The 962,500-nt window shown below is 38.8% G+C and overlaps 3 protein-coding genes, 1 long non-coding RNA gene, 1 other non-coding gene and 2 pseudogenes across 11 annotated transcripts in view; 4 read left to right on the forward strand and 3 right to left on the reverse strand.

The window, feature by feature from the left end:
• Positions 1-11,939: 11,939 nt before the first annotated feature.
• Positions 11,940-12,755, forward strand: LOC138820954 (kinesin-like protein KIF2A; annotated as a pseudogene).
• Positions 12,756-176,211: 163,456 nt separating this feature from the next.
• On the forward strand, positions 176,212-740,700 carry Rasgef1b (RasGEF domain family member 1B). 4 transcript variants are annotated; one of them, XM_070012940.1, is made up of 17 exons: positions 176,212-176,315; positions 280,506-280,553; positions 387,845-387,898; positions 597,917-597,997; positions 715,480-715,662; positions 717,272-717,394; positions 717,778-717,915; positions 725,662-725,877; positions 726,619-726,693; positions 728,371-728,466; positions 728,569-728,671; positions 730,268-730,347; positions 731,257-731,352; positions 736,572-736,667; positions 737,027-737,150; positions 738,306-738,378; positions 739,316-740,700. In XM_070012940.1, exons 1-17 carry the CDS (start codon positions 176,247-176,249, stop codon positions 739,338-739,340), a joined length of 1,680 nt encoding a protein of 559 aa, XP_069869041.1. In that variant the 5' UTR covers positions 176,212-176,246; the 3' UTR covers positions 739,341-740,700. The 4 variants fall into 4 exon arrangements, with proteins under 4 accessions (XP_069869041.1, XP_069869042.1, XP_069869043.1 ...); XM_070012941.1 differs by having other exon boundaries at positions 725,665-725,877; XM_070012942.1 differs by lacking the exons at positions 176,212-176,315; positions 280,506-280,553; positions 387,845-387,898; positions 597,917-597,997 and adding an exon at positions 703,399-703,521.
• On the forward strand, positions 600,345-600,451 carry LOC138821123 (U6 spliceosomal RNA). Its single transcript, XR_011370062.1, has one exon. It is a non-coding gene; the product is annotated as a U6 spliceosomal RNA (small nuclear RNA).
• On the reverse strand, positions 617,650-618,048 carry LOC138820690 (large ribosomal subunit protein uL16-like; annotated as a pseudogene).
• Positions 740,701-747,448: 6,748 nt separating the features above from the next.
• Positions 747,449-750,214, reverse strand: LOC138820955 (PRAME family member 20-like). Its single transcript, XM_070012958.1, has 2 exons — positions 749,352-750,214; positions 747,449-747,989 (listed from the first exon to the last, which is right to left on the reverse strand). The coding sequence occupies exons 1-2, from the start codon at positions 750,212-750,214 to the stop codon at positions 747,449-747,451; spliced, it is 1,404 nt and encodes a 467-aa protein (XP_069869059.1).
• A 45,773-nt stretch (positions 750,215-795,987) lies between these two features.
• On the reverse strand, positions 795,988-814,256 carry LOC138820707 (uncharacterized). 2 transcript variants are annotated; one of them, XR_011369957.1, is made up of 3 exons: positions 814,180-814,256; positions 805,324-805,400; positions 795,988-796,753 (listed from the first exon to the last, which is right to left on the reverse strand). It is a non-coding gene; the product is annotated as an uncharacterized lncRNA (long non-coding RNA). The 2 variants fall into 2 exon arrangements; XR_011369956.1 differs by having other exon boundaries at positions 805,315-805,400.
• Positions 814,257-913,495: 99,239 nt separating this feature from the next.
• The window catches only part of Prkg2 (protein kinase cGMP-dependent 2), a 116,059-nt gene continuing 67,054 nt past the window's right edge, over positions 913,496-962,500 (forward strand). The window contains exons 1-6 of one of the 3 annotated variants that reach the window (XM_070012967.1): positions 913,496-913,566; positions 923,512-923,985; positions 949,975-950,141; positions 953,195-953,308; positions 956,407-956,512; positions 960,664-960,727. In XM_070012967.1, coding sequence (XP_069869068.1) covers positions 923,525-923,985; positions 949,975-950,141; positions 953,195-953,308; positions 956,407-956,512; positions 960,664-960,727 — 912 coding nt within the window. In that variant the 5' untranslated portion in view covers positions 913,496-913,566; positions 923,512-923,524. Of the gene's footprint in view, positions 913,567-923,170; positions 923,220-923,511; positions 923,986-949,974; positions 950,142-953,194; positions 953,309-956,406; positions 956,513-960,663; positions 960,728-962,500 lie in introns of those variants that run through there. The other 2 variants (XM_070012969.1, XM_070012968.1) reach the window with 2 other exon arrangements.

Here is a 962,500-nt window from a genome sequence, read left to right on the forward strand (position 1 = left end):
GTGTGTTTTGCGTTATGTTCTGGAGATGGAATCTTGATATTTCTACCCAAATGACTTTTTGTCCTTTATTTGCATCTCCTAAGTAGCTACGGTTACAAATGTGAGCCACTAGCAAATTTTGGAAGTCCCAGTTACAAAGGTTACACTCAATCTGGGTTGGTTGGTTGGTTGTGGGGCTTGAACTACTGGGCGCTGTCCCTGAGTTCTTTGGGTTAAGACTAGTGCTGTTCCACCGTGAGCCACAGCTCCACTTTTGGTTTTTAAGTGATTAATTAGAGATGAGAGTCTCATGACCTTTTCTGCCCAAGCTAGCTTTGAAACCACGATCCTCAGATCTCAGACTCCTCAGTAGCTCGGATTATAGGTATGAGCCACTACATACAGCCCAGTTCAACCTGTGTGTGTGTGTGTGTGCGCGCGCGCACGCGCGCCTTGAACTTGGGGCCTTGACACTTAGCTTTTTGCTCAAGGATGATGTTCTACCACTTGAGCCACAACTTTGCTTGTAATTTTTGGGTGATTAATTGGAGGTAAGAGTCAATAATACTAGAATGATCCTAGATTTAAGCCTCCTGAGTAGCTAGGATTACAGGTATGAGCCACCAGGGCTTTGCTTTGTTTTCAACTCCAGTTTTCAGATCTACTTTAGGTATTAAACTCTTGATCAGGATAAATGTTATTAAGTCTGGGAGCTGCCTTTGCCATTTATACAAACAAATTAGCAGCCTTGTATTTTTTTTCATGGCTTTCCATATTCCAGTTTGCACCTGGTGTGTTTCAGATCTTGAGTAGCTGCTTTGCTATAGTTCTGGAATTCCCTTTTCCTGTTAAATGTTCTGTCCTTTATATAAAATGCTTCAAATAATCTTTGAGGCCTTTCTTCCTCTCTTCTATACCCTAACTAGATTACTAGTTTGGTTGGATAGGGAAAGGTCTGAGGAAATGTGGTATTGTGAATTTGGATCCTCATATGAAATTTTTTACTCAAAACTACCCAATTCTTGGGTTTATTGCAGCCATTGTGCTGAGAATCAGTGCGTTTTATGTTGTATAAACTTTTGGGTTTTAGAAACTGTTAGCCAATTTTTCCTGGTACCTGTCCTCTGTCCTACTTAAAGGGCATGAGACTAAGGCATTGTTTTTTTTTTCTCATTTCAGTCACTTTTTGGTGCTGGTCCTGGGACTTGAACTCAAGCTCTGGGCACTCCTGAGTCTTTTTGCTCAAGACTAGCGCTCTACCACTTGAGCCACAGCTTCACTTTCAGCCATTTGTGAACAGTTTGTACAACTTAATTTCTAAACCTTTTTAAAGATGATTAAATGTCATCTCATTTCTAATAGTGATTTTGTTTAAGCCGTTACTGAGATTAGCTGCTGGATGATCTGGCTCTTACATTGAAGAACACTTTGATAATACCAGGCTCAACAGAAATATTTCACCACTCCCTGAAAAGGGCTTCCAGTGTTTCTGATCTCTTTTAGGGAAAAAGACCAGGGGATATTACTTTGATCGCTAAGTACCTGTTCAGTCAAATAGGTACCTGCTTCAGGGAACATCTTCAGTTCTTGCAAGGTAGGGAAGTCAGTGGGAAACTAGAGGGTTTAAATTATAAATGCTTAGAGGTTGAATTTAGATTATCAAGTAGGCTAAATCTCTTGACCTTTACCTATGTTTGTACTGATACTTGGTCTGCCAATAAAGTTTTGCTGGAATTGGTGTTTCCGATGATCTTGATGCTGACACAATGTTCAGGTTTTATTTTTTAAGTCAACATTAGCTCAGATTTGATGCTTCTAAGATTTTGTTGCTTTCTCCTATTTTCCTTACTTTTTCCCCCAGTATTTTCCTATTTCCCAGCTAAAAAAACTAATGCTGCTGGGATTTCAAAAGGGTAAAGGTCTAAGAGTGTTTTGTGTGGGGTGTTTGATGTTTTGTGAAAGTTTGGGTGATCCAAGAGGCAGGTAAATTAACATCTCAGTATGTTTCTAAGAATTGGTGTATAAAGTAAAAGAACCTATGTCAAAAAGAACTAATGGACTATTAATGTACTTTTAGTTCCCAGTCTGGCAAATTTAGAATGAACAGTTCCACTTGTTATGAGGTAATGAGCCTTTTGTGTATGCTGTCCTCAGATTTCAAAATTTATTCAGTACTGCTGATTGAATTAATTTCCCTGGAACTCTACACTTACTCCTATTCATTCCTTTAAATTTCAATGTGTGCTTAAAGTTCAGAATCTTTTTTTGGGGGGGGGGTCGTGGGGCCTGAACTCTGGGCCTGGGCATTGTCCCTCAGCTCTTCAGCTCAAGGCTAGCACTCTACCACTTGAGCCACAGCGCCACTTCCGGGTTTTTTTCTTTTTGCTTATGTGATGCTGAGGAATCGAACCCAGGGCCTCATGCATGCAAGGCAAGTGCTCTACCACTGAGCCACCTTCCCAGCCCCAAAGTTCATAATCTTGTAGTCATACTCTACACACTAGGATGACAGTTGATTCATTGCACTTTATGGTTCCTAAAATGGAATCCATTACATTTGTAGGACATTGCCCCTTGATGCTGAGGTAGGCTTACAAGGTTAAGATCTAATGCATTATATGCATTAGAAATGTGTACTTTTATTTCACTGCTTGGGTTATCTGTTTTGTAGTGAAGGTTACCTTGTACTTTGTGAGCAATTTATGTTTAGGTATTACAAATTTTAGAAGCCAGAGGAACTGAACTTACTGTCTACTATTAGTATTTGTGTTGATCTTGAAGTATATGAGTTTATTAGTTTTGGGGTCAGTTTAGTCTGCATTGGCAAAATCAAGATCCATGCAAAATCCAGTGATAATGAAGTAAGTTTATTTGGGGATGGTGTCCTAGTAGTATACCTTAATAGGATGGTCACTTTTAGAGATAACTCCAAACCATAGAAAATGATTTAAAAAAATTTTTTTGACAAGGTTTGGAAGTATATATAATTTATTTCACTCCTGGCCACATTTAAGCTATTAGAATTTAGTACACTTCAGGAATCTTGCCTGAAAATCTTAATGAATAAAATTATTCTAGGAAGATAAATACTTAGTTCTACAAATTGAGTACCTGGTGTGTTATTTGCCCATAATCTGGTAAATTAGGGAAGGGATTGAGTATCTGCCATTTCAAAGAGGACTTTAGGCCATTTGCATTAGAATCCATCATGGGGTATTGCCCTGGATTCTGTATTTCACTTACCCAAGTGATGGTTGCTACCGAAGTATATTAAGAACCATTGCTTTAAGGCAGTGAATGTGCTGCTACATGATTTTTAATTTTACCTCATGTATAAAAACAAGGGCACATTTTTTTTTTAAAGGAAACTGCTCAGCATTTTGATCATGGTCCTACATCTAGTGTGAAAAACAGTATTTTAATGAGTGTATAAGATGATAGCAATAGTACCTTACCAAGTGGCAGGGAAGAAAATGGAGGTGGGGATAGGCTGGGAACCTGGTTGGATTGGGTTGTAAGTTCACTAGGCAATACACCTCCTTTTCTGTGTTTTGCCCAAATCCCTTGGTCACTAACCTTTGTCATCTGTCACATTAATTGGTAACCAACAAATCTGATTGAAATTAACTTTTTGTTGTCTCCAGTTGGACTAGTTATATAGTGTCTGATTGGGCCTTGCACTTAAGAAGGATGTGTAGTTCCAAGTACTGCAAATTATAAATGGCCTTAGGTGAAGAACCTGGGTTTCCCAGGGACTGTGTAATTTAGGAAGTTAATTGCTACACAATAGTGAATTTTTTCCCAGTAAACCCTGTAAAGAGAGGAAACTTGGGGTGGATAGCTGTTTTTATAAGGCTATGCAAAAGAAACTTATAAAATTGTTGTACTTAAAAAGATTGAAACGCTTCAGAGGAGTTAGTTCCTACATAAGAGCAGGATGTTCTTACAGCAGTCCATTTGTTAGTTTGTTTTGTGATGGGAGGGATTTTTCAAGGGCTTCAAAGAAAACACTGAAAGCCACTAATTCATTAGTGACTTGTGGTCATGGAATTACAGGATTCTATTTTGGGAATCTCTGATGTTGGGAAGAATCTACTTCAAGACTTACTTGTATGTTTTATTTTGTAATTGGATTGACTGTATTCTGTTTGCACTCTAGAATTTATAGGCAAGGTTGATTTCCTGGGTTATTACATTTCTCCTAGGGAAAAGAAAAGTATTGGAGGAAACAGAGGAGGACTATTTAATGCCAGTACCTAAATGTGACGTTTTGCATGTCATGGAGAGTGCTTTGACTAAATACGAGTGGAAAGGAATTACTTAATTGCCTCTTTTGTACTGATGGCCGTGGCTTACACAGAACTTAGTCACATTTTTATAAAATATGACTGATGAAGTACAACCCTTAAAAATTTGGAAGATGGCTTTTTGAGTTATAGTTAATTGGCTAAGGCAGTAAATAGAATTTTGAAATGCTCAGAAATTTGTTGTAAATTGCTTCTACAATCATTCATAAAGCATGCTACTACTAATCAGTTTTATGTATTAAGACCTATCAGCATGTCTTCTTAGTACTTAGTTGACTTGATTTAAAATCACACGATGTTCTCTGTACCATTTAACATTTTTAAGAAATATCCTTCCCAAGCAAATTCTATTGGAACCAAGAGTTCCATTTCTAGAGCCTACAGTGGGCTTTTATGGGGTTTTTAATTTGCATTAATTTTTCTTTTCTGAAAGATTACTATGTTTAAATTATAATGTAGTAGTGCTTTTGTCTTACAATTAAACTCTTATAGCACTCATGCATTTTTTGCACTGTCTTTTTTTCCCCCAATTCAAGCTTTCTCTTGGGTTAATTTATTGAAATATAGTTCTTGTTTATAGTTGCTAAGGTAAGGCAAATAGCATAATGTTTAAACATGACACAAGAATTTTAAATGGTGGAATTCTTTCAAAAGGTAGCTTATGCACAAATATTACCAGTTGAAGAGTGACTGAATTTGATAAAAGAAAAACGCTGATTTCAATTTTCTCTACAGTGTTCATGAGGAAGAATATTGAGAGTAGGAAGATTATATGGGAAATACTTGATGCTTGGTCTCCACTGGATTTGTTGTCAAATGTAGTGAAAGCACTGAAAGTGCTAGTAGATGGGTTAGCCATTTTATATAGCCCATAATGCTTTCAGGAAATGGTAAACTGAATTAAATATATGTTGGCTGTAATGTTGGCCAAGGTACAATCTATGTAAATACAGGAAAATGTATTTCATGCTTCCATTTCTTTCCATTGTTCTGTTGTGAACTTTTAGGAATGTGGGCCACACAGCTGGCCTGCCAAAACAGAGGTTATCATTATATTGAGCATTACATTGTGCTGAGCAGATCTCAAGAAATGATTTATTCTAGACTTTACCATAATTCTACAATCCTTGGTGTTATAATGAGGTAATGGACTTTCAAAAGTTAATCCCTTTCAGACATTAAAGTTTAGGGATATTCTGTTTATTAGATGTTAAAAAATTTCTAACTTAACACATTCACTGGAATAGATCATTTCACATGAATAGTGCTGAGGCTCAGCTCTGTTTGCCCAGTGGTATTGTGTAAATTAAATTTCAAATCTGTTATTTCCATCAGTGAAGTGATATCTTCCTCATTTATGGGCATTAAGTAAGACAAAAGTTTTGAGGTTAGCAGTTCTCAACCTCCTTATGAGGTTAAACATTAAGATTTCTCTTCTAGAATAAAGAATCTTCAGGGGCAGGGAAGGTAGCTCAGTGGTAGAGTGCTTGCCTCACATGCATGAGGCCTTGGGTTCCGATTCCTCAGCACCACATAAACAGAAAAAACCGGAAGTGGCGCTGTGGCTTATGTGGTAGAGCACTAGCCTTGAGCTGAAGAGCTGAGGGACAGCACCCAGGCCCAGAGTTCAGGCCAAAAAAATAAAAAATAAACAAATGAAATAAAAATCTTCAGAGGTGGAATTCAGGCACCTATTATTAACGTTCCCTGAGTGATTCTATACTGACAGTTGAACACAAAAGCTTCATATTTGTTGCTACTACCATGGAAATTATGAATATGTTCAATTCCCTATATATGCTGGGCAGAGAATACAAATAGTATGCTGTGGCATGGTTGTGCAGTAGACTTACATCAAGATGGAATGAGGGCCTTTCCTCAGAGCTGGCCTAGGCGCTCTCAGGGATCTCCCTATTTTGTTTCCATACTTCTTAGCTTCCTTTAACTTAAAAAAATCCAATGACAACAAGCAAAGAAACCCTTCTGGAGCTTTGATAAATCCTGTGAGTTTGGTTTTTCATTTACAACAGCTGAAGGGAAGAGTCAAGGTAGGCTAACAGTTCTAGATTACAAGATGGCTGCAATTCTATTTTTTGAGGCTGCAAATAAGCAGAATTTGTGAAGAATATCTAGTTAGATTTTTGGGATCTAAAATTGAAGTGCTTATATGATGGTTCAAGTGGTTATTTAAATCCATTATCGAGAGATAGAAAATGATATTCCAAAGAGAAGTTAGAACTAGGGAAACTTCACAAGAAAAGCACCCTGGACTGACCTATGCTGTCAGGCTATTGAATGAATGAATGAATACTAAAGACAAGTATGTCTTGTATACCCCAGCAATATTCAATGTCTTTCTTTATTGATATTCCTTTAGTAATGGAGAGTCACCCAAGTGACAACCTGAGTTTGTTTTTCTTGTAAGATAAGAATCTGTCTCAAGCTTATGAGGGTTAAATAAAAGTCTTGATAGTTACTGGCACATCATAAATTTAAATGAATTGTTGTTAACTGAACTGCCCTATTTATAGAAGTTGTATCATCCAAATTCCACCTCACTTATAACCCCCGAGATCTTCCTTTGTGACTCAAGCCTCCTGCATTGATCATCTTTAAATTTATTCTCTGTAATGCATTACACCACTTACCTACTGTTTAAAGGTGTAACTGGTTTTTTTGTACTTGTCTCCTCAATAGGAATGTAGGCTTTCCTTAGGATTAAGATTACATTTTTCAGCCGGGCGCTGGTGGCTCACGCCTGTAATCCTAGCTACTCAGGAGGCTGAGATCTGAGGATCGCGGTTCAAAGCCAGCCCGGGCAGGAGAGACCGTGAGACTCCTATCTCCAATAAACCACCAGAAAACCGGAAGTGGCGCTGTAGCTCAAGTGGTAGAACGCTCGCCTTGAGCTGAAGAGCTGAGGGACAGGGCCCAGGCCCAGAGTTCAAGCCCCACGGCCGACAAAAAAAAAAAAAAAAAAAAAAAAAAAAAGATTACATTTTTCACTTCTATTATACAAAAACCATGTGTGTGTGTGTGTGTGTGTGTGTGTGTGTGTGTGTGTGTGTGTGTGTATGTGTGTGTGTGCGTGCATGGGCGCGTGTGCACGTGTCCTAAGGCTTGAACTCAGAGTCTGCACCCTGTTCCTGAACTCAAGGCTAGTATTCTACCATTTCTGGCTTATTACTGATTAATTGGAGGAGAGAGTTCTCATAAACTTTCCTGCCCACGATGGCTTTGAACCATGATCCTCACTCAGATCTTAGCCTCCTAGGATTACAGGCATAAACCACTGGTGCCCACCAACATTGTTGTTATCGTTTTTAATTCAATGAATGTGTTAACAATAAATTCCAATGTTTAATGGAAAGTTGGAGCTCAATCATATTTGGGAAAGTGAATGAAAAATCTAGTGTTATCTTAATACTGGTTTCTATTCAGGCATGCTCTGGAAGTTCTAGCACATAATAATAGGGAAACATTCACTCAGTGAGTGAGTGCTCTCCTTTCTTCAGTGAGCTTTCAGCAGCTCATACATGAAAATCAACTTGAAAACTCTCAAATTCTACTTAAGTCTGAAGAGAAAAATGAGCACTATATAAGGGCTGTTGTCTGGAATCAGGGTGATAACCTGTGTTTTAAGCATGCTTATTAGTGGAAAGGAATTTGAAAGGACTCATAATTCATCTGGGCCTTTGTTTTTTAGATTCTTGGTGTGTGTGTGTATGTGTGTGTGTGTGCATGTGCGCACGTGTGTGTGCACATGTGTGTGCACATGAGTGTGTGCCACTTGGCCTGGCACTGTCTCTGAACTCGTGTGCTCAAGACTAGTGCTTTACACTTGAGCCACAGCTCCATTTCTGGCTTTTTAGTGGTTGGAGATGAGTCACAAACTTTCCTGCCTGGGCTGGCTTCAAACTATGGTCCATAGATCTCAGCCTCCTGAGCAGCAGGACTTAGCTCTTTGATATAAGTAATGGTGTTAGGTTAGGTTTCCAGTTTTCTAGCAATAATCATGCTAGTGCTCATGAAGGGGACATAAATATATTGTTATATACATAATTATGAATCACAGGTACTGAGAGGCAATTTATTTTTCTTTTTTTTTGGCGGGGGGGGGGGGTCCGGTCGTGGGGCCTGGGCGCTGTCCCTCAGCTCTTCAGCTCAAGGCTAGCCCTTGAGCCACAGCGCCACTTCCGGCTTTTTTCTTTTTGCTTAAGTGGTGCAGAGGAATCGAACCCAGGGCCTCAGGCATGCAAGGCAAGCTCTCTACCACTGAGCCACCTTCCCAGCCCGAGGCAATTTATTTTCATGTGCTGATACTGAAGTTTAACTTAGAGCCAGGGTGTAGTCCTTTAGCTTTTTTGCTTCTACTTGAACTACAGCTATACTTATGGATTTTTGGTGGTTAAATAGAGATAAGAGTCTCAAGGACTTTCCTGCCCAGGCTGGCTTTGAACCACGGTCCTCAAAATATCAGCCTCCTGAGTAACTAGGTTGCATGAGCCACAAATACCTAATGTAAGAGGTTAACTTTGTGTAGCTTAAAAATAATATCAAATTGGGCACTCAGGAGGCTGAGATCTGAGGATTGCAGTTCAAAGCCAGCCTGGGAAGGAAAGTCTGTGAGACTCTTATCTCCAATTAACCTCCAGAAAACCAGAATTAGTGCTGTGGTTCAAGTGGTAGAGCGCTCACCTTGAGCTGAAGAGCTCAGGGACAGTGCCCCAGGCCCAGAGTTCAAACCCCAGGACCAAAAACAAGAACAACTAAAAACTGCGCGCATGCGCGTGCACCCACACACACACATCAGTAAAATACATGGCAATTTATCTTCACAAACTACTTTTAAATTCATTCTATATTCTGTAAAACAACCTACCAAACTGGCAACAAGCAAAACTGTACTGATAGATTTTGTCTGATACACAATTAAGGAGTCAACTTCAGACAATACATTGAGTTAATTAAACATGAATCTTATGGCTATATACCAGTCAGCACTTGTGTCAGTAAAACCTCAGGTTTCTAGCTGAGTGGTCTCTGTATGTATGTATACATGTATGTATATGTTTGGAAACAGTTCCATTTTTTTTTATCTCATACTAGCCTGGAGCACAATCTGACTCAGCCTCCCTACTGCTGGGATTACAGGCACATATCACTGCACTCAGTTTGGTTGTATGATCTTGAGTATGTTATTTAACTTAGCTGTTTTTCTGATTTGCAAAGTAGTGGTAACATGAACTTAACACTTACGTACCAGCCACTAACCTACATGCTTTACATTATACTAACTCGAAAATTACCTTTTAGAGTCATTTCACATATCCTTCTGAAAACACTTAGTACATTGTATGAGAATATACTATTTTTTTTTACCCCTGGGGTAAAAAAAACTCCAAAGTTTTTAACATTTTAATCCATTTAAAAAACATTTTGTGAATGGAAACATGTTATATTGGAGGACTGACAAGCTTGTAGTTATTTAAAATGCTTGTAGTTATTTAAAACAATGACCATCTAGCAATTAGGTCACCTCATTCCCATGAAATCACAAAATGATTTTTATTTTATTTCTATGTAGCTCAGACTGGCCTTGAACTTTAATCCTCCTGCCTCAGTTTCCTGAATACTGAGATTACAGGCACATGACTAAATAACTTATATTTTTAATTTTTTTAAACTTTTTGATGGGGAGAGCTATTAGGGTTTGTACTCATAGCCTCACGCTTGCTGGGCAGGCACTTAAGCCCCTAGCCCTCTCTGCTTTAGTCATTTTTTTGGAGAGGGACTCATGTTTTTGTCGGAGCTGCATTTGGACCACGACCCTCTTACCTACATCTCTCGTGTATCTAGGATTAAATTCATGTGCAACCATGCCTGACTTGTTGGTTGAGATAGGTTTTGTTAACTTTTAGCCCAGGCTGCCCACAAGACATGATCCATCTGATCACTACCTGCTGAGTAAGCTAAGAGGTGTGAGCCACTGCTTTCAGGATGTGATGACATTGACCTACTTCAGCAAGATCCAGAAAGGAATTTCAGAGGAAACTACAAGCAATCTCCCAAGCAGTGGTAAACACCTTTAACTGAAAATAATGGAAGTGTAACTATTGAATGGCTAGGAAGTGAAGATACAAAAAGCAAAGAGATTGACTTGGAGGCTACCTTTCCACCTAATCCTGACCTTGTACCAGATGAAGAATTTGAACAGAAATATCTCCACGTCCCACGTTCTCAGCCAACGTAAACAAATATAGACCTAAAATGATGTTAGTAGTGGTACTGGCACAGGAGGAATGTCTAGGAGGGAGTCTGAGGGAAGGGTAGAGGGAAAGGAGGGAATATTGAAAGGTGAAGAGGATCAAAGGATGTTGTGCGTGTGCGCGCGCGCGTGCGTGCATGGACACACACACACACACACACACACACACACACACACACATGCAGCAAAATAAAATTCCCCAAAAATGCTGTTGGGAAAAGAGAGGGAGATAAGAGGAGAGCATAGGAATGTGGCAGAAGAGAATGTGTTAAAAGTACAGTGTGAGTTTGTAGGAAAATATCACAATGAAGTACCTTCACATCATAACTGTATGTTGAGCTTAAAAATCTCTTGAAGCACTGACATTTTATAATGTTATGAATCTTTTGAAGTTACAGAGAATTTGACTTTGTGACAAGCAGAAATTACCTATGATATATCACAGAATCAGTACTCTCTTTGTATAAGAAAGGAATTAAAAGATATCTATTTAGAATGGCTCCCCTCTAGAGTTAGTAGAGTAATTGCTTCTTATGCATGGCCTCCTCAACTTCTAAGAAGTCTTCTCTGCACAAGACAATGGTAAGGTTCAATTCCAGCTATTTCAGGAATTTGAATTCCAGGATTTTGAACTCCCTTCATGCAGAAACAAAAAATTGCAGAAAAAAAGGAAAAAGAAAGAAAAGAAAAACAATGAGACTGCAACAGCAAGAACTTAGAGAAAAAGGAGCCCAGGATGTTGATGCTGCAGATCTAAATTATGAAATTATGGGTATCATCAGAGAAATTTGAATTATAGATCATCAATGAGAGCAAAACTTATTGATAAACATAGTATAGGTGTTTGCATGAGAAAACCACTCAATAAAAAACAAACAAACTCAGATTATGATATGATCACCGTCTCTAGAAAAGACCAAACAAAAAGTAGAAAGCACTTGGAAAATCAAACATTTTATTTTGGTTATTTCTTTTTATAAATTTTTATCTGAGATCAGGACACAAACTCAATATCTACACTTTATGTTCATTGACAGGTGTCCTACCATCTGAACCATGGCTCTGACCCCTGAACATTTTATTTTGATTATGCCTTTTGATGACACAGTTCCCAATGAAATGCTTTACAGGCTTACTGGTAGACCACAAGTAGAAACCATATTTGCTTTGCTTCTGGGTAGACTGGAAGTGGAAAAGTTCACACTATCAGTGATGCCTTTTTAAGAAAGTACCAAGATTGTCATAGAGAAAATGTCTGCGCTGTCCACTCCAGATTTTTTTTTGTCAGTTGTGGGGCTTTAACTCTGGTCCTGGGCGCTGTCTCTGAGTTCTTTTACTCAAGGCTAGAGCTCTACCACTTTGGGCCACAGTACCACTTCCTTCAGATGTCTTTAATAAAGAAGCCAAAGTGTAAGAAACTAGAACTTCAAATATATGTGACCTTTTTTGGAATTTACTGTGGGAAGGTGTTTGACTTGCTAAATAGGAAAACAAAATGAAAGATTCTAGAAGATTGGAAAACGGCCTGTCCAAGTGCTGCGCTCATAGGAACAGGTCAGATTTGTTAAAGGTGTACCAAAACTCACTCATGCCCCAGTGGCGAAAGGTTCAAACATTAGGGAATACACATTTATCTCAGACTCATGCAGTGGTTCAGATTATTCTTAGAAGGAAAAGCAAACTACAGGGCAAGTGCTTCTCTCATCTGATAGTTCGACAGGTATGAAGATGTTGAGATGAATAGAAAAACAACAACCCTTTTAACACTCAAGGAGTACATCAGAGTCTTGATAGAAATAAGCCTCACTCCTTTCCATGCAAGTAAACTCACTCAGTTGTTAGGAGATTTATTCATAGGTGAAAACTCTTGCAGATGCACAATCCAGAAACAGCATCCTGTCAAACTACTCTTAATACTTTTAAGATATGCAAGTAGGGTGAAAAAAATTGACCCAACTGTGGCTGGTGATGTGTCCAATAATGTACCATCCACTCAGATGGGAGACCTAGAAATACTGGAGTGTTGTCAGAAAGATGATCTGAAACTTAAGATGAAGAAAATTTTTCCACAATTGCTTAGTTTCCATGAAGCTGCTTCATTACTGGTAGAAAGAAGAGCAGATTGTAGGAGATTACAAGACAATGCTTCAGAAATCTGTTCAATGGCAAAAGGGCAAAAAGGCTCTCCTGCAGGTGACTGAAGGAGTAGATGTTGTAGGTTCATATGCTTTACAACTTGAAGCTTTTCTTATGTTTAAGCTGGGTGGCAGTGGCTCATGCCTATAATCCTAGCTACTCAGAAGGTTGAGATCTGAGGATTGAGGTTTGAAGCCAGCCCAGGCAGAAAAGTCCCTGTGAAACTCTTATCTCCAATAAACCACTCAAAAACTAGAAGTGGAGCTGTGGTTCAAAGTGTAGAGCACTAGCATTGAGAGAAAGAGTTCAAGGACAGCATCTAGGCCCTGAGTTCAAGCCCTATCACTGACAAAAAAAAATGAGATGTTTAAATTTTGGGATAATGTGAAATATTTTTCTACCCTCTACAAGAACAACAAGCCACCAAGTAAATTAACCCAGAATGATACATGCCATTTATTTTATTTTACTTATTTTTCTTTTTGTTGGTTGTGGGGCTTGAACTCAGGACCTGGGCACTGTCCCTAGGCCTCTATGTGCTCAAGGCTAGTGCTCTACCAATTGAGCCACAGTGCCAACTTCTATTTTTGTTTATTTCATTTTATTTCTTTGTGTGCTGGTACTGAGGCTTGAACTCTGGGCCTGAATGTTGTCACTGAGCTCTTTTTGCTCAAGGCTAGTACTCTATCACCTCTTTTTTTTTTTGTCTGTTGTGGGGCTTGAACTCTGGGCCTGGGTGCTGTCCGTGAGCTCTTCAGCTCAAGGCTAGCACTCTACCACTTGAGCCACAGTGCCACTTCTGGTTTTCTGGTGGTTAATTGGAGATAAGAGTGTCATGACTTTCTGCCTGGGCTGGCTTTGAACCTCAATCCTCAGATCTCAGCCTCCTGAGTAGCTAAGGGTGACAGGTGTGAGCCACTACTGTCTAGCTTTGTGTGCCCTGTTGATTTGTATTTCTGGTAGAATTTGGGATTAAACTCAGGGCCTGGACACTGTCCCTGAGACTTTCCTCTCAAGGCTGGTGTTTATGCCACTTGAGCCACAGCTCTATGTCTGGATTTTTGGTGTACAATGAGAGATAAGAGTCTCATGGACTTTTCCTGCTCAGGCTAGCTTCAAACAGCAATCCTCAGATTCAGCCTTCTGAATAGCTAGGATTACAGGCATAATTTTTAGTGTGCTTTATTGTGCCAAGGAGTTAACCATGGTATTCCAGATGTACATATATTTTTCTCAGGAAAAAAAATCCTCTCTAATGCCTTCTCTTTCCTTGCCCTCCTAATTCCCCTACTGAACAACAACTTTTCTCTGTACCATCTTCACATCTATTCTATATATGGGAACAAATAAAAATATGATTGCGATTTTCTTTTCTTTTCTCTTTTCTTTTTTTTCTCCCTCTTCCCTTCCTTCCTTCCTTCCTTCCTCCCTCTTTTTCTCTCTCTCTCCCTTCCTTCCTTTCTTCCCTTCCTTCCTTCCTTCTTTCTTTCTTTCTTTCTTTCTTTCTTTCTTTCTTTCTTTCTTTCTTTCTCTCTCTCTCTTTCTCTCTCTCTCTTTCTCTCTTTCTTTCTCTCTCTTTCTCTCTCTTTCTCTCTCTCTCTCTCTCCTTCTCTCTCTCTCTCTCTCTTTCTCTCTTTCTCTCTTTCTCTCTTTCTCTCTTTCTCTCTTTCTCTCTTTCTCTCTTTCTCTCTTTCTCTCTTTCTCTCTTTCTCTCTTTCTTTCTTTCTTTCTTTCTTTCTTTCTTTCTTTCGTGTGTCAGTCTTGGGGCTTGAACTCAGGTCTTAGGCACTGACCCTGAGCTTCTTTGCTCTTCTTTGCACTCTACCACTTGAACCACAGCTCTACTTCCAGCTGCTTGATGGTTAATTGGATATAGTCTAACAAACTTTCCTGCTTGAACTGGCTTTGAATCAGTATCTCAGATCTCAATCTCTTGTAGTAGTTAGGATTGTAACATGAACCATCATGCCTGGCTTTAGCATTTTCCTTGTAGAAAACAAAAATATAAACTAGTTGCTGTGTAACAAGAAGCAACATACTAAAAAAATACATAAAAAGTGGTATGAGTGCCAATGAAGTATTAAGAAGGCTAAAAAATCATGAAATTTAATCCTTATCAATAGCATTACTTACACTGAAGTGTGTTCACTAATATCCCAAAATAAAGGTATTATTAAAGAAAATTGGACTTTGATGCATAAATATCTGTAAGTACATTAAAAGTAGTCCTTAACAGAAGTTATATTAAACAAGTTTAGACAGTAGAACATTCTTAAAAAAGAGTTAAGCTGAAAAAGTGCTAATGTTTCCTTAAATTTCACCTAATAGCTAATTTGTGATGTTTCACTACTAAGGTACTTTTAAATGGCAGCGTTTATATATTTTAAAATTTTTAATTATTACTATAAGGGTGATGTACGGAGGGGTTACAGTTACATAAGTTAGGTAGAGTTGATTTCTTTTTATACAATGTCACCCATTCCCTTGCTCTCTCCTGGTTTTAAGCACCTATCCCTACCCACAAGTTATACAGTTTTTTTTTTTTTTCAGGTAAGGGGTAGGTATATTCAGTAGGCTGGGAAAGAGAGAGAAAAGAGCTAGAAAAGAGCAGAGAGAGAGCTAGAAAAGGGCTAGAAAAGAGCAGAGAAGAGCAGAGAGCCTGGCTCTTTGCAGGTTAGTTGGGAGATGGAGTCTTAGGGATTTTTCGGGGCGGGCTGGCTTTGAACTGCAATCTTTGCCACAAAAGCCCTTTATTATTTCCAATTAAAGCAGCAAGGAGATCAAGTAGAATAAGTAGAGTTTACCTGGTTCTTACTAAGAATTGCCAACAAATATTCTGAAATGACAAAAATACAGTTAATTTTTAATATAGTGTCCAATGAGTACCTTTACTGCATTTTTTAAATTCTGTCCCTCCATTTTTGTGCCTTCCCTTACATTTCCAAAGACATATAAACAAACAGAATAAGAAGAAAAGAAAACAAAAACAGCAAAAAAGGAAAAACCTCTTGTTTCCTTTTCCTGGAGTTCATCTCAATAAATATTGTTGTGTATGATCACATACACATGAGCATTGTGCCTTTCTGTCCCTCTCCTAAGATTCCTCCCTTGGTCTCACTGTGAGTGAATACCTAGAGACCTATATGAGTTATTATGTCCTGGTATATTTTATATCTAGCTTCTGCAAATGAGAGAAAATATGCTTGACAGCAGTGTTTAATTTTACAGATTGTTATTTTAAAGAAGAATGTTGGCCATCTTTCATGCAAATATTGTGTTTAAAGACATATGTATCTCAATCCAGGATTACATCTGTAATCCTAGCCACTCAGGAAGCTGAGATCTGAGGATCATGGTTCAAAGTGAGTCTAGGCAGGAAAGTTCATGAGACTCATATCTCCAATGAATCAGCAAAAAGCCAGAAGTAATGACATGGCTCAAGTGGTGGAATGCCTGCCTTGAGTGAAAAAAGCCAAATCAGAGCATTTGAGGCAGAGTTCAAATCCCAGGACAAACACACAGATATATATGAGTTTCAAAGGCTAGAGGCCAGATAAGTTAATAATATTTCTCAAGGAAAAGAAATTTGTGCCCGTCCTGGAGCTTGAACTCAAGAGTTTTGGTTTTGTCCTTGAGTTTGTTTTCTTTTCTATTGTTCAAGGCTATTACTATTCCATTTTAGCCAAAGCTCTACTTTTGGCTTTTTTTGTGCTTAATTGGAGATAACAGTCTCATGGACTTTCTTGCCTGGGTTGCCTTTGAACCGCAATCCTCAGATCTCAACTAGCTGGTACCTTGCTGGAAATCTTTTTTAAAATCTCAATAAAAATGTTTCTAGGGCTGGGAATGTACCTTAGAGTGCTTGCCTAGCATGCATGAAGCCCTCGGTTTGATTCCTCAATACCACATATACAGAAAAGCTAGAAGTGGTGCTATAGCTCAAGTGGTAGAGTGCTAGCCTTGGCCAAAACCAGCTAAGAAAACAGTGCCCAGGCCCTGAGTTCAAGCCCCAGGACTGGCAAAAATAATGTTTATAGGGAACTGCAAGCTAGTTCACTTATGAACCAAAAAGAAGCTATGAATAGAGTCACACGAGTCAGATTCTCTGCTTCAGGAACCCTTAATGCCATGGTGAAGAACTGCACAAACATGAAACTTTAAATAATTGTAGAGTCTCACAATATAATTATAAATAAATGAAATCAATTTACAAAACTACTTTCTATTTTTATTTTTCATGTGTAAAATAGAATTCATGTAACTGGAAAATTAGGTTGGATGTTGTAGATACTAAAAATCTTGGTGACTTAGCTGGGAGTCAGTGGCTCATGCCTATAATCCTAGCCATTCAGAAGGCTGAGATCTGAGGATTTCAGTGTGAAGCAAGCCAGGGCAGAAAGTCCATCAGACACTTATCTCCAATTTAGCACTAAAAAAAGCTGGAAATGAGCTGTTGCTCAAGTGCTAGAATGCTACCTTTGAGCAAAAAAAAGCTTAGAAACAGTGCCCAGGCTGTGAGTTTAAGCCCTAGGACAGGAACACACACACACACACACACATACACACACACACACACACAAACACACACACAATCTTGGTGATGAGGTTAAAGCAACAGATTTGTGATTTACAAAATAAATGATTTGGTTTATTAAATTTTGTTTCTTTTTTAAAATAATTTTTTATTGTGAAAATACTGTACAGAGAGTTTGTTTCTTAAAATAAGACAATGCCCCTTTCAAAACACAATGGTATTTAAGCCTGGTGTCTCATGCCTATAATCTTAGTTACTTAGGCTTAGATCTGATGATGGAGGTTCAAAGCCAGCCTATGCAGGAAAAGTCCACAGACTTTTCTCTCCAATTAACCACCCCCAAAAAGCCAGAAGTAGAGGTATGACTGAAGTGGTAGCATGCTAGCCTTGAGAGAAAAAAATTTAGGGATAGCACCCAGGTCTTGAGTTCAAGCTCAGGACCATTTTACAAAACAAACCCACAATGGTTTGAATTTTTATTTTGAATGAAACAATATTTAGAAGAGGTAAATGTACATTTCTGGATTGAAGTTAACTGTCTCAAGGTTAAAGGAATGATTATTATTATTTAATCAATGGCATTATGCAATCATCTTATCTGATTAAGTAATAGTTAACACTTAAATAATGTTAACATTTGCTCTGAGATGTACTAGTAACTGTATTCAGTAAGTACCAGTACTATTTTACAGGTGAGAAAACAACAATTTAAGTAATTTGTCCATAGTCATATCATAGATGGTGCATGGCAATGCTCATAGTTGGGGTTTAGTATGATTCCAGAATTAGTCCTCTTATTTTTTTATCTTTAAATTTTTGTGCTGGTATTGGGTCTTGAATTGGCATTCTACTACTTAAGACACAGCCTCCATGCCTGGCTTTTTGATGGCTAATTGGAGATGAGAGTCTCATGGACTTTTCTTGCCAGGACCAATTTTGAACCTCAATCCTTCGATCTCAATATCCTGAGTAGCTAGGCTTATAGGCTAAACCACTAGCACCTAGCAACATCTTTAATTAATTAATTAATTAATTAATTAATTTTGGGTCTGTGGGGCCTAACTCCAGCCTGGGTACTGTCCCTCAGCTCTTCAGCTCAAGGCTAGTCACTCTACCACTTGAGCCACAGCACCACTTCCGGCTTTTTTTTTCCCTTCTGCTTATGTGGTGCTGAGGAATCGAACCCAGGGCCTCATGCATGCGAGGCAAGCACTCTACCACTGAGCCACCTTCCCAGCCCCATCTTTATTTTTTTAAAAATAAGTTTTAGCAAGGACTTTTTTAGGACAAAATATGTATTTAAAAAAAAGAAAAAAATTTTGTTGGTCCCTATGCAGGATATGGGAATAAAAGACTTTTACTGTGGCCTTTTATATTTTCTAAGTTGAAGAATACATCTCATCTGGTTTTGGGTGAGTACACTGGGTGTTGTGTGCTTTTCTAAAACAGTAAGATATGCTCTAGATCTACTTGAAATATAAGGAACAACAGGTGATTTTAGGACTTCCCTTAGCCAGATGTGTCTTCTAATTTTGTTTCCTTATCAGATGAAAAGAGTTTAGAATTTTTTGTTTGTTTTTATTGGTCATTCATGAAACTTGAACTTAGGTCCTGGGAGTTGTCCCTGAGCTTTTTCTTTTTTGCCAGTCCTGGTCCTTAAACTCAGAGCCTGGGCTCTGTCCCTGAGCTTCTCTGTGCTAAAGGCTAGCCCTCTACCACTTGAGCCATAGCACCATGTCCAGCCTTTTCTGTTTATGTGGTACTGAGAAACTGAACCAGGGGCTTCATGCATGCTCGGCAAGCACTCTACCACTAAGCCACACTCCCAGCCTATCCCTGAGCTTTTGTGCTCAAGTCTAGTGTTCTACCATTTTGAGCCGTAGCTCTACTTCTGGTTTTCTGGTGGTTAATTGGAGATGAGAGTTTTACAGACTTCCTTCTCCAGGCTGGCTTTGAAACACAGGCCTCAGATCTCAACCTCCTGAGTAGCTAGGATTACAGGCGTGAGCCATCAGTAGCCAGCAGAGTTTACAATTTTTTAATGTATCAAAGGCGAAGAAAGATGTAGATGGCTCCTTTATGTTTCCTATTCTTGTAATTCAGCATCTAAAAACAGGTGTTTTTGTTTTTTGTTTTTTTGCTTTTCAATTTTTACTTCCTGGCTTTAGTGTCTGAGTTGACTCTTTTACTATTCCATGTCTCCTCATGTATCTATCCTGTTGCATTTTCCCCCTAAATGACTTTGGTCTCTTTTTGTCTCAAAAGGGTTGCAAAGGGCTGATCTATTTTCTGTAGCTGCTTCTGTGTACTCTTCGTTTTAAAAGGACTAGTTAAAGCAACCGCAGAGCAGTGGAAAAGAACTAACTGCTTTATGTAAGTGGAGGAAATATATAGAGATAAGTACAGAAGAGGAATGCTAGGGACAAGAAATAACTCCAACCTCCTTTTCCTCCAATCCTCTACCACTAGACAATAACCTTGTAATTATTGGCTGTAGAACTCTATGACTTCATGAAACTATTGTTGGTATCTGTTGGGGATGGTGAGAAGGGTCAAGTTGATATTACATCTATACTTAAAAGATGGCTCATGATCGAAAGGAGAATTGCCAGAGTGATAATTGCAATCTTTTAAAAGTATTTATACCATATTATCTGACAAATCTCTTTTGGTTTTCCACTCTTCAATATGCAAAAAAAAAATAAATATTTCTTTCTAATTCTCGACTAATGAGCACACTAAAATACTTAACAAGTATATGAAAGAACAGATTAAGTGTGTGTGTGTGTTGGTGTCTGTGCTGTGGTCAGGTCCAGGGGCTCGAACTCAGGGCCTGAGCTCTGTCCCTGAGCTTTTTTGTTCTTCTTTCCTCAAGAGTAGCATTCTACCACTTGAGCCATAGTGCCACTTCTAGCTTTTTCTGAGTAGTTTATTGGAGATAAGAGTCTGATGGACTTTCCTGCTGAGATGGCTTGGAACTTGGATCTTCAAATCTCAGCCTCCTGAGTAGCTACATAGCTGGGCACAGTGGCTCATACCTGTCATCCCAAGTTGTGTGGGAGGCTGATGTTAGGAAGACTGCTCAGCCCAGGCAGAGAAGTCTATGAATTTCCATATCCATGAAGGGAAGCTAGACATGGTGGCATGTGCCTGGGATCACTGTGACTATGGGAAGGACGCTTAAAGAGTAGGCAGATCAGCCCAGGCAGGAAGTAAGACCTTATTCTAAAAGACAGTGGGGAAAAAGGGATGGAAGTATGGCTTGTAGTAGAGTACCTGCATAGCAAGCACAAGGCCCTGAGTTCAAACTCCAGTACACACACACACACACACACACACACACACACACAGAGGCAATGAAGGGTGGAACTGATATGGAGAAACTCGACCACTCTTACATTGCTAGCAGAGAGGTAAACCAGTTCAATTAACACAGAAAGCAGTGAATCAGCAATTTCACTTCTGTGTGTGTGTGTGTGTGTGTGTGTGTGTGTGTGTGTGTGTGTATGAACTGAAATTTTCAGTTTTGACTAAAGTTCTGTTGAAAAACTAAGACCTTGTATACAACCTTTATCATGGCACAATATTCACAATAGCCAACAGGTAGAAACAATCCAAATGTTTATCAGTTGATTCGATAGATAAGAAAATTAAGGCCTATTAAATATTATAATAATTGAATACTTTTCAGCCATAAAGAAGAGTGAAGTATGCATATTTGCTATAACATAATGAAGTTCAAAAAACACCATGCTAGGTGAAAACTCACCTAGGATTCAGTCTATATGACATATACACAACCAGTGGTTCTTTAGTGAAACAGAAGGCAAGTTAGTGGCTGTCAGTGACCAGGGAGGGACTGAGTGACTGAAGGATTCCTTTTGGGGTCATGAAATCATTTTTAGACTCAAATACAGGTTCTGAGTATGAAGTTTTGTAAATGTATTAATTGTCACTGTATGTGAGTTTTACTTTTAGATAGTTTCATTTTTATACTTAAATTTTATATATAGTCTCAAGGCTGAAAAGCACTAGCTGGCCAAATATCTTTTCAGTGATCATTAGTTACTGAAATTATAAACAAAATGTTGAGCCTGGTGGTACATGCCTGTAAACCCAATACTCATGAGGCTGAGACAGGAGGATAGTGATTTTGAGGCCAGCCTACGCTACAGAGTAAGTCTGAAGCCAGCGTGGAGATTCTTTTTTTTTTGGGTCCAGTCGTGGGGCCTGAACTCTGGGCCTGGGCACTGTCCCTCAGCTCTTCAGCTCAAGGCTAGCGCTCTACCACTTGAGCCACAGCGCCACTTCCGGCTTTTTTCTTTTTGCTTATGTGGTGCTGAGGAATCGAACTCAGGGCCTCATGCATGCAAGGCAAGTGCTCTACCACTGAGCCACCTTCCCAGCCCAGAGTGGAGATTCTTTTTCAATGCTTGTCACCCAAAAGAATATTTCAGAACGGTTAGCTCTTGTTATCTGAAAACACTTAGCAATCTTTTAAAAATATTTATTCAAGGAGGAGGCTGCAATGCTTGATAAGAAACGTACTCATTATTTTGCCCATGTAATTGTAACCCCTCAGTACAGTATGTTCACAAAAAATAAAAATTAAAATAAAAAAATAAAAATATTTATTCACTAGTGTCCACTTATTTCTTTCACACAACAAATAATTGTCAAAAACTCTTCCAGATATTCCTTATAAGGTTCATTCTTTTTTTTTTTTATGTCGGTTCTGGGACTTGAACTCAAGGCTTGAGCATTGTTCCTGAGCTTTTTTGCTCAAATATAGTGCTCTACCACTTGAGCCACAGTTTCACTTCTGGCTTTTTTGGTGGTTAATTGGAGATAAGAGTCTCATGGACTTTCCCTGCTTGCACTGGCTTTGAACAATGATCTTCGTTTTTGTTGTTGTTGTTTTTTTGTTTTGTTTTGTTGGTCGTGGAGCCTGAACTCTGGGCCTGGGCATTGTACCTTAGCTCTTCAGTTCAAGGCTAGCGCTCTACCACTGAGCCACCTTCCCAGCCCCTGATCTTCAGATTTGAACCTCATGAGTAACCAGGAGTACAAGTGTGAGCTACCAGTGCCCAGCATAAGGTTCATAGTTTAGAGTAAAATCTAAAAGAAACCATGTAGAATTATGTAGAAATTATGTAGAGTACCTTAAATATAGATAATTATATGGAATTCCTGGAAGCCTGAGTGGTAAGAATCCTTGAATAGTCATACTCATAATTAACTTTTCCATTTTTTTCAAAATTTTATAGAAGAGTAAAGTTTACTACTAGTAGAAAGTAATTGGTATTGCCTGAAAAGTTGAGGAAGATATTTTCTTTTTGTTGTTTTGCTGGTCCTGGCGCTTGAACTCAGGGCCTGGGCACTGTCCTTGAGCTGCTCTGTGCTCAAGGCACTCTACCACTTAAGTCACAGCGCCACTTCTGGCTTTTCCTGTGATGTGGTACTGGGATTCGAACCTAAGGCTTCTTACAAGGCAAGCATTCTACCACTAAGTCACATTCCCAGCCCCTGGAGGAGGTATTTTCTAGGAAAGAATTTCCTAAGAAACTTGAAAAATCAAAGGGATCAATAAGCTTTTTGTTAGCTAGTAGAACACACCTCCCAAGACCCTTCAAGTGCCTCTTTCAGAAAATGTAGACACTACTTTTTGCTTCATAGCAAGCTTTGAAACAAAATGAATGGCAACACAGGCAGTCAAGAGTGTGGCAGAGTGGGCTCCAGTTGTAGTTCTGGAATTTGTGTCTGCAGACTCAGTGCCCTGTCTGGACCTGTTTTCTCTAGGAAAAAGGGAGGGAGAGAGGGCAGGTGATCTGTAGAATCCTGTCTAAGTCCTGCACTCTTCTAATTGCAGCTACTCTAGCACATGATTAAGCTTTGGCACTGATGTTCTCCCAATGAATACAAATTTTTTTGGACAGTCTTTGAAATGAAAAAAACAAACCCCATAATATCTTTTGGTTTCCTTGTAACAGGAATAGCTCCTTAAACTCCATTCTTCTTTCTTCCTGCTTCCTAGACAACTTTCTGCCTTCCATTCCAAACCTTTCTCTTTTAGTTGTAGATTTTTGTCCCTTCTTGTCCTTACTTCACTGTGTGCGTCACAGAGACACCACTTGGCTTCGGAAAGCCTTCAACTTCTTCTCTTTCCTTCATAAAGGTTGGTTGAAAACCAACTATGGATGAGGCATTGAATGCTGGGAGGAACAAGATGACAGCAGTTCCTATGCTGAAATTTGATGGTAGGTAAAGCTCAACTGGTAAGTAGTTTGCTAGATTGATGTTAATTAGTCTGGGAAAAGAGGAGGCTCCAAGGAGAAATCGAGCAAAGTCTCAAAGCACAGAAAAGGTGAAAAGTGGAGAAAAGTGGTTTTGAAGCACAGGCAACAGATACAAAGGGAGACTGGTGGAATGGAAGAACAGAAAGAAGTTCTGGACAATGGAAGACAGAGATGGGTGGAGAAAAGGAGGTGGTTATGGAAAATCCTGCTAGGGAAAAAGAGTATAGGCTTTGGGTTGAAGGTAATAAGGAGCCACCGAAGATGGGAATCACATGGTCAGATTTGCTTTACTTGAACGGTTTTGTGGAAGCTGGTTTTGAGAATGGGGCTGAAGTGTGTGTGTGTGTGTGTGTGTGTGTGTGTGTGTGTGTGTGTGTGTGTGTGTGTGTGTGTGTGTGTGTGTGTGTGTGTGTGTGTATGTGTGTGGTGTTAGGAAGCAATTTCAATAGAAGTAATTAGGGCCTGGATGAGGATATCATACAAAAAAATGAAAGAATGGATTCATGATATACTTAGCTGATAGAAATGGGGTAATGAATAAAAATATGTAAAGACAAAGAAAAGGAAAAAGTTAAGAGTGATGCCGAATTTTCACCTTGAATAATTCAATAGAGCTATGCAACAAGGTCAGAAATATACAACTAGCCACTTGTTAGGAAGATAATTTAGTTCTGGACAGGGTATGTCTGAACTTCTTTCCTTAGGCAATCTAACTGAACAGAGTTATCTGGCAGTAGATTCCGAAGTAATCAGGAAAGTAAACGGGAAAGGTTTCATGGTTGTAAAGGACTGTGTTATGTTAAATGAGAACAACAATGCTGCAATTAGAATCCTCAAGAACACTACACGTAGATAAGCACTAGCAAAGAAGAGGGTCTCCAAAGGAAATGAATACCCACACTGTGTCTTTCCCCTGAGAAAAGTAGGAATTTACTCTGATTTAAGGTTTACATTTCACCTGTCACTTTGGATTCCGTCTTTGTGCCCCTTCAATCCTGCTTCAGTCTCCTCTTACATAACTACTTCCATAAGAGAAACATATGTGGACCATCCTTCTTGAATCAGCTTCTTCTAGCTATTACCCTCTTTCCTTTTCTTTCTAAGTCTTTGAAAGAACAGTCTAACTTCATTCTCTTTGCTTCCTCATCTCCCACTCAGTTGACTTGAAGTAATCTTGCTTCTGCCTTTACCCTAAAAAAAACCCCCACACACAACCCCCCCCCCAAACCAACAAAACCAAAAAACCAAAAACCAAAACATTCACAGTATGACCAATTGTCTAGTCCAGTGAACACTATGCTCAAATTCCTGGGGACATGAGATATTTTTGCAACTTTCTATTCTTTGCTTCCATATGGTGATCCACTTCTCTACTCTCTTCTTAACCCTGCCCTGCCTTTCCATACTCCTCTCTTCTCATTTCCTGAACAATCCTGCACATGGTTACTATTTTCAACCACCAGACCTGACAATCTGTGTGCTAGGCCCACATATTCATTAGTTACAGGACATTTTTAATTCCTGATTTTATTTTTTGGAAAAACAAATATATTTGTTTTATTGACAGTACACAGCAGTTCCATTTCCCACGAACACTGTCATTCAGGGTTAATAATTTAGACTCAGTTAATATCTGCCTGGTCCAGCTTTCTCTCTATCATTATTCCTGATATCACACTTTTCAAGTCAGATGTCTGGGAAGAGGAGGGCTGGATAAGAAGGCGAATCCAGCCCTGAGCAAACACTGGTGACCCGGGGAATGTGAGAGCCACAAGAGTGTTTCACTGGCAAAATTAAGGCGCCTCCCATCTGGCCCTGCAGAAGTCTGTTTTTGTTAGAAAAGCTGTGTTGTGACGGCAGCTAAAACTCAGCAGGGATGAGGGGCACTATCCATGTGACTCAGGGAATCCTGGAGGCTGGGGAGGAGGCCCGACCTGCATTTTGCCAGACTTGCTAGCTCCTGATGTTCACATAAGTAGAACTGCAGTTCAGGAGGAAAGTGATGGGTCTTCCCTCCCTGACCTAGTTACTAATGGGAAGTGGCAGGCAGAAGAGCTCCTCCTTTTGCAGGTGAACTTCTGACATTTCTTGGGAAAGATTGGATTGATCTGGATGAATGTCTGAGCCTTGGTCTAAGGGACAACCAGTTAATTATAGATGGTGGTGAGGAGATACATGATTGTAAAGATGATGAAGCTGTAGAGGCCTAGACCCATTTGAGTGAATGGAAAGATCAGGCTCATGGTAAAGGTGGAGATTTGATAGATGCTGTCCCCATCATGAAGGTAGCCAGCCTCGAGGACTGTAGGAAAAGATCTCAGTGATGAGCAGGGTGGAGATGGGACCTGGAGGAGAGAAAGAGGGAAGAAGGGAAGAAGGGAGATAGAAGGGAGAGGAAGAGGAAAGCTGGAGGAAGGGAGGAAGGAAGGGAAAGGGGAAAGGAGGGCAAATTCCTAATTTTAAACATTTTTAGAAATAATAGGGAGAAATAATGCATAGGTGAGTTAGTCATTTCTAACAGGCAACAAAATTCAACATGTCCCAAATTTTGGTTTTCTCCTTGTCTTCCTCTGGAATTCTTACTGCCAATCTTACTCTTTTTAGATTCTTTTTGTTATCTAGTGTCACATAAGAAAAAAAATTGAGACTCATTCTACACACAAGCACATACAGTATCCTATGTAGGTAACCAGATACCACGGCCCTGAGGATGCTTTACCAAATCTCTTCAGCTCTCTCCTCCTTCCTATCTGTATCATCACTGTCTTAGATCAGGACTTTCATATATATAATATATGAATAATAATAATACAATTTTAATTGGTTATTGCTTTTCCAAATAGTAACCAGAGCAAGTTTTACAGAAAGTGAAAAAGCTCTTGCCATTCCTTTTTTAAAAAAATAACTCCCTAATTTCTCTAGGACCCTCTATTAATGATCTCCTACCCACTTTCCTAGCCTTATTTCCAGCCCCTACATACCTGACCCTGTACTCTACCCATACTTAGGTTCTTGAGTATCTGCAAGGGGATTTCTTTCTTTCTTTTTTTTTTTTTTTAATTGTGAAAATACTGTACAGAGGGGTTACAATTACATGGGCAAGATAATGAGTACATTTCTTATCAAGCATTGTATCCTCCTTTGTTTCCCCTTCCCATCCCTTCCCATCCTCCCCTCCCCCCCATTCCTCCTTGCCCCCGCCCCCCCACCAAAGTTGTAAAGTTCGTTTTCGATATAATGACTTGTACATCTCATTGTTGCAATGGGTCCACCTGTATCCCTATAAAAACAAATCGTGCAAGGGGATTTCTTACTCCTCTTTTCTATGGTTGGTTAAGACTCATTCATTTAAAAAAAAAAAAATTGTAAAGATGCCGTACAGAGGGTTACAGTTACATGAGTAAGGCAATGAGTACATTACTTGTTGATCATTGTTACCCCTTCCCTTTCTTGTTGTTCCCTTCCTTCCCCCACCTCACCCACTCCTCCTCCACCTCCCCCGCCCCCCAAGTTGTAAAGTTCATTTCCAATATACTGTCCGGTGGGTATTCTTGTTGCAGTGGGTCATCCTGTGTCCTTCTTCCAGCATTTTGTTATTCTCCTTCCCCTCCCCAGATTAGACATATGTATATACAAGATGCAGGGTACCAAAATCAAGTACAATGACAACAGGGGAGATGTCATAGGGAAAAGAACATACAAAGGAAACAACAACAACAACAAAACAACAAATAAAATCACATGGTACATTTAAAACAATAATAGTAAAGACAGGCCTCTTGTGTACATATCTTGGGGTTCATCTTATATGGTCATATGTACATGGCTTTTTAGCTTTTCAGCTCATCTGATAAGGTTATCCTATATGTATACTAATTATTACAAATAAGGGAAACCATGGGACCTAAATTTCTTTAGGATTGGGTTACTTCATTTAATATGATTTTTTTCCAAGTCTTTCCATTTCCTAACAAATGGGTCAGTGTCATTCTTTCTGATGGAAGCATAGAATTCAATATATATACATACAGAATTCAATATATATACATACACACATATCACATTTTCTTGATTCATTCATCTACTGAGGGGCATCTGGATTGGTTCCATGTCTTAGCTATGATGAATAATGCTGTGATAATCATAATTGTGCTGGTAGCTTTAGTATGACCTTGTTTGTGATCATTTGGGTAAATGCCCAGAAGTGGGATTGCTGGATCATAGGGGAGCTCTAGGTGGAGTCTTGAGGAAACTCCATACTGATTTCCAGAGTGGTTGGACAAGTTTACACTCCTACCAACAATGCAGTAGGGTTCCCTCTTGGCCACATCCCCACCAGCATCTGTCATTATTAGATTTTTTGATTATAGCCATTATAATTGGGGCGGGGTGGAATCTCAAGGTTTTTTTGATTTGCAATTCTTTTATGGCTAGAGAAGTTGAGCATTTCTTCATGTCTATTGGCCATTCTTATTTCCTATTCAGAGAAGTTTCTCTTTAAGTCTTTAGCCCACTTATTTATTGGGCAGTTGTTTCTTTGAGGATTTGTTGTTGGTGGATTTAATTTTTTGAGTTCCAAGTATATTTTAGATATGAGGCCCTTGTCCATTGTATGGCTAGTGAAGATCTCTCAATCCGTGGGCTTTCTATTGATCTTACTAGCTATGTCCTTTGTCATACAGAAACTCTGCAGTTTCATTCAATCCCATTTGTCCAACCTTTGATTTGTTGTGTTTCTGGGTCTTTATTAAGAAAATTTCTGCCTGTGCCAAAGAGCCCTAGAGTTTCTCCTGTTCCTTCCTGTAATGTTTTCAAGGTGTCTGCTTTGACTTCAAGGTCTTTGATCCATTTGGAGTTGATTCTGGTGCAGGGTGATATATACAGATCTAGCTTTAGTTTTCTACAGGTGTTTAACAATTTTTTCCAGCACCATTTACTGAAGAGGTTGTCTTTCTTCCATTCTATTTTTTTTGCCCCCTTATCAAAGATTAGGTTGCTATAGGTCTGTGGGTTCATTTCTGCGTCTTTGGTTCTATTCCATTGGTCCTCAGGTCTATTCTTGTGCCAGTACCAAGCTGTTTTGATTACTATGGGTTTGTAATAGAGTTTGAAGTCTGGTATTGTTACTCCTCTAGCACTGTTCTTTCTGCTAAGGATTGTTTTTGCTTTTCGGGGTATTTTATTGTTTCATATGAATTTTTGGATTGCTTCTTCTATTTCATTGAAGAATGAGGTTGGGATATTGATGGATATTGCCTTGAATTTCTAGATAGCCTTTGGCAATATTGCCATTTTCATTATGTTGATCCTCCCTATCCAGGAACATGGGAGGTTTTTCCACTTCCTTAGTTGTGCTTTAATTTCCTTTTTCAGGTTTTTAAAGTTTTCATCATAGAGGTCCTTTATTTCTTTAGTTAAGTTTATTCCTGGGTATTTTATTTTTTTGTGGAGCTATTACGAATGGAGTTGCTTTCCTGATTTCATCTGCGCTCTTCTCATTATTGGCATACAGGAAAGCCATTGATTTTTGAGGGTTAGTTTTATACCCTGCTACTTTGCCAAAGTTTCGAATCAGGTCGAGTACCTTGGGAGTGGAGTCCACAGAGTGCTTTAAATACAAGACCATGTCACCTGCAAAGAGGGAGAGTTTTACTTCATCTTTTCCTATTTTTTTTTTTTTTTTGGTCTGGTCATGGGGCCTGAACTCTGGGCCTGGGTGCTGTCCTTCAGCTCTTCAGCTCAAGGCTAGCGCTCTACCACTTGAGCCACAGCACCACTTCCGGCTTTTTTCTTTTTGCTTATGTGGTGCTGAGGAATTGAACCCAGGGCCTCAGGCATGCAAGGCAAGCGCTCTACCACTGAGCCACCTTCCCAGCCCCTTACTTTTTTTTTTTTGGTCAGTCGTGGGGCTTGAACTCTGGAGCTCTCAGCTCAAGGTGAGCGTTCTACCACTTGAGCCACAGTGCCACTTCTGGTTTTCTGGTGGTTAATTGCAGATAAGGGTCTCATGGACTTTCCTGCCCGGGCTGCCTTTGAACGGTGATTCTCAGATCTCATCCTCCTGAGTAGTAGGATTACAGGCGTGAGCCAGGGACACCTGCGTAAGACTCATTCTTATAAAGCTTGGAAGTCAAGCACTGTGACCGGTGGTCTAATCGCTTCCTTGTAGCTAGCAGGCAGCCACATATACAGGAATATTTATTCAGTCTACCTCCACTGAAATCTTTTCTAGAACTAAGGAGTCCAGGGACAACTTCAAGTCTATCTTTACTGCTGCAGCCTTCATTCTTATGCTGGGATTGTTCAGCTATAGTATGTTTTTAAAACGTGTTCTGAACTGTATTTCTCTGCAGGGAAGAGAAAATCCGTTAAGGTCTCCTTAGTTGGACGTGGGTAGAAATTGCCACCCAACTGGACACATGCTGTTCCAACCATAACCTCCATGGGCGTCCTGCATCTCCCACTCCCGAAGTGGGTGGGGCTTCCAAGCAGCCCTGAGTCCTGACATTGAAGGCCAATTGGATACCAACCTTGAAGGAGCAGTGTGGGCCGATGAGTGCACCTGGGGATTGCTGAGAGGCGTCCCTAGTCAAGGCTAGCTCCTCTAGGAATACTTGGCCATTGGTCATATTGTACATGATTGTCTTAGCCAGTGGGACAGTGAAGGGAAGAACCCTACCACAGGGTCAGGGTGGGGTTCCGACAGGATGGTGTTAGTTCAGGCGTGAGGAGTGACTGACTGGCAGGAAAGGAGGAGGGACCATTGATGCTTGAGCTGAGCTTTTTTTTTTTTTTTCTTTAATTTAAGTTGTAGAATGGTTTTTGTGTAGTTGATATACAGAGGAGTTACAGTTACACGAATTGTACAATCAGTACAATTCTTTTTAAAGCATTTCCCTCCTTCCGTTGCTCTCTCCCAATCTTTCCCTTCGGTTCCCACCCACAAGATATCCAGTTCATTTTCTACATAGTGTCTGGTGAGTATCGCTGCTATTAATTGTTCATCCTTGTTCACTCTTTATGTGACCTCCTTTACCCTCCCAAATACAGAGTAAACAACTCAAAAGGAAAAAGAGAATGAAAATAGGAATACTGGCAACTAAAGGGTGTCTCTTGTTTCCTTTTTTTGGAGTTCATGTCATAGAATATGATTTTATATGGTTATCTGTCTATAGCTATTGAACCTTTGTCCACCATTCCTATGCTTATCCTCCTTTGGCCTTTGTATATTAATGATTAGGGTCCAATATAGTTTATTATGTTCCAGTTTTATTAGTTTTGGTCGTTCAGTGTGTTTACTTGTAGATTTATAGGCACATTCAAGTTATCACAAATGAGGGAAACCATGCAGACTATTTTTCTTTGGTTCTGGCTTACTTTGCTTAATATAATTTTTTCTAAGTCTTTCCATTTCCTTACAGATAGTACAATATCATTCTTTCTGATGGATGAGTAGAATTCCATTATGCATGTGTATGTGTGGGTATAATATATATGTCCACTGAGGGATATCTAGGTTGATTCCATATCTTGGTTCTGGTAAACAATGCTGCAGTAAACATGGTTGTGCTGGTGGCTTTAGTTTGGCCTGGTTTGCGGTCCATTGGATGAATGCCCAGGAGTGGAATTGCTGGGTTATAGGGAAGCTGTATGTTTAGTCTTTTAAGGAACCTCCATGCTGTTTTCTAGAGTGGTTGAACAAGTTTACATTCCCACTAACAGTGTAATACGGTTCCCTTTTGGCCACATCCCCACCAGAATTTGTTATTGTTAGTTTTCCTAATAATGGCCATTTTCACTGGCATGAGGTGGAATCTCAGTGTAGTTTTGATTTGCATTTCTTTTATGGCCAGAGATGCTGAATACTTTTTCATGTGTCTATTAGCAATTCTTTCTTCTTCCTTGGGGAAGTCTCTTTTTAGCTCTTTAGCCCATTTATTGATTGGGTTCTTGTGTTTTTGCGGATTTATATTTTGGGGTTTAATTTTTTGAGCTCTAAGTATAATTTTTTGAGCTCTAAGGCCTTTGTCTGATGTGTAGCTAGTAAAGATCTTTCTCCCATTCTGTAAGCTTTCTATTTATCTTGCTAGCTATGTTCTTTGCTAAGCAGAAGCTCTTCAGTTTGATATAACCCCATATAGCCAGGGTTTTTTTGATTTGTTGTGATTTTGGACTTTTGTTTAGGATGTTTCACCTTGTACATAGAAGATTTAGGTTTTCCTTTACCTCTTTCTGTAGTATTTTCACACAGAGAACTTACATTGAGGTCTTTGATCCATTTAGAGTTGGTACAAGGTGATATATGAGTATCTAGCTTCAGTTTTCTGCATGTAGATAGCCAATTTTGCCAGCATTTATTGAAGAGGCTGTCTTTTAGCTGGATGCTGGTGGCTCACGTCTGTTAGCTACTCAGGAGTCTGAGATCTGAGGATCACTGTTCAAAGCCAGCTAATGCAGGAAAGTCCGTTAGATGCTTATCTTCACTTAACCACCAGAAAACTGGAAGTGGTGCTGTGGCTCAAGTGGAAGAGCACTAACCTTGAGCTTTGGGACAGCACCCAGATCCAGAGTTCACATCCCATGACTGACAAAACAACCCCCCCAAACAACAACAACAACAACAACAACACACACACACACACACACACACACACACACACACACACACACACACACACACACACACACACACACACACACACACACACACACACACCAGGACTCTGAAGAGGCTGTATTTTTTCCAACTTGTCTTTTTTGTGAGCTGACCTTTTGATGAGATCTTTTTACTGGAAAAAGATAAGCTGGAAATTTGTCTTATGTCATTTTTCAAAGCTATCAGAAAGTAAAACAAGTGCTCCTTAGTTTAAAAGAGACCCTTAAATTGTTTCCACTTGGTTTTGAGCTTCTGGGGGCTGTGCACGTATGTGTGGGTTCTATGTTTGTTTTGTGCTTATATGTTGGATGTCACATGTTATATATATCTTTCATCTGAACACCCTAGAGAAAAAACCTTGTGGTCATGGACTCAGCAGAAGAAACAAGGAAATGTCACTGCCATATCCATCATGAATATGCTAGGACAACAGGTGAGATCTGTGCCATCTTGTTACCCATTAGAGAGAATTGTGATTTATGATGGCTAAAAGATCTGAGTGTATTCTAATGTGCATGGTACAGGTGTTACTTCAATCAAAGAGCAAAACACTTCATTTGCCTCTGAGATTCCAGAATATAACTGACTGGCTGATTTGAGGTGTACTAAGACAAAGCTTATCCTGGAGATGAAGGATCACACAGAATACTTCAGGTAAGATAAGATGTTACCAGAGTTCAGGTGGAGTCATTTGTGCAATCCTTTTACAAGTAACTAAAGTCAAGAAGTTTAGAAAAGTAGTTCATAAGCATGGCTACCTTATGTCCACAACTGTTTACCTTCCAACTGACCGGGAACTTGCACTCTTGCCTTTCAGGACATCTATCTGTCCTCTTAGTCCTCTGGATTCATACAGTAAACAAACACTTTTTTTTTTCACTATTGTTCTTGCTTATAATCATCTTGGGGCGATTATAAGTTCTCTGTGTGAACTTATAATCAGAGAACTTACATTGAGGTCTTTGATCCATTTAGAGTTGGTACAAGGTGATATATGAGTATCTAGCTTCAGTTTTCTGCATGTAGATAGCCAATTTTGCCAGCATTTGTTGAAGAGGCTGTCTTTTAGCTGGATGCTGGTGGCTCACGTCTGTTAGCTACTCAAGGCGGGGGGTGTCTTCTACTGCTGTATTTACTGTTGTATCTTATTGGTCTCATCCTGTTGCTCTCCATGTTTCCGAAACATGGTTTCTCCTTAAATAACTATCACTAGTTATGATCCCCAGAGGGTATCCACATCTACCTGGGCCCTGTGGGTCAGCCATGATCTGGGATCCCAGCTGCCTATCTGATGCTGTCTAGGAGTTGGGGTCTGTTTGTTTTTCTACCAAGTTAAAAAAATCAAGAGGCAGAGGAATAATTAGTACATATAGCAAAGCAGCAAGTTTATTGAAAGTGAAAGTAAGAGTCAGTTGACCTCTGAGCAGGGAGTCTAAGGGAGTTCTCTTGGAGAACAGCTATTATAGTGTGGGGAGCTTCTCCCATATCTTCTCTCCTAGGCTTTGTGCTGGTTGCTAATGACTTCTGTGTGTATCACCTTGGCTCTTTTCATTGGTTGAGTGGAAACCTAATGCATTATGGGAAGAAGTGTTTGAATGGGAACCCAGGGAATTATGGGAAGAAGAACAATTATGGACCACATGTCTGCCATGTGTATATCCTCCATTTTTCTATCAGTTCCCTTAGCAGAGATCAAGGACAAGAGACTACTGACATAGATTTAGGCTTCATCCCAGCAAGAAGTAGCCAAAGACTTGACTTCAGCTTCCCATCCTTAAAAGATTTCAGTCTCAAGTCCTTAAGAAGAAAATGATAGGCAATAGCCATGAGGGAAAGGAAAATGCAAAGGGTACTTAAAATGGAGGAAGAGATCACAAGGTCTCTGAGACAAAATATTGTCCTTAAATTTAACAATTTAAAAGTGATTAGCCTATATGGCCTATTAAAATCATGGTATGTTACAAGGCTTTTTTTTTTGAATACTCTACACACCTAAGCATTAAGGATAGACTCCATTCCAGGCTAAGATTGGCCCACAAATAGATCCTAAAACAATCAATAGATGTTTAAGATATCTGCCCAGGCAGTAAACCATGCCCTGGATGGCAAATGTAAGTCAGTAAATCTTTGCCAAACTTGAGACAATGACTGTCCATGGGTGGGAGAGGGGTTCCTAAGAAGGAATTTAACTCTCCCAAGCCTCTTTTTTTATTTTTTATTTTATTTTTATTGTGAAAATACTGTACGGAGGGGTTACAATTACAAGGGGGAAGATAATGAGTACATTTCTTATCAACCATTGTAGCCTCCTCCTTTGTTTCCCCTTCCCATCCCTTCCCATCCTCCCCCAACCCCCCATCCAATCCTCCCCGTTTCCCCCCCCCCCCCAAGTTGTAAAGTTTGTTTTCGACATAAGGACTTGTACATCTCATTGTTGCAATGGATCCACCTGTATCCCTATTTAAACGATTTGTTTTTCCTCTTCCTCTCCACAAATTATACCGACATCAAATACAGTGAAAGCAGGGGTTATATTGTGGGGGAGGGACATACAAAGCAACAAAGAAATAATCTTATAAATGTGTTAGAAACAATCACATGAAAGAAAAAAACATTTGAATACATATCTTAGGGTTCATTTCCCTAACATCACCTTATCTGACCTTTTCTGCTTGACTCAGACATATATTAGATATTGCAAATAAGGGAAACCATGGGACTTATGTTTCTTTGGGCCTGGCTTACTTCACTTAATATAATTTTTTCCAAGTCTTTCCATTTCCTAAGAAATGGGGCAATGTCATTCTTTCTGATGGAGGCATAGAATTCCATTGTGTATATATACCACATTTTCTTGATCCATTCATCTACTGAGGGGCATCTGGGTTGGTTCCATATCTTATCTATAGTAAATAGTGCTGCAATAAACATAGTTGTGCTGGTAGCTTTAATGTGGTCTTCCCAAGCCTCTTGTACTTTAGTAAAGACTGTGCTGGAATAAAAATAGCTGTCATTTTTCACCCCCAGAGATAACCTACTTTCCGTCTGTTGAAAGTGTTTTCCTTTCCTATTACACTTTTTTATCATTAAAAAAAAAAAGTCTTGTTGTTGGTAACCTACAGCACTGGTGGAGTGGAGCAAGTTGCTCACAAGTTTGAAGTCAGCAGGAGCGCCCTGGGAGGAACGCCTTTCAAAACAGAAAATGAACAGGACAAAAGAAGACAAAGAAATTTGATATTAAAATGAAAGGCAACTCAAGTGGTAGAGTGCTCGCCTTGAGCTGAAGAGCTGAGAGACAGCGCTTAAGCCCAGAGTTCAAGCCCTACAACCGGCCAAAAATAAATAAATAAATAAAAGACAAGAGAGAAATAGACAAACGAGAAGAAACTGTGTAAAAAAGAGCCAAAGTTTGTATAGACAAAGTTAATCCAATTGGTCTCCTAAAAATATCTCTGTAAAAAAACAAGCAAAAACATAACAACCTCCCCAAAAATAGAATGAAAGGAGAATAGAATACTTCTTTTTCTTTTAAAAAGGAGGTCATTTGTGTAGGCAGCAGTGAAAAATCTTTACCTCCACGTCCTGGCTCTTCTTTCTGTGGTCAGTTTGGTCTGTGCCACCTGGTGAGAATAGTCTATGTGCTTTTCACCTTCCTCTCTTTCTTTGTAGTGTTCACCTAGCAATCAGAGTGCATGATTTGTGGGAAGGGCTAGTTGGATTTATTCTATACTGTTCCTCAGGATTGAATGGGGTGAGCAGCTCCAAGTTTTTAATGAATTCAATTGTCTGATGGTGGGACTGAGAAGCCCTATGGGGGTGATGCAATGATTCTCACCCATAGTCATGGTGTGCTGTGGCTCCTGAACTAGTTACCTGCTCCTGCTGTGTCCTAGGGCCCTCACGGCTAGCTTCCCTGATAGATGGTCCCAAATTGGAAGCTTCCTTCATCCCCTTTGCGTGATACACTGTGTGTCTCTAATTCAGAGTTTCCTCTGATGATAGACCAACTCTGCAGGCCAGAGTTGTACTGGATTGTACCAAGTACCTGACTCTTGCTGGGAGTTCCCAGAGACAGGATAACATAACAAACTTGGCTTCTAAACCACAGACTCAGATGGGAGCCTCTCAAAATGGCTTCCTACCATTGTACCACTACTGTATGTGGTAGAACAAACTTTCCAAGTGTCAGCATGCTATGCAGAATCTGCAACCTCTGTCTTCTTAAATTGCAGATCCGATCAGTACTTAGATCAATGTGTATCTGGGTCTCCGTTCTTTTCTTTCTCTCCTTTTGCCTAAGTCTCTGTCCTCTGCCATGTGTTTTGTGCTCCACATTGCTCACCAAAGCAGTTTTTTTCCTTCTGTTTCACTCACCAAATTCTCTGTTACTCTTTCTTTCTTTCTTTTTTTTCAGTTGGTAATGGGGCTTGAACTCTGGAGTTGGGCACTGTCCCTGAGCTCTTCAGTTCAAGGTGAGTACTCTACCACTTGAGCCACAGTGCCACTTCTGGTTTTCTGGTGATTAATTGGAGATAAGAGTCTCAGGGACTTTCCTGCCTGGACTGGCTTTGAACCACGATCCTCAGATGTCAGCCTTCTGAGTAGCTAGGATTACAGTCGTGAGCCACTGGAGCCCAGCTTGGAATAGGTTTTTATGTCTCATGTGAAGTAGGAATCTATCTTTCTAAATAGAGAGTGAATTATTTCACACCATTCATTGATATTTTCCCCCATTAATTTCAAATGCTACTGTTACTATAGACTAAATTTCCCAATAAGGCACGTTAATTGGACTTTAAACTTGACTGTATGTTTATTTCATGCTAATATCACAAACTGGAGAGAAAAATGATACTGAGTCTTCCCAGATAGGAACATAAATTGTGTTTCTGTTTATTCTCCATATTCTCTTCTTGTTTAAGCTCTAGAAGTCTTCTCATAAGAACTTGACAAATTTTCATTATGTTTTATATTCTAGGGTATTTTGGCTGCCTTTGTCAGTGGGATTTGTTCATTATTAAAAAAAACTTGATGTGTTCCTCATTATATTTTCAAACTGGCTAATTATGATCTATAGAAAATCTCTTGGCCAATATTTACTTTGCATAGAGTGCCTGCTTCGATATCTTGTAGTTTCCTAAGGCTATGGGCTTCCCAGAGAGAAACGAGTACTATCTGTTCAATGTGAGTATGGCATAGTGTACTGTTATTGATGGTCCTATGAGACTTTCTCCTGCCAACTGGTGGTAGGGAACCTTAGGTAACAATGACGTGGCTAATGGATAATGAATCAGTGTAGCTTAATGGGAAGAGAGTTGGAGGAACATGGGAGTCAGGCATACTAACCTGGCTTTGCCACTACCTAGTGTGTAATGTTGACATCTCTAAACTTCATTTGTTCTTTTGTCTCGGAACCTGATTTATATAGTATTTGCTAAAGTATACGAAGTATAAAGCAAACTGTGACTGCCCCTCCCATAAATGTTTCAGAATGGATGGCGGCTATGATTATTTCAAATTGTCATGTAACCAAATCTATTTTTTTGGGGGGGTCCAGTCATGGGGCCTGAACTCTGGGCCTGGGTCCTGTCCCTCAGCTCTTCAGCTCAAGGCTAGCACTCTACCACTTGAGCCACAGCACCACTTCCAGCTTTTTTCTTTTTGCTTATGTGGTGCTGAGGAATGGAACCCAGGGCCTCAGGCATGCAAGGCAAGCGCTCTACCACTGAGCCACTTTCCCAGCTTCCAAATCTACTTTTTGACATGCATGTTTAAAAAGGCCTGGCCTGTTCTATGTGAAGTGCCTTTTCAAACATTCATTGAACATATTTGGCTCATTACTTAAGGCACATTTCCTAAAGTTGTCTTTTTCTAAAGAAGTGTAGTCAAGGATGCTGAAGACCATCTTTTGTTATATAGATATTACATATAGTTGGTTTTAAATCTAACTACTACATCAGAACCAGCAGAGGGAGCACAGAGCACAGCTTTGAAGGAAAAAGCAAACTATAGCTCTGCCAGCCAGGGGAGAAATCTAAAGAGACATTCAGGATTTTTACAGAGGCAAGAAATAAGATCTTGGAAGGAAGTCATTTGTCATTCATCATCTTCATTTTCATCTGCTGTATTTTTTTCTGTAACTCATTTGGGTCAGATAGGTTTCTTCTTGTCTTTTGTCTCTTGCTGTGCAGCTTTGCACCATCTTTCCTTTTTCTTAGCCAAGAGCACACAAGAAGACCATATACAAGTGCCATCTTGCTGTCTGTGTTGGTGTCTCTTTTGGCCAAGCTAGATTTACTTCACTCAGGTTTAGGGAATGAATATTGTGAAGGTCCCAGAAAAATAGACAAGTACCCAGGAGCCTTATTTCATTTTCTCATTGTGGGGACACGAAGGGTGGTAGAGAGGGCTGAGATTGCTTTTCCTGTGCCTGAGGAATAAGAGGCAAGTGAGCTGGCTAGGCAGTTATTCAGAAGTGGGGTTTCTGAACAGTGGGGAAATGCCATTTTTTGCCTTATTGTCTTGGAGAAGCAGCTCTATGGTAGGCAGAGAACCATGTAGACATGTTTCTAAACACTGAAGCTAATATTGGCCAGATTTTCTTCGTTTTTTTTTTTCCTGTGTAATACTAGGATGTTAATTGATACTGTGAGAATGAGACTTATTATTAAATAAATATGGACACTGTGAATTATAAGATTTATGCAGGTTTCTCAATTGTGGGTATTCTTAAACCCTTTAGTAGGCAAATGAATAGGGTTTGTGAATCTTTGATTAAAACATGGGATATAGGGGTTTTCCCAAATGTATGCATATTTACTGAATAGTTGCAATACTTGGAGCTTGTAGGACAAGGTGCCAATATATATTCACAGCATTCGATGAGTCATATTTGGAAAGTGATGAAATAGATTTGTTTGCATTTAGGAAATTAAATAGTTAAACCATGAAATACAGCCATGAAGCACATTCAAAATGGCAGTGTTTTCCAAGGTTTCCTCTGGCTTCTCACGCCCAGTGAGGGAGGCCTGAAAGGATATGTGGGATGGTGAGGAACGGGGTGGCAAATCTTGAGCATCAAAATGCAAGATTTTGATACTATTCTTACTACCTCAATCCATTCAAGACGATGTCTCTTGAATGGGGAACTTCTTTTATCACTGGGAATGGGTGCATCGTTCAGGTGTACTATAACCAGCTGTAAACCATTGTCCTACAGTGAACATTTTCTATCTGTTCTTCAAGGCTTTCCTTTTTTTGGCCCCAAGTCCTAATATCTTTCTAACTTTGATCTTTTTTTTTTTTTTTTTGTCGGTCGTGGGACTTGAACTCTGGGCCTGGGCGCTGTCCCTCAGCTCTTCAGCTCAAGGCAAGCACTCTACCACTTGAGCTACAGCGCCACTTCCGGTTTTCTGGTGGTTTATTGGAGATAGGAGTCTCACGGTCTCTCCTGCCCGGGCTGGCTTTGAACCGCGATCCTCAGATCTCAGCCTCCTGAGTAGCTAGGATTACAGGCGTGAGCCACCAGCGCCCGGCTTAACTTTGATCTTCTTTTCACAGTAGTTACCACCATAGCAATTTGATTGCCTGACATACCTGATATTATATCAGTCAATTATAAGCGGTTTCTTTTTTGTCTTCTCTTTTCCCATTCAGTTTTCTGTCTTTCTTTTTTCTTCCTTTTACATTATTGGCTTCAGCTATCAGTTGCATTCAGCCAATTCTTTGTTCACAAGTTTTTATTATTTATTTATTTATTTATGTTGGTCTTGGGGCTTGAACGCTGGGCCTGGGTTCTGTCCCACAACTCTTTAGCTCAAGGCTAACATTCTACCACTTGGGTCAAGTGCTACTTCTGGCCTTTTCTGTTTATATGCTGCTGAGGAATTGAACCCAGGCCCTCTTGCATACGAAGCAAGCACTCTACCACTGAGCCACCTTCCTAGCCCTTGACAAGGTTTTTGAGTTTCAAAGGTTTATTATTTAGTGGTTTGAAATGCAGAGCACATTTCTTTGCAGAAATATTGTAGCTGAGTCAAGGTACATTTGCAATAAAAATAGCAGAAAACAATCTCTAGTAATTAAAGTAAATCAGTAACTGCAGTGATTAAACAAAACAGGGAATCAATAAGACTGAATTAGCTTCCTGTCATTTATCTTGGCGTTGGTGTTTAAGGAAGAGCAGGTTTAATTAAAGGAGGATGAAGAGATGTTGGAAATCAGTACATATTCTAAATAGGCCTTGTAGGGTAGTTTCACAGAGGACACAGGGTCTCTGTTATGTCTCCATTACAATTCCCAGATTTCTACTTCTGAGGTGCTGGTATCTGCTTAGTATTACTCTTTTATTTTTAGCTATCATTTGGATTATTTCTGCCTTACAAAATTTGTGGCAGAATGTCAACAAAACTTACATGAGAAAGTCCAGAAAATTTTCCTCCATAAGAGCAACAAGAAATTCTAGCAACTTTCAGAATTAACTTTCTCACTGCTCTAGAAATTAACTAAAGACTTGCAATAATCGAGCAATTATTTATTTAAAAAATGGCACAATTATTATTATAGTGAATACTCTAACATTTTTGCTTGCAGTTTTTTTTTTTTTTTTTTTTTTTGGTCAGTCGTGGGGCTTGAACTCTGGGCCTGGGCGCTGTCCCTCAGCTCTTCAGCTCAAGGCAAGCACTCTACCACTTGAGCTACAGCCCCACTTCCGGTTTTCTGGTGGTTTACTGGAGATAGGAGTCTCACGGTCTTTCCTGCCCGGGCTGGCTTTGAACTGCGATCCTCAGCTCTCAGCCTCCTGAGTAGCTAGGATTACAGGCGTGAGCCACCAGTGCCCGGCTTTGCTTGCAGTTTTATGTACCACTTTCCAGGTATGTAATGGCTTTATAAAGTAATAGCCTATATTGCAAGGCAGCTTGACAGCCACCAGAGAGAGAATGGACAGAGAATTTCAAATACTCTGTCTCAGTTGGGAATGGTGGTGCACACCTGTAATCCCAGCATTCAGGATATTGAGACTGGAAGATTATGTGCTCAAAGTCAGCCTCAGCTACATAGAAAGACCTTGTCTCAAAGCCAGAATGAAATCATTAGTTTAAAAGAATTATAGCCAGTCACTGGTGGCTCATGTCTATAATTCTAGCTACTCAGGAAGCTGAGCTCTGATAATTGTGGTTCAAAGCTGGCCTAGGTTACTAGGCGCTGGTGGCTCATGCCTGTAATTCTAGCTACTCAGGAGGCTGAGTTCTGAGGATTGTGGCTCAAAGCCAGCCTGGGCAGGAAAGCCCATGAGACTCTTTATCTCCAATAAACCACTCAGAAAACCGGAAGTGGCGCTGTGGCTCAAGTGGTAGAGTACTCACCTTGAGCTGAAGAGCTGAGGGGCAGTGCCCAGGCCCAGAGTTCAAGACCCACAACTGACAAAAAAAAAAAAGCTGGCCTAGGAAGGAAAGTTTATGAGAGTCTTACCTTTAATTAGTCACCTAGAAACTGAAAGTGAAGCTGTGGCTCAAAGTGGTAATGTGCTAGCCTTGAGAAGAAAAGCTCAGAGACAGCATCCAGGCCCTGATTTTTAAGCCCCATGACTGTCAAAAAAAAAAAAATAGAATTTCACTTATAAGGCTGATTCAGTGCTTACAAGGTGCTATTCTGAAGAGGATCAATGTGTGACAACAAATAGGGGATGTCCTAAAGAAATATAAATTCTGAAAGTATAAATTATGAAAAGCAACTGGGTGCCTATGGCTCACACCTAGCTACTCAGGAGGCTGAGATCTGAGGATCACAGTTCAAAGTCAGCCTGGGCTCCAATTAACCACCAGAAAACTGGAAGTGGTGGTGCTATGGCTCAAGTGGTAGAGCACTAGACTTGAGCTGAAGAGCTGAGGGACAGTGCCCAGGCCCACAGTTCAAGACCCACAACTGACAAAAAAAAAAGAAAGAAAGAAAAGCAAATAAATAGGAGGTGGAACCCCTTACCTTGAGTTCAACCCCAGTTCTGCAAAAAGAAAGAAAAAAAGAAAAGAAAAAGGAAGCAAATAGAAACTCCAGACCTTAAAGTATAAATATTGAAGTAAAAAAAAGTTAGTAAAGAAGTAGGTAGATTAAAAAAGAAATTGGGAAATCATAATCATTTTGAAGATCAAGAACATAAGTCTAGGGACTGACTTTTTGTGTCCTCCCAACATTTTTTTAAAATCCTCATTGGGCTTGAACTCAAGGCCTGGGTGCTATCCCTGAGCTATTTTGTTCAAGGCCAGTACTCTACTATTTGAGCCACAGCTCCACTTTTGGTTTTTGGTGGTTAATTGGAAAGAAAAGTGCCATGGACTTTCCTGCCCAGGCTGGTTTTGAACAGCAGTCCTCAGATCTCAGCCTCTGAGTAGCTAGAATTACATGCATGAGCCACCATAACCTGGCTTACCTCACAAAATTTCCAAGTTGAAATACCGTAATACCCAAAGTGATACTATTTGGACATAGGGAACTGGGTATAACTAGGTGATGAATAAATTAGTGCTCTTACATGAAGAGATATATGAATTGGAGAATGGGATTGGAAAAAGCTGTATATTGTATCATATAAACTAATATATGTATTGTCCACTTGGTGGTAGAGTTGTTTTTTTAAAAAGCCACATAGAGAATAATGAACCAAGAAAAATAAATTCTTATGAATTCTTAGCTGTGAGAAAAAATTCAGCATATGTTTAAACTATTTAAATAAGTATTCCTTTAAGCAGCAGCATCTCTGATTAAAGTCTAAAAGGATGTAATCCTAAGTATGTATGCTTATATAGTAGTGGTCTCTTTCCATTTCCCAGTGGATAAGATGAAGCTATTGGCTTACTTGTTAGAGTTTAGTGTTCAGAAATAGTTTCCAGACTGTCTTATTATTATTATTATTCTGTCAAGACCAGGACTCGAACTCAGTATCTCATGCTTTTGCTTACTGGCTGGTGCTCTAACCTCCAGAGACTTTTACTCTGAGTAACCCTTAGCATCATCGAATTCTTTTTTCTTTCTTTCTCAAGCTTAAGGATTACCTTAATCCTCTTCTTTCCATAACTTTCTTAGAGAATGTTGTTGAAGTTCTTCCTGTCCAAAATGTGGTTAGTTCATTAGAGTTAGCAAAAAATGCAGAATCTTAGTCATCACTTTAGATCTATTGAATCATGTTGGCGGTCTCCAGGAAAGTTTCTCCACTGCCAAAATGCAAACAGTGGTTGATCAAGTGGAAAAGAAACCAGCAACATTTTAAAAATTTTTTTTTATTGTAAAAGTAGTGTACAGAGGGGTTACAGTTTCATGAGGAAGGTAATAAGTGCATTTCCTGTCCAGCATTGTTACCTCCTCCTTTGTTTATCCCTTACCATCCCTTCCCTCCCCACCTCCCCAACTCCCTCACTTCCTCCACCCCCAAGTTATAAAGTTCGTTTTCAACATAGTATCTTGTACATCTCATTGAAAAACCAGGAACATTTAACAGATCATACTGGATTTTTTGTTGTTGTTGTTGGTCATGGGGCTTGAACTCCGGGCTTGAACGTTATCCCTCACCTCTTCAGCTCAAGGCAAGTGCTCTACCGCTTGAGCCACAGTACCACTTCCAGTTTTCTAGTGATTTATTGGCAATAAGAGTCTCATGGACTTTCCTGCCCCAGCTGGCTTTCTACTGTGATCCTCAGATCTCAGTCTCCTGAGTAGCTAGGATTACAGGTGTGATCCACCAGAGCCCGGCAATCCTGGATTTATTGTTGCTTATTTGACACCATAGCAAAATGCTTGTATTTATTTCTTGGACATAGAAATCTTCTTGGGTTCTTTTAGATTCTAAGGGAAGAAGGCTGGGTATAGCACTCTCAAACCCCGTGGCAATCATTATAATACAAGAGGTGCTACTTTGGTTTAGCCAGTAATTGAGGGTGTGACATTGGCAGGTCATTAATTTCTCAGTCTAGCTTCATTATCTGAAAAAAAATGAGATGGTTGGACATATTAATCTTTTCCAGCTTTTTTTTTTGGGGGGGGGGTCCGGTCGTGGGGCCTGAACTCTGGGCCTGGGCGCTCTCCCTCAGCTCTTCAGCTCAAGGCTAGCACTCTACCACTTGAGACACAGTGCCACTTCCGGCTTTTTTCTTTTTGCCTATGTGGTGCTGAGGAATGGAACCCAGGGCCTCAGGCATGCAAGGCTCTACCACTGAGCCACCTTCCCAGCCCCTCTTTTCCAGCTTTTATGATGTGTGTGTGTGTGTGTGTGTGTGTGTGTGTGTGTGTGTGTGTGTGTGTGTGTACATGCACATGTGGGCTTGCACCCTGGTCCTAGGCTTGAACTCAAGGCATTATCTCTCAGTTGTTTTTTTTTTTTTTTTGCTCAAGGCTAGTGCTCTGCCACTTTGAGCCACAGCTCCATTCATTTGACTTTTTGGTGGTAAGTTGGAGTGAAGAGTATCATGGACTTTACTCTCTGGGTTGGCTTTGAACCATGATCCTCAGTTTCAGCTTTCTTGATAGCTAGGATTACAGGTGTGAGCCACTAGTGACCAGCTCCAGCTTTTCTATAAATATTATATGAGTATAGGCAGTGCTAACATTCATCTGGTATATGCGGATAGTTCTGTATCCATCTTTAAGCTAGCATCTGCTTTAGTGGGTGGTAGTTTGAATATGTCAAATGATGATTATAGATTCTGTTAGAGACTAAGTGTTATCATTGTAGGCTCCAGAGTACTTGGTCACCATGGACTTAGATACACATAAATATAGACCTGAGATGAGTAAGAAAGCTGAATTTGGCAAGGCAGGAAGTGGAAAGTATGTGATTTTACTGTCAAACAGTCTTGGATGCTAACTCTGTTTTTAGTTTCTTAAATTTAATTTGGTATTGCTGCTCTTTTTAAAGATGATAAATGAGGTTAATAGTAATATTAATAATATGTCAAAGTGGGGGTTGGGAAGGTGGCTCAGTGGTAGAGTGCTTGCCTTGCATGCATGAGGCCCTGGGTTCGATTCCTCAGCACCACATAAGCAGAAAAAGCTTGAAGTGGAGCTGTGGCTCTAGTGATAAGAGTGCTAGCTTTGAGCAAAAGCAACTCAGGGACAGCACCCAGGCCCTGAATTTGAGCCCCACGACTGGCAAAAACAAAAACGAAAAATAAAACTCAAAGTGTAATTATGAGGAATTAATAGGATAACTTACACAGAGTCTGACAAATAATAGATGCTCAATAAGTTCCCTTTCCCTTGTCCCTTTTATATCCATACCCAGAAAAACTTGTATATAGACATTTGCTGCTGGAAACTTCTATAATGCACTATACCAAATGAACATAGATATATGTGCCTTCATAATTACAAAAATATGGCATGGTTAACTATTGTGGCAATTTTGATGTTAAGGGGAAGTTTGTATATCCACCTGGAGACTGATGACAAAAAAATCAAAGATAACTTTCTTTTTAGGGTAGTGATTTGTAAAAATGTTTACTTACGTGCTCTCTTCAAACATTTTAAGTAAACTAACAAATAAACAAGCAAACAAGCACAGCCATGTACTACACACATTTTTAGATGGACTTCTAAAATTTTCACCATAAATTTAAATAGATGTAAAAAATACAATTACTGGCATACTGTAAATATTGCTATTTAAAATGAATTTAAAATGCTATTTAAAATGAAGCTACTATTTATCTTAGATTGGAATATTTAAAGTAAGAAGTACACTGGAACTTTAGAGTGGACTGTTATGTGCTTTTATAATTCTTTTTTGTTTTTGCAGTACTGGGCACTGAACTCAAGATCTCATGCTTGTTAGGCAGGAAATGCTCTATCGCTTAAGCCATGCCTCCAGCGCTTTGCCATTCTTATTAGTGAGAAATAACTTGGCAAGAACTTGCTTTCCCCAGTGTCTCATCCAATGCACTGTGCACTCATTTGGCTTCCTTTCAAAGAAGATAAGGTGAAGGATTACGTTTATTTCTGGCAGTTCAACATTATATCTTTCTCTGTTATAACTATAGAACTCACCCTTGTAGTGCAGAGGCTGCATTGACAGTACATGATTGAATGGACATGCTGCATTCTAGTAATACAACTTCCTCCAGTAACAGTCATTTCTTGTTCCTTGTGTCTCCCCTGCCCCAGACAGCCACTTACCTGTGTCTATACATTTACCAGATGCCGGGTTTTGGAAGCCTACGATTTTCTAAGAACTTAATTCTCTTATTAAATCTTTTTCTGCTTAAAATGCTTTAAAATGAGTGGCTTCTGTTTCTTGCATTGAACTCTTACTGGTTCAGACAGAAGAAAAGGACAAAAGCGCATTTGAAACTTTTTAAAAATAACTTTTAAATTGTTAACTATAAAGGCAATGTACAGAGGGATTACAGTTACATAAGTAAGGTAAAGAGTATATTTGTTTTTGGACGATGTCACCCCTTCTCTCCCACTGAATTTTAAGCTTTCAAAGAAGAGTTTTTTAATGTATGATAAAGACCTCAGATGCTAGAATACTTAAACTCAATTATATACATATATTAAAATATTAGTATTTATTGCATATCATATTTTCAAACTATAGTTGTGATGAAAATATTTAGTTATTATTATTACTATTATTATTATTATTTGGGGGGTACTGGGGATCTAACCTGGGACTCACTCATGTGCTCATGTGATATCCAAGCTGTAAAAGTTTCGATGTTTCATAAAACTATGCAAGAAGGTAAGAAGTTAAAAAAAAATTTTTTTTTGAAATGCAAACCAAGGAATCAAGTCTTGCTTTAGGCCAGACAGAATAATTAATAGGATGCTTTTTGGACCTAAGGCTTTGACTTTATAAGGGTGGCTTCTAAAGGTGGCTTCTGTCTTTATGAAAATGCTTTTTAAATGATTGACAGGAAATTAAAACAGACTCTGTAGGGGTGGTAAGGACCAGAGGGAGGGGGGAGAGATAAGAAAATATGAACTGAAACTTCTGAAATTATGACCAAAGTAAACCTTTTCTTTTATTAGGGTAGATGATTGCAGGTATTTTGTCAGTGAAGGTAAGCTGATGAGTACTGAGGTGGTCATAGATCATCTAATACATGAGCTTGAAGTACAAATTTTTATGTGTAGCAAAGGTTCTTTGCAAAACAAGTACTTCTTTTCATGACTAAAGATTTAATTTACTTCTTAAAAAGATAGAAAGAAATAAGCAATGTTTTTGTCAAGTAGTATAATCACGATTTGAATGAAATGAAGTGATTCTTTGTCCTGTATTATTTCAATAAAATGGCATTCAGAATATGGGCTGATTATTTTATATTGTTTTTAAAAAAGTTGAAATGATTTGCTTCTAGAGAGGTGGACTTAGTAAAGGCTGTACTCATCTTAGAGATGAGAAAGTAAAGGCTAAAGAACTTTGTTGGTTTATTAACACAATGGTAGAACTTAAACTAAAGCAATTTGGGCTTTAGTATTCTTTCCCCTACCTTCACACAAAACATTTTCTAGAAATTGCATTTATTAAATGTTTAATATGACTTTGGTGGACAATGCTGGGCTAGCTGGCATATATTTCTGTAATTTTTATTTATTATTGCATAACTTTCTTATTTTGAGTCAGCCACAGTTTGGAATTGTTATTGTAACCCAATAAGCTAGTGTGTCCTGATGAGGGTGCTCTTATTCAATGCATGGTTAGCCTATTGATACTCAGTCTAGTTAATAATGTCAAAAATGGCTTGAAGTGCAAGTATATTAATTTTGGACAACTGGAATACTTCAGTTTGGTGATTTTCTTAAAGCGTACAATGAACTGAAAGCTTATTTTTCTCATAGTCTGAATACAGCACAGTGTAGGCTTAAAATAATAAAATTCTTTCAAAATAGGATTGACATCACTCTGATGCTGCAGGGAGGCTGTGGGAATCAGAAGCGAGGCTGGATCTCTCCAGCCCTGAGGAGAGAGATGGTCATCACATAGTGTACCTCCTCCCATTCTCTCTTCCCAGTACCTAGTCCTGCATTCCAGATATCACATAAAATGGGATTCCCACGGATCATACCCTCAGTTATGATAAGCATGCCTAAACTTTTGTCAAATACCATTCTGTATATTTATATTCTGTATTCTGTAAATGGTCACATGAACTATAATTACTTATAATCCTACCTCTACTTCTAGACATACAAATTATTTCTAATTTTTAAAACCTTTTTTTTTATTATCTTAAGTCAGTTGTAAAAAGGAATTTCATTGGGTTATTTGCATATATGTACATAAAGTACTTTGATTAAATTCACATTATATTACTCTTTTCCTAACTCCTCTAACTTCCTCCTCTTAAGTAGTTTTTAGTGTTATTGTTTTAATGCTATTTCACACATATATAATATACTTTGGTCATCACCTTCCCTTCACTCTCCACCTCCTATTGGATCCCTCTTCCCAAACAATACTATTTTTTACAATCATGTCTTATTATTATGATTATTTTTAGGTTTAGATTCTGAATATGAATGAAAACACGTGATATTTATCTTTCTCCATCTGGCTTATCTCCCTCAATCTGATGATCGTTAGATTTAGATCCATACATTTTTCTGCAAGCGACTTAATCCATTCTTTTTATTGCTGACTAGTTTTCAGCTGTATGTAGTTGTAATACACACACATACACAAACATATATATCGATCTCACATTTTTTTCCATCAGCTGTTGGGCATCTACTTTGGGGGTGCAGGTATCTGTTGTTTATTGATTTTCATTTTTTTCCCTTCAGATATATTCCTGAGAGTGGCATATCAGACTTTTTACATGGTAGTTCTACTTTTAGATTTTCGAGAAATCTCCATACGGATTTTCATAGTGACTGCCCTCGTTTCCATTTTCACTAACCGTATGTGAAGGGTTTCCCTACCCTTTCCCAGCATCCTCCCCAGTATTTGTTGCTGTTTGTTTTCTTCATGATACAGATTACTACTATATACAGATGATAGTAATGAATGAAATAAAATGGAAGTGATGCTGTTCAACTTTAGAGGCTATTCCACACAAGGCACTGGGACAGCCTGTCTATTTTCTTGCTTTTTCTCTTGGAGAGTTTGTTATGGGGAACTCCAGTGTCATGCTGTGAACAGACTATGAAAATGCTTACACACCAAAGAACTGAATTCTCTGGTGGACATATGTGACAGATTTTTGCATTCAGATCCTGTAGCCCCAACTAGGCCTCAGACTCTACTGACCTTCACTCCATAACCTCGTTCCCCTGGAGGGGGAACCAGTCTGATAAACTGCATTTGGATCCCTGCCTTTTGGAAATTAAGGAATCCTCCCTCCTCCCCCCCCTCCTCCTTCTCCTCCCCCCCTCCTCCTCCCCTCCTCCTCCTCCCATCCTCCTCTTTGTTAGAGCCATATACAGTGATTTTTCTAATGAATAAGATAATAATAGAGCATCTAGCATTTTAAAAAAGTTTTTTTTTGTTTTAAAAAGTACTCCAAAATTTAAGACATTTGTAATTCTAGACTAAGATTACTGAGAGGCTATAACAAAAATCAACACAGAGGGGCTGGGAAGGTGGCTCAGTGGTAGAGCGCTTGCCTTGCATGCATGAGGCCCTGGGTTCGATTCCTCAGCACCACATAAGCAAAAAGAAAAAATCCCGAAGTGGTGCTGTGGCTCAAGTGGTAGAGCGCTAGCCTTGAGCTGAAGAGCTGAGGGACAGGCGCCCAGGCCAGAGTTCAGGCCCATGACTGGACCCCCACCAAAAAAAATCAACACAGAAGCAAAATAAAAAACAACAAAACCTAAAGAAGATAGAAGACAGTTCATAATTTTGCCACATGCAAAAGAATATTTACTCATACCACTAAAATAAAACTCCCCCTTTTCCATTCCTGATCTCTAGTTCTTTCTCTTTAGTGACCAAGATATCCTTCCAGAAAATTTTCCTGCATATGTAATATACGTTGTAAATTGTTTTAAGATGGTCACAAAGGATCATATTATACTCTTTAATAAAATCTAGCAGTCCATTTTCAAGATGGAGTCATATCAGGACATACACTCCTGTCCTATTCTTTAAAGGATATCTATATTAATTTCAAATTTATGTATTTATTTATTTGTGATGGTTCTGGGACTTGAACTCAGAGCCTGAGTATCACCTCTGAGCAATTTTTGCTCAAAGCTAGTGCTCTTTCACCAGAGCCACAAACTGACTTTTTGGCTTTTTGGTGATTTATTGGAGATAAGTCTTAATTACTTTCCTATCCCACCTGGCTTCAAATTGTGATTATCAGATCTCAGCCTCCTGAGTAGCTGGATTACAGGTATGAGCCAATGGCACTCAGCTATCTATACTTTTTAACCAGGATATTTAGGTTATTTTCAACCTTTTCCATCATAAAAATGTGGTGATGAACCTTCAAGCTTTTGTGAGTGGACACAGGTAGATTCATATGGTTGGAATTCTGGCATCAATCACTGTGAACATTTAAAGTTGGTAATGTCCAACTATTCTATATATTTTTTTGGTGTGTGAATTAAACTGGAGAATCAAACTCAGAGCCGTAAACACACTAGGCTAGCTCCTGCTACTGAACCATATCAACCCCAATCATGTTCCATAACCTTTGTTCTCAATGTAAATTGACAAAGAGTGAAAATGCTTTTACCCATAAACCTGGACATTTATTAGACTGGTAAGCATTTTTTGTCATTTACTGCCCAGTAGCTAGTCTGTCTTCTAAAGTATATGATAACAATACAGAATTAGCATTTTGTGATCTTTCTTTTACCTCTTTGGTGAGCTTGTGAGCTTTCTTTACCTCTTTTGATACTTAAGGAAATCCTACAAAGTAGGTGCCATTATGATCTGCTTGTTGTTAATGGGAAAATGGAGACATTAAGAAGTCAAACAAACTGTTCTGGGCCATACCACAAAAGATGGAGCCAAGATATACACTGTACTGAATTAAAAAATATTTTTAGTTCAAGGAATGACTACATGGATGGATGAAATGTTTGCATCCTTACCTCATTTTTCTATTGCAGTGTGTCTTTTTCTTTTTTAGTCATAGGGGCTCTTCGTATATTATAAATATTAACTGCTTTCCTATTCTACATATTGCAAATATCCCTTGTCTGTTGTTAATTTATTTATTTGCCACCTATTGTTCTCCATTTTTTCTCACCTTAGAACACTCCCAAAATAGTGTTTAAACACATGAACCCCAGGTATTGGTGTTACAAACTCACATTTTAGAAAAGTAGTAATCGTAGTCTAGCTATCCAGAAGAATTTATGATGTCGGTAATATTGAGCCTCACTAAGTTAATCTAAATAAGAAAAAAAATAACCACCAGGGAATTAGTTGCTTTGTTCACACTGAGGCACTTTAAAATTATGATTCCCCCTTAGGCTTATTTATAATTGGAAAAAAAGAGTTGGGGGTTTTGGTATTTATTAGATTGACATTTGAGAAAATGAATTTTTGCTTCATCTGCAACAAATGAATCCTAATCAGTTTAGTGGCTCTGCGCTAATGTGACTTCTTTTTTTATTTTATTGTTTTAAAACTATATGACTACTACTACTACTATTACTGCGATTACTATTATTATTTTGTCTTTTCATTTTTGGTACTTGGGATTGAACCCAGGACATTGCACTTGCTAGGCAAGCATTTTGCCACTAAACTACATCCCAGCCATTTTTGTGACCTCTTTTTGTGGACTATATGTGACTTTTTAGTTTGTTTCTATTTCTGAAAAACTCTGTTCAGTCCTTCACAACTGTCCTATATTGCTGAACTGAGTGTCAGCTCACTTCCCTCTGGACCTCTTCCCTAATCCTCTGAAGAATTCTCCAGGAAGACTTGGTGGTAGGCATTTCTTGCTTTAATAGTCCAGATTTGTTTGGATGTTCACTTTCCTTCCTGGGTTTCTTGGGAATGTGCTCAGATCTCCAGCTAAGTCAGAATGACTCTAACCCTCAGCTAGAGTTCTCAAACTCGCACCAGAATGCCTATTAAAACAAAGATTGCTGGTCCCTGCCTTGAGCGTCTGATTCTTCAATCTGAGGTAGGCATTTTGCTAAAGTTTTAAGAAAACACAGAGGCCATGGGCCAAACTTTGAAAATCGTTAATCTATGATAGACTCCCTTTTCCTTGATTGGCTGAGGTGTGGACATGAACCTCAAGCCTGGGACTTGAATGAGGTGTCTGGAAGGTTTCAGTCGAAAGGTTGTCTCACTAGTAAAATAAACATGAATGAAGATCCTCCTTTTATTCCTGGCTGTATTCTACCACATGATTCTGTAGTTTGATGTTTTTATTATTTCTAGATTTCTTCTCCTCCTCCTCCTCCTCCTCCTCCTCCTCCTCCTCCTCCTCCTCCTCCTCCTCCTCCTCCTCCTCCCCCTCCTCCTCCTCCTCCTCCTCCTCCTCCTCCTCCTCCTCCTCCTCCTCCTCCTCCTCCTCCTTCTCCTCCTCTTCCTCTCTTTTTCCTCCCTCTTCCTTCTTCTTCTCTTTACATTTCTTGGTATCTGTTCTGCCTCTCAGGTCCTTTCGTCCCCAACTTGTTCTTCTTTATTGATCTCTTGTTGATAGTGAATGGAAATGTTACACACCCACACACATTTTATTTAGAGATACTTGTGCTTCATAGTTCAGGCTGGCCTTTAACTAGAGTGTCCAACCTTCATTTAAAAGGCTAAAAGTATTTTTTTATTACATTTCTTTGTATTTGTTGTAGGAGGATTAACTTAGTCATCCACATTTCTCAAATTAGAAGTCTAGCACCTTAGTTTAATTGGCTCTATGTTAATTGGCAATCTCTAATTGGATCTTACATTAAGTGTAGTCAGAAACCTCTAACTGATGCTATGTGGACTTTTACTTACTCGTATGCTATTTCGTATTGCTTTTAAATTCTTTTATGCCTCCTTTCCTTACTGTGAGAGTCTATATTTCCTTCTTCTAAGTTATTCCAACTTGTCCTATATTTTCTGGAATGATTTAAAAGTTTCTTTCTTATACTTGCTATGAATCATTGAGGTGCACCAAAATTCCAGTATGCTGTAATCTACTTGTTATCATGCAGACTGAATATTACATTTAGAAAGTGACACAATAATCATATATTATAGGTCTCCTTATGTATGGTATAACATGTAGCCACTATTTTATATGATTTCTGTATTTATTTATATATCTAAGTCTATATCTGTTATCTATATTTATTTATATATGTATATCTATGTCTATATATCATCTATAGGTTTATCAGTGTTTTTTAATGTGTCTGTCTATATAGCTATATGTGACTTAACCTCAGGGCCTTGCTCTCTTGGTTTTTTTGCTCAAGGTTGGCACTCTATCACTTGAATCACATTCTATTTCCACTTTCTACTAGTTAAGTGAAGATGAAAAATCATGCAGATTTTTTTTCCGCAGGTTAGCTTTGACCTATGACCCTCAGAACTCAGCTTCCTGAGTAGCTAGGATTATAGGTATGAGCCATTAGGGCCCACCTTGATTTTTGTATTTTTGTTTATAAAGACTTATACATCACACAGACACAAGTATTTAAATAGTACATAAGGGATACAGAAAGATGTGTTTGCAGTCCTGCATTTCAGGTTACCTAGATTGAAAGGAAGTCTGATATTTTGACTTGGATGTCAGCCTGGCCTGTGTTTGAATTAGGCTCTTTTTGAATAGCACTAGCTATATTTACTTGGGATAATGACTTAATTTTTTGGTCTCTGTTTTCCTTATTTGTAAAATGGGGACAACCATTTCAAATTGGTAGAGTTTTGAATATAAATAATAGTGTTTTTACGGTGTTTGCCATGTTGCAAGTACAGGTAACAATTATTACTGATTATTTGGCTATTTTCCAGGGCTTCTAGGCTTGTGACATATTAGCATGTCAAACCCTACCAGTAGGGCCGTAGCAGTCACATTCTTATCAAGGACTGCCGTGTGCCTTCTGGATTATCTGGTCCTGTTGTCATCTCATGATGCTTGCCCTTTTCATGAACCTAACTGGAGTAGGACATAAAGCAGACACCGCAGAATCCCAGCCTGACCCTACTTCTCTGAGCCTGTGCCTTAGTGAAAGTGGCCCCCTCTAAATGATATGATGACTGCCACAAACTGGCAGACACACCCTGGTTTCTTTTTAGCTGAGCAAATGTCCTTGAATATCCTTCAAAGGTCAAGTCATTCAGAGTTACCTCTGATCACTTGTGAAATGTATTTAAGAAGCTAGGGAGATATTGAAGTAGAACCCCTATGTACACCTACTTACTTCAAGATAATTTTCAAAAAAAGTAAAAAAAAAAGATAGGGAGATGTTGCTAAAAAGTGGCCTTCCTCTGTTTGCCTTTTTCCTTTTCAATACAGACTCAAGGAGGAACTCTGAGAACAATCTATAAGCCAAAGTCTTTATTCCTTAAGCCACACAGACCTTGACCAAATAGGAATAAACATGGAAATTCACAGTAAGCCTTGATGAACATGTCACCATTTTTCCTAAGTTACTTCTATATTTGATACATATAGTCAATAGTGTTTGGTAATATTCATGTTACTACCTCATGCATTATTCGAATGTACTTAAGAATGAATGTATCTGTAGAGTGAAGGTTTTTTTTTCTTTTCTCTTTTAATTTTATTTGTGAACATACTGTACAGAGGAGTTACAATTACATGGGCAGGATAATGTGTACATTTCTTACCAAGCATTGCAGCCTCCCCCTTTGTTTACCCTTCACATCCCTTCCCAGCCTCCCCCCTACCCCCCAATCCCAATCCTTCTCCTTCCCCCCTTCCCCCCTCCCCCCCCACACCGACATTGTAAAGCTCGTTTTGGACATGACAACTTGTACTTTTCATTGTTGCAACAGGTCCTGCTGGCTATTTTTTGTGAAGAATTCTGACTCCAGAAGCCATTAGAAATTTCCAAATGCAGATTTTTCACTGCACTTGAACTCTCTTTAGGGCTGGCTTTCACATTTGAGCTTGTGGTCATGTGGAAACTTTTTAGAGTTATGTGTGCCTCTCACATTGGTTATAAATAATAACTTATTGCTCATTTTGATGTATTTTTAGTCTTCAACAAAACTTAAAAATCCTTCGTAGTTGAAAAGCAATGCAGCAATTCTGTATGGACCAAATGCAACTTATTTTTATCTTTCAAAGTATGAGTGCCTCACATTACCAACCAATGAAACAAATTCAGTCTTGAAGTAGACAATAATACAGAATTTAGAACTCTGCTCAAGTGTTTTTCTAAGGAAGGATAATCAGATTGTAAGTATAGTTTCTAATCAATTTAGAGATCATTAGAAGCTAGATATATTAAATTGGTTTGGATTTTTTACGATTATCACTCAAACTTCTTTGCTAATTATTTTTCTAAGTAGCAAGATAAATCTACACTCAGTCTTTCTCCCTCTAATGGCCCCACAAGAAATCATTTTGCTATTAGCCTGGAAATATTCCAAAAATACAACAGTGTGGTGGTAGTCTACAGCACAGCCTCAAGGGAGACATCAGATACAGCTTCAAATGTGACTTTTATACTCTCGACCCGCATCTGAAAGCAAAAGATGCAGTGAATATCGGACAGGGAAGTGCAGAGCGGGAATATTCTATCTCTGTCAGGTCATCAGCCTCTGGGGAAGTGCAATCTAAAAGCCATCAGTGGGCTCGTGGGCATTGCCTGTAATCTGGGTCTTTTCGGGGGGCTTGAAATATGGTGGGCACAACCAATTTGAAGCAAGAAAATGCTAATCATGCAGAAGCCAGCTGTATGAGCAGCTCTCATTTGGGGATTCAAAACCACTTTGTGAAACATAAGTCATTAATCTTCACAGTAGTCCTCTGGAGTCGCAAGCATCCATCACCACCCATGTTTGCCATTGGCAAGTCTGGGATTTCAAAGGCAAGGCTGTCATCAGAGACCTAGTAGGTCCTGTAATCCAAGCTGGGATCAGACCACCAAACTCTGGAATTGATATAGTTACAATGAGCTTATGGGAGATGTGGCTGGTGGAATGAACCATATTTGGGACAGTGCAAGTGCCTGTTTTTCTGGACCCCACTAAGATGTCCCTGTGATTCATAAATGTTAAGGGGGAAAGACTGAGCTGTTACTTCTGGTTTGGGTCTTTTTCTTTCCCTGATTATGTTTCTCACTACTGATTACTCTTCCTGTAATTGCTCTTAATTTGATTTCCTATACTGATGCCATAGATTCACAGCCTTTTAAAAACAGAATCCTTAAAAGGACTATTTTAAATTACTCCATAAATATTTGATAACCTGGCCAGGGACAAAGTATCTGAGACTGATGAACTTCATTCTTGTTACCTTTATCTTTTCCCCTGCAAATTCCTGGCTTAATGTATATTGTCCAAATGAATGTATGAATGAAGTAAACCATGTTGAGAATCAAAGTTGGAAGGAAAGGAAGTGCAGTAGTGCTAATTGTACAGATATTATTGCATAAGACTCAAATATTTGCTACATTATCTTTGTCCAGCTGCTGTATTAATGGCTAAGAATTTTTAATCTGTTATGCTTCTGTTTTAAATTGGCTGTACTAGGGTTTGAACTGAGGGACTCACACTTCCTAGGCTGGTGCTCTACCATTTAAGTCATGCATCCAGGCCTGCTTTTTTGTTGGTTATTTTAGAGATGGAGACTGGTGAACTTTGCTGGGTAGATTGACCTTGAACTTAGCCTCCTGAGGTAGCCAGGTGAGAACCACTAGTTCCCAGCTTGTGCTTCTATTTTAGAAAAAAAATGTTAAGGATTGTAGATAGTTCAAGTAACATAATGAAACTCTCCTCTTCCTTTTTCTTCTTTATTTTTGAAGCAGTATCTCCTTGGTTTTCTTCACACCTGCTATCTAGCTATATGGCCCAGGCTGACATTGAACTTGTGATCTTCCTAACTTAGAAATATCTGGCTTTTGCTTACTCTAAAAGTAATTGGTATAATGCCTTTTGATAAGGGTGATAAAGGGGCAAAGTACTGGTTTGTCATTTATTTATTTATTTATTTTTGGGTCCGGTCGTGGTGCCTGAACTCTGGGCCTGGGCACTGTCCCTCAGCTCTTCAGCTCAAGGCTAGCACTCTACCACTTGAGCCACAGCACCACTTCCGGCTTTTTTCTTATGTGGTGCTGAGGAATCGAACCCAGGGCCTCGAGCATGCAAGGCAAGTGCTCTACCACTGAGCCACCTTCCCAGCCACTGGTTTGTCATTTGTCTGTGACTGGCAAAGACACTCAATTCTAATAAGCAGGATATTCAAAAAAATCTGTAAAATGGTACTAGTAACATTAACCTTAATGAATCATTGTGGGGATTAACTAAGATAATAGGATGGTGGATAGAGGATGGAGTATTATATATTAAGAAAGGTATTTTATAGTTCTGTTTGGATATAAGGTTTTTATTGAATTTTTAAATTGAATTACCTTTAGCAACCTACAGTGACTTGTTAGACTTCCAGATAATTTGGTAGTCATTTAGGAAAAAAGATATATGAATTTTTATAACTGTGTCTGGCTGATGAGAACCAAAGAAAGAACAATTCGTTGTTTTTTTTTAAAATCACTGTCAGTGTTAAAATGAAATAAGAAAATAGAAAATTTCTGTGGATTGTGGGGGTAGGTGAAAATGTTAAAAGGTGACATTGATCAAGACACACTGTGTCCATAAGCTGCTTTTTTGAATGGCAACTCCTTTGTACAATTGCTTAAACATAATAAAAACATTAAATAAAGAGAAGTTTCTATTGTAGGAAGTTAGATGGAGACATGACCAGGACATGATGAGGGAGGAGCGTGTGTGTGTGTGTGTGTGTGTGTGTGTGTGTGTGTGTGTGTGTGTGTGTGTGATAAGATATATAGTTGACAGAAACTATGGGCATAGAGTTTTAAAAGATATTAGCTGTGGATGCATGTTCATACACCTATGTAATCATGTATGTATGTAAGTATGCATGCATGTGTATCCATTTATCCACCCACTCTCAACTCCATTGTTCCATCCATATCTATACTCATAGCAGACACTTAGTTGTCTAGTTTATACACATTGTCTACCAGTTCTTCCCTTCTGACAAACCTACCTTTTAAGCTAATAATGCCAGATTTTCACCTTCTCACTTTATTTGTATAGCTCAGTTTTTTTTTTTCCTCCCAATCCTGGTTCTTGAATTCTGGGCCTGGGTGCTGTCCTTGTGCAACTTTTTTCAAGGCTAGAGCTCTACTACTTAAGCCACAGTGTCACTTCTGGCTTTTTCAGTGATTAGTTGCAGATAAGAGTATCCTGTACTTTCCTGCCCCAGCTGGCTTTGAACCGTGATCCTCAGATTTCAGCCTCCTCAGTAGCTGGGATTACAGGTATCAGTCACCAGTGCCTGGCTTGTGTAGCTCTGTTTTGACCAATGAAATGTCTGTTAGGGCACTTTGGGTGATGATTTTCCTTTCTGTTAGGGATTTATATGAGAAGCTGTTTGTTTTTCTTCTAATTTTATTCATCATGATATGGGGATGTGGTAGTTGAAGTAGTTATTATTTTTGGATATTCTTTTGGCCTTTTATATAAATTATATATTTATGTATACATACGTTCTTTCTGAGAAATGGGATTATACGATTAGTAAGCTGCAGTGAAATTTTTTATTATATTGCAAAAATTTTTTATATTGTTAAATATTCTTCTACCATATACTTTGAAATGACTAGATAATATTCTGCTGTATGCTTGTATTATGATTTATTGGATCAAATTATTGTTGTTACCCACTGTGTCACTAACGTAGTGAATGAGGCCTTAAGGTCAGTATTTAAACAAATCCTGAAAGTGTAAGTGCTGAATCAAAATGCTTGTAGGTTTTCAGACCTTTGCCCTGAGTCACAAATCAGTTCTAAATCCTTGTGTCATCTTAATGTTATAATGAGCAGTGTATGAAAGTGTAGTTTTCTGATATTGGGTTATTTTCTTAAGTGAATTTTGGTCAATTTGGTAGACAAAATCATTTTTCTCTCTAATTCATATTCCTTAAATGTTTAATACGTGAAATGTATTTTTTGTGTTTATTGTTTCTTTGTCTCTCTGTGTGTGTGTCTATGTCCTTTGTGCACATTTTTCTTTTCTGTATTGTATAATGCAGAATTTTTCCAGTTTGCTGTTGCTTATAGTACCTTATGATGTTTGGAGTCAGAGTTGCCCACGGCGTCTTCCCTGGCTTCTATTTTGTTTGGCAAGGCCTTGGCCAACCCCAGGGAGAAGGAAGTTTGTTAAGGTGGGGTCACCATGGGAAAGACAGAGGGGAGTATATGGACAGGCTATCCCAGAATCCTGACAAGGGCCTTGGAATTGTGTCTTTTGTCCTCTCCCTGGAGCAGTGTTCCAGGGAGAATTAGAAACAAGATTGAAGTGGTAGATTACAGAGTCTTCTCATAACAGCATTGTCTGTGTGAGGATAGATCACATTTTGTAAAAAAATAATTAGTTTAGTGGTGATAAAAGGAATAAAAAATGCCAATTGTGCTCTTTTTGTATTCTAATGCTGGGCACAACATTGAAATAAAGAATTAAAAATGCTCCTGAAAGCTGATTATATCTTTACACCTACAATTGATGGTTCTAATTTCTTTTTATTGATTGGGAGCATTTTATAAAAGCTACGTGGAGGTTATGGTGCTTACCCAAAGCAAACTCACCCTATCAGCCAGCATCCATCTTTAATTGTTAACAGTGGCCACAAATTAAACTGGAGACTTGTAAAACTGAGGAGAGAGAATAGGCTATATATATTCAAAACATAGAAGTTTATTTTGTTGGTCAAGAGCTGGAAACAAATAGCAAATAATTGAATATTCTAGAAGCAAGTCTCCAGGTAGGGCTGACAGCTTTAACAAGTAAAAATGTAGGAGACACCTCGTTGAAATTTGAGTGTCAGGTAAACAATGAGTAATTTTTAATACCATTATGTTCTATGCATTATTTGGGACATATTTGTAGTATGAAATTATTCATTACTTATCTGAAATCCAAATTTAATGAGGCAATCTGTGTTTGATCTGGAAACACTAGCAAGAAGGACTATTTGTTATACATATTAAATACTAAATCCTTTCATGGCTTGTATTGTATGAAGCTGTTTTATTTTTAAATCATTCCAATTAGAGTAGCTGAATGAATAAGGTACTTCTAAGGAAAAGCCCATCCAGAATATCACATACAGGTGAAAATTACCAGTAAAGAACTGCATTAGTTTCTTAGGGATGCTGTAATAAAATATCACAAATTGGGTGGCTCAAGAGAACAGAAATATATTAGGTCACAGTTCTGGGGAGGCTAGAATCTGAAATCTACATATCAGCAGCACCCTGCTCTCCCTAGTTTCCTATGGCTTGAAGCTAACTCTTCTTGTTTCTTGGTTTGAAGGGCAGCACTTAAACTCTGCCTCACAGGGCAAGCTGCTCACGCGTCTTTGTATTTGCATGTTTTCTTCTTCTTAGGATACTAGTGGCTAGGGATGCAGCTCAGTGGTAGAGCACTTGTCTTACATGCCTGAGGCACCACAAAAATAAATAAATAAATAACCCTCCTGACTTCCTGTTCAAGGTTGTCAGTGACAATGGGTCATGACCTATGCTAATGATCTCATTGTAACTTGATTACATTTCAAAGACCCTTTTTCCAAAGCAGATTACTTTCATTTATTGGGGTTAGGATTTCAATGTATCTTTTTGGAGGTTATAATATAACCTATAACAGATATAATTGGCTAATACAGTTAATTATATATATATGTATAAATATGAAAACGTTTATTATAGTGATCTTATGACTTGCCAGTTACAAGTACAGATACTGTCCAGATTGACTCTCATTCAGTTGCTCTCAGTTGGAAAGATTTCCATTTTCAAAAGAGCAAATGGAAATTTTTATGTGGGATTTCAGAATTTGAGCTTATATCTTTGGCCTGCAGCCCAAATTTGCAGTGGGAATGAAGAAGCTCTGGGGATGACTGTATTAATCAAGCAGATGTTTATATTCCCTGAACATAAGGTGAATTGTGCTTTTAAAGGAAAATTCAGCAAGAGTCATTGCCACTAATTCTCAGGTATAATGGTCAGGTGAGCTCTCCCTCTGCAGTCCCAGAGGGACCCCTCATAGCTCTTCTAGTGACTTCTTATACAGTTTACTGTAAAAATTTGTAAAGCATTTTTATTTTAAAGTGATTCAAGATATAAACATATCCAATGAAATTTCTGACTCTATACAATTTAATGTTACACTAATAAAAATCATTTAAAGAGAGTCCAGATAGGGTGGTCTACACATTTAATCCCAGCCATATGGGACTGAAGATAGAAAAACTGTTTTTTCAGACCAGTATGGGAAAATGAATCATTGTTAGTGAGGCCCTATCTCACAAAGCAAGCTGGTGTAGTGGTGCACATTTACAATTCCAGCTCCACAGGTAGGAGGAACACAGTCTGAATTTTGGCTCTGGGTCAAATCAAGACTAAATAAAGCATAAAAAGGTCAGGAGTGTCACTCAAGGGGTAGAATGCTTGCCTAGCAGGCATAGGGCTATGAGATTAAACCCATTAAGTGTTTTGAGAGATCCCTGGAAGGAGAGAAACACCAAGTGGAGATTTTAGGCTAGAATTGTGGTATGCTTACATGAGATTTTGGGGGCAGACACAGACCCTAAGCAATGACTCTGATGTGTTGCGGCCAAACACTAGGGCATGCCTGGAGCAAGCGTGTGTGTGTGTGTGTGTGTGTGTGTGTGTGTGTGTGTGTGTGTGTGTGTGTGTGTGTGTGTGTGTGTGTGTGTGTGTTTCTGTCTGTCTGTCTGTCTGTCTGTCTGTCTGTCTGTCCTGGGGCTTGAACTCTAGGCCTGGGTGCTGTCCTTGAGCTCCTTTTTGTTCAAGGCCAGCACTCTAGAACTCTACCATTTGAGCCATAGCACTACTTCCAGCTTTTTCTGTGAGTAACTGGAGATAAGAGTCTCATGGACTTTATCTGCCTAGGCTTGGCTTTGAACTGTGATCCTCAGCTTTCAGCCTCCTGAATAACTAGGATTACAGGTCTAAGTCACCAGTGCCCTGCAAGAGGTGTGCGTTTCTTACCTTTGGTCTTTGGAGGTTCCTGCAGATGTCCCAGTGTTGGGGACTCTCCTGAAGAGGTTTTCAGCTTGTTGTCTTGGGCCATGAAATGCTATGGCATTAAGAAGAATGTTTTAAATGTATAAAATGAAATAGAATTGCAAAGAATGTCAATTTTATGGAAATCCAGTTATACAACACAGTAGGTCTCATAGCTACTCTTTTTTTTTTGTGGTACTGTAGTTGAAACTCGGGGCTTTGCACTCACAGACAGCTGCTCTACCACTTGAGCTATACCTACAGTTCTTTTTGCTCTGGTTAATTTTGAGATAGGGTCTCACATTTTCCCTGCAGCTCATCTGGACCAAGATGCTTATTTATGCTTTCCACACAGCTGAGACGACAGGTGTGTACCATCCTGCCCACATTTTATTGGTTGAGATGGGGTTCTTTTGAATTTCTGCCCGAACTGGCTTTAAACTGCAATCCTTCTGATCTCTGCTTCCCAAGTAATTAGAATTACAGGCAGGAGACACCAGCACTAGGCTAGCTGCTGCGAGTTTGAAGTAGTGATGTGTGTGAATGATTTGGCAAGGAATCAGTAATTATGTGATACGGTATCTGGGATTTCACTTGGAGACAGTTTCAGAGGTGCTGCTATGATATTGGAAGGAAACAAGTTAGAGGTTTGTGAAAAAATAAGACACCATTTTCTCATCCAGTTTCACAATACTCTAGGTGAGGAATTCTCTCTCCTTACATAGAAATAGCAGCTGACTGCAAAGCAGCTGCTACAAACCCAGCCAGCCATGCCACCTCAGACATGGTAGAGGGATCTCTAAGGCAATTACTATGTGACAATTGAGCCCTGATTCATTGCTTCACCTCTTTATTTCTGTGTCATTGAATGAATGAGATGTGCTGGCCCCATCCTTAGCCGAAGGTTAAATGTAGTGATCTATGTCAAATAAAATACGCCACATGCCTTCAGGTCCTTAGAAGCAAAGTCAATATATAGTAGGTGTAATTTTATCTAGATAGATGAATGGAAAATTAAATGGAAGAGATTAGGTTTTATTATTCATGCTTCTTTCTTTATCTACCTTTTCTCTTCTCCTTTGACTCTTTTCCTAACTAATATTGCCTCTTCCTGATTATTTGTAAGGTCCTAATTTGAATATCTAGATCAGTCTTTATTTCTTAAATATAATTTGGCTTCTTTTGATTAAAATTTCTTTTTGGTTGAATGATACAGAACAAAAATAGGGGGTGATAATTGCTAAAATCAAGAACTCTAATAACAACAGATGCTGGAGAGGATGTGGACAGAAGGGAACCTTACTGCTTTGTTGGTGGGAATGTAAACTTGTTCAACCACTTCGGAAAGCAGTATGGAGTTTCCTCAAAAGACTCCACATAGAGCTCCCCTATGACCCAGCAATCCCACTTTTGGGCATTTACCCAAATGTTTACAAACAAGACCACTCTAAAGCTACCAGCATGACTATGTTTATTGCAGCATTATTTACTATAGCTAAGATATGGAACCAACCCAGATGCCCCTCGTAGACGAATGGATCAAGAAAATGTGGTATATATACACAATGGAATTCTATGCCTCCATCAGAAAGAATGACATTGCCCCATTTGTTAGGAAATGGAAAGACTTGGAAAAAATTATATTAAGTGAAGTAAGCCAGGCCCAAAGAAACATAAGTCCCATGGTTTCCCTTATTTGCAATATCTAGTATATGTCTGAGTCAAGCAGAAAAGGTCAGATAAGGTGATGTTAGGGAAATGAACCTTAAGATATGTATTCAAATGTTTTTTTTTTCTTTCATGCGATTGTTTCTAACACATTTATAAGATGATTTCTTTGTGGCTTTGTATGTCCCTCCCCCACAGTATAACCCCTGCTTTCACTGTATTTGATGTTGGTATAATTTGTGGAGGGGAAGGGGAAAAACAAGTCGTTTAAATAGGGATACAGGTGGACCCATTGCAACAATGAGATGTACAAGTCGCCATGTTGAAAACGAACTTTACAACTTTCGTGCGGAGGGGGGGTGGGGGGTGGGGGGGGAGCAGGGAGGATTGGGTGGGGGGGCAGGGGGAGGATGGGAAGGGATGGGAAGGGGAAACAAAGGAGGAGGCTACAATGCTTGATAAGAAATGTACTCATTATCTTGCCCATGTAATTGTAACCCCTCTGTACAGTATTTTCACAATAAAAAATATATAATAAAAAATAGGGGATGATTACTTGCAATTTGTTAATGATAATTTGGGAGCTGCATAAAGAAATAAAAACAGTGCTGAGGTTCGGTGGTCAAGTACTTGCCTAACAAGTGTGAGACCCTGAGTTTAAGCCACAGCAGTGACCCTCTCAAAAATTAAGTTACGAAATGAAAGTAACCCTGTCCCCTGTGTACCAAACTCACAAGAGAAACAGGCAAATAAGATGTTTTTCAATGTTTCCCAGCTTGATGTGTATGTGATGTATGTATTTGTTCTTACTGTGTATATTTATATATTTATATTTGTGTAAGTGTGTATATTTTATTGATTTTTTTTCATCAGCTGTGACAACTACTATGTTTTTGTTGTTGTTTGTTGGTCATGGGGCTTGAACTCTGGGCCTGGGTGCTGTCCCTCAGCTCTTCAGCTCAAGGCTAGCACTCTACCACTTGAGCCACCGTGCCACGTCAGGTTTTCTGGTGGTTTATTGGAGATAAGAGTCTCACGGACTTTGCTGCCCTTTGCTGCCCGAGCTGGCTTTGAACCGTGATCCTCAGATCTCAGCTTCCTGAGTTGCTAGCATTACAGGCGTGAGCCAGCAGCACCTGGCTACAATATTTTCCATTCAAAGTGTTTTTTTACCATCCTTTCTTTGGAGCAGTTTGTTATTTTTTTGAGGTGTTCCTTCTTCTTCTTTTTTTTTTGTCAGTCATGGGTCATGAACTCTGGGCCTGGGCACTGTCCCTCAGCTCTTCAACTCAAGGAGAGCGCTCTACTGCTTGAGCCACAGCGCCACTTCCGATTTTCTACTGGTTTATTGGAGATAAAAGAATCACAGACTTTCCTGCCCGGGCTGGCTTTGAACTGCAATCCTCAGATCTCAGCCTCCTGATTAGCTAGAATTACAGGCGTGAGCCACAGGCGCCTGGCTAGGTGTTGCTTCTTTTATGGCTTTATTACTCCCCACTGAGACAGGGATATGACTTAAGACTTGAGTCTGGCTGCTATGGGGAAATTATTGGTCAGGAGCAGGTGCTGCAAGTTGGGTTGTTTAATAATCATCAGCGTTTGCTTCCTTTGCTATGGTGTTTGGAATGCTAAACTTTCCCAGGACTTTTTGCAGTGAATGGGCAGGCCTTTTGAATACTGTTCTTCAGTTACAAGTGAACAGACATCTGATGAACACTTCTGAGAAGCTTGTGTTCTCTGGTATGGATGCAGCCATTTTGTTGTGACTACCCTGTCCCTAGACATGTTAGATGGAGAAGGAGTTCATCCTATATATTTATATCTATATGAATATCTATATCTATAGCCATATATATTTCCATCATAGGTGAATGGATAAAGAAAACTACTCATTGGTGGGCTTCTAGGATGATTCTATTATTTAGCAATTGCAAATAGTGCTACCATGTACATGGGTATATATAGGTATTGCTAGTGTATGTTGACTGTGATTTCTTTGTATATATACCCAGGAGTATATATACTATGCTAATTTTGTTATTAGTTTTTTGAGGAACCTTCAACATCTTTGACAGCATTTATTATTATTATAATTTTTTTTGCTGGTCGTGGAGCTTGAACTCTGGGCCTGGGCACTGTTCTGAGCTCTTCAGCTCAAGGCTAGCACTCTACCACTTGAGCCATAGCGCCACTTCCAGCTTTTTCTGTGTATGTGGTGCTGAGGAATCCAACCCAGGGCCTCATGCATGCAAGGCAAGCACTCTACCACTGAGCCACCTTCCCAGCCCCTTATTATTTGTTTTCTTGATGACAAATTCTGTGACTGGATAGGAATGGATTTTTTCTTTTTTGGAGTGGTGGTGGGTAGGGAAGGGACTGGGGATTGATCTAGGTGCTGCCTAGGTGCTGTCTCTGAGCTTTTGTGTTCAAGGCTAGCACTCTACCACTTGGGCCACAACTCCACTTTGTACTGGTTAATTGGAGATAACAATCTCATGGACTTTTCTTCTTGGGTTGGCTTCTGTGATAGTCAGATCTCAGCCTCCTGAGGAGCTAGTGTCATTGGTGTGGGCCACAGACATCCTGCCCTTAATATAGTTTTGATTTGCATTTCCTTTTTGCAGTGTTGGACAGTTGGACAGTTTGGATGTTGGACAATTCTTCATGTATTCATTGGCCATTTGTACTTCTGCTTTTGAGAACTGTCTCTTCAGTTCATTTGCCCACTTACTTATTAATTGTTCTTTTGGTGCTTAGTTTTTGAGCCTGTTACACCTTAATCTGTGTCAAATGAATAGCTGGCAAAAGTTTTCGCCCATTTGGTAGGCTATCTTTTCACTTTGTTAAATGTTTCCTTTGCTGGGCAGAAGCCTTTAAATTTGTTGGTCTGAGTTATTGGGGTCCTATCCAGAAAATCTGTCTGTGCCTGCATCTTCAAGTGTTAACCTTACATTTTCCTCTAGTGGTCTCAACATTAAAGGTCTGAAATTAAGGTATTCAATTTATTTTATTTGTGTGTGTGTGTGTGTGTATGTGTGTTATGAGGCATGCCACCAGAGAGGACCACATGGACACAGAGCACAGCCAAAAGAAAATCTTTATTTGCCAGCCCACTACTACACTGGATCAGCTAGTCCCCAACTGTCATGATGAGCCTTTTCTTGGGGCTCCTTTTATGCAAAAAACCCACATTCTTTTTGATCAGGGGTGAAATGTCCCTAACAGTTCATTCCTGTAAGTGTAAGTCAAGCGGGAAGTTACAGAGGCTAAACAATGCTTTAAGCAACCATGATCCGTTTCTATGACCTGTTTCTAGGATACACTGAGCACATTTTTCTTGTAAATGCCAAGTGTTAAGGGACTGGTACCACTGGTGGAGGTGCAATCCTATCTTCATGATGAAGTCACATTTGTCACAGGGTGCCCTACCACATTTGTGCAGGACAAGAGGTCATGACTTAATTTTAGTGTTTACAGATGGATATCTAGTCTTCCCAAAACTATTTATTAAAGAGGTTGTCTTCTCTCCAGTGTATGTTTTTGGCATTTTTTGTCTTCATACATTCATTTATTTTCATAACATTTACTACGGGTATTGTAACCATGTTCATAGGTTTTTTTTTGTACATTTTTTAAATTGTAAAAAAGCTATACAGAAGGGTTACAATTACATGAGCAAGGTATTTTGGCATGTTTTCAGAGAATCATATAGCTCTAGCTGTGAAGGTTTATTTCTGGGTCCTCTATTGCATTGGTCTACATATCTTTTTTTTGTGTAATTGCTTTGTTGTTTTTGTTACTATGTCTCTGTAGTATAATTTGAAATCAGATATTTTGATGCTTCCAGCATTACTCTTTTTTGCTCTGGATTTCCTTGTCTACTCACCAACTTTTTCGCTACCATATGTATTTTAAGATTGTTGAGCAAAATTAGAATTTTATTATTTTAATATTTATGAGGTTACATTGAATTTGTAGATTACTTTCAGTTAATGTAGCCATTTTCACAATATTAATTCTGTTGATTATGAACATGGGATGTCTTTATACTGCTAAGTGATTTCTTCAGTTTCCTTCTTTAATGCTTTGTAGTTTTTTTTTTTTGTTTTGTTTTTTTTGGGGGTCTGGTCGTGGGGCCTGAACTCTGGGCCTGGGCGCTGTCCCTCAGCTTTTCAGCTCAAGACTGGTGCTCTACCACTTGAGACACAGCGCCACTTCTGGCTCTTTTCTTTTTGCTTATGTGGTGCTGAGGAATCGAACCCAGGGCCTTATGCATGCAAGGCAAGCGCTCTACCACTGAGCCACCTTCCCAGCATCCTGCTTTGTAGTTTTTATAGTAGAAGTCTTTCACTTTCTTGGTTAGTTTTGTTGCTAGGTTTTAATTCATTTATGCAGTAATTGGATTTGAATTCAGGACCGGACACATTCTAGGCAGCTATTCTCATACTCAAACCCTTATTTCATTTTTTCCAGAGGTATTTATGAATAGAATTCTTTTTCTGATTTCTTTCCTAATTGATTATTAGTATATGGAAAAGCTACCGATTTCGTATGTTAATGTTGTATCCCACCACTTTTCTGAAAGTGTTTATCAGATCAAAGAGTCTTCTGGCGGAGCTTCTAGTGTCTTTTAAGTATAAGATCATCTCATGTTCAAATGAGGACAATGTTTTCTTTTTTAAAGAAAGCATTTAAAGTTAAGTACTCATTGTGCTTTTTTTAAATTAAGATATGGTTATTGAAATTCAGTGAAAAATTCTTACTAAAATAAAGAAAAGTAGGAAAGGGGGTGGATGAGATAAAGGGGAGGGAATAGACAAATGAAGAGAGGTGTGAAGAGAATGCAGTCATAAAATTCAATGCGTCTTCTATGAAAGTAAGAAAGTTGAAGGCAGGGGTGGATTGGGAGTGATGGGGAACAATGATGAAAGGGTGACATTGATCAAGACACATTGTATTCATAAACTGCTTGCAGAATGGCAACTCCTTTGTACAACTACTTAAAGATAATTTTAAAAGAATAAAAAGTAAAAGGGAAAATAAATAAAACCAGACAGATATGATGATCATTTTTATAATTCCAGCACTAGGGAGACTAAAGCAGGAGGGTGAAGAGTTTGATTCCAGACTGGGCTGCATATTAAGACTCTGTCTTAAAAAACAAACATGAAAACAACAACCAGGCAATCAATCAACTCAAAGACAGTCAAATACAGCCACTCAGGAAGCTGAGGAAGGAGGATGACTTTTAGCGCCCAGGAGTTCAGGACCAGCTGAACTTTTTTTTTTTTTTTTTTTCCAGTCATAGGGCTTGAATTCAGGGCCTGGATGCTGTTCCAAAGCTCTTTTTGCTAGTGCTAGTGATAGTGCTCTACCACTTTGATCCTCAGCACTACCTCCAGGTTTTGAGTGGTTAATTTGGAAATAAGAGTCTCATGGGAATTTTTCTTCCTGGGCTGGCTTCAAACTGTGATCCTCAGATGCCAGCCTTCTGAGTAGTAGGACTATAGGCGTGAGCCACTGGTGCACAGCTCAAATCTCTTATTAAAAAATAGATGGCCACTTCTCTTATCATCTTTGATTATCTTTTACTGAGCATACATATAACACATATGTATTACAAAAATATAAAAAGGACAGTCAGAAACCCCCAAATAGCTAGTTTTATATACACATATGTGTATATAATTTTTTTTTTACAAAGATAGGATCAAGACATCAATGTTTTGAAATTAACATTTTTGTACTCAATATATTATGTATATATCTCCATGTCATTAGTTTTACATAATTTATTTGGAAGAATAATATTTCACAATTGGTAGAATTGTAATATTTTAAATAGGATGTTATGAAAATCGAATATAGAAAACTATCTTAATATTTTTTGTAAACTGTAAAGCAGATGCTAATGTGTAATGTAATAATTGCTTTTCTTGCTGAACTAGAAACTTGAAGCACTTCGCTATTTTTAAAAATCTAACGTACCACTTTAGTCTGTATCTTTTCTGAATCATTTATTCAGAAAAGGTTAAAGTAGTCATTGAAATTAGGGGAACATTTCCTGCTGTATGGCATAAAAGTTTGAATTCTGCTACCCTAAAGAAAATGAAGGAGGGGTTTTATGTTGAGTTGAAGTCATCTTATTTCTGAGACTAGTGAGACTGATAGATGGATAATCGCACTCTGGACAGCTTCTTTACTTACGCATGCTCATCCTTTTACATTCCCAAAAAGAAGGACATGGCCACCACAAACTATTAGGAAGCAAATGGACAGTGTAATTTCAGACATCAACCCTTTCTGACACTGCCTAATGACTTCTGCTGCGCAAAGAATCATGTTACCTGGAGAGTCTGTATTAATGAGTGATTTCTTTATCAATTATAGATAGAACTAATCAGTACCAAGGCCAAACTGTGAGGTAAATTGGGCACAAATCATTTGTAGTCACTATCATTTTCTCAAGAGGGAAGAGTTTTATTCACAAGATAGCCAGAAAACAAAATGGGTGTTTCTTGAATATTTTCAAAAGGATATTCTTTGTTTCATTAATAGTGAATGCCTGGATTTGGATAGAAATTGGTAGAACTTGCATGTTGACACGCTAATTTAAAATAGTTGAACATTCAGATCTTTGCATTAGCTAAGGCACAACATCTAAATAATACGACACTGCTTTGTCTGCTGGAGAAGAAGTTTCAAGTGTTTCACTGCGGTGTTCATGATAGCTAAAGCATTTTAACTTTGAAAATCCTCTGAGGGTTTTTTATCTGAGTAAGAAAACTCAGTGAAGGAAACAAAGCATTTTCCTCCAGAGTAAACACTTCTGAATTTGGCCTAGAAAAATGTGCCGAGCATTCTTTTGTCTTGTAAAAAAATTTTGGCAGGGTTAATAATGATTAATGTTTTATTTATAATATTAGCTGAAGAAAATGCAAGGCTGTTGTTCAGAAATCTGCCTGAGGTATGAGAGCACAGATCCTATCTTTTCTGGCTAAGATGACTTGTTATAGCAGGAGGCTTACAAACTCATCTGACAGGCTTTGGATCTTCCTCATTTTCCAAGCTGCAAGGAAATATTTCTCTACCTGCTGGTCAGTGCCTCCTCTCCCAGCCTTCATTAGATGACATATTGGAGAAGTATATGTTAAACAGAAATTAAATTCCTACAAATTTATTGGTGTTAAAGAAATCATAGATAGTGATCCCTTAAGCAACTTGCAACATGAGAATGAAGTACAAGAAGCCTGAAGCTCATTGGAAGTGTTTAAACATTTTAAACAGTGTTTAATGTTTGTTTTCTCTGCTTGTCAAAACACAAATCTACCTCCTGTGGTGTTGATCAGACTGTTCACTTTCTTATTTATTTATCAATTAAGTACATCTGTATTATTGCATTAGAAAGCTGGATTCTTTTTTTTTGGAGGGGAGATAGTAGTGATAGCTATTTATAAATGTGATTAAGGCACTGAATGTGACTCTGGATCCACTTTCTCCCAGAAAATAGATTTTTTTCGAGGGGGGGCAGTACTGGGGTCTGAACTCAGGGGCTCATGTTGGCACTCTACTGAAGCCATGTCTCCAGCCTTTTATTTTTTGCTGGTTATTTTAGAGATAGAGTCTAGCACACTTTCCTTCCCAGGCTATCCTTGAACTGCGATCCGTTATCTCTTAGCATCCAGAGTAGCAAGGATTACAGGCAAGAGACACCAGTACCTGGTGTTTATTCTTTGTGTTTCATCTTCTGGGACACTTGGCATAGTTTTATTTTTATGAACACAATGGCCTTTTGTTCAAGTTCAGTAGCTGTTTTAAAGTGATTTCTTGATAGTGCTTTTCTTCTGTGTGTCTTGAAGAATACCATGTCCCTGTAGTGCTGTCACTCAGCCGTCAGAATATGTCTAGGAGAAGACAGCCTGAGGGAGGCCAAGAGTGGGTTTAAGGTGAAGGTGCTTTTATATATCTGTACATTACAAACTACTCTTTTCTGAAGATACAAAGGAAAGACATTTATTTTTTCTCTCCAATGGTGTGAATCTGCTGCTCCCATTTAAAAAAAACCAAACTGATCTTGGAGGTCTGATGTGCTCTCAGGAGCAAACTGAAGGGAAACCTCAAGATTTCCTGATATTCAGAACCCTTCTTGGTGTTTTTTTAAAAAAATTATTTACTTATTTTTTAGTGCAGATCTTGCTATATTGTCTATGCTTGTCTTGAATTCCTGGGCCCAATTGGTTCTTCTGTCTCAGAAGGCATCTCTAGATATCTGGGACTACTGGTGTGTACCACACTAACTTCAAAAACAACAACGAAAACAACGAACTACAGCTACAAAACACAACTACAAAAAATTTGTGTTTGACTTTTTCTATGATAAATAATATTCTAATATTTTCCCATATAAAGCTTTGTGTATATTTTCTCCTCTCCTTCCTTCTTCCTTCCTCCCTCCCTCCCTCCCTCCCTCCCTCACTCCCTTCCTTCCTTCCTTCCTTCCTTCCTTCCTTCCTTCCTTCCTTCCTTCCTTCCTTCCTTCCTTCCTTCCTTCCATTTTTTGGCCAGTCCTGGGACTTAAACTCAGGGCTTGGGCATTGTCCCTGAGCCTCTTTTGCTCAAGGCTAGCACTCTGCCACTTGAGCCACAGCACCATTTCTAGCTTTTTCTGTGTATGTGGTACTGAGGAATCGAACCCAGGGCTTCATGCATGCTATGCACGCACTCTAACACTGAGCCACCTTCCCAGCCCCTTCCTTCCGTCTTTTCTTTCTCTCTTTCTACCAGTACTAGATTTTGAGTTTGAGTTAATGTTTCCTCAGCTTGCTTGCTTTCTCAGATGGCACCCTATCCCTTGAGCCATGCTTCTAACCCAACTTTTTGCTGGTTATTTTGTAGATGAAATCTCTTGGACTTTCCTGCCTGGGCTGGCTTTGAACTGAGATTCTCTAGATCTCTGCTTCCTGAGTAGCCAGGGAGATAAATGTGTGCATGTGGGAGCATCTGGCTATGTTTTCTACTTTTTTAGTTGTGTCTATTTTGGAGCTTGAATTCATTTACTTAAAAAAAAATCACTGCTGGTGCCTATTTCTTGAGTCAGACAGACCTCTAACTCCAGCTTTTTGTTGGTTCATTGGAGATAGCATTTTGAGAATTTGTCTGCCTGGACATTTTTCTAATCTCTTAGTGTTACTTGTTTTTGGACATTCAAGGTAATTCTGAAATAGATTTAATATACATTTCTTGATCACTGTTAAATTAGTGCCTTTATTGTAAGCACCTCTTTTCATGTTTTATTTTTCATTTGGGTAGGCTAAGATGTTGGAGGCTGGGGTGATTTGACTCTAATTAGACTCTAAAAACCATTAGCTTTTTCCCTGGTGTTCCAGTGGCCTTGAGTGAAGGTCTGTCAACCAAACCACCAGCTGGACTGTCTTTATGGCAGCCTAGCTGCTTTGAACATTTCATGGTCATCTGGAGGAAGCTACATAGACAACCTCAGCTGCTTGCCACGAAAGCACTACCCTGGCTCCAGAAGTCACTGTTCTAGCCGTGACTATTTCCAACAGTTTGCACCTGATGTTTGGCCATCACAAGCCTCAGTGAACTTTAGATGACCCTACAGCCATTTCCACCCAGGCCGCTGGCAGAACACTTCCCTTGGTGGTCCAGCAGAAGGCCTGTGATGGCTGCCAACCCAGCCCTTCATTTGCATGGGGTGCTGTGTTATGATTGGTGCAAACCCAGTCCTTCATTGGCATACAGGTTTTCCATGGTTAGTGCAAACCCCTTTACCACATCCCTTTCTGGCTACATAAACTAGTTGTTCAGCTTCCTTTTCAAGCCAGCTGAAAGACACTCTCCTACACTCTCACTGGTATGACACCATTATACCAATAAATGTTTCTCCTGAAGGATCTTTTCTTTCATACTTTTGAGCTTCATCATGAAAAGAGCAGACTGAGCTGGTAATACAAAAAGAAGATGGTGGGGGTGTCAACAGTCGCTGTCTAGCAGCAACAGAGGCGGCGTCTAAGAGAAGTCAGCTGAAGAGTTCCAGAGTGGTTGGGTAGAAATGACAGGGAGCAGGGGTGGTAGAGACACCAAGGGGTGGAGAAATAGAGAGATGAGAGAGAATGGATAGTCAAGGCTGAAGAGAGAAAGCTTTGAGGGGCAAGAGAAAAGGAACTGTGGCTCTAATCACTGGAAAGGTTCTAGGGAGTTGTCCAGCCTAAGGCCAAGAGCCTCAGATATGCAAAGACCTGAATACGAGAAGTCTCAGAGCCTTAACACGTCATAGGAGACCTCGGACACTAGCATGTGCCATCTGCTGCTGCTTGCTGCTAACTGCTGAAGATCACTGCTGCTGGAAGCTGAGATTAACATAGCTTCCAAGTTTCAGGACCACTGGAGGTGAAAGCCCAGAGCAGTAAGTCTCCAACTGAGCACCTAGAATCTGGAAGTTCTAGCTCTTAAGGCTTAGAGCAATGCTTCTGGGTCTGGCATCTGAATCTGTAGCCTCAGGCACTCAAGAGAGGAAGACTCCCTGCAATGTTGGAATGTCTCCTTTTACTTGTGATTTCTATCTGGAAAGCGCAAAAGGGCTTTTGCCAGTTGATTGGTAACATCTGAAACTAATGATATTTCTAACCCATTATTGCATGTATAGTTTTCATCTATAAAATATTACAAAATATGAGGAGTACAAAGCTTCCTTATTTTGCACCTTAATATGTTATTCACAATCTTTCTTTATTAATCATGAAGTTGGTTGTTGGTTTGATGTAAACATGTTTTGTTTATTGGGAACTTAACTTCTTCTGGTTGTTGTAACCCAATCAGTGAGAAAACAAAAGATGCTACAATTAATAAGTTAAATTATAAGAGGCATTATTGCAAAGGCTGGCGGCTGCATGGGGACATAGATGTTCCAAATCATGCAGCCCCCAGACAACTGAGAGTTAAGTCTTTTAAAAGCACAAACCACATTATTTTGGTTTTTTGTTTTGCAAAGCTGATACAGAAACGAAACTGAGCATTATCAGTAAATTTAAACTTACTTCCCCGAATACTGGATGGCTGGAATGTTTTGGAGTATTTTTTGTTTTTTGCAGACCCTGCTGGGCAAACAATGGTTCTGGGGTCAGGGGCCTAATTCCTTGGGGGACAAAATGGCATCACTTCTGACAGGCTTCGGGCTTAAGGACATAACCTATTTCAAGCTCATTTTTATTATACATGAGTTTATAGTGGTGATATTTTTATTTGAACTTGAGCATGTTTAATTTCAAAGTCTTTCCTCCTGTGTTCTATTTTTATGCTAGCAACAAAATCAGAAATATAGGCTAATATATACAGAAAGCTCAAGAAACTAACTTCTCCCAAATCTAATAAAAACCGATCACAAAATAGGTAAGGGAGCTAAAAAAACACATGAAGAAATGGTCATCATCACTGGCCATAAAGGAAATATAAGTCAAAACAACCCTGAGATACCATCTTACCCAGTCAGAATGGCCTATATTCTAAATATAGACAATGACAAATGCTGGCGGTGATGTGGAGAAAAGGAAACCCTACTGCACCGCTGATGGGAATATAAACTAATAAAACCACTCTGGAAAGCAGTCAGCAGGTTTCCCCAAAAACTAAACATAAACATTTCCTATGACCCACCATACCACTCGTAGGCATCTACCCTGAACATCATGAACCAGGATACAACAAAGACACCTGTACTTCCATGTTCATTGCTATACTGTTCACAATAGCCAAGATATGGAAACAACCCAATTCCCCACAGTGGATGAATGGAGCCAAAAAATGTGGTACCTATATACAATGGAATTTTACACAGCCATTAGAAAGGATAAAATAATGGCATTCACAGGGAAATGGATGGAACTAGAACAAATCCTGTTGAGTGAGTGAGGTAAGCCAAGATCAGAGACACAAATGGCAGAGAGACAAATGATAGGAGGATATTAGATTTAAAATGCAATGAAATATGATAAAGTATATGGGATTCTAGACATACATACACAGTGAGGCTAAAAGAGGATAGTCTTAGGAGAAAAGCACCAAATTGTAATACCCATGCAACTCTTCATACGTACAGAAAATAACATACATGCTGAAATGAACTCCAAAGATAAATAAACAAAGGACCTTTTAAAAAATTTGTCTTTTTGTTTTTAGATGACTGTATGCTTTACCTCATATACAGTGTATACACATGCACATCTGAGGGAGGGTGGGTGGAGGGCAGAGAATCAGTGGAAAATGGGTGAAAATGTGCAGCAATGGCTGTACTGGCTGTCCTGGACATTGATAAAAGTGAACTATGCAACTCTTGGGCAGAGATGGGAGGGAGGGAATGGGAGAGAGTGAGGGAACAGATGATACTAAGCAAAAGGAAGGAAACGTACGTACTTATCATCTGAGGTATGTAAAGGTAACTCTACTGTATATCACCTTTAAAACAGCAATAAAGTAATAATAAAAAAGAGATACAGGCTAATTTTATGAAATGCCTTTGGCATCTGGGGAGTCTTATTTACTGAAATTATGCCGTTATGAATGTATATTTGATCCTTCTGTTACGAACCAGACAAGTTTTGTCTGACTCACAGCATGCTGATCACTGAAACAAGTTTTTTCAAAAGGAAATGAGCTTATTCACAAGTGGCTAAGTATGGAGACTGGAGACCCAAGTCTTGGGATATGGGCTTAAGTATAGTTATAGAATAAAGAAAGAGAATGGTGCTGAGCACAGATGACTCACGCCTGTAATCCTAGCTACTCAGGAAGCTGAGATCTGAGGATCTTGGTCTGAAACCAGGCCAGGCAGGAAACATCTTGAGATTCTTTTTTTTTTTTTGTCGGTCGTGGGGCTTGAACTCTGGGCTTGAGTGCTGTCCCTGCGCTCTTCAGCTCAAGGCGAGCACTCTACTGCTTGAGCCACAGTGCCACTTCCGGTTTTCTAGTGTTTTATTGGAGATAAGAGTCTCACGGACTTTCCTGCCTGGGCTGGCTTTGAACCACGACCCTCAGATCTCAGCCTCCTGAGTAGCTAGGATTACAGGCGTGAGCCACTGGGCTCCCGCTCGCTCCTTGAGATTATTATCTCCAATTATGCTGCACCAAAAAAGATGAAAGTGGAGCTGTGGCTTAAGTGGTAGAGGGCTAGACTTGAGTAAAAAAAGCTCAGGAACAGCACCCAGGGTTTGAGTTCAAGCACCTGGACCAGCACCAAGAAAATAATAAGAAACAAAACCAAACCCAGAATGGCTTCAGTTGTGGGAAAGTGATTAGAGGTGAAGTAACCTGTGATCTGTGCATCAGCAACCAAGCAGATTACACATGGGATGCATACTCAGAAAATAAAGGCATTAACAAAATCTGATGTGGAGTCTTCCTCTCGCTGTTGTGAAAAGACACCTACAGAACCAAGTGAATCAACAGTGATTTCAACAAAGGCCTTCAAATCCTGAAAGGCAACAGAGGTAGCCATTATCATTACCTACCTGTGAGAGATGTATCTCTGCAAAACTAGTAGAAGGGTAACAGTATGTTTTCCAGCTGCATGCCTTCCAGTATTAATGATTTTTTTAAATTTAATTTAATTTTATTTGTGAACATACTGTACAGAGGAGTTACAATTACGTGGGCAGGATAATGCGTACATTTCTTACCAAGCATTGCAGCCTCCTCCTTTGTTTACCCTTCACATCCCTTCCCAGCCTCCCCCCTCCCCCCAATCCCAATCCTTCTCCTTCCCCCCCCCTTCCCCCCCCCCCCACCGACGTTGTAAAGCTAGTTTTGGACATGACAACTTGTACTTATCATTGTTGCAACAGGTCCATCTGTATCCTTAAACAACTGGTTTTTCCCCATCTCCTCCACAAGTTATACTGACATCAAATATAGTGAAAGCAGGGGTTAGTATTAATGATTTTTAAAACAGGTTGTCTCATAACAATTGAATACATTGATACAACTTTTTTATTCATAGAAAGGATTTCAGTAACTTCCAAGTGTTCATATGTCAGGATGAAAAAAGAGAGGACAAGATGGGGGCAATGATGAAATGGAGATCCACTAGTCTTCTTTCTGTTATTACCTATCATGTTAGTAAAATGTTCACTATTGGTCCACTCTTGTTTTGCTTGTTTAATTCTCTGTCTCTATCTGTCTGTCTGCTCTCTCTCTCTCTCTTACATTCTGGGGCTTGAACTCAGGACATGGGTACTGTTCCTGAGCTTTTTTATTTCCCCTTGTTGGTCGTGGGGCCTGAACTCTGGGCCTGGGTGCTGTCCCTCAGCTCTTCAGCTCAAGGCTAGCACTCTACCACATGAGCCACAGTGCCACTTCCGGTTTTCTGAGTGGCTTGTTGCCGATTAGAGTGTCATGGGCGGGCTGGGAAGGTGACTCAGTGGTAGAGTGCTTGCCTTGCATGTGTGAGGCCCTGTGTTCGATTCCTCAGCACTACATAAGCAGAAAAAGCCAGAAGTGGTGCTGTGGCTCAAGTGGTAGAGCACTACCGTTGAGGTGAAGAGCTGAGGGACAGTACCCAGGCCCTGAGTTCAGGCCCCATGACCAACAACAAAAAAAAAAAGTGTCATGGACTTTTGTGCTCAGGTTGGCTTTGAACCATGATCCTCAGATCTCAGTCTCCTGAGTAGCTAGGATTACAGGCATGAACCACTGACGCCCGGCTCCCGGAGCTTTTTATGCTCAAGGCTAGTGCTCTAACACTAACTACAACTCCACTTCTGGCTTTTTGTGGTTCATTAGAGATTAGAGTCTCATGAACTCTCCTGCCTGGGCTGGCTTCTAACAGTTATCCTCAGCCCTCAGCCTCCTGAATAGATAGGAGTACAAGCATAAGCCACTGGTACCTGGCTTCTGTGTGTGTGTGTGTGTGTGTGTGTGTGTGTGTGTGTGTGTGTATGTGTGTGTGTGTGTGTGTGTGTGTGTGTGTGTGTGTGTGTGTGTGTGTGTGTGTCTCCCTCTCTCTCTCTCTCTTAACTTTAAAAAAACTGTCACTGGAAATCAAACCCAGCAACTCCTTAGTTCTAAGCAAGTACTTTACTACTGAGTTATATGCCTGGCCCTGCCTTATTTAATCTGTTTGGTTACCTTATATGGTATTTTGTCAAATTATATTTGCTAATTTTTATTTACTTCCATCAATTTACTCCTAAGTTAAATTTTCTAAAGTCCTATTTTCTCCTTCTCCATCTTCCTTTTTCTTTCCCTTCTCCTTTTCTATTATTATTATTATTATTATTATTATTATTATTAGCTTTGTGAGGTTTTCATGTTTGGACTGTATTTTATTTTTTATTTTTAGTATTAATTAAGTTGTTTCAATTTCTTTTTTATTTTCTGGCATTGGGTTCATTACACTATATGTTTCCAAGCATGAAATAATTTACTTGTAAAGTAGTGCTAATAGGGAACACAAGTATTCTGGCAAATAAGACAAGAGTGGGAAGAAAGATTGTATATATTTTTATTCTTTGCCAAGATCTGCCCTTCCTCATTAGTTTAGTTTATTTCCCTTCTCAAATGAGAAGAATAACAAGGACTTTTGTACAGTTGAGATTAACCAGTGTCTCACACTGGAATTTTCCTGGTGCAAAATTACATTTGCTGCTCCATTGGAGCAAACTCAATGGTCTGATGAGAGTCGTGGTCCTTGAATAGCTTCGTGATGATTTATTATGTTTCTACTGCTGCCGGGTGAAAACTCACTTACTTTCCTTGTGTTGGTATTTTGTTTAGAATCTTCATTGTTATGGAGGCATGGTAGCATCTTCCTCTGAGAGAAAGGATGGTGTGCAATGCTGAGAGCTTGGGCTACTTTGAACACAGATGGATTGTATTTCCTAGCAAAGTATGCCACTTCCTGTCAATATTTCTCAGCCTCATTTCCTTCATGTGTAAAATGGGAAAGTTAAATGAGAAAATTCTTTAAAAAATGCAGAACAGATTCTGACACACAATAAACAATACTTACTATGGAGGGTTTCAAAGTCACTGCTTCTTTCTTGTTACATCAACATCAGGTATGTAAAAAAGTTAGCTGTTTTAGTAACAATTATATTGATGTATGATGGACAAACAATGAAATGCTTCTATGTTTTGACAATGTATATATAATGAAAATGTTGAACATTTTTGTCCATCCAGAATGATCTCTATATTTTCTTCCTTGTCAATCCCCCATCTCCCAACTCCAGTCTTAGGGAACTGCTGGTCTGTTTTCTGTCACCACAGACTAGATTTGTCTTTCCTCATTTCTTAGGAATAGGGTTATGAAATAGGCAGTCTTGTGTTAGATTTCTCCCCATATAAATCTCAGCAAAGTGTTTTAGAGATCATGTATGTTATTGTGTGGAACAGTGGTTTAATGGGGATATTATTATGAAAAAGCTACTATAAAAATCTACATACAAGATTTTGTTTTTTGTCAGTACTGAATTTGTGAATTCAGGGCCTACATGCTTCCTAAGCAGATGTTCTACCCCTTGAGTCACACCTTAAGCCCTTTTTGCTGTAGTTAATTTTAGAATAAGGATGCTGGGACCATAGGCCCATGCCACCATACTCAGCCTTTGGTTGAGATGAAATCTTGCTAATTTTTTCCCCTCAAGCTGGCTTCAAATTATGATCTTCCTGATTGCCACCTTCCAAATAGCTAGGATTACAAGCACCGTGCACAGCTGTGTGTACAGATTTTATCTATCTATCTATCTATCTATCTATCTATCTATCTATCTATCTATCTATCTATCTATCTATCTATCTATCTATCTACCTACCTACCTACCTACCTACCAATCTATCTATCTAAGTTGGTTGTGAGGCTTGAACTCAGGGCCTGGTTTCTGTCCCTGAGCTATTTTGCTTAAGGCTAGTGCTCTACCACTCTGAGCAACAGCACCACTTTCAGTTTTCTTGTGGTTAATTGGAGATAATAGTCTCATGGACTTTCCTGCCTGGGCTGGCTTTGAATCCTCAGATCTCAACCTCCTGAGTAGCTAGGATTACAGGCATGAGCCATTGATGCTAGCCAAGATCTTATTTTAAATTACAAATGAGGATATGCTTTCTTTTGAAAAGACCCTTGAGAGAGGAATTCCTGGGTTGTATGGAAAGTATATATTGAACTTCCTAAGGGGTTGTTCAACAGTTTGTCAAAGTGGCTGTATTGATTTACATTTTCAATTGCTATGTCTGAGACTTCCATTTACACTACATTCTAATTAACACCCGATTATGTCAGTCTATAATTTTAGTTGCCTGAGTGGGAATGTATAGTATTTCATTGCATTTCTTTTCTAACTAAAAACCTTTACACGTGACTTTAGTCATTTCCTGTATCTTGTTTTGTGAAATTTCTGTCCAAATATTTTTCCCATTTTCATTGGATTACTGATATTCTTTGTATTGAGTTATAAGTGTGTATATGTATATAAAAATATGTCCATTGCCATGCAGAAACTCTGCAGTTTAATGCAATCCTATTTGTCCAAACTTTCTTTGATTTGTTGTGTTTCCGGGTCTTTATTAAGAAAAATTTGGCCTGTGCCAAGGAGCCCTAGAGTTTCTCCTATTCTCCTGTAATGTTTTCAGGCTTTGACTCTGAGGTCTTTGATCCATTTGGAGTTGATTCTGGTGCAGGGTGATATACAAGGATCTAGCTTTAGTTTTCTACAGGTGTTCAACAAATTTTGCCAGCACCATTTACTGAAGAGGCTGTCTTTCTTCCACCCTATATTTTGGCTCCCTTATCAAAGATTAGGTGACCATAAGTCTGTGGGTTCATTTCTGGGTCTTTAGTTCTATTCTATTGGTCCTCAGGTCTGTTCTTGTGCCAGTACCAAGATGTTTTGATTACTATGGCTTTGTAATAGAGTTTGAAGTTTGGTATTTCCATTCCTCCAGCACTGTTCTTTCTACTAAGGATTGTTTTTGCTTTTGGGGATCTTTTATTGTTTCATATGAATTTTTGGATTGCTTCTTCTATTTCATTGAAGAATGAGGTTGGGATCTTGATGGGTATTGCCTTGAATTTGTGGGTAACCTTTGGCAGTATTGCCATTTTCACAATGTTGATCCTCCCAATCCAGGAGCATGGGAGGTTTTTCCATTTGCTTAGTCCTGCTTTAATTTCCTTTTGCAGGCTTTTAAAGTTTCCATCAAAGAGGTCTTTCACTTCTTTGGTTAAGTTTATTCCTAGGTATTTTATTTTATTTTTTGGTAGGGGGCTATAACAAAAGGAGTCGCTTTCCTATGGCCCAGCTCTTCTCATTATTGGCATACAGAAAAGCCTGAATCTTTCCTCTCTAGGAAGCATCTCTGTACTATTACAACTCACTTGGTGTGATTTTCTAGCCATGGACTTTTTGCTGGACTGCAAAAATTGGTTTCTTGGAGAGAGCTCAGTTAGACCCCAGCTACACCTCCTTCATCTTCCTACCCTCTTCCTTCTTTCTATTTTTGTGTTAATCCTGGGGGGCTTGAACTCAGGGCCTGGGAGCTGTCATTGATCTCTTTTTGCTCAAGGCTACACTCAAGGCTGTAGCTACACTTCCAGTTTCCTAGAGGTTAATTGCAGATAGGCATCTTCAGGACTTTCCTGTCTGAGCTGGCTTGGAACTGTGATCTTTAGATCTTAGCCTCCTCAGTAGCAAGGACTACAGATGTGAACCACCAGCTCCAGGCTTTTACTGAATTTCTTTGCTCAAGGCTAGTGTTCTACTACTTGAGTCAGAGCTCTTCTTGGGCTTTTTCTTTTCTTTTTGTTAATTGGAGATAAGAATTTCTTTCCTAGGCTGGCTTTAAACCACAATCCTCATATCTCAGCCTCCTAGGGTTACAGGGTTAGCCACTGGTGCCTAACTCAAATACTTTTTCTGTACTTATTGAGATGATCATACTGTAATTCTTTATGGTTAGTATAGTGAATTGGATTGATTGATTCCTTTTATTTCTAAGATAAACCTCTTTGATCATGCTATTTTATTATTTTTTTCTTATTGTTGAGTTTAATTCTGTCTGATAGCATTTGTTTCATAAAGTTAGGTACAGATCACATAGAATTTCACATAGCAGTAATTTTGTTTAATAAGATAATGAGATGCAAGGTATAAGGAACAGATATTTTTCTAAAATTAACAGTATGATTATAAGTTGTACAGGACAATAGGGGATACTATTTTATTGCTGTGGTATTAAATTACATTAAACAAAAACTTTCTGTTTTATAGAAAAGTCTTCAGAAACGTGAGAAAATTAATAGTGGATATAATTTCATAAGAGTATCTCCATTTTTTGAAATTGTCAGTTTATATTGCTAGGTTGCTAAGGAGAGCTTTACAAATGGGCTTCAATTATTCTACCTGCTTTGAGAGCTGACAAATGTAATAGCCTAGTTGTTTTGTGGGAGTTCTACAATCTAATATGAAAGCATTTCTTCCCAATAGAATTTGAGTAATGCAAACAGAAAAGGGACACCGGGGAATGAAAATGTGCAGAGCAAAGTCCGTACAAGTAAATCAGCTTTGAGGGATGATCCAGGGTTGTGCTTATGATACTGTTGAGGATTGTTCTGCATTGTATTATCTGCGATTTTGTGATTATCATTAGCTTTCTCACAAAGGAATGTCTCTCTCTTTCTGGTAAAAGACAAAATTGCAACTGGATCTATTAGGACAGTTGTGTTAAGAGCACCTAAAATGTATAAGAACAGTCCCTTAAATTTGCATTAAAGTGTACAGCTTTTTTTTTGGAGAGTACCATAGTCCCTTCCCAGGACCTCTAGATTCATCTAATGCTCCAAGTTATGTCCAATTACAGAAAGTGGTAGTCATTGCAAGAAGCAATACTGAAGGCATCTTGTAATGAGCCAATAACAGTCTGAATAGTTTCTTTCTTCCTTCCTTCCTTCCTCCCTCCCTCCCTCTCCCCCTCTCTCTTTCCTTCTCTCTTCCTTCCTCCCTCCCTTTCTTCCTCCTTCTCTCCCTCCACCTCTCTCTTTCTTTTTTTCTTTCTTCTTGGTTGTGGGTCTTGTTGGTCATGGGGCTTGAACTCAGGGTCTGGGCACTGTCCTGCAGCTTTTCTGCTCAAGGCTAGCTTTCTACTACTTTGAGCTTCAGCTCCACTTCTGGTTTTCTGGTGGTTATGGAGATAAGAGTGTCATGGCTTTTCCTGCCTGGCTTGGTTTTGAACCTCGACACTCTGATCTCAGCCTCCTGAGTAGCTAGGATTTTTAAAGTAGTTCCACTTTGAATATGACTCAAGCATTCAGCTCTTCAAAGCAGGACTGTATACAGCTCAGCATCTCATACATTTTAGGGGTACAGATAATGTTTATTTTTTGCTGTATGAATATTCAATGAATATTTTTTGATGTATGAATATTTGACCACAAGTTTTAACCAAAAGTTGGAGCAAAAGTTTTAATATCATGCTTAAGAGGCTGATATCTGAGAATCATGTTCAAAGCCAGGCTGGGCAGGAAAGTTTGTGAGATAGATTCTTCTGTATTATTATTATATAATAATTATTATTTTGTGTCTGTTCTTTTTTTGGTACTGGGGATTGAACTTGGGACACTGCACTTGCTGGGCAAGTGCTTTGCCACTGAGCTACATCCCAGCTTGATTTTGAAATTCTTATCTCCAGTTAACCACCAAAAAATAATTCAGAAGTAGAACTGTGGCTCAAATGGTAGAGTGCTAACCTTGAGCACAAAAGGCCAGGGACAGTGCCCAGGCCTTGAGTACAAGCCCTCCCAGAACAAACAAAAAAAGTCTTACTATTAGAACTACTTGTATCCCATGACTGTAAACATACTTTTTTCTGGGTTGTAGGTTTTAAACATGTGAGGAGCATTAATACTTTATTGATAGAGGAAAGAAAGAGTCTTTGTGCCTCATGTTTTAACCTTACAAAGGTCAGTGGTCATCAAAGTATGATTTGTGTTCTGTGGATTGACAACATCAGCATGATTTGAGATTTTGGAAATACAGCTCCCAGGCCTGCTTCCCCCCTCCCCCACCCTTCCCCTAACACACAGTGAATCAAGTTAGGCCCAGTAATTGGTGTTTTAACCAGCTCTCCAACTGTTACTTACTTAGTAGTGTTTACCTCTGGCTGCAAATGGGAAACTTACTTAAGGAATTGTTACAATTGTTAACATACCGATGGCTGCTGACTGACTTATAATTATTCAATTTAGGATTTTTTTGGGTTTGATATGATGGTGTGAAAACAATAAGCATTCTGCAGAAACCTTACTGTAAATTTAAAACTTTGATTTTTTCCCAGGCCATTAATATGTGGCCTAGCATTTCTTTTTTTTTAAATATATATTTTTATTGTAAAGATACTGTACAGAGGGGTTACAGTTACATGAGTAAGGTAATGAGTACATTTCCTTTTTTTTATTGTGAAAATACTGTACAGAGGGGTTACAATTACATGGGCTAGATAATGAGTACATTTCTTATGAAGCATTGTAGCCTCCTCCTTTGTTTCCCCTTCCCATCTGGCCTAGCATTTCTTAATGCTAGGAAGTGGCAATAAAGGTCAGCACCCAGTCAGCCACACAGTCACCAGGGGAAATAAACACTGGAGCATACTGTGTCATCAGCCATTTTTGGATGTAGATATTCAATAAATTATTCGATACAACACTTTATTATAAAATAACTTTGCATTTGATTGCTTCATCCAACTGTAGACTAATGTAAATGTTAGAACAGTGTATGAGATAGAGTAGGTTTTGCTATGATGTTCCGTGACATACATTTTTTTTTCTTTTTGAAATCATCTTGCTATCTAGCCCAGGGTGGCTTCAAAGTTGTGACCATCATGCCTCAGTCTACAAGAGTATACCATCATACCCATCTTAAATGTATTTTTGACTTACAGTTTTTTAAAGTTATTTATTTAAGTATTTTAAAGTTATGATGGGCTTAGCAGGATGTAACTCTACCATAACTTAATGGGTTTCTGGCTGGATCAAACCCCAGATCAATTAAATGAGATTTTTCCAATGTTAGGCCTAGGCAAAGATATTTATTAAGTACTTTCCAAGTGAGTTGAATATTCCATCAGGAATAATAATCCTTACCTAGAGCACTGTTTTTATTTTGTTGTTTTGCTTTTTGATTTTGAGTTTAGCTGTACATCAAGGAAAAAAACACACATGTAGAAAAACACATAAATCTTAAGTGTGTATCTGGATAAATTCTCCCGTGATGAACGTACCTGTGTAACCTACATGTAGGCCAAGACATAAGCCATTACCTGCACTTTGCACAATGCATCCTGAGTTCACATCTTCTTGTGTGACTGCAGCTCTAGCTTCTAATACAGTTGCTTCAAAAAGCATGTTTTCAAAAAGTTGTTTTCCAAAAGCATGGGTTTATAGCACCAACATCAAAATCATCTGATATCTTTGTCAAAATACATATTCCTAGGGTCCACTATACACCTTTTGAGTTAAACTTTTCAAGGATATCAAATATGACATTTGTTCTTTTGCACTAAGATTTAAGACCTGTTAAAACAACCAACACTGTCATTTTTTGAGAATCTTCATGTGCTCATACATAATTCTAAGTGTTCTCCACATATATATCGTCTTTTGAATTTACAATATCACCCTGAAATAGATTCTACCTGATTTCCATTTATCAGATAATGAAACTGAAGTTCACAGGTTAAAGAGCTTACTGAAGGTTATATTACTGGCAAGAACAACTTCAGTCTGAGATGTCTGCATGTGTATCCAGTGTCTTATTCTGTTTCTAGTAGTGACAGTAGAAGAAAGAGTCAGACTTGCCACAGTAACACTCTTCCATGTTTAAACTCTTCCCATAAATTTATCTGGAAATAGGGAGCAGTCCAAATTTCTTTTTTTTTTTAAACAGTCCAAATTTCTGTGGAGAAGAACGATTGCCTTCTTTTGGTGTTCTTTCATTTTTCATACATTGTTCAAGATTCCCATGTGAAGAAAAAGCCATTTGAGAATATAAATAACTGTTAAAATTTTATGACTTTGGGCTGGGAATATGGCTTAGTGGTAGAGTGCTTGCCTAGCATGCATGAAGCCGCAGGTTCGATTCCTCAGTACCACATAAACAGGAAAAAACCACAAGTAGCACAGTGGCTCAAGTGAAGAGTGCTAGCCTTAAGCAGAAGGAAGCTCAGGGACAGTTACCAGGCACTGAGTTCAAGCCGCAGAACTGGCAATTTTTTTGACTTTAATATATTACCTCTTTAAATAGTCCTTCCCTTCTCCTCTCCTCCCCATCTAGTACTAGAGATTGAACCAATCCAGGGCCCTGTACCCTTTGAGCCATACTCCCAACCCTTTTTCCTTGAGATCATTTTTCTAATAGGGTTTATTTTTGCCCACAGAACAATGATCCTCCTATCTATGTCTCCTGCATAGCTGGTATCACAGGCATACACTAAGATGCCTGGTTTGTTCATTGAAATGATGTCTTACAATTTGCCTGGGCTGGCCTTGAACCACAATCTCTCAATGCTGCCTCCTGAGATTGCAGATGTGCTGTAATTTCTGCTCATACCTAGATTACAAGTGTGAGCCACCATTCCTGACTAGTTTTTAAATTTTTTAAAAAAATTTATTTTCTTGGAAAGATGCTGTACAGTTACATCAGTAAGGTAATGAGTACATTTCTTGTTGGACATTGTTATCCCCTCCTTTGTTTTTTTTTCCATTACCCTTTCCCTTCCCTACCTCCCCCACTCCTCCCCTACCAAAGTTGTAAGGTTCATTTCCAACACAGTGTCTCGTGAGCATCATTGTTGCAATGGGTCATCCTGTATCCTTGTTTCAGCATTTTGTTATTCCCCTTCCCCTCCCTAAATTAGATAAATGTATATACAAGATGCAGGGCACCAAAATCAAATACAGCAGGGATAGGGATATACCATAGGAGGAAGAACATATATAAAAAAACAAAGAAAAAATCACATAGTACATTAAAAACAACAACAAAGAAAAACTTCTTGTGTCCATATCTTGGGGTTCATTTTGCTTGGCATCATCTTATATAATTGTATGTACATAGCTTTGGAGCTTTTCTGCTCATCTGGTGAGATTATCCTAGATATATACTAATTATTGAAAATAAGGGTAACCATGGGACCTATATTTCTTTGGGTCTGGCTTACTTCACTTAATACGATTCTTTACCAAGTCTTTCCATTTCCTAACAAGTGGAGCAGTGTCATTTTTTCTGATGGAAGCATAGAATTCATATATATATATATATATATATATATATATATATATATATATATATTACATTTTCTTGATTCATTCATCTACTGAGGGGCATCTGGGTTGGTTCCATATCTTAGCTATAGTGAATAATGCTGCAATAAACATATAGTTTTTACATTTTAAGGTAAAATTTAAAAAGACTGTTAATCTTTCTATTTAAACAATTGATTAATAATTAAGGCTATTTTTTTTCTTTATTTACAAAGCCTAAAATTTTTACTGGCTAGACCTTTACAGAGAACTTTGTCGACTCCTTGTTTAGATGATAATTCCAATATTGTAATTAATTGATTTATATCCAAAGAAAGAATGCAATCCCATTAGTTTGCAGCAAAAAGCCCACCTGATTAAGATGTTGTTGTTGGATTGGTGTGTGTGTGTGTGTGTGTGTGTGTGTGTGTGAATGTGTGTGCTGGATCCTTTGGTTATTTGTGCTTGAATGCAACCCAATCTGGCAACCCCTAGGCTCTGATGATGTCTTGACTAGTGACCAACATTAGCCCACTTGAGCCGACATTTTGCAATTAGGCTGTTAGGTTAGTATCCTTCCATGTAGCACATCTCTATTTTCCAAGACCTACTCACTTACTCTTCTGAAGAGAAAAGTATTTGGCAACTATTCCCATGAAATCAGCATTAAGATTTATTGTCATCTCTCAGATGAGCCTGGAGCTTGTTGGGAGATATAAACTCTACAAATCTGCCTTTCTAAACTCCTCATATTATCCATTGCCTAGTTAAATCCTCTTCACTTTCCTCTGTGCTAGTCTTATTATCTTCTTTTCACAGATGAAGAAGTACAAGACATAGAGACTTCTCTTAGAACTCGAACCTAGATTTCTTGACATGTGATATAGAAGTAAGAGACCCAAACAGGTATAGGTAGAAATAGAGGGACTTTCTACCATGAGTAATAATACAAGAGAACATTATTATTCTAATGTTGAATTCATCTACACATAAGAAATCTCTTTTTCCTCCCTCCCTCTGGAATGAGCAAGCAAATTATAAAAACATCCTTTATGCATGGCAAGAATTTTGGGAACAGACGCTTGCTTTGCTGCTAGCTGCTCATTTTCAATTTGTTGTGGAAGCTGTGGAGACAGGCCTATTCTCTACATAGGTAGATGTGGAAGCTGTCAAAATGTCTGATTCTCAATAGCTCCCATGTGGGATTTAAGAATTTGGAGCAAGGAGCTTCCTTCTACTCCCTTGTTTCTACTAAACCACTGGCTCTTGAAATGCATTTAACAAGGTACAAAGTCTTTCATGCACTCATTGAAGCTACCCTACCACACTACAACCCAAAGCTCTATACAGTCTTCATCCTGATGCTGAACAGACTGCAAGTTGTGTTGCTATGCCCCCATCCCTAGCAGTGACAGGTGTAAAATGATCTGCTTAGTAAATATTTGTTGAATGGATTAAAACTTAACATTTGTAAATTTTGGCAAGTGACAAATATCAGAATAGTCTGGGGTAGGTCTGAGTGCCCAATCAGTGAGAAGAAGCTTCAGGAGAAGAGGAAAGATCCAGAGAGAGAAGAAAGAACACTGAAACAAGCCTGATCTCTTCCATAGTTTTTCCTGCAGTCAGCCTTAACTTGAAGTGTTTGAGCAGCCTGGGAAATGATTTCCACGTGTATCCTTGTGGAAAGTTAATGCCTATGGGTTGAAACCCTTCTGGTATCCAGAGCACCGTACGACTAGAGCTACATGCTAGCCACAATAATGATGTCTCTGTGGATAGTGAGGCTTCGCATAGCATAGTATTGAAGCCGGTTTTGTGTGCTTTCCTTTTCTTTTTCCTGTGACTTAATTTAGGATTTGAACTTAGTGGCTATCTACCTCACTGACTTCATCTGCAGTTCCTAAGGAGCCTGGGGAGGGCAATGCTGCACGAAACCGGGCAAACTGAACTAAAATCACATGTAAAAGCAGAACTTAAGTGCTAGACTAGACATGCTCAGGAATTGGTCTCTCTAGGGAGCAATCCTCCAGCAATAATATAGCTGGAGAACAAGTATATCAGCCCCAGCACCTTGGTAGGATGATCTGGAGATGCGTGTTTCCCACAGCTTCCTAGGATTTTCCCATGGGATTAAGCGCTAGTCATCACGGGTAGCTGATTGCACCCTGTGTGGACCACCTCCTTTCCCTGTTTCCCTTCCATTTGCCTACAGGCGAGCATGCTGCTGGGGACTCCTTCCACACTTCCTGTCATAGTGTCTGTGGAGAGAGTGAACCACAGGGGAGCTCAGTACAGAACTTATGTGATGATGGCTTTTTTTTTGGTTGGTCATGGGGCCTGAACTCTGGGCCTGAGCGCTGTCCCTCAGCTCTTCAGCTCGAGGCTAGTACTCTACTACTTGAGCCACAGCACCACTTCTGGCTTTTTATGCTTATGTGGTGCTGAGGAATGGAACCTAGGGCCTCATGCATGCAAGGCAAGCACTCTACCACTGAGGCACCTTCCCAGCCCTTGGGAGTGGCTTTTGCATGTTTGGCAATTATCATTTGCAAACTGCTGTGTGTGTGTGTGTGTGTGTGTGTGTGTGTGTGTGTGTGGTGTGTGTGTGTGTGTGTGTGTGTGTGTGTGTATGCGTGCATAGTGAGCTGTGGAGGGAAAGGGTTGAGAGAGTATGGGTTTCCCTTGACATTTGACTTTCCTGCCTCCTTTAGAGGGATGAGACTCAGTTTAATCTACTGGTAATTGCATCATCCAGGAAAATCTTGGCTCCAAATAGAGTCTTTTATCACCAGCCTATTTGTCAAGTTTGCTGCTGCTGATGTTGATGACATCGCTGGGGAGCTTTCCTCAGAAGAGCTCAGGTGAGAACAGCTATTTAGTTTCCATTTCAAGCAGATGCTGCCCATTCCCCCAGCCTTTCTCCCTTTTCCTCTACATACATCTCATTCTCAGCCAGCAGGTTTGCAATCGCAGTCACATAAAGTGGAGCCTTTAGGTGAGGCAAGAAGGGGTGGGGCAGCTTTGGGCCATGTGTCTTCCTGAGGTACATGACAAAGGCTGCAGCCTGGTAACATGGGACATAATAAGACAGCAGTGTCAGCCCATTATGGACGTGTCGGGATGATGAATTTTACTGTACCAAGCTCACCATTGGCAGCACGCACAAGGCGCTACATCTCAATCCGTTATTTTCTATGGTCATGCATTGTGTGGAATGAAGCTATTTTTTTCCCCCGTTTGGTTCTGAGGGATGTGTATAATGATGATGGTTAGAGAGGCAGGAGTGGGTAATCATTTTGAATAGCCTCATTTGAGTTAACTGTTGGCTGGAGGCAAGGGATTGTGGCGTGAGCATGTGCAAGAGAAGGGGAGAGGTGTAGGGGACTGGAAAAGGGGAAAGGTGTTAGAAGAATTTATTAATTAAAGCTTTATTTAAGCCTTGGAGTCAAAGTCTGTCTTAGGTCATTCAGGAAACCTATGCACCACAAGAATTTACTTGTACTCCCTTTTCAAGGGTAGCTTGCTCAAATCTGGGCAAAATCTGTTTGCAGCTCCTACCCGGATGGCAACTTGGAACAAGATCTTGACATCTCATGTTTTTCTCCATTGCTTTCTGCTATTCTATAGATCCTTCTCAGTTTGCAGCTGACTCTTGCCTCTAACTCTTAGACACAATATTCACAATATTTTCAAAATGGCATAAATTAACAATTGTATTTCATTTATCATTTCATTTTTTTGATCTTTAAGTAGTTGTACAAAGAAGGTGCCATTTAACAAAGCAGTTTTTTTTTCAGGAAATCTTTTTTTTAATGTTTTTTTTTTATTGTGAAAATACTGCACAGAGGGGTTACAGCTACATGAGTGAGGTAATGAGTACATTTCTTACCAAGCATCTTTGCCTCCTCCTTTGTTTTCCCCCACCATCCCTTTCCTCCTACCTCCACAACTGCACTCTCCCCAGGCGCCTAAATTGTAAAGTTCGTTTTTCAACATTGTGTCTTGAACATCTCATTGTTACGATGGGTCAACCTGTATCCCTATTTAAACATTTTGTTTTTTCTCTTCCCCTCCCCCAATTATACTGACATCAAATACAGTGAAAACAGGGGTTATACCGTGGGGGAGGGACATACAAAGCAACAAAAAAATCACCTGGCACCTTATAAATACATTAGAAACAATAGCAAGCAAGAAAAAACCACCTGTGTCCTTATCTTGGGGTTCATTTCGCTTAACTTCATCTTATCTGGTCATATGTACATAGCTTTTTGACCTTTTCTACTTGTCTCAGACATATACTAGTAATTGCAAATAAGGGAAACCATGGGACCTATGTTTCTTTGGGCCTGGCTTACTTCACTTAATATAATTTTTTCCAAGTCTTTCCATTTCCTAACAAATGGGTGATGTCATTCTTTCTGATGGAGGCATAGAATTCATCTATATTTATCTATATCTATCTATATATATATATCACATTTTCTTGATCCATTCATCTACTGAGGGGCATCTGGGTTGGTTCCATATCTTAGCTATGGTAAATAAGGCTGCAATAAACATAGTCGTGCTGGTAGCTTTAGTATGGTCTTGTTTGTGATCATTTGAGTAAATGCCTCAAAGTGGGATTGCTGGGTGATAGGGGAGTTCTATGTGGAGTCTTTTGAGGAACTTCCATACTACTTCCCAAAGTGGTTGAAGAAGTTTACACTCCTACCAACAATGCAGTAGAGTTCCCTTCTGTCCACATCCCCTCCAGCATCTGTTGTTATTAGAATTCTTGATTTTAACCATTCTAACTGGGGTGAGATGGTATCTCAATGTTGTTTTGATGAAATCATTCATTTTTTGACTTGTTTCTGTTCTAAAATAATATTTTACTTTTTTCCAATAACCTTAAAGTTTTTTTTTTTTTTTGTTTTTTGTTTTTTTTTTTTTTTTTTTTTTTTTGTCGGTCGTGGGGCTTGAACTCTGGGCCTGGGCGTTGTCCCTCAGCTCTTCAGCTCAAGGCGAGCGCTCTACCACTTGAGCTACAGCGCCACTTCCGGTTTTCTGGTGGTTTATTGGAGATAGGAGTCTCACGGTCTCTCCTGCCCGGGCTGGCTTTGAACCGCGATCCTCAGATCTCAGCCTCCTGAGTAGCTAGGATTACAGGCGTGAGCCACCAGCGCCCGGCTTAACCTTAAAGTTTTATTGTAGCCATAATAACATTTAATTAATTTGATTGACAAATATACTGATTCTCTGCAATGAAATATTCAACACAAGGAAAAACATTTTTTTGTTTTTTGTTTTTGTTTTGGGTCCGGTTGTGGGGCCTGAACTCTGGGCCTGGGCGCTCTCCCTCAGCTCTTCAGCTCAAGGCTAGCGCTCTACCACTTGAGCCACAGCACCACTTCTGGCTTTTTTCTTTTTGCTTATGTGGTGCTGAGGAATTGAACCCAAGGCCTCAGGCATGCAAGGCAAGCGCTCTATCACTGAGCCACTTTCCTAGCCCCGGAAAAACATTTTTATGTGTACATATCACATACATTACATATATAGTATAGAGATATGTGTGTAGAGGTATATATGACATCAATCTATTGTTTTCTAGTTCCCAGTTCATTTGACAATAAATATCAGGTTCAATTATTTCTTTTTTTTTAAATTAAGTTTTTTTATTGTTAAAATACTGCACAGAGGTGTTACAGTTACATGAGCAAGGTATTGAGTACATTTCTTATCAAGCATTGTTGCCTCCTCCTTTGTTTTTCTCCTACCATCCCTTCCCTCCCACCTCCTCATCTATGTCCCATCCCTCACCTAAATTGTAAAGTTTGTTTTTTGACATAGTGTCTTATACATCTCATTGTTGCAATGGGTCAATCTATATCCCTATTAAAACAATTTATTTTTTCCCTTCCCCTCCCCAAATTATACCAACATCAAATACAGTGAAAACAGGGTTATAAAATGGGGGAGAGACATACAAAGCAACAAAAAAATCACATGGTATCTTATAAATATGTTAGAAACAATAGCAAAGAAGAAAAATCCACTTGTGTCCCCATCTTGGGGTTCATTTCACTTAAAATAATCTTATCTGACCTTTTCTGCTTGTCTCAGATATATACTAGTTATTGCAAATAAGGGAAACCATGGGACCTATGTTTCTTTGCTAAGGGTCTGTCAATTTTGTTAATTTTTTCAAAGAACCAACTCTTTGTTTTGTTGATTTGTTTTATGGGTTTTTTTGGATTCTAATTCATTTAATTCTGATTTAATTTTAATTATTTCTTTCTGTCTACTGGATTGGGGTTTATCTTGCTGTTCTTTTTCAAGGAGGTTCAGATGTCTCATTAAATTGTTGGTTTCAGATCTCTCCAATTTGTTGATGTAGGAACTCAGAGCTATAAACTTGCCTCTGAGTACTGCCTTTGCTGTGTCCCAGAGGAGCTGGAAATTTGTGTGTTCATTTTTGTTGAATATCATGAACATTTGAATTTCCTTTCTAATCTCTTCTATGACCCACTAGTTGTTCAACAGTGGGTTGTTCAGTCCCCATGTGTTACTGGCCTTTCTTTGGTGGCTTTTGGTGTTGAGTTCTAATTTTATTCCCTTGTGGTCTGAGAGAATGCAAGGTATAATAACTTCAATTTTTCTGAATTTGGACAAGTTTGCTTTGTGACCTAAAATGTGGTCTATTTTGGAAAATGTTCTGTTTGCTGCTGAGAAAAACTTGTATTCTGATGTTGCTGGGTGAAATATTCGGTAGATGTCTGTTAAATCTAGTTGATCTATGCAGTTGTTTAGATCTGAGGTTTCTCTGTTGAGTTTTTGCTATGTTGATCTATCTAGTGGGGATAGTGTTGTATTAAGGTCCCCAACACTTAATTCTTTGAACTTATATGAGATTTGAGGGAAAGTAGTGTTTCTTGGATAAATTTGGGTGCTCCATTGTTTAGTGAATAGATATTTAGAATTGTAATATCCTCCTGAAGGAGAGATCCCTTAATTAGTATGTAGTGACCTTCTTTTTCTCTTCTCACTAATTTTAATTTGAAGTCTACTTTATCTGATATTAGGATTACAACTCCCGCCTGTTTATGGGGACTGTTTGCTTGGTAGATTTTTTCCAGCCTTTCACTTTCAAAATGTTTGTTCTTATGGGGAAGGTGTGACTCTTGAAGGCAGCAGATAAAAGGATCTTGCTTTTTAATCCAACTAGACACTCTATGTCGCTTAATTGGAGAGTTAAGTCCATTAATGTTGAGTTAGGGCTGAGAGGTGTTTGGTAGTTCTTGCCATGTTATCCACCTTCTTGGGGGCTGTGACAACTGGGTTCTTCCTATGGTTCTTGGATTCTCAGTTTGGGTGCAGTTTCTTGGCCTTTATTGTGGTCTTGTTGGTTTTCTATGTGTAGGACATCTTTAAGTATCTTTTGTAGGGCTGGTTTGGTGGAGACATATTGTTTCAGTTTTTCTTTGCTATGAAAGGTTTTTATTTGACCTTTGGTTATGAAGGAGCAAACTATGCTTCATAAATTTAAATCTTTTTAATGGTTCTTCTATTTTTTAAAAAATCCAACTTGGAAATTAGCTTCTCTGGTCTGGGGACAACTGAAATGGATTTTGATTGTATCCATATCGAATCCATAATATTAAAAAGGAAAGGGAGGTGGGATTGAAGTAAGAGTGATAAAATTAAAGAGGTTTTTACAGGTCTTCTACTCCTCACTTAGAAATTTCATTCAGACATTATTTCTGCTCCATCACTGTAAAGGTTTTTTCATATTAATGCAACTCCTTTGTTTAATAGGCATATTAAACAAAGGAGTTTTGAGAATTGTATGGTCATCATTGGATCATCTATATTATTATAGTTGCCTTGCTTATTGGCTATGTTATCTTAGTTAAACATTGTAGTACAATGTACTGCCTAACCAAGGAAAATTGAGCTGATTTATTCTTCTTGCTTTGCTGATCTAGAATACTTGGGGGGTATGAATTTATTTGGGGTGTATGTATTGGGATATAAGGCAAAAGTTATATGGAAAGCATTAATTCCCCAGAGCAATGGAAAAGCAGAAGCTAGTCTTTTTGTCACATGTAACACACTAGATAAATGGCAGGGAAGTAAAATTAAATTTTAGAAGTTGACTCCAATGAAAGAATATTAATGCCATAGATTATGACAGTATAGGTATATCAATCATAATATTTGGACAGATATAATTAGAAAGAAAAAAACAAGATGACATTCTGGTGGGCAGAAAATATACTCACAGTAGTTATATTTTTTCATTTATTAATACTTGTGGTCTATCTTAGTTTTCAGTGTTTAGTGATGCATATCTATCCATCCAGACTTACTTGTGACTTGATTATTCTGGTTACTTATGACTTTTCATATGTGGGCCATTATCATTCTGTATTTTATGTATGCACATTATGTGGAATATTTCTCTAGTGTCTATGAGGAAATAAATCATTAGTATGAGAAAACACTAGCATTATATGGTATTCATCTGGAATTATTCAACCTTTCACAAGGAAATGAAAAAGATTATAGGATTAGACCAAATCCTGGATTCCTTTTCCTCTCTGCCCATCTGTATTCATTATGCTAGAAAGATAGACAAATGAAGCTACTGGTAGCTGTCTTTAAAGTCTTATTACAATTTAGAAGCATTAAAAAAGGGAGAAAATGGAAAAATCTTATCAAAGTCTGGAAATGATCATCATATTGAGTAGTCACATTTTCTGTTTAATGACATCAATGAGTGGGGATAGGTGTAAAGATATGACTTCATTATTCCTATCACTCACTATCCTCAATTCCAACAAGCAGAGCCTAGCTCTTATGCTCCTCTGTCAGAATGCAGAACTGACAATTGGGCACATCACTAGAGAAACAGGTCAGCAATTTCCAATTCTATTTAAACAGCATAGCATAAGCCCACAGCCTCCACTAGAGCTCACTGCAGAATTCAAGATTCTTCTAGTCTTTTGCTCTGATCACTGTTTGATTCTAGATTTTAGGAATGTGGATAAAGAAAAAGACAAGCATAGAGAGCTCAAAGTTGCCACAAGAAGTACAAATATTATTTTTTGCCTTCTAGTATACATTCTTCCCCGCTTTCCTCAAAGGCCTGTCTTTTAAAGTCCAAGAATCCAACCAAGAATCCAGCCTTTGCTGACACAGCCTTAGTGTCTAGGCAAAGGTGATCTCATCCATAGGTGGTAGAGTTTTCTGATTAGCATAAGGGTAATTCAATCCTTCTGCTAGAGTGTAATTATAGAATAGTCATGTGTCACAATAAAATGCTGGCTGGGGACTTGGTTAGTTTTCTGCCCTTGTTATATAAAAGTGGGTCACTAGGACAGAAGCAGGCTAGCAATGGGAAGTCTAGGTCACATGTGATAATAGAGCTGGCATCCTAAGTGATCTCTAAGTAGGCTCAGTAAGAAAAGCATTTGACTCAGATAAGTCTGGGTGTAGGACTAGAGAAATGGATTCAGTTGTTGACTTATGTTTTATGTGTGTGTGTGTGCATGTATGTGTGCATGCATGCGTGTGTGCATGCACACACACACGTGGCTACACACCGCAAGGTTAAGGCTTGAATTCAGGACCTGGGAACTGTCCTTGAGCTTTTGTGCTCAAAGATAGCACTCTACTACTTGAGCCACAGCCCCACTTTTGGCTTTTTTTTTTTTAAAGCGTTAATTGGAGGTAAGAGTCTCATAAACTTTCCTGAGTGGGCTGGCTTTGAACTTCAATCCCCAGCTGTCAGCATCCTCAGTAGCTAGGATTACAGCTGTGAGCCACTGGCACCTGGCAAGCCTGTGAGTTTTGATGATCATACTCCAGAAAGACATATATACCTGAGTGCATTATAGGACTGACAAGAAAATCACAGAGAACATTGTTGTTTATCAGGTGAAAAAAGGAAATGAGAGAAAACAAAAAAAAATTGGGACAGAATTTCAGAATTATTGATTTAAACTAAGAGAAAGAATCCTAATTATTTGTTTAGTGATCAAAGTAATGCAAGAATATAGTTATTAGTTCAATTGCTGCAAATATAGGCCTCAGATCTAAGCGTCAGACTCTGCAAGGACATCAGTAGTCACAATTTGTCAGGGAGAAGGCCTTCTGAATAGTGAGAAATCTGAACTATGCCTGAGGGATGTGTGCTTTCATATAGAGGAAGCCTTTATGGAAAACCTGTTTGCTACATGAATGAGGGATTTAGCTTTGCTTTTATAGGTCCAAAAGGAATAATCCTTCCTCCTTCCCTATCTTCCTTCCTCCCTCCTCCCCTCCTTCCCTTCTTTTTCTGTCTTCTTCTCTCTAATTTTTTCTTGTTCTAGCCTGCTTATTCAAATACTCTACCAGAATGAATCTACAGTCTCAGAAGTAACAATGAAGGACAAAGAAGCACATTTCCATTAACATAATTAATAACTTGATGCAATGGTAAAAAATAAAGCAGATCTACTTGTTTGGAGCAAGAACCTTTTAGTGGAAACAAATGTTTGTGTAGGAGCTGGTGAATCCCAATCAGGCCTGTTGGGACAGGGAGTCCTGTCTTGATATGTATCTACACATCTTACAAATCAGTGATTCTGTGAAATTGTGGTTTTCTTTCCATCTCCTCCTCTCTCCTCTCCTCATATCCTCTCCCTCCCCCCATTTGTCCTCTTCTTTTTCTTCCCTTTTCCTTTCCCTTCCTTTCCTTCCCTTCCTCTACACTGGGGACTAAACTCAGGGCCTCATGTCACTTATGTCACTTATGTCCCTACTCATTTTGCTTTAGTTTGTCTTTCAGACAAGATCTTATATTTTTGCCTAGGCCAGCTGAGGACCATGAAGGAATGCTCAGCAAAAGCTTCAGAGAAGGCTTTTCCTCAAGGATAAGAGAGGAGGAAGTAAGAAAAGATCTGTGGGAAAGGAATATGGGTTGGAGTAGTGACAGATAGAGCCATCAGAGGAAAAAATATACCCTGTATGGGGATGCTGGGGTGACAGGTCTGGTAATTTTCCACTAGTTGCAAGGGTAGCATTTAAAAATAAGCCTCTTCATGTCCCCTCCTCCACTGATAACAGCTCAGCAACCAGTTTGTCTTTGGGGCTATCATGGCTGCACCCTGTGGCTGACGCATTTTGTGCAGTGATGACAGAAGGCTAGGAAGGGGATGGGGATAAGGAAGGGCACGTTTCCTATAGAGAGGGAAGAGACATACTTTTTACTTTTACAGAGATATGAAGTACATACAAGGGGTGAAACCTGTCCCATCTCTTGTCCCCATGCGGGGCCTTGTTCTGCTTAGACCCAGTGACATAAAGTGACATGAGTTCCTACCACAGGCACATCTGCAGTTGATATGTTGTGGAGACTCCCCCAGGAGAGCACGTTTCAGTACTGAGTCACTTTAGTGACATTGAACTGAGACAGTTGACAGAACTGACAGTATGTCTGACAATGAGGACAGGAAGCCAAGATGCCCTCAGAGCTTCACATACATTATTATCAGAATGGTGGGAAGGAAACTCTGTGTTTTGCTTCTGGCAGGGAAAATCCAACTCCAAAACCCTAACCAAGCTCCTAGGACTGAACATTTGAACATTTTAGTTTTAAACACCAGAAGAAGGTATAGAGGAGACCCCCCCCCAACTTGATCCAGAACTTTCCTACATCTCTGGTTATCATGCAGTATAACGGATTTGATGATGACCCTGCTGTGGAACTAAAGTTCATTCTTTTTTCCTTTCAAGTCTTTTCTTTTTAGGTTTTATTTATTTACTTTTGGGGATTGGGGTAAAAAAATCTTTTCCATAATATGCTTTCTGCACTGGTATTCTTAAAGGATATTTGTTTCTGGAAAGTGTTTATATTTTCTTTCTTTTTCTTATTATCATCATTAAGTAGTTGTATAAAGGAGTTAAAATTGCCTAGCTGCATCTTTGCTGTTCAATTCGTGTAAAACTCCATTCCATCCATGCTTCATTTTTCTCTTGCCTGGATCACATTTTTCTCTTAACACTGGTGTGCTCAGAAGCAGGATCATAGTGTACTGTGTGTACATAGTGTAGTGTACATAGTACATAGTGTACTAGCTATTATGGGACATGATCCCAGGAAGCCCTTTAGGGATGTGGCCAAGTTATACATGGACAGGAAGGAAGCCAGTTCAGAATGTGTCAACTAGCAGGTGACTTCTATGGGCATCTCAGATGAAATCCTGCCAGGAACTTGTGGGTCCTACTCAGAGTTTTACTTGGAGTTGCTTTGTGTGAGACATAAGTAAGTTGAGGTATTTATCCTCAGACTCATTGGTCAGTAGTTGAGGCTGCTGTGTGGAGAGGGTTAGGGTCTTAACTTCCTAGCTCCTCCATCTCTTTTTGGTCAGCTGATCTCTCCAGCTACCAGAGAAAAGCCTCTGCTCTGCTTTCCAGTAGGAGTCTCGGGGTCAGGGTGAGTGGGAATTGGGGATATTGGGTATCTGAGAAGACACTGTCAGTATCAGCTAGAGAATTTGAAACTCTCCCTGTTGTCATGAAGATAGAGACTTTTCCTGCTTTGTTCATGGAGTGGATTAGAAGGATAGTCCCTGGGTTATTCATTCATTAACTATTAGTATCTATTTTCAACCCTGAGTCACTTTCATACTGTTTGGTTATGATATCCAAGCCAACCATATGGATAGATCTTCACTATGTTTGTAGACAAACCTTAGCCTATACCCAGCCAAGAGAAGAGAATTACAAGGCAAAGATGATAATTGCATGAACACTGTTGCAAGATTGCACATTTTTTGGGTAAGTAAATAAATACCATGTTAGCATGAAGCACGGGGGGGGGGGAGAGAGGGAGAGAGAGAGAGAGAGGGACAGACAGACAGACAGACACAGATAGACAGAGACAGAGAGAGACAGAGACAGAGAGACAGAGAGAGAGAAAGAGACAGAGAGACACACAGAAAGACACACAGAGAGACACACAGAAAGACACAGAGAGAGAGATCGATCATCAGGGCATGGAAGGAAAACATGAACAGCAGTGCATGGTGCTTACTTCAGCCCCAACTTCCAGAGTGTCCTGGCCAATGAAGGCAGTCTGACATGGAACCCCAAATCCAAAGCTTACTGTTGGCCAACAGCTGGGCACAGGGCTCAGGAGGAACTGATAGTCTTAGACTCACTGTCAAGGAAGGTGGTTGGCACCACCTTGATGTTTCCAGTCAGCAATTGCCTCTGTGCATTAAACAAACAAGCATATACAACTGTTAATACTGTACACTGGCCCTCAACGTTTTTCCTATGGTTTATTTTTTGTCCATTCTAAGTTAACAACATCTAGCTTGAAAACAAACAAAAAAAAACACCTTGCCTGCCTTTTCATTAGTTTTCATCTGAATTTTAGTTTTATTCCTTCTACTTCCTATTATTTCTTACTTTCACAAGATAGTGTTTAGCTCTCCTTTACTTTTCTACTCTTTCAGTGTGATCCATTCAAAGTTCACTCTCATACCCATGTCTATTCTCCTGCAAGTTATTACTGTTTTCAAAACTCTTGCTGGGTACTCACACCTGGAAAGTTAGTTGCTCGAGGTGGAGATCTGAGGATTGAGGTTCAAAATCAGCCCAGGAAGACAAATATGAAAACTCTTATCTCCAATTAACCAGAAAAAAGCAGAAACTGAGGTAGGGTTCAAGTGGTAGAGGGCTTGTCTTGAGTGAAAAAGCTAAGCAAGAGCCCAAACCCTGACATCAAGCCCCACTACTAGCAAAAGAAAAGAAAATCAATTAACTCCTACTATATTTTAAATGATGAGCAATAGGCAATTATCAATGAATTTTGATGATTCATTATTTGCATATAGATACATCTCTTTTCTCTTTCGTTAATGATATTAATCAATGAGGGACAGAAATTTGTTTCCACGTTTCTCCTTTGAATTCTTCTCTGCATTCATACCTACAGGCGGCCAAGGGTGTAGAAATACAACCATAGCTTTCCTCATTCCTATCTATAAATTTGGGCATGGTTTCTAATTGGAGACTTTTCTGTACCCAGTCCAGGAATATGTACTGTTTTTAAATCAGTCATGAGACCACTACAGTGATTCCTCAAAGCAGAGGAAGAAATTTATGCTAATACAGAACACTTTTAAAGTGTAAAGCCAGCAAGAGGATGTAAGAATATTTGTTTCATATAGCCACATCTGTCTTGGGAGGGAAACTTTAAGAAAAGGCAACTTTGGGATGTTTGGTAAATTAGGTCATTATTATCAAAGAACTTTTCTGAGTGTTTATCATGTGTTATGAAGCTTGGGTACTGCTCAAAGCAAGTAGATCACAGCAAAATGCTCATAGGAGGATTCATCATGATTGGGAGGCATTGTATCTTACTTCATTAAGCTTCATTAAGTTTGTCTGAGTAGAGGAACTGTCACTTCTGGGACTCTCAGGTACCAATGGTGACATTTATGACAAAGCATATCAGCCTGGTCATGGTGGAGCCACCAAAATAACATAGGTCTTGCCTGGGACCTAAGTCTTTCCCTTGCATAAAGGAACTACAATCATCAGTGACACACACATGTAAAAGTTCGAGCCATGTGATTATGCAGACACTAAAAATAAATAAGATATGCAAGGAAAAAGCATTTACATTGTGGTAAAAATTGTGGAAGATATGCACATTTTTATCTATGAGCTTCCTTGGTATTCCATTGGGGGTTTTCTATGAAGTAAAACAATGAGCTTGCTTATGTGATAAATTAGCAGTCCCCTCTGCCCCCTCCCCATTGGGTATGAAGTGTTCTTGGGTTGCAAATCACAGATTTTATTAAGTGGCTGCTCCAAAGGCAGTCTGAGTAGTCTCATAAAAAATTCTATAGTAATTCTCACTTGAATGATTTTGGAAAATAATAGTTGCTATTTGAAACTGGCCTACTTGTACATATACCTACCTTCTAGTCATGTCTATGATCTAGTCATGTCTATGAAAGTGAATATGATTCATGGGTTTGTTGGCTATTTTTCTAACACATATTCTCAGTGTATCTTGCATATGTTTACATCTTCTTTACTTATTTGTTTTTCTAAACTCATTGGAGGAAGATCAAAATTAATTCAATTGAACGTTGAAATCTGTTATAGCTCTTGTTCCTGGAAAACATGCATGTAATGGCTTACATTTGTATTTTAAAAGACAGCTGAAAATAACTGTTCTAGCATTCTCTCTAACATTAGATTAGGAATTGGAGGAATTACTAAGATAAACAGAACATGATGAAAGTCAATCAGGGAAGAATGTAACTCTGTCCTATTTGCCTTCTGATTCCATTTGTTTTCTTATGTGCAACTGTTTATTCAGGTGGTACCTTGGTTGTGTGAAAGTCAGCTATCTTCCTGTCAGTACAACCCTCTGGGAATACACAAGTGCTTGATGGGATGTCACAAATAGGTCACTATGTTTTTCTTTCACTCTAGGGAATAATTTATTCACTACAAGCCCAATGTCAGAAAAGCACAGGATGCAACTATATTTTCATTTATTCTGATTTGTTTGTGCATTCCATTACTATCTCCTCAGTGACTGTACCATACACATTTTCAAATGTCTCAGGGTAAAAGAACATGCGACCCATCTCTCCAGTTCTACAATTGTTATGATTATTTTCTAGCTAAAACTATGCTATTAGAATATGCTCCTTGAATGACTTTGTCTGTTAGAATCATCATTCGCTAACACAAATGCTTAGTCTGAGAGAATATTTGATGTTTCTATGACAGGGAATTTTTAAAAATACATTGTGCTTTTAGTGTGATGTACATTCATTGGGCTACAAGTGCAGCAACAGAAGCATTGTTGATATTATTCTTTTATTATCCTTTATTTAGATTTTGGCTTTAATCTCTATTTGTTGTCTGATGCTTAAGAAACCTATCTTTTAATAGGTCCGTAGTATTTTGAAAACAAATGATACATGAGCTTCCAAAGAAGAAATCAGAATACTGGACTTAGGAAAGTCTGTTCAACTTCTCTATTTTCCCCAGTAAGACACATTAGGTCTGTTTGGAGAGGTATGGATAGGAAGAAATCATGAATGTTTTATAGTTTACAGGCACTTCGAATGTCATACTATGTAAAGACTAATGTTGGGGGGGCTGGGTAGGTGGCTCAGGTGTAGAGTGCTTGCCTTGCATGCATGAGGCCCTGGGGTTTGATTCCTCAGCACCACATAAGCAGAAAAAGTCAGAAATGGCACTGTGGCTCAAGTGGTAGAGTGCTAGCCTTGAACTGAAGAGCTGAGGTGCAGCGCCCATGCCCAGAGTTCAGTCCCCACAACCGATAAAAAACAAAACAAAACAAAACAAAGCAAAGCAAAACAAAAAAAGAATAATGCTGGCTCTCTCTCATTCCACATATAACTTCTAAGACATTTATGTTATAACTGATCCTCATTTTTGTAACATGATTCTATGAAGTTTCTTTCTTTCTTGGGAGGTAGGGAGAAAAACCACATCTAGACTCATGAAGAGTATGGGCATGGAGTCTGACTGGTTTTGGTTTGGTCTATCATCCATCGGTTCTGTGATCAGGAGCAAATCCTCATGGGAAAAGGAGATGTTTACCTGTTAAAGAGCTAGGAAATGAATGGATGATAGAGGAATTTAACACCGAGCCTAAGTAAGAACAAAATTTAAATGGTAGCTGATACTTATCTTAGGCATTGAGTTTTCTCATTGCTATTCTGCTAGTGCATCTTTTCACTATTGAACTGAAAACCCTATCACTGGTCCTGTGATGTGCTTGTAATAGATGCATCTTTCATACTACACACATGCATAGACAGATGTGCATACACATTTAATATAATATACACATATGTTTATATACACACATACATATATGTACACGAATGCACTCACATATGTATGTATGTGTGTATGTATGTATGTACACATATATTTAAGAAATAAGTCTATCCATCTTCTACCCATATTGAGTCCATTAGTGCCTGGAAATATCATACAATATTTAGCTTTTCCTTTTTTCCCATGAATTGGCATTTTTTAAAGACCCGATTTTGTCCCTTTTACAAAACGATAGAATAACCTGCAAGTCGTGGCAGGAGCTTTGCTCAACTGAACAGTGATGGATGATATTTTCTTGGAAGGCATCAATCAACAGAAGCTAACAGGAGCATGGAGTGGGGTTGGAGTGGGAGTGGGTGAAGGTCACTTTACTTGGTTCACTGACTACTTTCTGTGAATCCTTTTGATTGATGTAGTAGAGATTTCTGCTGATTGCATCACAATTTCCAGACAAAGTTAACTTACTTTCCCCACACAGATTTCTAATTTCAGCTGAGAATCAGCAGTCTAAACTTGCAGACAGCAGCATGAATTGAGCACCCACTGTCTACTTCACACTATACAACAGAGTTAAAAGTAGGTAGAAGGTGCAGGATTGCTTTCCCCAGAGGTTAGGCATGGCTGTGTTCTCTGGTACACGTACTCTGCTTCAGAGTAGAGCCTTGAGGAAGAGGGCTGTGACAATGCTGGGTCACCAAGCATAAGAATCACCACAGGAAAACCAAGGACAGGAGCAGGATGAGGTGTGAATCCATTTTTGGACAAGAGGGAATATAAAGTGTGGAGCTGTGGCCAATAGGACAAAATGAAGCAGGCAAAGCACAAGCTCTGGGTTGAAGCTGGAAACTGAGCAGATGCTGGGGGCAGAAGTTAAGCCAAGGTCAGAGGCAAGTAGCCAGGCTGCTTTTGGGAGAGGCATGCCAGAGGGCAAGGTGCAGCTCCACCTTTTCTGAGGGTGGAGCAGGACTTGTGGGACTCAGGTGGTGAGCAGCATCTTAAAGGGATCTTGCCCTCATGGTGATAGGGACTCTGTGCCTGGAACTAACGGACTCCACCTTCTATCAGCAAAGCTGCCATGCACAGTAGAAGGCTCAAGCAGTAATATCAACATCTTTATATATTGATTAACGCAGTGAATGCTTTGAAGTGCCTTCTCTTCTTTTATTGTACGTGGACAAATTGGGGTTTTTTCCTTAAGAGGACCATGCTAGTGATTTCCCTTCACCACTCACTTTTGCGTTGTTTTCCCCCGAAGTATTTATGGGCTTGGATTAATTAAACCATGCTGATGTTCTACAGGAGTTAAGGATGTCATCATAAAAACTGTGTTGTCTGTTTCACATACTTTTGTGAGTCACATGTTTATACATGTGTGCACGTGTACACACATTCAACTAAAAATTCTTGTGTCTCAGGTAGGTAACAGACACTACTTTGCTAGTATAAATCCACAAATATTTCTATATGAAGGCTACATCTAAATTATCACTATAATGAAACAAATTAATAAATCTTGTAAAGTATATGAATTTGAATACAATTTTGGTTGATTTTTTTCCTCTGTATTACTCATTAGCTATTGAGAATGAAAACTATGAATATCTCAAAAAAGATGGGGTTTGTGCTATTATCCTATGAAGCACCTCATCCAGAGGTCAGACTGAGCCCCCTTGATCATTCACAAGATAAATTTGGAAAAGGCAAGGAGACACTTGAAACTGCACACTGTTCCGGATCTTTGTTGTGTAGAAAAGATAGAATTGCCTGAGGCAGCTGCTCAGAACAACTGTGTGTCTAATAACATAGCAGATGACAGCAGCAAAACTCACTGACCTCAGTGAGAAATGACAGCTGACAACAAGAGGACGGGACAGACCGTTCAAAGTAGAATCATGTCCTGTGACTTCTCCCTGGGTTTTTGGTCTAGTGGTCTGAAGCTCCTTGGTTTTGAGTTACCAAGCACAAGGGCTGTGGTAACCTTTGAAGATAACACTGCCTTAGATAGCTAAGAAATGGATGTCCCAATATGATTAGCTCATATTTGGATACCTCTTTATGTATGCAGTTCTTTGTAATATATGGTCCTATCAAATCACGACAAAATCCCATCCACCAGTTACCTGAAGGATTTGTGGAAATACCTTGCTGCTTCCTTATGCTCCTTGAACCTCAAATCTGCCCTCCTCACAGTTCTCCTGTGCTGCTATTGTTGCTTGCTTTGAGAAACACTACCTTACAGGGCATATATACATGGCGTCTTGTGTCAGTTCTGTGTGGGAAGAGAAGGGGCTTCAGAGAATTTGAATTATGTAACCAAATCACACAGAGGGCAGGTTTCAGAACCAAATCCAAGTCTTCAGAGGGTTAAGTCTATGCTTTTGCATCTATATATTGTTATCTCAAGTTTATTTATATATGTATTTTGGCACTGTAGAGGTTGGAACTGAGGGCCTGGTGTTTGCTAGGGAGGTGTTCTACTGCTAGTTCTGCCTCCAGTCCTTTTTTGCACTGGTTTTATATATATATATATTTAATATAATTTTATTTTTATGATCAAGGTGTTGTACAGCGGGGTTACTGTTTAATAAGTCAGGTCATGAGTACTTTTTTGGGGGGAGAGCGGCTGGTTCTGGGGCTTGAATTCTGGGCCTAGGTGCTGTCCCCAAACTTCTTTTACTCAAGGTTAGCACTGTACCACTTGAACCACAATGCCACTTCCAGGCTTTTTGTGAGTAGTTTGTAAGAGTCTCACAGACTTTTCTCCCCAGGCTGACTTCGAACCACCATCCTCAGATCTCAGCCTCCTGAGTAGCTAAGATTATAAACATGAGCCACCAGTGCCCGGCTATGAGTACATTTCTTTTTGGACAGTGTCATTCTTTCCTTCACTTTCTGCACTGGTTATTTTGAGTCTGAATGTGGCTGGACCATGATTGATTTATACTTCCCTGATGGCTGAGAGAACAGACATAGGCCACCACATGCAGCTCTTTCCATAGATACAGACTCTCACATTCTTTCTCTTTCATCCTGGGCTGACCTGAAATTGTGATCCTCCTAATTTCCAGCTCACTGTTAGCTAGTATTACAGACATGAGTCACTTGCACATGGCTTCTGATTAAGAGAAGTTTTAATACATTGTTTTTATTGGAATACTTGGGATTAAAAAGAGTGCATTCTGTTTGTTTCACAATTGATATACAGATTGAATGTATTTCTCCTCGACAAGGCTGGATGTCCAATCCCCATTTTACTTAGAACATTTAAATAAATGCTAAGACTCTGGGGTTACTGGATGGAAATGGGATGCATAGAGGAAGCTAGGCTTTTGGAGTGAGCAGGTGTAAACGCTTTGGAAAGATCCATAGAAGTAGTGGCACAGCATGGGATTGAACACAGAAGAAGGAAGTTAGACTTTTCCAGTGTTTCCTCACACAGATAATTAAGCCAGCCTGGAATGGTTGTGTTGACTTTGATTTGATGCTGCTTTATATATGGGATCTACAAGGGTTTTTTTCCAACCAAGTAAGCATCCTCATTTCAAGGTTGAAATGTTTAAGAAAAAAACCTGTTCTGTTTACTCCTTTCCCTTCTCAATTATTGAGGCTTGTAGGAGCCTTTGTCCGAAATCCTTTATGAACCAAATAGAGAATTATCAACTGATCTCTATTTTTATGCATATTTATCATTATTGCAAAGGTGATGTACAGAGGCATTCTAGTTATGTAAATCAGATAAAGAGTACATTCCCTTTTGAATTCCTTCCCTTACTCTCTCTTAGTTTTTCCTTCCTATCCCCACTCACAAGTTGTATAGCTCCTTTTCAACATAATGTCTAGTGAATATCACTGCTGCATTTGTTCCTCCTGTGTCCCACTGATTCTGTGTAATCCAACAAACAAGACAAAGGAAAAAGAAAGAAAAACAGTAATAAAGAAAAAACCCTCTTGTTTCCATTTCCTGGGGGTCATTTTGATAAATATTATTTTATATGATGATATATGCACCTAGCTATTGTGTCTTTGTGATCTTCTCCTAAGAATATTCCCCTTTGATCTCATTCTGCATGAATGCCTAGAGACCTGAATAATTTATCATGTCCCAGTGTATTATTATTATTGTTGTTGTTATTATTTATTTTACTATCCAGTGTGTTTACTTGTAGATTTTATAGGCACATTCAGTTACCACAGATAAGGGAAACGATGCAATCTGGTCTGGCTTCCTTCGCTTGATATAAATTTTTCTGTCTTTCCATTTCCTTACGAATAGTACAATGTCATTCTTTATAATTTTTTATTGTGATTAAGTGATTACATAAATTTCACAAATTTCACAGTATTGTGAGATAGTGATACTTAAAGTCACAAACACATTCTAACTTTCATGAGGCAAATTGTCATTATTGTGGTTTATAAAGTTTGTGAATTCTATGAGCTTTGACCATATAACTATTTCTTTCACATTGGGTGGTATGTACATTTCTTTCCTTTTGCTTAGTGTTAGCTGTTCCCTCTTTCCCTCCCATTCCCTCTCTCCTATTGCAGCCCTTGAGTTGCTTAGTTCATTTTCATCTATGTCCAGTGCAGCTGATGGGCCCCTCTGTTGTATGTTTTCCCCTGTTTCCCTCTGATTCTGTGTCTTCCTCCTAGCTTCCCTCAGATGTGTGGAATGTCATTCTTTCTGATGGGTGAGTAGAATTCCATTGGAACATGTCTCTTAAAGGAGGGAGTAACAATGCTTGACAAGAAATGTACTTATTACCTTACTCATGTAACTGTAACCCCTCTGTACAGCATCTTTACAATAAAATAAAATTTTTTAAAAAAACATCTCTGAAGGCATCTGAACACAAATATATGATCTTTCTCCCCCATATCCTTTCCTTTTGAGTCTGCACTAGCAGTCATTAGTGTAATAGGATATTCCATTTTAAGGTTCTACCGTATTGCTTAGGAGTAGTAACAAGAAAGATGACTGGACATGTTCAGTGTAGCTGTGTTTTCCACATGTTTATAGCCCATGGCTGATTCTGTGGATGCAGCACCACTGCTGACTGCAGTGTGACACGCACATCCTAAGCAGTATCCCTGAGCAAATTCCTACAGGTGGATTTTCTTTTCCTTTTTTTCTACCACTTGAGCTACAGCGTCATTTCCAGTTTTCTTGTGGTTTATTGGAGATAAGAGTTTCATGGCTTTCTTGCCCAGGCTGGCTTTGAACCATGATCCTCAGATCTCAGCCTCCTGAGTAGCTAGGATTACAGGATTACTGGTGTCCAGCTACAGGTGGATTTTCAATGTCTAAAACACACAGCTAGAGGACTTTAGAAGTACATTACCTATAAATTGACTTTAAGAAGAATTAGGATACTTTTAATCTGCCAGCTGTAATTAGGGTTCTTGTGTGGATGAGTTTTCATCCACATTAGTGCTTACCATATTTGAAAAAGCTTTGCTAGTATGATAGTTAAAGATGTTATTTAGTTGCCTTAATTTTATTTTCCTTCATTGCCAAAGAGGATAGACATTTATTTATGTTACTCTATGTATTCTTCTAATGAAATCATACCTTGAGTCTATTTTTCTACTGACTTATTAGACTTCTTTACAATTGTAGCTTTTCATGTATTAAGAAAAAAATAATTTAGCTCATATCTGCTGAAATATTTTTCTCAACTTGCACATTTCATGCTTTATTTCCTAAAGTGTTTAAAATTTTGTCTAATCAAGATTTCAATCTTTTAAAAAATTCTCTTCAAACTCGTTGTCTTGCTTAGAAAATCCTTTAGCATTTCAACATTCAACCATAAATTTGTATGCTTTTGAAGTTTCATTTTTAACTTTTGTACATATTCTATTAGGAGTTTATTTCATGGTCATGGATCTTCAAAGTATTTAACAGCTCTTATAGTATGAGTGCTAACCAATCAGGATGCAGTTCTGCCACAGAAATTAGATATGGCTAGATTTGTAGATTTGCTTTATTTTCATATCCTAGATACAAGCAACAGACTTGCAGTTCTTTTTTTTGGGGTGGGGGTCGTGGGGCCTGAACTCTGGGCCTGAGCGCTGTCCCTCAGCTCTTCAACTCAAGGCTAGTGCTCTACCACTTGAGCCACAGCGCCACTTCTGGCTTTTTTTCTTTTTGCTTATGTGGTGCTGAGGAATTGAACCCAGGGCCTCAGGCATGCAAGGCAAGCGTTCTACCACTGAGCCACCTTCCCAGCCCAGACTTGCAGTTCATGATGAATAGTAGCCTTGGATAAAATTTGTTCTTTTTCTCAAATGACTCATTAGTGCCCTGACACATACCTCAGCTTTTCCCTAAAGATTTAAAATCCATTTTATCCTATATTAATTTTATTTTTATTTTGGGTCTGTTGATATAACTGCTTATTCTGTTCATGTAAGCAGTAAATTCAACACTTTTTGCTTAGTTTATCTTCAGAAAGCATTTGGATATTGATTGAACAATTCATTAACCTATCTTTCCAATATTTTTTCCTTAGCAGATAAGGAAAAATGCCATCAGACTTGTGACCCCTGACCATTGTGAAGGGGGGGAGGGGAAAGTAAATGTGTGGCTGCTATTGCACAATGGAGGCAAGAAATAATGTGTTTTTCCCCCTTAAGTGTTCCATTGGCACATCTCTGACACTCTCATTCCCAGTCTTGAAAATAAGTAGACAAGTGCAGGCACTATAATCTTTTTTTTTTTTTTTTGGGTCCAGTCGTGGGGCCTGAACTCTGGGCCTGGGCGCTGTCCCTCAGCTCTTCAGCTCAAGGCTAGTGCTCTACCACTTGAGACACAGCGCCACTTCTGGCTTTTTTCTTTTTGCTTTTGTGGTGCTGAGGAATCGAACCCAGGGCCTCAAGCATGCAAGGCAAGCGCTCTACCACTGAGCCACCTTCCCAGCCCCCAGGCACTATAATCTTAAAGATACATCAAAACAAGCACGTGGATAACATTCAACAAGCAAGTAGATATGAGCCACTGATTTGGGCAAGCCTCTTCCTGAGGCATGTGCCCAGATCAGAAGAATTACTGGTTTGTCTTCCCTTTCCCTTTCTTTTTTTCTTTCTCTTTCCCATTCCTTTCCTTTCCCCTCCTCTCTTCTTCCCCTCCCCTCCCTACACTCACCCATCTCTCCCCCTTTTCTTCTCCCTTCTTCTCTCCTTCATCTCTTTATCTTCTTTATTTTCACCCTCAAAATAGACAAGATATTGGTTGAACAAGCTTATGCATTTAGAAAATCCTCAAACAGAGCCATCTTTCTTTCATTTGAAAAGGTTCCTACTTTATTTATGACTCAGAAAATTGCATATGCAATAAATGCCATGAAAGAATAATTCCTTAGCTTTAGGGTGTTAAAAAAACTGAAGCTGACACATGGTTTTCACTTACAAGAATGAGAAAATTAAAACCATACAGAAGGTCTTTTTGTACTACTAGATCATGTCTGTAATTAAGTGATTTTAATACTTTCTTCTATATCCCTTTGGAAAGTTTCTATTAACACATAAGAGCATAGTGTTTCTCTTCAAACACTCCCTCTATGGGATAATACCAAAGGTGACATTTGTACCTTGTCTTGTTAATTACTATCAAATTTTAGATCTTTCTTTAGTACTATCTATAAAGCTGCTACTTTTTACTGTATATAGTAAAAAGGTATGCAAATAGGCCAATTTATTTTACTACTTGTTCTAAGATGCTTATTTTGTTGTTTCCAGTTTTTGTTTTGAGAAAAAAGATTTTATGTTCATTCTTGTATTTATATTTATGTATATTGTTCAAGACATTTGGATAAAATCGTCAATGAAATTTTTAAAGTATATACATAAAATATGTACTTTTTTGTATATAAAATTTTGTATATAAGCCAGGTGCCAGTGGTACATGTTTGAAATCTTAGGTACTCAGGAAGCTGGGACCTGGTAGATTGTGGTTTGTGGCCAGCCCTGACAGAAAAGTCCACAAAACTCTCATGTAATTAGCCAGCAAAAAGCTGGGCTGGGGGCTGGGAAGGTGGTTCAGTGGTAGAGTGCTTGCCTTGCATGCATGAGGCTCTGGGTTTGATTCCTCAGTACAATATAAGCAGAAAAAGCCAGAAGTGGTGCTGTGGCTCAAGAGGTAGAGCCATGGCTCAAGCTGAAAAGCTGAGGGACAGTGCCCAGGCCCAGAGTTCAGGCCCCATGACTGACAAAAAAAGCTGGGCTGGAAGTATGGCTCAAGTAGTAAAGCACCAGCTTTGAGTAACTGAGTCAAGTGAGTTCAAATCCCATTATTATAGCCTAATCTATAATAGCAGTACTATGTTACATGCCTAAAATTAGCCAAGAGGGTTGACTGATGTTTAGTGTTACTATCACAGAAATAATAAAGTGGGAGGAAATTTTTGGAGGTGGTGGTTATGTTCATAGCATAGGTGGTGGTAGTAGATCCAGCACTGGCAAAAAAAAAAAAACAAAAAAAAAACAGTAGTTAGTTTCTTCAAACTTTTATTTCACAGTTCACTTAGATTTGAATTAAGTCCATTATCAAAACAAAATTTACATTGCTTTTTCAAGGGTAGAGTGAAATTGGAAATCACATAATTTCATAGCTTTGTGAAAATTCTGAACACAAACCAGAAACACAATAAAGAGAAAAGGCTTATAAATGTACCAGAAATTCTTTAATTCAACTTTACAATTTTAATGTACCTGTAATTTTGTGTGAATATATTGTGTTTTGTCTACTAAAAATACTGTTATTATTTATTTATTTTTTGTCAGTAGTGGGGCCTGAACTCTGGGCACTGTCCCTCAGCTCTTCAGCTCAAGGCTAGCGCTCTACCACTTGAGCCACAGCACCACTTCTGGCTTTTTCTGCTTAGGTGGTGCTGAGGAATTATCCAGGGCCTCATGCATGCAAGGCAAGCACTCTATCACTGAGCGACCGTCCCAGCCCCTAAAATTATTTTTGAAGGTTCTGAACTCAGGGCCTTGTACTTGCTAGGCAGGTGCTGTATCACTTGAACTATACTGCTAGCTTTTTAAGATCTTTTAATTTCATTAAAAATCATGTAGCTTTGGATATATGTTTTATTAAAAACTGTGTAGTAAAATCATTTTAGAAATCTAAATTTATTAAAAATAGATTGATTCAATGATGTGTGAAACAAACAATAAATGAAGCAAATGTGTTTAAAGAAAAGAATTACAGATAGATACTACATTCGATAAATTAAAGTAGTATTTATATTATTATTTGGGGGTCAGTACTTGAACCACATTTCAGCTATTAATTATGTTTTTAGAATGGATCTTGTTTTCTGCCTGGGCGGGCTACATTCCTCTTATTTACATTTTCCCTTGTAGCTGGGACGACAGGTATGTGGTACCACTATGCCCAGTTGTTTTGAAATGAGGTCTCAAAACCTTTTTAGGGGGCTGGCTTTAAATTGTGATTCTCTTGATCTCAATCTTCTGAGTAGCTAGGAATACAGGTGTGAGGGATTTTTTTTTTTTTTCCTTTTAAGTATTGGGATTTGGACTCAGGTCTTTGTACTTGAGCTATGCTGTCAGATCTATTATTAGGGCTGGGAAGGTGGCTCAGTGGTAGAGCGCTTGCCTTACATGCCTGAGGCCCTGGGTTCAATTCCTCAGCACCAAATAAGCAAAAAGAAAAAGCCGGAAGTGGCGCTGTGGCTCAAGTGGTAGAGCGCTAGCCTTGAGCTGAAGAACTGAGGGACAGCACCCAGGCCCAGAGTTCAGGCCCATAACAAAAAACAAAAGAACAAAACAGATCTATTATTGTTTTCATTTTCTTCCTCAACCATAAAAACTCTTTTAATGTACAGGTTTTTTGTCACTTAATGCTACGTTATTTAGGTAAATAAAATCATGAAAACACAAAATTAACTTTTTAAAATAAGATTCTCAAGAAAAGGTTTGTGATGTAGATGTTACATAATGCTACAATGCTTACAGACCAAATAGCAACTTTTAGCTAAGCTTTGTAGATAAATTTTAACCAACTTTAATTTTAGCAAAACTTTTTAAAGCACTGTTTAAGTTTAATCAAATTTTTACTTAACAGTTGTCAACTTTTTTGCATTTGTGTGTGTGTGTGTGTGTGTGTGTGTGTGTGTGTGTGTGAATACATGTGTATGTGTGTGTGTGTGTTTGTGTGTAATCTATGGGGCCTGGAGGAACCTGGATATTAACCCAAATTTTGTTTTGGGCCATTGGTTAGATGACTCATTTCTCTAAACTTCTGTTTTGTCATATGTAAATGAGAAATTGTGATAGAAATGCCTGTCTCACTGAGTTTTAAGGTCTAAAAGTGAGTGCATATACTGAACTGTAGTAGTGATTCTTGCTGTCCTTTTTACTCACAATTTAATGAAGCTACTGAAGAAAAGAGAATAATCAGCAAGCAGATGGTTGAAGATGATTTTAAAAAAGTGGGGACAGAGAAAGGCACAGAAACAACCACAGACAGAGAAACTAGCTATGGAATATTCAGGAATCAACTGCTCAGTAAAACCAAGAAGCTTGCTATATCTTGCAGTATTCATATCACCATGGAACACGGTGTGTGTGTGTGTGTGTGTGTGTGTGTGTGTGTGTGTGTGTGTGTGTGTGTGTGTGTGTGTGTGTGTGTGTGTGTGTGTGTGTGTAAGGGGGAGGGAGGGAGAGAGGGAGTGTGTAGACTGATTTTGTTACAGGGTCTGTTCCTGGCTGTTTGTAAAGAAAATGCACCCCAGCTGCTGCTCAGTAAGGCAGATGGACAGATGACATTTATGAATTGCATTTTTTCTGATGGGCAAACTGAGGCACCAGTGGTTAATTGTTTTCTTCCATATCCATGAAACATCAAATTTAAAATGAAAGTTCATGAATGTTTTCTGCCTTCCAGCTACATGTTGCAGAAAGGAATTGCCAGTAGATGAGACAGGAAATGCATGCAGGAGGTTTTCTCCCAGGGAGGCCAGCTGAGGAGCGGGGCTTTTGTGCTTGTGCAGATGGCCAACTGGTAGTGCTTACCAGTATTTTCCTTCCCTGTAGCTGCTCCCCCCCCCCCCAAGTGACAGCTTTTTGCATCTTCTTGTCTAATTAAACCACTAAAAGAGAATGCCAGTTATCTGCTTGTGTGAGACCTCTGAATATTAACTAGCTTTTGTCATTAATTATTTTTGGAAAGGCTTGATCCTCTATAATTAAATAAATCTTTGAGAGTTAGTAATAGGTTAGCATGGAAGATAGACTGAATAAAAAAGCACCAGGAGTAACAACTTGGCTGCAGGAAAGATTTTTGCATCCAATCTCGTGTCTCTATATTGATCCATCTGAACATTACGATGTTTCATCTAAACACCACAATGTTTCTTCTTTTCTCTCTATTGCTGTGCAACCAAGTGGAACCAATTGTTTTTGCACAGGGTAAGATATAAAAATGCAGATTTGCTTAAATAACTTACCGCCCAACAAGACAGTCTGGTGTAGTACATAAGAATGTGCCACAAGCATCTGTCTGGTTTGTGTTGCTCTCTGGACTGTGACTGGGGTATAATTTTTGTTGTAACTTTTTTGTGCTGGCAATACATCACACTAGATAATAGCGGTGGAACTCAAAGGTGTGGGAAAAGCCCCTTCAATTAGGTGGCCATGATCTTCGGAGAGCTTGAGTGTTTGTGCAGAGCCTACCCATTTGAAGGAGCCGGTCCTTTTGTCCCGGGAGGGGCCTGCAAGCTGGGGAAGCAGGTCAGACTTGTTTCTTCCATTTCCAGGGCTAGATCGCTATTAGCAAAGGCTACTTAGTCTGAGTCTGTTGGGGTCCAGGTTATGTGCTACTCAAACCCAATTGTTGAAGCAGAAAGAAACAGGGAGAAGGAACTCAAAGGGGTAACAATGGGAATGGAGGTGTGCCCAGGTTTACAATGAGAAATATTTGCGTTTTGGGGGATATTTTGGATCCAATGGGTCTTTCAAAAAAAAATCTGTACCAAAAATTTTGAACTGTTGTCTTTTTAAGTCTTTTTGTTAAATCCTCCTAGAGAGGAACTTGAAGTGTTTCTGTTATCCTAAATTTGAACATATTTACTTACATATATTATAACAGCATCTATACACGCTTCCTGTAATATGACAACATCTTAATAAAGGCTTTAGTTGGGCAATTTGGAAAAGATGCTCTTTATTTCTTATTATACTTTGCATTCTTCCCTCTCCTCATCCAACGAATTCATGGTTCTTACTAAAGAGAAGAAACATTTCTCTGAGTTTTGTCATTGGTAAGAAGGGAGAAGTAGTTGTGGAATAAGAGAATAGAAAATATCTTTCTATTAACTATGAGAAAAAGTAGAGAAGACAAAATGTCAGATCTCCATGTATGTCTCATCTTGAATTAATCTGTTAATAAGTTGTTATTTCTGAGCTTTCAAAATGTTAAATAAGAGGTGATAAGGATTTCTTCCTCAGGACCACCAGCTCCTCTCTTGTTCTGCCTACTCAGTGTTAGACAGGAGCGGTGCACAGCTGGTACTATGAAGCAGATAAGCAGAGTGATAGAATCACATGAATGCAGAACACACCTTCCTTATGAGTATCCTCAGGAGTATCCTCATGATGGAGTTAGGAAGGTATGAATCCTTTGGAAAAATAGCTCTTTTATACTCAGGAGGCTGAGATCTGAGGATCGAGGTTTGAAGCTGGCAGGGGTAGAAAAGTCCCCATGAGACTCTTATCTACAATTAACCATTCAAAAAACTGGATTTGGCACTGTGGCTCAAAGTGGTACAGTGCTAGCTTTGAGCACAGTGACAGCACCCAGGTCCTGAGTTCAAGCCAGTAGCACTTTAAGTCTTCTCAGATGGCAAAGATTGCCTAACTTGTGAATTCATGATGAATTCATAAATAACTCCTTATATTTTCAAGTAAGCTTCTCCTCTGCTCAACTGATTGCTGAGTCACCTGTGCTAGTAAATGCTCTAGATTTCTTGTTATTGGACACACCTAATTGACAAAGTCTTCTAAGGAATTGGTCAGCCTGGTGTGGTTGTACATGTCTATAATTTCAGCTACTTGGGAGGTAGAGGTAAGGAGGATGTGGTCTGAGGCTAGCCTGGAAAAAACTTTTTTTTTTAAGTTTAATTTAATTTTATTTGTGAACATACTGTACAGAGGAGTTACTATTACATGGGCAGGATAATGCGTACATTTCTTACCAAGCATTGCAGCCTCCTCCTTTGTTTACCCTTCACCTCCCTTCCCAGCCTCCCCCCTTCCCCCAATCCCAATCCTTCTCCTTCCCCCCCTTCCCCCCCCCCCCACTGACGTTGTAAAGCTCATTTTGGACATGAAAACTTGTACTTCTCATTGTTGCAACAGGTCCACCTGTATCCTTAAACAACTGGTTTTCCCCATCTCCTTCACAAGTTATACTGACATCAAATATAGTGAAAGCAGGGGTTATACTGTGGGGGAGGGACATACAAAGCAACAAAGAGATAATCTTATAAATGTGTTAGAAACACATGCATGAAAGAAAAAAACATTAAAGTACACATCTAAGGGTTCATTTCCTGACATCACATTATCTGACCTTTTCCGCTTGACTCATACATATACTAGATATTACAAATAAGGGAAACCATGGGACCTATGTTTCTTTGGGCCTGGCTTACTTCACTTAATATAATTTTTTCCAAGTTTTTCCATTTCCTAACAAATGGGGCAATGTCATTCTTTCTGATGGAGGCATAGAATTCCATTGTGTATATATACCACATTTTCTTGATCCATTCATCTACTGAGGGGCATCTGGGTTGGTTCCATATCTTAGCTATGGTAAATAATGCTGCAATAAACATAGTTGTGCTGGTAGGTTTAGTGTGGTCTTGTTTGTAAACATTTGGGTAAATGCCCAAAAGTGGGATTGCTGGGTCATAGGGGAGTTCTATGTGAAGTCTTTTGAGGAACCTCCATACTGCTTTCCAAAGTGGTTGAACAAGTTTACATTCCCACCAACAATGGAGTAAGGTTCCTTTCTGTCCACATCCCCTCCAGCATCTGTTGTTGTTAGAGTTCTTGATTTTTGCTGTTCTAACTGGAGTGAGGTGATATCTCAATGTTGTTTTGATTTGCATTTCTTTTATGGCTAGGGATGTTGAACATTTCTTCATGTGTCTATTGGCCATCCTTCTTTCTTCTTCAGAGAAGTTTCTCTTTAAGTCTTTCGCCCACTTATTTATTGGGCAGTTGTTTCTTTGAGGATTTGTTGTTGGGTGGTTTAATTTTTTGAGTTCCAAGTATATTTTAGATATGAGACCCTTGTCTGTTGTATGGCTAGTAAAGATCTTCTCCCAATCCATGGGCTTTCTATTGATCTTGCTAGCTATGTCATTTGCCCTGCAGAAGCTCTGCAACTTTATGCAATCCCATTTGTCCAACCTTTCTTTGATTTGTTGTGTTTCCGGGTCTCTATTCAGAAAATTTCGGCCTGAGCCAAGGAGACCTAGGGTTTCTCCTATTCCATCCTGTAATGTTTTCAGAGTGTCTGCTTTGAGTTCAAGGTCTTTGATCCATTTGGAGTTGATTCTGGTGCAGGGTGATATATAAGGATCTAGCTTAAGTTTTCTACATGTAGTTAACCAATTTTGCCAGCACCATTTACTGAAGAGGTTGTCTTTCTTCCATTCTATTGTTTTAGCTCCCTTATCGAAGATTAGATGGCTTACTCAAGCTGATTCAAAACTTTGGCAAAGTAGCAGGTTATAAAATTAACCCCCCAAAATCAATGGCTTTTCTGTATGCCAACAATGAGAAAAGTGTGGCTGAAATTAGGAAAGCAACTCCATTTGTAATAGCCCCACAAAAAAAAAATACCTAGGAATTAACTTAACTAAAGAAGTGAAGGACCTCTATGATGAAAACTTTAAAATCTTAAAAAAGGAAATCAACACAGAACTTAAAAAATGGCAAAACCTCCCATGCTCCTGGATTGGAAAGATTAACATCGTGAAAATGGCAATACTTCCCAAGGCTATCTACAAATTCAACTCAATACCTATCAAAATTCCAACCTCATTCTTCAAGGAAATAGAAGAGGCAATCCAAAAATTCATATGGAACAATAAAAGACCCCGAATAGCAAAAACGCGCCTCAACGGAAAGAACACTGCTGGAGGAATATCAATACCAAATTTCAAACTCTACTATAAAGCCATAGTAATCAAAACAGCTTGGTATTGGCATAAGAACAGACCTCAGGACCAATGGAATAGAATTGAAAACCCAGAAATAGCCTGGCAAAAGTTTAAAAAAATTTAAAAGCAAGAGGATGGGGACATCGTTCAAGTGATAGAGCACTTGGTAAGGCCCTGGGTTCAAAACCTAGTACTCTAAAAGAAAAGAGGAAAAGGAATTAAATTGCCTTCTCTTCTCTTCTTCTCTTCTCTTCTCTTCTCTCTCCCTCCTTTCCTCCCTCTCTCCCTCCCTCCCTCCCTCCCTTCCTTCCTTCCTTTCTTTCTCTCTTTCTCTTTCTCTCTCTCCCTCCCTCCCTTCCCTTTCCTTCCTTCCTTTCTTCCTTTTTTCTTTCTCTCTTTCTCTCTCTCTCTCCTTCTGTCTTTTTCTGTCTCTTTCTTTCTTTCTTTCTTTCTTTCTTTCTTTCTTTCTTTCTTTCTTTCTTCCTTTCTTTCTTCCTTTCTTTCTTCCTTTCTTTCTTCCTTTCTCTTTCTTTCTCCATGGTATTAAGAATGGGCCTAAGCAAGCTATTAATCACTTGAGTCCTTTCATTCCTAGTCCTTTCATACTTTTTTTGGTGAGCCTTGCTAACTTTGCCCGAATTTTCCTGCTTTCTCACTCTGCGCTTTCTTAGACAAAATATTTGTATTTCCACCCAGGAGCTGTGGAAAATGCAAATCTGGGATAGCATTCCTTGGAAAATCCTCTTTCCTCACTGCCCCCAAATCAGTGTGAGCCTCTTGATGAGACATCTCAGTCATCTACATCCAGGCCTTTGTTAATGCTTCTTCCTTGTCTTGAAATATATCCAGTTCATTCTAAATCAGTTGGCAAACTTTTTTTTTTTTGTCAGTTGTGGAGACTGAACCCAGGGCCTGGGCATTGTCCCAAAGATTTTTCACTCAAGGCTAATTTCTATCAGTTTGAGCCACAGCTCCACTTTAGATTTTCTGGTGGTTAATTGGAGATGAGAGCCTCATAGGCTTTCTTGCCCAGGCTGGCCTTGTACTTAGATCCTCAGATCTCAGCTTCCTGAGTAGCTAGGCTTATAGGCACTATCCACCAGCTCCCAGCAGTTGGCAAACTCTTATTCAAGCTTTAAGACTGAACAATGGTGACTTCTCCTTGACTCTTCTGCATTGACTGCTTGTTTTTGTGTTTGGCCTCTATTTAACCAAAAATGCCAAATTTTACTAACTTTTGTGTCTCCACAACACAAATTGTATCTACTCTTTGCCAATGCTTGTGAATGTTCGCTGAATGCCAAGTCAAAGCAGCTGGGAAAGAGATAAGACTACTATCTAAAACTGCAATGTGGGATGCCAGACCTAACCAGTCTGTAGGTCGTTCATCAATGAGATGAACTGGAGCCTCCCCAACATGGGCACAAGCAGGTGATTTTGTCTTACCTGCACTGATCTCTTGAAGAGAAGGTGGAAGGCTGGCCACCAGATTTGAGTATTCTTTGACTCTAGAGCCTCTTGGGATCAAATAGGCTATGCCACTGGGGTTGGGAGAGTTGATGAGTACTTCATGTCATTGGCAAGGGAAAGGTGGAAGTGACAGATCACACAAGACGTTACTGAGCATGGCGGGCGCGCACAGGGAAGAAGTAAAATTGTATGGAAGGACGGTATAAGCACACATCTTCTTCCTTTCTCTTACCTTGTTCCCCTCCTTTTCCTTTTTTCACATTCCTTTACATTTCTCCTTTCTTCTTCTGCCTCTTCACTTTCCTTTTCCTTCACTTCCTCCTCTTCTCTTCCTTCCCCCTCTCCTTTCTTTTTGCATCAGCTTTGGTAGACACAGCATTGTATGTCCCAAATAAACTTTAAAAAATAATAGTATAGAGAAGAAAGGCAGAGAATGTCAGCAGAGGTGCAAAAATAAACAGGCTCGAAAGAGGAGTTGAACTCACAGAGAGATAAGTAAAGTGGTTCATTAATTAAGTTTGGCATCACCAGCTTTAAAATCAATTGTAAATCAAACACTGAATTATGGGAGGCAGATTGCCTTGGCACATAAATCTAGTAACATTATTGCTGTTTATATGAAGGGCAAGTTTAAAGTGATAGGTTGTGGACCCAAATGAGAAACTATATAAGGTTAGGTGATACGGCAAGGTGCTTAATCCACCTTAGTCCTTGTCAGTCATGCATAAGGTATTGAGTTTATTTGGTCATTTGTGGAACTGAATTTGCATTAAATATTTATGACTTCTTGTGACTAGTTTGAGAGGCTCAAAACAAATAACAAAACTGCAGAGTGTTTATCTCACTGGAAAAGCCACCAGTGCTAGAATAATCCCACATCTGCATTTCCACTGTTTTGAATTTACAGTGAATTTATATTTTCTATGTGTAGTTTAAAATGTATCTGAAGGCCAGGACTTTGCTTTGGCCTCTTTACTCAGTTATTCACAATATGATCTTTTCACCGGCATTAGAATAGCCTATGGTGATTGTTTCAGTACATTTTCCAGGCTCTACTCAAGACTGTAGTACACCTGGAAGTGGGTGGTGGGGCTCAGATTTTTTTTTTGTCAGTTGTGGGGCTTGAACTCAGGGCCTGAGCTTTTGTGCCCAAAGCTGGAACTCTATCACTTTGGGCCACAGTGTCATTTTCATTCTTCTGGTGGTTAATTGGAGGTAAGAACTTCACAGACTTTCCTGCCCAGGCTGGCTTTGAACTGGGATGGTCAAATCTCAGCCTTATAAGTAGCTAGGATTTCAGGTGTGAGCCACCAGCACCTGGCTGAATTCTGTGTTAAAGCCATGAGTGCCCAGTTTCTGAAGCAAGCCCACACAGAGCCTTCTGAATGTACGTATGGAGGTGATGGCCAGTGTGGACTGAAGCGATAAAATACCCTTTAAGCTCTAGATATGATGTTGGATGGAAGGTATGATTTGCTATCAGGTGCTATAGACTTGGAGTTAGAAGGCATTGGCAGTGTCATTCATGTCCCACAAACAGCCAAGCAGACATGCTTCAAGGAGACTTAGTAGTAGGCAAAGCCTCCTAGGTGGCCACAGAAAGTGCTTCTCTGGTTGAGATGATGAAGCAATGTCGGCATTGCTGGAGGTGTCCCTGCCAGAGGATCTTAACCACAATCATATTTAGCATCGTGACTCATGCAGGTAAGTTTTTATGCAGAGCATAATCCTGACCTTGAGCCAAACTGTACAGGGAAGTAGGCTGTTTTGTAGGCTGTGATCTGTATCCAATTCCCAGCCAAATTCATCTGCTTTTCTGTTCAGCTCCTGGGCTTTCAGTTCGCCAGCCCTTCTGCCACTGTGGCAGAGCAGGCCAGCAGTAAAGCTGCAGTTCCAGATGTACACACAGGCTCCCTTCTCCCCCATAACTTAGTGCATAAAACAAAGGCATTTCATGAGCTCTCTTTTACCTTTAAACCCATGTGGAAGAGTCTCAGAAGTTCTAAACATACCTGCCATTTCTTGTTCTGACAACCAAGGATATCAGTATGCTTATTATCTGCCCCTAGCAAGCTAACTTCTAATAAAGAGTGTCATCGAAAATACACCTTGTCCTTTATTTAATAGAAGCATTATTGTTTATGGTATATTCACAGGATATATTAAAAAAAGATACTGAATTTATTCCAAGGGTTTTTCAGACTATTCTAGCATTGGGGATATGTGAAGGACTACCAATGATTATGACAGCTGTTGCTCGCTATCTTCTAGACTTGGTTCCTCAGGAGCAGATTGAGGGCATTGTGGCTGACTTAGTTCCAGTTATGGGTGTTTGTGTCTGGCTATCAGGACCAGAGGACTTGAAAACACCCCCATCCTGACTTCACAGTCAGTCTGGCAGCTTGGCCTCTGTATCCATCTGCAACTTCCTGCAGACCCTGGAATCTTGTACATGCTTACATTTCTATCAGATTCATCAGGGCCACTGGGAGAATAAAGCAAGACAGGGAGCAAAGAGGATCTTCATCCCAATGTCCGACAGCATGGTCCATTGTTTCCTGAATTCTTGTTTAGTTTCTCTTTAATTTCTAGATTCTTGGTTTTATAATGTCCAGAACTATGGCATCATCTAGCACCTCTCAGCCATTCTGGACCTCTCTGGGATGCAGCTCTTACAAGCCTGCCTGTCACTGCTTATGGTGCTCACTGGCAAAGTACTCATATAGCAAACCCAGGGTTGAAAGGCTGACCTTATACAACAACAGGCTGAACACGACTCCCTAAACTGAGAATCCCACAAGATACACTGAATAACTGGTATTGTATCATGCATACAAATACTCTTCATTCAACCTTAAGTGCTAAAGAAAAGGGAGGAAGATGACAATAGTGCCAGCAATCTGTCCACTATTCTACCCAGCAGAGGGACTGGTTCCCAGTGTCTCTCTTATGAGTAACTCAGTGTGAGGCCAGTGTTGACATCACATGTTTTTCATTAGATCATCTTAGCTCGGAACCTTTCCTGCTCTAGAAATCTGAAAATTCTATGACTTTTAAAATAAAATGTAATACCTGGTAAACAAAACCATTGTTTTATGTTTTCCTGGAACCTCATCAAGTTGGTTTTATTCTAGGAATACAACAATGGTTCAGCATATGTTAGACAATTTAAAAAAAAAAATCACAGCATCAGGGACAAAAAGCACATGATTATCTCGTTGATGTAGAAAATGTCTTTACTAAATTCAACACCCTTTTATGAGAAAAACTCTGAGGAAACTAGGAGTAGAGGGATATACTTCAACATAATAAAGGCTACATATGACAATCCCATAGCCAACATCATACTAAATTAAGAACAATTAAAATCATTTCTGCTATTGTCAGGATTGAGATAGGGCATTTACTTTCTCTATACTTAAGATAGGACTGAAATCCTAGCAGGAACAATAAGGCCAGAGGTAGGGGGAAGAGATCCAAATAAGGAAGAAGTCAAATTATTCCTATTTACAGATGATATAATTCTATACTTAAAAGATCCTAAAAGTTCCACCAAAAACTTCTTAGATCTGATAAATGCTTTTGGCAGTGTAGCTGATATATGATACAAAAATCAATAATTTTTCCATATACTAACAGTCAACAGGATGAAAAAGAAATCAGTAATATAATTCCATCCCTAATAGTCTAAAAAAAGCCCCAAACCAAAGACCCTCACAAACCAAAACCTATGTATCAGTTTAACCAAGGAGGTGAAAGACCTACAAGTAAAGCTACAAAAACCTTTTAGAAAGAAATTGCAGAAGACATCAGAAGATGGAAGGACCTCCCAAATTTATGGGCTGGCAAAAATAATATGAAAATTACCATACTACCAAAAGTGATTCACAAGTTCAGTGCAAGAATCATAAAAATCTTAATGTCATTCTTTGGAAAATAGGAAAATCAACTTAAAATTCATATGGAAGCATGAAATACTCCAAATAGCAAAAAGAATCCCGAACAATGCTAGAGAGATCACTGTTTACCAAACTTCAAATTATAAAATGGAGCTATCGCAGCAAAAATAGCATAATGGAGCCATAGCAGCAAAATTAGCATGGTACTATCACAAAAACAGGCATGAAGACCAATGGAGCAGAATAGAAGATAGAGAAATAAAATCACACAACTAGAGACATCTCATCTTTGACAAACAAGCCAAAAGCATATTCTCTTAACACATGGTGCTGAGGAAAGTGCTTATTTGCATGCTGAAAACTAAAAGTAGATCCCAAATTCTCACCCTGTACAAAAATCAACTCCAAATGGATAAAAGATCTTAGCAATTGGTAAGAAATGTATGCATTATCCTGCCCATGTAATTGTAGCCCCTCTGTACAGTATGTTCTCAAATAAAATAAAATACAATTAAAAAAAAAAAAGATCTTAGCAAGATCAGAATCCTTGACATTTCTACAGGAAAACAAGGAAATAAGAACAAAAAGCAGACTTATTACAGGATAACTTACTCTATTCTTGCTGACATATACTCATGTGCCCTCTGGGATGGAGGCTTCTACTAATGTAACATCTGTGCTACAGTGACCCGCAGCTAAAATGACCCATCCAGTGAGTGTCCCCTAGGGGCTGACAGTCACTCTATACGGTATAGGTAGGAGGGAGTTAACACATCAGGCCTGTCTTCCTTCCACACTGTCTTTCTTCCTTCCCCACTCATTTTCTATTTTCTGTATCTGGGCCAAAGGCCAAATAGCTTCTGGCTTTAAGTATCTAAACATGTTTAAATGTTAATACATTTTTTATTACCTTACTGGACTAACAAATCACATAAGTAATTTATGCTTATAACAATAGTCACCTCACAATGAAAAGATTTATTCTCTTTTCTTCATCTCTCCCCTTCCTCCAAACCCATCCTTAAGGCAGCCAACGCTGGTATCTTGCCATACCTCTTTCTGTCTTGGGTAAATATATGTAGATACCTAGGGTTACAGTTTTACAGGGAGACTTCTAAGTATTATTTTACTGTGAACATGACTTTGCCAAGGACATTCATTCAATCAGTTATTAAATTTCACCAGACTTAATTAAGTCTTTTAATTATTCAAAGCTTTCTTTATTGAATACTTGGTGTGTCTAAACCACTCCTATAAACACTTGTATTTAATCCCTTCATCAACACTGTGAAATAGGCACAGTTATTATCAGCATTTCCCTTCTGAGAAAATGTAGGTCCAGATAAATTGAATTACATGTCCCCCAGTTTAGGAGGTGGTGAAGTGAGAAATGCAAGCAGTCTGGCTGAACACCCCATTCTCCTAACCTCTATGTGATATCTATGCTTATTACTTTTCTTGCTGCATCATAATCCATGAATGAATGGACAGTAACTTACCCAGCCATTTCCCTACTGATACCAGGTTGAAGTGATTTCATCTTCTTTTCTTCTTCAATTGCCAACAAGGTTGAAACAAACAACACTGAAATACACATGCCTTTATTTCTGTTGTAAAGAAAACCACATTAATGTTCTGCTGTGCCTAATTTGGGGGAACTCTATTACTCTAGTAGTCTCAGTCCTGTTTGAATAAGGGGTCCTGGTTATAGTGATTCCCATTTTTTCCCTTGACCAAAGAAGAATTCTTACTATACCAGATGCTCTGAATACTCCACATATCTCTCTCGTGCATGCCAGAACGTTAGCCCTTGTATGTCAACCCAGCGCACACTTAGAAACAGGAGGAAGTGAACTGTAAGAGATTACCTTCTCCTAGATGTGTCAGATGCAATCACACAGCACGGATTTATGAAGTGAAGTGAAATATTTGTTTTGATTGCTTACTGATGAAGAATACACTCTAATGCACAATCTTGACAGACATGTAGGGCAACTACCCTGCTGTACAAATGTGGGTCAGGGATGCCCAGCTTCTACTAATGCAGCAGTCTCATTTCATTAAAGGATTATGCAAAGAAACCTCTATTGGGTCTGTACGATTGGCTGCTTCATTTTTGGTGTTTAATATTGCAGGAACTCCAGCAGTTGCCTGTTATTGCCCATTGATTTGTAATGTCTTCTTGCTTGTTGTTCAGTTTAGAGTTTAGAAAAGCAATTAGCTTGACACTGAGAGTAAACGAGCATGGGCATACTATATGAGTAGTGGACATGTAATCTAATACTAAAATAATGAAGATACTTGAGGTAAAGTGTCAAGGCAAAACCGTGTATGTTGGAGGCACTTAAGAATGTAGTTTTGCAAAGTCTTGAGTGATTTAAATGAAAATAATTAAAAAATTGAAGAAGTATGTTTTAAAATATTAATCTAGAAGCACTGCAGGATAGGTATATTGCTACAATGTGCTACTGTATGAAAATTGTACAGTGCCACAGACTTGGCACTTAAAAGTAAATTTACTTAAAAGTAAATTATCCAGTGTAATGCAGAACACAAAGGATAGCATGCATTGAGAAATCTTGTATTTGCAGCTGGGAGCTGTAATTCCCAATTGGGTAGGAGTTAGGGGTGTATGAATATGTGGTCTCTTGCAAATTGGTTCTTTTGAAAACAATGTAGCCAATAATCATTTGATACAGTATGCACTTTATATATATTATATATATATATACATATATATATATTCAAGACTTGAAAATTGATCACAAGTGCAAGAACTTCTATCAGAAACAAAGCATTGCATCCTCTCTATCCTAGAATGTCTGTTGTCTGTTTCTCCCCTTACCACCTGCTCTTGGTCTGTTTGCTTTTTTATTGATGTAGGGAAAGAACAGAGGACCGAGTGAGTGTGATATCTTTCCTTAAGCACACAGGATGTGGGCCTCTACAGATTCTTCTCTCTTCATAAGAGTGAGGAATATTATAAACAGTTTGACCAAACAATATTTTCTTTTTTATTATTTATTTTCATTTATTTATTTATTTATTTATTTATTTATTTATTTATTTATTTATTTATTTATTTATTTATTTTTGTTGGTTGGTTGTGGGGCTTGAACTCTGGGCTTGGGTGCTGTCCCTGTGCTCTTCAGCCGAAAGCTAGTGCTCTATCACTTGAGCCATAGTGTCACTTCTGATTTTCTAATGGTTTATTGGAAATAAACGGACTTTCCTGCTGGGGTTGGCTTTCGACCGTGATCCTCAGATCACAGCCTCCTTTGTAGCTAGGATTACAGGCATGAGCCATGGGTGCCTGGCCAAACCATATTTTCTTGAGTGTTACTCTTTTCCAAGTGGTCAGCACCATGACTTAAGATGTATTTAATTTTGCCAGTGGAACTCTATTTCTGAAATTCTTTTTTGCTAACCAGTGAAGGCGAAGGGGATGAACAAGATATGAAAACCGCAAGCATAGTCCTGGGATGTGGGTTTCTACAATGGCATGAATGGACTTCCAGTTGGGAAGCTTAAGCTAATCATCAGGTTATTGTATCTAATATCTGTACTGGATATGCTAAACTGTAGACATTGGAATGCAATGGACCTATGCAAGTCCTTAACCTTGCTTTCCATCTTGGTTCTGCCTTCCTATGGTCATGCAGATTTTACCTTTGACTGTATACTTATTTCCATTTCCATCTGGGTTCTCTCATGACATCAGGCTTCTTTGTATACTGTACCTAAGTGTATGAAGAGGGCTAATCTCAAGATTGCTATGTTGAGTGACCATTTAGATGATTTACTATTGGCATTTTCTAAGTCTAAGTTCTGCCCTAAAAGACTGAAAGCTCTGTAAAAAAGGGATAATAAATTATGTTTCCCTTTGTTGTGGACAGCTTCTTGCTTAGTCTTGGATTTCTTCTTTCTTGAGAAAGCAGTTTCAGCTAGAAGAGCTTTTCCTTCCTATAGCTTTGCTTAGCTGGGGTGGTATTCCCTGCTCCAGCAGGTGTTACTGCTGGCTAAGCCTAAATCGCCCTGTCAGGTAAAGCCCCATGACAACTTGCAGACTTGAATATTGGCCTTTTTCCTTATGGTGATGAATTATAAACTCTGGACATCACGCTCTGGTAACCCAGCCACTTCTGAACTGTAACGACGATTGGATGGGTATGGTAATAGAGACAAGATTGCCATAGATGGGTCATTCTTCCTTATACCAAAAAGTGCATCCAAAGGGGAAATCTGTGGAATTCAGCTACCTTCCTCAAGTTTTTATGCAGTCACTGAGCAAAAAACCTGATGAATGCAGTACATCTTCCTATCTTTGCTTTTAAATTGAGTTCTGCTCTCTCAGTGGGTTTTAGAATTTCCTTCCTCTTCTTTGTTTTCATCTTTTTGCCAGTACTGGGCTTGAACTCTGGCCTGGGTACTCTCACATAGCTTTTTCACTCAAGACTGCCATTCTACCACTTGAGCTTTTTGGTGGTTCATTGGAGATAAGAATCTTACAACTTTTTTGCCTGGGCTTGTTTTGAACTGCCATCTTAAGATTTCAGTCTCCCGAGTAGCTAGGGTTACAAGAATTTAGTTGTCTCTGTCTTCTTAGAATACTATGAAACTATTTGCTAAACCCATGAGGTATTGAAGGGATTAGCTAGTTGATTAGTTTAAATGCTTTGAAACTGTCAGGGTGTTTAGTAAGAAAGGTAGACTCAATAATTTTATATGGTTCTATGGGACTACAAGAAGTGGCAAATGACCCTTCTAATTTGTTTTAGTAGGACTTTCTCATTGTATAAGCTGTCCTATTAAAATGAGTTATATCTGTTATTACATTTAAAACGAGGTCTGGAGAATTGCTATAAATAAAAACAGGTGTTTTGTTAAATGGAGTAGTACCTAGTGGAACCAGTTGGGTTTTCCTGACTCTAGAGAAACTTCACAAAGCATGATTCATTTAAGAGCATATATGTGTGACAGGGGCTGGATGTGGGTCACCATAGTTCCCAGCCTGAAGGACTCAGACCAATCATGGGGTTTTGTTATCAGGGCTACTATAGATGAATACACATGGGACACAGTGATAAATTGAAATGGAGTTAGCCCAATCTATGGGAAATGAACATGGATTAATACAGGAAGAAAGACTTAAGTTGACCTTTAAGGATACAAGTTTACCACATAATGGGATACAGAACACTTCAGACAGAGGGTAAAACATGAAAAGACTCTCTCTGTCTCCTTTGATTTCTTCTTCTTTCATCCAGACATCCTAAAGAGTTTCTTCTTCCTGTGTTTGCAGCTCCTGTCTGATTCTTTGCACATGGTAGATATTCAATTAATGCTTATAACAGAGTGGTGAGTAGAAGGACATGCCATAGTAGTTTCAGTTTTTTTGGGGGGGGGAGGGGACTGGTCGTGGGGCCTGAACTCTAGGCCTGGGCGCTGTCCCTCAGCTCTTCAGCTCAAGGCTAGGCACTCTACCACTTGAGCCACAGCACCACTTCCGGCTTTTTTTTCCCTTCTGCTTATGTGGTGCTGAGGAATCGAACCCAGGGCCTCATGCATGCAAGGCAAGCGCTCTATCACTGAGCTACCTTCCCAGCCCTAGTTTCAGTTTTATACCTGGGACTTGTCTTTATTTTCTAATAATAAGCATATCTTTCTTTTGCAACTAGAGTATTTAAAACCATTGAGGATGACTATAGTTGTCATGGTTTGGCTGTGTGGGAGGTGAAGGTTACTGAAGTTAGAGAGGTCAGTGGATCTGGAGCTTTGGTGAGAGCTATGGTGGGGCACAGGCCTGAGACTGTGTGGGGATTGCTGGAAATGAAGCTGGAATGATAGGGGACTCAGACTTTTGGACTGTATGTTGTTGGTGATGGCAAAAACAAAAACAAAAACAACTGAAATTATTAGGTAGGGATGCAGAGCTAGGAGTCCTCTGCCAACATCATAAAGCATAAATTGACTGCAGGAAAGTCTGAGAGAGAAGGACCAATGGTGGTACCTTTACTGTTTAGGTAGGAAGTATTGAAAATCTCCATGTTTGGGGAGTGTGGGATAAGCTAATGGGTTCGGTTTTAGACAGGATAAGTTTGGAGCATCTGGGAGATTATGCAGGAAGGTCAATGTGTTAAGAATTTTCCATTGCTGTGACAAAAAAATCTGAAAAAAGAATCCCTCCATTAAGAGGAGGAAGGATTTATTTTGCCTCACAGTTTCCGAGATTTCAGTCCATGGTCACTTGGCTCTGTTTGTTCTGGGTTTGTGATAGAGCACAGTGGCTCCCCTGGTGGTGGACAGGAGGAAGAGACAGTGGGAAGGGTCGCACAATAGCTCCCCTGGTGGTGGACAGGAGGAAAGTAAGACAGAACCTTAGAAGCTACACCCTCAGTGACCCCCTTTCTCTAGCCAGGATCCTCTTCCAAATGGCCCATTGGATATAAACCCATCAATGGGTTGACCCACAGAGGGCATCAGTACCCTCATGATCAATAGTGCCACCAGGTTAGGCCCAAACCTTCCACACATGAATTGGCAGGGGTGTACTTTATGTCTAACCAAAATAGCCAGTAAATACTCGCAATTGCTGTCGGGGACAAATCAGCCCCCAAAGCATCATAGAGATTAGGGATCTGGAGACAAGGGAGCTAGCAAACAGGATTCTTAGCAAAGCCCAGGAGGTAAACAGAAGCAAAAGAAGGCCAGAAGAAAGTGGTGCTGTGCAGTCACTCAGAAGCCAGCAAATTCTCTCATCAAGAAGTGAGTTCTTTCTTTCCTCCAAATATTTTTCCCTTCCCTCCTTGGTGCTCACAAGTAATTCCTTCAGACCATCTTCCTGAAAAAGCACCGTCCTCCCTACCTATTACTTTCTCTGGGAACAGCCAGCAAATGTAGACTCTAGTACAACTCAGGGAGACCCTCAGACCAGGCCACTGGGAAGATCTTTGGTTGTTCACAATGCCCAAGTGGCAGAGCACTTCACACCACCCTGAGGGAATAGCCACACAGGCAGTACCTGATGAGTAGCCAGGCAGAAATGTGGGAGGGAGAAATGGCAGGAGACTTGACTATAGTTTTGTTTGGAAAGGAATGGTGGGCCAGGCGGGGTGAGCAGGCTTAGGAGGACCTGGTTGGAACAGTTTCAGTGCACTGGGGTATAGAAGCCTTTTCTATTGTGACGTGCCTTGCCCTGGGTACTAGATAGAGGAATAGTGACCTGAGAGGAAGTCCAACAGTGGAGGGGGAGAGGGAGGGGCTTCCTGTTGACTGGAGTGGGGATGAAAGAGTTCACTCGCTCATCCATGCATGAGCCCTGTACTATCACTAAGAACCAGCTAGCTCTTTTAGGGGATAGTCTTCCAAGACCAGGAAGATTCCAGGTGGCGAGGTTTTGCAATAAAACCCATGCTTTCACTGTATTTGATGTTGGTATAATTTGTGGAGGGGAAGGGGAAAAACAAGTCGTTTAAATAAAGATACAGGTGGACTCATTGCAACAATGAGAAGTACAAGTCGTTATGCCGAAAACGAACTTTACAACTTTGGTGGGGGGGGAAGGGAGGATTAGGTGGGGGAAGCAGGGGAGGATGGGAAGGGATGGGAAGGGGAAACAAAGGAGGAGGCTACAATGCTTGATAAGAAATGTACTCATTATCTTACCCATCTAATTGTAACCCCTCTGTACAGTATTTTCACAATAAAAAATTAAAAAAAATTAAAAAAAAGATATGCTTATACTTACCTCTGTCATTATGTTTATGTTTAGGTTGGATTCTGGGACCAGGACGAGCAAGAAAGGTGCTCCCCTTGGACACAAGATGTAAAAGTGTGTCAAAATCCTTAATAAACAAAAGTATATTAATATAATATTTTAAAAACTTAATTGTAAAAAAGTCCATTGTGAAGCTGGCTCATGCTTATCATCCTCGCTACTCAGGAGGCTGAGAGTTAAGGACAGCTATTCAAAGCCAGCCTGGGCAGGAAAGTCCATGAGACTTTTTATCTCCAATAAGCTACCAAACAAGAAAAACAGTCCAGAGGTGGTGCTGTGGCTCAAGTGGCAGAGTGCTAGTCTTGAGCAAAGAAAGCTCAGGGACAGTGCCCAGGACCTGATTTTAATCCCCAAGACCAGCATAAAATACTCCCAACGAAACAAAACAACAACAATAGAAACAACAAAATCTGGGTTGAACAAATGCTCAACATTTTAGATAAAGATAGAATTAGCAAGAGTGTCGTACTGAGCCATTTTGGAGCCTGAAACAAAGGAACAATAATCAATACTTTGAATATTTTTACACAGTGGCTAAATCTTGTTTATCTTGGTCTGTGAGTTTGGGGGCAGCAAGTCAATTCTAAGTTAAAGTTTATGCTTGTGCCTCATTTGCTTAACCTTCCTGTCACTCTTGGGGGGCAGGTGTATGCTCAAGGTGGGAGAGGAATCAAGAGCTGAGGGTTAACTGCCCTGCAGAGGAAAAATGCCTGGTTAAGAAGCATCAGCTTAAATGAAAAGGGAAACTGTTACTAAAGAATGTGTTTGCCAGGCACCAGTGGCTCACACCTATAATTCTAGTTATTCAGGAGGCTGAGATGTGAGGATCAGGGTTCAAAACCAGCCTGGTCAGGAAAGTCCATGAGATTCTTATTTCCAATTAAACACCAAAAAGCCAGAAGTGGAGTTGTGGCTCAAGTGGTAGAAAGAGCACCAGCCTTGAACATAAAAGCCCAAGAAATTAGGTTCTGAGATCAAGCCCCAGGACCATAAGAAAAAGAAAGAAAAAGAAAGGAATGAAGGAAGGAAGGAAGGAAGGAAGGAAGAAAAGAAAGAAGGAAGGAACGAAGGAAAAGAAAAGAAAGAAGGAAGGAAAGAAAGAAAGAAAAGTATTTGACTGTAAACAACAGGATATTATGGTTTGTGGAGAAATCTGGAGATAACTGCCACAGAGGTGGTTGGGTTTGATGTCTGATATCTTCCTGATGTTTTGTTTTATTAAAAAAATTTTAGAGTCTTGCATATGGCAAGCTCTTTACCACTGAACTGTACATCTCAGCCCCTGCCTCTGTTTTTTTGTTGTTGTATTGTTGGTCGTGGGGCCTGAACTATGGCCTGAGTGCTGCCCCTCAGCTCTTCAGCTCAAGGCTAGTGGTCTACCACTTGAGCCATAGTGCCACTTCTGGTTTTTCTGCTTATGTGGGTGCTGAGGAATCGAACCCAGGGTCTCATGCATGCAAGGCAAGAACTCTACCCCTGAGCCACCTTCCCAGCCCATCTCTGGGTTTTGATTTTGGTTTTGTTCTTAGGGGAAGGAAGGAGCAGCTCCATCCATCTGTCTGTATCATAAGAGCGCACACTTTTCTTAGAAACATACTCCCAACTTCATTGCTCTGAGTCATAGAACCCCTTCTTGTCCCCAGCCACAAAATAAGCTGTGAAAGTGAGGAAAGGAACTGTCAAGACTGAGCAGGCCCAGTTCTGCTCTGTTGCATGGGGTTAGGCTTTTGTGCTTTAAGCAAGTGTGGAGCTGTGTTAGCAAGGGAAGATACAGGGGAATGGATATGGTGAAGGCAATTAACAGTGAGTCTTTCCCCAAGGCCTTCGATTGCAGACATCCTTCTATGGAAACTGGGGTTATTGGAACCCTGGCATATTTACACATTGCTCCTACTTGCATTTTCCTCCTATGGCATCCAGCCCATGGGCTTTGATAGTCTTAAAGCCCTATGGTATTAAATATAGGGCAAGCCTGTGGTGCCGCTAGGGAATCCATCTCTTCAGCCCCAAGGAATGATGAACAAAGGCATTAAAAACACTGCCTGGGATCTTTTTATGTGATTCCAAATTGGCTGAGTCTTCAAGCCTTCACTCCTACTGGACCTTCTGTCCAGTGCCCTGCCCTCATTGCTGAAGACAGGTGACTTTCCAGAGGTAGAAGAACCAGGAAGTTGGATCATTGCATTTTTTTCTTAAGATAAAATAAATACTGTAAGGAAACAGTATGTCATGAAGGTATCAGAATAAAGAAAGGGCAGAAAGTGAACTCAACAGACCAACAGGCTTTATTCAGGGATGAAGCTTGGTAAGGGTAACCAAGTCTCCTTCAGCACTGTGGAAGGAGTAATAAGCACCCCCCTTACAACTAGGGCTGTTTATATATTAGGCAGAATGAGTGAAGTTGGTAGGGGGCAGATGGAAGCAGGGAGATGGAGATGGGGTGGAAGAGCAATGTTATTGTGACTGAGGAGTTTCAAGTTCTCAGCAGAGTCTGTGATCATCAGGGATGTAGCATCAAATGTAGCCTTGGTCTCAGGCTTTCCTCCAAGATCGGCTGGTGCACTTGCTCAAGGGGAAGGGGAGGGGAGAGGGTTCAGCAAGGTGTGCAGCAAGGACAGTTCTAAGATACAGCTGTCAGCGGGAGGCGAATGCTTTAGGTTGTCATTTTCTATCATTTCTGACTCTGGCAAAGCATAAGAAACAAGGAGAAGTGGGTGCCTTTCCTTAGCTGGCTACTTCTTGCTGATGTGGGGTGATGATGGGAATAAGGGCCTTATACTTTCAGAGTTAAGTCTTAAACTTTTTTAAATTTAATTTTATAGTCAAGGTGATGTACAGAGGGTTACAGTTACATGTGTAAAGTAGTGAGTACATTTCTTGTCAAACATTGTTACCCCCTCCCTCATTTTTCTCCCATTTTCCCTGTCCCCCCAACCTCCCCCCACAAGTTATAAAGTTCATTTCTACCATACTGTCTTGTGAGTATCGCGTTGCATTGGTTCAGCCTTTGTCCTTTGTCTCACCATTTTGTTGTTCCCCTTCACTCCCCTAATTCAGATAAACATATATTAAATACATAGGGTTCAGGTTTTAAACTTTTGAGCAGAAAAAATGGCTTTGACATGCACCCGTGTTTCTACCTGAGAAATAGCTGTTATGTAATTGCTTAGAAACTTTTCTGTGGGTCTGATTTGAACACTCCAGAGGATTAAATTGCAATGACAAAAGACTTCAGAATAAATTGCGTTGGAAGTTTGAAACAACTTAGTAAACAATTTAATTATTTCCTTTGCATAGTAATTAAGATGGACAGCTTTGTAGATGCCACTTTTACAAGGAGGAACACATGGGTGCAGACTTGCTTGGTGTATTTTCCAGCTTTGCATCCAAGGTGGCTCATATGCTTGGGGAACAGTGTATTAATTTTGCCCTGAGGGAAAAAAAATCTTTCAATTTTACTGTTTTATAAACTCTGTCTTACAACATTCAACATATACTCACACCATTTTCCGCTTCCACTATCTGCTACTTACTTGAACATTCTGTTTTGTCTTAATTTTCCCTTTATCAGTTTTGGAGCAAATATTTAAGACAATTCTTACTTCTCAAATCCTCTCTTCTCTAAAGGATACCATTTTTCTTTCTCCTCAGTTCTTTTTCTGAAGCCTTTCTTTATATAGTTTTATAAGCTTTGTCTTATCAAATTCAAGAGATTTTCATTTCCTTATCTCCTCACTATTTTTCCTTGAATCGGTATTTTGAAATAAATCTTAGAAAACGTTGAAACTCAAATAACATAGTTTTAGACAAACAGAATCTCCACTCTGGTGCCAGCCAAAACCTGGGGCCAGGATGTCTAGGGTGCCAATATCTGATGTGGGACCCTGCTATCTGTAACCAGAGCCTAGGTTTTCAGGCTTTAGAACTACCAACACCAGGTGCCCTGTAATTCTTGCTCTTACAGAGATTATAATTATTTTTTCTCCCTTGAAGCCCCTTTCTTCCTTAACCAAGCCAAAGTACAAAATAAGGTACAGTAAGAGTCAGAAACCTTTGCGGCATCATAACATGCATGAGAAATGTTAAAAAAGTAAAGGTTAATCAAAGCAACATGGAATGTATGAAAGTCTTTATAATGACTGAATCTGTAATATACACACAAAAACCCTTCATTGCTGGTTTGATTTCCTTCCTTCCTCCCTCCCTTCCTCCCTCCCTCCCTCCCTCCCTCCCTCCCTCCCTCCCTCCCTTCCTTCCTTCCTTCCTTCCTTCCTTCCTTCCTTCCTTCCTTCCTTCCTACCTTCCTTCCTTCCTTCCTGTAGGTTGTGGGGCTTGAACTCAGGGCCTGGGTGCTGTCCCTGGGCCTTTTTGTGCTCAAGGCTAGTGCCCTACCACTTGAGCCGCAGCACCACTCCTTGCTTTGAGTGGTTAATTGGAGATAAGAATCTCTTGGGGACTTTTCTGCCTGGGCTGGCTTCCAACTGCGATCCTTAGATATCAGCCTCCTGAGTAGCTATGATTATAGGTGTGAGCCACCGGTGCCTGGCTACTGTTTTGATTTTTAAGAAGGAACTGCAACCTATATTGTGACCAAATTCTGAAATCAACCTATAAAGAAAAAAAACCTGAAAATAGCTACTCTACAAATTTTCCACAAATAGTATGTATATGTGGCCATATTCCACATACTATCTTTCAATAACTCTCATAACCCGTTTTCCCACCTTGACTGGCACAAACCACTGTTTCTTTGGAAGACTGCTAAAAGTAGTTGACATATGTTTAGGATCCTTGTTTTAGACATTTAGATTCTATAAATCCATGGAATCCAACAAGATGTTCACACTACTATCAAAACTGAATTCAATTAGGAGAATAAACCTCAAAAGGTGATGCATATGCTCTTTAATGGAATGATGACAAAAACCATATTGGGCTGTTTAGAGCACAGTAACTCTTACAATTTGATTTTTACAACAGCACCACAGCACAATTGTTATTATAATATGCACTTAGTAGAATGTAAAACAGGATCAAAGAGGCCAAGTGACTCATATTATAAAAAAGTGGCAGAGAAGGCATTGGAATTCATGCAGCCTGCCATGTGCTTTTGCTCTTATGATGGCACTTGTTTGGCTTTGCACTATTTTGGTATTCTTTTCTGTGCTAGTTCTAGGGCTTGAACTGAGGGACTGGGCAGTGTCCCTGAGCTTCTTTTCTTTCTTTCTTTTTAATACATTTTTTAATTGTAAAAATACTGCACAGAGGAGTTACAGTTACATGAGCAAGGTAATGAGTACATTTCCTATCAAGCATTGTTACCTCCTCCTTTGTTTTCCCCCTACCATCCCTTCCCTCCCACCTCCACAACTACATTCCCCATCCCCTTCTCCCCGTTCCCCACCTAAATTGTAAAGTTCGTTTTTCAACATAGTGTCTTGTGCATCTCATTGTTACAATGGGTCAACCTGTATCCCTATTTAAGCATTTTGTTTTTTCCCCCTCCCCTTTCCAAGTCAGAGAAGTGTATATACAAGATGCAGGGAACTGGCATCAAATACAGTGAAAACAGGTTATACTGTGGGGGAGGAACATACAAAGGAACAAAAAAAATCACATGATACATTATACATATGTTAGGAACAATAGCAAGAAAGAAAAAAAACACGTGTGTCCTTATCTTGGGGTTCATTTTGCTTAACATCATCTTATCTGGTCATATGAACATAGCTTTTCACCTTTCTGCTTGTCCCAGACATGTACTAGTTATTGCAAATAGGGAAGCCATAGGACCTATGTTTCTTTGGGTCTAGCTTACTTCACTTAATACAATTTTTTCCAAGTCTTTCCATTTCCTAACAAATGGGGCAATGTCATTCTTTCTGATGGAGGAATAGAATTCCATTGTATATATGTATATATATATATATATATATATATATATATATATATATATATATATATATATATATATATATATATATACACCACATTTTCTTGATCCATTCATCTACTGAGGAGCATCTGGGTTGGTTCTATATCTTAGCTATGGTAAATAATGCTGCAATAAACATAGTTGTGCTGGTAGTTTTACTATGGTCTTGTTTGTGATCATTTGGGTAAATGCCCAAAAGTGGGATTGCTGGGTCATAGGGGAGCTCTATGTGTAGGCTTTTGAGGAATCTCCATACTGCTTTCCAGAGTGGTTGAACACCTGGGCAACTATTCTGCTTTCTTAAGGGTGGGCAGGGTTGGTGGCAACCTGTGGTTTTTTTTCTCTCTCTTGGGATTACTCTGAGGGCAGCCTAGCACAAGATGGTGAGGTTAATCTCAAATTGGAGTTACTTTGGCTCTTCAAGCCCATTCATTAATCAGGCAGTTGTTTCTTTGAGGATTTGTTGTTGTGGGATTTAATTATTTGAGTTCCAGGTATATTTTAGATGTGAGACCCTTGTCCATTGTATGGCTAGTGAAGATCTACTCCCAGTCCACGGGCTTTCTATTGATCTTGCTAGCTATGTCCTTTGCCATGCAGAAGCTCTGCAGCTTCATACAATCCCATTTGTCCAATCTTTCTTTGATTTGTTGTGTTTTGGGGTCTTTATTAAGAGTTTCCCCTATTCCATCCTGTAATGTTTTCAGGGTGTCTGCTTTGACTGCTAGGGCTTTGATCCATTTGGAGTTGATTCTGTTGCAGGGTGATATATATGGATCTAGCTTTAGTTTTCTACAAGTGTTTAACTAATTTTGCCAGCACCATTTACTGAAAAGGCTGTTTTTCTTCCATTCTATTTCTTTAGTTCCCTTGTCAAAGATTAGGTGACTATAGGTCTGTGGGTTCATTTTCTTCAGCCTTATTCCATTGGTCCTTAGATCTGTTCTTGTGCCAGTACCAAGCTGTTTTGATTACTATGGCTTAGTAGTAGAGTTTGGAATTTGGAATTGATATTCCTTCAGTGCTGTTCTTTCTACTAAGGATTGTTTTTGCTATTCAGGGTCTTTTATTGTTCCATATGCATTTTTGGATTGCTTCTTCTATTTCACTGAAGAATGAGGTTGGGATATTGATAGGTATCACATTGAATTTGTAGATAGCCTTTGGCAGTATTGCCATTTTCACGATGTTAATCCTCCCAATCCAAGAACATGGGAGGTTTTTCCAATTGCTTAGTTCTGCTTTAATTTCCTTTTTCAGGTTTTTAAAGTTTTTGTCATAGAGGTCCTTTACCTCTTTTGTTAGGTTAACTCCTAAGTATTTTATTTTTTGTGGGGCTATTACAAAAGGGGTTGCTTTCCTAATTTAAGCTGTGCTCTTCGCATTATTGGCATACAGGAAAGCCATTGATTTTTAAGGGTTAATTTGGCTACTTTTTTAAAGGGTTAACTTTGGCTACTTTGCCAAAGTTTCTGATCAGCTCAAGTAACCTGGGAGTGGAGTCCATGGAGTTCTTTAAATACAAGATCATATCATCTGCAAAGAGGGAGAGTTTTACTTTAGCTTTCCCTATTTGGATCCCCTTTATGTCTGCATCTTGTCTTATTGCTGTAGCTAGGCATTCTAATACTAGGTTGAAGAAGAGAGGAGAGAGTAGACATCCTTATCCTGTTCCTGAATTTAGAGGAAATGGCCTTAACTTTTTGCCATAAAGTACAATGCTGGGTATAGATGTGTCATATACAGCCTTTATTGTACTGAGTAATGTTCCATGAATTCCTAATTTTCCAGAGCCTTCATCACAAAGGGGTGTTGGATCTTGTCAAATGCTTTATCTGCATCTATTGAGATAATCATGTGGTTCTTATCCTTGCTCTTGTTGATGTGATGAATTATATTAATTGTTTTGCATATATTGAACTAGCTTTGCATTCCTGAAATGTGTCTTGTTTGATCGTGGTGTATGATTTTTTGGATGAGTTGTTGAAGTTGATTGGCCAAGATTTTGTTGAGAAGTTGATATTCATCAAATAAATGGCTCTAGGGCTGGGAAGGTGGCTCAGTGGTAGAGCGCTTGCCTTGCATGCTCGAGGCCCTGGGTTCGATTCCTCAGCACCACATAAGCAAAAAAAGAAAAAAGCCGGAAGTGGTGCTCTGGCTCAAGTGGTAGAGCGCTAGCCTTGAGCTGAAGAGCTGAGGGACAGCGCCCAGGCCCAGAGTTCAGTCCCCACGACTGGACAAAAAAAATAAATAAATAAATAAATAAATGGCTCTATAGTTCTCTTTCTTTGATGAGTCCCTGCCTGGTTTGGGGATGAGGGTTATGCTGGCTTCATAGAAACAGTGTGGTAGTGAATTTTTGCTTTCAATTTCATTGAAGAGATGGAGGAGTATTGGTGTGAGTTCTGCTTTGAAGACCTTGTAGAATTCAACTATAAATCCAGCTGATCCTGGTGAGCGTCTTTTCTTAAAGCTAGTACTCTACCACTTGAGCTACAGCTCCACTTCTGGCTGGTTGGTAGTTTATTGGAGATGAGTCTTACAAACTTTCCTGCCCAGGTTGGCTTTGAACCTTGATCCTCAGATCTCAGTCTCTTCAGTAGCTAGGATTACAGGCATGAACCACTGGCACCTAGCTTTTGCTTTGTACTTTTAACCACAATTGATTTCCCTTTTCTCTCTGAGTAGAATGGAACTTAACAATTTAAATTTCTTTAATGATATGATCCCATTGTACTTTATTATAGTAAAAATTGAAAGGTATAAATATGCCATAAACAGAATGTCTACATCATCATCATCATCATCATCATCATCATCATCATCATCATCATCATCAGTAGTAGTAGGAGTAATAGTAGTAGTAGCAGCAACAGCAATAGTAGTAGTAGTAATAGGTGTGTGTGTGTATGTGTGTGTGTGTGTGTGTGTGTGTGTGTGTGTGTGTGTGTGTGTATGTACACACTGTACTGGCTTAGCTTTCTTGCTCATGGCTGGCTCTCTACTCCTTGAGCCATACCTACATCCATCCTGGAATTTTGTTGGCTAACTGGATCCTTCAGGCTTCACCCCCTAAGTGGCTAGGATTTCAAGTGCAAGCCATGGACACCTGGCTTTACCATATTCTTGTACACAAATACTACAAATGTGAGGATTAGGTATTTTTCCCTCAAGATTCTTGTTTTTGTCTGACAAATACTGTAGTTTATTTTCCCTATTTGCTTATCAAAATATGCAATATCTTTCTGTGTTAGTATGTACAGTGCTGCCTCATCCTTTCATAGGGCTATTTTACCGATCACATGTTATTCTGGATGAATACTATAATTTATATTTGCCTGTTCCCCATTAGTGTATTACCAGGTTTATTTTTTAAAACTAGAATTTAGTTTTGGGGGGGGGTATAGACTCCGTGGCAAACTTGCTCATTTGTTCTCCCAGGTTTTTTTTTGGCAGATTTATTTTTAGCTTTAAATCTTTAATCCATGTGGAATCTGTTATGTGCAGGAGGTGAGGTGAGGATTACCATGATTTCTTGCCTTTTCTCATTCTAATAATTACCCACCTGAAGAGATTCCATCTCCAGGCACCCAAGTAAACACACTGCATCTGTTATAAAAATACATTAAAAATTGTACTAAGAGGGACACTGCATTGGAAAATAGTAGGTAATATGTAAGGGAAAGGGAGAGGGCAGAGCAGGCTCAGCCAATATGGATTTGAGCAGGGAGCTCTGTTTCCAGGTGGCAATGTTGCATTTTAATTAGCAATATTACTCCCAAATGTTTCGGTGTGATGGTGGGGGGATTATGGATCTCGCCTTGCCCTTCATAATTCAGAACTGCACATCAGCATGTCTAATTAGATCTTGCTTTTGAAAGGTCATCCAATAAAATTGTCATGTTGTGTCACTCAACGTTTAGAAGTTACTCTGCTATAAGCTTGATGAAAAAAAAATTTAACAAAGAGAAAAACCTCTTGTTTCCATTTCTTGGAGTTCATTTTGATAAATATTATTTTGTATGACCAGATGCACATAAGCATTGCACCTTTGTGTTCCTCTCCTAAGAGTATCCACTGTGTGTTCCTAGAGTCCTTGAAAAAAAAATTTAAGTTAAAAGGTTTCCTGCTCATGTCTCATGTGTTTTAGTAACTTTTACTATACTGAGATTCTAGCAAGGGACAAAGCTCTGAAATTTTTCAGTCTCTTAGAACAATTCTAAATATGCATGTTATCTTCTGAATGCAATGTTATCAAGAGTTCCTCTACCCTAAATGTTTGGTATGTTTAGATTGTTTGGTGCTGGTCCTGGGGCTTGAACTCTCCTGGGTGTGGGCACTCTTCCTGAGCTTTTTCTTTCAAGGCTAGTACTCTACCACTTGAGCCACAGCTCTATTTCAGTCTTTTTTGGGGGAAGATTAGTGGAGATAAGATTCTTACAGTCTTTCTTGCCTGGATTGGTTTGGAACCATGATTTTCAGATCTCAACCTCCTGAGTAGCTAGGATTACACACATAAGCCACCAGCGCCTAGCTTTTTAATATGTTTTTAATTGGTGTTTATTCACAAAACAATATTCAACTTTGTCTTTGTTTTACCTCTTTTTTTGTAACTTTCTGCAATTAATTCCTGTCATTATTTCTAATTAATCTCTGTGGTGGTGGTGATGATGAATCTGAAGATGAGTTAGTTGTGGATTTCTGTAGAAACGAATGAGGCAGATTTGCTTAATTTTATTATTTGGTAATAAGTGAAGTAAGTTGGAAAGTCATCATATTTCTTTTAAGCCACAAGTTCTTAGAATCTTGCATGAGTGACAAGTTCAGGGGGACAAATCTGAGTTCTGGGCAGTCATCTACAATAGTGGCTGCCCTCTTGCTACATTCTCTCACTCCCTACCTTTCTGGTCTCTTATCAGCTCCTAATGCTCAACGCTGTTGGGCTTTTAGTATAAGGATCTGAGATTATAGGAGGAAATGCTCAAGGATGAAAGTTATCATCACACAATTTAAATTATATTAGAGATTCAATTAGTTTTGTGGGGGTTTCAAGAAAATCTCATCACTGCAAATAGCAATTATTGCCCAAAGTGTGGTTACATCAGAATTACCTGGGTATTTAATCAAAATGTTGCTTGTTGGATTCCATCCCAGAATCAGAATCTCTGGTGGGAGAGCTCTCAGGGATCTACTTTTAATAAGCCTTCTATGCTATTCATATGCACATTAATATTTGAGAGCCTCTGATTTATAGCGTTACTTTTATGGGAAAAAATGTGCTCCTGGTTCTAACCGGTTGGTTTCAAATGGAGCTTAGTAATTTTGTATGTGGCTATGTTGGGGTCTTGCGGTACAAAATCAGTGTCTGGATAACAATTGCATTTTGAAAGAGTATAGGAGCTGGGCACTGGTGGCTCATTCCTGTAATCCTAGGAACTTGGAAAGCAGAGATCTGAGGCATTCTTTGAAGCCAGCCCAGGCAGCAAAATCCATGATAGGACACTTGTCTGCACCTAACCATTAAAATGCTGAAAGTGGAGGTGTGGCTCAGGTGATAGAGTGCCAGCCTTGAGCAAAAAAAAACCTAACAGATAGCACCCAGGACCTGAGTTCAGACCTCAGTACTGGCACACATAGACTCACAGACATAGACATACAGACACAGACGCAGACACAGACAGACAGACAGACAGACAGACACACACACACACACACACACACACACACACACACAAATTGCAGCTTGAGAGATGATTTCAAAGGTTAGGAATGACTATAAATTAAAGTTATGACTGTAACTAAAGGTTAGCACACTATAGTAAGTTGCATCCTGTGATGTGTGATACTTCGTTGATTCTAAAATCCTCTATAGAGATTTGATCAGTGAAACAATTCTGCTATAATTTGGATCTTGAATGTCTTCCTGGAGGATTAGACCTAAGCCTGATTCTGTTAGGGAGGTGGTGGAGCTTTAAGTAGTAGGATCTAGTAGGATGTCTTCCAATGTCTGGGGGGTTCCCTTAAAGGGCCTTCTTTACATCCACACCATGATGTGTGGAGTTTTACTCCTCCATTGACTTCTGCAATGATGTGATGCCATAGGCCCAGAGTAACAAGTCAATCAACCATGGCCTGAAACTTCCAAATATATATATATATAATATGCTCATTTTCTGTAGTAATATAAAACTCTCAAATACAAATTCTCTGTGGCTAAAGGTCTTGTGTGTGGGGGACTATCCTACTGGGTCAGAGTCATAAGAAGCTGAGAATAACAAAAGAAACCTTCCAGATGGAACTCTGGGAAGCCAAGCTCTCATGACCTGCAGAAATATGGGAAGTGGAAATGGAAAAGGGTTGAGCCATCTTCTCTAAACCTCAAGAGGCAGACTCACTGCAGCTGATGTCTAAATTCAGATGTTTAGATTATTTTTGTAGATGTTTTCTAGCTGAATTTTCATTCTGACAATAATTCTCTTTGTGGGGTTCCTGTCTTCATAATTTAAAATTTAACTAATCTGAGGATCCTGTGCTGTCATCTATTCATCGGTGTTCTTATAGTCTATTTTTTCCCTTTGTTCTGGTGCTTGTACTCAGGACATGGGTGTTGTACCTTAGCTTTTTGCCTAGGACCTATCACTTGAGCCACAGTTCCACTTGTGGCTTGTTGATGGTTAACTGGAGATAAGAGTCTTGTGGACTTTCTTCCAGCCAGTGCTAGCTTCAAATCATGATCCTCTCAGATCTCAGCTTCCTGAGTTGCTAGGATTCTGCTTTTTATTATACTCTGGCCTTTCTCTATCTTCCTGACTCCTTGGTCTTCTTTGTCCCTGTCATCTCTCCTGGATCAGTCTAAAAATTGTGCTTCTATTATTCAGAAATCATTAAGAATTCTCTGAAGCTCACCACCGCACCAGGACACCTTTTATATATCCAGCATCATCCAAGGTGGTTGGATTACTTAAAGTTTAATAGAATTCATCCTCCTTGGAATATTGTTTTGGTATCACATAGCATTTCCCCAAGTTCTAGTATCATTTTTTTCCATGGAAAAGGTAGTTCTGTGCAGGCTTTCCTAAATGCATAAAACCCTGGAAAGACTCTTTACTTTCCTTATTATCAGAACACCTTTTTGTTGGGAGATGCTCATGGAGAAAGTTAAACAGGATATTTGTAAGGTTTTAAAAGTGCATGTTAGGCCCTCTCATCCATCAGCCTGTTAAGTCTTTACATCACTTCTTGCTAACATGTTTAGGAATATCATATTTATATTTGAAGCCAAATTTAGGTAAGCAGAATTCTTTAACCAGTAAAAACAGTGCTTCCATTGCCAGTGAGTGACATGTCCAAGGTTATTAGGATCATTTTGTTTCACAAATCCTATTTGGAGGATAAAGGAACAGAGATAAATTGTTTTCAGGAGAATATTCCCCTTCCCTTACTATCTTATCTTTGATGTATCTCAGAGCTTTCTATTTGGCCTGAAATAGAAAGCCATTTCTAGATGAGAAATAATTTTACTTAGTGCTCTTCTTTTCCTGGTAACTATTCTGACTTTTTCTCCCTCAATAATTTCTATTTTTATGCACAGCAATTCTCAATTGATGAGAAAATGATAATCTCATAATCTCTTTTCCTTGTCTGAAAGATTGGCTTCATTTACTGTGAGTTCCACTTCACGGTTGTGAAATGACACTCCTCCCCAACTCTGGCTAGGCATACTGACTTGATGGATTTGACCTTTTCCGTGAAAACAAGGGAGATGAAAAGATGTGACATGTGTGTAAATTGTCCATTACATGGGGCTATTTTGGCCAATAGCTCAAAATCTATGCTTTAGTAAATTCTTGGAAGATACCAGGGGCATGTTTTGTGTTTGGAATTTTCTGAGGCATTTGAGAATCTTATTAAGCAATAAAGATTGAAGGAAATTAAGTACAATCAATAAATCTGCATCCTCATTTACAAGTTATGTACGTAAATGTGTTACAGATTTCTAAGGAAAACTATGTCCTCCAGTGGTACAAGGAAACTCACTTCATCTCTACCATGATAAATGTTACTTTCCCTGCCCTTAATTGGGATAAGTGACAAATTTTGATTGAGAACATTTTAATGACTCCAAGGGATGTATAAATATCTCTGCAAATCCATTTAAATGGTATTCTAGATTTGGTCAGGGATTTCACTGCACTAATTTGAAGGTATAACCAATATTAACGTATAAATTTCCCATGACTGGTCCTTCATTGAATTCAGGCTTCCCCCCTGTTCAGCAATGATAGCTTGGCAAGCACATTTTACCTTCCTTCTCTGCAGGTCTTTATTGCTTTGAGATGTACCATGTGCATGTGCGTGTGAGTGTGTGTGTGTGTGTGTGTGTGTGTGTGTCTGTCTGTCTGTCTGTCTGTCTGTCTGTCTGTCTGAATGACTCTGTGTGGGGTGCACAAGTGTAGATGTGGGCTTTTAAAAAAATACCTGCATAATTTTTTAAATGCAGTTTCTTTCAATCAGATGATATTAGTTCTCTCCTCAGGATCTTTGAGTGGCTTCTTAATCTCACAGAAAATTTCAACCTGATGAAGCTGAATTGGGTCTGTCACTGAGTAGGTGGATCTGTGACCAACTATCTGATTCCATTTCTCTATTGTTCTTCATCTATTGGGAATTGGGCTTTAAATAGTGATACAGAAGTGCGTATTGATATGGGTTCCAGAGCCGTCTCTTGCTTGACAAATTTCTTCATTTACTTGTGTTTTTAGTTAAGGTGACTAGGACAGTGTTAGACTAGCTCAGCAGTGACCAAACAATAATGATGTGTTTTAACAATCTGCACCTGTTTACTCTTGCCCAATCCTGTGCCACACAGGCTTTACTAATTGGGGTGTATTTGAAGTCCAGCATGAAAATTCTAATGTGTTGATGTAACAGAAAATTTAAATAATGAAATTTCACATATGGATAAAAGTGATTTTAAAAATTCTTGTTTTTCAGGGATAAAGAGTAAACAAATGCAACAGTGGTACTCACTAGATACTATGGTAAAAATGAACCTATTTACTAGTATATGTCTGAGACAAGCAGAAAAGGTCAGATAAGTTGATGTTAGGGAAATGAACCCTAAGATATGTATTCAATGTTTGTTTTCTTTCATGAGATTGTTTCTAACACATTTATAAGATGATTTCTTTGTTGCTTTGTATGTCCCTCCCCCACGGTATAACTCCTGCTTTCACTGTATTTGATATTGGTATAATTTGTGGAAGGAAGGGAAAAAACAAATCGTTTAACTAGGGATACAGGTGGACCCATTGCAACAATGAGATGTACAAGTCGTTATGTCAAAAATGAACTCTACAACTTTGATGGGGGTGGGGGAGGAGGGTTGGGTGGGGGGGGGTGGGGGGAGGATGGGATGGGAAGGGGAAACAAAGGAGGAGGCTACAATGCTTGATAAGAAATGTACTCATTATCTTGCCCATGTAATTGTAACCCCTCTGTACAGTATTTTCACAATAAAAAAATGAACCTATAACTTATAAGTTGGAATGGGAGGGAAAAAATGGGAGGGAATGGGGGAAGGGTAACATTGTCCAAAAAGAAGTGTTCTCTTTACCTGACTTCTATAACCCCTGTGTACATTACCTTTATAACAATAATGCTTTAAAAATTATTTTTCATTTTTATGTCTGAGAATGTGATTCTCATTCTTGGACATTATTAGAACATGATCTTTCTCCATTCTTTTTCTTCCTGTCACTGAAGATTTAAACTGCATTGATTACTGTTGAATTGATTATTGTTGAATTTGTTCCTAGTTAGTCTGGGACTCATTTTATAGACTTGAAAAAGTGGAATTGTGCTATGAATGAGTTTATTACATAATTGTCTACAAACTCATTTAATTGTCATGGCAATTGTTCAAGTAAGTACCTTTATTATTTCCCCTCTGGAGAGGAAAGACCTAAGTACAAAGACGTTAATGAATATGTTTGCAGTTACCCAACCAAGAAACTGAAGAACTGAGATTTGAACATGTTGTAGAGTTGCCAGGCTAGGGAAGAACACTTACTTATCAATACTTGCCCTTTCTTTGGGTGATACTTTCACTATATTTAAACTAAAAAAAATTCATAGTTTATTTGGAATTTAGGTTTAAAACCATGTCGTGGATTTTATCTGGAAAACTTCCACCTGGATTATTTGGCATCGGGGCCCCTCTTCTCAGTTTTTATGTTAATTACAGTATTTGGAGATGGGGGGTCTTTGGAAGAAAGTTTTAGATGAGGTCGTGAGGCTCATGATAGGATTAGTGCCTTAATAAGTCACTGTCTGTCTGTACCTCTCTGTCTGTATCTCAGTCTCAGACTCCTTTTATTCCCTCCCCTCTCCTATTTTCCCTCCCCTTTCTTTCTTTCTCTCTTTCTCTCTCTCTCTTTCTTCCTTCCTTCCTTCCTTCCTTCCTTCCTTCCTTCCTTCCTTCCTTCCTTCCTTCCTTCCTTCCTTTCTTCCTTCCTTCCTTCCTTCCTTCCTTCCTTCCTTTCTTCCTTTCTTTCTTTCTTTCTTTCTTTCTTTCTTTCTTTCTTTCTTTCTTTCTTTCTCTTTCTTTCTTTCTTTCTTTTCTTTCTTTCTTTCTTTCTTTCTTTCTTTCTTTCTTTCTTTCTTTCTTTCTTTCTTTCTTTCTTTCTTTCTTTCTTTCTTTCTTTCTTTCTTTCTTTCTTTCTTTCTTTCTTTCTTTCTTTTCTTTCTTTCTTTCTTTCTTTCTTTCTTTCTTTCTTTCTTTCTTTCTTTCTTTCTTTCTTTCTTTCTTTCTTCTTTCCCATTTCTGTCTCTGTTTGTCTGTCTGTCTGTCTGTCTCTCCAACCTAAGGGCATAATGAGAAGGTTGCTCTCTGTAGGCCAGGGAGGAAGCCGTCACTAGGAACTGACCAACCTGACATCCTGATCTCAGGCTTCCAAGCTCTGGAACTGTGAGAAATTAATGGCTGATGTTTGAACCACCCACTCTGTGGCATTTTGTTAGGGCAGCCCAGCTGAGTAATGAGGTATGGTATTTGCCACAGGTAAAGGTTTAAGCCAAAATCTTCAAGTTGACTTCAAGCACATATTCTGTAAGAATCTATGCATTTTATTCCCATGATATTCAACCTCCTCAAATACTTTAGCATTGCTGTATAATGGAGAAAATAATTTATGTGGGAAAACCCTATGTATCAATATGAATAAAGAATACTTCATGGCCTAAAGCAATTTGTCTTGTTCTCCATGCCATTTCAATGCTACCATGGTTGAAATTCCATTAGCAGATCCATTTTGCTGGATTTCTTCCTGTTTGCTGTCTAGATCAGCTGTCCCTCCTTCAGCCTCTTGAGTGGCCTATAATTTACAGGGATCTTTTGCCCGCTGACTTTTGGGTTGATTTGACCAATGGTGGGGACTGAAAAGGCATCTAAGTTAATGTGTGCACTCTTGGCCTCACCCTGATGGATTACACAATTGACTGTTCCTCCTTGTCCACCTCATTTTGTGTTTCTCGGAATCAGACTCAGGGACTCACACATGCTAGGCAAATGCTCTCTCACCAATCTGTATTTCCAAGCCTGGAGGCTTCCATTCTCAAGGTCACAGGCTTTCCCAACAGTTCTTTTCCTGGGGTTCAGAATAGCTGTGTCCATCATTTCTCCTCATAATCTCCTGGTAATCTTTTCCCTTTCAGCCACCCTCCTTTTACCAGCTACAAACTATAACTCCATCCCTTGCTGATCTCCCTAAACCTCAGCCCCACCCACACCCTTGAATAAAGTCTCCTACAGGTCTAGTTTGAATCTACTTCCTGCTACAACTCTGATGGGCACAACAATGGATCTTCTTTTCAGAGTAAGATTGAAGGTATGGCTATTGATGCTATTCTTATAAAGGATATTGCAAGGAAAAATGAAACCCAGGCATTGTGGCACACACAATCCCTGCTACTGAGGAGGCAGAGATCAGGAGGATTGTGGCTCAAAATTAGCCCAGACAAAACCTATCAACCAATAAACTGGGCATGGTAGTGTGCGTCTGTGATACAAGCTACCTAGGAGGCTGGAGATAAAATTATTGAGGTCCAAGGTTTACCCTGGGCAAAAGTGTAAAATTCTATAAAAAAAAAACTAAAACACAAAGGCCAGAGGTGTTGCTCAACTGGCAGAATGCTTGCCTAGCAAGTGCAAAGCCAAATCCAAACTCTAGTATCTAAACATAAATAAATACCAAAAACCCCATAAAAACAAAACAAAACAAAAATACCCCAAACAAAACTTTCCTGAGAAAAAATGGAGCATCTTTAGTACAGTGCAGAAGAGACGAGCTCTGTACTTCATGGAAATCTTTAGACATATTTTGAGTTTGCATGATGATGATGTTATTTCGTAGTGTTGGATATTTAACCTAATTAATTAATTAATTAATTAATTGAGTAACATCTGTCTTAATACAACATTTTCTTGTAGGTGTTATTTCATTAGAGGTAAATCAAAATTAGGGAAAAGCAGAGAAGTAAATGGAAAGATTGTGCAGGATATAGAGTTTTCAGGGTACTAGAAGTTTGAGGAGGAACAAGTTGCACATAGATAGTTACATGCTGTAGTTCAGAACTTAAATGTCCCCCAAATGCCTATGCATTGCTATTGGAAGTAGGACCTTTCAAAGATATGTCATGATTGGAAGAAGTTAAGTTATTGGGAGTGTGTCCTTGAAGAGGAAAATGGAACTCCAGCCCTTCCTCTTCCTCTCTCTTTACTTCACAGATACCAGAAGGTATGCAGCTTGGTTCCACCATACATTTCTCACCATGATTAGAAAGCCCCAAAGGCACAAGGACAATCAACCGTGGAATGAACCTCTGAAACCATGGCCAGAGTAAACCTTCCCTCCTTGGAAGTTGATTATCTCAGGTACTGTGTTCTGGTACAGAAAGATCATCAACAAGTATAGAAGGACAGGATCTGGATTTATATTATCAATAATATTTCCATGTTACATAAAAATAAAACATTTATTTTTCCATATTGTATTAGAACACATAGATTATTTAACATAGATGTTGAATAGGAAGCAAAAATGTATGAAATAGTTTATAAATGATACCATCCTACATAAATGGAATTTATTATGAAGAATGGAATTTATTACTTACTTTTCACTGGTCTACTAGGTATTCTATCTAGTTCTACTACAAGGCCACTTTTTTGACCAAGATAATTTAAACTTCATCTAATTTACTACAAGGATCTTATGACCTCTGATGTTACTTCATTACTGTGCTTCTGAGAGACATAAGATATAATGCAGAGGAAGAGGCTACAGGTCTGCAAAAATAACTTGCAATCTGTTCTGAACATCCCACTTTGATGCTGGTAATGATTGGGTGTTTTGGATAAGAGAATCAGAATGCATTATGAATAAAATAGAAGGCAGGAGATTTGACCTACTACTATGTATATGATAGATAGAGGGCATGTATCATATAGGTCTCAAAGGTATAGAGTGTCCTCTTCTACTCATGGTATAGGTATGCCATGGTTTGTGGAAAGGGAAGTAGAAGCTATTTGAGTGTGGGTCCTAGAGCTGGAGCTATAACTCACTTTTGTGAAAGGTAGTTCCAGCTTTCAATTTTTGAAATTTTGCAAGCACTCCGAGGAAGGTGGCAAAGGAGCCCAAGTTTCTCTGTATTCATTCTCTCTCTCTCTCTCTTTTTTTTGGGGGTCTGGTGGTGGGCCTGAACTCTGGGCCTGGGCACTGTCCCTCAGATCTTCAGCTCAAGGCTAGTGCTCTACCACTTGAGCCACAGTGCCACTTCCGGCTTTTTTCTTTTATCTTATGTGGTGCTGAGGAATCGCACCCAGGGCCTCATGCATGCAAGGCAAGCGCTCTACCACTGAGCCATCTTCCCAGCCCCCTGTATTCATTCTCTCTTAAGAGAGACTTGCTGCTGGTGAGAAGGTGTTAACTTGGCAGTGAAGCCACTATTAGGTTGTATTCATCTGAGAACCATGTCATTGAAATCCATTCCAATTTGGGAGAAGAGAATGAATGCCAATTTATATTCTCTGTCTTTCTCTCTCTCCCTGTAGTTTGTTTACTTGATTGCCTTTGTCATTGATTTAGCTATATTTATATTTGATACAATCACTCTCATATTAGTTTAAATGCTTCAAATGGACAAACCTTTATTTTGATCTGATTGGAAATCTTTTGTAATGAAATAGAACTCCAAGACCCAAATGAGTAATAGTGCTCAACTGTAAAATTTAATGCAGTGAAACTTACAATTCCATTAGCACTGCCATCCAACTCAAGCAAATCAATAACTTCCTACTTAGACCACAACTTCAGAACCATTGTGGGGGTGATGTATTTATTGCTACAATGTAGAACTATGAGGAATTCATACCAGTGGCATGCCATCCTACCAGTGAAGCCCTAGTCACCCAGCTAGCACAGGAAAGGATGCTCTGGTACACTTTTTATGGCTAATGCAAATGAGCAGGTAGCTGTGGGAATTAAGTCCTCTCCTTGATCTATGGCAGGAGATAGCTTGCCTGCAAGAGTTCATTTCAGGTTGTAATTAGTTTATTCATTAAGGCGGGGGAATTCAATGACACAGCTGCATGAGGTACCATTGAAAGCTACCTGAACATATGGCAGAAGGGTGATGCAAATTTAGTTTCTTAAAGAAAAAAAGCCAAAATAGTGCAGCTCTGTGCTCTTATTTTACATCCGATAGTGATTTCCTGGAAAGGCTGTGGTGGCATTTGGGGGATTGGGATGTAAGATGTATACTTGCTAAACCCTCCATTATGCATGATTTTAGATGGGAGAGTATTATATATGGCATTTAAATAAATGTGACACACACTAGACATCTAGATCCAGATTCAAGGGTCTGATTGCTGATCTTTGATTTCTAGTGAGAAGAACCAACACCAATAACCATTATTAATTATTCTGTCTCCTCTCCTGTTTTGGGGGTTAATTAGTCTAACAAGATTTTTAGTTTGGATAGAGGTGTGTGTGTGTGTGTGTGTGTGTGTGTGTGTGTGTGTGTGTGTGTGTGTGTGTGTGTGTGTGTGTGTGTGTTTGTGTGTGTGTTTGTGTGTGTGTGTGTGTGTGTGTGTGTATGAGAGGAATAAAATTTTGGTTGATTCAGACTTTTAAAGTTTTTTTTATTGTAAAGATACTGTACAGAGGGGTCACAGTTACATGAGTAAGGTAATGAGTAAAACTTATATTCATCCAGGTATGGTTGATTTGACCATGCTTGTGAAATGTCATGTGCATGAAGGTTAAAATCTATAAAGTATTTGACTTATAGAAAACAAGGCTTGCTATTCAAATAGGTTTTAGAAAGCATCAAATTTTCAGTGTTAGGAAGGAATCCCAGGAGGTAGACAACACTGATTGGAATGAGGCAAAACTCGATTTGAACCACTGTGCCAGGTTATTCATCTGCCTCTCTACATTCATGGTATGCCATCTATAAACATCCTACAGAGAAATGTCTTTGAAGTCAGAGCATCCAATCAAGAAACAAACAGGTGTGGACCAGTGACAGATTTACAAGAACCATACTTTGGTTCTTGGCAATGGATTTACTCTATAATTAGTGCCAAAACTATTTATTGACTACACTGTATGTGCATAACATGGTGATTGCTTCCTCTTGTGACTCTCATCCCGAATTGCTGATAACACTCCTGCTCCCACAAATAAGAATTTTCAAGAATGCTCATAAAATGATACTGGTAGCTGTTCCTCATGAATTAGATTTTGAAGAAGCCTTAAAACCTATTTTGTGATATTTCTATCTTGTTTATATTTTATTAAGCTATATATATATATATACATATATATATGTAAGTTATTTTCATAGTAATTTGAAGGCTTTCATTTTCAGTATGTAAACAGTTCTGTGCAGGACCTAATGTTTGTAGTTGGTTCTGAACGAGAGGTGGTTATGGGTAAATGAGCAGGAAGAGTTCATCCATGAGCTAATTTATGCATTCAACCAAGACTGGAAGAGGTGGGGTGAGGAGGTGTTAGGGATCTCAATAAGGATGGGTTCAAAATTTTCATGCCTAGCAGAGCCAACCAACAGCAAATTCAGCCAAGCAAAGGATTAAGTAAGAACTGATGAATTAAGCAAGAAGTGGTAAAAGTGAAGGAATCAGGCAAGTAGCATCATCCAGAATCTAGTCCAGTGGTGACCATTGAGAACTGAAGTGAAGAGATTCAGGAGTCACCTAGCATGGTGCTAGGATCAGGAGCCCTTACTAAAAAAGGCAGCATTTTGTCTCATCTCCCAAAATGCCATAAGTAAAATCTTCAGTGAGGGAAAGAGACTGACACATACATAAGAAGAGCCTCACAGAAATAGCTAGACTGATTTGGAAGGGCAAATCTTGTCCTAACTATTTCTATTGCTTGTGTTAGCCTCATGACATTGTCATACAGGGAAGCAAGACATTCCTCTGGATAATTCTGCATTTTTGTTTGTTTGTTTGTGGGGCTTGAATTCAGGGTCTGCGCACTGTCCCTAAGCTCTTTTTCTCAAGGCTAACACTCTACCACTTTGAGTCACAGCGCCACTTCCGGTTTTCTGGTGGTTAATTGGAGTGAAGAATCCCACAGACTTTCCTGCCTGGGCTGGCTTCAAACTGCAATTCTCAGATATCAGCTTCCTGAGTAGCTGGGATTACAGGTGTGAGCCAGCGGCACCCAGATAATTCCGCAATTTTTAAATGTGCTTTTAAAATTTTTCTGTCAGAGTGAGGGAGAAAGCCGTAGATTCCAGCTTCCTCTGGTATTATACTAATTTGACTGGGTTATGTTGAGGCTCTTTTGACCTTTACAAGGGAGAGGATGAAAGTTCTTCCTTCCAGAAAACGTGCTTGTTAAGGAGTACAATTTTCTTGCTAAGGAGTATCTACTGACTGACTCTGGGGTGAGTACATCCTGCTGATGTTTTGTGCATGCACAAATTAGAAATAAACATATGATCATTATAGTCTATTTGAAGAGATAACTGACAGGGTTGTTCATTTTTACATCCATTCAGGCACAATTTAACAACTATGCTACATGCAATGTCTCTAATAATAAATGCAACGAAATCTCCCTGTCTTCAGGGAGATTGTGGTCAAATGGATTTTTAAATTTATTCTATATTATCTTTTTACAATGCCCTTTCCTTCTTGCTTAAATTATTTAAACAAAAACAAAAACAAATGAAGACTCGAATAAAATTAAACAAAGACTTGCACTGTTAAAGCTCTGTTAACGTTACAAGATGGTTTTGGCACATTTACTAGTGTCTGGTGAAGAATTGTGATAATTAAAATTCAGCTATACTAATTAAAACAAATGAACAAAGTCTGTGTAATGTCCTTTTCCTCACAAATTTTAATTTCCTTTTGCTTCCTCCTGACTTTGCAGAATTCTGTAATCCTCACTGGGTTTTCTGTCATGAGGGAAATATATAGTTATGCAACTCAGGAAACCTGCAGGAATGTGTAACAGTAATATCTGAATAAATGTAAATTCTTTGGATCAACTCTTTTAACTTGATGAATTTAAATTAATTTAAATAAATAAATTTAAATTAATAAGTATTTTGAAAGCAAGCTGTTCATAAAAAATTCTGACAAATGATGTTTATGTTAATAGTTTAATGTTAAAGCTGTGTGCTTGTATTTTACTTTCCCCAAGCTCCTTGAGAATTAAAAGCTGTATTTATGTCGTGAAATCAGTCAGCGGAAGATAGACAGGAAGAAAGAATTTATACCAAAATGTTAATAAGGACTTGCCTCTAGATTCTTGGGTAATAATTTTAAAAATTAACAGCTTTTCTATACTTCTAGATTTTCAAGTAGAAACACAGTAGAATGTTAAAAGAACTTCCAGATTAGCAAGGGTTGGTTTCCTGGATGGAGAGATCTTCTAAAGATAAGACTTTTTTTTTTTTTTTTCAAAACGGGTCTCCACTGTCCCTTCAAACAACCCATTCATACTCTGGCTGTGACTATTCTTTATTTAGCTCATTGTTTCATAAGTTGCTATTTCAGGTGTTAATTTACTTTTTAAAACACTCTTAGGGTCTTTTCTAATTCATTTGATCCAAAAAAAGGCTTAACTTCACCCTTTTAATGTAGTCTAACTTTGAAAACATTTAGTGATTTAGTATAATACCTATAATAATGATAATCATAATAACCTCATGAAGTGCTAAGTCAAAGAGGTGGGGAATTTTGAAGGAAATCAAATTTCCACCCATACTCCATCCCCCAAACAAGAGCAAGTTAGTAATAAGTGTTGCCAAAGGAAATGACATGAAGAATTCATATTGGCTTCATGAGGGTAAAATGAAGATTCAGGACTTGTGTTTTATACCTGATACAGATATAGATTCCAGAGAACTAGAATTGGTTTTAGTTCCTGACTCTGCCATTGAATCTCTCGGTTCCAGACTTTAACTATAACTGTTGACAAATGATAAAACCTTTTGAGTTTTGTCTGTGAAACATGGAAGATAATTTGTATCTTTAAAGCTTGTGGGAGCTGACAATGTACATACAGTGTTTGCTCACATTTATAGTGCAGGTAGGTATTATTGAAACAGAAGAAAGATGCCTATGGCTGGAAAAGTCTGCATGTAAGTTAATATCCCTGACTAACTAATTTAGGAAATCAATCCTTCTCAAGAGTAATTGTCAACTCTGGCAGGAAATTATGAATTACTGTGACAGAACACTATTGGGGTTTAGAATCTTGTTAATGACACGAAATAGTTTTGCAAGCAAGGAATCAGTACCGTTGCCCACACATCAATTAACTTCACCCCTCATTAGTAATCTGTGCCTGCAGACATTATTTCTTTGCTCTATCTTATCTCACTAGGATGCCATCCAAGAGAACACTTAAATAAAAATCCAGTTGTCATGTCTCGCTGTTAGCCAAGCAAATGTATGGTAAATACCATTAAGGCTAAATGTATTACACTAACCTCAATTGAATGAGCCATGAGAAGTATTGTATCTAAGTTGGGTAAATGACAAAATGTCACTTCTAAACTTAGATGTGATTTCACTGGGCTTTGGGACATTGTTAGTTTCTTTAAATCACAAGAAGAAAACTGTTTAAAGTTGTTCCTTTGTGTGGGGGCTGTTTCTTGTCTGTGATCATTCTTCCTCTTCAAGATTACAATTTAGGGTGTTTTATATCCTATTCTTTTACTTTTTCATTCTCATACTGAGTATTATTTTGACCAAAATACTAAGCCAAAACTAAAGGTGCAAAGATGTAAGATAAAATCAGTTTTCTATATCTACTTGTACAGGCTTAGTTACATACCTAGCAGATGACATAATCTGCAGTAAGGTTGTTTGTTTTTAGAAATTAAATTTATGTTTTGATCGTATCATTAAAGGTGCTGTACAGAGTAGTTACAGTTACATAAGTGTAATGCATAAGATGAATTTTTTTGAACAGTGTCACCTCCTCTCTCATCATCTCCAAGTTTTTCCCTCCCACCTCCTACCCTACCAAGTTGTATAGTTCATTTTCAGCAGTGTTTCGTGAGTATCACTGATGATTAATTCACCCTTTGTCCCATCATTTATTTCATTTATTTATTTATTTTATTGTGAGAATACCATACAGAGGAGTTACAAATACATGGTCAAGATAATGAGTACATTTCTTATCAAGCATTGTTGCCTCCTCTTTGTTTCCCCTTTTCATCCCTTCCCATACTCCCCCACCTCCTCCTACCCGATCACCCCCCTCCACCAAAGTTGTAAAGTTCGTTTTTTGACATAACGACTTGTACATCTCATTTTTGCAATGGGTCCAACCTCATTCTTCAAGGAAATAGAAGAGGCAATCCAAAAATTCATATGGAACAATAAAAGACCCCGAATAGCAAAAACGATCCTTAACAGAAAGAACAGTGCTGGAGGAATATCAATACCAAGTTTCAAACTCTACTACAAAGCCATAGTAATCAAAACAGCTTGGTACTGGCACAAGAACAGACCTCAGGACCAACGGAATAGAATTGAAAACCCAGAAAGGAACCTAAAGACCTATAGACATCTAATCTCCAATAAGGGAGCTAAAAAAATAGAATGGAAGAAAAACAACCTCTTCATAAATGGTGCTGGCAAAATTGGTTAATCACCTGTCGAAAACTAAAGCTAGATCCTTATATCTCACCCTGCACCAGAATCAACTCCAAATGGATCAAAGACCTCAGAGTCACTCTGAAATCATTACAGGATGGAATAGGAGAAACCCTAGGTCTCCTTGGCACAGGCAAAAATTTTCTTAATAGAGACCCAGAAACACAACAAATCAAAGAAAGGTTGGACAAATGGGATTGCATGAAGTTGCAGAGCTTCTGCATGGCAAAGAACATAGCTAGCAAGATCAATAGAAAGCCCACGGATTGGGAGAAGATCTTCACTAGCCATACAATGGACAAGGGTCTCCTATCTACCTTGAACTCAAAAAATTAAATGCCCCAACAACAAATGTTCAAAGAAACAACTGCCCAATAAATAAACATTGAGATACCACCTCACCCCAGTTAGAATGGCTATAATCAAGAACTCTAATACCACCATTTATTTCTGTGCTTCCCCTTCCTCCATCCAAATCAGATAAACTTAAATATAAGACAAAATGTACAGAAACCAAGAACAGCAACAATAGGGGAAAAACGGGGGAAAAACCTACAGAAAGTAAAATAAAAAAAAACCTCTTGTTTCCATTTCTTGGAATTCATTTTGATATTAAATTTATTTTTGTTACATAAAACATAAAAGTCATACACATTTATAGTGTATGGTATGACATTTTATTTTTTATTATTTTTCAATCGGCGCTTTTTGTTAAATAAGTTTTTTATTGTGAAAATACTGTACAGAGGGATTACAATTACATGGGCAAGGTAATGAGTACATTTCTTATCAAGCATTGTTGCCTCCTCCTTTGTTTTTCCCCTACCATCCTTGCCCTCCCATCTCCACAACTACACTCCCCCCGCCCCGCCATGATTTTAATATGTACCTATTTATAATGTTCAAGTCAGATTACATAGATACCTCCTCAAATATTTCCAATTTTTATGGTACAAATATTAAAAATTCTTTCTTCTATAAGAAGGCAATTTTTGATGATGAATGCCAGGTGAGTGTCGGCATAAAATATGCTGATTGACAGTTTAGTCAAAATAGAGATTGAGTTTTTGATCCCTCTCCAATTCTAATAGGTGAAAACTCTCCTCTCTTCAATTTTTTTCCCAGGTCACAGTGAGTGCTGTTGCCTTGATCTACCTTTTCTATGGGCAGTAAAATGCTACGGTGTCAACTGAAATTTAAGAGTCATGCTCCATTAACTCTAATGAGTGACTTATGGTTAAATCTTCATGGATCAGCCCAAACATCCCCCTGTAGGTACTGGTTCACATTTTATTTCCGTGGGTATTACACTAGCCTGCACTAAAATTGCTTGCATCATTTAACCTATAAGGTTGTCCAACAAACCTGTGATGGATGGTTTGGAGAAAATATTCAGCTTAGTTTAGGCCATTACAGAAAATCTCGTTTCTTAAGTACAGTTTCACATCTAGGTCAAATACAATGATAAATATCCAGGTCTTCATTGTTTTTGGCAGGACCTAGGTCTAGATACTTTATACGTAGAATAATGTAATTTTAAAGATGACTGTTTTAACAAAAAAATGGAATCATATAAACTTGCATCTAAAGGTAAGAGGTTTAAGCCAAATGTCTATGACAGTGAACCTGCTAGTTTATTTATTTGTCATTCTCATAGACATAGAAATGCTTTTGTTAGAAACACAAAAGACCCCCCAAAATCATATTTCTATTTTCACATAACTCTGAAGAGTGCTCACATTAATTGTATCTACCTTGATTGCAAATTGCATGTCAGGAAGCATTGTTTGAATGTATAATTCAAGGTCAATGAGAAGGTGCTCCGTTACATGATTTAGTCATGAGCCACAGCCTGAGGCGTCATCCTCCTACCACTAATGAGCTGCCTCCAGACTTTCTGTAAAGCTACAGGATTTGGGACCTTTGAACTGCTTGGGGGAAAGTCTTTGTGCCAGGGCATTTGCGCTTTTGTTTGGGGAATTGGTTGTCTCCAGCATTTTCCTAACACAAAGTCCCTGTTGCAGTCTGGCTGTTAGATTGGGAGCCATTAATAATTGGCAATTTGTAGCTGTCATAATGATGCTGGGATTTCCAGATGGCTTTTCCCTTTCTCTTGAGAAGGACTAAAACTTGTGCTGAGACCCTTTGATGGGGTTTTAATCAGCAGACACTGGTTGTGGTCCTTGACCCTCAGAAAGGACAGAGGTCACCTGCTTCCCATAGCTTTGGTTTTATGATGAAGAAACAAAGCTTTAGAATAGTAGGGTATTTTAGGGTAGAGAAGATATTATATATTGGAAGTGTTGTGAGTGTGAATTAAAAAGCAAACAAACAAAAACTAACCAATGTTCAATTAAACCATTAAAATAAATCAAGCCCAGTGCCAGTGGCTCACACCTATAATTCTAACTACTTAGGAAGCTAAGATCTGAGGATCAAGGTTTGAAGCCAGTCCAAACAGAAAAGTCTATGAGACTCTTATCTCTTATTAGTCACCAAAAAGCCAGAAATGAAGCTGTGACTTAAGTAGCAGAGTACCAGTATTTAGTGAAAAAGCTAAGGGACAGCACACTGGCCCTAAGTTCAAGCCCCAGTAGGAGCATACACACAAACAAATTTTGAAGAAAACAGAAAATAAGGAAGTTGAGAGCATTAGGTCTCCTTTGGTGCAGATTCAGCACAATTCTTAGCATTGAATATAAGTTTAAGTCAGGACAATATGATAATTTCTGCTATTAAGTTTTATAGCAAATGATATTTTTTCATATCAAACTTCATTTCTCTCCTTGTCTCTCCAAATATGACCAATAACCTTAAGAAAAAGAGAAACACTTGCATTTTTTGGTGAAGTTTATTGTAATATTTCCCAAAGAGTATTTTGCTTTCAGTAAGTATGATAGAGGTTGGCAAACTTCCTTCCTATGAAATTGATGGATGCTCCAGTCTTAAGCTTCTTTCTGCTTAATAGTCCATGTAATTGAGCCACTCAGCCTGAAGTTCTGGTCTCTAGGTCTTCTTCCTCCTCCTCCTCCTCCCCGTCCTCCTCCTCCTCCTCCTCCTCGTTCTTCTTCCGCTTCCTCTTCTTCTTCTTCCTCCTCCTCCTTCTTCGTGTGTGTGTGTGTGTGTGTGTGTGTGTGTGTGTGTGTGTGTGTGTGTGTGTGTGTGTGTGTATGCATGCTGGGGATTGAACTCAGGGCCTCAAGACCTCCCTTAGCTTTTTTTGTTTAAGTTTGGTGCTCTACCACGTAAGCCACTCAAGAGTCTTGAGGATTTGTCTTCCTGAGCTGTCTTTGAATCTCAATCCTCAGATCTCAGCCTCATGTGAGTAGCTAAAATTATAGGTGTGACTCACTGGCATCCAACCTTCCTTCTTCAATTCTTACCATGATTCCTAGTTTGTTTTCCAAATAAGTTATTTGTTTCCAGTCTTTTCCTCAGGTTTAGCTTTTAAATGAGCCCACAAGGTCACCATTGTAGGTTCATGAATTTTTTTTCCTTTTGGCTCTAGCTCACTTTTTTAAAATTGTATTTTTACCATCTTAAGTAGTTGTGCAGAGGAGTTGCTATTCAGTAAATCAGTTTGTAAGTCCAGTGTGTCTTGAGTTTTATGTGATGAAATACAAAATTAACATGGCCTCAAATACTTCTCCCATCCTCTTTAGGATTAGCCATGCTACCTTCTCTCTTGCCACCAGCATCTATATACCCCTGCCATTATTTTAAATCTAATGTGTCCAAATCCTTCCTCACATAGGCCACTTGTACTTCGTACTTCTGGCTAGCATGTCCAGTCGTGGTTATCCTCATGGTCATTTTTCTTAGCCTTCCGACTAGGAGCACTTTCTGTGATCCTGCTGCAGTTTTTCCCATAAAAAGATTTTAAGTCCACACTCCCCATATATGTGTAAGTTTATACCTGTACCACCAGCAAACCGAATAAAGAAGGCAAATTTCATTCTTTTTTGAGATAATAATAAAAAGAAAAGAAACCAAAAGTAAAAAGAAAAGAAAAACTGTAAAACTTCTTTTCCATACACTAATAAGTCATAGACCTCATCTGGGAAATTCTAGCTCTAGAACAGTTTTCTTGAGAAAACACTTCACCTGGGGAGCTTGCCAGGGTGATTTGGACCCAATAGATCTGGGTAGGTCTCATTTCCAACCAGCTTCCAGGTGCCATGATGTTAGTGATGAGGACAGGGTGATGATGGTGGTGATAATGTGAACTCGACTTGAAGTAGTCAGGCTGACTCAAGAGATCCTGCTTTCCAAATATTCCTTTTCTTTTTTTCTCTCTCTCTCTCAAGGCTACCACTTGACCACTTGAGCCTTAGCACCACTTCAGGCTTTTTCTGTTTATGTGGTACTGAGGAATTGAACCCATGGCTTCATGCATGCTATGTGAACACTCTACCACTAAGCTACATACCTATCCCTGCTTTCCAAATATTCACGAGCTACTGTGGTTTAGATGCTTTGGTCAGGCAGGGCGTTAGTGCATTTTTTATTTTGGAGTGATTTCCTTCTGTCCCCAGGTTGTTACCAGTGAATCATGGATGACCTTCATGGTGTTTTGAATGATTGCCCACTGGAGAGTACATGATCTGAAGGACAACTGGGCAAGCTAAGAGTGTATTGACTCTTCATTTCTCCTGGCCTTTAAAGTCTCTCTAAGGATCAGTTTCTACTCCAATGAAGAGATTGCAAAAACACACTGAATGTCATGAACAGACTCTGTGCTGGGGGTTTATATGTGCTATTTATTTTATACCTGGCAGAAAACATTGTGAGTAAAAAGAGATGGTGTGTGTGTGTGTGTGTGTGTGTGTGTGTGTGTGTGTGTGTGTGTGTGTGTGTGTGCGCATGTGTGTATGAGAGAGACAGAGAGACAGAGAGAGACAGAGATAATGGGTAAGAGAGAGGGAGAGAGGGAGAAGGATAGAAGGAGAAAAGAGAGAGGTTCTTCTTTTCTGACCCTCTGTTTTGACCTTTTGGAAGGATGGTGCAAACCATTTCAGCTCCCCGGGCCCTGGAACGAAGGGAGGATTTCCCAGTTAGTGACAGTCTGAGTGATTTGTAGGCATTTATGTGCTCATTGTATTGCCCTGTAGGCATCTTCAGTGTTGTATCAGGAGGGCAAGAAGGTTCCAAATAGATTTAATATTCCTCGTATGAGTTTCAACCATCTGCCCGCTAGCACTCAGTGTGAACATAATATATGTTTCCAGAATCAAACACAAAGCATATTTTCCCTTTTTTTCAAAACCTTTTTGTGTAGATGATTTGTGTTTTCATTGTCTTTTGAAGTAGGTTACTAGGGACACCCTTTCTGTAATTATATTACCTCAGTTTGTTTTTTGATGCCCCTGGAATATTTAAATAAATGTTCCTCACTTTCTTGGTATCCATCCATCTCCTACAGACTGAGTCCTTGAAATAAGTATGGATGAAGTCTTGTGATGTACTCATGAGGTGGTTATATTAACCAGCAGGCATTCCCTGTGGGTGAAAATGAGACCAAAGACATCTGACAGATTTTCCCAGGCTAAATCGGACTGCTGTTTTCCTGGAGCTGTGACTCTTTTGTCCTCTTTTGAGGAAAATCCTGTCATTCCTGATGGGTCTTTTCTATTGCTTGTTGTAGGACCATAGTTATTTTAGTGTTGAACCTGTGACTTAAAAATCTTTAAGTCATTTCCCCCCCAAAGCTAATTGAGATAAGGGGCATGTAATCCCTTAAAGAAATGACAATGAGTTGAACCAATTCGATCGAGTTCTCAAAAATCTCACCTAAGTTAGAGAAATTTGACAGCAGCAGTTATAAACCCAATTTACATGACAGTTCAGTGGGCACAGCTTTGGAACATTCCAGCTTTATTCATCATGCAGGTGTTGGGCTGCAGGTGATTAGTGGAAATTCTTGTACAGATTCAAGGACGTAAAGGTCAAAATTCTTTATTTCTTCTCATTTGTATTTTGTCAGCAAAATGGGAATTGTTTTGCCTTAGACTACGTATACTTAAAACTTGCTTCTTCTTTAAACTCACTTCATTTTTCCACTTCCCTGAAGAGCCAGGCTGAAAGCACTTCTGTCCTTGAAGCTCTTCGGTCCAATGCTGATGTGATGTGGAATCAGGAGATGGGCTTGCATGCCTGTGGAGGATCTATCTCTCTCTCTAGCTACTGACTCGGAGAAAGCAATAAACACCTCCATGCCGCCTTTTCCCCAGGCGTAAACTAATGGCTACGATAGTGTAATCTGAAAGACTGGATAAAATGATCAAATGTAACAATGCATTAGTGGTCTATAGAATGTGCTTCACATAGTGTTATTTCACATAGTAGTATATGACTACTGGTACTATTATAATAACTGAAAATAAAGATGGAGAAAACTGAGAGTGTGGATTTAGACGATGACCTGTGTTGTTGGGTTCTGGAAGATGTTATCTGAATTGGAGAGGTCAGGACTGGCAGAAGAAAGAACAAAGGAAATAGAAGCTATATATATATGCTTTAGTTTAACCACATGGCTGATGTAGTACTCGTGGACATGAGTGCTTGGGTGGGAACTATCCCTTCCATTCAGACGGGTGGGAGATTATTAGCCTTTGTGCTTTTTCCCACATCACAGATGTTCAGGTTTGGTCTCAGTTTGAGCCATATTTGAATTGTATTGGTTGTGAGACTGAGGGTGCCCTAACCTCTAATCTTACTGCATTTCAAAAGCAGAGGGGATCTGGAGCTCTGTAGAAGGAAGCCAACTTTTAGGGAGATGGGTGAGTCTGGCCAGAGCCAGGAGCCTGTCTATTCATTGACCTTGGCTGTCTTTCACATGGACAGAGGCCACGCCAGTATAGTGGTGAACCAATCAAAATAAAATTATGAAGCAATGAAATGTAAACAGAAGTGGTGCTTAACTCAGACCCTTCAGGGTGATCTTTTGGATCCTTAGCTTCCTGGCTTTTTATTTCTCATGGAAGATCTGGGTGGCTTCTGTGTTTATTACCAGCTCTGATGCAGCTCTGTGTTAATGCTGCTGGTTCCATCTCATTATTCTATTTCTTGATGGGCAATGCCACGTCCTGGTGCTGATCTGGTGCTCCCTTATCTGCTGTTAGCTATGATTCCCTCTCGTCACTTCCCATAGATGCATGTGGCTCCAAGATTGATGTTTCATTTTCCCAGTTGAACTTGAGTGCTCTCAACTGTGCTATTTCTGTGGGTATGGCATAATCCAAATGCTTCATGGATTTTGTCTTTGTCATGAATGATACTGACTGTCACTGAAGAGCCAGGCCTTCTTCAGCATAATGACTCTTACCTTAAGTCCCAAACTAGGGGTGGTGTTGGAGTAACATATTCTCTTAGCCTTTTATCATGCTTAAAATATTGCAACTTTTTCACTTGTTAAGTTTCTCCAGAAGTGCCTCTCTTGTGACACTGATCTTTCACTCTTGTATTTTTAAACAAAATTTAATCCTTTCGGAGGCTGAGTCCTCTAAAGTTGGGATAGAAGATACTCAACAGCACATTGAACAGCTAGACTCCTTAAACAATCTTCCTTGGGTGCTGACCAATTAGCCTATTATATTGATCATATCTTGAGTCTTCCTTTGTTCGAGTACACACATTTAGAACAGCCAGATTCAGGCCAGGTATGTCCCTTTGCTCATGAAGAGGCTCTGGCCATCAACTTCAAGACATTCTTTGATGATACTTTCCAAGACAGCTTTCCAAACATCTAAATCTCACTGTGCCAGGATCCCAAGTTGCTGTATGAGGGGAGTAAGCTTAGCAGTCATATCTCTAGAACACAATATTGAGTTTCTCTTTTCTCTCCTCCTATTTCTTTCCTCCTCCTCATTGTTATTATTATTATTATTATTATTCATGTCTATCTCAAAGACATTGGCTACTTTTTAGGTAAATATCTTAACCTTGGCACAAATTAGAGTGAAAGGTGGAGTTTCATGATGAGCTCTAAGGAATTGACTTCTTGGGGACATTTAGAATGAGGCTTCATTACGGCTAAAAAATTGGGACAATCCCCCCAACCTCTCTGTGCCTCTCATTCATCATCTATAAAGTAGGATGTATGGTGTGTGTGTGTGTGTGTGTGTGTGTGTGTGTGTGTGTGTGTGTGTGTGTGTGTGTGTGTGTGTGTGTGTGTGTGTGTGTGTATGGTGTGGTATAGTGATTGACTGGACTATATTATCTTCTTAAAAAAATAAAACCCACTTTTTCTTTGATGGAAAATTGTGTCTAGCAGCTAGTAATATAAAAGGCCTAGTGTATACTAGGTTTTGCATTCAAATACTTTCTTGGTAAGATAGAATGGGGGCTCAGACAGAAAATCACATGTTGGTTTATTATACCAAGAAGGAAATGCAGCAAATACGAAGTTTAAATCAATAACATTATTTGAACATAGAAGATAAAACTATTTTCTTCCAAATTGTTTTGATTGCTGCCAGTAGTTGCTCAGATTATCAACAGCAAAGAAACATACAGTACATGAAAAGATGCTGTAATTGGCACCATTATGACTGTACCATGTGTGATCTTAGCTGGAAAGAGGGAGGGTTGTAAGATAACTTGTAATCTAATTTTCTTTGTTGTAAAATAGAATGTTACTATTGTATTCCTGTGGAATAATAATTATAACATCTCAGACAAGGAGAGTGCCTTTCTCAGGAGGTGTCCACAGAGCTCAATAGGAATTTATTCAGCCTTGTAAACACAGAAAAACCTGGCTTGCTTGCATTTCTGTCAGCTGAAAATTCCTATTAATCAGCATCTTCTCTCACCTGCCCTATCAGGGAAAAAAATGATTGTTTCTGCTGTGAACCTGACACTCCGAGTGATGCTGAGGTGCCTCCTGAATCATCAAAGAATTACAAAACCTTCAGTAGAGTCTAAGTGTTAATGGCAATTTATGACAGGCTAATTTTTTGAAAAGTGGCAATTCATCTGTTGCCTACATGGTAATTAGTTGGAGCAGCTGATTAATCAGACTGCTCTATTTCTGACCACAGATCACAGTTGATAGCAACTATAATGACAGATGTGCCTCTCAGAGCCACACAAAAAAAGAAGGCACACATTACACAAAATTACTCATTCTTTTTTTTTTTTTTTTTTTTTGGGTCCAGTTGTGGGGCCTGAACTCTGGGCCTGGGTGCTGTCCCTCAGCTCTTCAGCTCAAGGCTAGCGCTCTACCACTTGAGTCACTGGGCGCTGTCCCTCAGCTCTTCAGCTCAAGGCTAGCGCTCTACCACTTGAGTCACAGTGCCACTTCCAGCTTTTTTGTTTTTTGCTTATGTGGTGCTGAGGAATCGAACCCAGGGCCTCAAGCATGCAAGGCAAGTGCTCTACCACTGAGCTACCTTCCCAGCCCCAAAATTACTCATTCTTAGAAAATGATAAATTGTAGGTTTTTTCTATAGCTCCTACATTTGGTTATAAACTGAGAACAAAAAATAGGCAAGTTTTACGCTGGAACGATGGCTCAAGCAACAAAGGGCCTGTTTAGCAAAGATGAGGCCCTGAGTTCAAATCCTAGTATCAACAAAAGAACAATGAAAAGAAGTTTCAAAAGCAGATTAGATTGTTTCTTAAGACTTTACTAACCCTAGATATTGGCATTGTTCTCTTTTTTTGGGGGGTATTTGAGACTGGAACTAAAACTTGGGACCTAACTGTTTAGCTAGTCCTCTACCCCAGCTGACATTGTGGACAACTGGGCTTCTGGCTCTCATAGCAGAAATGAACATTATCAAGACCAAATTTTGGTTGACATTTAGTAGAATATCTTCACAAACACCAGATGTTGTTTCAGGACAGTAGGGATGTTATAGATGTAGTTGTGGTAATTGGTCTTTCCCCAATGTTTTATTTAAGAGTTAAGACCTAAAAATCAGTTAAGGTTAATTTGATAACTTTATTTACTTATTTATATTTATTTATGTTCATCAGGGGACGTGAACTCAGGACCTGGGTACTGTCCCTGAGCTCTTTTACTCAAGGCTCCACTTCCTGTTTTCTGGTAATTAACTGGAGATAAGAGTCTCATGGACTTTCCTGCCTGGGCTGGCTTTGAACTGTGATCCTCAGTTCTCAGTCTCCTGAGTAACTTGGATTACAGGCATGAGCCACCAGTGCTGGGCTGGAAACCATTTTTAAATGTCCGTGTTCTTAATGATAAGATTATGAAAAGTAGTTGAATTGGTTCACTATAGAATATGTAGAAAATTTAGGAATGTGTAAAGAAGAAAATTAAAATAATACGTAATTCCATCACCTAAAGACAAGTATTACTGCCTTTTGGAACATTTCCTTCCATTTTGCATGCATATATAGACACACATGCAAACACTTTGCAACTTTAGGATGTGCTACACATACTATCTGCTGCTATATTCCATGCAGACATTTTGTAGTTCATTAAATATTCTTTTAAACCATACCTAGTACTGATCAAATGAAATATAATATGCTACACTAGTCTCTTGTTGGACTTTGGGTGATTTACACATTTTGGCTTTTTAATGTAGTAACAAGTATCTTTGGTCATTTTCCATTCTTCTATTTATTCAGTGGATAGAGGTGTGTCAGAATTTGAGCCAGTAAGTAAGGATGTGTCATCATAATTCTAGGATCTTTTTTTTTTTTTTTTTGGGTCAGTAGTGGGGCGTGAACTCTGGGCCTGGGCGCTGTCCCTCAGCTCTTCAGCTCAAGGCCAGCACTCTACTTGAGCCAAGCACCACTTCCATCATCATAATTCTAATAGGTAACATTTATTACTATTACTATTACTGTGGTCTAAGTATTTCATCAATATTAGTATAGTAATATAAATAATAAATATGAATGATATGTCCATATGGCTATGGATATAATAATCATTCTAATAAATTACTATGATAGAGTAGTATTAACTAATTAAATAGTTATGGTATAGTTATTACCATTAGTATCCCTGTTTTCAAGATTTAAAATGGAGGCTCAGAGAATCTTAGTGACTCTCCCAAAATTATTCAGTTGGTAATGGACAGAGCTAGAATTCAAGTCCATACAGCCTGCCTTCATCCTTGCTCTTTAACCTGGCTGGGGTCTGTGTCCATGGAAAAGATACTCACGTTATCCTAATGACATGAAATAATTTACAATATAGAACTATCGGTGGGGGTTGGCTCATTTGAAGAGCCCTTACCTACAAATTCAAGGCCCTGAGTTTAAGCCCTAGTATTGTAAGAAACAAAGAAACAATACAATCATCTTTGAGTGCTCTCTGACTATTTTCTTAGGACCGATTCCAGAAATGGAAATTCTGGGTCAGATAATATGAACATCCCTTCTAGTGAATGCTTCCTAAGTCAAAGTCTTTGATGGGGAAGGACTAGAGATGATAAGGTGATTTACTTTTTGGTTTCTTTCTTTTTGTCCTTGCTCAACCAGTGACAATAAGACACAGACATAGTAATGATCCTGCCTCTACATGCCCTGGAGATGGTCTGTGTAGCTATCCAGGTGGAGTCAGTGGGTAACTTCTTTTAAGACATATTGATTGCCTCGTGACACTACGAGATAAAAAAGGTCAAGGAGGACAGGTACAAGAAGGGAGAGCTCTCATATAAACTTTGCAGATGCATATCATTACAAGAAAATGCCTGTAGCTTTCTTATTTCAATTAAAATGTAATACAATCTCCCAGTGAAACAGATGATAGGGACCCACTTCTCGGTAGGGGCAGGAGTTAAGCTTTGTTAGGATATTGTTAAATATTTTTAAAGTGTTGTCAGTGTCCATGACAAGCCTTTAGTGTAAGTACTTCTTATGCTATTTTTGTTCCTTTTAAATGTGCCAAGATATTGGGGTTTGGAGAGGTTTGGCTCTAACTGACAGCTGTGAGACTCTTCCCTGGGATCCCAGTTATCTTGAATAAAGCAGCCCACCAGGCTACCCCCACGCCAGCCCCAGCTGCTTTGAACTTTCCATGGATACTATGAGGAAGCCACACACAAACACACAAGCCCAGCTCCTTGAGGCACTGTCCTTGAGACAAACACTTTGTGCAATCTTTTTGCCACTCTAAGCCCTGGAGAACTGTAGATGCAGCCATTTTTACCACAACCACTTCTTTTGGTGGCCTTGCAGAAAGGTTGTAACTGGTGCAAAATACAGTCCTTCATTTGCCATGAGGGGTCTGCCATGATTGGTGCAGACATCTTTGCCACACCCCTTTGCTAGCTGTATAAACGAGCACTTCATTTCACTTTGTGAAGTTAGCCAGGAACACAGCTTCCTGCATGCCTCCTGGCATTGCAACATTAGGTCTAATGAAATTTTCTCTAAGTGATCTTCCTTGCCTACTTTTGATTCTCCTTCATTAGTGGCAGTGCTGGTGACACCAAGAAGAGAAGAGGTGGTGGCAGCCGTGGATACAAGAGCAGTGGCAGGGTGGCTGGAGTCATCTGGGTAAAAGCAGCTGCTACGTGGCTCCTATGACAGCAGAAATGACTGACAGCAGCCACCAGGCCTGTGGTGGCAGAGGCGGCAGTGATGGTTTGGTGGTGAAAGCAGCATAGAAGTTGACATGAAACTGCCACTGTAGTGGAAGCAGGTGTGGCCTTGGAATAGAAAGTGGCCCACTGGGGCCTCCTACATGGGCAGGAACAAAGCACCTTCACACCTCCCTCAGCGGTGGGAGAACTTCCCCCAGTGGAGAAAATATAAGTATCTAGTTGAATCCTCCCTGTAAGGTGGTGGGGGCGGGGGTAGATACTGGCCCTGGGTCTGCTTGATAACAGGAAGGTCTGTGGCAGCCCTAGAAGCAAAACTGACATTAATAGAGCCAAGCAAGAGTGGCAGTGGGAACTTCCAAATCCTTGGAGACCTGAACCCTGGACTTCAAGAGCTGTAACACTTACCTCTTTTGAGACCTGCCAAAGCATCTTGGCCTTTACTCTAAATAATTATTACACACACACACACACACACACACACACACACACACACACACACACACACACACACACACACACACACACACCTCATCAAGAATCCAGGTGTGGTGACTCATGCCTATACTAGCTACTTGAGAGGTAGAAATTGTGAAGATTGCAATTTGAGGCCAGCCCTCACTAAAGTTTGCAAGATTTAATCTCAACCAATAAAAAAGCCGAGCATAGTAGCATTTGCCTTTCATCTCAACAGATAGGAGAAGCATAAATCTGAGACACTATTGGAAAATAACTAAACTGAAAAGAACTGGGGGCATGGCTTATGTGGTAGAGAGCCTGCCTAGCAAGCACAAGGTCTTCAGTTCAAACCCAAGCCTAGAATAACTTGAGTCACTTCTCACCTGTCTATGGTTTTTATATGGGTTGGACAGAAGGACTCCAACCATCTGATTTGTACAATTTTCATTTAAACTACCAATAATTCATGGGTGGCAAGTGACTGCGAGTATTCTTTCTGTTCCTCATCATTGGTATCCTTCCTCTGTCTCAAGTCCTACTGCCCCAAATGATATAATGCCCAATTTTCAATGATATAGTATCAGAACTTAGTAAAAGTGCCATGATTTCCAATTATCCTAAGTTTATTTCTGGACCTGCCCCTACTCCGCTGTGTCTTAGACAGTCTTTCTGATGCTCTATTTTTCACCTTTAAAATAATTCAGAGTTATAGTGACATTCAAATGAAATGCCATTTGAAGAAAAAAATAGCTAACCTTTATTGAGTTCTTTTGTAAGGATCACAGATTAAGCAATTTTAAATACACACTCCCTTTTGCCTCAAAAGAGTCAAATGGCAAACAAGAGTCTAGGTAGCTCTCATAATTTTTATCCCTGGCATTACCTTGTGATTGTGTTTCATTACATGCAAAAGGCACCTTGAAGACGTAATTAAGGTGACTAATCAGTTGACTTAAGATGGGAAGATTCCACAGGTTGGCCTAGTATAATCACATGAGCATTTTAAAAGCAAAGTTTTCTCTGCTGTGGCCAAAAGATGAAATCAGAGAGAGTTAAAGGCCTGGGAGGTCAGAGGCCTCAGGTCAGAAGGAGCCCAGGCAGCTGCCCAGATCAAGAATGAGTTCCTGTTTGGCAAAGACCTCAGACTTATACCTGCAAGTAAGTGGATTCTTTTAGTAACCTGGGTGAACTTGGAAAAGGTCACCCTTTCCCTAACCCCGTCCCCATCCCCAGCCTCCAGGTAAGATCCCATTCTGATTGGCATGTTGCCTTCAGTTTGGAATACTCTAAGCAGAGATCCAGTTGAAGCTGGATTATTAGTGAGATTATAAATGAATTAAGATCATGTGCCCCAATATCACACTTACTGTGGCCTTCAGTCTGTTTAGTGATGCTGATAAACTCTCATGATAAACTATAATATCATGGACTGGGTAAATTATAAAGAATAGGATGTGTTTCTCACAATTCTGGAGTCTGGAAAGTCCAAGATCCAGGCAGTGTTGGTCTTTAGGGAGAGTTGCTGTCTACTTCCAAGACAGTGCTCCTCAGAGCGGTGGGGTGGGGGGCTGTGTTCTTTCTTGGCAAAAAACAGAAGGGCAAGAAGGGCAAACTTCCTCTTTCAAACTTTGTCATAAATGTACCTAATCACCTTCACAGAGGCAGACTCCCTACTCAGTCACGGTTCAAATGCCATGTTTCTCAATACCATTGAATTAGGAATTAAATTTGAATTCAAATGTTGGAGGGGCCAAATAACATCAAACCTATAGCAATCCCCAAAGCGGGATTTACATTCTGGTAGTAGTGTGCCTCCCAAGCTAAGGCTTAGTCCAGTGACACAGTACCTGAGACATCAGTAAGCGCTCATTACATGCTCCTTCCCTCTTAGTACAGCCCAGGATGTCCATAGTTCCACCCTCAGTCCCTCACTTTGCTGCTGAGAGTTACTTGATGCTCTGGCCAAGGGTTCTGGAAAAGAGAATCCCTGGAAATAGGACTTTTATTACAGGCCTAGATATAGCTAGATTGAACAAGATAAAACTGGAGATTTAAAATAAACTTTACGGCCTTGATAATATCTTTATTATGAAAGATACCTCACTGACAAAGCTCGGGAAGCATTGCCATCATGTATTTGGACTTATTTAGTTAAACACCCTTCCCTTGTATCTCCTAAACTCAGTGTATTTGCTGGACCAATTAGAACTGGGTAGTGAGAATCAGGTCATGTGGACCTACCTATCCAGCATCTTCTAGCCAACCATCCATCATCTATTCATTTGCAATATAAACATTTCTAGGGTGGCTCTTCTATGCTCCAGACTTTCATAGTTCTGTTCCCTTGCATATAAATTTAGGTGATTTGATCAAACTCTCTCTGGGGGTCCCTGTCTGTCACTAAGTCTAGTACTGTTCTCACACGTGCTAACCTCTGGCAATATTTTTCCACAGTCCCCATCTGGCTCCACCTCCATGGGCATTTCCTGGGGTTGTTTAAAAAGAAAACAGATCCCCCGAGGGGGCTCCATACCTACTATTTGGGCTGGGGGGAGGGGGGAGCTTCTCATTTGAAAGAAAATGACGTTATAGCCCTAAGGATTAAAATCAATAGAGAATATAGGCATGTTCCAAATGTCGTTTCTTTTTGGAAGACAAATGTGCAAAGAAAGGCAGGGCCGCCTCCGTCAGTATCAGCAGCTCAGTCACGTCCATTCTTGGCCCTCCCAGGTAGCCCCTAGGCCGGGGGACGGAGCTGTGACGGTGGCGCATACCCGGCCCAGGCCTCCCGTCTGCCTCCTGAATCCCCGTCCCCTTAGGGGGCTTTCGGCCCGTGCCAGCTCCAGTCCGAGTTAGTCTTTAGCCTTCCCCCTTCTCCAAAGGAAGGGCGCGGCTGGCGCAGGCCCGCCGGGAGCCCCCTGCGGGCAGCGGGCGCCTCGCACCCAGGTATTCGCCCGGGACCCAGGTCGCCGCCGGTGCCACCTGCATTATTAGCGCCAGCGTGGGGGCAACCTGGGGAAGCGGGTCATCGGGCGGGCTCCTGTCCTCAGACCCTCCCTGGCTTCACCTCCACACTCCTGCCGGGGCTTCAGGCGTGGGCTCCGAGCCTCAATCCCTGCCCGGGGGTCGGGCGGGGCGCGCCCCTGCGCCGCGGCGCTGCCGTGCCCGCCAGCTGCCCTTGCTCGTGCGCGGCCGCGGGTCCTGCGGCGCCGTTGGCCCTCCCGCCACCCCCTCGGCGGGGCCCTTCCCTTTTACTATGGTAATAGTGACATTCAGCGGGAAAGGCGCGCGCGGACCCTGCGCCCCGGCTCCCGCGGCGGGGACGCTCGGCCTGCGGACCCCGCCACGCGCGCCACCCCGCAGCCCCGCCGAGGCCGGGCGCCGGGCGCGATCTCCCCGCAGGCCCCGCCAGGCGGGCGCGGGGCAGCCGCGGAGGCACCGCCCTGATTGGCCCGCGAGCTCTGGCCGAGACCTAGCCGCTGGGGCTCCAGCGCCGAGCCGGGACCGAACCGCCGCGACGGGACAGACAGACAGACCCTGCCTCCCTGCTCGTATATGGCAAAGTTTCTCGCCGAGCTCCTGGGCTGCACGTTGCCGAGCAAGGGCGCCTCTCCCATGTTTGAGGTAGGTGGAGGGTGTGTCCCGCGCCCCCCTCCGCGGGGACGCCGGTCCGCGGGGATCAGCGGGCCCCCCTCCGGACGCCCGGGCATCACCCGGAGTTGACAAGTCTGCCATCTCCCTCGCCTGCCTGGCCCCGGACTCCTGGGGCGGGGCAGGGAGGGGGGGGCACAGAGAAGCGCAGAAAGCCCCAGAACCCCAATTCCCATCTCCCTAGCTCTCAGCATCTTCCCACCCCCATCCCCCACCAACACCCTTATTTTTTCCCCTTTCCCCTAGTGGATATGGGGACGCGTTTCCTGTCTATCTAGATGAGTTTTACAAGTTGCTCTTTCCCTAAAATGCCAGGTAGGTACCTTCCAAAATAAATAAATAAATAAAATCAGCCCTTTGCTACCCACTTCTCTCTAATCTCTCCTTTTTTTTTTAGTCTAAAAAACTATGAGCTGAAAAATCTTCGGGTCCAAAGGCTTCCACCTGCTTCCCTCCTCTAACCCCACCCCTTCCCCAACCTGCCTGGTGGCAGGAGCTCCAGGTGAATTAACACCTGTGAGCGCGGATAGGGCGGGTTAAAACAGGATTGATTGGTCAAGTCAGATGGGCGCATGGAGGCTCTCCCAGGGCAGGTACCTCTAACTGCTCACACCTGCATGCTGTGGGAAGAATGCTGTTTCTGCATCTCTGTGAAGCCAGGGAGAGAAGGATGGCTTCCTTGCTTGTCCTCCTGGGAGAAGTGGTACTGTAAAGTGATTCGTGGGAGACCTGTATTGGTCACTCATTCCTCAGTCATCATGAAGTATCTTTTGTCTACTGAGTAGCCTCCTCTCCTTCCCAGACTACCGAACAGTCAGACCTGGACCAGAGGCCCTGGCTTAGACCCGTTTAACCAGCACTAGCTATGCACTGTGCTCTCTTAGGCAAATGGCCTCACAACTTTCCATTCTGTTTCCTGACTGACCAAAGAGAAACAGAACTTGTCTCTTCTCTCATGGAATTAGCAGCTTGTCCCTCAGTAAACTCTATCCATGGTCCCTGGCTGCTCTGATCTAACATTGCCTACTGTAGGCGTCTTGACCTGAAATCACACGGAAACATTCCTTTCATGTTAGAGCTCACTTGTCCAATTTGAGTTCTCTGTAACAAAATCATTGCCAGCCGTGGGTGATGGGGAGGAGTTGGGAAAATAGTGTAGGAAATACCTGGACAGTTGGTTGGTAGTCAGGAATATAAGAAATGATGAAGAGCCACTAAAGGAAAGCTTTCTAGGCCTATGGTGCCATTTTCTTTAGCAGGACATGGCTGCCCTGTACTTGCCTGTGAAGTAAGTGGTAAGCATTTGAGAGTTATTCTGGAGGCCTGAGATAGCCTTTTAAAACCACTTTTCTTTTTGGCTTTCTTTACCTGTGTGTGTGTCCTGGTGTTTGAACTCAGGGCCTGTGTGCTGTCCCTGAGCTTTTGTGCTTAAGGCTAGCTAGCATTCTACCACTTGAGCTACAGTTCTACTTCTGGCTTTTTTTTTTTTTTTAATTAATTGGAGATAGGAGTCTCACAGACTTTCTTGCCCTGGCTGACTTTGAACCATGATCCTCAAATCTCAGCCTCCTGAGTAGTTAGGATTATAAGCATTATAAGGATTATTAGCAACTGGCATTCTACTTCGATTTTTATGGTTAAGTCACAAATATCTCTGCCAAGAGGTTTGGTATATATGAATCATATACCCAGGGTTGGGTATTCTTATGTATTTTATCCTCCAGCCAATAGATACTCCATCTTGACTATTTAAAATATGCAATTTCCCGGGAATTATTTTTAAAATTAACCATAGATGCGCATTGGCATTTTACAAAACTAACAGTGCCTGTTTAGTCTTTGAGGAATTGCAGAGGAAGAAAGTTCCTCAGTCTCTGGTCCCTCATACCTTGTTTTGTATTCTATATACCCATCCAGGGCCAGAAGCTACTGTAGTACCTGCTCTTTTTGGATTTCTACAAATGATTGACTCTTTCTTGGCTCAGTCATCCCTAATACACTCTACTCAAGTACAATGTTTAATCAGTGTCCCTGGAGAGATTAAGTGGACATCCATTTGTTACCTTTGGGGATAATGAGCGTCCAAGATGTTGAGGAGTTGAGCCAGATGTACTTTGTGGATGTCTTCTTCTTAGAAAGAGGCCCAAGAACATACTCCTGCTCAGAGAGGCTGCCATCCAGCTCCCATCTCAGCGAGGGAGACAGATGTGTAAGAAAGATGTTCTTACACCTTCCTGAATATTCATCTCCTAAAAGTGAAAGTACTAGTACTATGAAATTACTTGAAGCAGCCTTTAGAGTTCCACCAAATGCTCTAATTTTAATACTGGAGCTCCATTGTAGTTTCAGAGAGATCAGGAAATAAGGTAGATGTTTTCCTAATGAATGGCCTTTGGTTTCATTTTGGTTAGAATACAGCCAGAGATGCAGTTTTAACCATTCAGGCTAATGTGGTGTTCCCAGAGGAGTTGTTCCTGAATACTGAGGCCAGGCCCTCCTGACAAGGGAGTATGGGTGGCTCGTGTATATTCTTCAACATGTATGTCTACTCCACACATTTCCACAGTCTAGTTTCTATCTCCACCAATTTTTCTGCTTAGTTGCGAGTGTAGCTATTATTGAATCAATATATAGTAGATAATAGCTACCAATTATCACCTACTTTGGGCCAGGCATTGTTCTAAGGGTATGATATCCATGATCTAAACAAAGGAGCAAAGTCATTGCCATTGCAAATAGCTCTAATGTGTGCCTGCCCATACAGAGAACATAGGTACAAGTGTGCACTGGAAACACAGGGTGCTTTAATGATCACTGTGTTACCCTTTGCCTTACTCTTAGCAAAGAATTCAAATTTGCAAACCAGGTCTTTGGGGAAAAAAAAGCAGAAAAGCAAAAGATAGGAAAATGACAGTACCCTCTGAATGGGGCTAGACTTTTGGAACATCTGCATCACACCAAGGCAGAGCATCTACAGAGACAATGTGGTTGGTCTGTATTCCAATAGCTAGAAAGGTGGGGCAGAAGCACACAGACAGATATTTTCAGACCTTGCAGGGCCTTGTATGATACTTGTACAGATAGATGTCTGGTTCTGACATTCATTCATTCTCTAGAAGCTATGATATATTATGAACTTGCCCTTCCTCTAGTCCCATGTCTTAATGTTCTTGATAGGCTCTGAATTCCAGGACAGGAAATGGCAGAAGAAATACTCATTCAGAAGCTGTTGGCTTTTCATTTTGTATAATCTTCCTCTAGTCCACCAGCCATCATCTAACCTGGTAGGATACCTTGAAGGAGTCATGCTACTCAGTACACACATGTAGCTCTATACAAGGGATGTTTAATTTCATGACATTCATGGATGTGGTCTCTAGAATTGCCAGACATCATGTCTTCTCTACACAGTTCCACATTATTCTCATCAGTTTTCCTGCCTAATTGCAAATGTGGCTTTATTTTAATTGGTATATAATACGTAATAGCCATCAGTTAACAATCACTGCTTTGAGCCAGGTATTATCCTAAGGGGAGAACATCCATCATCTTGAGCTATCCACTCAATAGTCACATAATACAATTGTTTATAAACACCTATTTGTAAACCTGCATGACAAACATGTTTATCTCAAAGTTCAACCACCTCCTTCTACTATAGTTCCTTGGTATTAGGTGCCGTATTTATCTTTTGTTGTCTACCTTCTTTCCCAAATACACTCTTATTGTTGGGATGACCAGAAATATTCAAAGGCTGAATGCATTTGGAGACTTTACTGGAAATATTCAAATTCAAATTTACTGTGACACTCTAGAGATAGCTTCTATTTACAGAGCATATCCTGGGCTTTGTTTAATTTTATGTTTCCAGTAATGCTATAAGCTAAGTGGTATGGTCATTTACTTTTCACGAATGATACAGCCAGGGATCAGAGAGATTATATGAATTATCCAGCATCACTTACCTGCTAAGGGTATGATTTGAAATGTAAGTCCTAGAATCCTTGCCACAGTGTTTTGCCAGCCATTGATATTTGCCTCACTCCATCTTGTCATTCTAATAGTTCTGCTTAACATGTGTGTATCCAAAATTCGTTGGTAGTATGCTATTACATGCAGATTCAGCAGGGTACACAAACATCTTCATGGGCAGGTCACTGCCTATTTTTTTCCCCTCAGTCTTTCTTTTCTCTTACCACATTTTTAGTGTAAGAGTACTTTCATCTACTCCATTCCTTGATCATGTCCACACTGTTCTGCCTGGAATATTCTCCTAATATTCACCCAACTGAAGTTTCCTCTGCCTTCAAGGTTCAGCTCAAGTCTCACCTCCAGAATCATTGCCTTGACAATACCCAGCCCCCTGCCATAGGCCCATTGAATATTGTGTGTATGTGTATGTATGTGTGTGTGTGTGTGTAATATTATTTGTGTGTGTTTTTGATATCTTGGACAATTTTCTCTTCATTTCTTGGTTTCAGTTATATCTTCACTGTGAAAGTAATAGTGCAAGGAAATAAGGGCTAAGTGAGTTAATGCCCATAATGAAGTTAGAAAGTGCTTCATATGTGTTAATTATTGAAGTTGTTGCATGCACCTCTGATCTCTGCACTGTTAACCATGTATTTTTTATTTTCCAAAGCACCTTACATATCCAGTTTTGTATCAAATAAATACCTGATGGATCAAATTGAATGGAAGGTTCATCATTTCCTTTGCCATTAAACCATTTGTTGTGTATTTAAAATTCAAAGTTAATTGGGTAGCCTAAGTTTTTGTTTTTGTTTTAAAGTCAGGCAACCCTATCTTACCTTGCCTTTTTTCTCTCCATCACTTAGATCCTAGAGCAATCTAGTCCACCTGGGGAATTTTGCCCTCTTCCTTTCCTCTTTATACTGTGTACCTTGCCACAAATCATGTCTCAGGCCACGAGAGCTACCTATAAGAAAATTCAGTCTGGAAAGCTGTCTGTCCTCGTTGCCTCTAGCATGAAAATACTGGAGAGAGAAAGTTTCATACTGCATGTATCATGGCTGTGAACAAGAGCTAAATTATGGCCTTCAATTTACTCATTCTTCATGATTCATTCGATCATTCATTCATTCCACAAGGATTATTAAATGTTGTCCTTGTCCTATGCACCCTGTGGATGCTTTACTAACAGACATTCAAACTGTTTAGAGTGTGAACTGCAGTAAGAAATGCATTTTGCATTAAGATCCTAGATGAACATAGCTATTTATATGTACATATAACACTGAAATTAAGTTGTCAGGGTAATACCTTTCCTTATAATGTGGGATGTACTTTGATCTTTGCAATTTTTTCCTTTCCATTCCATTTCTTCTATTCCATAAAAAATAAACTGCTAAAGACCCACTAAATTGATTTCATGGCTTGTAACCCACAGTTTGAAAAGCACTGCTATCTTGGATAATAAGATTCTATTTTTACAAAGCAATTTATATTATTCCATTATCCTAGAACTATATTTATATGTTTCTGAGTTTATATTTATATGTTATTATACTATATATTAGGAGATTCTTACGATCTATCTTCAGGCACCAGTTACTATGAACAACATTCTTTGGAAGAAAACATTTTTCAGGGTTTCAAATAACTATAAAACAATGCCTATCTCTAAATTAGAGAACATTTAAGTAAAAGGCTTGACATGATACCCGAGAATACTTTACATGGCTTTATTCATTTAAAAAATCATGACCCTGAATTTGTTTGTTTTTCTCATTATCTACTGGTCCTGAATGAGCTCCTTTGGTTGGGTTAACTCTTAGCTAATTTATGGATCTTTTCGGTGTTTTAGCTGATTCTTTCTTCCCTAAGGAAGGTACACTTTTAAAATGTGTATCTGTTTCTTTTCTTCTTGATTTGTCTATTAGAGCTTGTGCACATGCATGTGTGTGTATGTGTATGTGTGTGCATGTGCGCGTGTGCATGTCAATGCTAGTTCTGGGGCTTGAAATCAGGGCCGCAGCACTGTCCTTGAACTTTTTTTTTTTTAAATTTTGCTTATGGCTAGCATACCACTTGAACCACAGCTCCACTTTGGCCTTTTGGTGGTTAATTGGAGATAAAGAGTCATATTGCTTTCCTGCCTGGGTTGGCTTCAAACCACAATCCTTGTATCTCAGCCTCCTGAGGATCCAGGATTACAGGAGTAATCCACTGGCACCTGGCAGTTTTGTCCCTTTTAATGAGTAGTTGAGCTCTTCTTGATGAGTCTGTTGGAAGATTGTTGTATATCTATGTGGCCATTTTGTTGGGCTTCAAGCATGCAGAACATGAACCATGTGCTCAGGATGTTTTGAAAGCAAATGACCTAGACAAATATGATAGCAGCTTCTTCTGTGATTAGATATTGGTGAATAATCATAGGAGAGAAGTTTACTTTGAGGGTGAGAGCTCCTGTTGCCACAGCTGGGCTTTCTACAAGGCTCATTTGAATTTTAAGCTAATGGATACTGGATTTGTCTTATAAATCCACAATTTTTGTTTGAAGGCCAATTGAATTTCTCTACTACCTCTAAGCCACTGTATACACGGGAACAACTTGACTTAGCTTTTGTGTTAGCTGCTTTTAGACTCCTCATGTGGTCCTAAATGCTACATTTTTATTTATAGGAATATTTGGTCCCATTATGATTACATTTGTCTAATGGCTTCTTGCTGGGAAGCTGTTAGATGACTTTTTCTTTGTTTGTATTTCAATAAGGAAAAGATGGTGTTTCATATCTGTCAAATAGCCAATGCTAGCAGGGATGTCATAGGGAGAGGGGATAGGAGCTCAGTTCTTTGATGCATTTCCTTTTATGCTTAGTGCTCTTCAATTTTATGATGGTCTTATTGCACATTATGAATTTCTTACTTTGCATGTCTTTGATAAGTTACAGTAGGCTGGGTAGTGACTTTTACATTAGGAAAGTTCTACCTATGTAATGTTGTCCTTTGAGATGGTCCATAATAAAATGATAACTTTTATCTGTTTGAATTTGTGACCAGTAAGGCCTGTGCCCTCACATTGACCTGAAACTCACTTCTTTCCAAGCCTGCTGCCATCTTTGCATTTCTCTTCTTTTTTCTCTATGGACAGTCTGTCCATGACTCCTGCAGATTCTTTCCTTCCCTTCCTTTCCCTCCCTCCCTCCCTTCCTCCCTTCCTCCCTCCCTCCCTTCCTTCCTTCTTTCCTTCCTTTCCCTCCCTCCCTCCCTCCCTCCCTCCCTCCCTCCCTCCCTCCCTCCCTCTCTTCCTTCCTTCCTTCCTTCCTTCCTTCCTTCTTTCCTTCCTTCTTTCCCTCCCTCCTTCCCTCCCTCCCTCCTTCCTTCCTTCCTTCCTTCCTTCCTTCCTTCCTTCCTTCCTTCCTTCCTTCCTTCCTTCCTCCATTCCCTCCTTCCTTCCTTTTCCTTTCTTTTTTTAATTTTATAAATCCATACCACTTTCACTCGTTGATCTAGCATTGTGCACCTACTATTCCCAAGGAGCGGTAGGGGCTGTGGAAGATTTCACAATAAAACACTGGTTGTTTTTCTTCCCTTAAGCCCTCATTCTTTCTACAACTCCTGAATACAATGTTGGTATACTGCAGTACCTTGTCATCTGTACTTATCTATATAAGGGTCTACATGACTATTTTGAAAGATTTTTTTAAATTACCTTAAGTTATTTCTAAGGTCTTCTTCTATCAAGTATCTTATGTTGCCAGCCAATTTTCCTTCCTGCATTGATTTTCTTCAGGGATACTCACAAGTCAGATACAAATTCTTCCTCCTGTGGCTTTGTTTATGCTACTTCTTAGTCCCCTGAATGACCAGAATCCATTCCCACACACAGCAGAGAGGCTATAGGAATCACATACTTACTTCCAATCCTGGCTGTTTCTCTTTTAACCTGTGTGAGCTTAATGAGATAAATTACTTCTTTGCATTTCAGTTTTAGTTTCTGAAAAATGGGTATAATAGCAATAACAGCTATCCCACTGAGTTGCTATGGGGGTTAAATAACTCAAAATGCTTCATCTAGCGTTTGATATAATCGACACATATATATGTACAACAATAATGGTGATTATTGTTATAAACCTTTACCTCAAGTCGCCCTGCTTTGACCATCTTAGAACTTATCCTAAACATTTCTGTATGCTCCACAGTGCTGACCAAAATGGGATGCTCAATCAATGCTTATTTCATATGATGTTTTGGCAGAATCTGGGAATCACTTTATTTCTGGAAATATTTACTTTCCGTGGAAATGTGACAGCTACATCTTTTGATGACTTACTTCCTAGTCTTCAGGATATACCTCACAGCTAACTTCAGCTGCAGTAGTTCAAATAATGATAATATACTTTTACACACAACTGTAACAGAAGCAGAACTTGGAAAATGTGCCAACTCTAAATGCCACCTAAGAGAAGTTCAACCATAGGTTGCACTATCATTAGATACAGAATATATTTTCTTTTTCAACTGTTTTGCAAACATATGCACTCAATATAGGTCAAATGAAGGAAATATATGCCATAAGTAATCAGACTTATTTTCCACACTGTTGATAAAAATTTCTGATTTGATGTCAGATTACTCCAAAGGTAATTTACTCAAAGAATATTTATCCAGCCAGGCTTCCTTCTTACATTTCTAGTGGGAAAGACAGAAGTAATGAAGCACTACTTACCTGGAAATTCTCTGGGGTGCCTGGAAGCAGGGCTTCCGCTATTATGGAAGCTGTTAAACTTGACTGGAGGTCAAATGGGGTAAACGGCAGGAAGGCATAGGGGCCAGCAACAAGGTGGTAGTGTTGTGGATTGCAAGCCTCTGCAGCAGGAGCCCTAACATCTGCATTCCAAGCCTGGCGCCTCTCCTCATGGGTTCCAGCTATTGGAGTGAATGTCCTTTTCTCTCTCAGTGCCCATTTCCATAGCTCTGATATGAAAATGTCAATATTCGATTTATTTCACTCACAAATACAATATGAGGCTCTAGTGTGGTAATAAATGTGAAAATCCCTTATAAAATGCCAAGCATTATACAAACGTGGATTGTCATTCCTGATGGGGTAACCACAAGAGACATCTGCGGTACACTGCACTCTTTTGTTAGCCTGGGCCTGCAGAAACCTGCTGCAATGCATGGTTAGAAGTGGTATGAATGGAAAGAATAGAACTGCAGAACTGCATCTACTTGCAAGGCACTGAAGGAAAGATGAAGCAGTCAGAATTCGCAACGAGAGCTTTGGACTTCTGAATCAATATACCTCTCATCTCAGAAAGAACTTGGAGTGCTTAGGAGCTGAGTCAACAGCCTGAGTTCTTGGCAGCCTTCAAAACCTGTGGTTTTGCTTTATGGAGATTTCTTTTTTAGAATGGTATTATTTGGTTTGGAATATGATTGTGGAAGGATATGGTGGAATTCATGTGAGCATGATTTAGACCTTAGGGAAGGCAGCAATCTTAAATAGATGCTTAATGGTGATTGAAGTTTAGAGTTTGTTGTGGTCAGAGCCTAGATTCTCCTAGAGAAAGTCCTTGAGTTCTTTGTTAATTTCTCATGTCTAATATATTATAAACCATTTAATGTATCCTACATACGCAGGTGGGATGGTGCCCTGTAAGGGACACAAAGTGTTGTGGTGTTAGCCAGCCTCAGGAGATCATGGACAGATGAGGAAGGCTGACTATTGCATGGCTCATCTTCTTTCTAGAAGTGGCTGTGACAGGTTCATTAATTTCTTCTCTGTCCCTAAGAGTCCTCATATTCATCTTTGTGAACCTGTGCTACTCACAATCTCTGCTGGGCTTTGACTTCTTCTCTGTAAAGTAGATAATGTGATATACAGTCCCTGTCATGTGAGTGTCACACACTTAGCTCACTACTGGGGATGCAGTTATTCCTAACAGCAATAAAGATTTGCTGCTAAACTCATGATTGCATATCCCAAGCCTTTAATTTGCATAATTCAGTATTAGTCATCATCTACAATTGTGTTGGTTAGTTGCAGTTGGTGCAACTATATTCTAACTGAGGTGGGAAAAGAGAGGCTATAGAGACTATAGAGACAGGGAAGAGTAAGAATTGACAGAAATGTGGTGGATAATTGCACCAGAAATTTCATTTTATTCTTTGTTCAAAGTTCAGTGATAATCTGCTATGGAACCGAAGCAAAGCTTTCTTCTACACACGTACTCTTTCATACTTGCTGTTCTCTATACAGAATGATCCTCTGAGCAGTCTCCAGCCAAGGAACAAGAACCATATCCAGGTTCAGTCAGTGAGAAAACCAGAGCTAGTGACACCAGGTGCTGTTAAAACCACCCCTAGGTATATGTAATATGATGACTCAGTTGGCCTTGCTAGGTCAGAGCTGTGTTATTAGTGTGACAGTTTCTAGAGTGTGTTAGTATCCAGATTTGCATGGGGATTAAAAGCACCGTCTGAACTAAACTTGAACCAGGTTTATAAATCCATTTTCTCTATGTAGAGGAGGGTAAATATTGGTGATGGAAGATTATAGGAATTCCTGAGCTGGACCAGAAAGTGAGTATGAGGGTTTATGATTATATATTGCAGAAAGATATGCAGAAATATTTCAGAAACTGTTGTGTGAACTCCTTTCCTTTCCTGTGCCTAGTTACACTGTATCAGTAAAAAGAGCATGGCATATGATGATCCGCATGGAGTGGGGATCTGTTAGAGAGCAGTGCTCAGTGGCAGGGGAACATGGGACGTCCAGGCTCAGACACAACACATAGTTTGCTGCAGGGACAAAGCAAGTACACAGGTGATCTGCAGACAGCACTGTCTGCAGGCAGCCTGACTGGTTCAGTAGCTGACATGGCATAATTCCTTCCAGAGGGCATCTACTAATGCCCAAAGAAGAATATGCTTGGAAGATGACCAGATGTTTTCAATATGGGAATGGGGAGATGTAGCTAGTAAAACTCAAGTGTGTTTGTTTTGTAACCATATTTGGGTTCACACAATTGGTTCATGTAATCCTCTCTCCTTCCTTCAGTCCTTTGTTCCTTCCCTCCCTCCCTCCCTCCCTCCCTCCCTCCCTCCCTCCCTTCCTTCCTTCCTTCCTTCCTTCCTTCCTTCCTTCCTCCCTCCCTCCCTCCCTCCCTCCCTCCCTTCCTTCCTTCCTTCCTTCCTTCCTTCCTTCCTTCCTTCCTTCCTTCCTTCCTTCCTGTGTGCCTTCCCTCCACTTCCCTCACTTCCCTTCTCTCCCCTTCCCATCCCTTCCCTTAATTCCCTTCCCTTTCTTTTTTTGTACAAAGGATTAAACTCAGGGCCTTACATTTTCTTGAGCTATGCTTTTACCCTCCTACTTATTTTTCGGATAGGGTCTCACACTTTTGCTTGGCCCACACTTGGGCAAATCCTACCTATCTTCCTTCCTTTAATCTCCTGAGAAAATGAGACTATAGCTGTGTGCCATCTGCCTGGCTTGGTTTTTGGTATAGTCTCATTCTGATGTAATCTCACTTTTGCTCAGATTGACCTAAACCAAGATCCTCCTATCTGTTGGGGTTTTAGGTATGTGCCAACAAGACTGGCTCCTATTTCATTTTTCAATCAGGGGCTTCCCCACAGGAAGTCAAATTTGCTCCCAATTTGATTTATTTGAACCAAATTTCATATTTGTTACAATGTGCTGTTTGTCTGTTAGGAGAAATTGGGGTGATGTGGGAGAGTTTTCACACACTTACATAAAGCGGCCAGACAGAAAAACACAGAGAAATTGACACACAATGATTTGTTCCTGGAATGCCATGACAATTACAGCGACTTTGTGACCAGTATTTAAAGCGAATAGAAATCACACCGGTTTTATTTACTGACTTTGCTCCTTAAGTGTGCTTGTGTATGTGAGACCACGTTCATGGGAGACTTCTCGGGGCTTACCCAACTGACCTTTCTTTCCCTTTCAGTTTTCCTTTGGCCTCCTTCTCCTCCAGCTCAGGGAGCTCCTTTCGAAGAATCGGTGACATGCTGCATGCGACTTTCATTTTCCCCATCACACTCTGCAAATAGAAACTGATTTCAGTCTTTTTTTTCTCATGTATAAAGAAATCAAGCATCTGATTTCACAGACCAGAAAGAAATGGCTGGAAATCTTCCAGCCAGGCCCTGGGGAACCCCCTAAAATTATCCTCTGCCTTCTGGACCATCCAGATTGTTCGTGTGTGGCTGGAGAAGAAGGGGGCAGGGAAGAGGGATTTGGGAAATAAATTTTCTTGTGCCCAGATGCTGTGAGTGAGTCAGATGGCTGGGTGAGTCTTCCTGATGCCCACTGCGATATTTTTTTTAGGAGTCCATTTGTTCTGTGCCAGGTTTGTATATCCAGGAAGCTGGGCGGGCCCTCTGGGCTCCTTAGTTAATGCAGACCTCTCTCTCTACATGCCGTGTGAACTCCTCTTATGCACAAATACTCATAAGTGCAGGGACTGCTATTACCTTTCCCACAAGTTGCATTTGTGATCTGGGGTTGCTGTGGGTTATAGTGCCTAACATGGAGGCAGAGTTGATGCACAGTAAACAATGATACCAGTTTTTTAGAATTTTCCCAAGCACCTCCCACACCTCATTTTATTAGAAAACAGAGAAAGGAATTACTTTGTTTGCAGGTGGAAAAACCAAGAAAGAAGCATGGAGTTAAGAACTATTCTTTATTAGAAAACACCTTGAATGTAAAATGGTTGAGCTAGTCTTGCAGATAATAAAAATATTTTCCCATATTTTCTATATAACTTTCATATATATATATATATATATATATATATATATATATACATACATACATAGTCGGTCATGGGGCTTGAACTCTGGGCTTGTGTGCTGTCCTTGTGCTCTTCAGCTCAAGGCAAGCACTCTACCACATGAACCACAGTGCCACTTCCGGTTTTCTAGTGGTTTTTATTGGAGATAAGAGTCTCACAGACTTTCCTGCCCAGGCTGGCTTTGAACTGTGATTCTCAGATCTCAGCCTCCTGAGTAACTAGGATTACAGGCGTGAGCCACCAGCACCTGGCTTTTCATGCTTTTTATTGAGGAGTGATACAAGGATTTGAGTACAGGGGTTCATGCTTGCAAGGCAGGTACTCTTCCCCCTTGAGCCATACCTCCAGCCCTTTTTTGGTCTCACTTTCTGCCCAGACTAGTCTAGACTATAATCCTATTTATGTTTCCTGCTGTAACTGGGAGGACATGCACTTGCTATCACACCCAGCCTTTTCATCTTTTCACATACACACACACACACACACACACACACACACACACACACACACACACATATGTATATATATACATATATATTAAAGGTCATGTACAGGGCAGTGTTTCCTTTTGTGATAGTATCTCACAACATTTTTGCCTGGTCTGGTCTGGAACAGTGATCCTTTTGCTCTTCAGCCTTCTGCATAGCTGGGATAATAGGTGTGAGCAACCAACTCTGGCTTACACTACACCTGCCTTTTGAGACATAGTTTTAAAAAGGTGACTTAAGCTGGCTTCAAACTCAGATCCGCCTGCCTCTGCCTACTGTGTGCTAGGATTACAGGTGTGGGCTAGGGAGGAGAGGAATGAGAGGAAAAGGGGAGACACAGGTGGAAGGATTGGATGTTGCAGACATTGAGGATGAACAAGTCTAGAAATGTGATGAACTACAGTGAATAGTGAAGAATTGTATTCAGGAGTTTTGCAAAGAGAGTAGAGTGTGTGCCAACTGTGAGTCAGGCCTCACACAGAAAGAAAGGATAGCTGTGAGATACTGGATATGTTAATTTGCTTGTTTATGTAACAATTCACTACATATATAAAAATAGGGTCTTGTACCTCAAATATAAATACTAAACAAGAATGATAACAATACTTTAAAAGAATTATAAAAATCATTAATATGAAATTTAAAACACCTACCTCAAATGTGGTTTGTACCTCAAATCCAATGGAGGGTCTAACTAAAAGCTACGCAGTATTACTATAAAAGAAAAAATTCTTCCCATTTCTGGCCTTGGAGAAGAGAATAGCTTTGATAATCTATTTCCAAGTTTATTCTCAGGGCTTCTTTGTCCTACAAATTGTCCTGCACTATTAGGATATATCCCACATGTTGTCTTTCCCACCTCTTCCTTTGTTGTCCTGATGTCACTTGGGTGAAGTGCACCTAAGCCAGGGTGTAGCAGATGGTGGCAAATGTCCTGGATTTTATATTATGGGGTCTCCTGTCCTGCTGGTGGCTGAAGGCGTTACCAGAGAGAGAATAATCAACAAATTAGATGCCAGTTCATTTTATTAACTTTGAAGCACTTCACCAAATTCTCTTAGTCAATAGTTTTGAAACACTATCACCTACTTTTCACAGGTTTAACAGTTGATTTTTTTTTTTAAAGATAAATGTCATGAAAGACCCACAACAGAAAGTGATGGGCTGGGACTTCAGCTCCAGGTCTTCTCTCCTAAGGTTTCCTACTCCTTGGTAGGGTAAATATGACGACCTCATCAGTGTAAGGAGACAACCATTATTCATGTGCATTTATCATCCCAATGGCAGCTCCAAGGTAAAAGTGGAACCCCTACTTTTACCATCTAAGGCTATCCTTGGTGATGATCTCCTAAAGTTCAATTTCAAATACTTGATCATTTGCCGTTTAATTTGTGTGCCTGTGGGCAAGTTATGTAACATTTGCAAGCTTCAGTGTTTTTGTATATAAAAAGGGGACAGTGACTCTTAAATAAGAATATCTATAGTATCTCTCTCTCTCTATATATATATATTATTAGGTGCTATGTCTGCACATAATTAACATTGGCTATTACTTTGCTTATTTTGCACTTCATGGTTGGACTTGATTTACATTTTAGCCTCCTTCCTTCTGTACTAATTTTTTTGGGTGAGAATTTAGTGAACATGTCATGGGGGTGGGAAAAGCTCAAGAAAAGTTTCTTGCCATAAGTGTTTTTTTATTGTTGTTGTTTTTGTGCTGGTACTGGGGCTTGAATTTAGGGCCTGGTCCATTTGATTTTTTCTCTCAAGGCTGGTACTGTACCAACTGAGCAACAACTCCTCACCTTTTGGTGATTAATTGGAAATAAGAGACTCACAGACTTTCCTCTTTGGGCTGGATTTGAACCATAATCCTCAAATCTCAACCTCTTGAGTAGCTGGGATTACACGTGTGAGCTACTGGCACCTGGCATCAAGCATTTGCTTTGTCCTTGGCCTACATAAAAACTAAATTAGGGGCTGGGTACCAGCGGCTCACATCTGTAATCCTGGTCATTCAAGCCACTGAGATCTGAAGATCATGGTTCAAAACCAGCCTGGGCAGGAAAGGCCTTGAGACTTTTATCTCCAATTAAGCACCCAAAAACTGGAAGTGGAGCTGTGGTTCAAAGTGGTACAGCACCAGCCTTGAGTGTAAGAGCTCAGGGACAGCACCCAGGCCCTGAGTTCAAGCTCCATGACCTACAAAAACAAACAAACAAATCAAAATCCAAAAACCTAAGTTAGTATCCACAGCAATCACAGTGATGAAAAACTGGTTTGATACCTTTGTTCTGGTAAATAAATCAGTGTTCGTCTTTCTCTCTGGAATCTGTCTTTTCATTTACTCTTCGGAGTGGATTATTTCTCTCATCCTGATTATGTGTCCTGTATGTGTTTGGTGCTGTAAGGAATACTAAAGGAACAGGACGAGGTGTCTGCCCCAAGTTCACTTGATTTCTAAGCACAAAAAGAGAAGCCTGTTCTGAGCTGAGGTGTGATAGAAAACCACTTTGCCTATCCTATGTTGAAGATTTTATGAGCTTACTCTTTTCCCAATAAACTCCCAGCCTGTGCTGGTGATATCATGTAAAATATTTTTCAAAATTACAATTTTTTAGATTGATGTGATAAGTAGGTAGAATACATGATCATTTGTGTGCTGCCCCTTTTAAAGACACAGATCAGGATTAAAAACAGCAAAAAGGTGGGATTATGTCTAAGCTTGCATCCATTTGTAAAACCTTAAAACTATAGCTTTTATTGGATTTTCTGACTTTTGTTTTGTAGTGCCTTAGGCAAATTACTTTCCACATAGGTAAAGTGCTCTAGCCAACAGAGTCTCATTGGGCACTGGTGAAGCTTAAATGAGATAAATGAGCTAGAATATGAAAGCATTTAGCAGAGTGCCTGGCACGGGCAATAAGTATACAGTTAATACTATTTTTCTTTCTACATTAATGGATGTGTTTCTTGTCTTTCCTACACTGGAGGTTTAAATTGAGTGCTCCTTTTGGTGCTCCTCCTGCTGCTCACTTTCATTCTGTTGTACCCTAGAGCCTATGCATGCCGTGATTCTACTTGCATAGGCCAGCAAAGAGTTAATATTGTGCTCTGGTTTGCTGGAGCTACTTAATCAGAAAAATCATTACAGCTTCTCTTTTTTTTTGTGCAACCCATTGATGTCCAAAGCAACTAATTAGAGAGAGAGTATAGGAAATCAATCTTTACTAACATTGACATTTCTTCCAACTTAAGCAATTGGGTTGCTTATATTCTTCATGAAATCCTATAGAAATCTAAAATTATCACAGAAGATTACAGGGTTGTCATAGGTTCTTGGTGACAGAATGAAGATTCCTTGACTATTAAATACACAGTCAAAACTTGGAAGTGATATTGCATATAACCTGAGCTCATTGTATAGAGACACCATTTAAGAAGCTTCAGGCAAAGGGGACCAGTATAACTCTTTGAGGATCTATTTTACCACAAAGTAGGGAGGCGAAGCTGGTGTTAGAGTTTTCTTAACCTCTGTAGCTCTGGCCTTTATCTCTCCAAGCTCCAGGAAGCCATCTGCTTGAAATACATTTAACAAGGCTCTTGGCCTCAGTTTTTAACTGAGATTTTGTCCAATGAGGATCCTTTGCTCAGAGTAGAAAGTGTGAGGGCAAGGTATCTGAAGGGTCCCCTGGGCTTAGCCATGTCCCTCTAAGATTAGCCCTTGGGCTAGGAAGGTGGCTCAGTGGTAGAGTGCTTACCTTGCATGAATGAGGCCCTGGGTTTGATTCCTTAGCACCACATAAACAGAAGAAGACGGAAGCGGCACTGTGGCTCAAGTGGTAGAGTTCTAGCCTTGAACTCAAGAGCTGAGAGACAGCACCCAGGCCCAGAGTTTAAGCCCCATAACTGACCATAAAAAAAAAAAAGGAAGAAGAGATCACAGCCCTTTTAAGGTCATTTTTACCTAGCCTCAATGTATCTAATCGCCTGTGATTTTCCCTTGTCTTCTTATTTTAGGGATAGTAATTAGACATGGGGTTAGAGAATCCCAAGTTTATTTTTCTACATTTTTTCTGCATCTTTGTAAATAAAGTTTTCTTGAACTTTCATTACATTTCTTAGTTTGAGCATGTTTTCCATCAGACCCCTAAAGATAGAGGAATAGTGGTAGCAACTTCCTCTTGAAAGGTCAAAGTTACTATCTGAATTATTAGTTTGTAAGAACTTCTGCTAGTTCACAAAAGTGCTGTTTATTTTACTATAAAATTAAGTGCAATAACAAGAATGATATATAATGGTGTGGCTTGTGTTGATTGTAATGTATGGTTAACTGGAGTGCAATTTGTTGGATGAGGATATCATTAGAACTTTAGTAAATTCTAGACTCTTAAAGCAGTAGATTCTTTAGGGAGGAAGTGGGAGCACAAAGGGCATTGCATCTCAACTCCTTAGCCTGCAGGTGAGAAATCTGTATCCTAAAGAAGTCAAATGAGTTGTCCAAGATCAGATGGCTAGTGTCAGTCCATTTGAGATGCTGTAACAAAATACTAGAGGCTACACAATTTGTAGACTCTGTGGTTATGAAATGATAGCTGCCCTTCCACTCCAACCTTAATTGATGGAAGGAGACTAGATCTCTCGTAATCCTCTCGTAAATCCTTTAATCTGATTCAGGAGGATTCCATTCCCAGACTTCACCTCCCAAAGGATCTATTTGTTAATACCATCATCTATTTTTTTTGGCTTGGTCATGGAACTTGAACTCAGGACCTGGGCGTCATCTCTGAGTTTTTCTGGTCAAGGCTACCACTCAACCACCTGCAGCCACTGTTCTACTGCTGATTTTCTGGTAGCTAATTGGAGATAGGAGTCTAGTGGACCTTCCTGTCTAGGCAGGCTTTGAACCATGATCCTCAGATCTCAGCCTCTTGAGTAGTGAGGATTATAGGCATGAACCACCAGTGCCTGGCTTAACCACCATTTTAAGGGTGACAATGTCAACATATGAATTAAACTTTCAGAAAACAGCATATACGGAAAGCTGAGTCTTGAGCCATGTTTTGGTGATCCAAACTGTGGGAAGTAGTTAAATTTAGTTTCTATGAAGTAAAATGTATGGAAGTATCTTTCAGTGAGCATCTTAGCCAGAAATTGTGTGCTTAAGGATAGTGTTATGTGTTTTGGTATGTTTATAAGGATATTAAATGCTAGTGATGAATTTCAGCTTGCAACAAATCACCTTCATATCAACTCAGCCAAACAGAGCAATGCTTGGAAGATGTTAACACTGTTCTAAAATACGTTTATTCCATAAGTGAATCTTTTTGTTGCATAGCATGTTTAATGAATGGGGGTGTGTAACCTGAGAATTGGAGTAGATGACACATGGAAGGTGTCAGATGTTTCTGTCCTTAAGACAATAACAAGGGTGATAGGATAAACCTTATATCCACATTGAAAAATAATTTGTACATTTTTCTGTATATGTCAACTGCAAGATAGCATCTTCAATTACATTGAAAGCCCCTGAAGTCAAGGGTGAAAACGTAACCTTTCTTCTACAGTCTTTCCTCCTCTTTCCATAGTTGGTCAGAAAGTGGTAATTGCTCAGTAAATATTTGGTGAATAAATAAATGAAACTGCAATAGGTGATATTGTAGCATCTCAGGAACCAGAATGGGAATTTTAATTATTGTTTAATCCAGCTCAGTTACTAGGCTATTTGGCTTATTCAGTGGGATTATTTCTTTGCTAGACATTGTGTGCAGGGGTTGTGATAATTCTTTTCTCTTCAGGTTTGTTTATGGAAAAATTGGATTATCAATTCAATATTATGTCTTAAATAATTAAAAAAGTGCAATTGTTTAGGTAAACAGATCAATAATGTGATGGCTTAAATCAATTTTGCTATGAAACATCATCACTTTTCTTGTGCGTAAAACCTTGAAAATTAATAAACATAAGTTCTTTATTGGCTACTGGTTTTGCAATGTAATGCTGATCTATGATAATGGTAACTCTCACCAGCTAGCTATATTTCTTTTCTTTTCTTTTTTTTTTTGGGGGGGGTTTGGTTGTGGGGCCTGAACTCTGGGCCTGGATGCTGTCCCTCAGCTCTTCAGCTCAAGGCTAGCGCTCTACCACTTGAGCCACAGCACTACTTCCGGCTTTTTTCTTTTTGCTTATGTGGTGCTGAGGAATTGAACCCAGTGCCTCATGCATGCAAGGCAAGCACTCTACCACTGAGCCACCTTCCCAGCCCCTGTGTTTCTTTTCTTTGCATGATTGTTATGTACTAAGGCAATATTTTGCCCTAATTTGGCCTTTTTGGTAATCACCTATACATTTCAGAACTTAGAAAATATCCAGTTCACTTGTGCAATGAAAATATATTCTGTTCCATTTAAAATGTAATAAATGAGCCATTGTGTTTTTAATATCAAAAGTAGCTTGACTATCTTTTGAATGATGCTCTCTGAGAAATAGATTTGTTGAACAGATAATGGACAAGTAAGTGTTCACATAAAAACTACATTGTGTTCATGATATTTCCTCAAAAGTTAAATAGAAAGCTATGCAATAGCCCTGAAGGGAGGCTGATCAAGGCTCTTTATTACTCATTTTTATCAAAGTAGTTGCCTTTCCCTATTTCACCCCCAAGTGTACAAATCTGACAGTTTTCAGGGCTCAGGTTTAAGGCCACATCTTTGAGTAGTCACTGTATGAATAGGTCTGTCTCTTCCTTTTTTCTTTCTTGTGAAATTGTAAGAACCAGATGCACTTCTCCTCTTTTCTCTCTTTTTTCCAGTTCCTGCAGTTCATTTCAATACATATTGTTTTATATGATCAGAGGCCTGTGGGCATTGCATCTTTGTGTTCTTCCACTAAGAGTATCCTCCTGTGGTCCTGTATAATTTGTCATGTCCCAGTGTATTTTAGCTTCCACATATGACAGAAAAACATGTGGCATTTATCTCTCTGAGCTTGGCTTATCTCACTTAACATGATTTGTTCTAAGTCCATCCATTTCCCTACAAATGAGATAATATTATTCTTTCTAATGGCGGTATAAAATTCCATTCTGCATAAATACCACATTTTTTGATCCACTCCTCTATTGTAGGGCATCTTGGTTTCATAACTTGACTATTGTGAAAATCACAGCAATGAACATGGATGTGCAAGTGTCTTTACAGCATCCTGGCTTATGAGGTTCTGGGTAGATGCCTAGGAGTGGTATGGGTGGGTCATAAGAAAGGTCTACGTTTAGATTTTTGGGGAACCTCTAGACTTCCGTCCAGAGTGGTTATACTACTTTAAGGAATTATTTTCTTAAGGCAAATAATTTCTATTGTATTTCCATATTTTCATCATTTTGAAAGGTGTTACATAATTGGAAATGGAATTTTTATTTTTTATTATTATAAATGCTATATTTATGTGAAATACTAAAACTATCCATGAACATGTGTGTGTGTGTGTGTGTGTGTGTGTGTGTGTGTGTGTGTGTGTGTGTGTGTGTGTGTATGAGAGAGAGAGAGTAAAAAATCTTTGAATTTAAGACTTCTTGCTGTGACCCAGCTTTTTCCAGACGTTGAGTAGCTAGGATCATAGGTGTGACCCACCAGTGCCCTCTATAGATTAACTTTTAAGCCAACCCTATTTGCCTTTCTTCTGGAGTTCACTGATAAGATTGCATCAACTTAAGCAACTCTCCATTGTGCAAGTGTAAATTTTGTCTGGAAAAAAGTTATAAGCCAGGCGTCAGTGGTTCATGCCTGTAATTTTAGCTACTCAGGGGTTTGAGATCTGAGAATTGTGGTTCAAAGCCAGCCTAGACAGGAAAATCTGTGAAACACTTATCTCCAATAAATTACTCTTCCCCACCACCCAAGAGCACTAGCCTTGAGCCAAAGAAACTCAAGGACAGTGCCCAGGCCCTGAGTTCAAGTCCCAGGATCAGCATACAAAAAATAGTACGCATTCTAAGTTATCCTTTTCTGTTGTTTGAAGACCTTCTTCAGATTCTAATTGACTTTTCTAAATATAAAAAAAATTACTTCACTAACTTAGAACCAGCTATTTAAATCTAGTATCTACTCATAGTTTTAAGAAAATGTGGAGAAAGGTACAAAATTTAGATGCATAATTCTAGACCTCTGATATAAATTATGAGATGTGTTTTGTTGTTGTTTTTATTTTGTCAGTCCTAGGGCTTGAACTCAGGGCATAGGTACTGTCCTGACTCTCTTTGTGTTCAAGACTAGTGCTCTGCCACTTGAGCCACAGCACCACTTCTAACTTTTTCTGCATAGTTTATTGGAAATAAGAGTCTCACGGACTTTCCTACCTTGTTTGGCTTTGAACCATGATCCTCAGATCTTATGAGCCTCCTGGGTAGCCAGGAATACAGGTGTGAATTACCAGCACCCAGCTTGAGACATGTTTTAAAATTATTCTTAGTAGAGTTTTATTTATTTCATTTCCCTTCAGAATTATGTGAGATACTGTTTAGCTTGTTCTTGCAAGTTGAGTTGCTAATTTTATTTTCCTCACTGTTTTTATTCTGATTTGACTGTCTTTTGAAAACATTTGAAATCTATTTTGGTATTTTAAAAAGACAAATTAATAAGATTACTTGTATTTTATTTAAAATACAGAGAAAAGTGTATTAAAAAAAAGTGTATAACTGGCACCATTGTATCTTCCAAATGCCATCTATAAGAAAAATACAAAAGTTCTTTCTTAAATTAAACCCATACATTATTGTATTATTTAGGTGCAGACTATTTGCTCATAGCTCTACCAGGAAAACATTAATTTATGACTATTCTTTTTTAAATTATATTTTTATTATCTTTATGCAGTTACCAGTCAACAGATCAGTTTTTAAGTACAATGTCTCTTGAAATTTATATCTGTTTTTGCATCACAATTTAATTTGCAAAAAATGAACACTATTTTTAAAAAGCTTTATTGAGGAGTAATAAGTACATTATAAATTGCTATGAAAGTATTAACTTCAGTAAAATGTGCAACCCTCCAGGTTTCATTTAGTAATATGCAGGTAAACCATCACCATGGCCAAAATAGTAAATACATCTATCACGCTCAAAAGTTTCCTGTACCCCTCTATGGCTGTTTAATCTTTCCACTTGTCTCTCATCTCATCCTCAGAAAGATATTGATTTATTCTCGGCTACTAAGGGTTACTTTGTATTTTCTAGGATTTCAAAAAGAAATCATTAGAACTATGAAGGTTGTACCCTTTTTTAAAAAATCCATTTCTGTCTGGCTTCTTTCCCTTGTATTATGATTCATCCATATCATATGGTGTGTTAACAGTTCATTCTTCATTTGCTAAGAGTATTTTGCCACAATTGGTTTATCCATTTACTTATTAATGAACATTTGGACAGTGTACAGTTTTTGACTCTTACAAATAAAGTTGCTATGAACACATGGGCATGCACTTTTATTTGGCATGGGTAATTCTTAGTAGCAGAATGGGCAGCTCATATGTTAAGTGTGTGCTTCCCATAGGTCCCGTGGTTTCCCTTATTTGCAATAACTAGTATATGTCTGAGACAAGCAGAAAAGGTCAGATAAGATGATGTTAAGCTAAATGAACTCCTAGATAAGGACACAAGTGTTTTTTTCTTTCTTGCTATTGTTTCTAATGTATTTATAAGGTACCATGTGATCTTTTGTTGCTTTGTATGTCCCTCCTCCACGGTATAACCCCTGTTTTCACTGTATTTGATGTTGGTATAATTTGGGGAGGGGAAGGGAAAAAATAAATTGTTTAAACAGGGATACAGGTGGACCCATTGCAACAATGAGAGGTACAAGACACTATGTCGAAAAACAAACTTTATAATTTAGGCGGGGGGAGCGGGTGGAGTGAGGTGGGGTGGGGGAGTGTAGTTGTGGAGATGGGAGGGAAGGGATAGTAGGGAAAAAAACAAAGGAGGAGACAACAATGCTTGATAAGAAATGCACTCATTACCTTGTTCATGTAACTGTCACCCCTCCTCTGTACAGTATTCTCACAATAAAAAACTTATTAAAAAAAAAGAAACTGCTAAGCTCTTTCCAAAGTAGTTGGCCCATTCTCCATCACCATTGACAGTGCATGAGGATGCTAGTTCTGTCACATCCTCACTCGCATAGTGAACCTTCCTCTTTCTTCTTTTTGATCTGGATTCTTGCCATGTTGCCCAGGCTGGGCTTGAATTTCTGTGATTGAATTACTTTCTTGTCTTGGATGTTGGACATCCTGCCATGGGCTGATTTTTGTCACCCTTTAGACCTTTACTTTGGTGAACTATCTGTTTACATCATCTGCTCAATTCTTTTTCTTTTTTTCAGTTTTATTTTTACATATTCCAACTATAAGTACCTTACCAAATAAATGATTTTCAAGTCTTTTCTTCTAGATGTGACATGGATTTTCCGCAGATTGTTTAAACAAATAGAGATTTTACTTTACCTTTGTCTGAACTCTTTATCCGTATTTATGGTACCTTCTATGCCCTTTCTTTCAATAGGTAGGAATAGCTCCATGCTACACTGAAAACTTAATTAATTTTAACAATTAATTTTAACAAATGGAAGTTTTAAATTTTGATGAGGTTCCATTCATTGATTTTTTTTCCTTTATGGATCATGCTTTTGGTTTTATATCTAAGAAATTTTTTGTTTAACGCAAGGTCACAGAATTTTTTTTTTTATAGATTGTAGAAGTTTTCTATTCCTTCAGTTAAGTCAGTGATCCATTTTGAGCTAACTGTTGCTTGGGATGAGCAGTGGGGACCAATGGCCCCATTCATTGTTCTACATATTGGCATACAGTTGGTATAGCGCCATTTGTTGCTCTCCTAAATTATTGTACTCTTTTTCACCAATTGTCTATGAACTCTGTTATTTTTACTCAATTATGTTGCAAACTTAAAGCTGTTCTAAGAAGTCTATTTAAAAGAGAGAGAGGCACATTTATACACAAACCAATACTCTTCTCTATTTTTAGAGAGATCTACAGATCTCTCAGTATATTTGTGAAAGTCACTCTCTTTTGGTACACTGTCATGTAAATTTTAGTTGCTTAGCTCTGCTCTGAGCTCTGTATTTTCAACTCAAAAAGTCAGCTGGGCTCCCCACTCCCCACCTGCCTCCTCAGCAGGCCACAGTCTTGGAAACTCTCAGGATAGCCAAGCGGTACCCCACTTGTTTCTTGGTTTCTGGGTTTTTTTTTGGATGTGTACTTACTCTCCAATGTCTTAAGAAATTGTTAGGTCATGTGTTTTATGTGTTTGTTTATTTGTTTGTTGGTGGTTTGTTTAGCAAAGAAGAGTGGATCTGCCCCCCATTATTCTAAACACCATTATCTATTATTATAATTGGAGAGCAGTTATATGCTAAACCGCATGGTCAATAGAATTAAGTATAGTTATAGCTGCTAAGTAGCGGTAGAAGTAATTTGTAGAGTGATGGAACAGTGGGGCATGGAAGATGGTCATTAGCTGAGATTTGAAGATCAGGTAGCATTTGGGTACCTTTGGAGACTTAGATTCTTGCACTGAGAAATAGACCTCTTCAGCTGCAGAAGAGCTATAGGGGCATGAATAAACCAGACTTGTGTTTTCGACAGTTACCTTAGTTACCACAAAGAACTTTGGTTTGTGTTTGGTTGGTTGTCCTTGTTTAATCACATATTTGGATGGAAATTACTGGAAGATAGAGTAACATATAGAGTTCAGACATTTAGGAATAATACTTTACTAAGATCAGTTTTTAATTTTCAACATTAATCCATTTCACATTTTTTACTATAAAAATAAATAAATGAGATTTGGTATCAATTACTATAAAAATAAATGAGATTTGGTATCAAACAGATAAAAGAGACTTCAATTCTGGGTCTATCATTTATTAGTGATGTTGCCTTTTATTAGATGTTTCTTAGCTTTAGTCTTCTCATCTTAAAAGGAGATGATGGTATATTATAAACAACAGCGACAAAGATAAAACCTCTTGTGTCCCTATCTTGGGATTCATTTCACTTAGCATTGTCTTATATGGTCATATGTACATAGCTGTCGACTTTTTCTGCTTGTCTGGTAAGATTATCCAAGACAACAAGCAGAAGAGGTCAAAAGCTATGTACATGTGATCATATAGCCTGCCTGATGCTAAGCAAAATAAACCCAAGATAGGGACACAAGAGGTTTTATCTTTGTTGCTGCTCTTTTTAATGTACTTACAATGTACTTTGTGATTTTTTTGTTTCTTTGTCTGTTCTTCCCCCATGGTACAACCCTTGTTGTCACTGTATTTGATTCCAGTGCCCTGTATCTTGTATATACATTTTTCTAATTTGGAGAGGGGAAGGGAAACAACAAAATGCTGAAATAAGGATACAGAATAACCCATTGTAACAATGAGATATACAAGACAGTATGTTGAAAACAAATTTTACAACTTTGCAGGTGAGGATGGGTGGGAGAGGGGAGGGAGGAGCTGGGGAGGTGGGGGAGGAAAGGGATGGTAGGGGAAAAATAAAGGAGAGTGTAACAATGCTCCAATAGGAAATGGACTCATTACCTTGCTCATGTAACTGTAAGCCCTCTGTACAGTATCTTTACAATAAAAATATGTATTAAAAAGATTATCCTAGACATACACTAGTTATTGCAAATAAGGGAAACCAGGGGACTTATATTTCTTTGGGTCTGGCTTACTTCACTTAATATAATTTTTTCCAGGTCTTTCCATTTCCTAAAAAATGGGGCAGTGTCATTCTTTCTGATGGAGGCATAGAATTCCATTGTATTTACACACACACACACATATATATATATACATATATGTGTATAAACATAGTTTATACACATGTGATAAACATAGTGATAAAGGCTGTGATAAACATAGTTGTGCTGGTAGCTTTAGTATGGCCTTGTTTGTGATCATTTGGGTAAAAGCCCAGAAGTGAGATTGCTGGGTCCTAGGGGAGCTCTATGTGGAGTCTTTTGAGGAACCTCCATACTGCTTTCCAAAGTGGTTGAACAAGTTTACACTCCCACCAACAATGCAGTAGGTTTGTTTCTTTTGTATGTTCTTCCCCCATGGTATAACCCCTGTTTTCACTGTATTTGATTCCAGTGCCCTGTATCCTATATATACATTTTTCTAATTTGGGGAGGGGAAGGGAAATAACAAAATGCTGAATCAAGGATACAGGTTGACCCATTGTAACAATGAGATGTACAAAACACTATGTTGAAAACGAACTTTAGAACTTTACAACTTTGTGGGGTGGGGAGGGAGGAGTTGGGGAGGTTGGAGGGAAGGGATGATAGGGGAAAAACAAAGGAGGGGGCAACAATGCTTGATAGGAAATGTACTCATTACCTTACTCATGTGACTGTAACTCCTCTGTACAGTATCTTTACAATAAAAAATATAAAAAAAGGAGATGATAGCTGTTATCAGAATTAAATGAAGACATGAATATAAAATACCTGAAACTGAGCCTGGTACAGATGGGCCCCTTAATGAATGTCAATTTTCATGGTATGTCATATTAGGAAGGAGAAATGACAGTCCCCGCTGTTTTCTATGGTGTATATCTTACCCATTGGTTGATCTAATAGAATCTTCCAGTATAACTATATTCAAGTGTGAATGTAGTTGTTTGTACATGTCTTTGGTTTCATTTTACTGTGCATCCTCAGTTTTTGCCCACCTAACAATACCACCTGGATCAAAAGTGAAAAAACATAAAAGAAAAATCAAAAACAAACCATTAGATTTGGATGGCTGCTGCTCATCTGAATGGTCATGTTAAATTGACCAAGTTCACTGTATTTTATGTGTGTTTTCCTTCCCACCTTGCAGTCTCTTTCTTTCTGTTTCTCTCTCTGGTACTCTGTCCTGCTCAGTTGGCATCTGCTGCTAGCAGCTTAGCCTCTGTGGGTTTGGCCCTGGAAGGAAGTTTGGCTAGTTCATTCTGAGAGTTGGCAGGAACCAACTGCTTGGGCCCCTCCTTTACAGTTTCTTTTCTTACACTGCAGTAATGGGAATGTGCGTAGCTCCTCTGATTCCAGGTACCATAATTGCGATTTTCCTGTCCTCAGATCCATCGAATCTGGGTTCTTTCCCTTTCCCCTGCATGAAAGCAGATACCTTCCTTCCATGGCCATTGGGCTCATCTCTATTTGCTCTTGTTTGCGGGTTTCTGGAGAAATTTCACCTAAATGTAACATGTGATGTCAACATTGCTTATGAGTTTTGTGTGTCAAGGGGGAAGATTTGGGGAGATTTCAAAATGACAGGGAAGCTGTCATTGTCCACCCAGATAAGTCCCTGTTTTTCACATGTACCGCTTTCAAAGCGATCAGTTTCTTGAAACTCTGGCCCATGGAAACTAGATTGTGATAAAGGAAACTAGCCAGAGGCAGCTTGCTAGAGGGATGGGCATTTAATTGAGTGTGGGCATTTAATTTTTCTGGCTGTGTCTGTCTAGGGTGTACGATACATTACTTCCTTATTAATTTGCAAATATGGCTATGGTATATTCTGTTTTATGCATTTCAAGAATGCCAAAAAATCAGCTTCTGTTCTCCTTCCCCAGAAACACTGGAATTTCATACAGTACTGATACCTTGAGACATCAGTTCATTAATTTGTTCCTTTCTTCATTTCTTCCTCCCTTTCTGTGTGTGTGTGTGTGTGTGTGTGTGTGTGTGTGTGTGTGTGTGTGTGTGTGTGTGTGTGTGTGTGTGTGTGTGTGTGTGTGTGTGTGTGTGTGTGTGTGTGTGTGTGTGTGTGTGTGTGTGTGTGTGTGCCAGTACTGGGGCTTGAACTCAAGGCTTCATATTCTTTTTTGAATTTTCTGCTAAGGGTTGATGCTCTACCATTTGAGTCCTACCTCTACTTTCAGCATTTTGATAGTTAATCAGATATAAGAGTGTTACAGACTTTTCTGCATAGGCTGGCTTAGAACTGAGGTCCTCAGATCTCAGCCTCCTGAGTAGATAGGATGACAGGCATGAGTCACTGCATCTGGCTGGTTCTATTTCTTATTACCAAAATTGTAAAGGAATTTTAATTTTTTTTGCCATTTGTGAAGGCTTCTTACAAAGCAAGGATTGCTTTTTATTCTTTTCCTGACCTGTTGACCTTGCTTTTCTTGTTATTAAAATTCATTTAGGATAGAATATAGGGGGTGAAAAGTCTTTTAGAGTTTTTTCATCAGTTTCAAACCTAGAGTGTGGCAATTAAATCAATCCAATTTCTTTTGTAATGTTGCCTTTTCTGTGTTTGTTTGATTTTGGTGGTTTTGGGGTTTGATGCAGGGTCTCATGCTTACTAGACAGGTTCTCTACTACTCGAGTCAAATATCAGGGTTTGTTTCTTTCTTTCCTTTAGCTATTTTGCAGATAGGGTCTCACTTTTTTTTTTTTTTAATATAGTGACACCAGACTTCCCATATAGCTAGGATTACACAACCACAACACATAGCTTGTTTGTTGAGATTTGTTGTCACTAAGCTTTTTCTCTGGCCTTAAATAGCAATCCACCTGGTCTCCAGCTCTGAAGTAGCTGGAATTATAGTGGTGTACCACTACATCCATCCTGCTTTTTCTTTGAGAAAGTAAATTACCACAGAAATAATCATGTCATCTGGTCATTTGAACTCATATGAATTTTTGTTCAAGTTTGAAATTGCTTACAGTTAGTGCTGGTATTGGTTCTGAGTGAGAGAGGAAGGCATGAGTTCAGTATCCCTGAAATCTATCACACTGAAGGGCATTTTCTGCAGAATCATTGTGATGTATTGTTGGATTTCACCCTGAAAGTTGAGTGTACTAGTGATTTTTACCTAATTTATAGGAGTAGAAAATAGGAACTTAGAAATTCTTCAAAGACCAGAAAGAAATAATTAATTCTCATCCTTCCCTCCTCTGTTCTGTGCTCAACTGTGTTTATGGCCAACTTCTAACATCAGTACTCATTAATGACCTATCCTTCCCCTACAGTAATAGTTTTTCTTTCTATTTCAGAGATAACTAGCAAAATTCCTCTTCATATTCTCCATCCAGTTGACTCCCTCTCCTTGACCATTTGCTCAAAATCCTCTGTCCCTGCTGTATTTAGAGTTGAGTTTGGTCTCTCCCACTGTAACATCTCAAATAAAGTCTTCTTTATCTTATTGAATATAATTCTCTTTTACAGCACTTCATTTGATAGAATCTTTTCACTATTTTGTTCAGTGCAGGATTTCCTCTCATTAACCAGACACTATTAGTGACAGCTTTTGTTTGCATGTTAAATCTTTCAGAAGGCTCAGGTGTTAGAGAGTTTGGCCCCCAAGATGGCATTAATGGGAGATGGTTGACTAGTGGGAAGAAACTGGATCATTGAATGGATGTCCTTGAAGGGGAGGGGAGGATGCTGGTCTCTTCCTTCTCTTTTCTGTGTTATGGCTATCGTGTGAGCACTTTACTCTACTATATGCGCCCCCTTGCCTTTGCCATTTAGCAACCACATCAGAGGCCCAAAGCAATAGACCTGCTCAGTCTTAAGCTAGAGCATATAGAATGGTTAGCCAATAAACTCACTTCTCTTTTAAATAGATCATCTCAGGTATTCCATTATAGTGATAGGATACTGATTAGCACAATGATTTAAAGTTTTCTTTTTCTCTGCATTGCTTCTGCAAATTTAGAGTATTTTCTTCCTCCAAGTTTTTTCTTCCCAGTTAAGAATGGGCCAAGCTGGGTGCCAGTGGCTCATGCCAGTCATCTAGCTACTCAGAAGACTGAAACCTGGAGGATCATGAAAGGAAGTTAGCTTGGGCAGAAAAAAAAAAGCCCACAAGACTCCACATCCAATTAATTCATCAAAAACTGGGCTTTAGAGTGGTGGAGTGCCAACTGAGCAAGGAAACTGAGGATAGTGAAAGATCCTAATTTAAGCCCTGGAACCAAACAAAAAATAAAATAAAAAGAATTAAGCTCTGATGGGAAATTCTTCAATTCATGGGCTTTACTGTAGGAACTAAACTAAGCCATTTCATGTCTCTGCCTCTTAATCTATTCCCTACTAATATCCATGACTCTTTTCTCTAGGGCTGGTTAATATTTATTTTAAAATTCAAGAGAAATTTTCTAAATCTCTGCCCATTTTGGGGGTATGGCTAATGAGTTCTAGAAACATCTTAGAGTGAATGAGCATCTGGGACTCTCATCTTTCAGTATATGATCTAACACCATTAGCCTATGATTACATATGACCCGTGGTACACACCATACATACATATGTGTGGTGCTGGCATGTGTGCATGCATGCGTGCGTGTGTACGTGTACACACACACACACACACACACACACACACACACACACACACACACACACACACACACTGTCAGAATCTACCTATTCACCCAGAAGTGAATCCACAGTCTCTTGCAGATTGGGGCAGGACCAAGTCAAGGTTGGTGTTTTGAGGTCTAAGGATTTCTTTTTTTCTTTGTTTTCTTTTTTTTTGGGGGGGGGGTCCGGTCGTGGGGCCTGAACTTTGGGCCTGGGTGCTGTCCCTCAGCTCTTCAGCTCAAAGCTAGCGCTGTACCACTTGAGCCAGAGCACCACTTCCAGCTTTTTTCTTTTTGCTTATGTGGTGCTGAGGAATCGAACCCAGGGCCTCATGCATGCAAGGCAAGTGCTCTACCACTGAGCCACCTTCCCAGCCCCTTGAAGGATTTCTTTAGCTGACTAGTCAGTCTTTTGTTTTCAACCAGGCCCACTTTTCCATTCTTCTAGAGTTGCGTAGTAACTCCAACTACCGAAACTTTTTACCGTGGTGAAGGAAATAATGCACCAGTTTCTTTCACTGGTGGCTTGAGATTAATCTTTCTCAGGTTTGCTAAATCTCCTGATTTGTTTGCTTCCTGCTTTCTACCCTCCCTCCATTATTTTGGTTTTCTCATCTAGTTTTTTCTATTTTGTCTTTTTTTTCTTTTGGTGATCATTCCCCAAAGTTAAAAATCAAGAGTTCAGGGCATTCATTATATGTGACTAACAATAAAAATGAATCATTTTAGAGAAATTTCTAAGATATTCTTTACATTTTCTCTCAGTCAATAAAAAGTTCAATTCACCTTCACATCCCAGCCCTTCCCAACAAATGCAGAATTAATAAATGGTGATGGAGCTATTGATTTATTATGTAAATGGCTAGTCTATGTTTCCTTGACACTTGTTAAAGGGTATAAAGCAGTACTATTTTAAATAAATTCAATTGAAGCAGAAGAATTTATGATAGAGAGTAAATTACATATGTGAGAATTACTGTGCCCACCATATTGCATTAAAATTGAGGATGATCTCAGTAATCACCTAACAATAGAGGTCCACATTGATTTTAACTGCTAATTACCTCAGGGATAGGACCCCCGAGATAGAGTTTTAAATCTAATTCTGCATTGTCTGAAGGTGCTTTGCAAACTCTGAGTTGTAATTTAACCAGAAAAAAAAATCACTGACCATGGCAAAGTAATATCTCTGAGTAGCTTATCCCACATGAACTGATTTAAGACCTTTTTAATCATCATTCATCAAAGCAAGGTCTGGCCTTGTACTGTGGACCAAGGAGTCATAAATTGGGATAATTCTAATCAACCCAAGTGGAATAAAATCTCCAACAAACTCAGAATTAACAATGAGGAAACTATTTGGTCGTTAAGATTATATATTTCAGGGGGCATTTGAGTAAAAGATGAAAAACCTGATTAGAATTTAAGGGCATGGAAACAGGATAAAGTACCTCAAATGTCTGCATTCCTTTTAAGAAGGAAGTAAACACTGACAATAGCTTTATGTAAAAGCCAAGAATGATTCTTAGATGAATAACTATTGGTCACACTCATCATTTATATAAATTATATTTGCTAGAGGCTGAGATTTGATAATAACACATTTGAGAAGTGTGTTAGGCCATTACTGATCAATTTAGCTACCCACAGTATCCTGTTCCTGAAATAGCACTTGAAAATGTCTATTTTCTTGGCTGTTTAGAGTCAGCACAGGACATCTTGTTAGGAGACAGATAAGTGTTTTAAGTTCAAAGATTAGTTCACTGACTGTCTTTACACTCCATTCCAAACACAATTTTTAGGACATTCTTCCAAAGTTTTTTTTGGGGGGGTCCGGTCGTGGGGTCTAATTCTAGGCCTGGGAGCTGTCCCTCATCTCTTCAGCTCAAGGATAGCGCTCTACCACTTGGGCCACAGTGCCACCTCTGGCTTTTTATTCTGCTTATGTGGTGCTGAGGAATCCAACCCAGGGCCTCATGTATGCGAGGCAAGCACTCTATCACTGAGCCAACTTCCCAGCCCTCTTCCCAATGTTTGAAGGCCTTTCATTAAAGACAGAGTTCAATCATTGACACAAAGTCTTGAGAAAAATTAATTTCTAAGGAATCTTCAGGTATATTTCTGTTTTGATAATGTAATTAATAATATCCTCTCTATAAGCTCCTTTTACCAATAAAATAAGATTAAAGCTCAAATATAAGAAAGGTTAACTTCAGTTACAATATAATAAAAAAACCTTTGAAAAAGTCTTGTAGCATTTTTGTCAAATACACAGTGAGATTGTTGTATTGTCAGTGTTTTAAATCTATACAAATTTTAACTCAATGTCTTAATATGTTCTAAGCTAAGAAAAAAATGTTTACTTTAATGTCTTGAAAATGTCTCCTACAGTGCTTCTCACATGGTGGGTTCTTTTTGTGTGTGTGTTTGCTGATCCTGGGGCTTGAACCCAGGGCCTGGGATTCTCCCTGAGCCTTTTTACTCATGGCTAGCACTCTACCACTTGAGCTACAGCTTCACTTCTGGCTTTCAGCGATTAACTGGAGAGAAGAGTCTCACAAACTTTCCTGCCCAAGCTGGCTTCGAACCTCAGTCCTCAGAGCCCAGCCTCCAGAGTAGCTAGGATTACAGAAGTGAGTCACCGGTTCCTGCCCACATGCTAGATTCTTAATAAATGTTTCATGGATGTAGTGCCTGTTCAATTTTCAACTACCCACAATAAAATTTCAGCAGGATTTAAGCCTTGGTGCAACTTGAGATGAAAACATGTTCTAAAAACAATCTTAAAATAGTGACATCGCGTACCTACCAGAGAGTTGGTATTAGCTAGTACACGTAATATTAAGGCATGGCTATATTGGTTGGGATAGACCATTCCTCTGGGTGTGCCCCCCTTCCATGGCCCTCAGCAATTGCATGTCCCTTCATTTCAGAAACTTCTGACGTGAAACCTAGAGGTCTGCAGGACTCACGGACCATTTGGGTCAGTCAATGTTGAGAATGTATTTTTAAATGGCTCAAGTGTCCTTCCTGCTGATTTCATCTTCCCCCACCTACCAAGTAATATTTGTTTAGGGATGCAAATTTCATAGTCATTGCATGTAGACTTTAATCAATACGCAAATCAGTTGTTATTGAGGGGCGGGAATAAGAAGCAGGACTCCCAAGCTCTCTTGGATGGAAATATTGTTAATTTTCTTAGAAGATGAAGGATTGAATATAGTTGAATACAATTCATATAAACTTACACCTGTAGGAATTATTATAGTATCTCTTGTTTCCTAGGCTTAATTCATCTTGGAGCCTTTTTTTAAAACCAGTGAATGCCAATTGGTATCAGATGATAAAATAAGTACTAAAACCCTGAATATCTTAGATCCTTGCATCTCCTCCTATAGGTAAAAGGTCAGTATTATTGATTCTTTTTCATTCATCAAGTTTTTGCCATGTATTTGCATTCAGCGTGACATGACTACAGCCATCTTGAGTCATAATCACCATGATTGTCCCTGAGTAACCCTGTATAATTTCTGTAGCCGGCAATTTTTTTTTTTAATTTAATTTTATTTTATTTGTGAACATACTGTACAGAGGGGTTACAATTACATGGGCAGGATAATGCGTACATTTCTTACCAAGCATTGCAGCCTCCTCCTTTGGTTTACCCTTCACATCCCTTCCCAGCCTCCCCCCTCCCCCCCAATCCCAATCCTTCCCCTTCACCCCCTTCCCCCCCCCCCCCCCGCACTGACGTTGTAAAGCTCGTTTTGGACATGACACCTTGTACTTCTCATTGTTGCAACAGGTCCGCCTGTATCCTTAAACAACTGATTTTTCCCCATCTCCTCCACAAGTTATACTGACATCAAATATAGTGAAAGCAGGGATTATACTGTGGGGGAGGGACATACAAAGCAACAAAGAGATAATCTTATAAATGCGTTAGAAACACATGCATGAAAGAAAAAAACATTAAAATACATATCTAAGGGTTGATTTTCCTGACATCATATTATCTGACCTTTTCCACTTGACTCATACATATACTAGATATTGCAAATAAGGGAAACCATGGGACCTATGTTTCTTTGGGCCTGGCTTACTTCACTTAATATAATTTTTTCCAAGTTTTTCCATTTCCTAACAAATGGGGCAATGTCATTCTTTCTGATGGAGGCATAGAATTCCATTGTGTATATATACCACATTTTCTTGATCCATTCACCTACTGAGGGGCATCTGGGTTGGTTCCATATCTTAGCTATGGTAAATAATGCTGCAATAAACATAGTTGTGCTGGTAGCTTTAGTGTGGTCTTGTTTGTAAACATTTGGGTAAATGCCCAAAAGTGGGATTGCTGGGTCATAGGGGAGTTCTATGTGGAGTCTTTTGAGGAACCTCCATACTGCTTTCCAAAGTGGTTGAACAAGTTTACATTCCCACCAACAATGAAGTAAGGTTCCTTTCTGTCCACATCCCCTCCAGCATCTGTTGTTGTTAGAGTTCTTGATTTTTGCCGTTCTAACTGGGGTGAGGTGATATCTCAATGTTGTTTTGATTTGCATTTCTTTTATGGCTAGGGATGTTGAACATTTCTTCATGTGTCTATTGGCCATCCTTCTTTCTTCAGAGAAGTTTCTCTTTAAGTCTTTCGCCCACTTATTTATTGTACCCCCGGCAATTTTTAAATAGACAAAACCATTAGAATAGTCCGTGAGGTTTTCCCAGTGGGATACAGACTCCAGAGATGTGCCTGACTCTTTGATATCAGCTTAAGATTAACCAGGTACATGGATGAAGTTTTTTTTTTTCATCCTAAGCCATATATAAGCCCCTCTTTTTTATCAAGGTGCAAAGAACTCTCTGATCTTGTAGTCTCACAGGACCACACTTCTGTCCTTAAGTTCCGCTGTGAGCTATACTCTATGCAGTTATAACTGTTTGCCTTCCATTCTTGGTCTTATGAAATCTAGGGATTGCTTTTCACAGAATAGGACTGGGTTGTTATGGGACATTGTAGTAAGGCAAAAGCTGTCTTGTTTTAGTTTGGCCCTAAGTCTTCGAGGTTTAATACAAACAACCGCTTGTGTAGAAGTTCCTGTGAGTTGACGCTGTCAAGTAGTGACCCAGAGATTGGGTTGCTTTTCCTTCCACTGAGGAGCAGGGGCAAGGCCTGGTGAGCCCTGCTTTCTCTATTGCAACTGTTATAAAAGTCAGGATTATGCTCAGTGTGTTCATTTCCCTTCAGATTTATGTTGTTTTTGTTTTGTGCCAGACCTACAGTTTGAAGTCAGGGCCTGGGCACTGTCCCTAAGCTTTTGTGCTCAAGGCTTACCCTCTACCACTTGAGCCACAGCCCTACTTCTGGATTTTTGGTGGTTACTTGAAAGTAAGAATCTCATGGACTTTTCTGCTGCCCAGGCTGGCTTCGAACTGGGATCCTCAGATCTCAACCTCTTGAATAACTAGGATTATGGGTGTGAGCCTCCAGCACCTGGCTCCTTCAGGTTTATTATGATAAATATCTAAGAAGCTACATGTTTTTACTTCCATTTGTTTTTTGAACAGTTTTACAAATATATACCATTTTTTTTTACCATTACATGTTCTGATAGTTTGTTCAATTTTAAAATATTCAATCTAGGCTATAAACAACCAGGATGGCATTTGGGAAATCAGATTTCTGGCTTTTTTCAACATTTTCAATTTTTAATTGCCATGTAATAGTTGCACGTTTTAGGGGCCTGGTATGACATTTTGGTACATGAATATCTTGTATGGTGCTCAAATCCGAACAACTAGCTTATCTAGCCCCTCAGATATCTATCTTTTCTTGTGTTGGGCATATTCAAAATCTTTTTACTGGCAACAGCACATTCATTCAGTCTACTGTGTTACAGAATATTAGAAGTTGTTCTGTTCATCCAACTGCATGTTTGCACCTGGTAACCACCTCCCTCCACCCTCTCCCCGATCCATCCCAAACTCTGGGAAGCACTGTGCTTTTTTCTACTTCAATGATGTCAATCTTTTAGCTCCTATATAGCTCTATATATAGATGTAGATATAGATAGGTATATATCTATAGATATAGATAGATAGTAGCCAAAAGATGCATTATTTGTCTTGTTGTGCCTGACCTCTTTCACATAAACCAAATTACCTATTTCTATCCACATTGCTGTAAATTGAAAAATCTCATTCTTTTTAATATATAATTATATTTCATGTGTATGCAATTCATATTTTCTTTATTCATCCATTCACGGTTGGACAACTAAACTGGTTCCATGTCCTGGTTAATATGAATAGTGATACACTAAACATGTGAGCGCAGATTTCTCTTCCACAGATTCATTTCCTCTCTTATGGACACCTACCTTGTAGTGGAATTCCTTTATGATATGGCACATCTACATCTGTTTTTTTTTCAAGGAAACATTCATAATGCTCTCCATAATGCCTGTCCAATTTATATTCTCACCAAGAGAATATGATAGCTCCCCTCAATGGCTATCCTCACCAGCAATGTGTGTGTGTGTGTGTGTGTGTGTGTGTGTGTTAATAGTCATTCTAACTGGTGCCAGTTGATGTTGAATATTTTTCAGATGTTACTAGTCCTTTGTGTATCCCTTACTTTATTTGATTGTATCTTATTTTTGCTGCTACTGGAGTTTAAATTCATGTCTCTCACTTGCCACACTTGAGCCATACTTGTTATTTTTTTAATAAAGTCTGACATTTATGTTCAGGCTGCCTCATACTGTGATCCTCCTATTACGCTTCCTAGGTAGCTGAGGTGACAAGGGTGTACTACTGCCCATACTTATTATTGACTGCACCGAGGTCTTGTGGCCTTTTTGTCACTTTGAAGCATAGTCCTGATTGCTATCTCTTGAGTAGCCATGATTGCAGCTGTGAGCCATTTTCACTCACCATGTATCTTATTTTGAGATACTTACCTTCAAAAATATTCTCTCCATCCCTGCTTTGTTGAGTGTCTCCTTTTGCTGTGCAGAAGCCTTTTGATTTGGTATAATCTCATTGGTCAATTTTTGCTTATGTTGCCTGTACTTTGAGGTCATATCCAATACATTTTTGCCCAAGACCAGTGTCCTGGAACATTTCCAGTTTCTTTCTAGCCATGTTCTGGTTTCAGTTTTGCTGTTTCTTTTGATCTAGTTTGAATATTTTTCTGTGTGGTGAACCATTGGGTCTAGTTTACTTCCTTTGTAGAGATTCTGTTTTCTTTGACCATTTATTGAAGAAAATTTTCCTATTTTGCAATATGTACTTGCTGTTTTTATAAAAAAAAAATCAGTTGACTATAAAGAGATATGTTTATTTGTGTGGACTCTGTTCTGTTCTGTTAGCCTACAAGTGTATTTTATGTCAGTACTATACTGTTGGGCGTCTATAGTTTTGTAATATGTTCTGAAGTCAGGTATTATAATGCTTTATTCTTGTTTGGTCAGGATTGTTTTGGCTGTTGGGGTCTTGGTAACTCCATACAAATTTTGGGAGTATTTGTTTCTTTTTCTTTTTGTATTAGTCGGTCCTGAGGCTTGAACTCGGGGTCAGGGTGATCTTTCTGAGCTTATTTTACTCAAGGCTAGGAATCTACCACTTGAGCCACAACTTCACTTCCAGCTTTTTTGGGGGGTTGGGGAGTGGTTAAGTGGAGATAAGAGTCTCATGGACTTTCTTACCCAAGCTGGCTTTGAATCTCCATCCTCAGATTTCAGCCTCCTGCATAGCTAGGATTTATAGGAGTGAATCGCTGCCACCCGGCTTGTATTTGTTTCTTTAAGAATGACATGGGTGTTTTGATAGGGCCTGACCTGAATCTGTAGATTGCTACAGTTAATATGGATATTAAAACAAATATCAGTTCTTCCAAGGAATGAACATTTGCTATCTACCTAGTTTTGTGTGTGTTTTTTCAATGTCTATTATCACTGTTTTATAATGTTTATTATGGGAAGCTTATTAAATGATTACACTTTTAAATTAAAAATATCCCTAGTTTATTGTTTATTTTTGACAGTACTGAGGTTTAAACTCAGAGCCTTATGCCTGCTAGGCAGGTGCTCTACCACTTCAGTCATACTTCTAGTCCTTTCTGTTTAAATTTTTTGGAATAGTCTTATGTTCCCCCTGCCCCTATGTTGGACTCAGAATACAATCCTCCTTTTCAGACCTAGCATATAGCTGAGATTTTAGAGGAACACCACCATGCCTGATTTTTGTTGTTGTTGTTGAGATGGTGTCTCACTGACTTTTTGTCCACGCTGGCTTTGAACTGTAATCTCTTGATCTCTGTCTCCCAAGTAGCTAGGATTACAGGCATGGTCCAGCATGCTAAGACCTAGGGGTTGTTTGTTTTTTGTAGTTATCGTGATTGTTTTCTTGATTTTGTTTCTCAGGAATTTTATGGTTAGTATATAAAGAAGTGATTGACTTTTATAAGCTGGTTTTGTGTTCTGCCAACTTACTGAGTTTATCAATCTTAACAGTTTTTCAATGGCATCTTTAGTGTTCTCCTGCATATAAAATATCTGCAAAGAGTGAAAATTTGAATCCCCTTCTTACCTATTTGTATACCCCTTATTTCTTTCTCTTGGTCACTGATCAGATGACTACTATCACACTGAATAACAGTGATGAAAATGACACCCTTGTCTTGCTTTGGTGGCAGGGGAGAAATGATACCAACATTTCCTTACTCAGTGTGGTATTGGCTTGGGATTTTCTGGACAGACTTTTATTTGAGGTAGCTTCCATCTATATGTAATTAAGTCTTATATTTTTTAATCATGAAGGGACACCGATTTTTATCAAATATGCTTCTGTACTTGAGATGATCATATGTTTGTTGGCTTTATTTTGTTAAAATGTGTTGTATTCCATTTGTTGATTTGCTCATGTTTCACCATCCCTGCATCTGGTATAAATCCTACTTAATCATTAATGATTTGTTGAATTTTGCCGAGGATTTTTGCACAAATGTTTATCAGGGAAATTAGTCTATAGTTTTCCTTTTGTGTTCTCTTGTTTTGGTGAAAGAGTATGCTAGACTTGGGGCAGGTTTGCTGGTGACTCTGGATAAAGTGTACCTGCCTGTGACTGTGGTATGCTGTCTGTGTCTATAGGCCTTGTGAGGAGCATCCTGGTTAGCTCAGGTGGGACAGACAGTGTGCTCAGCAAAGGGATGGGGCTTCGGTTTGCATCTAAGATCTGCATGAACTCTGAGCTGCACTAGCTGGCATCTCCTGCCTGAGGGAGACTTCCTAGGGCCTCTGGAGATGGTTCTGCTTATGAAGATCTGCCTTGCTGTTCCCTGAAGTCAATAGCCCAGGGTGGGTGGTGGGAATCACCTGTCTGCTCCTCATAGCTTCCACTGGTGGCTAAACTGTCTCGAGGAGCCATGGGAAGAAGAACGGGAATCCTGTTGACTTCCTAGGACCTCTGTAGGCCCAGATGCTTAGGCGGTGCCAGGTGCTTCCCAGGCTATGGGGAGATGCACACGGCCACCGGGGTGGTTCACAGGGCTGGCCCACAGGGCTGGCCAGTGGTGCCTGGTGACCTGTGCAGCAGGATCATACATGATCCTGAGGGATCTGAGTAGGGACCTGAGTGTGGGAAGATACAAGATAGGATGGCCTCTTTCTTTGGGGCAGTGCAGTGGTTAGGTAATCCAGAAGCTTCCCTAATGTGGCTCAGGGCCTCTTGGACCTTACAATGTTTTTTAATAAATTCAACTTAAGGGCTGGGAAAGTGGCTCAGTGGTAGAGTGCTTGCCTTGTATGCATGAGGCCCTGGGTTCGATTCCTCAGCACCACATAAGCAGAAAAAGCTGGAAGTAGTGCTGTGGCTCAAGTGGTAGAGTGCTAGCCTTGAGCTGAAGAGCTGAGGGACAGTGTCCAGGCCCAGAGTTCAGGCCCCACGACCAGCAAAAAAAAAACCCAAAAACAAACAAACAAAAAATAAATTCAACTTAAAAGCAGCATATGCTTATTGTTAAAATATTATAAAGAACATAAAGAAAAAAAATTGTCCTTAACTGCTACCATGCTTCCACACAAAAATAAACATCGTGTTATCTTTGTATAAGATGGTCTTTTATGAACTTCTTAAACTGGTATGCCTGATTTTTCATAGTAGCAATAGAAATGTAGGTATGTTTACTTTCTTCCATTTTTTAAAAATTTTATTTGATTGTAAAGAGGTTGTACAGAGCCAGGCTTACTTTTTCATTTGCATTTTGTAGAGTTTTCTGTGTTCTTTTGAAATGTAATCTTCTTTGTCATTTTAATACACATGGATCAACTTCCCACTTAAAAAGATTTGAAAGTAAGTTATGGTTAGAACCAGGTGCCACTGGCTCATGCCCTGTAATCCTAATTACTGAGCAGCCTGAGACCTGGGGAGAATTGAAGTTCGAAGCCAGCAGAAAAGTCCATGATGCTCCATCTCCAACTAAGAAAGCAAAATGCTGGATTGGAGGCAGGGCTCAGTTTAGTGAACAAGTTGAGTAAACTTTAGGCTCTGAATTCAAACCCTAGGACAAGGTAAATGTATAAATATGAAAGGAAGAAGGAAAGAAAGAAAGAAAGAAAGAAAGAAAGAAAGAAAGAAAGAAAGAAAGAAAGAAAGAAAGAAAGAAAGAAAGAAAGAAAGATAGATAGATAGAGAAAGAAGGATATGGTTAGAAGAAGAAAATGATTTTTTGAGAAAAATCTCTCCTGTTATCTGTGTGTGTGTGTGTGTGTGTGTGTGTGTGTGTGTGTATGTGTGTATGTACACACACCCCTGCACAGCAGGCGTACTCGTGCACATGCATGGCACATTCAAGTATTGATGCTTTAACTCAGGACCTCCGGCTCACTAAGCCTGCCTGTTCATGAATGGTGCTTTACCACTTGGGCCACACTTGCAGTGTGGCATTTTGCTATTAATTGGAGACAGCCTTTTCTGTCTTAGATGGCTTTACCCACTTTTAGTTCATACTAGAATGCTTTTCCCTTTAGACACCAGAGAACTACTGAAATGTCACTGGAAAGAAGAAGTAAAAGAAGTGTTTTGGGAGAAGCATCGTTTTGGATAGTGTTAAAGATAGGGCTTTTCATTTTATGTGACATTTTATTCCAAATGAAACCAGAAGGAGCTAGAGCTGTATTTTGTTAACTGAGGAATTGTGCACATATGTGTTAGAGGGACTGTATCCAAACAGTTTTGCAAATGATCATCCATCTTTGGTTGGGTTCATTACACTGTGTGTACTTACTCACTTCTTTATTTACTTTTTTGAAAAAAAATTCCTGGGGCTTGAACTTAGGGTCTCTTGCTTGTGCTCAGTTTGCTTGCTCACAGCAGGTGCTCTACCAGACTTTTGCTAGTTAATTGACAACTGAGTCTTGCAGACTTTTCTGCCTGAGCTAGCGATCTTCTGACCACCTCCCCTCAGATCTCAGCCTCTTGAGTAGCTAGGATTACAAGCATGAGCTACCAGACAGGAACCATGTGTGCACTTACAAATATATCCTTGGGTCCTTGGGACTAAGAGGGACTGGTTAGTAATGTATACAGCTTTTCTCTGTGGTTTGCATATCAGAGATGAGGCTTCCCTATGCCTTTACCTGGGATTATGCAGACTGGCTTAAACCTCACTATTCTTTCTGCAGGTAACCAGCATGGGCTTTATTTTCTGCAAGTAAATGAAAATGGATCTCAGCTTCTACATGTCTTAAATGATGTGTGTGCTACACAATCAAAAGGGTCACCCTGTTCAAACTGTGTGAAGATATAAATAAAAATGAAATGCTGTAAATATGTGGAGACTAAACCTTACCATTGGTGGTGGGGGTCCTAATTATTTTAATGGAACTTATTTTATGCTTTTTCAAGCTGGATGAAGGACAGTCTTATTCATTGTGGGTTCTTGGGATGATCTAGGGAAGGCTTTTAGGAAGGTTTGATTTATTCTGTCAAGTATTCAAGGTTGTCAAACATACCAACAAATCAAAGTAATCATTTGAGAAATAATAATGATTAAATGCCAGTGTTGGATACCACAGGCCCGCATCCTTCCTTTCCTTTAATCTAAATATCAGTAAGTAAATATTAACTACAACACAGTTATAATTTATTAGTAGTTCTGTCACTCCCATTGGGAATACTGGACTTTCTGATGCTGTAAATATAGGGGACTCAACTTCTTGTCTAAAATTAGCAAGTATTTATCATTTTTGTTATTGTTGTTGTTGCGCTGGTCTTAGGAATTGAACTCAGTGCCTGGGTGCTGTCCCTTAGCTTTTTCACTCAAGGCTGGAGCTCTAGTGTTTGTGACTCAGCCCCATCACTTGAGCCACAGCTCCACTTTGGGCTTTTCAGTGGTGAGATATTTGGAGATATTTGTCTATCTGGCTTTGAACCTTGCTCCTCAGATTTAAGGCCCCTGAGTGGCTGGGATTACAAAGAGTGAACCACTGCTGCCTGTCTGTGTTTAGCTTTTGCTTATCAAGATAGATGTAGCATGTGAGGATGTGAAGACAGAGTGTTGATGAATTTGATAAACTCTTGTGTTGCAGACCAGAGAGGGAGAAACGGGGTGCAGGAAGGAAGTGGGGTACAGGGCATTAGAAGAGAGCAGGGCATTTCTCTGAAGCGCAATGACCTGGAGAGATGAAGCATCTGAAGCTTTCAATCCCAGTGATGGTTCTGGAAGCCACGAAACCATGGCCTCGCTCCTCTATCCCCATTTCCTACTAGCAGAGAATAGGAATGAGTTTCCTGATTTGACTGAAGTACATTTCCCTCCTAGGCTATTTATTCTTCAAGGGGAGGAAGCCCTTGTGCTCCAGGTGCCTGGGGAGGACCCTTGCTCATTTCATATTCCTGAATCATCTGGACCCTTGCACTTAGAGTATTGACTACTGGCAGTGACACCCCACCTCTGCATAATCTGTCTTTCAAGTGAGAAGACTTTGCTGGTCAATACTGAATCAATTTGCTCTGGCAGGCTAATTGAATGCCTCCCTCAGACAAATGGGTCACCAGGGGAAAGGAGTAAAACCTTGATATGCAGATCTGAATCGAAGCCCCAGAGGCAACTGATGGATATGTGTGTGTACATATGTGTATATACACATACACATATATACATATATATTTAAAACACATACTTCTTGAGACAAAACCTATGTGACAGGTAGGGCTAGTTATTTGCTTGACAACATGAACATAAACCAATCTGTTTCTGGTCCTCTTTGAGTATTTTTCTTCTTTAACTTGATCCCTGCATATTTGTGTGTGTGTGTGTGTGTGTGTGTGTGTGTGTGTGTGTGTGTGTGTGTGTGTGTGTGTGTGTGTGTGTGTGTGTGTGTTTGTTTGTTTGTGAGAGAGAGACAGAGACAGAGACAGAGAGACAGAGAAAGATAGAGGAGTGACAGACAGGAAGACAGAGACAGAGACAGAGACAGAGAGAACTCCAGAATGGCTTCTAGAATGAGGAATTCCTTCCTTCCTTCCTTCCTTCCTTCCTTCCTTTCTTCCTTCCTTCTTTCCTTCCTTCCTTCCTTCCTTCCTTCCTTCCTTCCTTCCTTCCTTCTTTCCTTCCTTCCTAAGTTTCTTCCTTCCTTCCTTCCTTTCTTTTTCTTTTTTGTTCTGTGCTGTCCCTCATCTTTTTCACTCAAGGCTGGCATTCTACCGCTTGAGCCACAGGTCCACCCTGTTTTATTTTTCCTTTCTGTTTAATTGGAGGTATTTGTCTCACAGCTTTTCTTGCCCAGCCTGGCTTTGAAGCACTATCCTCAGATCTCATTTTCCTGAGTAGCTAGGATCGTAGGTATGAGCCACTGATGCCTGGAGAGGAATTTCTTAAGTTTTGTAGTTCTGTCTTTTTAAACAGCGCATTATTTTCTTTAGCAAATTACACTGATGATATTTAAATTATTTAATGTTCTTAGTGTTTACAAACACCTGCTCTTCCCAAGCCGCCCTTGGAAGTTTGTGAAAAAGAAACCAGAGACTCTCAGGTAGTAGCTTCTTTTAAATCTCTCTCTCTCTCTCTCTCTCTCTCTCTCTCTCTCTCTCTCTCTCTCTCTCTCTCTCTCTCTCTCCCCTCCCTCTTCCCCTCTCTATCCCCCTCCCTCCCTCCCTCTCTTTGTCCTTCCACTTCCCTGTCTCCAGTTTACAGTGGAGGAAAGCAGAAAACGTTCTGGTCTGCACCAGATGTGTCTTGGGAACCGCTCCTTTATTCCCCTTTTCCCTGCTGAAGGAGATCAGAACCTGCCACCCTCAGTATGCGTTTTTGTCCAGTAAGTTATTCTGAGCTGAGGACAAAGGGAGGGAAGTCACATAGGAAAGGCTTCTTGTCCTCCCAGCTTCTTCGTTAAAAGAAGAACAGAAGTTGAAAAAGGGCTTAGTCACTGAAGACCGCCATACCAGTGGCACCAGCACAGACACCAGCTTTACTCTCTCGCCTTCATCTACCATTTAGATCCTGTCTCTAGAGACTCAGTGTCCTTTTCCTTTGTCTCTAAAAGTTTTCTGTTTTTTTTCAGGGGAGGGTTGGGTATGTTTTATGAGCTGGATTTTAAAATTCCTTTGTGAATTACTGGATACTTGAATGTGTCCCATGGTATATATGAAATATAGTTGTTAATAAACCTCTGTTTTGTTTTTCTCTCAATAACTACCTTTTGTTTCTGGAGACCATCCCACTAATGGTCATAAGGTGGGCAGGGGAAAGTTATTTTTCCTCCTCTGTAATATGTGTTGTGAAAATGTATGCCTATGCCTAATCTGTGTATTAATTTCTCACTGTTACTTTAACAAATTGCCACAGAATTAGTGGCTTAAGACATAGTACATTCATTACTTTTCTGTCCTGGAAATTAGAAGGCCAAACACAATGTCATCCAGCTAGAACCACAGTGCCAGCTGGCTACTCTTTCAAAGGCTGGAGAAGAAAATGCGTTTTCTTGCTTTTCCAGCTTCTAGAAGCTGCCCTGTCCTGGCTTATGGTCCTTCGTCTTCCAGACCAGCTGCGGCTGCGATTCTTTTATGGTACTATCACCCTAACTTCTGCTTCTGTCATCAGATCTGATTCCTTCCTTCCTTCCTTCCTTCCTTCCTTCCTTCCTTCCTTCCTTCCTTCCTTCCTTCCTTCCTTCCTTCCTTCCTCCCTCCCTCCCTCTCTCCCTCCCTCCCTCCCTCCCTCCGGGGTTACAATTATGTGGGCAAGATAATGAGTACATTTCTTATCAAGCATTGTAGACTCCTCCTTTGTTTCCCCTTCCCATCCCTTCCCATCCTCCCCCCGCCCTCCCCCACCAACCCTCCCCCCCCCCCCCCCCCCCGCCAAAGTTGTAAAGTTCGTTTTCGACATAACAACTTGTACGTCTCATTGTTGCAATGGGTCCGCCTGTATCCCTATTTAAATGATTTGTTTTTTCCCTTCCCCTCCACAAATTATACCGACATCAAATACAGTGAAAGCAGGGGTTATACCATGGGTGTCCCTCCCTTTTTTGTAGTTATAGTCTTTTCCTTTTTGCATTTATTTTAATATTGTTATCAAGGTGATGTACAGAGGGGTTACAGTTACTTAAGTCAGGTAAAAAGTACATTTCTTTTTGGACAATGTCACCCCTTTCCTCACATTCTTGCAGTTTTATAGTAATTTCTTTTTCGAATTAAATCAAATTATTATCTGTAAGTAGCTGCGCAAAGGCATTGCCATTTAACAAAGCAGGCTATGAATATATCTTCATCAATGTCTCCCCTTCAATCCTCTCACCCATCCTTTTCCTACCTCATCTTCTCTCATTCTTCTTGATTTTGTAGGTTATCCCTTGGATCCTTGTTTGTATTTTCCTCCTCTTCTTCTCTTCGTTTGTCTAGACCTTTTCTCTTGACCCCACTCCACCTCTTTTTTTTTTTTTTTTTGGTTCCGGTCGTGGGGCCTGAACTCTGGGCCTGTGTCCCTCAGCTCTTCAGCTCAAGGCTAGCGCTCTACCACTTGAGCCACAGTGCCACTTCCGGCTTTTTTCTTTTTGCTTATGTGGTACTGAGGAATCGAACCCAGGGCCTCATGCATGCAAGGCAAGCGCTCTACCACTGAGCCACCTTCCCAGCCCTCACTCTACCTCTTTTGAGTACCTGCTTCCTGGTGTTTTATTTTGCTGAACTTTGATTTTTGTCTTGCTAAGGCATTACACTATTTGAGATCTCCCTTGAAACTACCAACTTTGCGTGAATACTTTTGCATACAGTGGTTCTTCTACCTCCTCCTTTCAAGGGCTGGGATTCCATTTGGCCCACTTGCTTTCTCAAGTCTAGATGAAAAGCAGCCTCATTCTGTGTTATCCAACCCATTTAGAAGTTCTGGCCACTAGGACATAGACAACAACTTTGGGAACCCCCATCCTGCTTTCCACACTGTGTGAAGGCTTTCAGTGGCATGACAGGCTTTCTGATCACACAGCATCTGCCTCAGAGGTGAAAATGATGCCTCACTGATTCTTTATATACTGGTGTCCATTCATGTAAACTGAGAAGAATAATTTGTGTTAGAGACAGATATAATATATCCAAAGTGCTTAACACATGCTAGTACATTGTAGATGGTAGATGTCTAGTATACGTTTGCTATTATAATTTGCAAAATATTGTATGCATGAGGTTTTGTGCTGTATACATTGTTCCTAGTAATTTTTTTTTATATTTCATACCACTTTATGACAGTATTAATACAGCTTTTTCTTTTCTTTTTTTCTGTTTTTTTTTTTTTCCCCTCAAGGCTGGTGCTTTATCACTTGAGCCTCAGCTATATACTTCCTACTTTTTTTTTTAGTGGTTAACTGGAGATAAGAGTCTAATGGACTTTTCTGCCAGGGCTGGCTTCAAACCATGGTTGTCAGATTTCACCCTCTTAAGTAGCTAGGATTACAGGTATCAGCCACTGGCAACCACCTACATCTCTGGTTTTTATTGTGATTTTAAATCAAAGTTATAATTACAAAATGAAAAGTAATATGGCATAAATTATGAAAAATTTGGAGGAAAATTCACTACATTAATACCTTGACATACATTTTTATTTATTATTTTATTATTATTATTGGCAGGACTAGAGTTGGAACTTGGGGACTCACATTTGCTAGGCATATCCCTACCATTTGAGCCATGCTTCTAGCCCTTTTTTGTGTTAGTTACTTTTTCAGGTATGGTCTCTTGTTTTTGCCCAAGCTGGCTTCAGCCTATGATTCTCTTACCTATGTCTCTCATGTTGCTCAAATCAGAGGTGTATATTACGATCCTGGGCTTACTGATTGAGATAAAGTCTTGTTCATTTTTTTTCTTAATGTTGACCTTGCTCAAACGTTGGCCCTCCTAATCTTTGTTCCTAAGTAACTGGGATTATAGGTAAGAGCCACTGGGATAGGCCTTTCATTACAAGATTCCTAAGTCCTTGCTTTCAGACATTCTGTAGTTACTAGTGAGTTGCTGGAGAGTAGGGACAGTGTTTTATTCATCGTGGGCACTAGTAGGCGCATAGTTGGCATGCAGTGAACTCAGATGAATGAACTCAAGGAGGCTAATCCAGCCAGAGGTCAGAGCATCATCTGGAAAGAGAAAAGCCTTTTGCATTCTCCTTTTGCTGCACTGAAAGTTCTTGGCAGGCTCCTTCACCTTGATGTGTTGAAATCTTTGCTCAGTAAGTATATAACAACTTACTAAAATTCTGCCTTGGTCATTTCAGTGAATTTGATTTTAGTCAGGGGAAAGTAACAGAAAACCGCCTCAAACTGGCTAAAACAATAAGGTATTTACCAGCTCCTGTAAGTGAGAAGTCACAGAGGTAGGTCAAGTTTGGGCCAGTGGTTCACTGATGCCATCCTTTGTTTCTTTCCTGTTTCCAGAGTGCCTGTTCTCTATGGTCTTGATTACAAGACTGCTGCTAGCAGTTTCTAGGGCTCTGTGCTTCTTTGCTTCTATTGTACAAGCAGAGAGCCCTACTTTAAGTAGCAGTCACTGAAGAGTAAAGAAGTATCTGTCTTAGACCAGATGTAGTAGAGCACATCTGTAATCCCAGCACCTGAGCAGCTGAAGCAGGAGGATGGAGAGTTTGAGTCTAGCCTGAGCTACATAAAATCCCAGCCAGTCTGGGTTACATACTGATACTGTTGTATAAAACCAAATAATCAAACAAAACCAAATAAATCACAACAACAAAACAAAAGTATCTCTCTTAGAAACCAAAGCAGCTCTTTCCATCTCTTGTAGATTCATGCGTTCCAACCATTTAGGTCATCCCTAAACCAGAGTTGCTGAAAGACAGCAAAGTGCTGATTAGCTTCAAGCAATTAGAGTTCACCTCTGGTTCTGTGTGTGTGTGTGTGTGTGTGTGTGTGTGTGTGTGTGTGTGTGTGTGTGTGTCTGTGTGTGTGTCTGTGTGTGTGTCTGTGTGTGTGTCTGTGTCTGTGTGTCTGTGTGTCTGTGTGTGTCTATGTGTCTGTAGTGTAGTGTTTTTTTCTCTGACAAAGTAATTACCAGATAAAATAGAGGATGGCCAAAGTACTCAAGCTGTATTGGCGAGTGTTTTATTCTGAGTAGTTAAACTCAGCAATATAAAACAGCTTAGCTTACCTGAGCTTTAAAAGAAGAAAATGCCTTTCCAGGGTAAAGAAATCTTACTGACTTGGAGTCACAGTCTCTTCTCTCTTTAAATGCAGTTTCCTTTACTCCTTCTTGCTCATCATCTCATTCATTTATGGCACATTTTCTAAAAAGTTTCAACAGAGATTTACATGTAAAGTTTTAAGTATTTTGGGTTAGGCATAGTGCACATGCCTGCAATCTCATCTACTTGGGAGGGCAGAGATAGGAGGATGGGCAGACAGTTCAAGGCCAGCATGGGCAACACATTAGGGAGATTCCATCTCAACATAAAACTCTCAGCTTCTTGGGAGGTGAGGTGGGAGGATTTCAGTTTGAGAACATCCTTGAGTGAGAGGGAGAGACTTTATCTAAAAATAAAATGGAAAGAAAAAGCGGCTGGGGGCATGGATCAAGTGGTAGAGTGCTTATGAAGCATGAGGCTGAATTCACTCCCTAGTAGTACCTCCAGAAAAGAAAAAAAGTTTATAGTACTTTACTAATTCATTTGCAAGGATTTAACAAACATTCCTGCCAGCTGCTCTTTGGATCATTGAGGATTCAGGAAAAAACCAAACATGCTTCCCAAATGTAAGGCTTTTACTCTTGCATAGAGTCCCTGAACTGTCTGTCTGATGGGTATCAGAAGTCAAATTGGTCAGATTCTCCACCTGATTTTAGTTGGGTCAGGAAAGCTAAGTCCATATCTATACATAAGGAACTTACTCACCTCATAGGGATCAATGTCGGGGACAGAAGAAATGCATTCAGGAAAGGACCCCCACCATCAAAAGCACAGGGGCATAGTCAGTAACAGAGACAGAACTGAAGCTTCTCAAATCATAGCCATAGATTAGGGTGGCCAGGAAATGCGAGGTTGAGATTGGGATAGGGACCCATCATGGAGGCTGTAGTCTGATATGTGCTGTGCAGGGAGGGAAGTGTGAACTTCCCTGGAAATCATGGGGCTGCAACACAGTTAGAAGACCCTAGAGAGGTAGCTGGGATCGAATCTGTCGATGAAAATCTTATTTTCTCTCCTAGAAGAAGACCCTTGGGGTCATCCTGGGAGCTTCCACCATTGATAAACTTCACATGTTAGCTGATTTGCCTCTGACTACCTTCCTTCCCCGGAGTGGTGGGTGCAGAACCCTGGGTGTGGATGACATTTATTTAAGCAGTGAAGCAACTATTTATTTAAGCAGGTCAGCTCAGGAAATCTCACAGGCTAAGGGTCTAGACGGGGATCAAAGCTGTTCATGTAGTTCCCATTCCTCCTCTAGTTTGTAATGCTTAAGGGCTGGAGCAGGGAGCCTAAGTGTATTGAAGCTCAATTAGGGTTATTCTATAGAATTTTCAAGGAAATGGTGTCAGCCCACATGTGGATATTTTTGATCATTCTTTTTTTTGGGGGGGGGAGAGGGTATGGTCGTGGGGCCTGAACTCTGGGCCTGGGCGCTGTCCCTCAGCTCTTCAGCTCAAGGCTAGCGCTCTACCACTTGAGCCACAGCGCCACTTCCGGCTTTTTTCTTTTTGCTTATGGGGTGCTGAGGAATCAAACCCAGGGCCTCATGCATGCAAGGCAAGAGCTCTACCACTGAGCCAACTTCCCAGCCCTATTTTTGGTCATTCTTGTCCATAGGACAGTCATGATTTCTATTAGTTAATCTCATTAGTTTTACTTTGATGTAGTCTGATTGGTTTGAGTTTTCCCATCTTTTTGTAAATGTTCTAATGTCCATAAACATCATTCAGACAAGATGGAGTCCCTGAAGGGAACCCATTAAATAAAATCCTCTCTCTCTTGCCTAAGTGCTAAGGAAGGTAGAATTAAAATAAGAGGAAAAGCTGGGAATGATGGCCAGGCCTGCAACCCTAGCACGTAGGTAGAGACGGGAGGCTCATGAGTTTGAAGCGAGACCTGTCTCCAAAACAAACAAGCAAACCAAACAGATGAGACTTCAAAGTGCTGCCTTTATTATTCATAAAGACTCAGTGGAGGTTGTATTTTTAAATAGGCTTTGCCACTCAGTCCATTACTGTACTGGCCCAGGGCTCATTTTCTGAGGGTTGAGGAGGGGTATGGGGGTAGAATGGCAGGGGTCAGCTCTGCTTCCCTTCAAGAGACACAAAAGAAGCAGGAGATAAAAGGGGAGAGCTGAGCTCAGATCTTCAGTTTATCCCTCCTCATTTATCAGTCACTCCCAGTGATCACCAGGGTCCATTAGAACAGCTCCTTCCCCGTGGAAGCCTCCATCAAGAGCAGAGAAATATTCCCTCTGACCGAATGAGCAGTTTTTCTGCATGTCTTATACAGTTTAATCCTTTCTTTATGTACCCACTCAACCACATTGTTATCTGAAGGTGAGATCCTGGATTGAAACAGCCAGGCCTTTTTATATTGTTTCATCTTCGCTTCTATCTCTGCACTAAATCTGACCCCTGTTCTCAGACTTCTTGAGATCCTCTTCTAGCCTGAATTGTTTAGTTAGATGAAACCCCATATTTAATGCTACTCAACAGGATGACAGTTTGTCATGTACCAGCCACTTTATATACATTGTATCATTTAATTTGCAACAAACAACAGGGGGTAAGATTTATCCTTCCTTCCTTCCTTCCTTCCTTCCTTCCTTCCTTCCTTCCTTCCCTCCTTCCTTCCCTCCTTCCTTCCCTCCTTCCTTCCCTCCTTCCCTCCCTCCTTCCCTCCCTCCTTTCCCCCTCCCTCCCTCCCTCCTTCCTTCCTCCCTCCCTCCCTCCTTCCTTCCTTTCTTCCTTCCTTCCTTCCTTCCTTCCTTCCTTCCTTCCTTTTCTTTCTTTCCTTTCTCCCCTCCCTCTACCCCTCCATCCTGCTTCCTTTCTTCTCTCTTCCTTTCTCTTGTGGTACGGGGGGACAAACCCAGAGTTTGCACATGGTAAGCAAGTACTGTACCACTTGTTATGCCATCAGCCCCCAAAAGTGTTTCTTGGAGAAGGTAGTTTACCCAAGGTTGAGACAGTAAATGCTGTGTAAGACAGGATTCAGTCCTATGTCCCTTCACAGCCCACACTGGGGCTGTGACTGGGAGAAGCTGGTAACCTCAGGTAGTCATTGCTCCAGTCTCACCTGCATTGAAGAATGGATAGGGAGCAGAGAAGTGGTGCACCTCCCCGGTCCTGTGCAATGAGCTAGGGCTCACAAGTCTTCGATAGAATTGGGAAGAGCATAGCTGGGCATTGAGCTATCTGGAAAGAGAGAGAGAGAAGGGAGACAGAACAGTATCTTGTATTCTAACAGTATAGGGACCTAACCTCTAATATTTCTGTACATGGACAGAAGTTAGGATTAAATAGGACTTTTTGCCTACACACAGTACAGATAGTTGGGTGCATAAACAGTAGCTTTTTACTTGATTAAAAATTGGGCAGCTTTTTACCCACTGTTCTTGGACAAGCAACATGTCCTTTCCTGCTGGCCCCTAGGGTCTCTTCTGCCCTAGGACAACTCTTTCTTCTCCTTTTCTGTCCTAACTTCTGCAGTTCCATGTCTATAAACACTTCTCTGCTGAGGATGGGGAGAAAGAAAAGTAAGTAGATACTCTGTTCTTCTCTCTTGGTGAGTGGGCAGTAGTGCCCAGGCATGCCCTTGTCTCTAGAGCAGAATATTTTCTTTACTTTTTTTTCCTGCTGGGCAATGCCAAGCATCCTTTGTACTTTTTTCTTCACTTTATACATACTCTCATTCCAAACCACTGGTAGGAAATATAAAGATAAATTATCATTCAAATCCCATTCACCTGTAGCAGAACTCTAGAAAGACTTGCCAGATTGGCTGTAGTTTGTGCATAGCAATTTGATTTCTTGTAATTGTTATAGCTTAGGGATTGAGGCCTGGAATATTTATAATAATGAACTAGTTTCTCCTTTCTCGGTCATTTGGATAGCTGAAAAAAATAACAAACATCTGTTTGAGAAAAGTTCTCCTGGTGTTGGACTAAGTATTTGGCTGTAACTTGTAGGATCTGGTGGTGATTTCCTGGTTTGTTGCATGGAATGGTCTGAATTTTGTCATGAAATCCTTAACTGAAGAAGGGTGGGAAAGGAAATTTAGAATATTTAAAAAAATGTCTCTGAAACACTTAGGATCTCCCACAGAAGGCTGCAATGTTGCCAGATTGTTGGTTCATTGGTAGTTTAAATTTGTCCTTTTCAACTTACTTATAGCTGCTATTATTGCTAAAAATTAAAGTATATGTAGACAGTAAAAAATCTATTTTTGTTCATTTTCACCTTGCCCAAGGAGATTACATAGTAAGAACAGCAGGAAACAATGATTTTCAAATCTATCAATAAATGTGAAGAAGGAAAAGAAACCTATGTTTGATTAATTTCTCTTTTGCATCCTTCTCCCGTAAAACAAAATGGGAAACTCTGACAAGACTCTGTTCTGTTGATTTCTTGGTTGAGGTGATGAAGGAGTCTGCCAGTCTTCACTTTAGGATTGTATCTGTGAGGTATTTGGAAAACTTGGTCCCTGAACTGATTCTCATGCAGTAATTCACTTTCACACTCAAATAGACATCTGTAGTCCACATGTCCTTGAGTTTGGCAGGGCCATTAAAAAGGCACCCACGTGAAATGTGTGATGTATTTTTTTTTTTATAAAGCAACTTAGTGCTATGTCATGGATTGAAATGTACAAGGTGATTCTGGCTAAAGGCACATAAATTGTTAAGTTTTTCTAGAGAAAAAAATTTGCTTTATGACTAACAAGGCTCTCTATCACTGAAGAGTAATTTGACTTCATTTTCTTTGTGCAATTCCAGGGAACTGTTTGTGGTAGAGAAAAATTAGAAGGAAACTTTTTTTCCCCACTTTTTTCTCTTTTTTTCTTCCTTTTCTCACACACACACACACACACACACACACACACACACACACACACACACACACACACACACACACACACACACACACACACACGGAAACTTTTTAAGTACCAGAAGATTCTCCCTTCACCTTTTCCATTAATACCTATGCTTTTATAGCTATACTTGGTCTAGAATCACAGTGGTGCACTGCTCAATGCTTAACAACCAGTATTTATTTTTAAAAAAGTTCTGATTTATAGCACCTGCGAACTTCTGTGGTGTAAATATTCCCATCATGGCAATTGCAAACCTTGAGTCCAGTGTTGCTGGGGAATTGGAAGATGTGCTACCAATAGATTCTTGTGAGCCAATAAGAATCAGTTCCAGCACAGTACTGGCTAAATGTTTTCCCACATTCTAACTCTCACAACAACTCTACCATTTAGGTGCTGTACCCATCTCTTTTCAAAGGCAAGGATACCGAAGCAGTGAGAGGCAAATTTACTTCTCCAAGACACCTAGCTCATAAATCAGACAGCCAGGGTAAGCACACAACCAATCTAGCTTCAGAGCCTGAGCTGCTAACCATGACACCGATCACCTTTAGCCTTTGCAGTGGTGTATCATCCAATTGAGAAAGTTGATGGAAATACTGCTTTTGATTTTGTGAGTAAAAATTATAACATTGAAAATTATATTCATTAATATATTTCCATCTGTGTAATTTAATCTCTGAAAATTACTTAAGATAATGGCTATGAGAGGTTATTAGTTGGGGGCCATAGTGTCTATATGGGGAAATATCTCTAAGAGTGAGGAAGCACCATAGTGTAGAGGAAAAAGATTGGGGATGGGTAGACCCAGGACAGATGCAGTGCTGTGAGTCATGTGTCATGCAATAGGAGAGACTTCACAGACCTCTCTATCTGTGATACCTGGAGGAGCATTTCTACTAACCTGCGTATCTGCCAGTGAGCCTCAAGGATACACCTGAAGTCAACATAGCACAAATACGGTTGGCCCTATCATCTGAGCCACAAGCCTCAAGGAATGGTGATACCGTCCTTCAATAGTCCCTCTTGATGGTGGTTGTTGCAGTTTTGTTCCTAGGTATAGAGTTAGTTACATAGGAATGCAAGATCTTTTTATAGGGAGTTCCCCCCTCTGGTTTAGGTAAAGATTCTGTTTAGAAAAGAATTAATAATTCCTAGTTACATTTTGTAGCATTCAAATTTAAGGCACCCACATTGGTCTATATAGATATGGACCCCAAATGTCTGCTGATGAAGTTTCCTGATCACCTATGATTCCATGTCACTATTTTACATGTGCAATTCCAGCATTGCAGAGGTAAGCCAAAAAGAAAAGAACAGCAGCTTCCTTGTTAGTTCCCTGCTTCTTACTGTACCTGTGCACACTCATTCCTTTTCATGCCAAACACCAAAACCAATCCCCTATCGACTTTATGTAAGGAATGGACTTGATAGTCAAAAAAAGTGTCAGAGGTAGCTGAAAGGTGTTTATATTCTGTAACAATCATAACTTAAAAATCAAAATGTAATGTTGACATATCTATTTGCAATCATCTTCCTGTCCTTTTCCTTCACTGTGCACTCTAGTTTTCTTCCATTTCTATTTCTCAGTTCTTCCTTACTGAGCTCAGCTTCTCCAGAAGAAGTTCTTCCACTTTTTTTTTTTTTTTTTGGCAATACAATACTGGAATTTGAATTTAGGGACTTTGCTTTGCCAGGCCGGTGCTGTGCCGCTTGTGCTGTGCCCAGCTTTTTTTTTTTTTTGGCTTTTTTTTCAAATAAGGTATTGTTATGTTTTAAATAGGTAACTGATGAAGAGAACACCATGCAGTCTTCAAGCAGAAAGAGAAAAGTTTGTTTCCCTAACTGCCCACCTCAGTGCAAGTTGGAGACAAGTGGCCAAAGCGCTGGGCTGCTCTTGGTCCAGCGCTCATCTAGGGAAGGGGTGGAGGGAAGGTGTAGTCAGGTGTGGCCAGGTGGAGGGAAGGTGTGGCCACGCCAGATGCGTTGTGACCTCAGAGCCTGGGACCCTCCCACGGTCCAATAGGAGGCATGACCAGGGGTTGGGCCAGGATGTGACTTCAGAGACGGGGGAGGTGACTGCCTCCAGGTATGCCAGTTACCTAGGTAACACAGGACTGGGCCTAGACTTAATCAGGAGGGGGGAGGTGCCTGCACAGGCCCTCCTGGGGAGACCTTACAAGTACCACTTTTTGTTGGGGGGAGGACATTGACCACAGTCCTGTTATTACGTTGCCTGTGTAGCTAGGTGTGCACAACCATACCAGCTTTATTATTATTTTTTATTGTGAAAATATTGTACAGAGGGGTTACAATTACATGGGCAAGATAATGAGTACATTTCTTATCAAGCATTGTAGCCTCCTCCTTTGTTTCCCCTTCCCATCCCTTCCCATCCCCCCCCCCCCCCCCCCCCCGCAACCAACCCTCCTCCCCACCCCACCAAAGTTGTAAAGTTCGTTTTTCCACATAACATCTAATTGTTGCAATGGATCCACCTGTATCCCTATTTAAACGATTTGTTTTTTTCCATTCCCCTCCACAACTTATACCAACCTCAAATACAGTGAAAGCAGGGGTTATACCATGGGGGAGGGACATACAAAGCAACAAAGAAATAATCTTATAAATGTGTTAGAAACAATCATCTGAAAGAAAAAAAAAACATTTGAATACATACCTTAGGGTGCATTTCCCTAACATCACCTTGTCTGACCTTTTCTGCTTGACTCAGACATATACTAGTTATTGCAAATAAGGGAAACCATGGGACCTATGTTTCTTTGGGCCTGGCTTACTTCACTTAATATAATTTTTTCCAAGTCTTTCCATTTCCTAAGAAATGGGGCAATGTTATTCTTTCTGATGGAGGCATAGAATTCCATTGTGTTTATATACCACATTTTCTTGATCCATTCATCTACTGAGGGGCATCTGGGTTGGTTCCATATCTTAGCTATAGTAAATAATGCTGCAATAAACATAGTCATGCTGGTAGCTTTAGTGTGGCCTTGTTTATGATCATTTGGGTAAATGCCCAAAAGTGGGATTGCTGGGTCATAGGGGAGCTCTATGTGGAGTCTTTTGAGGAACCTCCATACTGCCTTCCCAAGTGGTTGAACAGAGCTTAGTATTGGCACAAGAACACACCTCAGGACCAATGGAATAGAATTGAAAACCCAGAAATGAACCTACAGACCTATAGCCATCTAATTTTCGATAAGGGAGCTAAAAAAATAGAATGGAAGAAAGCCAGCCTCTTCAGTAAATGGTGCTGGCAAAATTGGTTAACTACTTGCAGAAAACTAAAGCTAGATCCTTATATATCACCCTGCACCAGAATCAACTCCAAATGGATCAAAGTCCTCAGAGTCAAAGCAGACACCCTGAAAACATTACAGGATGGAATAGGAGAACCCCTAGGAGTCCTTGGCACAGGCCAAAATTTTCTTAATAGAGACCCAGAAACACAACAAATCAAAGAAAGGTTGGACACATGGGATTGCATGAAATTGCAGAGCTTCTGCATGGCAAAGGACATAGCTAGCAAGATGAATAGAAAGCCCACGGATTGGGAGAAGATCTTCACTAGCCTTAGAACAGACAAGGGTCTCATATCTAAAATATACCTGGAACTCAAAAAATTAAATCCCCCAACAACAACTCCTCAAAGAAACAACTGCTCAATAAATAAGTGGGCTAAAAACTTAAAGAGAAACTTCTCTGAAGAGGAAAGAAGGATGGCCAATAGACACATGAAGAAATGCTCAACCTCCCTAACCATAAAAGAAATGCAAATCAAAACAACATTGAGATACCACCTCACTCCACTTAGAATAGTCAAGAACTCTAATAACAACAGATGCTGGAGGGTTGTGGACAGAAGGGAACCTTACTGCATTGTTGGTGGGAGTGTAAACTTGTTCATACCAGCTTTTTATTGATTGAGATAGGCTTTCATGGCCTCAAATCATGATTCTCCGATGATCTCTGCCTCCCAAGTGGCCGGGATAATGAATGTAAGCCATCATGCCTGGTGAGTTTCCCTATTTTATTTTCTGGTTCTCTCCATTCATTACCCCTAAAGTCAGCTCCAGGAATCTCCCTCTGAAAACTAAAGGCCCATTTATGTGCTCTGAAAAACATGGCCTTCTGTCTTCCTCCTCTATGAATGTCTAAAAGGAAAAGAGTGCACAGAGTCTGTTCTCTGCTAGGAGGCATGCACACCCAGGCATTGTTACCCTGGGCAAAAGCAGATTACTCTGCTTTGATCCAGTATTTGGTTTGATTTTTCCTTTTATGTAGACCAGATATAAATACAGACTTTTCTCAAATGCAATTTGGTTGTGGGTAGTGGTGATAGGGCAGCACTACTGCCCTATTTGTATTACTGTCCACCATATGGTTGGCTGGTCCTTCAAGGACCCCATCTCTTTTGTATCATCTAATCTCAGTGTTTATTTTAGTCTAGGAAGGTGCTTTTTGTAAACAGACCCCAAACAAACCTTGATTTTGGACAGACCTCAGTGTCCCTCACTAGACTAAGTGTGATGATTAGCTGACTGCTCCCTCCTCCAACACACAGCCCTGGTGGTGGTCCAGGCAGGTCATATAACTTGTTCTGGATAAGTGCCACTTCTCCATTCCAGGCCTCAAAGCTTCTAGGAAAGGCTCATCTGAAGCAATGTGGTACGATGCCAATGTCAAGATTTAGGGAATTATTGAGAAATCAAGAATCTGCTGACACACTGTCTGGTGTTAGGGTAGTTAGACAGTAGACACTAGTTAAACACTGGATGATAATGTTTTGTTACATTTCTTATATTGATTTCATGTACTTCTAAGGGACTGTCCAGTATATCTCTAATATATAACTAATGGTATATTCTACCATTAGTTATGCTATTCATGAGTCACTTATTTTACCTGCAACAACCCTTATGGATATTATTGCTAAGTCAATTATATTGGTCAGAGATAAAAATAGCTGAAGGCTTGTAGTACCTGTACCCCATTAACTAGTGACAGAGCACCAGTAAAATATGAGGTTCAGTATGGCAAGAAGTTGGTTAGATTGTAGTTTAACAGCTTTATAATATTATTTTGTAACCTAATCAAAGTTTAGAAAGAAATAGCCTACATCTCAAAATGTTTAGGGGTTTGAGTGCTCTTTCCAATCACAGGGAATATTTATTCATCTTATCTAGGGAGTTTCCTAGACTATAGAGAGAACAAGACAGCTTTCCTTTCTCTGGGGCTCAAGATTAAACACAGGAATATATTTAGCACATGGCTAAAAATGGGTATTAGTAGAAACTATCTGGTTTGTAAAAATGAGCCTTCAAATCATTGTGATGGGTTAAATTTTAGAAATTTCTAAAGAGATAGACATTTACTTTTCTGGTGTATAACTTTGCTTCTCTAAAAAATATAAAAATTTATTTAGGAAATACCTTCAGAAACTTCTATGTAGTTCTTTCCTTTTCACTTCTTTCAAGGTCAGTATTATAACTATCATTTATGGTATGCAGACTGAATAAATTGCACAGTAACTTGTAACTCCTTAAGATGATGTTTTGCTTTATAAATTAATTTATTTCTTTTGTCAGTCATAGAGCTTGAACTGAGTGCCTAGGCACTGTCTTTGAGCTTTATTGCTCAAGGCTAGCACTCTACCACTTTGAGCCACAGATCTACTTCTGGCTTTTTGGTGGTTAATGGGAGCTAAGAGTCTCACTGACTTTTCTGTTTGGGATGGCTTCAATTTGTAATCATCAGATCTCAGACTCGTAACTAGCTAGGATTATAGGTGTGAGCCACCAGGGCCTAGCTCTCAAGACTAGATTTTTTCCTCCCAAGACTAGTTTTATGTCATGATTCAGACAAACTGATTGTTTGTTCCATTAAGGAGCAAAAGACAAATAAAAGAAGTAGACAATTAACTTTCCTAGCCAATCTGCAAAATAAAAAATGCACAGAAATGTTGGTTTTTTATTAGCAAAGAATAATGGGAAAAATGTATGAATAATCACTGGTAAATTAGGATTCCAGACATATCTGAATTTTTACATTGTTAAGTTTAGATGGCAAATGAATATCCCTAATTAGGATCCCAAATAACTGAAGGATAGAAAAAAAATCTCATGTCTAATTTCTTTGGAAGAGCTGGATATAAACTAATGATCTTATTGATACTTGTTTCCTGGAGAACAGAAGTGAAATTTTCACGCACAATATTTTGAAGGCCTTTTTTAGGGAATGGTTTCCAACCTGTTGTGGTAGAATGGTTACACCTGCATTTTTATTTTTATAATTTCTGCCATATCTTTGAATAACTTCCCTGTACTGACCATTTCATGTTGTCTCATTGCTCTTTCTCTGAACTCTCCAATCTGAACTATGTTGTTTTATTGTATTAAGCATGGGGTTTCTTTAATAATTGGGTTTGGATTTGAATCTAGTCTGGCTAGGTGCAAGTGTGGGGAAGTTGTAAGTGTGATAAGTTAAGCCAAGTATCTATGGACAAGATAATAGTCCCAGAGACAGAGATCAGGGTACAGCCTTTTTGCCATCTGGTTACCTTCCATACCTGGGATACCTTCAATAACTGAAGTTGTCCTTTCATGTAGAATCTAGACATAGCCTTGGGCTTCTTCTCTCCAGGTAGTCAGTATAGTTCTCAGTATAATCAAATTGGATAACCCAAAGAGCAGACAGATATCAACTCACAGAGCAGATAGCAGCTCACCGAGCAGATGTTGTCTGGAACAGTAAGCAGGGTACAAACCACTAACCAGACCAGTATACTGTGCTAGCTTTATGGAGAGTACCAAGTGAAAAGAAGACATGAAGATGAAACACTCACTTGTTAAAGAAATGGGCTATAGGTAGGTAGGTTGCCAAGATGGGGAGCAGGATGGAGCTAGAACTGGGCTATCAAGAAGAAAGAAAATCATCTTATCAGGCCTGAGAAGGAAAGTTGAAGCTGGGTTTGCTCAAGGACAGCTATTCCCTGGAGTAGTGGACCAGAAAGAGAAGAGAAGGAAAACATTCTTCATTGTGCTCCTGCCATGTGCCAAGGGCTGATATCTTATTTCACAAGTAGCTTTTATCATCCCTTCTGCCTAAGGGTAGGTTTATTTCCGGCCTGAATGTAGTCCAAGTTCAGAGGCCAAGTCCCAGGCCAGAACAATCACCTGTCACCTCCTCTCTCACACCCAATCTATTACCATCCCCAATTGGATTTTATGGTCTTGATGGAAGGCACTTCTCCATGCTCTCTTCAGGTTACACTTGACTTAGGTGCTTTGTAGGTATTTGTGAGTTGTTTCCTGAACCCTGGAATGGGCAGCCTCTGCTGTTCAAGACATCTGTTTCTGGGGATTGTGTTTTAACGCAGATTATCTGTGAGTCAAATTGCTGACTGCTCTTGTGAGGCAGTCTTTTGTTGTTATTGAATAAGAAAATAGCAACAGTAAGAAGTACAGATTCAAATATATCATGAATGATTGGATCTGGGATGCTTTCCATCCTGAACCTTGAAGCAAAGACGAATTTGGGCTGAGAACTATGAACGATACTAAAGGAAATACATACAGAATTCTTAAAGGCTTTCTAAGATGGACTTTGAGAAGGGTCTCATGTACCTCAATGTCCTTTTTATGTTATTTGAAATTCTGATAGTACTGTACTAACCCATACCATTAAGTCCACTTGGATGTGTGTTAAAATATATCCAGCATTTGGGAGATTTGCTTTACCAAATTATCTTGAAAGAAAAATGTATGTAAGCTAAAATATTAATCTTGAGAAGATAGACTCAGTTACTTCTTCCTTCCTTCCTTCCTTCCTTCCTTCCTTCCTTCCTTCCTTCCTTCCTTCCTTTCTTTCTTTCTTTCTTTCTTTCTTTCTTTCTTTCTTTCTTTCTTTCTTTCTTTCTTTCTTTCTTTCTTTCTTTCTTTCTTTCTTTTGTCAGTCATGGGGCTTGAACTCTGAGCTTGAGCGCTGTCCCTCAGCTCTTCAGCTAAAGGCTAGCACTCTACCACTTGAGCTACAGTGCCACTTCCAGTTTTCTAGTGGTTTATTAGAGATAAGTTTCATGGATTTTCCTGTCCGGCTGGCTTTGAACCCCGGATCCTCAGATCTCAGCCTCCCAAGTAGCTAGGATTACAGGCGTGAGCCACCGGTGCCTGGCTTACCTATTTCTTAATAGGGGAAACTGGGCTGCAGATTTATATGTTGTGTATGTATATGTATATGTTGGATACTGAGATATACAAATAAAATAGCCTGGGCTTTGGAGTTAAATGGTACTTTTATTCTGTAACTTACTCATTTGATTAAGGCAGCAAACTTTACCGCTTGTTGATTTCTTCCTTTTCTCCGAGAGAAGGATAACAATGTCTACACATATAGTTTTAATAAGGATTTGAAAGAGACTCAAAGTACATAGCATGTAGTAGCTCAGTAAAGTGCACACATCTTTACTAAATTTTTGAATTTTAGGTCTTGAATTTTAGGTATTTTGAAAGTGGGTAATTAATCCCTTTTTTCTATTTTTATTTCTTTTGAAATACTAAATACCAGCAAATAAAGTGCAAAGGTTTCATGATGCGTTATTTTAAAAATGTTTATTTTTTTGCATTGTGCCGTTGTGCAAACACAAATGCTTAAAGAAATTTGAATATTTACTCAAATTGTCAGGGAATTTTTTTCTATGCATCTCAAGCATTCCCAGTTTTATATCAACTGTGATCTCCTTTGAACCAAATACCCAGATATCAAGGATATGCTCTACAGAAATTAAAAACATGTAGAAACATTTTCAGCACATTGGCATTATCCTGATACACAATTTCTGATAAGTGGATTGTTCTAGTTACATTTTTTTTTTTTTTTTGCTTGCTGTGGGGTCTGAACTCTGGGCTTGGGTACTGTCCCTCAGATCTTCAACTCAAGGCTATTGCTCTACCACTTGAGCCACAGCACCACTTCTGGCTTTTTCTGCTTATGTGGTACTGAGGAATCGAACCCAGGGCCTCATGCATGCAAGGCAAGCACTCTACCGCTGAGCAACCTCCTATCCCTCCTGCTAAATTAATTAATTCACAATTCCTGTCGAAATCCTGTTGTTACCTCTCCATTGTGTTGTTTAGAAAGGGTAAGATAAATCTCTGATCTAGAGAGGCCTCAAAAGAAGCAAGTCAATGTCTTCAAAGAATGGATTTGCATAATGCAAAGATTGATGACATCCCTCACCCCTGCTATGCCCTTCAATGTTATAGTTCTGAATATTTGTATTAGTGTGTTGTCATCTCTCAGTCCTAGGTGATATTCTGATTTAGATGATGCTATGGTTATAAAGTGTACCCTCTAAAGGCTTCTATATTTTTCAGAAGTGAATGGGCCATGAAAGCACTGATTGAATCTACTAATGAATGGACTGCTGGGAGGTGGTAGAAACTGTAGAGGTGGAACCTGATTGGAGGAAGTGGGTTGTTAGGGGGATGTCTGAAGTGTATGTCTTGTCCCCAGCCTCTCCCTCTGTTTCTTGGTGCTTCCTTGCTCCCATGGAGTGAGAATGTTTCTGCCACCATAATGCACTGCTTCAGCCAGGTTTCTAGCAATGAGATTAGCTAGAGATGAATTAAATCCATAAGACAAATAAGTTTTTTTTCTCCCTTAACTTGTTATCTTCAAGTATTTTGTTATAGTGATTAAAAGTTGACAAACATGGGCTGTGTGCCAGTGGCTCACATCTGTAATCCTAGCTACTCAGAAGGCTGAGAGCTGGTTTGAAGCCAGCCAGGGCAGGAAATTCTGTGAGACTCTTATCTCCAATAAACTACTAAAAAAAATCTGGAAGTGACATTGTGGCTCAAATGGTAGAGTGGTTGCCTTGAGCAAAAAAATAGGGCAGAGTCTCTCTAACATATTTGTGATGAATTAAAATGAAATATATTAAGGCAGTTCTAACCCAACAGCATCTTGGCTGGCACAGACTTTTACATTTAAGAAAAATATACATTTGTGATAGAGTCTGTTTTTATGTATGTGTGTATATGTGGCCCTAGTTACTATAAAACTGTTTAATATTCTGCAAAAATATTTTTACAAGCTCAGTTTCAGTTATTATAATTATGACAATAAATTTTCACACCCTGGCACCTATTGAATTAGCAACCAAGTTCATTTCTTGAGACATTATTCAAATAGATTCTATCTGCATTCAAATTAATCTCAAGATCATTGAAATTAACAATGGGAAAGGTACATTAAATCATCTAGTCCCTTTCTTTGCTAGAAGGGAATTAATCTTTACATCGTAATTTCTAGTGCTTTGTCCAGTGGGTTTTAAATGTCTTCAGTAAGTGTTATTCTGATTGTGGGTGGTCATCTCATCAGATTCCAGTAGAAATTGTTTTTCACAGTGAAATGTAATATATGTGGGTTTTCTAATGCTGCATAATTTGCCAGTACTGAGAGCCTCCAGGAACTAAGCAATGAAATCTCCAGAAGAATGTGTGTGTGGGTGCACATTTGTGGTCATTGAATGGGTTTGGGTGGGTTCTGAAGGGAGGAAGAAAGTCCTTAAGAATAGTGATATATTGTTTTCATTTGAGATTTTGCTGTTGTTTGCTTTTATCTTGCAATACCCTGAGTGGCTAGGGGACCAGGCCTGAGGAATGACACTGAGACTGATAAATGCTAGTTTGAGTCATAATTACATAATTTTATAAGTTCAGAAAACGACAAGTGAACTAAAACAAATGCCTTCACTTAACGTTGTAGTTGTTTCTTCCCCACTCTTACATAAGTTTAAGATGTAAGGTAGAAAGTGACAGCCTAAGTCTTCTAATGCTAATTTTATTTTCTTCTGTATAACGGAGTCACAACCTTCCAGTCAGATGTGTAGAACAATAGAACAGGCATCTCTATTCATATGACATTCCAGAAGTAAAACATTATTAGTACCCTGAACCCTTTCTTGATTCTTGGTTTAGTTGTCTCAAATGTTATTAGTCTTATTTATAAAATGAGCTAAACTGAGGGTCTGAATCAAACTGATATAACTGTGAGGATAGAGCAAAAAATGAAACAAGTTGCATGATCAACACCATATTCATGGTCAAAATTAAGTCCAATGTAAGTCAGAGGAGGTGGTCACCCAGAATTGATACGTAAAGCACCAGAACCCACAGAGCCTTGTATAATACAAGGATCTCACAGGGCTATAAATTTGCTCACTCTCTCTTTTGCTGCTTGAATTCCCAGCTTTACATGCAGGATGACATGTATTAGTTCAACTTCTGCTTGAGCACTTGGTGAGGAACAAGTCATTAGCACTCATGGCTTCTGTAACAATGGTTGAAAGGTCCTTAATTCCACTGAGACACAACTCTGCCTCCTTAACACACCTACCTGTGGGTGCTACACTTAAGGGCCACACAGAAGTCATCTAATCTCTTACAGTAGCTCTTCACACATTCGAACACACTTGTCAGTGCTCCATGTCTCTTCAACCCTCTTAAGTATTCCCATCACCAGATTCTCAAGCTCCCTTACTCCTTCCCAGACAACTTTGCTCCATCAGCTGCTTGGTTTCTGCATAATTGACAGCTCTGAGGGGCACCTGTGGGCAAACCTCTTCCCACCTTCATGAATACAATCCTTTAATGTATGGAATATAGCAAGGACTAAATAAATACGTACTTCCTGAGCAGCTGTGGGGCATAGCCAGCCAATCTAATCACATATTTATTTATCAGTATAAACCTCAATATAGGAAAATGACATTTTTATACCACCCCTAACATTTTCTCTCTGTCTCGGCCCTCATTAGAAGAAAAGGTGCAAAGATGGGTATTACTTCCATGCTTCCAAATCATTTATTCTCTCACAATGAAATCCATGCTTTGTGGACCAGCCAAAAGTACAGTGAGAATTGTTTAACCTGCAACAATGGCTCACACCTGTAATCCTACCTACTTAGGAGGCTGAGACATAGATGATAATGGATTATAGCTCAAGCAGAAAAGGCTCGATCTCCAAAATAACCATTAAAAACACTGGAGGTGGGACTCAAGTGGTAGAGTGTTACCTAGTGAGTAAGAGGTCCCCAGTCTAAGCCCTAGTACTAGTTTTTCAAGCTTTTCTCTCTTCCTCCAGCTCTTCCAAAAGAGGAAAACAGCTTTTATTTAACACATAATAGATCCTCTACTTAGCTGCTAGTTAAAATAAAGCTCAAGATTGATTCTGCACTATGGGGAAAATGCAAAGCCCCCCTAAGACCTCAGAGAGGATATAGCACATATCTTACAGCAAGGGCATGGCATGTTATTCAGGTCAGTACTCCTACAAAGGAAGTCTTGTGCAAACTAGGGAAAGGTGAATGCCCCCTCTGGTGGTTCTTAGAAAAAACCTTCATTGTCTTGTCTTTTCTTTTCCTTTTTTTTTGTGCCTGGTCGTGGGGCCTGAACTCTGGGCCTGGCGCTGTCCCTCAGCTCTTCAGCTCAAGGCTAGCGCTCTACCACTTGAGCTACAGCGCCACTTCCGGCTTTTTTCTTTTTGTTTATGTGGTGCTGAGGAATCGAACCCAGGGCCTCATGCATGCAAGGCAAACACTCTACCACTGAGCCACCTTCCCAGCCCCTTCTTTTCCTTTCCTTTCTTTCCTTTCCTTTCTTTTCTTTTTTTGTACTTTTTTTTATTGTAAAAATACTGTACAGAGGGGTTACCGTTACATGAACAAGGTAATCAATACATTTCCTATCGAGTATTGTTGCTTCCTCCTTTGTTTTCCCACTACCATCCCTTCCCTCCCACCTCCACAACTACTCCCCTCCTCAAAAGTTGTAAAGTTCGTTTTTAACATAGTGTCTTGTACATCTCATTGTTACAATGGGTCAACCTGTATAGCTAGCTCCCTTTCTTCTCTGCCAGGAATCTTTGTGGACCTAGCCTCTTAATTAAGGCAGGAGCTCATAACTGATGTTTTTCAAGCTCTTACAAATGATTGTTAGTAAAAAACATGATGTTACAAAACAAACAAAAACCAAACATGATTTTACAAGCTGGGTGACAGTGGCTCTCACCTGTAATCCTCTCTACTCATGAGGCTGCGATCTGATGATCTTGGGTCCACGCCAACTTGGACAGGAAAGTTTGTGAATCTCCAATTAACTACCAAAAAAAAAAAGCCAGAAGTGGAGCTGTGGCTCAAGTGCAGCACCAGTCTTTAGTGAAATATCTAAGAGCTAGTGCCTACGCTCTGAGTTCAAGCTCCCCTATGGACACTCCCATCCCCCCTCCACACACACACATGCAAACACATACAGTACAGCACAGCACAGCACAACCATAATGTTACAAAAAAAGAAACAAACCAAATACTTACATGGTATTTCAAAGGGAGTGACCAAAGGAATTTGTTTAAATTTGCTCCTGCCCTCCAAACTCAGGCCACTTGACTCATGAACCTATTGTTGACTTGTTTTATTTAATTCAGATACGATGTCTTCTTATTTAGAAAAGGTTGCATAGAAATATATTACCAGATCCCACAAAGGTGGGGAAGGCTAATACTTTGAACCTGGGTGGCTATGGGTCCTGAGAACCATAAGTGCACTGACCTGACCTCATTGGTTTTGTGATAGTGGGTAGACAGAAGACAGAGGAAATCCCCCATAGATTGCCTGATGGTCCCAGCCTTCCATTCCAGGTATTCATCTGGTGATGCAAAGCTGAGCTCACAAAGAAGCAGAGAGTGCTGGAAGAAAGAAGGAACACATCCCTCCCAGAGAGGCCACATGTTAGATCAATCATGTCCCTTAGCCCCCACAGTGACTGGAAAGAATGAGATGTTAATTTATGCACTGTACCATCAGGAGCCTGGAGAGAGTTCTATAATCTGTCCGACTCTCCAGCTGACATAGCTGCTTTTTGGTAACCTATGAGACCCCAGAAGGTGCTAATGCTACCTGCCTGAAATGGCTATGTATGGGACCAGTAGAACAGACTCTACTTCCTGACTTCCTTTCTTTCTTTTTAAATCCCTACCCTCCCAACTATTTTCTTCCTCCTCCTGAAGCAGTGCTGAAGTGCTAAAGTGCCCTGGCAGAGTGACAATATAGAATGTTTTGCCTCCTCGAAGAACAATTGGTGACTGACTGAAAGGCTCCCCCCACTCCCCCTATTGCCTGCAAGGAAAGAGTGATGTATGTGAAACTGTTTATTTCATGTGGTTTTGAAGAGACCATTTGGAATCATGGAAATACTACCCAGCTTTGTAGTCCTAGAAAGTTGACCTTACAGTTTGCTTAATATGATTTTTTTCCCCTAGAAAAATCTACAATCTGCCTTTTGTGGGGAAGGGGATTGGAGTGGAGGTAATGGCATGATCAGCAAGAAAACCAGAATTCACCCCCTAGCAATATGAATAATTGGAAGTTCTTAAATGGAAATTGGCATGGTTACAGATGACATAACATTTGTTTATGTAAAGTGGATGGTCCCTAGAGGCACAGATAGATTTAATTGTTTAGGTCCCAGTGCCTTTATGAACAGAAATAAGCTACTCCTCCCCCTCCCCCAGTATCCTTGTAGCATTCTCCTGAATAAAGTTATCATTCTAGACAGGGCAAAAAGACTCACAGAGCAGGGTTTTGTATTGCATTGCAGGTATAATATGCCAAAGGGAATTCCATTCACTTTTTATGCTCTGCCACATGTAGGACATCCTGTAGGTGTTAGTTACATGTTTGACCTTGATGACGTTCTCTATTCAGTTTTTTGATCCATTTCCTCATGTCTACAGTGTCTCTTACTCAAGGGTATGAGGAAGACTGAAGACATGATTGGTATATTGAGAAGGATAGGAGCTGACCTTAGGCGGGTATGTGGGAAGGTCAGACTGATTGAGAAGGCCCTCCAGATGCACCTCTTAGGCAAGAGTGTAGAAACCTGTTAGGTTCTGAATCTTGAGGTAGATGTTTGTGTCACTGTTTCTGAGGCTGGTTGGATATTGGTGTTAACCCTTCAGTCACAAGTGAACAAAAAAAGGTGGCTTACAACTAGAATCCTAGCTATTCAAGAGGCTGACATCTGAGGACTATGGTTTGAGTCCAATCTGGGCAAGAATGTCTGTGAGACTCTTACCTTCAATTAACTGGTTGAAAAGCTGAAAGTGGAGTTGTGACTCAAGTAGTAGAGTGACAGTCTTGACCAAACAAGGTAAGTAACCCTCTCCAGGCCCTAAGTTCAAGTTCTGTAGCAGAGAATGTGCCTGCATGCATGCATGCACACGTGTGTGCACACACATGCACGCACGCACACACACACACACACACACACACACACACACACACACACACACACACACAGCCAAACCAAGAGGGGCCACAGAGTATTCAAATTCACATTCACTGAGTTCTAAGTCTTTTATGGCACACATCTTAATAGAAATCATCTTAGAGGATACTGTATCCATTTTAATGTACATTTATCTGTCTCCTTAGTCAGACATTTATGGAGCTACTGGTAGAACCCCCAAAGCACTCTTGAATTGTGATGGATGCAACCCTTTTCTTTGGCTTTCTTGGGCACAGATTCAGTTGGACAGATCCATCTCTGAAGCATAGACACCCTGCTACTTTCATTCTAGCTCCTTCTCTTTGTTTGATTCTAAGTCTAACCATGTTGGCTGTTGGATCTTATTACAGTATCGATACTCTGCACTTTCCTCATGGTCTTTCTGTCACTCTAGTGTCCACAGCTTGCTCTAGCCAGGCAATTCATGCTTTATCCCAACACCCTGGAACTGCAAGAAATAACTATGGGTTAAATAACTTAGCCTGTGGTGTCCTTGTAGAGTCTGAATTCACTGATGTATTCATTGCCCAAAGCCATTAATAAGGATTCTGGAACTCAGATTCAGAGTTTGTGGGTGTTTTTCTGCTGCATCAAGATTTTTTTGTGATTCAATTTTGCAATTTTTAGGAAACTCTGTGGACATTTGCATTAAATGTCAGGCATAGGCATTTAAATACTATATACATATTAAAGCTTACCAAGAAATTATTGCATTTGGTTTTGTGACAGTGCTGTTTATAAATCTGTAGTCAGAGACCACTGACTTTTTAGAATTTGACTTCAAGTTCTGGAGCCTCCTGCATGGACTCATATGAAGAAGATATGAAATTAAAGTGAGAGAGTGACAAAGCTTCTGAAGGTGAGCAAAGTGGTCCTGGTGCCTTTTTAATCTATCAGGGCATTCCACTTACCTGCTTTTAGAGGTTATTTTTCTAAGCGATGGAATTTTCCACCACAAAGAGTCCAGATGAAGCAACTCCCTAAGTGAAAATGATAGAGATGTATTTCCTGGGCTCCTCCTTGAAAGAGTGTCTGGGATGGATCCACTGCTTTGGCAAAGTTGCTGCTAAGAGGTATTTTAAGACAATTGCAAGCCAGGTATGATGGTTCATGCCTGAAATCCTGTCTACTCAAGAGACTGATTAGGATGATCACAGTTCACGACTAGGCTAGGCAAAGAGTTTCTAAGTCTTTTCTACTAATATCTGGGTGCTGTGCCATGTACCTGTTGACCCAGCTATGTGGGAGGTTGAAGTCAGGAGGATTGCAGTCCTGAGCCAGCGTAGGCAAAAAAGCTCACAAGATACCCTGTCATCAGAAGGTGCTGGGCGTGGTGACACCGGGTGATGCTGGGTATGGACAAGCAGAGCAAAGTTGCTTGCAGTCTAGCCCAGGCAAAAGTGAGATTCTATCCTAAAAAATAACCAGTGTGAAAAAGGGCTAGAGGCATGGCTTAGTGGTAGAGCACCTCCCTAGGAAGGAGAGAGAGAGAGAGAGAGAGAGAGAGAGAGAGAGAGAGAGAGAGAGAGAGAGAGAGAGAGAGAGAGAGAGAGAGAGAGAGAGAATCAAGGCTTTAAGTGTCCTACATTTATATTAAACAGCCTTTGTACATATGCTTTTTTAGTTTATAAGGTACTTTCACATTCATGACCTTATTTAAACCAAATGTCGATTTTGCCAAGTAGAAGGGCAGATGATGTGGTGTGGGATCAGCCATGGAGGTGGTCAAGGTTGCCCTGTTGGTGATGAATACAACAGGGAATGCGAAACGATTGGCGTGTGACTGAAATGGTTTAGGCCTAAGAATGTGACATCCCTCAGATAGCTAATGAAAGCATGTCTGTGGGACCAGTGTAGCCTGTCTCTTATTTAAATCACACTGTGAAATCATAAAGCTTGGAAGCAGTGGAAGCCTAGATTCCGCCCTGTCCCCCACCTCCCTGCCTTTACCACACTTTCTACAGCACTTCACCACCTCTCATACTCACATTAAGTTCCTCAATGTTTCTACAGAGAGCAACATCAGCTAACATCTGTTGAACATTTTACATTTTGCCACCACCTCTCCCAGCCTCTCTCATTCATTCATTCAGCTTTCACAGCAGCCCAGCGTGGAGGGCACCCGCAGTGTGAATGAAGACAGGGATGCCTTGAGAGGAAGTGATCTGCCCACCAACATATCTCAGAGCTCTGGAGCCGAAGAGCCAGCCATGGAAGGCAAACATGCTGGCTCTAGAACATTAGACCTGATGCATAAGCACTGCATGGTATTGTTGTCCTAACCTGTCTGAAAACTAAAAAACACATTTAAAAATGTACCAATCTGAGTCACAGGTAAAATATCTGCTTAATAAAAAAAATCTAGTGTTTTTGAGAAATCTTTTTAAGATCTAGAGGGCAAAGTAAGGATGAACTGTGCACCTTTCTCAGGAAATCAGCCAGGCTGGCATCTGGAACTCAGGGCCCACCAATGGCAGGAGATGCCTGAGATAGATAGATAGATAGATGGAGGGACAAATGACCACTGTGGGAGGTTTCTCACTTTGCTAAGAGATATGATGAGATGTATAATGGATATGTATGGATATATCCATATAATGGATATATATGTTATATATTATATGTATATATAATGCATATATATGCATATATATCCACAAAATAATTTGTGTTTTTTTATACCTCTTTCCCCTGGATCAGATTTTCCACTCTTGTGGAATAAAATTAAAAACATCTTTAAGATTATCTTCTCTGCTTACTAGCTGTGAGGCTTCAGGAATATGGTCTAATTGTCTCAAATCCTCATTTCTTCATCTGTGATAGTAGAACTACATTAGGCATAGAGTGAGTGATGTGTGTATATAAAACAGCACAGTTCCTGGCATTTCTGCTAGAAATGCTTAAAAGTGAAGTGTTGGCTGCCATCCTCATCTTGTTTGAGTATTTTATTTTTAAGTAGTTGTACAAAGAGGTTACAATTCTGTAAGTCAGGTTAGGAGTACAATGCATCTTGATCAATGTCTTCGATCTCTGTCATTTTTCTCCATCCCATTCCTACCCTAAAGTTACACAGTTCAATGTTGACATAATATACGTTGACTTTAATTGCTGCACGTGCTCACCCTTCCTCCCTCCCATTCTGGAAACATTTATCTGGCACCATCTTGGTTTGAGAAGTAACAGTTAAATCTTCTGACTAGCATAGTTCATCATAGCTCATGTTAGAAGCATAGAAACTGATTGCCTGACCCAGTGATTTATTATGTCCCAATATTAAAAATACAACCAAAATTGTTATCACCTCTCCCTATACACAGGCCCTCTGCTGAGGCTAGTATCTCTGTGTGACTTGGGTTGAGTGTCATGCCTAGGAGACAGTGTAGCTGAATAATGTTCCCCTTTGATGTATGTGGCAAAAAGACTCAGACATGATCTTTTTGGTTGTGGGGGAGGGGCAGTCTTGAGGCCTCACATTCTCATATAGCTTTTCCAGTCAAAACTGGTGCTCTACCATTTGAGCCACACCTCCACTTCTAGCTTTTTGCTGCTTAATTACAGATAAGAGTATCACAGACTTTTCTGCCCTGGCTGGCTTAGAACCTCCATCCTCAGATCTCAGCCTCCTGAGGAGGAGAATTACAGATGCCAGCCACTGGGGCCTGGTTAAGCATAAGTGATTCTCAAAGTTGCTCCTCCAGTAAAGATGAATCAAGATTGAAGTACAAGGTGTTTTTTTGTTTAAACTTAATCCACTTTCTCTAAAGTGTACCGCCTGCTCTCTCTGCTCACTTGTGCCTCTCCGGTGGTTTCCTTGTATTCCTGAGTTCTGGCCAAACATAATAGTGACTCGTTTACTTCCACTCATTATAAAAATTCCTTTCATCTTTTTTATACTTGACATTTTCTACCTGTCTTGCAGTTTCAGAATTCTACAAAGCTTATATCTCATTAAAGCATTGGATGGTACAACCATATTAAATAGTGTTCAGGGCTTATTCTGAGAAATTTGACAATGACCATGTGCCTAATGACCCCTTCCTATGCTAAGACTTGATGCACACAGGGATGGTCAGAGTCTTAGGCTTTTGAAGTAGAAAGGCACAGATTCACCTGAACTGCCTTTACAGAAGGCTATTTATTATTATTATTATTATTATTATTATTATTATTATTATTATTATTATTATTAAACAGTCCTGGGGTTTGAACTCTGGGCTTTTTGCTTGCTCAGCAGGTACTCTAGTACTTAAACCATGACCCTGGCCCTTTCTTGTTGTAGTTATTTTTTCAGACAGGGTCTCATGCTTTTTGCTCAGGCAGGCTTCAGATTGTGATCCTCTTACTTATCTATGCCTATCACATAGTTGTGATTGCCGATGTATACCATCACCCTGGACTTCTCTATTGAGATGTGATCTTGGAAATTTTTGCCCAGGTTGGCCAGAAATGGTGATCATCCTGATCTCCACATCCTGAGTAAGTAGAATAACGGCCATGTGCTTACCATGCAAGGCCCCTACAGAAGGCTGTTTTTATTCCAGGGCATGGAAGCTTCTACTCTAACAGATACTTTGCCTTGTGATAATGCAGTAACTGCATTGCTGTTATATTGAATGAAGAGGATAACGTTTTTTCTTAACATTTTCTGACTGTTGCTACTGTGTGTGAGGAGGAATAATTAGAGAGGGAGAGAAAGTATATAAATGGGGTAATTCTAGGTCAGCACTTTGAGAATTCAGCCAGTTCTTTGTTCATTCCCAGAGGCTAATCACTGTCAAAGCTTGGTGCTGAGTGCTCAGAGCTAACCATTACTAAGTGCAGACTGTTACGTTTGCTCTCTTTTCTTCAAGCACAATTAGAATCTCCAAATAACCTCTGAAATAATGGCGGACTGAGTGAGATCTGGTACAGAGATCATTTCAGAGTTCCTTAAAATCTTGATGGACATATTGGAAAAGTTTTAACTGACACGATTTCAATTATTACCTCCGAATGAGGATGTCTTCTTCTGATATTTCTAGAAAGACATTAAATCAACTTCTATGCTATGTAGAAAATCCAATCACTGATTTCTCTTACATTTCCATGTGGAGTTCTTCTATAGTGTTACATTTTTTAGTACACAGAATGTCTGTAAGGGTGTTGAAAGGCAGTCCACAAAAGGTCAGAATAGGTAACAGTCATGATACAAAAATCTGAAGGCATCGCTCAAGTTGTAGAGCATCTGCCTAGCAACTTCGAGGCCTTGAGTCCAAACAGTAGTACCTCTAAAACTAGAAAAGAACAACAAAACAGAGAGAGAGAGAGAGAGAGAGAGAGAGAGAGAGAGAGAGAGACAGAGACAGAGACAGAGACAGAGACAGAGACAGAGACAGAGAGGGAGAGACAGAGAGAGAGACAGAGAGAGATTTATGATCTGAGCCACACGACCAAGCACTGGTAGTTCAGATTTGCTAGGCTGGATAGATGGTATGACTTTTGATGCAAACAGTGTGTTGCTATTGTTTCCAGTAGATTTGGCCTCTAACCTGTATTTAGTGTGTAGTTCCCATAGCCAATTGTATATTGGTTTCTGAACCCAGGAGCTCAAGCTCATTTTTCTCTCCTTAAAAGCCCTATCGTTTCTGGAGGGCAATGCATATCAGAGACCTGTTCTTGGAGTTGCTTTGTCAGGAGAGGGAGATATAGTAAGAGGCTGTCGGGAACAAACAAAGACATCCTTGACAAGAGCAATTTATCTTGCTACCTGCAACATGCCCTTTGGTTTGATAGCTGCACAGACTGGCTGGGATTATTTATCTTGAGCTCACACTGATGGATGGAAGTGTGCTTCTGGCAGCTTTCCTTCCTTTCTTCCTACCCTTCCTGGCCAGTCTCCGTTCACTCTTCCATATCAGAGGGCTGTCAGCCAGCATTGTCCTGGGGAACTAGGGAGGAGGGCAAATGACTAGAAATACCTTCAGAGAAATGACCTTCTTTGCAAGCAGGACTTTATCTGGTTTCTTTTTTCCTGTCAGTTAAATCTCAGAAGTCAAAGAGACCTAGGAGAGAATCTTGCATGTATGAGGAATGTCCGATCGTGTTTCTCTCCAACAGTGCTTCTCCTTCAAACACACATCTCTCTTCTTTGCCTCCTCAAAGAAAGGCTTGCTGTGTGCTTCTGTCTATAGCTCTGGCTTCCAGGTGATGCTAACATGTGGCAGTTTGCAGGAGGAACTTGGACAGCCGCTCTCCTATCTTCGAGCCTAAGACAATGTTGTTCCTTCTCTTAAGAATCATGTTTCTTCCTCACCCCTCATTCCTCTTGGCCAGCTCCTGGAGATTATTTATGTATTCAGTTCAGGTGTGACCTTTTCTCATTGTCCCTTGCCTGGTTTCGTATCTTAGCCTGTGTAGAGTTGTTCAGGACAGTGGAAAGCTGGAGAAAGAGTTATTGTTCAGGGCACAGACTCTGATCTCTTTCCCCATTCCCATTGCACAAAATGCAAGCACACATTCATGCACGCGCACACACCAACACACATGCTTGCATACACATGCATGTGTGTGCACATACAATGCACCTATGCACACACGTGCGTACACATGCACATGTACATGTATTATACACATGTACACATGAATACACATGCACATATTCTGTCACCTGGTGCCTGAGAATGTGGCCATATAGTTGCTGGTGTAGTTCATGCATTGGGGGAAGCCCATTGTTTGTAAATGGAGAGAAGCTGGCACCAAATAGATGTTCTCAAAAGGCTTGAGCTGGGGAGAATTGAATGAAGGGATTATTTCATTCGTGTCAAGGGTATTTTGTAATACCTATAAGCAACTGAAAACCATAGATGAAAATATCTGTGATGAGTTATTGTTGATTAATCGTAGATACTTCTATTACTATTATGCTTTGTTGTTTACATTTATTGTTGAAGAAAATGCTAAATGTCAGTTAGCGTTTAGGGTCTACATCTAGGTGGGAAGCTGAATGGCTTAGAGATGGGTTGAAGACTTGCTTGAAGTTTGAATTATGTAAATATGTTTTTCTTTTGACCCTACTGGAATTTAAACTCAGGGCCTCAATACTTTCTAATAAGGTCCTCTACCACTTGAGCCACAACTCCCGTCCTTTTCTGCAGTAGTTATTATTTTTGGATAGAGTCTGGCATTTTTGCCTGGGCTGGACTTGAACCTGGTCTCTGCCTCTTGAGTAGCTGGGATTCCAGGCATGAACCACTGTGCCTGACTATGTGACTATATTTTCTATTAAAAGTACATAAGATTAAACTCTGAAAAGGATAGTTGAACTAGAAATGGAAATAATGGAGTTAAATTGAATAGTGAGCTAAACTACCTGTGCTGCTATGCACAGTAAGGAAGTATATGGGTGTAGAGACTGTCTGCGGGGTGGTGAAGAGGAAACCTTTTAAAGAAACAGATTTAGCCAGAAAGATGACATTGTAGTCATGTAAAAGTTATGAGCATGGAAGGACAGGTGAATTATTCATGTGTGATTCGTGTTTAAGTATTCCCAGAACTCAATGAGATATGACATGACTTGAATGCTGAGAGACAAAATATATCAGAAGATAGATGTGGAATAGAATATATTACTTATGTCCTCTTTGGCTCTTCCTCTTCAGGAGTTTTGCAGGGAAATATTTTGGTCCAGGATGTGGAGAGTGGAAATGCATAACTCTTTGTTTCTTGGAGTTTGTAATGTTTTTAAAAAACAAATTCTCAGTGAATTTATGTTGCATTTATCTAAGGTGAGTTACGTTTCTGCATGTGATACTGTGGTTTGTGCTCAGGGTCTTGTGTCTGCTAGGCAGGTGCTCTGGCACTTGACTAGTATCCCCAGTGCTTTATGCTTTGGTTGAGATATGGTTTCACTTTTTGCCTAGGCCAGCTTGGGTTATGATTCTTCCAGTGATGCTGAGATGACAGGTATATGCCACCATTCTGAACTTTATTTATTTATTGCCAGTTCTGGGGCTTGAACTCAGGGCCTGGGTGCTATCCCTGAGCCTCTTTGTGCTCACGGCTAGTGCTCTACCACTTGAGCCACAGTGCCATTTTGGCCTTTTCTGGGTACTTTATTGGAGATGAGTCTCATGGACTTTTCTGCCCTAGCTGGCTTTGAACTGCCATCTTAAGATTTCAGCCTCCTGAGTACCTAGGATTACAGGGGTGAGCCACTGGTGCTTGGCCTGAATTTTATCTTTTAAACTCATAAACTTAATCTCATAAACTTTTTTCCCCAGACTGTACTGGAGCCATGTTTTTTCTTGATAGCAACCTTCCAAGTGGCTGGGATTACTGGCATGAGCCACTGTTACTGGCCATAAGTTGCTTTTGAATGATCTTGATGGAGAAGTGATAGGCTGTGTGTGTGTGTGTGTGTGTGTGTGTGTGAGTGTGTGTGTGTGTGTGTGTGTGTGTGTGTGTGTGTGTGTGTGTGTGTGTGCTGGTCGTGGGGCTTGAACAGTTTCATAGACTTTTCTGCCTGGTCTGGCTTTGAACTGCAATCCTCAGATCTCAGCCTCCTGAGTAGTTAGGATTACAGGCATGAGCCATGGGTAGCAGGCTCAGTATGTCTTCTTTTTAAGCAAAGTCTTCACTTGCTTAAAGGAAGAAAAGCAAATCTTTCTGGTAATGGAGGGACATGTTTGTTTTTCCTGTCTGTCATTCTGCAATCTTGATGAACTCTTCATCTTTTCATGATCAGGTGTGCTGATGCAATGGTACATTTCCATAAGCAGCCTGTATTGTTACTGGAGATGGGGGCAGAGACATTGAGAGGGATCTGCCTTTTCTCCTCTAGTCACAATGTGGAGTTGGGCTTTTGGAATCAACTGCCTTGTCATAACCTTCCTGCAACACAGCTCTGCTGCACCTCTGAGGGGCATGAGTAGAGCTGAAAAAATGCTTTAGATAGAGCCAGAGCTGGCTGTGTGTGTGTGTGTGTATGTGTGTACGCGTGCATGTGCACATGCTCGCGTGTGTGCCACTCCTAATGCTAATCCTGGGGCTTGAACTCAGGGCCTGAGCATTGTCTCTCAACATTTTGCTTAAGGCTAGCATTTGAGCCACAGTGCCATGTCTGGCTTTTTAGTGGTTAATTGGAAATAAGGGTCTCGGGGGTCCTTGGGCTAGCTTCGAACTACGATCCTCAGATAATAGTTCTGAGTAGCTAGGATTATAGGCATGAGCCAGTGGCACCTAGTAGTGGTGGCTTTTATTTTTACTAAAACTAGTATCCAATCTGTGAATGTAATTCTTTATTTCACTTTTCGGTCATAGTGGCATGCTTGTAAAGAAACCGTTTGGTGTATCTTCCCAAATTTGAAGGTGTTCAACCCAAATTGAAATGGTTGATAAGCCTGGCTTTGTGGGTAAGCATAGATCAGCAGTAGGAGGCTCATGTCTGTCATCAAGGTAGCTCTAATCAGATGTAGGGTGCCATAGCGCATGTTGATAAGCCGTGAAGAGCAAATAGATGAGTTGAGAACAGCTTCTATTGAAGCATCCCAGGTCAGTGCTAGAACACAAAGGGTTTGGAAATAAATCTGGGAGTCCTGGCAAATGACCGCATGGAGGAAAGAGAATCTGGTATTTCCCTAAGCATTCTACTCTTTGCTCTCTTACCAATAGCCTGGCGGGCTTTGCCAGTTCATATAGCTACTTGATTGAACCTCTGTGCTCTTAGATGCAAAACAGGGGCATTTCTGCAGAGTTTTAAATTTATAAGCAGTGGATACTAGCTCTCACTAACTTAAGCAGCGGAAATTCTGGGGGACTGTGCTGGCCTCGCCACAGAATTGCAAGAATCCTGCAACCCAAACTTAGGAGGAGCAGGAAGCAGGGCAGGACTGGGGCTGGGCAGTAAAATGCCCATTACTGGGGTAAGTCAGTCCATCTTCTTAGGCTCTTAGAGGTATATTTGTTTCCTGTGTGAATACAGATGGTCCAAGGCTGGCATGGAGTCTTCACAATCATTGGGATTCCTCTTGGCTGAGCCCCTGAATTTTGATTCTCAGTGCAGAGCTCTGAATGCTTACTTTAAAAGAAAAAATATGGGCATTTCCACTCTCTCTTTTGGTTCGATTTCTCTCCTGAAATTATGCATTTATTCAGCAGAATTTTGATGTACTTGAAGGTGCTATCAACCTAAAGCTTGAAATCTGTAATGCAGTTTTAATTTTATCATTTAGTAATATAAATAAGGTAGTGAAGGCTGTAGAGCTTGGCATATTTGACATTTAAATCTAACCTTGCAAATCCACTTACTGGGCTAGAAAAGAATTTGCTATACTTTCTGAGGTCTACCTAGATGTGTTGTTATAGGATAGTAATGAGAATTGCTTGAAGGGGCAATATATATATATATATATATATATATATATATATATATATATATTTGAAGTTTCATTTTTCTTTTTAGTTTCATTGAAATAGATTTTTCTAGGTCAGGCTGTTCTCTGTGTTGGCCATACATTTAGCAATAGTTACCATAAGAATTACACATTTGAAAAATATTTCTGTGGAAATACACTGTCATTGAATATATCAGAACCTTTTCTCTGTGATTGTGAATCCTTTAGAGCTTAGTGTGGAGAGCTGCTGGTTTTAAGGCACTAAAAGTCACATCATTCATTTTGTTTAATGCATTTTAATTACTTACTTGGAAGTTTAACCATTTCAGGTCTTTCCTTTATCTAAAATGATTGAGACTATTTGTGTACTGCTGTCAGATAGTTTTATTTTTATTTTTTAAACTTTTATTGTAAAGGTGATGTACAGAGGGGTTACAGTTATGTAAGTCTGGTAATGACTTGCACAATGTCACCTCTCCCCTTGTTTTCTCCCAGTTTCTTTTGTCATGACCCTTCTCCCTCACAAGTTGTATAGTCCATTTTTAACATAGTGTCTAGTGAGTATCACTGCTGAATTAGTTCACACTTTGTCCCACCATTTCCGTGCTTCCCCTTACCTTCCCCAAATCAGATAAACTTACATACACACAAGACAAAAGGTACAGAAATAAAAAACAGTGACAGTAGGGGAAAAAACAGAAGAAAAAGCTACAGAAAGTAAAGTAAAAAACCTCTTAGTTCCATTACTTAAAGTTCATTTCAATAAGCATGTCAGATAGTTTTAACCAGCAAGAAATCAAAACAGAAGTACTGAGTGTATGTTCTTTTTTGCTGTTGTTGTTTTTAATATGAGGGTCTGGATGGGGATTGCAAATCGGAGCCCCGGTCTTAGCATATCTGGCTCCATCAATCAGCCCCCCCCCCTTGTAGCCCTTTCTCATCACTGATGAGCTGGGTACCTTTCATCAGCTCCCCCACATAGCACATCCCACAGCACAGCCAGCTTGCATGTCTGAGTGAATCACGTAATCTCCATGAGAAGAATGTGGTAGACATGGCCAGATGTCGCCCCAAGTTCAGACTTCCCTTTTTATAGCACATGCTCATCTCTACCCAGCAGGAGCTCAATTTCTGAGCCCTTCCTGTTGCTAAGCAAGGCCTTGTGGAAAGAAAATGTAAATGAAGTGCTGGTTCCTAGCCATGGTGCTGAAGAAGCAGTGGTGCTGATTCTGGCTCTTGCTTTCCTTTTCTTTGGCTGCTGATTACTCCTGGGATCCCTGTGAAACTTTAAGTTAGAATGGCTGTAAGTGCATGCCCAACTGTCAGTTCAGAGAATCCCAAGTGTATTCTCAGTGCTTTTTACTCTAGGCCTACTTGTTATATCAGCTAGCATTGCCCTATTACAAGAAAAAGATCTTGGGTAAGCCTCTGACTTATCCCTCTAGTTCTTGTATTTTTAAAATCTTTTCTCAGTTCAATCTTAAAGTAGGAAGGAAAGACTAGCTTATGTTTCCTGTGCTTATTTATACATGCAGAGGAATACATGAAACTATGAATGAAAAATGAATATTATCCTCCAAAGTTTCTCTCTCAAATAGCTTGTTAGGAGGAAGTGTAGCATAGTGGCTAAGGGTGTAGACTATGAAACCACAATGTCTGGCTATAAATCCTGCCTCTGTTGCATATTGTCTTCATAAATGTGGGCGAATTGATGAAGTTTTTTGTGTGTCTCTTTTTTGGTGGGGGACTGGTCGTGGGGCCTGAATTCTAGGCCTGGGTACTATCCCTCAGCTCTTCAGCTCAAGGCTAGAACTCTACTACCTGAGCCACAGCGCCACTTCTGGATTTTTTTTCTGCTTATGTGGTGCTGAGGAATCAAACCCAGGGCCTCAAGCATGCAAGGTGAATGCTTTACCACTGAGCCATCTTCCCAGCCCTGTGTGTCTCTTTAAAAAAAATCATTAAGTGGCTGTAAAAAGGGGTCTCAATTCAACCTGTCAGTTTATGAGTACAATGCATCCTGATCAATGTTACCTCATCCTTCATTTTCCTCCAACTTGTGTGTTTCTTGTCTCACTTACAAAATACCGACTATGCTATGACCTGCCTCAAAAGAATGTCATGAAGATTACATGAATGAATATAACTAAGGTGATTGAGTGTTGTCTGGCTTGTAGCAAACATGCACTCAATGCGTGTTTTTAAATCAATCAATTTCTTATAATTATGTGCTTCTTATCAGTCAGTTTCTTGTAATTATGTGGGGACATGGTGATAGATTTTGAGGAGCTTTGCATTTGTGTTTCGATTTTGCACATTAGTGTGGAGAATCCAGAAAGTTGACATGAAGCAAAGACTAAGTTAGAATGAGGTAGATTCCTTAATTACTATAAAGTTCTACGTTACAAATTCTATACAGTAATTTACATTTTTAACTATATTTGCACATTCTACATATTATGCTATTATGGTTGCCTTGGGGTTTTCTGTACAGATTGTTGATATTCAATGGAAATCATAGGCCTAAAACATGATGTTCTCAAGTGAGGTAAATTGATAATAACCTACAAAAATGAAGTTATGAAAGAATGGTGATGATAGTAGTGTTTACTCTGTACTATATATGATTTGATATGCATTTTAATTTGTATATATTAGCTTAGTTAGTCACCATGGCAATTCTCTACATTCTAAAATTATGTTACATTATTATTTCCCTTACTTTATAGATCAAGACATTTAGGCCTAATGGGGCCTAAAAGATCCTGTTGTTGGTAGAGTACTAAGTTGTTGCTTTAAGCCAAGACAGTACAGCTGAACCAGTTAGGGCCTTTCTTCAGTGCCTCCTTTGCCAGTGGGGTCAGGAGGGTTGACCATTGCTATCCATGCCAGCCTCCACTTGATCTTGGACTGGTTTGATTGCAACAGGAACTACTGTGTTATAGTCACTACTGATGTTCCTGTGAGGTCACTTGTGCACTAGTGCTTCTCTTCTTCCTCATTTTCCTCCTGCTCCTTTCTCTTCTTTGTGGTACTAGAGTTTTGACTGAGGACCTTGCACCTGCTAGGCAGGTGCTTTACCAATTGAACCCCTCTTCTACCCCATCTTTGCCTTATTTTTCAAGTACAATCTCAAGTTTCTGTCCAGGCTTGGACCACATACCTCCTACCTATGCCTCCAATGTAGCTGGGATTGCAGATATGAAACACCATGCCTGGCTTGTTCTTTGAGATACTGTCTTATTGAACTTTTACCCAACCAAACCCAGAATCGTGACCCTCTTGACTGCTTCCTTTTGAGCAGCTGGGATTACAAATTTGTGCCACCATGCCTGGCCCTAGACTAGTGCTTTTAAACCTTCAATTTAGCTGTGAATTACTTAAGTATCTTGTTCATTTATGTCAAAACTTGATTGGGCACACACAGTGCCCGATCTTTGATCAGTCATTGTTCTGGATATTTCTTTGAGGGCATTTTTGGGTGATATTAACATTTGGATCAATGAGTGAGTGAAACATGCTGCCTTTTGTAACAGTGGTGAATCCCATCTCATAAATTGAAGGCCTGAGTATAGAATTCCCCCTACCTGCTGCCCTTGAAGTATGACATGGTCTTCTTGTCTTTGGACTTGAGTTGAGCCATTGGCTCCTGCCCAGTCTGGGGCCTATAGGAGCTTGGGGCCATGGGTTCCTCTTAGTCTCCAGTTCTTCAGCCCACCCTATAGCTCATGGGACTTGTCAACCTTCAAAATTACACAAGCCAAGCTCCCAGAACAAATCAGCATCATGTCCCTTCTCTTCATCTCCTAATCCTGTTCTCTAGAGGACCCTGGATAGTACAATAGGGCTTCGGTAGAGCCCAAGAGAATGATACATTTCTAATACGGTACCAACGTGGACTACATTTTGAGTGACTCACATTCAATAAACTATTCTTGATAGAATTTCTGCCCAAAAGTTTTGAATGAAGTTTTCTTACCATGTGAAAGCTTCTCTGAAAACAAACTAAAAAAATGTCTTCATACAATAATAAGAAGAAATAATTCTCAATTACTTCTTATCATTATAATTCTGAAAACTGTGTCTTCAATATTAATTTAGTCCAAATTTGACTTCAATAAAGGAGAGGAAAGAGAAGGTGAAACTGGAAAAAAGACAGATGGTAGGAACTACACCTCTATCTAGTCAAAGGAAGCAAGATTAATGAGATGGATGGGGTGGACTAAACTCTCTGGGAGTTCAGCACAGAAAAGAGGAATCAGCATGAGCATTTTTGGTTTGAACAGTGTGGATGTATCAGTAAGTACTGCTTGTTTATCTGAACATTATGTAAAATTTAGTTCTGTGTATTCATGCACTGAAAAGTAATTTTAATCATTTGTAAGTATGATAATATATCTGGTTCATTTCAGGGGTCACTGTTTCATTCTGTAGAGACTTTTGGGCCACTGTTTCGCGCTGTAGATACTTGTGGGCCATGGTTTCATGTGGTGGAGATGACAGGCTCATTGGCTGAGTTTTCTTTTGAAACTTTGTTCCTGAACTTTGGTTGCACTGCAGCCCAGCTTAGTCACATAGGGATCAGATCAACAAGCTTGGGGCTTAATTTCTGTATGGTGAGGGTTGACAAGATATTTCATCATTGTCCTTACTTGTTTTTTTCTGAAGAATAATTAGACGTTACTTAGTAGATTTATAAAACCATGACTTTAAGATTAGAATTTCTCAGGAGGCATGAATGATGAAGATGCTGGGACAGCAGCAATAAGAAGCCAACAGGAGTGAGAAACATAGACAGGCACACACATCTTTGGTGCTGGTGACTATAACATATGCCATCTCAACTGGGCGCTAGTGGCTTGCTCCTGTAATAATAGTTACCCATGAGGCTGAGATCTGGAGGATCATGATTTGAAGCCAGCCTAGCAGGAAAGGCCTGGAGCCAGAATAGAGCTGTGGCTCTATTGCTAACACTAATGGTTAGCAAACAAGCCTAGAAACCTCAAGGCCCTGAGTTCAAATCCTGACATTCCATCTTACCATGCATATGCATAAAAATATTCTTCTGCTAGAGTTGAAAACTATTGCTGCAGTATAATAATTATATTGTGCCTACTAACGTTATGTTACCAGTTTGTAAAATGCAAACTAGTTCAAGATATGAAGGTAAAAAGTTTTTTCACCATTGACTGCTTCCATCAGAAAGAATGACATCACCCCATCTGTAAGAAAATGGAAAGACTTGGAAAAATTATATTAAGCAAAGTAAGCCAGACCCAAAGAAACATGACCTGCATGATCTCCCTCATTTTTAACAACTAGAATATGTCTAGGATATTCTTAGCAGAGGATTACAATGCTCAGTAGCAATGTGGATATGACCATTAAAATGATGTTTATTGAAACGAACTCCAAGAAATGGAAACAAGAAGTTTTTCTAGTGTACTGTTTGTAGTTTTTTCTTTCTTTCTTTCTTTCTCTTCCCCCCTTTGGTTTATTCCCTGTTGTCACTGTTTTTTATTTCTGTACCCTTTGTCTTGTATGTAAGTTTATCTGATTTGGGGAAGGGAAGGGAATCACAGAAATTGTGGGACAAAGGGTGAACCAATTCAACAGTGATGCTCACTAGACACTATGTTGGAAATGATCTATACAACTTGAGGGGAGCAGGGAGTTGTAGGGAGGAAGTGAGAAAAATGAGGGAGAAGGTATCACTGTTCAAAAGGGAATGTACTGGTCTCCCTGATATGTGGATGTTAAAGCCAAAATGCAAGGAGATATGACAAAGTAAACAGGACTCGAGAAACAAAGGACTGCCACTCATTTTGAGGTATCATTGCTAAATGACACCGTGATATTTAATACATATGCATGCAATGGAGAGAAGCTAGGAGGAGGACACAGAATCAGCGGGAAATGGGAAAACATACAACAGAGGGGCCCATCAGCTGCACTGGACATAGATGAAAATGAACTAAGCAACCTAAAGACAGCAATGGGAAGGGAGGAATGAGAGGGAAAGGGAACAGCCTACACTAAGCAAAAGGAAAGAAATGTAAATATCACCTGATGTGGAAGAAATAATTGTATTGCCAAAGCTCATAGAATTCACAAACTTTATAAACCATGATAAAGACAATTTGCCTTGTGAAGGTTAAAATGTGTGTGTGACTTTAACTTAGTATCACTATTTTGCACAATACTGTGAAAGATGTGAAATTTATGTAATCACCTAATTTAATTAAAAAAAAAGAAGAAAAGTGAGAGAAGGGTAGGTTAGGAGCAATGGGTAGAATGTTATCAGACACTGTTTTGTCAGATACTGTTATCAGATACTGTTTTGTAGAATGGGAACTTCCTTGTATAACCACTTAAAGATAATAAAAATCTTAAAAAATTAAAAAGGAAATGTGCTCACTACCTCACTTATGTAACTATAACCCTTCCGTATATCACCTTTACAGTTAAAATTCTATTTTAAATTACCAAAATACATTGTGTATTTATGAATCCACATATATGAATAGATATGTAAGTAAATTAAAGCATGTGTAGACAATATTACAAGTCTGTCTCTGCATGTCAGAGGTCAGACTCTCCCTGATGCTCCAGCTAGATACTCAGCCTAGACTGTGTAGAAAATGCATCCCTTCTCCTCTATAAATCTAGGATCTGAGACTATTTGTGATATTTTAAAGTTAATTTTAACTGTTGGAAATGATTGAGTCAGAAGCTCACTGCCATTTCCTTTGATCTTAAGATATTTTAGGTTTCAAAAGTAGTACTTACTTTGACTTGTGGAATTGAGGTTCTTCAGTGAATCAAGAAAATTATAATCCAAATGAAAGGTATTTGGAAATGGCAGAAAATGATGGGATGGGTAATATTGAACAAGGTACATTTATGAGAACTCATAAACTGACAAATTGCACAGCTACTTAAAGATAATCAAATATAATAAAAAAATAAGTAAATACAACTTAAAAAGGTACTTGGTTATTTATGTGAAATATGTGGTCTATGTCTTGCCCTCCTTGTTATCTTGACATTTTTGGCATATGTTTTAGGACAGATGTGGCACTTTCAAAAATCTGATTTCATCTGGGATCTCACTCAGATTGACCTTGTTAATCATGCCAAATTGGCAATCAAACCAATCAAGCCCATTGCCTGACCTTTGTTAAAATTGCTGGGCAGGTTTGAAACTGCTTCACACATACGGAGCTCCCCCAAGTTCAATAATGACTGTTTGTGTATGTGCACGATGTGACAAGTAGCAATGGGCTTTATGTGAGAAACAATTAAAATAGCATCAATACTCACTAATGCCTTGCGCCGAGGGATCAGAATAGTGGAAAGGCCCTGGACGCTGGGGCGTGATGGATATTGTAGGCAAACCACAGTTGTCACGGAAAAGCTAATGATCATTATTTTTCATGGATGAAACCTTCACATTGCCAATAAAACCTTTCTAACAGGAGGATGTGTCCCTCAGGAACCATGTTTAGGCATTGTTAAAAATCTGTTTTCTCCCTTCCCTCTCCCCAAAGCCCTTTTAAAAGATTGATTATTTAATGTTGAGCTTTGTTTTATGTCATGCTACGTTCTCTTGATATCTTGCATTTGAACCATGAGGACTAGTTTATTCAACTGCTAAAGAAGGAAATGAAAAATGAATGCTGAGAGTCTACAACACAGCGAGACTACAATAGTCAAGAACACTAAAGTCTCATCCTCAAGGATGGGATGAGTGTGGGCTTTCTGGGGGAAAAAACAGTATTATGAAAAGTAAGTTGCATTATTGTCTCAGAAAGAAAAAGGAAGCTGCAATATTGAGTCATAGCAGGAGACACCATAACCTTGAAGTTCTCAATACAATTACTGTGAGTTCTCAATACAGTTACTGTGTCAATTACAATTGGACAATTGTCAGTTATTGTGTGCATAATCAGAATTGGGGCCTCCTATGTGTGAAGCACTCACAACACCACAATAGACAATACTCTTACGTAATAGGTACGGTGTACTTACAGTGTAATTGCAGTGTAATTACAGATACAATGCAAAAGGCCCAAACAAGGTAGATAACCTACCTCAATGTGTTAGCCAAAGTCCAAGTTGGAGATTTTATTTTTTAATTTAATTGATTTGTTCATCTTTTTGGTAATACCAGAGATTGAACCCAGGGTCTTGCTATTGCCATTGAACCAGCCCTCCAACCCTTTTTGTCTTATATGGTTTTTGAATTAGAGTCTAACCTTATGCCCAGGCTAATCTGGGCTGCATTCTTTCTGTGTGTGCTTCTCCATGTCACTGTGGGTGGCAGACATAGGCCACTGTGCCCAGCTGTGTATGCTTTCACTGTAGCTCCAATAACAGCCTCATGCCACTACACCCAAACATTGGTTGAGTTGGAGTCTCATATTTATGCCTGGGCTGGCCTTAAACTTTGATCTCCTAATCTCTACCTTCCACAGAGCTGGAATGACAGGCTTCATCCAATGCCACTGGCATTGTAGCCCTTTCTTGCACTGGGTATTTTGATTTTGGGACTCACTTTTTGTCTGAGCCAGCATCGGGACCGTAATCTGCCTATTGGTGTTTTCCATTGTAGCTGGGATGACAGGCATGTACCACTATGCCTAGCCATTTACTGAGAAGGGGTCTCATGTATATGCCAGCAATGGCCTTGAATTGTGATCCTCTCAAGCTCAGCCTCCCAACTAGCTGGTATTGCAGGTGTGAACCACCAGCACTGGCTTATTTTTTTAAAAGATAATGTCATTCTACGTAGACCAAGCTGGCATTGACCTCATAATCCTCCTGCTTCAGTTTCTGAAGTGCTAAGTTACAGGTATACACCACCATGCCCAGCTTTTCTACTCTTGCAGCTGAGGAATCATGGGAAGGTCAAATATACCTGGACAGGGGCTGCAAAGGTGGCTCAGTGGTAGAGTGCTTGCCTTATATGCATGAGTCCCTGGGTTCAATTCTTCAGCACCACATAAGCAGAAAAAGCCAGAAGTGGTACTGTGGCTGAAGTGGTAGAGTACTAGTGTTGAGCTAAGAGCTGAAGGACAACGTCCAGGCCCAGAGTTCAGGCCCCACGACTGACCAAAAAAAATACCTGGACAGAATTGCCTGATCAGTGGACCGACGCAAAGAGTGTTGTCACACTGAGAAATTGAGGAAGGCCTGGGTCAGTATCCTCCCATTGGTTAGAAGCCAGAGGGTCAAAGAGCCAATGATGCAGCAGGTACAGCTCAGCCCCTGGATGTGGAGGAACAATAGGAGCACAGCAGTCAACTTTCCAAGCTTTGAGTGTTAATAATTGGCAGGGTTAGGGACAAATGCAGGCAGCACTGATGCTCCCTTCACTGCATGTACAGCTCTGTGGCAGATGCCGTGTCTGCCTTCAGAATCCAGGCTGCACTGATGCTCTCTTCGCTGCATGTACAGCTCTGTGGCAGATGCCGTGTCTTCCTTCAGAATCCAGGCTGCACAGGAAGTCAGTCAAAATATCTTAGTAGATGCCACTTATGCATTCCTTATTATTCACTTAAAGCCATGATTGAGCCTAGCAGCTCAGGCCTGTAAACACAGCTATGGCCCGACAGAGATCAGAAGGAGCACTTGAGGCCAGACTAGGCAAAAACTAGTGAGACTTACATCTCAACCAACAAGCCAGACATGTTGGTATGTCCATAATTCCAGTTAACACGGACGTATATAGGAGGAGAACTAAGGTCCTTTCTAGATTAAAAAAAAAACTTGAAACCTCTTCTGAAAATAACAAAAACAATAGAGCAATAAATAAACAAAGGGAAAAGGCATGGCTCAAGTGGTAGAGTACATGTTTAGTAAGTGAGCATGAGGCCCTGAGTTCAAACCCCACTGCTGCCAGAACAACCAAAACTTCCATGAAATCTCCATTTCTACTATTTAGCATCACATCCTTTTCCAAGAATACCTTGTCTTTCTTTCCATGATGTCCAACTTTGTCTTCTTCCTTGACTCCTTGGTGCTTTTTCCTTGTTGGAAATGCTTTCCAAATAATTATTGTAGTCAGGAAGAAATAAGTTTGTATCTAAAGGGATTTTTTTTTAAGCCAGGTAGATTTGGGAGTATTTTTTAATGTCAAGAAAATCTGTTTCCAAAAGAGACAAGAAAATTGCCTGTTAGTGTGTGTGTCTAGATGCCACATGCCTGGAGAAAAGCAATCCCTTTTGTGAACAGCTGATAAGAGAATAACTGATAGCCTCCTTTTATATTGAAATGTAGCTATTTCCATAGATGCCTGATTCATAGGAATTAATTATACAGTACTGTTTTCCAAAGTCTATTTGAATCATAGATAGCATTGATATGAGGAACTCCACTTGTAATTCAAATGCATCAACATTTGCTTTCTAGAAACCAATGATGTGTAGGGCTTTAAATAAGGATTTAATTTAATAGATTTCGTTTCTATTTTCAGATTCACTTGCTATAAGCTCAGTTTTGGAAATACAGTTAAGCTTTTTGGTTCTGTTTATCTTGTGTTTTGATTTTGAAGAAAGTGGGTTAAAGATATGTTAAATAGGATGTGGAGGCGATGGTGTTGGACCAGAGCAAGCTGACCATAAGTGGTGCTGAATCCCAGGTTACCCAAGTCTGCACATGGTGAAGTGTGTGATGGTTACAGGGTTAATGCTCATCATGGTTAATAGTAACTTCTGTGAAGGCAAGAGTTATAAATATTCTGCTTAACAGTTGCAGTAGATGACATTTATGTACGACTTTAAAACATGTCTAGTATGGTGGTTCCAGTCTATAATCCCAGCTACTCAGAGGGTAGAGATCAAGATCAGGAAGATCATAATTTGAGAAAAGTTTGGTCAAATAAAGTTAGACCACATGTTAACAAACAAGCTGCTGATGGTAGCACGATGATAATCCCATTAATTAAGATGATAGAGGTCCAAGCTTGGCTCTGGGCCAAAACCATGAGACTCTATTTGAAACATCACCATATAAAAAGGGGCCAGCTTTGTTCTGGAACAGTCTGTCTCATTTATTTTATGATCCTGATGCCATTGTCCAACTCAACTGTGAGTGTATGTGCCATGACATCTAGAATTCTTCTTTTAGGAAGTTTTAGAAACAAAAGTACAATGAAGAACTTAGTTAAGAAGGTGCAGGCAGTGTGATGGGGCGTGTGTGTGGAACTGATGGGAATACAGTATAAATGCGTGGAGATACAATAATGGTGTAATAGTGAAACCCCTCCCACCCGGATAACTGATATTTGTCAATTAAAAATAACTGAAAAAAAGAACTTCACTAAGCAGTAATGATCTTAGTTCTTATAGTGTGGTCTAGCTTTTCTCCTGTGAATTAATTTTTTTTGAGTATTCTCCTTTTCCCAGAGCTTGAACTGATGGGTGGAATGACCTCAGGTGACTGATGTCAGAGACTGTCCTGAAAGCAGGTGCTAGTTTACCAAGCTCGGTAAGAAAGGGTTGTGCTCAGGCTATCCTTGGACCATGATTCTCCTATGTAAGTTGGGATGACAGGCATGGTCATCATGCCTGACCATCGATAAATTCTTAGGTGGACATGTCCGGGTTAAGTTTTGCTTCTATAGCCTTGTTATTAAAGAACTGACTGAGAAATACCATGAGGGCAAATCAGAATGACACTGCTAACCAGCACCAGCACCACCATTGCAGTGATCACTTCCTCTTGGCTGGTTTCCACCGGAAATTTTGCTTAGTGACTCATGGCATTTCTTCCTTCAATCTTACAACAAGTCCTCCCATTTTACAGATAAGAAACCAAGTTGTCAAAGGACTAACATAGTCAAGGAAAAAATGAACAAATATGTGGCCAAGTTCAAGTTTAAGGCATATTTCTCTTATTTGAGCAAATATATGAATAACATTTTAATGGATGCACTCAAGTGATCATCTATGAGAGCAGTATCTAAGAAGACCTGAAAGTGAGTTGGTTTAAGAGCAGAATTCCTATACTCACAACATGACTACAGCATGCCCTAGAATTGTCGGGAGAAAGGTACCATCTGGGAAAGGGGAAGTTTTATATATATAATTGGAAATTAGAAATTTCCCATTAATGACTATAATTTCTCCACAACCCATTATTTCCCCCCTGAATTCAGGAACACTTACTTGAATCATACCCTCAGCCTGGCTTTTTTTTTTTTTGCTGCTTATTTTGGCAAAGAGTGTCTCAGGCATTTCTACCTGGGGTGGTCCTGAACTTTGATTTCTAGGTCTCAGCTTCCTGAGTAGTTATGTATGAACTACTGTTACTCTAACTTTTAAAGGATAGGAATGAATGAAGGACAGTTGTTTATTTTAAAGCAAATCAAAGTGTCTTTAGCTGAGGAGAAGTAGACTAAGCTTTCAAGCCATTGGAACAGACCAACAAGCTGGATTTGTAGAGTGTAGTGCACATCAGTACAGGTAGGTTTGCAATTCTCCTGATTGACTGCTCATCAAAGAACCCAAATAGAGTGGTTGTAACTGTGGCTCATACAAAAGGAATGCAGTGCAGATTATTCTACTTTTAGGTCTCTGTGATTTTCCTCTGAAGTAATGGTAACTTTTCTGACCATGTAAAGAACCTAAGTGACTTTCATTAGATACTTTTATAGTCTAGACTTTCTATGTGTATCTTTTCATTATCTTGAGAGCTGGGAGAGGGAATGTAAGGTAGTAAGGCCATTTTATTTCATCTACCATATTAAGACAATGTTGTATTATTATTTGGTGATGGTATTAGGTTCTCTAATTATTTAGATCCAAATTACAAATCTTTCTGTGGATAAGGGGCTTGTCAGCATTTACAAGGTTTATATCTAGATTGTAAAAGTACTCTTTATTTTCCCTCTGCATTCTTCTAGTCAATCTAAGCTGTCACCATGAGATAGACAGAAAGGACGAGATACTTTTTTTGGCATCTGTAATGGAAACCTTAACAGCAGTCAGTAATTGCTCTGTGTCTATTAAGTAGGTGCATTCTCTAACTAATTAAATGGGAACATTAGGAGATCAATATCTACATTTCAAAGAATCCTGTGTTTTAAGGAAAAGACTTGCTATAGAATTTTTAATGCACAATTATTCCCTGGAAAGTAAAATAAAGTATATACTTATATAGCATTAATTATTTCAAACTGACTAAAGAGAAAAGGAACAAAGAGGTAGAAGCCACTCCACTGGAGATCAGTGGAAAATAATGATAAGTTTCTCTATAGGCAAAATGTGAGTCAGTTGAAAGGTGGATTTGTTTTACAAAATTTCTCACAGACATAATTTCATCAAGCATACCTGATAAAACATTAGCCTGTCAATCTTGCTAATAAATAAGCTGTGATTGTTAAGACCATGAACATGTCAGCTCAGGCCACCCCCTCAAAAATAAGACTCAATTAAACAAAAACAACTGAAGCAAGTGTTGCCTACATGGTAGAGTATCTGCCTAGCAAGTGCAGAGCCCTGAGTTCAAATTCTAGTTCTGCTAAAAACAAAAAACAAAAAAACCCTCTGTACCTGTACAGGTTTTATGTAATGTTGCTGACCACCTCTCCTTGCCTCGGTAGGTTTTTTTCTGTTTTTTGGTTTTTTTTTTTGCTTTTTCAATTTTTATCTGAATAAATCTTTGGTTTTTAAAAAAAATTTAAATGTTTTTATTGTAAAAATACTGTACAGAGGGGTTACAGTTACATGAGCAAGGTCATGAGTACATTTCCTATCAAGCATTGTTGCCTTCTCCTTTGTTTTTCCCCTACCATCCCTTCCCTCCCACCTCCACAACTATTACACCCCCCCCCACCTAAATTGTAAAGTTCGTTTTTCAACATTGTGTCTTGTATATCTCATTATTACAGTGGGTCAGCCTGTATCCCTATTTAAGCATTTTGTTTTTTTCCTTTCCCTTCCCAAGCTAGAGAAGTATATATACAAGATGCAAGGCACCCACATCAAATTCAGTGAAAACAGGGGTTATAGTATGGGGGAGGAACATACAAAGAAACAAAAAAAATCACATGGCACATTTAAATACGTTAGAAACAATAGCAAGAAAGAAAAAACCACTTGTATCCCTATCTTGGGGTTCATTTGGCTTAACCCCCAACAACAAATCCTCAAAGAAACTATTGCCCAATAAACAAGTTGGGCTAAAGACTTAAAGAGAAACTTCTCTGACGAGGAAATAAGTATGGTCAATAGACATATGAAGAAATGCTCAACCTCTCTAGCCATAAAAGAAATATAAATCAAAACAACATTGAGATACCACCTCACCCCTGTTAGAATGGCTATAATCAAGACTCTAATAACAATAGATGCTGGAGGGGGTGTAACCAGAAGAGAACCCAACTGCATTGTTAGTGGGAGTGTAAACTTGTTCAACCACTTTGGAAAGCAGTATGGAAGTTCCTCAAAAGACTCCACATAGAGCTCCCTTATGACCCAGCAATCACACTTTTGGGCATTTACCCAAATGTTCACAAACAAGGCCATACTAAAGCTACCAGCACAACTATGTTTATTGCAGCATTATTTACCATAGCTAAGATATGAAACCAACCCAGATGTCCCTCAGTAGATGAATGGATCAAGAAAATGTGATATATATATATATATATATATATATATATATATATATATATATATATATAATGGAATTCTATGCCTCCATCAGAAAGACTGACATTGCCCCACTTTTTAAGAAATGGAAAGACTTGGAAAAAATTAAATTAAGTGAAGTAACAGGCCCAAAGAAACATAGGTCCCATGGTTTCCCTTATCTGCAATAACTAGTATATGTCTGAGACAAGCAGAAAAGGTCAAAAGCTATGTACATATGACCAGATAAGATCATGTTAAACCTTGGTAGTTTTATATGGTTGATTCCCTGAACTATTTTGTCAGGAATGGAAGTCAGCTTTCAGTAACAAACAGAACTCTGAAGATCCCATCATGCATAAAGAGGCTGCCCCTAAGAGACTTATGGGGCTAGCCTATGCTTGGATAATTTCAAGTGAGCACTCAGCACTGACGACCATAGAGGAGAACAATGATGGCATCTTCCTCTCATACAATACATATCTTATGAAAGAATAGGAATACTTGAAGGAAGTATGTATGTTACAAAGTTTCTGTGTCTCTTCATAGATCAACAAATTCAATATTGCATTTGGAATTGTGTTGTTTTATATTTTAGTCATGTATAAATATTACAAGTTGAGAAGGGAGCAAGCTACATAGTTATAACCTATTAACCACAGCCTATAGAAGAGCTGCCATGACTGGTCCATAAAGTACATGAAAGTGGACCTGAGGTGTGGTCTGTACAAGTGGGATGGATCACGGTCTTGATCAGGGGGGCATCACTACATGGACAGGCCTCCATGTACAAAGGGAAAGAAGTGTATGAGAGGTATGAGAGAGATGAGCTTGACAGAGCACATTTCTTATAGAATTGTAATCGCTTACTTCAATTGTAGATTAGAAGCCCATAATAATTTTTTGTTATTCAACTCATTTGTGAGGCATCCAAAATGTGTTTTTTAAAAAGAGATTGGAAGAGTTATATTTATGAGCCATTGTAATATGACAACTCTTAGGAAGTCCAGACAGAGAAAAACTGAACTGAAATGGGGGAGGGTAGAGAGGAAGAAGGGCATTAACAGAAAGGACATCCTAAAACAGCATCATTGGCAAAGTATGCGGACACCAAGGAAAAGCAGAGATGGAGGTCTGGGGTAGAGATTCAGAAAAGATCAGTGACAGGAGCTACAATACAGTCAGTAAAGAGGAAGACTGCATTTTGGCATTTCGGAAGACGGTTGTGAGTGCGATACACAGCAAGGTCCAGGGGTGCAGGTTTAGGCAGCTGGCCCTGCACCAAGGAGTCTCATTTAAGGCAATTTGAATACTCGGTTAACAGCTCTCAGCATAGATTTGTTGAGGAAAGAGATTGAAGCTCTTGGCTTAAATGAGGGTCTGGATTATTTATGGATTTAATTTATCCCTGTGATCCATGTCCCCAGTTGACACAGGCTCTTCCTTATTATTTTCTTCTTGAAGAGAAGCAGAAGCACATTTAATCCTAACTGCATTGCACTAATACATATTTTAATAAAAAACGGGGCTGAGCTGGGACTAGGAGGTTGCATGAGCAATCAGGGAGAGTGGATTTTCCTCTGTGAGCTGACCTCACACTCAGGACTGAAATATAGCATCGAACCCAAGGATCTCACAGCACCTTCCTCAGTGCGGTGAAAAGTCTTTCCAAACATGAGACACAATTTTTTTTTTCTGGGAAATTTCAAGTTTCCATCTAATATAGATTAAACATCAAAAGAAAATTTTTGGTAAACCCTATGCTCTTTAAAATCAGTTTGCCATCTGTACTATTAAAGGTTAAAGACTGAAACTTCTCTTCCCTGCCTACATATCAGCCTTTCATGGAAACATCGGATGCAGCAGCTGTATTTCCCAACTAGGAAAGTAAGGGCCAAGAGGAGAAATGACTTGTCTGTGGACACACAAAGCTAGACTAGGGTAATTACTAATTATATATAACTTGCTATAGAAGGAAACTCACATTCACCTCTCCTAACTCTTCTGATTCTTTTAATCCTGATCATTTTCTTCCTGAAGACAAATCTGATTATGTCACTCTGTATAAAAGTTTTCAAGGGCTCACTGTCTACGGAGGAAGTTCAGACTCCGGTAACAACTAGGCCCTGACCTTCTCTCTAGCCATCTGCATCCACTTCCTAACCCCCATGGCTCTAGTTTGCAGACATACTTACCTATGTTCAATTCAAGATGTACGTTTCCTCATACCTTTACCCTATCTCTTCCTGGGATCCCATTCTCCCCAACCCCCATGCATAACAACTTTACATCCTCCAAAACTCAGGATGTCTCAGAAGTCTTTGTTCCTTCTTCCTTCTTCCATGTTCTATGCTGTTGTATTTCTTTGTCATTATATCTGCCATACTGATTAGTTGTTCTTTTCTGATCTGACTATTCAACCACAAGGTCTTTGAGTACAGAGAGAATATTTGACTCATTTTTACTCACTTGTGTGTGTATCATTCCTGGAATATATAGAGGCTCAGAAAACAGTTATGGAGTGGAACTGAATAGTAACAACAAACCTAGATAGTTGTGAGCTCCTAATAGAAAACTTAGATGAGAGTTTATATCATTAGGCCTCAGCAGTTGGAAACTAGCTTAGTTTGTCTTTATGTCCTGCCTATTATCTACAATCTTACAGAAAAATTGGTCCAAGGATGCCATAGGTACATGTTCTTCCCACTATGCCCTTGTCCATGGCATCCTCATCCGTGGTGATCCCATCCTTGGTTATTTAACATTTGTTCATTACTTTTGTTGGATATTGGTCTGGGGTCTTATCTTTTCCAGCTTAAATGGTACTCCACAGCCCAAAGCCTCCTCGAATTTTCATCTAACAAACAATGTCAGCCTTCTTCATGACTTCACCGTTTCTGATGGGTACTGCACATGTGGTACTTAATAAATACTACATTTACGGTTATTTTTTCTTCTGGTCACCATACCCATCTGTCCAACTTAATTATAAGACTTTAAAGAGCAGGAACTGTGTCTTTGGCTTCTAACCTAGTGCTCAGCCTGACTAGATGTTGTCCAGAGGTTGAGAGGACCTGGGCAGTGGTGTTCTGATGGCCAGGTCCTGTGACTTCACCCTGCATTCCGTCAGACATGTCTGTGATGCTGCTGCAGGGTCAGGCTGCTGTGGTCAGGACTTGGAATTGAAGTGTGACTTTGGGAAGCATAATTGTCCAAGTTCATTAAAAGTAAATATCTCCCAGATGAGAAGATTAGATGGTGTAAAGATTTTTCCACATTGATTTATAGACCTAATACAATAGCAATTAAAATCTGATTGGGATGGAGTAGTTTATCTGAGTGGAAATTTTGAAAGAAGTATATTGTGAGAAGCTGCCTCTGTTGGATCTTAAAGCAGGAGAAACTGTGACAGTTAAAATATTTTAGTAGTCAACCACAATGAGCATATTCTTTTGTTGTTTAATGTATATGCTTCATGTTATATTACCATGTAAATGTTATAAATCCTCGTGAACACTCTCATCTTGGTATCATTCTTCATGTTAGGTAAGGATGGAGAAAGTCTTCTTATATTCTGTCCCATTTCTTTTCCCAAGGACAGCAAGGAAAGAAACTGGATTTGCTGAAAAAGCATAGAAAGAAAAAGCATTTCTTATAGACAATTGCATCATCATATAAAACAGTAATTACAAATGCCAGCTTTTCCTATAAATATTTTTGGGTAGAGGGATTCAACTAAAGCCATCTAGTAAAGAAGCAAAACAAAACACTAAATGCATTACATAAGTATAAAAACTAAACCACAATCAGCATTAAAATCAATCAAGATGCATTGCACTGACATGACATGTTGAGTTGAAACCTCTTTATACAACTACTTAATAATCATTATCATCATCATCATCATCTAACCTGAAGATTTGTCAGGTGTTTGAGGAGGAATACTTTCCATGCTCAGGGGCAAAAAAGGCTTTCTGATGATCCATCACACATGGAGATCTACAAGAATTATACTGGTCCTGTCTAGCACAGTGTCCCTACCAATGATTGGCACATAGTAAACTCTATAGCTGCTGGTGGCCTGTGTGGATGTGTGTCTGGTCTTTTTAGTCTGATTGGCTATGAGAATCTCTGTGTGCATGAGTATGCTTTAACTTTTCTGAAACCTAGAAAGAGAAGTCAGTCCTGAAGACTTTATGAGACTTTCAAGCACTGCTCTGACCCTTCAGGGCTACGTTATTCTTCATAAATTACTAGGAAGAGAATGGGATGATTTTGGAACCAATACAGAAGGGAAAAAATCTCTTTTAGGGATGTAGGGCAGGGCAAAGGGTGAAGAAATGCAGCAATGGTATTCACTGGACATTATGTGGAAAATGAACTATACAACTTGTGGGTGGTAGAAGGGAGGGAAAAATTGGGAGAGAGCAAGGGAAAGGGTCATATTGTCCAAAAAGAAAGTATTCTTGGGCTGGGAATGTAGCTTAGCATGCATGAAGCCATGTTTTTGATTCATCAGTACCACATAAACAGAAAAAGCCAGAAGTGGTGCTGTGGCTCAAGTGGTAGAGTGTTAGTCTTGAGCAAAAGAAGCTGAGGAACAGCATCCAGGGCCTGAGTTCAAGCTCCAGGACTGGCAAGAAAGAAAGAAAGAAAGAAAGAAAGAAAGAAAGAAAGAAAGAAAGAAAGAAAGAAAGAAAGAAAGAAAGAAAGAAAGAAAGAAAGAAAGAAAGAAAGAAAGAAAGAAAGAGAAAAAAAGAAAGAGAGAAAGGAAGAAAGAGAGAGAGAAAGGAAGGAAGAGAGAGAGAGAAAGAAGAAAAGAAAGAGAGAAAGAAGAAAAAGAAGGAGAGAAAGAAAGGAGAAAGAAAGAGAAAGGAAAGAAGGAAGGAGGAAGGAAGGAAAGGAACTCTTTACCTACTTATGTAATTGAAACCCCTTTATATACTACCATTATAATAACAATAATTTTTTTAAATAAAGAATATAGGGCAGGGAAAGGGTTATGTTGGGAATGAGTTTCTCAATGTTCTCTAAGAAATCTTGATCTCTTTGTTTTTGTGATAGCAAATAAAACCATTGTCTTTCCTGCTTCCTATCTTTTTCCTCTAGCTAAAAAAGTAGTTAATAGAGAGTGTAAGCTGGGAAAGGTCCTCCTTCATCTGGATTTTTGTTTATCTCATAATTGCTTCTGCAGGGACTGATGGCCACATGAACTATAATTATCATGGCTAGTTCACATGACTTCCAGGAGCTGTGTCTGTCTTGTTCCCTGTGTGGCTCCTCACTCTCAGCCTGTCCCTGTCTTAGGGTAGAAACTTGATAACATTTGTCAGAGCAATGAATAAGTGCCTATTCTGCATCTTCCCAGGGCATTAGAGAAAAATTCTAAGGCTTAGCCCTTGATTGGGAGCTTATCATGAGAAAAATATCTAGTATTTATTAATATTTTCTTATTGGCATTGTGTTTTCAGACAATACTGAGTATTAGACTTGCACACTTTAATTAGCCCTGAAGACATACGGATACAGAATACATTATAATCATTTGTCTTGGTCTTATGCGTGGGCCAAGCTCATCATTGTTTTATTTTGAGCACAGCTCTCTGTTCCCCTCTGTACCGTATAGTTATTAATAGTAACAAGAGCTTCCCAGATTCAAGTCAGCAGCGTGCCTGAGAGGGATGTTCAAAGGAGATAGGAAGGATTTCTCTCGCAAGTAATTTGTATGCTGGCAGTACCACTTCTCCGAAACCCTGCTGCTTTAGCTGATGTGGTTCATGATAGGGCTTCTGAAAAGGAGGGGACAGAGGGATCCAGGCTCACAGGCAGAAACTGGGGGATAGAACTCAAGCCTTTCACCTCCACTCTAGGGCTACACAGGTCGGTAGGTCAGGGGAGTCTCCAGCTGTCAATGGGAAGAGAGAGCAGAAAAAGCAAACCATCACGCTAAGGATACTGGGTTCTGGTTCAGGGACAGTCTTAGAAGGGTGTGAATGCCATGGCGGGGCACAGAGCAGATGATTAACTGAAGCAGGGGAGAAGGGCAGTTTTTGGAAGCAACTCAATTGTCCACTGACAGATGAATAAAGAAACAAAATGTGATCTGAGGGTGGAGTGAGAAACTCGCAGCCTTGCTTTATATAATACTGAAAATTATATTAGTTGTACAGAGGGGTTCCAATTCAACATGTCAGTTTATGAGTCATCCCGTCCATCACTCTCTCCTGTCTCTCCCAATCCCATATCTCCCCTCAAGCTATCTGGTTCCAGTTTTACGTTCATACATTGGCTATTACGTGTGACTGCATTCACCCACCAGGAAGGGCATTTTGGAAGGCAGCTTTGTTCCCTTTAGTGATACTGCCAAGGCAGGAAGGACATTTTGACATATACTGTAACCTAGAAGACTCTGAAGACATGGTGATAAGTAAAGTAAACCAGTAACAAACAGACAAATGATTCCTTTCATACCAGCTTCCTAGAGTAGTCTTATTTATAGAGACAGAAGATAGCTAAGGAGTGGGGTGGGGCTGGGGAATGAGGCTGGTTTCATGAGGGCAGTTTATGATTTGTAAGATCATGGGCTGGAAGCAAAGGGAAGAAGACAAAAAGAGTAAGGTATCACCCTAACCTGTGAGGACATGGCCCCAATGAATTAGGCCCTAAGCTTCTACCATCTCCTAAAGGTGCATACCACTATAGAAACTAAACCTTAAAACATGTACTTCCTAGAGATATTTAACATCCACATTGGAGCACTAGGTGATATTTGCATTGATTATGTGAGAGTAATGGTGGCTAAAACTGTTGCTGCTTTAACATGATTCATTCTACTAGTAGTCTTTGTAATGTCATCTCTGGGCATTGCAAGATGAAAAAAACCCTTTTGCTTGAAAATGCCTTTGATGAAATAGTTTTGTTTTCACTTTATTTTGCAGTATTAGGATTTGAACTCAGGGCCTTGTGCTTTACAAGGGCTCTAGCAGTTGACCATAGTCATCCTTTTTGCTGGGGTTATTTTTCATAGAGCATTCCATTTTTGTCTCGGTTGGCCTGGATCTTGATCCTCCTCATAGTTACTCAAGTAGCTTTCTTGAGTGCGTATCTTTGTAGTGTTTTGTGTGATAAATACAAAGTATTCATAAAAACCCTTTCACTACATTCAAACACTCAGTAGTTGTTTGAAGAAAAGCATGCATGATTGAATTATAAGCTGAACTAGCCTTTTGTTTCATAAAGGGCCCTTTTAACTTAAAAGAACAAGAGACCAATGAAGTACAATCATTCAGACCCAGTAGCTGGCTAACATTCTCAGAAATGAAGTGAGCCTGTTGCTTCAAGAAAAGCAATTTCCTTGAAGTATTTGTTGTCTGTGATAAAATTCAAGCTTTTCGAGGAAAATGTGAATTTTTTGAAAACTTGTGTATCTGTTGCTATGGCTTAATGGCTTTCCAGCAGTTGAAGATTGTTTTGGGTAAGGATGGTGGCTAGCACATGTAATTTTTGTATTTTGTAGAAGGAAAAAGGGCAACATTTTGGCAGTCAGCAAGGTCATCGAACTATTGCTTTTCAAAATGGCCAATGCAATATGCTGCTAAAGATCTATTCACAGTACAAGATAGACTAACATGTTTTCATATCAGAACAGAAAATGATTCTCTACATTTCAACTAACCCCCATGAAATGACCTCTTGTCATTTTCATAGAGAAGAATATCCACATTTTTCAGCAATGCTTATTTTTTTTTTTTTTTTTTTTTGTCAGTCATGGAGCTTGAACTCTGGGCTTGGGTGCTGTCCCTCAGCTCTTCAGCTCAAGGCTGGTGCTCTACCATTTGAGCCATAGCACCACTTCTAGTTTTCTGGTGGTTTATTGGAGATAAGAGTCTCACAGACTTGAGCAATGCTTATCTTAAACACTTGATCCCTTTTCAACTCCATAAGCCTGGTTTTCTTCATTTACTACAAATAAATCCTACTAAAATAGATTAAATGCAAAAGCAACTATGAGAATCTATTTTTTATTTGATTTGAATCTAGCTATTGAAGATATTTGCAGAAATGTAATTGTGATTTTCTTATTAATTTTTTGCTATATAAATTATGTTATATAGCATGTGTGAGATTGTTATTTTTTATTGTAAAAATACTGTACAGAGGGGTTACAATTACATGGGCAAGATGAGTACATTTCTTATCAAGCATTGTAGCCTCCTCCTTTGTTTCCCCTTCCCATCCCATCCTCCCCTGACCCCCCATCCCTCCCCCCCAATCCTCCCCCCCCCCACCAAAGTTGTAAAGTTCATTTTCGACATACGACTTGTACGTCTCATTTAGAAATTTCTCCATTCCATTACTGGTGCTGATGGCTCACACCTGTAATCTTAGCTGCTCAGGAGGAGCCTGAGATCTGAAGATAGCAGTTCAAAGCCAGCCTAGGCAGGACCGTCTGTGAGACTCTCATCACCAATTACCACCAAAAAGCCAGAAGTGGAGCTGTGGTGCAGGCACTATCATTGAGCACAAAAGATAAGGGGCAGTTCCCCCGCCCTGAGTTCAAGGCCTAGTTCTGGAACACACACACACACACACACCACACACACACACACACACATACACCAAACATACCACATACACACACACCACACACACCCCCCCCACACACACACATTTTAATTCCAATATGTCAACAAATGAAGTACATATTAAAAGATTCAAACCTGCAATCCTTTCTTTTTGAGTGTAAAAGCATCTTGAGAGTTTGAGCCTGCTGACTTAGGAAGACATTTTTCTAGCCATACTGTAGTAATTAATTTTGATTCATAATACACATCAGACCAAATGTATTCACTCTCTGAATACTAAACATAATAAGATTGACTTGTGCTTTTTCTCATTGGAAGGAAAAAAATCATAACATTTGATATGAAAGTTTCTCATGCATAATGCATAATTTAATGCCTACCTTACTTTTTCTAATCCTCAAGTCGTTTAGATAACCATGAACAAACTAGAAGATGAAAAGTCTTACATACAAACTAATGTTTCTGAGAGTTTGTTTCAATCTAATGAAAATGTATTTAGCTTTAGCAGAGGTTAAATGCACTTTTTTCCTGGCTTCATTCTGCTTGTTCTTTTCCAAGTTACAGGACATTTGTCTCCTTCCTCTCTTCCTCTTTCTTCCTTGCTCCTGCTTTTACCCATTTCTTCCTTTCATCTTCTTTGTTCTATCACAGCAACAAGAATTTCTTCATGTGTCAGCTTTTGGTTTCTACCACATCCCCTAGGAGATGCTGAGTTGATCAAGATGAACAAGGCATTGATAGACTGTAGGCTTGGCCTCTCCTTCTCACCTTGAGGCCTTAGGATGTCTACTGGCCATGTGAAAGCCTGCACTGGTGTCTCTTCTGTGTTGCTATTCTTAGATTTAAGCGGCTGCAAAGGAAGGGTAGAGAAAAGGGATGTTAACTTACAACTTTTACCTTCTAGAAGGAATGACTTCAGAATATGTTTGATTATGCTGTATTCTTCATAGATTTCTTTCTCATTTTTCCTCTAGTCCAAAAGTCATTCCCGAGTTGGCCTGAAATCAAGCACCAAACAGAAGGTATGTTTACTTTCTTTATTTTTTTCCTGAATTTTTTCCTTTAACACATTGTTATTATTGCAATGGATGCTTGTTTTCTTCCCTGAAGACAAAGATTTCTCTTTAGATGGCCAGGATAGATCTAGATACAAACTTTAAAAAACTATTCCTGACTACAGCCTTCCAAGAGATCCAGAGCAGAGCCACCAAGATGAGCTGCTCCTGAGTGTGGAGCCACCGCAGCCACACGGGAGAATGAGTAATCGCTGCTCTTTTGAAAAAAAAAAAAACAAATCATTAGCTTTGCCTTGACAACAATAAAGCTGACCTTGCCGAGAGATCCTTGAAATAGAATTTGAGAAGGAGTTCTTGGAATCCAGTGACAGAACCTTAGACATGACTTGTGGCTTAAAGGACTCAGACAAAATAGAAGATGCCCTACCAGATTCTGCTCTTTTATTTTCTTCTCTCTGCCATGGAGGAATTGCAAGGAGGCAATTGTTATCTCCGTTTGTATTTTTTACTAAACTTTGTTCTCCCAATACCACTGTCTGGTGTGGATAGTGACCTTTACTTATGATCTGTGGCAATGTGGTTAAAACATGAATTCTGTGAGTAAACAATGAGCTCCAGTTCTTAGTTTGACCATTTAATTCCATGACCTAAGATGTTTTTGTGCAAAGATGGTCATACCCCCAGTGTCATATAGCTTAAGAATAAAATGAGATATTAAGTGTGAAAGCACTTATATCTTAGTGCCATGCACAAAATAAACACTTCATTTGTTTTTGAAAAATTATGCTTCATTGTTTAGAAATCCAAGTTAGGAGAAAATGTGGAATTCCAAAACCTTGATTCTTACACACATAAACACACACACACAGACCCACAGTCTTAAATTATGTAAATTCTTAGTGATAGATAAATAATGTGCATATATTCCTTAGAGTTTGGAGAGCTTCCTGCTTTTTAGAGGGATTCATGCTTAAATATTACTCATTCAATATAGAAATTTGGACTGGTGTTGGGAAAGATGAGAGAGAGTGTTGAAAGACGTGACATTGATCAAATGCATTGTATTCGTAAACTGCTTTGTTAAATGACAACTCTGCTGTACAACTACTTGAAGATAATACAATTTTTAAAAAGACATTTACAGAGGGGGGACCAAGATGGCGACGGGGCAGTAGGGAAACGCCACAGCTCTCTCCAACCAAAAAGAGAGTTCGAGCTCCAACGCTTAATCTCCCCAAGAGACCGACAACAACAAAAAGACGAACACTCAGAGAAAAACCAGAGGCGGAGAATAACAAAAAAGAAACAGAGGAAAAGAAGAATTTCAGAAGAAAAGCGAAGACCCCTCCCCCAACCTTTACTGGCCGCGCGGCAGTGCGCCAAGCCGCCGGCCAGCCGGCCCAGCGGGGGCTGCGGGAGCCCCAAGAGACACAGCAGAGACACAGGGGGCCGCTTTCAGATCACCAGGTACTGGTTTACAGAACAGCGGATCGCCAGGAACAGAGAAGCCTACCAGCCGGGAGTCTCCACGAGGATCCCACCCCCACCCCTCACTCTCCACCTGAGCAGAGAGGCTCCATCCCGCCAAAGCCGCTCGGCACCAGCAGCGCGCCCGCCCGATCGCGATCGCAACGACCCAGCACTCTCCACCCGAGCAGAGAGGTTCCATCCCGCCAAAACCGCCAGCAGCACGCAAAGGGAACTGTCTGCAGACCACCCACCCGCCCGCCCTATCACGATCGCAACGACCTGGCGGGGCCACTCGGGCCCCAGAGGTACCGCGAAGAAGCTGTCTGAGCGGGGACACTCTTGACCCGATAGCTTCGACAGAGGCAGAGACAGAAAAGAATCACACAGAGCCACCACCGCCCAACCCAGCCCGGATTGCAACAACTGACGACCTACACCACACAGAAACAACCAGCTCCAGGGTGAGTACCCCACAGGGGAAGTGTATCCCTCAAGGGAGACCAGAGCTGGAGGGAATCCCCAGACCCTGACCTAGACTCCCTACCCCAACACCCGGACCACAGGACCCACTAAAACTGGGAACTGTTTGAGAGCTCCACCAGCCCGTGGAGCACACTCAGCTGGCCAGGCTAGAGCAAGAGCACTCCTGGAAGGGAGCTTAAATGCCCAAGCCAGGAACAGCGCCCCTGGGTCAAGACTACCAACAGTAGAAGAAATTTGAACTGTGTCCCCCAGGCTGTATAACCTAGGTGGTATACACATCAGCACAGGCCTAACGAGTGCGCTCCAGGCTGCATAACCTAGGTGGTATACACATCAGCACAGGCCTAACAAGCGCGCTCCAGGCTGGGGCCGGAACCAGGCCCGGGGATCCGGCGCCTGAACAACACAACCAACTCCTCCCAATTGAAGTAAAAAGCTGAGCATACGCCTCAACAGAGGGGAGAAAGCCAGGAAACAACACTCCCCGGGGAAGCACGCCTGTGACAACAAAAGACCTGGAGGCCCAGGACAAGAGAAGCCCAAACCCCACCAAAACTCCACCCATATACCCTAGACTGGGAATTGGGCAACACAGGCTGCCAGCACCTGATAGTAAGCAGGAGCTCAGACTGTTAAGGCGGCTCAGCAATAGAGTGATAGTCTTGGATGTATGAGGCCCTGGATCTGATTCCTCAGCATCACAAAAGCAAAAAGGGTCAGAAGTGGTGCTGTGGCTCAAACGGTAGGGTGCCAGCCTTGAGCTGAAAAGCTGAGGGACAGCACCCAAACCTAGAGTTCAAGCCCACAACCAGCCCAAAACAAACAAACAAAAACACATCAGGAGCCCATAGCAGACTCCAGCATTTGGGAGAGTGCATCCAGAGCATCTGTTCTTCACAAGAGCACCCGTAGGAGCAAACACAAGCAGTCTAGGCTGCTCAACCCTTCCAAAGGCGGGAACTGCCAGCAATCTACAGCAGAGAGCTGAGAATCCTAAGTAAGTCAGAATAGCAGCTGGAAATAGGCTCCCAACAGAACCCAGATCAGGCACAGACTCTCTCTACCAATACAGAATCAGCAACCAAGCAAAGACAGACACACCAAAACAAAATTGAAGAGCAGTCTCCTGAACCTCCATGCGAAAATCACAGAGAAAAATCACAAGGTTTACTACCACCCAGGACAGCAAGCTCACCTCAAAAGCCAGCAGCCACACAGGGGAGAGCCCCAGTGGGAGCAAAGCAGGAATGGAAGACAAAGGCTACTTCCAAGGGTTGCTGGAGGCAATGACTCAAGAAATAAAGCGAGAAATTGATCAGAAATTGAAAGAGCACAAGGATGAACTATCCAAAGAGATACAGGGTATCAAACAAGAGATGCATGCAAAAATAGAAGCTGCACAAACCTCAGTAAGAAGTGAGATAAACGCCAAATTAGAGGTAATGCATACCTCATTGAGAGGTGAGATCAGTACTCTGAGAACCAACATTGAATCCATAAAGGGATCCATTTCCTCCATGCAAACCACAATAGAAGCCACTGTCAACAGAGTGAATGAAATGGAAGGTCGAGTGTCAGATACAGAAGACAGAATACACCAACTGGACCAAAAAGTGACAGATATGGAAAAATTACTCAAACTAAACCAAAGGGATATTCAAGAGCAAGCAGATAATGCTAAAAAATTTAACCTTCGCATAATTGGAGTGGACGAAGGTGAGGAATTCCAGAGCAAGGGAATGCACCACCTATTTAACAATATAATCAATGAAAATTTTCCCCACCTCAAAAACGACCATCTTAACTACATCACAAAAGCTTATCGAACACCCAACAAGCAAGACCCCAGGAGAAACACTTCTAGACACATTATAGTAAAAATGATAGATCTGAATAATAAGGAAACAATCCTGCATGCAGCAAAAATGAAGAAGGAGCTATACTACAATGGGAAAAAAATAAGAATTACTGCAGATCTCTCCACACAAACAATGAATGCAAGAAAAGCCTGGGAAAGCACCATACGAGCCCTGAGAGCCAATAACTGCCAACCCAGACTGATCTACCCGGCAAAGCTAGCATTCACATTTGATGGAGAACTGAAAACTTTTAATAGCAAAGAAAAACTAAATGAATACATAAACATTAAGCCAGCATTACAAAGAATTCTAAGAGGGGGGACACAACCTGAAGAAAGCAGCCAGGAACTGGGGCCTGCCCCAAACAGGCGTTACTCAAAGTCTAACTGAGCAAGCACAGGAGGAAAGGAAAAAAGAAAAACTTAGGAAAACGGAATGGCAGGGACAACAATGCATCTCTCTATACTTTCTCTTAATATAAATGGGCTGAATTCGCCAATTAAAAGAAAACGAACTGAGGACTGGATAAGAAAACAAGACCCATCCATCTGTTGCCTTCAGGAGACCCACCTCTCAGCCAAACATACAAACAAACTCAGAGTGAAGGGGTGGAAAAGGATCTACCAATCAAACGCCCCCAGTAAGAAAGCAGGTGTAGCTATCCTGATATCTGACAAAATAAACTTTTCATTAAAATCAGTACAGAAAGACAAGGACGGACACTACATATTAATAAAGGGAACAATCCAAGAGGAGGATATAACCATCATCAACTTATATGCCCCAAATATTGGTGCACCCAGATATGTCAAACAAATGCTCTCAAACTTACAGAATAAAATAGATCCCAATACGATAATACTAGGAGACTTTAACACACCACTCTCACCAAAGGACAGGTCTACCAACCAGAGGATTGGCAAAGAAGCTACCGAATTAAGAGAGGCCATACTGCAAGCAGAATTAACTGACATCTACCGAGTATTTCACCCTAAAACAACACAGTACACATTCTTCTCAGCAGCTCACGGAACTTTCTCCAAAATAGACCATATCATAGTTCATGCAAGGAACTTAAGCAAATACAAAGGGATCGACATAATCCCCTGTATCCTATCTGACCACAGTGGAATCAAGCTAGCTCTCAATAACAAAGCATACCGCAGAAATTTCTCCAATACATGGAAATTGAACAGCACACTCCTTAACAATGCCTGGATAACAGAAGAGATCAGAGAAGAAATAAAGCATTTCCTACAACTCAATGAAAATGAAAACACCTCACAAAGAAACTTGTGGGACACAGCAAAAGCAGTCCTGAGGGGCAAATTTATTGCCCTCAGTGCCCACATCAAGAGAATGGAGACAGACCAAGTAAATAATCTCATGTTGCAATTAAAACAGCTAGAAAAACAGGAAAAAATGGGACCTAAAGCTACTAGAAGAAGCCAGATAACCAAATTAAAAGCAGAGATTAACCAATTAGAAAATCAGAAAACCATAACCAAAATAAACCAAACAAAAAGCTGGTTCTTTGAAAAAATAAACAAAATTGATGGCCCATTGGCTAGATTAATTAAAAAAAGAAGAGAGGAAACCCATATTAATAGGATTAGGGATGCCACGGGAAACATCACCACACGTACCCAAGATATCCAAACAATTCTAACAGACTACTTTCAAAAGCTATACTCTCTAAAGGAAGAAAATCGGGCAGAAATGGATGCATTTTTAGAGAAATACAAGTTGCCCAAACTGAGCAAAGAAGAAGTTAACCAATTAAATAAGCCAATATCCTATAATGAGATACAGGAAGCTATCAAAAGTCTTCCAACAAAAAAAAGCCCAGGACCAGATGGATTCACAGCAGAATTCTATAAGACCTTCAAACAAGAACTAATACCCATACTCCTCAAGCTCTTCAGAGAAACAGAGAAGGAAGGAGCTATCCCAAACTCATTCTACGAAGCCAATATCACACTCATCCCCAAAACAGGCAAAGACCCAACCAAAAAGGAGAATTACAGGCCAATCTCCTTGATGAACACAGATGCAAAGATCCTTAACAAGATTCTAGCTAACAGAATCCAGAAACACATAAAAAAAATAATTCACTATGACCAGGTAGGCTTCATCCCAGAGACACAGGGATGGTTTAACATACGTAAGTCAATAAATGTAATCCAACATATCAACAGAGCCAAGGTCAAGAATCACATGATTATCGCTACAGATGCAGAAAAGGCCTTTGACAAAATTCAACATTCATTCATGCTAAAAGCTCTGGAGAAAATAGGAATAGAAGGAACATTTCTAAAAACAATAAAAGCCATTTATGACAGACCAATAGCCAATATTATACTTAATGGGGAAAAGCTACAACCAATTCTCCTAAAATCAGGAACAAGGCAAGGATGCCCACTGTCTCCACTCCTCTTCAATATAGTCCTAGAACCCTTAGCCAGGGTAATAAGGCAAGAAAAAGACATTAAAGGGATCCGCATAGGAAAAGAAGAAGTTAAACTATCCCTTTTTGCAGACGACATGATACTATACCTCCAAGATCCCAAAAACTCCATCCCCAAACTCTTAGAAATCATAAATCACTTTGGCAAAATAGCAGGATACAAAATAAACCCACAAAAATCAGTTGCCTTCCTATACACTGATAATGTACAGGAAGAGAGGGAAATAAAGGGAACAACCCCATTCACAATAACCTCCCGAAAAATAAAATATTTAGGAATTAACCTAACCAAAGATGTAAAAGAACTATTTAATGAGAACTATAAAAAGTTAAAGAAAGAAATTGCAGAAGACACTAGGAAATGGAAAGACCTCCCATGCTCCTGGATAGGCCGACTTAATATAGTAAAGATGGTAATACTTCCAAAACTAATATACAAATTCAACGCAATTCCTATTAAAATCCCAATGACGTACATCTCTGAAATACAGAAAACAGTCCAAAAATTCATATGGAACAACAAAAGACCTAAAATAGCCAAAACAATTCTAGGGGATAAAGACAATATGGGAGGGCTATCCATGCCGAACTTCAAACTCTACTACAGAGCTATAATAACAAAGACAGCATGGTACTGGCACAAAAACAGACCCGAAGACCAATGGAACAGAATAGAAGATCCAGAAATAAATCCACAGGCCTACAGCCAGCTGATATTCGACAAAGGAGCCAAAGACATACAATGGAAGAAACACAGCCTCTTCAACCGCTGGTGCTGGGAAAACTGGGCAGCCACATGCAGAAAACTAAAAGTGGACCCCAGCCTATCACCATGCACCAACATCAACTCAAAATGGATTAAAGACCTTAACATTAAACCTGAATCTCTGAAACTACTGCAGGACAGAGTAGGAGAGACACTTGAACTAATAGGCACAGGAAGGAACTTCCTGAACAGAGTCCCAGGGTCACAACAAATTGGAGAGAGACTCGACAAATGGGACTACCTTAAAATAAAAAGCTTCTGCACAGATAAAGCTATCGCAACCAAGCTAGAAAGACAACCAACTAATTGGGAAAAAATATTTACCAGCAATATATCAGACAAGGGGTTAACATCCTGTATATACAGGGAACTCAAGAAACTAATCCCTCCCAAACCTAACAAACCAATTACTAAATGGGCAAGGGAACTAAAGAGGGACTTCTCAAATGAAGAAATAAAAATGGCAAAGAAACACATGAGGAAATGTTCATCATCCCTGGTGGTGAAGGAAATGCAAATAAAGACAACCCTGAGATACCACCTTACCCCAGTCAGAATGTCCCACATCCACAAATCAGCCAACGACAAATGCTGGAGGGGATGTGGAGAACGAGGAACGCTATTACACTGCTGGTGGGAATGTACACTCATACAACCACTTTGGAAAGCAGTCTGGAGGGTCCTTAGAAAGCTAAAGATTGACCTCCCTTATGACCCAGTCATACCACTTCTAGGCATCTACCCTGAACAACAGGAACCAATATACAAGGACACGTGCACCTCCATGTTTATTGCAGCACTGTTCACAATAGCTAGGATATGGAAACAACCTAGATGCCCCACCACAGATGAATGGATCCAAAAATTGTGGTATCTATACACAATGGAATATTATGCAGCCATTAGAAATGACAAAATAATGGCATTTGCAGGGAAATGGATGGAGCTAGAAGGAATCATGTTGAGCGAGGTAAGCCAAGAACGAAGAGACAAACAGTACATGGTCTCCCTGATAAGCGGATGATAAATCCAAAATGTTAGGTGATATGACAAAACTAACAGGACTTAAGAAACAAAGAACTCCCACTCATCTGGTTGAACCACTACTAAATATCCCCATGCTGCTGATCACGTGTATGGTATATAACATATGAACACCGTTATATATTACAGACTGTGATAGACAATTTGCTCCAGGAAAGTTAGAATGAACGTGTGACTTTAAATGAGCATCATTATTCCACAATACTGTGAATTTCCGGAAATTAAGTAATCACTTAATCACAATCAAAAAAAAAAAAAAAAAAAAAAAAGAACCTTGGGGAAGGGAGGGAGGGAGGGGATGGTAGGGAGAAAACAATGGAGGGGGTAACAATGTTCAAGAGGAAGTGTACTCATTACCCCACTCATGTAACTGTAACCCTCTGTATAGAATCTTTACAATAAAAAAATTAAAAAAAAAAAAAAGACATTTACACTTGTTGGAACACTTGCCAAAACTTTCATTATGAACACTTTCATTTTGTGATGTTGTCATAGAAAAAAATACACTGCAAGAATGCAAAGTATCTAAGAGGTTCTTAAAAAGATGAAAGAGCCAATAGATGTGGCAGTGCTTAGTCCAAGGTCTGGGTAGGTAGTTGCTGTTTTGTTTGCTTTTGTTTTTTGATCGGTTGTGGGGCTTTGAACTCAGGGCCTGGGTGCTGTTCCTGAGCTTTTGCCCTGAAGACTGGAGTCTACCACTTTGAACCACTGCTTCACTGCCAGGAGCATCTTGTTGAAGAGGAAGACAGACTGGCTCCAGTTGGGCCCCATTACTTACCAGTTAATAGCTAACACCAGGTAGGCTCCAGTATAAGCACATTACAACGATCACCTTACTGCTCTCATCAATAAGCTTTCATGGTAGATGTTCTTGCCTCTCTCAGAGCCTGTCAGGAGCATAAAAACATGTCAATAATTTGACTAGAAAACTTAATATGAAGAATTGTCCACCTTGTGTGAGGGGTTAAGTAGGCAGTGGAAAGGAGGGAAAGAAATACTTGGTACTGTGAACAGCAATTCCAGAAAGCAGCTAGTGTCTTTCAGGCTGAAGAACACAGAAAGCTGGAAGTACTAAAACAACTTAAGAGAATAGGTCCCACATAGCTGAAATTCTGATCTCTGGAGGCCCTGGCTTATACACACTGGTGTCTATTAGGAAGAACTTCAGTGGAGTCAGTGGCTCTGCCTGGACCAAAGAAGGTTGGTACTGCTGAGGTGAAGCACTCGCATAGGAATGAGCAGGTCCCTTCTTCCAATTCCGGTTCCGCATTCTCTCTCTACTGCCCCCTACTGGCAGAGCTACAAAAAGCATGCAGAATAATGGGGAATTGTATTTTGTAGTCCCAGCCCACAATCACAAAATCAATCATACAGAGGTGAGTTTGGAGGTGGAAGACAGTAATTTAATAACCGGTGCATTTATGAGCTCCATTTTGCAGGCAAGAAAGCCAAGGCACTCATGTGTTATGTTTGCCCCAAATCAAACAGCAATAAAAGACAAGGGTCAGAATTACATCTGATTAGTTTGGCTCAAAGTTCATGCCTTGAACCACAAAAACAACTGACCATGGACAAAAACATTTTTCTGAGTCTTATTTTCAAAATCTGAAAGGTAGAGGTGATCATTCTTAGCTTGTGGAGTTGATGTGAGGATTACACTCAATAATATACATGAGGTGCTGATAGCACTTCTTGGCATATCTTTGGTTCTCAGTAAATAGTGCTTTCTAAAGATGACATTCTTCTTATGCTCATTATAGGAACCTCTTCTTCCTTCCATGGCTGTGTGAGTAGTTTTTTTTTTGGGGGGGGTCCGGTCATGGGGCCTGAACTCTGGGCCTAGGCACTGTCTCTCAGCTCTTCAGCTCAAGGCTAATGCTCTACCACTTGAGCCACAGCACCACTTCTGGCTTTTTTCTTCTTGCTTACATGGTGCTGAGGAATCGAACCCAGGACCTCATGTATGCAAGGCAAGCGCTCTACCATTGAGCCACCTTCCCACCCCTGTGTGAGTAGTTTTGAAAGTATTGTCTTTGCCTTGGAACGTTCTCTTCTACAGTGAACTAGTGATAGGTGATGGTTGTCTCTTCAACTTAGCAGGAAAGTAAGCAGAGAGAAGTTAAAGCTGAAATTTGATCAATGGAGGCTTTATTGATGGTGTCCTTCAAATCAGAATTTATAAAGAGCTGTATAGAAGCATTGAGTTACCTTTCACTTCTTATTTTAAGCAATGGGGGAACTCATTGAGTTTGTTCATTCATTCTTTAACACAACAACCATTTATTGGGCACTTGATTGTACTGGACATTGTGCTGACTGTCAAGGGTATGAACACTGACATATGGACCCTGCCCTCAAGGCTGTTTGTTGCAATTTAGTGAAGGAGTATGATTGTCAACTAGCTGCTCCCTCCACCGTTCTTCCTTGTCCTTGACAGAGTGTGTGTGTGTGTGTGTGTGTGTGTGTGTGTGTGTGTGTGTTGCTACTTAATTACAATGCTATCATGTAGGTAAAATATTACATAGTCAGCCTCTGTCCAGGGGAAATTTATAGGTGTAGGGGAAGACTGCCTCTCCTGAAGCAAAGTTGTGCACAACCAAAATCTTAGCTCTGTCAGCAGCAGATGGCTGTGTCAGGATTACCACCTCTTTGTGTAAATCAGGCTATTTTTATGTTTGTTTTCCCTTGGTGTTTGTTTAAAAGTGCTTAATCCTAAGGGAATAGGTTTCTTTATGAATGTACTCAGGCTAAAGGTTTAAGGAAAAAGAAGTCTTGGAGAGCAGCACAATATGATAGCATCCAAGATTCTTCTGGCAGCTCCAAGGTCATTGTCATCTTGTCAAGGTCATACTAGTCTCTACAAAAACAGGAATGCTCCAAACCTGTCCTTGATCTCCATGGCACAAGGAAACAGGATATTAAATACAGGAAGGATGGAGACTAGGAAATGTGTACTCTGTTACCCCAATTTAGAACGCCATTAAACAAAGCTGACACAGGCTTAGGAAGGTGGCTCAGGGGTAGTGTGCTTACCTTGTATGCATGAGGACCTGAGTTCGATTCCTCAGCACCACATAAGCAGAAAAAGCCAGAAGTGGCACTATGACTCAAGTGGTAGAGCGCTCGCCTTGAGCTGAAGAGCTGAGGGACAGCACCCAGGCACAGAGTTCAAGCCCCATGACCAACCAAAAAAACAAAAAACAAACAAAAACAAAGCCAACACAAATCAAAGACTCTATTCCCTCTACAAAACCTACATGCTAAGGGAGCTAAAAAAAATAGAATGGAAGAAAGACAACCTCTCAGTAAATGGTGCTGGAAAAATTGGTTAACTACTTGTAGAAAACTAAAGCTAGATCTTTATATATCACCCTGCACCAGAATCAACTCCAAATGGATCAAAGACCTCAGAGTCAAAGCCTGAAAACATTACAGGATGAAATAGGAGAAACCCTAGGTCTCCTTGGCACAGGCCAAAATTTTCTTAATAGAGACCCAGAAACACAACAAATCAAAGAAAAGTTGGACAAATGGGATTGAATGAAATTGCAGAGCTTCTGCATGGCAAAGGACATAGCTAGCAAAAACCCACGGATTGGGAGAAGATCTTCACTAGCCATACAATGGACATACCTGGAACTCAAAAAATTAAATCCCCCAACAACAAATCCTCAAAGAAACAACTGCCCAATAAATAAGTGGGCTAAAGACTTAAAGAGAAACTTCTCTGAAGAGGAAAGAAGGATGGCCAATAGACACATGAAGAAATGCTCAACCTCTCTAACCATAAAAGAAATGCAAATCAAAACAACATTGAGATACCACCTCACCCCTGTTAGAATGGCTATCATCAAGAACTCTAATAACAACAGATCCTAGAGGGTATGTGGCCAGAAGGGAACCTTACTTCATTGTTGGTGGGAGTGTAAACTTGTTCAACCACTTTGGAAAGCAGTATGGAGGTTCCTCAAAAGACTTCACATAGAGCTCCCCTATGACCCAGCAATCCCACTTTTGGGCATTTACCCAAATGATCACAAACAAGACCATACTAAAGCTTCCAGCACAACTATGTTTATTGCAGCATTATTTACTATAGCTAAGATATGGAACCAACCCAGATGCCCCTCAGTAGATGAATGGAACAAGAAAATGTGGTATATATACACAATGGAATTCTATGCCTCCATCAGAAAGAATGACATTGTCCCATTTGTTAGGAAATGGAAAGACTTGGGGAAAATTATACTAAGTGAAGTAAGCCAGGCCCAAAGAAACATAGGCCCCATGGTTTCCCTTATTTGCAATAACTAGTATATGTCTGAGTCAAGCAGAAAAGGTCAGATAAGTTGATGTTAGTTGATATGAACCCCAAGATAAGTATTCAAATGTTTTTTCTTTCATGCGATTGTTCCTAACATATTTATAAGATGATTTCTTTGTTGCTTTGTATGTCCCTCCCCCACGGTATAACCCCTGCTTTCACTGTATTTGATGTTGGTATAATTTGTGTAGGGGAAGGAAAAAACCAAATTGTTTAAATAGGGATACTGGTGGACCCATTGCAACAATGAGATGTACAAGTCGTTATGTTGAAAAACGAATACAACTTTGGCGGGGGGGGGGGGGAGTGTGGAGGGGAGATGGGATGGGATGGGAAGATGTACAAGTCGTTATGTCGAAAAACGAACTTTACAACTTTGGGGGGAGAGGGGGGGACAGGATATGGGAAGGGATGGGAAGGGCAAACAAAGGAGGAGGCAACAATGCTTGATAAGAAATGTACTCATTATCTTGCCCATGTAATTGTAACCCCTCTGTACAGTATTTTCACAATAAAAAAAAACCCCATGTGCTACCCTCTTAAGTATTTCTTCAAGATTAATAATAATAGTAATAGTATTAATAGCTTAAAACTAATGTCTGATTTTGCTCTGGATCTAAAAGAAATTTCCCATAACCCTTCAACTCAGACATTCTTAGTCTTTACCATTATCCACATCTTATTACAATGGTCCATTGTTTCTATCAGTCAGCTACACTGGGACATTATCCAAAGTCCAAAGCTTATATTAGGAGTTTTTCCACTGTACAGTCTGTAGATTTAGACAAATGTATGACATATATACACCTTTGTAGTATACAAATAGCTTTTACTATATTAAAAGTCTTCTGTGTTTTTTCATCCTTCTCTCTTCCCATTCCCTGGCAAACACTGTCTTAACCATTTTGATTTTTATTTAAAAAATTTAAAGTGTTTTTGTAAAGGTGATTTACAGAGGGATTACAGTTAGGATTATAAGTTAGGTGGTGAGTACATTTCTTATTGTAAAGGTGGTACAGTTATATAAGTCAGGTCGTGAGTACATTTCTTTTGGACAATGTAACTTTTCCTTGCTTTCTCCCATCCCCACCCACAACATTTTGGCTTTACAATAAAGTCATACAGTAGAAATGATAGAGTATGTAAGTTTTTGAGATTGACATTACACATTTAAGTGTTCTTGACAAATATTTAAATGTATTTGTGTGCATTGAGCCCTCATCAATTTTAGTACTGAATAATATTCCACTGTTTGGATGCACTACAGTTAATTTATACATTTGCTGAAAGACATCTTGATTATTTTCAAAGTTTAGCAATTGTAAATAAAGCCACAACAAACATCCATGTGCAGGATTTTCTCTGTGGGTATAAGTTTTCAACTTGTTTTGGTAAGTACTGATGAGTATGATTACTGGGTTGTATAGTTAAGAGTGTATTTAGTGTTTGTAAGAAAAGATGGGATACTTTTCACACGGTTATTCTATCTTGCATTTCCATTGGTTGCTCTACATCTTGACCAGCATTTGATGTTATCTGTGTTCTGGATTTTGGCCATTTTAATATATCTGTAGTGGTATTTAATTGTTTTAATTTGCGTTTCCCTATTAAATGTGATGAGAAGTATCTTTTCATGTATTTACTTACTCTCTGTATAACATTTTTTCCTTTTTTTAAATTGTGAAAATACCGTACAGAGGGGTTACAATTACACGAACAAAGTAATGAGTACATTTCTTATCAAGCATTGTTACCTCCTCCTTTGTTTCCCCCTCCCATCCCCTTCCCATCTCCCCCCTCTTCCCCACCCCACCCCCTTCCCGGTCTCTGTATAACTTTTTATTAGTGAAGAGTCTGTTAAGGAGTCTTTTAAATCTGGTTGTTATCTTACTGTAGAATTTTAAGCAAAACGTTCGGGGTTATATTTCCGGTAACAGTCTCTCATCAGAGAAGTCTTTCTTTTAAACTTTTTTGTTGTTGTTGTTGTTGTTGGTTGTGGGGCTTGAACTCAGGGTTTGGACACTGTCCCTGAGCTCTTTTGCTCAAAGGCTAACACTCTACCGCTTTGAGCCACAGGACCACTTCCCAGAGAAATCTTTTGCAAGCATTTTCTCCTAGCCCATGTCTTTTTTTTCCTCTCTCTCTCTCTCTTGAAAATGTCTTTTGGATAGCAGAAAAAAATTAATTTTGTTTGGAGGTGATAAGCTCAGCTTATCAATTCTTCCTTTCATGGACCAAGCCTTTAGTGATTTTATTCTATTTTATCAGAGACAAAATTAATTCATCAAAGCCTATTGTTAACAGAATGTTTAAAATATTCTCAGTTGCCTACTCATATTTATTTCTGGCAGCAAGTGACCTTGAGTTTATTGTGTGCTTTATCCTATCAAAATCATCTTTCTAGATGAGAAAAAATGAATTCAAAGAAACACTGGATTTAATATGGCTTCAAGTCTAATTTCTACTAAGGGTATTTCCATTCTAGTAAGTATAGAAGGTAATGAAACTGATTTGCAGGGGGTGGAATTTCTATTAGCAAGCAGGGTACAATTTTTGGTTGATAGAAAGATCTTATCCTCGCCTCTAGAATTGCAGTTTACCCCTCAGGTCGATTCAGAAGGGGACATTAACTGGTTACATGACCCAGGGTCACCATGTGATACTGCCAGTATTCCACGAGGAAGCACACACTGAAACTAATGCTTCTACATTCAGTCATGCCTGCCTCCTCCACCCCCCCCCATGTGTTGTGTCCCTCTGCATGTCCAACCACAAGCTCTCCTCCAAACAGAAACGGGGTTTGTTCATGTTTGGAATTTCTTTCCACCTCCTTAGCTTTTGCTTTACCTCCCTCACTGGAAGTTGCTAGTATCTGAGAACTTCACAAATGTTGATAAATGCATTTGAAAAAGACCCCCTCCCCATGATAGTGGAGCTTTCTGTGGACAGTGCAGGTGCTCAGTATTGGTCTGAAATCCCTGAGAAAGCAGCATCTAATTGTTCCCTGCTATCAACTAGCGGAGGTTTTTGAATGTGTCTGTCTTTTCTAATTCTATCCTTGAGTCCCATTGGCTGTGCCTCCTGTCCTTTCTGATCCTCACTCCATTTCCTTAACATGCATTCTTAGGGGCTTAGGCTACACAAGTTGTGGGATTGTGCCACCAACTTATATCTGTTTTCCTAGGTGAATTAGTTTGCTGCAGCTCTTGGGTCAGTGTGTCTGGTTGTGAATATGAGGCATTTGTCAGGTTCTGAAGGCTGTGTGTAGTGTAGTATGCCCAGGAGCAGAGCTGGATGCTTGAGAGTGTATGAGAACCCAGGGGGTCTTGGTAGATTAAACCTCTGAGGGCTGTGCTGTGCAGATACTTCTCAGGGACATGGAAAGTGGTCGGGACTGCTTGCTGGTTCACAGGGCAGGAAAAGTAGAACTTCTGGGAACCCTTCACTCCACTGCTGCACAGCACCGTAGCTAGTCAAGATGCTAGTGCAGGTTTTGTGCCCTGGGAGCCTGGGTGAAGGAGAATACTTAGTGAGCTACGTTCTCTTTCTGGGGTAATACATTGGTGTAATCCAGTAGGTCTCCAGACCACACTCAGCGCCTGTTAGGGAATGATGCAGGCAGCAAATCTTTGAGTTGTTGGTGGCATGCATGGTAAATTCTACCCTTTCCTCATCATGCCAGGTCCCTCTTCATTGTTGATCTCAAGAGATGGAACAGTAGATGCTGTATGCCTCATTCCCTCCTTAAAAAGCCATCTTGGGTCTTAATAGTCTGCAACATCTCTGTAACATCCCCCATTGTACTCCAGTATGTGGCTTCAACCCCTCCAGTTCAGTAGCTCGTATTCTTTCTTTGTTCAGATCCATCTTTGGGAGAATAAAGTATGCCAAATACTTCAGAATCAGCCATCTTGCTGATGTGACTCCTGCTCATTGCTTTTTACTTCTGAATTGCACTATCAGAGTATCACACTTTATTTATTTTCCATGCACCTACAAGTCTTGGCAATTATTAAGAAATCCACTGACAACCTCCATGGGCAGTTTGTGTAGATACAATTTTTCAACTCATATGGGTTAATATCAAAGAGCATTAATTTCTGGATCAAATTTTCTTGATCATTGTGTTCCCACAAGTGACACAGGGCCTTTGTTCTGATTTCTACAAATACGTGCTCCATCTCTGTTTTCTCCCACGTGCTTCCTTACATTGGACTATATTATATATTTTCTGTACTAAGCCTGTCAAATCTCCACTAGGAGGTACATAGGAAAGAGCAAAACCCTGTGTAAAGATGGTACAGAGAGGTGGTATTGAAAGATTGAAATTGGGGCTATGTCCATTTTACAATATGGGCCATGTCCATTTTAATATGCTAACTTCTAATTCTGCTTCTGTAAACCTGCTTGCGCTAACACTGACTCTTCCCCTCCCAGAAATAAGTTAAAAAGTTACAAAGTCCAGATGGAGGCCGGCCCAGGGACAAGGTCTGCAAACATAGATAAAGAACAAAAGAGTATATTCTTCTAAATTCCTGTTTAGAAACTCTCAGCAAGGGGGCTCAAAATAAAGACCATCTGGGGAGCCCAGCAAACTAGGGAGCCTGTAACTATGTGGACTCCCCTCCAGAGAAGCCTCCCCCCTTAGGGAACCAACTAGTTTTCAACAAGTGTTACAAAACTTCCCGTGCAGAGCTGAGCCAATCCTGGGGAGCCTGGGGTCTTATGCTAATCCTGCGGTTTTTGTCTTTAAAAGTGCCTGTAACCTCTGCTTGGGGCTTCCAGTCTGCCTTGGACAGGGAGCCCGTTTGCGCAAACGCTTAATAAAATCCTCTTGCTTGTTGCATCTGCTGGTTTGGAGTCTTGGTTCTTGGGGTGCCCTCCCGTTGAAGAAAGCATCCCAGTGAGTCTGGGGTCTTTTATTATCTCAATGTTGTTTTGATTTGCATTTCTTTTATGGCTAAGGAGGTTGAGCATTTCTTCGTGTGTCTATTGGCCATCTTTCTTTCCTCTTCAGAGAAGTTTCTCTTTAAGTCTTTAGCCCACTTATTTATTGGGCAGTTGTTTCTTTGAGGATTTGTTGTTGGGGGATTTAATTTTTTGAGTTCCAGGTATGTCCATTGTATGGCTAGTGAAGCTCTTCTCCCAATCTGTGGGCTTTTTTTTGATCTTGCTAGCTATGTCCTTTGCCATGCAGAAGCTCTGTAATTTCATGCAATCCCATTTGTCCAACCTTTCTTTGATTTGTTGCGTTTCTGGGTCTCTATTAAGAAAGTTTTGGCCTGCGCCAAGGAGACCTAGGGTTTCTCCTATTCCTTCCTGTAATGTTTTTGCAGGCTTTGACTCTGAGGTCTTTGATCCATTTGGAGTTGATTCTGGTGCAGATATAGCTTTAGTTTTCTACAGGTGATTAACCAATTTTGCCAGCACCATTTACCAAAGAGGCTGTTTTTCTTCCATTCTATTTTTTTAGCTCCCTTATCAAAGATTAGGTGGCTATAGGTCTGTGAGTTCATTTCTGGGTTTTCAATTCTATTCCATTGGTCCTGAGATCTGTTCTTGTGTCAGTACCAAACTGTTTTTATTACTATGGCTTTGTAGTAGAGTTTGAAATTTTGTATTGATATTCCTCCAGCACCGTTCTTTCTGTTAAGGATCGTTTTTGCTATTCGGGGTCTTTTATTATTCCATATGAATTTTTGGACTGCCTCTTCTATTTCCTTGAAGAATATGGTTGGAATATTGATAGGTATCACATTGAATTTGTAGAAAGCCTTGAGGAATATTGCCATTTTCACGATGTTGATCCTTCCAATCCAGGAACATGGTAGGTTTTTTCACTTTCCAAGTCCTGTTTTGATTTCCTTTTTTAGGTTTTTAAAGTTTTCATCATAGAGCTCCTTCACTTCTTTGGTTAAGTTTTCACTTCTTTGGTTAAGTTTTCACTGTATTTGATGTTGGTATAATTTGGGGAGCGGAAGAGAAAAAACAAATTGTTAAACAGGTTGACCCATTGCAGCAATGAGATGTACAAGACGTTATGTTGAAAAAACGAACTATAAATTTTAGGTGGGGGGGGGCAGGGGCGTGTAATTGTGGAGATGGGAGGGAAGGGATGGTAGGGGGAAAAACAAAGGAGGAGGCAACAATACTTGATAAGAAATGTACTCGTTACCTCGCTCATGTGATTATAACTCCTGTACAGTATTTTCACAATAAAAAACTTGTTTTTTAAAAAAAAGATAGTACGAAGAAGTTTAAATGTGACAGCTTTATTTGGAGAGTCAAGAAGGAGAAGCCAGAGGATATGTATATTTCATCCAAGAGTTAACTTTCTGTCCTGCCACCCCATTTCTATTGGCATCAGAAAGACTAGTTCGGACCTATTACGCCAACTATGAGGAGCTGAAGATGTAATTTAGCTTAGGGGAAATTAAAAGTCACTGCTTCTGGATGGTGACAGTTCTCCTGGCAGGTTTTGACAGAAGAAGAAAAGGTAATCAGACTCCCCAGAGCACAGTGTGTATTATCTTTAGTCCAGGTTATCTTCCCATAGCTGTGAAAGATGCCAGTGGCCTGGCGAATATGCTGCCTGGATTTAAAAAAAAGTGACAAAACAGGCAAGATGAATTAAGAATGAATGGAGATCATCTCTAAAAGGTCACAACAATAAGACTCTATGAGAGTCTACTATTTCTACCAGTATTGTTTTAAAAAGAAGCTGAATAAATATGTTGGTATTTAGTTTAGTTCTCAAGTGCTGTTTTATTTTCATATAGGCAAATATTTGAGACACTGATGATTCAAAAGACCAAAGGGTGTGTGTGTTTGTGTGTCAGACACATTGACACTAACTTTTCCAGTCATTGCCACTCTGGATTTTAGCCATAAAAAGACCCCGAAGGACAAAGTAGGCATTTCAGCAATGTAGGTCAATTTCTGTTGCCATGTGCTCCAGGGAACTTGCTGTCTGGTTCTTTTATTCTTGAACTTGTTCTCTATTGAATAGGGTTTACAAAATATGAGTTTGGGGTGAAGGCCTTTGGGGAGCATCGAGCATATTTTCTTAGTTTTATTTTAAATTGACTACAATTGTATATACTTATGGATTCTAATGGGTCTTATATTGCTTTTAACGTTAATGGAATGGGTTAGGTGGCATATTTCTCTCATTTTTTTCTTTCTACTTGCCTTGGTGGAGAGCAGCCTGCCTTACCCAAGCTTGCATATAGTCTGTGTCTCATTGCTGTATGGCTCCAGTCAAAGGCCTCCTTTACTTCTCTTGTCTCCTTTAATTTTTGTAAACCCCTAGACATCCCAAAGATAGAATGCTTGTTCAGACTTACTTAACTTACAGTCTAATATCTAAATCTCAGAAGAGTCAGTTTCGGGTTTGTAGGCCAATGGTTTTAGGAATTCCTTTCATTTCCTAAGACCTATATGAGGTGAGATCCAAGACAGATTGCTCAAAGCATTTACTTTGCGTTTCTGGAATAAAGGAAAAACAATAACTTCTGGACTACAGTTCACCTCCAGTCTCCGGGAGTGTGTCTGAGGTCATTTACTCTTCTGTTTTCCTCGCTCCATGTTCTTCTCCTGCCTTCTCCAAATGTCCATATCTTTAAAATTTTAAAAGATATGCCTTAAATTGACAGACGTATCTATATAGATAGCCTAAGGTGTTTGGCGCAACTCCAAAGAGCCCAGTGGGCCCTTGTGGCCAGACTTTGTCTTCCCTGTCTGAGTTTTCACATTCTATCTTTTCACAGCCTGACCCTCTCTCCCTGTCTCTCCCACCTCCCCCAGCCATCATTACACTTTAATGGAGGAACTTTCATCAGTGCAGCCACATTTTTTCCTTGTGCAATGCTTCATGAAATTATAAAGAGCTGGGTTGCCGTGATCCCTGCGCTAACTCTCCCATGGTTTGCTATCTGTCAGTTCTTCCAGGCCTGCTGGGCTGGGAGCTGAGGGTGAGGAGGGGAGAGGGCTGGTAGAGCAGCAGGCAGTATCTCAGAGGGGAGCCCATGCAGGGGAAGAAACAGGTGCAGTTACCTTAGCAGTATCCTGCAAGCACTTCTGCCTACTTCCTTGCCACGTTTCCTATGGATAACTGACCCTCAGTTTCAGACCCGCTGCTACCACTATTACCAGATTTATAATACTTACGCTAGGCTTCCCTGTACCACTCAGCTTGCTAAAAAGTAATGATCTGATTTGTCCTCAGACCTATTAAACCCGACAACCCCTTCTGAAAATAAATATTTAACAGACATTTTGTAATGATGAACCCTTTACCACCTGCATGGATAACATAACCTATTTATGAATAATTTAAACAATTTTTTAATGTTAACTGAAAAAATAAAAGGAAATAAATCAAGTGAATCAACAAATATAAATGTTAGGCCTATATATCATAGATGTACAAGGTTGTCAGATATTGTTACCCTTTTTTTTTTTTTAAAAAAAAAGGAAAGTATTTTATATGAACCACTTAAGAACCAAGAGCAATATCATAGTCAATGTCATGATTTCCCCAAATGGATGGTGGCAAGCAGAATAATGACCTCTCTGAAGATGTCTACTTCCTAACCTGTAGGTCTAAGAGTCTCACAAACATTCCTGCCTTGGATGGCTTTGAATCTTGATCCTCAGATCTCAGCCTCCTGAATAGCTAGGATTATAGGCATAAGCCACCAGCACCTAGCTAAAAGATTTCTTATACTGTTATTTCAGGACAAATTTCTTACGGTTTTCTTATATAGTTATGGTTTTCTTATATGCTTATGGTTTTCTATATACTTTTTCTTTCATCTACACATTAAATATATAATATTATGATGAACCAAGTTCTGTTATAGCGCTCGGATGTGACATTGACTTAGAAAGTTGAGGGCTTTATTGTAGATGGAGTTTACATACCGGTAGAGAATCTACTCAGCACTACAGCAAGGAACCGTAGTATTATGAAGAGAAAGAAGCAGGGGAAGGTGATAGAAAGTGCTAGGGACTTCTGACACAGCTATAGAAGACCTCTCTCTCTCTCTCTCTCTCTCTCTCTCTCTCTGGGTCCGGTCATGGGGCCTGAACTCTGGGCCTGGGCGCTGTCCCTCAGCTCTTCAGCTCAAGGCTAGCACTCTACCACTTGAGCCATAGCACCACTTCTAGCTTCTTTCTTTTTGCTTATGTGGTGCTGAGGAATCGAACCCAGGGCCTCTGGCATGCAAGGCAAGTGCTCTACCACTGAGCCACCTTCCCAGCCCTAGAAGACCTCTCTTGCGTATGATACGAGCATAGGCTTGTTAGGAAAAAACTAGGTGGATATATGATTAATTATGTTTCTGAAAATAATTTGCAAGTTTATGCAATTATTTTAATTTTATTTTGAAATCAGATTTAATATATCAAAGGTATTTATAGAGCATATATTAGGTGCTTGTTGGTAGAGTTAGGAGTTAGGCAGTGGGAGAAATATATAAAAGTTGGCCTGGGCTACCTAGTTACAGCCTTGATGAGCACTGAGAACAATACACATTAAAAAAAATCTCAGGTAGTAGGACAGTATAGAATTATTGGGTGCTAAATTTGTGACACAGGTTCTAGGTTTGAGGAGACCCCTTTAAGTCTTACATTTTCCACAAATAAAAGTATACTTTTACTAAAGTCAAATGTTTTTCAGTACAAGGCAATACAAATGAAGACATTGAGCAAAATAATCTTCAATGGAACTTCACTTCCCACCACTCTGGGAATCTCCTTCTTTTAGAAGGACATCAATGGAATCTGTGAAATAAGGTTCTATTTGGAGGTAAGAAACTCTGCTTGGGAAACCAGACTCTGAAATACAGTCTAGCGCATCCTAAGACCTATTTCCTGCATCACTGAGGACTGAGGGAAAGAATGGCAAATTCACTATTTTCTTTGGTATCTTCTGTTCCATAGACAATTGGATCTGTTAGCTTAATTTAGACTTGAGTCAAGTTGATACTATCTACTCTCCAGCACAGGACTTAGCCCATTTGGGGTGCTTAGTAAATGATAAATGAGTAGAACATGAGCATCGGTTATATCTGTGTTAGTGGGATTATGTCATATTTTCCCCTTATTTCCCAAGTTTTCAACTTCTTACACATTCTGATAATGCATAGCACAGTTTCTAATTATACTCCAGTTTCTGATTATATTACTTATAAAATAAAAATCCTAAAAGGTAATAATTTTAAAAAACTGTTAGAGTCCATGTTAATTTTGAACCATAAATTTTTCTCTATGAAACTATTTTTTTCTTCAAGGATTTATGTTTGAATCTACCCTTTACTTTTAATGAGGGGATCATGACAAACATTAATTATAGTATCTAGTGTTCATATAATGATTTTCACCAAAAAATATAAATTTCCTTTTAAATTTAGTATTCTATAATTGAGCCTACCTTCAAAGTCATGCCGTGGCTTTCCATTTTAAAGAAAGGCTTGGAGTTTAGGTAACTTAAAACAAACAGCAGCAGCAACAACAGAAATCTGAAAACATTTTCTTTCTACCTATTAGAAAATAGATATTCTTTTTTTTTTTTTTTTTTTTTTTTTTTGCAAATCTGCCCAGATTGTTCTTAAAGCTGTTTGTAATGATACTGGTGTGGTTTTCTGAAATATGAAAGGGTTGTTACAAACTTGAGCAGGGAGGTTTCCCTGTGGTTTTGATTTATAATTTCATTAGTGTAAAATCAAAGGCAAGCTTCCCCTTTGTTTTGGTTTCTGGTGTTAAAATCCAGGCAATGATCTCTGCCTGCTGCTTCCCAGGTCGGGGGGGGGGGGGGGGGGCTTTGATATTTTTCTGAAGGTCTTTGTTGCGGTTGTACTCTGTTGAGCACGCCGGTGCTGGGCCTGTCTACTGTGCCTTCCGTGCCTGTCTTCTGCTTTGCTCCTGTCAGTGAACCTCGAAAGCTGGATTGATTCTCAGACTCCTCCTTGTCAGGTGGTTTCTGGCAGGAGCTAGCCTATGGGAGGTGCTGGAGATACTAGAAAGTTAGAAATGGAAAAAGCCATGATACTATCTTCCTCCAATACCTTGGTGTCCTTTTACCCTTTCCTAGGGATGGAGTGGCTCTCTGCTGTGCCTACCACTAGGCTGGCTTGCTTTCCTGTTTGACATTTCCACAGCTCTTGGATTGCCTGTGCTACCAAGGCTCAGTTATTAAAGTCTCTGTTTTAGCCCAGTAAACTGGTTTCTGTTGTTCTAGTTAAACTTGGAGTAATAAAAGTACATTTCCTAGAATGAAAAGTTTGGGAAAGTTAGTTTATAAAATTTACCACATATTAGGCCTTAAAAGATTAGAGTTACGTGGAAAAGTGGAGGGAATATTATCAGTATCATTTTGTAGGCAGGTATTTCTAAAGTGATGAGTTATTTTATATCCTGCTGTAAAATGAGACATATTAATGACATGGGCCTGTGAGTTTCATCATTGTACATCTTGGATTTATAACTTTTCATAATTAGCAAATGATCTGTGATAAAAAGTGATGCCACTAAAACATAGTAATTGAACTACTTAAAAGTTTATACATACCAGCATAATACCTTTGTATTTATTTGAGGGAGATATGTTTCTTCATAGTATTACTACAAGCGAGGGTGAAAAGTAATACATGATTTTTCAGAGATAGAAAAATGACCATCCTGAGTTGTTACCGGAATTGATAACTAAGGAACTTGCTTTAATGCCTTTTCTCTCACTCTAGAATAACGACAGAGTAAATGATAAACAATAATCTGCCTGACACTTGGAGGCTCAGAAGTTAAGGAGCATGATACTAACATGATACTGGCAAGGACCTTCTAGAATACATTTCTTTTTTTATTTTGTCGGTTGTGGAGCTTAAACTCTGGGCCTGGGTGCTGTTGCTCTTCAGCTCAAGGCGAGTGCACTACCACTTGAACCACAGTGTCACTTCCCGCCAAGGACCTTCAGGCTGTATCAGAACATAGAAGCAGGAAAAGTGAGTCTTGTGAGACAAAGTGGGGAATTGGTCCACAGCCATACCTCTATCAGGAGCCCACTTTAAAAAAAAATTATTTTATTGTAAAGCAGCTGCTGTGCAAAGGGGTTATGGTGACATGAATAAGGTAATGAGTACATTGTTACCCCTTCCTTTGTTCTCCCACTATCCCTTTCCTCCTCCACCACCCTCACTCCCCCCCCACTTCCCTCGAAGTTGTAAAGTTCATTTCCAATATAGCGTCTTGTGGATATCATTGTTGCATTAGGTCATCCTGTGTCCTTGCTTCAGCGTTTTGTGATTCCCCTTCCCCTCTCCCAATTAGATAAATGGATATACGAGATTCAGGGCACCAAAATCAAGTACAGTGACAACAGAGGGAAGAACATACAAAGGAAACAAAAAAAAATCACATAATACCTTAAAAACCACAACAAAGAAAGACCTCATGTCTATCTCTTGGGGTTCATTTCACTTAGCATCATCTTTTATGGTCCTATGTACATAGCTTTTGAGCTTTTCTGCTCATCTGATAAGATTATCCTAGATGTATACAAATTATCACAAATAAGGACCCTTCCCCCAGCAATGGCTCTGATACATTCCTATGGACAGAATGCTCAAGGCTTAATCACTTCTGAAAGATCCCACCTTGTTGTAGTATCACAATGGCAATCACATTTGTTCTGGATTGGATATTCAAACCTCAGCACGATTAGTATCCAGTGTTTTCTGCATTTCTTTGGCCATGGGGAAAAACTCTGACTATAGAACTATAGACTATAGAACTATTTTGAAGGAAACCTTGCTGCAGGCAGGATGTGCAGGTGATTTATAAAGAGAAGGACTTTGTAGGGAAGTAGGAGATAGGCCAGGGCAGAGATCTAAAATACACAAAGAAATGTTTTTTTTCTGAAGTCCCTCCCCAGCCTGATTGCATGAAGAATGATAGAACTTGAATGGCACCATAGAGAAGTCCTGCCTAGAGACAAGGGCTCCACACTACACATACCCCTGTATCACTCAATCATTCACTATGGTGTATCCCTTGGGGCAGACATACATACCTTCAGACATTTGTGAGTGTAGAGGTTAGAGTGTAGAGGTGCACCTGTGAGCCTTCTAGCAGCCACTGAGAGATGGATAAATTGGACCTTAAAAAGGAAAGGTGTATGAGGCAAGCATATATCTCTACAGCATCTACTACAGATACCAAGACAAGTGGAATTTTATCTTCACCACTTGCAGATCCTTGGCAATGGACAAATCTTTCTAAACGTCAGGTTCTTTACCAGTTTAAAAAAGAAGGCAAGTCTGTAACAACTACCTCCACTATTACTCACAAATATGGTCTGAAAGAAATAAAGTTTCATAGAGGTGGCCAATCTATAGGAGAGGGCAATGCAAGGATGTAAGCATAGTCATTGTCTTAACTTGGATTCCTCTGAAAGTAAAGTCAAAGAGAAGAATTTATGGAGGGTAATCTATTTTAGAGATGACAAAGGAAGAGATCGGGAAGAGTGAGGCCAGATGGAAGAAACGCAACAGCACCCCTGATATCCCTGCCAAGATATGGTTTTGCCTCTGCTCCCTCCTGTGCATCCTGAGACAGCAGGAATCAAACCCAGGCCTGAGTGTTGCTATTCACCAGCACTGGAAGTTCTTGCCTGTTATACTACTTTCTCGACACTGCTTTGATCTATTATTCTTTTTTGTTGTCTGTCACTAAGTCTGCAAAGACAAGTTGATCCCTGCTTCTCTGAAAAGATTCATGAGGAACGTTGGTACACCATGTTTGCAATGCCCCTTGCTGCATCTGATTTTGAAGCCGCAAGCAATGTCTACCCTCTCTTCCACTATGCATTGTGGACTTGGCCAGCACTTCTGAGGTGGCTTCATTCTGAGCTGCATCTCTCATTTATATGATACTGGGTTGATCAGCTTACTTCCATTGTCCACACATATAATACAGCCTGAAGGACAGAACACCCCTCTCTGACCCTTGAGATTTGCAAAAGGAGTCGGTGCCATCTTCATCTTCTATCAGATGACAGGGGAATGTGATGTCAGACCAGTGGATTCCAGCATCATCATTGTAGGAGCAAGTGGTTGTTAGGAAGTGGGTCTAGTTCACACAAATGGGATACCTTAGACATGGCTAAAATCACAAGTCCAAGAGAATGTGAACTGGGACACCAAATGTGTGTGTTTCAGTTACAGCTTTTGTTGTAAAATTTTTCCTTGCATATGATGCCTTACCCATCATTTTTAAATATGCTTCAGTTGAAGTCAGATGGTCTAATGGAGTTTAGAGTTTTCTTTTTCTTGTTTCTTTGTTTCTTTGTTTCTTTCTTTTTTCTTTTTTGCCTATCCTGGGGCTTGAACTCTGGGCCTGGGCATTGTCCCTGAGCTTCTTTTTGCTTGAACTCAGGGACTGGGTGCTGTTCCTGAGCTTTTATTGCTCAAGGCTAGCACTCTACCACTTGAGCCACAGTGCCACTTCTGGCTTTTTCTGTTTATGTGGTACTGAGGAATGGAACGCAGGGCTTCATGCATGCTAGGCAAGTACTCTATCACTAGGCCACATTCCCAGTCCAAGTTCAGAGTTTTCTAAGTGAAGTGTTGAGGGTAGAGGGGTAGGAAGAGATCTGATGGGATAGATCTAGGGACCTATGTGAGGATCTCTTTGTGTTCTTTGAAAAAGAAATGAAAAAAAAATGAAAAGTCACATACAATTGTCTATGTCTTATCTTAAGCTAGAACATGAATCTCTGGACCATTTTTTCCTCTTGATGGTTTTATTCCTCAGACATCTAAATGTTCTGGGCAGAATCTCAAGTGACATGCACAGTTTTATTTCATAACATGTAAGGCTGATAGAAGATTTAATCAATTTTGGATATTATTGTGATCATTTTAATCATTAGCACATTCATTTAAATAAGTATATATCAGAAGGAGGTCCAGGAAGGGAGAGGAAGAGACAAGGTGAAAATGTGCTAAGTCCCTATTAGGGTGGGACTGAAGAAGGGAAACAGGAAGTCCCATCTCTGGGCTGATCCTGGGAGAGCTGTCAGAAGTTATCTTTTATGTGGCACAGTCCCTCTTTCTGAAACTATACCACAGTTGTGGATACCCAGAATTGATGCAGATGAAATACTCTCCATGTTTTCATGTTGCTCTGTGTTCATTTTAACTTGAGAGGTTTTTTAAATTTAGATTTTATTGTAAAGGTGGTGTACAGAGAGATTAGAGTTATATAAGACAGGTAATGAGTACATTTCTTTCTTAACAGAGTTACCTCCACCCTCATTTTCTCCCACTTTTTCCCTTTCGGACCTCCTGTTGTAAGGTTCATTTCCAACATAGTGTCTAGTGAGTATCAGTGTTGAATTGGTTCACCCTTTGTCCTACCATTCCCCTTCCCTTCCCCAACTCAGATCAGCTTGTGTTCTTATCTGCTGCTGTGGTTACCTTCTCCTCTTCTTCCTCCTCCTCCTCCTCTTCCTCCCCTTCCTCTTTCTTCTCCTCATCTTTGTTTTCTTCCTCTTTCTCCTCCTCCTCTTCTGCCATCTCCTCCTCCTGTTTGTTGTCCTCCTCTTCCCTTTTCCTTAATTTGGCCCCTAATCTAGTGACATCATTGGGAAGAGAGGAGCAATGGAGAGAGAAGGAGGTAGAGGACATAACTCCAGGTGAGGGCCATAGACACAGATGGCTGCCAGCATTTTCTTAGAGATAATTAATGGTTATCTAGTGGAGATGCTAATATGCCCCCTTTGGAAAGGGCACGTGATCTGTGAGTCCTTGTGAGTGTCCTATCTCTTAGTCATATTGGGGAGAAAAAAGGTTTAAAACATCTCTGATTTAAGCTTTGCTTTGTCTTTCTGTTAAATTCTGGCATGAATCCTTTATAATTTCATGTTAATCATGACGCCCTGCAAATTGCTAGCTCCCAGTATTTGTTTATTTGTTTCACCCTTTAGAGTTTATAATTAATCCTAACTAATGATATAGCATGATTAAAATAAATATCACTGCAGAATGGCTCAGGCTTACATGGCAGATAGTATGTGACAAATGTTGACACTTCTTTTCTGATTTAGCAATAGGAAGTAGAGTGAGAGGAGGAGGGTTTGTGTGTTTGTGTTTTTATGTTGCCATAAAAAAAAACATGCCCAGTGTTCCGAGTCACTTTGAAACACTAGCATTTATGAGTGGGTAATAATGAGATGAAAAACAAAGACAGCTGTAAAGAGCTTTCTATGTGGCAAATTTGGGGATTGTAAATGGATGAAGGCAATGAATTGTCACCTTATAATCGAATCTTGTAAATGAATTAAGTTGATAATTTTAGTATAATTGTGCAATTGTGGAGCTCAATTACATTAAAGGAGAAAGTTATTATTTTAAAAATTCCTTAGTGTGCTGGGTTCTGGTGGCTTATAATCCTAGTGATTCAAGAGGTTGAGATCTGAGGATCACAGTTCAAAGCCAGTCTGAGCAGGAAAGTCCATGAGACTCTTTTATATTTAATTAAGCACCCAAAAAGCCAGAAGTGGCTCCAGTGGAGGAGTGCTAGCCTTGAGCAGAAAAACTCAGGAACAATGCCTAGGCCCCGAATTCAAGTTCAGGCATGTGTGTACATGTGGGTGCATGTGCACCCCCCCAAAACACACCCACACACAATTTCTCAATGTATTTTAGATAGATTTAAGTAGAAAAATACAGGGCAACTGTGTGGTAATTCCAACTAGTTATTTCTGTTTTACTTAATTAAAAATTTGTCACGAAAATACGTATGTATAGTTTTAGAAAGCAATGTGCTAAGAAAACATGTAAAAATATGTTATTCCTCCTACCCATATAGGACCAATTTTCTAACAATAATGAATTAATTATAATTATGTTCTTTTTTAAATGACTTCCTATTTTATGACATCAGAAATTTTGCCTCATGCCTATCTTCTCTTGTATCCTTAATATATAGTTTATTTCATAAGTTTTTGGTGGATCCAGTCATATTCTTTTTAATCAGATAAAGATTACTTATTGCTAAGTCCAATAGCAGGCTATGATTATATTGGCCTTATTTGTATGAGCTTTAGTTTTTCCTGGTGTTAATAACTACTTTGTTCATTGGTTTTACTGTTTTTCTGCTTTTGAATTTCTAGTCCCACTTTCTACTCTTACTCCACCCATAGCTTCAACAACACTGTGAAATGCCTTTCTTAAATTGTTGTCATAGTAACTCCTGGTTATTCCATTTCATGGTAGTTTTTTTTTTTTTTTTGTCCTTACCTTCACCTAATTCGTTTTGCTTCTCTCTTGTGTCCAGGATTCTATATCATTTTATTTCATAGTTTATTTGTTCATCTTCCTAAAGCATGCTCAAAAGTCATGGGCTGCTGAGTTTCTAAGATTTTTACATATTAAATTTTAATCCTTATACTTGATTGATATTTTGGCTAATTCTAGAATCTTTGGTTGTGAATAATTTTCTCTCAGGTTTTCAAAAAATTACTACAGTGACTTCTACCTTACAATATTAATTTTGAGAAGATGGATGCCCTTCTTATGTCTCATCCATCACCTGTGATCTATTTTGCCAAGCTGGAAACCACTAAGCTATCTGTATCTCTGATATCCATGAATTTCACTGCACTGTCTTGGATATGAGATACTTTTGAGTTTATTTTGGCATGTCTTTTCAAAAAATACTACTGTATTTCAATTCTGTATTTTCTAGAGCTTATCAGTGATTTCTCTGTTCCTTGTTTCTGACTTTCTAGTTGATTGGATTAAAACTATCTTAAACTACCTATTTCTATCACTCTTCCTTTTGTCCTGATTTTCCAGTGAATTCCTTGACCTTATCATGTTGCTGTTTCCTATTTTAAAAATAGGAATAGCACTCCTTTTAATAGCTAAAAGAACTTTGTTGTGTTTTGAATGTGCATTTTTATAGTACCATGTTGTTATTTCGTGAATGTAATTTAAAAATAACAATTACTTGTAAGGTAAATTAAATAGGTTTAATTAGGTAGGTTTAATTAGATATTCAGGCAGGAAGAGAAGTAAAGATGTTTATTCTGAGCACCCCTCCCTGCTGCTGCTGTGTGCATGGTGGAGAGGCAGGACTGTTTTGCCTGGCCTTAACTAGGACAGGGGCCGGGGAGAAGGTGTGGTCAGGTAAGGGAAGGTGTGGGACCACTGGATGTGAATGTGACCTCAGAGCCTGGGACCCTCCCACCGTCCAATGGGAGACATGACAGAGGCAGCCCAGGATGTGACTTCAGAGAAGGGGGAGGTGACTGCTTCCAGGTGTGCCAATCACCTAGGTGATGCAGGGACTGGCCTAAGACTTAGCCAAGAGGAGGGAGGAATCTGCCTCACCTTCCCAGGGCAGACCTTACATTACTTACCTACCTAGTTCTTTTTCTTCCTCAGTAGAGATCTCCCATTTCCAGGTGAAAAGCAGAATGGTGTCATGAGTGTGTTCCATCCCCACAAGTGGGGGAGAAAAGTTTCACAACTCCAGAGACCATTGATTACACTGCCTTGGAAGTTTTCTTTTCTCCTTGCCTTGTATCTGTTTGTTCTTGTAAGGTATATTAAATAGGTAGGTTTCATTAGGTAGCTGATAAAGAGAACACCACATGCTATTCAGGCAGGAAAAGAAGTTTATTTACCAAACTGCTGCCCCCTCCATGCATGGTGGAGAAGCATGGCTGAAAAAGAAGGGGGCGGGGACCCACTCCTGGTGCAGGACTTATCTAGGCCAGGGACAGGAAGAGGTGTGGCCAGGTGTGGGAAAGTTGTGGCCACACTGGATCTGGATGTGACCTAATGTGACCAGAGGTGGCCCAGAATGTGACCTAGCAGGAGGGGAAGGTGACTACTTCCAGGTCTGCCAGTTACCTGGGTAACAGATACTGGGCAGAAACTTAGCTAAGGGATAGGGAGGTGTCCCTGTGCAGACCTTACATTCCAGCCTTTTGATAATTATGAAAAAGAGTGAAGATTCTCTCTGGCTACTTCCTGCTTGCAAGGGGCATCGACGGTAGGGGTAAAAGGCTGAGATGTGGTCCCCTCTGGGAGAAGGCAGCAGGCAGCAGCTGTCACTTGGGTGTTGAGTCCTTAGATGGAGGAGCCAAGTCTCTTGGATGAAGTCTGGAGGAAGTCTCATGAGGCATTGACAGACTGAAAAAAAAAATAAATAGAGAAAATAAATGGTAAGAAGAAGAACTTGGGGCTGAAAATGTTGGTAGCAATGTCCTTAGCTACTTCTGACGTCTGGCAACTAGGTAGAGGAGAAGTCAGGTGACAAAGGCAAGAATATAAATTCCTGTCCAGTTGATAGGTAGACAGGTATGGACACTAGATGGGCAGGCTTCTTACTTCTATTGACCTCCCGGCTCTGGTTAATTTTGAAAGGGCAGACACAAAGTGGCTGATATGACATTATCTCCTCTTACTCCTCTCCATGGTCCCTTGTTCCCCAGACTGGATGAGTCTAGGTGCTCGTTGCTGGGATGGCTTGTCCCAGTTGATATTCAAGGAGGTTTGAACTCAAGGCCTGGGCACTGTCCCTGAGTACATCTGCTCAAGGCTCTACCACATTGAGTTACAGTACCACTTCCAATGTTTGGCTGGTTAGACATAGAGTCTTGAGCGATGCTTCCAGACTGGCTTCATGCAGGTTAGTTGGGAGATGGAATCTTAGGGATTTTTCAGCCTGGGCTGGCTTTGAACTGCAATCTTTGTCACAAAAGCCCTTATTTTTTCCAATTAAAGCAACAAGGAGATCAAGTAGAATAAGTAGAGCTTACCTGGTTCTTATCAAGAATTGACCAATAAATATTCTGAAATTACAATACTTGTTATATGTGATGAGAATTTTAGCACAGATATAGTATTGGTTTCTTTCTGGTAACCCTAACAGTGCTTAAGTTAACCAAAGTTACAGAAAGAGCTTTAGCTTTTACAAATCCAAAGCAATCTTTCACCAGGAAATCAGCTGTGTGTGATGGAGCCAAGCGAGACTCCAGTCTACTTTTACCATGGTGGAGGTAGTCAGGATGGTCTAGGCAGGAGTGAGGCCTGTCTTCCAGGTTGGAAGAGATGGACTGCATCTGGACTGCATGTAGACTGACTGGTACTGAACTACAAATCCAAACTCAACAAACTTCAGGAATCTCAGACAATTTAAGCCAAATAACTTGATTACAATGCCAGATAACAAGTTTACACAGACATAGACATACACATATAGGCATGCACACACAGAATCAAGTTGAGGTCAGTATGAAATCGAGTTGGTGCGAAATAGCAGCTGAGCTCCCACGATGCCAAGATGGCGCATCCACCACATGGACAATGCTAGAGAGAGCTAAAGATGTTGACAGTGAGGGTGCATTGCTTCGAGCACACATGGAGCATCAGGTTCCACCCCCACTACAAAGGCAGAGGAGGGGTCCTGCAGGGGAGGGGGCCTTGCAGGAGAGGCTGCAGAGGGGGCCTCGCACTGGGAGGCCGCAAAGGAGGGGGTGCCTCTTGGGGGAAGTCACAAAAGAAGGGGTGCCACACAGGGGAGGCCACAAAACAGAGGGGGCCTCACGGGGGAGGCCACAAATGGGGGGTGCACCTCACAGGGGAGGCCGTAAAAGAGACAAGGGCCTCACAGGGGAAGCTGCAAAATGGGGGCTTCTCACGGGGGAGGCTGCAGAAGTGGGTGTAATAGTAAGCATAGTGGAGGGTTAAGGATCAGATGAGACCAAACCCTTAACCCACCATGTGGCCAAGATGGTGAATTTCTAAAAAAACCCCTAAACAAATGGCAACTCTGACAATTTTCAAACCTAGAAGGGCTAACCTTTGAGAGGGAACCTAGGGGGGCGGATCCCTGGGACCCAGCTTGCGTTGCCCTCTTCAGGGCACAAGCCAAAATTTTGTAGAAAAGAGAAAGGGAGAGATAGGAAAAGTTGGACATGATTGGCAGAGAGAGAGGAAAGAGAGCCTGAAAGTAAACAGACTTCTGACCATTTACCATGGCAGTAGCAAAAACTGTCTAAGTCTGAGAACGGCATAAAAATGAGGCTCTCTGGCTTTCCAGGGAGCGCAGGAGGCATTTCAAAGGGGTTTTCACGGCTCGGGCGTGACTCGCAGCATCCCATTAAATGTGTAGGAGAGTCAGTCTGGTGAGTGAAGGAGAGCTGACCAGGCAGAAGCCGTGTCCTGACTTCCCCCAGAGCCGGCTAGAGAGAAATGGACAAACCCCCAAAACCAAGCGTCCTCGGCTCCAGAGGTGACCAGCCTTTTGGCTAAAGGCCATAGGAGCTCTCTGGCATGGCACCACATTTGGACAGAGACTGACAACAGAGAGCCATGGAGAGTAGTTTCACTCACCAGAGTAGTGGTGTGGACGTGGATGTGAAGGCCAGCAATGGTTTTGGTGAAAAGTCTCTCATGGTGTCTCAAGGCAGTTTGGCTCGCAGAAAAGGGGTGGTTAGGAAATTCTAACATTTCCAACTCAAAAACCCCTTCAGAGTCACGGCATCATATGTAAGGTATATTAAATAGGTAGGTTTCATTAGGTAGCCGATGAGGAGAACACCACACGCTATTCAGGCAGGAGAAGAAGTTTATTTACCGAGCTGCTGCCCCCACCATGCATGGTAGAGAAGCATGGCTGAAAAAGAAGGGGGGGTAGGCCAGGGACAGGAAGAGGTGTGGCCAGGTGGGGGAAAGGTGTGGCCACACTGGATCTGGATGTGACCTCAGGGTCTAGGACCCTCCTAAGGTCAGATAGGAGACATGTGACCAGAGGTGGCCCAGGATGTGACCTAGCAGGAGGGGAAAGTGACTGCTTCCAGGTCTGCCAGTTACCTAGGTAACAGATACTGGGCAGAAACTTAGCTAAGAGGGAGGGAGGTGTCCTTGTGCAGACCTTACAGCTCTGTCTCTGTTCATTTTATTTTCTCAATTCTTTATTTGCTTCTCTTATTTTATTCTTGCATACTTTCCTAAATACATGGAGATTTTGACTGTCTTTTTATATTTCAGAAAAACGTAGACATCTGATTGAAGTTCAGTCTATTTATATGACTTTCAACTGCAGGGCTCCATTGTAGGACCATTGAGATAACCTGTTTTTTGGGGACTTTCAAATGTTAGTCTGTGTAGTATTTTTGTTTGGAGGCAGTTCAGTTTTCCTAGAGAAGTGTCCCCCATCGCCTGAGAGATCTTTTTATTCATTTTGTGGACTTTCACTTAATCTCCCTGTCATCATTTACTCATCGCTGCTTTCCTTCTTCTGCATTGAACACTCATTTCCTAGAGGGGTGCCAGAGGGATGGTCAGACCCCCCTCCCTCATTCACTCCTTGGTTCTATTTATGCCTCTAGCCTATGTGGCAAGTCATGACCTTCTCCATCTTATGACTGAGTTCACAATTAAAATCGATCAAAAGTGGATATTCTAACTCTTATTTCCTTTAAGAGTAGGGTGATTTTTAAGATGACAAAGATTGGAAATGTCTGCGGTCTTGATACTGAAAAAAAAAATCCAGTAATCATCACTTTAATTATAATAGGGAATTCCATCAGGGGTAGCTACACAAGTTCTATGTGGAAAGACAATTTTTTTTTTCCTCTTAAATTTCCTATGTGCTAAAAAGCTGACACACTGACCTTATGAAAATGTCTTTTCCTTTGAGTCTGTGAGCACAGATAGGAAAACAATGGAAGTGATTGATTATGGCTGAACATTACATCACAGCCCTTTCCTTCTATCATGGATGGGAGATTTCTTCCCTTCATTTCATTTAAACTCATGCTTTCTGATCATGTCAAGGGTATACAAGAGGAGATAATTGTGACTTTACTGCATTTTTGTCCAAGTCCCAAGTGCAATCTTTCTCTGTGGAAAAGTGCTTGGCGTTCTGTTATTATCTAAACTGATGCATTATGGTGAAAAGAAACAGAGGAAATAGAAGAGTCACATGGCTGGCTTAGGATGGGAGATGGAGGTTAGCTTTTGCTTAAAGACATAGTTTGGTAGAATTGATACAAACAGGAAGCAGATGACAGGTGCCAAAGAGGACAGGAGATGCTAATTACCAATGAATATATACCATGTGACAGGGCTTACATGCATCATGACATTTCTTTCTCTCTTTTTTATGCCCTTTATTTCTCGTCATAGCCCTATGGAGAAGATATAGTTATTTTTACTTCCTAGGCTAGGAAGTGATTTACCCTAATTTCTACAGGACCAGGCTTCAACTCCTGGCAATCTGACCCATGATGCTCTGTTCCTAACCCATTCTGCAGTGATGCAGGGACCTTGGAGAGGAGGAGAAAATGAGGAGTCAGCTTCACATTCCAGGAAATTGTGCCCCAGGGGCTTGCTAACATTGCTGAGAAGAGAGGGTGAGGAAAGGAACTGTGTAAACATTTGCTTCTGCTTGAATGTGTACCTCCCAGGGCTCCTCCATCAATTAGGAAAGCCTTCTTAAAGAGCACAGCTTCAGCTTCTGAAGAGAGGACCCCAGGACATGCATTAATGAGAGGAGGGGAAACCACAGCTGACAGAATAATAAAGCTCTCCCAGGGAGTCCTGGGCCCCCAGTGAGGCCTAGAGCTGGCTGACAGAACAGCAGGAGAGCCCTGCTGCTGGAGCCCTGGCTCAGCATGTTGTCTTCCTGCTGCAGCTTGGAAGTTCCTCCTACCTCCCCGTGACTCCCCTTATATGGGACAATTAATGAGCATGCAGTGACAGGAGACAACTCTCCATCTTGTTCCTAGTGTGGACTGGTGACCAGACAATCTGCCATTTCCCTCCAGGTTTCATTAGGGGCAAAGTGCCTTTTCAGCAGTTTGCAGAACTAGGCTCCAAGAGCCAAGGGCACAGAATTCAATGCACCACATATTTCATTTATTTACTTACTTACTTTTTAGAGGAGCATGTAGATGTCACACCCGAGGTAGAGTGCTTTTTGGTTCTAAGCTAAAATTCTTCCTTCATCATGACTAGGGTCCTTATTAAAGTTACTTTGGACAAGAGTGACTGGATTCTATAACTCATTCATTCCATACAGAAGGGACTTCTGTATTGCAGTTTCTTTTTCCTGTTAGGATTTTTTTCCCCCTATTAGTTATTCTTTAAAGGCAAGGGAGTTTATGCTCAACTCAGAGATGACTATTTAAGTGCTCTTCTCAAGGCCACACCAGGGTGGAAATGGAAGAACTGAGATTGCCTTGCTACTCATCCTGAGCTCTTGCTTAGGCACCATGGTGTGTTCTTGTCTGTTAAAAGGTTACTGAAAGCTGGATACCAGTGGCCCACACCTGTCATCCTAGCTGTTATAAGGTGAATTATTCCAAAAGCCACATTTTGGAAGATGGAATTTTGGAGTCTTTATTTCACAGTTAGCAGGCCACAGACAGCCAGTTGTTACAAAAGCCTGCAGCCCCCAAATACACATAACATGGTTAGGAAACAGGCCAGAGAGGAAAGAACAAAAACAATACCAGCAATCCAATTCAGTGCCAGTGGAGAGCTGAACTGGGACACCATGATGACCAGAGATGATCCAGGAGACAGGACACAGGACAGGATCACAGAGACCTGTGGCATGGTGTAATGATACTGGTGCTCATCCCAGTCTAAATAGTCAGGGCAGAGGGGCAGGTCCACAGGAAATTCCCAATCCCAGGCACTGTACTGACAGGTTCAGTAACCTATCAGCCAAGTGCCTGCCCCTGCCTCCAGGGATCTGGGCCCATCACCTGGTAGGCTGGGGGGGGGGACGATTCTTTCCCCCAGCATGAAGACAAGATGCTAGACCCTACCATCCACCATGCTGCCAATATGGCACCGGCCAGACCTCACCTCCCTCCTACACAGCTACTTTCACAGCTGAGACCCGGAGGATCATGATTCAAAGCAAATCAGGGCAGAGATAGTCTTTATGAATGCATCTCCAAAATAACCAGCAAAAAGTTCAGCTGGAGACAAGGCACAAGTGATCGAGCACCCACCAAGTATATAAGCTGAGCAACCCTGAGGCCCTTAGTTCAAACCTCAGTACTGTTCCCCCTCAAAAGAAATTACAGTAGATGGTGTAGTACAGTGAGAAAAAAGAGAAACCACATGTTGAAAGATCAGATCAGGAGTCTGCAGATGGACTCCAGTCACAAAGATCTGCAGCCCAGAAAATATACTCCACACTACTAGAAAACTGAGCCATGAGAGGTGAAGAGGAAATAAACACTTGAGCAATGCCCTTAGCCCTTTTTGCTTTATTATTACTAATTTTACATTAAGGTTCTTGTAAGAAAACAGAAACTACATTCTGAGAGGTCAAATCATGGAGTCTTTATTAAAAGGCCAGTGACTGCATAGTGGACTCTGACTCAAAGACCAGCAGCCAGCAAATATACTTAACACTGTTAGGAAATTGAGCCATGAAGGCCAGAGAGAAAGGAGAGAGCAAAAACAACACCAACAAACCAATTCAGCTCCAATGGAGAGCTGAAGTGGAACACCATGGTAACTGGAGAAGAGCCAGAAGCAGGAGACAGGGCATAAACACGGAGATAGCTGGTCCAAGCCTCAAGAGGGTCAAGTTGGGGGCAGGATCACAGGAAACTCCCAGTCTCGGGCACTAGACTGATGTGTTTAGTAACCTATCAGCCAAGTGCCCACCCCTACCTCCAGGGATTCAAGCATACCCATCACCCATCACCTGAGGGGTGGAGGCTTCACCTTCCCCCACCATGAAGACAAAATGCCAGACCCTACCATCCACCCTGTGGCGAGGATGGCACCAGCCAGATCCTAAATCCCTATTTCAAGGTCTCTTATTTTTTGCCATAGGCTAGTCTCGGATCATAATCATCCCAACTATATGCCTCCTTGTGTAGCTGAGATGATAGAAATACGCCACCATACCTGACCTGTATTGCATTTCTTAATCTATCCCAAATTTACCAACCAGTCTTTGAGAGCAGAAGATAAAAGTGCTAAGAAGAATATTTTTAGGAGGGTTACTAGTAATTACTAAACACAGTGACTTTAAATTAAATTCTAATCAACTTCCTGTCCAGAACTGATTTCAAGAGACTTTTCTTCTCCCTAAACAAGTCTCTGTGTTTATCAGAAAGTCCACATGGGCAGAATTGGTATGAATGTAATAAGTTTAGTAAAGATAAGTAAAAATGAGATTGGCACATGAATGTTAGTATCTCCACAGGGAAGAAACTGTAAATGAGGTCAAACAGAGCCAGTCATTTCCTCTCAGTTTCCACAGTGCTGTGAATAATCTCTCTCCTCCACTCTACCATGAGCCTCTAGAAAAAAGATATTATGCTGTGTTCATCTTTACATAAATCCTCAGTGTTGATGATATAAAAAAGAGTATAAGGAATAATGTAATATACCTAACTGGTTGATTGATGTTACTCAAATGATATGGAGTTGAACGAATAAATGGTCCTTTAAATGAAAGTCTGGTTTCCTTCCTGTGTACTTACAGGTTGATGCTGGCTCCTTAAGAAATGAGTACCTTGGTCTGGGAAGGTGGCTCAGTGGTAGAGTGCTTGCCTCACATGTATGAGGCCCTGGGTTCAATTCCTCAACACCACATAAGCAGAAAAAAGCCAGAAGTGGCGCTGTGGCTCAAGTGCTAGGGTGCTAGCCTTGAGTTGAAGAGCTGAGGGACAGCGCCCAGGCCCAGAATTCATTCCCCACAACCGACCAAAAAAAAAGAAAGAAAGAAAAAAAGAAAAGAAATGAGTACCTAAATTTCAGTAGCTGTGCTCAAAGGACTGTGGTTATCACTTGTGTAATAATCTAATTTCTCTACTTGGTGGTTCAGGGACCTGGGTTCCTTCTAGTCAAGTCACCATTTCTCACTGTCTGAAAGTCTACTGCTTATGGTTTGACAGGCAGAGAAGAGAGCATGAATGTACAAATGACACATCTCATTTCTGCTCATATTCATTTAACTAGAAAGATAGCCATATGACTCTGACTAGGGAGAGGAACATGTGGCCCCTGACTGGGGTAAATTGACCTGTGGTTGAAGAATATGAATTTCATTGACAACTAGCCATCTCTACCACATCTGCTTTCTACTGCGTGAACTTTGGCAAGTTTATAGATTCTCTGAGTTTTTGTTTCCTAACTTACTTCCTAACTTATCCTGTAAGGTTGTAAATACTAAAAACCACAATGTATTTGACATATATAGCAAGAATGCTGAGTCTATGCTTAATATGTAAGAGCTCTTAATATTATAGTGTTACTTTCCACATTTCAATTCTAGTAAGACATATATTAAGACACCAATGTGTTAACATCTGTTTTTCTGCACCACAATCATAGTGTGCACAAAGTTAGGACAACCCAAGAGAGCATATAGTCATAGATCTTAGCAGGAGATGTGGTAAAGACGTTTAGATTGGTGACTTCTACTGCAGCCATGGCACATACTAAGGCTAACGCTAATGTATGCTGTCCATTTGATAGTGAGTGAGCCATTTATTTAGCCAACATAAAAGAGTAATTAATATATTTATCATGGAAATACAAATTATAACCACAATGCGATGCCACAACAATGCTATTAGAAGGGGTAAAATTAAAATACTAAACAATAAGATCTAAACATATCTTGCCGCAGAAAGATTTTTCATTATTTCTGGTGAGACTGGTAGCAATAGTGCTTCTAAAGCTGAAAGTGTGCTCTATTCTTAGGAATATATACAGATCAAACAATTGCTGCTTATGTCCATCAAAAATGTATCCAAAGTATTATAGGAACTTTATTAGAATAGCCTCAAACCAAAAATCACCCACATGATGTTTAAGAAGACATGGACTATTGTTCTTTATTAATACCAGAAAATATTATGAAGAAACAAGAAATTGCTAGTCTACATACAGCATAGATATATCTAAGAAACATAATAATAATGACCAAAAGAAGCAGACACAGCAAGAACATTAAACTATTTATGTAGTTTTAAAAGAAACAAAATTATTCAAATTGCATATGACTGCATGAGTTGCTCCTAGGATGCCCTTCCTAGTTAAAATGGTCAAAATTATAAGAAATAAAATCTGCTTATTAAAGTTTCAGAAAACCTCAGTCAGTGAATAAAAACATTTAACAAGGTTGACTATAATTCAGTCAGAACTGCAAGTATCTATGATTTAACAAAGTTCCATGCCATCCTTCTCTTTCTGTTCTCAGGCCGATTATATTTAGATAGCTTCTTCATCCTCATGGTACAAGATGGAACGGAATTTTTACAACCTTGCCCAATAGACCTATTAAGAAACAGAATGCTGGGGAAAAGGCAACAAAGAGTGTAAGGAACCCAGGTCCATAGGAAGAGAAACAAGTGAAAGAAAAGGAAGGGAAAAGGGGAGAAGAGGAGGGAAGCTGTGTGAGGCTACCTGGATCTTCCCTTCAGGACTAAATTACTAATTCTCCGGCTGCTAACATCGCCATTGATTGAAGGGAGCTGTCCAAGGTTACATCTCCACAGTGTCTAGGTGGGACTGCTGAGATCCACTGTGGACATCTCTGAAGGGCCCATCCCACTTGACAGCTCCCTGTGTAGATGGCTGAAGGCTCTGTTGAAATGGAGCTCAACCCTTTTTGTCCAGGCCTGCCTCCCTTACCCACACAGTTGTGGTTGCCACAGCTTTCCCCCATGAGGCTCCTTAACATGAACCTTCATCTCAGAATCTGTTTCCTAGAGCACTGAACTTGAAGAATAGAAGAGGGAAAGGAAGGAAAGCAGAAATAATAAGTGAAGAGACCCTGAAGGAGAAGAATATTGCCTCTGCGCTGCCATGTGCAGTGGTTTCTGAAGGCGTCTATTGAAGGACCCTCCTGGGTTACCTCCAGGTAAATTCAGAGTAGTTAGAGCATCTGACTCCATGTAGTGTGGGTAAAGGACTGTGAATATATATGTTTCAAGTTCCTTGATGTGCTTGCCCAGCTAACAGAGAGATTGTTTAATAATAGATGCTTACTTTCCGCTTTCAAGAAGGGGAGTACTGCCAGACCCTGGTGGCTCACGCCTATAATCCTAACTACGCAGGAGGCTAAGATCTGAGGATTGTGATTAGAAGCCAGCCCAGGCAAAAAAGTCTGTGATACTCTTATCTCCAATAAACTACCCAGAAAAGGCCAGTAGTGGCCTGTGGCTCAAGTGGTAGAGCACTAGCCTTGAGCACAAAGAGGCTCAAGGACAGTGCCCAGGCCCTGAGTTCAAGTCCTAGGATTGGAAAAGTGGGGGAGGGGGGAGAGAGAGGGGAGGGTACTGGGACTAAAATAGTAATTCTGTAAACAGCGTCTCCTTCCTTTCATATTCTCTACCCAACACAGTCTAACTTATCCAGTTCTGCTTTGAGTAGAACAAGAATACATATGCTAGGAGGAAATTGATATGCTAGAAGAAAAAGGGAAAAGTCCACGTATAGCTTCTATAGTAAGGGATTATCCCTAAGAGGACTTTCACAGTAGCCATGGAAGCATGATTCACTGTTATCCATACCTAGCACATAGTGAGCCTGCCAAAGAATATATTTTAAAATGAAATGTGCCATATTTGTCTGAAGGAATGTAAGTCAGGATTTAACAGAAGCCCCTGAACACCCACATTTATTTCAGTGCCATTCACAACAGGTATGTATGGACACAGGACAGATGCCATACAACTGATGACTACATTAAGAAAATGTACTCTAAATGTACAATGAATTATTAATCAGCCATAGGGAATGGAATTATATCATTTGCAAGGAAATGGATGGATTTAGAGAATACCATGTTACATGAAGTAAGCCAGGCCCAGAAGGACAAAGGTTTCATGTTTTCTCTCATATATAAATATAAATATAAAATATATACACAAAATAAAAATATAGTTTAATAATTTATAATATATATTAAATATTAATATTAAAATATAAATATAGACAGGAATCTATCATTTATTTGAACTATTAACATGCACTTTAAGAAAAGAATATTAAGAAGTTGAAACATGTCTTGTTGAGTTGCAGGCTTACTAGTGGAAGGGGCAGATGAATGGAGAGAGATGGGAAGGGTGGATATAGTCAAAAAACTTTATATACATTTGTGAAAATGGAACAAGGAAATTTGGTGAGACTATTTTGAGGGAGGGAAGGAGAGAGGGTGAAGGGTTAAGGTGCATTGTATACATAAATGGTCACATTAAAATGAAATTTTCTGGTAGAAATTTACTTGGGCTTGAATAAAAGAAACAATTATTCTTTGTGAGTTTGTTACAATAATTGATATAGGTATTATAGTTAACAGACCTCCCCCAAATGGCTACCTATGTTGAAGTAGAATAAAAAGACTGGTTGAAATTTTTTAAAAACGAATTGGAATGTGTTGTCTGTAAGCAGAGTGCTTTTCTGAGCAATACCCACAAACGCTGCCCTTAACAATGCCATCCACCTTCAGGCTTCCACAGCTAGCCTGCTCTTTTTGCTACTATTTGATGGACTTCTTCCACTTTTTGCTACTATTTGATGGACTTCTTCCAAAACAAGAGCTCCCACTTGAAAGACATTGTTAATATAAATAAAATTTCCTTCTCTTTCAAGAAGTTCTGTTTTCTCTGTGGATGTATTTGCCACTCTGAGATCCAATTTCTCTGATAAAAGTGTTTTCTGTCTCCCATGTGATTAATTCTGAGGAAATGTTTATCTGTTGTGATCTAAATGTGGATTTGTTTTACCCTGAGCCAACAAGACAATTACAAATGTTGTCTTGCCTGCAACCATAGGCTTGGAAATGCAGTTGTCACAGTGAGAGCCACAAAGCAGATGAGTTCCGGGCTCTGTGCTGACACTTGACTAGCAGAGTACATGCAGAAGTCAGAAAGTGGAAATTTTTTTTTTCCTGGAGATGATGAATATTCCTCCGGCTTGCAGAACTGGAAATGGCTAGGGCCTTGACTTGACCTAGAAATGTTCCTGAAAGTGTGCAGAATAGCAGGGTGGTCTAAATTCCCTACCATAGTATATGTCCATGGCACTCAAAGAATATTAATTATGTGCAAGTATTCTGTCTTCTTTCTCCTGGGTTATCACTGGCTGCTGGAGCTCTGATTGACCCCAGTATGTAGAGTAGACTGAAACTGACTAGAACTTGAGCAAGGAGTTCTTGCTATGTTTGGGAATTGAGTCAGGGCTGATGCTCATAGGGGATAATTCAGTGATGGAGCAACATCATTGCTTCTCTAGACAAATGCAGCCTAATGGGCCATAAATGCACATCTCCTATGTTTATATGCCGAAAGCTCATTATTCTCTACTGTCCTATCATTAGCACTCATAATAAATACTTTCTTCCTTTCACACAAAGGCCAAATAAAATTCAGAAGGCAGAGATGATAATGACAATGTACTAGTCACTATGCCATCTTTGCTATTAAGCTGAGAAAATTGTGACTTAGGTGGTGCCCTTTAGAGTGACAACCCTGAGTGTTGGATGCTATCTCGAGATGGCTCCTCAGGGAGCCATCTTCTGTCATTTTCTTGTAACTGTCACTCTAATGTGCTAAAGGGAAGTTTTATCATCATTTGCATATCCCGAAAGTTTACTGAATTTTTAAGAAACGTGCGCTTGAGAAATGTCTGGTAATATTTAAGAATTTGTGTGGTTTGAAAAAATCTGGTTGGAACTACTATGCCTGGCTACTAGTCTAGTCATTGATTCAGCATAGCTTTGTGTGGATTAGTTCAAGGATGTGGGATGCAACAAAGCATTAGCTACAATTGTAGTTTATAGTAAAATGTAGAATTTATGAATGTAAGCCAATATTTGAGGTCTAGAATGCACAACACACCTGTATACCGAGTGCTCTAAAAGTTGACTACATTATCTTGGGGTACTTTCACAGTGGGAGTGGCATTTGAACTGCATTTTGAAGAATAAGGAGTAGTGTGGGGGTAAGGAGGTATTAATGACCATCCTAGACAAGGGATAACACAGACAGGAGTTGCAATGTGGGTTGCTAGTAGATCTGAAGTGTTTTTGTGGTTAAAAGGGTATATAAAGATTGTGGAGAAATTTTTGTGTGAGAGCCAGGAAGATTTACATCAGACAGGGGCAGTCATGGAAATCTTTTAGGCATGGACAGAAGCATGAGAATGGAGAGCAGCCAAATTGTTTGGAATAAGATGATGGTTCCTATTAGAACCATGAGTGAGAAACTAGATGCTATAAAAGGTACAAGGTCTGAAATCCCTGATTTGTTGGCTTCCTGCAGGCTAACGGATGTTTTGGCCCTTTCATCCCCCATGAGAAAGAAATATGGCGGAATGCGCTTCTGCTGTGGTGATAGGCACATTTTAGATTACAATGGAGGCTATCTGATTGTGGGAGCTGTTTTGGGCAGCTTAACTGTCTGTTTTTCCATTTCCTTTAGTGACTGTGTTAAGCACCCAATACATGGTAATGGAATATTGTTTGCTTGACCAGCTACTACATCATCTCTTACCAGGATCTTTGCATGGCATAGCCCTTTAGAATTCACTTGAAAATAGGAAACTACAAATGCTAAATCCTTAAATATGAATTCTTTTTGTTTTAAATATTAGTTGTAGGCTTGGTTCCTAGTTCAGTTATTAGCAAATAAGCCAGCGAAACCTGTATTTTTTTTCAAGTACTTTATGTTGACTCAAATTTTGCTGTTTAACAAATGCTTAATAACTGAATTATTAGCCCTAAAATGTAACTGAGACCTTCATAGTTTAAGAATAATTTCAAAGGGTTACCTACACTCCTGGGTTTATCAGAACACTGTTTACAGCATCACCAAGTTGGAATCAACTGAAATATCCATTGTTGGATAAAAAGCTAAAGAAATTCAGGTATATATATATATATATATATATATATATATATATATATATATATATATATATATATATATATACACACACACAGTATTTATTGCTCAACCATTGAAAAGAATTAAACTTTGTTATTTGTAGCAATATGGATAGAACTGGAGGACATTATATGGAAGCAAATAAATCAGGCATTGAAAGACAAATACCACATATTCTCATCATTTAGGGAAGCGAAACTGGCCGATTGTGGAAGTTGAGTAGTGTAGACGTTACTAGAGGTTAGAAAGTATGTGTACATAGAGTAGAGAGGGAGGTGGATAATGGCTACAGAAGGATAGCTCCTTAAGAGGATGAAGTAGAATGACAATAGCTTACAACCACTCAGATACTTTATAGATAGACAGAAGACAGGAGTGCAAAATGACAAATATTAAAGGGAATGGAAATGATAATTACCCCAATTTGATCATTGCACATTGTATACTTGTAACTAATTATCACAGTATCCCATAAATATGCATAATAATTGTGCTAAATAAAGGAAAATCAAATGCTTATGAATAAAAATAAAGTGTTTTTATCCTTAAGGTTTCATTTTTATCTTATGCCTCAAGTATCTCAGATTTTTATCTACAATTTCCCTTACTTATAGCTAACCAAACTTATAGCTAAGTAGCAACCACTTATTTCCCCAGGATTTGTTTAAATAATTCAGAAATAGAAGTATTTCTTCCATACATATTGCTTTTTTTAAAAAATTTAATTTAATTTAATTTGTGAACATACTGTACAGAGGGGTTACAATTACATGGGCAGGATAATGTGTACATTTCTTACCAAGCATTGCAGCCTCCTCCTTTGGTTTACCCTTCACATCCCTTCCCAGCCTCCCCCCTTCCCCCAATCCCAATCCTTCTCCCCCCCCCCCCTGCACTGACGTTGTAAAGCTTGTTTTGGGCATGACAACTTGTACTTCTCATTGTTGCAACAGGTCTGCCTGTATCCTTAAACAACTGGTTTTTCCCCATCTCCTCCACAAGTTATACTGACATCAAATATAGTGAAAGCAGGGATTATACTGTGGGGGAGGGACATACAAAGCAACAAAGAGATAATCTTATAAATGCGTTAGAAACACATGTATGAAAGAAAAAAACATTAAAATACATATCTAAGGGTTCATTTCCTGACATCACATTATCTGACCTTTTCTGCTTGACTCATACATATACTAGATATTGCAAATAAGGGAAACCATGGGACCTCTGTTTCTTTAGGCCTGGCTTACTTCACTTAATATAATTTTTTCCAAGTTTTTCCATTTCCTAACAAATGGGGCAATGTCATTCTTTCTGATGGAGGCATAGAATTCCATTGTGTATATATACCACATTTTCTTGATCCATTCACCTACTGAGGGGCATCTGGGTTGGTTCCATATCTTAGCTATGGTAAATAATGCTGCAATAAACATTGTTGTGCTGGTAGCTTTAGTGTGGTCTTGTTTGTAAACATTTGGGTAAATGCCCAAAAGTGGGATTGCTGGGTCATAGGGGAGTTCTATGTGAAGTCTTTTGAGGAACCTCCATACTGCTTTCCAAAGTGGCTGAACAAGTTTACATTCCCACCAACAATGAAGTAAGGTTCCCTTCTGTCCACATCCCCTCCAGCATCTGTTGTTGTTAGAGTTCTTGATTTTTGCCGTTCTAACTGGAGTGAGGTGATATCTCAATGTTGTTTTGATTTGCATTTCTTTTATGGCTAGGGATGTTGAACATTTCTTCATGTGTCTATTGGCCATCCTTCTTTCTTCTTCAGAGAAGTTTCTCTTTAAGTCTTTCGCCCACTTATTTATTGGGCAGTTGTTTCTTTGAGGATTTGTTGTTGTTGGGTTTAATTTTTTGAGTTCCAAGTATATTTTAGATATGAGACCCTTATCCATTGTCCATACATATTGCTTTTATCCTTTCAGTTGTATTTCATGTTTGGATAGCTTGTTGGAGATTAAAAAAATTGACAACTGATGTTAACTGAAATAGGTTTTATTTACATTAGTGTGTGTGTGTGTGTGTGTGTGTGTGTGTGTGTGTGTGTGTGTGTGTGTGTGTGTGCCATTAGTGGGGCAACTCTGGGCATGGGTGTCCTTTAGCTTTTCACTCAAGGCTAGTGTTCTACTACTTGTGCCACATCTCCATTTTCAGCTTTTTCTTGGGGGGGGGGCGGTAAATTAGAGATGAGAATCTCATGAACTTTTGTTCCTGGGCTGGCTTTGAACTGCAATCTTCAAATCTTAGCCTCCTGAGTACAAGCATGAGCCATTGGTGCCCAGCTTACAAAATGTTTGAATTGAGTTAGTTGACAATGATAAAAATTGAAAAATTGAAAATTCTTACCAGGTTTTCTACATGTGGGTGATCATGTGAGCTGGAGGTAAGTAGCCCTTTGCTACTAAGAAGGCATGGCAGGTGTCTCATAATTTTACATTGCCTGCCTAATTCTTATGGTCATTTAAGTTTATAATTTAAGTAACATTTTATATTTGAATAAACTCATTACTGAGAACCTGGGACATGGGACAATTTGGTGGGAAAAAAATCAAGATGCTAAGATCATTCAACCATTAGACAAAAATATTTGTAATATTATCTTCTTTATAAAAATTGTTTTGAATGTCTTATCTGAATTATGCAGAATCTGAAGATTCATGAGTAATCTTTATACAGCATCATCTTCTTTGTTCAGCATCCACTGGGCACTTCTTCTAGATGCTAAGTTATCATTTATGGAAGTTGGGAGAAAAAAATTTCAATCAGGGCATTTATTTTTCTGGTCCCTGTTGTCCTCCTCCTGGATTGCTCATTTATTCTATCACACAGGGTTATCTGTCTTTGCCCTGTTCCTGGGGAAACCTGTTCTGCTCTGTTTCTTTTCTTCCCTCCAGTACAGTGCTTTGTGCACTAATGTCCCTGTCATCATTTCTCTTACTCTTTTATCTTGAAAAATGCATCATTTATAAATAAAGTGCATGCCTGAAAAATGAACATGGACCTACAACTGTTATTTCAGAAAAACATACATGGAAAGCCATATAGCTACTTTAATATACAGGAAGGGATTAGTTTTTCTCTATTCATTTGTGAAACCAAGAAGTCATTGTTATTGTAAGAAGTTATTGTAAAGGTGATATACAGAGGGATTACTATTACTGTTACATAAGTCAGATAATGAGTACATTTCTTTTGAACAGTGTCACCTCTTCCCTCATTTTCTTCCCAGTTTTTCCCTCCCAACCCTCCATCCCCACAAGTTGTATAGTTCATTTTCAACATAGTGCCTAATGAGTATACTGCTGCATCTGTTCACTTCGTCTTCCATTTCTGTGCTCCCCTTACCCTTAAATACAAGGTATAGAAATTAACAGTGACTAAAGAGAAAAACAAACAAAACTCTAAAAGTAAAGTAATAAAACACCTTTTGTTTCTTCGTTCTTGGATTTTATTTTGATAAACATCATTTTGTATGATCGTATGCATATAGCTATTGAGCCATTGTGATCTTTTTCTAAAAATATCCTTGTTTGCTCTCACTGCGTGAAAGCTTAGAGTCCTATATAATTTATCATGTCCAAGTGTAATTTTTTGTCTTTACCATCCAGTGTGCTTCCTTGTAGATTTATAGGCACATTCTAATTACAACAGATGAGGGAAACCATGCAATCTATGTTTCTTTGGGTCTGGCTTACTTACCTTAACCTTGAGATTTCACCTTACCCTAGTTAGAATGGCCAGTGTCAAGAAAACTAACAGTAACAGATGCTGGCAGGGATGTGACCAAAAGGGAACACTACTACATTGTTGGTGGGAATGTAAACTTGTTCACAATCACTCTGGAAAGCAGGATGGAGGTTCCTCAAAAGACTAAACATAGAACTACCCTATGACCCAGCAATCCCACTCATGGGCATTTATACAGATCACAAATAAGACCACACTAAAGCTACCAGCACAGCCATGTTCATTGCAGCATTGTTTACCATAGCCAAGATATAGAATCAACCCAGATGGCCCTCAGTGGACAAATGGATCAAGAAAATGTGGCATATATACACAAAGGAATTCTATGCTTCCATCAGAAAGAAGGATATTGCACCATTTATAAGGAAATGGAAAGACTTGGGGAAAAAACTGTATAGAGCCAAGAAATCATTTATCCAGCAGATTCTTACTCATCATCTGAGATATGCCCACTATTTCTAGATCCTAAGTCTCCTCAGGATGCAGTGGTAAATTAATGGGAACAAACAGCCACATTTAAGTTGGGAGACACTTACTCAATGAGTGTCTTACATTGTCATGTCAAGCAGTAATAGTGCTATGTGGACTGCTGATGCCAGGAAATGATGGGATCTCTTGAGTGCTATCTTGGTGGGCTAGGCAAGTATGGCTTCTCCAAAGAGGCGATAATCTAGCAGAGACTTACATGAAGCAAGAGAATGAGGCATACAGAAATTTGTTGGAAGCTTTCCTGGTTGTGGGAACAGTACTTGCAAAGGCCCTGAGGAGAGATGCTTCCTATGTTCTAGAGGAGCCTGAGAGTCAGTAGGACTGAAAGGAAAAGAAATTTGAGTTTTAATTGTGATGGGAAACCAGGTAAAGATGCTCAATTATTGGGTCACTTTGAGATATATTTATATACTGAGGTGAGGAATGGGCTGTGGAGGATGGCTGATCAATGAAGAGTCCATTCCATTCCTGAAGTCAAGTTCAGGCTCCACACAATGGAGGTGGGACTGAAAGCAGGAAGATCACTATAGCTAGTTCTTCTACCTTTCCCTTCTATGACTCCAGGCTCCTCCTCTCCTTGACCTTCTGGTGCAGGAGAGTCCCCACAAGTGCATCTCTGCATAGATGTGTTGTATGCAGGCTTGTCATGTGTTTAATTAGTGATGTGGCTGCATCAATGTTCATGTAAGTCTTTGAAGAGAGCATGAATTCCAGGAAAGATGCCTGTGAGCTGTAAGCAGTATGAGTATCTAAATGTTCATTCAGGGACACATCTGCATTTATTGAAACGGATGGTGGAAGTCTTGGCATTGCAGCATTCTGTTGAAAATGCTCCAGGTGCACATTTACATGGATATGCACTTAGTCCTATGCATCCATTAAGAGGAATCATTTTAATAGACAAACTAATTTGTGATACCCCATTGCTCAAATGACAAAAACATTCACTTTTCCATACTGCAAAGCACCTCAGTAATTACTTAGCTGTTTGGAATTGTTATTCTCACATTAGAGACTTTATTGCTTTCCATTTTGTCACCCCTTTCCAGAAGAGGTTACACTGACTTATTTGTTTTTCCAGTACAGAAGGTGGTCCACCATTGAGTTCCAGCTAAAACCCACTGACAACAAGAGTTTGCCTCATCAAACTCTTATTTTCAACAGACTATGAAAGTTTATTGTAGTCTTGAGTTAATCTTGTTTTTGTTTTGGGATGACTTTACTTCAATATCATGGATTGCAATGCAACTCAAAGTAGCACTTCATTTCTTGCTTTTCTGGTCCTCGCTCACAATACTTCAGGCAACCTGGCTTTTTTGTTTCCAGTCTTAGTTTTAAACTTGCCTTTTGGTGTGGCTTGAACACTTATGGAATACCGCCAGAGCTTCATCCCTCATTTCTTTTCTGCTCAACCTTCCTTCTCAAAGGTCAGCTTATTACTTTCTTGATCATCTTTTGTCAAATGAATATTTTAAGTTGCTTTGAATCTGAAGTTTAGCAATCATCTCTTTTAGCCTACATCATTCTTCTTGATAGAATTTAACACCTCCAGCATATTTTTTAATTGGTTACTTCTATATTACCTCCCTCACTGGAGTCTAAGTTCCATGTGAGCAAAGGCTTTGTTTTGTTGACTGCTATATTCCTAGTTAATAGAATAATATCAAACACAAAGGAGTCACTTAATGTTTTCAAAATAAGCTATGATGATTAATGGCTAGTAAATTCAAGTTCAATTTGTAGGCCTCTGTTAATAGCACATTCTCACTCACTAATCTACTTCCATAGAGATGTCCAAAGTCCAAGGTAAGTAATTCTTCTAGCCAAATGTTTGTATAAGCCAGTTTTCTTTGGCTATTGGGTTGCTTTCTCTTAGGAGAGAGAAATTTTCAAGTGTCAGTTATTATGACTAGCAGACTTCATTGAAGGCAGTCTCTGAATCTTTGTTTAGGACTAGTGGCACTAGCATCATCTGGGGGGTTGTAACAAATGTAGATTTCAAGGCTCAATCTACTTGGTAAGATTTTGCATTTTAATGTAGGCGATTTCTATGCATGCAAATGTGAGAAGGACAACCCTTAATCATTCAACTTGATGTAGAAATTAGAAGAGAACTTGAACTTGGTCACCTGCTCTTAGGAATCATTAGGAAAGGTGATAGGTGCATTTAAAAAATTTTTTCACTGGAAAGCATTTATTTAATTTCTTAATGTTGAAGGTTGGCAGTTGGCTTTAATGTACATGCATATATATGTGTGTGCCTGTGTTTATGTGTTCATGGAGTGGGAGGCATAAGGTGGAGTGGATTTGTAGATATGTTTAGTCCCACTGTCGCCTCTGCTTTTCCATCCTGGTAGTGACCACATTGTGTTTGAGGAAAGCAATTCCTCGTCATAGTAGTCAGAACAAAGTTCTTAGCTGATGTAGTAATTGATTGAGGAAAATAGCTATCTCAGCATTTACTCTTTGTAGGCATACTGTGTGTGCTTTATATCATAAATTTCTTTCATCTTAATATCAGAGTGAAATGGAAGACTAACTAGTGTAATTTCTACTTAAAAGCATAGAAACCAAAGTATGGAAGGAGTCAGTCATTTGTGGACCAAGTAGAGAAGCTGGGATTCAAACCGTTGGTAGTCTGCCTTGGGCCTGAGTATTTGTTTCTGAGGGAAGATCTTACAAAGGTACTAGTAACTGTTATTAAGAATTGTGAATTAAAAGTTGGTAGAAGGCACATTAATGGGGCTCATTTGAAAGGCAAAACTGTGAAATATTGAATTTTGAACTGAGTGATCAAGCTTTATTTCTTTTGAAGCTTGTTTTTAACCTTTTGTTATGCAAAGCTACCAATGTGATTTTCTGAAGTAAAAGCCATCCAGGGTGATTAGCAAGTTGTACTTATTATTCACTGTAACTACTAACACATAGAACAACTTGAGATTGATAAAATTACACTCAAATCACCTCTAAGCAATCATTAGCATGCATGTAAGAGAAGACAGCATAAAACAGTAATTCCAGTGATTCTGTGAAGGAAAAGGGAAGAGAGAATGAGAGGAGCCAAAATGTGTGCTTAGATTTTGCCACATTAAATCTGTGCTGGGTGTCTTACATATATAATTTTATTTAGTCTTTACAATGCATAAATAAGGCAGTGTCTTTCCCTCGTTTTGGAAAAAAAAAAGGAAAGCCAAGGTTTGGGACCAAGTATTTGGCCCACATTTACCCAGGAGACAGGATTCCAACCAGTTTATTTGATGATTTAGTCACATGGAGAAAAACAATACTAATAATAAGGGACTTTGCATTGACCTCTGTATTTTTAAAACAGACTTTTCCCCATCCTAGTTAAAATGATGCTGATCTTATGTCTCCCAGATCAGTTTAGTGGGCAAGAGTAATAGCAGTAAAATTTTTAAAAATCAGTGAATAGTTTCCAAAGTCATCCCTGGCTGTCAAGAAATACAATAAAAGAAAGCAAGATTAGTGAGAAATGGGTGTGTTTGTAGACAGACACATTCTGTAGTATATGCATTCATGCTAAGTGGTTTTATTTGTTCACTTTAGGAGAGTGAGGGGCTGGCTTTGCTCAGAGGTAGATGAAGTTATATATGTAGGCATAGCACTGTACTCAGTGGATGGTGTGCACGGATCTGTGCAGTAAATACACTCAGCAGGAAATCTCCCCCCACACTTCACATCTTCCTTTTAGTGATTTGCTGTGCTGCCTGCAGTTGCCTCCTAACGCTGGTGAAAATCCCAACTGATTCCACCTGTTCTTGATCTCAGTCCCTACCAAGACTGAGAGACTTGGATCTGAATAGGTCAGCCTGCCCACCCCTATTAGGCAGAGTTTCTTGACATTTTTCCAGGCATGTGAAAGTCTGCATAGGAGAGGAGAATCTTTTTTTTTTTTTTTTTTAACTTGAATGCGGTGTTTTACACATTCTAGAAGGAAAGCAGCTGGGCCCCTGAGCCACTGTGGAAAGGCACATGCTGGCTTTCTGCATTTCACAAAATGGCTTTTGTAGCATGAATGAGGTAGCAGCCCTAGAAATTGCTCGGGAATCAGCATATCGAATGTCTTTCCCTTATTCCCAGTTCAAGTGGTTTCTCCTCTTTAAAATTAAAGTCTTCCTTAGAAGTTCCCCAAACAATACATTCTTCAGCTACATCTTCATGTGACCTCTCATATATAGAGATCTTACATTCTAGTAATTTGAGGCATCATTTTTGAAGGTGGCATTATCAAGGCTTACAGAGCAATCATTTTAATTTGAATAACCCATGCCGTGTCTGGTGCTGAATGAAAAGAGAAGCCAATCATGTCTTCCATGCCTTTTCCCTAGCCTGGCCTCTTAAAATCCTCCTGGGTTATTCTCTAGTGACAGTTATTTTTCAGTTTCCTGAGACAGCCAGAAAAACTCTGATGTAAAAGGATTTGTCATTTTGATTCTAGTTGAAATGAAGCATTTTGTACAGTACATGAAAAAATATAGAAGTCTTTTCAGTGGATGAACAGCCTATTATCCATAGCAAAACTGCTGTGTTTTATGTCTGTCTGAGAATTACTGATTACCCCAACAGCCCAGGCAGGAAGCAACCAGGCTGTTGCTGAATTGTTGTGGCCTGGAAATAGATGGGAACTTTATTTTTTTAAAGCACTTTCAATTGGTGCCATGGGTCTCCATTTTCTAAAGTACAAATGAGCTCTTTAGTCAGAAATCCTGAGGGTAAAAGGCAGCTACATAAATGAAGGCGACCATCTATGACTGTTCGGTTGGTTTCAGATGAGGAGGGCAATGACAGATAATGGATTGAGTCCATGAGTGACCTGTTTACCTTTGTAGTGTAATAAGAAAAGCCACATTTTGAGAGGTCAAATCTTGGAGTCTTTATTAGAGCATTAGCTGTATGTAGGCAGCCAGTTGCTATAAAAGCCTGAAGCCCACAATTACACTTAACACTGGTAGGAAACAGGCCAGAGAGGAAAGAACAAAAACAATACCAACACACCAATGTAGCTCCAATGGAGAGCTGAAGTATGATACCATGGTGACCAGAGATGAGCCAGGAGACAGGACATAGGATTCGAACATGGAGACATGGAATGGCTAATGGCACCTGAGCTGTTCCAGGCCTAAATAGGCTCAGGTCAGGAGTCAGGGTCACAGGAAGTTCCCAGTCCTAGGCACTGGACTGAAAGGTTTGCCTGCCCTGCCTCCAGGGATCCATGCATGCCCATCACCTGTGTATGTATGGGGGGGTGGGCTTCACCTTCCCCCACCATGAAAACAAGATGCCAGACCTTAAATGGATATACTGAGGTACCAGCAGAACTTTTCCATCTAGGGAAGTTGGGCCTCAACCTTCCATCCTATAGGGTATGCTTAGAGGCACTCAGAGGTTGGTGATTCAAGCCATTTATGGAGTTAATGCAGAACTACAGCAATCTTTATATGTAAAGCTTTTCTAAGGATATGACATCTGCAGAGCCTTTCTAGCTCATCTTGAGCTAGGCATTTTCATTCAATGAATAGTCTCTCTCACCTCTAGGCTTTTCAGCACTGGGTGGAGAATTCCCTCCTTCTACCAAGAGGCACCAGGATGGCCGCAAGAAGTTAACTTAGATTCAGTCTCCCTACTTCAGTAGGGGTATCACTAGCATATCCCAACTGTGTCTCTGACGGCCAGTTTGTGAGTAAGATCAATTTTATGACTAATGCGTCTTGATTTTGGCAATAACATAAAATAGTCTCTTATAGAGACTGACTACAGTTTCAGTTTTCAGACATCATGGCTGCCCAGGTTTGAACTTACCTCTTAAACTTATTTCTTTTGTTTTCATGGATATAAAAACCTAACTGTAGGATGGGGGAAAATAATTACAGGAAGAGTGCTTTGATGCTTTGGAGAAATTCACAAGAATCATAATTACATTTGAAACCCTTTTGCTCATATAGTCAGGGCTCACTCCTCAGGCTGTGACAGAGCCAACTCTCAGAAGAGACTTGCACTTTGGTTTAATGCTCTGTGATTGGCTCCTTGAAATTCTTGGTTGATTTAGAATGAGAAACTTATCATGTTTCTTTTTCACTAAGCTCCATGAATGACTCCATGTCTTATATGTAGTTAGTTTGAAGAGATGGGTAAAATGGGGACTCTGATCAAATATGCCCATTTCTAGTTTATTACTAATCAAGATTGTTAGGTATATTAGGTAGCCAGTGAACTGCCTGCCCCACTGTGCATGGTGCGTGGTGGAGCTGCATGGCTGAAGTGACCCGCCACTGCTTGGCCCGAGCTTATCTAGGGAAGGGGGAGGGGGAGGAGGTGTGGCCAGGAGAGGGAAAGGTGTGGCCACACTGGATGTGGATTTGACCTCAGAGGGGTTGGGGATGGAGGTAATTGCTTTCAGGTACCTAGGTACACAGGTACTGAGTGGAGACTTAACCAAGACGGGGGAGGTGTCTGCATAGCCTTCCTGGGTGGACTTCACATTTCAGCCTTTTAATAATTATGAAAAAAGGACGCAGATTCTCTTTGTGTACTTTCTACTCCTGGCAAGGGGTAAAAGGCAGAGATGTGTTACCCCCTGGGAGAAGGCAGCAAGCAGCAACTGTCCCTTGATGGTGTGTCCTTGAAGGAAGTCTAGAAGAAGTCTCATGAGGCAGGGGCTGGGCAATAAAAAAAAATTAGAGGGCACACAAATGGCAAAAGGAAGGGTTCAGGGCAGAAAATTAAAAATTGAATGTCTTAAGCCAGGCACCAGTGGCTTATGCCTGTAATCCTAGCTACTCAAGAGGCTGAGATCTGAGGATCGTGGTTCAAAGCCAGCCCAGGCAGGAAAGTCCATGAGACTCTTTTCTCCAATTAAACACCAGAAAACTGGAAGTGGTTCTGTGGCTCAAGTGGTAGAGTGCTTGGCTTGAACTACAAAGCTCAGGGACAGTGCCTGGGCCCAGAGTTCAAGACCCACGATCAACAGCAGCAGCAGCAGCAGCAGCAGCAGCAGCAACAACAACAACAACAACAACAGGATGTTTTGGCTAGATCCTATCTCATGCATTTCAGGCAGTCCTGGAGTGGAAAACATCCCCAGCTACTCTGACATCTAGCAACTGGGTAGGGGAGAGCATGGTAGACTGGTTAAGAATAAACAGTCAGAGACTAGGGCTAGATTGGTATTATTAAGGGCCTGCAGCTGCCAAGGCTAACAGCCCTGAGTCTAAGACTCACTATAAATACAAATAGCAGGTAACAAAGGCAGGAATGCAAATTCCTGTCCAATTAGAAGGTAGGCATTAGATGGGAAAGCTTACATATTTCTGTTGATCTCCTGACTGGTTAATTTTGAAAGGGTGATTGTAGAGTGGCTCCATGTAGGATGTGAAACCATCTTATCTCCAGGGTTTCTTGTTTCCTGGACTGGTCCTGGGAGTCTAGGTGCTCCTTGCTGAGATAGCTCTTCCCACTTGTTAGCATCATCCCCACCTCTGGGCCTCAGCTCCACCTAGACCTGAGTTCCTCCCTGCTCTAGAGTTCCCGAAATAGAGCTGGCCATTCCCTCTCTCCAACCCAGACCTACCTGTGCATGCCACTACCCCCAGAGCTACCCACCAGGGGGAGATATGGCCCCTCTAATAAACCTTATACTAATCTTTCTCCTGTGCCTGCCTGCCTCCTCATGGTCCCCTGGGATGGTAGTGATGGATCCTGACACAACTTGGCATTCACAGGAGTTTGAACTCAAGGCCTGAGCCCTGTCCCTGAGCACTTCTGCTCGAGGCTAGTGCTCTGCCACTTTGAGTTACAGTGCCACTTCCAGCATTTGGCTGGTTCATTAGAGATGAGTCTCTTGAGCCATGCTTCCAGCCTGGCTGTTTGCTGGTTAGTTGGGAGATGGAGTCTGAGAAAGATTTGGCTGCCTGGGCTGGCTTTGAATTGCAAGCTTCAGACTAAAGGAGTCTTTGCCACAAAACCCCTTTTTATTTCCAGTTAAAGCAACAAGGAGACCAATAGAGTAATGAGCAGAGCTTACCTGTAACTTGATAAGAATTAACTAACAAATACTTGTCAGAGTTATTTCTCTGTGGGTCTGGTTAGATACTTCAAGGGGGAAAATCTGTAATAACAAAACTCAGTGGACATGATGAGAGTTTTAGCACTTTAGGATTTCTTGGGCTATAGCCTGGCTGCCTAGGGAAACTGATTTCGGATGCCCCTAACAATGTCTACGTTAACCAAGTTACTTTAATTGAAATTCACAAAAGGCTTTCCTGGCCTACACCTGTTTCACTAGCATAACAACATAACCAGCCTTTTCCAGGTCAGGCTGAGTAAGATTTCCAAATCTATGTATTGCAGAAAGAATGTCACACACGAGTCTTAGTTTTACAAATCCAAAGCAGTCTTTCACCAGGAATCAGCTGTAAGTGATAGAGTCAGGTAGGTGTCCAGTCTACTTTTACAATGGTGGAGGTAGTTAGGATAGTCAGGATGGTCCAGGCAGGAGTGAGGCCATCTTCCAGATTGGAAGAGGTAGACTGGATCTGGGCTAGTCTGTGTCCCTTGGATGGATTGTCATATCTTCTGCTGGCTTGCCTGAAAATTTTTGCACAAACTGGGCAAAGACATTTGAAATCTCCCAGTATTTTCTTGTTGCTTTCTTTGAATACACTGGTTTCTGCAGAGATACTTTCGATGGACATAAAGAATGACATGCTGGTTTTACATCAGTGTTTAAATCACAGCCAACTTAATTACCTACCAATTCTAATAAGCTTTATCTTGTAAGAATTTAAGACATACTTATACCATAGGCCACCTACTAGAGCTTTCGAGGTTTGCCTTAATTTCTACCTTTTTCCATTTTGGAGCAAACTTTTAAGACAAATTTTTTTTGAGTCCCGATTTTTATATTGGTTGATGAGATGGGATCTTGTCAAACTTTTTAAAAATACTTATTTTATTGTAAAAATAGTGTACAGAGGGGTTACAGTTACATGAGTAAGGTAATGAGTACATTTCCTATCGAGCATTGTTACCTCCTCCTTTGTTTTTCCCCTACCATCCCTTCCCTCCCCATCTCCCCAACTCCTCCCTCCCTCCCCACCACAAGTTGTAAAATATTATATTAAGTGAAGTAAGCCAGGCCCAAAGAAACATAGGTTCCATGGTTTCCTTTATTTGCAATAACTAGTATATGTCTAGGACAAGCAGAAAAGGTCAAAAAGCTATATAATATAACTATATAAGATGAGGTTAAGCAAAATGAACCCCAAGATATGGACACAAGTGGTTTTTCTTTCTTGTTATTGTTTTTAACGTACTTATAATGTACTGTGTGATTTTTTTTGTTTCATTTGTATGTTGTTCCCCCATGGTATAACCCCTGTTTTCACTGTATTTTATTTCAATGTCCTGCATCTTGTATATATACTTTTCTTGGGGAGGGGCAGGTAAAAAACAAAATGCTTAAATAGGGATACAGGTTGACCCATTGTAACCATGAGATGTACAAGACACTATGTTGAAAATGAACTTAAGACAATTCTTACTTTCCAAATCCTTTCTTATCCAAAGGAAACCACTTTTGTTTCCTCAATTCCCTTTTCTGAGGCTTTCTTCACTATTTTTTTCTTTTACATTTCCTCCTCTTCTTACTGATTTTTTAAATTGCATTTTGAATTAACTCTAGAAAACTTCTAAACTCAAATGACAGTTTTTCTTAATGTAAGCTAAGAACTCTTAGACACTTTTTTTTGCAAGCCAATATTTTCCATTTGGTTTTAAAATAGGGAGAACAGGAATTACATGTAGACCGGCTGACACTGAACTAGGAATCCAAACTGAACAAACATGAGGAATCTCAGACCATTTTTTTCCTTTTACATAATGTGTCTAATTGCAAAATAGTATTGGAATTTAAAGTTCCATTTTAGGCCATGGTATATATTGCGACCAAATTGAATTACACAGAACAACAACAAAAAGAAACCTTCAATAGCGGGGAGAATTGAAACTAGGAAATCCTAAGTCCTCAAGAAACTTATTATTTTGAATACAGTGACAGATAGCAAGTTTACATAGACACAGACATACACACATGTAGGTGTATACACACACACATACATACACGCACTGTACACATAGGTGTACAGCACAAGGCTTTACAGCATGCAAAAATGACTATTGGCCATAGACTTTTGTAATTCCAGCAGTAAAATGACATTATTTTGCTCAGTATTTTAGAACCGCATGGTCAGTACTAGAACAGGCAATGCCAAGCAAAATACAAGACAATTTTTGACCACAGAACAAGTTTAGACATTTTTGCTAAGAAAGCACATTAGCTGGTTGGGCCTCAGTTTCCAGGGTCTGTGACAGGAGGAAGCTTTGTTAGCAAGGAATATTACCAGGATGGTATGACTTGGGAGTTTAATAAAGTAAGCAAGCAAGCAGCAGACAAAGAGAGGGAGAAAGAGAGGAAAAGGAAGAGGAAGAGAAGAAAAGAGAAAGGAAGAGAGAGATGGCTGGGAGGCCATGAGGCAGGAGATAGGCAGACAGAACAGGTCTGAAAGAGATGGCTAGAAGGCCTAAGACACAGGAGACAATAGAGAGAATAGGTCTTAAGTACAGAACTTCTGGCCATTTACCATTGCACCAGCAAAAACTGTATCTCTGAAACTGTTTTGACCAGGCCTCCTTGCAATTGCAAGAGGCATTCCAATAGTGTCCTGGTTCAGGGGTGACTCATGACACCCCATTAGAAGCATGAGAGGGGGCCTGGTGAGCATGTGAGAATTTCCCAGGCTGGGGTGGCTTCCCCCAGACTGCCCCCACAGTGCTCTCTAGAGAGAGGGCCAAATTCCAAGTGAGGCATCTTCAACCCCAAAAATGACCAGGCTAAGCTCTTTGGTGTGGTGCCACATCTGGAAAGAGACCCAAGTGACAGAGAACCCTTAGAATAGTTTTATGCACCAGAGTGGAGAAGTGGTGTGGATGTGGGAGCCAGCAATGGTATTGGTGAAAAGTCTCATGTGGTATCTTGCAGCAGTTTTGTCTGTGGAAAAGAGGTGGTCAGGAAATGGAAAAATTCCTCAGAAAATAAGGAGAAAAGGGAAAGCAGAGGGGGAATTCTACCTTTCCTGGCTCAAAAACCCCTCCCTGGTTCATGGCATCATTATGTTAGGTTTAATTAGGTAAGTGATGAAAGAGAGCACCATGCAGTATCCAGGCAGGAGAGAAAAGTTTATGTCTGAACTGCTGGCCCCACCCCAAGTTGGAGACTTGTGGCCGAAGGACTGAGCTTATCTAGGGCAGAGGTGGAGAAGGTGTGGCCAGGTGGGGAAAGGTGTGGGCACACTGGATTGGGATGTGACTTCAGAGAAGGGGAGGTAACTGCCCCCAAGTGTGCCAGTTCCCTAAGTAACACAGGTACTGGGGAGAGGTGTCTGCAGGACACCTGCAGGACACGCCCTTCCCTGTGGACTTTATTGACTAAACATATCTGTAGAATATTATTAAATTATACATGCTCCTCAGCAGCCTGTAGAATTTTCTCTAAAATAAATCATGTTTTAGGACAAAAGCATGGGTTAACATACCTAAATGAATACAATGAACCTCTTGTAATTTCTCAGGCCACAAGGGATAAAACTAGTTATCAATATGAAAAATGATCATATGCAATGATCAAGTGGTAGCATTCCAGCATTACAAGGATAGCTCATCACATACAAATCAATAAAAGTAACACGGCATATAAATAGCATAGAGAGTAAAATCATTTAATAATAGATATGAGGAAATATTTGCAAAGCCAATAGACATTCCCTATAATAGCCCTGAGAAAACTAGACATAAAAAGAATGTGTTTTAGCTAATAAAGGGTTTCCATGATAAACTTACAACCAACAGTGTTCTAAATGAGGATCACCTGGAACTATTTCTTCTAAAAATCAGTAACATGGCAAAGATGTCCACCCTTCCTACTCTTACTCCAAAGTTCTAGGATTCCTAGCCAGAGAAATAAAGCATGTTGATGAAATAAAAAAGATTAAGTAAAGGAAAGAACAAATCAAATTTTCCCAATGTTGGAAATGATTATGATTTGAATCTAAGAATAAAAGATCCAAAAACCAAGAAAAATCTTTTATATTGGTAAACACTTTGGGCAAATTCATTGAGGTACTTAGTGCAATGCAGTAGCATAGCCAAAAAGAAGAATATGTTTATTTCATTTACAGGACTGTGGATTGACAAAGACATAGTCATTTTAACAAAGTAAGGCCATGTTGAGAAAACACATATTGCATATTATTTATGCTCAGATATGGATCTAGACTTTAAAAAATGATATGACATATTATAAATGGGGAAATGTTGGAGGGTCATCAGGAAGAGTCAAAAGTAAAAGGAGACGGTGATAATAAATCCAATAAAAAATAGTATATATAATGTAATATTATATATTCTCTATGGTTAGAAAGCATATTAAATAGTATTATATACAATGCATTATATATGTAGAAAATATATACACAGAATACATCCCTGTGTCATTAAAGTGTATAGGCCAAAATCCACATATATGCTACCATCTACATACATGTTGATATACGCATATGAGGAGACATGACACATATGGCACTTGATGCATGTGTACATGACATACATGACACACAGCACACACAAGACACACATTGCACACAAGACACATATAATATGTGACATGCCATACACGAAATGTACTTGGCACACATGACATACAGGATGCACATGCCACACACAACACAGCATGATACATACATCATAGATGGCATGCATGTCACACATGACATGTCTGGCACATAGCATGCCATATACAATATACATGACATGTCAAAATGGACACATTCACAAATAACACACATGCCAAAATCAACACACCTCAGAATCAATACATATGGCACAAATGACACGTCAAAATTGACACACGTGTCCCTAATGACACACAACTCAATATTGACACATATGTATTGCAAATGACACATATCAAGATCAACACACATGTCACAATTGCCACCTATGTCAAGATTGACACAATGCTACAATAAATACACATCACAAATGACACGTCAAAATTGATGCACAAGTAGCAAATGATACACATGTCAAAATCCATACATATTGTAAATGACACACATGCCACAAAAGACATATCATAAATCCACACGTCAAAAATGCACACACATCAATTGACACACATATCACAAATGAGACACATCAAAATTTGATACATCAAGATTGACACATGTCAAGATCGACATCACAAATGGCTCCCATGTCACAAAGGACATAAGTCAAGATTGACACACTTGTCACAAATGACACATGCAAGATCGACATGTCAAAACCAACACAAACATCATAAAACTCACAAAATGACATACATGCCACAATTCAAACATCAAAACTACATGTCACAAAAGACATGTCAAAAGCAACACACACCACAAATGACACACGTGTCACAAATGACACACATGTTAAAAGTGACATGCATATAGCAGCCAGCATACATGTCACAAATGACACACATGTCAAAATTGAGATGAACCATGAAGATCATGGTACAAGACCAGCCTGGTGAAGAAACTGTGAAAGTCTTATCACCAATTAACTACCAAAAAGTGGGAAGTGGAGCTGTGGCTGGAGTGGCAGAGCACTAACTTTGAGCACAAAAGAACAAGAAATGTGCCCAGGCTCTGAGTTCAAACCTCATGAATAACACACACACACACACACACACACACACACATTATCTTTCTAAATCTGGACTATTTCACTTAACATCATCTTTAGTTCCATCCATTTTTTTGCAAATGATATTATTTTGTTCTGTATGGGTAAATAATTCTTCCTCTGTATATAAACCACATTAAAAAATCTATTCATCTGTTGCTGGACACTTAACTGAGGTTCACTCATGTTAGTGGGTATTTGGCAGTTCATTTGTGTTTATTGATGAGAATTATTCCATGAACAAATGATTGGTGAATGCTCCAATTTTATGTCTATAAATACAATGCATCTTGATCAATATTGCCCCTTTCAACTTTTTATTAAAATATGTTAGAATATAACCCCTGCTTTCACTATAGTTGATGTTGGTATAATTTGTGGAGGGGAATGGAAAAAACCAACTCGTTTAAATAGGGATACAGGTGGACCCATTGCAACAATGAGATGTACAAATCGTTATTTTGAAAAACGAACTTTACAACTTTGGTGGGGGGGGGTAGAGGGGAGGGGGGGATGGGAAGGGATGGGAAGGGAAACAAAGGAGGAGGCAACAATGCTTGATAAGAAATGTACTCATTATCTTGCCCATGTAATTGTAACCCCTCTGTATGGTATTTTCACAATTAAAATTTTTTTTAAAAAAAGAATATACATTTTAAAATTATAATTTTATTACTTTTAAGTATGACATCCAACAAATCAATTTATGAAGAATATGCTTTTGAAGTATTCTCTAGTGATTCTCTGGATACCATTAGTATTTGTTGTGATATTCTCTTTCTCAGCTGTAATTTAATAATTTGGATCTTCTCCCTCTTACTTTCACTTAGCTTTGTGAAGAGTTTGTAAATCTTGCTTATCTTTTCAAAGAACTTTTTTGTTTCATTGATTCTAAAAAAAATTTAACTAGTTGTACAGAGGGGTTTCAATTCAACAAGTCAAATCATGAGTAGAATGCAGCTTGATCAATGTTACTCCTTACAGCTTTCTCCCTTATGTTTCCCAAACCCACCCAGACCCTCCAATTAGATAGTTCAGTTTAACCTGTGGGCCATCATGTTCCCACTTGCTTCATAAGCTCTTTTCCCCTCAGTGTGTGTCACTAGGGGTGGGAAATGTCCTAAACCGAGGAATGTCTCCCAAATGCAGTAAAGTGTGTGTGTGTGTGTGTGTGTGTGTGTGTGTGTGTGTGTGTGTGTGTGTGTGTGTGTGTGTGTGTGTGTGTGTGTGTGTGTGTGTGTGTGTGTGTGTGTGTGTGTGTGCTATTAGGGATGCAAGTAGAGCATTTAGGTTCTGTTTCTTTTTAAAATTATTTTCTTCAAATAACTGTACAAGAGATTTCAATTTACCTTGTTCATTTATGTACGCAACACAGTTACTTCTTTCATTATCCTCCCCGCTCCTCTACCCACTTCTCAAATCCCCTACTTCCATTTCATATGTCTGTTGACTCTTGTGACTATATTTTCTCACCATTATTTTCTGCATTTGTCTGTCTATTCCTTTTGGCCCCATCAAAACATGGTCAACTTCCTGGTATTTATTTTGTTAAACTGTGAATTGCTCAAAGGGGTTATACTGCCTGCTTATGTTCTATACCGTGAACACATTATTTGATTCCTGTAGTTCAATAGTTGTGAAATCAGAGAGTGTTATTTTCTCCCAATTTGTTCTTCTTTTTAAAGAATGCATTGGATATTCTAGATTAATTACATGCATTTTAACCATATTTTCCATTACTTTTTGTTAGAGTCTCATGGACTTTTCCTACACAGGCTGGCTTTGAACCATGATCTTCAGATCTCAGCCTTCTGAATAGCTAGGATTACAAGTGTGAGCCACTGGAGCCCAGCTTAATTATTGGTATATTTTAAGTACTAAATATGTGATCAGCAATTTTCCAGCATTTTTGTAAAGAACTGTTATTATTACTTTATTTCATGCAGAACTGTTAATTATAAAAGGTGTGTAGTTATTTGGTGAGTTAGGACTAAAGTTTTCTGCCTTTAGAAACTGAATTATATTAGCTCATGCTGCCTCAAACTGTCAGCTCTCAGAAGAGGATTATTAGATTTTTCTAGTGGTATTTTACATGGAAAAAAATTGTTTCTGAAGAATAAAGAGGTCAGTGACCTTTGCGTCATCATAGTTTACAAAGAATTCTAGTGGGCAATTCCAAACAATATTCCCAGTACTAACATGTTTGGATTCCACGTCTGAATACCTCCAAAAATGTTTGTGATAATTAATCTTTTTTTTTTTAAATTTAATTTTATTTTATTTGAGAACATACTGTACAGAGGTGCTACAATTACATGGGCAGGATAATGCATACATTTCTTACCAAGCATTGCAGCCTCCTCCTTTGTTTACCCTTCACCTCCCTTCCCCGCCTCCCCCCTCCCCCCACCCAATTATACCCCCCTCCCCCCACCCAATTATACCCCCCTCCCCCCCCCACACCGACATTGTAAAGCTGGTTTTGACATGACATTTTGTACTTCTCATTATTGCAACAGGTCCACCTGAATCCTTAAACGACTTGTTTGTCCCCATCTCCTCCACATGTTATACTGACATCAAATATAGTGAAAGCGGGGGTTACACTGTGGGGGAGGGACATACAAAGCAACAAAGAAATAATCTTATAAATGCGTTAGAAACACATGCATGAAAGAAACGAAAACATTAAAATACATATTTAAGGGTTCATTTTCCTAACATCACATTATCTGGCCTTTTCCGCTTGACTCATACCTATACTAGATATTGCAAATAAGGGAAACCATGGGACCTATGCTTCTTTGGGCCTGGCTTACTTCACTTAATATAATTTTTTCCAAACCTTTCCATTTCCTAACAAATGGGGAAATGTCATTCTTTCTGATGGAGGCATAGAATTCCATTGTGTATATATACCACATTTTCTTGATCCATTCATCTACTGAGGGGCATCTGGGTTGGTTCCATATCTTAGCTATGGTAAATAATGCTGCAATAAACATAGTTGTGCTGGTAGCTTTAGTGTGGTCTTGTTTGTAAACATTTGGGTAAATGCCCAAAAGTGGGATTGCTGGATCATAGGGGAGATCTATGTGAAGTCTTTTGAGGAACCTCCATACTGCTTTCCAAAGTGGTTGAACAAGTTTACATTCCCACCAACAATGAAGTAAGGTTCCTTTCTGTCCACATCCCCTCCAGCATCTGTTGTTAGAGTTCTTGATTTTTGCTGTTCTAACTGGAGTGAGGTGATATCTCAATGTTGTTTTGATTTGCATTTCTTTTATGGCTAGGGATGTTGAACATTTCTTCATGTGTCTATTGGCCATCCTTCTTTCTTCTTCAGAGAAGCTTCTCTTTAAGTCTTTCGCCCACTTATTTATTGGGCAGTTGTTTCTTTGAGGATTTGTTGTTGTTGGGTTTAATTTTTTGAGTTCCAAGTATATTTTAGATATGAGACCCTTGTCTGTTGTATGGCTAGTAAAGATCTTCTCCCAATCGGTGGGCTTTCTATTGATCTTGCTAGCTATGTCATTTGCCCTGCAGAAGCTCTGCAACCTTATGCAATCCCATTTGTCCAACCTTTCTTTGATTTGTTGTGCTTCCGGGTCTCTATTCAGAAAATTTCGGCCTGAGCCAAGGAGACCTAGGGTTTCTCCTATTCCATGTGATAATTAATCTTATCCCTCTCCCTTTTTAATCTGAGCCACCAGAGATATATATGCAGGATTAGATAAGAATGGAACATAGACTCTATGGTAAAGTTCGAATTTCAGATTTAGATTGAAAGGAGACATCCTGTATTTTATCTCCTGGATTAAGCCCATCCTCCTTGATGTAGATTAGACAACTGATAATTACTAGTCTCTCCTTGGTGGTGTCAAGACTCATTTAGAGGAGCATTCTTCAGAGGAGAGGCAGGAGTGGGGAGAGCTGATATAATCTATGTACAGACAGCTGAAAGGAGAGAATCTATAGAGATCCTGACTAATATCAGATGGCCTACTTAGAAAGTATAAGGATGGGAAAGAACATAAGGGAAGGGAGATTCAGAAAACGAATTTCCCCTAAAATGACAGAGGTAGGTAGGTTCAAGGCAGGAATGTTGGAAAAAGAATCACTACTTGTGCTTTTCAACCAGGGTGAACCCACTGTTACTCAGGGCAACATGCTTCCCACCTGGGTAAAGATTCTTATTTTAAGTTGGAGTTGCCACATTGAGATTCCCATGCCCTAGTTGACACTCAGGGGTCAAATCTTGAAATGGCTTCAGCAAACTATGATGTACTTAAGCATGTTGTTATCTAATAGTTCTTAGCATTTTTAGGTTTTGGACCATATGCTTTATATTTTCACCAATCCTGTTTCCATTCCGCTATTCTCTATTTTTTTGTTCCTAAAGCTCTCCAGCATTTCTTTGGAAAGTCCTTGCCTGCCAGAGCAATTAAATGGGGTAGGATTACTGTTAATGAATAGTTGTAACCCCTCCATAATTCATGGTAAAAATCTGCACTGCATCAGAGGTTACGTGATGTGGCCATTGCTATGAGGGCTTCGTCCTCATGGGTGGGTTTAGTGTCTTAGAAAAGTAGAGAGAACTAGGCAGGTACCCTTCTGCCTTTCCAGCTCTTCTGCACTGGGAGGACATAACTTTCAAGTCACCAGCTTTGAGATAGCAACAGAGCCTTCATCAGACACATCTTGATTTTGTACTTCCCAGCTTCTACCACTGTGAGAAATTATCTCTAGTGTGTACAAATTACCTAATGTTAGGTCTTTGTTACAGCAGCATAAACAATTAAATCAGATGAGATTGAACATTGCCTCTTGCCCCCTCTTTAAACCCCATCTACCTAGAAGTAGGTACAAAGGACTTAAAATCACTAGTTAGGAGCTCCCAAGATCTTTGACTTCCATGATTAGGACATTTATCATCTGGTATATTGCAACCTCAATCATCATGGGTACTCCGAATATTTTATTGATGGCAAATTTGGTATCTAAGAAATTTCAGGAAGACCTAGACACTAAATACGTCTGCAGTTCCATTGACATGCTATCATTGAAGTGACCTCAAGAATAGCCAGAGAAAAATACCGTGGCAGTTTTGATCTGCTTCTCTGCTATTTGGTTGCACATAGATTGTTAGGAATCTGCAGGCGAGGCCTCTGGTTCTGGGCATGATTACCCCAGTGACACTGAACTCTTCTATCCCATAAAATAGAACATAAGAATCTATACATCCTTTTGGATTTCTTACAAATTACAATAAATGCTGAAGTTTTTATGTTTCCCTCCTTATTTTCCATCACTAAGAATAAAATTTATTCAATGAACTGTACCGGCTACTTAGTGTCTCTGCATTACTCAAAGTAATTGCTACTCGGAGCTAGCTCTTTATTGCCTGCAGTTAAAGGTTTGTATTTCTTTTGTTGTGGTTTCTTGGCTTTGCTTCTGGCAGGGCTGACAAATTAATAGGCATCATGTACTGAAAGTATTTGCAATTAAAGCGAAGTGGTAATAAATGTCAGCTGTTCCCAGAAAGGTTTTCTTTAAAAAAAAAAACAAAACCAAAAAACACCTCTGCTTGAATTAATACACATCATGTATGGCTTGTTTTGTGTCTTGGAACTGCTTTGCCACAATCATGTTTTAAATATGTGTCTTCTATGTCAAAGCAAATAATAAGTGCAAATGTTAATCTTTGACTTTATCACATTTTCCTTTATTGTTGTCAACTGTATTTTGAACTAGATCTTTCTTATAAAAACAAAGAAAGTAAAAAATATGATAACCCCTATTCCGTTCACTTAATTCAACAAGTGTTTATTAAGTACTTGTCAAAGCGAGGGAGGTGGGTAGGAAGAAGTTTGGGAGTTGTCATTAATTTTATCTTTTTTTTTTTTTTTCCGATCCTGGGTCTTAAACTCTGGGCCTGGGTGCTGTTACAGCTTCTTTTGCTCAAGGCTAGCACTCTACCACTTGATCCACAGCACCACTTCCAGCTTAAGTAGTTTATTGGAGATAAGAGTCTCCTGGACTTTCTTCCCCAGGCTGGCCTCAAACTGTGATCCTCAGATCTCTGCCTCATGAGTAGCTAAGATTACAGGCATTAGTCACTGGTACTTGGCTCCATCATATCTTTTAATAGAGCTTAAGGGGGGAGTGTGAAGTTTTCCTCCTACCACGTATTGCCAATTAAGTGTAGGCCAATTAATAAAAATTGCTGGACCACTTTTAGGGATTCCATTTTAGGACACTATCTGGATTTTGATCTATCTGAAAATTTGTATCTCGGGTTCCAAATGAAAGTTTAAAAATATGAAAGGGTTGAAGACAGAAATGATGTCTTATCTATCTTTGTATCTCCAGCAATCTTTAGTGAATTTTCTTTCTAATGGAGTAGCTGATAAAAATATTTATTTTTATTCTGGTCTCAGGGCTTGAACTCAGGTCCAAGGTGTTGTTCTTGAGCTTTTTTTGCTCTAGGTTAATGATCTACCACTTGTGCCATCACTCTACTTCTGGCTTTTTGGTAGTTAATTGGAGATAAGAGTTTCATAGACTTTCCTGCCTAGGCTGGCTTTGAACCACAGCAGATCTCAACCTTCTGAATAACTAGGATTACAGGTATGAGCCTTGGGCACCCGGCACTTAATTGGCTTTTTCTGTGCATTTACTTTTCCATTTCTTCCTAATTTGATAATTCTTTTTCACTTACTTCAGGGGCTGTCAACTCTACAGAAAAGGTAGGAGAAGAGCTGGCTGGTGGTACTGGAGTGAAATGAAGAGTAGGCTTTTTCCTAGAGTGGTCATGATGGATGGTATAGAAAGAATTGTTTCTTAGCAAGGAAGTTATCAAATGCTTTGGAATTTTTTAAAATTCTAAAACATATAGTTACTTATACATAAGTTTATTAGTGTATATACAAGGATATATTGAGGGTCAGACTGAGTTCTCTGACCTTTATGATGCTAATTCAGGTGTAAAATACTTGACTTTCAAAGTTGACAATACTAGCTGGGTACTGGTCCCTCATATCTACAATCCTAGATATTTGGGTGATCTGGGAATGCTGGTTTGAAGCCATCCTGGTTAGGAAAGTTGGCAATACTAGCTGGGTACTGGTCCCTCATATCTACAATCCTAGATATTTGGGATATTTGGGAATGCTGGTTTGAAGCCATCCTGGTCAGGAAAGTCTGTGAGACTCTTATCTCCTGTAACCTATCCCTCAAAAGCTGGCAGTGGAGTTGTGGCTCAAGTGGAAGAACACTAGCCTTGAGCAGAAAAGCTCAGGGATAGTGTCCAGGCCCTGAGTTCAAGCTCCAGCTCCACTTCTGTTTCTTTGGTGATTAATTAGAGATAAGAGTCTTACAAACTTTCCTGCCCAGGCTGGCTTTGAACCATGATCCCTAGATCTCAGCCTCCCAAGTAGCTAGGATTATAGACGTGAACCACCAGGGCCCAGTGACTTTCATATTTTTTTGAATATTTGGTTAATTCAGTTTTCTATGGGCTAGATTTCCATGTATTTAGAGAATGATACTATTGCAAAATTCATATTCAGTGCTTTCACTGTTCATTCTAGAATTTGTTTATATAAAGCTTAAAGAAAGAAAGCAAAATCAGTTTCTCTACCTATCTTTATAGAGACTTGCCTCATTTACACATGATTTATATAATTTAATGTCAAATGAACAGTCTTTTCATTCTTTGCAACTTTTTTACCAGAGCCTTTTCCTTCTAAAAAGTTGTGTTTTCTTGATTATATTTACTTACTCTTTACTTACTAGTATAGAACTCTGGTAGCAGTAGAAAATCCAATCTTCACTTTGTTTAATAAAGTGGTTGTATTATTTGCATATGTTTCAATGATCTTTTGATTTAGGAGTGGCTTATTCCAAGCATTTGGATAAGTATCTGCTGACTAAAGCATATTGCATAAAGACATGATATGGTTAGCCTCATTCATAGAATGATAAAAAATAATGGTTTCCATCTGAGGACGTGGGCATTAGATCCAGACTCCTGGGTGTGAAACTCAACTTGGTCACTTATTGGTTACATAGTTAGGGCAATTACTTAAGTTCTCTGTACCTCAAAAGAGACAATAAACTGTATCTACCTCATAGTTCATTGTAACAATTAAATGAGTCCATTTATTTTAAAGCCTGGAATCAGGCCAAGTCTGTGATCCTAGCTACTTAGGAGGCTGAGATCAGAGAATCATGGTTGAAGTCATTTTGGGCAGGAAAGTCTGTGAGACATTTATCTCTAATAAACTATTCAGAAAAAGGCAGAAGTGGTGCTGTGGCTTAAATGGTAGAATGTTAGTCTTTAGCACAAAAAGGCCCAGGGATACGGCCTAGATCCTGAGTTCAAGCCCCAGAACCAGGAAAAATTGAAAAAAGAATACAAAAAAAACAAAACAAAACTGGAATCAAAATGTTTAAAGTATTAGCTGTTATTATTACTTGGAGTTCTCATTCATTCAGATATGAAAGTGGGAAGAGGATGTGAAAAAGTATGTATTTTTAAATGTTAATAATGATGGTAGACAATCAGGTACCAGTGGCTCATGCTTGTAATTCTAGCTACTCAGGAGGCTGAGATTGCAGCTTGAAGTCTGCCTGGGCAGGAAAGTCTGTGAGACTCTTATCTCCAATAATCTACTTAAAAAAGCTGGAAGTAGCACTGTGGCTCAAGTGGTAGAGCATTCCTCTTGAACATGGGAAGCTCAGGGACAGTACCCAGGCCCAGAGTTCAAAGCCCCAGGACCAGCCTCTCCCCCCTACAGACCATTAACTATAACTATATAAAGCTAGCAACCCAAACAACAGTGTCCTAAACACTTGTCCAATATTCCATAACAATGATTAAAAACAATTAAAATATAAATCTCTCTTTCTCCTCCTCTTTCTCTTCTTCCTCTCACTCTCTCCCCTGTTTTCTTCCCCCCCAATACAAATTATTTTATCAGTTCTGATTCCTCTTGTTCTTTAATTCATCCTGTACCTCAAATGAATACCGCTAAAATCTTACACCTTGCCACAAAGACCCATTTCTTTTATAAAGTTGAGGAAGGGGGGAAAATTAAGACTATATTAGTTTGAGAACAATTGTTTCACAAGTATAGCTATAGAAGCAGGTTTCAGGTGGAATACTCCCATTTCCAGCCTGATTTACTTGAGCCCATCGCCCCTTATCTCTACCCCCATGTTTCCAAGAGACCACCAAGGTAGAGACTATGTACTTACCTTATACTATTCTTCATGGTGAACTTGACCATTGTCCTAAATGAACAAACACAATGATAGATCTCAGGGTCCTAAGATTTCTTTTAGAGTCAAAATGCCTTTATAGTTTTTGATAATCTTTTTACTCTCATGTATATAACAATGACCTCTGTTTTATAGTTTGGAATATGTAGGAATCAGTGGTAATTCAAGGGAGCAGTGGCTACTGTACCTGATTGAGGAAGTGATTGCTTAGAACATAAGCAAGGACTAATACTTGAAATGTACATGGAGATAGTTGAATAGTCATGTTGCTGTGGGAGAAGTGGGTAGAATTTAGATCATTGAAGTTCAGGCAAAGATATAAGCAAATACATAGAGTCAAGATATATTCAGAAGGCACTATTCAGTAGGCAATAAGCAATCCTATTTTGTTTGAAGGCTCCAGGTTCAAAGAGGAGTCACAGAATTTAGAAATTGTATTTATATATCTATAAATTATCCAGATGAAGATATCTAAAAGTATTATGAATGGGTTTGGAGTCATAGCAAGCCCATGAATAGAAGTACAGATTTGGGAATTTTGAGTAATTGTAAAAGCAGTAACATGGAGGAATGGAATAGTAAAGCTGGATGGGTAGGTAATTGTGCTGAAACAATATACTATGTTACAGTTCAGGATTTGAGAAGTAGAGCAGTTTTTTTTGTTTTTTTGTTTTTGTTTTTGTCTGTCATGGGGCTTGAACTCTGGGCTTGGGCGCTGTCCCTGGGCTCTTCAGCTCAAGGCAAGCACTCTACCACTTGAGCCACAACACCACTTCCAGTTTTCAAGTGGTTTATTGGAGATAAGAGTCTCATGGACTTTCCTTCCCCGGCTGGCTTTGAACTGTGATCCTCAGATCTCGGCCTCCTGAGTAGCTAGGATTATAGGCGTGAGACACTGGCGCCTGGCAGTAGAGCAGTTTTGAGTTATAAGAAACTCTAAGATGGGCAAATTGATATTAAGATGATGCAAAATAGCAAAAATTGTTGCTTTTATAATCATGTCTGAAAAATGACTTTGCTCTTTGCCAAATTCTTTTCAAAATATAATAAAGGTAAGAAGTTGATTAGGAGTCTGTATGCCACCTTTTAAAATGGTGCTGCCTCACTTCTAATACAACTTAATCTCTGAGAGTACTTTCCCAGTGTGCAAAATTGCCAAAAGGTATATATACTGTAATGACAATATGAAATTAGCTGTCAATAAAAATATGATCCTATGCTATAATTAGGATGTTTTATGTCCAGAAAGGTTCTTATCTTGAAGGCTTGGTTCCCAAAGTGGCCATACTGGAATGTAGTGCAATCTTTTGGTAAATTATTATTAGTGTCAAGGTGATGTACAGAGGGGTTACAGTTACATGAATAAGGAAATAAGTACATTTCTTGTCAAACTTGTTACCCCTTCCCTCATTTTTCTCCAATTTTCCCTCCCCCCAAGCCCCGTTCCAAGTTGTACAAATCATTTCCAACATATTGTCTTGTGACTGTCACTGTTGCATTGGTTCCCCCTTGTCCTTTGTCTCACCATTCTGTTGTTCCCCTTCCCTTCCCTAGTTCAAATAAATGAATATACAACACCAGGGTACCAAAACCAAACACAGTGACAATGGGGAATATACCATAGGGTGAAGAACACACAAAAGAAACAAAAAGCAACAACAACAAAGAAAAACCTCTTGTGTCTTGGTGTTCATCTTATATGGTCATCTGTTCATAGCTATTGAGCTATTCTGTTCATCTGCTAAGATTATCCTAGATGTATATTAACTATTGAAAATAAGGGAAACCATGGGACTTATGTTTCTTTGAGTCTGGCTTACTTCACTTAATATGATTTTTTTTCCAGGTTGGAAGGTAGTGCAATCTTTAGGAAAGAAGGTCTAGTGAGAGATTCTTAGATCACTGGAAACATGCCCTTGAAAGTATTGATGCCATTGCAGAACTCTGGGTCTTTCTTTCTTTCCTTCCTTCCTTCCTTCCTTCCTTCCTTCCTTCCTTCCTTCCTTCCTTCCTTCCTTCCTTCCTTCCTTCCTTCCCTCCTTCCTTCCTTCCTTCCCTCCTTCCTTCCCTCCTTCCCTCCTTCCTTCCTTCCTTCCTTCCTTCCTTCCTTCCTTCCTTCCTTCCTTCCTTCCTTTCTTCCTTCTTCCCTCCCTCCCTCCCTCCCTCCCTCCCTTCCTTCCTCTCTCTCTCTTTCTCTTTTTCAAAAATGCTTGAACTCAAGCCCTGACCACTGTTCCTGAGCTTTTCTGTTCAAGGCTAGCATTTTACCACTTGAGTTCACAGTTCTAGTTCTAGGTTTTTGGTGGTTAGTTGGAGATAAGAATCTCCCAAACTTTCTTGCATGGACTTACTTCAAACTATGATCCTTTTGAGTAGCTAGGATTATAGGTGTGAGCCACTGACTCCCAGCTTCACTTTCTTTTACTTCCTACATATAACGTGAGCAATTGGCTCTGTCACCAACACAGTTACTGTTACTGCCATACTGGACACTCACTAGAGGCCCAAAGCAATGGGTCTGCCCGATCTTGGACTAGAATCTCTAAAACTGTGAGCCCAAATTAGCCTTTGTCAAGTTCAATATCTCAGCTGTGTGTTTAAAAAATAATAACAAGTAACTGACTAATATAGCAAAAATGGTAATAATGGACCAAGTTATGTGAAGTAGCTCTAACTATGGATTAAGTTGGGGCTTTCTGAAGATGGCCTTTGGGTTTTGCTCCTACTCATGATGAGATTCACTTGGGACATTAGCAACTGGAGCACCAATTGTCATGCTCTTGATGATGAGGTTGAACTTCATGCTACTGCATGTTCAGACCCTTTATGTGCTTTTAACTTGTTCTTAGACTTTGAGAGGAGTTGATTGTCATTCTCTTCTGTTTCATCTTGTATAGTTTTATAGTTGTACCCTAAATGCATTATTACATCATTCTAACATCTTTGCGAGCAGTAATAAATTAATCCCATTTACCAAAAGCAGTTCCTATTGGCTATATATTTGTTCATTTATTTTTATATTTTTGTATTTTGCACTGTTTTTTATTATTATGAAAATACCATACCAAAAACTTACAATTACATGGGTAAGATGAGTACATTTCTTATCAAGCATTGTTGCTCCTCCTTTGTTTCCCCTTCCTATCCCTTCCCATCTCCCCCCTTCCCCTATCCCTTCCCTACCCTCCCCACAAGGTTGTAAAGTTCGTTTTTCGAAATACTGACTTGTACAACTCATTGTTGCAATGGGTCCACCTGTATCCCTATTTAAGCAATTTGTTTTTGCCCTTCCCCTCCACAAATTATACCAACATCAAATACAGTGAAAGCAGGGAGTGGGGGAAGGGACATAAGAAATCATCTTATAAATATGTTAGAAACAATCACATGAAAGAAAAAACATTTGAATACTTATCTTGGGGTTCATTTCACCTAACATCAACTTATCTGACCTTTTCTGCTTGTCTCAGACATATATTAGTTATTGCAAATAAGGGAAACCATTGGACCTATGTTTCTTTGGGCCTGGCTTACTTCACTTAATATAATTTTTTCCAAGTCTTTCCATTTCCTAACAAATGGGGCAATGTCATTCTTTCTGATGGAGGCATAGAATTCCATTGTGTATATATACCACATTTTCTTGATCCATTCATCTACTGAGGAGCATCTGGGTTGGTTCCATATCTTAACTATGGTAAATAATGCTGCGATAAACATAGTTGTGCTGGTAGCTTTAGTAATGTCTTGTTTGTGATCATTTGGGTAAATGCCCTAAAGAGGGATTGCTGGGTCAAAGGGAAGCTCTATGTGGAGTCTTTTGAGGAACCTCCATATTACTTTTCAAAGTGGTTGAACAAGTTTTTTATTTTTTTTATTATATTTGAATAGTTGTACAAAATTATTACAATTCAACATGTCAGTTCGTGAGTACAATGCATCTTGCTCAATGTTACTCCCTTTATTGTTTTCTCTTAGTTGTGAACATATTTATGTGTTAATTGTGACAAGATTTTGACAATAATTAAGCTAAGTCTTTAACCAGCTATCTACAAACAATGAAGGAGCTACTGTAAAAAATACATATGTACACACACACACACACACACACACACACACACACACACACACACACACACACACACACACACACACACACACACACTCAGAACCAGACCAAGAAAATCTGAGATTTTAGTCACAGACCATCTCTTTTAGACTTTGAGAGGAACTGTAATCTCTAAAACTGTGAGCCTAAATCAGCCTTTGTCTTTATAAGTTAAATATCTCAGCCGTGTTTAAAAAAATAATAACAAGTAAGCCACAGCAATACTTCCAGTTTTCTGGATAAGAGTAAGAGTCTGATGGACTTTCCTGTCTAGGCTGTCTTCAAACCACAGTTTTCAGATCTCAGCCTCTTGAGTAGCTAGGATTACAGCTGTGAGCCACCAACATCTGGCTTCACAGACCATCATATAGAGTTATAGAGTCCAGGTCTTTTGGATAGGAATATGAATGTACTTTTGCCCAAAGTAGATCTAAGATGCAAACTAACGACATGTCTTACTGAAAGCTTTATTGGTCTTTTCCCCCTGACTTTTACTCTATGCTACATGTCCTTCTTGATGGTCACAGGATACAGGAAAAATGATGAAAAGAAAATGAGGCATGTTTCTGACCATGCAAAAGGATCAAGGCAGTACCCATGGGCCCCATTTATCTCAGATCTAACTGTAATTTCTGCTTTGCTTTTTGTTAAAGAAGGGATATGAAAGCAAGGAATGAGAAGGGGAAAAAGTCAGAGAACTCCTGCTATGGGACAGGAGGTAAGAGAGAAGAGAGCAGGTGAGAGAAAAAAATAAAATAAAAGAACAAGTTAGAATTCCAGTGATAAAATAAAAATAAAATGCGATGGCACTGAAAGTATCTGTCACAACGAAGACTTCCCCCTCTCTGACACAATGTCCTTACCTCACCTTTCCCATCATGCTCATCTTCAGACTGGAAGAGAAGGCCAAGATAGGCAAGGGGTGGAATTCAAGAAGGTTTCTATAGATTAACAGTTGCTCATTCAACACACTAATAATACTTTTAAGTACTTTGTGCAAGTACTGTTTTAGGCATTATGTGAAAATTTATGGAAATTGAGAAAGGGAGAGAGAGAGAGAGAGAGAGAGAGAGAGAGAGAGAGAGAGAGAGAGAGAGAGAGAGAGAGAGAGAGAGAGAGAGAGAGATTGAAAGATAGAAATAAAATACCCTGAAATTTGAAATGAAAGCACACACAAAAATCACTCTGATATAATTAATGCGAATTAGAATTAACTGTTACATAGCATCCAGAGTGGTTAGTTTCCATGCTTCCCTTTGGGCAATGTTCAAATCATTCACTCTCTTCCCTCTATATATTTAAAAATACATACACTAATATAATCTACTAAATTACCAAAGATTGGGAAGTTATCCAGATCTATTTTCATTCTGAGTTAAGAAATTGTTTGGGAGTTGTACCAATTTATTGTCTTGGCAGATTGCTCACAATGGCCTTCTAGCTTTCAGTCTTTTGAAAGCCAGAAAGCACAGAATGCTAGGTTATTTGGCAAGACTTTTGTCTCACTGTGCACTAGACATACATATGCTCAACTGTAGAATAAACCCAACCTTTTTTTATTAGGACTGGAGACCCTTGGATGATGCTTACCCATAGGACTTTGAAGACTGACCTGACAATAGATGGATGAGATTTGTGATTCCCTTTTTGGTTGAGAGTAGGCAGAAGTCATCCTAACTGATTGGGGAATTTCTAGACCGAGCAAGAAATAACTAGAGATTATCAACAGAGGGATGGTTTCCATACTGATACTTGCCAAAGAAGCTTGGCATGAAAGATACCCCTCCTGGCTAGTCCCTATGAACAAACTGGCCCAGAGTCTGACACTACAAATTGACAATAATAAAAAATCTATTACTAAGATTCATTTTTTTGGGGGGGGGATAATGTGTAAAGTTCCTGCTTTTTCACTCAATTTGTTTTTTAAAATTTCTTTTTATAATTAACTTATGTATAAGTAGAATACAATGGAATGATAGTTTTTCTTTATGTAATTCTCTATTCCTAATGACATTTGAGTTCAGCCAACTGCTGTTTTATAAATACAGAGTTATCGGTTATTTCTTTTTTTAAAAAAGTATTTTTATTTAAGTAATATACAAAGGAACTGCCACTGAAAAAAGTAGTTCATGAATACAATGCATCTTGGTCAATGTCACCCCTTTCAACATTCTCACATCTTCCCAACTTACCTTTTTCCTCACTTCTCTTAATTTTGTAGGATATATATTGAATTTTTGACTGCCTTTTGCTCCCCCCCCACACCTGTCTTCTCTTCATTTGTGTATTCCTTTCCCCTTGGCCCCATTCTATCCCTTTCAAGTACCCATTTCTGGTGTTTATTTTGTTGGATTTTGATTTAGCCTTTCTAAGGAATCACACTATTTGAGTTTACTTTGGCTATGGTGAATAGTGCTGCAATGAACATATTTGTACTAGTGTCTTTACTGTATCCTGGTTTGTAATCTTTTGTATTAATGCCCAGAAGCGGGGTTGCTGGATCATAGGGGAGTTCTATGTTTAGTTTTTTTGAGGAACCTCCATACTGTTTACCAGAGTGGTTGAACAAGTTTACATTCCCAGTAACAGTGTATTAGGGTTCCGTTTTGCCCATATTATCACCAGTATCTGTTACGGTTTGTATTCACTATGATGTCCATTCTAACTGAGGTGGGATCTCAGTGTTGTTTTGATTTGCATTTCCTGTTAACCAGAGATGTTGAGCATTTCTTTATGTGTCTTTTGGTCATTTTTGCTTCTTTTGAGAAATCTCTATTTTAGTTCATTAGCTCTTTGTTAATTGTGTTGTTGATTGTTTGAGGGCTTAGTTGCTAAAAAGAGAATCAGATAGTATTTCCCCTCATTTTTAGTTAAGTCTAAGAAGTTAAGCTCTGTATTTTTATGCAGTTTCAAGTTCCACATACTACTGATGATAGGATTTGGACACTTCTTATGTACTAGGAAAAAACAACCTGTTAGGAATAAACAGATGTGAAAATGTCAAGTTAATAACAAAATTTATCATCTGATTGTATGTTTTTTGCTGCCTGTAGTGAACCTCTTGGTAAAAATGGAGAACTTGAACTGCAACAGGTTTTCTTTCACTTAAGAAATTAATAAAAAAAAAAACAACTCTGGATTCTTCCTTGGTGAAAAATGGGGTTGGGGATTTCGAACAGGAGAGGTTGGCATAGAGTGCTGGAATCTGGAAAGCTCCACCACCAGACCAAGCCTACTCCAATCTTTTTTATGACTTTCTCCATGCTTTGAATAGATTAGTGTCCCTTTTGTGTGCATATGTATTTAATCATTCATACACAATTGGCTTTCTTTTTCAGAGTCTCCATTTTTGTCTTGTTTACTTCATGTTTGCATGGAACGTTGTTGTATTGAAATGACTTGAGTTTTGTTTAATTTTTTCAATTATAAATTCTGTTCCCTCTAGCAGAGATTAATTGATTTTGCTTAAAATTTCAAATAATAATAATAGCTTTTCTTTTAGTAACTAACTATAAGCTTCATAACATAGGTGTGCTCTTGTACATTTGCCCTTGTTTGAATATCTGCCAATACCTATATGATGAACTAAGATTACTTCTAGGTAGGTGTGATTGACTATTCTCAGGCATGATGGATTTTTAAAAGTGTGCACAAAAGCTGAAAGCATGAAAAAATGATTAATGAGCTTGAAAATCTCAATATGCCATGGGTTGGGGTGGAGCACGAGTACCAGAGAGGAAAATATTCTAAAATCCTAAGTACCTTCTTTTCGATACTTTTTTCATTGGAGTATTTATCTCATTTCACACACATTCTTCTTCTTTAAAGCCCCATTGAATAGAGATTGACAAGCTTAAGTTGTATCATAGCCTGATTGAAAGTTAGAATTTGCTGCTTTCGAGAGAGCCAAGAATTTGCTTCTTTGTCTCCCTTTTGTATCATGATTTTGATGAGAAGTTCATTTCTTATCATTAATTTTAGCATATAAATCGGTTGAGTTTTGTCTCACTTTGTTTAAAAAGAAAAGAGGAGTCAAAGGAAATGAAATATTCAAATCATTGCACATAAAGGTAACATGACAGACGGGAGACAATATCACTGCTGCTGCTGCTGAATTGACAGACATTTGGCCCACTGTGAATAGTCTGAAATGACCAGGGGGCAGTTTATGCTTCACAGTCCACTTTAGGATCGAAAGATTCTGTTTTCAGGTATATTTATACAAACCGGAATTGTATCAAAGTCTAAAATTACAACAACATTACATCTTCATAAAAAATATTACTAAGACTGTTAAAAATAGGAACTAAAAGAAGGCATAACATTGATTGCTGGGATTAGCCCTAATTACCAAGAAAGTAAAAGGGCAGATCATTCCCTCCCCAAAACTTTACAAATAAAAGGGGTTACATGGTTTACTTGCAGTCTATGGACTTGGGCTGGAGTAAATAAAAATGTAAAATAGAAAAAAAAGCACTAGGCTGGGTGGAGTGCCTCACTTCACAACTGCAATCCTAGCTTCATGAGAGGCAGAGATTAGAGGACCAAGGTCCAAGGCCAATCTGGGGTGGAAAAAAAGTTAGCAATATATTATATCCACCAATAAAAGCTGGATGTGGTGGCACATGCTTATCATCACAGCTACTTAGGAAGCATAAACAGGATCATGGTCCAGATCAGCCTAAGTGTAGATGTGAGATCCTATTTGAAAAGCAACTAAAAACAAAAGGACTTAGGGGCATGATTCAAGTGGTAAATCATCTTGTCAAGCAGAAGATCCTGAGTTCAACCTTCTTAGTACCCTTCTACCTCACCACACACAAAGAATAGCACTGAATTAGGACAATATTCACCCCCCCCCAAAGGAAATAAGTTTTCTGCTGTTAAATTATAGAAATCTTTAAGTCAATATACAGATAAACACCAAATACCCTGGACAAAACTATCTTATGATAATAAAACATGTGAGAAATAAGAAAATAAAACTTGGCAGAACTTTTCGTAGAGATGCTATACTTTTATTAATGGTATGTACAGAGGGATTTCAGTTACATAAGTCAGGTAATGAGTATGTTTCTTTTTTTGACAATGTCATCCCTTCCCTCTCTCGCTCTCTGTTTTTCCCTACCATCCCTACACAAGTTGTATAGTTCATTTTCAACATAGTGTTTAGTGAGTACTATTGCTGCATTTGTTCACTCTTTGTACCTCCGTTTTTGTGACCCCCTACTCTCTCAAAGATAGATGAACAAACAAGACAAAAAGGAAAGAAAAGAACAACAGAGAAAAAACCTCTTGTTTCCATTTCCTGGAATTCATTTAGATAAATATTATATGATCAGAAGCACATAGGCATTGTGCCCCTATGTTCCTTTCCTAAGTTTATCTAGCCTCCTATGGTCTCACTGTGTGTGAATGCCTAGAATCCTATATAATTTATCATGTCCTGGGGCATTTTAGATCTAGCTTCTGCATATGAGAGAAAACGTGCTGTTTGTCTCTTTGAGCGTGGCTTCCTCACTTAGTATGATTTGTTTTAGCAAGTCGTTTAAGGATACAGGTGGACCCATTGCAACAGTGAGAAGTACAAGTTGTCATGTCGAAAACGAACTTTACAACTTTGGTTGGGGGGGAACAGGGGGGCACTGGGTGGGGGGTGGGGAGGGGGAGGCTGGGAAGGGCTGGGAAAGGTAAACAAAGGAGGAGGCTGCAATGCTTGATAAGAAATGTACTCATTATCTTGCCCATGTAATTGTAACCCCTCTGTACAGTATGTTCACAAAAAAAATAAAATGAAAAAAAAGAAATAAAAAAATATGATTTGTTTTAGGTCCATCCATTTCCCTGAGAATGACATAATATTCTTTGCAATGGCTATGTAAAATTCCATTTAGGTATCACATCGTTTTGGATACACTAGAGCCACTTTGTTGGTGTTGTTGGTGGTGGTGGTTGTGGGGCTTGAATTCTGGGCCTGGGTGCTGTCATTGAGCTCTTCAGCTCAAGGTGACTGCTCTCTCACTTGAGCCACAGACACTTCCAGTTTTCTGATGGCTCAGTGGAGATAAGGGTCTCATGGACTTTCCTGCTCAGGCTGGCTTTGAACTGTGATCCTCAGATCTCAGCCTCCTGAATAGCTAGGATTACAGGCGTGAGCCATGGGTCCTGGCAAGAGCCACTTTTTGAAAAAAGTTTTGATGAGAATCCCTCTGGGACATCTGCAGGGGATTAATGCAAAAGCAAATTCAGTTGCAGTGACTTAAGTCTGCCTGGAGGGCTAGAGCCGGGGGAGGGACAATTACCAGCATTCCCTATGGCATACTCAAAATTGTATGATTGGTGATCATTGGTGCTCAAAGTCACTGTCCTTATTTTAATGTTGGTGGGTGCAACACAGCAAGATGTGTTCTAGGCAGCTTTTCCTCTAACCCTTCCTTCATTAATCCTTTTTTAATCCTTTAATGCTCCAGTCAAACTGGCTTGGTAGCCATTCTTCTTACATTGCTATCCTTTATATTTCAGAGCCTTTATTCTTGTCAGTTACGTTCTTCTGAATTATTTTTCTACAGTTTTATCTGATAACCTTCTACTCAATATTGAAAGTCTTGCTGATGTATAGTAGGGTAGGAAGGGCCTTTTAACAAGCTTTTACCAACTCTACCATAACCAGATGCAAAACCAACACAACTGTTTTGTTTCTGAACTTTCACAGAATTTCTTACCTCTTCGTTGCCTTCTGGTTACCATCATAGTTATATATTTTTGTTTCTTCTACTGAATGATAAACTACCATACATACTATTCATAAGGTTGATAGTTAAATAAATATGAAATAACCTTCTAAATTTATCATTTTTGTTTTCTTTATTAATCATGAAGATAGATTTCTCTTTGTTCTACAAAATGGAATCTCATAGGGTGTATCATTTCAAATTCATTGAAAAAGGAAGTTAAATACAGGAAGGTAAAAGAGGTGTTGCCTTTAAAGTTTTTAAACAAAAATAATAATAGCATTGTGGAAATAAAAAGACTTGTATGTGACGGTCTTATGTCAGATTCCCTGGGGACAGCCTAGCATGGAGAACTGTGCACAGGTTTGCAGTCTCAGGAAGTATGGTAGGAGGGAAGTGATGTCTTTTCCTCATGCCTCACAAGGTGCATAGCTGACTGAGACCCTTGTAAGAAGGCATTAGAAGAGTATAAGTTTATTTAATCAAGGTTTTATATAGGGCAGGAAATGAAGACCCCCAAACCTAGCAGTTTAATTGTAGTATGATCATATGACTATAATGACATACAGAAATAATGGTTTATGCAGAACTATGACCAGGGAACAACAAGCTGGGGGGACTAAGCAAGTCTTGTTGGTTGGATTCCTTCTGGAATACCTCTGTGACATTTCTTTCCTCCTGCAACATGAGGGCTATTAAGGAAGAAAAGGCAAGACTCTTAAAGGAGGAGATTTTCCTTCCTCTGCAGTTCCTCAATGCTAAAAATGTACACTATGCCACAGTGTGCCCCCTTTGGGTATTGTGCTGTGATGCCGGGTAGGATTGACACCTAGTCTAGGGTGAGGGGGGCAGGACAGGAAGCTCCAACAGGGCCGCAGCCCTACCCTGTGGAGTTCTGGAGTTGGACAGCCCTTCAGAGTTGCTCCCTCCTGAGACACTGTGGTGGAGAGGGTATGCTCCCCTGCTGATTTTGTTGGAATAGGGCTACTGGTTTTGGACTACACCACCCTTTTTGCCTGCATAGAGTTACTACAGGGTGATTCTTTCAAAAGTCAGCTGTCAGTGTTCCCAGAGGATGGAGTGCTTCTGTCCTGAAGACAGGATCTGGGCTGGCAGCACAGCAGCCAGTGCTGTACCAATACCACTGTGCTACTGGTTGTGGACTTGAAGATTCAGAGGAGTAGAGTGAAGAGTATTGCAGAGTCACACACACGAGTTCAACTTGTGGTGTATATATGGGAGCTTATTGACCGATCTTTGTGTGTGTGTGTGTGTGTGTGTGTGTGTGTATTGGTCCTGGGGCCTGAATTCAGGGCTGGGGCCCTGTCCCCAAGCTTGTTTTGCTCAAGGCTAGTGCTCTACCACTTGAGCCAGAGCTCTACTCTGTCTTTTTCTCTTTGTTGAGTAGTTTATTGGAGATAGAAGTCTCATGGACTTTCTTGCCCAGGCTGGCTTCGAACTGTGATCCTCAGATCTCAGTCTTTTTAGTCGCTAGGATTACAAGTGTGAGCCACTGGTGCCAATCTTAATTATCGGAACAGGTCTTTTATTTCAGTGTTGGCCTATACTTCATGCTTTACATTCTATACAAATGGAAAAAGTAGACTATTGTGCGAAATGTCTCATCTACCTATAAATACTTATGAGATGTTATCTTTTTATATATAATTTGAAAGGAACATTTTCAGTGCTTTGCCTTTATTATGTCTTGGTTTTAAAATTAGATTTTGTATTTTATTGTATCATGACTACACATATTTGAAGTCATCAAATAGTTTTACAAACCTTGTGATTTGATTACAGCAGTATTTCATTCTGTCCCTTCAATTCTCTTTTCCATTTCCTGTGGTTTCACTTGTATATAAATACCTTTATGTTTAGATTATTTTTGTCTGATTTGTTGGTTTTTTTTTTTGCTGTTTGTAGGTCAGTTATTTTTTATTTGTTTATTTATATATTGTGAAAATACTGTACAGAGGGTTATAATTACATGGGCAAGATAATGAGTACATTTCTTGTCAAGCATTGTAGCCTCCTCCTTTGTTTCCCCTTCCCATCCCTTCCTCCCCCTCCCCATCCCCCCCCACCAAAGTTGTAAAGTTCGTTTTGGATATAACGACTTGTACATCTCATTGTTGCAATTGGTCCACCTGTATCCCTATTTGTTGGTTTTAGATATATTAATTTCTCTTTTTATCGGGCAGGAATAGGTTCTCCTTATATATTGTAGGATGGTTTTGAATTCAAGTCCTTTTGCTTTGGCCTCCAGAGTGCTGAGATTGCATGTGTGCTCCACCACACTCAGCAAATTTAGATTTTTTAAGTTAATGTCTACTATAGAAATTGTGTTGATTAAATATTATACATCCTCTGTGTCTTTCTTCCTTAGCTTACTCTTCACCTCCTATCTTCTAATCATGATTATGTCCTAACATTTTGGCTTAAGTCATTAAGCCTATGTTGCTGTCATTCAGAGTTTTATGATTGAATTTACTTTTGGTGTAACCATTAAAGGTTCCCTGGTTTTATGTTTATTTTTCAGAGCTAGTAATTACCAAGAATTCTCTATGACTCAATTTCTTTAACTGCAAGATGGGCTAATTGTATGACATGGGGTGGTCAGAATATAGAAATGGCAATTTTTAGTTTTAGTTGACTTCACTTTTTATGTACAAATGTCTATAGGCACTTTTTGATCAATAAAGTCATTTAGTTGAGAGAACGAGGTATTTAGCATTCTTGAGTAAGGCCTATCTGCTTGACTTTGGGCTAGAATACATGGTTTTATAATCTGCAAATGAGAAAATTGGATTAGATAATCGTTAGGGTTATGAAGTCAATAATATGCAGAAAAGACCAAACTATGAAAAATAGAAGCTTGCAATGGCATTAGTTGCTACCATTTCTAAACTCCATAGGACATCTTAATAACCTTTCTGGAAAGATCAGATCACATCACTCACACTTGTGATAAAGGGAAAATTTGCAGTCTTTCTACCTTTAGAATTGCCCTACCCTTTGGGACACCTGGTTGTAATTTGAGGGAACTACCACTAAATGTCGCTGTAGGTTACTTAACTAAGTGTTTAGGAGTGTTCTTCAATTAATGTTGCTCTATATGAGTCTTGAGAAGACTACATAGTCTTCTTACAGATTTAGAACTACCTACCTTTTTGTTTTTTGTGCCAGTCCTGGGGCTTGAACACAGGGCCTGGGCACTGTCCCTGAGATTCTTTTGTTCAAGGCTAGTAGTCCACCACTTGAACTTCAGTGCCACTTCCAGCCATTTCTGTTTATGTGGTACCAAAGAATCAAACCTAGGGCTTCATGCATGCTAGGCAAGCACTGTATCACTAAGCTATATTCCCAGCTCCAGAATTACCTACTTTCAATACTTGAATTCAAACATAAAAACCCTGGAATGGAAATTAAAGAAGGTTTTTAATGAAAGAGGTAAAACTTAAAACTCTTTCACTACTTTCATCTGTTCTTTCCCTCCAAATACTGTTTCCCCATATCTACGTACTGGTATGAACTATAGTGATATTTATAGCAACTCCTAATTGACCATTGTTTGGTTCTTTGGCTTATATCTTCCTTTTTTATATTTTTCCCCCTCAAAGATAAAGAGCTTAAGTTGTAAGAGAAAATGTGATCTCTCTCTTTCCTGGTACTTGCTTCTACTGTATCCCTAAGCTTATCTAGAATTTAGGCAGTCATTATGTTTCATTGAGTTTTGATATTTTTGAACAAAAATATTCAATGGCAGCATATAATTGTTGTCAGTGTTTTTCCCTCCTTAGCAGTATCTTATAATCGATGGGGTTTTCATTTGATAAAATGTTGTCTCTGATATTATATATCTTTCCTAATTTATTAGTTTGGGCAGTTATAAACATTGATAGGTTAGTTGCTTTTTCTAGTCTTGTTCTTAAAGAGCTCTGAGTGAGAATCACATTTGTTGAAAGTCTTAAGTATCTGGTTATGTCATTTGCATATATGATTGCATTTAAAACTTATGACACTGTGAAGTGAGATTTTTGGTTTTCTTTGTAGGTGAGAAAATTGAGGTCCACAAAATTCAGCAGTTTTGCAAAGTCATGCTGCTAGTATGGACCTCTGTTTGAAGGAGAATATTTCTATATTCTAATTACATGTATACTTCCTTTTTCTGTCAGATCACACTGATGTTTTAGAGTATGTCTGCCTCTTTATACCAGGAAGTTTTCCTAATATATAAAACTTGGTCTTTCAACAATGTTGAACAGTTTCATAAGTATCCTTAATCAATATTCATTGGATCATAAGAATGATTTCTGTGAATAATACCCTCATGAACATGGTTGTTTTGGTAGCTTTGGTGTGGTCTTGTTTATGGTCTTTTGGGTAAATGCCCGGGAATGGGATTGCTGGGCCATACAGGAGCTCTATGCTTAGCCTTTTTAGGAACCTCCATACTGCTTTCCAGAGCAGCTGAACAAGTGAGAAAACAGGTCAACAAAGTTTAGCAGCTTTGCAAAGTCATGCTGCTAGTACGGACCTGTGTTTGTAGGAGACTATTTCTATATTGCTATTTACATTTATACTTTTTCTACCAGTCCTGTTGTCACTGTTTTTTATTTCCATACCTTTTGTCTTATATATAAGTTTATCTGATTTGGGGAAGGGAAGGTGAATAACAGAAATGAGGGAACATAGGGTGAACCAGTGTAACAGTGATACTAGACACTATGTTGGAAATGAACTTTATAACCTGGGTGGGGGTGGGGGGGAAGGGAAGAGGCTGGAGGACAGGAGAAAAGGAGGGAGAGGGTAGCACTGTTCAAAAAGAAATGTACTCACTACCTTACTTATGTAACTCTAACCCCTCTGTACATCATCTGTACAATAAAATTAATATAAAAAACAAAGCAATAAGAACAACAACAACAAAACCCCACCTCATCTTTGTGATTGAAAGGATGGAGGCAGGGGAAGGGGTGTCTCTAGGTCTCTGAAAGGCACGATGCTTCTCCAGTGAGTAAACAGTGCCTTAAAGAGACAGTATGAGGCACGTCATGACTCATGCAGGCTCTGTGGAGTCTCTTATTTTTCTAGTGGACCACTCTGGGAACTAGATTTCTGAATGCCTTGAATGAAAAACAACAGTGACACAAGCAAGAAAAATAACCTAAGGTATTTCCTTCAAGTCTCTCACTTACAGAAAGCCAGTTTATCAACTTCAATAGCTTGGTTTCAGTCACAGTTCACAAGTGTCTTGGGGACTCAAGTTGGCAGGCAAGATAAGGACTTCATCCACATCCCTTAAATTTCCCAAGGGGCCAGAATGAGGATAAAAGAGCAAATTTCTTTTGTATATCTTCTTTATATGACAGTCTCCTGGATATGAGTGATATTCCCTGGTAATGTCAAGAAGGACAGGCAAGGAAAAGGCAGTTTACCGATCACCTTGGTGTTTGCAAAGGCCTGTGGTGGGCACCTTTAAAATCTTGCCAACTCTGAGAAATTGCTTAAATATCTTCCCTTCAAATTCACTATCTCATATCATGAAGAGCATTTGTTGTCTACAGGCAGCACTTATGTTTTACATTTTCATTCCTCTTTGTTGCAAGTTCTTCTCATTTGTAAATCTAAAACCAAAACATTAGCAATCTGTCAGACTCTCTGTTTTATTCATTTGTCTAGAAATTTATCATCAAAATATTCCTTTTTTATCAGCAAGTTGGAGTGTTATGATGATAAATAATCTGTTGTCCCATTTTGCAATAACTTCCTCAAGTAAATGGCATAGCATTATAATGGTGTGGGAAATGGTAGTTAAAAAAGTCAAAGGCACTAAGATGTAAATTTAAAGTGTCCTTGGCTGAAGGACAATACTGTTACCTGATGAAATTTTGAAATGATGTGTTTAATTTTCAATCTTGTAAGAGATATAATAACTCTATTATGTGTTATCTGGTGTCACCTGTTGGATAAAATCTATTTACACCTATTCAGAGCCCTTCATCTCTCTTCATAATGATAGCTGCTGAAGAAAGTCTCATGAACTTTTTTGTTTCATCTCAACTTCTTGAATGTTCTAATGTGAAATCAATCAGATTTATATGGAGATAAGTAGTAAAATAATAAAAGTCATTCAGGATCTTTCTGGATCTTAAAAGCAAGAGCATCTTTTAATCTTTATACTGTGTGAGTGCTTGGCTACATCTCATTCATTAAACCAGCTATCCCTTCAACCACTCAACAAACACCAACTGAGCACTAGCTGTGTGTCCCATGCTATGCTGAATGTAAAGGATGTTCTATCAATAAGACAGCATCCCTGCCTTTGAGGGGACTTGCTGTAAGCATTACAGGGTAAATAGACAGTTCAAGTGAACAGTGAGAAGCTCTATGGTAAGGATCAGTATGGCACGAGGTAGAAAGAGATGGAAAGGGCAGTTTGGTGAAGAGCAGATTCGTTCTGGAAGTACTATCCTAGGCTTGTTTTGAGGTTGAGAGACTGAGTCTAGATAATTGGCTCTTGATTTTCCCTGATTGTTTCCCTAGATGGTTTGCTTTTCTATTAGGTTAAGTGTCCTTATCTGGTTCGCTTTGCTTATGTATAACACTTTTGTTAGGTTTAATTCCATACACCTTATGTGGTCTTGGCCTATATAAGTTTTGTGCTAGCTGCATTTGGGGCTGCTGGAGTCTAATTTGGCCTTGTAAGTGGTGGCTTCTCTGTTTTTCATGACTGAGTTTCCTTGCATCAGTTTAAGAGACTACTCTTGTCCGGCTCTTCTCTTACTCTGCTCTTTCTCAATTTCCCGAGTTGGCTCTCTTTTTTTCTTTTCATTTTAATTAACATCAGCACATATTAGGGTATATTATTCCTCATTTTTTTCTAATTATGTATTGCCCTCAGTGCTTTCAATCACAACATTGGCTTCAACTGTCATGCAGTCTGTGCCTACCTGTATTTCTAACTAGCCTTCGGTAAATTAGTGACTCATTCATTATTTTATTAAACAGCCAGGGACTATCTACTGTGCAACAGGCCCTGCTGGAGTAGAAGATGAATAGAATCACCTTTATTAGTATTCACTGAGTTTCTAACCTAGCTAGCAAGAACTATGTACATACAACCAAATTGTAAGAATAAAGAACATTTTAGGAATACAAAGAGGGAAACTACAAATGACTCTTCAAAAAGTCAGGCTAAGCTTTGCAGAAGGAAGACTGAGTTGGCCAGGAGATTAGAGGGAGGAATGTTTTCTTTTCAGGCACAGGAAACTCAGTAGCATATGTGAGGACTTGGTGATCTCCCTGGCTTGTCCAGAGAACAGTATGATGTGGCTTGTTGATAGGATATGTGCTGGAAAACATCAGAGCCTATCCTGAAAACCTTCAGTCAGAATAGCAACAAATGTACACTAGGCTCAGCTATATTTTCTTTTCTTTTTTCTTTTTCTTTTCTTTTTTTTTTTTTTTGGGTCCGGTCGTGGGGCCTGAACTCTGGGCCTGGGCGCTGTCCCTCAGTTCTTCAGCTCAAGGCTAGCGCTCTACCACTTGAGCCACAGCGCCACTTCCGGCTTTTTTCTTTTTGCTTATGGGGTGCTGAGGAATCAAACCCAGGGCCTCATGCATGCAAGGCAAGTGCTCTACCACTGAGCCACCTTCCCAGCCATCACCTATATTTTCTTATAGGCTTATTCTTTCTTTTTCCTAACCACACAGGGGTTTGATCTCTGGGCCTCAACTTGCTAGCAAGGTACTCTACCATATTCCAAGCCATTCTTCTGCTTTTGTTATTTTTCTTTTTAAGTGCTTTAAAATAATTAACTTGCTTTCTTGTGATTATAGAGGTGATATGCAGAGGAATTACGATGACATGCATCAGGTAATGAGTACATTTCCTTTTGTGCAGTGTCTTTGGCTCCCTCACTCTCTGCCTGGCCCTGTCTTCTCTGTACACAGGAGTTGTATAGTTCACTTTCCTCAGTGTCCCGTGAGCTCCACTGCTGCACTTTTTCAACCTTTTCTCCTTGACTTCTACTTTTGTTATTTGTCAAGGAAAGTTATTTTTTTCCGAGGTCCAGCTGCAGACTGCTATCCTCTTACCTTGAGTCTGGCACACTTTCAGGAGGAGGAAGTTTGTTGAAATGGAGTCTTGCGAACCTCTGGCCTGGCTGGCCTCGAACCATGATCCTCCTAATCTTTACTTGGGACTGTAGGTGTGAACACACTGTGCCTGGCACTGACAGAGATGTTAGTAGAAGCTTGCATGCTGGAATTGCATTGGAAACATGTAGAAACAAATTTGTTCTAGGTAGATATTCAGATATTCATGTAGTAACGTATTACAGAAATGGGGCAGAAAAATTAAATGAGAGGTGACAAAGATTCGAACTGAGACAATGGCAAGGGCAATGAGGGAAAAGTATTTCTGATTTGGGAAGATCTTGGCAATAGGAGCTGTAGGATGTGTTTGGTAAGGAAGAGCGGCCCATACAACTGCAGCCGAGAGAATAGATGGACCTACCAAAACCAAGCCATAAAGATGACATGGAATTCAGAAAATGTGAAGTACTTTGTTTTGGACAAGTTAAGTTGTGCATTACTGGGGGGTATTTTAGCGGAGACATTCAATAAGTAGTTAATTGGGAACACTGCATTTGAAGCTTGGGAGGGGGTCAGAGATGGCCAACATTTAAAATGGTCATCAGGTAGCTAGTAGTTGAAGCCCTAGAAACAAATGGATTATGTCCATATTCATTGAATCTGTAAAATGTATTTATTCTTATAGTTGGACATACTGGCATGTCAGTACTGTCATCACAACTGTGAGGGAGGATGAAATTAGAAGGATCACTTTCCAGGTTAGCTTTGGCTCAAAAGTTCACCCCCACTCGGGGCCGGGAAGATGGCTCAGTGGTAGAGCGCTTGCCTTGCATGCCTGAGGCCCTGGGTTCGATTCCTCAGCACCACATAAGCAAAAAGAAAAAAGCCGGAGTGGCGCTGTGGCTCAAGTGGTAGAGCGCTAGCCTTGAGCTGAAGAGCTGAGGGACAGCGCCCAGGCCCAGAGTTCAGGCCCCACGACCGGACCCAAAAAAAAAAAAAAAAAAAAAAAAAAAAAAAAAAAAAAAAGTTCACCCCCACTCAACCAATAAGCAGGGTGTGATGGCAAACATGTATATAATAGTCTCCAATCATATTCAGTCCCCATTATTCTCTCGTCATCTTCCCTGCTCTCTCCTGCTGATTTCCTTCCTCTTCTCAAAAAGATCCTCTGCAATGTTCATTTTTTGTAAAAAAATGTAGATTGCACAAGTGAGAGAAAATATGAAGTATTTTGTCTTTCTCAGTCCAGTTCACTTTGCTTAACATGATGATCTCCAGTACCATCTATTTCTCTGCAAATGACCTATTTTATTCTCCTATATTTGCCCATCATCTCTTGAAGGTACCTATAGTATCTCATTCATCTCTGTACCCCCAGAAGAACCCAGTCTAATTCTGGAATGTGTGTGCTTAGTGATGTTTGTTAGATAAATGGGCCTGGGGCATTTGGAAAAGAATGATAAAACATGGGATTTCCCCAAGCCCTAGGAAACACTTTAATCATCTCTGTTAGCCTTTTGCTTGGGGAACACGTTCAGGTGGAACTCAAAATAAAAGCTAAAGAAACAACGATGCAGCAGCCCAGAGTTAGGATAAGGACTGAATGTGTCAGAGATTTAATTATGAAGTATGCTTATGGTGCACCAGGCTTTCTTTATTTTTATTTCTGATGTGCGGTAAAATTACAGAGACATTGATTTTCTGTCAAACCATCACTAAGGGAGTCGGAGATAATGGTACATCGCCATTCATTTCCTAATGACAGGGCTGGGCTTTTAAATAGGAACCCATGGCATGGGGCCTTGTAACCTTCATTCTTGTTGTGCATCCATTTAAATGATTTGTAATAGCTAGTAATTATGAAAATATCTTCCTTGACCTTCTCTCTCCTCCCCTCCTTACCCATCAAATTTACATGTCTATTTTTCCTCAGCCTGGATAACAAATTAATGTAGTTGGTGTTTTTTTTTTTAAGCAAATGGACTCATTTAGTTATATAGTAGGGCAAAGAATTACTATGAAAATGAAGAGAGATAAACATTGGGTGAAGAGCCTTATCATAAGAGAGATCCCTGACTCCCACAAAAACACATCAACACAAAAAAAAATCTTTCTCTGGATCAAACACCTTCAACTTGATTGCCATCAGTTTCATTTCCTGAGAAGTTTGAAGGAGGGCATCTTATCAAGCACTGCAGCTAGGGTGAGACTGATGAGCTTTTCAAGTTCCTGCCTTTATCCTCTATAACTGTGGCTATGGTATAATGTATTCTATTGCTTTATTTGGCTGACTTTTAGTTTTTCAAGTTAAAAAAAGAATTTTTCCTTTGTTCTATTTCTGGCTATAGAGAAGATTATGTTTCTGGAGAGTGAGGTCCATAAGCTCCTTGCATATTTTTCTCAACAGTTTGGAATTGCAAGCATACCTCTGTATGCATGTATGTGTTAAAAATGATCATATATGCTCGGTGCCAGTGGCTCATGCCTGTAGTCCTATCAGGAGGCTGAGATCTGAATGAAACTAGTTCTTGAGATTCTTATCTCCAATTAATCACACACAGAGAAGACAGAAGTGGAGCTGTGGCTTAAATGGTAGAGCACTAGTTTTGAGCACAAAAGCTCAGGGCCTGAGTTCAAGCCCCAGAACCAACACACACACACACACACACACACACACACACACACACACACACACACACACTCACACACACACAGAAAGAGAGAGAGAGAGAGAGAGAGAAAGAGAGAGAGATTATATCTATCTTTTCAGGTAAGACATGGTATTCACAGTATCATCTTTATCCACTTAGTTTAACCAAGATCATCAAGTTTACCAGCAAATGATCATCCAAAGATCATACTATGAAGAGAAGACTAATTCTTTCTGCCTCAGCTCACTGGCATGTCTTTTTAGAGCTAAGGCTTCAGTTACACTGTTAGCTTTACCCTCATTTGCCTTGTCTCTGCTGTGTGCTTGAGCGGAACAGATCTCACCCTATATATAGGCGGTTGTGGGCTCTGTAGACTAAATATGCTTGTGGACAGAGCTTGAGGGGATGTCAGCATGTTGAGAACTAATCAGAATAGCTGTTACTTATTGTGCATACGTCATATTACGTTCTTAACAGCATCCTAAGGTAGATGAGCTTGGTTTGATGTCCAAATTTGGAGAAATTAGGTGATGAACTCCAGTCCACATACCACGGGGACAGAGCCAAGATTTGAGCATATTGGTCATTTATTAAGCTATCCTGCTCCAAGACAGACTCCTTTGGTCTACCCATGCTTTCATGGGAGCAGGTTTTAGTAAGGTATTAGATTGTTTAGAGAGAATCACCAATTCTGTTCCCCTTTTCTATTGTTTTGAGAGCCGGTGCTGATGATATTCCAGAGTGGAATAAGAAGAAAAGGCAATAATGAGACTAAGGACATGGGTTCTCTTCTGTTCATGTCTAACTTAAGTATGGAGAGTGAGAGGCAACATTTGTCTGCAAGGAAACAAACTGTCATTAGGATGAAGGAATATTGGGATAAGAATGTGGAGAAAAATCCCTACATCCTCTAGACTCATGACTGGCAGCTATCCTAGTGATTTACAACTGTTCCTCAAGGATAATATCTGTTTCAGGGAAGTCTGCCACCCATGCAGTGCTGGAAATGGTATTTCATTTGTGAGTGTTTTTCTTCCTTTCTTGACGAGTTTTTGGGGCCTTTGCTTATGCCAAACCTGAAAATCTGGAGCTGTCAGCTCACCTCCAAATTCCTCTAGTGTGCAGTGGAAGTGTTCCAAGTCCTTATGGCAATGAGTACGAAGACATTTCTGCATGCAGGGTAATATTTATGGCTTTGTCAGCTGTTGGCACCATCGGGATGGGCTCAAGATAGTCAAAGGTGCTTTAGTGGATGATAAATGTTTGTTTAGGAAAATCTAGGGAATGAATTATAAGGCAGCCTCTTCATAGTATGCCCGTCCCAGTCCAATGTATCCCCTGGAAGAAAAAAAATCTTGATTCAGAAGTAGTATACTAGTCAAATGTGACCCCAGATGACAAGCATTTGCTTTTGGAATCATCATTTGTCTCAGAAGGTCCTCTGGCTACCCATTGCTTTATGTGTTTGTGCATCTTTGTATCCTCATTCCTGGTTCCAGCTGAAGATGTGCCTTGCCTCTACAACTTAGTCAAATGAATATCACTCTGGCCTTGGTGTTAAAATACTTATTTCTGGGAAAGTAAGCAGAGCTCAATATATCAAGAAATTGATATTGCCATATTCAAGGTATTTTAAGGTATATGATTTTCATCTAATCCATTCAGTAACCTCCCAAGCAAGCAGGAAAAATCACGTTATACTTGAAGACTGAAGCCATTGATTTAATCATGGTTACAGGAATCATTGGCAGAACCAAGACTGGCATCAGGCTTTTCTGATTCCAAGATCTGTGCCCATAGTGGCCAAATCTGGTCAGTTGCCTGTGGTGCAACTGTGTGCTATGAATCCTTTTCACAGTTTTAGTAAGTTAGAGGAAAAGCGAAGCAAAAAAGAAACTCCAGTACTATTTGATGACACAAGAAATGCATATGAATTTCAAACTCCAGTGTCCACATCGAACAGAGCCATATTCATTTATATATTTATATGCATAAATATTCTCATTTACATATTGTATATACCCTCTTTCAAACTACAATGGTGGTATTGAGTAGCTATCACAGGTAACTTTTGACTTTTTCCACTATCAGGTGTTGTCTTCTCGTCACTGTTAACTAAAATATTAACTCTCTGGCCATGTACATGCGAAGGCTGCTACTAACACAGATCAAATATACAGACTTAGACACATACTGTCTATACATATTTGTTTGCTAGGTCTGCTATAAATGCATCAAAACCTGAGAGCAGGGGATGAAACTTAAAAGAACAGAAATTTATTGTCTTGCAGTTCCGGTAGTATAGAAGTCCAAAATCAAGGTATCACAGGGCCATACTCCTTCTGATGGTGGCCCCCAAACATCAATTTAATGTCTACTTTCACCACCACATAGCTGTCTTTACCTCATTTTCTCCATGCGTGTTTCCAATTTTCTCTTCTTATGAGGTTGCTATTCATATTGGATTATGATCCATTCTAATTGTCTCAGCAGATCCTCTGTAAATATTCTGTTTTCAAATAAGATCACATTCTGTTTTTTGAAAACAGAATATTTACAAATCTCGAGGGTTAGGACATTAATGTCTTTTCTGTTTCATAAGACTCTTTCCACGACAGAGTATTATCTATCATCACCTTTTCTCCTCCTGTCTCTATCTTCTTTTCTTGGTACTGCTTTCTTTCTTTTTCCTTTTTCCTTGTTAACTAATGTTCAACAAACATTTATAAAGCCTATCACTATGCTAAACTATAAAGTGATTAAGAGTTGGGCTTTGGACCCCCTAGTCTTACGGTGTAACGAAGGAGACTATCCACCCTTGAGTTCTACTAAGATATAATGGGGTCTTAAGCAATTAAATTTCAAAATATTGGGTATGAATCTTTAAAAATCACCAATGTGGTCCTATCATTCAAAGCCCTACAGCTATTAACTCAAAAAAATTGTAGATCGTAATATGTAGCACATTTAAGAGTAGATTTTTCTTACTATTCTTTTACAGTCAAAATTGATGGAAATGTGCTGCTTCTCTCTTTTGCCCCAATTCCTTCAATCCATCTTCCCTTCAGCACTTACCATGTCAGATTATGGCATTCTGATCTGCTCTGGGAAGAACAAATGAGCATGACCCGAAGCAGGGGCCACTTGCTTGGTGGGTTATGTCAACACTGTAGCTTCAGGGAGAAACTTGGGTCTCAGCTTTGTGGGATGGAGCTCATCAGCTGCCACACTGATCCTTTTGTCTGAAAATGTTGCTTTTTGTTGTATCTTCTTGGAGGCTCTTTTGTTGTTCTGCTCTCTCCTGGCAGTAATTGGCCGCATTCAAATACTGTCCTGAAGTGCATGAAATGGGTTCTGACAGCCCCTCCTCTCCTAACCCAGAGAGTAGTGTCTCCCAGTCTCATTGTATTCTTCTTGCCAGAATCTTGGGTAAAGGAATGTGTGTGTGTGTGGTGTGTGTGTGTGTGTGTGTGTGTGTGTGTGTGTGTGTGTGTGTGTGTGTGTGTGTGTGTGTGTGTGTGTGTGTGTGTGTGTGTGTGTGTGTGTGTGTGTGTGTGTGTGTGTGTGTGTGTATAGGTGGTATTCTAGAGTAGCATTACTTAGATAATTCTGAAATCTGTACTTATTCAGGCAATTATAAATTCTGTAATTTGTAAACCATGACTTCATTCTCTTCTGCAAGATCAGAGCTGCATGTTGGCCTTCTATTCCAAAGCTCTGGTGGAGGAGTGAGTACTAAGGGTAACATGTTACAGTACTCTTTGTGTAGGATTCACAGTTAACTGCTGATTGTAATTCTGGGTCTGGAGTTACATATGCAGTTTTCTTTTCATCTCACTCTACCTAGCCTTTTTATTTATTTATTTTTTTCAGTCATGGAACTTGAACTTGGGGTCTGGGCGCTGTCCCTGAGCTCTTTGTGCTCACCACTTTGAGTCACAGTGCCATTTCTGGTTTTCTGTTGGTTAATTAGAGATAAGAGTTTCACAGACTTTCCTGCTCCAGCTGGCTTTGAACCTCAATCCTCAGATCTCAGATTTCTGAGTAGCTAGGATTATAGGCATGAGCCACTTATACCTGGTGTACCTAGCCTTTTAAGAGAGCTTTTGTGATTTTGATATAATTCACTATGAATGAAAAATCTCTCTCACTGAGTCTCTCTTACTGAACATCTTAAGTGATTATAAGTGATGCTCAGTAAGAAGGAATTAATATTAACTTATTAAAGAATCTTGAATCTGATATTTTGAGTCTAGAGAAATCTCATTTTGTTCATTTTTAAGTGAATTCCATATTGTGTTCTGATTATCTGAGTATAATTTTCATAGCATAATCTATCCTAAAAAATACTTGTTTTAAAAATGCTGAAACAAGAATATAGGTTGACCCATTGTAACAATGAGACGTACAAGACACTATGTTGAATGAACTTTACAACTTTGGGGTGGGGGAAGGAGTCAGGGATGTAGGAGGGAAGGGATAGTAGGGGAAAAAAACAAAGGAGGGGGTAACAATGCTCGATAGGAAATGTACTCATTACCTTACTCATGTAACTGTAACCCTGCTGTACAGTATCTTTACAATAAAAAATTAAAAAAATACTTGTTTTATTTTTATTAAATTTGTTTATTATTTTAAATAGTTGTACAAAAAGGTTTCAGGTGACACTGGGGTTTGAACTCATGGCCTTATCAGTTGCTAGGCAGGCATTATAACACATGAGCCACTTTACAACCCTAGTACAAAGAGATTTCAATTCAATATGTTATGAGAACAATTATTCTTTTTCAGTATTACTCCTTCTGTCATTCTCCCCACTATCTGTTCCAACTCCATCCATCCCCTTAAGTTACCTGGTCCTATTTTCACTTTGAGTGTTAGGATTGTATTTGCCTCTAATTCCTCTCTCTATTCACCTGCCATCCAACCCTTTAGTCCCATCCTCTCAGACAAGACCTGTTTAATTTTCCTGGTATTCGTTTTGTTAAACTGTCAGTCAGTTGCTCAAAGGAGTTATAACATGGGGCTTTACCCCTGCATTTACTTTAGTCAGTTTGATTGTGTATGTGTACATATGGCTCTGTTTGTATTTTGATATATGTTTATATTTCAGATCTAACCACTATGAGAGAAAACATTCTCCTTTTGTTTCTCTGAACCTGACTTACTTCATTTAATATGATTTTTTCCAGGTCCATCTATTTCCCTGCAAATGTCATTGTATCATTTTTCCTGATGGATAAATAGAATTTGTCTATCTTTCTATCTGTCTGCATGTCTGTCTGTCATATTTTCTTGATCCATTTGTAGATTGTAGGGCTTCTGGGCTCTTTTCTTAACTTGGTTGTAGTGAATGACAATGAACATCATCCTAGAAATGGTTCTGAAGACCAATGACCTTTGCCGGGCTCCGGTGGCTCACGCCTGTAATCCTAGCTACTCAGGAGGCTGAGATCTGAGGATCGGGGTTCAAAGCCAGCCAAGGCAGGAAAGTCGTGAAACTCTTATCTCCAATAAACCTCCAGAAAACTGGAAGTGGTGCTGTAGCTCAAGTGATAGAGCGCTAGCTTTGAGCTGAAGAGCTGAGGGACAGCGCTCAGGCCCAGAGTTCAAGCCCCATGACCAACACCACCACCACCAACAACAACAAAAAAAAAGACCAATGTCCTGAGTCCTGCCTCAAATATTAGTTAAGAAAACTTGGGCAAGTCAAGCTCTCTGTTTCTTAGTGTCCTAAGATGAGATTAAGGACTAGGTCATTGATTTGTTTACAAGTCTGAGTTTAAGAAAGTATGACAAGAGGCTTTAGAAATTAGATATTTTATGTAAATGTTAGAAGCTATTAGTATTGTCACCAATTAAAAGCAGGTTCAGATATTCCAGAAAATTTTCTTCTTGGTGAAATACAAAAGTCATAGTTATCATAGATGTTAAATTTCTTTGGCTATAGCTGCTGATTTTCAAAGTAAGGTTCCTGGACCAGGAGAATCAACCTTACCTGGGAATATAATAGAAATGAAATTCTTGGGCCCTGTCCAATCCTTTCTAAATCAGAACCTCTGGGATTGGGCCTAGAAATTTGAATTTGAGAAGTTCTCTAGCTGATTATCATAAGACTAAAGTTTGAGCTCCGTGGACAACATTATGTCTAACTAGTAAGTGCAGGCTCTAATTTTGCTGATAACCCAGACTTCCTTTATGATGTAGAAGGGCTTCTGAAACACAAATATATACGCTTGGCACTGAGATGTCACCATTAGTTGACTTTTCTCAGCATGTCTACATGCACTATGTGCCATTTTCAGCAGGACCATAGATCCTAAGTTTGCATATCCTTGAAGCATCACCTCTGCTAACCACAGTTAGGCAGTATGGTGGGGTACTTCCTACCTCAGTAGGATAGTAACAGTGAATGAGATAACTGGTAAAGTATTTACCAAAATGCAGTAGTGTAATTTCTGTTCTAGTTACTCCCAAACATTAAGTTTTTGGTAATATGCTTAGCCTTGCTCTCCTGAACACTGATCTATTCATGAGTGTGTATCTATCTCTGAGGTGTTTGGTCAGGTAACTATTACATGTCTATATTTCCTCATATGTCTATATTTCCACCATGCTGTGTCTGTCCTGATGCACAGGGGACCATAGTTACCTGGGTAAAGTGAGAACTAGAGCTACATATTGAATTTAAGGTGGAGGAGGAAAGTGGTGGGAAGAACAGTTGGGAGATTAGGATGTTCTCATGTTGATCCATGAGGCCAGACACATATGGAAGTTGTTTAATACTGAACAACAATATTGAATGAATGAAAGTGGAATGTGTTTTCAATGTGAGGAGCTAAGCCTGCTACATAACATGAGCATCTATCTTATCCCAGATGAACAGGATATTATGCTTTGATTGAATGAACTATTAGGTATGTTTAGTTTTAAATGCAGACATAAATAGATTTGGTGTTTCCATGGTTCAAATTTCCTCCCATCAGCTTTCCCTTAATTATCCATAAGTGTTCTGAGCCTTCATTAACTAAATAGGATGCAGATGATGGTCATTAGTCTGGGATATAAATCCTGCTAGCACATTCAATGGCTTTTCACTTGGCTAATTGAAATTTTCAGTATTCATGGACTACAAGAAAACACTGTAATTTTATCATTTATCTGGGTGTGTAATTTTTTTCTTTGGTTGATGTTTTATAATTATGAAGTTAAATAATAAATGTGAATGCACACACTGTCTGTAGGGCATACCACTTATTTCAGGATATATGTCTTACTAGTCTACTAAATCAGGAAGAAGAAAAAAGGAAACTCATACTTTGTCAAAAAACATAAATATGAGCCTATAAAACTGCCTAAGAAAATACCCAAACAATATGCACATTGGGGACCTATCCATTTAAACGTTAGAGACATCCAAATTGTTAGTAACATAAATAGGTCTAGTCCTAACATTTCCCCATGAGTAAGAAATCTTCTGGTGTGGCCAAGGTACAAATTGGAGGTATCAAATGGAAATACTTTATTCGGGCATTATTCCTTTAAACGGCTCTTAGCTTTCAGTTGTATTTGACATTTATCAAAACTAATTGGCCTCTGTTTGGTAGTGTCTGGCTAGGAGTGAAACACACACACACACACACACACACACACAGAGAGAGAGATACATGTACATAAAGAGGATATTTGGAATAAAATTTCATAGCAAACTGAGCTCCTTAATTTTTATTAACCAATATGTAAGCTATTCCAATTTAACCATGTATCATAGTGTTTGGTTTTTTGAAAATATAAATATCTATAGACATTATATGGGAGAAATTGGTATAGTAGGGGTAGAATCTATTTCCAGTTTGTTCTTCTAAGCAAAATTTCATGGGGATAAGCAACATTGGAATAATTCTTAGGGAAAAGGTATCCCTTAAAAAAAAGCTAGAATGTGTGTTATTCTCAGAGCTTTGCATTTCTATGAGTGAGAATTGAATATGTAGTTCATCTTCAGGCAGTTTCATTGTGCAGATTGAATTGGATGACCATCAAGTACTCATCTTCCGTTTATGGACTCTGACCAGACTTCCAGGGTTACTTTTTAAATCCCACGTTACTTTTCTTTCTAGGTTGTTGCCCTCTTACAATTCTAAAAATGGCAGTGTATGTTATTTTAAGAAGACAAGCTTATCCACCCAACTCTTCAAAATTAACTGTGATTGTGTCTCAAAACCAACTGTAAAGACATTTTAGAGGGTTATATTTTTTGTAGAGTAACTACTATGATGTTCAATTTTATGAGTCAACCTAACTGGGCAAGGAGATGCCCTGAATCAGAAGATTGAGCAAATGTCTGGACTTACCAATGTGAACATAATCATATAATCCATGGAGGGCTCAAATAGAATAAAATAAAAGTAGAAGATGGGATAATTCTCTCTCTCCATCTTCTCTTGCCTTCAGATATCAGAGAGCCTGGTTCTTGAGCTTTTGGACACTGGAACTTAGGCCTTTGAATTTAGACTTTGAATTATACCATGGGCTCACCTGTATGGGTCTCTGGCCTTCACATTCAAGGCACCTCTAACTTTCCTCTTTCACCAGCCTTCAGATGGCATATGTTTAAACTTCTCACCCTCAACAGTGTGATCCATTCACTATAATGCTTCCTCTAATATCTGTCTATATGTCCTATCAGTTCTGGTTTTGTGGAGAACCCTAATATTTCTGTAAAATTCTACTTCAGTAGGTGATTAAGAGCTAGCTATGTTATTCAATCAAATGTCTTCTCATCAGAGGACAGGGAAAAAAGTAGGCAACATATTCATCATATGCCTGATAAAATTAACAGAATGCTACCTCCTTCAGATTAGCAAGAGATCTCATAACTGAAAAGAGAATGAGTATGTATGTTTTCATTTCATAGTGAAGAATTCAAGACCTCCACGCCAGTGATTCAACTTAAGTTCATAAAGAGGTATTCGGCCTAAACTTGAATAAGAGGTCCATTTGCTTTCTTCTCTGACTGTCATAAAAGACAAGCAAACTTTTAGCTAGATGGAATTCATGTTCTCCACATCTCCCTGCTACCAGGATACTGATAAGGTGTGCTCTCGGTTCTCTTATGAAACTGCCTTTGGCTGAAAAGCCATGTTGCCTTGGTTCATGCTCTTTCTAGGCTGTTTCTTCATCTCCTCCCAGCTTGGAATGAGTCTGTCCCAGCTTTAGAACACCTTAATTTTTTCCTCTACTCCATCTTACATCTTCTTTTTCCTTTAATAAACTGTGACCCAAGAAAACTCCATAATAAACCTCTTGCATGCTAATTTCTATATCATAGTTTATTTTTTAGGGAATCTAATTCATGACTCATGTCTTCAGATCTTTTCCTATTAAGGTAAGCGTTCAATGTTCTTATGACTTAAGTCCTCATTATTTTCTCATATCAAAATATGATTTTTCCATTCATAAGGAAATGGAAAGACTTGGAAAAAATTCTATTAAGTGAAGTAAAACTAGACCCAAAGAAAAGTAGGTTGCATGATCATTTGTAAGAACTAGTATATGTATATAATATTTTTTGTATATAATATTCTTAACAAGGGCTCTCATAACCCAACTGCTTAGTGCGTGGGACTATATATAATGAAGCATATCAACATGAACTCCAACTTATGGAAACAAGAAGTTCTCATTAAACCCTGTATGTCATTCATTTTTTTCTCTATTGTTTTATTTTTTTCTTTGTTTCTCTTAGTTTTTTGGACCTCATGTTTTGCATAATAGACAATGCAATATGTGGAAGGGAAAGGGAATCACAGAAATAGCAGGACAATGGATGAACCACAGCAGCATTGATACTCACTTGACACTATGTGGGATATGAACGTTACACTTTGAGGGGGAAGTATAGGGAGGGGTAAGTGGGAGATAATGAGGGATAGGGTGACAGTGATTAAAAACAAATGTACTTATTGCCTTACTTATGTAACTGTAACCCCTTGCTCATCACCTTTTCAATAAAATAAATAAAACAAAAAGCTACAAAATCTGATTTTGAATTTATTAAAAAAAATATCAAGCTGAGTACCAGTGGCTCACACTTGTAATCTTAGCTACTCAGGAGGCTGAGATCTGAGCATTGTGGTTCAAAGCCAGCCCAGGCAGGAAAGTCAGTGAGACTCTTAACTCCAATAAACTACTCAGAAACAGCCAGAAGTGGCACCATGGCTCATGTAGTAGAGTGCAAAGAAGTTCAGGGACAGTACCTAGGCCCTGAGTTCAAGCCCAAGGCCAGCAAACCAAAAACCAAAAGTACAAAATTCTCCTTTGGGAGAACGTCTGATGAATTCATTCTTTTTAAGGTGTTGGAGACTAATGACATGCTACGAAGACCCCCCTGTCAATAGTGTGACCCCTACACATGCAATGAGCTGTATACCATGGCATCTTACATGAGCTGTCTACTGTAAGTCAAGGCCTTATGCTAAAAACAGGACTCCTGGGGCTAGAAATGTGTCTCAGTGGTAGAGTGTTTGCCTTGCATGCCTGAAGCCCTCGGTTTGATTCCTCAGTATCACATAAACAGAAAAAGCTGGAAGTGGTGCTGTGGCTCAAGTGTAGAGTGCTAGCCTTGAGCCAAAGAAGCTCAGGGACAGTGCCCAGGCCCAGAGTTCAAGCCCCAGGACTGGCAACATACAAACAAACAAAAAACCCCAGAGCTCCTGCAAGTGAGTTTTCAGGTATCAGTACATAAATGGTTAAAAGCGGTGCCTTATCTTTCTAAAATGATTTAGGAAAATTGCTAGAACTTTTGACGTATAATATTTTTTTACTATGTGCCCATCACCTCACTAATAGGGTTATAAGTCAGGACTTTCAAAAAGCCTATGTGACATTGTGCTTGCGCTTGTGACAAACATAGTATCCCACAAACTTTGGTAGAGGTGACTCATTAGGAGTTTCCCCTTTAGTAGAAAAATATTGATGCAATAATCAAGAAGGTCACAGCCTATGTAAGTCATGATGTTTTGAGTCTTTCATTTTCAGTAATTAACGTGAACATGTTATTGGAAGGTTCAGAAAGCCCACCCAAAGTCATTTACAATAGCTGCAATTAGGAAACTGGAATGCCAGTTAAAGTCTTTTGAAGAGAATGAAGTGAGACTGGCCAACCGTATAAATAAAATTCCTTTAGAAAATGGCCAAATTAAGGCTGTAGACTATCATGGATCCATGCTTCCCTTCTCTCTCTCGCTCTCATTCCAGGTAGTAACACTTCACTGTGCTTTGTGCTTTGGCTCAAGTGATTGTTTTCTCCAAACACAACATTTAGAGTTACTTGCAATTTTTGTTGTTGAAGCTAATTTTGCTAACCTCTGACTCTCCTTTCTCCTGGGAACATATTTCGTATGTCAGCTGAGACTATTTACAAAAGTTGGATGGCACTGTTTAATTTTGAAGATCATTTCCTGAATTCTTAGATACATGCCTTAATTTACTCTTTTTAGTATGGCAGTGAGGAATGTAGCTTAAGCTTACTTAAAATGGAGTTATGGTTTCTTGATGTAGAGTTTTCACTATCTGAAATTTAGGTCTTCCCTAGATTCTGACTCCTGTTTAAGATAAAGATTGAAACTCGAATTCAGGAGTGGGAAGATAAATTCCTGCTATAAGACTTCTATGTTCCTGGGGACAACTTAGTTACCTTAGCCAGGGAGTCAGGGTTATGCCGGTAACAAGTTCCTTTAGAAGTTAGTCTCGCTGTTTTCAATTGGAGAACTAAAGGTTTCCTGGGCTGGACCATTTTGCACCCAGGAAATACGTAGTACTGTCTGGAGACATTTTTGGTTGTCACAATTGAGTTGTTCAGAATGGCATTATTAGCATCTTATAGGAAGACCAGAGGTGCTGCAAAACATCCTAAGGTGCATAGCAGGCCTCCTGACTTCCCTGCAATAAGAGTTATCTGATCCAAAATGTTAATAAGTCTGATGTTGGAAAATCCTGATTCAGGCGAGCAGGCAATAGGTATATGGCAAATAGTCATGCATTTTTACACATCGTTTAAAAGTCTTTTCATCTCTCTTCTATTTCTGAGCTTCACTTTTTAGTGCTATTATGATGGGAAACTGCCTTTCCAGCAACAACTTCCAAGAGGGTGTTTTGGGATAATCACTACTATTTTGTCTCATGTTATTATATCTTTCTAGGCATATATATTGGATACTAGGTACTTTCTTCATAGTATTGGTTACATCAGAAATGTGATATAACTATATATAAAACTCAATATATCTAGATCCCTATCTATCTATAAATTTATATCTGTCCACTTATCTTTCTATCTCTCTATATCAGAAAGAAAAACAAGAGTTTACAAAAAAATCTCACTGCCATTTGTATGGACAACCAAAGTATATGCACCGCATAATCTAAAAGTTAAAAGAAAGAAAACTACATTGTAAATACTAACCTAGCTTTGAATGCTAAAGTACCTTGTGCATGATTTATCAGTCCAAGCAAATCTATGCACAAATCTGCAAGAAGTCAACCATGGGTAGATTGAGTGGAAGGAGATGGCAAACTTTGGCACTATTGTGCAGATTCACAAATCTCTTACATGCTAAAGGCTCATCATGGGGGTCACTTGGAAGATTTGGGACATAGATTTGATTCTAACATTTTGCACATACCTCTTCAGGTTGGAGTATCATGTGTTGATGGTTCTGAAGTCAAACTGCTTCGCTTTGATTTCTAACCTAACTATATCCAAGGTGTGTGGTCTATGGCAATTAACTGAATTGCACTCCAGTTACCTTGTTTGTGAAGTAAAGCTAGATAAGAGTCCTTTCCTCAGTGGTAGATTTTGGCCTGTGATGAATATTCCAACTTGGGCTTTGGGAATGGTGAAGAGAAGTCCTATTAAAATCCTAAGCAATGAATATAAAAATACAGGGAAGGTCAATGAACAGGGAGGGCTAGTATCATTATACTTGGGTGTTTCTGATATGTTGATACCTTCCTATTTTGCAGACCACCATTTTCAGCACATTGGCGGGTGAGAAGCCCTTAGCTGACTGCAAAAAGGTAAGTCAGTATCCACGAGTCCAGTATTCTATCAAGGGACCAAAGACTTCAGAATTGGTGGCATCCAACTGAAAACCTATGCCATAGCTGCTATGGCATCAGTGAGGATGAATGGCATATTATGAACCTTTTTCTTTAGAGAAAGAAATGGAAATGGCTTACTATAAGGCTGTGAGAGACCCCACTGTTGTTCTACATCATGTAGTGATAGAGAAGCTCTGGTTCCATATATTGCTACCTCACAATTGTCTGCAATTTCATTCTGCACAATGCGTATCAGGAGGATGCAGAGCATGTTGTGTAAGCTGAAATTCAGGTTTCTATTCCTTCATTTGTGTATTTAAGTTGAATAAACTTAAACCCAGTACTATGATGCAACAACTTTATATTCTGCAAGCGGATCATATAGCATGGAAATCTGGTTTGGATTCACCACAGTCAAGTTTGTGAAGCTGTCATGCTTTGTAAAAGGATTAGCTTCACTAGCATCTGATGGAACATGTCCCTGTAATAGATCATGTCTGCAGACTGCCTGCTATAGCAGCGTGAAAAATTCCCTACCTCGAAGGCCAGGGGTCACTTTTATCCACTTCTTTAATCTCAGCTTTAACTAGATCTTCTCCTTCTGGAGGGAAAAAAAGTGATTTCACAGTCCAAACAACTCAAATGAATTCTTTGACACTATCAATTGATATGGAAAACCAGGTGCATGAAGAGTTGATCTGTGCCTAATATATTAGTTACTTGGCATTTCTTAAGATTTGATAGCATGACATTGTCGATTACGTTGTTTCCCTTTTTAATGTTGCTTGATGTGAAAGTAGGTAGTCAGGTTTTTATCCTTAAAGGTCATGTGTGGGCCTATGGCTCTGAATACCATCCATTTTATTATTTCAACAGTTTTAAGTTGTCTATTAAATCTCTATTTGAGATCTCAGCATTGAGTTGTAAGCTGCTTGAGAGTGGGGACTATACATTATTTTTAGGATCACAAACCTTAGAGAACAAAAAGAGTGTAGGGTATCTCTAGCTTCAACTTTTTCTCAGTGTGGAACTGGCTTTGATGTTATTTATAGAGAGGCCTCTAGCTTCTGCTGGAATATCCTACCGATAGGAAACTTGGTGAAAAAAATTATTTCCTAGTGAAACTATCTGAAGAGTTAGAATGCTATTTACTTTCCTGAAGTAAAAGTAATAGCCGCCTCCATTAAGTTTCTACCTAGTTAGTTAAGAACAAAGGCAGTTAATGTGCTTTCTGATGAATCTCTTCTCCATCTCATACCAGGCAAACGATTTTCCTTTCTAGTAAGACATGGATATGATGATTTCCAAGGGCATAGACTGTGGTTATCTGGTTGTCTGGATTAGAAACCTGGTTTTTCCATTTACTACTTGAACAACATCGGGTTGGTTTTAGTTTCTTCCTTTAATCCTCTATAAAATGGGAAGTATAACTGTACCTACTTCACGTAATCTGCGAATGAACGTGTGTAAACTGCTTACCAGAAAGGCTCAACACATATTCAGTGCTAAGTTAGCTGCTGTTGTCAGGATACCTTTTGTGGTAGGGGATTAGTCTTTGCTATCATTGCCAGGAATTTTGTATCAATTTCCAGACCTAGTCCATTTGGCATGGAGCATCATGGGACTTCTGTCTCTTCATTTGGCAAGCTTAGTTCACACACTTGGTATATGACAAACACAGTGGAGGCACAGGCTAATTGAGAGAGCAAGCTACAGTCTTTCTTAGATGTAGCACCAACAGTCTACTAATAGCATTGGATGCTGCCACTCTATTTCTTTTCTTTCTTTCCTTTTTTTTTGGTCAGTCATGGGGCTTGAACTCAGGGCCTGGGCTCTGTCTCAGAGCTTTCTTTGCTCAAGGCTTGTGCTCTATCCTTTTGACTCACAGTGCCACTTCCTTGCTAGGCTATTTCTAAGTCATGTCTTGTTCCTGTAAGTTTGAATCCTTGTATATCTCCTTAGGACATTTTTACCCAAACTTCTATTTAAACATGGCTCATGATTCTCTTTTATATTTCTGTAAATGATCTTTTGAATTTAATACGGGCCATTTTATGTGCTCCTATTCATGTGCACCTATTCATGTTTAACATTTTTTTTAGTCAATCAAGTAAGTTACAAACACAGTTTGTATTCACTTACATGCCACCTCTCTCGGTTCTATGCCATGCATGAATCAGGGTAACAGTTTCGAAGACTGTGATTTTCATCCAAGTCAGTTATCATGTAATCACTGAGCATCTTTGGTGTGACATATGTAGAAAGACCTTGTGACCAAGTCATACATGCCTTTTCTTTACCCTCACAGAGATTATAGGCACTCATTAGACACATGTTGACCAAATTGTGATAGATACTATCACATTTAAGTTGGGAACTTATAGGATACCATACCAGGAGTATAATATTCCCAACTAAAGGAACAGAAGAAACAATGGCCAAGCTGAGATACAAAGAACGAATGAGAGGCTGGGCATGATGGCTCATCCCTATCATCATATCACATAGGAGGCTAACGCAAGAATTTTGAGAGTTCATGGACAATCTTGAGACCTAACTAACCCAAACTAACCCAAACTAACCAACCCACAAACCGACTGACCAAACAAACAAACAAAAAACCACCATAACAAAAAAATTGATTAGGTTTGGTTGCAGGAGATTAGTTGGAGCAGGAGAGTAGAAAGCATCAATGTCCCGAGGTAAGGTAGGGAAACCGTAAAAAGTTCAGAGTGTGTGGTAATTACAATTTGAAATGGAAAAGGTAAGTAGTGAATGAAAATAAGGGAAAACTCGCAGTGTGGTTATTCTTGGGTGATAAAAATTATTCTTCTACAGGTGGACCTGTTGCAACAATGAGAAGTACAAGTTGTCTTGTCCAAAACGAGCTTTACAATGTCGGTGCGGGGGGGGGGGAAGAGGGGGAAGGAGAAGGATTGGGATTGAGGGGGAGGGGGGAGGCTGGGAAGGGATGTGAAGGGTAAACAAAGGAGGAGGGTGCAATGCTTGGTAAGAAATGTATGCATTATCCTGCCCACGTAATTGTAACTCCTCTGTACAGTATGTTCACAAATAAAATAAAATTAAATTAAAAAAAATTATTCTTCTGGGGTAATAAAAAGTTTAGGGGCTTGAATTTGAAAAAAGTATGGGTGTAAAAGATGATGTGATTTTTGCTTTAAGGTTACTTGGCTGCCACAGAATATAAGAAACAATACTTTTGATGCGAAGTCTAATTATAAAGTTACTACTACTATCTAAGCAGGAGATGGTAGTGGCCAAGATTAGGATAATGGCAATGGGAAGTTGCAAAAATTTAAGTGGTAAAATCAGCAAGATGTGATCGTAATTTGGATATATGAAAGAATTTCTGACATGAGAAATTTGGCATAATATTGATGTTCATTACTGAGACAGGAACTATTTGCAGAGGGTAAAAAGGGCACAAATAGGCAGATTCATATTGGTACTAGTCAATGTTGTGGTGCTGGTGGGAATGAGCAAGAGTCATCTGGGTATATAGATTAATAATTCAGGAAAGCATTCTGGACTGACTGTGGATGTGGGAGGAATATACATACATGGAATAATCAAGAGTGGAAATGGATGAGATCACTCAGGAAGTTTATAATCAGTTAGTATACAGGATTACTGCACATCATTCATATATAGGATCTGGGAACAGATATTGCCTGAAGGAAACAAGCCATAGAGGATAGAAGAAGCCAGCAAAATGTGATGTCTCAGAAGTCAACTCAATAAAAATACTTAAGACAATAACAAAGAGATAGCCACTAGTTACAGAACTGTAGTTGAAAATAGAGTAAAATACAGTCTTTAGAGGAATAAGAGAGATGAGTTGTGAAAGGGTTGTAGGGCCAAAGAAGTGTTTCTTAGATGGGACATTGTGTGTGTGTGTGTGTGTGTGTGTGTGTATGTGTGTGTGTGTGTGTGTGTGTGTGTGTGTGTGTGTGTGTGTGTGTGTGTGTGTGTATTTGTGTGTGTTTAAATGCTGTTAGAAAAGAGAAAATAGGTAGGGAAAAGATGAAGATCTAAGAAAAGAGGGGGAGAAATACCCACTGAGTAGTAAGGTCATTGAAAAGACTGAAAACGTTAGATGTCAAAGCCTAGGAATAACTATAGATGCATGGAAGGACGCATTTTGTTTTGTAATAGGAGGCAAAGAAGGAAAGAAGGGATTTATGTGGTTAAGAATTATGAGAGAAGAAAAACCAAATTTCAGCCACATCATTAAATAGTTCTGATCAATTTACCTTTTCTTTGGTGGAGAGAACAGTGTTGAGTCCCTTTCAGTCTATAATATACTATTCAATACAATACTATACAATATGCTATTCTTTTTATTGTTTTTTATGTTTTTTATTGTAAAAATGCTGTACAGAGGAGTTACAGTTACATGAGTAAGGTAATGAACATATGTTATTCTTACATAGAGTAGAATAATTAGAAAAAGAACATTTCAAGTTGCTTGCATAAATCTTTTTCTATTTTATAGACAGAGAAATTTAAATGAACTTTGATATATTATCGATATCAAGGTCACTGTTTTAACAATTAAAAAATTACTATTCAGTAGTTGTACAAAGCGATTACAATTCCATGATTTTTATGATTTAAAAAAATCCATGATATTTTTCCATGGTATTTTGCATAGATGATACCATTCATATGATACAAACAGGTCTGAGAAATCTTCCTCAAGGGAGAGATCTATCTTTTTTAAAAAAGTTCTTTAATCTCTGTCTTTAATAATGAACTCTTCTTCCCCCTATGGTATATCCTCTGTTGTTACTGTATTAATTTTGGTACCTTGGTATTGTATATACAGTTATTTGAATTAGGGAAGGGAAGGGGAACAATGGAAGGGTGAGACAAAGGACAAGAAGGGAACCAATGCAACAGCGATATACACAAGACAATAAGTTGGAAATGATCTGTACAACTTGGAGTGGGGGTTGGGGGGAAGGAAAGTAGGAGAAAATTGAGGAAGGGGTAATCAGGTTGACAAAAAATTACTCATCATCTCACTTATGTAACTGAAACCCCTTTGTATATCACCTTGACAATTAAAATATAAAGTTCATTTCCAACATAAAAAACATTAATGAACTGTCTTCTGAGCACAGTGTTTTTGTTGCTGATGGACTGGAGGGCTTTTCTACTTTGGTATCTCACGGACCACAACTAAATGTAAACAAATCTTTCCTACATCCTGAACATTCCTCTCTTATTTCACACCTCAGTTAATGGCTTCACTACTCCAAACCCCGACTTTCCCCTTTTTCCTATCCACTTAGCTGGCAGATCCATAAATTCCTATTTGAAAAGTCTGTGAAATCTCTCCATCTCCTCCTTTCCCTTCCTATCCCTTCTTGGAAAGATCGCAGCAACTCCCTTCCTGCTCTTTCCTTACAACAACTTTTCTCTTTTTACCTCTAAAATAGAATTATATCTAAAAATGACAATGAATACATCATACTTAAAATATCTTAAAGTGCTTAGATACTTAAAAAGTATCCAAGGTATTTCAGTTTTGCTAATAATAAACCCAACTCCCCAGAGAGATCATTCCTATTCATATCATCTCCAGCCCCAACTCAACACAGGAAGTTCCTCCCACTTTCTCCAGCTTTCTCTCTTTACTCCCTAGATGATTGGAGTTTGGAGGTCTTAAACAGAATCCTCCAAAATGTGAACTGTTTGTGCCTGTGTATAGCGTTCTCCTCTGTCAGTGTTTTCCTTTTCCTCAAATATCTAGAAAACTTATATTATTCAATGGAGAGGCCCTTTATTCTTTTTTAATTCTTTGATTTTCACAGAAAAGATTAGAGGTTTTACTTCCTGGGTTCATAACACTTGCATTTAATCTTAGTATAGATGCATATCCCTTATCCAAAATGCTTGGTACTACTGTATTTCAGATTCTTTTTTAAATTTGAGAATATTTACATATGCAGAATATATGTAATATATATCCTATATATATACATAGTATATATAGTATAGTATATAATACCACACATATGCTATATATAGATATAGTGTATATACATATAGTATGTATATATGCTTGTGCAAAATATATATATATCTTATCCCTAAAACATATATATTTATATATCTAAAACATATGTGTCTGAGGGATATTTAGCCATGAAATTTTCTTATGTTTCCTATACATCATAAACATATAACCTTAAGATAATTTTATACAATCATTTCGGAGCACATTTGATTGTACCTATGGCATGATGTCAGGTGTGGAAGTGCCAAGTGGAGGATCATACTGGTACTCAGAATGTTTCTGATTTTGGAACATTTTGGATTTCAGGAGCTTTTGACTAGGGATATTCAAATTGTCCAACACCTAGCAATAATTACGTAATGTGTCATATATTTGCCATGTCCCCCGCTCTGTGAAAAGTACTTTCTGCGGATCACTTCATTTCATTTTTATAACAACCATTTAGGTAAGTAATATCATTACCATTTTATAGATAAGGAAATTGAGGCCTAGAGGCAATAAAGAACTTGCTTGAGGACATTTCAGTTGGAGCCAGGACGTGAATCCAGGCAGTCTGACGCCCTGCAGAACCATTGCTTTTAGTGTTTTACTGCCACATTCTCCCTCCCACTGGAATTTAAATACTTATTTATAGTTCCAATTTCCCCCTACACTATTAGCTCTTGGAAAAAGCAGAAGAATGACTGATTTTGTTAAGAACAGTAAACACTAATACTTCACAGGTAGTGAGAATTCATGAATGCTTATTCAATGAATGGATTTACTATATACATGAATATCAATTAGTGTGAGAACATTCTGGGACTCTAACTAGCAATTCTTTGCTTTCCACAGGAGTTAATTAAGGAATGTGTGTGTGTGTGTGTGTGTGTGTGTGTGTGTGTGTGTTCAAGACTTACTTATCAAAGTTTTTTTCAGCACTAAAATAAGGTGTTAATCAATAGCTGTGGAGACTCACAGGTTTATTTTAGCCAAAGATGGCAGATTCCCACAAAACTTCCTCTCAAACACCATGCTGTAGAGTTTTAAGAACCTTGTTCTTTTTCAGACATAAAAAAGTTACGAAAAGCTAGGGGAGTCCCATGAATCCATTCATTTATTAAGATTTATTTATCAAATATCTCCAATATAAGGAGATTGTGCAGGATAGACCTCATCTGTATCCTCCACAAACTTTCCGTCCCATACTATTTAATTGAAATTGGTACATAGAGAGTGTGTCAGATTGATAAACACAGAGAATGATATTTAAGTATGCCTCACTGTCTAATGCTACTTATTTCATGTTCTTTGGTGTTTCTCTCTTTATATCTTGATGTTTTCACATCTCTTGTTTGGATTTATTTTGACTTAGCACTTTCTGTGCAAGGAAATTCTGACACAGAGCTATTGAACTCATAGCATTTAAATTTGAAAGTGATGCTCAAGAGAAAAATCTTCATTCTTTCCCTAAGTTTATTCTCTCTCTTGGGATTCCTATCAGGGCCATAGACCAGAGAAAATGAGGGTGGAAGATGGGGATAAGGGTCAGGGATACATGAAGCTAGGGATGGGTAAAGGTGCAGAGATACCGATTTCATGAATTACTTGAATTGGTATCAAATCATCCTGCTTCATCCTGCCATAATTTCTATCTACAGATAATAATCTGGAATCCCTTCCAGAAACCCCATCACTAGTCATAAAACTAGGAGCCTAGGTTGGAAGTTTGTTTTACAGATTCACCTACCATTTCTATGGTTTATAATATAACTTATAATTATTACTGTTGTTGTTGTTATTATTTGGCTTGGGGCAAGAAGGAGGAGGTGGTTCTATTTCTCTTCTTCCATGGCTTCCTGCAATTCGGACATCTTGACCCATTAAATGACCTTAAAAGATAGTTTAGTTTAGTTAAAAAATTTAAAGAATAGACAAAACATTGTGATGTAAAAATATTTGTTTTAGAAAGAATTCTAGAGGGGTGGCTCAGTGGTAGAGTGCCTGCCAGGCAAGCATACATCTCTGAATTCAAATCCTAGTGCCACCAAAAATATAAAATAAAATACGTGGGAACTTAAAGGAAATCTACCTGTTGTTGATGATAATTTTGTGGGTTATTTTTTGGCTATAGTATATGATTGATTTAGTTTTGGGTTTTGACTTAGGCCTCTCCACATGATTAAAGATGTACTAAGTGTCCAGAAAGGACATGGTGTAAAACTTATTTTTAATAGACATTGGTGATGCTTCCCTCCCATAGACAAAGTACTTCTCTCTCTGGAAGAGTTGACTAAGTAGACAGAATATGATGAGCTATTGGAAGATTCAAGCTTTTCCTCAATGTTGATGAGCAGGTCCTTGAGTAAACATGGGCTGAGATAGTGATATTGGTGTTTAAGGTACATACTAAGGGTTGGGTCCCTGTCCTTTGAACTTTATTATATCTGTGTTCCTCATTTAAAGACTAAATGCCTGGGTGACATTTGTTGACCTCCACAAAGCTTACTGGGCACATTCCCATGACTCCCAGTCTCTTGGCAGAATTTCCAGGCTGTAAGTCACAGAGCCTTCTTCCCATGCCCTGAGAAAGGGCACAAAGATGAAGTCAACCCTGTTAGCACTGAGGACATTTCTCAGTGCACCCCTCCCCCTGGAGTGACACATCCCATGTTCTGGAGAAGCCACAGCCAATGGTACCATTTCAAGTAAATTAAAATGCTGCTTACTTTCAAAATAGTTTTGGGAAGAAGCAAAGGTTCATTTTGGGCAGAGCACTGGTTCTGGGTATAGGACAACATAGGCACATTTTCAAAATTCCTATCCTTTTCAACATGTGCCATCACAGCCCATTGATTTGTCAGAAGCAAGATTGCATCATGGCCGAACACAGAGGGTACAGTAGCTTTCCTGCCCCTGTTCATCCTTTCCCTATTTCTTGCTACCTCCCTCTCCTGTTACTGCTCCATTACAGAAAGGGTCCCTAGCACTCATTTGTAATGTTTCAGATAAGAAAACTGATTCTGGATTTTTTTCCTTTCAAGTCTCACTGGCTGGTTTTGGCTTATATAATTACCTTTTCCCATCCCACTCTTCCTGAGTGACAGGATCATGGAAGGTGCTAGGCTAAAAGTATAAGCCCTGGGGCCTTAGTCTATGACTGGAGTTGCAGATCCATCACCCACCAGCTCTACAGTGTTGCTTAAGTTACTGAGTACCTCTGTGAGATTCATTATTCATTATTATTCCATTCCTGTGCTTCCTGAAAACAATGAGACTTGATAGCTTTGATTCTGATTTTATTTTTATGTTTAATGTTCACAAATAGATTTGGGCCAGCATCAACATTTGGGAAACTATAGTTGTATTGGAGAAATATATTCATGTGCGTTTTTAATTTGAATTCATAATAATTATACACTTTAGGTCAGTATTATTATAGATTCTAACTTTGTAGCAGCAAAGCATTTCTTCATAAATGAAGCATGAAATCTTCTTAATAGTAGAGTAAATACATCTTTCTATATCTCTAGCACCTGTCACAATTCTTGAGCACAAAGTAAACATTTAATAATGCTTACTAATCCATAACTTTAGCATAGTAAAGTGTTCCTCTGAAGGCCTCTGGAAGCAGGCTTGGGGTAGAAAAGAAAGGACAGAAAGGGTCTCTTTGGATATTTTATGCCAGCACATAGAGCATTCACATTGTTATTGCTTGCGTAGAGATACAAAACAAAAAATACTATGTTTCTCTCCTTGAAATGAATATTGATCTATTCCCTTTATCAAGTACAAATCCCTTTTGATTGTTAGCATTTTTGGTATGTTGGGGTAGGTATCACTGTGGTCTTAGCCAAAAAGAGTCAGTACTGTGGATAGAGGGGGCTCTTCTCTTCACTGAAAGACATTTCAATGGAGGAAGGACCTGGCTTGAAGGAGAGGAAGCACTACTGGGAATGTGCCTTCCTTGCTTTTGCTGGAGTAGCCATGGAGATAATTGAGTAGTGTGGATACTGGCAATTCTTCCATAGTGTTCTAATGTGGTATCCCTAGGCTAGGGATTTTTATTCTTAAGCTTATGACAATGACATTAGCAAAGGGAAGGACACATATCCCTAGGATCACACCAACAGTTTATAGGATTAGAACTGGTTGTGGAAAGCAGCAGTCTCATGATCAAATGAAAAGCATTACCTGTTTCTGTGTATTTTTTAATCCTAAGCAAGAATCAAAAGAATAAATCAGAATCATTTTACATGGAATAATATGTAGCAATCTTAAGTCTGCACTTTAATCATACCAGGTGGTAAAAAAAATAGCAACAGAATCACATCAGTAGCATTTCCTGGTGTTTTTTTGGGGGCTGAGGCATCTTTATAACTGAGGCCTTACCACCATACCACTGCCCACACTGAAGCAAACACATCAGCACCTACTAGAAGCTGCTGTTTACTCTCACTATTCCTTCAAAATGAACAGCACATATTTAGACCCATGGATTGTGTGATACACTCATTGTCTGCAGCAGTAACTCTGCTAATAAGAAGGAAGGTAGTTAAGGTTAAATGTCATAAAATACGTTGCTCTGATATCCTTCAAGCTGTGATTTTTCATGACTGCATCTGCATAGAAACAAGTTCAAGAATATGACCTTTGCTGTCTGTGGTCCCATGTAGTACATACTTCAGAATACATGGGAGATAGTGGTAATTAGCAGCAAACCCCCACACACATGAGCACCTGCTATAATAAAACATGATTTTTTTTTTTGTCACAGCAATTCCAGACTGCCAAATCATTTAAAGGGGTAGCAGAAATAAAGAGCTCTAACTAATTTGGCAAATTAGACATACAAAAGGGCATTTAATGATTGTAGTATTTTTTTCTTTATGCTATGGGGGGGGGGCAAATGCCACCCTGTACACTTTTCACCTGCCTAATTGCTAGCTGGATTCAACTTGTTACAACCTTCAGCTGAAAATAGTGTTTCTGTGGTGATTCTGAGTTTTTCTTTTAGGTTACTATCTTATTGAGTTGCCCAGATTCTAGAGAAACTCTTTATCCTTGCATCCTTACCCATTTTCTTTTCATAGTTTTCCAGAAGCTTTTATCATCGAGACTGAAGTATAAGCATGCATACAAGTATGAAGGCATACACATGCACCTTTAATTTTGTATAATGTGCTCTGCTGGAGTTGCATGTAGAGAGATAGCTCATTTTCCTGTCTATATCAAAGTGCATGAGATGTGAAAAACAGAAAAAATACCAAGAATGGAGAAGACTATGTATAATTGGATAACTATATGGGCTTGTAAATCTTTTGATACCAGTGGAGTAGATAGAATACTTAATTTACCCTAATTAAGAATGAACACTCTGGCTATTGTCGCTCAAAATGGAACCAAGTTACTCTACAATTGGGCTAATTGCACCCTCTGATTTTAGCTTTGTGTTTGCCTTTTGTTTACATAAATGATCTTTGCTATATAGACAAGCGCAATCTTTCCCTCTTCTCTCTTCTCATGTTGATTGTTTTTCTTTATTATTTTAATTGTACACTTTGTGGATTGCTATAATCTCCTAAATTACTGCTTCAGCTGATCTCACAATAAGGCAGCTGTGTGTGGTGGCCTCAGATCTGCTCGGTTAAGGAGCTGGTGGCTGTACTGTGTGGCCAGAACATGAGGTAGATGTGCACTTGGACCTGTAACTTTTTCAGCAGAGGATGTAGAGACAGGGTCAACATACATAGTGTCTTGAATTCAGGGCCTTTTACTAAAGGATTTGGTCTAGGGATGAGATGACCTTCATACCCATTCTTAACTCTCAAACTCTGTGGTGTATTACTTGTTATGATAGAAATTAGTGATGCCAATGGAAGTAATTCTAGTTATTCATTTATTATCATGTAGTTTTTGTCTCTTCCATCTTGGAATTTGTTCTTTTGGTCAGAGATACAGACAATATGTAGTAAAAGAATGGATGCATTACATGTTGTCTTAGAATGTGAAGTAACCATGAGTAGTGGGTGAAAGATTGTCTGCCATAGGCTGAAAAGGTGTCATTTGGTCAACAAGGGGTGGAGGCAGTTACTTACACAGTTCTTTGGGAGAAGGGCTTTACACTGGCACATGCCACAACCATTATAACTATCTAAGACCACAAAGTGCTTACAGTATATATGGAAGAGTAAAGAAGCAAATGTAGCTGGATGAAAGCAAAGATTAACATTTATTGATTAAATAAATGTAATATTCATTGAAGTTCTAGGATGTGCCAATCACTATACTATACCCTCTATAAGGATTAATACATTTTATTCTCACTATACAGTTAATGAGGTACAGTTACCATCTCTATTTCTAGATGATGAAATAGGGAGACTGAGAAGTTAATTAACTGTCCCAAAGCCATCCAGTAATAAGATATCCTGTTTGGACAGTGTTTCCCAAGGCCTTGTCTTAATCTTGTCAGTAACAATAGTAACAATATAAAAGAGGTAAGTGATTCAGGTATGTGCCTTGAAGTCACAAAAGATTTACCAATTTAACTGTTTAATTAGAAAAGTGTGGTGATTTAGAGGTGGATTTTGTAACACTTCATGTGTTTAAAACTTCTTTGAAACCTGCAGTTATGCCTTCCCTTAGAACCAGGGACATTTCTGAATCTATTGCCAAGATTTTATGGAACCTGCTATTGGTGGTTTAAGTTTTATGTTTCTACTCAGCCCAAGCAGAGATAAGTGTCGGATTAGGCAAATTTAGCTTGACACCTGAAGACTATTTGTGTTTATGCAGATTATAGCTGCTTGAATACATTATTTTAAGGATTAACAAAAATATGTAGGCTTCTTTCTTTTTCACTTTTTTTTTTTTAGAATTTTACTATCATTATAGCTTGACTATAAAAAGTTAATTGTGTTGTGGAAAGAGCATGTTTCTGGTCTTTTAAATAATGTAAACTAGCACCAGACATATTTGCAACCATATTTCTTAGCCTGTGCATCTCAATAAGTGCATACATTTCTTTTTTCTTTCCTTGTTACACTCTTTGTTTATTCTCTCTTTAGCTTTCTCTCTTATCTCTCTTCCAGCCTTCCTTCTCTTCCCTTTCCTCTTTTCCTCTTTACTTAATGTATCCAGTAACAAGGTACTGTTGTAACTAGGTTCTATTGTAAATTGTTTCTATCTCCCCATCCTATCATTTCAGACACAGTAAATTTATTTAGATCCTTAGTTCGTGGCTGAGAAGATGATTCAAATTCATGTTAGACTCAATTTATTAATTATTTAATACATACTGAGGGGCTCAAGAGTTTTTGGAGGATAAAAGATAAGCAAATGTCTGTTACAACTGAGTTCATGAGATAATGACTAAAATGTTTAGCTCAGAGAGCTTAGTTTTGTTGGAATATTTGAGGCAATTTGAGGTTTATATACTTGAATAAATCTTGGTCACACTCTAATGGATTCCATACAATAGAAAAGCCCCTATCTCATAGAATTTTACTATTCTGTGAAAAAAGAGCTCATGACTTAGTATAAACTCAGTATAAAACTGAATAAATAAATCACGAAACTGTGAGTTCTATGATAAATGTGCAAACTAACATGATGGTAGGAAGGAATCAGTTGTAAGTAACCCTCCCAGAAGAGCCACTAATTTATTCTACCTGACCCATTCTAAATCTGCATAAGGTCAGGGTCTAAACACAGCTTTCTGTTATTGAGTAGACTATCTATTTGCTGGCAGAGGACCATTTGTGTTTTGAGTCAGGGACTGGAAGCTGATCTCAAAGACTTGCGTGCCCCATGGGAATGAATGAAAAGCTCATGTTGGCAATTCTCCATCATGCTAGGATTTTAAATACCATCACAAGAGATCATAAGCTCTGTCCTGCACTGTGTGGGATACAGCATAAATTTAATGATCTCCGTTAAAAACCACAGACCATGCAGTCATGTGGAAATGCCTACAAATGTCTATCAAAAATGATGCTGCTGGTGTGGAACTGTATGATAAGCAAAGAGCCCGGTAAATGACTCAGTGGGAGTTTTCCTCATGGGACGGATAAAGAAAAGAGTGCCCTGTTTTTCTGGCAAAGGAAACTGGTACTTAATAGGATTGTCACAACTCTGGGCACTTGGCTTTTCCCAATGGGGAGATCAAATGTAGTGAAGCCAGAGCTTCTCTTCCAGTACTAAGTCTCCATGAGTTCAAGTGTCCAACCAAGATGTCAAAAATGGCCAATATCCCTGGCAAGGAAAGCTCTTTAATTAATTAGTGCCTTGAGTTGGCAGCTGGTCACAAAAGCACCTGAATATGAGAGCCGTTGAAAAGAACTGCAGAAAATCCTTGCCAACAACCTGCTGTCTTCCCCAAAGCCTGCTGCAAGCCTCCACCTGTCTTCACAGGAAAGACAGGTGTCACAGCTTCCTGGAGAGGGAACCGGTATCCATGTGACATTCTTGGGTGAGAGATTCCTGGCAAAGTCTTTCCTTCCCTGTAGTCCTAGAGGTGGGAAGGAGATGAAAAAGAAAGTGCTTTCTGTTTCTGTTCCAACAGCAGTGAACATCTCTGAGAGTTTTTCACCTAAACTTCTTAGGTTTCTTCGTAGGAGTATGTGAACTTGGGTTACTTGAGGGAAGATTAGCATTACATTGGCTGTCAGATTTCATGAGGCCTCTACCTGTCTATTGAGTGGGTGGTACTGCAAGACAGATCTGCTCCACAAACCCACAAAACACTCACGTAGATAGAGTGAGGGCCTGTCTCTCCCCAGTTCTGCCAATCATGTGGGCCTTTAGACCTCAAACCAGCACTGCTTGTACTCAAAAAAAGTGTGCCCCAGCTAGCCTTCTTTTTGTTATTGTTGTTGATAATGATTTTATTGTCTTTTTTATTTTACTTTTATTGTCAAGCTGTTGTACAGAGTGGCTACAGTTATGTAAGATAGTGCATACATTTCTTATCCAAGTTGTTAAGCCCCCTCCCTCATTTTTCTCCCTTTTCCTTCCCTCCATTCCCCCTGGATTGTACAGATCATTTCCAACATAGCATCTTGTCAGTATCGCTGCTGCCTTGGCTCCCCTTTTTCCTTTGTTTCACCATTTTACCACTGTCCTCATTGATCCTGAAAACCTGCTTCTAAATGTAAGGGGTAAGATGTAGGCCACAGAATTTCCCTCCATTTAACGTGTCTATATCCTCTTTACCTTGATTCCCCTTTCTCTTATACATCCTTGATCAATTTTTCAATCTTCTTTTGTATGAAAAAATAGCTTCTAGATGTCTCAGTTCATAAACATATGAATTCAGTTGGTGAGTGGTCTTGTTCCATAAACAGAGAAGCTTAAACTGCTACTCATGACCAGCTAAGAGGCCATGGCAATCTGCATCTCCCAGTGGGAGAGTAGCCCAAAGTCTATATACATAGCGTTTTAGTTCCTCAAAAAGTATGACAGTAAGTTAAACAAGATATTGGTCTTTTTGTTCTTCTAGGCACTCATTAGATTCTAGAGGAAATCCAGGTCTCTTCCTAATGTTCTTGATCTCTGTAGTGTTGTGTATTTCAAGGATGCCTGGATTTAAAGGGCTGAGAGAGTCAGAGTGTCTATAGATTCATATCCTGACCTCCATTCATAAAAGAGGAGGCTGGGCTGTTTATTGAACAAGGCATCCAACATCCTTGAAGTGAAATTTGCTAACTCAGCATTTTGAAGGTTACCTTTTGTCTGCAGACAAAGTGTAGTGGGATCTGTTGATAGCCAGAAAACTCCTGCCTGCTCAGGAAAACCTGCCAGTTTGGCTTTCTTTTTTTCATCTTTCTTTCTTTCTTTTTTTATTGTGAAAATACTGTACAGAGGGGTTACAATTACATGGGCAAGATAATGAGTACATTTCTTATCAAACACTGTTGCCTCCTCCTTTGTTTCCCCTTTCCATCCCTTCCCATCTCCCTCCCACCCCTCCTCACCCCCATCCCCCTGTTTTTACTGCCATTTGTAACTGTGAATTAGATAAAAAGAATAGGTTTTCTTCCAGGAATAAGAAAAAGTTGAAATTAAACTCAGCTCATGAAATGACTAACTTATAACTATATGCTCTTTAAAAATAATATTTATTGATTTAAGAGATTGTTTTGAGTCAGCATTATGTAGTAAAAAGACAGAACTTGGATCTGATATTTTTATATACTTTGAAAGGAATTTGACAATTTCTCTATTTCCCATCATTTATGGGCTCTTCATCTGTGGATTTAATATGTTACAGTTGGAAAATATTAAGGGAAGTATCCGGAAGAATAATGGAAGAATATTAGGAAAAATAGTAACTCGTTACTATTTCCTAAAGTAGGGTACAAGAAGCATTTAGACAACACATATGCTGTTTTGGGTAACTTAAGTAATCTAGAGATGGTTTAATGTGTGTGTGGAAGATATACGTACGTCATATGCAGAAGGGACCTGAGCATCTTTCAGTTTTGGAATCTGCAAGGGGTCTTGGAACCAATCCACTGTAGATCCTGAGGGACAACTGTGTTTCCTTGATCATCCATCACTGATAGCTTCTTTGCTATCATTGCTTCTTTGCAGCACTCACAAGGATGCAGAAGCACCTGCTTGGAAGGGAGCTAGCAGGATTCCTTGCTTAGGGGTGGTGTGAAGAAGAGAAGCAAAAAGAGGGCAGCAGCGAGAAGTTATTTCTCTAGGATCCATGGGCTAGAAGAGCAAGATTTAAATAACAGCAGTTTTTGTGAAGTGGCAAACAGAGTAGGAGAAACTTTATTATGATTTGTTTGTTTTGGTAGGAGTATCGACCCTGAAAAATCTGAGTGGTATCTGGAAGATTCTCAAGTACAGCAGAATTGAGAACCACTGAAACTGAGGGAATAAGTGGGCTCCCATCAGTCCCTTTTCTGTTACACTGGCCCAGGCTTAGTGAATTTGCCATCCAACCTGATCTTCCCTAGGTCATATATTCCATTCACACTGCAGCAGAGCTATGGCACTTTTCTTGTTGATCTCTGTTACACAGCACCTCTAATGTGTCCTTGGTATTGTTGCTGTCTGATATTGCTGAACTAGACTCACATTGTTCAGCTCTGCTCCTTACAAAGCTTAAGTCATGAAGCTGTCTCTCCACCAACTCCATCTGTATTTAGAGATTGACAACTGGAAGTCACCTATTTAGATACTTGGAAATTCCTGAGTGTGGAGCTGCTTTTCGCTTTGTGTGTCTATCTTTTTTTTTTTTGAGATAAGTTTTTTATTGTGAAAACAATGTACAGAAGGGTTACAGTTACATGAGCAAGGTAATGAGTACATTTCTTTTTTTAAAGAAAAACATAGTTTTAATATTTTTCTTTTGGGAGGTATTTCTTCTTTTTTTATTGTGAAAATACTGTACCGAGGGGTTACAATTACATGGGCAAGATATTGAGTACATTTCTTAACAAGCATTGTCGCCTCCTCCTTTGTTTTCCCCTACCATCCCTGCCCTCCCATCTCCTCAACTACACTCCCCCACTCCTCACCCCCACCCCCATCCTGCCTAAATTGTAAAGTTCCTGTTTCAACATAGCGTCTTGTACATCTCATTGTTGCAATGGATCAACCTGTATCCCTATTTAAACAATTTGTTTTTTCCCTTTCCCTCCCTTAATTATACCAACATCAAATACATTGAAAACAGGGGCTATACACCCTGAAAACATTACAGGATGGAATAGGAGAAATCCTAGGTCTCCTTGGCACAGGCTGAAATTTTCTTAATAGAGAACCAAAAACACAACAAATCAAAGAAAGGTTGGACAAATGGGATTGCATGAAGTTGCAGGGCTTCTGCATGGCAAAGGACATAACTAGAAAGATCAATAGAAAGCCCAGGGATTGGGAGATGATCTTCACTAGCCATACAATGGACAAGGGTCTAATATCTAAAATATAACTCGAACTCAAAAAATTTAATCCTCCAACAACAAATCCTCAAAGAAACAACTGCCCAATAAATAAGTGGGCTAAAGACTTAAAGAGAAACTTCTCTGAAGAGGAAAGAAGGATGGCCAATAAACACATGAATAAATGTTCAACCTCTCTAGCCATAAAAGAAATGTAAATCAAGACAACATTGAGATACCATCTCACCCCAGTTAGAATGGCTATAATCAAGAACTCTAATAACAAAAGATGCTAGAGGGGATGTGGACAGAAGGGAACCTTAGTACATTGTTGGTGGGAGTGTAAACTTGTTCATCCACTTTGGAAATTTCTTAATAGAGAACCAGAAATACAACAAATCAAAGAAAGGTTGGACAAATGGGATTACATGAAATTGCAGAGCTTCTGCATGGCAAAGGACATAACTAGAAAGATCAGTAGAAAGCCCAGGGATTGGGAGATGATCTTCACTAGCCATACAATGGACAAGGGTCTAATATCTAAAATATAACTCGAACTCAAAAAATTTAATCCTCCAACAACAAATCCTCAAAGAAACAACTGCCCAATAAATAAGTGGGCTAAATAGACTTAAAGGGAAACTTCTCTGAAGAGGAAAGAAGGATGGCCAATAAACACATGAAGAAATGCTCAACCTCTCTAGCCGTAAAAGAAATGCAAATCAAAACAACATTGAGATACCACATTACCCCAGTATTATAATGGCTAGAATCAAGAACTCTAATAACAGATGCTGGAGGGGATGTGGACAAAAGGGAACCCTACTGCATTGTTGGTGGGAGTATAAACTTGTTCAACCACTTTGGAAAGCAGTATGGAGGTTCCTCAAAAGACTCCACATAGAGTTCCCCTATGACCCAGCAATCCCACCTTTGGGCATTTACCCAAATGATCACAAACAAGACCATACTAAAGCTACCAGCACAACTATGTTTATTGCATTATTTACCATAGCTAAGGTATGGCACCAACACAGATGCCCCTCAGTAGGTGAATGGATCAAGAAAATGTGGTATATATACACAGTGGAATTCTATGCCTCCATCAGAAAGAATGGCATCGCCCCATTTGTTAGGAAATGGAAAGACTTGGAAAAAATTATAATAAGTGAAGTAAGCCTGGCCCAAAGAAACATAGGTCCCATGGTTTCCCTTATTTGCAATAACCAGTGTATGTCTAGGACAAGCAGAAAAGGTCAGATAAGATGACGTTAATTAAAATGAACCCCAAGATAGGGACACAAGTGGTTTTTTCTCTTACTATTGTTTCTCACTATTTTTTCACACAGATGTTCTCAACAGAGGCTTAAGTCAGAATCATCACAGGCAGCTTTTCTGAATACACATTTCCATTCCAGTTTTTACTTCTTGGGAAAATATTTGTTCTGTTGGTAGATCTAGGTAGATCTAGATAGATCCACCTGGGTAGATCTATCTGTGCCTAAGTGATGAAGAACAACTTTCCAGTTGATTCTGATAGGTCAATCCTTAATTGAGAGCCTCTGCCAGAGGCTCTGAATTTTTCCTGAACTATTTATTTGCCCTTCTGACTTAATCCATTTATGATGGAAACTGCTAGACTCATTGCCATCAAGCCTGGTTATCTATTCTTCTATAGTCGTGGGGCTGTGATAAGCACATATGGCTACCAAGAGAGAAATTAACTTTATAGCCCTTTTAAAGTTAGTTAGTTCTGGTCCATGGTACTCAGTTCTTCTGGCTAATAGAACACCTTTAAAAGCTACTTTATGAAGATGACTAAGTTGCTATCAGTCCAGGGTTCTGAGTGGCAGTATGATTAGGTAGCCTTGCCTTCCTCTCTGTTCTCCTCTTTCTCTTTCCTTCCTTCCCATCCTTTCTTTATTCTGTCCTTTTTCACAACACTGGGGATTGAACTCAGGGTGTTGCTTGTGATAGGCAAGAACTCTACCACTTAAGCTATACCCTCAGATCTTTTGTTTATAAGTTGTTTGCCATCTTTGGCTTGGAAGAGTGATACAAGGTAACACCACTATTCATAACTATGCATAACCACTATGCATAACCACACAAAATATTCATCCTATCTCTGTGTTCAGCTGTTATGTACTTGCTAATTGATCAACATTTTTAAAACTAAATCACGCAAGCAAGCTAGATCTGCACAATGAGTGTAAATTGCTTGGGACAAAGAGAAAGAGGTTCAAAAGGGACCAAGGAAGAGAAAGAAGGAAAACAATAGGCAGCAAAGATTTTACTTGGAACAAGGGGCAGGATAGAGAAGAGATGGGAGTGAATAAAATGATTATTAGGTGAAAATGCATGCAAGTTAGAGTAAACACAAATCTTTCTCTCTCTTATACACATATATACACACATACACACATGTGCACTCACACATGTAAAGCAGGGACGACTAACAATGCAGCTGTGTGATTAGGGAAAAGAGAAATGATGTCATTTGAGTTCCAACCTTCATGCTGAACACAGAAGGGAAAACCACTGCTTAGGAGGGAGGAAAGGAGAATTATACATAGATGCAATATCTCCAAACCTGAGTTGGAAGATGAAGTTTGTGAAAAATAAAAGATTTGCAAAGGTACATCCTACTCACGAGATATGTGCTTTAGAAACACTAAGGATACACCTCTTTCTGTGCTATAAGAATGATGGTTTGGGAGAAAAATTTAATTTGCCTCTTGAGAAAAATTAGTGTGCCTATAGAAACCAACACCTGATAAATGAATGCAATGACAAAGCTCATGAATTCACTAGTGTGCTGGATGAGGCTTTTGGTTTTGGTGCTTGTGATTAAACTCAGGACCTTGGGCTTACAAAGCATTCATGTTGCCATTGAACCACATTTCTAGAATTTACATAGTGTTTTCAGACCATGTATAGGAAATTTTGGCAATGGAATGAAGAAGAAATTTTTTAAAATGGTTGTCAAAGATGAAGAAAAGTTTTAGAATTTGCAGGCTATCATCATTACTGAAAACTTACAACAATTGATTTTAACTGCCAGACTGGCCCAAGTGATTGTACAAATGAACAAATGGCAAACAGACTAGAAACAATATAAATACAAGGGAAATCTCAAAACACTCCAAAGGAAGTGAGTAGAATGTATGTTATGTTTGAATGAAGAATATACCTTTGCTTGATTGTATAAACTATGATAACTTTTCTAAATGACTATGAAAAAACTTGTAATGCCGATAATACTTAATGAAAGATTCTTTTTTTTGCAGTGCTGGGGCTTGAACTCAGTGCCTAGGCACTATCCCTGAGTTCTTTTGCTGGAGGCTAGAACACTGCCACTTGAGCCACAGTGCCACTTCCAGCTTTTTCTGTTTATGTGGTACTGAGGAATCGAACCCAAGGCTTCATGCATGCTAAGCAACCACTCTACCACTAAGCCACATTCCCAGCTCCACAATGAAAGATCTTAAGATTATCCTTAGCCATTGTGGCCATTTTCAAAATCATTGAATAAAAAGGGAAGGAAACAGAAAGTATGCTAGTATAAAGCCATATTTTACGTGTAGTCTGTTGTCAGTCGGTCAGTCACAGTTAACCCAAAGAAGCAGAAGCAGTAGGAGAGGTACACTCAGAGATTTATTGCAGGGAATTGGTTATACAGTTGTGGGGCAGGCTAGTCTAGTCAAATCTGTAAGGTAGGTGGTTAGGAAAGCAAGGCTGGACCTTTTAGCATAAGCTGAACCTGCTGCACACAACTGGAATTTCTCCTTCGAGGATGACCACAGCTCTGTTCTTGAGGTCTTTTAAATGAAGAATGTGACCCACCTAGATTATTGAGAATAGTCTCCCTTATTTAAAGCTACTGATTAATAACTTCAATCGTAACACAAAATACCTTCACAACAAAGGCTAGATTAATGTTAATTAAGTAAGTGATCACATCAGCACAACAAATGCCTGTCACAGAGTCTTAAGGAAATGAAGACAATAGAGTACAAAATGAAAAAGGGGTATAATTATAGGAGCTTAGTCAGAGAGCATGCTGGTTACCTGTCCTCATATTAAAAGACTGATGTGCTTGAAATATATGACTACAGTGTTAGAAATGTTATATGAGGGAGTCACCATTCATTCACTTACTCCCACATTTGCTTGTTCATCCAATGTTTGATGATTGTCAATTTGTGAGACACTGTCCTTAGGAGACATGACAATGATCCCTGACAGCAGTATGGCATAGCTTCTTCCAATAATTAGCCTGATAGTGTAGATGGAGAGTAGAAATACCCACAAAATAATGTGTTTTAGGCTACATTAGTATAGAAGAATGAATGCTTCTGTGGGGGCAGCAAAGGAAGAGCCCAGGGAATGGCAGACAAGTGGAAGTAAGCTTGTATTGAAGGTGCTGAAATGGATGCTGGGCCAGTGAGATTTCTTAGATGATTAATAAGGAAAAGGGAATAAAAACAAGGAAGTAGTGCTGTGGCTCAAGTGGTAGAGGACTTGCCTTGAGCTGAAGAGCGCAGGGACGGCGTCCAAGCCCTGAGTTCAAGCCCCATGACCACCACCAACAACAATAAAAAGGAAACAAAAGCAAAATTAAGAAGTCAGTGAGTATGAGAGGGTAAGATTTCCTGTGTTAGTTTTACCCATTCACGATATGTAGCTCCCCCCCAAGAGGATATATGATCCCACCAATGGCAATAAATATTGCTGTACTGCTTTACAAAAACCAGCACAGTTTCAGAGGGCAGCAGTGCATCTGTGAAGCTAGAAGAGAAAGGATATACAACGTAGAATTTTTTACATTTCAGGGTTTCTGAATTTTAGCTATGAAAAGACAGAAAATGACAATGATGGCTGAATATATGGGGAATTGAAAGATTTGATTCCTAACTCAGTTCAGAAGTTTCCATAGAAAGAAGATAATCTTTAGAAATTAAAAAAATTATCTTTAAGTAGTTGTACAAAGGAGAGGCCATTCAACAGCGCAGGTGATGAACACAGTGCATCTTGATTAATTTCACCTCTTTCAAGACACTTTCCCACTCCTTCCAACCCATTCCTTCCCTCACTTTTCTTTTTTCTTTCTTTCTTTTTTCCCCCTGTCAGTCATGGTGTTTGAATGCAGGGCTTGGGTGCTGTCCCTGTGCTTTTTCACTCAAGGCTAGCGCTCTGCCATTTTGAGTCACAGCTCTACTTCTGGTTTTGTGATGGTTAATTGGAGATAAGGGTCTCACAGACTTTCTTGCTTGGACTGGCTTTGAACCATGATCCTTAGACCTCAGCCTCCTGAGTAGTTAGGATTATAGGCATTAGCCACAGGACTTTACATTTTTAGGATATGTATTGAATTTATTTTTTTGCTACTTAACAAAACAGCTTATGAATACAATTCATCATGATCTGTGCCATCCATTTAACATTTTCACCCTCTTTGACCCATCCCTTCCCTTATTTTTCTTAATTTTGTGGTATATACAATGAAGTCTTGACTGCATTTTTCCCTTATTCATCTGCTCCTTTCCCTCCCCCTGCTTGCAAGTACCCATTTCCTGGTATGTATTTTGTTGGGCTTTGACTTAGTCTTTCCAAAGAACTATACTCTTTGAGCTCTCCATAGAGTCTATTAGACTTCAGTTAATTCATTTGTAACTACTTGCATACCACTCAGATGTTTACTTGTAGATTTATAGCTACCACAAGTGGGAAAAATGATGCAACCTTTGTTTTACCAGGTCTAGTTTACTTCATTTAATATAATTTTTTCCAAGTCTTTCCATTTTCTTACAAATGATACAATATCATTTTTTTTCTGATGGATAACTAGAAAGGAAATAATCTTTATCATACATATATCTGCTCAGAAAGGCACCAATCTGTATTTCCTTCTCCCTCTTTTGTTCTTGTTTTTCAAAACCCCACTCTATTAGTGTCAACTTTCATTTACAGATAACAGATACGTTAACTATTTTATTTTTATTTGGACTGGCTTTGAGTCACGATCCTCAGATCTCAGCCTCCTGGGTTACAGGATTATAGGAGTAAGCCATTAGTACCTGGTTAGATACATTAAATAGCCTAAAAATTATGATATTTTATTCATAATAATTTAGGGATAGATCATGACATTAGAAAGGAGAAGTGATAGGCATTGGGATTTTATCTTCTTTGCTTTCTGGATAGTAGCTTCATTGTCTTTAGAACCAGCCTTCTTTGCTCACCAATATCAGCTGCATTGTGGGATGTTGGATCTAGGGCTAATTAGAACTGAACCTTGCACACGGACTGTCCTGGTTTCAAATTGGCTTGACAAATGTCTGCCTTACTCAATTAGAAAGGTCCAGGGTTATGAGAAGAATTTTAAGGCTCATATTGGGAGAGATGTCATGTACTGATTAGAAATTTCCAAGGAGTCACATAGAGGAAATGTAGGCAGTCATCTATTCATTTACTTACTTGCATATCATACGTCTTTAACTCATAAAATTCTTGATTTCTATCTTTACAATTTTTCTCCTAACCTATGGGGTGGGCTTTATTTTCACAGCTCTGAAAAGCAACGAGATCCACAGTGAAATCTGAAAAAAACAGACCATGTGCTTCGCTTACTTTTTTCTCCTTTACCTAAACCATAACAACACATTAAATTAAACAGCTATCCTTTCCTTTCCAATTTGCCTATCCCACAAATGAAAAACCAAATGAAAGCCTAATGGGTTGGTCTTCTAGATGGGGAGAAGGCTCCCTTGTATGCCTTGCTTTCTTCCTCAGAAAGGAAAGAGAAAAGCCAATGAGATCTGGACAGAAACCCCGGGAAATGCCTGGCATGGAAGAATATGGACATGAATACTGAAATACTTCCAACTAGTGGTGTCTGAAATCAAATTTAAAAGACTTCTTTCTCCATTATGCCACACTACTTCTTCATGGATCTATACGTGATGATAATTACTCTATTTTTCTACACTTTATCTCTGTAATAGTTTTATAATGATATTTTACAAGGAAATACCCTTACCAGATTGCTACATACAAGATTAGGTAAACTGTTTGACAAATTTAATTTTTAATAGGTAAAGGAAAAAAAACCCATAACCCAAAAGGATTAAATGTTAACTTAAGTCAAAATAGATAGTTTCTAGGAGGCTCATTTTGCTTTTATCATTCCATGCTCTCTGTTCCAAGAAGGTTTGCAGCTGCTCTCAGAGCTGGTATCCTGGGGCCTCTGAAGCCCTTGTGAACTCCTGAGTGAACATCAAAGTTTTCCTAGTTACTGTTGTTATTTATTTCTCAATGTGTTCTATAAAGATCCATCAAGCAGATGAAATCTAAGTGAATAAGTTTAGAGGTTTGTGGGGAAAGATGATTGATAGCTTTAAAAATAATTCAGGGTTTCCTGGCCCATTATATTCTCCCTTCCCCTGCCCCCTACCTTCTCTCTCTGTAGTTCAACAGAAGAACATCTTGACTGGTGTTTGACAGAAAGGGGCTATGTGATTTTTCAGTGATCCAATGTTTTTGTCAAATGTTTGGTAAGATTCTCAAATTTGAGGTTTGCATGCAAATACATCCCCTCATTCTTTTAGGGAGATGAGGTAGAGTTGTCCTTAGAAATAGAACACAATTGTCTTCTTCCCTAAGGTTGTGAAGGAAACAACTTCTGTTACACAGAACCATTGCAAAAAGACCCACAGTTTTTCCATAGAAAATTAAATTAAATATATAAATTGTATGGCAATAAGAGAGTCAGTATTTCTTCTTCTAGTCCATAGAATAGTCTGGGTGAAGTTGTGATGGCCAGTTTTATATGTCAATTTGGATAGGTCATAGCTTTTCTCTATTTACTTAAACCTTATGCTGGATGTTCCTATGAGGCTGAGATCAACATACAGATGAGATTCACATTTTGAAATGATGGGCTAACAAATAAAGTCTCCATAGTATGAATGGGCCTTGTTTAGTCAGTTGAAAGTCTCAACAGGACAATAGACTGACCTCCTCCATACAAGAGAAAATTCTGCCAGCAGGCAGCCTTTGTGCTTGAACATAACCTCAACACTTCTTTGAGTCTCCAGTTTGATGCCTCCCTTGTGGATTTTGGATTTACTAGCATTCATAACAGCATGAGCCAATTCCTTAAAATAAATGTCTGATATCACACCTCCTATTAGTTCTGTTTCTTTGGAGAATACTGACCCATACAGAAGTTGAGATCCATTGTTTAGAAAAAGAAAAATGAAATTTAAAAATGAGGCTGCTCCCTTTAAGAATAAATCCCCTTAAATTTTATTTAAATGTTAAAGACTTTATTACTTCCTTTAAAATATTGCGTCTTGAATGTGCAAGTGTATAAATTATTTAAAAGGTGCTTTGTTTAAACAAGTACTTAATGAATTGGAACAAAACTGCAATAAGAAGTAGACTATGTGGGACACATTTTTAACAGTACTAGTCTAGATTGCTGGCATACAAGGTCATTGTACCATTTCTCATTCATTCTCTGATGAGCTTGAACTATAGGAAATTTCTAACCCTTGAGTGTATCCAACCTATTTTTAAAAAAGGTTATTCATTGCCATTCATCCCAATAGGAATATGTTACATATTGAATGCAATAATGGGCGGGTAAAAACATCTCTAACTTCTTTCCATACAAATAGCTCCCTTGATTTAGAATCAGTAGTTCTTGGACTAGTAAGATAAGTCTAAGGAGGAGGCAATGCAACACTTCGTGTGAAGAATGTATGAATTTGGGCAGGTTGATTGATTCTATTATACTTTTCATCAAATTCTAAGACTTGAGCTGTTTTTCTTAGTACAATGAAACACCTTGAAATCATAGACACAATTTCTTTACCTGTAATGTATCTCCTCCCCTGAAGCACCATTGCAAGCAATCAGATTGTCAACGTGTCAGGTACTCATATTGGTGCTGTGGAATGCTGCTTGGTGTGCAGGAAGTGTGTCTCTGAGAGACACTGATAAACCTGCACAGGAATCGCTTCCGACATCCCAAGTGATCCTTGCTAGGGTGAGATCTATAACTTTGTAATGGCTCCTGACATCTGGATATCACTTTCAGCTGTGCACCAATATCATAGCGTATATTGTCTTCCAATGTTTACAATGAAGAGGATGCAGTCCAGCTAGCAACTCACTGGCTAAACTGTCTTACTCAATGGAAGAGGCTGGACCTGGGAAGTCCTCTGGACACTGCTGTTCACCATCTTGAGTTGGATTGCTTGCATGCCTGCAATTTGCCCTTCTCCTTTCTGTGGTTCTCACCATTGTGTGCATTAATTCATCACTGAGCCATCAGTTGCTTAGGTAGCAGGATTCTATGAAGACTTTCAAGGCTAGGAAAAACCTAAGCAATTCCTTGTTGCATTCTGGTTTGTGGTTTAGGCTGTTGCTGGCACGTTCTTTCTCCAAAGCATAGTACTCAAGACTTTGCCTATGAAGGTGGGAATACCTTGAAATGCCAGCTGTCTGAACACAGCAGAACTGGAAGGCTGGCATCAAAGCAGATGGCTGCTTAGAATACACCTTACCTTGTGCATTCAGAGGAAAGACAACATCAGGGTATCCTTGTAGTTGTTGCCAGGGAAACTGAATTTGGGAACTGGGAAATGGTGAGGGACTTCTTAAAGGTCTGCCTCAAGTGCAAGAACAGAACTAAGAACAGAGGAACTAAATAGGAAATAATGTCCCATCGCATACCAACCTGGCCCTTAATACCTTTCTACTAGTGAAGGGGCAAACTGTAAGTCTCATAGAGCATACACTGAAATGCAAAAGCCATGTTTGCTCTCCATTGTGTCTGCCTAAGGACTGTGCAGAGATACACAAAATTTTAAAAACGGTTAAGATCAGCAGAGGTAAATTATAGGCATGTATGGAAATGTCACAATGAGACTTGTTATTTTGTGCAATTAATATATGCTAATTTACCATATAATACATTCATCAGAAAACTTACTTCCAATTAAATTTTTTATGAATATATATTTTTTTCTGTTAAAAATAGAGAAGTGATCTTTGTGATCTCAAGGTAACACTTTCTCTGTACTTAGGAAAGATTTTCAGCCTTTCTTTCAATATTTTAGCACCTTCACGGTGTATCATTCTTTGAAGGAAAAAAAAATACGTTTCTTCCTTACTTTTTGGTTGTCTGAATCACTCTTTACTACTGCAAACACTCACAAAGCTGTGAATATATCTTCAAATTTAGCTCACTAGGTCCCTAATTGTATGTTTTCATTCCTGTGAATTATTTTTCAGGCTTTTGCCTAGACATTTATAGCTGCTTCATTCTCTCTGGCTCAGTGCCACAGGGACAATTCTGGCATAAAAACAGACATTAGCAGACTAGAATACAAGATCATTCTCTTATCTTTCTAATTACTTCTCCTTCCTGCAGACAAAAATCTTCTGGTCTTAAAGAGAAAACAAACAATTTACCTGAAAAGCAGAAGCAAGATATGCATGTAATTCTTCCTTGTTGATGGTGTTCAAGTTTAGCACGACGTTCAGCATTGATTTTTCTATCCCATGCACAACTTAAGCAATTCTGATAAGAAGATCACCTTGGAGCTTAAGTCTTATAAGCAGTAAGCTGAGCTTCAACCTCCCCATTTGTATCATACTGACTGTATGCCACCTCTGGCACACACATAGGTAATTTACACTGTTGAAGAGCAAATGGGATAATAAGTGAAAAAAAGATTTCTGAGCTGTAAAGCACTATAGAAGTTTCTGCTGTGATGGTGGTGAGTGAGTATGAGTCACTAAACTGTGACAGGATGGATTGTTTTCTTTTTTCTTTTCTTTTTTTTTGCCAGTCCTGGGGCTTGAACTCAGGGCCTGGGCATTGTCTCTGAGCTTCTTTTGCTCAAGGATAGCATTCTGCCACTTGAGCCACAGTGCCACTTCTGGCATTTTTTTTTTTTCTGTTTATGTGGTACTGAGGAATCAAACCCAGGCCTTCATGCATGCTAGGCAAGCACTCTAATACTAAGTCCCATTCCCAGCCAAGAGTGCGATTTTAAGTTGTCTTTTTATTTTGTTCTCTTAAGTCCACTGACTATATGTAGAACATTAGAATACTGATACATATACATATAAATATATACAGTTACCATGTGCCAATTAAAAGCACAATTGTAGACTAATAGCAATTGTTAAAAGGTTTGATTTTAAAATAATTTAGATTATACAGACTTGGCAAACTATGGCTCATCATCTCAAATGTACCAGATTTTGTAATAAACTTTTATTCTAACAAATCTATAACTATTTATGTCCTTAGCTGTCCATCGCTGCTCTTGGGGCACTGTGGTAAGCATGAATATTTGGAATAAAGATGCAAAGCCTAAAATACTTATTGTCTGGCTCTTTATAGAAAATGCTTGTTAACTTCTCAATTAGATCAAAAGATTCTGGCAAAATGAAAGTCATGTCAACTTCTCAATACTAATATGAATATTCCTGAGACTAACATTCCTAAGAATTCCGTGAAATGAACATTTAATGCACTGGTAGGAAGAAAGAAATTATCTAAAGGATAATTTTTTTATCTAGAGTCTGAACATTTTATATCCCATTTTGATATCTGAATAAAAATATAGTAACTGTTAACAATATTTACTTCTGTGGTTGGAGCCCTGGAATTCTTTTAGAAACAACCAAAAGTTCTTATAATTTTTTAAAATTTCTTGATGATATTTTAGTATGTTCATAAGGACAGATTAAATTGCAAGCATTCCAATTAACAAGACATTCAGAGAATGCTAGAGAATTATTTTAGTGGTGGGTGATTGTTTTAAAGGGCTATAGAGTGAAGTCTTTTGATATGTGGCTAGACATCTTGGAATTTATTTGCCAAGTTTTCTAGGCTAGACCCTTTTCAAATTTACTTCAGTTTGAAGAGCCTCTCTGATCTTTGAACTACTTTACATTCTTTGCAGTCAGATGTTTCTGCTGTTTTTGCCATTGGCACAGACACAAACAAAAACACACCATAGCCCCAAAGAGGACAATTTACTATTAGTAACAAAATATTCTTTTCTGTGTTTTCAACTCTTTTATTTTGGAGCAAGTCATTTTATATCGGAAGCCCTTGGGCTGGGGATGTAGCTCAGAAGTACAGCACTTGCCAAACAAGTGAATAGAACATGAAACTCAGTGTTCAATTCCTAATCTCTCTCTCTCTCTCTCTCTCTCTCTCTCTCTCTCTCTCTCTCTCTCTCTCTCTCTCTCACACACACACACACACACACACACACAGAGTAGTTGTGTATAGCATTTGTTTTCCTTTGGTTGGTAGAGATTATAGTGACCCAATGAAGTTCCAGATTCCATAACACATGTTTCTGGTAGAATAGCTAAAGTTGCAATTGAAAAATTTGCCTTCAAAATTAAGAAGAAAAGAAGACAAAGAAATGGAAATCAAGTTTAGAGCCATTGCTGTGGCTTGAAAATGACTGCATCCTGGGATGTCTTTGCATTTGTTATTCCTGTGCAGTTAGTATGCATGTGAGCAGCAGCAGCTAGCACTGTCTGTCTCTCATAGACCCCTCAATCGGTATCTTCCATCCTCCCTCCAGAGACAAATGCATCTGGGAAGGTGGTAACCCATGGCAACTAGGTGCTGGGGGAATGGGGCAAATCCTTGGAAGTGAGATTAGTATTTTCCTGGAGAAGAAACTTAGTGTCTTTCTCTTTTTCCTTGTTTTCATAATTTCCTAGCAATGGATGTCATAATGAACACATTGTGAGTTAGAGTAGAAGAGTTGATGTGAGACAATGACACTTACTTTACGCTCTTCGAAGTTCAATTTCCAGGCTGAAAAACTATTGGAAGGCCTGGAAATGAAGTATATATGCAAAACTAGGCAGTACTGTGTAAAGCATGCCTTTTTTCACACTTAGGCATGTTTAGTGATTATAAAGTGGTCAGGACACAGATCATGAAAGATAGATAATCTATTCTGTTCATATTAAGCAGATGTGAACACAACTATTTATAGATAACAGAGTTCCCCGGTAAAGTTGGTGTGCTATTTTCTTGGCAGGACTGGACACACTGAAGGAAAATTCTGAAAAACAACTGGCTTTTCTGTACATGACACACTACAAAATGCTGTTTGCTTCACTATAAAAATGGAGTGGGAATAACTTTTATTTCTACTCTTAAATTTTCCTGGAAAATAGGGAAGCTTGCCAATCTGTTATTGAATCTGAGTATAAAGACAAAGCACAGGTGGTTAAGATGTAGGGTGTAGTGCTCATTGTAATTCACTCATGTACAAAACTTGGTAGCAAATCTTTCTAAATAAAAAGAAACTTCTAAATCTATAAGGAAAAGAAATTAATAATGACTTCTCATCTGCAAGATGTACTGCCTTTATTCCAAGGACTTTAGCTTGTTGTTAATTGTACTTTGCCTTATGAATTAAGTAGCAGAGCCTCACTAGAAGTGAAGGGAGGGTATAATATCTATAAGAGTGTATTTTTATATCTATCTATCTATCTATCTATCTATCTATCTATCTATCTATCTATCTATCTATCTATCTATCTATCTATCTATCTATCTATCTACCTATCTATCATCTTTTATCTATCTCTATCATCTATCAATCTAATTCTATTTATCTTTTATCTACTTATCTATCTACCTATCTACCTACCTATTCATCTACCCATGGTCAGATAGTATTAGTTATGTATTGTAACAAAACCTTAATAGTTATATTTGGAGAGGAGGAGATTTTTAAGGAAGAAAGAATTTTACATCTCATACTTTGCATCTCTAGACTATAGAAAAGTTTTACTATTTTTGTGTGAGAATATCATTTAACAATGCCAAGTCTTGTTTAGGGAGCAGAACTTCTTGTCTGTAAGCTTCTTAGCATTATAGAATATCTAATCTATGTTATTAAAGGCAACTTTTTGTTCTACTGTGGTGGAAGTTGATAGCCTTTCTAACAATATAGCCTAGAAGAAGAATTTGTTTTTGTTTCTTTTTGTTGTATAGACAATAATGAAGTTAAGTGGAAGCCTAATGTCATCCTGAGCCCTACAACCATTTCTATTGCCACACTGTCTGTCTACAGAGGTAAGAAGCAACTTCCTCCACAGTTGCTGGTTACGATTTCGCCTCCTGGCAATATACAGTTCCAATATCAGCAGTCTGATCATTGGAAACATCAAGGTTTATATTCAGATCTTCTAGTGGATGCTAATTCCATAATCAAGAGATCACAGATTCGTGACCTGTGACTTCTGTCACACAGAGGAAACCGGAGTGCTAAGTGTAGAAAACAAATACAGCAGGAGAGTAGGAATTAAGAGATCAGAGTGACATCCAAGTTCAAATTGGGACTACAAAACTCTATTATAAACTGTAATATCTGATTTCTAAATGTTAGTGGAGATTATGTCTCCAATTAGTATAGTTTTGTGTGTGTGTGTGTGTGTGTGTGTGTGTGTGTGCACTCACGTGTGTGTGCTCCAGTCCTGCGGCTTGAACTCAGGGCCTGGGCTCTGTCCCTGAACCTCTCTGTGTTGAAGGCTAGTGCTCTACCACCTGAGCCACAGCACGACTTCTGGCTTTTTCTGTTTATGTAGTACTGAGGAATCGAACCCAAGGCTTCATGCATGCTAGGCAGTTACTCTACCATTAAGCCACATTCCCAGCCTTCCAATTAGTATAGTTTTAACCAGTACTTCCAATTAGTATAGTTTTAACCAATACCTAAACATTTGTTTGAAGTGATACTATGAGACAAATCAAGGGAAATATTACCACTACCCTAAGATTAGATAATTTTGTTATTAGCTCACTTTTAGTTTGTTAATGGAGTCAATATTGTATGAGAGATTAATCCCAGATCCTCTTACATTAAAGTAAAAAAGAGAAATCCAGTAGTAGACTTCAGACTTGCTGAATGGCTGAAACTAGAACTTGGTGGAATAATGTTGCTATCATCTTCTGATTTCTGTTCACTTGATCTGTTGATGTAATTTTTACCTTCAGGCCTTTTTCTATGTGATATTAGCGAGGATTCTTGAAAGCCTCATGGGGCTATGCTTTTCAGCCCATTATTAGGGTAGTTCAGGAATTGCGTTTGTCATCCTGAGGGTTATGTGTCAGTTCTATAGTCTCTTGTTCTAGAGGTGGAATGTGATTGGCTTTGCCCAATTAAACTGTCTCCTCTATAGTCAGGACTGGCGATCAAAGGCTTAACATCACTGGCAACCCAGTAAGTTCTGTCAAGGAAGCAATAACACATGATGGACAATACATTAAAAAAAAAGAAAAAAAACTCCAATGTTTGTTGTCACCTATAAGTGATGTCAGAAGCCATCATTTGACCTGGGCTCTTTCCCTGAGCTTTTGTGCTCAAAGCTAGAGCTCTACCACTTTGAGCCACAGCTCTACTTTCAGCTTTTTGATAAACAGTTGGAAATAAGAGTCTCATAGTCTTTCCTGCCTGGGCTGGCTTTAAATCACAATACTCAGATCTCAGCCTCCTAAGTAGCTGTGATTACAGGTGTGAGCCACCAGCTCCTAGCTTATAAAAGATATCCTTAAATTGAATTGGTCTCTTTGGGATATTTATCTCATCATTTAAAGTATTGGTATCTACTCTATATTAATTACTTATATTTTAAAGAAAGGCTCTTTTCTCTTAACCCTGAAATATAAAAGATTACTGAGAGACCAAACCAAAACGAAAGTCAGTTTAATAAGTCCTATGGGCGACAGGCCAAAACTTAATCACGAACATAGAGTTCCTCTTTTGCACTCCATGTGTTGTTTTGTTAGGTTTGCTTTTACTTCATAAAGGGGGGGGGGGAACCTAATTCAGGTATACCAAATTCCCAGAGGAGACTTGGCTTTTAGCATCAATGATGTCATCAAGAGCCATCATTACACATAGCACACCACTGATGAAAAGAGTGGAAGACATCTGAAAAGTCGACTTCTCATCTGAGAATTCATGAAACTTTACAGACATTGAGACCTTTTCTGAATAAACTCTTTGTTTTGCAATTCTAATACCTTCCCTAGACCTCTTTGTGAATATTTCAAATTTCCAGGAATGGTTTAAGGCGCAGTTTAACAAGAAAGCTTGGAACCAGGACTAATTCCTGGGGATAGGAATTTACATAAATCTCTTCAAAATGTAAGTCGGGAAAGAAATTCTAGGATCAAACTTATAGAATGATCATTTTTCTGAATATACTTTCAATATATCATTATACTTTTCTCTAAAACAATGGATCTTTGAGGCCCCTTGATCCATCATGTTATGGGGAGAAGCAAGTGGATTTCTCACCCATGTTACTGAGGAACGCATGAAGGTGTAGTGGTTATGTTCACATCAGTTTGAAGTTAGGGAAGACTAAGATGTATTCTATTTTTGCTGTGCAACACATTTTGTGGACAAACAAAACTAGTCATTACCATTGTTTTTACCTAGTAAGAACATCCGATAAGTGCTCTACCACTTGAGCCATGCACCCATACCTTTTTGCTTTAGATAATATTTTTTATGTAGGATCTCACATATATGCTCTGATCAGCCTGGAACACGATCCTTCTGTTTACATGATGATAGGTGAGTACCATACATCCAGTAGTTATTGTTGTGGGTTTTTTTTTTTTTCTATTAGGACGATGTCTTTCAAATGATTTTTTTCCCCCAAGCAAGCTTTCAGCCCTGTATTCTCAGCCTTCTGAGTAGTTAGGATTACAAGTGTGAGTTAGTACACCTGGTTCATTTATTAATGTATCACTATGTATGCTGTTTTATCGGCTGAGCCATTTAAACCCAATAATCTAAGATCATTCATTTAGGAATGTTTTTATCCTATGTGGGGTAATGACTTTGAGTGTTGCTTAAGCCTCTTCTGGTACCTCTGTTCAAATGCTTCTGCTTTGGCTCTGGAATTTTAAAGCTGTTGTTGACTGCATCACAGAGTGATTCCTGTTCTGTCCCCTTGTGGGAAATGGCCTATCTGCGCTTCAACTTTTATCTCCCTTGAGAAAATCCTGGGTTTCCTCCTCTCATACCAAAATGACTTAGGTGCCTTATTGCATTTTCTTAGTCTTGCTTACCAGAATAATTGTAGCTGTTCCTTGCACTCAGTCACAACCACCTAATGCAAAATATTTTGAATATTTATTTTTCTTCTGCTTCCTAGTAAAAGCATTTTTAGCAATTTTTGTTGTGGTTGCTTATGTATGTCTCATTATTTGGGGAAAGAGATGGAGCATAAATACACAAACATTTTATTTTACTAATTGTTACAAAAATTAATGTAGAAATATTAAATCACACATAAATAAGTAAACAAATCTTTTTCTGTGTGTATGTGTAGCATCAAAGATAATGCTTAAGTTTAAAGTTTGGTTATCAGCAAGCCCCTTAACCCAAGTAATTTATTTATTTCCTTCAACATTTGCTCAAAAAATGTTTCTCAGTGCCCAACTGGTTGGGAAAGATGCTGTGAAAATGAATTAAATTGATATCAGCAAGCTAGCTTATGTCCTATTAGAGGATATTGACTCTTGAAAAGACATACAAATCAAATAAGATCAGAGTTGCTTTCTGTGAAAACAAATTTGAAATTTGGATATTTGTCTGTTAGTTTTGATGAGAAAGCAATAGCTTAGGGAAAGGTCTGGCTCCTTTTCTTCCATCACTGTGGAAACTAATGGGATTTTAGTAGCTTGCCCACAGCCTTGGGTAAAATTGGCTTTTCTGTTCATTATTGTGGTGACTTTTTCTACAATAGCTACAGATAAGATGTCTTTTCATATCTGTGAGGAAAGAATGAATTTTATTTTGTCACATCCCTGACTATGCTTTTAAGGACTGGGAGAAAATATCACTTAAGAGCCCCTCATTATTAAATCCCATTTTCTTGTCATTCTGAACTATATGTTCAGGATATTTCTCAGGACAACTTCCTATCCTTGCTTTGTGTTGCTCCATTTTCTTCTCTGTGGTTGTTTAAGACAACAAGAGACCTGTTATAGAATTTATTGAGGAAATGCAATGTATTATTTATATTATTATTATATTTATTGGCCAACAGTGCTTCAGAGAAACTTGTGCCACAACAAAGTTAACTCTTCCTGCTTTCCAGTCATGGGCTCTTTGGGAGCATTTCTTTTCACTTCCCTTCAGAATTATTATTATCTTTTACTTGAACATAATAGTACAAGTTTATTTAAGAAAGCTGATCATGGGTGTTAAGGATACTTGTACTCACTGTAAATTTATATTCTTGATGTCTTTGAACTCTATATTTTATGCCATATCGGTAGTGAAATTGACAATAGCTGTTATATTCTGTACTTTAAAACGTGGCAAAGTCTAGAAGTAAGAGTATTATTTTTTTGTTGTTGACTCAAATTTTGATGGTAACTTTGATCTAATGACTCAAATTTTGTGCATGAGAGAGACTTTATGAACTTGATATAGATTTGGTTATTAAACTTGGAGTGACCAATTATCCTAGTTTTAATCATCAATGCCAACCTGAGCCTGTATTAATATCTATTTGTTTTATAACTGTTCAGGCTCCAAATATTTGGGCCAGTTTGGTGTTTGTCTCACTGAGATTGAACTTTGAAGGTCATGATAATTGAGTTAGATAGGGAGAATCTGGGACTTCCCTATGGAAAGAGATGTGCCATGGAAAGAATAATGTTCTTTAAAGATACCAAAGTATGCATCTTAGGAAAATCTGATGTACTGCAAGGCTTCATGGGACCCTGAGCTGTGAAGTTATACCCACCTCCTCACACTTGGCTTAATGTTCTGTTGTTGCTATCCTGAAAATCTTAAGAATTTCAAAAAATAGGTTCTAGACCTCCATTTACATGAGGTCCTCCAAATTATGTAGGTGGTCCTGTATATGATTATATACTCATTTGGACTTGGGAGCATCCCATAGTTTTCTTCTTGATTAGGACTAAGATTTGAAACCTATAGTTCTTATCAGTAGCTCCTCAGAAAGCATTTGTAGAGATTGGCTAAGGTTTTGCGGCATTTCCATTTCTCTAAACATACTAAGATCAATTTTTGATTAAACCGCACCAATGCTGGTAACGTTTGGCCCTCATCAATTGCTGCGTTCACTCCCTGTCTCCTGTTGCTTTATGTAGTTGCACTTGGTGGCTGGCCTTCATAGTGTAGGCTGTCTTTAAATATCCATATGGTACTCATAACTGAAGGACTTTGTTGAGAGTGATGGTTATAGCTCTATCTACTCTCCTTACCATGAGAATCAAAGGAAGATGGTTTTGCTTTGTACTTAGTATCGATATTGCTTGTGCCCCTGGATAGTTTAATTGGTTGATTTCTTAGATTTTGGATCATGTGATTGTGTCTCCCTCTATCTTGATTGCTGGGAGGTTTGGAAGCATGGAACTGACTGTTAAATGTGCCAACCGACTCCGCACTTTCATCTTATCCTCATTTTTCTTTCCCTCTGTCTTCATTTTTCTCATCAACTGATTAATTTTTAATGTAGTACTTTATTATATTTTTGGTCCAAGGCTGGAACTCAAACTCAGTACTTGCTGCTTTTGCTCACTGGCTAGCACTCTACCAACTAAGCCTACCTCCAACCCCATAGCACTCTGTTTTTTTTTTTTTTTGTAACACCTAAGATTTTGTAAGCAGCCTTAACTTTTGTCTGGAATGTAGTCAGTAATACTAATACATACCCGACAAAGTTAGTTCTTGACTATGCCATATTCCTTCCTGGAAACATAGAAGAGAAATATTTTTAAAAGAATAATGATATTTTTACTATGGGGAATGCAAACTATCCTTTGGAGTGGTGATAATGGAAAAATAATAATGAAACACTTTGGTGATAATAAATTATGGCTTGAAATGGTAGACACTTATCTGCAACGTAATATTTGAGTTTTACTTCATGGTAACTCTTGAAAATTCCTACCCCCTGTGCCTTATTCTAATCTCTATGAATGGATATTAATATAATGTATGTCTCCAAATATTTAGGAGAAGTAGTATTACTAGAGTTTGTAAGGAAAGTATTTACTTTAATACATAGATTTTTGTACACATAATTTATTATTGTTGATTTTAATAAGCTACCCCATTTCAGTGTTATTTATTCCTATTTATTCATTTGTTTATATTTATTTTTATTTTCATTCAAAAACAAAAGGTTGCTAACATTACAAGTATAAAAGGACTCCAGAAAAAGAGGCATGCAATTATGACATATAACTTATTTGTTCTCAGGTTGAAAGCTAACTTGTGGTTTTCTTATAATACTTTACTTCAATAATGCATTCAATATTCATTCACAAATATTTATTGCAGGTTTGTTATTCTAGGTGATAGGAATACCCCAGTATACTGAAATCATTCTGTCCTCCTGACTGTTGCATTTTAGTAATTTCCAATAAATTATGCCATGTATTTCTTAAGTTTATGTCCTTTTTCTAATGCTATGTATTTTTTTCTTGTTAGCATGTTAAAATCAAGTTCATTTGAAATATAACTGTTATGTGCATTTTAATGCTTCCTCCTCCGTTTTCTTTATTGATCAAACTGCTGAAATTTTCACTTGATTTGCTGTGCACCACATATTTTACTGATTATAGAGGTTATGTGATGTGCTTGATTTAGACTAATTTACATAATTTTCTGATTAAGCTACATATTAGCCTTTTGACCTTTGCACTTTTTCAAAGTTAGAGGATAATTAGGCTGCACAATTTGATAGACTTCACATCTGGTAATTTTTTTGCTTCAATTAACAGACACTTTTGATAATATGTAGATTTTTCTTCTAGGCTAAATATGAATAAGTTATTTTCATTCTGACAGGCACGGCACCATTATTGAACATTACCCATATTTAAAAAAATTCTTAAGTTTCTTGTTCAAAGTAAAGAGAAAAAATTGGGAATATTTTTTCAATGAAAGACAGAAGTTTCTTAGCCACAAGAGTTTCCTTGTTATCCTCTAGGAGGTAGAAGAAAAGGTAATTCTCTTCTCAGAGTTTGTGTGCTTAATACACAAATGAAAATGTGGCAAAAAAAAGTTGATTTTATTTTCTTGATGGAAAGCCCTGAACTCTGCAAGTCACTTTGCTGACTAGATGGAGGAAAACCATTTAGAATAGCTTTGTCCCGAGGATAATTGTCCCCGAGAAAAGGATTATCTTGACCTTCTCTAAGTCACTTACCAAAAGACACATGAGCTCTGAACTGTGATCCTCCACTTCTTTGAAATTCTCTCTTATTAGAAACTATCTACTGAGGTGGATCTTGGATGATACTCTCCCTTCCCAACCCAAGGAAAACTCAGAAAGATTAGAGAAGTCTCAGCTGTTAAGGTGTTGATGTGGGTAAAGGACTGACAGTATAACTAAACATCATTGGTTCTCCTCTTGCAAACTCAGTTAGGACAACCAGAAGATACAATAAGGGAGAAAGATTTATTATCTGTAGCAGGTAAAGAAAGCACTAGAGTTATTCGAAAAAGTGCCATTCTTGAACACAGGAACATGGGGAGTTACTTTGATTTAGATTTTCTACATATTCAAATAGGAAAGCACTTTGGGGGGGCACATTCCTGCATTTGTACAGGTTGAGATGTATACTCCTAGGTGGTCAATTCAAATTTGGATTCCGTCAGTAGATCAAACCACTGATTAGGTTAGAGACTTCATAGTCTAATTGTTTCTCTGAACACACTCACAAAAGCACTCAGATGAATGTTTTGTACATCCATGTATCTCAGTACAGTCATGTTGACAATCTAGATTGAACACCATAAATAGAAAAAACAATATATTTAGTTGAAAATACCAAATTACTCTATATTTTCAATTGGTACAGAACTCAGTCCACTCTGATATATATATATATATATATATATATATGTATATGTATATATATATATATTCATTTTCCTGACTAATAAACTTAAAATTTTACTAATTTACTTATTTTTTGAATTATTTTAAAATTGTTATATACATATACAGAGGGGCTACAGTTACATGAATCAGGTAATGAGTACTGAGAACACTTCTTTTTGAATCATGTCTCCCTTTCTGTTGCTCTCTCCTGATTTTTCCCTCCCACCCCCACCCACAAGATGTCCAGTTCATTTTCCACATAGTGTATAGTGAGTACCACTATTGTATTTGTTCACCCTTTTTGCACCTCTTATGTGCCCTCCCCAACTCTCCCAAATACAAACAAATTAAAAAACAAAAAAGGAAAAGAAAAGAAAAACAGCAACAATGAAAGCTAAAAATGACCTCTTGTTTCCTTTTCTTGTAGTCCATTTCATAGAATATTATTTTATATGATAATCTGCACATAGCTATTGAGCCTTTATCAACCACTCCTATGCATATGATCCTTTGGCTCAGTGTGTGAATGCTAGAGAATATATAATTTATCATGTCCCAGTGTATGTATATATATAAATATATGTATATCTGCATATATTACACATATATACATATATACATGTATTAAGTATACATATATTTAATCATTCAGTGTGTTTACTTGTAGATATATAGGCACATTCTAGTTACTACAAATGAGAGAAAACATCCAGTACTTGTTTCTTTGGCTCTGGCTTACTTTGCTTAATATAATTTTTTCCAAGTCTTTCCATTTCCTTGAGAATGGTACAATAACATTCTGATGGATGAGTAGAATTCCATTGTGTATATATACCACATTTTCTTGATCCATTCATCCACCTAGGGATATCTAGATTGATTCTTCACTATGGTAAACAATGTTGGAATGAACATGGTTGTGCTGTTGGGTTTAGTGTGGCCTGGTTTATGGTCCATTGGATAAATGACCAGGAGTGGGATTACTGGATCATAGGGAAGCTCTATATTTAGACTTTTAAGCAAGTAATATGTCTATATTGTTTGCTAGAGCTGCCATAATAAAGAACTCAGAACATAGGTAGTTTAAACAATAAAGAACTTCCTCAAATTTTTGCAGGCTAAGAGTATGAGGTCAAGATGTTGCAGGGCTGATTTCTAAAGCGTCCTCTTGTGATGATGACCACTTTCTGTGACTTCACATAGTCTTCTATCTGTGCATCTGGATGTCCAAATTTCCCTTCTTCCTTCCTTCCTTCCTTCCTTCTTTTTTCTTTCAGGTCATGGGGCTTGAACTCAGGGCCTGGGTGCTGTCCCTGAGCTCTTTTGCTCAAGGCTAGTGTCCTACCACTTTGGCCCACAGCTCCACTTCTGGTTTCTGGTGGTTAATTGGAGTCTTAAGGGGCCTTCTGTTACCAGGATTGGCCTTGAGCCATGATCCTAGTATCTCAGCCTCCCGAGTAGCTAGGATTATAGGGGTGAACCACTGCCACCTAGCAGATTTCACTCTCTTCTAGTGACACCTCTTATGTTGTATTCAGGCCCAGCCTAACAACTTCAACTTTACCTTAGAAGAACATATCTCTAAATATAGTCATATTATGAGTTACAAGTGTTTAATATTTCAACATGAATTTGAGTTGGGCACAGTTCAACTCATATGTTGTCCAAAAGTAGTGATAGGAATTAGACAAGTTAAGTGGGAACAGGGATTGGAAATACTGAGGGGCTGCAATCTGAAATTAGGTTGATAAAGAAGGTCTCTCTCTGAGCAAGTATCATAGGTAAAAACAGGTAAAGAAGACAGACAATGTACAAGACACTGTTGGAAAATGAACTTTACAATTTCAGGGAGGGGGAGGGAGATGTTGGAGAGGTTGGGAGGGAGGAGATGGTAGGGGAAAGGCAAAGGAGGGGGTAACAATGCTCCATAGGAAGTACTCATTACCTTATCATGTAAATGTAACCCCTTTGTACAATATCTTTACTATATATATATATATATATTTATAAAAGAAGACAGACAAACAGATGCCAGAAATTGTCTTGTATATTCTAGCAAAAATCTTAAGATACCATTTCTATCCACAATATCAGGAATAACTGACAGTCTGAGATCCCAGTTTTTAGTTAGATTATTGCTGTAGTTTGGATCTTGACTGTCCTGCAGAAATCCATGTGTTGAAGGCTTGGTTCCTAGTGGGAGGAAGTTAGGTTGCTAAGGTGTACTTTCTCTTTCTGCTTTCTGGCTACCATGAAGTAATCAGCTTGCTTCACCACAAGCTCCTCCAGGACAAACTGAGCTCACTTATCACAGTCCCCAAAGCAGCAGGACCGACTGACCACTGACTGAAACCTCCAAAACTGTGAGCCAGAATAAACACTTCCTACTTTTTTAGACTGATTATCTCAGGTATTTTGTTACAGAATTAGAAAGCTGACTCCCACAGAGATGGAACTCATATAATGCTGATAGGAGGGTATAGAATGCTATAGATACTTCAGAAAATATTTATGTGTTTTCAAGTAAGACTAACATAATGACTTAATCATTTAATTCCTAGGAGTATCATAAACAAACTTGTACTTGAATGTCATGAGAATAGTGGAGGAATAGTCACAGTTCAATCATAGAAGCAAAAAAAAGAAATAACTCAAATGTCCATTAACAAAACAATAAGTAAAAATTTGATATATTAAGAAATAAAATACTGTATACTAGCAGAAGGGAATGATATATAGATAGCTACATATATCCATGTGGATGGTTATAAAAATATAATGCTTAGCATATATTCTCTATGCTTCTATATGTTAAAAACAAGCAAAACTAGAGGGTGGGAGTGAATATTACAGATATAGAGATGTATAGAGAGATATGTAAGAAACAGAAATATAGGTGGGGGTAAACCTGATCAAAGTACATTATATCACAGTGAATTTCCTCCTTTGGTAAAATTACTTCGTACTAATAAAAGTTTTAGAAATAACCAAAACTAAATAATTTATTTTAAGGACACAAACATATTTTCATGATAAGCCCACACTCACAAAATGTAAGGAATGGCTAAAAAACTTCAAGACAGTTACTCTGGTGAGAAGGGAAAGATAAGTTAGGGAAGAGTATGCAGTGGAACGTAAGGGTGTTTTATTCTATGTTTTGAGCTCATTTGTTTCTAAATAGGTATTTAGATATTATAAAAATCCTTGTAATGACAAAGTTGATGTAGGGTAAGTTAGTTGAGCTATTAAGAACATAGTCATATTGTACGTCTAGTAATTGGCAATGGATATTCTCACTTAAATCAGTGCTAGAAAATAGTGCTTGCTTTAAATACAGTCTCAAGTCTTGAATGATATTTCAGTGTTGTTTTGTTTTTCCATTTAAGCAGATATTATCTATGACAGTTACAGGAATGTTACATTATTTCCTTTATGTCAAGTTTTTTGCTGTTATTAATAAGCTTTTCTCGCTACCCTTTAAAAAATAGCTAGCATTTTTATCTCTAAAATTGGAGCAGATTCAGTACCATCAGAATCAGGATCTCAAGCTAATTCAAAACAGGCAAAGCTTTATGCCAAGAACTGAGCAAGCATAATCAGCCCTTCTAATATGTTTCTTTTCTTTCATATAACAGGGGCATTTGATTCTCTGACCAGCTACTCCTCTAAATGAACCAAGTCAACTACTGGGAGAGAATATGAAGAAAATAAAGGTCATATTCTCATGGAAGAAATTTTATTTTATTCTTTTTAATTATAGTTTTATTATTTTTAAGTAGTTGTGCAAAGGGGTTACAGTTCTAATGGTCAGTTTATGAGTGCAGTGGCTCTTAATCAGTATCACCATTTTCGTCAGTTTCCCCCAATCCTCTGAATCCATTCATCCCCTTAATTTCCCTAGTTTCATGGTATACCTATTGGAGATTTAATCTATTCTTTTTCCTCTGAAGTTTTACTAATTTTAGTTTATACAGTGGATGGATAATAGGTTGAAAGAGAAAATCATAATAAACTTATGTAGAATCTCAAAACAGGAGCTACACACATTGTAAAGGCTTTAAGAAGTACTAGACAATAAACCTTACATAGAGCTGAACAAAGGGATGGACACTGGGCTTTTGCAGGAAAAGAAGTGGCCTACACTGTTGGGGGTGGGAGGGCAGAATGTGAGCAAGTATTTTCCTGTTAATACAAGTACAGTCTGCAGGTAACAGCCACCTGTGGTCATCTCTGTCTGGGCCAAATATGAGTCCTCACATCTCTTCTTCTTGTGGGCATTTTCCTCCTAGACAGAAAGTGTGATATCAGATAGCAAATGTTATTTACAAGACTGACTATGCCACTCATGTATTTTTTTCATAGATGTAAATTTATTTTGCAAAGAGATAAACTTTCTGAGCCATTTCTATGCTTGCAGAGATCTGGCATTTTTCTGAATAACCAACCCAAGGTATGCCAAAGAAATATATTTGAGATTGTGTATTATACCCTCACACTGGAGTTTTAAAGCATGTGTTAAAATTTGGAGTCATTTTTCTTGGTGACCTAATTTTAATTGTAATACTGAATAAGCTATAGTTTATTATAAAAATGTTTGCATAAATTTTTGGACCTGGGCTTTAAGTCATTCTCAGTTGGAATTAAATGTATACATATGATCTTAATGCCATTGAAGCTCTTGTTAGTTAAAAAGTGTTAAAAATTGAAAGTGTCAAACTTATAGTCCTACTCACTTTCTCATACCATATTGATTTCTTTAGTTTCTTAGTTTGGGGAATTACAACTTCTTTTTTGGGGGAGGGCTAGGATATGTGTTAGAGACAGAATCTCACTCTGCTGCCAAGGCTGGCCTCAAACTTATCATCTTGCTGCTTAAGTCTTTCAAGTGTTGGGATTACAGATATGTGTCACTATGCCTACAGAAAAATGACATAATTTAGGAAGGATTTTTTTTGTTAGAAGTAATAGAAAATGTAACGATATGACTTACATAAAAAGCCATTGTGTCTTTGTAAGCGCAGAATAGAAGTAGGCATTGCTCATGTTTGCTTAAAGGCTCAAAGCAAATGAAAACCAATGCCACTGTTCCATCATGAACACATAGCTGTGGCAGCCTACCATATCTGTATTTAAGACAAAATGAAAACAAAAATAACAAAGATCAACACATCTTTGTGTCCAAAATTTTGATGTGTCAATGTCTCCCATGGAAAGAGATGCTGAGATGATTTTGTTTTGCTTTGTTTGCTTTCCTATCTCTACCGTAGAGATAGCCACAGGAGAATAGGGTTGAGTTTTGCATGAATTAGCCTATAGTCTGTGCCACAAGAAACCTGTAGCTCAGCTCAGAAGCTGATGTTGAAAGTTTTGATTAGTTAAGCTCTGCATAGCTATTTCACCTACAAGCTTAAGCAACTTCTTTGTAAATCCTTTCTGTATGGGTTATTCCTCCAGTGGACTATAAGTAATTACTGAGAGTTTGTCTATTAATTAAAAAGGAGATTATGAGGGAAGTTAACAGCAACTACATTAGCAAGATTCCTCTGTGGTCTATGACCAATCTTCTAGAGGTGGAGCAATTTATCTTGTTCCTGCGGACTTACAGCTTTGCTTTTTGCTTTTATGTAGCATCAGATAACTTGAGGCTCAAGGACTCAAAGCAGGATTCACATATCAAGGACTGTGTGGAGCATTTTCTTAAAATTTATTGAGAAATAACTATAGAGAATCATTATAACTCTTTTAATACACAGTAGGTAAGCCTCTGGGATACCTGTAAAACGGTGGGTAGCAGACTTTATCTGTTAAGTGCCACATAATACCTATTTTAAGTTTTGAGGACAATGTTACCTTTCTGTAGCAGTAAATCATCTCTATTATTATAAAGCAAAACCAGCTGTAGTCATATGTGAGTATGACTGTGATCCAACAAAATTTTATTTACAAAAATAGGCAGAAAGCCAGATTTGGTACTTGGGCTATAATTTACCCACTTCTGCACTAGAGAGAAACTGTGGAATAATTATCACAATATAAAGTAGCAGTCAAATTTTAATAGTATTTATTATGTGTAAGCCTCTCAGATATTATTCCATTTAATTATAATAATTCTGTGAGGTAGATAATATTATTAATTCTTTTCATTAATAAAGAAACAATCACAGGAAGTTTGTCTTATCCAAGGTTTTTAATATAATTGTACTGGGTCTTCAAACCCCAAATCTGATTTCACTATATACAGCTACTAAGATGGTGTTGAAATGTCTTTTCTAGATATTAGACAATTATAAAATAATAGAGTGTTTTTAATAATCTATCCATCCAACCTTGGATCAACCTGTTTACTCCTTCATCTAAGTTAACAAATATTCATTTATTGCTTTAGGAAGTACAACCCAGCATTGAACAAGAGCAATTCCTGTCTCCATTGTGCTTGTCAACTAGTAAGTAGAGATAAATAGATAAACTAGTGAGCCAGTAAATAAAGGTAATCATTACAGGAAATGAGGTTGATACGCCCAGTTGATGGGAGAATGCCTGATTGGATAGAAAGGCCTTTACAAGGAGGTATGGCATAAATAATAAGAGAAGTAGACATTATGTCCAGGCATAGAGAAACATTGGTGCGATACCCTAGGTGAATGAACTTGGCCTTAGTGTACACAATAAAGGGCCATACTGAGAGAGAGCATAGAAATCAGTCAAGAGGCTCAACATGTAGAGTCTTATAGTAAAGGATGTAAAGGTTAAGTGGGAAAGAGGTCATTGGGGGTTTAAGCAGGGACATGATTTACAGTTTTATTAGTTCTCCTAGCTTCTTTGAGGAGATCACAGGAAGGCCTAGAGAAGAAGCAGGGGGTATTTCTGGATGTTAATACATAAGTCCAAGTGAGAGTAGGCAATAGTGTGTATAGGAGTGAAAAGATACATATAAATTTAGGAATTTCATTCTGTAGGTAGAACTGATGTGGGGTGAGACAAAATGGGTGATCCATGATAATACCTAGGTTTGGGCTTGAACACAGAGTAACAGAGATGGAGAAGTCAAAGAAAAGAAGGGTTGGGAGGAAAAGGGCATTCAGAAGGTCTTAGAAAAGTTAGTTTTGCATGACTCTTAGATAACCCATTGGAACTGTCAGGTAGAAAAACACATGAGTCTGAGTTATGGGGAAGATGTTACTATCTGCATTTAGACAACAGTATCAGTGACAATGTTTTTTCCTTCCTGCTCCAGGAAACCCAATCAAACTAGGTGAATGGTAATGACATTTGTTACTACCCATTAGAAGAAGCCCAGATACACATGGGTTTCTGGAGTGTTTCAGCGAACACTTCAATGAGTCCCGCATTTTTCCTTATTTTTCTTATACTGAACCAGTACATTCTATGACCCATAGTTAGTTGTTGTATGGTTGAAATATGACCAATGGTCTGCCTCATTCATAATGAAAGGAAGGAAGAAGAAGAGAGAAAGAGAAAGAAAGGGAAGGGAAAGAGAAGACAGAGAGGGGAAAGAAGAGGAGAAGAGGAAGGGGAGAAAAGCTGTGATTCCTTTTTAAGAACAAGTTTCCTTTTTGGAAGTCCTCAGCATGTCTTTGCTCACATATTATTAGTCCAAATTGACATTGTTCATAGGACTTCTACTATTGGCTTAGACAAAGTATGCAAGAAGTCCATGCCCTTTGCTTAAATGCAGGAAATCACATAAGAGGAAAGGATCAAGATGAATGGAAGGGAGCTGAGGTCTGAACCCTGCACCAGTACCTCTACCTGAGAAGTAAGGGCAGACAGTAAAAGAGAGGTGTGTATGGGGAGAGGCAGTAAGGGAATAAGCAAGCAGAAGCATGGTCATATCACAAAAGTAAATAAACAAAAAAAGAAGTGTGATGAGCTGTGCAAAGTGTTGTTGAGGAAAAATGAGGCAGAAAAGTAAGTAGATTTTTGTTAGGCATTCATTCTGCATTAGATTATGGCTAGAAACAGTGTGTTAAAGCCAAAGGCTCAAAATCCGCATAGGAGTGTTATTGTCTCTGGAAGAAGGATATGGAGTGGCAAGAGTTTATGGTTCTTTGTTCCACTTACTAATTGTGATTGATAATCACAATTATGATTGATAATCATAAGGGATAACATTTCTCCATAAGTGGTCTTAGTGTACAGATAAAACGTATCATTTTCACACCTCAGTATCCAGGTTTGGCCATTTAGTGTGCTGTAAGCAAGAAAAAAGCACACTGAATATGAAAATGTTAAGAGATGATCTCTTTATCCTCTTGCTTGTATTTCTGCTTCTTGAATTCTTTTTTATAACTCTATGCCTGAGTAGAGCCCAGCTGAGCAAAAAACAGGCAGGTCAAACTCTACCCATGAGCATGCATGTGAAATTTTCATGGATGTCAGTGACAGACCTACATTTTATTATGCTAGGAAATAAAATCACAGATGCATAATGGATGGATAAATGCTGTAATGCTGAGTCTTCAAAATCTCTGAATCAAGCCGTCAGCAGTCATGTATGGAGTTGAAGAAGAGTGCTAAAAGGGAAGGTAATAAGGAGGTCTAGCATGTTTCAGCTTCCTTGAACTTGTCTTAAGTCCGTTTCTCTTATCATGATGTATTGTACATCATGTTGAATTGAGCCCCCCTCTCCTTCTATAACTGCTTAAAGATGATTTTTAAAAGTCTGTTTCTCCCTCAAAAATCTGAATTCCTTCAGTAAACGGGCTGTTTTATTTACCTGTGTAGTTTCATAGCTTAAATGGAGTGCTGTGTCTGTACAAATTTCAAGTAAATGTAAGAAGAAAAAACAGAGACGAAGGTTAGGTGAATAAGATAGTCAGCAAAGGGCTGTAGTCTCATGGAGGAAATTCATAATTGTGTATCTTGGAAGTTATTATAGGCTTTAAAAACCTGCTTTTCATGGCTTATCAAAAAGTAAGAAGCTTCCTGAAAGATCTAAGATCCCCATTAAGTTGGTGGTTCAAATAATTAATTGCTCAAATAGGGGTGATTTTGCTCTTCAGGTAGCACTTGGCAACATCTGGAAACATTCTGGAATGTCACAACTTAAGTGTGTGTAGGGTGGTGCTTTTGACATCTAGTTGGTAGAGACCAGGAATGTTACCCTAACACCTGGCAATATGTAAAATGGTACCCACAACAAAGAATTATTCAGTTCCCCAAATGTTAATAGTGATCAAATTGAGAATCTTTTGTTCTAACCCATGATAGTACAGTTTTCTGGGTAATAATTATATATTTACTTCCCACTTCTTTGTAGGAGAGCCTATCATTATCCAGAAAATAATACTGAACCAGAGCAGAACCAATCCTAGATTCCAGGGTCAGGTGAAGATTTGAAAATTAGACCAGGAAGCTGGAGGAAGTAGTTCATGCTTTTCAGCTCAGCTATTTGGAAGATGAAGGCAAAAAGATAGTGAGTTTGAGGCCATCCTGGGCAAAGTTAGAGAGACTCTATCTCAAAAACAAAACAAAACAAAAGTTCTGGAGGGTGTTCTTTGAGTGATAATGTAAACAAGCTCCTGGGTTCCATCTTCCATACCACACAAACAAACAAAAACTCCATGTGGTTTGTTTAAATATAGAGTTTATAGATATCTTGGCTATAAATAAGTTGAGCTTTGTCCATTTATATCTATTCCCTTGCCTAGAAACTTCATCATTCTTTACAAACAGACCTAAATGGCACACTGCAAGAAAGCAGAAAAGACAATAAGGTATGTAATGAAATAAGCTTTGTTTTGTATCTCTCCAAACATTGAATACAGCTGCTGTGTCCACTACAGTTTCTTGCTTGTAAATTATCAATAGCCTGATGTCCAATATGCCAAAGGATGCTGAATACAAGCTCTGCAGAGCTGCAAACAGTGGAGAGATCCCCAGAATGAGTATTTGGATTGTTCCAAATCTGGCAGAGTTCTGTGTGCCCACATCTGCGTTCAGAATTGTGATATCTCTCATTACAATTTCAAATGATGAGCTTGTTTTATAATGCACATAAATTGCCTTCAATCGACTTGGTGATTGAACATAGTAAATATTTTTCTGTGGTACTAAAAATAGCAAGAACTCTGGAAAGCGTTCCCCTTTCCTGTTCGGGAAAGGCTCATTTTCCTGCAGCAAATCGGCTCTTGAATTTGGTCCCTGATCCACATCATTTTCACTGCCTCATTTATCATCTCCTGAAGCAGACAGAATTCTGCCAGGGTCTGTTCAAATGCCACTGCCCTTAGAGAGGCCGTGATAGCCTGGGAGTCTGCTGCTCTTCTCTGCACGTGTGTGGGGGTGTCAGGGAATGAATGCTATTGGAAAAGGCTGCCTGGTTTGGGAGAGTATTAGGAATTAAAGGAAGCTGCCTTGTCCTGTGCCTGGGCTGCTATACCTCTGTTCCTTCTGGAAAACCAATAGTTTGCAGTTTCTAGACATTTGCTGGGGCCTGCCTTCCATCCCCAGAGTATCTGCACATACAAAGTATGTGTGCCAAAGGCCGTCTTTTTCTGTCTTATGTTTTTGGTGAAGTCTTGTCTTTCTCCAGCAGAGATAGTGTGAGACTGGAAGGCCCCACTATCCACACTCCAAGAATGCATTCCTATAACATGGGCAGCTGTGGGGATGGTGGGAACTTGTATTAAAAATATGTTTCTATTCTTGTAATGCCAAGTCTGGTTTTCTATAGCAGCACTGAAGAAAAGAGCATATTTTCAAGTTCATGTTAAGAACAAGTGGATCAAAAACTGGGAAATAAAAATACACAGTCAGGATCAAGTTCATAGATATTCAGAAGGTCAGCCTTCAGACATTGCACCTTAAGGCCATTCCGTATTTCCAGAATTCTGATATACTTCTAATGTGCCTGATAGCATAGAAAACATAAAAGAATTGTGTAGGAAGTGCCAAAACACAGCTCAGGAATGGAACATGGACTCTACCTGAGAGTACATCACTTCCTTTAATTCCTAATACTCTCTGGCATTGAGTCCTCCCAGCCACAGAATAAGGAAGTGTGATCTGTTCAGCCACTCCTCCCACTTTTGCATTCTGAGACCCTAAACTGTTGTTTAGAAGTGGACAGGGAGATGCTTGTAAAGTCTTAGAGAATTTGGAGCAGCAGTCAACCCCCTTTTGGCATTATTAGGGTTTGAACTCAAGACTCTGTGCTTGCTAGGCAGGTCATCTACCATTTGGGCCATTCCACCAGACTTTCTAGGCTTTAATTATTTTTCAAATATGGTCTCATCTATTTTGGCCAGCCTCATCGTCTGATCTTCCTACTAGTGCCTCCAGTATAGTAGCTGAGATTACAGATCTGGACCACCATACTCACAGAAGCAGGGAAAGGACAGCATTAAGGCTTGGCTCGCTCCACTGGGAAAGGGTTGCTCCGAGACTGAAGACAGTTCTTGCCATAGAGGCCTCTGCTTGACAAGGAGAGAAGGAGAAGAGCTGTGAATCCGTGATCCTGCTGGCTGTGGGCCTGGTGGTAAGCTAGAGGCAGTGAAGAGGCCGCAGTCGAGTGGGTGTGGACTCTTCCTGGAAGCTCTTCCTTCAAACTAAATGAGCAGGATGAAATGGGTGACATAGACTATGGAGTCCTTTGTGGAAGCAGGGCTCTTATGAATACATTCACCAATAGAATAAATTCATTATTCCAACTGCTAAGAAATGACATCCACGTAATTACCTTGTATTTTCTAGTAACCCTGAAACATACTTCATGGTATTTTTATGTTTTAGAGCCTTGTATAATGTCAAATTAAGCCTCCAGACTTAATAACTAACGAAAAATGAGTTTTCAGGCATAACTGTGAGGAATTAAAATGAAAAGACACATCAAGAAAAGGGAAGGGATGAAATATACCCCATCCTAGGGAACAGCTCTTCATTGATGCTTAACCAGTTCAGTTGAGAATGATACAAATGGACTACCAATTGTAGCCCAAAGAGTCTTCTCTCCATATGTAAAAAACCCCACCATGATTAAAATGTGCACTTTCCACTAGGCTCTGGTGGCTCATGCATGTAATTCTAGCTACTCAGGAGGCTGAGGACAAAATATTGTGTTTTGAAGGCAGACAGGGCAAGAAAGCCCATGAAACTCTTATCTCCAATTAACTGCCTCCAAAAAGTCAGAAGCAGAGCTGTGGCTCAAGTGGTAGAGTGCTAGCCTTGAACAAAAACGCTCAAGGATGGCTCTCAGGCCCTAAGGTCAAGGCATAGGACCAGCAGAAACACACACACACACACACACACACACACACACACACACACACACACACACACACACACACACACACACACACACACACACACACACACACACACACACACACACACACACACACACACACACACACACACACACACACACACACGTGCATTTCCCAAACCCAGTCTAACCAAATCAATGAAGAAAGTAGCTCGAAGATCTACGATCAGTAGATATTACTAGAAATGTACTATCAGTAAAAAGGTACTATCAGTAAAGAGTAGAATCCAATGGAGATTTTAAGAAGGAAAGAGGTGCAAATGGCTATGTCATCAACTACAGTGAGGCCCAAGGAATTTAGGATAGAGAAATGTCTAATAATAATGAATGATTAAAAGTAAGGAATGACTAATAAAAAGGCTCTCAGTTGCCCATAAAAAGAAGGCATGGTCTTAGAAAAGTGGCGAATGGACTAGAACAGTTTTAAGTAAATGGAGAAACAAACTTGTAGTAATGATGTGGAAATGGTACTTATGGATTGTGCTTTTTAGGGGTTGGTCAGAATAAGGGAGAACAAGGGAAGGAGGGAGCCAGGCTGGAGGAAGACATTGAATTGATAGAAAGCTTTTATTAATTAGAAATGGGAAGTATTAATTGTCCATGAGAAGTTTATGGGTTGAAAGGAAAGAGCTATTGAAAACAAAGGTTAAAATACAAGAAGTAAAGCATGAAAAAGATGAAGTTGATGTTCAGGATGAGAATGACTAGTTTTTGATAAGGAATATGATTGGAAAAAGTACAACTTGGGTAAATTTGGTGATGGTGATGGAATGAAGAGAATGTTTTAGAGATTTGGGCCCTGTAGCCTTGATTTTTCTTTGAAGTCAGAGACAAGCTTACCTCTTAAAAATGCCAAATAGACAGATAATGGATTCTGAGATAGAATATAATATTGAAACAGATCTTTGTGAAGTGCAGGATAAAGTTCACTAGCTCAGGCCAAGAGATTTTTGGGTGAGTTAGCAGAGCTTGGAAGCCATAACATTGTAGTCCTAACAGTTCATATATGGCTTGGCATGACATTTTCTAATAGTGATGTGTAATCCTGGTAGAAGAACATAGAAGGCAGATAGATGGCCTGTGGATTAAGACATTTGAAGAACAGGTATAGGAAGAAAAGGTTAGGTGGGTAAGGAAAGGAAAGATGCTAGCTAGTGAACAGTTTTGTGGCTTCTTCACGGAAAAAGGAAAACTCGGAGGGGAGAAGAGAGAAATACAGACAAATGACATATGAGTAAATCCTAAAAGCACAAGTTTTGGGGGTTGGGAATGGGAGGGCTATGGGATAGTATTTTCTGCTGGGAAAGTAAATTTTGTTGTTTAAGATCTGAAAATGCAAAAGATCATGGCCAACAGAAAGGATTAGTCAGTCATGTGGTTTCAAAAAAAATAACAAAAAGTTGCTTTCATCATAACTTATTTTGAAAAATAAAACAAGATGAAAAATATTTGAAGAGGGGTTATATAGAACTTGAGTTAAAGTTGTTTAATTTGTCCATGCATATTTAAATGAAGGGAGTTGGACAGTCTAGGTTTCCATTTTTAATGCCAAATAAATCCTTAGGAGCTGTATTAAGAGGAACACAGATGTGAAGGCTCCTTGGCATAATGCATTCTCCCTCCAAGTCACCAAACTGGAACTCACTGACAATGTGATCAATACTAAAGACAATGTGAGAGTAAGGTGTTCCTAGAAACAGAAGCAGTGGATTTTGTTTGTTGATACACTGGATCTTTCATTAACCTTATCTGTGGGGTGTGTGTGGGGAGGGCTTACACTAGTAAGACAGGCATTCTACCACTAGCCTTTGGTTGTTATTTTGTTTTTGTTTTTGTTTTTGTTTTTAATTTAATTTTATTTTATTTGTGAACATACTGTACAGAGGAGTTACAATTACATGGGCAGGATAATGCGTACATTTCTTACCAAGCATTGCAGCCTCCTCCTTTGTTTACCCTTCACATTTGGTTGTTATTTTTGAGAGAGGGCCTCTCTTCTGCCTGGAAATTCACCTTGACCGTGAGTTGCCCATTTTATGCTGTTATAGGTGGATGATAGAAATGTGCTACTCCTTCCAGCCTTTTTGTTCAAATGAACTTTCATGGACTTTTCTGTACAGGCTAGTCTAAAACTGTGATCCTTCTGATCTCAGCCTCCCAAAAAACTAAGGTTATCAGTATGAACCACAAGCACCGAACTCTTTAACCTTGTTTTTCATATCAAAGACTATTTTAATCGAGGCTTTGTTTTAATTTGCCATAAACTTTATAGATTATTTATAATTAAGGTGTATTATGTATTAATATTTAAACATATATATTTAAAGTATATACACATACTTATATGTATATGTATGTGTGTATATTTTTATATGCCCTGGTATGAGTATTAGTGGGAGGGGCAGATGAATCAAGAGGGGGAATGTTGTAAGCCTATTCCCTTCAGGGAAGAAAGATGAATGGATGTGGTCATAATAATCTATCTATGTTTGTGAAAATGGAACAAGAAAACTCAATGACACTGGTTGAGGTAGGGGGAAGAAGGAGGAGGGAGAACAATGCAGGAAATGACTCCAATCAAGATGTATTATATCCACAAATGGACATGTTAAAATGAAACACCTTTGAACAACTAATTGATGCTTAAAGAAAAAAGTTTGTGAAATTCTGTCTCAACCTGGCTGGGTATAGTAGCATGCTTCTATTTTCCTAGATATAGGAGAAGGACAATAGCTGGGTGCATGGTTGAGTACCTGTCATGCCCAGTGACACAGGATGCACAAGAGGACTAGGAAGACTGAAGCCCGGGCCCAGTCATAAAGAGAGACCCTGCCAAGAAACCAACCAACATAAAAAGGAACTAGAGACATGGCCCAAGGGATAGCATGCCAACCTAGCGATTATGAGGCACTGAGTTCAATCCCCAGTATTGCCAAAACGAGTAAGTAAATAACCCAAATATTTCTATTGTGTTAAGAAGATTATCAGAGAACTGTCTAGCTTCATCCTTATTATGAATCTCCTATAGAAAGGCTTTAGCTGACCTGAACTTCAGAAACGGTGCTGCTTTTGATTCAAAGTCGTTTTGTTAACAACTAGAGTGTCCTTTGCAATAGATCTTACTGTGGGAGGGATGTGTTTGCAGGCTTTACCCATCACATCCTGAAATGCCATGCTTCATTAGGCCCTGCAGGAGACTTTGCTCTGGGGATTTAGTACCAGGGAAAAACATACCTCTGTAGGAAAGCTGGTTTCTTCCTCTTAAGGCTATGATACATCCTATAACATTCTAACTTTGCCTCTTTGTGTTTAGCTAGAGCTAAATTTGGATTCCAGCACCAAGAAATATAATGCTACTTATGCTCTTTGCTTTATTATATTCCTATCTACTTTTACTTCAAGGATTGTCTATCCTTTTGGTAATCATACAGTAAGAACTAACCAAAATTTATGTACAGTGTGAAAAGCTGATCATACAAAGCCTCAAAAGCTTGCAAGTAAAATAGTAAAAATACAACTCCAGATGCTCACAGAAAATGAGAGTGATGAGCTTATGACAGAGGAGCCTATAAATAGAACTGGCTCAGGTCAAAGTTCACATACATTACAAAGAATGTCAGCTGTACAGAGTTGGGAGATATATTTTGGGTCACTGAAGTGGCTAGAATCTATGTTCCTGGAGTGTGCTCGATAGGACCTTAGTTCTTATTTCAAGGACCCCATGATCAAATATGTTTGGAATGCCCAAGAAGTATGGTTAGCTTTTCTCAGCTCTTAATTGCAAGATTTCTAGACGTTCTCAACATGTGTTCACTATGAGTCTCCAGGAGGACGACAATATGCTTCAGGCTTTCCAAGTTTACTTTAACATTTACTTTTTCTGGAACCCTCTCCAGTGGCTAATCTCTGAGAAATTCTGATGCAGAATAATGCCATTATGATGGTGATTATTATTGGAAAGGATTTTCTATTTCCTCTTAAAAAATATGGGGTTTACTGCCACTATTTTTAATGTCTAATTTGAAATTTTAAAGTAACAATACACTAAGAGGAAAAGCAATAAAATTCTTTATAAGCTGTGCCTGGTGTTTTGTAGATTTATTTATGAGAGTCTTTATACTTAGATTATTCCTTCTTAATTTAATACATAAGGTCTTTAACTGTAGGATAATGTGATATTGAGTTGGAATACCTGGTAGCTTGCAGATTTTGATGAAGTAGTCAAATTTTGGGAAGGCACAGTAGTAAAGTAGTTAAGAAGGAGATGCAGTTTCAAATTTATGATTCTTTTACTCAATAGATACATGATTTACTAAAATCTTTGGCCTTAAGCTAACTATCTAAATTCTAGAAGCGTTAGTTTCCTTGTCTGCCACATGAGAATTATACCTACCTTGCAGTCATGTGTAGATTAAATGAACGCATGTATATGCCTTATATGTGCATGTCTCTATGTGTATACATGCATATGCCTAGTGATTACTCCTAGTGATTATTCCATTTTCATGTAGTAAGTACCTAGTAAGTTATACCTATTATAAAGTATCTTTATCCATTAATCATTTGTTGATCATCTGTGAAGAAATAGGAACCATGTTTTATATGCTGATAAAAGCATGAAGTTGTCTTCAATGATGTAACTATGTAGCTAAGCAGACATGTTGCAGACAGTTATGCAAATGTGTGAAGCAGACTGTTTATGGATTAATATACACATTTTTTTTAATTGTATTTTATTTTATTTGAGAACATACTGTACAGAGGGGCTACAATTACATGGGCAGGATAATGCATACATTTCTTACCAAGCATTGCAGCCTCCTCCTTTGTTTACCCTTCACCTCCCTTCCCAGCCTCCCCCTCCCCCCACCCTGGATTAATATACACATTTTTAAACGATAAACACAAATATAAAAACACTGAAGTCACCAAAGTCAGGATTCTTGGTTTGTGGGGGACAAGGTTTCAAGGAGGTTTGCATGCAGTTTCCTAGCAGATACTACTACATTGGTAATAAGTTTGAAAAGATGATTAGGTGTTTGCCAAAGCGAGAATAGTGAGCTCCAGGACGATGTCCAAAGGGGCTCCAAGCAGGTTCATGACTGTGAACTAAAAGTAAATTGAGGAAGCTGATCAAGGCTGTGATTAAGACAAAATGAATCAAAGCAGCTGAAGGTGGCAATGACTGTAAAACATGGAATATTGTAAATCTGAAAGCAGTGGGAAACCAGTGAGGCATTTGCACAGTGGAGCAACTGTATCAGAATTTAGTTCAGTACTATTCCAAGAACAGGCTATGTGTTTGTTTGTGTTAAACTTCACCTGAAAAATATTAGAAATATAAATTCTCACATCCTACACAGAGCTACTGAATCAGTCTCTGGAAACAAGGCCTAACAAGTTTTCTAGGTGGTTTCTTTGTTAATGTGGAAGTTGCAGAAGTACTGTTTTATGCTGATCACTTTTTGATTTTATAAAGGCGAGGACTGGACACTCTCCACTTAGCTCCAGGGAGAGTGATGCATGCAGAGTCATTTGCAGGCACAGAATAATGGCAAAAATCTGAGCTAATTGAGAAAAATAGAGAAAAGAAGATGAGGAGACAAAAATTATAGAACTATCATAATATGGAGCCCTGATTATCAACTGGATGTTATATTAGGAAAAGAGAAGATTCAGGGATGGCTCTTTGACAATGGGATATAGTATTTTATTTGTTAATATAAGGAATATAAGAAGGGTAAAAATACTCACATATCCAATGAGGGGGATAAGTTATAAAGAGCTATTTTCTAATATATTAGAAATGCTCACGGGACATTAAAGATGAAGGTGATTCATTATTGGATGCTGAATTTTGGTCTCAGTTCTTAGGGATGCTGTCCTGACCAGTGTCATGGATTTAGGAATCAGGAACACCCCGAGGGGTAGCAAACCATCAGGAATGATAAAACTGGAAAGAGAACCAAATATAGAAATTTAGGTGACCACAGATATTTGTGTCGGCCAAAATTTCCACCAAAGTATTTATCTGTCTGATCTCATCTTACACCATTTCCTCTTCTCAATCTACATACCAGACAGGCAAAATTATTTGAGGTTATTTAAATGTTCATGCTATTATAAAAATGCCTGGCCAGCCACATGCTCTTTCCTCTGCCAGAAACATTCCTTGCTTCTTCCCTATGTTCAACTCTTTACACCTAACAAAGTCTTACTGACATTTGAAGACACACTTCAGTGCATTCCCTCCCCAGGGAAAGTTCCCCTCCTCATGACTTCTTTGTAACCAATACAATGGAATGTCTGCCTCTCTGCCTGCTTTGTGCTGAGGTACTGATGGGTCAGGACATGTGGTTCAGCTTTCCACTCCTCGCCCTGGCAGGTGCTTCACACATACCAATTGCTTGATGACTAATTGGTCAGAGGGAGAGGAGTTGTCCAAAGAGGATAAACATGGCAGGAAGCAGGGGAGTAGGGAGAGAGCGGTGACATGGAAAACAATAGATGAAGGTCTTAGAAAGCAATGATCAGTGATATGAAAAGCTACCAAGCAATCATGTAAGATAAAGACATAAAATACCTATAAGACTTGGCAACTAGGTCAATGAAATCTCTTGTCAAGTGGTTTCTCATAGTAAAAATCGCATTGTAGAGTTAAAGAATAGCAGGGAGTGGGGAGAGAGCAGAATCAAAGACCGAGGAACTGGCTCATGATTAAATGACTAGAAGACCGTGTGGGTCAAGAGAAATCTCATTGAAACGTATGGTTTGGCACATATGTGCTGCTGAATAGTGCCCAGTCTAATCAGTGACTAGTCTAAAGTGAATGAGGAGAAAGAGGGTACGGGACAAGTTGTCATCTTACAGGGAAAGAATGGAGTTTCACGAAAAAGGAACCTTAGTAGAGGGAGAAGAAGCAGGTCAGAAGTAGACAGGTTTAAAGTAGGCAGGGGGAGAACTTGAGGGAATTTGGGATTGACAGCTTAGTTTTCTCAGTGTAATAGGGGTCAAAGTTAGTATTAAACTTGGTGGGGCAAGTAGGTGTGTGCACATGTGTGTATGTATGCATGCATGTATGGCTATGCTTGAGTGTTTATGTGCATGCATGCATGTGTGCTTGCATGGGTTTGTGCAGGAATAGTTTAGACAGAGAAAGAGATCTGGAAGTTGTACTTGCAGAAAGGAATGAAGATTCTAAGTGACCCTTTTAAAAATTGGCGAAGACTTGACCAGAAACATATTCTGTTTTTCTCAGAAGGAGGTCTCATCAATGTTCTTTATGTACTGTAAGAGTTTATTGATTTACATTTTTTTCTTTCCATATTTTTTATTGTAAAAATGCTGTACAGAGGGGGAGTTTATTGATTTGAATGAAACTTTTAATTGAGTATATGGGAAGTGGCATAACGTCATTAATGACTTAAGATTCAGATACTATCACAAAGACAAATTCCTTAAAAGTTCTGTCCTTTCATATACAAAATGTGATTTGTTTTATCATCTATTTATCTACTATGCAAATGACCTGAACATTTAATAACAGTGTGATCCATCAAAGCTGCCTAAATTAGAGGAGGAAGTGAGAAGAATTCAACCATGTTATTTCTTTGGTTGAATTTATCTTTTCCCTTAGTTAAATGCATGAGCAAACTAAGTTAAGCTCTCCTGAGTTAACTACTAATCAATATAATATATAAAAACAGGCACATTAAGAATCATTGTTTTATGCTTGAGAAACACTATAATATCAAATATTAACATTTAGTGAGTTTTGCTTAATGTCATTTCATATGCTACAAGCTTCTGTATAATCTCAATTAAGATTCATAATAATCCTAGGAGGCAGTAAATATTTCAATCTTGTTATGTAGAAACAAATTGAGGTTTCAAAATAGGTATATTGATTATCTTTTATTTTTTCACTCAAACTAGATGCTAAGTTCAGATGGGCTCACAATTAGTCGTTTAGAGTACTGCCTTTTAACTGAAATTTCATGTTTGTAATTTACTGTTTGTATAGATTACAGCATTGGATTATATTGATGGGAAAGTTTAAAAATCTAGGCTAGTATGAACTATCCACTACTCTTGTGATGGTTAGGCACATGGCATATGCACTTTCTCATTCCTCTCTCTGCCCATTGAAGACATTGATAACCCCAGCACATTGTTCGTTGGGTCTCAGACTTGATCTCAGAGACTTTTCCAAGATGCTGCTCCAGGCATTTACTGCTCATTGATTTCATGTTTTGAAACTAATATAGCAAACATTTTGTGATTCACATCGGAGTAGCTATAAGATTAGCTAGTTCTACATTTCTCTCTTTGGAGCTGTGGCTCATCTTCGTGAGTTTAAGGGAGTTTTACGTGGAAGAGTTTCTTCTTTGTGGAATCCTTTGTCCCTTCACAATTAGACCACAAGGAAGAAAAAGTAAAAGACGCTCTTTTCAAATTTGCCAGCAAATCTTACCTCTTACTGTGCCACCCTGCTCAAAATTATGTCAGTTTTTGTGTGTATGCTGATACTTGAACTCAAGGCCTCAAGCGTTCATTGGGTTTTGTCTGCTGAAAGTTGGTGTTCCATCACTTGAGCTATACCTCCATTTCTTTTTCTTGCTGGGTAATTTGAGACAGAATCTTCCAGGGCTGGCCTCCAGAGTAGCTAAGATTATAGGCATGAATCACTGGTACCTCGTTATATTTTATTTCCACTCAGCCAGTATAAGGGTTATTAAACAATAAAATATGATGTGTAAGATATTGTGAAACATTGGTGTCTATGGGGAATAAGTCCAAAAATCTTCAACTATTTCCTGACATTACAAATAAAGGAATGTTTATACAGCTGATAGGCTTTCTTTCAGATCTGATCATGACCAAAAGACATTTCAGCAAAGAGAAAGACATTTTTATTCTTCATAGAGAAACAAAAAAACTATTTTGCTGCTAACAACTATTTTGTTGTTACTAACAATAAGCAGTAACTCAGCAAAGTTGCCGTGGCTGATAGCTAAATTTACTGAGTTGGTAAGGCACAACACTCTGTAAGCATATGTAATTCAAGGTGTACTTGGGTAAGGTTGTAATAATGACAGCAATCACAGATATTGACTAACATGTACTGATTTCACAGTTCATGCCAGGATGCTGTGTATGAAATTCATTAATATCAAATATTGGCAGTGAATCTAAGAAGAGAGTAGGTGATACCCCATGATTTCTAGAAATTCAGCTGTCATACTCACTTAACAGGGGATCATCCATAGGAAAAGGATATTGTGAGTTCTCTTAAAGTGGAAAAAGGAATCTGCTGCATCTCATTAGTAGTCTACTCTTCTTTGGGGTGAGGATGGTTCTTTGTGGGCCTGATTTTCCTGAAAGACTCAAAGAGAAGAGGCAATTGGCTTAGCCACTGAGAAGAGAAAATGAAAAGGAACATTCAACCACTAATTTGTTACAGCTTTATTTTAAGCCCTGGGAAAATGTGTACAGCAGATCAAAACAGCCAGGTGTTTGGATTGCAGCCCTTGACAACCAGCTGGCTGAGGCCAGCTGGTCATCACACTAAACAGGAAAAGCATCTTCTAAAAAAGTGCAGAGTGAGCCCAGAGAAGGTACAGGAAGGCACCCAATAAATGGGAGGCTGTGGCAGATCATCAATTATGTGGCTGAAGAACGAATGAAATGAGCATGTTTTAGAAAGTTCGAGGGTCCATTGAAAGATCTCTTTAATCAGTAGAGGCAGATGTCCGTTTAGAGGGTTCAATTGAATAACTTGTCAGAAGACACTCAGCATTAAATCTGTAGAGGAACCTTTAGAAAGCATTGCTTGCTAATAAAACAACCTCCAGCAAATAAGAACTACAAGCTCAGGGTCTAAATTACAAGGCAAACCTCTCCATGTTGGATGCATGGCATGAAACATGGAGAAAATCTGGACTCATGTGGAGTAACTGTCTAGTGAGGAAATAATGCAAAACAGTATGTTTTGGATTTTGAACTTCCCATTTAATAACATTATTTAAAAATCAGTTATACTTAAGAGGGAGAAATTCACTGAAATGGCTGTTTACTTCTTACTTATTCCTTAGGTCCCCTGGAACTCCATTCATAATCCCAAACTAACAGCATAATTTCCATAACATGGACATTGCCACCACCAACCAGTGCTGGAGCACACTCTACAGCGGCACTGTTCTGAGTGCCCAGCCTTTCCATAGTTCTAAGCAGACAGTCTTGCCCTCATTCTAGACAAGAAAACTGATCAAATAAGGAATTGATATAGGAACAAAAAAGTGTGTAACGATTGATAAAGGGGAAAAAATGACCCTACAATGGTAAAAAATAATTCTGTATTTATAACCAAGAGCTTGAGAGACAGAAAGAACAGACAAAAGAAATGAGCAAAAAGCTACTGGAGAAATGACTTTTTAAAGTGGGGCATGGGGAGGGGATGGAGAATAGTCTTTTTTTTTTTTGGTAGTTACATTTATTTTATTATTTTTTTAATTGTATTTTATTTTATTTGAGAACATACTGTACAGAGGGGCTACAATTACATGGGCAGGATAATGCATACATTTCTTACCAAGCATTGCAGCCTCCTCCTTTGTTTACCCTTCACTTCCCTTCCCCGCCTCCCCCCTCCCCCCACCCAATTTTACCCCCCTCCATCCCCCCAATTATACCCCCCTCCCCCCCACACCAAAATTGTAAAGCTGGTTTTGACATGACATTTTGTACTTCTCATTGTTGCAACAGGTCCACCTGAATCCTTAAACGACTTGTTTGTCCCCATCTCCTCCACATGTTATACTGACATCAAATATAGTGAAAGCGGGGGTTACACTGTGGGGGAGGGACATACAAAGCAACAAAGAAATAATCTTATAAATGCGTTAGAAACACATGCATGAAAGAAACGAAAACATTAAAATACATATTTAAGGGTTCATTTTCCTAACATCACATTATCTGACCGTTTCCGCTTGACTCATACCTATACTAGATATTGCAAATAAGGGAAACCATGGGACCTATGCTTCTTTGGGCCTGGCTTACTTCACTTAATATAATTTTTTCCAAACCTTTCCATTTCCTAACAAATGGGGAAATGTCATTCTTTCTGATGGAGGCATAGAATTCCATTGTGTATATATACCACATTTTCTTGATCCATTCATCTACTGAGGGGCATCTGGGTTGGTTCCATATCTTAGCTATGGTAAATAATGCTGCAATAAACATAGTTGTGCTGGTAGCTTTAGTGTGGTCTTGTTTGTAAACATTTGGGTAAATGCCCAAAAGTGGGATTGCTGGATCATAGGGGAGATCTATGTGAAGTCTTTTGAGGAACCTCCATACTGCTTTCCAAAGTGGTTGAACAAGTTTACATTCCCACCAACAATGAAGTAAGGTTCCTTTCTGTCCACATCCCCTCCAGCATCTGTTGTTGTTAGAGTTCTTGATTTTTGCTGTTCTAACTGGAGTGAGGTGATATCTCAATGTTGTTTTGATTTGCATTTCTTTTATGGCTAGGGATGTTGAACATTTCTTCATGTGTCTATTGGCCATCCTTCTTTCTTCTTCAGAGAAGCTTCTCTTTAAGTCTTTTGTCCACTTATTTATTGGGCAGTTGTTTCTTTGAGGATTTGTTGTTGGGTGGTTTAATTTTTTGAGTTCCAAGTATATTTTAGATATGAGACCCTTGTCCGTTGTATGGCTAGTAAAGATCTTCTCCCAATCGGTGGGCTTTCTATTGATCTTGCCAGCTATGTCATTTGCCCTGCAGAAGCTCTGCAATCTTATGCAATCCCATTTGTCCAACCTTTCTTTGATTTGTTGTGCTTCCGGGTCTCTATTCAGAAAATTTCGACCTGAGCCAAGGAGACCTAGGGTTTCTCCTATTCCATCCTGTAATGTTTTCAGAGTGTCTGCTTTGAGTTCAAGGTCTTTGATCCATTTGGAGTTGATTCTGGTGCAGGGTGATATATAAGGATCTAGCTTTAGTTTTCTACATGTAGTTAACCAATTTTGCCAGCACCATTTACTGAAGAGGCTGTCTTTCTTCCATTCTATTGTTTTAGCTTCCTTATCGAAGATTAGATGGCTATAGGTCTGTAGGTTCATTTCTGGGTTTTCAATTCTATTCCATTGGTCCTGAGGTCTGTTCTTATGCCAATACCAAGCTGTTTTGATTACTATGGCTTTATAGTAGAGTTTGAAATTTGGTATTGATATTCCTCCAGCAGTGTTCTTTCCGTTGAGGAGCGTTTTTGCTATTCGGGGTCTTTTATTGTTCCATATGAATTTTTGGATTGCCTCCTCTATTTCCTTGAAGAATGAGGGTGGAATTTTGATAGGTATCGCGTTGAATTTGTAGATAGCCTTGGGAAGTATTGCCATTTTCACGATGTTGATCTTGCCAATCCAGGAGCATGGGAGGTTTTGCCATTTTTTAAGTTCTGTGTTGATTTCCTTTTTCAAGATTTTAAAGTTTTCATCATAGAGGTCCTTCACTTCTTTGGTTAAGTTAATTCCTAGGTATTTTATTTTTTGTGGGGCTATTACAAATGGAGTTGCTTTCCTAATTTCAGCCACACTTTTCTCATTGTTGGCATATAGAAAAGCCATTGATTTTGGGGGGTTAATTTTATAACCTGCTACTTTGCCAAAGTTTTGAATCAGCTTGAGTAATTTGGGAGTGGAGTCTATGGGATTCTTTAAATACAAGATCATGTCAACTGCAAAGAGGGAAAGTTTTATTTCTTCTTTCCCTATTTGGATCCCCTTTATGTCTGCATCTTGCCTTATTGCTGTAGCTAGGCATTCTAATACTAGATTGAAGAGAAGTGGAGAGAGTGGGCATCCTTGTCTTGTTCCTGAGTTAAGAGGAAATGGCTTTAGTTTTTCACCATTGAGTATAATGCTGGCTGTAGGTTTGTCATATACAGCCTTTATTGTATGGAGAATAGTCTTATAAGAAGGAAGATAAGCATAGTTGTGCTGGTAGCTTTACTATGGCCTTGTTTGTGATCCTTTGGGTAAATGCCCAAAAGTGGGATTGCTGGGTCATAAGGGAGCTCTATGTGGAGTCTTTTGAGGAAACTCCATATTGCTTTCCAAAGTGGTTGGACAAATTTACTCCCACAAACAATGCAGTAGGGTTCCCTTCTGTCCACATCCCCTCCAGCATCTGTTGTTATTAGAATTCTTGATTCTAGCCATTCTAACTGGGGTGAGGTGGAATCTCAATGTTGTTTTGATTTGCATTTCTTTTATGGCTAGAGAAGTTGAGCCAGCACAACTATGTTTATCAAAGCATTATTCACCATAGCTAAGATAAGGAGCCAACCCAGATGCCCCTTAGTAGAGGAATGGATTAAGAAAATGTGAAATATATATGTATGTATGTATGTGTATGTATATATATGAATTCTATGCCTCCACCAGAAAGAATGACATGGCACCATTTGTTAGGAAATGGGAAAACTTGGAAAAATTTATATTACGTGAAGTAAGCTAGGCCTAAGGAAACATGGTTTCCCTTATCTGCAATAAGTAGTATATGTCTAGGACAAGCAGAAAAGGTCAAAAGCTATGTACATATGACCATATAAGATGGTGCCAAGCGAAATGAACCCCAAGGTAGGGACACAAGAGGTTTTATCTTTCTTGCTGTTGTTTTTAATGTACTTATAATGTACTCTGTGATTTTTTTTTTGTTTCTTGCGTATGTTCTTTCTCCATGGTATAACCCTTGTTTTCACTGTATTTGATTCCGGTGTCTTGCATCTTGTATATTCATTTTTCTAATTTGAGGAGAGGAAGGGAAATAACAAAATGCTGAAATAAGGATATAGGTTGACCCATTGTAACAATGAGATGTACAAGATACTATGTTGAGCATTTATAAGATTATTTCTTTGTTGCTTTGTATGTCCCTCCCCCACAGTGTAACCCCCGCTTTCACTATATTTGATGTCAGTATAACATGTGGAGGAGATGGGGGCAAACAAGTCGTTTAAGGATTCAGGTGGACCTATTGCAACAATGAGAAGTACAAAATGTCATGTCAAAACCAGCTTTACAATGTCGGTGGGGAGGGGGGAGGGGGGTATAATTGGGTGGGGGGAGGGGGGAGGCTGGGAAGGGAGGTGAAGGGTAAACAAAGGAGGAGGCTGCAATGCTTGGTAAGAAATGTATGCATTATCCTGCCCATGTAATTGTAGCCCCTCTGTACAGTATGTTCTCAAATAAAATAAAATAATATTAAAAAAAAGATACTATGTTGAAAAGTATTTTCACAATAAAAAAATAAATAAAAATTAAAAAAAGAAAACAAACTTTACAACTTGGGGGGGCAGAGGGAGAAGTTGGGGAGGTGGGGAGGGAAGGGGATAGTAAGGGAAAAACAAAGGAGGGGGTAACAAGGCTTGATAGGAAACGCACTCATTACCTTACTCATGTAACTGCAACTCCTTTCTACAGTATCTTTACAATAAAAAATACATATTAAAAAAGATAAGATGTGAATGGGAAATCTATAAAATCAGGGCAATATTTAATGAAGAGACTGCAGAGCTGAGGACACTCTGTAAACCTTGAAAGCAGAACACGTTTGCACCGAGTTCTCAAATCAGCCTGGTGATCATAAACCTTGAAAAAGTCCTAGTTATAAAGCAGCAGAGATGGGCATGAGCCTGTGGAGGCGGCGCAGGAGGATACAGCAGAGTACTGAGGACTGCGTGGTGGCGGCCATCTGTCATGGCCCATAAAGCCTTAGGGCTTTGGCTCCCAAACCTGAAAACTCTCACATCTTCTGGGGGACCCTTGGAGAGAAATGAAGCAGGCTCACCCTCTCTGGCACTGCAGTCTGTTGTTACACATATGTTCAAACTGAGACTGTGTTGCCTGTTAGAACCTGCTTTTCATTTATGCACATGGAAGCTAAACCAGCCCAAGCCACTGACTGCCCCTTTCTTTCCCTAGCCCTCTCTTTGGCCCTGTTGCTACCTTGAAGGAAGTGCCCTTTACTACCATTTAAGTTCCAGGTCGGGGCTTTCTCTACTGAACTGTTCTCACCCCCAGATACTGCAGGAGACTCTGGGAAAATAAACGCAAGGACAATTTTTATCATGAGGCAAAAATATGCAAACAGTCTGGTTCTATGGGAGGTGAGAGGCAAAGCCAGTGTTCCCTTCTGCTAGAGTAGAGGATGTGAGAGGTCAGAAGCTAGTTGTGATATGAATGGCTTGAAAGTAGAAGCATGGCTTTGAATATTCCTTGTGATAGCTTAGCTGAAAGCTAAGCAATAAAACGTGAACACTCCAGACTATCAAGCTGGAATCCTCCAAGTATACGTCTGAATTCAAATCTGCCTTGTCTTACTCCATAGGATGCCCAATGCTGCTTCTTATTTGACCGCTTTCCATGGCACATGCAGAAGGCAGGTGTCTCTCCTGCTCATTTACTCTGCTTTGCTGTGACCTTGAGCTTACCCATTTCTGACCCACTCTTCCCTTCATGTGCAGAAGGGAGTGAAATATTCCTTCTTGCTGTAACTAGAAGGTTATCATCACTTCCATGCGGAGTCATCATATTGAGGGTGTGTTAACTTGCTGAGAGGAGAGAAGGGCTGAGATCTCTCTCCCATGCCAATAAAGGCAGAAGGGTGTGTGTGTGTGTGTGTGTGTGTGTGTGCGTGCGCGCATGTGTGTGCACAAATGCTCATACTTGTTTCCGGCAATATACATTTTGTTAATCTATTAGGTGAAGCTTCAGAATTAACTGATTGTCAGTTTCTAGTTAGATTACTTTTTTCTCTACTTATTATAATATAGCCATAGCTATATTGTTTAATCTAAATGTGTTTTTCAACATGACTGCCTATTGTCACTATCTGGGAAAGCTTTAAAACATACGGGGTGTGTGTGAGCTCCTGAGAGAAAGTTTCAGTTGGTCTGTGTATGGCTGGCTCAGAAGGCCTTTAGAAAGCTAGCTAGGTTGATTCTAACTTGCAGATAACAAATCAGAGGTTTAGGGTTGGGGGAATGGCTCAAGTGATAGAGTACCTGCTTAAAATGTGAAGCCATGAGTTCAAACCCATGTACTGACAAGAAGTAAGGAGGAAATGGAGGGATGGAAAGGGGGGAAGGAAGGAAGGAAGGAAGGAAGGAAGGAAGGAAGGAAGGAAGGAAGGAAGGAAGGAAGGAAGGAAGGAAAGAAGGAAGGAAGGAAGGAAGGAAGAAAGGAAGAAAGGAAGAAAGGAAGAAAGGTAGGAAGGAAAGAAAAAAGGAAGAAAGCAGCCCAACAGAGTTACTATGTCTTAATGAGAAACTTAGGAAAATTCCTCAGGCTATTGGATCAGATAAAAGGACACATTTGCTAGGTGCCAGTAGCTCACACTTGTAATCCTAACTTCTCAGGAGGCTGAGATCTGAGGATCAAAGCCAGTTGGGGCAGGAAAATCCATGAGACTCTTATGTCTAATAAACTACCCCAAAAAGCCAGAGGTGGAGTTCTGGCTTGAGTGATACAGTGCTAGCAAAAGAGGATAGTACCTAGGCCCTAATTACAAGCCCAGGACAGACAGAGAGACAGAGAGACAGACAGACAGACAGACAGACAGACAGAGAGACAGGCAGGCAGGCAGGCAGGCAGACAGACAGACAGACAGACAGACACACACACACACATTCACACGCACACACACAGGACACTGTATAGTGACACCTTTGTTTAAAAGAGAAAATACACATCTAAATGCAAGTTTTTCAGTTCATAAGCAGCACTACTAATGGCTAAGTCAGAGAAAGCCAGAGTAACCATTTCATCTCTTCCAAATTTTATTCTTTTTGCCAATCTGTTTGCATCTGTCTCTTAAAACTCAAATACCCACTGATGCTTGGGAAGTAGCAGGCTGAAGATATAGCTTTATTAGCAATGTATCCACTGGTTTTCCCTAGAGGTTAACTAACAGAATAATCTCTACAAAATAAAACCCCACTATTTCAGTGTACTTCAAGAGAGACACCAAAAGCCAAGTGCCTAGTTCTGTTCTTCCTGCTCTCTAGGTGAATAGACTATGAAGCTGGAAAATTAAGTCTCTAGGGGCTAGAAAAGAGACTGTCCATTAGACTCACATTGTCTTTTTATGTCTTGGGAAACACAAACAAGATATGACTTGATTTCATTTAAGGTATTCCCTTCTCTGTAAATCTATCAAATACCATTATAGGTAACAGAGCTTCACTGCTATGTCTTAGTTATTCTACTAAGGATTTTACATCTCATTTAATCTCACAATGACTATAGAAATTAGATGCTATCCTTCTTCTTTTACAGATGATAAAAGAGACGTATAGGAATGGATGGCATGGTTTGGGGCAAATGATAGAAGAAGCTAGCTGTAGGGCTTCAAAATACCAGTTCTTATCAGGGAGGTACTGCTCTTGATTAGTAGACCTCCAAGACAAAAAAAATCAATTTTACATGTTTTCAATTCCCTAGAATCTGAACCCCGTCCTTGTATGATTTTTTTGTTGATTTTTTTTAAAATGAATCTTTCTCTAAGAGTTTGCTAATGCACACATAAACTCCACAAGTGTGTAGTATAACTAGAGCTAGAGCTACTTCTATATTGAATATAATTAACACCAAGAAGGAAGCAATAAAAGATAAGGATTAAAGTAAGAAAGTGTGGCTGAATATACTCACATGTTGGCTCAAACCATTGGTGCTGTCATTTTGTCAACATGGAAGATTAGATTTTTATCACTATACTTTGTAATATTCCTTTTCTGATGTAGCTTGTGGTTATTATAATAGTTTGTTCAACCTTCCAGAGGTACTTGAAATCCTTCCCAAGGCATCATTGGCGGGTTTTATAAAACAGGGCCAGGACTCCTCTGCCTTGGCTATATTGGATGGAAACATGAGGTAAGAAAATGTATAAACTTTCCTAAACTTGACTGAATTATTATAAAGCAAATAAGCAGTTACTCAGGAAAAGAGGACAGCAGGTAAAGAATTTGCTAATCTGAAATTGAATGTGTGTGCAAAGCAGGATTCCCCATGTCTAATTCTTCTGGTACCTTCTGTCCTGTGAAGGTCCTGTGACACTCTGGTCTTTGTAAAGCCCTGTTCTGTTCTGTTCCATTCTGTTCTATTCTGCTCTGTTGTGAGCACACACCAAGTGCAAGGCCCGGGTGTCACTGCATTGCACTGGGTGTTTGTCCTGCTCTTTTGAGGACACAGAAGGGGGATTGGACTGTTCTCTGACATGGAGGTATATCTGGCCATTGTAGAGCAGTTGAGGATTCTTGCTTGGGGGGAGGGGAGGGCTCCATCTTTGAACTTACTATATTAGTGGGTGAAGCTGGCCCTGGAAATTTATAGTTTCTAGTTTGTTTAAAACTTACTGTAACTTCTCAGTCTTCTGAGTCCGGAAAGCCTAGAACAAATAGATCTCCTTCGTTGAAAGCTTCTTCTCATCTGACACCCAAGCCACACCTTTTGCCTCCCCAAGTAAAAAGTGTAGTGACATGTGTTTTTATGCTTCAGGCTCTTCCGGGTTCATGAACACCTGGAGTTGGGGAGGAGCTAGGAGAAGAGAGATGTCTCTTCCTTATTGGCAATGAAGCCTGAACACGAGTTCCAGGAACTTCATATAAGGGAAATTATAGTCATTGTTTTGTGGGGATGTTTTGTTACTTGTTTTGGTATGTTTATTTGTTTTGGTACTGGGGTTGAACCCAGGGCCTCATGCATGCTAGTGAAGCACTTTATTACTTCAACTATGCCCCTAGTCCTGTTTTGTTTTGTTTTGTTTTTAAATAGGATCTTACTAACTTTACTCAGGCTCTTAAACTCTCATTGTTCCTACCTCTGTCTCCTGAGTAGCTAGGATTACAGGAGTGTGCCACCATGCCTGACCCAAATTTGATTTCCGATGGTAATAGCATAATATCACTATAAATGTCTTACAAATATATGACATTTTATTTGGCCCAAAGTTCTGGTGTGAAATGAAGGAGTTGCATCTACTAATGGTCTTTTTGCTAGCTGAGACTGAGGGGGGTTCAGGCATCACTTGATGGGAGAGGGAGATATGCAGGAGAAAACTAAGCAAACTGGCTTTTATAGCACAATCACTGACAGGCAGCATAATAATGCTTAATATCTACCTAAGTGGCTTAATCTACTCATCAGGATAGAGCCCTGATCACCTTTTGAAGGTCTCATTTGACCCCATCTCTTAATTGTTCCTAATGGGGCTTAAATTTTCAACATGAGCTCCAGAGGGACCTAATCATGTACTAAAATCATAGAATGTACTCTATTTGTCCTTCAATGTCTGGCTTACTTTAACCTTCCCTTCTAGATTGGATTCTAGTTTTTTTTTTCTAGCAACCTCTATAACTAGCTATTTTCTTTCTTTTAAAAATTTAAATTCTTATTGTAAAGGTGATGTACAGAGGGGTTAGTTACATAAGTCAGGTGATGAGAACATTTCTTTTTGGACAATGTTACTCTCCCAGTTTTTTTCCCTCCTGTCCCCACCTACTAGTTATATAGTTCATTTTCAACATATTATCTAGTGAGTATTACTGCTGCATTTGTTCACCCTTTGTCCTACCATTTCTGTGACTCCTTTTGCCCTTCCAAAGACAGACAAACCAGACAAAATGAAATGAAAAAAAGCAACAAAGAAGACCTCTTATTTCTATTCCTGGAGTTAATTTCGATGAGCATTATTTTATATGATCAGATGCACAAAGCTAGTGTACCTATGTGATACTCTGCTAAAAATATCCTTCTTTGGTCTCACTCTGTGTTAGTGTCTAGGGACCTGTATAGTTTATCATGTATATGTATTTTTTTCTTTTACTATCCAGTGGGCTTACTTGTAGATTTTTAGGTATATTCTAGTTACCACAAATGAGGGAAACAATGCAACTTATGTTTCTTTGGGCTTGGCTTGCTTTTCTTAATACAATTTTCTCCAAGTCTTTCCATTCTTTTTGAATGATACAATATCATTTTTCTGATGGATGAGTAGAATTCCATTGTGTATGTATACAACATTATCTTTTAAAAAATTGCAAAAGTGGCATACAGGTGGGGTTACAGTTATATAAGTAAGGTAATAAGTACATTTCTTTTAAACACACCCTTCCCTCATTTTCTCCTGCTTTCCCCTCCCAACTCCCTTTCCCAGCAAGTTGTAAAGTTTATTTCCAAAATAGCATCTAGTGAGTATTTTTGTTGCCTTAATTCATGCTTTGTCCTTCAGTTTTTTTGACTCCCTTTCTCTTTCACAGATAAGATAAGCTTATATACAAAACAAATGGTGCAGAAAACTAAAACAGAAAGAAAAAATAGAAATAACTGTATACAGGACATAATAAGAACCTCTTGTCTCCAATTCTTGGAGTTCATTTTTATGTGCTTCTTTATATATGGTCCTATGCACCTAGCTATTGAGCTATTGTGATCCTCTGCTAAGAATATCAGAGACATATTCTAGTTTTACAAATGAGGGAAACCATGAAACCTACTTTTCTTTGGTCCTGGCTTGCTTTGCTTAGTATAAGTTTTTCCAGATCTTTTCATTTCCTTATGAATGGGGTAATGACATTCTTTCTGATGTGGTATATATACAACATCTTCTTGATGCATTCAACTAATGAGGTGCATCTGGGTTAGTTAACTATGGTTAATAATTCAGCAATGAAAATGGTTGTGCTGGTAGCTTTAGTTTGGCCTTGTTTGTGGTCATTTGGGTAAATGCCCAGGAGTGGGATTGCCAGGTCATGGGGGAGCTCTATTTTTAGTCTTTGAGGAACCTCCATATTGATTTCCAGGGTGGTTGAACAAGTTTATACTCCCACCAACAGTGTAGTAGTGTTCCCTTTTGGCCATGTCCCTGCCAGCATCTGTTGTTATTAGATTTCCTGATAATGGCCATTCTAACTGGGGTTAAGGTAGAATCTCAATGTTGTTTTGACTTTCATTTCTTTAATATATCACACTATCTTGATCTATTCCCCCACTGAGGAGATCTAGGTTGATTCTATATTTTGTCTATGGTAAACAATACTGCAATTAACATGTGTGTGTTGTAGCTTTAGTGTGACATTGTTTGTGTTCTATTGGAGAAATGCCCAGGATATAGTCCTTGAACTCAGAGAGACAGGAGGCCAGGGTTCGAGACTGGTGAACTTTGGAGGTACAACTGAAATCTAGTTTCTAGGTTCTTTGTCACATTTAAGAACCACTGGGGTAGGGATAGATGAGATGGACCAGAATTATGGTGAGATCTGATCATGTTGGAGGTTTCATTTGGAAGGGAAACAAGTTGGAGGTGGTTTTTTAAGAGAGGTTTTGGGAAATGTCATGACTTTTTGCCATACTGATAACAAAACTGAACTGTAGTTTTCATATTTGCTTAGTAGATGTCACCTATGCTTCAAGCATTTACCTTGGCCTGGAGATACAATGAGACACACACATTCAATACTTCCTTCAGTCCAATGGGGAGACAAGTGTTATTTATTCAATAATAAAGCACTCAATTACTATTTGATTGGTTTTCATTTATTGCTATTTTTTTTGAGACAGAGTTCTGTTTTGTGTATTCTAGACTGACCCCAAACTTGAAATCCTCCCACCTTAGCTTCCCAAATGTCAGGGTTATAAATGTGTACCGCTATGCCCAGATCTCATTCAGTACTTATTGAATATGCATGACATTATAGACAGAAAGGATACTACAGGGAGCAAATGAGATGCTAGTCATATAAACAAATGTCAACTTGTAACTTTAATGAATGCTAGAAGAGAGGAGTACTTTGTTCTATAAGGGCCTATAACCAAGAGAGGGTTGGGAGGACAATGTTAGGGGAGGAACCCAAAGCCAATCATGTGAGAAGTCCTCATACAAGCAAGGGAGACTGGCTTACCACTTTTCTTGTTAGAATGTGCATAAGACTGTTTTTGCTCCTTAGAACAGTGCTGCAGTAAAGAGCTTGGATTCTAGACTCAGCCTGCCATGGTTACATCTCAACCCTCCCACTTCACAAGCTTTGCTACCATAAGCAAGCTATTTCATCTCTCTGCTTCCATTGTATTTCCTGTAAAATGTAAAGTATAATAACATCTGCTTCACAAACATACTAGAAAAGTTAAATAAGTTCATTTGTATAAAGTACCAATACGACATATGATTTTTCATTTGACCATACTTCTGTATGGCAGAGGGCAATACTACTCAGAAGATATTTCCCAATACATTTTTGCATAAGAAATCCATCCTAAATTATATCTAGAATTGTAGATGTTTGCATCATGAACAGAGAAAGCATACAGTGGACCACAGCTTTCTTCCAGGTCCCTAGGAAAAAATGCATTTCTCAGGCAAATTGCTTGAAAAATGTCCTCTTCAAAGACAAGAGAATACAAATGTCTTACCCAATGGTATTTGAAACTTTTGAAAGACAGTTCATTTTTGCTCTAGGTTCGGGTAATGCTTGAGAATGACTAAGGGCAGAATTTTGTCATTTTATTATTGATACAATTGAACAATCCAAGCCCGAGAGTGGTAAGAATAATTTGAGAGATCATCCACTCATTTGTTCGGATTTAATTGGCTGTTGGTTTCTGCATGAAGTGATCATGTCAGAAATGAAAGAGCTGCCAGCTTAAAAAAATTAATAAATAAGCAATTAATTTAACTCAGAGGTTTCTGTGAAAATAACAAATACCATCTGCAGCTTCTCATTTAGGTGGTGGTAGTGCATTTTTTGCTATTTTTTAAAAAACTTCTTTCTAGAAAACTAGCAATACAGTTTTGCCTTGTGCCAATAGATTTAGTAACATAGAGAGTCATCATGGCTTCTATGCGCACATCACTGTATTATTAAATAAGAAAACTTTTTTGGAAGCTGTTGATGCACCAGGGCTTGTGATGGTTGCTTTTATGAGATACCTTAGTCTCAGGCAGGTCTTGAGCTGCTGCACTTTGGCTCCATTTCACCCTCCTTCTGCTCTGTTCTGAACTCCAAGGAGCTGCAAAATCCACAGATTCCTGGCTGGGAAGAGACATTGAGAGGCACTGGTGTAGAGGTGGGATGGGTTAAGAAAAGTCAGGATATGACTTCTCCTCTGCCTTAGGTAGCAGCTTCCCCATAGATCCAGATAGTAAGTTTGATAGGTCATGGTATTTGCATCCATTTGGTAGCCCCAACTTTTTTGGTTTCTCCAGAAAATAGATGACAGAACTTCCACCGCTGGCACATGCCTGGATTCCATTATTTAGATTATATATCATCATTATATATATATATATATATTTTCTATATATCTATATATATAAAACCTATTTCCCTATATTAAAAATATTTTATGTTATATAATACCTTCAGTGTAGTTTAAACCCTAGTTGAAAGAGCTGTGCATAATTTTTTAATAGATGAGGAAACTGAGAACCATGTAGGCTAAATATTACAATATTACAAGTCTACCAGTCTCCTTGGGACATACATAACTTTTCTGTTTTTATGCTATGATGGCCGCACAACCGTTAAAGGCCAGATCTTAATTACAGAGAAGGTCCCTTCGGGATTATCAGTGTTGAGATGAGTTTTAAGACAGTTTTGTGTTAATGCCATTGAATGGTGACCTACAGCCATAAGATGTATCTGAGGGCCAACATCAGACATCTTCCAGAGACAGAATTATGAGGCCCTTGGGCAACACACCAGAAAGAAACCTACTTATATTTCTACTAAATGAGTCACTTTTCCATTGACATGAAAATACATGGGGGCGGGTAACATATAAAACAAGGAGCTTATTTAGCTCTCAGTTTTGGAGGTTGAAAGTCCATCAGTTTGGTTTCCAGTGAGGGTTTCATGGTAGATGCCATCAAGTAGATAATGTGTGTGACAGGGAGGTTACATGGTAGTACAGGAAGCCAGGCTTGCTCTTTTATAACAACCCACTCTTTAGAATGGGGACTAATTGGGCTCCTATGAGGGCTCCTGAATCCCTTCCTAGGGTTCCATAGGGATTGCCATAGAGGCTGTACTAATTTACATTCCCACCAACAATAGAAATGGGTTCGTCTTCCCCATATCCTCTAGGTACCACTCATCCAGGACAGATAATGAATTCCCTTGTTTCAGTCTGGATACAAAACTGAAGACCTTGAATTTATTCAGATCGGGATAAGGATATTGTTAAAATTATAGTGATGTCCCTTACACAATCAAAGACAAGATTTTTATTATAATTTTAGACTTAATCCTTAAACTCTTTGCATAAGAATCAAGTTATAGGTTGAATATTTTTGGTCTGAAAATGCTGAAGGAATTTAGGATAACAATTTATTTGTAGAGACTCTTCTTGTGATGGAATTGTCACTCTAAAAGACCAAATAATTTGTTAAACAGTAGAAAAACAGCCTCCTGATTCTCTTATGCTGTTAATTTATCAGAATAGATAAATAGGATCAAGTACTGAATGTTAGTTAAGATGTGTGAGTGTGTAAAACTGTAGTAATCAAAACAGCTTGGTGCTGGCACAAGAAGAGACCTCAGGACCAATGGAATAGAATTGAAAACCCAGAAATGAACACACAGACCTATAGCCACCTAATCTTTGATGAGGGAGCTACAAAAATAGAATGGAAGAAGTAAATGGTGCTGGCAAAATTGGTTAATCACCTGTTGAAAACTAAAGCTAGACCTTATATCTCACCCTGCATCAGAATCAACTCCAAATGGATCAAACACCTTGGAGTCAAAGCAGAAACCCTGAAAACATTACAGGGCAGAATAGGAGAAATCCTAGGTCTCCTTGGCACAGGCCGAAATTTTCATAATAGAGACCCAGAAATACAACAAATCAAAGAAAGGTTGGACAAATGGGACTGCATGAAGCTTCAGAGCTTCTGTATGGGAAAGGACATAACTAGCAAGATAAATAGAAAGCCCACGGATTGGGAGAAGATCTTCACTAGCCATACAATGGACAAGGGTCTCATATCTTAAAATATACCTGGAACTCAAAAAATTTAATCCCCCAACAACAAATCCTCAAAGAAACAACTACCCAATAAATAAGTGGGCTAAAGACTTACAGAGAAACTTCTTTGAAGAGGAAATAAGAATGGCCAATGGACACCTGAAGAAATGCTCAACTTCTCTAGCCATAAAAGAAATGCAAGTCAAAACAACATTGAGATACCACCTCACCGCAGTTAGAATGGCTATAATCAAGAACTCTAATAACAATAGATGCTGGAGGGGATGTGGCCAGAAGGGAACCCTACTGCACTGTTGGTGGGAATGTAAACTTGTTCAACCACTCTGGAAAGCAGTATGGAGTTTCCTCAAAAGATTCCACATAGAGCTCCCCTATGACCCACTTTTGGGCATTTACCCAAATGATCACAAACAAGACCATACTAAAGCTACCAACACAACTATGTTTATTGCAGCATTATTTAACCATAGCTAAGATATGGAACCAACAAGTTGCCCCTCAGCAGATGAATGGATCAAGAAAATGTGGTATAATGCAATTCTATGCCTCTATCAGAAAGAATGACATCACCCCATTTGTTAGGAAATGGAAAAACTTGGAAAAAAATTACATTAAGTGAAATAAGTCAGGCCCAAAGAAACATAGGTCCCATGGTTTCCCTTATTTGCAATAACTAGTATATGTCTGAGACAAGTAGAAGAGGTCAAAAGCTATGTACATATGACCAGATAAGATGATGTTAATCGAAATGAACCCCAAGATAGGGACACACATGGCTTTTTCTTTCTTGCTATTGTTTCTAACATATCTATAAGGTACCATGTGATTTTTTGTTGCTTTGTACGTTCTTCCCCCACGGTATAACTCGTTTTCATTGTATTTGATGTTGGTATAATTTGGGGAGAGGAAGGGAAAAACAAAATGTTTAAATAGGGATACAGGTGGATCCATTGTAACAATGAGATGTACAAGACACTATGTTGAAAAATGAACTTTACAATTTAGGTGGCGGGGGAGGGGGAGGGAGAGATTGGGGGGTGTAGTTGTGGAGGTGGGAGGGAAGGGATAGTAGGGGAAAAACAAAGGAGGAGACAACAATGCTTGATAAGATATGTACTCATTACCTTGTTCATGTAACCGTAATCCCTCTGTACAGTATTTTCACAATAAAATACTTATTAAAAAGATATGTGTGTGCATGTGTGTGTGTGATTGTGTGTGCGTTGGAGATGGTTTAATATGTAGACATCAATTCGTTGAGTGAGTTAAGCTCATATGTTTAGAAAAATAAGTAAAATTGTTTTGTTTAAATTTTAAGATGGAGAAGAGAGTCTGGACGGAACGTGCCATAATAACATATATTTTATATAGGAAATATATGTCAGGCATCCCCCAAAGTATGCCACTTTGAACTTAAGGCTGAGAGGTTCTGGGGAGCAGAGCATGCTGGGAAGAGCTGTTTCTGAAGTTCCCTCAGCTACATACAGACCAGAACTGCCACACAAGAATCAGTTGTCTTTAGTTTTCTTACTGAGATTTCATTTTCTGAGACAAGTTAAACTCATATCATGGAAGAAGGGACTAACACTCAAACACCACACCTGGAACTCAGGGGAGCTTCATCTCCCGCTCTCTCCTCTACTTCCCTGTCCTGATGTCGAGGCTACTGTAGCCTCCATAGTTGGCCCTTCTTCAAGTTTGCATTTTGTACCACTCCCATTGCATGTGAATATTCATAAACCCGTGCCTTTTCTCCTCACAATATATCTTTGGGATTTTCTTAAGCACGTTCAATTACTGAACTTTCAGACTAGGATGCTAATGTGGTAGTTAAAACAAAAAGTAAGCCAGGCACCAATGGCTCGTATCTGTAATCCTAGCTACTCAGGACACAGATCTGAGGAGCGTGGTTCAAAATCAGCCTGGGCAGGAAAGACCATGAGATTCTTATTTCCAATTAACTACCAAAAAAACTGGAAGTGGAGCTGTAGCTCAAGTAGTATAGTACTAGCCTTGAGCAAAAGAGCTCAGGGACAGACCCAGACCTTGAATTCAAGCCCCAAGGGGCTCTGTCTGTCTGTCTGTCTGTCTGTCTGTCTATCTGTCTGTCTGTCTGTCTCTCTCTCTCTCTCTCTCACACACACAAAGATAAAAGAAAAAAGAAAATGAAAGAAACAAAGGCTTAAACTAAGTGACTTTAGAATAGAAACTACTGGTAGAGATTGAGGTGGTATGGAGGTAGGATTCATAGGGCTTGGTCATTGGGGTAGAAGATGAGAGAAGAAAGAGAAATTGAAGATGACTCTGAGATGTGAAGCCTTTATGACTTTATCTTTTCTTTTCTTCTATGCTATCCAATTCAAATCACTTTTCATCCTGGTATATAATTCTATATTAAAACTAGGTGATGCTCCTGCCTTTGAGGAATAGAGTTCAACTCTCATTTCTACCAGAGATAGAAAGCAAGCACCAGTGCTGTTGGCCACATCCCAAGACAAGAGCATATAAATAAATGAGAATTTACATCACACATCACATAGCGAGCAACTAAAATCATGGGGCTTCACAAGCACCTTTCCACGTCTAGAACATCCTTGCAAGATATGAATTGTGTGTAGGCTCAGGCAAAGGATTAGATGACTGTCTTCACCTTGGATCATTGATGGTGCTGGAAAGGTGGTTCTCATACCTAATATACTCCCGCACACCCAGCAGTCTGGTCTGTGCACTGCCCTGAGAAGAGGCCACAGTCTTCACCTCTTTGTAACCTTTGCCTCAATTAGTCCTCTTACCTGTAGAACTTGCTATACCTGCTAGTCCAACCTGTCAGCCTCAGAACCTGAGCGCCTCTTGCTAACTTAATCCCAATAAAATCATTTGTTTTTCTTTAAACTGTTTTTTTTTTGAGACAGTGTCTAGTTGTTTAGCTCAGGCTGGCCTTAAACTCATTACCCTCCTGCTACAGCTTTCTGTGTGCTGGGATTATAGATGTGCCCTACTGTTCCCAGCTTTCATGGCTCTGCTTTTTTGTTGTTTGTTTCATTAGATAGTGTACAGTGTACCTTATTACCCTATAACCTTTCACTGAGTCAGTTTTTTCTTTGCCACTAGATCTCAAACTCCTTGGAGTAAGAACTATTTCACACCAAGTGCAAGGCCATTACTTGTGAATAGCTGATTTAATGTGCCTCAGCCATCTTATTTTCTTAGTGTATTGCTTCTATCTTCAACCACTGGATTGCTACCAAGTAGATGAGCATGCCACACAGGTGCAAAATACAAAAACATTTCTTTCAGGCTGAAGAATACTGTGACCCCAGAGAGCTGCAGATGTGGCAGTGAGGAAGGAGGGAAGGCAGGAAGGAAAATGCATTCAGAAATACATCTTGTTCTTTGATCTGCATGAATTTGTTTGCTGCAGAACAACTAGCAGTCCATCTTCAGACTCTGGTGTATCCTAGGGCACAGCACAGTCGCAAGTGATGTAGGATAAAGACTTCTTGGAACATTTGGTAAAAAGTGATTTTTGCTTTAAGATCATTCTCTTCATTCTTAGAAAGATAAATTTTAAATGTAACAGGGAAAGACTACATTAAAGTCAAGATATTACTTTTACTAAGGGTTATTTGAGTCTTTTATACGTATTTTTGTATGTTTTTATTGTAAAAATACTGTACAGAGGGTTTACTGTTACCTGAGTAAGGTAATGAGTACATTTCCTATTGAACATTGTTACTTCCTTGTTTTTCCCCTACCATCCCTTCCCTTCCTACCTCCCCAATTCCTCCCTCCCCCCCACCAAAGCTGTAAAGTTCATTTTCAACATAGTGTCTTGTACATCTCATTGTTACAATGGGTCAATCTGTAGCCTTGTTTCAGCATTTTGTTATTTCCCTTCCCCGCCCCAAATTAGAAAAATGTATATACAAGATGCAGGGCACCAGAATCAAATATAGTAAAAGCAGTGGTTATACTGTGGAGGAAGAACATAGATTAGAAACAAAAAAAATCACATAGTACATTATAAATACATTCAAAACAATAGCAAGAAAGAAAAAAACCACTTGGGTCCCTATCTTGGGGTTCATTTCGCTTAACATCATCTTATATGGTCATATGTACATAGCTTTTGACCTTTTCTGCTTGTCCTAGACATATACTAGTTATTGAAAATAAGGGAAACCATGGGACCTATGTTTCTTTGGGCCTGGCTTACTTCACTTTTATGCTTATTTAAATGATGTAATATTTTTTGTCTTTCAAATGAAATTTGTGATATATGTATGCACACAATGGAATTTTACTCATCCATTAGAAAGAATGTTATTGCATCATTCGCAAAGCAATGAAAAGACATGGAAAAAATTGTGTTAAGTGAAATAAGCTAGACCCAGACAGACAGAGAGGCATCTTCTCTGTCATATGTGGAAGATAGGATTAGTTTATGTAAATATGTAAGTAAATATTTGAGTGCTATGCAAGTATACACAAATGTATTAACTGAAATATAGTAGATTCATGAGATGATTCCAACAGTGTAATTCCTTAGAAAGGCAAAATCATAATTCAAGAAAATAAACACCAGGAAATGAATGCTTGAAAGAGATGAGGTGGAGTCAGGGGAAGAGAAGAAGGAGGGAGAATGAAGCAAAAAGTTCAACATATATTCTACAAAATTAAGAAAAGTGAGGGAAGGGGTGGATTAGAAGGGATGGCTGAGAATATTATAAAGGATAACACTGATCAAGATAAATTTTATTCAGAAACTACTCTGTTGAATGGCAACTAGTTTGTCTTAAAAATAGTAATAATATTTTTTTAAACAGAGGATATTAGTTTCTGTAGCTGAGCACTGGTGTGACTCATGCCTGTAATCCTAGCTACTCAATAAGCTAAGATCTGAGGATTGTGGTTCAAAGCCAGTCTAGAGAAGAAATTCTGTGAGACTTATTTCCAATGAATCACCAAAGAGCCAAAAGTGATTTAAGTGGTAGAGTACTAACCTTGAGCAAAAAAGCTTAGGGACAGATACCTAGGCCCTGAGTTCAAGCCCCAGGACCAGCAAAACAAAAGAACACTATAACAGTTGATGATTTAGTCATTACTTTTTACTCTGCTCAAAAATTTACCACAGCTTAAACCTATAGGTTGATTTTTTTATCATGAATGTAGATATTGGTATTTAAAATTATGTTACAAAAATGATGAGAGAGGGGGCTGGGAAGGTGGCTCAGTGATAAAGTGCTTGCCTTGCATGCGTGAGGCTCTGGGTTCCATTCCTCAGCACCACATGAGCAGTAAAAGCCGGAAGTGGTGCTGTGGCTCAAGTGGTAGAGTGCTAGCCTTGAGCTGAAGAGTTGAGGGACAGTGCCCAGGCCCAGAGTTCAGGCCCCACGACTTCCAAAAAAAAAATGATGATGATGAGAGAGATCTAAATAACAGCAAGTTACTTCCTCCAAGAAGTTTCACTGAACCATTAGGATAAGTAAGTAATATTGTAGCTCCCCTAGCAACATGGGGCATTTTTTATCGTAGCCCTACATATCATTTTAGGTGAGAAATGTACTACAACAATCGATGTGGCATAATGGCCTCCATTATTACACTGCAGCCTCCTCAAGGAAAGGGACGTTCAAGTTCTGTATCCAGGGCATTTTTATCTCTTACTTTTTTCATATGTATCCTGGACTATGTGTTTTATATTATTTATTTATTAATAAGTTTTTTTTATTGTGAAAATACCGTACTGAGGGGTTACAATTGCATGAGCAAGGTAATGAGGAGTCTGTGGTTTTAAATCATACGATGCCCTTCAGTCATCGGGGGAAAAAGTACTAGGTTCGTTACATAGAGTTACTTAGGCTTGGTCTTCTTTCTCTGTGAAAAGGAATGCTTGAGATATCTTTCCTCCCTCCCTTCCTCCCTTCCTTCCGCCCTTCCTCCCTCCCTTCCTTTCTTCCTCCCTCCTCACTCCTTTCCTTCTTCCCTTCCTTCTTTATCCTTCTCTTTTTCTTCTCCCTTCCCTTCTTCCCCCTTCTTCCCTTGCACCCCCTTTCTATCCCTTCCTTCTTCCTTCCTTCTCTCACTCTTCCTTTCCTCCATTTTCCCTGTTTCTTTTTTCGTTCTTTGTCTTTCTTTCTTCCTTCCTTCCTTCCTTCCTTCCTTCCTTCCTTCCTTCCTTCCTTCCTTCTTTCCTTCCTTCCCTCCTTCCTTCCTTCCTTCCTTTTCCATGCTCCCTCCCTCTCTCCCTTCTTTCCCTTTCTTCCTCCCCCTCCCTTTCTTCCTTTCTTCCTTTCTTCTTTCCATCTTTCCATCTTTCTTTCTTTCTTTTTTCTTTCCTTCTTTCTTTCCTTCCTTCTTTCTCTCCCTCTCTATTTTTCTTTGTCTTTCATCATGGGATTAAAACCAAGGACTTGTGTATGCTAAGCATATTATACTGAGATACACTTCCTCAAACTTGTAATGTGAAAATTAATGCACACAAATTTTCTTTCTTATGAGACCTCTACCTCAAAGAGGAAGGCATGTAGTTAGGACTGCTTCCTGGAAGGAAGATTACCAATGTAGTGGAAAGCACTGACAATTAATTTTACAGAGCCAGGGACAAATCCCTCAGCCATTGTGACTCTAGGCTAAAAAAAGTAGAGTCATGCAAAGGTGATAGCAGATCGGGGGCTTTGCCCTGGCTTCTGAGAAGTAAATGGCAAGGAAAAGACAGGAAGATGCGACCCAATTTGCTACGATGGTGTTAGCCTCGTCTGCACACTAGCACATGTGGATGGCATCAGAGCAGATCTCTGACAGTCTGCGTCTATGGGAGCTTCTCATCTTTCTTTAGTGGCACCAAACAGCCGCAGGAAGTTCTCTTTTGCCATTCAAAATCTAAACAGGCTCAGCTGACCTGGTGAGTTCATTTGAGAAATGCCATGACTTACTCCAGATCATGCAGAACACTGGAGTTCAGGCTGGGACTAGAGATTAGATGAGAGGCTTCCAGATTTGTGCTCTCTTCATAGGCCACACTGAGTAGGGATACCCAAGCAGATTTTTAATAAAGTTGTAGAATCCAGTTAGGATCAACCTGATGCAAAACAGTTTGCTTCATCAATGCACAAAACGTATCCCAGATATTCAGTATTTGCCATCATTTGACCCAGAACCTGGCGCATCATTACCTCCTAGCGGCAATTTTCATTGGTCCAGCTAGAAAACAATTTCAGCAGTCCAGTCATCTTTATTGATATGTGAGCAACACCTCCAATGATGCCTACTTGAAAGATTTAATCAGGATCACTTCTCATGGAAGGATCCTCTTTCAAAACAAGTGATCATGCAGAGTAAAATCATTTTGAAGATGATTTTTACAAGATAATAAGCAGCTTTCATTTCCCAAACACTTTACATACTCAGAATACTTTGATACATTCCTTATCATTGGATCTTCCTAGCTACTTCTACACAACTTAAGGAACAGGAGTGGTCACCAGTTTTGTAGGTGAATCTGAAATCACAGAAGTTCGATGACTTGCCCAAGATCACACAGTAATAATTACCAGAATCTCAGGACAACAAACTTGGTTCTTTTTTTAAAATATAGCCATTGTAAAGGTGATGAACAGGGTTTATATTTACATAAGTAAGGTAATAAGTACATTTTTTAAACACTTTTACCCCTTTCCTCATTAACTCCTGCTTACCCCTCCCACAAGTTGTAAAGTTCATTTCCAACAGAGTGTCTAGTGAGTATCATTGTTGCATTAGTTCATCCTTTGTCCTTTTTCTGTGATTCCTGTTCCCTTCCACGGATCAGATAATCTTGACAAAGGGTACAGAAAACTTAAACAGAAAAAAATAGAAATAATGCCATACAGGACATAATAAGAACCTCATCTTTCCACTTCTTGGAGTTTATTTCGATATGCTTCATTATATATCGTTCTATGTACTTAGTGATTGGGCTATTGGGACCTTCCCTCCCACAACTTGGTTCTTAATGTAGTATTTTTATGTATAATCTCTTATCTGAAAAATTCTGATATCCAAACAATGTAGGTTTTAAAAAATTATTATTGCATAACTCGTTTGGTAGCAAATCTACCTAGTCTGAACTGCTGTTGACAATAAAACCTGTTTTGTGATCATCTGAAGATTTTATTGTCCTCTGGCATGAGAAAAGTCATGTTCTGCTGCTGTAATTTTAATGTGTTCAGTTCCAGTGTACTCTCTCAGACCAGTGTGTTATATTTGTAATATGAGTCCTACATATTACCTTTCAAAAGTCTCCAACTTTCTGAATTCAAAACCACATCTAAACAGAACACGGCTTAGGCAATATCTGAAGCGGAATGTGTTCCAGTCCACCTAACACTCAGGAAGTGAGGTGTGAGGTTAAGTGAACATGGCAGTCATCTTCTCCGGTTGCAGTTGCTGTAGTTGCCATACATGTGTTTCCAATGCTTAACAAATTAGAATATAATAAAATTTACTAATGCCACCCTAGCAGTTGTTGTAAGGACTAAGGTAATGCAGGTAAATCCTTTGTGAATTGTGAATGGTTCATAGGACATATTCCATCACTAGAAGGCTAGTGGTTATCTCTCTTAATAAACGTCATTACAGATGAAGAAATGGTAGTAGGCAGAGACATTAAGTAACTTGTTCGAGATCACATAGCTACAATGTGTCATCCCCCCGGGGCTGGACACCCAGACTACCTCTTACCCCCAAAGCATATGTATAACCGTAGGGTGGAGATAATTCTTGGATCTTACGGGGACGCTAGACATTCTTCCAGACCATCATTATGAAAATTAATTACTGAACCATTGGACTGTAGCATGTGGCAGTGGGTTTGCTATTTAATAGCCTGCTGGTTAAGCCAGGTTTTGTTGGCTACAGAGAGAGACAGAGAGAGAAGGTGAAAGGGAAAAGGAAAAGAAAGGGATTATTAGGAATGCTTTACAGATTAAGAAGTGGGCAGAATTTTATAGAACCATTGAGAACCTACTATTTCTGGGAATTTTTACAAATACTATCAGTCCCTTCGATGGCCTTGAATAAAATCTTCCTGGGAATTGTGGCCAACAGAAAATACTTTTAGGGCTTTTCTGACGATTCTGTGGATCAGGCTAATGAACTCTATGTTCATATGGCAGGGGTGGGGGGGTGCGGCAATTTTGTTTCTACATAATTAGAATTTCTTCTATTCTCATTTCCCTCCCACGCTCCTCCCTCTGGCTTCTTCTTATTTTCTGACTCCAAACTGGAGCTGCTGCGTTGGCTGCTAGTGCCTGCTCTCTGAGGGTGGGTGGGCCGAGAGGAGAAAGCAGCATGCACCCAGGAGCCTAAACTGCAGGGCTGGGGGGTAGGGAGGGAAGCCAAGAGGAAATCAAGGCTCCAATCCCAAATTGCCTCTGATCTGGAGTTCCCTTCCTTGTCACAGCTCCCATCCCAGATGGCAGGAGGGGAGCTCAAGTGCCTGATGCTTGTGGTCTGTCAGGACAGGCTGGCAAGAAAGTGATCCCCTATGAAGCTAAGCCTGAGATTAAGAGGGCCTGGCTCGATTGTACTGGCAGCTGCTCCAGCTGGCCCTGGTGCTGTGCAGCATGGGCTAATGACTGGCTTTATTTGCTGTGGTGGGGGGTGCAGCACTTGAAAGGTGTCTCCTCCCCCAGACTCCTTGACATTTGTCCAGAGATTAATTGGGCTAATCCCCCTTGTAGAAGAATAGGTCGGGATAGGATGTGTTCACTCGGGGAGGGTGAGGAGGTAGGTCCTGATGGAAGATGAGAGCATTAATGAAGGCTCTGGGGCTTGCTGGACCCTTTGAAGGAAGAAAAGAGCAAATTTTTCTGCTGTTCTTGGACCAGGCTGACAGGTGGGCAGGGAGAATGCTGTTCCTCTGTGTTTTGGCAGGAGGTCTGGGCACGCCAGCAGTAACGACTCTTGACAGGACCAGCTGTCACTCAGGGAGGGCTTGCTCCCAGGACACCTTGGCCTGCCATTCTCTTCTCTGTGCTGAGGGCAGCAACTGAGGGCCCATGACAGGCCGTTCTAATGGGAGAGGCCCACGTGGCTCAAGTACTTGTCTGGGATCCTTACAAAAAGAACATCTAAGCTGTATTTTGGAGCAGGCATGTAAAATTATACAACGTTGATTCACTTAGCTTTTTGTTCCACAGAAAATGTAATTCTGTGGACAGTTTTCATATGTTATATTTATCTGTCTATAATTTGAGATCAGACACAAAGCTCCTCTTCAATTATCAATAAGAATGGGAAACGTTTATAAATAATAGCTTATCACATGAAAAGGCTCTATTCTAAGACACATGTGTTTCTTCTTAACAATTCATATGGAGTAGATGCTAATATTGTCTCTATGTTACAGAATTAGCAACTTTACTCAGGCCATTTGTATTTTCTTTTGTTTGGAATTTTTTATGCCGACGATGGTGCTTGAACTCAGAGCCTCGTGCACTTGCTCAGCTTTTTCATTCAAAGCTAGCACTCTACTGCTTGAGCTGCTGCTCCACTTCTTGCTTATAGCTCATTCCTTTGAGATAAGAATCTCTTGGACTTTTCTGCCTAGGCTGGCTTCTAGCCTCAATCCTCAGAACTCAGCCTTCTGAATAGTTAGCATTATAGGCATGAAGCATTGGCGCATGGCTGAATTAAGTGGTCATTTGTCAATGGTGGCACCAAGATTCAAAATCAGGTATCCAGTCAGTCTTCCTACCCTATCAATCCTACTGGACTGTATCACTGGAAGAGAAAAGGGTTTAAGTATTTGGCTTGGGCTCCTCCCAAGTTAGAACATGGCTGCAGTGAGACTGAAAGTTAATTGAAGATAATACATCCCAGGGGAACTGAGGATAGACATACTACAATACTTTGAGGCCCTGACAACCTCTGAAAGAAATGTGCTTGGTATTCCCTATAGGCAGGGAAATGGCTCTAGCTAACAGGATTCCACATGTATGTTGTGTTTTTGTGTAAGTTACAGCAGGTGCTGGTATAACAAAACAAAAGGACTCGTGGTTAATCAAATGAACTTTTAAGAAGGGAGCAGGAAAGATTTATATTGATGCCTATTATAAGAAAATAGTAATACTCTAGTCAGGCACCAGTGGCTCACTCTAATCTTAGCTACTCAGGAAGTTGAGATCTGAGGATCATGGTTCAAAATTGGTCCAGGTAGCAAAGTCCATGAGACTCTTATCTCTAACCATCAAAAAGTCAGAAACAGCTTAAATGGTAGAGTGCTAGCCTTAAGCAAAAAAGGTAAGGGGTGATGCATAGGCCCTGAGTTCAAGCCCCGGGATGAGCATCAAAACAAACAAACAAGCAAATAAATAAAGCAAGCAAGAAAAAAATTACCGAGAAGTCTACAAAATGTCACTACTGGGTGAATAGAATCCTGCAAATGTATGAAGACCTGTGAATCCTATGTCAGATAACAAGTCATGGGGGAAGAAAACTGAAATGGCAGATGTCAGAGCCATGATGGAAGAGTTTAGATGTCTTTGTAGCTTCGAGGACAATGAACAACCTTTTATTAAGAAACATCTAACTTCATTCTACTTGTTCCTTCGACATATCTTTTATATTTCTCTCAAATAGCACCTACAGCCTTTCTTCTTCCAGTCATATTTTACCCCCAATGTGCGGATCAGTCTTCTGGCATAAGAGAATAGTATCTAATCTCGAGTTAGGGAGAAAAGAAAGTAGATATAAGATTATTTCGGTTTCTCTTTGATCTTCAAAGCAATCCTATGTAGTACCCTCATAGCATGATGAGAAAACAGAAGCCCCAGATTGTCCAAAAGGAGCATAATGGGATTTTGCCTCCCCCGGAACCAGTCTCCTTGCCTAGGTGGGAAGCATAAGCAGGCCAAGGAGGTAGGCATGCTTGCTTCCTAATTGCCCATTCTGAATGCTTCTCCTGGTCAGCCACAATGTATCCTTCCCTTCACTTCCTCTATGCAGATTTCTGACTGCTCTCTTGATCCTGAGAGTAGCTGTACCACTGTTGATTCTTACAAGTAAAAATGACTTTGGTGCTCTGTGCAAAGTTGTCCAGCTTGACTGGCCTCAGGGATAGCTCTTCCTGTAGACACAGAGAGGTCTTTTGGCTGGGAGTTGCCACTCATACAGAGTTAAAGTGAAGAGTTTATTAAACCCAGAAAAGCACGATGCTAGAGATTGTCAGGAAACAGTTCATTAAAAAATTTCAAATAAACTTGAAATATGTGACCTTTAAATTCTGTGATCACTACTCAAATTTTTGTTTCTCCATGTGTGGAATTGTCAATTTCCAATAGAATGCCTAGTGGCTGATAAGTTGCATCACTCTTTTTTTTGCATGAAGATCAACATCGTAGGCTAAACAGTATCATATCCATCGGACAGGCTTAATTGTCTAGGTGCTGGGAAATGCGTGCTTTGGGTACTTTTACTCCACTATATGCATCATAAACACTGAACTACAGTCCTGTTGTCATTTGTCTTTCACTCACGTCAAACTGTGAGCTTCTTGGAGGTATGGACCCTGTTTTCATGTAGTTTGAGTCTTAGCATATCATCCTTTCGTACCCTATTCAGTCCATTTTCACAGAGCAGCCAAAGAGCTTTGGAAAACATAAATCAGATCATGTCATTTTCTTGTTTCAAACCTTTCAAAGTCTTCCCATTGCCCTAAAATCATTTGTAAATGCTTGGCCAGGACTCCCTACCTTCCTCAGGTTCTGGTTCCTGTCTGCTCAGCCTTGCTCAAGGCCTGCTGGTGTTTGTCTAGTGCCCAGGGCCTGGAGGCCTCAGAGCCTTGGAGCTTGCTCCTCTCTGTTTGGAATGTTCATCTCCTGGTTTTTGCCTGGTTAACTCCTTCTCAGACTTCAAGTCTTAAGTACTAAGTGTGATTAAATGTTAAAGGTGACTAAGTGTCACTTTTAATGTCAGAGGAACCTTTCTCTGAATATATAACATCTAAAGTGAATCTTCTTTATTACTTTTTTATTTTATATTACTTATATTTATTTTTTATATATTATATATTATATTTTATATTTATTTTAATATTTTAAATATTATATATTTATTATATTATATTTATTATATATTTAATATATTTACTTATATTTTTATTTTATATTACTTTTATTCTTTATTATTTTTTTCTGTCTCCTATGCTTAATCCTTTTATGGGACTTAGTCACAATCAGCAAAGGTCTTCATTGTCTTTAGGAAAGGGTCTTTATTACTCTCACTGTAGTGTAGACATCATGAGGACAGGATCCTCAGCTGTATCATTAGCACAAAGAGCGACACTTATCATGTATCTGCACATATATATGTGCTGAATAAATGAACAACACAGAATTTTCTTTATAGTCATTATCCAAGAAGAAGTCTGACTAAAGATCTGATGAATAGTTTATAGCTTTTGTGTTTGTCCCCCATAGATAGTGTGACATCTCACATGCATGAATATACTAACCACATAGTGTAAAGTGCACAAGATATCTCTTATTTATAAAAGAACTATACCTAAAGAGAAATGGTGTGAAGAGTCACAGTGCTAGTCTACTGCTGCTTCTGTCCACTCTGCCTACTGTAACTGCTGGTCTTTTCCAAGCCACAGATGCCTTTGGACACTCTGAGTACAAATGGGAGTGAGTTTGTGAGATTCTCACTCCCTCATTTGGAAGCGTGTCATCCAGAACTCTTTAAATGAGACTACTTTTCTAAGAAGCTTTGAAGTAAATGCTGATGGATAATTGGATGTGGCCCCCTTTAAAGTCATAGTCCAGAGACAGCTTCATTCCTCCTGAATGTCTACTTTCAGGGTATTGCACATCCAAAGCTTTGTGTCTCTCCCAAGGAAATATGTATCTCACCAACTTTACAAGCATTTAGGGTGACTTGACTTGGGGTCAGCCTGACAACCCCCAAAGCCATCTTAAAGCAAAGAAAAGATGACCCAGGTTCCAACAGACAAAGGTGCTTGCAGTATTTCAATTCACATTCAGTTTAAGCAGTAAGGTCATGGCAGTACACTGTAGCATACAACGCTTCTGAAACATCCCTGCTCTGTAGATCATAAAAATGTATTTTCTCAGACAAAGACATTATTTTGTTTTAAATTTTAGACTCATTTATATTTACAAGGCTTGCTAAAATTTTTGTCATTTCAGCTATGTTCCCCTAGCACTATATTAATGATAACCAACGTAGACTCACAGTGGAAAATGACAGGGATTTGTCTAATAATATTCAGGAAAATTTTATTTGATCTATGCATCATTATCAGTTCTTTTGAGACTGAAAGGTAATTTCCTAAATGATGGCCTAAAGTGATAATCTCCTAAACACAGTCTCCTCTCTCAGTGAAAAGACTGGAGTCCTTGTTTTGTTTATTGCTTTTGAATAATTTAGAGATTTAAAGCCACCCCACTGAGCACTGACTCATCTGCCAGGTGCATTGGGCCTCAATGGGTTGGAAATGAAATGTGGGGGTCCCAAGCAAATGGAGAGATGGGAATCACATTCACAGTTTATTTGCTCACAGATGTTCACATAATAGAAGCGGGGATTTAAGAAGTCACTTCTTTCTGTTTGTATTTGACAAGAAATAAAGACAGGCAATTGTATGAGAGTTAGGAGGGCATGGAGCAATAATACTTAGAAGAATTGGGAATATCATGCTCACCAGCTCTGGCAGGGAACAGCTCATTGACAGGTATTGATTTTTCATTCTCAGGAACACAGACTAGGGCATCTGGCCCTTGACGAATCATTAGTAAGTGACTTTTACATGAGGAAGGCACTAGGCCTTGATCCTGGATGATGACTCAATGCCCTGACCATTGATTTCTCCCCCTCTCCCAGCACCCAAAGGGGATGTGAGGAAATCATTATGCAGTTCAGGGTCATGACAAGTCCTGACATTTAGTGATACCACCAAGATGTCAGCTATACACTTTCTTTCTGTCTATGACAGTACAGTTAGTTTGGGTCTGTGTTTCCATAGTGACCCTTACCTTAAGGTTTTGAATTCTGTTTTCTCATGCAAGAAAGTGGAGAACAAAATGAACGAGAGGCACCTGGTATGACTTGTTTGGTTTGGATTTCTTTCAGGGTTGGCTGAGGCAAAGATCAAGATGCTTTTGTATAACGAGTCTTTAAAAATGATCACTTCTCAGCCCTTTGGCCAAGTTTAAGTGTAAAACTTATAATTATATTTTGAATTACAGTTACTCTGAATTCTCAGATTGGAAAGCACCTCCATTCTTTACTGTCTTCATAGTCAGGGCTCTAGTAAAGCAGCAGCATGGACAGGACCAATAGATATTACTCGATCAAAACCTAGTCTCTTATGCTCACCTTTAAAAATTAAAACATAGATTTGTAGCTTAAATCCTAGTCTTGACTTTCTCTAAAACTTTTACTCTATGAATAGTAATGATAATACATGACAATATATAATATTAGAATAATCAAGACAGGCTAACAGTTGTTTGTAACAATCCTTCCTTGTGATAGTTTAACACAATAAAAATGATTTCTTATTACTGGGTGTCGGTGGTCACACCTGTAATTCTAGCTACTCAGGAGGCTGACATATGAGGATCGTGGTTCAAACCCAGCCTGGGCAGGAAAGTCTGTGAGACTCTTATCTCCAATAAACCACTAGAAAACCAGAGGTGGCACTGTGGCTCAAGTGGTAGAACACTTGCCTTGAGCTGAAGAGATGAGGGACAGTGCCCAGGCCCAGAGTTGAAGTCCCATGACCACCACCAACAACCAAAAACAAACAAAAAATTATTTCTTATTCAGGTAGGAAGGGTAAGATGTTCCAGTAAGCCAGTCAGAGACCCAAATTCCTTCTAGCTTATGTCTCTTAACTTCTCTTAAAACCTTGGTGTCTTGTTCACTGGAAAAAGGAGTGACTCTCATGAATTAGAGATGTTTAAGTAGCCAGGAGGAGTCTGCATGACTTTATTTGATTTTATAATCCAGAATTGGATTGTATGTCCACACCTTAGTACAAGGGAATTTAAATATAGTTTAGGTGCCACAGCCAGGAGAAAAAGAACACTAAATAATATCAGCTAAATAATCTAGCAGTGTTTGCCAAAACTTAAAAAGATTTAAACTGTTATAAATCGCATCAAGAAAAATCTAGTCAGGTACATATGCTCTTGATGAAAAGTGGGAGAGTACAGAGTAAATATATGCACTCTTTTTTTTTTTTTTGTCAGTTGTGGGGCTTGAACTCTGGGCTTGGGCGCTGTCTCTGCGCTCTTCAGCTCGATGCCAGCACTCTACCACCTGAGCCACAGTGCCACTTCTGGTTTTCCAGTGGTTTATTGGAGATAAGAGTCTCATGGACTTTCATGCCAGAGCTGGCTTTGAACTGCAATCCTCAGATCTCAGCCTCCTGAGTAGCTGGGATTACAGGCGTGAGCCACTGGCGCCAGGCTATGCACTCTTATTGTAATTGATTCAACAATGTCTTCATCCAGAGTTGATTTAGGAACATCTGACTTTGAAGGTGGAACCAGTACAGGTGTTGTAGAAGGGTGTATGATTATGTTTTTGATGAAATTCATTTCATTTAGTGTCTAGATGTGTTATTTCTGGTATGTTGTAATGAATTGCTCGTAACATTGGACAGCTTTGCCATATAATCAGTAGTGGATAATAGGTTACTTAGGATGTTTTCTCTCCTTTTGTATTTTCTTCAGGTATTTCTGAGTTAATGATAGATCCATTTGATCCGCATGTTCCATCTGTCTGTGTGACCATCAAGATAGTAAGACATCAGGATATTCTTACTTTGCCTTTAACAAGGTTGGATTACTGAAACCTATATCATAAGCCACGAACTGACTTACTATGCTTTTCTCCTTAGTCTTTATTTACTATTTATTCCTTGAGACCTATTACTTTTTTGTGCATAATATATCACTGCATTTGGCCCTCTGTCTCTGACATAGTAGGACCTTAGTGAATATTCCCTGACCTGGCTTCAGGAACAGGTGCATGACGCAGGAACTTGTTAAAAATACAAATTCAATTCTTGGACCTTACACAACCAAAGCCTTTGGGGATAGATGTAAATGATGTGCATGCCTCCACAATACCTGGAACTTTTTTTGTAAGTCATGGGCTTGAACTTTGGACCTCAGCATTGTCCCTGAGCTCGTCAGATTAAGGCAAGTGCCCTACCACTTGAACTACAGTGCCACTTCGGGTTTTCTGGTTGTTAATTGGAAATCAGAGTCTCATGGACTTTCTTGCCCAGGCTGGCTCTAACTGTGATCCTAAGATCTCAGCCTCCTGAGTAGCTAGGATTACAGGCATGAGTCACCAGTGCCCAGCACCTGGTACTATTTATTGTTCATTGCTCTCAATGTGGTGTTCATGATCATGTATGATCTGTCCTTGGTTTTAATTCACATTTCAGCAAAATATATTAGAACTTGTCCTAGAATCATATTTCTGGGATTTTTCTTTACTAATGGAATGTTCTGCATTTTCACCACATGTTCCATAAAAATCCCAATCAGTATCCAAGTTATGCTTCATAAACCACTTTTATTCATCCCAGATAACTAAGAGATTTAGAGAGATACACATTTATATATTTTAAAAAGTCTTTCATTGTGTACTGAAATTCATTTTTTAAGATTCTTATACCGGTGCATAATATACAAAGAGGAATGGATTTAAGCAAATATAAATAGATTGAAATGTCACCACATTGGACTTTGGCAATTAGTAGCATATGGCCTGGACATGTTATTTACCTCTGGGTGTCTGTAAAATGAAGATTGTAGCTGTGGCTACTCTATAGGATGCTTATGACAGCTAAAATTGAATATTTATAAACAACTCAGACTACACCATGGTAAAGGCTGTGAGTACATGATAAAGGAAATATTGTCTGTTAAGAAATTCAAGGCACACAACATATAGCTTCTGGTTCCAAATCTGATAAGGTTGAGGGATAGTAAGGATGGGGATCAGAGCAATTGTAGAGCAATGAATCTCTAAGAACCAAAGTTGTGCATCAAAATTAGCTACAAAGGTGATTTTCTAGACTTGTATCACTCTCAGGCTTACTAAGTCAGAATAAGACTAGACATGTCTTTACTCTTTTTTTCTAGCCAGCTTTTCACAGGGTTCAATACCTAGCAGAGAAGTTTATTACAATAGAGTGCTCTGGTAAACTGCTCCAGCAATGTCTATATCCTAATTTTAGAGCCTGTGACTGTAAGCTATGTGTCAAAGAAAAAAAAAGGAGATCTTTGTAGATTTAAAGATCTTGGGATGGGGAAATTATCCTGGGTTGTGTGGGTAAGCTCTGCATGCAATCAATTGTAGTCTCAAAAAAAGAGAGAGAGAGGGAGCTTGTATACACATAAAGAAGAGAAGGTGATGTAAATTCAGAGCAGAAAGAGATTTGAAGATGCTGGTCTTGTACATTGGAGTGCTGTGGCCATAAGCCAAGGAATAGAAGCAGCCACCTTCAATAGCAAGAAGCCAGGAATGACTTTCCCGGAAGCCTCTGGAGGAGATAGTCCTAACCAAAACCTTGATTTTGGCCCATGGATACTGATCTGGGACTTTTGACCTCCAGAACTATGATAGAATAAATATATGTTGTGTTTACACTACAACTTTATGGTCATTTATTCAAAAAATAGTTACAAGAGATTAATTCAGTAGCTTCCTTAAATATTTCTGGTTTTTTAATCTAAGTAAAATATTTTGGTCTGTTTATCCAAAACATACTATTAGTGTTTGTGTACAACTCTATATCAATATGAAACTATACACTAGAAGACCCACAAAATTAAAAATTTAAATGAAGCATGAAGAAGAAAAATAATATAGGTAAGTTTATATTACTAGTAGTTCTGTTAAATGTTACTATTATTATGGTGAAAGAAGTGTGAATGAATATGCAACATTAATCTTGTTTTAACCTATGGGCATCAGAGGCAGGAGATTAGGAGTTCATGGCCAGCCTTGAACTGTGCATAGTGAAGCCCCATTTTAACTCAACAAAACAAAACAACCTAGCCTGGGTAGGGTGCTTCCCTACCAAGTACAAGGCCCTGAGTTCAAACTTCCTCCTGCCATAAAAAGAAATAAGCAAACAAAAATAATAACAATAAACCTTTGTAAATACCTTGTTAAAGATCTTGATCTAAGTTTTTTCCTTGAATATTTTGTTCACATGGATACAGTAACTGGTACCTCAACAAGCATCTGAAGATCCCAAAGATAAACATATATTTGTGACTGTGCTTTCTACGACAATTTATCCTTTTATTTTCTAATCCCATTCACTAACTATCCAAATCATTTTTATCACATTCAGCTAATAAATTTTCACCTTCACCACTTTGTCAATCAGCTGTTTTTATAAATGAATAAGATGACATCAAGTCCATATACTTCCAACAAATAGATTCAAATTTCACCAAATGTCTTTATTTAGAAGATTTAAAAATAGATGCAAGTCTCTAAAGAATATTTTAGGCGAGATGATCATTTAATCATGGAAATGTTCCAAGACATCTGTTTTCAAAATGTTCTGTTTTTTTTCAAAGTGATTTTCAAAATTATTATTCATTGTTAAAACACTTCTCCATCATGGAGGGACAGATCTGAAGAAAAAAATACTAAGTGTTTACAATTAATTTATTGTTGCATATTGAAAATATTTCCTAGAGTAATTTCTAGGCTTGGGAGTCTCATAGTATAGAAAGTGTCAGAAACTGTATTTGTGTTTTGGTAAGAGAACATGGATACCATTTTAAGTTTGATAATTCTTCAATACTGCCATGAAATTATCAATGGATTCATGTGGAGTATAAGAATCTCATGATACTACTATTCCGCTGCAAAATTATCTCAGGATTCTAAAAGATAAGATAAATCATTAATTCATTTATTCGAGTGTTGAAAGTAAGTGGCAACAAATGCACCAGAAGCTCCTCTGAGCTTGGAAACTGCATGATTCTCTGAACATCTCACTTTGTATTCTTTCTATGTACTCTTTGCTATACTTGACCAACCATGTATTTATTCCTGACATTTGTCTATTAGGGATTAGTCAAGCTTAATTTTCCTTTAGTGTCTGAATAATAAATAAATTGAAATGTAAATTGTGATATTCTGCTCCCCTCCCTTGATGGATAATTTTAAAACTTCCTGGACTGCAATAGTACTTCAGAGACTGGACTTACAATGAGGAGATGCTGACATGTATATAGAAAAGGAGGTTTTGAGAGACAGTGGAACACTTAAGAGAGTGAATGCTAGAAAAGCAGAGGTTACAACAGTATAAAAAATAGAAGCAGTTGTATAAACATCTTGGTTGGATTTTCCCTTGAGCCTCTGAGAAAGCTTACCATGTAGCAAGTTTATTAGAGAGCGCTTGAAACCAAAACCTTGAATTGAGGGAGAATTTACGAGGTGCTCAGCCAACCATATAGAGTACCCTGAAACTGTGCTAGATAGACCTCCAGAGTTGCTCAAAGCAGAGTTGCAGAGGGTGAGCCTTCATGGCTTAGGTAGAGCAGTCATTGAATTCAGGCGGCCTTTGTAAAGCATGTGTCCTGGGGAGAGGTAGTGATTCCCTGCAAGCTTTGAGAGCTGAAGGATCCATGGACGTCCCTGTGGTGATGTCCCAGTGATGTCCCAGGAGTGCAGTTAAGCAGCAGCAGCAGCAAATGCTCTGCTTCCAACAAAGAATGAAGTTTGAGCAAATTGAATGGTTTTGTTCTGGATCAAGCAAAAATTCTAGTAAGTCATGTAGAAGGTGAGATTTTGTTTTGGATTAATTATTAGATTAACTGCTTTCTCTAGCCATGGTTTTTTTCAGAGGTCCATTATCACCTTCAGGGGGGTTAAAATTGGGGTTATAAAGATCTTTCATGTATAATATGCAGATATGAATACACTAAACAGATATGTATGTGCTAAACAGTATATATGATATTAAAATTATACTGAATTGAGGGCTGGGAAGGTGGCTCAGTGGTAGAGTGCTTGCCTTGCACTGGGTTCGATTCCTCAGCACCACAAAAGCAAAAAGAAAAAAGCCGGAAGTGATGCTGTGGCTCAAGTGGTAGAGTGCTAGCCTTGAGCTGAAGAGCTGAGGGACAGCGCCCAGACCCAGAGTTCAAGGCCCCACAACTGGACCCTCCCAAAAAATTATACTGAATTGGGTGATGATTAGGAAAAAAATAACTAAAAAAGGATCCTTTGGGGGTAATATTCAAAAAATGGTTTAGGAAAGTCTGTTCTAGACAATTAACAAGTGGTAATTTTATGAATTTGTATGTTGTACTCACAGTTTATGTAAAATATTTAGAATCCAGGTTAAGAGAAAACCTAAGCAGAAGAAACGGGATTCTTGCTTTCTCACAGAAAATGAAGTGGTCTTTAAAGAAAAATCATCCCCTCCTTTATAGTATTTAGGTCCTTTCATACTCCTTGGCATTTCTAGAGCAAAATCTTTGAATCTTCTGTTTGATTCAGGTGATCCACCTAATGGGAAAGGTGGCTTATAAGATTTATAAGACTGTTTATACTGGTCCTTGATTGGGAATATCAGTTACACATTAGAGAGTAGGGCCTGAGGCTCAGAGGAGACCATCCAGTCATATGAGCCAATGGTAGTTTAGGACATAAGATGTTCACTGAAGCTTTATTCCCTCAAACACTCAATTTTCTAAGACAGAAAGCAAGCCAGCTTCCCTTTCAAGATGGATATTTCCTCTGTAGTATCTGACATTCCATTTTTCTTAATTACCTAGCCATGGTATTCAGAAAGATATGACTGTGTCATTATGAGGCTGAATAGAAAAGTCAAAAAGTCAGACTGTTCAAATATAAAGCATTATGTAAGCTGAAAGGAAAACATTATGATCAACAAACTGTCAGAAGAAATGACAATGAAAAATATCAGTTAAATAAAAGTATTAGTGTGACTAGCCTGGGCCTTATTTATATACCTTTTGAAGGGGGGCTGGGGAAGCCGCAAAAGCAGTAGTTTTTTGAGTTGTACAGTCCAGATGTCCTCAACCCTCTTGAGGACAGTGCCAGGTGCATAACAGCTGTTCTATTATATTTGCTGGATGGACAGTTGTGCCGGCCATTCCTGTCAACTTCCATAGTCACATTTTTGCTAGACCCTCCCCAGATTTCCTGGTTGTAATACTGAACACAGGTGGAATGGGGTGATGTGTTGTTTGACCAGTATTGTTATGCAGCATTAGCAGATACCTATGTGAGCAACAAGGTACAAAAGGTTAGGAAGAAGAGTATCTCTGGTTTTATTTTTGTCTTTCAGCCTTGCCTTTTTTATTATTGGATAACAGTATATTATCTGGGACCTATAAAATGCATGCTATCCAGCTCACCACGTGACAAGAACGTTTGTAAATCTACTACATGCAAAGCATTAGGCTGTGTCTGAGAGATACAGAGACAAATTTTATAAGTTCACTGTTCACTGTATATGGTAGTCCCTGGAACACTAGTCTGTAGGAAGAGGGTAAATCTACTAATATAGGAATTTGCACTTGATAGAGGGCTGTGCTGTTGGCATATTTGTGGGTTTATATATTTGTGGGTTAGATGTGTGCGTACGTGTGTGTGTGTGTGTGTGTGTACATGTGCATGTGTGTCCAAGTTAAACTTTATATTGAGAAAAGAAGAGAACAATGGAGTTTCTGTAGCTCACTCTTCTCCCTCTTCTCCCATTCTCTTTGCCCAGGCATAGGCCCTGGACAAGTACCCATTTTTCCTATCTAAGGCTGACCCTTGAAAGATAACTGTAGCAGTAATATGAGAATGGCAAGAAGAAGGTATAGTTGATGTTTGAGCTAAAAATGATAGGTGTGAAAGCTGTGGAGGAGCGAGGTTGCGGTTAGAGAAGATAGTTCTGTGTATGAAAGATGTTGTTTATGGCAAACCAGTGTTTGATGGTGTGCTCACTATTTGTTGGATGCTGTTCTCAGCATTCCATGTGTGATTTCGTTCTTTCATTCTTTCTTTTTTTTAATAACAATCACATGTGGTTGATATTATAGTGCTTTTCAGATAAAGAAATGAGGCATAGTTTACGTTCCATCTGACAGAGTAGATAAGTGACTCATTAACTATGTGTCTTAGTCACTGGCAAAGACAGGCTTTGAATTCATTACTCTAGCTACATCCCAGTTGATAGATTGGAGGGGAGAAAGAAAGTTAAAAAGTCCAAGGAGAACACCTTAGTTTCCAGTGGGGAAACTAACAATACTGAACTTTGGACCAAGCTCGAGAGGCCAGGGAAGAGTGTATTTCAGAATTAAACATCCTCCCATGAGATATACTTAGCTAGCAGGTAACATTTAGTTCTGGAAATCAGGAGAGAAATTCAAGTCTAAAAGATATCAAGCTATGTTCAAATAAACAGGGATGCAAACAAACATTTCACATAACAAGAAACTTAACATTTTAGGTAATACTAATAAATCTAAATCTAAATTTGTATTTTATGCAGCAGCCACAGACATCTTAACCAAGATTTTAGTATTTTTAGAGAAAGACTTTTTTTTTTGCTGGTCCTGGGCTTGAAGTCAGGCTCTGGGTGCTATTCCTGAGCCTCTTTATGTTCAAGGCTAGCACTCTACCACTTGAGCCACAGAACTACTTCCAGCTTTTTTGAGTAGTTTCTTTTAGAGATAAGAGTCTCCTGGGGACTTTTCTGCCCACACTGGCTTCGAACCACAATTCTCATCTCTCAGCCTCCTAGGATTACAAATGTGAGCCACTGGTGGCCAGCTGGGAAAGTCAATTTTATAAACTTCAAGACTAGTAGTTTAATAAGATGGAGTGAGAATAGTGCTGACTCTTCACCTCTTTTTCTCAGAGGTGACAGTTTTCAGCTCTCCAGCCAGGATAGAGAATAGAAAGAATGGTTTTCTGCCATTACTCTTAGAGAGAGTTAGTGGCCTGTCCTTGGCCACACCCTGCTTATTCAGAAATCTGAAGACCCAGCTCTTCTCCTTTCCCTAGTTAACATTTTCTTTTTCTTTTTTTTTTGGGTCCGGTTGTGGGGCCTGAGCTCTGGGCCTGGGCGCTGTCCCTCAGCTCTTCAGCTCAAGGCTAGTGCTCTACCACTTGAGCCACAGCGCCGCTTCTGGCTTTTTTCTTTTTGCTTATGTGGTGCTGAGGAATCGAACCCAGGGTCTCATGCAGGCAAGCCAAGCGCTCTACCACTGAGCCACCTTCCCAGCCCCAACATTTCCTTTTTCTGATGTAATTTTTTATCTACTTTCTAATTAGTAAGGTCCACAGATGTCCTATTTTGCATATATGCAAAATGACTTTCATATACAAAATGATTTCTTTGCCCTTATTAGAAGGCCAAGCTTTTGAGTCTTAAGTGCAGTGTGTGTGTGTGTGTGTGTGTGTGTGTGTGTGTGTGTGTACATGCGTGCATGTGTACACGTACACGTGCTGCAAAAGAATGCAGTAATAGATTTGCAATCATCCATCCATAGTCTTTCAGTCAGCATTTGTGATGCCGTCGCTAACATTTTTCTCATGGTTTGTGTCCATGAGACAATTTCCCATGTGAATCTAATTGTTGTATTCTGGATAGATACACAGTGTCATTCTCATTGATATCATGTCCCAACCAAAAGAACTAATGGATAGGAACATCAAGGGAAAGGAAAGAAGCTACTGACATTTTTACAAGTCCATAAAAAGAATGTTTGAATGCTTATGTATTCAATAAATCTACTTGCAAAACTGATGGAACATTTTACATTAAGGGGGAAGACAAATTAGCTTCATGCCTTTGTTCCCCATGCACCAAAGAAAGGCTGCCTGCATGCAGCTGTTTCCAGCAGGTAATTGCATTTCAGTCTTTCATGAAGGATCTCCTTCAAGTACCGACAAGTGTACCCTCTCCAACCCCAACTCAGAATAGACCCCTGTATTCTGCAGGGCTTGGTTGAAAGCCTTTCGTAGAATCTGTTTCCTGATGATCTTAGGTGATGAGTGGTGAAAACATAAAGTTTCAGCATTATCTTTAGGATGACTTCCTGGGGCAGGTGTCATTCCCACTTGACTCACAAAGCCTTTCCTCTCCTCCCTTCTAGTGGTGGGGGTGGGGGATGGCACTGCTACCCTGAAGTATCAGAGCCACTGGGACCTTACTAATAAAAAAAGTCAACAGAAAATTACAAAAGAAAAAGAAAAATGTCAACCAGTGTATTAAGCAATGCCAAGAGAAGAGGTAGGCCTTCAGACTTGTGAATAAGCAGGGGGATAGGTGGCCAAGGATAGGCCTCTAACTCTCTCTAATAGCAATTACCAGAAAACCATTCTTTCTATTCTCTATGATGGCAGGAGAGCCGAGAACTGTCACTGCTGAGAAAAATAGAGATGAAAAGAGCATTAGTTTCACTCACCCTACTACTCTTTAAGCTTTTCAAATTGTCTTCTCCTATCTACTAAAATCTCAAGCTGGGAATATGGTTTAGTGGTAGAGTGCTTGCCTAGCATGCATGAAGCCCTAGGTTTGATTCCTCAGTACCATATAAACAGAAAAAGCTGGAAGTGGTAATGTGGCTCATGGTAGAGTGCTAGCCTTGAGTACAGAGGGGCTCAGGGACAGGCCCTAAGTTCAAGCTCCAGGATTGGCAAAAATTAAAAAAAATCTCAAGTAAAGACTCAGTATAAATATATGTGAGGATGTTTGTTTCTAGTTAGTATATTATGAACATTAAAAAATCTTTTCTGAGCCGGATGCCAATATTCATACCTATAATCCTAGCTACTCAGGAGGAGATCTGAGGATGGAGGTTCAAAGCCAGCCTGGGCAGGAAAGTCCATGAAAGTCTTATCTCCAATAAACCACCAGAAAACCAGAAGTGGTATTATGGCTCCAGTGGTAGAGTGCTAGTCTTGAGCTGAAGAGCTGAGGGACAGTGCCCAGGGCCAGAGTTCAAGCCCCACAACCAAAAACAAAAACAAAAAATCTTTTCCACCTAAGAATGACATTATTATTTTTATTTCAATTATTCTCTGAAAAAATTTCTTTATAATGGTATATGCCTACATATGTCTGCATAGCCCTGAGTAAGAAAGTTGCTTGGAATGAGTCCATGTCCATTAGAGTCTAGCCAGGACATGATGGGAAGAGTAAGTATTGGACAGTTACACCTTGAACAACTACTCTGTCTTTGAAAAAACAAGTCCCTGCTCCAATAAGCTGAGGAGGTCTATCTGCTTGCAGCTTGACTCAGGAGATTGACACTGACTTTGGCTATCTGCCAGTCCTGAGAAAGGGTTGTGGTACTAAGGGAAATAAGCCTGCATCCTTTGGGTGTTAGCCCACTTTCACTGGCTGTGAAAAAATGCTTAAGATAATGTAAAAGCAAGAATTGCATATTTTGATTCATATTTTCAAAAGTTTTACTCCACCTTCATCTGGTCCTATTACTTCTGGGCCTGTGGTAAGGCAGAACATTGTGATGGGGCGGGGTGTACTGTGAGTGGCAGGTGAGTTGCGTACCTCATGGCAGCTTAAAAGTCCCTTTTAGGGGCACATCCTCAGTGATCTAACTTCCTTCCCCTAGTTCTCCCTCCCCCGCAAGATTCCACCACCTCCCAATAACACCATGGGCTAGTGACCAGGCCTTAAACATGGAGGTGTGGGGCACATTCCACATACAAACTACAACACATGTCAGTAGGGGTGTGTGTTATGAGCAAGAATGATGCAGGTAAGAGGGTCAGAGAAATTCCAGGCTGCTCTTTCCCACTGGGGAAACAAGCTGAGAGAAATTTGAGCCTTCACTGGAGTGAAGAGCAGCAGCTAGCCCTGTGTATAATGGAGGAAGTGCATTCTGGGTATTCATTTTATGCTTATTCTCATATCACTTGTAGTAGGTGACCAAATCTCAGCAGGCCATGAATGACCTCAGAGGCCTTCTGGCTCCCGGGGAACAGGAGGCCCATCCATGGCAGCTGTGAGCTGCCACATAAACAAGGTACCAGGGCTTTGTTACATGAGATCTGTCAGGCAGTGCCTTTTGTGCTCGCTGTTAATGAATTTTCTCTCTGAGGTGCTTTGGGTTCTAAAGCTCTAAGGGTGAATGGGGAAGCTTGGCAACCCTTGTCCCAGTTCTATCCTGAGTGGGCTGTAACCTCAGAAGCGTCAACAGAGTCTGTGGATGTATAAAATGAAGCTTTAAGCTCGATCCAAGCTTTTACTTACCAAGTATTTTAGGAAGATGGTTCTTTTCTGACCCAGAGAAAAACTTTTATCTATCTGTCTGTCTGTCTGTCTATCTATCTATCTATCTATCTATCTATCTATCTATCTATCTATCTATCTATCTATCTATCTATCTATCTATCTATCTATCTATCTATCTATCTATCTATCTTATCTGTCTGTCTGTCTATTTGCTGGTACTGGGGCTTGAACTCAGGGCCTGGGCACTGTCCCTGAGCTGCTTTTGCTCAAGGCTAGTATTCTGCCACTTGAACCTCAGTGCTACTTCTAGCTTTTTCTGAGTAGTTTATTAGAGATAAAAGTTTCCTGAACTTTCCTGCCCAGGCTAACTTGGAACCCTGATCCCCAGATCTCAGCCTCAGCCCAGTTAAAGTAGAAATTTTTATTGTAAGAGAATCCTTGGAGTCTTTTCCCCATGTATTTCTAACTGAACTTCTTGACAGTTCTATAAGTAGCATAGTTTTCACAAGTTTGACAAGACGGTTGTATTAAAAAAAGTTAACCATCTCTAGCTTGATTCTTTTTTAGTAATATGCATGGCAGGGTGTACAGGTTCTAAGCCTGGCTGCTGGTGTAAAACCCTGCCTGCCACTTGATTGTTGTGTGACCTTCTTCCAGTTACTTGACAACTATTTTGGCATATATTCATTATCTATAAAATGAGAGTGATAATATTTTTATTACTTTATGGGGTTGTTATAGGAAACATGTTGTATATAATACATTTGAGATAATATTTATTACAAAGTAAACACTGTATTTATATTAACTATTGCCAATATAGTATTTTAGTATATAACTTTTCCCTTTATTTTTTTCTTCAATCAGATCATATTGTACTTGGCAACTCATTTTCTTTTTCACTGAATCCCACAGACATCTTTTTAGATCCCAAAACAAGCATAGATAGATATTAATTTTTGACAGCTGTGCATAATGTTAGCCCAATATAGATACTGTTACTTGAACATTACATTTTTAGTAGGTATGGGGTTATTTCCATGTTTTTTTCTCTGATAGGTAATGAAGCAATAGAGACTTCTGTATTATATATTATGTACATTGTATTATCTATACATACATTGTGTCTGAAAGATATGCTCTTTCCCTACTTTTTTTTTTTTGCTGCTCCTGGGGTTTGAACTCAGGACCTGGGTGCTGCCCCTGAGCCTCTGTGCTCAAGGCTAGCACTCTACCACTCATGCCACAGCATCACTTCTGGCTTTTTCTGAGTCGTTTATTGGAGCTAAGAGTCTTGTGGACTTTTCTCTTCTGGCTGTCTTAGAACCATGATCCTCAGATCTCAGACTCCTGATCAGTCACTTGGATCCTGGCTTTCCCCACATTTTTATTAGCATCAATTAGTCTTATAAGGGAATTTGACATGTCTCTCTCTCTCTCTCTCTCTCTCTCTCTCTCTCTCTCTCTCTCTCTCTCTCTGTCTCTCTGTCTCTCTGTCTCTCTCTGTCTCTGTCTCTCTGTCTCTCTCTCTGTCTCTGTCTCTCTCTCTCTCTCTCTCTCTCTCTCTCTCTCTATATATATATATATATATATATATATATACAATGTACAATGGTCAGATTCACTTTCTCCATCACTTTCCCGTTTCTCCCCTCTCTCCTTCCTAAACAGTGAAAGATAGATTCTTAAAAGAGGTATTGCTGGATCATTAAGTCATGAGACTTTAACATGGTAATAGAAATCCCAAAATATCATAGCAATTTGCACAAATGCTAGAAATATATGAGTGCTCATTTCCTCATGTGCTTACCAGCAGTAGATTAGAATCAATTTTTAATATGTCCAGTCTACTAGGCAAAAAATAGAATCTCACTGTCTTTCCAATTGACATTTCTCTGACTGCCAGTGAGGTTGGATACACTGAAGAGTTCTAAGTGGGGCATTAAATTGTCTGACTTCTAGTGGGGCTTTAGCATGGAAAACAGTAGGACACAAGTAGAAAAGGTTGACAGAAAGTAGAATGTTGAGGAGGTAGTGTCTGTCCTTGCTCCTTTTCCATTATTTTGTCAATAATATCTACACTCAAACATTAAGTTCTAGCATCCTCCTCCTTTCTCTATACTAAGCACTACTAAAGGAATAGTAATTGTAGAGGCAGCTCAAATTTCCCATGTCTAGAATAAGTTTCTGTCTACCATTTCTTCTCTTCCTTACACCGACTTTTCTTATTTGCTCTACTTGGCTAATGTTTGCACTATCACCCTAACTAAATATAGGAGTGTTAAGTAGCATTGCTTAAATACCAAGATTGGAGTTGCTCCTCAATCCTTAAATCTTTCACCCCGAATAGCCACCCAGTTATTAAGTCCTATGGTTTTACGTTGGCTTCCCCATTCTAACTCGCCCTGCCTGTAACTCTCTCTGCCATGATCACACCTTTAATGTCACATTATGCATTACAGTAATAGCTTCATGGGTTCCAATTTAATCCTGTTCCTTCCTTCTTTTCTCTCTGCTTTTCTTTCTTCACCTGCTTTCTCTCTTCCTTCCCTCCTTTGTTTCCATATAGTGAATTAAGCCTTCCTCTTGTTTGGATTGCTCCTTTTCCTGGAAAGTTGCCTGGTATTTTTACTCCTGCTCCAGGTAGAGCTAAGATTTGTCTACTATTCCTATTTGTATATTTGCTCAGGCTATAAAATGTAATGTATTTAATAATCCCTAGTACTTGTAACACATCTACATCCTTCAACTATCTGTGACCTCTTGGACTGTGTTTTCTTCTATATCCAGCATACCACCTGGACAAATACAGTACTTAACAGTACTTAACCTGCTTCAAATTGCAGGTAGAAATTAAGTAGTTAATGAGATTGCCTTTTCAAAGGCCTGGAGGTGTATCTCAGTGGTAGAACACTTGCCTAACATGCCCAAGGTCCTGCCTGAGTTTTCTGTTCTTAGCACTGAAAATAAAGGGTTTTACAGTTTTGAAAATTGTAATATAGCAGAATGCTCTTTGTAGATAAAGGTAACATAGAAACAAAAATAATGAAAAGTCTTCTATGTTCCTACTTACAATTTTATCTTGCTTTTTTTCTGTATCAATTATTGCATGATAATCTACAGCCAGATGAGTTTTGTTTTCCCACTTACAAACAAGTCCCCATTCCTATAATTTTGGAAGCCTGGATTAAACTTAACTAATTAAAATCAAAGAGAAGAACAGTCTTTTAAGATAATATTTTTTTGAGATACGTTAGCACGAGGTTGCATACCACAATGTTTGGATAGCAGTAGTAGTTTTTTTATCCCCCCACATTTGAAACCCAGATAGAATCCTAGGATCAAGAGTTAGGTTCCATGGGAAGTGACCATGGAAGTAAGTTTAATAGACTGTGTACCCTCTTAAGTCCCTACCACTCCATGTACATTTTATGAGGCTTTAAAAAATTATCTAAGTAGTTGTACAAAGGAGTTGCATTAGACAAAGGAGTTTATGAATACAGTGTATCTTGCTCTTTGTCACCCCTTTTAACATTTTCATCCATCTCTCCAAACCCAACACTCTTTTAAAATTGTAGAATACATATTGAATTCTAGACTTCATTCTCCCCCTCCCTTCTATTCATTTGAAGGATTTTTCCTCCACAGTAAAGTTTCACTGGTGAGATTCTGTCCTTTCTCTTATTCATTTTCAATGAACAACTAAAGCAATCAGCAAACCAGGACTTGTGCCTTGTGCTGGAGCTTGAAAAAGACACTTTAGTGTGGTCTTGTTTGTGAATATTTGGGTAAATGCCCAAAAGTGGGATTGCTGAGTCACAGGGGAGTTTTATGTGGAGTCTTTTAAGGAACCTCCACACTGCTTTCCAAAGTGGTTGAACAAGTTTACACTCCCACCAACAATGCAGTAAGGTTCCCTTTTGTCCACATCCCCTCCAGAATCTGTTGTTATTAGAATTCTTGATTATAGCCATTCTAACTTGGAAAAAATTATATTAAGTGAAGTAAGCCAGGCTCAAAGAAACATAGGTCCCATGGTTTCCCTTATTTGCAATAACTAGAATATGTCTGAGTCAAGCAGAAAAGGTCAGATAAATTGATGTTCTGGAAATCTGTTTTGTAACTGAACATTCTCTCTTTCCTCATTGAGGGATGTGGTTGTAATTTGTTAAATATTCTAATTAGCATACTACACTCATATTGCTGGAGATTTAAATTTTTAAAAAATTTTGGCACCACTGGGGCCAGGCTCTGCACCTGGTAAGTACTTTTCTGCTTGAGCCGCAACTCTAGTCCTTTTTGCTCAATTGTTTTGTTCAGTTTCTCTTTTTTCCCAGGCTGGTGTGGACATCTATCCTTTTCTTTGCACTTCTTGTCACAGTTGTGATAAAAGGCATGTGACACCAAACCACCTTTTCCTTTGAGATGAAATCTTAGGAACTTTTTGCCCATGCTGGCCTGGAACCAGGAACCTCTTGTGTAGCCACTGTGCCCAGTTATTGGTTGAGATGGAATTTTACAAACTTTTGCCTGGGCTGTTCTAGAGTGGGATTTCTTCCAGTCTCTGCCTTTTGAGTAACTAGAATTACAAGCACAACATACTGGTAGCTAGACAATTTTCCCCATTTTTAAGGATAATGACTATAATTAATAAATACTTCATGTGCAGATCATTTTTTCTATATTTCATTCTAGAGGTAGAATTACTAAATCAAAAGATAGGATCCATTGATGTCTTTAAAACATTTCACTAAATATTTTTTCAAAAAGTTTTTCAAATTTCCATCCACTCTCTCCTGTGCTATATAAAAGCGACCATTTTGTCACCCCACTTCTGAGAGTGAGTGTTAATAATTAAAGAATAAATCCTTGCCAATTTGCTAAGTGAGGGGATGGCTAAGGAGATCAAGACTAACATAGACAGTTTGTCTGTAGAAAGGTGCATCTTGCTAAAACGTTACCAAAGGTGACTTGAAATGCTCTGATAATACTCTTAATTCTAGGCAGTCCTGATTGTTATTTACATTTGCAAGTTGCAATTCAAAAGTGAACAGTTATAAATAATATAGTCGGTGTCATCTTTGTGTGGGAGGGATGATGTCTCATAAGAGAGATGGCAGTTTGGAACCCCAGGGAGAAAGAAGAAAAGAAGGTGTGTAATTAGGGACTGCATTGGGTGACCTAGAGAAGATTGAGCTTGCTTAAGATTTGCTAACTCTAGATCATAGCTTTACACAAACAATGGTTGGAGAATGTGACAAGGCTTATTTGCTTTTTCAACTAAAATACAATCTTCCTCTCCCTCCCACTCCCCCTGTCTCCCTCCTCCCCATTTCCCTCCTATCTCTCCTCTCCCCTTCCCCCTCCACCCTTTCTGGGTTAAGCAAGAGATAGCAATCACCACTCCCAGTAAATCTGAGCATTCCTCTCATGAGATTCCCTTCTTTGTGACATTTGGTGCTCTACACGGGCTCTGCCTTTCTCAGTTTAGCTACTGCAAAATGCAGGATTTGGATTTCAAATCGCTACTTGGAAACCATAATTTTAATGTCTCCACAGTAGGACGTTGCTATTTGTGGCAAATGCTTCCCAATCTATTTCTGGCACTTCACAGACGTTTTCTCACTAATCACAGTGTAATTTATATTGTTGTTCCTTAATAAGGAAGTTGGTTTGGGGATCGGAGAGGGTGCTGCTTGCTCTCCCTCGTTCATTTTTAATGTTCAACTAAAGCAACTGATAAATATGTATGTGTTGTCTATTTATTTAGGACTTTGAAAAAAAGACAAAGGAAGCTAAATCTCATGCCACTAATTGCTAATTTTAAAAAAGACCTTAAAACAAAAATTCTAGGTAATTAGTGACAAGTTGATCCTCTGCTTTCATAATGGTGACAGGTTTGGTTGAGACACACATACATATTCATCAATAGCAGAGTTGTTTCCACCAGTGGTGAGTAGGAACTATATGGTGAAAAATGAGTGAAAATGCACATTAAGATTCATCAATTTACAAAGAACAATTTACAAAGAACTTACAAATTAATTATTCTTATTCACACCTCAACAAAGCCCTCTTCAGTATCTTATAGCCAAGGATAGAGAGACTCAGAAATGTTAGATCAATAACTTGTCAAATAGAACTCTATGAGTCAGGGTATAGGTGGGGGAAAATATCACAAGTTCATGCCTTAGAGAGGAGATTCCTGCCTGCACTAGAAGATTCTACAAAATTTGTCATGGATTAAGATTTCAAAAACTAGAGTGGAGCCTTTGAAATTAAATCAGGTAGCTTTGGCTTTTTGAAAATAGTCACAGACAGGAATATGACTTAGTATGAATGTTGCCTGTCGTAGGCATGCAGGTAGAAATGGGATAGGAATGGGGGAATTCAGGAAGAGGTTGGGTAAAGAACCAATGTGAGAATTTAAATGTTAGAGGAAAGATGGAGAGAAGAAGGTCCAATGAAAGATGTACCAAATGGAGGAGATTTTTAGTAATCAAAAAGACATGGTTGAGGATAAAGAAGAGGAGAATACAAGGTGGTTTTGTTCTGAGGCTGATGACAAGAGAATTGAAGTTCAGTTGACACAGATTTGACTTCTTGAATACTTAAACAGCTAAGTAACCTTCTAAAGGATCATCCAGTGCTAGAGGTTCAGGGCTGGAGGGTGAGATTTAACAAGAGTGTTTTGGCTTGTGCATAATTGTCAAATGAAAGGAGACTACAACCATAATGTGTTAACTTTTATCAATATGATATTCCAGTATTAGTGAATGTATTTCTCTGCTGCAAGCAAAGCAACACCAATCTATTGTATCATTTTGTTTATTGACAGGCAAAGACTAGAATTCATTAATAACCAGATTTCCATTGTGAGGTATGTAAAGTTTTCAATCTTCTTAGCTCTTGTAACTATTTGTACTTTGAGGGTGTGTGTGTGTGTGTGTGTGTGTGTGTGTGTGTGTGTGTGTGTGTGTGTGTGTGTGTGTGTGTGTGTGTGTGTGTGTGTGTGTGTGTGTGTGTGTGTGTGTGTGTGTGTGTGTGTGTGTGTGTGTGTGGTCCTGGGTTTTGAATTCGGAGCCTGGGCGCTATCCTTGAGCTGCTTTTGCTCAAAGCTAATGCTCTACCACTTGAGCCACAGCCCCACTTCTGGCTTTTTGGTAATTTATTGGAGATAAAAGTCCCATAGACTTTCCTGCCTGATCTGGCTTTAGATTGTGAACCTCAGATCTCAGCCTCCTGATTACCTAGCCTTATAGGCCTAAGCCACTCACATCTGCCTTCATTTTGTGCTTTTTTAGCTTCCTCTGAGTAGAAGTTTTTGAATGTACCTTTAGAACACATCACTTTTATTATAGTCATATGAGACTTGGCCAAGGCACTGATAAACAAAGACCTTTGACTACAAGGATGTCCTAATCAGGTTTTAATAAAATTAGTAGTTAATAAAGAGGATAATATGTTCATATTATATGGATTTTAGTGGAGAGAAAACAAAGTTTGGCATCTTTCAATTGACAGAGGTTCAGTTTCAAAATATTCTTTGTATCTCCACACGTTTCTGTGTGTAAGACAAGAAAGTAAAATGTTAATGTGTTCCTAAGTGTTTTTGTTCCAAATCTTTTTTGAGCAGATGAAACCCACAGTTGAACCAATAACTATAATCAGTGGCTTCCAGATGCCAAGTCTTTGATTTTCAGTGAAAAGAGGAGTGTGAGCAATGACCTTGCTATCAGGGGCAGAAGAGGTGCGGAGAGCTCTTCTGTTCTCCTTTGCATTCTCCTCCTGTCCTTTCTCTAATGCCTTTTCTTGGTTCTAAGAAATGTTACCTGTGTTCAGACTTTGCTAGGTTATCTATGTGGACCTTTTACTCTGGAAATTAGTCACACACACACACACACACACACACACACACAGTTATCAGAGCTACTATTAAAGACTCAAAGAGAGGCACTAGTGTACCTGTAATCCTAGCTATTCAGGAGGAGGGTAAGATCTGATGATAGCAGTTCTGCCAGAGCAGAAATGTCCATGAGACTCTCTGATTAACTACCAGATAACTGGAAGTAGAGCTGTTGCCCAAATGGTAGAACACTAACCTTGATTACAAAAGCTCAGGGACAGCACCCAGGCCCTGACTTCAAGTCCCTTAACCACTGACAAAACAAGGGGACAGAGAGCGAGAGAGAGGAGGGGTGGGGGAATGGAGTGCCAAATATCTTGCACTGAAGGGGATTTCTACTGGGATTTTCTAAATCTATACAACTCTTTTTCCTGATTGACTTTGGGCACGTCCTTTACTTTCTCTCCTCAGTTTCTCAATCTGTAAACAATTTGTCCTAGAGTTTGCTTCTGTCTGTGCTCTAATATTCTGTTACCATATTCCATTTAACTTTTCCTAGATAAAAGTGATACGATCTACACCTGCAGTGCTCAGTAAACTAAGATAAATCTATTGAACTGAAAATATTAGTAAAAGGTAGTTGTTGGCCAATCACTCTACCATACCCTTTATCCATCATTGGAAAAGAAATCACTATGAATAGACTATGTAGGTGACCATCACCTCTTTTTTTTATTTTTATTTTTATTACTTTTGAATTTCATGTGTGAGAAATAAGTGTAACTTTTTCCCCCAAAACAAATAAAGTTCTAGAGTTTAAACTGAACATTTTACTGAACCTGCTCTCTGGAGATAAAAGAATTATGTCTTTTTTTTCCCCTAATAGACTGGCATGACCACAAAATATCTCCATTTCGGGGAATATTGAGGTTAGGTTGGCTCTAGGCTTGAAGGAATATAGAAAACAGAGGATCAGGTGGAAGTAAAACGGATTCTAATAAAGTCTATTTCTTTGTGGGGGGAGACACAGCTGCTTCTATGAATCTGAAATAAATAAATAAAGACTTATTGTTTAATTATTCAGTTGTATACTCCCTAGGAGTGATGAGAGTGAAGGGAATTGAATAATCTATTTAAATTAAACTGTCACAGCACATTTTTTCAGCCTTAGCTAATTCTCTGTTTTACCAGGGAAGAAGTTTACTCTGGATTGGTGCCAAACCAGTCCTGGGGATCACACTGTTCTTGAAGGTAGCAGTGTTAAATATAAGAAATATGTTTTGGACAGGAAGGAAGACAGGCCTAGTACACCTGTGTGAATCTCCCATAAGAAACACATGTTCTGTGAGGAGGAAAACCAGTTCTTCTGTGCTATAGAGTCTACTCTGTAATTCTAGGGCAAATCAGCATCTCTTTGGTTGCATTGGAGACCTGTTCTTTTGAACCACTGTTGACCTCTTCCAGAAGATTCCCTTCCTGGAGTTTGAGGCTCACTCTGATCTCTTCCCAATTCACTCCAAGCGTTTGTTCTCTTGCCAGCTCTGTGGCCTTTGGTTACAGGATGCAGGTGTGATTTTGCTAGCAGCTAAATGGGATCCCTTGATAGCTACCCAAAGCAATGGCCTCCAACAGGCGCCCGCCATGGCCTCGGGCTAGCTGTGTGGTCAGACTACTAATCGCTGCCTCAGATGTTTGTCACCAATGCCTAGAAATGAAGATACTTCAGTCTTAGATCCTTTATCCACCTTTATTGTGAATGTGAAGTTGGGAACATGTGAGTTACTGCTATTAACCAGGCCAAAGGTCTTTTTCTCATCTGATACATGAATGTTGTCAGAGGTCATCAAACGTCACAATATCTAGATTCCTAAAATTACTTTTCCTTTCCAACTTTCTGTTTAAAGTCCATGGACTCCATGAGGCCTCTTTTAGTCAGATTATTTTGTCTCCATCAAAAATAACTTTTCAAGCTGCGCAGTAGTGGCTTATACCTATAAACCTAGCTACTCAAGAGGATGAGATCTGAGAATTGTGGCTTGAAGCCAGCTGGGACAGGAAAGTGCAAAACTTTCATTTTTTTTAAATTTAATTTAATTTTATTTGTGAACATACTGTACAGAGGAGTTACAATTACATGGGCAGGATAATGCGTACATTTCTTACCAAGCATTGCAGCCTCCTCCTTTGGTTTACCCTTCACATCCCTTCCCAGAAGACTTTCATTTTTGATAACCACCAAAAAAACCAAACAGACAAAATAAAATCTGGAAGTGGAAGTGTGGCTCAAGTGGTAGAGTGCTAATTTGAGCAAGAGAAACTCAGGAACAGTGCCCAGGCCCTGTGTACAAGTCCCAGGACTGGCACATGCATACATACACATACACTCACACAAATAACACTTTCTTACACTATATTTGGTAATGCATGCTCAGGAAGTTGTGAGAAGTTTTGTGAGTTTGAGGCAGACAGAGTTCAGGAAAAAAAATTATTTTTTCTCTTGGTGATATTATCCCACTGTATGTTCTATTACAACCTTTACCATAGTTCACTTCATATTTTAGACGTTGAGTCTGTATTTGTCTCCCTGACCAGCCTTTAGCAGTCCCGAATATCAAGGTTGTTCATGTCTTATTTATCTTTCCATTTCGTATTATATTTTCCACATTACAGACACTCAGGAAAAAAACTGAATTAAATATAACTTTTCAGTTACAATGATAAGGAAATGATCCATAAGGCAGGCCTTCGGACTGCCACAGGTAGAATCTGAATTTCTATTAGCCTTTTAGAAGCTTAGTGATTGAGGAGGTAGTTAGCTACTTGTTCTCAGGCCAAAATTAATTAAAAGGACAGCTGGCTCCAAGAATTCTGGTTCCCTAATGCATTTTTAAAGTTCTGTAACAAACAAGGTTATTTTAATTCCTGCCAGATTAATGACCCTACAGAGAAGCATGCATATACAAATATTCTAGAGATAGTGGGTCTTGAGATTTATTAGGAACAAAGACAAGTTAGAAACTCTTTTTTTCTCTGTTAGGCCATCAAATCCAAACTGAGATCATTCAATGTATTCATCCAGTGTTCACCGAGTCTGGAGTATATTCAAAGTATTGAATATACAATATATAAAGCTGCAGAGAACACAGCCTCTACCTTAAAATTTGTAGTTTTACAGAAGATTATAAAATCCTGAAATGATTAATGTGAGGTTAAGTTTAATAAATGCAAATAGCAAGTGAGAAAATGCCAACTATAGGGTTCAGAGAAGAGAAAGCTTACAATTGATAGCATGAGTTAGCTATGTAGAACTTGAGATTGGCATTGTGGATAAACATTTTAGTAGACAGGCAGACGACAAGAGCAAAGAGAAAAAAATGGGAAAAGCAGGGTCACAGAAAGAATAGTCCTATTTATTAGAATGGAGACTATATATGTATATTAATAAGAAGATGATATACATGTAGGGCTCATGCTGCAGAAGATATTGGATCCAAAATGGTTGTCTCACCCTAAAAATTGTAGGCAGTAGTGTACAAAAAAGACCAAAACAGACTTTGATCAGGACAGTGATGTTTTTAAACCAGAAATTGGTGAACTAGGATCAGTGGGCTAAAGCTTGACTGCTATAATAGTTTATTGGAACACACCTTTGCCAATTCATATATGTACTGTCTGAGGCTGCTTTGGGGCTGTGTAGGAGAGTTGAGGGGCTGTAGTAGAGATATGTAGCTATATGGTCCACAAAACCTTAGCTACTTACTATTTGATCTTTTATAGGAAATGCTCACCTCTGATATAAATGTGTATTCATTCATTCATTCATTCATTCATCCATTCATTCAGCTATTCATTGATTAGTTACTTTAACAAACAGGCAGCATTTACTGAGCTAAGGATGTGCTCTTGCATTTTTCCTGATTATTTAAAGTTAGATTTTCACTCAAGTATTCTTTAGAATTGTCCAGAGACTCTAAATTTTTGTGCAATTAACTATTAGGCACACAGCTTCTTTCTATGAAAAATATTTGTTTCCTAACATTTTTAGCTAATCTTATCAGGTCTAAAGTTCAAGCAATATTTATATCAGGAAGTCAGGTATAAAGCAGCAATAGAAGATTATAAATTATATAAAATTACTCTACATTAAAGAAAAACCACTATGTCATAGAAGTAAAATTTAATTTGCCCTCATCATTGATAATTGTGTGACTTTACTTTCCTGTAAGGAAATACGGCAGTAGAAGGAGGAGCTTGAACCAGTCTTTTCACAGTCTCATCATCACAACTTGTAGCACGTCTGTTGTTTTTTTATAGTAATTAGCTGTGGAGCATGGAACTAATTCTATGAAGACTATAATAGTGAGTTGAGGCTTCCATAACCAATATCAGGGATCCCATAACAAGTAACAGCCTAGGTGGCTTAAACAACAGAAATTTACTTTCTCACAGCTTTTGAGGCCAGATATCTGAGATCAAAGTATAGACAGGGTTGCTTTTGTCTTTGCCTTGTAGATAGCCATTTTCTCTGTGTGTCTTTATGAAGTCTTTCCTTTTTTTGCAAGTCTGTGTTCTAATCTCTCAATAAGAGTATCAGACAGATTGGATTTAGGACCCACCCATATGAGCTTATTTTACCTTAGTCTCCTCTTTGAAGGCCCTGTCTGCAAATATAGTCACATTTTGAGATACTAGGGATTTGGACCCTAACCTATGAATTTGGGAGGGACAGAATTTATAAGAACCACCTGTAGAATACATGCTTTTTAAAAAATTTTTTAGTTTGATTTTATCTCTGATGGTAACTAGGATAGCTTCACATTTTAAGAACTACAGTAATTTCAGTTCTGTTTGTGAGCAAGAAATTGTGGCCCTGTGGCTGTGGAACAGAGAGAAAGCAGTCTACTTGTGTGTATAGGCAGTGTTTCTGTGTATTACCACCATCCTCTATGCCACAGACCTCTGCAGAGGGAGAGCGCCAGTCTCTTTACTCCAGTTCTGTCCCATTCACATTGTTTTTGTTGTTGGTGGTGGTCATGGGGCTTGAACTCTGGGCCTGGGCGCTGAGCTCTTTAGCTCAAGGCTAGTGCTCTACCACTTGAGCCACAGTGCCACTTCCGGTTTTCTGGTGGTTAATTGGAAAGAATCTCATGTACTCTCCTGCCTGGGTTGGCTTTGAACAGCGATCTCAGGCTCCTGAGTAGCTTGGCTTATAGACGTGAGCCACTGGCGCCTGGCTCCATTCACATTTGTAAAGAGCAATGCCAGACCTGTGTCTCTCACCACTGAAAGTGTTTCGAAGGACGTTGTAGTGGTCAACTGTCACAGTCCTGCCCAAACCCTCAAAGAAGAGAATTAGATTCCCTCACTTCCTGGAGAGTGATACTCTTACAAGGCAAACGAGAAATGTGGAATGGAGTTAGTATTGTGGCCATCTTTGGAAAATATAATTGGCCATTAAAAAGAACTAACCCAGTCTGGGAAGGTGGCTCAGTGGTAAAGCGCTTGCCTTGCATGCATGAGGCCCTGGGTTCGATTCCTTAGCACCACATAAGCAAAAAGAAAAAAGCCGGAAGTGGCACTGTGGCTCAAGTGGTAGAGCGCTAGCCTTGAGCTGAAGAGCTGAGGGACAGTGCCCAGGCCCAGAGTTCAGGCCCCACAACCGGACCCCCCCCCCCCCAAAAAAAAAAGAACTAACCCACCTAATCAACACATACTATACAGAATCTTTTTTCCAGTCACTAAATGTCAAAGAGGTTTGGGGATAAATACTAAATTATTCATCTAATGCTAACAACAGAGAAATGATTGAAACCTTTCTTTGGTTTTATTCAGCCACCATCAAAACTGCTTACAAAATTGTGTAATAACAGGGAAATGTCAGCTACATTACTAGGTAAGCTAAACTAGAGAAAGCAGTGTGATTTCTGGCCACAGTCAGGGTTCCTATTAATTTCCTTCCTGAATTAAACTCTTCCACCCAGAATTATAGGAGGCTTTCTCCATAGAGGAGTTAGGATATATGCTTATGTGCAGAGAAAGTACATATGTGTTCATAACCCACTAGCTCCACCCAAATGTGGGTTAATGGACAACAGAAGGACAGAAGCTTTGCCAGCCAGCTCTCCAGTCAGATACTTTTTCTGTCTTGGAGATGGGCTCAATAACTCAAGGGTGATGAAAAGTAGATAACAGCAATTATCTCCACAAAGGCCAAAAAAAAAAAAAAAAAAAAAAAAAAAAAAAAGAGATTGTATTTTCTTTGGCATGAATCACGATTCATTAAGAATGTTGAAAATTTTACAGTAAAATTCAAGAATTTTGGCTTCTGCATATATGAAAATATTTGGTGTGAATTTCAGCACAAAATACCTACTACTGGAAGGAGGAGTTTGTATCTGCTATTATGTCCCCAACACTAGTGTGGAGTTGTTGCGATTCATTATCACAGTGTATTCTGCTTTGAAAAGAAAGCTAGATAGGCCATGAGTATATAGTGTTCCAAAGAAAGGGACTTTTCTTGAGGGAGAGGGGAGTTATTAAATGTTTGAGATGAAACAATGGCCTAATTATTCATTGAAATCACCTGCCTACGCATATAGTCATTTGGGGTATGGCCATACTGCCACAAGACTTGTGCTGAGGCATCTGTGGGATAAGAGAAGCCAAGGGACATGGATCTCATGGCCCAGTACCAGTCTAGATGTGACCAAGGGAAAGCAAAATCGAGGGAACAGGCCTCACTTATATGTCATTTTGTGCAGACTTTCTAAGGAGGCCTTTACCTTGGTGAAGAGCTGTCTGTCAGAGTGGCTTGGCTATGCTCTGTAAGCAAACAGGTCCCAAATCTTAGAGTCTTCAGCCAGCAAGTTTTCTTCCTTCTCTCTCTCTCTCTCTCTCTCTCTCTCTCTCTCTCTCTCTCTCTCTCTCTCTCTCTCTCTCTCTCTCTCTCTCTCTCTCTCTCTTTCTCTCTCTCTCTCTTTCTCTCTTTTTCTTTCCTTTCTTTCTCTCCTTTCCTTCTTTCTCTCCTTTCCTTCTTTCTCTCCCTTCCTTCCTTCCTTCCTTCCTTCCTTTCTTCCTTCCTTCCTTCCTTCCTTCCTTCCTTTCTTTCTTTCTTTCTTTCTTTCTTTCTTTCTTTCTTTCTTTCTTTCTTTCTTTCTTTCTTTTCTTTGTAAAGGTGACTACTATGTGAGTGTTGGTTGCTCTGTTTTGGGTGTTTTTCACCTCAGCAACTCAGCTCAACATTGGCACCACCAAGAACATTGCCAGTAATGGTAGTAGCAGGCAAAGAAGCTTTGAAAAATTGCTCACTGGCTCTTCAAACTCCCACTTGGTAATAATATGTGTTATCTCTGCACATATCATCAGCTCAAGAATGTCACATGATCATGCCTCAACACAAAGATTTTCCTCATCCTACCATGTCTAGTAGTCAGAGATGAGAGTTGGAAACATTTGATGGATTGTACTAAGAGCTTGAGCATAAGCCTCTAGGATCACTCTTAATGACCTTCTTGCAGAAGGTCATTCAATCAGTGCCCCTTGAACAGAGATTTAGAAGAAAATGACTGATGGTCACATGACTAACATGTTGGATGTATCTTCAGAAAAACAAAATGAAACACACATACAGACACACACACACACACACACACACACACACACACACACACACACACACACTAATTTCTATATAAAATGCAACACTACTTCAGTACACTTGACTGGCTTATGTTTCCCTAAGGGAATATATTAGTATTGTTCTTTGGAAGATTTTAGAGGGTGTTTTCAGGCATTTAAACAGACATTTTAATCTTCCAGGGAAGTTTCAGCTATTGAATAGTCATATCTACTATCATCATCAAGATTTAGGCTCTTATTTATTTTTAAAAACCTGTATGTGATTTCTCTTTGTAGACAGAGGAAGGTTATTTAATAAACACTTTCTGTATAGAACTGGAAATACACTGTCTCCAAATGTTACTTGCAGAGAGGAGTAGTTTGTATGACTGGTCATTTGTTTTCTTTTGTTAATGTGCAATTTAAAGTTATTTTGTTTTCATCAGGGAATCAGAACTTCTTTGTGAGCTTCTTGATGTTTTACTTAGTCGGTTAGGAAGGAGAAATGAAAAAAATACTGTTAGAATTTTTCTGTAAATCTTGTCTGAAGTATGAAATGCAGTATAACTCAATTTGCTGATCTCAAACCTCTGAAAGCAAGGACCATAGCTCAGCTTGATCTTGTCTAACACATGGAGGGTCATAGTCTGAGTTGAACAGATGGATGAATTTCTTCTTTTTGTGTGTTTCCTTTTATAAAACAATTGTTATAAAGGTGATGTACAGAGGGGTTACAGTTACATAGTAAGGCAATGAGTACATTTCTTTTTGGACAATGTCATCTTTTCCTTCACTCACTCCCCTATTTCCCTTCCTGTCGCTACCCACAAGTTTATAGTTCATTTTCTACATAGTGTCTAGTGAGTACCATGGCTGCATTGTTCACCCTTTGTCTCTCCATTTCTGTACTTCTCCTTCTTCTCCCCAAAACAGATAAACAATAAAATAAGACAAAAAGAAAACAAAAACCTCATTTCCAGTCCTGGTGTTCATTTTGGATGGATTCCTAATTAATGGTACTTTTTGTTTTAGAAGTTTATCTCTTTGGGGGAGACTAAGGAAGAAGCACAGAAATGGTGGAACTAAGGTGAACAAATGCAGCAGTGATATTCATTAGACACAAATGAACTATACAACTTGTGGGGGAGGGAGACTGGGAAGGGAAAACTAGGAGAAATATACTCATTACCTGACTTATGTTACTATAACCTCTCTGTACATCACCTTTACAATATTAATTAATTAATTAATTAAAATGATGATAAAAAGGATGAGAATAAAGATGGCCTCAATAAAAGGAACAACAGATTCAACAATCCCTTTGAGAAAGTATAATAAAACCATGCTTCATACCAACAAATAATCTCCCTACAGTCAAAAGTCTCCAACCTTCTGGCTTCTTGCAGCTTGGCCATTCTTTTCTTCACCTTCTGCAGGGCCAGCCTTCTGTGGTCTGAGTACAGGATAGCTAATGTTCTAGTTTTCCCCAGAGAAAAGCAATTTGGTTCACCCAAGTCAGAGGAAGATGCATTTCTTCTCCACCTAGTACTATGTGCCTTCTATTCATCTAAGAATCACTGAAGGACTTTTCAATGACCAAAAAACTACTTGCAGATCATGGATAACATCTTTCCCTACTTTGAAGGTGGGAAAGCTGAGCCATGAAGGACCTAAAACAAAGACCATTTCTTAAATATAACAAGTGATATTTTCATACAGAAAATAATATTCGTGGCTCTGAATTTAATGGAGTAATCTAAGTCACAAGTCATACACTTTTTTTTGAATCTTCAAAATTAGCTCTGCAATTAAAACATAATTATACTTTACTCTTTAGTACTACCTTCTACCCAGGGAAGAGAAAGTGCTTTATTAATTAAGCAGCATAACACCCCTGTGAGGAAGTTAGAAATTATCTTGTTCTAGATGTGGTAACATGAAACTGAAGAATTTATTAATTTAGCCATAATCTCATTGGGAATTTTAGTCCAAAGTTTCATATGGCTGAAGTCTCTCTGGTCTTACCCTTCATTTGGAGAGTCTTTTATTGTATCAATAATCTTCATGAGAAGTATTTTCATTTTATATTATTACAAATTTTTGTGTGTTGGTGAGTCCTTATGATTATTATAAAGTTGTGTGTGTGTGTGTGTATGTGTGTGTGTGTGTGTGTGTATGAGAGAGAGAGAGAGAGAGAGAGGAGAGAGAGAGAGAGAGAGAGAGAGAGAGAGAGAGAGAGAGAGAGAGAGAGAGAGAGAGAGAGAGAGAGAGAGAGAGAGAGAGAGAGAGAGAGAGAGCGCACATGCCCATATTGGTCCTGGGGCTTGAATTCAGGGCCTGGGTTCTGTACCTGAGCTTTTTTGCTCAAGGCTAACACTTTACTGTTTCTGATATTTTGGTGGTTAATTGGCAATAAGAATTTGATGCACTTTTCTGCCTGGGTGGCTTTAAGTAGCCTAGATTACAGGTGTGAGTCACTGGCATTTGGCAGATTATACATTTTTAAGTCAGAGACTAAGAATGAAAGAAATGCTTTTCTACAGTTTTATTTATTAAAGTGTTCTGCATAGCTGAGGACTCGTGGTTATATTTTCCTGGACTATGTGAAGTAACACATTTATGCAATAAATAAATACATGCACACAGAAAAAGTGCACAAATCATGAATATTTGATAAGTACCCCTGTATGTGTACCACAAGTGTGTTCAAGTCCCCAGAGCCTTGTAACTGTGCTACTTTCCCTTGCTGCCTGCCTCTTAGCTATAGCCTCAATTTTAGTACCTTGGATTAATTTTGTTCAACGTATAACTTTAGATGCATTGAATTGTAGTATTTACTCCTTCATGTCTGTCTTCTTTCCTTGAACACTGTGGCTCTGAGATTCGTCTCCCCGTTGTCTGCATTATAGTAAATCCATTATCTTACTGGCTGCACTTTCTTAGATGTCTTATGATTTTGTCGTATCTTATCATGCCAGCCTAGCCCTTGCAGGGCTGAGGTGCTGGGCTGGCATGACACCAGTATGCTATACCTTCAGCTCTGTTTATCACTGGTTGTTTTTAGGGCAGGGTCTTACTTTCCACCCAGGTACATGGCTGAGCTGTTAACCACCTGCTACCATTGCTGAGATTACAGGTACCCGCCACCATTCTTGGCTTCCCTTCATGGAAACCTCCTGGGTTGGGGGCTGAATTTTCTGATCTCAGTCTCCTAAATGCCCTAAGAAATGTACCTCTGTGCCCAGCCAGGGGATGAGAAGGGATCTCAAAAACTTTTCTGTCCAGGATGACTTTGAGCTGAGCTCTTCCTGCTGGCAGTCTTCCAAGTAGCTAGGAAAACAGGCATGAACCTCCAGCACCTGCCTTACAACTTTATTTTACTGTTGACAATTAATTGGACGGTTTCCAAGTTATGATGATTCAAAGTATCGAAATCTTTATTGTTAAATGTTATGTTGTTTAAATGGTGTGATGCTTGTTAATAGTATGTTGCGATACATCCTCTTCTTCAACTAGCTTGAACTATCCTTTTTGCACGCATCACATGAAGGCATTGAGGCAGATGATGTGTGCTAGAAAATTGCTAGGAATTATTCATGCTTACAAAAAGAATTGAGAACTGGTTTCCCAATTGCAGAGATGGGAATAATCATAAATATTTTTTTCTTTAAACCTAAAAGTATCGCAAAAGATAGCTCAAAGAGGTGGAAAGAGCAGTTTCCAAGTCAGCGTGGATGTGAAGTGCAGTCCCAGATCTTAATAACTGTGGGTCGTTGGCCAGCACAGCCTGACTGAACCACACCTCCACTTTTCAAGGTCTTCAAGGTCACTTGAAGATACAAAGTTAAACATTCAGTACAAAGTAGGAACTCTGCAAAGCAAATGTTCTCACATATTTTTTGTCCAGATATTACTCTAAATCTTATCAAATGATAGTCTGGATTATAATTTTGGCTTAATAATATTTATGCTAAAGTTCAATAAATAACTCTATCTTAAGTATGGAAACATTTTTTAATCCAAAAACACTGCCTACACTAAAGGGCTATGCATCCTTAAGGCTTTCTTTTTGTTGTTGTTTGTTTATTGGCATATGACTTATTAATTGACTTATTTTCTTTATTTATTATTTATGTATTTATATTTTTTTGCAGGTCTTGAGGCTTGAAATCAGGGCTGGGCGCTGTTCCTGAGCCTCTTTGTGCTCAAGGCTAGCACTCTACTACTTGAGCCACAGAATCACTTCTGCTTTTTCTGAGTAGTTTATTGGAGATAAGAGTCCAACCCAGATGCCCCTCAATAGATGAATGGATCAAGAAAATGTGGTATATGCCCAAATGTGGGATTGCCGGGTCATAGGGGAGCTCTATGTGGAGTCTTTTGAGGAACCTCCATACTGCTTTCCAAAGTGGTTGAACAAGTTTATACTCCCACCAACAATGCACTAAGGTTCCCTTCTGTCCGCATCCCCTCCAGCATCTGTTGTTATTAGAGCTCTTGATTCTAGCCATTCTAACTGGGGTGAGGTGGTATCTCAATGTTGTTTTGATTTGCATTTCTTTTATGGCTAGAGAGGTTGAGCATTTCTTCATGTGTCTGTTGGCCATCCTTCTTTCCTCTTCAGAGAAGTTTCTCTTTAAGTCTTTATCCCACTTATTTATTGAGCAGTTGTTTCTTTGAAGATTTGTTTTTGGGGTATTTAATTTTTTAAGTTCCAGCTATGTCCTTTGACATGCAGAAGCTCTGCAATTTCATGCAACTTTTGGGCATTTTTCCCAAATGATCACAAACAAGACCACATTAAAGCTACCAGCACGACTATGTTTATTGCAGCATTATTTACCATAGCTAAGATCTGGAACCAACCCAGATGCCCCTCAGTAGATGAATGGATCAAGAAAATGTGCCATATATACACAATGGAGTTCTATGCCTCCATCAGAAAGATTGACATTGCCCCATTTTTTAGGAAATGGAAATACTTGGAAAAAGTTATATTAAGTGAAGTAAGCCAGGCCCAAAGAAACATAGGTCCCATGGTTTCCCTTATTTGAAAATAACTAGTAAATGTCTGAGTCAAGCAGAAAAGGTCAGATAAGATGATGTTAGGCCAAATGAACCTCAAGATAAGTACACAGGTGGTTTTTTTTCTTGCTATTGTTTCTAACATATTTACAAGGTGATTTTTTTGTTGCTTTGTATGTTCTTCCCCCATGTTATAATCCCTGTTTTCACTGTATTTGATATTGGTATAATTTGTGGAGGGGAAGGGAAAAACAAATTGTTTAGATAAGGATACAGGTGGACCCATTGCAACAATGAGATGTACAAGTCGTGATGTCAAAAAACGAACTTTACAACTTTGGCAGGGAGGGTAGGGAGTAGTGGAGATGGAGGGTAGGGATGATAGGGGAAAACAAAGGAGGAGGCAACAATGCTTGATAAGAAATGTACTTATTACCTTGCTTATATAATTGTAACTCCTCTGTATGGTCTTTTCACAATAAAAAACAACAACAAAAAAGAGTCTCACAGACTATCCTGGCCAGGCTTGCTTGCAACTGCAATCCTTGGATCTCACACTCCTGAGTAATTAGGATTACAGGCATGAGCCACCAGCACCCAGCTGACCTTTTTATTTTTAATTTCTAAATTTTTTTTTTTTGGTTTTTTGGGGGGTGGTGGAAGGGAGCTGCTGGTACAGGTACTTGAGGTTGAACTCAGGACTTTTTTAAAAATCTCAGCTTGGTTTTTCACTCAAACTGGCACTCTGCAATTTGATTTATACCTCCACTTCTGGCTTTTTGTTGGTTAAGTGTAGATAAGAGTCTCATGGAGTGGCATGGCTTCAAACCTCAGTCCTCAAATATCAGCCTCCTAAATAGATAGGATTATAGGCACAAACCACCAACACCTAGATATTTATTTTTAACCATATATTAATGAATATATGTATGTATATATATGTATGTATATATATATATATATATATATATATATATATATATATAAAATGAGTGATAAGTTGGTTTGATCTTAGCCTCTCTGAGACCATCATAGACATGTCAGGTTTGGGTTTGAAGAATGTTGGTTTTATGCTCATAATTCCATGGAAGTGGACCCTTTATTTTCATTATATGGTTTGTGAAGTTAAAAATCTACTTGGTACCATTATATTGAGAATTAAATGAGTTCTGGCACAGTGCCTGGGACATAGTAGATGTTCAGTTAAAAGTTTCATGTATTTATTGTTCAATTTTTGGGAATCAGTTTCGCAACATTTATCCAGAGCATAGCTCTAGACTTGTCAATTCCAGACACTATAGGGAAAGCAGACCTGGAGGCAAAGTTCAAAAGCCTTCTCTGCCAAGTAGCTCATCAATAGCTACACATGAACCCTTAAGCAGCAACTCAGAGAAACAGCTCAGGTACTAAGCTCTGCAATAAACACCAGTGATAAACACTAAGAGTTAATAATTTTCTAATATGTATGAGGTGCCAATCCTAAACATACCCATTTAATCTTGGTACAGACACAGTGCTATCAGCTGTTTAGAGATAGTGAGTAATGTATTCATCTGTGGAGGGTATTGGAGTAGTAGAGATAATGAGAGACAACCAGGATTTGAACAGAAGTTGATTTGGGTTCTTTGGCCAACCATTCAAATCTTTTTGTTTTTTAAAACCCAACAGTCACAACAACAAATTAATGTAGTGCACTATTTTAGACTTTTTCTAACAGGCAGGTGGATTACACACAATCATCATGACCATTGTACGTTCCTATCTCCTACGCCCCCCCCTTTGTATGTTATACTTCTGTACATGTGGTGATGACTTTAATAATCATTGTTGCCTTATTTTGTCTCATCAAACTCTCTCTGTGCATCTTTGAATTGTCTCAGACAGTGGGGTTTCCCTTGTCAAAGCTCTGAATGAAGAAATCCGATGATTGTTTTTTGCTTCATTGTCGTTGGCTATAGCTTCAAGGAAGCTGAGCCTCTGGGGCAGCACCAATGTAACTTAATATAAGGAAGGAGGAAGGGAAGATGTCAGGAAACGTGAAAGTCTGGTATTTCCCAGACAAGTCCTAATCTGTTTTTGACTTTGGTCTAGAAGGAGTGGCTCCCATCACTGGGTGTATAGTCTAAGGCAGCTCTCCTGGAGCAGATACATGTTAGATAGAAACTTTAACCCTTACGGTCTTATTGCTTGGGACAGGACTCACACATGCATTGGGAATGGCTGCCTGCTAAGAGTGGGGATCTCACTGTGTACTGCGGTCATCATTGCGGGTCAGGGTCTCCACTGCTGTGTCCCTTTCCACTGTCTGCACCAGATGATATGGAAATTTGCTTGTGCCCTAGGATAAATGTGTTGTATACAAGTGTTCATTAATTATATCCTCCTATCCAGCCTTTCCCTAACCAGGAAGGTAAAAAAGAAAAAAAAAATAAGATTTCTCCTTAGATTTGATGGCAGAGGAGATGAGAAAAAATTTAGAAAGTGAAAGAATCTGCCCAAAGCAGCAGGGGAGAACATGGCAGAGCCAAGCACCAAGATCAACATTTCTAATCAAGTCAGCAAGACTAACTCACAAGGTGGAAGGAGGGCCTTAGGTCTGCTCTGGTATCTTAGGTCCCAGCTTCCCTTCTGAGACAGAGCATGCTGGGCAACGGGTCAGCCATCTGGGTGACTAGGCAATGGCTGCTATTAGGATCTCTGCTTTCTTCATAATGAAATTGAAACTCACAGTTTAAGTGCTTGTCCCAAAATATTTCGAAATGCAAAATGCATATGAGCCAAATGACAAAAATACTGTTTTTTTTTTTAAAAGAAAACAAAACCACACACACACAAAATCATGGGCTCCTTGTCATCCACCACATTGGCTGTTTCCATGTCTGTTCAGTCAGTAAATTATTCTTTCTCATCTTCATTTCTGATGATAACCAGATGGCCTAAAAGTCAGTCTTGTCTGTGAGCAATTCTCTGGGAAGCTGGAAGCAAGTGGCCACTGTGTTCAGATGACATGGAGGGGAATATGGATATTTAAATAATTACATATTGTATATTCCACTTGCAGTTAGGCTTTTTTATTAGTATGTTTTTTGTTGTTGTTTTTGGTCGGTCATGGAGCTTGAACTCTGGGCCTGGGCGCTGTCCCTCAGCTCTTCAGTTCAAGACTAGCACTCTACCATTTGAGCTACAGCGCCACTTCTGGCTTTTTCTGCTTATGTGGTACAGAGGAATGAAACCCAGGACCTCATGCATGCAAGGCAAGCACTCTACTACTGAGCCACCTTCCCAGCCCCTTTATTAGTATTTTTGATGCTCAAACAGACTATACCTTTCTACCTAAACTATAGGCCACTTGTAAAAGTCAAAACTGTGAATATTAGCTTTTCTGCTTTTTCTATTGTCCTCATATCTTCTAGAATCAACACATCACATCTATGAGCTTAAAAATATCTGTTTACAGCTCACCACATGTAGATTCTGAATGCTAGTTTCCACTGGGTTATGATGTTGATTATGGAATTTAAACCTTGTTCTGTTTCATCATTAGTGTAGACTTAAAATGGCTAATTAATAATACAATAACCTAAAATGCTCATACCTTATTGTCAATATCCTTTCCCAAAATTTTAAAAGAAAAGATTACTTTTCTTAACCCATGACATTGTGGCTCAAAGTGGTAGAGCCTCTAGCCTTTGGCAAAAGAGCTCAGGGATAGTACCCAGGCCCAGAGTTGAAGCCCCACAGACTGACAAAAGACAGGAAGGAAGGAAAGAAGGAAGGAAGGAAGGAAAAAAGGAAGGAAGGAAGGAAGGAAGGAAGGAAGGAAGGAAGGAGAGAGAAAGGGCCTAATTAACCTGAGCCCACATGACAGGCCAGCTCCTGTGCCTTAATCCTTACATAGAAAGTGACTGAAATAAGCCAGTATTAGCAATCCACTTTTCTTTTATTCTGTTTCTTTGTTTATTATTCATCAATGTATTATATTTCAAAATTATTATATATTATTATATATAACACATTATTATTTAGCAATTTATTATAACAACTGGTCACTCAGTGGAATAGCATTCTATATTTTATCAAGTGTTTCATAATTCATGAATTACTGATAAAAGTAAAATTTCTTAAATTAATTTGCCTGGAATTTTATCTTTTGTTTTTGTTTTTGTTTTGGTTGGTCATGGGGCCTGAACTCTGGGCCTGGGCACTGTCCCTCAGCTCTTCAGCTCAAGGCTAGCACGCTACCACTTGAGCCATAGCACCACTTCCGGCTTTTTTTGTTTTTTCTGCTGATGTGGTGCTGAGGAATCGAACCCAGGGCCTCATGCATGCAAGCCAAGCGCTCTACCACTGAGCCACCTTTCCAGTGCTGGAATTTTATCTTTTGATATAATTTAGCAGCTGTTGATTTTCTTAATGGCTAGGGCTTGGCAAGAAAATCCTACATAACTGTATACTGAATGGCAGATGCATAGGTATAGAAATGTATTTAGTTGTGAAAATCGAATGAAGTGCAAGGACTTGAAGACTGATCCACGAAAGGAACAGGAAAGAAAACTGAAAAATAAATGCTGCACTGTAAAGACTGAATAGTCAAAGAATGCCACAGACCCCAATCTCCTACTTTCCTTTCTTTTCTCCCCGACCCCTTCTCTTTCCCCTCTGTTTTATTCTACTTCCCACCCTCTTGCTTTCTGGTTAAAAACAACTTTCTTTTCCAGCTCACCAGAAGGGTACAACACACACTCCACAAGAACCCACAAGTATAGTAAATGGGAAAGCCTGGTGACATTCCCTCCAGGCCCTTACTAATCAGTGTATGGCCTGTGGGCCAGCAGCACTAGGCAGTACCTGAGAGCTTGTTAGAAACGAAGACTCTTAGGCCTCATCTTAGGCTTGAAGAAATAGATTTTGTCCTCTCACAATGTTCTGAGGGAATTCATATGCACAGCACATTTGAGAAACATCTAGAGTTGTCCAATGAGCCTCCTTTCAGAGAAATATCACTGCTCAAAAGAAATGGGTCTTCCCTTTCCCCCACATTGGTTCTAGGGTCCATCTTGCTCAGTCTGGTTAGAATCAGGGCTGTTTGGGGAGTGAGGGATATTTTACCTTAGGTAATAGAACAAGACACCCTTGCATAGCCAAAGCATCTGTTGGGAATTCTGTACAAAGCAGGGGCCCATGATCTGATTCTGAATTTCCTATCAAATGCACACATGAGCTAATGCTTATGGACACACGTACATACCAGATATGGAAAATATCCATGTGTACACATCTCAGGGAAAAGAAAGGCAGGAAGCCACATTTATAACACATCTGTGTGTGCCAGGCATTATAGTAAGTGCTTTTAACTAAGGACTAGTTGGAATACAACAGATAATCAGGTTATTGTGAGTATACAGTCAATTACCAGCCAAACTTCATTAACTAGAACCTCTTCACGTGTAATAGATCTATAACTGGCATTTTAAATGGTGACCTCATTAAATGATTAAATTAAATGATGAGATTTAAGAAAACCTAAGTCATAAAATGATAATTAAGTTATATAAATTAGATTTTTCCATGTTTATATTATCATCTTAAAAGTCAATTTGCAGGTAACATCAGATGCAAACTGCATTCTGCCTAAACATTAATACAATTAACTCTAATATTAGTGCCTTGAAGAGGACCTTCTTTCCCCAGAGTGTTTTTCTGAGCTGGAGAATATGCCACAAATACTATAATTTAAACTTTTCCCTTCACCCGTCATTAGGAAATCCGTATCTTATAAATATTCCTTACTTTCACAGCAAGTAAGTTTCCCAGAGTTCATCTTCTATAAGGAACAGTTGTAAGGAGCAGTATTCTTGGTATGGGCTTGTGTATAGTATTCTAGTCTTGTGGCTGTGCTGACTGGCTGGGTGATAGATCACATTGGGTCTCTATTTAACCCTTTATGAAATGTTAAAGTGATGTTCTTCCCACGCCAATGCTCTAGAGTCTGTGAACAGAAGATTTAGAAAAAAGGATGTGTCAGCAAGGATTTTAGTGGATTCAGGCTGGGTCTCACACCATGCTTTCATCACATCCTGACATTGGAAATTCTGCTTTCCTGGCTCTACCTCTCTTCTCAGAGTCCTGGCTCTGTCAGCTCAGCTACTAGGCAGAAGGCAAGACAGAGAGGTGATGGGGGGTACCAACTAGTCATCACTAAGCAAAGAATTCTGTTCTTTTAGCCATAGCATTGCTTCACAGAAGGCCCTGACTCTCTGTGGTGAATGAATGGGCTGCATTTTTTGTTTTTTTAAATGTTCATCAATTCAAGACAATGCAGAATATAGTATCTTGTAATTATTTAGAAATTATTTTAAAATTTACTAATGTTACAGTGATTAACTCTATAAGCCAAAGTCTTGCTGGCAACATAATCAAGAGAAAGAATACAGCTTTAAAATTAGAAGGGCTAATGTCCCTTACCAACAGAGATGACTGGCATGTTGACTGAATTCTCTGAAACTCTATCATGGCTTTATTCACAATAGCAAAATGATGGAATCAACCTTGATGAGCATTCACCAATAAATGGATGAGGAAAACGTGTTTGGTATATACAATGGAGTATGATTTAGTGACAAAGAAGGCAATTTTGTCATTTGTAGGAAAATGGAACTGGATAGAGATCATCATGTTGAGGCAAATGAAGCGAACTCAGAAAGACAAAGATAACATGTGTTCTGTCATATCTAGATTTTAAAAAGAGAGACATGAAAGACGAAGGGGGACTATTTGGAAATAAGAATGGGATCAGCTGGAGGAAAGATGGAGGACAAAAGAGGGTAATGGTAGAGGCAAATATGATCAAGACACATCACATATTTGCATGTAAATGTCCCAGTGAAACCCATTATTTTAAAGAGTTAGTATATGGTAAGAATTTTTAAAATTCTGTTAAAGTTACAAATCTCAATCATTCTCTCTTGTGCTGAACTCAGGGCTTCCTGTTCCCTTGGCTTTCTTGCTCATGGCTGGTGTTCTACCACTTTAGCAATACCTCCAGTCTGTCATCATGCTGGTATTATATTAGAGATGAGTTCTCACAGATTTTTCTACCTGGGATGGCTTCAAACTGGTTTTCTTGGGTCTCAGTCTACTGAGTAGTTAGGATCATAGGTGTTAGCCCCACACTCAGAAAAAAGAACTTCAATTTCAAAAGTGGAAATAGTAATATCTACTTTGTCAGTTATTACAAGGATTCAAAATAATATATACAAAGCTTCTAGCAAATAGTAGAAGTTCCATAATTGCCAGCTATTATTTGCAATTAGTGTGATCTTCGCAATCATTTTCATTAGTCTATTATAAATAGTTACTGGGTAAGCACTGTTTTCCAAATTTTAATTTATACCACATTTCTTTTTTAGGTAATATCAACAGTAGTTGATGTTTATTATTTTAATCTTATCAAGCAAAATAAGAACTAGCAATTCTAAGACAGCCAACCATATTTTGCTTGTCTATTTTATCTGAACTATGACTCCAAAATAATAAGACTGGCTGAATTAGGAAATTCTAATGATAACCCTAATTCTGAATATTAAAGTCTACTGACTCAAAAGATTTTCACTATCAAATCATTTTAATGAGGGCAGTGACATTTCATGGCCACTTCATGCCACAGCCATTAGTGTCTCCTAAGTTCTTATAATACCTGTCACCATCATAATTTAAATCACACTTGGGGTGTGTGTGTGTGTGTGTGTGTGTGTGTGTGTGTGTGTATGTGTGTGTGTGCGCGCACACGCATGCATGTGCATGCTTCAGCTCAGTATGCTTCCAGTGTCTTTTGTCTCATTAATGTATTTTTAGTTCTATTCTTTTTTTAAATCTTTTTGTTTTGTTTTTATGTGTAACTGAGGAATTGAACCCAGGGCTTTAAACATGCTAGGCAAGCACTCTACCACTAAGCCACATTCCCAGCCCTTCTTATTGTTATTCTAAAGGTGATGTACAGAGGGGTTACAGTTATATGAGTAAGATAATGAGTACATTTCATATTGAGCATTGTTACTTCCTCCTTTGTTTTTCCCCTACTACCCCTTCCCTCCCTACCTCCCCTACTCCTCCCTTCCCCCACTCCCGAAGTTGTAAAGTTCATTTTCAACATAGTGTCTTGTACATCTCATTGTTAGGGGTCAATCCATATCCTTATTTCAGCATTCTGTTATTTCCCTTCCTCTCCCCAAATCAGAAAAATGTATAGACAAGATACAGGGCACTGGATTCAAATACAGTGAAAACAGGGGTTATATCATGGGGGAAGAACATACAAAAGAAACAAAAAAATTACACGGTACATTATAAATACAACAGCAAGAAAGATAAAACCATACTTGTGTCCCTATGTAGGGGTTCATTTCACTTAGCATCATGTTATATGGTCATATGTATATAACTTTTGACCTTTTCTGCTTGTCTTAGACATATACTAGTTATTGCAAATAAGGGAAACCATGGGACTTATGTTTCTTTGGGCCTGGCTTATTTCACTTAATATAATTTTTTCCAAGTCTTTCCATTTCCTAACAAATGGGGCAATGAAGGCATAGAATTCCATTGTGTATATATACCACATTTTCTTGATCCATTCATCTACTGAGGAACATCTGGGTTGGTTCCATATCTTAGCTATGGTAAATAATGCTGTGATAAACATGGTTGTGTACTTAGAACTTAAGAAATTAAACCCTCCAACAACAAATCCTCAAAGAAACAACTGCCTGATTAATAAGTGGGCAAAAGACTTAGAGAAGAATTTCTCTGAAGAGGTAATAAGAATGGCCAATAGACACATGAAGAAATGCTTAACTTCTCTAACTATAAAAGAAATGCAAATCAAAACAACATTGAGATTCCATCTCACCCTAGTTAGAATGGTTAGAATCAAGAAATCTAATAACAATAGATTCTGGAGGAGATATGGCCAAAGGGAACCCGACTGCATTGTTGGTGGGAGTATAAACTCGTTCAACCACTTTGGAAAACAGTATGGAGGTTTCTCCAAAGACTCCACATAGAGCTTCCCTATGACCCAGCAATCCCAGCATTTACCCAAAGGATCACAAACAAGGCTATACTAAAGAATAGATTTCTTTTTGAACAATGTCACCTCTTCCCCCTCTCATTCTTCAGTTTTTCCCTCCCATACCCATCTGTAAGTTGTATAGTTCATTTTCAACATAGTATCTAGTGAATACTACTAGTGCTTTTGTTTACTCTTTGTCTCACCATTTCTATGCCTCCCCTTCCCCTCCCAAAGACAGATAATGAACAAATAGACAAAATGAAAACAAAAACAGTAATGAAGAAAAAATACCTCTTGTTTTTATTTCCAGGAGTTCATTTTATATGATCAGGTGCACATAGGTATTTTACCTTTGCGTTCCTCTCTTTATAATATCCTTCATTGGTCTCACTGTGTATGAACGGTGTCTGCTGTCTTTTTCAAAAGATTTGGGGGCCATATACAAAAATGTGACAAGGCTAAATACAGTTTCAGTAGAGCCTGGGCTGTAATCAAACTGCCTGGACTCAAAGCCTAGAGGTACCATTGGTTAGCTGAGTGATGTCGTGCAAGTAATTTACCTTTTCTGTGCCTCAACTTTATCATCTAGCAAATTTCAAAAAACCGATCTAGTATAGGTGTTTGAAGATTTAGGAAATAATTCCATTACATATTTAGTATAATATGTGATACCCAAGAAGGACTCAATAAGTAATAGCCCCAAACAACAGACAAACAAAAATTATCAACAAAAAATCTCTTTGGGAGTTAGACAGGCCTAAGATCTTACACCTCCATCTCCACTCGGTCCTCCATCTCATTATGTGACTTTAGGCAAGAAAGTCAGCATTTCTGCATCTTATTTCTCTCTTCCATATAATGCCTACCTCACACATTTACTGTCCATATCAAGTAAGTTATTACATATAACTACTTAATATTGTGCTTGACTCAGAGTTGCACAATCAATGTTTTCTCTATTCCTTTCACAAGTCTATTCCACAGAGCCCCACCTCTGTACTTTGTGTAGGGTAGTAGTTAGTAAGCATTTATTGTAGCCATGTACCCATCCCTTTTGACTCACTGCTTCCCACCTGTAGCCTCAGGTATTTTCTGAGGGAGAACACGACTTGATACCTGTTGGGACTAAGGTTAATTAGACCAATTGGGTGTCCCTCTGCCTCAGCAGAGATAGCCTCCTGCCAGACCTCTCTGATGACAAGAAAGCTTACCAGGAAGAACACTGATTAGGAAAGCTGCTGATACCTTGCCCCTGTTGGCAGAGTTAGGGGACCAACAGGTTCTTTCAAAGTCATGTTGGGTTTTAAGAAGTTTGTGTTTTCCTAGCTACTAGAAGATGGAGGCAGGAGAATCATGGATTGAGGCTGGTCCAAGTAAAAGCACAAAACTATCTGAATAAGAAGGAAAAGGACTAGAGATGAAGAGAGTTTTTTGCCAGGGCTGGGAAGGTGGCTCAGTGGTAGAGCGCTTGCCTTGCATGCCTGAGGCCCTGGGTTCGATTCCTCAGCACCACATAAGCAAAAAGAAAAAAGCCGGAAGTGCTGCTGTGGCTCAAGTGGTAGAGCGCTAGCCTTGAGCTGAAGAGCTGAGAGACAGCGCCCAGGCCCAGAGTTCAGGCCCCACAACTGGACCTCCCCCCCCCAAAAAAATAAAAAGAGAGCTTTTGCCTTCCAATCACCTAGCACTGAGTTCAAACCCCACTACCACCAAAAAAAACCCAAAACAAAAACAAAAAAACCACAAAGAAACAACAACAACATACAAGAAGAGCTTGTGTTTAATGTCTCTTTCTGCCTGAACACCCCAACCTCCACTGGCTCCTTATGTGATTTAGATTAGCAGCCCTTGGGCAAAGGTGGATGCCTGTACTTGGCCACAGATCCTCACATTTGGAGAAAATGTGTGTAAGACTTATTTTTTGGCTTAGAGTAACATATCACTCAAACTCAAGTGAAATCTTAAAAAAACAATAGCAAAAAACCCCAAACCAAACAAGCACCCCTTTTAAAAAATTGATCCCAGTAATTCTCTTTTTTTATTGTCAAGATGATACACAGAGGGATACAGTTACATAAGGAAGGTTAATAAGTACATTTCTTGTTGAACTTGTTACCCCCTCCCTAATTTTTCTCCTACTTTCCCTCACCCTCCAATCCCCCCCAACTTGTACAGATCATTTCCAACATATTGTCTTGTGAATATCACTGTTGCATTGGTTCCTTCCTTGTCCTTTGTCTCACCATTCTGTTGTTCCCCTTCCCTTCCCTAATTCAGATAAACATATATATAACACTAGGGTACCAAAATCAAATACAGTGATGACTGGGGATAAACCATAGGGGGAAGACCATACAAAAGAAACAAGAAATCACATAGTACATTAAAAACAGCAACAACAAAGAAAAATCTTTTGTGTCCATGTCTTGGGGTTCATTTTGTTTAGCATCATCTTATTTAGTTACATGTACATAGCTATTGAGCTATTCTGTTCATCTGCTAAGATTATCCTAGATGGTACTAATGATTGCAATTAAGGGAAACCATGGGACCTATGTTTCTTTGGGTCTGTCTTACTTCACTTAATATTATTTTTTTTCCTGGTTTTTCCATTTTCTTACAAATTGGGCAGTGTCATTCTTTCTGATGGACACATAGAATTCTACTGTACATATATACCACATCTTCTTTTTTTGTATGTTTTTTTATTGTAAAAATACTGTACAGAGGGGTTACTGTTACATGAGCAAGGTAATGAGTACATTTCCTCTCTAGCATTGTTGCTTCCTCCTTGGTTTTTCCCCTACCATCCTTTCCCTCCCACCTCTACAACTACCTCAACCCAACCCTGGGGAGGGGAAGGGAAAAAACAAAATGCTTAAAAAGGGATACAGATTGACCCATTGTAACAATGAGATATACAAGACACAATGTTGAAACGAACTTTATGAACTTTACCACATCTTCTTAATCCATTCATCTACTGAGAGGCATCTGTGTTGGTTCCATATCTTAGCTATAGTAAATAATGCTGTAATAAACATAGTTGTGCTGGTAGCTTTAGTATGGTCTTGTTTGTGATCATTTGGGTACATGCCCAGAAGTGAGATTGCTGGGTCATAGAGAAGCTCTATGTGTAGTCTTTTGAGGAATCTCCATACTGCTTTCCAGAATGGTTGAACAAGTTTATACTCCTACCAACAGTTCAGTAGCATTCCCTTTTGGCCACATCCCCTCCAGCATCTGTTGTTGTTAGATTTCTTGATAATGGCCATTCTAACTAGGGTGAGGAGGAAACCCAATGTTGTTTTGATTTGCATTTCTTTTATGGCCAGAGATATTGAGCATTTCCTCATGTGTCTATTGGCCATTCTTATTTCCTCTTCAGAGAAGTCACTCTTTAAGCCCACTTGTTGATGGGGTGATTGTTTCTTTGAGGATTTAATTTTTTGATTTCTAAGTATATTTTAGATATGAGGCCCTTGTCTGTTGTATGGCTAGTGAAGATCTTCTAATCTGTGGGCTTTCTATTGATCTTGCAAGCTATGCAGAAGCTCTGCAGTTTAATGCAATTTCATTTTTCCAGCCTTTCTTTGATTTCTTGTGTTTCTGGCCTGTGCCAAGGAGCCCCAGAGTTTCTCCTATTCCTTCCTGTAATGTTTTCAGGAAGATACTCTTTTAAGAAATTTTGAAATGGGGTGATATTTTATTGTCTTTGCTGAAGTTGAGGGAATGAAGGAATGTATGATTGCAGAATACATCACTGCCAAAAAAAAAAAAAAGCCCCAAAACTCTGCCTTCACATAAAATTCTCAGTATAAGGATATAATGCTCCTTATTAAACCCTATTCCTGTGACTTTTCCTTATCTCAATCTCTTGTAACCTGGAACCCTTTTTTCCCCTTCATTTTATCTGAATGAGTACAGCATTTTAGAAGATACTCTCTCAAAGCATAAGGATTTGCAAGGAACTATTTAAAGCCTGACTCTTTGTGACTTGAAGTTAGGCTGAGGAAAGTGTGGGTGGTAAAGCAGAAGGTGTGCTTTGTAAGCGGCCCTGGCAGAGGAGGGCTGCTGCTTGGGCAGCAGATGTTGCTTTGCCAGGATCGGGGGAGGAGAGAGCCCTGTGACTCACTTGTTCTTTTTTTGGGCATATTTATTGCACTGTTGCTCCTTGGGTATCTTCGCCATTTCTTCTGCTTGGAATAGAACTTACTGCAACGCAAGCCCCTTTGCCAACTCAAGTGTTGAGGAAGACACTAAAATCTCAGCAGATATTGACACTGTGGCTGAAGAATTAATTTGATACTTTTACCCTCTACCCTTTTAAACCTGGCTTTTGTGATTTTGTGATAGAATGTCTTAAGAAAACAAGATCAGAAACAAGATTAAAGATGACAAAAGAACACCAAGAACCCGGACATGCTAGTATCAGCCAGAATACAGCACCAGTGACTTGCCAAAGTCTTCCCTTCACATAGGTGATTTAAGAGCTAGTCACGTTTTTCTTCTTTTGTTCTTGTTTTGCTGTATCCATGTCCTTCTACTACTTCAAGGATTTTTTTTTAAATCAAGGCACTTTTAAAATAAAGTGTTTATTTTATTTTATTTTTTATTGTGAGAATACCGTACAGAAAAGTGGGTTTTTTTGGTCCTAATAAATAACATCTCAAATGTTATGATTTTTTTGTGGTTTTGTTTCCTAACATTAAGAAAACCCACAAGAACTAAAAATAATCTTTAAAATATCTGTAGTGGCTTAAAACCATTTTATATGGCATAACAATAAGCATAAAAACTTTGGAAAGCATTAAATGGCTTGTCCTGCTTTTAAAGTTGAAGGCTACATTCTGAATTCAGGACGGGGAATGAGCAGTTAAGTTACAAAGTCTTGTAGTAGAAATACATATAGGTGTGTCCACACATATAAAGCCTTCCTCCCTCTTTGCTCAAACTAAGAATCTATGTGTTTTGTAAGGATTTTTTTGTTTGCTTATTGGCAGTCCTGGGGTTGGAACACTAAGCCTTGAACTTGCCAAGAAGGTTCTCTGCCACTTGAGTGTACATGGTATAATTTTCTTTGTATAAAGTCTCACTTTTTTATGTGTCTGGCTTCTAAGTGTAACACTATTTCCTGCACCTTCACATGGTTTAGATGAAAGGCATGCTCCACTCTTCCCATTTATTCGCTGAGATGGAATCTCACTAACTCCCCCACCTCCCCACCCAAGCTGGCCTCCAACTTTGAGTCACCTAATTTTTGCCTCCTGAGAAGTTAGAAGTAAAAGCATGAACCACTATGTCTTGCTTTTCTGCATTCTAGAAGTCCATTGTTAATGATCGTTTCTGCTTTATCAATGATTGTGGCCCCTGAATTGCCAGTTTCACACTGATGATCCTTTGTATTGGTTTTCTTTGTGCATTTTTGACTCACATTTTTTAATGAAGAACTAGTAACAGTAAAGTTAGTTGGAAAAGAGTTACTGAAATGGCTCAGGGAAGAACCTGATCTAGAGGAACCATGTGACCAAGAATGGGGTGATTATCACTTAGAAAACAAATCTTGTAAGAAGTTTTAAATAAAACAATGTGTCTTCCTTTATCTCCCATAAACTATGCATGCCTTCATGTGAAAAATATGGACCACCCTTACTGGTTCTCTCATTATCTCCTGAGCCAAAATGGTGTTCAGTGTTAGACAAGTAATGGTTTCCAAATATTTTGGACATGATTTCACTAATCAGCACATGCATCCCCATGGTTAGTCTAAGAGCTGGATGAAAGCAAGCTTAAAGTTTCTGAACAAATCTATTAATCTAAAATGCAATATTCTGCTTCCTGCTTCATTACTGTTTCACTAATCTGTTTCTTCTTCTTTCTCCTCCTCCTCCTCCTCCTCCTCCTCCTCCTCCTCCTCCTCCTCCTCCTCCTCCTCCTTCTTCTCCTCCCCCTCCTCCCCCTCCTCCCCCTCCTCCTCCTCCTTCTCCTCCTCCTCCTCCTCCTCCTCCTCCTCCTCCTCCTCCTCCTCCTCCTCCTCCTCCTCCTCCTCCTCCTCCTCCTCCTCTTTCTTTTCTTCCATGCTGCTCCACCTCTCTCCACTTCTTCACTCTTGAGTTGACAATAATATGCATAATTTGGCATATTATCCCTAAGATCCAAGGAGACAGTGAGAGGCAAGAACAAATGTTTAGTGTTAGTTGTAGTCAGGAGACTTAATTGTAACTTTTGTGTGATGAGAGGTATTTAAATCTGGAGGTCATAAAATTATTGGAATCTCTACAAAATTATATGACTAGCAGGAATGGTCCTCCTTTACTAAGATGTTCTGTGAATGAGATGTGAATTTTTAAGGACCAAATCTAAAAAGATACCAGTGGTAAGCAATATAACTATTACTTTGTATAAGTACAATGACTATTGTAGTTTTATTAAATTCTTAAGAATCCTCTGGTAAAGATATCAATTCAGTATTATAGTCTCAGTAAATAGGATCAGTCTGAAGCCCTGCTTTCTATGTTAATAGCTTTCCCCTGAAGTCTTATTTGTAGGAATATAGCTTTTCAGTTTACATACTGAGCGTAAAGAGATCACACTATCTAAAACATCTACCTTCCACGAGGTTTTAGAAATACGAAATTTTTGAGCCATCCCTACTCAATAGATGAAGCAAGTTTCAAACAAAATTGGCATATCTAACAGGGGCTTATGGTCAAGAGTGAAGGCAGAAAATATGTCCATATCTCTGAGCCCAGGGAAAGATACTGTTTACATGTAGGCAGTTGTTGTGCTGGGACTCCCCAACAGAGAGCAGAATGTTCAATGCCTGTTATACTGATGCCTTCCTTCTGTTACAACACAGAGCTGCAAGCCCTTTCTGATGGTATCTAAAAGTTATTGCTCTTGGGTTTGCTCTATGCATAATCCTTCACTATCTACATAGGAATGGCTTAAAACCTAAGCAGGCTCCATGGAATAATCAAGGAAAAACAGAAAGAAGAATATTTCATTAGCGTTTCTAACCATTGAAAATTATTAGCAATTCTGTAGGTGTTCGTAAACACACACACACACACACACACACACAGAAGAACAGAGAGATTTTGGATATATCTTTCCAAAAATGAATAGAGTACTTCTAGTAAAGTATTATCAAATTTCCCTCTTTACTAGTATGCATTTCTATCTTCTGCATTTTTCCTTCCAAATCTCCCTGTGTCTCCACAATTTTAAGACCAAGATGAGGTGCCCTGTAAGATTAAGATAATTTGCTTATTATCATAGATTTACTTAAGTAAATACACTAACATGTAATTACAGAGTTACTAGATCCTAAGAACTCTTTGGTCTATTTAATTTCTTGAGTCTTTACACCATTAACATTGATATTTCATGAAATGAAAGAAATATTTTTTACCTTTCTGAATAGCAAGTATCTCATTACTAGTTCCATGTACATGATTTCTGTCATTGCCTGTCAGAAAGAATCTGCCCTGGTAATATCCATCAGTCAATCTTTATGCCTATGGGTGGGAATTCAGTTTGCAACCGTCTACAGATGCCACCTGTGGGTGCTAATGTACCAAACACTCAGGTTTTAGTAAGCAAGTTCATCATAATGAAAAGCACTGGAGACTTGATTTCAAATTTTGGTTTTGTCACTGTGATGAACAGCAAGTTATTTGACTTCTCTGGTTCTCACTTTCAAGGGGATACAAATGTTGGTTCAGGCTTGCCTGAAGTGCAAACTTATATTTATTAATAGATGTATGCTGTGGACTGTGGAGAAAGATTATAAACTGCATCCCGAAATCTCATTGATTTAGATCTAGATTCATTAAAATCGATTAGCAATGGCAATCTTAGACAGATGATAACATGAGTGCCTTCTATGTGTTAATTTTACCTAGAAAAGCACTCTAAGGTGTATTGCATCTCTATTTTAGAGAAATACACCACATTTTCTTAGACAGCAAGTGAATAATTTTCAAAGCTACAGATAGAAGTTTTGGAGGTTTCTTTCTTTCTTTCTTTCTTTTTGCTTCTTCTTTTCTTATTGGTGCCAGTCCTGGAGCTTGAATTCAGGCTCTAGGTGCTTAAATTAGGGCCTCGGCTTTGTCTTTGAGCTTTTTTGTGTGTATAAAGTGAAGTTTTTCTTATTATTAATGTGCCATTACTTGAAACTCATTCATATTTGTTGTCTTTAAGTAGTTGTACAAAGGGGTTGCCATTTAACAAAGCAGTTTATGAGTACAAAGTATATTGTTCAGTGTCACCCCTTTCAACATTCTCACCCTTCCCTCCCCTACTCAACCACTTCATCCCTGGGCTTCTTTTGCTCAAAGCTAGTGTTCTACCACTTGAACCATAGCTCCACTTCTGATATCTTTGGTAGTTAATTGGAGATAAGATCTCATAGAAAAAAGAAAAAAAAATCTCATAGACTTTCTTGCTGTGATCCTCAGATCTCAGTCTCTTGAATAGTTAGGATTACAGATTTGCGTCGAGTAACTGGCAGAAGTTTGTCCTGAGTAAGATGTTCGGAGACTTTATTGTCTCAAATGCCCTAACCCAGTTTCTTATTCCCTTCTGACTACTAATAACCAGTTAGAAAGTGGCCATATGATGTACCCTATTTGGGGAATGAATGAAGTACTAGATCTTCCTTCCTCATTCATGCTCATGAGACACGATTTGGAAGGTTTTTTTTTTTAACCCATCAACTCATATTGGTATAGCATGCTTAGTGATAGAGATGAAGTTATAATTTTGATTAGATGAGGTCAACTCTGAGAGGTCTGTAAATCAGGCAGAAGTCATAAAACGATTCAAGCCTCTGTAATCTTAAGGAGAAATTTAGCTAAGTGTCATGTTGACTTCTGTATTTCAGTATTATTCATGATAAGCACTGTGAAGAACTTTAAATATACAAATCTGTGTTTTGTTTGCTTGTTTAAAGAATATTTTTCCTGGAACCACAGAGATTTAAAGGAGATTTGGACCATTGTTTATTTATCCATGAAAAAAAATTGCTTGCATTAAAGCCAAGACTTTCAAACTGCCATTCATTACCATCTGGCAGTGTACATTATATTTGAATAGGAGTCTGAGTTTGGAGGTTCTACTGCTAAGGCTTGTTGTGTTTTCTAAAAATAAAACTGGATTTATTCTTAAATTTAAAAATAACTTTTGAAGCATCCTATCTGCTTATGCCCCCAGATAACAGGGTTTGCTTTAGTTCCTTGACTGGTCCCAAGTATATTGAGGAAAATATAGAAGTTCCAGATCTTTCAAGGCTCTTCGAAGACCTCACTCCATTAACATTGGAGGTTACCTACATCATGATTTTATGTTCTACACAGTACATATTTCTTAAACACTGAGATCTCATTTTATAACACCCAGACATTATAGAGGCTAAGAAGAAATCACTTGGCATGTAAAATACTAACATAATTTTTTATCTTAATCCACCAAACAAGTTCATCCACTTTGGGATTTCTCAAATGTCTGGAAGAACTTATGCAACAAAGGCTGCCAGTAGGGCATAAACATAAATTGGAATCTGGGCACCACACCTGTCATCCTAGCTACTCAAGAGGCAGAGATCTGAGAATTGTGGTTTGAAGCTAGCCCATGCAGGAAAGTTTATGGGACCCCTATATCCAGTTAATCACCAAGATGTCAGAAGTAAAGCTGTAGCTCAAGTGATAGAGTGCTAACCTGGAGGGAAAAAAGCTCGAAGATAGTCATCCAGGCATTGAGTTCAAGCTCCAGGAATGGCATGAAGGAAAAAAACTGAATAATCAGAAGATGTCCCAAGCAGGTTATATACCATTCAGACTCCTTTAATTTCTTCAAAACAGGGCAAAGAAGAACAGGAATCTTGTCACAACATGATGGTTTGTAAAAATCTATTCTAGAGACCAGATCTGTACATCTTTATTGAGGAAATGATTTTACCTTAATCGATCCTTTTCGAGACTAAGAATTTTCATGGACTTTCCTCTTGTTATTAAAACTAGTTGAATGATTTTCAGTCAATATCTGTCCTTTCCCCTTCCCAACCTATCTCCTCATTCTTCATTCTATATGACCACCTGTATGTAGGTTAAGATTTAACTAGTTTTCTGAAGAAAAACAAGAGCATGATTTGTAGATTTGCCATTGTTCATGGAGAAATTACTGGCAACATGACCATTTTAAAGCTACCAGTTAAATATAATTAAATGTACAGATGGGAAGAGATGCACAGTAATACCAGTGCTCTACAATGCAACACAAAAGCAATAGACTTTAACTGAAGGGCATCAGGAGTGGTAAAACAATTTGGAAGACATGAGATTTGTGTGCATGTAGCATGTGCTACCTTTGTTTTACACTTACCTGTTAGCTCATGTATTTACGTTTTCAGAAGAGTTGTCTTTAACAAGTGGGCAATTTCTGAAAATTTAATGGATGATCTGGACTGGCTCTAACACATCATTTCACAAGATAATCAGAAACTAAAGCTGACAATTCTCTGGAAATGTAGATTATTCTCAATTTCTACCCTAGGCAAAGGAAATGAAAGAGCAGGGTTGTGTCCATTTAATGTGCTTTATCTGGTGTCAGTACAACATCCTGGCATGTGTGTGCTTAATACATAGATTAAATCAATAGCCAAGTAAGGAGACAGTGCTTGCTAGATAGGCAACACCCAAATACATCAGAAAGACTCTTCACATGTTTTTTTTAAAAAAATAAACACAACTGAATACAAAACCAGAGGAACGGGGAGAGAAATGTTTTTACAATAAAAGCAGAGAAAGATAATATGAAATCTGTCTGGTACAGCAACACTGAATCTATCATTGTTCTTTGTGTAGGAAATGGAGAAAATAAAGAAGAAATGCTAAAGGGAAAACACAGCCTTGGAGTTTGATATATGTAGGTAGATTCAGAAAATGTAATTTGTATTTACGTTGGCTACAAGTAAATGTGTCTGAGACCACCCTAAGTCAATCTTCAAAGCTTGGCTGCTTGATTAGAATAGTACAAGGTGCCAGAAGGCAATGTGAGTTCTGCTAAATTTAGTATGAGTAGGATAAAACAGTGAAAAGATCTTTCTTCTCCTCCAGAAATTACAGCTAATCAACATACACCCTTCTTTCCCACATCCTGTTGATCCTACTGTCTCTACCAAACATTTTCCTGCAAGTTTCTTCATCCATTTCTTGTGTAATCTCTGTCTGTCTCTTGTCTGTTTCCTGTCTGTCTGTCTCTTCTCTGTTTCCTCTCAACTTCTGCTATCCTCGGAATCGCAGCTTAAGTTTCAGTTCCAGGGAGCCTTCTTTGGTGCCCCAAATCTTGGCTGGGATTGAGATAACTTGCTTACAAACTTGTCTCTCTCAACAGACTTAAATTCATTGGAAATGGAAATGTGCCTTATTCCATTGTTTTCTGTGTGCCTACAATAAATGCTGAGTATGCAATCATGTTTTGAAAGTATATTTTCTGAATGAATTAAATAAATGAATCAATACCTGAAGAAGACACGGAACTGAAGGGAAGCCAGGAGGCTTACCATTGTTGTAATTGGCATAGTAATACCTTCATCACTTTACGGCCTTCTCTGCTTAAATGAGCCTAGCCAAGTCAAGTAAGAACTTTATTTCAAGGGAACTCCTCCCTGCTTCCTGCCAGTCCCTGTTGTTATCTCTCCAGCCTGCTTTTTCTTTCCTCATAATTGTCTTCCGGGGCTCCTTGCTTACCACACCATGTGCAATAGATTGTCAGAAATTATCTAGACTATAGCAAAGAACAACACTTGGTCCCAGTGTTAGGGACTCAGCACCTTTAAGCACCTATGTTGCCTCTTTCTTTCCTTCACCTCTTCCTGAATAGTTAAATGCACACTCCTTTGTATTATAGCTCAGTACTCTGGCAACCACTGCTATCTACGTATTCATGAAGACAAAATAAAATGGAGGAAGGAAAAATTACAGGTTAGACAGGTGTCTGGTGATAGCCTAAATTACTATCTTTGCAGAAAGCAAAAGGTTGACGTAGGCCTTTTATCCACCTCCAAAGACATGAAATTCAGGTTCTCAATTAGAGGTAGATTGCCATTATGTTGCCTGATAATTTATTCTCAGGTGTGTAGAAGATGGCAGGAAGTAAAATAGTTTTAATACCTAAGGACTGGAGTTATTTAAGTTGAGAGGTAAGTCCCAGGCACACTTTTTAATACGAAGATATGTCTGCACTTTGAGTTTTCAGAGCTCTACTCTCTTTGAACTACTAGATCAAGTGTAGTTTTTCTTCCTCTCCTCTCAAAGTCATCCAGGTACAGTTTATGACAATCTGTCAGCAGAAGAACTTTTATTTCATTGGAGTGAGAGAGATGATCAGTCCTGTTCTGCACTTTTTCTGCTTAGTCTGATTCTATCTATGAATAAGAGGCTCAGGCATACTCACTAGCCTTTAGAAGTTTCCATTACAATATGAACAAGCCTTCACCATCATAGTCATTTGCTATCTCCATAAGCCATTATAAATGGCCATTTTGGAAACTTGGGAATTTAATAATGTGCTCTGCTCTTTCCTTTAGGATTCCTCTGGTTCTAAGGATTTACACCTACTATCATCTATTATAGCAACTTAAATTTTAGAAATAATAGTTCAGTTTCATCTGCATGAATATTCTTTATATAAAAAAAGCTAGGTAATTGTTTTCAACACTATATCTCAACATTGTTTCTCAAAAATGTGGCTTGGGCCGGGCGCTGATGGCTCACGCCTGTAATCCTAGCTACTCAGGAGGCTGAGATCTGAGGATCGCGGTTCAAAGCCAGCCTGGGCAGGAGAGACCGTGAGACTCCTATCTCCAATAAACCACCAGAAAACTGGAAGTGGCGCTGTAGCTCAAGTGGTAGAGCGCTCGCCTTGAGCTGAAGAGCTGAGGGACAGCGCCCAGGCCCAGAGTTCAAGCCCCACGACCAACAACAACAAAAAAAAAGTGGCTTGGCCTTCTTGCATTTAGTCTGAAGGGCTGACTTAAAATGCAAATCTGTAGGGCTTACTGTACTATTCTCAATTGGATATCCGGGGGTAACACCTAGGACGTGCACATTTAACTGATTTCTCTGTGAGGTTGATAGATTTTGTATTTAAAGACCACAAATTTAGGCTATTAGAAAAAGAAACAATGTGAGAAATATTTTGTCATTCTCTTTAAACACAATGGAAACAGAGCTTTCTCCATTGCTTCTGTGCTTCTAAAAATTTGGAGTAGCTAGAGAGGCGGATGTTATATTAGAATCTGGTACAAGGGGTAGATATTTGGGGGCAAGCTCCAAAAACTGATAGTGTTGTGGATCAGTGACATAGTAGGCTACTGAACATTATACATTATACATGAAATGGCCTATTATAGAACAAGTTCAATAAATACTACAGGGTATACTGAACTTTCACTATGTCTATAGATTAGGTGATATAAAGACATGGATTTCCTAAGCCAGTTTATTCATTAATTTATCAGTTCATTCATTCAACAGATAATTATTGGGCACTTACTGTGTCTTAGGTACTAGGCTAGCTTCTGAGAATATAGATGTGAGCAAAATAGATAGGCTTCTAACTGAATAGGAGAAATATATTAAATAAAATTAACATCTTAGAAATACAGAACAAGCACATAGTTATTAGTTATTATATATGCTATGAAGGAAAACTACGTGGTGACTGAGTATTGCAACAGAATATGATGTAAACCAAGACAGAACATTTAAATTTGTGGAGCAATTGCTCCACAAATCTGGCTGTTTCTTTGTTTTATGTTTAATAAGTATCACCAAAATAATGGCTATCACTGTATTCAGTATTTAAACTCTTGGTAATCTTTGTCACACTTATGTTACTCAGTGCTCCATTGTATAGGTGGAAAATATCAGAGGTTAATTATCTGCCAGAATTCCTGCCTAAACTAGCTGAGAGAGGAACTGGGGCTAGACCCAGGTGTTCAGACTCGATCTAAAACTCTTCTCTTTTAACCAGTTGCCTTTGTATATCTCAATTATTTGTACCTTGTTTGGAATTTATTATCTAACTGATTCTCTATGCTAGATACTTTTAATGGTTGGGTCAGAGTATAGAAATAGTAGCCAATTATCAAAAATTTTACTAAGCCATTCTTATTTTTCATTGACAATGTAGTCTCTCTTAAGTACTCAAGACCCAGCAGGAAAATACTAAATACTATACCGCTAGCATATTCTCTGTAAACAATGGGCTTCTCAGGAATATTTTTAGTAGCTGAAATATGCAATTTTCCTTCTTTCCACTCTTAGGAACACTACTGCTAAAGGATAATGCAAGGGGACTGGCCCCATCGATTTACAAGATAAAATAGTCTACCTGCTAGATCATTAATTTGATCATCAGTATGTATTTTAGCCCTTTTCTTAACATTATAGCACACATAAATATGGTAAGGAATGGGACTGAAATATTTTTTTGCAAAAAGATTAATTTTTAAGATAGACTTCAAAAAATGTATACATGCAATCCACTGCTTTAGACTAGCATCCTTAAAAGCATACTGAATTCCTGTTCTATCCTGCGTGTGCATATAGTAGCCTGTTCACATACATAGTCAGACTTCTTTGCCATTAGAATTTGGGGGAGTGTGAGAGAGAAATACAGATAGACAGAAAATATGCAATATGTTCATTATGTCTGCAGGCCTTTGCCTATTCATAAAAGTGTTCTGTAGAGGAAAACTCTTGAACTTTAAGACTTGAGATTGAATCTCAAAAATGAAACTTTCTACTTGTGTTATTTCTCTACCTGAAAAGCTGTTATTGTAAACTTCCACATATATATATATATATAAATGCTGTATATATATAGACTGTATATATATATATGCTGTATATATATACACTGTATATATATATATAGGCTATATATACATACACCCATGTATATATATATATATATTCAGCCTATATATATATATATATATATATATATATATATATATATATATAGGCTGAATGAGTTAAGTATGAAGTACTAAGTGCAGTATTTAGGACACAGAAAGTCCTCAAGAAAGGACACTTAATCCTCATCATGTGTTTTCAAATGGCAAGCAGAGGGGCATGGAATGTGGCCAGGGAAAAGAAACTACTGGTCCAAGAAGGGTTGTCACTATGTTGTAGTTTTTAAAGTAACTGAAATAAGATGAGAGTGGAATGCAAGTATACATATATGTTAACATACTCTTACCCTTGCACTATGGGAATAAAGAAAAGCAAATCTCTGGGGAAGCTTGAACCATGGGAGTAAGACTTAAGAAGCTTAAAGCTATTGAGGCATTAGAAATATAAATCAGTGGACTCACTTTCCATCATGGTACTTTTCCTCAAACATTAGCTCATGGAGCTAGTGGGAGGAGCTCATGGGAGGGCTGGGAAGGTAGCTCAGTTGTAGAGTGCTTGCCTTGCATGCATGAGGCCCTGGGATTCCTCAGCACCACATAAGCAGAAAAAGCTGGAAGTGGCACTGTGGTTCAAATGGTAGAGTCCTAGCCTTGAGCTGAAGAGCTGAGGGACAGTGCCCAGGCCCAGAGTTCAGGCCCCACAAAGGACAAAAAAAGAAGGAAAGAAGGAAAGAAAGGAAGGAAAGAAGGAAGGAAGGAAGGAAGGAAGAAAGAAAGAAAGAAAGAAAGAAAGAAAGGAAAGAAAAAGAAAGAAAGAAAGAAAGAAAGAAAGAAAGAAAGAAAGAAAGAAAGAAAGAAAGAAAGAAAGAAAGAAAGAAAGAAAGAAAGAAAGTTAGTTTGGGGAAACAATTGGAATCTGACTTTTCCTATACACATTTTTTTAACCCTAGTCTTTATTTCTCCTCCTAAACCTCGTGTGAGACTAATATTTGTATTATCATGATTAGAAAAGTATTGGGTCGGAATTTTACAACTCTTGGATTTCACTCTAAATTTGAACTTTTAAATTTCTTCCCTACTTCCCGTTTCCAAGGCCAAGAGCTTTAAGATGATCAGAAAATGAACATCACACAATATTAGATCCATAGGAAAAATGTTTTTATGAGTCAGGTGCTAGCTCATCAGTGATTTGTTTCCAAATATCTTCCAAAAGCTATATATAAATTCATTGGGGAAAAAATTGTGTTCAGAGCCTCCAAGCTGTGGAAACTCAACTGCCAGTTGAAACCAGCTAACAAATTCCTGAATGCCTTATGTATTTTGTTTGTAAGTGTCTTCCCCCACATCTGCAGGATATGGAGGCCCAAACAAAACCCGTATATATATATGTATCTGCTTTCAGTCTGGTTCTCCCAGGGAGGGACTGAAGAGTGGGCAATAGCCCTGAGTATCAGCAGAGAGTTGAGCCTGGCTGCTGACTTAGGGGAGGAAGAATGAATTCCATTCCATCCTTTCCCCCAGAGGAGATAATCTGCCCACTCCCTTCAGCTGCCACCTGCAGTGCTCCACTGAGTGTCACCTCACACTTTGGGAATGAGAAGGTCAGGGTTCCAATAGCACCTTCTAGCTATCAAGAAGATAAGTTTATAGTCTCTCTCTTCAAGGCAGCCATGTTTATTTTGTGATTTTGTGTATTTTCCTTATTGAAGCCTATATTTCCCTTGGAGTTTTAACATCTTTCTACTTTAAAAAATATAACTTTTAAAAGTAAAAAAAAATCAAAAAGAAATAAAGCCGCTTCTTCCCTCACAACTGTGACATATTCCTTGCAGAAAATGGAGATAGTAGGGTAATGGAAGGGGAAAAAGGGAAGTTAGATGGGGGGAGGGGTGCAAATAAAGGCTTCTAAAGGGAGCGAACATAATCAAAGTATGTATTCACCATGTATATACACATGGTAATGCCATAATGAAAACTTTACTTTGTATAACTGATATGTGCTAATGAAAAAGAAATGCTTCTTCTCTTTTTATTATATCTTTTGAGGCTATTCAGAGATACCTGTCACTTGAAGAAATTAGAAATCGCTGGGTGCTAGAGGCTCACACCTGTAATGCTAGCTACTCATGAGGCTGAGATCTGAGGATCTTTGTCTGAAGCCATCCTGGGTAGAAAAGTCTGTGAGACTTATCTGCAAACAACTACCCTCCTCAGAAGCCAGAAGTGAAGCTCTGGTTCAAGTAGTAGAATGCTAGCCTTGAGAAGAAGAGGCTCATGGAGAGCACCCAGGCCCTGATTTCAAGCCCCAGGATCAGCATCAAAAAAAAGGGAAGGAAGGAAGGAAGGAAGGAAGGAAGGAAGGAAGGAAGGAAGGAAGGAAGGAAGGAAGGAAGGAAGGAAGGAAGGAGGCAGAAAGGGAGGGAGGGAGGGAGGAAGGAAGGAAGGAAGGAAGGAAGGAAGGAAGGAAGGAAGGAAGGAAGGAAGGAAGGAAGGAAGGAAGGAAGAATGGAGGGAGGGAGGAAAGGATAGAAAGAAAGGAAAGGAAAGAAGAAATTAGAAATAGATGCAGATTGCAAGCTCTCAGAACTGCTCTTTTTTTTTCTTTCCTGCCAATCATCTCCTCTGAACATTGTATCAAACTCAGTTCTGCCATGGCAAATTCCTCTCTAACTTGGAGGAAGCCTGCCTTGGGAGAAGGCCCAATATTCTTCTCCATCTTGGATGGGTAGGATATACAGAGAGGAAGGAAATTGTTGACAGTCTTGATCAAGGACAGAGATACACTGAACCAGATGCAGGCTTCTGTCAGCACTAGAAGCAATGGCCCATGCTTACTTTAAAGAGAAGTGGAGCTTCAGGAACTGGTTCTGCTTTCTGGCACCAGAATAAGGTAAAGAGAAGAGATGCAGAACTCAGTAGGGTTTTTGACAATTACACCTTGAACAAGCAACCATAGGCATTCATTTTTCGATCATAAAGAGAAAGATTTCTTTCTCGACTGAATTGGTTACCGTTCTACAGACACAACCAGTTAGGAATATTTGTTTTCAACATATGTGTATCCAGATGACAATTGTCAGTGCAGTAGGTCAGCACTGTGAATTATCTGGATTATGCAAAAGATTGAGAGTTAGAATTTGAAGTTAAGAACAGCTGTTTCTACCAGTAGTAGTTGTTCACAGAGTGGGATACAAAGAACATTTCTTCATGTAACTAACATTTATTGTGCTGTGCACTATTTAGATGCTGGGAGAAAACAAAAGAGGTAAATTCCTTATCTTACGGAGTCCACAATCAGCAGGAGGGAGGCACATCTTATATTCACACTGGTCACTGGAACCCCTGGGCTTCTATTTGGGATCCCTGACAACTCCTGTTAGGTATACTAGTTTTGAAATTGTCATCAAGAATGCCCTCCAGCAGGGTAGTAAATGTCTATAATGTCTATATATGATTCTGTTCAGGGCTAGCCTGAGTAAAAGTTAGCAAGACCTTACTTAAAGAATAGGGCAGTTGTTGCTTTTGGTTTTGTTTTGTTTCTCGTGCCAATCCTCAAGGCCTGGGTGCTTAGCATTTTTCATTCAAGGCTGAGGTCCTACTACTTGAGCCATTTCTGGACTTTCCTGCCCAGGCTGACTTCAAATGGTGATCCTCAGATCTTATCTACTTACCCTAAGTAGATAGGATAACAGGTGTGAGCCACCAGTGCCCGGTTATGTTGCATGCTTTTAATCCAGCTACATGAGAAGCAAAGATAGGAAGAATGGTCTCCAAAGCTGGCGTCGTCAAAGTTAGTGCAAGACTCTATCTTGAAAACTAAAACAAGAAAAAAGAAAGAAGATATGGCTTAAGTGGTAGAGTGCTGGTATAGCAAATGCAAATCCCCCTACTGCAAAGAAGAATGTTTTCTGTCTGGCTGATCTGCTATAGCACTGTCTCCTGGACAGTTGCTTACAGTCCCTATTTCTAGGACTCCCCTCAGTCCTACAGAATAAAAATGGCTTTTCAAGAAAATGTGGTAAGCCAGGTGCCAGTGGCTCACGCCTATAATCCTAGCTACTTAGGAGGCTGAGATCTGAAGATTGTGGTTCAAAGCCAGCCCAGGCAGGAAAGTCTATGAGGCTCTTATTTCCAGTTAACCACCAGAAAACATGAAGTGGCACCATGGCTCAAGTGGTAGAATGCTCATGAGCTAAAGAGCTGAAGGACAGAGCCCAGGCCCAGAGTTTAAGCCCCACTACCAACCAAAAACAGAAAATGTGGCATCTATCTATCTATCTATCTATCTATCTATCTATCTATCTATCTATCTATCTATCTATCAATAAATAATGGAATTTTATGCTTCCATCAGAAAGAATGGCACTACCCCATTTGTAAGGAAATGGAAGACTTGGAAAAATTCAGATTAAGTGAAGTAAGTCAGACCCAAAGAAACATAGGTCCCATGGTTTTTCTTATTTGCAATAAATAGTATACATCTAGGATAATCTTAGCAGATGAGCAGAATAGCTCAATAGCTACATACATACCTCCAAGACATGGACACAAGAGATTTTTATTGTTGTTGTTTTTAATGTACTATTTGATTTCTTGGTTTTTTATTTTTATGTTCTTTCTCCTGTGGTATATCCCCTGTTATCACTGTATTTGATTTTGGTATCCTGGTGTTGTATATACATTTATCTGAATTAAGGCGGGGAAGGGGAACAACAGAATGGTGAGACAAAGGAAAAGCGGGAACCAATGCAACATCGATATTCACAAGACAATATGTTGGAAATGATCTGTACAACTGGTGGGGGGGGGAGTTCGGGAGAGGGAAAGTGGGAGAAAAATGAGGAAAAGGGTCACAAGTTTGACAAGAAATGTACTTACTACCTTAGTTATGTAACTGTAACCCCTTTGTATATCACCTTGACAATAAAAGTCTTTCTCAATGTATTTCTAGCTTATAAAGTCTCCCTTTTAATGTTTTAGCTATGATAAGACTTTGCAGTTTCTGCAAAAGGAAACACACAAGCTTGTGGGAGAATGAGTACTCGCTTTGTGGTTTTTCAGTACAACTGTAAAAGCTGGTTTCTCCAGTTACAATATAGCCTTTGAGTCTCAGTTTCTTTATCCCCATAGCCCATTGAAGGATTGTATATGACAGTGCCAAGTCAAGATCTGGACTTACTTTTGGCTTCTCTAATTAGCAGTAAGTTATTCTTAAATAATGTTAAGTCCCAAACCATGAGCAGGAAGCAGAAACTTCAATGTTTATAAATGACAAGTAAAGTACTATTTTGTTTAGAATAGACAGATAGATAGATGGACAGGTAGAGAGAGAGAAAGAAAAGATTTTCTACAAATCAGTCATCCAAAAACAAATAGCCACATCCAAAAAAGAAAAAAGGCAGGAATTGTAAATAGGCAAGTTTCACAGAAAGAACTCTGAACCAGAAAACAAAACTCAATACTTTATAAGAAAATGCAAATTATGCCAGGCACCAGTGGCTCATGCCTGTAATCCTAGCAACTTGGGGAGCTAGGGTTTTTGGGATCACGGTTCAAAGCCAGCTTGGACAGAGAAGTTTGCAAAACCCTTTCTTAATGCAGAGCTGGATACAGTAGCACACCTTTTACTCAAGCTATTGGGAAACATAACATAGATGAATCCTTCCCAGGCAGAAAGTGAGATTTCTGTTTCAAAAATTACCAGAAGAAAAAAGGACTGGAGGCATCTCTCAGTGGTTAGAGTGCTTGCCTAGTAAGTGTAAAAATCAGAGTTCAAAAGCCCCACTACTGACAAAAGAAAAGAAAAAGAATGTGAAAATCAAAACAACCTGTAAAGTTGGTGAAAACTAAGATCAAGAGTATTAATTGTACTTAGGCTATATGGAATGATCCTCACTGGCTTTACCCTTTGGTATACAACTGGATACATTCTGTTTCAAAATCCATGAGCATCAGTTAATAAAACTCAAGGTTAATACCTGGTTCATAAAATAATTTTACTTCTGCATGTATTATATCCAATAGAAACACTGGTTGTGTGTAGTCATGTCAAAGGCCAGCTAGTGCATTATTGTTTATAAGAATAAACAATTGGAAGCAATCTAAATGCCCATTTATTGAGGAATGGGCAAACAAATTGTGCAGTTTAAAGAGACCATTTAAATTGAGTGGTTAAATCTCAAGGACAGTATATTGAAAGAAACCAGAAGCCAACACTCAACATGAATCATTTATAAAAACAGAAAAAACAAATTAGGGTGTATGTTACACATGTAAAATTTTTACAAATGGAAAGAATCGTGCAAAATATTTGTTGCCTGAGAAGGAAAAGCATTGGTGGCTTCATAAAAAGATATTTGGTTATTTTACTGTCATTTGCTCTCACAAAAACAAAATATTAAATTGTTCAAGAAGTACAATCAAGTGTTACAGTTGCTTTCATAAACCATAAGTTAGTCTATTTTTTATTTTGTTCTATACTATTAATGTTTCTGAATTTTTGATATAAAAAGAAACTAAGTATTCTTCATTGTCCCCTAGATGAAGAAATAATTTGGGCAGACAAAAGACTACCACCTTATGTCTAACTGCAAGGCAATGGGGCGACTCTTGGTTCTGGGGTCAGCCAGGGAGTGTTGGGTGTCTCCACAAGCCCTTCTGGACCCCCTTTTGGAGGGGGACCCCAAGAATGTAAACAAAGTTTGTAGTATAATAGTATTTGTTTTGCATACGTACACTTAGCTCCTGTTTATGCAGACAGTGAAATTACCAGTCAGAGACTCAGAGAATAAATAGCTCTCTTTCCTTCCCTGGCCTGCCTTCTTACCCCCTGCCTGCCTGTGGCTTGGCAGTGAGGGCTAGACTATTTTTCAATTGGCCTCTCTTCTTGGGTTCTATTTTTCTCTCTTCCTGGTAGGTGGTAGCTGTAGGAGTTGGAAGGAGACAAGGAAAGGAGGAAAGAGTGAGAGAGGGAGAATTCGATTGACTCTCCATAAAGATAGCTACCTCCTTGCTTTGTATTTGAAGGATTATACTTGGTGACCTAAGGGAAACCGGATCTTAGAGATGAAGGTATCAACGAGGGGATTTTAACTTCCAGGTGCCTGTACTGTTTTGTTGTGACCCTTAAGCTCTGAGCAGCCTGTCTTTTAGAATGCCAGACACATGTGCTTCCTTGGGCAGCCTCACACCTGTAGACAGAAACCATCCTGTCCAGGAGAGTGGAATTCAAGGTGCCATATTCCTTCTCAACTGCTCTTCACATCTGGATTTAACTTACATGCTCCAAGTGATACAACTCAAAACAAAAGATTGTTTGTCTTTGTAATAAGTGTTGCCTAAAGTAATCCAGGGCTGTCTGAGTGGGCATTATCTTTTCTGATATTTTACTCCGACAAACAATGCTGCAGATGTAGGTGTAACATCCCCACCTACACCATTTTTCTCTTCCATTTTTTAAAAATATATTTTTATTTAAGTGTTCTACAAATGGTTTACAATTCAACATGTCAGTGTATGAGTACAATGCATTTTGATCTATATTCATTGTTAAGGGAAATCTGGTGTCGATTGGTTCTGCTTTGATAGGAAAGTGTTTAGTTTTTTCTTGGTGTAGGTGAAGCTGTGTTTTCTGCATGGGGAATAGCAGCACCAGCATTTGTACCTGGCCATTTGTGAGAAATGCATGTTCTTGGGTCTTACCTCAGACTTTAGCTTTCGATCCAGCAATCTATGTTTTTAATAAATCCTGCCGGTGATTCTGATGTGTTTGAAGTTTGTGTGACATTTGGAAACCTATACTATGAAGAGCCAGCACTTGTGTATGGAATGATCACGATGAAATCCTTTTGTGTTAATAATGTATACTAATTCAAAAGATTAAATCTAAATGAAAATAAATGTTAACTAGGAAAGGAACAAAAAAAGGTCCAGTTCTAAAGTAGGTATCATAAAAGACAAATTCAAGTTTCAACTCCTACACTCACCAGCAATGCTGCCTTGGGCAAATAACTTGTTAGAATTAAGTGTTGTTTACAGGTGAAGCCCCAAAACTGTTTGCTGAATGAGTAATGTCTGAAACTTGGAGAAAGCTGAAGCTATTATTACTGTTGCTATCTCATCCTGGGAGCGGTTTGTGTGTTAAACCAAACTCTGGTTGAAGTATCCTTTCTGCCTCTTTTAGAAGGTGTTTGTTGATGAAGAGTTACCAAGTTTATACACAATTAAGTTTGAATTGCAGATAAACTACAAGTAAAACCAACTATTGAATGGACCTGGCTGTATTAAAGACTTGCTTGCTTTTTAAAATTGTGATTTGATTGTCAAGGTGATGTATAGAGGGATTACAGTTACATAGTGATTATATTTCTTGTCTAACTTGTTACTTCCTCTCACATTTTTCTCCCTCCTTCCCTCTCCCCTCAGTCCCCCGAGTTGTACACACCATTCTCAACATATTGTCTTGTCTGTATGCTGTTGCATAGATTCCCACTTTATCCTTTGTCTTACCATTTTGTTGTTCCCCTTCCCTAATTCAGATACACGTACATACAATACCCAGGTTACCAAAATCAAACACAATGACAACAGGTGATAAACCATGGGGGGACTTCCATCAGAAAGAATGGCACTGTCCCATTTGTAAGGAAATGGAAGGACTTGGAAAAAATCATATTAAGTGAAGTAAGCCAGACCCAAAGAAACATAGGTCCTATGGTTTCCCTTATTTGTAATAACTAGTATACATCTAGGATAATCTTAGTAGATGAGCAGAATAGCTCAATAGCAATGTACATATGACCATATAAGATGATGCTAAGCAAAATGAACTCCAAGGCATGGACATAAGAAGTTTTTCTTTGTTGTTATTGTTCTCAGTGTACTATGGGAATTACTTGCTTTTGACAAATCCTGTTGTTAGTCTGGTGTTCTTTGTTTCATCCAGCCATCCTGTATCTTTGGAGTCTTTATAAAGGTTTGAGACCAGGTTTTATCAATTTCAAAATGTGTACCAAGAAGAAGGAATGCTTAGAACTTGAAATATTGGAAAACCTTGTTGTGTTTTTTAACCAGTGTTAGAGAGAAGTGATTCTAGTAGAGTTTAGTGGATTAAAGACGGAAAAACAAGTCCTTTAAATAAGGATACAGGTGGACCCGTTGAAACAACGAGAAGTACAAGTTGTCATGTCGAAAACGAACTTTACAACTTTGGCGGGGGGGGGGGAGGATTGGGTGGGGGAGTGGGGGGAGGCTAGAAAGGGATGGGAAGGGGAAACAAAGGAGGAGGCTACAATGCTTGATAAGAAATGTACTCACTATCTTGCCCATGTAATTGTAACCCCTCTGAACAGTATTTTCACAATAAAAAAATAAAAAAAAGACATCAAATATCTTATTCTGTGGTTTGCTTGGCCTATCCTTCATCATCACAAAATGGCTGTAGTAGTCCTAAGCACCAGACCCTCTTGGGGCTTTCTTGTAAGATGACTTTACCAAGTTAGGAAGAGGAGTTTCTTTCTCAGAATCGATCTGGCACAAGGGCCTCATACCTAAAATATACTTAGAGCTCAGAAGATTAAATCCCCCCAAAACAAATCCTCAAAGAAACAATCACTCCACTAACACATAGGCTAAAGACATAAAGAGAAACTTCTCTGAAGAGGGAAAAAGAATGGCTAATAGATATATGAAGAATTGCTGAACTTCTCTAGCCATAAAAGAAATGCAAATCCAAACAACATTGAGTTTCCACCTTACCTCAGTTAGAATGGCCATTATATCAAGAAATCTAATAACAAAAAATGCTGGAGAGTGTTTGGCCAAATGGGAACGCTACTGCACAGTTGTGGGAGTGTAAACTTGTTCAACCACTCTGGAAAGCAATATGAAGGTTCCTCAAAAGACTACACATAGAGCTCCTCTATGACCCAGAAATCCCATTCCTGGGCATTTACCCAAATGACCACAAACATGGCTATAGTAAAGCTACCAGCACAACCATGTTCACTGTAGCACTATTTCCCATAGCTAAGATATGGAACCAACCCAGATGCCTCTCAGTAAATGAAAGGATCAAAAAGAGGTGATATATATACACAATGGAGTTCTATGTTTCCATCAGAAAGAAGACACCACCCCAGTCATAAGGAAGTGGAAAGACCTGGAGAAAAATTACATTAAGGGAAGCAAATCAGGCCCAAAGAAAAGTAGGTTGCATGGTTTCCCTCATTTGTAATAACTAGAATATATGTATGATATTCTTGACAGGATATCAAAATAGCCCAATCACTAAGTGCACAGGACCATATAGAATGAAGCATATCAACATGAACCCCAAGAATTGGAAACAAGAGGTTCTTTTTATGCCTGTATGCACTTATTTCTATTTTTTATCTGTTTTAGTTTTCTGTACCCTTTGTCTTGTATATAAGTTTGTCTGATCCACGGAAGGGAAAAGTAATCACAAAAACAGCAGGACAAACTAATGCAACAATGATACTCACTAGACACTATATTGGAAATGAACTTTACAACTTGGGGAGAGAGGGTAATAGTGTTTAAAAAGAAATGTAAAAAAATTAAAAAAAGAAATGAACTCATTACCTTATTTGTGTAATGTAACCCCTCTATTCATCACCTTTACAATATATGTACCTGATTTTTCTAGTCTGTCCATCAGAAGTAATCAGGTAGTAAACTGGCTTGGAAAATATTTTATAGAGCTAACTGGAAGTGTTTGCTTGTGTTGAGCAAGCATATATTGAGTGTCCACTATATGCCCACCCCTGGCTTAGCGTTACCCAGACAGAGACATCTATCTGGAAGGCAGGGAAGAATGATGAATTGTGTTACCAGGCATGTGCTTTGTGGAGACATGGTCCAGGAGCTATGTGAGCACTCAGGATGGCAGGCACTTCTCCCAGACCTGGAGTTTAGAAAAGATCCTTGAAGAGATGCTACCTAGCATATAGCAAATACCTGGGGCTGTGTAAGGGATAAATAAGTGCACACATACATACACAAGTACACAAATATACACATGTGCACACCTATATGAATGGATATACACATGTATATGTATTTATAAACATATGCATGAACACACATTTATTTTAGATTTTGACATATAATAAAGATGAATAGATTTTAATTTTGGATTTTTTTTTTTTTTTGGTTCTGGGGTTTGAACTCAGGGCCTAAAAATTGCTAGGCTGACATGATGCCACTACTATGCCTCCAGCACTGTTTTTCACTGGTTATTTTTAAGACAGAGTTTCACTTCCTGATTGGGCAACACACCTGAGCCTCGCTTAGCCTTCCTTAGGCTTCCAATTCTGCTGGCATCACAGGCATGTACCAATGCATTCAACTTCTCTCCATCAAGAAGGAGTCTTGATTTTTCTTGAAGCCTAGGCTAGCCTCAAACCATCATCCTTCTATTCCAAGACTCTCAGGTAGCTAGAATTATAGGAAAGAGCTTGATCTTAATTCTTATAAGGAATCAGCCCAGTGAGAACCAGTGGTTGATGTGCATGTGGATGTCCATCTTTTAAGTGGCTGATTTAGGTGAGGGCCTATGTCTTGTCTTCTTTGTCTTGTGGTTAGAAAATTGAACAAGAAATGTGAAAATGAGTAGAAAAAAAACAGATGGCATAAAAAAGGGAATTAAAATTGATACATGTAATGAGCTTCTTAATTAGTGTTTTTTCAATATTTTTACAGCATGCATGCAGTCCTTGTATGATGGTTAATGCATCAATTCAAATTGAAATTTAAAATAATCTCAAGACTATAGCCATAAACAGTCAAAACAATAGGACAATATGCTGCCTGCTTTCTTTTAATTTTCTTTTTTTTCCCTCTCTCTTTCTCTCCTCCCACCCTCAGTAATTGATGTTTGAACTGAAGGCCTTGTGCTAGCCAGGCAGGAGCTCTATCACTTCTGGAAATACTACATCTCCACTCCTTTGGTAGTTACGTTTTGAATAGGGTCTTGTTTTTCTGTTGGCCTAAGTTGTGATGCTCCTATTTATGCTTCTTGTATAGTTGGGATGATAGGTGTGTGTGTCACCACACCCAACTTTTTATTGATTGAGATAAAGTCTTACTATTTAGCCCAGGGTGGCCTCAAACTCAGTCCTTCTCTCTTCCTCTCTAGTTCAGGGGTTATAAAGTTATGCTACCACACCTAGCTACTGCTTTATTTCCAAGCTATATAACAACTTCCATTGCCCTGCCAGACATATTCTTTTTATCCCATTAACAAATGTTTGCCTTGGAGATCATATAGATTAGTGGTTTTTCATTCAAGATTTCCCAGCCCCTATTGGGTAACATAAAAGATGGGAAGGCTAAGTTTTCTGGAAGCTGGCACATAAACAACCTCACATATCTCCTCACATAGACACACAGACACACACACACACACACAGACACACACATACACACACACACACACACACACACACACACATTCCAAACAGGGCTTTATTCTGGAAGATTAAAGCCTATGCTATTGAGTCAAGCTATCTATCCCGCCCTAGCTATGTGGTTGTGGGCATGTTTCTTAACTTCATTATGCTTCATTTCCCTCCTTTGTAAAATGGGAATATCAGTAAACTTTCCACATTTACAGTATTGCTAAGAATGAAAATTTAAAGAGGTAATCCACCCAGAGCACTTGGCATAAAGCCTTTTAGATTCTAATTATACAATACTATGAATTATTATCAGAAGTACCATTTTATAAATAGATATTAAGGGTATGAACATGATTTAGGTGACCAACAAAGAGTTCCAGGCTATTATACTCAAATCCCCTTCTCTTACTGAGACCACTGAGGTTCAGAGAAGTTAAGTGATTTGTCTAAGATCATCTAGCTAGTGGCAGATATATCCTCAGACATCAGGACTCAAACTATTACTATAAAGTCCATATAAAGTCACAGCTCACTTATGAGAATTTTACTTGAATTAGTATACAATTTGCACCAGAAGTCAACAGCTCATATGAGTTCCTTTGCCTTGCTGCTTTCTATGCTTTCAGGTCTAATGTGAGCATGGATATGTGGTATCTAGTTTAATGGCAGGTCTTACCATCTACCCAAGAAGCCCTCTGACCAGATTCCCTCCTAAGTCTGCTTTTAATTCCTGCTGTATTTTATTTCACTTCCAGCAATCTAGAAAATGACTCCTCCCATCAAGCTGAACTCTCACTGCTCTATGAAATGAACATAAAGGACCTGTTTAGAAAGCTGTGAGTTCTCTTACCCTGATAAGAAAGGCTATCATGTCCTTGACATGTGGATATGGTTCAGTTTAAAACTCAGAACTTACCTTCAACTCTTCTTTCCATTCCCCATGGTGCTACATTACTTTCTTTAAGAGCATCAAAAGCATTTTCCTCAAACCTGGGTCTAATTGATTTCTCTAATTTAATCTTGCCCATTAGCAGCAGGTAATAAATCCACTATCCCAAGCTGGCACCAGTTGCTCAAGCCTGTAATCCTAGTTGCTGATATCAGGAGGTTGATATCTGAAGATTGTAGTTTGAGGCCACCCCAGGAAAGAAAGTCAGTGAGACTCTCCAATTATCTACCCAAAAAGGTAGTTGTGAAGGTGGGAGGGAAAGGATGGTAGGGAAAAAACAAAGGAGGAGGCAACAATGCTCAATAGGAAATGTACTCATTACCTTGCTCATGTAACTGTAACCCCTCTGCATAGCATTTTTACAAAACACACACACACACACACACACACACACACACACACACACACACACACACACACACAAAAGTTGGAAGTAGAGCTTTGACTCAAGTGGTAGAGTGCTAGCCTTGAACAAGAAGCGCAGGGACAGTGCCTAGGCTTGAGTTCAAGCCCCAGGACCAGCAAACACACACACACACACACACACACACACACACACACACACACACACACACACACACACACACACACGCAAATCCACTTTCTCTGATCTTAGATAAGAGCTACGTCTCAAATGACAAAAAAATAAGGGGGCAGTTATAGAGTAGTTTCAGTAGCTCAGTATTGTCAAGGAGACGTGATACCTCTGTATTTTTTGTTCATTCAGGAGAGTCATCTAGACAGAATCTCCCTTTTCCCATCCCTTGTATATCTGCCCTGGTTTATGATTGAGGAAACCCCATCATAGAAACCCTCAGTAGAATTTCTTTTCTGTGCCAGGATAGGTTCAGTTGTCCATCCCTAGCTTCAAAGGTAATTGGGTGGCTGAGTTAGAAGAGATTGGCTCTGCTTAACAGAAAAAGGGAGAGGAATAGCTGTATGTTAGATCTATTCATTCTCTAGAGCTTCTGTAGCAAAACACCACAGACAGAGAGGGCTCAACAACAAATTTTCCCAGCCTTCTGGAGAATGGACATCTACTGTCAAAGTGCCAGCAGTGTTGGTTGTTCCTGAGACTTCTTTCCTTGGCTGTCAAATATTCTTCTTACTGTGCTTTTTTTCAGGGTCTTACTGTGCTTTTTTTTAGGGTCTTTGTGGGTGCAGATCCATTATTTTCTTACAAGGATAGGAGTCATATTGACTGAAGCCCACTCTGATGGACCTGTTTCAACTTAATAGCCCCTTAAAAACTCATAGTAAGTGAAGTAAGCCAGACCCAAAGAAATGCAGGTCCCATGGTTTCCCCTATTTGCAATAATTTGTATATAGATGAGCAGAAATAATAATAATTATGTAGATAAGCAGAAAAGCTCAAAAGCTATGTACATATGATCATATAAGATGATGCTAAATGAAATGAATCCCACGATATGGACACAAGAGGTTTTTCTTTGTCATTGTTATTTTTAATGTACTATGTGACTTTTTGTTTCTTTTGTATGTTCATCCTCCTGTGGTATATCCCTGTTGTCACTGTATTTGATTTTGGTACCCTACATTCTGTATATACATTTATATAATGGAGAATAACAAAATGCTGAAACAAGAACACAAGATGACAACAATAACGCTCATGAGACACTACGTTGGAAATGAACTTTACAACTTCTGGCAGGGCAGGGTGGGGTAGGGTAGGGAGGAACAGGGAAGGTGGGGAGGGAAGGGATAGTAGGAGAAAAACAAAGAGGGGGGATAACAATGTTCGACAAGAAATGTCCTCATTACCTTATGTAACTGTAACCCCCCTGCACAGCATCTTTACAAAAACATAAAGTGAAAAGAATAAAAATGAAAGAATATAAATACAAAAAGAACTGTATTCTCAGGTAGTGAGGATTAGAGTTTCTAACATATATTTGGGGAGGGGGATATAATTCAACCTGTAATGGGAAGCAACCAAGTCTGCCTGCCATGCAGTGATAGGTCCCTTCAGTTCTTCCTACTTCCCTGAGCTTTGCTTGTGCTGCCTTTCTATCTGAAATCTGAATTTCCTCACCATACATGCAAAATATATTTCTTTTACAAAAACTCTCCTCATAGTCTCAACTCTTGCCTTTCTTCCTTTTCCTTAATGATTTTAGCTGAGCTCCAACTCAATTTACACACACACACACACACACACATCACACACACACACACACACACACATCTTCAGTATTGGAAATTCTTCAGCCAGGGAAAACTTAGTGAAAGTTAAGCAATATTATTGAAGAGTCTTGAAAAATCACAAAAAGGATAGTTATTGGGACAAAAAAAACTCTGGGTTTTGTTTTTAATGAACTTTGGCTGAAGTGGGAGATAGATTCATCATGCTGAGATGGGAATATAATAGGAAATATTTTCAGGAGTCTGTATATTCATCAATGTTGCTTGAAGTTGGAGGGAACTTTAAAAGATGAAACTGAGATTTAGTTTATAAAAGAAATTGGTTGGGCTGGGAAGATGGCTCAGTGGTAGAGCACTTGCCTTGCATGCCTGAGGCCCTGGGTTCGATTCCTCAGCACCACATAAGCAAAATGAAAAAAGCCGGAAGTGGCACTGTGGCTCAAGTGGTAGAGCTCTAGCCTTGAGCTGAAGAGCTGAGGGACAGCACCCAGGCCCAGAGTTCAGGCCCCACGACCAGACCCCCCCCCCCTCAAAAAAAATTGGTTAGCCAGTGCTTGCTATACTGTTGAACTCTGATTAGGAGAGTCTGAAATTATAGACTCATGCTGTACACTTTCTCTTCTCTACCTATTATCCTTATTATAATGTGTTTGCATGGAGATGGAAGAATGGCAATTTTAGATTAGAAAAATCACCTCATCAACTTTTATAGCAGCTAGCATGCCTCAATTTGGTTTTGAAATGTGCAATTAACTTCCAAGTCCTCTCTCTATACAGGTACATTTCTCAAAGGAAGGATCTGGAATCCCTTGTTGATAAGACCCTTCTGAGTGTGGAATTCTTGTTTGTCACAGAGTCTCTTGGTGAATTTTTTAAAATAGGAAATTGCAAGGTTGTTTTGAGTCTGGAATTTTCAAAGAAGAGACTATAACTATGTGAGTTGCTTAAGGCATCTTGCTTTCAAGTCGGCTCCACTCTGTCAGTACAAAGGTCTTTTTATCTATGATCAATGGGGGGCTTCAAAGAGAGGAGCACATTTTGCACACCTTGCCTATCCCCCATTCCACTCTACTCAGCTTTCATTGAGAAGGAGCCAGCACACACACAGACACAGGTGTGCACACACACACACACACACACATACATGACATGCACACAGGCTAGCACACATGATCTGGAACAGGGACATTTCAAAGGCCAGTTCCCCACCCAGTGATGAGAAGAGATAAAATGATCTTTAACTCATTAGTACTCTGTTGGTGAAGCTCATTAGGAAAACATGGTATCAGAAGTTTGGCTTTCTGTTTGAATGATCTAGTATTTTGGAATCTACATGTTTGATATGCTGTCTTATTTAAGAACAACAGAGGCCTACATTAACTGTAATACACTATGATAAACTCTAAACATTTGGTGTAAAGAACAGGAACATGCAGGAAGGCATTGTTAGTTCTTCTGTCTGACCAAAGGAGAGTCCAGATGCATTGAAAGAAAGAATTCTTGTAAGATGAATAATGGAGACTTTTCCTAGATTAGAGAGCAAAGAATTCTGGGCTAGAAAAATAATGGAAAGGGAAGGAACTGAAAGGTTGTATACTGAAGGAATGAAGAGTAGCGGAGGTACCAGAACTAGAGTAGGTAGAGAGAGAGGAAATGAACATACAAAGTTACTGAGAAGAAAAAAGAACATTAATAAAACAAAAAAGAAACAGGAAAACATCTTAGCATAAATATTTCACACAAATGGAGTGATTATAAATCTGCATTTGTGAAGTAGAGAGTAAAAGAAGTATTATACTATCATCTGAACTCTCAATGAGTATTTAGATGTAGGATTGTTCAGAAATCTTTCTGGAGAGGACAGACCTGGGGTGAGTTCTAACAAGAGACTTGAATTATTACAGAAAAGGGGAAACATTCTCCCTGAATGAAATCTTAGAAGCACAATTACTGTTTGGGGGACAAAGGTAGTAGATATAAAGAACAATAGAGAGATTAACTCAGTAATTATAAAGGAGATTTTAGTTGTTGGAATCACCCGGCACATTGGAATCTCCCAGGGAGTTTTAAGAAATACTGATGCCTAGATCCCAAGGTAGAGATTCTGACCTAATTGGAATGTAGTCTAAGAACAGACATTTTTTTGAAGCTCACCAGCTTACAGCTGGGTTTATAGCATGTTAGGCAGCTTTTCATCACCATAGGAAAATACTGACACAGGTCATTTAAAAAGAAAAGATTTATTTGTTTACCTGCTGTGAGGTCCGAAGCTGAATGCTTGTGATGTGAGTATTCATTTTAGTTCTTGTTCATTTTGCTTTGGTGAGCAGATGGCCAGATCTCATGGTGAGGGTGGATGTGTATGGAACACTTTACATAAGTAAACAGGAAGTTAAACAGAGAGAGACTGGGATCTCATGATACCTTCCAAGGGCATGACCCCAATGACCTAGAGACTTCCCACCAGATCCCTCTTGGAGGTTCCATGGCCTTCCAAGAATCTACCCCAGAGACCATTCTCCCCACACAGTCTATCCCTGTGGGACAACTCACACCATGTCTGAAGCATAGAAGAAGGAGGGTTATAGAGGCTATACCTTCCAAAGTACAAGTGTGGATTTGATGCCAATGGTAGTGCATGTTCCAAAGCAATGGAGAAACTGAATAGAAATGATCTTTTAGAAACATGAAGGAAGTTGATACTTGAAAGTGAATTGGAGAGAGGGTGAAGATCATTAATTAAATGAATCTGACCAGAAATTCATGCAGAAATTCCAGCAGGAGTTATCAGAGCATCAGGATATCACTGTGTTGTGGGGAAAAGAGGAGGAGGAAAGAAGCTGAGAACCAATGACAAATCATCCTGAGAACCTAGCGTCAGGAAAAGAAAGAACAGTGACTTGGAAGTGGGTGGATCCAGGTTCAAATTCCAATTCTGCTCAATTTCCAACATTATAACCTGGGCAAGTTCTTCGTCCACTTTCAAATAGTATCTCCACTGGGAGGAGAAAGATCATTTCAATCTTGAAGCAATACGGCAGACAATAATTGAGGTCATGTGTCCTAAGTACCTGGCATAAAGCAAATATTGAACAGAAGCAATCTGGGTTGTCATTCCTGTAGAGCACAAAGCAGGCTGGTTGATTCAGAAAAGTTCGCTTTGGAGACATATCAGTGACCTAAAGCTAACTCAGCTTCTTGATAATAGTAGAGATAAACTCTCAATGGAAATTTACTTATTCTTAGCATGGCAGTTTTTCCTATTGCATAGGCCTCTTGGAATAGTGCTTGCACATCATACACGCCCCTTAAATGTCTCCCAAATAAAATATTTAAGGAATAAGTTTTGGGAATTGTAAAAAAATAGTTTTTCCCTCCTCCCCTCCCCACCTCCTCCTCTTCTTCCTTCTTCTTCTTCCTTTTCTTTTCCTTTCTTTCTTTCTTCCTTCCTTTCTTTCTTTCTTTCTTTCTTTCTTTCTTTCTTTCTTTCTTTCTTTCTTTCTTTCTTTCTTTTTCTTTCTTTCTTTCTTTCTTTCTTTCTTTCTTTCTTTCTTTCTTTCTTTCTTTCTTCTTTCTCATCCTATGCCTCCTCCTCCTCTTCTTTCTCCTCTTTTTCTTTCTTCTTCCTCACATCTTCATTCTTTTGTGATGGTCTTTCTCCTTCTTTATTTGGCAGACACAGAATGCTGAGGCTTAGTCAAGGTCATAGCTTGTCACATGGGTGCTGTATCTACCACTTGGTCCATAAACCCAAGTCATTTTGCTTTATTCATTTTCAGATATGGTCTCATGGTTTTGTCCACTGTTGTCTTCAGACCTTCTCCCTATGCTATCCACATTGCTGGAATCACAGTTATACCCCACCACACCCTGCCCTCCAAATATGGTATTCATGTGAGCCTTCACCAAAATGATGATACAATATATAGATTTACCTAAGCAGCATCTCCTAAGATGATCAGCCTGAGAAATGTAAATTTCCTTTTATTTTCAATAAATTAAACTGGATTAAAAAGGGAGTTGAGGAATAACAATAGAAAATGCTAATATAATGCTGATTTGCCTGTCACTATTCTCATTGCTTTGTGTGTGTTAACTCATCTAATCCTCATAAATTTACCATGCTGCAATGGCCTCCATGTTTTAAATAAATATACTGAGTTAAGTAATTTTCTCAGGGTCACAGAACTGCTGGTGGTGGGCTAGGAGTGTCTGGCTTCTGAGTGCTTCTTTTGAGAGCCCTATGCACAGAGCACCTTGCTATGTACAGCAAGTTCTCACTGGGTAATGAGTTAGGGCTCTTCCATCATGCCTCAAACTCATCTCAACAAACTTCATTATTCTACCTTTACAAATGTAAATAAAGCATTAAACTATATTCACCCTCCTTCACCTTCTCCATTTCCCCTGCCTTTCACACTAGTACCCCCAGCCCAGACAGGACTTACCTTACATCCTGTCTTTTATTATTTTTTTTAGGTATGCTAATTGCTCAAAGGGGTTTCACCCTGTTTTCCACACATGTGTATAGAGTGTTTTAACCAGATTGACCCTATTTACTCTCCAATCCCACTTTCACTGTTTCATTTTGCCATCTTCATTCACAGATACAATGCATTTCAGTATTGTTTCTTTTCAGATACTCTTTAACCCCTCTCATTCCCCTCAAATGGCCTCACAAATGTGTATATGTCTGTGTGTGTGTATATATATATATATATATATATATATATATTATATGTATATGTATACATATGTATGGGTATATAAACATATATATTTCTGTTTGTATTTATGGGTATGTTTATCTGCACTTTTATCTGCCATTCTCTTTTAAATCTTGATTGGTATGACTTATTCTTCATTTTTTTTTTCACATAAAAAATTAGTGGTAAGGAAATTAGTATTAGTGCCTCATACACGCTAAGTAAATTTCCTACCACTGAGCTACATCCTCAGCTCCATTTATTCCCTTCTAAAATGTGAAAAGTAAGCAAGCAAGTCATGAAGACTGGCTTGAAGTCACAGCTGCACCTGCATGCTGCTCACTGTGACATGTTTCCAAAACATCTGGCATTCTATCCTTCATGCACCATTCTGTCAGGACCTATAGTAGGTTTTGTAGTCAGATCACCTCACTTAATCTATCCTGTATGTCTATCCTTGTGAATTTGGACACATCCCTAATATTGTCCACCTATAAAAATTATCTCAAAATCCTTTCCAAGTGGGCATTATGCTTCCCTGTCATGAACTTAAAACATAGCAACCTTTCTTTTATTTTATTGTATTTTTGTTGAAAAGGTGATGAGCAGGGGGATTTACAGTTACATAATTAAGGTCATGAGTACATTTGTTTTTAATCATTGTTACCCTATCCCTTATTATCTCCCACTTACTCCTCCATTTTCCCCTCTCCCCAATAGCAAGCCTCATGGGGCTAGTGGTTAGGAGCAGAAGGACTGACTCACCGCCTTTTGAGGTCCCTCCTCTTTTGTTCAGCTATGGGATGAGGAACAGAAGGTAAAGGGGGCACACAAGATGGACAGCCAGGGCTGCTCTATTGGAAGGTGGGGCAGCATATGGACTGCCTTTCATGAGATGCTCTGCCTGCAGAGAGGGAGAAACAGACGGTGGGCATCAGGCCTTGGGGAAGAATTAATCTGCATCCCCAGGAGCCCAGTGATTTCCAAATCCAATCTGTCCTGCTTGTTGTCTCTGATTGCTGACCTAACAGAGAAGAGGGTGATTTGAACCCAGAGACTGGATCTTGGTGCCTGCTGATCCCTCCCAGGCTTGGAGACTCAGCATTTATCTTTTTAATTACATATGTCTCAGTATTTCCCTTTCAGGGAGGGACAAGGTAGACATATGGGGCATTAGAGTTTCAGCAAACTCACTGAGTGCACCTTAATAGACAAGCAAAATTTGATCAGTTTTGGGCTACTATTGAGAGATGATGAAAGAATAAACTGTAAATTCTGTTTTCTCTGAAACTAGTGCCTGATAACTAAAAAAAAATAGTCTTAGAAATTAATTTGTTGACCATTCTGCAAGGCACCTATAATTATGCCATTTTCCATAATTTGCACCAGCTTCCACTCTGTTCTCTGTATGCTTGCCAAAGATAGAAAATTGGCCTATCCAGAAACAAGAAGCTTATTAACATTACTGAGGTTACATTTCCTTTGTGGGTAAATATATGATTTTTAAAAAGGGACAAGTAATACAAAAATCATTTGCTAACTTGGATTTTCCATTGACGACGTGTGTTTATCAATCTTTATGGTCAATGTGGAAGTATACAGGAGCACATATCTTCAAGGGTGCCCTTCAGTTTGAAGCTCCCTTTCCCTCTCTAAGCCCTCTGCTAGGTTAAGAGTTCCCAGTCTTTCTCCAATAAGCAAGGCTTTCAAAATCCATGTGGGCACCGTGATTCCTCAAGCTCGACTTTAATTCACCTGGAGGATGTTTAGGAAATAATACAAGTGAGTTAGATAAGAGATGTTAAATATCTTACCATGTGAGTCCTGACCGAACACAACAAAGAATTTCTTCTTTTTGTGTGTGTGTGTTTCTTTTATTCATTTTTAAATTGCTATTGTAAAGGGGAGATGTTTAGGGGTTACAGTTATATAACTCAGATTATAAATATATATATATTTTTTAGCAGTGTCACCTTTTTCCTCATTTTCTTCTACTTTTTCCCTCATGAGCCCCTCCCAACAATGAATTTCTTTACCCAGAATCTGAATAGCTCCTATGTACTGAGACAGAAGGATTCCGCTACCAGAGCCTGCATCTCATATCTGTGCTTTGGAGCGGAATGTGCATGTCCACATATCCTGAATCTGATTAGCAGTAATGTGGAGTGAGGAGTACCATGATGGTCTCATTCATTTGTAGCATCACCTTGGTCTTTGGCACTCCTTTCCCGTTCTGCTTCCTCTGGAATCTAGGTTCAGCAGAACTGTTTCTAGATACCAGCTTCCTTCCACAGCCTCATTTCTGCCACATGAACTTGACCTTCATCTTGTTGTTCTCATCAATAATAACAACTTGAGTGTTTACTTGGTAACAACAAGATGTTGGATGATTTTTTTATTTCATTTTGTCCCCATACTGTTGCCCACAAAGGGATATTAGAATAACATTCACGGAGGTGAAAATGAAATTTTTAGGTAGCTAAAAGTCTTGCTCAAAGTCAAACAGGAAAAAATAAAATATAGGGGAGTTGATGGAGATAGACTTTTATATCAGCTCTGTCCATTTCTTCACCATTTCAAGGTATCTGTGCTACCCTGACTCTCTCCCAGCCTTTGTCCCTGTCTGATAGACTCTGCATTGTCTCTCCTTCCAGCCTCTTCACCAGACATGCTATGCCTTCTGCGATGACTCTTGCTCCTTCCTCATTTTCCTTTCAGCTTCTTTGGTTTTCACTTTTACTGAGTCTTTAATTTTGTTTCCTTGGGAATCTACTTGGGGTTAAAGGTCTTATATCAGTGTATCCTTATTTCCTCAATCAGTAGCAATAAAGACAGTATTGTCTACGCCTCTTACTAGACAGTAAAGTCGTGTGACTTGCCGGACACTGTGTACCCAGTGTCTATCTGGGTCTTCACAGACCATATGGTACACAGATGTCTGTGAGATACAGAAATGGTGGCCAGTTTACTCCCTCTGGTTCATTCTAAGAGCGGCCCAGGTAGGAGTTCCCTGACTCCAGCCCTCTGGTCACAACTAGTCTTCCTAATTGGGACTCTCTCAGTGAGAAATAAGTGGGAACATTTTATTTTTTTGAGAAAGGTTCTTACTCTGTAGTCTAGGTGTGTTTTAAACTCTCCATCCTACTGCCTCAGCCTTCATAGTACTGGAATTACAAGTGTGTGCCATCATGTCTTACTCCCAGTGGGAACCTGAACAGCAGCTGGGTGGGGAGACAGTGGTTTTCATGAGAAAGCATGGAGGGGCCTCGTGGTCTCAATGCAGGGCCTGTGGGATGCAGGAGCAACTGTGGGGCTATAGATTCTACCGTGCACATAAGAAATTAAAATGGCTTCCTAGCCCATCCATTTCTCTAACTTTAGTGTAATTTAGCCAGAACTAAACTAGAGCTCAATGACATAACTAACCCCAAGACTTTCTAACCTAACTGATAGGAAAAGAATTGTGGGTTTTGTAAGGACAACAATAGAGAAAGACCTCATTTCTTCAACAAATAATTTGTCATTTAACCCTGAAGAAAACAAACTCATGTCTTATAAGACAATGACTCAGACCCATTTTATAGGATTATACAAAGCTCCCACATTGTTGGTGCCTCCAGAGGTGTGTGGGGGGGGGTCGACTTACTTGTTTATTTATTTTTCACTCTAATCTTCGTCCAGATCCTAAGAGACTGATTTTGTATCTCAGGAAACAAATATTATATAACTTGTCCGAGGACCCAGGTATCTTAAGTGGCTGAGATGGAATTTGAACTCAGATCTGTGTTGCTGGCTGTCTCCTGCAAATATGTTACCACCCTGTGGTTACCACCCTGTGCTGGCTCTTCCTTGGCCCTGTTCTTTTACTTCCTCATTCTTACAGAGGTGGTGTCCTTTGCCACCTGGGCGAGCCAGTTGATCTCAGAAAGCATGAGGAAAAGGAAACTCAGATATGGTGTGTAGGTGCATGGACAGAAGGACACAGGGCTTTTCTTTGTCAAAGCAGGGACTGAACTCTCTGCCAAGCTGCATGTGTCAATGGTCTAAGAGTCAAACAGCAAGCCCCCTCTCCTTTAGGAATGAGTTTCATCAAGCAGAAATGAGTGGAAATATTCTAGGTCAAACATCTGACCTGCTTTTGTTTATTCCTATTTGTGTTTTATATCTAGAAGAATATTCCATCTGCCTCACCCCCTACAAAAAATATATCCTCCTGAATATAATCAAAATGATAATTTCCTCCTTGGGGCTAGGCCGGCCCTGGTCCTGGGCACTCCATCGCAATTATCATCTATCTGCCAGTCTACTGTGCCGTTTCATTTTGTCAATCCATAGTGATTTTCATGCAATGCAAAGAATTGGGTGGTTCCCCCCCCCCCCATAGGCAGCTCAAATCCTTCCAGTCTCTAGAGGCAAGTGTAACTGCTATAAGTCAAAATGAATTTGCAATCCCCATGGTATTGTTTATCACTGTTGTACAAACACCTTTCTCTTAGAAACCTGAGTGAAGGAGCATCATTTGATACCTGTGTACCACCTGGCTCCCAGAGCTGGGCAGCAACAGCTCGCTTTCTTTTGTAGAGTTGGCCTAGGCAGGCTGGGAAACAGATGGTCTTTCCTCCAAAGTGTCACTTCTGTGAAGCAGGATCAACTACAGCAGCAAACAGTCATTGCTAAATAAAAGACACCAGCAAGTGGAGGTGGGGGTATTGCCAGTGCTCCCTAAGCGTGGACTATTTTAGGTGTTCACAAGCGTGCTCCTTGATGATGGGAGTCACTTCCTGTCCTGTATCCTCTCAGCAGGCACAGGACAATGTCACGAGGTGGTTGATGTAGATAATTACACGGCATGCTGCAGAGGCCGCTTTACAGCTTGTCATCAAGAACAGTTGATGATCCGCAGGGGAGGTCTCTATTTCCATTGTCCAGAAAGCTGATGAGAGTGAGATTTTGGCGTCAGAGCCCTTGTCTGTCAGCACTGATGTAATCAGCTTTTGATCACTTCCAGGCTGTTTTCTGAATGATTTAGGGCTTTTATTCTGTGATTGCCTGCATTTCTTTCACAAGGAGAGCAGCGGGAGGGGAAGTGAGCGAGAAGTCCTGGTTTTAACTCATCAGCAGCTTTCCTGAAGAACTTCCCGTGCGATGAGAAGTATCACTCAATAATTGCGATACCTTGGGGGTAGTTTTTACAGAAACATATAGTTAACTTGCTGGCATTACCCTGTTTTTTAGAGTTGACATGCATGGGTGTAATTATTATTTTTTTAAAAAGACTATGGGGTTGGAGCTCTGATTTCTGTGCACTAACTATAACTATAGCAACATCCAGGCCACTATGATTAAAGACCTCACGAGCTGTCGCTGCAGTCTGCTTCTGGAAGTTCTCTCTTCTTTTCTCTGCACTCTTTTTGTTGTTGGTTTTGTTTTGTTTTTGTTTTAAATTTTATTTTCTTGTAAAGATGCTGGATAGAGAGGTTACAGGTCCATCCGTAAGGTAATAAGTACATTTCTTGTCACTCTTTTTAGCTTGCTTCCTGGATTTCTGAGACACTCTTAGTGTCTTTTGCTAGTTTCAAATTTTTTCACTCAGTTCCGTGCTGGGAGAGCGACCTTGGGATTTGCAGTTATGTCTTTTCTCTTTCCTTCTCTTTCCAGAGCTATTCCTGCCCTCTCTTTTGCACCACTTAGATCTCTTAGTGTCATGGCCTGCAGGGTGCCAACATGTAGACATTTAGCAAGCATCTTAGATTTGGTTAGTTGAAAATCAAGCTAAATAGCCTTCTTTTTCTTCCTGTGCACCACTCAAATCCCCAGTTCCCACAGTTGCTTATCATTAGAAAATTTCTCTAACAATTGCCTTTATCTTACTTAAAAAAAATTATTGAAGACTCAGTTACAATAAAAAAAGAACATGCACAAATGAAGAGGAGAAGAGAGGGCGTATACAGTCAAGAATTCAATGTATATCCTACAAAATTAAGAAGAGTGAGGGAAAAGGTCTGTAGAGAAGGGATGGGTGAAGATGTTGAAAGAGGTGGCATCGGTCAAGATGCATTGCATTCATAAACTGCTTTGTTAAATGCCAACTCCTTTATCCAACTCCCTAAAGGTAAAACAATCTAACATAAAAAGAAATTTCAATCACAAGAAAAAAAGAGCATATACTCTTTGCTATAGTTTGGGTTGGATTGAGTGTCTTCCAAAAGAACATAGTACTTGTAGGTTTGTTCCTAAGTGTGGAGTGATTAGAAAGTGGTAGAATCTTTATGAAGAGGGTCTTACAAATGGTTCTTATATCAGGGATGAGTTAGTTCTGTGACTGCCTTTGGTAGTTCTCACTAGAGAGTTATTAAAAGGAACAAGTTAGTCTTACCCAGATGTTTACACTTCCTGGCTCAAGATGTGACTGATATTGGCCTGCCCTGATATTGGCTCCCATCATTGCCATCCATAATCTACCATTGTCCACCCACCAAGAAGTGGAACAGCTAATGGTGGTGGCCTTACCACAGAGCCTTTTCCTAGTCCTAGTCCTAGTCCTAGTCCAGCACACTATTCCTTTATAACTTGGAGTTCAATGAATATTTTTCTATAATAGGTGTACCCTATTATTTATGAGGATGTAAAAAATGAATCCTTTACACTGTTGGTGGAACTGTAAACTAGTGCAAGCACTAGAAAATCAGTGTAGAGATTTTTTTAAAAATACAAAGTTAAAAAGACCTACCTCATAACCCCACTATACCACTATTGGACATATATCTAGAGGAGAATAAACCAACATCGAGAAGGGATGCCTGCACACTCATGTTTACTGTAGCATTGTTCACAATATCAAGCTGTGAAAATCAGCCTGGGTGTCCAACATCTGATGAATGAATAAAGAAAACATTATAAAGAATAAACATACACATATATGTACATATGTGTATATATACATACATACATATGTACATACACCATAGAGTATTATTTACTCATGAAGAAAATAGAATTGGAAATCACCATGCTGAGTGAGATTAAACCATAGTCAATAGCAGGGTGCTGGTGGCTCATGCCTGTAATCCTAGCTACACAGGAGGCTGAGGACTGAGGATTGTGGTTCAAAGCCAGCCCAGGCAGGAAAGTCCATGAGACTCTTATCTCTAATTAACTACCAGAAAACCAGAAGTGGCGCTGTAGCTCAAGTGGTAGAGTGCTTGCTGAAGAGCTGAGGGACCATGCTTGGGCCCAGAGTTCAAGCCCCATGACTGACCCCAAACAACAAACAAACAAACAAACATAGTCAAAGAGCCAAACAGCATTTGTTCACATATGAATCTATTCCCAAAGTTATATAATAACAGTAAAGGAACATGAATATGAGCTAGAGAGGGGACAAACAGGAGAGGGCAGGGGGGAAAGTAGAGGGTACTAGAAGGTGAAGAGAATTGAAGTGTAGCATAATGACATACACCAACTCCCACTTGAGAAAGTGAAGGAAGAGGGGGATTGAGGGAAGATAATAGAGGAGATGAATTTATTCAAAGTACATCGGATCCATGTTTGGAATTGTCACAATGAAGCACTCTTGTGCTACTTTTTATTTCTGATTCCTGATCTTGAACTCCAGGCAGCCTCACATTCACTCAGTTTGCTTGCCTGGTAGGTGCTCTACCATTTGAGCCATACCTCTAGTCCTGTTTGTTTGGCTGGTTGTTTTGGATATGGGGGTCTCTTAGACTTATTTTATTGGGAAGGCTGCAGACGGTGATCATCCATGTCTTAGCCCCCTATGTATATAAGGCTCATCCAGCTCAACTCCCTCCAGCTTTCTCCCTTATACTGTCTTAAAACAAGTTTCATACATGCATGTAAACTACTTTGGCCATATTCATCCTCCTTCACCCTCTCTGATACCCAATTCTGTTGCAAAGCCCATTGTATTTTTATACCATTAATGTATGCTAATAAATTTTAAACGATTGTTTTCCTGGTATGCTAGTGGGGGGTAAGCACATTTCCTTAGTAATACATGAGAAAACATTTAATGGCTCATTGTCCCATATTTCTCATTACTCACTCAAGAATATTAGCATCATTGTAGGCTTGTCCTTCTTTCTTCTTCCTTCAAGTGATTCATTGTTTTGGGGCTTATATTCTCTAATAGGCTATGAAGTCATTGCAGACATGAACTTTGTTTGGTTTACCTTGTTTTCACTATGTTCCCTTGCACATATTTGTTGTCACAGAGTGACATGAAAGGAGAATTTTAGTATCTGGTTGTTCCAAATTTATATTATATAAACTTTGCTTGGATTTTACTAATCCAGAAGGATACCTACATGTTTACCAAAACCCTCAGATCAAACACCGCTTTCCCCTACCTTTCTCTAGAAAATGTGTAAATGCTTAGAATAACCTGCATTACATGTGCTCTTGCATTCCAGGTTTTGTTGTTTATTGTCTCTTGTATGTTGTTGTACCCAACTGTACATCCTGCTTTGGGCATCATTCAGGTCCTTTGGGGAGCAGGTAAGTAGGTAAATAGGAGTGAACAATCCCTTTAAGGTCTGTGTGCATTTATACTGCAATAATAACCAAAGCATGGCATCTGCATCAACTATCCTGATGAAGAAGTCAGAGAGACATCTAGGATGTCTTCTTGATGTCAAATACTGGGAAATATGAAACAACTTTGCCACATTCTAGAACCAAATCTGACAGCAGTTTCATCGCTATAGTAGAGATTAAGTGGGAACCCAATGTAGGGAACATTTTTGTGTGTGTGCCATAACTAAGGGAATCTTTCACCACACTCATGGCCTCCACCACACACCCACACACAGATACAAACACATTGCATTGACCTTTACCTTTACCCCAACCTCAACGTGCTGAATCATAAGTTCTCTGGCTGGGCTCCTGTGACTTTTCAACACTGATGGCTAATGTCTGAGTATGTAAGGGGAGTGGCAGATGTTCGGTCAGACTTGATGTGTGAATTGCTCTACCTATCTTTCTACTATTTCTGTGTACACTGCATTCCAGAGCCTTGACAGGATTCTGAGACAAAGATCTCCTGTTGGCCAGCATCAGAATTTGGTCATTTTGCTCATCGCCTTGAAGAACCAGCCATAATGTCACAGTCATGTCACAGGCATGATGTCACAGGATCTCTTAAAACAGATCAAGTTAGGTAATCAGGATGCTATTTATATCCCTAAAACATCCCCAACAGAGAGTTCAACAGCATAGCAGCAAAAATCAGTCACAATCTTTACTGTTCTAGAAGTTACCTTATACTTCTATTTCCATTTTGCTAATTAGCATGTGAGACTCTGGCTGATCCACAAAAGCACTTCTAGTAAGAGCTAGAATTTTTCATTTCATTAAAGAATAGAAATGCTACAAATAGTAAGAACAGAATAGTCAGAAATAATTGCCATGGAGTAATAGCCTACTTGATGGTATCTATACATAGTTATGATACATAAATAGCTTCTAGGCTTAACACAGACAAGCAATGGAATTTCATGTAGGAGCTGTGCTTCTAGAACTTTGATATTTGTGTGCTTTGTATTTTTAATGAGCTGGTGTTAGGATAACAACTATTAATGGGCTACATCTTTCTATATTGGTAATGAATTTCTATATTGGTAGTGAGTACAGCCTTCTCAGTTCAGTCAGTGGGCTATTCTGCTTTGAGTGAACCATTGGGAAGATACTCTTAAATATTTTGGCTCTTTAGTGAGCCCTCCATTCCTACAACTTTCCTTGTCAAGTGAGCGGGAAATGCAACTCGAAGTAGTAAACTATTCCAGCCTCAGAAATTAGAGGGAACCTAGTTCAGGGAGAAGAATTAGAAACCAGCCCATAAAAATAAATGAATCGGTTTCCATAGTGATGGGAATCTTTATCTCCATAGTTTTTATCCTGTGTTCCCCTACAGATCCCTTAGGTAGAATAACAATAAACTCGAAGAAACATTTTATTATCTTAATGGATTCTTAATTTAAAGCCCAAAGCCTTTAAATTATTTTCCTATGGATACCATTGGCTATAATTTTTGGAATTGAGTACCTGCACAGAAGTTCAGAAGGAATACCATCACTGGAACCCACCACACAGGAGGAATTGGGTGGGGAAGATGCCAAGGGTGACACAGGCATTTTGTATGCAGCCTTTCCTGATGGGTAATGCACCTGTCATGTTTAATATTTCATTGGTGAAGCAATGTGAATCTGTCTGTGTTCATCTGCCGAGTGAAATTTTGCCCTGATGAAGACTGCACGTGGTGCACACGACAGGACTTCCTCATTATTCCCCTAAATCATATTTCATGCAAGCAGGAGGAATCCTCACTAGCTGCAAAGCCGGAGCCTCTGTCCTTTACACCCATCCCCCACTCCTCACAGCCCTTTCTTTACCTTTGTTTCTGTAGCTGCAACTGGGAAGGATGCCAGCAGAGGCCTGGCAACTGGAGATTAGAATAGGGCTACAGGGACAAAGGACCCAGAAGAACAAATTCTTGGGCAGAAAAGTATTAGGGTGCAGGTAAAGGAACTGGAGCCTCCCTACAAAGGCAGAGATAGTCAAAATATTCTGTGTGTGTATGGCAAATTTATTGGACACATGGTCCCTATGTGGAATGGTACAAATGACATGAGAGGAAATCACCAAAGATTGTGGCAAAACACCTGTGAGAGTGTTGGGTGAATGCTTTCTGTGAAGTTATCTCAGTGGGAAAAAGTCTTCTTGACTCCTTTCCTGGGTTTCCTATGAGAGGAGCCAAGGCTCCAATTGGGGAAGGATTAGAGGGTTCTGACTGTTGGTCCCAGGCAACTATTAATCCTACCCCTTCCTATTCTCAGAAGTTTGAACAGTAAATGCTCAGGACACAGTGCTCACAGCTCACCATGAGAAATCCTCTATTTTTTTTTCTGTAACCACATATATAGTTTCTTGACAGGTTTGTGTGGCTTTTGTAATATAGTCACTGCTGGATATGGGTGATTTTAAGCTAAAGATAATGGAGAGGTAGGAATGTAGCTCAGCAGCAGAACAATTGTCTAGCGTGCTAAAGGCCCTGGATTCATTCCTCAGCACTGCCTATTGACACATTGACTTGAAAACCTATCTAAAGATACAACTATCTAAAGGTAAAACTATCTAAAGATAATAATAAACCCTAAAGATATGACTATGTAATGATAATAGTAAATAAATAATAAATTGAAATCATGAGAAAAGAAAAAGTAAAGATAAGTAGAGCCATGAAGGCATACTTATGGCTTCATAATGAATGAATGAAGCCCTGGCTTCTTCTCCACACTATAATATTGAAGTTGTATCATCATCATCATCATCATCATCATCATCATCATCATCATCATCATCACCACCACCTATAAAGCATTTCTCCTCAAGATATGAGATTCCGGAGGAATAAACAGGGGTCTATTTTCTATCTCTTTTCTTCCAATAGGTAGTCTGTTCATGTGTGTAGCTGCTATCATAAATCAATCAATATAGAAACAGGAAGAGCTTAGAACCAAATAAACTTTGAAGCAGTAAGACTGTCTACTAAAACATAACAGTAGAGTAGAGTAGGAGAAGAGGGGGAAATAAATTTTGGAGACTTGTTTTCTCTTACATTTTTTTCAAGTTATAAAACATTGCATGTTTAGTATAGCATACATAGAGTAACGGGCAAATAAAGAAAGAGAAAGAAAAAGAAATGAGAAATCACTTTTATCCTAGAATGATCATGACAAACTCTTTGAGATTTAGAGGTCTTATGTATCTCACTGATACTCAGTGAGATATGTGTAAATGGACGTGTGCATATTCACATGTTTGGAGGGAACAAAGCATCCTATCAGAATCACTGTTTGTGGAGTAGCTGCACAGTGTTTATTAGAAAAGCTTTCTCAGCAAGTGAAAGCTTAAAATCAATTATGAGAAGAATTTATGTGGGCACCTCAAGTAGTAATAATAGGAAAGAACTGAAGAAATAGTGGGGGGCATTTTATTATTTTATTTGGGCTTAAAAATGTCTTTCCAAGGATATCCTGCTTTTTCCAGAGTCCTCTGTCACTAGGATCAAGTGAGTACTGTCAGAAATATTTGGAGTATGGGATCAAAAAATTGTTGTCAACCGCTTAGACTAGTCCTTGGGTCACCCTCAGCCCAGTTTTATCATCTTGAGGGCATATCCACATAGCATTAACATGAAGATCAAATGAAATATACTTAGTGTCTAGAACATAGAAGGTAATCAACAGAGGGTAGCCAATTCAAAGGGAATGATTCATTCTTTCCAGTTTCTTATGGAGTAGATTGGTGGGGAGTACCTAGGATTTGGGATATGAAGATGTGTCTGAGTTGAGTGAAATGATTGTGATTATAAGGCACTTCATTCATCCTATTGCTTATTTTTTGAGCTCTAATTCTCAACCACCTGAAATCAATTATATAATGAAGTGTTAATTTAATGGATTTTGTATAATAGATGCTGATCGTGATAGTGACAGAGCCTTATATATCACCTGCACCAGAATCAATGTCAAATGGATCAAACACCATGGAGTCAAAGCAGACACTCTGATAATATTACAGGAAGAAATAGGAGAAACTCTAGGGCTCCTTGGCCCAGGCTGAAATTTTCTTAATAAAGACCCAGAAACACACAAATCAAAGAAAGTTTGGACAAATGGGATTGTGTGAAACTGCAGAGCTTCTGCATGGGAAATGACATACATACCTAGCAAGATCAATAGAAAGTCAATGGATTGGGAGAAGATCTTCACTAGCCATACAATGGACAAGGGTTTCATATCTAAAATATACTTAGAACTCAAAAAATTAAATCCCCCAACAACAAATCCTCAAAGAAACAACTGAACGATTAATAAGTGGGCTAAAGATTTAAAGAGAAACTTCTCTGAAGAGAAAATAAGAATGGCCAATAGACACATGAAGAAATGGTCAACCTCCCTAGCCATAAAAGAAATGCAATGGGGCTGGGAAGGTGGTTCAGTGGTAGAATGCTTGCCTTGCATGCATGAGGCCCTGGGTTCCATTCCTCAGCACCACATAAGCAGAAAAAGCCAGAAGTGGTGTCATTGCTCAAGTGGTAGAGTGCTAGCCTTGAGCTGAAGAGCTGAGGGACAGTGCCCAGGCCCAGAGTTCAGGACCCACAACGAAAGAAAGGAAGAAAGAAAGGAAGAAAGGAAGGAAGGAAAGAAGGAAGGAAGAAAGGAAGGAAGGAAAAAGAAATGCAAATCAAAACAACATTGATATTCCACCTCACCCCAATTAGAATGGCTACAGTCAGGAAATCTAATAACAGATGCTGGAGGGGATGTGGCCAAAAGGGAACCCTACTGCATTGTTGGGGGGAGTGTAAACTTGTTCAACCACTTTGGAAAGCATTATGGAGGTTCCTCAAAAGACTCCACATAGAGCTCCCTTATGATCCAGTAATCCCACTTTTGGGCATTTACCCAAACAATCACAAACAAGGCTATACTAAAGTTACCAGCACAACTATGTTTATTGCAGCATTATTTACTAAAGCTAAGATATGGAACCAACCCAGATGCCCCTCAGTAGATGAATGGATCAAGAAATGTGGTATATATGGAATTCTATGCCTCCATCAGAAAGAATGACTTCGCCCCATTTGTTAGGAAATGGAAAGACTTGGAAAAAAATATATTAAGTGAAGTAAGCCAGGCCCAAAGAATATAAGTCCCATGGTTTCCCTTATTTGCAATAACTAACTAGTATATGTCTGGGACAAGTAGAAAAGGTAAAAAACTATGTACATATGACCATATAAGATGATGTTAAGAGAAATGAACCCCAAGGTAGGGACACAAGTGTTTTTTTCTTTCTTGCTATTGCTTTTTTAACATATTTGTAATGTACTATGTGATTTTTTTGTTTCTTTTGTATGTTCTTCTCCCACATTATAACCTGTTCTCACTGTATTTGATGTCGGTGCCCTGCATCTTGTATATACATTTGGAAAGGGGAAGGGAAATAACAAAATGCGTCCATAAGGATACAGGTTGACCCATTGTAACAATGAGATGTACAAGACACTATGTTGAAAATGAACTTTACACCTTCACTGGGTGGGGGGGGGGGTTGTTGGGTAGTGTGGAGTTAGAGTTGGGGAGGTGGGGAGGGAAGGGATGGTAGGGGAAAAACAAAGGAGAAGGTAATAATGCTCAATAGGAAATGTACTCATTACCTTTTTCATGTAACTGTAACCCCTCTGTACAGTGTTTTTACAATAAGAAAAGTAGAAAGAAAAGGAAGAAGAGTTTCAGCTCCACAATATTATTCTAGAGGTAGATGAAAGTTGATTAGGGAGTGACATTTTGTTAGTTCTCAAATCCTATACCTTCACCCTGAAACTATGTGTCAGCTGTTTTTAATTATGGCTTTAGAATCACTGGAAGAGATTTTGTTTTGTTTTCTGCCTGAAACCCGTCTGAATGAGAATCACTGAGAGTGTAGGCTATAGATACATACACACATACACCTATACACACACATATACAGATATATACATATGATATATATACACATGTGTGTATATATACATATACATTTATATATACATATATATACATATATATATATATATATATATATATATATATATATATATATACATGGTATTTGAATCAGAGGCCTCTTATTTGCTAGGCTGGTGTTCTACCACTGAGCCACACTTCCAGCCTTTTATTTTACTGGTTATTTTTTTAGATAGAGTCTTGCTTCCTACCCAGGTGTTCTCTTGGATTGTGATCTGCCTATTTTAAACTTCTGTTGTAGCAGGGATAATCCTGTGTGGCTCTTTGGTGATGTAGCAGCTTTCAGATATAGATTCTGTGATATAGATTCTATAGACTAAAGGTAAGTGGGAGGTGAGAATGTAGGTAGGTGGTACTTATTCATACTTATTTATACTTATCTAGTATGAATAAAGCCATGGGTTCTTTTCTTAGCATTGCTTAGACACTTGAATTGATATGTTGTCTTGAAACTCCTTTGTACAACTAAAGATAATTTACATTTTTAGTGTGTAATCACTATGCGCAGCTTCTTCCATTATGATGAATTCTCATAGACTTTTCTGCCTGAGCTGGCCTTGACCTGCTATCCTCTCACTCATAGGCTCTCAAATATCAGACCAGTGCCCTGTTGGGGATCATATATTTATGTGGTCCTTAGGTTACTGGCAAAGTGTACCGGCATTGAGGACTCCTACTTTATCTCTGAAAGGAAGCTACTGGTAAGAGATAAAAGTGTTTATCATAACTCAGGAGACTTGGACAGGAAATCTGCTGGCACCCACTTCTCCAGGTTGGCAAGAAGATGGAAAAACTAGAAACGAGCCTATTGCAGCCAGAAAAGCCAGTTTGTCTATGAACAGCAGCTCTGCCCAAGCCACTAGGGAATTCAAAGGTAGTTGTTGCTCAGCGCAGTGGGGAAGATCCCTGTGAACTTCAGATGGCCTGGGATCATTAGGATTCTGGGCATGCATCCCTGGTCTGGGCGACTGCATCCACCTATTCCCTGTCTTCCTGGCTCTGGCTTTAACCCTCTGCAAGCTATTTTCTGCACAGTCTAGCAGAAACCCATGTTTATTTTCTATTACTGCATAGTAAATTGCCATAAACACTGTGGCATGAAGCAGCCATTTTATAGGCACATTTCTGCAGACATGAAGTAGTTGGGTTCTCTGCTAAGCATCTTGCTAGACTGAAATCAAGGTATTGCTTTGATTGTGTTCTGGCCAGGAACTTGAGATCTGCTTCTAACCCCAGGCAGGTTGCAAGCAGTTTCTTCCCCTTTTTAAATGGAGGGTCCTATTTCCTTGCCAGCTGTCTAGGGACTACCCTCAGTTCCTTTAAGCCACTACCACTTCTTCTATGGTGCCCTTATTTGCTGTGAATCTCCTTATCAGGAAGAGATCTGGACTTTTAAAGGCCTCATATGGTTTGGTCAAGCTTAAGTAAAGGATAATCTCCTTGGCTTAAAATCAAATGAGTTGGGACCTTAATGAACTTCAAAACCCTTTCACAGATATAAATCAGTGTTTAATAACTGAGAGAAAATATGTATATACAATGGGATGGAAGTCAAGAGGACTATGTTAGAATTCTGCATAGCATAAAGTCTAAATATATGCTTAAAACTCTTCATTCTACCTACTGGATAAAGCCCACATTCCTTAGCATAGCTTATAATACCCTCTGACATCAGACCTAGCTTTCCAGACTTCTTATTACTCTGTGCCTGCACCTTACTCAGATGTATGTTGAAAACAATTTTCTTGAACTTTTGTGGCTCTGTGTTTGATTTTGTTCTTCTAAACTTCAGCTATAGTTCTTCCCTGTGCTTACAATGCCTTTTCATCCCTACTCACATGAAAACGTGCGCCACAAATTTCTTCCGTACAAACTTCCTCCTCTCCAGAAATCTTTCTCTGGTTTCAATCCTGCACACAATGAATACTTATTGACCACTTACTGTGTGTCAGCCACTGTCCTAAACACTGGAACTACAGCAGTGGTTTGGACTGTCTTTCTATTACAGTTTACTTTCCACTGGGAAAACAGGCAAAGCATAAAACTACCTATAAGATTTGTCAGATTGCACTAGTGCTATAAGAAAGAATAAAGAGAATAGACAGACAGGGATAGATGAATTGTCACTTTAGGTAGCATCAACCCATAATGCTTTTGTGATGGTGACTTCTGAGCAGAGACTTGGAGGAAGTGAGGGGGTGAAAACCCAGAGAAACAAGGGAAGGGCCTCGGGGTCATCGCCCTTGCTGTTTCTTTTGTCCCTATTATTTGCTCAATGGATGAATGAGCAGCAACAAAATGTTGCAGGCCAAAAGAACAGGAAGCACAAAAGCTTTGTGGTAGGAAGTCCTTCAATGCTGAGTTAATGTTTGTTTGACTTGATGGTAGTAATTAGACTTCTTGGTAAGAATTCTAGCCATTGGAACATGATACAAGTCAAGGTCTGTCTCCTGGATTGTGATATTGACAAGCAAAACAGGGAATCCAGCCCAGTGTTGCAGATCCAGTTTGTAATCCTAGCTATTCAGGAGGCTGAGATCTGAGGATTGTGGTTCAAAGCCTCCAGGGCAGGACTCCATGAGACTCTTATCTCTAATTAACCACCAGAAAACCAGAAGAGGAGCTGAGCCTCAAAGTAGTAGAACACTAGCCTTGAGCAACAGGAACAGCACCCAGGCCCTGAGTTCAAGCCCCACAACTGCATAACAAATAAACAAACAAACAAAAAACAAGGAATTAAGCATCAACTAAGTAAACAAACTGGGTTCACTACAAAATACTAAGGACCTATGAAGCCCTCAGGCTTCAAACAGGAAAACTGAGGATAAGAATCTAACCATAGGGATAATTTGACTGTATTGAGAGTGATAGTCATGGGAAACCTAAACTTATCCCTAGTTGTGAATTAGATCATCATGACAGCTAAATTGGATCATCATCATCATCATCACATGTATTTTATTATTATTATTATTTGTTGATGAATGCATGTGCTGATACTGGAGCTTGAACTCAGGAATTGGGTACTGTCCTTTAACTTTTTAACTCAAGGCTGGTGTTCTACCACTTAAGTCGCATCTCCACTTTTGGCTTTTGTGGTAGTTAATTGGAAGTGAAAGTCTCAAGGATGTTCCTGACTGATCTTGCTTTGAACCTAGATCCTCAGATCTCAACCTCCTGAGTAGCTAGGATTACAGATGTGAGCCAATGGTACCTGGCCTTGAGCTGTCATTCTTAACATTATCTTCACACTTGAAAATATGTAATGCATTTACCTCATTTCACTAAAAATAATAGCTTGGAGGATTGTCTCCTGGCCTTTAAAGATGTCAATTAATAAACATTTTTCTTGTGTTCTTGGTATTCACAGGAATATTATCAAATCAAGTCTCACAGGCATGAAAGAAAACAGATGTAATAAGGTCTAGCACTTTGGGCTTTCCTGATTGTAAAGTAGAGAAACTTTGTCAAAGTAACTTGTTTTTTTTTTTTTGGGGGGGGGGTCTGGTCGTGGGGCCTGAACTCTGGGCCTGGGCACTGTCCCTCAGCTCTTCAGCTCAAGGCTAGCACTCTACCACTTGAGCCACAGCGCCACTTCCGGCTTTTTTCTTTTTTGCTTATGTGGTGCTGAGGAATTGAACCCAGGGCCTCAGGCATGCAAGGCAAGCTCTACCACTGAGCCACATTCCCAGCCCTGTCAAAGTAACTTGGGAAAATAGTGTTTGCACTCTCTCTCTCTCTCTCTGTCTCTCTCTCTCAATATACATACAATTTATTGTGTATATATCGATAGTATATATGATATATATGTATTATATGTGTATGTGTGTATGTATATTGTAGTAAATCAATATATATTGATTTACTAATATAACTAGAACTAAATCTAGAGAGCTCTGATGGTACAACTCTAGGAAATAAAGTAAGCATGCTCATGTTTTTCTCTTTTTCCTTCTATACTAAGCCTGCCTCTGGGTGTCCGTTTTCTTTATCTTTCTTTGCTATGAGGCCTTTTCTGATTATTCATACTTTCTACTATCTTAACACTTTGGACTGCATGTGCCTTTGGCTTTCTGTGAATTCAATTCTGCTTCATGGTGGCTTTTTCAGCTTCGATTCAAACCACTAACTGGTGTGGCCTGTCTGCATGACTTAATTCAAATTTAGGAGACAGAGAACTTAGTTGTCCCAGCTCATCTTTTTTTTAATGCCCATAAGCTGAAGGATTAGCCTGGCTCAGATGCCCACCATTAGTTTAATTACCTAAAGCCTGGATGAGGGTAGGAGGAGGGGAGAAAAGAAAAGGGATTATGTGGTTTAAAATGTAGGTGCCTATGTATCAGGAGCTAAAGGTGGAGCCAGTCCCTTCACTTGATGGTATGGGTGAGCTGACATGACATCTCTAATTCAGGGAATGAGATGAGTCCTTCAGGGGGATTGAGAGTTTACTCTGGAATGTAAATATCAGCCACCTTCAAGCTCCAGTTGTCAAGAATAGCTTTTGATGGGAAAAATGGAACCAATCTTTTGGATCCCAGCAAGACCAGTTTGGAAGAGGAGAAGGTAGTGAGCAATTGAGGAAAACGGCTAAGGGCCACTTTTAATTGAGATGAAGCCATTTCTTTTCAGAGGGCTGCACATGTCATCCCTTCTATACCAGACAATAGAGAAAACAGAGGGATGTGTACAGCCCTCTAGATGAATCCAAGACAAGAACTGAAGGGAAGGTTGGAGTTCTCATAATGACTGATAGTGTGTTCCAGTGATCCAGCCCTCATTCATCGAAGACTCACTGGTGCCAGGCACTGTTATAGATAGTGGGAGTCTGGCCACCCTTCCCCATTTTTACCTCTCCATTCCCCTTCTATTATTCATGTCTATACATATAGTATTTTTAGCTTTCTGAAATCTTACCTACTTCACTTGTCTATTTTGTAACATCCCCTCCCCCACACTTACCCAGAATCTATGGATCAATGCTCCATAAGGACAAGGATTTTCTTTGCTTTGTTCAGTGCTGCATTTGCATCTAGAAAGTATTTTACTCAATGATTACTCATTGAGAAAAATCAGCAAATTCCATCACTTCTCTGAATTATTTGCACAAGAAAGAAGAGAAACTACATTCCCAAATTAAAAACTGTTTTAAGTATTTCCTATATTCATTAATGGACATAAATGCATTTCTGAATTTGAGAATTTTCCTCTCTTACTGGGTATATGTAAATATGTATTCAACATATTTACCAATACATTAGTTAGTGTAGGTTGTGTTATGCTAAAATAACAAATTAGCTCCTAAAATCTTTGTTTTATCTCAATACAACATATGCAATATAGGGTTGTAGGAGCCATTGTGTGGGATTACAAATTCTCCACCATTCTTTGACAACATAATGCTTCATAGTTTGCTTCTACAAAAGAAGACACCAAAATAATAACTGTGACTCTTAACCACATTTGCTCAGACCTTGTTTATCAAGTCTACATGGTCCTCCAAGGAAAATGTCTCCTGTGTATATCCTGTGGAGTAGTCATACTAGTTTGCCATAGCCAATGATGGGTGTAGAGCCCACAAACAACACAGAAAGCTCTTGGAGAGCTCAACATTGACTTTTCAGGCTAAGTTGTTTAGTTTTAACTACGTTTAAAATACAAAGTTAGACCTAAGTAATAATAATTACATGACTCTCATTACACATATATGAGTAACATTTAAAACCATTTTTTCCAGCAAATTAAATGGGAAATAGTAGCAATAAGATGCCCAAGACTGATGACCGGCCCACTCAAGTAATCCAGTTGAGAACCAGACCTGTTATGAAACTTGCATATACCATAGTACCTCTCAGTACTCATTCTCTCTTCCCTCATTGGGAGGGAATTCACTTTTACATTCTAGGAGTGGGAGGTTGCTCCATAGGAATCCATTTTTTCTGAGCAGAGATGGCCATGTGGACCTGACCTCTGGGTCCCATTAAGCAAAAGCAAGATTGTCTACAACAAACAAGTTTGTTGCTTTTTCTCTAAGTATGAAGGAAATTCCACCTTATCAGCCCAGCCACTGACCTCAAACACTCAGGCTTGACAGGAGGAGCTGTGCATTGTATCAACAGGCCTAGTTTTCATAAATTCACCCTGTTTCACATGGAAAATATTTGCAGGAATGATATTATCAGCAAGCAGTGTAAAAAATATAATTAAACAACAACAACAACAACAAAGCAATTAGATGTCTATTCCTCTCAAGTTCTTAAAAGTTTAATACCTAGATAGACTAGTTGAAAAATGAATTTGTGCATATGGAAGAAATGGAATGCCGAGCATTTAAATATGTTCATTATTATAAGTGTATGTTCATTGAGACAAATTGGAGAAAATACAAAAATGCACACACAGAATGGAACTCAGCAGCAGGACTGAAAAAAGTGTATTCTTTGCTGCCTCCTTTGTACAAGGCAGAGATAAATGGAGAATCAAACCATTTCTGCCACCATGAAGTACTACTTAGAGATAATCATTGTTGAACATTGAAACATTAAACAGAAATCCTTGCAGTCATTTTTATTTGCAGTCACACCCATATTGAACTGAAGAAAATTGTCACAGACACAGCTTACAGCAGCTGCTTTGGATGTGAACTGTTTTCAAATCAGAGACATTCTCATAGTGGACCCTCCAAATCAAGCACAGCTTTGGAGGGATACTACAGTTGGAGATAGTACTGATTACAATCAATCAATCAATAAACAAATATCTGCATCAACAGCACAGCTTTCACTAAATCAGCACAATTATGCATCTCAAATGTGTGTGTGTGAGGGGGGACTTTTAGAGAGTAAACAAGAAGTGAACCTTCTCAAATTGGAAGATTTCATATTAAGCTCAATTCATAGTTGATGGTAGGATTGCCATTTAACTGCATTCTGAATTTCAGACAAAGCAAATATGTTTCAGAGACCAAAGGTCACAATCAATCAAAGAACAAAGGAACTATCCTGAATAAAAGTGGGCACAAGCAATCCTTCCTTTCACTATGAATTCTATAAACACTTCCTGTTACATTCTCAGTTATTTGGTGCTTACTGCTGGAATTCTTAATTTTTATTTTGTCTGGGTGCAGTCCAGATATAATGATGAATTCATGTACATCAATTTTTGTCATTCTTTTAACTGTTTATTGGTATAGATACTAATTATCAAAGAATACAAGCTAAAAAAATAAAAAGATGCTGAGAGAAATATAATCGCTGCGTTGCTGGGTTTTATTTGTATATTTAACCTTCTCCAAGCATTTAAATCAGGAAAATCCATTGAAATAATGCTCTGGGGACTAAGGGATTAGACATAGTGACTCAGAGGAACTAAATACCAGGTTGGAAAATGCCTTTGGCAGGTGAGAACCTCTAAAAGCCAGGTCCAAACCAACAATAGTGGTTCATCCTGAGTTTTGTAATTGAGTTTGTGTAAAAAAAAATGAAACCTACATCAATAGTTCTATGTTAAGAGCTTAATAACCCCCTCCATCTTTTCTTTAGCTACCCATGGTTGAGAAGCCATCATTTTATGATTATGAATTAAATGATGGGAACACTAAAAAAGAATGCTCATTTGGGGTATAGACGGTTGGCAAGAGTTAATTGAGCACTACCACATGTCTGACTTTCTCCAGAGGTGACTGCCTTCCTCTGACAAAGAATGGGAATATGTTCCCATCTGTGACTGTGACTGAGAGTGAAGTACACAAAGGTGCTCAGCCTCACCTGCTGTAACTTGTCAAGGAATTACTGCTCACATTCTGAAGGCTGAAACAGTACCACTCCGAGCAGGAACTGGTGTATGCACATGGCTGCTACATCCTCACATTAGCCCAAGCTGCCAAAGTTGAAATTAGCCTGTTTTTTGGGTGAAGAGCACAGATATCACTTCACTTCAAGGCTGATTCATTGCACAATTTGTGTCTGGTAATCACTTGTGAATTCACAGCAGCAGGCAGCAAATGATACTATAACTGTTTGCTCAATATCTGCTCTTTGGAAGGGGTGTTCAAAATAGGATTGGTTATGAAACAGTGTAATTAAATTAAAGGTGCAAGAGAAAATAGTTTAACTTTTTATTGCTCTATTCTACTTTTTATTTTGTCCTTTCTTAGGGGTTAACTCTAACAATTTCTAAGTGGATTCCAGTATTGCCTTTGTAGTCACATGATAAGAAAAAAAATGTCTCTAGAGTATGCTAAATCTAATCAATTTCTTTTCTTTTTATGTTACCTATGTTTGGGAATCATACAAATGTAAAGAAAGAATGGGAGGAAATGCCATCCATTTATCAGAATCAGTATGTCAATCAAACATCAAATAATCACCACCAATAGAACAGCAACAAGGCCAAATACCTCTCCCTTGACTAACCAACCAAAATATCAGCCTGACAATCTGTAACATTCTTTCATAGCCAGATTCTGTATTTAAGGCTGAAATAATGCAGAACACCACAACAAACAATATTATATTCTCTTTCTACGCTGTGAACATGCTGAAAATATGGCACCCTTCCCCTTCCCCAAAATGACTTGAGTGCAGATCATGAAGAAGCAGATCACTCTTTATGACTTAGCACCATTCTGACCTGTAGTGATTTGGGGTGTCAAATATTTTATGATGGGTTACAATTATTACCTAAGACTTTGTTTCTTGTTTAGTTGGAATGCAGCATGAGTAGCTGCCAGTAAATTAAGAATATTCACAATTTGTCATGTGTTCCACTCCCTGAAATGTTCTGTCTAACGACACATCCACCATCTTGCCTGGAACACTACACAAACACTGGGTATGGTTGGTACTTTATAATATTATTTAAAGTTAAGCAAATATATTTCAAATACTATTCAGAAATTAACCAATTCTTAGCACTGAAATAGACTCAATGTCAAAGTGGTATACTGGTGAATGACACAGCCTTTGGAGCTGAACAATCTTGGGTTCAAATTCCTGCTTTGTCATTATATACAATTGATCTTAATCAAATTATACAACTTTATGAATTTAGTTTCTTAAACTAAATATAGTTTATCATACCTACTTCATAGAGTTTTTTCCTAGTACTTGCTGTAAAATTGGAGCATAAACATGGTGAGATTATCTCTGGCCATTCATCTATATAGGAGTGGGTATATGTCTGTGGTAGGTGTGTGTGTATGTGTGTGTATGCGTGTGTGTGCGTGCACACGCATGAGTGTATGTGTCCATGCACATTGGCACAGTCTCTGCTTGGTGAGCACTCAAATCCAAGATACTCATATAATGGCCTCTTGCTTTATTAATCTGGAATACTCTTCTTCTTTCTGGTTTTCTTCAGATATCTTATGATTCTTATTTGTAAGCAACAGAAACCAGCTCTGGGTAATTTTAGTAGTATAATATATGTATGAAAAGCCATTGCTGGGGGCTGGCAAGGTGGCTTAATAGTAGAGTGCTTGCCTTGCAAGCATGAGGCCCTGGGTTCGATTCCTGAGCACCACATAAGCAGAAAAAGCTGGAAGTGGTGCTGTGGCTCAAGTGGTAGGGCACTAGCCTTGAGTTGAAAAGTTGAGGGACAGTGCCCAGGCCCAGAGTTCAGGCCCCACGACTGGCAAAAACAAAAAAGAAAGAAAAAGGAAAGCCATTGCTGGAGGAAGTGAAGTTACTACAGCCAGTCTAGAAAATATGGCACATGTCTACTCAAATTGGACACCTAAGATACAGCCATCGCTTTCCCAGTTATATATCCATGGAGAGAATGGGCATGTGAGTCATGGAAAGTTTGAATAAAGATGTATGTCTACAGTGGCATTGGTTATAACAGCCCCCAAATGAAAACAACACAAATGTCTGTCAACAGTGAAATGGGTAAATTGTTATATATTCACAGAAAAGAATACTATCGACCAAGGAAAGTGAATGAATGACAGCCATCCAGAAGGGCACAATGAAACTCAATGGAAAGATTCAGGCACAAAAGGATATATTCTGAATTTCACTTAAATGAAGTTTGAGAAGAATCGAATCAGGCCGGAGCTCGATGGTTTTAGAAATCAGAGTGATGGTTGCCTTTGAGGAAATAACTGAAAGAAGGGGTGAGAAAGGGTTTCTGCCTGGATGGGGTCATGATCTGGCTTCAGATTGCTGAGTGGGAGACCCTGAACCTCAGCGGAGAGGGCTAACTCCTGTTATCATTATCTCAGTTCCTTGGCCCGTGAGGTCTGAGAAGCCTGTAAGAGGAAAGCCAGGCACATTAAAGGACACAGAGCAGAGATGACCCCATGTCTTAAAATATGTCCCATCACTGTTTGTTTATCTTTATTTTTCACCATTAATTTTGCAGCAAAAATGTCCTTGGCATTCATCTTCTGTACTAAAATAAAGAATAATATTTCCAGCTGGTTAAATGAATATTTGTGTGGTACAATACTATCTAGTTTTTAAAAAGATAGAGTAGAATTATGAGAGGGATGACATTAATCAAGGTGCCTTGTACTCATAAACTGACATGTTGCAATGAAACCCCTTTGTATTCCTACTTACAGATAATAGAAATACATAAATATGAAAAAACTTGACAAATCATTTTTAAAGGATGCTCTTTATCTTTATCTCATGAAATATGGCTTGGAGGATGAAAGGTCATGTCAACAAGGCCTGCATCTCTGTGTCTTACCAGGTGGTCAGTTACAACAAAAACTTCAAGGCAGGTAGGACAGGTAATAGAAATGATAGTAGTGTCTTTCTTTCCTTTGTGTGGAGTCAAGCCCCAGATCTGATGCTAAATTCCGTGTTCTTCTAAGTAAAACTCGGGCAATGGCTCACATTTTATAATGAACTGAAAGGGTTTGTTTGATAACTGAATACTAAAATGAGCACCTGAGCCAGATCCCTGATCCCATTGGTAGATGTTTCCCCGGACACTTCCACACAGCCATCCCTGTTGCTCTCTGTATTCTGCTTTCAAACCCTGTATGGTTCAGAACTAACCAGCAGTTGTAATTGCTTCTATACAATGCTACTGCACCTGACCACTGACATCATGATCACAAGTAGGTACTTAGGAGAATATAGTTCACCTGAGGAGAGTGTACAATGTGGATAAATGTTTTAGTGGGACTTTTTTGGTCTCATTAAATTTGCAATTAAAATGGTAGGGCTACTTTTGGCTCATCCATCACTGTGAGGTAGAACATATATGCACAGAAGGCCAAGCCCTGGTGATGGACAGACACTGCATGGGACATCTCATATGGCCTCTGTGGCTGTCACTGATGCATCTCTTTGTACAATTTCCTTTCTCTTCTTATTGGTATAACTGAAGTTTGAATCCAGGACTTCACATTTGTCTGGCCATACCCCAAACCCCCATTTTGCTTTTAGTTACTTTTCAGATAGGATCTCATTGTTTTTGTCCATGTCTAGATTCAGGTGCGGTCCTCTTACCTATGGCTCTTGTGTAGCTGGAATTGCAGGGATGAGCCACCGTGTCTGGCTTGTTTCACCAGACCCAGTCTCATTAACTTTTTGCTTGGGCTGACTTCAAACCATCCTTGAATATCTGGAACTATAGGCATGTATCACTATGCCTGGCCCCAGGACTATTTCTTACCAAACTTAATTTTAAGAGATCATTCCCCTTTAATATTTTTTTCTTTTCTTTTATAGTAAATTATAACCAATATTTCTTCCAGGTACCTTACACATTTAGCCTTTTGCTAGTGATTAATCATAGAATAAATGTCTTTCTTTTGGAAAAGAAGGGTCAGCTATAAGTAATCAATGATTCACTGTGCTTCTGCACTTAGAATTTCCTCACTTGTCAAGTCTGTGGGAGAAGCACACTTGTGGCTTATGACACCATTGGCATATCATCTGCCAGCTAACCTCATCTAATTCCTAGTAATACAAGACACTTGGAGGAAGGCTAGTTAAGGCTTTTATTGCATGGAATGTTATTCTTGTATGTGCTTCTTAGAAACTGTAGAGTAATTATGCAATTTTAACTTCAAGGAAAGGAGACAGATTAAGATTCTGTCCTTATTACTATGTTTGTTCTTCCAGAATTAATGAATAAAATGAATCCAACAGTCCATAGGAGGAAAAAGTGAATAGCAGCCAGAATACTCTGCTTGGGAAACAGAGAAAACCCTATAAATGAGAAAGTCCTTAAATTTACTTACTTGTCTATGAAAGTTGTATTTAGACATAAAGGCTAAATGGTTATTTCCTCTTTAAAAAATTGGATTAACATTTATATTAATGTGGACTCCTTACATCTGTTTGAATAGATATATTGTTTGTCTCTATGGTCTCAGAATTCAAAGCTTAGCTAGAATCTTGAGTTAGTGTGTTCACTGGTGTGAAAACTAGATAAAGTTCAAAATTTGGGAGTCAGCCAGGTGCTAGTGGCTCATACCTGTAATCCTAGCTTCTCAGGAGGCTGAGATCCAGAGAATCCTCATTCAAAGCTAACCTGGTTAGAAAAGTCAGTAAGACTCCATTTCCAAAATAATCAGCAAAATGTAACTCAAATGGTAGAGCACCAGCTAAGCCAAGGCAGCCAAGCAAGCTCAAGGCCCTGTGTTCAGATACCAAAAAAGTTGTTAGATGGTTGGTGATTTTGAAACATAATTTGAGTACCTCTGCCACTTGTGTTTTACTTGAATATATGGTTAAAGGAAAATATTGTGGTATATAAAGTATAATTTATTAGAGTTCTCTGGCAGTACACCAAGATAAATTTGCTACAGTATAAGTTGGTTTTGTATATTAAATAGGCCAAGAACACACTGGTAGCTTTTAGACAGGCCAGTTTTAACAGTACAATAGAATCATACAGTCTCTTCTTAACTGCTCACAGCTCTGGTGATTGCCTTGCTAGTGCTTAGCTACCTGGCAATGATCCCTTTCGGCAGAACTAGCTTCACTAATTGCCAGGCTGCTTGCAAAATGTAAATGCAGAGACTTTGGTTCAAAGAAGAAGAAAAAAAATAGAGGTTGGTTTTCTTTCTTTTTCTCTCTTAATTTGTTATGGTGCTATCTATTTGCTATTTGTTGCTACTGGAGTAAAGAAAAATTAAGTTCTAAATGATTAGTATGAATTTTATCATTCACCTTTATATTGCACAATGTTAGTTTTAAGTCTAAATAGAAAAGCATTCAACTCATGTGCAGAATCACTGAAAGGATATGACTTGTAGCTTGTACTTACATATGTACTTGGTCCTTACCCAGACATGTGCACATGGACCGACTCAGTTGTATTTATTTATTGTACTTCTCAACACACACATGATGCCAACACTTTCTTCCTTTGGCTTATTGATGAGGAGAAAAGAACAGAAAAGGAAGGACTGTGGATTGGCCTACCTTTTTGTGATCCTGTGTCATTTTCAGCATAAGTGATTGGCTAATACAGGAAAATTATATATACAACAAAAGATAGAATGAGTTCCTTGGCTAGTTGTGTCCCTCCCACCCTTCCTCCAATCTGTCTGTCAGTCTGTCTTCTGGTTTGAACTCAAGACCTTGTGCTACCTTGACCAGATCTCTACCATTTGAGCTATGCCTTCAATCCTGTTTGGGGCTGGTTGGCTTTTTGGAGATAAACTTTTTTTTTAACCTAGGCAGACTTTGAGCCATAATCCTCTGGATCGCTACCTCCTGAATAACTAGGACTACAAGCATAAGCCACCAGGACCTGGCTTGTTTGTGTTTCTTAACTCACTGACTTTATGTTGCATTGGAAACATGTTCTGGTACAAATGAAAGCCTGGTATTTCAGAGCCATCAGAGACTGTTTATTCAGGTGTGGACATGACATACCTTATACTTGCTTTGAGTCTCACTGAGCTCCCACACCTCGTGGCTCCACTGGAATTCTGTGCTCATGGAACACAATAGCACTACATAGGTGCAGGGGGCAACATGCACGGTGCTTACCTCCTTTGCTATGTTCATCCTACAATGTCCCATGCAATGGCACCTGTGAAGAATTTACAAGCGAAACCATGAAGAACTTGGCAGTGGAACCACATAGATTTATAACCTGCACAAGACCTCTCTGGGTGTGGAGACCTGTGGTAGTGCAGACATCATCTGCCGATAGAACTGGCCCCGAATAAGCTACAGTGATGGGGAACTTGTTGCCACATATCATCTAGAAGAGATTCTGCTATCATTTATTTATATCTGGATGACTTATTCATGTCACCTATCTGCTGTTACTTTTCCATAGAACAAAAGCAACACACCTTATTCTAACAGTCAGATCCCTAATCAATGCACAGTTTTATGCCGTTGACACCTTTCTTTTCCCATTTCCCACCCAAACTTAGAGGTACTTCCATTCTCTTTCTCTCTTTTACTTCCATGGAGAACTAATCCTTTTGCATAATATGAATGCCTCATGGAACTGGATGCATACAAAAGATCAAGTGAGGCCTCTGCCAGGCTCAGGCATGAAACCAGGCCTTATGAAAGAAAAATTTAATGTCATTCAATAATTAGCTGCGGTAGTGGAAAGAGATTAATTCTCGATCCAACCTCTTCTCCCTATCTCCCATACAACTACCTTGTTTTAATTCCCAAGATCCTGTCTGGTCTCAGGCCTCCTGCTCCACACTCTTTAATACCTTCACCACCATAACCCAGAGGGATTCTTGTAGAGCTTGTAGACAGCCAGGTGTTACTTGTCTAAAACACTTTTCTTCCTCTCTGTATCTTTATGATACCCAAGATCCTTCATGGTGTGGCCCTGTCCATCCTGCTAGCTTTCTGTCCACAGTATGGCCTGTAGGGCAAGTTTTAATTACTCATTATGTCTACCCTATTTCCTTTCCTGTAGATATGTAATTGCCCCACAGCTTGGAAACCTCTGTTCATTTTCTTTGTCTGTTTCTCTGAGTAGTCTTTTAAAAGTTATCTTAGGAATTCCTCCATTTGTTTATGCTTAGCTCTTATTTATTCATTCAAGAAATATGTGCCTGAAGAAATATGTGCCATAACTTGACTTATGTAATAGTAACCCCTCTGTATATCACCTTTACAATAACATTTCTATAAAAAAGAAAAAAGAAATATTTGCTGAGTGTCTGTGGTATTTCAGATGCTACATAAGAGTTGAGTACAGTAATAGGCAGGAACAGAGATAACCCCCAACCCATAGGAAACTTAAAATTGTGGGGAATGGAGAATGGTAGTATTTGGGATCTAATGAAAAGTCACACAAATATGTGTGCAATAAAAGTGCCCAACTCAACTGCAGTTATTCTATAGTTTCATAGGAGAGGTGCTTTGCTTTATGAATGCATAAAAGTAAGTGAATAGGACTGTATGAGATATCCAGTCAAGCTACTGAATGGAGGGAAAATTGGACCACTTTGAAAAGAGAAATAAGGAATGGATGCTGACAGGTAGAAGACGTTTTTCTAGAGGAGAGAAGAACATGAGCAAAGATTCTCTGGCACTAGAGAACTTGACTTTCCAGGCAATGAAAGGAGGAAAACAGTGCCATGTTGAATCAGGATAGGTGGGGGGAAGAAACCTAACCAGGAGGTACCTTGTAGGCCAAGATGAAATTTTAGTTAACACCTAAGAGCAATAGGAAACCTTAGAATTGTTTGATTAAAAGGAATAAAACAGCCGAGTGTTGGTGGCTCACACCTATAATCCTAGCTACTCAAGAGGCTGAGATTTGAGGATTGTAGTTCAAAGCCAGCTTGGGCAGGAAAGTCCGTAAGACTCTTATCTCCAATAAACCACCAGAAAAGTGGAAGTGGCACTGTGGCTCAAGTGGTAGAGCTCTAGCCTTGAGCTGAAGAGCTGAGGGACAGCAACCAGGCCCAGACCAACAAACAAACAAACAAAAAAAGGAGTAAAACATAGAAGAAAATTATGGGAGAAGAAAGGCTCAAAATATTCTTTTGAAAGACCAAATATCATGTGGAGAACAGATTGGAGAAGCAAGAATGGAAAATCTTCCTAAGTTCAAAAAATAAGTATGTATGAGTACAGGTGGACAGCAGTGAGTATTACTATATCTGTTAAGATTTCTCCATTCAGGTTCCTCAAACACTAAACTTAGAACTCCCCTATGATCCAGCAGTCCCACTCCTAGGCATTTACCTAAATGATCACAAGTAAGTCCACACTAAAGCTACCAGCACAACTATGTTTATTGCAGCATTATTTTCCATAGCTAAGACATGGAACCAACCCAGATGCCCCTTAGTAGATGAATGGGTCAAGCAAATGTGATATATATACACAATAGAATTCTATGCTTCCATCAGAAAGAATGACATTTCCCCCTTCATAAGGAAATTAAAAGACATGGAAAAAAAATCATATTAAGTGAAGTAAGGCAGACCCAAAGAAACACAGGCTCCATTGGTTGCCTTCATTTGAAATAATCAGTATATGTCTAGGATAGTCCTAGCAGAGGATCACAATAGCTCAATAACTATGTACATATGACCATATAAAATGATGCTAATTGAAATGAGCTTCAAAATATGGAAACAAGAGGTTTCTCTTTTAATATACTATGTGAAGTTATTTCTTTTTTCCTTCATTTTCCCCCATTTGGTTTATCCTCTGTTGTTGCTGGTTTTGATTTTGGTACCTTGTGTCTTGTATATATGATTATCTTATTTGGGGAAAGGAATGGGAATAACAAAATGGTGAGACAAAGGACAAAGGGTGAACCAATGCAACAGGGATATTCACAAGACACTATATTGGTAATGAACTTTACAACTTGTGTGGGGAGAGGAGGCAGAAGGGAAAGTGGAGAAAACAAGGGAGGGGGTAACAATGTTCAACAACAAATATACTCATTGCCTTACTTATGTAACTAACCCCTCTGTACATTACTCTTATTATTAAAACAAAAGATTTCTCTATTTCCCTAACCCTCATCCCTCTCTCCAAGTTCTGTGTTATAACTTCTTTTCTATACTCCAATAGAACTCTTATTTCCTTTGATTTAGCCAATGTGATGTTAGTCATGATCATCATCCCTATTTTGCAAATGGGGAAATTTAATGTTTGGAAAAATGTAGCAACTTTCTAAGTTCCTGCATATATATTGGGTGGTATAACATGGACAAAAAAAGATGGCTCAGAATGATTAAGCTATAACCACATACACTGTATGTGTGGCGGACAACAGGAACATTTGGCTGTAGTAGAAAGTTCAAGTTAAGATAAAAAAAGAAGAACAAGGTCAAATGTAGTATAAAATCTACATTAAAATCATTTATTAAAACAACAGTATGAAGTTGTTAAGTCTCCTTTGTGCCTTTTGGTGCTTAGGTGTGCACTACTCCTGGTAGACCAACTGTATGTCTTCTCTTACAATCCCTACCAGTAGTCTACAGCTTGTCTCTCCTGCCTCCTTTTAATGCATGTATACATTCTGGTTATTTCAATTCCCTGTTATGGTATGGATTTGAAATGTTTAGCCTCTTTAAGCCAAGAGTGATGGAACCAGTCAACCATAAACTGAAACTTTTAAAACTGTGAGCCAAACTCCATCTTTCCTCCTAAAGTCAGATATGTGACTAACACACACATGCTATTTCCAAGTGTAGACTCTTCACTGCTTTACCAGTCTGATATAGAGTATCAACCAGGCTTGTGGCAACTATAGCCTACATAGTTACCTAGTTTACATTCCATGTCTCATTCAAGTGCATCTATTTTCCTTTTTAAAACCAGGTAATCCATTCAAACAGTAGTATATCAAGAATTGTATATTTTCTGCCTTCCTTTCCTGATCTATCTCTCACTATCTCAGTCTCACTCTGAAAGACCTAACAATGCCAAATTCTTTGTGGTTCACACAAAAATTCACTGTTTCTTTCTATTCATGACTCTGTTTTTGCATGGAACTGCTTTCATATCCCTTTACCACCACCACCACCACCACCCCCCTCCCCCCCCCCCCCCCCCCCGTCCTATTTCTTTGCCTAGCTTTGATTCTGTCCTTGCATATTTAGCACAGATACGCCTACCACTGGGTGGGTAGGATTCACCTCCATTTGCTCCCCTGGTTTTCTACAGACCTTTCTCCTTAATATTTACCACCCTTTTAAATAAAACTTGTCTTCTTCTCTCCTTCTAGACTTTGGACAGCATCTCATATACCAGGTATCCCAAATTCCATCTCAGTACTGGTATACAAACCCCACCCATTCCATTGTCTACATTGCTTCGTTACTCGTCATTACTACACCCTCTTCCTCATTTATTTGGAAATCCTTCCTATTGCCTTACTCAGTAATGCCCATGTGCTCTCTCCTTTGTTTGCTCATTCGTTCATTCATTCTTTCTTTCTTTCTTTTTTGCTAAGATGCCTTGTATTAGTTTGCTAAGGGTGTCATTGTAATGTACCATAGACTGTGTAGCTTAACCAACAATAGTAATGTTTGTGCTCACAGTTCTGGAAGCAACAAAATCCAAGATCAAGGTATGCTTAGAGTTGATTGCTTCTAAGGCTTCTCTCATTGGCTTGTTGATGTGTTTTCCTTGATTCTTCACAAAACCTTCCCTGGGCATACATCTGTATCTAATTTAATCTCCTCTTAGAGACATTCATCACATTGGATTGGGATGCATCCTGGTGAACTTATTTCCATTTTATTACCTTGTTAAAGACCCTGCCTCTAAATACAGCTGTATTCTGGGGCACCCAGGGCAAGGACTTCCAAAATTGCAAGGGAGAGGCTATGAGTTGCCTCTTATCTATTCACACCTTTTGCCAATTTGCTGCAAGTCTTAGGTTACAGTACCCCCGGTTTCCTTCCTCCTATCCTCCCTCTTTCTCTCCTCTCCTTCCCCACTCTCCCCATGGAAAACACTGTTACAATCGGGTTAGATTTGAGTCTCATAGAGCTTACACTTCTGGAATCATTTTGGTCATGAAGTTGACCTCCATTGACATTTGGGAACTAGACACAATTAGTTCTTCCTATGTGATCTTTTCTCACTATTAAGTAGATGACTTCTCATTTTCATTTCCCTTTATATCTTTTCTGAACTCTTAGAGTATTTAGAGTTTATATGCTACAGGGAACAGACTGTTGTAGGGTGTAACTTGCACATGATTTGGTTTTATCTTTTCAAAGAGACATCTAATTTGTATACCTCTCTTTTGAAATACCTCAAAGATTATCGATTGTTTTAAAATATATTGCCTTACTGGGTCAACTAAGAAAATAATATACTATATGTTTTGCTGCTGAAGAAATCAGACCCCAAAGAGATTTCATATCAAGTAAATTCCAAAATCAATTTTTAAATCCAACTGTTCAACCTAAAAGGACAGCATATTTTGTACCATGTTGTGATTATCTTATTTATAGGCAAATTTGCTTATTTTATATGCATTTACTTGTATAAATCTGTTCCTTTCTGATTAACTCATAATTGATTACTTCAAAAAATATTTAAAATACATAAAATTTTATTTTACATATAGAATAGATGAAATAGAGTAGATTAAATCTGACCAATGTATAATATATGCTTGCCAAAAATACCATGGTGAAACTCTATTATGTAATAAATATACACTAATCAAATATTTAAACATTTGTTTTATAAACTTTGAATATATAAGTGCTATTTCCTTTGGGCATTATTGGAGTTTAACTGGGGACTTTGCAATTGATAGATAGATGTTCTACCACTTGAGCCATGTCCCAGCCTCTATTGTTCATAAATTTATATTTTTGATTTCTAATATAAAATTATTGAATATTACTGTATTTAATATTTTTAAATAAGTATATTATTTAAATTTATTTACCTTTGAAATAATTTTTGTAACCTTACTTATTTTATAATTATAATTTTATATAAACAATTTGATAATATATATATATATATTTGGTCCAGTTGTGGAGCCTGAACTCTGGGCCTAGGCGCTGTCCCTCAGCTTTTCAGCTCAAGGCTAGCACTCTACTACTTGAGCCACAGCACCACTTCCGGCTTTTTTCTTTTTGCTTATGTGGTGCTGAGAAAGTGAACCCAGGGCCTCAGGCATGCAAGGCAAGTGCTCTACCACTGGGCCACCTTCCCAGCCCCTGATAAAATTTTACACTGCCAATCTTTTAAAAAAATTTTATTTTATTGTAAAGATGCTGTACAGAGAGGTTACAGTTATGTGAGTAAGGTAATGAGTACATTTCTTGTCGAGCATTTGTTGTTCTCCCATTATCCCTTCCTGCCCACCTCCCTCACTCCCTTCCAATCTTTCAACTACTTAATATAAAATTTATTATGAAACATCGCAGAGCCAAGTTATAGATCCTAGAGAATAATTTTCCAATTGATAGTAGGAATGGAAATCTGTAAACTACATTATATAGAGAGGTTTATATAGAGGGTCTTATACTTCTGCTTAACTCTTAAGAAGGCTCCTAGGGAGAATAATAAATTAATATGAAAATAACAGCAGTGATTTTTTTAGTGTAGATTTCTTTGCTGAGAGAATTTAATTCTTTCATTAATTAATTATTTTTCAGCTCTGGCGGTTTGAACTCAAGGCCTTGTACTTACTAGGCAGGGCCTTTATGCCTGAACCATGCCCCAGCTCTTTCTCATGATGTTTAATTTTTGAGTGAGGATCTCATGTTCTGTGTAGGCCTCTGCCCATTTTAGACTTTCCATCATTACTGGGATGAAAAGTATGTGTCTTCATGCCCAGTTTCTTCTGTTGAGTAGAGTCTTGGCCTAGTACTGCAGTCCTACCAGTCTGAGCTTCTCAAGTAACTAGGGTGGCAGACATCTGATACTCTGCCCATCATGGTTTGAGAAAAGGGTCTTATAAACTTTTCTGCCCAAGCTGAATTTGAACCATGATCCTTCTATTCTTAGCCTCTCAAGTAGGTAAGATTACAGGATGAGCTCCTGGTGTTTGGCTAGAATTTCAATTTATATCTTCCACATAAGCTTCTGATATAGATATCATTCCATTTACATTGGGGGAAACTGAAGTTTAGCAAATTCCAAGAGCTTATATAAATTCTAGCTAAAGTACAAAGATGGAATTTGATCACATGCTTCAAGCTCCATGTTAAGTGTTTCACTGTGACACAGGCTGAAGAAATTTTACACTAGACACCCAGTAAGCAATTGCTGATTGAAAAAAGTGAGGTGTTGGGTAGAGTAGCACTTTAAACCAGTGAAGTCATCAACGGTCACTGTTCATCATCTCACACTGAGTTATGCAACCCTTATGACACTTAGTATCTTCAGCCTGAAAGACAAGGTGAACATGACATTTTCCTCATGTGTTTGTTGTTTTAAATAATAGGGGCAATAGCTGGGTGCCAGGCGCTCACACCTGTAATCCTAGCTACTCAGGAGGCTGAGATCTGAGGATTAAGGTTTGAAGTCAGCCTGGACAGGAAAGTCCATGAGATTCTGATCTCCAATTCACCACCCTAAAAAACAAAGCTAAAATGAAACTGTGGCTTAGGTGGTAGGCAGCCAGTCTTAAGACAGCACAAAGCCCTGGGTTCAAGTCTCATTCAAGTCCTAGAACTGGTGCTTGCTCATACATGTGTGTGTGTGTGTGTGTGTGTGTGTGTGTATGTGTGTGTGTGTGCATGTAGTATGAATACACTCATACATGTGAATATCATATACACTGTATATTACAAATGGCCATGCCAACCAATCCTTTTGGATAAGAACAACTATAGACATGTTTTCATCTTTGTTCCAGGAATTATGCTTTTAGAAATGAAAGATAAAAGGGAAGTGTTTTTAATTGTAGGGGAAGAAAAAGAGAAACAATATAAAAGCATCAACTTATCAAATACATTACATACTACCTTTTGGATGTGACTAAATATTATAAACACTCTCAATCTGGACTAAGTATAAATTTAGAAAATAACCTGTCATCCCAGGTGGACACAAAAGTGTCACACAAAATGAAGTTGACGTAAATACACACACCTTTGGATAAAGACTGTAGGAGACCCATGGGTGCAGGAGGGCCATAATGTGCATTCTCCTTCCCTAGTGCCATTGATATGGAATGTTTCCCACAATACTTGTTTTAATGTTCTACATAATGGCAGGCTCGTGGTAGATGCAGGTGGTAAGGAAGATGCATAAAACCTTGTGAAGGAAGATAAGTGCACAGGAGACGTCAAAAAAAATTAACATGGCAAACAGCCAAGAAATGGAAATTTAAATGCAAAAATTTAGCAGAGCATTGAAGGGAAATGAGGACAGCGGGAAGCTCTGGGGGCTGCACAAGCAGGTCAGGCTTTCACAGAATCCTTGCCTAGGAAACTTAAAAACTATCATGCCTCTGAGTTGTTCTCCCCTGTGACCCTTTCTCTGCTCAAATGTCTGTAATAATAGCCAAAAAAAAAAAAAGGTGGAGGATTCAGCAGTATGTGCAGTGTACTGGAGTTTACCAAAATGGGAGGAAGTCTGGTGCAGCTGAGTGAGTCAGCGCCCTCCACCCAGTTCTCCTCCTTTCCCAAGGCCACCTCACCCTGTGTCTGTGTACTTGACCCTTCCAAGGAAGGAGCTCCAGCTGGGATGGGTGGGGTGAACCAAGTCACTCTGAGTTGATCTTAGCTACCAGGTTGGGGGCAGGGAGAGCAGGGGCCAGGGAAAATATCAGTTATCAGGGACACATCCTGTGCCAGAAACTTTCTTTTTCCTCCTTTCCCACTGAGTGTTGGAAATGTCACCATTCTCTTAAGCATCCCAGGTTCCAGAAACAGTTCTCGTGGCATTTGAGCATTGTGAAGCATGGCTAAATGATTTCTTAACAGCTCTTTCAAAGCACATGCATTTCACAGATACAAGATGCAGTTACACTTGTTCTCAGTGCAAAAAGAAAATGAGATGGAAATAAAGTGACAGGGTGAGGTTAGAGGAAGGAATTGTAATCATTAATGTAGACTCTGCTTCCATTCCCAAATAGAACACTTTGTTCTATTTGGTAGGAAGCTGATGGACATATATTGCCTATATTTTATAGACAGTGTAATGTCAGATTTCTGAGGGAGGATGCCTCTTTCCTTCACAGTTTTTAAGATCTTTTGTGCTTCCCAGTGATAGCTGCTAAGCAGGTGCCACCTGGCCCAGTTGCCATGCTCAGTCAGCCAGGCACGCTGCCAGATGACCCCCTCTTTCCTGCTTAAAATCCTGGACTACTTCTGTCCTTTTGCCCCAGCAGTTGCTCTTATATTTCAGGCACCAAGATAAACAGTAAAGGCTATAATTACAGTTCAAAGTCTTCCTGGTTTGATCTCCTTTTGGGAGCCCAATCTTAGAAAACTAACACGAGGTATATTTCTTATGAAGGTCTCTGAGAAGCTCTGTAGCTTTTTTTTGGAATGCTCTGAATGTTATCATGAGAAGATAAAGGGACAGCAGTTGCTCTCATTTTGCAGAAATCTGGGGAAGATGGCTAATTTGTCTGGGGTGGCAGGGCTCAACATCTTTTCTATAATTGTCTATTCAGTTTTCCTTGTTCTGAGTGCATCTTCAGTATCCACAAAAACCTCGTTCATCAAGAGATGAGTCATGAAGGAAACAAAAGTAAACACCAAGCTGGGTGCCAGTGTCTCTTGCCTGTAATCCTAGCTACTCTGGAGGCTGAAATCTGAGGATCGAGGTTCAAAGCCAGTCAGGACAGGAAAGTCACCCCCCAAAAAACAGAAGTGGAGGTATAGCTTTAGTGGTAGAGTGCCAGCCTTGACTGCAAAAGCTAAGAGCCAGTATCCAGGACCTGAAAAGCTCCAGAATGGAGAGAGAGAGAGAGAGAGAGAGAGAGAGAGAGAGAGAGAGAGAGAGAGAGAGAGAGAGAGAGAGAGAGAGAGAGAGAGAGAGAGAGAGAGAGAGAGAGAGAGAGAGAGAGTACTCAGGGAGGGAGGGAGAAAGGAAGGGAAAGGAGGAATGGGAGGGGGAAGGGAGGGGACAAGGGGACTGGAGGGAGGGGACAGGAGAGGAGGGAAGGGAAGGAAAGGGAATTCCAACCTCCCAAACAAAACCCTGGAGAAAGACTGGAATGAGAAAAGGAATAGTAAAATAAAACACTTTAATAATCACTCTGTTTTGCATATACTTATTTCAGAAATTCCCTTTTTCTACATGGTCCAAAATTGTAAGTTACTTTTCTTACCAAATAAACATTTTCTACATAAAAAAGTCATGTTTGACAACAGCTGGGTTATTTTAGTCTTACCTATAACTAATGCAAAGGCATCAAAGGGACTGGATGTTTGGTCTAAAGAAAACTGGGCTGCACAAACCCCTACCTTAGAAAACTGGGTACATGTTGCCATAGCAACTGGACCAATCTCAGATTGGAGGGCAGAGTTCTTTAGATTCATCTATTACTTCTGCAGATTGGCTTCCTAGAAGCAGAATCATGTTTCCAGATCATCAACACAGCACAACTGTGATTTTCATTAAAAAAAAAAAAGTTGCAGTCTGAACTTGATATATTTTAGCCTTTTTCCCTGGTGCCATTCACTGTCTTTTTATCTCTGGAAGGTGGAAGTTGGTAATGTGATCCTTTGGAACTTTCACTCATGCATTCACTAATATGGTTGGGACCTGAGCCAGTGGGGTTTGATGGTAATTACACTTTGATGGCTGGAACATGACCTGTGAAATGAGTTGCTGGTCTCAGTTTAACTCCTAATGGGCAGCAATCCACATATCAGAATCCAACCATTAGACCCTGTTTTCTGACCCTGGGAAGCATCGGAGGTTTGCTTGATTTCTCTTGAGGGGAAATTGCAGGATCCCCTCTCAGACAATATCCTTTGCCTTTCTAGGCCATAGATATCTCAGCAATTAGTCTCAAAAGACCCCATGAGATGTGTGTGAATAACCGAAACCACAATTATAAGCAGGGCCACTATGGTGGAGAGTACAAATAAATTGCCCCATTGAGGTTGGAGTCAAGATAACTCATTATAGCAGGAAAAAAGATTCTGGAGGGTCAGACTCCATTTCTTTGCAAAGACTGCTAGGAAATCTTCCTTTACCCCAAGAAACATAGCCAATTAATGAACAGCAGGAGGGGGGATGGGTCAATGTTTGCTAACTCACTGTTAAAGTTTATTTTTAATTTTATGGGGCTTATTAATATTTACAGTTAAGGTTTTTTGTTGTTGTTCAATAACAAGTCTCCTGATGTCTCTTTTACAAGACTGGAGAAATGTACATTGTAAGAATTGAGGCTAGTCGCTGGAGACAGCAGGATCTAGTGAAATTTTATGGAAATTGATACATACATTAAAAGACTCAGCTGAGTAAGGAAAAGTTTACTAATTGTGAGACAAAAGTCTATAATGTGTAAGAACTCTGCTAGATTCAAGACAACCAAACATAAGCTTTCTGTCCTCAATGACTCTCCTAGCAGACTGTGATATGATCTCCAGCAATGAGAGCCATCGGCCCCTGAGTCAAGGAAAAAGTTTAGAAGTGGAGGAGACTGGTTGAAATGTTTCCTGGGGTATTTGACTGTAGTTTATAGTCTATTTAAGGCACTCACAAGGAGACAGTAAAGGTATTTTAGGAACTAGGCGCAGCATAAACAAAAGACATAAATTAGATACTAATGCACGCACAAAAAAATATCCCACTACTGCCCCCACAACAAAAACTTGGACAAGATTTAAAGTAAATTGTGAGATGGAGACAGAGATAAAGCCGCAAAAGTACGTAAAGAGTTATTTAGGTTCTAAATAGTAAGTAAAGAACTTAGGAAATTATCCTACACACTATCACATTATTTCTAGGCAAAGAAGTATGAGTAAAGTTATTTTTTAAAAAGGAAAAGGAAAAAAGAAGATTCACACAACCCGATCTATGCTGTCAGAAGAGACCTTAGCAGATAAAGCTAAAATTATTCTGAATTTCTGTCAACACATGTGTATGGATTTTTCAAAATGTCATAAATGGTTTGGAAATCTGTCCCTGTGCAAGGGTAAATGGGTTTGTACAGGCTTCAGACAGACAAAGCTGTGCAGAATGCTGACTCAGGTATTTAGAGTTCCAGCTGTCAACTTCCAGTGCTTGAGGCACTGTTGTAAGTAGTGGAGAATGGCTCCATGCAGCAGGAAAGTCAGCCAAGTCCCTGAAGTCTCTTCTGTTTTCTCTCCTGCAGGAGCAGCCATGGAAACCTGTGTACAGCAGTGTAAGCTCAGCTTGCTTCACAAGCCCGCTGATTGACAAGCCAGTTGCCAAAGTAAGAATGCACCTATTTGTTGTCAAACAGTAGGGGGTGAGCCAATTGGCTGTTATTTTATTTTGTTTTGAGCTATTTGAACCAGATAATCCAATTGTTCTCAGAAATGTGCCTGATAAAATCCCAAATCTGAATTATTTGACACTAGTGAGATTTGCTCTAGGCAAAGTCTTGAGCCAGAGAAACATTGATGGATATCCTGGGCCTTAGCCCCTGCCTCCACTTCTACCCCAGTGGGGTCCTTCCTACCTTCTTTCAATATTGTGCTCTCAGCAATTTGGCTCACCTTGCATCTTGTTGGAAGGAGACTAAGTACTTGTACTTACTGACATCATACTGTGACATTCAGACACAATATCTTATTTTAAAATATTGATCAGTGAAGCCATTTTGAGGATTCGAGATCATTGTCTCTAGAAGTTCTGAGTGTATGCCTGCCTGACCTGCTACTAGTCTGGTCTTAGAGTCACAAATTAACAAGCCTGCTAGGGAGTATAGAGGCCTATAGTAAGACTGTGGGCTTCCTGGATCCAGTCTGCCTGGTTTAAATCCCAGCTGCCTTCCATTGGCCATGTGACATTGAGCTACTTCCCTGGCTTTTCTTATCTTTTACCCATTTTGTTCACTGTGTATCCAAGCATTGGATGAGTTATGTAAATGAATTGAATGTATGCATAAATGAAAAGCTGAAATGTAAGTCTAGAGAAACCAGCCCCAGTTTGTTCCACTCAAGAACTGGGAGCTGGGAGAAGGGAAGCAGAATTCTGAGTAGCTCAAAGATACTTAGGGACATTTTAGTAGAAGAACCCCAGTGTTCTGGGGGTCTCCACCCACTTCCTGTCCTTTGCTGTATCAAGGAAGTCTGCAGATTACAGGCAATCCTACATCTCAAACAAAGCAAGGTCACTGGAAAAGCTAAATCAAATGCATAGAAGGTCTTTAAACAGGGATTTTATAGGTGTATGTGGGCCCAGCCCATATACTTAAGTTTTCAGAAGGAAATGAATCTCTTTTCCCTGATAATTCCTGGTAATTTTGCTGGCTCTGAGTCTTGCCCAGGCAGCTGTATGAAGTGTGAAATCGGTGTGACCTGAGGATCTACTCTCCTGCTGCACTGTCAACAGGGCTGAACTTCTGCAGGCCTAGTGAGGAGTAAGAAGCAAGGCCAGCTTTTCCAGGGACTGTGTTTCAGTACTTTATGTTCAGTGAGGTTTGCACTTTCCCTTTGCTGACTTAAGAGTTTCATTTGGCTCAAAGATGACCAACTAACCAACCAACAAAATACTCCCTAGATGTCACCAAATGTGTTGGCAACGGTTCCAATATTCCCTGTTTGACTCCACAGCTGCCCCTTCCAGCTCCATGTATTTTACTTTGTTTATATGAGATCTAAATAAACCACTACTTTGTTGGTAAAATGGGAGAGAAGCCATTAACTAAATTGCTTTTCAATCCAATGAATAAACCTCAGTTTATTGTGTGGTTTCCTAGTCCTAATGAGGAACAGAAATTGTAGTCTAGAAATGTCAGAGTGCCAGGTGCCTATGGCTCTGGCCTGTAATTCTAGCTACTCAGGAGGAGGAGATCTGAGGATCATGGTTCAAAGGCAGCTCAGCAGAAAAGTCCATGAGGCTCTTATCTCCAATTAACCACCAGAAAGCTGGAAGTAGAGCTGTAGTAGACCACTAGCCTTGAGTGAAAAAGCTCAGGCCCTGAGTTCAAGCCACACAACAACAAAAGAAAGTCAAAAAGTGACTTTTCAGAATGCTTCTCAGAGGATGAAAATGTATCGAATGTTCTATGATCACTCTGTGTTTTTCTGTATGAAGCTCTGGTCTTCCTCTTCTGCCAAGCAATTATCAGCTAGGGGTTCTATGAAGTGTCACCAGGGCCATCTTAGTTTGAGTAAGATTGTTTCCAAAGGACAGTCTTGCTCTCTCCTTTCACATAGCTCTGTTTTCTTGGCTATGTACAATTGCTGTAAATTTCTATAATGAATTCATATTGCAATCACTCTCATATCTATCCACCTGGAGGGGAGAATTGATACGGAAAATAGAAACAGAGTCAACCTTCAATTATAGGAGCCAAAGGAAGGTAGCATTTACAGGTGGGTAATTGACACTTATGGTTAATCTCAGAATCCAAACTATCTTCCTCACTAACAAAAACTCTTCCTGTGGGTGTAAGGCAGGAGCCACAGGGATTGTCTACCACCCCTAAATGGTGTTGCAGCTGAATCTGGGACTAGTGTTTCCTTGCAATGGAGAAAGGAAGGGTCTTGTGAAAAGCGCAATTGGAAAACAGAGTTCTAATGTGAGTTCATTATACAGGAAAGACTATTTTGGTGCTCGCTTCGGCAGCACATATACTTAAACTGGAACAATGAAGAGAAGATTAGCATGGGCCCTCCACAAGGGTAACATGCAAATTCTTGAAACGTTCCATATTTTTGGACAGTATATTGGACCGGGGGGGGGGGGGTGGCGGCGCATGGGGAGGAGGAGTGTGTGAGGTGGGGGAGGGAATGGATAGTAGGACAACAACAAGGATAGGGGTAACAATAATCGACAAGTAATGTACTCATTGCTTTACTCATGTAACTGTAACCCCTCTGTACAGCATCTTTGCAAAAAAATTAAATAAAAAAAGACTATTTTGGAACCAGCTAGCTTTAATAACACGACTAAATTCTAACTCCTTTTTGTAATGATTATGATCAGATGGCAGAAATAAAGAAGGAAGCTCTTGGAAGAGGAAATGCCAAAGAAAATCACCCTGGGCCACAAGCAAGCAAACCTAGATATTTGGTTATCCACCCTCAGATAGAGAAGAATTGAGTGGTTTATTTTACATAACTGGAGTCAGTGTGCCTTTTGAATGGAACATACAAATTTATGTAAATAAGTGCAAATACTATAAATATGTGTCTTGGGATTTCCTAGGGATAACCTGGCAGCTTTGTGTTCCTTCCCCTTGCAGCTGCTAAACATTGTGTTGTGAAAGCTCAGTCTAAACTTAGCCCATTAAACTCTATAGTGATACAACTAGAGGACCTTTTTTTCTTTGTAATTTGTAGGTAATATTAAGCCAGAGTACTTGAACATGCTTGACAGTAAACACGTTACTCCCAAGAGGTTGCACAAGCTACCAGTAAACACAAAAAAAATACAAAAAGGGTTTCAGGATTTCAATAAATTATCAAGAGATCCAAAGTAGATGACTGAAAAGGAATTAGATAGATAGTAGAGACAAAAGTGGGGCTTTGGGCAAATAGGTAATATTAGAGGATGGAAGGAAACTCAATTTCTCAGGGGTGCTACTATGTCAGCAAGGCATTGTGCATGCTGTGCAAGTCAAACAACCCAGTAGAATGCTCTGACTTCTGCAATCACAACAGGCAAAACTGTTAGGGTATGCCCATCCACCTTTCTCTAAAGAACTTAGGTGACAGGTAAATGTGTCTTGGATCCAAAGAAAGGTAACTTGAATGTATTATTTTTGCATGACCAGAAGGAAATGCAAAGATAAACTGCATAGCAGGATAGCTGTGTTATTATATGGTAGGATGGCTAAAAAAAATAAACAAACTCCCTAGGCCTTTTGTGTTTCTGGGTAAGCAAAAAGGAAGCTGATGGAACCAGGTGGAAGTAACTGAATAAACAACAGATAAAAACAAAAGAACTTGTGGACTCAGAGCCACCAAAGCACAGAACTGCTTTCTTTCAAAATTCGGAGACATCTATGGGAAGAAATAAGTTAGAAATGTCCTTTTTCCAGGTTAACCTTTAGTCTTTTGTGTTTAGAAAAAAAATGCATAGGGTAAATGTCCTTTAACATCTATTTAACTTAGCAAATGGAAGCACTTTTAGGCTTAATTTCTTGGTCACAGCCCTTTGCAAGTCAATGAATATGATGTTATCATGTCTAGGTCTGGATGGACAGCATTAGTTCTATGAGAAATGCCTTGAACTTGCCATTTATTATTTAGGGCTCTCAATGATCCCCAAATATAGAGAAGACAAACCCAAAACCAATCTATGGCCTGGTGTTTCCAAAAAATAATAAAGTAAGATAGCAGAATAAACAGAAGGTAATGACTCTTAACAAAGCAAGCTGATAGATTTCTATAGTTGTAGATAAACATAATTTTTTTTCTATGAATACCTCTGAGATGGCTGAATATCTTTTCTCAATACATTGAGTTTCTAGACACTGAGGCAAAAATGCAAAATGCATTATGTATTGGGGAGCACTTTTTGTAAGAAGCTGAAGGGAAATTTCAAGTTAGGAGATCTATTTCTTACTTGTCCTAAAATAATAGAGCTTTTAGCTGGGCATAGATCCACCTAGCTGATAACTATGTTTTTATCCTTCCTTACTTCTAGAGGTGATTATAGGCCTAGAGTATGGCCAATGGGACATGAGATGAAGTTGTGTATGTTTATAGGTGATTTCTTACATGGAGAAATCCTTCTCCTCTTCTGGCTAGAATATAGTTTGTTGCTAGAAGCTGGAATCACCATCTTAGACCAAGAGAGGTGGCAAAGAAAACCAATTGAAGAGCCAGGATCTCTGCCTCTACTGAATTCGTGGTTCGTGGTGCTCAACCATAATGGGTTTAAAAAAAAATCACCTTCCATCTTGTTTGCACTGCTACTATTTTGACCATTATTACTGTCACTGCAGTGATATCACGGTGCACAGTACTAGGAGTAGGGCAGAGAGTAGCTGTCTGCCCAAGGAAGAGTCTACCAATCCAGCACCCAGTCCAGTGCTCAGTCCTGCACAGGAGGGGGCAGACCCAGGACAATGCATAGCAGTTAAAGGAAGGAAGATGCCCAGTTTCTGAAACTGATCTCCCAAATCCAGCCTGGGTAAGGAAGGAAAGACAGAGAAGCCATCATCAGTCTCTGAGAACAAGGTAATGCCAGGACTTGGCCCATGTGCTTTAAGTTCTAGGTAGTAGACACAAGTATCTAGATTTGAAGCAATTCTTAGAATGGAGGTGAACAAATTTCTGCTGAAATCACTTAAAGTTAAGGAGTGCAGTGCAAGCCCATTTTCTGCCAAAAAGTGTTTCTAATTCTCTTGATACTGTGCATTGCTATAGAAATATATACAGGTGGCTTCATGTCTGCTTTTGGCCTAAAATTCTATTGTTTCATTCTCTGGAGGAAATTTAATTTCCTGGGGCAAATATCATGAGCTACAGCTTCAGGGATAATTTCATCAGGTTGTTAGGAGAAGAGAGAACTAGTCCCTCATACCACAGTCTAGATCGATTCTCCTTTTATTCAACAGTAAATAACTTCTTATTTTGACTTAATACATTAACCCCCTAAAATGCTAGTTATTACTGTTGCCACACATTGAAACCTAGGTCGGGTTTTTTCAATCCTGATTTTGCTGAAATGCTTGCCATGATGCTATGCATATAGTAGGTGTACACCAAAGGTTAAGTGGATACAGAATTTAATTTGTTATTCAGATGTTTTCATCTTATCCTTATGCATAAGTGTTATCATAACTATATATATAACTATATATGATATATATGTTACCTATAGTTATATATATGAAATATGTGTCATATATAATTATATATGTGGAATATATATGATATAATATCCCTTACATTTAGATGCCAGGAGTTATCACCATCATCCCTATAAATAGCACAGGATAAATTTTACTATATTGGTTTCACCCTTAGGAGATCAGCTGGTTATAAACCACAAACTAATGCCTGAGAATATGAAATCTGCAAGATGTCCTTATAAACAATTTTCACAAGCTCAGAAGAATTTCAATAAAATATAGCAAACACACTTAAATAAATGGAAGTACACTTTACTCTCTCCTGTAACACAGGAGTACTCAGTCCCAAAAGTCACAGAAAATAAATTTGAACAATTAAGACCTTTAGGCTCTGTTTATTGAATAGGTTTTACAATACTTTTTTCTTTTCATCCATTTTTATTGTTATTATAAGGGTAGTATACAGAGGGGTTATAGTTATGTAAGTCAGGTAAAGAGTACATTTCTTTTTGAACAATGTCACCCCTTCCCTCTCACTCTCCCAGTTTTTCCCTCCTGGCCCTACCTACAAGTTGTATAGTTCACTTTAAGCAGAGTGTCTGTTGAATACCACAGCTGCATTTGTTCACCCTTTGTCCCATCATTTCTGTGCTCTCCTTCACCCTCCCAAAGAGAGATAAATGAACAAACAAGACAAAAGGAAAAGAAAACAAAAACAGCAACAAAGAAAAAAATCTCTTCTTTCTATTTCCTAGAGTTCATTTTGATAAATATTATTTTATATGAAGCATGTCCACACCTACTATAAAAATGGGAAGCAATCAACATAAGAAACAAAAATCATTCTTGTTCCCCTGATCTTCCTTTATAGCATGTAAAATATATAATGTGCCACATATAGACTAAATGCACACATACATACACACAGACATAGTGTGTGTGCATGCACAGATTTTGCTACCAGAATATGCAGAAAATCAAATTTGTATTAGAAATACGGTATATTCTTTCCTTGTCTCAATGTGCTGATACTTTCCATTAACACTAGCCTAATTTATCTCCCAGATTCAGCTGAAAAATGCCAACTGGAACTTTTGGGAGAAGAATGGTAATTATATTGCTGCTATAATTTTGAGAGAATAGAAATGGAAATTTGTTCCACCTGGAAGTGGGGGAAAGAGAGTGTAACCTAAGGCCATAGGGACTATATATTCTCTTTTTACACTGATCAGAAAAGCATTGAGCTCTGAGAAATTGTTCTACACAATCATCCGTAGAGTTAGTATAGTTTTTCTAGTCTCTTAATATTTTAACTAACTTTGAGAAAACTAAAGGGAGTACTTCTTGGAAACACTACATTCCAAGCTAAAAGTTAGCCAAACCTCTGTTAAGAAGTAACCAGACACAGAGCATAACATATGTGATGTAGGGCTATAAAAAGCAATTCAGGACAATTTGGTGCAAATGGTAACAGCAATCATAATTATAATAATAGCTACCATTGTTTGAAGACTTGGTGCCAAACATGAACATAAGCTTTTATAGGCAGCATCTCACTTAATCATTTTGCAGATGAAGCATAGGCTGTAAACAACTGGTTCAAGGTCATACAACTAATAAATAGGAGATGTGGCACCTAGTGCCTATGCTTTACCCACTGCTGGTGAGATGGAACCTTTCCCTGTTTCTAGCTGAAATATAATTAGTTTCCTGAAAGGACGCAAGAAGGATGCCAAAAAAGTGTCTGACCTGACTTAAGTCATGGGTCACTCTGGCTACAGTTAACCTGCCTTAGATTTTCATTTTCCAACAGATTCCAGTTATAAATAGCAGCTCTGTACCAATGGGAAATAATGTGTGAGCATGTAGCCCTAAGCAGAATCTTTAAGGCAGTTGCTTCCCAAAGAACTTTGAAGGGAGTGTATGCTACAAGAATGTCACCGTGAGGTTACTCAGGTCAAAATATTCAGAGGTAGTCTGTAGAAGCCACTCAATATATTTAGGTGTCCTAGTTTGTCTCATCTGGAAGAAAGAAGCTCAGTGCTCACCTAACCCAGGAAGCTATGAATTTTAATGCTAAGATCATCGATATACTCAATGAAAAGAGCCAATGTGTGTATTAAATACCATTAAAGTTCAGTCTAATGAAAGAATTGCCATAAATCTGAGGGTGGAGGTGGAATCTTGACTTACTAGGAATGCCTGTTAAGTTTTTGCATATAGACCCTTTGGATGCTTGTTAAAATAAATGAGTATGAATGAGGCGAATAGAGAGCAAGTTGCATAAAAGTTTATGGTGTGGAGAGTAAGCAGGTAATTAGTAAAGCATTGAACTCCCCAATTATGTCTGTGATTTTAAAGGTCACTTCCTGCATTTCATGAGAAATGGGGAGTTACATTTGGCTCCCTTAGAACTTTGCTTGTGCCATTGTGAACATTTATTACAGTATGCTATGTGTTGAGGATGGTTGATTGAATGTCTGTCCTTTTCATTGGGTTGCAGGAAGGAGGGTGAGGACTATGTTTGTATTCATCATTTATGTCCCCAAAGCACCAAGCATGATACCTTCCACATAGTAGATACGTGTTGAAGAGAGGGAATGGTAGAAAAAGAAATTCCCAAATTATCAATCTGAGATCCCTGTTCACTGAATCCCTGGGTTTGACCTGCTTTCACTAAATGCCTGTCAAAACCGAATGATTTCTTTAGTGAAAATCAAATTTAAAAGACAGTTGCTTACAGAATAACTCATAAGAGGCCCACTTCATTTTAAAATGGCTTCATTTATTCAAAATATCAGAAATTAAAAGTTTTACACTAAGCAATTTCAAGGAGAGTTGGTGTAAGAACCATTGTGTTTTAAATAAAAGAGGAGAGAGAGAGTTGGTCATGGTCATGTTTCTTGAAATGGAACTTATTTCCATCCTTTGTTGCATCTATGAAAACCACCTTGCCAAAATCAGTAGGAACATCCTGTCAGATCCAAAGAGCACATTCTAGCTCCTTTCTGTCTTGACTTTGACAATGCTTGACTCTTCCTTCCTTAGCCTTTAGAAGCATAGAAAAGACCGCTCCATTTGCCACTTAACCTCTCTTACAGGACCTCGCAGCACCTCCAACTCTTGTCTCCCATTATGCCATCTCTAGCACTCTTTTTTTTTTTTTAACAGTAGTCTGTCCTTCTTTGAGCACATTTTCTTTATTTCATCGAATCACTTATTCAACATGTTCAAAACTAAATTAAATTCCCTTTCTCATTGGCTTCTTGCTCTGTGAATTTTGTTCCTCCTCAGTGATTGGTACTTCTACCCAGCAACTTAAGCTAGATAATTGGGCAGTCCATTCTTCTTTCATCATCATTCTTTCATCCACCAAGTTCAAATCATTCTACATCCTTCACATCTCTCCCTTTCCTTCCCCACCCTGATGATTCTATGTTAGACCTTCTTCATCTTTCATGTGCTACGTACTTTTAAAGCAGTTTGACTAAACTGTTGATTGACTTCCTTATGTCTATTGCACTTGTCTGCATTATTCTAGGTGAGGCATGTGCAGTGAATTTACCCTTCTAGGCAGAGCTCTCGGTGACTGCTCATTCCAATAACTGCTCTGATCTCTGTCACAACTGTGCCATTGTCTGTCTGTTCCTTTCCCTTACTCCTGCTTTATTCCCTCTTCTTTCTCAGACTATTTTATAACTCACTTCCTCTTTCTTTCTTCTATTATTTTATCTTTATTCTCAGTTGAAACTATACTTTGCATTTTCTGTTATAGCATTGCTTTTATGGGTGTTGTCTCCTCTGGGTCACATACTAGGCATTGATTGAATGGAATGGTCTAGAAATCCTGCTTGTTAGCCGGAAGTTGGTGGCTCATGCCTGTAAACCCAGCTACTCAGGAGGCTGAGAGATCTGAGGATCACAGTTTGATGGCCAGCCCAGGCAGGAAAGTCTGTGAGACTTAGCTCTAATTAACTGCCAGAAAACAGAAATTGGGACTGTGGCTCAAAGTGGTAGAATGCTGGCATTCTTAAGCAGAAAAAGTTCAGGGATAGTGCCCAGGCCCTAAGTTTAAGCCCCAGGATAGGGAGGGGGAGGAAGCTGCTTGTTTCTATGAATACCTGTCTATTCTCTTCAGTTTTGTCCTGAACCCAGAGCTCACTGAAACACAGATTCAGAGCTCTTCCCTCACTAAACCATTTTAGGATTCCCTCAGATAGTTTGAAATTATCAACTTTAAAAGCACTGCTTTTCCACATAGGTTATTAATGCCTATTATTACCCTGAAACTCACAGTGAAAACAAAAGGGGAAAATGTTTATTAGTTAGAGATGATGAAGACAAAGTGCCTTGGCCACCATGAATTGCTTTCTGTTACCTGGCAAAAGTGCGATAATTGAAGAAGATAGGTGTAGTACCCAGTTTAGGTGACTGTAACTGGTCTAGTTTATTAAATAGAATTACAGTGGGAGTTAGAACTGCCTGCTATGCTGTTAGAATAGTTGTGGCCAGAATTTCCAGGTGCTGTATCTATAAAGAGAGGAAAAAGTGTGACTGGCTACAGCTTAGACTTTTTTGTTTTGTTTTGTTTGGGGGAGTACTGCAGTTTGAACTCAGAGCCTCACACTTTCTAGGCAGGCCCACTACCACTGATCCATGCCTCAAGCCCTTTACAAATTTTTATTGTAAAGATACTGTACAGAAGGGGTTAGAGTTACATGTGTAAGGTAATGAGTACATTTCCTATGGAGCATTGTTACCCCCTTCTTTGTTTTTCCCCTATTATCCCTCCCCATCTCCCCTGCACCCTCCTCCTCCCCCAAGTTGTAAAGTTCGTTTTCAACATAGTGTCTTGTATGTCTCATTGTTACGGTGGGTCAACCTGTGTCCTTGTTTCAGCGTTCTTTTATTTCCCTTCCCTTTCCACAAATTAGAAAATGTATATACAAGATGCAGGGCACCAGAATCAAATATAATGACAACAGGGGATATACCATAGGGAGAATGTACAAAAGAAACAAAAAAAATCATAGTACATTAAAAACAATAGCAACAAAGAAAAAACCTCTTGTGACCCTATCATTTCACTTAGCATTATCTTATATGGTCATATGTACCATATATAGCTTTTGACCTTTTCTCCTTGTCTGGTAAGATTACCTAGATGTATACTAGTTATTAAAATAAGGGAAACCATAGGACCTATGTTTCTTTGGGCTTGGCTTACTTCACTTAATATAATTTTTTCCAAGTCTTTCCATTTCGTAACAAATAGGGCAGTGCCATTTTTTCTGATGGAAGCATCCTTACTGAGGGGCATCTGGGTTGGTTCCATATATTAGCTATCGTGAATAATGCTGCAATAAACATGGTTGTGCTGGTAGCTTTAGTATGGCCTTGTTTGTGATCTTTTGGGTAAATGTCCAGAACTAGGATTTCTGGGTCATAGGGGAGCTCTATGTGTAGTCTTTTGAGGAACCTCCATACTGCTTTCCAGAGTAGTTGAACAAGTTTACACTCCCACCAACAGTGCAGTAGGGTTCCCTTTTGGCCACATCCCCTCTAGATTTCTTGATTCTAACCATTCTAACTGGGGTGAGGTGGAATCTCAATGTTGTTTGATTTGCATTTCTTTTATGGCTAGTGAAGTTGAACATTTCTTCATGTGTCTATTGGCCATTCTTATTTCCTCTTCAGAAAAGTCTCTCTTTAAGTGTTTAGCCCACTTATTAATGGGGGGGTTGTTTCTTTGAGAATTTGTTGTTGGGGCATTCAATCGCCCCTTTTTTGTACTAATCATAGAATAGAATTCTGCTTTCTGCCAGGACTGCTATATGCCTATTTTAGGCTTACCTTGATAGCTGGGATGGCATGCTGCCACATCCAGCTTTGTCCATTGACACAGCTTCTCCTGATTTTTCTACCTTGGCTAGCCTAGAACCACAGTCCTCCTGCTCTCACTCTCCCAAGCAGTTAATATTACAGATGTGAGCCACTAGTTTCCAGCTGTGTTTATACTTTCGATATTAATTGCAAAAGAAAGTTAAGCTTCTTGTATCTTGAAAATACTTAGCCTGTTTAAAGTCAGGCATACTACTGGGAAAGGCTTAGTGTGAAAAGATAAGGCCTTTCCATGAATTTAAACACTACACCAAGATGAGTCTGTGGGACTAAAATTGTCAATGCTAATATTTATAAAAATAAATTTGAGTAGCATATTTCTTTCCGAGGATTTGAAATACAAAAAAAATTTTACTATCTGAATATACATTTATTTCGGCAAGGGACAACTCTCCCTGCAGGGAGAGCATACACTTATACTGTTATAATTAAAGTTTTACCAGATGTATTAGATGAATTTCATTTACTTAATATTTCTAGTTTTTTTTGGAAAATACAAGTTATCCAAGTCTTAAGGGACATAAAAGGACTTATTCCATGTTGGAAAGTAATTAAAACACCACTCTGATTTCCCACCTACCCTACAAACATGTGTCATGCCTCCTGTGAATATATCCAGTAAGAGAGGCTTCCTACTTCCTAAGGCAGCTCCTTTAATATTTATATTGCTCTTCTCCTTGATGATAGTAATAAAATTTGCTGAGTGTTTACTATGTTCCAGACACTGAACCAAACATTTTGTCCCCAAACCTCATAAAACATTACTTTTATCTCCATTTTACAAACATCACACACTGGTAAGTAGAAGACTGAGCTTTGATTTCATATTCTGTGTACTTCAATAATATGTCTTCTCTAATTCAACTTCTTCCCAATGTTGATCTGAAGTAATCGACCCTACTTTTTAATACAATGTCTTGAAACATGTCCCATTCTTTTTTCACATAGATGAAGATGACTATCTTTTCCACTCTACCCCTTCAGTCTCTCTCTGGAATCCACAATTGACTTCCCTTTTTCCTTATATGAGATAAATTTTTATCTATGATGACTTTAGTATTGTGGTAACTGACAAAATCATATTCTATGTAAAATTAGTTTTGTTGAAAATGTAGAAACTCAAGATTGAAAGCCACTGTTTTACACAGCATGTTGATAAACAGTCTCTATTTCCACACAGTTGGTATTTTGAACTTAAACTTGGATCTTTACACTTAATGTGGCTTTATTTTATCTCAGTAATATGGTTTACTATTCTAGACTGCTGAAGTCTCTTAGGATCATTTCTTATTTTCTGCATGTATCTATTAACATTCTCTACATACCAAACCACTCTAAGTTTAGTGGATTACAATAAAAAAAATTTACTTCTACCTCTGTGTGTCAGCAGTGAGACTGAATTCAGCTGAGTGGCCTTTTGGAGTCACCTGGGCTACATCATGCACCTGTGGCCAGCTGCCAGGTCAAGTAAAAGCTGTAGCTCTCCAGACATGGCAAGTATCACATGGTCTCTCATCAACCAATGGGGCTAGCCCGGGCTTATCCATGAGGTGGAGGAAGGCTTCACAAGTCAAGGTTAGGAACTATCATTTACTCCAAAATGAGTTGCAAAGTCTGAAAAAACCAAGGTTTGAAAAATGGACTATTTCTTCATGCAAAACCACTTCGAAGCATTTACATATGGGAAGACATGAAAAGGGTGATCAGTTTTCCAATCTGTTATACTCCTAGGATCATGCTATTTGCAGATTTGATATGTACATCATCAAAATTATATTTTTAAAAATTCATAGGAATTTCTATCTAATAAGGTCTAAAACTAGAGTCCTGTCTAACATACCATACTTGCTTTCACAGTCTAGTAAGACAATCATAATAGATGGATTGTGATGAAATTCTCTGTTACCATCAGAAAGAATGATATTGCATCATTCATAAGGAAATGGAAAGACTTGGAAAAAATTATATAAGCCAAGTAAGCCAGATTGCAAAAAACATAGGTTACATGGTTTCCTTCCTTTGTTGTAACTAGAAAGTGCCTATAAATCTACAAGTAAACAGATTGGATGGTAAAAGACAAAATATACACTTGGATGTACACATGAACATACACATGGTAAATTATACACATCTCTAGACATTCACACAGTGAAACCAAAGGAGGATATTTTTAGGAGAGGATCACCGAGGTTCAATAGCAATGGGCATATGGTCATATAAAATTATTATTAAAATAAACTCCAAGAAATGGTAAAAAGAGGTTTCATGTTATTCTGCTTCTTGTTTTCTGTCTATCTCCTTTGCCACTCTTTTGGTTTCTGTACTTTTGTCTTGTATGTAAGTTTAGCTGTTTTGGGGAGGGTAATGGGGAACACAGAAATGATGGGACAAGGGTGAACTAATTCAGCAGTGATACTCACTAGATACTTTGTTGAAAATGAACTTTACAATTTGTGGGTGAAGGGGGGTCAGGAGGAAAAAAAACTAGGAGAAAATGAGGGAAGAGGTGACACTGTTCAAAAAGAAATGTACTCGTTAGCTGACTTATGTATCTGTAACCCTCTGTACATCACCTTTACAATGACAATTAAAAGGGGGAAACAGGAAAATAAAATAAAAACTAAAAAAGAGAAAAATACATATTAACTTATGCCATTCTATTTCTAAAGAGGCATAATTTAAAGAACAGAAGCACTTGGAAGGACTACCAGCGATAAAATGCTCCTATAAAATAAAGGTTAAAATATTGGGAAATAAAGTATTGGGAAAAAGAAATACTACAGCTATGGAGATCAGGATCATAGGCAAAGCAGGCAAGATTAGATTTATTCTTTCTTCATTAAAATCAAGTATCTGATGCCAATTTTCTTTAAGGTAGAAAGAGATGATCAAAATAATTACCCTGCCAGTACATGTCTTTTCTGCTAATTTGAGGGACAAATACAGGTTGCCAACATTTGGAAAGAAGTGAATATAGTCACTTTTTTTTCCTTAAAGAAAGGGAAAGGGAAATGGGACTACTTCTGCTTAAGTTTGAGTCATTGTGTCATGCATGCAGATTTTTCAAGGTTATTTCCCTCAATGGGAAAATGATGGTTTGCAGAAATAAAAAGCTGACATTCAGGAATTTAAAAGTTACTGATGGAACAAAACCCAGAATAATCATGAAATCTTAACTTTCCATTCTGAGGCAAAAATGCTATGTCCTCTAAGATGCCACAGGCACCATGTGCTCTCAGATATCCTCTTAGACCAAACGCTGCTGTGGGTCTCTGGAAATGAGAAAGTCTCTGTTCCAATTCCAGGATACTGGGAATGTTGGGAAAATTACTGAGTGTTGGGCAAACAGTGTGGGATTCCCCTTAGAAAAGCACCAGGTGTATGGTGTGAGAAAGACTGTTTGGGGCTACTTGTCTTCTTGAAACACATGTTTTTCCCTAGAAGAAATCCATTTAAATCTTCATCTCACTTTACACTGAAGTGAATTCAAGATGGTCAGTCCCAAACCAGTAAATAAATAAAACCCTAGAAAAATACTGTGATTATTTAAGGATCTAATGTGATAATAAAATAAGACTTCTATGTAGCTTAAAAATATTATAATCCCATAGCCAATAATTGCCAATAATTGTTAAAAAAAAAAAACAAAACTCTTAGTTCAAGGCCAGTAGTATAACTCAGTGGTAGAAAATACTACTTAATAAGTATAAGATGCTGGACTCAGTCTCCCACATAATAAATAAATAAATAAAAATAAAATATGTATGATCACTGGGAATTTTGTAAAGGTTAGATCAAGCTGACAAAACCTAAAGGCATAATCAATTTTAACATCACGAAAAGGCATAATGTTTCATAGCATGATGTAATAGGAAGTTGTTGGCACCATGTTTGAAGTATTTTGCCAAGTAAAATGATCAAAAGCCTAATCAATCTGTAGCTCTAGCTACTACTTGGTTGAAACTTAGGGATAAAGATTGTAGTAAATGACATTATAAGAGTACCATCATCGAAATCCAGAAAGTAGGGCATTATGTAGGATAAAAAACTCAGTGTCTTCAACAGATAAATGTTTGGAAACAGAAAATAGTAGAAAAACTAAAATGACATATTGAAATTCAGCCTGTTTGAATTTGGAGGCTAAAACTCCACCCTAGATTGTCATTTGTTCAGTCAGGAAATATCAAGACTACCTGGATGTTTTAAATTAAGGAATTATTGATAATGTTGATGGTGTGTTGATTATTTTAATAGCTCTTATCATCTAAGATATAGTCTGAAATATTTATTTATTTTTTTAGTCTGAAATATTTATATGCAACACAAAGTTATGCCTGAGATTTACTTTAAAATGCTTGAGTAAAAGAATCATGGAAAAATGGGGGAGAATTGGTTAGTAAGAATAACAAGATATCACCTGATTTGGAAAAAAATAGCTGTAGTGTCAAAGTTTGTAGAGACCATGAGGTTTATAGACCATGATAATGTGCCTTGTGAAGGTTAAAATGTGTTTGAGACTTTAAGTATCACTATCCCACAATACTGTGAATTTTGTGAAATTTATGTAATCACTTAATCTCAATAAAGAAAAAAAACACGATGACAAAAACAAAAAAGAATAGCAAGATGAAGGTGGGAAGATGGCTCTGTATAGCATACTTGCCTGGCTTGTATGAAGCCCTGGGTTTGATCTGAGCCTTGCTAATACAACAAAGCAGAAAAGAACTGCAGAGCATTCCTAATTGTTGTGATAGGTAGTAAATACATGTGAGTATATTATAATATTCCCTCTACTATTTGTATATTTGGATGTCTCCATTCAAATTAGTTGAATCATTGAAAGACAATCACAAAGAGAAAGGTCAGTTTTATCTAGAACTTGTAGTTCTTAGTAAAACAATAGACAAGGAAAGTATTAGTTATAACAAGTGATAAACACTCAATTTTACATGCATACAGACATACATACAGAGCGAGATACAGAGAGAGAGAGACAGAGAAAGAGAGAGAGGTTGATAGGAAAAATACCAAAGACACAATAGCTAAAGGATATAAACAGAGCAATTCAAAAGGGAACTGTAAGTTGATTGAACTATAAGAGACACTTTATAAAAAAGCAAGTTGAATAATTTTGAGGTGTCTAGATCATATATGTTTTTTATGTTCTGGAAAATAGTTATTTTCAGTGATCGATAGAGAAATCCTTTCAAGTAGTAGCAGCCTTCTTTATGAAGTGCCAGCAAAGTGTCATGTGCTGTATAGTAATGATTATTTTTAGAAAGTCTTTAACACTTCTCCAGGCTAGTCATATCCTGGGCAGTATCCCTTGGAGTGGCTGAAGAGCCACAGGGTGCTCAGTTGAACTCTGGGAGTGTTTCCAGAGGTGTTGATAACACCCTTTAATTTGGTTGATACCCATATAGGTGTTGCTCTTTAACTTTTTATTTTATTTTACTTTTGGCAGTGCCTGAGATTGAACTCAGAACTTCCCCCTGAGTACTCTTCCACTGAGCTACACCCTAGCCTGAGTTCTTCTTTTTTTTTTTAATAAGCCCTGAGTTCTTAATAAATACTTCTTAAAATGTACAAAAAGGCTTATTCCCTTTTAAGTAAATACATTTGATTTTATGAATGATTTTTCTTTTGTTTTCTTGTTGGTTATCGGAGTTTGTACTCAAGGCCTTTTGCAGTCTAGGTAAGTGCTATCACAAAAGCCATGATCCTGGACTTGCTTTGATTATTCATTTATTTAATTAATTTTTGCAGTAAGATCTCCTACTTCTGCTCAGGGTAGCCCTAGACTATAGTCCTCTCACTTACACCTCCTTTTAGCCAGGTCCATGTCTCCATGAGAGGCATTTCATTTGAGGTTTTGGTTTTTTCCTAAGTAAATTCATTGGTGTGGTCACCTCACCTGGATACCTTTTGCTTATGTGGTGTTTGGTATGAAAGAGAATGGGGCAGCCTTTGAATGAGGTCTGTGGTGAGGCTGACTATATCTACGCTGTTGCCAGTAGAAATATAGTCTGAACAAGCCTTCTGAAATGTAACTGGCAGTACATAGTGTGGACAATTAAGTTTCTAACCTTGGCCATCCATCTCTAAAATAAGTCATCATAGAAACAGATACAGATAGATGATAAGTATTTCATTCTTTATGTTAGTTTTATTTAGGACAATGAAAATTAGAAATGACAAATATGTGCCAAATTGATTGTTGGTAAAAAATAAATGAAGCTAAAAGTAAGTTAAGGCTCTATAATGGTAGAAACTATTTTCCAAAAGAAGTTCTTAAATCGTATCTGGTTATTGGGGTTTCCCAATAACCAGACCATTGACTATTAGAGAAGTGTTCTGTTCTGAACCACCCTAAAACTGAAATATCCTAGGAAAGCCCAGGAATCCCCTCAGAAGTTTGTTTCTAAGTTCCATCTATGGGGGACTTTCTCTTTTTTTCTTTTTTTAAAATAAGTATTTTTATTGTGAAAATACTGTACAGAGGGGTTACAGTTACATGAGCAAGGTAATGAGTACATTTCTTATCCAGCATTGTTGCCTCCTCCTTTGTTTTCCCCCTACCATCCCATCCCTCCCACCTCCTCAACTACACCCCCCCCCCACCCTCAACTAAATCGTAAAGTTCGTTTTTCGACATAGCGTCTTGTACATCTCATTGTTGCAATGGGTCCCTTTCTTTTAATGAACTGAAGAAGCTGGTGAATATGATACTAAAGATATAGGCATAAAGCCTTTCTAAGAATAGGCAGATTCCTTTTTGAGATGGTTTTCTGAGAGTGAAGATACATTTGCTCTTAATTGTTTTCATCATCCTACCTAATTCCTTCAGGTCAAGATATAAGGCTAGAATACAGGCCTGATGGTTTGTTAAGTTCTGATCTTAAGAAACCCAACTAACTTCCATCTCCAGTGTTCACTTTCAGCTCTGTGAGGCAATTCACAACTGATGTGTCCAGAAAACTGGTATGTTAATAAATCATACCTGACTAGTATCAAATCATATGGGTAAGATCAGGTGTTCACCAATGATTTGTTCATGGCAATGTAACTTTTTAAATAACAAGAAAAGTCCTCAAAATATCATAGAAAGATGTGATTATTCATTGATGCAATTGTGGAGATAAAAAGTATATTAGTTGCCTCCAACAAATGGGAAGATGTAAATACAGTAATTAATCTTCAATGGCTTTTACTATTTTATTGCTTTTTTGTCATTTAGAAAAAATAACTTTTATGGGGCCGGGAAGGTGGCTCAGTGGTAGAGCGCTTGCCTTGCATGCCTGAGGCCCTGGGTTCGATTCCTCAGCACCACATAAGCAAAAAGAAAAAAGCCTGAAGTGGCGCTGTGGCTCAAGTGGTAGAGTGCTAGCCTTGAGCTGAAGAGCTGAGGGACAGCTCCCAGGCCCAGAGTTCAGGCCCCACGACCGGACCCAAAAAAAAACAAAAAACTTTTTATGAAACCATACAACTCTCATTTTGCTCTATAATTCTTTTTTTTCCTGATGATATTAGGGTTTGAACTCAGAGTCTAATGCTTGCTAGCCAAATGCTCAAAGACTCCAGCCACAAAGAGAAAGTCCTTGTGCTTTGATTATGTTTCAGATTAGATTTGCCCAGCCTAGCCTGGACCAGGACCTTCTGACTTTACCCTGCCTATGTAACTTGGATGACACATGTGAATCACCATGCCCACCACTGGTTGAAACAAGGTGTTGTTAACTTGCAGGGGTGGGCATGGCCCTGGCCCTTAAACAACCATCTTCCTGATCACCACCTCCTGAGTATCTGGGATTCCAGGTGTGAGTCACTATGCCCAGCTCTTCTATCATGTTTTCCTCACTTCTCCTCCAAATCGTTTTTCAACTTTATCAAACTTATTTAGAAACAGTATTTATATGCCTTTTTTTTTACATAATGCAAGTTTTATTGGGGAACATGATTAAAGTGGGGGTGAGTGATATAGCTCAGTGGGTGGAGGCCTTCATAAGTGCAGGGCTCTCCACGTATTCAGAGGACCACAATTCGAGATGTATTTGACTCCACAGCCATCAGGGATGAGGCGCTTCTCAGCTACCATGTCTTCAAACTCATCAGAATTGAACTTGGTAAAGCCCCACTTCTTGGAGATGTGGATCTTCTGACGTCCAGGGAACTTGAACTTGGCCCTATGTAAGGCCTCAATCACATGTTGTTTATTCTGCAGTTTGGTGCAGATGGACATGATTACCTGGCCAATGTGAACCCTGGCCACAGTGCCCTGGGGTTTCCCAAAGGCACCCCGACAACATCTTGTTGATGCGAATGATGTGGAAAGGATGCAGTCCTGCTCGAATATGAAAGCCATCTTTGCCACAACTTTTTACTATATACTTGTTGGCACAAATACTGGCAGCCTCCAGGGCTTCAGAGGAGAGTTGCTCATATGCATCCGACACCATGGGCCCACAAAGTGGGAACTCATCCACTTTTGCCTTCTTCCGCCCCAGGTCAAAGATGCAGATCTTGGCATCAGGGACACCTCAACAAAAACAAGGCTTTGGGTATGGCTTGTTCTTACAATACCAGTAACACCGGGCGGGGCGGCAACCCATGGCGACACTAGAGTCTTTAGTGGCACGCTGGAGGAAAAGAGTATTTATATTCTGATCTCAAGAAAATCTTGGCTGTGTGTCAGTGGCTCACATCTGTAATCCTAGCTCCTCAGGAGGCTTAGATATGAGGATCACAGTTTAAAGTTTTCAGGCTGAAAACTCCTTAAAACTCTTGTCCGCAATTTACCAGCAGAAAGGAAGGAAGGAAGGAAGGGAGGGAGGGAGTGAGGAAGGGAGGGAGGAAGGAAGGGAGGGAGGGAGGAAGGAAGGAAGGAAGGAAGGAAGGAAGGAAGGAAGGAAGGAAGGAAGGAAGGAAGGAAGGAAGAAAGGAAGGAAGTTGTTGCTTAGTGCAGAGTGATAACTGAGTTCATGCCCCAGTACTGGCACGCGCGCGCGCGCGCACACACACACACACACACACACACACACACACACACACACTTCCAAGAATTAGCAATTTAGTCTCTAAATATCTATGAGTTTGAAATGCTTGTTAATGACAAATAAAAATTGCTTTTAGCTTTTTACAGTACAATTCAGAATTCTTTTCTCAGCTTCAGGAAAATCTCTTGTTCTGATAGCTCTTTTTCATATGGATAAATGGAAAATTTGGGATCAGTCAAAAAAGAAATAAAATTTTCCTCAAGACTAACCAGTGTTAATATTTTGTTATCTTTTCTTCCTATTTATGCATAGGTTTGATATATAACTTCAGATTTTCTATATAATATGTTTCTCCTTCATGCTATAGCATGACCATTTCACAATATTAGTAAATAAGTTTCAAAACTCTTAACTTTAATCATTAATATTTGAGTGCATTTCTATGGCTTCAATTATTTTTTCCAACAATCAGTTCTGGGCTTGAACTCAGAGCCTGGACACTGTCTCTGAGCTTTTTTTGCTCAAGGCTCTCATTCTGCCATTTGAGCCAGAGCATCACTTCTAGCCTTTTAGTGTTACGAATGCTTTAGTTAAAACTGTTTTCTCTCTCATCAGTGTTAGATAATACTGGTATAGGGCTTGGAAAAAAGCTAGACTAGAAAGACTGTCTTATTTTATTGGAAAAGGAGAGCTACAAGAGAATTTCCAATTACCAGGTGGATAAAATTTGTAATAGGGGTAGCAGCAATCTTCCTTTCCCAGTGTTCAAAAACCAGCATTTGATATTATATATATATATAATTTTATTGTCAGTTGTGGGGCTTGAACTCTGGGCTCTGGACATTATTCCTGAGCTCTTCAGCTCAAGGCAAGAGCTCTACCACTTGAGCCACAGCGACACTTCCAGTTTTCTGGTGGTTTATTGGAGATGAGAGTCTCACAGACTTTCCTGCCCGGGCTGGCTTTGAACAGTGACCCTTGCATCTCAGCCTCCTGAGTAGCTAGGATTACAGGCGTGAGCCACCTGTGCCTTCTTTGATATTATATTTTGAAACAGAATGAAGCCAACTTCATAGCTTAGTGTAAGTTATACCAGTGTTTAGGCCAATCTTAGGAGCCAATACTTTTCTACTGTTTTTTAAAAGCCTATAGTTTGGGCATTTTTATACTTTTAATGTTTTTATTAGATAAAAGGTCTGAGAGTATGGCTCAATAGAGTGCACAAGGCCCTGAGTTCAAGCTCCAGTACTGGAAGAAAAAAATCCAATTGGGGACACACACACACACAGACACACACACATAGACACACACACAGATCTATTGGGGCTTGGAAGTGTAGCTCAAGCAGTAGATCACCTGTTAAGCAAGCTCAAAGCCCTGAGTTAAAATGCAGTACTGCCAGAAAGAATCCTGGAGAGAGAAGGGAAGGGAAGGAGAAAGAGGTGGGGGGAGGGGGAGGAAGGAAGGAGTAGGTGAGGGAGGGAGGGAAAGAGGAAGGAAAAGAAAATGGAAGATTTGCAATTTAGGTGCATGTATTGCCACTGAGTGCCAAGCCTGCTCATCTATGCTCATTAGTACACAGATGTATTAGCATACATGAATGACCTGTATCCCAGATTTTCTTCTCTAATGAGGGTAAGATTGGAGTGTGGCTTTCTGCCTTATTCTGAATTCAATGGCCTGGAGATACCCACTGTACTTTAATAAGAACATTTGGAATTGGTACAATAATGAAAACAGTACTCAAGGAAATTTTTTAAGGCAGTCTGGATTTTTCCACACTGAATCCTATTAAAGTGTGTGTGTGTGTGTGTGTGTGAGAGAGAGAGAGAGAGAGAGAGAGAGAGAGAGAGAGAGAGAGAGAGAGAGAGAGAGAAAGAGAGAGAGACAGAGACAGAGACAGAGACAGAGAGTGACAGAGAGACAGAGACAGAGAGAGACAGAGAGACAGAGACAGAGAGAGACAGAGATAGGAGACGCCATTTCTGGTAGGTAGCTGAAATAATTCTTTTTTTTTTTTTTTTTTTTTTTTGGTCAGTCGTGGGGCCTGACTCGGCCTGGACACTGCCCCTCAGCTCTTCAGCTCAAAGCTAGTGCTCTACCACTTAAGCCACAGGCCACTTCCAGCTTTTTCTGCCTATGTGGTGCTGAGGAATCGAACCCAGGGCCTCATGCATGCAAGATAAGCACTCTAGCACTGAGCCACCTTCCTAGCCCTGAAATAATTCTTTAATGTTCAGTCTTTTGGGAATTATTTGGGCAACAACAGACTTATGAGTATGTAGAGAATAATTTTAATAATATTTACAATAAAGAATTTGTTATCACTGATGGCTCTTATCCACATTTTAGAATATTATTTAGCCATTAAATGCTATGCATTTAAAGCATATGGAAAATAACTTGGAGGATTTTTTTATAATAGCCGATTTAAAAAAAGGCCAACTCAAGTTCAAGTTGTTTGAGTCAAGCCAGCAACGTTGACCCAGCTTAGATAAAAGGGCCTTTATTTTAAGTATCTTTTAGAAGTCTCATGAGAGCCAAAACATAGAAGTCAATGACAGATAGACCTCTTAGAAACTGGACCTGGAAAATTACTGAGCACAATGCTCCTCTTTCAGGTCACCGGTCTTTGCCCTTGAGCCTTTGCTCTGTATGCCTGTTCCATGTTTCTCTCTACCCCACCAACTTCCATTCCTTAATCACCAGTTTGGCTCTGTCAAAATGTTACTTGTACATAGTCCTCAGTGTTTTCCTTGGTATCTTCTATGTCTCACATCTGCTCATCTTACCCGTGTCACCAATTCACCTCCTATAGGCCTCCCAATTCTATCTTCCTTAAGCTGCTGTTTTCAGTTCAACTTTTTGAGTCAGTTTCTAACTCCTAAGTTGTTAGTGTAAAAATGGGCTGTATTTGAGTTCAGTGGCCCAGAGAGGTCAGGTCACATCTCCCATGGCTCAGAGGATGTATGTACAGACCGGATGTACCCAGGTGACAAGCAGAAGAATATCTAATACTGAAATACTATATGCATATGTTGAAAATAGGTAAGAAAATATACCAGAATAGTAACCGAAGTTATCTCTGTGATATTACCAAAAACACTCTTTTACAGTTTACGAACACAATGAATCTTGATCAAAACCTCCTTTTTGCCAGGCACTAGTGGCTCACATTTATAATCCTAGCTTCTCAGGGGGCTGAGATCCAAGGATCCCTGTTCAAAGCCAGCCTGGACAGTAAAGTCTGAGACTCTTATGTCCACTCATCCACCAAAAAACTGGAAATAGAACTGTGGCTGAAAGTGGTAGAATGCTAGCCTTGAGCACAAAAGCTCAGGGACAGTGACTAAGTCTTGAGTTCAAGCCCTATGACCAAAATTCACTCCCCTCTCCCCCCCAAAAAAACTTCTTTTACTTTAAAACTTTTATTCAATGAACATGTATTTTCAATTTCCTTTTTGTTTGTTTTCCTATGTCTTTATTACCATATATTAGTGATACAAGGGAAAATTTCATTGTGACATTTCCACACATGTGAACAAAATGCAACATATTGTAATCTCTCCTTAATCACTTTTTCTTAACTCTTCCCAAATGCAACTTCAGTGGGTTTCATTGTTCTATCTTCATATGTGCCAAAAATCCATTTTGACCACATTCATCCTTTTTCACTCTTTTTATCTCAACCTCTACTCACTAGTTTCCACCTTCCCTAACAGTCTGTTTCTCTTTCTTCCCCCATACTGAGCTAACACTTCATTTTATAGTCACAAGCATAATACCTTTCAAATGCTCAAAAATTCTTTTGTTTTCTTCTTTGTGTGTGTGTGTGTGTGTGTGTGTGTGTGTGTGTATGTGTGTGTATGCGTGTTTGATGGTAATGAGATTTGAACTCAAGACCTCAAGAGCTCTCCTTTAGCTTTAGCTCTCTTGCTCACAGCTGGTGCTCCTACCACTGGAGCCACATCTCCAATCTGACATTTAATTGGAGACAGGGTTTCTTGTACTTTTCTGCCCTGACTGGCTTCAATCCAAGGTCCTCCATATCTCAGCTTCCTGAGAACCTACGATTCAGAGATGAACCATTGATGACCAGCATCCAAAATTCTTTTTGAAGGGTGATAATACTGGGTTTTTCAGCTCAAGGGTTGTGCAGTTGAATAGCACGAGCAAGGCCCTTGGTGCAGCCTCCACTACTGCAAAAAAAAAAAAAAATGGCAGGGGGGAATGACAATATTAGAACAAATAGAGACCTTAGAATGTTTGTTATAATTCAGCATCACCTCAGTTTACAAAGCTTAAACAGGCACACATAAATACATTAGTGACCAGCCCAAAGACAAAGTAAAGGAGTAGCCAGGCTATGAGTTTCTTGACTCTCAGCATGATTCTTTTTTTTTTAATTTTATTTTATTTGTGAACATACTGTACAGAGGGGTTACAATTACATGGGCAGGATAATGCGTACATTTCTTACCAAGCATTGCAGCCTCCTCCTTTTGTTTACCCTTCACGTCCCTTCCCAGTCAGCATGATTCTTGATGGTGCCTGGCCTGTACAAAATGAGATAAAGATCTCTGAGTGCAAGCCAGAGTCTGTACGTTGCAGATCTTTGAATGTTTGGTCTAATTGAAAACTTCTTTAAATCCCTCAAACTTGGAAGTTTGTTAAAATAATATCCTGTTGACTTGAAATAGAATTCCAATCCTCAAGCTTCATTAAACCATCATTTTGCTAAGAACTACATTTTGTAAAGAGCTTTTGCTTACATACTCCAAGTTGTCAGCTCTGCTGCACTTTAAATATCAACAGAAGAGAAGATAAGGTGAAAGGAGGGAATTTCCAAATGGCAAGAAGCATCTCGCTCCACACCGTCTGTCTCTCTCCTCAACAGGGCTGGCTTCTTCCTCTCTTCTGTGCTTCCTCTGGATGGATTAATGGAGAAGGGGCTGGAATAAATCTGGCCTATACTGTAGGACAAAAAGGAAAAAAATGGAAGTCTCTGAAGATTTCATTCAAAGGCATGACTTCAAAATGAAATGAAATGCCTTTCTTGGCAGGGAAAGAAACGCTTTAGCCTGGAGGAAATGAGAATTCTGAGGAATTTTAGTCAGTTCTAGGTACCAAAATGCACAGAGAAAACCTCGGCCCCAAGGCATTGGCACAGTGTAAATTCCCACCCACTATATGGCGCCTCTGGGATGCATAAAATAGATTCAGGAGAAGTCCACTATCTTGATTTTCAGTTATGACTATTTATTTCACTGTTGGCTTAGAAGATGGTGAGCTTACTGGCTCATCGTGCTTGAATCCACATGAAATACTCAAAATTCTGAAATTCTAAATAGTAATGTGAGCTTTAAGCATAATCAAAAAAGGTGAGATGAAATGCTAAATATAAATAAATATAAGCTCCTAAACTCAAACAAAATAATCACACAAATGAAGGAGACATTGGTGATTTTTAATAGTAACTGACATAAAAACATTATTGAGGTGACAATTTCCTTTTTATAGGAGTCTAGTATGTCCAAGGCCATAGTGTAAGTAAATAACATACAAAAAATTATTTCAGGGATTGGGATTGGGGGGAGGGGGGAGGCTGGGAAGGGATGTGAAGGGTAAACAAAGGAGGAGGCTGCAACGCTTGGTAAAAAATGTACGCATTATCCTGCCCATGTAATTGTAACTCCTCTGTACAGTATGTTCACAAATAAAATTAAATTAAAAAAATTATTTCAAATAGGCACAGTGGCTCACACCTATAATCCATGCTACTTGCATTGTCTGCAGTATTACACTTTATTGTTATTGTTGTTGTTATTGTAAAGGTGATGCACAGAGGGGTGACAGTTACATAAAGTCAAGTAATGAATACTTTTTTTTTTTTAACAGTGTCACCTTTTCCCTCAGGAGTATTACATTTGAAGCTAATCGGGGAAAATGTTGGCAAGAACCCATTGTGTGCAGTTACATAGGAGGTATAGATAAGATTGAGGCCTGTAACTGTCAGTCTGTCTACTCAGCTGAGCTGGTACCTTTTCGTCTAGTGTGATTGTTCTTGATGGATTAACATGATCTTTACATGTTTAGAAAGAAACAATGAAGTTTTCAAATATCTGAAGGAGGATGTAAAACCAAAAGGTTGGATTTATAGGATGAACTTCATAATGATTAGAAATATTCCAAACATGAATGCATCCACTCATGAAGTATACACTCTCTGTTATTAGAAGAGGTTTGCAGAGGATAAAGAACATTCTGGATCATGTTAGGGTTTGTCCTAATACTTACTACATGGATCAGAGAATTAAAATTTTATGCCATTTATGTTAGCTTTTTCTTTTACCCCATTTTTCTGTGGGAGAACTAGGTGATGTCATTGCTTTTGTAGTTCAGAGTTAGATATTGAGAAAAATATCTCAAGTTAAGGTATTAAAATAGCTTAATACTACCTGCAGTCAAAGTTGTCTCAGTATTCTTTGTGTGTGTGTGTGTGTGTGTGTGTGTGTGTGTGTGTGTGCTTGTACGCACATGCATAGCACCCTTGCTGAATCTGGGACTTGAATTCAGGGCCTGGATGCTGTCCCATTGCACTTTTGTTCAAGGCTGACACTCTCCCACTTGAGTTACATCTCCATTTCTGGATTTTTCTTGATAGTTAGTTGTAAATAAAGAGTCTCATAGCGTTTTGAGCCGAGGATGGCTTTGAACCACGATTTTCAGTTCTCAACTTCTTAAGTAAGTTAGAGTTAAGGCATGAGCCACCAGCTCAATGCATTTTTTTAAAAAGATAAGATATTGCTATATAGCCCAGTCTTGCCTTGAACTTGAGATTCACTTACTGTCTGCCTTCTTAGTGCTGGTATTACAGGTGTGGATCACCATGTCCAACCCCAATGCATTATACTTATATTATAAGTATGTATATATAATAAGTATATATAATATTATACTTATACTCATTTATACTTATTGGGTGCCATGAAATCTCTAGAATACTTAGACTTCTCTGAAGAACCATTTATAAAGCATATATCATGAGCTGGACAGGGACCAATGCAGGATTCAATACACAAATGGGAAAAAGACATGGTCATAAGAATTCAGTTATTTTTGGGATTATAAACTAAATACTGTGCAGGATGATATAATCTCTTTTTTTTTTTTTGGTTCCTGTCCTGGGACCTGAACTCTGGGCCTGGGTGCTGTCCCTCAGCTCTTCAGCTCAAGGCTAGCGCTCTACCACTTGAGCCACAGCACCACTTCCGGCTTTTTTTTTGCTTATGTGGTGCTGAGGAATCGAACCCAGGGCCTTGAGCATGCAAGGCAAGTGCTCTACCACTGAGCCACCTTCCCAGCCCGGATGCTATAATCTTAATGTCAAAATGAAGTTAATATTCTTAGTTCCATAGTAGCCATTTGATTACTTGCTTTCACATCAATAAATGAAAGTAGTGCAGGTTTACCTTGGTGAGCTATCTTTAATGGTTTAGTAACATTCAGGTAAAAATCCTTCTTATATGCCAGTGATAAAAAAATGTTTTTATTACATTCTTTAAGTATCAAGTGCAGTTGAAAATAAGTAATCTTCTCAATGCTGCTGTCTTTGACTCTTGAGCAGGTTTTCCAGTACTTATACCCGAGATATCTTTTTATCTTATTAGTTGAGCTGGTGAAATTTAAGTTCTGAAGAAATTGCAGATAATTAGAGGCCCTTTGATCTGGAGTAGTCCTTAGTTAATGGGTGAGCAGATGTTGCTCCACATTGAGCCTAAAGATCAAAAAAAAGAGTTAAATGAGAGGTTAACTTTGTGGATGGCTTCAATGGTATCCAAGTGGTTCTTTGGGCTTCTGCTTAAACATGAAGCAACTCGCAAATTAGCTTCCAGTGTTATTTGCTCTTTGCCTTTGCCCACTATGCAACTAGCTGCTTTCTTAGTTTCTTAGGTTTTTTTTTTCTTTTTCAAATTACACAAGACACTAAAAAAAATTAAAAAAACAACCTTTCATGGAGCATTCAGTTTGCCAAAACCACCACAATCACATGAGTGTGTGTAGGTTCAGTGGGTAGAGTTAGGAGAGAAGCTTGTTTCGCTGCTTTTGGAGCTGAAATGTGAATCTTTTCAATAAAAGAAAGGATAAATTAATTCCCTATGAAGAACAGCCAGGCTGCGTCATCATCTTCATCGCTGGTTGCTTAGGGGCTTGCTGTCTAATGAACCTGTGTTCTGAGAACTCAATAGAAGGCTGGTGTTCTTAGAAAGATGCATATTTATTTTTCTGACTAGCCATTTCCTGAAGTGGACAGGCTAGAATAGTTGAGTGTAGCTTTGTTTGACTCAAAATATCCAACATGTCTTATTTTTTAAATGTCCTTCTTATACTTAAGCAGTTGTAGAAAGGGGGTGCCATTCAACAGCGCAGTTTATGAATACAATGAGTCTTGATCAAGGTTACCCCTTTCAACATTTTTACCTAATTTTCCACTCCCCACCCCTCCCCTCCTATGGTGGATTTTTTTTACTGCATTCTTTGCCCTTTCTTCTCTTTGGCTTTTCTATCTCCTTCCCCTTGACCCCACTCCACACCTTTCAAGAATTGCTTCCTGGTGTTTACTCTGTTAAACTATGATTTAGCCTTTCCTAACGAATTACATTGTTTGAGTTCTCACCCTCAATCTACCATATTTCAGTTAAAACATTTGTGTATACTTGCATACCGCCCAAAGGATTTACTTATATATTTATAATTATTTCTACCTTTTACATATGAAAGAAAACATACAATTTTATTCTCTCTGGATTTGACTTACTTCACTTAATGTAATTTTTTTCCAGGTCTTTTTTTTTTTTTGCGAAGAATGTAGTATCATTAATAATGATAAACAGTTGCTGGATTTGTGTTACTAACAAGCATCAATATTGAAACAGAAGCCATTCTTGGTTAAACCCACACTCCTTCAGCCATGGTACAACGCTGGGAAGTCAGATAGAGTGTCCAGTCACTCATAGAGTCCTATCAGTGAGCCAGAGTGGCCCAGCTTCTATGAGAATCCTCTTCCTGTGTAACTAATGCACTCTCACAACCTGCAGAAAGGACCCTCTGCAGAATCTGTGTATATTCATGGGAACAGAAGTATTTAATGTCTCCAGCAATTTCTGTATTCTAAAAGCATCACTAATGTGTAACTTTGCAGTGCTAGTGGTCCTTGGGTGCTTAGGTCCCTAAGTTGGCTGGGATGTTTATGCCCAGTGCTTCATCCCTCCCTCCCTCTTCTCCTCCCCTTCCCCCCTTCTCTTTCCTTCCTCCTTTCCCCCCTCCCTCCCTCTCCCCCTCTCTTCCCTTCCATCTCTACCTTTCCCTGTCCCCTCCCTTCCCTCCCTCCCTTCTTCCCTCCCTCCTTCCTTCCCTCCCTCCCTCCCTCCTTCCTTCCTTCCTTCCTTCCTTCCTTCCTTCCTTCCTTCCTTCCTTCCTTCCTTCCTTCCTTCCTTCTTTGCTTCCTTCCTTGCTTCCTTCCTTGCTTCCTTATTTTTCCAGTATCAGGGTCTTATGCTTACTTGGCTGGTACTCTACCACTTGAGCCACACTTCTAGCCCATCATTTTGCTGGTTATTTTTGGAGAGTCTTATGGACTTGTGTGGACTTTCCTGCCCAGGCTGACTTCAAACTGCAATATTTTGGATCAGATCTCAGTCCCCTGAGTATCTAGGTCATGGGCAGTGTAGCTAGGAATGGTGTGCAATGGAACCCATTCAGTTCTAATACCCTTCTGAAGTTCTTCTATCCCTTCAGCTTAGCCATTGCTCTTACCACCCAACATTATGTCAGATAAATTTCAGTGTCACTAATTTCACAAAGTCAGTGGAAGGAATTATAAAATTTGTTGCCAGAAAGTTCCAGGCACAGCTCCTATAGTTGCAAGACATGACTGTTAAAGCAAGGGGTGGGGCCAGAGACACTGATGCTGTTTTGCATCATTAAAGTTGTAAAGACCTGCAGGATCAGTGGAGGTGCTTGTCCAAAGAGTCTTGATCATTTTCTATGGCTTTAGTATACCATGGCAGTTTTATCTTGTTCTTGGATTCAATTTCAGGCTGTTAGGGATTAATTATATGAGTTTTCAGATATTTGTGATATAGTGTGGCCATGATAAAAAAAACCTGAATATGTAAGGAATTAAAACTTTTCACTGGTGGCTATATAATAAAGGCTTTGTTCAGAAATGATTAATTCTATGGAGGAAATCTGCCGATATTTCAAGAGCTCTGACTGCCTCAGTCTCTCAGTTTGACATAGATCTATGTGAGCTCCTACAGATAAAATGTACATTTTTATTATAATAAAAGATGGCTGGAGCTTTCCAAATATAAGAATACCTGGAAGCTGGCACACAATAAACTAATATTGATCTTTACACAGGATTTGGGATCCTAACGATGGGAAGAGGAGTTCTTTTAACTTGCAATATGACTTCAGTTTAGCCTGCTTCACAGTGAATCTCAATAGGCCATTGATGATGACCCAAGAGAAGCACCAGCCAATGAGACTACATTAAAACATACAAATGAATGACAGCTATTAATAATGGTGTTACTTCTACACTAACACCAACCAAGGTCACAAATGAAAGAGAAACTAGTAGATATTACATCTGGGCTGGTCTCTACCCCTCCAACAAAGAGAAACTAGTAGATATTACATCTGGGCTGGTCTCTACCCCTCCAACTCAGAAGTAGAAGCAGGAAGCAATGTTTCCTCTGGGGTTCTAGCCCATCTGAGCCTATTATCTAGGCAAGGCCCAGGCTAGGGCTTCCATTGACTTGATGACCACAGAGACTCTGCTAGGTCCCTGTTTCCTAGTTACCTTCTTTCACTATTCAGTCCTAGAAAATTTTCTCCTCCAGAGTCTATGGATCCATTTTCTATTGAGCTAGGCCTTGGCTCTAGCCTTCATAACTGGTGTCTGGGCTTTAAGGCCAAAGTGAACATTTCTATCATGGCTAAAGACAGTTACATATCTCAAAATCTAAACTAGAAGACAGTTGAGATCCTTCAAGTCTGTCTTCTCTTTGACCACTTAGTCTGACCCAAAATTGGGTTGAAGTTTCTCATCCTTCATCAACACTGACTTTGAAATACACTGTCCAGTGAGTTTTTCTCAGTGCCTGACTTTATCTTTCCTGTAGCAGTCTTTTTTCCAGGAAAAGAATTCTTTCATCACAGTATGATCTAGGATAAACCGTGTGTGAGACCTAGAAATGCATGTCATAACACAAAGGTAAAGGGTGATTCTAAGACCATCAATTGTCGGAGGCATTTTAGATACTTGAGGGACTGCCAAAAATAATCATCCACATTCTGTTTGGGGCTAACAAGATAAAAGTGCCTTTCATAATCCATTATAGAGCAAGCTAGGAATGAGCTGTGCAAGTCACACTACATGGAATTAGTTGATCTTTACTATTCTCTTAATAGCAAAAGTTTATGATTTGAATGTATTCAGTAAATCTCAAAAGGGCTTTATAAAATTAAAAAAAACCAATAAATTGTTTTGTTCCATTCAGTGTCAAGACAAGTTGATTCTAGTTGTAATTTATCAATAGTCATGAAAAGAATTTACCTCAGGCACCTGAATGTAAAGTCAGGCAACTGAATGACTACAATTGGCATTGAGAAACTGCAATGTTAACATACAGAATGGCTTTTTTCATAGAAAAATGTTCTCATCCTCTCATTTAGCCTTGTGATATTAATGGTTAAATTTTTTCAGCAGTTCAAGGGAGAATAAATGACTGTGTTAATTATCAGAAATACCACCATGCAAAGCTGCCAACAAATATACCTGGTTATTTATTTGAGAAAATTAAAGCTGACAGGTAGGATCTGTGTTAATCACTACTTCTGTTGGACATTGGGAAAGTATGAGTTATTTGAAGGAATAATTGGTGGCTGAGCTCTGAATATGGCATAATTTCAAGCAATGATCCTCAAGTGTTCCACTACGTGGATCACCTGAACTGCTAATTAAAGATCCAACATCCAGGCATGGTTTAGAAGGTTTGGTGTAGTGCCCTGTAATCTGTATTCACAATAAATCACTCAAATGATTTTGATTCTGGATCTATAAAACACAATATGGGAAACTGTGGAAAGAACCTGAATTTTGAAATTACACAGAATAATGCAAATCCTAATTTAACTGTTTGTTTTAGCCCTAGGTAAATTACTACTATCTCCCATTTTCTTCATCGGCACAATTAGATTATACTATTCTTTTAGGAGTTCATAGAATGATGCTTGATAGTACCATACGTAGTTTATAAATGTTAGTTTCCTCTCAAAGGCTTTTGTGGATTCTATCAAAAGTCTAAAGATGAGACTTGGAGGGGACTCAGAAGTCCACTATTATCACATGACTTGGTAATTTATTTACTCAAACTCTGACATTTTTGCGAGCAAAAAGGGATGCTTTTGATAATCATGCAGAAGTAGCCAGTGCAAATCCAGGACTGTATAGTCATCTTAATTACTAGTAAGCTTAAGAAGGCCACATAAGTGCATTGTATAAATAACACCACATAACTCTGAAACAGAATGGTGGAATTTTTTTTTTTTTTTTTTTTTGTCGGTCGTGGGGCTTGAACTCTGGGCCTGGGTGCTGTCCCTCAGCTCTTCAGCTCAAGGCGAGCACTCTACCACTTGAGCTACAGCGCCACTTCCAGAATGGTGGAATCTTTTGTGTGCATGTGTGCCAATCCTGAGACTTGAACTCAAGGCTTTGGTACTCTCCCTGAGTTTCTTTTGCTCAAGGCTAGTGCTCTACCACTTGAGCGACAGCTCCACTTTCAGCTTCTTTATTTTTTCATAATTTATTGGAAATAAGAATCTCATGGAATTTCCTGCCAGGCTAGCGTCAAACAGCGATCCTTAGGTCTCAGCCTTCTGAGTGGCTAGGATTACAGGCTTGAGCCAGTTGCACCCAGTTTTGCAGTTGCTTCTTTGAAAGCTTTAAAGCCACTCTTGGGAAACTCCTTGCTTACCAAGTGAGAATCCATTGCTAATATATCTTTATTGTTCTTTGTGATACCCAGTACCATGAACTGGATAATAGTTTATGCAGAAAAAATAAATGTTTGCATCAGTCTAATGAGTCTTAAATTAAAAATATTCCTAACCATCATTTTCATTTTCGGTTGTATGTGAAGATTTCCAAACCATTAAAGTCATGAGGACAATAGCAATTCTGCCCAAATTCCTCTATTGATAGTTACTGATTTGTTTGTTTAATGATCCATGACTCTTTAAATACATCTTAAATACATCCATGACTCTTTAAATATGTATGTCATGGATGCCATTTAAGCAAAAGCTGGTTATTCATTCTTTTTAACAGGACTTCATACTTGTCAATAAATAGTTTAGTGATTTGAAAAAAATACAGAAAATGAGGGATTATTTTTTAGTTCTTTAATACCATTGAACTGTAAACATTTAGCATATATAGAAAGTAAATATCAAGAAATGTTAATTTGAGGATAATTTTGAGGACAAGTTTTTATAAGTAAAAGATAGGAAATATTTTGTGTCTAACAAGGTGAGACTTGTTAAATGAGTAATGATTAGCAGTTCACAAAATATGGTCCATATAACTCCAGGGTTGGTTGGATGTAGATCAAAGCTGTTTTCTTAGCAATACTAAGACATTATTCACCTTGTTCATTGTTTTGCCATCTGTACAGAGAGTGCGAAGGCAATGGTGGGTAAAACTGCTGGGTCTTCACATGAATCAAGTTGATGGCCTTGTTTCTATGCTGGTAGTTGTTACATTCTTCATGATCACACAGATTCATTTATTTGATAAAAGCCACTTTTACTTAAGAATGTCCTTGGGTGAAGCAGTGCAGATGACCAATTTCATTTAGTCTTCACCCTTGGCTATTTGTATTTTCATATTCTGGACATGTAAAAGGTCTGCAACACAATGGTGGTTATCACAAGAGAAAGCCCATAGGCATTTGTTTCTACTGAAGTAGAACTGTAATAATAAAACAAAGCTTTTCTTGAAGAAAGAAATGATTGACAAACTATAGTTTCTTAAAATTTAGTATTTGGTGATACTCAAAAATAGATGAAGTTACTTCAAGCACAACAGTGGGACACTTGATAATGGCAAAACTGCAGCTTTCAGAATTTTGGAAAACTTATATATGACCCCATTAACTTGATAAGATTCTGATATTTGAAAACTATCTCAGAAGATTGGTGTTGATACTAATGAGTTAATGTTGTGCTGGCATAACAAAATATGTCAGCATTTGGGATATGCCTATAACAAAGTGAATATTTTCCAAATAATTGATACACAGTGTTATAAAACCATGCATGGATAAATGATTCATTCAGAGTATAAGGTAGATTGGCAAACATCTCAATGTGATAAAAGCAAAGTTTATTGATGTGGTTTCAGATTCTATATTCTAACTAATCTTTAGTAGAGGCATTCACAATGATCTCAAATAACTATTAAAAGACTCCTCCTTTTCCAGCAACATGTCTGTATGAAGCCAGATTTTCAACTAAGACAGTATTTCACAACAGACTGAATGCAGAAGCCATATGAGAATCCAGGTGTCTTTAATTAGATCAAGTAAACAGAATTACAAATCCTGCAAAAGCAGAATACTACAAAGCAGTACCACTTTTTCCCTCACTAAATCTTTTCGTGTGTGGAAAGTACAATTAACTTTCATTTTCACTTAATATATTATTTATGTTAATGTATTAATATATTATCGACTTCCATATATTATTGATTATTATTATTTATGTTAACATTTTATTTATGTTCATATATCATTGCTTTATAATTTAAGCTCAATACATATTATTCAACATATAATTATCTAATATCTATTATATATTTGTTATATTTTAAAAATTCATCAGGATCATCTAGAAATTTATATTAGTATGGATGTAGGAATTTAGTCCAGTTTTTTTATGGTTCTGGGATTTGAACCCCATGCTTGTACTTGCTGAACAGGTCTACCAATGTAGCTCTTCCCTCAGTGAAGACTACACTTTCAAAGCACTTAACGGTTTCTAGAAAGCTAAAATTCTCAGAATTGTTCTGTTCTATTACAGTAATAAATGGAACAGATTTCTACTTACTCTTCTGGAATTTACTCCATTATATATTGTTAGATGAATGGAACAAGTGACATTATGGAAATATGTTATGCAAAAGAATAGGGAATACGGGGCTGGGAAGGTGGCTCAGTGGTAGTGCGCTTGCCTTGCATGCCTGAGGCCTTGGGTTCGGTTCCTCAGCACCACATAAGCAAAAAGAAAAAAGCCGGAAGTGGCGCTGTGGCTTAAGTGGTAGAGTGCTAGCCTTGAGCTGAAGAGCTGAGGGACAGCGCCCAGGCCCAGAGTTCAGGCCCCACAACTGGACCAAAAAAAAAAAATAGGGAATAAGACTCTCCTGAAATATAGTTATGTGTGCAAGGATATGCATACTATTACTGATTTTTTAAAAGCAAAATCATACAAAGGAGTACTGAATTACCCAGTATTAAATAAAAATATTCAATAGGACAGAATTGCAAAACCCTTTGAATAGTAACACCAAGTTTTCCAACTTTGGTTCATTATTTATTTAAAGAAATATCTTCTTTTGAGCTCAGTTTCCATTTTAACTGCAGTCATAGCAAATAAGTACTTTTTGTCCTACCTCCTATCTTTCTGCAAACATTTATTTTCCATTAGTCTTAAGCAATTTTACTGGCAGTGCTTATTTTTGTTAAAGTGGAATGGCAAAACTTTCACAGGCAGGAAATGTCTTTCCTTCTCAGTGTGTTCTGTTTATTGGAAAATGAAAAGAAAGACAAACACAATGTGGAGGATAGAAAAGATAAGAATCATGGTCAGAAATAACCAAAAAGGATAAGGAAACAGATTAAGGTAGGAAGGGAAGGGCTGACTGTGGTAGAGGATGAAGAACAACGTCTAAAGAGACCACGGGAGGAGGAAGCTGTATTAGGGTCACAGAGCAAATGGCTAAAGATGAAGGGGAAAGACAAACAGAACTTGGAACAAGAGGAACCAGAATAGAAGACAAAATAATAATAATTTTAAAAAGTCAGGTGAGTAGAAAGAAAGCCTCCTCAGCAAGTTACAAGGATTGCTGACTTGGCCTTCAAGAGAAATGGAAGTGAAAAGCCTGTCCACAGACATTCAGTGGATATTGCCAACGTGAGCGAAGCATGTCATTTTGACAAGTGGGTATCAAAAGTATGTTGAGTTTGATAAGACTCTTTCTTTCTGAATATACATTCTGGAAGGTTTCCAGGCATAACTAGACATCTCTTTAGTCTTCTCTCCTTGTGTTCTATAAAAGGGGGCATCAGGCAAGGGTGGATGAGCAAAGGATAGGAATGGAGAAAAAAAACCCTCTGCGATTCCTTATCCAGTGAGGAGACACTGAAAGGGTCCTTTATCTCTTGGCTGCGCAGCTGGAGACTACATGTCTGTCTCTCCAGCTGAGCATCAGCTCAGCCACTTCTGACCCAGACAGTCACGGACAAACAGCCCTCCACCCACTCGCCCTGGACTGTGGCCAAAGAGTCGTGGGTGGGAGGTGGAGAATAAGCAGAACAACCTCCAGACTTATTAGGGAAATGGAAATTTTGAGAGAGAAGGGAAAAGAGACGTGTGGCTTTAGCAAAAGTGAAACCTATGCAGTAGAAAAACTTGAGTCCTTGAATTGAGGAACAAGGGTGGGAAAAGGCCCCCACCAACCACCAAGTTAAGGATATTCCCAAGTGGGTTTCAGTTTAAGGGCCTTGTTATAGATTCCTTTTAAGGAGTATTATTTACTCTATGATGAGTTTAGGGGTTTTGTGTCAACCATTTGCCAGTGTTCTCTCCTGGATACTAGATCCTCCAATTTTATGCTTGAAGGCTAACCCTCAGGCAACCAGCTGATGCCTAACCATAATCCACCTTTTGTCAGTGGCTAGCCATGCCATTCCTTTGAGCGAACACCAGCAAGGCCTTGTTAGGTAAATATATAGGTTGCTCAGGAATGAGAACACTAGCCGTATTCAGGCTGGGAGAAAGGTTTATTTTCCGAACTTTTGGCTGGCCTCTGGTTAAGTTGGAAGCCCTCGAGGCCGGAAAAAGGGTCTAGAAACCCCTGGGCCAGGACTTATTAAGGGGGATGGGGGGAGCTGTGGCCACACCGATGAGGATGTGACCTAGGGAGGGGAGAGGGCACTGCTTCCAGGTGTGCCAGTTACTTAGGTGATGCAGGTACTGGGTGGAGACTTAGCCAAGAGGAGGGAGGAGTCTGCCCCGCCTTCCCAGGGCTGACTTTAGGGGCATATATATCCAGCAGCAACAGAGCTGGCTTGCAGTACAAGGCACATAGTAGCTTACATTGAACAATGAGATGGACTTCCGTAGAGAGAAAGGTTAGGACAATTTAGTCACCATCTTGCCTTTGTTGGTGCTGTTTTGTTTACATGGTATCATCTATAGCAGAATTATTAATATAATTGTCTTAGTGTTAATATAATATGATTAGTAACATAATTGTTGTAACTATTAATAAAATTATCCTAAATTTTGGCCTAGCAATTGCAAAAAAAAGTCACTTTTCCCAAGTGATGAGGAATGTAAACAAAAGTTTAAAGAATTGTAATAAATTATCCAGAAACTTCTGGGGGTGTTCACTGAATGTAATTGAATCGAATTATTAAAATGAATGACCTGTATTCATCACTGTAGTTAATGATACCCTTTGCAAGTACTGTGGCAAAGTAGCCTACTTTTATTGTTTTATGTAGCGATTATATTAACTAACATAATGCATCTATAATGTTTTTTAGAAAGTGTCGTCTGGTTATATTTTGGCCTTTCCTTTAGTAGTCAGTATTCACTTGTTAAAGTTAAGTCATTGTCCCCTTTACTTCATTAGTGATGAACTGAGTCCTGCTGAAGAATGTGAACTTTCCTGCTCCTCTGTGTAATTACTAGATCACCCAGATGTTTCAAGGTTTTTCTCCGGAGCTTTCTTATACTTTTCTGTCTCCTTGTCCTGTTGTCATTGTATCAGAAGCTTTTCCATGGGATTAAGCGCCCCTTCTAATTGGTTTTTAATTTACCAAGGGTTTGGAAGTAAATAGCTATGTACACAGGCAGGATAAGGCAACAGGGAAGCAAAGCATGACACCCAAACTGGAGTCTGTCAAATAAATTCACCATTTGGTTTTCATGTGTAAACTTTACAGCATTTTCATGCTTAAAGACATTCTTGTTTAATTTTAAGTTGTTGCCTATAATCTTCTAAACCCAGCCTGCAAAGTGCATTCAGGAAAAATAATGTACTTTCAGCATCTGAGGAAATATAGCCAATTGTTCAGACATTATCAATATAAACTTGGTGGTGAAAAGTATTTATGGAATGGAAGGTAGAGTCCCCCACCTCTTATTAAACCACAGTTATGATTTCTAAAAACTCTGTTACTATCTATCTATATCATCTATCTATCTATCTATCTATCTATCTATCTATCTATCTATCTATCTATCTATCTATCTATCTATCTGAGACAGGTTCTTGCTGTGTAACTCCAGTTGGCCTTCAATTCCCCATCCTCCTGCCTCTGCCTCCCAAGTACCAAGATTACAGTTGCATACTAGAGCACCTGGTCTAATTTACAAAATAAAGATAGCTAAAAGGACCTCAAAAATCTAAACAGAGTACCACTTCTACTATGAAGATCTTTCAGGACCTACCATTTATATTGCTGTGGGTTTTCTTTTAAATAAGAGAACTCTCAACATTTTGTATATAACCTTTCGGCTTAATATATCACAAAAATGTTTGCCTTGTTACATAATCTACATTAACAGTTCGATCATTGCATAATATACTGAACAGATGAACAGAAAGGCACATATTTATTTGTGATTGTACACACCAGTATACTTATATTTCTTTGTTTATGTTATGGCCCTAATGTACTTTCTTTGGCAGTACTCTGATTTGATCTCAGGGCCTTGTGCTTCCTAGGCAGGAACTCTACTCTATCAGCCCCCATATGTGTGTGTGTGTATGTATGTATGTATATATATATATATATATATATATATATATATGTGTGTGTGTGTGTGTGTGTACATGTGTATACATGTATACATGTGTATATATGTGTATATATACATGTGCATATATATATGTATATGTATATGTATATAGTATATACATAATATACCTATATGTATATAGGTGTATATACATATACCTATATACATATACACCTAGGTATATATGTGTGTGTGTATATATATATATATAATATTTTTGGTCTGTTGTGGGGCCTGAACTCTGGGCCTGGACTCCATCCCTCAGCTCTTCAGCTCAAAGCTAGCACTCTACCACTTGAGCCACAGAGCTACTTCTGGTATTTTCTGCTTAAGTGGTACTGAGGAATCAAGCCCAGGGCCTCATGTGTGCAAGGCAGAAACTCTACCACTGAGCTGCCTTCCCAGCCCCTATATTAGCTATTGTCAAGATAGGGTCTTCTTCATGCCAAGCTATTCTGATCTGCACTCCTCCGATTTATGCTTCCTTTGGGAAACATTATCACTGGGATGACAGGCATATGCCTCTTAGCCCACCTATTGGTCAAGCTGGAGTCACTCACATTACTTGTTTTTTATTGTTTGTTTACTTGTACTGGCCCCAAACTGTGATCTCCTCCTACCAAGAATCTAAAATTATAGGCTTGAGCCAGCATACTCAATCTGATATATTTTTATACATTGACTATTATTGTTCTTTTACCAGATTATTGATTTAGAGGAACATTTTATTTTATTTTCACCATTTTATTTTATTTTTCCCTTCGTGATACATTTTTTTCATTAAAGCCTATTTTACGAAGCTGGGGATATTGCTGAATGGTAAAGCATTTGCTTGACATATATGAGACTGTGGGCTTGGTCACAGATCTACACCCCGCCCCCCCCGCAGATACCCAACACTGTAAGCCATATTTTATTAAGACATGGTCTGAAAAACATAATTCGTTTGGAAGGACATTTTCTTGATAGCAAACTCTGGGAAAACACACTAATCAAAGGCAGCTGACATTGTTTTGTTCATTCAGATGTCAAGAGTTTCCTTTCTTGCTCTTCTTGCCTACTTTTTTAATTTAAATTTTATTGTAAAGGCAATGCACAGAAGGGCTACAGTTACCATAAGTCAGGTAATGAGTACATTTCTTTTTGGACAGTGTTACCCCCTCATCTTGCTTATTTTAAACCCCTTTTTCCAGTTCTCCTTCAAAGTAATTGTTTTTTTAAAAGTCTGCCTGTTTCTTATCCCCTTCTATTCTCCAATTAATAAAATCTCTCAATTGAACCAGGTATATTGTTTTTATAATCTTCTATTATACTCTAATAGAAGATAGTATTACCTTAACAATACCAAGAATCAGGACAGAAAAAAAATCATTGCTACAGCATCTCTGTCCACTACCTTCCTCACACAACAGTTTTTTCCCTGTGGTTCGGAATCATATAAAACAGCAAAGAATTTGAAATCACATTACATTACCTCTCAAACTTATAATTAATTGTAATGATCTACCCTTAATATCTGGTAAGAGGAGAAACAAGTACAGAGACTTCGAACTCAATCTCTGTTTTAAAATGTCTGAGTCTGGTCTTACCGGTCTCCTAATCATGGAAGGTATTCTTGGGAAGGATTCTAGATGCAGTATGTTAAAAGTAACAAAACTAATCTATAAAACCTTTTAACTATCTCAAATTTATCAGTAACAAGCTTTCTGAACTTGGGCTAGTCCTTAGCTTGTTCAGGCCTCAATTTCTTCTTTTGTAAAGTGAAAAGTTTACAGGAAGAGATCTCAGAGAATCACAGGATGCTAACTGGGTAGAAACAGAGGATCAATATTAGAGAGCTGAGTTGCAAAGCTCAGGGCTAACAGATGTCCTCCCTTTAGGGCCCTAGCTCCCCACAGAGATTGTAGGGGAAAAGTACTTTCCCACTTTCATGACCACAGTAGCCAGTCATGACCACTTCCTCCTTTGTAGGAAGCCTCTGCTCTGACGTACAGGAAAGATGGTCGAAATGGAAGTGAAAGCAGAAAACAATATAGGAAACATGCAGATTCCTACAAGAGAGCTCTGGCTATTTATTGTTCTGAGTAATCTGAGGAAAAAGAGTAGTTAACAATACTCAGTTTCTCATATGATGTCTTCCATAAGTGAATGTTCTAAGATATTAAACATTCTAGTCAAAATTTCAAAATACAGCCTATCTCCCAGGAATTTTATTTTTTAAAAATGTTCCAATGGTCAGAGGTCAATTGGAGTTTTTTTTTGTTATAAGTTACTATCAATTGGCTAATAAGACAACATATCAACTGGAAAAGCTCTTGAACTTGGCTAACTTCAGAGATAACATATTCTTCAAAGACTGATTTTTATGAGTAGCTAAAAAGCCCATCCACAGTACAAATTGAGTACTTCTTATCTAAAATGCTTGGGAACAAAAATTTTTTGGATTTGGGGTTGTTTTTGAATTTTTAGATAGTCACACAATACTGATACACACACACACACACATATAGTGAGATATCACAAGGATGAGATTCTAGTCTTAGCATAAAATTCATTTCTATCTGATATACATCTTATCTACATCACCTAGAAGTAATTTTAAATAATATTTTTAGTCTGTTTTGACTGAAACCTGTCACACGAAGTCAGGTGTGGAATTTTCCACTTTTAGGATCATGTCAAAATCAAAGTTTTTTATTTTAGAGAACTTTAGTATTTTGGATTTTCAGATTAGGGATGCTTAATTTGTTTTGCCAACAATATTGTTTGGTTCAGTAACTGACAGGTTGCTTCTGAAGGGCAAAGATTTTTCAGTTTGCCATCAGTCCACATACTAGTTCAGGCTCTAAGATATTTGCATTAGTCCCATCCACCACCAAAGCTGGGTCTAGAATAGCATTTTTACATTTTTTTCTTTCTGACTACAACCCATAGATAAAATGCACTTTAAACCATGAACCTGTGTGTGTGTGTGCGCGTGCGCACGTGCACACGCATGTGTGTGAAATAAGAGCTGTGATTTGTATTTTATAATATGTTTCCTTTATTGGTTCAATTGCAGTGACCCACTCTTTTGAGGTTCAGTGCACAAGTAGGCTTCGGTCTACAGTTAGTAAAACTGTAGACCGAAGAAGACTAATGTAGATGATAAATTTAATTGTAAATAATAATAGCTTTCAAATAGAAAAACTCACTCTTCTCTTTTAGAAGAAAATTATGAGAGATCAGAGCAATCCTGCTCTGATGCAGAGGAACATTCTTCTGGTATATGAGAGTTTTCTGAGATAATAATAAAACAGTGACAAACACTTTGGAGACTCTTTATCCTATCCCACCCCTGTTCCTGATTAATCTCAGTGGTGTTACACTGGATATTTGACACATCTGCTGCTTCTATATATACTCTGACCATAACCAGATTTGGGACTAAGGAGAAAAATGTAAAATTTACCATTATTTTTTGAGTTGCGAAAAAAGAAATATCTTGGCTGTAAAAATGTCATCAATTATTTCTGTTTAACAAAGATATTAAAATGTGGAGGGTTAAACACCAGATATTTTCTTTTTTATTATTATTTTTTGGGTCTGGTTGTGGGGCCTGAACTCTGGTTCTGGGTGCTGTCCCTCAGCTCTTCAGCTCAAGGCTAGTGCTCTACCACTTGAGCCACAGCGCCACTTCCGGCTTTTTTCTTTTTGCTTATGTGGTGCTGAGGAATCGAACCCAGGGCCTCAGGCATGCAAGGCAAGCGCTCTACCACTGAGCCACCTTCCCAGACCCCAACACCAGATATTTTCAAATCAACTCTGGACAAATAACTCATAAACAGGCATTCCTCAAGACTTTTTGGTCTTTTATGTTCCCTAACTAGGAGGCATGGGGTGGATGTGGGGGGGTGGGTAATTTGTTTTTGTTTCCTTCTTCATCCATGGATGGAGAGCAATACTTAGGGTTGTATTTTATTAATTTTGTGAGTTTTTTAAATAGACTTCTGAATTTGAAAGGCATCTGCAGTGATTATCTGGATTGTACCTCCTTGTGTTACAGTTGAAGTATCTGATATCCGGGATGCTAATGGGAGTTGCCCCAGATAACACACAAGACTAGAGATGAGAAAAACAAAGAAGAAGAAGTTAAACAGGAAAAGATCTAGGTTGTTAGACTGAAAAGGAGAAATAGCGTCTCAGAGAAAAATCAAGGCTAGCACTCAACAACTTTGGCCTAATTATTCCTTTTCCCCAGGTTTTTTTAGAATTGGTCATAGAAAAAAATCAAGGGGGAGGAGCACCATGTGGAATCATGGCTGTCTTTTACCTTTGAATCAGTAGTTCTGTGATGAGACAGAAATTATTACCAGAAACTATTTTCCTTGAGCAGGTATTGTATATTTCTCTTCACAATAAGTTAGGTGTTAGCTTGGTTGAAACCAATTGTTCATTTCCTGTCCGGTGGTTCCATATCATCTTAATTAATTAATTTATTAGAATCAACATTGAACCAACTTCCTATTGAACCAACAGCCAGAATTGGCTGGCCCAGCCTCTCTTCCCTAATGGAAGGTTATTGTACTTAGTCTCCTTTCCAGAGATTCTTCACCAAGTACTGGCTGCTCCTTATGTGCCTCTGACGACCTGTACAACACGGGCATCCACTTCCACTCCCATCCAGGGGCCCCTCATTGCCCATTCCTGTCTCTCAGCAAAACATTCTTTAATTAACATTGTTTTGTGGTCCATGCATGTTTAAAACATGGCCTACATTCTTTTCATTTTTGTTCAGCAATTTACTTAACAGATGCTTCCTTTCTGATCCCCATGTTTACATTTTGTGCCCCCTTAAGGGTACTACAGGATAATATTTAGTCTGAAATGTCCTGACTCATGAGGCCCTTCCTTGGGGGGCTAACTACCAAGCAAGAAGGAATATTCAAGAATATGTACACACATACACACATCCCCCATTGAGATGCCCAAAGGAGCACTACAAAGCTGTGTTCAACTGTTTTTCACAAGAGTTGGCTCATCACCTACTGAACACTGAATGTCTGGCTAATTACTATCTTAGTATCTGCCTCTTAACATTCAACGCGTAGCTATTTCTAATTCCTTAAAGATGTTTTGCTCCCCCATGGGACCTTTATTTATAGTCTTTTGAGTCTTGCACATCCATTCCACCTTCCTCAACTGAACTACTTGCGTTCTTTCTAAAAACCTCAAGTTTTCTTTCTAGTTATTTTTTTCTTTTAACCAGTCCAGGGCTCAAACTCTGGGCTTGGGAGCTGGCCCTGGGCTCCTTTTGCTCAAGGCTAGCACCCTACCACTTGAGCCACAGCACCACTTCCGTTGTTTTTCTGAGATTAATTGGAGATAAGAATCTCACAGACTTCCTGCAGGGGCTGGCTTCTCAGACTCCTAAGTAGCAAGGATTAAAGGCATAAGCCACCCACCAGTCCCTGGCTTCATGTTTTCTTATTGCTGATTTGTCTATACTCTTTGTCTTTGAGCAGCCACAGAGCCGTAAGTGACCATGCTATCTCCATCTTTGACAACATTTACCTGTCCCACTATTCTGAGAAGCACTTGTAATATGATGCCAAGGCTTCTTCACCTCTTACAATGATGCTGTCAAGTATAAATTGAAGTTAATTCATCTTGTCTCCACTGGTTAAAGAATTAAAAGGCAAGTAGTTTTAAAGCAAAGAGCAGATTTATTTCCAAGAAAGAAAGTACAATAGCAAAATGGACTCCTGGTATAAGGAGGGACTCTACAAGATTTTTGGCATATTACAGCCCATTTTGGCCAACATTTTCTGTCCCTAACTACCTGCCCAGGAATTTCAGTCCCATGGAAATAAGCAAATACACATTTGAGAAAAATGCCACATCCAACACGGCAGGGAAGGACACTTTAGTGAGCCAACAGAACCACAGCTGTTATTCCTAGATATTAGAAGTTATTCTTAGAGTTAGGTTGCCTTTAGAGTTTGTCTTTGATGGAGAATAAGTCATATAAACTTGTTAGCAATATCTTGGTGGGAAAAGCACCTCATCTTCTAAGAGGTTAGCACCTGCTGACTTCTGTTTGAAATATACATCAGACAGCCCTAGAAATGCTGCTTCTCTCTTTAATGCTGTAGGAGTTTTATCACTGCTGTAAGAGTGTCTAGATAGGGTAACTCTTGCTATTTTGCTTTGTTCATTTTCCTTGAGTTATGGTCTCTTTCCTTTACAATGAGCCATGCATGTATTTGCTTTAATAAAGTTCCATTCATTCATTTCACTTTTTTCTTTTCTATTGCTACCACCCATCTGATGATGTTTTTGCAGAGCAAGAGATAAGATCCTCTTAAGAAAGGTGAAGGCAATTGAGATTGAAATGATCAGTTCATATTCAAGAATCAGAAAAAAATCAGTTTGTATCCTGATGTACATAATCTCTTGGCATTCCTGTTACAGAAGGACATCTGTGGAGACTCAAATATGGTAGAACTAAAATGTGAATTTTGTCCTGCCTTGCTAGAGGCCAGGAAGTTTGGCCTAGTGGACATAAAATAGACAATGAAGTTGTATAAACATCAGTGGAATATCATGTACATGGAAGGATGACACAAGTGATATGTGAATCACACTAAGCTTGACTTGCCACATAGGTGCTGTTGGTAGTTTATTTCTCCTCTGCCTCAGTTACCACATCTCCAAAATGGAATGTAGAATACTTGCCTCATAGGGTTGTTGTGAAACATGCAGGTGAAAGATCGCGTGTAAAGGCTCATATTTATTCAGTGTCAGCTACATCAAATGGCTCAAAATCCTGGTTATTCCGATTCTTGTCATGTATAAGCTATTTTGTGAAATTATTAAAATAGTAACTTTAATTAGTTTCTCACTTTATTCAGATTTTGTTTGTCTATTATTTTATTATTAGGGATTGAAATCAAAGTCTCTTGCTTGCTAAGTAAACACTCTACAACTTGAATCCATATCCACAGTCCTAAACTTATTTAATTCAAAGAGTTAAATGTGAAAACCATAATTCATGCCATCACTGGTATTTTAGAATTAAGATTTTTTATGGAATTTATTTCACTTTCCCTGACTTTTATTCAGAACTCATTGCTGGTTCACCATGGCCAAGGCACTAGTATTATTCCAAACTAAGCCAGACACAAGGCCACAGAACTGTTCTTGATATTTGACAGAGTTCCTTGTATGTGGTGGTTACTGTTGGCTGAATCAGTTACTTGTGAAAACTTTATTGATCTGGAAGAAACATGAGCTGAGAATACAGCATCACTAGATGACTCATAATTCTAAGCAACAATTTCCATATTATTTTCTCCATGATGTATACAAAGAAAAATCATATGAAATCCACAAAAGACAAAAATATATAAATATGTCTACTTAAGTCTTGAAGGCTCAGTCTTCTGCCTGTACAGTGGATTTTTTAAGAAGCAAAAGAATATAGCATTTTGAAATGTTTATCATTGAAGAAAAACTACATGACAAATGAAGAAAATATAGATATATAAGTGTTAAAAAGTCAAGATCTGGATTATAAGCTGGTTTCTTTTATGCAGAGTTATTTCTGACTTTACAACCATAAGCATATATACACATATACACCTATATCTACATCTACATCTACATCTACATACTCTGCAAGGAAATTATATGGAAATGGATTGCAGTTTAGAATTTGTCACATGGAAATTTTTTATAACATACTTATCACCCGATATCAAGTCATCTTAACTATAGATTTCACTGTAAAACAAAAGGCAGGTTATATTTAAGATGAACAGGCTGAGATGCCCTTAGAAACTACACTGTTTTCAGAAACACCTGGAGAACACCTGGGTGTTCTCTAAGACATGATTTTTATGCATCTGAGTAAGAAACTTCCACAGAATATTTGATCATTGACACCCATACACATCCTTCCATAACAACAGTTGTTAGAAATTGTGTTGCTTAATCATTAAAATGATGATCCTATCATCAGAAAAAGTGTACTCATCATTGCAAGAGTATGGCACAGAAGCCTCTAGGCCAAGAACTGGTTTACCCTACTAGTGGTAAACTAGCAACGCATATCCTAAATCCAGAGGACTAGAAGAACTAAACAAATAGAAATTTACACAAGCACACACGTATGCCCACACATACTTATATATGTATATACATATATATTCAGTAAAATTAAAAATAGACACTAGAAACAAACTTAAAAGATGAGAGATAGAGGTAAGGAGGGAGGGAGAGAAAAAGGAGTGAGGGTTAGAAGGAGAAAGAAAGAGAGATTGTCTTGACTTCTAAAGTTAAAATGTTAGTCATTGGAACTGATCACACAAACCATAGAAAGACTTGCTAATAAACAATTACTTACCATCAAAGAACAAAGCAGGCTAAAAGTCCAAGCACAGAATTACACAGAACTCAATTTCTTCCTCAAGGAGGAAGGGTAAAGCAAGTTGTGTAACAATGAATGCTTTGTAGTTTTAAATTTGGGGGTTAGATTTCAGGTGGTACAATAAGAAACCTCTTTCCCAAATGAAGCCAAGCAGTCCAGAAGATGAACTCTTGTTGCCAAGAAGCCATTAGGCACTGAACTTGTAGCTAGACTTGTTAAACAAGAACTCAAAGGTAGAGAACAAAAACAGATGTCTCTATCTTGAAGGTGGCATCTAATAATTCCACATCTACTAGGGAATATGTCTCACCCCTGTTGATAAAAGTGTATGCTACTTGAGAGCCAAGGGCTCTGTAGAAGCAGCTATGTGGATTAAAGGTGGATGTACGAGGGCAGTGTGGTAGGGTAGTGTTCATTTTTGTATGCTGTTATATAGTAATATTTCATTATACAGGAAGTAGCCTGTAGGTTAATTATAGAGTCCTTTACTCTAATAAAGTTCTGTGATTAGTCGCTACCTTTTCCTGTCTCCAAACACTGCTTGTCTTGCACGACAAATTATATGTTCTGTGACTCGCTGATCTTTCTTATTCTCATTTATCCAGAGATCCGTGGATAAGCAGACCCCACCAGTAGACTGGGCAAGCAGTGACATGTAGTGATATTTCTACTCTTTTATTTGTAAACTTAATGGGAATGGAATAGAAGGGGAAACTGCACATTGTTATAAAGAGTATAAGGATGGTGTCTTCTGTTTTAATAACATCATACTCACAGAGTTCAGGAGAATAATGTGAACTGGTGTAACAGATTTTTACATAAGATGGGGTACCTTAGCAATTAGTTTGGTAAAGTAGCCATGATTCAAACAAAATTGTGGGACACACACCTTATCAGTCTACTCCTGTAATACTAGTAACTTTAATTAAAACAGAAGTTACTTTTACCTCATATATCTTTTTCCCACCATTTTTTGCAATTCCATAAGCATTTTATTAGTGTAATCATACCCAAATATTTTTAAATCGTGTAGAATCTCCCTTCCTGCACAGAGACATGGCAGTTTGATCATCAGAAAATCTATACTCAGCCCATCTTTGAATACAATACTCCAGGCCTTAAGGATACAATAAATTTTATGTTTTTAAATTTGAAAAATAAATCTAGCCTCCTCTAAACATGTATATATTATCAATATATACATATACAGCTGCATGACTTTTAAGGATAGATTTTAGATTACTTGTCAAAAAAATATTTATTGAGCATCTGTTATTGCCAGCTAGTGGAAAATTATCATCTCAAGGCATTTAAAAATCTACTATAGAAAGCAGACAAGAGATAATAAGACTTCCCTGTGATATATGTGATCTTTAAATATGAGAATAATATGCTACAATAAATAATGCGTTGACTCCATGAAATATAAATTATTTTATTTTATTTTTAATTCATATGGCATTTTTATTCTTTTTTCAAATAAGTTTTCTTATTGTGAAAATACTGCTCAGAGGGCTTACAATCACATGAGCAAGGTAATGAATACATTTCTTATCAAGCATTGTTGCCTCCTCCTTTATTTTTCCCTTGCCATCCCTTCCCTCCCATCTCCACAACTACATTCCTCCTCTCCATCCCCATCCCCCCCCCCCCCCCCCCCCCCGCCTGAATTGTAAAATTCGTTTTTCGACATAGCATCTTGTATACATGAAACAAATTATTATGCTAGCCTTGGGGTCCACTAGAACTTGGATCAAGCAATAGCACCAGAACTATCTTTTGGCGTTGCTTCCTTGATGATGATGTTATTCTTGGTAAATTGATTATCAGTTCCTACAGCACCAAGCTTACTTTCACCAAAAGAAAAACCCCAATCCATTAGTTCTTGCAGGTCTGGCTCTGATGAACCCTTTGTGGGTCACATGTTCACCTCTATTGCCGTCACAGTGACGGACGATTCTTATTGGCTCTCTTGTGTTGTGGGCTGAGTTAGGGAATGGGTGAATCTCCAGGGAAAACCTGGAGAAGCTAAAGGTGCCAATAGTGCTTGTCCATCCATTGAGTTAAATAGTATGAGCTCCACGAACATTTGATTACACAACTATTTTTTAAAAACCTATGTCAAATTCTACTTTAAGTCAATACTATGAATGAATGTAGTCAGAAAAGAGAGGTCTACACATGTTATTTAAGATGAACACAGATAATCCCTTACTAAAACTAATGTTCATAAAAGAGCTAAGCAATATTCTGATGTACTGCTGAAAGGACACAGATTGAAAGGTTTAACGCCAAAGAATGTTAGAATGTAAGGTAGGAAAAAGAAAGCAGTGAAACCAGGGATGGAAGGGAGGAGGAAAAAAAGCGGAGGAAGTGAGAGAGATGACAAAAAAATATAGAGGGGCTGGGAAGGTGGCTCAGCGGTAGAGCGCTTGCCTTGCATGCATGAGGCCCTGGGTTCGATTCCTCAGCACCAGATAAGCAGAAAAAGCCGGAAGTGGCACTGTGGCTCCAGTGATAGAGCGCTAGCCTTGAGCTGAAGAGCTGAGGGACAGCGCCCAGGCCCGGAGTTCAGGCCCCATGACCGGCAAAAAGAAAAAGAAAAAATGTAGAACTCAGTACAGCATACTTAGAAGTGTCTGTAGAATTGACTAGCCCAGGAAAATAATGCATATTCAATAAGTCACAATGATTTCCAAGTACAGTGTTTAAAAATTTCAAACTAAAAGAAATCATTTTCAGTACTTTTTGCCTCAGTAGTTCAATAGAAGCAAGAAACAAGCCCCAGAAAACTTGAAATTAATCCTTTCTTACTTTTGAGAAAAATATTTGCTAAAATTTCCAAAACATTACTTGAATAATGTTTTAATATGACATGTCAGTTATATAAGCAGGAAATAAATTATCAGTAAACACATAACTGTGTTTTTCCACAGGACCGAGATGTTCCAGTGGTTTCTTGGTAAATGAGTTTACTTTATTAAATATCTATTTTCATAAGCAAAAGGTAATTAATGGTCATTACTACCATGAATATGCCATAAATAAGCCAAAATAGGGACAGTAAACAAATACCATCATAGAAGTTCAGATCTGGAACAGCCATATATCAAAAGATTAAATCTAAGTACATATCATCTTTTGCGAGTTCACAAATCTTTCCAATTTAGTGACTGCCTAATGATTATATAAAAATTAGTTGTTTCTCCTTGTACTTCACAACATTTTATGCATCGGTTGTAACATTCATTATATTACATTTCTATAAAATTTTAAATGTCCAACTTTTTGTGGAGAAGGATTTATAGCAGGTGGTGTTAACCTGTTTACATGTCTGCCTTTATACCTAGACTGTGAACTATTTTAGGACCAGGACTAAACCTTATTTATCCCCAGACATTGTGTTTTGCACCTACCAAAGGGCTAAGTAAATACTGTGTAAAATAAGGAGTAGGGGAGTTTATGGACTTTCCCATTTTCCACTTAAATGCCTTCCTGAACGCCTGTTTGTTTTCTTTGTTAGTTTCTTCTGTTATATAAGTTCCCAACTCTAAGTATATACCTGCTCATGGAATTTGATTATGAATTTCTACCGAAGGAGGGGATGACAACTTGGGGTGGGAGTAAGTTCACAGAGAGTTCAGGCATGGGCAGCAATGTCTGGTGAACTCATGGGACAGACCCACTAGTTGTCTTTTCAAATTGTGTGGGAAAACAAGCAAGCAAGCAAAAAATAAACCTGTATTTACAATAGACATGGAAGTAGAAGGGAAGTAGTGCTGCTAGGGAAGAGGAAGGGGACCAGTATGAGGTGGTGGAGAACCATGGGGGAGGAAAAGAAATGAACATAAGCAAAGAATGGCATATGCATGTATGAAAAAAATAATAATGAATAGCATTATTTTGTACAATTAACATATACTACAACACACACACACACACACACACACACACACACACACACACACACACACACACACGTGTGTGTAGTTGGTTGTGGGGCTTCAACTCATGGGCTAGGTGCTGTCCCTGAGATTTTTTTGCTCAAGGCTAGTGTTCTACTGCCTTGAGCCACATTTCCACTTCTGGTTTTCTGGTAATTAATTGGAGACAAGAGTCTTGCTGACTTTCCTGCCCTGGCTGGCTTTGAACAGTGATCCTCAGATCTCAGCCTCCTGAGTAGCTAGGATTACAGGCATCAGCCATGAATGCTGGCTTAACACATTTTTTTTAAAGAAAGAACTCTACTTAGTGTTGGGATTAAATCTATATGGTTACCATTTGGCAAATTCTTGAGTCTGCTCCAAATATTTTTCCAGAAGAAAAGGACCTGTGATATATTGGACTGGAGACTTCGTTCTCAAAAGGACATAGCCAAGCATGACAGGCCAAATCAATGGTACATCTTCCAAACTGTGGAAAGTTCTCTTTCTCTCTTACTCTTGTCCACTCCAGGGTCCAAATGACTCCATAACCTGAATATTAATGACTATGGTGGTGACACATTTTGGATTTAGGACTAAACTGCGTTCTCAAACCCAAATGTACACAGTTTTCGTGGTCTTCAGTGCATACTTACTGTACATAATTGTATATTAATAAATTCACAAATGATCATCCAGTATCTTTCAGTTCTCCAAGACCATACTTCATCTGTGGGAGACAGAGCAAATGATGTTATTGTCTATTATACATCAAAACACTGCTGTGACACTGTAGAGCGTCACTGGGGTGTGCCAACAGGGTACCTGCAAAAGAAGTGGTGTGCACCCTAGAGTAGCCCAGCATGCCAGGCCTGATGAAGTATTGGTGAAGTGCCAGGCGTGACTGGGACTGGCAAAGCAGCAGGAGAGGCTGTGGAGTTACCCTAGGCACTAATGGAGCTGCAGGGCCCAGCAGGAATCTGCCCATGATGACCTATGTAAGGAAGAGATGTTGGCAGTATGTTTGACAGTGGGAAAGCCAGTAAAAAGAAAAGCTGGTGATACCTCATTTTACCTTCATCTCACCAAAATGGGTGGTTGTAGTAAGTATATGAACAGAATCATTTGCTTGAAAGACTATTTCCCATATTGCTGGTTAAAGAATATTATTTGAGGTAAGAAAGGCACTATTATGACAAGATATTAATGTGCTAGTTCAAGAATTTTAAATTATTTTTGTGCATTTCAGAGAGTCCTGGATTTTGGTGATATGAAAGCTAGCAATTTCAACTTACTCTTTGAATTATTTTTCAAAGCTGATGTCATCATGCAAAAGCAATTATTTATGTCTTAAAGGAATTCTCTTTCTTGCTATTTTAAAGATCAAAATTGTTTGGTCTCAAGGTGAATTTCTTTTGGCTATATTATCATTTCAAAAGGTAATGCAAAATCTACATGCAGTTTATATTTGAAATCTATTATAGCAAGTAGATGCATAATGTATCTACTTGAATCTACTTAATGTAAGTATATATATAATTTGTCTTGAATTTTGACTTGGCTCCTAATATATGTGGAGAATACATATATATACACAAAGTTTTTGTTTTGCTCTAGAAAAGTTGCTATGCAGCTCTCCATCTTATGAATATATTGTTATAATATTAGATATATTTCAAATGTTATGATTTTTCCATTATTTTATAAAGAACAATCACTTAATCTCTTTCATATAGTAGCAATATTTGTTTCCTATTTTCACTAAAATGAAATCAACAAACATTTTTGTGTGAGTTCTTATCCTTTTATCCAATAAGAGTAGAATTGATGTCAATATTTTGAAATAGTCTTTATATGTTACAGATAAAGAGAAACATAAAACTGTGTTCATGTGGTTACAATTTGTGACTTTTCATTCAGAAAATGGAGATTTGATGAGCACAGTGGCTCATGACTATAATCCTAGCTATTCAGGAAGCTGAGATCTAAAGATCTTGGTTCAAAGCCAGCCAGGGCAGGAAAGCCTGTGAGACTCTTATCCCCAGTTAGCCAGCAAAAAGCCAGAAGAGAAAGTTTGCCTCAAATGGTAGAGTATCAGCCATGAACAAATATGCTGAGCAAGAATACAAAGCCTAGTCCTATTTAAAAATAAATGGAGATGTACAGAAGGAGAATTGCCAATTCAAGCCAGCCTGTGTTATTATATCAAAACTCATGTAAAAAGAAAATAATCCACACTGTAGAATCTCCTGCCATGAGTGGACTACTGAGTAAAGACCTCAAATTTGAGTTTTACTGTTGATCTGTTTGTTTGGTTTGGTGTTTTAGACATGGTCTTGCTATACTGTTCCAGCTAGCCTTAAATTCATACTTCTCTTGTATCTGCCTCTTGAGTGCTGGAATTAGAGGAGTGTACCACACCTGACCACTTGTGCAATCATAAACATGTTACTGTAACTCTATGAACCTCAATGTTTCCTTCCATGTGAAACAGGAATTGTGGTCATGTGAGGGCAGGTTAATTGAGACAATATTTTGTGTATTGAATAATTGTGCCATCATAGACACTGATATATGCCAGTTTTAAAATCTAATAATTCACTTCTTTCAGTAATATCCATGATCTCTATAGGTTTTCCCATACTGTTCATCTTTGTAACCATTATAAAATCATATGTCATTGAAGTCAGTTGAATGGGAATACTGATGCAATTAAAAGTTAAATGGACTAAAGAACCTTTTCCTGTTTTGTGTGTGTGTGTGTGTGTGTATGTATGTATGTATGTATGTATGTATGTATGTATGTATACCAATTCTGGATCTTGAACTCAGGGCCTAAAATCACTGTGTTTTTTGTTTTTTTTTTTGCTGATGCTCTACCACTTGATCCTAAGTTCCACTTCCAACACTTTGCTGGTTAATTGGAGATAAGAGTCTCATAGACTTCCTTGCCTTGGCTGGCTTTGAACCATGATCCTCAGATCTCAGACTCCTGAGTAGGTAGATTACAGGCATGAGCCACCAGCACCTGGCTTCTGTGTTTCATATTTAAAAGTTAGAGGCAGAATCAGGACTTGTTCAAGTTTCCATGTAAAATGTTTAAGACGAGTCTTCAGAAAACTAATCAAGGTGTGAGGCAAATCCCACAGACAAATCCTGACTCATACCTAACTAAGGAAGAGATTCCTTCACTTTTCCATTTTAGTGCATTTGAATGTTTGGGACAGTGCTAGATATTGATCATATAATCCGGTGTTTACTACCTGGGGAACTAGATAGTCACGGAGACTGATAATGAATATCCCAAAGATATTCATACAATGAGATGTTTTTTATCTGAGATTAATAAAGGATGATTTTAATTTGATTCTGAGAAGTAAAATATCCTCAGTCTTAATTACCATGAACTTCCATATGTAGAGGGTTTTGTTTTTGTCTATAAAATGAATAGGTTGTATTAGAAGACTTATTTCCCACACTGCAATCTTTTCACATTAACACAGTCACAGTTTTTTTAATGACATACATCTGTAATAGTATTTGCTTTCTAAGAACAGCTTCCCTTTTAAAATTTCACTGCATCCAAAATGATAATATCTAGGAAGTGGCATGTGCTGTACTGATTATATATTTTTTTCTCATAGAAAAATAAATCTATGTGGGTTAAAAGATGTCTGGGCTTGAGAAGGTGGCTCAATGGCTCAACTTGCATGCATGAAGCCCTGAGTTCAATTCTTCAGCACCACATAAGCAGGTAAAAAAACTGGAAGTGGTGCTGTGGCTCAAGTGGTAGAGCATAGCATGAGCTGAAGAGCTTGAGGGGGAGTGCCCAGGCCAAGAGCTCAGGACCCGAGCTCAGGCCCCACAACAGGAAAAAAAAGATGTCTGGATTGAGCACCAATAATTGCTTCATACAATCCTTTAATATATTCCTATCTATTCATCCCCAAGGAGGTTCAGATGGGCAAATACAATGCCTTTTCTATTTTCAAGCATTGGAAAGTATCACTTTCCAAGTTTTGGGGATATTGGAAGAAAGAGGTAGGCTCCATACTTCTGTATAGATACTAAGAAAGCATGAAGGCAAATATAGTCCAATTTCCTGTTCAAAATATTGGCTTAAAAGATTGAATCACCACTATTAGGAAATAATATTTATTTTTGCTTTACTATCAATGACACCAAATTAAGTCCAAAGCTTTCCTATCAATTTGTACTTACCCAAAGCAATGTCATATAAAAACTAATGTTCTTTAATAACATTCTTAAAAGCCTATAAAATTTTAACAGCCCCCCAAACACTACTCTTTCTAAAACTAAAATATTTGAATAGGAACATGTGGTGGGAAAGTCATATGAAATTAGGTGTTATTAATGAACAACATATATTTTGGAAAAGATCTTGGAAAAGAAAAGGAAGTCTCAGCTTCACATAAGCAATTCCCCAGAGGGTACTGACCTGTTGATTGTTCTGGCCCATTGTCACAATTTCACCAGGAACTGAACATTGTATTCAGCCATTTTCTTCAAATTGAATAAAGCTCTCTTCCTTTTATGTTCATGGAATGTCAACATATATACCTATTTTCTAATAGAGAGACAAACATGAATATGTACACACAGACACAAGTACACATGTCTCTGATAACACAGATGTGAGAGTACTTTTTTCTTATTGGAGACAACCTCAGTATTCATTCATCACATAAACTGTGTTCCACAATTTCCATGAAATACTGAATGATTAAAAAAATGTGTCCAGGATTAAATAATCTTGATAAACATTTGGTTAAACAAGACTAAACAAAGTAAAACACTATCTGTTTTCAATTCCAAGAAGAACATATGGAAATATTTCTCTAACATTTCAACGGCTTTGGGTGGGACATAGGATTCTGTATTTTTAACAAGCTCCCAGATGATGCTTTTCCTGTTGGTCAGAGGACCACATTTCAAATAGCAGGATATCTTTCTTGAGACCTTATTAAACAGAGAACTGTGACCCCTTACATAAAGTTCTTTGATGATTTTAGTTGGTTAATGGGTTGTTTGTTTGGCTGGTGGATTGATTGGTATTTGTTTTGAAAGTAAACATCAATATTGTAAACATCAGTGTTGTATAACAATCCTCTTAGTTTACCAAAGTTAGATGTCTCTTTTTGAACTCCTAGTTTTCAGTTCCTTTGCTTTATTTTACTCAGGTTGTGCTTGGTAAAAATTCAAATCCTATTCTAGTTCTGAAAGTAATGAATGGTTTTTTTTTTAAAAAAAGGGAAAAGTTTCTTTTGAGTCCCCTTATAATGTGCAATAAAGAATGTGCTTACTTCAAAATCATGTGAAGAAATGTACCTGATTACAATAAGTAAAATAAAATTTGCTAAAAAATAATTGCTAGTTATTATATCACTGACATTTTTGTCTGCTGTTAAGAATCGAATCCTGGCATCATATAGAAAACCATCCAACTGCTTTAGGTATTAGCAAGCAAGGATCCAACATGCATCTACCTAGCTGTCCACATACTTATTCTCACTTAATTTAATTCTTCCCAAAGTATTTTCATCCCAAGCTCTTAACCTACCCATTCAGTCACATGTCCACCTATTCATCCATCCACCCACCTATCTAGACACATACCCCGTATGTTAATATATATATGATGCTTCTTCATAATAGTGAAAGCAAAGTTAATCTGTGAGTTTGATAGGTGTAAATTACAGTTTTTTTACAATTTCCTAATATACAGTACAGTACCTAAGCAAGCTTCCTGCCTCTGTGAATGTCTCCAATCTGCTTAGATTACAAGAGCAATATCGCCTAATGAATGGAAATCTGCTTACATTATTCCATTATGGAGTATAACTTATAGAAAAAAACTAATACTTGAATACTTTAGATAACAAGATCTGTGATGGTCGATTTTCTTTTGTCTCAGGTATTTTCTAGGTGCATCTATAGATTCAATTGATCCTTCTCTTACTACTTTGGACCTTGAAAAGGCTCAAGGATATAGTCTTTTAACTGATTTTTTCCTTCTCACTCTGTTGTATAGCCACAGACTAGCAAAATCTCTTTACAAAAGGCCAGCTACTATGAAATAGATTTTCCCTGAAAGTATTTTCTATGATAGACATCCCTGCCTTCCACTTTGGTTTTTAGAGATATGAGCAGCTTTTCACTGTTGCTATCCTAGGGTACTATAGATTCCTTGTTGACTTCCCTTAACTATTCGGGCACTATAATGAGCCCCTTAATTAAACTGTCCTCAGTTGGCCTATATGAATGTACCCTGTGTTTTCTGCTATACTTCTAACTGATTAAACCATTCTCTCCTACTTGAGTCACTGGCTCTTTAGTTCTTCAAATAGCACATGCTTTCCCCCACTTCTGCCTACATGAATCTAACTCACCCTTCAAATCTCAGCACAAGTCTTTATTCCTAATAGAACTTCTCTTGACTCCCAGAGGGGACACAAAACTTGCCGACTGCTATGCAGTTTTCCACAGCTCTTGTCATGAGATAATGAGTATGTTATGTGTCTAAAACACCTCTCTTCATGAATGTAGCAATCACATCTGTTTTGCTTACTACCATGCCATAGTCGGTAAAATAATTTCTGGTCCATGTAGTGGTTCATGGTCAAAGAATGAATGCATTCCATTTGCTAGCCCCTACTATAAATATGGCAGTCTTTAAGTATGTTCAAGTTGATCACATCAGCCTCCTTGTTTTGTAGGTCATATCATGGATGTGAATCACATTTTGGGCAAAGAGATTGCTTTTTATTATTCCTTCTAAACACATTCTCTGAAGCTGAACATTTCCAAGTTCCATTATGTTAGCAATTTCCCAGCTGCCTCCATGCCTCAAATGTTTCCCTCTTTCTTCTATTCTTACTCTGCTTTGTATTTTCCTCAGCAAATAGGTTTCCTTCTTCTATTATCCCTTATTTGTAACCTACAACATCTCTCCTCTCCTACGTCCATGCCCTCTTCATGATTTTGTACAAAAATCTCCTTGATGAAACCCAAATCAACTATGCTATTTAAATCTCAGAAATATCCCTCGCTCAAAGTCTTCCATGGCGTGTCTTATTTTTCAATAACCTTTATCATCCTCCAACATGTTCTATTTGTTATTTTCATTGTATTTATATGTGCTTATGGAATTTATTATTTTACCTAGTAACATCTAGGTATCACAAGTGCCCACACAGTACTCAACACAAAGTAGCATAGCATTTTTATTTATTTATTTATTTATTGTCAGTCGTGGGGCCTGAACTCTGGACCTGGGCACTGTCCCTCAGCTCTATAGCTCAAAGCTAGTGCTCTACCAATTGAGCTACACAGCACTTCTGGCTCCACCCCCCCTGCTTTGTATGTGGTGCTGAGGAATAGAACCTAGGGCCTCATGCGTTGTAAGGAAAGTACTCTCCCACTGATCCACTTTCCCAGGTCACCCTAGATTGGGTTCTACCCTTCTTTTATAGCCTTTTCTCACAAGCTAAAAGGTGACAATGGCTTTAAAGATTCTCTCTTGCTCCTTCACCCACCCAGATAAAACACTTCTGAGGAAAAAAAAAATTGAAAGAAAAAAAATCCCTTGTGATTTAAGAGAAATTCCCTTACATATATATGTCTTAAATTTTTAATTAAACTCTCTGTACCCAGGAATGATGCTTTGGGATTAAATGTCCTGCGCTCGATAAATATTTTGTTATGAGAGTAATAAAAAATGAAGGCAGGTGGTAATGAAAGTCCATGAAGGTGTAAGTGAAATGTCTAATTCCTATTTGTCAAGCAATTAATTTCTGTCTCCATACTGTCTGCAAGTCACTTCAGGAACACTGCATAACAGCAGATTTTGCCTATACTCTAACAGAAGTAGCTCCTTATGAATTTACACTTCCGCTTTACTGTGTTATTGTCATTCTTCATACTCAAAATGATCTGTCAAGAGATTGATTTCCAAATGTGAGATCCTCAAATGACTTCTAAATTATTAAATTTCCATAGCAGTTTAGATGTGTCGTGCTTATAATAAAATATTGGCTATCCAATATATTAATCCATTGGATGTCCAAGATATCTCTTTGATATCCAAAATATCCCAACCAATCAATGCCACAGAAGACATCTATTCATCATCTCCTAGTATTGGTTATGAACCAGGACCTGAAGCTATGACTTTGCTAGCCACTGAGAATTCACTGGTTAACTAGCTACCATGAAATTTTGAGGAGTCCGAATCTGCTTTTCTGAAGATTTTGCTGGAAGGCTGAAGTAGGTGGCCTGGGTAACATTTCTGTCACTTCTGTGAGACTTGTCCCTTCTTTCTCCTCATGACTATTCATGGTGAAATACTCAATTACTTTTCCTGTTTTATTGAGGTATGGTAGAAAATTTTATCTAAAACATCTTACCTGTCCTTTTTTCTCCCTTTCACACCTCATCTTAATTAAAGAGTGATTAGGAGATTTGGTTCTGAAATCAACAGTGACTGATTTCATTCCCCCCCTCCCTCCATGGCTTCTCTTTTACACACACAACTGGGGTCTGAAACATGTCAATAGTGGTGAAATAGAAAAAGAACAGCCCAGCCCTATAAAAGTGACATCTATTTTAAAAATACCAAAAGTTGGAGGGTGGGTAGGAATAATGAAAACCTAGCCTGCAGGGTAAAGGTTAACAAGTGGATTGTCATTTAGAGCTGTTGATTTGTTTTTCCCAAAGCTTAGAACTTTCTGGGAATTCATTTATGATCTTAGGCAAGTTTCTCAGCAATGAGGAGGGTGCCCAGTTTGGCCTAATTATTACATTTTGTTTCACTTTCCCACTTAAACAGCTAACCTTTTTTTTTTTTTTTTTTTTTTTTCTAATGGGTCTGGACTCTGGCAGCCACAGCTTGAATTGACTGAGCTGTTCTCTCTGTAAATGGCCTTTTGTGTGTGGATAATGACCCCACTCTCTTGAATAGGGTTTCTTTCTACACGCTGTAGCTAAATGCATCATTGGGGAAAACAAAGCCAGGAGAAATTGCAGTAAAATGGTACAGAATGGCCTCCTGCAGTGGGGGGGGGTGGGGTGAGCTGGGCTTGGCTCTCAGATTTTCACACTTCCCTTCAAGATCTCATACAGAATACTTCCCTCAGAGCAGAAACTACCTGCTATGGGGTTTGAGTAGGTTCTGGTGTGTCTGGCACTGAGTTTAGAGCTTCTGGGGTCTTCTGAGTACAGATACTGTTCCTTCTGTTGCTCTATCTACATAGTAAGAATCTGCCTGACAGTAAGTTTGATGGATTCAAGATTAAGGAAAAGCAAACTACGGTGTGTGTGTGTGTGTTTTATTTCATGATAACAAGAGAAGTGATAGTGTCAAAGATCACCGAAGTGTAAGGTAACTCTTTTTAAACATCTCAGTTTGAACTCATGGCTTTATGCTTGCTAGGCAGATATTCTAGTGCTTTAGTCATGTTTCCAGCTCTTTATGCTCTTTTTTTTCCTCTTTTTAAAAATTTTAAGTTGTTTTTGATAGGGTCTCACATTTTATCCTGGGCTATAATCTTCTAATTTACCCTCCTCTGTATAGCTGGGATGAGAGGTGTGCTCTATTGTGCCCAGTGATTGATTGAACTTTTTGGCCGGGCTGGCCTGAAGCAATAATCCTGCAGAGTTTACTAACTAGGACTACAGGTGCCAGCCACAGATACCCAGGCAGATTTTGACCCATTTATTTTACATGAAAAATAATTAAGGAGTTATCTATGTCTATAGTCCTCATGTTGTTTATCATCTTGGAAAAACAGAGTTAAAAGAAAGCAATTTTAACATACACTAGCCATGCATGTTAGTGAAACCTCCTTGTGTGATCTAATTGCCTGTCCCCTTCTCCTCCTCTTCTGTTTATTTTACTCCTATATGTAAAGTCACTCTGTAAATTATTAGACATTATAAAAGTACCAGTCACTGTGAGCTATTACTCACTCTTCTCTCCAGTGCTGAATTCTTCCATTGTACCCTATTTACTTGATACTAGTCCCAACCAATCCATTTCTCCCACTTCATCCCCAGGGTATTTTAATAGCTCCTTTAATAAAGTAATAACATATAATGAGTTAATAAAGGGTAGTTAATGATAGGAGGGCACAGCCCTTTGAAGGCTCTTCTTCAAGATGATGTTTGCATTCCTGGTCTTGTTGTTTTGTTTGGCTCTGCTGGGGGCTTCAGTCAGGGCCTCACACATGCTAAGCAAGCATCAGATCACCACTGAGCTATACTCTCAGCACTCAGTTCTTCTGGGTGCTCTGTCATGAAAAGAAAGAGCCCAGGGATCTTGGCAAAGTACTTCATGCCTATAATCCCAGCAGACCTCATTTAAAACAACTAAAGCAACAGGGTTGGGGATGTAGCCTAATGGTAGAGTGTCTGCCTTGCAATCACCAGATCCAGAGTCCAAACCCTAGTACTTCCTAAATGAGAAAGAAGAACAGAGGTTTGATAACACCTATTTTCTTTACTCAAGTAAGTGATATCATAGTTGTACATACGTGGCTGGGATGTATAGCATTTTTAAAGCATGGCTTCTGCTTATGAAGACAAGACTCAGAGCTGAGAGCTAGACAGAAGGAAGTCAAGGGTCTGGTTTTCTATTGATAAAGAGCTTTATGAGGAGAGAAGACCATTAGTAATCACTACATATTCATTGAATATCAGTATGAACATCATTGCTTAATCTTGAGAAATTGTCAGTAGGTCTTATGCATGTTTCTCCTTTTTGAAAGTATTATATTTTTTAATCAAACAAATTTGAAGTTGAGAGAAACTTCATGAGATCAAATTTGTTTCTGGTGATCCAGCCATTTGTGTAGCGATTCATGATCTTCTCAGAAAGTCTTTGAGGTCAATACAGCTCAGCCCAACAGAACAGCTAAAGACAGCGAGGCCAAAGAAAGGTGCTGACTGGTTTATAACCCTTGACTTTGTGCACAAAGATAGTCTATCAAATATATGGCTTATCAGATACAACCTCATCTTTGTAACCCAGGCAAAGATCTGGAAGATGAATGAGGTTTCTAATACAAGCAAGGCTGATGTTTACAGTAAAACTCCTCTTTTCAAGGGCTCTTAGTTGGTCTGTTTGCCATCATGAATAGATCCATTTGTTGGAGGTTGGATTACAGCAGAAAGGTATGGAATGCTTTCAATCACAACAAATCACATAGGCTAACATAAGAAAGGATCACAGTATAGGAATTGGACAATTGCAATTAGATTATGACATTCTGGCTCATCCATTCATGGATTCGTTATCTTTTTGGGGGAGGGGAGTGGTACTGGGTTTGAACTTGGCTTTGCACTTGCTAGAAAGGTTCTCTATTACTCAAGCCACACCTCCAGCCTTTGGGGCTCTGCTTATTTCTGAGGTCAGGTCAGGGATTCTTCTATTGAGGTCAGGGATTCTTCTATTGATGTTCCCCGTGTAGCTGGGATGATAGGTGCATGTCACCACATCCAACTTTTTACTGTTGCTAAATTTTTGCTCAGGCTGTCCTAGAACAGTGATCCTCCCAATCTTAGCCTCCTGCTGGGATGAAAGGCATGAGCCATCAAACCTGGCAAGATCTTTGATTTTTTTTTTATTTCTAGCATTTGAATCAGGGCTTTGCACTTGCTAGATAATCTCTCATTTAAACCATGTTCCCAACCCTCACAAATCTTTTTTGTGCATTGCTTATTTATTATTCTTGAATGATATTAGGATCCAGAAACACAGCAGATTAATTAAACAAGGTGACCACTATCCCCATGAGCTCACATTCCAGTGGAGGAGATAGACTTACAAGCAGAGTAGTCATGAACAACAAAATAATGGTTTTGTGCATTTATTCCACATGACTTCTTCTCTCCTACTCCGTTCTAGAGGATTTGCATGCATTAGCTCATTTAGTTTCACAAAAACAGTGTGAGAGAAGTTTTGCTGTCATCTCTTTTTACAGGTTCCTGAAGCAAGGCACAGAACATTTTTACACTAACACAAAAGCAGGAGTATGTGAGGGGCCAGAATTTGAATCCAAACCTTGTGCTCATTGACTAAGACCCTGACTCTTTACACTAAAAAAGAGGAACGACTCAAGAAATTAAGAATCTTTTAGGGGGAGTTACCATAGCTAGAACTGTTTTAAGCATTTGTTTTTCCATATTCCCATATTTCCATTCATCTTCCTATACAATGGGTTTTGAACATAGCAATAATGAGATTTCAGATACTATTTTCAATGTGTAATTCTAGAGTGTGTGTGGGCCTTGGATGCTAAACAATGACAGAGAGAAAATTCAAAAATCTCTCCATCATTGCTTAATAAAAGGGCTTTCCTAGCATAAGAGATATGGGTTTTTTAGGTATCTTTAAAAAATTGCCTTGCCCAGGCATTAGTGGCTCATGCCTATAGTCCCACCTAATCAGGAGGTTATAACCTGAAAGATCAATCCAGGTAGGAAAGCTTTGAGACTCCATCTCCCATTACCAGAAAAATCCCAGACTTGAGGCATGGCTCAATACCAGCCATGAACAAGAAAGCTGAAGTAGAGTGAAAGGCCCTGAATTTAAGGCCCTGTATGGACACACACACACACACACACACACACACACACACACACACACACACACACACACTCACACACACACACATACACACACAATATCCAATTAGAGAAGTCATTTGTATGCATGAAGTATATATTACAATAATAAGCATCTTAAAGAATCTTCATGAAGCATGACCTACATATTGAAATAACCATGTGTCTAGGTGATCAAAATGATATTTAAAATTCTGCATCATGTTACCTATACCACTTAAATTGAACTGATGTGTCTCAAGTGTAAACACATTTCTAATTTTAGAAATTTCCAAAAATATTAAAGAACCAGAGCAGAGTTGTTTTTTTAATTACAGCACTATAAAACATAGGAAGTTGAGGAAGGAGAGGATCATTCGAAGTAGGATCTGCATATAGTACATACACTGTATACAGTGTACATCTGTTTCAACTTGCATGGTGGTATAACCAGGAGCATGCTGCCCTCCCTAGCTAACATATATTGCACTTACTAATGATACACGTGAAAATAGTGAGGAAAGTAAAGAAGTGAGTGGGGAAAATGAGCTTCAGGCTGTTAGACTGTAGCTACTGACTTTCTATCAGAAGCTAATTCTCACATTTGAAACCTCAACTGATCTAAGCAAATTTTTCAGCTTTCCAGATAATGAGTTTATAAATGAAGCCCTCCTGTTGTTGCGTGATTTCCTTTCTGCTTCAGTTGTTCTTTGAAAGAAAATGCTGAACTGCCAAGGAAGCAATTTTCAGAAACGCACTGGTGGCTAAATCACAGTCGTATGTGGAGACCGCCTGTAGGTGGATTTCACTGGCATTACCTAAACCTCAATAACATCCTAATATTTACAGCAGGAAAAAACCAGTGCCCCGAGAGGCAAGAACTAAAATCACATGGCCGTAGAGTCATAAAAGAAGACTTCTGTACTCTTTTATGATTACCAAATTCAGTAAGGCCTTGCTCTGACACTGATTTGGCAGCAAATTCTTCAATAAAGACAAGTTTGCTTCAAAAGAAAAACTATATTCAAGATAGGCTTAAAAATGGCATCTGATCTAAGGACTTAGATGATCTCATTTGATTCTTATAGCAATGCTATGTGGCAGTAATTATAATTTATTTTACAGGTTAGAACACTGGGGCACAGAAATATGAGATAATAAATCTACAATTTACTGCTCAGGGGTCGCCCACCCTGGACTGACAACACAGGCAGCACTTGCCTGTGTATTTGGCTAACTTCCTCTTGTCCAATTTTCAATGGCTCATAGACAAGATGTAAGTTGTTTGAAGGCATCTTCAGGAAGTAAGGCAGGAAGGAAGGCATAGAGAAATTAAAGTAAGATTTCTCTTAAAACTTGCTTTATATTTCAGCTCACTGGTGATTTTGTCTGTGCCCTTTTCCACATCCCACCTCTAAATTTCTCTGCCCTGTTCACATGCTTTCTGGCTTCTAGTTGAGTTTGGCCAATGTGAGGCACTGGCTAGAAAGGCAGGAAGAGGAAAAGGCAGAGGAGGAATATGGAGAATGGCACATTTCTTCATCCTCTTCCTACTTCAGCACTTACCCAGCAGTAATTGCATCTTCTGCTCCTACCCCTTCAGCCTTAGAACTGCTATCATCCTCCTATGGACAGTGTCTAGGTGCTCCAAGATTCTCTCCTGAACTCAATCCCATCTCTTTAAGTCATGCTTCCATTAAAATCTTACCTCTTGCATTATCTAGGGGCAATTCTGTTTTCTGCTGACTAATAGACACTTCCCGTTTCTAATCTTATTTCTCTCTCCTTAACTCCACCCATTCATTTATTTCATTGAGCAGATATTCACCAATCCAGACATTCTTCTGGTAGTGTTAACATACTCAAAGTGTTTGCTTTCCAAAGTCTAAACTATTTTATGCCTCCACTTCTGTATCCCCATGTTTATCCCCTCTCTCCACATAGTTCTTGCCAGATGGAATTCTTTTAGCTCAGTTAAAATATTTCTTCTGGGGCTGGGAGGGTAGCTCAGTGGTAGAGCGCTTGCCTTGCATGCCTGAGGCCCTGGGTTCGATTCCTCAGCACCACATAAACAAAAAGAAAAAAGCTGGAGGTGGCGCTGTGGCTCAAGTGGTAGAGTGCTAGCCTTGAGCTGAAGAGCTGAGGGATAGCGCCCAGACCCAGAGTTCAGGCCCCACAACCGGACCCAAAAAAAAAAATATTTCTTCTTCCAAGTTCCAACATTTATACTTTTTTAAGCACAGCAAAGGGTTCATGTGTTACTAACAATGAAGATTCTAAAATGAACTCTGAAAGTGTTCTCCACTTACCCAAGCATTTCAAATCTTATTTCCGAGACTCTCTCCCTCTAGAAAATGCACATGAGCAGATATAGAGTTTCTGGGGTAGATCAGACCAGACTATTTGCTCCTTTAGATTGGCTGACTTACAAATAATGAAGTGATACTGTGTCATAGGGGCAATTAATGAAATATTAAAGTCTTTTTCCCTAGTCATTTCCAGACAATGTCAAGATATTTCGGCCCCTCTGTTTAAGGGAGAATTGTGTTGAGGAAGGCATCAGATTCCAAAGAAAACTCACTTCCTGACTTTTATTTCATGCTTATAGGCAAAGCATGATGATGGGAAGGGAGAGATGAAGGTAGCTGGAAGCAAGTCACGGAGATGACATTGATGAAGAGTCAGGAGGAGACTGAGGCTTCTGCATATTATTCCAGAACATGGCAGCAGCTGGATGAGTCCCTAAGTCCTGCTGTAGGCTCTCAACCCATGCAGACTGAAGAGAAGCTGGATTCCTGGATTCCTGGGTTCTGGGTGTCAGCAAGGATCGTCCTGCAGAAACTGTGCTCAGGCACAGGGACAGGCGCGCAACACTATAAAAACACCTAACTTCTGAAGTTTCATTTTCCAAGGAGTTCAGATTCCAACATTACTTGATTTCCAAGCATCTGGACAAACTTTCTAGTTACTTTTTTTTCCCCCCCAGCATCGAGGTCATTTAGTTGATGTCAGCTAAACTCAATCCTGAACCTAAATGTGACTATAAATTATTAACTTATATTGACATAACTCTAAGCTGTTTGGTGATAAGTAAAATTCCAGCTCCCTGGGTAAGTAGGAATATTCTTTCTGAAAGGGCCTTTTGTTTTCTCTGCTTGTTCATGACAGTGGGAGAGACTAATGTCAGGCTGACTCATGCCTGTAATCCTAGCTACTCGGGAGGCTGAGATCTGAGGATCAAGGTTTGAAGTCATCACAGACAGAAAAGCCTGTAACAATCCTATCACCAAATAACCAGCACAAAGTCCAAACTGGAGATGTGGCTCAAATGGTAGAGTGTCAGCTTAAACAAAAAAGCCAAGTGAGAGTTCAAGCCCCAGCCCTGGCAGAGAGACAGAGAGATAGAGAGACAGAGAGACTAATGTCTAACAAAACCCATAGAGCCTAAAATATTCTCTTAGGCTCTTTCTAGACGGTTACAGATCCTTGATGTAGGATGGATATGATGATTTTTTTTGTCCCAAGGCTGAAACTTGACTAAACAGATGGCTTGGTTATCAAATCCTAGGTTTATTTCTGTTTTGTTTTGTTTTGTTTTTCTCAAAGAACATACTATGCCTTTGGTCAATTGGGAGTGAGGTTGACATCAGAATAGACTAAATACAAAAGGGGAACATCTCCATGAATTAAATGGACAGCAGTACACATGGAATGTGCTTAGCTCATCCAGGAAGTTCTCAGAAGTATTATAGCACTATTATCTTCCAATAAGTTGTCTCATACTTTCCTGGCATCTCAGCACTGCAAATAACCCAACAAAGTGGCTGTTTTAAAGATGCTATGAAAATGAGGCAGTTACTTGCTATATATAAATGAGAAGATGTGATCAATACAACTCCAGAAACATAAATGCGGGTGAGGGCTTCCAAAGTACAAGACAAAGCACTGAGTTTACTTCTCTGTTTTTTGGTTTTGTCAGTCATGGAGCTTGAACTCAGGGCCTGGGTGATGTCTCTGAGCTCTTTTGCTCAAAGCCAGTGCTCTACCACTCTGGGCCACAACTCCACTTCCAAAACACTGGGTTTAGAAGGACTAACCTCACAAAGCTGTTCAGGAACCAGTCAATTCACTTAAGGGAAGACATCGAACTATGTCTCTAAGTAGTGGTTGGCCAGTAAAAGTTAACTTTGCTTCCTTTCTCCTTTTTTTTCTGAATTCAATTTTGTATTTACAAAAATATACTTAGGGTTGGCAGAGAAAAGACATCAATAAATAATAACATGGCTATTGCAAGGGCTCAGGAGTAGATATAGAGAAGATAAGATTAGAGGTGGAAGTTTGGCTTCCCCTCATATATTTGACATCTTGATTTTTTTGTTTGCTATTTGCTTGGTTTTTGTCCTTTTTAAATGTAACTATCACTATATAGCACAGGATGACCTCTAATTTATAATCTTTCTACCTCTACCTCCCAAGTTCTGGGATCATAGACATGAGCAACCAGATCCACTTTGTACTTGTTTTGGTTTTGAATCATATAGATGGGTTAGCTAGAAAAAAATGAAACAAAGCTGGACTTGGTGGATCATACTTGTAATCCAGCAGTTGGGAGGCTGAGACAGGAGGATCACAAGTTTGAGGCTACCCTGGTGTCAAGAATATCTTCAAAACAAAACAAACAAAATTACATGAAATATCTGTAATGTGTCTGAATTTGGTACTTCCTGATAGATACATCTACACACTTTTATGGTATTACTCTTCCTGATACTGATTTTATTTCATTCTATTTTTTCCTCTCTACTTTAGGTTTAATCTATTCTTTGATTTGGAAATGCAATAATCCCTACTGTGTTGCTATAGACAACTCCTATGAATAACAATGAGCCTTCAGAGTATTTTTATATTTGAAAGATGGCATCCAGCAGCATTATTGGTAAAAAAATAAAACACGTTCTTTTACTTAATAAACTACTGAATATCAATCAAGGCTGTAGTGAATTAAATAATAAAGCAGAAACTATTTTTTTTCAAAATTTACCATCATTTCAGTGGCTTCTGAATATAACAAGAAACAACTCCAAGCTCCTTTAGAAAACAAGATACACTTCTGTGTCCTGAAGCTTGTGCTCCTCTTAGCCTACATCCAGATTCCTACCACTTCTACCTCCACTATCACTAACCCATTAATGGGTCTCAGCATTGCCATGCTATTCTGACATTTAGTGCTCTCACTTAGCACATGCTTAGTAAATACTTCATAAATTGATGGAAATCCAGTAAGCTTGACTGACTAGTAAGCTTTCTGATATTGATTAAAACTTTCCAGAATGGTCTTCCTCTTAGAGAGCCACTAGGCAGGTTAAAATGTTTATTATGCATACACTTCATCCCCTTTCATAACATAACTTCATTAATTACTAAATTAATTCATCTTTATGAACCAGGTCCTTCTGAGTTTATTTCATATAAGTTGATCCATCTGTAGATAATTGTGCCTCTGGTTTAGGATGTACATGTTAGAAGCACTCAGTACAAACTTTAACTTACCTATATTATGTGAATCAGAAAAGTTTCCTTGTCCCTGATGCATTACAGAAAGTAATAATCTCTCCAGAATCCTGTTTTCTCTCTCTTTCTCTGAAGATGTCATAGACCAGATTCCATTAGGACAATATTCAAGACACTTTGTCAGTTGGTCCCAGGACACTATTATTAAGTTTCTTGAAGACATAGACTCTGTTCATTTCTACTTTAGATATGAAATCATTAACAAGCCCCATTAAACAAGTCCCCTGTATTTGTTGACTTCTATAGTGGTTTGTTTTGCTTATGCTAGTTAGAATTCTACATATCATAAAAAAACTAAAGATCATCATTTGCTCATAATTTTTCTTAGCACCTGCTATTTATATAAAAACATCCAATAATTTGTCTATATGCTTTAATTGCTTCCAGGTTGGAATTTATTCATACCTTTTGTCTCCTCAAAAACAAGGAATGTTCTTCTGAGACATCCATTCAGTTTTCCAGTTCTTTGTCATTTCTTAAAATGCCTGTCTCAGAACTGACTGGATTGAGTAGGTGTTAGTAGTAGTCCATTTGTGCTACCAAGATAAAATACCATAGACTAAGTAAGTTATATAGAACAGGAATTTATTAAAGTTCTGGAAGCAGAGAAGTCCAAGATCAAGGTTTTGGTGGCTTGGTCTTTAGTGAAGGTTGCTCTCTGCTCCTAAGGGAAGAATCCTGAGTCCTCACAAGGCAGAAGGCAAAAAAGGGATGAGCATCCTCCATGGAGCCTATGTACTAGAGTAACTAATTCCATTTGTGAAGAAGGAGCCATGATGGCCTAATCACTCTTTTAAGTGCATCACATTGCCCATACCTGAATTTTGCAAAGGCCATATTCAAACCTTGGCAAATTCCAAACCGAACCTCTAGGAAGTACTTGGAGTTGAAAGGAAGATGATGAATGCACAGCATTCTCTTTGATGGGCATTTGCTCTTTTTATCTAAACTAATACTCACAAGTTGCTGCTGTGTATTTATTACTAGAACATGAGTAGATAATTATAAAAATTTAGTGATTTTTCCCCAAATCACTTTAGTAGTACATGGTAGAGCTGGAATTATTTTTTTACACTACTAACCATCATTAAGACTGAAGAACATAGATGGCAGCTCATACCTGAATCCTAGTTACTCAGGAGGCTGAGGTTTAAGATCACAGTTCAAAATCAGCCAGACAAGACATCTGTGGGACTTTTCTCTCCAATCAGGTGCAAAAAGCTGTACGTGGAGTTGTGGCTCAACTTGGTAGAACACTAGCCTTGAGCAAAAAAGCTCTTGTAAAGTGCTCAGGCCCATAGTTGAAACCCTAGGACCAGAAAAAAAAGATTGAAAAGCACAGAATGTTCATAGAAAGTCCAGGGCTAGACAAACTTTAGATTACCAGACTTCTTATAGGAGCAGCAAGAATACTAAGGTTATATATTCTACTTTCTGTAAACCAAAGTTGTTCAAAGATCCAAAACTGTCTTCCTTGTTTAGCTTTAAAAGGTAAACTAAGAGAATAGTGCAAGTTTAATTTCTCATACTTTCCAAAATAAAAATCTAGACTCAGTATGCCCAAAAGGCAAATGGTAAATGAGTAATGCCTTAATCTGTTTGCTATTATTAAAACAAAATACCCAAAACTGAATAATTTATATAGGGAAAAAAGTGTATTGAACAGATAGTTCTGGAGTCTAGCAAATACTAAGGCAGAGTCTGGCTTCTGGTGAGGTCATTCATCAGGTGAAGAGCATTATATGGTGAAACTATCAAGGTCATTTATCAGGTGAAGAGCATTATATGGTGAGACTATCAAGTGTACTAGCTCTTTCTAAGCTTCTCACAAAGCCACCAGTGCTATCCTTTGATTTCCCTCCCCCTAAGCCTCATCCAATACTAATTATCACTGGCAAGTTTTACCTCTAAGTACCATTAACATGGTGAGCAAACATCTGCTGGGTTTCTGGTGAGGGCCTCACCTCATGGCGGAAAGCAGAAAGGCAAGCTTTTACAGGTAAAGGAGACCAAATGAAAGGAGCGAGTGGCCTTACTTTGTAACAACCCTTCACAAGAATGAATCTACTCCTACTAAACAAGAGTTCTAATCCTTACCGATTTACTTGCTGCTTAAAGCCACCTTAAAGGCCTCCTCCAGTGCTACCACAGTGGCAATCCGATTTCAACCTGCATTTTCCCTGTAGACAAAGTATGCTCAGATCATAGCCAGATTTCTTAAATTCTTAAATAAATCAAATACATTTAAATCCTTTGTTGTTAAGATCAGCTTTGTTTCCCCACCTGTAATCCCCAAACACTTCACCTCCTCTTTCTGTCTCTGTTGTCCCACCTGCTCTAGATACAGAATATTTGTTTTATCTTGTTTTCCTCTCTCTCTGTCTGCTGATGGTTTTCCTTTGCCTTGGACTTCACTGAGTGGGAGACAATGGTATTGTATAGCAAGTATTCTGAGTGGAAGGCAGATCGCATCTTGAAAAGTATGTCCGACAAAAGGCAGACCATGGGCCTGTCCCCAAGAGGAAGATGTCCCCTGAGAAATATATTTTGATATCTTTATATCCATTTACTCCCATTTCTCTTAAATGCAGTATCTGGAAAGCAGATGATAAATCATATTTGTCTAAGTCCTCTAGTTATTATTCTGAAGCTGGATAGTAAGGGGAAGGGAAAGGCTGGTGGGGAGGATAGGGACTTTCTGAGGACATAAATGTGTTTCTTACATAGAAAACCATTTCCCTTTATTCTAACCCCAGGCTTGTTTTAATTTTAAGCTACTAATTTGAAATAGCCAATCAGTTGCCATAGGCATACACATGCTTCCAGGATTTCAAAATACATGTCCTTTTCTAATCAACCCCAAAGTGATAATAATTTACATGGGTAATATGCACTTATTCTGGAAAGCCCAGCTCCTTCCTCTAGGATCATCTGTGGAGATTATTCAGTAGAACTTTCTAATTCACACTAATGACTGGGAGGCCCAGAGAGGATTACAGCATTTCCACAATTGAACTAGAGAGCAAACACACACACACACACACACACACACACACACACACACACACACACACACACACACACACACACACACACAGAAGCAATGCCACAAAGCTTATTTTACCCACTTATTTGTACCAGTATTTCGTTGTGAGTGTTTATTGCTCTCCATGGGGCACTAGTGGAATGCCGAAGGATGCCCTGAAGAGAAGGAAGGTTTACATAGCATGAGCTCTCATTGCTGCTTCAATACCAAATATTTACTGGGAAGCAGGATGGGTTTTTTTTCATTTAAAGAGAATTATTTGGTTTGGCTTAATGAAGCAAGAACTAACTGTTAGCGGTATCACTTAACCCACTGCTGTGATGTATCTATCTTTATTAAGAAAATCTAATGCATTCCTGGCAGGTCACAGCAACCTACACATTTGAGAGAATTGGTAAGAAAGAACACCATTGATTCTAATTGAAAAGGCAGAAATTGAACCAGAATGCAATAATATGCACTGAAATATTACCAACTATCCCACTTGGAATTTGTGTTTTATTGTCTTTGACAGAGATGACCAAGTAAATCTTTCTGACCTTTGAAAGTAGTGTTTTAATCACCCTGTGAGTCCCATGCTGAAAATTAATAAATAGATAAATAAATCCCATTGTAGATCCCATTTCCACCATGGGATCCTCTTTCAGAGGAAGCACAGCTCAAGAATCATTGAGTACCAATACCAGCATAGCAATTTACCATAGAGTTCCGCCATTCAAATCAATTCCAGTATTGACCCAGTCAAGATTACAAAATACCTCGGGAACATGATAATCCCAGAGGACATGGTTACAAAATGCTCAGTATACACTTATATTTTTGCCTACTTTTTAAAAATGCTAGTACTGGGGCTTGAACTCAGGGCCTGGTTATTGTCCCTTAGCTTTTTCCCTCAAGGCTGGTGGTCTACCAGTGGAGCCACAACTTCACTTCTGGACTTCAATGGTTAATTGTAGATAAGAGTCTCAAAGACTTTTCTGTTTGGGCTGCTTTGCACTGTGACCCTCAGCTCAGCTTACCAAGTAGCTAGGTGCCATAAGCACATGGCAGAACTATAATAGTCTTGACAGTGAAGAAAGAGAGCTATAAAAATTGTGGATTCATCTAGTCATGCAAGTGATGGTGAAAGGTATAGGACAATTAGCAAAAGAATACTGAATTGATGTATGTTTCTAAGGTTGCCAAATTATAAAGTGGGTCATACATTGGATCTAGTACTTGCCCAGTGCTGTTTGGACAGTTATATATCAAACAATTATTTGGGGGAGATATTTTTGCAGAATACACAAACACCTTGAGAAGAGGTATTGATGATTCAGCTCCCTGTGTAAATACAGAATAAACCTTTTTGTACTGTTAGGGGAACCGAGCATGCCCTTTAACAGTACTCTGTAGTTCTGGTTCAAGGTGCTTGTGATCATATCATATTTCTACTGAGGTAATGTCATCCCAATGTGCCTAGTAACTATCAAATTGATGTCACAGTACATTTCTATGTTTTCTATGGATGAAGGAGGCATATACAATATATACTATATAAGGCATATATATGTATATAGATAATGTCTAGATTATCATATGCACTAAAATTCCTTTAGGCCTTACAAAGGTCCACATATACTGTTGCTAGTTTTAGGTGGTGTGAATGTGAAAGCTTGTCAATCAACAAAGGAAATTAACATTTACTGCGACTTTTGATAATGAAATAAGATTCCTTTTCTTCCTCTGAGGTAAACTCTGAAATGGAGTGGAACAAGTTAATTAAAAGACAGACTTCTTAATACTTCTCAGCCACTGATAGTTTCTAATCAGTGCTTCTCTGGAGCATTCTTTGTCACTGTGAAGCTCGTCTGGAGTCTATAAAAAGATTCTTAAAAAAAAAAAAAAACCTCAAGTAATTTCTTACAAGGGCTTTCTGTCCTCTCCTTTAAGATCTGAAGATGACAATTTTTGTGGACTATTCATTAGTGCTTTAACTCTTCCAAAAGTGTGAGTATAGCATATTTTGTAGGTACATACTCTGAAAGTAGCTTTATCTGCAGAGGTTAACTTCTCCATACCCTCAGGACCTGATTAGCTGGCCCACAAGGAATAAATAACAACAAACTCCATCATATATTTCAAAGGTTATTTAGGGCCCCATCATATCCTGGAAATAGAGATATTCAGGAAGAGATTTATTTATATGTTAGCTTCTTTGCTCTGCTTGGAATTACTTGAAGAATTATTTTCAAGCTAAAGTATTTTACTACACAAGGAACAAGAATGTAGTTGTGGAATGTTCATGTTACAGAAGTTACAAACCTACAGTCTATAGGCCATTATCCAGACAACAAATGTGCTTTGCGTGCGTGTGGGTGTATGTGTGTGTGTGTGTGTGTGTGTGTGTGTGTGTGTGTGTGTGTGTGTGTGTGTGTGTGTGTGTGTTGTGCTTTATTAATCACATTAGGGGCCATTTATATGAACCAAAATTTTTAGCTAGTAATAAAGACTTAAGGATTCTTCAAAAGAAAAATCTTGACCAGTAATAGTCCCCATCCCCAGATCGTTATAGCATCTGTCACCTTTGTTTGCTACCTTTATATGGGAAGATGATCCTCCTATCAGGTATAAATTATTTCTTTGCCCCCTTTAAAGGAGACATGCCAACTCCAATTTGTTGTAGCTCTTTTCCTTCCTGCCTCCTTCACAAAAACAAATCCTACTGTAGGCTTACCAAAGACAAGTGATTGTGTGATCCCTATCCTTGACAAAATACTTTTTGATACCAGAATCTCTATTAGTGATAGCAAGACAGAAAGTTGCTTCCCAAGGTCCCAGGGATATAGCCTTCATTCACTAAGTACTCAGCACCTAGCATGCTCCAGTCCCTTCCCTAACCTTATCTCTATGCTTATCATGACCACTCCTTCAGGTATGTATTTTACAACGAAAAGGGGTCTGAGAGACTGAGAATCTTTCAAATCCTATTCCTTGTATCCCATCCCTTCCAAGAATGAAGAAACAATAGAGAAATGAGAGAGACACAAAGTTCGAATTATTTTCTTCAACTACTGCTTCATCCTTTCCTTCTTAGAACTGCAATAAAACTACCTACTGGAGGTTTTGGAATTACTCATGACAAGCTATAAAGCCTAATGTATGTGTGACTCCTGTAGGCCTACTGGCTGGTTGGCATCCACAGGGCTTTTATTCTTTCTTTGGATGTGTTTTCTCCTCCCCTACCCCCACCCCAACTGCTGCACAGCTGTATGGAGCTCAATTTGTAATAAAAGTGGTTTAGTGCAAACCACACATACATAATAGTCTTTGATTTCCCCCTAGGCTTTGAAAATCTCTCTTAATTATCTGCTTGTAGAGTTGGAATTTCTTTGCCAAGTCTATCTTCATTTACTGAAAAGTCTCCAGAGTACCACTTTTAGAGGAATTTCTTCAGAAGTGGGAACTGGCTCCACACTCTCATGTTGAAGAAGGTCAATGTGGTAATAAAGTTGACTTAAAATTTACCCCATTGAGGCAGTCCCTTAAGAAAAAAAGGCAGTCTGTACCTAGTCTGTAAAAACCATTGCAAAAACAAAAGTTAGGGAGCTAAAAAGAACAGTGTACAGGCCAGAACTAAAGGAAATGGCAATTAATTGAATGATTCCCTGGGTGGGAAGGAGGCCTTCCTTCCACTCCATGTGCTCCAGGTTCCTGCTTGTCCTAGAGCCTTACACAACCTTCTCTATGCCTTTATCTGTTCCGCTAATCATTCAAGTATTCCCAGTACCGACATAAAGTGATACTTCTCCAGTTCACCCCATCACCCCTGCCTGCTTTATTCTTGCCCTTTCATAATTATCCCTGTACATACTGTTACATTTTCTATAGTTCTATTTTTATTCTATGGTTTTTTTTCCTTGTTTACTTATCTTCATGTGAATTCTGAGGACAAGAAGTTGGCCTGTTTCATTCACGATTATACCCTTTGCACTCCTATTTATTAACATTTATGTTATTAAATCACATTAAGTACCTAGGCCCTGGAAATGAATAAGACATCATTCTTACTTTCAAGTCATTCATAGAGTTATTAGTGCAACTCACAGTAGGGGAAAAAAAAACACCTTGGATTCATGATGTTAATGAAAGTGTAACTGATTAGCTATCAGACGGAATGGCTTGATGGATATCCAGTTTTATACAACTCCTTGACTGGGTCTGGGGGTGCCCAGGTATTTGGTCAAACATTATTTTGGGTGTATCTGTAACAGTGTTTTTATAAGGAGATTAATGTCTGAGTCAGCAGAACAAGTGAAGCAAATTGTTCTTCCTAATGAGTGTGGGTCTCATACAATCAGTTGAAGGTCTTAGCAGAACTAAAAGCTTGGCCCTCCCAGGAATGAGAAACATCATCTGCATGACCACCTTGTGCTAAAATATCAGCTTTTTTTTGAAATTTCACTTTTGTCTGAAACATTAGCTCTTTTTAGATCTTGAAAACTACACCTTGGCTCTCCTGGGTCTCAGGCATGTGTGCTGCAGATCATGGTCGTATGAACCAATTCCACTTCTTACACACACATACACACACATGTGTATACATGTATGTGTCTATGTATGTAACACACATGTGTATATATACATACATATGTAGGTAGGTAGGTAGGTAGGTAGGTATATGTGTATGTATGTATATACTCCATTGGTTCTATTTCTTGAACCCTTGAACCCTGGCTAATCATTGTACTCAGGTCTGTGAAAGAAGAGAGGAAAGAGTGAGGTAGAAGGGACTTCAGACAAAAGTATTGTACTGACAGAATTTTGGCCAGCCTGGTGGAGAGTCCCTGCAAGACACCCATTTGAGTAGTCCCCATTAGAAAAGATTGGCCTCAGCCACTAGCTTGTGATATCCTGGACAAGTGTGTCAGAATGAACAGAGTCAGAGATCCAAGCATAGGATCTGGACCCCATTGATAGGCCGAGTGTCCCCCAAAAAGACTCCCCTGAGCTGAGAAGGAGGCAGGGGCGATCTGTGCTTCTGGCGTACCCTTGAGGTCTGGAGAAGGCTCTTATAAGTTTTGATAATCATGCGCAATATATTTTTAAAGATGTGGGGGGAGGAAGGATCCCTGGGGACTTGTCTTAGAGCACTTTATATATTTATCAATACTAATCTCGGAGTCATCACTACTCATAAGTAAGGGTGGCCAAGCTGAGGGAAAATGGCAGCAGGAACTTAGAGAAAGATGGCACAGAAGATCTATCACCTCTGTCAAGACCAGGAACATGACTGTAGCTACCTGCCAGTCCATGTCTAGCAGGAAGGCTGATTCTAAACCCGTTACTACATCAATCCATGGGCCAGACTTAGTACTCTGACTTGACAGACCCTTGTTGATACTTCAAAGATAGGATCAACACCATGTACATATTTCAATAGAGCTGGGAGGAAGATCCTCCTTCTTTGGAGAGAACAGTCTCCATGGGTGGGCAGGAAAAAGATACTTGACCAGCAAATCCAAAAGGGCTAGTTTTATTAAATGGTTATACATCAAGTTCCTTCTTTTACTTCTCCTTTGGAATCAGAATTTATTAGCAGTTCAGAAGATTTGTGTAGGCCTAGCTTCCTCCGTAAACATTTCCCTCTTCTAATGTATTTCCCCTACTTTACAAAGAAAGAGAATTGCCACTTAATGCCTGTAAAAAAATAACTGTCAATTTACTTCGATGAAATCATAGCGATGAAACATTAGCGAGTGCTAGTCAGGAATTTGGAGGTAAATGGAGAGGAGTGATTGCCCCAGGTCACCTGGCTGGCTAACAGAAACAACTGGAACCCAACCAGGCCTTTGGTTCTCAGGCTTGAGCTCTGCCCAGTTCTGTGGCTTTGCTTTCTTCTCAGACAGCATTCAACTTTTTATCTTTCTTCTCAGAGAGCACTCCATTTTTTAAAATTTTAAGTCCTCTTAGTTAAAGACCTACTTGCTAGCCAAAGATCTTTCATACCCCTTGTAAAGCATTACTTTCCCTTTTCTAGGAAACTACTTTTTTCTTTGGTCTAGACTTTTGCATCCTTAATATTAGGAGAAAAAAGTTAAAAATTCTGTGCTGGGCTGTACGAGCCTATAAAAAGGCCATTACCTCAAGCAACTGACAATAACTAATAGCTAACAGCTAACATGAACCTTTCACAGGAAGGAAAGGAGAGAAACTGGAACTTCCCAAATCTCACAACTGGAAGAGCTGATATTCTCTCGTTGACATGGAAGATGCCTGCAGCTTCTTCTCTGTAGACTTAGAAATTTCTTTGAGCTGGGAGGAACCTTCATAATTATCTATGAGGAAACAGGCCCCAGAAAGAATGAGGCCTGTGACCATGGTCACAGGACAGAGTGACAGCTAGAAACCACACTTCCCACTCTTGGTCGGATGATCTCATGACAGAGAATGTTTCAAAGAGGGCAAGGATGAGGCTTTTCATCGAAGACAAGTGAGTGCAAATGAAGAAGACATGTCCAAAGTCACCACTGAGCCATTATCCTGTTTAGATATTAGGGCTTTAACATGGATGGATTATGTACTTCTTGCTGGGCTATTAATCAGCTTTCAGTAGTATGTGTCACAGTAACATCCCTCTAATCTCAGGGATTATGGTTCAAAGCCATACCAAGAGGAAAGTCCATGAGATTCTTATCTCTAGTTAACTACCAAAAAAGCTAGACTTAGAGCTGTGGCTCAAGTAGTAGAGTGCTAGCCTTGAATGATAAAGTTCAGGCATGGTGCCCAGGGCCTGAGCTCAAGCCCCAGGTCTGGCACAAAGGAAAGATACTATTTCAGATATGTCATTCTTGTGACTAAGAGGATAGGTCACTATAGCCCTGCTCCATTATGCCATATCACTTGCCCTCAAAAGCCATTGGCTTGGAGGAAGCCACATGGGCAAGTCCAATGCCAATGAGAAGATTATAGCAAGTCATAGGTCAACAGCCAGGGAGAGGCTGTTGATAGCCATTTACTACAGTGAGAATCACCATTTCCTATTATTAGCCCATTTGATCTTGAACATAAATTCTATGAAATAAGTAACAATGTCAACAGACATCTAAAGTTTGTGAAACAAATATGAGTTAGGGAAGGCATCTGAACCAAGCAGTGTGCCACGGACCCATTTTAACCCTCGGGCTCTTCCTGTCTCCCGATTAGATGCCTGCATCTGCCAACCCTCCCACAATCACAGTTCCATCTCCCCACTCCCTCTACCACCTGGGACACTCAGCCTTATGCCTAATGCCAAGATTTCAGCCATCTGTTATTTTTACCTGCATTGACAGACCATTTATTTATTCAAAAATATATCTTTGAGCATCTGTGGGCATAATATGATACCAAGCAGCAGGCAGAGAGAAGGTACAAAGACATCAGAAATACGTGATGGCTCTGTTCTCTCTCACATGTCAAGCAAAGACATGCATAAAACACCCCAAATATGCAAACAAAATGGTGAATCACATACACATGTGAGCCTATAGTTTAGCTATTATGGAAAGTCCCCTGTAATAAGAGAAGATTTTTTTTCTGATGAAGGAGCTCAAGGAAAGTACGGAGAAGGGGATTTAGTTTGGTCTTTGAAGGATAGGTTAGACATGAAGATCAACCAACAAAGAGGAAAACTAGGACTACCTGAAGATAGGCCCTGAGGGCAGACTTGGTGCACTTTTAGTCCCAAGACTCAGGAAAGAAGAACCTAGGAAGAATTGACATTTGTCTCAATGATGAATACATAGACAAGATAAAGAAGTCCTTTATCATTCTGTTTTAAGTTGGGTTCTTATACTGGGTCACACTGCCCATCATGCCTGGGAAAGAATACTTTTAGAAATCTTTTAATTATCTTTGAATGAGACAATTAAAGTACATTGTGTTCTTCAAAACCATTCAAGGCACTAACTTAATAAGCATCTTCTAAAATATCACACATTTCAGAGCTGGAGAATGTAGCTTAGTGGTCCAGTGCTTGGCCAATGTGCTTGAGGCCCTGGATTCAATTGCTAGAATAGCAAAAATAAATGAGTAAATACAAAAATATAAAAGGAAATACAACAAATTTTGAGAACTTTGTTTTGACTTTCTATAGCACGCACAGACACACACAAATGTATATATAAACAGACTTCATCTCTTTGAACTTTTCCTCAGAGAATTACAGTGGAAACAGTATAATAATTTTAGCTGAGAAGGTTACTCCATTCATTCAACAATTATCTAATGAGCACTTACTATACACAAGGCATTATTCTAGGTTTTGTGGATACAGCAGTGTCTCTAAAGACACATACGTGCAAACCAAGGAGAAAACATTCTCTAGCAGTGGTGGGAGAACTGGAAAGCTACACTCAGTATTTATGGAGGGAATAGAGCTGGTTTTTCAGACTAGCCAGTGTCATTTCTTTCAAGCAGACAATAAGGGATTCATTGAAGGTTTTATTCTGGGTCTTGATGAGAGATGAGCCTTGGGAATTACTAATCAGGTAGCACTGTGGATTAAAAGTGATTAGAAAGGGACTTGTAAGCCAGTCCTTGTGGTACATGCCTGTAATCCAGCATCACGTATTGGAGATGGGAGGATGGCAAATCCCAAGACTTTTGTGATTCAACACCAGTTGGACTCATAGCCAGACATGTCTCAAAACAAACAAATAAGCAAAACAAGTAGCCAGGGGCTGGTAGCTCACTCCTGTAATCCTAGCAGAAGCTGAGATCTAAATCACTGCAGTTCAATGCCAGTTTGGGCAGAAAGTCCACTAGACTCCATCTCCAAAATAACCAACAAAAAGCAGGGTTTGAGGTATGATTCAAGTGGTAGAGTGACAGCTTAGCAAATATGAGGTCTTGAATTCAAACCCTAGTCTCCACAAATAAACATACTCCCTCTTCAAAAAAAAAAACAAAAACGAAAAGAGTGAGAGGGGACATGGCATGGGCCAAAAAGAGAGGAATTCTTGATTGTATAAATGGGAGATAAAGCAAGAAGAGAAAACCAAAGTTATGCAGACCCTTGACAGGTAAGGACAGGGCAGTGGCTCAGAAGGTCAGTCCAGAACAAGCTTTGGAATTGGGTGACCCTGCCATCAAACAGTTGTGGGACTTAACCTCTCTGAGCTTCAACGACCCACATCTTCAAAAGTGAAAAACAACCCCTAAGTACAGGATGGATGAGAGATGTGTATAATACACAGAAGATGGGCAGGCTCGGTGATTATTAAGGTGCCATGGCAGATAAACTGACTTGGGTCATAAATAATGCAGGACATCCAAGCAGTGGTGTTCAGTCACACAAATGTACATCGAAGATGATCTCCTCTAGCAAGTAATAACAAGGGTACCTTATTGCAGAATATCCAAACACAGATGTTGAGGAACAATTGGAAAGAGAGAAGCCTTATTGAACCTTGATTTGGGTTGATAGTAACATTTATTTTTTGAACATTTACCATGTTCACCATAGACCTTTGCTAGTCTTCACAACAAGCCTATGATATGGCTAGATACTATTTTATAACAGAAGTCAATGAGACTTAGTTAACTAAACAGCCCAGCCTAATTAGGTAGCACTTGAATTCAAGTATACTTGACCCTAATCATTCCATGCTGGAATGACAAATGCAAAAATGGCACTTAATATGGGTAACTCTAACACCCTTTGCCACCACCTTCAGATCACCTCCCAAATCTACCTGGCTTCTGGGTGTACCATGGGATAAAATTCATCTGAAGGGACCATCATGCCCCTATGAACAGTCTCTTTGTGTGAGTGAGAGCACAGTTTGCTGTTTTCTTTAGAAGCAGAGCTAGTTAACTAGTCACAGTTAGCTTTTTTGACTCTTGGAAGGGCAAGTCACTCTGTCTTCCAGCTTTCCTATGTCCTATTACTGGTAACTTAGGCCAACCTCCTTGGTGCTGGGACTTAATAGGAATGAGGCAGGGATCAAGACCTTGGTTCAGTTTGCACTTACTATCTTGTGATTTGGGGAAAGCCCCACGTTATTTTTGAGCTACTTTCTGTTCCTCATGAGCCAATGAGACACAAAGGATTCCTGGTTCAGACCAAACAGCAAGAAATGAAGGAATCCCTTTGCAAACAGAGCATGTGTGGGCTGGGTGGGGGTGGGGGATTACTGTTCTCTGTAACACTGTGGAATCACTGTGTAGATGGAGGAAGGAGAAGAATCTTGACTCTTAACCCTCAGATGCATAGGAAGTCAGGAGCCAGAGTTCTGTCTCTCTATTTATTTATTTGTTTATTATCTATTTAGTATTTATTGTGCTGGTCTAGAGCTTGACATTAAGGCCTGAGCCACTGTATCTTAGCTTTTTCACTCAAGGCTGGTGCTCTACCATTCGAGCCACAGCTTCACTTCTGGCTTTTTGGCAGTTAGTTGGAGATAAGAGTTTCACAGACTTTTCTTTGAACTGTGATCCTTAGATTTCAGCTCCACCCTGACCATTTGATGTTAATGCTAACATCACCTGTGTGGTCCCAAGGTTTCTGATCCCAAACAAGCCCTTCTTTTTTTTTTTTTTTTGTTTTTGTTTTTTGTCGGTCGTGGGGCTTGAACTCTGGGCCTGAGCACTGTCCCTCAGCTCTTCAGCTCAAGGCTAGCGCTCTACCACTTGAGCTACAGTGCCACTTCTGGTTTTCTGGTGGCTAATTGGAGATAAGAGTTTCACAGACTTTCCTGCCCAGGCTGGCTTGGAACCAGGATCCTCAGATCTCAGGCTCCTGAGTAGTTAGGATTACAGGCATAAGCCACCGGCGCTTGGCAAACAAGCCCTTCTTAGAGGAAAACACAGTCAGCCTTGGCCTCAAAGATTTAATATCATGCCATTTGTCAGTAAATAGATTCTAGTAACAAAGACTGCCAACCATGGATCTGAGAAACTGAATTTCAAAAAAAAAAAATCTATGGCACAAAGATGGCACTTCTCAGGTATATGGGAAGAATCTGATAGCATCAGAAGAAAGTCATGGTGCAAATTGTTCTATGTGTGAATTTGGTGAAATCAGACTTGGCTTCTTATCCAAAGTCAATCACTTAAAATATTAACTCTACTCACTGAGACAGGACCTTTTGATTAACACTCACTTCTTAATCCCCTTGCCTCCCAAGCAGCCATTTTTCTTGTTTTTCTTTTCTTTCCTATTTAATGTACAATCTGGCCTGTCCAAGAAGACACCAAAATGCCAGAGCAGTCGAGCGAATAATCAGCATTTACTATGGGCTGTACTCCATTTTCCAGGCAGAAGGATAGAGAAGTTGAATGGGTGGGGAGTCTCTTTGCATGTGGCTTTGTACAGCAGGTCTGCCAGGCATTACTCTTCCAGCCCCTAAACCAGCACCAGACTGTTAATGTCTTAATGCTTATTCAAGTGTCAGTGAGTGCTGGCAGATGTCAGAGAGAATGAGAGGCTGTCAATAAGGAAATTACTTACATTCACCGGGTGACTGCAGCAGCCTGTCAGGTAGCGTTTGAGAGACGTCAAGCTGAAAAGAAGGAGCAGAGAAGAAAAGAGGGTGACAGCAAACAGCACTGGGGGAGGGGCCTTTTTGAAAAAAATTGTTTAGAGATATTTTCTTTTTTTTTAATTTCTAGAGCTAAACTCCAGATATAGCAGTCCGTCTCAAGTCAAGAAATAAACAAGAAGGTGTTTCCAATTTCTGGTGACCTTACACTAAAATCAGGGTGGCAGGGAGTCTGTGTTTTTGTTGTTGTTGTTGATGTTGTTTTGGCACTGGGCAAATCATTCCGGTTCTTTCCTGAGCAGGCAGTAGGAGTCAGTTCTCTAGTTCTCTAGACACATAATTTCTGTTTGTTATTTTTTTTTATTAAACAGTTACTTGATACATACTATGAATTAGGCCCAGTGATTGACTCTGTAACTGAATGCATATAGGAAACACATTTGAAAAAATTCTATGGAAGAACAGCGATCTTCTTTTGCTGTACAATTTTGGGACTAAGAGTTTGAAAGAAGGAGAATGTCACCATGATACAGTACTGGCTGCTGCCTGCTTTCTTGGTTTGCTTAATGAGAACACTTGGAAAATGAGCACTTGAGAAAGGGACTGCAAAACAGCTTTGCATTTAGCTTACCTTACTTTTGGATTTGTTCTGGTGGTATTGTATCTTGCTTCCTTATTCCTGGAAGGCTTTATTCTGGTCCTTCCTTCTTTCCTTCCTTCCTTCCTTCCTTCCTTCCTTCCTTCCTTCCTTCCTTCCTTCCTTCCTTCCTTCCTTCCTTCCTTCCTTCCTTCCTTCCTTCCTTCCTTCACCTTCCTCACTTTGTCATTAATCAAAAGCCAGTTGCAGTGTCCAGTTTCCAAGAAAAAAATGCACTCAATATTAACAAAACTTGCCTTCTAGATTCACCCTTCAGTATCAGCCAAGAAGCCTGAGGCGCCTCCCTTGTTTATCTCTGGTGATGAGAAAAACATTACATTTAGAGGGAACATGGCAATCCCCTGTGTGGTTAGGGGCAATTCTTAGACCTGTCTACACTTAATGTCCCTCATCTCCCATTGTAAAATAGCTCGCTTTCATATTTTAGAATTTCTCCCAGAAGGAATAAAAGAGAGGAAGTTGGGCACATTTGTTCGTTCGTTTTAGCCTAGCCAAGGAAAAGCAAATGCCTTACTGACGGGAACTAAGGACTAAAGGCACCCAAGAGGGCAACAATGAGAGAAGGGGCCGTTTCTCACAGAATTCATGAGTCAACTAAACTCCCCAACAATGTTGCTGGAAGGACCTGTTACTGTGGAGACAAAATGGGCTGGGTAATACTGCGGGTGCAAGCTGAAGTCCAGACTTAGTTTAGATGAAGATAAATTCCTTAGGGCAGCCATTCTCTGGGACCCTTCCTGCTCTCAATGCCCTTTCCCTCATACAGGGATGTGAAGTTTGGATATTGGATAAATACATCACACACACACACACACACACACACACACACACACACACATACACACACACACACACACACACACACACACACACACACACACACCCCACACACACACACACCCCACACACATACCTGCTGGCCTGGATATGTGCTTAGGATTCCAGGACTCTAACACCAGTCATGGATGAGGCACCAGGGCTTTTGAAGTAGCCTCTGAGCCTTTGATGTGCTCTCCCCAAGGGGGCATAAGCACATTTCTGCCAGAAAAATGCAGCAGGATTTAACCCATCCTAGAGATTCTTCCTGAGACACCTCACATGTCAGGAAAAAGTAAATTTCTGTGAAGACTTAACTCACCAGGTTTTCCTACTTTTTATTCCTAAGCTGAAGCAGAGAACTTTGAGGTAGAAACTCTGTGATCCTCACATTAGCTTTGAAATATCTTTTTTTCTCCTCTACCCTCTACTGCCCTTAAGCACCCAAACACAGTGAATCTAAAACTTTCTCCAGAATGCTACAATAATAATCTTTATAAAAAACAGACCAGATAAATCAACCAATCTAGGATTTATACTAAAATATGTAAAAACAAAGAAACATCTTTCCAATACCAATCAATATTGCCTCAAAATATTGGGAGTATCTGAGAAATGTTATCAAAGCATTACTTTTTCCTTGATGCATTTTATTTCCAACTTATTTATTTATAATACACTGCTCATTTTGTTTAATAACTCCATTTTTTTAAAATCCATTGAAAATGGTACAGTTTAAAAAAATTAGAGTCACAGTATTTTCCAAAATATTCTGTTTTTTCCTCTCTATCTTTTATGCTATGGTTGGTATTATTTTATATTATTCTGTTTTCTCTTATTCTATTCTGCAACTGAATACTGGTTAGAGATAATGCAGAAAACAGAAACAAAGCCAGTAACTATCATTTATTAAGAGTTTATTGGGTGCTGGGATTACTTTCGAACAATTCAATACTTGTATTTTGTAGGTGAGGCTTAATATTAGGAATGTTAAACAATTTAAGTGCCCTGAATTAGTGAGCCCAGTTCCAAGCTTATTCCTTCAGAAATCATCATTCTCAACTAAGACATAGTTCTTTAAATGCTCTTATATTCTTATGTTCCCACATACATTTTTCTTCATAGATTTTTGTGAAAGCTTGAAATTATGTTTACTTGCATAAGGATTTAAATAGAGCTGTTTCCCTAGAACTTTTAAATACCAGGGTAGCATAGACCATCTACTTTTGCTATTATTAAGGCTGTAACATAGTAGGATTGTAATACATAATGGATGAGTGAATAATGGAATGTCTTACTGAATAAATAAACACCTGTCTGTCTAGAATTTGAGAGTTTTAGTTTAAGCAGCAAAACCAATTTTTAAAGTAAGTGCTATATAATATGTGACCCAGGGTAGTGCTAGTCAAGCCGCCTAAGTTTGAATTCCAGCCCCACCACTTTTTTTTTTTAATTGTGAAAATACCATACAGAGGGGTTACAATTACATGGGTAAGATAATGAGTACATTTCTTATCAAGCATTGTTTCCTCCTCCTGTGTTTCCCCTTCCCATCCTTTCCTATCTCCCCCTGCCCCTCCAAAGTTGTAAAGTTCATTTTTTGGCATAACGACTTGTACATCTCATTGTTGCAATGGGTCCACCTGTATCCCTATTTAAACAATTTGTTTCCGATCCACAAATTATACCAATATCAAATACAATGAAAGCAGAGGTTATACCATGGGGGAAGGACATACAAAGCAACAAAGAAATCATCTTATAAATATGTTAGAAACAATCCCATGAAAGAAAAAAACATTTAACTACTTATCTTGGGATTCATTTCACCTAACATCAACTTATCTGGCCTTTTCTGCTTGTCTCAGACATATACTAGTTATTGAAAATAAGGGAAACCATGGGACCTATGTTTCTTTGGGCATGGCTTATTTAACTTAATGTAATTTTTTCCAAGTCTTTCCATTTCCTAAAAAATGGGGCAATGACATTCTTTCTGATGGAGGCATAGAATTCCATTGTGTATATATACCACCTTTTCTTGATCCATTCATCTACTGAGGGGCATCTGGGTTGGTTCCATATCTTAGCTATGGTAAATAAGGCTGCAGTAAACATAGTTGTGCTGGTAGCTTTAGTATGGTCTTGTTTATGGTCATTTGGGTAAATGCCCAAAAGTGGGATTGCTGGGTCATAGGGGAGCTCTATGTGGAGTCTTTTGAGGAACCTCCATACTGCTTTCCAAAGTGGTTGAACAAGTTTACACTCCCACCAACAATGCAGTAAGATTCCCTTCTGTCCACATCCCCTCCAGCAATGGCTATAATCAAAACCTCTAATAACAACAGCCCCACCACTTTTTAATTCTTAGATGAGTTAGAAAACTCTCTGTCTCAGCTTCTTCAGTCACAAAATAGAGCTAATGTAAGGTCTGCTCCTGGATGGCGAGCAGACTCCACCCTCCTCACAACAAAGTCTCCACCCAGTATCTGCATTATCTAGGCAACTGGCACACCTGGAAGAGGTCACATCTGCATCCACTGAGGTCACATCTGAATTTGATGTGGCCACACCTTTCTCCGCCCATATCCTAGATAAGGCCTAGCCCAGGCCCAGACGCTCTCTTTTCTAGCTCTTCTCTCTCTTTTCTAGCTCTTTTCTCTCATTTCTAGCTCTTTTCTCTCTTTTTGCCAGCACTCTCTCTTTCCCAGCTCTCTCTTCTCTCTCCCAGACACTCTTTCTTAGCTCTTTCCTTCTCAGCTCTTTCCCAGCTCTCTTAGCTCTCTCTCTTACCCAGCTCTCTTTCCCAGCTCTCTTTCCCAGATCTTTCCCAGGTCTTTTGCCAGCCGCGTGGAGTGCCAACCTGGCCTGGTCCCAGCAGGTCTACTGAATAAACCTACCCCTTACCTGAATACCAAGTGCGTGGTGCTATTCTTACTCGGCCATCTCTTTTTAAAAACCTAACAGTTAATAGCAGAGTTCACCTCGAACAGGAAGATTAAATGAATTCACAATGTCTCAGAATCATACATGGCACTTAGAATATCCTGTGTACTGAGCCAAGCACTGGTGGCTCATGTCCTTAATCTTAGCTATTCAGGAGGCTGAGATCAGAGGATCACAGTTTGGAGCCAACCCCAGGCAGGTAAGTTCATGGGGCTCTTTTCTGCTCCATCTGAAAATAGAGCTGTGGTACACAGTAGTAGAGTACTAGTCTTGAGCACAAAAGTTTAAGGATAATACCTAGGCTCTGAGTTCAAGCATCACAACTAATAAAAAAAATCCTGTGTTGTAGATATTATCATTATTAGGGAATCTTTCTTTTTTTTTGGTATATTATAGCTTATTTTTTTAATGAAAGGCAAAATATATTACATGCGGAAGGGACCAGAAAGAAATGTACATGAATGCTTTTGATAGAAAAAATGTTAGATAGTTTTTTTATTCATCTTGATAGATGAATAGGGGTTTACCAGGTGATAAAGAGAGACTTTTGGTGATGATATCCCAAAGTTATTTTACAACACATATAAAATCATACATTCATCAAGTATTACCTGATAAACAGATAGATACATACACATAACAGATAGCTACATATATATCTATCTATATTATGTAGATAGATATACATAAACATACTCAGTTTAATCTTTAATGATTAATAATTCACTGATATAGACATATGTATATATAAACTTAAGATAATCTCTCATGGTTAACAGTATGTAAGGGTCTCTTTCTTAATATAGAGAAATTAAGTATCCTAGGTTATTTTATTCATAGACTGTTACATATGATCATGTTTATTCAATGATTCAAAGCTCCTGTTTTAGTCCTGATGGGATCATTGTGAAGGTGCTCATTTTAAAGAGGCACCTTTAGGTCTTCTTCCTTTCAAACAGAAAACACCTCCAATCAGCTTAGCTTGGGATTTGTACTGATCTTTTTACTTTATGAAATTAGAAAGGAAATACTTAGCAAAGATGTTTTTAAAAAGTTTAAACAGTGGAGGGCTGGGAAGGTGGCTCAGTGATAGAGCGCTTGCCTTGCATGCCTGAGTCCCTGGGTTCGATTCCTCAGCATCACATAAGCAAAAAGAAAAAAGCCAGAAGTGGTGCTGTGGCTCAAGTGGTAGAGCGCTAGCCTTGAGCTGAAGAGCTGAGGGACAGCGCCCAGGCCCAAAGTACAGGCCCCACTACCAGACCCAATAAATAAATAAATAAATAAATAAATAAATAAATAAATAAATAAATAAATAAATAAATAAATAAAAAGTTTAAACAATGGATTATATATATTCCCTAAAAACTCCCTCTACTCCCCTAGGAGGCCACCTCCTCTGCCATCTTTATAGTCCTTATAAAATGAGGCAGAGTGTCAGGGGCCCAGTCACACAGTCCCAAAGCAGCTTATTACTTGCTTTTGTCTTGTTTACTCCGCTTGAATAAAGAGGTGACATTAACTGGACTCCTGTGATGGCTAAATGAGATGAAGCTCTAATGGACTTTTTCTAATGATCAGAAATACTAAGAGATTCCAATAACATCCATTCCCATGTTCCATTCTCTAACATTCCAGCCTGTACTGACCAATACTTGCTCACCCTTTCTGCCTCTTTTTTCAGTGCTTGTCTAGTGATCACTTCTTCAGGGTTTCTTTGGCTTTCCTGCGACCAGGGTCTTTTGATGGCCCAACTCTTTCTTATTTTTCATGAATGCGCAAAGCTAAGGGATTACAAATAAACTAGTAGAAAAATCTGGATAGTTATTTGTCATCATTTCTGCTTTGATGGGCTATTTTATTTCCGGCAAGTTATTTAACCTATCTAGGTTTCTTTTTGCTCATGCAAAAATAAGACTCATTCTCCATGAAGCATATTCTGGAATTCCATGTTTTCTTTCCTCTTCTCTATCTGCTTATCCTTGGGTCATAATAACAATAACACTAGTACTGTTTTGAGTGTGCACTTTAAAATATCTTTCATATTCATTTTCAGTATTATTTGGGGTATTTGAGGTAAGTACTACCACTCCATGTCTAGATAGGGAAATTGAGTGAAGACTTGGCGAGATATCAGTGACACTAAAATAAAAATGTATTTTACTATGGTCTATCAAGACTTATGATGCATTGGTTGTATGTATTGAAATACACAACTGGACATAGCACAAGGAATATAACAACAGTCCCACTCTTTTTTGTCATAGAACATGTGCACAAAGAGAAATGAAACACACTACATGCTTCACCATTAAATGAGTAAACCACGAGGTCTTTTCATCTTATTGACTTGTCTGTGAAGAAAGAATCCCTTCTTTATCTTAGTTGGAATTTCTCCAATACTGTGTGAGATACCCACTCCCTCTACACACACACACACACACACACACACACACACACACACACACACACACACACACACACACACACACACACACACACACACACCACCACCACCATATATTGTGGGTTCCACCGAGAGTTCCATGAGAGAAAGAAACTAGTTTTTCTTTTTATTTCTTTTTTATTTTTATACATTTTATTGTAAAAATATTGTACTAGGGGTTACAGTTACATGAGCAAGGTAATGAGTACATTTCCTATCAAGCATTGTTACCTCCTCCTTTGTTTTTCCCCTACCATCCCTTCCTTCCCACCTCTACAACTACACTCTCCCTTCCTTCCCCCACCCCCACCTAAATTGTAAAGTTCATTTTTCAACATAGTTTCTTGTCCATCTCATTGTTACAATGGGTCAACCTGTATCCCTATTTAAGCATTTTATTTTTTCTCTTCCCCTCCCCAAATAAGAAAAGTGTATATACAAGATGCAGGGCACCGACATCAAATACAGTGAAAACAGGGGTTATAGCGTGGGGGAGGAACATACAAAGAAACAAAAAAAAATCACATGGTACATTATAAATATGTTAGAAACAATAGCAAGAAAGAAAAAAAAACATGTATCCCTATCTTGAGATTCATTTCGTTTAACATCATCTTATCTGGTTATATGTACATAGCTTTTGACCTTTTCTGCTTGTCCCAGCCTTATACTAGTTATTGCAAATAAGGGATACCATAGGACCTATGTTTCTTTGGGCCTGGCTTACTTAATATAATTTTTTCCAAGTCTTTCTATTTCCTAACAAATGTCATTCTTTCTGATAGAATTCCATTTTGTGTGTGTGTGTGTGTGTGTGTGTGTGTGTGTGTGTGTGTGTGTGTGTGTGTGTGTGTGTGTGTATCACATTTTCTTGATCCATTCATCTACTGAAGGGCATCTGGGTTGGTTCCATATCTTAGCTATGGTAAATAATGCTGCAATAAACATAGTTGTGCTGGTAGCTTTAGTATAGTCTTGTTTGTGAACATTTGGGTAAATGCCCAAAAGTGGGATTGCTGGGTCATAGGGGAACTCTATGTGGAGTCTTTTGAGGAAACTTCATATGCTTTCCAAAGTGGTTTAACACGTTTACACTCCCACCAACAATGCAGTATGGTTCCCTTTTGTCCACATCCCCTCCAGCATCTGTTGTTATTAGAGTTCTTGATTATAGCCATTCTAACTGGGGTAAGGTGGAATCTTAATGTTGTTTTGATTTGCATTTCTTATATGGCTAGAGAGGTTGAACATTTCTTCATATGTCTATTGGCCATTCTTATTTTCTCTTCAGAGAAGAGAAACTAGTCTTTCTTGGCACTATTATGTTGGTGTTTTATCAGCATCAGCCTTGGAGTATCTTTCATTGGTGGTCTCCATAGAAGTCACACATGGATTTAAAATTTAGATAGGACAATAATATGAAGACTGGGCATTATCATGAGAGATTTTCCTCCGAGTATTTGTTTTCCCCTGAGGCCCTATCTTAGGACTGGATATGTGAGAAGTATAAAGAGTTTGTTTCATTTTTAGACCTACTGGAAAATACTAGAATGGATTCTGAAACTCTACAAGAAGAAGGGCTATAAGAATATATTTTATTAAATAATACATTTCACAGAACATTTGATAAGACTTCTAGGAAGTTTTTAAAATGCTGAATCTGTGATACAGTTATACAGTTCAAACAGGATAAAATATAAAAAGGTATTGTAAAAATTCCCCTCTTGTTTCTTCCTCCTATTGACTTTCTCCTCCAAATAATTAACCACTTACCAGTTCCTTGTTTATCTGCCCCAAGTTCTTATAATGTGTAAAATAGTACAGGACAAATAGATGTTGCTTCTTTTTTTCTTGTACACACATATGTGCATACATAGATGTATATATATGCAGCATATTTTACTATATATAGTAGAATTCTACTGTAATATTCTGTATATAATTTTATTATTTTCTATTATGCTTGAGAAGAGTTTGCCTTTTATAAGCATGTTAAAAGTATAGCCAGTTCTCTGATAATGGATTATTTCATTGCTTCTAATCTTTTGCCAGGAGGAAATGAGTAATTTAGTTCATGCGTTATTTCACGTAATGGCTGAAATGAATCTCTGGGATAATTTTCCTAAGTTTGTATTGCTTGATCAAAAGGTATGTGTCTTTGTAGTCTTTTACCAGAAAGTAGATTTTTCCCCATTTTAAGAATCAAAGAAAAAGATACCACAGCATATATTTTATTGACAATGTTGTTATTATGAATGAGCAGGTGCACATTTTTTTAATGTATAGAGAAGCCATTTCAGATACAAGCTGTGTGTTCATTTTCATAAGTGATTTCCTGTTGGTTTGTTGCTATGCAGTAAGCAAGTCTGCATTCACCACTTCCTAAGTTTACTATGGTATAAATGTCTTCTAAAGAAGGGCAGGTGACCACTTTTATCTCTGCTTTATTTGAAGCTGTTGGCGACAAGTTGTGGCAAGCACTAATGAGTCATATACCTCTTTTCTGTTTTTAAGACTTTGTTGAATTTAAGTTTAAGCAAATAGAACTGCCAACATCCTTTCTCTACAGCATTCCTCCATGTTTGAAAGAATCAATTACAACTGAAACAAACTCTTAGTTTTTCTTCCCCCTTAAATAATTTTGGAGCTATTCCACCAGTTCTTATAATAAGAACTAGCAGAGTTGGTAGTGTGAAAAGAAAAATATTGTCTGCAAATGAAATAATCTAACACTATAACTAAATGATTGCTCTTTTCTCTTTTTTAGAAGTCTCAAAATAATTCTCTCCCAATTGATATGTAGTTTTCAGAAGATTTGAAAATTGTTTTTCTTGTTCTGATTTTTCTAAATGTGTTGTATAATTAACCAGCTAGCCTCAAAGTACACCATTTAATAGAAAAGGAAAAATCAGAATATGATAGGTAAATGAGGTTATCTATCTGATGAATTATATATATATATATATATATATATATATATATATATATTCTTGGACAGTAATTATGAGCCAAGTATTCTACATAACCATGTCTATATATAGTAATAGGTATGAAAAGGATACACTCACTTCTTAGGGAAGTATTACAAAAATAGCAATGTCTTTGTTCATGGGAAGAATCTTTAGGGATGTGAGTCAGGAATGCACACTTTCGAACAAAAACTCCCTAGATTATTCTACGTGAAGATAGAGATGAAAATTACTGGTCTGGAGATAGCTAAGGAAACCACAGAACATTTGAAGAGGAAGTAGTCGTGGGCATTTTGATCTAATATGAACACGTAATATTTACCATGAAGCATTCTTATTATGATGTATAACTCAGACAAGATAGAGAATCTTAAGATCCATATCCCAATATATAGGTAATATAGAGGATAGAAGGACAAGTAAAATAGCATTGAAGGAAAAAATAACTGACAGTGTACAGTGTGGTTTCCTCTAAAACAGAAATGTCAAGAAAAGCAGATAAGAATCAGAAGTGTGGTGTGGTGAAGGTTGATATGAATTAAAAGAGAATAAGGAAATACCAACCAAGTGTAATATAAATTTTGATTGCATTCTGGATCAAAATATCCTTAGGAACAATTGTGGGGGGACATTTTGAAAATTTAAATATGTAATAGAAATTAGATAACAGAAGGAATGTTGATTTTTTTCAGTGATGATATTATTTACATACATGAGAAAACATTCAATATTCCTTTTTATTTTCAGAAGATGTGTAGTAAATGATTTTTAAGGATGCTTACAAATTTCAAGTTATTCAGCAATACAAAATGTAATCCACATATAGAGAAGCAAATATAGGCACACTTTTTAATGGAATTAGGTGGGGGCTATGATATTAAGAATGAACTAGTTCGCTGAGTAATAAGATAATTATATTTAATTATTTAGTTTTTATCTGAATTTTTTCTAGATATTTTGTTGATAATATTTATGTACACAAAATGGGTCCATTTTTGAAAGTATTACTTCAATTTTATAAATGAGCAAACTGAAGTTTGGCATGATTAAACAATTTATTAGAGCTCACACTATGGAAGGATTTGAACCAAATTCTTCCCGTTTTGTCATTATGCAACATTGCTCACTCCAAACTGCAGCATAACCACTTATGAAAAAGGTAAAGCACATGCACGCACTGGTTTCCTTCAGTTACCACACTTACCACAGTGCAAGTCCAATCTGAGTGTTTATGTATTGTTTCTATATGTTATGTGCTTGTGATACAAAACAGACGCTTGGCTTCAGGCCTAGCTGTAGCTATACTTTGGCTCCGTTACTTATTAGATGGTTGTTCTTCTTTATTGACTAGAAATTGAAAATATATTATATACCAAATATCCGTATTATATTAGGGTTTTAAGACAAGGTCTTTGCTTTCATGTGCTTTACATTCTGCTTTTAGAAAGTTTTCTTTTCCAAGTCTAATTCTAGTAGTAACCAAGTAGATATTTGAAGAGACTGCCTTTTCATTAAAAATAAACTAGATTGAAGCTGTCCTGGAAAGCTTCATTGCTAATTTCTCCTCATGCTTCAAGTCTTTAACAGAAGCTTTCCCAGACATTCCCAAAGCAGGTCCCTGCAGTGGATTTCTATCACCTGTAATGACTGACTGTTTGTGTACCTATTTCTTTGCATAATGTCTCTCTTGCCCTTCTGGCTGGAAGACTCATGATGGTAGGAATCTTGTGTGCCTTGTTCTCACTAGATTCTCAGGAACTTTTCCAGGTTCTGACCCGGCAAATTTCTTAGAAAATACTTGGAATTCAGTCAATCAGTGATCCCATTCACTTATACCTGAGACTTTCCTCAAGACACAGGCATGGAAGCCAGGCCAGTCCTCAGTATAGTGAGACAGTTTCCCTTACATGGCAACACACCACTGGATAAGAGATTAACTCCAGAAATAGACCATCTATCATTGAAGCTGAATCTCAAGTGTGTTTAAATCATACCCAACCTAAGGTATTACTATGCCATGGTACATTTAGTTATACTGGCCTTCCTTGAAGGTCTGAACCTTGGGGAAAAGTGAACACAGATCTCTGGAGAATCAGTATGGAAACACAGACACTGAGCTCCAGGTAAAATATTTGTCTATATTCTCTACTATCAATGAGAAGAGGGGAAGTCTCTTACTTCTAGGGCTGGATAGGCCTCTTGGCCGCTAAGCTTTTCAGATGGACCCAGTCCAAATCTAACACTTAAAAACAATTAATATGAAGTAGAATTTGGCACCTACAAATACCTTTAACATTGTGTAATCCCATCCCTTCATTTTATTATGAAGATGCTAGGAATTAAGATAGTTTATTAGCCAAGCCAGTTACAAAGATCGTTTTTTCTTTTTCTACTCTGTGTTTGCTATGGTTCATTTACTTGTAGTGTATGCCTCAGTGTAAGGGAAAAGTGATGAGAGAGAAAGAGAGATGGAAGAAAAGGAGAAAGATAGAGGGGACAAACAATATTCCTGTAGAAGTTTATTTTTTTAAAAAAAGAAAAAAGAAGTTTATGAAGTCTACTTGTCCCCTTGTGCATTGAGCAAGATGTTCAAGTTTATGCTATTGTGATATGCTTAAAAGGGTTTGTTTTGGCAGTATATACGTTTTTGTCTTACCAATAGAAACAACAAAACTAATGTTCACGTTTACTTTGTTGTGTTTTCTGAATTCCAAAGACGACAGTGTGTCTATAATTAATTTTAATGTAAGGCCATTGACAGGACTCCCAAAACTTGGGAGATGTTCTCAAAACAGTATGTTCTAGTTCAACTATTTTGGCAGAAAATGCAGCTTATTAGTATTTAGGAAGTTAGGAAATTTGGATTTATGACTGTCTTTTGTAACTGCTGGAAAAATTTGTTGTGAACTCTTAATAACCAACAACAGAATTTGTTGTGAACTCCTAACAAACAACAAACTTAAGTCACGTGTTTTATTTGTGGAGCATTGACTAGCTTATTTTATCTTGCCCATGGATATGAATTTCTTGCCCCTCGGAAGTGTTAAATTTGTACCTCTGTCTATAGAGACCTTAGATATATTTTCTTAGGTGCTTAAGAGATAATCTCTTCAACTGTTGAATAATAACCTGGGCCAGAAAATTTGTCCTCTCTTTTCTTCACTGGAAGAAAAGGAAATTCCAAACTCTACCTTTAAAGTTACCTCTATTCAACCATGTTTTTCCACATGCATTTCCTAACTTCAGCATAATCCAAATATGCTTCTTCCAATCTCAACTGATCTGAAGTAAATGGACCTTTTCAGTCATAGGGAGCCATACCCATCAACCTCCATCTTCTTCCTATTCTTGACCACTCTTCAGAGACAGCTAATTGGGGACAATTATGTGGGTAATTGTAGATTCTAAAATTATCACTGGTTAATTCCAGGCCCTAGAAACATTAATCACATGCTAATTGTGTTAGTGTAAGAGACTTGACTTTAAAGCAGGTTTCAGTCAAGAATCAACGCTCATTTATGTGTTAACTATGTGTCACTGTCTGAGAAGGGGTCCACACAAGCAAATCAAAAGACAAGAGGGGGATAATCTGATAAACACTAATCTGAGAAACATAACAGAGAGACCCTATATAATTATCTGAACTGCCTATAGTTCTTATGCTTTATAAATGCAATCAACCAGTAAGCACAAAAAGGGAAAACAATAACTTTATCTGACATGTTGTTTTCATAAGTCTTAAATATAGAAGTTTAAGGCTATATGGTAAAGCCATATGAAAAAAATCCAATTTTGCTCACAAACTGGTTTCACTTTCTTGAGAACTTTACAAAATAAATATATAAATATATATATAGCATCTCTCTATATAGATGTATATATAGACATATATAGATGTATCTATATATAGATATAGATACATCTCTATATATACACACACACATATATATATATAGCATCCTTGTAACCTTCTCCAATGATAATCATGAACGTTTTGTTAAATCTGTTTTATGCCTTTCCTTTTGAATCGAATCTTGCAGATAAAATTGAATTCCCCTTTGACTCCAATTCAATCTTAGTGCTGCCTTTCCAGATAGCCATTGTATCAATTCTCTAATGATATAAACTACAGTTCTATTTTTCCTGTGCAGAAAATTGACTACTATGTTTTTCCTTAAGACTTTTAAATACATTGTATGAAAATGATGAATTTATTATTTAAATAATTAATGTTCATGTATCAAAATGATATTTGGTTGATTGTGAAGTTTAAACTTCACAGAATCATCCAGAAACCACAATACTTTATGAGAATTATTTAATATTTTTATTTAATATTTTTATTTCTGATCTTTAATTGTCTAATATTTTGATATAATAATAATAATATAGTGTTATAAGGGCAGTTCCTTTACTATATCAAAGAGAAAATTTCTTAGGTATGCTTTGTGATAACAGTAAATCCTAATTAAAGAAACTGTTTGACTAACAGAATTTTTTAAAATGTACTTTATGAAGTCCAGTTAATAGATTAACCAGACTGTGATTACTTTCATCATAAGAGTTTGCCATTTACTACTTTAAGCATTAAATGAAATAATAAATATTACTAGTGGCATTTCAAAATGTTTAATAAAAGCTATTAGAGATAGCTAGGGAATTCTCCTTTTCATCTTATTAAGAAGTGTTTGAAAATATTTGCTCTTGGTATTTGAAAACAAATCATGCTTCTATAATGTCAAAGATCACCCCTGCAGGAATAATTAAGCAGTAATAATATGTAGTTTTTGAGTCCTGGATTGTTTCAGGGCTCTTTGACAAGTATAACTTTGCTATTATCTTGTTAGCCTTGAATAGATTATTTGTTCCTTCTCATACTGAGTTTCTTCATTAAAAAATTGCGTTGGTTGGTGGCAAAAGAATGGGGAACAATAAAAAGATGACCATTAATATTTCTCTATGATTTTAATATCCTATTTTTCTTCTGTCTCCCTTTTCATTCAATGTTTAGGACACTGAAGTGACATTCAGCCAAAACTGAGGGGATCTTCTAGAAAAATAATCCAGCTTAACATTAAAAGCTATACGAATTTCAAATAAAAGTATTTCTTAATTCACTCTAAAATGAAATCATTCAAAAAGACTAACTGCTAAAGAGAAAAGATATGCACAGAAAAATATATTTATATTTACTCTTCACTGGACTTTATAGAATATTTACCTAAATAAACTCATGTTAAAGATAGTTAAATTCTCTGGGTGCTGGTGGCTCACATGTGTAATCCTAACTACTTAGAAGGCTGAGATATGAGGATCAAGATTCAAAGCCAACCCAGGCAGACAACAGGAAGAATCTCTTATTTCCAATTAACTATCCAAATGCTGGAAGTGGAGCTGTGGCTCAAGTGGTAGAGTGACAGCCTTGAGAGATAAAAGCTAAGCATGAAAATGAGGTCCTGAGTTCAAGCCTTGTACTGCCTCCCCTAAAAGGTGAATTTCTACTTAAAACAAAAATTATTTAATAAAAATGGAACTTTTTAAGATTACTGAATGCTAAACATTCAGTAATTAGCTAATAAAAATGAGGTTTGTTTATGGTGCCTTGTTTTTGTTTTTTTTTTACTGTAAAGCTATTTTATAGAGTGGTTACAGTTACATTAATAAGGTAATAAGTACATTTCCTATCAAGCATTGTTACCCCCCAAAATAAGGTATGTTTAAGATTATAGAATGTTGAAATAACAGCGCTGACATTGATCAAGATGCACTGTAAGTTCAAACTGATTTGTTGAATTGAAACCCTTTTGTATAACTACTTACATAATAAGAAAGTAATAATAAAATAATAAGTAATAATAAGAAAGATGATTGTAGAAGGTAACAGTATTATATGGTCTGTGAAGAGGATGGGCATCCCCTTTGGACTTTATGGGAAGATCAAGTTATATTAGTTATCAATTATAAGTTTTTCCCTCAAGGAGAGACCCCATCTCATGATGCAAATACTTACTTTGTAAGAGGAAATATGAAGTGGCAAATGAGTAAAATACTAGTTCTTATTATTAAAGAAAAATATTAAGTTGCCTTTCAAGGTTCTTGTCAAAATAAAGTTAGGGGGATTTGAGGAGATCTGTGATGGAATTTCCCATGCAGTTGTTGCATGTTTTTGTGCAAATGTAGAATCTGGGATATAAAAAGTGACAGTGACGGTGATGCTGGGTGCTGTGGCTCATGCCTGTAATCTACCTACTTCGGAGACTAAAATCTTTGGATTATGGCTCAAATCCAGCCTTGGCAAAAAACATCTGTGAGACTCATCTCCAATTAAACACCAAAAAGCTGGAAGTGGATCTGTGGCTTAAGTTGTAGAGTATTAGCCTTGAGTGCACAAGTTCAGGGATAGTGCCCAGGCCCCAAGTTCAAGTCCTAAGACTGGCACCAACAAAAAAAAAGTGCAAGTGATAAAGTATCAACATGGGTATGTAAAAGAAAACTTCCTGAATTATTTTTTTACTCTTTTCATACTTTAGTGACCATTATTTGACTGACTGACTCTGTCAGTTAATGGACAGGACACTGAAAACAAAAAATGTTGGGATTAGGATTAAAATGATCATTTCAAAGCTGACATGGTCATTTGTCTTGCAACAGGGATTCCTCTTTAGTGGTGAGGTTCTTTGGATAGTCAGTAAGGGATTGAGCGCATTGAGAATGCATTTGGAATCTTAAATATCAAAATCCTGATGTCATGCTTTGTTGTTCTTCATCTCATTGCTATGAAATGCCAGTGTGGCATCTTTTAAAACTAGGCTGGCCATAGAAAGACTACCCAGGCCAGAAATAAAAAAAGGAGCATGAAACCAAAGCATGCTAAGCAGCCTCTTACCCCTTCTGTGGTCGTTCCTCAGGTGATAAGGAAAGAAAAGTCATGGAAAATCACACTAAAGTGCAAAGGGAAATTAAAAGATTTTTTTCTAAAGTATGATGTTGAATAGTTCTAACTCGTCTAAGTCAGTAACTAATCATTCCGTTATAGCTACATGAAACAGAGAATCCAAAAATATAGGATGCTAAGACAGGAGACATGTGGTTTTCCATTATCTTGGTTTTGGCTTAACTATACCACTGCAGTGTTGCCTTCTCTTCTGTGAAGGGGGAAGCGAGAGATGGAAAACGTTTCTTCCTCTTTGTTTATTTGCTATGAAACAGCACTTGCTTTTCTTAATTTAACATGAAATAATTTATGTTTAGTTCTCCAGGTCTCAAAGTTGTTTCTTTTTAATCACTTAGTTGTTAAAAAAGAATCATTGGGTTTATATGTTCCAGGGAAGTTGTAACTATTTTTAAGATCTAGAAGACAACAAAAATTTGTATTAACATCGCTTGCTTAGGCCCAATGTTTCTAAAATTATATCTCCTCAGCCTTTATGCTTGCAATTTATAAAACACTCATCATCTTTTGTCAACATATGAGACAGACAGTGCATATCATGATTGTCAAAAATGGTTTTGCCCTCCTTGTCTGTGAGAAGAAGAATGAATAGGTTGTGGTCCACATTGACTGTTGCTAGGCAATGTGACCTGTGCCTTTGTTTTCTTGCATTCACAAACTGGGGCTAAGATTATATACCCTTCAATTGTTCATTTCCATATTCCAGAATAATCCTGAGAGAATAAATGACAGAGAAAGTGCAAGTGTTGGAGAGTTACTTGGCCATTTTATAAGGCAGAGGCTGGGGGGAGGGGAAAGGGGAGAGAGAAAGAAAGAAGACAGAGACAGAGAGAAAGAAAGACAGAGAGACAGAGAGACACACATATACTAGAGGGCAATGCTGAGAAGGCATACATAATTAACGTTTTTCTTACAGTGAAGCTGTGGTCTTCCCTAATACCTTTTCTTCGTTAGTTTTACTGGAGTTCTGGTGCCTCATTCCTCTTTCACATTAAGAATTTCAGACATCTGAAGACAGCTATATTTTGGGACAGTTTCATTTAAGGTTCAGAGGTCTTAAGGAAATCTTAAATCACAAATAATGATACTAATCCATGTCTATGAAAGACAGTCTTTGAGACAAATAATAAACTCACTTTGCAAGAAAAACAACTGGCTCCTAGTTTAATTTAAATACACATGCCCTCTAGTTGTATACATTATTTTATAACTCTTACAGGAAGTAATCAATTTTATGGAGTTGGAAGGCAGGAGCAATTGAAGCAGGAGTATATGGGTTTAATTTATGGCTTCTCCAGCTAAGTGGCTTTGGCGAGTTATTTACCTTCCTGAGACTCATTCTTTCATGCCACAAATACAAATAACAGTACCCATGTCTCAGAGATTGAGTAAGGATTGCAGATAATGTAAGTAAAAATAATGTAACACAAATATGGTGAAATGTTCAACAGTGGATGAAAGGAATGAATGCCACCCACATGTATTACTATGGATAGATGATCAAAAGCATAAGTCAAAAACAAGGAGAAATAGAATGAGACAGATTACACAATAACTAGGTAAATACACTCATGTGGTACGCTCATAAAACAATACTAGCATTGTTCATTTAAGGTGGATTGAAAAGCACCCTAAATATGGTATGATGTAAACTGGGATTTTAGATGGGGAATGAAAGGGATTGAAACAAAGGAAAGAGCTTGGACTTTGATCACTCATAATACTTGCTCTAATTTTGTGTACTTGAGGTATAAGAGGAATAGAAGAGAAAAATTATTCTGATAAAAGAGGATTCCGTATAGTAGAAATTCAATAGCAGCAGGCTATTTTTCAGTAGTGGAGTGAGGTATGATTCCGTGGGGTTTATTTGCATAAATTTGACTGGTTCTGTTAAGCTTATCAACATTTATAAGGAGTTGAGCCTAGGGAGTCAAAGGACAAGAAACTATGAAGTGTACAAAATGGAAATAGTCTTTCTTCATGGTAGAGAATAATTAAGACATGAATAGGAACATCAATTACTTCTTGAGCGCTCAGCATGTGCTAGACATACATTCATTAATTAATTCATTTATGCAACTAACGTATTTATTGAGGCTTATGTGTTGTCATTGTTCTAGACATTGGAAAAACAGCAGGAAAACCACAGCAAGCCCTGGTCATATGAAGGTTATATTCTAGAGAGGGGGGAGAAACAGTAAGTAAAATATTCAGTGTGTAAATGGCTAGGAGATTTAGGGAGAAAATAACTACAACAAAAAGCAAAGAAAGGCTATATGGAATGGAGGTGGTTATAGTTTTAAATGGTAAGGTCAAGGAAGGTTTCTCAAGGGTTGTTATTTCAAACCTAACTCATGTATCTCACCACCCCATGAAGATGGACATGGTGCTGTTTTTTAAAGTCCTTAGGGTCTTGAAGAATGTGTGTGACAGAGAGGATTAGGGTTCAAGATGGCTTGTCTATGTTAGTGTCTCTTTAGGTAATATTCATATAGGAAGCTGAAAGGGCTCCTGTGGGAGCTGCCAGGATGGGGAACAAGAATGTGGTATGGGAACACAAAAGTAACCTCAGTATTATCATGGTATCTATTTTACATTTTGAAAATCTAAAATAGATATCTTTGTGTGGGGGGAGGGGGCAATAAAATTGGTCATAGTCTCCTCCAGGATGGAGAGTGTACCCAGAAGTTACAGAGGATATTTTCATTAGGAAATCCTGATCCTATCCGGTCCTTTTAATTCTTTGTTACAAAACCAGACACCTCAAGTGTATAAGTGATTTGCCTGAGGTCACATGGCCTGTTTGTGTGTTACAGACCCAGGATGGAAAATCTGAGCATGTAATAGGAGCAGGGCTCTTCTACCTCAATAATCTTACACACCACCATGTAGGATAGGCACGAATCGTGCTGCTTTATGTATTTTAAAAAGGTGAAGCTCAGGAAAAAAAAACCAAAAACTATACTTACTCAAGGTCACAAGACTGTCAAGAGAAGTCTCCAGACCCTGTTAATTTGTGTGTGTGTGTGTGTGTGTGTGTGTGTGTGTGTGTGTTTATAGATCTCCTTTCTTGCAGCCATCATTTCCCCTTCAGTTGTGTTTCATGTGTACAAGGTGAAATATGAAGATTTTTTTTAACCTCTTTGACCACCATTCCCTAAAATGGCTATCAAGTATCCGATGGTGGAGGTAAGTATGTGGTTACCATGACAACACAACCTTCACCCTGGACCAGCCTGCTCGCCTCGCCTCCCAGGCAGGTGTCCTGTTTCAGAGCGGGCTCCAGCCTTCGGTGGAACTTCCCAGCGGTGTAGTTTTCCCTCTGGATTGGGTGATCATTTGCTGCTGGTGTATGCTCCTCTGGCCAGGTGCTTCCCCGCGGCAGGGACCGGCCTGCTTTGGCCATCAAGGCGCCCCCCAGCGTTTTGCACGGTGCCCCGCGCTCGGGCTCTCTCGGTGCATGCTGGCTGAGCCAGGGTTCTGTGGCTTGCTCCCTTCTGAGCGTTCCACGGGCAGCAGCCACCTCCGGCTCTTAATTGTGTTCCTAGATGCTGTGTAACGAGTCAAGCCGGTATTTACAGGTAGTACGCAGGTAAATGGGCACCCGCGCGCGCGTGCGCACGACACTGCACCGACGGTCCGCCCGGGGCGGGGGCGTTGACAGAGTTGAGCCCACCCAAGCAGCACAGCTAAATAAAGCTCACCGCACCGGCATCTTCCACGCGGGCAGGTAAGCACTCGGGAGGCCGCGGGAGTCCCGCTGCCCATCAAGCCCCGCCAAAAGGTCCGGGGGGCGGAGGCGGCGGCGTGGGCGCGGAGCTGCGCCGTGATTGGCCGGAGCTCGCGGAGGGGCGTGGCTTGGCCAGGGGGCGGGGCCTGCGGAGGAAGGGGGTGTGCGCCTAGCCGGTGCGGTAGTTTCAGTATAAACAAGGGACGGGACTGGTTCGGCGGATTCTACTGCCCCCCCCCCCCACCTCCACTTTCCCGCGCGCTTCTCTGCTCGGCGCTTCGGACTCATCGGTAGGCGCGTGGCGCACAGCCAGGTGGCGGAGGACCCAGAGTCCATCTGCGGGTAGGTTGTTGGCTGGCTGGGCTTTTCTTTCTCTTGGAGGGTCCCGAAGCTCCGAAGCGGGAACGGGGCTGCGTGCTCCCGGGAGACCCCAGAGATTTCCCCCCTCGCCGCCCCTCCCCGCGACCTGAGCAGGGCGCTTCGGCTGCGGGGTGCGCTCCTGAGTGGTGGGCGATCCGACTCCCAGGAGCGGGGGACTGCCCAGCCGCCGAGGTGCCCTGGGCCCCGCCGGGTCACGACAGGTGCGGGGCAGGGTGGGGGGGCGGTCCGAGCTCGGGAACCTGCGCCGGGACAGGCTGGGCTGTGCCCGGCCTGCTCCCCCGACCTCCCCCGGGGTCTCTCTGCGATCTCGGTAGTTTGGGAACGGTGACGGAGCTCCAGTCGCGTCCGGGTCTGTGTTCCATCGCGGGCTGCGCTTGCCTCCCTCTCTTTCTGGGTTTGTGTGTGCACGGGGTGCCGGCTCCGTGTGATCGAGGTCTGCCGCTGAAGGGACAGGGCCATCAAAGGTCCTGGGCTTACCCCCGCGGGCTCTCGTTCTGGGCTCTTTCCTACCTGGGCTCGGCTGGCAAACTTGGGAGACACCTTGTCGACTTGTTATTTTTTTTTTTCCCCGAGCTCGGGTGAGTTTACGCGGGGACAAGTGTCCTGAAGATAGTTGTCATCTGCTGGGGATTATGACTGGTAGCCCAGTGGGCAGACGGCGTGAGGGAGACCCCTCTTTCTAGGAGAGAACGTGGGAAGGTCTCTGTGCTGTAGGGGAGAAGGCGGCAAAACGGGGGGGGGATGGGGCGTGTGTGTGTGTGTGTGTGTGTGTGTGTGTGTGTGTGTGTGTGTGCTCACTGGAGCCTCCCACCTGACCCCATCCACATGGCACAGGTCAGGCCAGGCCACGTAGCTCAGTCCTCTGACAGGAGGGCACCAGCGTGCCAATCAGCAGGAGGAGAAGGTCTTGGTCTGGGCAGCGTTGTTCTCTTCTCCGTGTGGATGTGTCGCCTTTGCAGATGACTTCGGTGACCACGGTGTGTACAGGTGACTTGTGTATGTGTGTTTGGGAGATCGCGTCTCCTAGGAGTCCTTTCGTCAGCAGCGCCATGTGACAATGGTCAGGAACTGCTAGTGCGCGTGGATCTATATTTAGCAGATGACCTCTTACAGGGAGGGTCTCATTGGTGAATAAAGGGGAAGAGTCCAGGGACCCGGGTGTCACACTCGTGAATGCTGTCTGACACAGTCAGACTCAGATGGGGTGAATAATTTTTTTTTTTCCTCCTGAGAACAGTGGCTGGATCTTGGCATGTGATGACTGTGCCTTAATTTAAACATAGTTAAGGCTCTGGTGGGTCAGTCTATGTTAAGCAAGGAGGTTTAAAATACATGTACTTGTTTGGAGATTAGTGAGGGAATGACTGGTCAAATGGTGTTCAGAGCGAATGTAGAATTGATTTCTTTAAAGAAAAGGAATTTTTTTTTAGCTGCTGAGGTTTTCATAGCAGAATAATAGTAATGGTAACTAATTAAACCCCATCATGAATGGCAATGTAACATGGGAAGGGGGACAGTGTTTGAGCCACTGAAGCTACAGGACACTTGACTGAAGTCAGGCTTCTGTCCCTCATGTATTTCATTTCAAGTAGATCTGTAGGGCTGAGAATATAAGCTACCAGTGAGCAAGTTTCTTCTGCTTGTTGGACCATCTTTTGTTTTCCTAAAGGTGGTAATGTTTCCAGCTACTGAACATACTGGCCTGTACTTTCCATTTATCTAATGCAGTGTTCACTCTAGAATTAATTTCTCCTGTGCCATATTTTCAGGTTTTGGCATATACTGATTCCTGAAGGTGGTATTGTCTTATCTTTGGAGGAAGAGAATCATCAGAAAATATTTGCATTTATTGTCGTTCTCCACCCCCCCTTAACATCTAATCCAATACATTAAGTATACATATATATAACTACATATTTGTAAAGTATTTGTTATTTGTCATAAGAATATGTACATCATTGCTAACATTTTTGTTCATATGATCTGAAATTAACTACTATGTAATCGAGTACAATAGACCAAATAAAACCAATTGCCTACCATGCATTTAGGGGAAAGGCATGATAAGAAAATAGAGGAGGAAGTCTGGGGGGATAATTTGACACTGGAAGCCCTGGGACCAGCTTTATCAGCTTCCAAAGGCTCCCTGGAAGAATGGGACTTGGGAGGAACATGGGTATTTGTCAGAGCCTCTTAGAGAACACTGCCTTGGAAAGGAGCTGGAAATGCAGGGTATTCTGCCTTGCTTGTGAAAACAATCAAGAATTCTGAGCAAGAACTGAGAAGCTCCATTCTGATGCCACAGATAATAAATGGAATTGTCTTATAGCATTGTCTGAACTCTTAAAGAAGCAAATTGTCCTGTGGGAAATGATGCTTAATATTTATGGATTTATTTTTATTAGTGGTTAAACTCAGGTATCCTTTATCCATTCTTTTCACTTTTCCAGAACTATAGTCCCTTTTTCTATATATTTTGTTTTTGGTTCTCCAGTTAAATTTGTATATATACACACATACATATGGACTATTGATAAAATGGCAGTTGTAGGGAAGAAGGAAACTTGGGTTCATGCTAATTTGGAGGCCTGACAAGTCACATGGCCTCTCCTTGTACCTGCAACTCTAGACTAGACATGGGGAGTTGAGCTGAATGGTTTATGGTCTCTTTTATCTCAGTGATAACTGCTTTACTTGTGCTGTCACTTCACATCTGCACCTTGTATTAGGTTGGACCAAGGACGGGTGAGGCGATGCACACAAAGATGTTGCAATCTTCTCAAGAAATGAGAAAAAAGAAATGAAGAGAGGACAGTGAAATTCTTCCTATTGATTAATTTATATAGGAATGGAATACTTCTTAAACTGCCTTTTGATTTTGTTTTCCTCTTGCGACCAACTTCAATAAGAGTCAGAAAAACATTAACAATTGTGTTTTCAAATTTTTCATAGTTTCTTGGCCTATTATGTGACAGTTTCTACTAAAATTTAAATTTCTTTTAGCCAATCATTTTTTCCTCAGTTTATTTGGTTATTATTTCCTCAGAAAGTATGTATATATGTGCAGGTTATTCAGTTCAAATTTTATTAGGAAACCTTGATGGAAAAGTACTTTGATAGGGAAAATAAAACATTAGCCTTTTAGAAAGGAAAACATCTTGTAGACCACAAACACCTACCTATATCTAAAACAGAAGAATAGAATGGGAGGGATAAACATAGTTTTTCAAGAACTTGTGGCCAAAAAAATATATATATATAAAATTATCACAGTAACTATGTTATGTAATAAAACATGGAGAAAAAAATCTGAATTTTACAAATGTCCTCACTGTCAGCTCATTTTTATGCCAAGATGAGTTGGGTATAGAAAAGCAAAATCTTAAAAAAAAAAAGAAAAGAAAAGAAAAGAGAAATCTTTTAATAAAAATGTTCAACATATGATATTCTGGTATATAGCATAAAATCTATCGTAGATACATGCTGATTCACCTTGTCATTTTGTGCTGTCCTTTATGATGCCCTTTAGTCATATGAGCACATTTAGTATGAGTTGAACAGAATTAAAAATATAGCTTTTAGGGTACACTGACCACTAAGTGCTTAGGAGTCATTATGGCTAGTAGTGATTGTATTGAATTGTCAAGAAGAGGGGCCCTGCCAGGATTCTAGTTCTTGTGATAGTATTTGATTAGATAATACTGACTTTGATTACCCAGAAGGTCATTTTTTTTTAAATTATTTTCGGGAAATGAAATAATTTATTCTGTCGCAGATGGGCGTCTGAGACAACAGGGAATAGGACCAACTGTCTTGATCAGCAAGTCTAGGTCTTCACTTATATGGTATGAGGATTGCCACTTTCTTCAACTCAGTGATGTGCCAGAATCACAACACTAATTTCTCAATATCTTTTCTTTAGAACTGAGTTGCCCTTTTTAAAACTAACACCAGCTGTTACTGCAGCAAAGCACCAGCCTTTCAAGACAAGGAAAGAGGAGCCATCTACTGTTAAGCTCAAGAACTACATGAGAGATAGCATTGTAGATTAGTGAACACATAAAAAGAATAACCACTTGTCCTGGCTTTCCTCCCCACACCATACTGCTTTATCTCTTAGGAAGATTATTTAATGACTCTGTAAGTTTACTTCGGGTTGCTATGAACTGAGATGCGATTTTATACTTTAATAATTTGCTAACAACATCCCCAAGACAAAAAAAATCACAAATCTTATCTTTGTTTTTCTTCCAAAGAAACCAGAGATTCTCTTTGACTCACAATTCCCTTCTTTCTTCAATGAGGAATTAGTGAAGATTTTTTTTAAAGAGAAAGTAAAATGTGAATTTATTTTTTATATGGATGCCTATAACTCAAATCAGGAATTATCACTTCTTTATTTTGGAGAAAGAAAGGATCTTTCTCAAATGTAATAATTATCTTTTCTCCCATAACTGAGGAATCTATGAAGCAATTGGGACTCAGTTCCAAGGAATGTATTTATCTTGGAATTACTGTCTGTTAACATGCCAAAAGAAGTGGGTTGATTCTGAGCTGTCTACTCCAAGTTATTTGCCTCTTCTTTCTTACAGAGATTGGCATAAATATAGCATCGCAACAATTTCCACAGATGTTGTTAGAAATCTCTTCTGTATGGCTTCTTCTGATTAGGGAAAGAAATGAGAAGATAATCTTCTCAACATTTCACTCATCTCAAAACAAGCTGTTTCAGATAGCATCAAGGGCTTGCCTTTTACTTTTGACCCGTGTGCAAATCTACAGTCAGAGACCTTGTATGAACATTTAGTCATTCTTTGTAGTCTCAGCTCTAGTGTGGCTAAAAGGAGGCTACAGGGGACTAGGTAGAGAAGTATGTGAACGCGTTCCAGTTCAGATCACTGCAATTTTTCAAATGAGTAAAGGGAAAAAAAAGTTGAGTTGTTAAAGTTGCATCTCACCAAGGTACAAAGTTCCTTTAGAATCAAAATGGGAATTGGGAAATCTGTATTTCCAGGATATTAAATTAAATCTCTTCCCATTAAGCAAATATGCTTTCAAATTTCATTTCTGGTAAGGAAGCCTTTGTGTGTGTGGGGAGGGGTGTAGAGGGGGTCTGTGCAGCATTTGCGTGAATGCTAAAATATTGTAGCAACATAAAGGCATCAATATTGCACTCCATGATGAAATAGTATTGAATTTTTTTTGACTCCTGTATTTTCTAACTTCAATTTAGAGGAAATGCTGACAAGACATTCAGGTGGAGATTTATGAAAGTATCTTTAACAGGCATTGAGGGATCGCTTTTGACTTAGTCTCCATGCCCGTGTGTTCCTCAGCCTCTCTCCCAATTCAGATTGTCACCTGAAACCACCTATCCTCGTGCACCTGCTTCATCATAAATAACATTGTGCAAAAGCAGTCACTAATTCAAACGCAGTCTGCTGTTTAGAAAAAGGCAGCTTTTCATCTGGTGCTTTAGTGGGTTTAAAACCATTAGACATGCCTTTCAAATTCATTCATCCTGTAAATCACCCAGTGACTGCTTCCTTGCTGCTGGATCAATGTCAGGCTGAACTTTTCCAGGGCCCTTAGAAGAACATGATCTATCTTTGTGACCAAATTAGCAGCCCTGTAAGATTTCTTGTCTGTCAACTGACTTTTTCAACCTACCAAATTAATTCTAAGAAGGAATATTCATATCATCTGCCTTGGTTCGGTATATCTTTTATTAACTGGAAATTTTTTCGGCGTAGTCAGTAATCTATGACAATAATTTTGGTGGCCATAAGGTTTTTTAAGTTTGGTTTATTATTTCAAAAATCAAAATTGTTTTCCCATTGACTTGCTGCCTCTCCTTCCAACTTATTATGCTGCCTGAGTGTAGTGGGGAAAACAGGCTATTTTAATTGTTCTACCCAAACCAAAAGATGTATCATTCTTTTATTTTTTTAACTCAATTGGAATGGTACTACCTGAAAAAAAAATTATCTCTTGATTTCTAAGGAGCAAGTCTTGAGAGTGTTAGGCCAATGTTCTATTCAGATGTCCCTTGTTTTACTTTGGGATATAGACAGGACATCTGAATTCTGTATACACCAGTACTTTGGCCTCTTAATCCGTTAAAGTATATGCTAACTTGTTGGTATGTTTCTTCAGGGGCTGTGGAAGAAATGTTTGTCATCTTAAAAGGTTAAGGACCACTGGGTGCTGATGGCTTACATTTTTAATCCTAACTACTCAGGAAGCTGAGATCTGAAGATCACAGTTCAAAGCCAGCCTGGGCAGGAAAAGTCCATGAGACGCTTGTCTCCAGTTACCATCAAAAAGCTGGAAGTAGAGCTAAGTAGCTAAGGAGTAGCATGCTAGCCTTGAGCAAAAAGTTCAGGGGCACCTTCCAGGTTCTGAGTTCAAGCCCCAGAACTGACACACACATGTGTAACACAAATGTTAAGGAATACTGGCTGAAAAGAAATGTGTTTTGGATAGCAAGGAACTGGCTCCCAAATTAAACTGAGTGTTGATAATTACCTTTTAAATCTGTAGTCTGTTTCAGTGGTAGTGATTTGAATCAAGTCAACAAGTTTTACATGGGTCTCATCCAGCTCTCTTCCTTCCTGCCCCCCCACCCAAACCCTATGAGGGAATTTTTAGTCTTGAAAAGTTTTATTTAACAGTTAACTAAGCTATGTGAATACATTCTAATTTTGAGAAGTAGGCACTGTTTTCTATACAAGGTATATGGTTAGCAAATTAGTGCTAAGGAAGAATGGAGCATCAGAGATTGTAGAAACTGAGACTTTGTGAACCCTAGAGACAGAGAATAGTAGTTGTCAAAACTAAAAGGGGAAGGGTCACCACAGTTAAAAGCATTAGAGTACATGGCCATGAAATAATGAGTAGGAGCTAATATAGTCTGAGAACCTCCTCACATCACTTCACACTAGCTTGTGTTCCCTAGAGGGGTCATTAGCAAGTGATTTCTAGAGTTAGAGGTGCCCAGGGATAAATACTGTTCTGGATTCTTAGGTCTAGTACTGTGATTATTGAATTTATTTTCATAAGAACTAAGCCCATGCTTAATCTTCTGAGCCTCACTTCTTTAATTCCAGAGTTGAAGCAGGTAGAACTAAAATCCTGGACACAGACTCTGAGTTGTTCTGAATGAACAGTAGCTCTCTCAGGAGTAATAAGGAGGGAGAGGACACAGAGAAAACAAACTGTTTATCTTCTTGAGTATTTAAAATGATCTGGTACAGACAGTACTTTCAGTACCATTCTGCTGACTTTTCTTTGTGTTTATTTATTACTCAGGCAGTTAATCTTTCAGAATGTGGCTAGACTAGTCACTTGTTAAAGATTATTCAGAGATTAGTGATGAATACTATGAACTGTGATCTTTCTTTTGACATTTGTCTTACTAATTTTTTTTCTGGAAATCTATAAAGTATAAGCATGTATCATTGAATTTCATCAAATCCAATGTGCTACCCACTGTAAGATGCTCTGTGACTGTTCACCTGCTCCCTGTTTTAAAAATACTAAACTGTTTCTTAAAAAATCAAACATACATATCAAAATCTTGGTAATCTTTGCGGAGCTGACACTGTACTTTGATTGCCAAGGTCAGTAACTTATGTACTGCTGTTGACAGTGTGACTTTTTAATAAGGGTAATGAGTGGTATGAATATATCTTTGGAGCAAAGATTTATGTAGAACATGTAAACCATAAATTATTCTAACAGCTTATAATTTGGGACAGACGGACAGGCTTTTCGTTTTATGGTTACATACTAGAAGTTCAAAGGGAAGAATACCATTCTCAGGATAGCATGGAGAACTGTAATAAAAGTTTGTGCCTGGAATCTAAAGACCTAGGTTTGAAACCCTACCTGATTTGTCCCCGGAATGTGTAATGCTCAGAGAATTATTAGAGTTTTTCTGAGCCTAAGCTGCTTCTGAAGTAAAAAAAGAATGAGGATTACTGACAGATGGGGTGTTGCAGAATCCACAAAGGCGTCAGTAAACGATTACACAAACAGAAGCCAGTGAAGTTGTTGGAGCTGACTCACCTGGATCTCCAGAGAGACATCTTAAAGGGAATTCAGAAAAATGAGAGTTTGGGAATGTGGACAATTTTTTTTAGTATACATGAGATTTCAAAGTGAGGGGAATGTTCTACCAATGAAGGGAGAAAGATGTAAGGAAATGGAAAGATGCTGTTCTAAATAAGTACATGGATGGCAAGGTTGAAAATTTACCCATTATGCGTAAATAAGGGGCCAGGGTCTCTTGGAGTGACTTGGAGTTCAGCAATTCATTAATTGCTCTGTATAAGTTCAATACTCAAGTTGGGAAAACAAAAATACTCATGGGAAAATCAACTGATGAGCAACATATCTTTGGACTAATTTGAAGGTAGAAAACTGCCTGTGACATAGTCTCTTGTTACAATTGGTTTTTAAGTAAAGCATAATCTATAACACCAATTAATTTTTCTCAGTTTGTCTTGCATCGCTATAAGTAACATTTTCTTTTGGTGCCTTTGGGGGAGGAAGTTTTTGAAGTGTTTGTATTTTATACTTTCCCAAGAAATCTTGTGGTACATGTCCAAAGAATAATACATAAGAATCTTTGGCAAAATTCTCAAAAGAATGTTGTAAGAGGAGCTTTCCTAGGAAGAAGATGAGTAGTTGCATATAAACAATGTAGGATGCTGGAAGGGGTGAACAGAACTGAAAGTAACAGATGGAGAATATAACAGGGATGGGGGAGGGATGAATTAAGGCACTTTCTGAAGATTTCACAGGGATTAAGTACCCAAATTAGGACTTCATTAAATCTGAATCTTAATCCAGATCTGAGTCCTTGTTTACTATACAGGAGTGTATAATTAAGAAGTGCAAATACTTGGTTCTGATTACTTGAAAGGAAACTGAATGACCCATGACTGTCTTGTGGGCTAGCATGTACTGCTAATAAGCCCAGGGCAACAGGAATGCACGATTGGGAAAGTTCCATCTGGCTCATTTTGTGCTAGAGTCACATGACAGCCTGGTCACTGCAGTTCACCTCCCCCTACTTTCTGGTCTCAAGTTGCATGTTTATAGAAAGAGGAGTTTGGACCTGACTGTGATGCCTCAGGCACATTGGCTTCCTCCATAAATGTCTGTCTTGCAGTCATTTCTAATCATTTAAGTTACACATTTGGCTAGTGTATTGCTCTCAAATCCTTGGTCTGCTCATCCTGAGGTCCCTACGCCATCACTTCTAATTATTTACATTGAAATGAAATTGCTCAGAGTGAAATGAAATCTATTGTTTGTATTCTGAACCAGTGCTTTTCCTAGAGTCCCATTGAATATTATTTTCTGATTTTCAGAAGTTGTTGTATCTGGACTAACCATCTCCCAAAAGTATTTTGTTAGATTGGTATCAATAACCAAGAAATAATATAGTGTTTTCTAACAGAAAAAAAATCCAACATGAATTAAAGGAATTCTCCAAATCCTGTGTGCCAGTGGTTGTAACCATGGAAAACTTAAGCCACAGGCAACCAAGTCCAGATATCATCAGAAGGAAGTTGTAGGTATGCCTTTCTTCTTAGGTCCTGGTCTCCAAGTTTGAGGATACTCTAGATTTCTCATGTCAATTGTTGATTGGCTCTTTTACTTCCTAGCAAGGACAACTCATGTGTAACAATTACATTACACACGAATTGTATTCATAAAATATGTTCAGTTTGAAGGGGACAGAAATTTCCTTTGTCCATGGCTTTATAAAACATAACATTGAGTTATTTATTTAATATGGTCACTACATGTGAGAGCTTACCACCTAAGGAATTGTGCTGAGTGTGTATTAACATTACAACCCACAGTTCCTGACCCTAAGTGAGAGGTAGATAACAATGAACTGAGTGACAAATTCCCCTATAGTGATTCTCAGCAATCATTTTGTTCCCAGTTGTGGCAAATTTTTTCGTAGATTTCTTTAAATTCACGTTCAGCTGTGTTTTGGTGGTTTATTTATTTATTTTTCTTTTGGATGGAAAACACAAAGTTGAAGCTCTTTATTTTTTTCTATTTACTTTTTTTTTCTTTTCTCTTTTTTTTCTTGTTCTAAGGCCAGCACTTGAACTTGGTACCTCTGGCTGCTTTTGCCATTGGTAAGCATTTTACCAACTGAGCCATGCCTCCAACCCTTCTGTTGACTTTTTAAAGTGCTATTTTCACTGGCTAGTTTGGCTTTCTAGGCGGGTGTGTTTTCTTAACACTGCACCCTGGCCCACCTCTTCTGGAGGCACGTGTGCATGTTGTGAGCTGTGTGTGCCCCCCATTAGTGGTAGCTGGAACTGAAGCGAGTAGACTAAGGAATGTGACTTCTAACACTGGGCTCTCTCTCTCTTCTTCCATTTGGATGCAAATATCTTTCGGCCTCTTGAAAAGAAGGATTAGCCCTGGTTGTGTCCCTGTCAATCCTGCAGTTTGGTTTCCCCTCATTGTTTGCTTTCTGAAACCCCCAGCCTGCACAACTGTTGAATGCCTCTATTGTCCAGACATGCTGCCAGAAACCCAAGTCTGTTCTCAGAACCAGCTCTACGTCCCCCAGGAATCCAAGTAATAACTTACTAGCTTCTGGCCTCCCATGAACACTCTCTGACAAGGGCTTTGTGAGCTGCTAGGCACACAGAGGGGGAGGAGCAACTTATCTCAGGACTGTCACAGCACCCCTTGTTTCCCAGCCAGGTGCCTTCTCAGCCAGCATGTTTACTGGGAACTGTATATTCCTCTTTTTCCCTTTCCAAGAACTGGACACTAAGGGGAGAAAATCAACAGTATCTGAGCTTCTAAAAAGCTGGGGAGACAGCACTACATGTCTTGATATCTGCAAGAAGCATGTGCATGCGTGTGCACACAAGCACACACACACACACACACACACACACACACACACACACACACATCATGTGTTAATTCTAGGCTTTTTGTAAGTTAGTTTTCTCATATGTCCAGGACTAGTCAGTTATCTCTTCCATTTAGTTCTTCCCAGCAAAATCTGAAGGAATACTTGACTTCATGGGATCAAGCAATACAAACTCAGTTCCTCAGCCCCTTCCTCAAATGTGAAGAAATTATGTACAACCACAACAGTCAGAGACCTGACTTGCCTATGCATTTTGTATTTGATTGAATGAGATTGGTACTGTTATACGGGAATTTGTGAGCTCCCAAGAAGCCATATTTTGAAAGGTCGAATCAGGAGTCCTTATTAGATAGCCAGCAACTACAAGCGGACACATGTCCCCAAAAAACTTGCAGCCTCAGATACACTTAATACTGTTAGAAAACTGAGTCACCAGGGTAAAAGAGCAAAGAAAGAGCAGATCAACTCTAATGAAGAGTTAAAGAGGGATACCATGATGACCTGAGGAGAGTTAGGATACACAAGGTATGGTGTAAAATGGCAACTGAGCTGGTCAGGACCTCTAAATAGTGTCGTGGTGAAGGGTTGGGGTCACAGGGAGCTTGCTCCTTGAAGTTCATGGTATAAAACTGGCAGGTCCAGTAAGCTATTGTCCAAATCCTTGCCCCTGCCTCTAGGAATTCAGGCACACCCATTACTTGGCAGTGGGACTTCACCTTCATTCACCAGGAAGCCAAGATGGTACCAGTTAAACCCAATTCCCTATCATCCACATGTTTCCAGGATGGCACCAGTGAGATCCAGAATCCATTTTTCTGTACTTAACAGTCTGTATACATGTAATATTCGAAGAACAATTTGGCTTTGGGTGGGTTCTGATATTTTGTAATGATCTGTTGATTACTATTAAAGCTTATCCTGTTAAGGATGATTTCTCTTTTTATATTATGTATGCTGACACCATGTTCTCTTCTTTTATTTATTTATTTTTTTAGGAAAGTATGCCTCAGACTCCTCCTTTTTCAGCAATGTTTGACAGCAGTGGTTACAACCGAAACCTCTATCAGTCTTCAGAGGACAGCTGTGGAGGGCTGTATTACCATGACAACAATCTCCTTTCTGGGTCTCTGGAAGCTCTTATCCAGCACTTAGTACCTAATGTGGATTACTATCCAGATGTAAGTATTCCTTATCCTCTGAAGGCCACCTTTATTATAGAACAAAGTATAATGTAGTATTCAGGAACCATGTGCACTGTGGAATTATACTCAGGTTGCTAAGAATTTTCTTAGTAAGAAACTACATAATGATTGTTGAATGCTTTGAATTCAAATCAAGTATGGGTATGTGTCACATAGTCTCCGCTAAAGGTTTTGATTTTTTCAGGTGAGGTGCCACAGTATAGGTAGTCTGGTACCATTGGAATAAAGTATATGTAGGGTTGATCTGTGTCTACTCTTTCGTTTTAAAATAAAAATGCTAGAGAACATTCAATGCCCTTAGAGTATGTTTATTTCCAATCCCATCACTCATATGGAGAATTCAGATGAGATTTGCTTCTGGTTTGCTTTGATAACTTACAGTTTGTAAATTAGCACTGTGTAATCTAGCAAATTTGTTACATATTATCCCAATAATTCTAAAACAGGATAGGGGAGGAGACTGAAATTTCACAGTTGAGTATTTATACTCAGTATCACCTCCAGCATCTGGAATTAAACACAGGTTTTTTTTTTTTTTCTTTCTGTAACACCTGATTTTTCTTGTGTGCCACAGTACTTACTTTGGTGGAATTCAGTTTAGTAGGATAACAAGATTTATTAAACAGCTGGTTATTGATGGCCATTTCATGAAAGTATCTAGAGACCATCTTCATTCGTTTTTATAAATACAATAATAACTTTGGCATGCAAAGGTTAGTTTGTGCTTACTGTGGTAATTCAGCATAATGCTTCTTACTAAGTTATCTCTCTCTGTGTGATTTGTACATGGTATTTTCAGATATGTTGCCACACAGGGAAAACGAGTAATCAAAACTAAACGGAGCTCCTTGTTCAGCCCTGTAAATGTTTATGAGCCACTATAGGCGCCTGGGGGATGGAGTGAGGGAACAATCCATGGAATTTCTCTTTTCATTGGGAGTCTGAAATTACTATAACAAATAAGGCACTACTTCATTACTGGCTTCTTGGGAGACAATGTGGTAAAAGAAAAGTATATAGTGTTTTATTGTGCTTGATCAAATTGCTTGGCCCTCATGCAAGTAAATAGGTTACTCATAAGATCATCTTCAACTGCTCTGCCACAAACTCTTCAGTGTACTATATGAACACACAGGAGGATTCTTAATTGAACATAGGTGGAATAAGTGGGGTCTTCTTTCTTTTTTGTTGTTTCATTTTGTTTTTGTTTCCATCCAGGTACTATAATATTTGATCACATAATCAGATCCTCTCTGGGTGGTATATCTAAGTGGGATTTCTCTTTCTGGGCTGAATTTCATTATTCTCTCCTACAATAAGTAAGGTGTCCTGGTAGCCTGGCTTTCTGCAGATAGAGGTGAAAATGTTCTCTGAATAATTTCAGGAACTAAATTTGTGCTGGAATTCTGTTAATATTTTATTATGGTTTAAAGGAAAAAGATAGAGACAAAGGTAAAGGAAAAATTCATATTGTATTGTTATATGTGCAGGTACTACTTTTGAAATTGTAGTATATGAACTTTGATCAAGAGAAGTTAATGAAATCAGCTGCACCATCAACAATGTCTTTTTTCTCTTGTCACAGAGGACATATATATTCACCTTCTTACTCAGTTCTCGGTTGTTTATGCATCCGTATGAGCTCATGGCCAAAGTTTGCCAATTATGTGTTGAGCACCAGAGACTAAGTGATCCTGATAGTGATAAGGTAAGGAAACATTTTGAACTTTATTATATGTGCTAACTCCATGGCTTGGATTGTAAAGTTAGTTTCCTAAGGGATCCTAGCTTACCTCCTCATTCAAGTGTGTAAGTGGCATCATGACTATACATAGGAAACTGGGAATTGTTGAAAGAACATAGTATGGGTGGTACTACATTTCTATGGCATGCACAAGGCCCTGGGTTTGCACTGCAAAAGTTAATAAACTACATCATACAAATTGAATGTTATAGATCTCTGAAATTAATTACACTTGATGTTGATATAGGGGAAAACTAGTGCTGCTTCTTCGACCTCAAAAGGCTTATTTATTTGGCGTAGTGCATGTTGACAAATATCATTGAATTTCATTTGCTTTTTCTCCTTAGAGCCAGATGAGAAAAATTGCACCCAAAATTCTTCAACTCTTGACAGAATGGACTGAAACATTTCCTTATGATTTTCGGGATGAAAGAATGATGAGAAACTTAAAAGATCTGGCTCACAGAATAGCCAGTGGCGAGGAGGTTGGTAACTTGAATTTTGCATAGCCATCAAAACTTTCAGAATAGCCTGGGTGGGAAATGGTAATGTATTCTATCTGAGTGCCTCAGCACTTCTTTCTGCTTTGCCTTTGGAGAAGCCTTCTGCTATGGCATGTTGGCTGTTGTGATATATCCAACAAATGATTATTCCATCTCACTTCAAAGAAATATGACCTGAAGTTTTATCTGATAAGTTGAGGGATATGTTCATGTCAATTCATGCACAGGATTCAAGTTACAACTATGTTTTGGTTTTATGTTACTTATATATTAAGTGCTTCCTAAAAGGTTTGGCACCTTTAAATAAATAACATATTAAGAAGCATTAAGATGCACAGAGTCAATAGAATATTAATATAACAGTTGATTAGTAAGTAGCCTATTAATAAATCATAAATTTAAGTATATGATCTAGATCAGGAAAGGAGAAAACAAATATGTCAGTGTTGAGAGCCAGTAGGACCGGAAAGGAGTGTTGTGGCTTGTTTAATTTCCAGATAAAAGGAAAGTACAATTATTTACTTATTTTTTATTGTGAGAGGAAAGAAAAGCATACTAATTCTTCAGAGCACTAATTTAAACTTGAGGGTGGAGATGGAGCTCCATGTTGATTACTTGCTTGCATGTAGAGGGCATGGTTTCAATCCTACTACAACAGAAGCAACACCAATCTAAAATAAAAACACTTGTAAAGGATCTCATATACAAGGAAATAATGCCATGTTTGTTGGTTTGTTTTATATTACTCTTGGTAGCATTGACCATAAATATTCCTTGATAAAACAGAAACCAGTGATCAGAGTGTATATTCACAAAGTTGGAAAAGGAGAAAAGGTTCTCTAGTGCTGGAAGTTATTTAAAGATAGTTTGTTTCAAGCTAAAATAAATGTAGATTAAAAGTAAGTCTTAGACGTCCATAAATATCACTTCCCTCAATTGAACCATTGATAAATTTGAACTAGTTGTGAAGCAGGCCTGAAGGGCTGATTTTCTATGTTGAGGCTTGTTTGGTAAAGATGTCTTTGTTGTTTCTGTGTTGCTGCTAAGTTTCTGGGAAGAAGAAAAGAGAGCTGGCAAAATGAGGAAGTTAGTAACTTATATTTTAATATAGCTTTGATAGGAAATGTTGAATTATTTTTCCAGAACCTCAATAACTTTCTGTTTTGCCTTTGGGCAAAACATAGTTTGGGGAGGTATAGGTACATTTTCACATAGGACAGAAGGTAGACAAAGCATTTGCCACCAACTGTAGTGAGGTCTTGTTTTATCTGAAAATACATTTTGCCATCATGTATAACTTTTCAATAGAACTCATTCTTTCAAAAGTATGCTGCAAAGCACACTGATCTATTCTGATACTGGTGAATACACTGTAGTGCCCTTTCTCCAACTTGAAAAAGCAATCAGACTAAAATGATATAATATTAGCACCTAGAAAACGTGTACCTGGCTTTCCTTTATGATATTCTATTCATAAAAGGAGAATTCTTTTGTGATTACTGTGATTACAGCTCAAGACAGCCATTTTGGGTGGGGGTCAGGCTGAGTGAGTCCTTTTGCAAATTCTGACTGTTATAATCCTCTTCAGGTATATCCATGCTCACAAAGGCCAAAGTGATGTATCACCATTCAATAAATCTTAAAGCTAGGAAGTGGCGCTGTAGCTCAAGTGGTAGAGTGCTAACCTTGAGCTTCAGCTTCAGAGCTGAGGGACAGTGCTCAGGCCCAGAATTCAAGCCCCACGACTGACCAAAAAAAAAAAAAAATCTTAAGATAGTGGTATTAACTGTTAATTTACTTAGCAAGGTCAGTTCTGGCTTAGTGACCTTGGCTTATGACAAACTGTTCAAAAGATTAGTGACTTCATGGTTCTTTTCCTTATACAAATGCTGAAACTTGGGGTATAGTCAGTTCTTTGTCTTAGTTCAGTTGTATGTAACTACTCAACTGTATAAGTCAGCTATCTTCCTTCTATTGCCTTTTTGAAAAATAGAAATAATAACTGGGTACCAGTAGTTCACACCTGTAATCCTAGCTAGTCAAGAGGCTAAGATCTGAGCATTGTGGTCTGAAGACAGCTTGGTAGGGAAGTATGTGAGATTCCTATCAATTAACCACCAAAAAACTAATGCTAAAGCACCATCTGTGAGTGAAAAAAGCTAAGGGCTGTGAGTGTAAAAAGCTAATAGAGTTGGTACACACACACACACACACACACACACACACACACACACACACACACACACACACACACACACACACACACACACACACACACACACACACACACACACACACACACACACACACACACACACACACACCCATAGAAATTTATGATTTGATTCTTCCCAAAAGGAACATTTGAAAAAGCATTTTCTTTATAAGATACAGTGGAAAATGTGAAATGGATGGCCTTGTGTCATACAAGTCAAAGAGTAAGATCTGGTCTTTTTTTTTTTCCTTTTAAGCTAAACCAACAAGAACAAAACACAAATACAAAATCAAGCTGTTTAAAAGTTGAGTTAGGCCGGGCGCTGGTGGCTCATGCCTGTAATCCTAGCTACTCAGGAGGCTGAGATCTGAGGATCGAGGTTCAAAGCCAGCCCGGGCAGGAGAGACCGTGAGACTCCTATCTCCAATAAACCACCAGAAAACCGGAAGTGGCGCTGTACCTCAAGTGGTAGAGCGTTCCCTTTGAGCTGAAGAGCTGAGGGACAGCGCCCAGGCCCAGAGTTCAAGCCCCACGACCGACAAAAAAAAAAAAAAAAAAGTTGAGTTAGAACTGAGAAAAAGGGCACAACAGTCACACAACTCTGTCTTCTTGTCAGTACTCCTATGTTAATAACACATTCTTCATAAACCTTGGGAAGCTTATAGCTGGCTTTGAGCATGGAAAGGGGGGGGAAGGTAAGCCAAGTCTAACTGAGAAATAGACTGAATGAGGGTATGTGTGGAGAGATGCACCTGCCTTGATCTGGCTGGGTTTCCTGAGAAATGCTGGTTTTATCCACAATTCAGAAATCAGGCCCACACTTAGCAGTTGCTTCGTCTAACTGTGCTTCGGCAGGCTCCCAAATGCCTTCCTCCTTTCTCATCCCTATAAATGGTGTAAACCGTCCTGTGTTGCTGTCCCTTTCAGCCCTACATTTCTGTGATGGATGTTCTTTCCTCACTTTTTTGTTTGACAGGATCCTCTGCTGTCATATTTTTAAGTGACTTTCCTCAGAGGGAATTCCCAACTCTACCCAACACCCCAACTACCATCATACCCCTCCCCAGCTTGCTTGTCACTACCCTCCCTTCATAGCTGTCTGTGATTTCTAATTATTTAGTTTTCAATTGTTCTCACTGGGACTCATGCTATGCCTTCTTTCCCTAAAATGGCATCCTTAATTCTTATCTGCCTCTGCGTAATAATCTGAATAAGTGAGTAAGTGAATGAATGAGTGGATAGGTGGATGAATAAATGAATGAGAAAACATTCTTTCCCTCCACAAAGGAGCATGAGATGGAGTTGTGACTTGTTGCTTCTTGCCTGTGACTTCAAGGATTTTTATTTTTAGCAGCCGGTGGATGCAGGTGTGTTCTGCATATGATTTACTCAAGTTCTTTTGAATCTACTAGGACAGTTAGGTCTATATACTTTGCTTTAATATGTTTCTCCCCTGGGGATTTGCCCAAAATGAAGTGGTTTATTAGGACCTGCCTGCAAGAAACCTGAAATGAAAAAAATGATTGAGTTACATGACAAATGACTCTAGTAAGTAGAGTGCAATTTTCTCTTCCTTAAGGGGCTGGACTTCATAATAAGAACTTCTATCATTATTTGCTAGGTAATTACCATCCCTGGCATTTGAAGTTATAAAAAAGAATAAGTATGTATTTAACAGTTCATGAGTCAGTGAGGAAGCGTGCTTATTAGCAGCATAAGGCTTGACTTCACAAATGGAATCAAGTGTAAGAAAGAAACTTCATTTTTTTTTTGCGGGGGGCGGGGGGAGCAGGTCCGGTTGTGGGGCCTGAACTCTGGGCCTGGGCGCTGTCCCTTAGCTCTTCAGCTCAAGGCTAGCGCTCTACCTCTTGAGCCACAGCGCCACTTCCGGCTTTTTTCTTTTTGCTTATATGGTGCTGAGGAATCGAACCCAGGGCCTCATGCATGCAAGGCAAGCGCTCTGCCACTGAGCTACCTTCCCAGCCCCAGAAACTTCATTTTTTAAAAAATTAGCTTTAAGCAGTTGTACAAACGGGTTTCAGTTCCACATATTATTTTAAGAATACAATGCATCTTGATCAGTGCCACTCCTTCTATCATTCTCCACCATTTCCCCAAACCCTAAGTAGGAAGCTTTTTAAAAAGAGCCCATCGGAAGTGGCGCTGTAGCTCAAGTGGTAGAGCGCCTGCTTTGAGCTGAAGAGCTGAGGGACAGCGCTCAGGCCCAGAGTTCAAGCCCCATGACCGACAAAAAACAAAACAAAACAAAACAAAACAAAAAAAGAGCCCATATACATTCTCTCTCCTTCCTATTGTGTCCTGTGTGTGCATATGCACACATGGCTATTATAATAGGTTTCCTCCTATACTCTAGTGCAAGTTTTGCTCACTAGTAACCTGCCCATACAATTTCTCTACTTATTCCCGCAAAAACAAAAAAATCAAATTGCGTGTGGATTTTCAATTTTTTGTGTATAATAAATCAAATAGTAGAGGAAAATATTCCAATTGTTAAAAAGTAAACTTACAAGATGCAAAAGTACTCTAAATTCTACCCATCTTATATTTCTCTTAAAAGTAACACGGATTGCCAATTTGGAATATATCCTTCAAGAGCTCCTTCTCTGTATATGTAATCATGCACAGATACAGACAGTTGCACAAGTAGTATGTATAGTGTGTGTGTATGTGTGTGTGAGAGTGTGTATATGTGTTAGTGTGTTACACACAATGATGAGACCTTGCCATGTCAATGTAGACAGCTTTATCTTTTTTGGCATGCTACCCAGGACTCTGATATGTGGATGAACCTGGGTTTTTCTTGTTAAAAATTATTCTGTGAGAAACAAGCAAATTGTTTTTTTCTTTTTTTGCTATAGAGGAAATTTAGAAATGTTCTGATACTGGACAAGGATATATATACCTTATCCATAGCAGATTCTGTTTAGCATCATAGTAGTGTAATGACAGTCATAGGTTACTCTTGTAAACAGACTGTAATGATTGGGAAACTGCAACCTTCTTGCAGAAAACATGTGTTTTCTACTCCTGGTGGATGGTACGTGCTGTAACTGAGGTACCTCAGAAAGATGTTTATCATCTATCATGAGTAATACACTGGGAACTAGCATAATTTTAAGTAGTGTTAACTCTCACAGGCATTTATTATGACATTTGGATAGAAGACTACTTTAGAAAACATCTTACATACTTATGGTCTTAAGGTAGCTCACTGTTACCAAAGTAGAAGGGCTGGACACAACAGAGATGAGGGATTTAAAATAAACCTTCACTTGGCTTTCAAGGACTTGGAATGTTAAAATAAAAACAAAAATTGAGGCACTTTCCTTGAGTGGTAAACGCATTGCCAAACAGCACCTTCTAAATGGATAACATTCATGCTGAATGGAAGGTAGATTTTCTTGAATGTTCAGTTGTTTTAAAACACTTAGATGGGCTGGGAAGGTGGCTTAGTAATAGAGTGCTTGCCTTGCATAAATGAGGCCCTGGGTTTGATTTCTCAGCACCACATAAGAAGAAAAAGACAGAAGTGGCGCTGTGGCTCAAGTGAGCCCTAGCCTTGAGCTGAAGAACTGAGGGATAGCGCCCAGGCCCAGAGTTCAGGCCCGATGACTGACTGGGAAAAAAAAAAAAAAGGTGATCTGTATAGAAAAAAAATGAAGGTCATCTAATGGGCCAGTTAGAGCACTGGAGTATACATCAACCAAGAGAGAATAAGAGGAAAAGTACCTGTGTATGCTTTAAATCCTTGCATACATAAGAATTAACCATTTCCATGTGTGTTGTAATTTTGCCTCTCTCAGGATTTTTGCTATGTAGTCTGCTAAAAGGGCTTCTCTAGGGGCTGGGCGGAAATAATGGTTCTTGTAGGCTTATAGGTAGACACCATATGGTATTGCTAGCCAATCCCAGCAGATGGTAATTGTGGTACCTCTTTAAAGGCAGTGAGTTATAAATATGGGCCTTTCTGCATCTGCACTGGGAGCATTCTCCCTTGGAGCTGTTAGGACTCAGTTTGCCTTAAATCTGCTTATGTGCCTTTTTTTCTAATATGGACATCTTAATTTACCAAGAAAGATGATTGTTGGCAGTTTTGGATCAAAAAGGGAAAATAATCCCTTAACTTATGATAAGCATACCCAAAGGCATACTTGAGTATACATAAGGCATTACTTATTTAGGAAGTGATTTCTTTGATTTAAAAGATGTCCTAAAAGTCAAAATGGCTGGGTGCCAGTGTCTCATGCCTATAATCCTAGCTACTCAGGAGGCTGAGATCAGAAGATCATGGTTTGAAGCCAGCCCAGGCAGGAAAGTTTGTGAAGCTCTTATCTCCAATTAACCACCAGAAAACCAAAAGTGGAACTGTGGCTCAAAGTGGTAGAACACTAGCCTTGAGTGAAAAGGCTCGGGCACAGTGCCCAGGCCCTGACTTCAAGCCCTATGACCGACCAAAAGAAAAAAAAAATGTCTAGATATTGTCCAATGCTGGTGGCTCATACCTATAATCCTAACTAGTCAGGAGACTAGGATCTGATCTGAGGTTTGCAGTTCATAGCCAGGCAGGGTAGAAAAGTCTGTGAAACTCTTATCTCTAATAAACTACTCAGAAAAAGCCAGAAATGGTGCTGTGGCTCAAGTAGTAGAGTGCTAGCCTCGAGCCAAAGATGCTCAGAAACCGTGCCCAGACCCTGAATTCAAGGCCCCAGGACTGGCACACACATACAAAATCAAGATGTGGACACCTCCATAAATATATGCAATGCTTTTTAAACCAAATGTTGTGTGTTGTGTCTATAACAGTGAAGTAGTGAGCAAATTGGCATCTAATCACATTAAAGAGAAAACTGAGACATAGAAGAGTTTGGTGAACACTAATACTGGCTTAGGAATAGGAATGAAAGAGAGAAGAGACAAGCTGAGATTGGATATGAAAAAAACGAGTATCTACTTCCTTCTTGCCTGTGGAAGTCAGAAAGGTGGTGATGGCAGGGAGTGTAAAGGAAATGTATGTTCCTGTCAAATAGCTTTCATGTGCTGGGACCAGTCAAATCGGGAATGACAGGAATGGTGGTAACAAGAGGGTGCACCTCAAGAGAAGTTAGGGGAAGGTACTGTGATTTGAGATTGAGCTAGTTCAGCTTAGCACAAGTCAGAGGCACATTCCTACCAGACAACAGGGAATTAGTTATATGTAGCACTTACGACTCTACATCACCTCAATAACTAATTGGAAATGACTGTAGTGTTTTCAAAGGCCAACTAGAATTCCACTTTCAAAAGACACCTGAGGAAAAATACTACATCTTCTAGGTTTGAGACACTCCAGGTATATATGAGTCTCTTTTAAGATGATTCAGCCCATGTAAGTTTCCTGGACCAAGTTTGTCCAAGATCAAGATGAAAACATGTAATAGCATGGTCTCTCAGGCTATAGAGAGCTGAAAAGGGACGTGCAGAGCAAGAATGTCACCCTTCACTTTATTCCCTAGCAGACATACCGGAAGAATGTCCAGCAGATGATACAGTGTCTGATCCGAAAGCTCACCACGCTCAGCCAGTATGAGGAAGTTTTGGCAAAAATCAGCTCCACCTCCACAGATAGACTCACAGTTCTGAAAACCAAGCCACAGTCCATCCAGAGGGATATCATTACCGTCTGCAGCGACCCTTACACGTTGGCCCAGCAGCTGACTCACATAGAGCTGGTAAGACTGTTGTCAGCACTGCCCTTTAGAATCACATTTGGTTTGCTTTGGCAACCAGACAATGTACTTGCCAGCAGTAATGTCAGCAGAGAGTTGTTAATAATCCAAGGGGGAGATAATCTACAAAATAGCCAAACCAGAGTTTGTTTAGGCATTTGACTCTGAATGCTTCTGATAATTTGGGAATTTAACTTGTAATAAATATGAATAAACAAGATTGAAAAGCGGAGCTTACTGAGCTTGTACAACTTGTGCCTCTAATTAGTTTCCCCATACTCCACTCAGTCTTCTATCTTTTGGAATGTTGACCTTAGCAGAAAATTGCCTCTGTTCAGACCCTTAGAGTGATGAAAATGTTTAGAGGTTAAAGTTTATTTTAAGCTGGGTGCAGTGACTCATACTTGTAATCCAGGAGGCTGAGATCGAAGTATTATGATTTGAAGTCAGTATGAACAGAAGTCTGAGAGACTCTTACCTTCAATTAACTGGCAAAAACAGGAAGTAGAGCTGTGGCTCAAGTGGTAGAGTACTAGCCTGAGTGAAAAAGCTAAGGGACAGCACCCAGGATCTGAGTCCAAGCCCCAGCATTACACCCACCCTGAAAAATATCCTAAGATCTTATTTTATAATTTGCACTGGAATTAGGGGTGCTACCAAAGGTTAATTGAGGTTGTTAACCATCCATCCCTTTTCATTTTTCTTGAATATTGTTGATGGCTTGGATTATTTTTCTCTCCTTAGGAAAGACTCAACTATATCGGGCCAGAAGAATTTGTTCAGGCGTTTGTACAGAAGGATCCCTTAGACAATGACAAGGTAATCTCTCTATCCAAAGGTCAGCCCTGCAACTAGAAATGCAATGCCTTTAGCTTTAATAATGGATATAAGACATAAGAATTGAAACTATTTTGTTGTACATTTGAAAATGAGAACTTGCTTGTTCTTTTTTTTTCCATTAGCTGTGTGTGACTCATGACATTTCTTGAGCTTTGGTCTCTGAGTGTTTTTATAATATCTCTAACTTTTTGCTAACCTACTGCTTACTTTTAGCTCCCTCTTCCTTCTTATAGAGAAACTTAATAAGCTCTTACAGCAAGTAGATGCTTGCATCTGTGGTGATGAGGGTGGAAGATAAAAGCATAATTGTTTTAGCAGATTAAGCCAGAAAGAAAATAGAAAGGAATGCTCAGTTTATGATTCAACAGCAGCAGGGGCAGGAAAGACAGGAAGTACATTCAGTTCACCAAGCAAGGTTCTTCACTGCTTTGCCTCTCTTTTAAGGCAAAACCCTCATGATGTCAAACCCACATGTAAGGAAAATAATACTGGAAAGGCATAGAAAATCAGTCTACATATATAAGAATTGTTTCCACAGTTACCTCCAGAAGTGTCTCGAATTGTTATGGAAAGGCTTTGTCACCCACTGATGAAAGTCCCCTTCAGGAGCTGGGGCCACAGCTGTTTTCCGGCCTTAGAATAGTTTCTGTTAGTACAGGAAATGAAGAAGGTGTTTTGTGATAGAAAACTAGTGGGCACTTTTGTGTGTGTCTTTTAGAAGGAAGGAAAGAGGTGATAGTGAACCTCTTCAAGCTTGACCTTGAACTTCAAGATGAGATTAATTTCTTTTGCTTTTGAATGAGATATCACTCACCACACTAATAATAACCAAGATAGGGTAGACTTCCATTTATTTTCTTTGGAAGGTATTTTGTTTCTTGGTGCATGATGCTTCAAACTTTTGTCCTACAACTTAATTTGAGATGTGTGGATAGCAGTCAGGACTTGTAACCTATTAGTGAGATCAAGATTATAGGGCAGCCAAAATCCTTCCTATGAATTGTGTTTCTGAGGATGGATCCTAGCCAGAGTAACTTTGTTTCTTGGGCAAGGTATGTTACAAAAATGCATCAAAGTAAACTAGGCATCGGTGGCTCCTAGCTACTCAGGAGGCTGAGATCTGAGGATCATGGTTCAAAGCCAGCCCTGGCAGGAAACTTCGTGAGACTCTTATCTCCAGTAAATCACTCAGAAAACCAGAAGTGGTGCTGTGGCTCAAGCGGTAAAGCGCTGGCCTTTAGCTGAAGAGCTGAGGCATAGTGCCCAGGCCCAGAGTTCAAGCCCCATGACCGACCAAAGAAAAGAAATGCATCGAAGTCTATATTCACTGGATCACTCTAAGAGATTTTGCTATTCTATAAGGATAATAAAGACTGTTTGGTTGGTGTTCCTTTCTCTCTGTCTCTCTGACTCTGTCTCTTCTCTTTCTCTGTCTCTCTGTTTCTTTTCTTTCTCTCTCTCTATCCCTCTGTCTCTGTCTCTGTTTCTCTCTCTCTCGCTCTCTCTCTCTCTCACACACACACATATACACACACGCGCACACACACTTTATCACCCATAAACTGGGAATGAAGATTCTATATTTTATACAATGAGATCCTATTACATTCATTTTTTCCTCTCCCTCTTTAACACTTGTTCACTGCTTCTCTATAGAGTTGCTATACTGAGCGGAAGAAAACACGAAATTTAGAAGCTTATGTGGAATGGTTCAATCGACTAAGCTACTTGGTTGCGACAGAAATCTGCATGGTGAGGAAATCAGTTTTGTCTGCCTCCTCCCTGTAATATTCTTCATGCTTACTTTATGTCTGTTGGGTGTTCACAACTGCCTTTCACTGTCTTTTCACACAGCCTGTGAAGAAGAAACACCGAGCAAGAATGATAGAGTATTTCATTGATGTAGCTCGAGAATGTTTCAATATTGGCAACTTTAATTCCTTGATGGCAATAATCTGTGAGTATTTTCTCAGTGAAATATGTCCTTTATTTTTATGGGGCCTATGAAATGTAGCCACCAAAAGTATGTGAATAGTACAATTTTACTAATGAACCATGTTCTATTTTACTGGTTTCTTTTAGGGCACCAGCCTTAAGAGTAATTCTTATTTTTTAGATGGTTGAAGAACTGAACTGAATTATTTCATAATGTTCAGAATGCTTTAAATAGTCAGATTGGTGCACGTATACTTCATAAATTTGCATAATTTATGTAATATTTTACATTTATCTTTGAAAGCTTTAAGTAGAGGCTGGCAATGTAGCTCAGAGATAGTCACTTGCCTAGACTATATACACCATACACACACACACACACACACACACACACACACACACACACACACACTATACACAGAATACACACATGCATATACACACAATTATAAGGGAGGAATTTATCTAAATAAAGAATTTTTAACAGACATTGGTAGCTTGTACATCAAGCCTTTTAGAAATATATGACCTGAGACTAAATCATATGGAAAAAGCTAATAGTGGTGATAGGCAACCACTGCCCTGATTTCTGGAGTGAGTGAGGGGAGGAGACTGACAGGAAGTCAGTCCATGGGTGCTTTCTGGGATGATAGTACATTGCTCCTGTATCTTGATTAATGTGAAGATACATAGACATCTATGTTTTCCAAATTAATTCTATGGTATATTTAGGATCAGTGTATTTTTCTATGTGTAAATTTTACCTCAATTGGCAAGCTCCCTCTTCTTGATCTTAAATTATGGGTAGTGGTGGCATGGATGACATACCTGGATTTATTTAGGCTTGTGTGGGTTCCTTTCCCACTGCAAGTCACTGAAGTATGCACTCATCATTTAGAGGAGGTAGCACAGCATGCTAGGAGAGTGTGGATTACGGGGTCAGACCAGCGTTAGCTTCCCGTCTCTGTACCTGGTTAGCTGGATGAGGATGAGGGAAATTCCTTAGCCCTGGAATCAGCTTTTTCTCCTGGGTTGGTCCAGTGGATATGTGAGATGCTATATACAAAGCATGGGTAACTATGGAGATCCAGGTCAAGAGTTAGAAAACTACGACCTGTGACCTATGACCTAGTCTGGCCCACTCCTGGTCTGCTTTGAGTTCTCACATTTTTTTAGATGATTTAAAAATGAATAATGTTTCTAAAATGTGAACATATTATAAATTCAGATTACAGTGTCCCTAAGTAAAGTTTTGTTGGACATAGCCTTGTTACTTGGTTACTTGGCTGTCTGTAGTTGCTCCTGCACTGAAACATGATAACATGACTGTTTATAGTGGCAACATAAACCATATAGCTTGAACAGTCTAAAATGTTTACTCCTTTTCCCTGTATCAAGAAAATGTACTCACCACTGCTCAGGGTAACTGATAGTTGAGATAAAGTTTCTTGGCTGAGGAAGAATGTACAGGAAAAAGTTGTAAAATTGGAGTTTGTTACTTATGAGTAAGATGTGGGTCTTCGTAACTTAAGAATATGCTTCTCAGGAGTATGTTAGAATTACTTTTCTTAATCTCTGTGTCAATTTTCTTCTCCCTCTATGCATTTAAAATGAGAAGCTGGCATGAATATGAGCCCAGTCTCTCGACTAAAAAAAACCTGGGCCAAAGTGAAGACTGCAAAGTTTGATGTTCTTGAGGTAAGAAAGAGTCTTACAGACCTAGAAGAAGGAAAGGGAAAGGAATTTGAATTGAGGAAGAAGGCTTTAGTCTAGCCCTTTTAAAAGCAGAGATGTACATTTTGGGGTAATGGCCAAGTGCAGACATTTCAGTTGCATCATGTAATCTGGAGAAGAATCAGGGCCCTGAATAGTGAAGAGTGTTGCTTCCTACTTGACCTACTGCTTTTTAGTGGCCCATGGTAGGTTGCATTCCTTATCCCCAAGGAGTATACATTACCCATTCTTTCAGCAAATTTAGCTGACCTATGAAAAGCCATGAGAATATACAATTCTGATGATAGTTAGAATTGTGCACAAGAGCATGTGTGTTTAATCCCATTCACCTCCCTGTGACCATGGAAATAGTAATTATTCTTTCCTGAGTTTTCCCAGAAACTGAGACTTACCATTAGATCTATGCTGCTTTATTTGTATTATCCAATACATTTATTTTCCTTCTTGCAAAACGATATGCTTTAATTATTTGTGAATGATTTGTGGTCAAGTGTAGAGATCAAGTTTACTATAAAGCATTGGGTCATAAGGCCTGGCTCACCATCACCTGGCCCATTGACCTTCACATGAGGGATGTTTTCCTAATGCTAGCATTTGACTCTATCTTACTAGTGTTAGCTCTGCTCTTAATAATTAGTGTAAATACATACGGTTTAGGTATAATATTACCAAAGCTGATGTCAGATTTGTGTTGTAACACAAAGAAAACATTTGAGTTGTAGTGAGTTGCAATTGCACATTTGTTTATGAGAGACAAATTATATTCCTAATGAGCTCTCTAATTTATTTTGAGTTTTTATTGTCTAGGTAAATGTGATCTTGTGAACTTCTACAGCTAAGAAGTATACGGTTAATGCTATTTTCTCTTTACAGCATCAGATGGACCCCTCCAGCAATTTCTATAATTACCGAACAGCTCTTCGTGGGGCAGCACAAAGGTCTTTAACTGCTCATAGCAGCAGAGAGAAGGTATGCACTTACAATAGTATGCTATTCATGGTAGCATTGCTTTTACCTGTGTAGATCTAAGAGAGATGCATACTATAGAAATCTCATCACCAGCCACACAGGAAGGGAAATCTTAAAGGAAAATTGAATTATGGGGAACGTAAAGGTGACTTGGTAAAGAACTTGGCGAATATAGATAACTGTGTTATTGTTGCATTACTGAAATACTTACTCTGCAGTGCCTCTGAGTTGTGTACCTAGAAATAAATTAAATCATATGCTGAGATGACTAATAGCGTTAGGGAGCAATTTGGTTTAATAGAAAAAAAGACATTTAAACACTGCACCAGGTCGCTGACTTAATGTAACCTTTTCTCTTTAAAGAATTAGCTTGCCTCTCACTATTAAGTCATTTATTTTCAGAAAGTAAGTTGGTTGCTATAGCATTAGGCCTGGTGTTACTAATTAGATATGTGGGTGGCAAAAAAAATAGAGGGGTTATATCTGAGAAATTAAAGATCTTCTCCCTTTCTACCCTACTTTTAAACAAGTTAGTACTCTCCTGTTTCCACCCTATGCTTGAATCTTAGGGTCCTTTCTTGTTGCATTTCTCTTTTATATTTCCTTCTAGAGGAAGGATAAATTGTCTTGACATTTGACTCTCATGTTACTTGGGATGTTTATACCTATTATGCTAAATGGTTAACCGAGGTTGCTTGATAGAGGCAGTCCTTTGCTTTCTGTCTATCTTTTAACATGTATTTTCAGCAAATTAAAAAAAAAAAACAAGGGGACAAAATATTTCATGGTATCTAAGTCACTTCCCCCTAACAGCTTCCATCTTAATGATTGAAAATGAAAACAAACACAAAACCTATCTTCTGAAGATGCTAAATGGGATCTCAACCACATCTGATGTGTTATATACACATGAGCTTTTGTTTTTAAATGAAGAAAACTTAACACCCACTGTAAAGTTTCTCAGGTTGTAAGTTGTGCTTGCCAAAATCCCAGTATTGATATGATTCCATGGAGAAAAGACCTAATCTGAGGGATTTCTTTTTTGCTTCGGAGAATCATCTGGTATATGGGAGGAGCCCTTCCCACTGAAGTGAAGGGATACATGACCACATGCACTTTCCCAGTGTTACAGGCAAGGCACGTTGTCTTTTTGCCTGGACCCCAGTGATTAATTGTGGTTCTGCCTCTGCATAAATGCCGTGGGCTCCCATCTCAGATGCTGCTTTGTGGGCTACAGTAATTCTGCTGTCTAGCCTCTCCGAGAAATCTCACTTGTGGGACTCCACTAGCTTTTTTCAGGGGAAAAAAAGGCCGAAATATTTATTCTTTATAGAATATAATAAATTCTTTCTGCTTTCATTTACTTCTTTAAACCAATCTTGTGCCAGCTTATGAATTGTACCCTGTAGTTCAATGAAACAAGTGAAACCACAGCTATTCAAAGAAATGTGCCGTTTCTTGTTCACAATTGCTCCCAAGACAATAAGAATGAAAACATTTCTAGTCAAATACATCTTTTACTCAAGAAAACTGGGATTCCTCTACTTTTTTTTTTTGAGGTGAGGGAAGACTTTCTTTGGAATAAAGAAAGTCCTTATTTTATAATTTTCCTGGAAGCATAACTAAAAAATAGCATCTCTGATCTTTCAAATCTCAAATTTATGTGGTCAAAGTGGCCTATTTCCTAGTCCCTATTAAAGGGAAAAGCAAATATTTCTTCCACATACGAGCCCTGAAGTTCTTTCTGACTAACTCCTTTCCATCTGTGAATACTTGTGTCTCCAGGCTTTTAATCATTCCTCATACGATTTCATGATGTTCATTCTTTTGCTATTCTGTTTGTGTTCCTGTCAACTTACCCCTGCTCATTAGTATTCCCTGCTAGGTGTGGAACTGATTATATCTATAAAGTACAATTGCTGACTGTCTAAGAATATTTTAAAAGAGAAATGGAAAACATCATTACTTGAGAAGTTCTCCCACTCATAACATCATCATCATCATCATTAAGACCTTGTAGAAACAAAATATTTACTCTCTCCTACTCCTATGTTCATTTAGTATGCATGGAAATCTGACATCTGTGTGTTCTGCTGATTCTTGCTATGTTAGATTGCATAGGGATCTTTGTAGAGGGATATTCAGATCTAATGAGAATTTTCCATGAGTAAATGAGAAGCTGAAGAAACCTGTTAAGATTACCTTCTTGATGTCTGTAGGCATTTTCTAACTAAGATGAGTTATGTTTTCCTTTCCATAAAAGAGTAATTCAGATATTCAAAAGAAAGTCTTGTGAGCACCCTTGAAAGCAAAAGTCATAGAAAGAACAATTCTTCCACCCAACACTAATAATTCACCTATGGCATGAACTTTGAAAAAGTTTAAATATACCTATATGAGTCAGTGAATGAATAACACTCCATGAATCTCATATCCCAGCACCAAATAATAAAAGTCATTGCTTAAAAGCTGTTCCAGGATACAAATATTACATCTTGATGCTAATTTGGTTCTCATTTTCCTGAGGTTGTCTAAGATGATGTGTCTTTATTTTTGTCTAAGTACATACTCAATTTGGATAACAGCATGAAAGCAGACATAGCTAAAAAATAGACAAATGATATTGCCTGTGTTCTGGCAAAGTTCTCTTGTCACTATAATTTGAATTTCTTGTAATATTTTTCATGTATTCCCAGGTATTATGCTTTTGAATACCCCCAAACCTCCAGCCACTTAAAAATATAAGAAGTGTGGCTCATAGGCCATATAAAAAGGCTACAGTCTGCTAACTTCTACCTTTTACCAGCAGCAAATTGTGAAGTCAGATTTTTTTCTTATTAGCTTCTCAAATTCTACATGTCAGTTTATGAGTACAATACATCTTGATCATTGTCATTCCTTTTATCATTCTCCCCATTTCTTCCAACTCCACCCATCCCTTAATTCTCCTAGTGCAACATGTATATACATGCACATATATGTATGTGTTGAATATTATGACTGCTTTCTCTCATCCTTCCTCTTTTCTTTGTCTAACCCCCATCCTTGACCTTACCATTGTCTGTCCTGATACCTCAAATTCATTATGTTAGACTGTAACAGTTGTTCAAAAGAATTACATCATTGGAATTCTCCCCTGCACACACCATTCTTTAGTTAATACACTTGTGTACATATGCATATGACCCCATATATGCTTACATATATATATTTATAAATTAGATCTAAGTTTTACATATAAGATAAAATATGTTGAAGCCAGATTTTAAAATTATGTCTGAGTCCAAATCCTGTTGCTTCTCAGCCATAAGTATTCTTTCAACGAGGCAACAAGGTTCAGGTATACTTTTAATGCTAACACAGTAAAGCAATAGGTAGAAAAATTAGCAGAAGCTAGCTGGATCTTACTGATTTACCTGTGGAGACTTTACAGAAAAGAACAAATGATTAATGCATTGTACTTATAAAATGATAAACTGATTTATTGAGTGGTCACTCCATTGTACTAAAGATAATAAAAGATAATATAAAAAGTATATTCAAGAGAGCTAGTGAATTTAAATTTTGGTTATTTTCAGAGATCAATGAAACAAAACTAATCAAAGTTTTATTTTTAAAATACCTTTTCTATTTTATTTTTAAAAAGTTGTTACTATAAAGGTAATGTAGAGAGGGGCTACCATTATGTAAGTCAGGTAAAGAGTACCTGTGTGACAGGTACCTGTGTGACAGTGTCACCCCTCTCCTCGCTCTCTCCCAGTTTTTCTCTCTTGTCCCCACCCACAAGTTGTATAGTTCATTTTCATCTTAGTGGTTAGTGAGTACCACTGCTGCATTTGTTCACTTTTTGTCCCGCCATCTCTGTCCCAACCCTTACTCTCCCAAAGACAGATAAATGAACAAACAAAACAAAAAGAAAAGAAAACAAAAATAATAACAAAGAAAAAAACATCTTGTTTTTATTTCCTGGAGTTCTTTATTTTGATAAATATCATTTTGTATGATCAGATACACATACGCATTGTGTCCTTGTGTTCCTCCCCTAAGAATATTCTCTTTTGGTCTCGTTGTGTGTTAATGCTTAGAGTCCTGTATAACTTAATCATGTTCTGGTGTTATTTTTTTTAAATTTTTTAAGGGAATATCTACATTTCTCTTTACAAATGAATTGTTATTTAATATTTGAATTTCTTTCTATAAGTGGATTGTTTTTTTAATACTTTTGTTCACAAGCTAGCAGTATGCTTTTCTTCCATTCATTTGGTGTAGACATACCACACAAAGTTATAAAACTTCAGAAACAATCTGTGTTTAGTGTATTACTTATACCGTACAATTTTTAGAATCTTTAAAATATTTTAGCATTTGAGAGGAAGGAGAAATGACCATACTAAGGCTTTTTCTCTGCTTTTTATGGATTCAATGAGATTTAGGGTATTTTCTTGAAGTTTACTACTTTAGGTTTAATAATTAAATACTACCTCATTGAACTAAAGAATCAAGGGAGGAAAGTATTACCGAAGTTCATTGTTTTTGAAAGCTTTCATTTAAACGTACATATTTACATTCTTCCTTCACTTCAGCACATCTATCTCAAAGCAAATTGTGCCAGGTACTTTTGTGAGGTGATTTTTCCACAGCAGCAGGTGCTGACTTGTTCTCTAATACACAGGCCAGGTTTACTTAATGGGAAGTTTATAACAACTATTGCCTGAAGCTCCAAGCTCTCTCATTATATTGAGCAATGCCTTTAAGGGTCAAAATAAAACCATCTGAAGCAAAAATAACCCCCAACTAAAATGGAGATGTCTAAATGATGTAGCTATAGAGTCTGATATGAAGGTGGATCATGTGTTTAAGGTTGTGCTGTGTTTAAGAAGTTGCTAAATAAAAATAAAAAAATTCTTTTAGGTATTTTTCCTTTAATAGAAGCTAGAATGTTCAGATTTTATTATCAGTTGTGGCATTGGGAGAATAGGAGAATCCATAGGAAAAGGATCTATTTCCCAACACTACTTTTTCTTGCTTTGTTTGGTTATTAATGCCATTCACAAAATGTTAAAAAGGAAGAAACTGCTGTATGCAAATCAAAGTACCTTAATTTTCTCAGGTCTTTTGTGCAATTCATTTAATGTTGTTCATTAATTCCTGTACTATTTGATGAGAGGTTTAAATGTTTTGTTTACCCACACAAACTTGAATCTTTTGTTTTTTTCTAGATTGTGATACCATTCTTCAGTCTCCTAATCAAAGATATTTATTTCCTTAATGAGGGCTGTGCCAACCGCCTTCCAAATGGCCATGTCAATTTTGAGGTGAGTGTGATCCAGTAAAATGTTTGTCAGTGAGAGCACAGACAGTTTCTCAGTATTCCAGGCCAGGCCAGGCAGCTAGAGATAGCTCTTTAGTTCCAGGAAAACAAAACAAAACAACTTTCTCTTTCCTTGTTCTTTTGTAAAAACTTAACAATACCAAACCACATAGAGTAGCCACAGTGTTACTAATACTACATGATGAGGAAGAGGACGATGGGAGAGAGCATTAGTAAATTTTACCTGCACCTAGCCAGCAGATACAGTTTTTGTTAAATTAAAAAAAATTGTAATTAAGCAGTTTAAAAACAACACACGCAATTTTTGATGACTCCCTTTAAAATTTTTATATTCTCTCCCAGAAATTTTGGGAACTGGCCAAACAAGTAAGTGAGTTTATGACATGGAAACAAGTTGAGTGTCCATTTGAGAGGGACCGGAAGATCTTGCAGTATCTCCTCACAGTTCCTGTCTTCAGTGAAGATGGTAAGGCCATTCTGTTGGATTATGGAGCATACCCAGATCTGCATTTAGAAAACTAGAACACAGCTGCTTGACGCTTGATTACTCCTCATGTATGAGATCATTCCTCTGTTCTATTCCATCTTAGGGTGTTTGGTTGCACAGATAGCCTTGGGATTTGTCCCAAAAAGATTTTCATTTAGTATTCGCTCCTATGCAGTGTACTTCCAGGTCTGTCTGTCTCTCTGACTGTCTTTCTGTCTTTCTGTCTGTCTGTCTGTCTGTCTGTCTGTCTGTCTGTCTGTCTGTCTGTCTGTCTGTCTGTCTATCTATCTATCTTATCTATCTATATTTTTAATACCTGATCTGCTTTGGGAAGAAGACATTTGAAAGTGATTTTTCTTATTTCAATTTGCTCCAATGAGGGAAAGGTGTTTTGTGGTCTATTGATAGTCCAAATAATGAGAGTTAGGAACCAAAACACTGACTTGCTATCCTTTGCTCCCTGAAAATAATGGAAAAACTTGATCTGTTAAAAATTAGGGAAATGGAAACAGAAAAACATGATTGGATATATATAGAAATAATTCACTGGAAAAGATTAGAATTATAAAAAAAACTTGTTTTTTTCCTATTTATTTTGTAATTATCCTAAAATTCTAACAATCAGTATATCTATTGGTTAATAATACCTTATAGTACATTGATAGTGTCTACAGTAAGGAGTGAAGAGAATTTTAAGTTAGCATTACTATTACTAGTATTACTATTACTATTCCTTGATTTTAAAAAGTAAGAAAGGGCTGGGCACTGGTAGCTCATAACTGAAATCCTAGCTTCTCAGGGGGCTGAGATCTGAGGATCATGGTTTGAAGCCAGTCGAGCAGAAAAGTCCCCCTGAGACTTATCTGCAATTAATCCCAGACTGAAAATGGAGCTATGGTGCAAAGTGGTAGAGTGTTCACTTTGAACAAAAGAACACAGGGACAGCACCCTGGCCCTGAGTTCAAGCCCACAACTGACCAAAAAAAGAAAAAGAAAAAAATATTAGAAAGATGAAAAAATTGGCCTAAAAATGTAAGGATTCAAACAACAACCAAAAAAACCCCAGAGTGCAGGGGATGGCTAACAGGGACGAGGCCTCAGTACTGAAGCAGTCTTTTCCTTGGTTAATTGTAGCTCTCTACTTGGCTTCTTACGAGAGTGAAGGACCTGAAAACCACACAGAGAAAGACAGATGGAAGTCTTTAAGGTAGGTTTCATTTCTTCTCATGGTTGTGCAAGTCTACAGGAAATAATGGTTTTACCTGAAAAAAAGCCAACATGCATTCCATGGGAAACCCAGGCTACCTTTCTCACTTTTTGGAATCTTAACATTCTGGTAACTGAATCTTTGTGGCTTGGAATTCTCACTGCCATCATTCAGTATACTGCTTTTTAGTTTTATTGCTTTTCATGTTATAATAGTATTATATTAGAGTTGAAATTACCATGCAGTAGGGCTAAACATGTGCTAAAAATGTAAATATTAAAAAAACAAACTGTTTTCCCTTGCCTAAAAGATTAAAAGATCAGTTCTTATTTCTGAATCCTTTTGACTTGAGATTAAGAAAGGGGAGGGGGAAATCTGAGACTAAATTCAGGTTAAAGTGGTAAGTTTGGGGTGTTATGGCAATGAACTCCCTTCTTCAGTTTGATAAAGAAAATTGGGACTTTAAGAACAATCAGGAGTTTTTACTCAATTTTTTTTAATAAGTTGCTATTTTATTAGTATTTTTCAAACAAAACTGTAAGTATTTGTACGTTAGGCATTTAAAATACTCTAATAGGTAAAAGCAGCCCCAGGACAAGATATAATGTAGTACTATCAAAATTGCTTTACAATACACACTTTTCTTCCCCCTCTGCTGCTATTTGAGCTATTAGTTGGGTCTTCTACCACTTGAGCCATGCCTCTACCTATCTCTTTTTGCTTTAGTTATATTTTGCGTAGGACCTAATGCTTTTGTCCTGGCTGAACAGTACCACAGTCTTCCAACATGCAATTACTACTCTCTTCCCCTTTTTGGTTTTACCTATGTAAAATGAAATTTAAAACTTGGAAAAGAGAACATGTATACTAAACAAAATGTATGGATCCTGGACCTAAAAGCTGCCATCAATCTTACATGCTCTTCTTTATTTTATAGGTCCAGCCTGTTAGGCAGAGTTTAACATATCCTGTTGCTGTTGCTGTTGCTGCTGCATGGTGCAGACCACAGAAAGGCTGGCCTTTGTTTTCTGGCATCTCCTCCTAGGACAGGTCATGGAGACCCCTCAGCCCTGGGAGATCTCAGATCAACAAAGCAAGAAAGCCCACTGCAGAGCAGATGGGAAAGTCATTTCCCACAGCTGACAGATTGACTCAAGGTTTTGTGGGACTGAAATGTTCACTGAAGACACTTGAGAAAGAATCCTCTAAAGATCCTGGCTCTGACATGATTCATCTTTTGGAATTTCCATGTGAATCACAGCTCTGCACCTGGATGGAGTTTTCTTTTGTGCGTGTGTGTGCTTTGCTTATTTGGTTGAACATTTGCTGCTAATGGGACTTACTCGGCTGAGCACCGGCTCTTAGGAAGCCCATGTTTCTTTGTTAATTTAAATGAAAAAAGGAGAGGAGGGAGGGAAAATCCCCCTCAGTTTAGATATCAGACCTCAGCCAGGCAAGGGAAGACTGGTTTGATTCCAACCATGGACTTTACTTCCTTTAGTATGTGTTGTGTTGTAAATTCCTCTCCTCCTTCTTCCTATGAAGTTTTGAGTTGGCTGCTGGTTAGCAAACTCCTTTTTACCCATATAAGTTATTTAATATAAGAATGAAGCTTAACACTGTGGTAGGAAAATAGCCACTAGAAAGAAAAAAAAAGCAGAGTTTGTCATTGGACTGCTAACCAAGCTAGAGGGACTTTTGGCTCTCTTTGCCCTTCTGGAACTGTTTACAACTAACTGACCACTGTGTTCTACAGATGTATTGTTGTTTTGTAGTTTTTTTGTTACTTAGTTTTCCATGATGCCTATTTTTTTTCCTTGTAAATTTAAGTTATCTGACTTTGAAGGTTTAACGACAAAACAAAACCCTGTCATAATTACAGGTTTATTTTCTTTAACAGACTAATTTTTATGGTTACTTCTTGGAGTCTGTTGGTGACTAAACCTATAAACAAAGAGTAAATTGGAAAAGTGACCTCCTCACCCTTAGCAAGTGAATCAAAACAGCTGACAAATATGTTGATGTGGAGACAATGATGGATCTGCTTGTGAAATAGTTCAGCCTGTTAAACATCTAAATCGATCTATAGTTGCTCTGCAAACAGCTATTATGTATCTTTACTCTAGGAGAAACTGTAGAGTAGTAATCTGTGCTAATGAAAAGCAAAACACCATGTTCAAACCAGAGCTGTATCTGGAAACCTCCTACTGTGGTTGCCAGAACCAAGCATGTGTGTGTGCTCTGCTTCACCGCAATGGGTCTAAAGTGTCTCCAACTTGTCCTTTTACAACCATCAATATAATTCCCACTCTGCTGCCAGGAGCTGTGGTGTCCTTCTTTGTGTTTATGGATGGGAATGTGGGGTGGGTGGGCATGGAATCACAGGAGTTCCATTTCTTGTGACCAGCTCAGAATGTCAGCTGTAAGAAAGTAACTTTTAGGAGTATGTGCAGGGATACTTATTTTCTAAAACCGAATCATATTAAATATTTAATGAATAGCAAGTGCCAGGTACTTTCTAAATATTTAATCACAGATAATGTGATCATCACCATAGTTTTTTTTGATAAATGGTAAGTTGTTGATGGCCACATGACTAATAAGAAGCACAAGGGTTTGAACCTTCTACTTCCAGAGTTCAGACTTCAAACGACCAGCACATCTAAAACTTCAGTATCCTTGTACGTTGTCTGGGGATTTTATTTACTCATATTGTTTAGAACTGTAGATCTGCAGTGAGGCCCAGAAGATACTGAAACTTTTGGACCTGGATTCTATCTACTTAGAGTATAGACACTCCTGTCTCTTTTGTTCCCGGAGATTTTGGGTTTTTGTTTTTGTTTTTGGTCGATCATGGGGCTTGAACTCTGGGCTTGGGCACTGTCCCTCAGCTCTTCAGCTCAAGGCGAGCACTCTACCGCTTGAGCCACAGTGCCACTTCCAGTTTTCTGAGTGGTTTATTGGAGATAAGAGTTTCACGGACTTTCCTGCCCGGGCTGGCTTTGAACCACGATCTTCAGATCCCAGCCTCCTAAGTAGCTAGGATTATAGACGTGAGCCACCGGCGCCCGCCAGAGATTTTAATTGATGAGGTAACGGAATCAATTCTACAAGAAAGCTATAACCATTGAAAGGTTTTGATGTCATTTAGGGGGATAGATTTCTTTACAAGTCAGTAAAATGTTTAAGGTAAACAGATTAAGTTTATTTCAATGTTAAAAATCTGTGAGAATAAAATAGCAAAAGCCTGAATTGGGAGAGGGGCCCTAGAGAAGAACTCTCTCAGAGGACAGTTACTGTTTTATGGGGCTCCTCCCATATCTCCTCTTCTAGGCTTTGCACTGATTGCTTGATGGCTTGTGCTTGTGCTGCCCTGGCTCTTTTCATTGGTTGAGAGTGTTCTGCACATAGAGAATTATGGGAAGAAGTGTTTAAGCAGGCCTCACAGTATTACAAGAAGAAACATTTAAGCAGAACTCAGAGGCACTTACAGGAACAAGAAGCCTTATGATGGACCACATGTTACATCTTCCACTTTTTAGTTCTTATCTACCTAGCAGTTTCCCTTTCTTTCCCTCAATCTATATTACTTAGCAGTTCTCAAGAGAAGGAAGAACTGCACGCTAGGCAGGGCCACAGGAGAGACTAGTAAGGGTGGGGAGGAAGCAGAAAGTAGAAGAAAAGCTGGTCTGTGTGTGGGGGGGGGGGGAGGGTGAGGGGGAATGCTTCAAAGGAAAGGAAAGATTGAACTAGGTAAAAAAAAAAATAGAATAAAAAATTCAGGATTGACAAGTGTGAATAATTCCAGGGGGTTCGGGACTATTAGAGTGGTCTGGGTGGCTGGTATCTGTGCAGAAGAAAATTAGCTCAGTATACAAGAGGTTAAAGTAGAGATTAGTGTGGGCTAGGGATGAGCTATATGATAGGTCTGCTGCAAAGTTGAGCCCTTAAGTAGTCTTGATGAGTCCTGGGAGGATCTATTGCTCCCTAGCCAGGAAAAAAAAAATTAAGCTGGCAAAACATCTTACAAAAAATTCAGAAATGTGCTTAGTACAACTCCTTAACTCTGCCTCTTTTCTCCTTGTACTGCCTTTTCTTGGAATTTACCATTTCAGTTGATGTCAGGGTTAACTAGCTGGTATTCCCTGCAAGGGAACCGGTTGGTTGAGAAACTTGAAATAATTATATTTCATGACAGGTGAAAATTATATAAAGTTCAAATCTCAATATCCATAACGCATTATTAGAACATGACTGTACTCAAAATGCATTAGATATTTTTCTTGTAACTGTTTTCTGTTATAACCACAGTGTGATAGTTGTAAACTAGACTTGATTTGTCTCCCAAAGTCACAGTTACTTACTGGCCCTTTATAGAAAGCTTATTTATGCTTAAGTTGTGTTTTTTTTCCTTTAAGAGTTAGAAAATTTACAAAAAATATTCTAAAAAAAAATACAGCATCCCATACCTAAATGATTAGCCTCTTGTTTTAATGTCCAAGTAAGCCTGGTTTAAAAAATTGTAACTTACCTGTGGAAGTCACTACTCCCGCTTGTACCATATATTTGGACTCCACAACAGTCTAGTAAATGCAGTTGTAATATATGTGTTTATGCTGGGTAGAAGCCCCAGTAGAGACAAGCATCAACAACACCAGGAATTGTTAGTGAGTGGACTAATTGAGGAGGTGATCTGTTCAAGCACGCCAGGAAAAAAAGCTCTAAGCTGTGAGCAGCGTGTTTGGCGGATACCAGGAAGGAGCCTCCCCCCAAGCTGGGTGTAGGTGGATAAAAGGAGAGTATACCTTATACTATGTGAAGTACTTGTTTCTGAGAACACAGCCCATTCACTAGGGGGCCACCTGTCTTCTCAATTGGAAACCAGTTGTGTTGCCTTTGAGGGATTTTAGTTTTACACCTTCACTTGACCCTGGCACTTCAGTTGTTACCTGTTATACTTTTCTTCTAACATATTTGTATTTCTTTCTGTACTTTTCTAACTACTGTGCACATCCCTCCTGTGTATAGACATCTTATTCTTAAGAAAAGCTAGCCCATCCCTGGAAGTTGAGTTCCTGAACTATAGAAGAGTTTTGGGCTGCTTAAGTGGGAACAGCCTCTACTTTCCAAGGTGCTTTGTTTACCATGTGGTCTCTCTCAACCCAAGACAATATCTACCTCTACTCCAAATCTGTTTTAGTATTCCCATGCAATATGCAAGACTGGGAATAAAACTAGAGGCTTTGCCCAATGTTCTGTGGGAGCTGTGGGTTCAAAAGAATTCCTGGATGTGTTTCCTGGTAAGAAAATGTGGTTAGTGACCTGGAAATTACTAGCTAAACATATAAAACTCAAAAGATATTCAGATGGTGACTCCATTAGCTTTACCCTGAAGAAAAGGCTGTGGTCAGACTTTGGCTTCGAGAGCTTTTTTTTTTTTTTTTTTTTGTCGGTCGTGGGGCTTGAACTCTGGGCCTGGGTGCTATCCCTCAGCTCTTCAGCTCAAGGCGAGCGCTCTACCACTTGAGCTACAGCACCACTTCCGGTTTTCTGGTGGTTTATTGGAGATAGGAGTCTCATGGTCTTTCCTGCCCGGGCTGGCTTTGAACCGTGATCCTCAGATCTCAGCCTCCTGAGTAGCTAGGATTACAGGCGTGAGCCACCAGCGCCCGGCTGGCTTTGAGAGTTTTTGATTGAAAATGGAGGCACTTCCTAGGTAATTCAAGCCAGTTCCCTCTCTTCTTCCCCCACCCCACTTCTCTGGGCTTGAATGACTGCATAATTGATTCAATTTTTTTGTTTCATGTATTGAAATCACTTGGCTCCCTCCTTAATGCTAACAGAGATGTTAGGGTTGGAGGTTTATGTGTCCAAAAAGGCCCGCCATCAAAAACTGCAAACAAGTCTGATTCTAGGCAAAATAGAACTGTGTCATAATTTTGTTCTTATGAATCAACTTTCTTAAAGGATTTCATGTGTGCTTGTGTATGCATATACTCACACATGTATGTGAATGCATATATGTGTATGGTGGGGCTTGAACTCAAGACCTTCTACTCATAGTTTTTTCGCTTTTGGCTTTTTGCTGGCAAATTAGAGATAAAACTTTCAGACTTTTCTATCTGAGCTGGCTTTAAACCAGCCTCCTGAATAGATAAGATTATAGGAGTAAGCAAGTACACCTGACATTGCTAAGAAACTTTTTAAAGCTTAATTAAAAAAAGAAAACAGCTTGATGGAATGAGAAAATTCTCAGGCAGTGAGTTGCCTTATATTTTTTAGTGCTACAAGCTTTCAGCAGGCTTGAATTCTGCTATAATTTAATCATACCTAATGAGATGAAACACCCAAAGTCATTAGTTCCATCAGATTCTTTGAACTATGTTGGCATAATATCAACTGTTAGCATCTTGACAATGTAGATTTATGGTAAAAATTAATTTGTAAATTATGTATTTTAGGAAACTGAAGGACATTGACACTTCTTAGAATGAAAGAAACATGATAAAACTCCTTGATGGGTGGTAACTCAGGAGACTTTCTACCAGGAAACAGTTAGCTTTCCTCTTCCACCTATACCATATGGGGAAAATGAAAGTTAGGGTGAAATCACCATTCTTTGGATGAATCTATGGGAAAGTATGACAATGTGTTGTCAATTTGGTTGAGCCCTGTTGGTTGGAGGACCAGAACATTGTTAAGTAGTGTTCAATGTGATGAGTCTACAAGGTGAAAGGCAGTTGAGTGAGAGAATTGATGTGCTTTCAGTCAATACTGATGAAATGAATAAGCCATGTTAGTTTGGTTATAATTCAGGAGTGACATATCTCATTCTCGTTAGTTGAATAAGTCACCAATACATCCCCCCCTCCAAAAAAACCCCACCTGGATTTTGGAAATGAGTATAAATTGAAATTCCCAACAACGCCTCAAAGCAGCAAAGAAAACCCAAGCCAGTGAATTTTTAAAAGGAACAATCATTTTACTATTCATATATATGATGAGATTAACAATTATGCTTTATTAGTCAATGCAAATACTCATGAGAAAAAGTTTCCCTTTAAAACTAATTTAAAATCTATCCTTAAAAATAGTCAACATAGTTTAAGCACCTAAGATATATTTGAGTAATCATCAGATTAACAATGTGAGAACTGTCTAGGAATGTGAGAGTAACTGCTAACTCTGTCCCTAGGTTTCCATGATTTGGAGAAAATCTTCCTCACTTTCTGAACTGCAGGTCTGGACTAATTGGTGTGACTGGGCTGTTGATGGTCTATGGCCTATGGTCTGTAGTTTTAGAAAGGGTTTCATCAGCTTGCTAGATTCAAATTTAAATTAGCAAGTAAATTCAGTGTCCTGCTTCTGAGCCTCCAGCCTGACTCTTTTGTGTTTTGTTTGTTGTGTTTGAAAAAGGAAAGATGAGAGGCTAATTCCTACTTGGTAGAAAACAAAGGCTTGATAAAAGGCTCAATCTACCCCTCCAGTTGCAAGTCACAAGACAGGATAGGGTTCCCCATAGTACATAGTGAAAGGATTGTTACCCCAGCCCCCAAACTGAAAAATACCCTTGTGTAAGATCAGTGGTTAGATTTCAAAGCTGCTAGATAAAGCATATGGACTACAAAAGCAGCATTGTTACAGAGACTACATCTTTGTCAGAGTTGCTGTAATTGAGCTTGTTGAGACAGATATATAGAAAAATCATATATGGATTCCCTATTCACACCTAGTTGTTTACAAAATGAGTCACAATTTGACCCAAGACTTAAGTGATCCAGTTCTGCATTTTGTCAACTTTCCTTCCTGGGAACAAAAGAAGGATACTTGAAGGCCCTTAGACAGACAGAGATGGGCTGTTTGTTTGACATATGTGTTAGGAAAATTCCTTTCTGGAAGAAAATCAGAAAGGAAAACCTCAGTTCTCTTGAGGATGTAGAACTTCCCTTATTCTATCAGGGCTCCATGAATTGTAAATCTGGAAGGACTTTGCAAAAGAGAAAAGACAAAAACCCAAAGGTAGACAGATATATTAATAAGAATGTAAATAGCTTTTAGCAAGTACAGCAGTTTAAGAAGTGACATTAGTAATATTCAAGCATCTGAAATACTCAAACTCATTTAAAATCTAGTAAAAAAAAAAACAAAACCCAAACCTCCAAAACTCAAGGAAGCCTGGAAATAGGTTCTCTGGCAAAATCACCAACTATTTGCTATTAAAATAGGTATTAGGTAAATGAATAGAACTGATAACTAGAGGATTATTTTCAATTGTAGTTAACTTGAACTGTCTCCATAAAATATCTTTTCTAAAATGCTGGGAAATACTTCCAACAACCCCTGTCCACCTATTTAAAATGTAGGCCTTTGTGAAGGACAAAACAGAATTAGCTGGACTGCTTGCTCTCTCAGTAAGTTCAGTCTTAGAATAAACCAAGAGATTCTTAGATTCACTTGGCCTCCTCAAAAGGAAAAACACACAAAACCTCCATAATTATAAAATGCTCTTTTCCCCTCAGGGAATTTCTACATAATTAGTCACATAGATTATTGTGTTGGCCAGGTATAGAAGTGAGGATGCAGATCTATTTCCAAAATATTCTTACTTATAGAATTGCCTATGCTAAGAACTTAGTGTTCAAGGATATTTGCGTTTTCTCCTCAAGTTATCATTTCACACCCTACTCTTTTCAATTTTCCAAAACTATGTTATTGCTACCTATAAGAAAAGTAGATCATAAAAGACACATTACAGTGTTACAACTAGCTGTAGGGATTCCTATAGAAAGACTAAAAGATCAGAATAGTAAAAAATTCTACACACTCACTACCAGTTCTTCTGACTAAATTCCTTTAACCCCAAAGAGAAACATCTGCCTATTTATTGAAGCCCTAGGTGAACAGGTAGCCACCCAAAAGGTGGAAATCCCTCCCACCCACAAATATCACTGCACTGAAATGTTATTTATTCTCTGTTCTCTTGAATAGTCTTTGCTTTCATTTCCGAGTTCCCCGACTAGGTTCCAGGTTCATCCAACTAGGTAGATGTCTGGCATTGACATAGGCAGGCCTACAGATGATAGATTAATTCTTTCCCACAGTGTATGCATTGTTTAGTATACAGTAAGGCTTCCTTCGGCTGCCTTATAGCTCTTAAATGCTGCCTGAGCTGAGGAAAAAGTTGGGCAATGGTGTTCATGTTGAAAGCACCACCTGTGTAATAGCTCTCCTGTGGGGCAGGGTACAGCTCCAGGTTTAATTGTCTCATACTAGCGGTTTTCAAAAGTATGTCCTTCAGGATGGTTGTGGAGAAGGTGTTCCCGTAGAAGCTGATGGTGGTGAGCTGCTGGCAGTGGCTCAGGGTAGGCAGAAGATCATTGATGTGGGAATCTGTAATCTTACACTCCTCCAACTTGAAGGTTGTAAGAGTGCCCGAAACTCGTTTTAGCAGAGCTTGTAAGGTAATAAAACTAAAACTGGACAGATTGACAGAACATAGGCACAGGGTCTTTAGCTTACTGGTTTTTAAGTGCAAATCCAAGTCTTTCCAGTCTGATTCTGTAAGCTCACAATCAGATATTGACAGTGTCTCCAAAGAGGCATTTAGGGACCTAAAAAGAAACAAAACAGTTCTGTCCAATTATGGTAGAGATTAGAGGATGGTCAGGAATGATCCCAAGGTGGGAGACAAACATTTGAACCAAGGTCATTCTGACCATCAGATGGTCAGCACCAAGAATGCTGTGTGTAGAAGGGACTGGTTGTTCAAGTCTCCTCCTTTTAAGCTGAGACCTTTCCTATTACTGTGTGACCATGGGGACCTACAATCTCTATAGCTCTTTTCCATCACTATCAGAATCTTACAACTCTGCTGGGTGTCAGTGGCTCATGCCTATAATCTTTACTACTCAGGAGGGTGAGATCTGAGGATACGTTTTAAAACTAGCCCGGTCAATGAGGTGCATGAGACTCTTATCTCCAAAAAGCTGGAATTGGAGCTGTGACTCAAATGATAGCAAGCCAGCCTTGAGTGAAAAAGCTAATGGACAAATGCCCAAGGCCTGAGTTCAAGCCCCAGTACTGGCACAAAAAAAAACAAAACAAACGCCCCGAACTGTTTTATAGTTCTGACAAGATAAAACCACTGGAAGAAGGTACGAAGACAAAAGTCAGACGAGATCTAACGACATCGCCTGGACTCACACACCTGTATTCTCTATAAAGCATCTATCCCAGTTTATAATAGTTTCTGTTCATCACCTTCGACTCAAGAACCATGCATTTCCCCCTTATTTATCACCCTTACTGGACCTCAACACAATTTATCACAGATGGCAAATTAGAGAAGGCTTGTCTTCTTTCCACAGACCTTATATTTATAATGTGCAGATGTAGGTACTTTCCCTTCAATACCCTCTTTTCTTTCCTATTTCTCATTACCTAAACTTGCATATGCTTCCTAAGGAAATTATGAATCCACCCCCACTAAAGCTGAACCTTAAACAGATAGCTTCCTGACATGGTAGCCCTTTCTAGACCATCCATCCCAATTTAATCCGCTCTTTGTAGGTGTTTATCTGAGAATTTGCTTCAGGATAGAGTAGAAACAAAGCATTTCATTGACATTCAACTGGCTCCATCATGGTTGATTATCATTGGCACCTGGTGCCTGTGGCTCATGCCTGTAATCCTAGCAACTCAGGAGGCAGATCAAAGTTTGAAGTCATCTCAGACAGGAAAGATCATGAGACTCTCATCTCTAATCAAGCACCAAAAAGCCAGAAGTGAAGTTGTGGCTCAAGTCGTAGAGCACAAATTTTGAGCAGAAAAGCCACGAACACTGCCCAGGCCCTGAATTCAAACCCTCATCTTGGAGAATAAACAACAACAACAAAAACCCCACAAACAAAACAGCGTTTGGCAAACAGCAGATACCCACTAATGCTTGACATTACAGAAAGACATCCTCTCACCTGCAGATTTTGCCAAGGTTGTCTTTCAGGAAGAAGACATTGCTTAGATAGATCTTACGGAGGAAGGTCAGCTTCTTCATTTTTTTGCACAATTCTAAAGCAACATTTTCTCTACCCAGCAGGACGCCAGGATCACTGATTCTGTAGAACAACAGTTCCTGAAGGTTTCTCATCTGGCCCACAGCAGCAAAAATAGTATCTACGGTGGGCTCATTTTCAGTACAGTGCACTTTCAGTTCCAGTACTGTATTCAGGTCCGAGTCATTCAATATTTGCTTCAACAGGAACACAGGAAAAGTTGTCACATGCAGTCTTGGACAACCCACCTTTCCCAAATACGCTTTCCGTCTGACCCACCGAAAGATGGAGGCATTCTCTGAGAATTCCTTTTGGGCCTGAAGGCATACATCATCCCACACCTGGAAGGGGTGTTTTGCACCGCTCTTTCGATTGTGTGCTATGACTGCCCTGACATCCCTGGCTTCTGGTAAGTAGGCATCGTCTGTGTGTCCAGACCATACATCCCAGAAGTTCTGAGGCCGAGTTCCCAAATCGAGCACTCGAAGTTTCAATCTCTTGGGGTAATTATTGCCTAAATTTAGTTCATCCAACCCAAGCAGTGAATCAAGGATGGGTTTCACTTGTGCTGTCTTCATCAGAGCCCCGAGAGGGAGGCGGCTGAAGGGCCAGTTCTGCAACAAAATCTTCAGGCTCCTAGAGTGCTTGTTTTCATAGGCCTCCATGAATAGTGGTGGGAACAACTCCACAGGCAGCTCCTGTAGGACATGGGTGTCCAAAGCCTCATGTTTCACTAGACTTCGCGCTGCTAGTCGAGTGAGTGTTGGTACTTCCCTGGTGTTCATTCTGATGAATCTGGACAAATGCCAAGTGAGATACAGACACAGAGAACGCCATCAACGCCAAACCACTTTTATCTCTCGCTTTTATCTGAATCTAAAGGAGATTCTTACTTGCCCCACCTACTGGCCCAGGTGTAAAATTTTGGACCCTTAATTTCCAGGCTCTATTGGAAGGGAGGGAAGAAGGGAGGAGGATTTCTGTTGCCACAATTGGCTTCTTTTGATAGCACAATTGTAACCACATGATGTTAGATCTGAGAAGCTTTTTTTTCCTTTGTTTTAGTAGCTCGTGAAAATAATTTTTAAAAGACAATTCGTTGTATTATCAATAACTTTTCCTTGGAATGGGCCTAGGATCAAGAAGATCAATGGTCACATGCTCTATTCATTTCTGCAGAAGATACAGGAGCAAAGAGAGGACTCAGCCCTGCTAACAGCCAACACCTAGTCCAACACTGGTGACTCCATAGACTGTCTAATTGTAAAGAATAAAGGAAATCCATGTGGGGCTGAGTCTATGTGTATATTGCACCAGATGGTGCCAGAAATACCGAAGGGGGATGAGAACCAGCAGGAGTGCATTTCCTCTTGGATACAGGCTCTCTGGTTCTGCCACTGACTCCCCTAGTCTAAGATTTTCTGCAGCTTGGGAGGTCAGAACTCTTTTGTGATGGAAACAAACCTGAGATCTTTTTTTAAAGATTAATGTATGTTTGGGGGACAACTGCTGCACATGGATAGAGGACAAAGCAGCCATGATGGAAATATTTTATCCTACACCAGGTGGAGGAGAATGAACTGAGGCAGATATAACCAGTTCCCTACTTACTATGCTGCCTATTGAGCCTACCCCAGGGCCCCTCTACCTGGAGGAAAGAATGCTTCCTTGTGGTAATTTACCTCCCTTTACTAGGCACCTTTTCCTAATTGGTACAAAGGCTTCTTTTTTACTTGCTAACCACAGCCTTGCAAAAGGACACAAATGAAATCTTCTATTCAAAGACCTGCTTTCTGTTTGTGAAAGCAGGAATAGACTTAAAAGTTGAGGCTTAAGAGGTAACCAGAATGCAGATGGAGAAAAGATGTTGCAGTCATTCTGAGGAACTGTATTTAATACTAAGGGTTTATGTGGAACTAGTGTGCAATCTTCATCAGGGAGATGCCAAAGTCAGAGGTACATTTTACAAGGTAACACTGGCTGCTCAGTAGACAGTGAAGGGTTGGAAATAGAGCTCATGAAAATAGAGGAACTGGAAAAAGATTCTTGCCTTACACCAGGAAATACATGAGAAAAGTCTGAGCCAGAGCAAAGAAGATGGTAAAATAGTGTATTTATGAGCTTGAAGATGTTGAGGAGATTAGTTGTAAGTTGATTAGAACTATGTGGATCTATGGGTTGAACTATGTTCTCCCCCCAAACACTATTTTGCAGTCCTAACCACAAACTTCAGAATGTGACTTTAATTGGAGATTAAGGTCTTTAGAGAAGTGTTCATATAAAGTGAGGCAATGGGCATGAATTGAATACCAAGAGATGTGTTTATATGAAGAGGAACTGGAACACATAAAGACAGGGAGCACCAATGTGAACATTAGGATGGTTAATACAAGCCGACAGCTACCACAGGGAGAAAATGGGAGGGATCTTTCCCTAGTGCTTTAAGAGGGAAAGGATGCTACCCATGCCTGGATCTTGTTCTTTCAGCTTCCAGAATCATAAGAGAAGAATGTTTAGATGTTTAAGACACTGTGTTGGTTTTACATTTTTATAGCAGTCCCAGAAAACTTACATCCTGTCTCTTTTATGGTAGAGTTCTTCATTAGCTGAAGTCGACCCATTAATGAAATCCCTTTGAGAATGAGGAGGTTTATGAAAGAGTTAAGGAATACTTCTACACGTTCGATTCCACCTTTAAAATCATTTCATTTCACTGCAGAATAGCCTTTTGAGGTTTGCATTGAAGCTAATACAATGCAGACTGGGTAGAAAATTCAAAGTATATTCCCAAATCAGTGAATGCAATTAAACACTTACAGGAATTGATAGGATTCAGTCCTGAGGTTCCAGATCAAACTCAGGGTGGACTACATGGCCACATGGTGGTCACAGAGAGGATCATGGGGAGAAGTAGTAGAGTCATGAATTCTACATGTCCATATTGAAATCTAGCAAATTCATGTCACTTTTCTCTTTCTCATCTCTTTCCTGGCTCTCTCTCTGCTCTCTCTTCTATCTGTCCTCCCTTCTTTCTTTTTCTAATCTCTCTCCTCTGTATCTTCCCTCTCTCTCTCTCTCTCTCTCTCTCTCTCTCTCTCTCTCTCTCTCTCTCTCTCTCTCTCTCTCTCTCTCTCTCTTTTTCTCTCTCTCCCCTCTCTGTTCAGTACTGGGGTTTGAACTCAGGGCCTCACGCTTATTAGACACACGCTTTCCAACTTGAGCTATGCCCTCAGCTCATTGTGCTTTAGTTGTTTATTTCTCTAATAGAGACTTGCATCCTATTTATACTTCCAACATAGCTTGGTGACAATCTTCTACTGCCAGGCCCAGCTTTTTATGCAGGATAACCTTGAACTGTGATCTTTCTAATCTCAGTTTCCTAAATTGCCATTACACTGGGCTCAGATTTAATCTCTTGGTCAGATTTAATCTCTCTTTGTCAATTCTTTTTCTTATTCTGATTGCTTAAGTGTTTATTATTTAATCTCTTGGTCAGATTTAATCTCTCTTAGTTAGTTCTTTTTCTTATTTGGATGCTTAAGTGCTTATTTTCCCTGAGAACTGAGCCAGTCTAAGGTTTGAATACAAGTGTTAAAAGTCAAACCTTCAGAGCCCTGTGTTGGTGGCTCATGCCTGTAATCCTAGATACTCAGGAGGCTGAGATCTAAGGATTGCAGTTTGAAGCCAGCCTGGGCAGGGAAGACCATGAGACCCTTGTCACCAATAAACTACTCAGAAAAAAAGCTAGCAGTGGCACTGTGACTCAAGTGGTAGAGCTCTAGCCTTGAGAAAAAAGAATATCAGGGACAGTGCCCAGACCCTGAGTTCCAGCCCTAAGACTAGCACACACAGACCAAAAAGTCAAGTGTCCCGAGGGTAGGGCTGAGGGTAAGGTTTAGTGGTCGAGAGCTTATCCAGTATACTTGAGGCTCTTGGGTTTTATTCCCACCATCAAAAGCCATATATGGGGCTGGGTAGGTGGCTCAGTGATGAAGTGCTTACTTTGCACACATGAGGCCCTGGGTTCTATTCCTCAGCACCACATAAGCAGAAAAAGCTGGAAGTGGTTCTGTGGCTCAAGAGGTAGCCTTGAGCTGAAGAGCTGAGGGACAGCGCCCAGGCACAGAATTCAGGCCCCATGACTGACAAAAAAAAAAGTCATATATGATCAGAGTTTCAATCCTATAGTAGTTTTAAAAAGGATGTGTTGCAATAATAATAATAATAATAATAATAATAATAATAATAATAATAATAATAAATCAGTGCAGGCACAAAGTAAATGTAAAGACCTAACTAATTTATCTGCTTGCTTGCTTTCTCTTTCTTTCTTTCCTTTCTTTTTTCTTCCTTCCCTCCCTTCCTTCCTTCATTCCTTTCTTTCTTTCTTTCTTCCTTCCTTCCTTCCTTCCTTCCTTCCTTCCTTCCTTCCTTCCTTCCTTCCTTCCTTTTCCTTTTGATAGTACTAGGTTTGAAATGTGGACCTAACACTTGCTTGTCAGGGGCTCTACTTCCTGAATCACATCCTCAGCCCTACTTTGCTTTAGTTATTTTTCAGATAGAGTTTTGCACCTTTGCTCAGGCTAGCCTCAGAATGATGTCAATTTGATCCTCCTGCCTATGCCTCCTGCAGAGCTGGGATCACAGGTACCACCACAGGTACCACCACACCTAGCATATTGTGTGAGAGGATCTCTCATTAATTCTCTGGCTGACCTTGAACTTTCATGTTCCTAGCTCCACTCCTGAGTGGAGGCTCTTAGCATAGCCACTTGCTAGCTTGGCAGTGGACATGTGCTGTGAGTAATGAAGAGATTTCTTTGATATTTGAGGTTATCTCCACAGTTGACCTAGCTGATGGATACACCTCCCAGATCTGTGGCTCTTCCCAGCTTTCCTATCTCTCCCAGCTTTCTAGCTCGACAAACATCCATTTAGTTCTATGGATTGCTTTACCAAATCATAAGGGCTGGTTGATTCTTTTTTTTTTTTTTCTCACTGTATATCAACAGTCCTGGAGGCCACATTTGAAGACCACGAAGAATCTGATCACTTCTTACCACCTTCACCACTTCTGGAGGGCAAGACACCTTTGCTCCTGGCTGGATTCCTGTACTGGTCTCTCAAACATTGCCTTCCTATGGCCTACCAGCTGGGGGTCAGCGAGAGTGATCATTCAGAACCCAGGATCACTTGTGTTACTCATACCATTGCTCCAGCAAGGGTTCCTTAAATTGCTCAATGTAAAATCCAAGGTCCAGTTACTTTTGTTGTCTCTCCAGCATCATCTCCTCCCTTGTGGCCACCTTCCTAGTCACTCAGATCCACTCGTGCCTGCTCTCCTGGGCACTGCTAACCCATGGCCTTCTATTCCATTGGCCTGGAACACTCTTCTCAAGACACCACCATGTCTTATTCCCTTGACACCATCAGGTCACTACTGAAATGTCTCCTTCTTAATGGTTTCTACTCTACTTCCTCTGGCAAGTCCATTCATTTGGAGTTATTAGGGAAAACATTAGCATCATGCACTGGGTTAGAGCTCTGTTAAACTTGTGATAGGAGCTCATTTATTTGCAGTTCCTATGAAATTGAACTTATTCTTACAAGGTGCCAAAATTGTGACTTAGAAGTATTAATATTTGCTGAAGGTTCCCAAACTGGTAAGTAGCAAACCTGAAATTTATTTATATCTGTCCAACTCCTAAAGTCTTTTATTTTTTTTAACTTTTTGGTAATATTGGATTTTGAACTCAGGGTCTTCTCTTGGGCTTTTAAGCAAGTGCTCTACCATAGAATTAGGCCTCCAGCCCTTTTTGCTTTAGGTTATTTTTCAGATAGGGTCTCACACTTTTGTCCCTGTCAGTCATGGACTATGATCCTCTTGATTTTTGCTTTCTAGGTAGCTGGGAGTAGATCCGAGAGCCACTGCACTTAGCAAAATCATGTTCTTGGCTGCGATGCAAATTTGCCACTTTGAAGATTCCAAAGGTGTATTAAAAGTTGATTTTTGCAATTAAAACACTTACGTTACCCCATTGATGAACTCCAATGGAATCGTAGCACAGAAAGGTGAGCTCAGAACTTGCTGGGTGATGGCTCTCATGGTGTGTATGGATGAGTGCAGACCTGGGTATTGGTTTGTAACAATGTGGCAGTGTTCTGGTTCTGTCTGAGGCTCGTTCTCATTTTTGTTTTTGTCATTAACCAGGATAAATATTGGCTCACCAATCAGATATGACATCTCATATATATATGTACACACACACACACACACACACACACACACATATATATATATATATATTTAAGTTTATGTTGTTACAGTCATGAAGAAAATCAAACCAGATATAGCTGAAGTGAAACTATCTTGCATTTAGATTCAAGCCCAATCTTGTAAATTCAATTGGGGAAGACCAAACCTTCAAAAGTCAATATGAAAGATCCTAGTGACTGTAGCCATCTCTGTCATGGTATGCACCTATATGCAGGGACTTACTAGTCTCCCTAAGAAAAAACCCTTTATCTACATGGAGGGTGAGGTCACCTGGGTTACTGAGCTGTATCTCTTTTGCATTATCTATTGTTCTCAGGTGTTCGGGGCCCATTGATAAAATTGACAGACCTTCAGAATTAAAGGCACAGGAATGACTTGGCCTGGGTTCACAGTTGTTAAACTTGAAGGGCAGCCCTGGTGTCACACTAACCACTGTCCACTAAGCTAAATCTACTGTGTAAAGGCTAAGAATTAGAGTGAGGAAGAACAGATCGCAAGTCAACAAATAAATCATTTCTATTCAACAAATGTATTTCATACTCCTAATATCCACTGCTGTGGGTGGTCACACCACCATGCTCCAACCTGCTAATGCTTGCCGAACAATGGGAGAAGAGTCTGCTCAATGATACAGATTGACCTGTTAAAATGCAGTCATTGAAGTTGCAGTGAGTCAGAGGTGGTGCAGAGGAAGAGGTGATTAATTCTCTCCCTAGGTGGTCAGGGGGCACCTCGCAGAAGGGATCATCAAGCCTGGTTTAAAAATCACAGGCAAGAATTTTTCAGAGGGATAAGTGCTAGGGAAATGCCCTAGAAGAATCCAGGACAGGATTTAGGGATATCATCTAAGGCTGGAAAGAAGCCAAGCAAAGGTACAATTTTAAGTCCCAGACTCAGCCTGATTCCACAGGGAACTCTGGAGTAGAAACAACATCTCAGTGTGTCTTATCCTTGCAGCAGAGGAGCTGGGCTTTTGTACTTGCATTCTCCTATCAGGCTACCCTCATGGAGGGAGTCTGGGATGCAAAACACCTAGGCAGGTCAGGGCCAAGCAGAGCATTACCCAGAGCAATAAGCTGAAGGCCATCCCTGTGGGTGTGAGGATTCACAGCATGGCATGCGGAGCCAAGAGGATGGGTACGTGATACAAATGATCATCATGGCCATGGGAGTCTGGTGGGACTAGTGTCTGGTAGGAATAGTGTCTGGTTAGGGACAATGAGGGAATCTTCTACTAAGAGAACTAACTGAGCAAAGATATGTAGATAGGATACATACTTGAAGGGATAGTTGTAGTTTCACATAGGCAAAATAGGGCAATAGGAGGACAAAGAGATCAAGAGTAGAGGTGGTAGAATTTAGTACTACATAAAAATCCTCTAGCAGGCCAGATCACCAATGTCAGGTGTCTCATGGAAATCTTGCAATGGGGGAACAAGCCGTGTTGCTTCTTAGAAGCTGGCACTGACAAGCAGTTTAGCATCCAGTAGAAATGAATGAATTGTGACCTTTTTTTTTGGTAGATTTTCTTCATTTTTTTCTTGGTTCCAGGGTCTAGATTCTGGTGGACCTAGATGAACATCCATGGACGTGTCTGAGAACATTTTTGTATCAGCATGTTTCTTAATTTGCTGGAAAGTCTGGGGAAGGTATCTGGCCATCTTGTTCATGGGTTTTCATGTGGAGCACAAGGTAATATGTTCCAGGACTTGATAGAGAGCCAAGAATAACAGTCATGCTCTGGGTGCCATGATTGATCAGCATCAACATTTCAGGAGCCTGGTTAAGATGGTCATTACATCACATTTCCATAGCTCTGGAAGGGGCAGTGAATAAGGTGAGAAGAAGGAGGTAGCCAAGATAAAAGGAGAACAAGATGCCAGGAGCACTCACAGTCCCAACTGTGACTTACAGCAGTGCTGGAAGTGCTCCTCAGGTATGCGTGTATCATGACTGAGGCTTGAGCTCTAAGACTCTGTCCCTTAGTTTTTTGCTCAAGGCTAGCACTCTACCACTTGAGCCACAGCTCCACTTCCAGCTTTTTGATGGCTGCTTGGAGAGAAGAGTCTCATGAACTTTCCTTCCTCGGGATGGCTTTGAACCACAATCTTCAGATCTCAGCTTCCTAAGTAGCTAGGATTACAGATGTGAGACATCCTTGCTCATCAGGTGTTCCTTAAACTTTGCACTCCAGGTATGTCACTGACCTCAACTTGGTCCTAACCTTCAGTCACGTCAAAACTTAGTTCATTAACCTCTGGACTGGGGCCTTAGGCTGAGAACCACTGGACTGTACCTCTGTTGGTCTAGAGGAGGCTTGCTCCTGTGCCTATGGCAAGCCAGGTTTGGCTGGTTGATGTTGGCTTTGGCTGCAGCATGGGTGGTGACCAGGTCCTCTTTGTATATGCTCTCTTTTCCCAAACCCACTGGCCTTATCTTGCTTATAGGGACTGCTCAAGGTCCCAAAGAAGAGCCCAAGGTCCCAAGTGCCTGGTAAGCCTCCCTGTGTGTCAGGTTTGCTGTTGTCCTCTTGGGTGAAGCAAGTCACGTGTTCTAGCCCTGTCAAGGGGTGGAGATGGGCTTCATCTCTGGATAAAAAAGGCTGCAATACCACACTCCAAAAGGTGCACAGTTGTATCTGGATGCCAGTGGCTAAGCCTGTAATCCTAGCAAGTCAGGGGACTAAGATGTGCAAGATCACAGTTCAAAGCCAGCCCAGGTAGGAAAGCCCACTAAACTTTATCTGCAAAATAGCCAGGAAAATGCAGAGCTGGAAGCTTGGCTGTAGTAATAGAGTACCAGCTGAGTAAGCCAGTCAAGCAAGTATAAGGCCATGAGTTCAATCAGCAGTACATTAAAAATAAGTAATCTATCAGATAAAAGCATACTTCTAGGAAATTTTGTTGCCATTTTTCATTATCCTAGGTTGAACACAGTGGGTCACATCTGTTATACAACTACATGGGAGACAGAGATTGAGAAGACTGTGATTTCAGACTAGCCCAAGCAAAAAGTTACTGGGACCTCCATCTAACCAATAAAGTAGGTGTAGTGGTCCAGGCCTGTCATCTGAGCTCTACAGGAGGTGTAATAGAAGGACTGGGTTCAGGTTAGCAATGGGCAAAATGTGAGACTCTGTCTGAATAATAACTAAAGCAAAGACAGCAGGATATGTGATTCAAGTGGTAAAGTGCTTGCCTAACAAAGCGCGAGGTCCTCAGTTCAACACACACACACACACACACACACACACACACACACACACACACACACACACACACACACACACACACACACACACACACACACACACACACACACACACACACACACACACACACACACACACACACACACCCCTAAATAATTTCTAGCCATGAAGCATCTGACAATAATTGGCAGCCAGAATGGTCACTCTGGAAGGAAAGCAGGGGGCTTGACAGAGTTAGATTGGAGATGATGAGATATATAAGGGAGTCAGTCAACATTTAGAATGAAGAGAGGGTAGGAGCAACAAGGTAGAGTAAACAAGGGCTGAGGTGATTGGCATGCCGGGGAAAACACTGGAATTACAGATTAGAAAGCCACATCAAGGTGAGAGTTTCCAGTTTCTGTTGAGCCCTAAATTCTTCCTACTTGTCAAGAAGGAGCCAGTCTTCATTTTCTTCAAAACTCTTTCTACCTTCATCACTACTCACTCTCTTTTCTTGATCTTTCCAGACAATTGAGAGCAAGAGGCATGAATCAACTTCCGCCTTCCTGTATCTCTCTTCACCCTCTTGGATCCGACTTGTATGTTGAATCTGTACCCAGACCTCTTCCAGGACAGACTCTCCTGTTCCACAGACACCTTCCTGTGAGCTCCATTCCAGACCCCCTGATCCTTTCAGGTTTTGATTCTCCTCCTGCAAAACATTAGGGCTCCTAGTAGAAACTTTCACTATCATGAGGAGAGAACCATTAAATATATTATCATAGATTCTACATGCATTCTTTCAAAATTTCTGTGATGGGTACAGCTAGGAAATAGTCAAATAACTTCAAAGATACTTTGGATTCTTTGTGCCAAGTCGGTGACCAGTAGGGAAGTTTCTTTGCTCTGGGTCTTGACTTTGGAACTATCTATCTAAGCAGTATTAAATCTCCCCTACAAGTCTCCATACTACGTCCCCTCCCCCACCACCAGCAAACCTAGTATTTTATGTGAGACAACACATTGTTAGTGAGGACTCCAGGGCTTGAAGGAGAAGAAAAATATTGGAAGGAGATCAGAGAGTTAAGACAGACATGACTGAGGGAGTGGGAGGGATTGGCTTGTGTGGAAACATGAAAGCAGAAGTAACTAGCAATGACTAATGATATGATAACCGTCTACAAACACCCAATGTGTAAGGTCGGAGCGCCAAGAAGTCATTGCCTCAGCACCATGATATGATCTTAGCAGTAAATAACACAATAGACATGAGAAGGGGAGCATCCTGAGTTAGACTCTCAGGAAAAAACAAAACAACAAAGAGAAGAAATGGAAATGACTTGACCAAGACTATTTCCTTCCTGAGGACAACTACCATTCACCCATCAATCCCTCCACCCACCATTCATTCCTTTCTTCAATAAACTTGAAGTACTTAGGCATTAAAGCAACCAACCACCCCTTCAACTTTCTTCATGTATCCTTTTGAATAATCCCTAGTTTCTACCTTTTCCCTTAAAAAAAAAAATTCCAGAATGGCCTTCCCAACTCTTTCCCATAATTTCTTTCTTGCAATGTTCAACCTGGAAATGATTGCTAAAAATCCCCAGACAATGGCATCTTGGTCTATAAGTTAACTCATCTCAGGAAGAACAAAAATCCCAATAGTCTTGACACTGCATTCAAGGGTATTATTTGAGCATGAGAGAGGGACTGGCCCAGTGTGGTCCCTTCTCCACACAGCAAACACACACCAAGAATTGTTGGTAATTTCCATATTCATCAACTTTCCCTGAGCCCTGCTGGACACAGACTGCTAGCACATTATTCTCATAGATTGTCAAGGGGCAGTTGTGCACAACTTTTATACAGAGGTACTGAACGTGACTCTCTTCTCAGGAAATTCTACATTAACATCAATTAAGTGAAGGAAAGCCCATGTGTTACAAAAAGTCATACTGAGTACAACTGCTCTAAAACCTTTAAAAGTTAACTTCACCAAGAATGCTTCACATGGTATGCAATTGTATATAAATATATTCACTGAAATATAGTGGATAGTGTAATTCCCAAGAAAGGCTAAAACAAAGGTCCACAAAATAAACACTAGGAAGTTGGTACTTGAAAAGAGTAGAATGGGGCCCAGAGGAAAGGGGTAGGCAAACAAAGAGGAGAAGAGAGAGAGAGAATGGAATTAAGAATTCAATGTATATCCTACAAAATTAAGAAGAACAATGAAAGAGATAGATAGGGGGAGTGATGGGTGAGAATGTTGAAAAGGGTGATATTGATCAAGATGCATTGTATTTGACAACTCCTTTGGTTTTTTTTATATTTTATTTTATTTGAGAACATACTGTACAGAGGGGTTACAATTACATGGGCAGGATAATGCATACATTTCTTACGAAGCATTGCAACCTCCTCCTTTGTTTACCCTTCACCTCCCTTCCCAGCCTCCCCCCTCCCCCCACCCAATCATACCCCCCTCCCCCCCCACCAACATTGTAAAGCTGGTTTTGACATGACATTTTGTACTTCTCATTGTTGCAACAGGTCCACCTGAATCCTTAAACGACTTGTTTGTCCCCATCTCCTCCACATGTTATACTGACATCAAATATAGTGAAAGCGGGGGTTACACTGTGGAGGAGGGACATACAAAGTAACAAAGAAATAATCTTATAAATGCATTAGAAACACATGCATGAAAGAAACGAAAACATTAAAATACATATTTAAGGGTTCGTTTTCCTAACATCACATTATCTGACCTTTTCCTCTTGACTCATACCTATACTAGATATTGGAAATAAGGGAAACCATGGGACCTATGTTTCTTTGGGCCTGGCTTACTTCACTTAATATAATTTTTTCCAAGTCTTTCCATTTCCTAACAAATGGGGCGATGCCATTCTTTCTGATGGATGCATAGAATTCCATTGTGTATATATACCACATTTTCTTGATCCATTCATCTACTGAGGGGCATCTGGGTTGGTTCCATATCTTAGCTATGGTAAATAATGCTGCAATAAACATAGTTGTGCTGGTAGCTTTAGTGTGGTCTTTTTTGTAAACATTAGGGTAAATGCCCAAAAGTGGGATTGCTGGGTCATAGGGGAGTTCTATGTGAAGTCTTTTGAGGAACCTCCATACTGCTTTCCAAAGTGGTTGAACAAGTTTACATTCCCACCAACAATGAAGTAAGGTTCCTTTCTGTCCACATCCCCTCCAGCATCTGTTGTTGTTAGAGTTCTTGATTTTTGCTGTTCTAACTGGAGTGAGGTGATATCTCAATGTTGTTTTGATTTGCATTTCTTTTATGGCTAGGGATGTTGAACATTTCTTCATGTGTCTATTGGCCATCCTTCTTTCTTCTTCAGAGAAGCTTCTCTTTAAGTCTTTCGCCCACTTATTTATTGGGCAGTTGTTTCTTTGAGGATTTGTTGTTGGGTGGTTTAATTTTTTGAGTTCCAAGTATATTTTAGATATGAGACCCTTGTCCGTTGTATGGCTAGTAAAGATCTTCTCCCAATCGGTGGGCTTTCTATTGATCTTGCTAGCTATGTCATTTGCCCTGCAGAAGCTCTGCAACCTTATGCAATCCCATTTGTCCAACCTTTCTTTGATTTGTTGTGTTTCCGGGTCTCTATTCAGAAAATTTCGGCCTGAGCCAAGGAGACCTAGGGTTTCTCCTATTCCATCCTGTAATGTTTTCAGAGTGTCTGCTTTGAGTTCAATGTCTTTGATCCATTTGGAGTTGATTCTGGTGCAGGGTGATATATAAGGATCTAGCTTTAGTTTTCTACATGTAGTTAACCAATTTTGCCAGCACCATTTACTGAAGAGGCTGTCTTTGTTCCATTCTATTGTTTTAGCTCCCTTATCAAAGATTAGATGCTATAGGTCTGTAGGTTCATTTCTGGGTTTTCAATTCTATTCCATTGTTGGGGTCTGTTCTTATGCCAATACCAAGCTGTTTTGATTACTATGGCTTTATAGTAGAGTTTGAAATTTGGTATTGATATTCCTCCAGCAGTGTTCTTTCCGTTGAGGAGTGTTTTTGCTATTCGGGGTCTTTTATTGTTCCATATGAATTTTTGGATTGCCTCTTCTATTTCCTTGAAGAATGAGGGTGGAATTTTGATAGATATCGCATTGAATTTGTAGATAGCCTTGGGAAGTATTGCCATTTTCACGATGTTAATCTTGCCAATCCAGGAGCATGGGAGGTTTTGCCATTTTTTAAGTTCTGTGTTGATTTCCTTTTTCAAGATTTTAAAGTTTTCATCATAGAGGTCCTTCACTTCTTTAGTTAAGTTAATTCCTAGGTATTTTATTTTTTGTGGGGCTATTACAAATGGAGTTGCTTTCCTAATTTCAGCCACACTTTTCTCATTGTTGGCATATAGAAAAGCCATTGATTTTTGGGGGTTAATTTTATAACCTGCTACTTTGCCAAAGTTTTGAATCAGCTTGAGTAATTTGGGAGTGGAGTCTATGGGATTCTTTAAATACAAGATCATGTCATCTGCAAAGAGGGAGAGTTTTATTTCTTCTTTCCCTATTTGGATCCCCTTTATGTCTGCATCTTGTCTTATTGCTGTAGCTAGGCATTCTAATACTAGATTGAAGAGAAGTGGAGAGAGTGGGCAGCATCCTTGTCTTGTTTGACAACTCCTTTGTACAACTACTTAAAGGTAATTAAAAATACTTTTTTTTTTAAACTCAACATTGCAAGCTGGGCTCTGGTGGCTCATGCTTGTAATCCTCGCTACTCAGGAGGCTGAGATCTGAAGATCGTGGTTCAAAGCCAGCCTGGGCAAGGGAGTCCGTGAAACTTATCTCCAATAAGCTGCCAGAAAACCGGAAGTGTTGCTGTGGCTCAAGTGGTAAAGCACTAGCCTTGATCTGAAGAGCTGAGGGACAGTGCCTAGGCCCAGAATTCAAGCCCCATGACTGACAAAGAAAAAACAAGCCAACAATGCCAACACAGAATCTCGGCTTACTGTCTGAGGGCTGCTGAAACTCCTAGATCTAATTGGTTATATTTTTTTCACAAAGGGAGCAGACCACTACACTGAAGAACCCACAACGCCTGAGCAGAATGCAACTTGGACCTATGGATAAGAGGTAAACTGAGGGACTCTCGGACAGACATGTTACTGTTCCAAGTTACCTTTCAACAGCAGTGTGGGATGAATGGAGAAGGGGAAGGATGGCTAACATAGTCACAATAATCTTTGTACATGGTGAAGATGGAACAAGGAAACTGGGTAAGACTGGCCTGGGCAGGGGAAGGGAGGAGAACTATTCAGTGACTCTGATAAAGATTCACTGTGTACATAAATGCACATGTTAAAAGGAACTCCCTTTCTCCACTAATTGAGAGTTATGTGCAGAAAAAGTTCATTAGCCATCGGAGGACACTTTGTTGCCATCAAGTGGCAGAAGCAAGAATAGCTCCAAAAGTAACAAGCTGGAGGAAGACTGGAAGCTATTACATTTGAAAGGAATCATTGGGTTTGAAGGCTTTAATTCTGTCACTATAGGATCCTATTTCTTTCTTTCTTTTAAAAAATACGATCTTTTTAAAAATACCATCTTTACCGTAGTTCTTCTGATTTCCACATGTAGCTCTGTGGTCCAGTTCCTGTAGTTGAAGATAACTATATCACTAGGAAAATGCTGCCACCTCATGGTCATTGTGAAAAGAAGTATCACGGGTCGAGGATGCTGAGCGCTGTCTCTCAGCTCTTCAGCTCAAGGCTACCACTCTAACACTTGAGCTACAGCGCCACTTCCAGTTTTCTGGTGGTTTATTGGAGATAAGAGTTTCACGGACTTTCCTGGCCAGGGTGGCTTTGAACCAAGATCCTCATATCTTAGCCTCCTGAGTAGCTAGGATTACAGGCATGAGCCACTGGCACATTTTGACCACTTTCTGTGTGGCTTTGACAAAGTAGCCTGTTTCCACACATGCCAAATGGACAGAAAACACATAACTAGAACACAGAAAACATTATTTCCCATTGTTTTTTGTCTCCTTTCCCACAACAGCATGTAATTTCCTATCTCCATGGAGAAAGAAAAGGTGTTTTGCTTTCCTGAATTCACTTTATATGTGCTGGTCTGCCTCATTAATTATAGATAGTAGTTCATGAGTACAGGGGGACATAAATACATTTTTATAACAGCACATCATTTCCTGACCTTAAATCATCCCATCTGTCCTTTGGTAATATCTTTCTTCTTTCCTTCCTTCCTTCCTCTCTTTCTTTTTTCTTTTTTTTTCTCTCTTTCTCTTTCTTTCTCTCCTCCTCTTTCTATTTTTCTTCTTTATATATGTATGTATGTATGTATGTATGTCTATATATATATCTTTATATATATATCTTTACTATATATATATATATATAAAGATACTGTACAGAGGAGTTACAGTTATATGAGCAAGGTGAGTCCATTTCCTATCAAGCATTAGTAGCCCCTCCTCTATTTTTTCCCTATCATCTCCCTTTCCTCCTCACCTCCCCAACTCTTCCATTCCCTCCCACTGCCATGAAAAGTTGTAAAGTTCATTTTCAACATACTGTCATGTACATCTCGTTATTGCAATGGGTCATCCTGTATCCTTATTTCAGGATTTTGTTATTTCCCTTCCCCTTCCCAAATTAGAAAAATATACATACAAGATGCAGGACACTGGAATCAAATACCATGACAACAGGGGTTGTTACATGGGGGAAGAACATACAAAGAAACAAAAAAAATCACATAGTACATTATAAGTACATTTAAAAGAACAACAAGAAAGATAATAACTCTTGTGTACCTCTCTTGGGGTTCATTTCACTTAGCATTGGGTTTTATGATCATATGTACATAGCTTTTGACCTTTTCTGCTTCTCCTAGACATATACTAGTTATTGCAGATAAGGAAACCAGGGGACCTATGTTTCTTTGAGTCTGGCTTACTTCAAGTCTTTCCATTCCTAACAAATGGGGTGATGTCATTCTTTCTGATGGAGGCATAGAATTCCATCATATATATATATATATATATATATATATATATATATATATATATATATTTCACATTTTCTTGATCCATTCATCTACCAAGGGGCATCTGGGTTGGTTCCATATCTTAGCTATGCTTGCTCTGGTAGCTTTAGTATGGCTTTGTTTGTGATCATTTGGGTAAATGCCCAAAAGTGGGATTGCTGGGTCATAGGGGAGCTCTATGTGGAGTCTTTTGGGGAACCTCCATACTGCTTTCCAAAGTGATGTTCAAGTTTACATTCCCACCAACAATGCAGTAGGGTTCCCTTCTGTCCACATCCCCTCCAACATCTGTTGTTATTAGAGTTCTTGATTATAGCCATTCTAACTGGGGTGAGGTGGAATCTCAATCTTGTTTTGATTTGCATTTCTTTTATGTCTAGTCTCTCTCTTTTTATTTCTCTTTTTTCCTCCCTCCCTCCCTCCCTCCCTCCCTCTCTCCCTCCCTCCCTCCCTTCCTTCCTTCCTTCCTTCCTCCCTCCCTCCCTTCCTACCTTCCTTCCTTCCTTCCTTCCTTCCTTCCTTCCTTCCTTCCTTCCTTCCTTCCTTCTTTCCTTCCTTCTTCCTTTCTTTCAACTCAGAAGTTAAGCCAAATTTTAGATTCATTTCACTCAGTTTTGTTCGAAGTCCCCACTGCCCACCACCCACATTGCTCCCCTAGAACTCTCGGCACAGATCATCACTTCCTCTGCTGCTGGTCCTGTGCCCAGGTAGGTCCTGAGTGCAGGTGACCCCATAGGACACACCAAAGACAGGATTTCCTGAATGAGCCCAAGAATGGGGTCCAAACTTTAACAACTTAAAATACCAAGTACTGCTAGGTAAGGAATGCAGATGTGTGGAATTTTGAAAATAAATTCTTAGCTGGGCCCTGGTAGCACATGCCTTTAATCCTAGCTACTCAGGAGGCATAACTAAATGTTTCCAGAGTGTAACAATTTGATTCTCCAGACTAATGAGTGAACCTTTCAAAACCCAGATGTCATCTATTGAAGGGATTCAGGTCAGAGGTCATAAAGGTTCTTTTATATAAGGGAACATGGTAATAATATCATTCTGAAGTTACATAACAAAGTGATAGTATTTATCATCATCAGATAGCCACTGAAATCAATAGACAGGCTTGTTCAATAAATCCCAAAACTTCAGCACAAAACTTAAAATAGAGAAGATTCTCACCCAACATGTTGATGTTAGTACTACCATAAAGCTTTTTTTTTTTTTTTTTTTTGGTCAGTCATGGGGCTTGAACTCCGGGCTTGGGCACTGTCCCTGCACTCTTCAGCTCAAGGCGAGTGCTCTACTGCTTGAGCCATTGCGCCACTTCTGGTTTTCTAGTGGTTTATTGGAGATAAGAGTGTCACAGACTTTTCTGCCTAGGCTGGCTTTGAACCATGATCCTCAGATCTCAGCCCCCTCAGTAGCTAGGATTACAGGCATGAGCCACCGGAGTCTGGCCAAAGCTTGTATACTTTTAGACATAATTTCTATTTTTAAGAAGCTGTACTATTCACCAATGACAAGTTAAGGAGACAGCCCCGATGCCCTTCAGTGGATGAGTGGACAAAGACAATGTGAAATATATACCATGGAATTTTACTCATCCATCAGCAAGAACGATATTATGTCATTTGCAAGGAAATAGATGAACCTGGAAATAATTATGTGAAGTCAGGCTCAGAGAGACAAATGACATTTTTTTGTTATATGGGGAAATTAGATCTAACAACTTATATATGTAACATATATGAGTCATATGCATATACACTCAAACCTATAAACTAAATTATAGTATATGCTGGGAAGTATACCAATGTTGTAACCCCGTTGCGCCACTAAGTTACAGTTTAACAAAATGAGTACCAGGAAGCTGGAGAATGAGTTGTTAGGGGGCAAAGGTCAAGAAACATTGAGAGAGGAACGGAGGGCCAATGCAATCACAGCATTCAGTGCACATATGTGGAAATGGATTTAGGTAAATTGAGAGGATGTGTGAGGATGGCGGAATAACGATCTTCTATATTCTCTGTTAATAAGTGGAGCTGGGCTGAACAGACAGCAGGTGGAGTTCTCCAGTTCACAGCAGCCCTTAACATTTCCCGTGGGATCGCTTCCCCACCCCTTCCCGATTTCCAGCTACTGGCTGCTTCTTTCATCTCTCTTCACTCTGCCTTCCATGTTCATTCAACTATGTACTCAACCTGCAGCCTCTATTTCTCCATAGTTTCTTTCCCTTCTCTTGATGCTCATGTTTGCCTTTCTCCCCCCACCCTCGTTTAGAACCAAAGATACACCCAGAAGTGGATTCTTCTTTTTCTTCCTTTTTTTTTTTTGTCTTTTACTGGTCCTGGGGCTTGAACTCAGGGCCTAAGTGCTGTCTCTGAGCTTTTTTGCTCAAGCTTAATGCTCTACCACTTGAGCCACAACTCTACTTATAGATGTTTTGCTGGTTAATTGGAGTTATAAGTCTCATGGACTTTCCTGCCTAGACTGGCTTTGAACCATGACTCCCAGATTTCCGTCTCCTGTGTAGCTAGAATTACAAATGTGTACTACTGGCACCCAGCTTTCTGTCTCTTTCTTAACAGAGGACTGTGGAGCTAGTGTGCTAACCCTGGCAAACCTGTTCCAGGCCTTCTCCCAGTCAGTTCATGCTTCTTTCCTAGTGATTTCCCTAAAAAAGAAGGGACAGCATAAGATATATGAGAGTGGTAGGTACCAGTTTTATTCCACATATACTGCGTTGAAGAAGAAGGAGGGGAAGGAGAGGAGAGGAGAAGGAGGAAGAAGAAAGGAGGAGGAGGAGAGGAGGAGGGCAAAATGGAAAAATGGATGTACTGAAAAAACAACCAGTTTTCCACTGATTCCCCTGTCATCTTTCTGACACTCAGATATATAGGTACCATGTCTCTTTGCACAGGTTTTTCTGTGACATGAAATGTATGAGTTGTTCGGTTTTCAACATTCTGTTCTCCCAATTAAGCTTTTCAAGCCTCGCATGATTTGGATGTTCCATTTATTTCATGGACATTTTGTAATTTATAACAGTGTAAACTAACATGTCACCTTTTCTCTCTCACCAATCTGCAGACACGGGCCAGGACAGGAAAAGCTGGCCCCGGAGAGATAGATGCAGAGGTATGAAGAGCTCCTGTCTTTTATACTACAACTGGCGTCATCCGGTGTCAGGAGTCAACATTCCCAGCATTCATTGCTGTTACAAGAAGAAAGCCAAGTCCAGAGGGAAAAGATAGCATACATATGGAAAGAAACCCAGAGGTTCCTAGTGGTCACCATCCTGTCTCTCTTTTGTGGTTTGTCTGCAGTGTAGTGTGAGCCTGGATCACTCTAGAGTACCTTCTGATTTCCCAGGGGGACTTGAATGTAGGACCCCAATGTATAGAGGTGCTCTGCATTGCATATGGGTTGTCTTCCAACAGTTCATGGCGTTAGAAGCTTGAAAGGGAGTAAGAGCTTTAACAGGTGGAGTCTAGCAAGCAATTTAGGTCATTGAGAGTGCTGTCCTCAAAAGAAATAGATGCTGTTTTCATGGGATCTGGATTAGTTCTCCTGTGAGGGTTATTACAAGAGAGTGCTCCCCAGTCACTAGGGTCCTGCCTGGTCATGTGATCTCTTCCCTCACCTGTCCTCCCGCCATGATGTGATGATGCAGGTGGAGGTGGGACCCTTCTTACCTAAGCCACCAATCCTGGACTTCCTGACCCCCAAAGAATGAGCTAAGTAAACATTCCCTCTTACCTCTTAACATCTCAGTCTCAAGTATTTTGTTATAGCGATGGAGAAAACCTGAATACGGAAGTATAAACAGGGATGGAGAATTATACTTACTGTGTGGTTCCTTTGCATTCATCATAACCTTCTTCTTACTTGAGGCCACAACATGGTGTTATTTTCCTAGCTAATGAAATTTACATGTCAGGTATTCTTGAGCCAGAGTGTCTTTCTAATACTTTAGATCAAGGTCATAAAGCTGGTTTGTGGTACATCCAGTAATTGCATTCGCTCTGTTACGATTTTAAGATATGCTGTCTGCTTGCTCTGTTGTATTTCCTGTGGGAACATCATACATTTGCAGAAGGCTTTAGGGGACCTTGAAGATCTTATCTAAACTTCACAAGCTTTGATTTTTATCTGGGGTTCTACTGCCAATAGGCTCTGTAGCTCTGGACAGTGGACAGCTAATTGGTTTTCTTTAGTTCTTTCCCTTATTCATAAATAGGAATGTGGCATAAGACACTCACCTCCTCTTTGATCCCATTAGCTGTTCATTTTTCAGGAACTGAGTGTAAATATTTCAACTGTCTCCTGCATGCATGAGAAATACTAGCAGACACTGGGCAGAGGGGAGAGAGGGAGGATGCCAAGTAAAGAGACTAAGAACAGAATGGTGGGGGTGTTACTCTCATTTTACACAGAAATAAACTGGGAAGGGCTGGGAAGGTGGCTCAGTGGTAGAGCACTTGCCTTGCATGCATGAGGCCCTGGGTTCAATTCCTCAGCACCACATAAACAAAAAGAAAAAAAGCCAGAAGTGGTGCTGTGGCTCAAGTGGTAGAGCGCTAGCCTTGAGCTGAAGAGCTGAGGGACAGTGCCCAGGCCCAGAGTTCAGGCCCCACGACCTGACTCCTCCCCCCCCCCCCCCCCGCCAAAAAAAAGAAGTAAACTGAGAGTTGGAGAATCTCATTAATCTCACTAGGGCAACAACCTATGAAGATCTGGAATTCAAAATAAGCAATATGACTTCAAAGAGTATATCTTCCTCATTCCCTCATGTTTTCTGCAAAGATGTTTGCAATATGTCTTCTGTCCCCAGGGAAATTTCAATGTAGGCCAGGTGATGGTATATAGGAAATAACTTCAATTGAAGAAATAGTTGGCAAATTCTATATTGTTAACCAAAGTACAAGGCTATAAAAGAATGTTTAAAGAGAACATCATTTAGGGTTACATTTGGATCTTTGGATTGGTTGCATTTGGATTATGGGTGATGTTACTACAGTTGCAACTTGAAGCTCACCTACATTTCTGAAATAGATGATGACAGTGCATGCTAGAGTCAAATACATTCAGGCAGGGGTGACATTGATCATTATACTCAAATATAGTCAGACAGAGGTGACATTGCACTCACAAACTGACATGTGGGATTGAAACTCCTTTGTATACCTACTTAAAGATACTAAAAATTATATATATATATATATATATATTCAGGAAACTCAAATCTTTACAACATCTGTGAGGAGCAGGTAATTGGTGTAACACACACCCCTACACACACACACACACACACACACACACACACACACACACACACACACACACACACCCTCTGTAACCTCATCTTTATCTCTGGGTTACCATTTAGCCTTCTCTATTGTTCAGTAACATCATTGACTCCTCTAGAAATGAGTGAAGGGCTGAATGTTTGTCTGCTGCTCCTACCAAAGAGCAAGCTCATATTATTCCTCAAGTATGGAAATGAGGGATTTCAGAAGTCCCACTGCTAAAAGGAACAAAAATGTTAAACCCCAGGCCAGATGCCAGATTCTTATCCTCTGAAGCTCTATAACAGAATCATTACTTCATTCAGAGCATAAGGATCTGGCCCAATAAAAACAAAGCAATTTATAACCGTGTCACAGACACATTCCCCTTGTAACTCTTGACTAAGAGGCATTACACACTTGCTGTGCAGCCCCGTGGCCATTGTTGTTGCCAGATTTAAAGCAAAGATTGATTTGACCTTTAGATGTGCCCTTCTTAGGATCAGACCAAAAAGTTCTGGTGCCCAGAAGCCTGCTAAGATGCAGACACCTGTAGTCACTATGTTGAGGATTAAGAAGCATTTGTTCCAGCTGTAAGACTTGGCCCAATGTCTGTCCATCACAGAAATAGGATCTGGCCTGTGTGGAGGGCAGGGGCCCCAGCATGCATCCTGTTCTTCCAGACTTAATCTGTTCAACCAGCAAAGTAGAAACAGCTTTCCTACCACTCAGGGCCAACTGTCTGTGCTGTCCAACAGCTTTAACTAACTCTACACCACGTGTCCCCAGAGAGTGATGTAGGATTTCTCTGAAAGCATACTTTTTTTTAAAAGAGCATTTCAAAATTAGAAAGGAGAATAATCTAATATACATCTGGGTAAAAGTGAATCATAAATGGCAATGACAATTTCATTAATATTCATTTTCTGTAGATAAGAAGTTAGGGATGTAGCCTATAATACCCAACATGTGGCTGAAATGTCCATTTTAAGACCTGGTGTAGCCCAGTTGGATAGGCAGCTCCATGGCCCTTTTAGGACAACTCTCCCTGATTTTCCTCTTGGGAGCAAGATCTGGGAAAGGCCACTTGGAACTGCCTTTCAAAGGGATGGTAAATTGAGCATGCCAAATTAGTTGTAGAAAACTTAGAGTCCTGACTGTCATCTGTGATGCTCATGTTTTGTTTTTACATTCATACTAAATTTATTTCTAACACTCCTGCATAAAAATGCAAAAGTTCTACATAGTTATTTATTTTTATTTCTGTTGGTCATAGGGCTTGAATTCTGGGCCTGGGCACTGTCCCTGAGCTCTTCAGCTTAAGGCTAGTTCTCTACCACTTCAGCCACAGCACCACTTCTGGTTTTCTGGTGGTTTATTGGAAATAAGAGTCGCACAGAGACTCTCCTGCCCAGGTGGGCTTTGAACCGTGATCCTCAGATCTCAGTCTACTTAGGATTATAGGTGTGAGCCACCAGTGTCCAGCATTTGTACATATTTATGAGGTGCCATGTGATGTTTCTGTACATGTGTGCATACATTGTTTAATGTTTAAGGCAGATTAAACCTGGTCTCTTCAAATATTTCTCATTTCTTTTAGAGTTTTAAAATACATGTTACACTGTTGTGCCTATAAGTGACTGTACTGTAGGAATTTCTTGTTCCTTTCTGGCTGCGACTCAGTACCCATTGGTGAACCTTTTCCCATGCTTCCCCCGCTACTCTCCCCAGACCTGGTAACTACCATTCTACTCACAACTTGTATAATATGAGCCTTCTTAGACAGCACATGTGAGTGATGTCATACAGTGCCTGTCTTTTCTCTACTTGGCTTATTTTACTGAACAAAATAATCCCCATTTCCAGCGATGGTACTACAAATGGCAGGGTTTCATCCCTTTGTTTAATCAGATAGTGCTCAATACAAAAGGCCAGTGAAAGAAAGGTCTGGTTTTTCCAACCAAACTGCCAAGCTCTTAGCTTGACTAAGAAAAAGAGAAATAAAATAAGAGATGAAAGAGGAGACATTACAAATGCACCAAGGAAACATAAAGGATCATTAGAGATTGACTTTATATCAACAAATTTTATACCTTAGAGGAAATAGACAATTCCTGAATATATGCACCATACCAAAACAGAATCTTGAAGCAATAGAAAACCTGAACAGACAAATGTCTTGTAGACTTAGTGAAATTTAATAGAGATCTTCAATCTTCCTGCACTTGGATTTCTGTTATTATCTCTGAGTAAGCTTTACTTCTTTTTGACATTCCCAAGCTGGACCTCAATTAACTGAATATTTACTTTTCCTTATTCTGACTTATTTATTAGGATCAATTAGTTATGCAAGGGGATTTTCTTTTGTTTTCCATATCCACGTATGTGTGTAATGTAGCTTGATCAGATTCATTCTCTCCATTACTCTCCTTCCTCTCTTTTCTGTCTCTTGTTTTGGAGGCAAGGTCTTTGTCACTTTTGTTTGTTTCCTTGACAATATATTTTCAAATAACCTATCCTTGAGATCATTGATTCTTCACTTTGATCTATTCTGCTATTGATAATTCTGTCACATTTTAATTTTCAGCTCTGGGATTTCTGTTGGCTTATAAAAGGTGCTTCCAGCTCTCATGTTTCTCTGCTATGGTACTGATCTCTGTGTTCTCTCAAAGCTCATTAAGTTTGCTTAAAGCTGTTTTAAAGTTTTTGTCTGGGAGTTTGCCTATATTGGTTCCTATCTGGTCAGTTTCTGATGCTTTACCTTGATCACGAAGTAAAGTCATGGATCCCTAAAAGTTATTGAAACTTTCTGGTGCATGATGTCTATGCATTAGAGGATTAAAAATTTACTCCTGTCTTTGCAGTCTGATTTTCTTTTCTTTTTTTTTTTATTGTGAAAATCCGTACAGAGGGGTTACAATTACATGGACAAGATAATGAGTACATTTCTTATCAAGCATTGTAGCCTCCTCCTTTGTTTCCCTTCCTATCCCTTCCCATCTCCCTGCAGCCCAGCTTTCTTTGTGCCTATCTTTCCAGAAATGCTAAGCAGGCTGCTCACTATTTTTGAGCTAGTAGTCATCTGAACTACTGTAGTACTTGAACCCTTTGTCCATGCATATGTTGTGATGTGCTGTCACTGGTTCAGGACTAGAGGCTTGTCAAATATCAGGCATGTTAGAGTTCTATAGTTGGTGTGTTATTCATAATAACTGAGGGATTGTTTAAAAAGGTTAATTCAAGCTGGGCGCCAGTGGTTTATGCCTGTAATCCTAGCTACTCAGGAGGCTGAGTTCTGAGGATCACCATTCAGAGACAGCCCAGGCAGGCAAGTCCGTGAGACTCTTACCTCTAATAAACTACCAAAAATAAGGAAGTGGATCTGTGGCTTAAGTTGTAGAGTGCTAGTCTTGAACCAAAGAAGCTCAGGGACACTGTTCAAGTGCTCAGGCCCTGAGTTCAAGTCCCAGGACCAGCACAAATATTTTTAAATAAAGAAAAAGAGAAGAAGTTAATCCATCTGCACAAGCCTCTCACTGGAGCTAGGGTAGGATTACATGCCTTATCCACAATCACCAAATATTCTGCATTGCAGAACTCTGCTAGCTCTGGGCGAATTACAGTGGAGGGGCCAGGCCCAGGCTATGTAGTAATACCTGTGTTTACCAATGCTTCACCACTACCATGCCTTAAGCTCATAGCCTATAGGCATTCGTGCAGACCCACACTGCTATGCTATGTTTGCTATTGTGGTGGCTTATAGTTTGTCTGTTACAATCAGCCACAGGTGAAACCAACAGGTGGAAGCCATGAATCTCCATCCAAAATTAGGGCTATTCTAGAGGCTTCTTCCATGGTCATTAGCCTAAGAATGGAGGTGGCTAGGACTTGTTCAGTATTTTTACTGCTCAGCTTTGAGTTCCAAGACACAGTTCTGTGCTTACTACCTTGGACTATTCCCAGTGCATGGGGTCTTGCTGCATGCTCTGCTACCAATCCTACCACTATGCTGAATCACAGATATCAGGAATTGCTGGGTAGTTTTCTGCAGGGGAATATCTAAGTAGGCCCACACCACAGCTCATAGCGATGCAGGCCAGAAAATGAGCCATCCCACTAGAGTGGATGGAGAGGCTCCATCTGTGAATACCAGCCAAAGGAGAGATTAGCTACATGAGATTGGGAGACAATCCCTTGGCCATCAAAGCTGCTGCTAAGCTGGATTTCACCTGAGTCTAATTGCCACATAAACTTGGGCAGACCAGGTCCACTTATAGGCTGGGAATGATGCATGCCAAACTTGTGTTTGTGTTGCAGTTATAATGCTATTCCTCATACCAGAGCAGGTCTAGAAGGGTCTTACCTGTGCGGATGGCTTTTTCTTCTGCATAGTGAAGGACATCATTGTTGTGGGCCTGGCATTTGGCTAGCTTTCATGCCCTGCTCCTCAGCTGAAGTCTTGATTTATCATCTTCTAGCTGAGGTTGTAGGATCAGTAGAAGAGGTTGTAGGATGAGTTCCCTGGCCACCTGGCTATTGAAGTTCTAGTAGCTTAGTTGCTAAGTACCAGCCTGAGAGCAGAGGTCATGGGGGACTCTATCTAATGGTTTTCATTTATGATTTCAATTACTAGATTTCCAGTCTCAGGTTTAGACTCTGTGTTTTCTCTTTTCCTGACGTATCTCCCTCCACACTGAGCTGCTTGGAATTGAGGCAACTCTTTCATTCTGTGTGGTGTCTTTCCTTATTATACCACAAACAGACAATATGTAGTCTTCATCTGGCTCCCTTGGCTCTTGGAAACGTACTTTAGTGCCTGAATAACTGTTCATATTGTGAGTCTGTGGGGAGTTTTGTGGGAAGGCATCATTGGAGGATGTGACTCAGCTGCCATCTTGGTTTGCCCTCTTCACACTGCTTTACTGCTTTCCAATGATCCAGTGTCCTCTAAGGTTCCTTTAATAGTTTTATGACACCAAAGAGATCATTTCAAAAATTATTTCTAACATAGTACTCTGTGTCGCCTAACCATGTCTTAACTTCCAATTTCTGAATCTGGTGTCTTCTTTCTTCAGAGATCATATAATAGGGTATCTCGGGGAGAGACATATCTTTATCTCTACTCAAAACTGAAATACAAAAGAAATACTTTAGTGTTAGAATAGGGTGAAAGTATTTAATATCAGTCTTGGAAAAAAAACCCTAAATGCAGTATAGCCATGAAAACTGAGAAACTATTTTGCTGGTGATAAAGCCACTGAGCTTAAGATGACTCACAGTTCACAATCCCTGTCATGATGACCTTTACAGCAGGTGCTTAGCGCAGACCTGCCGACTGACTTGTTGCTACCACTCTCCTGATTTCCTTTGCTCAGATAGGGTTGGTCTCTGAACTTGTACTACAGTAGGTTTGACCTTCACTTAGCAAATGATATGTGTTTCTCAAGAAATGCACAACTTAGATTCTTATAACCTAATCATATAAAATAAACCAGGATCCTGGAGGGTGTACCTCAGTGACAGGTTGCGTGCTTAGCCTGTGCAAGGTTCTGGGTTCAATACTCAGCAGTACCAAAGAAATAAAGTAAAACGATAAGATAAAATGTACTAGGGAAAAATCAGTTAGAGGAGCACACTCTGAAACATGTTTTATCTTAGAAAGGGGAAAATGGAATGTGTTTCATTTGTTTGCTTTTGTTTCTCTAAAATTAAGACCAATTAAGCAGAGGTACTACAACTAATTTACTTGGAATTCTCCTTTTATCCCCAAAAGGTGTACATAGTTTTTATTTCTTATCTATCAGGAATAATTTTACATCAATATACTGATTTCCTTATTGTGATTTATATAGGAAAGTTGAATCTGGCTAATAGAGTATATAGTTTGTGTGTGTGTGTGTGCACATGCACGTGCGTACACGTGTGCACGTGCATGCGTGCGTGTGCGTGCACCTGTGCGGGTCCTAGGACTTAAACCCAGGGCACAGGAACTGTCCCTTAGCTTTCTTTGCTCAAGGCTGGCACTCTAGGTATTACTTTACTTCCAGAGTTTTAGTGGTTAATTGGAGATAAGAGTATAATAGACTTTCTTTCCAGGCTGGCGTTGAACCCTGATCATCAGATCTCCGCCTTCTGAGTAGCTGAGATTACAGGAGTGAGCCACCAGAGCTGGGCTATTTGGAAGGAAGACTGAAAGTGGGGTTTGTTTACTTCTCCAAGTAGCTACTATATGGGTAGAGTCAGATGCATAGGGCAAGTGGACAGAAAACAAGTATAAGGTGGAAAAATTATGTAAAACCATTAGGGAAGAGAGAATGAATAAAGATAAACCTCCAACATACCTGAAGTTACTATATACATAAAGTTCTAAAGAGTCCTATTCACTTAAAAAATTGTTGTCTTTAACTAGTTGTACAAAGAAGTTGTCATTTCACCAAGCAGTTTATAAATTCAATGCATGTTGAGCAATGTTACCCTTTGAACATTCTCACCCATCCCTTCCAACACATCCTTCCCTCACTTTTCTTAATTTTGTAGGATATACATTGAGTCATAATCTAGCCTGAATGATATAATACATTCCTGAGGGAATGTATTACAGTCAAACATACGGCACTCCAATCGAAATGGAGAGGAAATTCCACAAGCAATGAAAAGCAGTAAGAACTGTCTGGTTGTCTGGTTGTATGAATGTGTTTTTAAGTATTATTTTCTCAGGTATGGGAGGATCTATTTATAGGTCTTAGTGATGTCTCTGGAATTGTTGCAATGCAGTTATAAAGGGCTAGTGGGTCACATCTGTCAAGGTTCTATGTTAGGTAAGGATTCGGTCCTTTTATCTTATGGGATGAAGGATTTCTGATGTCTGTCTGTTAAAATAATTTAACTTACACAAAACCTGGAGCTAACAAAAAGTCTAACAAAATAGAGGGGAAACATCAATTTAATTTCTTTGAGCTCAACACCACAGTTTTTTGATGTCAGGTAAATACTGACTGGAACAGACCAGAGGGATTTGAAAAGTCAGACATTAGTGGCCCCTTCACTTCTTACTGTATTCCTGGACAAAAATCCCAGTTGCCACTTGTTTTAATAATAACTAGATGTCATTGGAAGTCAATCAGCCCAGGGCATAGCCATGATTCCATCTCAGGGAATGTAAATAATCCTATCTCCTGCCTGAGATAAAGACCCATTGCAACAATGAGATGTACAAGATGTTGTGTCGAAAATGAACTTTACAACTTTGGCGAGGTAGGGGGGGAATTAGGGAGGGGAGGGAAATGCGAAGGAATAGTAAGGGGAAACAAAGGAGGAGGCAATAATGCTTGATAAGAAATGTACTCATTACTTTGCCCATGTAATTGTAACCCCTCTGTACGGTATTTTCACAATTAAAAAAAAAAAGACAGTAACTCATAAAAATCAGGAGAGAAGACAAAATTGGGAAGTGTGGTATATTGGTCAGTCAAATGCAAGGAATTGGAATTGAATCACTGGAGTGATAAGGGCTAAGTTGGAACTTTAAGCCAAGCATGAAGGAAGGTAGCTCCAAAAGGGGCCATCTGCTTCTTAGTCAAAACAAATTTAGTTTTACAAATTTTATTTCAATATATCAAACTGTCTCTCAAATGCCCCTGGATATGAATTAATCTTGCTTTCTATGGTTTGTATAATATGAAATAAAGGTAATAATTAGGACAGTGACAGTTTATAGCAAATTACTTCCTCCTCCTCCTCCTCCTCTTCCTCCTTTCTCTTCTTCCTTTTTCCTTCTTCTTTCCTTCTTCTTCTTTTCAGAGCTGAGGACCAAACTTAGGACCTTGCACTTGCCAGACAAGTGCTCTTCCACTGAGCTAAATCCCCAGTCCAACTTGATGCTTCTTCTGGAGATTAAGAGATAATTCCCTGACCAAATAATGAATACCAGTCAATAACAGAACATTATTTAGCCACAAAGTAAAGCCCTTGTACATATAATTAAAGAAGTACTAGCTAACACTTGATGTCTACTTCACTACTGTAAGTGGATTACAGCACTATATAAAGCACCATTTGATCTTCTGAGTGGTCAAGGTTGATTAGTCCCCTATTAGTCCCCTGCTCACTATCTGCCCTCCCAACTACTCCTCCACATGTCCAGGCCTTGTTATTTCTCTCCTGGAGTGCTATGGTACCATCTGACTAGTCTTGCAGCCTTTACTGTATTTGATGCGTCTTGAACCCCTCATAAATCTTAGATTGGAAGTATGGACTCACTTAGAACAGATGAAGAATCTGAATGTCCCTAGACAGTACAACAAAGTACTAAAGACACTTGGCTTCAGGCAAATGAGAGGACTGAGAAAAAAAGACTCATAAGCAGAGTCAGAGCAACTGTGTGAACAAGGTAATTTCAAACACAATCCAGGCTGGATCCAAACATACCCTATTCAACCAAGGGATAAAGGAGGTGGGGCAGGGGATGGGGGGAACTATGCCTGGAGTTCAGCAGATAGAATGTGTAGAAGCTGCCTGGCACAGCTGAGAACTTTGGGTGTCTTAAAATCTGGGGTAGGGCTCATCTAATTACAAACTTGCTGGTTCAAGAGAAAGTGCCAGTAAAAAGGGCACTGCCTTTTGATTTCTGTGCTCACAAACCTTACCATTCATATATACTATCTTTTTAATCATTGACATGGGGATATACATACACATAATGTTTATAGCTGTGGGACTGTTTGAAGGGATTAGATTAGAGCTATCAGAGTCTGAAGAAAACCAAGACAGATTGGATCTGTGAATGAAGATAGTAAAGATAAGCTCACTGATAGCTGTTGAATAATAGGTTAGTCAGGGTAGAGTAAGAGTAAGGAGGGGGATTGAAGGGGGTTGATCTGAATATCTATATCTGTTTATCCATTTATCTATCTAAATCATCTATCTGTCTGTCTGTCTATCTATCTATCTATCTATCTATCTATCTATCTATCTATCTATCTATCTGAAATGTATGAAAACACATGAGTAATTAACATGTATGTTTTAACAAAAATGAATATTAGGAAGATAAAATATATTCTGTCTGAGTGTTTCCAACATCCTCTATCAACTGGTATTAGGTAGAATCACTAGCTGCTATGATGTATAACTTTAAAGATGCTGAAAAGTTTGCCCTAGACAAACTCAGCAACATTCAGACTTTAATTGCTAAGAATTATCAGTCATATTGCTGTCAATATGTTCTTGACAGAACAAGTACATTAAACATCTTTTTTTCCTTTTGAATGATTTACTGTTAGTTATTGGAATATCTGATGAGAAGATTTGATACAGGACGATGGGATGGAGAAAAGGGCATAGATATATGCTGAAAGTCGTGGTATACAAATGATGGATAACTAGCCAGCTCTTCAGGAGAAAAAAACCCCTTGATCTATAGCACTTTCCAATTTCCATGATGTAAGTGCTTCCACCATGATCCATTTCAAGCTACTCACAAGACTTTGAGAAGAGAATCAGAGAGTAAGTTTACATGAGCAAGTTTACATGAGCAGGTGAAAGCTGTTTTCAGCATGCTATCGAAACATTTGAGTGAATTTTTTTTTTGGGGGGTCCAGTCGTGGGGCCTGAACTCTGGGCCTGAGTGCTGTCCCTCAGCTCTTCAGCTCAAGGCTAGCACTCTACCACTTGAGCCACAGCGCCACTTCCGGCTTTTTTCTTTTTGCTTATGTGGTGCTGAGGAATCGAACCCAGGGCCTCAAGCATGCAAGGCAAGCGCTCTACCACTGAGCCAACTTCCCAGCCCTTGAGCGAATTTTTTTCCCTGAATATTCAGAAGAGATTAGAAACACAGGGAAATCTGGGGAAAAATTAAGCAAAGGAACATAAGAGAAGGTAGATAGGAGGAGAAAAGGTTTTGGGGCTTCCTCAGATCTGTGGAAGGAGACATGGTTAATGGATATGTGTTTTGCTTCAAATGAATCCTCAATGTATTTTAGTTTTCCTGTTTCCAAGTGCATGGGCACAGATTTCTAGTCTTTCTTCCTAACTTTTAATTAAAGAGATTTATGAGCTGTTCTAGTGACTTCATAGTTCAATGGAGAGTTGTTTATTTCTCCAATGAACATCTGTAGAGTTGAGCTATAAATCTGTGTAATCTGGGTGTTCACTTACATCTCCCCACATGGAAGACATGCAAATATTTCTGTATTTTGATCAAATAAATTAGAAGATCCGTGTACACAATTTGTGGAGAAAAGGCAGATGCCCAATTGTAACTATATTGAAATAAAAATGATTGTCTTTTTTTAATCTTATGTACTTTGAAAGAGTTGGAATCATTCAAGACATATGAAGTGATAAACATTTTAGACCTTTGAGAAAAACAGTGAAACAATATTTGAAACACACATTATAGACTTTAAGGAACCCAATACATTTTCCCTAGAAAGTGACCTGGATTGAAGTCTGTCTGGGATTTTGTTTGCCTTCTGATTAATTGTATGTTGGGATTGTGTGTGTGTGTGTGTGTGTGTGTGTGTGTGTGTGTGTGTGTGTGTGTGTGTGTGTGTGTGAGTGTGTGTGTGTGTGTGTGATATCCACTACTTCTTTCTTTCTTAAAAAACAAGAACCTAATCAAACACAAAAAACATTTGCTCAGGAAGAAATGTTTATAACAATGTAGTGGATAGAGAGATGTAATAAAATGGCATTTTAAGTAAGAGATGTAGAGAAGCATAAGATACTCTCTTTACCACTTTTAGTCAGAAAAGGAACTTGTGAGTCTATACTTTTATGATTCTACCTGAAATTGACATATAGAGTAAAACTTTATCAAGATTTTCTCAATTAATGCTCTCCCTTGCCCCCTACCCTTCCAGCTCTCTTCTCTCAGGACATAAGGACTTCTCTCTGCACCTCAGGAGAGACTCATGGATGGGCAGCAAATGAACACTATAACCTTAATGATTTGTTTATTCAACTGTCACACAAGGCTATTAGCCCATAAAGATATTTGTTGAACTTGGAACTGTATCAAAATTTTTACAGCTCTCAAAAATGTTTGTAATAATTTCCCCTTCCTCTTTTTTACTTCTTATTATATTTTGAGGGAGGCATTTATTTATTTTTTTAGGCATTTATCTTTGAATCCAAGATTCCACTCTTTCAAGACAGGAGTTCTTGCCCTTGAACCATACCATTAGCTCTTTCTGCTCCTACTATTTTGTAGATAGATTTCCTTGTCCCCCTCCTATGATTGGTCTGAACTGCTATCCTCATGTTTACACTTCCCAAATTACTGGGATGACAATTACACAACAACACATGTAAATTTTAGTGTTGAGAAGGAGTTTCATGGACTATTTTGTTGGGGCTGGCCTGGAACTATGAGACTTCTGATTTCAGCCTCCTGATTAGCTGGTGTTCCACATACAAGTCACAGGAATCTAGTGAACCCTTATTTTCAATGTGATGGTCTAGGAGTTGTATAATGGGAAAAGAGACCAAACCAATGAAGCAAATAAATAAAAGCCAGAATTTGAACTTGAAATAGAAGTTCTGTCAGAACCATAATTTACAGGTGATGTGTCTGGTTTGAATCAAATCTTTGTTTAAATAATCAAGGAGAGAAAATTGGGCTAGGCTCTCTCAACAGACAATTTATAAATAAAGAAAACTGATTGTCTCTAGAATCACCAAGAGATGGATGTCTTTACTTTTATGTATTTATACATATATATTTACAGGTACATCTAAACACATATTTTTCACTCACATAAATTTTTCCTATGAAATATTCTTGCTGGCTAGTTGTTTCCACAGTACATTCCATAGTCCTGATTGATAAGCACATTGATTTCTTGCCCTCTACTTGATCATTTTTGTCAATGTTTTTCTCACGATAAACATGATGTGTATAAATCTATAAGCATATATGCTTCATGACAGTAAAGCAAAACCTTGCTCAAGCTGGCTGACTTCTGAATTCCTTAGGTCTTCGGCACTATGGCTGAGTGAGAAATATACAAGTGTCAGAGAAAGGACAAAGTTGAGCACTTGGCTTTACCTTTCAGTGCTAGTATCAGTGTCTTATATTTCTCATTCTTCCCAGGCCACCTCTTACTCATTTCTTGAATTACTAACCATCTCAGCCACAAGGTCCATTTGCCTCTTAAGTGTTTATGGAGCACCTGCACCTGAGAATTTGATAAGGAATTCCTACTGTGATAAAAAGTGCTCTTAGGTCAAAAGTGCAGTGGTAAAATTAATTGTTTGGAGACTGTGTGCCTCAAGCCATCCATAAAAACCATATTATTTACTGCTTAGGACACCACCTGTGTAACACAGCTGTCACAACCATTTACACACACATGCACACTCATACACATACTTGGAGAGAATGTGAAGCTTTATTCAAGGGGAGGTTTTATTTGGGTTAAAGCCATAGTCTCTTGAGGTTTTACTTTTCACCTAATTGAAAACATCTACAATACTCCTGCCAAAGAATCTTGAACACAGGCCAACCTGAAGGTGGGGGCCTCTCGTCCTCAGACCATGAATCATTGATGATCTTGCCTCAAATCTAGGTCCCAAAATAGGGTTCTGCTTATCAAGTAAAAATAGTAGCAAGCGGAGGGATCATGGACATGACAGCAACTTGAGTCTAGGCCAAACACTTGTCATTAGGCTTTTCGTCCCTGAAATTAAGTAGCTAGAGTGAGGTTGATTTGAAATATTTCAGGGAGCTCAGTGAAGTATTTCCTTCTTGCAGTCCCAGACACATCTTTTATATCATCATTTGGAATTTCCTTGTCCTCTGTGCCCCACTCCCATTTTTTTCTTATAGATTCAAATAGTGATGTGTCTTATTTGTTTAATTCTCTCTATTAGTATATTAATTGCAGCTGTTTTATCTCTGAGGTCTTCTTGTTTTTCCTAGGGCACAAATAGGGAGAGCAAAGGCCGTTCCAAGGCCCAAAGCGACTGCTATAGTTTAGCTCAAGCAAACTGCAGCCTATAGGAAAAATCTAGTCCTTTGCCTACTTTTGTAAATAAAGTTTTATTGAGACACAGCCATACTCAATCATGTATATGGTGTCTACAGCCCCTTTCACAGTATATTAGAAGAGTAAGTTGTAACAAACACAGTGTCACAAAGGTATTTATTTTCTAGGGGCTAATAATATACCTTAGTGGGTGAGCTCAGCCTGGAATGCATAAAGCCCGGGTTTGGTCCTTAGGAACACACACACACACACACACACACACACACACACACACACACACACACACACCTCTATACCTTAGTGGGTGAGCTCAGCCTAGAATGAATAAAGCCTGGGTTTGGTCCTTAGGAACACACACACACACACACACACACACACACACACACACACACACACACACACCTCTATCTCTGTTTTTCTGTCTGTGTATATGTATATCCATACATATAGTTTCCTACTTTCTGGAACTCTATATACATGTTTGCCCTACCCCTGACCTTTAGGGGTGCTTGATGGATTTCTTGGTTTTGAAATGAGGTGAATCAAGCCTGTAGAACACAGGGTGAGATAAACCTCTGGAAATGATAGCATCAGGAAAAATCTAGTCTTTACATCTGTTGGCTATGAGCTATCTTTCAGAACTCACAAACCTGTTTTTCCTAAATGTGGAGAAGACAATTTCAGGGGGCATTTCTTAAACATCATTGCAAAAAACATGCGTTGTGTCTAGCTTTAGTATGGAAGCTAAACCATTTACAGCAAAGAGATTCCATGTGGAAGTAAATTTCAAGTTTTCCCTCTTCTGTATTTTATAATCTACTGATGTCCTAAGGAATACAATGAATATTGTGTGTAATGGTCATTTTCAATTATTTTTTTCATAGGGCTTGAATTCAGGGCCTGGGCACTGTCCCTGAGTTCTTTTGCTAAAGGTTTGTATTCTACCACTTGGAGCCACAGCTCCACTTCTGGTTTTCTAGTGGTCATATGGAGTTAAGAGTTTCACAATGTGCTTCCCAGACTGGCTTTGACTCTCACTCCTCAGATCTCAGTCTCCTGAATAGCTAGGATTACAGGTGTAAGCCACCAGTCTTAATTGGTGATAGAAACTCTTTCTTTTCTTGGAACAACCAGACATATCTTGTGGGCTACATTTTGTTATGGAATTCAGTCTCACAATTCTCTCCAGGGTCTCAGCACATATGAAATTTGAGTGTTTCCTTTTTGCAATATTAATTGCTCCAAGTATCTTTGGCAGATGGCAGCATTGCTATTTGCTGGGAACACAACAGTACAACTCGTCCAGTTATTAAATGTTTTTGAAACATTTCCATATCACTTGGCAAATAGTAACTTCTCCGAGTCCTCAAATACCGACCTGTAGCTGATGATACCTTTCAGACTTCTCCTCATTCTAGCACATAAAGGTTCTCCCTTGACGGGAGGTAGAGTGGGAGAAGGAATGGGCTCTCTAGCACTTTAAAAGTGTGTTTGTTGACTGGCCATTGCCCCAGCTCCATGGGTTTTTTAAATATCTTAACAAACACTCTCCATACCCCAGCATAAGTGTATCTATCTTCTAGCCATCTAAGAAACACCCTCACTGCAATGATGATGCCCAGTGCCTAGGATGGCTGAAGCAGACTCTTCATGATGACACAGAAAGTTATGCAGTGCAGAGCTATTGTATACACGGGGAACTGGAACTTGAGCAGTACCTTAACTTTTCACATAGGCATCTTTTCTCTCCCAGCTGGGTAATGACAGCTTAATGTAAGTGATGAGTGACTATATTGTAGAAATTTTTAAAAAGATGTTCTAAAAATCAATACAATAAAAAGAAACCAAGTTTGGTATTTTAAGGATCGTAAGTAACAAGTTAGTGATGCATCTGGGGAATAATGGTTTCAGGTTAATACTAAGAATTGTGGGTCTGGAATGGGAGGTGTGTTTCAAGCTGGTGAGCATTTGCTTAGCAACTTTAAAGCCTGGCCTTCAAATGCAGGTATTGAAAACAAAAGAGTGTTGTCCCAATAGGGATTTATGAAGAAATAACCATTGTAAGAGAATATGTGATGGGGAGAAGCAGAGCTTCAACTAGAGTGGGCAAAGAGGTCTGATCGTAAAACATACTAAACTAAACATCTGTATTTGTGCCATTTCATATGACATTCAGAATAGATCAATACTTGTATGACAGCACAGGACTTGTGATGATAGGATTTCCATTTTCTATCTAAAGTAGACTAAGACAAAACCCAAGAAGGCTTTCTGGGCATTTATCTCCCATGGAGGTAGTAGCATTCTTGTTTCACGGAACTGGGTAATTAATGCTTCAGTAGTGCACTTTGTGAGACACTGGCTGTACCCTGAGTGAGTATGTTTGTGTTTGTGTATGTGTATGTATATATGTGTGTGCACATAAGAAATGAAAACCACACTATCTGGAAGTTCAAAAATTAATCTGATATTTTTCCTGGTGCACTTTTAGAAAAATAGAACTTCGTACACAGAGAAAGCAGGACCGCACATATTACTTAACAATGCAAACAAGCTCTTAGGATAGTTTCAACTGCACATGCGGCCTTCAATCCCACAAAAGCCTGAAGTAACAAACACACATGGTCTCAATTAGAGATCTCCCTCCCTCCAAGGTTGTGCTCCATTTCATGACAAGGGGATTTTTCAGCAGGTTTAGGATACTCTGTTAGACAAAGAGCTTCACTGCCTCCCCTGCCTTCATTCTGCTCTGTTGCCTTTCTCTGACCGTGGTTTCCCTTCTTCCTCCCAACAGCCAAATTATCCTCTGTCTGCTTCCTGTTTCTATAGTGTTTGTTCTACATCCTTTTTGGATCCAAAGAAACAATTACATTAGCTCCCCTATCATTGTGACACTTAGTCATCTTTCCTCATTCATTTGAAGAGTATAGGAAAGAACTCAGGGATATGCACTGGCTTGGCTCTTGCCAGTACATTTCTGTAGGCCCCACTAGTCTCCCAGACCCTTTCTGAGGTGTCTCAAAGTTCACACTCGTGAATCCATTTCCGAGATGTCTCAGAGCAGATGGGCAGCATAGCTAAGCCCGCCAACTGTTGCAGAACGCAGATTGCCTGTGTGGTCTGGAGATGATCAGTCAACAGCTATTGGCTGTGCACTTATTTACAGTGGCTTCAGCACAGCCTGGAGGACTTCAAGTCATACACCTCCCCTCCCCTCCACGTGCATGCACACACACATACACACAAAATGAAACACTGTTCTTGTTCTGTGGAATATTACAAGCTAATAAGAACACTTGAACTTGACACAAAAAGACAGCTGGAAAAAGGCAGGAGACATCAAATGCTAACGTGAAGAAGTGGAGCACAGGAGACATCAAATGCTAAAGTTAAAAGTGGAGCACAGGGCATTTTTAGAGCACATTGTCAGGAATGCATTCCTGCTTAGGGTAGACTGGGCTGGGCATTGAGCCGGGGCAGAGGTCAGCGGAATTCTAGCTGAGAAGATGGAAATGTAGACCTTTTTATTTTCAGTAGAATATGCTAAGTCCTTTGTCTAAAATGGAGAGACTAAGACAGATTCCATAGATGTTATATTTATTTGGGAAGAAATCTTGAAAATTATTAACCAAATATTAAATTCTTTTAGGTTTTTAGGCAGCAAGGTCTGGGGCCATCTGTGCCATGCGCTTATACAGTTTATTGCTTAATTGTCTTATTTTAAATAGGTATCATTTGGATAAGAATAACAAAAATTCCTTTAAAATGATTACTTTAAAAGTCATAAATGGCTGAGTGTCACATCTATAATTCTAGCTACTGAGGAGGCTGAGATGTAAGGATAGTGGGTTGAAGCCAGCCAAGGCAGGAAAGTCTGTGAGATGCTTATCTCCAATTAACTTCTGAAAAGCTGGAAGTGGAGCTGTGGCTCAAGAGGTAGAAAGCTAGCATTGAGCAAAAGAGCCCAGAGACAACACCTACACCTTGAATTCAAGCCCCAGTACCAGCATATGTGTATATGCATAAATACACACACACACACATACACACACACACACACACACACACACACACACACACACACACACACACACACACACACACACACACCCCAATCAATAATAAATGTAGTATCCTGGTAGAAACTTATAAAATGGCATTTCTGTCACTTGTGCCACAAAACAAGCAGTCTTTTTCTTTCTGGCCACAGAGTTACTCTGGTGTGAGAGGGAAATGTCTTAGGTTGAATTCTTTTAAGAGTGTATTTTTAAAAACATTTCCATCTTGATGGGCCAAGTCAAATAAGTGACCTGGCTGAAGAGAGAAAACAATCTAATTCTCTAACATCACTGACGTCAAGCGGATGGCAGTTGTTTCTCCAATCATTCAACTTTAGACAGGTGTTGAGCTCACACATCCAACAAATTTCATGTAACCTTTTTAGGCCAAAAATCAGATTTCTACAGGTGTTTAACCAATTTTGCCAGCACCATTTACTGAAGAGGCTGTCTTTCTTCCATCCTATTTTTTGGCTCCCTTATTGAAGATTAGATGGCTATAGGTCTGTGGGTTCATTTCTGGGTCTTCAGTTCTATTCCATTGGTCCTCAGGTCTGTTTTTATGCCAGTACCAAGCTGTTTTGATTACTATGGCTTTGTAATAGAGCTTGAAGTTTCACATTGATATTCCTCTAGCATTGTTCTTTCTGCTGAGGATTGTTTTTGCTATCCAGGGTTTTTTATTGTTCCATATGAATTTTGGGATTGCTTCTTCAATTTGATCGAAGAATGAGGTTGGGATATTGCATTGAATTTATAGATGGCAATATTTTTATGATGTTAATCCTCCCAATCCAGATTTTTCCACACCTTAGTTCTGCTTTAATTTTCTTTTTCAGGTTTTTAAAGTTTTCATCATAGAGGTCCTTCACTTCTTCAGTTAATTCCTAGATGTGTTATTTTTTGATAGCACAATAGCTATGTACATATGACCATGTAAGATGATGCTAAGCAAAATGAACTCCAAGATATGGACACAAGAGGATTAACTTTGTTGTTGTTGTTTTTAATGTACTATGTGATTTCTTATTTCCTCCTATGTTCTATGTTCTATCCCCTGTTGTCAGTGTATTTGATATTTGATTTTGGTACCCTGCTATTGTATATACCTTTATCTGAATTAGGGATGGGAAGGGGAACAACAGAATGGTGAAACAAAGGACAAGGGAGAACCAATGCAACAGGGATATACACAAGACAATATGTTGGAAATGACCTGTACAACTTGGGGGGTGGGAGGGAGGGAAAATAGGAGAAAAATGAGGGAAGGGCTAACAAGTTTGACAAAAAATGTACTTATTACCTTACTTATGTAACTGTAACGCCGCTGTACATCACCTTGACAATAAAAAGTCTCCAAGAACAGAAAAAAAAAATAGAATAAAAACCATGAAGAGCCAAACATGAGATGGCATGCAAATTTGAAACAATTTAAACTCCACATTCCTTGTGACACCTTCATCTATTTTGCAAATGTACTGCAGGGGAGTGTGGTCAAAGTTTAGATCAAGCCTGAACTTATGGCAGGAGATGTCTATCAGATCATTTAGACAAAAAAAAAAAAGATTATTTTCAATGGAAGACATTATAACTGTGCTCTGAATGTTTCAGGTCCAAAGGAGAGTTGATTATATCCGCAAATATCCAAGTTCTAGACAATTCCAGTATTGTAGATTCAGTTGGGATGCACTGAAACTGCTCACCCAAGCAGGTCATCCTAGAGGGCATTAGAAGAGAAAGGCTATGCAGGTGTCACTGTTTTGGTCCTGCACCCCAATACCAGTGCTGTCTAAATGTTAGCTGGTGAATTTCATTCCACTTTCTGTAATATTTCAGTTCAAATTCATAAAACAACTCTAATGTGATTTTAAGACTGGGAAAATGGTGGGGAGGGGGATCAGGCAGCCTGAAGTACTTAGGGAACACACACATGATTGTAAAATTCAATTCCCAGTGGCTCAATATCGAGAATGTTGAGTGAGTGAAAGCAGGACATAAACCTCACAGGACACTGCTTCCTCACTGAAATCCTAATACCAAAAAACTCCTCTGCTCTGACTTTTAAATACTTATCTGGTTAGTGTTTTAATTCTTGTTTGCCTTGACAGCCAGAATTGTCCGATCTGCAGAATATGTATATATTACAGCTGGGAAGGAAAAATTTCTCAAAGATTAGACTAAAAGAAGCACATCTTCTTTTTTGTGTATCTTTCTCAAATTCTCTAGACAAAATTAACATTAAAATGCCTCTAATTATCCAGGAGTTATAATCCCTTATGCCTGTAATCCTAGCCACTCAGGCGGCTGAGATCTGAGGGCAGCAATTCAAACCAGCCCAGGCAGAAACATCCATGAAACTCTTCTCTCTAAGTGGTCACAAAAACCCCCAGAAGTAGGGCTGTGGCTCAAGTGGTAGAGTGCTAGCCTTGAGTGAAATAAACTCAGGGATAGCACCGAAGCCCTGAACTCAAGCCCCAAGATTGGCAAAAAATAAATAAATAAAAAGCCTCCACCTAAGTTAGCTGGAAAGACAGCCCAGTACTAGAGAGTTTGCCTATAATGATAAAAACTTTGGGTTTCTTGTTCTCTGGCACAAGAAAAAATAAACTTATTGATGAACTCTTAGTCATTCACAAAAGAAAATTTGATGAAAATAGGCAAAAATCTTATTTAAACCTATGCCCTTCTAGAATTTTTCCCACAGACCTCCTACATAATGTACAAATACTGTTTATTAATTAAAAACATGTCATACTTCCTCACAGAAATCTTAAAAAAATTGAGAGCTGTTTGGTATTCCATCATGAAGATGAACTAATTAGTTTAACAGTTTCATTACATTTTTGGACATTGAGACTTTTTTTCCTGAAGTTTCATTAAGATAACTAAAGCCGCAATGTGCTAGGTTTACACTTCTGATTATAATAAGAGTAATTTTCATAGGAGAAAGACTTGTCTGAAGGTGGAGATTGCTGACCTGTTTTCCAGGAAATCTGTGAAATCTGTACATGAATATACCATTTCTTCTTGATTGTACACTGTGCTTTCATGACTCTTAATATTGTAGTGTCGGTTGCTACAGTTAGTGCTCACGTCTTTATTGTTTTAGAGCTATAGAAGCCAACATAAGATTATATAATTTGGTGGCCCATGTTTATATATTGGCAGAGTGAAAGCCACAGACTATCATTTCTTTTAATATGATGATTGTTTGCCCAAATTCTTTACACTTTTTAAAAATTTTTGGTGATGGTCCTGGGGCTTACACTAGAGCCTGAGCAATATCCTCAAGCATTTTTGCTCATGGGCAGTGAGTGGTCTACTCTTTGAGCAACAGATTTTGGAGGTTAATTGGAGATAAGAATCTCATGGACTTTCTTGACTGGGATGGCTTGGAACTGTGATCCTCAGGTCTCAGCCTCCTGAGTTGCTAGGATTACAGGCATAAGCCACTGTGTAGAGAGCCAGCAATCTACTGTACTCTTTAGTATACATTTTAGTATTTATTATTATGGTGACTGTAACCATGTTTATTAAATCATTTTCTTTTAACTGAGGTACGAGACAAGGATGTCCACTCTCTCCACTTCTCTTCAATTTAGTATTAGAATGCCAAGCTACATAAATAAGAAAAGATGAAAACATGAAGGGATCCAAATGGGAAAGATGAAGTAAAACTCTCCCTCTTTTCAGATAACGTGATCTTGTATTTAAAGAATCCCATGGACTCCACTCCCAAATTACTTGAGCTGATCAGAAATTTTGGCAAAGTAGCAGGGTATAAAATTAACCCTCAAAAATCAATGGTTTTTCTGTATGCCAACAATGAGAAGAGCATGGCTGAAATCAGGAAAGCAACTCCTTTATAATAGCCCCACAAAAAAACAAAATACCTAGGAGTGAACTAAAGAACTGAAGGACCACTACCATAAAAAATTTAAAAGCCTAAAAAAGGAAATTAAGGCAGAATTAAGGCAGAAATTAAGGCTCCCATGTTCCTGGTTTGGGAGGATTAACAGTGTGAAAATGGCAATACTGCCTAAGGCTATCGACAAATTCAATGAGATACCTACCAATATTCCAACCTCATTCTTCAATGAAAGAGAATAATCAACCCAAAAATTCATATGGAACAATAAATAGCAAAAACAATCCTTAACAGAAAGAACAGTCCTGGAGAAATATCAATACCAAATTTCAAACTCTACTACAAAGCTATAATAATAAAAACATGTTCGTACTGGCACAAGAACAGACCTCAGGACCAATGGAATAGAATTGAAAACACAGAAATGAACCCACAGACCTATAGCCACCTAATCTTTTGTAAGGGAACTATAAAAATAGAATGGAAGAAAGACAGCCTCTTCAGGAAATGGTGCTGGCAAAATTGGTTAAACATCTATAGAAAACTAATGCTAGATCCTCATATATCACCCTGCACCAGAATCAAAAGCAAATGGATCAAAGACCTCAATGACAAAGCAGACACCCTGAAAACGTTACAGGAAGGAATAGGAGAAACTCTAGGGCTCCTTGGCACAGGCTGAAATTTTCTTAATAAAAACCCAGAAACACAATAAATCAAAGAAAGGTTGGACAAATGGATTTGCATGAAATTGCAGAGTTTCTGCATGGCAAAGGACATAGTTAGCAAGATCAATAGAAAACCAATGAATTGAGAGAAGATCTTCACTAGTCATACATTGGACAAGGATCTCATATCTAAAATATACTCAGAACTCAAAAACTAAATCCCCCAACAACAAATCCACAAAGAAACAACTGCCCAATAAATAAGTGGGCTGAAGACTTAAAAGAGAAACTTCTCTGAAGAGGAAATAAGAATGGCCAATAGACACATGAAAAAATGCTCAACTTCTCTGGCCATAAAATAAATGCAAATCAAAGCAACATTGTGATTCCACCTCACCCCAGTTAGAATGGCTTAATAAAGAAATCTAATAACAACAGATGCTGGAGGGGATGTGGCCAGAAGAGAACCCTACTGCATTGTTGGTGGGATGTAAACTCGTTCAACCACTTTGGAAAGCAGTATGGGGGTTCCTCAAAATACTCCATATAGAGAACCCCTATGACCCAGCAATCCTACTTTTGGGCATTTATCCAAACAATCACAAACAAGGCTATACTAAAGCTACCAGCACAGCCATGTTTATTGCAGCATTATTCACCATAGCTAAGATATGAAACCAACCCAGATACCCCTCAGTAGATGATGGATCAAGAAAATGTGGTATAGATATACAATGGAATTCTAGGCTTCCAACAGAAAGAATGACATTGCACCATTTCTTAGGAAATTGAAAGAGTTGGAAAAAATTATATTAAGTGAAGTAAGCCAGGCCCAAAGAAACATATGTCCCATGGTTTCTCTTATTTGCAATAACTAGTACATGTGTAGGATAAACAGAAAAGGTCAAAAGCTATGTATATATGACCATATAAGATGATGTTAAGTGAAATGAATCCCAAGATAGGGACACAACTTGTTTTATCTTTCTTGCTATCTAAAATGTACTATGTGATTTTTTTCTCTTGTATGTTCTTCCCCCATGGTATAGCCTCTGTTTTCACTGTATTTGATTCCGGTGCCCTGTATCTTGTATATATATTTTTCTAATTTGGGGAGGGGAAGGGAAATAACAAACAAAATGCTGAAACAAGGATACAGGTTGACCCATTGTAACAATGAGATGTACAAGACACTACGTACAAAACAAACTTTACAACTTGGGGGTAGGGGCAAGGTAGAGAGGTGGGGAGGGAAGGGATGGTAGGGGAACAACAAAGGAGGAGGTAACAATGTTCGATAAGAAATGTACTGATTACCTTACTCATGTAACTGTAACTCCTCTGTACACTATTTTTACAATAAAAAAGCTCAAAAAAGAAATAGTTAGATGGCCATTTAGATGTCAGAGTAGTTGGGTTTTATGCTGATGCCACCTTCTCTGTTAAAAAAAACTTTCTTTACTTATTTTCCACCATTCCAAAAACCAGAAATTCGGTTCCTTACAACATCAGAATCATCAGTACCACTAACTTGTTAGAAATAGAAAATCGTAGACCCTATCTAAACCTACTGAATTAGGTGTTGTACTTTAATAAAATCCTCTAGTAATTTATAGGTACTTTAAAATTTGAAGTATTGGACATACATTGTGTCATCTTTTCTGTAAGATGGCATCTTGATAGTAACAGATATTATAGTGGGAGAGATAAGGAGATGGAGGTTAGTACCTTTTCTACAAAATGTGACAAAATCATTCTGTCATCATTATAACTTGGTTTTGAATAAGTACAACTCATTTCTTTTTTTTAAGATTTAAAAAAATTATTGTAAAGGTGATGTACAGAGGGGTTACAGTTACATAAATCGGATCATGAGTACATTTCTTATATATATATATATATATATATATATATATATATATATATAAAAGATACTGTACAGAGGGGTTAGTTACATGAGTAAGGTAATGAGTACATTTCCTATCGAGCATTCTGATGGTATCACATGCTTAAAGATTTTTATATCTTAAGTCCATTTCTACTATCAAAATAGCCACATTGGCCATAAAATAAAGAAATATAAAATAGAGAAGATAAATTCAACATATTTGGGGAGATTTATCTGGTAAAGTCAATACTTTTATTATGCTTTGAGGGTATTTCTGGAGGAATTTCATTGATGAAAATATACATCCAGTGAATTTCAGGATACAACTCTCTTCAAACCTTTGTGTTACAAAAAGAGCTATTTTTGTTGTGATTGCTCAGCATTTCTAATTTCATTCATGGTTTTGATGGTTTAAACTGCTGATGCCTATGTGATGCGGGTGAATGCTGGGAGAATCTTTGAGTGGGATTGCTATGGGAGGGGCAGTGCTTTGGCTAGTTTGTGGCTACTTTGTTCCCCCACGTTGGGGAGTCCTTTGGCTGAGTTTTACTTGGCCTATTTATAATAGGACATGTTGGAAGTGATTTGCATTGAGATTTTGTTTTGTAGATCTAGATCATTTTATTTACCTTGTTCTCAAGGATGTGCAATGTCTGCTGCCTTCACAGGAAGTTCTCTGAGAAGCAAAGATGTGTTGGCTGAGTTAGATGGAGGGGGGTACTGCTGACAGACAGGTCCATCCAAAAAATATCCTTCAAGACTTTCAAGTGGTCAGGGTGCCAAGTATAGGAAAACAAATCCCAAACAAACAATTCCCTTCTCCCCAAACTAGCAATGCTGTAATAATTCTAACATCCAACTTTTAAAAAAGTGCTTTACTTGAAGTATACTATTAGTTTGTAGGGCTTAATTAAAAAATCTGTAGGATACTAAAACATAGTTTGAAAAAGTGTATGGTTTTCCAAAGATGAGAGTCATTAATTTATACTATAAAATTAGAGATCTCTAGTTTTATCCGATTATCCTTCCATCAAATGGGTTCCTAGACATTGCTTCAAGCTGTGGTGGTTTTTGGTTATAGAGAAAAGAAATTTAACTGCTAGACCACCAAATTTATACCTTTCCATATCAATCTAAATTTCTTTAACTTACAGAATAGTGTTTCCCCTTTCCAACATTGCCTCAGAAAAAGTCCATTACTTCAAACACAGATTTATTAAGAGAAGCTATAATTCCAGCCAAAGGGGATGTTTTTCTCCCTCAAATCCACTGTGCATAAAAATTAATTTCGTCTTTACAATGGTGATAATCAATAAAAGCCTGTGTTCAAACAAGCCCCCAAAGTTACTGTGGTAACTGAGCCCTTCGATAAATCTAGGGGTTCTCCCAGGGGCTCCCAGCCTCAACCACCCCTCCACTTTCATGATGATATATGAGGGTCATACACAGGGACTTACCCGACATCCTCTAAATTAAAAGTCATTGGAGCAGGTAGTTTAAGGAACAGATTTATAACAAGTTTCAAATGAAAGAAAGGTTTTCTTCACAGCTGTGAGCCATCTGCAACCAATTTTCTCATACTCAGAGTATATTGAAGATAAATATTCTTCTCATACCCACTCCACCCCTCAACACACGCAGAGACTCAGGGAATATGCCACCCAGAGGAATCTTAACATTTCCATAGCAGACAGCTGCTCAACCTCTGGCCTTTCTCTTGTAGTTCATATTGATTTCAAATCATTATTGGGCTCACTACCCAGATCCTTACATCGTTATTTAACCTGCAAAAGCAGGATAATTTTAATTGCTCCAAGGTTCGTAGCTATGACTGATTTTTCAGTGTGCTTATTAGGAACGGTACAATTATAGTTTGGATAATTTCCCACAAGAGTGTAGAGAAAAATACTAACACAGAGTAATATCTATTGGAGGTACAGACCAGAACTTGAATGAATCTGACAGTCGTGGCTTAAAAGCTTCTCACCAGTTGTGTAGACTGAGCTTCCATCTTTTGAGTTGTAATCCTGGAATATAAATAGTGGCCGCCTCAGAGGATGCTTGAGAAGATGAAGGATAATACACATAGAATACCTTAGTGAAATCTTCAAAAGGCATATAGCATCAATAAAGATTAGTTATGTTTTTATCAGTGATAATCCTTTTAAAGTTACTTTCATTACCCATGATGATAATATAATAATGAAATATGAAAATGTGAACACAGTAGATAATCACATTGACTCATGACCTTAATGTACATCATTTTACACTATACAGTACAAATGTCTTTTTCTAAGCATTTATTTCCCACACTATCCTACCTGGATATTAACATCTTATAAGATAAAACAGCACACACATGTAGATCTACACATAATCCACATATGTACATACACAGGATTAAATAAAATAAAGAAATATTGAGTTGAAGGCAATTAAATCATCCTTCCAACAGAACTTCAGTTTTTGTCACCAAGATTATAGAGACCAAAATTGTTTCCCCACCCCCAATGAATGGACACTTTTATTACAGGAAACATATATATGGTGAACTTGGAATGGTATTAACAAGAATTGGTTGATTATTTTTCCAGTTACCAACTTTAGCTACACCCTTGTGTCATAGTGATATGGTCAGAATCTGTACCTTTCTGGCCATTCCAAACCAATTAAACCCAGATAAGAACCTGGCTCATTTCCAATGTAGTATTCCATGTTATTGTCTTTCCCAATTCAGGGACTGAAAGGAGGGACGAAACTTAGTCTAGTTTTTGACCTTTCCAATTCTCTGAATTTTGGATTCTATTTTATTGGTGCCAGGTTAAGAAAGAAGAATTCATGATGCAAAGACCAATGCCATTTAAAAAAAAATAAGTAGGAATGAAAATTAATTTCTCACTGTGTGCTCTGATTTTTTTTTTTTTTTTTTTGCAGGAGGGAGCCGGCATTAGTTAGCTCTGGAGTCCGGTCTGTGACTCACCATGAAAGACCTCTCATTAGCTCTTGTTTACATTCTCTGGGAGTATGTGGCAATACCCTGCTGAGCTTTTGCACTGACTTTATCCAAGCTTCTCCATTCTGTGGGCATGGTGCAGCCTCCAGCTCCACCCTGCTGGGGACCTCTCTCTAGCTAGATGTCCTTTTAGGTGTGGTATTGGCACTGTGTGGCTCATAGTCACATAGATTATCTCCTTGCCACTTCGGTCCTCTGTCTCCTCTCTCTAAATCTCTTCAACTCAACTAACATAGACATTAGTGGTAAAAAGCTAGTGTACCTCATGAGTAAATATTTGGTTAGAGAATGCAACATCCATCTTTCCATTTTAAAGGCATCACAGTTTCTAAAGGAGACTCAACTAACACCTTTTAGTACTTGGTATTTTTGGTGAGGAAGCAACTTCTCTCCTTACAGAAAGGAGAGACCAGAGTTATGCATCTGTCCTGTTCAAGTCAAAAAAGTTGTGAAGGTCTGACTTCTTCCCTCCTGTCCTTGCTCCTTGTGCAAAGTGGGGTTAATCTTGGGGAATGGTGACAGTTATTAGCGGATTCAGCTGGCACTTACCAAACCCTCAAGAGAGAAAACCTCTGGTCTCCGATTGCTTATGAGTCACATGCCTGTCTACTATAGGTTGTGGGAGGCTTGGGTCTGTGTCAGCAGAAAAGTCTGCTCAACATTTTGTAACAATTGTTAAGATCATACAAGCTACCGAGGCTGCAAAATTACTGCTCAGAAAACACAGGGTTCAGAAAGTGTGGGGTCTAATGGTGGAAATTCTCATTCAACTGATCTTGAAGAAAGTTATACTACTCTAGGAGAGAATTAGCTTTGTATGGTTCTCAAACTATGGATTACTGATGGCATAAACACTCATTTCAACTTCTACATATGAGCAAAAGTCCCTTCTTTTATTGTGACTGAATAACACCTTTAGATGCCACAAATTAATATTTTGTGATTCCAGGATCTTCCTCTGAGATAAAAACCCAAAAGGAAGTTACAAATAGGAGCCACGGAAGTTGTTTTGCAGGTGGTGCTTGTTAGAAGAATGAATTATGGATTTAATTCTCTAGAATTTTCAGTACAATGTATTTCATAAGCACAGAATAAAAGCCATAAACCAACCCTTCCTCAAAGCGTTCATCCTCATTATAGGTGAAAAAAATATGTTGAAATGGCATGTACTATTAAGTAAGATTTGGACAGACAAGAATAATATTTTTTAACATAAATGAAGCCAAATATCAACCACTTCTATCTTTACCTATTTCTTTAAAGAGATAGTTCATAGGTTTGTTTTTATTCCCAGCTGCACATTGAAATTCTTTGGGAATAATAAAATACTCTATAATAAAATATAATGTCTATTTGTAAAGAAAAATTTCAATTCAGACACCATAGTATAAACAGGCCTAGAAGTTAATTTCACCAGACTGTTATTATCGCCTCTTTTATGCCACTATCAGATATTTTATATAAGGTTAAGAGTACATGATTTGGCATTTTTCTATCAGATAAAGCAAAATTCTCAGGGAACAATAAGGCAAGGTGTACATGTAGGACTCATCATTTTAAGGGTTAATGCAAGTGTCGTGAAGAATATACAGTAGCGAAGTTTGAGTTATGAACAGAGTCCCAGTGATGACAGCTTTGACTGTAAGACAGAAATCCAGGGGGAATGATGCTGAAGTCTTCTTAGATAAAAGTGGAGACTCGAGGACTCATAGCATGATTTAAATTGTGGCATTAAAATGATCTAACTATCAGAAAATAAATCAGTAAAACTCACATCTTCTGTCATTGGCTGTTTGGTTGTTCTACTTCTCTTTCTTCCTCCTTTCCTTTCTTCTGCTTTTCTTTTGATCTTCCTGCTCTCCCTCCCTCCTGTCTTTCTGTTTTTGTTTTCCCCTCAACTTTAGAGGATTCATTTCTATGTGGATATTCTTAAACCACTAAAAAGGAGAGATTGCAGTCTGGATATCTAACTGAGCCACCACTTAATCATTCAATTTTTAAATCCTATTAGTTTGTATTTTCTATAGTTCCCAGGGAATGAGAAGGGCTCTAGGGAGAAGGAACTTGGGGAAAGAAATGGAGCCAGGTATCCTCTATCACTTCCTCAAGTCTACTGAGAAATGGTGAACTTAGATGTGTGCATGTTCATAATGCAGAGCTCTAAATCATTCCAGAGTGATCATTAAAAAAACAACTTGTTTTCTTCTGGACTCCAAGGATAGTTTTCAGAGATCAACAGAAAATTCACCATCTCTCTCATGCTTCAGAGAAGGTGCTGCACAAAAGTGTGTGTGTGTGTGTGTGTGTGTGTGTGTGTGTGTGTGTGTGTGTGTGTGTATGTGGTGTACAGGACAAAAGTGTGTATGTGTGTGTGTGTACAGGACAAAAGTGTGTGTGTGTGTGTGTGTGTGGTATACAGGACAAAAGTGTGTATGTGTGTATGTGTGTGTATGTGTACAGGACAAAAGTGTGTATGTGTGTATGTGTGTGTATGTGTACAGGACAAAAGTGTGTGTGTGTGTGTGTGTGTGTGTGTGTGTGTGTGTGTGTGTGTGTGTGTGTGTGTACAGGGCTCCCTGTGAGAAAGACAGGCTCCTCATCTCTGGGAGCCTCAATAATTCATTGGTATTGTACAAAGCATGGAATTAATTATTGGCTGTAGGGGATGGAACTTGCTATGTCTATGTGTGGCATACTAGATCTAGCTGAACTATGGCATGATTTAAAAAATGTTCTCACCTTTTCAAAGAGAGCAAAAGATTTCTAAGTGTTCTGAGTCTCTCAAAACCCATTTTTCTGCCCAGGAATAATTTCTGATGCCCAAAACTAGATGTATTCTCTACTTAACAACTAAATATTACCTGTATCCTATGTTCAAACCCCACTGGCATCTCAGCTGGAAAAGCGGAAAGGGGTTAGGTTACTAAATTAAAAGAAAAACAAAACCCCACAAACTCCTGTGGAGCCTAAGGCCTTAGGTTATAAGCCTAGTGGGTTCTTATATACTGCTGATGGTTAGTTTTGTGACCGTGAAAGGGAAATGATAAAAAATATAGCGTTCTCTACAGCTGTTACGGATGAAAACATTCAAAAGTCCAGGGAAACATTTTAAATTGTTCCCACTGATTTCGTTTGTTGCATTTGTTTAGCTACTTAATTTTAACTTATTAAAATGATCTGTAAGCAGCTGTGCAAAAGGGCTTCAATGTCAGTTGATGTGTACAGTGAAGCTTGATCCGTGTCATACCTTCTACCACGGTCCCCAGGTCTATTTTCACCTATGTCTATTGACTATAATGACTATATTCACCCACCCTTCTTGTCTCCATTTGCCCACCTTAATAGAAGTATTTATGTAGCAGAAAAATTAACACAAAGCATAATTATGGTCTATAGTAACCATGGTGAATTACTATCACCATGTAATGCTAATGGCTCGCTCTCTTTCTCTTCCCCGCCCCCTCTCTCTTTATGTCTGAGACTGGGACTCGGCCTCAAACTTTGTACTTGATGCATTCACTCATTGGCAAGTGCTCTACTACTTAAGCCACACCGCCAATCCCAGAAATACCTCTTTTTCAATGATACCCAGATACTTTCTATTGAATCAACAAAAACACATCTTAACTTTTTGCAGCCATATTACATTTTCAAGAGTACACTTTTGAATCCATTTTTAAAAAATGTATGCAGTCACAGTTTGTGTAAGTTGCTAATAGTCAGCCTATTTGCTGCATGGATGATTCTTCCCTAGTCCTCACAGGAGTCTACAGTAGTGAGGAAAGAAGTGGCATTGTCTGTAGGTCTAGGGGTGGCTTTATTTTTAAACCAATAGCTCACATTAAAGTCTATGAATTGAATATTTGGGTGAATCCTTGCTATCAAACTACTTTCTATTTCTTTAAGATAGCTTAGCTGAGTAACATAAGTTTTAATAAATTTTCAAATAAGTCAAGTGCTAACCCTTGATGGTTGGCTCCAAAAATAACCCATAGAATGTCTATGTTTATACCATGTGAAAACACCTTTTTGTGGTTCAAGGAATAGCAGTCCAGTTCTATGACTAATGCGTAATATTGATTTGTAGATAGTTCTGGGTTCTACTTGTGTGTCCTGGTCCCATTCACACTCTGAAACCCTGACAATTAGGTTTAAATGAAGTCATGAATTCGGGGTTCTTATGAATGCATTCTTGTCTCTGCAAAAGAGGACAGAAACTAGCTGCTGGTGGCTCACACCGGAATTCTAGCAGTACAGGAGGCTGAGTTCTAAGGATTGTTGTTTGAAGTCAGCCTGAACAGACAAATCCTGGACACTCTTATCTCCAATTAACCAGTACAAAGTCAGAAGTGAAAGTGTTGCTCAAGAGGTAGAGTGACAGCTGTGCACAAAAATGCCAAATGAGTTGTGAGGCCTTGAGTTCTAGCTCCAGTGCTGGGAACAAAAAAGGGAACAGGAGGAAGATTGTTCTGTCTGAACAAACACCCAAGAAAGGCCATGTGAGTCCCCCAGTAGGAGGCTAGGGAGAGAGAGCTCACTAGGTACCAAATATTCTGCCCTTTTAGCCTCTAGAAGTAAGAAAAATAATGTTCTGCGGTTTAAATTATCTAGTCTAATGTATTACTGCATCTTGAGCTGAGACAATCTGTCAAGAATCTTAGCCTGAACTACAATGATTTGTATTAGTTATAAACAATAGAAGTCTTTATAAGAATGGCTTAGGCATTAGGGTTTATCTGTGTCACAAAAAATTCAGCCAGTGCAAGACTTTAGCGATCTCAATGTGATTCACTTCATCATCCTGAACATGTAAGCCTTCATGTCTATGCCTGTTCACCTCATAGTCACAAGATGGCTGCAAAATCTCTCTGCCTTCAATCTGTGTTTCAGATGTGAATAAAAGTCTGAAATAAAGTTGAAGGCTCTTCCTCTCTTCTTCTTCTTCTTCTTCTTCTTCTTCTTCTTCTTCTTCTTCTTCTTCTTCTTCTTCTTCTTCTTCTTCTTCTTCTTCTTCTTCTTCTTCTTCTTCTTCTTCTCTCCTCCTTCTCCTTCTTCTTCTCCTTCTTCTCCTTCTTCTCCTTCTATTCTCCTTCTTCTCCTTCTCTTCTCCTTTTCTTCTCCTCCTCCTCCTTCTTCTTCCTCCTCCTCCTCCTCCTCCTCCTCCTCCTCCTCCTCCTCCTCTTCCTCCTCCTCCTCCTCCTCCTCCTCCTCCTCCTCTTCCTCCTCCTCCTCCTCCTCCTCCTCCTCCTCCTCCTCCTCCTCCTCCTCCTCCTCCTCCTCCTCCTCCTCCTCCTCCTCCTCCTCCTCCTCCTCCTCCTCCTCCTCCTCCTTCTTCTTCTTCTTCTTCTTCTTCTTCTTCTTCTTCTTCTTCTTCTTCTTTACCTTTTAACTTAAGAAAGGATGTCCTCACCTGATATTTCTATTTTTTTGGCCCATGTAAGTTTTTATTATTTTTTATTATTAATAATAAGTTTTTATTGTGAAAATGCCATACAGAGGGGTTACAATTACACGAGCAAAGTAATGAGTACATTTCTTATCAAGCATTGTTGCCTCCCACCCACAGTGCAATAAGGTTCCCTTCTGTCCACATCTCCTCCAGCATCTGTTGTTATTAGAGTTCTTGATTATAGCCATTCTAACTGGGTTGAGATGGAATCTCAGTGTCATTTTGATTTGCATTTCTTTTATGGTTAGAGAGGTTGAGCATTTCTTCATGTGTCTATTGGCCATCCTTCTTTCCTCCTCAGAGAAGTTTCTCTTTAAGTCTTTAGCCCACTTATTTATTGGGCAGTTGTTTTTTGAGGATTTGTTGTTGGGGGATTTAATTTTTTGAGTTCCAGGTATATTTTAGATATAAGACCCTTGTCTGTTGTATGGCTAGTGAAGATCTTCTCCCAATCCATGGGCTTTCTACTGATCTTACTAGCGATGTCCTTTGCCATGCAGAAGCTCTGCAATTTCATGCAATCCCATTTCTCCAACCTTTCTTTGATTTGTTGTGTTTCTGGGTCTCTCTTAAGAAAATTTCAGCCTGTGCCAAGGAGGCCTAGGGTTTCTCCTATTCCTTCCTGTAATGTTTTCAGGGTGTCTGCCTTGACTCAGAGGTCTTTGATCCATTTGGAGTTGACTCTCTCACCAGGTGTTTCTATTTCTTTCTCATTTTTCCAGTTGTGGGACCTGAACTCTGGGACTGGGCACTGTCCCTCAGCTCTTCAGCTCAAGACTAGAACTCTACCACTTGAGCCACAGCGTCACTTCCAGCTTTTTCTGCTTATGTGCTACTGAGGAATTGAACTCAGGGCCTCATGCATGCAAGGCAAGCACTCTACCACTGAGCCATCTCCCCAGCCCTATTTCTATTTTTTATTGACTAGACCTATGTGACATGGTTAGCTAGAGTCATAAAAGAAGGCCTACACAACTCTAGATTCAGACATCTTTTAGTTGAGAAAACTTTGCAATCCCTGTGCCCCAGGACCATCATCATTCATTTATCTCCTTCACATAAATCTTCTTTATTTGGAATGAATTTCACACTCTTCATCAGAAAATATCAAATTCTCTCAGTTGTTGCCTTTCATGTACAGTCCACTGTTCTCAGGGGACATGCATGCAGTCTTCCTTGTCAGATCTGACTCCTGCTCTGTTGCCCTGAGGCGTCCATCACCCCATGTGGACTGAAATGTCCGCTGAGTCGTGGGTATCAGAGAGGATGAATATGTAAGGCACCAGCCAGCAGCCCCTACCTTTCATATGTCGTGTTACCTAGAACCTTTGCACCATTGTTTGCTGCTTTGGGAATAACATGCACTTGCAAGCACCCTTGAAGTGAGTCCAAGTCAGAATTATTGCAAATGCAGACTCTGCCAGGGGCTGGGAATGTGGCTTAGTGGTAGAGTGCTTGCTTAGCATGCATGAAGCCCTGGGTTGGATTCCTCAGTATCACATAACCAGGAAAAAAAAGCCAGAAATGGCACTGTGGCTCAAGTAGTAGAGCACTACACTAGTCCTGAGCAAAAGAAGCTCAGGGACCGGGCCCAGGCCCTGAGTTCAAGCCCCAGGACTGGCAAAACAAAACAAAACAAAACAAAAAAATGAAGCAAAACAAAAAAACAGACTCTGCCAACTCTGTAGTCTGGCCTAATGTACTGCCCTATTTTTTGCTGTGTCTACAAATCATCCAAACAACTGGTGGATTCAATGAAGGAAGAAGGAATGGTTGGTAAATTCATTCAGCAGGGGCAGTTCTTACAACCTTGTATTGACATGACTTCCAAGTTCTGCTTTTTTTTTTTTGGGTCCGGTCGTGGGGCCTGAACTCTGGGCCTGGTCGCTGTCCCTCAGCTCTTCAGCTCAAGGCTAGCGCTCTACCACTTGAGCCACAGTGCCACTTCCGGCTTTTTTCTTTTTGCTTATGTGGTGCTAAGGAGTTGAACTCAGGGCCTCAGGCATGCAAGGCAAGCGCTCTACCACTGAGCCACCTTCCCAGCCCCTCAAGTTCTGCTTTTTGATGCACATATTCCTCAAGAAAGCCATAGCAATGAACCATCCAGCCTCGAATTCACTTACAATTGTTACCTGTGCTTCCTTCCACCAAGGCTTTTTGGAGAATCATTACCAGCCTCTCCATTCTTCCCATAAAGTCCTCCTTCGTCCTTTGAATTTAGAAGAAAATGTGAGAAATTCTTAAGAGTGTTACAGGCCTACCTTCTATTTCATTATAGCACCCACTGTAGAGTTTATTTTTCTTTCTCAAAGACATATTAAAAAAAAACCACTTGCGGTGAAGCCACCTCAGTTACCTCCCCCAGCCTTACCACACACATTACAGCTTTTATTGCTCTCTTATCAGTAGGAAGAGAAGTAATAGGAAATGCTTTAACAACAAAAGCTGATGAATGAAGCCTGTTTCATTAGGAACTATCTCACACAAGTTGTGAATACTTATCCTCATCCTGAGTCAGTGGAAAGGAGAATGCAGTTTCTCATGTGCCATTCAATAATTACAGATGAATGATTTTCAAGCATCCACTGCCTGCAGGTTTGACCTTAACTTTGGATGTCTTCCCATCCTGTAAGAGCACATTTGGGGGCCTTGAAAATGTAGGTGCTGCTAGACAGGCAGTACATTGACTTTAGCCACTAGGGGGCAGCATACCACAGAGTGTGGCGCAGGTGGGTTTAGTTTGTTTTACAAGGGATGTTAAAGTCTTTCTGGGGGCTGGAGTAGGCAAAGAAGGAGTCCTCAAAAAAAGAGGGGGGGCGGTGGCTAGTGACTCTTTAAGGCATTTTGAACAACACCAACCTCATTTTATATACAAATTCTGGCATCATTTGCCTTTCTGACATTGAGCAGGTTATTTCATTCTCTGAGCTTTGACTTGCTCTTCTGAAAAGCATAGGTGATAATGATTGCGGCTTCCCCGAGTGGTGAGACTTTAATGAAGTAAGATAGGTGAAGAGCTTGACTCAACTGGTTAGCTCCCAATAAATAGGAGCCAGGGCTACGTTTAGGGTGTTCTAGCTCTCTGATAGGAATAAACATTCTTCTTCCAAAGCCTCTTTTTAAAAACATTGTATTGTAAAGGTGGTGTATGAAGGGGTTACCATTCCCTAAGGTAAGGTAAGGAGTACATTTCTTTTTGAACAGTGTTACTCTCTCGTTCGTTTTCTCCCACTTTAGCTCCCAAGGAAGAGACAGGAGCTAGGAATGAATGGATCTGGCTGGAGAAAGAGGAAAAAGTGACCACTCACTGTGGCCAACATGCTATTCTGCTAGGGTCTCAAGCAAGCCGGCCCACTGCAGTCAGGACCCTTGGCTGACCAGTTGGTATGTAGTGCCCTCCAGGCATTTGGTAGAAAAGGAGCATAGTGCAGAGCTGGGCTGGAGAAGCAATAGCAGTTGGTTCTTGTTCCATTTCCTTTTGCCTTTAAAATGCTCTGCTGCACTTGAACTTGTATTGCCAAGATCAAACAGAGCAGGTAGCTGGGCAGGTGTGACTAGCCAAGGAGGAAATCCTGTGAGTCCTGCTTCTTTATTTTTAACCAAAAAGGTGAAATTGTTTATTCACATATATTATAAAAATGGCCAGAGCAACAGGGCCTAGGGAAGACTATTAGGAATTCCTTCTGAATATTTCTGATCAAGAAGTTAAATAGACGTCTAAGTTGGCTACAGAGGTCTGTAGACAAATGTTTTCAAGGAAGAGGCACTGGCAAGATAAAAATCTATGAGTTGTCTGTACAGATAGGAAAAGGTGGGGATTGCTTGCTTTTAAAATAAGGTTTTTACTGTGAAAATACTGTACAGAGGGGTTACAATCACATGAACAAGGTAATCAGTACATTTCTTATCAAGCATTGCTGCCTCCTTTGTTTTTCCCCTACCATTCCTTCCCTCCCATCTCCATAACTACCTCTCCTCCCCCAACCCCCCCCCCAGCTCCACTTAAATTGTAAAGTTCATTTTTCCACATAGCGTCTTGTACATCTCATTGTTGAAATGGGCCAACCTGTATCCCTATTTAAGCATTTTGTTTTTTCCCTTCCCCTCCCCAAATTATACCGACATCAAATACAGTGAAGACAGGGGTTATACCGTGGGGGAGGGAACATACAAAGCAACAAAAAAAATCACGTGGAACCTTATAAATAGATTAGAAACAATAGCATGAAAGAAAAAAAACACTTGTGTCCTTATTTTGGCATTCATTTAACTCAACATCATCTTATCTGACCTTTTCTGCTTGTCTCAGATATATACTATTATCGCAAATAAGGGAAACCATGGGACCTATGTTTCTTTGCACATGGATTATTTCACTTAATATAATTTTCCCCAAGTCTTTCCATTTCCTAACAAATGGGGCGATGTCATTCTTTCTGATGGAGACATAGAATTTGAGTGCTGCTCCTATGCTTACAATTTTTTGGGATGCATTTCCCTAGCTCTTCCTCTTTGAATTTTTTGGCTCTATTTCTGAGCTTAGCAAACTTTGTTCTTCTGTGTATGCAAGCGTCTCCTTTATTTTTCATGTACCCAACAAATTTTTATTGAAAACGTGCTCTGCATCATCTATTGGGAACACAGTGGTGAATAGATCTCAAGGCCTTGCTTTGATAAGGCGTACTTTCTCCTGGGAGAAACCAGATGAGATAACTTCTGACAGTGGTCCGGTTGCAAGTTCAGGTGCAGCTGGAGTGCATGAGATGGGGGTGGTCCAGGAAAGCTCCTCTGAGGAGGTGACATTAAAGCAGAAACCTGCATGATGCAGACTAGTCATTCATGTATGACAACAGTATTCTATGCCATTACAAAGGCCTTAGATTGGCCTGATGCATTTGAGGATCAGAGCCTAGACCTGTTGCAGAAAAAAGGTGGTATTGGTAGAGCAGATATTCGAGGTAAACTCATTATGTCTGCCTTCTCAGGCCAATGTAAGGAGTTTGAATTTTTTTGTAAAGCAACAGAGGAACACCTTTACTTTCTTTCCTGATTTTTTTCTATTACCTCAGCCCCAGAAGGATTGTCTCCTCTAACATTACATATCTTAGATTTTCTTCTATCTGTTTTGCAGTTTGGGGTTTTGCTCTGCAGACTATAGACAACAAATATTCCTTGGTATATTTCATTATGAGACGAGCCAAGACTCTTGAGACAAGAATAGCCAGCGTTCCATGGTTGGGCTGCTCTGGTTAGGAGCACTATTATCTCAGCTGGGCCAGGCTTAAAGCTTAGTGGATTTCTGTGATTATTGTGAACATTTGCGAAGGATACCCACTGAATACAAGCAAACATTAGAAGAAAGGATCTTCTATAAGAGGAAGCTGCATTCTTTCTCTGGTTCCAGCGAGATTTATTTCCAAAAGTTAAACAATCTATTAGTGAAATAGTGTAAGGGCCTAGTGAGGCCAAAGGGGAGAGAAGCTGATTTTGTTGGCATCTGGAGCCATGCTAAACAAGGGCTCAAATCTCAAGTGGTTGTGTTTTTAAAAATAAGGTTCACTAGGTCATTTCCACCCTCATTAATAATGTCCTCTGTGACCTGGAAGGGGGAGTTTCTAGTCTTTGTTGGTAAACTCAGCTCTCCATCACTTTTGTAACCCCAACTCCTTTATGGCTCATGGAGCTGATAATTGGCACACAGTCAAGATCTGGTTGAAGTCATGCAAAATTATTGATGACTAGGATATTGAATTATACTATGCTAGAAGAACTATAATTCGTATATCCAAGTATTTTATCCTGCTAAAGGACAAGCTAGAATTTATGCTTTCCTTTTTGATTTAAGGATGTTTGTTAAGCATTGACTATGTGACAGTTTCACCACGGTGCAGTGAACATGGTAACTACTAGAGAAACAAGGGTAGGAGAATACATTTTCTGACCTGTAACTTTCAGGAACTATAGGGCTGGAATTTCAAATGCTTTACAACACCTGTGGGTGGTTGTGCAGTATTGCAAACAGTGAGCTTCTCATTTACATATACTCTGGTCCAAAGTTAAAAAAAATCATCACATTCTAATTCCATGAATATGTTACTTTATCTTTGACCTAATGAGAGTTGGCATGAACCTAAGGGGCTTCAATTCAAAGAGTGAGAAAAATTGTAGCAAAGGAGCAGAAGAGTACATAGACATAGTCATTAAGAATCACATATGACCTTGGCCTTGGCATTAGTAGCTCATGCCTGCAATTATACCTTCTCAGGAGACTAAGATCTGAGGATCACAGTTCAAAGCTAGTCCAGAAAGAAAAGTCCGTGGATTTCTTATCTCCAATTAATCACCATAAAATACAGAAGTGGAGCAGGGGCTCAAGTGGTAGGGTGCTAGCCTTGAGCAGAAAAACTCAGGGACAGTGCCTAGGCCCTGAACTCAAATCTCAGGATGGGGAGGATTATACTTGAAATCTTAGCTACACAGAAGGCCAATCTCAAGACTGAGGTTTTGAAGCTAGCCTGAGAAGAAGAGTCTATAATACTCAGCTCCAATTAACCAGCAAAAAGCTGGGCTGAAGGTATGGCTCAAGTGGTTCAGCACCAGCCTAGCAAGGAAATCAAACTAGGGTGAGACATTGAATTCAAATTCTGGTATAGTGGAAAAAAAAATTCCACCACAAATCCCCCAGACCAACCAACCAATAAAAAAAACCCATCCAAACCAACCAATTCAACAAAAAAAAACAAAAGAGAATCAAGTATAAAGAGTCTGTACTTTAAAAACAATGTAAGGAGAAACAAAGTCTTACTTCGTTATATGTTAGTGTGGTCACGGTAGCTTTACAAATGTGAATTTTGATATCCTGGCCTTTGTTTCCTGATATAGTAATGGCCTAGAAAAAAAATAAATCTCTATTGGGGAGAAAAATGATAGGTGTTTAACAAGCTGGATAGATGTATAAATCAAGGAAGTCTAACTGAAACAATTGGGACCTCCCCTCATGCCACCCCCTGAGTAATAATTAGATACGGTGTTAAGTATTCCACTAGGCAGAGCATTGTCACCCAAACTCATTAGTTGTCTTTCAATTTCCTCAGTGTTTGAAGAGAACAAAAATGGCTGGGACAGGCAATGGAACAGTGCAAAAGAACATTAGAAATAGAAAGCCAGCATGTGTGTTGTCACTGGCAACCTCCAACAGAGCTTTTTCTAAGCAACACTCTCAAACACTACCTAAAAGAGCAAAGCCAGCTGAAAGAAATCTCCCAGATGTTTCCTCCTGCTTGTAAAATAAAATACCACACAATAAACCGAGAGAGATGACATCAAAGTAGTCTGAGAAGCCAGGGTCCTCCTGGAGTGAAAGACAGCCCATGAGCTTGCTTTCATGTGTTGGCCCTCACACCTTGGCATGGGTTGCTCTGGTTCTGGCCGGCTCCTTTCTGGAAAGCACACATCTGGAAACAATGTCACAGATTCTCCAAAAGTGAATTCTTCCGTTGATAAGAACTTGCTTTCATTAGGAGAAGATGAAGTAACCTAAATTACTCAATCAGATTCTTCATGTCTGGGAAAGGAGTGTCTGTATACAATGTAACACAATAAAAACGGAATTATTATAAAGAGCCAGTTACAAATTCTCATGTTCCAAAATCTGGCTTTGGTCTGAATTGTTTTGATTAAGCCAGAGCAATGATTTGAAGTTTGACACTTTATGGGTCTGTTCTGTGTGCCTGTTTGTGTTTTGTGTGTGTGTGTATATTTGTGGTGTGTGTGTGTGTGTGTGTGTGTGTGTGTGTGTGTGTGTGCGTGTGTGTGTGTGTGTGTGTGTGCATGTGCGTGCACTCATGCACATGTGCCAGATCTGGGGCTTGAACTCTGAGCTTCATACTCTTACTTGACTTTTTATTCACCCTAGGCTGGTGCTCTACCACCTGAGGTAAGCATCCACTTCCAGGTTTTTTACTGGTTAATTGGAGCTAAGAGTCTCATGGATTTTTCTGCCTAGGCTGGCTTCATACTGTGATTCTCAGATCTCAGCCTCCTGAGAAACTAGGATTTACAGGCGTGAGTCACCAGTGTTTGGCATGGTATGTTTTTGTTTCTTTAGTTCCTGAAGCATTTTCATGCCCACAAATCTAATTTACAATCGGCCATTTGGGGCATCCTCACAAATTTTTTAGTAGCGAGAGTATAAATGTCTCAGCTGTCTGATCCTGGTAAGAAAACTGCGTTGTGTGTGTTTTGTGCCTTTTCCAAGTGCTTTCTACCCAGATTAACTCTGTTGTCTACTGAGATATGTAGCTCAGTAGCTCAGTATCTTTCATCTACTGGCTTTCTTTCTGTCATGCTATCTTCTTGGGAGTACAGTGGGAGAAAGGTGTGGACCAGTTTTAAGAAAAGGAGGAAGTTAGGAGTTTGCTCAGGCTGTTGTTGCTGTGAGGAGCTATGGGCTTGGGTGCTGCCCGTGATGATATTTCAAGAGAATCCTCAAGTGGAAATTGCCATGTAGCATCTCCTGATATTAAGTGCCTACAGAAAGAGAACATTTAAAAATGGATTGCATAACTCGCATATGTCTAGGACAAGCAGAAAAGGTCAAAAGCTATGAACATATGACCCTATAACCTGATGCTAAGAGAAATGAACCCCAAGATAGGGACACAGAGGTTTTATCTCTGTTGCTGTTGTTTTTAATGTACTTATATTGTACTGTGTGATTTTTTTTTGTTTCTTTTGTATGTTCTTCCCCCCTGGTATAATCCCTGTTTTCACTGTATTTGATTTTGGTACTCTGCATCTTGTAGATACATTTTTCTAATTTGGGGAGGGGAAGGGGAAATAACAAAATCCTGAAATAAGGATACAGGTTGACCATTGTAACAATGAGATGTACAAGACACTATGTTGAAAACGAACTTTACAGCCTGGGGGCGGGGAGGGAGAAGTTGGGGAGGTGGGGAGGAAAGAAATGGTAGGGGAAAAACAGAGGGAGTAACAATACTCAAAAGGAAATGTATTCATTACCTTACTTATATAACTGTAACCCTTTTGTAAGTATCTTCACAATAAAAATATATTTAAAAGACTAAAGTAAAAATATCTATTTCAAAGATGAAATGATGCAAGTCTGTGGCCCTATAGACTGCCAGTTTGTAAGATCTAATTAAATTTTATGCACGTGTGTGTCATCTGGGAGGAATCACCAAGAGCAAAGCATGATAAAGACTGGAAAGAAGCATTAGAACTTAAACCATGAGGTTTTTTTTTTTTTTTTTCAAATATCTGATTCCAGATCCCAGATAATGGGACTAGGAACAATAGTAAACTTGAAGGAAGAGATTTTCAATCTAGTTTCAAATGAAGGTAGCTTCTCTCTATGTAAAATATCTAACAATGCCATAGATAGTGCTCTACCCAGCGTGTAGGGCCTAGTATATTATATCTAAAAAAGAAGTCAGTGGAAAGACCTCAGTGGGAGAGGGCTGAGAAATTCCAGCAAGACAATCTACAGAGATGTAAGCAAGTGGGATCTCCTTTCTTCCTGGTGGCAATTTTCAGTGTTAGACACCTCCTCAGACTCAAAAGTAGAAATAATTGAAATTCGCTAGCATTTCTTCACTTTAAATATGGTACCTTTCCAAATTTAATCACAGAATCTCCCACTCGGATGCAATCATTGCTCTCTGAGTTTAGCTGCTAAGGTTAATTAAAACAATATATTAAATTTAAGGGTCCACAGAATGAGCCAGGGACAGAAGAATGCAAAAGCTTGTGAAATGAAGATAGGTCACCTGGGATGCAACAGAGAAGAGGATTTGAATGCTGATGCCCTAGGAGCTATGAGTCAGTCTCCTAGGTCCATGTTGCAAGTTTACTCAGAAATCCAGGATGAAGATTAGCCACAAGATGGGAGTTAGTATAGGGAATAAATTGGATCTCTACCATTTCTTTTGGAAGCCATCAAAGAGGAAATTGAATGATACATAAGAGTAATCAACCCAGATAGCCTTCAGTGGGCGAATGGATTAAGAAAATATGGCATATATTCACAATGGAATTCTATGCTCCCATCAGAAAGAATGACATTGTCCCATTTGTAAGGAAATGGAAGGACTTGGAAAAAAATATATTGAGAAGTTAGCTGGAACCAAAGAAACATAGACTGCATGTTTCCTTCATTTGTAATAATTAGGATATGCCTATAAATCTACAAGTAAACCCAATGGATAGTAAAAGACAAAAAATTATGCTTGAACATGAAAATTTAAACAGGACTCTAAACATTCACATAATAAGATCAAAGGAGCATATTCTTAGGAGAGGATCACAAGGCTCAATAACTATGTGCACATGAGCAGATAAAAAGATGACTATTGAAATGAACTCCAAGAAATGGAAATAAGGTTTGTTTTTTTTTAAATACTTTTTGTGTTTCTTTTTTCTTTTCTTTTCTTTTTTTTTGTCTTTTCTTTTTTGGTACTGGGGATCAGACCCAGGACGTTGCACTTGCTAGGCAAGCGCTTTGCCACTGAGCTACATCCCAGCCTTGTGTTTCTTTTTTCTATTTTTCCCTTTTGTTGTTGTTTTTGATATCTGTACCTTTTGTCTTGGAGGTAAGTTTTTCTGATTTGGAGAGGGGAAAGGGAAGCATAGAAATGGTGGGACAAAGGGTGAACCAATTCAGCAGTGATATTCACCAGACATTGTATTGAAAATGCATTGTACAACTTGTGGGGGAGGGGGCCAAGAGGAAAAAGAATTAGGAGAAAATGAGAGAAGGGATGACATTGTACAAAAAGAAATGTACTCGATACCTGACTTATGTAACTGTAACCTGTCTGTTCAGCACCTTTACCATAAATAAGGTAAAACAAACCAGAAAAAAGAGTGAATGCCTATTTATAGTTAGGGCTCTGATTGAAGGTGAAAACCTGGAACCAAACCAAGATCACATTTAACTGGTTTAAAGCTAGAGGGGGAATACTTACTCAATGAATTGATCAATCCCCGATAATTCTCTCCAGGATCTCAGGATTCTATTACTCTCTTGTCTGGGCTCTACTTGATGCAAGTCTAGAGCTCTAGCATAACATTCAAGACCCAAGTTAAAGTCCAAGGGAAAGGGAACACTTTGTTCTGTTGGCTCAGGCCAAAGATTTGCTCTGATTACATCAATGAATCACAGGCCAGCTCTTGATCCAATCCCTTGGCCAGAGAATTAGCCATCTCCTGGCTAGGATGAAGTGAGTGGCACAATCCAACATCAGAGCTTTTCTATGTATGTGCTTTTTGTTTACCCCATCATCTTTAGCTCTTGGTGTTTCCATCTGGGTCTATGACATTGATCTGATTTTTCAGTTAATTATATTTTAATTATATTTTATAGCACTCTATTAAGTTCTTACTTTTCTATGTTAGATTTTTATATTTGAAAATGTCTACTGATTATTGTTTATAGGCCTCCCTAAAAGGCAAAGAAGAATTACTTAAAATAAACAATATAAATAATCTGTTTTCTACCAGAAGTGGAGTAGAACAATAAATGGTGTCATATTCATAAGTACAAGAATGTGATATTATGTCACAATGAAGCTGGATGAATGTCAACTGTATGTGACATCATGGAGAGAAGGTAAGAACATGATATTATGACCAAGAAGTCAGATACAAAATAATGTGTCACCACCTGTGAATAGAGCTCAAAAGCAGAATCATGCAGTGAGAGAGATATATTTCAGTGGTAGACATACCGGTGAAAGCAAGGAAAAAGTCATTGACAAAGCCATCACAGTCAAAATCCATGGATAAAGAGGCCAAGGGAAATAAGAAGACCAAACCACCATAGGGTGGACACCAACCAACTGCCCTGACTGCTTTAACATTATTCCTGGGCTTCGATTCTGTAGCAGCCCCTTTGGCTTTTAGTTTTGTGCATCTATTTACTCCAATAAAAGGGTGGTACCCAGTGCCACCAACACTGAAAACACTGAGAGAATGTGAAGAACTTGACCTGCTAAAAATGTATTATGACAGAGTATTCCTTGTACTGATCATTCTTTCCTTTCTGGCAAAGAATCAGGTTAAAAAAAACAACAGGGAATTTCAGTTAGCAGGACAATCTAGGTGGCTTGATTTTTTTTTAAAGCCTGAGCATCTGACCATGTTTTTTCCAAGTCAAACAGCAGTTTAACATTGAAGAGGCTTTGAAGTTATGGGCCTGCAGTGCTGGGAAGGACTTCTCTCTCTCTCGAAATGAGAGAGATGAGATAAGATGAGAAAATCTGTGCAGATACTCTTTATATTTCTTTATGGAGAAGGTCATTTCTTGAGAGCATAACCCATACTTATCTTCTGTATTGCACCAAACTAGTTTATGAAATGCCTAAGAGAACACTTCAGTAAGCTGAGGAAGACTTATTTAACCACACTGTTACTGCTTTTTAAAATGTCATTTGCCCTTCCCTTTAAAAATACTGAATAGAAGACTTTCGCAAGGTCACATAGCAAGCCAGGATCAATACTGATTTGAAAGTCATGATGATGCAGGCATCTTTAAAGAATACAAAGATAACAATAGTCACTTTCTTTTGGGCCAGCTGCCAGTGGCTTATGCCCATAATCCTGGCTTCTCAGAAGACTGAGATCTGAGGATCATGGTTTGAAAGCTAACCTGGGTAGAAAATCCGTGAGAGTCTTATTTCTAATTAACCAGCAAAGGGCTGGACATGAGGCTGTAGTTGAAGTGATATAGCACTAGACTTGAACAACAACAACAAAAAGCTCAGTGACAGCACCCAGGCCCTGAGTACAGGCCCTAGGACTGGCATAGAACAAACAATACAACACAACTGCCCTCCCCCAATAAGAGTTACCTTTTGTATTGAACTTAAAACCCACCAGTCACTGGGCTTGCTACCTTGTATTACTTTTCAAGATTACAGGATAATATCAATGAAGATAATTGTAGTGGAAAAAAGATAGTGAGGCTTAGAGTAAATAAGTAACTAAGTACCTGGACCACAGACTACTGCTATATAAGAGGCTGGGTCAGGATGAGGGAGAATAATGAAGGGAGTGACATTGATCAAGATACACTGTACACCTACATTGGCATGTTGGATTGAAACACCTTCATCTAACTACTTAAAGATAATAAAAAATTTAAAAAGAGGCTGGATCAGAATGCAAAGCCAATTTCTTGATTGCAAAATCTGTATTTTCTCCTCTTATGGCATATAGTATGTATCATATCTACTTTTCTAGAAAAGGATCCATAAATTTGTGAATCATTAATTTTTTATTCTGCAATAGAAACCTTCCAATGACAGTAATAATGAGCATTACTGGTGCCGAGATGAATATTTCTCATGTTTCTACTATTAAAATTCTTTCAGAGCACGGGTATTAAAAAAAACCAGGACTTTTTATCAGCAGGTTCTATTTGTGCCACATAGCCAACCATTGAGGTATTCACCTGCCAAATTTACAGTGATTATAACAATTCACATTTCTAGAGTCTTTTTTAGGTCAGAGATAAATCGCTTGGTAGCAGGCAAGTACATCAGAAAAGAAGGCATAATATGGAGACTAGCTTCACTTTCTGCAGAAAATCTTCATTGGATCAATGTTTCTAGGCAGAATGGGAAATTGTAAGTCACAAACTGTCACCAGAAAAGTAGTTTACCTGCAAAATACAATAGACACAAAGGAAATTCAAAATTAGGAATTGAGTAGTTGTAAGAATGTGTGAGGCACAGAGGAATGATAAAATTGAAGTAGTTATAAATACCTAGTTTTACATACCAGATGACCCAGAAAAAATTGAGGTGTGATATTTACTAGCATTCTTCTGTACTAAAGAAGGAATGACACAGTCTGCCGAACATGAAGATCTGTCCTCATGGAGAAGGAAGTGGGCACATTTGATTACCATGTCTTTTTGATTATCCTTCTACTATCCAGCTCTCCCTGGTCCCAATTCTGTATTCTCTAAGTCATGTTCCAATGGCAATTGCATTTACCAAGTAAAATTTTCTCCTGGAAGGGAAATAAGTAGATATGGTGACATGACTATCCAATTGGCTCACCACTGTGATTTCTTCTTGGAAATTCAGACCCAGCTTCTGGTATGTGATATGGTTTGGTGGTACAAGTCACATTTCCTCTGACTGGTTTCTTCAGAAGTGATCATAGAAAGCACATTTGTATAGTTGTTTATAAACGATGAAAAACTTTAACACATGTCATCTTTTCTGGCTCTCGTGAAGTCTGTGGGCTTAGTTATAGTGACCTCTATCTTATAGAGAATCAGAAAGGTTAAGTGGATTTCCCAAGATCACATTAAAAGAGGGAAAAATGGACATACAACTCAGGGCTAGTGAAACTAAATTCAGAACTTCTCTACTACCCAACATAGGTAAATGTATAGATTTTTGTGATACTGAGTTCACAGCAACTTGCAGCCTTACCTATATCTTGCTCTATAAATTCTTCTTTAAGGAGTAGAAGGACTTTTTTAAAAGCTTGTTTTGGTATACTCCCAGTATCCACTTTTCCATAGCCCTAAAAATTCACTAACTGACTTTCTGACTATCTTTGCTAATTCTTAAGGTTCTATTTAATTAAAATCATGCAATATAAAATTCTTTATTCTTTTTATCTATGTTGTAGCCTATATCAGTACTTCTGTCTTTTATATTACCAAATAGTATTTGATTATATAGATATGCCACATTCTGCTTATCCTTCATTTGGTGAATATCTGGACTACTTTCAGTTTTTTTTTTTACTATTATGAGTAGTGCTTCTTTGAACATGAATATATAAATATTGTAGAAACATGCATTATTTTTCATGGACATATAACTAGGGCTGGAATTACTGAATCATATCTTTTGGTTAACTATTTGAGGAACTATCAGACTCCTTCAAAGCAGCTTTGCCAGTTTATATTTCCACCAACAACATAGGAATTCCGACTTTTTTACATGTTCATTACTACTTATCACCCACTGTAGTGAGTTTAAGTCATGTTATGATTTAATCCTATTTCTCTGATGGCTAATGGCATTGGATGTCTTTTTTATATTCTTATAGATTTCTTGTCTATCTTGTTTTTGAGAACAAAATTTGTTAAGTAGTTGTACAATGTGGTCACAAATCCATTTGTCAGATTCTGAGTATGAAGCATGTTGATTAATGTATGTCACCTTTTTATCATTCCCCTCCCTCATTCCCCATTCTCATCCCTTCCCTCAAGTTGCACAGTTCAATTTTCACATAATGTACATTGAACAAAATGACTGCATTTGCTCATCCTCCCTCCCTCCATTTGTATGTTTCACCTCTGACCCCCCTCAAAAAACCCATTTTGATCATTCATTTTTCAGTAAAGTTATATCTTTGGACTTGTCCATTAAGTATGTTATCCTTTGTTTAGTCTTTTTACTGTATATATATATATCTATATATCTATATCTATATATATGTGTGTGTGTGTGTGTGTGTGTGTGTGTGTATCATATATATATATATATATATATATATATATATATATATATATATATAAGCACCCCTGCATAAGCTATCATGTATGTTTGATGTGCCTATCTTCTTTAGAGAGATACTTATTAAAATCTTTGTCTATTTTTTCTTTTTGCTAATAAGTAATAGTAATTCTTTATATATTCTAGCTGTGATTTCCTTGTCAAATACACAGTTTTTGGGACCACCTTTTCATTGCCTTGCTGTAATCTATATAGTACAATGCTTTTAAAGCTTGATGATATTCAATTTATCTACTTTTTTGGTGAACTATGCTTTTGGTGTGATGATTGATCTGTGAATAAGAAGAAACCTGATGAGACATTAATTACTACTGAAGGGATAAAAGATAGAAGGAATAACCAGGTCAGAGGATTAGTGTCCGCTTGTGGAGTCTGCATTGTGATGAAGAAAGAGTAAAGAAATGTAGAAACAATAAAAGAAGGATAGAAAAAGTGTTGATCAAGAGGTAAATATTGAAACAAATGTCAACAATAGCCTGATATTAATGATGTTTAAAATTTCTTTTTTGCATATATATCAGCAGATTATAACTATCAAGTAATGTTTTGCATTTCTTTATTTTCATAATTTTCTAGAAATGAGAACAACAATGGTAGTCTTGCCTTTTCATTCAAAATCAGCATAAGTCAAATGAGTTGTCTACATGTTTACATATAAAATTTAATGATTTGCCTGAAACTACTTGGTATATACCATTGCTAAAACAGCACCCTTGTTTATGTAGATGTCTTTAAGGTCTGATGAACATAATATAGGTGGCTTTTATACAAAACAAATGTCTGTACCTTCTACCTAGTAAACAATTAGATTTCCTTCTTCATCTGTTGACAGGTATTTTATGAATAACACCTGCAATATCTAGTAATCTGCGGCAAGAAAAGTAATCTGGTGATTTCATTAGAAAATAATTTGCCTTTCAAAGTACTTATTCATATACTCCAAATGCCCTTTAATAATATAACCTAATAATATATCATCAAGGAAAATACTAGGTCCAGCAAAAGAAAACAAAGTCTATTCAGTTCAATGTTGTAAGGTCAGTTAAGTGGAGAAACTATCTATTCTTTTGCATGCATACATATTTATATAATTATGATGCTATGGTTGCTGTGTTCCTAGGTTTATATCTGAGTTTAATTTTATTTACTCAGCAATTTGAAGTTTGTTGGGCTACATACTAGGAATACTCAGGATGGTTACAGAATTGAAATAGTGTTAAGCTCTTAACTAAAGGCTTAAGCAAACTGTTACTTTAGGGAGAAAGATCTCTTGATTAAATGATTTAAAATTAAGCAAGCAAATGCTATATTTAAGAATGGAGTTCAAAGGATATCTTTGAAATAAACTAAATATAGCTCATGATCTCATAACTTCCCTGTTCATTCTCAGTTTTTTCTCTTTCAACTCTATCTTATTTTTAAGCACACAGTTTTATTAGAGGTTCTCCTGCTTGTCTAATATGAAACCTAAGTCTTCCTAGAATTTGAGCCAGTTTCCAAGAATTTCAGATATTTCTATAATTAAGTGACTGGGGTCTCTCCTCCCACCTAACTAAGAACACTGTTCATGTTATTATGATTAAACTATAGTTTAATGGGAACACTAGTCTAGTCTAGTCTTGAAGCCATGTGGTGGAGGGCTACCTAGGCCCTAGTAGTACAAAAAATTACATTTGGTAGGCATTTGTTTTGATCTTTATGTATTCTAGAATTTCTGCATTATCCTAAGCATTTTAATATTCTCTAGATAAAAGTTATGTTAGAAAAAAATATTAAGTCTAACTAATATTAAATATTCACTAAATCCTCTGGCAAACAGTAGGGAAGCCAATATTGAAAGTCAGCTCTGTCCAGACATACTCTGAAGTGTTATCTTCTTCTGTTCTTAAAGGAACCACAAAACAAATATTCTATTCTTAAAGGAACCACTTAGCAAATACTGATCTATTCATAGGGTTGTAGGTTGTCTTTGAGGATAGTCTTTGTGATGTTCATATATGATAACCTTTAAAATTTCCACCTAACTAAACAAAATGCTCTTTTTTATTCACACAAAAAAATCCATTTGCACATAAAGACCTACTTCCTTGCTCTTTCATATTTATAGATTTTTAAAAACGTAAAACAAGCAAATCCCCCCACGCAAAGTGATTAATGACACTAAAATTAAAATTTGACCATCTGTATAGTTTTGACAGTTCTAGTCATCCAAGAAAGATAAGAGAGGAACAAAAGAAAAAAGAAAAAAAATGAAGAGAGTTTATTTTCTATTTCAAGTTTTAGGTGGGGAAGGACACATTTAGGAAAATTACTATTCTACACCAACATTGAATTAGTAACTTGGTGTGGAGAAGTCAGAGAAGGCTGGCTATGGTCAAGCAGTGTTCTCAGAATTCAGAACAACAGCATACAGCCTCAAGAATGGAATTGGAATTAGGATCTCCTAGCTCCAAATGACCATAAAATAATAAGACTATATCTGAGGGACTAACGTTGCTACTCAGTGCTCTCTCCATCAACCTTGGCTTATGCAAGATCAGGCCAAAGTTGTGAAAGAAGGAATGCTTAAACCAGGAGTCACCTGCACCCAGAAAAGCACTGTGGAATAGATTGATTTTTAGACTAAACAGAGATCTATTCATCCTTCTCTCCTATTTCCAGCTGGCATATCCAACATTGACATTTAAAGATGGAGACACATCCCTGGGATAAAGGCTGCAGAATGAGTATGGTTGAGATCAGGCTCATCTTCGTGGTCATGGTCTCATGAATGACAAGCCGAGGCGGGCGGGGGGAGGGGGGGTCTAACGTCTGCCTCTGCCCCACTGAGGCCCCGGATCTGGTCCTGTGCTGATTATCTCATAGACTGTATGTTGTCTAGGTCAGAGCACAGAAGAGGACTTGAAGAACATTTTCAATAGTTAAAGAAATTTGTTTCCTTTCGCCTCCACTCTATCCTTTATAACGCCCAGCAGAAAATAATTGTATGGATCTAGCAGGAGAATGTGATCTTGAGAAAAAAGGGAAGGTGAGTTGGGAAGGGAGTGAGAATCCTAGCCTCACCTGCCTCAGTAGACCACTGTGGGCTTAGAATGTGAAAGTTCCTGAAGCTCTGAGATCCACGCCTGGTGTGCAGTATGGATAACATCACAGTCTCTTATTCCTGATTTCTCTCTTTTTTCCGTTTTTTTAAAATTTTACTTTTCAACTATTATAAATTGATAATACAGGCTGTGAGTTCCAAAGATGAATACAGCATACTTTCAACATTGCATTTCCATACCCCTCCCTCCACTTTTTCAGACGGTTTGGTGGGTCTCATTGTGCTATCTTTAGGCATTACACAAACACACACACACAACCGCACACATGCATGCATGCAGTCTACTCTTTAAAATTTATTTATTATTAATTATCTTGGTTCTGGTTCAGGATGGGTCTCAAGACAATTGATCTTTTAGCTGCCATCGTTACCTTCTGTTTAAAAGAAAATAAAAAACTGAGGAAAATGTTTGCCCATCTCCAGACTTCTATCTGTTTTCCTTGTCGCTTCCCAAAGGAACACCTGCTTTCCCGCTTGGCACCCCATATTTGTTTCAAGCAGGAGAATAAAATGTAATGAGGGCAGACAAGGAAATTGCAATTTACCACTTCCTCCTCTATTTTGGACTTCAGTTTTCTCACTCTCAGACTTGGACTAGCGCCAATAATCACCACTTTTATTGACACAGAAACTTGAGTGGAATATATTATTCATCTCCAAAACATGAGTCCATGTTTTCCTCATTCTTTTCCTCCAGAGTTTAAGTGGCATTTTCATAGCTCTTATCATCTTGTAGAAAGCCATCTATGACATCACCACGCTGGGAGAGTGAGGACTTTTGGAAAGGTTAAGTCCTGAGTTGGGGGAATTGGAGCAATGTCTTTTAGTCCCTTGAAGAATGGCCCTGTTTCTAAATAAATAGTCAAAAACAGCAAAAGAAGGTGAGGAAGTCTCCTTCATTCAGATTGGTCTTTCCCTTAGTTCCCACTCTGCTGCTACATAGACTGAGCTCTCTCAATCAGCTGCCTCAGAGAAACATCAGATAATGGATGAAACACTGAAATCTGCTAAGGACAGGAAATCTGTGAAAATCGGTGTCATGTAGGAAAGTTCAAGTTTTATGAACACCAAATGCATGAAAGTTAAGATTGACTCTAAAGAAATTTCCCTGAAAACATAACCTATGATCATGCGAATACATTTAACACACAGTTGCCATTGGTGCTTGCCCTAAGTCCAGCCTTGTCCTCATTTCATTAGCCTCATCATGATAATATGATTTGCATGCTAGAGAAAGGCTTTGGCGCTCATTTTTAATATCATTAGTTAAGCTTTTAAGTATTGTTTTTGTTATGGATTTATTAAGTTTGTGGCTATACAATAACACACCTACAGCATTATGTGTCTGCTATGTCCCCTCTACTTAATATAAATATAAGGAGAGCTTATCCCAGAACTTGGAAATATGAATGATGTAATAAAATAAAGGGGGAAAGTGGGCTACTATGAATTGTATAACTTGTTCTACACTTATTTACTTTTGTGTTGCTATGATAAAATAAATATCTGAGGCTGGGCACTTCATAAAGAATAAGTTGCTGGGCCCTAGTGGCTCATGCCTGTAACCCTAGCTACTCAGGAGGCTGAGATCTGAAGATTTTGGTTTGAAGCCAGCCCTAGCAAGAAAGTCCATAAGACTCATATCTCTAACAAACTACTCAGCAAAAGCCAGAAGTTGCAGTGTGGCTCAAGTGGTGAAGTGCTAGCCTTGAGCAAAAGAAGCTCAGCTCCCAGGTCCTGAGTTCAAGCCCTAGAACCAGGAAAACAAAACAAAACAAAACAACTCCCCCAATAACAACAACAACAAAACCCAAGAAAATAAACTTACCTCAGTGTGGGAAGCTAAAAGTCCAAGATCAAGCAGCCTCATGTAGTGAGGGTCTTTCAGGATACAACATGGTGATGTCATCATATAGAAGGCTTGTGTGAGGTTGACCAGTGGATGTGCAAAAGAGATCACCTAGCCAGGTAGGAAAGCAGAATTTGGGTTATGGAAGCCAAATTTGCTTTGTGGTAATCCACTTTTGGGTAACCAGCCCCATCCTTTATGAATGAAAACTTACTCTTGGAATATCTCTTAATGATATAGACACATCGTAAAGACCACACCTCTAAACACCACCCAATTAAGGACCAGGCCCTGACATGAGATTAGTAGTAACAATCCATTCTCAAGCTGCAGCATGTTTTCCCCCAGGTCCTCCATTTAGCTGTGTGATCTTGAGTCAGTCAGTGACCTGTCTAGACTTTCATTTCCTTTTTTGTAATATAGGACATTCATTCAGTGCGATCTAAGCTTTTGTCTTCTTTTTTAAACTCTGAATCAATTCCCAACATAACTTTGTACTTTTATTCTTTTTCAAACATGTAACTTGATATTTTAATAATAAAGTTTATGTTTCATAAATGGTTATGGCATTGGCAGTGTCTGAATTCAGAATTGGTTATAATTAAACCCTCCCAGTAGATTCCAAACTTTCCCATATATCTTTTCTCTTGAAATAGGGTCTCTCCACATTTTCTTTATTGTAGATGAGTTTGTAAAACAAGTGGTTGAAAGTTATACATGAAGGCCACAAACGGATGGCTCATGCCTGTAATCCCAGCTACTCAAGAGGCCAAGATCTGAAGGTGGCAGTTTGAAGCTAACCTATCAGAAAAATCTGTGATGCTCTTATGTCCAATGAATCATCAGAAACCTGGAAATAGGGGTGTGGCTCAAGTGGTAGAGTGCCAGCTTTGATGCAAAAGCCAACCAAAAGCACAGGCCATGAGCTCCAGGCCCTAGTGGCTCATGCCACAGTACCAGCACAAAACAAACAACAGAAAATCATTCATTCCTTGCCATTTGTGTCATGCTTATGTCATTGATTTGCAAAGCCATGTTTTGGGTATGTGTGCAGAAAACATTTACCATAACAGGCTTTACAGATGCCATACGGGTGCCTTGGGTTTATAGTTAGCTCTGGGCTGGCATTGTGGAACTTGGATTTGGGGAACATCCATGCCATACTAATTGGTAAACTCTGTATACAAGTCATTCAGTTTTTGCTGCACATCTGCTTTACTTCTGGAAGTCCAGAATTTTGGTAGGTACTCTGTAGAAGATGCCAATGGGATTGTCTCCCAGTTTTCATCCTGGAGAGTGAGACTGTAAAGACCCTTCCTGGCAGATGGCATTCCGTGTGTGCGGCCATGGCTCATTACTGGAAAATGACTGCAGTGTTAAGCAAGTCCTGTGGGACTCTTGAAAGGTTGCTCCAGCTTTTTTCCAGACTTTGCCCCAAGCACCTTTCTCCTTCACTGATTTTGCTCTGTATCTTTAGGCAATACCAAATCAAAGCTATGAGTATCATTCTATGCCAAGTTGTGCCAATTCCATTATGGGGTCCATGGAAACTCAGGGTTGTCTTGGGAGTACCCAACTCAGTATCCTTGAGATATTTCCTACTCTGTGTCATTTCTGGGGCTGGATTACTACAGTGACATTCTGAATGGGTGAGGAATTTGTTCCTACAGTATGTCCAAATCTACGTTGACTAAGCAAATGGAATGGCCATGTTCCTGGACCCAGAATATAAAGATTTCTTGTTATCCAATTTTTTTTTTCTGACATGAATACTATAGAGCACTGGCTCTTCAATTTCATTTTCAGAGTAAGGCAGCTATGGTTGAAGAAGCCCTCAGAACCTCTCCATTTCTGACACAGTGGGAAGGAAATATGTCTTGGAGTTTACTTTAAAAAGAGATGTAGACCGGCTGGGTGTTGGTGGCTTATGCCTGTAATCCTAGCTACTCAGGAGGCTGAGATATGAGGATCAAAGTTTGAAGCAAGACCTTACTAAAGCTACCAGCAAAACTATATTTACTGCAGCATTATTTACCACAGCTAAGATATAGAACCAACCCAGATGCCCCTTAGTAGATTAATGGATCAAGAAAATGTGGTATATATACACAATGGAATTCTATGCCTCCATCAGAAAAAAGACATCGCCCCATTTGTTAGGAAATGGGAAGACTTGGAAAAAATTATATTAGGTGAAGTAAGCCAGGCCCAAAGAAACATAGGTCCCATGGTTTACTTTATTTGTAATAACTAGTATATGTCTAGGACAAGCAGAAAAGATCAAAAGCTATGTACATATGGCCAGATACGACGATGTTAAGCAAAATGAACCCCAAGATAGGAACACAAGTGGTTGTTTTTTCTTTCTTGCTATTGTTTCCTAAGTATTTATTAGGTACCATGTGATTTTTTTGTTGCTTTGTCTGTTCCTCCCAGATGGTAAAACCCCAGTTTTCATCATATTTGATGTGGGTCTAATGTGGGGAGGGGAAGGGGAAAAACAAAATGTTTAATAGGTTTACAGGTTGACCCATTGAAAAATGAGATGTACAAGACACTATGTTGAAAAACGAACTTTACAATTTAGGTGGGGGGCGGTGGAGTGTAGTTGTGGAGGGGGGAGGGAAGGGATGGTAGGGGAAAAACAAAGGAGGAGGCAACAATGTTTGATAGGAAATGTACTCGTTACCTTGCTCATGTGACTGCAACCCCACTGTACAGTATTTTTATAATAAAAAACTTATTTAAAAAATGTTTGAAACCAGCCTGGGCAGTAAAGTCCAAGAGACTCTTATTGCCAATGGATCATATAAAAAAATGAGCGAAGTAGAGATGTGGTTCAAGTGGTAGAGAGCTAGCCTTGAGAAAAAGTAGTTTAGAGACAGTGCTCAGGCCCAGAATTCACAACCCAGGACTGGCAAAACAAAACAAAACAAAAGACCATAAGTGTGAGTTTTCCTAAGCTTGCCTCCTCTCAGAGGGAGATACATAATAAAGGAATTTTGTTGTTTACCAGTAAACTCATACATTGGGTGACAAGATTGGATTAGGACAGCATCATGTTTCTGTCTTTAACTAGAAAACCAAATCTGAGTGTTGTGAAAATAGGAGTCATCTTGGTGAAAGGCACAGCTAATGTCCCCTGTCTGTACCTGCCTGCTTTCCTCAGAACATCACAGGAAGCGCAAGAAGCTAAAGCCCCTTACCAAAACATGCATTATCAGAATACGCCACATTAGTTTGAAATTTTTAGAAAACACAACTTTCTCCATTTTACAGAGCAGGAAGCAAATTCTCACATTGCTGCAGAGTTGAGGTTTGGTACATTCCATGTATCCTTAAGTGCTAACCTACAGGGCATCTACCGTGTGACCTAAAAGCCCAACTGATTAATGTCATGTGCTGTGTTTCTTTCTCTTGTGATCATAAGGTACTTTTATCTGCATGAAGGATGACTGGAGGCCTTGTATCAGCATGCCCTACAAAATAGCTGGAGGGATGAGGGGAGGTATATGGTCAACCCTCCTCAAAGAGGAGGCATTGAAATCGGGATGAACATGTAGCTAAAAATACCTTCAATGCTTCAATAGCTGCTAAACTGGGCACACAGGAAATGTGCTTTAATTACCACTGGTCACAGCTATCTGAAAAGTATTTTGCTATTTGTGACTGCTTCCTAGTTAGCGGATGCCTTTCTTTAAAAATGAAATGCTTGTGTTCCTGATAGTTGCTTGTCAGCCTGAGTTTCCTAATTGCTACCAATTTTTCTGTTGCTTGAAGTTGTGTTTCAATGAATCCTCAAAGCGCTTCCTCTTTCCTCTCAGCTCATGGTGATCCCTCTTCAGCTTGCATCCCACAGCTGCCTGCGATCCAGCTGTCACTCTGCAACAAACTTAAGCAATTCAGGAGAAGGAAGGACATGTCTGTATGCCCCAGCTCCACTCCCAGACTTGATGACAGCACTTCCCTGGGATGAGAGAAGACTGAAGAATAAAGTTAGGACGAAGTTCCTGGTTGTAAACACCCAATCTACCAGGAAGGTACAAGCCCAGCAGGTGACACATATTTGAACAGCAGAGATAATGTACATTCTATTTACCTTCTTTCCTTTTCCCAAGGCTGAATAATGGACACTTTCCCAAATGGGCTATAAAGCATTCTGGGAATATGGACAGAAAGAAGGCGAGGCACCAGAAAACCAGCAAATAGAGCTTGAAGATAGGATAGAGTTTACAGAAAGAAATGCGTCATACATCACCAAGACCAAGACCAAGAAGCTAAACAAGCTCAGTGTGGGTCTAGACCAACTTCAGAAGATCTGTGGAGAGTTTACCAATAGAATGATTGATTCAGTTACCATTTAACATTTACAACCCCAAATTATATATGTGTGTATGTGCATGAATATATATATATATACATATGTACACAGTGGATGTAGATAGTACTTTAAATGAATAATATAAATGAAAGAAAGAAAGAGAGAGAGAGAGAGGAAGGAAGGAAGGGAAGAAGGAAGGAAGAAATAGTACCAGAAAAATCAAGGAAAGCATATACCCTTTCTTTCAATTATTTCTCTGTTAGCACTAAATAACAGAGAGCTTTCCATTTGGAATTGTTGGACATTGTCTTTTGTGGCAGTTTTAAGAAATGTATGGGAGGGAAATTTCACACAATAATGCTTTGAGTGGGCCTAAGCCATCAAGTCCTAATTAAAGAAAACAGAAACTTCTCACAAATCTTTCTTCAGATGTTCAATTATGGAAAGCTACTTTGGGTGTTAAAACAGGATGCCAAACTTCATACTGAGATTCTGTTTTATTATTTTGGTTATTTAAAATTATATATTAGCTAAGTGCTGGTGGCTCACACCTATAATCTTAGCTATTCAGGAGGCTGAGATCTGAGGATCTAGGCTCAAAGCCAGCTTGGGCAAAAAAGCCCAGGAGGTCTTCAATTAACTACCAGAAAATATGGAAGTGGAGCTGTGGCTTAAAGTGGGAGAGCACTAGGTAGGAGCAAAAAGTACACAGCTACAGTGCCCAGGCCCTGAGTTCAAGCCCCACCACTGACTAAATAAATAAATACATCAATAAAATTTATATTTTTGTTATTTTTAGTTGTACAACAAGGATATTATTTAACAGGTCAGTTTATAAGTATAATGCGTCTTTTGTTTTCTTTTTAGGTCTGAGATGGGGACTCAAATTAGATACTTATTACTTTTGCTTATTGGCTAGTGTTCTACCAACTGAGCCATGCCTCCAATCCCATACATTGATCGATAGCACCCTTTTTACCAGTCTCCCACACACTGAAGATTCTTTAGGTGCTTCCTTTCCCCCTGACATAGATGCTAGATTAGCATGCTTTCTTGATCATCTGCTTTTATTTCTACTAGATTAGCAGAAGCCAGTGGGTAAGTTTAAGGTTCAGTGTGATGATCCATTTTCCTTATTGATTACAGCTATATAGGGCTTCAAAATCCTGGGGATTGAATATGGTTTTCCTTCTTATATTTTCTCAACTGAATTAAATTAACATTGAAATCATAATTCCATGATCCTATCATCTCTAAAGCTGTGCTTTAATAACTTCTTCAGCAGTTCAATCAAGTTGACAATAAAGATTAACCATCACACTGTGGTCAACCCCGGTGCAAAACTATTTAGTTACTCAAGAGGCTGAGCTTTGAGGATCGCTAGCCTGGGCAGAAAATTGGAGAGACATTTATCACCAATTAGCCACCAACAAAGCCAGAAGTAGAGTTATGGCTCAAGTTGTAGAGAGCCAGCCTTACGTTAAAAAGCCAAGTAAGATCATGTGGCTGAGTTCAAGTCACATCACAGTACAAAAAATGCAGTAGAGAATTTCAAAAATAAATATTTTATAAATTTTAAGTTACAGCATCCTGAACAGCATACTAAACATCTCATACATCATCACACTTGTGATATGAAACATCCCTTTGTCCATTGTATCCATCGCCAGCCAGTCAATACGAGGTCATTTCTACTTAACAAGTCGGTGGGATTACAGGTATGAGTCACAACACCAGGCTTTCTTTTTGCTTTTTGCGTGTGTTCTGGTCCTGTGGCTTGAACCCAGGGCTTGAGGACTGTCCCTGAGCTTTTGTGCTCAAGGCTAGCACTCTACCATTGAGCCACAACTCCAGTTCTGGCCCTAACTAGAGAGAAGAGTCTCATGGAATTTTATACGTTGGCTGGCTTCAAACTGCAATTCACAGAACTCAGACTCCTGAGTAGCTTGGATTACAGGTGTGAGCCACTGGTGCCAGGCTAGTTTCACTTTTATGCCTGAAATTTAATGTGTTAGCTAAAAAAAAATAGTTGCAAGGATCAGAGTTACAGAACATTCCCTTATGTTTTCTTCTATCACGGTTACAGTTTCAGGCCTTATGTTTAAGTCTATAATGATTTTTTGAGTGGATTTCTTCTGGATAGTGTAAAATTAAAGTCTGAGTTTATTCTTTCAAGTGTGAATAACCCAGTTTTTGCCATACAAACCTCACTTTCTTTCCAAGTATGGTTGTAGATAAAGAAAAATTGTAAAACATTGTATATATTGGAGAGATTAGATTTATAGTGGAAGATTGAGCTTGGGTGTTACATAGTTAGACAGCTGTGAGAGATGCAGGGTTTATTTTCTTTTACATTGATTTCATCTTCAGGCTTCTGTTTTTCCCCAGAGGTATCATCATGGAGCATGCCTATATACCGGAGAACAGTGGTTGTTTACAACAGTTAAGAAGGTTGGATTTCCCTTAGCTGAGATGCTTGGCCCCAGAAGGCTTTTGGATTTAAGATTTTTTTGAACATTTTTATTTACATAATGGGATATCTTGGGAATGAGACATAAGCCTAAAGACCAAATTGATTAATGTTTTTAATATATAGCCCAAAGTAATTTTACTTTAACATGTACATGAAACCAAGGGTTATTGTGTAGAATTTCCCATCTCTGGTATGTCAGTGCTCTGAAAGTATGAGATTTTGAGACATTTTGAAATTTGGAGTATGGATTAAGTAACCAAAAAATAAAATTTGACTCTATTGAGTTGCTATCTGTGGAATTCCTACTTGGTAAAATAATAGTCCATTTTAATATTATTTTAGTTAATTGACATCAAAGTCCTGGGTTTTTCATTTTACTCAAATATATTCTCTCTCTTATTTGCAATGCCAGATTCTCAACATGTCTTCTAGTTTACGTAATTATGTAAAAATTATAAAGGCAAGCAATGTTTGTAGTTGTGAGTTCTCACTTTGAGGAGAAATTTACCTCTGCAGATTTATGTTGATTTAGAGACGCTTAGCATTTTTATTCCTGCTTTTTCCTCATTCTCAATCTCCAATCCCATGCCACATGGCTTATTTAGCCTTTCAAACTTGAAGATTGCTTCTCTTTGTGGTTTAGTACTTCATACTGAATGCATAGATAATGCTTACTTACTCTTGGCATCAATTGCGGTTGATAAATGAGGGTTTGTGCTATAATTAAATGTAGCCTTTAGATCATACAATCCTAGTCAAGTGGAGTGTTAATATAAATATGCAAATGAAAATAGCCAAGAACATCTTTTTAATTGATGTAGTTGAAGTGGTTTTTGCATCTTAATTTATTTGCAAACTCTAAGGACTTCATTTTACCACTTTATATCCCAGCACACATACAGTTCATTAGCAAAGAAGTAGCACTATGGAAAGATCCTTAGATAGTTAGAATTTTTTATACTCTCCTGACTGCTAAAATCTATGTCAGAGAAAATGGAAATGTTTAAAATCTTAATTTTTAAAACATATTAATAGTTTATACATGTTTATGGAATAGAATATGACATTTCAATACACATATAAACATGCAGTGATCAGATCAGAGCAATTAGCAAATCCTCAGTAATTTATCATTTCTATAGGTTAGAAATAGTCAAGATCCTTTCTACTAGCTAATTTGAAATATATAATTAATTTCTGGCAGCTATAGTTATCCTACTGTACTTTAGAACATTAAAAGTTATTTCATCTACTCTATTTTAGAATATTAAAAGTTATTTCTTCTAATTGTACTTCTGTCCCTATTAACCATCCTTTCTCCACCCTTTATAATTTTCCCAGACATTGGTAACTCTCTTTCTCTTTCTCTCTCTTTCCATCTTTCTCTTTCTTTTCTCTCTCTTCCTTTCTTCCTGTATTGTGACTACCACACTACACTTCATAACTATACTTTGTAGTGTATAACAATGTTTGAGAGTTTCCTTTCCCTTCAGTTCCACCAAAATTTATTTATTTATTGTCATTTTTTGGTGATTGCCCATTTAACAGAGGTAAGATGACATCTCATCATGGTTTTGATTTTTATTTCTTTGATGATTGGTGACACTGAACATTTTTTTTCATGTACATATTGGCCATTTGAGAAATGGTAATTAAGATCATTTGCCCATTGTTATAATCAGGTTTTGTTTTTTGCTGTTATATCGCTGGAGTTCCTAATTCTGGATATTATTTTCTTGACATGTGAATAGCTTGGAAGTATTCTCTCTTATTCTGTGGGTTATCGTCTTTTCATTTTGTTGATTGTTATCTGTATTTTGAAGAGTTTGCTGTTGTTGTCTGTGCCTTTGGGATCATATTATAAAAGTCTTTTCTAGATAAATGTCCTGAAGTGTTTCTTCTATGTATTTTTCTAGTAGTTTCACAATTTCAACTCAAACACTCAAACTTTGAATTGATTTCAGTCATTGGCAATGCACAATTATAAGTAGAGAACTTTAGGTCTCCTTAGTCACAATGGATACACTTTCAAGTGATGAATACTGAATAATTTAACATATGTAATTACCAATTTACCCTATAGTTGATAGAAATTGTCCAAATAAAATTTATTGTGAAGATAGTGTTTGTAGTAAATTTTGTTGCAGTTTTACAAGTGAGAAGGTCTGTGCTTGAGGTCATGTATTTCAGTCCTCATAACTATCAATCAGACAGCAGTAGAGTTAGAAATATTAGAAGAAAGTGTGAATTAGAATTTTATATATTAAAAATCATGGTCATATGAACAAGTAATATATGACGCAACTGAAAATATGAGAAAAAATCACAGAGATATATTAGCAGTTATTCTATAAAGTTCTTATATTTCCTAGCTAGTTTCTTAAATGATGTTAGAAACATTTTCCAGCTTTTAAAGATTTGTCATTTATTGAGATTCAAAACATTCTCTTTGACATCTAATTTTATATTTGCAGTGTTACCTTATTTTTCTTTCAGTACCCAGCCCTAACCAAAATATGTCTTTTTATCTTATTTCCAAGGGATATAATCTTTATTTTTCAGAAAGATAACACATTTCAGGTCTTATTTATTGTGAAGCTGCAATTTGCAATGTATTTCAGAGCTACAACTTTCCTTAGGCTGATGATTCTTTATCTACACAATAGAAAGATGAGCTTTCAGGATTCAGCAAGGTCAAACAGCACACATGGAAGTGCATTTTAAATGAACAATTCTAGTTCAACAATCAGCCTACCCCATAGGCTTTCTTCTTCTGGTCTTTACTAGTAACTTGCTCCTGTGCCTGCTCATTTCTTAACCTGTGAAATGTGGGGAAATATATCCACTTCCTAGAATTTCAATAACCCTTTGACAAGTGATTCCCCTTATTATTGAATTATAAATATTACTTGTCATTCATGTTATATAATGACTCTGAAGGTTACAGGAAGTCACACAAACCTAATATGAACATTTTACCTGTTAGTATAATGTGACTTTTGTGCATTCATTTACATGAGATTCACTTATTTCACAGCCATGAATATCATACAGACTTTTAGTTTTATAAGGGGTGGTATTTTTATTTTGGGAACTTTTTTATTAGAATATGGTAATTATATGATGGAGTAGGTTCATTGTGATATTTCCATCCATACATAAAATGTATGCTGATCAAATTCCTACCTTCCATCTCTTTCTCTCATCCCCAAACAATTCTTAAAACAATTTCAATAGCTTTTGTTGGTCTATTTTCATACATGGCCTCCCATAAAATACTTCAACCATATGAACCTTTACTAGCCTGGTTTCCTTTCTATAATTCAAGTCTTACAACATATATCAATTGCACAGAAGAATTTCACCATGGTAATTTACATATGCATATATTATACTTTAGTCAGATGGACCCACCTTTATTGCCCTCTCTTTCTCTGTGAGTAAGAAATCCAACATAGGAAAGTCTCAAATATTTTTTCTTGCCATTTCGGTTGTGAAGTCATGTCAGGTCAATGAGGTATAAATAGGATTTGGGCAACAGGAATTAATACACTATTTCTGTTATAATTTTTAAAAGCTTATGGTTTCCTTATTATTTCATATTTCATAATTTAGTTACAAAGAGCAAGCTTAAGTCATAACCAGACACCAAACTTAGAGTCTTTTTCTTTCTTACCCAAAAAGGAGAGATTTTTTTCCTCTTATATTAGGATTTTTTTCCTTCACATAGCTGTATCTTACATAGAGTTAATCAGGAAAATTGCTTCTGAATCTATATTTTAGCAGTGCTTTGCATAGTTTCAGTGATCAGACAATAATACAAAGGCAGAAGATTAGGAAGAACATGACCAATTTGATAGTACTAAAAAGAAACATAGAAGATGCTATATATGTGTTCAATAAGCTTTCAAATCTAGTTTCCTGGCAACCAGGTCCTTTCATGCACATTCCCAAAGAGTGGGTTGTTTTTTCCTCTGAGTTTTCAACATAGTGGCTTTCCTTCTGTGTTATATTCAATGTTCTCAGTGACAATTGGAGCCTAATTCCATATCCATTAATTTGCTAGTATGGAACATCCATCCTTTTATTATGCTGATGACTCCAGGGGCCATGGTTTTTGACAGTACACAGTGAAGCCTCTTTTTATCTCTACTTCATGATATCTTAGACTTCCATTGAAACAGTGACACAGCTAACAGTGCTGACTTGAATGGTGGAGCTTGTCCATTAACATGTGTCCTTCTACACTGGCATGACTCAAGTTGGCTTTAACTGGAACTGTGGATGGGAAAGTTTACTTGTGGCTACATGGTTAGAAAGCCTGTGACTATTTAGATCCAACAGAAAGGAATGTAAACAGAAGGTGTCTTTCATGATGTACCTGCAGAAACAACAATGTCAAGTTTCATTGATCAAGTAGTCACAATCTCCCCTAGACTTTAAGAAAGGGGACATGGATTCCCTTCTCAATTGAACCTAACTTCTGGCCATGTATCAAAAGTGTATGTGTATAGAAGTTTACCTTGAAAATGGAAAATCAAGAGTTGAACAAAATTCCTTTCCTGAGAATGAACATCTTAAAAGATAAATCTTTTTAAAGTAATATATAGAATTGAAACCACCTTGTACACTGTTTTAAAATAATAAACAGGGAGAAAAAAAACAAAGTTAAGATATCTTGAAATCTTTGAGAGATTGTTTTCTGAACTTGAAAGGGCGTTGTGTGATGGAGACTAATGTGTTGATATGCTATTTCCTATGCTTTAGCTTTTTTAAAATTTTCTTTTTTTACTGTGAAAATACTGTACAGAGGGGTTACAATTACATGGGCAAGATAATGAGTACATTTCTTATCAAGCATTGCAGCCTCCTCCTTTGTTTTCCCTATCCATCCCTTCCCATCCTCCCCCTGCCCCCCACCCAATTATCCTCTCGGTTCCCCCCCACCACCAAAGTTGTAAAGTTCGATTCGACATAATGACTTGTACATCTCATTGTTGCAATGGGTCCACCTGTATCCCTATTTAAATGATTTGTTTTTTCCCTTCCCCTCCACAAATTATACCAACATCAAATACAGAAAAAGCAGGGGTTATACCATGGTGGAGGGACATACAAAGCAACAAGGAAATCATCTTATAAATGTGTTAGAAACAATCGCATGAAAGAAAAAAAACATTTGAATACATATCTTAGGGTTCATTTCCCTAACATCACCTTATCTGACCTTTTCTGCTTGACCCAGACATATACTAGTTATTGCAAATAAGGGAAACCATTGGACCTATGTTTCTTTGAGCCTGGCTTACTTCACTTAACATAATTTTTTTCCAAGCCTTTCCATTTCCTAACAAATGAGGCAATGTCATTCTTTCTGATGGAGACATAGAATTCCATTGTGCATATATACCACATTTTCTTGATCCATTCATCTACTGAGGGGCATCTTGGTTGGTTCCATATCTTAGCTATGATAAATAATGCTGCTATAAACATAGTTGTGCTGGTAGCTTTAGTGTGGTCTTGTTTGTGAACATTTGGGTAAATGCCCAAAAGTGGGATTGCTGGGTCATAGGGGAGCTCTATGTGGAGTCTTTTGAGGAACTTCCATACTGCTTTCCAACATGGTTGAACAAGTTTACACTCCCACCAACAATGCAGTAAGTTTCCCTTCTGTCCACATCCCCTCCAGCATCTGTTGTTATTAGAGTTCTTGATTCTAGCCATTCTAAATGGGGTGAGGTGGTATCTCAATTTTGTTTTGATTTGCATTTCCTTTATGGCTAGAGAGGTTGAGCATTTCTTCATGTGTCTATTGGCCATCCTTCTTTCTTCTTCAGGGAAGTGTCTCTGTAAGCCTTTAACCCACTTATTTATTGGGCAGTTGTTTCTTTGAGGATTTGTTGTTGGGGATTTAATTTTTTTGAGTACCAGGTATATTTTGGATATGAAACCCTTGTCAGTTGTATGGCTAGTGAAGATCTTCTCCTAATCCATGGGCTTTCTATTGATCTTGCTAGCTATGTCCTTTGCCATGCAGAAGCTCTGCAATTTTATGCAATCCCATTTGTCCAACCTTTCTTTGATTTGTTGTGTTTCTGGGTCTCTATTAAGAAAATTTCGGCCCATGGTTTCCCTTATTTGCAATATATCTAGTATATGTATGAGTCAAGCAGAAAAGGTCAGATAATGTGATGCTAGGAAAATGAACCCTTAGGTATGTATTTAAATGTTTTTTTTTCTTTCATGCATTTGTTTCTAATGCATTTATAAGATTATCTCTTTGTTGCTTTGTATGTCTCTCCCCCACAGTATAACCTCTGTTTCACTATATTTGATGTCGGTATAATTTGTGGAGGAGAAGGGGAAAAACAAGTCATTTAAGGATACAGGTGGACCTGTTGCAACAATGAGAAGTACAAGTTGTCATGTCAAAAGTGAACTTTACAACTTTGGTGGGGGGGAGAGGATTGGGTGGGGGGGGGCAGGGGGGGCTGGGAAGGGATGGGAAGAGTAAACAAAGGAGGAAGCTGCAATGCTTGATAAGAAATGTACTCATTATCTTGCCCATGTAATTGTAACCCCTCTGTACAGTATGTTCACAATAAAAAATAAATAAAAATAAAGAAAATTTCGGCCTGTGCCAATGAGACCTAGGGTTTCTCCTGTTCCATCCTGTAATGTTTTCAGAGTGTCTGTTTTGACTACGAGGTCTTTGATACATTTGGAGTTGATTCTGGTGCAGGGTGATGCTTTAGCTTCTGACCTCAGTTTTTCTGTGATGCTAATCAATTTTGTCCATCTTCATGGCTGACATAAAGATCCAATGAGATAATATGAAGATAATGTATTGTTTTAATTAACATACCAGATCATCAAGGCAAAGCTGAAGTAAGACAAAGATCAACACTGAACTGTCACATAATCTTCAGTCTTGCTTTAACTTAATGAATCACAGATTTCATCTACAAGGGAAACTGACAATCTAATGACATTGGAAACTTCAACTTTTTGAGAAGATTTGAGACTGGAAATTGGGAGATTCTTTTGTTGTTTTAGATACTTGAGTTACTCTTGAGGTCAATTTTGTATTCTGACCACATTTCTGATTTCTCTATAACACTGGGATAATAATATAATAGTAAACATTTATTTAGAAGCTTATTCTGTGCTAGTTATTAAAAACTTTATGTGGATTTAATTCAAACAGCTCTATTATCTGCTCATTAGGATAGAGAATCAGGTATATAGAAATTAGGGAAGTTCTGGAAACTCATAAGGGACATACAGCTAGGGTACATGAGATAAGCCTTTGTTTAATGATGCAGATCTTCTATTTGATAACTCTTTTAGGAGTATGCCTACATGACATCAAATCAAATTCTGATTTAATCTAATTAATTTAATTCAATAAGTATACATCAGATCACTCTTCAATCTAATCTGACTAATATTTAGTGAGAGGTTAATAGGAAGCAGGCATTGGCATATAAATTTGAAGATGAAAACTTCACCTTCAAGGAGAGCACAATACATTAAAAGAGAAAAACACACAGATAATTAAAATATTGAGTGGTAAATTCCAATCCAGTTTTTTTTTTAACCAGTCATGTGCTTGAGCCCAGGACCTGGGCAATTAACCCTGAGCTTCTTTTGCTTTAAGCTAGCACTCTACCACTTGAGCCACAGCTCCACTTCTGGCTTTTTCTGTTTATGTGGTACTGAGGAATTGAACCCAGGGCTTCATGCATGTTAGGCAAGCACTCTACCACTAAGCCACATTCCCAGACACAATACCTGCTCTCAAATATTAGTAATTTGCTTGACGGCTTAATTGTGTGAAAACAGTTTTAACAGAAAATTTGGGTAAATAGTTACTTTATACCTTCTTTAAATGGAAGATTATGCTATTAATGAAATAGCTTGTTTGTGTGGGCAGGCAAGAAGGGGGTAGTAAGGGGGATAAAATCTGCTAGAATATCAAACCAGAAAAACTCGTTTTTTGTTATTGTTTTTGTTTTTAAATAAAGGCTCATACAACAATGCTTGACTAAAGCTACCATACAATTATTGTTATGGGTACATTTTGGGTACATTGTTTTCAACTGTTAAAGACTGTTAATCTAACAGGACACTCATTCCAGAGAATTGTTTCTTGGCATGTTAATCATTCTGTTTAGTAACATTTGCTCTATATCCCTCATGTATTTTTTGCCCCTCTAATACACATCCCTCTCCACAGGGCATTGATGTGAAGGTCAGCTGTGGGTTCTGTATAGAAGCTGGCTCATACAGGCTTACCTCCCAGAAATTTTGCATACCTTGAACATGAACATTTAGAAATTCAGTTACAGAAACTTACAATTAAATTCTCTTTACTCAACTCAAGTAAAAATTCAAAATACATTACTTCAATTCATTTAGTAGCATTTTTTCTATTATCCTTGCTTTTAAGGTTATTTACATTTACTGAATCTGAATAATGGAAGTACTATATGTGGATGAGTTACTTCTCATTTGTTCTCAACTCCACATTCAGAGATGTCATGATGATGATTGGCATCAACGGCAGTGGGAGTCTTTTATGCCTGGGGAGTTAGCAAGCACACTGCCATATATGTCTCAGGAATAGCAAGGCTGAGGGCTATGTTTTAAGTAGTGGTGTGTGAATGTTACATTTGGTCTTCATTATTTTATACTGAATATCTCTTTAAAAATTTTTGCTTTCACATTTTTATGGCAAAGTAGTTTTTAGTAGGATTTTAGACTTAATTTGAATTAACTTACATTAAAAATATGAGAGGATTTCATTTCAGTGTTCCTTTATATGCATACAGTGTAACCTGAACATTTTTACCCCTCCTGTATATTTCTTTTTTATTTTAATAAGTTTTCTATTGTAAAAATACTATAGAGATGGGGTACTGTTATATGAGCAAGGTAATGATTACATTTCCTTCAAGCATTGTTGCCTCCTCCTTTGTTTTTCCTCTAACATCCCTTCCCTCCCACCACCACAACTACACTCGCCACTCATGCCTCAATTGTAAAGTTCACTTTTCAACATAGTGTCTTGTACATCTCATTGTTACAATGAGTCAACATGTATCTTTATTTAAACATTTTGTTTTTCCATTCCCTTCCCCAAATTAGACTGACATCAAATATAGTGAAAACAGGAGTTTTACTGTGGGGGAGGAACATACAAAGCAACAAAAAAAATCACATGGTACATTATAAATATGTTAGAAACAATAGCAAGAAAGAAAAAATAAGTTATGTCCCTATCTTAGGGTTCATTTTGCTTAACATCATCTTATCTGGTGATATGTGCATAGCTTTTGACCTTTTCTGCTTGTCCCACACATATACTAGTTATTGCAAATAAGGGAAACCATGGGACCTATGTTTCTTTGGGCCTGGCTTACTTCAGTTAATATAATTTTTCCCAACTCTTTCCATTTCCTAACAAATGGAGCGATGTCATTCTTTCTGATGGAGGCATAGAATTTATATATATATATATATATATATATATATATATATATATATATATATATACACCACATTTTCTTGATCCATTCATCTACTGAGGGGCATCTGGGCTGGTTCCATATCTTAGCTATGGTAAATTATGCTGCAATAAATATGGTTGTGCTGTTAGCTTTAGTATGGTCTTGTTTGTGATCATTTGGGTAAATGCCCAAAACTGGGATTGCTGGGTCATAGTGGAGTTTTTGAGGAACCTCCATACTACTTTCCAAAGTGGTTGAACAAGTTTACACTCCCACCAACAATGCATTAAGGTTCCCTACTGTCCACATCCCCTCCAGCATCTGTTGTTATTAGATTTCTTGATTCTAGCTATTCTAATCGGGGTGAGGTGGTATCTCAATGTTGTTTTGATTTGCATTTCTTTTATGGCTAGAGAGGTTGAGTGTTTCTTCATGTGTCTATTGGCCATCCTTCTTTCCTCTTCAGAGAAGTCTCTCTTTAAGTCTTCAGCCCACTTATTTATTGGGCAATTGTTTCTTTGAGGATTTGTTGTTAGGGGATTTAACTTTTTGAGTTCCAAGTATATTTTAGATATGAGACCCTTGTCCATTGTATGGCTAGTGAAGATCTTCTCCCAATCCGTGGGCTTTCTATTGATCTTGCTAGCTATGTTCTTTGCCATGCAGAAGCTCTGCAATTTCATGCAATCCCATTTGTCCAACGTTTCTTTGATTTGTTGTGTTTCTGGGTCTTTACTAAGCAAATTTCAGCCTGTGCCAAGGAGATCAAGGGTTTCTCCTATTCTGTCCTGTAATGTTTTCAGGGTATCTGCTTTGACTCCGAGGTCTTTGATCCATTTGGAGTTGATTCTGGTGCAGGGTGATATCTAAGGATCTAGCTTTAGTTTTCTACAGGTGTTTAACCAATTTTGCCAGCACCATTTACTGAAAAGGCTGTCTTTCTTCCATTCTATTTTTTTAGCTCCCTTATCAAAGATTAGGTGGCTATAGTTCTGTGGGCTTCATTGCTGTGTTTTCAATTCTATTCCATTGGTCTTCAGGTCTGTTCTTGTGCCAGTAGGAAGCTGTTTTGATTACTGTGGCTTTGTAGTAGAGTTTGAAATTTGATGTTGATATTCCTCCAGCACTGTTCTTTCTGTTTAGGATAATTTTTGCTCTTCAGGGTCTTTTATTGTTCCACATGAATTTTTGGATTGCTTCTTTTTTTTTCATTGAAGAATGAGGTTGAAATATTGATAGGTATCGCAATGAATTTGTAGATAGCCTTGGGAAGTATTGACATTTTCACGATGTTGATCCTTCCACTCCAGGAGCATGGGACGTTTTCCACTTCTTAAGTTCTGCTTTGATTTCCTTTTTCAGGTTTTAAAATTTTCTACTGTAGAGTTCCTTCACTTCTTTAGTTAATTCCTAGGTATTTGTCTTCTTTTCCTATCTGGAAATTTTCTGGTTCATGTTTTTCTTCCTGATAATCTAAATTTTTTAATAATTTTTGTGTGTTCAACCAGTTGGTAATTTCTTCAGCCCATTTATTTTCCTTTGGTTTTATTATGGAGAGTTCCTTATCTTTTTGTCATGCTATATATTTTTATTATTTCTTTTGATTCCAGGAACCACATCTTCAAATTTGCTAAAGGTCTTTCTAGTCATTTTTGTTTGAAATGCCTTGTCTGCTACATTTAATTAGACTTTATTCTATATCACTGAGACTTATTGCCATAATAGATTATTTATTTATACAAGTTTTGTGCATTGGTACCATGTGTATATCCAGAATAAAGCTTCCCCATTTATATTATGTTATACTTTTAGTTTTAATTCACTTTTATTGAACATTTGATTAGATCTTTCAAGCTGTAAATCAGTGTCTTATAGAAAAAGCCAGCATGAGTTTGTTAATATTGATCAAAATTTACATTTCCATACATTTTCCAATAACCCCACAGTCTTATAGTGGTGTTAAACCTATAGGATATTTTATAGATATTGTTTATCTTATATTCTAGTATGTTTGATGTTTAGTGATTGTTAAGAATTTAATTTATTTGATTTCCTCCAGTTCCTAGAATTGTTAGGCATTATAGAATGAATAAATGGTAGGATGAACTTGCTTATAATATAGTTTAAAAATAACTTGTTGCTCTAAGTTAATTTTTATTTGTTCTATGTATGGCGAACATGTATTAGAGACTTCATCCCTCTGCCACATAATCTACAGGGCAGGTAACAGGTAGCTATGAACAGTTCTTTGATTATGTTTTTCTAAATGATAACAATACGAATATCCACTCCATGATTTTGTACTTATTTCTACTATTAGCTATCTTTTAAATGACAGATGCTTAACTGTCACAGTTTATATATTGCCTAAAAATTTACTGACTTAATTGCATTTTGTGAGTTGGAGGCTCTCCTTAGTTAGCCTAATAAAGTAAGCTGGAAATCATAGGTCTTTTGTAAGCTTTAGCCAAGTTCCTAGCTTATTGATGTCACAGTACTTCCAAAATTCTCATCCAATTCTCCTTTAAATGTAATCAGGTTTATATATCAAGCTGTTTCAAAGGGAATGATCTAAGATAATTCAGATTTGGCTTTTAGTGGATCCAAAATGAAATGCTTTTTAGGGTTTCTGAAGGATTTTTGCATGGAAGTTGATTAGCACTTGTGACTAGGCAGTTCCACTCAATTATCTCCAGAATTGATCTAGAGAATCCTTCCACTTATCTGCCTCCCATTTGCTTTCCGATAGTCTTTCTTTGCACTTGAATGAGAAGGGACAAACCCCTGTTTCAGGATAAGACAACGCTTCCATTGCTTTTCCTGGTGACCCTAGAATTCTGATTAGGCAAGGAGAGGAGACAGGAGATTGGCAAGGAGGCAAAGGGAAGGTGAATGAGTTGCATGTATGCCAATCCTCAAGAGAATCAAGTCTGGCATAAAATTTATTATCAATTTAAGTAGATGCTGCAGCCTTGAGATTTCATCTGATTCTGACACTAGAACAAAGGAACTTTAAGAAAATGGTTTATTTAATACTCTGCTTCCCTGCCTTTAAAAAATTTCTTTCTTTCTTCCTTTCTTTCTGTGGTATTAGAGTTTGAACTCAGGTCCTTATCCCTGTTTGGCAAGCATTCTGCAATCTAAGCCATAGTTCCAGTGCTTTTAGGCTTTGGTCTTTTTTCAGATACAGTCTTTCCTTTTTTGGCTAGGGCCTGCCTCCAGCCATGGTCTTCTTAGCTATGTCTCCTGGCACCACTCCCAGTCCTTTTCCTTTTATTTTAATACTACCACGTTTGCCATTCTGGTGAACAAAATAGATGGAAGATATTGATAAAGAGAATATATACACCAGGAAGTTTATTTGGACACTCTCTTTCTAAAGGAATTTAGAAAATTAGAAATTTTGAAACTTGGAAAGTATTACATGTTAACAGAGAAAAGTAAAACAGGAAAGGCCAGGCATACAGAATGCTGAAAACAGAAAGTGAGAATGGAGACTCTTACCAAGGCAGAATATGCCAGCATACGAATTATCAACAAGATCCCCAAGGGATTTTAAAAGTTCGTGAGTTACAGATCTAAATACAATTCTTGTGTTTAATGAGTAGGGAAGGAACATTATTCCATTGGTTTTGCTGTTCTTGAATGTGGTTTGTCTCTACTTTCTGTTCTTTGAACATATATCAAGCACTTCTTCGCAAACTCTTCATCTCTCTTGGTTCCCATGCTGGTAATTGAAGGTGTGTTTCAGAGAATATAGTGAAATTGGGAATACCAGAAAGCTAGTCTTCAAGATACATTGGATTGATGTCAATAAAAAACCCAGAGAAGATGATACTTAAGCATCAATAAAACATCATAACAAAATAATTAACTGCTGTATTAGTTTATTCAATTACATAGCAGTGCTTTTGTTTAGACATGAAGATGCAATTCAATTTCCTTTTGCTAAAAACAAGCAGAGTCATAAGTTTTTATTATCTTTATCTATGGAAACAGACTACTCTGGATAGCTCTAACATCATATGACCTGTTGACTGAGCATTTAGATTAGGCAATAAATTGGATGAACTTTGTCCAGTGTTCTCATTAGTGAAAGATTAAAACCTGAAAATAAAGTAAGCGATTTAATAAGTAACCCCTGTTCTTCAGAGGCAAAGGCTTAAGGCTTTGGGAAATATAATGGAACCACAATTCTTTCCTTTCCAACTCTTAACAACCTCAAATTTTTACTTTGTGGGTATTTGAGTCCTCACATGAACTGGATGTTTGTGCAAGACACAAGAAATTTTTTCTTGATCTTTATCTGATCCATGGGATTATGTAGAAATGAGGGGATAGAGGGAACAGGGTATTTTTCATTATTGCTATAGTAATATTAGATTATTAATTTATTTCTTAAAAGTTATCATAGGCCAAAGGGGAATGCCACTACACTGTTGGTGGGAGTATAAACGTGTTCAGCCACTCTGGAAAGCAGTATGGATGTTCCTCAAAAGACTAAACATAGAGCTCCCCTACAACCCAGCAATCCCACTCCTGGGCATTTACCCAAATGACCACAAACAAGGCTATACTAAACCTATCAGCATAACCATGTTCATTGCAACACTATTTACCATAGCTAAGATATGGAACCAACCCAGATGCCCCTCAGTAGATGAATGGATCAAGAAGATGTGGTATATATACACAATGGAGTTCTATGCTTCCTTCAGAAAGAATGACATTGCCCCATTTGTAAGGAAATGGAAAGACTTGGAAAAATTATATTAAGTGAAGTAAACCAAAGCCAAAGAAAAGTAGTAGAAGGGAAAGGGGGTCACAGAAACAGCAGGACAAAGGATGATTTAATGCAACATTGATACTCACTTGACATTACATTGAAAATGAACTCTACAACTTGGGGGGACAGGGAAATAGAAAGGTGGTAAGTGGGTAAAATGAGGGATGGGGTAACTGTTTAAAAACAAATGTACTCATTATCTTACTTATGTAACTGTAATCTCTTGCTCATCACCTTTTCAATAAAGATTAAAAAATTGCCGGGTGCTGGTGGCTCATGCCTGTAATCCTAGCTACTCAGGAGGCTGAGATCTGAGGATCGCGGTTCAGAACCAGCCCTGGCAAGAGAGACCGTGAGACTCCTATCTCCAATAAACCACCAGAAAACTGGAAGTGGCGCTGTAGCTCAAGTGGTAGAGCACTCGCCTTGAGCTGAAGAGCTGAGGGACAGTGCCCAGGCCCAGAGTTCAAGCCCCATGACTGACAAAAAAAAAAAAATTAAAAAATTATCATAGGCCAACCTCGTCTTTGTTTTAAGCATACATGTCAGCTTAGATTTGTCTCTACATACAGAGGATGAACTCTGATTTAAGCCACTGAAGCAACTATATTCTTTCCTCTCTAGAGAGTCTGGTCCTTATTGAGTGGTTCTTAACTTTGAAATGTCTGGCATTTTGTTAACAAACTTGACAACTAAATGAAAAAGTGAATTGCATCTTGATACAGAGAGATACGCTGGAGTTGGATTCAGATGCCTTGAGTTTAGATCCACATCAGTAGTAACTGCTTCTACATACTTTCTGAACCTCTGGTTTTCCTTGGCAAAAGTGGCAGTAATGCATACATCCCAGGACTGTGGGAAAACTTAAAAAAAAATCTTGCAAAGTCAGTTGGAAGACTTGCAAAATCAGCTGGAATTGTATCTACTCTGTAGAACATGCTCAATTGATGCTAGTTCATATGTTTAAAATGAAATAATGACACTTCATTGAAGGATCAATGAATATTATTCAGTCAGCCTGTAGGAGGGACTGTCAGATGAAAAAAAATTATTTTCAGTGATTTAGTTGAAATTTTATACTTTTTTGGGTATTTCATTTACTGTGCATAATTACATCAACAAAATGCTAAGACTTCTGTTGTGTTGTTCCAAACAGCATAAATATATTTAACACTGTTCTTTATAAGCTGAAAATGTACTTCAAGAGAGCCTTAAAACTATAAATTATATCCTTGATTATTTTAATTCCTAGCATAGAGGAAAATACTGATGAGCATATGTGGATAGTAGACAAGACTGATGTGTATTGTGTGTGTGTGTGTGTGTGTGTGTGTGTGTGTGTGTGTGTGTAAAAGTAGGAAAAGGTTAGAGCATTCCTCAGGATTCCAGATTTAAAGGCTTATAAACATGTACAGAACTAGATTAAGACCTTGTCTCTGACTAGAAACACAATTGTTATGAGCCTGAAAGGCTGCTAGTAAGAGGAGCCCTGCCCTGAGCAGGTTTGCTATCACTGGATACTTTTTATCATCTGAGTCTGAAATTTATTTCCATCCTTCCAGACAAAGATGAGCCATCAGGCCCTCTAAAGGAGTTGTAGAGAATATAGGAAGCTTCCGTTCTCTTTGTTTCTGGTAATTCAGGAAACAAGCTTGTTCCTAGGGCAGAACATTGCCTCATGGGAACACATGCTGGAGGGACAGGAAAAGGAAACACTTGCCATCAGCCCAAATGATAGCAGGCGTAAATTCAGACCAGCAGCTTCCACATTACATAGACATCACTATACTCCACATCTGTACTTCAGACTAAGGAGATAAAGAGTTTGCAGTGTGAGGTCATATTACAGATTGTTAACTTGTACAGGGATGGCGCCAGGTGCTTTTTAAAAGAGAACAATTCATAGAGCTAATTTTACAAAGAACCAATCCAATACAACTCCTTTAAAAAAATCAATCATTACTAAATTACTTGAAAGATAATAACTTTTAAGTGATGAGAAGTGGAACGTGAATTAGTATAGTTTCAAAGAGCATTTTATTCCCAATAAAATCATTTCACCACTGTAATTGTACCATTTTCTAGGATCTGTAAGTAAAATAGTACTTCCCATTTACATTTGGTTTTTAGTTGCTTCTTGGGAGAAGGTTTGGTATAATGTACTCTTTTAAAAGCATATTGCCGGGGCTGGGAAGTTGGCTCAGTGGTAGAGTGCTTGCCTCACATGCCTGGGTTCAATTCCTTAGCACTACATAAGCAGAAAAAAGCCAGAAGTGGCACTGTGGCTCAAGTGGTAGAGCACTAGCCTTGAACTGGGAATCTGAGGGACAGCACCCAGGCCCAGAGTTCAGCCCCCATGACCAAAAATATATATATATATATATATATATATATATATATATATATATATATATTGTCCATGAAGTTAGAATAATAGGTTATAGAGTAACAAAACCAGTTTATGTTAAGCCATGTTCACCTGTAAAGAAAGAGATCCCTATTCAATAAAACAATTTCCAAGCCATTTACTCAAATTGCACACAGGCTGGTAGACAGACTGAGGGAGGGGTAAAAAAGGAGGTGGAAAACCACTAGAATAAGTCAAGGTCTGTCTGGCCTCACATGGGACAGGTCCCAGACTCATTGAGGAGGAAAAGCCTAAATAGGACACAATTAAACCATAAAACAGTGCAGACTCAAGGAGTCTGTGCCAGAGAAATCTCAAAGGGAGGTGGAGTTCCAGGAATGGAAGTCAGTTAAAATATATCTCCTGAGGCCCTTGGGCATTACTTAAAAGTAGAGGAGAAGGGACTGAAATAGGTGGAAAGTAGTGTTAGTTTTATAGACTTGAACTTGGCATAGTCACAGCTTGAGGGCTTGTGGATCCTGACAGGAGTGGTGCAAGTTCTCCTTAAGCTGTGCTTAACACTTCTGAGTCTCCTAGGAGCCTGAAGCAGTCCCTCCCTTCCTATTCGGAAGGATAGATCTTTTTCTTTGAACTAAAGTCATTTTTTTTATCAATGATGAACTGAATACTACAGTGGCTTTGTTTCTCTTCTCAGCTACAAATAGGGTAGTGGGGCTCACTTGAGGTTTAAATATTGAAGGGAGAGATCAGAAAGCAGGACTGATTCTCATTTCTTTCTACGTTAGGTCTAGAAACTCATTTGACAATAAAAATACATGAGATAAGTCAAATCCTAAGGACTCTATTTAAAAAGAAACAAATTGATGCAGACATAGTGGCTCAAGACTCAATTACTTGGGAGGTAGATAAAGGAAGATTATGGCTAGAGATCAGTGTAGGCAAAATTATTCTGAGACCATAGATGAAAATCAAACTAAAGCTAAAAGGGGTGAAGGTGTGGTTCAAGTGATATAGCACTTATCTAGCATGCATGAGGCCTTGAGTTCAAATCCTAATATTGCCCCCCACCCAAAGAATCCAAATTACTCACAAAGTTACACTGAAACTTCTACATCCTGTCTTATTAATAGAAGTTTCCTCAGACAAAATCTGGAAAGATGTTTTGTTCTTTTAGCTTTGTCATATGTTAAAGGATACCTGCATCTCAGAAGTTGTTAGAAGTTTAAATATGTAACACACACACATATATGAACTGAACAAAATCAAGCTACTGTGCTGCTCAAGCCTGTGACTCTTGCAGAGAGTTTCAATCTGTCTTGTTCTGGTGCCCTTTCCCCAAGTTCTCAGGGTATTATTTTAAGATCCATTAGACATTCAGGCCATCTTCCCGATGCTTCTAATAGGTAATTTATTCATCAGCCATATACTGTTACTTAAAATATCTAGATGTTTCTGCTGAAAGGAGTGGGTAATAATCTTGTGGCTTCCATCTTGGTGTTCTTTCCCTCAACCTTGATTCAGGATGAACATCACAGAATTTATTTAATAGAAAGGGAAATGTTGTAACATCATTTTGGAATAGCACAACCAAATGGCAATGCTTATTAAATAGCCACTGAAACCAATAGACAATCTCTTTCAATATATCACAAAACTTAATAGAGAGAACACTTTCCCACAAAACTTTGTTGTTGCTAAATCTTTAAAGATTGCCTTATTTTAGACATGGTTTTTATTTTTTTAATTCATTGTTTTCTTTGTCAGTCATGGAGCTTGAACTCAGGACATAGGCACTGTCCCTGAGCTCTTTTGCTCAAAGCTAGCACTCTACCACTTTGAGCTGTAACAACACTTCTAGTTTTCTGGTGTTTAATTGGAGATAAAAGTCTCATGAACTTTCCTGCCCCTCCTAGTTATGAACCTTCAGATCTCAGCCTCATGAGTAGCTACAATTACAGGTATGAGCCACCAGCACCCAAGAACAACTTCTTCTTTCTTCTTTCTTTCTTTCTTCTTCTCCTCCTTCTCCTCCTTCTCCTCCCTCCTCCTCCTCCTCCTCCCTCCTCCTCCTCTCTTCCTCCTCCTCCTCCTCCTCCCTCCTCCTCCTCCTCCTCCTCCTCCTCTCTTCCTCCTCCTCCTCCTCCTCCTCCTCCTCCTCCTCCTCCTCCTCCTCCTCCTCCTCCTCCTCCTCCTCCTCCTCCTCCTCCTCCTCCTCCTCCTCCTCCTTATCCTCCTCCTCTTCTTCTTCTTTTTTGGTTGGTTGTGGGGCTTGAATTCTGGGCCTGGTGCTGTCCCTCAGCTCTTTAGTTCAAGGTTAGTGCTCTACAACTTGAACCACAGCTCCACTTTGGGTTTTCGGGAGGTTTATTGGAGCTGAGCCTCACAGACTTACCTGCCTTTGGTGGCTTTGAATTGTGATCCTCAGATCTCAACCTCCTTAGTAGCTAGGATTATAGGCATGAGCCACCAGCACCTGGCTTCTTTGGCTTTTACGTTTGCCAGTATTGGAGCTTGAACTCACAGATTGGGAACTTTTTCACTCAAGGCTGGCATACTATCACTTGAGCCACAACTCTACTTCTAGCGTTTTGTTGGTTAATTGAAGACAAGAGTGTCACGGACTTTTCTGCCTGGGCTAGCTTTGAACCATGATCCTATACTGAGATCACAATTTCATGAAGTATATAATACATGGTAACTAGTAAAATCCATACTAGAGAACATTTTTGTGATTAAAAGATTTTTTTCTGAGTGTGAGATTTTTCTCTAAATGAAGAAAACTCTATTCCATTTGATTGAAATAAAAATATGTATTAGAGTTTAGAAAAGTCTTTGCCTTCAAGTACATTCCACCACCTGGTTCTAGTCACTTTCACAAACTTTGTGTTACAGAAAATTTGAAAGAAGAAGAAGAAAACATTAGAGAGAAAAAAATACATATCAGTAAGTTACTGAAAGAAAAATCTGTATTTCACATTTGGTTATGTGAAAAATCACCTGTCCTCCCCTGTGGGAGAAATGAAAGCAATCATTGAGAATAGAATCTAGTTCTTGTAGGAGGAAAAAATATATTGCACACTTCAGATAGAAGTTGAAAATGATAAAGAATGTGCCTGGGGAAGAAGTGAAAGGCTTTGTGGCTTCAATACGCACAGACTGTGCATTCATGACATATAGATGCCTAGTGCAGGGAGGTTCAAAAGCAGAGAAATTCCTTTCAGCCTCAGAGGCAAGACACACACCCATGATTGGAGCCTTTTCCTGGTTTTCCTCGAAGGACTTTACTGACACAGATAATAGTGGTAGATGTGTTGACTTCAACTCTGATCATTGAGAAGCTTTGACAAAGTGCAGTATTTCTGTATGTGTGTGTGTGTGTGTGTGTGTGTGTGTGTGTGTGTGTGTGTGTGTGTGTGTGTGTGTAAATTTCTAGAGGACTTACCTACAGAGACTGATGATTCATCAATTGGCTTCAGATCCATAGGTTTGTTAGAGAATTACTAAGTTATCATAAATCCATAACTATCATAATACCTAAAAATCGAATTTCAAGCTTCAATTTGACCATGGGGATGGAGTCTTAGCATCCCAAAATGGCTTCAAGGCTGGCAATGTGGTAGAGGCCACCAAGATCCTTTCCCTTTCTTTACTTCTGTGTTTGCTGACAGCTTTGCCTTGCAACCAGACCTACCAAGCCCTGCTTCCCTCTGGCAGTGGTCCTCAGTCAACAAACTCTTGTGCAAATTGTGACACTTCAAAGCCTGAACTAATCAAGTGGATTAACAATGTGTTAGATTTGCTAGCATATAAAAATTCTTAGTAATGTTAGTAAAACTATACTATAGTACATTATAATCACATAATAATTAGCATATTATGCTTATTAAACTTTATTATACCTATCATGCAGCTTTGCCAGGCACAGATAGTTCATGCCTATAACCCTACCTATTCAAGAGGCTGAGATTTGAGGGTTGCAGTTCAAAGCCAGATCTGGCAGACAAAGCCCATGAGACTTATTTCCAATTAACCATGAAAAAAAAAAGCTGAAATTGGGGCTATGGCTCAAGTATTAGAGTACTAGTCTTGACAACAAAAGCTCAGGGACAGCACCCAGACTCTGTGTTCAAACCCTAGTACCAGCATTGGGGAGGTGGGGACCACTGTTGGAAGTGTTCTATCCTTATAAATGGCACTTATATAGAGGAGAGTGAAGGGAGATCTTTTGCCTTCTGTCATAGGTGGACACAAAGCAGGTGCCATTTTGGAGAAAGGTGTTCACCAAACACTAAACACTCTGACATCTTAGACTTTGCCACATCCAGAACTGTGAGAAATGAATTTTGATTGTTTATAAATGACCCAGTCTAAGGTATGTTTGTTTTAATAGACTACACAGACTAAGATAACATGGCATATATTTGAAAAGAATCATTCTGGCTCAGTGGGAATGGAGCCTGGTGGGGACAAGGAGGCTGGGGGGGCCCAAGTAGCAGGCAGCTGAATCTACTCAGGTACAGATAGTGTGATCTGGACCTGTGTGAAGCAGTGAGTTTGTAACAAGCTCTCTGAAGATGCTGCTGGGAGGATTTCCTAGTGAATGGGATTGTACCAGACCTTGCGAGCTCTTTACAGAGGCTTGAGCTTCTTGGCTTTAAGGATAACTGTTGGCAACTCAAATTAGGTAAGATTATAACTCCAGACCTTTGTCCTCCTCTTGCTCATGTATTTCTAATTATACATTGGTGTGTATGGTATTTGTAGTTGTACAAGGGTGTTTCATTTCAGCACACCCATTGTGGCAATGCATCTTGATCCGAGTCATCTCCAACAGTCTCATGAAATTTCCTTGTCCCATTTATATATATATATATATATATATATATATATATACATAAGTTATTATGACTATAGTAGTCCTCTTGCCCATCTCTATTTGTTTGCTGTCTCCCATTAGAACTCACATCTCAAGTAAGACATGTTTTTCAACTTCCTATTTATTTTTTAAAATTGTATATTAATTGTTTGGAAGGGTTTTACCATGATATCTCTCCCCTGCATACACCATGCCTATACTTAACTCTTTGACAGGTGAAGATACTCTGTCTTATAAGATGTAAATTAGCTGTCTAAGATTAACCATAAAGTACAGCAGAGAATCAAGCTTAAGTTTGTCTGGTGCGCAAAAGTAATTTGCTTTCTATTTTATACCAATTCCTGATTGCTCAAAACACTGTGAAGCAATAATTAATTTCTTTATGTAAGGTAAACAAATTTCCAGCCCATTATTATTTTCCATTGCTAGTTATGTATTTGAATTTATGCATAGACTCTCTCTAGTTGGATTATTAGTTCTTTGAATATAGAAAACCTGGGAAAGGCTCACTTGGAGACATTACAGGGGTATTTTTGGACTGCAGATAAAAATAAAAATCAGGACTGGGAAGGTGGCTCAGTGGTAGAGTGCTTGCCTTGCATGCATGAGGCCCTGGGTTCAATTCCTCAGCATCACATAAGCAGAAAAAGCTGGAAGTGGCGCTGTGGCTCAAGTGGTAGAGCACGCCTTTAGCTGAAGAGCTGAGGGACAGACAGTGCCCAGGCCCCATGACCGACAAAAAAATAAAAAATAAAAAACAGCTGGGCACTGGTGGCTAACACCTATAATCCTAGCTACTCAGGAGGCTGAGATCTGAGGCTTGCAGTTCAAAGCCAGCCCAGTCAGGAAAGTCTGTGAGATTTTTATCGCCAATAAACCGGAAGTGGTGCAATGGCTCATGTGGTAGAGTGCTATCCTTGAGCTGAAGAGCTGAGGGACAGAATTCAGGCCCAGAGTTCAATTCCCATGACCAACAAAATAAAATATAAAGCAAAAATTGTAATGAATCACACACTTTTTAAAAAAATGGTCATTGGCTTGAAACCAGGACCTGAGTTCCTTTTGCTCTGTTTGCTCAAGGCTAGTGCTCTGCCACTTTGAGCCACAGCTCCACTTCCTGAATCACACAATTGTGTTGGTGAGTAATATCATTAGATTTACCAAATATGCTTACTTCAATTTAAAGACACTTCACTGCTAAAAATTGGAAACAATCGATTCTCTTAAACCCTAACACTGTTGTATCAACTAAATTTATGTAATATTGTCCTAATTTCTTGGTTGACATTTCAACAAAGTTCCTAGCATCATCACTGGGAATAGACACCATCTCAAGAAACCATTTTTCTTATTATTCTTACAAAGCAATGTTTTAGTTCCTCAAGTTGTATCATGAGATGGAAACAATTTGCTCACATCTTCAAGTCCTATTTTCAATTTGACTCATCTTGCTATTTCAACGCCACACAGATAATTTCCTCTGCAGGAGTATTGAATTCCTCAAATCATGAGAATTGGATTCAGCTTTTTGCAAACTCTTATTTGTGTTGATCTTTTGACCTGTCATGGGTCACAAATGTTCTGAATGGTTTCTGATGCTAAACCCTTTCCAGAAATATATAGTTGGTTGTGGGGCCTGAACTCTGGACCTGGTCGCTGTCCCTGAGCTCTTCAGCTTAAGGTGAGCACTCTACTTCTTGAGCCACAGTGCCACTTCCAGTTTTCTAGTGGTTAATTGGAGATAAGAGGCTCAAAGACTTTCCTGCTAGGGCTGCAGATCTCAGCCTCCTGAGTAGCTAGGTTTATAGGTATGAGCCACCGGCGCCTGGCCAAAATATACTTCTTAAACAATAAAACTTGAAAGCTAAAATTTCTCCTTCATGCATGGAATACAGAATGGTTGGGTTAAAAGTCATGTAAACATTAGTCTTTTTTTTTTTTTTGAAACATTAGTCTTATTGAGTGACTAGAACTTGTCCATTAGCTTAATTGTTTTTAACTGTTGGTCATGGTGCTTGAACTCAGGGCCTGGACACTGTCCCTGAGCTCCTTTTGCTCAAGGCTAGCACTCTATCACTTTGAGCCACAGCACCACTTGCAGTTTTTGAGTAGCTAATTAGAGATAAGAGTCTCACAGACTTTCCTGACTGGGCTGCTTTGTACTGTGATCCTCAGATCTTAGCTTCTTGAATAGCTAAGATTACAGGCATGAGCTTCCATGCCCAACATTATGTTAATATTTTAAGAGAATATTTTTTTTTGTAAGTGTGAACAGTAGGTCTCAACAGAGGGCTTAAAATATTCAGAAAAACATCATGCTGTGCTGATGTTTAGACTGTATTGTTTCATTTAAAGAACATAAGCATGGTAGTATTGGCTTGAAATTGAAGTCAAGAGCTCCACTAGTCTCAAATAAGAGAGCCAGGCCTTTATTGACGTCTCCTCTCTAGTCATTAACATCCTAGAAAATGTCATCTTCCAATATTGGGCCATTTCTTTGATACTGAAAATCTGTTGTTTAGCATAGCCCTTCTGAATGATATCTAGCTGGATCTCCTGGAAAACTTTCTGCATCTCTACATCAGGACTTGTTGGGTATGTTTCCTTAAGTCTCAGGTAGCCTGAAACTTTTTTTTCTACAGCTTCTTCATCTCTCTCAGTCTTTACAAAAGACCAGAGAGTAGATTTGGTTTTGACTTAAGTTAATGTTAAGGTTGGTTTGAACTACTGAAACTTTCTTACTGATCAGCAGCATAACTGTTCTGCTTTCTTATTATTCAAATATTCTTTTTTTTTTGGTCCGGTCATGGGGCCTGAACTCTGGGCTTGGGCGCTGTCCCTCAGCTCTTCAGCTCAAGGCTAGTGCTCTACCACTTGAACCTCAGCGCCACTTCTGGCTTTTTCTGCTTATGTGGTGCTTAGGAATCGAACCCAGGGTCTCATCCATGCAAGGCAAGCACTCTACCACTAAGCCACTTCCCAGCCCTTTTAAAAAAAATTTTTATTATGAAAATAAAGTACAGAGGGGTTACAATTACGTGGGCAAGATAATGAGTACATTTCTTATCAAGCATTGTTGCCTCCTCCTTTGTTTCCCCTTCCCATCCCTTCCCATATCCCGACCCCCCACCCATATCACCCCCCTTATTATTCAAATATTCTTGGGTAGCATTTTAAATTTCTTTCAAAAAATTATATTTGCATTCATAACTTGACTATTTGGTAGAAGGCACCTAACTTTCAGCCTGTGGTTGTTTTTTTTTTTGGAATGCTTTTATCCCTAAGCTTAATTATTTCTATCTTTTGATTTAATGCTAAAGAAGCCAACTCCTGAATTTACACGATTACTTAGAGACTATTGGAGGCCTATTATTTGACCTATTTTTAATATTGTGTTGTCTCAAGAAACACAGAGGTTTGAGGAGAGGGAGAGAGATAGCAAACTAACCAATTGGTGAGCAGTCAGAATATCCATAACATTTATCAATATATATTACATCTTAAATAAGCATGGTTATTAATGCCTTCAACACAATAACCAGGGCTAGAAATGTGGCTTAGTGGAAGATTGCTTGCCTACTATGCATGAAGCCCTGGGTTCAGTTCCTCAGTACCACATAAACAGAAAAAGCCACAAGTGGTGCTGTATGTAGCTCAAGTGGTAGAGTGCTAGCCTTGAGCAAAAACTCAGAGACAGTGCCAAGGACCTGAGTTCAAGCACCCGGACTGGCAAAACAAAACAAGACAAAATAAAATAAAAAAATAACCCAAGCAATATCAAAGACTAATGTCTACAGATTGCCCTAGGACCAAAAAGTAATATCATAATGCCAACATTTGAAATATTGGATGGATTATCTAAATCTGACAGAGATATGAGGGAACATATACTGTAGGAAAAATGACATTGATAAATTCCCTTGGGATAGGTTTGCCATAAGCCTTCAATTAAAAAAATAAAATATCTGTGAAACACAATAAAGTAAGGTAATAAAACCAGGTTTGCCTGTGTACACCCTAGCACCATATATGACACTTTAAGCATGTTTAGGATGGAGTAAATACAAGTTCATTGATTTTGTGCTCCCTTGCTTCTTGAAATCATTTTACACCATGTGCAGAGTCAGATTCTACTTCCTGGAGTTCCCTGGGGTATGGTATGTACTACATAGTGTGTGATTCAGAAATGTTATTGACAGCATATACTTGTTACTTAATCTATTTCTGTCTTTGTGAATTTGCAATGACGCTTTCAGCTCTCACCCAGCTATTTTGTCTGCTATAACTTTTTGGAGAAAAAAAATTATTTACAGAACATTTTTTTATTGTATTCTCACTAGAGCATATAAAAATGAATCTGACACCAGGCCATAAACAATAGGAGTGTTCACCTGAATATGCTCTTGTTATCTTTGCAAATCTCATGAGATCTGTAAATTTATAGCATTTTAAACTTCTTCAAAAGAGTCCTGCAGGAGAGTTAGAAAGAGGCAAGCAATAATTCTATCCAGGTCAAGGAAGCATGGACAAGTATCATGGCTGATGGAAAGAAACATAGGCCCGTCTGCTAATGTGAGGTTTCAATGTTTATGGTGATGTCCTTGAAAAAAATTGTCAATGATTGTACATTACAAATGTTGCAGCTGCTTGCCCTTGCTCGAATATTTTATTTATTTATAGACCACATTGGGGATTTCCAAATCTAAGAAATAAACAAGCGAACAACAAATTCAAGACAATAAAATGTACATTCACTCATATCACATGATAAGTATCAGCCCACTCAGAACTCACTCCATAACAAAAAATATCATAGGCTGTCTAGTTTGATAGCACAAATGACTTTTGGGGGGGTGGTGGAGTCCGGTCGTGGGCCTGAACTCTGGGGCTGGGCGCTGTCCCTCAGCTCTTCAGCTTAAAGCTAGCGCTCTACCACTTGAGCCACAGTGCCACTTCCGGCTTTTTTCTTTTTGCTTATGTGGTGCTGAGGAATCGAACCCAGGGCCTCATGCATGCAAGGCAAGTGCTCTACCACTGAGCCACCTTCCCAGCCCCATAAATGCCTTTTTTTAAAACATAGTATTAGCAGCTGAGAAGTCCAAAATCAAGATGCCTGCCTGTTCAGTTACAGGTAAGGGCTCTCTTCCAGGATTGCAGATTGTTGCCTTTTGTTTGTGTCCTTATCCAGCCTCTTTTGGATGTGTTCACATCTAAAGGGAGAAGTAGAGAAAGCCAGTTCTGGTCTTTGACTTCTTACAAGAAAACTAACCTGATCTTATCTGGACCTATTTATGACTTAATTTAATCTTAATTATTTTAGTGAATCTTCTAGTTCCAAAAATAGTCTCATTATTACATCAACTTATGATTTTGTGTGGAAGATGGTAAAAGAATGGGGCCCTATTTGCAAAATCTATTTTGTGATTTATCTGAAGACTAAGATCTATTAGCTTTCTGAATAGAAATCGTTTTGTCTGTAGAATAAGGCTCTCAATAGCGATTATTTAGGAGTGATAGATCTAATTTTGGAATGGCTTTGTGCTGTATTATTTCCTATTTGAAGATGGAGTGAACAATAACTTTAATGGTGAAAGCAGATATTTAAAGCTAGGCTGGGGAGACAGTACTGCTGGTTATTATGTCATCAGGAAATCTTATTAACAATTTAGAAGGATTCTGAAATGATGAGAAGAATCTATTCTTTTATTAAAGCTAGTCATAGGATACAATCATTTTAAGGTAGCTTGATTCCTTTATTAAATACACATTATATTATAATTTTCCAAGCTAACTTATAGTATCCATCATAAAACTACCATCTATGTGTATATGCTGGTATCTAGGTATAGATATGTACATATATATATATAAATATATATATATATATATATATATATATATATATATATATGCTGGTTCTGGGGATGGACTCAGGGCCTGGGTGGTGAAACTGAGCCTTTTGCTTAAGGTTTGCCATTTACCACTTGAGCCACAGCTCTCACTTATGGCTTTTTGATGAAATAAAATCTCATGGGCTTTCCTACCCTTACTGGCTTTGAATGGTGATCCTTAGATCTCAGCCTTCTGAGTAGCAAAGATTACAGGTGTGAGCTACTGGTTCCCATTCATATTCTTTTTTTTTTAAATCAGACAGTCAAAATAAAACTATGTTATTATGTGAGCAATGTTAGGAGGAAATTGCATTGATCCCTAGGTACTAGATCCTAATATGCTGACATCCTCTTTACCTCACCTAAATTTTATACACACACACACACACACACACATGACTTTCTGAATAACAGATTGGCTAAAGACAATAGAGGCAAATAGCTGGACAAAATAACAAGAAGGAAAATATACATAGTTAAACTAATTAAAATTATATACAGATTATCATCTGTATTCTTTATTATTCTGTTTGTAAACATCAATTGTGATTTTTAAGGACATATTTAGGATGTACCTAGGATGAACTCCTAGAAGGAGAGCATCAAGGTCAAACACTTTAGAATGGTTCCAGCCATTACTCCAGAGAGAAAGTAGGAAGGTAAGCATCAGAACAAGGACTGGAACATGGGTCTAGACCTTGTCAAGTTATATCAGGATGCTCACCATCATCCTCTCATTCTTGGTTTGGATTATTATTGAAGTGTACCAGTATGTTTCTTTCCTCTATTGCTTGACAGGCATGGTGATACACACTTCTAATTTCTGCTACTCTGGAGAAAACTTAGGAAGATGGCCATTCAAGACCTGTTCACACAAAAGTAAGAGATCCTATCTGAATAACAAACTGGAAGCAAAAAGACTAGAGACATTGCTCAAGTGGTAAAGTGCTTGCAGTCTCCAGTACCATTTCTTCTTCTCCTCCCCCAGAAGGATGAAAAGTAGTTTTTCCTTGAAATCTGAATCATGAAATCCTGGGTGAGCATGATGCCTGTACAATGCTATAGAATTTATTTTTCTTAGAAGCTTGTAGTTTTAAAAGTTACAATGTTTTAAGTCTGAAGATTTTTTTCCTTTGTATCTTAAATTTTGTTTGCTAGTTCAGTTCCTCCATCAGAAATATTTTGCTTTACACTCCTTCATGGTTTGGGTCCCACTTCTTTCTTTTCTCACCATCCCAAGGACTCGACCCTATGTTAGCCAGGCAGCGAGATCAGCAAGGTGAAAAACCCACATGTGCTTATGTCCACAGCTTCAGCAATGAACTGCTGCATTGTTACCCTTTGTTTTCAGAAGATTATAGAACTACAAGGGCATAGTTGCATATTATATTTTGAAGAAGGCATTGTAATCATATGGCCAAAGGGCATGTGATGTGAAACAGCTGAAATGTCCCCCCAAAAGAACAAAAAACTATTAGAAAACACATGTGTATGAAACACACTTTGTGTTTGGTTTGATAAATAGCATGAGTCTGAGCATTTTCCAATGTATGATATGTTGAGAATGCTACATATTTATGTCAAATTCAAGCATGTAGAAGAGTCAAGTCAAAGCATTGTGTTAATGAATTATTAAGCTACAAATATATAAAGATGTATACAGCAAATATACACTAAGTATACATAAATGTATACACACATAAGCATGTGGTACATATACACATAACTATATGCATAAGTATACTATAGATTACAGAGTAGTCTCCATAGTAGGCTACACATGTGTGTATATTTGTGTGTGTGAATTTCTTCATAGCAATTATTTTGTCTTATATTCCCTTCTTCAGCTTGTGTAACTTCCCTTTCTCTCTCACTACCCCTGAGGTATCTACCCCTGTGAGCTACTGTGTAGACTTAAGATACTAAATTCTGTGAGGGCTTCAAAAGTGAAGACAGTGATTAGGAAGAAAAGAGTGAAAACACAAACAACAGTGGTCACAGAATGTTCAGTGCTTTGACTTAGGGAACTTCATATGTTGATAAGAAAGTTCTGGAAAGGTAAGCAGAGACTGAGATCAATGTTTTCAAAGAACAAGCAAACCCTCCAAACAAAACAAAGCAAAGCACAACACTTTTCTCTTTCAACAGTTTTCTAGTGTTGTTGACCAGTCCAGATAAGTAGAACTCTTAGGATTCCTGGACATAAGCTCCAGAACCAAGGTGTCATGAATCAAATTATAGAGGGGATGATGAAGACCAAAGTACATTATAATCATATAAGGAAATATCATGATGAAACCCCTTACTCTGTACAATTGAGTATTTGTCAAGGAAAAAAAAACCACTCCTGGTTCCATTGCTTTCTGACTGCAGGACCTTGAAAAACGATTAATCTTTTCTGTGCCTTTGTTTCTTCACCTGTAAAATGCAGAGGATGAAAATGGGGTGGCTCTGAGGCATGAAAAACTCTCCATATAGGTGGTGTGGCTCAGGTGAGTCTGGACCTCAATACAGGTGAGGGGAGGAGAGAGAGTGAAAGAAAGAACAGTTTTGTTGTTGTTGCTATTTCCAAGCCCAAGCATGGTGTATCTTTCTGGCTTTACAGTGTATAAAAAGGAGTGAGAGACAATTCACTGCTTAAATACAATTAAATACAAGCCAACAATTTCCAGATTAAGACTTTCTTGGAAATGTGAATGAGCTCAGCAGGCTTCATTGTTAACAGTTATTTCCGACAGGCCACAGGTCTGCTTTAGGGAGATGGAGCATTCAATCATTTTCCAAATCAAATTACAGAGGAACAAACAAGGAAACATTGTTTTGTAGACTTTTCACTTCCTGATGTATGGGTCAGAGAAGGGAAACCAGCACATCTTATGTCAATCCATCCTCTAGCTCGGCCCTGATCTGAGGCAAACAATGTCCTTGGGCTTTCTGGTCTGATGGATATTCTAGAATTAGCCTTTGCAATGTTATGTCAAAATGCAGTGGGGCTTGCTTATATGTACTTTATATACAATTGTCACAAAAACATTCTTTAACGATGTAACTAAGACATCCCGGAATATTTTTCTTTTATTCTCAGAAGAAAAACCTTCTAGAGACAAAAAAAAAAAGCGAATCACAAGCCCTGCTCATTGATTTCCAGGTTGGTACTTGTAGTAACATTTGTGTTTGGTTCTTTGAGGCTGTGTCACTAACGTGAGAAATCTTTGATCTTTTAAAGATGCTGGAGTGGTTTGTTTTTTCCTTCTTTCCTCAATGCGTCAGAATGAAGCAATAAATAGTGTTAAGCCTTTAATATATTGACTTAGGCATAGAGTGATTCTTCCGGCAAATGTTTTGTCTTCATTGATCGATATTTCTCTAGAAGTGTAGGCTAAGAAAGGATTTTACTAGTAGGGTGTCCAGGTAAGCTTCAATGATCAGGCTGCGCCCAAAGACTTCAGATTATAGTAGATTAGACACTCAGTGGCTCAGGACTGTAAGGATGATCAGATTGAGCCCCATGGAAAGACAGAAGCTAATTTTTTGTCATAAATGAATGTAGATTTCTATACAATCAAGTCAGAATGCCAACTATAAGCTGCTTTGATTCTTTGCCTAGGGTTCTTCAACTGCCTAGGTAGGCTGTAAAGAGCAATTACTGTCCCAGACTCACCATGGTGGGTTACTCTGAGGTGAGTGTCTTGAACCAATCACTAGTGCTCTGTAGTTGTCTACGGAAGCACAACTGGTAGTGGTGCATGCCCTTTTCTCTTCCTTCTCTTCCTTTGCTGTGTCCTCCATAGTAGCTGATATTGATCCCCAACAAAGCTATTTGCACTTGAATTTTACCTCAAGTTTGGGCCCTTAGAGGAAATCAAATGAAGGCAATGGAACCAGAAAAATATAGCGCTTGCAGAAAAAAGTATTTTATGTTAGGGATAAGCAACAATATGCTCTGAAAATTAGTGAACTATCAAATTCACTAACAGGTGGAGATGTAAGCAAATCAGAGACATAAGCATTTTGTTTTTGCTTATGATTTTCTAGCTTTAATGAGGTATGATTGACAAGCAAATATAGTACATATTTAGTGTGGTTCCATTTATATATACTATATACTTAATTTTGTTCTAATATTCATAATATAATTTTTTTCTTTTCTTGGAAATAATTGGGTTTAAACTCAGGGCATTTTGATTCTTAGGCACGTGCTTTATCACTTTAGTTAGCCCCCTAAAATGACATTCTGATGCAAAAATACATTGTGAAATGACCAAGCCAATTAACATTCACATTAATTCATACATTTAGCCTTCCTCCCCTTTTCTGTAGTAAAAACATTTGATAGTAGTAAATTTCAAATACATTTAAAGTTGCTATCATCCATAGTCACTATGTTATTCATATCTACTCATCATAAAGCTAAAAGTTTGTATGCTTTGGTCAACAACCTCCTATTTTGTGCATTCTATAACCTCTACTATTCATTATTCTGTCTTGATTTTATGATTTCACATAGAAATGAGATCTCCCAGCAATGCCTTTCTGTGTCTTGATTATTTAACTTAGCTTCATGTCCTCCATGGTCATCCATGTGGTTAAAAATGACAACCACATGTAGATATTTTTAATGCTGATGTCCTGGTTTAAAAATTATGTGTTTAAAAAAATTATGCGTTTATACATGCAATACAAATGTACAGTATATAACAGTCTACACATGGAATATTTTCTTCATCCATTTATTTATGAACAGCTCAGTTGATTCTATATCTTAGTTATGATTAGACTAGTGTAATGAAACATGGGAGAAAATAATTGTTTGCAAACCAATTTAATTTTCTTTGGATATATACTAAAAAGTGGAATTGGTTGAGATATAGTAGTTTTAGTTTTGTTTTTGAAGAGCGTCCATACTGTCTTCTGCAATATCTGTGTCAATTAATGCTCCTATGTTCATTATACCAGCATTCCTTTTTCTTCATACCCTTACCAGCACTTGCTGTCTTTTAATATTTTGATTATAGCCAACTTAACAGGCATGAATTTCCATCTTAATGGGATGTTTATTTGCATCTACCTGATGATTATCGGTGACGTTGAAGAGCTTTTCATATACCTGTTGATTGTCTATATAAGGTCTTGGGAAAAAAATGCCAATTTAGGCTCTTTGCCCACTTAAGAGTGTTTTTGGCTATAGAGTGGTACAAGTTCTTTATACATTTTGGATATTCACCATTTATTAGATAGGTGATGTATAAAGATCCTCTCCTATTCCCAAGGTTGCCTGTTATGGTTTGGATCTAAGTGTTTCAAAGAGCTAAAGGTCAGTCTTGATGGAACCTTCAGGCAGTGATGCTTACTGAAGTAAGAGAGTTAGGGTACTGGAGATATACACTTGAAGGGGATTATTCCTGTCTTTTACTTTCATGCTGCCATTAAGTGAACACTTTCCTCTGCTTCATACTCCCTTAACGATATTTTCCTCGGCATGGATGGGCCTCAAAATGGGGCTAAGTGACCAAAGACTGAAACCTGGGAAACTGAGTCAAAATCTACTTTTCCTTCTTTAAGTTGATCTCAGGTATTTCATAGTGCTAGAAATTTGACTGTCACATGGCCTCTTCATAGTGTTGATTATTTCTTTTGTAATAAGGAAGTTTTGGGGTCTGAGGTTATCTCACTTGTACATTTTTACTATTGTTCCTGTGCTTTTGGTATCATATCCAAAAAAATGTCAAGGCCATTGTCAGGAATTTTTCCCAAAATATTCTTCTAAGACTTTTAAAGTGTCAGGTCTTAAGCTCAGCTTTGAGCTCTCTTTCAACTTGATTTTTATATATGGTATAAAATACAAGCATACTTTCTTTCTCTTTTTTTCCCTTCCTTTTTTCACTTGTGGATATCCAATTTTAAAAATTAAATCTTAAAAATCTGTCCTCATTAAGGTATACTTGACAATTTGGGTGAAATTTTGTTGACTGTATAAATGTGACTGGCCAAATGTGATTTTAGTTCTGGGATATCTGTTCTGAACATTTGTCTTTGTGCCAGTTTATATACCAGAACTATGTAAATTTGGCATCACTATAGCTTTATAATTTAAAATCAGGAAATGTGATGCCTCCAAATCTGTTCTTCTTTCTTTTTGGGGGGGGGGAATCTGGTCGTGGGGCCTGAACTCTGGTCTGGGTGCTGTCCCTCAGCTCTTCAGCTCAAGGCTAGCGCTCTACCACTTGAGCCACAGTGCCACTTCCGGCTTTTTTCTTTTTGCTTATGTGGTGCTGAGGAATCAACCCCAGGGCCTCATGCATGCAAGGCAAGTGCTCTACCACTGAGCCACCTTCCCAGCCCCTCTGTTCTTCTTTCTTAATATTGCTTATAGCTAGGCTGGTCTTTTGTAATTCAAATAAATTTTAGGAAATTTTTTCAGCTTCTGTGAAAAATGCCATTAGAAGATTGACAGAATATGTAAATCACTTTGGTAGCCTGGCTATTTTAACAATAACATTTCTGCCAATCCTTCAATTTCCAGGCTGTGATGAAGTGAGTGGTTCCTATTTCTTTGTGTTTCTACAGTTTCTTTCTTCAGTATTTTGTATTTTTTGGCATAGAGATCTTTCACTCCTTTGGTTAAATACATTCCTAAGTATTATATTCTTCTTAATGTTATTGTGCATATATTTTTTTGAGAGTTAACATTTCTAAGCCTTTCCCTGTGAAACACAGACATTGATTTATTCCTCTTTCTGTGTCTAGATGGCTGAACTGTGCTTGAGGCTTCCTGCCCTGCCATTAGGAATTCCACACCCTGTGGTCTCTGTTTCTCTTCTTTGCTGCTCTGAATGACAGCTGGGCATGGGCAGGACCCACAGGGGTTTTTATGGCTGTGAGTGTAGGTTGTCCCTTATTTCTTTACTTTACTTAGATTATTAGATCTTAAAACATGAACACGTCGGCATTCTCCCATGTACACGATAGGCTCAGAAAATTATACCTTGCTATCATGAAAGTTAGAGCTGCCTTCGTTCCATTCTACTACTCCTGAATCAAACAGTCCAGGCTCTCAGAGTCTTCTTCTGTTATAGCTCGATAAGCTTGGCATCTGTCAGGCAGGGTGTCCTCAATTGTTTTTGAGGCTGAGCTGTGCTGCAGCTCCCATACAGACGTGTCTGAAGTTCTCTCTTCGCAACTATTTCTGGGCTACCTGCTTTTTGCCCATAAGTATAGTATGACAGCATTGATTAGAAGGCACAGATGGCTTCATGCCACACCACGTAAAGCCTTCATTCCCTCGGATAAATCTATTCCTAAATATTTTTTATTTTAATTCTGCCGTAAACAAACTGATATTTAAGCAACAATAGAATTGTCACATGTTCTTTTAGCATATTCTTGATTTTATGTAATTTTACAACTTTATTTTTTTAGTCAGATAAAGGAAAACAATTCTTTTCTGAGGACTGTGCAGATAGGAAAGAAGAAAGGCAGGCTCCTTCATGGTTCTTATGCTTTAGCTACTTCTGTCCTTTGACCCCACAGCATTTCCCTAGGGACAATGTCCAGGGTATTTCACCTACACAAGGCAAGGAGCAGATTGCTTGGTCCCGTATAATGCTCAGGATTTGGAGGGTTAAAAGGAGATTAATAAGAGTTGCTTTGGGGTTTTATCAGGTAAGGAGTAAAGTGGCCAACTGAAATCTTACAGATCTGGGGAGACAGTGTGGGTACAGCATAGTGACGTCCTGAACAGGAAGTGTCCCCAAAAGTGAGAGGAAAATCCCAAGTGTTGCATCCTAAGGCATACTAGTAATTAACACCTCTATTTCCTGCCTGGAACCTAAACAGATTGAAAAATAAAAGACTAATGAAAAAGACCAAAGTATCACTTTTATTTCTGATAGGGAGACCATCTTTTCTGCCACATAAATGGCAGCTGTTTGGTTAGTCCCAAGAGTCCATGCTAGAAAGCTTATCTAGAGAGACCTCAGAGGGGTTTAAGAGCTTGTTTGTCTCCCTGCTCTAGATGTAATGAGCAGGTCTGGAGGCAATCCCAATCTGAGATACTATCTGACTGCAGCCAGGTGAATCACAAGGACAGAATAACCTGCAGAGAAGCATGAGTCATGTGAAAAGATGATTTTTAATCCATTAGATTTTACTTTAATTTTGTTATACAGAAATGAATAACTCAAATAGTACCTAACATTACTTAGAAGATAAAAACGTCTGCAATTACTATTAGGAAGCCCTATTTGTGTGTGTGTGTGTGTGTGTGTGTGTGTGTGTGTGTGTGTGTGTGTGTGTGTGTGTGTGTGTGTGTGTTTAAACATTTCCCAGTCTAGTGCATCTTTATAAATTGCTGCTGTTTTATGTTTTGGAGGTCAGCTAACAAATTTGTAGACAGCATCTACAAATGAGCCAGAATTCTGCATTTCCCAAGAAATGCTGATACTGCTAAGCCAGTGACCATGTTCAAATAGCAATTCAAATTACCAGCTTCTTGGTTGGATTTCCATGAGTAAATTATAAGACATGATAAAGCAGACTACATTATAAGTTTTACAATTAGATCAGAACCCACTCTAACTGCTCCTTCAATATCTATATGTCCTGCTGCTTTTAACCTCCCAGGCCAGTCTAAATGATAAGAATTTGCTTTGTAGTGGGACATGGTTCTGAATTGTGGCCAACATATATATATATATATATATATATATATACATAGATTTATACATATATGAATATATTTTTTCCTTATAATTTGAATTTATTTAAAGTAAAATGAATGATTTTGTTTACTAGAGGTCTTTTGGTAATTTTTAGAGGTCTCCACCAGATCAAAGATTTTAGGAAACAATAATTAAGTATGCCATAATCTTTATTATTGAGGGAAGAATTTTGTTGTTAATACCCAAATAGCCAATAATCGCATTAGGTTAATAGTCATTTTTTTGTTTTGATTTAGACCTTTTTCTTGAAGTGTTTTTTAAAATCAAAGTTAATATGTAAATAGTCATGCAGTCTTAAATTAGGTGTCATCTTCATGGTGGAAAGTTAGACTTAAAACCATAGTAACAATTTAATACAAGGAATTTGTCTCATATATTTCCACGCTTATCATAAAGAAGATTATCATAAAGAAGAAGGATTATCATGAAGAAGAAGGCAAGTCAAGCTTCTAGGAAACAAGGCAGGCTCTAGCTGTTTATCTAAAAACACAGAAGTACTAAGATTCCAAGTCTTATTTCTATTAGTCCATCATGAATATGTTGCTGATCTCATGGTTTTAACAAAGAGAACATTTCTTGAACTGTTGCATAGTATGAAAACGGCTATTATGTAATAAAGGATAAAATAAAAGCACAGAAAGATGATTGACTACATTTGTGGAAATATTAAAGAAAGTTAAGTAGAAATCATTTCCAAAGGATGTCTTAAGGCCTTAACAATGTCAATGTGCAATATGAGTCTTTGACAGGGAGTTAAATTTATTTCCCAAATAATGTTCCTTTAAGTATGCTTTTTTTCTAAACATTTTAATATCAAAATATCTTCTTTTAGGGTAGGACTATGTGGTTATGAAAATACTTGACTTGGGTCAACTTTTTAAAGTACTGCGCAGTGTAATGGCATTGTTGGTGATAAGTCTTGAAGGTATAAGCTGTCCAAATGTCTTTATGACTCTAGGAAGAGTCTGAGACAAAAGACCTAGGAAAAAGACCTAGTATTAGAGTTTACAGTGAACTAGGAATTTTCTAAATATTTTCTAAACCTAAAGTATTTTAATTCAAATTTCTAAAAGCATTCCTCTGATGAAATGTATTAATTGGCTATTGTTGCATGACAAATAAATAGTTGTGCATCTTTAAACATTTATAAGCTTATGGTTTTCTATGGCTCAGAACTTAGGAAAATTGTATCTAGGTGGTTCTGTCTTAGGGTCTCTCATAAGATTACTGTCATATTTCAGTCAGGCTGAAGTCATCTGCAAGTTTGCATGTGGCTCAAGGATTTCTTTTGCGCTCACTCAAATGGCCATTGGCTGGGGAACTGGGGTCTTTACCACATGGGCTTTTCCATAGAACCTCAAATAACATGGCAGCTGGTTTTTCTCTAGAGCAGGTGATCTAACAGAGACAGAAACATCTTTTGTGTTGTTTTAAATTTTCTGCAATTATAAAATAGACTTTAAGATCATAATGGAATAGTTTTAGATATATCTATTTACATGATTTTAAGCTACAATTGTTCCCACACTGCCATCAAATATCATCTCCTCTGAGAGACCTTGTTCTATTAGTCTAAAATAGAATTTTCTCCTGTCACAATTACCTTATTTGCTTTTCTATATAAGTATCATTGCCTGAAATTGACTTAATAATGTATTTTATTTTAATAAAATTTATTTTAATGATTAATTGCTACATTTCTCATGGAATGTAAGTGCTATGAATACAAAGATCTTTCTTTTTTTCTTATATTCAAAAAATCTTTGTTTATTATGTATTTTCTTTTTTTAATTTTAATTTTTATTTTTTGTGAACATACTGTACAGAGGGGTTACAATTACATGGGCAGGATAATGCGTACACTTCTTACAAAGCATTGCAGCCTCCTCCTTTTTTTTCTCTTCACACCTCTTCCCAGCCTGCCCCTGCCCCCCCACCCAATCCTCCCCCCCCACCCCCCGCACCAAAGTTGTAAAGTTTGTTTTTGACATGACAACTTGTACTTCTACTAGTTGCAACGGGTCCACCTGTATCCTTAAACAACTTGTTTTCCCCATCTCCTCCACAAATTATACCGACATCAAATATAGTGAAAGCAGGGGTTATACTGTGGGGGAGGGACATACAAAGTAACAAAGAAATAATCTTATAAATGTGTTAGAAACAAATGCATGAAAGAAAAAAACATTTAAATACATATCTAAGGGTTCATTTTCCTAACATCACATTATCTGACCTTTTCTGCTTGACTCATACATATACTAGATATTGCAAATAAGGGAAACCATGGGACCTATGTTTCTTTGGGCCTGGCTTACTTCACTTAATATAATTTGTTCCAAGCCTTTCCATTTCCTAACAAATGGGGCAATGTCATTCTTTCTGATGGAGGCATAGAATTCCATTGTGTATATATACCACATTTTCTTGATCCATTCATCTACTGAGGAGCATCTGGGTTGGTTCCATATCTTAGCTATGGTAAATAAGGCTGCAATAAACATAGTTGTGCTGGTAGCTTTAGTGTGGTCTTGTTTGTAAACATTTGGGTAAATGCCCAAAACTGGGATTGCTGGGTCATAGGGGAGCTCTATGTAAAGTCTTTTGAGGAACCTCCATACTGCTTTCCAACGTGGTTGAACAAGTTTACATTCCCACCAACAATGAAGTAAGGTTCCCTTCTGTCCACATCCCCTCCAGCATCTGTTGTTGTTAGAGTTTTTGATTTTTGCCATTCTAACTGGAGTGAGGTGGTATCTCAATGTTGTTTTGATTTGCATTTCTTTTATGGCTAGGGAGGTTGAGCATTTATTCATGTGTCTATTGGCCGTCCTTCTTTCTTCTTCAGAGAAATTTCTCTTCAAGTCTTTAGCCCACTTATTTATTGGGCAGTTGTTTCTTTGAGGATTTGTTGTTGAGGGATTTAATTTTTTGAGTTCCAAGTATACTTTAGATATGAGACCCTTGTTCGTTGTATGGCTAGTGAAGATCTTCTCCCAATCCGTGGGCTTTCTTTTGAACCAAGATCTTTCTTGAGTTTATTGTTTTTACATTCCTGGCATCAGGAATAGAACTTGATATGTGGTATGTGCTGGATAAATATGTAACAAATATATAAATTATATGAGTTTTCCTGATATCTTTCTAACACTGTATATAATCATTAAAAAACTCAACTGGATGAAAATTGATACCTTGTTAATTCATAACTTATGTCTGATTAATATTTAGGTTGTACTTTTTTCCATGTGTTTACTGTCTTCTATAGTTCAACTTAAAAAATCTCCAATAGTTCTTTATGTATTGACTTATTGTCACTATATAGGTTGTTGGTACAAATTATTCCAAATGAATTTCTCTATCCAGGTCAGATTACTTGCAGTATAGATTTCTATTTTCAAGATAACAGTGGCGGATCCTGATAGTCTGAATAGTGAAAGGATGTGGTTGCATCTATTTAGAATCAGAGTCTTTTGCTTGTTCCATCTGAATTTCTGGAGTCATGTAAAGTCTTTAAAAGTGTATCTCCACCAGGACAATGTGACAAAGTTTGTCCACATCATTTCAAGCTGTGCTTTAGGGAATCCTTAAAATAGTCTTCTATCCCGCTTGTGGCTGCCCTACTTTTGCTCACAATTATGAAAGTTCCTTGAGTATGTGATGGTCATCTGTTTTCCGAATGGGGCCAATTCCATAAAGCCAAGCCAAGATGAATGCTACGTAGTGTTGGAACCCCTGGTTGGTCATTTCTCGTTTAACAGGATCACAGGGAATGCTTTTAGAAATGAGGAAGCAAAAAGCGACTTCTGTGTAGATACAACTCTCAACATATTTATAGTTGGGTTTTAAGGCTTTGATGAACTCACACATTTGCTTACTGGTAGCTCATAGCATTTGCTTTCTTGGTTATGTTTTCTTCTTTGTTGGTAAACTCAATATTGGTTCACAGCTTTCTAAATCATTGCAGGGATTGCTTGAGGAAACTCTTTATGGGTGGAATCATCTGGGGAAGTATATTTGATTCTGTGTGCTTATCTATCATCTATCTATCTATCTATCTATCTATCTATCTATCTATCTATCTATCTATCTATCTATCTATCTATTTATCTATCTATCTGTTATCTATACAGCTACAATAAGAGATTATGGATTATAACAAGAGAAAAACTATAACAAAATTGGATACTGTAACTCTGACTTCTCCTTTTGGTGATAGGGGGTTGGATTTATTATTACATACACCTAGAATGGACTTACAATAATATTAAAATAGTCTCTTCCTCTTTTTAATAAAGCAGAGAAAGACTGAGACATTTAATATCGGGCCCATAATATGGTTCTGGTTATTACAGGATAGGAAGATTAGAGGCTGGCAAGGATGGGCCCAGGGAGTGAAGTGTTGATGCTACCTTTGAATTGGCTTGAACTTCATAAGTACATAATTAGAGTGTGTAAATATAGCAACCAACCAAAATCAAAGTAAATTTCTACAAAAACTTGGTGTGAAAACTTTTAAAAAATTGATTTGGCCTTAGTTCTGCATGTAATTGAATTGGGCCAGCAATAGAATCATCTGCAGATGATTACAAAATTGTTCTTCTTGAATTCTTATTGTAGATGTGAAATTGAGGTCATTCTGTTAATTCTTTTTTTTATTACTGAAATAAGTATAACTGTCTGGTATTTTCTTTTAAGAAAAAGCAGTAGTAGTCACAATTTTTTTTCAGTTTTTGAGATAGCACCTTAATTGGACCATGATCACTTTTTGTCTTTTCTTGGGGTAAGATCTTAATGCATGAAGACTATAACTTCAACTTCAATCAGAAATTACTAGTTGCAAGAATCTCCGGGCTTCTGTGGCTTGCCACTAGCCCATGCTTCCCTCAGCCTGGGGCATGAGGTACCTTTTCCTTTTGTGAAAGAACTCTATAAACTATTTTTTTCTAGCCATCTTTTCTTTGCAGAAGTGTAACTGTGTTCCTTATGTGGCTGATATCCCAAGGAAGAGAAAACCATGTGAATACTCCAAACTATTTATGTACTTGTAAGCCACCATCAGTAATCCTAGAAGCCATCTAAAACTATTGACACTATTATCTTCTCAGACACATGGTAGTTACCTACTATGTTATGCATGATTAGCTTTGCTTATCATTCAATCAACATTTTTCATTTAAAATGTAAAATGTACTTTAATGTAAAATTAAAGTAAGAGCTGACCACATTCTCACCATCACATTTCAGTGTAGTGGCATTCTGGAGACAGCGTGTTCTGGCTCCTGAGAGCTGACTCGGCCTATCTCTTCTTAATTTCCCATTTTCAGTTTTATTTTCGCAGGAAATGTTATTTTTAATTATGGTTCTACATAATTTGAAGTATCTTACATTCATTACAGTTCTGTATAATTTGAATTATCTTATAATTTGAGGTATCTTAGATCTTATATGCAAATTTATTTTAAAATTTTGTTACTGTTATTATTGAGGTGATGTACAGAGGGGTTACCGTGACATAATGAATACATTCCTTTTTGAACCAAGTCATCAATTCCCTCAGTCTCTCCCAATTTCCCCTCCCACCCCTACCCTCAAGCTGTATAGATCATTTTCATGTAGTGCCTAGTGACACTGCAGTATTTGTATACCCTTTGTTCCATCTTTTCTGTGTCCCCCCCCTTACCCTCCCAAAGACAAATAAACTAACAAACAAGGCAGAAGGAAAAGACAATTAAAGAAGCATCAGCAACAACAACAACAAAATCTCTTGTTTCTATTTCTTGGAGTTCATTTTGAAAAAATATTATTTAATATGATCGTATGCACATAGCTATTGAGCCTTTGTGATCCATTCCTATGATCTGCTCCAAACTTCCTTTGGTCTCATTGTGTGAAGATCTATAGACCTGTATAATTTATCATTTGTAAGGAAATGAAAAGACTTAGAAAAATTATATTAAGCAAAATAAACTAGACCCCGAAAAACACAGGTTGCATGGCTTCCCTCATTTGTAGTAACTAGAATGTGCCTCTAAATCTACACATAAACACACTGGATAATAAAAATATGTATATATAATTCCACATTTTCTGATGTCACATTGGAAATTTGAAATTATCCATGGGTGAAGTATTTATACCATGAAAATTGGCAAGCTATACTCAAGTACGTTCCTGCCCTCAATCCCTAGGATCCCCTATTGTTTTACATGTCTCAATATATAGCTGCTTGAAGGTCAAGACCTGGAGAAAAGAAAGTGAAAAATGAGCAAGGGAATCTCAATAAAAATCATATTATAGCTACTTTCCTGATGTTATGAGGCATATAAATTGAGTCTATGGTTTATTGCACAAATGCAATAAGCTAGGCATATCTAAATGCATTTTCTTTAAAATTAACCAGGGTGGAAATTAGGCACTTGTTTATTTTTTGGACAAGTGCTCTGGATGGATGAATGGATTAATGATAAAGAACAATGATGTATCATTGCGCAAGTCCACTTTGAAGCCCCTTCTGGAAACCAACTTCAGAGAAAGGTTCATGGTGTAATATATGACAAGAGATAAAAGCTAAAATATCTTCAGTTAACACACTTTCATAGGTAGCTTCTAGCATTTTCCATTAAGTTCTTTTTGCTACCATCTTACTGTGATTCCTTGCAAGACAGCAGGCCCTGAGAGGCTCTGCAGCCCCTGCCTGTGGAGTCTCTCCTCCGCAAGCTCTCAGGAGCTAAGCTCTGCTAGATGGACGCAGGTCTGGACACTGCTGTCTCAGGGGGCCCCTCTCTCTCCCCACACTAGCTTTCCCAGAGTGCCCTCATCCTTGCTTGAAGAGCATTGTGCATATGACCCAGACAGCTTCCTAAGCAGACATCTAACCAAGGAATGAAACATCAGTCCCTGCTTCATGTAGTCATTAAACTTTACCAGAATTCTTGTAAGGTACTCTTTCCTGAAATTAGCTCCAATAGGGGGAGCTATAGGGAGAGAATAATTTTTATATAAACAAACCAACCAACCACTATGTAGTGCAATATGGTGAGAAAACAGAGAAGCCACATTTTGAGAGGCTGAATCTGGAGTCTTTATTAAGGCCAGTGACTGCATGGTGGACTCCTGTCTCAAAGACCAGCAGTCAGAAAATATACTGAACACTGTTAGGAAACTGAGCCATGGAGGCCAGAGAGGAAAGAAAGAGCAAAAACAATACCAACAAACCAATGAAGAACCCCAATGGAGAGCTGAAGTGAGACTCCATGGAGCTCCAAAGGAGAGCTTAAGTGGGAATCCATGGAGCCAGGAGCCAGGAGACAGAATGGGAACATGGAGACACATGACATGCCCTAATGGCATCTAAGCTGGTCTGGGCCTAACTAGGGTCAGGTCAGGGGTGGGCAGAGTAAAAGTCCCAGGCACTGGACTGATAGGTTAGTAACCTATCATCTAAGTACTGATCCCTGCCTCCAGGGATTCCGGCATGCCTATCACCATGGAGACAAGATGCCAGACCCTACCATACATCATGTGGCCAAGATGGCGCCCTACTTCAGTAGTACTGCCCTAAATGATGAACTCTTTATGGCTCCTAATTCTTATTTTAAAGTGCAGGCAGGAGGAGGAATAGAAATGTCTTGTACTAACAACTAACACCTCAAATCTTGAGGAGGTAGCTGGACCCACATTTTCACAGTTCTTTTAGGAAATTAGCACTTTTTTCTTTTTCTTAGCCAGGGCCATGCTTATTTAAAAAAAATAGTGCTTCATACTGTCCTTCATATGAGGAATCCTGCTGCAAAAATAGATTTTTTTCTTTAACAGCTTTTTGGGGAAAGAAGAGAGGCAATGCACTTTATTAGACTTTTAAATGCCACAGCAGAAGAATGCATGATGAATTTGTGTGCAAGTATGTGCACGTGAAAGATTGCATGGAGAAGTTAGAAATTTCTTGTTCTGCAGCACACAAGGGTTTCCTCAAGGCTGCTTCTATAACTTCCAATTCATCTTATTATTACTTTCTAATCTTCTGAGGAACACTCTATCATGCTTTAAAACCTCATTTTTTAATATTCCTATTATCTCTTGGAAAGACCATGTGGAAGGTCAAGAAGAGATGAAAAGCTTTGGGGAATTGTGTGATAAGTAACATCTACCCATTCTTATCCTATTGGGAGAATCACATTCATTTGTCATCTGCTGCTGATTCAAAACAGGTGGGTCCAGATTTATTTAAAAAAATGGTAGGAATGTGAGATATTTGGTTCCTATCACAATTTATTCCTCTCTGTGAGGAAGATACGCATTTCACTCAGAATTGGCTGGCATTAAGCCTGGGTCAGAGCTTCACTATTGAATTTTGGAAATAGGAAGAATTGGAAAGCAGAGTGATGGTGTTGGAGTGGGTTTCGAGGATGGAAGTGGTGAAGACAGGGCAGAGAAGATGGATTAAAAACCAGGCTGACTGGGACTAAGGGCTCTGCTGGAAGGAAGGTACTTAGTTAAGCTGAACTCTAGTGAAGCTAGTATCTTGGAAGTGCTGACACAGACCAAAGGATGATTGGCTCTGAGATACACATGGTTGTATAAATGATGTGAAATGAATAACATGTGGGAAAGACCTGAGACACCTACATAACACATAATGGAAATTCAATTAGTGTTCACTCCCCTCCCCCTTTCCTGCTCTTGATGGTGCTACCAGGTGACACATAGAACACATTATGTGAGTTTGGGTCACAGCATCCATGTGACAATATTGTCCCAGCAGTATTACAATGCAGGTAAAAGCTAAACTCAATGTGTGAACTAGCTGAGTGAGAAAAACAGCAGTCACAGATCAGGATAGAAATAAAACTATAGCTTTAGCTGGAGTTGAGAAGGAAAAAATAGCAGCCTAGCTTTCCTTAGGGAAACGATCAACTGTAGGCCCAAAGCTAGTATCCAGAGGGACCAATCCAGGAGCCAGTGGTCATGACAATGAGAAGCAAGCCAAGCCTGGGGAAGAATGTTGGGAAGTCATAAAAACAAGCAGATGATACGGGAGTCTGGGGATAGTAAACATTAGCATTTGGAACACATTCAAGAATTACATTCAATTTCTATCTAAGAAGGACAGGATGCATGGGGCAATTAGAGGGCAGAGACAGAAAAAGCTTGCTTCTGTATGTCCTTTGGATATGGCTTGGAAATACCAAAGTTGGGCTCTTGGGATCCTCTCCTGGCTTACCTGAATCTATGTAGGTCCTTGATTATTTGTACTGTAGAGTTTATATCCTGTTATAAAATTTACAACTATTACTAAGAGAACAGTTCAAAATGAAATTTTCCTCTTCACTATTTGGCATCTTAATATTGATTCAGACATGTACCACACAGGCATGTTTGCATATACATGTGCACCCACAGAATATAAGTTGAGTCATTAATTTTTCAGTGCATAGAAAGGTCTCGTATTTACTTGAGCCTCATGACCTAGATACAATGTTCTTTCAAGATACCCTCCCTTCTTTCTTTCCCTCAGTGTAGTTAAGCTTCCTTTACCATTTAGGAGCCCAGAAAACTATAGTTTGTAGAATGGGCTTACAAGACAGTTTGGAAATTATAGTGCTGATCATTGTAGTTATTTACAAAATGGTTATTGGTTATTTTCTGTCTCATGTAATCTCTTTCCCTTCAATGTGTTTTGATAGCTTTGTTTTCTTCAGACAAATCATCTTTCTTTCATTGTGCTTGCAATTTCAGTTGGGCTGCCAATTAACATATGCTACCTTCCATTAGATAGAAAATGGGTGTATACAATGTAATGATCAACTGAATTTAAATGGTGTTCTATCTATGTAAGCGAAGGGAGTTATTAACAGATAACCAGGGCCTCAGAAATTATTTGCAGAACATATCTGGTCTGCAGGAATGACAATTATCATAGAAACTGTGGGATGAAGAATCAACTTTGGTTACACCTGTAACCATTGTTCTAGGAACCTGCCACCTTAGCTGTGACTGAGAGATGGAAACCATAGTTAGAATCATTGGTTCTGGAGCCACAATGAATGCCTATGATGTGTTATGATGCCATGTATGCATCTCAATACCTGTGAGCTAATGGTTGGAACATAGCTGCAGAGAAGGCAAACACTGTGATAATGTCCATGCTTTACATCAAAGATTATAGGGAAGGAAGTGTTTTTCAAATGGCAGAGTACTTTCCTACAATCTAGGGCATGATTTCAATCACCAGTGCCACTAAATTGTTTTTAAATCACCTGGGCATGGTGATAGTTATTTACAATCCCAACTTTGTAGGAGGTGGAGGAAGGAGGAATCACTCTGAGTGGGCCTTGAGTAAAAGTATAAGCTCCTATTTAAAAAATACACTAAAGCGCAAATAGCTAGGGGTGTGGTAAAAGTGGTACAGTGCTTGCCTAGCAAATTTAAGGCCATGAGTTCAAACCCCAGTAAGGATATGTGCAGTGAAACAACACTGAAATGCAAGAGAATGAATATCAGATATAAGCTACCATATCAGCAAAGGACTCCCTCCCCTAAGTTTTAAGTGTGAACCCAGTGGCTAAAGGGGAGAAGAAAAATGGTTAGAACCAATTGGTCCCAGTGTAATATCCTGATGATTGGACATTCAAATCCCAAAGATCCTGATTCCTGTGCTTTAAGATTTCTGCTTTTGTAGGCTTCCCTTTGGGACCATGAGAATGACCTTCAAGTTACTTCCCATTTCTTTACAATTAGGCAGAGATCCCTCAAGAGATACTATTGGAGTACTATTCTGCAATGTCAGTTTTGTCACATTCTTGCTGAATAAATGCATTAAGTCTATATGTCAAGATGGCTGCTAGTTACTGCCATGAGAAACTCTTGTTAACTCTAGTTTCTAAAGTTCAAAAGTCAATAGAGTTCTCAGATGTCAACTAAAACCTTCTTTTATTAAGATGAATATTTGAAGTATGCTCTCAGCTTATTTTCTTTCTTACTAGATACATTACTATATTGCTGATATTTATAGAAATTCTTCTTGAAATAGCTTATATGTATATCAAGAACAATCTTTAACAGCATACAAATATCCTTAATAAAAAGAAGCATAAAAACAATTGTTTTTAAAGTATTAAAATGGCATAGGCTTTTGGTTGCTCCTGTCATTAGGTAAGTATTTACTATTGGAATTGTAGCAAGTTTTATTACAATGTATAATCTTGGGGGTGGGGCTTTAGGTAGCAGGGGAGGACTTGAACTAGAGCCTGGGAGTAGTTCCTTAGCTTTTTTTGCTCAGGCTAGTACTCTATCTCTTGAGCCAGTGCTGGTAGTCTACCTCTTGAGCCATTATAGCCAATGCTAAGTGACTGGTAGTAGTTAATTAAAGAGCCTCACAGACTTTCCTGCCCAAGCTGGTGCATCACACTTTGATCTTTAAATCTTAGCTTCCTGAGTAGCTAGTATTACAGGCATGACCCACAAACACCTGGCTCAACAATCTGTAATCTTATAGAAGTTTCTTTGATAAGGAAAATTATACTCAACAGGAAGCATTTGAGGGTTTAAATCCTCAATTGAAAAGATTTAAGTGTTTTTTTAAAATGCAATAACGCTTCCCCTCCTTAAAATTCAATACTTTACTGGTATTATTTGTCAAAATCTAGTTCATATTTTAGTTACCATCTTATGACCCATTCAGATTTCAAAATTACCCCCATGTCCCTCCTTGAAATGCCTTCTGATGAATATTTAACGTGTGTGTGTGTGTGTGTGTGTGTGTTGATGACCCAAAGACTTTCAAGAGGTTTCCTTTAGCAGCTACTATGGAATTCTAATTTACTGAATTTGAACAGCTGTTCCTGCCACTAGACCTGTAAGTGGAATTTGATTTCCCTTGAGGCAATTCCATTAATTTGTTTTTATTATTTTAGGATAGCCAACATGATTTAGCTGGCTGGGTTCTAACACTGGAAATGGTTTGGGTGGGTGGCGTGGCAATTTTGGTTTCTAATCAGTGTTCCTCTGAGGGTTTCCCCTGAGGGCCACCCAGAAGGATGGATGGAGCAAGTGTGAGGAGGGCTGCGTTGTGAGCAGCACTGAGGTTCTCCTGTGCCTCTTCCAGTGGTGGGGCATGCCTGTCAAAGCCTGGGAGAGTTCTCAGGAGACCATGGCACTCAGCAATATCTCCAGGTGGTAGAGGAATATTGTTTCCTTGAATATAGTACCATCACTCAGGCCCATAGGCCCATAAATTTTGAAATGTACTTGGTGAGGTGAACTCTGATCCATTTAATACTTGGTTTCCAGAAGGCTGAGTTGTGGCTTCAAGTTCCCATAAATAAGTAAAGGATAATACCTTTTTTTTTAGTGTTGTTTTATGTATAAGATGTAAAAACAAGGCTGGGAAGGTGGCTCAGTGGTAGAGTGCTTGCCTTGCATCCCTGAGGCCCTGGGTTCAATTCCTCAGCACCACATAAGCAAAAAGAAAAAAAGCTGGAAGTGGCACTGTGGCTCAAGTGGTAGAGCCCTAGCCTTGAGCTGAAAAGCTGAGGGACAGCGTCCAGTCCGAGTTCAGGCCCCACGACCAGACCCCCCCCCCAAAAAAGATGTAAAAACAAAGTAAACCCACTTTGAAAACAAATATTACTGGGTCTGGGAAGGTGGCTCAGTGGTAGAGCGCTTGCCTTGCATGCATGAGACCTGGGGTTTGATTCCTCAGCACCACATAAGCAAAAAGAAAAAAGCCGGGAGTGGAACTGTGGCTCAAGTGGTAGAGCGCTAGCCTTGAGCTGAAGAGCTGAGGACAGTGCCCAGGCCCAGAGTTCAGGCCCCACAACTGGACCAAAAAAAAAAAAAAGAAAAGAAAGAAAACAAATACTACTATGTACTTATTAAGCATTTGTTGAGGGGCATGGTAAGGTGCAGACATGGGGCTTTGAATTCATGCCCTCGGTGCTGTGCTGCTCCTCAGATTTTCTGGTTAGTTTGTGCTCTACTAATGAGTCACAACTTCACTTCCAGCTTTTTGATGATTACTTGGAGATAGGAGTCTCACAGACTTTCCTACCCAGGCTAGCTTCAAACTGTGATTCTCAAATCTCAGTTCCCTGAGTAGCTAGGATTACAGGCTTCAGCCATTAGCTCCCAGCTTCAAGTGTTTTCTTTTAGATGAAGATTTAACACAAAGTTTATCTAAAGACTTTGTTGCCTTAGTGGATCCTCTTCCTCTTTATTCAGTAATGTTAAAGTTATGTGTCTTTTTAAATTTTATTTTATTATTGTAATTGCCAAAGGTGAATTTATTTTTTATTTTTTTTAATTTTTATTTTTTGTGAACATACTGAACAGAGGGGTTACAATTACATGGGCAAGATAATGAGTACATTTCTTATCAAGCATTGCAGCCTCCTCCTTTGTTTACCCTTCACATCCCTTCCCAGCCTCCCCCCCTTGCCCCCCCATCCAATCATCCCCCCCTTCTCCTCCCCTCCCCCCGCACTAAAGTTGTAAAGTTCGTTTTCAACATGACAACTTCTACTTCTCATTGTTGCAACGGGTCCACCTGTATCCTTAAATGACTTGTTTTTCCCCATCTCCTCTACAAATTATACCGACATCAAATATAGTGAAAGCAGGGGTTATACTGTGGGGGAGGGACATACAAAGCAACAAAGAAATAATCTTATAAATGTGTAGAAAGAAAAAAACATTTAAATACATATCTAAGGGTTCATTTTCCTAACATCACATTATCTGAACTTTTCTGCTTGACTCATACATATACTAGATATTGCAAATAAGGGAAACCATGGGACCTCTGTTTCTTTGGGCCTGGCTTACTTCACTTAATATAATTTTTTCAAGCCTTTCCATTTCCTAACAAATGGAGCAATGTCATTCTTTCTGATGGAGGCATAGAATTCCATTGTGTATATATACCACATTTTCTTGATCCATTCATCTACTGAGGGACATCTGGGTTGGTTCCATATCTTAGCTATGGTAAATAATGCTGCAATAAACATAGTTGTGCTGGTAGCTTTAGTGTGGTCTTGTTTGTAAACATTTGGGTAAATGCCCAAAACTGGGATTGCTGGGTCATAGGGGAGCTCTATGTGGAGTCTTTTGAGGAACCTCCATACTGCTTTCCAAAGTGGTTGAACAAGTTTACACTCCCACCAGCAATGAAGTAAGGTTCCCTTCTGTCCACATCCCCTCCAGCATTTGTTGTTGTTAGAGTTCTTGATTTTTGCCATTCTAACTGGGGTGAGGTGGTATCTCAATGTTGTTTTGATTTGCATTTCTTTTATGGCTAGGGATGTTGAGCATTTCTTCATGTGTCTATTGGCCATCCTTCTTTCTTCTTCAGAGAAGTTTCTCTTTAAGTGCCAAAGATGAATTTAAAAGGGGACATTTTGTGATAGCTCATTGAAATATCCAAGCATTTTAGAAAATAAGGAAATTCATTCCTAAGTAAAGATCCAGAATCACAAAAAAAAAATCACTGGATAAATGGGATCACATCAAACTGAAGAGTTTCTGCATGGCAAGGCTATAGCTAGCAAGATAAATAGAAAGCACACATAATAGAAGAAGATCTTTACAAGCTACATATTAGAGAAGGGCCCCATTTGTAAAATATACTTATAGTTAAAAAAACTAAGGTTCCCAGAAAAATAAATGGGCAAAGATATAAATAGAGGCTTCTCCAAAGAATAAATAAGAATGGCCAATAAACACATGAAGAGAGGCTCAACATGAAAGAAATGCAAATCAAGACAACATAGAGATTCTACCTCACCACAGTTAGAATGGCCATTATCAAGAAAACTAACAATAATTGATACTGGCAGAGTTGTGGCAAAAAGGGAATGCTATTACACTGTTAGTGGGAATGTAAACTTGTCAACCACTCTGAAAAGCAGTATGGAGGTGTCTCAAAAGACTCAACATAATGCTTAGCTATGATCCAGCAATCCTACCCCTGGGCATTTATTCAAATGACCACAGATTGGACTGTACTAAAGCCACCAGCACAACTATGTTCATTGCAGCATTGTTTACCAGAGATAAGATATGGAATCAACACAGATGCCTCTCAACAGATGAATGAATCAAGACTATGTGGGATTATACACATGGAATTCTATGCTTCCACCAGAAAGAATGACCTTACCCTATTTGTGGAAATGGAAAGATTTGGGAAAAAATTATACCAAGTGAAGTAAGCCAGATCCAAAGAAACATAGGCTGCATCGCTTCCCTCATTTGTAATAATTAGAATGCACCTATAAATCTACAAGTAAACCCAAGGGATATTAAAAGACAAACAATTACTTGTCATGATTAAACCATACTCTAAACATTCATACAGAGAGACCAAAGGAGGATATTCTTAGAAGAGGATCACAAGAGCTCAATAGCTATGTGCATGTATATGTTTGTGGTTCTCTTCTTCTTCTTCTTCTTCTTCTTCTTCTTCTTCTTCTTCTTCTTCTTCTTCTTCTTCTTCTTCTTCTTCTTCTTCTTCTTCTTCTTCTTCTTCTTCTCCTCCTCCTCCTCCTCCTCCTCCTCCTCCTCCTCCTCCTCCTCCTCCTCCTCCTCCTCCTCCTTCTTCTTCTTTCCTTTTTTTTTGGTTTATTACCTTTTGTTGCTGTATTTAATTTCTGTACCCTTTGTACTGTATATAAGTTTATCTGATTTGGGGATGGGAAAGGGAAACAGAAATTGTGGGACAAAGGGTGAACCAATTCAGCAGTAATATTCAATAGGTACTTTGTTATAGGAAGATGGGAGGGGTAAAACTGGGAGAGAATGAGGAAGTACATTTCCTTTTGAAAGGAAATGTACACATTAACTGACTTATGCAACTAGAACCCCTCTGTACATCACCTTTAAAATAAAAATTTTAAAATATAAGGAAGTTCAAAGTGAATTTTAATCCAATTAGAAATATTGATCCAATGGAACAAGTACAATGTAGTTAGTATATTTGTACAAATTAACTTGCACATTTCTTGCATAATCTATCAATCTAACAAGGACTCATTTGAATTGTTAAGTATTCAAATTAGTGTGCTTTGTAGTAAGAATGTGGGTTTTATAAGAGTAGTGAGAAAGAATCAAGTCTTACCATCATGTTGGCTCCTTGGGAGCAACTCATTGCTTACTTTTTTCCTGCTCATTGATCAAGATTCCAGAAGTTAGGAAGGAAAGAAACAAAGAAAAAAGAGTGAGAGAAAGAGAGAGAGAAAGGAAGGAAGGAAGGAAGGAAGGAAGGAAGGAAGGAAGGAAGAAAGAAAGAAAGAAAGAAAGAAAGAAAGAAAGAAAGAAAGAAGGAAGGAAAGAAAGAAAAGGGAAAACTATGATTGTGAATGACAATTGATAGAATTATACAGAATATCTCCACAAATAAAATGGCTATTCTCATTATCCCTGTACTTAAGCCTAACTAGGTATTTGTGTGATTACTATTGTTGAGTTTTGGGTCAGTCAGACCAGGTGAGATGTAGAAATAATCCTTACCAAAAAGAGCGGTGCTGGAGGAATATCAATACCAAATTCCAAACTCTACTACAAAGCCACAGTAATCAAAACAGCTTGGTACTGGCACAAGAACAGACCTCAGGACCAATGGAATAGAATTGAAAACACAGAAATGAACCCACAGACCAATAGCCACATAATCTTTGATAAGGGATCTAAAAATATAGAATGGAAGAAAGACAGCCTCTTCAGTAAATGGTGCTGACAAAAATTGGTTAATCACTTGTAGAAAACTAGAGCTAGATCCTTATATATCACCTTGCACCAGAATCAACTGCAAATGGTTCAAAGACCTCAGAGTCAAAGCAGACATCCTGAAAACATTACAGGACAGAATAGGAGAAACCCTAGGTCTCCTTGGTTCAGGCCAAAATTTTCTTACTAGAGATCCAGCAACACAACAAATCAAAGAAAGGTTAGACAAATGGGATTGCATGAAATTGCAGAGCTTCTGCATGGCAAAGGATATGGCTAGCAAGATCAAGGACTGGAAGAAGATTTTCACTAACCATACAATGGATAAGGGTCTCATATCTAAACTATATTTGGAACTAAAAAAAATTAAATCCCCCAACAACAAATCTTCAAAGAAACAACTGCCCAATAAACAAGTAGGCTAAAGACTTAAAGAGAAACTTCTCTGAAGAGGAAAGAAGGATGGCCAATAGACACATGAAGAAATGCTCAACCTCCCTAACCATAAAAGAAATGCAAATCAAAACAACATTGAGATTCCACCTCACCCCAGTTAGAATGGCTATAATCAAGAACTCTAATAACAACAGATGCTAGAGGGGATGTGGCCAGAAGGGAACCTTACTTCATTGTTGGTGGGAGTGTAAACTTGTTCAACCACTTTGGAAAGCAGTATGGAGGTTCCTCAAAAGACTCCACATAGAGTTCCCCTATGACCCAGCAATCCCACTTTTGGGCACTTACCCAAATGATCACAAGCAAGGCCATACTAAAGCAACCAGCACGACTATGTTTATTGCAGCATTATTTACCATAGCTAATATGGAACCAACCCAGATGCCCCTTGGTAGATGGATGGATCAAGAAAATGTGGTGTATATATATATATATATATATATATATATATATATATATATACATATATATGTATACAATAGAATTCTATGCCTCCATCAGAAAGAATGACACCACCACCACCCCATTTGTTAGGAAATGGAAAGACTTGGACAAAATTATATTAAGTGAAGTAAGCCAGGCCCAAAGAAACAGAGGTCCCATGGTTTCCCTTATTTGCAATAACTAGTATATGTCTGGGACAAGCAGAAACGGTCAAAAGCTATGTACATATGACCAGATATGATGATGTTAAGGGAAATGAACCCCAAGATAGGGACACAAGTGGTTTTTCCTTTCTTGCTATTGTTTCCAATGTATTTATTAGGCACTATGTGATTTTTTTGTTGCTTTGTCTGTTCCTCCCAGATGGTATAACCCCTGTTTTCACTGTATTTGATGTTGGTTTAATTTGGGGAGGGGAAGGGGAAAAACGAAATGTTTAATAGGTTTACATGTTGACCCATTGTAACAATGAGATGTACAAGACACTATGTTGTAAAATGAACTTTACAATTTAGGCAGGGGTGGGGAGTGTAGTTGTGGAGGTGGGAGGGAAGTGATGGTAGGGGAAAAATAAAGGCGGAGGCAACAATGTTTGATAAGAAATGTACTCATTACTTTGCCCATGTAACTGTAACCCCTCTGTACAACATTTTTACATTAAAAATTTATTTAAAAAGATACAAAGATGAGCATGAGTGTTGGGGCTGTGGCTGTGTTACAGTGCTTGCCTAGCACTGACACATTCCTGGGTTTTATCCCCAACACAGCAAAAACTAAAAGCAATCCCCCAGATTTATTTTTAATCCATTGTTCTGTATAATTATTATGTACTAATCAAAGAATGTTGAATACGAAAAGATCCTTTCTGAGAAACACTCACATTGTGTATAGCGATTGTGTAAGTCAGATTAGATGGTTGCAATCGTGCAGCAGTCTGAGTCGTTTAAACAAGTTATTTTCTCACAATTCCAGAAGTTGTAAGTTCCAGATCAAGGTGTTGGCAGAGTCATTTTAGGCAAAGCTTCTCTTCTTGCTTATGGATGGCTGCATTCTCACTTTATCTGTGCATAGGAGAAAAAGAAAGGTCTCTAGAACCTCTCTAATATAACAAGACTTAGCTGCTTTATACCTCATTGTATAAAGATTTATAAGAGATCTGCTCTTATTACCTCCTTAGATTCTAATTTTCTTCTGAGACCTTGTCTCCAAATATATTTATATTGTTGCTTGCTTAAGACTTCATCCTAGGAACTTGACAAGGTCACAATCCCCATTTCCCAACCAGGAAGGACCAAATTATGAATATAAAATGACTTTACATTTAATTGGTGCTGTAACAATTTACATACATAAATAAATAGGTAATTTAATACTTAGAAATTAATTCTGACTGGGGGCTGGGGAAAGCATCACAGAGGAATCAACATTTCAGTTAGTCTTGGTTATAATTCCCCAGACATAGATTCTGATAATATAAGGATTCACATGCAAGAGGGATTTGCTGTTTTCTCCCAGGAGAAAATAGCAAGGAGACAGGAGAAGCAGGCCAGGGAAAGGAAACACACACACACACACACACACACACACACACACACACACACACACACACACACACACACACACACATACACACACACACAAGCACAGGGTGAAATTTCACGCAAAGCCTTGCAGAGGGTTGTTTCTCTCTGGTATTGCAGGCAACTCTTGATGTTTGAGTACTGTCTGAATCAGTTCTAAGAAACGGAGGGAGCCAGGTTTCTACATCTTGTACCAGGAACTAAGGGGTGTCTTGGGGTTTGATGGGATAAAAGGTGGCAACAAACCCTTCAACCCTCTGAACTCTGCCCTTCATGAATGCTGGCTCTAGTAGTTGCAGGACATTCTGTGGAAAAGAGTAGCAAGTATGAGCTATTAGAAGGAAATCTGAGAGGCTAGTGGAGAGGCAGTTAGAAGCACCGAAAGAGATAGGAGGGACTGGGTATAACCCTGACTGTTCACTGCAGTGCTGTACACCCAAAGGAAAGAAGCAGCCTCCTTCCCAGATTTGGACATTCTACATGGATGTTATCAAACCCACATGTGTTTAGGGGCTACTAATACTATACCATGCAAATACAGAACGTTTGCCCTCACAAAAGTTTCATAGGATGCACTGCATCTAGACTGAAAAACAGTACGAACAACAGCCATACAAGTATGACGGAAGTAATCAGAAGGATATAACAAACAAGGAAATACCAATCGTGGATAACTTGTAAGATGTTTTGGTCACATCAATCCATTGATTACAGCAACTAAAGATAACTGTTTGCAATGGTATCTTACTATTTTGAGGAACTACTCTATAAACAAACAAACAGATATAAAGGTTGGTGGTATATATGTTCACTATCTTACACTGCCTCCATACCTGGCCCAATGTTAGGTTGTGTTAGGTCTCTGTCACATAGCTGGACTCTGTCTCTGACTTGGTGTCTCTGTTTCTCCTTTCTTTGAGCATTTCCTTGAGCCATTTCTGTATAACTGTATATTGTCCTCGTGACTTGTGTCTACTGTGCATGTCAGAATTGCCTTTCTATCAAAAACTATAGCATTTCATCTTATATATCTATGCATTCTGTTTTTCAATTAGTTCATCAAGATAGTTACTCTCTTTTAGCTATTTTGAATATGTTTCCATGAAAATAATTCATGCAATTTTCTAAAAACAGATTTTAGAATATATTCTTGGTTGATTTGTTCAAAATCATAGGAAGACAAATATCATCATCATCATCATCATCACCACCACCACCATCACTATCTGAAAGCATATCAAGTTATTTAAAGACATCAAGCGTGTCAGTTTTGAGTAAAGATTTCCTTTTCATATATTTCTGTATTTTACTTATATAATCTCTCTTGGGGTCTAGTGTCACAGTCACCAGAATCCAGAAATATATTTACTTAACCTTACTTCAGAAATAATTATCTGGCTGCTGAGGGATCACAACTATCATCCTAGCTACTCAGCAGGCTGAGATACAAGGATCATGTTTAGAAGTCAGTCCAGGCAGAAAAGTCCATGAGACTCTTATCTCTAATTAACAAGCATAAAAGAAAAAAATTAAACTTTATTCAGCATGCTCTGATTTCCAAAGCAGAAAAGTATTCTAACACATAGAAATATGTGTGTTAGAATATAGTAATATGATTCTCAATGAATACTGATATCACCTTACATAATTTCAACCAGCAATTTTACCTAATCAGAACCCAGCGAGCATGCCAATGCTTATTGTCTATACTTCAACTCTAAAGAATTGTGCTTTAGCTTCAGAAGATGTGAACCCTTGAATCAATCAAATGTAGTGTTTGTGTGTGGCTAATTTAGGGCACTATGTACTCAGCCAGATGTAAGAACAACATAATTTCAAATAGGTCCTTTCATGACTGAAATTAACCCCAATACATTAAGCAAATCTTTTCAGACAGATAAATTCCTCAGCCAAGTTTCACCAACCATAATTTCTCCTGTCATGAATGTCTTCTCTTGGAATTTTTGTTCCTTTTTTGGAATGTTTTAAATTGCATGGTAAGGCCTTTGGCCCACAAACTTACTTGTGGTCCAAAGCCTACTGATGGCTCTACTACATGACCATGTAGCTGATAAACAACTTCACAACAACTGTTGTAACAAGTGGAAGAAAGTCCTGATTTTCTCAGTTATGAATTTGACTTCAATAGGGGAGAAGGAATGGGCAAAATAGTAATATGTGGGCATTTGCAGGAATCACTGGGAGAAAAAAAACATTCTGTTAATTTCGATAACAAAAAGTGAGTCTCAGTACAGTTTGATTCACAACTTTATTTCTTTTAGACTGAAGAGATTCATTTTGGCGACCCCCATTGACCAATCCCTACTTGTTGTGTGACAGGACTTGATTTATATTTTCGGTATCTCAGAACTCTTTTAAAAGAAGCAGGAGAGATACTAAAGACCAAAGCACACAGATCAGAGCCTACAGGCAAAGCTTCTGGTCATAGCAGTAGCTCCACAGCTTCCCACATTAGGTCTCATCCTTGAAAGGGTTAATGGCTGTTTTCCCTCATTTCAGTTCCTTTCAGAAGGATATAATTATGTCACATGGGCACTGTCCACTAAACCAGCCCAAACAGACAGTGAGTTGTATGACTGTGTACATGGGCAAGGGATGCGGGAGGAATTTGAGGCTGTGGTACACAGTGACCCCAAATGGGGAGAGATTTCCTGGAAACTGAACTTCAGTTGAAACCTAGGAGTTTAAAAAAGGTAAGAAAGTAAATGTCAGCTTATACCACGGGAATAAGTTATTGACAGTGGATTAAAGCAAAAAAATCATAGTAATTATCTACACATTCCTATCAACTGTTTTTTCTTCATAATTTCATAATATTTCTACTGGGTTTGAAAGGATTTCTTCATGCTTTTATTTGTGTATGTGAAAACAGAATATTAAAAAAATAAAAACATCAAATAGAAAGTGTTTGGTTGTCTGCCTACTTAGTTTATTTTCCTTCTTACCTTTTTTGGATTTGCAAATCTCATGGGGAACTCTGTCAACTAAGTTGTCACAAGATTCTTGCTGACTTGAGAAGTACAAATGGCAGATATTTGCAAAAGTAGAAGGATAGCATGGCCGTTCCTTCTTTTCTATACTCTAAAGCTATGTTCTTCTATTTAAAAAAGGCTTCATTCTCCCCTTGTGTGTCTCTGTTTCTGTATCTTTCTCCCTCTCTCCCACCTGCCTCCTTCCCTTTCTCTGTTCTACAATGGGCATGCATGAGACATACATCAAACATGCTTTACATGATAGGGATATGTACTACTCCTATCCTCTATATTCTGGAATAATTTGTCCTGAGATATATTTTGTGGCTGAGATAATACCCTGAGAACATTCAGAAAAAAAGTAGAGGAAGATGAAAATCTACTATAGAAACCTTTATTCAGCAGACCTGCATTCAAGTTTTAGGTCTATTATTTATCAATTCATGATTTTGGATAGATCTTTCTACCTTTCTTTGAAACCTAAGGATAAAGATACCTGTCTCACAAAGTTGTTCTATGGAGCAAAGAAAATGATGGGTGTGAAACACTACACAAATTTAAGATAGAGGTAGACAAAGTTAAAAGACATTATGTAAATGAATTCCTATTCTGAGATTAAAACTCTAAATTGGTATACTGGATTCTTATATGAATAATTTACTGAGAATCTCTAGGTTCTCTTTAAAGCATGCTTTTTTAATCCCCACTATGACCTTGGAAGTTAGCTCATTTTACATCACTACATTATAGCTCCCATTTTACAGATATAGAAAAGTGCATAGCCAGTTGACTCCGGTTATATTTCTAATAGGTGATAGAATCAGGATTCAAACACTGGTCTACAACACTAGCCTATACTGGTGCTCAACCTGCTATCTATGATATAGATAATGCTATCATTATATAGATAATTATCTATATTGATGGAGTAGATAATGCTCCCCCAAACTCAATGATCTATTGTGAGAGCAACTTAAACAATCTATTGAAAATACCATTTGTTCAGATGGCTAATGTTCGTGACAGAGCTTAATAGAATAATACAGCAAGAGGAAGTATACTTTAAATAACCTTTATGTATTGCTCAGTTAAATTTTTTCACCAAAACAAGTAGTGTGTACTTTGAAACCAGCCTCATTTCATAGGAAAGAAAAGGTAACTTGTCAGAATTACACAGCTGGTAAGAAGAACAGACAGGCCTGATATTCGAGCTCCCCACTACTCTGTGTCCCTAATGGTCTGTGGATATAAAGGTATCTATAGTTCTTGATCCTTACGTGACATGCCTCAGTATTTGTGTCATTCTCTTCAGCTAATAATATATGCAGAAAGCATCTATAGTTTATGCCTCCACATTTGTAAGAGTCTGTCTCACAGAATGAACATATAATTTTTTGAAGTCCCCACTATGCTTGGAAAACGTGACTAAGATATATGAGTTCTATATAGGTGACTTTTCTTTTTACTTCTGCATTTCAGGAAGCCATGTGGGTCGAGGGGGAACAGGAATAGCTTTATGGGAAAATGACATCGTAACTCTGGCTTGCTAGGGTGTTGTATGGCTAACAATTGGTGGTGAATATCTCTAGGTCTTAGTATTCCCCTTTATAATACAAATATATAGTACTTAAAAGATTATTGTGAAGAATAACAAGATCATTATTTAAAATCTCTCCCTAATAAATATTGATGTCTTTCATTTTTTGCTTCTCTTGGAATGCTATCCAATCATCCAAGCACTTTAACATTCTGCTTTTAAAAACTCTAAAGCCACCAATTCATGTGATTTTCTCAGAACATCTGGTGCTTAGAAGGGCTTTTAGAACATGCAAAGATTTAATGCTCTTCAGATTCTAGAAGTACAGACAGTCATAAATGGTGCTTGATGTCCTCCAACCCACCTTTGTATTATTTGCCATCTTTGTAACTGATTACTTTGGCGGACATGATTTATGTTTGTCATTAAAGATGTCAAAATAGCCAGGTGCTGGTAGCTAATGCTTGTAATCCTAGCTACTCAGGAGCCTGAGATCTGAGGATCACAGTTTGAAGCCACCCATGACACTCATCTCCAATAACTACATTGAAAAATCTAAAAGTCACGCTGTGGCTAGTCTTAGGCAAAAGAAGCTCAGAGACAGCACTAAGGCCCTGATTTCAAGACCCAAGACTGGCAAAAACAAGAGAGAGAGAAAAAGACAGAGAGAGGAAAAGAGAGAGAGAGAGATAGAGAGAGAGAGAGAGAGAGAGAGAGAGAGAGAGAGAGAGAGAGAGAGAGAGAGAGAGAGAGAGAGAGAGAGAGAGAGAGAGAGAGAGAGGAGAGAGGAGAGAGTGAAAAAAATAATAATTTGTTTGAAGTAATGTTTTATTCCTATGTGGCTAGAGTCATAGTGCTCACAACTCAGGCTATTTTTAAGTACAGTAGTTGGGAAATATAAAGCAACAGTTCTGCTATTGGATACATCTTTTATTTGTTTTGTTTGTTTTAAAACAATTGATAAGCTGGTTTCCTGTAATCCTAGTTACTTAGGAGGCTGAGATATGAGGATTGAGTTTGAAGCTAGTGCAAGCAGTAAAGCCTGTGAGACTCTCATCTCCAATTAACCATCAAAAAGCTGAAGTGGAGTTGAAGTCCAAGTAGTAGCATGCCATTCTTGAGCACAAAATCTAAGGAACAGTGCTCAGGCTGTGAATTCAAGCCCCAGTATGGACACAAAAAGAAATAAAGAATAAAACAAATTGATATACTTTGGTGGAGAAGGGTTCTGTCTAGTCCTCTAGAAAATCTGTTGGATGAGAAAGATGCTGAGAAAGTCATGACATGAGGACTCCAACTGTGACTTTTGCACGGTTAAGTGTCTCCTTAATTCTGAACGTTGTGGAGGAGAGTTATTTAATATACTCGGGCACACAGACTTTCTGCTCAAGAAGCACTACAACACAAAGTTCTTCCTTGTTGATTCTGGCCTAATCAAAGACATTGGATTATGAAGGAGACCCTGAAGGAGTTACAGCTTGCCAGAGTCAAGAGGAAAGCAAAGTCATACTGGCGAATTCTCATGTTCTCCAACTTGCAAAGATAAAAGGAGAATTAAAGAGAGAAAGAAAACAAGCAGAGATGTTCCACTACCAGAGATAAAAGAAAGAAAAGGACTCACAGGCAGAGATATAATGACTTCACGCCAAGCCAACTTTCTCCAGCGATGGATTGTTAAATAAAAGGTCAAAGCACAAAAGAAGTATTTCTAGACAACTTAATGCTGAGATTAAAGCTCTTTGCTTGCACAGCCAACTTGCAAACATAGATGAAATTATCTAAACCTTAATCTGTGTCCACATACCAGATAATGACCAGCATTAAAGTAAAACCTGCAGACTTGCTGAACTATGGGAATTTCAGATAAAACCAACACAAGGAAGGAGATTTAAAGATCAGGTAGACCTACCTAACTCTAGACCACAAGGGGAAAACGGTCATGCTTTAAAGCAAAGCAGTGATAGGCTCTCAGCACTGTGAGAATTGGTGGTGGTGATGATGATGATGATAGTGATGGTGGTTATGGTGGTGACGGTGGTAGTGGGGTAGGTACAGTGATTTTTGTGTGTGTGTGGATATGTGTGCTGGTCCTGGGGCTTGATCTTAGGGCCTGAGTGCTGTTCTTGAACTTCTTTTGGTCCAGGCTAGCACTCTACCACTTAAGCTAATGCTCTCTTTCTGGCTTTTTGGTAGTTTAGTGGAGATAAGAGTCTCATGGATTTTCCTGCCTGGGCTAGCTTTGAACTGCAGTCCTTAGATCTCAGCCTTCAGAGTAGCTAGGATTACAGGCATCCAGTTTACAGTGATTATTTTGTTGTTATTCTTTTGCTGCTGCAAAGATAGAACCTAGGAAATGCTAGGCACGTGCTCTAGTATTGAGTTACATCCCCAGCCTACAGCAACACTTCTAAGAACAGAATTGTCCATGAGTTTTGATGGTGCATCTCAACAAAGTGGAATTTTTATCAAAACAAAGTTTCAAAGGAAGCATTAAACTACATATAATGTTGATTATGTTTAAAGTTGTATTTTAGGATATGACTAATGCTTACTTAAAACAAAAATAAATAATCATTTGGCTAGGATTTTTCACAAATAGTTGTTCAATTCTTCATTACAGCAGGTAATAAAATGTGTAATATGAAAGATAGGATTTTGAATAAGATGAACCCAGTCAGAATTAGAATGGTGTATTAATAGTTTCTCAATAGTAGTGCTACTTAGCCAGGTAGCAATTTTCAAAGCATTTCCTGGTTATAAGTCTAACTGGGTTTAAATGTGTGGAAAAAAATTGAAAGAGGAAATCATGAAACTCTAAGTAGGTGAATTAACTAGAAAAACTTCCTGCCAGGTGAAGAAATGGCTCATCAAAGTGATTGTTGGCTGAGAGATGCATAAGATATTTTTTAAGATATTGCCAGAAGCATCTGGATATCCTTTGGAATATTAAGCCAAATTTGATGACCAAATATATTTAACACTTTCTGTCAAAGAGTAGAATTGCCCATCTCAATATTTATTCAGTTGGTGGAAACACTTCTGACATGCATGAAATTTAACTTCACAGGAGTACTAGTATTTGGAGATGCAAAACTCACAGAAAATAAATAAGCCATGGTTTTTATATGTGTGTAGAGGCTAGGAGGAGTGCTTGATTTGGTTTTCTTAGAAAATAGGTCATGTTAGTGTGAACCTTGGGTGACAAGGGCATTCTTTGATGAACACACTTTAGTCAGTTATTGACGGAAAGCCATTAAGTCTGCTTGATATGATAGTATGATCACTTCTTAAGGGACAACTGGAGAGAAAAAAATACTCTGGAAAATGACATTTAATTCATTCTTGGAGTGTTAGAGAGATGAAATATCTTTTGGGGGAAGGTTGACCTGAACAAGTAACCAACATAGCTCTGTAGCTCCCTTAGTAATATTATAAGTCTCCAATTTACAAACCAACCAGTAAGGATTCTGAAGCTCACTTACATGTGTCTCTGTTATCCTTTATTGGGTAACAAACTATTTTGGAAACATAAAACAATGACCATTTGTTTCACTCTTAGTTTTTCAGGCTAGGCTCAGCTGGGCATGCATCTTTGTTTCTTTTGGTTTGGGCTAGTGTTATACCCTCTCTATTCTCTACATTGTATCTTTATATTCTGACTCCTAGTACTTCAAATTTGAGTAATACTTGGAGGCATGGTTTTTATAGAAGTCATTAAATTAAAATGAAATCATTAGGGTATCACTTAATCCAGTATGACTGGTGCCCTTACAAGGGGAGGGAATTTGAACATAATCTGAAGCTAGAGGGACTGTACAGTGGGAATCTGAAGGTACATGTCTACAAGCTCAGGAGAGACCTTTGGCAGATTTTTCCCTATAACTCTCAAAAGGAAACAACTCTACTGACTTCATGTTTTTGAACATCTAGCCCCAACACTGGGAAAATATTAAATTCTTTTTTTTTAATACTTCCTAGTCCTGGTGTTAGAGTCTTTGGTATTGTAGCCCTGGAAAATGGATGTAATTGGACCTCTGGTGTGTCTTCAGGTGGCTGGGGATTTGCCAGCCTGGCTAACTGTGAGGCTTCAGTTTGAGTGTGTTGAAGATTAGAGTTTCTCTCCACTTTCTCAGCTCCTCCAGCAGGCTGGCAATGCTCAAGCATATGACATCTCTAAATATGTAAGAAAGTAAGAAGCTGGGCGCCGCTGGCTCATGCCTATAATCCTAGCTACTCAGTAGACTGAGATCTGAGGATCATGGTTCAAAGCCAGCCTGGAAAGGAAAATCTGTGAGACTCTTATCTCCAATTAATCACCAGAAAGCCAGAAGTGTTGCTGTGGCTTAAGTGGTAGAGCTCTAGCCTTGAGCTGAAGAGCTGAGGGACAGTGCTCAAGCCCAGAGTTCAAGCCCCACAACAAACCAAAAAAAGGTAAGAAAAGCTACTTTTCAGTTCTCTTGTAGCTTAAAACTAAGGCACAGTTTTGGCATGTTTGGTCGAGCAGAACAAGTTCCAAGGCCAAATTCAACAGGTGAAAAAAAGACTCCTTTCTTAGTAGAAGGAGATAGGATGCTGTGACTATTCTCTTTCACAATGGCTCTTCCACATGACGGCACAGATGGGATGTTTGGAAATAGCATATAATATGGTAGTAGCGCTGAAAACCTTCCAGAGACTATCCTCTGTTAAAATTATACAGAATTTAATATTCAATAAAGTAATAGGCTGTTGAACATTACAGATGATTTTAGATATATTATATCCCCATTGAAATATGTATGTTTCAAGCAGATGTTAACATAGAAGACTGATCACTGATTTAAAACAAAAGAAGAAGGCTGTCATTAGATATTAATTTTATGATCAGAAACGAATGACTAAATGTATCCTAGTAAGCAATGGCTTGCTGAAACTTTTTTTTCCCCAAGCTCAGGCCACTGAAAGAAGACTTCACATGATTGAGTAGAGAACCCATTTTTTCACCCAAGGGTGCTTTAAATATTATAACATCATTTGGGACCAAATGGAATTTCAATACAAATTGCTATGGGCAGCCAACAAGAAGCATATGTATCTACCAAATGAATTTGGGACAGACATAGTTCTGGTGGGCTCCATGTTCCCCACTTCTCTAAGCAGATCATACTGTCTAGAATGTTCACCTTTAAAGTATGTCCCACCAACTATTTAATTCATTTACTTATCAGACAAATTGAGGTTAAGAGCCTTTACATCTATAACATTCCAAAAATATAGCAGTAAACAATATTGATATGAACTTGCTTTCCTAGAACTTTAATTTTAAAAAGAAAACATTAAGTTAATAAAGCACCCACACATACAAGTTGTATTTTTTATACACTTCACATATATCATATAATAAAGGATTACTCACTAATAAGCATTTATTGTGTGGCACCTTAGAAGTCAATGAATGCTCTAGGTCCTGGGAATAAGAGGTGAAAAGACCATCACAGGAAGAGCAAACAGGAAATAAAAATCCAAAGGGGTAAAGATCCTAATATAACAGAGCAGAGGTCTAAACCAATGACCTGTATCATTTCGGGGTCATGAGACAGGTAAGGCAGGGACCAGATCACACAGACCCTTATGAGAAGTGGAGACATTCAGATTTTATTCAGAAGAATGAGAAGCCATTAAAGGATTTTCAGCAGAAAATGGCATGGCTTGTATAGAAACACTCCTGTGTAGGTGGCACAATAAGTTGAGAGGATGAGAAAAAGAAGCAGTGAAACTAGTACTGCAGGTTACAAAGGAAGGTGTCCTGGCCAGGGCCATGGTATCTCCATGGCCTAGAGAACTGACAGATAGGGGATTCTAATGGTAGCTATGATGTAAATTAGGAAGGACAGAGACATTTTCTCTTAGTTTCAGTTTGAGTGAGAAAAATTGGTGAAGATTTTCTAGGGGAGCCTTCATTCACATTAGGAAAGTAGGATAGATTTCAGACCCAAGCAAGCCTTCAGTTCTGAAAAGGTGATTTCTCTCTCTCTCTCTCTCTCTCTCTCTCTCTCTCTCTCTCTCTCTCTCTCTCTCTCTCTCTCTCTCTCTCTCTCTCTCTCTCTCTCTCTCTCTCTCTCTCTCTCTCTCTCTCTCTCTCTCTTTTCTCCCTGAGAAACATAAGCATGGCTAAGTAATTCAAGACAAAAACAATAATGAACCACAAAATAGGTGGAAGCCAGTTCCACAAGACTTCCAATTTTGTATCAAGACCATTAAGTGCTTTTATGATCAGAGTTTTAAACCTCAAATTATTTTGTGATGATTTTGATGTGAAACTCTAAACATCTGCTGGGTCTGTTCATATTCAACCTTTAGTAAAGCCCCTGAAAAGAGAGTGTTTAGAGTGCTTTACACTGAAAGCAGGCTGCTTTCCAGACTCAGGGGCAAGATCCTAGGCACATCTTGCAGTGATCCACACAAATTGAGGACCAGGACTGAACTTTGGAGTCCAGAGGGGCTATCACAGGATGTTAGATAATTAGAGAAGGGAAGCAAGTTCAGATTCAAGAGTGTTATAACCTGGCAGGAAGTGACAGAGTGGTAAGAATACGAGGAAGATTTTTACACTCAGGAGTCAGGTCGGATGTTTCTAGAGGTCAATTCTGAGCAGAAAATGAATAGCTTGCCTGCTCTAGTTTTTTAATAAATTTATTTTTATACCATGTCTCTATTTTGACTGGAGAAGAGCAGAGTTGAGAGTTACGTTGCCTGGTGTGAATAAAATGTCAAAGGCAATGTATCGGTCTACTGACTCTCTTCTTGAAAGAACTAAAAAATGTCATCATTTTTATATTTGGAAATTCTCACTTTGTTCTAACTTGTATGGTTGCCTTAAAGATAATTCCTGTAGCTACTCTGATTTTACAGTGGCTTTTAACCAAAATGCATTAAGTTCTGACCTTTCCTATAATAATTCAGTTTTGAATGCACCAACTTGTTTTTTTCTTTGACTTTCTTATTATATAAGATCCCTTTTAATATTTGAATTATTCAGTTCCTTGAGCCACAGGTTTAGATAAACATGAGCTGAGTAACACATTCATCTTTCTAAAAAATATGAAACAAACTAGCTGCTTGGTCTGTTTATGGAATGGAATTTAGTCAATCTCTGCCCAACAAGAACTTCAGGTAAATTGGAGAATCAGTTGCATTAAAAATAGCACACAATGTTTTAAGCATACCAGGGAAATATGTCAATACAGAAATCAGAGCGCATAGAAGGAGGGATAGTACAGAAATATCACACAGAGCCCTCAGGAGGATATAACTTCAGAGGAGAAAACTGAGGTTGAGAAAATTCTAAGCAAGGAAGAAGCAAAGAGTATTCAGAGATTCTATACAGTTTGTAATATGTAATATGCTGGAATGTACTGAGGAGAGGTAGCCTATGGATAAATAGGAACAAATGTATATAAGGTTTATAGGTCAGGTGATCGACTTTAGACTTTACGTGGTAGGCAATGTGATGGCGTGAGGTAACAATCTTAGTAAGGAAGCAGTGATCAGACATTTTGTTTTGCAAAAGAGAACACTGGCTGAAATGTTGAAGTGAGGCCCAGAGCGTGGGTAGATAGACTTGATTACAGTGTCAATAGAGAAGGTAAGAGAAGTTGAGGACTAGGAGTAAGCAGAGGCTATGGAAATGGAGACTGGTAGGTTTCAGTGATCTTCAAGCTGGAATGGACAAGCTTGGTAACTATATATGAAGGCAAGCTTCAGGGAAGGTCCTAAAACTGGTAGATGGTAGTGGTGCCAACACTACCATCACCAAAGGAGAAAATTTAGGGCTACTGTGAAGGAGCAGAGCAAGTTGTGGAGGAGAAAAATCACAACTCTAAGACATTTTGAATGTGGGTGACTAGAAACCTTTTGAGAAGAAAATACCAGCATAGTGTGTACTAGTGAAACTCCCCAGGGAAAGGCAATTTCACAAACTAATTTTAAACTCATGTTTGTGATTCCTATTTAATATACTATGCATTGTTCTGCTAACCCCTTAGAAAATCTGCATTTTCTCCTTTGCCGCCTTTCTCAATTAATGGCAAAATAGCCCATCCATTTCACTAAGATCATCATCTCCAAGTCAACACCAATTCCTTTTTGTAGGCAGCCACATTCTAAAGGTCACTCAGAATATTCTTTCATCTTGTCTCCCCAGATGTATTTACTGTGTGACCCAGTACACCGTCCACTGTATACACATGTCCTTAGCCCTCCACAGCTAATTTCCTTCTCTGGATTCCTATAGTGGTTTCCTAATGGCTAATTCTGCTTCTAATCTTTTCCTCTGACCTTTCCTACTCACACAATTGCCAGAGCAATTTTTCTGTAATATAAGTTTGTTTCTATCACTTTGTTAACTTGGAAACATCAATAGTTTCTCAAGGCCAAAATAGTCATGTAGAAAGTAACCTTGTGGGTTTTTTTAAAATAAGTTTTTTATTTTGAAAATACCGTACAGAGGGGTTATAATCACATGAGCAAGGTAATGAGTACATTTCTTATCAAGCATTGCTGCCTCCTCCTTTGGTTTTCCCCTACCATCCCTTCTCTCCCATCTCTACAACTACATCCCCCCCACCCCCCGCTGCCTAAATTGTAAAGTTTGTTTTTCAACATAGCATCTCATTGTTGCAATGGGTCCATCTGTATCCCTATTTAAACAATTTGTTTTTTCCCTTCCATTCCCCAAATTATACCAACATCAAATACAGTGAAAACAGGGATTATAACGTGGGGAAGGGACATACAAAGCTACAAAAAATAATCACATGGTACCTCATAAATACCTTAGAAACAATACCACGGAAGAAAAAAACACCTGTGTCCTTATCTTAGAGATCATTTCGCTTAACATCATCTTATCTACCTTTTCTGCTTGTCTCAGATATATACTAGTTATTGCAAATAAGGGAAACCATGGGACCTATGTTTCTTTGGGCCTGGCTTACTTCACTTAATATAATTTTTTCCAAGTCTTTTCATTTCCTAACAAATGAGGCAACGTCATTCTTTCTGATGGAGGCATAGAATTCCATATATACCACATTTTCTTGATCCATTCATCTACTGAGGGGCATCTGGGTTGGTTCCAGATCTTAGCTATGGTAAATAATGCTGCAATAAACATAGTTGTGCTGGTAGCTTTAGTATGGTCTTGTTTGTGATCATTTGGGTAAATGCCCAAAAGTGGGATTGCTGAGTCATAGGGGAGCTCTATGTGAAGTCTTTTGAGGAACCTCCATTCTACTTTCCAAAGTGGTTGAACAAGTTTACACTCCCACCAACAGTGTAGTAGGGTTTCCTTTTGGCCACATCCCCTCCAGCATCTGTTGTCATTAGATTTCTTGATTCTAGCCATTCTAACTGGGGTGAGGTGGTATCTCAATGTTGTTTTGATTTGCATTTCTTTTATGGATAGAGATTTTGAGCATTTCTTCATGTGTCTATTAGCCATTCTTATTTCTTCTTCAGAGAAGTCTCTCCTTAAGACTTTAGTCCACTTATAAATGGAGCAGTTGTTTCTTTGAGGATTTGTTGTTGGGGGATTTAATTTTTTGAGTTCTAAGTATATTTTAGATATGAGACCCTTGTCTGTTGTATGGCTAGTGAAGATCTTCTCCCAACCTGCTGGCTTTCTATTGATTTTTTGCCATGCAGAAGCTCTGCAGCTTCATGCAATCCCATTTGTCCAAACTTTCATTGATTTGTTGCATTTCTGGGTCTTTATCAAGAAAATTTCAGCCTGTGCCAAGGAGAACTAGAGTTTCTCCTATTCCTTCCTGTAAAGTTTTCAGAGTATTCTTCGCAGCATTATTTACCATAGCTAAGATTTGGAACCAACCCAGATGCCCTTCAGTAGATGAATGGATCAAGAAAATGTGTGTGTGTGTGTGTGTGTGTGTGTGTGTGTGTGTGTGTGTGTGTAGTGGAATTCTATACTTCCATCAGAAAGAATGACATCACCCATTTGTAAGGAAATGGAAAGACTTGGGAAAAAATCACATTAAGTGAAGTAAGCCAGACCCAAAAAAAACATAGGTCCCATGGTTTCCCTCATTTGTAATAATTAGTATAGGTCTAGGATAATCTTAGCAGATGAGCAGAATAGCTCCATAGCTATGTACATATGATGATATAAGATGATGCTAAGCAAAATTAACTCTAAGACATGGACACAAGAGGTTTATCTTGGTTGTTGTTGTTCTCAATGTACTACATGATTTCTTTTTTCTTTTGTGTTTTTCCCCCTATGGTTTATCCTCTGTTGTCATTGTATTTGATTTTGGTACCCTGGGTATTGTATATACATTTATCTAAATTAGGGAAATGAAAGGGAACAACAAAATGGTGAGACAAAGGACAAAGGGGAGCCAATGTAACAGCGATACTCACAAGACAGTATGTTGGAAATAATATGTACAACTCGGGGGGAGGTTGGAGGGAGGAAAAGTGGAAGATTGAGGGTGAGTAACAAGTTTGACAAGAAATGTACTCAGTACCTTAATTATGTAACTGTCACCCCTCTGTACATCACCTTGACAATAAAATTTTGAAAAAAAATTATAATTCTGCAGATTCCTGAGGAACAAAAGAGCTATTCTTAATTTTTCTTAATTGTTTTTGCCAGTCCTGGGCCTTGGAACTGTCCCTGAGCTTCTTCAGCTCAAGGCTAGTGCTCTACCACTTGAGCCACTGCACCATTTCTAGCCTTTTCTGTGTATGTGGTACTGAGGAATTGAACCCAGGCTTCATGCATGCTAGGCAAGCACTCTACCACTAAGCCACCTTTCCAGTTCCTTTTCTTTAATTAAAAAAAAAAATGCTTCCTGGGTTCTTAATCTAAATTCAGCGAATTCTACATCTTCATGAACGGAGACACTCCACGGCATGTTTGGGCATCTCTGAATTATCTCTGGGCTTCCCGCTCACTGAAACGTTTATTTCCTGTGAATTGCTACTTTGTCTTGTTCTCACAAACTCACTCCTCTTTGTCTTGCGATTTACTCTATCCAAGTGTTTATGGTTTATTTCTTCTTGCAAGGTGTTGGCAAAGGAATAATATTTGAACAAAAGCTGTAGAATTCTGGTGTTTTCTAGTATTTTGCTACACTTTATCAAGATTGTTTGCTACTATGCAAGATTGTTTTAAGTCTTTTTGCTTTTGCATGTACGGTTTCCCCAACCTGTAATCTGTCTATCCATCTCCATCTCAAAAACACCATTAATTCTAATTACATAACCAACTCTGTGCTAGGAATTATATAGATTATATAGATATGTTCACTCATAACACTGAGTTAGGCTTAGAAAATAGCTGAGGTAAAACTGGTTAGAAATGAAAGAAGTCTGACCCAGGTCTTTTTGGACCACAGAATCACTCGGTGCTCCTCCTTCTTGGCTCACTGCTGAGATAGACATCTTTTTTCATATCTCATTCACACCAAATATTCTTTCTCTTCAAAGTTCCTCTAAACCTTATACATAGTTGTAATGCGATTCAGTCAGTGTTTTTTAAGTATGCATTTAGGGTGGTATCCCACTGAGTTCCACAGTACAAGAAATATGTTTTCTTTGTATCTGATTCAGTAAGGACAAATTAGGCACCAAATTAATACTTCTTGAATGGGCTGGTGCATGCAGAATAAATACATAATGAAAAGCAGAGTTGTATAACTTTCAGTTTTACTGTGTACTTCAGAAGATAGAGAAGTTCAAGAACAAAAGTCTGTTGGTTGAATGAATGTTTTTTGCTTGATTAATGAATCCTTAAAAGCACAATTACTGAAGAATGGAAGATCCTTTGTGGTACTCTCACCCTCTGTGTTTTACACTAATTACTTAATTAGTAATTTATTTATTTATTTATATTTTTGTGTCAGTAGTGGGGCAATTTCCCTTAGCATTTTTGTGCAAGGCTTGAATTTTACAGCTTGAGCTCCCCTTATGGCTTTTTGGTGGTTAATTGGAGATGAGTCTCATGGTCTTTCCTTCCTAGACTGGCTTTGAATTGTGATCCTCAGATCTCAGCTTTCTGAGTAGCTAGGCTTACAGGCGTGAGTCACCAACACCCAGCTGTATTTTACAATATTTTGAAGCAGAATCATAAAAGATCAAATGAAGACCCCTAAATTTGTCTAATTTATCTTAACCACTAGATTGTATATAATTAATTCAGCCTCAAGAGTTGAAGTCTAATTAACATCAAGGAAAATCAAATTAAAATGTTTATTTCAAATTATAAAAATTATTGATTTTTCACTTATTCTCATTTGGAAATTGAGGAAACTTATCACAGCTGGGTTATTTATTGATTTTCTTTCTTTCTTTTTTTGCAGTTGTTGGAGCACAGAGCTTTTGGAAACGAATTGAGTCACTGGTTGAAACTCAAGAGTATCATAGTGTTATCTATCTTTAGGTCTATCTGTAACATATGAAACAGTAGAGGGCTCACAATCCAGAGTAGTGGTTCTCAGAACTATAGTTCAAGGGTCCAGAGGGTGTTCCTAATAATTTTTAAGGCAGATTAGAATAGCTATCAGAGCAATACTCAGAACTTGCTTGAATGGAGTACTAATTCTCTATGTGATTTGTGTTATAATAATAGATTGACTAGAGACCTCAAGTATCCAAGTATCTTTTACTAAGCTAAACCTTAAAGGGATTTGAAAAACACTGCTCAATTCTTCTCTTCCCTATTTCTTTAAGTGGTTTCTTTTAATGTTAACATGCAATGGTTTTTAAAATGTTATCTTTCATGAGTACATACTTATTACTCTTAGCTTTAATTTTTGAATATAAATATTGATAGATATAACCCAAATAAACAAGAGTATGTCATGGTTCTCAATAATTTTAAGACTATAAAAGTCTTCTGAGACCAAAAATATGAGAACCGCTGAATTTGACAAATATGAACTCACTTGAAGTTTCAAAACCCAGGAACATTCCTGCAGGAGGTTTTGTCTCTGCTGGAGTACAGGCTGGGCACCGAGGTGGATGAGGAATCACTCACACACCTTAGGACATCTGCCTTCTTTCTTGTTTTATCCCTCTAACCTACTCCCTCTGCAAGAACACTTCTTCTGCTTCTCAGGAGTCTGAAACACAAGCTAGATATTTCATCTCTGACCTGAGGCCAAATTCCCATGTTTGTCTCTTCCAAACCCCTGCCAGTATCTATTTTCCAGCACCATGGGTCCTCAACTTGCCCTCAAAATCTGCTCAAGACGAGTGATTACAATCAGTGCCTGGACTATGTGCTAATTATAGAGCTTCTGAAATGTTCTCTCAATCAAGGACCCAGTTAGGCATAGGAGAAAAGTAAAATATCTCTTACGCATAGTTATAGAATTTCAAATAGAAACCTATAAAATGTTGACCTGCAAGATTTTCCCTTTCCTTAAATTGCTACCCCTCACTCCCTGAAAAAGCACCCATCTTTGGTCTTACAGCTAAGAAGTCTACTAACACTTATATAGCCATTTACAAAGTGTTTCTTGAGTACCCACTATGTGTGAGGTACACTTTGGGAAATGTTTGTAAGTAGCCATTCTAAAAGCTATCGTGTATATCATCTGATTCCTGACAAAGTCCCTAAACTTGGGCTCATAAAATGAGATAACGTGATACCAGGACAAACCATACATTTAAATTCTTGTTATATACCATTAACACAGACTCTCGTTTTAAATAACCCTGCACTGGACAATGGAGTTAGTATTTTATTCGAATCAAAAGTCTCCAAAGGGCAAGTAGATGTGTAAGTTGCAAAAACAAAAGCAGTAACAAATGGTTAGAAGGAAATAGACTATTGCACTGGCTAAGTTAATCTGTAGTTATCCCACTGATGAGATCATGACATGGCAATAAATAGTAGCATCTGGCAATATACTATGTCAGAGGACTGTAGTTATATTTCAGAGGTTTCCTCATGCAACATGGGGCTACACATGATTCACAGGTCCAGAGATGATTTAGGCCTTTCTGTCTTTGGGAAGATGGTTCTACCCTAAATTATGGAATCAAATAAGCTCACTCAATGGTACCTTGTTTACACAGAGTGAACAAAACCTGAAAAACAATTTGACCCCATGAAGGACTGAAACCAAACAGGATTCTCAATTACCCTTATTTCAAGGAAACATTACTGCTTACTGATTAAATAAAACCTTTGTGCTTAGATGACTATTTGGGAGGAAAAAAATCATTTCAGACAATCTGGTTTTGGGAAATGAGACAACTCCATATTTCCTATGAGATTCGAATGAATTTAGTTCATCTTCAATGGTTATGTGAAAAGATAAATGTAATATAGGTTTTTGTCATTTTAATACCAGGATGGGCAATCATAAGCTGCAGCTATATAGAATTATTATTCTCTAGAAGATCCAAGTGAAAAGCAAATCAAAGCACTCAAATTATTTTTATTCATCTTTCATTACTTTGGGGTGAAACTGTCATTGCTTCTAATATAAATTAGTATGTAATGACAGCATAAACAACAAACTTAAAGCAAAATGTGAACCACTGCTAAAAAAAAAAACAAAAACAGCTACATTACCCTAACTATTGTTAGGTAAGCATGGATGCTCTTTATAAATTTATAGCTAGGCATTCTATTTATAGAGCTTTTACTACATGCCATTTCTATTTGTTAGGACACATAGCATCTGGGAACTTGAATAGCTGATCTGTCTCTGGTTACTGCACACAAGTTGTGCCCATGGGATGGGATTATTCCCCAACATTCCAGAGCTATGCTGCATGCTGGCTGAGAGATTTAGGCTGTTCAAAAGTTTTAAATGAGCCAGTAGCTGGTTGCTCATGCCTGTAATCCTAACTACTCAGGAAGCTGAGATCTGAGGATCATGGTTCAAAGCCAGCCTGGCAGGAAAGTCTGTGAGACTCTTATCTCTAATTAACCACCAGAAAACTTGGAATGGCACTGTGGCTCAAGTGGTAGAGCACTTGCCTTGAGCTGAGCTGAAGAGCTGAGGGACAGTGCCCAGGCCCACAGTTCAAGCCTCATGTCTGACCAAAAAGAAAAAGTTTTAAATGAGTTAGTTGAATAGGGATAGCATCTGTGTGTGTGTGTGTGTGTGTGTGTGTGTGTGTGTGTGTGTGTGTGTGTGTGTGTGTGTGTTCTGGGGCTTGAACTCAGGGTCCAGGTGCTGTCTATGAGCTTTTCTGCTCAAGGTTAGCATGCTACCACTTGAGCCACAACTCCACTTCAAGCTTTTTGCTGGTTAATTGGAGATAAGAGTCTCACAGACTTTTCTGCCCAGGCTGGCTTCAAACCACAATCCTCAAATCTCAGTCTGCTAAGTAGCTAGGATTACAAGTGTGAGACACCTGTACCTGAAACTTGAATTTTTTTTAATATCATTTTTAATTTTACTTAATATATGGTTTTATTTTGAGGGAGCATTTAAAAGAAACCTTATGGGTATTCACTGAGTAATTACTATGAAGGAAAGCTGTGTGAAACGCTACAATTCAGTCCTAGATCTGGTATGCAAAGATTTGATTATAAAATTCCTAATGAAACTGACATAAATAAAGGTTCTACTCAATTCTAACATCCAGCATCTATATTGCACATAGGAGAATACCACAGTTTTTTATCTTCTAATCTTCAAGATGATCTGTTCTTTATATATAATTGATATATACTATACAATTGATTGTAGGATTTATGTATACATTTAAATTATAATTGAAAAAACTTTGTAGTTGCATATAAATTATTTCTTTTATTTCCTGAATTAAATATTAATTATATATACCTAAACATGTGATGTTTATGTGTACACTCACATATACACATTTGCTTGCTATGGCATAATGTATATGAAGTTAAGGCAAATAATTCAACTCATAACAATTACTATTGTTTTTGGTCTGTGAAGAGTCAGTTCAGCTACAATAAGTAAGAATAAAATGAAGGTTTGAAGAACGATGAAAAGTTTACCATTCTATTAAAGTACAGAGAAAGATACTGTGACATCTATAGATATATTGATATCTACAGATCTATTTCAGACTTACAGAAGTGAATATACCAGTGAATTGTACATATTTTAACTTGAGTAAATACAATTAGATGGTTCTGTAAAATGGCATTAACAGTCTAATCTGCTAACAAAAACACGGAATCTAAGTTTACAACAGAAGGAGAGTGAAGCATATATCTACCTTGTTCCACTAAGGCCTGTGGTCTAAGAAAGAAATGGTGAGAAATGTGTTTCCTCCAGGATAGGTTTTTTTTTCTTTTTTGTTTTGACTATTGTAGCATATAGAATGGAGCAAAGTACCAAAAGAGTAGGACAATGGACTCCATTACATGCTGAACTATTAAGAACTGAGTTAAGACAGGAACAAATAGAGGATGAAGGAACCTGTGGTTTCTGTAAAGTCACAAACTCATGAAGGGAAACAGTAAATGAGTTTCAAGGATAAAGGTTGTAATTATACGTGTTCCCTAGAAAGTAGAATGTATAGAGTCAGAGCTCACATGCTAAGCCTTTAATCAGGGTGTTACTCTAGGGCAACAGGAATGAGTGTTAAGGGAAATGAGAGAGAAAAGGAGGAAAAAACCTAACAGATTCAAGGTGGTGCATTACCAATCTGTCCACAGTTTCTCTAGACAGCAAAGCTGGTTGCTGAGTCATGCTAGAGCAGCCAGAGGTACAAAACCATCGCATCTTTGAACAGCTCCTGGGTGGGCAGGAAGGGCTAACAATTTGTCTGTTGTCTTCCTCCTGGCTCCTGGCTCTCAGTGGTCAAGGTCAGCTCCACAAAGCATTAACTCCACTGTATTTCTGAGTTATGTTTGGGTCCCTCCAGGGAGCAGTTTGGGAAGCCTCTGTGTGTTTGGTCCGGTCAGTGTAGGAGCTGGGAACTAGTGAAGCTCCCTCTACTGCAGATATTGTAGAGGTTGTGCTGGTCTATATGCAAGTGTTTATAACAATACAGAGAGCATAAGCCATGGTGACAGAGAAGCCTTGAAGCACATAGCTGACCTGGGGTACATAGGCACTATAATAACCAGTAATTGTAGTGGAAATTTCATATGTGAATATGAATGAAACTGACTGAGATGGATGCTATTGGATACAAGAAGAGATGAAGTCCTAGGGGTCACAGTGTTGAATGGGTCTTTCCTGTCACTTTGAGACAGCACTGAATGTATAACACTGTGAGCACATATTGTGAACCTGATATGTAGGTAGTAAATACTGGCTATATTATTTAATGAGCAACATAACTGTAATAACAAGCACACACTGTTTAGGAAAGTGCATGTAGCTCAAACCAGAAAATTAAATTTATTTAAACTTTTGTGCTGTATAGTAAAATTTACTATTTCTTGAGACCTTCTCTGACATTGATTGCCAAACAATTGTGTTTATTCCAGAAAGAAAATCAAGCACATGTTCTATAAATTCTGTAAAACTTCAAGGACATATGTATTTTTTTTTCTGGTATAAGTACTGGCTGTGTATCATCAGGATTGGAAAGAATGTGAACCTTGTCCTCCAGCTGTTTACAGTCCCTCAGTGAAAGACAAGATATGCCAATCGAGAATCATAATAATACAAAGTAGAAAGTGACAGATACAATAACAGGGCTGAGATAAAGTGCAATGCTGGGGGAATTCGAAAGAAAAACCAGGCTTCTAGAAGTGAGGGTTGAAGCAAGGAAAAGAGGATGGGTGGTGGTAGTTAAGGACAGAGTCCTGTGAAAATTAAACTGGGTGGTAGCAGAGGGAGAGAGGAGGACATTCAAGACAAACATGAGCAAGACACTGGTCCATTCAAAATGGGGACATTCAAAATGGGAGCCTCTATGAATCTCTGGCTGCTGCCTTGAAACTGGGAAGTTGCCTGAATGTGCCAGGCCAATGAGTCTCAGTTTCCTTCCCACCAGGGATTACTGAGGGGCATTTGGCAAATGAGAGGTCACTGTCCCCTTGAAAAGAGCAAAATGGAATGGAGAATAATCCCAGTGCTGGGAACTGAGGATGGTATGATATTAGTTAAGGGGCATAGACATGAAGACGAGTAGGGATTTCTTTCAAGTCTCTGTTATCTTGGTAAGAAGGTTCTTAAAACAAAGAAAATAGATAGTATATATTAGAGAGTCTAATTTTATTGTTCTGGAGATAGAAGTATACAGCAAAGTCCTTGTTCTAAAGGCTGTACAGAAGATGGACAAGTTTACAAGTCTTAATAACTTGGAGAAACATCTAACTTTGGGACCACAGAGAGGCAACCACTCTCCTGCATAATCAGTGGACTTCAAGGAAGAAATGAATAGTATTGAAGTGAAAGAAGGAATTGTAGTCTGTGGGAGGTTCAATAACATGAAGACTGTGGCAAAATTAATCCTCCCAGCTTCATAACCCAGTCTGGTGATGCTGCAACTCACATACAGAAGTACCAACGGTTTAGGATTTGGCAAAGTCAATCAGAAAGGACATAGTGGCTTAAGCCTCTAGCCTTAGAAGTTGAAATGACTACTCATGAGGTTAATGTGGTAAGACAAGTAAGTCTGAAAACAAGGGAACAAATAAAGGAAGAAAGGAGAGAAGATCTAGCGGCAGTGAGGAAACCGCCTGGGCCACCAGGATGCTGAATTTCGTCTCTCTCAAGTCCTATGAAAGCTGCTCAAACCTAGAAGGAAACTCGCCTTGAGCCTGCAGATCTAGGAGCTACATTTCACTTTCTGTGAGTCTGTGGTTGGTCTGATGAGAGCCGGTTGTATGCAATGGTTCTCTAATCTCCTGTGCAGAAAGTCACCCCACAAAAATAGAATTGACATTGAATGAGCTTGAATGGGAATTGGCAATCTTGGGGCTTCTAAGGGTTGAGTTAGCATGGAAGCCCTATTAGATTCTGTTTCCAGGTCAGCCTCATCGAGGCAGATTTTTTTAGGAATAAAAGAAAAGTAGGCAAGCTAATTGCCAGTGACTCCCGCCTGTAATGCCAACTCCTTAAGAGGCTGACATCGAAGGATCACAGTTCAAAGTCAGCAGGAAAGTGTGAGAGACTGTATCTCCAATTAATCACCAAAAAGCCAAAAGTAGAGCCGAAAATGACTCAAGTGGTAGAGCTCTAGCCTTGATCACAAAAGCTCAGGACAGCATCCAGGCCCTGAGATCAAGCCCCAGGACCAACACACACACACACACACACACACACACACACACACACACACACACACACACACACACACACACACACACACACACACACACACGTCATCAAGATAGACATGGAGCTGCCTGGATACTTTTTTTTTGGTGTGTGTGTGGGGGGGTCCGGTCGTGGGGCCTGAACTCTGGGCCTGGGAGCTGTCCCTCAGCTCTTCAGCTCAAGGCTAGCACTCTACCACTTGAGCCACAGTGCCAATTCCGGATTTTATTCTTTTTGCTTATGTGGTGCTGAGGACTCGAACCCAGGGCCTCAGGCATGCAAGGCAAGCGCTCTGAGCCACCTTCCCAGCCCCCTGGATACTTTTTTAATTGTATATAAACTAAAGAGAAGATGGGCCATTTATCTTCCTCATCTCTGTAAACTACTTCTGAACTTTGGCATCATGAGGATGCCAGTCTTTGATAACAAGGTTTCATAAGATGCCAAGACACACAGTAGAGAGTATATCCAATTGGAGGTTTACTGATGAATATATGCCTTCTGGATCCAGTAGCTTACAGAAACACTGAAGAGGGTGCTTGAATCTCTAGCTGGAAGACGGAGGGTGGCTGTAGTCCTCAGTTAAAAATAAACAAAGTAGATTATGACTTCAATGTCGCTTGAGGGCAGAAACAGTCAAGCTTTTAGGCTCTGGAATGACTTAGTTTAGCTCTGCAACTTATTACCATTGAAAACTGCATCATGTTATATAAGGCTTTGGGCTTGCTGTCTGAGGTTCACTTGCCTCTATTATTGGCAAACAAATGGTAAATGAGAAGTGGAAATCAGCCTTTATCATGTGGCACAGCTTTCTCTCATGTGTGCAACATCCCTTCTGCCTGTGATGTCTTCTTTTCACTTCCTGTCTGACTCTCACTCAGCTCAGGTTTAACTGCCATATTTTCCTAGGAAAGGTGTTCTGAACCTCTGAAACAGACTAAATTTCCTACCCAACATCCACTGCCACCTTCTTTCTTTTGTTCAGTATTCATTTTTCAAAGAAGACATTCCTGAAGATCTCATGAGCAGTTCTTGAAGAGTGCTAGCCAACCTATCATGACAATCTTCCCCACTCCCAGCAATTAGGGATGAACGTGTGTGACTTGGTTTTGACTATTGACAGACAAAAAACGCTCACGAGAAACTTCAGAGGACTTACCCACCCTTGAAAAGAGACACTCTGCTAACCTTGGGAATGCGCAGGATTGCTTAATTGGAGCTGTTCCAACTATTCTGAAACCATGGACAGAGCAGCTTCTAGTTCATAGCTGGCTTTCTCGGGATGGCTGGAAATAGTGGGAACAGTCCAGAGCCCTTCCTGATATTGCTGAGCTGCTGAATCTACCAGCTTGCACCTTCTGACCTTCGGACTTTTTGGCCATATGAAACAGTAAATTCCTTATCATTTCAGACATTTTCAATAGAGGTAATTATTAACAGTAGTCTTTGATGATGACCCCAAGTTTTCTTCTCTCATATTTGCCTTCATAGTATTCATCACCAATGGCATTATTCTGTGTTTTTTTAATGTCTGCTTTTCCATTTGGATTGTAGCCTCTAAATTAAGAGATGACAAGGTTTTTTTTTTCTTCTTCTTCTTGAATTCCTGGTTTTTGCACTGGCCTTAAGTTGGAGGAGCTGTGGAAGGTCCTCTGTTAAAAGACTGAATAAAGAATTCAGTAATGGTTATGACGCTTCCAGGCCCTCTCCCTTCCCCCTCCTGCTCTTCTTCCCTGTTCAGCATGGTTGAGCTCATAATTCAAGATTGCTAGGAGAGAGCTGAAGTTGTCTCTCAAATTCTGACTCTAGGTAATAGCCTGTCCCCCATCAGTGGCTTTTAAGCTTTTACCTCAGTGAGCAAGAAGAAAGTATATGTAACGTATGTGACCTAGGGCGAACATATCTGAATTTAACAGTAACAAAAGATTTATAAAACAGTCTTACTCTTCCTATGTGCAACAACTCTACTATTTTATTCTACTCTGACATTAAAAATTGTTTTGACACAATAAGTCAAGATTATCACCCTTTAGTTAGCAAGCCACAGTTCAAAACAACCTAGACTGTAAGGACTTTGAAAATTCTCCACTTTCCTCCATTTTGTTGTCAAATTCTTGACAAAAACTCTGCCCAGGGGCTGGGAAGTTGGCTCAGTGGTAGAGCGCTTGCCTTGCATGCATGAGGCCCTGGGTTCGATTCCTCAGCACCACATAAGCAAAAAGAAAAAAGCCGGAAGTGGTGCTGTGGCTCAAGTGGTAGAGCGCTAGCCTTGAGCTGAAGAGCTGAGGGATAGCGCCCAGGCCCAGAGTTCAGGCCCCACGACCGGACCAAAAAACAAAAACAAAAACAAAAAAAACTCGGCCCATGTATTACAGCAATTTAGCAATGATTTAATTCTTTTCCCTTTTCCTGTGGAATTCTGTTTGCACATCCCCCTCCCCACACCAATCACCTGCAGTTAGGCTCCACTGGAGGTAAGCATGAAACGTACAAGTGTAGGCTTAAGCTCATGGAAAAAAGTACTTAAGCATATTTTTTTCCCTCCAGTCTCACACAAAAGCAAACAGGACTATATTCTTCCCCCTCTGAAACTTAATGGCTCCTTTGAGCACATTTACACGGGCCTCATTCTATGCATGTATGCATGCAATGGCATAGGCTGCTGTTTCAGGAGCCAGCTTGCTATCCTGTGGTTGAAACCCCTAAGGGAGTGGGGCTCTAATATTTCTCTGGATACATACACAGTGAAGAACAGGCCCTCACTGTACTTCTTCGTCCTTCACACAGAAACTGCCCTTGTCCTTGCTGGATTTGCCAGAGAAGTTCCTCCATGGGGAGGAGGCAAGCAGAGAAGCCACACCAAGATCTCACAAATCCAGAAAGCACAGTTAATAATGTGGTGCATATATATATATATATATATATATATATATATATATATCCTAATTCATGCCTCTAGAAGAAAACATGTAATCAAAAGGAAACAAGAGAGCATTAAATTACCTGCACGAGTGATCAAAAAACTCTCTATGCACTGGGGGAGATATAACCTCTGTCCCTTGAAACTCTTGCATTGAAGTTATAGCTCCAGAGTCCAGGGAGAGCTAAGAGCAAAGAGCGTGTCCCCAAGAAGCGTCGAGGTCACATGTCTCTCCCAGAAAGGCAAGGCTGTGACAGGAATGCATGTGCCTGTCTGCACTCTGGGAAAGGAGGTGGGAGAAGCTGTAGTTGAAACAGGCTAGAGGACTGAGGTTATGGAGAAATGGGGGAGAGGGAGGAAAGGGAATGATAACCCCCCCCCCGTCCCACACGTTTGAAATAAGAATTCTCATCACATTTGGAAGAATAAAGGCCCTTAGAAGGACGATGGGATGGCTTTACTGAAGTTGCCCGACTCTGGAGGGTGGGCGGGGGGGGGGGGGGGCGGTAAACTACACCGCGGCTGGCTCTGGCCCACCGGTGTGTGGTGTGTTGGGAGTAAAGGTTTGGGCTGCTGTAGGTGCGCGCGCCAGTGACCCCACCTTTATGGAAGCTGCTGGCTCTTCCGTGCAATAGCCCCGCTGACCTCACTCCTCCATCCCCACTCTTCTGTCCCTCCTCTCCCCCCCCCCTTCCCCACTTCCCTCCTTCCCACCTCCTCCCTTCCTGCGCGCCTCCTCGGCGGCACCGGCGGGTGGAGGAGTAAGGCGGCAGCACCCACTCCGCCAGCAGCTCCTGCCCGCAGCGCGCTCGCTCGCCGCGTCCCCGGCTCACACGCAGCGCCCGCAGCCTGGGGCCCTCCTCGCCGCGCACGGTGCGCACGGCCCGGGCTGGCCCAGCGGACCCCGTGGGGCTCAGCGCGCCACCAGCAGCCGGGGAGGGGGGGCGGCGTGGGAGAAGGACATCGAGACGTTGGGGCGGTCGCACGGAGGTGACAAGCTGCGCACCTGGAAAGTTACCCGGCTGGCTGGTGAGGTTGGCGGGAGGAGGGAATTGGGGGATCCGGGGTGCGAGGGGAGGGACAGGATCGGGAGAGGGGGGCGCTCCCTGGGGGTGCGGGCTGTATGTGTGTGCATTGCGCGCGGAGCTCCTCGGGTCCACACCCAGCTTGGTGCCTGGCTTGTACTGTGTGTGTGTGTGTGTGTGTGTGTGTGTGTATAACGTTCACTCGGTGTGGTATGGTTGCTTGTGTGCAGCAGCTCAGATTGGACCTGACTGTGGCCGCGAAGGCCTGGGCTGCTGCTGGGTCCGAGGCTCCAAGGTGCTGTCGAGGTGTGCGCATCTCCAAGGCTTAGCGTCTCCAAGGTCTGGTGCAGCTGCGAGGAGACAGCTGTCGGACAAGGACTTTTACAAGTCCTTGTAAACTTGCATGGGTGTCCTGTGTCACTCCGGGCAGCGCCAGGCGCTTCCACATCTCGGTATTGTCCTGATGATGACACGAGGAAACAAATGAAAGCAAGAAAGCAGCCACGTTGGGGACGGGAGAAAAAGCAAGCAATGGGTTCAAGCACACAAGTGTGAAAACTAAAGTGTGAAAAAACAAACAAACAGCACGGCCCTTGAGGCCAGGGCCAAGAATACAACGAAAGGATGCAGGTAACGCTATTAGGGGGAAGATGGCGCTGGGACAGACGCCTTGGTTTCATGATCTTCATCATACCGCCCAGGGATACTTTATTTTATTTTTCTTAAAGAAAGAGCGCGGCATACACCTGCTCCCTGCCACACCCCCATACACACAGTTCCTTAGAGACTGTTCCTTTTTTTTTGCAAGTTTCTATTTAACTCTGGGAGAAGGCGATCTTCCCACATGCTACACAGCAGCTGTTGCCAGTTCAGTTTTGCGAGTGGGGGGGGGAGGGAGAGAGGAGGGGGGGGAGAGGCTATGAGCGGATTTGGTGGAGAATTCACTTGGGGAAATCAAGAACTTCTCTTCTCCATTGCAATACAGGATAACCCAAAAGAAGCAGCATACAGAGATAGTACTCAGTATCTTCCTCTTTTACTTGGAATTCTGAGTGAGCTCCAGTTCTCATATATCCCTATCAATAGAGGTTAATGAGAATTCACCTCGCCGCAAAGGCCCGGTGGCCTGGATTGTTGCCCAGGTTCTATGATCCGATATTGTCTTCTTTTCCTGTAGACTGTTTTCCAACCCTCATTAGTTTATTATCTTGTTTTTTTTTTTTTTTTTTACCAAACTCTCATGGCCATTGTTGTAAAAGTCATTTGCTCTGTGATCATGGTATATCACCCTGAAGTCCCTACACTTAGCCCTGGCCCTTTCTGTGGTATTTGGTAACTGAGTTTCTGTCCTAACCCTTCTCTTTTACAAAGGGCTAAATTCAGTGCTTTCCCTTCTAAGCTCATCTCCTTGGACATGTTTGGGATTCGATGTGCAGCCTGGCTCACCTCTTGAAACTCATCTCCATGGCTTGCTTCCTACTCAGTTTTCTTATATGAACAATTATTGGTTTCTATTTCTTCACCACCACCACCACCACTACCACCACCACCATCTTCTCCTCCTCCCCTTCCTCCTCCTCCTTTCTGACAGTCCCGGGGCTTGAACTCAAGGTTTGGGCACTAGCCCAGAGTTATTTTGTTCAAGGCTAAGTGCTCTACTACTTGAGCCACAGCACCACTACCAAATTTTTGGGAGTTTATTGGACACCAGAATATCAAGTGCTCTACTTCCTGGGGCTAGCTGAAACCACAAGCCTCGGATCTCAGCCTGCTTATTAATAGCTAGAATTCCAGGAATGAGTCACTGACTCTTCCTCTTCTTATGACAAGTGTCTAGGGTCCTCAGTTTTACATCCACATATGTATTGATTACTATTAGATATTTTATTGTCTCCCTTTCTTTTAATTTTCTTCTTTCTCCTTCATTTCTTCCCGCTTCCTCAATTCCCTTACTTAAAGTTTCTCCCACAGGCTCCCGTGAAATTAGCATGTCCAAAATTAAATTAGCAACTCATCTCTCAGAACTGCTTTTTATTTTGGTTACTGACATCGCCCCTTACCTAACCACTAAAATATAAGCTCAAAAGTCTATATTTTCTTTCTTTCCACCACCACTCAAATTCTATCAGCTATAATCTCCTGGCTATATAATCTCCATGCCTATATTTCTGTGTTTCCTTGTTTATCTGTTAACGTAGCACCTAGAAATAAATGAATATTGAATGGTACTAAATTTGGCAGTGAAATATAGAATGCGTGTCATTCATAAAATCTACTGTGAACATTTTTTTTCTGAAGGAAGGCATTTCCAACATAGCCTTGGGAATAGTTTAAATGTTGGTACAATAAACTCACATGATTTCTGGTTAAGAAAAAAATGTTACTCTCCAAACCAAGAAGCTATGGACAGAGAAAACAAGCAGAATTTCACAACGGAGCCTTATGCTAATAGTCACAAGGCCCAGATGCTTTTAATTGTAGTGTTGATATGGAAGCTAACTGTTTCTCACAGAAAACTGTGTGATTTGCTTTAGGGAGCAGAAGGACCTCCTATATTCAATAAATTATTTTCTAAAGGAACTAGGACATACAGCTGATGATAAGACCAAATTGAGATATCCATATATATGTATATATCAGTTTTATATACATTTAGAGTTTGATCTTAAAAAGCCTATATAATTCACTCTTCTATTTCTTTTGAACTGAAACCACTTATATCATAAAAGGATCTATCTGCTTTTCATGGTTTATTGAATGAAAGGAAATTATAGTTACCTATAGCCATAACTTATGAAATCTTCTCTGATAATATTTTTTCTCATTACTATGGAGATGGGCTATTTTTTCTCTAGTTGAAAATGTTCAGGTTATTAGAATAGAGTTGGGATGGTATTAGTCTGAATCTTGTATGTATCACATCTTACTTGTATCTCTGCAACACCTCTTACTTTGTCTTACTTCCTCTAAACTCTTTTCACCCCATTCCATATTTGTTCCCAAGAAAATAAATTTCATCTTTCTAAAGGACAGATATGACCATAGAACTTAAAAATCTGTCTTGCATTTACATCCATTTGCTATTCGTGGCATATCCTTCAGTATCTTACTCCAGTTCCTTACTGTTTTAGCTTCATTACTCATCACTTTCTTTCCACCCAGTTTTCATTTTATCCTGCTTTCTAAACATGCAACCAATTTTTACATCCATTTCTTAGTACATGATTCTTTTTTAATTAATAGACTTTCCATTTCACAGTAATCTTATATTTACAGAAAATCTAGCTGAAAAGTACAGTTTCTCCTATATATCCCTCTCCAATAGAGTCTCTTTAGCCTTCTTCCAAGAGTGTGATACTTTAGGTACAATTGGTGATCAAATATTGATCTATTATGGTTGAATTGAGTTTAGCCTGAGCATCAAAGTCTGAGAAACTCTTATTGCCAATAAACTATGTAAAAAAAAAACAAAACTGTAAGTGTGGTAGAATACTAGCCTTAAGCAAAAAAGCTCAGGACAGTGCCCATGCCCTGGGTTCAATCCTCTGGATTGGCACAAAAACCAAAAACAAAGAACAACAAAAAAGAGCTCATTGTTTATGTCTTGTGTGAGTATTTCCTGGTCTAGACAGTAGTAGATAATGAGGCATCTCCATCATCTTACATTCCACTGGTTCAGTCTTCTCTCCTTCTCCCAAAGTCCTAGCAACCACGGATATTTTTCTAGTATTTTCAAGTTTTGTATTTTCCAGAATGCCATATTCATTCATTCATTCTCTATGTACATGTTTTCCATACTGGCTTCTTTCATATAGTAATACGCATTTGCAGTTCCTCCATTTCATGTGATTATTTTTTATTATTGAATACTATTTTATTACATGGATAGATGACAGTTTACTAACCCCTGGGAGGACCTGGTTGCTTTCTAATTTCAGCAATCATGAATAACACTGAAGGCTCTGTCTTCCAAAGGTGCTATATCCTTTTATGTGCCTGCCAATCAAATGAGAGTTCCTGGTGTTCCATGTCTTTGCCAGCTTTTGGTGTTATCTGTGTTTTGGATTGGAGTCACTCTAATCTGTGTCTAATGGTATCAAGACAGTGGTTTCCTATTTGAAATTTCCTAATAACATATAATTGCAAGCATCTTTTCACATGCTTATTTGCCACCTGGGAATCTTTGGAATGGTGTCTGCTCATCTCCTTTGCCTTTTTTTTTTCCATGACAAAAATATATATACTTGTGAAGCCAAGCACCCAGTGGCTCACAGCTGTAATCCTAGCTACTTAGGAGGCTGAAATCTGAGGATCATGGTTGAAAGCCAGACTGGGCAGGAAAGTCTCTGCGAGATTCTTATCTCCAATGTTATAACCACCAAAAAGGAGCTTTCACTCAAGCAGTAGAGCATTAGCCTTGAGCAAAGAGAAGTTCTAGGACAGTACCCAGACTCTGAGTTCAAGCCCTAGGATTGGCATACAAAATAATATTGTTGTGTTAAGAATTCCTCTTTATTAACTTTGCATTTTATTATGTCGATATTAACTATTTTCTCCTAGTTAATTACATCTTACTTTATTTTCTTCCTTTGTAGAGAAGATTTAAATTTCAATGAAGTTTCAATAATCAGTTTTTCCTCCCATAAATCGTGTTTATTTAGTCTTTTATCTCAAAAGGTTAAGATCATCTGGATATTTTTTTCTGTCTTATAGGAGTTTTATAGGTTTTTTAAAAAAAATCATATATTTAGGTCTGTAATCTACTTGGGAATTATTTTTTAGCAAAAGACACAAGATCCTATCTAGTTTTTATTTTATTTTAATTTTTGTTTAAAGGGCGAAAGATTTCCCCATTGACTTGCCTTTGCATCTTCGTTAAGGGTTAGTTAAGTACATTACCTGCATCTGCTTCTGTGCTTTCTTTTCTGTTCCATTGATCTACTTGTCTATTCTTTCACCAGAGCCTTCATGGTCCTTTTGCTTTTCACAGCATCTGGATGATTGTAACTTTGTAGTAAGTTGGGAAGTGTCAGTTCTCTGAAGATGTTCTCCTATAATTTTATATTGATTTAGTTTGTGTTTTTGAACAACTTTTTTTTCTACTAATACATTACTTTTTTGGGTACATAACATTAACAGCAAAAACAATAGTAACATTTCATATGTATTGAACAAAGTGCTATATACCAGGTGCTCTGAGAAATCTTACCATGGTCTATTTGGTTAACATTCTGAGAATTCTAAGTGGTAGGAGACATTATTTTGTCTATCTATCCATCTATAATGTGCACAATTATTTTTATGTAATTACTTGTCTATCCATCTAACCCCCTCTATCTCTTATCTACTATCTATCTACTATAGCATCTATCTACTTAGTTAGCTCTTCCACCACAGACACTGCCCAGTAGTTGGCCTGAAGGGGCATATAAACAACAGGGCAATGCTTGGACAGGGAGACTGCCTTTGTGGCTTTATACCAGGTAGTATGCTAAAGATCACTGCTGAGTTTTTTGTTGTGTTATATCAAATCTATTGGCTCTATAACTCTTCCATTTCCCATATTTGCAGATACAAATACATGAGTGTATGTCTGTGTTTATGCCTGTGTAAGTATATTTACATCAGACTCCATATGAGTATACAGAGAGAAACAGATATCATCTAGATCATGTCCAAGTTTTTGGTTTCAAATTATTTTAGGACTTCAGGAAAAAGAGAAAACAAAGCCCAGTGTCTCCCATATTGACTGCCAGGTGTGACCTGGCATGAAGCAGCCCTTCTACTTCCACTCTTCTGTTTATCATTTGGGTGGATGACATTTCTTGAGTAATCAAATGTAATAGTAAAAAATATAATATTAGCTGGGTGGCAGTGGCTCACGCCTGTAATCCTAGCTACTCAGGAGGCTGAGATCTGAGGATCGTGTTTCAAAGCCAGCCGGGGCAGGAAAGGCCGTGAGACTCTTAACTCCAATAAAAAACATTAGAAAACTGGAAGTGGCACTGTGGCCCAAGCAGTAGAGCGCTAGCCTTGAGCTGAAGAGCACAGGGACAGCGTCCAAGCCCAGAGTTCGAGCCCCATGACCAACCTTCCCCTTCCTTCTCTACTCTTCTTTTCTATCTGCCTTCCCCTCCCCTCTCTCCTTTCCTCTCATACTTCTCTTCTCTCTAGTCCCCTGTACTCTCCTCTCCATTTCTTCCCTTCTCCTTTCTACCTCTTCCATCCCTGGCTCCAAAAGTTCATTATCTCCTCAGTGAACTCTGCTGATTTTCCTGCTCTATTGGGTGAGCCTTTTAGGTGTAAGGATTTCACTGTAAAGTGTGAAAACAAATAGGGATTACATGAGGGAATCACCAGGCTCAAGGAGGTCTTGCACTTCTGAATTGGCTTTGCATTATTCATAATGCTTTTTTTTTAAAAAATCAGTCTTTCAGTGGAGTTTGTTTCAGAATGCTGCAGCGTGATTTTCTTTTTTTGTGATCCTGGGGTTTTGAACTCAGAACCTCATAATTATATCTCTAGCCTGTTTTGCTTTAGTTTGTTTTCATATGCTCTCATGCTTTTGACCAGTTGGCTTCATACCATGATTCCCCACACCTCCACTTCCTGTAACTAGGATTACAGGCATGTAACACCACCCTTAACTTATTTTTTGAGATAGAGTCTAGCTAACTTTCCTCCCATAAATATGTAATATGATCTTCTTAATTCTGCCTCTTGATTAGCTGGAATTATAAGTGAGTCATCACTCCAATCCCATGATTTATTTACTTAATGAAAGTTACAGTCCAGGTAGAGTAAGGTCTCTGCCTCTCCCAAGAGAATATTTGTATTTATAGACCTCTTGTCTGGAAGGCATCTACTACTCCACACTTCGGCCTATCTAGGAATAATCTATAGTCTATACTACTAAAAGAGCTACTATTTAGCTGGTGCAAACTGCATGCCAGACATTTTAGAGGGTACTTCACAAATATAATCTTCATAATAACCATATAAGATGGATATAAGTACATCAACTTCCTAGATTAAAAAAAAAAGCTAAATCAGGGAGACCAAGTAATTTGCTGACTGGTGCGGGAGAGCAGATTATTTTCAAGTCCTGATTCCATTGCTAATGTTAAATTTGTGCCTTTATCTCTAAAGTCATTTGTTGTTACATCATGTGCTGCACTCTACATGTAAGAATTATTTTAATAACCTGTATAGCTACAATGATAAAACAGCATCCTGTGGTTCAATTCTCATTGTGGCTAGCAATCCATACTTGACAAATAGCTTCCCTTAGTGACTGATACAAGCAAACAGAAGGCATCTAATTAGGTTTTCTGAAGCCAGTGGCTTGAAACCTTGGCTTCGGGGACAACAGAATCTCAACAGTTAAACTAAAAAATCCAACAGCTAAAAACTGAAGACAACTAAACTAAGAAATCAGACTAGTAGTGAGCACGTCACAGCTTAGTCATCTTCAATTAGTGATTTAAAAAATGAGTTTGTTACTCTCTTTCCACCCATCTCTAAAATTCTAAAGAACACGAAAACTTTGTACTATTTCTTAACTGACTTCATTAAAACCAGAAAATAGGTGGCATTTTGGTGTACTTATATCGTCTACATAATTGTGCTTTTGGGTTGTAAAATATTGGATAGGCACTGCATTTTTTTTCTTGTCATTCACAGAACAAAATTTCCATGTTCAAGGTGCTAGAAATGTTCTCACTGTCAAGTTCTCCTGCAAATCCGTGAAAGGATATGTCCGGATATAGTACATGACACGTAGTTAGATCTCAGTAAACAACTGTTCTATGAATAAAGGATGAGTTGTTAGTATAATATTAAATTTAAATGTGTTTCTGCTTGCTTTTGTTCTTTATAAGGTAGTTCCTTTCTCCTCCTACCCCTCTGTGGCTTAAAAATGCTTCTCTATGAACTAAGTATCCTGTCTAGAAATTAGCTTAGTGTTTCATGTTAAAAATTTGTGCATATGTTAATTTAGATACTTACGGGAGCATCTTCGTATGACTAATTTAGAATCTCATTCAAGTTAATTCTCAAACCTCACTCTAAAATCCTTTGAATCACTTATTCAGGGTTGCAGGCTTCCATCTCCTCAACCTTCTTATATATTGTTCATATCTAAAGATAATATGTATTTCTACTGAACAGGAAGTTAAAGGTTAAGCTTGTCATATTTCTGTAAACATACTAAGGCAACTATCTTCGGGGTAATGTTTATTAATGACTACTTTGAACTGAACTCCACAAGAGATATGCTAGAGTTCTCAGATTACATTCATAACTGAATTTAATTATTTTGCTCAGATCATCTATCTTCAGCAATTCTCATTGGCAAATTGGTTTTATCTGCTTGAACTGTAGAAGCTAGAGTGTATCCTTATATTTATGCCTGTTCAGAGGTTGCCATTAATCTGGTATGACTAGTGAAATAAAGCTGAGTACTTCATTTCTACCTGCACTTAAAATTTGGAGGTCGAGAAAGACAGGAAATTATGGAAAATTCAAACTTTCATCTCATTCAGGCCTCATTTCCAAGTATGATAATGCTTCATGTATTATGGCAAAAGCATAAAGTATAGGTAACTAGAAAATCTTGAGACATTATCATAGCGTATCACACCAATATTTGCCAAGTTTCTAGTTCTGCTTTCAACATTTTGCTTTTATGTGTTTATCAGCATATTATTTACTTTTATTTTCATTGAATTAACTCAGTCAAATTAAACACTTAAATTAGTCTCCACTGAAGTTAGAATGTCAGGAAACCAAAATTTTATGATGTTAATTTTTTATGTATAAATAAATGTTGAATATGTAGCTTTGAAGTAAAAAAATTGATATCAACTCAAATTATCTTTCATAATCCTCAATCTTCCTATCATATCTGGAGAACCATCAAATTGGCCATAACTTTAGGAGCCACATGAGAATATTCTTCTGTAATTTGTGTGTGTGTGTGTGTGTGTGTGTGTGTGTGCGTGTGCCAGTACTGGGGCTTAAACTCAGTGCCTGGGCATTGTCCTGGAGCTATTTTGCTCAAGGACAGCACTTGAGTCACAGCTCCACTTCTGGACTTTTTAGGTGGTTAATTGGAGATATGAGTCTCATGGACTTTCCTGCCCAGGCTGGCTTTGAATGGTCATCTTCAGATCTCAGCCTCTGTAGCTAGGATGCCATGTGTTAGCTACCAGCACTTAGCCAGGATATTCTTGATAGAAGTAGAGAATCTTTCACTATAAGTCACCATTTTATGGAGATCTGCTTTTAGCACCTAAACTAAAGGCTATTGAAAAGTCACCATACTTGCTTTTGGGGACCACAGTCCAGTAGTTTTTAATAATGAGCATTATCAGAGATTCTGTGTTCAATAGTACATGAAGCAGGAGAAAAGTACCAATAAAGCAACACCAATTCTGTATCCACTTTGGGAAAAATGCAGATGTGTTATTTTCTAAATCAGGGGAAGCTTCCTGACTGTAGCTACACAGGGAGCTGGGAGAGTTGTGACATTTTCCAAGCCTCTGTCGCTGTCGCTGCTCTTTTGCATTTGGTCTCTGCCATGCTGACATCCAGATCCCAGTCTTGCTGTGATGCTTTTGACAGCTATCCTGAGAGAACAACCAAAGAGAACAGCAGGTAACTGGGGCCGGTTGTGCAAAATGCTTAGGTGTGATACTTGAACACAGGAAGGGATGGAACAGAAGTACCAAGATTTAAGCTTTACTTAACAGAGGGAGAAAGGAAATCGATGACCAGTTTGCCTTCTGAAAGCCATGGAGGGAATTTATTGCTCCCCAAGGGATGAGGACTGCTATCTTTGTATTTAGGAAGCAGAATGGAATGAGAAGGGTGGGAGGTACTTTGGAAAAATGGAACTCTACTTGGTCATTCCCAATTCTTTATCCTTTTTTTGTTGTTGTTGTTTCAGGTCCCTGAGCAACATGGGAAATGGTTCAGTGAAACCCAAACACTCCAAACATCCTGATGGCCACTGTGGGAGCCTCAGCACGGAGGCTCTGAGGAGCAAGGTGTTAGAGCTGGAGAGAGAGCTGAGGAGGAAGGATGCTGAGATTCAGGAGAGGGAGTACCATTTGAAGGAGCTTCGGGAGCAGCTGTCAAAGCAGACAGTGGCCATCGCTGAGCTCACCGAGGAGCTGCAGAACAAGTGCATCCAGCTAAACAAGCTACAGGATGTGGTCCATATGCAAGGAGGGAGTCCAGTGCAGGCCTCTCCTGATAAAGTGCCTCTGGAAATCCACCGCAAGACCTCAGGATTGGTCTCTCTCCACAGCAGGAGGGGTGCAAAGGCTGGAGTGTCTGCTGAACCAACCACCCGAACCTATGACCTCAACAAACCTCCAGAGTTTTCCTTTGAGAAAGCAAGAGTCAGAAAGGACTCCAGGTAAGAAGTTTCTACATCCCTTTGAATCAGGTGATCCTCCTGTTAGGAGGAGCTAACATGATGTTCATAAACTCCTAGCTTTGGTGATGGAGGGGATTGGTCAGGTAGTATTGGTTTGCACAAGTGTCTCTCATTGAACAGATTTTTCTTTAAACAGAACTTTTTCATTTACCTGGATTTCAAGGTAGACAGATGTAACAATGGGTAACAATTTCCATTATCTTGAAAATCCTAGGGGAATGAAGAGGTAGTATTAGGAAGTCTCTACTCTCTTTCTAACGGAACAAATTTAAAGATGTGCACAATTACAGTGAGGTATGACTATATGTGGAAGAAAAACAACTTCTTAGGATTTAATTCACCTAGAGTAAGATGCTGCTAGAGGCTTAAAGAAGAGTAGCTTTGTTCACTCATTGCACATATGATGCTCTGCTCCAACTTCTGGCACTCAGTGTGCAGGATGCTTAATATAAATACAGAAATATTTCTTGTAGGAAAGACAGTGTGCCAAAGCAAATAATAAATGTGTTATTATTAATTGAGATAAATGATAACATAGTTACAACAAAATAGTAGGTGGTATATTGAAGAGGGTAGAGTGACAAAGATTGGATTCTCAGGAAGGCCTGGCTGAAGGAATGGCCTCCAGTTGAGACCTGAAGAACAAAAATGAATAGAGACAAGCTGGAGCTGGTGGCTCACGCCTGTAATCCTAGCTACTCAGGAGGCTGAGATCTGAGGATCATGGTTCAAAGCCAGCCTGGGCAGAAAAGTCCGTGAGACTCTTATCTCCAATAAACCACTAGAAAACCAGAAATGGTGCTGTGGCTCAAGTGATAGAGCACTTGCCTTGAGCTGAAGAGCTAAGGGAGAGCGACCAGGCCCAGAGTTCAAGCCCCATGACCGAATCCCCCCCCCAAAAAAATAATTGAACAGACACAGAGCAGAAAGAGCATTTCAGGCAAAGGGACTAGTTAAAATGAGAATCAATTTTAAAAACAGGACCATTTTCCTTTAAATCATGGACTATATGGGTATATTTATTATGGGGTATAATGTGATGTTTCAACATATATTTATACCATATGTTGATCAAATGAAGGCAATTATCAATTTTATCATTTTTATTGTTTGTAGCAAAATTAAAATACTTGAAAGAGCATATAAATCTTTCCTACCATATTCTTATGTTTATGTGAGTTTGTGTATATAAATGTTTGAATGCATGTACATTTTTTTCTTTTGGCTAAAGCTCAGTTTTTCTAACTAGGAAGGATTGGTTAGAAATATAAATTAAGGTTGTCCTTTGGAATTACTTTAAAAATTACATATTTATCTGTTGAAATGAGGAGGTCTTTTGTTTTGATAATGTCTTTGTGGAGCCAGAATCTCTTTTTTAAAATGAAAGATCTGTGAAATTATATCAGATTTTAACTTGTTCACAGATACAACTAGTATAAATCAAGGTAGCAAACAAGTAAGTGATTAATTTTTGTAGCAAAATTTTAAAAGGTGGCTCACATCTTCAAATTTCAAAGTAATTGACACATGCAGAATGACCAACAAAAAACTATTAAGTAAAATATCATATTGGATTATTTATCACAATGGTATATGGCAGAAAGAAAACAGGAGAGTCTTATTAGCTCCAAAGTCTTACTTTTAATTGGCTTAGAAAGAGTATCTACTCCTGTTCAAAGTAATAATTAGTTATTTTAGTAGTATGAATTTAGAAATTGTAGCCATCACAAACTTCTACTTGTCTTTCATAAACTGCATATTGCTAGGCACTGGTAGTTCCCTCTGGTGATTCACTCCTGTAATCCTAGCTATTCAGGAGGCTGAGACCTGAGGATTGCAGTTTGAAGCCAGTCTGGACATGAAAGTCTTTGGGACTCTCACCTCTACTAAAAACTACCAAAAGAGTGGAAGTAGAGCTGTTGCTCAAGTGGTAGAGACCTAGCTTTGAGCAAAAGAAGCTCAAGGACAGCATCCACGCCCTGCCTTGAAGTCCTACGTACAGTATACACACACACAAATTACATATTATCCAGAGTTCTTTTTTGATATGATAGGTATGTGAAGACAATGTAATATATAATATGCATTATATTATATATGATAATATGGTATATATGATATCATGATGTAATATATATTATATAAGTATATTTATATATCATATAATTTATATATATTTATACAATTTTTTATCCCCATATCATTTCAAATAACAATGAACTTTCATTAGTAAGACAATTTAATGCATATTCTTCATCTTTGATCCTCTCTTTATATATGCCACCAGATTTCTCCTTTGAATCAAGATGTGTCCAACTACTTTGTTCAAAGATTTATGAGGTGGGGCTGGGAAGGTGGCTCAGTGGTAGAGCGCTTGCCTTGCACGCATGAGGCCCTTGAGTTCGATTTCTCAGCACCACATAAGCAGAAACAGCCAGAAGTGGCACTGTGGCTGAAGTGGTAGAGCACTAACCTTGAACTGAAGCGCCCAGAGACAGCGCCCAGGCCCTAGGACTGGTTAAAAAAAATATTCATGAGACAAAACACCATTCTTCTATGGCTGAATAAATGAAGATAAGAATTGTTTTGACAGTTTCATTATAACCAGGCAAAGAAAATCAGTAGTTTTGAACTGCCAGTCTCACAGTGAATCCACATTCCTTTTCTTTTGTCTGCAGTGAGGGGAACATAGGCAAGGTATTATATTCCTTGAAGAAGGAATACTGATGATTTCTCTTACCCCAAAGGCAAGCCGCAAAGGTACAGGTCCTGCTGAAAGAGCTCATTGATTAGTGATTGATCTTAAAGATCAATCTATTACACCCTAATAATCCTCTGCTTTCAGTCTTTAAGTCATTGTATCTATAATTAAAACATTAAATAAGACATTGAATCACTTTTTGTGGATATAGAGGATTAAAATAAGGACCTTATCCTGCATCTGCTTTCTTGTTCATGACTGGTATTCTACCACTTGAGTCAGGCCTCCATCTTGGCTTTCTGCTAGTTACTGGAGATGAGGTCTCCCAGACATTTGTGCTAGCATTGGCTTTGAACTTCAGTCCTCTGGGTCTCAGCCTCCTGAGTAGTTGGACTTATAGGTATGAGCCATCAGTATCTAGCAGAATCACTCTTTTTATTGAGTGGTTTGTACCTCACAATTTTCTATGTAAAAATTTAAAATATAGCTCTCTAGCCGAGCACTGGTGGCTCATGTTTGTAATTCTAGTTACCCAGGAAGCTGAGATCTGAGGATCACAGTTCAAAGCTGGCCTGGGCAGAAAAGATCACGAAACTCTTATCTCCAATAAACCACCAGAAAAACCGGAAGTGGACCTGTGGCTCAAGTGATAGAGCGCTAGCCTTGAGCTGAAGAGCTGAGGAGAGTGCCCAGATCCAGAGTTCAAGCCCCACGACCAACAAAACAAAAAAACAAAAACAAAATGAGAATTCAGGTCCAATAATCCATGAGAAACTGTAATTAAAGACCCATCAGTATGATTTTCTGAGTTGTCTGTGCTCAGAAGTTTTATAAGCCTCATAAACTTCAAAACAGCCCCAGTTCAGGCCAGCTTCACGGTCCTGTACCTATCAAGTGTTCTTATAGAGCGTGAAGGGTCAAACTGTGTAATTGTACATCCATGCTTTATATGGAGGAATGTCTAATAGCACACTTATGACAGTGGGGAATTCTAGAAATTTGTCTCATGAGAAATTCAAGGGTCAGCAATTTTTTCTTCTGGAAACTCAAAACCTCAGACTTTCCCTTGGCTTTTTCACACAGCTGTCACTCTCCCACTTATGTCACATCTCCACTTCTGGCTTTTTACTGGTTAACTGAAGATAAGAGTCCCTTCCCTTTGCCTACTTGGGCGAGTCACAAACTTCTTAGCCTCCTAGGGAGCTAGGCATCAGCCACCAGTGCCTGGTCAATGGTCTGCTTTTTAAGATTGTATTAAAGTAGTTCAGTGTTATTCAATACGACTTCCTGCAGTAACAAAAGTGCTATATAAACTGTGTTGTCCAATATGGTAGCCAATGGCCCAATGTGGCTATCAAGTGCTTGAAATATGGTTAGTGTAAGCATTATGCCCACCTTTGGTCCTTGATCCTTTCAGTTAGTGCCACTAAGGAAGTGGATTTTCAGTTTTAATTAATTGTAAAATTAAATACTCACAGATGTCCAATGGTTAGTATATCAGATATTGCAGTTGTAGATCATGTGTTTTCTTTCCCATTCTTTCTATTTTTTTAACTGCAGTAATTGCTATTGCCTGTGAGGAGATCTCTGATTTAGTGGGGCTGGAAACACTTAATAGACAAAGTAGCAACATTGTGCAGTTTTAGACAAAGCCACAGAAAATGCTTCTGTGCCTGTCAGATTGTGGTAGGCATAAAGTGAAATTTCTGGGAAGAAGCAGAGGACCTGTATAGCTCTTTGTAGTGATTTGGCTTTGTGCCTGTGGACCATTTCAGACCTTCAAAAGCACACAGCTCTGTGGGTACATAGCCTGCTTCTATTACAGGCACTCAGCTTTATTGAAGTATAACCAGTCATGTGATGATTCAAAGCAGTACATTGTATCAGCAATTCTGATCTCTGATTTAAATGTAATATGGTAACTATTTACTGTATGGAATCTTAGACATCTTGTTATTCCTCTTCCTGAAGAAGTACAGAAGAAAAAGCCACAGGAGGGTGGCAGAGATAAGATGGGAATCCATGAGAATTTGAAAAGTTCTTCTTCTCCATAACCCTGCTTTAGTATTCTCAAGTCTACCTACAAAGATGGGAGATACTAAGCCAGATCTTTCGAAACCCCAGGCTTTCTTATGATGATTTGTCCTATTCATGTAAGAACAATGGTGCTTCTTGCTTCTCTCCTGAAATGCTGAACGCAGTTTGCCATTGTACCAATGAGGAGTTGCATCCTCAGTCCTCAGGGCTGTGAGAAAAGGACACAGAGAACAGGTTTGTTCCATCTGATGGTCCTAACTGTAGTGTATCTGATAGGTCACCTAAAGGTTCTTGGATGAATGCGGGGCTTCTCAAGGCTGAAATATGGGCATCAGTGGCAAAGGAGGGCAGAGGAGAGTTCAGATAGCACTTCTGTCCATGCGTCCAGAGGTCAGAACTTACTGAAATTAAGTTTTCTGTGAATGTAGACATTGTTTAGCAAACTTCAGCACTGGCAGAACAAAATTACAAGCTCATGCTGAATGTCTGGTAGAACACAGGCAAATTAATCAGAGACATCTGGCAAGTGGCTGGGATGAGTGCCTTTTTTTGCAAGAATGTCTAAACTATCATTTGAAACTATTGTTCCTTCATGAAAAGAAAGGATAAAACAAAGAGTTCCCATCTGACTTCAGATGTTGACTCCAGTTTGCAGAAAGACATTTGCTTTATTTGTCACTCCCACCCCAGGAGCAGAATAGGTAAAAGTGGAAGCTGCTAGTGAGTCACCAATTTAAGCAAGATGTGGAAAAGGAATGAAGAAGAACTTATTGTTTTTATCTGTGATTCTTTTCTACAGAAGTACTGAACAGTTAACCGTACATTAGAGAAATAACTTCTACTTATTAAGCAAGAAGTCTTTATGGAATAAAAGTAATATTTATATTTATGTGTGCCAGACACCTCTCCAAATGCTTCACAGATACGAATATTCTTGTAACAAACCTGTAACATTATTACCACGTCTTCATTTTTACATATGAGAAAAATAAGGCATGCAGAAATATATATATATATATATGTATATATATATATACAAATACAAATATATTTGTTTAAGGTCCAGAGTTTTTAAATTTGGAGCTAGAATTCAAAGCCAGAAATCTTGCTATCAGCAATCTACTCTAACCACTTATATGTTTGATTGCTCTAAGATGAACAGAACAGTATTTTCTACAATTTTTTGGGAGGGAAGTCTTGCAAATAATAAATATATACTTTTAGATGTAAATTATTTTTTATTGTGTGCTAGTTTGGGGCCTTATACTCTCTTGGCTCTTTTTGCTCAATGGCAGAACTCTCCTGCTTGAGTCATACCTCTACTTGTAGTTTTTTAGTAGTTAATTGTAAGAGGCTCATGGACTTTCTGCATTGGCTTTGAATCATGATGCTCGGATCCCAGTCTCCTGAGTGGCTAGGATTACAGGCATGAGCCAACATTGCCTAGAAGAAGTAGATATTTTAAAATGTTATGTGAATAGACAACCCTCTGCTTTGTTATTTCTCCCTAAGAATTATGTTTTGTTATCTGTTTTCAGGAGAGGAAATCTTTTGGAGCAGGAGGAGGGGGGATGAATTAGTAACTTACATATTTCTGTGTTCAAGAGGGTTTAGATTTGTTTTGATAAAAGTAATTAAAATAAACAAGAGTATATGTATAAATTCTTTCTTATTAATTGTATAGTCAAAATTTAATTCATATGCTTAAAAATACTATTGCCTTCATCTGAGTCTTTAGAAAAAGCAGAAAATGAAGATTTCTATAGAAGATATGGAGGAAGAAGAGGAGAAAATCCTATTGTATAGCAATCTGGCAGTCAGAAGCTTTGGGTGAAGACAGCTAGATGATGTGTTTAGTTGTCAGTGTGTTTGAAAACAAAGTTATGATTTACAATATAATGAGCTGGTGGCTATCAGATCAGAAGTAGCTGTTGCAGGCTAAGATGAGGAATAAAGCCTCGACTTATTTATTAGGTGTTGGTTGTTTTCCTTATGCTATCTCATGGAAGCATTAGACTTGCCTAACAAGGTGGGTGGTACCAAAGGGAAAAGTAAAGCTCAGAGTCATTCATCAGTTTGTTCAAGGTTATAGTGTCTGATTGATCCTAGAACCAGTTTTGAGTTTGCCTGATGTCAAATGTATATCCTTTATTACAATGTGTATAGCATTTTTGGACTACGTTATGAATGACTCCTTTTGGGATTATGAAACTGGAATCCAGATATTTTGCTGGGCTAGGTTGATGGGAGGTATTTTTAGGCTGCAAAGAATGGAAGAAATAAAAATTGCAAGGACAGGTTTCAGAAGTGGCTAGAATTGAGTGGCATCTGCCTTCATCTAGATGCAGCTAATGAAGTTGGCAGCCTTATCTGAAGGCTGGCATCTTGCCTTGCTTGCTTCCTGTTACTGCCTTTTCTTTTCTCCAGGAGTCAAAGGGCTCTGAGCTCTATTCTATCTGTTTTCCCCCACCCCCACCCTTTCTCAACTCTCAGATCATCTGTTCTGTTTGCATTTGCCCTTTACTCCCTCTCACTGAATCTTCAACACTTCCCAGCTGTCAATTGCTAGGTGTTAGGAAAAAATGTTAAATGGAGCCTCAGAAAAACAGTCTGAATGTGAAGGCTTATTGTTTTGAATAGTGAGAAGTTCAAGTGCTTGTTATAAGCATTGAGATGACCCTAAGGAGCCTACCCTGCTTATGGGACACATTTCTAAAGGATGCTGCATGCTATTTTTATACTGCACAGAAACCACATTGATTTTTGACCCAATAGCCTTGGCTGAAAGCTATTACAGGCAAGATTCCTTTAACCCTTCTGACTAACACAGTCAACATATACTCACTGAATACTGAATTGGTGACATTCATTCATTGATCTTTTTTATCCTTTTTACTATTGTGTCCCTTTTATTATTTTTTCTTTTCTTTTTTTTCCATTTTCCATCAGTGGTCTTTTTAAAATTGTTAAATTATTTTGGAAACACTGAGGTTTGAGGTTTGAAGCTCAAGGCTTCCTACTTGCTAAGTAGGTGATCTACCACTTGAAACACTTCACCAGTCCCCCTTTTATGTTCATTATTTTAAAAATAGCCAAATTAACAGGCCCATATCAAGCATTGAAATAGAAATAGCAATAAGAGACCTCCCATCTAAGAAAAGCACAGGACCAGATGGATTTACAGTAGAATTCTATAAGGCCTTCAAAGCAGAGCTCACACTAATACTCGTCCAATTCTTCAATGAAATTGTAAGAGAAAGTTCACTACCAAACTCATTCTATGAAAATATCATAACCCTCATCCCAAAACCAGGCAGGGACTCATCAAAGAAAAAGAACTATAGACCCATTTCTTTGGTGAACATTGATACAAAACTTCTCAACAAACTTTTGGACAATAGACTTCAACAATTCATCCAAAAAATCATACACTACAATCAAACAGGATTCATTTCAGGGATGCAAAGCTGGTTCAATATACGCAAATCAATTAATATTATTCATCACATCAACAGGAGCAAGGATTAGAACCACATGGTTATCTCAATAGATGCAGAAAAAGTATTTGACAAGATCCAACAAGTTTCTCTCTGGAGAAACTAGGAATCCATGGAACATTCCTCAATATAATAAAGGCTGTATATGACAAACCTACAACCAGCATTATACTTAATGGTGAAAAACTAAACTCAGGAATGAGACAAGGATACCCACTCTCTCCACTTCTCTTCAATATAGTATTAGAATGCCTAGCTACAGCAATAAGAAAAGATGCAAACATAAAAGAGGATTCAAATAGAGAAAGCTGAAGTAAAACTCTCCCTCTTTGCAGATGACATGATCTTGTATTTAAAGAATCCCACAGACTACACTCCCAAATTAGTCTAGCTGATTTGAAACTTTGGTAAAGTAGCAGGGTATAAAATTAACCTTAAAATTCAATGGCTTTTCTGTATGCCAACAATGAGAAGAGCATGGATGAAATCAGGGAAGCAACTCCTTTTGTAATAGCCCCACTAAAAATATAATACCTAGGAATTAACTAAAGAAGTGAAGGAACTCTACGATGAAAACTTTAAAAACCTGAAAAAGAAAATCAAAACAGAACTTAGAAAGTGGAAAAAAACCTCCCATGCTCCTGGATTGGAAGGATCAAAATCGTGAAAATGGCAATACTTCCCAAGGCTATCTACAAATTCAATGCGATACCTATCAATATTCCAACCTTATTCTTCAAGGAAATAAAAGAAGCAATCCAAAATTCATATGGGACAATAAAAGACCCTGAATAGCAAAAATGATCCTTAACAGAAAGAACGGTGCTGGAGGAATATCAATACCAAGTATCAAACTCTACTACAAAGCCATAGTAATCAAAACAGCATGGTACTGGCACAAGAACACACCTGAGGACGAATGGAATAGAATTGAAAACCCAGAAATGAACCCACAGACCTATAGCCATCTAATCTTCGATAAGGGAGCTAAAAAAACTAGAATGGAAGAAAGACAGCCTCTTCAGTAAATGGTGATGGCAAAATAGATCCTTATATATCACCCTGCACCAGAATCAACTCCAAATGGATCAAAGACCTCGGAGTCAAAGCAGACACTTGGAAAACATTACAGGATGGAATAGGAGAAACCCTGGGTCTCCTTGGCACAGGCTGAAATTTTCTCACTAGAGACCCAGAAACACAACAAATCAAAGAAAGGTTATACAAATGGGATTGCATGAACTTGCAGAGCTTCTGCATGGCAAAGGACATAGCTAGCAAGATCAATAGAAAGCCCACGGATTGGGAGAAGATCTTCACTAGCCATACAACGGACAAGGGTCTCATATCTAAAATATACCTGGAACTCAAAAAATTAAATCCCCCAACAACAAATCCTCAAAGAAAAAACTGCCCAATAAACAAGTGGGCTAAAGACTTAAAGAGAAATTCTCTGAAGAGGAAAGAAGGCTGGCCAAAAGACATATGAAGAAATGCTCAACTTCCCTCACCATAAAATAAATGCAAATCAAAACAACATTGAGATACCACTTCACCCCAGTCAGAATGGCTGTAATCAAGAACTCTAGTAACAACAGATGCTGGAGGGGATGTGGACAGAAGGGAACCCTACTGCATTGTTGGTGGGAGTGTAAACTTGTTCAACCACTTTGGAAAGTAGTATGGAGGTTCCTCAAAAGATTCCACATACAGCTCCCCTATGACCCAGTAATCCTACTTTTGGGCATTTACATGAATGATCAAAAACAAGACCACACTATAGCTACCAGCATAACTATATTTATTGCAGCATTATTTACCATAGTCAAGATATGGAACCAACCCAGAAGCCCCTCAGTAGATGAATGGATCAAGAAAATGTGGTATATATACACAATGGAATTCTATGCCTCCATCAGAAAGAATGGCATTGCCCCATTTGTTAGGAAATGGAAAGACTTGGAAAAAATTATATTAAGTGAAGTAAGCCAGGCCCAAAGAAACATAGGTCCCATGGTTCCCTTATTTGCAATAACTAGTATATGTCTGAGACAAGCAGAAACTGTCAGATAAGTTGATGTTAGGCGAAGTGAACCCCAAGATAAGGACTCAAATGTTTTTTTCTTTCTTGCCATTGTTTCTAACATATTTATAAGATGATTTCTTTGTTGCTTTATATGTCCTTCCCCCATGGTATAATCCCTGTTTTCACTGTATTTGATGTTGGTATAATTTGTGGAGGGGAAGGGAAAAAACAAATCATTTAAATAGGGATACAGGTGGACCCATTGCAACAATGAGATATACAAGTCATTATGTTGAAAAACAAACTTTACAACTGTGGCGCGGGGTGGGGGGTAAAGAGGAAAAGGGAGTGGGGGGAGTGATGGGAAGGGATGGGAAGGGGAAACAAAGGAGGAGGCAAGAATGCTTGATAAGAAATGTACTCATTACCTTGCTCATGTAATTGTAACCCCTCTGTACGGTATTTTCACAATTAAAAAAATAGGACTTGCTTTATGCCCAGATGAACCTGGATTGCAGTCCTTCTACCTTTGCTTCCTTTTGTCAAAAGACAGATGTCAAGATATTTTACTTGCAGTAATTAATTGAGATTGGGTCAAAGCAACTGGGCTTGAATCATGATTCCTCCAATTGCAGCCTCCAAGTAACTAGGATTACAGAATTGAGCTACCAAGCCTGGCTTAACCAATAGTCTTATTTTGTTCTTTCCTAACTTTTCCCACTGTCAGTGTCTGACTTCTCCGTGGCCACCAGTACCCATTTTGAGTAGCTATCCAAGGCCAGACATACTGGGCTGTGACCTGTCTTTGTTTATTATTTCATGTATTTTCATTGTAAACTTACAGACTAAGCATTATTAGCTGAGGCCTAGCAAGCCTAACCAGTCCATGACCATTGCTTGTCACTGGTAAATCTTACGTAGCCTCCCCCAGATGTTAATCCAGCTGTCACTTACTTAGAGCAATGTTGAAGCCTACACTCATTTAATTTTGTTTGGTCTCTTCTTCATCTATAGGATGTTTATAGTAATGTTTTTAGATTTGTTTGAGTCTAAATAGATTTACAATTGAGCATTTCTGAGGCTTTAAATTGATAAGCTGCAGATCTGGGAAGTAGTTTCTGGCTCTCTTGGGTTTCTTCAGTGTCCTACAATATAGTCTTTTCTTTTCCAACACTTTACTCAAAAACATTCATGTTACCATAGACACCAGCCATTTCCTTGCTAGTCATTAAGGAAAGATGGCAGTAGAAAACAATATAGTTGAGTAAATGGTGACTTTTCTTCTCCTTGCTTGTCAGGTCAAAGGAAGCATCTGAAACCTAAACAGGGAACTTGCTTCTTTGCCTATAGTCTGAGCTGCTCAGCACCAGCTGTCTGAGGCCTTGTGCATTCAGGGCCTCCTCTTCCCAAATGGAGAAGAGATCTAAAGAGGAAACCCTCTTGGTTTTTAGACTCTTTGAATTATCTTCTTTGTGAAAGATATATGTTTTACATTTTTTCCTTTAAAGTTTCACTTTAAAATAGTCTTCAAAATATTTGTTAGTTGTAAATTTATTTTTCCTTGTTTAGGCCTTGAACTCAAGCTCTCGTCAGCCTGCTTGCTCAACACTTGACCACTGGACCTTTACCACTTGAGCAATATGGCATATTTTGCTAGTTCCTTGGAGAGAAAGATCTTGGGACTTTTCTGTATGAACTGACTTTTGTTTCAGTCCTCAGACCTCAGCTTCCTAATAGCGAGGATTTCTGACATGAGCCACCAACATCCAACTAATTTGTTGTAAATTTTTTCACTGTAGTGTTGTTTGGCAGATTTTTGTTGTTATTGGTTTCTCTTTGCACTCTATACCTAGAAATAACCAGAAGATATTACATATGTATAATTTATACCAGTGAGTGGTCAGGAGCCCCACCTCCATGTTTATTTAATCTTCCAGAGTTCTTGTTTTGATACTACAAATGAACTTTAAGTGATAGTTTTCAAACAACATATTTGAAAGTCTACTTGAAGTTAACAGATCAAGTTTAGTGAAATAGGATAAAAAGAAAACTCTGGCGCTTCCAGCATTCCTCCTCCATACTCCAGCCATCCAGATAAGAGGAGAGGGGGAAATAAAAAAAATGAACAGAGCAAGATACCATTTAAATTTCTTGGCAATAGAAACTCAGAAAGTTTTCTGTTTCTATTCTTTAGTTAGAAATACACATTTGCTATGTCAGAGTGTCCTGTGGGTCAGGAGTCTAGACATACCTGAAGCAAGTCATCTGCTCAGTTTCACGGAGCTGCAATCAAGGGGTCTCCTGAAACTGTTCCTTTCTAGAAGAGCTTCTCTTCCTGGCTTGAATGACTGTTGGCAGAGCTAGATTCCTCTTATACAGTCAAAGTCACCATTTTCTTATTGGATGCTAGTTAGGATTACTTGCTCACTGCTGGGGCTCTACCACCTGACCCATGCTTCTCTCAGCATTTTGGAGTGCAGCTGCCCAGAAGTTCTATCTATGTGTCCCTCCTACAAGTCTTCTCTCCACAGGACAGATCTTTCAGGAAGCCGAAAAGCCACATTACATCTTGCTAAGACATAGTCCTGTAACATACCTGGGGTGTTCCTCTATCACTATGGCTGAGTTCTGTTGAGGAGGACCAAGTCATAGGTTCTGTCATCAGTCAAGGGGAAGAGATTATGTAAGGATGTTATAGCAGGTGTAGAGATCATGGGGATGTCCTAGAATGTGATACAAAAAATGTACCAGAGTCTTTGTTTTCTCTGAGGTCAGGGTCTCTTGTTAAGGATGGTGGCCACATAGGCAATACAAAGTGACAGGTAACACTGTAGAATCTTCTACATCCAGGTTCATAGAAGTACTTGAAATAGGTGAAATTACCCAATGCCCAATGGGTGGATGGAGAATCAAAACACAATTATATACACACATACAGCCTTTTAAAGGAAATTTTAGTCCATGGTACACACAGTAATAAGTTTTGTAAACATTATGACAACTGAAATAACCCAGGCTCATGAAGGAACAGATATTGTATAATTCCACATGTATGGAATACCCAGAGTAGTCAGAGACATGAAATACAATGCAGGTTGCCAGGGACAGGAAGGCAAGAGAACTGAGTCAGTGTATAATATAATATATTCAGAGTTGGGAGGATGAGAAAAACTGTACAGGTGGATGTAGGTGGTGGTTGAAAACAATATACTTCAGCCTGGAATAGTTAAAGTGGTACATTTTATGTTGCGCATACTTATCATATTTTTTTTCACAAAAAAGAAGCTGAGTGTATTAGGGTTAATAATAAGTGCATCCCTTTAGAATTTGGTGTGTTTCAGGTTTCAGAAAGGATGCTGAGAGGAGAAAGAGAAGAGTAAAGATGTCTTCATCTTTGTATTTATTTGTTACATTGCAAAAAACAGTAAGTTATGACAAAATCCTGAGGTAAACATTAAGTGATTATTGTTGATCAATTATTTTTAATATATAATAAATATAGTTATTAGTTCATTAGTAAGGAACTTTCCTTGCAGACATGTTTCCAGCCTATCCTTGCAGACATGTTTCCAGCCTAGTACCATGGAACTCAAAGGTGGAGGTGTTACTTAAAAGTTGTTGATATTTTCTTATATGCCACTGCAATTCTTGATATGAACACACATTGCAATTACCTGGAGAATATTTGTTTTTAAATGATGACATTTACACAAAAGATAACAAACCAGCACAACCACCATTAAAGCCGCAAGCATAACCATGTTCATTGCAGCACTATTCACATAGCCAAGTTATAGAATGAGCCCAGATGCCCCTCAATGGATGAATGGCTCAAGAAAATGTGGTATGGAATTTTACTATCCATTAGAAAGAATGACATTGTATCAGAGAGACAAAAGATGCATATTTCCCATTATAAATGGAAGCTAGATTTATCTTACAAACTCAAAAGTAAATATGTTGGGTGGTATGCAAGTGTATACAAATATATTAACTGAAATATGGTAGATTCAATGGGATATCAAATAGTGTAATTCCTTAGAAGGGCAAAATAAAAGTTCAGCAAAATGAAACACCAGGAAGTAGGTACTTGAAAGGGGCAGGGTAGGACCAAGGGGAAAGACATAGATAAAAGAAGAGGAGAAGATGGGGAAAAGACCATCAAGAATTCAATGCATAACCTACAAAATTAAGACAAGTGAGGGAATGGGTGGGTAGAGGAGGGATGGATGAGAATGTTGAAAGAGATGACATTGGTCAAGATATGTTGTATTTGTACACTCTTTTGTGAAATAGTAACTCCTTTGTACAACTACTTAAAGATAATAAAAAATAAAATAAAATAACAAAATTATGCATGGATCCAATCCCCAGGGAATCTGATTGAATTGATTTAAAGTAAGATCCTAGGCTGATGGGTTTATAAAAGCTCCCCATAGTCCTAATATGCAGCCAAGATTGAAAGCTATCATGTTACCAGAACAGTAGCTGACTCCCAAAACATTTAGTTTGATGATCTAAGAGCATTACTAATTGAAGACATTTCAAGGAACCATTTGCCATTTATACCCAATTACCATGCCACCCAAATGATGATTATGCATATCATTGAGTCTGTCAGGTTAACTTCCTTGTAAGTTTCGGTTATTTTCAACATTTCACTATTAAAATCTGTACTTTGGTGCTCTTGGGAATGGAATCAGATGCAGAGACTTAAGAAAGAGACAGAGAAATGTTTGTTGTGAGCAAGAAATAACAGCAACCTGATTAAATCACAAGCGTGCTTGATTACATGGGCAAGAGGTGAAAGGAATGACAGGAGAAAGTCATGCCTACTTTCTGATGACCTGCTGAATGCTCTCATCTTTCTTATACTGGTTCCCCAATTTATGATCATTTGCATTTATTGGCTATCATGTTGTATGTTTAACTTTTTTGTCCCGTGGATGAGTGTGTGATATAACAAAGAGGTTATTTATCCTGTGTGCTATCTATGCCTGTAGCATAGGTTACTAACATTTTTCAACCCGCACCTGAGTAGTTAAAGAAAAAAAAAGAACTTTAATGTTCTTCAGCTTTCTCTGTTTTATTGAGATCTGGATATGTGCCAGGTACCATTATAGATGTTAAGCAGTAAATGGGCAAAGAAAGCATAGTCACGCCCTTGAAGTTCAGAATTTCCTTTGCAGGGAAGTTAAAATTATTTATTTTATTTTTTTATGATTAATGCTGTGAGAGATCAATGCACACAGGAAAGAGAGCATTCTTAACTTGTAGGAGTCTGAGACACTTCTATGAAAGAGAAAATATTGAGCTGGGTTTTGAAGGAGGAAGAGACCGTAAGGAAACAGAGTGAGTGAACACATTTGTGGACATCAAGTAGTTCAGTGGCCCTGGAGTACCCTGAAGTATGGGAAACTAGATAGGCAAGCAGAGGGTCTAGACTGTCAGGTATTTTACCAACATTTCAGGGTGCTCTTCCTAAATGAATAAAGACAAGTCTTATGCACAGAATATAGTTAATTTATTTATTTTTCACAGGTATTGGGGTTTGAACTCAGAGTTTCGGCATTACCCTTTAGCAAATGTTTTTTCAACTAAAGGCTTGTGCTTTACTACTTGAGCCACAGCATCATTTCCAGGTTTTGGGTGACTCGCTGGAGATAAGAATCTCATGGACTTTCATGACTCAGATGGTTTTGAATGGCAGTCTTCAGATATCAGCCTCTTGAGCGGCCTCCAGGCATGAGCAACAGTTTTCTGGCTTCAAACATAGAGTTTTTATCGTTGTTCTTGCTCAGTTTTAAATTTGTTGGTAACACATGCTGATTTAGCGAAGTAATAGTTAACACTTAGGTAGTATATTTTATGTTCCAGGTGCTGTTTATTTTTCAGTACTTTATTTGTTAACTAATTGAATTCTCATAGAAATCCTATGACTGTAGATGATGCTTATTATTGTTTGACTGAGATGACATGAAGGTTAAGTGACTTGCACAAAGTTCCATGGTGAGTAACTGGCATGACTTGAAATCAAAAGTGGCATCTCACTCAGCTCCAGATCTTGGGCTTTTAGCAAACATGCCTTATCCAATATTTGAATATCTAATAAAGCTATGAAATGCCACACAAGTAAAGCTGCTGTAAACCCTCTGCTCACAAGAAATGCTTGATAGATAGGAAAGAAGGCAGAGAAGCTGCTGGCCCCTAATTTTGCCTTGAGCCTCATGCAGAGAAGGTTGCATGATAACAGTGTGTATGAACCTGACAAAAACAACTGTGAGAACAGAAGTCCCTGAAACCCAGGAGCAGGAAGGGAGATTGAGCCCAGTACAAGCACTGTCTGTGAACTTTGATAAATGAAATTCCTGTACACGTTGGAAGACAAGAATTTATTGCTTCTAGGAATGATTATGCAAGTGGGGGGTAAAAGGATTGCAAAAGGATTAGGATATTGCTTCAGACACATAAGGGTTTAGATTGAGCCCCACTAGAGGAACTTTGAACACCTTAAAGGGTCCTAAACATACCTCTTTGTTGCTCTGTAGATTCTTGAACCTTCCACATCCTACGTTTTCTTTCCAGAAAAAGAAACAAAAATAAACTAAAACTCCTTCTATTGCCAGCAACTAGCATTTCCGTGTATTAAATATTTACCGCCACATAATCTGAGTTAATGAGTGTATATGCCTATGAAGTAGGTAGACAGCCATGCTCTACTTAGGTGAGAAATCTGAGAATCAGTGAGTTAGTTAACTGGTCCAAGAATATAAAACTAAAAGGTAGCAGAATTGGGAAATTCAAGCCTAGGATTTTATTTCATTTTATGTATTTTTATTTCATTTAGGTAGTTGTACAAAGGAGTTGTCATTCAACAGAGCATTTTATAAGTACAGTGCCCTTGATGTCACCCCTTAGAACATTCTCACCCACCTGTTCACTCCACCCAACCCCTTCCCCCCCTTTTCTTAATTTGTAGGTTATGTATTGATTTGTTTTGCCATTTAACATAACTATGTATACAATATGTCTCGATCTGTGTCATCCCTTCAAAAATCTTCACTCCCCTCACATCCACCCTTTCCTTACTTTTCCTCAGTCCTGCGGCATATAACACATAATTGTTTGCATTCTTATTTCCTCAGTTAATTCTACCTTTTCCTCTTGACTCCTCCCCCTTGCAAGTATCCATTTCCTCTTGCTCATTTTGTTAGCCTTTGGCTTAGTCTTTCTAATGAATTATGCTATTTGCTAATTGCATTCTTCATTGATTCTACTATCTTCCGTTAATTCATTTATAATCTCTTTGGTTGCCCCCCACTGAGCTCTCATCAGTGCACTCACTCAGTGTGTTCATCCATCAGAAAGAATGACATTGAACCATTTGTAAGGCAATGGAACCACTTGGAGAGGATTTTGTTATGTGAAGTAGGCCAGACCCAGAGAAACACAGTTGCATGGCTCCCCTCATTAGAGGGAACTAGAACAGGACTATATTTCTAGAATTAAAGTGCGGTTTAATTAATCATGTCCAAGTGTAATTATTTGTCTTTTACGATCTGTTGGTTTATTTGTAGATTCACACAGTGAGAACAAAGGAGGCTATGCTTAGGAGAGGATTACAAGGGCTCAATAACTATGTGCATATGATCATATAAAATGATGCTTTTCAAAGCAAACTCCAAGAAATGGAAACTAGAGGGTTTTTGTTGTACTGTTTGCAGTTATTTATTTTCTCTTTCTTTTTTCTTTTGGTTTATTCCTTTTTGTCACTGTTTTTTATTTCTGTACCCTATGTCTTGTATGTAAGTTTTTCTGATTTGGGGAGAAGAAAGGGAAACACAGAAATCGTGGGACAAAGGGTGAACCAATTCAGCAGTGATACTTACTAAATACTAGTTGGAAATGAGCTATACAACTTAGGGGCAGGATGGGGTTAGGGAGGGGAAATGAGAAAATGGGGGAGGGGGTGACACTGTTCAAAAGGTACCCATTACCTTACTTACTTACTTACTGTAACAGTTACTTATTTCACTGTAATATACCCTTTACAATAAAATATAAATTAAACAAACAAAACTCTAGAATTAAGTGCACTGTTGGTGGGAATGCAAACTTGTTCTACTACTCTGGAAAGCAGTTGGTAGGGATCTCAAAAACCTAAGCATAGAACTACCCTATGACCCAGTAATTCCATTTCTGCACATTTATCCAATAGACCACAAACACTATAGCAACAACCATGCTTATTGCAGCATTATTTAGCATAGCTAACATATGGAACCAGCTCAGATTCCTCCAATGGATCAGGAACCTAAGGTTTTTGAAGTATAAAAATAATTTAGAAGCTGGGCGCCAGTGGCTCACACCTGTAATCCTGGCTACTCAGGAGGCTGAGATCTGAGGATCATGGTTCAAAGCCAGCCTGGGCAGGAAAATCTGTGAGACTCTTAGCTCCAATAAACCACTAGAAAACTGGAAGTGGTGCTGTGACTGGAGCTGAAGAGCTGAGGGATAACACCCAAGCCCAGAGTTCAAGCCCCATGACCGACAAAAAAAAAAAAATCAGTGAGTATAATCATGTAACCACCACATATTAGCAGGAAATAGAACATTCAAGAACCTCAGAAGCCCCAAATGAGGGCAATCTCCACTCATTATATATATACATATATATATATATATATATAATGTATATTTTTGACATTTATATTGATACAGTAATGGAATATAGACTATACAAACTGAGGCTTCTTTCTTTTATATGATAAGATTCATTCACATTATTATACCTAGCAGTGTCTTATTAATGGTCTTCTCTATAAAGTGTTATAGCATGAGTATAAACAATTTATAATTTCTGCTATTATTGGACATTTGTTTATTTCTGTTGTCTAGCAATAATAAACAATGCTACTATGGATATTTTGCCCATGTCTTTTGCATCATTTATGTATGATGTAGGATGGGATATAAATGTAGAAGTGAAATAGTTGGGCCATACATTATTACTAAGTTCAAATTGACCACAGTTTGTGAGCTTTTCAAAGTGGTTAACAAATCCATGCTCCCACCAGCAATGTGAATGGTTTAAGTTCTCAGCATTTAATACTCAGCATTTTGCATTCTGGTTGGTGGTATATTGTGGTGTCTCACTGTGGCTTTTATTGACTTTCTGTTGAGAAGTTTTTAATATATTTTTCCATTGATTTCTTGTTTCTCCCCTCAGAGCTTTGTAGTTAAGCTGCTGTTGTACAGCAGGTATTTCTGTATGTGTAGGCTAGTTTCTGGACTTTGAATAATGTTCCAAAGATCTTTTTTGTCCAGTCTTCTGCCAATAATATATTCTCAATTATTTTAATTTATAATGATTCCTAATCTCCATCACTTTAAGAGTTTCCATTTTGTTATTTTCTTCAATATTCTAAGGCTTTCATTGGGTCCTTTTATGACTCTAAGAATTTTAGAATCACTTTGCCAATTTTCATAACTTAAGACAATCTTGATTGTGATTTCATTGAAACTAGACCAACTTAAAGACTTGACACCAATAGGAAATTTAATATTCTCATTCTTAACATGACATTTTCCTTCATCTGTATTTTCTTCAATTTCTCTTATTGATGCAAAAAGGTTGTATATATTTATTAAATATAATCTCACATAGTCAATGTTTTTTATTCTATTTTAAATGAATGATGTAATATATATATTTTCATTTTAATTGTTTGGTATCAGAATATAGAAATATAATTAATTAATTTTTTTTAGCCATTGAGACTTGGGAAATCACTTTTTTATTTCCTTCCCTTCTTTCCCTTTTTTTCCCTTCCCCCTTGTGTGTGTGTGTGTGTGTGTGTGTGTGTGTGTGTGTGTGTGTGTGTGTGTGTGTGTGTGCGTGTGTAATACTGGGGTTTGAACTTAAGGCTTTACACTTGCAGGCAGATATTCTACTACTTGAGTCATGTCCCCAATCCTTTTGTGATTTTGTTAGTTTTTTAAAAATAAGGTCTTACTGTTTTCCCAGGCCAAGTCATCACTACAATCTTTCTATTTATGCTCCCTGAATAGCTGAGATTACAGGCATGTGAAGTTGTACCTGGTTAACAGGCATGTGAAATTGCACCTAGATTTATAAAAATAGATTTATGAAATAGAGTCTCATGAACTTTAGCCAAGCCTGGCTTAAACCCCAATCCTCCTGATCAGCCTCCTAAGTCTCTAGGATTGCAGGTATGACCTACCATGCCCAGAGCACTTGTTAATCTTGATAATTTAATTGTTCAATCCCCTCCACCCCCACTACCTCATTTTTGGCAGTACTGGGTCTTAAATTAGAGTCTTGCTATGTTGGGTTTGCTTACTCAGCTTGCTTGCCTTACTGGTGTTCTACCACTTAAGCTATGCTTCCATCCCTGATTTTCACTGGTAATTTTGGAGATGCCCTCTTACAGACTTTTCTTTCTGGGCTGACTTGCAACCAGGATCCTCTATATTTCAGCCTTCTGAGTAGTTAGAATTACAGGCATGAGACACCTGCTTCTTAGTTTGACTTTTTCACATATTTAACCATGCCTTGTGAAGAGAATTTAATTTCTTCTTTTTCTGTATTTTCACTTCTGATAGGTTTCCTTCTATTTTCCTTCTTTATTCTTTTCTTAGCTTCATTCAATGTACTGTTATTTCTGACTCATGTTTGAACTGATGTGCCCTATGTCTGCTATTAATAGTGAAGCTTTCAGTATTTTGCAGCTTAATAAATTGTTTTCTGTTTCATTTTATTTTATGGGTGTTTTGTTGGACTAAGATTTTTATTCATAATTTCCTATGAGCTACCGTAAGATTTATAAGTCATTACAGATACTTAATCTTACCAACTACTTTCTCTGTATCCAATTAAATTTACTATGTATTTCATCTTCTAATCCTATCATGTTGTAGTTAGAATATTTTGATTACTTTATTTAATTTGCTTTTTGATTTGTGACCATTATTAGAAATACTTTAGTTTTCCTTTCATGTAATATGAAGGATTTTGTTGTTGTTGTTTGTTGTTGTTCTGTTTTTGTTTTTGTTTTGCCAGTCCTGGGACTTGAACATAGGACCCTGATGCTGTTCCTGAGCCTCTTTGTATTCAAGGCTCTATCACTTTAGCAACAGCACCACTTTCAGCTTTTTCTGAATAGTTTTATTTTTCTTTGAAATACAATTTTCTATTATAAATATAGAACAGATTTTTACAAACAATTCAGAAGTGGCCTTAGCCAGACAATATTAAATAAACCCAGTGTAGCATGGATGAAGGAAAGTACATACAAGCAGTGTCAGGATTCCAAATCCCTGTGAGAGGTACCTAAGGAAAACAACTCCCAACAAATTCCCTTGGAGGAGGTCTGGTAGGCAGGGCATGTGATCACACAATTAACAGCCCAAAGAGATAGCACTTGTGTGGCAGAAGAGTGCTGTGGTAGAGTTCTATTGCGTATCTTTCTCTTGTCCCTTTTTATTCTAAGACATCCTGGATGCCACATACCCCATGACAGGAAAAGACAAGTTTCAGAGCCTGTTCAGAAAGCCTCATGAGCCTGATTATATTCTTCCATTCCTGTCCTCACACCCTTTCCCTTCCCACCTTTCATTTCCCAGAGGGCCTTAACCTGCCATGAGCTAGTGAGTTCCCTAAAGGATGTTCCACATTCTGCTTTGCAAGGAACCAAACACATTGTAGCAAAGGCCAAGGTTTGCCAAGAGTATGGGGAAAGGGGAGCAAACAGGTAAAGAAATGCATAGGCAGAAACATGAGAAACAAGGTAGCTGATACCTGGCCCAAGATACATAGAAATGGAGTTTGGTCCATTTCTAGCAAGATGGAGGAAAGCCTCTGGGGCTTGAACTCAGAGCCTGGGCACTGTCCCTGAGCTCTTTTGCTGACTGAAGGCTAGTGCTCTACCACGTTGAGCCACAAAGCACCACTTCTGATTTTCTGATAGTTCATTGGAGGTAAGAGTCTCACAGATTTTTCCTTGCCCAGGCTATCTTTGAACTGTGATCCTCAGATCTCAGCCTCCTGAGTAGCTAGGATTACAAGTGTGAGCCACCAGAGCTCGGCTTCTGGTTCATTTTCTATTTGGAGCTGTTCACAAAAAAAATTAAAAAGCTTATTGATGATAGGCTAGGATTACAGGCAAGAGCCAATGGGCCCTGGGTTATAATATGAGTTTTTATAAATTAAAGACAACAAAAAACAAAAACAACTTGATCTCTTCTGGCACTACAAAATGAGTTTGGAAAAATTCTGTTTCCTATTTTCTGGAAAAGAGTATGTAAATTAATGCTATTTTTTCTTAATTGTCTAGAAAATTTAACAATAGTCATGTGAAGCTAGAATTTTGTTGGAGATAGAGTTTTTTTGTATTTAATTTCTTTATTGTTAGTCAGATTTTATATTTTTTTCTTGTGTCTATTTCATATGTTATGTTTTTCTAGGAATTTTTTTAGTCCAAATAAATTTTTCACTGATTTATTAAAATAGACAATAAATACTAAGAGAGATTAGACTTATTTCAGTAATGTCTTGTTTCCAGGATTAACAATACCCCACTCACCCTATGTTCACACTTATCTCCTTATCATTTTCATTAGCTTTTTCAGATGAAAAATAATGGGGCTGTGTTGATTCTTTCCACTGGACAATTCTCATTTTCCATATGTATATTTATTTGCTTCTCCTCTTTTTGTCTTCCTACCTCTCCTTCTTCATTTTTTGTGTGTAATCATTTTGCTTTTCTTTCCTCTTTTTGGAGGAGGAAGGTTTTGATATGTAGTCAAAATGACTTTCAAACACTTGTGATCTTCCTACTTCAGCTTCCCATTTCTGGGATAAAAGACATTATATATCACTACTGCTGGCTGTCTTTTGCTTCTCTAGCCTTTTGAAACAGAGTCATTCATGTAGTCATTATTCATTCCTATTGGCTCTTTTCTAAGCATTGTTTAATTTTAATTTAACACAATATACTTTATTCTTAGTTGCAAATTTTTATTTGACTTACCATATGATTTAATTTTTGTTTAGTGGTGTATTTGGAAATGTCTTGCTCAGTTCTCATACACTTGAGGATTTTATGGTTATCTTTTGTTACTGATTTTTTTTTTTGGGGGGGGGTCCGGTTGTGGGGCCTGAACTCTGGGCCTGGGTGCTATCCTTCAGCTCTTCAGCTCAAGGCTAGCGCTCTACCACTTGAGCCACAGCGCTACTTCTGGCTTTTTTCTTTTTGTTTATGTGGTGCTGAGGAATCGAACCCAGGGCCTCATGCATGCAAGGCAAGCGCTCTACCACTTCCCAGCCCTTGTTACTGATTTTCTAACTTATGCTATTGTATTAAAAAATACACCGTTTTATTTCAGTTTTATGAACTTTGTTGATACTTTTTATTTTTCCATGGTTTCCTATAATCACAGTTTGAGGTACACTTGAAAACAGTATGTATTTTGTACTTATTGTCTACTGACTTAAAGTACCAGTTACATCAAAAAAAGAGGTAACATTGATGATCAGTTGTTTAGATTTTCTACATTCTACCTAATTTTTTTATTGCTTTATAAGTTACTTATTGTAGGAATACAGTTAGTTGTTCTGACCAAAAATTTATATTTTTAAAATGTTAGTGAAATGTATTAAAATCACTTAAAGTTATTGTGAAAGCTTAAACATAAAAATGTAGTATATTTATTTCTAGTGTTCTTTCTTCCTGTGAACATCTGCCAGTTTTTATCTGAGATCCCATTCCTTCTGTCTGGAGTTGTCCACTATTATGAGTCTGGTGCCAATGGAAAAACATTCTGAAAATCTCTTAATTTTCTTTATTATTAAAGGCTATTTTCACCAGGTAAAGATATTCCTTAGGCCCTATGGAGCTCTTTGAAGATATTCTGTTGTGTTCTGTTTTTCATCATCTCTCTTGAGAAGTAAATGAGTTCTGTATTTTGGTTATGTGAAAGTCGTGAATCTCTTTATATCTTGCTGCTTCATTTTGAATTTTCTATTTTTATTTTGTCTTTAGTAATTTGACTATAATGGGCCTAGATATGATTTTGTAAGTCTTATGACAGTACTGCTGCTTGAACTCAGGGCTACATGCTCTCCCTTAGCTTATTTGCTCAAGACTGGAACTCTACCACTTGAGCCACGCTTCTATTTCTAGCTCTTTTGCTCATTAATTAGAGATCAGAATCTCATAGACTTTTCTATGCAGGATGGCTTTAAACTGTGATCCTCAGATCTGAACATCCTGAGTAGCTAGGAATATAGGCAAAAACCACTGGCACCTAACAATATTCAATCATTTTTTTTCCTAGCAAGATTGATCTGAGAATATGGTACAAAATAAACTCAAAGGCTAGAATCTGAAGCTCTACGAAGGAAATTGTTAAAATTGTCAGGACTTATATTTTGCTTTTGAACTGTGGTAACATTCTTGAAAATTGAAGATAAATTTGCTAACGATGATGTTTTGTAAAGGAATTTGACAAGGTTTAGTGATAGTTTAGAAGAAGGGAGAAGAAAGTTCGTAAGATGTTCAGTTAGAGTCCCTGTCAGGGAAAGGAAATCTGTGTACAAGTGTCACCTTTTTTCTTCACACAGTCTAGGGATCTAATGAGATCATGAGGGAAGTAACTAATGCCCTGACTCTGATTTCACATTTTTAAGAACTTCTCATAAGAACAAGATCTTAAATTTCAAATAGAAAAGCTAGGGTTGGCATTTGAATATATACATTCTAGCGAAAGAAAAAAAATCATTTTAGGAAGTCATGCAGATGGTAAATACATTGTATAAAGATTCTGACAGCTTCCTAAAGTATCTTTTTTTCTAGTTCAAGAATTTTGCAACATCTTTATCTAAAGCATGAGTTTAAACATATGTAATTTATGATAATTGAGTTGCTATTTTGAGCTACTTCTTTTCCTTAGAAAGCAGAGTCTTCTAGGATTATCAATAATCAGGGATTGAATTTGAAGAACAAACAGGGTTTGATGTTGGAAACACAGGTTTTGTCCAAACCAGACACACCTAGGGTAAAAGCAAAGCAATCCTGGATGCTTACCATTCCCCTCTATGTCTGATCAAACTACAGAGTCAGTTTGACAGGTCATAAAAACAGTGGAATAGAATGAAAACATCAGAGCTGTCTGACTCACAGATAATATTTAAACCCTATGAGGAGTAATTTGCTTCTTACTACTTAGTTAACCACCTCACAAAATTAGAATAATAATGATTTCATAGGCCATGAAACTGAGATACAAAATAATTCATACCATAGGCACTGTGTATGTATTCACACATCATAAATGGTCGGTGATATTGTCTCTTGAATATAGTTCCTTCCTGTTCATCAGACTTATTTTCCATCTCAAAATTGTGTAGATGGAAATGTGAAGATGCTTCCTTGAGAAACATCATGTTGGAAGTAGAAATGATAGCACTTTGGTGTGACAGTGACTACCAGGAAAAATATTCAAAAATATGTAAAGGTTTTACATGTAAGGTATGGCAGTGACAAAGGTGAGGTATTTGGTGGGGCTAGAAATTTCAGGTGTACAAGTAGGGATATAAATAACCAGAATGGATGATTCCTCATGGACCATGAGGCATGATTTGCTTTCATTTCAGCTACCATCTTGCCTCTTTTCTGTTTCACCAGTGAGAAGAAACTCATCACAGATGCCCTAAATAAAAACCAGTTTCTGAAGCGACTGGACCCTCAGCAGATCAAAGACATGGTGGAATGTATGTATGGGAGAAACTACCAACAAGGCAGTTACATTATTAAGCAAGGAGAACCAGGAAATCATATCTTTGTGCTGGCAGGTAGGCCTTACAGATTTTTCCCATTATGATATGACATATGTTTCATCTATTATGAATTTTTACAAATGGTTCTAAAAACACAGAATCAGTTGATCTATTTGTAGAAAATGTAACAGATTTGAATTCATAACATGGCAGCATTATTGATCAAATTGTAATAGTAATATTTATCAAATGCTTTCTGTGTATCAGGCGTTGTATTGCCTGATATATTGTCAACAGAGATCTCATTTCATCTCCCACTAACCCCACAAGGAAAGTGCTATTATTTCCCTCCACATTACTATTGGAGGTTATTATCTTCGTATTACTCATCTTGGGGAGGTTAAGAAACTTATTCAAGGTCACATAGCTGAGAAAGTAAAGCTCAAACTCACAATCAAGTATTTTGCAATCACAGTACCACTTATGGATAAAAAAGGGTCTCTATTCAAAGTATAGTTGCTTATGTTGACATGATTAAACAATCACATCAGGGAAAAAAATTGTTTTTTGTGGTTCTGGAAACTTTGGGTTTTATATACCAATGGTCTTAAAAGAAAATTTAGATACGTTTAATCAATAGATAACTCAAATACAATGTCTTCTAATTAAAATGTGTTTTCAGAACTATTTGTCCCTGATCACTTGAACATGCTTACACGTTAGGAAACTTAGCAAAGATCAAAGTTTCATTTTTGAAATGTGTAGACCTTGTGATGGTTAGTTAAGAAATTATTATTGTTGTTGTTATTATTTAGATATAGAAGCAAGAAATTATCTCAGGAGGGATTAGGGTTATTAGATGCCTTGTCAAAATCTGAGTTGCTCCTACTTTTTGAGTCTAAGGGAAGAAAATTAAACCCAGAGAGTGAGATAACCTGAGATCGGTTGTGACATCTTTTCCATGGGAGTTCTGAAACACCCAAGTAATACCATATCTGTTTCCTAGGGGTTTTATTTGTAAGGCATGGGGGCAGAAGTTTGTCTAGGTAAACAAGTTAATAGGCTTATATTATCCTATCTGCATTGTGGGAAAGCTTATTTTCATATCCTTGGATTCTTTAAACATGTGAGCTTTACAATTATATGTGTATTTTTTCCATATAATCGTATAATTTTCATAGGCAACTCTAAAATTCTACGACCACTTGCAAGCAAATGTTCAAGCAGTGAATTTACGGTCTGAATTTATGCAGCCTTCAGATTTATAGGGACAAGTGTTCCAGAGTAATTGTTGATCCAGACTACTTTTCCTTCTTACGTTTCTCTTGGTTATTTCACATTGATTTTAGCAACACTAGAGCATTCTGGCAAGAGAAGATAGGTCATTATGTCAACAAATATTTATGGAACCTGCTAGGAAAAGATGAGAAACTCGTGTCAGCTTGTCTTGTTCCTTGCCAGTAACTCTGATGAAAGGGTTGGGGAGGGAAGAGGTTGGACAGAAGTCAGCATGAATGCAGCTATTGAAATCAAGGCCATACACATGAAAATGAAAATTGGATGGTTTTTTACTTGAATTAATTATGGTGTCATCTAAAAGCTGAATTGCCTGGTTTAATTTTCAGGCTGAGAAAATTAATTTAATAATTAAAATCCCCCTTGATAAAATATATCATGAATAGCAAGTAACACAAGCATATTTAACTTAAGACATTTGATATTTCATGTAATTCTTCAGCAGTTCTCAAGCCCCATGGGTCATAACCCATCCGGAAAAAATCCTTGAAATGCATCGAGAGCTATGGTATCAATTGGACAGTACTACTAAATGGTTTTGATGGAATCAGTTAGCTGTAATGAAAAACTATTAAAATTTTAATGAAAATCCATTAAGAATTAGTACCTAATCTGTGGGATCTGGAACCAAAGCAGAACTGTCGACTATAAGTTCCATCAAAATACTATTTTCTTCTCTGCCCACTCTGTTGCTCTGGCACTTCAAATAGTTCCTGGGTATGTATGTGGGGCCTCAGATCAAATTTGCCTAGTTAGTGAATGTACTCAGATGCCACAGCGCTTCTTCATGGAAAGTTAGGAAAGTTAGGAAAAAGTCTAACTCCTGAGCAGAAAGAGACATCACTCCATCAGTTTTCTTCCTTTAAGAATTTAAATATTTTGTTCATTAGTGTAATGTGATTAGATTCTGTTTGAAGAGAAGAGTGAGTTTAGGGCAAAACAATTAAGTTAGTCTGCCTTCCTCCAGTTTTTGCCTAGGGTTAGACAGGGGCAAAGCACTCTGGTTAGTGACTTCCTTTTAAAATAGGTATTATATTGAAATGAAACCAAGGTTTAACAATGGTGAAGGAACTTGCAGGAATCAAACAGCCAATAAGGAAGGGAGCCAAGATCCCAAACTGGTATTTATCCATTATGACAAGCTGGCCTTCCCATGGCCAAAAGCTGTGCAATGTTTTCAAGACATCTGTAATTTTTGAGCTCCTACTCAGCAAGAAATAGTTTTATGTGTTACATTTTTCCTAGAGTAGAATACATTTTAAACAAACAACTTGTCATCCACTCTTTCGAGGAAAGAGCTTTGTTCCATTAATAACAGTATTAATCATAGTTAATACTTAAATTGAATTTATGGTGTGCTACCCATGGTTCTAAATTCCTTGTTTATATTAACTTTTTAAATTCTCATGACAAATGTATGAAGTGGATATTATTATTGTTGTTATTTCCATTATCAATGAAGAACTTCAGGAAAGTATTTTTCTCAAGATAATCCACAGAGCTGGCCTCACATTGATCAATAACCATTGTATTTGAGTCATGCTGTGTATTCATACATTTAATAATCAAAAGAAAACTACAATTCAAGAAATTAAAATTACATGAAATTCAAAGTTTAATTCCCATAAAGTTTTATCAAAACACAACACACACATACACACACACACACACACACACACACACACACACACACACACACACACACACACACACACACACACACACACACACAGTATTTTACCTGTATGCTGTGAATGATTTCTGAGTTTCTTAATTTATGGGATGTAGGTAGATTTTGATGATTTGTATTTTTCTTAAATTGTACTTCACAGAGGGCCGATTAGAGGTGTTCCAAGGAGAGAAGTTGTTATCATCCATCCCTATGTGGACAACATTTGGGGAACTCGCCATTTTGTACAACTGTACAAGAACAGCTTCTGTGAAAGGTAACAGGAGATGAAATTCCCCAAATTGTTACATGGTATTAAAGTTTATCTCATTAAATCAGGCTTGCATCCTGGTCCAGTTTTTTTGTTTTCCTATTTCTCTATATATGCTTCATTAATAGAATTGTTATGGCTATATTCGAATTTATAATGAAACACCTAAATAGTCCAATTGAAAAAGAAAATTTCTCTCATCTACACTTATATGTCATAGGAAAATACCTTCAGATTGGCAAATTCCAGTATTTCTTTAATTACCGTTACTTTGCTTTTTTTTAAAACTATGTAGACATCTGCCTTTGACTTGTCCTGAATGATTCCTTCCTTGTCTCCATGAGTTTCTGACCATATTATGAACCAGAAAAATTAAAGCAATGAAAATGTGTGTATATATATACACATTGTATTTACACACACACACACACACACACACACACACACACACACACATATCTCAAAAAGGATGTCAATTCAAGTAATGAGAATTTATGTGAATGAGTTTTACAGTTTATTAGCTTTTTCTAGGATTCTTGTTTTTGTATATTGTTATTATTACAAATTCTACAGAATTATTCAGGTATGGTATGTAGGTTGTGTTATGTGGATTATCACTGTGAACTATTTAAATAAAACTCAGATTCCAAGTCTCTACTCACATTGAAAAAGAATTTCTGGCCAGCGGCCTGGGGAATTTATATTTTTAACAACAATTCTGAGATCATTCCAGTGCATTCTAAAAGTACAATTACCAGAGTTTTGGGTTATTATTCTTTCTTTTTTGGTGGTGGTTTGTGGACTACAGGGCTGGATGCTCTTCTTGAACTTCTTTTGCTCAAGGTTGCTCTATCACTTGAGCCAGAGCTCCACTTCTGGCATTTTGGTAGCTTATTGGAGATAAACAAAGGAAGAGGCAACAATGCTCAATAGGAAATGTACTCATTACCATGTTCATGTAACTGTAATCCCTTTGTAATGTATTTTTACAATAAAAAAGTACCAAAAAAAAAAAAGAGTCTCATAGATCTTTTCCCCTGAACTGGCTCAAACTGCAATCCTCAGATCTCAGCCTCCTGAGTAGCTAGGATTACAGGGATGATCCACTGGAACCTGGCATCATCATCATCATCATCATCATCATCATCATCATCATCATCATTACTTTTTAAAGTAATTGTACAGAGGGTTTCAATTCAATATGTCATTTTTTTAATTTTTAATTTAATTCAATTTTATTATAAGGGTGGTATCAGAGGGGGTACAGTTACGTAAGTAAGGTAATTGAGTACAGTTCTTATCAAACATTGTTACCCCTTCCCTTATTCTCCCCCACTTTCCCTTCCTCTCCACTCTTCTCCCCCCCCCCAAGTTGTAAAGTTGTAAAGTTCATTTGTGAGTACTACTGTTGTATTGGTTACCCATTGTCCATTTGTCTCACTACTTTGTTATTTCCTTTTCCTTCCCCAAATCAGATAAACATATACACAAGACATGGGGTACCAAAATCAAAAACAGTGGTAAGAGGTGATAAGCCAAATGGGGAAAAAAGAAAGAACTTAGCTGGGCGCCGGTGGCTCATGCCTGTAATCCTAGCTACTCAGGAGCCTGCGATCTGGGGAGCGCAGTTCAAAGCCAGCCCAGGCAGGAAAGGCCCTGAGACTTATCTCCAATGAACCACCAGAAAACTGGAAGTGTCACTGTGGCTCTAGTGGTAGAGCACGCACCTTGAGCTGAAGAGCTCAGGGACAGTGCCCAGGCCCAGCATTCAAGCCCCACGACTGACCAAAAAAAAAAAAAAAAAAAAAAGAAAAGAAAAGAAAAAATAAATAAATGAAATAACTTCACACAATACATTAAAAAGCAAAAACAGAAACAAAAGAAATCCCAAATCCCATATCTTGTTTCCATATCTTGCAATTTGTTTAGCATCATTTTATATGGTCATATGTACATAGCCATTGAGCTATTGTAATCTGTTAATAGGACCATCCTAGACATATAGTAATTATTACAAACCTTGGAGCCTATGTTTCTTTGGGTCTGGCTTACTTCACTTAATATGATTTTTTTCAAGTATATATACATTTTCTTGATCCATTCATCTACTGAGGGGCTTCTGGGTTAGTTCTATATCTTAGTTATGGTAAATAATGCTGCAATGAACATAGCTGTGTTGGTAGCTTTAGTGTGGCCTGTTTGTGATTGTTTGGGTAAATGCCCAGAAGTGGTATTGCTAGATCATTGGGGAGCTCTATGTTTAGTCTTTTGAAGAACCTTCATACTGCGCAACATGTCAATTTATGAATACAATGCATCTATACTCATAAATTTATGTCACCCTCTGTATACTGTTTTTTTTTTAGAATTTCTACTGCTGATTTATTTCCATTTGGATTTTATGTTTTTAATTTTTAATTTTAATTTCCAATTTCTGTTTGTGAATGCATCACTCTAAATTTATACAGGTTTGCTAGTCTTCTCTAATAGAACAACATTAATCTGAATTACATCCTGATGATGTAGTACATAATTGAGAATTGCAAACATTTGCAGATCATTCTAACCAAAACATAATTAGAAAGGAAATCTTCCACTACCCACTTCCAGATCATGGTACATTTCAAAGTCAAAATGATTTATAAAATTAGTCACTTTATTTCACTGCTTCCTTCCATTTACATTTTTAAATGATGCATTTTCCAAGAACTGCAAAATCCTTGAATAATCTTTGGAAATGCTTTCTTTGTTTCTCATTTTGTTAGTTTGATGATCTCCTGCTTTGCTCCATCTTCAGTCCTCATTTTCACTGGTTATTTTTGAGTTAGGAACTATTTTCTTGTTTGAGTGTTTGTGTTGTGCCTGGACTGTGATTTGACTGTTTTAGGCTGTGCTAACAGATGTTTGTCACCAAACCCAACTTCTTTTTGTTGAGATGGCATCTCCTAAACTTTGCTGCCTTGACTGGTCTGGAACTATCATCTTCTCAATCTCAGTCTCCCAAAGATCAAGGGTTACAAGTGTGAGCCATTGGCACGTGGCTAGAATGATTTCTTCATACAGTACTAAAAATGTTGTATTGTTTTCTTGATTTCTTTCTTTAGCCATTACCAATGTTAAAACTTGGGCACTTGACCGAGAGGTTTTCCAGAATATAATGAGAAGAACAGCCCAAGCTAGGGATGAGCAGTACAGAAACTTTCTCAGAAGGTAAGAATGACCCCATGGGGAAAAGTGAAAAGGTATATAGGCAGAGTATAGATATGTGGGTTTAAGCAGAATAAATATTTTATTATAGTTTCTCCTCTGTAAGTATTTTCCATGTTGATAAACCAAGGAATGAAAGTATTCTCTTATATTAAATGTTACTGCATCAACATTTATATTTAATTCCCATTAGTTTAGGTCCTGATTTCCTTTTCTATTATGTTGCCCTTGTATTGATTGAGCCATAGTGTATAGTACTGAAAATAATGTATAAATACTCCTAAATAAATCCACATTGAATGCTTACTTGGGTGATAAGGTTTGAAAGAAAATAGCATAATCTTGCTTTTCTAACTCTTCTAACACATTCCTTTTCTCATTTACATAGTCATACTATTGCCCAACTCAGCATTATTTGTTGCAGTTTAACTTGCCCAAATTATTGCTATAACATTTTTGTTATGTCACAATGACACAGATCAGTGGCATATGCTAATTTCAGGAAATGTCTGTACCTCAACAACTTGAAACATCAATTATAGAAAAGCACATGTCTATGTGACTTAGAAAGCCAGTTCCAAGTTAAGGGAAACTTTTGAGACTATAAGTTCCATATCTTAAATACTTTTATATCGTTTGTGAGAGTTCTGACAATCTCTGTATCTGTAAGAGATTCTGTAATGAAGTGTTATTATGATAAATGGGAACAATAATAATATTGCACTTCAGGATTTCAAAAAGTAAATATGAAGTTCATCTTAAGTAAAATAGTGTGATTTTTATATTGTATAGCAAGCCTGTGATGCCAATGATTTTAGGGCTGCACAGTGCTTAGCCTATAGTGTGGGCTCCATAAACACCTAAGGAGTGCACTGCTAATCAGTAGAATATTGCAGGTGTTAAAGTATCTCAAGTAGAATTTTCTTGGTTTGCCCTCTCAGCCACAACAATGACTCATGGCAGTGAGCCACAATAATGACAAGAAAGTGTCTTACCTATCTTCTAGCCAGTACCTTAGTCATCATTCTGTGAGATCTACCTGAATATAGGTAATCTCAAACTCTAACAACCGAGCCTGGAAGGTCAGCATTTAAAGGTAATAACCTACAGTTCTGCACAGACCAAAAAAGTACTTCATAAAAAAACCTATGCCTCTGGGTCATGTTTGAATATTTGAGATAAAACTCAAATTGCCCTGTATAGCAGTTCATTCCTTCGGAGTCTAGTATGTTCTGATTTAGTGGCAGGAGCTCAGATAATCTATTACATCACTTTTTTCCTTCTTTTATTTTGTTATATCATTTGTCGATTCAACACATTTATTACCCGGCATTAAGCAATGTAGAATCATTTGTGGACAAGATAAACCTGATCCTTCTTTGCTTTGCTTTGCTTTGCTTTGCTTTGCTTGTCCTTTGTGGGGCTTGAACTCTGGCATGGGCGCTGTCCCTCAGCTCTTCAGCTCAAGGCTAGCACTCTACCACTTGATCCACAGCGCCACTTCTGGTTTTCTGAGTGGTTTATTGGAGAAAAGACCCTCAGGGGCTTTTCTGCCTGGGATGGCTTTGAACCTCGATCCTCAGATCTGAGCCTCCTGAGTAGCTAGGATTAAAGGCATGAGCTACCAGCACCCTGCTGATCCTTATTTTCATAAAGGGAAGATAGGCTGAGATTTTTCCTCATATCTGTTTCCCCATCATTTTTCACATGTTTAATATGTAAAGAGCTAAATTTGGACAGGATGTAATATTTTTATAATAAAGTTGTGTGAAATAATGACAAATTTTGGCTATCATATTATCACTTTATCTCTAGGGAGATATGCTAGGGGAACATGTTTTTCTTTGTTTCAGAATATACAATAAGCTCTTTCTTTTCTCCTTTACAATTTTATTCTAAAGTATATAAGATATGAGTTATATACTCCACATGTAAGTTACAAAGTCACTCACAATTGCACTATTGGGAAATGAAACGAGTACATTGGAAAGACAGCTGCACAACATTATTCTCAGTACAAAAGAAAAGAAACAAGCAAACTGTCAATTAACCAATGAATTGATAAAGAAAAATACTACCATTTGTACAGTAGAACATTATTTGTCCACAAAAGGAGTGAAATCCTGTTATTTGTGCTGATAGAGTTGGTCATGAAGGTTACTATATTAAGTGAAATAAGCCACACAGAGGAAACCAAGTTCTGCATGATCTCACTCATGTGTTATATCTAAGAGGGTTGAGCTCATAGAGGTTGTGAGTACAATGGTGATTATTAGAAACTGGAGAAGGTGGAAGGAGGAATGGAGAAATGTTGATCAACTGAGTACTGAATTATAGGTAGATAGGAGTATGGAGTTCTAGTGTGCTATTTCACAGTAGGATGAACGTAGTATTGATAATGTAGTTTATATTTGAAAAAAGGTAGAAGAAAGGAATCTGCATGCTGTTACCATGAGTTACAGATATTTGAGAACAGAGAAACATTTACTTGAATTTAAACAGTGCAAAATGAAATTGCGGAAACGATATTCACAAGACAATATGTTGGAAATGATTTGTACAACTTCGGGGGAGATTGGGGAAGGAAGGAAATGGGAGAAAAATGAGGGAAGGGGAACAAGTATGGCAAGAAATGTACTTATTTCCTTACTTATGTAACTGTAACACCTCTATACATCACCCTGACAATAAAAAAATAAACAGTGCAAAATGACACATGTATAGACATATCATAAAGGGCCCCATACAAATATATAATTTTTATGATTTTATGTATCACTTTAAAATGCATTTACATTTAGAAGATCATAACAGTATCCATGAAGCTATTGCCCAATCCGAGGAACAGAAAGTTAGCTTAGTTACTGAATTTCTTATGTGTTCTGATACATCTAGCCTCCCATTCCCCTCCCCTGCTTCATAGAGTAGCTTGAGTGTGTAGTTTAGTATTTTTTTATTTACAATTTTGCCTATAGTTTGATTTTGTCTATTTTTTAAGTTTATAAAAATGGAGTTGTTTTTGCAAGTAAATTTATTTTCTACCCAGTATTTTTTTTTCCCTGAGATTTAGATCTGTTACAGAGCCTCTTTTCTTGATTCTAGTGCCGAATTATGTTTTTCCACTAGGACTTGTTCCAGCACTTTGCTTTGCAATTACAAGTGATATTGCTGCAAACATTCTTATACATGGCTCTTGGCCTTTTGCTTCCTGGTGCCCATGTGCAGAAGTCAGTCCAGAGCTTTATGCTTGCACATAATCAGATCTGATCATGTATTTTTGGAATCTCATTATTTTTCCCCGTAGGGGTGTCAAGTTTCAGATGGCAAGAAAGAAGCAATTGTATCAATAATCTTGAATAAAAATGTGTGAAGAAAAAGAGAACTTTAAGAGCACAATTTAGTCATTATCCTTTTTGATTTTTGGAAATAATTGGTTTCAGTATTCTATTTCATTCTTTGTAAATTATTAGCTGTACGAAATGTACCTATTACATGCCTCTGGCTATCATTGATTTTTCGAAGACAGTACAGTATGACATTCCAATGGTAATAACCACATTCCTAGGACAGAGTCTTGACTTTATTAGGAGGATTCAGATGAATATCTGATCTTCCACCCAAAGCAGAGCTCCTTACTCAGTATAACAGAAGAGATACTGAAGTATGGAGAGGAACATATTTCCAGATATGAGTCACTTTGAAAACCCAAACAAACCAAATGCTTCATTTCCCAAGTTGATACAATATAATTTTTCCACTTTGTAACATCTTACTATTTTCACTTATTTGCTTGTGATAAATGTCTGGGATAAATATGTATCATGTCCAATGTGCATAAATTTCAATAGTTTATGTGTTTTCCATTATTTGAAGGCTTACTCTGAAAAAATTAAGGTACATAATTGTTATTACCTAAACTAACTTCAGAATCTACATAAAGTAGGTACATGTAATTATTGTTTAATTCAAGAAGATAAATGAATAGCTGGACCTATGGCAGATGCCTGTAATCTCAGCACTTTGGAAGCTGAAGAAGGAAAACTGAGTTTAAGGCCAGTCTGGGTTACATATAGTAGGTGAAAAAGAAAAAAGAAAAGGTAATTAACTAAAGATTCTGTAGTTAAGTAAAGATTTTTTTCTTTTTACTTTTGAAGTGTATCCTTGCTGAAAAATTTACCTGAAGATAAACTAACCAAGATCATTGACTGCTTAGAAGTGGTAAGACGTTTTAAAATAAAATGTAAATTTCATTAGATTTTATCATCTACTGCTATTATTAGAACTGTAAATGAATCAAGAGACAATGGTGGTAGATTATCAGTTTCCAGAGATTGGGGGTCATTTCCTACTGTGAAAAATTTTAGTCTAGCTCTTGCTGAATTTGGGGTCCGGAAAAGGTTAGATTCTTTTGAAATTTACCCAATGAAAGTAGATTTGCATGTGTATGGTGAAAAAGTTGATTTACATATTTTAATCTTTTTAGTTATGTTATAAAACTAACCTTCCCTCCACAAGAGGTATTTGATTTTTCTACAATTAGCATCACAATCCCTTGCAGAATTTTCGAAGTATAAAAGAGGCAGTGAAGCATAATTGGGAGCTAGAACACAGAAAGGGCATGTGGTTGCTTTTGGTGACAAGCCTCTGAATCAGCCTCAGAAACATACTCTCCTTGAACACTCCAGGCCATGAAAATATATTTACAGAAACTGAACTCAAGAAGCACTTTACCTGTGTGAATATCTACAGGAAAGTGCTGTGTTGGAATGTGCTCAAAACTCATTTTAGCACTACTCAGATGGTTGGTTTTAATCCAGGATTTGTCAAGTTGGTGAATAATGCTTTTATGACATGTACCTTGGTTTCTTATGATATGCATTTTATGCAAACCTCTTCAGATTTCAGAGATTAAAATTCAAAACAAATAACCTCTCTAACTTTTTTCGGGGGGAGGGGGCATGTATGCAGAGATGGGTCATTTTCAATGAAACCAGAGTGGCTTTTATGGAACCGAAAGGAGGAAGGGACTGGTGAAAGAGTCATATGGAGACTTGGAGCATTCAAGTGGCTCTCAGTGGGAGGAAAATAGAAAAGTACTGCAAGACTGGTTGTTGACAGATTCATGCCTCTGTCAATCACGCTGAACAACACAAACTAGTATCTGTTGAGAAGGGAGAAGGGGTCATTTTATCCTAAGTGTAAGTGATACCAGTAATGTTCCTATTTACAATTCATGGAAGCCATCCAGCCATTTATCAAGGACAGGTCATGATGACACAGAGCATGCCCTGGATCTGCCAGGGGCTTCAGATATGAAGTCATTTTCAAGAAAACTGCTGGTGCAGCATCCCTTGGGATTTCCTCAGTGTGTAACATAACCCAATCACAGATGTTACATATTAATAATTCATCCCAATTTCTGAGGGTGCTTTATGTTAGAAAAGCAAGAGAGACCCTGTATTTTTTGTTAACCAAAGAAATCTGTTTTTAATATAATACTAATAGAGTAGACTTACCAGAGGGAAATTCCATGCTGACAGCAAATATGAAAATTATCATTAAAAATAAATGATAAATTAGACATTTTTTCATGTATAAGCAATCACAAGGAACATAAAATGGGGGCTCAAACCCAGTGTCAATTAGCACACAATTCATGTATGAGAGTCTCATCTTTTAAACACCATAGAAAATTTGCTTTCCTGTATCTTAGCATTTGCACACAGCAGCACAGTTTATAAAGAGCTCTTTATTCATACCTGGCAAACAAATGTGTCTCTATAATGTGTGAAAATTCTCAGCTGAGAAAGTGATGAACAAGGGAGTAATGAGATTCTATTTAGGTCTAAGAAACGCACATAACTTATCAGTATAGTTTGGACTCATGACCCATCAACATAGTCCTGACAAGTCAATCCCTAATGCATAGAGTTATGATGGAGCATCCGCTGAGTTCTCAGACCAACTGTTCCACAAACTGGTTCCATGATC

This window comes from Dipodomys merriami, unplaced genomic scaffold (assembly GCF_024711535.1).
Source record: "Dipodomys merriami isolate MVZ:Mamm:240054 unplaced genomic scaffold, mDipMer1.0.p SCAF_9, whole genome shotgun sequence".
Classification (NCBI taxonomy): Eukaryota; Metazoa; Chordata; class Mammalia; order Rodentia; family Heteromyidae; genus Dipodomys; species Dipodomys merriami.

Excerpts from the sequence above, each read along its gene's own strand:
- Rasgef1b (XM_070012940.1), top strand. The coding sequence starts at position 176,247 with ATGGCAAAGTTTCTCGCCGAGCTCCTGGGCTGCACGTTGCCGAGCAAG. Across the intron at positions 715,663-717,271 it reads ATGTGGATTACTATCCAGAT|AGGACATATATATTCACCTT; the intron begins GTAAGTATTCCT and ends CTCTTGTCACAG. Across the intron at positions 736,668-737,026 it reads ATGGCCATGTCAATTTTGAG|AAATTTTGGGAACTGGCCAA; the intron begins GTGAGTGTGATC and ends ATTCTCTCCCAG.
- LOC138820955 (XM_070012958.1), bottom strand. The coding sequence starts at position 750,214 with ATGAACACCAGGGAAGTACCAACACTCACTCGACTAGCAGCGCGAAGT. Across the intron at positions 747,990-749,351 it reads AACCTTGGCAAAATCTGCAG|GTCCCTAAATGCCTCTTTGG; the intron begins GTGAGAGGATGT and ends GTTTCTTTTTAG.